Source organism: Colossoma macropomum, unplaced genomic scaffold (assembly GCF_904425465.1).
Source record: "Colossoma macropomum unplaced genomic scaffold, Colossoma_macropomum, whole genome shotgun sequence".
Lineage (NCBI taxonomy): Eukaryota > Metazoa > Chordata > Actinopteri > Characiformes > Serrasalmidae > Colossoma > Colossoma macropomum.
The window spans coordinates 17,734,528-18,887,960 of NW_023494789.1; the positions used below are offsets into that span (position 1 = coordinate 17,734,528).

General features: G+C 39.0%; 24 protein-coding genes, 1 long non-coding RNA gene and 5 other non-coding genes across 50 annotated transcripts; 14 read left to right on the top strand and 16 right to left on the bottom strand.

Moving 5' to 3' along the window:
• Positions 1-1,724: 1,724 nt before the first annotated feature.
• Positions 1,725-15,237, bottom strand: cep63 (centrosomal protein 63). 6 transcript variants are annotated; one of them, XR_005007255.1, is made up of 17 exons: positions 15,120-15,237; positions 14,229-14,326; positions 13,963-14,155; positions 13,317-13,412; positions 11,796-11,891; positions 11,593-11,715; positions 11,150-11,263; positions 9,575-9,766; positions 8,921-9,066; positions 7,911-8,057; positions 7,691-7,793; positions 7,373-7,570; positions 6,169-6,255; positions 5,751-5,947; positions 3,986-4,283; positions 2,935-3,298; positions 1,725-2,367 (listed from the first exon to the last, which is right to left on the bottom strand). XR_005007255.1 is itself a non-coding variant. In XM_036570382.1 (16 exons), exons 2-16 carry the CDS (start codon positions 14,267-14,269, stop codon positions 3,119-3,121), a joined length of 2,196 nt encoding a protein of 731 aa, XP_036426275.1. In that variant the 5' UTR covers positions 14,270-14,326; positions 15,120-15,237; the 3' UTR covers positions 1,725-3,118. The 6 variants fall into 6 exon arrangements, 5 of the variants coding, with proteins under 5 accessions (XP_036426275.1, XP_036426276.1, XP_036426273.1 ...); XM_036570382.1 differs by having other exon boundaries at positions 1,725-3,298; positions 13,963-14,140; XM_036570383.1 differs by having other exon boundaries at positions 1,725-3,298; positions 9,611-9,766.
• Positions 15,238-16,776: 1,539 nt separating this feature from the next.
• On the top strand, positions 16,777-16,848 carry trnap-cgg. The gene has a single exon. It is a non-coding gene; the product is annotated as a tRNA-Pro (tRNA).
• A 238-nt stretch (positions 16,849-17,086) lies between these two features.
• trnap-ugg lies at positions 17,087-17,158 on the top strand. Its single transcript has one exon. It is a non-coding gene; the product is annotated as a tRNA-Pro (tRNA).
• Positions 17,159-19,107: 1,949 nt separating this feature from the next.
• im:7152348 (uncharacterized protein LOC559250 homolog) lies at positions 19,108-23,876 on the top strand. The gene is made up of 4 exons (XM_036570386.1): positions 19,108-19,330; positions 21,008-21,472; positions 22,118-22,231; positions 23,300-23,876. Exons 2-4 carry the CDS (start codon positions 21,132-21,134, stop codon positions 23,343-23,345), a joined length of 501 nt encoding a protein of 166 aa, XP_036426279.1. The 5' UTR covers positions 19,108-19,330; positions 21,008-21,131; the 3' UTR covers positions 23,346-23,876.
• A 7,612-nt stretch (positions 23,877-31,488) lies between these two features.
• On the bottom strand, positions 31,489-154,664 carry rab6ba (RAB6B, member RAS oncogene family a). The gene is made up of 8 exons (XM_036570387.1): positions 154,441-154,664; positions 102,271-102,329; positions 81,612-81,665; positions 81,045-81,150; positions 79,316-79,427; positions 62,383-62,476; positions 44,787-44,853; positions 31,489-34,071 (listed from the first exon to the last, which is right to left on the bottom strand). The coding sequence occupies exons 1-8, from the start codon at positions 154,508-154,510 to the stop codon at positions 34,007-34,009; spliced, it is 627 nt and encodes a 208-aa protein (XP_036426280.1). The 5' UTR covers positions 154,511-154,664; the 3' UTR covers positions 31,489-34,006.
• Positions 154,665-155,480: 816 nt separating this feature from the next.
• On the bottom strand, positions 155,481-184,850 carry slco2a1 (solute carrier organic anion transporter family, member 2A1). The gene is made up of 14 exons (XM_036570388.1): positions 184,645-184,850; positions 176,332-176,469; positions 174,125-174,287; positions 170,529-170,753; positions 169,751-169,849; positions 168,244-168,380; positions 167,260-167,335; positions 165,844-166,008; positions 165,046-165,247; positions 161,878-162,022; positions 160,423-160,592; positions 159,232-159,296; positions 157,553-157,673; positions 155,481-156,528 (listed from the first exon to the last, which is right to left on the bottom strand). Exons 1-14 carry the CDS (start codon positions 184,702-184,704, stop codon positions 156,408-156,410), a joined length of 1,887 nt encoding a protein of 628 aa, XP_036426281.1. The 5' UTR covers positions 184,705-184,850; the 3' UTR covers positions 155,481-156,407.
• A 6,114-nt stretch (positions 184,851-190,964) lies between these two features.
• On the bottom strand, positions 190,965-253,347 carry ryk (receptor like tyrosine kinase). 3 transcript variants are annotated; one of them, XM_036570391.1, is made up of 16 exons: positions 252,996-253,347; positions 225,859-225,980; positions 224,096-224,195; positions 223,095-223,226; positions 222,340-222,399; positions 221,881-222,019; positions 220,006-220,106; positions 217,006-217,089; positions 211,781-211,906; positions 208,991-209,077; positions 205,964-206,033; positions 201,284-201,416; positions 198,743-198,852; positions 197,060-197,219; positions 192,979-193,115; positions 190,965-192,281 (listed from the first exon to the last, which is right to left on the bottom strand). In XM_036570391.1, the coding sequence occupies exons 1-16, from the start codon at positions 253,192-253,194 to the stop codon at positions 192,170-192,172; spliced, it is 1,872 nt and encodes a 623-aa protein (XP_036426284.1). In that variant the 5' UTR covers positions 253,195-253,347; the 3' UTR covers positions 190,965-192,169. The 3 variants fall into 3 exon arrangements, with proteins under 3 accessions (XP_036426284.1, XP_036426282.1, XP_036426285.1); XM_036570389.1 differs by having other exon boundaries at positions 221,881-222,022; XM_036570392.1 differs by lacking the exon at positions 217,006-217,089 and having other exon boundaries at positions 221,881-222,022.
• Positions 253,348-257,688: 4,341 nt separating this feature from the next.
• sned1 (sushi, nidogen and EGF-like domains 1) lies at positions 257,689-323,493 on the bottom strand. Its single transcript, XM_036570393.1, has 32 exons — positions 322,747-323,493; positions 305,467-305,754; positions 302,456-302,596; positions 300,255-300,417; positions 299,113-299,238; positions 298,606-298,719; positions 294,698-294,811; positions 291,873-291,986; positions 291,138-291,191; positions 289,821-289,928; positions 285,200-285,292; positions 283,200-283,331; positions 282,768-282,887; positions 282,531-282,647; positions 278,793-278,936; positions 277,482-277,655; positions 276,553-276,666; positions 274,885-274,998; positions 273,460-273,573; positions 273,143-273,259; positions 271,041-271,328; positions 269,676-269,859; positions 269,198-269,310; positions 267,188-267,466; positions 266,001-266,136; positions 265,532-265,614; positions 265,108-265,206; positions 263,415-263,531; positions 261,961-262,048; positions 261,683-261,762; positions 258,360-258,387; positions 257,689-258,204 (listed from the first exon to the last, which is right to left on the bottom strand). Exons 1-31 carry the CDS (start codon positions 322,954-322,956, stop codon positions 258,362-258,364), a joined length of 4,164 nt encoding a protein of 1,387 aa, XP_036426286.1. The 5' UTR covers positions 322,957-323,493; the 3' UTR covers positions 257,689-258,204; positions 258,360-258,361.
• A 2,540-nt stretch (positions 323,494-326,033) lies between these two features.
• Positions 326,034-415,926, bottom strand: crocc2 (ciliary rootlet coiled-coil, rootletin family member 2). Its single transcript, XM_036570394.1, has 37 exons — positions 415,726-415,926; positions 414,315-414,462; positions 414,091-414,224; positions 387,216-387,383; positions 386,977-387,060; positions 386,112-386,218; positions 383,780-383,924; positions 382,974-383,080; positions 379,590-379,796; positions 377,085-377,181; positions 376,654-376,743; positions 375,402-375,563; positions 374,148-374,347; positions 372,018-372,200; positions 371,269-371,413; positions 362,810-362,956; positions 362,370-362,600; positions 359,970-360,163; positions 358,159-358,286; positions 357,648-357,817; positions 355,645-355,824; positions 354,118-354,252; positions 352,689-352,832; positions 348,001-348,239; positions 343,869-344,028; positions 343,400-343,567; positions 341,546-341,930; positions 339,524-339,675; positions 339,173-339,293; positions 338,634-338,797; positions 337,143-337,394; positions 336,513-336,701; positions 334,130-334,279; positions 333,393-333,593; positions 328,695-328,826; positions 328,252-328,431; positions 326,034-326,561 (listed from the first exon to the last, which is right to left on the bottom strand). The coding sequence occupies exons 1-37, from the start codon at positions 415,780-415,782 to the stop codon at positions 326,478-326,480; spliced, it is 5,940 nt and encodes a 1,979-aa protein (XP_036426287.1). The 5' UTR covers positions 415,783-415,926; the 3' UTR covers positions 326,034-326,477.
• Positions 415,927-416,501: 575 nt separating this feature from the next.
• klhl30 (kelch-like family member 30) lies at positions 416,502-432,747 on the bottom strand. Its single transcript, XM_036570400.1, has 8 exons — positions 432,583-432,747; positions 430,189-431,028; positions 427,509-427,698; positions 427,310-427,396; positions 423,082-423,237; positions 420,709-420,897; positions 419,835-419,980; positions 416,502-418,700 (listed from the first exon to the last, which is right to left on the bottom strand). The coding sequence occupies exons 2-8, from the start codon at positions 430,960-430,962 to the stop codon at positions 418,455-418,457; spliced, it is 1,788 nt and encodes a 595-aa protein (XP_036426293.1). The 5' UTR covers positions 430,963-431,028; positions 432,583-432,747; the 3' UTR covers positions 416,502-418,454.
• A 278-nt stretch (positions 432,748-433,025) lies between these two features.
• Positions 433,026-465,066, bottom strand: LOC118808044 (espin-like protein). Of its 3 annotated transcripts, none has more exons than XM_036570398.1 (10): positions 463,809-465,066; positions 459,838-460,028; positions 454,226-454,412; positions 453,857-454,039; positions 452,970-453,101; positions 437,947-438,090; positions 435,877-436,045; positions 435,518-435,663; positions 435,033-435,197; positions 433,026-434,923 (listed from the first exon to the last, which is right to left on the bottom strand). In XM_036570398.1, the coding sequence occupies exons 1-10, from the start codon at positions 464,100-464,102 to the stop codon at positions 433,445-433,447; spliced, it is 3,090 nt and encodes a 1,029-aa protein (XP_036426291.1). In that variant the 5' UTR covers positions 464,103-465,066; the 3' UTR covers positions 433,026-433,444. The 3 variants fall into 3 exon arrangements, with proteins under 3 accessions (XP_036426291.1, XP_036426290.1, XP_036426289.1); XM_036570397.1 differs by lacking the exon at positions 463,809-465,066 and adding an exon at positions 460,804-460,825 and having other exon boundaries at positions 435,892-436,045; XM_036570396.1 differs by lacking the exon at positions 463,809-465,066 and adding an exon at positions 460,804-460,825.
• Positions 465,067-465,077: 11 nt separating this feature from the next.
• Positions 465,078-473,556, bottom strand: scly (selenocysteine lyase). 2 transcript variants are annotated; one of them, XM_036570401.1, is made up of 13 exons: positions 473,211-473,556; positions 471,249-471,367; positions 470,192-470,301; positions 470,000-470,100; positions 469,681-469,867; positions 469,312-469,439; positions 469,001-469,156; positions 468,162-468,268; positions 467,977-468,013; positions 467,761-467,844; positions 467,532-467,634; positions 466,848-466,923; positions 465,078-465,305 (listed from the first exon to the last, which is right to left on the bottom strand). In XM_036570401.1, the coding sequence occupies exons 1-13, from the start codon at positions 473,247-473,249 to the stop codon at positions 465,152-465,154; spliced, it is 1,401 nt and encodes a 466-aa protein (XP_036426294.1). In that variant the 5' UTR covers positions 473,250-473,556; the 3' UTR covers positions 465,078-465,151. The 2 variants fall into 2 exon arrangements, with proteins under 2 accessions (XP_036426294.1, XP_036426295.1); XM_036570402.1 differs by lacking the exon at positions 473,211-473,556 and adding an exon at positions 471,745-473,186.
• A 1,997-nt stretch (positions 473,557-475,553) lies between these two features.
• Positions 475,554-553,369, bottom strand: kif1aa (kinesin family member 1Aa). The gene is made up of 53 exons (XM_036570395.1): positions 553,153-553,369; positions 552,779-552,867; positions 547,366-547,693; positions 544,289-544,447; positions 531,115-531,188; positions 530,334-530,513; positions 529,683-529,751; positions 529,181-529,359; positions 524,881-524,992; positions 523,573-523,650; positions 522,555-522,620; positions 522,426-522,443; positions 522,254-522,332; positions 521,570-521,648; positions 520,186-520,328; positions 518,306-518,344; positions 512,352-512,554; positions 511,465-511,544; positions 511,129-511,204; positions 510,929-510,991; positions 510,215-510,294; positions 509,987-510,093; positions 509,543-509,623; positions 507,638-507,818; positions 507,461-507,533; positions 506,883-506,973; positions 506,565-506,713; positions 506,207-506,385; positions 505,840-505,977; positions 504,523-504,828; positions 500,958-501,076; positions 500,335-500,420; positions 499,633-499,768; positions 498,935-499,097; positions 498,636-498,726; positions 498,430-498,548; positions 498,236-498,291; positions 496,088-496,196; positions 495,642-495,708; positions 494,110-494,194; positions 493,557-493,662; positions 491,357-491,383; positions 484,825-484,939; positions 483,967-484,100; positions 483,749-483,810; positions 483,488-483,633; positions 482,173-482,376; positions 481,849-481,920; positions 481,105-481,226; positions 480,800-480,943; positions 480,352-480,544; positions 478,808-478,926; positions 475,554-478,716 (listed from the first exon to the last, which is right to left on the bottom strand). The coding sequence occupies exons 4-53, from the start codon at positions 544,392-544,394 to the stop codon at positions 478,674-478,676; spliced, it is 5,547 nt and encodes a 1,848-aa protein (XP_036426288.1). The 5' UTR covers positions 544,395-544,447; positions 547,366-547,693; positions 552,779-552,867; positions 553,153-553,369; the 3' UTR covers positions 475,554-478,673.
• LOC118808048 lies at positions 481,220-482,553 on the top strand. The gene is made up of 2 exons (XR_005007256.1): positions 481,220-482,013; positions 482,156-482,553. It is a non-coding gene; the product is annotated as an uncharacterized LOC118808048 (long non-coding RNA).
• A 78-nt stretch (positions 553,370-553,447) lies between the features above and the next one.
• Positions 553,448-564,769, top strand: zgc:103559. Of its 2 annotated transcripts, none has more exons than XM_036570403.1 (11): positions 553,448-553,720; positions 555,239-555,390; positions 555,474-555,588; positions 556,666-556,812; positions 557,170-557,215; positions 558,805-558,898; positions 559,496-559,682; positions 560,034-560,172; positions 563,796-563,968; positions 564,171-564,203; positions 564,296-564,769. In XM_036570403.1, the coding sequence occupies exons 1-11, from the start codon at positions 553,574-553,576 to the stop codon at positions 564,443-564,445; spliced, it is 1,383 nt and encodes a 460-aa protein (XP_036426296.1). In that variant the 5' UTR covers positions 553,448-553,573; the 3' UTR covers positions 564,446-564,769. The 2 variants fall into 2 exon arrangements, with proteins under 2 accessions (XP_036426296.1, XP_036426297.1); XM_036570404.1 differs by having other exon boundaries at positions 553,686-553,796.
• A 3,133-nt stretch (positions 564,770-567,902) lies between these two features.
• agxta (alanine--glyoxylate and serine--pyruvate aminotransferase a) lies at positions 567,903-572,580 on the top strand. Its single transcript, XM_036570407.1, has 11 exons — positions 567,903-568,360; positions 569,190-569,382; positions 569,470-569,534; positions 569,970-570,070; positions 570,311-570,381; positions 571,124-571,208; positions 571,309-571,407; positions 571,587-571,656; positions 571,761-571,856; positions 571,985-572,113; positions 572,258-572,580. The coding sequence occupies exons 1-11, from the start codon at positions 568,202-568,204 to the stop codon at positions 572,363-572,365; spliced, it is 1,176 nt and encodes a 391-aa protein (XP_036426300.1). The 5' UTR covers positions 567,903-568,201; the 3' UTR covers positions 572,366-572,580.
• Positions 572,581-572,707: 127 nt separating this feature from the next.
• Positions 572,708-577,318, top strand: dtymk (deoxythymidylate kinase (thymidylate kinase)). The gene is made up of 5 exons (XM_036570408.1): positions 572,708-574,580; positions 575,297-575,405; positions 576,487-576,577; positions 576,666-576,866; positions 576,998-577,318. The coding sequence occupies exons 1-5, from the start codon at positions 574,451-574,453 to the stop codon at positions 577,112-577,114; spliced, it is 648 nt and encodes a 215-aa protein (XP_036426301.1). The 5' UTR covers positions 572,708-574,450; the 3' UTR covers positions 577,115-577,318.
• Positions 577,319-577,440: 122 nt separating this feature from the next.
• Positions 577,441-585,014, bottom strand: atg4b (autophagy related 4B, cysteine peptidase). The gene is made up of 13 exons (XM_036570405.1): positions 584,906-585,014; positions 583,087-583,188; positions 582,934-583,005; positions 582,461-582,559; positions 582,235-582,336; positions 582,036-582,108; positions 581,275-581,354; positions 579,797-579,990; positions 579,461-579,539; positions 578,874-579,019; positions 578,299-578,355; positions 578,119-578,212; positions 577,441-577,881 (listed from the first exon to the last, which is right to left on the bottom strand). The coding sequence occupies exons 1-13, from the start codon at positions 584,913-584,915 to the stop codon at positions 577,808-577,810; spliced, it is 1,182 nt and encodes a 393-aa protein (XP_036426298.1). The 5' UTR covers positions 584,916-585,014; the 3' UTR covers positions 577,441-577,807.
• A 5,159-nt stretch (positions 585,015-590,173) lies between these two features.
• boka (BCL2 family apoptosis regulator BOK a) lies at positions 590,174-608,997 on the bottom strand. The gene is made up of 5 exons (XM_036570409.1): positions 608,679-608,997; positions 607,659-607,928; positions 604,732-604,860; positions 598,990-599,153; positions 590,174-591,492 (listed from the first exon to the last, which is right to left on the bottom strand). The coding sequence occupies exons 2-5, from the start codon at positions 607,885-607,887 to the stop codon at positions 591,367-591,369; spliced, it is 648 nt and encodes a 215-aa protein (XP_036426302.1). The 5' UTR covers positions 607,888-607,928; positions 608,679-608,997; the 3' UTR covers positions 590,174-591,366.
• A 4,517-nt stretch (positions 608,998-613,514) lies between these two features.
• Positions 613,515-626,372, top strand: stk25a (serine/threonine kinase 25a). The gene is made up of 11 exons (XM_036570419.1): positions 613,515-613,900; positions 617,333-617,563; positions 618,594-618,650; positions 620,221-620,329; positions 621,400-621,557; positions 621,795-621,980; positions 623,241-623,386; positions 623,552-623,663; positions 624,350-624,421; positions 624,691-624,827; positions 626,034-626,372. The coding sequence occupies exons 1-11, from the start codon at positions 613,871-613,873 to the stop codon at positions 626,071-626,073; spliced, it is 1,278 nt and encodes a 425-aa protein (XP_036426312.1). The 5' UTR covers positions 613,515-613,870; the 3' UTR covers positions 626,074-626,372.
• Positions 626,373-626,484: 112 nt separating this feature from the next.
• farp2 (FERM, RhoGEF and pleckstrin domain protein 2) lies at positions 626,485-696,257 on the bottom strand. 7 transcript variants are annotated; one of them, XM_036570418.1, is made up of 28 exons: positions 696,198-696,218; positions 695,062-695,139; positions 692,559-692,808; positions 670,108-670,212; positions 665,463-665,505; positions 665,280-665,358; positions 663,480-663,577; positions 661,360-661,474; positions 657,180-657,327; positions 656,973-657,068; positions 656,553-656,716; positions 655,945-656,013; positions 655,778-655,835; positions 655,115-655,334; positions 643,367-643,503; positions 639,885-639,974; positions 639,535-639,668; positions 638,782-638,863; positions 638,229-638,466; positions 637,488-637,618; positions 637,128-637,196; positions 636,956-637,045; positions 634,909-634,991; positions 633,630-633,748; positions 633,272-633,435; positions 629,770-629,877; positions 629,185-629,336; positions 626,485-628,898 (listed from the first exon to the last, which is right to left on the bottom strand). In XM_036570418.1, exons 3-28 carry the CDS (start codon positions 692,757-692,759, stop codon positions 628,808-628,810), a joined length of 3,084 nt encoding a protein of 1,027 aa, XP_036426311.1. In that variant the 5' UTR covers positions 692,760-692,808; positions 695,062-695,139; positions 696,198-696,218; the 3' UTR covers positions 626,485-628,807. The 7 variants fall into 7 exon arrangements, with proteins under 7 accessions (XP_036426311.1, XP_036426308.1, XP_036426303.1 ...); XM_036570411.1 differs by having other exon boundaries at positions 628,808-628,898; positions 643,322-643,503; XM_036570412.1 differs by lacking the exon at positions 695,062-695,139 and having other exon boundaries at positions 628,808-628,898; positions 643,322-643,503; positions 696,198-696,257.
• A 989-nt stretch (positions 696,258-697,246) lies between these two features.
• Positions 697,247-718,033, bottom strand: LOC118807515 (ephexin-1). Of its 2 annotated transcripts, none has more exons than XM_036569535.1 (15): positions 717,813-718,033; positions 712,119-712,480; positions 711,141-711,416; positions 709,027-709,128; positions 707,759-708,447; positions 707,070-707,230; positions 706,694-706,846; positions 705,904-706,033; positions 700,428-700,502; positions 700,184-700,273; positions 699,913-700,064; positions 699,422-699,595; positions 698,967-699,040; positions 698,578-698,682; positions 697,247-697,819 (listed from the first exon to the last, which is right to left on the bottom strand). In XM_036569535.1, the coding sequence occupies exons 2-15, from the start codon at positions 712,453-712,455 to the stop codon at positions 697,626-697,628; spliced, it is 2,712 nt and encodes a 903-aa protein (XP_036425428.1). In that variant the 5' UTR covers positions 712,456-712,480; positions 717,813-718,033; the 3' UTR covers positions 697,247-697,625. The 2 variants fall into 2 exon arrangements, with proteins under 2 accessions (XP_036425428.1, XP_036425427.1); XM_036569534.1 differs by having other exon boundaries at positions 709,027-709,131.
• Positions 718,034-727,900: 9,867 nt separating this feature from the next.
• Positions 727,901-743,778, top strand: hdlbpa (high density lipoprotein binding protein a). 2 transcript variants are annotated; one of them, XM_036570420.1, is made up of 28 exons: positions 727,901-728,007; positions 729,657-729,728; positions 731,312-731,438; positions 731,575-731,741; positions 732,422-732,637; positions 732,903-733,109; positions 733,548-733,763; positions 733,961-734,167; positions 734,595-734,702; positions 734,804-734,908; positions 735,324-735,402; positions 735,532-735,671; positions 736,019-736,123; positions 736,245-736,358; positions 736,510-736,596; positions 736,723-736,854; positions 736,969-737,187; positions 737,303-737,524; positions 738,049-738,267; positions 738,376-738,514; positions 738,898-739,046; positions 739,126-739,230; positions 740,542-740,676; positions 740,778-740,921; positions 741,010-741,189; positions 741,973-742,089; positions 742,204-742,344; positions 742,491-743,778. In XM_036570420.1, the coding sequence occupies exons 3-28, from the start codon at positions 731,351-731,353 to the stop codon at positions 742,581-742,583; spliced, it is 3,834 nt and encodes a 1,277-aa protein (XP_036426313.1). In that variant the 5' UTR covers positions 727,901-728,007; positions 729,657-729,728; positions 731,312-731,350; the 3' UTR covers positions 742,584-743,778. The 2 variants fall into 2 exon arrangements, with proteins under 2 accessions (XP_036426313.1, XP_036426314.1); XM_036570421.1 differs by having other exon boundaries at positions 731,312-731,426.
• A 1,920-nt stretch (positions 743,779-745,698) lies between these two features.
• On the bottom strand, positions 745,699-745,772 carry trnai-aau. Its single transcript has one exon. It is a non-coding gene; the product is annotated as a tRNA-Ile (tRNA).
• A 2,278-nt stretch (positions 745,773-748,050) lies between these two features.
• On the top strand, positions 748,051-748,122 carry trnap-ugg. The gene has a single exon. It is a non-coding gene; the product is annotated as a tRNA-Pro (tRNA).
• A 292-nt stretch (positions 748,123-748,414) lies between these two features.
• On the top strand, positions 748,415-748,486 carry trnag-ucc. Its single transcript has one exon. It is a non-coding gene; the product is annotated as a tRNA-Gly (tRNA).
• A 135,241-nt stretch (positions 748,487-883,727) lies between these two features.
• On the top strand, positions 883,728-884,519 carry sox14 (SRY-box transcription factor 14). The gene has a single exon (XM_036569536.1). The coding sequence runs from the start codon at positions 883,728-883,730 to the stop codon at positions 884,517-884,519; it is 792 nt and encodes a 263-aa protein (XP_036425429.1).
• Positions 884,520-971,569: 87,050 nt separating this feature from the next.
• On the top strand, positions 971,570-975,116 carry LOC118807519 (claudin-18-like). The gene is made up of 5 exons (XM_036569537.1): positions 971,570-971,967; positions 973,740-973,904; positions 974,000-974,138; positions 974,491-974,598; positions 974,702-975,116. The coding sequence occupies exons 1-5, from the start codon at positions 971,748-971,750 to the stop codon at positions 974,832-974,834; spliced, it is 765 nt and encodes a 254-aa protein (XP_036425430.1). The 5' UTR covers positions 971,570-971,747; the 3' UTR covers positions 974,835-975,116.
• Positions 975,117-976,710: 1,594 nt separating this feature from the next.
• dzip1l (DAZ interacting zinc finger protein 1-like) lies at positions 976,711-999,755 on the bottom strand. 2 transcript variants are annotated; one of them, XM_036570423.1, is made up of 16 exons: positions 999,619-999,755; positions 993,992-994,564; positions 991,876-991,960; positions 990,495-990,619; positions 990,246-990,407; positions 988,820-988,939; positions 988,586-988,648; positions 987,965-988,111; positions 987,379-987,409; positions 987,185-987,280; positions 986,931-987,064; positions 986,361-986,550; positions 985,298-985,466; positions 981,759-981,937; positions 979,871-980,007; positions 976,711-977,239 (listed from the first exon to the last, which is right to left on the bottom strand). In XM_036570423.1, exons 2-16 carry the CDS (start codon positions 994,502-994,504, stop codon positions 977,093-977,095), a joined length of 2,298 nt encoding a protein of 765 aa, XP_036426316.1. In that variant the 5' UTR covers positions 994,505-994,564; positions 999,619-999,755; the 3' UTR covers positions 976,711-977,092. The 2 variants fall into 2 exon arrangements, with proteins under 2 accessions (XP_036426316.1, XP_036426315.1); XM_036570422.1 differs by having other exon boundaries at positions 981,735-981,937.
• An 11,797-nt stretch (positions 999,756-1,011,552) lies between these two features.
• hs2st1b (heparan sulfate 2-O-sulfotransferase 1b) lies at positions 1,011,553-1,105,603 on the top strand. The gene is made up of 7 exons (XM_036570424.1): positions 1,011,553-1,011,963; positions 1,091,032-1,091,270; positions 1,096,874-1,096,959; positions 1,098,900-1,099,038; positions 1,099,800-1,099,897; positions 1,101,741-1,101,898; positions 1,103,764-1,105,603. The coding sequence occupies exons 1-7, from the start codon at positions 1,011,813-1,011,815 to the stop codon at positions 1,103,988-1,103,990; spliced, it is 1,098 nt and encodes a 365-aa protein (XP_036426317.1). The 5' UTR covers positions 1,011,553-1,011,812; the 3' UTR covers positions 1,103,991-1,105,603.
• The last annotated feature ends 47,830 nt before the right edge of the window (positions 1,105,604-1,153,433 follow it).

Sequence of the window (1,153,433 nt, forward strand, 5' to 3'; positions counted from 1 at the left end):
GATCACTCTTCCTTCATTCATTTCAATTTCTGTAAAAATTTTCATTCAGTACAAGTTATGCATTTTTCTGCATCTGAAACTAAAAAACAAAAACACATCCAACACAAAACGACACAGATGCCTTAACAACTAAATACAATTTCAAAATGTCCAATATTTAATGTGTCCACCCTTTGCTTTTATTACAGTTTCTGTTTTTTTCAGGAGACTTGCTTTCAGAGATATTTTTCCACACCTCCAAAGTTCAGTCTTAGTAGTTGGTTGCATTTTCTGCTTCTCGTGATGCAAGTAAACCCAAACACATCTAGTGATCTTGAGGTCTGGACTCTGGGGTGATTAATCCATTGCTCTGAGAGCAGCAGCAGCTTCTTTGTTTGATTTCTTCTTGACAGCTACACATTCTTTCAGACTCGTAGCATAAAGATGTCTTCTCACAATGGAAGAATGGAGAGAAAGACTTGTGCATTTTTTTCAGATCTGAAGATAGAGTAGAGCTAGACTTTCTAGATCTCTCAAAGATGAAAGCTTTAAGTACTATTTACCTGACGGTGGAAGTTTTGGTGGTGTATCAGGTCTGGCATGGTTTATAGGAGTCCCATTTTATCTGTATCTTTTAACTTCAATATTAATTTTAAATATGTCACTTATTCTCTTTTTGACTTTTCCCGTCCATATGAAAGTAGATTATCTCTAATCTCGTCAAAAAAAATCTCCTGAAAAATTAATAACTTCTATTTCACAATTGCTTTGACTGTAAATTAAATGAATGAAAGATGGTCTCTGACGTTTGCACAGTACTACATCTGTCACGAATGTATTGCTCATGACCACTTTTCACTTCCACTGGCAGTTCTGACACTACAGGACAGAACATCATGCACACTGTATGCCTAAATCATCTCACGCCTGCTTCAAACTGTGTCAGGTAATCTCAAGCAGACTTGCTTATAAAGATTCCAACTCTGGCCAAAATGGACAAAAATGAGTTGTTTATACTATGTGAAACACGTTTGGCCATTTCTAAAAACAGTATAACATACAGCATCAGGAATCACATAAGTGAGTCTATTTGAAATTGCCCTGAGGCAAGAGCATGATTATTTAGGCATACAGTCTGCGTGACAGTAACTGGTGGAATATAAGCATCCATTACTTGTTTGCTACTCTTAGTTTCAGTGAAAACTACAACAAACATGTCTTGGCTGATCGATTATGTTTGGGAGAAAGGGGAATTTATGTAAATTTAGTTTTCTGCTAAACTATTGTTTGGATTCAACACTAGAACCCTTTGAGCTTAAACTGTTTCCACTAAAACACAGCAGTGTGCATGCCTACCATACTGCGTCACTAAATTCAGAGCTGCAAGACTTAAAGACCATTCAATGAAGTCTTTATGTGTGCCACACAAATTACACCACATTCCAGCGCATTGCATTCCAGAGCACAGAGTGTTAGTGATTAGTGTTTTAGGCTGAGCTATCAGAATCGTATGGAAGTTCTCAGAGGTAGGCCATGGAAATTACCCTGGCACCCTCTATTGGCTGTACAAGGAAGGACAAAACCATAAAGACCCCACAGGCAACATTAAAATTTTCCCTCTGGAACTGGATAATGAACAATTCCTAGTACCATGAGACCCAAAAGAACAGGCCATGTAATTTAAACTCAATTTGTGTCTGGAAGACTAGCCTAGAAGATTTCAATCATAATAAATGTGCACGATATTGAAAACAAATGGTATTTTTTAATAAACATTTTTCCCAAACATTCTTTGAAACAAAACAGAAGGTCTAAAGAGTAGCCTGATGGGATCCAATCTTGGCCAGAAAAAAACCTCTGCAAAGCAAAAATGTTCCACCTTCTGCTTGCAAGAGAGTAAACGTCCACGCTGCCAAATTCCTCAGCATGCATTGTTTGTTGGGCCTCACGGCTCTGGTAGCCAGGGTTACCAAATACCAATCGCAAAACCGCTGGACCCAAGCCTAGCTAAACATACTTCCAGCACTTAGTAATCTGAGTAAAGGAAGAGGGAAGGAAAAAGAATGGGGGGGAAAAAGCACATTCCAAAACAAATTTGATCTGGAATATTCTTTATTCCCCCTGTTGTACCTCATTATGAGTGAAGGAGGGTTTTCTCCCACCCTGCCTCTTCTGTATCACTCTGTTGATAAAATATGACTTTTTTTTTCTCTGAGCTACATCAACACTGGTCTTTTGGCAATGTTTCCGAGTGCAGGATCCCACACGGATGACATTAACATACCATAGCTGTTCTCATGATGTACAGTGCTGCTGGGGGCAACATGACAGCGCTGGCATGGCCTGAACATTCTTGTGGTGAAACTCTTGTAAATATACTTGGGGGACCTGTGAAAGGACATTAAACAGAGATGAAGCTGTGTGCACGTGTTGCCGTACTTGACGTCAGCTATACATTGCTGTACAACACTTCCCAAAACTTTGCCCTCTGAGAATAGGTCTAATTTTTCACGTGCAGACAGCCTTTCCCCCAAAGCTGACAAAGAGAACAAAAATCCACAAAAACACGTCCCCTCCCATAATCAGGACACCACGGACTATCAAAACAAGCTCATTTAATTCACCCATCATTGACTCTTCACTATGTCAGATCAATTTAAAAATTATGCCACACATCAGTTAAATATACATACAGACAAATAAAAACAATGAACAACAAGAAGAGACAGGCACTGCAAAAATTTGTCTTTTGGAAACCAATTCTATTTCTAAAGTGCTCAAGAAAAAGACAGGAGAGAATAATCAGGACACAGAAGACCTAGCAATATAACGACAAACGTCATAGGCCATAATGCAGGTCCAGGCCAAGGCATGCATGTATGAGTGAAGGGTCATCCTTCGTTAGTGCAATAATTGCAGAGGTATTCAGCATGGATGAGACTGTGCTGTGTGTACCTGCATGGGGGTTACCAGATGTCCTGCAGTCAAAATCCGGTCCCATCTGCTTTGGCTTGCCTTTTTTTGCTTCATTTTTTGGCAATAAATATATTTATCATCAACTTAGCCACGTAATGCAAATGAAAATTTTAGCACCAGTCTTAAAAGGCACCTGGAGACCCCGCTGCGTGTATGTACAGGGTCAATGTGTATTGTGAGGGCTGCCGTCTTTGCCCAGATACTTGCGGACGGTCTTGGCATTGTCCTGCCTCATGCTTTGGATGTGAGCATCCAGCCTTTGCAGCAGTTCCTGTGAGCGCAGCGTCTCCTCCTCCAGAAAACGGGTAGCCACCGACCCAGGTGAAGAACTGGCACAGTGATCCTGCACATGAGACAGTGAGAGAGAGGAATTAAGGAATGCACCGTTTTGCTTTGTAAACAGCTCCATAAACACTTAAGCTAAATATGCCACTCATTCCAATTCATGCACATTTGTTTTATAACACAGTACAGTGCAAGAGTCTGAAAATGTATCATCATGGATGAGTCATCTAAAAACGTATCCTTACAATTTATTTGATTCATGCTATTTAAATAGGCAACTGATTTTCTGTTAAGAATTCAAAATGCCACTTTGCTTCATATTGCTATATATATATACATAATATATATATATATATATATATATATATATATATATATATATATATATATATATATATATATACACACACACACACACACATTCCTCATATTGCTAGTGTGTTACATGTGTTTATTTAGACCACAGTTAGAGGCTGAGGTTAAAAAAAGGCTGAAAAGTACTGGCCATCGGTCATCAGCCAATTTGGCTGTAAAGAAAGAAGAATCAGCTATAAAAACTCCAAACATGAGTTCCCCTAGCAGTTATCAACCAATACTTGATTAGGCAAATCAATAGATCATTCTTCTAATAAGCTCACAGTATATCTATCACTGTACTGAAAATCTTGTTCTTTTTAATGTGTTAATGTTTACTCTTACTTATTTTAATGCTACCCAGAATTCTAAATTTGCTTCTGTGACTGACCAAAGGTAGAGGGTCACCAGAAGAGCCCGAAGCCCCTGCTTTCTCCTCATTAGCCGCTGCGCTGAGCAGGACCGCTATCCTGCGGGCTTTATTGGCTGAGGAAGATGAGGAGCCAGAGGAGGAAGAGGAGGGTGTGGGGGAGGCGTTCGGCCTGCTCTCCTGTGACTGGCCGTCAGGGCGGTGAGGTGAGGAGGTAGACAGGACCTCCAGCTGTTTGACGAGCATCTGGATCTGGTGCTCATAGCGAGAGGTACTCTCCTGCATGCGGGCTTCCATGGCCTGCAGGTCTGCCTCACATCTGCAACAAAGCACAACAGGAGAAAGTGACTTTGCTGCCTCTACTCTGTAGTGCACAGTGAGTAGAGGAGCATAATAAGGCTGTACAGGCATATATAAATGCATCAGGATGAATCAGTCTGCAGGTGATGATTAAACTGCAGTCACTGCTTGGCCAACATAAAAATTTGTGATTGTCTATATTCCAACAACTTACAAATCAGGGGTTCTTAAACAAACCAGCTCACCAAAAGCTCCAAATAATACCTGACAGGATAGCGCAAGTTACTGTGCAGTGACAATAATGGCTGTTAGATTACAAATAAATAAAATATAAAATAATATGCTAAGAAAAATTTTAAATTTATTTATCAAACAAACAAAAAAAAGTTGCAATTAACAAATTCAAAACATCAAGTCAAAAGTGCTTTTTCATTACATGCTCTGTGAACGTAGAAAGAGGGTAAGGACGATTATTTAATCATGTAACCTTGTTATATTTCTTTTATCTAGTGTGTTTGAAAAACAACACTGTCATAAACAGCATATTCCCATCAACTTTTACAGGAGCTAAATCCATTGAAGGGGTTCCTCCCAAAGGTATTTTCAGAAGGAAGTGAAGTTTTTCAGATGGAAGTCCATTGTCTGAGGCACTGCTTCTGCTAGAACAGCATTAATATTAATTATTATAATTCCTTCAACAAAAATCAAACTCAGTGTGGTAGTCTGAGTTCAGGCAAAGGTAGTCACATCTCTCATCATATGGCAACCCAGCACAAACACTTCCACAACCTAAATGGGGTCACAACTGCTAGTTCAGATTTGTATCTTAGCGGCTATGTGGTTGGTGCCCCCTTGTGGTTTGACTGCCAGAGAAGTGATGCCAACTGGCTCTAATATTCTCTGGAATCTAAGGGGATTTTTTTGTTTTTTGCATATCTTCTTAAATTTTTTTCTTTCTTTCTTTAAAAGGCACTTGCATATAACAATAACCATGTTTCATATCAAAACGCTCCGTTATGTTTGTTGCCACTTTTCAAAACTGTTGCAGCAACTTTCAACTCTTTGCATGCCATTTCACAAATTTCTGAAATTGGCTGAATGATGAATGAAGGGTTTAACGACATGATGGGCAGGTCCTTAGTGATTTCCTGTTCATTAGTCAGTTTCGCACAAAATGTAGATGGACAAAAGCATCCACCACTTACACATGGTGAGAGGCAGATGATGTGTATCTCAACCCCTTTTTTTTAGCCTTATAACTCCAGATGTGAGTCACGTACAATCTCCCGATAACATGGAATTGAAAAGCGCACACTACAGATTTAGGAAATGTTTAAACCGTGTTTCTGCACTGTTTTATCGCCAGAGGGTTAAAGACTGCTACAAATTCCTTACAAAAAAAAAAACACCCCCCAAAAAAAAACAAACATTTGTAGGTTAGGCAGCATGCAAGAGATCAGAGCGTGAATTAGTGTTTATTGCATACCTGTCATGTGCTTGGCTGCTCCTGCACTGGCTCTGCTGCAGGGCTCTCTCATACTTGTCTTGCCAGGTCTGGTTGCTGGCTTCCATGTGGGCACGGAGCTCTGCCAGCTCCTGTCTCAGCTGCTGGTTCTCCTGCTCCAGACTGCTCAGAGATGACACATAGCTGTCCCGCAAACTTGCCAGCTCCCCATCAGCTCTCTGAGTGAGGGAGAGAGAGAGAGAGAGAGAGAGAAAGAAGAGAGAGAGAGAGAGAGAGAGAGATGAAGAGGAATGAGAATGAATGAACAAGCTTCTGTGAATATCAGACAAAGGATGACAAACTCAAATGTGCTACACACCCATGATAAACAACAACAACAACAACAACAACAAAAAAGAAATGTAATAAGTAGTAAGATATATGTGATGGCAATGTGCACCTTTGGGGATCGAGACTCAACCCTCTCCAGGAGATCATTTAGGTGCTGATTCTCAATCTTCAGAGTTTCTAGCTGAACCCGTGTCACCTACAAAAGGCAAGACATTGAACTTGATCTACTGTTCTGTGTCACAGCCCACAAGAAGTATCCATAGAAGTGTCAAATGAACCTCCACAGATGCTCCAGGACCAGAAATTTAACTGAAACTAAGGGACAAATCTTTTCCAAAAATATATTGAATTTAAATGAGACTAAAGCCCTATTCAGACTGAATTTGCTTTACATGGGGAGGTGGGCTAATGTAATTATTATATGTTTCGCAGTGATTTTAGTCCTGCCGAATGCACCATGGCAGTCATTTTTACCAACTGCAAGCTCCTGTGTCAGTAAAGATTCTGGCACCTTTTACCTTCTAAAAAACAAGCTGTAGAATTAACTTCAGGTTATCTCAATCCTGTGCAAATCAACATGTAAAAACGCTGTTATATTCTGTGGAAAGGGAGTTTCTTAAAAATGCAAGCACTCGAAAAAGGGCTTCAAAGTCAAATTTTGTAAAATTTTTCTGTTACACCTTAAATAGTGCAGCAGTTATTATTATAACACCTGAGGTGCCAGAATGTAACTGATGCACCATTTAAGGTAAAACGGAAAAATTCGAACAAGAAGCTGCTGAATAGGCTGCTGGCTTAAGCCTGTGTTCTCTGTGGCAAAAATCAGGCTTATATGTAATGTTACTGTCCTACTTCACGTGTACAACTCAGAACATGTAAAATTACAGAAAAAAAATGTGCTTTTATGTGGCGATGCTGACTGTGGTGAATTTCTAAGCTAATGGCGATGCTAACGATGCACTGCATTCACTTAAGACAGGTAAATGGTTAGGGTAAATTAAATAATGGCTAAATTAAATGTTTAAACATCTTTTCTACCCTTTTCCACTCCCATCTCTGTCATTTAGACTGAGATTTCTTATCCCATGCGAATCGGTCAGAAACATTACAGACATTCTGAAGTAAACTGGCGCTACCCCACCTCCTCATGAAAAAACAATCCTGTCTGACTAGGGCTTAAGACTAAGTATAGCTTATCTAAAAACAACTATATAGGGAAATATTTCAAACAATATTTGAACTCCTGAAAAATACCACATAACTGCAATATTGAGACTGGTGGCTGATTAGTTTTTTGGAACAGGAAGGTGTACCTTGAGTTCTGCTGCCCTGCGTTCAGCCCGCTCCACCTCAGCCCGCAGCTGCCGCTCCACACCGGAGGCAGAGCCGGTGAGCGTGGCGATGGTGATGTCACGCTGATGTAGCTCATTTGTTAACTGTGAGACCTCCTTCCTCATCCCCTCTACTTCACCACAACGAGTCTGCTCAGCCCGCTGGAGCTCTTCACGCAGCTACATACACACACATACATACACAAAAATAAAACTTACCAACTTCATCTACCCATTGCAACAAGATATACCATCACTGATATTAAATATTAGATGTATTTCTGCCTTCTGTTTCATTACCCGTTTGACTTCAGTCACAGAGCGGGCATAATCCTCTTCCAGCTGTTTCCACTCCTGCTCTCTCCTATTTGCTTCTCCTTTCTGTCTTCGCATGCTTTCAAGCCTGGCAAAACAAAGTGCAAAACTATCAACATGACCTCCACCCAATCAACTTTGATTGTAATGCTTTTGCTAACATTTAGGGTAACAGTATTTTTGCTCGTAGTATTCAAATAATTACTTGTCTCGGAGCCGAGTAACTTCCGCTTTCAGGTGTTTCTCACAGGTTTGAGAACAGTGAAGTTTGGTGGTGACTTCCTCCAGCTCCTGCCTGAGAGAGTTCAGGCCTGGAGAAGAGTTCTTGGATGCCAGACACTCCTCCAGTGACCTGTGCATTAGAAATATAAACGCAATCGGTTATATAAGAATGTTAATTCCAATAAATAACAGATACAATATGAACAGGTAAGTTTGTCATTCAACAGTTTTTAAACTGCATGCATCAGGGCGCAATAGGCAATTGGTCCTGCTAGATAGGCCTACTTAATTAAGCATGTCACTAAAAATATTCTAGGCCTCATTTCAAGAGGATGATAGCACAACTACAACAAATGTACCATATCAAAAAGCAAACATCTGCAAGCGATGACAGACCATTTTGTTCATGTTCTCCAAGAGACAGTGTGATGCATGGTAGTGTGAGGAAATCACACATGGGTGTGCAAAATTACACAGAAGGATGTGGTGGATGGCAAAAGCTACTGGGGTACATAGAGTGAAAGCAAGCCCTGTTCACGGCATTTTTAATATTAAAAATTATACCGTTTTGGGCAGTTTACTTTGTGTATGTGCTTATGCCTGCTCCTAGCTATCAGTACTACTTTCCATGATCCGTAAAAGAAACAATTCTTAATATCGCGCCGCATTAATAGAGAATTCAGTTGATGGGTGCGCTCAAAATTGTGTACATGAAGTATTTTACAATGACTTTGAAAGCAAACCAGTCAATTAGATTCCAGAACCGGAACTATCCATTTTATAAGTGGTATAGTGATGGGTTGCATCCTTGATTTTAGGCTTGCCTTTGAATGATTAACGACAGACTAATGAGAGTCAGTTATTGGACAAAGGAATTTGCCAAAATTTACATTCTCAGAAGAAATACAAACAAACAAACAATAAATAAATAAATAAATAAACTCTCATCAACAGGGTCAAGCTAAAAGAAAAGTGGGTGCAGATGCTGGGTACCTGATGACTTGTTCTTTGGCTTGCAGGGCCTGGCTGAGGCGTGCAAGCTCACTGCGCAGCTGCTGCTGCTGGAACCCTGAGCTTCTCACAAATTGATCCTGAGCATCCAGCGTAGCTCTCAGTTCGTCCCTCTCCTCACTCAGAACCTAATCAGAGGCAAACACATGACATTCTCCATAAATCTCAGTCTGCAGTAAAATGCTCAACCAATTTATTATTAGAAAGTTGATTTAAAAAGCAAGCAAGCAAGCTTAAAGGCAATCTACCCTGATACCAGTTGTACTAACATTTACAAACAGAGCACTACGCATATATAATAAATTCTGTATATTAACTTGGGATCAAACCCATTACCCATTATCAATACTGAGTCATTATTTTTTGCTACTGCATTGGTTTCTTTGGTAAGCAACTATTGTTTGGTCTGCATGTGTATCATACTTTTCATTCTAAAATACCATTAAATCAATAGTAAAAACTATACCGTTATCTATATCACTGTTGGTAAACCTAAGGGCCAGTATTTGAGATATTATGGACACTGACATCAGTGAATCTCCATGATCAATTCTTGTGTCATCCATTATCCATCTCACTCTCTAGCTACCACCCCTGCAACATCCCTATCCCTTGTCCCTGTCCATCTGGCTCTACCTGTGCTGGAGCGTTAGCTGCGATGCTGCAGCTGACCTGCTGTTCCCTGCGCAAGTCTCCCAGCTCCTCCTGCAGCACTCGCAACCTCTCCAGCTCAAGCTCCTGTGCATGCAGAGAGTCCTGTGCCCGCTCCAACTGTGCACGCAAACGCTGCACTTCGCCCTGCTCCTGCAGCCGGCTTGCACCCTGTGACTGAGACCGAGAACAGGACATAGTTACACCAGAGCTTCAGTTGCCACAGAAAGATCTGAGTTTTTAACTACAAATTTCAAGACTTATAGGTCAACTATGATTTTTTACTTATATCTGATGTTTCTGCCTTGATGGTGACCCATTTCTGTCATTAATGTACACAGACTCCCACCCTGTAAGGACCCACATGTGCTCATTTAGACATGCTACGGACACTAGATGAGGATGCTGGTAAACACAAGCACAAAACAGAGCCATAAATTCCAATCTAATCATTTTAATCAGGGTTCCATTGTAAGGTACTAAATATGTATCTGCTCTAGAATGCCTATGGACACATGAAAATGACATACAGTCTTAAAAAAGATGATGCTTCAAGGGTTCTTTAGTGAAGAAAATGGTTCTATATAGAATCATGAGCACTCAAAGAACTCATTGCATGATGAAAGTGTTCTTTGCATCATGAAAGGGTTCTTCAGACTTATGGAGAATGTGCTGTAGATAGTACTATATAGAATCTTTTTGAAAATGGTTCTATATAGTACCTGAAAGAGTTCTCCTATTGTTACGGAGTCAAGCTTGTTACAATAGAAGAACACTTTACAAAAAAGTTCTATACAGAACCATCCATAGCACATTCACACACATTTTCCATCAATCTGAAGAACCCTTTCATGATGCAAAGAATCCTTTAATCATGCAAAGGGTTAAGTGCTCATGGTTCTATATCTTTACTAAAAATCCCTTGAAGAACCGTCTTTTTCCATAGTGTCTCCTCTTAAACTACTTCTTTTGTTTTTGCTATATACTGAAGACATTTGGGTATTAGATCAAAAGATGAATATGGGATGATACTTAAAATTTCAGCCTTTATTTCCTTATATTTACTTCAAGATGTGTTAAAGAACTTAGAACATGCCACAGACAGTAGAATCAGATAAGTAATTATAAGTAAATATCATTTAATATTTGGTTGCATATCCCTTGCTTGCAATAACTGCATCAAGCCCCAACCACCAAGACATTTAAAGTTATTGACTCTCACTCAAACTCACTTGAAAAATGGGTGGATTCAAATAAAAGGTGCCATGTTTTAAGTTGTTTAACACATCTAGAAGTAAATATCAGGAAATAAAAGCTTACATTCTGATCTACTGTCTCAAATTCATCTTTCAAGAAAGTCGTCAGTGGATAACAAATACAAAAGAATTGGCCCTGCTGTTCCAATACTTTCAGAGGAGACTGTACAATTAATTTGACTTTTTTCTCGTTTCACAGCTCTTATTTTTTAGAACATATTGTAAATACAGGTCTATTTGAATGGTATCAAAATCAGAGAAGAGTAACACTGGACTAATGCTTATTACATTAATCTAAGCCCACCTGTACTACAGTGAATTTCTCTGCCAGGCTCTTCCTCTGGGCTTCTAATGAAGCCACCTGTCTCTGATACTGCAATCTCTGCTGTTCCCATTCGGCCGAGCGTTGACGAAACTCCTGCAAAAACAAAGGAGGTATTTAAAAAGTTGAAGAAAACAGTAAATTTACTGATACTGTACAGGTGATATTTTCACCACAATCAGGCTCTTTCAAAAAGCATGACTGAACTTTGCAGTATCCAAAATTGTGCCAATACAGAAACACTCTTTAAGCATAGTATGGAAGGCTTTTGGTCCCATGTGTATTATGTAAGCTAGCATCTATTTAAAAGAAAAATGCACACAAACAAACACACACACACACAAAAAACAGTCATTACAGCATTACAGACTGTTTGGAAGGAGCAATGCTGATTTTGCCTGTTCTGAGGAATATTAATGAAGTACCTCCAGCTTGCTGTTCAGGCGTGAAACTTCACTCTTGTCATCCTCTCGGCTGCGTGCTCCTTCTCGTGCCTCCTTTAGCTGCTTGCGCTGAAGCTTTTCATAGCTGCGCTTCAACTTGGATAACTAGGAGAGGAATTTTCAAGTTTAACAAGTGATTAATGAATCATTGTCCAATCTTGTGTGCCATCTTTTGAAAGGTTTACCTCATCCTTCACGTGCTGCAACTGCCCTTCATACTTCATGACTAGTTCCTGTTTCCCTGCTTGCATCTCTTCAAGCTGTTTCGCAAGCAATCTGACCTGATTGGTTGTAGTATTGTAGAGAAGAAAAGTAAAGTAAGGTTCTTTTTGAGTTACTTTATGAGAGAAGTTTCGGGACCCTGGTCAAATTACATGTTTTGCTGATTTTGTAAGCAAAGAAATCAATACATCTGCATATAATAAACTTAAATATGACACATTTCTACCAAACGTAATGCATGATTACTCTTTATGTACTTAATTTAATATATTGGGGAAAAAATCTAAAATACGTATACACAGGAACACTTTAAACATGTGTCGTGCAAAAGCTGGGGTAAATCCACTAGTGTATTCTGAAATGGCATTAAGAAAGAAAGTAAAGGACAACTGTTGAAGTCAAGACAAGATCTGGAAAACTGAGATCTCTAAAACTGCTAACAGACTGGATGGGTATGCAAAGCAAAACCCCACATCAATGACAAGGACCTGGAGGAAGATTTGGCTGGCACAGGAATAGTGACGCACTGATTCATTAGATGGTTATCTTAACTGGGATATCACCACATAAGGTCAATGTCTGAAGTATGAAACACAAAACTAAAATAAAACAGGCATTCTGGAATCAAGCGATGTGGTCTGAAGAAAAAGAAATATAACTTTTGTGGCTACAATCACTTAAGGTTTGAAAAATAAAAAAGGGAGGTGTTTCAATAAAACAACACTGAGTTTGCTGTGAATGTGAGATGATCTATAAATATTTTTGAATCAGAAGCTTTTTGCAAGGAAATGTGGGGGGAAAAATAAAGAGACTGTTAACTGGCTACAACAAATGTTTGGAGGTTGTGATTCCAGCCAAGTGGGCCTTACTAAGTACTGATTAAAAGGGTGCCAAGAGTTGTGCACATGCCAAATTTTATTTAACTAATTAAACATATTTATAATATGTTTAATTCAGCAAATCAGTAATAATTGTCCATTACAATTTGCATAAATGTGTCATTTAAGCAAAATACTGTTAATCTATGCATGATTGATAATGTCTGAAGGCAGCATTACATGCATGAATAGAGATTTCACTCCAATATGCATGTTTTTAACTGCTGATTAATTATCTTCTATGAAGAGGAATAAGTGAGGAAATACACATTAATAAATAAACTAAACAATGAAAAAAGAACACCTATAACAGAAAAACATCACTATCTCTTTGGGTTATTTTGCATATTAGTTATAAAACTAATGCCTTGCTTGAACAGTCAAAAAAATACTAAAGGTTTAGTATTCCACCCACTCGCAAACTCTGATGCTGACAGCTTAAATGTTAGCACTTTTCAGAGTAATTATCACCTGCACATGCTGTTATCAGGAACACACAGATGGAGTGAGGCATCAGAAAATAAATCTTTCATTGTAGTAGCTGAAAGCTGGCTGGGCATGCTGGTAAGCACTTTGCCTGACAGCCCAGCCATCATGCAGATTCACCTGCAATAATCCCTTTTCCACTACCAGACTCAACTTTCGGAAGCCAGAGTCATGGAGCTCCAGCAGGGAGACAACAGCCTCTTTCACCATAAACATCTGCCAAGGTGAAGGCAGAGCATGAAGCCAAAGCGCCGTCTATTTGATGCCTTGCATTACTGAACCACCTTAGCTAGCTTTCAAGGTTTGAACAACATGTTGCAATGTGATTTTTAAAAGCACTGTGATTCACAGAGTAATGTTCAACAACAGAGAAAGACTTATAGCTAAAACTTTGCTTAAATATAATGTACATAAATTTAGAACTATGGAGTCTTTGTGTAAGAGTTAATTAGTGCTTTCAACCTCAGTCATGATTCTAGGGATGCAGCAAGGCATATCTGGGCTAAACAAAATATTCTTTTAAACATACTCATCATCACATGATTATGAAAGTACTTCCATCGTAAGCCAAATCTATAACTCTGTTGCATCTAATTCATTATTTACAGGTAGCATAATAACATAAGCAAGTTTTAATGATTTTTTGCACATGGATTCCAGAAGGTGCAGGTAACCATTCTGGAAAAAAGACAAGTAAGACCTCCAGGTAGTTTCATAGATCACCAACAGAAGGTAACCAGCATCATTTTATATTGGGTTCACTAACCTCAGAGTTTCTCTTGTCCAGCAGATCTTTGGCCGACTGGAGCTCTTCCTGGCTGTTTTGCAGGCGCAGCTCCATGGCTCTCACCTCTGCTTCCCACTCACTGCGCTTGTGATTCACCATGATATCAATCTGTCTCATTAGCTCCTGGAGTTCAGGCTCACAGGACGTTAGGACAGAGCTGGGGGAAAAAAAACTGAAGAATCAATCACAAATATGACTGCCTGTCAGCACCACTTTCTAGTGTTTTTCATGTCTGTTACACTGACCTCATGTCATGATCCTGAAGAGTTCCCAAAAAAGCATCCATTGTTGTCAGTAATTTACTGATGGCACCTTCATGACCGCAGGATCACGGTAACTTGGTCTACAGACATAAAACAAGAGTGATGATCAGCCTAGGAACATTTAAATAACAGACAGTTCCATTCATAAGAACTTAGACTACTTCATAAACATAGCCCTACATGAAGAACAGAACAGTTAACACAGATGGAGAGGAAAATATCGAAATCTAAAATAAGCTGCGACAGCTCACAAGTAAACTGGCTAAATTATCTATGGTTTCATTCTGTAAAGAGATAATGAACTGTTAAAAACGCTAACCTAGTTAAACTGCACTTTTCTATGGAGCCCCTAAGCGGTCATAGTGATTATTTTTAATAGGGCATGGCCACAAGTAACAGTTACTATATTAAGGGCACAAATTACTATACTGAGGCCACACATTACTATATTAACCAGGAGGTAAGTTTCTCATAACTTGTTGCCGCAATATATTAACTAATTTGTAGCCTCCATATAGTAATTGGTGGGCTCACCATAGGCACCTTACCTTACCATTTTTACAAAACAACGCTTTAACAAATTACCAAAACTTTTGACCAAAGTTTACCAGAAACAGCCACTCGAATGCTGCCAAGTTACTTTTAAGTCACAGATAACTAGCTAAAGATGTTTGGTTAATCGGCCATCTGACGCTAGGTAAATATAAACTTAGCTAGCTAACGTTAGCTAATCTAACAAATCTGTTCGGCTAGCTAAGTTAGCTAACACTACCGTTAAGGTTACTTATTTTTGCGATGTAATTTTAGGAGCATTGCGATTCCGAGGTCACACGAGTGACAGTAATGTCTGTTCAACAAAGGAGAAACACTTACGTCTAAAGCCATGATTAAATATACTGTAAACTTTGGTCCTGGTGGTCAACTACTTTGACTGTTTCGACAGCTGAAAGCTACAGTTAAGAGCCCCACAACAACGCTTTTCAAACGCAATGCAGCGTGGGCCACTGGGGCTGTGCTCCAATACACGTGCTTGTGTCCTAAGTAGCCCACTTAGCAAGTGCGTAGGATTCTGTCCATTGCTAACGAGTTTCGCCGCTGGCGGATTAACATGGTCATGGGCTATACTTTCTTGGAGACCTCTCAAACCTACCCCAGTGTGTTACACCAGAAAAATTAGATGTCCTAACATTTTATACGCTACAGGAATTAAAATACTTCATCATTTAACTTTAAACACACAAAACACTAGCACAATGCTGCCTGTACACAACCAGTGTATGACACAAGTCAACAAGCGGCTAATTATATGACCTATTCAAACAAACTGATCTAGACACAAGATAAAGTTTAGTAGTCGTAGGAAGCCTGAAAAAGTACAATGACATATTTTTGATGTTTTTTTTTCTTTCATAAAATCTCAAACAATAGTGTTGTGGTGGTGCCTCTGCTCACTGCCTTATATACACACTGCAAATAGTTCACTTTATTGTGCTCTATACTCAAGTGTTCAGGTTCAGCAGCTAGTTGTGTTTAAGTTGTGTAACGCTAAGTGGGCGTATATGATTTAAAAGAAAAAACAAAGAGCTTGGGTTCACTGCAGGTAGCTGTTGTTTTGTTTGTTTATGGTCAGCAGTGCTATCTTCTTTTTGTGAGTTTGAAGGGTGAATGTTACTAACAATACTTTCAAGTGAAAGTGCAGGGGAAGCTTGTTCACCTGTCTGGTCGCGTTTGTGAGGACTAAACAAATGGTTACGGCCTATTTCATGACAGCTTTTAACAAAAATGGGTTAAATGTACATATTTCAAAATGATCACCTTGCGGGGTTTCAGATTAGGTCTGCTGGTCCGCTGTGTTCCACCCTATAGCAGTGTGCTAACCAAGTTCAGAAAATAATGATGGCTTTGAAGTGCGCTTTGGGGTAGAGAAAGCAAGTGTGCCAAAAGGAACACAGCCGTCTTTCCCGTTTTGTTCAGTTAGCCAGCCGCCAAAACAGTGTCAGTGTGACTGAAGTAAGTCACGCGTGCTCTGCGGAGGAGGGGTTGTAGACAAATGTAGGTTATATTAATGCCAGACAGAATCTTAACATAATTATATAAGTATTTTGCTTGTAAATCAGTGCAGTGGAAGTTTACAAGTAGTAGCTGGCTAATGCTACACTGACTCTCTGTTAATTTAACTTTGTCTGAACGCTTTTAGCCCACACGTCTGGTCTGGAACTTAAGGTGAAAACGAGAAACAGGTCTAGTCGCTGTTAGCTAGTACAGACAGAGACGTGTAGATTTTGTTAGCTGCTGTAGCTAAGCTAGACTGCGTCTTTAGCTAGACTGTGTCTTTAGCTAGCTAACGTTAGAGGAGGTGTGGTCATAATGTGGCCTGCAGCTGTGGCTTAGACAGCCGGACATGGTGGAAATGGATAACGTAACATAATGGAAATGATAACTAACAGTAATGTGAAATAGTGGCTGAAGTAGTATGACATGTCTATGCGTCGAAGGTCCATATGGACTACAAATTGATTTGACTCCACGTGGCTCGTTGGTCTAGGGGTATGATTCTCGCTTCGGGTGCGAGAGGTCCCGGGTTCAAATCCCGGACGAGCCCACTGTTTTTGCGGTGACTGACTTGAAATCCGCTTTGAAGTCTTTAATGTACGGAAGGCGACTAAAAGCACTCGGGGAAATCCCGAAGTTGGAGTCAGTTAGGTGTGTAATGATTGACGTATCGTGTCGAGGAGGAAATACTTATTCTCATAATACGTAAAATTAATATAATAATTAGACACATGGAGGCCGTGTTTCAGACCGCTTATAATCTTTGTGCTGAGAATACTGAAGTATATGGCTCGTTGGTCTAGGGGTATGATTCTCGCTTTGGGTGCGAGAGGTCCCGGGTTCAAATCCCGGACGAGCCCGATGTTTTTCTACGCTGTCTGTTACTGTAATTGTACAGTTTTTCATTATAATGAACTGGCAGTTCTCAGTCCAGCTCTCTGAGAGGCCATCTAATCCACACAACTGATCACCCAACACACCTGAGTCTGGTGGTCAGGATATCTACACTGGTTTAGTAATTGGCTCATGTTTGTTGGGAGATGGAACAGAACACAAATCCGGAGTCCTGAAAAGTCTCCATTAAATACTGCAGTTGCAGAACGAACAAGCAGCAGGACATGAAAATGCCAATAAGCAAAGAATCCTTTAAAGCCTGGCAAGCTAAAGCTGAATACCAAATGTCTTAATAAACCACTAATTTAGATCACTGTGACTTGCAGTGATTTATAAACCACTAGTCTTCATTAAATTACAGATTACATTTTTCTTACATTTCCTTTTTGTTTTCACTTCAAGTGAAAATGACAAATTCTGTATGTGTAAATAGCTCTGCAATAAAGTAACCCATCATTAGAGGGCAGCACAGCCCAGCCTGGAGATTCTAGTCTTGGAACTGAGGTTATGAATTCAGCAATTTGTTTTTTTGTATTTTTCCACTCTTAAAGTGAACTGAAGTAAAAAGCTTTGGTTCATAGTTGGTTTGTGAGATGTTGCTTTGCGGCAACAGTGGAAAGAAATGATACAGAACATCGTAAAAGAAACCTGATTTTTAAAAAATCGAAATATTTGGAACGAAATTGAGTAACTGCTCAACTGGTTGATCTTTAAACACTATAAATGCCCCAAAAAAGAGAGAAAACTTCTGTTTCATGATTTCCTGCTCAGCAAACAAACATTTATGACAGCAAGTAACAATAAAACAATGCTAAAACATGAAAAGAATCAATAAAGTAATTCAATTAGGCTTTCATTTTCTAAACTGATGAGATTAGGAAACATACTGCATGCTATATTACATGACAACAGACTGGAATGGGCTTCTAGCCAGTAGTCCTGCATACACATTAATACTAAATAAAGCAAGTATAATAATATAAATAGTACATAAATGTAGTAAGTCTAAAAAAATAATTCTAAATGAAAAGCTTAACATCTGCAGTGCTCTCTCATGTGGCTGTGTAAGTGACACTTCCTTTGCTACTTGGTAAAACCACTGCACTGTTGACAATTGATTAAAAAAAATCAGTTTACACAAAATGATTGATGTGATTCTGAATGTTAAAAAATGAACTTTGCACTCTAACAGATGTGGGTTATATATTTGGATGATGAAAAATGATGAAAACTTGCTTTCCTGATGGAAATTGTATGGTACAGAACGGTTTAAAAATGCACCTCAGGAGATAGCGTGAGCTTTTTCTTGTTTACTCTAACTCTTCTATTTGTCATTATCAGATTTTAGAACTGGATCTGTTTTTATAATCTTGGGCTTTTGGAGCAAGAATTTCTACAGAAATTATCTGCAAAACCTGTCTATTATCTGTTGAGTATTGCCCCATAAACTGCACATCATTATGCATACCTGAGTAGAGCACTATTAAATAGTTCCTCAGGATTTGCTCCAGGGCAATGCTTTTAATGGTACTGGGTGTGCATTTCACAAACGCCTGCCAAAGAAAGCAAACGCCTGCCAAGTCTACCTGAGAAATTCCACTTTACAGCCGCTTACACAGCTGAAGTTACCAGAGATATATAAGAGTCCAAGTATAGACGCTGACAGGTTTATAGACGCAGCACAGTTTTACTCACTTATTGCAGTGTCTACATTTCAGTAGTGCCGTAAAAAGATATCTATTAAGGCTGTTCCTGTTTAAAAGGGCCCATTGGCTCAGTAGATGCTCCCAACCCCCAACTCCACCACATGCTCTCCCACCTGCTCCTGTCTGAAAAAATCAACAAAGGAAGCCTGTGGCTTCTGGAGAAAGAGCCCACCCCTTCCACTTTACCCTCAAACCAGACTGTCCTCAGGCCATCTTTCTGTTTGCTGTGCCAGTCAGCAGTGACGGAGCTATCGCACTGCCCCCGCAACTCAGAGCCTTTAAAACACACAACAGTCAGTCACGCTGACATCAGAGCAGCTTCTCTCTCTCACACACACACATACACACTAATTCTCTCTCGCTTGAGCAAACTGCTGCTGGAATAGCTCAGGAACAACAATCATCTGACAGACAGCTGGTGCTCACTCTGCTGTAAGTAGCCCATTATCTTCCATTTCTTTCTGATTCCTCTTTAACTGGGACATCTTAATAGTACCTTTCTGCCAGAGGTAGAAGTTGTGCATCGTTTTAGAGGACACCATAGACGTGGAAGGGTCTTTGATTGGACTAAAAAGCTTGGAAATATGAAGTCTAAGTTATCGCACACTGGGGCAATTTCGTGGACATGGCCTAAGCCTATTGGAGAGCAGTGTTAATGGTGTGTCACCATTAAAAATCCCATTTTGTTTCTTGTTAGGTTTAATCTGGGTCTAGAAAGCTGCTCCATTAAGTCTATATTACAATGTATATCTTTATATTTAGAACAATATAGCTGCTTAAAAGACATAATTTGAATGACTATGTAAACATCGTCTATTTTTGCAGATTTTTGTTATTTTTCTACACCGTTTGGACGTGGCAGAAGGCCTTTACACTGTGTAACAGTTTCATGATGAATGGACCAACAGAAATGCTCCAAATTTATCTGGAATAAAACTTTACATTAACTTACACTGAACATTAAGTAGAGGTGGGCGATATGGAAAAAAATAGAATATTGCAATACTTCAAGAAAATTTAATAATATTTCATTTGTCACAGTATCTATTTTTTCAGACTTCTGGTCATTTGCAACAGAGAAAAAGAACTAGCAGTGCTACATTAAAAAAAATACTATACACAATTGAATACAACAGTTTTTTATTCAGTATTTCATATACTGTGCTGCACTAAATCCAGTTAAACAGACTCATTTTGCTCTTTTTACAATGAAACATGCAGTTGGTCAGTGTTCTATGACTATTGACAATATCCATAATATGTTCAGAAAACCATGCTGTATTGTATTGTAACATATTTTATCTCGACAACAACACATATTGTCATATTGCCCAGCCCTAAAATTAAGACCATTTTTAGAAAAAGACTCTGATAAGCCCTGCAGTTTAGATTCACTAGACTTATCCAATTGTTGTCATTAAACAAAATTTACAGGGTTTGTCTTGTAGTAGAGAGCTTGTTTTCTCACACTGTTTATTTGCATGTGAATGACCAGAACAGGTCAAAGCTTTCCTCTGAGAGGTCAAAATCAAATGAATAATTCTGGACTAACAGGTGGCAGCCATGGGCAGGAAAATAGCATTATAATGGTAAACACTCGGTAGGGGTAGGACAGCCCTGCCATCTGCTCCTGAATTTCAATTATGATTTTACGGACACTTAATACAGAGCGGACAATTGGACGTATGTGAAGGATGTCAAGCTGAATAAGACAGAAGGCTCAGGTTCTCCTAGAGTGACCATCAGGGAAGGGATCTGGCACTTGACAGTGATAATTACTATATATATATATATACCTTTCTAACTGTACTGACAGTGAGGAAGACTGAGTCACTCCTAGGCCTGTCACAATTATTACATAACCACACAGTTAGTTAAGCTGACTGCAGTTATTTTCCTGTAATTAGCTTTCAGATTATACATTTACATCACGACAAACATGTGAGTCAGGTCTCCATTCACTGGGTTAAGGCACATGTAAAGAAACGACATCAGAAAATGCATTTAGACTAAAAGCTCTTACCTGTGCTATAAAAGCTTTAGAGCAATAGAGAACCAGACTGTTAAGGAGAAACTATCAATCTGTTGACTGTCTCTGTACTTTTTCAGGTTAAAGGAAAGGATAATAAACCCTATCCCATCTCGGCCTTCGTCCAGGCGAGGAACGCCTGCTAAACCCCCTACTTCCATTCCACATTCTCTCCCTGTAAGTCTCCTACTCCCTCTAACTAACATGGTGCTGTGTGAAGATCTGGAGTGTGGCGTGTGCTACCAGAGCTACTCCCGAAGCGAGCGAGTTCCCAGAATGCTCTTCTGCAACCACACGTTCTGCACGGCCTGCCTGGAGACCATGGCCGTGGAGCGCAGCAGCATGCTGAGTGTCCGCTGTCCACTGTGCCGCCAGGTGTCTTGTGTGCGCCGTGGTCATGGCCTGCAGGACGCCCTGTGGGTCAACAGCCGCCTGTGGGACTGCATAGCTGAGGATCCAGAGCAAGAGCAGGAGGAGGAAGGCCAGGAGGAGGAGAAGAGAAGCAGTGCCACAGCACAGGCCGTGCCTCCAGCACAAAGTGAATGGTGGGTATGAGTAATGAGCTCATGAGCAGATACACGTAAAGGAATAGGTTGGTGAAAAATCACATTTGGGCCTATACAAATTCCCACTCACCTCAAAAACAGTCATGCTTAGTGTCTGAAGGTGTCTGCTTTAGTTTTACACTGGAGATAATGTACAAGGCTAGAGCAGCTTAACAAGCAGTAAAAGATTATACCACAGCAATTAGCATTGCACAAACTGCATGCCTGAAACTATGCTGAGTTGTTAAGTAATCTCAAATAGATTTGCTTATGCAGCTTCTGGCACCATAGGACAAACTGTTATCTATGAAAATGGACAAAAGTATGTCACATAAAGAAGAACAGTAGTAACAGCCATCTTAAAACCTAAGTTTTGCCTATCTTTTGTTGATGTCTTGGCTGACTGACGGCCTTTGGGGCTGGGGGGAAAACTGTGCAAGTTAGATTTTTTTTGTCAAACTATTCCTTTAATCAAAGTCCATCCACCTCTGCCTATGTTTCTATCACCCTTAAAATCTCTCTAAATCAACTTAAACAATACAACTGGATTGAAAGTCATAGATGTTCATGTAGCTGAAGACAGTGCTTGCATTCTCAACCTCATATTCTCCTTGCACTCACTCTCTCTCTCCTTGATGCTGTCAGTGGGTTGAGGCCAAGCTCCAAGCAATATCGACCCAAACTACGACTGCCATCCTTTCTGAAGAGACTGAGTATCCCCAGACAGCCCCAGGAGAGGATTGTTCCTGGATGCAATGTGTGAGTATTCCTCTTAACCTCTTAACATTGCACTTAACTGCATACCTCCTGTCAGACTGCTCCAGCTGATGATACAACGTAAAGATATGCGCACAGCAATCAATGCATTTCAACATGTCAGTGTTGTGCATGTTTATCCCAGGAGCATCCAAAATATATATGTTGCAGTCGTGTTATGACTCAAGCATACATTCCTTCTTGTCCAATCAGAGCATTAGAGACTTACAGTGATGCTCTTATGCAAACAGAAACAAAATCTCCACTTTCTTGTTTACTAGACTACACATTATAGCACATACGTACTTTGAATTACTTTACTGTTGCACAACACTGTAACGGCAATGTGCTCATGTGCTGCAGTCAAGTTCAAACCATAAATGGACAGATGTGTGAAGGAGGGGGAAGGCTGAGTAAACACAAAGAATAAATGGAGCGCTAATAAAAGACGCATTAACCAAAACACTTCACCATCCATTTAACTCACCCATATGCGCTAAAGCAGTGGCTCTGCCAAAAATGTACAGTTTTATCCTAAATGTAATCATTTACAATGGTTGTTATCTATCTCTGATATATATATATATATATATATATATATATATATATATATATATATATATATATATATATATATATATACATGTAGACAGATATTGTCGTTGTGAGAACAAAATTTTACAAAGTTTTGTAGCTCATACTTTTGCAACATACTTTTGTCCATACACCACATAAACAAGTCCATTTGAGATTACTTAAGAACTTAATTTGGTGTGTAATGATTTAGGCATACAGTTTGTACAATGCTAATAGCTAAGCTTCCATCACTTATCAGCAAGCCCCAGCATAAAATACAGATGCAAACTTAGCCCAAAATATGCCTACATTGGCCTTACAAGGGATAGAAATTTGTGTAAATTAGATTTGGCCAAACTCTGTCTCTATATCTAACTATATTTCTTTAAGTTTACACATGATGAATGCTTTGACATGAATTTCAATCTGATTATGACCGTTATCACATCTGCTTCTCTTTTTATTATATGCTAATTTTTTTTTTGTCCACCGCAGGCAGATGAAATCCTGGCGAAGGCTTTCAGGGGAAGAAACATTTTAAAAGAGGTCATGCCAGACCGGCCTCGCCGCTCTGCACAATGAACACACCCTGTTTGTTTTGCCATTGTCATTTAAAACTGGCCTGCCATGTGCCAATCAGGTCCGGATTAGCAGCAGTGGACACTGGGCCAGGGGTCTAAAGCAGACAGTGACCATGCAGACGTCTTCCTGGCTGTGTGCTTCTCAGGCCACATTTTCTGCATGAATAGCAACAAGCCGGGGGTGCTGCAGTTCTATCTGCAGGGATCTCCTCATTAGCCATTCCACCCATAATCCCTCACAGCTGCTGCGGCGGGATCTGCTTCAGCTGTTCCAACAGAGACGGAGAGAGAAAGAGGGAAAAGAGCGCAAGAGCGAGTGTCCCAGATGCAACATGGAGCTGTGTGAACAGATGGCCTCCCGAGAAAGAACTCCCTCCAACTCTAATTGCACCCCAGCGTATCCAGACAAACCCCTTTAACTTATTATCAGCTTTGCTATTTATGTTATTTATAAATTATTGTGGATTAAAGATTCAGTCAGTGAAAGCTGTCATTCTCTTTGTGTCTTCGCTGTCTCTGGTGTTCTGTTCAGGCTGATCAGGTGTGTGGGGGTGATTAACTTACCATTTGCCCTTCCCCTCTCTGTTTTTTGTTGAATTAATGATATCGCCTTTGAACCGTTTATGCTAGGGGTCTTCAGTGAACGCTGCCATCTGTGCGGCTTCCCTTGAGAGAGCGTCCCGGCCAAGATCAAGGCCCAAACCAGCCAGATACTGCGTGGTGGCACTGAAACTGAAAGTGTGCAGCCAGATTCTCACCCACTGGCACTTTATGCAGTTTAAATGTAATTTATGCATCTCTCCTCATTTGGAATGTAACGCACTTTCATCAGCACCACACAAAGCTAATGAAAAAATAATGGCAAACTTTGGCATACAGACTTACGCAGAGGTTTGGGCACCCTGGTCAAATAACATGTTTAGTTAATTTTCTAAGCGAAAATAAGTTAAAACACCCTCTATAGAGAACACCTTCGCACATAACAGCTTATTTGCTGAATCTAACATATTGGAGAAAATGCATATTTTTTGTGTTTTATTATTTCCAATATGTTGAACTCAGCAAATAAATAGAAATTGTGCACTAAAATGTGCAGTTTAGTCCCTGAAGAGGATGTTAAAGGATCCAAATCCTACATTTTTCTTCTTTTGAATTTTATTTTTTATCTTTTAGATCTTGTAGGCCACTTCTAACACTTTGTTTGGTTTTATATACCATAGATGGTCATAAATCATTTTTACATGACCATTTCCAACCTTTATTTATTAAAACAGAATTAAACAGTCTGTTTTATTAAACATATAAATGCATAGCTGAACTTCAATGCGAATGGGTGCCCATTTAGGCCTGGCCTCTTAGATAACATTTGGGGTAATGCTTTTATTATGAGTCTCCCCCTGTAGATGGTTCATAGATAGACCTAAACAGCTAGTCTTTAATTAACATTCAACTAAATATGCAACCAAACAATCCGTTGAATATCATACATTTGATTAAAACTCTAAACCTTATCCTATTCTTAGTTTCAACCTAAAACCTAAATGTAGTCATAAACCTAACTTTAACCCTAATGCTGCTGATAGTCTCCTGGCGTTTACCAAATTGTTTGTTAACAATTTGAAAGTCTGTAAATAAATTATAGGGGGCTATCGAAATAAATTGTGCCTACATTTAGAGTATTTGAAATATATATACTTGTAATATATATACTTGTATGATATACTCATCGTCCATTTTATCAGCTCCACTTACCATATACACTTTGGATTTCTACTGCAGTCCATCTGTTGCTCTGCATACTTTGTTAGCCCCTTTTACCCTGTTCTTCAATAGTCAGGACCTCCACAGGACCACCACAGAGCAGGTGTTATTTGGGTGGTGGATCATTGTCAGCACTGCAGTGACACTGATGTGGTGGAGGCGTGTTAGTGTGTGTTGTGCTGGTATGAGTGGATCAGAAGCAGCAGTGCTGCTGTCCACTCACTGTCCACACTAGTAGACACACTTACCTTGTTGGTTCACCTTGTAGATGTGAAGTCAGAGACTATAGCTCATCTGTTGCTGCACAGTTTGCGTTGGTCATCCTCTAGTCCTTCCTCAGTGGTCACAGGACACTGCCCACAGGACGCTGTTGGCTGGATATTTTTGGTTGGTGGACTATTCTCAGTCTAGCAGTGACACTGAGGTGTTTAAAAGCTTCAGCAGCACTGCTGTGTCTGATCCACTCAGACCAGCGCAACACACACTAACACACCACCACCACATCAGTGTTACTGCAGTGCTGAGAATGATCCACCACCCAAATAGTACCTGCCCTGTGGTGGTCCTGTGGGGGTCCTGGCCATTGAAGAACAAGGTAAACGGGGGCTAATAAAGTATGCATAGAGATAGATGGACTACAGTCTGTAACCGTAGATCTACAAAGTAAGAAGTTGAGCTGATAAAATAGACCAATGAGTGTAGATACGAGTGGTTTTAATGTTATAGCTGATCAATGTACATACACAGAGAGGTGTGAGAAAGTAAGTGCCAGATTTGGTCTTTGTAAACAATGTGGGTGTTTGGACAAACAGATAGAAGATCTAATAAATAATACCAAAAGACACTGAAGGGTTACGTTTCAAAGACGCATTAAACACATTGTTCTTGATATGTATATATATACATATGTATTGCTGGGCTTTACAAAAACAAGTAATATCAGTAATATGGCTTATGATAAATACCACTTCATTAGAGAAATGGAAAAATGTTTTGAAAAAAATGCATTGTACAGTACAGTGCAAAAGTACTGTGTTGTTTACTAAATTTGCAGTCAAAACGGCAACTAAGTACAAGTTATGGACTGATGAGTCTAAGATCTGAGATCGCTGGAAGTAACAGAAGAAGCAGCTGAGGCAGTGAAAGACTTTTGCACCATGTCTACAACCATCAGTCGAGCATGGTGGAGGATCAGTGCAGATACAAGGATATGTAACAATTGGAGGCATTATGAATGTAGTCAAGTACAAATACATTTTAATCTATTTCTAATTTAATCTATAATCTAAATGTAAATACTTATCAAACAAAGAAGCTGCTGGTGTTCTCAGAATAATGGACTGACCACCCCAGAATCCAGACCTCAGCATCACTAAATGTGTTCTGTTGTATGAAGCTGAAAATCCAAAAAATAACCAACTACTAAGACTGAGCTTTGGGGTTGGGGAAAAATATCCCTGCACAGTTCTTAGAAAAACTGAAAGCAAGTCTGAAAAGATTGGAAGCTTTGATAAACACAGAGTGCACACACTAAATACTGAAAAAATGATATTATATTATTTGTTGAGGCTTCTGTGTAATTGTCTGTTAAATATATGTTTTCTACTTTTTCCCTGATACTGAAAAATAAATAGCCTGTACTTAACTGATGCTTGGCCTGGAATATAAATAAATGAAAGGGTGGTCTCAGGCTTCTGCACCGTACTGTACATCAGCTCTTGTTCTTTTAAAACGTCTTCTTGTTACAAATGGAGTTACAGCATTTTGGAATGAAACTCTTCACTTATTCTTTGCGATTACTGTCTCAACAGTAAACCCACCCATTCCCAAGGTAAAGTTTTCAGCTATTATCTCTGATAACTGGTTTCTCTTGACACAAACTGCATCGAAACTAATGCCACTGGTTTTATAGAGTAGTTGGAAAAGCCCAGCTCTATTGTAAATCATACAGGTGAGTGACGAGAGATCAACAGTGCCAAAATCAACAGTGCTGTCAGAACGTCTGAGCCAACAGGATTTAACAATAGGAAAGTAATAGAAATTCCCACAAGGCAGCTCATGTGACAAGCTAAAAACGGTTATGGGTCGGGTTAGATTTAGCTGTCATAACTTGTAACTTGACTTGTGTGAAATTCAGCATAATTGCTCATCCCTTAAACAGTCCATGAGAAAACAAAGCAGTCAGTAAAGACAAGACCTGATCTCTCTGAAAAGAATATGAATGCATGAGTGATCAACTTGGATCTAGAAGATTTCTTCACCAGCCTGCTCCAGACACGTGAGTTAAAGGTGCAGTTACTGGCCACAGTGCAAGGCATCGCATCTATTCAGACCTCAGATTTTTACAAGGATTGTGCTATCATCTATTTAAACCCAAGGCATTAACTGAGATAGTAATATCATCATTTATAGGGTTCTTTGCTTTGGGGGGTGGCTGGCCCAAATCTTACTCAATTAAATTTACACTTGTAAATATAATTCTTACATTTTTAAACGCTTTTTAATCTTTTATAGTGATGTTGAAAGATCTAGATTAGTGCTAAGCTTAATTAAAAAAAAAATACCCAGTTGGTAGAATGATCCATATAGGCCCTAGTAATCGTTCACTTCTAACTAAAGGGGAATTCCAACAATTTTCAAAATTTCTTCACAATTTAAAAAAAAAAGATCATTCATCAGAGAGTTTAGATGTGAGATGGTTCATTGTAGAGAGACTTAATGACTTTTGATGAGATTTCTTTACAGTGGTGATGATAGGAACCAGGGGTTGCCATGTCTACAACACAACTATAGCCATTTTATTAACTATCCAAAAACTATCAGTGTATCAGAGTTTTTATGCAGATTTACACTATTAAAAAAGATGGTTCTTTGCATGGTGCAATGGTTCTTCAGATCGATGGAGAATGTGTTGTATATGGTTCTACATAGAACCTTTATGAAAATGTTTCTATTGGACCTAAAGGTGTTTTACTATTGTTACAAGCTTGACATCATAACAGTAGAAGAACCATTTAAGCATGAAATGCTTCTATATAGAACTCCTGGTTCTAAATAGAACCACTTTACTAAAGAACACTTGAAGAGGCGTCTTTTTTAAGAGTCTACTATTTGGCTTTACATGTATTTGCATCCACAATGAATGGATTTTCAGTGTCTCAGACATTTGGCAACATATTTGTAACCATTTTGTTTAAGAACTTTCTGTGAGGGAACTTTCAGAGGCATCAAACTCCTCGGATGTCTGGTTACTATCACCTCCACTGTGAACAAGTTTTACTGTAAGTTTCTCTAGAACGACACAATTCACATCAAACCACTCTGAATGACTTTGTTTACAACAAAACGATGTAATTATGCAGACATTTTGAAAAATTGGTGGAATTTTCCTTCAATGCAAGGCATCATACCTGCTTCCAACCAAAATTGAACAGAAGAATTTTTAATACATAATGGAAGCAGTGTGGTTTGGGCATGCTGGGGAGCTGCTTTGCTTCCTTCAGGACCTGGTTGATATTACGAATTCAAAACCTGGTTCTAAATCAAAAGGCCAGATCAATTGAAATGTTGGTTTTGAATGGACTTGAAGCAGCATGTACTGTGTAGGCAAAAAAGCCCTTAAACATCCTAAAGAGTCCATCAGAGCAAAAACAAAAACACTTTTTTGGCTAAAAGGGGCAACGGTAGTCATTCAGATTAGTGGTGCACTTACATTTTTCCCCAGCACATGGCACTTCTGCTGATTGTGCTAGTGTGTACCAAATATGCTACAAAAGACAAAACTTTACAGAAGAGAGCAACTTTCTTTCTCACTACATTGGATGAAAATAATGGCAGGTTTCCATTGTTCTTTTGTGCAATAGCAGAACACCAACCATTCATCTGTATAAAAGGATTTTGAGCTGTTTTCATGAAGCATCTGCCATCTATTATGGGTGGGGTATGAGAGCTGACTGCGATCACTAAGCCTCTTTTTTGGCCTGTCTATACTGTAGCAGATGCACTTGTGCCATCATATTTAAGTAAACCACATGACTCTGTAAACTTGTCGACACTAAAAAGGAAAGACAGAGCTGTGATTCAGATGCATTTGTCAGGGTGAGACTGTTGGATATAAAATGGAAACTTCCAATTGTTTTACCTTAAGGTCAATTGTTAGATTCCTTGGAAACACTTATCAGGTGGAAAAACACGACGTTTGACTTCCAGTGAATAAGAACTGAAAATGAAAGTGACAGTGGAAACATGTCTAGTCAGTATCTCATATTTCTCATTATGTTGTAAGAATGTGATAGGACTATCCAACTTACAGACATTCTTGCGCATTGCAGTTCATTTTATCTTGTGAAATTATCTTATTCCAGATAATTTTGTTTGTTTTAAGTGTTTTTTTTTCTTCAAACAAAATTATCTGATAAAAAATGTCTGAAACTAGGTAGAATAATCTTATAATATTCTTTCAACAATCTCATCATAAGAAATTTAAGATTTCACTTGCCAAGATGTATTTTTCTGCATGGAAATTCTCTGAGAAAAAAACAAACAAAAGTTTTCGGAAGCAGTATCACTGACCATCTCAGAAAACGTCTACCACCCCAGTTTCAGGCAACACAGTCAGGGCATGGCAGGGAAAGACACAGATGAGACAGAGTTTCAGTTACGGCTATGCTGAACCTGCTAGGTCACTACTGGCTCCCATTTTATTAAGGCAGCAACATGCTGCAACATGTTCAAAGACTCTGTTGCTTACTCTTCACGGAAATACCTGACCTAGTTCACTCATTCTGGAGAAGGAAGCACATGTTGATGTATATGCTGCTTTCCACAAGCAATGCTGACTGTATGAGCAGATCTTGGCTGAATGAAACATAAGCATCTATGAATAATGTTCTATTGGCTTTTGTAGAGTGCAAGTACAAAGATACTATATAAGCAGGTACACTGCCCAAAAATCACTGTAAAATTTACAGTTAGTTACTGGCAGCTTAGTTGCTTGCAAAGTACTCTAAATATACATATACAGTCATTTAATACTACACTGTAAAAAAAAAAAACGACTTAAATCAACCTTAATAATTACTTCATGTGGTAACAAGTAAATTAACTAGTTTTATTCAACCTAAATAAGTACTTAAGTAATAAGTAATTTTTTGAGTGGAAGAAAACTAGTTCAATTTTTTATTTAGGTTGAACTGACAAGCCATTTTTCTATACAGTATTAAGCAAAATGTTTTAAATTCACAATTACGGTTTGGCTTGATATCTCTACAGGATTTAACCAAACTATACAGAGTCCAGTTGTGTGTGGAATTGTTGTTTTTAAAACTATAGAATAATTAATCTAACTGTAAAATTATCCTAATTTCATGCTAACGTTGTATGTGCTTCAAAATATATGTAGGAAGCTGCAAATACTGAGAAATTGTCAAAGACGAACGCAGTTGTACATCAGAGTTTCTTAATCCTGCTCGAGTTTTTGAACTAGAAATACTCAAAATTCTGCAGTGTTGTGAGTTGCTAGGACCAGGATTAAGAAACAGAGGTGGACAATATGGGAAAAATATAATATTGCGATACTTGAAGAAATTTTCACGATACGAGATACAATATTTATACAGTACTCTTTGAGTAGTGATGATGTGCATGATATACTCAGAAAAGACTATTGTGACATACTGTAACTCAACTGATCACAACAAATGTTGCCCAGCCTTATTAAGAAACACTGCTGTAGATGATTCCATAATAACTGAGGACCGAACTTATAATAAAAGTAATATCCAGTATGCCTCATTGGAAAAAAGCAGTGACCAAATCTCACTGATTCAACATCTAGTAATTTTGCTACAAGACATTACTAAATGAAAAATTACAGTTTATGATTTAATAACTTTGGCTTTTTTTTTTTTTTACCAAATTAGAACTTCTTGTTGTGAATAAACCATCAGTTTAGTTTGTAACATTTTAATCTTCACTGTAGGAGTTATTACTGAATAACAATGATCAATAGGTCAAGTGATTGCAAACTTCTGAATGGGACTGTATATTGCTTGATGTCTTATAAGATCAATTATGGCTCCACATGCCTGTTCCCAAGTTTGCACTGTTGTAATCCCAGCACTTTTAAATGAAGCAGTGGATCATCCAAGATGGGCAAAGTCTACAGATGCATTAATAAGGTTTTTGTGGGGAAAAACATGAGCAAATCAGTCTTTCTCGCTGTCACTAATACTGAAAATGATGATTATATTATGATGATGATGAATATTATCATTAAAGTGCAATAACATGGGTTAGTTTTGGTTTGTGAGTCACATTAACAAAAGACAGAGACATTACCACTAGGTAATAAGACTTTTTTATTGATTTTTATTGATTTGGACAGACATGCTAGATCTCTGTACAATGTGAATGGAGAGCTAGCCCTGAATCAATCAGACTCGCTCCTCTGAGTCAAAACATTTACACTAGGAATGGCCTTACCCTTTAAAGCAGGACCCAACTTACACACAGACATTTCGCCAAGGATGGTGTGTAGTACTGTGCCAACAGAAGAATGAACAAATCACATATTCACTGCTGTTTTGGTACACACCTCATAAGGGGATAGACTATATACATCCTGTTCATGCCAAATCATAGAGCAGAAACTCTCTACATAGATAGATTTCAACTGGTGGTAGAAACAAAAATAAGGGAAAAGCGGAACAGTATGTAAACAAATTGTAAACAAAATATAAAGGTGCAAAAGCAAAAGGTTAAACAATCAACCAGTAAATACTCTCACATCCCAGCTATACTCTCTAACTATGAGCATACCGCTAAACTGTCAGCTTCTATGCCTTTCAACAATATCTGAAGGCACCAGAAATATAACAGGGCAAAACTGAGATTTATTAATAGTAACAACACAGAACAGACTTCATCTGTGCTCTTCTGTAGGTGGTGCCATCAGCAGATCGGTGTGGATGTAATATTTCACAGTTGCCTTTGTGTGAAGAGTGTTTTGCCATTAAGCTTCTTCCATATCTGCATGTTCAGTACATATTCCCTTCCATTTGGTAGCGGGGGAGTCCTACGAGGCAGCCAGGCAGGTCAGTAAAAGCATTTAGAGATACAGAGCAGAGACAGTCCAGTTCGAAAGCAGTTATCTTGACTAAAAGCGGCTATATTACACAGCGGGGCAGAAGTGAGCTGGTCATACAGTGCAGAATGAGCCACTGATAAATTACAGAGCGGAAAACCCTATCCCATTTACAGAAAATGCTGCTACGAATTTACAGCGCCATGTTACAGGCTGATCATTTTTAATAGAACTCCCAAATCACAGCAATTTACTTCACAGGTAAGCTGAACACTCGGCCTGTTTTGTTATATGCAGTCAAAGCATTAGCTCTCAGCTCACACCAGTTTTTGGCTCATTTCGAAAAAACAAAGGGTGAAAGTGAGTGCTCTGATTATTTAGTCCTAACTTGTATTCACGCAGCTTGACAGATGGGTCATTTGTATAGACATCCTCACAGAGACCACTACAGTACAGCGAGTCGTAGGACTGGATATTAGATTTGACATCAACCTCGAAACATTTACATCTTTCTTTTAAAAAGTGCATTAAAGATTCACATGAAATAAAAGTAGTGTATGCTACCGCTCAAGTGTCTGACCTTATGGCCAGCGTACTACAGTTTACTGGCCCAAAAAAAGCAGGGGCTAACCACAGTGTGCCCCTGAACAAGGCAAGCCTATAAAACACCTACAACTCTAGATGATGCTAGCTTTCCATAGTCACCTAATATTGTTTCTTTTTTTGTTGTTTTTGGAGAATTACTACATATTCACTGATCTGAAAGCAAATGACAGGCTATATTTACAATGGAACTGGACTACACCATATTATCATGGAAAGGCCTACATGTGCAAACCTGTGTACTTAAGAACAGGAATGTCAGAGTTCAATGATCATCCTATGACAATTTAGAGAAATCAGCTCCTCAAGCCTCTGACAAATTGTCACACACTACAACAATTACAGCTCTTACAAATGTGAGAGAAATCACACTTAAAACGTGCCTTCGTTGTAACAGCAGTGTTTGGATTCTCATTCCAAATCCCAGATATTAATAAATCAGAAAGATTTCATACAGCGTGTGAGAGAAACTCGCAAAGTACTGTACAAACCAGGACAGTCTCTAAAATGACATGTTTGAGCCTAGGGCCTCTATGGTGGATCTAGATCACTCAAGAACACTGAAACACGCACAAAACTTAAAAAAGTGACGTGTGTACATGTAAGTCACATGTGTACATAAGCATTTATATGGACATCTTCAAAGTTGTGTACACATTCACCATCTGACAGGATCTAGTGGAATGAAATGATTAAAACAACAACAAAATAAAAGTCTTGCATGCATGCTTGCTTTGTCTATTCATCCAGTAATTATTGTTCAGGTTCCCTGTCTGTTACAGTGTTTCTCGTTCTAGCAAACCTTTTTAAACGCCTCGTCTACCTCCTTTTTGACCTTTCCTTGAATATACAAAAATACAAAACAAAAGAAACAAAAGACTACCCTTCTAGTTTTTTTTTTTTCAAAAAAAGTATACATGTTTGGACTTTGTTGGCTTTGTTGATTCTTTTCTGTCTCTTTTCAAATTTTTAAAACCTTTTTTTTGGCAATTTTGTTAATAAAGTACACTATTTTACAACTGAAATGGACGTAACACTGTTTCCAACCAGTGACCCATGGTCAAATGTGAGTGCCGAATATCCAATCTTGAAAACTCAATTGGAAGCTAACCAATAGGAAGCAACACAACAAGCATGTGGTGTAAATGAAGTTGCCTGGTTGGCTGTGGGCTATTAACAGGAACAGCCCCCTTCAGTGGTGGGGGGCTCCTGCGGTTTGTCCAGCTTGATGTCAATCACTGTGGAATATGGTTAAGGAAGAAAGAAGTCATTAATTCCCATTGCATAAATGTTATCAGTCCATTAAATTCCCATTGCATACATGTTATCAGTCCATTAAATTAAACAGTTTGAACAGAATCATTCTTTTCGTACAGCATAGAAGGATTTCTGAGATGGTGATGCTGAATGCTAAACAATAACTGACCAAAAAGATCGTCCCATCCCATTATTTGCAAATAACTCTTAGGAGTCTACTGATCGTTTTTGTTGTGTGCTTTTTTTAAATAAAAACAGATTTCTATTTAATATCATAAAAAAGACAAATAAGCTTAAAAGAATGGCACATTCTCTACTGGCCCACTACAGAATAGTGTCAGACAAATTAGCTGTAATATATGGATCGCTGTTGACCCCTGGAGGCAGAAAGGCTCTGTGCAGACTGACGTACTGCAGTGCCTTCTCTTTAACACAAGAAGGCGCTGCAGCCACAAGCATGGGCTTAAACTACAGCCTGCTGTGAAACAGTCTACAATCCACAAGAAGGCTATGTTACTGCTTTGTCTTAAAAAAATGTTTTTTTTTTCTACAAACATTTAATCTACTAATGTAAAACAACAACATCAGCATTGCTGTTTTGTATGTGATAGAGGATGTGTTGTCTTTCTTAGTGGGATGGTAGAAAGTGTGATGGAAAGAAAAAAGAGATAAGAGAGAGAGGTAAGGGTGTGGTAGGCTCCTAAAGAAAGGAGACAAAGTTCAGTTTAGTGTATAATTTGATATTTTCCAGTTAAAGCAAAGTTTGAAAATATATGAATTTTTATTCATCGTGATATATTCATGTGGTTCCACAAGGCATGATCAGATGAGAAAGAGGCTCTATAAAAATCTGTCCTTCATCATATTGGTAATAGCTAGCTATTTCCCATAGGAATATTCCACCAATTTTCCAAATAATTAAATTAGTTAACATGTAAACAAAATAACTCTGAGTAGTTTGATGTGAAACGCTTTGTTCTAGAGAAACTTACCAACTCAGAATCAGGACTGGTGATTGGAACCAGACATCTGAAGCTTCTAATGCCTCTAAAAGCTATATAAAAGTAAGTTATAAATACATTATAAATACAAAATACACTGCCTGATGCCTGATGAGACACTGTTTTGCCACAGTTTTGGAAAAAGGTTGTGGCCTAAAATATTTTTTTAATTGTATTCTAGAGAGGTACATGCAGGTCATCGTATGGAAAAATAGTTCCCAAAGAAAATTATTATAAATTATTTTTAGATTTATCACTATTTTACCATTATCAACATTACATATATAAACACAGGAGACACAAGTAGGTTCACTGGTGGTTTTAGATATTAAATGAAATGGCTATATTTGTGTTGTAGACATCGCAGCCCCTGGTTCTTATTACCTCCACTGTAAAAAAACAATCTGAGCTAACAAGCGTCTCTACAATGAACCATTTCATATCAAACCCATCAAACCACTCTGAATGACTTTCTTTACATCTCCACGACTCAATTACACAGAAATAAAATCAAAATAATTGACAAAAATTGGTAGAATTCCCCTTTAAGCAAAGCACTTAATAACGGTTGATTAGTTTGTCTTATCCAAATCGACTTAAAAAATGTGCAGAGCGCGGAAGCCAAACTGACACAAGACTACTGTAGCTTCATCTAAAAGAAACAAATCTAAACCTGAGAACAAAAAATACTGTTAAATATAATATATATAATTAAATATAATATAAAATGACTAGAAATAATACTGGCCCTCTTTGAGGAAAGGTTTGGAACTAGTTAAATGAGAACATTGACAGACATAAGCTCATTAACATTATAATTTGAGTTTATCTGAGCAAATAAATGTGTTCTGCCCAGTAAACAGCTTTTTAAATCTAATTTCTTCAGGGATATACAGTGCCCTTCATAAGTAATGGCACCCCGGTAAACATGAGCAAAACAGGCTGTAAAAACATTCTTTATTGCTTATCCTTTCGATCTTTCACTCAAAATATTAACACAAATCTAACCTTCATTTAAAGTTCAATGATTGAAAAAAACTGTTATCAGGAAATAAATATTTTTCTCAAATCTATTTGTGTCACAATTGTTGGCACCACTTCATTTAATACTTTGTGCAACCTCCCTTTGCAAAGATAACAGCCCTGAGTCATCTCCTATAATGCTTAATGAGACTGGAGAACACATGGCAAAGGATCTGAAACCATTTCTCCATACAGAACATCTCCAGATCCGTCAGATTCTGAGGTCCACACTGTGGACTCTCCTTTTCAGCTCATCCCACAGGTTTGGGGGTGGCCATGGCAAAACCTTAATTCTGAGGTCAGTGGACCACTTTTTGTGTTGATTTTGAGGTGTGCTTTGGATCACTGTCCTGCTGGAAGATCCAAACTGTGGTATGTGCTTCAGTTTGTTCTTCTGGCAACCCCCCCAAACAAGTTGTGGTTATAGAGGTGGTGTCTGATTGTGGTTTGGGAGACATTCTGACCCAAAGACCTAACTAATTTTTGCAATTCCCCATCTGTGATCCTTGGAGATTCTTTGTCCTTCTTCAAACCATCCTCCTCACTGTGTGTGAGGTCAGTATAGACATAGGTCCTCTTTCCAGCAGGTTCTCAACATCTAGAGTTGTTTTAAAACTAACTATTGCCCTGACAGCAGAATTTTTGAACTGTTTGGCCTATGCAAACCCTGCATAGGACAGTAGTCTATGGCACTCAGTAAACAGAGATAAAGGTGTAGCAAGGCTGCCATCATGCTCTCCTATATTGGTCGTCATGTCCAGCAGCAGCTGTAATGGTAAATGCTGCTGTCCTCTGGGGACTTCAGCAGGCGGAAAGAGTTTCAAGGACACAGAATGTTATCAGTCAGAGAGACTGGCAATGATTCACTGCACTGAATGAAGTGTGACGTGTTTTTATTTGCATTCATGAATAACTGTGTATGTGTGTGTGGGAGGAGGTTAATGTAACCAGTCTATTGGGACTACAGGCACACCTGCCATGTAGACAAGCTTTTAAAAGAAACACCATCAATAAGGCACACGACAAATGCACAAATGCACAGAAGCATACACAGAGCAGCAAATTAAAGAAAGAGATCCCTCCGTAGTTTTCACTTTCTGAAGCTGAACACACCTGCTCTAACCTTTAGCAAGTGGAGGCTGATTTTCTTTTCTGGCCTCCATGATTCTCTAGACTTGACCCCATCTTGGCCATCTAGACTAACCTATAGCACATAGTAATGTAAATAAAACACTTAACTAGCTACACAAATACCTCTAGTTCAGCATGTTACAATCATGAAATCATATCTAGTCATATAAAGAACTGAAATTAACAAATTAATTGACTTTTTGTGTTCACTGTATGCATTGTGTGACTAGCCATCTTGCTTTTTAGCTGTTGATATTAGTAGCTCTCAACTGAAGACAGAAACAGCATCTCAAAAACAAACATTACTCAGTGCTGCCCTCTTGGGCACTATTAATATATTGACTTTTTAACTGCACTCCTAGCAGTAGGTGTTATGCCTGTGTGACTTACATTTATTATAAAAGAACTTTAAGCTCAGGATCGGTAATATCTTATAAATGACAGCCAATTTAAAGAGAGTTTACACAAATGCTAGTGGGTATATCTGTGTATCATTTAGACTACACGCCTGCTTTACAGTAGCCAATATGCTCAACTGATCTAAGACTGCACAACAAAGGGGAATTACCACACTTCTGAGTGACCACAAATCTTCCTCTCTCTCTCTGCTCTCCCCTTCCAGCAGTAAGCATTTGCCAGTGTTCAGGAAAGTAATTTATTCAGAAAGGACTTCAGACAGACTAAAACAGCCTTAAGGGAAGAACACGCCCAGGAGCACTTAAACATACAGCCATGTTTGAGGCAATATTCATTATTACTGAGCATAAAAATATATTTCACATACTTTAATCTCAGCTATTACCATCATAGGCAACAACAAATAACAAATAATGTCTCTAGCTGGTCAAATCAGCCCAAAGTGGAAGTGAAATCACTGTAGCTAGAAGTGTAGATGATGTGTTTAATGTACTCCTGCAGCTCTCCAAAAAGGCAATATTACTGCATTATGTTTCTGATGATAAATCCAGTGCTTAAATGTTTTTGCTTCTTCTCTCTCCTTTCTCTCTCTCTCTCTCTCTCTCTCTCATACACACACACACACACACACACACACACACACACACACACACACACTGGTATTCCTGTCTTAGTGGGGTGATTCCACTTGCAGCTTTAATCGGCCTTGAAATTTTAAACCTTAATACAGCCCAAGCCCAACCCAACCCATAGCAAGTTTTTTTTGTTGTTTTTTCCCCAATTTTCTCACCAAATTTAGTCATGTCCACCCAGTAGCTAGGTCTATCTGAATCACACAATACTACCAGCGCTAAGAGTGTGAAAGCTATCACCTGCTTACTCCAAGACATGCTTTTAAAACTGCTGCTAACTTGGCATTACTGGACAGCTGAACATACTATGAGGAGAATGCTAACTGCCAGCTCTGTTACATCAGCTTTGAGTAAAGAGGCCAACTGTGCTCGCTTCGACTGCTGGCCACGGATGGCTGTAGACCAAACTTGCAATCTCCTAATGCTAATGCTCCTAATGCTCCTAATAGACAACTGTGGCACTTAGGAGACTACAGCAGTAGGTTTGGAGTCTGAAACTGATCCGAACTGGCCCATCATCATCAACCAAAGTGCTAAATAAAACCTGACATTTCTATAATAATGCCAGTTAAATTACCATATAATGACAATAATAGCTGTCATTTGATAATTTTTTCATACTGTGCCGTGCTCTATATCTTTACACAGAACATATTAAATATAACATATTAAACATATAAAAATATTTTGTCCAAACAAATTGAAAATGTGTTCTTTTGGCTGCACTTCACTGTATTCTCCTGAATCAATCAGCTGTTTTCCATCATCCAGGAGATATCTGGTACCTACCAAGAGTTAAATGGCCACACGGACACACCACTGAACAGGAGCCAGGTAATCTAACACAAGGCTTTGACATGGCACATTAATCAGACCGGCTAAAAAAAAGATAAACTTCAGAGCGTAAGTGAACACACACTCATGCACAAGCCACAGCCACACAGCATACAAAATAAAGTGCTGACAGAACTAAAATACAGCATCTCTGTAGTGGAAAGGAGAAAAACTCATTAGCACCATAATCAATATACAGACAGCAGAGATGTGCTAAGCTAACTCTTTAGCTCTGCCAGTGTTTTCTGTTGCACTCGCAGCTAAGCACAAGTACCTTTTAAATATTCATGTTTGTTTGGCTTCCCCACGGAACGTATTCTTCTTGACACACTGCGTTCGTCTGTGCGTGTTGAGTGAGAGTGAAAGGAAGCTTTTGGCAGAGTGCATTTACCTCTAAAGTAAATTAAGCAGGTATCCCACATCCCTACAAAAACACAGAGGAAAACACTGTGCTTTCTAGGGCAAGTGCATTTGGAAGAATAATCCTGTCTCTCTCTGTCTCTCTATCTCTATCCCTCTCTTTCTCTGCTTATCCTCTCTCTCTTCTTTCTTTCTCCTTCTTTCTCCCTTCCATTTCACTCTCTCTCTCCTCCCTAACTTCATCTGTCTCATTCTCTTTTCATCTCCTTCCCTTCCCTCCCTCATTTTCTCTCCAGGCTGCTCGGTCTCTTCTTTCTATTCTCCTTTTCTCTGTCTCACTCTCTTTCTCCACTCTTCCTCTCTCCCCTCCCTCTCTGTCACTCTCTCTTTCTCTTGCCCTCCCTCTCTGTTTCTGTCTCCCCCTCCTCTGTCTCTTTGTCTCACTTTTTCTTTATCTCTCTCTCCATTATCCCGCTCTGTCTCTCCTTCTCTTGCTGCTGCTATCTCACCCTCTTTCTCTCTCTCCTCCCTTTCTCTTTCTCTCCCTTGACTTCTCCACCCTCTCTCTTTCTCTCTTCCCCACCCATTCTCCCTCATTCTGTCTCCTTTTCTCTCCCTTCCCTCTCTCTTCCTCCCACCTCTCTGTCTCTCCCCCCCTTGTTTTCTCTCTCTCTCTCTCTCTCTCTCTCTCTCTCTCTCCTTGCTCACCCCTCTTCCTCTATCTCTCTCAATCGATATTCAGTGGAGTGCAATAACAGCAGGAGGCCTTAGTGCCATTAAGTCTGCACACAGAGCACACACAGACAGTCAGGATGGGGCAAGCTGTCACCCAAGACCCCTACATCACCCTGACAGACTCTCATAAAACACACGCACACACACACACACACACACACACACACACACACACACACACACACACACACACACCTGTTATACTGAAGCATACCTCAAAAATACACTCTGTTGATATTCAAGTATCTGTAAGGGTTAATATACTGATAACTGGTTAGCCATATACATCTCTACGCTGATCCACCTACTCACTTACTCTGATCCACACACCTCCTAAGCCTGCCTCTCAAAGACCTCCCTGACTCTCCCCACTACCCCCCCACTAACTTTTGTACTGAAGAATACAGCAAACACACACATACACACACAAAACCACTCACAACAACATGGTGCCTCATCTTATACAACATTAAAAATGAGACTGAGTAAGAAACAGATCAATATGACGTAAAACAAAAGAAAAAACAGCCACCAGTCAATAAACTCATTATTCTTTCTTTTTCATTTAACTATGAACATTACATTTAATAACAAAAAAGTGAGCAAATAACTCAACCACAGCTGCAGCACTGGTCAGTGGAAGAATGTCTCATTCTTTCAGCACTGTTCAGGCATTGCTGGTATGAGAACAGAAGGCTTTGGCCAGCCGCCACAGCTTTTTGGGGTCAGTGTGAGCAGTATCTGCAGCACAGAAGAAGTTAGGTTCAGAGTTGAGAAAAGAACTGCTAACTACGGCCATTCGATGGACCTGCCCATCTAATCAGGGAAAACTGGGAAAGATTATCAGGAACCAATGCTTATACTGAAAGAAGTGATGCAGTAAGTTTACTAGATTCAGCTATTATTTCTAAATGATACTACTCCAACACATACATTACATCCTCCAGTTTATTTACTTTTCACAATAACTGTATTAATGTAATGTGAAAATGACACATTCAAATGAATAAATTCAACTAATGACTTTGTCAGTGTAAAATGCTGTGCTGTTAATGACTCAGGTCTTCGAGGGTTAATTAATGGATTTCTCTATGCTCTCTCTCTCTGCTACTGATTTGATGACGTTATCATCTAGTAGAGAATCTAGTAGAGAGTTAAATTAAGTATATTAAGTTATATGGCTGTTTCTTTTCCGCCAGTATGCTGGCTGGATAGTGTTGAAATATTAAAACGAGAGCAAAATAAAAATGCACTACTTCAGGCTTTTCCTGTGTAGTGTCTTCTGTTCTCCTTTCAGTTGCTTCATGACTTGTCATATGTTTGAGAAAACAAAGCTTTTTAAAAATGTTTTTAATCAATTTAACCAATCGCACACTTTACTCCCTGGTTATGATGTCAGCACTTGGAATCTTTGGGCCAAAAGAGTTTCGGTATGTGCTGGTAAAAGTACATTAGAAAAGAAAAAAACTGACAAATCATTATTTACACAAAATCTAGTAACTGTACCTAGGAAGACATGTTGAAGAACATAAAGGTGAGTACTGAAGCTAAATATATTTAAAGTATTAGCAAACAACATTTTTTATGTAAACTAATCCTTTGCATGTATTTTTTTTTCCATACTTGAACAGGACCAGAGCAAATCAAACATTACTCAAAAAAATACAAATGAAGGAAAGGCGTCCCCAAACTTCTGATGGACAGCATATGTCTGTAGGTTAATTTCGAGGACCCCTATGAAGCATGAGGATCTTACTACATTGGCAAAAAAAAAAGTCTAAAGCTACTGCTTTTCCAGGCATCAGACAGTGACCTTTCACAGCCGAAAGCTGTCTGAAACTCAGCGGTTCATTTCTCCACTGTGTGAAAGGGCTACACAAATGCCAGGCAGTGATTTCTTAAGGTTACCTTGCCTCTCTGCCAACACAATGACACTTTTCCTTGCCAGTGTAGTGGCTGCTCAGCAGTAGCACTATGATATGCATTATTCATTATGCACCACAGCCACCACCTTCACTTGAAAACAATAATCAGGCTAAAAATATATAAGGCCAAAGGAGCTTGGTGCTATGTATTTTTTTCAAGATATGTCCATTTGGAGCTCAATGCCTAAGCAGTGGACTGACTGCTAATACTGCACAGAAATGAGGAAACAGACATTCAAACAACCAGCACGCCAGATTCCCCTTGTACAAATCAAAAATCAATTTGAAGAGAGAACTTCAAATGCTACAGTAGATCCCTTTACTAATGATTAAGGAACACTGTGAGTTGAGCTTTGGCTTTCTGGCTGGAAAAAAAAATACAAGGATGGTTATGTTAGGCCAAACTGACCCCAAAGAACACCGATGCGTACAAATTGTGTACAGGACACTAAAAAACATGTTAATTCTATGTTTACTCAGTTGTCCCCATTAAATTAGGAAAAGTCATTAAATATGAAGCAATAAAAATGATGTCACTCATTTATTTAAAGACGTTGAGCACAGAATAGGGTCAAACGGACCCCAAAGATAGTGGTCACAGACTTTACGACCCCAATTTTTCCTCTGAGGTTTTGTTACATTTGTTTTTTGCTGATATGAACCTCCTGTATGTAACACATCATTATATATGTATTATATACACTGCTGTTCAAAATTTTGGAATCACTCGTATTAACAATTTTTATTTAATAACAGCTTTTTACTGCATAGATTAAAATGTTATAAATTTGACATTGGAATGTAACCAATAGTTTATTCACAATCTAAAGGATTTTGGGACCATTAAGAAGTTATGACATGGTAAAAAAAAAAGCAATTGTTTTTAAGTAATGAACTGTAATCGCATCTTCATCACAATTGTTTGCCACTAATAGCTATTTGATCAGCATAATCTAGTCACCATGGCTATTAAGGAATCTACAGTGCATCATTAAAAATTTGTTATTATTTACAGCTTCCTCCATATGTTAATGTATGGAATATCAGCATCATATTACAGCCATTTTATACATGTATCTGCAACAAAATAGGTTTTACATTATTGAAAAAAGGTGATTCCAAACTTTTGAATGATATGTAGTGTATATGTAAGTACCTATATTTAACAAGACTTTTAAACTGAACCCTAACCTCAGCAACAAAAGAAATGTGTTGTCCTTCCAGTTTAAAAAATGAAACAAGCAGTTTTTGTAAATGCCCTGTAAATGCACAAAAATAAACACACACATGCATGCACACACACCCAAAGCAGACACCAAGTAAACAAAAACATATTTCAACAAAGACTCACTCAGTGACTCACCTAACCTGCTGCAATGACCTGCTTTCACAACATACGAATCTCCAGCAGTATCTGGATGTATAACCTCTCTGCTGTAGCACATTCATCTACTGCAGCAGTATGTACAAAATGAATCAACATATGCCTGCTGGCCACAGGGAGTATTTCACTAGCAAGAGAGTTTAAAGGGTAAAGAGAGGAGAAGGGGTAGGAGTGTTCCTGTCTGATATTCCACTGCTGCAGGATCTGATAGCTCAGAGTGGGGGAATAGAGGAACATGGAAAACTTCACAGCACTGAACAGTAAGCAGGTGGAGAAGATCTGAACTTGCAAAGCTTTTAAACAACAAGCGTCACCTCCATAGCTCACTATAATAATAATACGATATCCGGAATCTGAAAGCATAGATACATTTAATTATATCTGAAAGAACAAGAAACAAATGTTCTTTATGGAGTTTACCATTTCCTGGTGATTCAGTTCCACGCTGTCCTAAACACTTGATTTGTTTTTCTGATTTTTGGTCATAAATAAAACGAAATAATTGGTCTTTTGCCAATTGCCCGTACAACTAATCTCTGTACAGGCAATTACCCCAGACATTTCTGCTGTGCTTCCCTGTGCTTAGCAAAAGAATAGAAAACCTACTGACTTGAAACACACTTCCCTGCTGAAAACACTAAAGCTGGTTAAGATGGTAGACCCGTTTAGCTGGCTGACCAGCATAGGGTACATTTTTGTTTGAGACTAATGGTTTAGCTAGCTCGATCAAGCTGGTCAACCAGCATGACCACCTTGACTAAGCCGGCTGGCCAGCATGACCATCTTGATAAAGATGCTCAACCAGCATGTCCAAGGTGACTGACAAACTTGATCAAGTTGGTCATGCTGGCAGACCAGCTAAACCATCAAACTCTAGAGAAACACTACGATGGCCAACCAGCTAAGTAGCGAATCAGTAGTGATTAAGCGAATCAGCTGGTTGACCAGCAGAGGGTATGTTTTCATCTAGTCCAGCCTGATGTCCAGCTTTGTCAACCACCTAGACCATCAAAGCTTAGACCATCTTAAACAAGCTGCTAGCAAAAGCTGGTCTTAGCTGGATTTCTCAGCAGAGTTTTAATAGAAACCAACAGGTAGATGCCCATAATGTTGTGCTGGAATGACTTTCCTAGCTAATCGACTGTAGGCTACAGATTAGGCAGATGGAGATTAGGATGAAAAACACTACAATATTGATTCTGTGGTGTGGTGTAAAGTGTAGTGGTTTGCACATTGCCTTGATTAAAAGGATACTGCCTTCTTTGCTCGTCTCCTGCATGCTCTCCATCCCAGGTAGGGCAGCGGCCACACGTCGAAACAGCTGAAAGAGAGAGAGAGAGAGAGGACTGTGATGCATGCTCTGTTATTAAAGGCCTCCATTTTGCTTTCATCATCAGCAGAGCTCAATCAGATGACTCAGTCATAACACAGCTACACACAGACATACACACACACATATTCCAGGGATGTGCACTCCAACTTTGAGAATATTTGAGTACCTGTAAGAGCAGATTTACTAACATTTTGCACTGTCACAAACCCAATTTGGTTTTAAACTGTTTGAACTTACTAAACAGGCGCAACCGCCCTATACTTAACCGTGCCTATAATGAGAGCAAAGGGGCTGCTATCTTGAGCTTTTGCCTCACTGCAAATGCATTCATTTGTAGGCAAAAGTTTGAACACCTCTGGTTAAATTACATTTAATTTAATTGATTTTCTAAGTGAATATAATGTAACACATCCTCTACAGAGACCAAACTAAAATGTACTAAAATTATAAAATGGGCCATCTTTTGCACAGGAGGTTTGTTCTCAAAGAGAACAAACCTCTGCCACAAATGAAAGTTGTATTCAAGTTTGGGGTGCCCAAATTTTTGCATACAACTGTATAGAGTTTCCCTCTAAAAGCACAAAATACTGGGAGGAGATTATTATAATGAAGCACCTACTCTGATTTGCCCAAGCTGATAGTAAATACTGACTACGCGTTATGTCTTTGAAAAGTCTGTCTAATTTTTGGTGGTTTGTTTATGCTTAAAGAGAGAAATGACATTTATCATTACCTTTTTAATTACACTAATTTATTTCTCGATTAAAAAAATATGCACACTCTCCATGTCACATTGTTCCTAATTTGATGAAAGAAGTAAAAAAAAACAAACAAAACAGATTTGTTTTAGTAAAACAATAATTTAAACTGCAATTTCCGAAAGCAGATTTTGCATAAATAAAGATTTGACAGTTTTCTTTTCCAGATGAATGTCAAAAGCACACACTGAAACCTTTGGCTGTGCAATCTCTACATTACTGAAGTTTTTTTACTACTTTGTGCATGCTGTGGCTACTGCTGCAGAAAAGTCACCACCTTCAGTTAAAAAGTTACATTCACCAAGAGTTTAAATTCATACAGTTTCCAAGTGATCAGGATGCGCTCAGTGAAATGAATCAGGGATTTTACAATATCACACAACTTTTGCTCATCCCAGAGGAAATTAACGTGTTTTGAAAAAAAAAAAAGTCAAAAATAATTACAAAATTACAAAGATTTTAGTAGATAATTCACTGATCACTTCTACCTCCACAAAGTGTTGGTAGTGCATAATTAATAATATCTGATCAGCAGTGGTCTTATGGTGGTCTCTTTCTATTGGTGGAGAGGTAAGAGGGGGGCTGATAAATTATGCATCAACAAATGGGCTACAATCAGTAACTGTACACCCTCTGTATACAGAAATAATGAATTGCACTGCTGCTTGTACAGCAAAAGAATGTCAACACATAACCTTGTTACAGGCTATATGCAGTATATACTTACACAAAAAGGTTGTCTAGCAAGTAAGTCTTAAATTATTAAAACATAAAACCACTTAAAGTCTTTTTTACTAAGCCTGTAGCAAAACTCCAGTAATCAGATCAGAGACACTGTGGTAAAGTTCTTTCTGTAACACTAATCTCTCTATGGGTTTTATCTAAAAACATACCACATAACTGGAAAGTAGTTCAGTTCTATACAGTTACTTCCTTATGTAAAAGCCATAGGCCTGACTATAGTACTCTTCTTTGTACACAAAGAGGAGGGTATTATGGGTTATGTTATTATTGCTAATGTTTCTCAGTAACTTAATCCATCAAATTCTGTGGACGAGGAGTTTTGTGTTTTTCTTAAACGGTTCATATCCTTTATCTTTTTCTTTGAGGTTTGCTTATAACATTTGGGTAGTTTTATGTACCAAAAAAAGCTGTTTAATTTTATATGACCAATTTTCGACCTCTCTGTATCCCTTACAATTAAACAGGCCGCTTTAGTTACTGTGCCTAAGACTGATATATGTAGATGATCACTGTTCTGATTGGCTGCCCTGTATTGTGCCTCGTTTAAAGCAGTGCAGGCCGAAACAGTCCACATAACATCAGTGCAAATTGTCGGGGCTAAAAAGGTTTTGAAACAGGCTGTACAGGCTGTGCATACACTTCAAGCCGAAATGTATTGTTCTACCTCCAGTTTATGACTCCAAACATTAAAAAAACAGAATGCCAGAAAAAAAGTTTTTTATGTGACAATGTTAACTGTTGTAAATTCCCAAACTAATGATAATGCTAATGACTTTGCTTTAACTTCAGACAGCTAGGCAGATGGTAAGGGTAAAAAATTATTACATTTGAATCAAGCGTTTGGACATGTTTTCAATTTGTGAGCAGCTGACCCTATTGCATATAGAACGTTTTTGGTGTGATGACTGTGTAAATCCAGTAGGCACTCCCATTTCTATAATCTATACGTAGAACTCTTTTGCTGTGTGAATCAGTCATAACAGTACAAACTTCCGGTAGCAAAATGCCATTAACCCACATTCCCATGTAAAACTAACCCTGTCTGAATAGTACTGTCTAAACTACACCGTATTCCCTGTATAGCGCTCTATTTTAGGAGAAACATAGTGGTGAATATCGAGTACACTACAATCCCACGGTGCACTGCTCTAAATTGCGTACAATGACGTACCCTTGCAGACACAAAACATCTATAATGCACTGGGTCATATGCGCTGGAATGTGACTACTGTTGCAAAGTGAAGAGCAAACCCATGTAATGCAAGTGTACAAAATCATTTACTTTACCCACAAATTCTGTTCCCTCCACAAAAGTGTTCTGGGTTTTCTAGGGTAATAAATGTAGTGATTAGGAAACCATTTCAAATACAGCACCTCTATTTTTCTGAATGTTCTGTTCTCTTCTGTTCTCTATTAAAACTGGTGTGTGACCTTGCCAAGATTTATAATTGGAAGAGCCAGTTTGGACCAGACTGTAGAGATAACACCTTAAAGTCAGTATAGTCTCCTCAGAACAGGATAAAGAGGAAAATGGCCTGTTAACATCCCTGTAAGAAGACTTATGCAATGAAGACTTTCTTCTCCAAAGTACCTCACACAACATCCAATTAACTAACATGGTTCTAAGGCCTAGTTTGTACCTAGTATTACCATCCACCTCAAGTGACCTGATCACCAATGGACAGCAAGACGTACAGCCATTTACACCTAGCATTTCCTGATGTCACAAAAACAAACAATAAGAGTCAAATGAATTTTTTTAAAAGATTACCACTCATTTTTACTCATTTTGCTATAAATTTATTACTCATTTGCCAGTCTTCGCTTTATTTTTTTTAATTTGCTGATTTTCCTGATACTTCTATATTTGCTCTTTTGCTTCTGACTTCTGCACATTTTCACAGGAGGGCGAGTCTTAGGCCAGAAACACACTCAACGCAAGTGCGCAAACACAAATGACAATGTTCAGCCAATGCACTGCAAACACACAACCCTTCTGTAAAAACAAGGTGTCTTCTTATGTTACTGTGGCTGTTGGGCCTGTTACGGTCATGAAATCGTACCTGATGATTACTTGCCATACAAATAATTGCAATTAACTATTTAATTGTCTGTTTTTATTCATTTTATGCAGCTATTAAAGTATATGCCTAAAGTGACCAGATTAGCTGTTTAGCATCTTTCTTCCTAACTGCTGACACTTAGTAGTTGTTGACACTCGCAACTGACAACAGAAGCAGCTCAAGCTCAAAATAACAAACATTACGCACTGCTGCTTTCTAAACTTGTAATAGCACCAGTTATAAGTTAGAACTTCTTGGTTTCATAAGATCCATGACGTCTCAATAATAGTGTTTTCTGTTTTCTTTTCCTTACATGCATTTGCATTTAATTTACATTCATATGAATGTGAAAGTCAAGTTTGGAAAATAAGTGTGGTCATCTTTAACAACAGTGATCAGTCTGCAATCATGTATCACTGTGACAGGCCTACGGGCTGTTAAAACACTCAGTACTCAAGGGGGCGACAGAGGGAAAATCAGAAAGGGATCTACAGCCACAACTACAACATGTAGATGAAGCCCTATGAACCACTACAGGCTTTTTAGCACATAGAACAAAGATGATTCTCAGTCAGAGCTTTTATTTAGAGTGACCTCTGTTTGTGATCATTGTTGTAGGCTTCTACCACATAGGCCTTTTGAGTTTGTAAGTAATCCAAAAGTAAGGGAAAGTAATCAGATTACATTACTTACTTACTTATTATTAGGTTAGAATTACATGTTTTAACAGGTAATCAGTAATCTGTAATGGAATACATTTTAAAGTAACCCTCCCAACTATGAGGCTAGCCAACTCGCCATTAGAGACTCGCCTGCTCATCTGCCATGACAATTGACCAGGAGAAAGCACACTAGCGGTACGAGACAGCGTGGTCAGGCTTGGCTGTCACTATAGCCCCCTTATTGTAGTGTTTAGTATGCAGCTCATGTTTGAGCTGCATTATGGATTGCATTGTGGCATATTTTAGAATGCAACAATGCCTAAAACTATGTCTTTGTAGCTTGAAGCATCTGTGTTCGTATATTTGCGTGTAGAAGTATGTTTCTGGCTTTAGAAGACAGGGTTCACCTGCAGTGTCTACTGGTCAACTGATTTGGAGAGACAGGTTTCCTGACATGCAGCTACGCCCACTCCATGAGCCTTGAACCTGTGAACTGCCCCCAACATACCATAGCCATTGCCAGAGAGGATTGCACTTGCATATCCAATATTATGAATAATGTTTGTCATATTCCTTGTTAACCCTTAAATTCCTAAGCATATTACGTACAAAGGCTTATGATTTAGTAACTACAAGGACTTCAATGCAAACTGGTTGAGCTATTCTTAGGTTATAGAAGTGTGTAACAAAAATTACGTTTTTTTACTCCCATTACTTGTACTTGTGCTTTGAATGTTTTGATTCACATTTTACTTGAGGATTCTATTATCTTATTTTAAACCTATGTCACAAAATGAATCTCTGTCTCTGCTCTGATGATGCAGTTAATTAGGTGATCCTTCAGTGCTGTCGGGAGTGCACTGGAATGCTTTAGCGTTCACACTAAAAATGTTACGCAGTCATATGACTGCCTCCAAAAATGGTTTGATTGGCTGATTGGCTCACAACGTGACTCTGACAAATTGGAACCAGTTCACAATGGACTTGGGGCTCTACTTCTTCTCTGTAGGGCTGTTAACTTATGATCAGATCCCTCCAAGACACAAATGAATGAGGCCTTCAGTGCTTTTAAAAACCTGACATAACTTACATATGCATCTTGTTGTTTATGAGTACTATTTTCCTGGTTTATTTCGCTCATTGTGTTTTTCTGATTAACTCAGCAGTATAAATAATCAATAAACAAATACAAATGCATCTATAGCATTTTATAGCATTATATAGAGCTAAAGTGTCTTTAATTCTTAGATGTTGCAGTTATCACCGGCAATAACAAAAGCATGGTGTAATCTGATATTAATTATTTCTCAATTGTAGCTAATTGAAACAAGCAGACAAATCCAGTCAAAAGAGCAGATTTTACCCTTTCAAGCAACAACACGCGAGAAGAATAGAACATTTTTATCATAATTTAAATTTTATATAACATTATTGTTGTGTGTACAGCTTTCTGAAAGGAAAAAACATCCTTTACATTTTTCCATATGTTTATCTACATTGAAACTGCAACTTGAACCTGTTGATACAGATTGTAAACTAAATGTAAATGCAACTCACTGTATAACAATGTAATGAATCACTTTACTATCTAATTACATTTAAACAGTACAGCAAAATGATGATAACTCCAGACTTCTAAGCATTAAACAAGACCCCAGCACTGAAGTCAGAGAAGAAAAAAGCTCAGGTTTTCTCTGTAGCACTGATGCAGGTGTGCCCTCTTAACGGTATAAATAGAAACAAATTCCCATGCAGACCATTCCTATCTGATTCTGTTCCAAGCCAGCTTTAACCTCCCATGTTTTAGATGAGAAACCGACAGCAAAAGGCACTTATAGGAGCTTTTAACTTGTGGCTCTTTGAGATGTGACGAGCAGTGCGAGAGAAAATCTCCTGACAGGACACAGTCCCTGAAACAGTGCTCCCGCACCTGAACCTCCACTAATAGAGCCTCTCCACTCAACCGTCCCGAGAAACTGCAGAAGAATATAGAATAATCAATCTTGCTCTGTCCAAATCCCAGCAAAAAAGGCCAGTTAGTGTATGCATCCTCTCCACTCTCCTCATTTCACATCATCAGTCACACTGGACTAGCCAGAAGTGCACAGGACAGTGGACCATTAGGCAGAGAGAGGGCAGAAAAAAAGCCTATTTTGTTAGCTACCTCTAGGCGATTGCTGTTGACAGGGAAAGACAAAGAGAACCATAAAGCATGTTTTAATGTGGCTGGAACAAAGGCAACAGAACATGATCCATTCCAATTAGGCAGCACACATGCACACACACACAAAGCAAAAGGAGTGACTTGAAAATCAATCAGTTTGGTGTCATTGTACATTCCTTTTTCAAAATTCTTGCCTCTCTTTCTCTTAGTGTTTGTATTTAGCAGCGGCAAACCATGACTATTAGAGTTAGGCCTTCAATTTGGGCCATTATTGTCAAAACGATGATGCAAATTTCCTCTCCTATAGAACGCTGATAGAGTTCTAGTAGTATGTCTGCGATAAGCTAAAGACAAGTCAAATTTTTTAGATTAAACACAAACACTTGTAGCAAACATATTCACATACCTTTTACCTTTAGCAGTTTTCCTGTGACTCTTTCAGTAAACAGCCCTGACATAAATGTGCTGCTGTTTTCCATTTCTACCAACTGACTAAAATACGCTGGTCAGGCTAACACTCATACTCGCAGTCAGTGATGTATTTACAACTTCTAAAATGCCTAGACCTGATGTTTTCTTGCAAACTTGGTCCCATCTTTTGGAAATCAAAATGTGACTGGTTGAATCCACTGTGAGTTCCTAATTAAGTTAGTAGCAAAATCTGATATGTTAGGCCTTCAGTTAGGCTCCTGAAGGTCTAACCAGTGGGAGAGCTAACTTGGCTGTATCTACCTAGATACCACAGAGGAAAAAAGGATCCTGACTGGATCATTTTCCTCTAGGTGTTTCAAGAACTAAACGTTTTTGTTCACAACCAAAAATGAACAAAAAATAGGAGTTTAAATCAGTATACCCACTATGAAGGCTTTATAAAAAAGGACATTTAAAAGATAGAAAAGAAGAGTTTAAGTACAGGTTTACAAGGTATACCTACAAAGGTTGTGCAAAATAATGGTAACACCAAATGAAATACTCAGTGGCCATACTAGGTCCATTTTGTAGTTAGTGACTTTAGCCCATTTGTTGCTACACGAGGGGTTGGCAACGCAAATGTTAAGAAGAGCCATTTTGTCCTGTTTCAACAAAGATCAAGCCACCCTGAGAGCCACAACATTTTATGTCCATTTTATTGGAGTAACATTTTACCGTTTTGACTGTAAGTATGTCTCAGTGTGTGCTAATGTGCTAGTACATGCTAAAAATATTATATAAACGAAAATCCAGATTTGCTTTGCTTTGTTTTAAAAAAAAAGAAGGACAGTTTCATGTAAAATGTCTCAACGTTCAACTGAAGTAACCTTCTCATTCTCCAGCTTCTTGTTTGAATTTTCCAGTTCCATCTTAAATGGTAGTTACATTCTGGCACCACACGCACCATTAAAGGTGGAATTGGAAGAAGCTGGAGAGTAAAATGACTTACGTTTGGCGACTTTTTAGTGGCTGACAGTTTTTTTTTGCGGATTAAACGTATCAGGAAACCAGCTGCAGTGCTTATAAATGCAAATAAGTCTGTCCATTCTTGTCTAAATGATCAACTCTTTCTTTTCCTTGCCATTTTTTTTAGCTACTAGCTAAGTGAGATTGTTGTCTGCTTTGCTGTGTGGCCAGCAGACCACCCCGATATTGAGAGTTAAAGGGTGAATTAGCAGTTATACATTAACTTCCAGCGTTAAAGACATTTTATTATTAAAACTGTGTTAGAACTGTGTGTTAGAACGATCAGAAAAAGCTATTATTAAATTATTATTAATTTATTTTACCTAAAAATCTAATTCTGCTGTGGAGCTGCAAGGGAGCAGTAAAAGAGCTGCATGTGGCTTCGGAGCTGCATGTTGCTGACCGCTGTGCTATACCATTTATCATTTATCTTCCATCAATGGAAAGGGTCCATAGGACTCCCGCTGACCAGATATTATTTGGGGGTGAACCATTCTCAGAACAACAGTGACACCAACATGGTCATGGCATGTTAAAGTGTGTGTGGTACTGCTATGAGTGTATCAGGTGCAGCTGTGTTGTTGGAGTTTTTAAACTCTGTGTACAATTACCTTGTTGGTACACTGTATAGATGTAGTTAAATAGAGACTAGCAATTAGAGAATAGCAGTTAAGAGTCTGTTGCTCATTCTTTTCCATGCACAATATGTATTAGTCATCCTCTAGCCTGAATCAGCGGTCAGTGCCAGACCACAGGACCACTTGTGGCTGGATGTTTTGGTTTGTGGACTATTTTGAACCTAGGAGAGACTCTAAGGTGTTTAAAGGCATTTTCGCAGAGCTTCTTTTCACTTTTGCCTGGATCTGGGTCATCTTGCCCCAAGAGTTCAGTACAATGTCTGAGTGTGAAAGCTGAGTAGGCCAAAGTACTTATCTCTGGGCCTCCTAAAAAAGGTAATCTGGGTTTTGCTTCAAGCGAATTTTGGGGTAACTGCTGTGCTGAACATGGTCTACCAACCAAATAATATCTATTCAGCGGTGGTCTTATCGTGTTCCCTTACTATTGATGGAGGGGGATAATAAATGGTGCAGCAACAGATGGGCTACAATCTGTATCTGCAAACTTATAAGGTACACCTGCAGACATATGCAAACATCTGTGCCCCACTGGTCAGGTTACATGTTTTTGTTGCTTAAATGTGGTGTGTACAACAGTTATGGCACATTTAATATGTTGTGTTTTAATTTTTCCAGTATGCTGAACTCAGTAAAAAATCAGAAACTATATTTAAGTTTGCTTACTGTAGAGGATGTGTTTACCTATTCACTCAGAAAATCAATAAAACGTAATTTGACAAGAAGCATCCAAGATTTTGCTTTTTCTGATAAAACGGCCAATGAGTTATGAACATTTCATGTGGTGTTTCTGTTTAAATGTGTGTAAGAATGGAGTTGTTCAAAATCAGTATCACTGTACAATATGACATGATGACATTGGCTGCCTTCAAGGATTGTAAAAAAGGAGCAAAAAAGAACAGTTAAATATGCTCATTGTCTTTTTTGTGCTGCTGAAACTGCAGAAGATCTGAACTAAAACTAGTATATATAGTACTGAAATATAATCCATTCCACATTCAACAAAGATGAACAGAATTTGATGCATCAGTGCTAGGCAGCACATTTAACACAAAATTTTAAAATCACATTTGGCAAAGAATATATTGCACTGCTCTGCTTGAATCAATATTGTAGCTATCACTTTGCAGTTACCTCTGTGCAGTAATCTGTTTAGCTGATTTTTACTGGTGCTATTGAGCACAGATAAATAAGTAAATTTCACTATTGATTGTAACCCCATCTTTGTCTTGAAATAGATGCCACAGTGTTCAACGACTCAAAACTCAGTAAATAAATGTCTCTTACAGTCCAACAGCAACTTGTATAAAAAAAAGACCGAATGAAAACTAAATCAGGCTATGCAGAACAGGACACCATGCAAAGCTAAAGAAAGGGTAACAGCCTGTGCAATAAAGCTTGCATACATAAGCCTATAATGGCTGCTGTCAACACTACAGAGTAGCTCAGTCAGCAGTGAACAATAGCTGCAGTGGAGTCAGGCATGTGTGTGCATCAGGATCGTCACACTGTATGGCTTTATACGTGTATACTGGTGCTGAACTATTGGGAAACAATAAAGCAATAAAGTGCTCTGTGAATGAAATCACTGTCTGCCTGAGTGGAACTGGGTCTCAACATCTGTATAAGTCTTATTCTCTATTCTGTAGCATGACTGCTAATATCTGGGTTGGATCTTTAAGTGCAACTGTTTTATATGTAATTCTGGCAGCCTATAGTGTTTACAGGCAACCCTAGCTTAAAGTGAAATAGGTCTAAGGGCGTTTTCTCCTATGCTGTATTAGGTGTAGACAAATCTATTTTTTTTCTTTAGCATGGTTTATTTTGACATTTTGGTACATTTTGGTCCACTTCTAAGAGTACCTTGTTTCAGTTGTCTTTTATGATGGACCAGAAAAGGGAATTCAACACCAGGAAATTTTCAAATATAAAGATGCACTAAATATAGATCCCACTTACAGCACAGATCTGATCGGTGAGTGGCAGAGGTGAAAAGGTTTGTACAGAAGGAGCAACGTGGTCAATCTGGTCACAACAGACTAGTTTGGGGTGCTTTTAGTTTTATTGAAATCTGTCTTGTGCTCCTGAAAAGGGAATAATAAAAGGAGGGACACTAAAGCATGACATTTCAAATTTGCATTTTTTTTTCTGTAAGAGCTACCCCTGCTGGACATTATTCAAAAGTAAACTAACTGGTTATGTATTATTTTTATTAGAAATTCTCTACAATGTAAAAGATTTATTGTTCCTACAACATCCTTCAGAAGGCCTTATAATCAAAGGCAGATCTGTCTGGACTTTCTTATAGACCTGACAGTCCTAATAGTATTTAGAGTTGATACAAAAAGGTTTTATAACATAAAAAAACTATTGAGTTTTAAAAAGAACTACTGACACCAGAGTTCGAAGCATAGGGGCTGGGAGGGGGGCGTTGTCTTGGACCTCACATAAGAATAAAGGGATTAATGCCCTCACATGCAGTGACCCTCTTCTTTTCAACATTTTAATCGTGTTCAATGTTAGATTACTCCTCTCGGATCAACAGTAAAGTCGCCCAGCTTGACTTTGTAACATTGCGAGTCTGGAGCACTGAACCATGTTGCTCCATGTTGCTCCGATATATGATGCGCTGCAGTGAGATTGCCGATAAACTACAAGCTTAAGTTCATTTTTTACACTCTTTTACATATACATTTAAAGAAATACAACGTAACCGGTCTGGGGTGGCCTTAAGTGTAGTCAGCCTTTCCATCAGTGAAACCCCCCAATATCCAATATTTATCCAGTATTATCAGACAACGAATATATTGGTTGATGCACCGTCCAGTTAATTACAATGTCTCATCCTAAACAGCACATACTGTTTTATCTGAGAACTGTACACTGTAAAAACATAAGTATATATGTTTACTGACAAAGTATTGTATAATTCAATAGTCAGTGTTTGTTTTTACAAAAAAGGTTGAGTGTATGTGAATAAACCATGCATATACTGTATTTTAACACTGCTGTTGTTAAATTACAAAAATAGAATATAGAAAACAAAAAACAAATTAGCACCCTTATTTTACAGATATATGAGTTTATTTTAAAGGTTGTTAGTGTTATTGTTATGGTAAAATACTGTATATCAGAATAACCAGGAATCTGTTGGATTACAATAACAAGCAGCATTTCTAAGAAATTAAATGATAATTTAGGCATAGATGTAATTTTTACCATGCTTATGGATAAGGGTGATAAGAAATGATTTACTGTCATTAAATGTATTAAATCAAGCTTAAAGGGAAGCGAATACTAAGACAAGAACAAGAACAAACAATGTGTTTGTGTAGTGCTTAAATGTGCCAAAGATGTAACACACTGGTGTCTACTGACTATATTTGCAACATCATCATTTCAAAATCCTAGAAAAAGTAGAAAGACATTTCACACATTGAGAACTAAGAGGAAATAACTGAAGATGTTTAAGAGCAGAATATTCTAGAGACTACTTAGACGACAGAATCAATGCAAAAACAGACTCAGAGCATCAGCATTCTGAAAGGAAGTGTCTCATGTAGACGCAGTGAGTGATGCAGCTAAATCTGTGGCTAGCACGCACTCTTCAGCCCACTCAGTACAGAGGAGCCACACTCTCCCTTCACTAGAGTGAGAGAGAGAGGAAAAACAGCTCTTCTCCGCGTCAGTGCTGCGTCTCTTCCGCCCCTGCGCTTAGTCATCCTGACTCACACTGCTTTGACTACACCTCAGACTACAAAAACCAACCAACGCAGACCGTTCTCTAATATACAGCCACTCAACCCTTCCTGCCGAATGAATGGAGATATAGCCTAAATCTAAACCTAAACCTGGTTCTACTACTAATCCTAATCGTAACAGTAAGGCTGTTGAGATTTTCACTGCATTGTTTTTAATATTTTAAAAATCAGTAGATAATCTAGAGGGAACCTCTTAAGTAAGGTAAGATGAAAATTTTGCAGTCAAACAAATTCACAACAGCCCACCGTAAAGCCACAGACATTTTCCCCAGCTGCCATGAGGTCTGAGGTCAACACTGCCTATTGCCTGTTGTGACTGACCACAACACTGCACATTCTACACTAAAAACTATGGATGCACAATCAGAATAGGCAAACAGCCAAATTATTGTTTTTACTTTGGTGGATCTGTGTTGCAATTTTTTTTACATAAATAGCGTAAGGCAGGTGAATGCAGTCATGTTGTATTTAAAGGCTGCCGTTACACCAGTTAAACAGCTGAAACTGATTTAAAATTGAAACATTTAAAATGTAAGTTTGACTTGTTAAAGAGCAAATGATGCTGTTTATATTGCAAGTTTGGCTAATAAGATGTACTCTGTGTTCCATGTGTTCATTTACCCCACACAGGGTGAACCTTTGGTTAAAAAAAGGCTAATAAAAAAGAAAACAGATTTGTAGGGATAGTGTGGATGATCAGTGCATGCCAACAAAAAATGCAGAGCCTTTGGCCTAAGTGGCCATTTGTCTTGGAAATTTTATTTTGTGTTTCTTTTTTCTTTCTTTTAACAAACCACCAGACCAGCTGAAACTTCACACTTTCACAAATATCTATGATTAATATCAAAACAACTACTTTTCACCCTCTTGCTTGAGACTGAGAGCCTGTTTTGACAAACATGAAACTGAATTAAATCAAATTTTGTCTGGATTCTTCAACTGTAGTGCTAACCTGGCAGAAAATGACAACTACTTTCTAGAGTTCTGATGATTTCTTAGTGGCCTGACATGATGGCTAGGGTATTAAAATATAGCTTTACAGCTAAAAATCAGACTATAAGAACAAAAAAAAAAACAAAAAACAAAACAAAGGGAGTTCACAGTGGAACTGAAGAATTTGTGTGGCTGGAGTATAATTTTGAGAAGGATGTGATGTTCTGTTAAGCATGTTGTCAGTTTACATGCTGTTAAAAAGTGATTCAGTGCTTAACCTAAAAAGTAAGTGACCTGATTGTCTTACAATTTTGTGTTTACTGATCTGTTAATGATTTGTGCTTTACATTCTGTTAACTTTTTATTTGTGTTTCGATGAATGCAAAATTTGAAGGAAACCACATCACTTACTTTTTAAGTTAAAAAAATTCTATTTTCACTCTATACCGAAAGTACTGTTCTGGTAGCACAGAAAACACAATATTCAAAAGTGCAGCTGAACGTGGGTCACCAGGATCGAATGATAATAATCTTTAATCTGGTTGTCTATACCATGAAAAATGTGGACGTGGCAGGCTGGTAGCAACAACTAACAGGTTTTCGGTACTGAAATGTGTGTTAATTGTAAATACAATACAATACAATACAATACATAGACATGTTTTCATAATCTGGCAACAGATTCTTAATTTTGGCCATAAGACTCATAGGCATGTTTTTGTATGCATCTATCCCGGCTTGAGGTCACCCACATTTAGCAGAAGAGTACACCTGTTGATCACTTAGATCAGGCATGTCAAATTGGGGACCTGCTGGGCCAAAGTGCTGCAGATATTAATGCTTACCCTCATCTAATGCACTGAATTCAGCTCATGAAGGCCTTGCTAAACAGCTGACGACCTGAATCAGGTGTGTTTAATGAGGCAGTGTGCTGAAGTGTGCAGTGTTTTGGCCCATGAGGACTGGAGCTTGACACATGTAACTTAGATGCTGGCAATGTTATAATTGTATTGGTTGCAGTTACGCACATTTCATGTTACCATACTTTTCTTTTAGGGTCCATTAGGGTATTTTTGTTCACATCAGATGTAATTTTAAAGCAACTGATTAGTGGCAGATTTTCAGTGGGTTTACATACAGTTTACATACACCAACTTGATTGTCTATTAGATTCCAAAATCACTTATGGTGATGTCTAAAGGCCTATATCTAGGGCCAGGGCATTTTTGCCCTTGATACTATGGGAAAATCCAAAAACTCCTTTGGAGCAACTTTCAACAACAACTGAACATACCACAAACATCTGTAAAAACAACTCTATGCAAATATGAAAATGTTGGGACTGCAGAGATACTGCATCATTCTGAAAGGAGGCACAAATTAACTTAAGAGTACTGAATGAATGGTGATCCAAAAGGTTCAACTGAACCCCAAGACAACAAAAAAGGAACTGGAGAAGGAGTAGAAGTCATCAGTACTAAAGTATCCTACATTGCCATGGCCTGAAAGGAAGAGGACAAGGGATAAAATTCCCTGAGGATTTTATCCTCTTCTTTGAGGAGAAGGTTAATAGAATCCACCAGTCCTTTTTCTCTGTCTCCACTCCTTCCAATAGTCCTTGTCCTCTTGCTCTCAATCCAACCTGTTTTTCTTTTCTTTCCACAGATGATGTCCTACAACTACTGGAATCCAGTAATCCAACCACCTGCCTTCTGTATCCCATCCCATCCAAATTGTCCCAGTCAATCTCCATAGATCTACTTCCCTTCATCACTTTTCTTATAAAAAGCTCACTGTCATCAGGTCATGTTCCATCAGCATTTCAGACCGGTATCACTCCTCTCTTTCCTCTCAAACATTCTTGAGCATGCAGTCTATAATCAACTGTCTCTCTTTCTCACTCTGGATCAGCTCCAGGACATCAACCAGTCTGGCCTCAAACTGGTGCACTCACCAGAAAGTGCCCTCATAGCAGTGACTGAGAAGCTCCAGGTAGCAAAATCAGTCATCAGTTCTGATTCTTCTTGACCTATCTGTAGCTTTTGACACAGTCAAAACCTTGGAATCACTGGCTCTGTGTGTAAGTGGTTTAAATCCTTAAATCTGGAGAGGCGCTCTTATCAGGTAACATGGAGAGAGTCCACATCTATGTCCCACATGGCTCGGCTTGGTGATGTAACATCCTCTCATGGCTTCTCTTACCACTGCTATACTGATGACAACTAATGCTTTCCTTCCCACCTTCTGATACTCAGGTTTCCAGTTTTCTAGTTGGCTTGCCATCTCATTTGAGTACTCTTTGACTGTTCCGTCTGAAGATGCAAAAAGTCTTGATGTGACTCTGAAAGCCCAGCTATCATTCTCAGCTCATATTGCGAACCTGACTCAGTCATGCAGGTTTCTCCTGTACAACATCCAGAGGATTCGACCCTTTCTCACTCAAGAGGCCACGCAGGTGCTGGTTCAGTCTCTTTTCATCTCAAGGCTTGACTACTGCAACTCATTCTTGGCTGGTCTTCCTATGTGGGCCATCAGGTCCCTGCAACTCATCCAGAATGCAGCAGCACAGCTTGTCTTCAATCACCTTAAGTTCACTCATGTCACTCCACTGCTGCGCCCTCCTCACTAGCTTCCTGTAGCTGCATGCATTAGATTTAAAACCCTGAGGCTTGCCTACAAAACCAAAAACAGACCAACCCCTCCCTCCCTAATAGCAATGGTCAAAACTCAAACTGTACCTCGAGCACTTCAAGCTTCAAGTACAGCTCAGCTCGACCCTCCACCCTTCAAGATGCATGGACAAGCATCTACACTTTTCCCTGTCCTGGCAGATGGGCTGGTGTTCTTTTATCCAAAGAACACTAGCCCAACTGTCAATCATGGGGGTGGTAGCATCATGTTGTGCAGGGTTTTGATGGAAAAAGGACTGGTGCACTTCAGAAAACAGATGCAATCATGAGGAAGGAGGTTTATCTAGAAATGCTGAAGGAACACCTCAAGACATCAGGCAGAAAGTCAAAACTTGTTCACAACTGGGTTTTCCAGCAGGACTATGATCCTAAGCACTCCTCTAAAGTTGTGACAGAATGGCTTTAAGACAACAAAGTGAAAGTATAAAAGTGGCCATCACAAACCTCAATCTCATAGAAAATCCATGGACTGAACTGAAATGGTGTGTTTGAGAAAGGACGCCCACAAAGCTGACTGGATTATACCAGTTCTTTTAGGAAGAATGGGCTAAACTTACAGAAAAGTACTGCAAGAGGCTTGTGGAGTGCTACCCCAAACATTTGATTTAAATTAAGAAATTAAAAGGCAAAGCCACCAAATATGAACAAAGTGCATATAAATTTTTGACCCACTGTAAATCTGATATAGTAAATACAACCTGAAATAAATCTCTTAGCTATTATTTTAAAATGAACCACTATGGAGGCACATACTCTAATGGATGACACAGGAAATATGTGGTAACAAATTGTGAAGAATTGTGAAAAGTTGAGTTTGAATGTCTTTTGCCTAGGTGTATGTAAACTTCTGGCCTCAACTGTAAATACACTATAATAATACACTGAGGCATACGCCGCCCTCCGGGCCCCGACGATGACGGCCGCGAGAGCCGGCAGGAAGGCGGGGCACGAACACCCAGCGGCGGCGAACCTCATTGAGGACGGTAGGGAGAGAGCCGCGAGTGTGGAGGAGCCGGAGCGCAAAGCCCGTGCTCTGCCGAGGGACGCCAGTCACGCGAGAGTGACGGCGGCAGGAGGAGGACGACAACGGTGCCGGCCACAAGAGGCACGAGCGAGTCCCGAGGTCCGCCACCCGAGCCCCGCCCCCTGGTAAGCAGTGAGGCCGCTTCACTACACCTCATGTTCGACCCAGGCGGCCGAGCTGCAAGCTGGGGGCGGTGACGGGGAGGCGGAGCGGTGAGCTCTAGTTCCGTCTCGGCTCGGGTGCTCATGCCTTTTAAAAGAGCTGAGAGGGAACAGAGCGAGAGAGAGAGGGACGAGCAGCAGCAAGAGACTGAAGAGCTGAAAAGCTTGAGTGTGACTGAAAAGTCTAGCCAGCTTAAGCCACTGAAAAGTGGCCAGCATAGTTTGGTTGTTTTGAGTTGTGTTTACTTTGTGGGTAAATAAAATATGGCTGCTGCAACTGTGAATCCTGCCTCCAGCATCCTCCTTGAGCCCGGGGTAGCACATGCCATGCTACATACACCTTCATCTATTCTGGCAGGTATAAATCTGCTCCATCATAAATCAAGACAAAATGGTAACAAATGTATGCCGGTTTATACCTAAAACAGTTTGTGTCCTGTAAGAAGCACCGATTTTTGTTCTACATTTTATTAAGAGGAACTCACCTGCTTGACATTGTAGCCGGTTTTGGCACTTGTCTCGATAAACATCACGCTCAGCTCCTTAGCCCTCTGCTCTCCCTCCTCAATCGTGATCTGCCTGTGAGTGGAAAAACAGACTAATTACTTCATCATGAACTACATCTCAGACCACAGCTCTTTAGTTCAGGAGAATATGATTTTAAATGAATGCTATTATATGTATGTGGTTGTTGTACTATAATGCAAAGAGGCAGAAGCATTAAAGGCCATATTCTACACTATATTTGTTCCTTACTTTTTTCCTTGAAAGTCACTTACAACATTTGTGTGTCAAAAAGAGTGGGAATTCAGTTTTACATAAGCATTTTCCAACGTCAAATTAACTCTTAGACCCCTCCACAAAAGAAATAAGGCACGCCCCATTCAAAAAGCAGGGTGAGTTGAAATGTATGACAAAAACTTGTGCGAGCACCGTTACAAATTATTAAAACGTAAAAACAAACTTCCATTTGCCACCTGACAGCCAAGAACAGCACAATGTTTAATCTTCCATTTTAGCTAACTTTGCTGTCTGCAGTAACAACACTCTGCATTACCTCAGTGTAGATGGATGGGCTGAACTGCTGCAGGCTGAAAAGTGGTCATATGTAAATGTGTTCATGACCATTTTTCCATAATATGAGCCTTACAAAGTATCTTTGGCATAAACAGGGTCTGGATCAATAGATATACTTGAAAACAAGGAAACAAAATGTAATGGGACTATTAAAGCATGCATAGACATGAAGTGACAATTACAGTCAATCACTGACACCAACATCAGGACAGTAACCAATGATCACAGCTATCCAATGTCATAATGATGAGGGATAATAGAGATGATGGAAGCATTCCTCAGTCTACAGATGACAGCTCACATGCTGCAGGTGAGGTGTGGCCAATAAGCAGAGAATCTGAGACAGCCTCATCGTTCACTGTCTGCAGCCTCACTTCAGCCAACTGATGGTAATTAACTGATGCTGAAACTGATTAATTGCACAAAAGCCTGTCCCATTAATTACAGCACATTTGTATGACACACTTGTGCATTAATCCATGTCTGAGGGTAGAGAGCATATCTGTGTGGGAGAGAGAAAGAGAGAGAGAGAGTAAGAGAGAGAGGTAGACTATATATGTGTGTGTGTGTGTGTGTGTGTGTGTGTGTGTGTGTGTGTGTCTGCTGGGACAGACGTGACGAAACTAGGCAGTTTCCTTTGTTCTCATCCATACAGGGAAAAACAGAGAGCAGAAACAATTACACAAGTTTACTCAGCTCACACACACACACCACACACACATACACACACACAGCACCGAGGCCAGACTAAATTTAGCAGTTACAGAAATCTCAGATCATCAGAGAAATGTTTCTCTCTCGGCCTGTCTCTCTTTGTGCTCTGTCTCTCTCTCTCTTTCTCTCCTCCTCTCTGTCTGTCTCTCACTTACCCTGCTTCTCTCTCTCTCTTTGTCTCAATCATTCTATGCCTCTCTATATATCTCTTTCTCTGCTGTGTGTCTCCTTCTGTCTTTCTTTCCATCTCAATCTCTTTCTCTTCATATATATCTCTCTCTCTCTCTCTGTTCTCTCTCTGTTCTCGCTCTCTCTCGCTGTCCCTTCTCTCCCTTGCTCTCTCTCACTCTCTTTTACTTGAATTTCAATCATTAATCATTTTGAACATTAGGGAATCGGGGAGAGAGGAGAATAAGTTAACATTTTGTTTTTGAGAAAACCTACTTGAGCAAGATTAATTGTTTTTTTAATACAAGCAATATTTTCTCCAGCATCTGCTGTTAATTAGCAGTGCAGCCAAAAGTTATGTGAATGCAAATGTAAAAGAATTCTCTCCACATGCAAGGTTAAGTGTAACAGACAGAGGTGCTAGCTGTGTGCAGATGATATTGCTATGACGTTTGGAAAAGTGGCCAGAAACATGTTTTCTAGTTTTAGTCCACTTTTAGTCGTGCCTTGTGCTCCTCTACCCACATCCCAAAAGAAATGCTGAATGCACTTAAACCATTACTCAGGGAAGACATTAATAATAGAGTTTTTGTTGTTGTAAGCAAATACAAGGGCTAAATGATTCATTGTTTTTATACTGAAATGAGCTGCTGTTTAAATAGTATCAAATGTTAGAGGCCAGGTACTGACATCACAAAATGGCCTGCCCACCAACTGTTACATGACTGAAAACATACAAAGTACAGTCAAACTTGTGTATATGTATTATCTGTACAATAATTATTAAAAATTACACAATTAAAACAGTAACATCGAACCCAATTTATACCTACAGATAAACAAAATGTTTTTTAATTCATTAACTAATGACTAAAGGGCTGAAAATCAAATTCATCATTGAGTCCGTTTCACGACATGGTATTAAGGGTACATTTATCCAATAGTATTCACGATGTAGAAGTTGTTCACCACCCCTGGGAGATTTAACCACTTTCTTTACGCCAATCTATGCCAGTGCACTGATATTATAACCGGCTAGTTTAAAATGAACTGCAATGGGACTGCATGCATCACTAGTCCTAATTTTACCACGATGTTCACTTACACAGGAACAAAGATTAGTTTTACCTACACACTTAAAAAAGATGGTTCTTTAAGGGTCCTTTAGTAAAGAAAATGGTTCTATGTAGAAATTTGAACACTCAAAGAACCCTTTGCATGATTAAAGGCTTCTTTGCATTGCAAAGAGTTCTTCAGACTGATGGAGAACGTGCTGTAGATGGTTCTGTATAGAACCTTTTTGAAAAGGGTTCTATAGAGCACCATAAAGGATTACTCTACTTTTGCGATGTCAAGCTTGTAACAACAGAAGAACTCATTTTTGGTGCTATATAGAACCCTCAGTGCTTTTTTTTAAGAGCGTACATATGCAAGCCCACAAGGACAATGAATGAAGTAAATAACATGAGAAGAACTGCATGTCAAAGTCTCAAGCCCCATAAAATTGATGTGTTGTTCTTCTTGGTAAAAAGAACAGCTTAATTTACAGAAAATAATAGCATGTAAATTGCTACTGATACACTGGTGAGAAAAATTCCATGTAGATTTTTCCCCAAATAGTTCAGCTCTAGCGTGGACAGAAATATAACATTTCTGTAGTAATAACCACAGACAATGTAAATTAACTCATTATCAATAGATTGTGTTGTAAATGTGTAATGAGTGTCTTTATGGTAAGCACTATGAACAGTACATGCACTCATTCAGTCAGTTCCATAATCAGTGGAATCTGGTTATGATTATCATGCACAGAACATAACTGTAGTACGTAACACAGTCCAGGCACATAAACTCAGTCATCTGAGTATTTTTTCATTAACAAGTTTTTTTTGTGAGTGCAAACAGAAACATAATGACTTTGTATTAAGCACCATGGACAGTGCACATGAACTCAGTCATCTGAGCACTTCCACGATTAACTGCACATTCTTTAATAAGATGGTTCTTTAAGGGTTCTTCAGTTTAAAAAAAGGTTCTATAATGAACCATGAACAGAACAAGATTGCAAGATTAAAGGGTTCTTTACATCATGAAAGCATTCTTCAGAATGTGTTGTAGATGGTTCTACCTTTTTGAAAAGGGTTCTATATAACACCCAAATGGCTTCTTCTATTATGATGTCAAGCTTGTAACAATATAAGAACCCTTTTGGGTGCTATATAGAACCCTTTTCAAAAAGGTTCTATATTGAACCATCTACAAAAACACACTCAAGTGTAATTTGTCTTCACACACAAAACTGTTATAAATAACCATCGAAAAAATTAAAAGGAATCACAGGTCAAATCCCACTGAACAATCTTTTGATACTACTATTACACAGAGCTGACATTCTAAACTTGTAGGTAAACTTGTTCTTGATGTTTTACAGCAGTTAATTCTGCAGTCCAGATATAATCAGCTGTGCCCAGATGCTGTGTGGCAAGGCCATAACTTTAGAATAAACTTTGTAGAGGTTAAATAGTACCTTCTGTTGGTGGCTGGGGGCATACAGCAAAAGGAAAGAAACAGCAAAAGCTACTAAACAGCTTCTGGAAATATGAAAAATAACAATCTAATCTCACCACAAGAATTCTAGCCTAAATATGCAGTTTTAATAGCAATTGCAGAAGTCCAAACAATTATTTCTACTGGTATGTCTTACATACTCATTCCAGATGTTTTTTCACTGTTCAGAATGGCATAAAAGCCTGTGAGCTCTTACTAAGTATCACATTTGTTTAGAAGTAATAGAACTCTCCTACAATAAGAACGTAAACTGATTATTATAACATATATGCAGACCTAACACTGCCCTTGATCCCCATGATAACATTTTTCAGTTAGGTTTAATGAAAGGTAATGGAAAGATACAATCTTGGCTAGTAGTAAGTGGACCACAGGTGCAATGTTAATTACAGGTATGCTGTGTCGCTAAGTTAGCTAAGTAAAAAGGCGGCTAGCCATCAGATAATAATTGCAGGATCCTGAAAATAAAGCTAAACATCTTGTCACTCTTGTATTTACTCTACGAGTTGAGAAAAGAAATATAGCCGTCCAGATCAGCTTGATTTAAAGCTATTTATCATACATGGTATAAGCTAACTATTAGCAATACCACAATAACAGATAATGATAATGTAACGTTAACTAATGTCAGCCTCAGATGTTAGCTTGGTATTCTGTATTGACAGACAAAAGTCTCTTGTGGTGTAGCTACTGCACATCAAACACAATACTACACACCATTTTGCATTAAAGATCTTTTTTTATACAGTAACATACCAAAAACCAAAAGGGCATATCATTATGAACAGAAACTCTCTAGCTTAGTTTTGTAATATAATATAATATAATAAAAATGAAATTGAAATGGTCATGTAGTCAACTTGAGAACCCAGTTAGTATGCTCTCTTGTCTTAAAAGTTTAGCTATATTTTAGCTGCATGTTCCAAATAGGGGTGGGCAAGATGGACAACTATGGACAATGTGGACAAAAAATGACATACATGAAGGCATCTTAAGAAAAAGGAATCACCACATTTTTTTAAAGTTTTTATAACATGAAACATACAATATTATTTATTCACATACTGCACAGAGCTACATTCAGTTAAGCAGGGCCAATTACACTCACTTGGACTACAGGCCAAAGTGATCTCAGTTATAAATGTAATTGTTTGATGTCTGGCATGGGATTCACTTTGATGCATTTTTGTTTCAACATGAAAGTCGTTCAAATAAAAGTAGTTCAGTAACACACCTCTGCCCTCTCTCCTCGACTGCTAACGACTCTCTCTCTCATTCAGCACCGTTACAAGCTGTTTGTCTTTCGTTCACTAACCCCTAACCCTCTGGGGGAAGCGAAAGGTGACAGCATGAGGCTGAATATGAACGAGAAGATGAAACTAAAGACATGCCGTCTTTCATTACATTCAAACCCCTGTGGCTTTTTAAGAAGACTGACTTGCGCTCATCTGTTCATGAGTCTTCAGTGAGTCTACACCGCTCTCTGTCTCAACTTTCAGGTCTAAGCCCATCTCTCTCTGACGTGAAAGCTTTTGAAATCTCAGGATGGCCATGAGCAAAATGTTTTGAAATTCTGGCCAACAATAAAATGAGAAAGAAGACTGGGTGGATGAAGTACAGCACAGGAGGAGGAAAAAACTGCTGATGTTACAAAATGTCTGCTTAAACCTCCTGTCTGCTTCAGTGAAGAAGAGCGTCCACATGCCATGTAGCGATCATCAATATTTCATAGTGCGCCAACAGAACGGCACCATCTGTTCCTGCGAGAGAACTTCCTCCACACAAAAACACTACCATTACACAGTATATATAACCAATACTTGCACTGAGGACATAAACAACAAAACTAAAAAGAAGTGTTGCATAATGTATCAAGAGTTTTCAATATTACAATGTGGCTGTGTTGAGCATGATAATTTGGGCAGGGGCAAGATCATTAGCATAACTGTTAATCTTCTCTTCAGAATGCTGAATAAAGCCATGTTTAAATTATTTACTTATTTATTTGATTCAACATTTGAAGATGCTTGTATTGCTAAAGAATTTGAAAGAGACGCTCATTAACCTGTAACAGCTAGTTTGAACATTTTTCTGTGTTTATTCAAAACCACGGGGTGTTCAGTTGATGACAATGGCTTTTCATTTTTTTGCCATCATCTTATTCAATGCCAAAATGCTTGTATTGTGACAAACCCACCAAGAAGCACAAACTGCACTACAGCACAGACGGTTGCTTTAAGACTGCAGGAAAAGTGTGGCTTCCTTTAAAATTTCATGTTAATGATGCATCTGTATTACTCATCTCTGATGATAATTAATTATAATAATAATAATGACAACAATACATTTTATTTAAGGACACCTTTCAAGAAACCCCAAATCACAAAACCCAAGGTCACCATGCAATATAAAAAGATCAAATAAGACAAAAAGTCATGATACTGAAATTCAATATATCTAGCAAATAAAAAGGGTAAAAAATGTACTTTATGTCACTGCTACTACTTTATGAAGCATACTGGAGCCAGGCTTCAACAATTTGTGTATCAATTCGTATGCATTTTGAGCTGTTATTATTTTCCATTCTTAACAATAAAATGGAAATATGATGTGCAAAATATATTTCTAGGGGGTTCATCATCTTCTTATACTGTGGTCTTTGCTAAAACTGTGGACGCTCATGGCCAAGATTTTCTGTTCACCCATTTTACTGGCAGAAATGTGGGACATTTTAACAATCATCTCCTGACAGTTAGAACTTCAATGTGGCATCATTCCACTATCAGTCTTTTACTATCAGAGTCATTTTTCCCATATTTTTCTCTGTTGACCTTGATTTGTGTCGATGAACTGAATTTCATAGAATTTCAACCTGTACCTTTTTAGATTTATGTGCATGATATTTCCATTATATTGTTAAGAATGGAAAATGAAAATGGCTGAGAATGCATTATTTAAATGAATGTTCCACATGAAAAATCTGATTAAAATGAAAATGAAATGGGACTAAAATGAAAAAAAGAAAAAAATGTTTTTTTTGTTTTTTCGATTTTTGATTTTCAATGCAAGTTAATTCAATACATGTTGTTTCAATAGAGCAAATATCAGTGTTTACTGGACAATGGGGTTTTACAACATCATTTTAGGTCCCACCTGGACTTCACTGAGAGTCAATGAAAGTGTTGTGAATGCTTTTTGCATACCAAATATATCTCAATATTATTATTATTATTATGATTAGACTGTATGTTTTTTACTAATGCAGCAGCTCAGCATCTGGACGTAAAGATTGGTGGAGCACAAAAGGGCAGGATCTTATAAGAAACTGCCAATACAGACACAGTAAAGTGCCTGACACTGTCTCAAACTAAAAATAGTCTGCTGTTTAATGCATGCTCAGTGCTGCAAGGGAGCCGTTCGAAGACAAACATTTGTGCTGCTGGCTAGATTTAAGCCATGGTTATTTTCTGGTCTTTTGCCATCACCACTTGGAAAATACTGAACTGTAAACATAGACTTCTGAGTTCTGTGATTTTCTCTTATTTGCTACGTAAACTGTTAACTGTAAAGCATTTGTTAGCTTTTGTGAGGTGTGTAATTTAGCAGCTCTGTCTGCTTGAAGTTGCAGGGCAGACTGTAAATGATAGGTAGGAAACTTAAGAATCTGCAAAAGAAAAAAAAGACAAAAAAGCAACGTTAGATGTGTCCAGAATGATGAAAAGGGCTGTAGATGATTCTATAATGACTGATAAATCTTTATAACATCAAGAATGCACTTAGGAATAATAAAGTAATATTCAGGAAGGCTTCAAGTGTTGATCAAATCTTGAGGCAGATAATCTGACACATAATAGATAAGTACATTCAATTGTTTATTTCATTATTTCATATATTCTTGCAATGTTGAGTAAAAAATCTAGATTATCTCTTGTGTTTTGATATTTAAATTCACATTTTATGTCATTACTAAATATAAAAAACCATTGACTAAATATGAGAAGTGATTTCACACTGTTAAGCAGTAGTAGTAGTAGTTTTTAAGTAGTCAATTTGCTTGCCATTAGATTGTCTCCACCTGTGCTTCTCCTTTGTCAGAAAGAATCAGCTGCCACTGTATTGCACAGAAGGACTTAACTGCTAAAATAGTCCATCTTTTTGTAGTCTGTGCCACAACAAAAGAATACAAACTCTTATGCACAAGCCAGGGTAAGCTTGGCATGTTACTCTCCTGCAGTGTGCATACTCAAGCAATGCAGGTCAGTTTGTTCACCACAGATATATGCAGAAACATGTATCTTTATAAAAACAGAGCTCTCATGTCAAATAGCAATAGACTCTGCAGTAAAACCCCTGACAACTTGCTCACCCCTGTCCAGATACGAGTACCATGGCAACAGTCTGAGCTGAGCTCACCTGTATACACAGACAGCCAGCTTGCTTAAACTCAGTCTTATCTATTAACTTCAACACTGAGGCTTATCTAACAGCCTGAGCCAAGCTAAGGTCACAACAGAACATTAATTGAGCGATCCCTTTCAGGAAAGTGCCGATACCAGCACTTTTTCCTCTGTACAGAAGATCAATTAGAAATGAGGAGAATTATAAACAAGAAGAAGAGGGAGCAGAAGAGAAAGTGTGTGCAATACTACTACTACTACTAATAATAATAATAAAATAATAATAATAACAACAGCACATGAAATGAAACTGCTTCACAGTAATAAAAAATGAACATAACAAGCGGAGTAAAAATGCATACTGTAAAATGGGATCAAGTGTTAAAAGAAGACAATAGTGAACAAAGAAATAAAGCAAAGGCACAAGTATATTTTAAAAATGACCCTTTACTGCATTAATTACTAAATACATACATTAAAAGATTTTTCCCACTGAAAATTGAATGATTTATATAAATTAATAGAAGTTATTTTTTGGAGAGTACTTTTTTGTGACCAATGTGCAACAATGGAGCTGTAATCTGCAGTGCATACAGTGGGAGAGAAATAATGACCAAATATGCATAAGTATTTTTAGAACATAGAAAGAATTATAACAAAGTTGTAAAATTGTCCTGTTCATTTACTATCAATAGAAAGTCCTTGTTGCCATACGGCAACACCCTGCAGGAAATGTTTAAAGAACTAAACCTAATTGAACCAATTACGAAATAAAGTGTAATAAAACAATATAAGAAACATAAACTAGCCAAACGAAGCCTAAAGCTTGCTTTTAAAAGAAGACACAGTGGTAACAGATGCAGTAAAAACAGTGCTCTGAAAAGGTGATGCAATGATTCAAATGTGTACATTATTTTTACATGTTTTTTAAATCAACACAATTTTGTCCTTTGGTTTACTTACTTTTGGTAATAGTCATGCTGGGGTGATGTATTTTATTCATGTGGAGTCACATGATGCATTACTTCTTCCCGTGTGGCAGACACAGTGGAAGTGCATGTGTGTTCCATTAAAAGGCCAGTTAACTGCTAGCAGAACGTTTCAGGTGTGAGTTAGACAGTGAATCATTGAATCGTTCAGGCTAAGGAGGGGCAGGGGGGTGATGGTGATTGGTTTAGGCACACAGGCAGAAAACAAGCAAGCACCTGTCACAAGGACAAAAAGAAAAAAGTGGCAGACTGACGGTTTACTCAGTGTTCCGGAGAAGAGGGGGTAACAAATCATTCCTGAAACACCCCAGTACCTTATATACACATACATTTATCTACTCCTGCACAAATACCAACATAGCCTATACACAATGTCCCAGATTCAATCTTAGGAAACATGAAGGCTCAGACAAATAAGAGCCGATGCTGAGCTCTCTTCTCTGACCAGCGGGCTCTGCGCTACGTTAGCAGTGCACTAACCAGCTTCATTATCATCCTATTACTCCCTTACAGCAGCCACCTACTCCTGTCACATTCCATCACAGTTGTCGTGGAAACCAATCCAGTGTTGCATTCATATTCAAGCACACTGAGTCCTTAGCTCTGCTTCGCCGTTCCGTTCTGATGAAACAATTCATTATAAAACAACCTCACTCTGATTGGCTAAGCTTAGTGTAAAGCTCATTGTCAGGTATAATGACCTGAAGTTACGTTGATTCATCGCAATTCATGTCAATTTGTCCAATTTTTGGGTGGTCCAGGCTTGCTTTATGCAATGACATGGCTCTGACTTCATTCTCTACATAACGAAAGCATAATGAAGGCTATGCCGCTCACTGAAGTTGGCGGCAGTTTCTCTTATTAATCAAACTGGCTAGACAGCATGCTGGCACACTGTACTAATGTCGACTTGCCAATAGCATCTCTTATGCACTGTGCTGTCATTATCATTGTCATTCCTGATTCATTTTTCCAAGACAATAAAGGTCCAAAAGTATCCAGACACCCCCTCTAATTAGTAATTTTAGCTGTTTTAGGGAACTCATTGCTGGTACAGACAGTGAACTATGCATTAGTGTTGGGGGTAATGTACTACAAAGTAATGTGTTACAGTAATGTGATTACTTTTCCTGTAACGTAAAGTAGTGTAATGCATTAAAGTTGAAATTCTTGTTATTACATCACAGTTACTGTATTAATAAAAACTGCGTTACTTGTACATTCTTAAGAGAACAAAATTAATTATGTGTGATGCATTTCAATCATAAATTACCTCTTTTTATATTATTAATGCCTGTCCTTGTATGACATTTGTGTGCATGTGTGCTGTCTGCATCAGCTGACCGCGTGACAAACAATGCTTTGAGGCATCTAATCACAATAACAGGAAACTGATAAAGACCCCCAGGTTTAAAAAAAAGACAGAGACGCAGCCTCACCTAAACAGACCAAACTCGATTCTTATTCAGAAACAGCTGTGTAAGATTTAGATGTTATCTATTAAGATTTTATTTCATTTTTATGTAATGACCTCAACACTTCTGTGCACCTGCAGCTTGTATAATCTCCACAGAAAAGCACTGCCAATAATGGGATGCTCTGGAGCAGCCACAAAAAAGCCTAAGGTCACCATGCTCAATGCCAAGCGTCGGCTAGAGGGGTATAAAGCCCCAAGGCATTGTGCTGTGGAGCGACAGAGCACCATCTGACACTACTGGGATGTGAGTTGGAGTGGCGTTTGTGATCCAGAACTAATCGTACAACTTCAGTAGCTGCCCTCACTAATGCTCTTGTGGCTGAATGCAATCAAATCCTCACTGCAATGTTCCAACATCTGGAGCCTTCCCAGAAGAGCAGAGGCTGTTACTGTAACAAAGGTGGACAAAATCCCTATTAATAGCCTTTATTTCAGGAGAAATGTTGGATGAGCAGGTGTCTACAGACATATGAACATATAGTATACACTGTAGGTTGCAATCATTCACAAAATACATAATTCAGTTCAACACGATATGCTGGTGAGCCTAAAATGTGCCTTGTGTTAATATATTAATGTTTATATGTATATATAAATTAAATTATATGTTATTAATGTTAATCTACTAACATTTTCAGTTTATTAGAATATTCAACATTATAAATATACAATATCTGAGACTTTAGAATGGCACCTTGGGGTTTTCCTGATGCTATACAGTGAACAGATCTAACTCGCAAGTCACAAGCTAACAAGCTAACCATGATACAATGATACAATACAATTAGAGATGGCATATCAGTGTCAATGGGTACAGTCTCGGGCCAACACCAACAGAAAATGCTGGATCGGATCTCAAATACATAAAAAAAAAAAGAATCTGATCCAATCCTGTAATGATCTGCAGAAATCTAAATCCTCTCTAAATCCAGTACAATATGATACTTAACAAAAAAACAAAATGTCGTACTGTTGCACTCCAATCACACTTGACAAGCACAATCTAATTGCTACACAAATACTACTTTTCAACTCTTATCTTTACTAATTATTAAGCTGTATTGCATTGTCATTATATGTTGCAATATATGGATGTAAACTGTGCTGAACATGGGATATTTCAAACACTAAGAAAATTTCCTAATACTTGTTAATATATTTTGCAAATAAACCTCTGGTTCTGCAATCACTAAACATAGTGAGTTTATAATGCTTGACTAAATACTAAATAAATGTAACTTTCAATGTAAAGCCTCCAGAATAACAAAATGTTCCAGAACTCTGACACCATGCATAAAAACTCTCTGAGTGGAAAAACTGCTGATGCTGTGCTGCTGGTATCATAGCATGGGACAGAGTAGCTTTTTTTAAAGGCTGATGGAATATTAGGAGACAGCTGTGCTCTCATCAGCTGAAACAGACCGCACTGCACAAACAGACTGCAACTGCTGAGATCACCGTGGAGCTCAAAGTCAAAAATCAAGGCTGACTGATCCCATAAACCAAACCGTCTGCCTTTCCAAATCAAGCAAGACCAAGAACTACTGGGCTGTACAAGCATGGAGTGCTACAGCCAGTGCACAGAAAAGAGGAGTATGAAAGGAGAGCAGATATTAGCTCTTTCATGCAGTCCTCTTGGGGACAGAATAAACTCGTTTAACTCACAGCATATAGCACTGAGGAGCTGGGGAGGGAGGACAATGCTGCAGTCATCACAGTAACCACAAGTAAATGCTGTCAAAATTGACAGTACTAGTAACTAAGCAATCTACTGATTATTTTAATTCATTAAGTATTCAGAGTTTTTAAAGCCTAAACAACAAAAATGAACATATGAAATACAAAAACATGCATAAAACATGCTGTTCGTCCAAAAGTTCCTTCTGAAATCAGGTGTTTGTCCTGCTTTGCTGCAGTAACAACCTCCACGTATTCTGGCAAGGCTTTACACTAGATGTTGAAACATTGCTGTGAGAATTTGAATGCATTCAGCTACAAGAGCATTAGTGAGGTCAGCTACTGATGTTAGAAGATTAGCTCTGGTCACAAACGCAACTCTAATTCATTCCAAACATGTTGGTTCCACTGCTCTACAGCCCAATGCTGGGATTTATAGCCCTCTAGCTGACATTAGGCATGGTGATCTTATGCTCATGTGCTGCTGCTTCAGAGCATGACTGTATTGGCTGTGCTTTTCTATGGATATTATACAAGCTGAAAGTGCACAGCTGAACACTATCAGCAATGAGTGTACCTTAAAATAACTGAAATCACTAATAGTAGTGTGTCTGAATAATTTTGGAAGTATAGAGAAGATTAAATAGGAAGCCTTTAAAAACTCTTAAATAAATATAAAACCACTGTGTCAAAAAATGCACATTTGGGGCGTCAATTAGCATCAGTTTCTTACTCCACTGAGGCCAGCAGGAGAATAAAAATATGCAGTATAATCATATAAGTTGCCAATTAGTCCCTGTCGCTTCATGGAGAAGACACATTTTACTTTTTTTTAAATTAGGTAATCTAGATTAATTGATGGTGACAGCCCTAGCTGATTCATGTTTCACATTAGCATAGTGGTATTAATCTTATATTGTTTTTACCATCTATTGCTCTACGATGCAATGTTAATTTTCTCTAATCAATAAAACTTAGCTAGATTTGACGTGGTCATGCACACACTCACACCTGATCACTACTGTAAATCTCTTAGGGAAATGTGAGCAGACACAGAGCTGACTCAATTTCCCTTGATCTTTCCTAATTTTTGGAATGCTGGTAATGAATTCAGGCCCATAGCTCATTAAGCAGTGAGTAAGAGAAAGAGCTCAGCGCTAGAGGCATCTGCACATGGTTAATAGTGAGGTACAGATGCTCCAGAAAGGTGGAACGTTGATTATAGCTGATAGCTATCAGGGTAACTCCCTCGAGACCTAGCCTTTTTACCTCTGCTTTTTAGTTTGATGTAATATGTAGAGTTCATTTACCATACTGTAGCATGGCATGTGCTACCCTGGGCTCAAGGAGGACGCTGGAGGCAGGGTTCAGTACTGCAGCAGCCATATTTTATTTCCTCAAACTCAAACGAAGCAAAGCTATGCTAAGCTGGCCACTTTTCAGTGGCTTTCAACTAACTAGACTTTTCAGTCTTTTTACTCTTTTTAATCTTTTCAGCTCTTCCTCAGTCTTTTGTTGTTTCTGCTTCTGCTGCTGCTTGTCCCTCTCTCTCTCGCTCTGTTCCCTCTCAGCTCTTTTAAAAGGCGCTCACACTACCAGCCAGATCAGCATCAACTGGCTCTCATTAAGGGCAGCGTGAGCACCTGAGCCGAGAGGGAACGAGAGCTCGCCACTCCGCCTCCCCGTCACCGCCCCCAGCTTGCAGCTCGGCCGCATGGGTCGAACATGAGGTGAGTGAAGCGGCCTCACTGCGTACCAGGGGGCGGGGCTCGGGTGGTGGACCTCGGGACTCGCTCGTGCCTCTTGTGTCCGGCACCGTTGTTCTCCTCCTCCCGCGGTTACTCGCGTGACTGGCGTCCCTCAGTGGAGCACGGGCTTTGCGCTCCGGCTCCTCCACACGCTGAGTGTTCGGGCCCCGACGATGACGGCCGCGAGAGCATGCCACACATACCATTCACTGCCCACTGTGTGCAGCATATACACTATTTGGACAAAAGTATGTGGACACCCCTTTTAATAACTTAGTTTAGGTGTTTCAGCTTCAGCCGTTCTACTACCTGTGTTCATCTTTAGAGGTTGATTGGCTATGTGCTTCATTTTATACACTTGTTAGCAAAGAATGTAGCTGAAACACCTGAAATAAGTTATTAGAAGGGGTGTCCACATACTTTTGTCCTCTCTAGATTAATACTGGCAGTAGAATTGGCTGCACTAAACAGCTCAGTGACTTTAAATGGGGCAGGATGTGTATAGGATGTGCCCTGCTAAATCTGCCCAGTCAACTGTAAGTTCTATTACTGTGACATGGAAGTGGCTAGAAGCAACAACAGCTCAGCAACAAAGCAGTAGACCACACAAACTCGTAAAGCACGACTGCCTATCCTCTGCTGCATTACGTATTATAAAGTTTTAAACTGCCTCTGGAAAAAACATCAGTACAATAACTGTGCCTCAGGAGCTTCATGTAATGGTTTTGCCATGGCCAAGCAACTGCACAGAAGTCTCAAGATCACTATGTGCAATGCCAAGCATTGGATGGAGTTGTGTAAAGCATGCTGCCACTGGACTGTAGCAGTGGAAACATGTTTGCTGGGTGAACCAGCCTTCACTAACTGTGATGTATGACTCTGGGTTTGGTGGATGCCAGGAGACCTACCATAATGCACAGTGCTAACAGTGAAGGTTAGACGAGGCGGGATAATGGCCTGGGGCTTTTTTTCAGGGTTTGGTCTAGGCCCCTTAGTTCTAATGAAGGGTCATGATAATGCTACAACATACAAAGACGTTGTAGACATTTTAAATTATATGCTTCCAGCTTTGTGGCAATAGTTTGGGAAGGTCCTTTCCTGTTCCAGTGTGATTTTCAGATGTTAAGAAAACCAACACATTTCCATGTATACATTAGCCTATACAGCCTACAGCATCTCCATCCATTCACTTTTAAGCCAAGAGGGAATGGAGTGTTGCACCTTGGATTGCTTTTTGAGTGAGGTACAATACGGGGTAGCAAATCAAAAGACAGTTCATTCACATCTTAGGGGCACAGTAACGAACACAGCTTGTTTAATTCTATGGGATAAACAGAGGTTGGAAAACGGTCATATAAAAATGAATTGTTACTGTTTTTGGCACATAAACTCAAACAAACATCATACCTAACCTCAGGGAGGAAATAAAATACAAGACAAATGTAGGATATGGGCTCTGTAAGCTAAACAGCAAAAGCCAGGCTTTTGATTTAGCCAGAGACAGTAGATCAGTCAGTAACGCCTGTTATATTAATTTGGTACAGATTAACTATACAGCCTACGTAGTTTGAGATTTTATGAGCAATTCCACTTCAGACACAGCCCTCCACCTTCAACAAATGTCATGTTAATGTTGCAAATAAACTGACAGGCCCCTTCTCCATCAATTTTTAAGATTCATGATTCAAGAGTTTACAAACACCATTAACCCTACACCCTTATACTGTTGTCCCTATAGTGGCTATTCCACTGGTGGAATATAATTGACTTTGATATTTTTATTAATAGAATCAACATTAACATTTTCCCATGTAACTCTGTTATCAGATTAACAGGGATACTGCTGGCTCTGTTTGTGAAATGTTGTGACTTTGTGTTGAGCTGCTAGTGAGCAATGAGGGACGAAATGAGAGAAGTGAGAACCTCCTGCTGTGAAAATAATTTACTTCTCTGCAAAAACGACTGTGCCAAGCTAAAACTGCAGTTTTTGTCATATAAACAAAATTGAGCCTTAATTATAAATAGCATTTAAACACAGTAAAAACATTTTTATACATGCTCACTTACTTGCTTGCCTATGAAGACAAAAATATATTCTCCCAGTTTTGTAAATCATACACATTTCCATCATACAAATGCCATCTCTCCATCTCTCTATCTACACTATATCAATGTTACTGAAAAAAAAGGCAAAGTTCAACTGAGAGACTTCCAAAACAGGTGGAAACTGCCTATTCTGCCTACATAGAAAGAGACAAATGTAATTGTGTAACACAAAACATGGCTCTAGCACACGTGAACAGTTGACCAGTAGCACTAGAGAAGCATTGCTGTGTAAAAATAAAAGGACAACCTGTTACAAAACACTACACTGCTAAACACATTAACTTCCAGTCCACAAGTTAAGGGGAGATAATGACAGATTTTGTTGAAACAGCTCTTCAGCTGCAGTATGGTCTTCTCCTTTGGCTGTGGGTTTCTCTCTATCTATGCTGCCCTAGATCCACACACCATGGAGCTGCATCCAAGTGTTCTCTTAATCTGCTCACTGACAATGAACACCCCAGAAGCCTGCAGTGTGCAGAACTGTGGAACGGACTAACCTCTTATCAGCCAGATCTGTTTTATTGCCCACAAGCATAATGATGACATCACTCCCTCGCTCCGTTCTGACGTCATCAATCCATTTAGAGGTTTGCTGGAATGAATTCACATCTAAGAGAGAGAGAGAGAAAGAGAAAGAGGTTCACCAATAGATGCCTGCTTAAAGTAAATGCACAATGTTACTTTGCATGATTTCTAATTTAATTTCCAGATATGAATGATGAGTTCCAGTAATGCTTCCTATGATAACTGGAAGGAGTACGCAGGGAGGTTGAAATGCAAATAAAGTTTATTGGTGGTTAGATGTTCATTAGGTTACCCAAAATTTCATCTCTACTGAAAGAAGAAAAAATTGCAATGAGAGCAAACATAGTATATCATCTTCTGTCTAATAAACACCAAAGAAAACTATTTTAAATCCATCAATGATTAATTAAGAAATATCTTTAAAAAACCAATGAAAACACAAATCTGACATGAGGAGCTAATTACACAATAAACAATAAAAATGCTTTTTTTGTTTGTTTTTACATTTGAGCCTGACAATTTTATTATGGCCAAAAAGCAAGAAGCTTATATTTTACTGAATATGACTATATTCAGTTCAAACATTTAAAAATTGACACAGTTGAATCGGTGACCTTCAGCATCTCCACACCCCTAACTTTAAAGCATTTTTGATGCAGTGACTACAAGTGCTGGAGACATATCTGAGTAACTCTGTACTATGTGAGATCAAAGCTTGGATCTCATCAGAAACAGACATTAACGGCCTTGGTACCGCCTCAAGGTCAAACTGACACTATTTGAGGGTGTTCTGCTAATAAAATTACACTTTACTATTCATCTCCCCAAGGCAGCCGTATCAACCATGCCATGTTCAGCTGTGAAAAGAAAACATAGCATGCATGCTCTGGCCTCTGACGGTCATGGTGGGATTTAAAGCTAATAAAGCTGTCATCTTTTTGTTGGGCTAAATAAAAGGAAGAAGCACATTGAGTCTCTGGGGCTGATATTATACAGTCATGCAGTTTATGTTTAAACAAGGACAGAGTTACAACAGTGTTCTATATCATAGCCTGACACTGCCAACATGGAACTTTGGGTGGGGTTTAGGGGTGGGGGGTTTGTTGGGGTACGTGCTTTTGATCTACCCAGATACAAGCAGATCAGATTTTTAAAAAACAGTAATTATCTGCTATAACCCATATGAATCCAGTATCATTGTGCAGCCCTACAGAATTTGGCTAATCAGTACTTTGTCAAGTCAAATCAGGTGTGCTGCTGGTGGAACTGAACAAGTCCATTCAATGATTGAATTCTCACCACTGAGAATTCTCTCCAGCTCCCAAGATATTATTACACCAAAAATGTTACTTTTTACTTTTTAATGATTATTTGTATTATTCTAATGCTATACAATGGTTTTACTTTTGCACAGTATTGCTTGAGAATACTGTGTGTGTGTGTGTGTGTGTGTGTGTGTGTATACAGTCATATGGAAAAGTTTGAACACTCACAGTTAAAAAACATATTTCTGTTTTTTTTTAGGTGAAAATAAGTAATGCATCCTCTACTTCTGCACCTGCATAATTACTGTTTATTTGCTGAATTTTAAAAAATTGGAAAAAAATAAAAATAATAAAATGTGTCCTTTTGTATTTTCACTTACAAAAAAAAGAGAACACTTTAAATGCAGCTGTATATAACTGCATATAAAACACTCACTTGTGATATCATACACCACCACGGCAACAGTGGAGTCTCGTATGTAGCTTGGGATGAGGCTCCTGAAGCGCTCCTGTCCTGCTGTGTCCCACAACTGCAACCGCACCTGCAGTTCACACAGCAGGGAGAAAACACAGTCAGGCATCATTTAGCTTTAAACACACAAACACACACACACACACACACACACACACACACACACACACACACACTGTGACTTGTAAAATTCTGCCCCAAATTGTATTTTTTTCAGACAGTACAAAGATTGTTTTGGTGCTACCTTTGTTTTGTTTGTATTATATGTAAAGCTGCCTTTACAAATTCAAGCATTTGCTACTCCATCCAAAATCATAACATTTTCCATTCCACTGCAGCCCCCCAACAACAGTAAGAGCAAAAAAAAAAAAAGAGATTAAAAAATCCCAAACCGTTCGCTTTTTGTCACTTTTTTCTTTTTTATGAAAGAAACTGAACTGATGACTGAAGAGTGCAGTACTGTAGTGTAGCATTTGATAGACTCTTACAGCACTCCATCATGGGAAAGAGAAGATTTGACAAGAGCCTTACTGTTCTGTCCTCCAGATACATGGTTTTTGACAGGAAGTCTATTCCAATCGTCGCCTGAAAGGGAAGAAGAAAATAACATTACAGTCATAAGGAAGACTGATCATATCACTCAACCTGGTTAAAGATAAAGATTATGGGGAGATTTATGAAGCCAAACCCTGAAGTGACTTTTCTGTGGGTGGTACACGTTAAGTAGCTGTTGATAATGTCATTAGAGTCTGTAAGAGCTGTTAAGAATTGAAAGTGACAGCCACAACCCTAGGCTATAATTCTGATGAGGGGAATATTCACATTATTTTCCACCCTATAATCAGCCTCCTTTTATGGCACTTTAGGAATGATTTGCAGTTTACTGATGCTGAACATACCTGGACTATAAATACAGCCACATCTGGAGTAAAGATCATGAAACAAAAATCCTTTATTTATTATCTGATAGTTTTTTATGCAAGAAAAAACAATGAAAAACAATGCATCAATCATAAGGGTTACAAAAACAGGAATTAGGAATGCAATCCTCTTTCCAACACGGCGTTTAAACTGGCTGCTCAAGTATCTGATTGATCTGTATTGATCTGACTGCTGCTGATTTATTGGGGTGGAAAAGTACAGAGAAACTGTACTTAAACAAAAGTACTATGTCAAAATCTTGCACAGTTAAAAGTGCAAACATGGAGCCATAAAATATACTTGAGTAAATGTCAAAAAGTACTGGCATTCAAATATACTTAAATATATAAAAATAAAAAGTGAATGTTTTTACAGATACACTAAAGGGCCTGTACCATGGAAAACCAAATTTCCCCTCACTTCTTTGAAAAAAGGGAGTTTGAAGTAATATGTAAACATCGTTAAAGTTTCAAAACATACTATTCACTAACCAGTCCATATGGTCCATGTATGAAAACCAAGCTGCAAAACCAGCCTGTTTCAAATTCACTGTTTTTGGGATTTCACAACTAATTTATATTCATCCACCTATTCAATCTACAGCAGTTTAGCCCTCCCTATTCATTGTGAAGTGGATTGTTAAGTAGTGTTTCAGTTCAGACCGATTTTTGAATGAGGCACATTCAATCAGAGCAAAGCTCATTCATCTTATATCAGTCGTAAAAGCACAGTAACAAAAGGGCCAGTTTAACTCTAAGGGATACAGACAGGTTGGAAAATGGTAATGTAAATATTAATTGCTTTTGGTGCATAAAACCACACAACTGTTCTAACTGGACCATACAAACTGACTTGCAAAAGAAAAAGAGAACAATCTCCTGGCCTCTGAGATTTGTAATGAGTACTTCTAAGGTCTAAATGTAATTAAAAGTACAAGTGTTCAATGTCAATAGTACAAATCTTCCAAAATCATACTTAAGTGTAGTAATGTAGTACAGTTTCCACCCTCCCATTAACCTTTGTCATGTCATCATATACAATCCTATACATCCTGTGGGCAGCATCCTGTGACCACTGATGAAGGACTAGAGGATGACCAATACAAACTGTGCAGCAGCAGACGAGCTATCATATCTAACTTTACATCTACAAGGTGGACTGACAAGGTAGGAGTGTCTAATAGAGTGGACAGTGAGTGGACAACTCACTAAAAACTCCAGCAGCACTGCTGTGTCTGATCCACTCAGACCAGCGCAACACACACTAACACACCACCACCACATCCGTGTTACTGCAGTGCTGAGAATGATCCACCACCCAAATAGTACCTGCTCTGAGAGGGTCGATGGGGGTCCTGACCACTGAAGAACAGGGTAAAAGTATGCAGAGAAACAGATGGACTACAGTCTGTAATTGTAGAACTACAAAGTGCACCTATATAGTAAGTGGAGCTGATAAAATGGACAATGAGCATAGAAACAAGGAGGTGGTCATAATGTTATGCCTGATCGGTGTATGTAAGGCATTACAGTTACATTTCGTTTATATTCAAATAGACAGTTTTGAGTCTGCACTTCTGAGACATTTTCTTTTGTCTCCATCAAAAACAAATCAAAAAGGATCAGACATCAGATATTGAGAACATCTATGCAAGACATATATATCTAATCCCTGTATGTAAAGACTTGCAGCATTAGAGAGCATTACTCTTCTATTTCTTTGCTAAGCATTTGTTTTGTTAATCTGAGTATTAACAGGTTGGCCAGTCACAAGCTAAGCCAAAAGAACACCTAATTCACTTGTTGTTGCTGTGAGGATTTTTGAAAAAGACTTGTAGTGTGTTTATCATCTGTCTAGGTTTTTAAGGAGCTAAATGTTTGGAGGTCTGTGATAGAGCGCTGCCCTGTGTGTCTGTGCTGGTGTGGACCAGAGATGGGCAGATGGATGGATGGATGGATGGATGGATGGATAGAGGGATGGATGGATGGAGGAGAGCTGATGATCACTACTTCAATCTAAGTGTGGAGCTCGGCCTCACCTGTCCGAGGGTCAAAGCGCTGCTCTTTTGGGCCTGATGTAGTGGAGTTGTGATAAGATAAATCCTTCTCAAGCACAAAAGAGCTGATAAAAAGAACAACCTCAGAGCTACAAACTGGGGTGAACTGAATGGCCTTTCACTACCACTGTTGAATCAGATTGTGTACATGTATCTAAGCAATTTACAATATCCAGTAGAGTCATTTTCACCAAGACAGTTCAGCATATTGTATGTACTGTACTGTCAAGTAGGGCTACATGATGGACAAAATATCATTTTTCCACCAGGCAGCTTGGTACAGCACAGTACAATTACAAATCCAAACCCAGAATTGTTCACACCCTGGTCGAGTACCTGTGTCCGTTTCCACTTACACCAAAATCGTTGTTGGCAGAGTTGTCATCAGCTTGAGTGGTCATCTGTGTGGTCATTTTTCATGCAAATATAGCATTAGCAATAAACATAAACAACAGTAGAAACAATGAAGGAGCTTTATGATCTAATTTACCTTTTACAGTGTATGGTTTTATGTGAGAGTCACAGACAAGAATTCTGGCTAGCCAGTGTTTTTTTATATATACAGTGGTCATCTGACTCCACTGACACTGTGTGACGGTTCTGTGACCTTTGCGACTGACTAGCTCCACCCACAGTTTCTGGTTTGGTGCGCTTAGTAACCAGCGAGAAGAGTAACTACATTCAGCATGGGTACTAAGTTATGGAAAACTGGGCAATGGAAATGATGACAGCATGCATGATCAAGATTTGTAAATGTACCGTACTGCCCAGTAGAAAAAATGCTATTAGTAAATTAGAATTCTGTCCTGTCCTCCAGTTTCATGGGTTTTCACAAGTCATTTATTATGTACTTGGTATTTTCACCATTGAAAGTTCAGTATATAGTGTATTGTCTAGTAGAGCTGCACGATGTGGACAAAATATCATGTTGTATTGATACTGCTACATATTTCGATTGTGATATGCCTTGCAATGTACTAAAACACACTGGTGGACTTTTGACATGGTGATCAATTACATATTTTATATTTGATGGATCATGTGAATGCCTTGATTCATCCTGACATGAAAAGAATCAGTGAATGGTCAAGATTCAGTGAAAGGTTAGAGGCTTATTTGGATATTGCAGGCTTATGCAGTATATGTACTGTGAAGAATCACAATGACAATTAGCAAATAATACATTGTCCTGTTGTCTATTATGAGGGCAGCTGGACTTAAATTTTGAACTGGTGAAGGGCCACAGAAGCCCAGTGAAATGTCTTCATGATTATATCACAAGTCCTGTTTCACTGACATACTACACTCTTAAAAATAAAGGCTGCTCATAGGGTTGGAACAATTATTCAACACTACTGTTCATGTTGACAATAAAAAAATAATCCACTTTTACATTTCCATTTCTGATTTTTGTGTTTACATTTTCAAAGTTACGTCCCACCTAGAGTGAGATAATGACTTATCTTGAAGAGGCAGCAATTCACTCACAGTGTTGTATGTGAGCAGATAGCGAAAGAAGAAGAAGTATGGCTAGACATTATGAAAGGAAGTAAAGTCTGGGAGAATTTTCTTAAATTGAAGGATAATGTAGTTACATACAACATATGGAAGCCTGACAACACACTGAATCATGTGGAAATGGAAGCTTTCCTCCATGCCAGTACTCTGACACACCAGACTACTCCCTGAGGACATGCAGTTTGCGCTTTAAGAAATTTGTCAGAATGAGTAAAAATTACCCTTTCAAAATCCACTGAAGCCCTTCATGACAGATTACTAATGTTAGTCACAGGAATGTTTTAAACCTATCGGTTTCTGTCAATTGGAAGTACTGAGCAGGCTACTTAAAAAAAACTACTAAACATTCAGCAATGTTACATGCATTAGCTAGATAACTACCTCATTTCGTAAACATAGTTTTCATATGAAAAAGAGCCATCCGCTCATCCTGGAAACCCATTTACAAAGCTCATCTACTGTACCAGCACAATAAAATCTTTAAACCGGTTACTGAAAGCTTTACAGTTCATGATGGGTCAAAGAATGACTTCAATATATTTCTGTAGAAATGTATAAGAATAATGTTAATAGTTCTTTAAAGACAAAAATAGTTTTATGTTGTATAATCTTTTTTGGGTCAACACTAAATCTTGTTTGGACTGTCAGGTTTATAAGAAAGTACACCTTATCGTGTTCACTTGTGTTTTGTTTGCAACCCTGATTCGTTATCAGTGTTCTAACTTTCTCATTTCGTGTCAGAGTATTTCATTCCACGTGTACCTCTCTGTGTTTTGCCTTTCATTGTTTGATACTGTGTGTTTCAGCTTCTGTAAGTTTGAGCTTCTTAGTCTAGCTCTGTTTTCTAGTTGTGTTCTCCTTTGTTTCTTTTCTCATGGATTCCTTTGCTTTGTTTCTGCCTGTTCATTGTCTTTGTTTGTCAACATTGACTAAAAAGCTGACTTGCAAATCCATCCAGTCTTCTCGCCTGCTCTGCCAGTACGAAGTGATTCTTTAAAGTGCCATTCACTGAAAGGTTATTTAGGGAAGCAAAAGCAGTTCTTCTGTGGCATCTCTCCTAAGAACCCTTTTTTGGCACCTTTATTTTTAAGAGCATACCTCTAGACAACTCAATGACCTGGGTGAACGAAAACCTTCACAGGCATTTGCAGTGATTTTTAGGACTTTAAAGAGATTTAGGATTAAACATTAAACTAGGCTTATTATTCCATTCTTAATCCTAAGGCTTATAACTCAGTAATTACTATGAATTATTCTGTAACTAACAAGCTATGTGATTTCAGAAAAGCTTCCAGTAATCTGTGCTAGTTTTCATGTACACTTCTGTGCACAAGCCAGAGACCATCTATGAGACCATTTATGTAATTTCCAGTCAAAATTACCATTAATTACAAGTTCTTCAGGAGATAGTTCTGATAAAATCAGACTTAAAGTAATCCACTTGCATAAGGAAAACGTAGTCAAAGGAAGATAAATGAAAATATGAGTTAACAAAACTGGAGTTCAAAAATCACTAAAATATAAACTGGGGCTCCCAACAATTGTGCAAGTCCTGGTAGTCCATTAAAACTGTCACCATCTGATAAACAGTACTTTTATCTTTTAGCTTTCATCTTTGAGAGAGAGGAGAAAATCAAGCTCCACTCTTACTTCAGATCTGAAAATCTCCACAGGTGTTTCTGTCCATTCTTCCACTTTCAGAAGACAACACCACTATGAATCTGTAAGGATGAGTAGCTGTCAAGAAGCTGATACTGAGAAAATTACAAAAAAGAAGAAATTTTGCGAATCAAACAAAGAACAATGAACTGACCACCCCAGAGTCCGGAGCTCAACATCACTGATTATGTTTGGGATTACTTGGATTGTTAGAAGTAGAAAATGTAACCAACTTCTAAGATACAACTCTGGAAAAACATTCCTGCAGATTTTTATTCAAAAACAGAAAAGTCTCCTGAAAAAAAGAACGGAAGCTGTAAATAAGGCAAAGTGTGGACACACTAAATACTGCAAAATGTGAATTTATATTTAGTCGTTGAAGCTTCTGTAATTTTCTGTCAAATATGTGTTCTGCTTTTCTGAGTAACTTAAAGGTCATTTTCGACTACACATCATATTGATGAAGAGTGGTCTCTGACTTTTGCACTAAGTTTCTCTTTTATAGATTTTGTGTTCTGTTACACAGGCCTGGTGCTACAAATGGACATACTGTTTGTGTTCAGACAGTGTGTGTGTGTGTGTGTGTGTGCGTGCATGCCCAGCAGGGTATTCCTCTCGCCGTTCAGACACAGCTGGTCATCAGCAGCATGATCACGCATCCGTTTCCTTGGCGATGCCAACCATTGTGCCACACAGACAACAGGAGCAGAAGACTCTTTGCTCTGGTATTTTATTTCCACCTTTCTTTGTTTTCCCATCTTTTAATTTCTGCTTTCTTACTCCACATGCCATCTGTGTTTCCTGATTTGTTACTCCCCATGTGCCTCATTTTCATTCCAATAAACAAACAAAAAAGAAGCAAAGAAGTTCTTTAAAAGTGTGTTGTTTTTTTACATGCTTTCACCAAAACATTTTGTGTCAAATGACATAAACAAACATAGCAGAGCAAATATTGAGCTGAAACTGTAGCTGATTCAGACATTTTAATAAATGCTTTTTAAATCAAATAATACAGCCTTGCTGTTTTCTCAGTGTTAAATACTGTCAAAATGAAAGTCAAATGTGTTGATCTTTTGTAAGAGTGAGAGTGAGTGAGTGAGTGAGGGAGAGAGAGAGAGAGAGAGAGAGAGGCAGAGAGATGGTGTTCTACCTCCCTAGCTCCTGTGTTAAATATAGAATCCTGCAGAGTGAGAGAGGTGCTTGCACGAACATATCTAGAACAAATTATTCATACACATTTCAATTATTAAGCAGCACATACGGCAGCTCTGAAGCCCACACAGGGCCATTTCCTGCCCTGCTCCTGCACAGCCTCGCAGACTGAGGGAAGAGCTCCTCGGGTAACAGGAGGAAAAGAAAGTTGCTGCTGCAAATAAATGTCCCTATAAATACACGTCATTTATGAAAGGCTATCTGGCAGCCGCATTTACTGTGATGTCGTGTACAGTGCATCTTATTTCGAATGAACTGAAAGCTAGAACAGCTGCTTTCTTCGTTTCAGCTTAATGCATTTGAGTTATCAATGTGTGTATAATCCAGGGCTGTTGGCTGGGCACATAAAGGTTGTGATGTTTCCACTGTTCACTGTTCACCAGATGCTACTTGACAATTAAACCTTGAACAAACAAACAAACAAATTTTAAAAACTGTTTATCGTATGTAAATGTACATAATATGGCCAAAAGTATGTGGTCATTCCTTCAAATTACTGACTTCAGGTGTTTCAGCTACACCCTACTGCTGTGAGGTGCGTAAAATCAAGCACACAGTCTAGCAATCTCCATTGACAAGCACTGGCAGTAGAATGGTCATACTGAAGACCTACCAGGAGAATGTAACCTATACTGGAATGCATAGTGTCAACAGTAAAGTTTGGTGGAGGAGGGATAATGGTCTAGGGCTGTTTTTCAGGGTTTGGGCTCGGCCCCTTCGTTCCAGCGAAGAGTAATATTAATGCTACAGCATACAAGGCCATTTAGATGATAACATGCTTCCAACATTCTAGCAACGGTTTGGAAAACGCCCTTTCCTGTTCTAGCATGGCTGTGCCCCTGTGCACAAAGCGAGGTCCATAAAGACATGGTTTGACGAGTTTGGTGTGCCCTGAGCCCTGAATCTTGTCCAACATCAGTGCTTGACCTCACAAACGCTCAAAACGTATTCCAAAATCTTGTAAAAAGCACTCCCAGAAGGTTTGCTGGAGGCTGTTATAACCGCAAAGAGGGGCCAACTCCATATTAATGCCCATGGGATGTCCCATTTAGGTGTGACGATCAGGCGTCCACATACTTTTGGTTATATACTGCATCATGATGCAAAAGCCACAACATATATTGTATCATAGGGTTGGGCAATTTGATAACATTTAGCATTTCCATGAAAAACTGTCATTGTATGCTTTTCTGAGCATTTTGTTGATATTTTTTTTTTGTGGTGTTAAATTTTTGCCATATTGCCCATCCCTATTGTATCAAGGGAAAGAGAGAGAGAAACACAGAGAGAGTAGATGAATCAAATGCCACACAGCTAAGCTCCATGAAAAGAGAAATTAGGCACATGAAAAAACTAATCTTTTTCACAAGCCACTACCCTGGGTGGATCTTAACATGTTGGCGGGCAAATAGTGTTTATCTGTTTATCTTTCCATTTGCATTTAATTAAATTAGAAAGTTGAAGAGCATAAGCTGCCTCTGGCAGGCAAAGAAATACAAACTTGCCTATGAGCTCAAAGATTAGTTTATAAACTACAACTTCACACTTGAAAACAAATGAAACTCAACAGGACATAAACATAGCTTTTTTCATGGCCACTGGTCCACCACTACTATTATAGCTCTGAAACATTTTTAACATCCTATCAGGGACGTGGGAAGGTGTTTTAAGTCGGGCGTGCTAAAATTTTTAGAAGTGTATAGGTTACACTAAATACACAGTGACGTCATACTAAATACTAAGTGTTTTATTTTTCGTTTGAATTGTTTGAACAATTTATGTGAAACACTGTGTGCTAGTGTGATATACAAATATGACCGACAATGCACACCCTGCTGGCTATCACTGCCGTCTCTTGTTGGACAAACTGTATGCTAATAAGCTGGGCACTGCCCAATCAGACTGTTGATAAGAGGCGCAGAACGTGCTTGTGTGACGCACACAGACAAGCTACATGTGGGTGATTATTGACAAAAACTGGATGGGAGTGGGAGTTAACTAACTTGGCTGAAATTTTTAAGTTTTTAAAACAATGTTAGGCTGCGACGGGACACACAGATGGCCTTTAACCCCCGCCTGTGTTTTATTGACATGCCCTCATAGCAGCCAGTTGGTGAGGGAAGCATTTCACTTCGCTCTAAAATACAGCATTAACTTAAAACACTGCAGATACTGCAGAAAAATATAAACTTAAATCCTGCAAACAGTACATGGGTCTTTGCTATGATCAAAAATGTAGATGGCACTGTTATTTTGTTATTGTTATTTTTGTTATTGTTATTTTTCAGTTATAGTTTTTAGCAGCTGCAGTTAAACAATCTTGAAATATGGGGGTGATGCAGCCCCCTCAGCTACTATTTAAGTCCCAGTATTCTATCTTATGGATCTACAGTTAAACTCACTAGTGACTCGAGCAGGTTGCCAATTTGGCATCCCTAGCTCTGAATGTCTAAGGATAAATGGCAATGCATTAGCAAAAAGCATTTCATTAAGCCCTATTGATTGTAGCAGCTCATTGCAGCACCTACAGCAGGATGACATCATATGGACGACCAATTTAAAGCACGTATAGTACTTGGGTCGGCGGCAGAGTGGGTGACTGATCGATGTCTCCAAGAGTCTGGCATATTTACACATATTTCACACGTGCTGCTACACACTCTAGCAGGTCAGACATGGGCTAATTCAGGTGCAATCGAATGGCTCACGTGTGACAGTAAAGGCTTCCTAGGAAAATTGGAGGGGCTATGTTAAATCAGATTTACTGAACAATTACTGATCTTTTCCCTTCAAAAAAAAACATGGCAATCCAGCTGATCTGACCTTTTAAGATATCCCCCACAATTTCCACTAACACTCTATTATTCAGCATTATAATGAGACTGGGCTGTAACAGCTTCAGTTTGTATTAGCTGTTTGTAAGGAGCCAAAATGTCGTGTACATGTCTACAGTAAAGGTTTTCAAGGCCATAAAACAGAAGCTTGAACTGGACCTGTACTGGCAGCTTTGAGGCCTAAGCCCACCCAGGCCTGACTGGTACTGCTAAATTTGAGACCCAAACCTGCCATTTCAAAACCATAACATTTGATTTGATAGGCTTTTGACTGTTTCTACTATTTACTTAGTCTCAGTGGTAGAACTTCCTCTCAATCCTTGCTATACTGGGAGAGCATTAGCATGAAGAGAATAAAATCAAGTCTATCAGAGAAGCAAGATCTCACACGCTGAGTAAAAGGCCGATGATAGTGGCAGCTACATGTTCAAAGCACATTATCACACAAAGCTACACAATACCAAAGGTTCATAGAAATCATAGACCAAAACTCATGCCTCCTATCATAATTTTATTGCTGTCTGGCTGGGTGAGTTTCATCACTGAGAAGACATGTAAATGTATTTTTTTTTTTTACAGATGTTCCCTTGATATACTAATCCAATCAGAATAGGGCTAATGCCTACTATACATTTTATACTTAAGAAACAAGGGAACATTTGGTTTTCATGACAGAGGTCCTTTAAGGTCTTTTACAGTGGTGTGCAAACTTTTTCTAAAGAGGGCCAGATCGTACTGTGTCAAAATATGATATATTACTCCCTTTCAAACTATCAGGGCATAGAATCTGAGCTTTCTGTGTGCTACTATGTTTCTTATCACTGTATAAAGATGCATGAGTCTTCTTTTTTGTTGCATTGCTCAGAACAATTTAGATCTTTAAGTGCTTATGACAAATAATTAAATTGTTTAAGAGGAACAGTAAAACATGTCTAATGTATAAAGCAAATTCCTGTTCAAGTGTTTACTTTATAATATATATAATATAGCAAACTAAACAAATACTCATATATTTTTTGGTTTAGTTAGACAATATTTTTTACATATCAAATAAGTACAGCAAACACATTCCGAAATCATTCCAATAAATGAGAAGAGCAGATTAAACGGCATAAATAGCAGAGTTGTTTTTGTCCTTACATAGTTAATATTTACTCAACTACTAAATTTCATTACAGTCTCTTGACATTTAGGGCACACACACTCTCAATGAAAAAAGTATTCAAATTTCCACCTCGCCAAAATTGACGGTTCTCAATGTTAAGACTGTGATTGGATGTAGTCTTGACTAAATGTCATTCAGTAAATTAAGGTGCAGGTCTAGTCAGAGAAGAAAGGCTCTTAAACTTTATTATGACAGTGCATTGCATTACAATGTAATTTCACAGTGCTGCTGCCACCATCAGGTGAACTCCAGCGTACTGGCTGGAGGAGCACCTACAACACACTTATAATTTGGCCCTGGGGCTGGACTTTGGACACCTCTGGTCTTCTACTTTGTAAGTTTTTCTTTGTGGTGTATTTTGTTGTGTTTTGTACATAAAAACTGTGAGGCCTGCATGATAGAGACCTAATGATTCAGCTGCTGTAAAAGAAGAATCCTGACCTGCCCTTCTGGACATGCAGTGATTTGTCCTACTGTTTCACTGCATCTGCAGTCAGCTATTTCTGCCTACCTGCTGCAGTATCCTTCAAACAGCCTGACTGCCTCAGATGCATGCTGTTTAGAAGTTAGAATAACATAGTTGGTCTGTAGATAATATTTCTCCCGAACTTCTCTCCACTCACCTCCTCAGCCCTCCTACTACTCCTGACCCCCTCCTTCTTTTCTCTTCTCTCTGCTTCACTTCTGTCCTCATCATCAACGGTCAACCTCCCACATTTCTTCTTCTTTTTTTTAAATAACTAACCTGGTCTAGACGTCAGGAGCGCAGGGCTAATTTGATGCGACACTGAATTCTCCAAGCTCTTCAAGAGAAAGTCAGAAAGCAATAAAGCCCATGTCGATCCCCGTATTTACTGGATGATGCCCAAGTGGAAAAAAGTCAGAGTGCGGTTAATACAGCCGCCTCTGTTCACCACTCGCTAATTAACAGCCACATGTCTCTGGAGTGTGGGCAGACTGAGAGGAGCTCAGGAAGAGCCACAAAGAGTGCTACGCCTCAGCAAATACAGCAGCAGGGGAGAGCCACATTAAGACTCCAGGCCTCAGAGAGGCCCTGTATAACCCACACACACAAACACACACCCCTCCTTGCACACATCCACAGAGTAATCGTTCATTTTATCTGGTTGCTTTTTTCCATCACGACCAGACAGCACAGACAACAGGAAGGCAACAATAAAAATTAAACCATTAATCTGTAATAAGAATACGTTTTCACTAGGACTGCACAATATTTCATCTGTTAATGGTCACCGTGATCTTTTACAAGTTTGCAATATGCAAATAAACTTCTTAACAATCTAGACCTGCTGGCAGTTTGAGCCCTACAGCCAAAAGAATTTTAATACATCATAATTTAATTTACTGGAGGTTTTTGTATATCACGGTTAGGCAAAGTTATAGGTTAACAGTGGTTTATTATTCTAAAATGTCCCTTAACTGCTTAATAAGAACAACTGAAGTGAATCAGAAATATTTTTATTGTGCAAATAACAAAAATAGAACTGAACATTACAATGATAAATCTATCTCAATATTGCTTTCGACCCCTAACCACGCAGTGGCTTCTCTGGGCCTGGAAAAAAACTGTGCTAAGTGTTGTTTCACATTCAAATTTCCAAATTTGAAGTTGGCTTCTTATTCGCCAGCTTCCTGTTTGAATTCTTCTTTCCACCTTAAATGAGGCAGCATTTACATTCTGGCACTTGCACAAGCTTCAGACTGTAACTACTGCACCATTTAAGGTGGCACAAGAAATTCAAATTAGAAGCCAGTCTCAGCTTTAGCTTTCTCAAGTCATTTGTCTCATGCATGTGTCCCATACACCTATCCCTCTAACTGTCAGGCACTGCTGGAATTTGGTAAATAAGTCATCCATGCCATCTGTACCTATTGCGGGGACCAGGCCTCAAGACCACGGCGCCGCCTGACGCAGCTGACCAAGTATGGCAAGTGTCCACGCCATACCAAGACACCAGATTCAGCAGAGACTTTTCAGATACACTCTGGTTTCACAAGCTCCCACTACGCTAACACATTCTCATCAGGTTTTGTGTTTTCTCTCACTGTTTAGAGCACAACTAAAACAAGCACAGCAATATGGTAAAAGGTAGAACTGCACCAGACCTTTTTCCACCATCAAAAGGTGAGGACTAACATCCTCATCCAGCTTGGAGGAGGAAAAACATCATGGATATTATGGATACCTACATGTCTGTAGCCACAAAGAGCGTGAACAAAAAGTAAAAGTATACTAAACATAACCCATAATAGCTCTGCTTCTGCACACTGCTGACAGGCTTTAGGTTGAAATATTTTCTGAAGAAACCATTGTAAAACTACAATACACAGTAAAAATATCTTACTTGATACAAGTAAAGAAATATATCACTGTTACAAGCTTCCCAGTGTGAGAAAACAAATTTATACCACCGCTAACATAATATAGAAAATCTAGAGGAAATATGTATATATGATCCCCAATATGTACTGCTGTTTAAAATGTGACATTCAGAATAAAGTTTGTTTACTTTTTTGTAATACAATATCATAATAATAATAATAATAATAATAATAATTCATTTGATATTGTTTGAGCATGCTGACCAGTCACAGGCCTTCTTTAGGTGTTTGGATGAATCTAGGTATTCACTTGATTAGACAACAAACACATATTTTGACATTTTGGACAAAAGTAATGCAAGTCAGTCAATAACCACCTCATATCAATGGTTCTCCAATACAGTTTTCTGTATATTGCAAGTCATATCACAATTGCAATAAGCAGCAATATAAATCACAATACGACATTTCATCCATACTGTGCAATTTTCACTACTGCCAGAATCCTATCCTGAGGGCTGGCTGCTGAGGTTAAGTGGGGAAACACGAGAGGCTTTGTTCTAAATGGCCATTTCCCACTGACTTTTCTCTCAGTCATAAATATGCAGATGTGCTTTCTGTTTTGTATGGTGAGGCAGACTGACAGACAGCTGATGACAATCTGGCTGATTTCCTACCCTTCTGGCGCACACCATCAGAAAGGCCCACACCCAGACATCTTAAAATCCATCTCTGTCCGCTGATCTGAGCTTATTCAAAAATATGGAAATGAAGGGCCAGAGGTGTCCAGTCTGCAGGCCAGCCCCACAAGACAGAGAACAAAGCTCTCTTCACTGCCCTTTGTCTCAGAGTGACAGAGCAAAACACTCTGACAAACTGTAGATTTCAAAAGCACATTTCTGAATTTCTCCATGTCTCACCCACTGTCCAGTTACTCTTCCTTTTGTTAAATATGGGAAATAAATCTCACCTCATATCATTCATTTTCATAATTCATTTTTATAGGACCATTTTCTAACTTCTCTTTATACCTTAGAACAGGATGTTTAAATTACTACACTTTTGAAATTGATATATATGTAAATGTCCTCTGTTCTGATTGGCTGCCCTGTACTGCGTCTCATTCAAAATGTAGTCTAGGCTGAAATGCTCCTTATACATCAAAACCAATGGATGAGTTAAACTGCTGTAGCCTGAATAGGTGGATATACAGTTGTACACAAAAGTTTGAACACCCCCGGTCAAATTATGCTTAGTTGATTTTCTAAGTAAAAATAAGTTTACATAGCCTTTACACAGAACTTAAATATGACACTTTTCTGCGAATTTAATGCACAATTTATATTTACTTGCTATATTTATTTATTTAACATATTAATGTTAAAATACATAATATTTACATAAAAAATAAAATATATAACGTCCCATAACTTTTGCACAGACCACATTTTTATGTTAATATCAGCAAAAACTTTTGCAGCGGAATTATGAAGATATTATATGGGAATATAAATGGTACATTTTAAAACTTTAAGGACATTCGCACGCTTCATCAAAGTCTTTTATTTCAAACAGTTGAAGAAAATGTGTTCTTTCTATTATGTGGATTTTTTTAAAAATGTAATCCATCAGTGTGAATTTTCCATCCTTTTTTAATTTCTGTATATTTAATTTTTCATATATATTTATAGTTGATGCATCAGTGATCATTATTTTTATGATACATTTATAATTCAGCATGTGGTCACTTATTAGGTCAAACTATAGTTAGTTTCTCAATGTGAAAGATTTTACAGGTCTAAAATTAAAGTTGCAGTGATCTTCCTTTTAAAAAAAACTATGTTTGCAAAGACAATAATGACATCAGACACCGCAGTAAGTCACCTAGAGTAGAAACTGTTCATACTTCGATGGTTCTGCTACCAATAATCTGACTGAAACAGTAAAACATCTCATTACCTTTTCTATGACGAGACCAGCTGTTCACACTAAGTTATATAAAACCAAAAAAAAAAAACTGGAGATTTGCTTTTCAGGAAGAGAGATGTCAGGGACGATTTCTGTTCAAGGACCAGCTTACTCATGTGAAAGAGAAGCTTTTTGCCACACTTAAAAAAAATTAACTCTGTGTCGAAATACTTAGAATTCTTAGAACACAGTGTGCACAAAACTTAGCCCTTGTTATTTCAAGGTTGCTAATGTTTAATCAATATTGTTAAATTCTTGTATTATGTGGAATTGTCAGCACTGATTTCATGGAAGTGCAATTGCAATAAAATGTTTTCAGTATTTCTTGTTTGTTGACTATGATGGATATGAAATTTGATAAAAATCCATTCACATGAATACTGTATGAAGACATGTTGGATTTAGCTACCTCAGATGATAATTTTATGGCTAAGGGTAGCTACCAGTGCAATGGTTTGAAAAAAATTCGGATTCATTATCAAGCAAAAAAAATGACAAAAGTCTAGAGTACCTAAAGGTAGAAGCATAATGGACTCTTTCCTGTAGAAGTTGTTGTAAGTAAGTTTAGTTTGTTGTTTTTTATTTATGTATTGTTTTGCATTGTCTGTGTGTATGTTTTGATGTTTCTCTGCTAGCTAAGGAGTTCGCCACCATATGGACCGAAGTGGCCAAAAGGGACTCTCCCCCATGGCTCAGAGTCTTCCCAGGCTGGCCACTTGAGAGGCACTACACTGCAGCCATGAGGATGTCTGGGTCGGCCATTAAAGCAACGCAACAAAGCAGCTATGAGGCTGCCTGGGCCAGCCGCTTGAGTGTCAATACACTGCAGCTTTGAGGCTGCCAGAGCCAGCTGCCTGGGCCAGCCGCTTGAGCAACGCTACACTACAGCTATGAGACTGCATGTGCTGGCTGCTTAAGCAATGCCGAACAACAGCTACGAGACTGCCTGAGTCGACTGCTTAAGCGATGCTACACTGCAGCTATGAGGTTACCTGGGTTGGCCGCTTGAGCGACGGTACACCACAGACACTAGGCAGACTGGGGGATGCGCTTGAGATATGCTACACTGCAGCTACGAGTCTGACTGGGCTGACCAATTGAGTGACGCTATGCAGTAGCTACAAGGCTGTCTGGGCAGGCCACTTGAGCAAAGCTACATCGCAGCTACGAGGCTGCCTGGGCTGGCTGATTGAGCGATGCTAAGCCACATCCCTGAGGCTGTCTGGGCAGGCCGCTTGAGCAAAGCTACACCACAGTTACGAAGCTGCTTGGGCCGGTCACGTGGGTGGCTATAGTGCAGCTACAAGGCTGCCTGGGCCGGTCACGTGGGTGGCTATAGTGCAGCTATGAGGCTGCCAGCGCCAGCCGCTTGAGTGACACTACACCATAGCTATGAGACTTCCTTGACCAGCCACTTGAGCAATGCTACACCACAGCTATGAGGCTGCCTGGGCCGGCCGCCTGAGTGAAACTACACTACAGCTACAAGGCTGCGTAGTACAGCTACCTGGGCAAGCCACTTGTGTGACGCTACACCACAGCTACGAGGCTGTCTGGACAGGCTGCTTGAATGATGCAGCAACACAACTGTGATGGCCGATTAAGCAATGATACACGGCAGCTATAAGGCTGTCAGGACCAGCTGGCTGGTTCTACTGTTTGAGCAACGCTAAACTGCAGCTATGAGGCTGCCTGAACCGGCTGCTTGCGCAATGATGCATCACATCCACAAGCCTGCCTGAGCCAGCCACTTGAGATATGCTACACCGCTGCTTGAGCCGGCACCACAGCTTAGAGACTGAATGTGCCGGCCCCTTGTGCGATGGCAAACACCAGCTATGAGGCTGCCTGGGCCGACTGCTGGAGTGACACTACACTGCAGATATGAGACTGACAGGGCTGGCTTTATAGGTGACACAACACCGCAGCTACGATGCTATCTGAACTGGCCACTTAAGTGATGCTACACCATAGCCACAAGGCTGCCTGTGCCAGCTGCTTGAGCGATGCAACAACACAACTATGGGGCTGCCTAGGCTGGCCACTTGAGTGATGCAACACTGCAGCTACAGTGCTGCCTGTGCTGACCACATGGGCGGCTTTACACAGCAGCTACAAGGCTGCCTGTACCGACCACTTGGCTGGCACTACACAGCAGCTACAAGGCTGCCTGGGCCAGCTGCTTGAGAGCTGCTACATCACGGCTATGGCGCTGCCTGGCTAGCTGTCTGAGTGGCAGAGAAAGAGAAAGCGCTATATAAATTAAACGTTGTTGTTATTATTATTATTATTATTAATATTATTATTATTATTATGTTTACTCAACTATTTACGAAATGTATTTTTAATATATTGCAAGGCATATCACAATACATAGCAAAATAATTACACTAAAATGCTATAGCTGCAACAATAGTATAATATTTTGCATATTATGTGGTCATAACCCATGTGAGTAAACAAATTAGTAGTAATATCTTTTAAAGGGAGTAGTTATAAGAGGCTTTTATGTCTGTGGGGCAAATACTCAGTGGGACCAAAGCTCTGTATTTAAGAAATAAAGCAGACAGGCACTGTAAGAGCATGTCCCATCAGTCCTCAGACAGCACTACAGCACTGATCGCTTCACAAAGCACTCATGTAATCTCATTACAGCATGGCACTTTATTACTGCTGCATGTGTCTGACAGGAGCCACTTAGGTCATGGCACACCAGCTCATCCTCTTCCACACTGCCTGTTACTCACAGCCGACCGCTGCACATGCTGCGGAGGGGGGGCTGGATTATATGTATGTAATGAGGTGTAATTGTAAGTACTGATAGTGGAAGTGTGGGCTGATGCGATTGGGGTTTTAGTTTAGTGTATTGTACACAGCACCTCTCTAACAAAGAGAGCACATGAATAATTTCAAGCCCCTTTTACAGTAGTTTCCCTTTGATACAGCTTCCAATCAGCACTTTCCCAAAACTCCTATTCATGCATTATTCTACTATGGGAATTGAAATTCAAAGAGAAAGAAAGACAAGAGAACAAAGAAGAGCAACAGAGAACAAGCAAAAGAGAAAAGAGAAGAAAAGCAAGCAAGAAAGAACAACAAGAGAGTGGAAGGAATAAAGGAATGAAAGAAGGACAACAGAAAAAGAAAGAAATAAAAAAGAAAGAAAGAAGTTGGTGGAAAGAAGGAAGAAAGGACGCAAGGAAGGAAGGAAGGAAGGAAGGAAAAAAATGAAGGAAAAGACAAAAGAAAGAAAGAAAGAAGCAAGGAAGGAAGGAAGAAAAGTAGGAAGGAAAAAAGGAAAAAATGAAGAAAAAAGACAAAAGAAAGAAAGAAAGAAAGAACACACACACAGCACATCTATCTCAAGACAAGATGGCATGCAGTAGCTAATACAAGTTCCTTCCTCTTGCCCCTGCAAGTTCCTTTTGTGGATTTCATTAGAAAATATGAACCTCATATAGACTGCTCTTCCCTCGAGAGATCTGAAGCCTCAGCTTCCTTCCTTATGCTGTACAGTAAAGGAAACAATGTGCAGAACTGAATCATAGCTAGAGCTGAAGGCTCTGCAGAGCACATGGACATTTAGTGACAATATATCTATATTGTCAGAAATAACCAGTGGCAAAGGGCAAAAACAAACGAGTATTCAATTTTCAAATTTTGCTTCTTAAAATACAAGTACGGGGCAAAATATGTCCCCAAAGTACACTGTATGCAAAAGTTTAAACACTTCTGATCAGAATACATGTTTTGTTGATGGGTTTACTCATCCTCTACAGAGAACAAACTTAAAAATGGCAAAATATAGTGCACAATCTCTGTTTATTTTAATATATTGGAAAAAGCAAACCATAAAATATAAATTGTACCAGCCATATTTTATGGGTTTTTCCCCCTAAAATGTTAAAACATCAACAAAATACGACCAAACGTTTGCAAGCAACCATACATGTAAAATAATAATGCAAGAAATCAATATGAATAAATGTCAACATTACACTAATAAAATAGCCAATACTTTCACTGTACACATCACTGATTTGGACCCGACACAATACGTCAATCCAAGAATGCACCAACTGCATTTTTTGAAGTAAAGCAGACAAGACATTGAATCTACACACACACACACACACACACACACATTATCTATCTATGCCACTTATCCTTCTGTGTCTCAATTTGTACATTTTCTCTTAAATTATTAATTGTATTCTGAACAGATAGTACTTAGTAATTTGTAATATTTCACTAACTATGCCTATTTGTGCAGCAAATGTCCGATTCTCAGCCTAGTGAGAGCAATTTCCCCTTAAAAAGTAACATTTTCTACCCTACACTGGGTTATTTATACAAACAGATCACCTCATTGCATCAGAATGTAAAACACCACTCAACGTTTTTGTTTTGTTTTTGCCTCTGGGCCACCTGGAGGCATCTGTAATGGGCACAGCCAACAACATGCAAAGGACCAACAGTCAATCAGTCTGCCTGGAGTTATGAAGGATGGGAGAGTTGGTTTCAGATTCTGGTTTGAGATCGGAATAGTACAGGCATGAACAAGGTCAAGCATGTCTACGTCAAATCAACGTGACAGGTAAGTCCATACCATTCAGCACTCACACTATAAACACTGCAGCTCATTCATAGAGGCTTTAACAGTTCACAGTTTTGGAGTTTTTAAACACTGTGTCCACTCACTGTCCACTCTATTAGACACTCCCACCTTGTTGGTCCACCTTGTAGATGTAAAGTCAGAGACAGTAGAACATCTGATGCTGCACAGTTTGTGTAGGTCATCCTCTAGTCCTTCATCCTGGGCACAGGATGCTGCCCACAGGACACTGTTGGCTTTTTGGTTGGTGGACGATTCCCAGTCCTGCAGTGACACTGAGGTGTTTAAAAACTCCAGCAGCACTGCTGCGTCTAATCCACTCGTACCAGTGCAACACACTAATACACCACCATCACGTCAGTGTCACTGTAGTGCTGAGAATGATCCACCACCCAAATAATACCTGCTCAGTGGTGGGGGTCCTGACCATTGAAAAATAGGATGAAAGGGATGGACTACAGTCTGTCAGTGTATCTACATGGTAAGTGGACATGATAAAATGGCCAGTGAGAGTAAATACAAGGAGGTGTACTTAATGAAGTGGCCTTTCAGTGTACGCTTACCTTACTAGCAATCTACATTAGCCTCAAGGTTCCTGTGCTGAAAACTAAAGCAGCAAACTTCAGATATCAAACATGTCCTGGCTGATCAACTATATTTGGGAGTAAGAGGAAAATTGTGTAAATTAAATTTTGGGCCAAACTATTGCTTCAAATCTGTTCTCCGGGTCTGTAATCTATTGTCTTCACTCTACCTGCATGAATGAGTTCTATGCGTTGCATACTTAAAGTGTGATAACCCCTTTCATGCTGTACAGTGGTTTGCATTGAAGGAGTGGAACTGAGGCCTCAGAGAGTGACAGAATGACTGCGATATGAAGTGCGCCGGCAGCTGCCTACCTGATATGTGTTGTCAAAGCTGTCATACATGAACCGCGTGATCAGAGACGTCTTCCCAACTGCAAGAGAACAAAAGAAGAGAGAAGCGTTAAAATGGCAGCTATTCAAAAGCAGATACAGGCTGAGGCAGCTTGGGATGCCTGCATGGGCTGGCTGGATTAATTTGGTGGCAGTGTGGCAAAAACTGCAGTGAATTAGACGACTACCAAGGGACCTAATTAATGAATATGAGATTGACCTGAGAGCTGTCAGTAACGTCATAGAATGTGTGGCAATTACAGTTTGATGGCTGGTGCAAAATCCATATTTTGGGCAAAAAGTAAAGCACAGATGACAATTTCCACCTGGGAAAGAAATGCAATAAATACAGTACTGTCAGAGATCACCCATCATTTATTGAATAAGTTTTTCAAGAGATATTTCTGAGGTAATTAGATCTAAGATAAGATACTTGCATAAGGAAGGGGAAAGTCAAAGTTTCCAAAACTGTCCAAACATTATAAAAAAATGAAACTTCTAGCAATTGTGCAAGACTTGGTGAACCACCAAAACTGTCACCATCAGATAAAGAGCACAAGCTTTAATCTTTGAAAAATAAGAGAAAATCAAGCTCCACAGAAAAATGCAAAGGTGTTTCTGTCCGTCCTTCCACTGTGAAAAGACAACTCAACACTATGAGTCTGAAAGGATGTGTAGCTGTCAATAAGCCCTTACTGAGAAAAGAAAATAGACAAAAAAAGAACATTCACAAATCAAACAAAGAAGCTGCTGATGTTCTCAGAACAACAGACGGTCCACTCCAGAGTCCAGCCCTTGGCATTATTACATGTGTTTGGAAATACTTGGATTGTGAGAAGCAGAAAATAAAACCAACTTCTAAGACTGAACTTTGGAGGTGTGGAATAATAGCAGATTTCCTGAAAAACTGAAAGTAAGTCTCCTGATATATGGGAAACCGTAATAAAGGCAAAGGGTGGACACACTAAACACTCAAAAAGTTCAAACTACATATTATATCTTTAGGCCTTAGTGTAATTTTCTGTTAAATGTATGTTTCTGCTTTTTCCTGTATCTGAAAAATGAATAGTTTTTGACTGAAATAAATATGAAGAGTTTTTGACTGGAAATAAATATGAAGAGTGTTCGCACACTGAATAATAACAGAAATATACAGAAGCAAACAACACATTCAAATGTCATGAATACAAATGTAATATCTACAAATGCTCCAAATATCTACAAATGCAATACTTTTATATCTCATAGGAAATTAGGTTCTAAATTCTAAACAGTCTATGGCATTTTTATTGAAATAAAAAGATGAAGACTGACATGGACCCACACAACAATAATAAGCCAATAGCTTTCTGAAAGGCACTTGGAAGGTTGACAGCAGGTTTATTAAAAAATGGTGAACAGAATACCAGACACTATGTGGTACATTTGCAAAAGGGGGCTTCAAAAAGAGGGCTTCAATCATTTCCTTGTCTTACTTCTGAAATCTGGGACCAGAAAAAACAGAATTCTAAAATTCATTCTTAAATCAGCAGCATATTCATAATTGTTTTTTTAGCATTGTAAGAAAAAATATTTAACTGCAACTGCTAAATTAACATTTTTCAAAAAAAAATGTTCCAATCACTTTGAGGCATGGAATCTAAACCAAGCTTACTTAAGAGTCAGATTGTTACTGGTGTTCTGTTGTCAGTACCGAGATGCTAAAAATTCTCATGATGCCTTTTTTTCGTCTATGACGGGTATCATCAGTACTTCTAGAACACTAAACAACAGCTTCAATCATAAAAAAAGACGAGAATCTGTGAACAAAAATAACAAATCTATAAAAATTACATAACCATCATGTTATTTTCCACAATTGTTCTTAACTGTTTGTTTTTAAGTTTATTTTTGCCAATTTTGCTCATAACCATTTTAAAGTGTGGCACTACTATTTTGCTGATTTTCTGTTTGTTCTACCTTGGTCTCAAACCTCAGAAAAATTAAATATAATGACAGAATTGTGAATCATGAAAATGCACTGAATTATTGTGATTTTTTTTTTTTTTTATATACCGACCACCCTTACTTACACTGCAAAAATATTCACTGCAAAATAAATTACTGGCTACTAGTTGCATTACTTTCACAGTAATTTACTGTACCATATTAACAGTGAATACCAGTAAAACAGCAACTTTAAACAGTGACTTTACAGTCACCTGGAGCACTAGATTATTATGATATATCTATATTCAGCCGTACACTTACAGTAATTGAAATACAGCAATGTCCTGTATTTTTACAGAACAACTGTAGAAGTAATGCAGCTCAGTAACTTTAGTAATTTGCTGAAAATGTACACATAAACTTTTAATTTTACCAGACCTATATGTTAATTACAAATATATCAATTAACATATATTTATTCCCCATATTTTGCAATGTACATGCACAGAATATTTCAAACACACATTTAAAACGAAATGCACAAAGTACAGACATTAAAACTCTAAACTCTTTAGAGGTTTTTAAAACACCAAAATCAGAATAAATATACCTAAAATCTTTTAATTAAAATGTTTGGGCTTTTTTAGATCTCGTATCCCATAATGAGATGTGGTGCAGCCCAAATTTAATCTAACATTAATTTGTTGTGTTATTACAAAAAAATGTTAAGATGAATTGATTTCACAATAAAATAATAAATACAGTATTTTACTGTGAAAAATCAGGGTTAAATATTGTGAAATCAGGACAATAATTAACAGCATAAAAAGCAGAATGTTGAGCTTACACACACCTGTAAAACACACACACACACACACACACACACACAGATACAGACAAATACAGACAAATAGAATCTGTTCAGGCTCTCAGATGATGGACTGAGAGAGGGATTTCTCTGGGCTAATAGGACTTCACAGCATGTTAGCAATGCCAGCCGGCTGCAGGTCACAAGTCATTTAAATGCTAATTTGCCCTGAGACACAGACCTGTCTGTATTTTACAGCAAAGAGGGTTGAAATGAATGGGGCTCATAAGGCCTTGTCTAAAGCTTTGGAGTAAATATAGAATTATGATTTTAGCTTTGCTACCCTACTGCTTCAAACAAAGCATGACTATTGATCCTCTGCATGGACACAAAGTGAAGCCAGATGACGATGGGTCTGTCTGTGTGAGCGTGTGTGTGTGTGTTTATGCTCTTTGGGTGTGGCGCTCACAGTGGAGAGATAATGGCTTACCAGAAGCGCAGTCATGCAGAGGATGCTGAGAGAAAGAGGAGATGCAGTGGTGGGAGAGGCCTTGCAGACCACACATGTCAAATACATAAAAAACTGCTGTCTCCTGTAAACCTGCTGGCTATATTGACTCTTTAGCCCAGTTTGATTTTTCACCCTTGTCTGCTTGCACAAAAGAAATAACAACAGCTAAAATCGAAGGAATAGAGGGAGAGCATAAGTCAAAGAAGAAGCTGTGGGGCTTTACGACCTACAGTACCTACAATAATTCGGTTTAGCTGAGCAATAAAAGTCAGTTTAGACTAAAACCTCTCGGATCCCGGCTGGCGAGTCATGGTTCATGAGGATAATGTCCCGACCCCAGCCTTGTCTCTTAGGGCTGTCTTCATGGACTCTGGTGGCAGAAAGTACTCTTTCTAGCTTCCTGATGAATGGTGGAGCAGTAGGCGTCTAATTTTAGTCCTGTTAAATATTTAATATCGTGTCATTTAGTAGAGCAGGGGGCACACGACATTTTTCAGTTAATCACCTATGCCAGACAGAAGAGGAATGGCTGGATACAGGGCTTAGTGGTTAACATTTCCTCTGATAGATTGCATGTTAGCCTGCCTGGTTTTCAGCTTCCCTCCAAGCACAGCCATTAGTGCAGCAGCATTTGATAACGGCTACACAAGCTAGAGAGAGGATGAGGGAAGAGGGAGCTTAAGTGATACCTTGAAAATTAATGGACAAGACAGTGAAGTAGGGCTGTCATAATCACTCAAAGTTCATTTAAACACAAAAATGTACTTTCTCTGTGAATCAGTACAATGATTAGTTGGCATAATATAACACGGTAATATAAGGTAGCACAGGTGATTGCTATGGTGTTGCTAGGCAGTTGCTATGGTGTCCCAGGTGGTTGCTAAGGAGTTGCTAGGTGGTTGCTATGGTATCACAGGTAGTTGCTACGGTGTTGCTAGGTGGTTGCCACGGTATCCGAGATGGTTGCTACGATGTTGCGAGGCGGTTGCTATGGTATCACAGGTGGTTGGTAAGATGTTGCTTTGCAATGCGCAACCATAATAATAATACATCTTATTTGTATATAGACCACTCTATCGAAGTAATTCCACCTGTGGTCCCAGTTTTTTTGTGCCCCCCAAAAAATTTTTTTAAAAACATATTTATATTTACAAGGATTATGTTATGGTCTATTTAAACCCAAGGCATTAATTAAGACAGTAATAAGCTAAATATATACAAAATTGTCATGTATAGGGTACTTTCCATTGGGAGATGCCCGGCCCAAAATTTAACCCCTAAATTTCAACTTACTACTTAAATGTTTTTGTATTCAATATTTTTTTAAGCAATTGTTTTGATTTCTTTTCAAGTGAAGATGAAAGATTTAGATTTGAGTTTAATTTTTACTTTTAAAAAATACTTTTTTTAAAAAAACTTTTTGCTGTCCTACATTTTCATGTCACTACCAAAACATAAAGGCTGCATTCAAAACCGCATCTGACCATAGCAAATAGTATGTCAGAAGCAGTAGAGTGTATTCATTAGTACAGAATGACATTAGAGTTTGTAGGTTTGGACACAGGTAATGGTTTTAATCTATAGAGTCTTCTTTCAGCCACATCCCTACATCAGAGAGCAGGAAGTGAGACTGCATCCCTGTGCCTCATAGGCACGTGGTGAGCAGTTAGATTTCACTTTTTTTTTTTAATGTGTCCCAAGGTCTTAAAATCTTAATGTATAACATTAAGAATTGCCAAAACACATATGCTGCAATCAAGTCAACTTTTTTGTGTTTTAATGAAAAATGATATACATTTAGGTGTGTACAACTGTTCAAAGATGTGTTTACTAGTGATGTACTGGCTAGCATTTTTGAATTATGCTAAAATTGTCACTACTGAAACTTTTGGCAAAGTTTGGATAGTGTTATGATTGTTTTGCTAGTGACAAAATGGAATGTTCAACCATTTATATTAATAAAATAAACATTATTAAGGTATATAGGGTCACTCAAAGCAAAAGGATTTCAGCCTAAAGTTGTAGTTTATTTACAGTGCGGGAGGTCAGACCAATAAGGAGAGCATTACAGTAACTGAAACACAAAGAAATAAATGCATGTATAAGGCACTCAGCATCCACAAATGTAAGATATGACTGGTATACGTGTTCCTCAAATGAAAGACTGCAGACTTAAATGTCAAATTTTGTAAAGATTTGAGTCAAACGAAAATGCTGAATCCAAAATTCTCTTACTTTCTCTTAAAGAAAGCAATAGAGTCTGATGGACACATACATTTATGTCTTTTTTCCTTTTTTTGTCTTTTCATAAAATTTTCAATGCATCCTTGGTTAGCTTTTTCCTCGAAAGCATTTTGAAATCTTTGACAGCCTCTGTATGATTTGTATCATTTAATTCAATCAATTTCTATTGATTGCAACTTTACATTTTTTCCCAAACACTGATTACTCAATTACAAGTCAAAATATTTAGCACATTACAAACCAACGATATTGACAGCCCTACAATCAAATCACCTTTAAAACCAAAGATTTTTTTCAATTGAAACAACTCATAGTTTGCCTTTTCCCCTCTTTTCAGTCAAGACTCATCCAACTTGAGAATACCAAAAGATGTACTGACCAACTCTGAGACGTCCAGTACTTTGAAGGATAAGAGTAAGCACAGTAAGGACAGCATGCAGCTCCGTGTACGACCACAAGGGGCTCCAGAGGCCTCTATAGGTGTCAACTACACTCCATTATTTCTTCATTTCAGTCTGAGGGAACTGAGTTCATGTTCCAGCTTTCCCTCAGACAGTCACAGTGATGTGCAGAGCAGTTCAAATATCTGGTTTGTTAGTGCTTCACTAAGATGGAGATGCTGCTTCTAAGAGACTCTCTGGGGATTCTCCTGCTGAATCAAACACCTCTCACCATGGGAGCTCTCTTTCTTGTCAAAAATACCTACAGTTAGCTTAAAGCTCCATGCAGCTGCATTACTTGCACGATTGAGTTGGTTTATGGTTCTCTCTGAAATAAAATTTGCTCAGTGAGAGAACCAATTTGAACAACTTGAACAGTATGATATAGAGGGAAAGGAACATTTATCAAGCTAACAATGCTAGTGCAAGGAAACAAGTTCACAGTAATGTATTCCAGACACACCGCAGACTAGGGCTGCCACTATCAATGATATTTTTACTCAAGTGATTTACCTATAATTTTGATGATTTATTGAGTAATTTGAGTTAAAAAAAATGACCAAACAATAAAAATTAACTTTGCTGAACAATAATACTCCATGCATTGCTTTTCAAAGATTTCCAAATACTTTACTGGAAAAACTAGGAGACATTTATTAAAGTATAAAAACACTGGCAAAAATGCATGTAATTGGGAGTGAGCTCTGCTTCTCAGACACATCACAAGGAGAATCCACAATAGGTTTTAATTATCATCATGCAAATTGCCAGTAAACATTGCTGATTCAACAATCATTCAGCATTAAACGTGCAGGAGTGTGTTCTCTGTAGAGAATGTGTTGTCATTTTCACTTAGAAAATCAAGAAAAATGGAATTTGAACAGGGCGCCCAAACTTTTGCATATGACTGTACTATCCAAAACTATACAAGCATAAACAAGCAGAAAGGCTGGGCTGAAAGAGCCCTATGCTAAAGCATGCAGACAAAAGCCATCTGTCTGGCCTGACCCACCCTGGCACTGGCTCGAAGCTAATCATTTCCTGGAACAGTAATGTACACACACACACATCATTTTCACATCTCACTGAGCACTATTAAAAATAACGTAAATAATGCTGCATGATCCAAATGTTCATTGCATAAGTAGTACAAAATGATATGATACTATGGGCAGAAGACTTAAGTATGAGAATACCTGGGTATTTTCAATGTTTTTATGTGATGTGCAACAAGGAAAATTCAGTCTCAGACCATCCTGCTTAAATAAAACTTTGAATATCAAATGAAATTTAGTCCTTAAGTGTTCGGGCAGTATGTCAAATACACATTGTATGTGGTGACCATACAATGACTTGGGCTTAATTGCTATTTTGGCTGGATACTTAATAAACAAAATGTCTCTGCCTTTTGCACAGTATTGCTACTAAAGTACCTTAACAGAACACTGGAAGTCTCTCACTGCAATGTGTGAGTGGAGTGCTTTCAGTATGGAAGCCTCTCAGCTGTGTACAGTGCCTGAAATGAACCCACAGCAATATTCATTTTGAAAGATTATGCAAAGAGCACTTATCAGGCTGACTAATTATCGTCATTTGGGCCCTCTTTTTGTTCCTGTATCTGCCGGGAAGGATCTCGTTAAGAGTGGTAATTAGTGATTACGCTAATTAGCATGCTCTCATTTATCAATATCTTTGTATGTTTGGAAACACAGGGTCACGCTAAGGCTTCCAGTGATTAAGTGAGTGAACGTGCACAGCCAAAGTTTGCATCGGAGATTCGCAGGTAATGAAGACATTCCTTAACTACCTGTGGCAGCTGAATAGAACTGCAGGACAACAACAGGACGCAGAAAATTCTCTGAAGACAAAACTGAACGCTGAGTAAGTCTTGGAGGTATCCATGGAGACAGCCACACAGCTACCTTCTGCTCATCCCTCACTGTCAATGCTGTTCTCTTTTTTCCCCTAGCTTAGCTCCAGTGCATTCTGTGGATGATGAATCACATTCAGACTGGACTGAAGAGACGTAAAAAGGCACAGAGCTCAATTAGAGGACCATTAGCCAAAGAGGCTCTTCAGTCAGCAGTTAAAGCTATTCAGGCGGATGGGGATGAACACTGGAAAGGATGCAGGAGTGGACATGATGGAGAGTCTTCCCCAGCTTCATCTGACACGGCCGTCAGTCTGTCACTGAGCCGCCTCAAACCAAACTTTACAAAGGCCTGCTTACAAGGGGCGGGGCAACACAAAAAAAAAAGTGGATTGCTGAGATGGGGATTACTTGATTCAGCACTTTATCTATATAGCACCTTTCATTCATTAAAGATCCTGCCTGGCGCTTTTTTATTATGATTTTTATTATGATTTCAGTACTTTTCAAGAAAATTTCAGTCAAAAGTTTCCCAAAAATGACATAAATAGGTGTGTCTTATACTTTTTATTACAATAACCCAACATTATATATACAAGTCTAAGGAGAACACAATACAGAAAAAAACTAGGGATGGGCTAATCTGAATACCTGGATATCCAAACTCATCTTAGCAGTGAACAGAAGCAGGAAACTTGTAGTAGGCAGTGTGATCAAAAAATTACATGATATACATAGATATAATTACGATTTCTCACAGTTTCGGTGTTTATAATGGTATAGTGCATTTACATTCAGCACCTAAGCACACTGTTTAAAACCATTTATCTTCAAAATAAAGTGTGTTTTTGCTTGTAAAAAGTCCACAGATATACATGTATGGAATACATGCAAATCAATTTAAAAAGTACCAAGAATAATTTAGTTTTTATTTTATTTTTTAAAAAGCAGTTGATTTTTGTGAGCTAGTTTTGAAAAACAAAGTTTGGTTCCACATGTCTCCTGGTCGGCCACAGCCATCACACAGGTTCATTCAATTCCATCACCAGCACACTTGATTTAACATAATGAAGTATTGATTGAGGCAAACCAGGTATTGGATCATACCAATAATACCAGGCTGCCATGAAGAAAGGCTTGGAAATGATTAAACATGACAACACACTGAGATACGTAAATTTGCATTTATTCTAATAGTATTGTTTTTTCTGGACTGAAGGGACAATATGTATATATTTCAAATACAACTATTTTAACCATAACGTAAATATTTTGTTAAACAACTGAAGTAAATCAAAAATATTTGTATTGTACAAAACAGTAAAAACAAAACCTGTCAATACTGCTTTCTAACCCGTCACCAGAGGCATACGCGTAAGCATGCAGCAGCTTCCCTGGCTCAATGAAAAGGTGCTAAAATGTCGCTCCATGTCCAAATTTCTCAATTAAGTTATGTCATACATGCGTCCTAGACACTCGTGCTTACATCCACAGGGTGCTGGAGCCTATTACAAAACTACATCAAAATGCAGTTTTGTTTAACAACCAGCTCAGCAGATTGGCTAGCAGGCTAATGGGCAATTCATTATATAACAATTACACTTGGAAATAGGGCTGGGGGTTGAAATTCAGTATGTTTATGATAGCAACCAAATTACTTCAACACTACAGAGTATCAAAAAATTCTATCATTGAATACTGAATTGCAATACCTAAGTAGTCTGCATCCAATAGGCATGCTTGTTCCGAAATCTATACTGCTGATTGGCTGTTTAATTTGCGTTCTGTAAGCTTCAGAGCTTCTTGATCAGTTGGAAGCCTGTTACAGTCAGTAAAGACACGCTCACTTTCATTTTTTAACTAAAAAGAAGGTATAAAACAATACCTAGCCCTACTCAGATACTCAAAGTGTAATTCCAAAAAAGGATTGGAGGGCAGTGTAAAAATTCGAAAACTTTTGAGGTAATTTTATGCACTTCTTGGTGTACAGCAGGGGTGTCCAATCTTATCCACTGCAGGCTGCAGGTTTTCACTCAAAACAAGCTGGAGTACACCTGATTCGACTTGTTTAATCAGTTGGTTTCAGTCTTCAAACTGCTGATCAGGTGATCTGATCTGTTGGAATGAAAACCTGCATACCGGCCCTCTGTGGATAAAACTGGACATCCCTGGTGTACAGCCCATCTTACACTGGAACAAATCTATGCAGGTAATCACAGGTTACTGTGTTATGATTTTAAGTAAGAAGGGAAAATACTGTGCTGGGAATGCAGCTGAGTGTGCTTTACAAAGAAAAAAAGAAACAAAAGAATAGAAGAAACAAACAAAAAACATAAGCATAAGAAAATAACAAAATATAAGTGTTGTATAAGTAAAGAAATAAAAATATTTTTAAAATTAATACAAAATAAATTAAGAATAATAAATTAAATTATACAAATACATAAATGAAATGCTCATAACACAATGTCAAATATAAACAGAAAATCTGCAGAATGTTGCAGGTTAGTAGGGTGGGCAATGACATGGATAAAGCCATCATGATTCTTCAAATTTTGCTCAAAATTACATGAGAATATTGACTTGTGATTCCAGTATCATCAGTCGAAAGAATTTGTGATCTGAATGCATCGCTACAGCCCCACTGCTTACTCTGACTCTCCTCTCTCTCAAGCTGCTACTGATGCTGAACTGCTGTAACATATTTTTCTGACTGCCCTCTCAGAGGTTCTGGGAGCACTAGCCTACTTTCCAGCCTCTGCACCCAGACAGGCGCAACTTTTTAGAACAGGAGAAGTTCAGTGGCAGCAGGCTCTGTTCTGTATTGCTGCAGCGGCTGTGTGAATTGAGGGCTAGTGGGGCACACGCATTAATGCACACATACATCTACCCCTTATGTGTATGTCCAATTTGTACAGTGTCTCTGAGGTGGATGTCTGAGAGCACTGAATCCAATTAGAGTTTGGGTAAATGACCAGCTCTGTCATTTGTTACCCTAGAAAAATGGAAAGGAAAGTGTGATGGTATCTAGAAGAGTGACCCAGATAGGAGAAAGCAATTTCCCCCCAGGAGCAGGGAGTGCAGAAAATCAATGTCTCTGAGCTGGAGACGGATAGCATCCCTTTACAGCCATAGCAACACCTGCGCAGGGGTCGGGGGCGTAAAGCAGTCTCTTAGCTAAACTAACAGGCATTACATTAAAAGAGCCCACCGATGATATGAATTAAAACCCACACCAGGCATAAAAATGTGCCTCTCTCACACTCATGATCCACTCCATAGCAATTCCAAACCTGCTCCACACTGACTCAAAACCTGCTCCAAGGTGACTCAAACCCACTCCAGTGACTCCAAACCTGCCCCACACTGACTCCAAACCTGCTCCACAGTGACTCAGACCCACTCCAGTGACTCCAAACCTGCTCCACACTGACTCCAAACCTGCTCCACAGTGACTCAAACCCACTCCAGTGACTCAAACCCGCTCCACACTGACTCCAAACCTGCTCCACATTGACTCCAAACCCATTCCACAGCAACTTAAATCTGCACCACAGTGACTTAAACCCAATCCACAGGTACTCAAACCCACTCCACAGTGACTCAAACCTGCTCCAGTGACTCCAAACCTGTTCCACAGTGACTCCAAACGTGCCCCACACTGACTCCAAACCTGCTCCACAGTGTTTCCAAACTTACTCTACTCTGACTCCAAACTCACACCACAGTGACTCAAAACCTGTTTCACAGTGACTCAAACCTGCTCCACAGTGACTCAAACCCATTCCACAGTGACTCAAATCCACTCCAGTGACTCCAAACCTGCTCCACACTGACTCAAATCTGCTCCACAGTAATTCCAAATCTGCTCTACTCTGACTCCAAACCCAACCCACAGTGACTCAAAACCTGTTTCACAGTGACTCAAAACCCGCTTCGTTCATTTTTTCGTTCGTTCCTTCGAGAGAGAGATTTTGTAGAACTGAAATCTCTGGAAAATCATGAAATGAGAGAGACAGAGAGAGAAAGCAAGAAAGAAAGAGAGAGCTTGTAGAGACTGGAAAATGATAAAGTGTGTGTGTGTGTGTGTGTGTGTGTGTGTGTGTAAGCGAGAGAGAGAGAGAGTAATAGAGACTGGAAAATTATGAAGTAGACAGACACTTGATTAAAGGAATGAGTAAACTCATTTCACAACGTGAGGATGCAATGAGATTTCAAATATTCTCTGGCGCTCAATTACTCCTAAACGCTAATTTAATTCACTGCTGTGCCTCACTGTTAACATCTCAAGCTAAAAGCCCAAAATCACAATGAAAGCTCCTGGTAACATTTACAAGGCGAGGCACAGACTGAACAAAGCTACAAAAGAGCAGCCAAAAGGCACTCATGGAGGATCCTTAAAATGTGCTTAGAAATAAAGCTCTGTACTAGCAAGTGCATTACTAAGCACATTAAGCCTCTGCTAATTGGAAAAACAACAAATACAAAAACCAACACCATGAATAGTGACTGGTAGGCACAGATCTAGGTCATTAAACATTCATCAGCATCAACTGCTAATCACATTTTGCAAATGTGTAATTGCTTGCAGCTGTCACTTATTAATTGTGCCACGTGTCAGACTTTCAAATGGCTGGAGCTCACTCTCATCTACATTCTGATTGGTCATGTGACAAAGCGGAATGTTCTTTGAGCATGTAGAGGATTTGTCAGTGCTACATGTATAATGGTTAAAATGGTACAGTAGAAGGCCACAGACAATATAATAAACGTAGACTAGCCTGAGATTCCCTAGACTTGTGGAACTATCATGCAATAAGTGAGCAAATTAGGCTTTTGCATTAGAAACTGGGAGGCAAATCAATACATTGAAAAAAATCATTACAAATTTGTTCTCCAGACCTTAAGCACTCTGTAAGTGAAAACATGGAGAATAAAATATCCTATTAATAATCATTATTGTTTTATTAATCAAGGTTTCGATGTACATGACCCCTATTAACTTTAATACCTGGCCTCAATGAAAAAGAAAAGAGAATTACCATGAAGCATAATTAAAGTTCCGTCATCGCTCTGGTAATTCATAATAGAAGTCGAGAAAACTGGGTCTCCTGAATCTGTGTTGTGGACTCCTCTGAGGAGCCCAGGAATATTATTAAATATGCTCACACGCATATAAATTAAATTCACATGCCTTGCACCTTCAAATTTAAGGATTTCACTTCATAGTCACTGAGTCATTTTAAATCCAATCCAGTATAGTACAGAGGCAAAACAGCAAAGACTGTCTCTAATTACCCCAGGATTGCACTGTGTCAGATAAAGCATTTAGTAAGAAAATTAGCCTAAGAATGTTATCATACAAAATCAGGAGGGTGTAGAAGAGCTAACAAAAGATCTAGAGTTGTTTCTCTATGAGGAATTTGAGTCTTTTGCCATCATCTCCCAATACGAGCCACAAAAAGGGTCACATAACCTGACAGACTGTAGAAGATCACAGCAGTGAATGACCATAGAAATCTTTCAGTCAGAAGAAAAAATGTTGAACAGATCAAGACTACTTGATGTGTGGAGGACTACGATAAAGGGAAGAGTCCACCAGCATGATTATCTTAAAGGGCTCACCATAAAATGAGCACTGCCCAGCCTGAAGAACAGGAAGTTTAACTAGGAGTTTACTAAAAAGCACATTAAAAACCTGTAGAGGTCTGAGACAGTCCTGAAACAAAGGTTAGACAAAGGTTAACCTGTACCACAGTGATGGAATGAGAAACTGCTCATGATGTAAAGCATGTCAAGCCTGCTACATGGTGTAAGAGTATGTAAGCATAAGAATAACAAGCTAGGTTCATGAGGTGAATAGTGAGTGAGTGCATAGCATAAGCCCTGCCCCTCCATGCCCACTTTACTCTGATAGGATGCACCCAGATGCTTAGTTTTTATCACTGACAGTAAAGGAGGTAAATAAGACATGCTCAGAGAGAGTGAGGAGCCTACTGACAATGCAGTTTTAAATTTTAGTACACTGCTTCAAACTTCATTTTTTTTTAATTTCTTGATACTATACTGAAATGTCTACACCTTTAGAATGTAGTATAGTGTTTGGTTTATAGCTACTATGCTATGTACATGTGTGTGTGTTTGTGCTGTAAGTGGTAAATGAAGTCAGTTTGATTACTATAATCAGAGTGTTGTGAAAACCATTCTCCATTCCCTCCCCGGTAATTCTCCAGTTCCTCCCACACACTCACCAGAACCAGCGCAGGACTGTCTGTTTCATCTTGACATTTGGGCAGATCAATATCTTTTTCTTCAGGGCCTGGCACCTATCGATTGCCATTAAACTCTAATTAATGTGGAGAGGGGTGCTGGTCTCCCTTAGCCACTGGGAATAAATAAGTCTTTTGAACAGCTCAGTCTGGGTAACAGCCCCTACAAGCAGGGCTTTTGGAGGCCTCATAGATCTGTGGATAAGACCAGGGAGTATGACAGCGAAAGCTATTAGTACTAACTGGACCACTCACTACAGTGGTAGTATTACCACATCTGACTTTCTGACACGCTTGTAAAGCATAAAGAAGCACAAGCTAGGAATTTTACAAAGGTCATTCCACCAATTGATCACAATGTCTACAAAACAAACATAACCATTTTATTTACTATCCAAAAATAATCTGTGAGCCCACACGATTTATATATAATGCTGATAATAAAAAAAATAGTGGAAAATAAGAAAAAAAAACACTTTCTTTGGTCACTATTTTGTCTTTTACTCCTTGCTTGTACAGCTATGCCATGAATGTATTTACAAAAAAATAATTTTAGATCAAAATTTGATCTCAAAGCTATCATAATTTGATCTCAAAGCTATCGTAAAACGTCTCAAGCATCAGGCAATGTTTGTAACCATTTTGTGGTTCCATTTTACTTCATAACTTCATGTGATGTTGCTTTTAGAGGCTATAAACTCTTTAGATATCTGATTCCTATCAACATCACTGTAAACAATTCTAACTGGGTAAGTTTCTCTAGAATGGCATTTCAGATCAAGCCACTCTGAATGATTTCATCTTAACAGCTCAATTAAGCAGTAGTTTAAAAAACTGTTGGTCACTCACCTGGTATTATTCCGTAAGGGGCTGGGCAATATGACAATATCTATCATTATTGCGATAAATTACATCACAATATGCCACAATATGCTTTTTCAAGCTTATAAAGATATCATCAGTACTTAAAAAACACTTACCAACTGCACGCCTCATTACAAACAGAGCATAATTAGTCCTGTTTGAATGGATTTAGTACAGCTCGGTGTGTGAAATACTGAATACAAATAATTGTTTTCATAGTATCTGATAGTATTTTTGAATGTGGCACTACTTTGTCTGTTCCGACTTATCAGATGTCAGAAAAAATAAATATTGTGACATATCATGTATTGTAAAAACTTCTTGAAGTATCATATTACATTTTTGCATTATTGGCCAGCTCTGATTGCAATACATGCCAAAAACTCAATATCTGTATGCCACTGTACCTTATATGACCACTTGATTTGCATATGCAAAAAAATCTCCCACAGTACTACTTTAACTAGGACTTGCCACTGCCGTAGTGAGTCAGCCTGTTGTTTTCTGTGATTTGTTGGCACTTGCAATGTGCTTTAACTGTGCTCTGGTAATCCCCTGCAGCACCACTGGGGCCATAAAGACTGGAGAATTGACTGGTAATTTGCTTATGTTACAGGTCAACTTTAGCAACACTTTAGCCTAACCTAAATGCCTTAATCTACAGCCTATGGGGAGTAGCTTATTTTCTTTTTGTTGAAATAACTGAGAAATGTACATAGAGGAAAGTGGAACATTCTCCAATAACTCTGCATGACAGCAGTCAATTACAGGCCTTGAGGAAATGCAACAAAAATTCAATGAAAAGGGCAATTTGAGAAGCTAACTGCTGAATATTACTGAAAAAGCCCTCAGAGACTTGGAGGCAGTCTAGTCGGCCATATGAACCATTCAGCCCATGGGAGGTCACTGACAAACACTCAATTATGCAGAGATATCACAGACAGCTTAATAAGCAAGAGCAATAGGCTTTGGCTCTGGCAGTCCACCAATTAATAGGATTCTCCTTTAATTAAGGCCGCCCCCTATCTGGCTGTTCAAAGGAACTACAGTGGGAGTTATCGTCATGAGGGCCAATTAAAGCAGGAACAGGAACATCTGCTGCCCCTGAAAAGCTGCTCATGCGCACCTTAACCTGCAGAGCTGCACCGAGCTCCAGCCTGGCAATACCTGATCGAATGTTCTGCCTCCTATCGAGACTCAGGGAAAGGAGATGTAAAGGAGAATGCGAATGCAAAAATATCACACTCATGGCTGCCAGGCACGCAGATCCAGGGACAGAGAGAATATGGCAGGACGCTAATGGTGAAAAAATACATCTTAGTTTGTTATGCTGTCGAGGTGTGAAGCTAAATTGGCTCTAATGATATTCAAATGCATAGCCTGTTTACAAGGACACAGCATTCGCTGACTCGCTCTAATTAAAGACTGTTTGTTGAAAAACGAGGAAAAGGCCATTTGTCTAGGCTATTGTTTTTCCCCAAACTTTCTTCCCAGTGTGGATGACTACTGAAAACCACCAACCCACACACTTTTTCTGCATAAGATGTTGCTTGCTGGAAGGAGAAGTAGCGAAGGAGGAAAAAGATCTTTAAATGAAACCACTATGCTATGAACCACCTGTTTGTGACTATTCATGAGCCAGTAAAAGGATTATGGAGAAGAATTCAAAGAGGGAGAATATTAAGGTGAGAAATGCAGCAGGTCTTACTGTGTAAGCTTTCATTTATCTGTTTATTTAGAAATAACTGTGCAAATATTCTCTTCTCCTTTTATCATTTACTCTACCTGGGCCTGTTTTTATTAAAACAGTAAGAAGAATTTCCATATACACTGTGATAAAATACCAAAAAGTAATCACATAGCAAGTAGGTATAGAACATTACTGTGAATGATAGAGAGAAAGTAATATACAGATTCTTTTCCAAAGCATTTCTAGAAATATACAGAAAAATAATGGGTTCATAGCTATAACCTAGCCCATATATCATCTGTCCAATAAAACTGGCAGATAATAAATTTTTCATTTTTCAAAACTTCTATATAGTTCAATAGTTGAGAGTTAACAAAGTCATTCAGAGTGGTTTGATGTGAACTGGTTAACTGAAGAGACACTTACCAACTTGGATTTCTTTACACTGGTGGTGACAGGAACCAGGGGTTACAATGTTTACATGCAAATATAGCTATTTAGTTCACTATTCAAAACCACCAGTGAACCTATAAAAGTTTTTTTATTATATAACATTGATAATGCTAGAACAGAAAAAAGTTTTTTTTGGATACTATTTTCACACTCATAACACCCTGTATGGACATCTCTGCCATGAATGGATTGAAAAAGCATATGTTTTAAGCCAAAACGTTCTCATAATTATCCTAAAACAATGTATCAGGCACCAGCCAACATATTTTGTCACAATTTCATATAATAACTTTCTGCATCAGCAGAAATCCAAGCACCATTTATGTCCCTTTGAATTTGGAATGCACCAATATGGGATGACATCCAAAAATTTTCAGATACATATCTAACAATGCCAATACTGATGCCAGGAAATAACCATTTATAAAATATTGAAATTGGGTATACATCTACTTTTATTGCCATTACAGAGAAATATAATGTTTATTTCTGTAGGGTTACAAATGCAGCAAAATGAATAAAATGCAGGTATTTAATCACAGTAGCCCAGAGTAAACGAGACATTCTGCTCTTATCTGGAGCCCAACAAATTAGTCATCAAATTCTGGTTTGAAATATCAGCCAAAAGTAAACAACTGTTTGATGCCAGTCATTTTTTAAGCAGTTATTTGCAGATACTGAGATGATTCTGGTATAATTGTGCATCCCTACCTCAAATGTTCCCTTAATAAGTTACATAAGAAACCCTTGTTCAGGAACTCAGTGCTAATACACAGCATCCGAAGTGTGAGGTGTTAACATGGGGTCTTGTCTTACCATCATCTGAACATATGGAGACCACACATTCCATTGTGCTGGCCAATATGATTGGCTGTCAGAAATTTCAGCTCTTTGAAATTGGTATCGTTGACAGTGATAAATCAGGCCTACTGATTAGAGATTGTCTATTTTTTGACAAATTTACACACTGTAAAACACAATGCTAAAAGGCAGCACGAGAAATAATGATCCAGTGAAAAAATAAAGATATTTTATCATTCTGTTGTGCCTGAAATACATCCTTTACTTAAACCTATGAACTTCCACTGTCCCTGAGCTCTCTCTCTCTCTCTATGCAGACAGACACGTTTCCCCAGTGGAGCTCAGACTCATCCACCCAGCAACCAGTGATTTAGGGGGAAAGATGCTTTTAGTGCAGTAAAGCTGACGCTCAGCGTTTAGGAGCTCTGACAGGCCAACGCAGTGATTCTCGCAGTGATGGACGCTGGATAAAGCTGCCACTTTTTAGCCACACAACCCAGCAGCAGGTTTTTGCTGTTTCTATAGGCCATGTTTATAGGCCATTTTTTCACTTTGTGACAACACACCTATCGCTGTTAGGCCATAAAAAGGATTTGGGTCTTCCAGTAACTTTGTACGGTACTGAGAACTGGCATGGAGTTATAACAGTACTTCAAAATGGTTAAAAAGAGGCTAATACATACTTTTATTTCTTGCCATGATTTCAAAAAGCCAGTTGCCCGTAATGTCCTGTCAAATTTTGATGGACTAACAGAAATCCAAAATGATTTGGAAAAAATAATTTCTCCATTAGCTGAGTGGAGAATGTTTGTCCTTGTCCTGTAAAGTTACCTTTTTGGATATATAAGATTTTGTTCCAACATCAGTGATATGGTTGTAAGACTGCAGCAAATTATTATTTTAGTATTCAAGTAATCGGTCAATTATAGTTGCTGTTCAACATTTAATCTAAAAGCTCACAATTTCACTGACTTTATGTTTTATTTTTCTTCTTTTCAAGAAACTGAGTGTAGTGAGTTTCCAATTTTCAAAAAAAGAGAAAAATCCACTGCTTCACTGAGCTGTAATTAAGCCCTGTGTGAAGCCACACAGGAGTGAACAAGTTTCTCATTACTAAAGCTACTGGTGAGGTTGTGCCACATATGACTATAAATGATTGGAAACCACAAAAGGGCTGGGGCAAAAACAGTGAGCCCATACTTTTAACTTTCTTGTGCGTTTGACATTTCTTCTATCCAGCAAGCCTGAAGGTAGTCAACATAGCAACAACTGTTAGTATCAAACCAACAAAGACTTAATATATTCATGATAAGCACTTCTTCTGATACTTTTAGTTCAAAGCTTGTGACTTCCAAAGCTCATAACCTCAACATCCAACTACAAAAAACCAAAGAAAACACCCCTTGACTGTGAATTCATACTTGGAGTTCCTCTCTGAGTCAGCATATGATGTCATTTCAGCATGGCGGCTCACATCGTCTTTTCTTATTTCGGATGAGATTTGCTTTAGATCAGTCAACATACCAACACAGTAGTTGATGATTTTGAGAAGGTAATTACATCATGAACATCACTCATATCACCATTGTTAGCTGGTTAGCGTGTTGCTAACAGTACGTGCCTTCATGAAGGTGCCCATGCTTTTTTCCTATTGGTCACGCAGAGGTCAAAAGTGATGTAATTCGGAGTTCTGACATCCCATTTCTGAGGCAAACACAGCTGTCAAACACGTGGTTTGGCTAACAGTTTGTGTGGTTTGGCTGATAGTGATTCTTCCAGTCTTGTCAATGAGGTAGCCATTTAGTGACACAAATTATGTAAATTTGTCTTTTCAAAACAACAATTTGGCTAAAAGGACACTGTGTCTTTCTTAAGTGAAAGAAAATTCTCTTCAATAAAAATTTCACTTTGATAATGCTGACGATGTCAAATAATGGTTGCATTAGGCTCTTGGTGTCCAGGATCATGTAGGCATGAAAAGAGCTGTTCTTTTTTTGGCTTTTACAGTTTTAACAGACGCCCATTTTATTGTTTTGTCTACACCTCAAACCCGACAAACACCTCTCTGCTCGTCTCCCGTGAGGAACAGAGTGGCTCCTGTTTGTTCCTGTGGGCTTCGTCATCCAGAAGTCCTTCGAGACAACCAGCCAATCACAGCCCTGTGCACCGCTCCCTGGCATCACTTCCCCGCCGCAAAGAAAGGGATAAAAATAAACGTCAGCGGGGCAGGCGTCTTGGCACTGCCTCTTGAGCACGGCACGGGGACACAAGCCCACCACACAGGAAAGAAAGACAGAGCATCAAAAATTTAACAGAGAGACAGAGACAAAGAGGCAGAGAGAGAAAGAGGAGAGATAAAGAGGTAAAGATAGAGAAAGAGATGAGAGACAGAAAGACTGAGATACAGAAAGAAAGAGATAATGACAGAAAGAGAGATGACAGAGAGGAAGAGAGCAAGATAGACAGCATAGAGAGCAGAGAGAGAAAGAGAGAAATAGAGATAGAAGGAGAAAGAAAGAGAAGGAGAGAGAAATGAGAGAGTGGGAGAAAAAGAGGGAAAGAGAGATGTACATAGAAAGACAAGAGAGAGAAGAGTTAAAGAGATAGATTAAGCTGGAGAAAAGTGAGAGGGGGCAGAGAAATAAACAGAGATAAGAGAGAAAGAGAGGAAAGATAAAGAGAAAGAGAGAGACAAACAGAAAAGAGAGAGATTTCTAGTGTCCTTGATGTGCACGTTTGAAGACAGATCAAAACAGGGAAAAACTAAACAGGAAAGTGAATGAATTACCCTTAAATTCCCTTTAAATTCCAGCACTAAACACAGAAGACACTGAGAGCAAACCCCACTCGCACCTCTAACAGAATGGCCAATAAATCCTCCAACACATAACACAACTGTATGGTATAACAACCAACACGCTGCTCATAGCAAATTGAAAAATATTCTTAATACTGCACTACTTAAAATACCCAACACTTCCCAAATGGTTTCCCCTCAAACAGAATTCATGATGCAAGGTCTGGAGACTACCATCATTTCACTTTAATGAGATGACTACAGAGGCTTTATTTATTCCAAACCATTCAGATTCTGCTCTACTGTGGAGATGTGCTCATTCACTCTCACCGGCCTGCCAGGAAACACCAGACAATTCAATACTCTACAGAGAGGTGCAGCTCCAGTAAAGACAGCACACATTCCAGTTACACTGTGGAACAGGGCTGCACAATATATCATCTGTTAAGAATTATCATGATACTGGCCCACAAAAGGTTTTTGTGATTTGTATAATCATTCTGACCAATCTAAGATATTCCAGATGAGCTTCTATTCATGTTTTGAATGAATAAAGGCATTCAAACAAACACTTTTGGTCAAAATAATGCATATCATTCTTTATTTATATTCCCAGAGGTTCATCAGTGTGTTTCAAAATATAAAAGCAATGTAATCGCATTACAATATCTTGTACAATATCACACAGCCCTAGTGACAAATGACCAGAATACTGATCTGCTTTAATTCCCCCTCTAAATGCCCTCTTTTCATTGCTCAAGTGACAATTAGCTCCTTTTATAATAGTTTATACAGAAGATTGGACATTGCAGTACACAACTCTTATAGAGCTGGTAATACTTGTTTAATTCACTCAGGAGATCAGAAAAGCGTTTGTGAATGGTCTGATGGTGAAGTTCTGCCGTGATCCATTTCACTGCAGCCACGCATGCAGAAAATGAAGAGAAGCACACGTGTTTAGCATCATCCCTCATGCAGAAGCAGCGTTACTGTGCCTTTCACTGAGCAAATTAAAACTAGTAGTGTGATATTCATGTACAGCCCACAGCGTATAATTATCTTCACCGCTTCTATAAAAATTCTGTAAAAGTGGTCTGCCATTCTACTCTCTTTACATCAGCCACATGCTCTTATTTCTCCCTTTACTCTCTCTATCGCTAACTGCAGATTATATACTCTTAGGGAGTGGGGCTGTCACCATTGGACGATTAAACTCAATTACTTATGTATTACTTACTTTTTTGAAGAACTAATAATGATCAGTATGCAACTGGCATTACATTCTCTTACTGGTCTTTTTACAATGATGTATTTTAGAATCTTTGAAAGACTCAGTACGGTTTGTTACTGTCAGTTATTTTTTATATTATTGTATTAGACTTTATTATTATTATTATTATTATTATTATTAATAACTGTAATTAATTAAACTGACCACTTTTATTTTAATCCTTTTGGATTTGAGGCAAAAAACATAAATAAAAGAAAGCAAAAAATGCACTTATGGAAACACATCATGCGTCTTATGAAAACAGCAACTGTTCTAACTTCTTTAAACAAAAGACACATGGGAAGCAGGTAGGTTTACAGGAAATCAATTAGATCAAATTGTGTATGAGAGAGCTTCCCACTTCTACAGGAAACACAAGGGGTTTATGTTCAGGGGGTTGTGAAAACATACATACAAGTGCTCTGGGTGTTTTTATTTGTCCCCCTGGGGTGCTGCGTTAGCTATAGGATGATAAATGATTCACCACACAAAAAATAAAAATAACAAATATGCCATCTCTTGGGGTGGGATATATGGCAATATGTTATCATACTGTTATATTGTTGCCATAGCATCAGCCCTTAATGTCTTTGTGATACAGAATAGAGTCAATGTATAATTGAACCCAGATACAAGTGCAAGTGATGCTGAACAAATCATTTTTAGGTAATTTTTTTCCCGTAAAACTTGAAACTGAAGTGCAGCATTCGTAACACTTTCATAAGCATTTCACTAAAACTGAGTTAAACCTACCTAACACTGACAATGGCTTAGTAAAACAATTGTAAGCTGTCATAAAGGCAACTTGTCAATTTTGATGTCATTTCATCTCAGCAAATGTTCTGACAACTGACACTTGTTGAAAAAGCCTTTATAATGTCTATATAGGTATAAGTCCCTTATCATTAAAAGACTCATGTTACCTTATTTCTTTTAATATTTAATGCTATCATTTCTTCTGTAGCCTTGAAATCCATATTTTGTGAATCATATATTTTATAAGCACCATCAGTGGACATTTCACATGGAATGCGTTATGTGTGCTCTCCTGAGAACATGTATACCTGAGACTGTATACCTGTAAATAAGAACAGCCCTCAACACTACCATCATCTCCTCTAGTGAAGTCTAATGAAGCATTTTACCTCCACACACAGAGCAAAAAAGTGGCAGCAGTTTTAAAATATGACTCTAGTGGTGATAGTTATTGCCTTGAAGGCGATGGCAGTGGTATGTGTGCTGCTTTTTTTTTTTTCTGTCAAGAAGGCTGCGACGAGGCTGGCTCGACATTTCAATGTTTAAATTAGATTCCCTTCGTACGCGGCCGCCGTCTGACGGCACTTCGGGGATGAAGAAAGTGTCTCCCTCAGAGTGTGTCCAATAAGATCAGATGTGCATGAGTGCTCTTGCTGAGACTGGCGGGAGGCTGATAAAGCACAGTAGCCACATTGAGGTACGACTACAGGGAGAAAAACAGTAGCCAGCATTGAGGAACTTACACACCTATCGTACATCTTTACATGTGTCAGAATGTTTATCGTTGTGTGGGAATACGAAACTACAATCAGGGTTACAGTCAGCGTCACTGCAGATTAGAATTAGAAGTATTTCAGTATAAAATCAGGACACTGCAGTAAGACTCATCATCAGGCAATGAAAATGGATTAAAAGAATAGTTTTAAAACCCAAATTTACAGAAATTTCACTATGTCACATCTCAAATATGGTTGATCAGCCAAGACATGTTTGGTGTGTGAAGTTTTCAAAAGAGCTACAATGCTAATGTAGCTAATAAGTAGTGGAGCTTTATACCCCTCCAAACTGCAAGCCTAAATTGCCACATTCTTGCCTAAAATAATGCTGAGTTGTCAAGTAGTCTTACATAGATCTGCTTATGTGGTTTCTGATACTGTAGGACACAGTGTTATCTGAGTCAAATACATTTAAAAATGATTTAAAGAATGAAAGAAAAGAATACAATGCACATTTTTGTATCTGGAAGAATCTATTCAGTGTACTAATACTTGTGTCATAGCTTTTATAATAGTATGAATTACAAGATAATCAATTTTACCACCCAGAAATTGTCAGGTGGCAAGTTATTTACCACTACTGAAAACATGTTTAAACTAGTATTTGTACTTGGATACCCATAAATCTTCATCTTTGACCTCAAGGCTATGCCAATTTTTTCAAATAAATAAACATTATTATAATAATAACAACATCTTTTCATGGTTTTTGTGGGGTCGTACCTGACTTCATAAACTGGACCAGCCTAACCATGACTAAAAAAATGACAGTTTTTTTTCTGCGAAAGTGCTATTGCACTGTAAAAAATTAAGTGTTTTAACTTTTGAAGTACATAATCTAGTTGCCTTAAAAGTTTGAGCTCATTGAACTTCTAACACCAAGTTAACATAACAATAATCTGTGTTTTACATTCTGTTAACTAATTATTTGATTCAGTGAAATCAAAATTTTAATGCACCCACATTATGTACTTTCAAAAGTTAAAACACCATCATTTTTTACAGTGTGCCCATGGAATTGCACACTGCAGGTCACTTGGGCTGTTTATGATGCAAAACCATCTCTTTCTTAAAAGCATGTCAGAATAAAAGTCCTTTGTTGTTGGTTGTGCCGCATGACAGCTGAGGAAATCAAGATTTAGGGAATGAGTTGAATATTTTTAAAGCTGCCCTATTTTACATCATGTTATGATCTAAAACATTTCAAACATAAAATTATGCAAAACTATTTTATTTATGATCTCAACCTTTGTAAATAGTTTAATGTGCACCTGGTTGTATAGTGGTACCATTAGACCACTGGAAAGGCATTAATGAAATGAATTTTATTTTGATGCCCTGAAAATGTACTTATATAAAGGAGATATTGTAGAATAACGTGACATATTATGCATTCATGAAGTTATTTTATGGCAAAATAACGAACTTGACATGTCACTGACTAACTTCTATAAATTGTGTACATTTGATCCAACTATCGCTTTAAACTGTTAAATACTAGTCTGAATCATTCCTTGTTCAAACAATGAATGAGCAGTTAAATCATGCACTCTTTCTCTCTCTCTCCTCTCTATGTCTCATTAAACAGACCTGTTCAAATGTTTACTTTCTCTCTGGCTGACTGACCATGGCAGGAAAGACACATGAGAGAATTCAGCAGAGAGTGACCACTTTAGACACAGACATAATTATTGATCTGTCTGTCATTGTAAAAATGCCAGTGGAGATGAACTGCATGGCACATTATTAATTCACACAAACAAATGGTCTCTAAATGGACCATGGCCAAAAATGCAATAACCGCACCGGTTGGCAGGCACGGTCTCATGAACAAAGGACACACTCCAAGGGCAAGACACATCTCGAGAGAGAGATGACAGGCTGACTCTTCCCATCTCTCTCTCTTTTTTCATTCCTTCCTCCTAGGGACTCAGATTGCGATGCCTTTGTTCATTCTATTCAAACTGAGGCAACACAAACGCCTGACAGGGTCCTGACATGAGTCAAATTACAGGACACATTCTGGACAGGGTGGTAATTATACAGAGCGGCTTCCGGAGAATCGCCCACCATCCCCCATGTCTCTGGAGCAGGCCCTGTCATACAGAGTGACGTCCTTAGTGTTCAGTTTCACCTGAACACTGGTAATTTTATTTATTTATTTTTAAATAAATAAATAATAGTATAATAAATAAAACAAAATAATGAATATTCTAAAATAAGTAACAGTGTCAAACAATCAGTAGTTATTCGAACAACTTTCATCAAACATGGAGAAGGAAAGTGAGAGATACAGAAGGAGAACTTCAACAGAACATATTTTTTGCTAGGTGGGTCGCCTCTCTCTCCAGGGGCGCCCAACTCTAGTGATCCACTGCCCTGGAGAGTTTAGGTCCAACACACCTGGCTCCAATGTTCACATGGCCTTGAAAGCCTTCATAAACTGTATCAAGTGTGTTAGATTAAGGGTTGGAACTGAATTCTCCAGAGCAGTAAATCACTAACACCGGACTTAGGCCTCCCTGATATGAGATGGCAGAAAGCAATGAATTACATTAGCTCTCATTACAATACTTGAGATCCTTTTTCCGGTAATTGCACTTTTTGGTATAAAATTAAATCACGGTACTTTTACTTGAGTTCATCTGCAATAAGTACTTTTACTTTGCTAATTTAATTTTAAATAACTGTTACAGAGAAAAGATGAATATGCTTTTCAACTCATAAACCACTTAGAAGAAAGCCTGGTTAAATTTAAAATATTTAGTTCTGAAAGCCAATCAAAACTGAGCAGTTTCCAAAATCACTTCAGCCCTGATGTGTTCAGAGACGTAAAGTTTATTTAAAGCATATTTTATCCAATGTGTCATCTTCATTTGTTTTCAGACTAACTAAAGAAAGCAACATTATTATCAGCTACCAAATATGCCTCCTGAAACCATTTGTTGAAATCTCCACTTTTCACAACTCAGCCTCCACTCTGAGAAAGCATACCAGCAGTTAGCAGACTGGCTGACTAATCCCAGCTTAACTGGGAATCTGTCTTTCTACCTTTTAATATTTTCTTCTTACATTGTTGTTTTAGAATAACAAGTTTGGTGGCAATTTATTAAGTAGTAACAGGTTTTATTGACAGTGACTGTTAGCTAGCTAGTTTAGTTAAGGTAAGATAACATTCAGGAGCTAACGGGCAGAAGACCTGTTACTAAGAATGATACTATCAATTGAGTAATCTAACAGTTATTTTGACTCTTAATTAATTATTCTTTTGGTTTAAGGCCAAACCAAAAAAAGACTTCATTAAAAAGTAACAAATTATGCAGAGCCTTTCAGGGATTTTGAAGTACTTTGCTGTAAACAGATAAAATAGGAAGCCTTACATAAGCATCTAATCACAAAATGTATATAGTTAAATGCAAAGCTTGTGCCTTACACAGTACACATCAAGATGTGTAAAAGTGCACTAACAGAGTATAATGTGATCAGTCTCAGGACTGAAAAATGTAAAAATGTTTTTTTTTTCTCATATATCATGTTGTGCTTGTACAGACTAGGCTATTTCCAATGACACAGCAAAGCCAATGCAGAAATCTTTAAAAAAACTTTAAGTAATTACTCTAGTAGTTTTTTTAATAAACAACTCACTAGAGTCATCTCCTGTAGTAACAGGACTTTTACTTAAGCGGGGATTTTCAGTACTCTTTCCACCCCTATTGGTAGAGTGAATATTACGATAAATTCATACCAGGAGTATATGTGAGGGATATAAGTGGATTTTATACACTGTGGATTTTAGCCCACTATACACTATATACCTAAAAGTTTGTAGACACTTGCTCATCTAATGTTTCTTCTGAAACCAAGAGTACACAGTTCCATTGCTCTACAGCCCAGTGCTGGGGGGCTTTATACCCCTCTAACTGATGCTTTGTACTGGGTACGGTGACGTTAGGCTCATGTACTGATATTCCAGAGCATCCTATTCTACTGGCAGTGCTTTTCTATGAAGACTACACAAGCTGTGAGTGCCTGTGTCAGTTATAAGTGCACCTTGGAACAGCTGAAGGGGTGTCTGAAGGGGTGATACTTTTGGACATTCATGGTATAGGTCTTATTTGCCTTCACATTAGAGCTTGTTTCAAACTGTGAAGCAACAGCAGTCTTATAAGTTTGTCACGCTGTTCAACATGATGCCACTAAAATCTTGGCCAAATTCTGCGGCAGACTGTGTGGTATCAGTCATGGTCACATGTACTGCATGCCAGATTATACAATAAGGATTTTCTGGCCATCAGCCTACAACATAAGAAAATCACTGCATTCTGCTTCGACGATCCAACAGCTCCACCCACTTACAGTTGGCATCAGCTACACCCCATGCTGTCCGCCTGTTGATGGCTTTTTCAGACGTGCAGCGGTCACATTCCCAGATTTTGGTCCAACATTTTTTGATACTCTTCGAATTTTTGTAGTCAACTGTATTTCATTATAAAGTCTCTAAATGAGTTGTCGGTGACCAATATCACAATAAGCATTGTAAAACTAACTCACCAATTTTAACTTAAGCATAACTGTGGTAAAAACACACAGCATGTAAATTAGAGTTGTCAATGTCAAAGGCCAAAGGCCAAAAAAATGCACCTAACTGAATGATAACAAACCGTCTATAGCCTTTTAAAGATTCTATAATACTTCACTGTACAAAGATAAACAAGAAAGGTACATTTAAAAAATAAGCAAACAAACACATAAGTAACTGAGTAAACATGAGATGCCTTGTAAAATGTTTACCTGCCATAACTCTCCAGTATCTCTCTCTCATGTCTTGTACTTGCTCTAATATCCTCCTTTATTGTTCTCCCCTCCTTTACTGCCTTCCCCTCTCTGAGCCTGTGTCTAGTTTACGAAGTGAGCTATTACTCTAGAGCTAAGCTCCTTCTGTTAGATTCAGCCCAGGAGCCAAGGCCCGAGAAATCATCTCCTTGTGCAATGGCGGCCTCTTCACCCCCTGGATCGTCCGCGCATGTGTGCCAAACTGGTTCCCATCTGCGGCCCAACTGCTCTCGGTCCACTCCAGACTGCTGTGCGTCAGCACACAGGTGAAGGGCAGGAATGGGGTCAAACTTAATGGTCTGAGCTCATCATTCTGTCGTCCAGTGCACCAGATGACAGCAGTCAGCCTAATTGTGTTGTAAAAAATGAGACTAAAATGACATCCAATGTCTATGAAAACACATCTGGGAAAAGTTGTTATGCATTTTAAACTGTTTGGCAATTGGAAAAAAGGTAACAAAAATAAAGTTTACATCTGTTTATTAGGAATTTGATGGTGGATGGTTTCAGTAGAAATAAAGTTTCAGTAAAAAAATAACACTAGTGTGATTTCCAGTGTCTAGGAATATCTATGTGAATACATCTTAAATATTAGGTCAGTTCATTATTTGCTGTAGATTAGGAAGATAACATTTATATCTTTATACCAAGAATCTCATGGTGGATTTTAAACAATTTTCAATGCTAGACCCATATAAGCAGATAGAGACATGTGCAGCAGAATTGCCAAATACTGATTTTGTAAACTAATTATCCAGCTGTAATTGGAGTCAGTGGCCTGTCAATATCAGCAGCTAGCAGGGGTAGGCATGCCACAGCTGGAATTAGTCATTTATATGAGTCTAATGACAGCTGCACGTGGCACTTTCTAACAGACCTGCAGTGAACATTCAGCAGGAGGTAATGAAACCAACACAGGCAATATCACTATCTCATCCCAATTTAAGGTGGAAAATTTATTGTCATTTTTAGGTGTTTTGTATGGAGTCTGGAGAGACTGGGTTGTAGACTGACTGGTCTAAATTTAAGCTGGGAGAAGTTATGGAAGAAGCTCGCCGGGTGAAAAGTGGACAGATCAGTGCTAATCCAGTCTCACCTACCTGTCTGTAAGTGTATATAAGTGTGAAAACAGAATGTGGAATAGTTAATGATGTAATTGCAAGAGTAATGTAATTAGTAAAAAGCCTTCCTAATATTTAGTTTATAAGGCCACAAGTCTTCCACAAATCCACAAATCAATCACAGAACATTGAGTCACAAATTCCACTTTGGCTTATTTCATCTTTGCTTACATCAAGGACTTAATGATCCATACATCAAGAAAACTTTGATCTGTGTTTTCCATTAGCAGACCGTTGCTTATGTGCATACTTTTTTATGAAGCTTAGCCTACAAGATCACTTATAGCAACGTAACAAAATTCAAAATGTACTTTTATTCAAATCCCTTAATTAACTAAGAATAGTCAACTCCATGCAAATAGCTGGCCAAAAAATTCCTTCCCAATTACAGAGAAAAGCTGTGTGGTGCCTTCAGGAAGCACACTTGTAATTAGATGTGATTAATTATACAATAACCACAACAGAGGTTATTGTTATTCTCTTAGGTGAGTATTTGGTGGTCTATTTGATTAATTTTTTTTGTAACGAGTTTATATGACAGCTGGGGTATTCTGTGCAATCAAAGAAACACATAAAAGTGTGCAGAATTTTCTTATACTTTGGGACTCAATTAGCTCAAATTATGATATTAGAGAAGACTGAACAGTCAAATCTTCCTCGATTAGCAAAGTAAAGCAAATCATGCAAGGGAATAAAAAATCTTGATTTTTTTCTGATGAATCACTTCTATCTCTGTTTCTCAAAAATGTCCTTATAGCTACTGTCGATATGCTGTTTGTGATACTGCTTATTGTAATTGCCAAAATGAACACTCCAAACAATTGGCCTTCCTAAGATCCATCTGGATCAAACAGCTGAAAGATGGCATTTCATTCTTGAAAAAATAAAAACAAGAAATCTGCTGCAACCAAAATAGAACAAAAAAATCTATTCAATGAGCCAAATTTAGCTTTAAACCAAAGAATACAAATGGAGTCGTGCCTTGGAGGCAAGCCAGCAAACACTAACATTACTGCACAAAGATAGCTCGTCAAAAGGCATATCAAGGTGTGACTATTTCTTTAGCCCATAATTTAATAACAACATACAAGGGAGGTCTTAAATAGTGCCTGTGGCTGCACAGCAGAGGATACTGACTTTGCACACTATACAGGAATTACAACTGAATTACGGCTATAAGTCCTGATGGTGCACAATGCCTTTGGAGAAATACATGTTAAACATTTTACACAGCTACACTAGAAAATGCTTTCTATGAAGTAAACCTTTGTATTATTACTACCATTTATCTCTTGAGTCATGAGGAGGCAAATATACATTATAGTACCAAGTGAACAAAGAGGAGGACACCACTTTAACTCTTCAGCAATGCAACCTGCACGGAAAACGCAGGTTAGGAGTAAAGAGAGACCGGCAATGTTTGCATAAACATTTTTCTTTCCACTCGTCTCAAGTCAACTCCCATCTCGCTCTTAACACTGCCAGTTGGACTGGGAGTGAGTTAACTGACCACAGAGTGAGCCTTATGTAGTTTAATACACACGCCTGTCTCGCTCTCTTTTTCACACAACACGCGGTGCTCCCTGCGGTTCCTCTGATAGTGATTGCCCCCCCCGCATGTGTACATACTAAATGGGCTGATAAATGGGGGGCAGGTTTCTTTTCCATAAATTCACCATATGACAGTGGTCATGGAGGTCAGGGATAGATCTACACACCTTCAACAGCAGGAGAAAACACTATAAAGGAACAGCACTGTCGAAACATGGCTTAAATCAAGGTACATCTTTCTGCTGATTACTATCAAAGCAGTAGAAAGAATACTATAACCAGGCCTCTTTAAGGTAACGCTCTGACTGCAGGTAAAGGTGGCTCTAATACTGTTTACTCATTATTCCAAGTTCACTAAAATTTTTGATTAGGTCATTGTTGTAGGGTAGTGGACAGTTGTTTAGCTAGCTTAAATTAGTGATGCTTCCAAATAACAATTCCTGGCTGAAATCGAATTTTAAAACACACCTGACTAAAGACCAAAACTAAAAACTGCAAGAGAGTTTTTTTTGTTGGTTTTATTTATTTTTCATATTATGTTTTCAAGTGAATGTTCTAAACATAAAAGCTACAATGTAATGAAGAAAATACACTTTTGCTACTGATAAAATCCGCCTTCAATGCGACAAAAGTGAGCTGATGTTAATAAAAACAAAAAAACATTTTTATTATAAAATAATAAAAATTATTACAGTATGCAGACCACAGAATGCACCACGAAATCCAGCATTCTTGACAACAGAGAATGGTTTGTCAGCCAAGGCAATTGGTTCTATTATTTTTTAGTTGTCATTTGCACTTTGGCTGTTGTTTGTGAAATTTTTCATCATTTCAAAAACTACGAGCTACAGATGGCTCGCAGGAACTTTTCTGTTCTTGGATGTTGTACCACTTCTTTATACTTGACATGAACAGCATTTATAAATCGCTTGTCTAATGTCTCTTATAGAAACAGAAATAATTCTTTGTGGCTGACTTTTTTTTCCTTGCTGTTTATTTGCTGCTGTGTAAACTGTATGAACGTGTGCCGACTAGCGGAGAAGAGTGGAGAAAAAAAGTGTTTTTAATCACCATTTCTTGTTTTCATTATCATTCAAATGATTTGTATTAGATTTTGACACTTCATTGTAGTCCTATTTAATGTTTTGGGGTATTTTTAGGCTTTTTTGGCCAAAATGTTTTGTTGCAACTTTAGCTTATATATTAATATATTACATAAAATATCCCCACCAATCACTTCGCACTGCCATTACAGGCTAAAACAGAGGGCTACTGCAAAAGTGAAAATAGTGTGCACACTGAGCTGTGCCAAAAGAAAAAGTCCCTCTGTCAGTGTGTAGCAGCCCTTATTGAAGCAGGCGGCCTAACAACTAACTTCACTACTCAACACTGTATGATTAATATCTATTTACACTACAAAGCCATCAAGTGAATCTGGTAATTCTGTGTACGTTGTTCACCTAGACATATGTATGAAATCTGCAACATTTATGTGGTGCTAGTATCATGAATAGACTATATTCTTTCACTGTTGCCCCCCTCCTCCTTGTCAGACCAAATTAGTACCCCTGCATTTACTGCCCAAATCTGATTTTCTTGACTAGTAGGTCACTTTATCTTATTAATGTGGCCTATATCTGACATTAGTCGGCCCAGATCACACTCCAGAACTGACTAAGTGTGCAAAAGGACAACAAAATAAGCTGCCCAAACTGCCACTTTAATTGTGGAAGCCGATCAAATAGAGAAAAGAACCTCAGTTTCTATCGTTTGCCTCCTGTGAAGAAGAATATTAGCAAAGTTACTACCTAACTCATTGCCAAAATGGCAATATACACTGGATAAAGAGACTCGATTTGTGTGAAGTTCCTTTAACTCTTCTGTTTGTCTCTTTCTCATTTCTTTTCAAAATGTCCTTGAATTAATCCTAATTTTGAATAGCTGTTAAATTTTTCTTATTAGAAAGCGGCGTGTTTATTTGTTTACACTGACAGCACTGGTCATGACTGTCCTCCAAAACAAAAGATGCAAAGCCTAACCATAGAAAAAGCCATTTTGATGACATTGCTGTAAGGAGTCTGCTCCTTCGCACAGGAAATTGTCACTAAGACTTAGTTAGACTGACCTGAAAGTCAAATGAATTCCGATGTGACTGTTCTGTCACATTGCCATGTATCGAATACATTTCAAATTTTGGTACCAAAACGGAAATGATAATGTCACGTTCAGCGTGCTTTTGCTGTTCACACTGTCATACAAAAACAAACCTGTTTCACATACAAAGCAAAAAGAACCAGGCTGTTAATTTTGTGTAAAAAAAACTCGCCTTGATACAAGGCCTGTGAGACAAGCAATAGAAGCCATGCTGCCTTCTGTGCCTTCTGTAGCATACTGCAATTAGTCTGAATGACTGCGTTTATCATATGAAGCATTAGTGAGCACTTTTGGTCAATATGTTGAGGGCAAAAATCATATAGTTATTTCACAATTCATGACATCGACATTGTTGAGTGACTGCTCCAGCTCCATTGAAAAGAATTAACTATAGGATCTAAGGCCCAGATGGGCCTCCACTGGCACTAGAGGATGGTTTGAGGCCCAGGCCTGCAAGACAGAGCGTGAGTTCATTATGCTGCACAGACTGCGGTGTGAGAGTGGATGAAGGATGTGAACGGCAGCAGGCAGGCCAGGAGGACTGCAGGCCCCGCTGGCTCCCTGACAGAGCAGCTCATCTGGGGAGGTGAGCAGAGAGAGACACAGTAAATACTTGCAGCCAGCAGAACGCACTGAAGCAGGACGCAATCTCACACCGGGAAACGACAGCTCCTACTCAGCGGCAAAGGATACCACTCAGCTGCCTGAGCAATGAGAACATTCATTATAATGAGTTTTGACTCTAAAAAAATAAGACTGGTTGGCTGGTTCCATTTATGAATGAATGCATTAGGCTAATTTGGGTAAGACATAAGAGGGAGAATCTATTTTGTGGCCATTGTGTTTGACCATTAAAGAATTGCTCCCCAGAGATAAATAAAATATACTATACTGGATTATATGAATGTAATGAAATTATAGCTACATGAAAGGGCAGGATATCTTACAGAAATGAAGAGTGCTAGTAGAAAAAAAATTCGCAGTGCATCTCTGCAGTGAACTCCTCTTGCCATCTTCCTGACTTTGCTCTTTCTGAAGATACTGTGAAAAACCACTAAAAAAGTTATCGCTGGCATTAAAGGGTTTCTTAACAGCACTGCTGTCAAAAATGTTTTTAACATGGAATTATTCAGGAAGCTAAAAGGCCTTTCATATTTAAATGGCGGAATTCAGAAGCTTACCAGACGTTTAAAAACCCACAAGAGCGCCTTTTCAAGAGGGTAGGCAATATGGAAAAAATATTATATCACCATATGTAAAGACATTTTCACTATACACAATACATATCATGATATTTTGTAAGGATGCAGCGGTATAGAAATTTCCCTTTGTCTGCCTATGCAGGTGCAGACTCCAATACATAAACATTCAAAAAAATGTAGAAACGGACTAAGTCCAGCTGTATTACCATTACAGAGAAATATAACATTTATTTCTGTAGGGTTACAATGCAGTAAAATAAATAAAATGCAGACATTTTAGCATAGACAACCAGTGTCACCTAAACATTCTGCTCTTCCAGTGTACAATAAATGCATCATCAAATATCACTTTGAAATATCAGCCAAATCAAAGATGATGTCAATTACTGCCAATACCGCTATGATTCCATTATCACTGTGCATCCCTAATATTCTGACCCACAGACAAAATGTGCAAGTAATGCCGCAATTAAAAACGGCTATCAAAAATTGTGTACAATGACTTTTAATTAGCATTTCACATTCTGTACTGCACTGAAACACAATTAAATTTTCTTCCAATGGAGAATTCATCCACAATATTCATCCAAATATTCACTGCCTACAAAATATTTAAGTTAAAGGCGTGACAGTTGCTCATTTCTGGCTTAGCTCTTTCAGAACATTCCTTTTTTCCCTTCATCTTTTTGGGTGGGATTATGGATGGAAAGGCTGGCGAGGCCCTGCTGGATCCCGGGATCAAGGCTCACTGAAGCGTGCAGCATATGTACTGTGCTGAGACCTCACTGCTTGCTATTCAACAGCATGAAGCCAGCTTCCTCCAAGAGCATGGCCAGCCCACCAGCTCTAAGGGGAAAATGCACATAAACTTGTTCCGCTAAAAAGGGAGACTAGACAAACTCATATATACGCTGAAGATTTCACAGCTCTGATTATTAAGAGTACACAGGCATATAGCAGCTCATTTTCATCGCTCAATAAATCCCTTTGCCTCCGCCTGCATCTCATATATCTGCAAGTGAGTAATGCAGCATGAGATTTATGAGAATCAGTGGAAAAACTCTCCACCGTAGTTCACACAAAGATTATAATGAAAGCTCATCTCTGAGGCTCTTAAACCTCGTAAGTTATTACTTTTGTTTTGCCATAATATTTAAATGTAGTTAGTTATACAATTGCATGATTATTTAGTTCATTATGTAAGGAATTATATTTACGTTTGAGTTGAGTCTGGACATTTGACAATTGTTTTTTGTTTGTATTGATGTCAGCAGTTGGCAAACATGGCAAAGATTATTTTTTTTTCAAGTAAAACAAAACTGAACACAACAGTTGCTTTCATCAAATTTCAATCATAATATAGTATCTCCTCCTCTACTTACGGTCACAAATGTGGTATGGGCTGAAAGAATCTGAACCTTAATAGAATTTCTAAGCTTGTTTCAATGGCCTATGAGTGAGAAATAATTCATTTCTAATTACCAAAAAATGCAGAAAACAAGTTTAATTTCTTCTGACATGCCATTCTGTTCTTAAGCTAATGTGAAATAATACTAGCAACATCCAATGCAATAGGCCCTAATAGGCTTGAATCAGAGTGCTATGCGTGTCTCCGCACAGTACCAGTATGAAGATGGGTGTGAGGGAAGAGGACGGTGGAGAGTTTATGGCTTATGATCAATTACTGGGCAGAAGAATGGATCAATAGCAGATCAAAGCAGCCAGGGAGCAGCTCCCCTGATCCATCTGAGAGAGTATGTCTCCACTGTAGGAAGCAGCCAAGAGTCTTGGACATCCAGTGACTTTTGCTACTGGCATGAAGAAAACATGACACATACACACATAGCATTGTTTTCATACAGTGTCAGCATGTCATACCAGCAGTAGAGCCAGGACTGCCATTTTGGATGAGCATGACAAATTTGTGTGTGCGCCGAACCTTTAATTTCACCCCCATGCAGGGTGCTACAATGAAGTAGTATCTTAATGACAACGAAGTGTCTGCTATGTGACAACCTCAGCAAAAAACTAAAACTCACACACAAAACTCAGGAAAACAAATCGAAACTCATTTGGCATGAAGAAGCAATGATGTCCAGTATATCTTTAATATGCTCATGATTTCTCGCTATTACTCTGGCACTGATGTGCCATGTTCAGAGATGAATCACTTTTTGTAGTTATTGTATGTAATGTTTTATGGTCAGTGTGGTTACTTTCTCTTTGGTTACTTTTGTGTTTTCTTGAATAAGCCATGTTCACGCTTCCAGTTCATCTGCAGGGGTGAAAGATTTTTTTTTTCCTGTGGTAAGCTTTTGTCCTATCCCAGGGTCAAATGCCTCATATTCAAAGATACTGGTTAAACAGGGATTTTCATTATAAACAATTTTGAACAGGACACATTTGTTGAACAGGTTTACTTGTGATTCTGGGTCAGGTTTCAATAAGATTTTAATACTGAAAGTACTTTTGGGCAGTCATTTTGTGTGGGCAAATGACAAAAGTGGGTGGGTAGTCCATAGGAGGACCCTTTTTTTTGGCCACACCCCTACATTTTAGAGCAGGAAGTGAGGCTGCATCCCTGTCCATTATGGCCACATGTTAGGCAGTTAGATCCCATTGTTTTAAAGTAAACGTGTCCCATAGTCTGAAAATCAGTGTGTAACATTAAGAATTGTCACTACTGTGTAACACATTTTTGTATTTTAATGAAAAATATTATTATTTTATGTGTATACAATTATTCAAATCTGTGTTTTCTAGTCATGTACTTGCTAGCGTTTCCGAGTTATGCTCAAAATGTGCTAAATGTCACTAGCAAAAACACACACATACACATAGACCAAACTGCAGGACTCCATATCGACAACATGTCCACTATAGTCATGTTGGATCATATCTTTTTCTTTTTTTTTCGGCTGCAGCAGATGGGATAGCTCTATTTACTCAGCAGCTCCTTGGCCCACAGATTCCATTTCTGCACGGAAGCAAAATGTCACAGCTCTATTCACCAGAAACCAATGAGCAGGACTCCTCATAAAACAGCCAATGCATTTGTACTCAAGGAACAAAAGGAGTCCATTCTCTTCTCGCTTATCTTACAAACTGATAGAAAATGGAGCAAGATTTCTTTAACAGTAGCAAATGGTGAGCCAAAGAGATCACAAATCCATCTGGAAAGAGCACAGCTCCACCAGGCTGAATCCTGGGCATGCTCATGTCCGCTGCTTTCCTGCCAACTCATCTCTAAGCCTGTCATATCCTTGCCCTCTACTTAATTGTGCAGGGCAGGTTCATGAATTATTGCAGGCAGAGACCTCTCTGTCATGGCTGAGGGCCATCAGAACCACACCAATCTGGCACCACAACAAAGGCAGGATGAACCTAAGCAGTGTCTCCGGAACGTCTGCTAGGATTTATATGTCTATCTTAGTCAGTGATAGTATGTTGGGGAGGGGTGAAATATAACTCACACAGTGTCTGCAGTAGATGCATCTGCTACCTTGTCCATTATCACTACTGTCTAATTGTTCAGCATGAGATACAGGTCTGCTCTGTTTTTAACTGGTTTACAGAAATAGTGTAAATCAGAAATATCGAATATGTATCGAAAGTTCAATGCTTTTTCCATACTACACTACACAAATGTTCCAATTTTTTAAAAATACGCTAACACTAGGGGGGTGCTGTTTACTGCCTGTAAGTGAATCAAAACGAGCATGTTGATTTGACTCAGACTGGCAGAGACCATAAGCATATCCAAAACATACAGGTAAAAAGCTTTTTGTGTTTTGTGCTCGTAAAAACAATCAACATATTTCCTTAGTGTGAATGTTATACTGTATATCCTTAATATACAGTATAATCTTAATATTTTCTTCAGAACATGCTGAATAAAGCCATATTTAAGTGATCTGGATACTTCTTTGCTTTAATAGACTACAGCCTACTGTTAAAAAGTTTGGAATAACAAGTCATGTCAATAATTACTGTTGTTTGATTGAATAATGTCTTTTATAGTGTAGACTAAAATACTATAAGCTAGACATCAGAAGTTACTTCAAGATGTTCTATTGAAAATTTCAAGTTTTTTGGGAACACCATAAGTTATGAAACAATAAATATAATATACTGTAATTATCTATTTATAATGGAGGTATAATAATGTGTCATGACATTGTGATATTGTGACAAAATAAAACTGAATAGTTGATTAATTTAGCCTTCCGCTGCAACTGCATTGCTTGAACACCAGTTCAAGTTTGCAAATAATCAGCACCAAACAGCACCTCACTTCAGCCCTCCTCTTGCCTCCCAGCTCTAGTGTTGTTCATATGTTGTGCAACAACGTAAATATAGCTATCATTTTTCTTCACACAAATTTTGTTCAAGATATAGTGAGAATCATGAACCCGTAATGTCATAAACCCGAATCGAATCATGACAGAGTCATTATCACACCCCTAATTAATAGTAATTATCTGATAAGCCATCCATGTTTACCATTTTGTTTAATATAAGGCACTTTGAATGTTAACTGTAGTATAAGTTCATTTTCAATGTTATTTAACTTGCTTAGTCATTATGGAATCATCTGCTTCTCTGTCCATCATCTAGACACATCTAACATTTCTATATGCTTTTCTTCAAACTGTTAAAACCTGTAATGTTGTACAGTAATGTCATGTTCCTAGAAATATTTTATACCAGTATCTTCAACAAACTGCTTTAATATAATTGACAATCTGTGAAAATGTCTGAGATCACTTAATAGATCTATCACTTGATAAATCTCAGACATTGTTCGTCATCTCCACAGTATTTCAGAGTAGAAGCATGCAATGTAATAAAACTTTCTTGTTACTGTGCTAAATTACAACAGGAGCTATACTTATAGAACACCACAGTAATGTCATGTTACTAGAATTATTTTATACCAGTATCTTCAACAAACTGCTTTTATATAATTGACAACAATGATTTGTTAATGGTGATTCCAAAGTTTTGAACAGTAGTGTATATGATGAGTTAAAATGTATATGAGATTTGCTGTGAAAAAATCAGATGTTAATTAAGTTGTAACGATTGGAATATTTTTTTCTGTGTTCAATCCAAGAAACACCTGGTACTGGTTTCCTGGACATGGATTAAAACTAGTGTTGGATTAAACTACAGTGACAATAGTGAATCAACACTTGAAATTCTTTTTTTGTGGGAAAACTTAAGAATAACTCAGCCAGTTTGCAGTGTGGTCCATGTAGTAACAAACCTGGGATTTCAAGGGTTTATCTGGAAATAGGAAACTGACCCTAGAGGTGTTCAGATGATGACAAGTGTTTTAATTTTTTTGCCATAGTATGTTCTTTTTTTTGTATTGAGCATTGTGTGTATTGAGTCTTGGTATCAGTACTGAAGTTCTTTGGTATTTGCACTTGCCATATTCCGCCGCACCAGATCTCTCTGCTCGCAACTGTTGGCCGTTTTTGTGTTGTTCTGAAAATGACTGTACCATACTGAACATACCAGGGGCAGTAAACAATTTCATATGCTGTTTACTATTGCACAGAAAGTTACAATACAGAGATGCTTTTTATACTTATATAATTTTCAGAATGCATCAGCCCACAAGCTAGAAAGTTGGGTTGCTTAATCTCAAGCAAGTTTCATAGGATTTAAATTTTGTCTTTTCACTTGAACCATGTAAACTTTATCCAATCAGATGTCTTCAAATTCCCTTCAAATGCTCACTGTCAACAGTTCTGTAAAACCAGATATTTTCATTAATATGTAAACCTGTCATGGATTCAAAGAGAAAGAGAACTAGTGTCACCCCTCTTTACTCTTAGAGAAAGTTCTGTTCACTGTTCATGAGGAAGACCAGTCCACCATTGCTTGAGTGGCTAAACGCAATGTGGTGACTGCATTCATTTGCATAACGCTGAAATCTGCTGAACGTTTCACCATGTGGTGAAGAAGATTTCACTGCACTGCAGATCATCATGCATTGTGTGATGAATAGGATGTGGTGAGGCGAAGTTGCAATTGGAAAGTATGCTAAAAGAATACAGTCCATAAGAAACATAGACTGTAGGATTCAATTGATCTGCAGGACCTCAATTCTCTGCATTTCTACACCACATCCCAGGCTGCTGCATAGCACTGATGAATAGGAAAGAGTTGACATTACAGTAATTTCTGCATATTAGTGTTTAAACATTGGTTAAAAAATCTCACCATGAGCTCATGTTCTCTCTAAAGAAACCAGCAGTGCATCACCCTAAGCAAATTACAACCCACAACGATTCCAGTCATTTACTTTTATTGTCATTGTCTTATTAAATGCCAACATATAATCAATATTTTAATTGCTGAAGGGCTGTGCTTATTAAAACCCCATTGAGGTTATGTTTGAGCTGCACTGAGGACAAAAGAGCTCAGAGGGGAACTGAAGGAGATAGAAGGAAGACAAGAAAGCAACTACTGAAGAGAAAAAAAAACTTTCATTTGCATAGATTTGAACACAATTCAAATGTAGCACAGCTCCAAATTACCCATAAAATGTCTGACTGGCCTCTCAGCCTGAGAAGAGCATTATGGGATATCTAGGGCCAATGACTTCACCTGTCCTAAAGCTATAGCATCTACCTCACGATTTACAACTACAGAAGACCTTCACTGTTTGGTTATGGTGCTACTGACCTCGACGTCAGAATCAATACTAGGCTTGGTCAGCAAAGGTCAAATCATTACTACATTAAACCATTTACATGAACATTACTGTAGAACATGCACTGTGCCTACACTACACACACAGCTCATTACTCACTGTTCATGCTGCTAAAATAATACTGAATTGAGCACTTTTGCCATCTGCAGTGTAAATCAGTGCCAGTCCTGTTGTTTTCGGTTTGGATACCAATTAGATATGAGACAAATTTCTCACTTAATGGATTTCAGACATTCTTCGTCCTCTCTACAGGCTTTCAGAGTAGAAGCGTGCAATGTAATACAACTTTCTTTTTATTGTGCTAAATTATATCAGGAGCAATACATCTAGAACACCAAACAGTACAGATTGTAGACCACTTGTATTCTCTCCTTGTATTTATACCCCTGTTAATGTCTTGTAGCTGCTTGTGGTTTTTATTTTATAGGCCCTGTTTTGTGTTTTCCAGTTGAATGTTAGTTGTCTTCACTCTCTCCCGTCCCTTGTTTTCTTTCAGTTTAGTATCTTGCTATCGAGTGTACCTCTGTTACTGCTTTTGTATATTCCTCCTGTTTTTGTCATAGATTGTAATAAACCTCAGACTTGCACGTGCATCCTGTTTTCTTGTCTTCTTCATATTCCTAACTTATTAAATATTCATATTTGTACTTATTAAAACCATATTAACATTATGTTTGAACTGCAGAGGCCAAAAAACTGGTGACTGGAGCCAACAGAATAAAGAAGGGAATACAACTATAGATTAGACAAGCCAGTGTAGTACTGCTCCAGTTTAACCCCTTAAAATCCCAGGCTTATTACATACTAAGGCTTATTAGTCAGTAATAAAATGGACTTCAGTGCAAACTGGCTGAGCTATTCTTAGGTTATAGAAGTCTATAATAAAACTTGGCCATTTAAGGGATTCATTTGCAAATATTATATTTACCATGCATACATGTTGTGTACTGTGAAAACGTGAAGTACTGTGATGTTACATTTTTGCTTACTTCTCAGGCTCACCTCCAGCTCTGTAGGTGGGGAGGGGGGGGTGCTCGACCTGCTAAACTATTTAACATTGAGTGACTGGTGCATATAAACAGATTTTAGCACGGTGTGAGAAGTAATATTGAGACAGCTTCACTAATGGCTTCTGGAAGCCTGAGACCTTTTCTCCTCAGCTTCAACCAATCCTGCACTGACAAACTGCCCCAGAGGAGTGTGGGTAAGCCCTGAGTGATGTCATTTATCAAGTTCCACTATAAATAAACCTGGCAGTGATAAATGTATGGTGCTTATTGCTAAAGTGCATCCGTCAGTCCCTAAAATATGCATTCCTTTGTCAGCATGTCTAACCAACAGAGATATACAATGAAAAGCTGGAGGTCAAGACATTCTCATTTAGGTTAAAATAATAATAATAATCAAAAAAGATGATAAATGAATGGGTGTTTTGCATGTTGCATTTGTTTACTAAGGGCTCCTGAGGGGTGGTGCCTATCTGTAGCTTTGCTGTTTGTCATTTCTAACTCTAACTTGATTTCAAAGCTTCATTTAAAAAATAGCTAATTTTAAAGCTTAGTATCTTTTAAAGAAAAAAATATCGCATCAATTTTGGTATCAGCTAATACTAGTAATACTAATAAGGTTTCAATATTGGTATCATTATATGAAAAGAAAAGTAGTACTGCACCATCTTTTATTCATTCATTCACTTGCTCCAATGTGCTTTAAGTCTAGTGCATGTCGGTGGAATGTTATTACATATAGAACATTATGAAGTTCTATTTTTAAATTAGCAAAACAGGTTAGTAATGCAGGCATGACAGCAATATCTGAACACAGAGCATTCCACTGGAACTTAATGGATATGGAATTGATTTCAGAGTAAGTAGAAATAAGGGTTGCGAGTTGGTAAAGAAGCCTCTTGGAGCCCATTTTTGGGGCCCATTATGTTTTAAGTATTTAAAGGAAGAATAATAAGAAAAAGAGAGACAGAGACAAAGAGAGAGAGAGAGAGAGAGAGACAGAGAGAGAGGGGAACAAAAAGAGAGAGAAAAAAGATGAGAAAATGAAACTTGCCAGTGAACCTCATTAAAATGCAAGAGGGGAACCACTGAACACTAAAAAAGAAAAGCAAGCTCTGTGAGAGTAAAATAGTGTATTTTTGTATGCGTACACACTCACACTCACATAGACACACACACACACACACACACACACACACATACACATACTGCCACACAAACATGCCATGTTTGTCTGAACGTACTAGCATATCTGCAGAAAAGGGTCCGTAAAAAGAAGGAATAATAGGTGTACTGTGTCTTAGAGGAGGAGAGAGAGGAAGGCAATAAAGAGGCTATAGGTCTCGTCATTTTGAAATTTCCTCACAGTCTTAATAACAGGTAAGATCACTGTCGCTTTCTAAAGCACCTCATTGGCATGTTATATTCTGTTCATGTTGGAGTTAAGCATGTCACAATCAGCAAATTTCTTCTAATTATTAATTGCTATAAAAATAACCGCAACTAACAACTTAATTTTCTTTTTTGAGAAACAATTAAACTGTATTATGTTACAGTCAAAAAACAGCCAAATTATCTGATTAGCTAACTTGCTTCCTAGCGATTAATACTGAGTAGCTCCTAATTGAAGACAGCCACAGCTCAAGCTCAAATAAGCAACACAAATCAACATTTATGCACAAAACACCACTGGTTGTTATGTATAGTTTAGCTATTGGCACACACTGCTAACAGCAATTATTTGCACTGCAGAAAAAAAAAACTTCCATATTAAAAATTTTTCAAAAAGCTGGAGACGTAAAGCTACTTTTGGTCAGAAGTATATTGAACAGCCCATCCTCACTATTTTATTGCAATTCACTGTGGAAACTAATTTGTTAGTCTGCAAACAAGTCAGTCATCTAAAAATTTGTAATTTCAGAAAAGATGGGGGGTGAGGGGATAATGGAGGAAGCACATTCATGTTTTGTTTTTTTTAAGTTCAACTTAAACTATATTGCATACTTAACTAAGATGCAGTACTACAATGCAAGTTGCGAGAACTAGGGGTGGGCGATATGTCAAAAATATTGTATCATAATACTTCAAGACACAATACACAATATGTATCACGATTTTTCATTTTTCTGAGATTTAATGAATTTGCAAAACAGACAAAACAGAACCTGCAGTGTCATATCTAAAAAGTGCTATAATAATAATAATAATAATAATAATAATAAGTGTACAAAAACAAAGAATTAATTTAAGGTTTTAAAAACTAGTTCTAATTAACTAGGTCTAAAAATGCTCATTTTATAATGAAATATTTTGACAGTTGTATAGGATTCTTTAATTGCAATTTTTTGTGACAGCATCCAACTATTTTATACTGCATTTTTGTCCATATCATGCAGCCCTAAAAAGCAACAACACAACATCAACTCCTTTCCTCTTTGACTAAGCTAATAAAATAGCCTCCTGTCTTACCTTTGCTTGGCCTCTTTAGTCTTTAGTTTCGACACTGTTTAATACATGAAGGCAAGAGAAGTAAACAGATATTAATGACCACTAAGAAAAAACTGACTGTATTTTAGTTGCAAACAATGAACAAGAAGAGACAATTACAGGGTTAATCACAGTTATTTACAATTAATCGTCAGCTATAATTTCACGATTGCAACAGCTGAACAGTGTGGCAGTCAATCACTAGAGTCAGTAGATTCAAAAGGAGTAAACGACTCAGAAAGGTGTGGAGAGGATGTGTGTTTCACTTCTGTTATAAACAATCAGTCAGGTCTGTGGTTTGTGCCCTCAGAGAAACAGCGGTTTGGCCAAAAAATCTAAGAATGTAATTCAAGAGTTGGTTTAATTAGCCAAGCTATACACACTTGTGACTATCTAATATCTAATTGATGGGCCTTCAAGAAATGTAGCTCTTTAGGTCAGGGTTGTTAAACTCTAAAGCCACAGCACTGAAGAGTTTACCATTTTCCCTGCTCTAAACCACCTTTTTCAACTCATCTTTTGTTTGAAAGGCCTGCTTCAGCCATGCTCAGTGATAAGCTTTACTCACAGAAGTCTGGAGTTATTAGTGTGATTTTGCTATGCATTCAATTTGCATTGCATTATTTAAATGCAATTACACAATTATGATTAATTACGTAGTTACATGATGAATTACATGTTCAATTGATTTCGTTTCTGTCTCAGTAGAAAGTCTGCATCTGCAATTTTGACTTTCCAATTGTTTTCGATTTTTTTTCTAAACAAGGTATAGAATCTACAGTTTCCATGGACTTTCTCTGCTAGTATTAATGAGCTGTAAGTGAGAAATATCTAATACAAAATTACAATATGCTATTTCTGATAGTAATTGTGGATTTTAAGAGTTAAACCATTATTGAAGTAACTGTTCAGGTCAGCCAATAATAGAAAAAACAGCACAATCCTAACACAGTGGATCAGGAATGTCTTATCTCCTCGGTGTCTGCAGGCTCTTCACAAATCAAACACAGATAACATGAAAAATGAGGGAAGCGATTACCTCCTGGCTATTATCATAAAGATCCAGAGTAAACATTCCAGTGAATCAATGGGCAGTATGATGCTGGGCGAGAGCATGAGAACAACCCAGGTTTCACTCGCTGTTTGATTTGCAGAACACTGTAGCCTGGAGAGATGCATATTGACATGTCTGCCTTTCCTCACAGGGGCCTGCAAACTGATCACTGTGGTCAACCCAGTGAGTCAGCGAAATTTAGCGGAAAGCATACTGTCATCATTCACTCTATATTACTGCAAAAACTAAGGCAGTGAATTACTGTATGAGCGGTTCAGATTGATGAGGTTATGACGCCAATGGATCACTTTGGGTTGACTTGCTTTTGGAGCGCAGGCCGCCTGCTGGCTGGGCACGTAAGTAAAGTGAGTAATCAGTGTGAACCGCTTGCACAATAGCCTTGTTCATTACTCTGAGCCAGGAAGTTGGCAAGAGGCTGCTTCCTCAATGAGAGTAGGCTTCACAGACTGCTGAACAACAAAAAAAAATTCCCATCTGACTTGCCGGCCGGCTTTAAAATCCACGGATTTAGCCAAAGAAGCTAATTCTCTCTACATCCACGCTACAATGTAGAGGACAGCCAAAGAATTAGCATGAAGAGGACAGAGGTCTAGACGACTCATTCTGCATCTTTCCTGTTTTAGGGGCACAAGCTCCTCCTTCCCAGTTCATCATTTAGCTCCGGTGCTAAGCTGCTTTCCACTCACCCAGCAATGTCTCATTCCACACACTATGTCCTACCACGAATTCTTGTCACTCACATTACATGCTTTATTTTGCAAGTTACAAAGAGGCTTTGCTAGTACTGGGAGATATTGATAAAATTCACTATCACAATATTTTTATGGTACTAGATGATATTTAATTTTGCATAAATAAAACAAATAAACAAATAAAACAAACTCATTATTCCTGAGTAGAGGTACTGTTAAAATAATATCTTACAAACAAGGGATGTTCATGGGGATTCAAGTGCCTTTCAAGGTGCCAATATTTGATTACCGAAATCTGTATGTGGGTTTTTCCTTACGTTTTATCACTAGAAGACTAGAAAATGTGCAAAACCAACGATTCAAACAAGTTTACACAACTTTACGCTTTGAAAGTACTGTAAATTTTGGTGAATTTACTCTTATTTAAGTATGTTATAAAATAATGCTGTTTTAAAATACTATTACTACTACTACTACTACTAATAATAATAATAATAAAAGCTACTCCATTTTGCTATGCCTTAATGTGGGCACATTGTCAAGGACACATTGTTAAGGACATGACTGAGAAGGACAGCCTCCTCAAAACCAAAACCAAAATTCAGGACATACTCGACTCGAAAAACGGAAAACCAAAAGCAAGTATATATAATTTGCCATTTCATTTTATACATTTAAAAAAAAATTCTTAAAAAGCATGTAAGCTGAAGACCACTTAGAACGAAGCTCTAAGCTGAAGAGGACCAAGTTTGTGTGTTTCTCTGTTGATCTGCTGCTGCTCAAATTATTTGAATGCGCAGGAGAGCAAGAGAAACAAATAGCATATTTATCATTTTCTTTATCATTCTGGTTCATTCTGGTCTACTGAATATTTTCAGATAGAATTGTTGCCATTTTTCAGACAAAAAATTTCAGCACATGAAATTTCAGTGCATCCCTACCAGAAGCAGTGTAAATACACTTCTCAAACAAACTAGCATTTTGGCACATTGTCCACTGAAGAGAAAATATCACTTAAAAGAAGACAACAAGTCTCCCTCAGAATCCAGTGTCATTAGCTCTGTTAGCTCATTAGCCCATCGGGTGAGGCAGCCTACATTACTCACCCAACAAAAACCTGCCCATTTCATTTTGATATTTTTAAAAGCTAAAACATCTTCAAATGTATTCCTGCAAAATTTCTGTGCAACACCAGTGCTGTCACATATTGCCCGGTTCTAAGCTGTGCCCAGTCTTTTAAACCATGCCTGACAGTATCTGAGGGGTTAACAGAAGTGGTTGCCAGACTGCAGCTGTAGATCTTTGGGAAAGTACTGTGTGAGGATGAAGTCTTCCACTGAGATTCCAGACTACACAATCCCAATACAAATATTTTAGATAAACACTCTTCCACTATCCTCCGACTGACCCAGACATGTCAGAAGTCCGTGGACTGGAACGTGTTTGTGTGTTTGCTGTGTTTTCCCTGAGCTTCCTCTCTCTGCGTTCCTGCTTCTGTCAGCCACGTCACAGGCGGTAATAAATGAAGGCAGCTGATCATGCGGGATTCACGGCTGTGCGTCCAGTCGCCATTACACCCAACGTGATTCTGATCAAAATTGAGCCAATTAAAGTTCGTTACCAGCTCTTCTGCTCAGCCCAACCTTGTCTGAAAGCAGATGGAGGAATGGAAAGATCCCTGAGGCGCTGAGGTGTGCCTTAGTGCGATAACGGCTCCAAGTACCGTTATCTCTCCCAGGCTAACTAAGGCCCAGCTCATGGCTTCCTCCTTCTCCTTACCTCTCTGTGGAAATTCTTAATTCAGATGAGCCTCCTTTTTTCAGAAATGGAGATGCCTGGGGAGGGGTTCAGCACCTTGGACAGCTTCCCCATGCCCAAGCCTCTTTCAATCCCATCCCAATTATAAAGAGAGACAATTTCTTCTCCACCCTCTGGAATCTCTCCATTCCACTCAAGTCCCACTCCTCTTTTCGTTTTCTTATTCTCCATCTCCTTATCTCTTTTCTAGTGCTGGGTACATACACTATATGTCCAAAAGTTTGCAGGCATCTGCTCATTCAGTTTTTCTTCAAATCAAAAGATTAATAGGGAGTTTGCTGCAGTAACATCCTCTACTCTTCTGGGAGGGCTTTACACTAGATGTTGGAACCACAAAAGCATTAGTGAGGTCAGGTACTGATGTTGGATAATTAGTTCTGGATCACAAACGCCTCTCCCACTCATCTCAGAGGTATAGGATGGTGATACATCACTCCAGAGAACACAGTTTAACTGCTCCACAGACCAATGCTGGAGGGCCTTATACCCCTAGAGCTGAAGCTTGGGTACTTTTGGACATGCAGTGTCCACACAGCTGGTTTAGATCAAACAGTTTTATTCTGTGCTGCTTCTCTTGGAATTACACCAACGATTGAAAAACGCCAAGCACTGACCAGACAGAGACACATTTCCTGAATTGTCCTTTCAAAACCCCCCCAGCAATTGACAGATTGCAACTGGCAATGTTTTTATTACCTATCAATATCCCAAAAACTAAAAAAATCAGTACTGCTGTGTGACATCAATATTAGTAGACTCACTCAACCCCCTTCATATTTATATTATCCTTCTCCTTCTTTCCTCTGTTTCTCTCATAAATATGCCGTACACTCTTAACCAAACGTCCCTGCAGACTGGCCAGTACTGTTAGACTTGCTGATATTTCAGACCTTGACTGCTGCTAATCGTTATGCGTTAGCAATGTGTGGAGTAATTATCAGCACTGCTGACACTAGCAATCTGGAACATGCCTGTGTCAAAGCACTATGTTTGGAGGAAAATTTATAGTGTATATATATTTATACACATTCAGCAGACAGAAAAAGAGATGCAACATATGCTGTGCCATCCTGGGAGCAAGCCGGCGAAAAAGAGTCTCCTGCAAACATCAGCAAATTCATCAAGCTTGCATTATGTATTAGTATATAATATAAGTATCATCAAACTGAGTGACAGCCTTGAACAAAAAGAATAGAAATATGACAGCCTGGGCGTAGTTCATCTCCTAAGGCGAGGCTTTACATGTTCAGCACTCCAGTGAACATTATTCAGTTTGTGTTTGTGTACTCTACAGAGGAAATGAAGGTCATTAATGTGTGGATTAAATCTGCATTATTTCATTATCCATTAAAGCACACTCATGAAAGATTCTCTTATCCTCTTTAAGAGGTAAGCTTTTGTATGGCACAGAGAAAAATTTCCCTGCTACAAAAATCAATAACATGTCTCAAATTGTGCTCTCCGAATGGTCCCTCAAGAGGCCGAAAAGGAGAACACAGAGCATCATGTGACACTGCTGCTTCCACCGACGTTACAAACAGAGCTATTGCAGAGTCTATTGACTAAGCATCAAGCCTAACGGCAGGAAATCATTTGAAGTAACAGGTTGAAACAGGAGGCCGTCCTTTACGGAATCTAAAACAGGTGTGTTTATTGTTGTCATGAAGGGTTACATGCTGTTTAATGTACTATGCTATCATATCATAACCTTATACCACCTTCACAATAAGGTATTAGCCTAATCATAGACAAAGGATGTCTATTATTTACCGCTGTTTCTCAGTGACACATCATTGACTGCAACATTCATGTCCTCTACATTAAATCTCATCCTTTAGTAAAGGAACAGGGATTTCATTATATGTGGCTAAACCACAAAGACATTTTATGTGGATAAACCTCTGAAATCTGCATGTAACCAGCTAGCAAACATCATCTCAGCCAATCTGTCTGTTGTAAAGTGACTATTTTCTTTTCTAGATAAAACTATTATGGACCCTTCTATGACAGACAGATGGACTTAATCAGATTTTTGATTAAATTTAATCCACATTTTATCATCTGCAATACAATAACTGCCAAGATGCATGTCCAAATGCTGTTAGAGAGGCTGGCTTAATTTGGGACATGGAATAAGGACTGACATTAGACTAAACTGCAGTGTTAGTGGTGAATGACCATTTCATTTTAGTCCAAGACGAGGCTTAATCCATGTCAGGAAAACTGTCCCTGTATGTCCAAAACCTGCTCGTCCAACGTTTCTTCTGAAATCAATAAGATTAATAGGGAGTTTGTCCCTCCTTTACCGCAGTAAAAACCTCTAGTCTTCTGGGAATGCTTTACACTAAATGTTGGAACATCTCTGGGAGGATTTGTTTGCATTCGGCCACAAGAGCATTAGTGAGATCAGGTACTTATGTTGGAAGAATAATTCTGGTTCAAGCCACTCTAACTCATCCTACATTTATTCAGTTGTGCTCCTTCACTCCATAGAATGTAGTTCATCTGCTCCAGGAGTGCTCTATACTCGTCTAGCTGACACTTATTATGGGCATGGAGACCTTCTGCTAATGTATGTTGCCCCAGAGCTTACCATTCTATTGACAATGCTTTTCTATGGTTATACAAGACGTGTGTGCACAAGTGTCAGCAGTAAGTGCACCTTAAAGTGGATGGGGGGGGGTCTAGATTCAGTATATCCATCCTGTAACACAACAAACATTTAACCCAAAGAATTTTCATTTTTATACACTATTCCATGAAAGGAGATTCCTTCAAAAGCCACTGCACAACCTCTTCAACACCCAGCAGTTCAACATAAGCATCAGCAACAGAAAAGGGTGAGGAATTCATCACCAGGAGACATTTCAGATGCACAAGTGTGTCCGAGGGCTTAGGGGACTAAATGACTGGAGCTGATTTACTGGGCAGTACGTATCCTCCTAGGCTTTATAAATCCATGTGACACACAGGAGAAACCAATGCTGATGAGAGCTTTAACGTTATGCCCTCATTGTTCTTCAAATGCTCAAGACAGAGAAGATGAAATAAAGGAGAGTTCACATTCCCCCGAGTTGAGCAGTGTGCCCTCATCCAAGGCAAAATTATTCCATTGCATGCAAATCACTGTCTATTGAGGAGAAGCCCTCACTTCAGCTCCACTGATGTGAGCAGAGCTAAGACACTGGAGAGCTCATTCATTCAAAGCACTGGTCTGAATAGCAGAAGAGAAGTAGCCCACCGCGCGAAGGCCACCCAGAACTGAGCTGCCCCGATAAATGCTTAATCATCCATACACATTTTCAAAGTTTTGCTGGTCATCCACAATATCCTTATCTGTCCAGAAGGAGAGCTGACATGGTCCTCGCCATCAACATCATCACATACTGTGGATGCAGCTACACAAGTTCTCCCACCAACGGTCCTACTCTGGGTGTGTCTCAACCTCGCATTTATTTATTTATTTATACATCTATTCTCCACCAAGTGTAGCAGCTACACTGCCTACAGTACCAAAGACAAACCATACATTCAAACACCTTCTCAGAAAGATTAAAGGATTTATATGTAAGTACTGACTGAGGCACTAACGAAACACCAGCCAGTCATTTATGTCAACATGATATAACACTACCGTTCAATAACTTCAAAAATATGAACATTAATCAACAAAAATTAACAAAAATAAAAATTCTATGTCGTCTCTATTATTAAAAAAAGAAACTTATTCAGTTCGTCAAATCTAAACAAGTAGCCTCCTCCTGAATTCGTCGTGTAAAAACTGCCACGGCGGTTTAACATTTTTCCTCAGAATGAATGGAGGGGTAAAACTTAGGAGCACGTTAGATTAGGGCAGCAGCTTTTCATAGTGAAATAATAAAAAACGGACAGCTAAATGCAATACAGTGTTTTAGAAGGTGTAATCTACAGCGACTGAGGGAACATAACAACTTAAACACAGACAGAGAGAGAGAGCGGTACAGCACCCAGTAAATTCACACACTCACCGCTTTGCTCTCCAAGAAAGACGAGCTTGAATTTCCTTAAAGGGTTCCCAAAGTCATTAGCCACGGACATGTTTGGGGCTTGTTTTGTTTCAGGGCTGAGAAACAGCGCGTGTCCCGCGGTTCAGGCTGTTTTAGCGGAGGTTGTTTGGTCGGGTAAACGCAGCTCTCCGCTGTTTCACCGCCGCTGCTGCTGCTGCTGCTCTCGCTGCTGCCTGTCAGAGTCAGTAGCTGGTGCGCATGCGCAGTGGGCTGCCTCGCCTCTCCGTCTGTCCGTCCGTCATTGTTTTCCCACCCGTTTTCGGGTAACCCCCGCCTCCTGGGCTAGGATTGGCTAGTAGTTCAGACTCACAACTTAATTTTTTGCGCTTCTAATTTTGCAGCTTTTTCGTTTTTTAAGTTATTGAACGGTGTGTACCGCGCAGCCTCTTGAATGTATGAATTGCCGCTGGTACAAGAGCTTGTACAATTGAAAGAGCTAGCTTAGTTGCATCCACAGTGTGTTTGTTTATACTGATGGCCGTGTCAGCTGTCCATTCAGAGAGAGTGGAGAACATTATGGATGAACAGTAAAAAAGGACAACATTTATCAGAGGAGCTCTTACAGCCCCTCTACTCTCTCCTGCTATCCAAATCTGTACAGTTTCTTTCTTAGTTCTGTTGACATCTGTGGAGCTGAACTCTTTGGTTCTGTGTGGGCGAAACCAATCCCAGGGCGGCAGGGCGGGGCTTCAACGTTCTAGAACGCCAGACTATCCAATCTTAATGTAGAAGGAGGGCTTGTACGAATATGGGTGGGAAAAAAAATTACTCGTCCGAAGCCCCCTGCCTGTACCACATATGACGTCATGCTGAAGAGAGCAGGAGAAACAGTAGGACCCCCCTCAGGCTTTTCTTTTTAATGAAGAAAGTGTGACGAACTCCATTTATGCTGCACACAAATCTAGACTATGGAGTTGATGTGTGTGATTTCAAGGCTTTAAGGTGTAATAAACTTTGACAGTGTGGGCAGAACACACTAATAACTGTACACAAACACCCAGTGATACTATACATCAATTTTATTGTCTTCAAAAATAATTTAGGTGCTTCTATATAAACATTATATATTGTATGATACTGCTGTGATAGGCTAAGTGTGGAGTAGTATGGTGCCACCCCCAATAAAAAAAACGGACATGAAAAAGTGCTTACATAAGGCTTGATTACAACAGTTTATGTGCAAATTAAGGTTATATTATAAAACATTTTATATCATGTACAAAAATATATATTTACAAATCTGAAGACACCCATTCTTATAAAATATGTTGACAGTAACACAGTAAAATTTCTATTGCTCTGGTTTTTGCAGGACATCTTAAATAGTCTAACTCTGACATATGACACAAACAGACAACAGATTTAACACATAATTGTGTGTTTTCACTGGACATTGCAACTTACATCAGTTTTTCTTCACATATCCAGCTACTGGAGAAGACACAATGACAAAATATCCCTCTAATCAGGAACCCACCAAATGCATCTAGCACAGCTGAACTGAAGTACAGGACACATTTCCTTCTAAATGTTTTTTTGGCAAATGAGTGGTCACTTAAGGCTTTCCAACCAACAACATAGTACTTCAGTTGCTTTATTTGAAGCTGCAAGTCTACCGAAGATTTCAAATCTTGACAAATGTATGTCACTGATCTTTTCATAAACCAGTGAATGGGGAAAAACTGGCACTAAGTCCCGAGGTCCAGTATGGCTCGCCCTTATGGAGGGTTTGTACAGGCTATGGCTGCTAGTCAGTGCAAAATGGAAGGTAAAAATAACATCCGTCCATCCAACCGTGAGGGCAGTGCCCTTTCAGCAGGGCCTTGAATGGAGATGGTTTCTGATAAGAGGTGTCCATGTTTTTGGGCTTGCAGAGGGCCCTCAGAGACATGTGTCTCCTGCAGAATGTGTGCTGATAGAAGACTGCATCACATCGGTCCCTCAGGCCTCTTCTCCAGACTGTATTCATGAGTTCTTCCAACTTTCCAGCCTATCACACCCATCAAGGCAATACCCATGACTTTAAAAGCCACTTGCAGGCCAAGATATCTGCAAACAAACAGCCATGACTATGGTCATCATCTTTATCATTACAACTATCACCATTATCAAAATTAATTATTGTTACAATCACAATCATCTTCTTTTTTTAAACATCAAACGTCCACCAATGTAAGCGCTTGTTTGAGTTTTTTTGTCAAAAATATAGAAAAAATCAGACAGTGCTAGCATAAGGGATTTAAAGTGGTCATAGAAAACTTTGCTTTTTAATTAAGAGTTTGACGTAGTATGTAAACATTATTAAAGTTTCAAAATGTACCATTTACTCACAAAAGAAAAATACACATGCAAAAACAGCTTATTTTGAATGTTTTTCTATTATCAATGTTTTTGAGATGTCACAAAGACCAACACATTACAATACATCCAGCTATTCAGCCTATAGCAGGTTAGCTTTACCCAATTATACTGAAGTTATAAGGAGCATTTCAACCAGGACTGCATTTTGAAGAAGGCACAAATCAGGGCAGCCAATCAGAACAGGGCTCATTTACATATATTAGTTTAAAAGGCACAGTAAAAAAAATTAACCCCTTTAACTGGGATAAAGATAGGTTGTAAAATGGCGATGTAAAATGAATTATGACTGTTTTTTGGTACATAAACCCAAAAAAACATCATGAGAGGACACCAGGGAGAATAAAAAGATGAAAATGTAGGATATGGGCCTTTTAAATGTCTACTTAACGTACTCACATTGGTGCAGATGCATCCATTTAAGCAAATTATGCAAGTGCTGTAAATGTTTTTTCTATACTTGTGATCGTTTTTTAAGTCTGTTTAACAAGGAAAGAATCCACTTTGTTATCACTTATCATTCTTTATTATCACCAACACAAGTTTGCTTTGTGTCAGAGACAGTTGCTAGCTTTCCCAGATAATTTTTTGTTTCCGTAAATGTCTACCATCACCTTTATCTTGGAAGTACAAAGCTGCAATGCCCATCACTTTAAGATTTTCACCCCTAACAAACCCTCATATGCATTTAGGTCAAGTGAGAAGATTCCTATACCTGTTTCTAAGGAGGTTGTTGTCATAGTAACCGCAGCCCAGCTTCGTTCCACAGACGCTTCTCCACCAAATGCATGTGGAGTCAATGGTCACCCCAAATAGGGCTGGGGCAGGCAGCCATGCTGGACACAAAGAAAAGAAAGTATGTTTTATTGGCACTTGAACAGGACCTTCTATTATCATGCTTTTGTTTTTTAAACACCAGAGCACTTTTAGCAGCATTGACTTAATGCTGGAGTGCAGGACTGTTACAGTTGTCAGCAGTATATGCAGTCTTTTAGGGCCCCCAAGCCACTACCAGGTACACACTTTAACAAGAGAACAATATTCAATTTATTTGAGAAAGAACAAATGACTAATTATAACTAATCTAATTATAACTAATTGGGGTGGGTGGGAGTACAGTGTTGTTAAAGACCCCCAAAAGTTCAAAAACGACCCGGCTGGAGCCATAAAAACAAAGAACGATCAGTCAGGTGTGAAATTTAAATAATATATAGTTGGGTTAAGACTTAACTGACTTATGTTAAGATATTTATAAATCCATTTTGCTTTATTCAGGGGATTTCTGCTCAAAAAGATTGAATTATGCAGAAATGAACAGAGTCAGAGTAGTTTTATGTAAAACGGTGCAATGTTGAGTCTGATGTGTTTACAGTGGTGGTGATAGGAACCAGTAGTCACGACGACTACAACAAAAGGCGGCCATTTTATTTACTATTCAAAACCACCAATGAACCTACATGAGTCTTCTGATAGTTTTATATAAAATGTTGATGGTCAAATATTGGTAAATCTGAAAAATAAGTTTTCTTTGGGGACTATTTTGCCTTATAACACCTTTCATGTACCTCTCCACTATAAATATATATATTTTCAAACGTATTTTAGACCAAAACTTTGTTGTAAAACTATTTTAAAACAATGTTTCAGACACCAGGCAGCATATCCGCAACCATTTTAAGTAATAGCTTTCTGTGGGGTAACTTCTAGAGATATTAAATGCTTCGGACGTCTAGTTCCTATCACCTTAACGTCTTAGCAACTAAATTATCCAGAAGTTCGGAACAATTGGCGAAATTCCCATTTAAGCTGTTTCAAATTATTCTAATTATCTTATGCATTGTGATGTATACACTGGTTGTGCATACATTATATAATCTTTTGTGACATAAATAAACATTACACAACTTGTCTGAACTTCAGTGTGGCTGTCATATGAGATGATTTGCTGTGCAGGCCTGTTGTGCACACAGTCCGAACAGACATTTACACACTGACCTGCACTTCTCTGTCTCACCACTAGGGGGAACTACAATACCTGCAGTAAAGTTCTGCTACTTTTTTCTGTTCAAAACTATTTACAGTGTGCATTCAGCAGTGTGAGCTGCACTCTCTCTGTGTAAGCATGATCAATGACCTCGTTTCAGAACTGGGCTTATGAAAGCTGACGCATTAATCTTAATGGGCAACAGCAGCTAAGAGGAGACAGATTCTTCTCTCAAAGTGACTCACACTGCATCTACAGAATGAGGCTAATGTCAGCCCTATTCAGTCCATTCTTCTCTTACATAAACACCTTTGAGACATTGCATATGTCCTCAAACCTGTCAGACGTCTTCAGCTGGAGAGGACCATCTTAAAAAGACTCAATAAGTTTTGGGTGAGATTTGCACTTACCAAGAACTCTCATGAGCAGGAACTGAACTCCAATAGCAAAAGACTTCTCCTCCGGAGGCACTGTTCTGAATCAAATTAAATACAGATTTTCAGTACAAAATATGTTTTATGTTAATGATGAAGTTACATTTATAATGGAAGATGAAAAAACAATGTTAAATATTATTTCTTGGCATTCAGGACTGTCATATATTATTATTTTATTGTATTATTAGTCCTGTAAGGGGTAACACATTTTTTTCCAAAGAAACTTTTTCCAAAAGCTTTGTGTTTAATTTTTTAGAATTGAAAGGGCAAACCATTTCTTTTGGGTTAGAGTTGGATTTAAGCTCAGAAATATTGTATTACTTATAGGTACTTTGCATTTGATGAATTTAACATATTCAAACAAATAAAACATAATATATTAAATGTGCCATAACCATGGTCCATGTCCAAATGTGTTCTCTGTAGAGCATGTGAATTTCTTTCTACAAAACAGGTAATTTCACCAGGGGTGGCCAAACTTTACATATGGGACATATTATTATTACTTCTAGGTATTTGTATTATACATAATACATATGAGGTACACTGTTAAAGCACATGGGCCTGTTACCCTTTACATTGTATGTAAATTTCATGATGAATGGACTAAAAGAAATGACCTAAAATAATTTAATAAAGAAGTCTGGTTCCATTGACTTACATTAAAAGTAAAGTAGGCTTTTTCCTTCTCCTGTAAAGTTACAATTTTCGAGATACGAGGTTTTCTTCAGACAACAACAATATACACTGGGGCAGTGCCCCTCTTGTTACTGGGGTGGTATCCTCAAGGCTACATCTCAGTACATTTAGTCAGGGAACATAATTGTACCATAATCCACTGAAATTATATTTTCTAAGTTGTATTGACTTCACACACCCTGTTTCGTCTCCAAGCTTTTTATTTTATTATTCTGTTTTAAAACATTAGGTTATCAAAATATACAAATATGTACTTTTCACCTGGAAAAAACTTTAATTTAATTTAAGGCACACAGTTGGACCTTAAAACCACTGTTGTACCTCTGAGGGTACATTTACATTGTTTGTACTTTGATGAACGAAAAATGTACCTGAACAGAACTTTATTTCTAAAAGTGAATGCACTTAGAGAGAAGGATAGAGAAAAGAAGAATAAGGGAGAATAAAAGAAGGAGAGTCTCATACCTGAGCACCATCATATAGATAGGGTTGTGTGTGAGACTGGCTATCATGGCTGCTACAGAGATGAGGAAGATGACCGGGAGGAGCAGGTGTGGGCAGCTGTTGGCACATGGGCCTGGCCGGGCACTGCCCTCACCAGCACCCGCCATGACACACCTGCAGTTACTGAAGGACTGTGTGGACAGGGAGAGGGAGCTGTTACAGTCAGCACTGTGCATCTCTAGCCTTAAATGTTCAACCAATGGATTAGGCACTGGGCAACAAATCTAAACACAGCTACTTTGATTCCATTTTAAACAATTAAACTGCAGGAGCCTGTATGCATGACCTCACCTCGCTCTCACTCTCAGAGCTACATAACTTACTGGTAGCATTCAGTAGTTACTTAATAATACACTCTTAGTAAAAAAGCAATCTATATAGAACTGATTTATATGGAATAAGGTTTCTTTGAACAATACTGGAACCTTTTGTGGTGCTATATAGAATCATTTAAAGAACCATATACAACTGGTTTTCTATCATATGGAAGAAACATTTGGGCCTGCAAAGAGCCGGTTATGTATTTAAACAGTTCTTTGAGTGTTCATGGTTCTAGATAGAACCCTTGAAGAACCATTGGCACATCTGCAGTTTAAGGGGTTAAAGTATGAGACCTTCTTGATGCTTTCCCTTGTTTAATTTATAATTACAATGAGCAAAATATTCCACTGGAGGGAAATATCAATGAAAATAAACATTTCTTAACAATAACAAGTATGTATTGTGTAATGATGTGAGGTGAAGCTGGGAAAATGACTTGCTTTTGGACAGTGGCCTGGAACTGAGAAGAAGTTAGTCTAAAATAATAAAAATAATAGAATTATATCCTTTAAATAAAATTGACAGTAACACTCACTAGTAATGGCTTTGAGTCATCAATAGCTGATCATTCTAATTTGCCTGTTTGGACAACTGACAGAAAACCCAACCTGTCCAGAACTCATTTGTTCCCTCCATTCTTCATTTTAGTGGCCGCTGGGTATCATACAGGCTAAATGAATATGAATATTATACCAACAGCCTGTCCTGTAGCTCCTGCACTAATTTATTTACATGATGTAGCAATTTAAGCTTTCTTTTTTAGCTCCACTTAAAGTGTTTCCTCCTGTGTACATGGCTAATTAGGGATCAATAGGACTTGGCCATTGATTAGTCAATGGAGCGTGCTCTGTCACTTGCTTTCTTCAGTCTTGCTGACCTTTACAAGCTACCAGTCAACTCCACTGATGAACTAAACGAGCTCCAACAGAATGAAATCTATAATCGTAACTCGTACCTCAGGCCAGGGTCCAAGCTTAAAAAGCATTACAGCTTGACTAATGAAGCAGCCACAAACAAAACCAAGACTAAGTGTTTTCTAGAGGGTTTCTGACTCAGTAGGTTGTTTTGCAGGCTGAAGAGATTCAAGCCTCTCACCTGGACTCGAAAACCACTGGAGTCCAGGGTATAGTTGGTGCAGCCAGCATGGCAGGGTGAAATGTATTCGATGTTGTCAGCTCCACATACTGGGTTAAAGACACTCTTGTGACAGGAGCAGTTTGTGTTGCAGGTCAGGACTGGCCTGTAGGACATCAGCAGAAGAAAGGCATGGTTAATCTCCAACCACAGTGGAACTACATACACAGTTCACAAGAATGCAAGTAAGGAATATGGGTGCGTGTCTTTGTTTATCATACGTTTTCAGAACAAAACTGTCTTGACTTTATAAGAATAACAGATTTATTTGTGACTGATGCAGTCAAGTGCTACACTGTTGATATAAGTTAGTTTAGATAGATAAGCTCTATCTGTAACTTGTCATCTCTCTCCGCATTATAGCAAATGCATTATTAATATCATCTATCCACTGGCCATGATTTTCTCAAGACATGTTCTGCTTGATGTCAATTATCCATGCTACCCAGTTAACTGGAAAAACATAGCATGGTATTTATTGCTCAAAACGCCTTCCCATATCTCTGCTCTGAAACTCCCCTCAGCCGAGACATTACGGAGAGCACTACAAGGAGCCTGAAGGAACATCTCATGAAATCACTGTTTATCAAATGGAGGAATTCAAATAAATATGGAATAGGAGTAGCCTTTCATTAGCTTTTTCATCTGAATGTGCTGTCATAAATCAGTGAGTATTTTCGGTCAAACGCAGAAAAGCAAAACAAACATGCAAAACACTACAATGGATAAATAAAAAAAATGCTCTGTTAATTGTCTCTGTAATTGTGTGTTCTGTGGAGCCTGGGCTTTTATGTCAGCACTGAGTGCAGTTTTCTGTGTAAACTCCACTGTTTGTAAATCCTTAGGCTTGTAAATAGCATTACCCTCTCCACTCATGAGTCTGAAGAGTGAACGTTTGCAGCTGGTTATACAGTCAAAATGCTCTGCAGAATGTTTAGTGGTTTCTCAGTAAACTAGGCCAGTCCTTTAAAACCTCTTTATTCACATGGCATTGAATTAAAGGGAATTTGCAATTTTACATAAAAATGGTTAGTATTGTATTGTTTGCCTTTATAATGTATTTTAGGAACTTAAAGCAGCAGCTGTTACAAAGATACATTCAGAGAAAACTGCAGATTACTCCTTTGTTAAAGTCCTGATGAAGAACTGATGGTTTCGTGGAAACCTTTAACAAGTTGTATCAAAATAGGAATACATAATATAATCATGGCCAGTGAATCTGATATAATATACTCAAATCACATACTGCCCAAGCACTTTTTAATCAGTTATTTAGTGAATCTGATGTTCTCACTGGTTGCAGATGCCACCACTTTAGACCCTAAGAAGTCATAGTTATCACTGGTGGTACAAATATATGTATATATATACACAGATCAGGCATAACATTATGACCACCTCCTTATTTCTATGCTCATTGTCCATTTTGTCAGCTACACTTACTACATAGGTGCACTTTGTAGTTCTACAATTACAGACTGTAGTCCATCTGTTTCTCTTCATACTTTGTTAGCCCCCTTTTACCCTGTTCTTCAGTGGTCAGGACCCCCCATGGACCCTCACAGAGCAGGTACTATTTGGGTGGTGGATCACTCTCAGTACTGCAGTAACACTAACGTGGTTATGGTGTGTTATGGTGTGTTAGTGTGTGTTGTGCTGGTACGAGTGGATCAGACACAGCAGTGCTGTTGGAGTTTTTATATATCTCCCCATCTCCCCATTTTGTTCCCAGTCATTTCAAAATCCACCCACTAGTTAGGTCTACCCCATCACACCATGCTATCAATCTATGAATGCTAAACTGGGAGTATGAAGGTTAGCATGTGCTTCCCCCAAGACATGTGAAACTGCTGCTAACACAATGTCATTAGACAGCTAACCACGCTTGCCAATTCCGCCAATGTTAGCTAACAGACGCCCACATTAGCATCACAGTAAATGATGGGGGGAGAGGGAGGGCCCTCCTACCCCCTCTGAGAAAGTAGGGGAGAATTACGCTCTCCTGGACTCCCAGTAGCGGATGACTATGACATTGTGGGATTTCTCACATGTAGGTCATTGAAACAAGCTGAGAAATTCCGTCAACAGTGTGGATTCGAAACATTTTATCCATGCCACATTTGTACTTGTACACAAAAGAGGACACATTTTATTATGATTTGAATCTGATGAAAAGGTACTGCTGTATGTACAGTCTTGATTTGCTGAAACGTTTTTATGTTTTGGCCACATTTTTGTCATTTTGTGGAAACAAATGGAAAAAATCCCAGACTCAAATCACTTGATATAAAATGTAAACTGAATGTATGAATTGTGTTTTAATTAATGAATTGTAACTGTAATTCCTTTAAACTGAAAACAACAATAATAACATTAGATTTGTTCATGGTTCATATATATCAAACCTATTGTGAGGGGATATTTTCCCAGGCTAGCTCTTGCATTACTAGCTTTCTGCACAAATTGCAAGTGATACAATGAAAATGCCTTTTGAAAGTTTTTAGCGATGAAGATATTTTATGGACTAACAATTTCCTGCAAAAACTGTTCTTGCATAGGTTTTAATTTTTTGATTTAAAAAAGTTTTATTTTCTCAAGCATTCAAACTTAGCTACTGTCTCTTTTTTCTCTGTATGAAAAATTATGCTCAAATAACTTAGTGTCAAAAGATTACCTTGCATCAGTGACTTTACCAGGATACCATGTAGACGACTTATGGCAAATAAATTTTGACAGTGCATGGGTTTCCAACCCTGGAGTACTCCAGTCCTGCATATATAATGTTTTCCCTGCTCTAACACTTCTGTTACCTGCTTTCACACTGGAAGGGCTTCCAATCTCTTTAAACTGCAAGAGTGTGTAACATAAGCTTACACTAGCCTACACTAAAATATCTCACTCTCAACTGACACATATTTATAGCTATTACAGCATTATACTTGTTACTGAATAATAGCCGTAAGGTTAATCACTGAACAGCACCCCTAACAATTAAACTGTTAATTAACTGATTATTTGGATCAGGTGTGTTAGAGCAGGAGAAACACTAAAATGTGCAGGATGTAGGTGCTCTGGGCTGGGAATTATTTGGTTAGACAGGGTTTATATTATCAGAAGGCTGCTGCTCACCCGTGATCTCCTTTATGGGGGTAAACACCAGACACAGTTTGGGTGGGACAGCCCATGAAGAACAGTGGGATACAGAGAAGCACTGAGATAGAGAGGAACACTACGGCGAATCGAGGGATGGCTTTGAGTGACAGGCCTGTACGCTTCATAATCACACCCCCCAGTAACATCCCAAAAGCCACGGATGGCAGATTCACAGCACCTGCAAAAACAACACGAACAAGCAGCCATGACAATGCAGTCAGATTGTAAAGAGCAGAAACAGTAACTTTTGTACTCTATGTAACCACATGTACAGAAACGTAGTATCCTTGTCCAAAGTATCTTGAAGTACATGAAAATGTCCTATGAGGATATCAGTACTCAAAATCACAGTTTCAACTACATCTAGTAATTGTTGCATTGTATAAACACAGAAAACATTGGAATAATTTCCCCAGAAAATGTATTATTGTATTTCTATATGACACCAATAAAATCAGTGTGTTGTTCTAGCAAATGCTTTGCAGAAATATTGTAGCAGTAGGCTTTTTACTTCCAAAGTGACTCATGTAATAGCATCCAGTTTTCAGAATCATTAAAATTTAAATGTTTTGATTATCATTGAGTTTTACACCACAGTATACCACTGAAACAGGTAGCTGTGCCATCCCTGATTTAGACCACCTCTCTGGAGGCTTGTAATCCAAAAAAATTAAGCAGGTTGTTCGACTTGCTAACTGAATTCTATTTGATGGAATGGAAATACGTGGCTTATTTAAACAAAGCTGATACAATGAGTGTGATGCAGTTACTAACCAATCAGCAGGTTGCCATATGCGGCGGAGGTGCTATACTGCCGCTCCAGAAACTTGCTGAGGAAAGTGGCAAGTCCAGCCATCACAGCGGAGAAACAGCACTGAGTCAGAACCAGCAGCAAGAAGAGTGGACTCAGCAACAACTGCACAAAGAGCCGTGGAAACACTGAGCAGAAAACACACAGACACACAAACAGGAGGTCAATTGCGCACACTTAGCTTGTGAAATCTCAAAAGAAAAGGGAGGTTCTGGAGCAGCCACACATGAGTCTAAGGTCACCCAGTACCAAGCATCAGCAAAAGGGATACACAGCCTCCCAGCTTTGGGCTGTGAAATAGTGGAACTGTGTTCTCTGGAGTGATGGAGGCTCTTACTGCAGCAAAGAGGGGACAAACTCCCTATTAATAACCTTAATTTCAGCAGAAACATTGGATGAGCAGATGTCTATAAACTTTTGGACATATAATGTACAGTGCTACATAATATATTCAAAATACTAGTGTGATTCCATCTCTACATATTGCAATATATTACAGATGCATCAGTGAATCAATCATGTGATATGGTTAAAGATTAGCCTGCATTATTGTGGCCAAAAATGTACTTTTGTTGTACTACAAGAATACTCACAGAAACTCATCTGGAACTGTGATTTATCAGGAAGCACACAATGAACAGTAATAAAAGCAGAAGGCTCATTTGCAGCCTCCTGAGATACCAGTATTATAAAAGCCAGTGTCACAGTAATAATTAACAATTGATACATCATGCAGCTCTACTCACGCACAAAATCACAAACAAATGCAGTCAATACAGGCCTTTTAGGAAACCATAGTGTGTATACTGCTCAGCAAAAGTTTAGAACCTTTGGGTGGTTTTATGCACAGAAACAGTCACTATTCTACTTAACATGACCATTTTCCAACCTCCTTTTTCCTCAGAAGTAAACAGGCTGTCTTATGTTACTGTGTCTTACAGACTGATCTATGTAAATGACCTCTGTTCTGATTGCTGTTCTACAGCTATTACAGAAAAGTTATTACACAAAATGATTACAGATATGTTGTCTCATGCCTGAGATGTTATTTTATGTTTGTTTTGAGATAGGATTTTGGCCTAAACCTAAACTTCTTTACAAAAAGCATCATGGTCGAGAGGTACAGGCAGGGTGTTTTTAAAGTTAAATAGTTCCCATCACCACCACTATTAAGAAATTTGAGTTGGTAAATTTCTCTCCAACAAACCATTTCACATCAAACCCATAATAGTGAAAATGAAACATTAAACCTAAATTTCAAAAGCAGGCGATATGTTCCCAGTTTGTTTGAACTGTCCTTGTCCGCTTGGTTTACAAAAGTGGCCAAGCGTGCTATGGGGCTACAATACAAGCTGCCTGTACAAGAGGAGTGGGCTTACTTTTGAGGAAATCCAGCAAGGAGACATCAGAATTCTTGTGGTTGTCCTTCAAAACTTCACCCTCACTTCTAATCTCCTGCAAAACGACAAAGTAAGGAAGTGAAACAACCTTGTTTTGAAAGAAGTTTCCAACATTTCCAACACTAAACACCCAACATTCCCAGGTGGCTTTAGGCACTTTTCTTTCCTTCGAGATTTTTTTGAACAAGAACAACATTCTGAAAGAAATTAATGAAAATCTCACTTTCTTCCTTAAAATTTCACTTTTAAGGAAGAAGCAACTACACTCTTAGAAAATAAAGGTTCCTGAAAGGTTCTTGCCTTTGACATATAGTAACATTTAATTTTTATGGAACCTTTACATTTCAAATGTACAAATGTAGCACATTTCTCTTTAAGAGTGCACCCACAGTTTTTCAGAAATACATTAAACATCAGGCTTATTATGCTTAAAGGGTCCATATCCTACATTTTTCTTGTATTTTTTTATTTTTAAGGTCCATTTCTGACATGTGTGAGGATTTATGTATCAAAAGCAGTCCGGATTATTTTTTTACATGACCATTTTCCTATTTATCCTTTCAAATTAAACAGGCTGCTTTTTTTATTATTGTGCATCGTGATATATGTAAATGATCTCTGTTCTGATTGGCTGCCCTGCTTTGGGCCTCATTTAAAAAGCAGTCCAGGCTGAAATGCACGTAATTCAAGTATGAATGAGTGGATTATCATAGCTGTTTGCTTTAAACATCTTATTATTCAAGAACTACTATAAATGATTCCGTTACTCCTATGAAACTAATGTGCAAGTTCTGTCGTTATGAGCGTAAGGAACTCACATGTGAAGAAACTCATTAAATATTTCACATTCTTAGTTGTTTACTTTAGCTGTATGCATCTGAGAAGCAAAACAGACACTATCTACAGTAGATAAACTACATCTGGAGCAGATATAGTTATTATGGTTACAATGGCAGCACTCACATTCTCGACATGCATGGCTTTTGGGAAGAAGAAGTATGGAAAAGAGGTGAGAGCCAATCCCCCTGCAGAGATCAGCAAACCCATCCACCACGCGCCAACCCAGACAGGGTCATTAGGGCTCAGCTCTTTGTCTCCCACTGTGAAAGAAATGGAGAGCATTTGGGAATTAAGATTAAATCATTTTTATTGAGTTTGTAATTGAATTTGCCTCTCAAATCAGTCTTATTAATTTCCTGGTGTTTAATGTCTCTCTCCTGTCAAACATCAGCTTGTACATGTCGTCCTCTAATGCACCTGAAACCTACTGGCTCATCTCTCCAGACTACCAGCTGTGCAGCATTTCCCAGCAGCTTAGAATTCCTTGAGAGAAAAAATGCTAACCTGAGGCTGCTCATGTGACCAAGATGAATGTTGCTACAACACTATGGCGATGGTGGACAGAAGGACACTGTCCATCAAATGAGAGAACAGGCAGGTGCCCTGTCAGTGACCCCAGTGAATAATTTATCTCAGCAGTGGAAAAGCAGACCTGCAGCTGATGAGCCACTCGGGCTGAACAAGACTGAAAATACTGTCGCTGTCATTAAAAATGTTATGCTTATTGACTGCTTGCTTTCTTTCTTTTCTTGAAATCAGTTGAAAAAAAAAGTTGCTGCCTTGCGAAAACTGATATCTTAGCAAGTAAAAACATCTTAAATTTAGTCAATATATCTAATAATTCTCATTATGAGATTGTTCTAGGAATATTATGAGAATATTCAACTTGTTTCTATACATTTTTACTTACTTTAAGTATCTTTTCTCTAGTGAAAGTGTCTTATTCCATAGGCTGATTCTTTCACTTGTTTCAAGAAATAAGATAAAACTTCTTGAAACAAGTAAAAAATGTGTAGAAATAATTTAAGTGATCTTACAATATTGAACATACAACATACAACAATCTCATAATGAGAAATATTAGATACTAGATTTAAGATGTTTTCACTTGCTAAGTAATAATTTTTTGCAGTGTCCCCTTTTAAATTGTGTACACATTTCATGACAAACAGACCAGACTGTATCCTACATTCTTGTATTTTATGTCTTCCCCTAATGTCTATACTTTTATGCATTTATGTACCTAAAACATTCAGAATGTACTTTTATATGACCATTTTCCAGTCTGTCTTTAGAATCAAACAGACTGATATTGTTACTGTGTCTTTAAGACTGATATATGTTAATGACCTCTGTTCTGATTGTATCGCACCTTATTCCAAAAGCAGTCCAGGTTGAAACACTCCTTATAATTCAGTGTGAATTGGTAGGGCTAAACAGCTGAAGGCTAAATAGGTATATTTAGCCATGGCACGTTGTTTGTTCTGTACTGTTCTATCTAATCTAACTTGCTTCATGTCACCAGATGTGCTACAGCAAGAAAAAAGCAAAAAATGTGCAAAAGGGCTGGTGTTCAGAAGCAAAGATTAAATCGAAAGAATTGAGGACTATGCTACTGAAAACCTTATACCTGCGTCAGCTTTGTCCACGTCCACATATATTCTCAGGACTACAGAACCCAAGAGGTAGCCGAATGTAGGCCCGAACACAGCCATGGCAAAGAGAATGGCTGGAGGAATAAAATACAGCAGTGTGAGAGACACAGCACTAGCACGTTGAGAAAATACAACCCATAAAATCTCATCAAACCAATAGCAGACCCCCCCCAGCTGCTAGTTATTAATGTATATGCCTTTCACAATTATCATGTATCGAGTTGTATGAGATGCTTGCAATTATTTGAGATGATTGCAATTATTTAGGAATGCAATAATTTTCCACACTTATTAGATTTCTGCAGCAAGTAGAATGTGAATTGTTTGGAGCCCCTAAGGGGCCGAGGTTAAAAAAAAAAATGCATTCCCTCACAGACATTTTCCATTTCCTTGCAAATGCAATCAAATTTGCAAGAGAATGGAAAATGACTGCGAGGGAACGCAAAAGATCTGCAAGGGATCACAAAACTATTGCAAATGAACACAATGTTGTTGCAAATATTTATTTTTCCCATTGGCACTTCAGGGGCTCTGTAGAATTGGGTGCATTAGGTTGATTAGTATTTGGGTGCACACACAAAAATATAGGGCATCATTTCAACAGTACAACCAGTGTTCACTATTAATCCAACATAGCTAGGAAGCAAGATTGCTGACGAACCAATCTGGCCACTTTTGGCTTGCACTTTAGCAAAGGTATATAAAGTATAAGAAAAGACAATTGCTAAAATTTCATGAACATAACAGCCTTACCGATGTACAGAGGCGAGTTTCCAGGCCCAGCAAAGTCATCCACATATGAGATTCCGAAGGGTTGGATTGGGACGGAGCCGATTCCGAACAGTAGCTGGGCTGTGGCCATGAGCACCCACGGCTTAGTGTTATCCACAAGCATGAGACTGTCCTGCTTACTACAACTCCTAGGAGTGGATGCATTCTCTTGCAGGGTGTAATTATCGCACATGTCCTGCCTGCTCGCTGCAGTATAGAAATAGACAAATCAGTCCAGGCATGCTACACCAAATATCATTTTATTTTAAAAAGCTGTCTACTTACAACCAACAGGAAAATTAAAATAATAATAAATAAAAATATATACAATAATAAAAACAAAAAAATATATAAAATAATAATAAAATACAACTAGTAAGGGAGAATAAGGGAAATGCCCCCCTTAAGAACAATGTCAATTTACTGTAATGCTAAACCACATCAGTCCATGAGTTCAGTGTGTACAGGATGATACATAAATCTGTACTTAATTAGGAGAAATAACCTGGAAGAGCAGCCAAATTTGGTTGCATAGCACAAAATAGAAAATCTTGTAAAGTAAGATGCCCCTCTACCTGGGGTAAGAAGCCACCCCCCTGACAAATTCTTGCATCAGTTTCTCATCAAAGTTTTACAGAATGTGTAGTTTAATGTGTTTGATTTTTTCAAAAATTATCAATCAGTACAGTTTTAAAAATATTTTAAAATTAAATTAGGTTTCTATGAATTTATGTCTATTAATTAAGTATTGTTGTGATTATGTTAATTACATGATATTATGTAAACATATTATTATTATTATTATTATTGTTATTATTATTGTTATATTATTGCTACTACAATTTTAACTAAGTGGTATAGTCACAGGCAAAAGTTTGGGTACCCCGGCTCAAATGACATTTTCTTGATTTTCTAATTTTTTTAATGTACAGTTACTGTGTATTTGCTGAATTTAACATATGGGGGAAAATACAGCACATAAAATGTGGCCTGTGCAAAAGTTATGCTGACCAATACATTAATCTCAGCAAATAAATTCTGCTCTAAAATTTGCTGAAAAAATGCCATATTTAGGTTTATTCTCTGTAGAAGATGTGTTAGCTTATTTTCACTTACTTTCAAAAAACATATAATTTGCAATTTGCAAATGACAGTGCAAGATTAAAAGAATACTACAAATTCTTTCAGTCTAATCTCTAATCTGCTGCATCTGTAGCATACAGGCAGTTAGTACAGACAGTAATTATGAGATATTTCCATGTAACCTGCTAAATCAAAACATGCTTTTAATAGAAGCCAATGTTCAGGTGCTGAAGCAGAGTTATAGTCTGTGGTAATGTAGCATACAATGCAGATGTGACCGCCAGAGATTAGTGTTATCCACACTGGAGTATTCCTTTAACTATAAGGTGTATAATAAAAACTGAATAAGCCTTCAAGAGTTAAGCTCTTATTCTATTACAGGGGTGCATAACTCCAGTGGGCTGGTGTCCAGCACAGTTTGGATTTTTCCCTACTCAACCCACTAAACACCCACTAAACCTGGCAATAAACAGACAAATGTAATCAGGTGTGTTTGAGCAGGTAAATCACCAAACTGTGCTGGCCTTGCTGTATTATATAAGGACTTCATGAAGACTGAGTAAACCAAGGGGGGGGGGTTAATGACTTGCGTAAACAGTTTGACGTCTCTTCCTCTAGGTAGGCCCAGGTCACAGCATGTGTGGTGAGGGTGGAGGAAGAGGAAGGGTGGGGGAAGATGCTAAATGAAATGCCGAGAAGATAAGTCTAATCTACCCCGCTTTCCTAAAGTGTGCGGAGATTAATGTGCTCCAGCTAATGCCGGTTTGGACACAACACCCGCAGGCTGTAAGTGTACTGTCTTCAAACCCCCAGCTTTATTGTATGATCTCCTCCTCTTCGCCTCAGTACATGATTCCTCCTCTCCACATTTCTCATCTCGTCTCCCCTGTACCCAGACGCTGCTATTCTTTTTCATATTCTTCATCTGTCTGTTTAATTTCCAATCTTATTTGTTCTAAACCCTTCTGAATCTCCTGCTGTCTACTGAGGTCATTTCTCATGTCTCCAGACTTACACGAAGAGAACAGAGATGAAGCTGACCATGGTGCAGAGGCCCTGAAGCAACTTCCTGTTGCTATTGTACAGTACAAATCATAAGGTCGCTGTCCTGTTTACAATGATTATTATCACCGGTTAATGTTATTATAAACCCCCACCTTGTTATGTCTAATCTTCTTTAAACAGAATACTTTGAGGCTTTTTAAACCAAATTGATGTAATTGGTTTTTTTATGAGTTCAGGGCCCAGAGGTCTGTCCTCTGCACACAGTGTACAAAACAATATTAAACACACACTCTCGCACAAGAGCAAGTGCACTGTCTCACACAGACAGGCCTGTTTGTATCATTTTTCAGGATGTGAGGTTGTACATACGTCCCATATGTATTAAATAAGCACCTATATGTAATAATCATTTTTACCATATGTATTATATACAAGGGCCTACATGTAATAATAATATGTTCCATTTGTAATATATATGGATATTCTACCAAATTAGTTCAGTTAAAAAAAACTTAAGTATTCAGACCTTAGAAATTGAAGGATTATAGTATGATCTATTTTTTTAATCTCAACACATTTATTGAGATAGTAATAAGCTAAATCTATACAAAATCATTTATAGGGTAGTTTATATTGTGAGGTGGCTGACACAAACACCTAAGGAAGCAACCCGCATTTTGAAGAAAATGTGTCAAGACTTGCTTTCAGTTTTTAAAGAGGCTTGCAGGGATATTTTTTCCATGCTTCTTGTAAACACTTTCAGTCTTAGAAGTTGGCTGTATTTTCAGCTTCTCACAATCTAAGTAACCCCAATTACAGATCACTCCACATCTCAGATGTCCAGTTTTAGTTACAGTGGATGTTTTCTTCTTTTCTGTCTGTCATTTTTTTTTTCTCAGTAAGGGCTTCTTGACAGCTATACATCTTTTCAGTCCCATAGCATAGAGTTGTGTTCTCACAATGGAAAGACAGAAAGAAACACCTGTGGATTTTTTCTCATCTTCAGCAAGAATGGGGCTTGATTTTCTCTTCTCTCTCAAAGATGAAAGCTTTAAGTGCTGTTTATCTGATGGTGACAGTTTGGGTGGTCTTACAGGTCTTGCACAGCTGTTAGGAGGCCCATTTTCTTTGCAGGGGAATATAATGTCAGTGACACTTTTGAGAGCCGCTGTTGTTGGGAGGACACAGCTGTAATTCGCTGGTTTTAAGATTGGATTGGCAGTATTGTGCACAAAAGACTGGACCAATATGCATAGATTTGAAATTAGACTTTGTGCTGTTTCCTGTTAAATAAATGTTTCATGTTTTTTCCAACACCAAAAAAATGAATAACTCATACATAATGGCTGTTTTGACTAGAAACTAAATAAATGAAAGAGTGGTCTCTGACTTTTTGCACAGTACTATATATGTAACAATAATATTTGGATATGTACTATGTATAATATATATACTAGCACCTATAGGTCTGGGTGCACGGTGGTCTTTACCTTTCAGGGCAGAGTTGTAATTATAGGGCTGGGACAGGAAATGTGGAAGGGCCAGGATCAGAGCACTGATGGTCATCAGAAGGCCACCCAATCCGATGACCCGAGGGCGGTGGACACGACTTCCTAGGTAACTGACAAACACTATCAGGACCGCATTCCCCACCTACACACAGGACACACACACACACACACACACACAACACTTATCACTCTGTCTGCTGAAATGGGACAAGCTACAACAGCACATATTATATCTGCTTTCTTGCTGAATCACTTAACCTCTTAAGCTCTGTATGCGGGCCTAGGCTTCAGTTTTTCACTCTCATAATTACATAACACAGGTATGTTTCATAATAGTAACTGAATAACTTCTAGCAGTTATTGAACAATACGTCTCAAAGATCAAGAACTGCTATTCAGCATGAAAAATGCGGTTTAGCATGAAAGATCAGGAATGACTGAAACAACAAGACAAAAACATAAGCGACTTTCAAATAACACTGTCCCCACTACAACATCCAATATGAACATTTACCAGGCTCTCTGTTACTACAAACTCAGAACTATTCCTTGGGCAACTGTGCCTCTGTTTCAGCACTTTCTAATTCAGGTATTAAACTCTTTGACTGCAGGCTGATTATTCATCAAATGGAGGACCAAAGGAATAATCTAACATGGGTTATGTAGCACAGATCGTTATGTATTTTGACATAGTTACAGGTTCAAATAGAACATGCTTTTGGTCACCTTTTCTTTTTCCCATAGCAACGTCATCTGACAATTATCAAAAAGATATTCCTTGTGATTCACCCTGAACTTATGGAAGTAACTTTTTTCATCATGTTTTTTGCGAATTGAGTTATTGAATAATACATCTCAAAGATCAAAAACTGCTATTCAGCATGAAAAATGCGGTTTAGCATGAAAAATCAGGAATGGCTGAAGCAACAAGACAAAAATATAAGAAACGTTCAAATAACACTGCTAGTTTTATAAATTATGGACTTTCCATATATATTATTTTAATAACCTTCTCAGTGGCTCTAATGCAGCACCCTTTAAAAGCAAAAGACCAACTTACAGTGAGAGCTAGCCAGGTTAAATTATAGTCTCCACATGGCGGAGTTAGTTTTATTTACATTGTGTTACAACAAAGCCTCTCAAAGTACACAATGAGGAGTCCACATCCCCCAAACAAATTCACATTTGTGTGTTTTAAACTTTTTGTTCACATATTCATCAAAAAACATTCCATAGATGCTGTAAATGAAACATATTTCAATTTGATCATATTTGCTGTTCTACTTTGCAGTCAAAATTACATTTGTTAGTGTTTGACAGCTTTTTTTACTGATCATATTTATTCTGAAGAATATATTTTTATTTAATTAGGTTGGAAAGCTCATCTGGTTAGAACTCATTCTGCTACTGCTAATAAACCCTGCCTATGGGTTAAGTTGTATTATTTGTACTCACACCACTTTTGGCCCAATTGTTCACAAACAGTAGATGCCTGAAACAAAGTCTGTGTTTTCATGTTGTGAGGAACTGAGGTGTGGGTCCACTTATGGGGAGAGTTTAGGGGTATAAATGATCATGAACTAAACATTACTTCGTAGCCATTAAATTAAACAAAGAGACTGACCCTTAGAGGACGCTTGCAGCATTGATGAAAAGTCCCAATTCATTTCATGCTCAGGTGGAAAGTCTTTTTTGTGGTATGTGACTCACTGGTATGACAAAAGTTTCCAGTACTGCTTCTTTAAGTACTGCTTATTATGACATCTCCCTCAGTTCCTCTTACAACCTATATGACGCTGTCAAGCTGCTGTAGGACGTTGTTTCAACATCTGTGGTGTCAGCACCCGGGTGAATGGACTCTACTGTCATGACCGTCATACTATTGCTCAGAAACCACAAATGTTGCTGGAAAAGTGAAACCAAAAACACTTCAACACTTTGCCCAGCCAGCTGAGAGGAACAGATTTACAGAAACAAACGTTCAGCTTCACTACATCACCAAATTTGGACTGGGGGGACGTCTAGATCCTCAAGCTTTCAGGGTTAATGTCTAAATGCCTCTGCATTTGAGGCACCGTTCTAAAGCTCCCCTGAAATAGAACTCGAGCAAGCAAAGGCTTTGGGTTTAAGGGTTTTTGATCCTGTGGTGTTACGTGCTGTGTTGAGGTTGGCGGAGGCTTCTGCACCTCATGGAGGGAGGAGATGGTTCCTGAGGACAGACTGTCAAGGCCATAGCGTCTCTCGATGGTGGTGATGGTGCTCTTGAAGTAAGCGCTGAAGAGCAACTGGGTGAGCTGCAGCAGACCCTGGCAGAGGACAAAAACCTGCAAAAGGAGAGAACAGGTCAGGAAAAGAGCAAAGATTACAATACCCATGAAATATACGAGACACAAAGTGCATTGCACAAACAATATAAACCTCATCTACTGATAAAATGTGCAGTCAAAAAAAGAAACTAAGCATTTAACATGTTTCCAACATGCTACATCCATGAATCAGTTACTGTCATCAAATAAGAATACCTTATTTTAAGTCCAAAAGGTTCAAACAGACTTTCACCTCTGACTCATTCTGACTTAGCTTACTCAGTGAGTAGACTTAGAAGGACATATGTTATTGTGTTTAGACCTTTGAAGAGTGTGGAGTGTTATGCAATTTTCTCTGACGTTGTGATGTAATGTATAATGTTTAAATGGCTTAGAGGCAAATTCCACTTTTCCACCAAAATTTCTGCTTACTTAAATGGTAAACAAAGTCATTCAGAGTGGTTTGATGTGAAATGCAATCCATTCTAGAAAAACTTTGAGTCAGAATTGTTCACAGTTGTAGTGATAGGGATTGGATGTCTAAAGAGAATGCCTCTAAAAGCTTCCTCACAGAAAGTTATTACATGCTGATGCCTGAGACATTGTTTATGATACTTTTTGTTCAGATATGTCATTGATCATTATCAACACAACATATAAAAACTCACAAGACATGTGTAGGTTCACTGGTGGGTTTGTACAGTAAATAAAATGGCTATATTTGCATTGTAGACTTTGCAACCCCTGGTTCCTATCAACACCACTGTAAAGAAATCAGAGTCAGTAAGTTCCTCTACAATGAACAATGAACTCTAAATGACTTTTTTTCATCTTAATTGAATTACGTATAAATTTTCAGAGAAATCACAGAATAAATCATATCATAACTGCAGGCACATGCACAGACATACCGCAAAGCAGACTTGAGCCCCTGCATTTTCAGATTGTATTATAGTATATGAAGGTATAAGTACATTCCTGGTCAGCATGTATAATAACATTATTTTATATGGGTTCTGCCATTGTTTAAGACCCTTTTGTGAATGGAGGTTGTGGGACGGCCCAGATTTCACAAGCTTCATTGCTCTTTGTTGATTCCCTGGTGGTGCAGTACCGGCTGCCTATAGAGATTTTGCCTCAGTAGCTCCAACCTTCACATTCCATAAAGTAGTTATTTTGAATAACAATGGCAAGTGCACTAATTACTGACTATCATTATCACTATTACTTATTATCATTATTATTAAAATAAAAAGCCATGGATTTATGTGAGGCTATATGAAGCTCTTAAAGAGACCACCTGCTTAAAGAGAGGAGCTAGCATATAACTCAGTCAAACAGAGCAAATGTTACGATTGCATTCCTCTGACACATGACTAAATCATTTCTCCAGATAAAGTGCCATAGGCCATAAATCTTAAATTTCATTCACTAAATGATACTGAAAGTTTTATTCCATCATTGGTATACTGGTGTTTTTCTGCGGTGCCCCCAATGTGCCATAGCCACACTTTGTATTATCTGCTGTCCAGCAACAGAAACCCTTGGTACAGCATGGCACTTTTTGTCTGGTGCGCAGTGTCCTTTAGCCGGCTGCAGTAGTCTGTCCATGCTTCTTTCTTTGGACAAAACGGATGAGACCCTCTGTCCAAAAAAGTAAGACGTAGACTCAACACCAGGGATGTCAAACTGGGGGCCAAAGTGCTGCAGATACTAGGGTTTACCCTCATCTAACGCTTTGAATTCAGTTCATGAAGGCTTTGCTAATTAGCCAATGAGCTGAATCAGGTATGTTTAATGAGGCAGCGTGCTAAAGTCTGCAGTGTTTTGGCCTGCAAGGACTGGAGCTTAACACATGTGCTTTACACTGTCCTCTGGTGGAGTATAGAGTTCAGACAGCTCATGATTGTTTAATATGAGAACGTATGACATTAGCATGAAGCTGACTTTCATGTCATAAATCCTAACTTCAATCAATTTTTCATGTCTATTTGAATATTCTAGCATTCTGATTTATGCCCAGTCATGGGCCTGCATAGTGGTGCTGTTCACAGGGAAGTTGAAAGACCTGTCTTTGTACTTTTCTTTGATTCTCTAACCAAGACACAGAGGACGCAACACCGGTCAGTGATTACGTCTTCAGCTTCAATCAGACTTAATGGGCTGCTGGAGTAAGACTGTCTGATAACACAGAGGAAACTCCCTGAAAGTGAAGGGTGGAAAAGCTCAGAAAGTCCTCATGAGAGGACTATGAGAAACTGAAAGAGCTTCTGCACTGATGTCACAATGAGCCTATCTGAAAAATACTTGGTAAGTTTGAGCCCACATTTGAAGCCACAACCACAATGAGAAAACAGAGAACAAATGTTGCACAGACTCACTTCCTCCATCTTTTGACAGCATTCGATCTCTCTACTAGACGGAAACAAGAAGAGCATTCCTAGAATCATCAAGCCTTCTTCACTCCATCAGGACTAACACAGAAGGCCAGAAGGCTAACACAGCAAAATTCATCACTAGATCTAACATTCCTAAAATGGAAAGTTGGAGGAGCAGCGTCTCTGCTTTCATTTATCCATTGAAACTGCTTTATCTTCATTCAGACACTGAAAACACGAGTGGCTCCACGTCTGGAGAACGATTACATCTTCAGACTTCACAGGCTACTGGAGTAAGACCATGATAACAGAGGAAACTCTCTGAAGGCGAAGGGCGGAAAAGTCCTCATAAGAGGAGTATGACAAACTGAAAGAGCTTCTAAAAGTGGTTCCTAGAAGAGCTGTAGCTGATCCAGCACACTTAGAGTTAATGTGCACTGTAAGACCCGTGCTTAGCAGTCAGCAGCATTAAACTGTGCAGGCAGTGCTCTATGATCGCTTTGTTTGCTTTGAGGGTTACAGACGTTTGTTCACTTCTCTGCTTCGCTCTCTGGGGGCCGTACGCCAGAGATGCGGTGCAGATCAAAGCTCATAATTTGGATCAGTTCCCAGAACCCTCAGCGAGAGAGAGAGAGAGAGAGAGAGAGAGAGAGAGAGATGCTGCAGCTTCTCCATGAATCTCACTCATTTCCAAGACACTGCTAGAAGAGCCTGAGAGGCGCTTGTGGAGGAACACAGGAGCATGAGGCAATCTGATGGGACATGTAGAGATTCTGGCTGGCTTTTCTACCCAAACACAAGACGCAAATCCATCTCTTTTGCTCTGCCGCCAGCCAAGGCCGGGTGGGCACTGAGCTTTCCATCAGCTCCAGGAACTGCTATAGCGCCCATTAAAGCTCGACTTTATGGTTTGTTAGCACGCACAATGGCCGCTTTTACACAGTGGCTAAAAATTTTGTCCTTGTTTTGCAGCTAGGGGTCTTTAATTGTGGAGCTGTTTTGATAGGCTGGCTGCACTCGGCCTGCTCCAGCGAATGCTTTTGTTAGCCGCTTGAATGGCAACTCTATGTCTCTGTGCTTCGGTGGAGGCCTCAGTTTGATTCAGCTTTCCATTTAAATCGTTATGTACACACAGAGCAGGGGTATGTTCTTTATTTAGGCCGGCTGTGCAAGAGCAAGTCTGTCTCCTTTCAAGTGGAGTTGCCGGGCGAAGCTTGGGCAGAAACAGCTCATGTTTATGAGTCTCCCTGAGGCCTTCTGACAGGCTAACAGCAACACTGCAGGCAGCCAATCTTGCGAGACAAACCATAACTCATCACTGTCTCAAGATCCCAGAAACAAAGCGCACTGTAAGCAGTCCTCATCACTACTGAAAACTCTATAATGGAAAAGAAGTCGTCGAGAAGTAACTCGAAAAGATCTTTTGGAAGGTATAGCCAGCAGGCTCATCAGCATGTGATCATCTCTCTGGAAGACAGCGGATCCTCACGGCGACGACACCCGAATTTATCGCTCACTGCGTCGTTAATGACAAACTCACAGCTGCCCCGGGTGAACACAAACCACATGGATTATTTTCTATTGTAATGAAGTGATTGTGCAAATGAGTTGCAGATCCTTGGAGGAAAATCAGAACAGTATACTTCCCCACAAGTCATTTTCAGAGATCCATACTTCATCTATCTTCTTTTCAAGCAATTGTGCACTGGCAGGCCTGCACAGAGCTTACCAGGAAGTCAGAAAAACAGTAATGACAGTTTTAATCTGAGCTTAATGCTTTTCTTATTTCAAAAAGATGTCTCTGAGTGTGTATGTGTATTCTTTTTTTCCAGAAATTCCAAACTGGATTGCTTCCTTCAACAGATGGATGAGTGTTGTAGTATAAGATGAGTACCGTGTTGGAAGGATTACATTCAGAGCTGCTTTGAGACACTTGTTTCCCATTAGAACTTTCTGAAATTATATGCAAACCAAGCTGATACAGCAGTTGCGCCAGCTTAGGGTGCACTGTTTTTGACGACAGTTTGGACGTGTGGGAAGAGCAGCCTACCATCGCGCAAATGTATCACATCTTCTGCACCCTCCTGGCAGCCATTGTGGTGCATCCACAGCCCCACTGAGAAGAAAGAATCAAGGGAAGGGGCTGACCAGAACGTTTCCGGATGCTTCTCTTCAATGCTTACACATGTCGTGGAAAGGGAGTCTTTAGGCAGGACACTTTTAGGATTTCCAGTAGATGTAAAGGTAATGCTTGAATTTCTAAATAAAGGTTGATTTTCACTAACCTGGGCCTCATTTTTCACTAACAATGGGCGTCATTCACCAATATCTTCATAAGTTTGTTCTTAAATTTGTTCTTGACAACAAATAAGAAAAATTCTATGTCAGATTCTTACCTAAGAACAAATCCCAAATATGAAGACACTGGTGAATGTCAAAAACTTTGTGAAAACTGCATAAGTGGGTTCTAAGATGAAATTTCTACTTAAGAATGGTTGGTGAATGAGGCCCAATGTTTTTTATTGTGTTAGCCTTGTTCCATCACAGGCTGCAGATGATGTGTTTCCTGGGTCAAACGTACAGGAACCATTCCTGTACGCTGTGCTCAGGATGAAAGCAGAGTCAAATGTAGCACATCATGTTCCTCACAAACCAGCTCTGATGCAAGACACAGTTGCACTATTCTGCACCATGGACAATGTGACTATTAACAAGCCAAACCTTGACCTAGCAGAGTGCTCATAACGAAGAGTTGTTCATAACGAAGAACAGCTAGCGACCTCTTTTAAAATGATTGAGGCCTACTTCTAAGGTAAGCAATCACAAACAACAAAGTACAATTAAGGTTTGCTGGAGCCAGAGGAGACAAAGGTCTGGCTTCACTTCTCTAGCAATGGTCACACTTCCATAGGAAGAAAGACCAGTTTTTGCTAGTAGGTGCAGCCCAGGGCTGACCTATAACCCAAATACGTGACACATCCATTCTGTACCTAAAGGGTGTAGTTTTACAAATGCCAAACTGCAGAAAATCCAAACAACGCAATGTTGAAATCTCGCTGCAACTCAGGCGAAATACTTATCAGCACTTTTTTGACCATGTGCACTCAATCATGTGTAAAGAACTCCCAAAATAAGCTATTTCTTTTAGTGAATTTAGCAAGACTTGGGTGTGTCACAGTATCCATGCATCATCAAAGGCTATACTCTGAGGACTGGTCAGAGAACAGTTTTTCTTGTCCAGCTTTAAGCTAGACACTGAGGGGTATTCTTTAGCAGCGTCCATCAGGATTGGCACACTGAACAGTGTGTTCTACCTCAGCTTCTGCCACACATCTCTGCACTCTGACTCATCCCCAGTGAATATGTATTCACTAACTACCTGCCATTACCACACACAACTGATTTGCTCGAGTGACTCTGGTACAGATTATAAACACCATAGTACGCACACTCACAGTAGCACACTTCCTCACTCGTAACCCCTTCTGGAAGCGTTTGAAGTGTATGAGGTGTTGGTGGTGAGGCGGGGCTTGGTACAGACACCCAGGACGCAGAGCAACCTCAGTTAGCAGTGATTCGAATCTAAACAGACCCACCGCAGCTCAGCAAAGAGCTCGGCAGTAAAAAACAACACTTGTGCTTGAGTGGGGATTTGGATTAAGGTCTGCATCCTGTGTTAGTTTTGGAGAGTAGATGAGACACTTTGTCCAGGTTGTGATCTAATACAGAGAACAGAACACCTCAAATAAGGTGGGAAAACAAAGTGACTCTCAGAAAACATCATGCTGCTACAGGCAGGTACAACAGTATTAGTGCACTTCCAAATGCAAAGAACATTAGTAGATTTTTTTTTGTCTGATGATCTGCACGTTTTGTCTCCACACCATGGTTTACAGTGATGCAACACTACAGACCATTCAGTAAATCATGGAGAAAACATATTCTCATTGTATAATCATATAGGAAATGTATAACATGCATAGTTCATTGCACACTTGCAATAAGCAGTACATCTGTTACCAAGTTCACCTTTAATTCAACCTGAATTCAAGTGAACCTGGAGTCAACGCAAGAAAAAGGCTTGGCTGGGGTTCGAAGTTTAGTGGCAATCAATCATTGTAAAACAGAGGAGTACAAGCAAACCAGCAACACAGATGAAGTCTGTATTGAGAAAAGTACAAACTGTTCGCTACTCAAGGAAGGTGAGGAAAGCCTGCAGTCTTACAGCAGCGTTATTCAGCGATATGAAGAGATACATTAATCATAGTTAAAACCATCAGATGTGAGAAAAAAATGAGTAACATTTCTAACATTGTATTACATTCATTTAAATGACCAAAACCCAAGCGTGTTGTCAGAGATTGAGCCCACACACCATTTATCTCACAAAACATCACAGAATTGTGAGAAAGCATGCAGCATGACTGAAACTTTTATGTCTAAGCTGAACATTCCAGGGATATCTGGTTTGAGGCTAACACGTAGCCCAAAATATTCAAAATATGAGACTAACAAATGAACATTGTGCAACGTCCCCTGAGTTAGGCTTATGCCTGCACCTGCTTTCTGAAGGACCAAAGTGAATTACGGGAGCAGATGCATCATTTAAAGACAATACCTGAAAACCTCTACATTAAAAAACAAAAGTACTCTGCTAATTTTAGACCATTTTAGGTCAGTAAAGTTATTAAAATCTCATAAATCTGTCAAAGCTTTGGAATAAACTTAGCCAGGCTTTCAAAATCATGATTGTTCAATCAATAGGCAACTCTGTGTATTCTGTGCAAGGCTCTAGAACTGTCTGTGCAATAAAAACATAATTACATTATGGATAGGATGCATTAACTGTGGTCAGACGTGGCTTTATGAGCTGGTCTCTGACCAGCCGCAGCCACAATTCAGATGAGATAAAGGCTCATTACACGCTAATTAACAGGTGATAAGATCAGCTCTTACACTGCTGTACAGGTTCAGGGTTCTGAATGCTCAGTTTTGGATTGGAAAAGGGTTATAATTTTGACAGTTGTTGCATTAATAACAACAATATTAGTAAAATAAATAATTAAATAATAGAAAAAATAAATAATAAAGCAATAAAACCAACTACAATTATAACAGTAGAGCTACTACTACCACCATTACTACAGCTACTATTAGGCTACTATCACTACTACTAACAATAATAGCTGATAACACTAATAAAAATAAAAAGCAACTATGGCAGCATTTTTATGCATTTGCTACAGCATGATTCTTCTTCTTATTATTATTATAGTAATAACAATTATTATTACTACTAGCTGTAATAACAACAATAATAATACGAAGATTATTATTATTATTAATATTAATAATACTACTACTACCACCATTATTTAAAAAAAAACTACCTTTACTACTAACTCAGACTACTGTTGCCACTAATAATTAAAATAACAGCTGATAACAATAATAAAAAGCAACTGTAGCAGTATTACAGCATTTATTACAGCATTATTATTAGTAGTAGTGGTAGTAGAAGTAGTAATACACGCAGTAATTATTATTAGAATAACAATGTAACTACTGCCATTATTACTACCACTATTAGGCCCCTATTACTACTAATAACAAGTACAGCTGATAAAAAAAAAACAACTAGAGTTGTATCATAAGTAATAAGCAATAATTATTATCATTATAATATTACTAAAATAACAACTATGATAACAATAACACAACTACCGCCACCATTACATAACCCTCACTGATACTACTATCGCGACTACTCCAGCTGGTCACAGCAGTAATAGCTGCCCACTCTGGTCGGCGGTACCTTTATGTTCCTGAAGACGCAGCGTCTGGGTTTGTGGAGCTCTTTGGTGTACATGTCCATGTCGTGCAGGACTCTGCGGGTTCTCCAGGTTTAGAGTGGTGCACTCTCTCTCTCTTTCTCCTTCTCCTCCTCGGCTTTTTATGGCTCGCGCTGCTGATGACGTAACGCTGCTCTGCCCGCGAGCCGCAGGTTTAAAGCCCGCGCTCTGGGGAAATGACGCGACTTTATTTCCACTCCGTGTAGGAGTACTTCCGCTTCTTCGCCCTGAGAATCCCACTACTTCCGAGAGCTGCAGTTCCTCACAACTCTCCGCGCTTTTGCAAGCAGTTTACTGTGAAAATACGATCCTTAAATCATTTATGGTTTCTTTACCAGCAGCTCAGTTGGACTGTGAATGGTAAAGGTCTTAGGCCGATCCTGAAACCGTGTGGAGCCTTTAACCGTCAGCAGACGCTGAAGGCCGCCCTCACGGCTCAGGCTGCTATAAAACCCTACAGCCTTTTAAACGAGCTCAGTGAGATACACCTTATTACCACTGTGTTCATTTGGACATTTTAATGTATCTTATTTATTTATTTTCAACTTTTTCCTCCAATTTGTGGTTTATTTTTTCACCCATTATCTTCATTGAGCCATTGTAGAACTGTTAGAAAGTTTAGTTGACTCTGCTGTTTCAGTGCATTTCATTCAGAAGTGATCCTGGCCTGGTCCATAAACCAGGTCCATACACCCTAAACCAGGGGTGTCAAACCGCTACAGGAGCCGTATTTAAAAATCTCAACAAATCTGTGGGCCAGAAAAAAATGTTTTTAATTCATGTGCTGTTACCTGAACTGGCCACTGTTTATTCAAAATACGCAAAAGCTTCAACAGTAAAATATAGGCACTTGTAGTAGACCTTGAAATATTACATGAATAAATATTCCAAATTTAAATCTCTCCAGGACTTAGGTTTTTTAAACCTACTTATTTGCTTGAATTAGACACCTAATTCAAGCAAATAATTTTCTTTGCTGCAAGTTCATTAATACTTGGGCTCAATTTCTGAGCTGAAGAGTGGTTGAACTGCAGCTGAAATGCAGATAGTGCGTTTGGTGAAATGACTGGTCTGGAACTGTGTAGAACTATGTAGAATTGAGTGTAGCCGCTGTCCCAAAGGTTGTTTATGCGGTAGGAGATTTAGAGCGCACGTTACGTTGCAGTGCATGCTGGGGGCTGTAGTGCAGCGCATTGTGAAACCTACTAATATTAATAGAAAATTAAAATATTTTGTGGGCGGATAGGCTTGTGTCTTGCGTTTGACATATGGGCCCTATACAATGAGAACGGAAGGTTTACAGAGTATAATGGTTGAAAATAACACCCCTTAAGCTACATTTACTTTGGCTAAAGGAGCCACTGTTGTATGGTTACACAATTACTTTATGTGAACGATTATCACAAAATAACAATCTGGACATCCAGTTCTCGTTTTTAACAACAAAAAATCTGGAATTCTAGCAAATTAAATCGATCTATTCCTATTAAAGGGAAATGATATACTCACCTCAGAATTTTTAACTGATGAATGAACTAGCAGCTCAACTTTGATAGCAAGGAGCTTTGTGGTCAGTCACCTGCCGACATAGACATTAGCTACAGTCATATGCAAAAGGTTTGGGCGCCCCGATCAAAGGGCATGTTTTGTTAATGTTCTAGAGAAAATAAGTTAACACTTCCTCTACTTTTGGACATTATGTATATTTGTTAAATTTAACATATTGGGGAGGATGAAAAAAATGTGGCATGTAAAAAGGTCATGGCACATTTAATGTTTTTTTTAATTTTTCCAATATCTTAAATTCAGGCAACCAATAGAAAAAAATGTACTAACCACCATGCCGTACAAAATAAATAAATAAATAAATAAAAAAGTTTAAATATCTTTACGAATCTTCTCTATAAACAATGTGTTATGTGAACTTATTTTCACCTAGAAAATCAAGAAAACTGGAGGAGTTCAAACTTGCTTACTGCAGACAGGCAACAAAACATACAGCATATTACACATTTTAACACAAAGGTGGGTAAGTGAGAATGAATGCAAAGTGTATCTTATTGATTATGAATATGAACGCTTTAATGTCTGGCTGTTCAGCCGTCATCTAGGATTACGCTGTTGGCATGTTTGATCTCCACTGTTTTCAGTACTCTGGTTAGGGGACTCGTTCGTCCTGTATTTTGAGGTGAAATTAGCGTCTCTGCTGAAAAACCCATAGAAACCAAGTGCTTCTGTTGGTTACTGATGAGTTTGTAATGTGCTTTGCCTTCTTAAATGGCTTGATATCACAGTGTAAAGGATCCTGACGGTTTAGCAGGTGACCGATGGTTGATACCTAATGGAACCTAAAGGTGTTCTACAGCAAAGTAGTGATCTCAATTGGAAGCCGTTAAGCCAAATACACCATTAGGCTTTAAGAATAATTGTAATGGTCCTTTTTCAGCAGGGATGTCATTACATAACCTTCAAAATATCCTGGGATCAAGGAGTCGTTCTGAGATTGTTTTGTCTGGAATGGCTGTACAAAATGTCCACTTAAACTTTGTTCATTTGGGGATTTTCTTTATGTAATTTTCAGTGTACTGCTTTTTCTTTTCAGTGTAGACTCCAGTGCAGACAACTTCTAGTCATCGGAGGATGACAGTAGGTTACTAAGAGCAGTAATTTACGGTTAGTGCAGCCCCCTTACACAATGTCGGTAGACATCACATTGACTAAAGTCACACCTAAGGCTGATTAAAGCTTTCCATGTTGCTCAGTTGTTAAGTACAGGATATCCTTGCAGGTCTATTATCACATAAACTTGCTCAATGGTTTTATCTTACATGGAGCTTAATTAACTGACACTGTCATACATTATGACATTTTTGTCCAAAGCAGCTCAAATTGACTAACCAAGAGGGTGGACTAAACTACACAAGCAACCTCTCTGTTGCAGCGTTGCTCAAGGGCAGGAGGAGACACAGCCAAGGCCCCTGACCGCTAAGTTACCACCACCCACTTGAAAACGCTGGTGCAAAACCCTCCTCATAAGAAACGTTTGATGAGAGATGTTATTGGTCACATTGTTGTTACTCACTGAGGAAGGCAACACTGAATTCAGTTTAATCAGATGAAACACGTTTTAACATGCCAGAGTTATTAAACGATACAAGCACACAAACCATTTAAACGGCAGTGTACATATTGTAATCTTTATGGTCCAATAAAAGGTTCCCATGAGGTTTTCCATTTCCATGTATTTTAACGTTACTCCATCTGCCAATCAGTCTTTCATGGCTTGGCAAGCTTCGAAAGGGAACGGGGATCTGAAGTCTTGCCTAATATGCCAGGCTAAGAGAGCATTCTCCTCAGCGCCCATAGGAACTGATTTGTTCCATGGTGCTGTCTGTCTTTTGTCTATTGTTGTAGGCAAGCAAAGTACAAATCTGGAAATAAGAGGCATCTGGCAGAACCGATGTCACTAATCAGTCAATAAATATTACACCACATTTTAAGTCATCTGAAAAAATGTATGGTTCTTATTTTTGTGCATATTTCCTCAGAAATTCTTGGACAGTTTGCCTCTTAATACTAATTAGGGCAGATACATCTAGATAGAAAATGCGGAGACGCCTTAAGAGAGCATTCATACATAACACCACATTCAGCAAGAACACTGAGTGAAACTGATAACATTACGGGAAACATGCCAAACCAAACAAGATGTTTGCTGTAGTGCTACAAGGCAAGCACTCAAAGTCCAACGCACTGATCACATAGCAGAAAGCACACACAAAAATCAGTCACCATAAGGAAGAAATCTCAACAAAAGTGTTTCCACTCAACATCATCACCTTTGAAAGCTGAAATGAATAGGTGAGCTTGTCCATGCAAAATCCAGGTCAGCCACACAAAAGACACATTAACAGCCTTTCACAAACTCCATCACCGACATTTCCTTTGCTAACTGTTGGCTCTCTGTCCAAATACGGTGTAAAGTTTATGGAGCTTCACAGAGCAGACCGGCAAGATACAGATACAGCATTCTCATATGCAATGGAAGTAAATGCACAATTTTGAGCTACTTTTGTTTTTTTTGCAAAAAATAACAGGTGCGCTCATAAATATTTGCTCTTTCTGCAGCATCTTACTGAAAATAACAAACTAGGAGTGTCACTTGCAATGAAGTACACAATTTATACAACACCGTTTACCCTACAAACCAGGACAGAACGTCCACTGAAGGACACTATAGGAGTGCTGATGTAATGAGTGAGGCTTCTCAATAGTACAACAGTGAAACAGTGTCCCTCACTGAAAAGATTTAAAGCCTGGCTCTCATGTTACACTGCCAAGCCTTCCAGCAAATTAAAGATTAAATAACTTTCCATTACAACATCAACAAGAAGTGCACATTTTCAGTGATTTCATTCCCTTCTTGGGTGCAACAAAAACAATGGATGTTTTTTTTCCTGCATGACACACAAAGACAATGCCTGTTTTTGGAAGGAGAAAAAGAAAACTCAACAGCTATGAAACCGCCTTACATGTCCATATAGATATTCTTTTATAATACAAACATCCGCTACATATAAGAAACAGTTAAGTATGTGAGAGGTCAACAATTGTTGGAATGAATGAAAGAATCAGCAAAGAAAAGAATTCCCAGTGAATCATACACTCCCCTTGTTGTCTAACTGAAGCATCTTTGTACATTTCAAAAGACGTAAACTTTAAGCACTCATTTGATGTTGCAACCTATGAATGCTGTAATTGCCATCTAAAGGAAAGCAGAGTTCACAGCTAGGTAAATATCTTGTCAGGTGCACTGAGCAGGCACAGCTCGCATCACTGGTCAAGCACTAACGGTACAAAGGAGGTCACTGCGTTCTTACACACAACTGGGCAGTGCCTGGGTTTCCCAGAAGAGTCTCAGCACAATACAATCTTAAGACTGCATGGGAATCATGCCTTCAAAAAAACAATACGGTCACAATGATCTTAACACTCCAGCGCTTTAGGACAGCTCTTTCCTGAATCAAGCACCTGCTTACATCAGAGGCACTCTGAGACGTGGAACATTTACTCTGTAGATCCTCAGGTAGTGAAAACAAGCAGCCACGGGGTACAAATAGCAGTCATCAAAATATCACAATGATAATTACAGGATGAATCATAGGTTGGTTTAGTTAACCACCAAATTAGAAAATACTGTGAATTGCACAAAAGCATTCATCTTTATTCCACCAGCATCATATAATGGTGATTCAATATACAAGACTACAAAGGAAACCATCTCCCCAACCACATCTAACAGTACCTGATTTTGTGGGCAGCATCTTCTGCCAACTAGATCTTGGCTGGGATTTTTTTAAAGCGGTAGAGTGTAAATCACACTGAACACTCTCCCTACCAGTTAAGGTGAACTTCACACCAAGACGCTTTTGGGAAACTGGGCCCCCAGTATCTGTCAGATTGATGGCAGAACCAGTGGACTAAGTTTGTTCTTATGGGATCCCTTACAAATCACTGCCTTCAATGAATTTAAGAAAAAAAGAAATTGGATTGATCACTCAGTATTGCAATGTCACAACCAAGTTGGTGCTCTTATATAGGCTTATGTGTAAAGTGATATGTTGCTAACCATGAATTATGAGTGTAAAACTGCAGGTAGTGATATAAAGGGAAGAATAAAGACACCATTATGACCACAGGCAACACTGTTCTACAATACCAGTTTGATTGCAGGTGGGTCAGCCTGTACTGACAGAGGTTATGGCACTGAACAAAACTGAACTCTGCAATACAGACCTCTAGGAGGAGTGAAGTAGTGACCACTGTTAAATACTAATAAAGAGTACAGTGCAAAAGCTAGAGACCAGCTCTCAATTATTTCAATTCAGAAAAAAAGCATAAAACCCATATTTAACAGAAAATTTCATAGCAACCTCAACAACTAAATATTTTCATTGTCCACACATGCCTTTATTACAGCTTCCATTCTTTTTAGGCTACTTGCTTTCAGTTTTGGGTGGTCTACCAACTCTTGTGCTGTCAGGTGTCCCTTTTTCCAATTTTCTGAACTCGTTTTGGAAACTTCTGTTTTTTTCCCCCCACTCATTTTCTTTCACTTTCCAAGTGCATTATCTTATATATCATATTTTTAGACATATGAGCAACTTGTATTCATTGGCCGTTTTGACTGGAAATTAAATAAATTAAGTGTGGTCTCTGACGTTTCACAGCACTAAATATGACATACATAATACAGAATTGAAAAAAAAGCAACAAACAGCAATTTAACACTGAGGACCCATGTTATTTTCGGGTTCTCTTTTAATTGGTATGTTATGAATTCAAGAAACAGTTTACACAATACCTTTTCAAATCAACATGCAGTGATCATGAGAACACATGGAGAAAAGCCTATAAATGCTAGGAAAAAAAATAACGGCTTAAAAAACTGTGTCTACGTAGGCCGTACACTTCAATTATTCACAGTGACTGGTGTTTCTTGATGCATTTATACAAATATTCTCAAAAATACAAGGAGGACTTTGTTCTGACACAGAACAAACATCAAAACATTTAGGAATAAGTAACAACCCTGTAAGGAATTTTCCTATTACTGGAATTTTTAATTTATTTGCTTATCACAATTCAAATCCTTGAAGAGATCAATCCATTGAATAAAATAGATATCTCTTTGCTGTAGATGTACCACAAGCCAGTTTAACACTGGTAAAAAAAGCAGTAGAAGTTCTGCGTATCCACTCCCTCGAAGAAAAGTCATTGTTTGAAGAAGTAAACTGATGGCCTATGATGACCAAAGGAGTGAGCTACAATGGAGCCCAGGTTAGCGGACTGGCTGAAAGAAAATGATTTTCGCAAACGTCTTTTATGAGTACCAAAGAGAGGGCCGATATAGATGATCAGAGGTTTCACCCAAAATAACTCACAAAGGCTGCTTCATCCAAACTTCATTCGATTCTGTTTCATAATTAATACAGTGGAGATGACTCCTCTCACTGAAGGGTTTAAAACAACGTACAAACCATTTTCCTAAGCAAGAAGTGTCTGAAAAAAAATCAGACAAATCAACTGCAGTGTAAGCTTTAGGAGAATATTCAGCAGTTCAGTCTTCAACTGAAAAAAGTTCTCTAAAAAGAGAACAGAAATGCCAGCATTCTTCAGAAATGTGTGTGTTGTGGTGAGGACATACGTGATGCTCTTCAACAGTGGGAATGCGAGGATGTCTGCTATTCCATGCAGAGGCGACAGGAGAAAATAGTGACCAAAGCAAGTAATTCTCCCATTCTCCAAATGTCAAAAAGCAGGAAGGTGAGAAGTCTTAAAGTTGCAGTGACAACAGTCCTTATTTTCCAACAAAATTAATTTGATTTATTTAGTATTTTATCATTTAGTAAGGCACTCTCTCATTCCATTGCAGGGATAGTGCTGATCAGCGATTGCCAGATCTAGAGCGAAGTCTGAAGCTGGCGTTTAAACATAGGCTCCCAAAGCTGCATGGAACTCTGTGAGACACTGGACAAGTTGCTGGAATTTCGGCCTCTCCTCTGGATCCAAGGCCCAGCAACACGCCATGACAGCAAACCTGAAGATAGAGAAATTGTATAGATTCAGTGTAAAAAAGGCATAAATTGTTACACCTGGTAAAAAGCTTTTCATCTTTGTAGTTCAGCTCACATGTTCCCATGCGTATTGATGGATATCACACAAAGTACAGTCATCACCTATTCTTTCGTAAGGAAAGTGCTAAACAGTGATCCGACACTGATTAGCTTTTCCTGCCCTCCGGTCGGCCATCTTCCAGAGGCCGCACATCGCACAATAAATCATGCCACGTTTGGGTTGCTGACAGGGCTGGCAGCATTCTGAGCTTTGTGATTCCTGGCGCTCAAACGGTGTGGCTCCAGTTCCCTGGCAGTTGCAGGATGCCGATAAGAGGCCGCCTGTAACTGTGTTGATAGCGGGTGGTCCTTTGACTCTGGTTCAACGGAACATTTCTTGTTGGGCAGTTTCTTTATTTGGAAGTGTATTTAGCTGTGGTGTGGTGGGAGGCACTATACTGTAGTCGATTAGCCTCTCCAAGATCCATATCAGAGTTTCTAGTGCTGTGCTGAGCAAACAGCTGCCAGGCCTTCAGTTTTTCAATTCTTAAATAAATTCTTTTGCTAATTTCTCCCAGTATATATATATATATATAATATAAAATACATACATAACACATATATATATACATCATACATACACATACATATACACACACACACACACACACGTATACTTACAGTTCATCCGGACAGTTGATGGGCTGTGCTATTCTGTAGCCATCCTTCAGATAGGCTGCCATCTCAAAGGGGTCAATATCGACATAAGGGGTCTGTCCCAGTGTCATCAGCTCCCAGAGAGTTACCCCAAACGCCCACTGTAAAGACAGGACACATTAAGGTTATGAGGACAAGACGTCTGCACAGACAGAACTCAAGTGGCTTAGACACAGAGATAGGACCACCCTTTACTCAAGTGACGAGACCACTAAGTCAGACAGTGTTTGCCAAACAAACAGTCAGTATTTAGACTGGTGAAGAAGGGACATTCTTATCATGAAAATCGCCACGACAGATTACACTTCAAGTTTTTATTTGCAAGTCATAAGATACACAACATAGCTGAGATAAGATGGAGTCTAAATCTGCACTACTGTATTAAAATTCCACAACAAACATATCACAGACTCATCCAATGAGGATCATGACACTGGCAGACTGTACTTAAAACAAGCAGTGTTTTGTTTGCAACATTTCCTTTTAAAATAGTCACATTTTTTTTAGAACCACGTTCAGTAAAGTAGCCAGATCCTCTCCAGGTCACAGTACGCAATCAACAACAGTTCGCATTCTGAGAACAAAGCATTCTACAGACACAATTCAAGGAAATCTGGATTTATTCAACAAAGCACAGGGACACAAAATCAACCAATTCCAGATTATTTTAGCCCTTTAGTCCACAGGGATGCTGAAAGGGTTCAAAGTGCACATCCACATTCATCATCCCATAACAGCCGCACTAAATCTGCCTGAACAGCAGTGCTCACAGAAACAAATTGCCGCAAATCAGTGAAAAACAACGAGTTGGTAAATTACGCAAATTTCTGACATTTGCCCTTGAGCTCAGACTAAATAAAAAACTGCTTATTAGAAATTGTACAGCATGATGGCAATCAGTTATTGCAGTGCCATGAGTGTCTGAATCAGGGAGAGGAAGATGAATGACCTTTCACATGCTTCTGTATAAGGATTCACTGATCTGACTTTTTCTCTCCTGATTACAATAACCTGGATATTGTCTGATACAGAGTACCAATCCGATATTTTTTTTCTTCTTTAATTTTAAATCTTTGTTGCAAAGTCTAATCACTGTAAACATGTTAACTATCACTTTGTCTCAAATCACAAATAGTTTTAGTCTACATTAAATTGATCAAAATGTAAGTCTGAAATAATTATTTGCTGACTAAGCTGGCGGGAAGCACAACAGAATTAGAAAAGCACTCCTGCACAGGGGTTTTATTCTGAAATGCTATGTCATGCTTTGTTGCAAAGTGCTTTGTTTTGACACAGCAGCATTTTGTAGAAAAACACACGGTGCATTTGCATAGAAACACTCGTTTCATCTCTTTCAACAAAAAGTTTGACTGTAATGATTCATAATTTATAGCTGCATGCAGAGCATTCTGTTCCAATAATAAAACGCAAAGTGAGAATTTGATGTTTATCACATTTTGGCATAACACTTCCATTTTAGAGCAATCTTGACTTGGAAGCAGTATTGATCATAGATTGGTCACATCTAATCGATACCAATTCTTTTCATTAGGTCAGTATCAGTGCAAGTACTGATCCAGTGGATCAGATAAGTATAGCACTACTTCTATGTGGGCAAACAGAGAGGAGTGACAACCGGAGTCACTATCCTTATCTGTGAGCATGCCAATAGACACCCACCCTAGACAATGTGTAAGGTGGGTTGCTTCCTTCATTAACAGGCCTTACAGTAAATCCAGATGTCTAATGATTACCAGAGAATGGGCTTACCTACACGTCACTGGTTCCTATTGTATAACAGCAGACTAAAGCTTTCCTTACAGGCTGCTGGCTCTGTCACCAGTCTCTATTGTATCCTAATGAGCGGAGACTCTCCTGTCTCTGGTTAGTGGCCAACGGCAGTCGCTATTGTTCTCTCACACTTCTGAGGCTGCAGAGGTCAGCTGGATGACAGCTTCTGGCCATGTGCGTGTGGTTGACCAGAGAGGCAGGCGGTGGCTGCCGCTTCCTGACTGTCTAGGGTCCTCTTCCTTTGGCATGGCATGCATGTGTGTTACAGCCATAAAGCACATCATTCCAGGCACATTCACACGTTTTATATATACTCATGGCATATATGAGAGAAGGTATTTTTCAGGAGAAATGTCTGAGAAGATTAGATATAAAACGTAATCTGCTCGCAAGGCAATGAAGGGAAAAAAAAAGTTTTCCAAAACTTCTTCAAACATTTTTTTAAAAGTTCCATTGAAAATAGAACTCCTAATAACTATAAAAGTCCTGGAAGACGAGTAAAACTATAGCCATCAGATGAACAGTACTTTCAGTACTGTAAGCTTTCCTCTTTGAGAGATGATCTCTGAGGAGAAAAATCAAACTCCACTCTTGCTTCAGATCTGAAAAATCCACAACTGTTTCTGTCCAACCTTCCCCTATAAAAAGATAACTCAACACTATGGGTCTGAAAGGATATGGAGCTGTCAATAAGCTGTTAGTGTGAGAAAGAAAGACAACAGACAGGAAGGAACAGACAAAAACAAGAAAATTCGCAAATGAGATTTTAAATACAGGTGTTGAGGCTTTTGAGTAATTCTCCCTTAAATATATGTTTTCTGCCTCACCCCCAAATTAAATAAATGAAGGGTGGTCATTGACTTTTGCACAGTATAGGTAATAAGAATTTTCTAAGCCTAACTTTAAACCTCAACATTAGCAGCCAAAATAAAATGGTTTTTACAAATGAGAAGCACAACTACAGTTGTACAGTCGTGTTTTTCTGATGTGGAACAAACCTGCAGTTTTACACTGCAGTGTTACTCAATCCAAGGTATTGTTAAATAAGATGGCATAGACAGATAATGCTCTTCATTTAAAATCAGCAAGATTTTAATGATTTCATTTTTAAGGTACACTGCACTCATTTACAGTAACAACTACTTAATTTTAAGGTTACCCAGTGTGATAATGGACTGCCTTTGCGAGTACTGAAAAATATGTACTTGTACTGGATCTGAAAAAAAGGTCATCAATGCATCCCAAATATTATGTGTGTGTGTGTGTGTGTGTGTATATATATATATATATATATATATATATATATATATATATATATATATATATATATACACACACACACACACACACACACACACACACACATATATACACATACATACATATACATACACACACACACACTTTAAATATATTCCAATGTACATAATTATGGAAGTCAAGAACCAGTGTCTGTGCAGTAAATCTGCACAGCTGGGTCACGTCTCAACCTGTCCAGGAGCTTTTGTCTCCTGATTACGTTTGCTCATAGTGGGCCTCTCTGGCACTGCGCAAGAGAACAGCTACCATGACGTTAACTCTGCCATTGTGTAAATCTAGATCTGTGTAAACAGGGATGATCCGCATTTCTTGAAGCTACATCAAGACTACATTTCTCCTTAGTGAGAGAACTTCAGCACGGCTCCTCACAGTGCTGTGCAATTTATTCTTTCCTGCAATATTGATATCGCAAAGAGATGCTAAATGCAAATGAGCCTTTTAACCAATCACAAACTTGTTTATTATGCACTCCTGAGAAATAAAAATGCATTATGAGACTGTGATATCGCAGTGAAACATTGTGAAAATGTGCATCATTTATTCATTAATTATGCCACTAAATGCACGTGCATTGTTTGAACATCAAAGTTTGCAAACAATCAGAGCCAACAGCTCACTCCAGCACTCCTCCTGTCTGCCAGCTCCAGTGCCTTTAATAGGCTGAGTGATTATAATCAATTTTGTTTTGAATTTTGTTCAAAATATCGTGAGAACACCAAATCATGAAGATCTCAGAGGCTCCAGACTGTTTTTTTTTGTAGGCGTTCAATGAATCAAGGCATGCGATCCACAATAAAAATAAAATAATGTCTTGAATCTTTTTTGTATACCTCACAAATCAAATCTCAATATATGAGATTCATATGGCGCAGTCCTGGTGGAAAAAAGACAACAGAAGACAACCAATACACAAAGAGAGGATTTATGCTCTCACCACATCACTGGCACTGGAGAAGTCGTTGTTGAGCAGGCTCTCCAGGGCCATCCAGCGCACTGGCCTGTTCTCATTATCCCCCAGGCAGTGATAGTCCATGGGGAAAAGATCTCGAGCCAGTGCGTTATCTGTGATCTTCACCTGCATGCTGTCATCGATGCTATAGAGAACACACAAAGTGAGAAATCTTTAGTATAGTGGAGGTTCAAACAGACTCCAGACTGGTAATGGCTGATGATAATGATGCCTATGGTTTTGCAGATGTGCTTGATTATGAATGATGGTGCTGTACAGGTCAGATGAAAAATAAGATGAGCTGTAAACAGCGTTCATACACCTTTTCCAAGGTCAAATTCAAGCACTTTCAAAGTCCATTTTCAAGCTTTTCCAGCACCTTACAGCTGTAGTAAATTACACATTTATACAAATACAAACATGCTCAAAATAATTAATTCACTTTTTATCACATTAAAAGAGATGGTATTATGCTATAAACAACCAGAATTGTGTTTGGTAATTGCAGAAGGATAAGAAATTAAAGGAAAACACATACATTTTGTTTGTAAGTAGACTTTCTTTGCTATCTAACCTTGCAGAGTCAGGATAAAATAATTACCCAAAAAAATCATTCGACAAATAACTTCACTTCCAATAAATTCTTTCCTGAAAATGTCCAAAATAACAACATTCACCTTTGAGGTAGGCAGTCAATCAGCTCTATAACCTTTTTCCCACAGTATTGTGCAAATCAGAACAACAGAAATAGTGGCTAGCTTGAAAACAGACCGGCAGATCGCAGTCATACACTAGCTAGCGGTGTATGGGTCGCGAACAAGCTCTTTAAGCCAGTCTTTTAGTCAGTGAGTCAACACTTCTGGTCTGAGTCAAATGATCTTGGTTCACCAAAAAGAGCCAAAATTCCCATCATTATCACACACTCAGATGCGCAAGCGAGCCCAGGCAGAGCAGTTTTCGTTTTAGGCTGTGACTTATTTTATTTCTCCATTTAATAACCAAACTATTCAGTCAGATAGCTATTTGAAATACAGGTAGGATTTTAAGCATTTTCCAGCACTTTTCAAACCTGGAAAATACAACATTAAAATTCAAGCATTTTCAAGGACTTCAAGCACCTGTACGAACCCTGTGTAAAGGCCATTGCACACCAAACATGACGCAAATAACATGAAAATGTGATTATTTTCATCAAAACTATACACACTGGACGAGATCCAATTTTTGAGAATTTTGCCATGTGTGCAACGCGAAAAAATGAATGAATGAGCAGATTGTCTTCAGGAGCTAAAAGATATGACATTGGGTAAGTTACATTCCATTTTAGACAAGTGAAAGAAACACAAAGTTTCACTGCCTCGATCACGTGCTAGAATGTTATGAGAGCTTCCACACAGAGCTCAAATCTCTGTGACTCAGTTTTGGCTACTTTTGGAGATGCTACCAAAGTCTGTGACAAAGCTGAGGGCAAACTAATCCTTTTACCATTTGTTAAAAGTTCTAGTTGCTGATCAGTCATCTTGACTGTCGACATGCCAACGCCAGAGACAGCTGTGATGGTTAGTGAGTTTATTAAAAATCAAACAATCAAATCAAACTGAACACTGCATGTTAAGGCCTCAAGTGTGTGTGTGTGTGTAGTGGAGTTTCAGGTAATGTCACACTTACACACAGTTCCTGGCAGCCAGGTCTTTGTGGATGACCTCTCTCCGGGCCAGGTAGCTCATTCCACATGCAATCTGGATGGCCATGTGAACAAGATCCTGCTGTGAGATAGCCTGTAGTTGGAAAGAGAAGAGTCAGGAGAAGAAGAGAAAGAAGGTTTAAAAGGAAGCTGCACCAATGGGTGTTGTAACAAGGCTGAGGGCCACCAAGCCTTTATTGCACCTTTGTTTGTCAAAAGTTTGGGGGTACACTTTTCAAAATGTTTTTAATAGAAACGAGCATGTTTTCATTATCAGTTTGCAATAACTTCACATCACGTTTACATCACGTGTAAATATTTGTGACAGTGCTACTTTGGGAAAGATTCCAAAGCCCACGCATTTTATCCCCTAGTGATGTCAGCACTCATCAGCACTCAAACCTTTCAACTGTTTAAACCACTTTTGGGCCAAAAGAGCTTCAATATGTGCTTTTAACAATAGTTAAAAGCATAGAAAGCAAGACAGAATATAACACTGTCAAGTTTTTATTTAGGCAACATCTATTCTTCATACCAAAAAAGACACTCTGATAAACTTAAAGTGAGTAGGGATGTACATTCAGCCTATTTTTGATATAAGTATCTCTAAGAGTTCATGAACGGATATCTGAGCCAGAAAAAAAAAATTAACTGGAAACTGGCACATTTTCGGATGAGTAACATAACTGGCTGCCTCGGATGAGCTAATAAGCTAAAACTACAGCTATCTGGTAACACTGGACACTAATGGAAACCTGCTGTCTTGTACAGGTGTTGTTTTCTCTTTGGTGAATGATGTGCTAAAGTTAGTTTGTCAGACAAATACATTTTAACTATTTTTGGACCTAACATCAGTCATGCCTATTTAGCAATAAAAACCATGCTACCTCTTCCTAGCCACATCCTTAACATGTTCTTGGCAACATGCTCACCTTCAGATACTCGCGTATCAAAGTAAAGAAGTACACATACTTTCAAATATGAACGTTTTACAGCTCTGTTAAAATACAAAATTAGTGTTTCACTGAATTGTTGGTCTGTATATTTTCTCCATCTTCTCGTGATGAAACGTAATGAACACCTACATAGCGATTTTGAATACTTTCCAAGACTACAACGTCGAACTGTTAAGAGTACTCTAGCATCTTTACATCAAAGCAAGTGTTGCAAAATATACTTCAAGTGTTTGCAAACAGCTGATGTATGTTGCTTCAAGTATTTTTCTTACAGATGTGAAAAGCAGCAAAGTTTGCATGGTGTTCCCAAACTTTTGATGACCAGCGTATTACACGAGTTTGCTGTCTGAGCAGCAGCAGACCTACAACTCTTGTCAACTCAGTACTACCCACACAGCCCTGCACCTCGACTGAAAACACACACTGCTTACTGATGTACAGAGGAACAACCCACATAACTTACATAATCCTTTTTTAAGGTACCCAGAGTGACACACAGAAAGACAAACATGCACACAAACATGTAGCATCTTGACACAGGACTATTTTAAACTGTCTAATTTGGGGGAGGGGGGCACAAAAACGGTTTAATTGTGCACTGTAAAGGCCTTATCGGTCACAGGCTACCTAATCAGCAGCACACAGGCTTGGGCTTGTAGTTTATATTCTGCAAATATGATGATGGCGAAACGGTGCAGATGGCACTGTAATACAGAGAGTGCCAAGTAGTATTTACCAAAGTTAAAAAAGCAAATAAGTTCTACTTCAAGTGAGGGTGGACATGCATTCCAAACCAGATGCTCAAGTTGTCAGGAAGTTGAGAAATGAAACATCTGCTCCTATTCTATTCACTTTTTTTTTTAAATCTGATGCTTCACTACTGATTTAGGACTCTTTATGATTTACATTTTATGCCTGCTCAGACAAATTCCTACACAGGAACCAGAGAGAAGGCATGACTGTAACTTGCATAAAAGTCTTCTTTATTTTTTATTTTTTTTTACTGCTAGCAAGCACAGGCTTGCAGTGTAAAAATTGTTAGCTTGAAGTAACACTTGTACACTTGCTCATAGCGAGCTGACTGATTGAATCAACAGCATCCTGTTCCTGCAAAGGGCTTGATGCCAACTGGATCAGAGACCCCCTGGGGTTAACCAGCACAAAAGACTGATTGTGCACTCCTCACTCCAGTAAAGCACCTCTTCCTTTTTTCCTTAGCACTCTGCTACTTGACATCAATCAGGGCTCTACACAGTATATTCATTGTTCTAAAGAATGCAATTAAATAAAGAGAATTTGAACTCTTTAGGTGTCCTGCTGGAGAGTCAAAAGCAGTTTAACACTTTCGGCATGCTTTAAAGGTAACAGAACACCACCTTCAAACAGTCCATCGTTATTTTCAAACCACATGTTCCTTTAAAAGCTATTAAATAGCTGTTTATGTGCATGAAAGTGGTGAACGGTGTTGTGTTTCCATTAGACAGTTCTCACCAGGCTATACAGAACTAAAGGGCCTGTAACAGGAGGTGTATAATGCTTGAAGTTGACAGATTATGTTTATATGCTCACCTGAGGGTTGTTGGCCTCAGCCAGCTTGCACTGCCGTAGGAAGAGTTTGAGGTTGCCCCAGTTCATGTAGGGCAAAAGGACCATGGGCTTCTCCCCATCCTCTGTGCAAACGTGACATATGGGCAACAGGTTCCTGAAAGAGGTAAGGTAAACCACATTTACCAAATGCAAATAAAAACAAAACCAAAACAACAACAAAAAGAAAAACTGGCCTAGGTTGTGACCAAAATAGATCACTACTCTCTCAATTGCATTACCAGCTGCAAAAACAAACCAGCATCAAATGCTTGTACAAAGCTAAAGCTGCCTTCTTTTTCATGGTTATAGACATGGGTGTGACTTTTTAAAAAGTGCAGGAGAACAGAATGTGGACTGGGGGTAAGTACAAAACCTAACTAGGCTACACACTTAGTTCTTAGTCCAAACTGCAGTAACATATACTATTTAGATACTATTTATACAGATACTATTTTGCTGTATGCTGAGCAACAGGCACTAAATGCTTTGGAGCAGGGGTGTATCTTATCCGCAAACGCAGTGGGGAGGGGTGGTTGTAGGTATTCATTCCAACAAAGCAGGAACACACATGAACAACAAATGTTTAGTGATGAAGGCCTGACTAAATGGCTAAACAGAGCTCAATTTCAGAGTTGTAATGTTTCTAGCTAGCTTAATGCCGTGTCCAACACCATCATCTACTGCAGGATTAGTTGACATCATTATTTCTGCAGAACACTAACGTTAGAGAAAATACAGTTTAGTGCAAAAGTCAGGAGACTAGTTCTCATTTATTTCTCAATTAATTTCCTGTAAAAGAGCCAAAAAGTAAAAGTTATACATTTTCAGAACATATTTTGAAGAGTACAAATAAATTAACTGACATACATATGACAGCATAAAATTAAAAGAAAATAAGTGAAGAGTTTCAAAACTGGAGCTCAAAAAATTATTAGAAGATACTCAAAGACTCCTAACCACTGTGCAATACCCAGTTAGACCACCAAAACTGTCACCATCAGATAAACTTCATTTATAAGAGAGAGGAGAAAATCAAGCTCCACTCTTGCCTCAGATGTGAAGAATTACACAGCTAGCCAAAGCATGAACAGGTCAAATCTTTCAAATGTCAAACGACAGAGCTAAACCTCAAGCCTAATTAAGGAGATGGGAAGGAAAACTAAGGAATTGACCAACCGGAGACAGTAAGGGTAGCTATCAATACGCTCCAGTGAAATGACCTTACTTCCTGTAACTGCTGGCAGTGATGAAATATGTTTCCATAAGAACACTCTGTCTTCCAAACATGACTCCATCCTGTATGATTGTCACAGTGTGATATTTATAGGGGCCTAAAGGAGCAGGGCAGGGTCTGATGTTTGACTGCAGACAGAGTCTGGCCTGACAGCACTGCTCCCAGCAAATGGAACAGGAAGCAGACCTGTGGCCATCTCCCCAGCAACCAAAGAGGCAGAGCAAGCAAACACTGCCACAAGAAATAGCAAAACGGCTGAACAGTCTATTCAGTGGAATACCCACTTACCTCATAAACATTGTACATACGTACTTTGTGCTAACCTGACGGAGACACTGATAAAAGCAGGGCTGTTTATTACAATGTTTATTACTTATCATTTTGCTGAATAACATGCTGGACAATTCTAACAGAGTTTGGTTTCTGCTGAAGGACTTCCTAATGTTACAACAGTTCACAGACAAGGAGCTCTCTACATTTCTAGGAAATACACTCTGCGTCAGATGGGAATTGAGAAACCGCTTCTAGGGGAAAAGAGGAAAAAAAAAGAAAAATAAACTGAAGCTGTGGGAGTATGAAGAGATCATAAATCTTTCTTTGGGGGAAATGTAAAAGTCAGCAGTGACCGCATGGTTACTACTGTAGGTGAGTGGTCCTCATTCTGCTGTCACGATATTTTGTCATTAGACAACCAAGCAAGACAAAAATTTCCATCATGAACGTGGAACATGCAGCTGTCAGCATTTTACTGAGAGGACACAGAGGTGACACTGAAGTTCATTTGAATTTCAAGCCAAAAAGGTCACCAGGACAAAGAGTGACTGTGGAATCAGAGTACACAAATATATTCATTGGGCTCTGGTTGGCTCAAATTTCAAGGGTCTCTCCTTGAAAGGATTTTGGCCTGCAGTCATCCTTGTATCAGTTGTTTTCCCTCCCTATTTTTATTACTACAGAGTTGGGGTATTTTCGAAACTGGACGCTGAATCTCGGCTCCAGCAGCATAGCGCGAAAGCCCTGGTTCTCAACGACCGAGAACAGACAGCAGACAGCAGGTCACATAGCCCCGAGGTCTGGCCTCGCCAGTAGCGAATGAAAAAAGAGAGATTGAGACGAACATTTGCATTTGGAGGACTTATTCGCATTTATAAGCAGCGCGGTTGGTTAAATCTGCAACGAGAGTTAAAAAAAGTTGCGAAGATGAACTCGCTTCTCTTTCGAATTTTCCCGTTCCACCTTAAATGGTGCAGCAGTTACATTCGGCGCCTAAGGCAGAATTTAAGGTGAAACGGGAAAATTAGAACGAGAAGCGACTTCAGCCTCGTAAAACAGCCGGATGCTGAGACATTTTACAAGAAACTCTTCTAGTTTTGAAGAAAGGTGTTCTGGCGGAGATGGAAGGAAAGCGGCTATAGCTAAAGCTTAAAGCAGAGCGAAGTAAATCTGCGCTCTCGTTTATATTTTTAGCCCATACTACGACATTACCACATACTGGACATTAAATGCTGCGGCTTCCAAGGTGGTTTGACTTTGTTGAAAGGACAAAATGGCTCTTATTAACATGTGTGTTGTGACTCCTGACCTAACCTGGCTTTAATGCAGAGGGAGCCGGTCGGATTTCTCACTCATCCACTTGTGTTTTTGTTATGTGCCGCCACAGACTGTCCGGGCGCTGCACTTACCCACTTCCAAATTCCGCCTTTTGCGTTCCGTCAACATTACATTATAAATTAAATATTTAGAAAATCGATTTTTGACATTTGTGAATCGATTCAGAATCGTTCATGTCCGCATCGCGATGCATCTAAGAATCAAGTTTTTCCCGCACCCCTACTGTTGACCACATTTTCTTAATATTGATGTTAAGGTCATTTTCAGACAGAACTGTTCATGCTACATCTAGTTTCAACTCAGAATTTTGTTGTTCTACAGTCAGGTTCAGATTTAAAGCCTGGTGCTGTGGGTTGGATCAGATTAGACTTTGGCAGAATGCTACATTCGGGTTCGGACCTAAATTTCAGACCTGATTAAAGCTCTAAAGTCTACACAACTTCATTGTACTTGGTTGAGTTAATTGGTTGTACTTGTTTTGAGAAGGAAAAACAGAACTGTTGCTGAGAAGCACTGTGCGAGGTTATTATCACTAACTGTGGGTGTCCCTGAGGGCTTCAGAATGTATGGAGGAAATGAAGGAATGAAATGTTGAATGAATGCAACTCACCTGTTATCAAGGCCTGGCAGCTTATGAACAAATTAACATGCATGAGTAAATGAATGGACAGCTGACTAGATGTAAGGCCACTGTGGTACAAGCCTTAAATGGGGTATTGTGGGCTAAACTATCATTTAGTATGCTGTCATGGTAGGCAGCATTTTATAGAACAGCACTGTCTCCCTCAGTTTCATCACTTCGACAGATTTCCCAATTTCATTACATCAGTGCTCTCTCACTACAATACCCAGCATGCACTTTGCAAATACATTATAATATCATTGGGAATCCCTGTAGTGTCAACCAATCTAGTCACTGATCTGTATGCTACTTAAGACGACCAAGCTGGCATTTGAATAACCCTTCTTTAAGATAAGTTTTACACCCTCCCAGCCAGAGAAAAGAAGCCAAACTAAGGTAAGGGATCTAAATAGCCAAGTACCTTGCAAACTTCAGTTTTTATCTCTTTTTCTGTCCTGCTTATCTGATGCTTATCTGCCATTTGAGTATTCCATTCTCTCTATACTAATGATTATTTGAAGACAGTTACCACAGTTATATTGCTAAGATACATGGCTTCCAAGCAGTAACGTCAGCTATCTGCCTTCCTTCTGAATTGACCAGCTTACTAACTAACTGAATAAATAAAAACTTCAAGATTCTTTAGAAGGACGTTTTACTAAATACAAGTAAACATTTACTTGTGCAGCAATGGTAATATTCATTTCAGACAGCATCACTAGAACATTCTGGCTTTTAAAGGCATGAAATCTTGGAAACGCTGCATTATTTATGTAGAACTTCAAAGTAACTATAGAGAATGTAGGTGCAGCCCAATACTGAAACATTCACTGCATATTTGTAATGTTGCTTGTAGACTGTTTGGTATATTTTCTGATATAGAATAGGATTTCATAAGATCAGTTATGAACCACTGTCAAGGTGGCATCATTCACATTTGAAGCCTTTACCAGCCTGACACAAACACACAGGGCATTTAATCTCACTGTACTACTGTTCCATAAGTGATCAACAATGAAGTAGCCTTCATGAAATGACCCCATAAAATATATAGGCAATAATGGTAGAAGAGTAGAGACTGCGTTAGGAATTTGGTGGGACGGCCAGATGAGGATGAAGAATGACACTACTGTGGTTAAGACCTCATGATTCAAACAAACAAAATAAAGAACAAAGGACCACTATGATGATTCACCTGTGATGAAGGCCTCGCAGCTTACAGCTCTCCGTCAGCATCATCGTCACCTGCACCTCGGAGGCATGATCTGCCAAAGCAAATACAAGAACCAACATGGGGACGAGAGACTTGGTTATCTAAATCGTTAGTCATAATAAAAGGTGTTTTGAAAAGACATGTTCTGTGAATCCATTTATCCAACTGCCCTTTGGGTGAGTTTTAAAGGCAAATGTTCCTGTGAACACAGTCACTTAGTTTAGAGACAGGGAGTTTGTAGAGCCAAGCAGAAGGAGACAGACAGGAATGTCACTACACACAATCACATGTGAACCTCCTCAAAGACATGCTCCAGTGCTCTGCAGTAATACATGCCTGTTACAAAGGCCAATCTATCTTGTGCTGGGTGAGAATGCAACTGACAGCAGGTCCAAACAGAGGCATTCGGTTTGACCTCAATGCTCTAAATGAAGCAGATCACTGTTGTCAGACTGCCTCTACTCTTCTCCTGCTCTTTTTCCTGCTCCTGCTCTGAGCCCCTCTTTCCCTGAGCTAAGAAGACATTAGAGAGGTATAACGTGTTGGTATATATAAAAAAAAAACAAAAAACAGAGCAGTCTGCCCCTTGGTTCCTCTAAAGGATGCTTTAGGGCTGTCTCTACTGATTAAATTAGTACTTGAGTAATGAACCTATTACGTTGGCGTTTATTAATCACGCAATTAGTTTTTCAACTTTTTAAACTCCATGGAACCACTAGCCGTTCCAGACTTGTATTCCTCATTCCTAACTTAACAATAACTCTGCCAGTTTGCATTGTTTTCCGCATAATTCTGATGAATAATCCTTAGAGTGTAATAAAAGTCTCAGAGATTATGGTAAAACAGCAAAAAAGTCATTCTACAAGCGAAATTGTGACACATGGCAATAGTGATTCATGAGCTTTCATTCAGAGACATATCACAGAAACACAGAAGTTGGTGTAAACAGAAAATATCACGGATTTTTTTTTTCGTCCACACTGTAACTGCCCTCTTGGTCTCTCAGCCTCCTTCAACCCATTTTGTCCAGACTCACAGAGCTGGCTGGGAGAATGTGCTACAGTCAAGTTCACAGAGGCCTGAGTTTATCTCAAAATGCAGCTTTTGGCAGCTGCTTGGTGCTTATGGGTAATCCACATTGTTTCCTACCCTATGGGTATGGCTGGGGGGAAGTTGAAGGGCTTGGCGCAGTTGAGAATGGCATGGGCACATTGTTCAGCAGCTGGCACCAGACCCGGACAGGGTAAAACAGGGCAGGAGGGCAACAACATCTCATATGAGTGCCTGGCAGCATCCTTTGCCAAGCAACCAGTGACAAAACATGAAGCAGAAACGAGAAAGGGGAAAAAATCCTCCAAGTCCTATTTAAATCCCAGATTCCCACTGAAATCTGTTTTTAGTCTGCATTACTTGTCTGGTCTGTTAAAAAACTTCCTATTACTGGAAGCAGTAGCATCCCAAACCCATATTTCTGAAGATTTATGAGCATAATGTTAAATGTCTTGAAGATCAGTACTTTTCTTTTATCATTGTAACCCTGAGTTAAAATCAGTGATGCACCAATCCAGCCTTCTCTCTCTCTATAAGGTTTCCGATAATTGAACTCAGGATAACGGTCAAAATTGAGTAATGAGACGATTCTTCAACATTTCATTCAATGTGCTGTTACAACTGAAGAGTTAATTCCAAAACATGATAATAAAGGATTTATTAAGGATTATTTTTAAATGAGGACAACTGGACAAGTATTTCATATTCATACTATATGTATACCATATTCTTCTAATTTATTTTAGAGGTATGAAGACTAATTGAACACTGTAGACATCTTAATTACCTCCTTATTATCTCTAGATCACTCAAAAATCTGACAATTTTAATGTTTTGGCCTACAATAATAGCCTACAGAAATTGTTAAAAATGTGGAAGCTTGATATAGTTAATTGCTAGTGAAGCTGGTATGAAGCACAACAGAGTTAGAAAAGCACAGGGCTTTTATTGTGACACGCTGGTTCACATTTTGTTAAGAGGGGCTTTTATTGTGACGCATTGCTGCTCTATGTAGAGAAAGGTGGCATATTTCACATTTACAAAGAAACACTCATTTCATCTTCTTAGATTAGCCCAAGCCAGCTCAATCTTCATTACAATTTTCCACGCCCAGAAACAAACACCTTAATGCAACTTCACCGAAACAGCCGTTACTATGGTTATGCTTCATGTATTTCTTTTTAGAGGACGAGCTAGACAAATGTGGGCAGCCTAACAAGAGAAATCATTACATTGCCCACACTGTGCCTCTGATGAGAATAATCTAGCTAACAGCTATTCAACATTTACTTACTATTTTGAAAAAAGAATGAAGCAAAGGAGATTCACACAGATTAAATGTCTTTATGAAGTAGGCTTCTCTGTTTTGGAACTCAGTTTGCACCCCTAAGGTACCTTTCTTTGCTTGATCAGCTTCCACAAAAAACAAGCACAGAAATTATTATTATTTTTTTTTTTACTGTTTTCTGTAAATTTTCCTTTACTGAAAGCGCCCATTGTTTGTCCTCCAAGTTTAAAATACTATTTTGCACAGCTCATTTGATGCCACTTGAAAGGAGTCTTAATCTTCCGGAGAGGTAGAGGACAGCTGGTGTTTGTTGAATGAGCCGAATGGTTGAGTGTTCTTTTGCACATGCGGGTGATGTCAGACATATGTCACATTAAAAGGATAACATGAATGTCCAAACAACGAAACTCGATTTGAGCACTAAGTTGGAATTGGGCCTCTTTTGCCCTCAGTCTGAAGAAAGTCTAAGAAACACTACTGATAGTGGATGGGTCACGTCTGGCTAATACTCGATCCGTTGATTGTGGTCAGTATCGGTGCCAGTACCTATATAGTCTATCAGATCAGTGCATCACTAGTTAAAATGGGCAGATGTGATGGGTGTTTCTTTTTGTAGTGTCAAGTTAAAACATTACAGCACTAGTAACAGGGAATGTGAACAGCAACTGTACCTTTGACAGTTTTCACAAACACTTGCTTCTCTTTACTTGGGTCCTTCTCGTCAAGCAGGACACCATGGAATATGCGTCCAAATGTTCCTGTGAATACAAACAAACAGTCACTTAGTTTAGAGACAGGGAGTTTGTAGAGCCAAGCAGAAGGAGACAGACAGGAATGTCACTACACACAATCACATGTGAACCTCCTCAAAGACATGCTCCAGTGCTCTGCAGTAATACATGCCTGTTACAAAGGCCAATCTATCTTGTGCTGGGTGAGAATGCAACTGACAGCAGGTCCAAACAGAGGCATTCGGTTTGACCTCAATGCTCTAAATGAAGCAGATCACTGTTGTCAGACAGATTTAACAGTGTTCTGAAAGCAATCTGCCTCTACTCTTCTCCTGCTCTTTTTCCTGCTCCTGCTCTGAGCCCCTCTTTCCCTGAGCTAGAAAGACATTAGAGAGGTATAATGTGTTGGTATAAAAAAACCACAGAGCAGTCTGCCCCTTGGTTCCTCTAAAGGATGCTGAGGTTTAGGGCTGTCACTACTGATTAAATTAGTACTTGAGTAGTGAACCTATTACGTTGGCGATTAATCACGTAATTAGTTTTTCAACTTTTTAAACTCCATTGAACCACTAGCAGTTCCAGACTTGCATTCCTCATTCCTAAATTAACAATAACTCCACCAGTTTGCATTGTTTTCCACATAATTCTGAATAATAATCCTTTGGGTGTAATAAAAGTCTCAGAGATTATGGAGGTTCAAAGGGCAACAAAAATGGACTTAACAAACTCTTTCAAAGCTTTTCAAACATTCCAAAATACTTGGGAAAAAATTTACTAGGAAGCCCTAAAAAAGTGCATATAAACGGGTGAATCAGACTTTCTGATTGTAAAATAAATAAATTAAAAAATGCAACATCATGAAAATTGGCAAACATTCACTGCAGATTCACTGAGGTTAAATGCCAACATGGCTATGGTCAACTTCTCTTTCTTTAATCTTTTTGTCTCAAATTGTTGGTCCTTCCTCTCACCAGCAGGCTTGTTTGGACATGCTGGTTATCTTACATCAGTTTGTTGATGTACAAACCCACATCAACCCCTCTATTACCACATAATATTACTCTACTCTAATGGTCTATCGTGCTCTCTGGTTACAAACACCTTTATAAATAAATGATAGTGCATAAAAAAACTTGGCAAAAATTGGCCTCGTGCACAAGATGCGAAAACACCATTATAAATGAGCTATGTAATATGCACCTGGGGCTTAATAATATAAGGCTGCTCTCCATCTCATCATCGAATATAAAAATCCTGCAAAATAATGAACCATCACAAAAATATTTGATTACCAAGTGATCACCAAGTAGGAGGCCCTTACAAGCAATATAATTGTCTCCCCAAACATCCAATGAAATGTTTTTTTTTCACAGTTTGATTACATTTTGTGAGCCTCAAAGCAAAAGCAAGTGTTTGCTTAATTTTAGTTTTTACAGATTAAAAACCATTATGAATGCCTGGATCGCACATCAATGTCATGCCTGGAAGCACATTATATAAACAAGCCTATAGAAAAAAGAAATGAAACAAGCCTGAGCTTTAAGGACTCGCCAAGATTTGCTGTAAAGAGGCTGACGCAAATGCATGACTTATGCTTTTCAAGTTGAGACTGTAAGAGGCTGGACAGATGGCTGAAAAACATTGTGCAAGCATACAGGTTTTTATGGCTGGTATGACTGATGGCAACTGCGTAAACTGAACTAGAGTTGTGCTCAGTCAAGGCCAAACAGTGTGGTTTCAACCTGGAGCTCATCTACGTGCTGGAATAGGGATTCCTCCTGCAGTGCAGTTCAAACACGATAAACACTGAGCTTAAGACAAACCTTTTCCCTGATCCTTAGATATAGTTTGGCTCAGTCGTCTATTGACGTACATGAATGGTGTGATGCAATTCTGTCAGGACTGAATGTGCCAAGACATTTCAGCAAAAACTGTTACGATAAAGGGAGAGAACAATTTCTTGCTGTCAGAGGCTAACTGCAATTCTAAGAAAAGGGCCACAGAAAATTCTTCTAAAAAAGGAAATTTACATGCGTCAAGAAATGTACACAAAAATGTCATGACTTTATAAAAATAACAGGAAAAACCACTGAGAATCTACCTTATCAGGAGCACTTATTTGCAAATTTGTCCGTTCATCATGAAATTTAGAGATAATGTAAAGGCCAACTGGAATTTTTAACAAAAAAATTATAAATAAAAAAATAAAAACAAGAAATTGGAGATACAAGGTTTTTGCTGCAAAAGCAATGACATTTAGAACACATATGGGCATATTAACAAAACATATGTATTTACATATATAATATATATAAATAATTATATATTTCAAATAGTACTAAAGCTGCTAGTGCACTGTTGCTGTGACTTATGACTGTAGCCCTCTTATATAAGGAGTTTCAATGGCACTCTGCAATTTGTTAACTCTACATTCAGATGATGAAAATAAATGTTACTGAATTACTGATAGTAATTAACACATTCAAAGGGTAATTTTGTCTGCTCATAATATAGCAAAATGCCCTCTTTTTTAATACAAAAAATCTTCCTTAGTGTCAAAATTGAGCAAATAAACAAATGTGACTGTCAAACAATTAAAGCAATTAATCATGTTTTTCATGTAGTTAATCGTGATTAATTGCTTTAATTTTTTGACAATATCTATATGGGACACATTACATATACGTATTACGTGAGCATGTGTAGCAGAGCCCGTCAAACAAAACTCACCTTCATGCAAGACGTCTCTGAGCGTGACTCTCTCCCTAGAGATGGCGATGTCTTTGACCTTTGCCTTAGCCTCTAGCAGGGTTACACTTCTTAAGTCATTCTTCTCTATCCGCAGTGAGGGGTAGCCTAAAGCACACAAAAGACAAAAACATTATAAAACAGCTCTACATCCAAGTAATCATAATTAAGGAAGAAATGAATGCCAAACATAAACAAAACTTAAACAAGGGAAAATTACTTATGCACACCAACTGCGTGAAACATTGGCTTTGCCAAAACCAAGCCTTAAACTATGGCTTTTGCACAATGTGTTTTTAAGCATAACTGATTTTATCGCTCAGTTCATTTAGAGCTAATTGTATTAAGTGTTTACAGAGGACTCAAGTGCACATTGTGTTTTGCTGCAATGTAATTTCACATGCTTGAGACCCTCCCAAAGACAACAGAGAAACATGAAGTGAACAAAAGATAAAGCATGCCTGGTTCTGTAATGTTTGTGCGAGTTGGAGTGTTCTCCATGTCTCCTCATTTTCTAGTAAATCGTTTATTCTTTCTCTTATCTTATTCTTATGTGTATCATTTGGTTATAACAAACATATAAAAAGGAGAAAGCAATTATTTTCACTTTTTTTTTATTGTTAACAGTGTCTTGCAGTTCGCAGAAGACTATTCAAACTACTCAGTTATTATTACGATAAATACCAGATGACCTTTTAGGAGCCGTTCATGCAGAAATACCTATCAGTCCAAAGCGTTCGCTCTGTACTGAACTTGTACGGCTGCTACAGGATGCCAGCACAACACAAAGATCAGTGCTATGCCAAATGCTAAGCTTTTTAACCATGCTTGTTAGCTCTATATTGCAGTAAAGAGGACAGGGTACAGAGCAGTGGTCTCAGTCCCAGCGTCATGGAGCCACCGATTTATATAAGGAGCACTAAAGACAAGTGGTGAGTGAAAAGGAGATCCTGGATGGGTAAATTCAACAAACAAAAAAATAAATAAATATGCTAAACAAAAACTGACCATTACAGAGCTTCGCCAAAATGAAATTCATAAATGAAACCTGAATTTTTCAACCATCATCCTTTTAACATTACTGCAGTAGCTCAGATCATTACAATGGCATTTCTATCAATCTGAAGGAATGCAGTTTTTATATGTAAACAACACAATGCATGGGTGGGTGCAACACCTCCATGCGAACATTATATATGTTGGTAATAATGCACAAAACGCAGTGTGTGGTACTGCAAGACAGCGGGCGGAATCATGGTGACTGCTTACATAAGCATTAGTAACATTTAAAGTTGTTAGTCAATATGAGAGATTGGTGAGTGTTCTGACAGCACATAAGGAAAATGTCAGGGATAGGAATGTGATAAAGCACTCAAAAGACTGAGCCAGTGAGCAATTTACCAGATGGAACACAGTAATTGCACCCTTTCATGATTAACAAATTATAGATGTCAAAATTGTGACTGAGTAATATACGTTTCACTGAGCAGGCCTGCATTAACAACAAATATCTATACACTTTCAGTTAAATAGCACCACAGAGAAGTGTTAATGCTTTATGCTTCTCAACAGGAGCACCCCAGCACCCCGGAAACATCATCAAGAGCTTGTGGCCTGAGTAGGCATTTGTGATTTTTTTTCCCTTCCTTTTAACAAACCAACAGGCCTGTTTAAATTCTCACACATCCACAAATTTCCACCATTTATACCAAAACAACTACATTTCACCCTCCTATACAAGATCCAGCGCCTGTTTGGCGGACTTACTGCAACAAAGGAATCTGTCAGAATCTGTCAGCTCTATCACCTGTGTATTATAGTACGTCGCTGCTAACATAATGACAAGTGACAATTTCCCTCTAGAACTCTGAACTTTACTTCATAGTCTGCCATGATGACTGGGTTACTAAAATATAGCTTTACTGTCATTGGCAGCGCTGATGATAAAAAAGAAAACAAATTAAAGTTCAGAATTGAGTGGAAGACAGAATTTGTGTGGCTGGAGGTTTTGAGAAGAATGTGATGTTCTACTGAGCATGTGGTCAGTTACCACGACAGGCAGATGCCACAAGTTAATTCTTTACTGGGAGTGTTAATTTAGAAAACACTTTATTCAAAAGTACAGCCAAGCGCTGTTAATGATCTTCAGTGATCCCAATAACAAGCCAGCAGGGCCGACTGATCAAAAAACGATGAGGATCAAGGTGGGTCTTCAGTCTGGCCGGTTATAAAATGAAAAATGAGGATCCCTTTACATCAATTCCTGGTTCGACTGGCATAATGAAAAATGGAGTGGATGTGGGGACCCAAGAGAAAAAGCAACACCTGACAGTTTTGACACTGAGGCATGCTTCAGTACAATCTAAATATTTCTGTAATTCTAAATTCTGGCCACAAGATTCATTGGCTTGGTGGTCTGAGCGGTCAGTGTAAATTTTTACATCTGTCTAGCCCCGCTTCTCAAGACATGCAGTTCTACTGCACACACTGCTTCCTCCTCACTATTAAACCTCTGTTCAAACTCTGAAGCCTGAGGGCTCCTCCAAGTGGTGAAACTCAAAACATGTTTCCAAGCACTTAATAACTTATGCATTCAACCCCACAACATATATGCAAACAAAAAAAAATGGCAGTATATATACTTTAGCACCGGTGTATTACACAAACAATGCATATGTTACATTAACAAAGAATAATGTAGGAGACATGGAGTAATGTTCATGACTAGAGGTTTACTCTGGCTCTGTTTAAAACTCACTTTCTATCATCATATTAGGGATGAGCGATGTGTCAATATTGCCATAAAGTACGTCACAATAAGTTTTTCAAAGCATATTGTGGATACAGTCTGGTCAACTGCATGTTTTTTTAAAAAGTGGATAATTAGTGCTGCTTAACTTTAGTTAGATTTAGTGCAGTGTGTGAAATGTTAATAATGAAACAGGTCACTGTATTAATTTTTTGCAGGTTTTATATGCAGCACTGTTGATGCATTTTCTCTGTTCCAACTTAAAAATCAGAAAAACTATATATTGTGATAGTGAAAATATCTTCAGGTACCGTATTATATTTTTGCCACATCACGCACGCCTAAGTCATATAGCATAAAATCAGCAGGTCCACCAGAAACAAAGCATCAAGGCCAGAAAAAGACACAAAACAAGCCATGCATGCAAATTCTATCCTTAGTTGAGTGGTGTAGGTACCAGCTGTTGGCATTTTTAGTCATGCTGTAACATGCCATTCAACAAAGCTGTGTCTAGCCATTAGCTATATCTTGCTCTACACTTTCAGCTGTGGACAGTCCATTCTCCTTTCTCTCCTTTGACTATGCACTACACAGCATAAGGCAAACAACATTTTGAAACAGTACAACACTCATTTCCAGCAGTATCAATAATATTCATAACAAATGTGCTTGCCTGCTTGCGCTTTCTTTTGACATAGGCTTCCGTAACGCACTGCCAGTGGTGCGGTTTGTTATGCTAAATGGCAGCTGCAGTGAGCTCACAGCCTTTGCGACCAGTCGACAAAGAAAACAGCAAGAGTGCATCAAGAGTGCAGCAAGACATACTTTGTCTTCAACGTAAATAAGGATGGAAAGTCTGTTCTGATGACTGTGCTACCTTGTTGAAATATCCTACCATAGCACGTATTTATAGATAGATGCCTACAGAAAACTACATATTTTGATAGCTTAATTCACCTTATCAAAAATACTGCCAGCATTAAAAATCAATCATATTGCCAGCATTAGAAAAGTCAATAAGATATCAGCATTTTATTCGCCAGCATCTTGTTGGAATTTTCCCGTTCCACCTTAAATGATGCAGTAGTTACAATCTGGCGCCTCAGGTTCTATAATAAAAACAACAACCGTTGCATCATTTTAGGTAGTACGATAAAATTCAGACAAGGAGCGGGCGAATAGGAAGACAACTTCAGCCCCGTATTAAAATTTCAGGTATGATAGTTTGACTGTTTAAATGTCCTTATCAGAAAACCTTACCAGCATGACTAGCACGCAGACCTGTAAAGACGAGTTCCAATAGGTTGGTGATTGCTTCTGTTGCCATTATCACTGAAACGTTTAACAAGGTGTCTCATCAAATTATCGTCCTGATAAATGTTTATTATCTTATTCTTGAGCTAAGAGCCATAAGGGCTAACAACAGCTAAGCTAACTTGAAGTTACCTTAAAGCAACCAATTATGGCCTCACAATAGCTGTATTTCTATTTGTCTCTCATGCTGCTCTATCTGCACTGCTTGTGTGAACATGAGCCTCACTTTAAAACAGAGATCTAAACAAAAGACCCTCAATTTTCTGCCTTTGGGACCTGAAATGGTATTGAGTTTCAATATTTCAAAGTACCGTATTGATGTTGAAATTTTCAGTATAGTGATAACACTAATTGAAAGATTTATTTTTTAATTGGTATCTTAATTTACTTAATGACTGGATAGATCTTTTCAGATCATTCAATACACAGTTTTATAAGCCTATATTGTCAATCAGGTCAAGCTATAAGAAGATGTAGGAAGTATTCTGAACGCTTGTGCCTGTATATCTTGTGGATCTGTACTTTCCTCATGTTCAATCTTCGGTTGGAAATTGGTTTGAGTTTAATTAGACACTGTTCCTTTTTGGCGAGCCTAATCTCACTAACCGCTTATACTTATCAACTATAGGCTAATTACAACCACAGAGCTGCTTCTCAACCATTTAAACTTCAAGCATTTGTATGTAGGCCTGTGTTTCACTTCCTCATTGATATTCCTTATAAACTATGTCACTTATAAGTTTTATAGTAGTTAGTGAATAATAAGTCTTAGCATTAATAATCAAATATTATGTTTGTAGTTTATAGGGTTAAGCCCTTAAACTATTATGTACTAATACGACTGACTACGCTAAATGTATAGAAGGGAGGCGCTTAAGGATTCTGCATATTATGAATCTGGGCAAACCCATATAAACTGCGGGTCTAATATTTAACAATAGTTTTGTAAAAATCATTAAAAACAGTAATAAGTAATAACTGATACTTTTGCAGGCATGATTAGCACATATTGCATGCGTGTGTGTGTGTGTTGACAACTAGGTTAGAACAACAGGAACAAGAGTGTTAGTATGAGGTGTGTCGGAGACTGACTGTGCGATCATCTTTGCTCTCTCATTCCTTATAGGAGCAGAGCTGGACTTACTTTTGCTTTCTTGGGAGGGGACGCCAGGGTGGGGGAAGGAGGCGGCTGAGAGCGGCAGCATGGGAGCAGAGCCAGCATGAACGTCTGATGGAGGGATGGAGGGAGGGAAGAAGGGAACAGGGAAGGAAAGGGTCAGAGGAACAGAGGGAGAGAGGTAGATAAAGGATGGGTAATTATGGCAGGTGGATGGAGTCTATACTAACAACACATAAGTGCAAAAGCCACTGGGAAGGGAAAAAAGGGACAGGAAGGAGAAACAGACAAACACAACACAATCAGGAGGTCCTGCACTAAACACCTAGGGCCACTAGGTGGCAACAATTTGATAAAAATGCAAACATTCAGATTAGGAAAGGCCAATTCTGCAGTGAGCACTGTTCATGACTCATCTAAAACATCCGTCTCCATCGATGTACATGTTTTCCTCTAAAGAGAGGGCTGAAAAATTATCACAGTTTTCATCACAAGTGGATAGTAGTTTTCTGTATGCTGTATCTTCTCTAAAATGAACCTTCAACACTCAGTGATCCTTCACAGATTCCTAACTGAAGAAATCAGTAAGCATATCAGATGCTTTTCCACTTTGCCACTTACAAATACAAACTCTAATTTTAGCCCAATCAGGCCAATTTGAGGCAACGGGGAAACGTAACCACCAAGAAAACATCTCACTTCTCCTCACAGAGCTAAAATAACACTTCCTGTTGGTTCTGTCCAATTTCGGCAACTTCTTAGCAGGGTAAGAGGGTGGAGGTCACCAAGTTAAATGAGGCTTTCTTGCCTCTCTTCTTTCTACAAATAACAGGAAGTGTTTTCTCAGTCACTAAAAACGCAACATTCTTTGTTTGAAAAAATAAATAAATAAAAAATAAAATCATAAAAAAAAATGAGACGTCAAATGAGACAAGCATCCAAAAAGTTACACATTGCTTTTGAAGTTTTAGACTGTGGAGACTCTGGGGGGACACAGTGTGCTCCATCTCACTCATGCATGGTACTACTCACAGCTAGAGAGGCCATGATACCACATTTTCTTTTAAGATACCCATACAGACACTGAAGCACTGGCCAATTTCTTCAGAAAAACATTAAACCTCAAAACAGACTTTTTAATTCATGCACATCACTTCAGATGAGCATTGGACAGGAGGCCATTATGCTCCAACTAATCAATGCTCTACTACTCCAAATGCACAGTGAACATCATCAAACTACACAATGTGACTGTTTCAGATTAGATTTTTTACAGGACTGGATTAGGCCTGGGTGATATGTAAAAATAACTAGCATGATTTTTTCTAATATGAGCTTTGTGAGCTGCTTCTGGTGCAGATTTGTGGCGACTTTGTGCTAATAGCTTTAGACTGAAAGTGATTTACAAAGCCATGCGCACATCCTTTACATATTAAAAAAACAAGGCGTTTTCCGTCGTTATAGCGGAGTAACTCTAGAGTTCAGCTATAGACACCTTTGGAAAAAGATATATTTTCGCAACTGAACCACTGGGACACTTCAGCTGTTCAGAAAATACTGTATTTTTTACTCTAACCTACTGTAGCCTAATGGCTTCTGAAGGCCCCATAATAATCCAATGTTTTAATAGTAAAAGTGAATAATCACAGCGTTCCTCGTAATACTAAAAAAACAATATAAACTAAAAAGCTTAACTAAAACTATTACTTTTCAGAAAATAAAAACACAACTAAAACTATTAATGTGCCTTTAAAACAAAACAAAACTGAACTAAAATCAAAAGCTCAAATGAAAAACTAAATAAAAATAAAAACTAATGAAAATTTCACTACAATAACAACTCTGGTCAGCATTTTTCAGTTTCATGCACTCAAGCTAAACTTAGTTAAAGAGCCAGCCACCTGCACACTTCTTAAACGAACACGAATACCAACAGTTCTCTCTCTGCTCCCTTTCTCAACATTGTGATCATCACCTTTACTCAACTTTTTCAATCACTGACAAGATCATCACGAAGGCCTAGATTGGAACAGATCCATTTTTTTTTAACCTCAGATATCCAACCCAACATTTTCTGCTGATTTCGGCATCAATATGATACTACGTGTGGGTATCGGCTATCTCTACCTGCAGCCTTGCTTAAAACGCACAAATATACACACAGCGAGAGAGACATGATGCCCTAAGGATGCTGGTGCAGAAGAGGCCACCAGGCATGAATGTGTTTTTTATTGCAACCTTCTGATTCCAGTTTAGCTCATTTGATCACTTGCTACCAATTATATCGTTAGGTGGAGGAATGTGAGGTGCAGGCAGGGCGGCAAAACTAGCAGACAGACGTGTGACTCTGTCCCATTAAAAATACCACATAGCCTGAGGGGATTCGGGGGAAGAGAGGGTCAAGGCAAGGAACTGCTGAGAAGCCAGTCGCACACTACTGCACACAGTCTATGCCAGGAGTAATTCTTGGAACAATTCTAATAATACTGTCTCCCTTCGATACTTTAATTGAAAAAAAAAGAAACAGATATAGTAAGGCAATGAGTCACAATCAATTTATATCTTAATCTGCATGGTCGACAAAAATCCTGGGTAAAACAAAAATGCAGGTAAAGTGCAAAGGATTGTTTTTCTTTCCACCAAGTACACACAATAACTTCTTTACCAAATTCAAATCACAATATACAATCTCTGCTTATAAACAAATAGATTTAAAAAATTTTCTGCTTGCCAACACAAAAAGTCATTTCATTTGAAAGTTCATAACCTGCACTTTCAACAGAATTTCTCCATTTGTTTCAATGAGTTACAAGAAATAATTCACATCTAATTACACCAGGCTCTGTTACCATTGGCAATAACTGCAACTTCTAAAGGTTAATAAGAGACTAAAGCAGGTGAAAGAGGACTGTATGAATCATTGCTTGCTGATGGTGGGAAAGGTATTATTATGGCCCTGTGATGTTGATGGGGTGAATGTCTCTTAAATAGCATGTGTGAATAGCAGAGAGCGTGCACTGATCTTACTAGTGACGGGCGTGGCGTTGTTGGGGGTATCCGCCCTCAGGTACTGCGTGGTCTGGGTAGAGGGCTGGGACAGACCCTGAGAGCTCCCACTGTCACTCACACTGAAAAAGAGGAGAGGGATGTAGTGAGGCAACCTGCTTATTTCTATAACCAAATGTAAGTCATATTTGGCTATAGAGTCAAATATAGCTGCATAAAAGTCTGTGGACAACTTGTTAAAAATTCTGGCACTGGATTGAGGAAAAATCAAAACAAACTCAATAATGAAACTGTATTGTTGGCTAATGGAACTGTTCTGTAGCAAGGGGTAATGTTTATTTTTACATGTAATGTGGCACACATCTTCACGCCTAATGAGTTTTTGGGGGACTTCTGAGCCATGCTAACTTAGACAAGCCTTTCATTGGATGTAGGTGTCTGACAATGCTGACGAGTGCACACAGCTCTCTACCTTTAAGCTCCTCCTTCACAAAACATTGGATTGGTTTAGAAACTTCATGCTCAGTTGGTTTCGCGTCTTAATAAGTCTATGTTTCCACCCAAAATTTCTCATATTTTTCCCCCCAGACGTTCTTGTTATGAGATCATGTTGGGCCCCGCGAGAAAAGAAATTTTAAAGCTACAGAAGTTTCCATAATTTTCCTTCGTTTCATTTTTCTGCTGCCCTCAGATCCTGAATAGCTACTTTAACCAGCTGTGACCCCCAGCCCTTCAGAAAACTAAAGTGGTGTATAATTGTCCTAATTAAAGCCGTTAGCCTTGCACTCCAGAGGTTAAATATGGAGGCCCCTAAGGAATGAGAAAAGACTCTCAGTGGAGTCTCAACCTGCTTTCTGAAAGCCACTGAACCCAATCTTGCAGTAATGTCATTTACTCAATATCAGAAGCACCAAAGAGCTTCTTTCTCCTTTGTCCTACATCCTTGTTGGCTGGAGCACACACCAACAATACTGCCATTAAGAGTGAAGTGTGAACGCGTCCTGGTTCTAAGAATGATTGTAAAAGCAGTTGGGGATTCAAAAGCTGCTCTGTCCTGGGGCTTATGGATGACAACCAAGCAGATCTGATCTAACACACACAGAAATAAGATGAGCCTAACCTAATCAATTCAATTCCATGACACTGAATAACTCAATTGTATTCCAGTATTGCATTAAACGATGTTCCGCAGAATAAAACTTATTTGGGTCAGGCATCAACAAAAGAGGAAAATAAAATAATTTGTTGACTCAAATCAACAAACCTGAGCTATGCAAATCAAGCTTGCACTAAACTCATTAATGCTGTGCAAAAGCCCCGCAACAGCCTCTCTCCTTATGAACCTTGGCACGGCAGTCTGAACATGCTGGCATGTAGTCAACCACCTTAAAACACCCCAAACTAAGAGTGAGCGATATAGCAAAAATACAATACCATGATACTTCATGAAATTTTCACAATACACACATTTTTTGACATCTGATAAGTTGGAATGGAACAAAACCACAAGTGGTGCCACATTTAAAGATTTTTGCGAGAACAATGATTTTTATTCATTGTTCCACATACTGCTCTCTTTTCTAAAGAAAACTGCAGTTGGTCAAGTACTGATGATATGCTCAGAAAAGCATACTGTGACAATTTAGCACGATAATGATAAATATGTCATCATATTGCCTAGCCTTTGACTTCCAGATGTCAGTACTGCCCTTACAAACAGAGCCATACTCTTTCCTGTTGAGGAAATCCACTTTAGCCAGTTTCTTTTAGCAAACCAAATAAACACACAGAGAGAATCGACTTCCTTCTTCCTTCATATTCGATATTTAACCACTAAAGACTTTCCTCAGTCCTTCAGCCAAACACTACAACTAGATGACAAAGACCAAAACACACCTGTCATCCACCTCTACTCTCTTCATGCTGTGCAGGTGCAACACAGCGAGGATGATGGCCACAAGGAAGATGACGGCACAACACACCCCTACACTGATGTAGAACACTCTTGTAGATGTTGTAGGGGCGTTCACACTGTCTACTGAGGGCAAAACAAAGCACAGGGGACAAAGAGACAGAGAGAGAAAGACACGTTAAGACTTGTGGTTTAAAAATTAGGTATTGGAAAAAGTATCATTCAGGTATTGGCATCAGTATTGGCAGCTCAACCCTACAACTTTTTTTTTTGCAGTTTTGCAACAATGCATTCTTTGTGACATAATTTTATACATTTGTGCATCCATCTTGAGTTACTTTTTCAGATATGTATTTTTTTGGACTATGACAATAGTCATAAATAAATAAATAAATAAAAATATATGCTCAGCTAAGTAAACTCAGAAAATGGAGAATACTCACAATCTGGCTTGGTCCTGTTGGGGAATGGAGGGATTTTGGGAGGGTCTGGCTGCTCGATTCCTGGTTAAAAATAAAGTATTAAAAGGCAAGTTCAGGCAAAAGTGGTAAGTTTCTCTGAGCAGTAGCCAAAGATTAAGAGATAGGACACAACGACAATGCAGACAAGCAAGAACATGAACCATGTCAAACTGTATACAAGGCTTAAAAAAAAGAGACAAAACTAAGCAACAGAACAAAGTTGTGAGCACAAACTATCCAAAACTACTACAACTACAATTTTGCTGCAAAGAAATACAGCTGTTTAACTGGGACAGGATTCTTTTCAGCAAAAAAAGACACTATCGGGGAAAACCCACACACACACAAGCCCTATTTTACCATGAGGGAAAGGAAATAAGGACATATACAAACACTTTTTCTTCCCAGGCAGCTAATTTAGCTCATGTGCTTTAAATAAGCCAAGCATAAATTTATTGGGCATTTCCTCTAGGGAAGCATATGACAGGGAGACTGTGTAATTATCTTCAGTGTGTCAGTTTCAGACTGCCTCAGGGAGCGAGCTGTGCCAACTGCACAATACTCACAGCTCTCATTACAGAGGGAGAGGGAAAGCGTGGAGATGGGTTTGGATAATGGAGATAGTAAAGCACGCATCAGGAGAGTATGCACGCACGAGCACACACATACACACACAAAGAATCTGTATGACAGAAAACAAAAGGTGCTAAAATGATCACAAACTGAAGTAGTCTTACTTCTATAGCACATTTTCCTGCGTTTGAAGTTGAGCACTGTGAAGTTGTTGGCATGGATAGTCAGATTCAGCTGCACTGTCAGAATGGCCTCTCCATCCACTTTCCCAGAGCAGAAGAGATCCACTCTGAAAACTGGGTACGCAAAGCAGGTACAGTGTGTTGGAGGGAGCAGTAAATGGTACTGTACAAAGAGATATGAATACCAAGACAAACATGCAAAAAAGGATGCACCAATCTAAACGTTTCACTCCCAAAACAGATGTCAATACATACATACAAACATAGGTGTTTTTCAAATTCCAAATATGACACTGCATGAGTGAACTCTACCACAAAGTTTATTCTAATAAGGCAAACTGCATTGATATCACCGTAATGACCACAGCTCTACAGAGATCAGTGTTTTCCATCTACAAACTCTCTGTATCAAGTTTGGAGTGTTAAAGGGGAATTCCACCAAATGTTTTACATTTCTGCATAATTAAGTCATTAAGATGTAAACAAAGTCATAAAGAGTGTTATGATGTGATATCCTCAGAACTGTTCACAGCAGTGGCAATAAGAACCAGATGTCCAAAGCAATGTAATGCTTCTAATAGCTACATCACAGAAAGCTATTACATTGTTTCAAATACGTCGCCTGACACATACATACATACATACATACACACGCACACACACATATACATATATATAGTGCATCTACAAAGACTTTGGTGCCCAGAGGTCTCACAAAATCTGTCCCTGGCAACCCCTGGTTTCAATCATCCACACTGTAAAGAAATTTGGGTGCTAAGTTTCTCTATGATGCATGATTTCACATCAAAACACTTATTCTAAACGGTCTAGAAGTTTTCTTTAAATGACATAGAACGCTAAACTCTGCAGTGCTCTTGCCCTCTGGAACCAGAGATACTCCTGCTCTAGAAAGATTAAGAGAAGGCTTCTGCAGTGACTGCAACATGAGAGCAGGTGTGTAGGTGTTTTTGTGTCTGTCTCACCTGAGCGGGTGCGAGGGATCTCTCCCTGGGCTGAGATGTTGCTCTGCGGCTGGTCCATGGCTGCAGGGTTCTCCACCTGGAAGCCCAACCTGTACTCCACCTGCATATGACATTGAGAGTGGGGAAGGGAAACAGGGTCAGGCTGAGAGGATACACTAACCCAGCATTATTAATGAGATCGCATATCAGCCAGTCAGTTTCTTAGTAACAGTCATTATAAAAATACATCAGTGCATGTCTAGAAAATTTTTAATCCTTTAGAATAAACATAATTCTAGATTGTGGATTCTTAAGAAGAGGCTTCAATTTAAAGGTGAGTGTCACCTATTTAATGTGAAAACCAAGGGGCAATAATTAACACAAAGCTGACAGCCCAGGTGCTGTGGAGAGCTTGTGAACTGCCTGTGGATGTCTTCCAAAAGATTTACTACCCTGGAGAGTTCAAATCCAACACACCTGTCTTTAACAGTCAGACGCCCCTAAAGGCCTTCATTACCTGGATCAATTGTGTTAGATTTAGCATGGAGCTAAACTCTGCAGGGTGGTAGATTATCAGGACCAGGATTGGGCAGCCCTGAGTAATACTAATCAGAAACAACAAACACTCATGCACAATGCACAACACAACCTGGCAGTCTGGTATTCTACATTCTGTGTTTAAGCCACAAGTCAGAAACATGATTATTTTGATTTTCTTGGGCAAGATAACATTTCTATAAATTAAGGTCCAGACAACAATTATTTAAAAATCAGTCACAATTTTGTTCAGGAAAAAAATAATCACAATTACATCCTTGGCCATTCAGCGCTAGTTTTGACTCCTGAGTGACAGCCAACTTGAGGAAAATGAGGGCATCCTCTGTCATTTTATCATCTTTGTTACACAAAGATACCAGAGTAGCCAATTGGTTCAACCAATTTGTATAAGTTGTGAAGCCATCGATACCAAATGAGATTTATGTTAGCACACATAAACAGAACTTGAACTCTGACTACAGTTAGTGACGGATCATGAACTTGCAGAGCTTAATGCATCCAGGAAACCAACTAAATTATCCATGAATAAACATAGCTAAAAAGAGGTTTACATCTTAAACTTCCTTCATCATTACTGCTGTCTAGGTAAGCAAAGATCTTGTGAGACACCTCTGTCTCTGTATCTGACAAACTACAAATGTGGTCTTATTGAGGCATTTGTTGTAAAAAGGAATGAATAAATAAGTAAAATTTTGTTACAAACCAAAAACTGGAATATCTGATATAATAATGCACAGAGCAGCCAGCACTCCTAAAAAAACAGAATGTTAGTCTATGGCCTCCTATGGCCTTGCTTTGTTTGTACGCCATGCAGGGAGCACATCACAGCGCTGTTAGCATTCATATTGTTATAATGCTAACCACGGTGTAGTCATTTCATTTTAGCATAGCTTCATTCCTTTTTACAATCGCTGCCAGCAGGTACACATCCGCTTTAGTTAGGAAGCAGTTAGTACCCAAAATAATCCCAAACTGGACTGTAGTTTTGTTCAGATGAGGTCTGCTGTTTTAGCTAAAATAGACTCACAGTAGATTGTGCTTGGCAAGGCTGCACGCTCTCCCTTAAAGAAAAACTAGCCAAACAACCGAAGAGATAAAGTTAAATATCCTGCACTGGAAATACAAAAACAAACTTTAAGTAATATTCCATTTCAGTTCATGCTGTAGAGAACATTATAGTCTTGGTTTAGCTTCTGTAAACTATCATTTTCATTTTTATTACCCACCTTGCTTTTGGAGTGCCAGGTAAAGTGCAGGCTGTTGGTCTCGCTGGGTACTGGCAGAATGAAAGAGAGAGCATAATTGTTCACCACATCATCTCTCACATAGTACAGCTCAGCGTCCAGACCTGCAGAAACACACAAAAGAGCTTATCAGTACTGACCAAGAGTGGGAGCGAGGAGAAAATGAGAAAACAAGCAACACAAGCACCAATAAAGCTCTTCCTCCTCCATTTCCTTCTTGCAATCCTTTCAGATGAAGATGTAAAATACGGCTTCTGGCAGCCTCCGGCTCCGTGCCCAAGTGAACTGCATTTTACCACAAAAACATCCTATGCACTCATTTACAGACTAATGGATTCTGCAGAGCATGGGAGTACATTGGGGGAAAAAAACCATGGTAACACATTATGGCCACACAAAAACGTTTTCTTACAGCCATAACCCATGTTTGAGTCTCTTACAAATGTTCAGACACCATTCACAAAAGAACAATCCTCATTAAATACCAGAAAAAATAAACCTCGGAACTGACTAAATCATAATGAGAAGATGAGACGGCCGCCAAAGTGTGAGCACATTTCCAACAAGAAGAATATTTGAGGTATGGGATGGGGAAACAGTGGAATGAATACCATAAGTCTAAAATACTTTGAAATGGCCAAGACCTACATCCAATCAATGAACAGAGACCACTTCTCTCTCTCCTCTGTGGTGGCTTTCAGACTCAAGAGAGTGATGGCTCACGCTTTAAAAGTGTTCAGCTCTATACATTATCCCAGTTATCACGCCTATGGAGCGTGAAGAGAAATCCCAGCTATAAGATGTTTATGTTTAAGGTCATCACCCTTCACTATCATCAAACCAGAACAACCTTTCTCTCTGCTAGGCTGGCCTCCATTTTCTAATAACTCAGGCTAAGGACACTAATCTAAACAGGGTCTCAGTCAGGCACATTCCTCAGGCAGATTCAACCCAAAAAGCCTCTCACCCAGCCTGCAACACACACCTGTGCACTACAGAGGGGCTACATTTATCCCCATTAGCAGCCAGAAAGGTAGTGCTGATGGATGTGTGGCTGAGGTTTCAAGGACCAGGCTGATTCCCACACAACTGAGGCACAGGAACATGCGAAGTTGATTGACGGCTGAAATCTCCAGCCATGCCCTGGGGCAGCCCTATCAAGGCTGGGAGTCTCTGGCTCAGGCAAGTGGAGCCGGTCTATCAGCCTGCTAGGAGTCTGCTTTAAAGGAGGGGGAAGAGCGAATGCATTGCCCCCCCTACCCACTCTTAAGATAACAATAAATAGATCAAAGAAATCGGTTTTAGCATTTTTTTGTGTTCTTGTCATTGTTATTAAAATGCTGTCTATGTAGAACACAATACAGCCTACAGTAATAACCTGAGTGTGACAAGTTTGGTGTTTTGGCTCTCTTTTTCAGTACATCAGAAAGAAAGGAAACAATGACTACAAGGTTAAAAGGAAATTCTACCAATTTTCCAAATGTATGCATAACTCAATCAATAACATGTAAACAAAGTCACTCGGGGTGATTGGATATGAAATGCTGTGTTGTAGAGAAACTTTTTTGCAAGAATTTTTGCTACAGTGATAATAGAAACCAGCCATCTGAAGCATTTAATGTCTCAAAGATACCTCACAGAAAGTTCTTACACAAAATGGTTACAAATACATTACCATACATTATCTTACATGTAAAAACTCAAAAGACACGCATTTTCACTGGTTGTTTTGAGTAGCAAATAAAACGGCTATATTTGTGTTGCAGGCACCGTGATTCCTGGTTTGTAAGGTAAGAAATCATGGTAAGAAATCAGGGTTGGACATTTCTCTTCAGTGAACCATTTAACACATCAAACCACTCTGTAAGACTGTTTATATCTCAACAATTTATTTATGCAAGAATTTTCAGAAATTTGTGAAATTCTTCTTTCAAGGTGCAGAACATCTTTATTTCAAGGGAATCTATACTGGGTGAACCATAGAGAAATTGTTTAGTTACCCCTCCTTGTTCATTCTGCACTTTTTAATCCTCCCCCTTCCACAGGAGCATAAGCACTTGGCTAAATTAAAATTCTCTAAAATAAAACTGTTATGACTGCTTTAATTCTGCATCCCACAATGTAATTTAATTTGTGCTCATTTCAGGAGCTTTTTGGCTTCAATCCTGTCTTTGTAGTGTAATGCACCTCTAATAAAAGGTATACTTCAATCTCAGTCACTGGTTCATTTCAAAGCTGTAGCACAGAACTAAAAAAATATTCCTGTCCAGACAGACACTGTCTAACAGAGTGCACAGTGTGTGGATTCAATTTACACGTATTGTTCAGTTATAAGGCTTTTTATCAATTATTCCATATCTACTATTAAAGTAATATGTAGGTTACATGGTTAAGGGAAAAACTGAAGAACTGTATTCTGTACCAACCAATAGATAGATCCTTAGAGTTAAGAGCTTAAAGTCAAGTTTGAAGCTCTTCTATAAAAGCTGTCACATTAATTCCATGTGCCACAAGGGCTCAGAGAGTTGTCCCTATCACTCTCTCTTTAACTGTGTGAGCTCTTCTGCCCAATTAGAACCATTCATAATCATCTGGCTGAAGCATAGTGGTAGCCTGCTGGGTGGAAAGACCACAGGCTAGACCAGGCTGATGAGGCTGTGCCTGATATAAAGGGACGTTCGGCAACTCCAAACCTAATCAGCTGTGTGAACGCTGTGGGACAGACCCTGCCACAACGCGGGAGCCCTCGACAACGACACTGGTGATGAGTCCAGACAGCAGACCTGGCCAGCTTCAGTCTAACTATAAACACAGTGGAAAGAAAAAAATTGCTCAGCTGAAGGAAAGCACTGAGGCGTGAGGAATACCAGGCACACAGCCGCAGATTTGAGCCTGGTGTAATTACCTTCCTCCGGCTCTGATCCGTGTGACTTCTCTGGCCTTGCTTTTGTCCACCCTGCCTTGGTACCACTTAAAACCAGACCGATGGGAAAAGTGAGAGGAAGGAAAGGAGAGGGAAGGATTGGGTGGGTGGGTGGGTGGTTGGTTGTAGGGCATATACTCTAGTTTAATCACTCCTTTCTTACTCTGAATCTCTTGGCTTTGTACACTCTCAACAGCTCTGTACCAAAACAAGATTTTGGGAATTGCAAGTTGACACCAGGCCTTGCTCCACTGTGGTGGACTGGGGAGTGAGTGTGGATGGAGGAGTCAAAGGGGCATGACCCAGTGTTTTTATCACCGAAACCTACTGGTCAACCACAAAAAAAGAATGTATGAAAATGTAGCGGCTAATGAAAGGCTGTGAAATAAAAGGCTGAGAAATGAAAGGCTGGTAGGTTGAGCCACAGCGAGCAGAAAAACAAACTCACCAGTAACGGCTTAGTAAGAGTTTATTATAACACCTCCAGCTTCATTTTACTCCACTATGTTTGTCTGTGGTAAGCATTTCTGTTTTTTATGCAACGAGTAACAACAAGTCGCTTTCAAAGAAGTTGTGGTCAACCGCATAAGCTTAAAAAAAAAAAAAATGCCCTCACTCGTGGTTTCCGCTTGCTCCAACACCAGCCCTTAACTACTGCCATGAGGGGGGTGCCATGTCTTTTTATATGGCTTCAAAACCCCTTTCATGCTTGAATCACTTCCACTGTTCTGAAAAAGCAGACAGGCCAAAAGAGAAAACAAGCCAGGCCAAAGAGAAAATTCCACAAGGCTTTATCTCGGTGGCTCAGAAAAAGCCCTACAGTTCCCTCAGTGGTGTATCTTTCTATCTTATCTTCAAACTGACCGGGCTCAAACCTAGCCCAAGTGGGACAGAGGAGATGGCTTTATAAAAGGCATGGCAGAGGAAGGTAGGAGTGAGGCTTGGCCCAGATTTGAGCTCAGGAAGTAAGTGAGAAAAGTTTGAGTACAGAAACATTTGTCTGTGCTAATGCTGTGATTCCACAGAGTTGCAAAGAGTGGGCAACATTCTCCTTGAGCTGAGGCCTTACCTTACGGCTGATCTGGGTACCGCTGAGATTTATGCAGGTCAGTGCACGTCTCATAACATTAAATGCACAAGGGAGTGCAGAAATAGCTGAATGGAATGCAAATAGGTTAACTGCAAAATCACAATGTCTGATCTCACTGTATGCCTATAAATAGAGACAATAAATTACCATAGCACAGAAAATCTAAATTCCAGTTTACAAATAAATCGAAGAACAAAGAAAAGAAAGGGTGCAAAAAAAATTTGAATTACTATGAATGAAGATGAATAATATCTACACACTGCTGAGCACACACTTTGTTAACCTCATGAACCTGCACGTCACACATGTATCCCAGTTTACAACACTAAAATAAAGTTCAGAATACAGAATTGAAGCTTTGTGTGCTACCTTGTTTCCATCACTGTAAAAAAAAAATAAAAATGGAAAAGACAATCTTGTTGGATGCACCGTGTTCAGATTTGAATCATTATCAATTAAACTTGTGTCGGTGCTTTAGTTAAACAGAATCAGTTCTGTGGAGAGCTGTTATCATGCTATCTAAGCTAATGCTAACACTAACCGGCTCCTCTTTCCTAGTTTGCAGCATTGTTTAACTGTTAAACTGATGAGCTGGCAAGTTTTAATAAACTAAGGCCTAAAAAATCATGCCATGTGCTCATCTAATTAGTGACTAGGATTGGGCGGTATGACTGTAATACAGTATACTGTGAAATGAAAAATTAATGACAATATTTAAAAATTATGATGGTATTTCAAAATTACGACACATCAAATTTCTATTCCATGTCCGAACGAATAAAATAACACACTCCACAGATTTATATCTCACTGACTGGTGGTGTGGGAGCTCATCGATAGGTGGAGCTAACAGAAAAGGGGGGGGAAATCTTTGTTTTTTGGGAGAGTGAATTTAAAATGTTAAACCTAATTGGGTCACGGTGTGGATAAATTGCTCTATTACTTCAAAAAAACCCAGCATATTCAACACCCAATTTACTGTATAAATTTAAAGGTAGACATGAACCTTATTGTCATTCATGGTTACCACTTTAGAATAAGACCACCCTTGTAAAGAGTTTATAAATGGTTTAAAATGAATTCATTAATGGTTATTAATTAGGTCATGAACACCTTAAAAGGCATGGATAAACAGTTACAATAAAAAGGGCAAAAGTGCCCTTTTAATGTGTGTATGAACTGAATATTAATCATTAATAAGCTATTTTTTTTAAACCATTCATAAACGTTCCTGCGCATCTTGTTTGGCTTATTTTTGGGACATTACTCTTCTGGACTGTACAACAGTATAAATAAAACCAAAATAAAAACAATTGTGTCCTGGTCAAATACTGAGAAAAAATGTTAGAGATATTGACAGGTTAGTGACTTTTGTTAACTGACAGGAGAGTAGAGTAGTTTATTTATTTATTTGTTTGTTTATCTGTTTTTGTTTTAATATGTATGTCTTCTCTTATGTGAGTGTACCACTAACCATCACTAGTATCATTAAATGTTACTATTACTTGTATCTAATAGTAGCCATTAATTTTATACCACATCCATTGTAAAAACCCTGTGGGCATGTCTTGGGCTTTGTGAACATAGTTCTTGTGGTCTATAAGAAAAGGGTGTGTCAGAGTCAGGAAAAACCCTGGAAAAACTTCACCCCATGGGTGTGCTGTCCTCTAAAAGGGTGTCATTTTAGCATCAATTAGCTACAACCAAAGCTGTGTTTTGGTGTGGCTCGTTCAGCCTGCTAACTACGCTCTCTCCCAAACACCACAGAACAGGATCGATTTCAGCTTACTGTCACTCTGCTTTTGCTCTCTCAAGCATTTTTTTTACTAAATTTGTAGTAGAGCTCAAATTTTCAGAATAAAACCTATACTGTGATCAGTGCCGTTGGCTCCTTGCTAATCTATCGTTAAGGTAGTCCACCAAAAAGCATTCTAAGTCATTATTTCAGGTGTATAGACACTATACTTTACTGTGTCTTTTTACCTCCAAACTCAGTAATGCTACTTCTGACTTTCTACTGCTTATCTAAATGAACGCAACAACACTTAGGCTACGTTTACACAGCAGGTAAAAGTGGCCCAAATCCGATCTTTTTCCTCAAATGCGACACAGATGTGTCATCTGTGTGGCAGTGTGAACAGCAAAAAACGCACTGAATCTGACATTTTCAATTCCGATTTAAGACCCTTTCATATGTGGTGCTGAAATCCGATACGTATCCGATCTGCGGCAATGCGACTCAGTCTGAACAGCCAGATCGGAATTCATGCGACTTTTACGTCAGTACCACTCGACATTCCTCATAATTTCGCACTGCTGAGACTCACAAATATTTAGTCTGATGTTTCTGTACTGAAAAATTAGAAGAGACTCATCAAACCGCTCCATGTTCGAAGAGGTTTAGAACGGAACGGCCGAACGCACCGGAGGAGCCCGAGGCTGCAGCGTCAGAGAACAGTTTAAAGAATCCGAGGACACGAACCAAAGAAGTGGCCGAATAACACACCCTTTTTATGGTGAACTCGAACGCATTGTGTGTGATGAGTACAGCTGTCAACCACTGGAACTTTATACTCGCTCCTGTGATGCTGGCGAAGACGAAACTGAAAGCTGCGGGAGCGACTGGCGTTTGCTGGCCGTCATGACTGTTTACCTCTAGATGAGCCGCCACGTGAAGCGCTTTTGCGCATGGGGGTCGGTTTAGGAGCGTAATCTGTTCAGACTGATGTCGCATACAGATCACATTTAAAAGATAATGTGAACAGCCAAACCAAAAAATCGGATTTGGTGAGAAAATCAGATTTGGGCCACTTTTACCTGCTGTGTAAATGTAGCCTTAGAAATCACATTACGAATGGAGAATTTAATGGCAGAGATTGACCATCTTTTGCATTGGCCTTTAGCGGTTAATAATGAAAAGAAGGATAGAAGAATATGTCTCACTAGGGTTTTTTTTTCCATTTTATAATTTTTTTAGACACCTGCAGAACTGCACAAGTTAAAATAAGTACACAAGTGGCAAACTGCAGATCACATTGCTGTCTTTGGAAAACCAGAACAAAACGTAGGGGCCAGGTGCAGGAGTCTGCACAGGTAATACAAAGGCTTTCCTGTACTCAGAGCCTGGTTCATCCTCCATGCCCGAGTGCACGGTGCACAAACACCAGCCGCACTCATGGGAGACGGCCCAGACACTAAGCCAGGGAAAGAGAGGGCTCCCGTACAAGCTTAGCCACTAGACGTTCATAACAAAAACCCAGGTAGCAGAGTCAGGGCAAACAAACCTCAGATGAATGCATTTTATGCCTGTTCAAAGTCACATTTATCTGTCTGACTGAGAGACAGATTATGTGGATGTTTATGTTTGAGTGTGCATGAACATGATGAGATTCGTTCATTCCGCCCCCAAATGTATTCTCCTCTTTCAAGTGCTCTCAGAGCGTACTGCTATCAGGCTGTGGTGGGCTGCAGGAATTATTTGCCTGATACTCCAGGGAAAAGGAAATGAGTGGGTTTGCTACCTTTAGACGACCAGCCTGCCCGAATACCAACGACTAACACACTGTCTGTTTTTCATTAGAAAACAAAAAAAGACTGGACATTGGACAGAGATCAATGGAACAATCAGATCAGCTAAATAAACATATATATATATATATATATATGGAGAAATGCATAAGATCAATAAAAGGTAAAAACCAAGGCTGGGTATAAAACAGCAGTATGTCTTAAATTCTGTATGTTGCTTCTTTGATTACCCCACAATTCGCTGCACTCAATGAATATACTGAGTTCCAACACCTCCAACCCCACTTTTGGTCTGTATAAATACACAAATTATATTGTCTGTTAAACAGTAAAGCTGCACTATGTAAATTTGGAGGAAATGTGCAATTGCATGCAACATGCAAAAGAACATTTGTCAGTTGTGCTTCAGACCCCTACGAGAGGATGAATCTGACGCTCGTGAGCGTGTTAAACATTCAAAGAGGATTTAGGCAAAACTTGATGAAGGGTGTGTCTTTGGAGTATGAAAGTTAATTATCTACTATTCTCATCATATCTTCATCAGTATAATGTTTACAGTACTGTGCAGTGTCTCTGAACACATCTACTACACAGTCTTCAAAAGACTTCTAGGCACGACTGAAATTTTTGGAAGACACACCTTTTTAAGTAAAAAGAATAAGAATAAAATTAAATCAAAATGAAGATTTGTACACAAAGTGTAATGTCATTTTTTTTGGTAAAACATTTTATTTTTACTTCAGTCGATTTTTACTATAAACATAATATTGGGGCTGTTAAATGACAATCACATTCTTATGTGTAATTAATCGCATGGTCTTATCTGTTCAAACGTGAACTGGGTTATACGGCAAAAATGTAGCATAACGATACTCAAAGAAGTTTTTACAACACACTAAGTCACAATGCTTATATTTCTTTGATAAGTTAGAACAGACAAAGTAGTGCCACACTTAAATATACTATCAAACTAGGAATCTAATGATGTCCCATACTGTGCTACACTAAATCTAGTTAAATAGGACTAATTTTGCTCTCTTTGTAATTTGCTGGGAAAAGTTTATGCACTTACGATACCCATAATATGCTCAGAAAAGCATATTGCGACGGAATCTATCCATGGTAACAATAAATACTGTCATATTACCAAGCCATATCCTAAGAACAGATTTTTTACCACTCAACAAGTAGTGCTTTTGTATAGCTATGAGTAGACGGTATAAGCATAAAGTCATCGCAGCCCTAGTAACAACAAAAGCCACCTACTTTAGTAATATGGTCACTACACAGTACTGTATTGTTGCTCATGTTGACAGTTCACTATCTGTTGCACACTGGAAAAAAACCTTACACATTTGCATATAATGTGAAATACAATTAATGAGAATTGGATTTCTACAGGGCATTATCCCCCTAATCAGTTTTACGACAGCTATAATATTTTTGGTGGGTCAAGTGTGCAGAAGTAAAAACTGTTCCTAACTCAAGGTCCAAGGAAAGCTGAATTCACACTTGACTGGTGAAGCACAAAGAGGGGGTAGTGTCAAATTAAATCAGCTTTCTGGAGAAAGGCTAGAAGGACAGACCCCACCCTTGTTTCACTGTGGGGTTTAGGCCTCATTATCATAGAAAACAGTAGAATTGCTGCTGGTGGAGAATTCCTCACTGCTAGAGTTGTCCTATCAGCACAGATGGTCAGGAGGGCAATCAGTGTAATACCAAACAGGTGTGGGCTAAAAGTAAACTAGAAGCCAGCAGGCAGACTAACTAAGACCTGAGCTCCGTAGAGGACTGAAAAGCACTTTCAGATGTGACTGTACCACTTCCAGGTTACACCATCATGGAGCAGACATGAAAAGGCACACACACTGGTCTAGCTGGCAGAGTAATAGGGGGTTAGTTGAAACAGCAGTGGTCTCACTCACACGGCTGGAGAAAGTAACCCTGACCAATGTGAGGCGTGGGCTGAGACCCTTTCACAGCAGAGGCTTGACCTCTGGAGGCTTAGAGTTCAGCAGGGGCCACAGTTACCAGACAGACTTTCTCTCCCTGCTATGCTCGGAAAAAGGTTTGTTATTAGTAGTGTGGCACCAGACCAGAGTGGACAGGGACCAGGAAAGTCACCTAGAATGAAAAGAACTCATTACTTGGTGAAAGGAGGCACGTTCAAAATTCAAAATAGTAATTTTCTTCTTTCTTCAGGTCACACAAACGGAACAATATAAAAAGGCAGGATACTCTATTCGGTCATCCACGGAGCACACAATCAATCAGGCCAGCTAGCCTCATTTGTAAAAGTGTCCAGACTGTATGCTGTTGAGGAACTACAGGTTGAGTCTTACTGAGACTAATGACTATCAGCTAGCAACTACAAATATATTCACTGGTTTCATATTTGTCACCATCGTTCTAAGCCATGAAGTGTCTAGAGGCTAAAGTGAAAGGAAAGCAATGGGAGGAGATGAAAGGAACGTAATGAGAGGTAAATCTTTGCACAAAATTGATTTAGGTCTCAAACGGAAATGAGGAAAATTCTGTGATGCTGATTACAAAGAGTTAAGTGGGTTTTGCCTTGAGGAGCATGCAGGCTTATTTCAACACAGTGGCCCTTCTCCCCCTCACAGCTGCACTGTTTTTACACTAACTGCTCTATGAATGGCCTTGGGGCAAACATGGGAATGATGAGGGTCAACAACTTTATATGTAAACACTCCTCACATTATATTGGTACACAAACCATTTCCTTGATTTACTATAAGATCCTTGAACAAGGAAGGATAAAGTGCCTTTCACTTAGTGAATACTACACTTAGTAAAGAGGAGGAGGATGGAAAGAACATAATGTTTGCTAAAACATGGCAGCAATTTCCTCAGGCTTGCCGAATTCTTATACAGTTCAAGGCAAGAAGGAAAGTGGAACTGACTGCTGGCAGTACTGAAATTGCTTCTTCTTTATGACATTGCCACAGACTAAGCAAGCAAAGAGCAAGGCATCTCAACAAGTACTGCAGAATCCAAAAGAAGAAGAAGCGTGGAGAAAAGCAGGTGCTGAAAACTCATTCTTGCTAGCTAGAGTAGTGTGCTGTGTACAAAAAACCTGAAAGAAGGAAAAGAGGAGGCCCTCCTCCTTTCACTGTGGCAGTTCTAAAAGGGACAGGCATAGAAACGTGAATAGTACTGACAATCATTCCTCTCCTATTCACGGGCTCTCTTTGTAAGAGCTCCCTACTCATCTTTCAGCTCACTCCTCTTGAAAGCCTCCCCCCCTCCTTTGCTTTTTCTGGCTCTGGGCACATGTTCAAGTCGAGCTGACTATATGGTCACTGCAGAGGCATTTGTCAATAGAGCCGAGCGCTGGCTTGTTATTCAAGAAGCAGCTTTAAAGAGTCTTTAATGGCAAGATGATTTCACTGGATACTGGGTGTTTGGCAGTTATGGGCTAGGTGACATTCCAGTGGACCGGTATCAGGTCTTCCATCATGAACGAGATATTTGATATGTTATTATAGGCAACAAACAGGGGAGAGGGGAAAAAAAGAATCTTTTACAGAGCCCCTTGCACTCAGCAGGTACTGATGGATCTTCCATGAAACAGCAAACTAAACAGTCCAGTTATTTACAGTACGTGCAGAAGAACATACACACCATTGATGAATCATGTGAAAGGAAGAATCTGGAAAGAATACCTTTGCTGAAGGCTGAAGGGCTTTGGGATAGAAAGCTGAGGCAGGAATTTCCCCCCAAAGGACTTTGCATGTCCGTTTCAAATGCTACACAAACTACCTTACCTTGACCCTGATCTAACCAACAGGCCACAGAAATGTAAATGTATCTTTCTGAGATTTCATGTAAATTCTCTGGCTGGACACCACTCATTGATGTAGGCCCACCTGACTGAGGGAGGAAAGCAGGGAAAAACCCAGAAGCCTTCACAGGGAGCAAGAAGATGTGGTGAGTGCAAGCGTGCATGTTTTTGGGGGTTTGGGGGTTACACTGAAGGATTTACAGGCTTTGTTGCATGTGTAAAACCAATTAAAACTACTCATAGCATAATGACAACCACACAGTCAGAAACAGACAGGCAGTAAATACAGCATCTCCAAAGACATGTCTTTTTTTCCGGATTCCTACAGTCATTAGAGGAGTTCTTACAAGATGCTGTTGGTAAAACCATTAAAAAGCACCAGAGACCAGCACAGCCTCTCTGCTTCATTGCTTTACTCATGAGCCAATGTGCTGGAAGCCAACCCAATGAAGACACAACAGCCAATTCAAACATTTGCCACGTTACTGAGTCACCCTTACACTCATGTCTTTCTAATGGCTTGTGTTGTTATTAAAGGACAAAAACACCAGTGATTATTTCTATGACCACTCAGGATTTAGGAGGCACAATACTGTGGCAGTGCAGGTCACTGCCACGTGGGCCAAACAGGTGTTGTACAGGTCCCTATTTTAAGCCAAATGTTTGGAGAGGTTCTGGGAACATGCTGGGAACAGCCTTAGCATAACACCTTCTCTCTAACAGACAACTTTAAACACAGACATATTTGCTTCAGAGGGCAGTAACAGGTAATGATGCAGAGAGTATTTGCCTGGAACTTTTTCCCCTTAACTGATGTTTTAAACATTCCTACACTTTCACAGTACAGTCAACTTTCCAAACACAGTATTTGCAGACCACACTGTCACAATGTAATACTGTTATGAAACTGGTTATGAAGTCAGGTGGACCACCTTTTAAATGACTAAATACTCAGGGTAAAGATAACATTTTAAGTACCCCTAAAGCTGTAATAAAGACTATAAAAATAATCTATGTTGGATAAAAAAACCATGTTAAATATTTTACGTATTATTGTTATGTCTAAGAAACTACTAAAATGGCAGGAGCATCCCTTAACCTGTATGTGTATTAAGAATGCAAAGACCTATGAACATGCTGCATTACACAAACTATAAAGGCCTCACTGCCTCTTGGTTTCCAAATCGCACTGCCCCTACTTCCCTGCACACTGTGCTTTCACCTTTGGCAAATGGAGAATTCAGCCCTCTAATAACCTGACAAATTACAAGCAAGAATTCTAAGCACCAGACCAGCAGAATTCACTACCCAATAAATGTTAAACAATAAACTAAACAAAGGTTAAACCATGCTAAAGAGGGTACGGTGGAGGTGAATAACTTAGCAGGCTAATAACCTCGCTAGAATGCTATGCTAAGGAAAGTACAGTGAAGCAAGAGTTAACCATTCAAAAAACATGTTTTTGAGTGCATGCCACTCAAAGGCACTGTTCATTCAATCATGCATTTTTTTTATGCCATTTTGTAAGTTCACTGAATTCCAAATGCTTGCAAAAGCAATAAAAAAAAAGAACACTACCACAGAAACCTTTTGGAGAATAGGAATGAAAGGGGAAAAAAAAAAAAACAAACAAGACATCCTATGGCTATCTTTCAACCTTAAGATAACCTCTCTTCAAAGTAATGGAATATACAAGACACATGCACAGGGCTCAGGCTTTTAAACCCATCTATTGCAGCCAGATTACCTGGGGGGTTGAGAGTGCTTTCCAAACTAAGAGCGTGAACAATAATTGTATGGGGGATAGCCACAACACCTGCCTGCCTTTCACAAGCCATGAAACCACATCTAAGTGGGCTGACTGAGATCTTAATATGGCCTACACAAACACAGCTCCATGGTGACCGTTATACCATCAAATAAACTAACATTTTTAACTGCAGTTTTAGAACTATGACTGCAGGCCACCACGTTATGGAGTTACAGGCTGTGGGTTGGGTGCTTTCAGAATGCAGACTCTGCCACTAAAACATCCCTCAGAAGTTAACCATCTGAACATGTTAACCATCTGAATGTGTGAACCAAAGGGACATGGAGAATTTGCATTTCTTTAGAACTCTTTCAACGGGTCTATCAGGCATTCCAAATTTCCATCTCAAGTCTGTTCACGTCTTCTCCTGGCCGGAGTCCAGCACCGGGGTTTTGATCAACCTACGAGTAGCGGCAGTCTGTTTTTTCAGCACACTATGGGCTTGGTTTTCAGCTCATTAATGAACATTAGTTTCCTGTAGACCTGCATTTCTGGGGCAAGTGTCTGAAGGATCCTTTGCCCTATGAGGTCTCGGTCAGTCTCTGTGGAAAGTTCACTGTTTTGAGGAGGAAAGCTCCAGATTATCCTGGCTGAGTTGTGGCAGCTTGGTAATGAATACAGCCTGGTCTTCGCGAAGAATAAGCCTCCTTTATTAATTACAGCCACATGAGCTATGCCTATAGCTGCCATTGCATACGTGAAAACACAAGATAAACCCCTCAATATATTCTGACAGTAAGGACAAAACATGTACATGTCCGTGAGAACTCCCGTTAAACTACTAAAAGGGGCTGTTCATTTATTTGTGTTTACATTTTTAGCTATACGGTTCGACATGAATGTACTACCGATTGTCAAAAAAGATCAGTACTGATCATTTCAATTGAGAGATTATTGCAGTTTTATTTTTCATCTGTTTTAATTATTTGATTTTGAGGCACAGGTTATGGGGGAAGAAGCTGATATCAGGTTTTCCCTTGTAACAAATCAGAATTAGGGTAGGCATTTTGTCAGCTTCTCCCTGCTGCAGCACTGCACCATACAAACAAAAGTCTCTTTAGTTTAGTTTTGCCTGACAAAATACTAGTATGCAAACTAGTTAGCATTTTGAGTGCCATGACTGAAAACACCCCTTAATCGTTGTCAAAAGAACTGTAACACATGGCCTAAAGGGGAGGGGGGTTCCAAATTTCACAAGAGCAAAACTGGTCTTTGTAGAGCAGCTTTTTTATAGAAGTGTTTCTTCTCTCTTTCTATTGTCTCACTAGTAAATTATATGCAAATTATGTATAAATGCTAGCACTGAATGATCACCCATCATAGCCACAGTAACAAAATATAGCAAATGCTGATGATGTCTGCATGATGCTTTTTTTTGTTTATGTTGCCACTGTTACCCCAATGTCAATCACTGTGCAATATAAAAACACCCACACATCCCTGATTTAGCAGACGAGCTGAGTTTTTCTAGCTTTAAGTTTAATATGAATTATTGTTTGTTTTTTTTTATCTAACCCCGATTTAATGATCATTAAGTCAGACATCTTTAGTATCACTGACATATTTTTAATATTTGCAAAGGAGCTGAAAGCCTATTTTAAAAGTATCCACCAATAACATACTGATGTGTAACAGTGACCAACTTGCAGTCTTGTCTGTTTCACTGATGTATGATGGAAACTTCAAATTCCACTTGTAAGAGTAAGCTACTTATTGTAGGCTGCTTAGCGCAGACGTCTTACGTAGAGTATAGAAAAATGCTTGCGGTTACATCAGCTGTAAGAGGGTGATGTGGGTTCTTAAAGAATGCCAGAAGAAACTGGCCTTACACAAAGTTTCATAAACTTTTACTTCTGTACTCTGTTACTGAAAAGCATGTCAGCCCATGCTCACCAACAAACTGCTTAAAAACTGTTAAGTGAGGACAAATTCATTGTATTGCTAAAGTAATTCTGCGTACAAGATGGTGGCATCACTGAAATGAGCACCCTAAAAAAAGATCCCAGGAAGGGTACATTGTTAAGAAGATGAGCAAGTCTGAAGAACATCCACATAATGTAAAGGCTCTACACCAATTTTCCCCTAGGAGCATACGCTCAAGTTACTTATTATGCTAAACACAGCTTAAACTTGATAAGCATTAAACTTCTGACCTTCAAAAAACTTCTGACATGGTTTTCAAGTGGTGCTCAGGCACATGATGCTTTCAGGGAAACTTCTAAATTAAAGCTCACCATATAACCATGTAGACAGCAACTGGTTCTTATCTCTGCCCTACCTCCTCCTGTTAGAAGGATCAGTATCATCCTTATAAACAATTCCAACCAGACACAAAGTAATTTATATAAGCAACTAGTCCATCTTTTTCTTTTGGTGCTATATTCTACTGATAAGAACTGGGCTTGATTCATACCTCAACTCCCTTAAACCATCACTTCTAACAAGGAGCTTAAGAGAGAATGGCTAGTGAAGACATGAAAGATTGAGACCAAGGGCCAAGGTCAACCCAGAGAGGGAGCATAGGGTGCAGGGATGAGACGGTGTGGAGATATGTCAACCATCTGGAGGCAAATAAGTGTCATGCTGTAGCAATGCGAGTTCCTCTTTAACTAAACAATGACAGGGATTCCCCAACGAGGCTCAAGACATTCCGCTACAATGAAAAGAAATGGGACGGAACAAGAAATAAGTCAACCAGTCTGTTTAGGGATTGAGCTAGATCCGATTTAAATTAAGAAATGAAAAATGAAATGCTGAGGTATCTTTTTCAGCTTGATTATGAATCTAAAACTAAGACCACAAAGTAACAAAGGGGGTCTTCACCTAGTCATGGGAGCAAACACGTCCAGTACTCCTCAGTGCCACCCTTCAATAGCCTTCTGCGTAGACATGCCTTCATCAGATCACAGCAGAGTGTTTACACCAGTTTTGGGGAAATCGGGGGAGGGGGAGCTAACAGAGCCTGAGGGGTACACAGGAAATCCCCACAAAATTCCAGGCCAAACCAAAGGCAAGACACAACCAGCCACTAAAAAGAATACACATGAGGAATATATCTGAAGCATCGTCAAAAGCCCAACTCCATGCAAAATGGCAATTCAGAGAGGTGGTGTACGAAACACACATGCTGGACAGATCAGCCACAGCAGAACAGAGCACAGCAGGACTGGATACAGGAAGGCACTAAGACTTAGCAGACGTGACTGCTTGTCAATGTTTCAATGCACCTTGGTGGTATACAATAAAGTATAAGCGCTCTGAAACAAGCGCATAGTCCTCCAAGTTCCAATTTATTTGAATAGAAAAGAAGGGTTTTTTAGCAAGCGTATAAACTGCTTTGCATTGTAACCCCTGTAATAATCCCCTATAAACCCTGTAAAACCCCTATGTTAGGGCTGGGCGATAAAAAGATAACGATAAGTATCGCAATATTACTTTTCCCTCGATAGAGCGATAAGACAGGTTCGATAAATGTTCGATATAATACACCATTCTCACACTTCCTCGTTTTAGCGAAAGCCCTGGTGGCGTTTTCTACTGCAAGGAAAGCGACACTACTCTGCTGTCGCCAGGAGAGGGCGCACTTCCGAATTTTTCGAGTTGATTAGAGAGGGAGGGGGGCCACAAGTAAAAAAAATGGTCGCCAAATATACTTTAGCAACGGCTGAAACGCGGAGTTATACATTCCCTGTCTGAGTGGATGTTATCGGTGATCTGTTCTTCTGTGACTGTGAGTGACGAGGTCAGTGGTGTAACTGTACTGTTCTGCAGTGAACTCACCTCTTTCCATGCATCCTAACAACTTTAGCGGTGTTAAATCACATCTACAGCGCCGTGTTACAGCGCCAAACCGTCATATTTTAGTATTACTGCATTCCCAAGCAACGAAAGTGACAGAAAGAAGTGGGTTCATGTTCGAAAGTAAACTGAGGAAGCTGTGAGGCATTGGAGAGCGGGAGAGCGCTGTCTCTCCAGGCTAGCTGTTTTTAGCTGCTGGCTAACTTGAAGCAGCGCTCCGGCGAAACACAGTGAATTGATGATACGGTAGATCAAACAAGACACAAAATCACCGCTTTCAGTTTAAACATGCCTAAAAGGAGGACTCTGTTTGTCTGGTGCGAGATATTCACACTGCTGATAATGCTTTTACACAGCGAACGTCAGATATACTGCGGTTCACCCCTTAAACTACTACGGTAGCATAGAGAAACCCAGCCGTCGCTAGCTGGTGTCTGAATACTGTGATCTGCTCTGACATGGATGTGGTAGGAGTGACAGCAGTGACCTACCGAACCGAGTTGACGTTGTTGAGAAACTAAAAAGTTTAGCACTGTTGTTGGCCACTTGTTTAGCATTTGTAACAGGGTAGCCGAGCGCTCGTCACCAGACAGCTAAAAATAATCTGTTTTCTTTCTTAAATCATGACTAGTACAAAAATTGCAGCGGTGCTTTTCCAGCTGATAAAAACAGCTCAGAAACTTTCTCCCACTCTTTGCCGAGTGTTTGTCATGATCGGACCATAAGTGATAGTTTAAAACCACAGTTAACCACCCAGGAGCAAAATCAGCCTTCAAACGTGAAAGAAATCATGATTTGACATTTAGCGCGATATGTATCGATATCGAACGATATGAATTTTGTTTATCGTGATAACGTTTTTGGCCATATCGCCCAGCTCTACCCTATGTATTGCATTATGAATTATCTTCACAGGCTTAACAATCACAATCTTCATCCTTTTGCTCAAAAGGAAATGTTTGCCTTCATGAAAAACTTCAATACTTCTTTTAAGTAATAGAAAACTAGTAAACATAGCCTAAGGTATCAAGCGGTCTGTAGTCATTCCCGTATGTGTGCATTGGGAGGTTTTTGAATTTTTTATATATTTAAGGAAACAAACAAACAAACAAACAAACAAACCTCAGTCATAAATCAGGAAGAGCGTTTTTCTTGACAGATGTTCACGTACCACCATCCACTGAGCGTATCTAACACTCCCCAGAATAACACAGACACTGGAGGGCAGAGTATGTCTGCAGCCAGAGGAGGCCTGCATAGTTCACATTTTACTCTCATGTCATTTAAAGTTTTGGACTGAGTACAAGAATAAACTAAGCGAGGAGGCAAAGCCAGGTCTATGTTCTCCCCCTGAGCTCTACTGTTGTCAGAATGAACAAAGCAGAAAAACAGTGATGTCACAGAGGTAGGAAGGAACCTTACATGGGAAAAATATGCTCTAATCTGCAACCAACAAAATGTCATGTTTAGGTAAGCATACAGACGCAGACACATCCACTTCCAATCTCGGAAGACATAGCAAGGTATTTATTCCGGCTAATTTCACATACGTGAATTTTCTCATCAGCTTATAATAAACCTATCTTTAGCATGAACGGAGACTAAACAGTAAATTAGGATTTTTGAGAAGTAATTTAGCTTCTCGAATGTTATACATTATCACGTTTAACACTCTATACTCCACTGGAAGGCAAGGTAGAGCCTACATCAAATGTTTTGGTAAGGGGTTCAAATCAGTTTAGTCCAATGAAGTAAACAGAAAGATTACTACAGCCATCTAACCACACCACACACCAGATGAGATGCGCAAAACAAAGCGTGGTAGAAAACAACAAACTTAAGTTCATTTTGCAAATTTACTCGTAAAGTGACAAGGCTAGTAATGTTAGCTCATGCGAAGACTTTAGATTGACTGCCTTTCCCTGAGTAAAGTCACTTGCTATGGCTCTTTGTGGTCTGGTTCTGGATTTACTTTTAAGTCGACCAAGAAAACAAACCCGCATTTTCCTTGACAGTTCTAATATGTGATAACTGTCACCATAAACTAAATTTAGGAATCTGTGAAACATGAAGTCTCTGCCATTTTGGTGTTTTTTCCTTTCAGTAAAAGGCATGAGTAATGATGTGCCTCCAGACAAATGTTTGCATCACTTTCACAATTGAAGACATCAGTTCTTGGCTAAGCTCTTGAAAAATAAAGCAATGTCATGTTTCAACTCTGAGCACCAAGTTGTCTGACTTTTATCAGATTATATGTCTCTGACAGGTCTATATCAGACAGTTAACGCTAAATTACTGTGTATTTGCTAAAACAGCAAGACAGCATCATCAACAAACCATTACACACTCACAAAGCGTAACAGAGCTATGAACATAAAGCCTTACCTCACCTCCTGCTGCATTCAGTGGTTGACCCACCACAGCAGTCTCTTTGCATTCTCTTTCTCTGGTTCGAACATAAGTCTACTGTACAGCAGGACAGAGCATCCAAAAATTTGTGCACTGGCACTGACATTCCACATCGACGCACAGCAGCAATCTGAAACTGACTTTGAGCACTGTTCAGTTTCCCAGCGCCACAATCAGCATTTTGCCATTACTGCATTAAATTAAAGCCATATCAAGACCATTGAAAGCCACAGTGGCCTGAAATTTACACAGAGAAAGGCAGCCAGTCTTTTACATAAACAGTCAGATGATGTCTGTTATCTCTGCTAGCGTAACTAGCCTAGTCTTTTTTTCACCTTGCATCTTTCAGCTTGAAAACAGCAAGTATGTGGAGAAATAATAAACTGTTCCCAAGTAAGATTAATAATGTTGAAAGTTTTATTTCATTAAAATTAAACAAGTATAGTTTTAAAAACAAACAAACTTGTTTATATGCATTGTACAGCACTGTTCTGATACGTGGCACTATACAGTCTCAATGCTGTGCTCCACGGTGGCCATTTTTGAGCTCTACACAGCAGCGCAGTGATGATCCTGACTCCGTCCCTGCACGTGTCACACATGCCCCCACTCCAACTGTGTAGTCAGCCAATGAAAGTTCCTCAGTTGAACACAGAATCAATGGCCAAAAAGCAACACTTTCTTCACAGATGAGAAAAATTCAGGTTAAACCACACAACACGAAAGCTGAATTAAAGTGTTTTTACCCTGACTGATTACAGACTGCAAAGAGCACAAGTACATTAAACTGAAAAAAAAGAGAGTAAACTAGGACTATTAATGCAGTAAAAGAAAGATTTTGAGTAGTTTAGCAGTACTGGAAGTCAGTGACTGGCAACATGCATCAACATAGTGATGGTGTTGGTATGTGTGCTTCCATTAAAAACAAAGGTTTAGAACTGTTGGATGCTATGTGTTGCCCGTCTGATGGAAAATATGCTCTGTGCTGCTCAGTGCTGTGGGCCAATACCACTAGAATTGGACACTGGTGTCTTAAATAGTCTTTTTACACAGAATAAGTTCATATCTCTAACTGAGAGCATTCGCTTGGACATTTAGCTGAACTATGCAACTCTTGAACGCTAATGCCAAAGTAACACCGGTATTAAGTGAACACATTTTCAAATTTTCACCATGATCATCGTAAGTCTTTCAAGAAAGAAGCAGTAACTATACCTAAAACCTTAGAAGAAAAAATGAGCAACCAGCTCTAACAAAAGGCCAAACATGCCTACCACCAAAGTCGTCCGCATGAAAATCCCATTTTCAATATGTTTACTTTGTGTCAGACTGGGTTGAGCTCCACAGATCTTAGAGGGCTCATTGCAATGCAAACGTAAATAAAAAGTAAATACAAGTGTCAAACTCCAGCGTTCATCACTAGCAGTCACTCTCTGTTTACAAGACAAATCAGCAATCAGGGTTCCCTTTACATACATCAGATCCATCCTCAAAGGAAAGCCCTCCTGATGTATGTAAAGGGGATGAAGTTGTTTGCTCTGCAGCAGAAGTTAGAGGCTGAAAAAACTGGCAGAAGATTAGGATCTGTGAAAGGAATTACAGAACTCCAGAGACCCTGAAGAGGGACAGAAAGGAAATAACAGGGAGTGATACGAGAAAGCGAGAGAGAGACAGAGACAGAGAGAGAAAGAGAGATAGAGATATTTCAAGTTTATCCTTTTTGGCAGCCTGCGCTGAAATAGCTTTGGCAAAATGAGACTCCAGCTCAGAGATCTACACAATCACAAACACTGTCTGAACATTTGAGGTCGGATCAACTTCACAAGTATGAGAGAACTTAATCAAACCAATAATCAGAAGTCAGACAGACAGCAGCTGCATGAAACAAAACGCATGGCCCTTTTAACCAGAACCCAAAAAGTTTTAGCAGGCAGAACATGATACTCATGAGTCAGACTACAAGCTCCTCAAACCACATCAGTGGCAATCAAGACTCCTGCACTCCACAGAAGCAGACACCTGATTCTCTCAGGCTATAAGCGTCCACAACAGGAGGCTGCTGATGTCCAGAGATAAGAGTCAAGCTAAGAGTCTGTTCCCTCAAACAATGGCCCTCAATTCACTCCTGGCAGAGCGACACGGTGTGGTTGATCTGAGACCGACAGCGGCTATATAGGTCTCAGAATCTTTAGGTAAGATGAAGAGAAAATATTTTATTAAAAACTATCCAAGGAAAACATTTTGGCACACTTGAGTAACAAAGGCTGCCTTGAATGAGCTAATGCTGACCATAGCACTAACTGGCAAAATGGGTGATGACCCATCATCTACTTAATAAAGCTTTTTGTCTCTCTTGAGTGGATGATGTGCCAACATATTAGTTGATTGAGGTTACACTGGGAAGAGAAAAATATCTTTTGTTGTTTCTGGTTCTATCTAACACCAGCTAGAATAGTTAGCCAAGTTACAACTGCACTATCTCCGCCAATTATGTTTTTAACAACACATCTTTGGCAATCCGCTCACAGTAAGACACTGGTCTTCCTTTGTAATAAAGTATTACATTTAGTTAAATAAGCAAAACTGTCACGCTGCACAGGCTTGTTATGACTTAGGGGCATTTCATTGAACTGTTGTCCTATATATTCTTACCGACTTTCCGTTATGGAACATAACGTGACTCCAGCATTCAAATAGTGGCACCCAGAACAGTTGATCAAATACTTGAGTACTTGTGCACATCACCAATGTTTAAATGTAAGTCTAGTGTTAGCAGGATATAATGCATATACTTTACACACACACTTTAAACTACTTTAATACATAAATTTTGTGAAAGAGCAAAACACTCAAATTACAATATTAATTTAATATGAAAAATGTCAGCAATAGATTTGGATGGTCATATTACTTTTATACATTATTTTAAGTTAATTCATACTAATTAATTTTCATTGTAACATTATCTTGCACTTCAGGGTAAAAGCTGTTAAACTGGGGAGGATTTGTGATGTTGCATAAATGGAAAAGAACAAATGGACAGAGTTGAAAAACACTCAAAATAGACCCACAAAAGTGCAATGCTCAGAGACCAATGCTGTCCTCTATAATAAGAAGCTGAAGAATCCAGTATATGCTTAATTTAACCAGTGTGGACCAACCAAGCAACACTGGACCAAAGATCAAGTTCAGAGGCGCTCACAACGTTTGTCGTCCATCACTCACTGAGCAAGTTGTTTGCCCACCGATTTCAATCTGGATCGCAGCCATCATGCCCAAAACATCCCTCATCCTCAATCATACCACAAACCAACCTAAAAAATGAAAACACAAGTCATCACATTTTGCCAGAAACTGTCAAAGTGTATTTTCTGATGCAAAATCTCCTGGCACAGCCAACCCATGTTGGCAAGACACACAAGGACGTGGGCTGAAATTACCAACAGAGAAAAGAGGGGAAAATGGCTGGGAGACCAGAAAGAGAGGCAGAGCAGACCTCTGAAAACAGTAATGCAGTGTTGTGGGGGGCAGTCACCCCACTTTCTTTTTTTAATATACAAAAAGCAGCATTTCGACATGTTTGTTCACACGACAGATTCCAGAACACTCAACAGAAGAATTTAGAGACATGTTGATATTCATAATCTGATTGTGACTGTCAACGAGTGTAAAAGCCCACCACAGCATTAATCAATCAGCACTGATCAGATACAGAAATGTCTAGCTCAGAGACAAAGACAGACACAGCCAGCTACTCACACATTTAAAAATTGGTAAAGGCAGTCATGATTACTCGATTAAAAACTGCATTAGTAGGCACAGTGGATGATGATGATGCATATTTTAAATCTCTCATAGTGGCCTCTACTGCAGTGTTTAAAAGAAAAACCCAACAACATAGGCGTACCCTTTAATATGCATTTCTTTCCCACAGTTTTTTTTTTATTTTATAATTTTTTATAAAGTATTTTCAGCTTCTTTGTTTATCTTGGAATCTTGAAATGCTATGCAGGGTTTGTTATTATGATGTTACTGTCCACTGTTTGGCTTTTTAAATCAATTACATGATTAATCAAAATAAGTAGTATATTACTCAACTGTGAACATAACTGATACTGACAGCCAGGGATGGGGACTTGAGTCAGCAACTCTAACTTAGGTCTCAGTCAAGTTGGATGCTGACCCACTCCTGACTCAAACAGGACTCACCCCTAACTGCCCTGGACTCGAGACTTGACATTCGTGAAATTGCAGCATGAGAAATACAAAACAGACAGAACTGATTTATACTAGCACCATCAACCTTAATGCAGTAAATAAATAAAACATTTCATTTCCATTGTTTTGTGTGTGATTTTGTCAGTTTTGCCGCAGTCATGCGGAGGCATAACTGCAGTGCTATTTTTCCTCAACCCGCAACTTCAGCAAGTTCAATGCAGCTTCAAATAACGAGCCTTCCATTACAAAAAATTCTTCCGTCTGATGGACAAGAACAAAGCAGTACATGCAGTAAACGTGGTGCTTAAAGGAAGGAAGACAATAACTTAAAATGGTAGGCTAACGTCATTTGGATAGTAAGTATGCTAACTAGCACAATAAATAATTTAGCTGATTTGTGAACATCTCTGGGAACAGCCATAAAACAGTCAACAAAAAAGTAACAATAAAAATAAAAACAACACATGCTTTATAAGAGGTATGAGGCCATACAACTACTTAGACTGCAAACCCTGACATTCTTCTTTACATATATAGTCATCAAAAACTAAAAGTGTCTTTAACTGGACTCAACATTGATTACAACAGTTCCATACTGCATTTACACATTGGCATTAAAAAACACTGTTTCATGCCTCATAGCAGCACACAGCCATTAAATATTGCCATAGTGACAGCATTCCTATGGGGCAACAATGTTACTGAATATCTATCCTTTTTAGTGTTTTAAATACATTTTTCTAAATAAACCTAATGAGCTTTCATTAAAATGTTTCAAAGTTTTGTTGTACACCTGAGCTCTGTATCCATGTTTTCAGAGAATCAACATTCAGTTTATTCTACTGCTGTAGCGAACTGCAAAGCTGGGAAAATTAAACTTTTGACAAAATGTTCTGCTGGCCATATGTTGGCGGTGGCAGAATTTATCGCTGATACACTGAAAAACATGGAACATCCGACTTGCCGTTGTCTTCAGTCAAAAAAGCAGAATTACTATCATGTTGTTTGAATCTGTGCTTCTGTATTCGTCACATAAGTGTTAGTAACTGCCATCAAGTTGTTTCCGATTGCTGGCAACCATTTGGATAGTGTTCCTCCAGAATGTTCTGCTGTATTCGTCATAGTTAAGATAAATTCTTGTTCTCAGTATGTCTTTATCAGTGTGGGAAAAACACAACTCAACCCTCAAAATCACTCTAGGATTTTCTTATTTCTACTTTGAATATAAACACATTTAGGCACAGGCCACTTCAGGGACTTGCTTTGTACACAAGCCCACAGAGAAACTCTGGAACTATTTCAGACTAGATTGCTCCAGTGTGCTCTGCTCACTGTTTCCTTTTTCCTGGAGGAAGTTGTTACTGCAGCTCTACAAGCCTTTCATTAACCCGCGTACTGCAACACTTGTGATAGTAATGACCAGTTACAGAACCACCAACATCCAGCACTAAACAATCATTAAACAATTCACACCAGATCAACTGGAAGGGTGTTTTCCAAAGGCTGAACTAAGGCATCCTCTGAACATCAGCAGGTCATACAAGCCCTTTATCTTTTACAGATACATGGTGAGATATAAAAGCCTCAGGATGGCCAGATGGTCTCACTAAGTCATTGCAAATGTCCAAAACAATATTTTACAATTATACTTTGAGCAATTGAGTTATGACATGGACCACATGACTGCTGTTAAAAGCCATGAATCTGACAGCGCAGCCTCATTCCTCCCATGCCAACACAATGTAGTAGCTGTCCCTTTTTCATATGCTTCCCATTAGGGTTAGAAGAAAGGCTAAGTAATACAAATGACCCCATGCTGGACATCATTCAACAGCAGCAAACATGAAACATCAGAATTATTTGCAAAGCAAATTCAATTTCCATAAGCTTTTATTATAACATACATAGCTAAAAAAATAAGTTTAGAGCTCACTTATAGTTTATACGTTGATTATCAATCTGATATTTCTTCCATTGGGGTCACAGATGGTTACATTGCAATATTCAAGTCTTCTGACAGCATGACTATCACACTATAACACCATCCTCAATAAATGTTCTAGTTACAAGCAGCCTCAAATTTCCAGATCATTGCACTGCTTCATCACAGTCGATGAAAAGGAGTCTTATTTTTGGAAAATGAGCAGTTTTTCCCCTCCATCCAAGACAAAACATTTTTTTCAGTCTGCCTTGTGCGTCTCAGAAATAAGACACTTCAAATATCAAAAAACTGTCTCTCTGATACGTCTGATTTTCTATGAATGTACCATGGAGGTGGGAAAGCGGCAGTCAAGCATTTTTTTGATACTAATAGGCACTATTGGACAGACAGTATTAACATCATCAATCAAGCTTCACTCAAATAACAGAGCCATCAGATTCTACTCAACAGCCAAAGGTTCAACTACAGCTGTCTTGAGGATGGACATTAAATGGTATTTTTCAAACCTCAGCATAAATCTGTCCATTATCCCAGCTTCCAATCTTACATCATCACGAAGTGCTTATAGCAGTAATCAGAATGGCCTAATCAATACCTTGTGCAATCACTTACAATGCAGTACAGGACAAGTTTAGTTGGGTTATTTTTACTGACAACGTATTAAACCAAAACTAGTAATCACGATTTAAGTAACTTTTTGAATGAGACACAAAACTACAGCCTTTGGCTTCCTTGGAGCACAACTTAGCGCAGTGGTTCTCAATTCTTAACCTAGAGTCCCTGTGTACTGCAGACTGTTGTGTTTTCTTGCTCCAAAAAAACACTTTTTAGAGTTGATGAGTTGAGTCAGGTGAGAGCAGGAAAAACACAAATTCTTAGTAACTCGTTTCAGTTTCTCTGAAACTTCTACTTAAAATAAACAGCTTTGACTTTACTTCTACTTAAGTATATTTGTGAGAAAGGGAAACTACTTTTTCCTCAGTCATTTTAGTCTTTCATCCACATTTTGTTGATTATTTCTTTCACTTTCTACGCTGATGGACTCGAAGCCCTAAGGAAGATTTACTGTAGTTCTACTGGAAACTCGGGAGATTTTGGACCTAATAGTTTTACTATATTAACTCATGCTTAAGGTGTTTTCCTATTTCATTACAGTAACACTATTTTACTTAAGTATGTTTCTATGTTCCTCTCCTTACTTCTGGAAGAGAGACTCCAGGAGCAGGGCTGATAAACACTGCGTTAGCCTTTAGCTCTCCTGTGTATAGAGCTGTAGCTCACAGTTAGCCAACAGCTGCTGGAAGTTTGGAGCAGTGCAGGATTAAGTTAAGCTAGTTATCTGTGCCTGCGAGTAAGCTCCATAACGCACTATTTTAGACTTTTTCAGCCGAGCTTGGTACTTTCTCACCGCACTGCATCACAGGTATGTTTCTGAAGACCAGAAACGAGCAACTTCGACTTGACGCCACTTCTGCTCTGGTTGGTCTGCTTGCTAACAGTGTTAACCTCTGCCAACCTCATGGACGTTCTTCAGTTTTAACATGAACATATCGTAACAAAATGAGCGAAAGGAGTCGAACGCGGACAGATACATACCGAGCAGCTTCTTCACCTCCTCTTCGCTCATGTAAACGTTCACGCTCGGGCGGTTGCTACCGTTGAAGGCCGGCGCTCCGCCGGGCTTGGCGAGGCACAGGGCCCCTTCGAGGAGGAGCAGGAGGAGAAAGCAGCCCGCGGGTCTCCAGAGCGCCGAGCGCGGCCAAGCGAAGGACAAAACCGGGCGACTCGGCGGCATCGCACTTCACTCTCCCCTCGTTTGGTCTCCGGTTCAGCCTCGCAGCTTAACCTCAACCTCATCCGAAGCTTGAGTTGCCTCCTGAGGGCAACATACTAATAGTGCCTGGCGGGTAGACGAAGCCTCCACAGTCCAGCCGCCCCCCACCACCACCACCACCACCACCACCACCCTCACCCTGAGTCCCGGCTCTTCCTGGCCGAGCTAAGTGGCTAGCTCTTCAGCTAACTTTGTTCAAGCCTCGCTCGGTACGGGCAGCATGTGGACGGAGAAACGGAGATTTCTCTTTCGACTCTGCTTAAAGTTTTATTTCTTTTCCTCTGCCAAAGAAATAAGCCCCAAATAAGAAACTCTTTGATTACAGCGAAAAAACAGCCCTAGAAGTGTTCGCATCCAAGTCTTTCCTTTCATGGTCTTTCCTCCCCCTCCGCTACAATCTCGGTTTTCACTGAAGAAAGGGGGCGGGGCCACCCAACACGACTGCGCACGCTCACACGCACTCGCTCACTTACGCATACACACACACACATAAACACACACTCTTAAATTCACCACATTATCGGGACACAAGTCCCAAACCTGCTTTCTGCTTTCCTGTGTTCCCATAGATGTGAAAGAACACCACTCATGCACAATTAAACCACAGACACAAAATTTGGATTTAACTTTAAGTTCTCCAAACTTCTTTTATGCCCCTGACAAATGAGGATTTAAAATGATCAGTACTAGTAGGAACCTTTTTTTGCATAATACAGAGAGTAGCTGAACTCCATAGCGAGGACATTACTAAGTATCTAATTTACATGCACATAGATCAGTAAGTTTGCATACGAACGGCTTTTGTTAAAAAAAAGAACATGAAATGAAAAACATACGTTGTCCTATGGCGTTTCTTGACATAGTATTAATCAAACGTAATTGCCTAACTCTCAGAAAATTTTATCTTTCCACCTCGGGCTATCAAATCTGATACTATATTAGCTGTTTTTTTAAAACGTACAACATTTTTTGCAACCTTGTTATCGATTATTAGGGAAATGTATAAATGACATTTAAAAGTCTGTGTTAACTGAATGAATAATAAAAGTCCAAAGTATTTTTGTTGTTATGTTTTCTATCGTGCGTATATATATATATATATATATATATATATATATATATATATATATATATAAAGCAAAAATATGTATTAGTAATTTTGTTACTCTTTTATGATTTTCATTGCCACTTCTGATAACAAAACCTACTAAATTAAATGTTTAAAGACTAAATGATTGAACAACAGGGTTGAAACCTGGGTACCTGGTTGAAGCAAGTAAAAGGGTCAAACTCAGATATCATATTCCCCGTTAAGCTAATATTGTTGCAGTAAAAAAACACAACATAAAGCAAAAGGGAAAATTTAAAAAAATGTTTTAATCATTTTTTTATGAAAATAGTTGTTTCAAGCCATTTTCATTTCATTTTCATTTAAAAAAATTGAAGGTTGAAAAAATGTAAGTAACAGGATTGTAAACAGCCTAAAATAAGCATGATAAGTGAACAGCATTCACGAGTGTTTAGCTTGACAAGGTGCACATGATGCATTCTAACTACTAATAACCATATAGTTTACATAAACTTAAAAAAATGAGCTTTCTAACAATAATTTTGGTTTTTTAATTTTACGATGAGAATTAAAATACTTACTTGTCTGATAGTCATTCTGCAGAAAGCAGCAAAGTGATGCAACGACCTGTACATATCATAATAAATGGAATGTTCCTTTTTTTAGGGCGACAGGTTTTGGTAACAGGGCTGTGCATAAAATGTGGGACACGGGTCAAAAATGACTTTTTTTGTTAAATTAAATAAATTAATAGACAAATGTAATTCTTTCAACACTAAATTGCTTGAACATCAACCAAATAACATTGTATTTATGGTGTTACTGAAAGATTTTAATAAATTTATTTCATAGAGAAGTTCAATGTCAGGGAAGTGGGACTGCCCAAAGGTGGATGTAGACATTTTATGTTTTTTTTGTGATTACTTAAATGCTAATTTAAATAATTTTATTTTAAGAACAGATCCCTTTACCTTTCACAGAAACAAAAAAAAAAACAACAGTCACTTTATTTCTTTTAAAAAAGTAATGGTACAAAAATTAAACACTATTTATGGGAAGTGCCTTCTATTGCTGTATGTATTACTGAAGCTAAACACTTCTGTGCTAACTTACCTAACCCAATTCTAATCATAACCTCTGAAACCAAAAGAACATCTTTGGGCTGTTTTAGTTCTTCTCATTTGTATGTATTCCTGTCTTGTGGATACTTACTGTATTAGTGTAGACTTATAAGAGACTACTGTACTGTCTTCTACTGTATTATTGTACACTACAGCTCACCCAACCCTTAACCTGTGGACCTGAAGGCAAATTTTTGGGCTCACTTACTTTTTGATATAAAACCTAGATTTTTGTTAAAAGGGCCCTTTTAAAAAGGCGCTTAGATGCAGTTCATGTCGGAACAATGCTACAAAATGGCTAATTTTCTTCACAAACCCAAACAGTTTGGAATGGTTTACTCTTTCATTGACTTAGAGAAATTAATGTAGGAAATTTGTTAGCTAAACAAGATGATTTTAGACAAAATGGATGGGTTTGAAATGGGAAATAATGCTGCCTACTCAGATACTTGAAGACAGGAAGTCATGACCAAGTCCAATGTTAGCATAAGACACAGCTGCCGAGGAGCCTCTGTTTGGCAGATTTCTGAAGGCAATGCATCTGTCAATGGCTAAGCTGTCTCACAATCCTGTGTGTCTTCTTCATTGTACTCAAAAATTGGACAGGTAAAATATTGACATTTTTACTATTTTTTTAAAATAAAAACGACAGTTATTTTAATTTGAAATTTCTGTATAATGCCATCTTTAGATTACTTGACAAACAACAACTCTACCTTTTTGTATTATGGTATACAAAGAGTTTGTAGTGCATATAGTTGTTTAGGTCAAATTCCTTTTTGTTGATTAATTAATAAAAACAGACCCTCTACAGAGAACACACTTCTTTACATTCAATGCATTGTTACTGTTTATTTGCTGAATTTAACATATTGGAGGAAAAAATAAACTAAAACATAAAATGTATATACAATATACAGTATATGAAATGCATATACAAAGGTTATGGCACATTTATGTTATGTTTTATTTTTTCCAATATGTAAAATTTAGCAAGTAAATATAAATTGTACTCCAAATTTGTAGAAAAAATGCCAAATATCAGTTTTTGCCCAATTTAACCTATTTCTACTTAGAAAATCAACAAACATGTAATTTGACCAGGGGTCTTCAAACTTTTGCCCATGACTGTGTTATCTGTTCACTACAGTTTGCTGTGCATTGTGGGACAATTCAATTCACGTTTATTGTATATGGACAAATTCTGCTTAAGTGTACAGGATAAGAAGTTATGTAGGGAGTCAAGTTTACCCCTGAGAATTTAAACATCACCAGACAATGGCTGACACACTATACAGTGTAGTGCTATGCTGTATAGCAAAGTGTTTCTCTAAAAAGGCTACACATGCAGTGATCTGTTCACACTGTGAAGTGATCATGTCTGTACCAAACTCTCTTCCAAAGCTCTGCCCTTCACAGTGAAAACTCAGAATGATTACCACTGCAGGCATTATCATTTACCAGCTACATATACATATATATATATATATATATATATATATATATATATATATATATATATGCATATATATATATAAAACCTTCCAGTTTGTGGGTCACTTCTCCTACCTGCAGGCTACCAGCCACCCTGTGACTCTGATATCATATCAACTCATTTGTCATATCGTTTAAAAGACAAAACTTGTTTTCCCATAATCTTCCATCAAAATGTAATGACTATTGCTCGCCTCATCTTCAGATTTCTGATCAGCACCAGGGAGCAGGGAACAATAACATTAACCAATAATTTCATGTTTCAGCCCCGAACATGTATCCCACTTGAAGTCTGTCAGCCAGACAATTTGAACAATTACTGCAAGAAACTGTCACATTCAAAGCTGTCCAGCACAGATGCAACAGAGACCTCTGGTGGTAACATTATGCCTATAATGTATTTTTTTAGCTCATTGTGAATTATTTGAAAGCTGCTGTTTGGTCCATACATCACCTTATTTGAACAAATGCAGTATAATTCAGTGCATTTAATCACAACATCAGCTTTAAAACATAAATGACAAATTGCCAAAATTGTCATTATGATATCAGCCCACAAACCATGTAAAGCTAATATGTATATAATGTCTATTTATGGTTTACCAGATTCTTGTCACTGTGACTTCCTAAGTGCATGAACAGTATGTCCACAGTCCCTGTTTTGTTACAGTGAAACACCTGCTGACAAACTCTGCTGGTATGTAGGAGAGTGTGTTTTATTTGAATAACTATCTTAAGATGAGACAAAAATTGAAGGCAGAAAACCCACAAAAAGCTAATTTTATTTTTTTTATTATTAAAATATCCACCTACAAAACAACCTATAAACACTATTTACAGGATAGCTAGCAGAGAAGTCTGTTTTTTACAAGTCCAAAAAATGATTGTGACAGTTTTCCAGTATCTGTTTGTGCCCTTGTTGAGCAGGAGAGGAAGCAGGATTCGTTTTTACCCAGGCTTACCAGTTCTAAGGTTGAATGAGATGGAGTTGTTGAATGGAGATGCAACGAGCGACCATTTAAAAAAATTCCCTGAGGGACTACACAGCCACTTAATGTCAATATCATAAAACATTTCCATTTGAGGTATGCTATTTGATGCAGGGTAACTGCTAGAATGTATGGTACAGAAAGAACTACTGAATGGGAGATGTCAAAAACTGTCCATAAAACTGGTCGGTGAGCTAGTCAGGATGTCAGGAGTCAGCATGTAATTATTCCAAGTTCTGTGATTGGGTCTTGTAAGAGAGAGGTCTGTGATTCACTGAGTTACTGCATATCCAGCCTCCTGAAATGAGAACAGAAAGAATTTAGTAATTAAACATGGATCAATAACTTAATTACTGAATTCAGTGATAAATGAACTCATTTGGGCTCATTAAAATGTTAAAAGGTTAAGGAAACTTGTATAATTCTGAAATGAATCAAGGGGAATATACTTACCTTTATTGTTGTCTTTGAGTTCTTCGGCCTATAAAAGAATATACAGTATATTATTGCTTTAAAGTTACAGTGAGTACCTTTGACCCTAAATTTAATATACAAAACTCAGCATTTATTTACTACACAAAGCCAGCTTCACTGTGGTAGTTATAAAGCCCCTGACAATCCACTCTAACTAATAAAAAGACAGGTTAATTAAATGTTTATTTACGTCAATTACATAGAACAAAACTAGCCACTTTGGTGCCATCTGATAATCTGATAATCTGATAATCAGAGCTCTCATAATAGCTGACCTGAATTTGGTTTCACACCACAAACAAAGTATACAACCTCGACAATCTTAAAAACATGATAAAGTCTTTTTTTTCGGGGTATGTAAAGTGTACCTCTCACTTTAAATCTACTTTAAATCAAACCACCTCGCTCAGAAATCCACAAAGCTGCATACATTTGAAAGAAAGATTCTACAGTGGGAAAAATTAGCCAGTTAACAAGTCTCAGGTCAGTTGTTAGAGTCAGGGGCTTTAAATGTGATGTTTTGAAACATACACTACCAGCTTGCATGTTTTTCATAATCTTTTCATAATGGTAAAGGTATTTTCTTCTTCAGGCTTATGCTCAAATGCTTGAATTTGTTTGTCTGTATGTTTGTATGTATGTATGCACATGCCGGTGGCAGCTCAAAGTGCTTTAAAGACAGCTGATTAAGTTAAAGAGTAATAAAAAGAAATTACAAGTATTAATTTAGAATCATATAAGAAAATTGTATAGATTAAATTAAAAGATAAATATCTCAAGACGTAGAGCTTTAATTAAATGCTAAGTTAAAGAGATACTTGTTTTTAGATGCTTGTTAAATGTGAGCACTGAGCTTGACTGTCTAATAAAAGGTAGAATTGAGAACATCTTTACATTTACTTTTGACAATTCAATTCACGTTTATTGAATTTGGACAAATTCTGCTTAAGTGTACAGGATAAGAAGTTATGTAGGGAGTCAAGTGTACCCCTGAGAATTTAAACATCACCAGACAATGGCTGACACACTACACAGTGTAGTGCTATGCTGTATAGCAAAGTGTTTCTCTAAAAAGGCCTCACATGCAGTGTTCTGTTCACACTGTGATCATGTCTGTACCAAACTCTCTGCAAAAGCTCTGCCCTTCACAGTGAAAACTCAGAATGATTACCAGATGTAGTATCTCACAATTGCTTAACTTTTATGTAACATTTATTACAAATTAATAATCCAAATAGATATCCAAGCAGCAAAAATTGTGCTGCACTGCAGGCATTATCATTTACCAGCTATATTTCCTTTAGCATAAATTTAAGTCATTATATCCTAGACGGAGTTTTAGCAGCACTTAACTTTGACTTAGTATTAGGAGCATAGCAATTATGTGCAGGTAATTTACAAATAGCATGGCTAGCTAACATTATCTTGCTGATTACTTTTTGTAGGTGAACATGTTAATGTATATATTGTGTGTATATATATATATATATATATATATGTTATTGCGTGTATATACACATACTGATATCATATCAGTATGTATATCTGACTCTGATATCATATTAAATCATGTGTCACATCATATCATTTAAAAGACAAAATTCTTGTTTTCCCATAATCTTCCATCAAAATGTAGTGACAATTGCCCGCCTCCAAAACATTCAGATTTTTGATCATATCACTGTGCACCAGGGAGCGGGAAAAAATAACATTAACCAATAATTTTATGTTTCAGCCCTATTCTGAATGATACAGGCAGCCAGTGTAGATCTTTAAAAATGAGAGTAATATGAACTCTGTTTTGTTTTTGTTAGGATGTGTGCTGCTGTATTTTGTATGAGTTGTAAGAGATGTAATTTTTTTTTAGGAAGTCCAGTAAGAAGAGCATTACAGTGATCAACTCTGCTTGTAACAAATGCATGAGCAAGTTTCTCTGCGTCGCTCTGAGATAAAGGCCAAACTTTAGTGACTGTGTTTACATGCGGGATAAAACAGAGCTCAGAGTTTAAGATTACACCCAGGTTTCTTGCTTCAGGTTTGGTACAAGAAGCTAAAGAACCAAGTTTCATATAAAGCAGCTTTCTCTGAGTTTCAGTACCAGCAATCCGTATTTCTGTTCATTTGTGACATCCACTGAGATATATCTGACACACAGCTGGTTAGTTTGGATAAATATATATATATATATCTTCCTACTGTCTGAGGACTTGGTAGTTTTAAAGCAAAGTATTTGTAATAATCCATAATGTAAATGCATTTTTCAAGAGGGTATTTTTGAGACTGGACGCTGAATCTCGGCTCCAAAGTGTGCAGCATAGCGCGAAAGCCCTTGTTCTCAACAACTGAGAACAGACAGCAGACAGCAGGTCACATAGCACAGAAGTCTGGCCTCGCCAGTAGCAAACGAAAAAACAGAGATTAAGACGAACCTTTGGAGGACTTATTCGCATTTATAAGCAACTCGGTTGGTTAAATCTGCAATGAGAGACTGTCTTTCTCTAAAAAGTTGCGAAAATGAACTCGCTTCTCTTTCGAATTTTCCTGTTCCACCTTAAATGGTGCAGCAGTTACATTCGGCGCCTAAGGCAGAATTTAAGGTGGAACGGGAAAATTAGAATGAGAAGCTGGCGAATGAGAAGCGACTTCAGCCTCGTAAAACAGCCGAATACTGATACGTTTTACAAGAAACTCTTCTAGTTTTGAAGAAAAGTTTTCTGGCGGATGGAAGGAAAGCGGCTATAGCTAAAGCTTAAGGCAGAGCAAAGTAAATCTGCGCTCTCGTTTATATTTTTAGCCCATACTAGGACATTATCACATACTGAGACACACTGGACATAAAATGTTGTGGCTCCCAAGGTGGTTTCACTTTGTTGAGACTGTCCGGGCGCTGCACTTACCCACTTCCAGTTCTGCCTTTTGCGTTCCGTCAACATTACGTTATAAATTAAATATTTAGAAAATCGATTTTTGACATTTATGAATCGATTCAGAATCGTTCACGTCCGCATCGTGATGCATCTAAGAATCGAGTTTTTCCCGAACCCCTAATACACACACATTTATATAGTTGCTGTCGGGACAAAACCTCATATTTACAAAATGGTAACTCTACAGGAGAAGGAAAAAACATTTTTAACTTTAGTTAATGGTGATACAAGGGATTGTCTTTGTATGGTATCAACTGAAATAGCACATTTTCATCTGTTTGGGAAAGTGTTAAGGGAGGGAATAATAGTTTGCCAAGGGTATCTAATTGGCAGGCGCCAGCCCTGTGTATGGTGGTCTTTAAGTGGTCGACTTACTGGGAGTTTTCTTTGGGAGCAGAGGCTCACAGATCTCTCTAAAACAAACATCTTGCTGTACTTTATACGTTCTTTTGTACCTGTGAATCAAAACAGAGAAATTCATCATAGAGTGGCTCAAATGAAGAACAGAATAATAGAGCAAAACTATAATATTAGAATAGAAATTTCTGTATCAGTGTCTTGTGAACTAAGAATTCGTAACTAAACATAAAGTACCTAAACAGCATTAATGCAAAGAGCACTGCACTTCTCTCTGCAAGAAGAAAAGCACTCACAGATAATGGCAGACTCCGTCCTCCCAAACGGGCACACTCTTCGTTTCAGAGTAGAGGCGAGTGCATGGGTGCGGTATTCGCTGACAATCTACAAACAATGTAAATTTATTTTTGAAAAAGAGAAAGAGATAAAAAGAGATATTAATCAAGTAACATATGACACACATAGTAGAAATAGAAGAAAGACTGACAGACAGTAGCAAGATTTTTGGAAAACACATCCTCACACTATACTGAAGCCTTGACTGAAGAATGTGATGTATAAACTAGATAACAGAGCTGAGTAGAATGGCGAGGAGTAAGAGTTAGCCAACCCCCAATTTGGAAGTCTGGCTCAGGCCAAGTGTCTTATGAGTGTCTTATGACTAAGAGACAGAGGGTGGGCATACCTTTTATAACAAAACTGAAGCTATTATTAGAAAAAGTAAGAGCACAAAGCTTTTGGTTGCTGAGGTAAAGGATAGAGTTTGATCAGGTGGTGTACTGCAGCATTGGCATACAAACTGAAGCACAGAGCCTTTATTTCCAAAATAGTAACTTTACAAGGGAAGGCAAAGATGTTCTTAAAGTCCCAAGAAAGAACAGAGTGTGAATTATTAAAACATTTGTATGATGCTGAAATTGAATGTTGGGCACTTCTGGCAAACACATGGCACTGCTAGTTCACTGTTGGAACATGCAAACTGCATATGAGTCAAAGTGTCCCATGTTAAAACATACTTTTTTGCAAAACAGATCTGGGCCACTTCTGAGAGCTATGGCAATATTTGGGCCTATGCAGCATTTTTAGTTGACTGAAAATATTTTGACAGTCCAACACAATCTCAACTCTAGGAACACTTTTTAATTCAAATTTGGTTTAAAATGTCAGATGAAAGTTAAATGTGGGCCAGAACTGGGCACAAGTAAGGAGAGCTAAGTGAAACAGGCTTACAAGTGGTGTTGTAGACCCCACCGTGACCACGGCTCTCTAAAACATTATCTGGCTTTTATATGTCTTAAAGAAGGTAAGGCTCTTATTCACTTACTGCTGGAACTGCATCCTATGCAGCCTTGTGCCTGATAACTCTGCTTACGTAAACTCAACCCAAGTTAGCACTACCCATTTTACACTGACAGAGGTGAATGTTGGCAAAATACATGATGAGCATTACTTGGGCATTGAAAAGTTATTCATAGCACATACTTTGTACATGAATATTATGTGCTCACAAGAAAACATAACTGATTAACTGTAAAGAGATTCTGGAGCATTTCTATTGGTTCATTTATCACGAACTATTCACTCAATTTAAGGGACAGCTGCTGTGTTCAAATGATGTAGAAAGAAAAGTAAAAAAAAAAGAGAGACTTTTTTGTTTTTGGATAGTGGCAATTTGGAAATACCCCCTAAGAACAGAAATGCATGCTTTACTTATATGTTATGATATATGATGTAAGCTGGTTGTACTCACACAGCTCACACTGTCTGCCCTTGAAGCCAGCGGGGCAGTCACAGCTATGTGAGTCACCGCTCTGTACACAGGTTCCTCCGTTCTGGCACGGCTGAGTCCTGCAGTCACGCGGAGATTCTGAAACACATAAGCTGTCGTCAGCACTGCTAATATACCATATTAATGAAAAAAAACACACTAAAAGAAAGATAATACAATTTATTTCCACTGCATAGCAAGGCACACAAATTTACCAAAGGCAGGTATTAATGCCTATTTTATTCAACCTTTGTTGCAAATCAAACGTGGATATACACTTGGAAATATATGCATAACATACATTATAGTCAACAGCCCTCTCTCTCACCCCGCTAATTGCTTTCTTTTATTTATACAGTTTGACTTTATCAGTTCCGTCATCGTCTAACCCTTCATCAGTGGTCAATTTATTTATTGTTTTTTCGATTGGTGGATTATTTTGAATTAGTTTAGAATATATGACCTTTTCCACCAGCCTTCAGACATCATCTTAGAATGTATAGAATAAATACAAACAAACATAAATGCAGTTTAAAAAAAGAAGTTTTTGTTTTTTGTTTCATGGATTATTGCTAATTGTCACTTCACTATATGCTTTTCTGGTTTTTGCCTTTACTTTAGTGTGTCTTTTTATGTAAACGATTTGCAAAGTTACAAAGCCCAAAGTGTACACCAATGGGAAACCACTTTTCTCAGCTGCCTAAAACTCCTTGTTGGAATTCCAGCCCTTTTCCTGTGTTACAAAATGACCCAATCTCATAACACAATCTTTATTGCCCTTGCTTGGCACACCCTCACACAACATACAGCAACTTTTGGAGGCCGGGAAGAGTTTGTTCAGTTTTCTAGCCTTGTCAAGAAGATGCTGTGTTCTGCGTTATCAGGGGAAATTTCCTTTGTATGCTCTGCCAAAGGTAGAACAACGAAGAAGACAGTAGTTGCAATTTGTGTAGGGACGGAACTTGTAGCAGGACGCCGCTACTGCTTTCAATTGCTCAGGCAGTTAACCAATCAGAACACACTGGGCTCATCAGGAGGGAGGGCTTAAAGACACAGCAACTCTAACAGAGTGTTTTAGACCGAGGGTGAATTGAGATGTACGCTATGAGAAAAGTAATGTGTTTATGGAACCCTGAAGCATGTAAATCTATAGTAGACCCCAAAAATAAAATTATGAACATGAAAATGAGCATAATAGGTCACCTTTAACTCAGAAACCACATAAGCAAGTCTATTTGAGATTATTCAGTTTGTTTAGACTGTGCAATGATTTAGGCATGCAGTTTGTGTGATGCTAATTGGTGGAGCATAAGCTTCCATTATTTGAAAACTACATTAAGCGCCAGCAAAACTGAAAGAGCAAACATCAGACACCAGACATGTCTTGGCTGATCAAAGGGGAAAATTGTGCAAATTTGATTTATCACCGAGCCATTCTTTAAACCATATTAAAGAATCCTCTAAAATAAAAGTCACAGATGACCACAGCCCTGCCGTGGTGACTGTCATGCAGCCGTACTTTGACGCTATGAAAGGAAAGCGTGAACCAGACTGGTGAAAATACCTCCTACAGTGTCAGAGCACAATCTGCCCTGGCCTCAATCTACCCTGAAGAGAGCCACTGCTGTTTCTTATGCTAATATTTAGGGTTCATGACACTGAAAGGAACACTCACCAGTTTTCCGCCTTGTCACTTCTTCAGGGATCTCCAGAGCCAGGCTGATTTTATTGGTCGTTTCCTCCATTCTCTCTAATTTGATTGGAGGTTCAGGTTCTGTATGAGAGGGCAGTGCAGAAAGTGAATAAATCAGTTACCTAGTGAACTTCAAATAGCAAGATAAAGCAGACAATTAAAATGACTGCATGCATCCTTAGTACGTCATAATACAAAGGTAAAAATTAGGTGTTTAAATATTCAATAGGTTTATTTAAGAGAGAAGACAGGACTCTCTCATTTGATGTGAATCTACTTACAGTGATTTGAAGGTCAAGTTTAGGTAAAAATCTAAATCAAATTTGTGTTGTTTTTCCCCACTCAAACAGCATGTCAAGAAGAACGTAAAGGCAAATCTGAGGTGCTGTGTAATATCAGAACTCACTTGTGCGATGGCGAATGGTTTTGCGAGGCAAGTTGGTGAATTTGGCTGTTATCCTCCCCCTGCCATCGATCAGCTCTGTGTATCTGTGAGAGATCACAACAAAGTATACAAATAAAATGAAAAACAAATGAAAATGCGTGCTTTAGCAGTGGTCCAAGAATTGCAATAACAGTCGTATGCAAAAGTTTGGGCACCCCTGATCAAATTACATAATTACATAAATCAAATTGTAAATTTCATGTCCCACACAGAGAACACACTTCATGTTGTAATGTAGAATTACTGTTTATTTGCTAACATACAAAACATAAAATGTGGCCTGTGTAAAAGTTATAGCACATTTTATATGTAAAAACCAGCAAATAAATAGAAATTGTGCATTAAAATGAAAAGTTTGTTCTCCGTTTTTAATTTGATCAAACTAAACATTTGTGTACAACTGTATTTCAACTTTCCATTGTATACCAACCTAGGCAGTTCCTCTGAGAGTTCTCTGTCTTTATCAGTGCTCAGATCCTGTAGTTTGGTCCGGGGCACTGTGCGCCCATTGGGTGTGTCCCGGCCTCCCTGAGCTCTGTTGGCTTTTTTCTGCTCATCCAGAGGTACTGTCCAAAAGAAATGGCACACAATCACAGTAAGGCAAATTAGTTAATGTTGTCTTGTGAATTACTATTAATGTTCTGCACGACTCACTGCATTATTACATTATTGTTCAAAAATTTGGAATCAGTGTTTTCGATGTAAAACAAACTTGGTTGCAGAAGTACACTGTATAAAATGATCATAAAATGCTAGTGATGTGTTTTAAATAATTAGTAGGGAGGAAACAAACAAAGAAAATTTAAATGTGTTCAGAAGGCGTCTGAACTGTAGATGATTCTAAAATGACTAAGAAAGTTGTAGGGCATTGATAATGAAGCTGTAATAAAAAGAATGCCTCATAGTTCAAAGGTGGCGATCAAATTCCAAGGCAAATAACTTTGGAAAAAAGATAATTACAGCATAGTATTTATGATTATTTATTGGCATTTTACAACTTCCTTTTGTTTCCCAAATACATAAAATACTGAAAAAACTTTGATTTCAGAATCAGCACATAATTGCTTAAAAAATGATTGCTATTGGACAGGTTTTTAGATTGGACCAGTGTTTCAAACATATATTTGATAATGTATTTATTGGACTCCAGAAGAGCAGAATGTCACGGTGACGCTAGGCCTGCATCTTATTCAATTTACTGCATCTGTAACCCTACAAAATTAAATGTCATTTTTATTGGAATGTAGTCCCAATTACTATGTTTTTTACACATTTATGAGTCAGAATCAGCAGATATGAACATGGAAAATATAATATCTGCATTGGCCAGCAACTCCCATATCAGAGCATCCCTATTTATAACATTGTAAACACTATTTTTGTATCTAAAATAAAACATATTAATTAGCAAGTGCAATCTAAGCACAGAACTTCAGTAATACAGAAATATAACAAAATAAAATATCATCTTTGTCCTTTTCACATGCTACATATGCAGAAAATAAATGCTGTTGCAGCATCTATACTGTCGCACATCAGAAAAGTCATCAATGAAGCCATTTCTCCTGAGAGGAGAAGCAGTCTGTGTGAGCAGTTGGCTTTTTGTCTGTGACTCACATGTGGTAAAGGCTAAGTGCTGGGCCACGCTGTGGATCTGCTCCTGTCCTGTGTTTTTGACAGCGGTCAGTGCGAGCCTGTAGTGCTGTCCTGGGCTCAGGTCCCGCAGGGTGTACGTCCCCAGGCCTCCGTCAGGCAGGTAGCGGCTCCGCATGCTCAGGCCACGTGTGATGTTGACCACAAAGCCATCAGGGATGCTTCGAGGATGCCGGTCCCATGTGAACTGAGCAGAGGTGGTGGTCACGTGGGACAGAGAGAGGTTCTGTGGCGGCAAGGGTCCTGATACAGAATGCATGGTTATAATATGGATGTGCTGAAACTATGCCCTACTCACTATACCAGTGTACTATTTGTAGCACAATATTCTCTGTCTCCCCTTTGTGTTTTTATTGGATGATTTCAGTTAATGTGAGCGTTCTCTGAAACTAACCTAAATTGTTGATGTATTTGAATTTCAATAAAGCATGCTCATGTAAAAAGTCAGGAAACAAGGATGAACAATTAAATATAAGAAATCCACCCGCTGGCTGTGTTCAGTCTGCATTCCATCTGTATTCTATATATATATAGAGAAGTGCATTCATTAGTATGGAATGTATAGTGTAGAAGTATGTGGCCAATATTTCCCTAGCAGACATGGAATATCCATAATGCATTGTGTTTGGTTTGAAAACTCACACGCATGTGACTACCGTCACAGAGTGGTGGGCAAACCCATGCAACGCGTGTACAAATTTGTTTACTTGAATCATGAATTCTGTTCCCTATATCAGCGTTGTATATAGTGTAGGCCAGTGCTTCCCAAATTTTTTAGAGTACTGAACTCCCTCTCGCTCCTTTCACACACATAGATGTATATATGTAGGACTTTTAGACTTATAAAATCAATCCACTCTAATATATGTTTATGCGTATGATGCAATTACAACACATTGGATGTACACTCTCAGATAAAAAGACATTAAACTGTCGCTGAGGTGATAACCTCAAGAATACATCTTCAAGACCTTTAGTTAGGAAACATAGTTGTACTATTAAAAGGTACACTACTTATGAACCTTGACACAAATTTGTCCCTTTCCCCTGAGAAAGTGAGTGTAGGGTACCTTTAAATCTCATCTAAGGTACATAATTGAGCCTTATTCATTTAATAATTTAATTAATAAATAATTAAAGTTAGGAATACTTGTGTATTACTGTTATTCTAAATTTCCTGTCAGAGCTCAGGGAGGCACTTTGTAATCAGAAAGGCCGATTACGTGTGGCTGTATACATGTATGTGAGTGTCTGCAGCTGTAAAATGAACAGCGGGTAACTAAATATTCACTAACCTGAGCCACGGATCAAATATATTATAGTAACATTATCCACTCAGAATTTAACACAAACAAAATGCACGGGTCACAGCAGCTACCAACTAATAACTATAACTATCACTAAAACCCCCATCTAAATATCTTCTGTATACTGAACTATTAGAGTACCAGTTTGCCATGTGCTGAACGCTTCTTTGTGTTGCAAAGTAATTGTGCAGCCAGCTGATAGAATGAAATTACAGACCCCCAGTGTCATTAGACATACTCCTGGTGTTACACATACCACAGTTTAGGAACCACTGGTGTAGGCAATAGTGATTAGGGGATCATTTCCAACACAGCGTTGGTTTTCTGGTTGGGTTTAATATCAAGGCTAGTATCCTAACACCAAAAATATATACAGCTGTGTGCAAAAGTCTGAACACCCCTAGTCAAACTAAATCTTTTGTTGATACTATAAATATGTTAATACATCCTCTACAGACAACAAACGTAAAAATGACAACAATTTATCAGCCCTCAACTACCCCATCCAAAAGGACCACCACTAACCAGATATTATTTGGGTTGTGTATTATTCCCAGCACAGCAGTGACATGAACACGGTAGCAGTAGTAATAATAGTAGTGTGGTGCTGGAGCGAATGTGTTGGTGCCCATCCTTGACAGAGAGAAAAAGCCAAATAGAAGCTTACTTGTCCAGAAGCGCAGGGGTCCAGCGGAGTGGCTGGTGGAGGGCAGGTCCTCTGGGCGGACTCCACTCTGTGTCAGCACATCTGCAGTGTACATCTGACCTGGGAGCAGAGAGCTGTGGCACATACACAGCAAGACTCAGCAAAACACATCTTCATATTTTTTCACTGCTTTTCAAGTTTTCAATCATGCCTCAAGAGAGCCATCTAGTGGACACAACAAGTGTTGCAGGCAGCTAAGCACTCCACTGATCATTAAGCAGCAGCAGCCAGGGGCATCCTCTCTCCCCTGGATTTTCTCAGTTAGCCAGTTAACTTAAGCCAAACTCAACCCTCTCCAAAAGGTTTACCATATTTTATCACAACTGCTGGATTGGTCTCTTTGGGATAAAGATTACAAGTTTATTGAGAAATCCTACTTTGTGAAAAAGCCCCCCTCATTCTTATGCACATGTTGTGTGCTGGCTGCAGACTTGCTGACCTGAAGGTGTACTCTGTGACGCTGGTGTTGAGGATGGCCGTGCGTGGGCCACTGCCATCCGAGGGTACCAGAGACACACGCAGCAGGCTGACAGCAGCATGGCGGCCGGCCGGAACCAGCCAGCGCAGCCAGACCTGCGATGAGGAAACATTTACCACCTGAAGCTGCTCCACCTTCCGCGGCCCTGAAACACAAGAAATGGACAGTGAACATACAAGCAAACCACAAGGATTTGTTATAAGGGGTTTCACAGCTATACACTTACACTAGTCCTCTAGTTAGTATTGTATTAATAGCTCGCCATTAGCAGACAGTGGTACATTCTTCATTTTGAGGTGGTTAGGTAATAGTATTTTGTTGCAGTTGGAATTGGTTTCAACTTTTATGAGCAGAGCCACTGCTTGCAATAAGTGATATAGGCAGATATTTAGGGCCTCCCAAGGGGTCCTATGTTTCAGAACACTTCCCAAAACGTTTCCAACAGCAAATAAGCTATCTGCACATGGTCACTGTCTTAAAGGCAACAAGGTTCATAACCTCTAAAGTACATTAAAGAAAATAAATTTTATTCCAAGTAAGTTTGGAGCATTTCTATAGGTCTACTTATCATGAAATTTTCACTCAATGTAAAGGGCAAATTGAGATTTTTTTTTGCAGTGATGACATGTGAAAGCCTGTTGGAAAAGAAAAAAAAACATTTTTAACTATGAATAGAAGTTAATGGACCAACAGTTTTTTTTCCAAATAATTCTGGATCATTTCTGTTGGTATATACACCGTGAAATTTGAACATATTGTAAGGAGTGACTGGCATTTTTTGATTCTGTAAAAATATAAATAAAACATGACAAAAACATAGATAGATGGACACTATAACTATACTTTAAAAAATATTTAAGATTTATGTGACAATATCAAAATTTAGTGGTTAAAATATGAAATATTTTGTTCTTTCTATAAATAGTTCCTTTTTTTATCCTTACATACAAAATAATAAGTTTGGGGCAGGTGGGGGCTCCCACGTAGGATGCTGCTTAGGATGTCCAAACGTTCAGGCTTATGAAATATTCTCAGACATACATTTGATTTTGTATTTGACATAAACTAATTTCTGGACCCTGCTCCTGCATGCTGACTACTGTTTCAATTGGCTTCATATTTCAGTTATAAAATCAAACACTTTTCCCTGACTAGTTGATAGCAGCCCACCCAACGAAATTGTACTGATATATTTAATTCATGTGGAAACTTTTTCAACGTGGATATATTAGTCAGTTTATTCTTACAGAGTCAGTTCTATGTAAAATCCCTCTTTAAACCCTACGCACACACAGAAGTGATAGAGGTGAAAGCGAGGGCTCTCACTGGTGCGTATGAGGGCGAAAGCAGGCTGGCTGATGTCGTTGCTGTTGGCGTTGCGTTTGACGGAGAAGGTGGAGATGTTGTAAAGCTGTCCCGGGCTCAGGCCCTGCAGCACGTAGGTGGAGTGCTGCCTCTCCAGGAAGTCGGTTTTCCGCGGACCCCTTCCAATTGGCGCGTAAGCGACGGCAAAGCCGCTGATGAGGTTCTGGGTGATGTCGGACTGATCCCAGCGCAGCTCCACCTCACTCTCCTCCACCCTCAGTACATGCAGGCCAGACGGAGGCAGCAGGTCTGAGGAAATGGAGGATACTGCACATTATTGTGCATCCTGACTTTAAAGCAGAAAGCATTGAAAAAGAGCATCAGAAAGATTTCACATAGCTAGCAGTCAAGTTATTTGGAAAACAGACAAAAAATATGTCTATTCATTTTATACACATACATTCAATGATGACTCATATAATCTAGATTTACATATTGTAAAAAAGACAAAATGTATTTTTAGATGTTTTATTCAGGATATCAAATGGGACACTCTAGTCAAACAGACTATCTATCATCTGTTCTGAACATGCCCACTCACTTCCTATAGTGGTGCCACAATAGTCTCTAGAGCAGGGGTGTCAAATTCAACCACTACAAGGACCATATTGAAAAATCTCAGCAAATCTGTGGGCCAGCTGTGTTTTTATTTTATTTTTACTTAATGGCTTCGAAAGGGCCATTGTTCATTTAAAGTATGCCAAAATTGCGACAGCAAAATAGGCAGTGAATACTTACTCAAAAATTATTTTAAATAAAATAAATTGTTTTAGGTGTTTTTTTAAAACTGCCTATTTGCTTGAACTAGACACCAGGCATGTTTTCCTGTTGTGGAACCGCTGACCCATAGGTTGCTGTTGGGGGAAGGGGGTCAGAATGCATACTAAGTTACAGGGCTAATAAGTAAATAATTTTGCGGGCCGAATAGGACTGTGTCACGGCGCTAGTAAAACCCCCTTCCAATGATATATCTTGAAGGCTTTGGGGTGGATACTTAAGATCAGGCTGTTTGGGCACAAAAAGGGATTCAAAACTGTATATTCTGTTGGCAGAAGGATTTAGTGCTGCACTACAAAATACTATATAACACAAAAAATAATATTAAATGGTAGTTTTAGGGTAGAAAGCCCTTTATGCTTTTAAATGATCTACCTCAGGATTTGGCCACCTCTTGTTAAAGCAAACCATTTTTGAACATTAATATCAAAAGTAAATTAACATTAAATGTAGTATTAAATTAATTCTCTGTTATGCAGCTCTATTATTTCAGAATCATCTATATCTAAAATGTCTGTTTTACAGCTTCTTACTACGTATTTAAATATGTGTGTAGAGTACTAGCATCATTCACTGTTAAAAATATAGGTGCCAAAAAGGGTTCTTCACACAATGCCATAGAACACAGGTTCTCAACCCTGGTCCTGGAGAACCCCATGCCCTGAACATTTTAGTGCTTTCTTACAGTAATACTCCCACTTCATGGATGGTTCTTGTCAATGAAATGTGTGATTCTGAAAGACACTTTTCAAAATTTAAAGAACCCCCATGTAATGTAAAAGTTCTAAGGAGAACCTTTAAATTGGTGTGGAACCTTTACATTATGCGAAGGTTTTTTAAACCTTTAAAATGTTCTTCACATTCACAAATCTCTTTTTCAAACATGGTTCTTTAATGACTCAAGAGGTGTTTTTCTATGATGTCAAATAACTATTTGTGGCTCCTTTTCTTAAGAGTGTATTAAAAAGATTTTATATATGTATCCGCAACAAAATTGGTTTTATATTGTTGGGAAAAAAAACAACTCTTCCAAACTTTGTTGGCCCACCAGTCTCAAGGACAAACTGAACACTGAACATGTGCAACAGAAACATTTTTAAAAAGGCTTTTTAATTTTGCACCACTGGCAAATTTCCAGTCAATGCTGAGTTGGATGTACCAGTGAACCCACTTTGTTGTTATTAGATCTGCCACACAGTCAGTTTAGTGCAGGAAGTCTGAAATCATTTCAGCTTTAATTAAATGGACCTGCACCCAGAGGAGCGTGACTTAATTATGAACTGTACCTCTCTCACAGTCCCGGCCTGTGTGTCCCACCCTGCAGGCGCAGCTGTAATTTCCTCTCCTGTCACTGCGACAGAACCCTCTGTTCCCACACGGCTGTAATACACATGGGTTCTCCACTAGAGGGCGATAAAAGATCTGTCTTAAAATGTTTAACAGTCTCTTACTCTTGCATCAGAGACTTGACCTCTTAAACTCTTTACTACACGCTAATGATTATAATTCAGTAATTTCATGGAAAACAATGCTGTCTGAGTGTCTTGATTTATAGGAGGAATGCAAGTGTGGCCACAGTATTTGGAAGCGGTGACCAACGTACAAGTCTGGCAGCGATCCCCAGTATAGCCGTCTTTACACACACACAGGTGGCTCCTCCTGTAGCCTCGACACACACCACCATTCAGACAGGGGTTTGACTCACATCCATCCTGCTCTATAGATAAAACACAGTGATTTCAGCAGGTTAACATCAGTAGCATGAATTAAAGACTGATATCACACTGTCACAAAGTTAGCTGTGAGTTTATCAGCATGCACCATGATTCATCGCACATGGCAAGTGAGTAATACTGTTGCTGCAAGTGATAAAGGCTAAAAATAGTTTGAAAAAGAAAAAACTATTTGGCACATACAGATTGAAGTCTCATTTTGATAGGGGTCACTGTTGTTGCAGTAAAAACTGGTCTGCAACGAGCCCTTTCCAGGGTTTTAAAGGTACACTATGTGGCCAGAAATATGTGGACACCTGACCATCACACCTATGAGCTTGTTGGACATCCCGTTCCAAACCATGGGTATTAATATGGAGTTGCCCCTCTCTTTGTGACTATAACATGCTCCACTTGTTTGGGCTTTCCAAAAAAAAATATAGTGTTTCTGGTGAATTTGTTCACATTCATGAGCATTTGTAAGGTCATGAACTGATGTTGGACAAGATGGCCTGGCTCATAATCAATGTCCCAGTTTATACCAGAGGTGTTCAGTGGGGTTGAGGTCAGAGCTCTGGGCAGGGCACTTGAGAAAGGGCCTTCCCCAAGCTTTTACCACAAAAATTGAAAGCATATAACGGTCTAAAACATATCATGACCCTTCATTTGAACTAATGGGATTAGTTCAAATGAACCTCCTCTACCATAACTTACTGTTGGCACTATGCATTCCGGTAGGTAGTGTTATCCTGGCATCCACAAAACACAGGTTTGTTCATCAGACTGCCAGATAGTGAAGTGTGATTCATCACGGTGTGCTTTACACTGCTCCTGCTGACGCTTGGCATTGCTCACAGTGATCATAGTCTCGTGTGCAGCTGCTTGGCTATGTAAATTCGCTTCATGAAGCTTCCAATGCACATTTCTTGTGCTGATGTTGCTTCCAGAGGCAGTTTGTTGACAGATGCACAGCGGATAGGTGAATTTTAGGCACTATGTGGCCCCACTCTGTGGTCTACCGTTTCATGGCTGAGCTGTTGCTCCTAGATGCTTCCATTTAACAATAATAGCACTTACAGTTGACATTACAGTGGAATCATATGCCAGTGCCACGTTTTAAGTCACTGAACTCTTCAGTACAACCCATTCTACTGTCAGTTCTTGTCTATGGAGATTGCATGGCTATGTATTGATTTCATACACCTGTTATCAATGGGTGTGGATGAAACACTCATTAACAATTATTAGAAGAGGTGTACACAATTTTGGATATATAGTGTATAAATTAGTTCTCTTGCTTAACAGCAGTGTGTTACCTATCTCACAGCCCTGTCCTGTGTAGCCCTGTTGGCAGTGGCAGAAGTAAGAGCCTGGCTGGTCCTCACATGTGCCTCCATGTTTACACGGCTCCGAGAGACACTCATCAAGATCTGACAAAACACACAAGTGAGAAAGCATGCGTTCAGTACACACAATCCAGGCGTCCTCACAGACCCAGGATGAGATATTAATATATACTATAAGGCAGAGGTGTTGGGCCGCAGCACCTCTGCACACTTACTTTATTTGTTAGTATGTCCACTTCATTTGTAAACATACCTTGTCTGTCCACTTTGCTGGTGTACAATGGAAGACTCTAATCCATTTGTTGATGCACATCTTCTAGCCTTTCATCAATGGACAGTTTCTGAACACACAGCTTACATGGCACACTACAATGTCCTTACCATGGCAGTGTCGCTGCTGTGTTGTGAATGATCCACTACCCAATTAATATCTTGTCAACAGCAATCATGTGGTTAGAAATTGACCATTTATTCTCTAAATAAATGTGTATATATCATTCATACTATACACATATACTTCTCAGTGTGTTTTACATTCAGCATCAGACATGGCAAAATATATAAACACAAGGGTAATAATACAGACATGCAAACTTGTGAGTGAAAAAATGGGAAGAGTTCAGAAACCAAACCCTTGTACAAGGTCCATAGGTTTGGTCTACTAAAGACATTTTATTGAATTTAAATGAAAGTTAAGCAATGTGGTGCACTCTGGGAATAAAATACAAGGAAACATGCAATTGCTGTGAAACAGGGGTGCCCAATCCTGGTCCTGGTCCTGGAGATTTACCGCCCTACAGAGTTCTGATCCAGCACACCTGTTTCCAATGATCAGATGCTCTTGAAGGCCTTCATTAATATCAGGTGTGCTAGAAAACAGGTGGGGCTAAACTCTTGATCTAGATGTAGATCTTCACGATCAGGATTGTGTACCCCTGCTGTAGAATGATTCAGTTTATTGAATTCAACAACTATGCCAAAGAAATCACGTCAAAAATTTTACTGCTTTTCAAGAATTTTGAATTATTTGTTTAAAATAGCCTATTGCTTACCATACCAAGGTCAAAAGATGAATGTGAAATTTGGCAGACACCTCCATTTGAGACCTCTCCTCAACTGTTATTATAAGTAGAGGATATAGGCTATATTTTGAAACAATAATTTGTGTTCTATCTGCTGAAAGGCCTATACTGGCTCTATAAAGAGCTAGGTGCTTGGACCCCAATGATCGGCACTTGCGAGGCAATTTGCAGACAATCATGTTATGACATTACACAGAAATCAACAAGTTCTACTTCAATTTCAGACAAAAGGCTGATTGTCTTGACTGAATTGAATTGAATGAAATGAATAAATAAGTAGTCGTTTTGCACCCATACTTGTAAAATTATTGAAGAAAGATTTTATGTACATGAAAATGAAAGCAACAGTGCAAGAAACTTCTGTTCCATTAAGGTTGTGGTTCCACATCCATTTAAGGCATCCATTTCCAGTAGGTTTAGCTAAGTTAGTGTTGCACAACAGCACTCCAGCTACATGACCGACATGATTGTTTGACAAAAACTCAGCTGTGCAGCACATCATCCTGAAAAGAATGGTAAATGAAGAGTGGATGAAAGGTCAGCAGGCTGTAGTTACCTGTTTGACAGCGTTGGCCGGTAAACCCAGACTCACACTCGCAAAGAAAGGAGGCCACTCTGTCTCGACACGTGCCTCCATTCATACACGGCTGTGACAAGCACTCGTTTATTTCTGAGGAGAAAAAATGGAGAGTAAAATCAACTGTCCCACATAAATAAACCACCCCTGAGCAACAAAAATCTGCTAAAAGTGTAACGATTGAAATATGGGCAGCTTTGTGAAACAGAGAGATAACTGCTGATGAAAATGCTTGTAGGTATCTTTTAGAGAAACTCATCCCAGAAAAACGAAGTCCATTATAAACACACGGCTCGAGGTGAACAGAAAATTGATACTGAAGGAATTTTTCATGAAAACACAGATTACACTAAATCAGGCATTGGGTGACAAGCTCTGCCCTATTCTCATGGCAACAAGAAAACTGTATATCGACAAATCAAACCGGCCATTTGGCTGCTACATCCTCTCATTGGCTCACAGCATGTAGCACTAAATACATTGGTTTTTATTTTTACTGTGGTGGGGATGATGTACTATCCACATTCATTCCTGATGTTATGTTGCCAAAGCGGCTGCATAGTTTATGACCTGTGGAGAGACCGCAGACTGGTGGTGTGTGTTTGGGAGCATTAAACTGTACGCCGTGCCCCCAAAGGCCCCAATATGAACTTAATGTTGGTGCACCTACACAGCATCCGAGCTTAAAATCTAGGGTTTAAACATGTTTGTCCGCCGTGGCATTTGTTTACAAATGTTTTTCCATGTTTCCTGTGTTTAGTAGCCTTGCTTGTGTCTTGTGTCCTTGTTTGTTCTTTCCAACAGCCTACAGCTAGCTTCCACATTTGGAATACTGGAGTCGTTTGGAAACACTGGCGTTCGTTGGGCAAACCCTGGCCGCTGAAAGATTTAGCTAAGGTTCCACTAACCTTCACAGACAGGGGGCTGACTCCAGGAGCCCTGGCTGCTGCAGATGCTCTGGGTGGCCCTGGGAACGGGTGTGTATCCTGGGTGACACGCGTACAGAGCCATGGAGCCTGGGCTGGTGGAGGAGAACTGCACCTCTGCATGCTTCACCTTAGCAGGGGGACCACAGTCTTTCCCTGTAGTAAAGGGCCAGTAAAGCCAATATGACACATTAGGGCAGTTTCCTGTACATGGATTAAGCCTAGTCCTGCATTAAACTGCACCACTGGAAGTCAGAGATTACCAGTTGTTTACCTATTTTATTGCTTCTCCTGCCGATATTATCAGTAGCTAGTGCTGCAGGAAATATATGACAGTCTGTAAAGAGTAAAATGTTAAAACAGGCAGATTATGTGGACAGTATGGCGCTGACATGCGCTGAGAAAAGCAGCCTCTAGTGTTGAATTCTCCCCTTCGGTGGAGGCCATCGTAAGTGTCCTGAACTCAGTCAGAAAGTGGTGGGTCGAATGCCTGCCCACTGTTTTTGAAGCTTGTAGTGCACATATATGTAACATGTTCATTATTATGTATGTTACATTTGTACTACGAATTACACAGTGAATCTGTCAGTTACCTCTCAGTGGAGGGCTCTACTTTACTCATACCAAATAATCCTCATTTGGCATCAACAGAATTGTCATCATTCATGAAAAAACTGAACAATTACAAAAAACCGAGCAGCTACTTTGTCTTTTTCAAACAGCAACAGAACATGACATGAAAGTTATGGCTTTTCCCTGAAACGTAAAGAATCAGCAGGTCTCATTTTACATTATCCACAAGACCTGAGCGTTCGGAGCTCCGTGCAAGTCCATAAATAGAAAGAAGCTGTAAAAACATCCACATTGTGAAATGTTTTATCTGTAGGTAATATGGGGCTGATATTTCATTTTGCGAGAGTGGAACCGGCAGCACACGAATTCAACCCCACCTAGGGGAAACCAAAAGAACCAGTGGTAGTGTGGAACCATGGCACTGTCAAGAGTTATAACCACAATCCAGATTGAGTATCAGATTTAAAGAAGACTTCATCCGGCTCTCTCTCAGGGGAGGAGAGTCACAGCCAAGCTCTTCAGGAGCAACTGGCATCCGTTACTTCTTCCTGGCATCACCTGAATGAAGATAAATGTCTTATGTTCTCTAGCTAACTTGCCTACTGGCTGCACTTAAGGGGATGGATTTTAGCTGTTTAATGTGAAAAGTATCATATGATATTGGATCCATATCACTGAATTTCTGGGGAGTTTCTAATGAAAGACAAGTGATTAGATTACCATCCAAAGCTGGGTTGGCTGCTTTGCTGATCTCACAGTGTCTTCCCATGAAGGATCCAGAGCACTCACACTTGTACTTGCCGATGTAGTGAAAACACGTTCCTCCATTCATGCATGGACCTGAGGCACAGGGGTCTGGCTTCCCTACACACAAATACACAATCGAATCAAAGTTACTATGTGTTTAATGAGCGCATCAATCAGTCAAATGTAACGTGTTTAGCACGTGCAACATGTATAGCTTTCTGTGTGTGGATTTAACCCCTTAAAATACCAGGCTTATGACATACTAAGGCTTATATTTCAGTTACTACACAGGCTACAATGAGCAATGTAAAACTCACTTATAATAGAAGCAAGTGGGCAGTTGGAGAAATCTGTGAATAAATGTTCAGACTATATAACACAAATTCAAAACCACAGCTATTACACTCTAACAATACGGGTCTTAGAATGAGACAGACATGAAATAATGTGTTACCAAAGCTGCTGTTATGAAGTTTTATCCAATTTTCAAGCACTAGAGAAACAGAACAGAAAAGCAACTCCGGTTCAATGCAAAATCTGTCAGGAACCTATGAAAACTCCACCCACACCACAACACTGGTAATGTAATAGAAAGAATGAAAGAAGGAGTTAAACAGATTTACTGCTCAATTTACAAAACTGGTGTTCAAAAAATATTTAAAGATACAGAGAAAATGGGACTCCTAACAACCACGCAAGACCTGGTAGACCACCAAACTGTCACTATCAGATAAACAGTACTTAAAACTTTGGATGGAGTTTGACTTTATAATTGGGATTACTTGGATCATGAGAAGCAAAAAGGGCAACAACTTCTAAGACTGAACTTTGGAGGTGTGAAAAAAACCATCCTTGCAGAAAAACTGAGAGCATGTCTAGTGAAAAGAATAGAAGCTGAAACAGAGGTAAATTATAGTCAAAATACAAGCGATATATAGCGAGAGTAATGAGAAGACAAGCTTCAGGTGAGCAGTCAGCCAATTAAAGCTCAGGAGAGAGTGACCTCTGCAGGCGGGGAGGGGAATTTCTGTGCAAAGTTCTGTTAAATGTACATTTTCTGCTTTTTTTCATGACACTGAAAAAAGAATAATTTGTACCTAAGGCCAACTTGATTAAAACAATATAAATGAAAGTCTCTGACTTTTCCACCGTGCTATATATTCATTGTTTATAACTTTAATATCTTAAATAGGCAGACTAACATGTATATTAGGCGCTAAGCTTAAGCAAGTGGAGCGACATGCTTTGAGACCATCAACTTGCTTGAGACCTAGTAGTGCGTACGTAAGCAATTACACTGTCTTTGCTTTTTAGTCATTTTTGTAATTGGGGTTATTTTTTTGGCAGTGGGGCTCTAGTTATGCCACTGTACAGAGTGTCAAGTCAACAGTTCTTATTTACAAGTACATGGAAACTTGAAACTATTATCCACGGTTATCCACTGTATGCTCTGCGGCAGAGATTAGGTTAAGAAATGCTGGTGAACTCCTTTAATGTATCATGCATAAGATGCTGAAGTTCATGCTTGGAAATGGTGAGCATTCCTCAAAATCTTGCAATCTGATTGAAGTTTCAAGACAAGCATTACTGCATGTTAGAATGCACAACTGCAGGTTTTTGTTTGTGCATAGTAGGACTTTCCAATTCTACTCTATTGAAGAGTTATGGGACTCTGGAGATGTGGGGAAAGGAGTGTGTTAATATTTGTGTTTATTTGTGCAAGATTGAGCTTGTGTGAGTGTTCAGAGCAAATATTTGCATGTGCAGTTTGTGTGAATGTGGAGCTCAACATGTGTGAGAAGTCATTAATCATTACAGTAGCTCTGAGAAAGAACTACACAGCCTTTTTCAGGCTCATGTGCCAGGGTCATTTTTTCCCTATATGTGAAAAATCCAAGCCTTGAACAATCTCCAGCACATTGGATCATTCCACAAGGCCAAGCAGTTGCACAACTTTAATATGGGACAAAGTTGGGATAATGAGATTCCTGAGATGAAAAGCCTCTTGGCTTTGAGGAGCTGATTTTCTTCACAGAGATTTTATGGCAGTGTGTGTGCGGAAGTGCAGTTCTCCAAACATGAACAAAAGCAGATTACACACTTCTTCCATTTGACCAGCACATGGCTAGAGCTGCTCTGTTGAAAGGAGGCTGAGAATGGGACTGTGTGGTCATTTTAGAAAAGTGCTGCAAACACATATGCTTGGATGTATGGCATTTCATCATGTTCATCAGAACTCACAAGCTAAAAGAGAGCATTCATAAAGCAATATTTAGCAAAAATGTAATTCACACAACTTGCTCCCTACTCCAAATGCTGTCAGTCAACTGTGTCTGTAGTTTTGTTTCTTTAGTTTTGCACTGGATCTACGAGACTAATGTAGCTAACAAGTAATGGATGCTCACACCCTACCAGTTAACTTGCTGATATGACACTGTCCAATTCTTACCAATTTAATGTGGTTTGAGGCAAGCATGTGACGATTTAGGCATGCAGTTTGCATGACTGATGGAATATAACTTTTCCCTACTTAGCTGCATTAGCAAGAGCAAAATTAAAGAAGCTCAGATTTCAAAATATTGCTTTGAAGCAGTGGTCACCAAAACTTCCAATGGAGAATTACTTTCCAGCAGAGTTTAGTTTCAACCTGCATCTCATCTCCAATGCTGCATCCCCATATACCTAACACTACAGTATCTGATGATCCAGCCAATCAACAACTTCCAAAGAAGTATGGGGGTGGCAGACTGTGGTTGGAAATAGATTCTGCAGGAAAGTACGTAGATCTCCAGGACTAAGATTGGTGACCACTGCTTTAAAGGGATACTGGCAAAAATGAGAAATGTAAACATGTCTATGCCTGTGGTGGTGCCTCCTTAGTCTCTACAGTGATATTTCCCAGTTTTAAGACTATGCAACCCACCTTCTGAAGACATATCTTTAAGGTAGGAGGAACTTTTGAAAAACTACAAAAGCTTTGGGGTGAATTTTTGAGGGCTATTTGAAATGTTTCCTTCTTTTTCCACTAGCTGGCTAATGCAGAAGGGAGACAGAGAGCTAACGTTACTCTGCTAGGAAGCTGAATATCTAATTACAGTCAGATTACTGTAGTAACTGTCTTCAAATCATCATTCTAAAGAAGAGAATGAATTACAGAAGAATTGAACAGCAGAAATGACTCATCAAATGAGGAGGATAAAAATAAAAGCTAAAGTTTGCAAGGTACCTGTCTATCTAAATCCATTTCCTCAGTTTGGCTTCTTCTGTCTGGCTGAAAGAGTAAAAACCAGTCTCTGGCTTCCATTTCATGCTGAATAAAGATAGAATTTCTATTTTGTTTGATGGCCAAGGTGAATTACACTAATGTTAGCTTGGTTGTTGGTTATTAGCCTATAGATCAGTGGCTGGGCAAGCAGTCAGGATTGGTTGACACCCCAGGGATTCCCAATAGCTGTATGATGTATTTGTATAAAACATGCTGGGTACTGTAGTGAGCGAACATTGCTAAACAAAAACATGAACACAATACAAAATTGTTCTGTCAAACTGGTGACGCTAAGGGACATGCTGAGATATGGAACACTACATGACACAACAAATAACATATTAAACTCTGGTTTTAAGCTGAAATGCAGTGGACTGGTTTTACAAATCATACACCTTAAAACTTAATGGACACATTCTATGGGTCAGTCGCCCCTCAACACTCACCCACTTCACAGTGTTTCCCTGTAAACCTGTAAGGACACACACAGCGGTAACTGCCGGCTTCTTCTTTACAGGAGCCTCCGTTTCGGCAGGGGCTAGAGGCACACATACTTAATCTGACTGAGGACAAAAAAAGAGACACAAATCAAGGCTGCATGTATCACTAAGCATGTCAAAAGGGGGCCAAAAGAGCAAAAGGAATCGACAATGCAGCATAAACATACCCACGGCAATTATTACCTATTTCACAGTGCTTCCCTCTATAGCCATGTTTGCAATCACAGGTATAGCCTCCATCACGTTCATAGCAGTACCCTCCATTCTGACATGGCGACGAATCGCAGGCCGATCGGGGCTGTACTGGAAAACACATACACCAACTTGACCACATTCATCACACTGGGAGAGCTGGTGACTTTTATTTGAGCTTGTGGGAATGATTCAATCATCTGAATGTGCATGACAACATAGATCATTTGACCCTTAATGGCAAAACTGAAGCACTACCTTCGTGTCATGTCACCAGACAAATAAATCATGTTTTAAATTTCACTGCCTGGAGTGTTTTGGAGGCATTTGCAACCCTAACAGACTGCCGTGCGACGTGTTTACTGTCATGGAAATGGTGTGCGTCATGTGCAGTGTATGTAGGCCTCTCGCTCCAGTGCTTACCATAAGGGTAGGTGTCCTTGTGGTCAAAATCAACGCCAGTTTGGCAAGTGCAGAGATATGTGCCACCATACTCTAGACACGGGCCCCCATCTGGACATGGTCTGCTGTTACTGCATGGGGTCTGCGTTACTTCTGGAAAGCAAAGCCAGTGAGAGGGTCTCAAATACCAATGGCATGTTACAGAGGTGTAAAAAAAATCATTGACACATTGTGTTTTAGGAATGTTGAATCAGTGTGTGAGCTATGCAAGAAGGGAACTAAACCAGACTGTACATTCGGAGGACTGAGATTACAGGAATTTTGTCTTGAAAAATCATGAATCATTTTGTTTTCTGCTCTCTTCCTGTAGTTCAAATGACTCTATATGGTCATTATATACACTATATGGACACAAGTATTGGGACACCTACACATTACACCTAAAGGAGCCTTTATGGTGTCCCATATGAAATCCATAGGCATTAATATGAAGGTGGTCCCCCCTTTGCAGCTATAACAGCTTCCACTCTTCTGAGAAGCTTTCTACAAGAAAGAAGTGGGAATTTTTGTCCATTCATCCAGAAAAGCATTTGTGAGGTCAGACACACCGATGTTGGACGAGAGAGCCTGGCTCACAATCTCTATTTCATCTCAAAGGTGTTTGATGGGGCTGAGGTCAGGACTCTGTGCAGGCCAGACATGTTCTTCCACACCAGACGCACCCAGCCATGCCTTTATGGACCTTGCTTTGTGCACTGGGACACAGTAATGCTGGAACAGAAAAGACCCTTCCCCAAACTGTTCCTGCAAAGTTGGAGGCATACAATTGTTCAAAATGTCTTGGTCTGCTGAAGCATTAAGATTTTCCTTCACTGGAACTAAGGGGTCTATGTCACCCTGAAAAACAATACTATAGCATTATCCCTCCTCCACCAAACTTTACAGTTGGCACAATGTAGTCAGGCAGGAAACGTTCTCCTGACATTCGCCAAACCCAGACTCCTCCATCAGACTGCCAGATAGAGAAGCATGATTTGTCACTCCACAGCTCCAGAGTCCAGTGGTGGCGTGCTTTACACCACTCCATCCGACACTTGGCATTAGGTTTGGTGATTAGGTTAGGCTTGCGTGCAGCTGCTCGGCCATGGAAACCCATGCCATGAAGCTCCTGATGCACAGTTTTTGTGCTGATGTTAATTGAATTTATGTATTTTCCTTTTTCATAGCTGAGTTGCTGTGATTCCTAAATGCTTCCACTTTTTAAAAATACCACCCACAGTTGATTGTGGAATATCTAGGAGGGAATAAATTTCACAAACTGACTTGTTGCAATGGTAGCATCCTATTACAGTAACACACTCAAATTCAGTGAGCTCTTTGGAACGGCCCATTCTTTTACAAATGTTTGTAAAGGCAGACTGCATGGCTAAGTGCTTGAGTTTGTACACCTGTGGCAGTGGGACTGAAATAAACACCTGAATTTAATGATTAAGAGATGTGTCCCAATACTTTTGTCTGTATAGTGTATTATGCAGTGGGCAGAGTGAAGTACCTAAAGTCTTTACACGGGCTCACTGAGAAATGTTGTTCTTAAACTGTTGGATTATTTGCTGACACATTTTTGGGGTCTTGAAAGATCCTTGCTCATAAAAGATTGGGCTTTCCTGGATGGTCCACTGATACGCAAGCAAGATTGATAAGCAATTTAAGATTTCATGACCTTCCTAGTCTTATATTTGCTTCTGTCCCAACTGAGTGTATAATTACAAAAAATGCAATGATTTGTTTTCATTCTGTTTTCATTTAAATACAGATCAAAGAGGATTTACAAATTGCTGCTTTTTTTATTTGCGTTTCACACACTGTCCCAACTTTCTGGAAATTGAGGTGTGTATTATGCAGTCTAATACATGACAAATTTGAGATAAGAAGAAAGCCTTTTTTCTCAACACGTTTCTGCAAAGCTGATCAAGATTTGCTGAAAAGGCACATATTTCCTTTGTATTGCAGAAAAGGCATACCAAACTGACAGAAGAGTCCAGTGAAGCCTGTTGGACACTCACAGGTGCCATTCACATCAACACAAACACCTCCATTCTGGCATGGACACTCCTCTACAAGGAAAGAGAGGGAGAGAGGAGGGGTTAGAGAGGTAGAAAGAGAGAGACTCATGAGTTGTGCAGGTTCTCGCTGTTGGCCTGAAGGAGGTCACTGTAGTTTTTACTGTGCTGGAGAAGTAAACATTCTAACTATCCTAAACCATGTTGTACTCTTTCCGCATTAGTCAAAGTGGCACCAAGTGTAAATACAGAGGAAGCACATGTGTGGGAATGGAGATTTGTCTGTGTGTGTAGTGTAACGCAATGCAGGGGGGAGGGATTTTTTTTTTTCATTCTAAACTTTTCTCCTGGGTCACTCTTTTCCACGTCTTTTCCCACACAGTTCATGCATTGCTGGACGACTGTAAGTCAGTTTTCTGCTTCTCTCTTCGGTGCAAACCGTGCACAACTGTTTTTATTTTCCTCCCCCCCTCGTAATTGCAGAAGTGGATCAAAGGAAGTGGCTGTATCACTGCTAAATTGCTTCCTTTTGAAGTCCAGGGGGCTTGCGTGAGGGTATTATTTTTCTGATAATATGGAACATGTTTTTTGATCAGAATGTATGGCCCTGGAGGCAATTAATAGATGGTTAATTCAGTGGAGCCATTTTCATGGGCTCTCCGTGAGGCCTTTGGCTTTGATCTCGGCGGACGATTAGGCGCTCCTGTGTTCTGCCTGCGGGCCGCTACCTCCTCTTCCTCGCAGGACCGCGCGCCTTTTTCCACTGGGCCTTCCAAGTTCGCCGGGCAGGAAGGTATTCGGGAGATTTAAGAGAGTCTATATAAACGCTGATAGTTATTTCAGCTCGAGGGTGAGGAGTAGCGTGAATTTGCAGTGGCTCACATACTATTCAAGCGCTCTTAGAGGGAAAAGTAAAGAAAAAACCCTCAGTGGACAGCTTCAGAGTGGGAAACTCTATCCAGAACCCTTCATTTAAGAACGCGATGACCAAAAGCATGCATAAAGCAAAACAACAGCAAATGCAAAGTGCAGCAGAGACTGGCTCCACAGAGATGGTTCAGAAGGTGGAAAAGCACTATGGACGGACAGCAGTACTGCATCATGTGGCTTGACTGTGGCAATGTGCAGGCTCTAGCCGTCCTGCCCTTAAACTGTGGTCTTATTATTCAGTTATTAATCTTAAAACTTAATACACTTATTAAGATTTCATAAAAGTTTGTTTGAAGTGATGCCACAGAACAACCACTCTTGGTTTCATAAAGAATCTTTCAGTAGTTCTTCAGAACTATTGGTGTAAATGGTATTTGTGAGTGTGAAGAATCTTTTTAAAGGTAAAAGAATCTCCATGTAATGCAAAGGATCTACACCTTTATTTGGATCGTGCCATTTAGATTTTGTACAGAAGCTCATATTAACAAACTATCAGGCTAACAAACGCAAGGAGTCAATAGTCACCCAAACCTTTTTTATAAACTCATGCCCAAAACTTCTTTCAATCCACTTAAACCATATTCAAGGCCTTTATTAAGGTTGCGCAGACTTGTTGATGTGGTTTAGTGCATAGTATGACTTACTGTGAATTATAAAAATGTACAAAATTTTTGTACCACTGTGTAGCTTAGCACTGTGGGCAGCCATTTAAGACAACAGTTGTTAAACGATCAAAATTTGACTTTGACTACACCCATTTGACGCATGCGTACAGACACTACAGAATACGTTCATGGCTTTTCTTTTTTATGTTTATACATGAGTTTTATCATCTTTTGAACTGAAGATATATGCTTATATATAATTATTCATAAATATATACCTTAACTTTGAAAATTACAAACACAGTCTAGCATCTATATGCCTCCCTGACATGCATGCGCATGAAGTGGAGTAAGTTTTGTAATTCAGTAAAACACCTGTTGTCTAAAAAGTAAAGTGTTGCGGTGTTCAGGTAGACAGTCAGGCTTTGATCATTTTTTATAGTTACACATTAAGTAATACTGTAACATAAACATGTTTTAGGGACCCTAATGAAGGCTGGGTATGGGTTGAGAGAAGTTCTGAAGTGGTATTTATGGAAAATATTTGGGTAACTATTGATTTCTAGTAATTGCTAGCAATGTTAGCTGCAGCACTAAATTATAAAAGCAAAATCTTGGACACCAAACATGTCTTGGCTGTTCAATAAAATCTGGTGTAAGTGGGAAAATTGTGGAAATTTGATTTTTTGACTAACCATTCACCAGTTTAATGTACAACCCCATTTCCAAAAAAGTTGGGACGCTGTGCAGAATGTAAATACAAATAGAATGCAATGATATGCAAATCATGTAAACCATATTTTTAAAGGAAAATTGTATTGTTTTTTGAAAAATATATGCCCATTTTGAATTTGATGCCAACAACATGTTCCAAAAACGTGTTTCATCACCTCTTCTTTTAACAACACTCTGTAAGCTTTTGGGAAATTAAGAGACCAACTGCTGTAGTTTTGAAAGTGAAATGTTTTCCCGTTCTTGTTTGATATAGGATTTCAGCTGCTCAATAATTCGGGGTCTCCTTTATCGTATTTTTCATTTCATAATGCGCCAGATGTATTCAGTGGCATTAATGCTGCCTTCACAGATGTGCACATCACCCATACCATGCACACAAATGCACTCCTATACCATCATGAATACTGGCTTTTGAACTGTGCACTGATAACAAGCTGAGTGGTCTTTAGCCCGGAGGACACAGTGTCCATGGTTTCCAAAAAGAATTTCAAATGTTGATTTGTTGGACCACAGGACACTTTTCCACTTCCCCTCAGTCCATTTGAAATGAGCTCGGGCCCAGAGAAGATGGCAGCGTTTCTGGATCCTGTTGATGTATGGTTTCTTCTTTGCGTTTTAGAGTTTTAACTTGCATTTGTGGATGCAGCGACAAACTGTTTTCACAGACAGTGGTTTTCAGAAGTGTTCCTGAGCCCATGCAGTGATTTACACTAGAGAATCATGTCTGTTTTTAATGCAGTGCTGCTTGAGGGCCCAAAGATCATGGCCAGCAAATACTGTTTTTTCACATTGTCCCTTGCATACAGAGATTTCTCCAGATTCTCTGAATCTTTTAATGTTATTATGTACTGTAGATGATGAAAAGCAACAGTTCTTTGCTATTTTATGTTGAGAAATGTTATTCTTGAATTGTTGAATTTGATTGTGCAGTCTTTCACAGAGTTGTGAACCCCTCCTCATCTTTACTTCTGAAAGACTCAGCCTCTCTGGGATGCTATTTTATACCCAGTCATGTTACTGACCTACTGTCAATCAACCACCAGGTGTTTTTTTAGCATTACTTTACCAGCCTTTTGTTTCCCCCGACCCAACTTTTTTGGAACATGTTGTTGGCATCAAACTCAAAATGGTCATATATTTTTCAAAAAACAATAAAATTTCTCAGTTTCATCATTTGATATGTTTTCTTTGTAGTTTTTTTTTAAATAAATTATGGGTTTAAATGATTTGCACATCAGCATCCCACCTTTTTTGGAAATGGGGTTGTAAAATAAGTGCAAGGTTAGTATCTACAAAGTATCTATAGTGGCCTATTCAGATAAATCGTTATCAAGGTTTTTCATAGAACCTTACATCTAAGCCAGGAAACATTCGGACAGTTTTTTTTAGAATATATTGAGTACTATATAAGTCCTATATGTAAATAATTAAGTACTAAATCAATAATCTGTATTTATGTAGTTATGAGAGTAAGGAATTGAAGTAAGGGTGGATGTTATGGCAAAAATATTACATCACGATACAAGACATTTTCACAATACACAATACATATCACCATATATTAAATGCACAAAATGCACTAATAGTGCCAGATTTTAAAAATTGCTATCAAAAACGTCTAGTAAAATTATTTTTAGTCCACATTTGCTGCAGTGCATCCAATTAAAAAAGGATTAATTATGCTTTTTGTATTAAATCTTGCAGTTGGTCACTGTTTTTAAGTACTGAGTATATCCACAATATGCTCAGATGACAGTGTGTTTATCATGATAACAAGTTTTGTCACTATAAAGATAAAATGTTGTCATATTGCCCATCTCTAAATTGAAGCGTTGACCCACACACAGGCCTGTTAGGGTTTAAGGGGTTAACCAACTGCCACTACCGTGTCCACCATCCCAAGAAGCCATTCCAGGCACACGACCATGAGCCGGATCTCCATGAGCCAGCATGTGTACCCATATCTCTTCAGCTTTGTCTGCAGGAAGTGAATTCCAAACATTGGTGCCATCTCGTAAAAAGAGAGGCCCTTTCAAGTCTAGACAGAAGCCCTTCCTCTTGTTGGTAAACTAATAAAAGGTGCCATAAAGCAATTACTTTGCAACATCAAGCGCCCGTTGCTGCGAGGGCTGTGTAGTAAACTGGGCGAGGCCATGTCGGTTTGGATAATTATACTCATCTATCATGGCTGCATGGTCTTCCCAGGCAGCACTCCAAATTCCTGTGGCATAGCGCCGTCTGCCACGCTCTCCTCCTCACTGCTGCATACCTGCCCGCCTAAGGAGAAGCAGTGTGGAAGAAGCCGGTCGTACCTTCACAGTTCTCGCCATAGTAGCCCGGGTTGCAGGTGCAGTCGTAGCTTCCAGGGCCGACGTTCTTGCAGCTCTGGTGACTCTCGCAGCCCTCTCCCACACAGGATGCTGGATAGGTTGAGAAACCAAACCTCAAAATTAATTATGAAAGTAGACTGATGCTGATACTATGATCAATCATTGGATCACGATTGTTTGTCACAATTTTGCATTGATTATTTTGAACCCTTTGCATTAGTATTTATTTAACTACCTATCTGTGTATTCACACCCATTTCTATAGCTCAGTTAAAGTGAATGAAATACCTACTTATAGGACTAGCCTGACTAAATGTGCTAATGTGGCTAACAATGAAGCTATAAGGTTGCCACACATCCAGGATTTGCCTGGATCATCCTGGATTTTGGTTGTCTGTCCAGGAAAAAAAATATTCCATTCCTGGACACAAAATGTATTCTGGTATGTTAGCATTTCTTATGATAGTTAAATTGCTTCCTTTTATGCAATCAAGCCATTTCAAAGAATGGGTTTGATTGGCTCCGATTGCCCTCATGTAGGGACAGCTGTTTAGGAAAGGTGTACTGTTGGCAGCACTGTGACGCCATAACTGAGATGACTGGCCTCTATAACTGAACTGGCATCTATCTAGTTTAGATTGTATCATGAGCATAGTTACTTGTCCACTGAATTTAGTCAAAATAAAGCCACTGATTGCACGTCTAGGAATTTCACAGGGCTGAGGTGGCAACTCTAGAGAGCTACCAGACACCAGTTAGCTTGTTATCATTTGCACAACACTAAATGATGGCAATTTGCTTTTTTCTGATATTTTTTTCTGGTAAATTTTATTCAATTTTGTCCCTAATATAGAAAAAGCCAGTTTCATGCACTGGCTAGATTTCCCCCTTCACACTATGCTGGGAGGGTGAAGGCTAGCACCTCATCACTGTTATGCAAAAACTTATATTTCTATTGCTGTTGCCTTTAATCTTTTACCAACACACCTTTTTGAACTATATACTTGGTGGAGAACACTAACTGCCAATTCTGTTATATCAGCTAACAGTCACCCACACTGGCTAGCACCATGCTAACGGTTGGGAGGAGCAGAGGGCCATCCTACCTACCCTGAGATAATTATGCTTGCTAGGGCTCCCAGCCATGGACAGCTGCATTATTGGCATTTTTGACTGAGCTTGCTGTTTGCTACACATTCACAATGGCAGTGATATGATCAGCTGAAAACCAATTGTTGACAATACCCGGCCCTTATAATGAAGGTCCTGAATAGGTGCTTGAAAATAGAAGAAGTTTACCTGTCTGATTTGTGCCAACAGTAGTAGAGGAATTGGTCACAATGGCCACTAACTCTGTTGGAAAAGAAGAAAAAAACCTTGACTGTAACCCAGATTTGCATGTTTTCCTTTTTTCACGTCTATCATGTGATGTAGATTTTTCCTCATTCAGGGTTATCATGACCTAATGCAGCCATAAATCTGCACCAAACCAAAAGTGCTTCTTGGTAATAACAAAAATCAAAGAGGGCGCAGGGTAAATTTATGAAGTTCAAACCACAGCCCTCAGTTTCACTTGGGGAACTGTCTCACTTGTTTTGGGAACCTCTCCCTTAAAGGCTGGTTAAGCCACTTTGACCTCAGACAAACCGAACGGTCAACCGCACCAAAAACCAAATGCCTGAGAACCAGGAGATTGTTGCAGAAGCTTTTTGCAAATACATGAGGTCAGTCAGTCAGACGTGCAACCTGAAGCCACAGTCATCCCGTTCTCGTCTTCACTTTTTATGCAGAATTTCATTGTGTATGCATGTGCCTGTTTCTGTCCCAGTTGGAAAATGTTATAACGCAGGAAGTCAAATGAAAAAAAAGAGAAAGTAGCTTGGTTGGCTGTATAAACATCTTCTATCATGAAACATTTTTCCCACTGCAAAGGGAAATAAAAAATAATGGACGGATAATGCAGAAAGAAGGAAAGACGGAAAAGAGCAGTCTTTGTAGTGGGCTCCAGAGAAAGACGGTTTAAAGGGAGCTCACCTGTCTCACAGTGGTTTCCAGTGAAGTTTGCAGTGCAGGTGCAGGTGTAGTTATTCACCCGGTCCTCACACTCCCCTCCATTCAGACACGGCGTGGACTCACACTCATTAACGTCTAGATCCACAAACACAAAAACACAAGTTTCATTCATCAGCGCAGGGACCTTCAGGGAGTTCATCTTTGGAACAGCCTGGAACTGACTTTACATTGATGTCTTAAGACTTGAGGATGTGTTAGAGTTCATGCAGGTGTACAGTTACATCGACCAGGTGTCTAGTATTAAGAGTAATCCAGTCTTATGTAGAAACAAGGGTTCAAAATATGTGCAGGGCCAACAGTTTCGCTCCCGAAGGATTTCCCAACTGGGCTTGTGTTTCCTCAATAAGCTCCACTGTGGAGTGTCCAATTCGTGAAGCAGGGCGGCTGTGTCTCTCCATACATCACATCAAGCTTGGTTTCTCTTGGTTCCTGGTGGCTTTGTCATGATCTCTAATGGTTAGTAACAGTATTTTGTGCTTTCCTGATGAGTTGATATCACAATATAAAGCATCTCAGTGAGTTAACAGGTGACCTGTGAGAGATTCTAGATTTGATTGTTTTCTACTGGAATCTAAAGGTGTTCTACAGGGAGCTACACTCTTAAAAGGGTTCTTTGAGCGATTCCCTAGTAGTAGTGTAAATTAGTAGTGTGAACTATTCAGTCCACTGACTGGACAAACATGAACAGACACTGACATCCTAATGTCTAATGCACTGATGCAAATCCATTTTTCAACATATCGTCACTGTCCAAAGAAAACCATGTATCTGCATTTTTGTCGATTTTCTGTTTTCTAAATCATTTCAACACACCAGTAGTCCTTTACGTTGTGCAAAAAATTTCATGATGCATGGACCAATAGAAATGCTCTAAAATCACTTGGAACAAAATCTTTTTACATTGACTTACAATGAAAGGTAAAAGTGTTTTTTCCTTCTCCTGTAAAGTTACTATTTTGGAAATACTTGTATTTCATTGGACAGCGATGATAGGTCAGACAGTTTGTGGGTCCCAAATGGTTGTAAAAAAAATATATACGTAGTTGAGTTGCAAAACAGTTAAATATCAATGATAATATAACTGTCAATTACTTTTAGAAACTAATTAAACCCAAAATAGACTGCTGTGTTGTTTAGTTAGTCAGTAATAATAAAAAGAAATACTAACCTGCCCTGTACTTGTTTAACACCACTTTATTGTACTATGATCATTTATTATATTTATTCATATTGGAGTATTTGGCTAAAATATCTATAGAAACATGTGGATCAGACTAAGATTTTTAGTGACACAATGGAAAACATGACATATCATGATTATATGCAAGATATTATTATTCCTGTTTTTGTGTTTTAATATTGATACCTAAAGTATGAGATATCAATATGATAAGTGTAATTACAGGCAGTGTAATTTGTACACCCACTTTTACACTTGAACTGCTGTATGGAAGCTATAGCCTCTTGACATTGGCCCCCCTACTTGTCAGACCAAATTTGCTCTCCTGGTCTAGTGTTTGTCCTTATAATGTCCAGAAAAAGAACTGACAAGCCATCGTAAAAATGCGTTTTCAACAGCAGCGAACTGAATCAGGAGTCCACAGTTCAGTTGTTTGGTACAGACCTAAATACAGTCAGAGTTTTGATTTGTCTAGACAAACTAAAGAAAGAAATAGTAAAGCAATCAGTAAGAAATGTTAAAACTAACAGTTGGTAAATTCAAACTGTAACCCAGTGCACTACCAGATTAGTGAGCTGCGGCTCCTCTCACTGAACATGAACTTACAAAGCCTTTGCTGTTTAAATTATGTCCTGCCCTCCCAGCTGAAACTGAAATTTTGATTGGTTCTGCCGATGAGTTTGACTCTCTCTCTGTTCGTTTCTATTGGTCAGCACTCCATGTAGTTAAATTTCTTTATGACATAAGCATCCTGAACTCAGTCAGAAAGTGGTGGGTCAGCACTCCAAGTAAAAGTGGTAGGTCAAATGCTCGCTCGTTCCTGAGGCCCTGGCAGCCCTAGCACAAATAACCCTTCGTGGCACCTTTATTTTTAAGAGGGTAGTGGTTTCTAATACTAACCATTAAATCAAGTCCCATTAGTCACGAAACCTCCAACTTCAATCCCAGTGGTTCAAAGGGTCTTTTTTTCAGTAGAGAAGAATTTGTCAGGCATTTTTATGTATAATATTCGAGCATTTTATGATGCTACATTGTTAACAATTCTTGTATTGATATTGAGAAAAATGGTGCAAAATAAAACAATTCCACTGCAGCTGGCATAATAGCACATTGCTTTGATTTAGCATTGTCAACTGCTGGCAAAGGCTAGGCTACTGTAATTACCTAGTGTTAACTTAGCAACTATTTTCTAGCAATGCTGAAGCTTTAACTGTACTTTACCTAAAGTGTTACCTTAAATTGGCATGCTTTGAGTTCCAAGTTTTTTGTATAATTTAATAGACTAATTAATGATTTAATTTCTGATCATTCTGTATGACCAAAATTCCCATATCACATGCATAAACTAGTGGGACTTGTGAGATCTGAAACTAATGACATTACTGAAGAATAATAATCACAAGTAGGGGGAGGGGCGGTGTTTGGTGGCTGACGACAAGGATAAGCTTTTCAGTGCTGACCTGCCATTAAAAGACCTGTGCCATAGCAGGCTTTGTAAAGTCAGCCTTCTGCCAGATGAACAGGAGCAGGCCTGATGCAGAAAGCAGAGTGCCCTGGGGAACACATTGCCCTTTCAGTGACACTTTCCACCTCCAGACATGCTCACCTGTCTCACAAACAGGCCCGGTGTAGCCTGCCTGGCATTCGCAGGTGAAGCTGCCGACACCCTCAATGCACCGAGCTCCATTGAGGCATGGATTCTCTTGGCACTCGTCAATGTCTGCAGGCAACACACGCACACACATACACACACACACACACGGGATATTTACTCAGCTGATTAATATATCCGCCACGCCGTTCCCCTCACTCTGAAAGTATGCGCTTCTGGCTGTGAAAGGTATTAGAGGTTTGATACATCTCCGCAGGCTGGACTGTGGGAACGAGAGGGAGGCTGCAGCCAACGGAGCGCCAGGGGAGGGGGGACAGACTGAGAGAGAGAGAGAGAGAGAGAGTGAGAGAGAGAGGGAAGGGGAGAAGGAGAGGTCACAGCATGGTGAAAAGCTTATGGAGCCGAAACCTCACAGCCTCTTTCAGTCACTTCTGTGCATCTCTTTTTAGGCTGATACAAGAATGCAGCATAGCTAATCAGGCTGTAGCATAGCTTTTAACCTTATTATTATTATTAAATAATTAATCTTAAGAATTATTCATCAGCAGCTACTACATATGATAACATTTTTAAATTAGAAATGAATAAAATATAAATTAAACAAAACTTTAGTAGCAGTAAGGGGAAACAAATATTCAGACACTTTTTGTTATTTAATATACAACCCCATTTCCAAAAAAAGTTGAGATGCTGCACAGAATGTAAATAAAAATAGGATGAAATGATATGCAAATCATGTAAACCATATTTTTAAAGGAAAATTCTACAAAGACAACATAACAAACGTTGAAACTGAGAAATTTTATTATTTTTTGAAAAATATATGACCATTTTGAATTTGATGCCAACTACACGTTCCAAAAAAGTTGGGGCATGTTTACCACTGTGTTTCATCACCTCATCTTTTAACAACACTTTGTAAGCATTTGGGAATTGAGGAGACCGACTGCTGCAGTTTTGAAAGTGAAATATTTTCCCATTCTTGTCTGATACGGGATTTCAGCTTCTCAACAGTTCGGGGTCTCCTTTGTTGTATTTTTCATTTCATAATGCGCCAAATGTTTTCAGTGGGTGACAGTTCTGGACTGCAGGCAGGCCAGTTTAGCGCACAGACTCTTTTAATACAGAGCAATGCTGTTGTAAAACATGCAGAATGTGGTTTGGCATTGTCTTGCTGAAATAAACAAGGCCTTCCCTGAAAAAGATGTCATCTGGATGGCAGCATATGTTGCCAAAACATGTAGATATCATTCAGCGTTAAAGGTGCCTTCACAGATGTGCAGGTCACCCATGCCATGTGCACTAATGCAACCCTATACCATCATGAATACTGGCTTTTGAACTGTGCACTGATAACAAGCTGAGTGATCTTTAGCCCAGAGGACACAGTGTCCATGATTTCCAAAAAGAATTTCAAATGAAAAGAAGTGTTCCCAAGCCCATGACTTACACCAGAGAATCATGTCTGTTTTTAATGCAGTGCAGCCTGAGGGCCCAAAGATCATGGCCAGCAAATAATGGTTTTTGGCCTTGTCCCTTGCATACAGAGATTTCTCCAGATTCTCTGAGTCTTTTAATGTTATTATGTACTGTAGATGATGAAAAGCAACAGTTCTTTGCTATTTTATGTTGAGAAACATTATTCTTGAATTGTTGCACTATTTGCTCGCACAGTCGTTTACAAAGTGGTGAACCCCTCCTCATCTTTACGTCTGAAAGACACAGCCTCTCTCGGATGTTTTTTATACCCAATCTCATGTTACTGACCTGTTGCCAATCAACCACCAGGTGTTTTTTAGCATTACACAGCTTTACCAGCCTTTTGTTTCCCCCGTCCCAACTTTTTTGGAATGTGCTGTTGGCAACAAATAAAAATGGGTGCATATTTTCCAAAAAACAATAAAATTTCTCAGTTTCAACATTTGATATTTTGTCTTTTTAGTATTTTCAATGAAATATAGGGTTTATGCATTGGTTTAAATGCATACTTTGGGTAGCTTTTTCCATGACTGCTACTTGTCATGTCAAATCTTCTCAACCAATGTCTTTTATATTGATAAAGATGTGTATAAATTTGAAGTGTATGCACTGGAAGTATATTAATAACAAAAACTGTATGAAACTAAAACGTGGTTTGAGGAGTTAGAAGAAAGATAGGTTGCAGGTTGGTGTAATTAAACAAGGAGGCACAGAGTTACTGTGCATCTAAAACTATTTGATTTCCCTGCTAAATGTGAGTGAGTGAGTGAGTTACAAGCCAATTCCATAAACTGCTTTGCATCCAAACAATAGAAGCTCTATGAGGAAGAGCAAAGATGGATGATAGCAGTGGATGATAAACCTGAAAGGTATTAGTGTACAACACTCTTAAAAAAGGTTGATGCCTTAGAAAAATACTTTAGGTTCCGTAAAGAACCATATTTGAAAAAGAGATCTGTGAGTATGAAGAATCTTCTTCACATGCTGTAAAGGTTGTACACCAATTTAATGGTTCTTCCTAGAGCTTTTATATCATGTGGAAGTTCTTTAAACTGTAAAACATCTCACACTCACTTTACACTCACAACTCAATTCAACTCTAAAGAACAATCTTTTAAATGGTTCTTTAGGAAACCAGAAGTGGTTCCTTATGGCAATGCTCGAAAGAAACCTTTTTGACACCTTCAGTAGTAGAAGAAACTGTTGCACATTGAAATAAAAATAGGAATTCTGTCTTTTTGGTCATAAATCATTTTAGATTCTCTTTCTACTCTTTCATCACTTTGTCTACTGTTTGCACATTTTTGTAAGTCCCTCCGGATAAAACTATCTGCCAAATAACTACATGTAAATGCATTCTGTACCATGTCAAGATAATTGGGGTAATTTGTTGGCTCAACTAGGGGTTGCAAACAATGAATGATGGTCTAATGGAGAATGGATGGATAAAATGAGAGAGAAGGTGCATGGATGTGTACAGCTTCAAAATCAACCATAACTTGTAGGAGTACAAAGAGGGACACTTAGAAAAAAAGGCAGGTCTGGCATCAAGATGTGGTGGTGGTGGTGGGGGTGGGGGATGGGGTGCAGAATGGGGGCATGAACAGGCTTAGCCTGCTTTAAGAAGACCCTAAACCTCCATACCCAAACTTGCCAGCTTGCAGCTGTTGAATTACAAGCTGATTTGAGATTAAATTCAAATTTAGAAACATGTGTTAGTTGCGCTTCATATCAGTGTTTAATGCACAAATCTTCTGTATTTGTTTATTCGATTACCGCAGCTACAATAATGTTAATTTGCACCAGTGCCTCTATGGGTTTCTTTGTCATGTTAGCATGGAGCTAATGGGCATGTACAATCACTTTCTACATTGGTTTAAAAACTACTTATGGGAGATCTACCTTAAGCATGGACATTTGAAGCGTTTACGACATAAAACCAACACTCTTTACTTTGTAGGTTGCAGTTTTACATTAAATCCTTCAGCAAATACTGTAACTTAAAGCGCCTTCTATTATTGGAGAAGTCTGTTAACCTTCTGCCAAGGTGAACAGACCTAGTTAAACTAGGTAAACTAGTAAACACATTCTTACCTAGGATATATTTTGTGTGTTTTGGGCCTTTTTATACATTTTTATGTAATCAAGCTGTGTGTATAATCATGCTAACATTAGAAGCACTACTGTTTCCAACCATACCAGTTTGATTAATTAAAACAGCGGTCCAGCTTGGTAGCATAGCAGTTTAAACTGGAAACTCAGTGTTATGTAATAACGCTAAACAAAGTGCGCTGCTATTTCTATTAGGTTAAATGAGATTTCGGCCAATGTTGTGTAAAACTTTCCCAATCTGGCAACAATCACTACAAAAGAATGCACTGTGAATGGAGCATGTATAGGTACGTTTTTGGGGGGCATCTTACCTGTTTCACAAATGGTTCCTGTAAACCCCAGTGGACACTGGCAGATGAAGCTGTTCACCTGGTCTGCACAAGTGCCTCCGTTCTGACAGGGGTACGAGGAGCATTCATCAACATCTACCCAAATGAAAAAGCGAGTGAGAGAGAGAAAGAGAGTCACATGTGACATGTGACTTCTATTATACGTGCACACAGGAATGAAAACATAAGGGAATCCTCAAGTGGAGGGGACGGGCGGAAAGGTAATGATTTGACCACAGCAAAATGTTGGACGGGTCCTTTGGTATGTGTATTACAAGCAGATGTGACCAGAGAGAAGTTCACTCTCTCAGGTTGTCCCCCTGGCTAGAAGGGTGGAATCTTGCTTTTACAAGCTGACTTCCTCTTTCCTGGCGAGGACGATGGAGGATGAATTTAAGCTCTATTAGTGTGTGTGTTTGTGTGTGTGTGTGTGTGTGTGTGTGTGTGTATTTATGTATGTGTGTTTGAGGGGTGTCCTCACTCTCATACCTATCTGGCACCTGTGGCCAGTGAAACCAGCCAAGCAAGAGCATGTGAAGGAAGGATTTCCAGTGATGCAGTCATCGATGCACCGGCCTCCGTTCAGACAGGGCCTCAGGTTTGGGCAGACCGAAGCTGAGGATTAAAACAGAATGTGGAGGTTCAGTGGTGTATTAGTTCCTATTCTTGCTGTCAAATGTTAGGGGAAACCTAGCTCTCCTAATGTTTTTTTAATAAATGAGCACGTATGAATTACAATAACTTGTTGTTTTAAATAGAACAATGTTAAGATATCATCATTTTTGTGTGCTTAGGAGTGATGCCCAAGGCTATACCTTTATTATGAAGTCAGCACACAACCCTTTCAGCTGTGACCACCTTTGGGCTAAAAGAGTTTGAATGTGTACTTTAAACAATAGTTTGGAAGAGTTTCACATCATTATTTAGGCAAAATCTGTTCTTCATACCAAGGAAGATACTCTGAAGACCATGAAGCTGAAAATATTTCAAAAGTATTAGCAAATGGCTGATAGCTTTAAGCTGCACTATGTAAGATTTGAGGATTTGGAGACCTCTCTGGTGGAAGTGTGTAATTGTATGCAATGTGCAGAGGAACAGGTTGTGCTTCAGACCCCTTCCCCAAGCAGATGAATCTAATGATTGAGAGCACAATGAAAGATTATTCACAGAAAACTTGGTCATCATATCATTATTAGTATAATGTTGATTTTTTGACCTTCTTTTTGGGCCTTTGCATGTGATGCTAATATGCAAAGACGTAAACCATCCATAAAAATACTTCAGTGAATGCCTTTTAAATGCGCATGCGCACCATATTTTAAATGTTTTATTTCTTCCAGTTTAGCAATACTACTTCTTTCCATTTTATGAAGATACCTTACATAGTGCAGCTTTACCAAAACCTTTGAAAGCGTTTTTTCATACTTAATTAAAAAGTAACAAACATAACTCAGAAAAGTTAGAAAGAAGAAAAGTTGTCCCCAAACTTTTAATGGGCAGAGTGCATCTAATGCTTCTTCTTCAAGCAGTCAAACATGTTCAGGATATTCTAACATCTTAACCGACTGTATGGTGATATGATAAATTGTGTTTATCCTCCTTTCTCTCTTTCACTTTCTTTCATGTCTTACCTGAGTTATTGCAGCTGCCCACCTGCACCTGGGCATCATCAATGCGGAAGATCCAGCGGCCAGGATAGCCCACGTTTGTGGTTGTCTCCACCTCCACAACATCATCAGTGCGAGAGCCAGGGATGTTGAAATAGCGCTTCCCATCGCCAGCATTAAAACCTGCCTAGGAAGAGAAGGTAGAGGTGGGACAGTTCTCTCAGAGCTGTTTGAATTTTACAGAGTTGTGTGTATCATCACTGTCGTATCAAAACCTTATAACCTGTTTTTTTTAGTTTTTGCACTATTGGAAAATTCCAGTTCCTTTATGTGAACACTTTGTGATGAAATCACTTTATGAAAACATGCATTAATATAACTATCTTTTTTTTCTACAAAGACTTTTAGGGCAGTTTCTCAGGCATGGATTTTTAGACAAGTCTTGGACTATATTGCAAAGCCACTGTTGAATCAGCACTGGAAATTTTAGTCTAGGCTTAGGCTTAATCTGGATCTGCGAAAATGGTCCATTAAGGTTTGACAACATGATAGTCATCAGTGTTCATTATGAGTGTTTGTTCTCTTTTTTCTAGTTTGCTGTGCCTTTATGAATGCAGCAAACTGAGGACCACCTGACAATACTGCAAATAATGCCTGGCTACAGGATAATCAGGCCCATTTTAAGGCTAATTCGCCCCTGTCCTCAAACGTAAAAAGTGTCCCAACTTTAAGCTGGTCTTAAATGATTTTCCTGCCAGACTATCCTGTGGTGTGGAGTGTGCATTATCCAATATTTATGCCTGTGACATCGAGTCATGACTGGCCTGATTTCGATTTGTAAATACTGAAGATGTTCAGTATTTATGACTCCTGTAGTGGGGATCCTGTATTTCTCTCAAATGAAACACAGTGTTGGCATCACACATGCAAGGCTGGTAATAAGAGCCAAGTCAAACAGAGAGCCGAGCTGAATAGAGAACTGAGCTGAATGAAGAATTGAGCTGAATGAAGAACTGAGCTGAATGAAGAACCTAGCTGAACGGAGACCTGAGCTGAACAAAGAGTCGAGTGGAAAACCGAGCTAAATGAAGAGCTGAGTTGAACAGAGAACTGAGCCGAACAGAGAGCTGAGTTGAATGGAGATCCGAACTGAACGGAGGACTAAGCTGAATAGAGAATGGAGCTAAACAGAAGTATAAAATTTGATCTATCCAAATTCCATTGCTTTAATAACAATAATTCCCACTAGTGCTTCTATTTAAATAGCTTATTTAAAATAGGACAAAATTACTTTGTTCTTATCAATGTTGTCAAAACCACCCTTTCGCATCTTCAGGTGACTGCCAGAGCAATCTGTGCCTTGATGTTAATGTTAATTTTGACCACAAGAAATTCTGCAATATCTCAGATTGGTCTGGTTTGTGATCACAATCTGAAAGTGTGTGATGTTTAATTCTGGGCAAAGCTTATAGCTGTGATGACTAAAAGATGGTAAGGACAAAAACTAGGTTCAATTTGTCATAATGTGTGTTGTTTCTCACATTTTCAACATCGGATAGGATTTTTATGATTCCTGTGGTGTGGGCCAGGTATAAGATCACTCATAAAGCTTTCAGTTCTTGCATCAAATGGATTGTGTGAAGGTCATAAATGTGGACTAAGCTCTTGATGGCTGTTTGTCTGAGAATTTTAATTCCTCATGAAATCCTAATCCTAAGAGGGCAATTGCTTCCTGGAAGGGACCTGTTTAAAGTGTTGTTGTAGGTAGTCAGCACGCACAACAGAGCCTCTTAATTATGCTTAATCTTATCAATTACAGCGCATTAGTGTGCTTTAGGGTTTTTTGTATTGACAGGTGGCTTATTAATCACCATAAGCTTTGACAAAATGTATGTCAATGTCAGCTTAAAATTGCAAAATCTCAGTCATTATAGTGAGTTTGGCTGTTCAGAAGAGACAATACTTGCTTTACCCATTAAACATAATGGAAACTATGGACTAATGAGCTGCATTGCTGTGCTGGACTCTTTTTTTGGCTTCCTTTCATTAAGCTATCTTTCATGTGGAACAAAATAATTGATTTAAAATTGTGGATTGTGCATCCATCTAAAAAGGATATGAATTTTGTGGAAGGACTACCTGAAAAACTACCTAAATTAAGGCATAGGATAAACAAGTAGTAAAGAAGTGTAATAGGATTGAAACAGGCTGAATTGGGACACTACCTGTGCAGCAATTCCCCCCAGGCCTGCGATATCTCCCCCACTGCTAGCGTGCATTCCTGTGGTCCAGGTGATATTGTGGTACTGGAAGATGGTGAACGCAAGCTCACCATCTGTGATCAGCACTACCTGGAATGTGTTCACCTAAAAAAAAAAAGACACAAATAAAGCTCACACTTTAGCAAGGTATATCTGAGTCTGAGGGCACTTTCACACCTACCTTGTTTGGTGCGGACCTATCAAAACTTTTCTTTAGTTCAGTCCGTTTTGACAGGTGTAAACACTCCACCTATAGTCCATTGTGCACCAAACAAATGAACTGTTGTCCACCAAAAAATTGGAGGTCTCAGTTTGCTTACAAATGAACCCTGGTTCAGTTTGCTTATGGTTGGAACACATTTTAGTAATATGGATGAAATTCAACACACAGGATGAAATTCAACATCAGATCATGCTTTTCTGCTTCGTCAGTTCTGTACTGTCCACATAAACTGACTATTTTAATGTCTTACTCTTCATAGTTGGTCATTCCATTATTGCACACTCTGCTGCCAATAATGGCAGATGAGCTATTAAATAATAGAGAAACAACGCTTTTGATTTTTGCACTTGGATTGTGCAACATATTGCATCAGTGACCTCACTGGTTACATTCAAATCGACAAACCAATCATAAATAAGCAGGAGTTAAACACAATAGCCGTTTGAGTGCAATTAACAAGTAGGAAGATCTAGGAAGTTTCCAACACCACTCGAATGCAGCATGATACAAATACACATTAAGTGTCATTTTCATGAGTTTTTTCAGCTCGAATGACGGCAAACGTGAGCGTAAGAGAGTGTTTGAATCTCTCCAAAGTTTCTGACCAATAAACAAACACTCACGTGTATAATTTGGAGCCCTTTAGCTGTTGCAGTGCAAACCAAATAAAAAAGACACAATGTCCACAAAACCCAAATTCTGATTCAGATTTTAGCAAACAAACTAGGTGTGAAATCAGCCTAAGTCTGCACAAGAAATATTCATAATCAACAATCTTCATACACTAATTTGCCAAATTATTACACAACTGAACCTGGTAGCTATACCTTTTGGCCATTTAATTAGATACACCTACCATATAGGTTTACTGTAGCCCAATTGTTAATTTATCCATCAATGAAAAGTGACCTACCATAAGTCATAGATCACCATATTATTTTGATGGTAAACTATCCTTAGCTCAAGAGTCACAGTGACATGGTAGCCAAGGTGTTAGCGTGTGTTGAGCAGAGTTGAGATTGGTCCACCATGCAACACATCCAGCCAACAGCATCCTGTGATCAGATACTGACCACTAATAAGAGCACCTACTGTTTATGGTGTATGATATAAAGGCCAATGAGTGCAGGGACAAGGTAGGTTTACTTAATAAACAGGAACATCAGCGTATAGTGAGTTTAGGCCATAAAAATCTGCATGCACAATGAATCCACAGAAGGAAATCTAAGAATCTAAGAAGGACTTTATAGGCATGACAGAATTGTACTGGGGCTAGGATGATACCTGCTGCTTGAAAACAAACACAGTATCTAATGCACCAACAGTGCAGTGAGTAGCAATCAGTGTTTGGTGGTAATGGCACATGTAATCTGAATTATCTGTAATCTGAAGTACTTGTAATTAGAGTAAGATAATTTAGTATCATTGCACCCTGAAAAGAGGTGTGTTCACTTTCTTATTTATGAATTACTCATTTTTCAGGATTACATTTTTAAATTCGGCAAAATCAATAAATCTTACTTTACTTAGTGTGCCCATAAACTGCAGTTCTGACTGATAACAGTGGTCACATGTGGAGAAGGAAATATCAATGCTGTATCTTAAGATGGTATAAATAAACCAAATGATTATGAAACCAAGCGAAGCAATTAGATCAGAAATAATCCAAAAGTAATTTAAGTAATCAGATTAGATTCCAGCTTTTAAGAAAACAAAAAGGTTACTGACTGCACTTTTAGTCATGTAATTTGCAGTCATTACCAGATAACATTACATACACATCTTAAGCAATCTACCCAACTCTAGTAGCACAACAATGCCATTATCTTTGCCCTAAGTCATGTCCCAACCAGCACACCTGCAGTCCTCACTTGCACGTGCATGTGAGGACCAAGAGGCTATGGGGTGTCCTGTTTCTGATTTTGGCATTCAAAAGGGGTGCTCCTTCTATGTGCCCTTAGTGCCGCATTTGATGAGGACCACAGCAGCGGTAAGCAGTGGTCACTTATCCAAAATTACTTGAGATACAGATGAGGATCAATTAGAGTGGATGGGTGTGTTTACAGCTGTCTGACCAATGAGGCAGAGAAGAACATACTCAAGTGTAATTTTGGGTTTTTTGTTTATTTAATTTGTCGTTGAGCCACACTGAGCTTGCACGTCATGTGAAACACTTATGCTTAATCCCTCAAGGTACCCTCGAGGTCTCTACCCCTCTAAGTCTGCACATTGTTGACCTCACCAAAGAGTAGGATTGCAAGCCTTAGGGTGCTTTTCAGGACAGACTATAAGGAATCAACTTGCACTAACTGTGCACTAACTGCACCACAATACATCATGACACTATGGCAACTCCAGTCCAGGAAAGTTGCACAATTTTGGAGGTTTTCCTTGATTCAACAAATCAGTTAATTATCAGGTTTAGTTGGTGAGTTACAGAAGAAAATTTTAAAACTGTGCTGCTTTCTGGCCATCCAGGACCAGTGCTGCCCACCCCTGCCCTATGACATCTGCACTACGCCTGAGTTTTTCAATATTAGTCCTGGAATAGCCACGCACTGCATATTTTAGTGTTTTTTTCCCAGCGCACCTGAGTCAATTCATGAGCTCATTAGCAAGCCCTTGATGAGGTTTAAAAGGGTGTGGTAGGCCATGAAAACATATAAAATGTGCAGAGTTACTACAGACTAAGATTTTGTTATGCAGTGCTATGCTTTGTAACAAAGGAGAGAGAGTATTTTGGACCTCTTACCGGAGTGATCGAGCTCCCACCAAAAAATGTAACCTGATACCAAGTGGCGATGAGGACCCAAGTGGCAGAGAACATGCGGAATTCTGGAAAATAGTGATGGATGTCTTCTGTAGCTCTCTTTAGGATGGCAGGGTCTTTGCTCTCTCGGTAAAACACATTCCCTGCTTGCCGGTTGTCCACATCGGCCCAGAATGGAGCAACCACCCTGCGGTCACCAGCAATGGGGAAGGCCACTGGAGTGAACTGAGACACTTCCCTCAGAAATGACACTAGACCATTGTTATTGACCTGAACAAACCAAAAGAAGAAGAATACAGGGTCAGAACAGTCTGTACACAAAACTATGTTCGGCTTCTCTCTGGCTGCATATTTCTATTTCGACACCAAGGCTTTCTCCACTCTAACATGTTGAAACATTTTTTTTTCTGACATTGGATACAAGAAAAATGCAATATTTTATCTAATAAATATTCTTTACACACTCAAATTAACCTGATGATGTACAACGAGTTGATTTCTGGCTAAAGACTCATGAAATGTTACCTATAAAACAGACAAAAGTGCTTCACATAACTGCAAAGAGAAGTAGAAGTCATCTCACAGCCTGATTTTCACAAATAACAGTATGTCGTACAGTGTCAGAAACCAAATTAGTAAGTGTACTGATTATTTAACGACTCAACATAATGGTAGTGGAGTGTTTTTGAGTTGGGCATTGAACTCCAGTCTCTCACAAGAAGGGCAGTGGTGTTATCCACTGTGCTATGCAGTTTTATGTTGATTTTGGTGGTATTAACTTCCACAAATAGCAAGCTACATTAGGGCTAGTGTCCAGCACAGTTGATCTCATAGCACAGGTGATTTTCCTGCTCAAATACATGTGATTAAACTAATCTGTCAATTGGCAGGTTTAGTAGATGTGTTTGAATAGAGAAATTATAAACTGTGCTGGCCACCACCACTTCAGATTTTACTCAAAACCTCAGCTCTGATGCTGATTGTTGGCAGATGCATTTGACTTAAATAAAATAAAATACTCAAAAAGAAGTATGAGAACAGAGTTGGTTTAGTTTAGTTCACTACCAGTTTGCTCCTTTAGCCAAGATGTAATGTTAGCATTAAGTCAAGGTCACACCAGGACTGCCACTTTTTTCTTCGTGGGGGTGGAGCAAAAATTACGCAAGGACAGTTGGTCCTGAATTGAAGTGGTTTTGGAGGGGGACGTATAGTTCAGTAAATATTTTACATTAACTAGGAGTGACAAACAGCATTATGTTGACTGAGGAACATTTATCCATTTAATATTTTTCAGAAAGAGCTCACCCTCTCATTTTCTACTAACTGATGCTTCTCAGGTTCTCGGGTCACAGGGTTCAGCTGCACCTGCATGAACTATATGTAACACTACAGGACGTGAATGCATGAATGGGTTCTTATGTCCTTCCCCATTCAAGCCAGGCAGATTTTACTCATGTTCAGTGTGACCTCAGCTTTAGACTGACTGCTGTCTTCCTTGGCAACAGATTGAGAGTGGATTGAAATAAATAATTTTAATAAATGAGACTTTTAAAGATATTAAAGACTTTTCAGCCAAGAAATGGAGAACAGTAAACTCTACCACATGATCATAATAGAGACTCTAGCTTGTAGTAGACCTGGATTGTTTTGGTGATGCTAATGCTTTTACTGAATAAACTAGGCTACCACACACCAGAGGGGAAGTGCAGCAGTGTCACACAGCAGATTGGACAGAATGATGCTATAGCACATAGAAAGTGCCCCAAGGTCCAAAAACGTATCTTACATGTTACAGTCCAACTTCCTGTACTCAGATAGCTTTAATGGAATGTTTTTTGAACAATATTTAATGAATTTATTATGTTTGGTATTAGCTAACTCTTCACACACACTATTTTCCAGCTAGTAGCATACTAACACTATATGAGGTAAAATAGGATAAAGTGCTTTAGACTGGCTGTTTTTATGTCGAACCATATTGACCTACTATGGCTCAAAGACTGAGACCCTGGAAATAACAGACTGGTGGCCACGCTGTGTGCACCTTCATTGATAACAATGGTTTTGAGGTTTTGGACACTGCATGTCCAATCATTAGTCCTGCTGATCATTAGTTACGTGATTAACTCTCTCCATGCGTAAAGTGTGCATAATCCAAGAAGGGACTCAGTTGTGTCATGTTGTGTTACACTGATAACTATGTCTATAGGGCCCTTGAGTAGGTTAAAGGTCCTCCGCATGGCTTAATAGCTCCAGTGCAAAAACCCCAGAAGAATCTTCAGACACCAAACATGTCTTGGCTAATAAACTGCATTTGGGGTAAGAAAACTGTGTAAATTTGCTCTTTCACCAAAGAAGTGCTTTAAAACCAAATTAGTCATAATGTATGCGCACAGTTTTACATGGACGTTTCTGAAGCCTCATTGCAGTAGTTCTGCCGTGTGTCTCAAATGGGTTAGATGTATGGAACATGCTGACCAAGGGGATGTGGGGTGAGGTGTCCAGCAGCGTGTTGACACTTTGCAGCCAGTGGCAGTGTTGCAGGATCAAAGCCGAAGGGAGGCTCCTGTGGCTGAAGTATCCGCTTCCCACCAGGGAACAGACAGCTCCCTTGTTCCACCAGACGTTCATGTGTACAGCTGAGAAAACTAGAACCCTCCTATCTCTCTCTCTCGCTTTCTCACTTACACACACCCTCACACCTGGCCTGGCTGCTGTCCACTGCCAGAACAGGAAGTGGTTTTAAGGGCTGAGGCCCTTTCAACCATCTCTAAAGTCCACACGGCTCTGCCAGCTCGGCACTAGCTACGGCTCACTGCTCTTTGGCCCGCACTGACCCCAGGCTCTGTTGACAGAACCTCAACAGCAATACTCGCTCTGGCCGAGCGGAAAGGAAGCACTCACACCTGCAGAAAAGCCACGGGATCCAGACACAGAGGTCAGAGGAAGCTGGGTTGGGCACACATAGACAAGCTTTATACTGTCAAACGAACCATTAACCTGACCCAACTGGAATGTATCTGCAAGGAGAAAATGAATGATAATTTTCTTCTTTATTATAAATCTGGGGTGTTGAATTCCAGTCTCAGAGCCCAGAGTCCAGCACAGTGTTGATTTCCCTGCTTAAACACATTAAACCTAGGTACTGCTGAGTCAAATGTGTTTGAGCAGGAAAATGACCAAACTGTGCTGAGCTAAGATGCTCCAGGATGCCCGGACACACCTGTTATAGATAAAGGAGATGAAAGGGATTCTAGGTACCAACAATAATGTTACAAAAGGTCATTGTGTTTTCTGAAAGCTGTGTCTGTGGCATAAATCCCTGTTTTTTACAATGACAAAAACTTGGTTTATCAACCTAGTTCACAATAATCACTTCATGCAAGGTGATGTTTTCTTAAAGAAATTATCAGTGCTTCATTGGTGGTGACGTGGGGATTCATGGCAGGTTGGAGTTCCTGAAAACCTCCATTGGCAACCAGAGCTGCAGCGGAGAGGTAAGATGAAGTGAGATGAAGCTTGTGCAACCCAAACCAACCCACTAGCTCTACTCCTAGGCTGTGGCTAAGCTGATCCTCACTGAAACGAACCTAGCCGTATAAGAATTATGGATGTGCATGGGTATGTTCTGTGGTAATTATGTTGCTAAGGATGCATAATTAGACAAACAGCACACACAATTATTGCAGTTTTCATTCATAAATAAGCCAGACTGATGTTAGGTCCAAACTACAAACTAACGCCTTGGCACATCCTCCACTGGAAAAAACAACCTGTAGTTTCAACTCATTAGCTCACTGGAGACAGCTACTCATCTGAAATGAAAACCTACAGATTTCCTTCTGCTTTTTTTGGACAATAAAAATGTTTTGAAATGTATTCCTTTGTGTAAACATCAGGGTTGTCACCTAAAACGTTAAGCCACAGCTCTACATTAATTTCAGTCATTTTTTTCTCTAAGCAATTAACCAGATATCAGCTCATGAGCTCTGATGGATACTCAGATGTCAAAATCAGTTGCAATGTACATCCCTAATAAGAATGTCCATAAAAATGCAGTTATCATGTATGTTGACCAAGGAGGCAGTCCCCCTGGAGTCTATCTGTGCACGTACAAGCCAGATGGTACCCTAGAACCATGGAAAAGTGTAGATTTTAAGCTGAGAAGCTGAGATTTTACATTTTCAAAACAGCTGACCCACAAAGTGAGACAGCAGATGCATTTTAGGAGGCAAAAAGTTGAGAATTTCTATTTTAAAATATTTGTTTGGAGGTGTGACTCAATGATGCGTGGTATCACATTGTCATTTATCATTTCAATTCAGAAAAAAAATGCTAGTATTCGACTTAAGATGATACTACAAAAATCCAGAGACTAGATGATGAAGTATGTAGTGCATGCTTGAGGCAAGTGTGTGATAATTTAGGCCCAATGCCAATTTTTGAGGTATGCTTCCACTACCTCTTAGGTACATTAGCCTCATAGTTCCAGTGCAAATCTAAAAGAGCAATTTAAGAAAAAGAATATAATGCATGGAGGCCAAACTGAGACACAGCTCAGCTCAACTCTCCTCTCCCATTTATGCCATCTCTCCTGCCCTCTTGCTGCCACTCTGACCTTTGTTGTTCCTGTGGCCGCCTCTGGCAGCAGCTTTAAGCAGTGACAAAAGCAATAGCCAACACTTAGTGCTTCCTCTCCCCTCCCGCTCGTATGGAAACCATAATTTGGAGGCTTGAGCCGTAAAAACAGCAGAGGAAGTTTTGTTTGGCCTGACGTGGTGCTGGGTTAATTGGCTGACCGCAGTCTTCCCCTTTCTGCATCGATGCACTGCAGCATGAGCCTGAGACACAGAGAAACAGAGAGAAAAGCCTGCAGGGTCACAGGGTCAACCAGAGGAGAGATAGAGAGACAGAGAAAGACAAAGAGAAAGAGAGAGAGCGAGAAAGAAAGAGAGAGAAGGGGAGAAAGAGAGAGGGAGAAAGAGATGGAAGAAGAATGCAAGGCAGAGAAAGAGAGAGGAGGAAAGGGGCAAGAGTGGTGGAGGGAGAATAGAAGGGAGAGAGAGCAAGAGACAGAAAGAGAGAGAGATAGAGACAGAAAGACAGAAGGAGAGCAAGAGATGAAGGGAGAAGAGAAGAGAGGGGAGAGAGGGAGAGAGAATAGAGGTGGGGGAATGAAGAGAGAGAAAGAGAGCACACGAGAGAGAGACACAGTGAGAGAGAAAGAGAGATGGAGGGAGGAGGTTAGAAAGTAGAGGAAGGGATAGATCGGAAAGAAGAGAGATAGAGGGAGAGAGGCAGAGAGAGACAGATGGAGGGAGATAGAAGTGGAGAGAGAGAGAGCATGTGAGAAACAGAGAGGGGGAGAGAGAAAAAGAAACAGAGAGATGGAGGGAGAAAGAGAGAGGAAAAGGGAACAAAGAGATGAAGCAAAAAAATTAGAGGAAGTCACATGGGGGGAGAATGGAAGTGGAAAAGAGGGAGCGAGTACATAAAGGAGAGAGAGAGAGAGAACGAGAGAAAGAATGAAAGACATGAAAGATTGATCTGTGTCATGACTTGCTGAAGATTCATTGTGCCATTTATAGGAAACTTTGGACAGATGGCTGTAGTATGTTAGTGGAGATGGAGCTCATTTTGCCTGGTCATGAAGTTCATCCTGCTAAACTCTACCTGCCATGGAAATGGACGCGGCAGAGCTTGTAGCTGAAGGTAAGGTAGCCGTGGTGGGAGGCAAAAATGAGCAGGCCTACAGCACTGCTAAATTAGCACAGCAAATCTTGCTGAGCTCTAAATTGGAGATTATTCAGCCGTGCTGTAATGCGCACTGGCGTTCAGTTTGATCTCTTGTAGCATCTGGAAAAGGTTGAATGAGCCATTTTTCCTCTGTGTCAAAGTATCCTATTAAATATAGGATGGAGTAATTGGACATAACCACAGGCTGAGAGTGAGTGAAAGCAAACACGACTTGGCTCAAAATGGTTGGCTATCTAGAACAAGAAAAAAGCCTGTTCGAAAACAGGAAAAGTAGTGCTGGGATGCAGAAGTGGGATGTCATCAATTTAGCTGCTCCACTGGGCATTGTAACTGTAAAGCTATAAAACTGTTTTTTTTTTTTTTTGGAAATTCTACATATTGTTCTGAGCAATACCCAAGTTGCTCTTGCTCTCTCTCACACACACTTACACAGTCTTACATAGTGCCACTCCACTCATCTACTCCCGTGTTATTTTTTGGGAATTCTTTTGCCGGAAATATCCTGGGTTCTCCTAGGCTAGTTTTCTTTGGAACTGAGTAATTTATAGACTAAAATAAACTTTCATCTGGGGAAAAGTCATGCCAAAACAAATCCTCCCCCCAAATAAAAAAAGGTGCCCAAAGATCAGCTCAGGAAAACATTGGACGTTCTATGTCAGAGGGGAGCTTTCACACATTTTTCCTCGTACTTCCTTGTGATTCGAGGAAAAAAGAGAGATATTGTTTTGTGTGTCTCTGTGTTGGACCCCCTTCTACAAGTAATGAGCTTTAGCATCACCAGGTTGCCCCACAGTACCAGCCTATGACCCTCCACCCCCCTACTCATATCTGTCATTATCTCTCAATAATATACAGAGAGGTGCACAGTTCCTGGATAAATAACCTGATGCTCAGTGGAGGGAAATTAATTTTGGAGCTTGCCCTCAGAATCAGCTCCAAATACAAGCACATAGTCAAAAAGTCTGGCATAACATACCACTTTATGGACATAAAGCATAGCATACACACTAGGGTACAGAAGTACATCGTTTATTAATCATCTCTGGAGATGAGTTAATCGCCTCTAACGAATGACTCATTTTTGCTGTGAGCTTCCTGACCAAATTTCCTGTTCCAGGAAAGTTTCCATGGATGCTTAAGTGCAATAAGACATTTGCATCATCCAACAAATATAATTACTTTTCATCAAAAATAATGCAGGCCAATTTTAAAGTCAACATGAATCGGAAATTATAAAGCATTCTCCTTCCATACCGTCAAGTACTTCCAAGTGAAACTTAGTATCATGGAGCTCTGAGCTAGCTGAGCATTTCCCCCAGTGATAGGTGGGCATGATGCAGTAGCAGTGCCAGGTCCACTGTTTTGGATGAGCAGGACAAATCGGTGGGTGGACTGAATGTTGGATTGCACACTTGTGGGCAGAGGTAACAACGTATAACCACATCTGAGGCGTTTACCAAGTGCCATTCAAACACTGCAGTGGGACAAAACTGCAGCATGAGTTCAAAATCGCCCCATTACAAAAATGGTGCATTATGTAGTGTATCAGCCTTGTAGTAGTCATGTTGTAGTGCTGTTTCATCATCATTCTGCAGTGAGTTCACTACAAAGCAAATGCTATTCCAGGGTTTCTTAACCCTGGTCCTGAAGGCCCACTGCCCTGCACTCCCTGCTCCCAACACACCTGATTCAACTAATCAGCTACTTAACTGTCCATTATTGAGTTAAAGTAGCTCTGTTCAAGGAGGAAAAGCATTAAAATGTGCGAGACTGTGGGCCTCCAGGACCAGAGTTGAGAAACACTAGAATAGTGAACGAGTCAACCATCCTGAATGCAGCAAATAACTTGCTAGCTGACCAGAACACAAACCTGAAGCTCATAACTGATAAAAATCTAAACTCATGTCTCTTGTTTTGCACACAGGAGTAATAATGACGACATGTCTTCAGTACAGCCGTTTTCAGGCATTTATGCCTTTCGTGTTAATGAGCAGACTGATGACAGTCCAACGTTCAGAGTTGAATAGCTCTTTGTTGCTATTGTTTATGTAATGCTAAGTGGTTTGCTCAGCTACTTTCATTCCTAAAACAAGCTGTGTGCATATGCTTCCAATCCTTAAATCCTTGTAAAGTTCCTCTCTGTGTTTACGTCCTGACAGTATGACTGCTTATGCAAGACTAGAAAACTCAAACGTCTCATAGCAGTGTGAGGAGATGTGCCTAGGTTTGCCTAGGTTTAGCACCGTTTTACTTATTGGTTGGGACTGGGTGGGAATCTGGGATTTTGAATGGTTGCTGTCAAAATGGTATTTTAAATATGAAATATATGTAACATGTAGTTTCATTTCATTTTTTCGCAAGATTTTAATATTTAAAATATATTTGAGAAGTCATTTTGGGAGAGCTTAAGCCTGCTGGGGACAGTCATACCATTGCCACTGTGGTGATGGCAGGTGGAAATGAAATATGATCTTGTAGCGTCCCACTGCTGGCTCGTTAGACTGTGGACAAGCAGGAGGCATGACCATGTGGATCCACGAGCGTGAAGCCCCCTGGAAGAACACTGGACACGAAGTAAGAAGACTTAACATCTAACATGTAAACAGTTTTTGTGGCTTAAACACTGTAATTATGTGCTTGTTGGGCTGTTATGTGCTGGGTTAAGGGCTAGTTTGTGCAGAGTTAATGTCTACTGTCCTGTTGAGGTGTGTGGTTATTAATGCCCTGCCTGCTATCCCAGCCGTTCAGGAGCACTGGGCTGCGGAGTTCTTCCGCTACATGTTCAATAAAGGAACCTGTCCTCAAAAGCGCTGTGATACATTCATCTTCTTTTTTGCCAAGTCTTCATTCACTTTTTTTCGCAGCTTGCTCACAGCCAAAAACTGTTTAAGATTCAAGCCCATAGACTGTGAGTTCAGTCCCCAGTGATGCCACAGCCATCCATAGATGGGGGGGTCCAAGAGAGAATAATTTGCCTCTGGGTGGGTCGGCGGTCCTCCCTCTCCCCTCATTACTCAACACAATGCCATAAGATGCAGCCATTTGTTAGCTGATGTAACAGAATTGCCAGTTAGTGTTCTCCTCCAAGCATGTTGAACTGTTCGATTAAGTAACATTAGCAGTTGGTGTAACTAAAAGCAAGCATGTACAAAGCAAGCTTGGTAGCATCATGTTGTGGGTGAGACCTATCTAGTGAGTGGAACTGGACAAACCCCACCCGCCACCCCAGAAAACATTGTAGACACAAGGAAATGTGCCCCATAGGAAAAGTCTATATGATAAACCTTGCTTAATATGACTGGATCTGACTTTAACCACATCAAGCGTTTATTAATGTGTAATTTTATACACTGCAAGTCAATTTTGTACAGCTGAAGTACACATGCCTTCACGCTCTTACAGTAATATTTGGGCCACTTCAGTGGGGCCAAAAAAAAAAACACACTGAGAGAGAAAAAATATCTCTCAAGGTTTAAGATTCCTTCTCCATAGTTGCGCAAATGTTAAGTGTTGAAGTGGCGAGGATGAGCTTTAGCAGATGTGTGTGCTGTGTGTGTGCAGCACAGGCTCACAGAGCTTTTTCTGCCTGTCAGTTTCCCCTCCTTTGTTTTGACTCATCTCAACTGTGGAATAAAGGAAATCTGCACTTAAACCGTTTATAAACCTCCGTTTCACAGCTCAACATGCAAAAGGTTTTATCACGTGTTTTGGCTTGGCATGTCGGGTTGCCATAACTGGTTATTTTCTGTTTCTGCTGCCACTTAGACTGACTTCAGTCTTCCTAAGCAGTGTTTTTCAACAGTACAGTCTTAGAAATAAAAGGATCCTTAACAGTCCTTTGCTTAGATATAAAATCTTTAGAAAAAATTATACAAAAACACCAGAGCAGGTGTACTGCAGGACCACAGAACTGCTGTTCTAATGTATCAGAAAGCACTGATGTATGACTGAATCAGACCTCATCCACCTAGGGCTTTGCTTTTTTCTTAATTGCACTCTCTCCCTTTATTCACATCTGCTTTGAAGCTCAGGACTGCCTTTTGCCTCTTTTGCCTTGGACCTCGTTCTCTCCGCTCTGCGTCCTGGCCGTTTGTAAGAGCGGTTATTCGAAGGCCTGCATTGTTTGGCATCGCCGAGACACTTTACAGATGCATCTGTGTTCTGTTAAAGGGATCTCGGCTCTGTGCAGGCCGGCAGCTGGACGAGTCCGGAGGGAAGACCCCTGCACTCGTTATCTGAAGCTGAAGAGGAGGTGGAGGAGGAGGAGGAAGGGGAGGGGAAATGGTTTGGGGGAGTGAGGAAAGGTCTCAGAAACATGTGAAAACTCCCAGGACCGAACCAAAACAAAACAAAAGAGCAGCAGTGTGTGCTCCCTGGCTATGGATAGGATGGGGGTTAAAGTTTATAGACAGTGTGGGCTGGTAACCCCACCCCCACCCTGTGTTGTAGCAAGGTGGACAGGACATTTTTTTGGTCACTGAGGTTAAGATGATGGTTAAGTTTGCTATAAGGCTTAGAAACCTCTTATTACATACAGTACTGTGCAAAAGTTAGAGAACACCCTGCATTTGTTTATTGTCCAGTCAAAAAGGGCATTAAAAAAAGTTATTTGTTTTTCAGTATCAGAAAAAACAAGTATTTTGGAGATAATTACACAGAAGTCAACAACTAAATATAAAACATTTCAATATTTACTGTGTCTACACTTTGCCTTTATTACAGCTTCTATTCTTTTTAGGAAACTTGCTTTCAATTATTCAAAGAAATTTGCAGGATATTTTTCCACAACACCAAAGTTCAGTCTTAGACGTTGGTTGCACACATTCAGTGATGCTAAGATCTGGATTGGGTGGCCAGCCCATTGTTCTGAGAACACCAGCAGCTACTTTGATTTGCAGATTTTCATTGTCTATTTTCTTTTGTCGATTACTTTTTTCAATAACAGCTTCTTGACAGCTACACATCCTTTCAGACCCATAGTGTATAGTTATCTTCTCACAGTGGAAGGACAGAAACATTTCTCAAAGATGAGAGTTTTAAATACTGTTTATCTGATGGTGACAGTTTTATCGTGTTATGTACTTATCTTACATATAATGCATATGAGGTATATTATTACTGCATATAGGTTAGTTACATATCTATAATAAATCTGGGACATATGTGTGGCACAACCTCCAGATAAGCTCTAAAAACTAACAAATGTCTATATGTGAGTGTGTATGTGAGTATCTTGAAGGTAAGGAGCGCAGAGCCAGCAGCACATGGCAGCACTGTAAAGGGTTTTCAAATTCTTTTGGCGAGAAAGAGACAGAGAAAGAAAGAGAGCGAGCGAGAGAGAGAGAGAAGGAGGGAGTGTTAAAGGCTTTGGGAAAAGCAGGCAGCTCTAGATTCTTGCTTTTGCTTTAGGGAAGCTCTTACAGTAATACCATGAGACAGCTTGAAGAACCACCTCGAATTGTTTGGTTCGAGAGCTTTTCTGCTGACGTGCCCCATAGGTCTGGAATGCTGTCCCGGAAGAAATTACCCATGTGAATTTGTCCCTGTGGGTCTACCGAAATCTCACCTGTTCAAAGCGGCTTTTTCTCGCGGCAGAGATGAACATGTGGCTGGCTGGCGTGCAGCACAGCCGCAGTGCAGGCATAATTGACTCAGTTTGAACAGCTCTGGCAAGTTAAAGAGCATTGGGAGTGCAATTTTAAGTGCCTGTCACACACATCAGTGCACTGGGGACTTCTGAAGGCTGATTGCCATTGACCTGCAGTTACCCCCTGTGTTTGCACTCAGCGCACTGCTGAGGAAAAAAAAGAGGAAAAAAACTCTTCTGTAATCTCTGTGTATTGTGAAACTATGTATGTATGTTTCAGTGCTGACTCCTGTCTCTAGAAGCAATTTAAAAGGAGCTAGTTTTGTCTGTGTTCTGTGTTGCAAAGATATCTACAGAAGTTAGCATGCTAACCAGCTCGCCCTGGCCCGTCCTGTCTTGTAATACCACTTTGTACCTCAAGATGCAATAGTGAGTCAAGGGATGAAGTTTGATGCTGAACTTGCAACGTTTCTTCTAGACTGGTAAATAAACAGGGGGAGGAATGAAGAGGGAGGAGGAGGGACTGTATAGAGTATGAACTCGTCAGTTTGCGTCATCTTACATTTGATCCTTTAAGAATATCTTTAGATACTTTTTTAGCCTACTTGCTCTAGCTTAAAGGAATAGTGTAGTTTTTTTTGGGATGCACGATACAGGACTGCGGGCCAAAACCAATGTATGATATTTTTCAATGCTGATACATAAACACTTATAAAAGTAGAAACTGGGACTGGATCCACCTAGTTTGGCATTACAGATCCACCTGGATATAGCATAACAGTTACAAATGCAGTAAATAAAATGCAGATACTTTAGCATAGTAGGCCAGTATCTCCTAAACATTGTTTTTCCAGATAGATAAATAAATAATCATTAAAATGTTTATGTTTATATGTAAATGTAAAATATTGTCTATATAAATAAATGAAGCACTCATATTACTAATCAACCGTATGATACAGGTAAGTAGTGGGAGGTAATGTTATATCACAGTATAATTAACATTATTGATGGTTTTGAGATATACATCACAGTATATATATTTTTTTTTAAATAAAGCCATTTTGGGAGCACTACGTTTTTCGTTAAAACAGTAGCATTAGTGAGATAGCACTGCTATAAGTCACACTGTAATACATGAAATTGTCATTTAAAAGTCAGAGGTGTCAGGCCGGATTTTGCGAGAGTATTTCAGAGCATATTATACACTCACCAAACACACTGCTGGGTATTATGCTATTCTGGTGGTATTCTGCTGTTGTAGCCCATCCTCATCAAAGTGTTCCGAGATGCTTTTCTGTTCGCTTCAATTGTACAGAGTGGTTGTCTGAGTCACTGGATGTTTCTTATTTATTGCACCATTCTGAGTGAACTTTAGAGACTGTTGTACGTGAAAATCCCAGGAAATCATACAGAAAAACTCAAACTAGCCTGTCTGGCACCAACTATCATGTCATGGTCACATTTTGTCCCCATTCTGAAAATTGATGTGAACATTACCTGAAGCTGCTGGCCTGTATTTCCATGATTTTATGCACTGCACAATTGGCTGATTAGATAATTGCACAAATGAGTCGGTGCACAGATGTTCCTAATAAAGTGCTCGGCGAGTGTATGTCTTTACGCATTAATGTCACATGCACAGGCTCAAAAAAAGAAAAAGGTTTAGTGACCTTCAGGTATCAAATGCAAAATCAACATTATACTGAAGAAGATATGATGTCAATAGTAGATGATTCACTTAAAACCTTGGAAGACATGCCAATCACTGAGGTTTGACTGAGTTCTCTTTGAATACTCAATCAACGTACTCACAATCTTTAGATTCATCTGCTCAAGGAGATTACAAAATGTTCTTAAACACATTACAGGCAATTACACCAGAAAGGTCTCCGAATCCTCAAATCTTAAGTGTTAGATTTTGTGGAACAGCGGAGTATTATTCTGGGATATCCCTTCACTTTTAACCAGAACCATATTTAACAATTGAAGTAAATCTAAAATATATTATTGGTCAATATTGTAAAAACAAAAGTGAATATATAGACAAATGTTAACATTGCTTTCTAACCTTAGATAAAGGCAGGTGCAGATAAGCACATAGCAGCTTCTCTGAGCCTGGCAAAAACAACGCAAAAAGTTGTTTTAGAATTAGGTTAGAATTTCTCAGGTCATTTGTCTCATACATGCATTTCTTACACTTGTATTTTTATCTATAAGCATCACATGCTGCTGGAATTGGTAAATAATACTGTCAGTCATGCTATCAGAATTTGCTGAGAAGCTACAGAGCCACTTGGTTTGTTGCAAGGACCAGGCCTGAGACTGCAACATAGCCTGAAGCAGCTGGCCAAGTGAAAGCTTCCTATATACTACATAACATTGACATAACCATGCTATTAACATGTCATGCTGGATGTTATATGCCAAGTTGTCTTGGCAGATTGTATTCAGTAATATAACATTCGTATTCTCATTACTGTATATCATCATGACAGATGCCGTAATATTTGATGTCATGACAACTTATGTCACATGCTAATTTTTGATAAGTGTACTCTGGTTAGCCATAATGACATCAAATATTATAATGTCTGTCATGCAATTACCAGTAAAGGTAACATGAAACTGTTATAGCAGACAAACATTAAAGATTAGGTTAATAAACGCTGAAGTATTCCCTTAAAGGTGCATCAGTCAAAAAATGCAATTCTTGCGGTTAAATAAGTGAAGTACAATAACAGAAACAAAAAAACAAACATTTTTTTTAGTCTTAGGAACCACACACCTGTAGGAGTTAGAGTGGCCAGTGTCAAGTTCATTTAGAGTTTGCCAGCATTACCAAGCATTGTCATTGTCACTTTTGAGCGATGAGTTTTTATTTATTCTAATTGGTAAATTATGATGACATACCATTACATTTCACTTATTCAGAGAGATTGTTTCTCTAATCATGCTATCCAAATACTCTCCCGACACTTCCTGATATAACAGTGGCGTTTGGTGAGAACGAACATCAAACTCCCATGTCCCTTTTGTCTTAGGCATTACAAAGGCATAACAAACACTTGGCATTTGTTTCATAGCAATTTGCTGCTCAAGAACAGTCAAGGGTGTCCTGCTTTTCTTTGTAATGAGCTACAATGAGGTAAATATCACCTCTATGGCAGCATTTAAAGTGGAACAGAAAGTCTGAAAAAGAAACCAACTTCAGCCTCAAATAGTTAGCTTTGTTACATGCATAGGATTTTGGTGTAGTTGACTTATATTACATACATCCAAAGCATTACTTTACCCAAGATTTATCTACTTGATTCGTTACGTAAGGTTAGCCATTTAAATAATTCAACTCTTTGTAAGTATCGTGTTTACATACCTGTTCAGGAGAAACATCTGCATCCAACTTGCATGTCACAATTCTATTCTTGAAAAGTGCTTTCAGTGTTGATTCTTGTTTTAACATGCTTCTTGTCATTAAGCATTTTGGCAGCACAGAGTGTTTTTCCCTCACAGTGGTCGCTAACTGGCTTAAGCCATGTTTTCAGAGCCAAGCAAGCAGAGATGGGAGTGGAGTTATGTGGTGTAGGGGTGGGTCTTACCAAATGACTGACAGGAGGTCAATGTAAACACTGACAAGCTTCCGTTCTGCCCTGCAGTTTTACAGACAGCGTTCTTCAGGCACATAATGCACTTGTGTTGATGCCATTGCTATAACAATTATTTTTTAATTGTGTTGTACATATTTGCACTATTAGGTTATTTGTACCTGTAATATAAAAAATAAATCTACTAATGCACTTTAGAATATAAGTTTCCAGATAAACAACAAAAACACTTCTGTAAGTCTGTGTGGATAATAGCTAAATGCCATAAATGTAAACGTGTAGCGGGACAGAGGCCTCCTGTGGGTTTTTTCCCAAAGCACTATTTCTCAGTTTAGCTAGACAACTTAAGCCAAACATGAGGACTGTTTCAATAGAAATGCCCTTTAGCTCATCTCATTCTGATTTTGGGCTTAAGTTATCCGGTTAACTGAGAAATTCTGCTTTGTGAAATAGACTCCATCACCCCACAGCTAATCTAATCTTACATCTGCATCTCTATCTGCTGCACGTCTTATCCTGTCTCCAACTCACATGAATATTTACATCACTCTCTGAAATATGAGATGCCACTTAGGGTCACACACTCGAACACACAAACACACGCGAGCAGGCATGCCTCTGGCTTATTCCCCACCCACCCCCTGCACACACACACAGAAAACCTCACACACATTTGAGCAGTGTGCTTCTTGCTCTCTCAGAATGCTCTCACACATACACACATGCACAAAACAAACACATACACAGGCAGGCATGCCTCTGCCTCTCTTTCTCACTCACATACACAAAGAACACTCTGAAATCCTGCGTTTTGCCAAGACTCAAATCAGACTGACTTCATTATGTGAAGATAGATCAGAACAGAAACACTATATAGCCTGTGGAGGCTGTGAGCAACAGTTGTTTGAATGGCATGTCGCTAGGTGGTGGGCAGTGCAGTGGCATGTCTGCTGCTTTGGGACAGTGACCTCATCAGTCTGCTCTTAGATGAGCCGCTGTGGAAACCGGACGTCTACCCCTGCCCATTGTTGCCGTGGCACCTGGGCAGGGCACTGAGAGAAAAAGGCAAAAGGGAAAGGGTGGAAACTGGTGTATTTTTGGGAGCCAGAATTTTGGGGGATGCTGCGCTGCAACAGGTGATGCTTATTTACATAACCAGAGTTTCTGAGAGCTGAGGGGTGTGTGTGTGTGAGAGAGAGAGAGAGAGTGTTTGTTTGTTTGTTTGTTTGTTTTTGTACAAGTTAAGGTTAGGTTTAGGGCTAAATTCATGTATGTACACTTACATTTATAAAACACACACGGGATATGTGACTATTACCTATATTATATATGCAACATATTCTTATTATTGTGTATAGGTACTACATATATAATACATATGGGACATTTTAATATTACTTTATTACATATAGGCACATACATAAAACCTAGAAATGCATTAAGATTACAAATAGCTACTTTTATACACATAGGACATATGAGTATTATATATAAGTACTTACTTTTATGTAGGCACTTACTTATATGTAGGTATATACACATTTTACCTATGCATTATATATTCCAATGGGATATTATTATTACATAAAAGTACATTACCTATATACATGTCATTATGTATAGGTACTTACATACATACAATATATATATATGGGCTATACTATTATCACATATAGGTACTTAGATACTTACATATGTCCTCACATTGTATAAAAACTAAACTGTGTGTGTGTGTGCGTGCCTGATCAAAAGCATCCTGACTGATAGCGGTCAGATCAAAGCTCTTAGAGCTGTCAGAACGCTCTCCATCGCCACATGTGTTCTCTCTCTCTTTCTCCTCATCACTCCCTTTCCTTCTCTCTCTCTCTTTCTCATAAACACATAGCACAGTTCATGCCACTGCACGGCAGCGGCAGCAGCAGGACATGCTGTCATCTCTTCACTAAAACCCTTTCCAGTAGCCGTGCTACTGTGTGCTTGCTTGTGCTCGTCACATGTAAACCTCATGCACTTGTCCTGATTCACAACCACAAGTCCAGCAAAAACACTAACACATGCCAGTAAAGCTGCTGAGTGAAAAAACTGAACCTCTAGGCTGTCACACATACTGAAAAGGTAACGCTCTGGCTTTACTTGATTCAAACATGTAGATCATTTTCATATTAATGAAATATATGAACACAATTATTGCCAAATGTGAGTAGGTAAAACATAGTCACTGTGTTGTGATATATTTCATTAATGTAATAATGATGTACACATTTGAATCAAGCAAATTTCAGTGCTCACTCACACTCACATTCCATAACTCACATAGAGCCCCGTGTGCCGGTCTCCAAAGAAAGGGAAAGCCACAGAGATGTCAACCAATCCTGAGCCTCCATCGTCCTGCTTGATGGTCAGAGTGTCCCCCTGTTCCTGACCAAAAGGGTAGAAGTCATGCAGCGGAACGGCCAGCTCCACGCTGCCCGGCAGCCTCAGGCACAGCAGGGTGCACAGCCAGGGCAGCAGCAGCCACCCCATGACCTCCGCTGCACCGGGATGGGGGGGAAAGTTGGCGGGGCAATGGATGGATATCCCTAATGAGGGCAGTGGGACAGGACCAAATTCTCCAGCCAAAAACTGCACAGTCCACCTTCTGTCTTACTTGTCCTCTCTTAACCAGCTCTTTTCTGTCCACTCTGTCCCTTTCTGTCCAGCCTGTCCCTTTTCTTCCCTGTCTTTCCCCTGCACCTCCTCTCCTTCCCTGAGCCGCTCTTGCCTCCGTCACTCTGGGACAGCGAGGTAGATTCCTTGCATTCTGTGTGCCGCTGGGTGCTGGAGAGCGGTCGCACTGCTCACTGAAATGAACCGAGTGAGTGAAGGAGTAAAAAAGAGAGAGAGAGAGAGAGAGAGAGAGAGAGAGAGAGAGAAGCAGCAAAGAGATTCGGCTTGCTCTTTTTTTTCTTTTTTTTTTTACAAACCAGCAATTTGGTCCCTGATGGTTAGCTTAGAAATATCCTCAATAAAACCTCTATTCTGCCTGCCAAAGGAGTTCTTTCAGGACCGGCCCCCATGAACCCCCCCCACCTCCATCTACCCCCACACACACACCCCCAGGGATTCACTACCTTGCATAATTAGGTGCTCACAGCCAATTGTGGAGAGTGGGCCGGTAACTGGATAAGCAGTGGGCGGGGCTATGGTAATGAAAGGGGTGCATTAAAGAGACTCTGACAGGGCATTCGCTTTCACTCGTGCTGTGGAAAAGTGTCCCAGCTCCGCTGCCTGCCTGTCTGCCTGCCTGCGCACACACTTCAGAGCAACGCACACAGTGATACAAAGCCACACACGCAACGTCAGGAGCACGCCAATCGTGTGACGTGAACTCAGTGCCTCCTGCGTGGAACTTGCACAAGATGCCAGATCAAAGAGAGCATATACATACACAAAGTCCCTCTGGTTTGGATTACTGTAAGCTCTTTTTTTTCCCCCAATTTCCCAAGCGTATTCATCATACAGCGCATGAGATGTCTGATTTCAAAGGAGTATGAAATAGCCCTCTTTAAACAAAAGCAAAATGAGATTTGGCTGCATGGACCACAGACAGTATCAGGCAATAATCCCTATATGAAGCCTCTTATACTAAGATTCTTTTGGCAACAGACTCAGAGGGTCATAGTTTTTCACAGAGGCAAAAAAGAAAAGAAAAATCTTTTGACAAAGAGGGTTATTAGTAATACGAATCAAAATCCTGGAGCCAAACTGTCACGAGGGAACTTTTGAAGCAGTATTTAAGTTGTTTGCACACATCAAAACAAGTTAGAGTAATTATCCACGAGGCAAAGCCAACGCAAATAGAGCAACTCCTCAAACTACAAACATCAATCTGCTCATTGTTTCATCGTTATTGTGGTTTTATTGGCTTGTAAAAAATCATTTTGCAGAGTGGAGCTGAAAGGGAAAATAAAAATCAAAACAAGTCGTTTCTTCTTAATTGTTCATAAAAGATTAGGGAGCACGTCTGCAGATTAAGCACCAACAGTTGGAATTATCATGATAAACTGTCATTAGCGTCATTAAAATAATCAATCATAAAACTGATAATAAAGATCACAGCATGTGCTTTTAACAGGAAACTTGTTTAAAAGGCTTCTTGTGAATGCTGGTCTTCGATTCGGATGCCAGAAGTGATGGCAACTTTTTACATGTGAAAACAATTCGATCTCATCATCATTAGACTTGATGTAGTTACATGCAATAAAGCGATTACATAAGTGACGCACAACATGAATCTATAAAGCTGCGGAATGTGTGCGTGTGTGGTGTGTTTAGATGTGTGAGGGAGTGTGTGGGAGAAGTAAGCTGGGGGCTGCCATCCTCACATTGTGCTGATTATCGTCAGGCCAACAGGGACAGACAGAGCGGACTAACACACGCTTCAGCTGCTTGCTGAACAAATCCTTAAAACAATTTCGCGCTTGCTGAGCGTTTTGGGAAACAGTGATCTCTTTGTTTGTTGTTGTTGGGTTTTTTTTATAGAGTGGATCAAGATTACTGAAGGGATTTGTGCTCATGAAGCCCAACAGTTCTGTGAATGATTTCATGTCCTTAGCGTCAAGGTGCAGGAGTGTGTGTGTATTTGTTTTTATGCATTTTCAGTTCAAAACTGTCCTAAAGAAAAAACTGAGAAAAACAGGGGTGATATGGCACAGCAATGTCAGGGACTGCGAAATGATCTTGACTTTGCAAAGTGCTTTTGTGCAAAAGTCAGAGACCAGTCAAAATGGCTACTGAATACAAGTTATTCATTTTTCAGCATAAGGAAAAAAGCAGAAAACATCAATTACACAAAAGGCTCAGTAAGTAAATATGCAATTTTTAGTACTTAGAATGAAGCCCTGCCGGTGACATCCCATATAAATAAAAACAAAGCGTTCACAACTTAGTAAGGCATGGGAATGAGATAATTAATTTGTGGCCATGACTTAGTAACGCGTGGGAACAAGATCATGCCTTAACAAGATGTGGCCACACATTAGGATTTCATTCCCATGCCTTACTAAGTCGTGGACACACATTAGGATCTCATTCCCATGCCTTACTAAGTGATGGCCATGCATTATTTTTATTTGGGGCCCATCCTTTCATTTTATTACAGCTTCCATTCTTTTCGGGAGGCTTGCTTTCAGTTTTTCAAAGAAATCTGCAGTGATTTTTTCCACACCTCCAAGTTCATTTTTAGAGGTTGGTTGCATTTTCTGATGATCCAAGTAATACCTAGGGAGGATGGACAGAAACACCTGGGTATATTTTAGATCTGAGGCAAGAGTGGAGACTGAATATCTTCTGCCTCTCAAAGATGAAAGCTTTAAGTACTGTTTATCTGATGGTTTTGGTGGTCTACCAGGTCTTGCACTGTTATTAGCAGTCCCATTTTCTTTGTATTCTTTTTTTTATAATATTTTGAACTTCAGTTTGAAAACTATTTTTCAAGTATTTCCCCTTCCTCATGCAAGTAGATTATATTATATCTAATCTCCTCAGAAATATCTCCTGAAAAATGAACAAATTCTATTTATTGTCCATTTTGACTGGAAATGAAATGAATGAGGAGCGGTCTCTGTCTTTTGCACAGCACTGTACATATTGCATATTTTAAAACTGAAAGGGCAAAATAATTTCTTTTTGGTTACCGAAGTTAAGGTTGGGTTTCCATTAAGGGTTGGAATTAGAAAATTCTAATTATATGTAGGTAGTTAAATATATACTACACATATAAGGCACATGTATGACATCATGTCCTGATAAGATATAAAAACAAACCTCTGTGTGTGTGTGTGTGTGTGTGTGTGTGTGAGTGTGTATGTGTGTGTGTGTGTGTGTATGTATGTTAAAAACTGCTTATTGTGCAGAAGTCCATCTGAATGGCCACTGTGAGCTGTGCTGGCCTGGCTCCAGGGGTGAACAGCAGTGGGAGTGTGTGCTGACACTCAGGGGCTTTGCTCTGTTCCCCCTGTCCCAGGACTTGGGGTCAGCCACAGCTGGCCAGATCGCAGGGATGCTCAGAGCCCAGGCTTCAGCATCTGGTTCATGTACGTCTGCCTCCGCCGCATCTCCTGCTCCAGCTGCTCTTTCAGTGTACACACCTGACACACACAGACACACAGCAAAGCAGACGTTTACCTGATTTATAACCACCTCCATAAAGACCGAAAACTTCCATTACCTACTCTCATCTCTACATACCTAACAAGTAGTTTCACATAGTTACTGGACAATAAGCTGTTGGATTAATAACTGAGTAATACAGCTAGAGTTTAAGGGATTAACTCGTCAGCTAATTGGAAAGCTCACTGTTAGTTCTTTTGGGTGTGTAAAAGTAGGATAAACAAAAAAACTTGTGCGGTGGGCTTAAGTTTGACACCCTGTTAGAGCCTTATTAAAAACATATTCATACATTTACCATCTACTGTATTAAAAACACGCACTGTGCACTTTGTAAGGTCCATTTACCTTCTGGGTCCACTGCATACAGTACTGTGCAAAAGTCAGAGACCACCCTTTTACTTTCATTTAATTTACAGTCAAAATGGCCATTCAGTACAAGTTATTCTTTTTCTCAGAAATTATAGTTGACAAAAAATGACACCAAAGCCTCAACAACTAAATGTAATATGCAACCTTTAATATTTAGTTTATTACAACTTCCATTCTTTTCAGGAGACCTGCATTGAGTTTTTCAGGGGTTGTTTTTCCACACCTCCAAAGTTCCATCTTAGAAGTTAGTTGCATTTTCTGCTTCTTACGATCGAAGTAAACCCAAACACATTCAAAGATATTGAGGTCTGGACTCTGGGGTGGTCAGTCCATTGCTCTGAGAACACCAGCAGCTTCTTTGTTTGATTTGCAAACATTTGATTTTCTCAGTAACTTCTCAGTAGCTTCTTGACAGCTACACATCATTTCAGACTCATAGCGTTGAGTTGTCTTCTCACCGTGGAAGGATGGATAAAAAACACCTGTGGATTTTTTCAGACTTTCTTCTCTTCTCAAAGATGAAAGCTTTAAGTGCTGTTTATCTGATGGTGACAGTTTTGGTGGTCTACCAGGTCTTACATGGTTGTTAGGAGTCCCATTTTCTTTGTATCTTTTAATCTCTTTTTGGACTCTAGTTTTGGAAAAAAAAATTGTTTTTCCACTTATTTTACTTGTCTTTCCCCTTCCTTAGCAAGTGAATTATGTTACATCTAATCTTCTCAGAAAGATTTATTGAAAAATTAACTAATAATGGCCATTTTGACTGGAAATTAAATAAATGAAGGGTGGCCTTTGCCTTTTGCACAGACTGTAGCCTCTATCTCTACAGACTGTAACCTCTGTGTCAGTCAGCTACCATCTACTCTGTTTGACCACAAAGCCTGCTGTCCAGATATTATTTGAGTTGAGCATCGTTCTCAGCAGTGACACTGCTAGGTTGAGAGTGGTCCACCACCCACATTATACAGCCAAAAGCAGGTTTGTGGTCTGAAACTGACCACTGATGAAGGGCTTGAGGATGGCTAACACATATTACAGGTCAACAGATGTGGTGTAGTCTCTGTATACTAACAGAGTGGAGCTACAAGGTAGAAGTTTCTAATAAAGCACTAGTGTAACACATTAGCGGTATCACAATTCAGTCAGCTGTGCAAACCTTTCTACAGTGGCAGCTACAAGGACCACCTCACAGCAGAGTATAGGTACTCCATGACTATAGTGGAAACCACTACGCTAAAGGCTATTATTGACAGTGCCTCGCTTAGAGAGACAGTGCCAACAGCCATTAGCCAAGCTGACCTGTTCCTCCAAGCAACGGACCCTCTGTCGATGGGCTTTCTCCCGTGCCTCCAGCGCTCTCTCAGCCTGCTGCTGGGACCCCCGCAGCCGCTCAGTTTCCAGCTCCAGCTCCTGCCTGTGGCGGGCAGTCACCTCCAGGAGGCGCTGTGAGTGAGCCTGCTCTAGGTGGGCGAGCTGGGACTGCACATAAAAACACACATCACCCTGTCACTCCGCTAAAGAGCTGGAGCTAAAGCAGCCAAGTCGCATCCAATATGTAAGGAAGCCGAGAGGGGAAATGGAATTTTAATGTAGTAGATTTCTCACATCTCAGATTTCACTGGAACGGAGATTCAGGTGACTGGATACTGATTTATGCACTGGAAGTATTTGAATTAACCTCTCTTTCTCTCCCCATGTTTTTCTGTCTCCCCTCTCTGCTTTTGCCTCTCTGTCTCTCTCACCTTTAGGGTGTGTGTTTCTGAGTGCGTCTCACTCAGTTCCTGCTCCAGACTGCACACTGTCTGTTCCAGCTGCTCCTTCTGACGACCAGCACACACAGCCTCCTCCTCCTGCCTCCGACGCTCCTGCTCCACCTGCACACACAGACACAACACACACATGTAATTACCTACATGTGATAACAATTCTCTAAGTCTAGCCTTAAATCTAAGCCTAAGTATAAGGGAATGGTTCAGCAAAAAAATCTAAGTTCATTAAAACTAAAGTAGCAAACTTCAGACTTCAAACATCTCTTGGCAGATAGGTGAGGAGAAAATTAGATTAATTTTTGCTGAACCATGTCATTAAGTCAGTAAGCCATGGACAAAAGGCAATTTTGAAAAATCAATAAATCTTCACAACATTATTATTATTGATTTTTAAAAATAAAGATTTTTTAAATAGATATTTAGAAGCACAGATATTTTGTAGTTACATTTCTGCATATTGTTGCTGTCGCACAAAAAAACCTTTTGACTTTTTTCATGAAAGTCCAGTAGCCCAAAATGACTTGGAAAAAAAACTTCACATTCACATTAACTTTCATTACAAGTTGAGAATGTTTGTCCTTCTGCTGTAAAGTTACCATTTTGGAGATAAAGATTTTGTTTCGACAGCAATGATATCCAGGACCCCATTTACAAAGGGTCACTTCATGCATCTTAAGTATCAGGACTTTATCCGGAGGCCAAGCCACATGAAAATCGCTCAAACCACTTCAAGAGGCAGTCGAAGATGTCTCTCCAAGATACATTCAACAACCAAAACCCCTCCCAGTATAATCGAAACTCCACCCCATACAGTACTGGGCATGTGATCCGTGTCTATGAGGAAGGTAATCATGGAGGATGCACATGGTTGGGAACTGCATGAAACTAAATGCTTACTAGCAATATGGACAGACACTACTGTGCAAAACAAACTGCAGATGACTTAATAAATAATTGGTAATTGGTTTCTGTGTAACAAGTGGATTTGTATATTCTGTTCCACACAACAATTGGGTTTCAATCCGACTAACCAGAGATGCATTAGACTACCAAATGTAAATGCATGTGGCTAAAATCTTGTCAGGATACAATCCAGAAACTAGTCACATGAAGTGACCAGGTGTAAACAGGGTCTAGGAAAGTTTCCATTAGTGCCTATAGGGGAAACAAGCCATAAAGACTTTGCACACCCAAACTCCCAAATTTTACAGAAAGATTAAAAGCACATCAAGTTTTGAAAAAACACAAACATTAACACTAGCGTCAGCTCATGGTTGCCCTGAACACACATACCATGGAGCTTCAGGTTCTGTATAAGCTCTGAAACTGCTTGTGTTTGTTGATTTTTTGATATTTACCCAGTGTCTGTGTCTAGTCACACTGACTAAAAGAAAAATTAATAACTTGCAAATCAGTGGATCTTTCTCTGCATCCTCCCACATTAAACAAAAAAAGCACATTGGACTTGATGTGAAGGTTTTAGTGTGTTAAATCCGTAAAAAATGACTTGACACCTCATGACAAAACATAGAACTATAATTAAGCCATTAAGTGGGACACTAACTGTTGCGTTTGTAAATTAAGTAAAACTAGGACTGGTGTTTCAGATAACAGACCAGAGCACAGAACTCTCACGCTTACAAAATGAAAAGAAAAAATGATAAATTCTACTTACCAACTTTATGTTCATTATCAATAACTGGCTCTGACATTGTATGTTATCTCTCAGCTTTTCCTGTGCTTTTATCACATAGTCACACCAAACAAACATACGTATAAACATGCAAGCACAACACTCACATGCATTTAGACATGCCAGTCATATGCTGAACCCTAATGTCTGCAGCAGAATCAACATCTGTCCCCAGACATTTACATGTGTCAGTCAATGGCAGCACACACAACACACAGAGCCAGACAAAGACACAAGCATGCAAACAGTAGCTGAGCACCTGGAGAAACGTTGATCTCTCCCGTCTGCTATGAATGAAGAATCAATATGTCACCAGCAATATGGCATCTTACCAACAAATCAACACAACAAACTATCTGAAAACGATCTGAAACTATTACACAGCAGGAGGCTCAGCAATTGAGGATATAAATGAATGAATAAAAAAGCACAGATGCAGTCAGGCACAACAGCGCACAGAGCGGTATGCTGATATGAGCCAGGAGATGAAATAGATCCAGACAAGGCTACACAGATAAACAATTACAAACATTATATTTATTACTCCATATTATAATTATAAACATAATATTTTATTGTTACAACTTAGAATTATGTGCTTTATAGTGTCAGATTATAAATCACACTGTAGTTTACTGCTTTGTGCAGGGCTTGACATTAACACGTCTGCTTGTCCATGACAAGAAAAAGAAATCATACCATACTATCATCCCTTTGTACAAGTAAATACACAAAGTAACAATAAAACAGGCTATTAAATTAATTTTTAAACAAATGTTCTTAGAGGAGAGAACACATTAAAAACAATAATTTCAGCAACCAGCATATTTTGTGTTTTCATTGCTAGTATGCTGGTCAGCAGCAATGAAAGTTATTAGACTGATCACCAACAAAACCAGTATTTGTGATGTTTTGGATGCTGGTATGCTGAACCAGCACTGCACCAGCATAGACCAGCATGAAATGCAGGCTTTTTCTCTTGGCCGAGAAGAAAGTAGCTTAATTAGCTGCAAAAGAAACCATCAAAAAACATGGCTTGCTTATATGAAATGTTTTGTGTGCTTTTTTTAATAACATTAATTTTGTTAAGTTAAGAAGCAGGTCTCAGTTAATGCTAGCTAGTTAGTGTCTTTAATTTAATGACATTTATTGAACACCAGCACTCTAGCTGCTCACTTAGTGCAAGTTGCTTTACCTCAGAAAATCATGTGAAATAAGTGAGAGGAGACAGATGAAGCATGCATGTATATATATATATCCAGTGGTGTTTGAACATCTGTAAACCCTTTAGAATTTTCTATATTTCTGCATAAATTTGACCTAAAACCTCATCAGATTTGCATACCCATCCTAAAAGTAGATAAAGAGAATCAAATTAAACAAATTAGACAAAAATATTAGACTTGGCCATTTACTGGGGAAAATCATCCAATATTAAATATCTGTGAGTGGCAAAAGTATGTGAATCTTTAAGATTGGCAGATAATTTGAAGGTGAAATTAGAATCAGGTGTTTTCAATCAATGGCTTAGCAATCAGGTGTGAGTGACCACCCTGTTTTAATTTAAGAACAAGGATCTATCACAATCTGATCTTCACAACATGTTTGTGGTAGTGTCTCATGGCACGAACAAAGGAGATTTCTGAGGACCTCAGAAGAAGAGTTGTTGATGCTCATCAGACTGGAAAAGGTTACAAAACCATCTCTGAAGAGTCTGGACTCCACCAATCCACAGTCAGATTGTGTATAAATGGAGGACATACAAGACCATTGTTATGCTCCCCAGAAGTGGTCAACCAACAAAGAACACACCAAGAGCAAGACATGTAATACTCTGCGCGGTCACACCTTTAGAAGAACACTGAACAGCGATGGTATGTATGGCAGGGCTGCAAGGAGAAAGCCACTGCTCTCCAAAAAGAACACTGCTGCCTGTCTGCAGTTTGCTAAAAGATTACATGGACAAGTCAGAAGGCTATTGGAACAATGTTTTGAGGGTGGATGAGACATCTTTTTGGTTTAAATAAGAAGTGCTATGTTTGGAGAAAGGAAAACACTGCATTCCAACAACAACAACAAAAAAAAACATATTCCAACTGTGAAACATGGTGGTGGTAGTATCATGATTTGGGCCTGTTTTGCTGCATCTGAGCCAGGACAGCTTGCCATCATTGATGGAACAATGAACTCTGAATTACACCTTCAAATTCTAAAGGAAAATGTTAGGAAACTCAGGGTCTTGCAGCAAATCAACGACCCTAGCACACAAATTGTTCTACCAAAGAATGGTTAAAGAAGAATAAAGTTAATGTTTTGGAAAGTCAAAGTCCTGAGCTTAATCCTAAAGAAATGTTGTAGAAGGACCTGAAGCAAGCAGTTCATGAGAGGAAACCCACCAACATAACAGAATTAAAGCTGTTTTGTACAGAGGAATGGGCTAAAAGTCTGCTAAGCCTATGTGCAGGACTAATCAATAGCAACCAGAAACGTTTAGTTGCAGTTATTGCTGCACAAGGGGGTCACACCAGATACTGAAAGCAAAGGTTCAAATACTTTTGCCACTCACAGATTTGTAATATTGGATCATTTTCCTCAATAAATAAATGACCAAGACTAATATTTCTGTCTCATTTGTTTAGTTTGGATCTCCTTATCTACTATTAGGATTTCTGAAAATCTGTATAGACATTGTCTTAGTAACCTTGATTGTTGTATCTTAAGTACACAGTTTTTGTAGATTTGCAATTTGTACATTACATATCTTTATGAACCTGATATGAATAAATAACTTCTGTACACCTGAAAAACCACAGTCTAAATCACATCCATACAAACAGGTATTTACAAATTGCAAATGTACAAATACATGTCATATACAGTTTATGATGAAGCAGTACTAAATAAAATGCTTTCTAATTGTGATTAAATGATTTATTTTTGTGATTAATACTCAGACACTTCCATACCCTCATCTGTACCTTCTGCAGTGTACGTTTGAGCGCCGCCTTATCTTTTCCGAGACGGGCCAGTATCTTGTCCAACTGTGTCCTGTCGTCCTGCAGGCTGTGAAGTGAGTTCTGCAGAGTGGTCACATGCTTCTGTAGCTCTGCTCTGTCCTTATGCAGCAAAGTGCAGCTGTCCCGAGCTTCCTCAGCAGCGTGCTCACTCTGCCGCAGAGCCTGAGACAATCAGAGGGAACACAGGCGCTTATAGCATCCACCTTTCACAGGACATGATTACTGATCTAATAGGAGATATTGCTTGTTTAGGAACTTCTATGGGAAACAGAACATGAAACAGAACACACTCAGAACATGAGAGGCGATGTAGAGCAGAAGGTACATCTGCTTCTCATTTGGGTACGTCTCCATGTGTGTGAGTGTGTGTGTGTGTGTGTGTGTGTGTGCATGATATGATGTTCCACAAAATTCAATTTCATACAATGTTCCCAAATGGAGACATGACCTATTTTGGTTCATTTCTATAGATAACAGTATGTCATACAGTGTCAGAAACGACATAGGCAAGTCTATTCGAGATTACTGAACTGAATGCAGTTTGAGGCAAGTGTTTGATGATGTAGGCATGCAGTTTCCACATTGATAACTGGATCACAGGGCTTATAGCACCTATTACTTGTTAGTTAGCTACTGCTTTAAGCTTTAAACTATCCTCGTCTTTGTAAAAATCCAGTGAGTTTGTGCGCATGTGTCACCTCCTGCAGGCTGCGTGTGTGTTTGTCCAGTTCGGACACTCTGAGCTCTGATTCCTCATGACTCCTCTGCAGGCTCTGCAGTCTGTCACTCAGAAGTAGGTTCTGCTTCTTACTGTCTGAGAGAGCTTCCCGTGCCTTCTCCAGATGCTCCTGCACAGAAATACATACACTGTGAAAACACTGCTTTTGCTTATCTAACCTTAAATTTTGCTTTGCATTGTTCCATTTAAAGTAGGGATGTAAATGATTAACCGATTACCTCTGAACCCACAAACAATTATTTGGCCAGTGGTATTGATAAAAAAAAGGTATTGATAAAAAAAATGATTATTTTATTTTATTTTATTTACAATAAACAGCTGATCTTATTGTAATAAGCAGGTTTATCATTCAAGTTGAGGAACATTTTTTAAAACTGTACGCAGGCAATTAGTTCTGCTAGACCAAAAATGAAGCTGTTAAAAATAGTGGTGCTTGAGAGGATGATAACACAACTACAATGATGTACAAAATCAAAATTAACCGCTGTAATTGCTGTTCCTGCTGGCTTCTCTCTTACCTTCCTTATCATTTTTCTGAAAGCTCACTGTAAAATCTTGCATGGTGCACTTGTCTGGGAACGATTAGTTGTCGTTCCATGAACTTTCTACTTGCATATTATTAAACCAATTATACTAACATATATGTTTAAGCTATGACTCTGTAACGTTTCCTATTCAGCATTGTTTTCCATGTATTTCCATACATTATTACATTTCAGTTCCCTGAGAACTTTAAGTTTCATCACATTCATCATGATTGCTATTGTATATATGTCAACATATATATCTAAATACATTCACACACATATATTTTTAATATATGTCTGAATACTTTTCTGAATGCTTTGTCTTTCTTTATGCTTATGAATACATATATGGATATATGCACTGAAAGTTTCTTATTTAACAAAATCAAAAGTGTCTGAATACGTGTTTCCCCTCTCTGTATAGTGAATGGGGCCTAGTTTCAGACATAGCTTCAGATTTTTAAAGTACTTGTAACAAAGCCTTAGTAATACCCACTACTACTCCTTGTCTTTTTGTCCTTGTCTTTGGTAGAGTTTATTAAGAAATGTGGGCAGTTTTTCTTCCTTGTATTGGCATGGTCTGACAGGTCCTGAGCAAATGTCAAGAGATTTATACCATGCACGACATGTTTTTGTTTGCACAGCATCTTAAAAACGTTGACTCAAACGAAAGCTTAAAAGCCCTCCAGAGGAGCCTGGAGAGAAGTAACGAGCTTGCGCCAACGGTTTATAGTGCAGCCGTCCAGCTCCTTCAGGGAATGCGCCACAACAACAGCGCACAAAAACTGGAAAAAGTTATGACACGACAGCATAAATCACCTGGAGCCGTGGCAGTCAAAGGGCTGATTTAATCTAAAGGTTTCAATTAAAGCTTTTGTGGCATAGAGGCGAGATGAGATCATAATCACAGGCTTTGTGAGCGTTTGTGTGGTCGGGGCACGATGAAGTTTAATGGGGTTGTTTGTTAGTAAAGGATAAAGCAATATTAGAAGCACAGAGTTGTTGATGTATGCTCTTCAGAGCTTTGGCTTACATATGAGGCAGAAAGTACTCTCATTATGTTTACACAGCCTGAGGCTGGGCTCTGTAATTACGAACTATCATGTCTACTGTGCTATGATATGCCTATAATTAGATTACTGTGAATGGTAAGCGGCCTTAAGAATGTGCATAGTCAGCACAAATACCTGTAAATTCCTGTGCCCAGGCACACCCACACTCAGGATCTTTTCCACACATATTACCATTTTTATGGGATTTCTTAATTGACCCAGGTATTAAATACTGAAATGCCTTGAACTAAACTTGGCACTACAGAAGTTAGATTTGGTAGATTTATCCTCCAAACATGGAATCGTCCATAGGCTAATGCATTATTTTCATTTTAACTGATGTGTTGCAATTTTACGACGTAAATAACGTGAGCCGTGTAAGAATGCTGCTGCCACAACTACACCAAAATGTCATAGCATAATTATGCTCAATGCTAAATAGCTGAAAAGCCAGTTGTCTCTAAGTTTTGAAGTAGCACTTTGTTTGATTCATGTTGTTGAAACAGGTAACCGTTTTTCTATTTTTCCCAGTAAACAGCAAATAATGTAGTGTGTTTCATGTGTTCATTTAGCCCACACACTGTGAGTTTCAGGTTAAGATGATAAAAGCTAATAAAAATCAGCCAAAAAATCGCCATTGGGCGATTTTCTGTTAAGAAAGTGGAATCGGTCAATGAAATTCATGATTGGTTCATCAACTAAACTCAATCAAATCATAAGGAAATCTTCTGACTCTATTATCTTTTTTCCAATATAAACCCACCTGTAGTGTCTTGCGCTCCTGCTCACTTGCAGTGAGTGTGTTCTGAAGCTGGGTGGCCTGCTCTTGTGCCACTCCTGCACTGCTCTTGCTGTCCCTTAGTGCTGTTGCCATGCTCTGCAGTTTCTCACGCAGCTGAGCTTCCTGTAGATCTGCACGGGCCAGAGCTGTCGCTGACCGTTCACTTTCCACCTATAACACAGACAGGAGTCTCTGAGTCTTTCTGCCTGATGGGACGAATAAGTCGTTTCACAGCCTGACAAAATAACTGTGGATTAAAGGCCTTCTGTAATTGGGTGAAATTAAGCTGCCTCAGTATTAGCAGGCCTGTTCTAATCCACCTCATGCTAGTGGAATAACAGAACCTGCTAACACACATGGCCATGCTCCGTGTTGTTATTGTTATTGAGTGTGGCACTGAGGTGTAATTCTGATATCAACACACTCAGTTATAACCTTTCAATCTGGAGTATCTGTGTGAAGCTGGGAATATTACACAAATAGTTTATGCTCCTACATCGACCTTAGAACATTCATTACAGAACTTTCTCTGGTAAAACTAATCCATCTCTAGCAGTGCTTAAGAAAAATATCACCTGCATGCACATGTTCAAATTTCTAATATACACACACCTTCAGCAGTGCAGTGCACTCTTCACTCTCCCCCAGCTCCCTCCGCAGGCTGGTCACTCTCTCCTGCAGAGACGTCAGCTCCCCCTCTAGTTCGGCTGTCCGGATTTGGGAGCGCTGCAGCTCTCCCTCCAGAGTACACTGGCTCAGCTCCAGCCTGGAGGCTCGAGCCTCTGCTGTCTCCCAGCACTCCTTCAGCCTCCTGCACTCCACACCGAGACCAGCCTCTGACTCCTCCACACGCTGGAGGCTCTCCTGCACTCACACACAAATACACGCTGTCAATGATACGGATAGAGGAGGAACTTATAGGCAAACAGCATCCACTGTTAGGAATCCTTACCTTGTAAATCCATTTTGCTGGAGTACAGTTAGCTACTGTAGTCCATCTGTTGATGCACAGTTTGCATTAACCATCCTCTGTTCGGCAATTTCTGACCACAGAGGCGCTCTTTGATGGATACGTTTGGATGGCGGACCACTCTCAACCTAGCAGTGACATTGAAGCGTATAAAAATCCAGCAACCTCGCTATGCTAATACCTGCACTGCACACACACTATGTCCTTAGCATGTCTTTGTCACTGCTGTGTTGAGAATGGCCCACCATACAAAAAATACCTGGTTAACCTAGTCATGTGGTCAGAAACTGACAAGTGATAAATGGAATGAAAGTTAGCTGACAAGTTGTGCATAACAACAGATGCGTTGTATCTGATTGTGCACCTAGCAGGCCTATAAGGTGAAGGACCTTTTTCGAATAGAAAATCAATATAGAGGACATAATCCCTAAAATCAAAGCAGCACATTGCATGCATTACTGACTCAAGGTAGAACAACAACGCATACATAGACAAAAAACAAACATGAGAATTTCATAACAGCGCTTATGGCTGCCTCCATTATTAGAGAATTAACTGCAGTAGGAGCCGCACTACTGTTGTAATGAACACTAAATATTTCTCCCTTTTTGCTCATTGAAACAAGTGGAGAAATTTGGCAAAAAGTGCAGATTCTAAACTTTCAGTTGATACCACATTGGTACTTGTAAGTAGAAGAGGAGATGTTTTATTTATGATTTGATGAAGGTATCGTTGTCCATACAATATTGTTTTGATGTCCCTTATATCATTGCTGTCGGGACAAAACCTCATCCACCAAACCTCATTTTTTGACATAATTTGATAAAGGCAGTTGCCCTTAAAATTTCATGATGGATGACCAACATAAATGGTCTTGGAAAAAAATTGCACTTACTTCCATTAAAGTTAAGAATGTTCCTATAAAGTTACCTTTTGGGACATACAAGGTTTTGTTCATACAGCAGTGATATTCTATATTCCTTTTCTTGACCTAGAATATGTAACTAAAATGCAATTAAGTGTGTATTAAATCCATTCAAATACTTATGTAATGTAAATCAAATCTACAGAATGACATTGCATTTCTAAGGGTTAATCAGAGAGGATAGTAAGTGTATTTGTGGTTGTGTTACTTGTAGCGTTCTGGCATTAGCCTCGGCTGCCTGCAGGCTGTTCTTCAGCCTGGACAGCTCCTCTTCCATCTTTCTCTTCTCTCTGTCTCCACGCTGAAGCGCTTCCTCCTGCAAAGAGAGGGAAGCCTGAGCCCCCTCTAATTGCTCTGCCAAATCACGCTTCCCTACACACATAAATATACGCACACACACTTTTATGACTGTATCCTTTTTGAGGGTTTTCTGTAGAGCTCTGCATTACTGTTTCATGTATTACCATGTGTGACATTTTCTCCCTATATAGAGATTAACCCTCTAAACACTAAGGGCCCGTATGCCGAACCGCACTTCAATTCCTCACTCTCACAACCATCTAACATTCAAATTCATAGCTATTACTGGATTATAAGGCCAAGAGTAATGACTAAATTATGAGCCTGCAGTTTAAGGAGTCAATGCAAAGTCTACACACATACAGCCAAACACATACAACCAAACACAAACAGAAGCAGTGCCATCACTCTGAGATGGTCCAGGATATTGTAGGGTGGATGTCTTACCCTGCTCCAGATCTTTGAGAGAGTGTTTTAGCTGCTGTGCCTGTGCATTGCTCTTTTCTTGACCAGCCTGTTGCTCTGTGAGCTGCCTTCTCAGACTCAGCACCTGTGTTTGGGCCTCATCCTGCAAGACAGGGAGTTTTAGTTAACACTCAATTAAAGTCTGTTAAAGAAAATCAAAGTTCTGCTATACACTGAAACTGTTTATGAAAAGGATATATTTAATGTCTGTGAAATTTCTTTACTTTTTTTTTGCTTATGTTCATGTTATGCTTATGTTAAAGGAGTAGTTAAAGTATTATATTTACATTAAAATATTACAATTTCTCCCTTAAGAGTTGGGGAACATCTTACTCGCTCTCTTTGTGCATCTTTAAGATCCTGCTGAAAGCTGCGAAGTGCCGCCTGCACTGAGTCCACATCTATCTGTCCCTCTTCTCCATGAGTTGGGGACACACAGCGGGCCTGCACCCCTTCTATCGGCCCACCAGATACACACTCACCTCCTACACATAAACACACACAAACATGAGGTTATACACATTCATATATCACACACACAAACTAACACAAACAGACACACATGCCTGAGCCATTCCCAGGCCAACTTATGATCCCTCCAGCGGGTCCTAGGGTGACCTCGAGGTTTCGTACCGGTCAGGAGGTGGCCAGGGGGCATCCGAATCAGATGCCTGAACCACCTCAACTGCGTAGTAACAGCTCCACTTTAAGCTCCTCCTGGATGACCGAGCTCCTCACCCTATCACGTAAAGGGTAGCCCACCACCCTGAGAAGAAAGCTCATATTCTATCGGTCATTACCCAAAGCTCATGACCATAGCTGTGGGTTGGGATGTAGACCAACCAGTAAACAGAAACTTTGCCTTCTGGCTCAGCTCCCTCTTCACCACTACAGTCTGGTGCATTAGTGACTGCATTAGTGCTGCTGTCTGTCCCGGCCTGAGGCTGATCTCATGACCCCCCTTCCCATCACTCGTGAACAAAACCCTAAGATACTTAAACTCCTCCGCCTCGGGCAGGTCCTTTCTCTTTACCCAGAGTGAGCATGCCATTCATTTCTGGGCTTGGACCATGAACTCAGACTTGGAGGTTGAGATGCACATACCAACCACTTTACGGGGTATTTGTGGACTGCTACTGCGTATATATTACAATATCCTCTGGACACCCTTGCTAAATATTGAGTTCAGGTGTTTCAGCCACACCCGTTGTTAACAGGTGTATAAATCAAGCACATAGCCAAGCAATCTCCATAGACAAACTTAGAATGGGTCATGCTGAATAGCTGAGAGACTTAAAATGTGGCTTTGTCATAAGATGGTTTCTTTGCTACAAGTCAATTTATGAAATTTGTGCCCTACTAGATCTGCCCAGTAAATTGTAAGTGTTATTATTGAGAAATAGAGACATCTAGGAAGCAAAAGCTCAGCCAAGAAATGACAGACCATGCAAACATTCAGAATGGGGCTTTCGTGTGCTGTAGCACATAGGGCGTAAAAATCATGAATCCTCTGTGATCTTCCTGAAACAGGGTTCCATGGCTAAGCAGCTGCACACAAGTCTAAGATCACTATGCGCAATGCCAAGCATCAGCTGGAACAGTGTAATGCACACCGCCATTGGACTCAGTGGTGTAATGGAAATGTGTTCTCTGGAGTGATGAGTCACTCTTCAATATCTGGCAGTCTGATGGACATGTCTGGTTTGGAGGATGCTAGGAGAATAGTGCAGTGTCAACAGTAAAGATTGGTGGAGGAGGGATAATGGTCTGGGGCTGCTTATAAGGTTTTGGGCTCAGCCCTGAAGATCCAGTGAAGGGTAATATTAATGCTACAGCATACAAAGATTTTTTAGACAAGTATATGCTTCCAACTTTGCAGCAACACTTTGAGGAAGACCTTTTCCTATTCCAGCATGACTGTGCCCCCATGCACAAAGCGAGGTCCATAAAAACATGGTTTGATGAGTTTGGTGCAGAGGAACTCCAACTGCCTTCACAGAGCGCTGACCTCAATGTCCATAGGTGCCTAACCTTACAAATACCCTTTTGATCAAATGGGCACAAATTCCCACAGACAAAGTCCAAAATCTTGTGGACAGACTTCCCAAGAGTGCTATAGCTGCAAAGTAGTGGGGGCAAATCCATTCTAATGCTCATGGTTTTGGAATGAGACATCCATCAAATTCATGTAGATGTGATGGTCAGGTGTCCACATACTTTTGGCCAAATAGTGTATTTATACAAACATCAGCCCAGAAGATTCTTTAAGAGAAACACCATGTAAACAGTCATAGCTCAAACATTCAGAGTTCTCTCCACCAATAACCTCTCACAGTCTTCTCTCCTTATCCGTACCTTTCTCAAGGGAGCGATTTCTCCATGGTGACGGCCTTCTGGCTCTTGGCCCGGGTGTGGATGACCTTGCTCTATACCCGATTCCCAGCGTGCGCCTAAGGGCAGAGGTCAGGCCACTCAGCCTGTGCTCCAGGTCAGTGCGGGAGGCATCAGCCTGAGCCAGCTGCTCCTCTAGGCTCTGCCCTCGGCCCTCTGCCAGCTTCAGCTCCACACTCTGCTCCCTCAGCTCAGCCTGCACCTCTTGCAGGGCCACCTCCAGCTGGGAAGTCTCCTCGCGCTGCCGCCGCTGGCTCTCCTGCAGACTGGCATCTCGCTGCTGCTGGGACTCCTTCTCCAAGCGTTGGGCCTCCTCTAGCTCAGCCACACGCCGCTGCAGACCGGCCACCTACGTACATACACATTATACCTCTACCTTTTATACCTTGTACCTCTGCACATGACCCATTTTATTATATACAGGCCTGTGCCGGTAAAAGAATCCTCTTATTTGGGTAACCATGTGGCACATAACTGTGGTAAACGGTTAAACCAGGCGAGAGGGGTGGTGGGGGAGATGTTTTGCTTTACTTTGTTTTTCCTCAGAATGTACACATATAGCAATAACTTTGCTACTACTACTACTACTATTACTACTACTGATACTAATGATAATAATGATTAAGGCTATTATTTTGTGTAGTCAATCTCAATTAATCTTATTTGTAGTATTTGCTCAAATTGTACTTTGATGATTTTTTCCCATTTAAAAGACTGAGACAAAATAATTTTATTCAGAATATGTATTACTTCCAATAATTAATGTATAAATGCAGGATTCACATGAACCTGAACTTCATGTGATTTCCACAGAGTGAACACAGTTTCCAGTTTTCCTCACCAGCATCCATTGACAGCAACCGTGACTGCATCAATGAATGTTCACCAAGTGTTAGCTTGATTTGCTTGTTAGGTTAATCTTTGTCAAATAAAAGAACACAATAGCACAAATTTCTGAAAGTGGTGGTTGTAGTCAATTGTTGTTTTTAATTTGGCCATGACACTATAATTAATCTAGTAAGAAGAATGAAACTGTGGATGTCACACAAACCTTATGGTCCAATGGTGCTTCGTCTAAGGTTAATGTGCCCATGGCTGCTGATGCATTGTTGTGCGAGGCCGTTTTGCCTCATGTCTAATTGTAGGATAGCTGCGCCATGACCGTGTTTTGCACAAGACAAATAGCTATTTTTTCTGATGTCTGAAACCTGATGGTGTCCTACAACATACACCATAACATAAACTCTCCTCCCCTGCGTTCAACCAGTGCAGCTCAACAGCCACATTTCTAAGACTTATCTCCTCTATTTTACTTCAATTAAATGCAGTATTAATATATCACATCACCCAGTGTTCTGATATGGTTTGCATGAAATTCATAATTGATGGCCGATAGTTTTATTTTTAAAGTGGTGCTAAATGAGTTTTAACCCTCACTGGGGGCTGTTACTATAGTGACTCGGTTAACTGTCACCAGTAAATGTGACTATGTAGAATTTTTGATGCCTTAAAATGACTAAAAAAACTATAACCCAAACCTCTCGAACCAAAACAAAATGATTTTGGCCGGTCAGTTAAAAAAACAAGAAAGATACAGCTTTTGCAAAAAATCAGCGTTTTGCTGGTGCTGATGAGGTATTGTCAGGACATTTAGTCAGGATTCACATAGATGTTATTAATTCCTAATAGCTAGTGAACTGTAAGTCTTAAGATTAATAACTGAATAATAAGCCTGGATTCATCCCCTAATCTCAACCCACACCTGCCCTTTTGCAAATAAACAGAGATAAACTCATTAGATGTGAGTGAGACTCTCACCTCCTTCAGTGCAGCCTCTCTGCCGGCATCACTCTCCAACACTCTCTGTTTGAGGTTAAAGGTTTCTTTCCTCCCCTCCTCCTCTCTCTGCTCCTCCTGAGCCAGACGAGTCTGAAGCTCACTCAGCTCCTGCTCACGCTGGGCACACTGGCCTTCCAGAGTCTTTATCTGCCCACACAGACACAGGTACACAGATACATACACACATTTTCAGGTGAGCAAAAAGTCAGTGATTAGGCCTAAATCAGAGGTGCAGATCACAGCCCTCCACAAATGAGCTTTTTACCTCTTCTAACACATGAAATTCAAGGCATTTGTATTTAGTTGATGAGTTAAATCAGGTGTGTTAAATGAAGCAGAATGCCAAAGTCTGCAGTGCTGTTGCATTAGAGGACTGGCATCTTTCACCCTCAGATGTAGACATATCTCATTTGTCATTCAGCTGTGGTCAGATATGAACTATACTGACCTTTCTACGCAGTTCCTGCAGTTCTCTGCGTGCCTGCAGGTGAGATTTCTCCAGCTCACGTATGCTGTTTCTCAATTTCTGTGTCTCCTGCTGAAGGGAGGACTTGCACTCCTCTAACACTACCAGCCTCTGCTCCCTGTCCTCCAGAGATCGCTTCAGACTGAAAGAGATGCACAGAGAGAGATAGAGAGGATAGTGGAGAGACAGAGAGTGAAAGAAAAAGACGGGCCAGTGAAAGAGAAAGTGTCAAGGACAAACATGATATTATCGGTTAATATTATTTTTTCCTGCCTGCTGCTGCTTGGTAACATAATCAATATCAAAAGAGGAGGGAAAAATATATTACAACATGATGGAAGAAACTGACGCCTGCAACACATTCCAATAAATTTGGAAGAAGGGCAATTTAAACTACAAATGTTTCCAAAAACAAACAGGATATAAAACAGTAACGTTCATGAGGTAAAAGATAAAATATAATTTGTACTGTTTTCAATTTAATACAGGTCAAATGGAATTTACTTGAATTTACTAATCACCCAAGTTGGTTTGTCCATACTGAAATTATAAAGCATTAACACGAAATATTTTAATTATTAAAAAAACATTAAATAAAACATTCTTAATACTTCACACTTTTATTTAATAGGTTTAAGGTAAGATCAATTAAAATATCAACACAAAGCTCTGGACCTCTTTAAGGCTGTTTCTGTAATAAGCATTAATTAGAAACGCAGAGAAGTAAAGGCACCAGCAACGATGGCCAGATCTGACCTCTTTATTAATGTCTAATAGGGGCTACCGCACTGTTGAAGTTTCTGTGAGTCACGGACCACATTTGGGTCAGGATCGGGTTGAGCTGGGAGGCCGCATACAAACCATGTTATTAGTGGCCACGCTAGGTTAATGGTGATGTTCAACAGTAATTATCTTCCCAGTGGCCTGAGAGACCACTGACCTCCCGAACGTTGGGGTGAACTTGAAACTCTCAGGACTGGGCAAGTAGGGAACGGGGACTCTGGCAACAGTCTTTCACATTAGAGACTCAATAACATTGTAATTCACCACTAGTCCAGACAGCTTCTAATCAGTGGTCATTTTAAAGGAGTAGTTCATATAGCCATGAATCTAGTTTTACTTTGACCCCAAATTTTGATCAGCCAAGGCCATTTTTTTTGTCTGGATTTTCTTTTTTTTCCACTCGAGCTACGAAGCTAACAACAAATGGAGGATTAAAGTTTCGAAGATTGCATGACATCTTGTTACAGTCATGCTCACCATTATTGGCACCCCTTCCTTTTTTGCATAACCTGTACAATATCTTCAGAAATAAATGTAAATGTACCAAAGTTATATCTTCAGGATTTTTTAATTGGAGGTCCAAAGTAATACAACAAAAAAAACATTGTTTTTCAACTTGCATGTTGCAATTTTAAAGAAGAAACAGAATAAACAGCATGTGCAGCAATAAAGGCACCCCTTGTTAATATTTGGTTGCACACCCTTTGGCTGTGATGACAGCCTCCAAACGTTTCTTGTAGCCATCTATAAGCTTCTTGCACTTCTCAGCTGGTATTTTTTCCCACTCTTCCTTTGCAGTTTGTTCAAGCTCTTGAATGTTTGCAGGATTCTTTTTCCCAATGGCAGATTTCAACTCACCCCAAAGATTTTCAATGGGATTGAGGTCAGGACTCATTGCTGGCCATTTTAAAACAGTCCATTTTTTCCTTTTAAACCATTCCCGTGTACTTTTGGATGTGTGCTTTGGGTCATTGTCTTGCTGGAATACCCATGATCTTCGGCTCAAACCAAGTTTTCTTACACTGGGTAGGACATTTCGCTCTAAAATCTCTTGATAATTCTCTGATTTCATGATTCCTGTGATACGGTCAAGGCCTCCAGTACCAGACGCAGCAAAGCAACCCCACAGCATTATGGATCCTCCACCATGCTTAACTGTTGGTAGGGTGTTCTTTTCCTTATAAGCTTCATTGCGCCGTCTGTAAACAAACTGTTGCTTTGCATTGCCAAAAAGCTCTATTTTTGTTTCATCTGTCCACAAAACATTGTCCCAGAATGATTGTGGTTTGTCAAGGTACTCTTTGGCAAAGATCAGTCGTTCCTTTTTATGTCTTTTCTTTAGCAATGGTTTCTTCCTTGGCCTTCGCCCATAAAGCTCTGCATGGTTTAGCGTGCGGCGTATGGTACTTGTTGAAACCATGACCCCAGACTGTTCCAGGTTGGCCTTCAGTTCTTTGGATGTTTGCCTTGGTGTTTTTTCCACCATTCGCACCAAACTTCGAAGACTTCTCTTGTCAATTTTCCTCTTTCCCCCACGTCCAGGGAGGTTCTTGACAGTTCCATGCTTGGCAAACTTCTTAATAACATTGCGCACTGTTGAAACTGGGATACCAAGGTCTTTGGAGATGGCCTTATACCCTTTGGAAGTCTTGTGTTTGCTAATAATAGCACTTCTGATGTCCTCAGACAGCTCCTTTGTCTTCACCATTGTAACAAATGAACATGGCCCAACGTATGGCTTTTTAAAACCCTGAAGTCATCATTCATTGGCTAATTCATGTCACATGGGCACTGAATTTGTCACAGGTGATTATCATTTGCGATTTACCACAGGTGAGTGAAAATTTGTTTCCATATTAAATTAATGTAAAGGGTGCCAATACCAGTGTCACAGCAAGCTTTAGGTTTTTTCTGTTTTTCCCTCACATTGTTTTTTGTTTTAAATTGTTGTTTATAGTTTGCTCTTTTGTTTTAAATATGAGTGCTCTATACAAAAAAACTGTTTCAGTTGATTCATTTTTTCAGGGGATATTCCACAATATGTACTTAAACTTCATGGGTGCCAATAATGATGAGCAGGACTGTATCTATGGAAATGTACAACATTATGTTGCATAGCTAAATCAGTAGAAGTATCTACTGAAGCTTGAATCGTGCATACTTTTGTTCATTTTATAGATAACATTATGTGATGTCAGACACATATGTACATTTTGGGCGCTCTTGGTTAAATTACAGTATTGTTGCTTTTCCAAGTGAAAATAAGTTAATGCACACTTACTGTTTATTTTCTGAATATAAAAGAAAAATACAATTAAAATAAAATAAAATAAAACAAGACATGCATTTTTTTCCAACATTTGCCATATTCAAGCTTGCTTTCTGTAGAGAATGTGTATTTATTTTTGCTTAGAAAATTGACAATAAATGTCATTTGACTAGGAGTGTTTAAACTTTTGTAAGCACGACTGTGAGCATGTTTATCTGAGATTAACAAGTCAATATTGTTTGAAGTAGGGCATGCACTTGGCGCAATGCTAAGTTGGCAAACTGGCAAGGTATTAGCTTACTGTAGTGTTTTAGCTTCCAATAATATTGTAGAAAAATGTTTTGTGCATGCCTCTGCCATTTAAAGTGGAGTTGTTTAACTTCAACCTTGCCATGTGCTGACCTTAAAACACATGGTTGTTAAAATGGAGAACAGTGGAAAAAAAAACGTACAGTGGGGTCCAAAAATCTGAGACGACAAGTGAAAATGCTTAGATTTTGCTCTCTTTTCTAATTCAATCAAAACCTTTCACTACGAAGTATATAAAAATGAAAGAATTTTTGAAACATTTAAACAAATTTCAAAATTTCTTCGTATTTGGTACGTTCCCCTTCTACTTTAATGACAGCATCGATTTGAACTGGTATGAACTCCAAACGTTTGTGCAACAATTGAATGAATGGAATAAGACACAAAAAATCTGACCTTTTTGTACAAAGGCCTCAATATGGTCAGTGACACATATACTAAATTTGAATTGTGACCTAAAAATAGTGCGAATCTTGAATATTTCTTCTTTATTTTAATTTTTTAAAACGTTCTGTTGTTTACTTCAAGGTTTAAATGAGACAAAAAACAATCAGTCCTCTCACTAAATTTAATTCTAACATATTCTAAGCATGAACACAAAAGATATGCAAAAACTCTGCCCAGTTGGTGCCTCACATCCAAGGCAGACCCAGCCCAGACACAGGCAGCAGCTCAGTGGAATGGAACAGGACAAGTCTGGGCTTGTGTGGCTGTGTCTGTGTGTGTGTGTGTGTGTGTGTGTGTGTGTTGAACCTGTTATTGTCGCTCTCAGCTCTCTTCACAGCAGCTCTGAGCTCTTGGTTGGAGGTGTGGATGGCCTCTCTTTCCCTGCTCTCGTCCCCAAGTGCTCTCCTCAGCTCCAGGCTCTCCCTCCGCTGGGCCTCCTTCTCCTGAACACAGTCTCGCAGCTCACGATGAGCTTCGATCAGCTCTCTCCTCACAGCATCTCTACTCTCCTCCACCTCAGCCAGAGCCCTCCGCAAACACTCCACCTGAGGAAGAGAAAAGAACTTGATGAAGCATTATTTAGCTGAATCATGTATTAAACAGTGACTACAAATAATAGGCTGCCTCGAAGAGACATTTGAAAATGGTAATTAGAGTTAATAATCAGGGGATTCATTTATCAAAGTTTATGTTTTTCTGAGCAAATAAATGATTACTGCCAGAGATGACACAATAGCACTTTTTTTCTAATACCGATTTTAAATTGCAAGTATCAGTCAAAAAAAGACTAAGCTTTAAAACTAGTTATTATCAATTGTAGAACATCACTTAAAGGTACACTACGTAAGATTTGGGGATTTGGTGGAAATGTGTGATTGCACATTTTGTTGCATCTGTTATGCTTCGGACTCCTTCCCCAAGCAGATAAATCTGATGACTGCAAGTGTGTTGAAAGAAAACTCAAAGAAAACTTGGTGAAGGATGTTTCTTCTACTATTGTCATTATATCTTCTTCATTTTAATGTTGATATTAGATTTGAGACCTAAACAGCGAGTCTGACCTTTTTTTAAAGCCTGTGTATGTAATGTTCATATGTAAAGATGTATGATGTGGTCCAAAAAGCTCCGACCCAACACCTCTGACTTATATCAGTATTTCAGGCTTTACAGGGTGACTCGCAGCAGTGAATGAACACCATATTCTAGCATGTTTTTTTGTAAGGACTACTTCTCTCATTTATAACAAAAAAATCTTACTGCAGCTTTAAGATCAGCATTTAAAAATAGCCAATCATGCTGAAACACACTACTATCCCACAGGAGTAAATATGTGAGTAAATGTATGCTATTTCAGACTAGATTTGTTACAAGATTGTATCGCATTCATTTTTTCCTTCCCTCCGACATCTGACCCAGTATTTCCTGCTGATATTAGTCTGATACTGATACCCATTGATACCGATATGTCATCTCCACCTACAGCCTAGGTAAACAGCTTTAAATTTCACTTTCTCAGGTGGCCTCTGACTTCTGCACATCACTGTAAGTATTACACAGCTGCTTACTTTACTCTCAAAGGCATTTAAATGGGTTAACCACTATGTTCTCATAACCATTTATATTGTAGTCAAATGAGGGGTATTTAAGTCAGACTATATTACTGCTGGTAGTAGATGTGAAGATTCCTGACAGCTGTATTCCATACGTGGCACGGGTGTGCTGAGGACAGTCCTGTTCCACTTTCCATGGGTTTGAATGAAATGGAAACACAGCCTATTAGTAAAATTCCATTGCTCCGTTCCATTCAGCACTCGGAGCGTGCGAGCATCACACTCCTCCAGGCAGATTTTCTGCCTTTCAGCACTGCTTTCAGAAGGAGCAAGGCGCAATATGCATTTGGAAATGGTGTTTTTGATCATAATATATAGAAGGTCCGGGTGGGCTCTGTCACACTTGCATTAGCCTCGCTCAGGTTGCGGCCCCTCATCCATGAGAACACACAGGAGAATGACCTACATTCTGGTAATGGTCTGGCACGCGCTCATCACATTACGGCACAGATTTTTGTGCCGCAGAAGCCAAAGGGCAGCCAGCAAAGAGAGACAGGGAGAGAGAGAAAGATAGAGTGAGGGAGATAGACAGAGAAAGCAAGAGAGAGAAACAATGGGAGGAATAATGAAAGAAACAACAAAACTGGCTCCAACCACTGCCGAATACAGCAGCATGTTAGGAAACATCAGCCCTGTATGTGTGCGTGCGTGTGGGTGGGTGGTTGTGTGGGGGCGTACGGGGGTGTGTGTGTGTTTGTGAGGATTTTTTTAACAGGGCCACACAAGTAGTTTTCTTCTCATAAATCCAAATGTGAGAAAAATAATGCCGTACAATTCTGGCCCGGGCTGCTGGAGTCGAGTTTATTGATATGAGAAGTGAATGGAGGAGGAGCAGAGAATTTGTGGCTTAAAGGGGTGTCAGGGTGCATCTGACCATCTCCATGGGAACATCAGGGCTTCATTTATGCCAGAACAAGCCAGATTCAGATCCGGCACCTCCTACAACAGATCCGACACCTGTTTTAGTGGATTTGGGACCTCATCATAATATTTTCTCGCACACTTTCATTGTCAACTCCTGTTTGGGCATGCACAGTGACCACAATGGTAACAAAAATAAAGGTACACACTGCACTGCTTTTATGAAGTATCAAAATCTTCTTTGACTGCTTACTGGGGATTTTTATCTAGCTACGTGAGTGAGTGAGTGAGTGAGTGAGTGAGTGGGAGAGGGAGTTACAAGCCTGCCCTGATGCTGTTTATCACTTGTGAATGCACCACTACTGCTGTGACTGTTCATCCCTCTAAAAAGCTTGGTAATGCTGAGCTAAATCACTGGCTTGTGACATCAGTGTACTGATTGAATTATAAGCTACTCATGAATTAGAACAGTGGTTTGCCAACCCCAGACAGTCCTCTGTCTTTTTTCTCTATCCCTATATGTTGCAAGTTGGGTTGGAGTAAAAATCTGGACAGTGTAGGGGTCCCGGAGGACTGGCTTAAGAAACACAGCATTAGAGGCTTTGTTTTTGAGAAAAATATGTATGAAAACATTAGTCACATTGGTCATACGGTCAAGCGTTATGAGGAAACCTCATAGTAAGCCATGAATCTGATGACCCTTGTTAGTGTATACTATAATTTTTTGTTTCGTTCCAGGACCTCCTCCCCTCCCCTCACTCCACCAACTTGCCAGATCCATCACTACTCATTGTTCTTGGACCTCATCATTTACAAATCAAGCCCTGGACAATAAGTGCTCTCTGAGCAAGCTGGATACGTCTTTTTTCCCTCCTCTTCTCTTCATTCTCCCCCCCTCCCTCTATCACTTGCTATCTCTCCCTCATCACTCCCTATCTCTCTCTCTCTCTCTCAATCCCTTATTCCCTCCCTCTTTCACTCCCTCTCTGGTTCTTTTAATCCCTCACTCCCTCCCCACTTTCCCTCCCTCTCTCAATCCCTCTTTCTCCCTCTCATTCCTTTGTTGCCAACTCACACCCTCTTTCCCTCTTTTGCTCCATCTTTTCCTCTCTCACTCCCCCTCACTCTCATTCCTTCTCTAATTCCCCCTTTTGCTCTTTCACTTCCTCTCCCCCTCTTTCACTTCCTCTGTCTCTTTCTCTGCTTCTCCTGCTACCCCTTTCCCCCTCTCTCCTCCTCCAACCTCCCAACACACTCTCTCACTCCCTCTCTTCGCTCCAGACCACCCAACACTCTCTCTCACTTCTTCTCTCCCTCCCTACCACTCCACTCTCTCTCACTCTCTCCTCTCCCAACCACTCCACTCTCTCTCTTCTCCCGACCACCCCACTCTCTCTCACTCCCTCTCTTCGCTCCCAACCACTCCAGACGACTCTTTCACTCCCTCTCTCCTCTCTCAACCACCCCACACTCTCTTTAACTCCCTCTCTCCTCTCCCGACCACCCCACACTCTCTCTCACTCCCTCTCTCCGCTCCCAACCACCCCACACTCTCTCTCACTCCCTCTCTCCGCTGCCGACCACCCCACACTCTCTCTCACTCCCTCTCTCCTCTCCTGACCACCCCACACTCTCTCTCACTCCCTCTCTCCTCTCCCAACCACTCCACTCTCTCTCACTCCCTGTCTTCGCTCACAACCACCCCACACTCTCTTTCACTCCCTCTCTCAACCACCCCACACTCTCTTTCACTCCCTCTCTCCGCTCCCGACCACCCCACACTCTCTCTCACTCCCTGTCTCCGCTGCTGACCACCCCACACTCTCTCTCACTCCCTCTCTCCTCTCCCGACCACCCTGCTCTCTCTCACTGCTGGTGGTTTGTCACTGTCTGACCGGGGCGAGTCAGAGGACAATTAGAAAAAATAATCAAACACGAGCGAAGAGGCACGAGGCCACCGGGCCACAGATCTCACACACTCATGCGAAATCACACAAAAAAGTACACATGCACCAAATGGAGGAGTAGCACATGGAGGAAAAAAAGAAACCACCCTGGTCTCTGGCTGTGAGCAGACAGTGTGGACGGTGTGCAGAGCTGACCGCAGCCACTGAGATGAGCCTCCTCTTATTCTGTGGTCAGAAAGGGGGAGAGTTTAGACTAATAAGACGTATCACTGGGCTGACTCACAGGCACACAAACACACGGTGTTGACCAATCCAACCAGTGGCATTCTAGGCATATTTAACAGCAGCTGAGCAATGCCAACGTCAACAGCGTGCAGTGGTAAATGCTTCTCCCCAGTGCTGCTTCTAATTGGTCCAAACTGGGCTCCCACAGGCCTCATGCTGCCTTCTGGGCCCATTCCCTCTGCCAATGCAAATAAACCCGCCTCCCAAGATGCAAAATATTTGCTTCCCTGGCCAAGGGGGAATTTCTTTTTCCATGCTAAGGACAATACAATTGAATTAATGTAGCGATTGCCTGATTGATTTGTGACTGAGGAGCTCCAGGTGGCCTCACCTCCTGCTGCGTTCCGTGCCTTTGCAGAGAGAGCTCTCTGATCTGCTCGTTTAGTCTCTTCTCTGAAATCTCCCTGGAGCTCAGAGACTCCTCAAAGCACGAGCGCAGCTGCTGTAGCTCTGTCTGCAGGCTAGCCACTGTATCCTGCAAGGAAAAGGGGACATATGGCATGTTAGAACTAGGACTGTCCCTTACATAAAAACGAGTCAGTCTTAGTGTTCTTGTATGACTAAGATTTAGTTAGTTGACTACTTTCATTTATTTCTTTATTTGTGTATTTACTTATTTATTCATTTTCAGAAATGAGCTTGTAAAGGTTTCTCTGGCACTGACTGCACTGTATCTGTCATAGAAGAGCAAGGTGGATGTAACATGGGAAAAAAAAATGAAAAAAATATATGTAGGCATACAATTCCAAGAAGGTGGATTGAACATTAAGTATGTAAGAGGAGCTGTCATGCAAAGTTGTAGTCAGGTATGCTTACAAAGTACAATAAAAGCTTCTGTTTAAGGTGCAAAGTTAGTTTTAAGCTATACATTCCAACATTTTCTAATACTAAAGTACTGAGCAAAAGTCCAGTCCAAATTCCGGTGAAAATGGCCATTAAGTACAATTTATAATTGATTTTTTTGGAGATATTTCTGAGGAGGTTCTATGAGATAATACACTTCTGTAAGGAAAGTGAAGTCAAAGTAAAATAAGTGAAAAACCAACCATGCAGGACCTGGTAGACCACCAAAACTAAACATAAACAGTGTTTAAAGCTTTCATCTTTGAGAGGGGGGAGATAATCAAGCTCCACTCTCACTTCAGATCTGAAATAATCAGGCGTTTCTGTCCACCCTTCCACTGTGAGAAAAAAACACTATGGGTCTGAAAGGATGTGTGGCTGTCAAGAAGCCATTTTCAATCAAACATAGAAGCTGCTGGTGTTCTCAGAACTGTTGACTGATCACCCCAGAGTCCAGACCTCACTGAATGTGTTCTGGATTAACTTCATTGTGAGAAGCAAAAAACGCAACCAACTCCTAAGACTTTTTAACTTTGGAGCTGTGGGATAATATCCCTGCAGATTTCTTTAAAAAACGGAAAGCAAGTTTTCCAAAAAGAATGGAATCTTTATAAAGGCAAAGTCAAAATTTGATGTCATATTTAGTTGTTCAGGCTTCTGTGTAATTTTCTGTTAAATATATGTTTTCTGCTTTTTTTCTGAAAAACTTGCACGTGATGGCTGTTTTTACTGGAAATGAAATAATAAGGGTGATCTCTGACTTTTTCATGGTACTGCATATTATTGATTTATTTCATTTTAGCTTGCTTTTAGTTGATAATCAGTCCTTTGTGTCTGCTAAGATAATCCGTAGTTAGGAGCGGTTTTTATGCTGTGACAAACGGAGTGCAAGTATGGCACTGGATGAAGTCTTGTACCTTGTCCTGTTCCTGTTTGCTCATGAAGTCTCTGCGCATGCGCTCTGTCTCCAGGGCACTCATCTCCATTTCTCTTTGCAATGTGAGAATGCGTTCGTTCAGAGCTGTCTTTTCTGCCTCCTTCTCTGAAAGTGCCTGCCCAGGAAATAACAGCAATGTGATCACATTACGACACCCAGGTGAGGCCTAAATCAAAGCCTTTCATTTATAAGCACAGAGCAGACTGTCGCTGTCATAAGAAAACTTTGCATCTACACAGTTGTAGGAGAAGGAAAAATAATTTTAACATCTGACATTTTATATGAGTTAAATAAACTGAAAGGTCTGCTTTTCTAGATTTCTGTAGATCTATTTGGCATTAAATACACAATACATATTAAGTACGCAACATGAAGGAAGGCTGGCTTCTTGAAATCGGATAAAAAAAGTAGAAACTGGAAAAAAAACAAAATTGGAGCAATGAGATCCTAACCCAGTGATTCCCAAACTACTGTTTAATCTTCAGTTTAAAACCTGATTTCAAACAAAATGTGCAGGGAAGGATACTCCAGGACCAGGTGTGGGAATCACTGGCCAAAATCCCAAATCTGGTCCTGAATGTCCACTGCCCTGAACATTTTCTTTCATCATTTTGCTGCTCCAACATACCTGCTTTTAAATCAGTAAGGGCTTGTTAAAGGAGAATTCCAGTAATTTTACAAATGTCTGCATATTTAACTTATTTAGATGTAAACAAATTCATTCAGAGTGGTTTGATGTGAAATGAATTATTGTAGAGAAACTCTTAACAGAAATTTCTTTACAGTGGTGTGATAGGAACCAGGGGTTGCGGTGTCTACAATGCAAATATAGACATTTTATTTACCATTCAAAACAATAAACCTGCATGTGCTCCCTGAGCTTTTACATGCAATGATGATAATGATAGCATGGGGTGAATCTAAAAGTTTAGGTTTTCTTTGGGTATTATTTTACACTCCAGTGCTCTGCATGTATCTCACCATCATTGAAAGTATTTAAAAATTATGTTTTAGACCAAAATTTATTCCAAAACTATTGTAAAACAATGTTTCAGGCATTACTTTCTGTGAGGGAGACTTAAGAGGCATTAAACACTTCAGAGATATGGTTCCTATCACCACCACTGTGAACAGTTCTCTACAGTGGAGCATTTCATATCAAACCTCTGAATTATTCTGTTCACATCTTAACCATTTAATTACGCAAACATCTTAACAAAACGGTGTGATTCCCCTAGAGTGAGCTGATTAGTTACAGCAGTTGTCTTGGGAGCAAGCTGAATACTAAAGTGTGCAGAGCAGTGGGCCGCCAGAACCCAGGAGTTTGCAACCACTGGCCTAAAGAACTGCAAGGGTAACGACTAAAGTAAATGACTACATTTTCTTTATTTCTTTATGTAAGTATACCTAAAGTCGTACTAAAAGACAAACATAAAACACTTTGAAGTTGAACAGGTTCATTGATATTCTTACAAATACACATACATTCACATACATAGATACACACCTGCTGTTTGTGGCCCTCAGCCTGCAGCAGGCTGTCTTTGCCGTCCTGCTGCACTTTGGCCAGCTCATCCTGCAGCTGCTGAAGCTCAGTGCGGCTGCGCACCCGCAGCTCCTCACAATCCGCACGCAGCTGCTCTTCAGCCTGCTCCCGCTGCGCAGTCAGCGCCAGCCTCACACACTCCTAAAGCAGGGCAGGTGCACAGGGCTCAGATTAAGCTCAATCATCCAGCAAAATCTCCATGCTTTACTACGGAATTCTCTAACTGGGATATGAAGTACAGGTTAGTGTTCTCCCTGCTGTAACACACCTCATTTAACTGATGAGCTGACTCAGGTGTGTTGGAGCACAGAAAGCACTAAACTATATAGTGTTGTGACCCACCAGGAGTTTGCAAGGTCATAATACTATTTAAACCTCTTTTTGCAGCCCCTCTGGTGGCCATTCCACTGGCAGGATTGGAAATCAACTTTGACACCCTTAATTAATATCAAATAAATCAAATAAAACTCTGACAAGACACTGATAAGACACTGCTGGCTCTCTGTGAGTAAAATGTTGTGACTCTGTGTTTAGCCGCTAGCGAGCAACGAGGTTGTGAAAGGGAGACGTGAGAAGACCCTGCTGTAAAAATAATTCACTTCTCTCCACAAAGATGCCGTGCCAAGATAACAGTACAGCACAACAGTATGGACAGCACAACTGTAGCTTTCTCCCTAACAAAATTTGCAGAAAACTGCCAGAATAAAAAAATAACATTTAAACACAACAATAACACTTTTTTTTTACTTATTTAACTTATTTATCACTGAAACCTTCACATTAAGTACAATGTGTTTTTGCAGATCAAAAGAGGTAAAGTAAAAGTGATAAAGTTATTATATTTCTATTAGCCAGTGTGACTCAAAGACTCAGATACCTGGCAACAGCCTGTGGTGCTAAAGAAGTTTAACAAACAGCAAAAGAAGTTCCATCAACATGGGATCTACTATGAGCTCTAAATGGCTTTGTGTGTGTAAAAGGCCTTACAGCTTCGTCACTCCTCTCTGGTGCAAATAGAAACTGTCCTAGATATACAGACTGTACAACTGCGAATAACCCACGGTATTAAATAATGAAAAAAAATCTATATTTATTGACAGTTTTACATTTTAGTGATTTTTCAAAACTGCCTATCATCCCAGTCTTAAAAAATCAGAATTAATCAATAAGGCTTGTCATATAAACACAGTCTTAGTCATAATGCTTAGGACAGGTAGTCATACAGGTTTGGTAAAATGTGGGCCAGTTTAGTTCTGTATGCATTGAGTTTGCTGTACAACACTGGTGTAGTTTGGATTTGCATTGCTGTGACAGTGAGTCATGAGCTCACATGAACAAGTTTTCTGTTCTTCCTTCTGTCTTCCATTTATTTTCAGATGGACACAACAAAAAAAAATCATAAAATATGTGGTTACACTTGAGAATTTCATTTGTTTAGAAACAAATTTTGGTCTTACAAAATTGCTAATAGCCTGCTTAGCTACTGAAACGCTGCTAATTTCATAGAGCTAATGTGAGCAAACCTTACCCAAGGTTAGTAAATGGATCGTGTTACTAGTATGCTGTACTAGCACGTCATGCTAATATTTATCATAATCATCAATTACAGGCGTTTTTAATCAGCTGTCTATTTTTACCTCAAATCATATTGACACGTCTGTAACCGACTGTATGAATCCTGTGGTGGTCTCCATAGAAATGGACAAAAATGAACCAATTAAAATTGGTTTTCTACCTGACTGGTGAGGCATCTTAGAATAAAAATATATGTCTATATTTATATTATATGTGGCTATATGTCAAAAACACATCTTTAGAAGTTTGTTTGCAGAAACAGCCTAAAAAAGTCAGTATACAGTGTATACTGGTAGATTATGGCAGATTATGGCAGTCAACGTAAGTGTTAGACACTATTACATTATGGGTTCTGTAATTCAGAGAATGTAAGAGGGTCACAGTGGTACCTTGTCTTTGCGCTCAGCTTCCAACTGCTCCTGATGGCTCTGCTGAGCAGCAGTGAGCGATCGCTGGGCATTTCTCTCAGCCTGGGCTAGCTTCAGCTCTAGAGCCTGTCTCTCCTGAAGAGCCAGGGACACCTGTTGCACCAGCTCACTCTGGACACGAGACACCTCACCTGTACATACACACATTTGCAAGTTACACAAACCCCCTCAGCAGAAATGTACTGAAACACATGGTCCTCAGATCCAGATGCTGGGAAAATATGAAATCATAATGCTCACTTGAATTATCATTACACGATACATAGTGACAGTGCTGACACATAAATAGTATATAATGTGGATGCTCTCCGCACTGAGCTTGGGAGGAGAGAGCCGCTGACCCTTTAGGCCAGCTGTTCCCAAGCCCTGGGCTGAAATATGGGCCCCGCGTGGGCTGTTGGAGGGGCCCGTGGCTGGACAGCCCAGCCCAGCCACAGCTCGAGGGGAGGAGGCCCCCCAGGGACGCACTCACGTGTCAGAGCCTCATTAGCCTGCTGAAGGCTGCCTCTCTCTCCCTCCAGCCGGGCACGATCTGCCTCCAGCGACGAGATCTGCTCCTGCCCATCGAATACAGCAGACTCCAGGGACTCCCACTCCGCACTGACAGAGAGAGAGAGGCAGAGAGAGGCAGAGAAGAGGGGGAACAGTTTGAGATTGGTGCAAAGTGCTTTTGCTTGACAGAACTGTACATTCCTAGCACTTTACATTCAGGATCCAACTTAGAGTGATGGTTGAGCCAAAAATCAAATATGCACACTTTTCTTGCAGTAGCATCTCAGCCAAGACGTTTAGTGACTGAAGTTAGCTTCTCTTACTTAGCTACAATATTACTCAGTTACAAAACTGCACTCAGAAAAAAGGTACTAAACTCTGACTGGGTTGGTGCCCCTCTTGTAACTGGGTTGGTATCTTCAAGGGCACATCTTTAGTCCTTTAGTTAGGGAACATAATTCTGATATAATTCATTGTAATTATATTTTTAAACTTATATTATATATATAACTTGCATTGTTTGTACCTTGATAAATAAAAAAAATGTACCTGCACAGTACAAAAGTAAAAAAAAAGGTACTGTGTAAAAAAGTCATAGACCACCCTTAATTTATTTAATTTCCAGGCAAAATGGCCATTACGTACAAGTTTTACATAAGAGATACTTCTGAGATTAGGTATAAGATAATGCACTTGCATAAGGATAGATAATGCTAAACGAGATTATGTAGAAAAAAGTAGCTACCAAAACTGTTCAAATAATTACAAAAGATGTGACTCCTAACAATTGTGCAAGTCCTGCTAGACCACTAAAACTGTCACCATCATATAATCAGTACTTAAAGCTTTCATCTTTGACAGATAGAAGAAAATAAAGCTCCACTCTTGCTTCAGATCTTAAAAAAGATTGGGTGTTTCTGTCTATCCTTGCACTGTGAGACGACAACTCTCTGAGTCTGAAAAAATGTTAACGGTCAAAACGCTGTTACTGAGAAAAGAAAATAGACAAAAAAGAATAATAATAAAAAAAAAGCATAAGCAAAAAAAAAGACATCGCTGGTTTCATTAGAACAATGGACTGTGGAACAATGGAAAGTGAATTACCTGGATCATGCGCAGAAAATGCAACCAACATCTAAGATTAAACTGGTGTGGAAAAACATCCCTGCAGAGAAACTGAACACAAGTCTACTGAAAAGAATAAAAGCTGTAATAAAGACGAAGTGTGGACACTCATGGTTTTACATAAACAATTTATAAAAATTCATATTAAAATTCATAACTTTTAACTTGCCATTTTTACTGGAAAATCAATAAAGGGTACCAAACATATACAGGCCAATCAACCACGTTTGGGATGAGTGGAAAATTGTGCAAATTTGATATTTGGCTGAACCATCATCTAAATCTTTGTTCACAGACGAGAACGAGAGAAATAAATCTGAAAATAATCCTTCCTTTTATGTGTACTGTGAACACTCAAAATTTGTCACTGCTTGGCAGTTGCTGGGACCAGCATCACTCAGAAAGAAGTGAGGGATAGTGTGGTCACAATCCAAACGGCAGAAAGCATGTCTGACCCCACCTCAGTGTTTGACTGATGAGGCTCATGGTCATTAGGAAGAGTTTAATAATTAAAAAGGAGCTATTGATTACGGTGCAAAGCCCTGGTAAAAAACACAGGTGCTTCACATTGCCTGCCAGCCCCAGAATCCAACACAAATACAAACACTTAATCCACATTCACTTACTAAAACCCACACAGACTAATACACAAACACACTCGCTCACCGAAGAGCGGCCAGCTCCTGGGCCAGCGCTTTGGCTTTTCGCTGTTCTGTGGTGAGCTGGACAGCGAGACTGGCCTTGTCCTTGGCCAGCTCCTCTCTCTCTCTGCCTGTCCGCTGCAGCGAGGCAGCCTGGAGCTCGGCTTCTCTCTGACAAACACTCAGCTGCTCCAGCGCTCCCTGCTTCTGCTTACTCACCTACACATACACAGACACACATACAACTCATATATATGAACATGCTGACATGAAAACATTTACACTGTTTAGTCAAATTCAGTTATTATTCAAATCCAAGCCAAGGTCAGATTAAATTCTGTGAACCCTCTTCACGAGCAGACAAAATACTCACTGATATGTGAATATAAATCAAATCACCACTCGAACCCTAGGAGTTTGTTAATGTGTCAGTCAATGTCAGTCACTGGACTAAAGCCATAAATGACCACATAGGAACTGGGCCAAACTGTTTATTTCATGCAGCCAAACAGCAGGTTGTCCAAATATTTTCCTGAAACATGAGACTTGTCCCTACTGAGCGTGTAATGAAGCATTTGCTATCAAGCAGGAGGAAAGTTTACATGAATTGCCAAGCTATCCACCTGAAATTTACAGCGAAAAGGCCGGAGGAATCTTTAGTTGCAGCCAAAAAGTGTCAGTTAAAGCTAAAACTTATATTGCTATATATTTTCACTACATGTAAACACAACCTCTCTAAATATTAATGTACCGTTTCTTTTATATTTGATTACCTTAAAAAAAAAAGTAATCGTGGCATGTGCAGAAGTTTGGACACCCTATTAAGTTAATACTCCTTTGGCAGCCATCATAGTTTGCAAATGGAAGAGTCTTTCTATTCTGTTCCAATTCTGCAATTTTCTTGGGCTGTCTGGCTCGCGTAGCATGTTTAGTCAGGGGACTGTGAGAGCCAATCCAAAAGCTTCAGCCTGCATTTCCTGAAGTAGTTCATTTTGGATTTTAAGGTATGTTTTGGATCATTGTCCTGTTGTATTCACCGCCAGTTTTTGGACTGACTTTGGCACATTTGCTTCCAAAATTTGCTGCTATTTAGCAAAATCCATTTTTCCATCTGTCCATGCAATGTTTCCTGCGCCACTGGCTGGCACACAACCCCAAAGCCTAATAGCTCCAAGCCCATGCTTAACAGCTGGCAAGAAATTCTTTTCATCAAAAGCTGCTCCCTTTTTTCTCTAAACATACATTGTTTAGCTCATCTAAATGTTGTTTAGCATACTTTTACATTGACTTTTGTGATGAAGTCGCAGGTACATTTTCCTTCAGGTGACTTTTCCATGCAGATGTTGTGCAACAACACGGCACTATAGAATGGTGCACCACCACTCCTATGTCAGCTAAATCTTCCCACAGGTCCTTTGCTGTCATATGGGGATTTTGCTTTGCCTTTCCATCTGAGAATGATGCCCTGACTCCCACTGTTCCCCCTAACTGCCATTGCTTAATGATATTTTGGACAGCAGAAATAGCCAGCTGAAAGCACTTTGATATCTTTTTATAGCCTTCCTCTGCCCTGAAGGCATCAATTAGCTTATTTTCAGATCCTCCACCAGCTGCTTAGAGGAGCTCATTATTGTTAAGTGTTAGCAAAAGGTTTAAAATGTCAAATAATTTATTATGCTTTGGAACTCATCAGCTGACATTTCATGATAATTCTTGATCTGCCTAGCCAATCCTAATGAGTCAATTGAGGCCAACAAGTTAATCAAGTTCTGAAAATGTATAACTGTCCAAAGGGTGTCCAAACTTTTGCACATGCTCAAATTACAATATACTATTTTTAAGTTATTCAAATATAAACTAGCTGTACATTTACACTTGCAGAAAAAATGTTATTTCCTAAAACAGTTTGTCACAGAGGTTGTGTTTACTTCTAAATAGAGATGATCATTTATATATCAAAATACTTTTTATAAAAGAAAAAAGGTCAGTGTGAGTTAACCTAGTTTTACTCTAGAACATCAGTTCAGGAATTATGCCTTACTGTCTCGCACACAACTCACTGTCTGTCCTACAGACAAAAGATCAAGCTGCTAATTTACGGCTCTCCTCACTCGTCTCCTCTCGCTGCAATATTACCCGTCTGTAATATCTATCTATGCTGTCTTCCTCTTTTTCTTTCACACTTAAGAGCCCCTCTACTCCCCCCTTCCAATTCCTGAAAGGCTAATAAAACACACGCTTGGGCCAAGACTCATACTCATAGCCCTCGGAGAAAGGTGTTGAGTAGCGTGGCAGATGCGTCCAATATCTCCCCTCGGCTTTTTAATGTGACTACGAGACGCAGCGGAGTGCAGCTGAGGGCTGTGAATCACACCGGCTCAAGGGCCGTGCACCCAGGTGCTCGGGGCAGGGGAGAGGGGTTGACCTGGGCCAGCTGCTCCAGAGCTGAGCTCTTCTCCCTCTGCACCATGGTCAGCTCTGTGTCCAGGCTCGCGCGGGCCTCCTGGAGGAGCACATGTGAGGCCTCCAGAGCTCGCTTTTCAGCACTAACATCCATCAGCTCCTGCTGCATGTGGGCAAGCTCCTCCCTGGCAGCCACCCGCTCAAGCTCCGTCTCTCGTTTTCGCTCGCTAAGCTCCACCTTCTCCGCCTCCACCTTAGAGCAAACATCAGAGGTCGGTTATTAGTGTCGATCTGGAAAATTACAGTCAGTATGTATTCACTGTAATGGTTTGCAGTGTACTGAAACTGTAATGCAGGTAAAAACAGGCAATCATCATTTTAGCCATTATAAAATATTGTGCCATATTAGCTACATCAGTGGGTAGATGTTAAGATACGTTACAAGAGAAAAGTGTTTCAGACCTGTAGCAGCAAACGATTCAGCTCCACCTTGTCTTTAGCCAGTCCTTCACTCAGGGCGGCCATTTTGGCGAAGGAGTCTCTGAGTCCTGCCTCCTCGCTCTGTAGTTTGGTGAGCGCCAACTCCTGCTCTGAATTCTGGGCCTCTGCCTACAGGGAGAGGAACAGTGTTAAAACAGAGTCTAGCTATGTCAAATTTCCTTATAGGAACGTCTGGCCACACAGTGGCCATCTTGGCAATGCTCCTGGACAGTTATTTCCAGTCATACAAGACCAGACTGCTGTATCTTTAAATGGAGAGAGACCTATAAAACTTAAACTGAAAGCCACATTAACATTGCAAAAACATTAACATCGGACAAAAACAGTATAAATAGTTTGTAGTGCTTAACTAAAAAACATATTTTTTCAGGTTGCTCCAGCTACTGTGCCTGGGCAAATCTCCACATCAAGGGGAGACTATTCCTCATTCAATCAAGCAAGCTGATTGGCTCTTTTTACTGAAGGGTGGGAAAATCAAAGAAAACGTCCCCTTAATTGGAATTTCCTAATTGGAAAGTTAGGATATTGTTCTCAACTCTGAGCTCAGCATATGACGTCAAATCAACATGGCTGCTCACACTGCCAACAGTAATAAAGAGCCACTTCTCTACTTTTAAATGATATTTGCTTTAGATCAATCAACATACATAGTAACTGGTTGCTTCTATAACACTTTCACAGTAGGGAGAGAGTTGAGCATCGTGACAGCCTGGTGGATGAAGCTGTCCCCCATCCTGCTGGTCCTGGCCCGGAGACACCGCAGTCTCTTCCCTGATGGCAGCAGGCTGAAGAAGCTGTGTAGTGAGTGAGTGGGATCTAGCCTGGTCACTACACTAGCTGTGTAGTGGGTCACTAGATCTAGCCTGTTATAACAATACTCGTTTGTTTTTACCACATTGTAGCTTGAATGTGCGATCGAAAAAAGATACATTTCCGAGCTCCAACTGTCTACTTCCAAGCCAAGTCCACTGTAGCATTAATCCTTAAGGCTTTCCATTCATTTTTCAACCAATGAGCTGTCTCTTCCTTCTTTATAATGTCTTTGGCTATGTTCAATAGGACAGGAAAGTGCAGACCAGGAGTTTTTTGATAATTAATTGAATTAAAGCTAGAATTTTTGTGAAAAAGTGATTTAATGACCAAATAAGCACAGTCTTTAGGAAAACAATATAACAGCAGAACATTTTGCTGAGCTGTGTAACTGTGAAGGTTAAAATACAATTAAACTTTGAAACTATGATACCGGAGCTACTTTGTAGGATGTGAGATATACAGTTAGTTCCAAAGACACAATCTGATTGGAGATTGGAGAAACATTTTACATGTGCTAATATCACCAATATCCAGCTTTTTTTCACAATTACCGTTTCTGGTTGCTCAGTAACAATTTGCTTTATGCAGATAAAAGTTACCAACAGAAAATGGTCACATTAGATAACTTCTAAAAGAAACAATGGAACCAGCAGCTCATTTGGTCAGATTCTTAAGTACAGAACGACAGCAGACCTCCATCAAATTCTGAACCTGTCATTGCCACGTTTTTTGGTCAGCAGCTGTGAGGGCAGAACAACTAGACAATCTGGAGCCAGCAATAAACAGAATACAATTTGGCAAGCAAGATGGGCTGTGAAATGCTTTGCAGCCTGGCTAGAACAAAACAACATTCTGGTTAATCTGGCAAATATTTAAAAAGCTGATATTGTGAAAATGTTATGGCTCTAACCGTAACAGACTTTTTCAAAGTCTGTTGTTTCCTACAGACTTCAACAATACATCACAGCGACAACACAATACAATAAGTAACTACTACAAAATAGGACTACACACAAGACGAGATAATATTACATACATACACCAATTAGGCATAACATTATGACCACCTCCTTGCGTGGTCTGTGTGAACCCTATAGAATTTTCTATATTTCTGCATAAATGTGGCCTAAAACTTAATCAGATTTTCACATAAGTCCTAATAGTAGATAAAGAGAACCACATTTAACAAATGAGGCAAACATATTAGACTCTATTAATATTAGACTCTATTATATTAATCCTGCACATCGGCTTGGTGGAATTTCAGCCCATTCCTCCGTACAAAACAGGTTCATCTCTGTTATGTTGGTAGGTTTCCTGCCATGGACTGCTTGTTTCAGGTCCTTTCACAACATTACTGGAGGACTAAGCTCAGGACTTTGACTTGGCCATTCCAAAACATTAACTTGATCCTTTTTTAACCATTATTTGGTAGAACGACTTGTGTGCTAGGTCATTATCTTGCTGCATGACCCACATTCTCTTGAGTTTCAGCTCACAGACAGATGACCTGATATTTTGTCCTGTCCTGGCCCAGATGCAGCAGAACAGGCCCAAACCACGATACTACCACTGCCATCTCTCACAAATAGGATAAGATTTCTGCTGGGACGCAGTGTTTTCCATTCTCCAAACATTTGTTTAATTTGGTTCTCTTTATCTACTATTAGGACTTGTGTGAAAACCGGATGACAAAATGTGACAAGTGTACTTGGTAAAGTGACCGTGCATTTTCAAATGAGATAGTATATGTAAGTTCATCATAGAACAGCACGTTACATTCCAGCAGAATACTAACAATAGAAATACAGTTGTATGTTAAAGTGAACATTAGTGTCTACTGCAGTTTAAAAAGCAGATGTAAGTTATAAGGAATAAATGTGCAGAAAGTAAAGTTCAGATAATATAATAAGAAGTTTGAATTATAAAGTGATTTACTGCATACTGAGCCACCCGATGGCCCAAAAAAAATAAATCAATAAATAAATAAACAAATTTTAAAAACTGTTTTTCACTTTTTACTCACTGACGACTGTCCCGTACTATCACCCTGATGGAAGGAAGGATAAAAGTGTGTGTGCAGGATGACTGGTGCCCTTTAGGAAGGTGGGCTGCCATACTGACGCAGCCTTATTAGCCTGTGAGGATTGACAGAGGTGCCCCACCCCCCCACCGCCCTCCAAAGATGTCACAGGCCCCTTGCCTCATTTCATTTGTTTTAGCAGAACCTATCACAATAAGTGCCAAATTTTCATAATAACCCATATGTCATAGCTCCATAATTCCTACTCTTACTTTCACCATGCTTTCATCTCTAGCATGCAGCACGCTGTGAAAATGAATATAAGTTACACGACTACATATTAATACACTGTTTGTAAGTGACACAGCTGTAATGTTTTTTGCTTCTATAGATAGAAGGGGAACATAGCACGCATAATAGACACTGGACCACTTCGTTCTTCACCTTCACTTTCAAGTTAAACCTTTTAAACGTTTCAGTGAGAGAACATGATAACAAAAACAGAGGGTATGCTATGTATGAGGGAAATCTAAAAAATGCTAACATTTGCAGAAAGATATGGGCTTTTGTTTAGATCTGAGAACCGTGGCTTCTATAGAATAAACTACCTTTCTGATAACAGCTTTAGCACTCCACCTTGACACACTGTCTTTCTTGCCATTTTTGAAAGCCTATTTTTTTTCTTCACATCTTCCTTTGAATTAAAAACGAAAGACTTGTGATATAGGTATAACACTCTATGAATGATTACATAGAGAGGCCCAGTGAAGGGGTGACATGCATTGCTGTACCTAAATCTAGTATTTAATTATTATTTAATCAATTAATATTTCAATTACAAATCTTTCTGTAAGCCTAAAATTAACAAGCAAAGGAAAAAAAAGGTGCAGGAGTGATCTGTAGTCATGATTGAAAACAGAGTAGAGCTCAACACACTGACTTGGTTACCAGTGCTAAGAATGAGTGTGGATGAGATGCTGAGGTCTACCTGTGAGAAAGCTCAGTATCCAGTACCACAGGGCCATACTTAGTCCCAGATCCAGAAGCTTAGTGAAAAGTTTGCATGGGACAACAGTTTGGAATGTTGAGCTTTAATCTACAAACAATCGCCTAGCATAACAGTCTTTATTGTCCAGGTGTGCCAGAGGATGTGGCATCCTCTGTAGATCTGTTATGGTCATAGGTAAAATGGACAGGGTCCACTGTATTTGGGAATTATCTTTTAAATGTACCCCATTTCAAAGCTCTTCTGTGCCATGCAACTTAATCTGCTCTTCTTTGTTAATAACACTGTTTCTCAGAGCTGCATTTATTTGATATGTAAAACACATCAACTATCTTTTGAACATGAACACAAACCAATAAGAATTTAGCTCAGACACTAGTTGTGTTTTATTGTTTCTCTGATTAAATCAATAATAAGCATTTACTAATTCTACATACACTCTAAATGTGCTCACAGCTGACTTACCAGCATTCAGTATTTTCCAAACTAACAGAATTTTACAATGACATTTCACAAGGCTCGTAACCCCACGTTACCCTGAGTTATATGGGTTGCCGTTGCAAATCTCTGTGATGAAAAATTTTACAGATGCATTCTTGCGTGGAAAACATCAAACACTGCAAATAAGTAGGAGCTGCATAGCCAATTCAAGGTCAAAGTAAACACTGCTTCCAGTAATTCAGCAACGAAGCTGGCATTTTGACAGGAGAAAAAAAACGCTATTTACTCAGTGGATAAATAATGCATAAAAATCTGCATAAACACAGTTTTATGACTTATGAGTGTATTTTACAGTGGGAGAACACAGGTGAGAACAGTTCTAATCCAAACTGAGAACATGTGTTAGTGTGGATAATGGTCTTGAGTCAGTCAGACAGTAGATGAGCAAGCAAGTCAGTCAGCATGCATGGGTGTGTGTGTGTGTGTCAGTATGTACAGTACTCTGCAAAAAATCAGATCAAAGATCTTTATTTATTTAATTTCCAGTCAAAACAGCCATTACGAGCCATTATGAACAACCTTTGTTCATTTCTTAGCATATATTTAACAGAAACTTACACAGAAGCCCCAGAAACTAAAAATAATATAGAATCTTTAGTATTTAGTCCACACTTTACCTTTTTTACAACTACCATTCTTTTTAGGAGACTTGCTCTCAGCTTTTCAAAGAAATCTGCAGGAAATTTTTCTACACCTCAAAAGTTCAGCCTTAGAAGTTGAGTGCATTTTTTGCTTCTTGCGATTCCAGTAATTCCAGACACATTCAGTGATGTTTGGATCTGGACTCTAAACCCATTGTTTTGAGAACACCAGTAGCTCCTTCACTTGATTTGCAAATTTTCTTATTTCCTTTTCTCAGTAACTGCTTCTCAACAGCTACACACTCTTTCAGACCCATAGTGTTGAGTTGTCTTCTTACAGTGTAAGCACTGAAGCAGTTTTCGCCAATTTCTTAAAGATGAAAGCTTTAAGTACCATTTGTTTGATGGTGACAGATTTGGTGATCTACCAGGGCATGCACAATTTCTCTACATTTTTAATAATGTTTTTAATTTCCTCAGAAATAAATAACTGTTACTTGACAAAAAAATAAATAAATGAAGTGTAGTCTCTTGACTATTGTATGCTTGTGAGTGTATGGATGAGCAAGTATGGGTATGTGTGTGTGTGTTTATGTGTTCTAGGCCTGCACAATATGGACATGCAATGTTTGATAAACTTTGTTGATATCTTCGTTGACATCACAGTGATGAGAAGAAGAAATACACGATACAGCAAAAAGTATGTGGACATCCCTCCTAATTACTGAGTTCAGGTGTTTCAACAGGTATATAAATTCAAGCACACAGCCATGCAATCTCCATAGACAAACACTGGTAGGAGAATGAATCATACTGAAGAGCTCAGTGACTTTAAACATGGCACCTTTGCAACAACTCAGTTTGGGAAAATTGTGCCCTGCTAGATCTGCCCCAGACATCTATAAGTGCTATTATCATTATTAAATGGAATGCAGCTCAGCTGAAGTGGTAGACCATGCATACTCACAGAGTGGAGCCACCAATTGCTAAAGTGCGTAGTGCATAAAAATGACATATTCTCTGTTGCATCACTCACTACAGAGTTCCAAACTGTCTCTGCAAGCAACATCAGCACATGAACAGTGTGTTGGGAGCTTCATAAAATGGGTTTCTAGCTGCAAAAGCCTAAGATCACTATGCACAATGACAAGCTGGAGTGTCACAAAGCATGCCACCACCGGACTCCAGAGCAGTGGAAATGTTCTCTGGAGTGATGAATCATGCTTGATGAATCTGGGTTTGGTGGAATGCGCAGTACCAACAGTGCCAACAGACTCGAATTTGTCTTTTGTATGATGTGTAATTTAACAGAAATCTAACTAATTTGTCATTCATTAATGTGCACTGTGCAAAATACAACTAATGAAACGTTAATAGCTACATAATGATGATATATAGGCTATATATTTCATTTCTATATAGACCTACAAAAAGAAATAAAAAAAAAGATTTAAATATGATGCAGCCCTAACACGCGTGTATGTGTTAGGGCTACACAGTATAGTTTGTAGTTGTTTTATTGTTTGTTAAGGCTTGCAATATTGTCTTTGAGCTGAGCAAAGTCAGATGTTCCAGATGAGTGTCTGTGGGTGTTTTGATCAATGAAGGGATTCACATGATTCAATAATGGTAGCTAATTTAGTCAAAATAATGTAGGCTTTAATCTTAGACTAAGGCGTTAAGGTGTTTCAGTACACAGTAGTATGCAAATGTTTGGGCATCCCTGGTCATACTATATGTTTTGTTGATTTTCTAAGTAAAAATAAATTAACATCCTCTACGGAGAATACACTACCACACATTTTAATGCAGAATTACTGTTTATTTGCTGAGTTTAACAAAGGATATGACACATTTTATATATAACCCCATTTCCAAAAAATTTGGGACGTTGTGCAAAATGTATATAAAATGCACACCCACACACACACATTTTCTAAGCCACTCATCCTTCTGATGTGCAAATCATTTAAATCCTATATTTCATTGAAAATAGTACAAAGATGATATATTAGATGTTGAAACTGAGAGATCTTATTGTTTTTTAAAAAAATATGTGCCTATTTTGAATTTGTTGCCAACAACACATTCCAAAAAAATTTGGGACGGGGGAAACAAAAGGCTGGGAAAGTAATGCTAAAAAAACCACATGGTGGTTGATTGGCGACAGGTCAGTAACATGATTGGGTGTAAACAGAGCATCCCAGAGAGGCTGTGTCTTTCAGAAGTTAAGATGAGGAGGGGTTCACCACTCTGTGAAAGAGAGCAAATATTGCAACAATTCAAGAATAATGTTACTCAACATAAAATGGCAAAGAACTTTTGCTTTTCATCATCTACAGTACATAAAATCATTAAAAGATTCAGAGAATCTGGAGAAATCTCTGTATGCAAGGGACAAAGCCAAAAAACAGTATTTGCTGGCCATGATCTTTGGGCCCTCAGGCAGTACTACGTTAAAAACAGACATGATTCTGTAGTGGAAATCACTGCATGGGTTCAGAAACACTTCTGAAAACCACTTTCTGTGAAAACACTTTGTCGCTGCATCTACAAATGCAGATTAAAACTCTAAAACACAAAGAAGAAACCATATATAAACAGGATCTAGAAACACTGCTGCCTTCTCTGGGCCCGAGCTCATTTCAAATGGACTGAGGGGAAGTAGAAAAGTGTCCTGTGGTCCAACAAATCAACATTTGAAATTATTTTTGGAAATCATGGACACTATGTCCTCCAGGCTAAAGACCACTCAGCTTGTTATCAGTGCACAGTTCAAAAGCCAGTATTCATGATGGTATAGGAGTGCATTTGTGTGCATGGTATGGGTGACGTGCACATCTGTGAAGGCACCATTTATGATAAACAATATAAACAGGTTTTGGCAACATATGCTGCCATCCAGATAACGTCTTTTTCAGGGAAGGCCTTGTTTATTTCAGCAAGACAATGCCAAACCACATTCTGCATGTATTGCAACAGCATGGCTCCATATTAAAAGTCTGGGTGCTAAACTGGCCTGCCTGCAGTCCAGATCTGTCACCCACTGAAAACATTTGGCACATTATAAAATGAAAAATACGATAAATGAGCCCCCGAACTGTTGAGCAGCTGAAATCCTATATCAAACAAGAACGGGAAAACATTTCACTTTCAAAACTACAGCAATTGGTCACCTCAGTTCCCAAACGCTTACAGAGTGTTGTTAAAAGAAGAGGTGATGAAACACAGTGGTAAACATGACACTGTCCCAACTTTTTTGGAACATGTTGTTGGCATCAAATTCAAAATGGGCAAATATTTAAAAATAAACAATCAAATATCTCAGTTTTAACATCTTATTTGTTGTCTTTGTAGTAGTTTCCTTTTAAAATATGGTTTAAAAGATTTGCACATCATTGCATTATATTTTTATTTACATTCTGCATGGCGCCCCAACTTTTTTGGAAATGAGGTTGTAGTATGTTACATCTTATTTTAACTTATGTTAACTTACCTTAGAGAGAGCCTTTGCAAGGCTGCTGTTCTCATCCTCTAGAACGTCTTTCTGTAGTGTGAGCTGACTCAGGGCCTCCTTTACTGTAACCAGCTCTTTACGCACATCTGAGTGTTTGGCCTCCAGTTGTTCAATAGTCCTGTGTCTACAGAAAACACACACACACACACACATCCATCAGCACATGACTGCATGCTCAGTAATACAATACAGCCCAAAATGTTGAAGTGCAGCCAGAGCCAACCCGCATGTAAATGTAGGCAAACAAACACAAACATGGACAAACATCCACACACACACACACACTCACATCCACTTCCGCACCCAGAGATACACAAGAAAGAGGGGTTGCTGTAAACACAGCATGAGTGCCTATTGCTTCCTCTAGTCAGAAAGGCAACAGCGTGGAGAGCAAAGTTCAGATCTCCTTCATAAACATTTTGACGGTTTTCTACAGAGCATTTACCCCACAGATCCCCCTGAACTGTGTCACTGACACCGGAAACCACAAAAGTCACAAAACACTATGTTAAGGTCATTACCCCAGGACTAGTAAAATAAAGTTATCTCCATGTTCAATGGCTTCTGTAAACAACGCTATCTTGGCTAAATGTGAGGCTTCTTTGAGGACAACATGTGTTTGTGATATTGACTGTTGTTTTATTGTAAACAAAAAAAAGATGGAAAAACAAACAGAGGCCAGAGGGGAGGTTGAAGTGGGGGTTAGTTCAGGTTGCGCAACAGCATACCCCTTCTCGGCCTCGGAGCGCTCCCGAGCCAGCTGCCGCTCTAAGTCCTCCCTCTGCTGCCGGAGGAGGTCCCTCTGCCTCTGGATGTCCAGAGAGGAGCTGCGCAGACGCTCCAACTCTGCATGCTCATGGTCCAGCTGGTGTTGCAGGGCAGAAAGCTGTTTTTTCAGCTCATCTTTCTCACTGGAGCAAGAAAGAGACAGGAGGTGTCGGAGACACATGAATGGACAGTTCATAATCATGGTGCATTCAGACAATTCATACCACCATCCATGAATGGCAGAGTACAGCTCTATTCCGAATTGATAGGTTTAACATAGGGAGGTGGGGTAATGTAATTTTACCACAGGATATCTGTAATGTTGATGACCAATTCGCACAACTCACACCGATAAAAAAACAGGGATTGGAGCGACTACTTGATTTATACACTGCCTTTGCTTCAGAAACAAGTAGAAAACATCAAATCATTTAGCCATTATTCCGTTTACCCAAACCATCTGTTGTTCTGTCTTAAGTGATAACACTGTGTCATTACCATCACCATTAGCTTGGGAAGTCATAGCCAACAGTCAACCGCTTAAATCACTGCATAAAATTAGAAGTTTTTTTAATTTTACATTTTAATATTGTGAGTTGCACACTTGAGGAGGACAGTACATATCAACTTCATTTTAGCCTAGGAGAACACAAATAAGTGCTTCTTAGACTGCTTCCATGATTAAGAAACTCCTTTCCACAGAAAATGATAGTGCTGTAGTGACATGTCCATTCACAGTGGATGAATATATAACCTGGGGTTATTTCTGCGGTTGGTTTTGTAGAAGGTAAAAAGCACCAGAATCTTTACTGATGCAGGAGTGCACAGTCCATAAAATGACTGACATGGCACATTCAGATGGGGCTAAAGTCGCTAAGAAACTGACTCACTAAATAGGGCTAAATATGGCAGAGACTTTTACTTTTCCAAAGTAAGACTTTCTACTATTCCAAATAACCCAAAGTTATATTAATCTCACGTAAAAATGCAATCATATACTGCGGAAAAGGAGGCTTTACATCTCTGTAATTTATACTAAGATTTGTTATCCCATGCAAATTGGTCATAAAATTAAAGAAATCCTGTCGTAAAACTGCATTACCCCACCTTCCTAAAAAAACTAATCCCATCTGAATAGTACTGAAATCGTAAATACATCCATGTTAATTAATTGTTATATGCAGTATAACTGGTCAGTACATTCTCTTATGTGTAAACCATTTTGTTATGATTTGTTGACATAACAATTTTCAGACTTTGCACGAGGACCGTCCAAACACACATCAGGTCACAGGGAAATGCAACAAAAACTGTACATTTATGACTGGTGGGGACAGAAATGGGACAGTGCTAAATTACATGCTAATTGTTTTAGGACTGAGGTTGCCTTTGCAAAATCTTTACCAGGTGATAATTCTAAAAAAAAAAATAGCAATTGACACATCAATATACCATTCTAATTCACATTAAAATAGTGTTTGGTGACCTAAACTCACTAAAGAAAAAAGAATGTGACAAACTGTGTTTCTCTGAAGCCTTACAGTCACTAGCATTGGCTTAATCTGCAAGTGTTACCAAAGAAAGAGGAAAAGCTTCCAGCAGAAGACAAAGAAAGCTTGAACTGAAATAAACAAACATTGCTTTCCACTGGCCAGTAAAAGTGTTATTGCACTCTTTAGAAGTTCTAGAACTTTTGCTGTTTTGTAAGACCCATGATTTGTCCTAATTAATGCTTTTTTCGTTATTTATATTTTAGCCTGTTATTCTCCCCTGCCCCCCATTCCTCCCGCACAGATTACCCCTGGAATGGATGACTGAGTGAACTGCTATGTGCAAGGCTTTAGTGGTTACAAGACCAGCTGAGAGTGTGGAGCTGAGGCTATTGTCAGATGATAAGTCTCAAGAGAGGTACAGACTGTGTCAACTCCCCTGCAGAAACTCTCTTAAAGCCAGTAAATCTGCTGTGTCCTTCAAAACAAGTCAAAGCAAGTTACAACTGATTGTTAACATGCCTCTCATTCATTTTTATGACCATTTGTAATTTGTAAGGAAGTGTAGTCCTGTTAGCAGACATCTAGATTACAGTGTACCTGGTGATGATGCCCAGCGAGGTACGGTATCTCTGGGCATCTCTGCTGCTCTCCTCCTCGGCCTTCTCGGCACAATGGTGCTTCTGCTGCAGTTGCTGTATCCTCTGTTCCAGCTGCTTGCGTTCGGCCTCTTCTTCCTGCAGCTGATCCCGCAGTGTGGTAGCCTGCTCCAGCGTGGCCTCCAGGCGCACTTGTAACCCCTGCAGTGGAGGGACCGCAATCAATATCTCAATGGAATCAAATCTATTCCATTTAGTCCCATGTTAATCAGAAGCCATAACCAGAGGTCCATGATTGGAGTTGTATGTTGCTGCTACACCTTGCCAAAAATGTCAGCTGTTTCAGGCCAATATGTTTCATATCAGGGTGCTCATTAAGCCTACAAAGTATAAGCACCAAGAGTAAAACACAAAATCTTATTGTCTTTGTTGCCTGTTGTTTTCACACAAATAAACTTCAAGCATCTGCCAATCAAATATCTGTCAATTTGGCTGTAACTGAAGTTATAATCAAACACAGTTTTTTTTTTTTTTGTCTTAAAAAATTAATGCAAAAATCATTAGCTTGATGCCCACTTAGGTCAAACCCTCACCGTCCTCTCTATTAGAAACACTTGTACACCTACTCAGTCATGCAATTATCCAATCAGCATCATGTGGCAGCAGTGCAATGCATAAAATCATGCAGACAGGGGTTAAGAGCTTTAGTTAATGTTCACATCAAATGACAGAATGGGGAAAAATGTGAATTGAATGAGTTTGACCATAGAATGGCTAATAGTGGTTTGAGTGTTTCAAAAACTGCTGATCTGCTGTGATTCTCACACACAACAATCTCTAGAGCTTATAAAAAGTGAGCAGCAGTTCTGTGGGAGGAAATTCCTTAAGAGGATGTTGTTGACAGAAGTCTGAGGTGAATGGCTTGAATTGAATGTTTTTTGAGCTGTTAGGAAGAATATGGTAACTCAAATAATCATTCTTTACAACAGTGGAGATCAGAAAAGCATCACGACATCAGGAAAGTACCATAAGGATCAGAAAAGTATCATGTTGAGCCATGAGGTGGATGAGCTACAACAGCAGAAGATCACATTGGGTTCCACTCCTGTCAGCCAAGAATGGGAATCTGAGGCTGGTGCTCCATGCCCCACATTTACTTATATACTTAGAACTTTTGTCAAAAAAATGGTTGTATAGTGTAATTGACAGCTAAAAGAAATTCACAAAGAATATGTCTGTGACAAGTCTTGCTGACCTGAATTTGTGCCTGTCGCTGGGACAGAGCCCTTCGTACAACTAGCAGAATGCTATCACGCTGAGGAGATGAAAGACTGAGAGAGGAGGCAGGAAGAACTGGAGAGGGCAGCTCTTCAGCTGGGCTGTCTGAGCTGCTACTGCCCCCATCTTCATGGACAGCCTGTGAAGTATATCAGAGAGAAAGAGGCAGATTGACTATGATTAAATAAGGAGACTTTTAAATTATCTCTCTGTCAACCCAACATGCTCATCCAGATATTTCTGGATGTCCAGTTCACCTTCAAAACTTAAAGGTCCGCAGACACATTACTGCTCATGTCTGAAGCACTAACTAACTGACCCATGATCAGGAGGAGAAGTCAAGCCCCTCTGTCAGAGCTTGGTTGACATATTACAAAAACGTGTTGGCACTTGCTGATATTAAATTTAAAATATTTGAATTACAGATGCTTTTAACGATATACACATTTATTTTGTTTCCTGTGTTGTCCATCATTGTGTTCAATCAAAATCATGAAGTCATTAATGACGTAAGTGTGAAATAGTGCAACCCCAACTTAGCCCTCTAATCACTGCTTAGCAACCATGGTGATCCATCATTAAGCCTTTTAATCTCAGTTCTTGAGAAGTGTGCAGCATTTCCGTTAATATGTTTTGAATTTCAAGCTCCAAATATGTCAATAGATGTTCCTGGGAGACCTGTGAAAACAAGGCCTGATACCCTGACAAAGTAGTGTGCATTTTCTACCCATTTCGTCAGTGCGATACTTAAAATGTTCTTTTTTAAACAGCTCTAAATATGTCAAAGCTTCTGCATATCAAACCTTGAAAGGTAAGATATAAATAATCCATAAACATTTTTCATGGCCGCTGCAGGGCAATCTATAGCTTAGGATATTTGACATTTTAGGTTTTCAAATTTGTTGCTGTCATCTTTCCTCAATTCTGCCACATAACTTACATCTAAGCTGTCTGATTTGAACTCAGTTATGAGGGGTTGGTTGGGTTTATGTGAAGCCTGCATTCTCATAGCTGTGCAGACAATTTTATTATTGTAACCGTTGGATTAGGTAAAATGATGACTGCACCATTGTCAGCAATCAGCTATAGCCTGTGGGAAATGCACAAAATGTATCCCGAACTGTCCCCCCATCCCCCTCCTTTCGTGGTGCCCAGCCCGCCCACGACAAATAGCCTGTCCTAAAATGTTGTTCTGGGGCTGGAGCTGCCCATGATTATGCGTGTTTGACCTGGCAGATGCTGTGAAGAATCTGCTGCAGGCTGCTAATCTCACTACATAAGGTATCCTTCTCAGCTCTGTCTTCAGCCTGACTCACTTCCTGCACAGGAAAGCAAAACAGAAACAGAGAAGGAAAGGGAGAAAGAATTAAAAGAAAACAAAACATTAATAATACAGAAGCCATAACACACTTGATAAAGCGACACACTCATTTAACAACTACTTTACAAAACAAAAATGGGAAATTCTAAAATGTAATCAAAGGAAGCATTCAGGTCAAAGAGCAGCATCTCTGGACCAGCTCTGATACACAACAGAATAGAGCAGGGCCTCCAGACAACAGACAGAGGAGCCTATGGAGTTCATCAAGAACATGGATTTCAAACTATAACTCCCCTCTTGAACAGTGCCCCCAAACTCATACCCCAAAGTCCCACTCACCATCCTGTCCAGACAGTTCTGCAAGGCTGCCAGAGTGCTCTCTTTCTCACTGTTCTGAGCTCTTAGATGTTTCACCATGTCTGTCAGTTCCAGGATTCTACAAACACATTCATAAATAAAACAAAATCACATACATTTTCACATACACACCCATCCAACCAGGCACATGAACAGAGTTATAGGGGTGTGAAAAGTACAGAGATATTATGGTACCTTTTTATTTTACAGTACTTACAGTAATTACCTAGTATTTAAAAGATACCTATAAAGTACTCTGTTGCATACTTTGTACATATATAGGACATATAAATACTACTAGGTATGTGCAGTACTACCTATGAAGAACTTAGTGGCTAAATATGTAGTATTTGAGTATATGAAATGCTAAATGTTGTTTGTAATTATACACTCATTACAAATGTCATGCCTCAAAACATTACATCACCTTTGATTTTAACAGCACTTATTAAAAGTTTTGGGACTGAAGACACAAATTGATCTAGTTTCGAAGGCTGAATTTTTCCCATTCTTTTGTTATATAAGTCTTCAGCTGGCCAACCATACAGGTCCTTTGTTGTATTTTGAACTTAAAAAGACACCTATTTTCAGTGGCAGACAGGTCTTCACTGCAGGCAGGCCAGTCTGGCACTCGCACTCTGTGATTATGCAGCCAGCACCTGCAGAATGTGGCTTGGTGTCAAGTTGAAATAAGAATGGGTGTCCCTGAAAAGGACAGCATCTAAAAGGCAGCATGTGTTGCACCAAATTGTGTTTAGTGTTAATGGTCCAAAGTCCACACCTCAACATTACTAAATGTGTTTTTGGGATTATTTGAATCACAAGATGCAGAAAATGCAACCAACTGTTAATACTGAATTTTGGCGGTGTGGATAAACATCCCAGCAGATTTCTTTGAAAGACTGGAAACTGTAATCAAGGCAAATGGTGGACACATTAAATACTGTAAAGATTGGTATTAATTTTTGTTGTTGAGGCTTCTGTGTAAATATATAAATAGCATGTACTTAACAGCCGCTTTTTTATTTTTATTTTTTTAAATAAATGACAGATCATCTCTAACATTTGCATAGTATTGTATATTAAAGTAAAAATTAAATGATCTAACAAATATGTTAAAAGCTTTGTTTGTTTGGTGGTGTGTGATACTGCAGTGTGTGGTTAATTAGTACATTGGTGGGTTTTATTTCATTCTGCATAAGATTTTTTTTTCAAATGAAATGCACAGAAAAATCTCTTGATCTTTGAGATTTGCAGAGGTCTGAATGGAAATGTAGGGAGTAAATGTACCATTTTTAACTGAGAAACAGTTCTCAAGTATTCAGTTTAAATACTGCTCAGGTAAAGTAAAAATCTTCCACAGTAATACTTAAGTATAGTTTTGAAGCACAATGCTCAAGCATTTTCCACCCCTGTGTAGTCATTGATGATAAGATGTGTATTTGCTTAGTTTAGAGAAACAGTTGGCACTTTGCACACTGAACGCATAAATACCAATGTTACAAATATAATTTAAGTTACTTCGTTCTTCTTACTTCGTTTTAAGTAAAACACTACATGTGCCGTTATCAGAGATTATTAGACAGGTATAACAAATCAAACCAGCTACTAAAGGCGCAAGCACTTCGAAGTAGTGAACCAATAACAGTAGGTATTCTCAAATCTCATGAATTTTGTCTGAGATTTAGACACATATGGTAGGCTGAATGCCTAATAACGACAAGGTGACATTTTACTGGCAAGGGTTCATGCAACGTCAAATTGATGCAGTTTTGTAATTCAAAGTCATGCAGATGGTTTCTCTGTCTGAGTGTATTAAGCAAAGGTGAAAGTATGGCACATTTATGCCTCCCCATAGAGCTCTCATCTGATCCCTATTCATCTTCAGCCTTTTCCCCCTCTGCAATTACAATCAGTGAAGGGGTCATATGTCATAGAGGAGTGTGATCTCTGCTCTCTGCTCATTGTAGAACTGTCACTGACGGAAAGATCTAAGAGAGTCGAGGTGCAATGACTAAATTCATCAAAGGGCTCAGTCAGTTCTATGGATCTGATCCCAACAGAAAACATCAAACAAGGTCACTGACATATAACATGACAGAATAATTTCAGGATGAACAGGATACTGCTCAGCTTCTCACTGAAACGAATACAGACTCGCTATCGAACTCTACCGCTTTCTCTCTTTTCCTGTCACTGGGTTGGATAGCACCTGAGGCAGTCTTCAGTGCACGAGTACTCAGAACAATGCTCAATGACTCATCTAGGATATGTTAGTGTTCAATAATTCAAGACAATGAACTTCAGCACTATGGTTTTCAGGTAACTTTGGGATACGCATGTGAAATATCTGGCACGTTATAATCCTATGAACACAACAATTCAAGTCTAAACAGCAAATTTGTATCATATCACTATGTCATTGGCTATATATCATCTAACTGAAAAATGTATGTCCATAGTGGCAAATAAATAAGATAAACGGACCTGGAGTTGAGCTCCACTTTCTCTGCATCGAAGCGGCCCTGAAGCTGCATGGCTTCCCTCAGTTTGTCTCTCAGCTGCCTCTCCAGCGCTGAGACCTCCAGGCCAGCAGGGGCACTGTGCTCACTCGTGCCAGTCTGCAGATTCATGCAGGCTGTATGCAGTCGTCGGCTAGCAGCCACACACTCTCCACGCATGTCAGCCAGACTCCTGCAGTTATGGTTATACACAGTTACATGACAGCATCAGGACAGGGCAATCCCATCTCTTTAGAGAGCAATAAATATTAAATTACATAAAGGTGTGATAAACTACAACCCCATTTCCAAAAAAGAAATCTAAAATCTAAATAAAAAAACAAAATGCAATGTAAATAATTTAAACCCTATATTTCATGGAAAATACTACAAAGACAACATATCAAATGTTGAAACTGAGAAATTATATTTATTTATTTTTTTAATATTTTGAATGTGATGCCAACAACATGTTTTAAAAAGTGGGGACTGGGGCAACAAAAGCCTTGTAAAGTTGTGTAATGCTAAAAAAAACACCTGGTGGTTGATTGGCAACAGGGCAGTAACATGATTGGGTATAAAAAAGCGTCCCAGAGAGGCTGTGTCTTTCAGGTGTAAAGATGAGGAAGGGGTTCACCACTCTGTGAAAGACTGCGCTGGCAAATAGTGCAACAATTCAAGAATAATGTTTCTCAATGTAAAAAAGCAAAGAACTTTTGCTTCTATAGTTCATAATATCATTAAAAGATTCAGAGAATCTGGAAAAATCTCTGTATGCAAGGGACAAAGCCAAAAAGCAGTATTTGTTAGCCATGATCTTTGGGCCCTCAGGCAGCACTGCATCAAAAACAGACATGATTCTGTAGATGAAATCACTGCATGGGCTCAGGAACACTTCTGAAAACTACTGTCTGTGAAAACAGTTTGTCGCTGCATTCACAAATGCAACTTAAAACTCTAAAACGCAAAGAAGAAACCATATATAAACGGGATCCAGAAACACTGCCACCTTCTCTGGGCCAGAGCTTATTTAAAATTGACTGAAGTGATATGGAAAAGTGTCCTGTGGTCTGACAAATCAAAATTTGAAATTCATTTTGGAAATCATGGACACTGTGTCCTCCAGGCTAAAGACCACTCAGCTTGCTATCAGTGCACAGTTCAAAAGCCAGTATTCATGATCGTATAGGGGTGCATTAGTGCACATGGCATGGATGATGTGCATTTCTGTGAAGGCATCATTAATGCTGAACAATAGATACATGTTTTGGCAACATATGCTGCCATCCAGACAACGTCTTTTTCAGGGAAGGCCTTGTTTATTTCAGCAAGACAATGTCAAACCACATTCTGCATGTATTATAACAGCATTGTTCTGTATTAAAAGAATTTGGGCGCTAAACTGGCCTGCCTGCAGTCCAGACCTGTCACCCACTGAAAACATTTGGTGCATTATGAAATGAAAAATACGACAAAGGAGATCCCGAACTGTTGAGCAGTTGAAATCCTATATCAAACAAGAATAGAAAACATTTCACTTTCAAAACTACAGCAATTGGTCTCCTCAGTTCCCAAACGCTTACAGAGTGCGGGTAAAAGTAGAGGTGATGAAACACAGCGGTAAACATGCCCTTGTCCCAACTTCTTTGAAACGTGTTGTTGGCATCAAATTCTAAATGGTCATATATTTTTCAAAAAACAATACAATTTCTCAGTTTTAACATTTGATCTATTGTATTTGTACTATTTTCAATGAAATATAGGATTTAAATGATTTGCACATCATTGCATTTTGTTTTTATTTACCTTTTTGACAGGGTCCCAACCTTTTTGGAAATGGGGTTGTATAATCTGTTATTTTATCATGTGTTATTTCGATCTTCTACGAGTGTAGACAAGTAATGTCTTTTCACTGGCTTAGTTCCAAAGCAGGGTTAAAAAAGGATTTAATTCACAAGCCACGATATAAGCATGAAGCAGGGGCATGGCTTAAATCTGGTAGCATATTTTCATTAGGTAACATTAGCAAACTTGCTAATGCTGGTTAGGTACCAATTTTGCTAATCTTGCTAAATGTTGTAGCTAGCTGGTTTAGCTAGGTAGCTCGCTACTATTTCTAACTAGTCTCATGGTGCTAGAGGTGATATTGTAACAAGAAGATATGGGGACAACTGTGGGAAATATTAGGCTAAATATGTGTGGGAACAAACTGGGCATTAAATTTCTAAACCAAGTCAATGCTTCATAAGGCAGAGCTCAAAGTAGGGGGCGATGGTGTGCTCGCCAGCACTGTCCAACAGACAACAAGCCTGTTGTTAGCTCATGGATTTAATGTAAGCTAGCATGACTGAAAAGCCCCCCAAAAACTTCAATTTAGCATGTAGATGTGTTGTGTGTGCACAGAACAAATTACATTCCAAAAAAATAAACATTATATCTTGCAAGGGGAAAAATAGACCTGTTAGCTAACAACAGTTGTTCGCTACCTAGCTTGTTCCTTCTGCTTTAGGACCCTAACCTAACATAACCATACCTGTATTAATGTAAGAACCACTGATAGTTTGCACAACATGGAGGAAGGGAAAACATAATTCCCACAAGAACTTTGCTCCTTCCCAGAGGTTTAAATCACTGGGGTCAAAGTGAGTAAATTTAAAGCTAACAGGAGGGTTAGTAAGTTGTCCCCAGATGTGTATTCTTGTTACGCGATCACGTTTGGTCCTGCAAGACTAATTTGTACCATACTGTTGATAACCAATATTAATGCTAGCCTATCTACTTTTAGGTTTGTTCACAGGCAGTGCCTTTCCCTGGTTGACCTGCTCATGATTACATCACAACAACCAATGGCCGTTAACTAAGAAGGAAAGCAGGGAAGGGAGGCATTTCAAAAGGTCATTGCCACTGCCATCTTTAAGTACCTAAAGACTAAAAACTCTTAGGTTCAGCACATTCTCAAGAAATCATGTTTGTAGCTGAGGAGAGCCAGATGGTTGAAGCTATTAGGCTCCATATCGTGACCAGGGACCAAGCTCTTTGAACACTGTCGTGTCTGAATAAAGGCCTTGAACATTCTCGACCATGTGTTGAGTAATCCGCATTATGGCAAATTACTCAACAATGATCACAGCGTTTACACACAATGCAAGCCAAGTCCTCATCTAGCTCCACTCTGATGGATGGCCGAGCGCTGGCCCAAGGGGCGCTCCAACCATCACTTCTCCCAGGAGGACCCAGCGAGGACGGGAGGCGGGAGACCCCGGCGACCTGCTCGGCTTTGATCACAGGCCAAGCTGGGGGGGTGTCTAGGAAGCAGGGATGGGGCCTGAACCACAGTGACAGGCTATTTCTGGCAGCATGCCACACTTACCTGTCAGCAAAGGCCCTGAGCTGGGTAAAGGTGCTGCGCAGTGAAGCGGCCTGGCGCCAAAGGGCTCTGACACGAGCCTGCTCATGGCCAAGCCTAGAGGCATTCATCTGGGGGAGATAAACAGGGAATCATGAGTGGGGGTGAGGGCTTGGTGGAATGAAAGGGTGGATAGGTTTGTTGGGCGATCATCATATGGTCAGCAGATTTAGTACTGGAAGTCATGATGGGGCCAGCAATAGATTATATTTAAGCTGCTGCGCCACCTCCCATACTAATATTCTGTGATATTCATATGGACTCGTATAAATTAATAAATGCACAAGCACATACTTGCATATGCTAACACATGCTCACATGTAAAAGCTGAGGCATTCATTCTCTCTTTCTCTGTTCCTTCCTTGTTCTCTTATAGACCCATGCACACACCCACCCACTCAAAAGCACACACACGTGTACAGTAAAATACACTTTTCCTGACTGTACGTGGCTGAATGCAACAAGGACTACTTAATCTTGCCAGATGTTTGCTCACTGCAATGAATTCTCTCTCTCTCTTGCTCTCTCTCTTTTTTTTCCAAACGACTGGAATGTTTTCACAGGAAACAACAGCTGAGAAAATCACAACAATGATTTAAAACAAAGACAGTGTCCAGACTGACAAAACAGGGACCAGGGTAGAATTCCACAAGTTCCAGAGTTGAGTTTCATTGGGTTGGATTGAGGAAAGATTTTCCTTGAACTGTGGATTTGGATAAAAACATACAGAGCAGATTTCTCCTTCCTCTCTCTCTCCCCCTCTCTCTCACCTCCTGTTCCCTCCTCAGTCGCGTGTCTCTCTGCTCTGCCTCCTCCTGGGCCTTGTGGAGGCTCTCTGCAAGAGCCTGGTTGGCTTCGTTGGCCTGCTCCAGTTGTTCTCGGAGCAGCGCGTTGACCTTGCTCAGGCCGGAGCACCTGCGGAACACATGGAGCCATTTCAGAACTTCTGCCAGGTTGGCACCTTCACCTGTTAAAGCCGTACCCAAACGCTTTTTTGGGATCGCTCCAGCAAACCCAGTCCTGCTACACCCCCACCCCTCAATATCACTCCTACATTTATAAGCTCGTAAAGGCCTGCCTCACATCTAGCTGTGCCAGCCACGCTTACGGAGGGGAACGAGCGTGACAGTTTTACAAAGTCCATGTCAACTCTGGCCTAATTGCCAGCAGATTTGCTCGTCAAGTCATTTACAACAATGTTTACATCATCCGTGGCAGTCGACGCCCAGTTCCGAACAGCGGCCGGCGCCAGTGAAGTAGCATGTAAGAGAAGAAGAGAATGAATAGTGTGTGTGTCAAAAAGAGAGGGAGAGAGAGAGAGAGAAAGGACCCATGAAAATCTTCTTACAAAAAAGAGCGATAATGCAAATTGTTGCTTGCGCCTGGACTGGCTTTGCTAATCCTCAGAGATGTGCAGTAAGCCTGGCTTTGCTAAGCTTTGGAGCAGTATAATAGGACTGACTTTGCTAAGCCTCTAGGCTGTATCGTAGGGATGGCTTAGCGAAGCCTTAGGGCTGTGTAGTAGCCCTGAGTTTGCTAAGACTCAGAGCTGTATAGTAAGAATGGCTTTGCTAAGCCTTAGAGCTATGCAGTAGAACTGGCTTTCCTAAGCCTTGATGCTGTGCACTAAGACTGACTCTGCTAAGCCCCAAAGCTGTGTTGTAAGACTGGCCAGAGCTGTGCAGTATGACCGGATAGCTAACCCTCAGAGCTGTACGTTAGGACTGGCTTTGCTAAACCTTGTAGCAATGGAGTAGGACTGGCTGTGCTAAGCCTGGGAGCTGTGCAGCAGGCCCTGACAATGGTTCTGCAAGCAAGGCAGTAAAAGTGGCAAGAGCCTGGCAGGCAGGCAGGCCAGCATTTGCTGTAATTGCTTCAATTAAAGGCAAGCAGCACAGTAAATCACCTCTCTTTAAAGGCTGGCACGGGGAGCTCAGGCCGGCTTTACCACGCGCTGGCAGAGGAGGACAGGGCCCCACGAACTAAGCCTGACAAATTGGATGCCCAATGTTCTTTCTCCCCTTAAGGTTTCTTGCATGTAGTATGGGAACAGGCTAGTAGAGGAATAAAAATGCTTTGGTTCTCCTTACATCCCTGCTAAACACTGCTCATGCTTTGTCTCTCAGTGAAAAAGAGAGGAAGAAAAACAGAAGACAGTTTATCAGTGAGGCTTCTCATTCTCATTTTCCTGAATTTATGACTATTCGGCTGCTCCAAACACAGACTCCCCACTCACTTTCTGGACAGTTGTTTTGAACATTTCCCTGAGACAGTTGCTCTCTCTTTCTCGTGCCCCGTTACCTCGTTTTGCCTCTCACCTTCTTTCTAAATGTCTCTCTCTCTTCTTCTGCCTCTCCCTCTGTATTTCTCTCTCTCTCTCTCTCTCTCTCTCTTTCTCTCTCTCTCTCTCTCGCTCTCTCTCTCTCTCTCTCTCTCTCTCTAACTCTCCAATATTTTAAGGCCATTTTCATACTAGAGTTTTTTCCCAACACAGAAGCGCTTGCTCTGTGAGTTTGGTACATTTGGTCAAGTGTGAAAGCTGTATTCGGGCCCAGGAACAGTCCAGTGAATTGACCTCTGGTCCTCCTGAAATCAGTGGTCCAGGATTTGCTTCCACTGAACTCTGGTCTGGTTCACTGCACATGTGAAAGCTATCCAATCCCTGTGTTGCGTGTGGGGTTGCAGGATTTGTTCCTTTTGTAACATGCTTTGACTTTTCGCATCACTTCCCTTTCCTGTTTCGTGATGGCGTGGAAAGGATTGCTGTGTATAGCCATTTGATAGTTCCCCATGTTCTCACTATTATGTATAAGTATATGCCTAATAAAACCACACCACACTTTCATAGGACTGGTGCAAGGTTACTGTAAATAATAATAATAAAAAAAAAAAGGCTGACGGATGACCATTTTGCAAACCTGCATGCAGAAAAGTGATGTCTTGAAATGCACAATTGCTCCATGGTTTGGATGGAAATCTCGTGTGTGAAAGCGAACCAGCGATAATGAGCCCCTTCCCTAAACGAGCCCAGAATTGTTCCTGGTTGCAGACTCAAGTATTTAGGACAAGTGTGAAAATGCCTTAAGTGTGCTTCTTGCTCACCTCCTCCTCTCCTCTTCCAGTTGGGCAAGTTTGCTCTGGGTATCCAGGCTGTGCTCCTGCTCTGAAAGCTGGAGCCGATGTGCAGAGGAGTCCAGGTGAGATTGCAGCTACGTCACACACACATACAAACACACATGAACAAAAAGATGAGGTCTTACAAAAGGCACCACAATACAACGGTGTTATGGCTAAAGGTGAACTGTCACTGTGGGGCTTCCATGACAAGAAAACATGGTGTCAATGGTGTCCAGTGGTGTGACTTGGGTTAGGGCTTTGTGGGGGCACTTCCTTTATGTTACTGTTTTATTCTTTGTGTTATTTCAAAAGGCAACTCATGCATAAAACTGTGTGAGAGCAGTTAGCTGGCCAGGAAAGCTTTGCTCTAACTTGGATATAACACTAACTTATTTGCCATGAAGCTTCATCAGTTTTTAACATACCTAGAGAAAAAGCTCATCTTCTTGATATTAGTACTAAACCACATTGCTTTTAGGCAGATGATTTGTTAAGCCAGCTCTTTATTGCCATACATAACAAATAAGGTTGATGTACCTTATAATCACGTGCATTGTAAAATGTAGGCCAACATTACTGAGCATTCTGAAGTGGGACAGATCTGCTTCCACCGTCATATCACACTGAACTGAAAGTTCAGGCAAAAATGTTTTATCATGACAAACCGCAGCATTCTGTGATCAGGCTGGTGGTTTTCCATCTCTTCTGTAAAGTTTTAAGTTTTTAAGGTTTTGCACAGCAGCATATTAAGCTTTTAGAGCCCAACAAAAAGCCCCCCCACTGGAACAGTACCAATCCTCTGTCTTTGTTTAATGACCTGAGAGAATTTTTTAGCTTTAGGTCCACATACTGACAGACGCAGTTTCTCCAACTCTGAAGTCTTCTCCAGTACCTGCTGCTCCAGCTCTCCACATCTCTTCTTATATTGAAGAACCTACCATATAGGAATCACATCAACTGACAGAATCATTGATAATGAACACAACTGTAAACAGCCTGTGGCTCTTTTACATCTATTACTCTGCAATCCCTCAACTACAGAGAAGTGTGGGTGGCCATAGAGCAGAAAAAGTAGAAGTGCTGCTGGACCTTGGCCTGTAGTTTGTGTACCAGCTGGGCCTGTCTATGCTGGCTGTCCTGGAAGGCCTGCAGCTTGAGCCTGTACGCCCGGTTCTCATCCCGCAGCCTCTGCTGCTCACCGCCATACACACTCTCCTGATCTGAGTCTCCAGACTGTCCTGCCAGCATCTGTTCTAGCTGCAAGGACACACACATAGACAAACAGACATACACACACACATATGGTTATATACATACATGTTTGCACACAGGTGCATTCACACACTGATATGGGTAAGTAAAAAAGGTGTGGGTAGTCTCATGGAGGCCAGACATGATCCTGAAACTGGAATACATGTCTGGGGACAACTTGTTCAGCTTTTGGTCCTGAATTGCGGTACTAACAAGGGTACACTCTGTAATTGATTGTCTACCTGAGCGGTTTTGCTCTGTATATGATAGCATTATTAGCCTGTATTGGCACTACAATAGGGTCAATCTCAAATGACTCCCTACTCCCCATGTAGTGTGCACTACAAAGGCTGTGAAACAGTTTCTACTCATAAATAGTGTGGCACAATAAAAAGATACACAAAAAAGCATACAGATCTCGCAGCATCGTAAAACACAATGCTGTGTACGGATACGTGACAGTGTAGCAGCGCATATGTGGTGCAAATCAGGCAGAGTAGCAGATTGGATAGACACACCCCCTCTAAAACCTGCCCCAAATTCCTTTAGTCTGTGCCCTTTAAATGTCTGGAGTAATCAATAACTCAAGCAAAACAAGCCAGCTAGTGAAACACTATCACTAGATAATCAAACTGTTCTTCCAATTATAAGAGGTAACATTTATTTAGTATGTAATGTGTTGCACTCGTGACTCACATCTACATGCTTCACTGGAGAATTCTGGGGACTTTTCAGGCATGCTAACTTATGTTACATCCATGGGCTAACGACAGGCTTGGTGTCCCGTCGGTCAGTGATGATGAGCATGCTATTGTCCCCTAATTTGATACCTTCTGGTTTCATGAGGAGTTGGAAGAGTTTCTTCCCACCCAAATAAGTCTACATTGCCACCCACATTTAGCCTAGAATTGCTCATGGCTGTCCCCATACATTCTGATTATGAGGTCATGTCAGCCCCCATGAGCCCAAGGTGTGGGAACAAAAACACATGAACAAATAGAAAGACACACATGCATATGTATGTATATAAACAGAGAAAGCAACACAAATCTCAGAATTTGTCCTGATGTGGCATGATGGACCACATGATTGACAAAGGATACATTTTAAACATCTCAGAATATAAAAAGAACATTCATTAATCCCTTAAACTGCTGGCTTATTATTATTCAGTACATACTATAAATCATTGGAGAACTAATATGACGATAATATATAATGTACACACATTATAAATTATGACAGTGAGGTATTGACTGCAAAAGTCCCACCTCCTTTAATTACTGTTGGTATTGCTGCTTTCAAGTCGTGTTGGAAATACGGTAGTTACAAGATGAGTGCACATGAATGCCACCACACTGTCAAAATGTCCCACCACAACAGTGGGAAGCCAGATTCTTCAATGAGCCCCGGGTTTCTGAGTTTGGGTTGTGTTGACAAAAAAGCAGTGACAACTGCTGATAAACTGATTATATTTCAGTTATTAAGCAGTCACACATTAACACTGCAGGTTAAAATCAAAATCAGATGCGAAAATACAAAACAAGCACATCATGTGATGCTTCTAATTGGATGAAAACATTATTCATGTCATATGCATCCTCTGCTCTTCATTTTGATGCAGTAAAGCAAAATACAAGGACTCTCTTGAATGACATTAAAAACAAAAGTAAACTAAAAACATTATTTCCAGCGCATCTATTTTGTTTCCAACCCAAACCACTTGCACACAAATCAAGCCTTACTTACGACCTCTGAAGTCTTAAGCAGGAACTTCTGACTAGGACTTGAAGGCAGCATATGTCCCTCAAACTTTCAGCTCAGGCCACCAGGTAGCATCTATTGCACTTGTGCCAATAGACCGAAATATTCAGTAGCACAAATTAGAATTTAGAAACACAAAGAGGAGTATATCTGAATCAAAGTGCTTAAAAATAAATTGCCTTTACTTTGGATATTCCATTCAAACATAAATGGTGGAGAATACAAATGGACCAAGGAAATATTTTAGCTACTGCATGTTGAAGTGGTAGTGATATTCAGGTCTACATTTAAAAAACAAGTCTACTCCTTCAGATGAGCCAACACTAAGCTAACACTGGAACCAGTTGGTGCAACTTTATATGCTGAGGAGGAGTCAATGACTTGTACAATAGATATTTTAGCAATTATCAATAAATGTAAAGCAATGCCCCAAGATTCCTTTGAGAAAAGCTAAGTGATCTTAACATCAATTTGTCTTGTAATGTTATTTATTCATATTAAAATGAGTGTCAGCACATAAATTAACCCAGATAAAGTGTGTGGATTTCCATAGAGCAAACAGGTATGGCTGTTATACGTTTTGACACTAAACTGTCAGCAAGGTTATACAAATACAATTATCAGCACATAGCAGCAATGCTTGTTGGATAAACTCTATAGAGGTCCTCAATTAATGGCTTCTTAACAAAGTTCCTGCTAAAGCCTGAGTAGACTGACAAACCAATGTGATTAATCAGTTATTGATTTCAGCATCACTGAGCTCTTTTGAGGGACAACCAAACTAATAATCTCTTTAGTAGTGGACATGTTTGTGAGTGATAAGCTAACCCAATACGTTTTGTCCTGTGAATATTCTTCTCTTGAATATTCCTGGATCCTCTGAATTACAAGGTCATTAAATAGTCGAAAAGTTAATATTGCTACATGTAAGCTAATGCTACTGCGCACTGAATTGTCGTCATTAGACTGGCAGCCTCCTTAAGCGCGCTTTGCCAGCGTGGTAGCGTATTTCCATGTTCGACCGAGGGCAGATGAAAAGAAGTCAGAACAAAAGAAGCAGGTTTCCCTGCACATATATGTTCTTCATCTGATTCTCACTGAAACACAATAGATCTTTCTGTTCTGTACATATCTTGATTTGAAAAGCTCTACAAACTCAGTCTAATTCAGTATAGACTCTTAATATTACTGCTGACCCCCTGATAAACTGATTTAGGCTCTCAAAATATCCTAATTATTATTTTAATGCTTGTAACATTTTCTGAGAACATTTTCTCAGGACATTCACCAGCTTCTTGTTTGGCGTTTCCCGTTCTACCTTAAATGGTGCAGGAGTTCAGAAGGTAACTGCTGCACCATTTAAGGTGGAACAAGAAAATTCGAACAAGCAGCTGGCAAAAAAGAAGCTGACTTCAGCTTCATGGAGTGTTAAAAGGCATGATATGAGGTGGTTTCTCTATTTCCATTTGACAGCTAAGTAACATTGATTTATTTTTGCTGTTTCACAGAACCAGCAGGTCAGTATTGTTTTGTCCCATTTGTTAATGTTTATCCAATCACAACAACAGCACCATTTAAGGAGGAATGGGAAGAAGCTGGCAAAAAGAAGCTAAAGTCAGCCTCTTAGTTTTAACACTGGTAGTATTTCTAATAAGGAGTTTTAGCCTATCAAAATGTCCAACCTAGAGGTTCTATTTACAGGTATACCTGTAAATATGTGCTACGGTAGAACATTTCGATAAGATAACACAACTCATCAGAAAAAAAAAAAACATTTGAAATCATGGACATTGGTCATGGTGCATATCTGTTGGTTTATTTCAGTGCTAAAGCACTGGAGAGAGGAGAGAGCGTGGAGAGAAGCACTGCCGAGCAAATATCCCTTCTTGGGTCTTCAATCTAAAAGTCCTTTAACCTCCCCAACCCTAAAGCCCCTCCACCCCTCATATCCCCCTCATCCCATAGCCTGGTGCCAGACACCCAGTCCCCACTAACAGAAACCACATGTTTCCCCAAACACATCAACAAGCTGGCCCAGCTGGCTAAAACAAAGTGAGAGTGAGTGAGAGTGAGAGAGAGAGAGAGAGAGAGAGAGAGAGAGACCCCTCTATCCTTACATTACACATACATACACACAAATCTAACATCATCCAAAATCACAGACCGACAACAACCCCACCCCCCCACAACTGCCCCCCAAACACATACATACACACACACACTGAGCCTCATCTCGATGCTGTTAAGCTGCGCAGCAGTCTCAGTAAGGGGCTGGGACAATAGTCCCACTGTTCATGCCTGGAGCCAAGGGCTTCCCGAACCTTAATAAAACATTTTTTAAACAGGCGTTCTGAGGGCTTTTATTCCATATACTACAAAGAAGGGAGAACTTGCACCCGGCTTTGGGCGGTTTTGGGGTTCAGGGCTCACAAGGGAACAGGGGCCTGTTTTACAGTCCGTTGTTAAGGTGACAGCTTTTTGGGAGCAAGCAGGGAGCGAAAAACATGGGCGGAGGACAAGAGAGAGAGAAAGAGAGAGAGAGAGAGAGAGAGAAACAGCTGTGTTTAAAAGCTCCTCTGGAAACAGCTGTGTGCAACACTATCGATTATGTGTCTTTGCAACTATTTTGGCGTAATTATTGGCAATTTGTTGCTGCAGCCCACAGAAAGGCGACTGGGTTTGTTTGATTCAAAAACATAAAATAAATGGCATCACACACACACATGCTCAGCACTTTTATTATGCTGTTTTAAAGCTGCATGGGGTCACTGCTTCTATACAGGACTGATCCAAGCAGGCTTTAAGCATCGGCAAAGCATAAAATGGGTTTGTATTAGCACGTCTTCGCAAGGACGTTTTTAAGGGCCATGCAAAACCATTACGGTAATGCAGTCAAATCTTGTAGCTCAGCACTGGGACTGTAGCCATTCTTTATGTAAGGGTGAAAATTAGGGCTGGCTATAATTCAAATGTTTCAGTACAATACCAATACAATACCACTGTACATCACTTCTTTTGATACCTTGTGGCCTGAGTCAGAAATGAGCACGAGGTGCGGGAAGTGGGTACATTTACAGACCGCAATAGACGGTAGATTAATCAAGAAGCACTGAAATTAATAACAAGCTCTTAGAATATAACTCAGCAGTGTAGAGTTTGAAACAAGCTTCTTAGCTCACTGATGCTTACATGTGTAATTATTGAAAACACAATTATTGATTTAGTAATAAATCACTTTTTTTCAATACTTGATAGAATTCGGTTGGTAACACGAAAGTATAAAATAGTTCTAATATGAATACTATTCAACTGAAGTGTGCATTTTGATTGAGTGAGTGCATTTGGCATCTTCATGGAAAAGTAGAATGTATTACCTAATCTAGGAGCTGTGCTGAAAAAGTAAAGAATCTTTCCTTTCTCCCCCAAATAACTCAACAGCTCATTGTTTGTGACAGACCATAATCAACCTGTTCAAACCCTGCATGACTTAATGTGACCTTTTAAGAATCAGGATATTCTATATTCTACACAACAATGCTGGTTGACTATGGTGTTTGGATTTGTGTATAACAAAAGCTCTTGTCACACGTACCTTTCCCCAAGTATTTAATAGTAATTAATTGGAATCAAAAACCTGGAAAAAAAAAAAAGCCAAAATCTTGGTAAAGTTGACATGGCAAATCACTCACACAAGACTTCTTACCAGGAGGGCTCATATATGAACAAAAGCTGATATATTACCAGCAAATACAAAGACATTTACATAACAGCTGCCAATGTGGAATATTTTTGTGGTGCTTTTTTTTTAGATTAGCAAGTGACCAGAGGAGTGTACTGTTTATATGATTCTAGAGCAGCAGGGCTCAAACTTTCAAATTGAGTTTTTAAAAATGTTTTTTTTTACACTACATTTTGTTACAAAAATACATAGAGATTAAAAGAACATTATAATTTTAAAAAGCTATAGGCCTATGCAGTATAAAATATGTTCTCTCACTGGGTGAGGGGGTGGGGTTACGGGGTACCCCAATCGTGGGCCAATTCTGGACCATGGGCCACTCTTTGGGCAGCTCTCAGCTACTGTGCGTGACCGATACTGTGCAAAAAGTGTCACAGCATCGCTGGCAAGGCAAAAAGCTTGTGTGAGGCTTTTGTTTTACAGTCATTTTCTGTTTGGTGAATGGTAAAATACCATTTAGGGGGCTTTGTGAGTGAATGACATAATGCCCAAACATTACCAGTTTAAGTGTGAAAAGGGCTAAAAAGTACAGGATGGGCAACAATAACCAATTGCTGGTACTCATAAACCTCAAGATCACATCTAAAAAGCAAGACAAGAGGTAAAAGGAAGCGCTTCCACATAAATTGTAAATAATGACAAACAAATGCAGAAGTGCAACACAGTGCTATGTACACCAACCAGCCTCTTCATTAAAACCACTGTTTAAAAACTCCAGCAGCACTGCTGTGTCTGATCAACACACATTAACACGCGCCACCATGTCACTGTCACTGCAGTGCTGAGAATGATCCACCATCTGATCTACCTGCTCTATGGTGGTCCTGTAGGGTTCCTGACCATTGAAGAACAGAGTAAAAGGGGGCTAACAGCGTATGCAGAGAAACAGATGGACTACAGTCTGTAATTGTAGAACTACAAAGTGCACCTATATAGTAAGTGGAGCTGATAAAATGGACAATGAGTGTAGAAACAAGAAGGTGGTTTTAATAAAGTGGCTGGTCAGTGTATAAAGATAACCCTAGTGCAGTGTCTTCAACATAGGACAAAACTTTAATCCTCATGAGAGAATACAGATTATTTTTAATTATTTTTAACAGTTATGCACTCTAACTCATGGAGCATCCAAGAAAATAACTTAAGCAGCACTGATGAATGGCGTAATGACAATTATGTCGTTATTTAATCCCTGCTGATGGGGCCAACAAACCCTTTCTTGTCCCAGCCAATATGAACCACTGGTTTGGCGTCCATCCACAGAGCATCCAGAGGCAATTCTGTTTCAACAAGTTTAATAAGTCAACACTGACCACACCTTTCTTTTGTTGTCAAGATGAAAAGTACATCAAATATGATCTACAATGACCTACCAATATCTGGCCTTTGAAAATTTGCTAAGGAACGCTGCTGGTCTCTGGAATATATACATTAGGCCCATACTTGATTTACACATCAAGACGTCTTGCTTTGTTCTTAAGAGGATGGCAAACACAAAGCAACCGCAAATGTGCACTATTGTCAGGTAGACTGTCAAGGTGTTACACCAACAGAGCAAAAAAAAACATCAAATATCCCTCATTGAAGACAGAGGTAGAGAAATAATTCACTGCCATCTGTTGCTCAAGCTGTTGTTCAATGATGACCTTTTGCCCTTACAAATATTATATATAACATAATATAACATATACATATTCTCACAAACAGCTACCAAGAACACAGAATCACAGTCACTCAAAGACATAAACACTTTCCACCCCTTTGTGGAAATAAGTCTTTTAAAGAAAGCACTTGGTTTGTAGGAACCTGTTCCAAATGAGGCCCTGTCATCTGAGGTCGTCCACTGCTAATTTTACCATAATGGTCAACATGCAATTTATACTGCAAGAGACTTCCTGGGCGTGTGTTTTATACTGCCATATGGTTTCAACTGCCTTTTTCCTCCTCGTATCTATTCTTTGGATCTTGCTTTGCTTTCAAGAAGGGAGAAGCCCTGCGCTGTCCTCTCAAATGTGTTTTGCGTTAGTGTTTTTATATTACTTAATATTTATGATTTGTGCCACTCCTTGCATTGTCTCATTTGATAAATATTTCAAAATACATCAAGGAGCAACAGTGCTTTGATTCAGCTGCCAATAACCAACAAGAGAACAGTTCTCAAGGCCACTGAAAGCTCTCTGCGAGAGGGCCAGAACTCGCTGCCACAAGATTCTATTTCATTCTCCATGTGTTCGGGAGAGTTGTGCTCTGGAATGACCTACTAATATGAGAGCAAATATGTTTAGCATCATGTCCATTTTCCATGTCTAATTGGATATCCAGTTCAGTTCCAGCTTTAAGCTCGCTCTGTGAGAGGCTGTATGAGGTCCCACCTCACTACTAACACACTATAAAATGCCAAATAGTGACCATTATACAATTAATTGTGGACAAGAGATGACCATGTCAAAGCGAGCAGAAAGCAGGAGAACTAGTTATTAAATTGGGAGTGGTTAGTTACTTGAAACTTGGTCCAGAGAGCTAGTACTTAGCCCAATGGCTCTCAGTCTTTTTGAACCTTGACTTTCCCAGGAACAGTCTTCTTTACATACCGCACCTGAAGTAACCTTCTTCACTTATAGTAGTGGTTCTAAAAGCCGCTCAGGGATCCCGAAAAGGTCGACCTTTTTCCCATCCTGGGGGTCCTTGAAGACTGGGTTGAGGACAGCTGGACTATAGCACCGGAAGACTGGCTCTGCAGTCCACTTCCGTAAACATATGCCACAGTGCTATCTCTGCTGCTGCTCAGAATGATCCAGGCCAGGAACATTGTCACATTTACTTGCTACCAGACATGTGGAAGAACATGGCATAATCACCACCATAAATAAATATAACAACAACTACTTATTTTGGCTTTAATTAGAGTTTTAAAACGAGTGGGAGCATTTGTAATCAATCATCTGACAGCTTTTGCACAACTCAGTCATTCTGGACTAAGTGCTAAAAGCTACTTCATAGACTGCATAACTGTGATAGGCAGAAGTTAGCCACTGTGTAAACTGCTTGGCCAATATATATAAATATGTAATGATAACATGATTTCATCAGTGTGGAAGATTTTTTGGAAAAAAGTCATTCTCAAAAATATGAAATATACAAAAGATATAGGCTTAAAAGGTATAAAAGATATAGGCCTAGGTACTTTTTGTCGTCAATCATCCCACAACCCCCAGCTTGAAAACCATTGTTTTCAAGTGTACTTATCAGTGTGGCAAAATAGTATGTCCACTTTCCATGTCCAACTAGATCTAAATCTAGCTCCTATCTAGGCTGCAATTTATCTGAACTCTGAAACTCATTCCAAACATTACATTAAGATACAACAGTTTATTATCTAAGTCATCATTGGTCAATTAAGTTATGACAATAAAACAGTCCTAAGAATGAGTGAGATGATATTACAATACATCCAAAAGTCTGTAGACCACTCTTCTGAGAATCCATCACTGACACAGGCATTCAATTGTGCACATACAGCTTGTATAATCTCCTTAGAAAAACACTGTCAATAGAATGGGATGCTCTGCAGCAACCACACATGAACCGAATGTTCACAGAAGGATGCGACAAATCACTAACGTCACCTCAACTTTGTATCTTGTAGGCTGCTTTTGTTGTTGTGAGTGGGTGTGTACATTGAGCTTCTGATAAGAAAATGTAAGAATATGTAGTATATGTTTTGCCGTTTTGTTTAAAATATGAACTTGTGTTATATGTTTACAAGTTTATATGTTATCTTCCATTTTTGCGCGATACTTTTGGGAATAGGAACGGAACTGTGCAAGGATATCGCTTGAGCCAACAAGTTAGACTATCACTTCACCGCATTATAATCCATTTGCATAGAGTTGAGAGAAATTCTACTCGACTTGTCTCTTGTCGCTCTACTGCCTGCTAGTGTGAATGTATGGTAAGATCACCATATCCAATGCTAAGCATCAGCTAGAGGGGTATATAGCCCCCAGCACTAGACTGTGGAGCAGTGGAACTACATTCTCTGGAGTGATGGAGCACCATCAAATACCTTTGGGATGGGTTGGAGTGGCATTTGTGATCCATTTGTGAATCATCCAACATCAGTACCTGACCTTACTAATGCTCTTGTGGCTGAATGCAATCAAATCCCCACAGCAATGTTCCAACATCTAGTGTAAAGCCATACCAGAAGAGTAGAGGCTATTACTGCAGCATAGGGGACAAAAACCTTTGATTTCTAAAGAAATATTAGATGAGTATGTGTCTACAAACTTTTGGACATGTAGTGTATTCTAGACAGTCAGAGAAGCTAATATAACTGTACACTTTCTGCAGCATCTGCAGTATTTGAAGCTTGGTATCTGAAGGGTTACAGCTGGGAGTGTTTCTCACTGGCTTGGCCTGAGCCCAGAGGCTTAATAAAGGGAATTAATGTAGTGAACTATCTGTCAGATTCCCAAACACAGCTGGAGCAGACATACAATCCATACACACACACACACACACACACACACACACACACACACTACTCTCGTACCATGCTGTCCTGTTCTAACAGCCTGCCCCTTTCAGAGTCCCGCTGTGAGTGGCGCTCCAGCGAGAGAGGCCTAGCTGATTGTGAAAGCTGTTTTTGCAGCATCACTGAGTGTTATTACACAACGCAGGCCAACAAACAGATAGCTGACAGAGGCCTTTACTAAGGACCCTCACATGAGTGCAAGCCAAACATCATCAGCACAGTCACAACTGCTGTGAAAAAGACAAAATGGATGTGAAAGAGAGGAAAAGCAGTGAGATCAGTCATGTAACAATCATAAACACATGCACACACACATATTGCACCATTTCAGCCTGGAGTGATTCCCCCCTGAATAGAATCAAGCATATGACAATAGCACAATTGCAAATGTAATGTACATACACCCTAACTGACAAACGTTAGGGGAAGCCTAGCTTAAAAATGTTTTGCTCTTTTGCAATAACTCGGCATACCGGGGGGTGTCTTACGAAGCACGTTCAACTTAGACAGCAAGAACTTACTATGTTTTTTTGTTGTTCTCTAATTCAGTGGTAGCCAATTCCCACCTGCTGGTTATGTCTCTCCTACCACATAACATTACCAAACTGGGAGGGTGAATGGTAACACATGCCACCTCCAAGTCACATGATGCACCACCTCATCTTTTCTAACTGCCACTACAAAATGTCACTAGACAGCTCAATACACTTGGAGGAGAACACTATTACTGCCGATGCCCACGTTGGCTATCATCGAGCTGAGTGATGTGGAAAGAGCTACTCAAGCTATGGTTAAACCTTGTGTGTGTGCATGTGAAAGTGTGACGTTTATTATGAACAACCAATCACAAGAAAATCATAGGAGTTGAGCAGCTATTCAAAGAAAGAAAAAGAAATCACACTACGTAAATACGTAGAAAGTGACATAATTAAAACAACAAAAGCAAATGGTCACAGTTGCCATGGTGATGTAGCCTGGTAAAAAGTGGTTTTATACCACACATTTAAATATCTGAGACAGCGCCACCTTGTAAATAATGCCTAAACCCACACATTTTAACCCCATGTTGTGATGTCAACATGTATCAGCACTCAAACTTTTCAGGTCAAAAGAGCTTCACCACATGCTTTTAACAATAGTTTTAAAAAACATTATTTTGGCCGCATTTATTCCTCATAGCAAGGAAGATAATTTGAGGATGCTAGGAATAATTAAAGAGACCAAATATAAATGTTCAGTGTAGAAGACAAAGTAGACTTTTAAAATTGAATCCTTTAATATTTTTTCTTAATACAGGAGGGACTGAAAGAAAAGCTGGCAGAGAGAGAAAGACAGAGAGAGGGAGAGAGAGAGAAAAACCTAGAAAGAGATAAACGGGAAGTTTCATTAGACTCAGTGATCGCTCTGGGATGTGCCCTGGTTAATCTGTCTTTGGAGAGTGCCCATCATTTTTATGACTCAGGACCAGCGTACAGTGCGGCCCGGCTGGCCTGAAGCCACGCACAGCAGCCCACGGATCAGCAGCTTTACACAGGCAAGAAAAACAAACTGAGGAGGGCAGGAGAGACTGCAACACACCCTCCCACACTCACTCTAACAAAACAGGCCTTATCAGCATTAGCTGAGTTTGACGAGGCACCCTTAGAGTAAAGTACAGAGGATCAAAACATGCACTGAGCAGGGCTTCGTCAAAAAGTCCTCAGCAGAGTAATTAACCCTCTCTTACCTAACATATGCCGCCTTTATTGCTGGATACACTGCAATAGTTTTCTTTACTCATCAAAATAAAAATGATGATATCATTCAGAAAGCAAACTAGTAAATTCATGAGAAGAAAAGCACATCAAAATGCAGAAATAACCACTTCTGCCTCAGCATTAAAGGCTTAAAAGCTTCAGTGGCAGAGTGCATCACAGTTTACCTAAAAGCCATTTTTAAAACTTTTGCTTAATGATTTATGTTCATGTTTAAAAGCACAATTGTTGTTTTTGTGCAGTGCTCCATTTGGTTAACATTTCTACTATGTCATATATCTGACTTCTATCTGACTGTGTTTAGGTCACTCCCCCCCATAAAAAACAGCCTGTTTCACACAAGCTCAGTCCAAAAGCTGCCTCAGAGCTCTAAAATATACCCATGTAATCCCTTGACACACACCCACATGCACAAACTGACACACTCCTTCAAAAACACATACATACGGACTGGGTGCCTGAGAAACTGCAATCTGGCAGGGCTCCAGTATCAACAGAGCAGGGTCAAAGTTCACCCCAACTTGTTCTCCAGCCTTCTGAGACGATGCAGCTTTTCAAATTGGGTCATGCTTCATCCCAGTTCAAACTGGGTCAGGGTTTATCCTGGTTCAAGGGCAATTTTCAGGGGTCACAAGAAAAAACAGGGGCTTTTCCATAATACAAAGGTTGACTTTCAAGAACATAACCTCATCCTGAATGTTCCTCTTCAACCCCCTGTTTACAGAAGATGGGGGAAGGTATTCTGAAACTTCCCAAAGCCATGTGGAGGGGCTGCGGCTGGATCATGTCTGTTTTTCAATTAGTCAAACGCTTTACCATGTGCCACAGTGGGACTGATTCATCTGTATGGAGCTAAAGCTCAACAGAAGAGAGACAAAGAGGCCACAGACAACAGAACTTCACCACCAACACCACTTCAACACAGCCTCATCAAGATCATAAAGGAATGGGATGCTGTCCACTGTAAAGCACTCATTAAAGAGGAATTCCTCAGTTTTTTTTTTCAAAATTTCTGTATAATTCAATAGCTGAAATGTAAACAAAATCCTTTAAAATGGATTGATGTGAAACGGTTCAAGGTAGAGAAGCTTACCAGCTCAGATTTCTTTACAGTGGGGATAGGAACCAGGGGTTGTGATGTCATTGGTATTGGTTAAAAGATGCCATTTTATTTACACTAGATTTTGGAACATAAAACATTAAAGATTGTAAATTTTTGATAATGGTAAAATAGTGGTAAAATTTCTTTGGGTACTATTTTGCATTATAATGTTCTGCATGTACCATTTAAAACAAATCATTTTAGCCCAAAACCACAATCTCAAATCTGACATAAACCTATGTATTAGGCATCAGTCAGTGTATTCCATGTAATAATTGTGATGTAGCTTTTAGAAGCATTAAACACTTTGGACATCTGGTTCCTATCACTACCATAGTAAACAATTATGAGTTCTCTAGAACAATACTGAGTTTCTCCTCACAGGCTCACACAGAGACCCATGTAGTTTAAATGGTTAAAATGTGCCAATTTGAGAACCTCCTGAAATGTTTCAAAATACAGGAAAAAGGCCCAAAATGAACTAGCAATTAGGACATTTCCTATAGCTTTTCACTTTTTACTGAAAATCAAACTACAACAGATACTAAGAGTCAATGGCAGGCTGTAGAAGTCCATAAAGGGACGATCCCTGAAGTTAAAGAGAAATTCCATTGATTTTTCAAAATTTCTGCTTATTTAAACTGTCCAGATGTAAACAGTCATGAAGAGTGGTTTGATGTTATGTGCTTCATTTTAGAGAAACCTACCAAGTCAGAATTGTTCACAGTGATGGTGGAATCAGACCATTAAAATCTACATCACAGAAGGCTATTATATGGAATAGTTTCAGTGACTTTTCATGATGCCTGAGGGATTGGTTTATGATAGTTTTGGCATGAAAGATTAAAGATTTTGGCCTAAAACGTATTTTTTTAATCTGTTCATGGTGGCAAGGTACATGCAGGGTGTTGTAAGGCAAAATAGAACCTGAAGAAAATGTTTTTTTTGTCGTTGTTTTTTAGATTTTCCATATTTTACCTTTATCAACATTACATATAAACTCAGAAGACATGTGTAGGTTCACTGAAATATATATTTTGGATAGTAAATAAAATGACTATATTTGTGTTGTAGACACCACAACCCCTGGCTCCTACAACCACCACTGTCAAAAAATCTGAGTCTGTAAATTTCCCTACAATTATCCATTTCACATCAAACCACTCTGAATGGCTCTTTTTACCTCTCAACCATTGAATTATGCAGAATATTTAAAATTTTGATGGAATTTCGGCTTTCATTCCTTCACCTCACTGCACATCGCTACACATGCAGCCTGAGAGTGATGGTGATTAGAGAAGAGGGGAACGCACACCAGGACAGACACCAATTTCAAGTGGTGCCTTTTCCCCATGCACTGTGTTTTGGATTCCATAAGTTTGTGGTGAAAAATTTAAATAGAATAGAATTAACTATGTAAAATACAAAGTGCTTGTCAGAAAACAATACTAATAATAATAATGCAGTTTGGTTCCAGGATAAGATAAGAATGACTGATCCAGAAAGTGATTGAAATATGAGGCTCTAGTACTTCTCAATAAACTATAGAGCAAGTGAGAACATGGTGTCTGACAGGCTCTATAACAGGCCTTTATAAATGAACTGGCTCCTCTGGGAATCTGTGAACAGTCCCTCATGGCAATGCACGTCCAGAAAAGCTCAGTGCAGAGAAAAGTGGGGGGTTACTGGGGTATGCACAGAAGAGTGTAAGATGGCATATGAGAGCCATTCACCACAGTGCATTTCTCCAGGGCATCACTTGCTAAAGAGTGTTAACGTGTGTGCTTTCTGTCAAGTTAACAGACAAATTGCTCTCCGACAAGGTGGAAGAGTGGAGGAGAGCAGGTGAGGAACAAAGAAGCTGCAGGTCAGGACAGACGCCTTCGGAAAGCCTTTGGCAAATCAGTCAAGTGATTCACAAATATGGTTTTGACTCGAAACATGCACAGAGCCGCAGCGCGCAGCACCCATAAAACTGAATTTTCCAGCATAAGAAAAGTAGCCAGAACTCTGTCCCTTTATTGGGTAAAGACTAGAGGAAAAAAAAAAACTCTGCATGCTCGAAGTCCACGACACAGTCCGACTTCTGTCTCAACTCTCAACATATAAATAAATAAATAGCAAATAAACAGTCTATTTATACCAGCCAGACTAATTAAGTTTTATTTATAGCACAAATCCTAAAATAAGCTCCAGTGGCAATGTGCACAGTTGGCGTTCATTAAGTTTAGGCAGCAAAAAGCGGCCACTGTTATCACAAATGGCAGCTTTGTGGCCTGTGAAAAATGAGCTGTTTCTTCCACAGCCCCAAGAGAAGGGGGCCAGCGACCTTCCCTCTTCCCCTCCAAAAAACGGGATCCCTAACATGGGGGAGGCCAGCAATGGACAGGGTGATGCAAGACCCTCCAAAAAAGGAAAAGAGAGAATGAAGTCTACAGCAAAACTAGAGAGTGCAGGATTTTAAACCCCCTGAATGCTGCAAAAACACAAGATGATGAGCTGTCATGAAAGATATTAAAGAGAGAGTGACTTTTATCCAACATGTTATGGCTCCTGTTGAGTTTACCTTCGCCTTTCGTGGAAGTGAGAGGGCGTTTTTGAAGGCAAAGTCAGTTCAAACAGAAATAAATACATTTGGTTCCATGCGACACAGCTCGTTTTCACATGGTCTTTTACCACTGAGTTTGTTTATTGAAAACTCCAAATGGGCTTCCCCTCTCGGAAAGAGCGATGTGCCGCTGATGTTTACTGTGCATATATTCCATTTCAAAGCCATGTGGCTCCCTCACGCTCCCTCTTTCTCTCTCTCTCTGTCAAAGAACCTCTGTGACTGGCCTCCTTGATCTCACCTCCATACACATCGGTCTACCTACCATCAGGCCCAGAAAAAACCCAAGGACAATAAACAGAGAATTATAGGCTGTCCTTTCGTATTATTAATGAGGGGGTTTCACCAATTCTCCACCACATATAACAGAGCAAACCTGAAGCAAGCACTCTACCTGGGTGGCAGGTAGCCTGGTGGTTAGGACTAGCAAAAAAAAGCCTGCAGGTTTGATTATATTTAAAGACTAATTATTATTATAATTTGTTTTTAATGTAATCTTTATTTTACCAAGGAGTCCCACTGAAATCCACTGAAATAAAGGACCTAAAAAGAACAAAATTGTACTAATGGAAGCAACTGACTGTTTGCCAAATAATGATCGCCACACATCTCAGCCAGTCAGTCTCTAAACACTAATTCCTCCATCAAGAGGAGAAAAAACTCACAACAAACTGGCAGTGAGAATGGTGGTAGAGAATTAATTTGAAATATTATGCAAGAATAGGTTATTGTGGAACATTTAATGCTCATATCCTACAATATTCTTGTATTTTATTTTCTACCCTGAGATACCCTGGCTTTATGCACCGAAAATGGTTCATCATTCTGTTTTGGCTACCATGCCTTTAAGAGTCATAAAAGTGAGCCATATTCTAATTGGCTGTCCTGTATTGTGCCTCTTTCAAAAAACACTCAGGGCTGAAACACTCTTTCAACTTGAATATAAATTTTAATATAAATGGGTGGGGCTAAACTGCTGTATAGGCTGAATAGGTGAGTTCTTGTGATATCACAAAAACAATGAACTCGAAACAGGCTGTTTTTCAGTTTAGTTTCCATATATGGACTGTATGGAGTGGGGAGTGAACTGTGCATTTTGCAACTTGAACAATACATTTATTTTTTCTTGATATGGGCCCTTTAATTCAAACACACTCTATCCTGATCAATCCTGATTAATTTGGTGGTGACTTTGTCACTAGTGATTTTTCAGATCCCTTTAGCGTCTTTTTTTCAAAAAAGCACCTAGCGACAAATCTAGCAACTTGGCAACCTCCCAAAAAAGAGAGTGGCCAGCACTGTCCCGTGAGTGAGGCTTACCTCTCTCTGTGTCTAATCTGTTTAGTGAATGGCAGAGAGGTAGAGCAGACCTTTCAGTCTGCATGGCAGCTGACATAGATGTAAATGAGCTACGCATGTTCAAACAATGTTGCCAAGGACCAACCACTGATCTGTATTGTTTGCTCCTCCTTTGTTTTAATTTTGAAAATTTAATTTGATAGTTTTGATTGTTATCACTGTCTTATCACTCACTATCACACTGAAAACGGAACATCCTTCTTGTGGTTTGTTACCTAGATGGAGACTATATTCTGTCACTTTTAAATACAGCCAAAATCAAAGAGCAGCCATTGTTTTTGTATAACGCATGTGGTGATTTTGTCATAAAATCAGAATTTCAGCAGTGCTTGGAAGTGACTGCTGGTTAACATGTAGTCTTAATGGGCCGCATTTCAGTCATACTCTTCCCGTCTTCTGACAAAATATGCAAGAAATAGAAAAAATATGTAAATGAGAAAAGGTTTATTGGCAATTTATCTGCATTAAAACACACTATGTGAGCACAGAGGGCAAAAGAGAAGCAACCACATTTAAAGGGCCGCCACCATCTGTCACTAGGCAGAATGTAAATACAATGTGATGATGTCACAAAAACGCTAATTAGCGCATGACGTCATCTAGCAACATTTAGCGATTTTTCAAACAGACTTTAGCTACTTTACATTGAAAGTAGTTGGCAACACTGGTGGGCTTTCTGTTATACAACTTGATTACTCTGCTAGCTTGTTGGTTATCAAGCTAATAGACAGCTGGCAACACCAATCATGCACAAAATATGTGTTACGTTTAAATGTCTCAAAAAACATTTTGGACTGCAAAGCTTGCACGGCTAGCTGATTAGTTCACTGAAGATAATTACGACCATATTTTGGTCATAAAAACCACATAAAAGTCATTAAAGGTCCTCAAACAAAACATAAAACACACCAAAAATGAAGGGGCTTTTAACAAAGAACTGCTGAGAGGCAGTCATTGGTGTACAGTTTATACATATAGATTTTATGACTAGTTTCTACGGTTAATCAAGAAGCAGATATCTCTGCAATCTAAGTCTTGGCTGTTCTGAATATTGAAAGTCTGGATGCAGTCTTTAGTACCCATATGGAAATCTGATATGTGGCCATATATGGATTTCAAATATGTTTCAGATGTATATGACATATATTAGCATACATGGATTTCTCTTATATCCAACTTATATTAGTGACATATGGACATATATGTTATGTCGTTAACTTATCTGAAATGGGCTATTTAAATATGTATATGGGACACATATATAAACATATATAAGCCATATATCATCACATGCAAACATATATGTGTAATACATGTATTTCAATTTTACTTTTTTGGAAATTTATTTATTTAGAAAACATTCATTTATGGATGGCGTATATTACTCATATAAGCTAACTTATACATATTCTATGTTTCTTCCACATATGTCCTAATTAACCGAAAATTAGTGTAATAGCTATGCAACAAATCAATACAACATGAAATAAATAAAAAATGTTATTCTTATTATTTTAAATAATGCAGTATTTAAAAATAAACAGATAACATAGTAACAATTAACTCAATATATATAAGTTGGAACGTTGTATAAAATGTAAATAAAAACAGAATGCAGTGATTTGCAAATCTCATAGACCCATATTTTATTCACAATAGAACATAGAACACATATCTGATGTTGAAAGTGAGAAATTTTACCATTTCATGAAAAACATTAACTCATTTAGAACTTGACGGCAGCAACGCATCTCAAAAAAGTTGGGACAGGGTCAACAAAAGACTGGAAAAGTAAGCGGTACTAATAAAAAACAGCCGGAGGAGCTATTTGCAACTAACTCAGGGCCATCCCTCAGGCTGCACTACATTGAAAACAGGCATGATTCTGCACGGGAAATCACTGCATGGCCTCAGGAACACTTCCAGAAATCAATGTCTGTGAACACAGTTCACCATGCAATCCACAAATGCAAGTTAAAGCTGTATCATGCCAAGAAGAAGCCATATGTCAACACAATCCAGAAATGCCGCCATCTTCTCTGGGCCAAAGCTCATTTAAAATGGACTGAGGCAAAAAAGAAAACTGTTCTGTGGTCAGATGAATCAAATTCTTTTTGGAAATCACAGACGCTGTGTCCTGCAGACTCAACAGGAGTGGAACCATCCCCCTTTTTTTCAGTGCACAGTTCAAAAGCCTGCATCTCTGATGGTATGGGGTTGCATTAGTGCCTTTGGTGTGGGCAGCTTACACATCTGGAAAGGTGTTATCAATGCTGAACAGTATATAGACGTTTTGGAACAACATATGCTAAACCACATACTGCATCCATCACAACAGCATGGCTTCACATAAAAAGAGTCCAGGTGCTGAACTGGCCTGCCTGCAGTCCAGACCCTTCACCAATAGAAAACATTTGGTGCATCATGAAACAAAATATCTGGCAAAGAAGACCCAGAACTGTTGAGCAACTAGAATCCTACATCAGACAAGAATGGGACAACATTCCTCTCCCAAAACTCCAGCAACTGGTCTCCTCACTTCCCAGACGTTTACAGACTGTTGTTAAAAGAAGAGGGAATGCTATGCAATGGTAGACATGGCCCTGTCCCAACTTTTTTGAGATGTGTTGCTGCCATCAAGTTAACTCATTTAGAATGTTTTTTTCATGAAATGGTAAAATGTCTCACTTTCAACATCTGATCCTTTTTAGGTCCATTATTTTCCCAAAAATGATTTAATAAATACATGACACATGTAGAATTACTCAACAATATCTCTTTTATGCAAGCAATTTTCAGTGCATCATAATGAAATTCATCTTAGTTTCATTTTGCCTCTAAAAGTCAAAAAATGTCAGGTGGCACAACCAAAAAAGGACTTTTATTTTGACATGCTTTTACAAAAGAATGGCCAGGTCCAGTTTATGAGGAGCCTGGCCTCTTCCTGTTTCCCCCGTTACATCAAAAACATGACTGCAAAACACCAGAGGGCGTCCGCAAGCGAGTCCTAAATGAATGGGGGTAAATGGAGCTCAACAGCTAAAAATGAAAAGTTAAAATAGTTCCTAATCACTTGCCCAGAACTTTCCTTTAATTTTAGAACATACAAGGATGTATTTCATTGAAAAAGCAAAGGAAACGTATGAATATGTATCCTTTTTCCCACAGCAAATGGGTTTTGTGCAGTCAGACGCTAGCTTCACTGCCACTGGTTGGCGAGCGGAGCAGCTCATTGGCTGTTTGTGCTCGCTGATGTCATGAACATACAAGGCACTGTTTTAAACTCCTATAACTTGAGTTCAAAAGCTCTTAAAATACAGCAGTATTGTCTAAGTAGTTGCCTGTTTAATTTGAAATTAGTCTGAAAAGTCAGATGGCACAATCAGTAGTCAGAAGTCTAATGGTGCAACCAGACCAGTACAGTTTTAATAACTGAAATAAGCAATAAAAAGCTTTGATAACACTAGTTTTTAATAAGATTTTTAAAAAGCGTTATTTTGAAAACCTTACTTGTCACTGACCCATATATATATATATATATAGATATATATATATATATATATATATATATATATATATATATATGCTTTTTTCAGTAACGTTACTTTGTTTGGATGGACATTTATAATCTTGAATGTACAAATAACATCAGAACACCTAAATTCATCACAAATGTGGTCCTTATGTGGTCCATTTATCCATCCTGAGTTACATTAGAATCTTGTCAGAACAACTCTTGTACTCCATTTTTTACATAATTGGTAAACAGCTGCTCTTAATATTGTGCAAAAGTTTCATGATGCACAGACTAACAGAAGAGAAGTTTTCTTCTCCTATAAAGCCACCATTTTGGAGATATGAGTTATGTTCCAAAAATGGCTGCAGTTCATTTTTACAAAGCCATTTTCCAACATCTCTTAATCCTTTAGAATACAACAGTCTCCTTTAAGACAGAAACATGATAAATGAGGTCTGTTATGAATGGCTGTCCTGTATCATGCTTTGTTCAAGAAGTGCCCAGAGCTAAAACAATTAGAACTTCAATACGAATAGACAGGGCTAAACTGCTGTAGGCTGAATAGGTGGATATATGTAAATAAACTGTTTTTTGTGACATTTTGTGCAGCATAGTGTCCATATATAGACTGTACAGACTGGTTAGTTAATGGTATGTTCAACAATTTTTAACAAAGTTTACTTCAGACTATTTTATTAAAACAAAAAGCTAGGGAAATTCAGTGTTTAAAGATGCGGAGCCTTTAAAATGGCTTCTACTACTGTTTTTAGATATGCAGTGTACTTCTGTCTACGAATTGTACATAGCAGGATGTCTGAAACTACATTGCTAATTTGAAAATTGGTAATTATACAAAGTAATTATGTAACTATTACTTTTTGGCTACATTAGCCTCGTCGATCCAGTTGAAAACAGTGCAAAATTGTCTTGGCTGACTATGTTTGAGGTAAGGGAATGAGTGATCACTAGGTAGGCTTTCAAAACAGGCAGGGATTATTAAAATCAGATTTAGATTTTTAAATGAATTAGTATGTTTACCCTGTGATGGACTGACGACCCGCTGGGAATGACCGCTGGGATAGGCTCCAGCACCCCCAGCGACTCCGAAAGATAAGCAGCTTAAAAATGTGCGTGTATGTCTGATGTTCTTCAGATCATAATGAATTTCTGATACACATGAATTGGCGAGTTCCAAGTAAACCATGGATTCTTTCTGCTTTTTGTCCAGAACTATTTTTAAAAAAAGTGTCTTTGTTTGTTAAGGGAGTAAACATGTTTTTCAACATGAAACGCTAAATTTACATGTGGAATCAGCAGAATTCAGCTTAAATCAGCATCATAGAGACTGTAATGAAAAAAACTAAACACTTGTACTGTAATTCTGAGAAACACAGTGAAGATATGATCTGTGAGAGAGAAGGCTTTTCAGCGTGTTTCAAATTAGGCCTAGAAAGCAAGTTTACTGAGCAGATCAGATTTAAAGACCCAGCACAGTTTTTTCCTCCTTACTCAAAATGTTATATTAGCAGGATATTAGCAGCATCCTTAAAAACCACGCAAACCAGCACACTTTGCCAGTGTGGTAGCGTATTTCCATGTACAGACTGAGAGCATATGAAAAGAAGCCAGAACAAAAGAAGCAGGTTTCCCTGCAGTTCTCTGCTCTTCATCCGATACTCATTGGAACACGACAGGTCTTTTCGTTCTGTACATAGCTTGATTTGAAAAGCCCTACAAACTTACTTGCACTCAGGCTAATTCTGTACAGACTCAGGTTAATATAACTGCTCACCCCTAATAAGCTGATTTATCAAAATATGCTAATTATTATTTTAATGCTGGTAACATTTTCTGAGGACATCTTCTGAGGACATTTCGGGAACGGGAAAATTCGGACATGAAGCTCATGAAAAAGAAACTACATTCAGCCTCATATCTTTAACACTCGTAGTATTTTTTTGATACTGGGTTTTAGCCTATCAAAATGTCCTACCCTGAAAGTTTTTTATTCGTGGGTAAACCTGTAAATATGCGCTACGGTAGAACATTTCAATAAGGTAGCACAACTTGCCAGAACACCACCATAGCTCACCTTACTTTCGTGGAGCTTAGTGACATCAAATTCAAATCCACCTGAAAACCATCCACAAATAAAACATCAGATGTGCACAAATCAGAGAGTTTGGGAAGTGTTTTTGAAGTTTCTGGCATAGCCAGAGGTGGTCTATAACAGCCAGTCACATTTAATGATGATAAATGAAAAAGCTCAGTTTTGATAGGTGTGAGATATTGTTACTTGATAAGCCTAAAAAGGGACACTTAAGAGGGTTAACAGAATTTAACAGAAGTGGGGCTCACCAGTCCCAGAGATTCAAAGATAAAGTAATGTAGATGTTATACAATAATCATTACTGGAGCTTAAATCCATGGGTAAGGAAACACTCGGAAAAAAGTAATAGATAAGATCAAACATTCAAAAGACATTCAATGCATAAAACTGCTTAAAGTTGTATAGGCCACAAGTGACAGGTCCAGCTCTCCCAAAAAAAACCCAGCGAGTTCATTTAAACCATGATTTGGATTTAGTGGATGTGACAAAATATTAAAAAACAAAACCAACGCAAAGTTAGAACACAGCAGGTGGGAATCTGAAAGGGAAACACCGAGGAACAACTGTAAATTCCCATTGCACGAAATGTCACAGTGAATTCTAATTATGATACTGATATCTTTGAAGATCATCAACACACCGTGGTTTCTGTGGCCCATACAAGCAATAAGGGTTTGTGGTATCTCAAGCAGGGGCGAAAATAGAGAACTTGGACTGCAGGATGCACTTTGTTCCCTGAGAGAAACTGGGAAGATTGAAGACAAGATTCTTAGCCAGACTCTCAGCAGTATTAAGTGTTCCAAGTTAATAGGAGAGTAAATCAGGATGTTTAGCAGATTAATTTTAAATTTAAAACTGCAGAACAAGCAGATGAAAGACAGTAAATGCCTCTTTAGTTCACAACAGATCTACAAGGCTAAAAGGTGTCAGCTTTTGAACATCCATTAGCATTGTGCAAACTGCATGCTTAAATCATCCCACACTTGCTTCAAACTAAAATAAATAAATAAACATGAAAGGACCCCCAATACAAAAGTTGCTTTTGTCTATAAGACCTTGTGTTGTCAACACAACTAGAAACTAGAAGCAAAAAAGGTGTAATACATGGCACAGGGGCCCCCACTTGCTTGCATGCAGAAGATCCTCATTGAGGCAGCACCACTACATAGGAATAAAAGTCTTTGGGTAAGCCTCCAAACACTGCATTTGCCTACCACTGCAAATATTTTGTAAATACTGAACTGAATTTACTATGCTTTCACCATTGAATCAACATCGCACAAGCAGAGTAAACACTGCTTCAACATTAAATCAACATTAGTAGGGACATTAGATCAACAGTTATTCAACCATCAGCGAGTGCTGTTGAATCAACTTTAGGCCAATGTTCAACACTGTTGTTTTGTCCAAAGTTGAATCAATGGCTAACACAACATTCAGTGCAAGATCAATGCAAATTCAACATCAGAGATCTACATTGATTCAAAGTTTTGCCCAACATCAATATTTTCTCAATCAAAGTTTGCTGTCTGGGAAGCCACACAAGCACATTTATTTGAGATCACACAGCAAGCGTGCATGCAGTGGGAAAGATGCTACTTGGTGGATGATGTTTTTGTTGAGCCAGCACTGTATACTGCCTCTCCAGTACAGAAGTGGAGCAGCACTCCAAAGAAGCAAACCAAAGAAGTTAGAATACAGAATACAGCAACTCTATATGGGTAGCATTAAGAAAGGGGCAGCGGGCCTTCGTGGTTCTACCCTAAAGAGGTGATTAAGAGTCAGGCCTTTCACCTAAAACACATGGGAATAAGGGCAACATATCAGCAGGAAACATCTGCCACTGTGTAAGCCAGCAATGATTTACCAAAAAACAACTGAAACTGTGTCACACGTAAGCTTCCAAAACACGAAGTGCATGTGTGATGCAATGCCAGTGCTACCAGCCCTGTTTTAAAGAATGTAGCTCTCTAAAGCATTGCAGCAGTCCCATATTCAAACCAGATGGAAGTATATTGGTGCCATGTTCAAGTATTGTTTATTGCAAATAGTGCCAGAGTTACTGCCCGGAGAACATGACCAGGTCCAAATGAGGCACACAGGCCACATTTCTCCTAATAAGTGTTTCATAATGAAACTCTTATGCTTTCTGCATAATTTGGCTCTCATTCACGGAATCCATGTATTTGGATACTGGAAACTAAAGTCCAATAATTTACACAAGTCTAGGTTAGAATCGGAAAGTCATTTCCTTTCAACTCCGAATCTGCTTTTATGCATGAACTATTCCAAAAGAACTTTTTCTTAAATGAAATCAGACCCAAGGAAAAAATCCAATGCACAAGCAGAGTAGACCCAGGATCAGGCCAGAATCCCAAAATCTGTCTGCACCAGATAGCACCTTAATTGCAAGGCATTCATTGGTGACAGCCTGCAATAAGACCCTTCAGTGTTATTTAGAATAATGCCATCATTCTTTAATGAAAAAGGTCTAAGCCATTCATCACCTTTTGCAAACACAGCACAATTTCCAATCATGCTCTCTCCAAACAGTGGCTCTGTCAAGTCCCCGAATGTGTACAGGTGAAGTTTGCCAACCAATTTACATAAAAATGACTTTCATTAGAGAAGCTCACTGTCTGAATGATTGGTGCTGTGTAATACATTGGTAAAAGATGGCACATAGGAGGCACAACCATGAGCTGCTGGACCTCATGTTCAACCCTTGTGGCGATGCCGTGGCATGTGAAGGGCTGAGGCAACGGGGGGTTGAGGAGCAAGTTCTTTCTCTCTCTCTCTCTTGGCTCAGGTGCTCGTGCTGCCCTTAACAAGAGCCAACTGATGCTGGTTTGGCATTGGCAGCACGGGCTTCCAGCGGTTCTTGGGACTCCGCCGCTGGCCTTATGGCCGCTGGCCTTACTCTTGTCAGTGCCTGCCACATCTTCTCATTAACATATTTTAGTATATTGGACTGTGAAAGGTTCAAGCTCATTCGTGATGTACAAAACAAAGCTGCTACGTAGCATCTCACAAACCGCTTTTTTTGGATTTGCTGAAACTGTCTATTTGTAAACTGCGCTACAGTGACACATTTGATACAAATAGCAGTCTATATAATAGTAATAAGGCAATCCTACAGTAATTAACCCCTTAAAATCCCATGCTTATTACATACTAAGGTTTATTATTCATTAATTATAGGGACTAACTGCAAACTGGCTGAGCTGTTCTTAGGTTATAGCAGTGTGTAATAAAACTTTAGGTCTGCCGGTGGGACCTAGCCATTTAAGGGGTTACCCATGTAAAAAACACATTTTTGAGTGCAGGAGTCCCAAGTGTAAAAATATACTTGAGTTAAAAGTCAAAAATGAATATTTAACTTATATTCTACTGAAATATGTAAAAGTAAAAAATAAATATTTTAATATTTATTTGCAACATTTTACATCAAAGTAACTTTAATGCTTTAATGCTGGCCTTGAGCTAATCACACTCTAACCTTAACCCAGACTAGTGAGTCTACGAACCTGACTGACAAGCAATACTGGTTCTTGCACAAAGGCAAATTTGCATAGTCATGCAAGTTTCATGTTACACTAATATGAATTTGCTTGTTTTAGTCTAAAATAATAATAAAATGTATGGGACTTTGACTGATTGGCAAGAAACAAATGGCCTTTCAGATTTGAAGCAGGGATCTTGAAATCTAGACAAAATGTAAGAGTAAACAGTTTGGCAATGAAAATGAGTTCAACATTGAATTTTACTAATACTTAAAAAGTACAAAGATAAAAATCAATGTGAATTAGAAATCATAACGCACTCTTCTTCTGTATCGTTATATACCTACGAGTGAAAAACGGTATTAAGGAGATAGCTGAGCAATATTTTTACCTGCCCACTGGTGCACGATGATGTCATCAAAATTCAGAGGACATTTTTAAGGTGATGAAAAATCACTACACTTCAGTCAAAGATTGGAGGAAAATAAGAATTTTGTCTTGCAAATGATGCGTGGTGAATAACTAGGGACATGAACTAACAATGTAAAAATCTATTTTGATTACTAATTACAAGTATTTACCCCCTGATTTTGTCCCCTATGATTTGACTCCACCCTTCATTTTGTTCATGTGGAACTTCCGTCAAGTGACTTGCTTCGCGCACTTCTAACCCAGAAGGAGTAAATTAAATTTATGCATAGGAATACATTTGTGTGCTCCTACCCTGCTGGTCAGAGCGGTCTGTTTGTTGACCAGTTGGTCTCTGTCCAGACGAGTCTGTGAAAGCAGAGCCTTCAGGCACTGCTGCTCTTCCTGCACACTCTGCTCGTCACCAGCAGTCACAGCAGCAACGGACACTAGGAGCGAACCAGAGGAAAGGTCAGAACACACACCTGCTTGCTGATTACTCCCTGCTGCTGGGTCACATGTAAGAGGAGAGCGTGTACCTGCAGGCCCTTCAGCCAGGTTTCGGGTGATGATCTGCCGGATGCGGGCAGGAACTGGTGTGGCTGTGGAATCCACATCGTCTCCACGGACAGTGAGGGTCTTTTCTTCAGCACTGCTGTCTGGGTTCAGCAGGGATTCCTCTAGTTTCTGTAAACATCATCATAGTCATGAATGGACAGAGCCACCTTGCTGATAAAAGTGCATAGACCAGACTAGATGTGTGCTGGCCTAAACTGATATAGCCGGTTGACTAGCATACCCACACCCAAACCACAACATATGCTGGTTTTGCTGGGCACGGCATACTAAGGTGATCTCACCCACTCTGTGAATGTATGATGCATATGCATTATTTTAGTTTCATTTAGATGACTAGACAGAGCCATTAACTAGGCTTGCAATGTTTCAACAAATTAACATCTATCTATCATTAACATCTATCATTAACATCTGCAGACTGTAGTCCACCTGTTTCTCTGCACACTTTATTAGCCCCTCTGTTCTCCAATGGTCAGGACCACCATAGAGCAGGTATTATGTGGGTGGTGGGTCATTCTCAGCACTACAGTGACACTGACATGGTCTTGTCATGTTAGTGTGTGCTTTACTGGTACGAGTGGATAAGACACTGCAGTGTTTCTGGAGTTTTTAACACTGTGTCCACTCACTGTACACTCTATTAGACACACCTACCTTGTTTGTCCACCTGGTAGATGTAAAATTTAGAGACAGTAGCTTATCTGTTGCTGCACATCCTCCAGTCCTTCATCAGTGATCACAGGACGCTGCCCACAGATGCTGTTGGGTGGATATGGTTGGTGGACTAGCAGTGACATTGAGGTGTTTAAAAACTCCAGCAGCACTGCTGTGTTTGATCCACTTGTACCAGCACAACACACACTAACACACCACCACGTCAGTGTCGCTGCAGTGCTGAGAATGATCCACCACCCAAATAATACCTGCTTTATGGTGGTACCATGAGGGTCCTGACCATTGAAGAACGGGGTGAAAGGGGGCTAAGAAAGCATGCAGAGCATGGACCACAGTCTGTAACTGTAGATCTACAAAGTGCACCTATACGGTAAGTGGAACCTACTTATCTTTACATGAATGGTTACTAGAAGTCTCTTCTATCACTTTGTTTCATACTTTTCCCAAAATAAATGCACTGAAATTCGACTAGCCGGCGAGAGCAGTGCCCAGCACCCGGCTTCAGGTTTCAGGATGGAACTGAAACTGACCTTCTGATCGACCTTAATTTGTTGAAACATTGCAAGCCTCGTTAATATTAAATCAAGCTCTCTCCTCTTTCAATCGCACTTGCGGTTTTGAGTAGGCAACGGTGCAATAATCTATCTAGCCCGCAACATTTAGTAGTGATCGGATTACCTCCTGGGACATACGCACCTGAATCACAGCCTCCAGTCGGGGAGAGTGCTCACCTCGATCCCCCCGAGAATTCATGTGGAAACCGAGGTTAATCCAAGCAGCAGCCAATGCACAAGACTAGTTTTGCAACTAAGCCGATGCAGTGCAGCGTTTCGTCTTTTTAACGCATGAATGTCGTTGTGTCTTGAGGGGTATAGCTGAGTGTTGCTAAGCAGAACTAATTACTACAGCTGCAGAGTCAAACTGGAAGCACTCTGAGACACAGAGAGGTTACCGATGAGCGATGCACTGAGCCTGATGTTAATGTTTCTCTAATTAAACAGATAAAAGGCCGCTTGGTGCGACGATGCCTGAGCAAAACTTTTGCAAAAACAGATTGCAAACGCTACTGAGCTCGAGGCGGGTCGCGCCTGTTGTTATGGAAACGGAACGCTCCCAGGGCGGTTGCCAAGGGAACAGAACGCTAGCTTTCTCGTTGCCGTGGTTACGGAGACGCGAGAGTGTAAGGATTAGAGCGTCTGTGTTCATGTGGGTACAAGTTAATAATCAAATGTGGCCAGAACAGCCTAAAAGCCTGCAAGAGTAAAAAAGCGAGTAGACGTTAAAGCAGCTACCAAAACCAGCATCAAACTCCCCCAGAGTTCCCTTTAGAACTGCAGTGGAATTTACTCAGCCAGCACAGTGACTTCAGTTTGTTAGGCTCTGTTCCTCTTGCTTGGATTGCTCTTGCTACAGTACAAAAGTTGGGACATTTTATAAAATGCAATGAAAACACAAATCTGTGATTTGTTAATTCTCATGAACCTTTATTTCACTGACAAAAGTACAAAGAACAGACATCCAGTGATTTCATTGACCAATTTAATTGTATTTTGTAAATATAAACAAACTTAGAATTTGTTGCCTGCAACACACTCAAAAAAGTTGGGACAGAGGCATGTTTACCACTGTGTTACATCATCTTTTTTTTCTTTATATTACATATTTTAATCGTTTGGAAACTAAATGTTGCAGTTTTGCAAGTAGAATTTTAGCTCATTTTTGCTTGATACAAGACATCAGCATTCAACAGTCTGCGTCCATCATTGTCTAATTCTCCTCTTCATGATGCACCATACATTTTAAATAAGAAACAGATCTGGACTGCATAAATGGTACCTTCACACATGCGGTCACCCATGCTGTGGGCACTGATGCACCCTGGTACCGTGACAGATGTTGGCTTTTGTACCTGTTTCTGATAAAAGTCTGGATGGTTCCTTTCTTCTTTGGCATAGAGAACTCAGCATCCATTTTCCCCCAAAACAAGCAGAAACGTGAACTCATCTGACCACATCACACATTTCCACTGTCTTTCAGACGATTTGCGATGAGCTCAGGCCCAGAGAACTTGGCGGCATTTCTGCACAGAATTGATCTATGTCTTTTTCCTCACATAATAGTGTTTCAAGTTGCATTTCTTGATACAGTGGCGGACTGTGTTTAGTGACAACATCTTACTGAAGTACTCCTGAGCCCATGTGGTTATATTTAATGCAGTAGCTTGATGGTTTCTCATGCAAAAACACCTAAGGGCTTGAAGGTATCACACATTCAACAGTGGATTCCAGCCTAGAGATTTTTTACAATATTATGTACAGTAGATGGTGAAAGACCTAAATTCTTTGCAATCTTGCGTTGAGAAATGTTGTTTGACAATTCTCTCATGAGGTTTGGCACAGAGTGGTGAGCCATGACCCACCTTTGCTTGCAAGGACTGAGCCTTTGTTGGATACTCCTATTAAACCCAATCATGATACCCCCACTACTGAATACTAAAGTAGTTTCCTTTCTTGAGAAATATATTTGAGCAGGAGTAATAATGCCATAATAATGTTTTAGACACTTATAATAAGTTATTTATTTTAAATAACTTGCTAAACAGAGGACAGAGGCAGATTGAGAGGAGTTTAAACAAAATAGCTATCTATATAAAAGAAAAAAGCCAGAGCCATTTAACTGCATTCCATATGTAATGGCATTCAAGGATGATAAAACAGGAATTATCCTCATGCTTTTATGTTTTCAACTATTTACTTAATTAAAGTAGCCTATACTTTAACCTGTATGATAACTGTCTAGGGCACTGCCTGTCACAACAGCATTACCTTTTAAATGGGTCTTTTGGACAACTAAGCATATTTCTTGTCAGCAAAAACATGATCACAATTATAATACATGCATGTAATTTAAGAAAAAAAATGGTTTATTTAGTATTTAATTGGAGACAAAAGTTTTTATCAAAGAAAAATCTTACACATCAATCTTACAGCGCAGAGCGAAATACAAATAAACATGGAAAAGGCTGTCCTGTTCACAAAAGTCTAGATAAACAGATAAGCCCTGTTTGTCCAGTGCCTGGATAGAAATATTATTTTCTTCAAGCATTTTTAAATGGTGGTTAGTAATTTCATGTATTTTTACTTTCATACACAATATTTAGTTATTAACTTTCCAATCTGTAAGTCAGAAACTTTGTTGTAGTCATATCAGAGGTAATGTATTGTTAAAAAATAACAGAGTTAGTCAGGAAAAATGAGACGAAAAATCTTTCATTAGTACTTCCACTTTCCATGCTCCTGGAAGTACGTTTTCAATTTTACTCAAGCAGATTTTCTCGGAAGTAACAAAAAAGTTTCTGGGTGGAAACTTTATCTGGTTCTGCAGCAGCAGGTAGGAACAGCTTTCTCTCACCATGATGGGCTCCTTCATGTCTCCTCGGGGAAGAGCTCAGGCCACTGGGCTGTGTCGAGGAAGACAGAGCAGCAGCCACTGTAATACCACAGCCTGGGGAGGAAGCACTCCACCCTCCACGTGTTGGATGCTCGCTTATACACCTCCACCTCCACACTGTAATCACCCTCCATTCCTTTCCAGTGGCCCCCTGTCACATACAGTTGCCCTCCCAGGACAACCAAACCTCCGTTCTCATGAAGCTTATGCAGGAACTGGATCTGAGCGAGAAGAAGACATCCTTACATTCTGGAAAATTCTCATTCAATACATTCTGGAAAAGATCTAAGTATTCAGAACTACTGGATTGTTCAGAGGTACTGTTGCAGTGCTTTGAATGAATACATCAGAAATTAGCATTACATTCAAATTTTCATTTTAAATGGGACAATCTTAGAAGATATATTGTACAATACTGTACAAAAGCCAGAGACTACCCTTTAATTTACTCAATTTCCAGTCAAAACAGCCATAAAGTACAAGTTCAAAAGCAGGAAACACTTAAACAGAAAATTACACTAGAGACTCCGACCCTGAGCATAATATCAAATCTATCAATATTAAAGTGCCTCTTCTTAAAAGTGTTACAGCTGTGTCCTCCCAGCAAAAGCTTTTCCCAAAAAAGCCAATGACATTATGTTCTCTTTCAAAGAGACACTGACAGTCACACAAGCAACTAACCCAAACACACCTCAGCAGCCTCACCAATTTCTTTCTCATTAGCATGTAAAATGGCTAAAGCAGATATTTCTGGGTTAGATAAGACAATCCACTTGCATAAGAAATGAGAAAGAAAAATATGTGACAGAAACTGGAGTTCAAGACAGTGGAGTTTCAACATTGGAGTTCAAGAAATTATCAAAAGCTATACAGAAAATGGGAAAACTTTACAAGACCTAGTAAACTGTCTGCCAAAACTGTCACTGTCAGATAAACAGTATTTTAAGCTTTCATCTTTGAGAGAGAGGAGAAAATCAAGCTCCACTCTTGATTCACATCAGGTGTTTTATCCACGCTTCCACTGTGAGAAGACAACTCAACACTATGAGTCTGAAAGGATGTGCAGCTGTTAAGAAGCTGTTACTTAGAAAAGGAAATAGACCGAAATTTGCACTAAAACACCAAATATAGACATATGAGATAGAGTAAGGTTTTATGGACTGATGAATCTTAATTTGTAATTGGCAGGAAATGCAACTTGAAGTGTGGAAAAACCAATGTTACAATAAAGGCAAAGTGTGGACACATATTTAGTTGTTGAGACTTCTGTGTAATTTTTCTTCTAAATGTATATTTTCTGCTTTTTATTAAGTAGATTAAAAGGTGCATAGTGCTGCAAATATGTAAAAACTCACTTTCTGCCATATATTAGCATCAGGGTCATAGAGGAACACCTTCTTTGTGTTGTCTGCTATCAGATAAATAACCCCATCCATAGAAACAGACCGAGGAGAGGACAGGTACTTCGGGATGAATGGAGAACAGATGATACTCCAGCCATCTGTAAAACACACAAACAAGCAAAGACAGAAAGAAAGAAAGAAAGAAAGAAAGAAAGAAAGAAAGAAAGAAAGAAAAAAAATCATTGAAGAAATTCAAACATAAAATTTTGGGCACGGCAGTATGCACTATATGAAGCTATACTGTGAAATGGTGTGTGTAAATGATGTGAATTTAATTCAAATATGGGTATACATATATATATATATATATATATATATATATATATATATATATATATATATATATGATTATTCACTTGGCGCTGCAATAAAGTCTAAGAGTAGGCCAAATCCACATCCAGAAAACCAGCCTAGTGTTTGAATAGTGTAGATCAGCTCCACAATTATAATATATATTACATGAACATTATCACCAAATATAAGTAAACTACTGTGCTGATGGAATGTATTTTATTTGTGTGGAAATGTTCACATTTGATTCAAGTAAATTCAACACACTTTTTTTGAAGCTTTCACTTTGGAGCTTTTGTCTTATAGGGCTCAGGAGATAAGTATGCTCAATGCATAACCATAACTTACCCGCAGTTACAAAAGGCTGTATGGGGTTTTATGCCTTTTTCATTACTTTATAAGCTGTATTACAAATGTTCCCTATGTGAAAAGTGCATCTAATTTGACAGGTGCTGATCCTTGTGCTGCTGGGCATCTGGTTGTAATAACTATAATAAAAAAACACAGACAGTTCATGATCCTCGGTGACTCCCACCTATGACAGGGTTGAAGCACTGCAGGGTCAGGGCATTATATTTGACAGCACAGGAGCCGATGACATACAGCTTCCCCAGACATGCGGTGGCCGTGAAGTTCGTCACATATTTCAATGCAGGGGCTGTGAGAGCCCAGCTATCACTGTATGGGTCATAATGCTCCACTTCTACAATGTCCATCGTAGTGCCTGAGAGTAAATAGACACAACACTGTAAGACCCTCTGGGACAGATGAGTGAGGGCAACTGCTAAAAAACTTATTAAAGATTTGTTGTTTTAACTTAAAAAATCAGTAATTTGGTTGTCATTTTTTACAGTAAGTTAACAAACAACAATCTGTCTACCATTCTGATATGTTATTATTTGAGTACTTTTTACTGTGTAAAAATCAACTATCCCACTAAATCACAGTGTTTCTATTCAGTTATTAAAGTGCCTATACTCTTCATTTTTTTGCATTTTATTTTTATTCCCCAAGGTCCAGTTATGACATTTGTGAGGGCTTATGCACCAAAAACAGTCATGATTCATTTTCGCATGATCATTTTCCAACCTCTCTTTATCCCTTAGAATTAAACAGGCTGTTCTTTTTACTGTGATTTTAAGACTGCTATAGGGAAATGACTTGTGTTCTGATTGGCTGCCTTACATTGTTCCCCATTCAAAAAGTAGTCCAAAAAAAGTAGTACTGAAACACTCCTTGAGGCTTAAGCATGAATGGGTGGGGATAAACTGCTGTAGGATGAATAGGCCGATATACACTACTGTCTTAAGCACCTAAGCAAATTGTTTAAAACCATTTATCACAGCAATGTACGCAGCACCATGTAACATTGGATGTATGCAACACCATATAACAGGGGTCAGCAGCATGCTGCTCCGGAGCATGTGACTCTTTTTCTGCCCTGTTGCAGCTCCACAGCAAAATTAGATTTTTATGTAAAAATAAAATGATCCTTCTTTGCAGTAAAATAAAGCTCTGCTGATCGTTCTAACACAGTTTAATAATAAATGGTCTTAAACACTGGAGTTAATATATAACTGCTAATTCACTCTTTAACCCTGAAGATTGGCACGCAGACTGCTGGTCACCATAGCAAAGCAGACAACAATTTCGTCTAGCTAGAAGCTAATGAAATGCCAAAGAGAAAGATTTAAGATGAACAGTGAGAATTTGGAGAAGAATAGACTTATTACTTGCATTTCTAAGCCCTCAGCTGGTTTCCTAATACATTTAATCTGCAACAAGAAACTGTCAAACACTAAAAAGTCAGAAAACTGACGTCAGCTTCTCATTCGCCAGCTTCCACCTTAAATAGTGCCGCAGTTACATTCTGGCGCCTCAGACACCATTTAAAGTGAAACAGGAAAATTCAAACTAGAAGCTGGCAAATGAGAAGCAACTTCAGCCTCATAAAAAACTGAACGTTGAGAAACATTTTATAAGAAATTATTCTACTTTTGTGGAAAAGTGTCCTGCCTGAGATGTGAGAAAAGCTGCTATAACTGAGCAAAAGCTTAAAGCAGAACAAGTCTGCGTTTTTGTTTATATTTTTTTTTTAGCTCATACTAGAACATTAGCATATACTGAGACATGATTACAGTCAAGATGGTAAAATGAACATAAAATGCGGCTCCCAAGGTGGTTTGAGTTTTGTTGAAAGGACTAAATGGCTCTTCTTAACATTTGGGTTGCCGACCTGTGCCATATAACATTAGAATAAATGCAAATAAACACATATAGCAAAAAGTAACAAGAATTACACATTAACATATTTAAATTAATTGTTGCCATTTTAATGTTTTTATTCTAATATTAGTGTTTGTCTGAGCAAATAATGCTTACTGCCCAGTTAACCAGCTTCCTAAATATAACTTCCTCAGGCGCCTAAAACCTTTGGACAGTGCTGTATATAAATACACTGGTTTTTGTGACATCACAAAAAACAATAAACAATAATTTGCCATGTTCTGACACTTTAACATTGTTTACATACTACATCAAATTCTTCTTTCAAAAAGTGCTAAGGACCCTTTAATAGTAAAACATTATTCACTAACTACTGTCAAACTAAAATGTATGCAGTTATCAAAGTGCACTGACAAAAGCAGATTTGACACAATTTTCTTTTAGTTTGCGCACTTTTGACAATAATGTTAGTGGAATAAATTGTTAGTGTAAAATTTGTTTTTGGTGTATTAAATGTATCACTTTTTTTTCTTCACTGTGAGGAATGGAAGTGTAGTTTGCAGATTAAAAGATAATTTCTTTGTTCCAAAGGGGGCAAATAGGGGGCAGATTCTCCATAAAAATCAGAAAATCATCCTATACAGCCTGCAGCTACTCTCGTTATCTTTATTTATTTTCTTACCACCGATAATGTAAATCTCTCCGTTTAGAGCTGCTGAGGAGTGGTTAGTCCTGGGCCGCAGCATTGGAGCTACCGTAACCCACCTCCCTTCACGAGTGATAAACTTCCAGGTTTCTGTGGTCGACCAGGTGTTGGACTGGGAACCTCGTGAACCTCCTGAAAAAACGCATTCAGGCCATGAACAGATTATGCTCTTTTCTTATGCATTGGTTATATCTTATAAACTCATGCTGGCTTTGTATTAGACAAATATTAATGGGTAAGAATGGTTCTTTAATAAAACCCCAAAAGAGCAGCAATACAAAAGGTCTCCTATGAAAACAGGGTAACATAAGAGTGGGACAGGCCTATGTGCAGTTGGAAGAGAGTTCAATATTTCTCGCCAAGTCTTTGAAAAGCTAGTGTTCCATTAGCAAGTGAGTGCAGTAGCCCTCACTTCTTAAAGTGGTTCCAGTTCTTATATGAATCTCAGGGAGATTTTCTGTGCAGCAGCTGAGTTTTCTTCTTCATCCTCTCCAAATCCTCTGTAGATATGATGTTCCATTCATGTAATACAGCTTTCAAATATGGGGAGGGAAGCCATAAATCTGTCTGATACTTGCTCCAAAAGCCCCTGTTACCATAAATACCCTCAAAACCCCGGACTTGTTGCTGGGTTTGTTTCTGTTTTCATGTTAAAAATAGAATCTATCCTCTGTTCTTTTTAGTCTCTTTCTCACTCTGTTTTGTAAAAACACAAGGGAGTTCAGTTAAGCCCTTACTCTCAAGGCTTATTATTTATCAGTGTTCAATCTTCAGGCTTACTATTTAGTAATAATTAATTATTCACATATTATCATTATATTCATCAAGTCAATTCAGCTCAGTTAAACCCAAGTTCTTCTGCATAGCGCTTTTAACAGACAACAGACGTTGGGAAAGATTCATAAAACTCGGCAGTCACAGAAAATAAGAACTATTCATAAAGACACCGTTGTGGTGATGGCACTGGTGTCTTAATGCTGTGTTATTTTCGCCAGTGTTCTGGGCAAGAGCCGATCAGGATCACATGTTATTGAGCTCATACACTGGACCCTCCAAGCTCCAGTTGGCTGCCAAAAAAAACTAAAATAAAAAACAAAGACAAAGCTATGAACTTTAAGGAAAAAAGTGCTGACAAATAATAAACATGCTCTTAACTTTTAATCTAGAAAATTTTTTTTATCAGAAAATGATTTTACTATAAAAAGGAATGTAGAAAATTCTTCATACATATAAAAAACTTGTTGAACACATTTTAGCATGTAAGATTTCATTTCTCAACTGAATAATAATAATAATAATAACAATAATAACAATATTACTTAATTACTATGGCTCTTTTACAACCCCATGTCCAAAGAAGTTGGGACGCTGTGCAAAATGTAAGCAAAAACAAAATCCAATGATGTGCAAATCATTTAAACCCTATATTTCATCGAAAATACTACAAAGACAACAAATCAAATGTTGAAACTGAAAAAATTGTATTGTTTTTTGAAAAATATTTGCCCATTTTGAATTTGATGCCAACAACACGTTCCAAAAAAGTTGGGACCTGTTTACCGCTGTGTTTCATCACCTCTTCTTTTAACAGCACTCTGTAAGCGTTCAGGAACTGAGGAGACACTGCTGTAGTTTTGAAAGTGAAATGTTTTCTCATTCTTGTCTGATGTAGGATTTCAGCTACTCAACAGTTCTGGGTTTTCTTTAGCGTATTTTTCATTTCACAATGCTCCAAATGTTTTCAGTGGTGACAGGTCTGGACTGCAGGCAGGCCAGTTTAGTGCCCGGACTCTTTTAATACAGAGCAATGCTGTTGTAATACATGCAGAGTGTAGTTTGACATTGTCTTGCTGAAATAATCAAGGCCTTCCCTGAAAAAGAAATCATCTGGATGGCAGCATATGTTGCCAAAACATGTATATATCATTCAGCGTTAATGGTGTCTTCACAGTTGTGCACATCACCCATGCCATGTGCACTAATGCACCCCTATACTATCATGAATACTGGCTTTTGAACTGTGCACTGATAAAAGCTGAGTGGTCTTTAGCCCTGAGGACACAGCGTCCATGATTTCCAAAAAGAATTTCAAATGTTGATTCGTCGGACCACAGAACACTTTTCCACTTCTCTCAGTCGATTTTGAATGAGCTTGGGCCCAGAGAAGGTGGCAGCATTTCTGGATCCCGTTTATATATGGTTTCTTCTTTGAGTTTTATTTAAGAGTTTTATTCAGCATTTGTGGATGCAGCGACGAACTGTTTTCACAGACAGTGGTTTTCAGAAGTGTTTCTGAGCCCATGCAGTGATTTCCACTACAGAATCGAGTCTGTTTTTATGCAGTGCTGCCTGAGGGCCCAAAGATCACAGCCAGCAAATACTGGTTTTTGGCCTTGTCCCTTGCATCCAGAGATTTTTCCAGATTCTCTGAATCTCTTAATGTTATTATGTATTGTAGATGATGAAAAGCAAAAGTTCTTTGCTATTAATGTTATTCTTGATTTTTTGCACTGTTTGATCATGCAGTCTTTCACAGAGTGGTGAACCCCTCCTCATCTTTACTTCTGAAAGACTCAGCCTCTCTGAGATGCTCTTTTTATACCCAACCATGTTATTGACCTGTTGCCAATTAACCACCAGGTGTTTTTTTTGAGCATTACACAATTTTACCAGCCTTTTGTTGCCCCGCCCCAACTTTTTTGGAAAGTGTTGTTGGCATCAAATTCAAAATGGGTAAATATTTTTTAAAAAACAATAAAATTTCTCAGTTTCAACATTTAATATGTTGTCTTTGAAGCATTTTACATGAAATATCGTGCTTAAATGATTTGCACATCATTGCATTTTGTTTTTATTTACATTTTTCACAGCATCCCAACTTTTTTGGAAATGGGGTTGTAGCTTTTATTCATTCTTAAAAAAGGATATATTTTATTCTTGATATCAGGAATTTGATTTGCACATGTGAAAATTAAATAATAAATTTCAACAGTAAAAATCCAGTTTTTACTTGTAAGAAATGCATCATGTGTAAATAGTAACTTTGTTGGTAAAATAAATCTGTCAATCAAAAATCTACTATTAAAACAACTTGCAATAAAATCAATTCAAACATAATTAGAATCTCAACAAGTTAAATTATTCTTCACTTATTTGGATTCCAACTTCCAAACCATTCACAAGAGGGGGAAATGCCATACACTGAATTTGATGCAGGAAGAAGAGGCCATTTTAAATATGGTGCCAGTCAAATCTGTCAATCTGAAATGCATATGAAGTTTTTTTTCTCCCCTGTTCTCATACAAAAGTAGTTAGAACATTTGTCATGTTGCTCCATCAAAATGTATCATTTGACTATACAAGTTAATCAGCTGTGTGATTTGTTGCATTTGGGGCCAAACACATTTAGAAACACTGTAGAAAATATCATTTAGTCCACATCAGCTTTTTTCCCAGGAAAATTACTGGTTGTGGTTCAGTAGTTATTTTTTGCAGTTATTTTTTTACTGTGTCATGAATGTTATAAATCAATACTGCCATACTTAAATGAGATAATAGCGCGGCCACACTTCACATTACACTAGTGATAAAACACACCAGTAATCCTTATTTATGATTGTGTTACCGCCACGCTAACTTCTCTTGCCGTCACTGAATCTGGCCCATTGTCTCAATGCAGCTCCAGAAATGCAGATGTAACTCAATAATGAGTGCTGGTGAAGGATACACTGACAGGAAGGGCATGAAGAAGAAGAACCAAGACTCAAAAAGAAAAACATGCTAAGAAAATGTGGAAGAAACACTGAGAAAAACTAAGACTCAAACAAGGAAAAACTTCATAAGAACATGAGGACGAAACACTGAGAGGAACCGCAACTCAAAAGGAAAAATACCAATATGGCATGAAGAAGAATTACTGAGAAGTGGAAAAACTTCCTATGGTAGCTGTGCCCAATCCTGGTCCAATCCTGGAGATCTACCACCCTGCAGAGTTTAGCTTGACTCCTAATCTAACACACCTGATCCAGTTAATGAGGGCCTTGTTATTAACCTTATGACTTTTAATTTAGTAAGTACTATAAATTATTTGGAAACTACTTTAAAAGTAATATGTAAGTACCTATGCGATTAAAGTGTGGGCCTACATGCAGGGCTCTTGAAGTTTTAAACATGAAATGGACGAAACAGTTAAAGTGTTGCTTACCTGTGACATAAACATCATTGTTTAAAGACACAACAGAATAGCCCCACTTATTGTAGTTGGGAAAGTCAGGTAGCTGATGCCACTGCTCTGTCAAAAGAACAGAAAGATTAGTGAAAAAGTAGCAGAGACATGAATTCTAACAAACATTCTTGATGTTCTTGCAAAAGGATAGGAGATTAAGCTGCGTTGTCATCCTTACGAAGCTTTGGGTTGTAGAAGGCACAGTTCCTGGGGTGAATCCTGCTATCTGTCTCACCATCCTCTTCCGCGTCTTCATCATCAGAGTCATCCAGTGAACGGCCACCCATCACAAACAGCACTTCCTGCAGGTTATGAGGGGTGTTCTGGAACAGGCTCTGCTCTGACTCGCCCACCTGCATATGAACTTTCTAACCCAAAAAAACATGACACAAGAAACAAGGTCATTTACATTTTAGAGAAAGATATAACTGACAATGCAGAGTGTGTCAAGCATAAAATATAAAAAATAAAATTGCCATTTTTTGTCGTCATAGTTATTGAAGTTGTCACAGTTATCTAGGTTCTCTAATTAATTTTATCATAGATGTTATAAATTTTATTATGGGTTATTACATATTATTATATTACATATTAAAATCCGTAATTCTTTCTCAGACTTCCAAAATTTCCAAAGTTATACAGCATTTATCATATTAGTGGCATAAGCAGAAATATATTTTTAGGTGGGTCAGTGAAAAAGTGGGTAGGCCAACTTGGTAGATACAATTTCTAAGCGTGCTATGTACCACAATGTTGTAGCATCAATCTAAAGCCTGTTGCTGACAGCAGTGCAGTCATCATTATACCTTTTGTAACACTTCTACTCTGATACAAAATATTAGTAACACTATGTCAACTGACATCAACCAGAGTATTGGATTCACATAAACCCAACCAACACTGACTTTTATTAACCTACAGCTCCCTTCAATATAAAGCATGTGTCCACTTACCACAGGCATTATTTCTGTCCAAGAAAGAAGAAGTTTAAGTTAAAACTAGACAGCTGGGATATGAGGCATAAATATGAGGCAAAACAACACATTGAACTTAAAAACCTAAACCTAACCATCGTTTGTTAGGGCATGAAGAATGTTGTCTAAAAAATACAGCTGAAAATGTATGCTGAAATGTGTGCTAAATCAGGTGATACAACACTCGGCCAACACACTGTAAATGCACAGTTCTGTACAAACTCAAGATGCATTGTTATGTTACTGTGGCAGAAGAAACACTCAGTACTCAAGGGGGCGACAGAGGAAAATCTGAATGAGATCTACTGTTATTCCCAGCAGCCACAGCTACTAAACATGTGGCAAGTAGAGGAACATGAGCGACTTTACTTGTTCTACAAGAATTAACAGGTGATAATGCATGGTTGGCCAGGCTGGCTTGGCTGTCACTATAGAGCCCCTTGCTGCAACATTCAGAATGCAGCTTGTGCTTGCGTTGTGTTGTGTGATGAATTGCGTTGCAACACATTTTAGGCCAGAAACATACTTCACATAAGGATGCAAACACCGATGCTGCGAGCTATGCAGACATGTTGTTCTGTTCAAAAACGTGTCACAATGCAATTCATAACACAACACAACATTCTGAGCGTTACATCAAGGGGCACTATAGTGAAATCCAAGCCTGTTCAAGTGGTTTTGTATTTCCAGCGTGCCTTCTCAACTGCCATAACAGATGTGCAGTTGAGTCTCATGCAAAAATGGTTTTCTCACAAAACATAGATAACACATTATCATGTTTTCATTTCAATAGAACAGGCAAAGCAGCTCATTCCTCTACTGTCCACATTTAGCTATTGTTGGAATAAGAGAGATCACACCTTAAGTAGTCAGTGTTTTAACCACCAAAGTAATGTAAAATGCATGGTGAGTTTGTACAGAAGGGCTCTGCATTTGCAATGCATTGGCTGGGCGTTATCATTTGTGTTCGTGTACTTGCATTGAGTATGTTTCTGGCCTTCAAACGGGAACAATGTGCAAAACCATGTTGCACAAAGCATCTGTATTCGTATACTTGTTTGAAGCCTTACACTACATGATCCTATGCCATCAATATTCTAATTAAAAACTTTCTCATGTTAGTTGTAGCACATAATGTGTTGGTAACAAAATAACTACAGCAACTATCTACTATTCATTTCTCATTGGATTGCTAATATAGCCAACTAAGGAGCTCGTCATGTTAGCCTAAACTGAGCAGCTACTGGAACTCAACTAAAGCACACTGATTTAGCTAGCAACATTATTAGTGTTCCAAATAAAAACTAATTTGCATTTTACATGCAAAATCTGTTAATTACTCGTAAACTCTCACATTTATATCATAGCTCTCTTGCATGTCAGCCTATAGTATGTGTGCTGCATACATTAACATCTCAACAAGTCAGTCACTCTGAATAACTTTAGCACAGCATCTCGTACAGAGGTAAACATGGCGGGCAGTGGCCAAACCATAGCTTTTCAGAGGTTGGCTAGGAATTTAATTACAAAAAACTTTTCAAAAAGCGCCACTGCCTCTTTTGAATCTGCCACTAATGCAATGTCATTGGGCAGCTTGAGTTCACTAACTTTCAATTTTGTTAAGTCAGCTAACAGATGCCCACAGTGGCTAACATCACGCAGAGTGGGAGGGCCATCTTACCCACCCAGCGAAAGTGAGTGTGGTTATGCTTGGTCTCTTGGTCTCCCACCTGGCATCACCTGGGATAGAACTTGTGATATCCCGCTGATCAGGCCCTTGCATAGGTAGCTGTGCCACCCGGAAGACCAGGTAGCGAATGTTACAAGATGCATGCTATTGATTAGACGTGCTTGCTATCACAGCAAAAAGACAACATGACTGACCTCTCTGCAAACAACCTCCAGCAGTTCTCTGCACTCCTTTGAGTCCTGGACCAGTGGATCTTTCAGCAGGCTGTCCTTAAGGTAAGTCTCAGGTAGAAGTGGGAGTCTCGCCAGTCTCAGTAATTCTGGCAAGTGACAGATCCGGCTGTCCCTGCAATGCCTGACCCAAGCAAGAACCGCCTCAGCTCGGGCACAGTCATCCCGCGTCTGCAGAGCATCGTCTCTCAGACAGGCCGCCAGCTTGTCCTCCTCCAGCAGCAGAAACTCCTCGTGCTGCTGCACAGCCTCAAAGTTTTCCAGCAGGAAGGCTTTGGCTTTGGCCACTACCTCAGGGCAACCGTGAATCTCTCCAAACTCCTGGATGCCTAGGCAGTTGGTGGCATCGATCTGGTGCTGGAGGTACCGGCTGCAAACAGCACGCACAGTGTGGAACTGAAGCTGGCTTGAGGTGGATATGAGGCCTTCTACATTCCTCTGGTTGATAGTAAGCTTTCCAGTGTAAGCAAAGTCCAGCAGAGTGGCCAGCACATCAGGATCCACATCATGAAGCTCCACACGGGCTGATATGCTTTCTACAAAGTCCCCCGAGAACATAGAGCGGAAGTAGAGGCTGCAGAGAGCTAGGATGCCACGGTGGCATGGGAAGTCCTGTCCACCAGCGCTCAGGGTGATGTCCACCAGCTTGGGGTTGGAGCAGAGAGAACGCAAGCCCTCTAGGATGCTCTGAGGGTGAGAGGACAGGCAGAAATCCAAGTCGTCCACATTACGTACCATGATGATGCAGGTGACCAGCACTCTTAATGGGCTTCAAGACAACCAACACTTATGTCCAATGTTTATCTGTACAGGGAGATGAGAGAATTTTTTCAGACACATACAAGTCATCTGTGGTGATTCAACATCAATAGTAATACCATTCCCAAGCAATGGCTTGTAAGTGGATATACTTTACAAATTACATTTTGCTTTATAGTAGCAATAAACTATACTATACATTACGAAATACTGTAAAGATGTTACTGAATAATCCACTCTATATTCAAACATTTGAAGACAACAGTTCATCTGACATTTCTTCTGAAATCAGAGATATTATATTCTACATTGCCAGTGTATTAGAATGAAAGAGGCTGTTTTTTGTTACTGTGCCTTTAAGACTGATAGTAAGCAGCCTAGGCTTGAATGGGCTAGGAATGAGCATGAATGGGCAGAGCTAAACTGTTGTAAATTGAATAAGTGGATATGTGTAAATGGAGTTGTTTATGACATCACAAAAGCAATGAACACTGAACAGGCTGTTTTCTGCAGCTTAGTTTCCATACAGAGATTGTGTGGACTGAGGAATGAACGGTACACTTTAACAATGTTTACATACTACATCAAAACATTTATTTCAAATAAGAATATTCAGTTTTCCATGATGATATGTCCCCTTTAATGGGGAGCTTGTCCCCCTCTTTGATGAACAGCCTCCACTCTTCCAGGAAGGCTTTACACTGGATGTTGGAACATTGCTGTAAAGATTTGATTACATTCAGCCACAAGAGCATTAGTGAGGTCAGGTTCTGATGTTGGATAATTAGTTCTGAACCACAAACGGCATTTATGTCACCCGACGCTTGGACATAGTGATCTTAGGCTCGTGTTAGGCAGCTTCAGAGCATCCCATTCAATTGGCAATGCTTTTCTATGGAGATTATATAAGCTGTGTCAGCAGTGAGTTCACCTTAAAGTAGCCAAATTCATATCTGCTTACCTTTGGACATATAGAGTAAGTCTTAAGATTAATAGTCAAATCATAACCCTGGGGTTCAAGAGGTTCACTTTTAAAAGACCTTTTATAACTCAAATGGCATATGTTATCGCTCTGTGATACAGTGACTGAGCACTTTTGAAGAAGACCAGATGAAGGAATGAAGTCATGACAGCAGATAAGGATACATTTATAACTATATGCTTGCCAGTAGTAGTTTAACATTTTGTGAGAAAACAAAACAAGTAATAAATAGAAAGAACACTGTAGGCCTATTGAGGGACAATTACTATTTGATGCACAAGTAGAGATTAAAATATTTTAAGACAGACAAATGTGATTATGTTTTAAGAGTTTCAGAATCAATTGATCTAATTAGGCATTTCCTAAGGGTTTTCATGGTGCTAACCAACCAGTTTTCTCAGTAATAAAATGTTGCAGATATAACTTTAGAATACTGTTTATCATGTGACAGCCATTCTCACATTACACATTTAATGACTATATTTGTGTTTACTCCGTAGCAGCTAACAGCTAAAATGAAGCCCAGAGACTAACACATATCTATAAGGTACTTTCCTGTTTCCGTAAATTTCCTTTTACTTTGCAAAATTGTACACTGAAGTAAAACAGGAGCTTACCTGTGGGTCAAACGAAAGCAGAAATCACACATCATTTAAAATAACTTGCTAAATACACTGGATCCTGTCGCTGATTGTTGAACCAGGGACACAAAATGCTGTCGCCGAGTCATAGGGACAGCATGCTTGTCTTTCACCCAACTATTTTTAGTTCAGTCAGCAGTGAGGGACTATATTCAGATTCCAAACACTACAGGCTCAACTCCCACCTGCTCTTAAAGAGAAACACACATATACAAACACACACACACACACACACACACACACACACACACACACACACACACACACACACACACTCTTGGGTACACTAGAGTGGGCAAGATGATTAATTCATTTAATCATTAGAGTCATGATTAAATGATTAAAAGCTCAAGAGCTCACTGGAACAGTTACAGTGCTTCAGTTTCCTGTAAGGGTGTGGACAGTGATACTATGGAGACTTGATTAAAAAGGCTTGTTAAGCAGATCACTGAATACAATACGGCAGTAAGTCTTACAACGGGCATTCAGGTAGAAGGTATATTTCAAAATCAGCATACAAACTCCATATATGAGGGTACTTAATGATTCTATTAATTGAATTGCAACAGATTATTAAATGGTCCAGTTTATACCAGTCAAATGACAAATGAGCAAAACATGTGCATACAAAGTTCATACAAACAGCAAACTTGAAACAGCTATCCAAGTAATATTGGTTTCTAGAACTTCTACATCTCTGTTAAAAAGAACTCTAAATCTAACCAAACAAAAATTTGACCTCATACAAGGCATTTGATTATTCAGATAACATTTTCTGTCCAGTAAATATTTTACACAAAGGTATCAAAAGAGAAGAGTATAAAACTGCTTGCCCATATCACTCAAAGTCAAAAATCTCTGCTTCCTTTTCTTTCCAAAAGGCAAAACTTCTGTCAATGTATTTGCAGATGTCATCATTGCTCAAATTGGTAATGTCTGGGCTTCTCGAAAGGATATCACTCTCATCTGGAGTCGGAGTCTGCACAATGACTTTGGGCACTGGCCTCATCTCTGCCGGTGGGCTTTTCTCCAGATCTCCCACCTCTGGCTGGCTGGATGCCTCGCCAAAGAATCTGATCTTGATATCCTCAAACCCATCCTTCCATTCCCTGTTCCCAGCTTCAATGTCCTGGATCACAGCCTTGTGGAAATCCCGCACCGTCTCCCAGCTAAAACGGCCCACGTGGTCGAACACCTCGAAGCATAACAGGTGCCTCATCTTCCTCTCATCTGCCGTAAGGTCCAGCTCAAGGATGTGGAAATATCCCAGCATGAAAAGGTCCAATGTTAGCGTGTCGTAGTCTACGGGTGCTCCATCCACACGGGGCAGGAACTGCTCAGGTGAGTAGAGGGCCTGCTGCCGATTGAGTCTGCGGATCTGCCGAGATGGAACAATAGATATCATGCTCCTCCAGTTGCCGATCATCTTGTTGATGGCACTCCTCTGCTTGAAGAAGTGTCCCAAGGAGCCATTCTCCATCATTTTTTTGGGTGAGATATCCAAGCTGGCCTTGCGGTGAAACTTGCTCCTCTCTATCATCTCCTGACTGTCCATGCTGTGCTTCCGTTGTGCATTTTTGACAGTTACGGCATATGCAGACTTCTTCCAGTGACCCAGGAACAGGACAACTATACGTTCCTTGCGCAGGCTTGTAGTCTCCATAACATCATTGGCTTCATCATAGCCAACGACATAATCATCCTGGATCACCTCTGTTGCTGGATCATGATTCTCTGAGGTTTCTCTTGAGTCATTCTCTGTTGGTTGTTCCTCTTGTGCAGACAGTTCCGTACTCTCTGAATCCTCAGTGACAGGAACATCTTGATTCTCAAAGTTGGACTTCAGATTGCGCACTGACACACCAAACTCATGGATCTCGTTTTCGATCTTCTCTCTCCGACCTCTGGAGTTCTGCCTCTCAAAGTTTTGAGAGAAGACACTCACAAGCTCAGTGTTAGGCATTTTGCAATAGGGCTGGTCTGTCAAGTTACTCATTAGCAGGGACATGCTCTTCACAATCCCTGATATCCGATTGCACCATACAGGCAGTGGAATCTGTGCGTTAGGGTTCCCGTACTGAGTATTGACCGTGATGTTGACGATTGGCGCTGGAAGAATGTTCCGGAGTTCCTCTGCTAGACGAGCCAGCTCCATCTCATAGCCTTCGCAGTTCTTCTGCATGGAGACACTTTTGATCTGCTTCTCCAGGTAGATGAGGTCATCTTCGGTCAGCAGTTCTCCAAACGGACCCAGAATGGCATTGTGCGCTTGAGAGTACCTCCAGCTGTCCATCTTTGCATATCTATTCCCATTCTCCTGTTAAAGCATGTCAAATAGCAAGAGTCTGTTCAATCCCAAAACCAAAACCATTTTAGATAAAGCCAACATTCACAGATATATTACACAAAGATGTAAACATGTTTACCTTCCTTCTCTGGGCCTCCTCATCCAGTAGTCTAGCCTGCAGCTGTCGCACCATCACTTGTCTTTTCCATTCAGCTATAGGCCTGCCCTTCTCATCATGAGTAGGCACCAAATAGTCAATATCAGAGAGGTTAGCTTCTTCCGTGGGCAACACCACCATCTTATTCTAAGAAGAGATGACACAAACCAGTACACATTGTATAAATATGTACAATTATTTGTAGTGTAAATGCACACAATTATATATGAAAAAGCTAGATATGTATTATATTAGATATAAAAATCTAGTTTGTATTGAACAACTAGTTTCTATTGTTTGTATTTGATTGGTGTTAATCACTTTTTTGGTTTTGGATTTCAGCTGCAATCCATACAAACCATATATAAACACACAGAAATCAACAATCATAATGCACATAAAATGCAACTAGAATCTTACAAATTCTTTACAGTCACAAAATACAAATGAAACCTGAATTTACGTACAGAGGGAGTAAAATTTTCTGTTAATTTAGAGTTTTTCAGAGAGGTGATTGATTTCATGTCTCCCAGTTTCATTTCTCCCAGCAGTTTTCTCCCTTTCTCTGGCACAGGATTGCTCGTAGGACTGCTGGAGCTGAGGCTCTTCACCACTGCAATGACATGAACATTATTTATTCCCCTCATATGTTTCCGTTCATGTTCCGATCATATTTACACAGGCTGATTAGCATTACTCACTACGGTGGAATTAAGTCATTAAGTGAAATTAAGGGAGGATGAGTCAATAATGACGTCAGTTCCCATAACCGCCTGTCAGAATTAACGAGTGTGCTGCACAGTGCATGGGGGCAAAAACAGCCCACCTGAGGCTCTCTCACCCGTGGTGGCCATGTGGACATGTTGGATGCTGCTGGCCATAGATTTCTCCTGGGAAACAGATGATGAAGGAGGTGGAAGAAAGGAAGCAGGGAGAGGGGGAGCAGGGGGCGGAGGGGGATAACGAGCTTGGGGGGTATCTTCAGTCTCCGGGTGCTGGAGAGAGATTTTATGACAAATAATATGACAAAGTATTATTATTATTAGTAGTAGTAGTAGTAGGATTTACAATAAATAAGGAAATAAAATTCAAGAAACATAAATTACAAAACTTCAAAAACTACTGGAAAACCAACATAAATAATACTTTATGTAATATCAGGGTGCCTTTGAAGTGTAAAGGCCACTGGGCCATTAGATCAGTTCCAGTGTTTTTAGTATCTTTTAGCAACAGTAAACTGTAAAATATTTATTATCATTTACTCTCTTATTTCTTTATCAAACCTCAAGACTACGTTTTTGCTCTAACTCCAGTACCCAGCACACAGGTATTCAGATCTTAACCCCTTAACATCTCAGGCTTATTACATACTAAGGCTTATTATTTAGTAACTACAGGAACTTCAAGGCAAACTGTTTGAGCTATTCTTAGGTTATATAAGTGTGTAATAAAACTCTGGGCCCGCTGGTGCTAATATTGCTAACAAACACTAGAAATCAACAGTCACCCAAATCTTTTCCATAAATATATCCCCAAAACCTCTCTCAACTCACTCAAACCATATCCAGACCTTCATTAATGTTGTACAGACCTGTGGTATAAAAATGAAAACTTTACTGTGCAACAGTAACAGATGTGTCAAATTCAGATTCCTCTTCACATGTATGCATGTCACACAGGCACATGGACAGTAGATCATATTCAAAGATTTCTGTCATTTTTGTTCAGTTAGAAACATGTTCAGTTAGAAAATGCAACAGTTATTTATAAATAGAACTATAACAATGGTGAGTGTAATCTGTGGCATCCATATATCTGCATGACATGCATGTGACTAAGAGGCGGAATTCAACAAGACATGTTGTTCAAAATGGCTGCCCAACGTAGGCCGGGATTTAAAAAGACAAAAAATAAAATACAATAAAATGGCTGCCTGCAGCACTCACACAGTGAAATTTATATTCATAATTTATAGTAAGTCATACTTTGTCCTAAACCACAAGTCTGTGAGAACTGGATGTGGTTTGAGCAGGTTCAGAGAAGTTTTGAGGATGTATTTACAGAAAGGATTTAAATGTCTATTGATTTCCAGTGTTTGTTAGCAACGTTAAAACTAAAGAGGCAAATTTGGACACCGAATATGGCTTGGATGATCAACTAGGGTAAGTGGAAAATTGTGTAAATGGGATTTTTTGCTGATTCATTCCTTTAATGGCCTAACAAGTGCTGGAAGCTGGGAAAGAGCAACAATGTAGAACAGCCCCAAAGGGATGGTTTGAGAAACACTGCTTTAATAACTTAGGGACCCTTAGCTCCAACTGCATCGTTCCATGTAAGTGAACCATTACAGTCCTGATACTGAACATCTTTTGGTTGTATAGAATCTGTGTGGAAGTTTAAGTAGAAATAAAGCTGCCTCTAAAGCAAAACTAACTTCCAGTTTGTTCAAGATCACTGACATATAAGCTTCTTTAGGAGAGAAGAAGCAGTCTTTTAAGAATGAAACTTTACTAGCCTCCAGAATTTACTACTACCATTTAATAAAGGCCTGATTTGAATTCCTATTCTCTAACTGGTGGATGTCCAATTTGTCCCCTTTCCCAGAAGCATTATCATAGTGATTCCACCTCATCCATTTAATGATTCATTGGCCAATGATGGTTCTGGGAATCCAAGAATTAAATATATTCTTCACTATTACTGTTTCATACCAGCCACATCTGTATACTGTGCATACTGGAGATGAAATATCTGAATACAATGAAACCAATGCTGATCATGTACACCACAGCCACTGTAGTGGCTTTTCCCACTCAAAGTCCTAAGACACGGTCCATACCATATGTCACATCTACTTGTCCTACTGACAAAGTTATGAAGTGTTAATGGGGTTAACCTTAAGGCTGTCCATATCCCTGTGCGTTTCACTGATGTGTCTGTAGTAATCCCCTGAGGTGGGCTGCCACAACAGCACTGGCCTCTCTCTCAGCTCCTCTTCTAAAGGGCCGCTGTCCTCCAGACGTTGAGCAGCACTATGGGGCTGCAAAAAGACAGCGTATCTGTTTAATGACATCTTTACATATATCCAAAGTGACTTACACAACATCATGAGTCGATTAGCAAGTAAGTTTCTATGTCTGTGTGCTTGCCAGTGAAGTTAGCCCAGAGATCTAACTAACAGACTTTTCAATTCAATTCAATGATTATTGCCATATCCACACTGTGGTAAGGAACAGAGCTGAGCAACATGGCAAAAAAGTAATTTCACAATGCTTAAAGAAGTTTTCACAATACACTATGTTACAAGATTTTTTCTGACATCAATCATTTTTCTTAAACATTCACACACTGTGCAACATTACATCCGATTAAACTGGACCAATTATGCTCTCTTTGCGATCAGACATGCCTATTTTGAGAGTAGTGAAAAGTTTTAAAGGTAGTAAAGTTTTAATTAGAAAAGCTTAATGAGACATAATGTGACATAATTTATCCCAATGACGATAAATACCAACCAGTTAGGAATTTGTCTCAGTGTGCTCGTTACAATAAAAAAAACACATCAAGGAAACAGGACAACAGATACAGCGTAAAAATATAAGACAAATATAAATATAAAGAAAATAAAAAACAAATAAATTAAAAACATACCAATCATAAAAATAATATTAAGATTATTGCTGTAAAAAGGGAGAGCTATTAAGTATCTGAATACTACTACAATATGTGCTACTCAGATGCTGTGAAGTTCTTGTTTTAATTGATTTAAGCCTTTTTCCTGAAGGGAGAAACGTTAACAACGGTTTAGCAGGGTGATATTATATATGGCCAAATATATATATATATATATATATATATATGGCCAAAAGTATGTGGATGCACACTATTGGCTACTTGTTGAGTTCAACCACACCTATTGCTAACTGGTGTATAAAATCCAGCACATAGCCAAGCATCTCCTTAGACAACACTGGCAGTAGAATGGGTCATAGTGAAAACCTCAGTGATATTAATTGTGGTGCCATCATAGGATGCCACCTTTGCCACAAGTCAGTCCGTGAAACTTCTGCACTGCCAGATCAGCCCCGGTCAACAGCAAGTGTTTGCATGCAGCGCATAAAAACATCTATCCACTGTTGAATCAATCAATTCCAAAGTGCCTCTGTAAGCAAGAACTGTGTCAGGACTTCACATGAGCCTAAGATCACTGTATACAATGCCAAACGTGTAATGACTGTTAACTAGCAGGGTCAGTTTTGATTTCAGGTTGATTTTTAACTGGCGTCTACACCACTAGGGGGCTCACGTGAAGAGTCTACTAGCATAAACCTCAGATATTCTTTTTCATTTTCAGAAATGTTAGTGAAAGATCACACAGTGGAGCTTCTTATTTAGTATCCCATGGGCACTGTGGTATTACAATGCTGAGATCAAAGATGTGAGAAACAATGGTGAGCATGCTATCCTCAGTAAACTATGTCAACAATATAGACATGTTGTTGAGTAAAATGTTATCTTTCACGCTCAAAAACTTACATACAAACACAAATAATCAAAACTGTTCATGTGCAGCAGTTTCTGCATGAGAATAGCCAGAAGGCTATGATGACATGACCTTCACTGACTGAGCTTCAGTTACTGAAGTAACACTAGTGCTCTCTATTTTATTACAGCTAGAATGAACATCAAAATGCTTTTTGCTTATTTAGACAATAGAAACTATCACATCCCACATGGTAATAAATATGTTAAAACAAATATAAAAACAGAACCTGAGAATTTGTTTAACCTTTTAAGAGACCCTTTTGAAGCCCACATTTAACTTCTCTGTCTCGTATCTACATTCTACTTATCAGTTTCATGTTACTTAAATAATAAAGTAGTTGCGGAATAATAAGTCTTAAGATTAGTAACTGAGTAATAAGTCTGCCATTTAAGGGTTAATGATAAAGCAGGTGTTATTTTGTCTTCACAAAAAAGATGCTGTCATCTCATTTCATCTTCAGATTAAAAATGTCAAACAGATCAGAGAAATTTGGATTGTCATGAGTACTTAGGGCTCCTCTTCTGTAATTTTATCATCATTGTGATATGAGTGCTCATGATAAACACATAGTTAAGGTCTCGAACACTGGTCCACTGTGCATAGAGCACACCTACTTACAATACACACATATTTACAGCTCATCCTGAACTACTAGCCTGTAAAAATACAATGTGTGTAGAAGTAATGGTGTGATGCAATGATAGCTAGTGTCACAACAAAACTGCGTCACTGTAATGAGCTCTTTAAGGTATGAAATATATATGTTATTGTTTTTGTATGCTCATATAGAAAATAAAAATATATTTATTTGTTTTTGTAGGCCTTTACAGAACAAGCAGCCTACAGAATGCTGACTGACTTTCTATCAGCCTTGAGCCACAGTCACCCTACACTTTTGCAGTTTGCATTGTTTTGCAAATTGGGTATGACTGGTCTGGAAGACTGAAGACCTAAATAAATAAATAAATAAATAAAAACAACAACAACAAAATCAAACATACTGGTGCAGTTAGCAAGCTAGCTAACTAGTTAATCACAAACAGAAACAACACAAATGTGAACATATTTCTATCAGATAATTATATACACATGTAAGTACAGTGCTTCAGAATAAGTTGCCCCAAAAATGTGTAGATAAATGCCATGGTTGGCATCACTGGGGTGACTTGTGTGCAGCTGGAGTTAGCCATGGAGTTAACGTAGCAGTTAGCAAGCTGGCTAACTGGCATCTCAATAGACAGTAAAAAGACAAAAGTGAACATAATTATATCAGATAACTAGTTACTGGTCAAAGCATATTGCTGCACACTGATCAGTTGCGAAATGTCACATGCGAAATTTATTCTTTCTGGATGTCTGCATTGCAAAAACATTTATCATGGTGAATTCTATTAAAATGAAGTGCATATTAGTATTTCAGTACACTTCTTTTGCACTTTGCATAATGATGATTGGTGTTTTTTTTTTGCTTAAAAGAAAATGTTGGATTTCTGTCTATTTACGTCTCTGTGTTAGGGTTGGTACTTGATGAACACTCAGTCAGAGGCACTATTTTAATCATAATGTTTTGCTTCTCATATAGTTATCACAACATCCACATTTTTTGGATGTCCATATTGTATAGCCATAATAAGCCCTAAGGTGATGTCCATATTGTAAAGTCCTAATAAGCACTATGGCATTTCAATGCTGAGATCAAAAACCTGAGCAAAAATGATGTCCTTTCCACATTATGTCAACAGTATAGGACGAGCTGATGATTACAGAACAAAGGGCCTGAATCGAAGGGTTAAAATCACTCCACTAAAGGCAAAATGCAGCATACACAGCATGGAAACACTTAAATCGGCCTTAATGAACCCGCAATATCCTAATGGAGTCCATGCAGAATGCATATCAAATGTGCTTCTCCAAGCACTGCCTTCACAACACGGCTACATCAAAGGCAGCACTGATACGCAGTAGTACGCTGTTGTTCCTCATCTCGGCGTGGTGGTCCTCGTTTCCTCTCGCACGGCACTTTGATGTCCAAACAGCACGAAATGCGCTTTGACACAGCCAGGAAGAAACTTCCCAGAAGTTGTGCAATTCATAAATAGATAAACAGGGGGAGGGGGGAAACGTGGGTATGGAGGGTTTTAGAGAAACGAGAATAAAACAGAATCCCATCTCTTCCTTCCGTGACCTTTTCACAACAGTTCAACATCCTTGCTCACCATCATCTGCTCCTGTGAGAGGCTTTAATCAAAGCCAGTGGACAACACAGAGCATTTGGTTCTTATTAGCCAACCCACTTCTCTGCAGTTGGAGCAGTGGATGCTCAAACCCTGCAGCCGTCCCATTCTCCTTCCACCTCACAGGCCACACAGGAACTGATAAGAGGAGATGAAGCTGAGGGATGCAGTAAAACCCCTGAACACACAGCACTACACATGTGGTCTCAATAGATAGATGCTTACAGTGGGATCATTAGAGAAAGCCTTTTGTTATACTGGAGAGGTCATGGCCCTGACACCAACACCCAGAAAACAACTCAGTTAACTCAGCGCAAAAGGTTAGTGGTCAGAAGCAAAGAAATTCTGTTGAGTTTTGGAATTAGAAAAGTCTAATATGTGTTATTATGTTTAACCCTCCTAGGTTCCTCAATTGATTGCATGCCTTGAAATGCCTCTTTTTATATTTAGTTTATTGTTTCCCACTTATAGCTCACAGAAACAAGGGAAGACATTCAAAAGGGCAGAGTCTAAGCTTTCAATCAATACCAAGTTTGTGTTTATAAGTAGAAAAGAAGATGTTTTATTAGGATTTGAATTTGATGAAAGGTTCTTGTGTACACAATCTTGTTTTGCACAAAGAAAAAACATCCTTCACATTTTGTTTTTTGTCATTTCTTGACACTGAAACAAAAACCAGTCAAATCTGTCAACATAGAGTGTAAATTAGATTTAAATGTAATTCATCACATTACCTCCAATCTCCAAACTGTAACTTTACAGGAGAAGGAAAAAATCTGCTTAATTTCCACTAAAAGTTAACTAATTTTTAATTTCTCATTTTGGACGAAATCTATTGTTCCATTCTTCAAGAAAGACACAATGTAAGTGGCAGCTGGCGTTTTCAAATCATTAAAAAAATGAGAAACGACAAAAATGGAACTGCATGGTTCTGCTCCAACAGCGATGACACAAATCAGTCCACAACATCAGTAAAATATAATAGAAAACAATAATAAAAACTTGATCTACACCTGTACATTCTCTACCCTGAGCAAGAATGCCAAAAATTCAAAAAGAAACCTATGCATTGCCAGCAGGGCCTTGCCTGCCATCACACATATTGTACATAGCACAAACTTTGAAAGAAAGGCTTGAGACCACCCACTTCTGTTAACATTTAACCAACATATAGCATCTTAAATCTTCTTTACACCTCAGGTCACAAGAACCAATGCATCTAGAAGTGTTTGAATTTAAGAGGGATGAGTGAAAATGCTACAGAGTGTCTAATCTAAATCCTTCCTCTGTAAACACATGCTCCACACTGACCTCATAAAACCACATACTAAAAACAGACCTGTTCTCTGAGGTGTGTGGACAGCATATACACATTCTTTCCATATCATCACATACAGCATTCCTGCATTTCTTTTACACAGTCTGTATTGGAGCAGTCTGTGGAACTGAGCATGTTTTTACTCCTTCTGCTCTTTTCTCTCTCACTCAAAGACGTACATACATTCAGAACTGTTCATATGCAGCACTTTCTGGATGAGAATAGCCAGAAGGCTGTGCTGACATGAGCTTCAGTTACTGTAACACTAGTACTCTCTTTAATCACAGCTACGACTAACATAACATCTACATGTTTTTTGCTTATTTAGATTCTAGAAGCTACTACCATTTCACCTTAGAATTTAACAATTAAACCTCATATGTCCAGAATGATAAATACAGGAGAAGAAAAAACATGTTTTACTTTTAATGTAAGTCAATGTAACCAGACTTCTTTACATGTAGTTTTGGGCTGTTTCTTTTGGTCTGTTCATCATGAAATTTACACACAATGTAAAGGGCAACATTTTCAAATTATGAACGTTTTCAAATTATGTCAAAAACTAGAAAACGACAAAAATGGAGATACATGGTTTTGTTCCGACAGCAATATATATGTGTGTGTGTGTATGTGTGTGTGTGTGTGTGTGCGTGTGTGTGTGTGTGTGTGTGTGTGTGTGCGTGTGTGTGGACAGAGAGTTAAGTGAGCTGGGCAATATGGCAAAAATGTAAAATCAAGATAATTCCAGAGGTTCTCATGATCCTAAATATGTCACAATATTTATTTTCTCTGATATCTGATGGGTTGGAATAGACAAATTAGCAAAAATAAAAAAAATCAAAACTCTAAATCCAAGGATTTGTATTCAATTCACAATCTGCAGTGCAAAAATCCAATTAAAAAGCACTAATGATGATGATGATGATTATAATAATAATTATTATTATTATACACTTTTGTTAATAACCAAATCTTGCTAATCAAAAAAACTATTCCTAGCAATTTCAAGACAAGAAATTACTAGATAATTAGTTTATTATTTAAAAACATTTCAAACTACATTGTGTTTATTATTGAATAATAACTATTAACACGAAACCTTATATCTCCATTTTGACGTGATGAGTGGACCAACAAAAAAGGCCTGGTTATATTGATTTACACACACACACACATATATACATATATATATATATATATATATATATATATATATATATATATTAACACAAGTCAATATTCAATTATTTCAATAAACACATGATGGCAATCGCTGTTACTTACAAAGCACTTGTCCACCTGAGAGTTATCCACACAATGTATGACTGATGACTCTCCGACACACAATCTGAAGAACAAGACCAGCGTGCCTTTGACACCATCGACAACATCACAAACTACTAGTGCGCTGGCGCCACAGCAAATAAACAATAAACTCTGATCGGACAATGCCCTCAATAATTCACACAGTGGATTGGATGGCCAGCAGTGTCACTAATGAAGGATTAAACCAATAGCCACATGCAAACTAACAGCGGCTCTATGGAAAGGTAGCAGCGGAAGGCTGTCAAATCAGCTGAAGAGCAGAGACACTGTATCTCCTGCTCTCAGCTGCTTTTTTCCACTCCTTGGCACGATCACGACCACACGGCTAACGTGTCAGGGGCTTTGGCAAATCATTACTAATGGAAATAATCAGTAATCAATAGCACAGTGATCCTCAGAGCTTAGGCTGGAAGGATTCAGTGTGATCAGTTTTTTTGAGACAAGCTCTCTATTAGCCATTACAGCCTGAAAAAACAGATGACAAAACTCTTGGGCCAATCAACTCGTCTAATACCGCCAATTTTATACTGCGGTGCATCCAAACCCAATACTGAAAAGTCCTTAATGCATGACTTGATCATTTCGGATAAGGTGATCCCAGATGCCAAGAGGCAGTATATGGCATACAAGTATTTCTGAGAAGTCAACTCTGTCGAAATTATAACATGATCAAGCAAGGACTCCATTCCTGCACACACACACACACACACACACACACACACACACACACACACACACACACACATCTCTAAGCCGCTTATTCTTCTGAGTCACAGAGGACTCCATTCAGAACTGTGATAAATGACTGTGATTATCTTGCTCATAATCAATCAATTAAAATTAGAGTGCCTCTCAAACTCTGTGTCATGCAGAATACTGTAATGTAGTATATACTGTAGGGATCTATTAAGACAATAATGAGTTTATATTATATTAATAGTTTGTCTCTGCTTATATTCAGACTCTGGTCAAGAAGGTCAGGGTCCAGTTTTTTTTATTTCTCTGCTCTAACACACCTACGTAACCCAATCATGGCAAAAAGTCAAATTTCCACCTGACCCCAAATGAAGTCCATCAGCCAAGACGTGTTTAGTGTCTGAAATTTGCTTTGCCCTAAAGCTACAAGGCAAAGCAACTAACATGTAGGGATGCACTGATCATGAATTTTTATGGCCGATTCCTATTTCTTTACAGCCTGTGTGGTTGAGGACTTATTTTTTGTTAGCCATTTTTTTACCCTGGAAGCTCACACGGTGTGGGTTAATGAACACTTTTAACACGCTAGTACATTTCCAGTTCTGGCTATTTATGCATATAAATATGCTATATTTTATTGTACGTGTATGAGCAGCATTTAAATAAAATTGCAACACAGATATGCCAAAATAAAATTAATAAATTGGCTGAGAGCTGATAGTGTGTTTGGAACAAAAATCAGCCAATTCCAATCTTGGCTGACTCCAATCGTGCATCTCTTATTACAGGTAATGGAAGTGTATACCTCTTTACAGTACTGTACAGGATGCTTATCTATATCATTGCACACTAGCCTCAAACCATATTAACTTTCTGCAGAGCCCCTAGTGGCCATGCTACAAGTGGACTGGAATTTAATTTGGATATTGTGAATTAATATAATCAAATTGAAAAATTTTCCTCATAACTCTGCACTGTAAAATATAACTCGTCAGTTCAACCTAAAAAATTACTTTGATTGAAAGAATCGTTCATTCAAAGTGTTTATTTAGGTTGAATAAAACCTAAAGTTAATTTACTTGTTACCACATGAAGTCATTTTTTTAGGTTAAACTAACGAGCCATTTTTACAGTGTGTTATCAGACTAACTAGGACACTTGGCTCTCTGTGTGTGAAATGCTGCAACACTGTGTTGAGCTGCTAGCAAGTAATGAGCAGTGAACAAAGAAGCTTTCTTCATACCAAAAAAAATTGTGTACAAAGTCCAAAATTCAAAAAAGCATACAAACATAATAAAAATACTTCTATAATGTTGATGTTCTTGCTCACCTATGAAGATGCAAATCCAGTTTGCTTCTGATTTTGTAAATTATACACACTTGCACTGAGTTATAGTCCATCAATGTTAAGGGGGAAAAAATGGATAGTTCAACTGAGCAACCTCCAAAACAGGCAAAAAGCGCATTTTATACCGCCTGTGAAAAATGGGTTTAAGCTGTTAAGCAATAAACAGACTTTGGTATGTGGTTTCTGACACAGTATGACATATTGGTATCTAAAAAAATGGACAAATGGGCATCAAAGAGCTAAAACAGTAGTAAAAATAATAGTAGCACGCACTTCAAACATTCTGTGGTTGATCTACTACATTTGGAATAAGGGGGAAATTGTGCATTTGATTTGTTGCTGGACTCTTCCTTTAACTGAAGTGTTAAATCAAAGCAAGGATATCACCAAACTGTGCCCATATGTCTCTTACACAGCCCACCACTTTCACATCTAAACTACTAACCCAGACAGCACATCATCTACAGTGTCACTTTCTCTAGTCCCCTGAGCGACTTTTAAGTCACTTTTCCTGAAATTCATGGGCTTTGCACCAGAACATGCCTGTTCCAGGAAGAATTTTTGACACACTTTTAGCTGTGTGGTAAACACCATTCATTGCCAAGATCAGAGCACAAAGGTCGAAACAATCTGAGCATTCTTGTAATATGACTGCAGGCCTGATGGGAAACATGCTTGACGGTTCTTCTTCAATAATTAGGAGCATGTTAAACTCATAAAATAGTGTCCTTATTGCCCTCTAGTGGTTGAACACTCACAACAAACATCACGTTCTGATTAAGAGATCTCGTTCAGGTCAGTGATACTCGATCAGTGCATGATAGAAGCATCATATAAAAACAATAACTCAGTTTTCCAGCATAATTCCACACTTTAAAACTTCTCGGTCCAACCTCAGGTCTTGTGGATAATATAAAGATTCTATGGGTACCCAAAAGAGACACATTTAAGACAGCTGGCCTCTTCAGCCCCTGGCTGAGAGGGACTGGAGGGGGGAGGCACAGATCCGTGTTGTAAAATAAACCTGTGCTCTGCTTGTTTGATTGCAGCTGTCTCAGGGAAAAAGGCTCTCGCGCTTGGAGCAGCAGGCTGCACTGAGGGAGGGTGACCTCTTTGGGATGAAACCAAAACATGAGGAAATGCCTAGCACGCAACTCTCTGGCCAACGGCCCAAACAATCCATTACAGGCACCATGAGGAAATGAGAAGGCCTGACCCAACCACATTAAGGTGGAACAAAACCCTACGAGCCACATGGCAACTTGCAAATCTGTGACACAGGAGGGATGCACATAATTAAATCACTTTTTTTAAGTTGAGCAAAGAGTCTTACTCAAATACCAAATGTGATATTATGAAACTGGCTGTTTTGGGCCAAAAGTAAAAGAGCTTAAAAAATTATGTGGCTAATAATCTACATGTACTAAAACAAACCTACAGTCATATGGAAAATTTTGGGCGACCTTTGGGGGTATTTCACAATTTCACAAAGCAGGATTTCTCAGTAAACTGGATAATTTAAGCCAAAATTTGAGGACTGACCAATAGATATGCTCCTTAGCACCTCTACTGGACAGGCTTGTTTTTCTTGGCCTAAGTTATCAGGCTAACTGAGAAATCCTGCTTTGTGAAATACCCCTCTGGTCAAATTACATGTTTTATTGATTTTCAAAGTGAAGAACACACTGCTGCACATTTTATGTTTGCCATACTAAACATATAAACAAGTAATTTGACCAGGGGTGTTCAAAGTTTTGTTTATGACTGCATATACTAAAAAACTACCCAGAATGTACAAAAAGTACCCAGAATATTGTCTAGTTGACATTCTCTAATGTATGTCAATGATATGTCTTTTATATTTGTAATTTTCTTTGATCCTTTGTTTCTTATTTTCAATCCCTTGTCACTTCTTGCTTTGACAGTGTTAGCAGGCAGATACAATCTAGCCTGTTCACCAATGCCAATAGTGCCGCACAGATGGGTTACCCTTGGCTACAGCGTCAAGAAAAGACAAAGGAAGAGTGGGACAAAAAACCTCAAGACAACAATCAGATGCACGTTTGAGGCCAACAAACATCCTGCTCTCTAACCCTGCTCCTGGATCACATTTCCACTTCCAAGCATTGGAACGGTGAAAACCCTGAAATTGAGCCGTGTGGATCCCATAACCAGCTCTACCTGAGCCAGGCCAGTGGAGAGAAGGTAACCGATACAGGCTCAGAGTGTAAAGAGTGCAAACAGCAGCATCGGATGCCTCTCCACGCTCCCAACATTAATTAGCTCCCTATTGTGAAGAGAGGTCAGATTATTTCTGGAGTTTGGTGGCACCTCGGCCCCCTAATCATCGAGATATGAGCGCCAGACTCTTCACTAATTCATTCTCATGCTGACAAGCAGTGTGAACTAGTTGGAGGACCATGGCCAAGGTGACCGTGGTGAGAATGCAATTATTTAGATTTTTGTACAATGAAAACAGAAGAATGTGTGGTCATGCAAAAAGGTGGTGAAGGCATACTGCTTATTAGGCTGTATATTCATTAAAAACACCCATTACACTTTAACATCGTACTGTTTTATGCTACGCTCTAGTGAAGCTGCTACACTCATACAGATCTGCTTGATGAAACACACAATCTCTGCAGGAGAGGTGTAGGTGGGTTTTAACTGCTCAACAAACAGAAAGTGCTTTGATATCCAAAGAAAATGTTACAAAATGCCATTCGTTTACTGCAGTACAGGATGAAGTTCTTGCATCCATGCCCCTTTTTCCATCTTAAATAAATAAAAGTGACCACCAAAGCTCTTCTTTGATCCTCATCTATTTCCGGTGGCCTCTACTACCATGGCAATGTTCACACTGGTGGTGAACCATCGCAGATTTACACCAAAATCTACAATAACCCCTTTAAACTGTTTTATACTTAACTCTAACCACTCTGTTAGACTGTTTCTGCAGATTGTAGGATCATGGACTACTACATACCTAGTTAGAGCGCTACATAAACAGTAAAGTTGACTGTAGTAAATAAACAAAGCTCAACAGTATGAAAAAAGACACAAATCTCTTCAGACATGTACGCCTAGTGCTCTAAGCGGTAGGCTTCGGTTACCAGTGCCAGTGCCTGCCATGCATTCCGTCAGCTGTTATAGTAACTAGGCAGCTGAATGCAGAGTCATAAATCGTATGTTTTGGGTGTAAAATGTCTTTGTTTCTCTGGTTATTGTAGTGAGGGGTACTTTTATAACTCAGTTACAGTGAATTAGGTTTTCAACTTCGCTACAGCGATGCTTCCTAGCTGACCACCACCCCCAACCTATTACCAGGACCCTCTAAAACGAAATTCTGGCCCATAAAAGAAAACTGCACACTTACTGACCACTTTTTAGAAACAACTATCTTGTAGCTCCACCTTGCTGATGTACAGTTAGAACAGTGTGGATACAGAATTTGTGTTAGCTATCCTCTATCCTTCATCCATGGTCAGTTCCTGATTAGTTCTTGGTTGGGAGGCAGCCACTTTGCACATAGCAGAGTCACTGAAGCGTGTAAAGTTTCTAGCTACACTCATACCAGTGCCACAAAACCACCATGTCAGTGCCACTGCTGTGCTGAGAATGATCCAACATACAAATAATATCTGGTGAACTGTGGTCCTGAGGTGAAAACTGACCAATGATGAATGAGAAGGAAGTTGTCTAAATTGTGTACGTTACCAGATGAGCTACAGTCTGTGACTGAATATCTAGTGGACCTATAAAGTAGGTGGAGCTCATAGTGGCCATAAAGTGATGTGAGTGCATTACATACAGTACAATATAATTTCTTATTCCATTTATTGAATATACTGACTACACAGGTAGATATTCACAGTGGGCTCACAAAAGTCTTATGGCACAAGTGGGGGAAAAGCTTATGTCTAACTTAGCTTCACTTTTGCTTCAGAATTTGCTGAAACAGCACCACAGCTGGTCCTGCTCTAGCTCTGAGCTCACTAACACTAAATATGAACAGGGTGCCGTTATTGTTTGAAAGTCTTTGTTGTTGCAGCCAGTCACATCGATTCCAGATTGAGGCTTTATGAAATTTCAAAAACCATTTCTGACATGGCGGAGTTTAAGTGGCTATTGCTGTTCCACCTTCCAACTCCGCTTTCCAGTGAAATGAACTAGAAATGACCTACATTCGGCATACGCGTGAAGATGTATGAAGGAATGCTCACAATTCAACAGCTGACAAACCAATACACAGTGTGAAAGTTTGTCTATCACAAAGGCAATTTATGACACATCGTTGTATGTTTGCTCGACAACGGCTGATATTCAGCACCCTTAGAATTTGTATAAATAGCTAATTCTGAATTACTCTGTTAAGAGTTCCCTCGGCACACGAGCGCTACTCTGGAGGAAACCTGAGCCATTATCTAAATTTCAAACATACTCTGAGGTTTTATTATTTTGAACGGCAGAAACAGCTGGGAATACTGTATGTCTCAAGATAATTCTTCTAAATGTGCAGCACATGAACTTATTTTGACACATAGAAAAGATTTAAAAAAAAAGAAAGAAAAGTGCAGTTAGATGCAATAAATGAAAGCATATGAGCCTACACCTGCAGAATACCCTGTGGGCTTATCCATCAGCTCCCTACTCCAAATGTGGACTCCATTTCTTATTCCTATTGGGTTCAGCGGGTGTGCCGTGCCCAACTCCATTACCCCTGATCACCTCTGAAAAATTCATGACTCAAATTGAGGAACATCTTGCTTACCGCACAAAACAAAAGGCCTTATTCTGAAGCGCCCTTAGAGGCCCTTAGAAGCCACTGAGATTATTCGGATCTGCATCAGAAACACGGCGCCGGACAACACGCTAACGTCCTGCAATCTGCCTCCACTTTCCGCCTCCAGCTCTCTGTGGGAGCCGAGGTGTCAATCAAAACAAGCAGAGTGAGTTAGTGGGCAGCCTGGGGTCGCAGTGCCGGAGAAACTGGATATGCGGCTTATGATTCCCATGCAGGTCGTACGTGAGGAGAAACTGATCCGCATGGGAGGAAAACTACCTGGGGTGAGCACTGCCTCTTTCTGATGCTTTTAATGCTGTTTGACTTTTTGTTGGAATGGTTGTGATCATGACCTGTACAGTTAGAACACTGTTTTGAACCAATGAGCACTTCTTGTAATCTGATTTTATTGTACTGTTAAGGGCAGATGCAGGCAACTGATGCTTCCTTCACCCCCAAGTAAAGTTGAAATTACAGTTCAAGCCCATTATAGTCATGAGCAGCACAATATCATAGCTAATATTATGAGAAGCCAATAATAACACACAAAAGCTCACATTAGTCAACATGCCAAGACAAATGCAAACAAGCGGTAAAACAATATCTAGCAATCGATTCAGAAACTGACGTACAGGGCTGTATCGAGTATCTCTGAAACAATAACACGAGTCAACAAGTGATAGAGGTAAAATCTTTTGTTTCAATGACTGTAATACGCTGCTTTGACCCATTAGAGAAACAGCACTCTCTAAAGTCCCAAGAAATGTAGTGTAAAATATTCAAAATGTTAAAAATTTGTGTTACACTTAACATCCAGCAAAGTTATTTAAAAAATAAGATAGTAATATAAAAAAAAGAGTGCTTAATAAATGCTTATTAGAAATATCTGGGAGCTGTCTGGGCTTTGTCCTGACATTCGTATAAACATGTGTGATTGACAGCCCTCTGTCCAGCACTCACGCCCTGATAACCACTTTAACAGAACTTAACACAATAGCATAAGCAGGGAAAATGAGTGAAACAGGCTCTACAAAGGTAGTGTTGTAGACCACACTGTGTTCATGGTTCACTGTGTTCACTAACACATTATCCACATTTCATATGGTAACATCTTAAAGAAGGTAAGGCTCTTATTTACTTTACTGTTTGATACATATCTAGGAAATGCTGGTGTGGATGAAAACAAACAAATAGATGAACAAACAAACAAACAAGCAAACAGATGAACCAATGAACAAAGACATTCAGGTGCCTAAAACTTTTACAGAGTACTGCATTAAGAAAGCACAGCATGACTGTATGGTAAGTGATAGGGAGAAATTTTTTTTACCATGTACTATGGCAAAAACAATGATAAATGACCAATCAAAAGTGACCACGTAGACCACCCTACGCAAGACTTTATACAAACTGATCACATGAATACACCTAGAGTAGGGAACAGAGTGCCTTCAGTATGTGGGATAATGCCACACAGCCAGCATTATTTACTTGGAAGGATGTAAAGGAGAAAGACCTTTTAAGGGTAAAATTAATTTTCTGACCACACACATAAAATAAAGCTAACAAAGTGAAGTTTCTCTTTATTGTATTTACAGATAAGTAAAGCAAATGCGCAACGATCAGAGAGCTGAATGATCCACTGGAAGAATAATAAGTAGGCCTTACGTCTTTCTCTACCATGTGCAGGTATCTAGCGCACTCATAGTGACCGTTGTACTCTGCCAGGTCAGCCGCAGTGAAGCCATCCACATCTCTCTCCAAAGGGTTGACTCCACGGTTCAGAAGGACCCTGCAACACTGAGACACAGCAAAGAAAGTATATGTAAGTATAGAAAAAATCCACCTTTATTTGATTTTTATATTGCATAACTGTTGTATAAAAGCAATAGAAAACTTGAGGTAAACAACATTACAGCTGTGAAGATCTATGACATGAGCTGAAAGCGACTAAATCACAGCCACAAAGTTATTCGCAATAAAGTTCCTGTTGTTTTGCGCTGCTTAATTATTTAATTGCTTTCCCCCTAACTCCACTTACAACATCTGTGTGGTTTTATCCACCAAAACCTGTTCTTGCTATTGTGCCTTAAAGACTAATATTTGTAAATGACCTCTGCCCTGACTGGTCAACTGACTGTATTACACATATAGTGCCGTGTTCCAAGAGCAGGTCAGGCTGAAATGTACTGTCATGGAAATATGGTCAGGCTTGTGGTTCATGCTGAATTTCAAAAAATTGTGTCCGTATATGGTCTGTATATATTAGAGCAGTAGTTCCCAACCTGATTCTCAGGGCTCCCCAGACAATCTGTATTTTTCCTTCATCTCTATGTGTTGCAAGTTGGGTTGGAGCAAAAATGTGGACCATCTGGGGGCCCTGAGGACCAGGTTGGGAGCCACTGTATTGGAGAATGAACGGCACATTGTGAAACTTCAAACTTCAGCTTTTTAAGATATAATATATATCAGAGAACTCTGCTAAAGCAGCAGACCTTATGGATAAAATGTTGCAAGCTATCAGATTTCTAACCACACAGCCTCAGAGTCCTTACCTCCATCTCACCATTCTCTGCTGCATCATGTAAAGGAGTGCCACCCCAGTGGTCTTTAATGATCTTTGACCCTATGTGCAGCAGCCTGTCCAGGATGCAATGATGCCCCCCACTGGCAGCAAAGTGCAATGCAGTGGCCCCCTCCTTATCCTGACTGGACAGGCTGATGTCTGTGTAGGAGACCTTAGAAGAACAAGCACAACAGTGCAGTCAGACAAGACTTCGTTTGAAATCCAAGAGCAGAACAGCATAATGTTTTATGTAATGGTTTTATATTACTAAAAACATTGATGCCAAACTTTTGAACTGCAATTCAAAACTATGGAATGGAAGTCTATGTGTGAGTATGTAGATGTGTGTGTATCTCACCAGCCAGACAACCAGAGAATGGTGACCCATATGAGCAGCTGCATGCAGAGGTGTCATGCCATCTTGAGCTCTAATATGGACATCAGCTCCACAGTCCTTCACCAGGTACTCCACCACATGCAAGTGACCCTCCTGACAGGCCAGGTACAGTGGAGTGGCTCCAATAAAAGTCTGCCGGTTCACACATCTGAGAGGAGAATCCAAAATGGTTAACACAAGCACACGTTTTTAACCTTGTGAAGAGCAGAAACCTACTGTTAATTTAAATAATAATAATAATAAAATAAAATAAAAATAATAAAAAATTATTATACTAAGCAATAAAATTTAACAAAGTTTGCAATATACTCTTAAAAATGATGGTTCTTCAAGGGTTGTTTAGGGAAGAAAATGGTTCTATACAGAACCATGAACACTCAAAGAACTCTTTGCATGATTAAATGGTTCTTTGCATCATGAAAGTGTTCTTCAGACTGATGTAGAATGTGCTGTAGATGGTTCTATATAGAACCTTTTGGAAAAGGATTCTGTACAGCACCAAAAAGGTTTTTGTTTTTCAAAAAGGTTCTGTATAAAACCATATAAAAACACAATCTCCATCAATCTCAAGAACCCTTTAACAACGCAAAGAACGCTTTATTCACGCAAAGGGTTCTTTGAGTGTTCATGGCTCTATACACTCATCAGGCATAGCATCCTTGTTTCTATGCTCATTGTCCATTTTATCAGCTCCACGTACTGTATTGGTGCACTTTGTAGTTCTACAATTACAGACTGTAGTCCATCTGTTTCTCTGCATACTCTGTTAGCCCCCTTTTACCCTGTTCTTCAGTGGTCAGGACCCCCATGGACCCCCATGGACCCTCACAGAGCTGGTACTATTTGGGTGGTGGATCATTCTCAGCATTGCAGTAACACTGACGTGGTGGTGGTGTCCACTCTATTAGACACTCCTACCTTGTCAGTCCACCTTGTAGATGTAAAGTCAGAGACGGTAGCTCATCTGCTGCTGCATAGTTTGTGTTGATCATCCTCTAGCCCTTCATTAGTGGTCACAGGATGCTCCCCACAGGGCGCTGTTGTCTGGATATTTTTGGTTGGTGGACTATTCTCAGTCCAGCACACTGAGGTGTTTAAAAACTCCAGCAGCACTGCTGTGTCTGATCCACTCGTACCAGCACAACACACCCTTGAAGAACCATCTGTCTGTGTGTACATTTTAGCATAAAGTAAGCAATATGAAATAATGTTAGCAATAATGTTTTAGTATAAAGTTTGCCATTAAGTTTTAGCATATAATTAGCAGTAACTTTTTAGACTAACTTGCAATAAAGTTTTAGCATAATGTTACCAATAATATCATGGCCTAAGGTGTGCAATAATGTTTAGCATATACATAGCAATAACTTTTAGTATAAAATAATATCTGCTAGCATAAAAATCACTGAAATACAAGACGCTTCCACAACAGTGTGGGTTAAACATACATAAAGAAACTCTTGCACAAGTGCGTGAAATGTCTCTACATGCAAGCTATTATTATTTCTGTTCTTTACTCATGGCTCATTTCATTTACCCTCCAAATGGCCTCACCCCACTGTTAAAACATTATACTTTCTCTGCACTGCCACATCACTCGCCCGTTCGACCATACAACCCATGTGGCCAGCAATATGAAAATTATTTATCTGATCCAATCATGATTCTGCCATATGTGAAAGAAGTTGTGAGATATAAAATCATGATACATACACTTTCTGAACCTAAACATGGGATCACTGATTCAAACTGTGGCTCAAATATAGCCGGCAGAAAGTGCTTTTCCAAGCGTATCATGGCTGCTTCAATGGGACTATAGCTAAGCACTGAGAATTATACTCTGCAAAACTAATCAGTGTCTTCTCTATTAATCATACTGGGTTTATGTAAAGTTCAAGGGATCTCCTGAGCGTTTGGAGGCCTTGTCATATTTAGCCACATCCTGAGCTCTATGGGTTTTACCTCACCATCCACAAGCATATCTCTGCTACTGCTCATCTTGTTGCATGATTTTACTGCCTGTGGGGAGTCACATAATTATTAATGCCGAGACTCTTGAGAAACACAACACATATGAATGTAAAAGCTGCAACTGTTCAAAGTTGTTGCAGCTCTGTGGTTTATTTCTCTATGGGTCTCACTCAACAGCAGTCTTCGCCTTCATGTTCAAAGCCACAATAACGAGAATGGATCAGATTGCAGGCCCCTTGTACGTGCTGGACTTAAGGTCTACACCTTGAAGTACAGTAACAGTAGAGAGCAATTTGCCAGCTCCGTGTGCGTGTGCAATGACATGTGACTGGCTGCAGCCTTCATTCATTATACACCTGCTGCACTTGTGATGTTTTTTTTACTCTTAATGCAAGTAATTGCATCTTTCAGGCCCTGCTGACACTGAAGACAGGAAACATGACAGTCTGTCTAATCATATACAAACATTAAGAGACACGCACGCATATACAGCTTTATCTGTCCCTAACCATCCATTACTGTCTCAGTTTACATGGTAATCATGCCACTGAGGCATAAAGGATCTGTACATCCACTGTAGCAGGAAGTGAAGAGTGTGGAAGATTGATAGGGTTACACTTAGAATCTGATAATGTCATCTTGAGATGAGTTTCTGCATTAATTGACTTCCCTCCTCTCCTATGCCATTTCATTAACTCCCTAGACCGTGAGCCTTTCTGAGTTAAGGCCCAAGTGGAAAAAGTGTTATTAAAAGCGTGTTTTAGTGGATGAAAAAAAAAATGTTCATGGAATTCATTGGAATTAACAGCCAAGACATGTTTGGTGTCCAAAGTATGTTTTTATTTTTTCTATTGGAGCTATAAAGTTAATGTGTGAGTGTCAATGAGCATTAGACAATCTGCATGACCCAATCACACACTCACAAAACGTTTTAAGATGTAATTTTTAAATAGGCATGCTTATGTTGTTTGTGACACTGCATATATAGCACTGGGTAAAAGTGAAGAACCACAGTTTATTTATTTAATTCCAAATTATTTTCACTTTTCAGCATCAGGAAGGGATGTGTCTAATCAGAAGACATATCTATCTATCTACACACACACACACATATATATATATATATATATATCGCTGTTGTCGGAAACCTCGTATCTCCATTTTTGTCAATTTTCAGTTTGACATAATGCATGTTGGCCTTTATATTGTGTGTAAATTTCATGAAGAATGGACCAAAATAAATGGCCAAAAATGTTCCATTGACTTACATTGAAAGTAATGTATGTTTTTTCCTTCTCCTGTAAATGTGACCATTTTGGAGATGTTCCGACAGCAGCGATATATGTGTGTGTGTAATTGGTGTCTGGTATATATATATATATATATATATATATATATATAATATATATATATATATATATCAAAATCCAAGCAATTCCAAATGCAGCCAACGATGCATTTTTTGTCTATACAAAACTTAACTACTTGACAGCTACACATCCTTTCAGACTCATAGTGCTGGATTTTTTCAGATCTGGGGCAAGAGTGGATCTTGATTTTTTCCTCTCTCTCAAAGATGAAAGCTTTAAGTACTGTTTATGTGATGGTGACAGTGTTGGTGGTCTACTAGGTCTTGCATGGTTGTTAAAAGTCCCAGTTTTTATAACTTTTAATCATTTTGAACTCCAGGTTTGGAAACAGGTTTTTTTTTACTTTCTTTTCCTGTGACTTTCACCTTCCTAATGCAAGTTGATCATCTTATATCTAATCTCGAATAAATGAATAACTAATGTCAGTAAAGATGCAAAGTTCAGACAAAAAACCTGTTTTGTCTAGTGGGGGGGAGTGGGGGGGTTTGTAAACTTGTTTTTTCACTAAATTATTCCTTTAAAGTAGATTTCCTTTTTGAACATTAAATACTTTAAATATTAAATACTGAAAGCTCATGTGGCTCTAAAGCTCATGTGAAATCACATGATTATTCATGTCTATTCCTCCAGAGTGGCACTAAGTCAAATGGCAGCACTAAAATGAATTGCACAAGATCAGGACATGCCACGTTGTGCCAATCTCCTACTTCCTGTTACATCACTCATGGACCGCACTTCCTGCAGGACACCTGAGTTCCCCTGTGAGTCATCAGATCAGGATACCCAGAGAATACAGAGGTTAAATGGCCTACAAGCCTCCTTTCTAAACTGCCCTAAGGTTTCAGTAAAAGCTACAGAGGGCCAGCACAGGAAGGCAGATATGACAACATGATGAATACTGAACTTCGAATAATACACCAGTTTTTTGTTTAATTGCCTTATTTAATCAAAATTGTTAATATGAATATGATGCAATTCACTGCTATGCATGTGTTTATTCTACGCAGGTATGGTAACCATCAGTTAGTACAACTTAGACTGTGAATATGAATATACAGTCAAAAAAGCCATTTTTAGTGATTTCTGCGGTGGTCTTGTCACATAAAATCAGAGTGTGTCAAGCTCTTCGGATATCTCTGAAGAGTAAAAAAAAAAAAAACGTGTTATACCCTATACGTGTTACTCCTCTGCAAAGAAAAGGTCAGGTTATAGGTGCTGATTTCGTATGCTACTGACCACTGCTCTCACTGAGAGGTAGGTGGGCATTGTATAGTGGAGGAGAGCTCAACAACAACTGCAGCAGAGCACAGTATGGGGAGGAAATTGCAGACCTACACCATCTGCTGGTTGTGTTTAAAACATTTTGAGTCACCATTTATTTCTGCCATAACGAAATAAGAGATCCACCTTAATAACAGATTAAGAATCACTAAACGTTGCAACTTTTGTGAAATAAGCATTTTGCGACAATGCAGGCACAGTAGCTACAAATCCAATATATTAGCACATTTTGCTGAGTCACGTAACTGTAAAAATGAATATACAGTAGAATTACAAAACCCCTGTCTTGGTAGCAGCACCACTTTGTTACGGTGACATCATTTGTGTGGCTCTGTAGTCCATTTCGGGGAAATGTACATAAAAGCTGTGTGTCTTTCACTGTCAGTTAATCATGTGGAACATTGACAGTGTCAAATATAACTGAATATGGCACTGACGTGGCACATTATGTTACAATCTGTAATGTGCATCACGTCCAATTGATCTTAACTTACTTTAGTGAGGACAGAACTGTCCAATTAACTCACAGAAACCACTGCTAACATCAACAACAAAAAAAAAAAGAGTTGGCTGAATCTGTCACTAACACAGAAACTTTCTGTTAGCCATATGTGACATTACATCATTGTTTTACAATGTCCTTTCCTTCAGGGATGTCCGTTGGTGAAACTGCAGCAGCAGTGGTAGTATGTAGTACGACGGCTGAATGGTTTAGAGTAGCTATTTGAATAGAGGTAGAATGTTCTTTTGGCTCAATACAATTAAATCCTCACAAAAATATCCCATTAACTAATATAAAGCTTTCCCCGAAGAGTAGAGACTTTTACAAAAGCAAAGGCAGACAAACTCCCTATTAATAGCCAGATGTCTATAAACTTTTGGACAGATAACATATATGTAGTGAGGCTTGCTTATAAGATGAGTGCGTGTTGGGTTTGTGAGGTTTCCTACCCTGGAGCTTGGCCAATCAGGAGTTTCAGGCAGGTAAGGTCACCCCTGGCAGCAGCATAGTGTGCAGGAAGAGCCCCACAGTCAGTCTCCTGCTCTGCCCCGCCCCCAAAGGCCAGCAGCCAACTGACCGCCTCCACTCTTCCGAACCGAGCAGCAAGGTGGAGCGCAGTGGTTCCTGCAGCGTCTTGCTCCTGAAAATAAGATCCTATGTTGTTAGTTTTACAAATGGATTAAATCAAAGCAGAGGAATTCTGAAAAACAATGTGGTTGTATATTTTGAATTCATGGTATGGCAGAATAAACATGGCATGAACTCTCAACCTAGAAGTGATATTAGCACAGCAACACCGCTGAGGCCGGTACATTCATAACTGTAGCACACTCTACCAAGGTACATCAGTGTCACTATTGTGCTGAGAATGCACCACCCAAATAATATCTGCTCAACAGCGATCCTGCGGTCAGAAACTGATGATAAATGGGGTAGAGGAATGATGATACACTGTGCATGATAACAAATGGGCTATAGTCTGTAACAGTGTACCTCTAAGATAGGCATACATAAGTGTTTGGTGAGTATATTGGCCTTAGTGTGCAAATCAAGAAATCAGTCAACAGTCAGCCTGTAACATGTTCCAATATTTATGCTGTTATTTGATTGGTATCATAACTACAAACTGAAAAGAACATTCAGATACAAAGAGATCATATACTGATGTCACCTCACAACAGCACCATAGCAACTGCTTGTAGTGTGCATTCACTGTCACATTTCTGCAAACCAAATCACTAAACTGGCCACCACAGCACTTCTCCACCAGTGCAATCAAATTAGGTGAGGCACATTTATTTAATCAGGTAAAGGAAATGTTCATCTGTTCATTAATTATTCAGCCCTCATACAACTTGGACCTCATGTTGCCACGCAGAAAAAAAATTCAAACAACAACCAAAAAAAGCCCTCACCCACATCTCTCTGACAAACTCCAGCAAGGCCACCAACTTGGAATAATGTTATCGCTTTAGTGAATGATAACAAGGCACTTAAACGTGTACTTTAATACAACCCAGCTGGCCATAAATTTGATCAAGGGGTTGTTGAGGTTAAGAGAGCCGGTTTGCATTAGTGTGAGAGAGAGCTGCAGCAGGGTCCCGGAGGGCCGCTGTGGGCTGTGGGTTGCTCCAGTAAACAGCTTGAGCGTTGGAGGGTAGAGTGAGACCCCTCCACCCCATCTGCTCCTGATTAGAGTGGTCATGCAACTCTACTGGACAAAGAGCATACGGAAAGAGAGAGGGTGATGTAAGCACACCGTTTACACTGTCCTGCAGCAGCTGACCCTAACCATTCTCCGAATTATGTAAAGGCCTATACTTAGAACAGGTGGAACTGACCAATGCTAGTGTTGTTTAGCACATGAGCTCACTGTGTGCTGAGGGAAATAAGGGTATGAGGTTCTATCAGAAACAAGTTGCTTTACCATTGATCCTTAAATGTTGGCTTTCACACTGTAAATGTCAGATGCAAGTTCAAGACCGGCTACATTTACACTGGAACTCATTCACCACCATTTATCCACAAATTCTGTAATAGTTAAACATGGAACATTTGAGTTCCGTTCTGTTCAGAAATACTTTACAATTGCATTACTTTACAATCAACACAATACAACAGCCTTGTTGATATCTAGTTTAGCGTATCTGGTTCTTGCTCCACCAGGCACATTGGCTGAGCCTGTAAAGATCCGGGGTTCAACCTAGTTCACCACAGAATTGTTTAGGGATCTAGCCACCCCAGATTTTTTTTTAAGTAATCTAAAATGTGCAGTTGCTTCTTTACTATTTAATATTAGGATTTACATATCAACAAAACATGCAGCAATTCAGCATTGTAGACTGGCATTTCTTCCAAACAAAATCTTAAAAAACATGGAAACAATAGATGAAAAAAATCTCAGAGATGTTTCCCCAATATTGCTATTACAAAAGTCCTCTGCACATTTCTTCTCTCTCCACATGAACCATCTCTTCTTCATGTCTCCTCTCCGATGTCCTGCTAACACAGAAATAATTTATCTATAGCCAAAAAGTCATTCATTGAAATTCTTCTTGCCCAAAACCAAACCAAAAAACCCAATCTGAGCCATACAAAACACTGAGTTAAAATAATGAGTAAACAGAATGTAACGCATGCTGTTCTGTCAACCTACTATTTGATGTTCAATTTAGTGGAAATTTTAAAACAGCCAGTTACTTATTTTTAAGTTAAAATTATTATGGTTCTACAGTGTAGTAGAGTTGCTTTTCTTTACAGAAATTTCAAGCACACATTTTTCTCTGCACTCCTATTGCCACTTTACTGTTCACGTTAGCACTGGAAGCTAGCGTTTGGGGGGTTGGGCTCGCAGCTTAATTGATTTTTTTTATTGAACAGCAGGACTTTCTTCTCAAATAGATGCCATGTTGAGAGTTATGTGCTATCCCATTCTTATTTCGACCACTGATCCTCTCCTTCCTTATAACGTCTCTGGTGGTAGCATAACTAGTCCACTGTCTCAATTGCACTGCTCAGCATCTAGAAGTTGCATTTATTGATGTTTATTTAAAATGAGAAATTGAAGCTAGAGCTAATTTTTTGTCTCTTCTCACTGCAATCTGTTCACATATTTAGGCCAAATCCCATTTCCTATTTTTACTCCTACCCCTTGTTTTTGAGTGTCACCTTGCCCCTTGTAATTGAGTTACAAGGGGTAGTGGTTGAAATCGTCCTCTACGAAATGGGACAACCCTCCAAGAACCCCACACGTTATCAGTAGTCCTTGATGGCCCCAGCACTGCTGCTTGCCTGTTCTCTAAGGAAAATGGACACTGAACAAGGGCAAGGTGGTGTTTACAATTTCCACAATCTTGCATATTCATCACTATTTTGATAATATGGGTAAAGGTTGTGCTGGATGCTCCTACGCAACTTTTAGTAGCATGTTAGCCATAACAATAACATATAAAACATTTAATAATTTCTTATTCAATGTAGATTAATTTATGTGGTTTAAATTATGACTTTAGGGGCACTTTCAGAAGTATCAGAATGGAGGAATTGGGTGGATCCGATTATAACTGCAATAAAACTCTGCAGAACTACCAGGAGCAAAACAAATGGATAACAGTTATAAACTGCTGCTATAGACATTTCGTCAAATTCTTATGATTTTGTGTGTTAATAAACATATAACCTAATGTTTCTAATGCTCCCTCCTATCTAACATGCTACAAATTCTTATCTCTCTCTTCTGCTTCCTGTGGGGTTTTACCACCCCACCATCTCTCCATCGCCTCCCTGTTAATTAGTCCTATCTCTCGGCCCCTGTGGGGTGGGGTCCAGTCTCTAGGATTCCTTCCGAAGTTCTCAGAGATCTCTCCCCTCCTACAGTCATTTCCTACTGCAATCACTGATGTGGTCAACACTGCAAGATATGGTCTGAACCTGCAAACCATCAGAGAAACTAAAAATGTCGTGTATTTTTACACAGGTAGGGTTGCTCGCAAAATGCCTCATACAATAAATTAAAGTACTTCCAACATGATCTTTTCAATATACCCCATTATACAATATCTGAAAGTGGCAATTCAACATCAAATTCACAATTCTACAATTACACTAATATTGAAAAAAAGAAAAAACATTTGGCCAAAATAAAATTCTTGGGCTGTAAATTAATTTTTACATATTCAAACATAAAAATAATAACAAAACTCATTGCTATATTGATTCCACTGTTTATAGTCCACTAATAGTTCTGTTAGTTTGATCTGTGCATTCAGTGCTACAAACTTAAACCGTATCTAATTAACTGAATCGTGGTGAAATGTGAGATTTCTTGATGCACCCAAATGACTCCTAAAGAATCGTTACTGAGAGTTACACCCCTAACATCAGCCATTCACCCTGCCCACAACCTGTTCATTCGTCTCACCTGCACACTGCATCCTGCACTCTGCACCAGCCACTGCAGTTCCCGCATGTGTCCAGTGGCGGCTGCATCGTGGACAGGTGTGGCCCCGTTCAGGGCCTTGCTATTAGCTGCCAACCCTGCCTCAGTCACCAGGAAGCGCAAACAGTCCAGCTGACCACAACGAGCTGCATGATGGACAGGCCCCGCCCCCTGGGCATCCACGATGGCCTCCGTGAGAAGTCCAGCTGTGGCCAGCTCCCTTAGGCTTACAATGTCCCCTACACAGGCAGCAGCTATAGCGTTGTGGAGCACCATCGCAGTCCTGCCTCGATCCACCAACACTGGCCAGCTGCGTCCAGTCGAAAGAGAAGCTCAGCCTACCTTGACCGCATACACATACTAGCGTGGCTGGTGGAAGCCGACACCACAGATACTGCAAGCTGGCAGGCAGGCGTACGTGTGTATGTGTGTGTGGAGGGCGCAGAGGAGCGGGTCAGGCCCAGTGAGCTGTAAAGGTAATGAAAGAAGCCCAGGTACGGCACAAAAGCAGTCGCTCATGGCCCAGCACGGCCTTTGTGCCCAGACAGACACATGCCACCACACATGGCTGGACTGAGCAACACAGGCCTGCCGGAAACTTAAGTAACATGATAGCCAGAGCCTGAAGACACGTGAGGACCAGTGCATGGAGGCACGGACAGGGTTAACTCTGGGTTTTTACAACTCATATTAAATATTCATGCTCCTCTGAATAGCCCAAGCAGTGTCATCTACAAAGAGAACAAGGGATTAGACTGGCACAGTTTTGGTTGAAGCTTGTGATATTTAATGATGAAAGAACAGCTCAACATCAGGACATTAAAGCAGCTGAAGTCCCTCAGCAATACCTTACTGTTCGTTTGCCACACTGCTAAGTGAAGATCTTCAGTGCAATACACCCCAGCTATTACTGCTTTGATAAAATAAGACCATCTATGCACCCTTAAGGTTTTTAAAACCCACAGTGTGCACCTTGAGAACACATATTAATCAAACCAATAAATAATTCACGATCATTCAAGCCACACACCCCTAAATAATTAGTGCATTTAGATCATAAAAGTACAGCCCCATAACTTAACGTAATTTGCTGAGAGGGATCCCAACACTTCGTATATACAAATAGTTTAAATATTTTTAAAATTCATAAAATGTTCAACAATCAAATAAACAGTTGGCCACATCATCAACTGTGGTACTTCAAGTCATGATACTTCCACTTTGTACCTTTTTATCTGCTCGGTTAGCAATGCAAGCAAATGCATACAGATTCCATTTACAGTTGCGCAGTAGCTTCCACAAGGGGTTGCTACAGAAACGAGGCACTAGTTCATCTGCTCCAGTCGTTCCACAGTGTCTCGCAGGTCCTCCACTACAGCGTCCACATCTTGTCGAGACGTCCCTTTGCCCACACTGATCCGCAGAGCATTTATTGCCACATGGTAAGGGATCCCACAGTTCAGCAGAATATGTGAAGGTCTGCAGAGCACAGTGAAGTGATGTCAACAATATTCAAAGTGTCATGTCAAATGATGCATGTTAGCACTAGCATTGGCAGGAGTCACATTAGTAGGAACAATCTTTGTTCCTGAGGGTAAATTCCAGCAAGCATAACTGGCATTACACTGCAGAGGGACAACAAATTACAGATTTTAACAAACTTTTGGCACTTTAAAGTTGTATTAAATAAGAATGTTATAACTTCTGGCCATACAATAATATTTCCTGTTTCATAAAAGGCTGGCAACGAAAGTTAATTGTGTTTTATTATTACAATTTTTATGTTTTTGTAATAAATTTTATGTACAGTTACAAATCGTGATATGACATACAGAATTTAAGATACACTACCAAACAGAGATGGGCATTTTAATCAAATGAGATATTTTAATTTGTAAGGTATTATTATTGTAAGGAGCATAGAGTTCTACAATCTCACTGTTCTTAAAGGAATAGCCCCAGACCCAGCTATACAGCATGACAGCAAGTGAACACAACAGAGACAGAGAAAAAGTAAACCACACTTCCCTCTTCTTTGAGGCATCATCTGTAATTATGTAATTGGTACAGCTGCAGATTTTAGAATATTCCACTGGAGACTTTCCATGTAATCACTGAGTGAAAAGTGATCACCCCATACACAGAGATTGGCCAAAGCCACAGACTACATTCTGAAATCGGTAGTAACGTATCAGACTACTCGTAGATTCCTTCGTTCTGTTTTTTGCAAAATGGAATGTAATGTAGGTTTATCATTTTTCGATATGCAGCTCCAAACTGTCGTACACTGCGTTCATCCCAGCAGCGATGCAATGGGACAGAGTGGCTGAAAGTTATTCACAGTCAACGAGAACTGGCGATTTTCGGAAACCGGAGGCAGCATAAACATTGGTTATGCCAACTGTGCGGAATCAGCGACATAAAGTTGAGCAATGTTTAACTTCATGTAATTTAGGAGTAAAGAGATGTGGTACTTTGCAATGGCAACTGAGCTGGGTGCCAAGTACTTAATCTCTGCCACAATGAAACGGTATGCACCTTTATTGGTTCCTAGATATTTGTTCCTACTAGAGATGGAGGAACGGCAGCGGTGCTTTCCCAACAGACTGCGATCGCAAAGACCAATCACTGTCCACATCCAGTTCTAAACCGAAAAAAAAATTTAAATTTGGACACCAAACATGTCTTAGCTAATTTGGGGCAAGTGGTAAAAATGTACATTTTCCACCAAAATATTCCTTTAAAAATAAGAATGTATCATGTTAGAAAGAAACTAATTTCCCTATCAAAAATGCTAATTCATTACTATTAGTATTAATTTTTTTGACTTTCAAGACTGAAAATTGACTCATCCCCACAAACAAACTGAAGTATATTAGTTGAACCAAGTTCCTATCTGCATTAACTAATTCAGCACTAGCCAACCTCAGTCTGACCTTACTGTTACAAAATTTATACCGACCCCATAAGAGCTATGGCGCAGTTTCTTGGAGTGTGCAAGTTCAAGCCCAGGCAACTTACTGATCTCCTCGGTCTGAGTGGCAGGCAGCGCCAACACTGGCCAGTAACCTCCTGCAGGTGGACAGCACTCTGTGACCTATGACAGGGGGAGGTCAGATCAATTATTCAGTGAAGCTATTGTGTTTTACAAATGGTCGAGGTCATGATCTGACCCACTTTTGATCAGCACACGATGTGAAAAACCATTTACTAAATTAATTGGTCAAACTTTTTAATAAATTTCATACATTAATATTTGAGTGATCGAGCATCACTGCCAAAGCCCCTTCGACAGAAACCAAACAAATGGCTACAAGCCCAAATTTCAGATTGTTCACAAAAAGAACTGAGATTTCAGACTGTCCAGACATAAGAAGGGAAAATATCTGGAATACCTTCCAACAATACAACCAGACTGTTCACACCAACTGAATATCTAAATTTAATATTGTTATATGTGGAGTATGAATGTGTAGACACACTTTTTTTTACACACTTCATGTTAAACAATGTTAAATTGTCAAATGCAAATAGACTGTAATTGTGCATCAAAATGTATAGAAGTGTGTTCTCAGTAGATGATTTTCATTTAAAAACCTCAACAAAACATGACTGGGGTGCCAAAACTTTTGCATTCGACTGCAGATTGCGTTCATTAGAAAAAATAATAAATGAAAGACTGAGAACATGACTAAAGACACTCACCTTGCAGTCCTTGACCCAAAATTGACACATTACATGTGTTGGTCAGTGTTTCTGTGCCAGGAAAATGGCTGTTGAATCTAACTTTCTCTTTTCCAAATGTGGCCTAAAAACAGAGAACAGAGATACATAACATCACTTAAACATCACTCATCCTGAAAGTTAATGCATATAAACAGTGAATACAAGAGACACTCTGTAAAGTAACACTGTACAGACTAATAGGACTGACCAGTAGCTTCTGTTCCAGGTAAAGTCTAGTGTCCAGAAGATGGGCCTCATACTCTGCCAGGTTTGCAGTCACCAACTCTGCAGCCTGAGTGGAGATATTTAAAACACTGAAATACTGTTCACTAGCCTTGTCACATGCAAGTCACAGTGGTGGTCATACTGTCAGTGGTCTTTTTAAAAAAAATACAAGTAAATATTGACAAACAGCAGAGTTTACCTTCCCCAGACCAGCAATCATCGCTGTGTTCTCTGTCCTAAGAAACAAGAAGGTAGGATAAATTTCAGTTTTAGAGTCAGTGCTCAAGTATTATCTGGTTTTATTTGATTATTTATGGGTTTCAATTTATAGCAATGCTATACAACACTGATACTACAGTGCCAGGCAATAAAGCCATACAATACCCTGGTCTGAAGTTACGCTCTTGTCCTCCACCAAAGAGCAAAGGGTAAACGGGGGTCATCGCTCCAGGACCATTCGCATACAAGGCACCAATTCGAGGAGCATAAAACTGGAACACATGATAAACAGGTAAAATTACCCACTTTGAGTGTAAAGAGATGGTAAAGGGCAGACAAGCTGTATATTAATTTAAATGGAATTTGCGGCGATTAGTGATTTTGCATAGCAGAATTCCACAGCAATTTAAATAGCATGTGAAATTTCAACTTTGATGAACTCGGACAAGCAAATGCACGTCCTTTACTGATAACAATTTCTAAGCATGAACCTTTTACCCTTTCTTCCTCACTGGCTATAAATCAACACATGAAAATGAGACTTCATTATTGTCTTTACTTTTCTGGTTTTAGTGAAGTTAGCCAGCTTGTTAACTGCTATGTGAGCTCCATGGCTAACCGCAGCTGTACAAACTACATTTTAGAAATAAACAATGTATTTGAAATGCATCTCAAATAAAAAAAAATACATCCATGTATTTTATTTTCCTATATGGAAAATCACCCCACAGGCACCAACCATGTTATCTATATTTTTTGATACAGATAAAGTGTGCAGCACTATACTTACAAGTATAATTATCCGACATAATTATGTTCACATTTACATCGTTACTATTTATGGCTGTGAGTTAGCTAGCTTACTAACAGTACTGACATTGTTAATTTGTTTTTTGTCAACCAAATTCCAGACCAGCCTCGGTCACATCCATTTCGCAAGATGACGCAAACTGCAGAAATCTAGTGTGACTGCAGCTTTAGGCCTTGACAATCCCATTTGTTACCTTATGTCCAACTATTGTCATGTAGTCCACCCCCAGCTCTTGTGCATCCACCTTTATCTTCCCAATGGCTTGCGCAGCATCAGTGTGCAGCAGAACTCTTGGAGAAGAAGATGACCTCTTTGCTGACCTCACCTTCTGACAAATTTCCTTAATTGGCTAAATGGAACGAGAAGACATTTAAGTGTAAGCTGAATGCCTGGGTAAAACGCACTGCACAACACTTAACTGATGCATAAAAGCAACAGCATGCATGCACAAAAACTCAAATTAAAAATAGCTGGCATAAAGGACTGGTATTGTAGTCCACCTACCATAATGACACCTGTCTCATTGTTGGCCAGCATGACTGTCACCAGGCAGGTGTTGGGACGCATTGCTGCCATAACATCCTCCACCTCCACCCGGCCTGTCACCTTCGAAACGGGCAGGAAAGTGACATCTACAACAAAAGTCCAATCAAAGCAGCATCAGAACAAATGGAAAAGTTTCCTAATAAATTTAAACTCACTCTTATGACTACATAACGTATTAGTTATAATAGTAGTTAATGAATTAACAGTACAAGCTGAGTAATAAGCTTCAGGATTAATAACTGAATCATAAGTCTAGAGTTAAGGAGTTAAGCAGTTCAAATCTAACAGAAGCAGTTCTTGTAATCCAGTGTAAATCCTTCTCATTACCTGCTTTGCCTACTTTTAACAAGTGTTCAGCTGTGAGTCTGATAGAGTCATGCTCCACATTGGAGGTGATTATGTGAGGGAGGACCTTCTTGCCATTCAGCTGGTGGTTCTCCTCCCAGCCTCCCTCAGCCGATGCTCTGGTCTTCCAGAAGTGTTCCAGCGCTGAATGGAACACCATATTATTAGCCTGAGGAACATTTGGGGAGAAAAAGGAGCAACTGTTGTTAGAGAGTGAAACATTATAGTCAAGATCTTTCCTCTCTCTGTGCAGAAATTGATAAACTTGACTGAAGTTTAATTAAACAGTGCAGGTTCTCACCTCAGTGCCACCAGAGGTAAATATGATATCTGATGCCTTTCCGCCAATCATTCTAGCTATGCTGTCTCTGGCCTGGTTAATGATGTCTTTGGCTTTCAAACCTGAAGAGAGACTGGAATATATAGGTAAATCTGTTCTTCATCGAGTCCCAGAGGTCCACTGTGTGTCCATGTGAGCAGTCTGACAACATACCTGGCAGATATGTGCTGCTAGGGTTCCCCCAAGCATCACGTAAAGCCTCTGTGATGGCACTGATCACCTCAGGTTCCACAGGTGTTGTGGCATTGTAATCCATATATATTCTGGTTGAAAAGGAAAACAATAACCTCTGTAATTATAAGTTAATTATACATGCACAAGTGGCTGAGACTGGAGTAAAGATGCACTGGTCAACAATAACAAGATCCCTGCATACAACTGGCCTGTACAGGAGGATGGGCTAGAAATAAGCCATTACTAAGGAAATACCACTTCAAAGCATATGTAGAGTTTGACAGAAAATATGAGTGATGCAGCTAAAATGTGAGATAAGTTAAAGGACAACACAGGAGTGATTAAACAACAAAAGGTGAATGTTTTACTGTGTTCCACACACACACACACACACACATAAACTTTATAAACTTGGTGCGTGAGTTGACATCCATTTGTGATGTTTGTGTGGTTTTATGTACCAAAACACACATAATTCATTTCTACATGACTATTTTCCAAACTCTCTTTTGGCCCTTAAAATTAGACAGTCTGTTTTTTGTGTCTTTAAGAGAGATATATTTAAACGACAGCTATTCTGATTGGCTGTCCTCTATTGTACCACATGAAAAAGGCAGCCTAGGCAAAAACACTCCTGTTAACTTCAATGTAAATGGGCAGAGCTAAGCTGCTGTAGATTGAGTAGGCAATTACGGATATAATATGTACATGAGTTGGTTTTTGCGATGTCACTAATACGATTCAAAATGGTGTATTTTTCGAGCTTAAGTTTTCATATATAGACTGGAGAATGAACAGCATGTTTTGAAACTTTAGCAGTGTTTACATACTATATGAAATGTATTTTTCAATTATATGGGCCCATTAAAAGCACAGCACGTGACTTTAAACTGGATGTACTTTTGTTTGTGTTTGAAAACCAATTCAATGAAATAAATAATTAGTGTAGCTGATGATTCAGGCCTTAAAGCAGGAAGAAGGCAGGTTTCTATCAAAGCAGATGGAGAGTGTATTGATGAATCAGCCCGTCTCTCACCTCTCCACACCAGGCCCCGCCACAAGCTCCGCGTCTGCATCTGCTCCCACATGGAGTGAGATTTTGTCCCATGAACTGTGATCCGGAACAACCGGGGGAGCAGCTTTTTCAGACATTATCTAAATGAAGTGTCGCGGAGAAACATCATGAAAACACATTCAGCTCAGTCTCCACCATAAAGCGCGTTTGCAGTCGCTGTTACTGAATCAAGCCAACTACACGGTTCATTTTCTGCCCACAAACGAACTAAAAACAGTTTTGTTTGCTCTCTGTGCTGCTAGATCTCACCATCATTATAAAATAAACTACAATAAAGGGTCAGCTGCGTGAACAGAGCCGGTTGTCCACGTGTGAAGCGGCTTTACCAGCTTTACTCACTCATGTCCTACCGAGCGCCATAACGAGAGCATCACATACAGCACGGCGCGTATTTTATCACGAATGGAGGTGAAATAATCAGACAGTTAGAGCTGCTGGGCTCAGCGGGGTCACTTACTCTCAGAAGACTGTATCTGGTCAATCATTCACTGCCCCCCTCCAGCTCGGCTCAGACAGACCCTTAATGCAGGAAGCATTAGCCTAGCGCTCCTCCTGCTCTAAAAGCTTGCAGGGCGCCATCCAGTGTCGAGAGAAGGTTAAAGCAGGCTGGGTCCCCAATCCAGCTTTACACACTCCACACTTATTCACACAGCCTGAGTGTGTATATTCTCCTGGCCCACTCAGAGACTCTGTAACGCAGCCTCTCATGGAAATGACCAGAACATATTAATTGTAAGTAAGTAAGTAAACGTCTGGGCCAGACAGTAAGTCACCTCTGCCTTCCTTACTTTGAATTTTTGATGATGATGATAAAAAAAACCCATCTTAAGAATGTCAGTGTTTTTTCCCTTTTCTGTTTCTGGCAGCAGTATGTTAAAATATTAGTATTTTGAAATAAGTATTTATGTTCTTGAAATACTGACTTTTATTTTGGAATAATGATTATTTTCTCAAAAGATTAACTTATCATCCTGAAACAAAATACCTAATATTTCAAAATAACGATTAATAATGACTTTAGATCAGATCTTTAAATAATGACTTATTTTCTAAGGAATTTAAGATACTGTGTCAAAACAATTTGTGAGTTTTTTTTTATATATGTCTTTATCACAAGATACAAAGTCACTATTTTGACCCAGCAAGTCATTATTTTGGCATAGTCCGTCAATATTTTGAGACATTAGGTAGTTTTTTGTCAACATACTAACTCAAAATCTTGACAGACCTACTACTGCAAGAAAGAGAGAAGGAGAAAAATTTTAGGTGATTTTTTTTCCTCTGCCTAGCAAGAATAGACTTTTTAACAACCTAACACTTTTGTTTTTTTTGCAAAATTATTTTTTTTTAATTTATTAGAAACGTATATTTTAACAAAATTAATATTTTTTTTCATACAAACAACCTAAATATCTCTGCTACAAATGAAACACATTGTTTGTTCTTTTTACATTAGTAAACTTATGTAGTCCAGACACACTGATCTTTCAGAAGGAGAACTGTTTTGGCTTCTGTCTAGAGAAACTCGACTATAGATTAGAATCCTTCATGTTCGGTTAGAGAAACAAAGCAAACACAACACTTTCCAGAACATTTGAACATTAACTAAGGCAGAAACAGCTCTGTCTGGTTCCACCGATGATTTTAAGCCATTTCAAAAATGTAAGGAAAAGTTCAGTAAAAAAAAAGCTAATAGTGCTAACAATGTAAACCACCAACTATAGCCAACAAAAAACATGATGCAAATGGCATTAAGCTAAATAACTGAGTAAATATTAGTTTCCATTTACCATTAGACATGTAAGCATGTTTGATCTAGCTATTACATAAAACACTGTTAGTCAAGAAGTTAGACAAGGAGTACAAAAAATCATATCACTATCATCTCATACTTTCCATTTAAACAGAACGTCATTGTTTTACCTTTTTCTCAGAAAGGCGAATGCTGGGCAGAGTCATCATGACAGTGTATTTCTGATCACAGACACTGCAGCTGGGTGACTTCTGTTACTTTTATCAGTCATTAAATCCAAGCACACAGGTTAAACCTAATTAAATCCAAAGGCTCTGTCCCAGATAGCATGCAGATCTGGGTCATTTGCAGCAAAGATATGGCACTCCTGGCGTGTGGTTGGCACTGGCAAAATGCATGTGAGCCAAAAGTGACCCACAATAAAGAAGCTTATTGCGCCCACATGTGCCAGAACAGATCTGGGCCACTTCTGGCAGTGCTGCCTGCCACTGACACTGGAAAACTGCTTGTATGGCCCACATGTATCAAAACAGACCTGGGCCACTTCTGGCAAAGACAGTGTTGACATGAGCTACCTGACAATCATTAATGTTTTAAATGATTGCCACATTGATTGATTAACAGGGTTGTGTGGGAGCATAGTTTCAATTCAGATCTCAGCCATACATGGCACAGTACACTGTAAAAAATCCAGCCTAAAATGTTTTGGCCTATGTGACATTTTGTTGACTACTTATCCTAGTTTGTAGTTTAATTCAGATTTAGTTTAAAATGATTTGTAGCTGCTTAAAATTTTGTGTTTACTGCACATCAAATAGTAAGTTAATAGAACAACAAAACTTCTCTATTGTTCCATGAACTTAAACTTTTAATTCAGCCATGTTACTTTAAATGAAAACAAATCTTCATCACAGAGTAGTAAACCTTTTGGACGTGTAGGCTTATTTTGGAAATTTAGGCTTAGAAACAGGAGTACCAGAGTGGAATAGGCTAAGCATTTACCCCATTATCAGGCAATCATGAGTTGAAATCACTTTAATGCCACAGTCATCTGCAGCTGGTAGTCAAAGAGGGGCAAGCACATGCTAGCCTCCACTCCCTGAACCTGGTCCCACCCAACAGGGAAGTTGCTGTAACGGCTCAAGCGTTGTACTAGTGGTTTTGAGTGGTGGGTCAGCCCTCTAATGGCAGTAAACAGGCTGGGTTCTGGCAGCTGCATCTAACCCCTCCCCTGTGGCATCATTCTATGTAGTATGTGGGCCGCCAGTAAAGGCTGGATGTGCCGCAGGTTGGGGCCATATCAAATTTGCTATAACAAATTTGACCATTCATTTTACAAATAATGCCTTATTCTGCAGGGGCGCATCCTTACAGCAACAACAGAGTTGATTATTTTCTTGTAAAATTTAAGTTTGTCATTATAAAATATGTATATTGACGGAGAATTCAGAAAACAATTTAGAAAACGTGTTGAATACGTTAAAATCAAATCAGTTCTTAATGGGCCTCAGGGTCACTGTGTTCCGAATAGCAGATGGATGCTAAAGCATCTACCAATACAATAAGCAGAAATAATACCATTCATCCTGACATCTCTCTGTTTCATCAGAATCCTTGACCATTTTGATCCTTGCTTTTCAGTCGTATGCAAAAGTTTGGGCGCTCCTGGTCAGGTGACGTTTGTTGAGTTTCCAAGTGAAAGCAAGTTAACACATGCTCTACAGACAACACACTTCTGCATTTTAAAACATAATTACTGTTTATTTGCTCAATTTAACATAAGCTAAATTAAACATAAAATGTGGCCTGTGCAATATGCTGTAAAGTGAGCACTAAACTGTGCATAAAAATGACGCGTGTTAACTTATTTTCATTTAGGAAATCACGTCATTTAAACAGGGGTGTTAAAACTTTTGCATACAACTGTATAAGACCCACAAATTTAAATAAAAAAACACACACAGAGGCATTTAATAGTGTTGCATAAGTTCCACATTTATTTTATATCAGACATGTGTTAAGGTGTAGGCTACACAAACATTTTGACTCATAACTCCAACACTCAAAAGAGACATTAAACTACTGCCCATTTAAGATGGTAACAGCTGCATATTACACCATTCACAGCAATCTTGTTTATGTACAATGCAAAGTAAACTGAGAAGACAGAAAAGTGCCAATGAATGGAGTTTGTGCATACAATGAAAATGGAAGCACAGAAATTAATGCGAATAAGAAAAGAAAGTATTCCTTTGTTCTTTTTTTCTTGTGGAGGCTGCTGTATGTAAGCTATGTGATGCTGAATGGTTTTCATTATAGGCTGAAGACGACAATGGAATGAATACCTGGTCCTTGTTGAGATGATATGAGCTAGAAATCTCATCCAACACACACTCGACAACATTCTCAAAAAGGTGCACAGACTAAAGACAACTCTTGCATACACATACACGCAAAAGGAAAGTCATTTCTTTGATATCTTTTCAGATGTGCGGTAACACGGCTGTTCTACCTTAAGAGATATGTGAATGGATCAGACAACTCTGCAATCAAATTTCATGCACAAATGTAGACCAATACGTAGAGTTTGAAAATTTTCATCTGAAACTGTTAAAGAGGACTGCACATAGTTAAATAATGTTCACTGCAAAGAGTGCATTTCCATAGTGAACTCTGTGGATAACAATATAGTAAGTAGCCCTGATATGTCCAAGTGGCTCAAATGATTGGTCAGATAGTATATAGGGTGTTTAACTAAAGGAATAAACTAGAAATCAGGGCTGCACAATATGTTGTTTCTGTATTAATATCACGAAGCCTGGTAACCAATGACCTCTCTAACCAACCACTGACTGTTTTATTGTTAACTGTGAGCATTTTGGCCAATGTTGGATAATCCAGATAAGTTTCTACTGGTGTGATGAACTGAGGTATTCACATGATCAAAGAAACATGAATAATTTTGTTCAACATGATGCAGACCAATCATGAACTATCTTGCATTATAGGTTCATTTGTATACTGCAGTCACCAGATCACAATATATATTCACATAATTACAATATATTCTTGTCCATATTGTGCAGCCCTACTACAAATGAATCTACATAAGAACCTCAAGTGATAGACGTATACATTTAACTTCAACACTGAAACCTCTGACCAATTGTTGTCTCAAACTGCCAGAATCCCTGGGTCTTACTGAGCATGCTCTGGAGGTTTGCTGGCCTCTGTCATGCCTGTACCTGTCCCAAAGGGGAGCCCAGGGAATCCTCCAATCATCTCACACCACATCATAGTCCATCTGGCTTGGCTATAGCAAACAGGGATACTGGGCCTCTGCTCCAGTGACTGCCCAAGTCAAGGTCAGGGCAACAAAACCCCCCCAGCCTAATTCACAAGTCCCTCTGTCTAAACAAACTCAGCACTGAATCAACAAATGAGAAAAGAGATCATGAAAACACGAGTGAGTACGACCAACCACAACAGCGCAAATCAGTGGTGCTGAACATTCCTGGAAATTTAACTTGGCCACGACGAAGCTACAGTTAACCAACACTCGCAGTGAGGCGATGTGGACACAGATTTTCACTCTTACACAAACAGTGGCATTTCAGTAACAACACAGACACGAAGCCGTTGAGTTTGCACACCTCGTAAAGCATTAAGCCAACGGTTACATCACACACATACCAATAATGAGACCCTAATTATTAAACCTATGAGTGCCATTAAAACGCAGTAGTGCAGCCTCTAAACTCACAGTCTCTAAGTGCCACCGCAAGAGTATCTAAACTGAGGTAATTTGATGTTTTAAACAGGGATTTTGGGACTGAATAGGTTTTTCTGTGTGTGTTGAGATCCAATATATGGTGCATCACAAACACTGTACATTAGCTCCATCTCCAAGTAGGAGCCAAAAATTGTAAATGGGTCAATTTGTGTGAACAAGGAGTAGAAACATCAGACCGATCACTACATATGCTTAGAAAAAACGCTAATATGACTTTGCACTAAATGCATAACATGTAAACTCAATTTACAACTCCAGAACTGTGTAAATATGCCTGTGAGCGTAAAGAGAGGCTAGTGGGCTGACTGGAAAAGGGAGAACTGTAAAAGCAGCAAATGAGAATGTAGATGAGAATATTAAAAAGCAACAGGTGTACAGCAGATATGCTTAAAGAAGAGGCACTAAAATCATATCCCATTCCAAACCTGGGGAGCCTGTACAAAATACTACACCTTTAAACCACAAAACCTGCTTTTAACATTGGAGATTGTACAGACTTTATGTTTTTTAAGTGTTCTGGGTAATGATCCTCTATCTTTTAGACAACTGATCTCACAAACAGGCCCTTTCCTTGATTTCAACCATTCAAAATAAATTAAAAATTCAAGTAATCTACTTCTAGTAGCAGCTGTCCCAGCATCAACTCCTGTCCTATTTCCTCGAAAGTCTTTCGGGGGATTGAGCAGGGAGAGTAGCATGATACATAGGTAAGAGGTTAGTAAAACTCATGATAAAAAGTGCTTTATGCAGAGATTGCACTAAACTTCAAAATGTTTTTTGTCAATAAATACACAATGAAATAAATAAATGCATGTTAAATAAATATCTAACTCCATAAGATTTTTAATATAAAGTAATTCAACCATAGATAAGTTCATTAAGGGACACCTTGTACCTTCTAGAAAATATTAGACTGGATTACGTTACATTTTCAGATACGACACCAGCATGACTCAAAGTGACTGTCCAGCTCTGTTCAAACATCTACCCATGTTTTGTTTACACACAGCTATGAGGAAATCACATGAACAGTTGTCACTTGTGCCATACATTTCCTCATCAGTCCAGATTATTCTTTATGGGAAATATAATAAAGTTACATAACTATTTATGGGCACCTCCACACTGGCCAAAATCTGCACTAGCTAGGATGAATCTGTTCCTTTGACGAGTGTCACTTGTTTTTGAGCAGTTCTATCAGCTGACTGACAAAATAAATACATGGTTTACTGACTTAAATACTGACCAGTTTGAAAGTTGTAATCCTGTAGACTCTCACACGAAAAGAATAACACAATAAGGCAATGTGACAGCAATGTTTGAATTATCTTTTTCTTTCTCCAAACTCTAGACGAGGCACAGCCTGCTGGGTACGTGTATTACCTTCCTCATTGCAACAAATCCAGTTAAACCATGTTTCTCATGAACAGACAGCTTTGGAAGTAAGTGTCGCCAACACCTCTCCTGTTTCATTTGCTCTGGAGCATTAATGACTATATAAGCATTTATGATGAAGCTAAGCAAACGCTTCTATTCTCCACTGCTATTTGAATCTGAATACCCCCAAAAGGTACTGGCTTTAGCTTTTTAGGAGGGTTATGGGTTGAGTATCCAGGCCCCTGCAGACACACGATTGGAGCCATTAGTACACAGGTGCTTAGTGCTAGACAGGGTGAGTGCAGGTACACACAGGAAGAGCAAAGGGTGTTGAGGGTTAGAGACGGGACTGAGCACAGGAACCGGAGATTCAGGAGCTCTATTTACAAGGATAGTCTTTTGCTTTTGTGGGTTTTGTCCTCTTCTTAGACAGCAGTACCGCAGGTATATGTGTGTGATTCTCTCAAAGCCTCATCTGACCTGCTCTTCTTCTGGAAAGTTTAGACCTGAGGAGAAAAAAGGGTAAACACAATGACAATAGCACAAACACCAGCATGTTAACATGTACAGAACGAAGGATTAGATACTTCTGCGTACCTGATAGATCCAGCAAGGAGAGGGTTGAAAGCATAGAGCCAGTCGTGCATCTCTTTGTCATTACTGGCTTGGAGCAGTATCCCACGATGCTCTGTGCACACTGCAAATGTGTAGGGAGTCTGCAAACAGCACAAGCAGAATGAGAAAGGCTGTGTGCTGAGATCAATATTAATTAAAGATTTTTTTTCTTAAAACTAAAAGAAGTAGCACTACTGAGTCAGGAGAAAAAAAGACCAGCTAAAATATAGTGTCTGTATGCCGCTGTGAATTGTCCTGTAAAGCCGGAAATAGTAATTTAAAAGTCAGAGGTGTTGGGTTGGATTTCACAAATTCAAGATTTCAACATGCTCGAAATCATCAGATTCATCTGCTTGAGGGGGACGTTACAAAATGTTCTTCCTCAAGTTGCATGCAATTACACTCTCCAAATACACATTTCCTACATAGTGTAGCTTTTTCTAAAGGATAAACTTCACAATAAGAGACAGTTCATTCTTTTTTCTCAAAAACTGTTTGTACACCCCACACACCATCCACTTCATCAGAAAGACTTGTACTTCCACTCATTGGACACTTCATGAGCTCCATCTAACTTATAGGTCCATTATATAGCTGTACAAGTACAGACAGCTCTGTAGTCACAAACTGAAAATTGATAAAGGACTACAGATGATTAATGGATTACCATGGTAGAAAGTAACACTTTACAGCCAAGTGTTTACTTTTTATCCTGTAATGAAGTAGTGTAACGCATTACAGTTTAATTCTCTGTAATCACATTAGAGTTACTGACTTGAAGAACAGGTACTTTGATTTGTTTATGTTATAATTCTGTTACTTTGTAACTCACATATCTCTGACAGAACAATATTAATTGCACATGATGCATTTAAAACAATGCATTTAAATTTCTTCTGTACTGATTATCTGTGCTGGTCCTTGTACGCAATTCGAGCATGTGTTTGCGACCTGTGACAGCTAACTATATGAGTTTGGTTGTGAGTATTGATTGTGAACACTATGACCAACACAGTGTAAGCACCGTAAACCTGCCGATGCAACTATTCTCACTAATATGAAACTGATGGACAAAGATCCCCATGCTGAAGTCCCAAGCTCACCTACACAGACCAGACTCAAAGTTTGTTAAGGAACAGCTCTGTCATAAATTTTACTGATGAAAATTTTAGGTTGCGGGGCATCAGCCAGTCATAATTTTAAATCAGCATAGCATGCTGTGTCTTGTTGAAGGACAGCGTTAGTGACGTGTCTCTTAAATGATGTTTACAGTGATTGACAATTTCTTTCTAAATAAAGTACTGAAAGGACTATAGAGTTTTCCCTCTATAGTCCAGTCAGTATAGAGGTGTTACAGAGTAATGTAGAACTAAAATAATAAGTACACCAGTGAGTTGGCTACAAGACAGGAGTTTCTAATAAAGTGGCTGACAAGTAAAAATATCAGTAGAAAAATCAGATATTAATGTGCACATCTACTCTGAGTATGTATACATGCAGGTGAGTTTAGGTCTGATGGAGGTCACCTTCAGCATAGCCTGCTGATCCTCACTGTACTCCACTTGGGCAGAAGATAGGTTGAGGATGGCTCTCTCCACTGTGTCTCTCTCTGAATTGTAGATGTAGACGTACGGCCTGCGCACCACCACGTAACGCTTCACCCACCCATTAGTGTGTGGCTCTAGGAAGTGCAGATAGCCCTTCTTTGACACAATGGGGCTGTGAAAACAAAACAACCCTCCAGTTAGTCAACAACTTTCTTAGCTCATGAATTGTTACAGGCGTGCCTAAAAAGGCAGACAATTTTGATGATTAGCCTTTTGTAAGAACTGGAAATGTTATTATACATTATACATTATGCATTTCCAGCAAATGTTTTGCTTTACGTTAATGAAAGTAATTGGTACGTGTGCTAATGCATGTATGCCAAAAACAAATCCATTCTAGAGTCCTCAGCTGTAGTGCAGAGGTCACCTGACACGGATCTCCTGAATGTCAGGGACAAATGTGTGGACCCTCGGTTTGGACTCCGGGGCTCCGCTGGGGGATTTCTTGCCCTCTCCCTCAGGCGCAGAGTCTGGACTAGGGCTGATAGCACGGGAGCGAGGTGTTGGGGGTCTGCAAACAAAAATTTTAATTAACACTTTAGAAGAGGCATACAAAGACCAGTGAAAATGGCTTGTATCTTAAAACACTGTTCTTCGTTTGATGACTTTATCGGACTAATCAGTACTTTCTCTAACAGAACAGAACTGTGACTGCAGTGCAATGAGACTGACCTGAGTTCAGTGTTGCTGCCATAGCGACCTTCCACCAGTGAGGGACAGGTGGAGGAAGGTGTGAGGGTATTGAGAGCTGTGGCTGAGGGGTCTCTCATCAGAGTTACAGACATTTCACTCAGCTGAAACACAGTAACGCAGACAGAGTAGCCCATGAACAATTCAAACATTCAAACCTGCCAGGTAATACAGCCTAGACACTCTTAAAAATAAAAGCTCCTAAACAAAACATAGAATGAACCTCTGTTTCCTTGCACCATATGAGTTTCTTATGCTGTTTTGACACAAAAATGCATTTACAATCTCTTCCTGAGTTCAGAATTCTAGAACAGATAGGAGTTTTTTAAAACAAGCATGGGAGCACGTCCAAAGCACAATAAAATACTCAACATATGTACGACTGACACATATTCTATAATGAATGAATGCGGCTTAAATAAATGCATTTTAAAAAAGCAATAAGCCACTCCTGTTTTAACTGTGATTTCACCCCACTTTGTGTCACAACAACACTGAAAAGTACAGGCATAAAACAATAAAGCAATGTCATTACATAGCAGTGTTTTATGTAAAAATGTGTTTTTTTTTAAAAAACCTTTTTTTTAAACCAGTGCTAAAATAATGCTCTTTTTGGGGTATGTTAGTGCCAAGCTAGCAGGGTTAGCTCAGTATCATGTCGATTTTGATGTCAGCTCTAGTTTATGCATCTATTATGTATTGTATCACTGTGTATTAGTGCCTCACCTTGCTCTCACTTGCACTCACACACACGTGGCTGTAGTCTCTGTTGAAGGTGTGGGTCAGCAGACGCAAACACTGAAAGGACAAGAAGACACGTGAGGAGCTATGCAAAAAAATGACATCACAAAGTCTAAATTACAGCTTGTTCAGTGTCTTTGTGTGATCAAGGTACGTTTGGCTAAAAGGATGAGTCACAGCAGAGCTCCACCACAATAAACCAATGATTAATACAATACAGAAGCAGTGGGTCTTCAACAGTTTACAAGAAATATCCTCTATGTGTAACATTTCCTCCTGTGTGCGTTTCTAGTTAAGACGCTGACTCACCTTGGCTGCGAGTTCACGCTGCCTCTCATTGGGGGTGTCTGGTCTGGGTGTAGTCTCAGGGCTGTGGCTCAACCCTGGGTGGGCCGCGGGGGAAGAGGACTCGGCGGGATCTTCATTCCCGCAGGACAGCAACGGCTCCTGGCCCAGCAGCAGGGTGGACTCCAGTTTCTCCCTCAGGAGGAGGTAGTGCCGGGTTTTCTCCACCTGATCAACATAAAAGGAACCATATTTTCAAACATCATGTACCTAACCTGGACATAAACAGTCCCAAAGGTCTGTATGTGGGCCTTGTATTAGTTTCACAGTAGTCACCAAATAATTAATCTATCCATGCTCCGCCCACAAATGTGTTGTTCAAAAATAAATATCATTTGAAATTGACAATGCTAATGTATTTTTTAGAGATGTGTGCTCCACAGCTTGTTCATCTCGCAACAGTTGCTACAAAATAATGCATTTGTTGCAAAGGCATGGATAGGTCACAGTGAATAATAAGGCTTAATAGCTGAATACTAATCACAGTTTTCAAGGTATTCATGTGTAAATCACGAGGTCCAAGGTTTACATTTGTAAATCGCCAGACTCCAACAACTAGAACTTATGGTACAGGAGCACTGTCATATTAAAAGAGTTAACTTTACAATTTTCAACAAATATTTAGGCATTTTAAACAGACTACAAAGGATTATAATATACTTCTTCTCCTGAGCGATGCTACAGTTCCTTTTCTCTCTCAGCTTGATGTTGGCATCAAACCAGTCACATGACCACTGCTTGATGATTTGCAGAATTTGACAGCCCAGGTTTATTTTTGCCTGTGTAGGTGCTGCCAGGAGTTCAAAGGTTTTTGTAGGTTTGCCAAGGAAATATAAAAATTACTCTGAATCCTGGTCCTTTGTTTAGGGAAGTCACTGTACTGACCAGGTGTACTGACTTTTCTACAGTTTTTGGTCCGTGGCCTTAGTGGCATCTAATCCTTTTGGAACATCTTTTTCACATATGCTAATCAAAAAGTACAGACACATTGTTAATTTGACTCCCTTTATTAAGTTTAATTAGTCTTTATATTACTAACCTACAATTTATTTTAAAAGGAACCGGTAACTCTGTAAATTTAAACTTTTAGGAACACAGCTGGTGCAGTGAGCTCTGGACAGCTCTGGCAAAAATTAACTATTTAAACCACTCAGGAGGCAGACTGGTCATTTCATGACCAAATCATTGAATGATTCATTATCATCAGACTAGTTTATTGAGAAACAGCAGAGACTGGCTCATGTGTTTGGGAGATTTTATGCTATGTGGTGTCTCATACCTCCTGCAGGAGGCTGAGCTTCTCCAGCTCCCACTGGTGGTCCAGGATGAGGCTGTCACTGCGAGGCCTCCAACCTGCCAGGTTCTCCTCCCCTCGCACATACGCCACTGACGTGTCCAGCACCCGCCTGCGTCTCCTCTGCATCCCTGCAAATCGACAGACATTCAAAGTGATAGTACTCTTCGACGGGTGCTTCAAACCTCATTGACCTCATTTCATTGGTTTTGTGTAATAATCAGAACAGAGAGTTTAAAGCTTTACCTGGGCTGCCTGCATCTGCCAGGTGGCACAAACTGAGCTCATACACTCCAGTAACTCGGTTTCTACAACAAAAAAATTGTACAAAGTATTACAACTTAGTGAAAGAGAACTTTGTCAGGAAACAAAACTGTCACAGATATTTGTTATGTACCTACATCCACACAAATGTCATCTGTGCTGTTTGTGTGGATGAATAAAGTATGGCATGGTGTGCATACCCTTCAGATGGCCTCAGGCTTCCACTGCTGAAGAGGTTTCTGATAGAGCGTGATGCTGAGAGCTTGGCATCCCGTGAGTAGAACACCATGCAGAAGTCTTTGGTTATAACTGCAGGCTGTGTACAGTTCTCCATCTGATGAAGTAAGAAATAATTTTTAGGCCAATTGCTCATAAACAGCTCTGAAAAGCACAAAAATAAGTCTGGTTGGGCTACTGCAGGCGTAAACTGTCAAACCATAGAAGACAGGCTACCTGGTTTCTTTTACCAAGCACCTCAACTGAGGCTTAAGAATGTTTTTGGCATTTTCCCCAGTTTTCTTCCCTATTTAGTTGTGTCCAATTCTACCCGCTAGCTAGGTCACTCCCAGTCACACAGGGCTAGGAGAGTGAATGCTAACACACACTTTCTCCGAGTCATGTCAGGGGCCACCGCCTCTTTTTAATCTGCTCAATGTGCCTGAAGGAAAACAGTAACTGTCAGTTCTGTTACGTCAGCTAACAGACAGACACCCACACTGAGTGATGAGGAGAGGTATGGCTATCATACCCACACAGAGGCTCCCAGCCGTGGATGGCTGTCCAAAGTTTGCTTCTCTAGTTTTCCATTGGAGATTCGCAGTAATAGAAGCTTTCGATTCACTAATTAATGTTTGCCTAAATCGTTTTACACTTGTCTCAAACCAAACTCCAAGTTGTTAAGTAATCTCAAACAGACTTGCTTATGTAGATTCTGACACCTTTTTGACAGAATGTTATCTATAAAAACTGCCAAAAGTAGAAACATAATTCATACTTCAAGGTGGCTACCAGTTCAATTTTTTGCTATGCAGCATAGTTTTGTGAGTCTCCAACATTACCTCCAGGTAAGCAGAGACAGTCATGTAGATTTTCTCCCCATATGGAGTCACTCGGTTCAGCAGGAGTGAATTGTGCATGGATGAATCCCAGGCAGCTTCAAAACGGTAGAACGTCCTAGACATTGCATCAATAGCAGTGAGTGGCAATACTGACAATTAAGGGGCAGCTCATTTAGATTTTTTACAACTGCTTAACATTAATATTTTAAAAATGCTTTCATTATTTAACATTGTTATAGTAACACACATGTGTAGCTTTAATAAAAATGGAATTAAGCATAATTTAAGAATAGTAACATGGTCAATAATTAATGCAAAACATAAAACAATCACTGGAGGTGATCTTAAAGCATTATGGGATTTGACGAGTTCATTACTGATTTAAAAAGCCACTGACAGGGGGAGTTTAGGACAAAAAAAACTGCATGCCAAAATAAATAAACAATATTAAATTAAATGAATAAAAAAAACTAAGCATGTAAGGTTCTTTTTGAACAACACCACCACTATTAGCATGAATGACAAAATGTAAAGAAATGAGGAAAGATTTGACAGACAGAAGAGGGGTAGGGGGACAGGGGGAAATTGTACCTAGGATCAATTCCCAAGGAAATGCTTTGTGTGGCAGGGAGAGAATCAACGATATGATCATAGGTAAGAGAGGAGAAAGGAAAAGCCTTGTGTCTTACGCTGTGATGAGTGTCTCATGATGACCAAACATGGGAATTAGCATTTCCTAGTTTCTCTGAAACTCCATAGACAATTAATATCACAATATATCACTATATATTAGCTCATTGCTCTTCCTTATGACTGTTATAATCCAAATACCTATCAATGTAAAACCAGGCCATCCAACAAAACAACCATATGGCCAACAAAACAACCTGTCAACCGTACAGGCATAGAGAATTTACTGCTTTCTAAGTATTACATCTGCCCTAAGCTAACCTCATTCCATAAGAAAGTTCTACATGTGGACAATATAGGCTGCTGTATGGTTTTCCTCCCTACTGCTCCTCCACCCTTCTCTGCACTGTTCTGATAAATGCAGGTTTCAACCTGCTCACATAATCATGCATTGAGTTCACTTCTATTTCTGGCCTGATGCCCAGTCTACTCCTAAATCTGCCCATGGCTCTGTGAAAATCTGAGCCAGGATGAGCAGCTTTGTGGTCTGTAAGGATCAGATGGCTCTCTGTGCTTCAGATGCTGCGAAAAAGGTGGACTGGGATGAGGTACTGGAAAGCCATAAGGCTGTTAACCTGCGTTTCAATATTGTTTTTAACCGGTGCTCAATGATTTTGCCACACAACTTAGAAGCTTGCAGCACTTATGTTACACAAGTGGCCACTCATAGGACCGGGAGGGGGGGGTGGATTTCTCAATAAGAATGCACCACAGCTAGGACAGCCTCAGTGAGCAAATTAGCTTGCTTAGCAAACTTTGGGATGTAAACCATTTTTCAGATGTCTGAACATAAAACACAGAAACTCTTTTTAAATATAAATAACTGTCCGGTTTAAGCTTCAGGTTTAGAATGAAAACTGTGGTGCATTTTCTTTGTTTGCTAACTTTGTAACCCTTATTTTAAAATATTTTATTGCTCTGACTTGCAAACAGCTTTTCCTGCTTTTTTTCAGATTTGAAAAGGAACTACAAAAAGGATTTCCGATTTCTGAGCAAGGTCTAACAAATGACATTCGAACTATTATAATAATGGATCTGCCCTCTAACACTTTTTCACAGTAGCCATTAAATGCATTTTCTGCCTGTTTTGGAGGTCCCTTCGTTGAACTACGTTTTTTATTGTTCAATAACATTAAAGGAAAAATATTATGATAAATTATGTTTGTCTTCATAGGTGAGCAAGCAAGCCAATATTTACAAAATGTTTTTATTGTGTTTAAATAATATTTTTGTGTGCCAGATTTTTTAATGTCAAGAAAGCTGCAGTTGTGCTGTCCGTTTTACCTCAGCACGGCCATCTTTGTAAAGAGACTGTTTTCACAGCAAGGGTTTCTTACACTCCTGTTTGCACCCCTCATTGCTCCCTAGCAGCTCAACACAGAGTCACAACATTTCACACACGGAGAGCCAATGGGGTCCTAGTTAATCTGACAACAGAGTTACAGGGAAAAGTATTTAATTTGATTATATTAATTAACAATATCTGAGTTGACTTCCATTCCGATAGAATAATGGCCACTGGAGGGCCTGCAGAAAGGGGCTACGATGCCACCAGGAACTCCCACAAGAAGAAATGCCAAGAAAAATTTGTTTGGGCGTGGTAGCAGCAGTATTGAAGCGAAAGGATGGAGCGAAACAGCAGAGGACAAAGTCATCCTTCTACAATGCATTGTAAACAAAAAGCTTTCATCACATTTGTTACCTAAAGTACTTCACACTGACCAGTTTTTAAACATTTACAGACTCTTGATAGAACACTTCAAAGAGTTCATCAAGCCTTTAGAAACATCTGAATGAAAGGATCAGGAGAATATGATTAGAGGAGCAATACAGGAGGTGAATCACCAGAAAATAAACTCAAGCAAACATGTACACTATTACTGCTCACACCTTCTGTATGGTTTTTAAATTTATATATTGGACAGTAAACACCTCAATGCCCATTATTTTATTTCACATTTATGTTTACAGAGTTAGTATTGCTTCCAAGTTTTTTTTCCTACACACACGCACACGCGCACACACACACACACATATATATATATATATATATATATATATATATATATATATCCAAATTTACTCTCATACACAATCGAATCCAGTACAAGAATAACTTTTCTAGCTTTCCCTCACCGCACCACCATGTTCACAAATATGAACATTCATTCTCACGAACTCTAACATATACAAACAAGAGTCTGTGGGAGAAAAAGAGTGACTTCCACTCCTTTACACAAAGAAGTAGATTAACTCTGGATTTTCCAACTCCTCGATATTTTTTACGCTTCATCCTCTCCTGTCAGGCTGTCCAGCCTCTAAGTCATACTCCTGGCAGCACATTCAAGAAAAAAACAACATCTTTTTACGCACTTTGGCTCACTTTCCATCAAGGACCTAAATGAGATTTGAGAACTGTTAAGCACACAGGAGTGAGTTAGCGCAACAGCACTAACACTGAGGTAATAGGTCTGTGGATTAGTTTTTAGCTTTTAGTGTTTGGATCTGAAGGCCTCTGCCAGCCAGCGCTGCTGTAAATGAAGTGTTCCTGAGAAAGCAGGGAGAGAAGTAGGTCTGTTTGAGTTGTACCTCACTCCTCAAAGTTGTTGGGCGGGGCGTGTTGAGGTGTTGGGGTGCGGATGCTGCCTTCTGTGTTGCTGCCAGAGAGTCACACGTGTGTGAGATGAGTATGCAATGGTACTCCATATAGGCCCTGTAGGAGCCTTTTGCCGTACACCCCACCCAACCCCTGCACACTCATTCACACTCTACTGGCCTTCAACTGGAAGGAAATTAGACTTGCAGCTTTCCACTAAGTCTTGTTTATTCATTAGCCCTGTTACAGACTTGAAAAGTTCAGAGTTTTGGTGCTTTTCAATAAAAAGAACATGTGGGCTGGCAAACTATGCACATACTCATTAAAGGAATACTCCAGCTATATCCAGTGTGACGTGTGCAGTGTAAAAACAATTTGCTGGTTTCTGGTAACTGAATATCAAATAGTAAGTTAAGAGAATAATAATGTGTGATTACATTCTGCTAAAGGGGCCTAAATGGGACCTTATCATTACTTCTGGCCTAAAACTAATATATTATTTGCCATATTATGCAGTATTCTGTTTTATACCATTATATCTCTCAGCATTTTTAGTTTGGCATTATTTTATAGTGTTTTCATGTTTTTGTTCATCAATGTTCTCTTACTACAATATCCATCATGCATTACTCCACTGTTTCTCAACATTGGTCATAGAGGCACACTGCCCTGCACATTTGTGTTTTCCCTGCTCCCAACACACCTGGTCTAACTAATCAGCCCATTAACAACCGTTTACTGAGTGGAAGTGGGTGTGTTAAAGCAGTGAAAGCTCTAAAATGTGCAGGGCAATGGGCCTCCAGAACCAAAGTTGGGAAACACTGCATTACGCAAATACATCATATCCCTGTGGTGTCAACTAATCCTGAGCACTAGCTTAGCTATAAGGCTCTAAGGCCACAGGCTTGACTTAATGCAGCGCTGTGCAGATTGATCACTGCCTAGCTCTGAGAGGTACATGCCAGTAGTTTTTTTGTCCAACTTGGGTCAGCACCACTGGTCCGTTACAATGAAATATGCCGTTATAATCACGTTGGAGCAATGTTGCTGCAGTTTTTAGAGCAAGGCACTGCAGTAGCTCACCACTCAGCTGCGCGAGCTGTGAGACAGCTTAATGACGACAGAGCCTAATCCTCATTGGCTAGAAGCTCAGCTGACAAAAACGTAGACACATCTACATGCTTAACAAAATAAAAGCCTCACTCTTCATCTTCCAGATGTTGTACGTTCATATTTTCAGGTAAAGTTGCTCCAAGTTTTAAACAAAAGCTGCAGCTGCTTATGTTTACTCCACGTCTTCTTCTGTTTAGTTTACTGACCGGTTGCAAAGCAGAAATCTAATTACCGTCTGACTCATGTAAACCCAGAGTTTTCCCATTACCTCAATACCTAAGTGCATGTGAACGTGTTGATCGGATTACTGACAAAATCTGATTTTCTGCATTTATCAGAATATTAAGTGCACACACTCAGTGTATAATGTTTGTGGATATCATTTTCAAAGCCCATAGTCTTGCTGGGTCAGACATAATTTTTTAATGAGAATACACATCTCGGGTCAAGACACATCTGGGGTCAAGCCCTTGGTGCTGGAATGTGGAGAAAAACGGCCACAAACAAGGGTATATCCTCCAAAAAAGACCCACCGCAAATTTCCCTTTAGTCTTGTAATATCTTAACTTTGAGCAATAAAAAAAGCAAAACAATCTAGCTAGCAAAATGCTATGATCAGCCAAAAGAACTGTTCACCTGCATGATGTAATGTATTTACTACATGTAGTATGTTCTCTGCACACGCCGCACAGATCTACATACTTAATTGGAGTTTTGGAGATTTCTCAGCCATATTAACTTATCTCGCATCCATAGGCTAACAACAGGTTTGTTTGCTGTTGGACAATGCACCATCACCCTCCAGTGTTGGATATTTCATGCTCAGTTTGTTTCTACGTTTAGCCTAAATTTCTCTTGGTTGGCCCCAGATGTTCTTGTTATGAGATCACATCTGGCCCTGCAAGATCTAGTTTAGCCATTTACCTATAGGGTAATAAATATATTATTATTATCTATGGTAATTGACTGTTTGCTACAGATAGAGTGAATAGATGTTAAAAAATGATGGGGTATTCCTTCAACATACTGGTACAGAAAGTGGAATATGTGCTTAAACGGAAATGTTTCAGTGATTTTCACCTACACCATACAGGCAGTGGAAAACATAAAAAGAGGCGATTTGAGCAGCACTGCCCACTAGCGGTGCAACAAGAACTCAAGCAAATTCAGCTTGGAAGATAAAACTGTCATCTAGGATGTACTGTACAGACAAGAGTGTTAACCTTGGTCATGAAACAAGCATAAATCTTAAATAACATTAGCTCAAACCAGGGTGAATGAAAGTTGAGGATTATAGCCTGTGTGAGGAGACAGAGCTGGCTCAGACGGAACTCCTCCGTCCATAAATCATAAACGCTCTCAGTGTGTGGGGCCTGATTCTCAACCATCGCCTAACACAGCAGCGAGTGTGTTTTACAGCACTGCATTGACATTTGTGGTGGAAATTCATCTTGCTGTGGGACAGTTTTAATTAAATCATAAATTCCTAATCTAGAGATGTGATCTAAATGTGCTATGAGCCAGAACAGTAAATTTTACACAGATGGAGTGCGTGCGTGTGGGTGTGCGAAGAAGCAGTGACTCACTAAATGACTCAGACTGCTAAAAAGCGTCCTTTGAAACGGCTATTTTTTACAGTTTGTGTGGGCAGAAGAGTGTTCTCAGGTAAAACTGAATGTGAGAGTCCTATATTTGATACCTTTTCTGAGCGAAGATTATGTGAAATGATCAATTTGATCTCTACCACACCTCCTGCAAAGATTCAGCCAAAAGACAGTCCATACAAAGCCAAGCCATGCATTCTGCAGCCACCTGAAATGCCTGCAAAAACATCTCGCCCACAAACATACAGAGGCCACACGCACGAGAAACATTTCCATGGGAGCCGAAGCAAAGCTCCCCACGGTTTAGGAAGGGAATGGGAAAAGAGGGAGGGAGGAAAGACAAACACATACAAAAAAAGAGGGGGAGGCCGCAGCAGGATTGGGAAGCCAAAACATACAGGTAAAGAACGATGGAGACTGACTGGATGGATGACCAGAGAATTCAAAAGAAATGATGCATAATAAATATGTAAATATATTCTACATGTGTCTGAGGGAATAAAAGGATAGGGATTCGAAAACAATATACCTAGGCATGTCCGAATCAAGAAACTGTCTGCAAAAACACAAAACAACATTCCGTTAGTGGGCTTGAGGGCAGATGTGTCAGAGCAAGAGCTCTCCATGATGTTACTGACGTGAGCTCATGGCAGAGGCTTAGCCAGCTGTGAGTATACTGTTACAACGGCCATCTTGATTCTAAGCAGCCATTTTGTTTCACAGATCAACAAAACAGTAAGCCCAAATGGCTATGCCTCTGTATAAGCGCCCCATCATCTTCTTCTTAATTTTTCCTTTTAATGAATCCAAGTGTGAAGTATGAGATTATGTTTGATGTGAGGAGACCGCTAAAGCACTGTGGTTACACCATAAGAGAGGAGGTCACGGCTAAAGGGAAAAGGAGCTGGGGGATTTAAAAAGAATTCTTTTCAATTGTCAAAGAGAGGAGAGGCAGTTATGGTTAGGGCTTACTTGCAAAAAGCGTGAATAACTTGGGTGATAAGGGAAAATCCAAAGGCCAAGGCATAAAAATCTTACTGCATGTGATGCTATGCAGTGTCAATGTATGTCAAAGCTAAGATGAAGCTGTAAGTGATGGTTCAGTGAAAGTTAATGAAGTAATGTGCACTGCACTTTGATATGAAAAGTGATCACATCAACTGCTTATCATGCTGTGAGTTGCACTAAATTGCAGTAAATTTAAGTAAAACATTATAAAATAGTGCTTGTAGGGTGAAAAGTTGTTTTGTGCTGTTAACAGTGCATGAGATGCAAACCTTAGGCTTCAGACAAGAACATTTAAAGTATTGCATGCAGATCACAACCATGCAATGGTTAATGATAGCGATGCCTTGCACTCTATCCTCAGAGTGGTCAGCGGGCAATTAGTAGAGTCTGAGCAATGAAGGGTAGATGGCGCAGGATGGATAGAGTTAATGGATGGATGAACAGATGAAGAGTGGACACAAAAGTCATACAGCCAGCAAGGAGGTGAACTAGAGAACTTTCACTACATCATCTTCTTTAAAATCCACAGGGGAGGAAAGCATTCTTTACAAAGTCACTGGGATTTTGATGTTGTTGCCTGCACACTTGTTTGTTTTCCAATAAACGTGTGACCTCCTTCATCTACACTGATAGAACCACATTCTGTCTTGCAAATGAAACTCTAGTGGTTAATATTTTAGGGGGAAAATGGCAGTGCCAAGTCAGTACATCAGTCAAAAAACAAACAAAAAAAAGGGAACATTCACAGCATCCAGACCCATAGCCTCCTGGTTATGGGTCCCATCATGCACCAGGCTCTGAACAGGGGCCAATGCAACAGCGGCAGCCGCTCTTCTGCAACTCTGGCATAATCTGGCATTATAAGCACTTTGAGAGAGGAGTGTACAGAGTGTCTGGTTGCATTGAGACAAGATAAGCATCCACCTGGAAATGCTTACATCCTTAAAAATGTGGGTGAAGCCTCACAGCCTGAATAATGTGGCAGCTCCAGTGTCCAAGAGGCTGCCAAATTCCACTACTGTGCAGTGGACCATGATGTGTTTGTGCAGAGGAGCATAAAAGAGTCAATATGCCTTTCTTTTCCATCAAACGTTGGCGCTGTCTCCGGTGCTGTGTGATTCTGAAGCTTTCTCTTGAGTCAGGCCCTTAAGAGGCCCTTGGAATGCGACTTTTCACTGTGTCATTTCTCTCTGGCAAAAAAGACGCCTCTTTTAAAATTTTACATTTTTGCTGTGCTGTTTGTCAGGGCTCTGGCTCCTTCTCTGAGATCTAATGCCAAGGCAGAATGGACAGAGTGGGCGGAGCTGTTTAATACGCAACTCTATGTGAAAGAAAGACCTGTTGGCCTCTGAAGACAGGGGGCAGTACATACAAAGCTAAAGTGGAGAAAATCTATTTAGACTATTGTAGACTATTCCTGAAGGCTCCAACAATACAACAATAAGAGGATTTTCCTTAAAGGAAATGAAGATCAGTACAGTAAAACACTTAAGAAGTAAAGGGTGCCCGTGTTAACGCAGCTGCTGATACAGACAATACATATTTAAGACTACAGAAAAATAACCTTCTTACTTCATACTTCATACTTACTTAATTTACTTAATAATTAAAAGTATATTGGTTAGTTAATTAATTAATGACATAAATATTTAACTTCTCATTACTTAATTATCTTAGTTCATCTCTCTGATTCTTTAGATCATTAGAATTCAAAAACTTGCCTGTCATCTGGGGCTGGGCGGATGTTTCCAGCAGACAGAATGTTGAGGGAGAGAATATTGGGGTCAATGATGCTCTCATCTGCTTCAGGTGTGTTCCGGATGCGGCCTGAAACACAAACTGAAGCCTTAACACTCCAAATATTCTAATTACGTTTTGGCATATAATGACAGCATATCATGTCACTGCTGGATCAGTTGATCTGATGTTTTCTATTCAATTTTCTAATTTTCCTGACACCAAAAATCCAGCCACTCTACACATTGTGTAATAACTTCATGACAAATGATTAAATAGAAATTGTTCAACATATTCCTTTACATATGTTTTTAGACTTGAATGTTTTTTTTCATTCCCCTGAAAAATTGCCTATTTTGAGATGCTTTTGTTGTGACAGAGACTATATATATATATATATATATATATATATATATATATATATAATATATATATAATTTATTTATTTATTTTTCATAGGGGAATGCCACATTCCTACTGATCATACTGCCACTTTCAGATTACAAATCACAGGAATCAGTAAGGAGATAAACTCACCTACAACCAGCTCACGAACCTCCTTCCACTGAATGTCACTCCCAGTCTCATGCACAATAGTCACAGTCACTCTCCTTTGGATTCCCTGTAAGAAGAAAGATGTCAACAGATGTTAAGCACTTGAAACTACAATTTTGAACTACAACCCCATTTCCAAAAAAGTTGCTGCGCAAATGCAAATGACAACAGAATGCAATGATGTGCAAATCATTTAAACCCCATATTTAACTAAAAAAAACAGTCAACATATCAAATGTTGAAACTCATCATCATCATCATCATCATCATCATCGTTAACCGCTTAGTCCAGATAGGGTCGCGGTAGCAGTTGGGAGAGCAGAGAATCCCAGGTGACCCTGTCCCCTGCAACTTCCTCCAGCTCATTCCCGGGGACCCCAAGCCGCTCCCAGGCCAACTTGGAGATATAATGTTGAAACTGAGAAATGTTATTATTTTTTGAAAAATACATGCCCATTTTGAATTTGATGCCAGCAACACAATTCAAAGATGTTGGGACAGGGGTATGTTTACATCTCTGCTGCTTCACCTCTCCTTTTAACAACAATCTGTAAGCGTTTAGGAACTGAGGAGAACAACTACTGTAGTTTTGAAAGTGAAACGTTTTCCCATTCTTGCTTAATATAGGATTTCATCTGCTCAACAGTTCAGGGATTCCTTTGCCGTATTTTTAAATTCATAATTTTCAGTAGGTGACAGATCTGGACTGCAGGCAGGCCAGTTTAGCACCCAGACTCTTTTACTACAGAGATATGCTGTTGTATTACATGCAGAATGTGGTTTGGCATTGTCTTGCTGAAATAAGCAAAGCCTTCCCTGAAAAAGACATCATCTAGATGGCAGCATATGTTCCTCCAAAACCTGTATATATCATTCAGCATTAACTGTGCCATTACAGATATGCAAGTCACCCATGCCATGTGATTTCTCCAGATTCTCTGAAACTTTTAATGATATTATGTACTGTAGAGGATGAGTTCTTTGCTATTTTACGCTGAGAAACATTATTGTTTAATTGTTGCACTATTTGTCCGTGCACTCTTTCAAAGCGTGATGAACCTCTCCACATCTTTACTTCTAAATGACTCAACCTCTCTGGGATGCTCTTTTTATACCCTATCATGTTACTGACCTGTTGCCAGTTAACCTAATTAGATGTGAGATGTTCCATCAGATGTTTTTAGCATTACAGAACTTTACCAGTCTTTTGTTGACCCTTTCCCAACTTTTTTGAAATGTGTTGCTGGCATCAAATGAAATGAAAAAAAAAAAAACAATAACATTTCTCAGTTTCAACACTGACATTTGTCTTTGTACTATTTTCAATTGATTATAGAGGTTCAATGATTTGCACATAATTGTATTCTGTTTTTATTTACTTTTTGCACAGCATCTCAATTTTTTGTAAACAGGGTTCTACTACATTCTTTTGGGCTGTCTATTTAGATAAATACTGCTTATATATGTGTTATAACTGTGTGTATGTAAGAAATTAATGGGACAGCAAAGCAGACCTGGTGTAATAGGAAAGTGCCATGGCAGGGCATTCCACCTCTATGGTCGACTGCAGCAGGGACGTAGCTGTGAGAGAGTAATATAAGCATGGATTAAACAAGTAGTCTGCATAAACTGATCTGGAAGCAGGACAAATAAATATAATAATATATATAAGTTACTAGCACAAAGACCTGGTCACACATGGTCACCAGATTTACAACACAGTATCCCAGTAGCACAAAAAAGTAACTACACAAATTGTGCAGAATTGCAGTAGCAAAGTTCACAGTAGCACCCTGGGCAAAGCCAGCCTTAAAGTATTCAGTTCAGAGTACCAAATAATTGAACTGATATCCAAAACCTCCTTTATGATCTATGTTGAAATGAGTCTAATCCTCTCACTGTAAAATTCATGCAGCTGACGCAGGGTCAAAAAGGAGAAAATATTAGAAGGGAAACTCACTCTCCATTGGCCTCCAGCTCACAGATCTCAAAGAACACCATCAGGTCATATTTACAGTGGCAGGGTCCTGCAGTGGGTCTTGTGAGCGTTGTCAGCTTTGTAGCAGGTACTAATTGAGAAACAAAAAGAGGGAGAGATATTCAATTTTAGGGATGATTAGGAGCTGTAAGGGAGTCTATTCACTCAAGCTGGAAGAGAGTAATAAAGAGTTAAAGATAAAGAAGGAAAATGTGACAAAATTGATGTAATAAGGGGTAGAGGCAGAGTTAGAAAAAGGGAAGGGAGGAAGGCCAGGGATCCAGAGGAAAGGCAAATTCAATTTCTGAATGAACAAGTATCCCTCCACATCTGCAGTTTTTGATAACGCACTTTCAGTCAGCCTCAAAATCCAGGGCTGACTATATCCTTACATTATACATACATATAATAATGTTTGTACTGTTAAATATTCTATAAATGGGTTTATTCTCACAAAATCATTATATATAATGTTCATGTAAATGTAGAAATCATCTTTGTTTTTTGAAAAACATCCTGCAAATGTTAAGAGATAACTGTAACAAGCAAAACAGGACACAAGATACAAATGTAACACAATGTAACATACATGTAGCACAGATTCAATAAAGAATGCACACCTTGCTGATAAACACTGATACAATTTTAATCCTTGAATATATAACAGTGTGTATATCCCAATAATGAGGAGGAACTAAAGGAGACAGAAAGAGCTGGACACTTGCACTCTTTTTCAACAAGCCTGAGAAGAGTCCCTAGAACAAAACATCCTCCAATCAATGCTCTGGTATTTTGCTGACAAGATTAATTGGATAGTGTGACAAATAAAGCGACAAATGATCAAAATGTAACAGCGTAAAATGTACATGTATATGCCAAAGTTTGAACACTTTTGTCAAATGTTTCGTTGATTCTAATTAAAAATGAGTAAACACATTCTCTACAGAGAATAAATTTAAATGGCGCTTTTTTTGCAAATTATAATGGCCTATTTCTGTTTAGCATATTAGAAAAAAATACAACATAAAATATTAAATGAGTCATAACTTTCGCACAGGCCACAGTTTGTGTTAAACTGTTAAATGTTGTTAAATTTAGCAAATGACCAATAATTGTGCAATAAAATGTGCAGAACTGCATAACCTCTGCATATGACTGTATATTTTATTGAATGTTATGGTCAATAAATTGTTTAGACACTAATGTTAGTTTTACAAAATTATTGAAATACACTTTATTAGATTAGATTATTAGATTAGAGGACAACTTTTGTTTCAGAGACTTTCCCTGACTTTGTACACACATGATCATTACAGACCCGGTTTCTGTGCTTTTATTACTGAACAGATAGAGAGGGGCGGGGCTGGCAGTTTTGCTTGCTCCTCCCCCTCAAGGAGGAAGGAAACAGCCACGCCCGCTGCATTAAGTGCGTGTCCCGACAGGGAGTCCACCAACGCCCCATTGAAGACATCTGGCACCAGGTATCGAATCAGCTCCAGGGTCTTCTCCCGATCGGGTGGGGTGTCGTTATCTGCAGCTATATTCCCACCCCCAATAACACAAAACTGAAGTGACATGGACCCCAACAAGCAACACACAAAGCAACAAATAGGCAAAGCCAAGACAAAGCACTAAGCCAGTGGTGTTAACTAAGGCTGTCATGATAACGATTAAGCTTGATTAAGAACACAAATTTCTCAATGAATCAGCAGATATTAATTAGCAATTAGCACAATGATAATTCATACTCCTACTGCTCTCTCTTACAGGAAAAAACAGAACCTGATGAACACTCTCATTTGTATACATTTTTGAAAGCTTCTGAAGTGTTAACAGCTTCACTGTTGATCTTTTATGCAGTAAAGTATTTTCATATATCATGGTTTGTTATTGGTTATTGAAGTTATTTTTTGTTGTTTCACTTTGATAACCCCTCTGTTTTAACTCAATTATTAAAATAACTGATAGTGACAGCCCTAGTAATAACACAGCATGACAAACAACATAAAAAAAAACATTCAAAATGCCTGGCTTCATTTTATGGAGCTGTGGAAAATATAATTGTCTACAGTGCAAATCTGGCTTGGAGAGTATTGATAAGACCTGATTCACACTGATTTCTGCTCTCACCTGGTTTGGACAGAGGCATAACTCTTGGAAACTGTCTTCTGCATGGACGCAATGGGCTAATGAAAGAGAGAGAAGGAGAGATAAAACAGTTCTTACTTACAGAATACCTGCAACTTAAGGGGGTAAAATGCAAAGAGGCTGGAGAAAAAACAATACAAGACAGTAGGACATCATGGCAAATCTGAGGCAACTACCTGATAAGATCTTTGCACAGAGGAGGGAAAGGCTGCTTCTGATAGTGCCCAAACACCTCAAACACAATAGGCTGGGTCTTTATGTACTCCACAAAAGACTTGGTAACCTCCACAGCAATCTGAAAAACCAGAGAAACAATGTCTTACCAGTTTTACCATCTCATCTAAGCAAAACTGGGATGGTACCTTGGTATGAGAATTCTTACATTCTGCACATGATAGAAGCCCAGAGGTGGACCTCGCCCAGTGTTCTTCAACGGTTCTGTGGAAAATGCCTCATCATGTCGATGGATAAAACTGGAAAAACAGAAGATTAGAAGGGTTTAATGAAATACTTTAGTAATGTATACCAATATGAAGAAACATTTATTTACTTGCTTACAGTGCTGATTTTGTCAACAGAATTCGCCATTACAACAATGAATAATTTAAAAAAGGGGGCTACCAACTATCATAATGTTAGCCTTTATACAGATTACAAACTAGCGAGAAAAGATGCACTTACTTAAACTGGCAGAAGATGTCTGCATACTCTGCAGAAATGCTGGAAGCTTGGAGCACAGTGACCCTGAATGTGAAAACCTCTCCAATCCTCAGGTGTTCCAGAGTTCCATCTAGAACACCATCCAAACCTGACTTAACTGGGCTGTCCAGGTCTTCTGGGTTGGCTGCAGAGACATCAAAGAATGTGAACATATTCACATAAAAATTAAACTCTTGAAACATAACTGCTCATTCATATTTCAGCCTACACATCATCACTCCCATAACTACACAAATTAAATGTGAGTTTCATAGCAGTTACTAAATTGTAAGTCTGAAGATTATTAACTGAATAATAAGGCTTGGGTTCAAGGGGTAAAATGAAAAAGAAATGAAGCATGTCACATAATATCCACATATCTGAGTTGTGACATTTGCACACACGTGTATACTGTTTGTACTATTGTTAAACCCATTAAAATACAGGATTATTATTCAGCTGTTACACTTGATACTTACTATTCAGTAACTAATAAAAATTATTCAGAAGCTACAATAAATCTAATATATACGTTTTGTAGCTATGAGAGTGAGGAACTGAAGTGTGGGTCCAAGGGGTTAAATCATACTGAATGTACATAAACTAATGCACTTTTGTATGAACCACAGTGGATACATTTTTTTTTACTATACATGCTGCCTGACAACCTTGTTTATTACCTGCACAAGTGTTATTGTTGACTTCATCTGCAGAGGGCACCATCTCTGCATTCTGCCCCTCACCCTCCACAATCCGCAACTCCTCCTGAGAAAGTCCTGTGCGAGACAGACTGGCAGGGCAGGAGTCTGCCTGGAACTGAGTGAGAGAGAGGTGGGTTTAAGTTCCCAAATCTATTCCCCTGTCCCTGTCCTGAACAAACCAGAGCTTCCCTGACACAGGTGTATTCAGGCTCATAACACAATAAAATTTCAAATTGCCTGGGGGCTCCAAAGACAGGATTGTGAATCGCTGGTTTAACCTAACTGATTTTTCAGTTATAGTTCATTTAAACAAGTGGAGAAAAGCTGGTCAAAGTGCAGATCCTAAACTTTCAATTCATATCACTTTTGTGTCTTTAAGTAGAAGAGTAGATATTTTCTTATTTGGATCTTGCTTTGCAGAAAGAAACATCATCTGCACATTTATGCCATGTCTCTTGAAACAAGAGAGAAAAACGTAATTTATTGTGTAACTCACTATGTAATATAATATAAAAATGAAACGCATATATAATAAATACTACATGTATATGTAATACAATAATTTGATTAGTACAGCATCACTTCTAAGGCTAAAGCCTACTAGCTATGCATATAAGGCAAGCCTTCCTGTCCTAAAACCTATCATGATTATTTACTTTCTATGCATTGAGTGCCTTTTACCTTCTCAAACTGCTGGTCCTCAAAGGATATCTTGGCGGTTCCGGACTGCCGTACACCGGAGCCATAATCAGGTGCTTCCTCATCAGCTGGAGGAAAAACCAGAGAGCCTTCACTTCACTTCCTCATGAAGTCACACGCACTGTGTCCTTCAGATCCGCCCACAACAGGGGTATTTTACAAAGAACAATTTCTCAGTAAAGCCAGATAATTTAAGCCATAAGTGGAGGTTATTCAGTTCTTCTCCCATCAGACTGGTAAGTAGTCTGGCTAACTGAAAAATTCTGCTTTGTGAAATACCTCTCAGGCCTCCACACCCATTTATGCCTGACCTTAAAACCGCGCCATTTCATTAGTGTGCTCCCAAAGCTTTCTAAAAGATGCTGGATATTTAACTAAACAGATGTGATTTGCAAAGTTTGAAATAGTAAAACTAAAATGAATTTAATTTAATGGATTAGATCCATAACGTTCTATACCATTCTCGTGTATTTAGAAAAATAGCCTTCATGTAGCTAATGAGAGAGACTGTCTTAACACTTTATCATCCTGATTGGTGTATTACTAGACTTTGGGGTGATTTTTTTTAATCTTAGTTTATAGAAAGTTTAGGGTCCCAATCTTACCTGATATTGCCTGCACAGCTACTCGCAGAAAACCCTTGACCTCTCCTTTCTCACTGACGATGGCTACTCGATGTACCAACGGCACAGGATACAGCAGATTGCTCAGATACACAAAGGCCCTGGAGGAGAGACAGGTGAAAAGGGGGTAATGAAAGAGAAATGTATTTTGGGTCCAAGGGGTTAATGTCTCAATACAATGGACAAACACAACACACAGCTGCAAAGCAACCAAACAAGCAGGGACTGTAGTGGCCCTCAAGATGACTCCCCCTCACTGCAAATGTTGAATCAATGGCTAAGTTAGATCACTCTACTCTGTCTAAAAGGAGCATATGAGTAATTTGTTTTTATTTTTAAAGTCCTTTAGTGGGTTTAAGGAGCATGGTCTAGGAGTGGAACTAAACTCTTCATTTATGAAGCTTCAAACAAGTAGAAAGTAGTCAGAATACAAGTGAATGTCAGTATGTGTGTGCAAGAGGGGAGTGAGTGAATGCATGAACATGTATGTATGTACATTCACAAATCACCTCAAACTAGAAGTACAGATACTTCCACTGTTGATGATTCTGGTCACAAACACTCCTAATAAGATGATTTGTGAATACCAATTCAGAATCGGGACAAAAACAAAGCATTAGGTCTAATGTTTACAGTGAGATTACACTGGGGGTCAGGAAGGAGAGCAGGAATATCAGTAAGAACAAGTTGAAGATCATTTGTTTGACTCTGCAGAATCTTTGATGCAATTCTGTTCTCCAACTTTATGTTTCTTCAACACAATGTGTCTGTGTCTCAGATGCATGATCAAAAATGTGAAAAACTACGTTTCCCATGATCCCATGGAGGGTAGACATTTAAGGGGAAAGGTGTGGTCTGCAAAGAAAACAGCTGAAGACAAGATTGGTGAGGTGCAAAGAAGGCATGCTCAGGACAAAAAAAGTAACCAAAAAGTGTTTAAACTGACTCAAAGATAGAAAAAGCAAATGAAAAATACTAAGCACCACTTAGCTTGAACAAACAGTGCAGCTCCTAAAGGCAATATGACACCTAAAAATGAACAATAAGAAGCCATCCTGTGCAACGTTTTGCAAAAACAAAAAAAGTGAGTGTGAGCCAATCCAAGGTCTCTGTGTCAAACCTCACAAAAAATGTGAAATTAAACAAGTGCCGTGGCATGCCTAGTAGAAACAACTGTTTTAGAAACCAGCTCTTTCATCTTGAGATATGGGAGACATCCTGAATTACTGCTTTGCCATATTACAGGAACCAATTATGGAGTCACGGATGAATCACTGGATCTTATTCATCGGAAATCCATGCCATGTAAAGGAAAAATCTGAACTTGTTTGTTTCTGTGTTGGACAAAACAAACATCTGCTATGCATGTGTCTACATAAGACTTAAAAGCTGTTTGGCCTCCTTTGAAGAAGCACTAGGTGATGCAGCGCAGGTAAAGCTGTGACACACACCTTGGCATGAAGCACCTCCTGCAGTCCGATTTTTTGTTTGTTTTTAATCAGACAAATCAATTCCATTTCATACTAAACGTTGCAGATCCCATGCTAATGCATTATAAACGCATACATGTTAAAGTAATAACCTTGAAGAAGGAATTCATGCTAGATGCCCAAGGTACGTATTCACATAGTTAAGATGAAAGTCAAATGTATGGAAATGAGAGAAGACAGGTTTAAAGCCCAAAAATGTCTACCAAATTCATGGTCTGCAAAATACAACCTGAGGTTGTATATTTATAGAGACAATTTTCCAACATCTTTCATCATTCAACATGGAATCTACTGCACAGTATACTCAAAGGAATTGGTATCATTTAATGATCTGCCTTTTCTACAATAATCAGTTTACATGCCAGCTCTATGCAGTGATAAATCCTCTTCAAGCCTTTCCATATACAGAAGCAGCAGCACTGGCTGTCAACCACATTCCACTGTAAATGAGACAGCAGCACAGGCAGGGTGGAAGACCGTGCAAACCCCTGCTGTGATTATGAAGCAAATGTGAGTACATACCATAAAAAAGATGTATAATTAATCTGTCCTTGTTTGCGTAAGAGTGTAATTTTCTGTTTGTATGTGTACACTGTTTGATGTGTGTGACTGTAGGCGTGCTTCAGTTTGTATCACTGTGCAGACAATAAGCTGCTAGTCTATTATTTATTTGTTTATATTTATAAGGTACTTTGCAGCTACACTCATTGGCCGTTTTATCAGGGAACCTTACCATATAGGTGCAAGGGTGTAAAAATCAAATATCACCAATATGCCCTCAGTCTCTTCCGAAGGGTCTCTCATTTATCATCATTCATGGAAACCACTGTCAACGATCAAAACAAGGCATCTGGGAGCATCCTTTCCAAGTAAAGTGGGTGTAGAGGGGGTAGGGCTTTGGCTATACTTTTACTTATCTGAAAACCAAACCAATCTGTGTAGTATAAAATTAGAACTTTGCAAAATAATTTTAACATGCTAAATATTGAAAATCAAACTGAATTTTGATATCAGAATTGAACATAAAAATACTGTTGATATACTTGCTGTATCAAAAATGTATTGTATCGAGACACCACTGTATCGTATTGAATCATGCTGGGGTAAGGAATTGAGTAAAAATCCAACTTTAAACAATTTATGTAATTTCAGGTAAACTTTTGACTAAACATAGTTACACAGAAGGTATTCAGAAGGTTGACTTTCATGTTGATCTCACTTGAAGTGTAGGTTTACAATTACTGACTGTAGCCCATCTGCTGCTGCAAAATATATCAGCCACCCTCTACCTCATCTATCAATGGAAAGGGACCCCACAGGACCATTACTGACCAGATTTTTTTGAGTGGTGGACCATTCTCAGCACAGCAGTGACACTGACATGGTAGTGGCTTGGTAGTGTGATTGGCACTGATGTGTCTGTCAGGCGCAGCAGTGTTGTTGAGGTTTTAAAACACTTTAATGTCACTGCTGTGCTGAGAGTACTTCACGACTCAAAACACCATAATTCCCATTCTGTTTTCAGAAGGTAATATTTATGTGTAAGAGAACGAATGATACAAATGAAAAAAAGTGCACATACAAACAGATGAGGTACAGTCTCTATACTGTACTTTATGCCAGAAAGATGTACAAGAGGGTAGAATGTGGGTCAGGTTTAAAAACCCTAGCAACGCTGCTGCACCTGATACCAACTCCACACACACCACAGTGACAATACTATGGCTGTACTGAGAATGATCCACCATTCAAATAATATCTGGTCAGTGGTGCTCCCTTTCTATTGATTCTATTGAGGGAGCTGATAAATTGTGCAGCAACTGATGGGCAACAGTCAATGACTTTAAACCTTCAAAGTGCTATTATATGGTAAGTGTACATGATAGAATGACCAGTGATTGTAGGTACAACATACATGTATCTAATAACCTGGCACCTCAGTACATAGTGTTTGTGGCGTGCATGAGTATATGTGACAGAAGACAGATGTCCTGTGTCTCAGTGTGAAAGAGCTAGTTTCCTCCTAGTTTCCAGCATGCTCCTGAAACCTCACCAACCTTCCCACTACACTGAACAAAGGAGAGCGCTCGTAAAAGGGGTCCTCCGCATCGCCGGAGCTTCGGCAAAGACCCCTCTCATCATCCTCAAAATCTTCATCCTCATCGTCTTCGTCGCCGAGCTCGGAGCACAGGTCATCGGACAAAAGATCATCGCTGCAGTCCTCCGACTCCGCCCCCACCCCTCCACAGAGCCGTGACTGGACGAGCTCAGTGACTTCGGAGGTGGTGGTGGGTTCAGAGAGGTCAGGGGATGCCGTGCGGTCACTCGCTTGCTCACTAAGGCATGAGGTGAATAGGGGGTTGCTGGTGTAGCCAAAGACATGGGAACCCAGTTAGTATGGTAACCCAATTAGTTGCTGTTTCACGTAAGGGTTGGGTCACCTGATTGAGCTGCTCAGTTCTTGAAGAATCCAAATGTCACTAACTTGACTTGCAAAGCATATGGAAGAAAAAATATATGTACATATAAAATATATTGTCATTGTCAGAACAAAACCTTGTATCTCCATTTTTTTTTGTTTTTTAATACATTTATTTACAAACACATGCTATTTACATTGTGTGAACATCTCATGATGAATGGACCAATAGAAATGATCTAAAATTACTACAAACAATTAAAAGCTAAGAACACTGTTTCCTTTTACCATGCTTACCATTTTGGATGTATAAGGTTTTGTTCAGACAGCGATGATATGTACATATACTTCCTCAGATCCAAAATATACGTCAATTTAGGAGGTGAAATTCCAGATATTCTCAGCACCAATGGGTTACCAAATATACATAATATACAATGTAATAAATAAATAAGAAACTTCCACTATTTCATTTCACACCAATAAGGAGAGAGCTAAGGGAGATGGTTCCTATTTCACACTTTGAGCCTGAGCCCATGGCACTTTTCTGAATAACTGAAGGGTACAATGTTTGAACATTATGAGTAGCTTGTTACTGTGAGATATATGATCAAATTTGGAGAACTGAACATACTGCTGAGATGGACGTCTGAAGGAGGACTCCCTGTGCCTTGGCAGGCCCTTCAGTAGAATATGCTCTATTAGTGAAACACACACCCTGCAGTACTCAGCATTTACAAAATGACAATGATTACTTCATTGGCCTTGATGATATATTCATTAGGAATACATCATGAGTAGAAAACAGACTGGAACTAAGATATGATTTGCAGATCATCACTGTAAAAGTATGTATATTTTTATACCTTTGAAATATTTTTCCTTATCTAATAACATAGTTATTAAGATATGAGGTTTCCTTACAAAAGTAATGATATGTCATGTCAACACGCACCTTCCAACGAGACGGAACCAGGGGAAACGGTCATAGAAAGGGTCGCCACCTGTCAGCACACTGTCACAGTCTTCTATAGCACTGCTGGGTACTTCTGCAGCACGGTCATACATCTCCCGCATCAGGTCCAAACGCTGCCTGCAGGGGGCAGCATTACCTGCTTTAACACTCATATCACAATTTTTCTATCTTTCAAGGTTATGTTAGACAAAGACAATTTTATGTATTCAGTGTTTAAGATTTAAATGTAATAAAAAATGTTAGCCTTCTGATGCACATACTGCACATGCAGACTAGGATTCAAACTGACATTCAAAAAAAATGTGCAATCTAATTTCACACTTTATGTAAAATGCTACAGTCATACCTGAGTTTCTCCAGGGTCCAGTAATGTGTGGCTCCGTTTTTCTGGTCCTGCACCTCTACAGCCACAATGGTGCGGGGGAATGGACTTTTCTCACGATCTTTAGCTGCCTCAGGCGGCAGCAGGTCAGGGGGCAGTGGAGAGTATAGTGTGTCAGTCAAAAGCACAAACTGGAACTGCACCTGTGAGTCAGGACAAAATCAGACATTAGACACATTATGATGCACAGTACATATACAGATATATATATATATATATATATATATATATATATATATATATATATATATATATAGTTGAAATAGCTTATTTTTCCCTTATTGCACCTTTTACCGTAAGAGACTAACACAAAAGCCCCTACCTTCTTCTTGAGTTCCACGCTAATTGCATTGGCCTCTTTGAGGAAGATAGCATTGCCCCAGAGAAGGTCTCTGAGGGAGGTGAACTGATAACACCTCCACTTTCTGAATGCCCACAGAGCCAGCTCAGTCTCCCTCTCAGTCCATTGCACTGTGAGATTAGGAATTTCCAACATAAAATATTGATAAGAAGTTATCAATGATAAGAAGTTCAAAAATACTGAGAATTTACCGATGCTTTTCTTTCTGTCTCAACAGAAACATCTAAAGCTGCATACAGTAACTATAATGACTCTTGGCTAAGCTTAGTTATAGCCCACCTTCCTCCTCAGGTTCCTCCTCTTCTTCTGCTGCTTCAGGGTAACAACGATCAACCTGCTTCTGCAGGGCCTCCAGCCGGCTTTCATAATCCTAGAAAACGTCATATTTGTTTACTTTGTGTATCTGTGTGTGCTTCTGTGTGACAGTACTAAGCGGAGTGAAAATGCATCGACATGAAGGTGGCGATTAAAGTGCATTGATTTTGGAATGCTACAATCTATTAGAAAATTATTCAATGAAGTATCAGTCTTTTTTCAGAACAAATTTTTCAAACATGAAGAAGCAAAAAGATCTTGCTTGTATCATTTAAAATCCTATGCTATGATTATAAATGCTACGTAAACAACTCCTCGAGTCACAAGTCAATAGTTTTTAAATTGTGGTAAAAATCTGAGATATCATGATGCATTGGTGCAAGTTCAGAGCTCCACCCCTACTTGCATTTATTTCTATTATAGACAGTCCACACTGTCTATAATAGAAATCACAAATGGTTCCATAGGTTGGAATGGCATTGAGTGGCATATTTATGACTTTATCCCTACAGATCAGCAAAATGTATGTATTAGCTACTCACTAATCTCTGCTGCTCCAAAAGATTATTGGCCTCCGCCCTCTCTCTGCGGTACTGATCCTCCAGCTCCTGAAGCCTAATCACACACAGACAGAGAAGCACAGATGCAAAATTAATAATTAATTATCTCGCCTTTCAGCTCCCACCCTCCCTCCCTTTCTCTTTCTCTCTCTTTCCCACCTCTGGTCCATCTCCTGTTTCATATCAATGCCCTGTTTCTCAAGCAGCTCTCTCTGTGCGAAGGCCCAGTCCACAGGCTCAGCAGGGGTTTCTGCGCAGGGCGTCCGTTCCCGCTCCTGCCTCGCTTGCTCCGGGTGGTTAAAGCGGAACACATGACTCTTGCCCATGATGATGCGGTTCCCTGCAAGTACCAGAGCAAACCATGAGACATGACAAAACACAAAACAGCAGGAAAAAAACAGTGTAGAAGAAATAAACTTGATATATTCTGATTTTAACGTATATAAATAATTCAACAGTATTGTCCGAAATTGTACAGACAAAAGTCAAACTTCAAGATCTGTTTTTAACTATGTTAAAACGTCTCTACTATTTTTAACTATGCAACTTTTGTCCATTTTTATAGATAACAGCCTGACATACAGGGTCAGAAATCATACTCAACACAGTTTGAAGTAAATGTGTGATAATTTAGGCAGGCAGTTTGCATGATGTTATTTGGTAGAGTATAAGCTTCCATTACCTTTTAGTTACATTAACCTTGTAGACCAGAACTAAAGAAGCGAACTTCAGATACCATGAAGTGGTGGCTGATCGACCAGAGAAAATGTGTAATTATTTTTCACTAAACTATTCCTTTAAAAGGGCCCATATATTACATCTTTCTTGTACATCATTTATATATATATATATAGATATAGTATAATGGGTAGGTCCTCCATTGTCTCTCAAAACAGCCTTAATTCTTGTTGACATGGATGTTGGAAACATTCCTTTGGGATTCTAGTCCTTGTTGACATGACTGCATCATGCAATGAATGTAATTTTTCTCAGGTGCACTTTCTAGCTCCGGTTTTACCACATCCCAAAAGTGTTTTATCAGATGTGGTGACTGGGAACACTGAACTCATTGTCATGCTCATGAAACTAGTTTGAGACGACTTTTGCTTTGTGACGTGGTGCATCATGATGCTGGATGTAGCCAATACAAAAATGGGTAAATTGTGGCCATGAAAGGATGCATATGGTCAGCAATAAATAAGCTGCGGCATTCAAGCCATGATTGACTGATATTAACAGGTCAAAATTGTGGCAAGAAAACACAAGGCAGGTTGGGGCCATGGATTCATGCTGCTGACGCCAAATTCTGACCCTACCATCTGTGTGCCTCAGCAGAAATCAAGATTCATCAGACCAAGTTACGTTCTTCAGCTGTCAAGGTTTGGTGAGCCTGTGCCCACTGCAGCCTTGGCTTTCTGTTCTGTTCTGTTCTGCTTTCTGGCTGACAGTAGGGGAATCTGACTTGGTCTTTTGCTACTGTAGCCCATCTGCCTCAATGTTCAAGGAGTTGTGCATTCTGAGATTCTTTTCTTCTCACCACAATAAGAGTGGTTATCTGAGTTACTGTAGCCTTTCTGTCAGCTCAAACCAGGCTGGCTGTTCTCTGTTGACCTGTCGTCGTAGGTGGCTATACGTAAATGTGTTGGTTTTCATGACATTTCAAAAACAATTTATTGAAGGTAGCATTCATATTTTTTTTGCACCTTAGTTTTCATTAATAGACTGGAGAGAATTGTACATTTTGAAACTTTAACAGTATTTCACAGTAACATACTGGATCAAACACTTTTATTTAAAAAAGCAAAAAAAAATAAAAATCATGATACGGGTGCTTTAACGGTCTACACTCATTATTTGTACTGAATTAATTCATTTGAGATGCACAAACACTGTTGAGGCGATTCAAATAACTCAAGGCGGTTGTTTGCGGAAAGCCACTGGAGTAAATCAGAATTTTCACCATGAGGCTGCCAAATTATGCTGGATTACTTTAGAAAAAACTGGAAAAATAAAAGACAGTAGAGACTGAGAGAAAGTGCTGAGATATACTGCACACACACACACCTGATCTGAGGACAGTGGGCTCTGTCACTTTCTTCCCGTTGACGTAGGTCTCGGCTCCTTCACACGGCTCTAATATCACTGCTTTTAAAATAACAAGAAAAACAGCACCATTAAAATGACACCTCCATGTGCATGTGTGTGTGTGTCTGGAGCTCTACTATGAACTTGCGGTACAAAGATCTTCTTCAAGTGATGGTAGGACATAAGCTAATCAATAATTTCTACTGTAATCTGTGAATAGACGTAATTTATGTAATCATACAGCTCGGCAGTAATGAGATGCAGATTCTGCATTAAAGATAATGTTGCATCTTTCTAACTATTAAAAGAGCAAAAAGATTATTATCTTTTTTAATTACTGACATTACAGTACAGTTAGTTAACACCCAATAACTCTAATAGGATGTGTGTATGTATTTGTGTGTGTGCATAAGTGATGTTCACCTTCTCCCATAGGTCCTGTTGTGCTGGTGAAAATACAATGTTCATCCTTTATGAAGTGGCCACTGAGGACAATGTCTTGCCTTGTCATTGCATCTTCTCTTCCAACCCTAAAAAACAGATACAAAAAAATATATAAAAACAGATTTAAAAACACATAGATAGCTTGTATTAGTTCACAAGAGACTGACACCTAACAAATCGGGAAAAAATCACGACAACTGCACTAACCTGGTGATTCCATCTTTGATGTAGTAGAGAAGGCACTCAGACATTAGAGGATCTTCATTCAAATTCACTAGATGTGGAGTCTGAAACAACCAAAGGTTATGCTCATACCAGCAAGAATGATATAGCACATACAACACACTAGATCCTATTAGTGCTGTCACAATAAATCACTGAAAAATGTAATCTATTAAAATGGACTTTCTCAATTAAGTGTCAATTATTATTTGACAGTTTGCATGATGATAATGTCTTTTTTGTTGTGTGGCTTTTTTAAAACATCTCAATTAATCATCAAAATAATCAGTAGATCATTCAAACAATCAATGGTGACAGCCCTACATGCTACCTAATTACTCCTGAATAAAGTTTACAAAGGTTTTTCAGTCAAAACCTCACAGAAAGTGCATGCAAAATACTGACAGATCCAAAACAAAAGGCAAACAACAAAGAATTTGTGGAAAAAAAGCACAGAGATTAAGACTAAAGTGACAGTGCCATGTAAAATATGGCAGTCACACAAAAATGAATATTGCAGAGTGGTTTTCTAATATCATGATTGGTATTAGGTTAGAAATACAAAGGAACTCATTAGATAGGCCATGAAACCTTGAGAAAATCTCTGAATGAGATACTGCAGCACAGAGAGTTCACATTAGGAGAATTTCAGTGGAACTGAGCACTCAGGAAGAAATCACAATCTTTATGGAAACCAACCTCATTTGGGGAGAATAACCCAACACTGTCTATAAAGATGGGCTGAGGTTTTCTTTGTGCTGGCTTCAAAAGGAGGAATGTAAATGCATTCATAGGGTGATTCCACGGTCTAAATCAAAGACTCACGTTGCATTTAAATTACAATTTCCGATGTACACAATATTAAAACGTAAAATTTGTGTCCTTGTGACTCTTTCTACCTTCTTGGGTGAAAAGACGCCAACGGTGCCTCCATCTTCTCTGATGGCCACACCCATCTCAGCAAGCAGGGCCTCTCTGTAAAAGCCAAAAACTGCAGTTATCTCTCCTGGAACTCATTCAATAAACAACATTTTTTTCTGCAAAAAGGAGAACAAGGAGTCAGCTAGCTATTTCCTGGAGCCCTGTGCCAAAGCATTGTGTTTATTGTTTGTCTTTGTCTTCCTCTAACTCACCCTATCAAAGGTTTGGTAACTGGCTGAATTAAATTAGGAAAAATACTACATTGTGGTCCTACAGGATAATCAATAACGGATAACGCCAGCTTAAGGACTGACCTTTCCATCCTGATAGCCTCTGTACGTCGAAGCTTCTCCTCCCACGTTTCATTGAGTTCTGCAATGATTTTCTCTGTTTCCTAGTTATTGGCGATGCAAGACAGATCAAACATGTCAAAACATGCAGCTAAATATTGCGTCTACTATCTGTTGGACATACATATAGCATTTGACAGATCAGAGCCAAAATGCAGACAGTGTTCAGATTGCATTAGGGTTGTACTGTAGATCACATGAGACATTTTTGAATGTGTAATGAGATGCAATAAAGCTGTTGATGTGGCTGATCACTCAAGATGTGTTGGATATCTAAAGTTTCCATCTTAAATTCTGCACTAGAGCTATGAGGCTAATTTAGCTAGCAAGGAAGTTTATATCTTACCAATTAGCATCATGCAAGCTGCATGAATTATCGTGCATTTGCCTCAAATTATGCTGAGTTCTTAAGTTATCTCAAATAGACTTGCTTATGTGGTTTCTGACACTGTCAGATTTAACCAGTTATTCCAAATATGGAATGTGGCTTTAGTTTATGCTTTAGCAGTCTCTGCCCATTCAAAGAGACAGGAGTCTTGTATGACTGGAAAAAACTGCTCAGGGATGATGTCTAGGTGGCTGCTGAGTGAAGATACTTTCCTATAAAGGCTCTGCTATAAGCTTCCATTACTTGGTAGCAACACTAGCCTGGTACTGAAAACTAAAGAAACAATCTCTGGGCACCAAACATGTATTTGTGGATCGATTATATTTAAGGTAAAGGGAAAACTGTCTAAATCTTTTGTCCAAACCATTGCTTTGGTGAGCTACTAGGAGCTACAATTAGGTTTTGGCTGGATGTCATTTGTAACCCTAAGTGATTACCGAATCTGCTACATTAACTGAGTTACCTTGAGTCGCTCAATGGCCTCCTCACTCCCAGGACTGAACATGATGTGGTCACGCAGACTGCTGATGGATCCAGCCCGGCTGGACAGAGCGGAGAGAGAGGGGGAGGGACTCATCCCCGTCATGGCATTGGTCACTGTGGAGAGATCACCTCTTTGATTGACAGCTTGGCCAGTATTGTTATTGTTCTTGTAATCGGATAAGTCTGCCGGGAGGGGAGGGTGCCGGGCGGGGGGGTGGAGGGAAGGAGCAAGGGAATGGGGGGGTCAGAAAGATAAAGAGAGGAGCAGACAGAAAAGGGAGAGCAGAGAGAAGGAAAGTAGAAAAAAGAAGAAGACAGAAAGAAAGAAATGTAGCTTAAAACGAATGTGACCAAATTTGAAAAGGCCAGTACATGTGAATCGAGACACAAGAGAAACACTGGAAGAGAAAGAACAGACAGGTTCTACAGTCACGGTCCAACAAAAAGAGAGAAAAAGTAAAAGCCAGTGGCAGCACAAGCGCAAAGCAGCATAGGTCCACCTGCTGTGCTAAGTGCAGTGTGACCTATTGAGCTTCAGCCAAAGCACTGCAATTTAGACACCAATCCATATTCCCTCAGTAATCTACTAGGGCTGCCACAATTACTCAGTTAAACTCTATCAAACTCAGGAAGTCATCAATTTAAATGTTACCTTCTTAATTTGCATGACGATAAAGCATCATGTCTATCTTTTATATTACACTCATCGTCAAAAAAATAGTTGCACCCAGAAGGAATTAACCGACAGGAATGCAACTTGGTGGATAGGTTTGACATCATGAGACATGCAAATGATTCAAGTTTCACGCTCGTCCGCGCATGGGACATAAGTAAGGACGGTCCTTATCACTGTACCTGACTGACTATATAAGGTCCTCCCATTGTGCATGCTTTCCATTCTGACTCGTGCTGTTGTGTTGGTAGCATCCTTTGCAAGCGAAGTATGTCCCAGAGAAGAGTTCGAAAGCAATTTGAGCAGTTGGAAAAGTTTGAGAGGGGTCGCATCATAGGGCTCCAGGAAGCGGGATGGTCTCATCGACGTATTGCGCGTGGATTACCATAGCATGCTGTTGGTGGCAGTGGATAGAAGAAGGCATGCACCAGCAACATGAAGGATCTAGGAGACCTACACAAACCATGGAGAGGGAGAACCAACGGATTGTGACCCAACAGCTACAACTGCAGACATTCAGCAAGCTGATGCCCTCCATGAGTCATCCAGTGCCAGCACCATTGTCAGACGGCTGCACGATACAGGACTACATGCATGCAGACCGTTACGACGACTGCCCTTAACACCACGTCACCATCGCCAAAGACTGCAATGGTGTCGTGCCAGACTGTTATGGAGTGATTCATCTTCAGTGACCAGTCCTGCTTTTGTCTTGGTGGAGACGACCAACAAATCCGTGTGTGGAGGCACCGTGGTCAGCGCCAAGACGAATGGTTTGTTGTCACGCGTCACACATCCAGAAGGCCTGGTGGCATGGTGTGTGGTGCATTTCCGTACGATGCCAGATCACCTTTGGTCTTCATTACAGGCACTTTGACAGCCCAACATTACATTCATGAGGTCCTGCAACCAATGGCCCTACCTTTTCTGAACGCACACTCTGGTGCGCTATTCCTACAGGACAATGCTTGTCCACATACTGCTGCCGTCTCAAGAGCCTGCCTTGAAGACACAGATACTATGCCATGGCCAGCCACATCGCCAGACCTATCCCCGATTGAAAATGTGTGGGATGCTATTGGACGCACTATCAACACTCCACCCCATACTGCAAAATCTGCAGGAACTGCATGAGAATATTTATGCTGCATGGGATGGATTATCGCAAGACACCAGTAAGAATCTCTACAACTCCATGCCGAGACGTCTGGCATGCTGCGTTAGCAAACATGGTGGCCCGACGCCATACCGAGAGACACTACTTCTGTATGTGTACCTCAATAAATATTGCCCATATCAGTCTAAATTTTTACTCATTTATTGCTCCTGGTATCCTCTATCTTCCTTCCGAATAGCATTGCACTCCGACACTTCCTTCTGGGTGCAACAATTTATCTGACGATAAGTGTATTTTTGGGTCTCTGAAAGGTCATGATTGGTTTGTCCATTATGCTTTATCTTATTAAAAACACAATTTACTGTTAAAATAATCGTTCAATTGCTCGATTGCTCTTATAATTGATAGTGACAGCCCTATACTCTACATTAGAGCATACATGCAGATTCTTCAATCATTACTGACATACTGCAGTATCCTTCTTTTATGTTAGTGTTCATACAGCACAGTAATGATAATGTTAGTCCACTCATGCAGCCAGACAGGTACTTCCTAGTTAGTGCCTTACAGTAATATATAGTAAGGCTCATATGCTCCAAAAATGTCCCATCTCCCTATAATGGTCATACATGTAGGAGACCCATTGCCTGCTCTCTCTTCTGCTTTAGGGCTCATATTGCTGGTAAAAGCTAGTGACTCTCATTAGGTACTCTACTGGCCACAATAAAACCCCCATTACCAGCTCCATTAAGGTCTGAATAAAAGCCATATCTAACACATGAGAGGAAGTGGTTGCATTAGAGCTGCAATTCAGCTTTCATGCAGCTCATGCGAGTTCCCCTCCGGAAGCATCTTCTCAGCCTCACCTGATCAGCTCCACTGTGTTATCTCGGGTCACTTTATCACCAGTGAGCCCGCATTAGCATAATGAATAATTACAGCTTGCTGTCTAAGGTCGCCATCTGTATGATGACGAACATAATAGGCTAAATAAATGACTAATAAACATAGGATAACGTCTCGGTGGTCTTAAATAATGGCTCTCGGCACCAGCAGTGCTGCTATGGCAACAGAGAGCTACCATTCTGTCACTAATCATAGAAAGCAGTCACACAGTAGAGCCTGAGGACAGTCTTACTAACAGAGAGAAGACTAAGCTTCTGCAATCTTCTGAAGTGAAAGGCTGGGAATTGTATGCTATCTATACATGAGCGCAGCAATTTGGCTATTTTATGTAATGGGCATTGGACAAAGGTGCGCTTACTTTGTCCTCTCTAAATCTCTCTCTCTCTCTCTCTCTCTCTCTCTATTACAGTCCATTCTGTTTAATGTAACTACAGTAATGGCCACACCATGTGACCACAAATGTGCCCACTTCAAGATGCTTCCTGGATGCTGTTCATGACTGACTAACCAGTGACTGGAAATCATGAGAAACCAATGTCTGTTATTTCCTAATAACATTAATTTAAAATAAAAATTGTTAAATCTACATAATGTTAAAGGGCCCACATTCTACATACATACATACATTCTCCATTTTCTTTTTTTCCCCCCAGAGGCGATGTTTGCTTAGGTTTATGAACCAAAAATAGTCATAATTACATTTTACATTAATATTTTATCCAATTTTATCAAACATCATTTTATCCAGGTCATTTTTGTTACTGTGCCCTAAATACTGATAAACTTTACCGATAAGCATTCTACCAAATTAGTTCAAACTGTGGTACATATACAGTAAATATATATATATATATTTCAAAAAACAATTAAACATTCAGACCTTAGATATTTACAAAATATCTGTTATGGTCTGTTTAAATCAATTGTATTGAGAAAGAAATTATGAAAATATATACAAAATCATTATTTATAGGGTACTTTCTATTGGGAAGTGTCTTTCCTAAACCCTAACCCCTAAATTTCAACTTTTGAAAATAATACTTAAAATTAAAAATAATAATTTTTACAGGAGTGTTACTATTGTATCGGTAGTGACAAAATATGTTTTTTCAACTCTGACCTCTGTCCATATAGGCTGGTTTTTTGTTACTGTGCCATAATGACAGATATACGCAAATGATCTCTGTTCTGATTCACTGTTTTGTGTCTCATTCAAAAAGCAGTCCAGACTGCAATATACCTTATAACTTCAGGGTAAGTGGGGCTAAACTGCTGTAGGTTGAATAGGTGGTACTCCATGATATGGACCCTTTAAATGCAAGTCCCTTTTAAGTCATGTCTCAGTCTGACAAGCAGGTGGCAGCACTCTCTTCAACTGGACCAATAGTCTCTACTCTATAGAACACCCTTAAAGAGTTAACGCCAAACCACTCGTTTGTAAGCATGAGTCAGCAAACTTTAATAGAAAGAAATAACGGGTTTCTGTTCTATTTTTCCCTCCAGGTTATTCCCTATGGCTGTAGAGCTAGTAGGGCCTATGGAGAGGATGTGGTACAGCCATAACAAAAGCTGCAGCTTGCATCAAACAAAAGATAAACCCTCACTGAATATGTGATGTCACTCAAACACACATCTGAGGTAAGTCTATCCCAAAAAGCTTCACTCCCTAACATTTAATTCCATTTTACAACAGCCATATTTAAAAACAGTTTTTTTTCGATTAGAGTAGCATTTACAAGAGGAATTAAACGTAGATGAGTGGATGAGTGAGATCAGTTAAACTGTACACTGCACCATTCCTCCTACTCAGCATTGCAGGAAAAAAAAGAAAGGCAGCGACAGAAAAACAGAGGGAGAGAGAACACAGCCTTGCAGCACCAGTGAACACAAAGCACAGCAAACTGTGCTTTAAGCTCAAACTCCAAACCAGCAAACAGGCTCAAGTGAACTAGCACCTGATATTTTACCAGGTACCATCTAGGATGAAAATGGCAGAAATCTAAATCGTCGATTGATTATTACTGGGGATGTGAATGATTTGACTGGTTACTGTGTACGATTCAGAAAGGTTTTTAAAAATACTATGAATACACAAATGTGACTGAAGGAACTATTTACAGCGTAGTGGAATATAGACAATGAAAACAATACATCAAGTTTTTTTTTATTTCTATGTTTGAAACGTTTGAAAATATCCTGAGAATTTTATTATGGCCAAAATTAAGCGCACAAATTGTTATAAAATATTACTACTGGGTGTTGCTATTAGGGCCCGACTGATACAACTATTTTGTGGCCAATACCATTGCTGATTTTAAGGTGCTAAACAACTAATAACCAATGATATCAGTTGATCTAATTGATATTTATATTTTAATTTTATACTCCAAGACTTTGCTTTACTGACTGTTATGATTCTCAATTGCCAACTGTGAATTGCTCAATGTATCTTTTCTCAATGGTCAAATTTCTCAAATAAACTGCAGAAACCTACAGTCTTACAGAATATAAATACTCTAGTACCTCCTAATTAACTTACTTTTCATCAGGTCTCTTAATAGAAATAAGTTTTTTGTGCTATAACATTATTGTGCTAAAAGGTAGGTTTGGATGCATTTTACGTAATTTTTTTATTTTAACCATAACAGCTCTTCGTGTTCCTGCTTGTATTGCTGTCGTATAACAAGGGGATGCTTCATATTTATGGTTTTGTCTTATTGTCAGGAGACCAAAAATATAACAAATTATCATTGCATTGTTGGCAATATATTCACTAATACCAATAAAAGCTCAGGTCATCAATATCGGCTGATATTATCAGACAACTGATGTATCATTCGTATCAGTCGAGCTATAAGTATTATAATCTGTTATAATATCACAAAATCAAAGCAGTTGAATTACACTGAGATGTATTTTTACACCCCTACATATTACATATATAAATTTCTGGTCACCAGCAGCAAATGGCATGTCCACTCCTCAGTATAAAGGAAGCATGGGGAAAATACAGCCTGGTTGCTAGTCTACACATGCACCTTCGTAAGCTAACTAAACCTAACCAAGCCAACATTCAGCTGACGTGTCATGAAAATTACTGTGTGATTGGTTCATTTTGTCATTTAAAACACCCAAAAGCCCCCTGGTGCTGCAGGGATCTGCCACATCCAGGAAAGCTGCAAAAGCACAAGAAAAAGAGAAACAGAGAGAAAAAAGAGAAGGTGCCAAGGAAACACACATTTCAAACCAGAGTCGTCATCGACTGGACCTCGATATGCTGAGAGAGAGAACAACAATGGAGACAACAGAGTGAGGAGAATAAATAAGAGAAAGGAGTTCAAATTAAAAGGAGAGAGAGAAAGACAAAGAGAGGAAAAAGTCAGACCCATTTAAAACAACACAAAGGCCAAGAGGCTCTAAGCAACGCCAAGCTCAGACAGCTTCTGAAGGACACTACACACTGAACTGAACCCTAAGGGCTGAATTAAAAATGCTCTGCTCTAAAACCTTCTCCTAACACACCCTAAGGCCATAAGGAAGACAGAGAGAAATGAGTGAGCAGGAATGAGAGAGAAAGAGTGTGGTGAGTGCAGAGGAAAGGGAAGACGGCTCAGTGAGTGAATGACTAAAAATGACAGACTGAAACAGGGTGAGGACTGTTTCACTAAAAAAGTAAAGCATCAAAATCACTTGATTCAAATGTGTACATTATTGCCACATTAATAAAATAGATTCACACACATTCAAACACAGTTGTGTCTTTTAGTTTACTTACTATACTATACTGTAATAATGTGAAAATTAAATCAAGTACTTTTGATGCATTACTTTGTGTGAGAGAGAGAGAGTGAGTGTGTGTGTGTGTGTGTGTGTATGAGCACATACAAGAAGGATTATTTTCATTAGGACTATCACACAGTACAATACAACAGTATATATGTTCTGCATAATACGTATGATACATATCATTTTCTCTGCAACATTACAGTTTAGTAGCTCCAGTGTTGGTAGACCACCTGCTCTGCACAGTTGTGTTTTCTTGATCTAACACACCTGATTCGGCTCAAAGAGCTGTTGATATTTACCTAATGATATAAGCTGTGAAAAGCCTATGACTATGCAGTGCAGTTGAGCCTCCAGGACTGGAATGTGTGAACACTGGTCTGTATTAGGGGTGGGCAACATGACAAAAACACACTGTCACAATACTTAAATACATTTTCACAATGCCCAATACACATCATAACATTTCATATTTCTGAGGTTTTGTAAGTTGGAACAGACACAATACACCCCAGTAGTGCCACATTTAAAAATGTTATTAAAAACTGGCTTTTCATTCAATGTTTTACATACTGTAGAGCACTACATCCAATTAAACAGCACTGCATCTTAATGAAAAAGGACCAATCAGGGATGTTGGAAGTGGGGGTGCAGCCCCAGATTTAGAAGTAATAAATAAAAAATAATACATGAATAGAATTTTTTTTTTTTTTTGCATAAATAACATGACGTTACATCTGTTCTGCTTAAAATTTCTGAGCCCCCAACTTAAAACACCTTCCCACATCCCTGGTACCAGTTATCCTCTTGTAGACCTCACGTGATTCAAATGTTAGATCTCTTGACAACACAATGAAGCCTTAAACAGCTACACACATGGAGGCCTCTTCTAAACCTCTTTTTAACGAAACATACAGCTGGTCAGTGCTGTGGATGAATTGAGTAAATATGGCACAATATACAGTAGTATGCAAAAGTTTGGGCGGCCCTGGTCAAATAGCATGTTTTGTTGATTTTCTAAGTGAAAATAAGTAGACACATCCTCTACACAGAACACACTTCTGTATATTTTAATGCTTAATTACTGTTTATTTGCTCATTTTAACAATTTGGGGAAAATGTGTGCTCTCCTTAGAAAATGTTTTAACTTAGAAAATCAACAAAACATAATTTGACCGGAGGTGTTCAAACTTGCTACGAAAAGTTTACCGTGATGTAATGTACAGTGATAACGAAATCATATCGTCACACCACCCACCCCTTAGTGCACAGCAACATTTGATTTGATATAAATACAAGTAAACAGTGTCCAGCTGGGACAGCAGAGGGTCTTACTCTCTATGATGTCACCCAAGCCCTGGGCATAGAGGAGCTCCTTCAGGCGAGACACCTCCTCCTTCAGCTCCCGCACCAGCCGGTTGTTCGGGTCCTCGTTAATAACAGCATTGCATCGGATCTGCTTGGCTCTGTCTGCGTACCTGTTTCAGAGTTTACAACGGGTGAGGCCAGAGTTAGCACAGAATGTCAAGTAAAATATGGCTGTGGATGTGAGAACTCCAGGTAATGGTCATATATCATATTAATGTCTGATAATTTCAATATAGATTGCAGCTGGTAGAACTTTGTAGTGAAACAATAAACAGACAATAAATAAACAATAATAATGTGTGAGTAGGTATTGAGTAAACTGCAAGATACAGTAAGGAAACAAGATAAGGAAATTACTTGCATATGTCACACACACACAAAAGCACTGCATCTCATGGGTGCCCAATTACTCAGTTCAGCAGTATGCTGCACAGCAGCTACTTTTGAAGGGTGTTTGAAGAGTGAAGCTGCTGCAGGCAGCAGCAGGATCCTAATCTGTCATTACATAACATTCTGCTCACGCTGCCATTACCCTTCAACACCTTAACCATACTAACAAGCTTAGAGGAAGAGCGAGGGAGAGAACGAGGGAGGATAGAGACAGACAGGAACAGAGCATGTGAGAGTGTGAGAGACAGAGAGAATGTGCGTGGACTTGTGTGGGAAAAAGAAAGATGGACACTGGAAGATGTGGAATGATGACAACAGGAAAATTAATGGTGGAGAAGATGATTGGAGTAAACTAAGGCTGCATGACTCAACACATTGCGATAATAGTTCTCTATAATGTGATTGCAGTGTGTCTTGCAATATGTTAAAAATCCTGTTTAATACTCAATTACATGATGTAAGACTAGCCTGCATGATACTGCCCACAAATCTCAAACAGTCGTACATAACATTTAAGCCAAATTACATGCTTTGTTGATTTTCTATGTGACAATAAGTACATATCCTCTCTGTACACTTTTAAGCACAGTAACTGTTTGTTTGCCAAATTTAACATATTGGGAAAAAATAAAACACAAAATTTGTGTAATGTGTGCAAAACCTATGCACATTTTATTTTTTCTGTTTTATTTTTTCCAATATGTTAAACTTTGCAAATATTTTTTTCACTTAGAAAAGACTATACATTTGTTGGAATACATAAATGCCTTGATTCATTCAAACACCCACACTCAAATGAGCCATCTGAGATTTGATCAAAATACTCAAAAGTGACTAGACTAAGTGAATCTTTGATTGGTTGGAGGGTATGATTGCATATTGCAGCTTTCTCCAAGGCTATATATTGTGACAACAACTGATATACTGTGCAACCCTAGAGTAAAGAGCCAAGCGGTGACACCTTAGAGTACTGAGGGTCTCATCGTAGTTGATGTCTGCGGGACTGAGGGCGGCAACCATTGCAGTGCGGGAGTTTCCACCTGAACCAAGAGAAAGGTCAAGATGAGTGTAAAACTGGAGTTAAAGTGATGTTTGAAAACTACTCAATAAACCAGAATATATAAAGGACATATTGTATGACCTGTTTACCTCTCTTAAATTCAGTTTATTAACAAGGACACACTATCATGGATGCAAAGCACCACTGTTATAAAGGAAATTCTACTAAAGTGCCCCCCCTTGTTGTAAATTTTTGAATAAGTGAGTGCATTAAAGTCAAAACCTTGGGAACACTTTGCCTTCTTTTGAAATTTGAATTTCCTTGCACATACTGTAACTACATACATACTGCAACTCTTTTGGTTCACAAGTGGTTAAAAACAGTTGAAAGTTAAAGCGCTGATGAGTGCTAACATCCCAACAAGCGTGGGCTTTGGTGGTGTTATTTAGCGTAAGGCAGCACTGTCACTAATACTGTCACAAGCATGATATGTGATATTGATATTGTGATACTGTTTTTCTCAGAGTAAACTTGATTAGACTTTAATATGTTATTGTGAACCAACAGAGTTCATTTAATAAAATGATTTTGAAAAGGCACACTTTTGACTGGTAGCACAGATACAGCTGTAACAATGATGCATACCAAGATTTTCTCTTAGTAACCAAGTCAGCACGGAATCTCTGTAGGGGATGAAACTTTCCGCCTTCTTTTTCTTCTTGTTCTGTGTATATCAGATAAATTATCAACATGTTAACTAACAGGTAACTTCATATGAGCAAAAATTATTAAGTTAAAAGAAAAATGGTTTTCTTACCTTGTTTGATCCAGAATCCTAAGAAACAAGAAGTGAAAGAAGTTTAGCATTACTGTACACTTCAGACACTGTGAAAATAGTGTAAAATGAAAATTCAAAAATAAATAACATAAAAAAACAAATACATACCACCTCAGCCAGAGCTGAAATGACTTTCCCCAGTGTGGTGAGGGATTTGTTGATGTTTGCTCCTTCCTACAACAGACACAGAGCAGCTTTATAAAAGACCAAAGTAGGGCCGCACAATATGGACAAAATATCATACTGTGACATTGACAACAGCAACACATTGCAATTAAGCTATGCCTTGCAGTAAAATAAAAATATCATGATGTAACAAGATTGAACTGCATTATATAAACCAAAATTATTTACATTGGTAGGATCATGTGAATTCAAACAGAAACTCACCAGGGACACCTAATGTTGTTCAGAATGTTGTTCAGTTTTTATTATAGATTAAAGGGCTTTTTATATTGCAGCCTTTTGTGACTTCAGCACTGCAAAAGCCAATGATGTGATAACAACTAAGAAACAATATATTGTGTAGTCCTTCACCAATGTAAAGACACCTCTGAATGAAGCAGAGACTCAGAGTAGAAACTTTGATGTGAGCTCTGAGGGAGCTCTGCCCTTTAGCACAGAACAGAGCACCCACATCCAGCCCCAACATACAGCGCTTCCCTGCAACATCCTGACCTAGAATCTCACAGTCCTCGCAGCACAAAACTAATGAAGCTGAAAAATGTGGAGAAAACAAGAGGAGGCAATGCAGGGAGAGACAGAAAGAGAAAGTGGCGGTATAGGTAAAAACAGAGCAGAGATTCCCTAGCATGGCATAGTCCTCGGGTACCTGCAAACACTCCACATTTTTGTTCTATTCTAGCTCCAAACACCTGTGCAAGATAATGAAGAGCTGGAGCTGGAACAGAACAAAACTGTAGGAGGGTCCCCAAGCACTGGATAGGAAAGCTCAGAGGTAGAAGATTAATGAGCCTAAAGATAAGCCAGTAGAGAGAGGAAAAGAAGGAAGTAGACACTAAAAGTGACTGAAAAGTAAGGAAAACAACCAGCGCTCACACCTGGATGAGCAGGAGGTAGAAAAACTAGTGTGTAATGAGGCAAAGAAAAGTGTGGAGATTGTCACCTTGAGCCGAGTGCCTTTGGCTCCAGTGGAATCGGCTCTCTCACTCCCGGCTAAATCCACCAGACTGATTTTGCTGACCTATCAGAGACACAGAGAGTGATGCAAATATGTTCACATCACGAGCAACAAAAACACTGCAATATTTTAGTCCTAAAGGGTCCATATCACAACTTCTTTTACTCAACTTTTCGAAATAAAAGAGCTTTATGCAATACATAAACAATGTTTCAAAATTTCAAAATGTATCTTTACTCCCCAGTCCATACAATCCATATATGGGAATTCAGCTGCAAAAACAGGTCATTTGACTTCATTGTTTTCGTGACAACAACTATAAGACAGCCAATCAGAAATTAGGCAAATTGCATAGAGAGTCCAAACTCCTACATCCACATTGAAAATCTGGTACTTTCTGGTGTTTTTATATGCACTATTACATAATATTCTAGATTACTATTCAAATTTGTGAAATTGACCAGGTTAAGACCCTTGAACAACAAGGTCAGGTTTTTAAGTCGTATTTCTTCCACTGAAACACGTGGTTAGATGACTCTCAGATGAATTTGATCTACTGATCAGAGGCTTTTGCACAAAATATCTGGAGAAAATCTTTCAGCAATTTCACCGGTGGTCTCCCCACTGTATATATCATACTCAAAGGCACAGTGACAAAAACAACCGTTTAATTCTAACAGAGCTGATTAACTTGAATCAAAGTTGGAAAATGGTCATATAAAAATTGACTATTTTTGAGATATCAACTAAAACAAATGTCATAATTACACCTCAGGTATAAAAATAAAATGAAAAATGTTGGATATAACCCTGAAACAGTTTACATTACAGATTTAAACATTTTACACTGTTTAATCTTCTATTTCATTATACTTTAATATTTTCAAACTTTATCAACATAAATGTGTCATTATTTTGTCACATTAATATTGTATCCTTTTAAATTGAACTAAATTAAAATGAATTCATTTGAACTGAGCTAAATTAAAGGGAGAAAGAAAGAAAGAGACAGAAGGGGTGAGACAGAGAGAGGAAGAGAGAATGGTCAATAACGAGCACAGTGACAGAAGAACATGCTCCTGTAACTCTCACATATAATCAGCTGGGCCAATAAGATCATCCACAATGTCAAACGCCATTCAGTACAGCTCTGCCAGTTCAAGGTTCTCTGAGCTGTGAGCGGAGTGTCTGGCCTCAGCATGTCTGGAGTCCATTGCGCTAGTGGTACTGCATTCCCTTCACTGAGCAGCTCTCTGTGACTGACAAGGTCTAGAACAATCCATGGCAGCATACCTTCTCAGAGGTGTTGTCCGTCTCGGCATCATGGCGCTGCTGGGTGAAGATGATGTTGAATACAGCATGAGAGCGACTGCTCGTTTCATTCATGTTGGTGGCAGCCACGGTCCTGTAAGAGGGATAGAGATGATTAAACGCACATCTCTCAGCCAGAGTACTTCTTCATCTATGATTACTTCTTAGTAGTCTAAGTCAGAGTTTGGAATACCAGTCTTACCCTGATAAAACCTAATGTTAACTTTTGGATCACACATGGTTTGGACAAATATTTTAAGCGCTATCTTGGGACCTCTTTTCTCAAACAACTGTTGGGCTCGGGTCAGGTTATATACACGTTCAAGGTTATACATTTGGATGTTTATTAGATTGTGTCCAGCATTTACCCCTGCTTTACTTAGGAATTTTCATTTAATTTTGAAGACACTCTTAAAAAGATAACGGTTCCAGGAAGAGCCCTTAAATGGTTCAAAAATTTTAGGCTTACTTAAAGCTCTAGTCTAGGATATATCTGCTGCATCTACAACAAGAACAGACTTTTGAATAAGCAGGAATGGCACTAGTAAAATGAACAATAAGTACATTCACCATCCGTTGTGTTAGTAAAATGGGTCCCCTGGGGCAATTCCTGTCTGGCACTCAAATGGAACACTCCTAACCTGCCCCTGCTTTATTATACACAGTGTTGATTACTGGAATTCCTGTGATGGTACATCTTATAACATCATTTACAATTATTACTTTAGTGCCACTTAGCGTTCAGGTTATTTTTTCTTCATCAAATAAATGATAGCCGTACCACTGAGCCTGCAACATCCATCTCTAATTATGCATCTACAGGCCAACTGTTTCAGACACAGAAAAACAACTCTTTAATGATCCACAAAATTGAGATTGTGTCTCTAACATATTGAAGACCCTATTCACTAATCTATCCTCACATATTTCAACCAGCGCTAAAAGCTCAAACATTATTCCAAGAGACTTGAGTCTGCACAATAATTAGGATGGGGACAGAATTCACTGCACTCGGAAAAGAAACCCAGATCAATTTAAGCTCATTTTTAACAAATGCTTCAGCAAGTGCAACACAAATTAGTGACAGCCTAATTATCTACTGCGCTCGATCAGCCGCTGCTGAGCATGCCCTGCTATTGACTTGTTACACAACAGGGTAATTGTGTGGTAGGGAGGAAGATAGCATGATAACAGGTTTAATGCATCTGTTTCTAACATGAGAAAATTAGAGCCACTGCTCAGCTATTACGACTTTTTAAGCCAGCTTTCGTTCAAAATTAGCGTTAGTGCTAAGACTGGAGGAGATCTATGGGAGGCTTGGTGAGGGAGAGGGAAGTAGCCTAATAAAACATGGAAAGATTAAAAAATGAAAGTTTTCTCACTGTAGCATAGCAGTATTTACTGGCCATTTTACTAGAAACTCCTACCTTGTAAGTCCACCTTACCGGTGTACAGAATGTAGCCCATCTGTTGATGAACAATTTGTGTTAGCCATTCTCTAGCTCTTCATCAGTGGTCAGTTTCTGACCACAGAGCTGCTTTTAGCTTGATATTTTGGGGGTAGAATATTCTCAATCAATGACACTCACGTGTGTAAAAAGCCAGCAGCAGCACTAGGGGTGGGAATCCCTAGGCACCTTACAATTCGATTCTATTACGATTCAGAGGGCTGCGATGCAATTATAAAGCGATTATCGATGCATCTTTTTTTCTATACAGGATTTCTATTTTCTCACTGTGTGAAGACTTGGTACTTTTAAAAGCAAAGTATTTGTAATGATTCATAATGAATTTGACATCTGTGAATCGATTCAGAACGTTCGTCCACGTCCGCATCACGATGCATCTAAGAATCGATTCCCCCACCCCCACCCCTAAGCAGCACTGTGTCTGATACACTTGTACCAGCACCACACACACTACCATGCTACTACCATGTCAGTGTCACTGCTGTGCTTAGAATGATCCACCATCCAAATAATAAATGCTCTGTAACTGTACACCATCCATGTGGTGGACCTAAAGGTAGACAGATCTTATAAAGTGGCCAATCAGTTGATGTACAAGGTATATATTTCTAGGAAAATAGTTAAAGAATATTTTTTATCATATTTTAAGATGATTTGTTATCAAAAAGTAAAAAAGAATTTAAGTCTAATACATAAACTCTGGTATAAATTAAATAATGGCCAAAATAGCATATGCTGTCCTCATTTAAACTGCACTGTGTGTTCTGTTGACAAATTCATTATATCTGCACTGTGTTCCTCTCTCAGCTGTCCATAATTAACTATGGCTTATTCTCACCGGAAGAAATCTGTGCAAGACAAATGCCTCATTTAATCAATCCATTGGTTAGCTGCCACAGCACTGTAGTGTTTGCGCCCAACTTATTTCCACACTTCTATAGTTCTCTGGGAATGAGCAAACACTTGACCCCTAACAGGGTACAAGAAAATTGTCTATTTTCTAACAAAGCCCTAAGGAGTTTTTCCTTTCACTATTGCCACAGGCTTGTTTTAGGAGGCTTTAAGCAGACTCAAGAAGAAGCTATAAGAGAAGCAGAAGATAACTTGGAATACATGAAGACATGAAGATAAGTTGCTCTATGACAGATTTAGTGAAACACTTTCTGTTTACACAATCTGATTAAAAAGTTGAAAACTGCTATACTCATGTTGTTATATCTGATAACAGCAGAGGGGTATACACAGGGCCTTTTAGGCCATCAGATTTCTGGACATTCAAAAATACATGCCTGTAATATTTTCTTCATTTTTATTCACCAGAATCATGCTTGTGTTTAAACTCTGCCAGCATAATACTACTGTTATGTTGCTGTTAAGGTCTGATTAGAAACAAAGGTGTCAAAAATATTGTCCAATTAGGAATTTCTTTCTTCCATGGTGTACATAGATAGGTACATACGACATGTTCTCCCACTGGTTAGGCCTTCTGAACAGAAGGCCCAGAGCTGAACAGAAGGTCCAGCATGTCAAATTAACCACAAGCATAATTAAGAAGCAACAGTGGAATAAACCAATTTTAATTTAAAATTTTGAGAGGAAAAATGTCACTCTAGGCCTTGCAAATACAAGTTGTAGCCTGTCCAATACATTTCTGTCACATTAGAAATAAAATACAGCAGCTGCAGTTCTATCCCAGGGCTGTTAACTGAAAGAGACACTGTAAAATGTCTACAAGTAGGCCTGCCACAATTATTACATCACCTTTACTTGATAATCGCAATTATTTAAGTTGGCTGCAATAATTTTCCACAATTGTTAGATTTCATTTGTTAGAATGTGAATCGAGTGCGTTGGGTTGAGGCGAATAAATGTAAATAAAAGAAAGCAGTAAATGTATTCACTGAGACATAATGGGGGTATTAAAACAAAAAAAACTTTTTATACAGTTGAAGTAATGTTTGTTTATTTGTTAGTTAAGTAGCTAATTCTAACATTTTTAGCATGCTAGCAGAATCAGTGTTTTTTGGCTTATATTTTCTCTCTCGTTACAAACATGATCCTTTGCTTGACTTTACACATTCTGTGTAACAGTAGACATTTGTGTAGTGTATTGTTTAGCTACCAAGTAAACATCGCTAGCAAATAAGATGGCTCATCAGCCAACTTGGCCACTTTAGGCTTGTACTTTAATAGTAGCATAAAAAGAACAAAAAAAAACAATAATCACATTTAATTAAAGCTAAAATTTCATAATTGTGACAGCCCTAGATACAAGGCAAAATACATGTTAATATGTCTCTTACAAGCTTCAAATGTTTCTTTTTCAGCCAAAATGTGTTCATGTTAGCTTTGCACTAACATAGAACTAGAATCCCATAAGGATTTCTAGCAGAAATTAGTATAATTGTAGAGGTGGGGTTATTCCCTTATTCTTTAAATGAGTTTTGACATTCATGGCCGAAACTGAAGACCAAGTTCTAATAGTCATGTTTTGGCACTGGATAACAGCACATTTTTTTACCTTACCTACATTATTCCATAGACAACCGCTGACTAAATAACAAAATGGTCACTTTACTCTAAGCTGCTGAAGCTATTTACTTACAGAAGAAACTGCCAATATTAAAAACATATACTTGAAATAAGAAGCCAATTCACTTCACTTTTTTTATATGGCAAAAAAATAGATCATCTCATGTTGTGTTATTGTGAATGATAGCCCAGCCATGATGATTTGCGATAACACACTTCCATCTTGTGTTCTACTGCTTCAGAATAGAATAGAATAGAATAGAATAGAATAGCTGAATAACCTGGCCTTATTTCCTGAGTCCATCAGGTCTTGAATATCGTTGTATGATGTGACAGCAAGTTTTGACAGATCTTCCACATACGGGCCCAATAATGGATGCTCTCTTACACGGAGGTTGCCTTTGTTTTTGGGGTTCAGGAGGTCTCGCACACGCTCACAGTAAATCTCCATATAACTGACCTGTAAATACAACCATCTGAGTTGGCACACGTGCATGTACATCATCAAAAGAAACAAACTAGAGAAAAGCTGACAGCTTTGTATTATTTAAAATTTAGGTATTACAACTGGTGCTCCTCATACAAGAGCTGTTTAGTTATTTAGTCTGCAACACTGGAAAGGGTCACATTTTGGTAACATGCTGCTATAAAGTCACTAAATTATAAAATACAATTTGCACTATTGCCAAAACATTTTGAGTTTGTGATTGAAGGTAAATGTGTGGCAAAAAAAGGTTTTATTTTTATACTGTAGAAAAAGAGAGAAGCAGTGCGTGTTTTTACCTCTACAGAGTAAGACATGCTGTTGTCATTATTGCTGTCATTAATCTTGGTGAAAAGGTCTTCACACAGCTGTTGATAAGGAAGTGATGAAGTGAAATTGAGAGATGGGGAGAGAGAGAGAAAGGGAGTTAATGACAGAAGCTTCATACCCCTTTATCCTATTCCCTCATCAGGCAGTTGAATAGATGTTTGTGTACGTGCTTCAGCTTGCTGTTTGGCTTTTCCCTCAACACTGTTTGATCTGACTTTGTTCGTGCTATCTCTGTGTGCAGGGCATACTGACCTGCTATGTACACAGAGGTGTCTGGATAATCTTAGAAACTGCTTTATCAGAGACCATTCACATGGCAGAGTGTAAATAGGCAAGACTACATTATTCAAGAGTGCACTGTTTATTACTTTGGGTAAACATGCATGTAAACAGCCAGGCTTTGTTGGTGTGATAATAACCCCTGTGCATGTATGTGTGTGCGTATACACTGATGTTTTGCCAGTGTTTCTTTGTCTATTTGTATCTGTATTTCGTATTTTACAAAACTGTGTTGTCTTTAATTTCGTTAACCCCTCCAGCTCCAGCACCCCCCCCCCAACCCAGGAAGACAATCAGCTTAGATGATGAGTGAGAATGAGATTGTTATTACTATTATTTACCAGTGGAATGATTCCTTGCTGGTCCTTTTCTTGTTTACCCATCATCGTATATGATTTGCCTGCACCTGTCTGGCCATATGCAAAGATGCAAACATTGTAGCCCTCGAAGGCGTGGAGTAACATTTCCTCCCCAATGTCTCTGTACACCTGCTGCTGAGAGGCATAGTTGATGTCCTCTGGCTGCAAGGACACAAACAAGACAAGAGACAGACCAGTCAGGTTAAACCACTCACATCCATTAAGTAAAGAACTGCTGACAGGGTACATATTGCTAAATAAAAATGTATAAATTATTGAATTTATTGATAAAGAATGTCACACAAAATGTCATAGCTAACAATTTACCACTGGGACAAGGGGAAAGACTCAACTGTAATGCATGGTAGTGCAGTGACTGCAGAACATTTTATCGGATTTAATTGAAAATATGAAAGAAATTTATTAAAATGTTTGATTTGTTCCCAAATTTCTCAAAAGAAAAGCAGACTTTTAAAAAATAAAGGAATTACATTTTTTGTAATTGCACGGACTGTGATACAGGTAGGCTCAGTAGGACTATAAGTTAGGTTAAGCATCTCTATTTTTATTTAATGCAAACAAGAATATATGTTCATAAAAAAAAAAAATTAAAAATAAGTTAGGCTATAGCTTGGAACATGGTCCACAGTCCATGCAGAAGAGTAAAATAATTAAATCTACTCTTTTTCAATGTAACTTTTTGTGTTTTTACTTTCTTCTGTCATCAGGTCTTGCTCCCTTCAATTCCTCTCACAGTACTCACCGAGGTGTGTGACCAGTAGGAATAATCAAAGTTGAAGCTTTTGGTCTCTTTGGGTACTTTTGGGTTGAGGATAGCTGCAAGACAGGACAGTGCAACACAGTGCAGTGTTAGTGCTGAGTCATATATCATCTGTACTGGTATAATAATATCAGTGTCACAAAATCAACATTATTGATTTTTAGTTTTAGCATTATTGACAGATAAAACACTGACTGCAATCTATGTCACTTGTTGGGTGAATCAGAAACAGTTCAAACTACCCAAATACCAACTCAAAATACCTAAAAATGTAATAAATAAATTTTCTGTCTGATTAATGTTTACAGTACTGTGTAAAGTTCCATCTGCTTTAACAGGAAAAAAGGGACAAAATAGTCCAATCGAGCTTAGACAAGTTTGTAAGATATTCTTTTAGCATACAGTAGCAATAATATGGAGGAATGAGTTATTTCATGAATGCAAATCTAAACATCTTGTGATACAAGGATATGTATGGAACATATCTTGATACTGAATTTTTTCCATACTATACAATTTCAGATCATTTCTATTGGTTAATTCATCATGTACTTATAACATAGTGTAAAAGGTAGCTGGTAATGGGGTGGATGACAAATCACAATACTTAAAGACATTTTCATGATACATATCACGATACTTTGAAACACAGGTAAAACGGAGACATAGTGTCGTTCAAAAACTGTCATCAAAAACTCTACACTTTAATTTAACATTCATATGCTCAGTGTTCTTTAAGTATGGACGATATCCACAATATGCTAACAAAAGCATGTTGCTTGTCACAATAAACACAATTTATCATGATATCCATGAAATATGTGAATACTGCTGACCTCTAACTGGTACTTTTAAATTAGGTAAAAAAAATTAAAAACAGCAAAAATATAGATACAAGGTTTCTCATAGGAAAAAAAAGAAAAGATCTCCTTAGTATCTCTGTAGTTTCTCCTAGACGACTAAGAGATTAGATGAAAAGACAAAAGAAACTTTTGCTTAAATCTTCCGCTGCTCAGATACTTGTTCTGAGCAAAAGAGCCCCGTAATCTCCTCTTGAGTTTTAGTATAGAACTCAATAAAGTCACACTCAGATTTGCTTGCCAACATAACAATACTAATGTTTATCTGCAATTAAACACTCATCTCTTCTTTACCCCTCTGTATCTTTTTGTCTAATGCAACTTCTCCCAAGGAATTATAGGAGAACGATAAGTCTCCTGAGCCATCAAAGACCAACATTCGAGCAATAAAATCTTCCTCTGTGTTTGTTCCGAGAGCGACGCTATATTCTGAGTAGTAAAGATAAGCACTAAGTGAACATTAAATAAAATTGTATTTCATATATTTTCAGTGGTGACTGTTAGTTTTAAAATAAACAACATATTCTGAAAGAACTCAGTTAAATGGTTGTTGTTAGTGTTATGTGTCAGTACACAAACATTTTGGTATAAACAGAAAGGATATGGTTTATCATTCTCCTGCTCTAAAGAAAGACATAGCAAGAAATACAGTGAGTGAGGCAGAGAGAACCAGAGTGGAGAGAGAGTGTATGAAGAGAAAGAGAGAGAGAAATTGAGTAAAAGACAGAAAGAGTGGAGAGACAGAGGGAGACAAAGTGGGGAGAGAGAGAGAGAGGGAGGTAGAAAGGAAACAGACAGTAAGACACAGACAGAGAGGAATAGAAAGCTTACACAATTACATTCTGCACTGCCAGAACTCTTACTCACAGTATGACTCATGATTTTCTCCTTGAGGAAGTGTCAATCACAGATATTTCAATTGGCACTAATGGATTTTCCTCATTCCTCTTAGTTGTGGAAGGCATTAAGCCAATGACTGTCCGATCCAATCTCTGCACTCAGACTGACACTGAAACCAGTTTTAAAATCTAAACAGCATTAAAATCAGTCTCATAAGCACCTGTTCACTTCTCTTCCACTTGCCTGAGTCATCACTTCTCTGCAGCAACGTCACTGAATGATTTCTCAGCCCACCCACGTGGCATTGACATGCAGGCGCTTTGTCATGGAGAGCAGTGGGCAGCGTGTCCATCCAAACTGATCATTACAATCTACAATTTAATGCTAACAAAATCATCTCAGGTAGAACCTGGCAATGTGTACAGCTGTACATATCATAGCTTTTATTTCATAACTTATATCACTGTACAAAAACTGTACATTGGTGCAATACTGGTGTATACTAACATGTATACTGTGTATATGTGTACATATTTAGAGTCTAATGTGTGTGTATATATATATATATATATATATATATAGAGATTTTCACTCACCTTCGCACCTGTGTAAATGTGATGTGACAATAAATGTGATTTGATTTGATTTGAACCTACCCAATAATAGCACTCATGAAATGTGTGAATCGATAATCAAATGTACAAAATTTTCCTCTTATCCTAAATGTAAGTCAGTCAGCCAAGACATGCTTGATGTCTAAAATTTGCCTATGTAGTTTTGTACTGGTGCTCAAAGGCTATGTAGCTAACCACGTAATGGAAGCAAATACCATTCCAATTAGCACTGTGACAACTGCATGCCTGTCAACCCACTTCTGGTTCAGTAATCTCAAATTAACTTCCTTATTTTGTTTCTGACACTGTATGACATCCTGTTATATATAAGAAACAGACAACAGAACCTCATATAGCTAGAAACAGTAGTAGCAGCCATCTTGAATTTTGACCATACTTTTGTCCAAACATCTCCTGACTACATTGGTATAAAGAGAAAATTCATACCTCTTAAAAGACCGCTCTTCTTTACTAAATACGTAATAAGACTAAAATGTCTATCTACGTCTGCATTCAGTGACGCTTTTATCACTTTGCCATCTGTTTGTACATTATTTGAATGTCAGGCAAAGTAAAAGAATCTGCCAAACCTCTAAATATGCAGTAAATACAAATGTAACACCCCTATTCCCCACACAATTACAGTTATCACTATTAACCGAAGTAAAAGCTGTGGTGCAATTGCTTGGAATAGTCCCTGTACATGACACCTAAAGCTGACTGCAATTAAGCAGTGAAGATGCCTTTCTAAAGCAAAACTCTTGTAGTCTGGCAGATTAAGTACTGGAGAATGTATTGTCCTAAAGTTTGTCTGAAACAACTAGCAAATTGCAAATCAATAGTCTTCATTATCTTGAAAGACGGAATGGAATGAGTGGCAAAACCTCAAGACACCACAGGTCCAGTCGACTTGACTGATTGAAGCCCCTTGGATGACTGGTGAAATACCTTCAAGATTATAAAGCTCCAGTGCCCTTGAATAATTGCTACTACACAATTCAATGACTGGAATTACTGTTGTTGTGGAGTTTCGAATGCTGAATCATTCTCATGGGATGGTCGATACAGGCTAAGTAATTCCAGCAAAATGGGTTAAATAATTCAAATTTCTACACAACCAATAAATCTCTGGTAAACAGAGTAAATTAGAATTCAATGGTTTTTTTAGATTCTCGTTCTCACAAAGATGAAATGCAATGAACTCAGCTTGGGGCTGGACTGCTGCAACTGAGTGTGAGATTTGTCTTTTTCTTCCTGGTGGAGGTGAGGCAGCGTTTGTGTGTTTTATTTTGAGTGTAAATCCCCACCCCACCCCCCCAGGGGGGCATTAATCTCAGACATCCAGCACTTATGGGCCTGCTATTACAGTCAGTGAAGTGGAAATATTTGCTATAGACAAACACACACACACACACAGAAGAGCTTCTCATACTCTTCACAGCCAATGATAAACAAAACAACCACCTCACCCATACCAATTTCCAATTGGACCACATCATTCCTTAATGCCCCTTTTGACCTAAAAAGAGACAGAACAGGCCAGATTGACCTTGAATGTTCAAGGATGTGAAATTCGATCATTTGCTTTCAGCAGAGGTCATTCTATTTCCTTGAGGACTCAATTAATGATGGACACATCCTGTGAAGAGGTCTAATTGCAATAATAACAGTTCTACAGTTTCCTGTTATAACTTATAAGTGAGAAAAATCTGAGGAAATACAGGTTTGTAGATATAAAAGAAAAGCTAGCATAATCAATAATGAGAAGAGAACAGCATCACAATGAGCTAGAATAGCACACATGCCATAGACACGAGGTCACATATCTCTCATACATATCACATATCTAATGTTAACATTAAAGTAAACGCTAAAATTGTGACACATACAACATACAATATTTCCACATTGTAATATGAATGGCTTCTCACTGAAGGGCTTGTAAATATCAAAATTATTCTTTTCCCCAGCAGCACACATTTGCAGTTACAGAGAAACTATGTCATCATGTAATCCGTCCCACTGTGTGTACTCTGCACTCCGGAGATTTGGCACTGTCCCAGTTACCAGCTCTACCGGTGCAGACCTAGTGCCCTATCACTTAGCTTATCACACTAACCATAACACACCTCACCCACACCACAAGTGATTAGCGTGGAAAAATCCACACCAACTCTATATGTGGAGGCTGAAGCACAAAGAGAAACTGAACACAATTTTTTGAACCAATCCATCAACTATTATTGCTTTCAACAGTAGTGGACTGGACTTACATATATGTATTATAAGTCTATAAAACATCTTAGACCTATTTTCAAGCAGGTACAGGGCATATTTAGTGGTATAATGCATATTGCTAATTTGGTAGGGCATTTTTCCTGCTTTTTCCTGTCCAGTTGCTGTTTTTGAGCAGAAATGTGGTGCAACAATGGTCTTTATACCCAATTCGCCACACAATTTTGAGGCTTCTTTGGTCAAAAACTAAATAAAAAAAACAAAAAAAAAGGGAGGCACAATGACATCACACTCATATTGGTATCAGCAGATAGTCCCCATTGTATTCATTTAACTACACTTGTAACCATAAAGAAATCAATTTTATATTTCTCCCTTATATTTCTCTAATGCTAATCCAGGTAGATGAAGTTCCAATTTCCACATTTTTTTAAATGTTTATGCATCAGCATTAGCAGATATGTACATGAAAAATATTGGATATTGGTTAAAAAATAACTGAAAACTTACACAGGCATCCAGCAACTATTTATCTTTTTATGTTTCCAACACAGAATTAATGTCAATTGACAATTCAGGCTAAATAATACCAGCAAAATGGGCAAAATAATTCATATTTCTATGTAAATAATACAGAAAAAATAAAGCTCTGTTAAGACACAAACTGGGGCAAACACGACGTCATCTATTTGTCTGAATACCACACACGCGAAACACCCTGAAGTCCACATTACATAACTCTAGATGCCCTCATCTAAAACTGTCAGCCATACTTAAACAGCTGAAGTGAAATAATTCATTCAGTTCCCTGACTAAAAGGGCCAATGTCCTGAGAGCATGTATCTACATTCAAGGCAGTGCCATTATGAAGTCCTTCTCTCTTTAAAGGCAGCAGAAAGTACAGACTGTACAGACCAGCATATGTGTTATAATATGACAGTAGAGCCCTGGGGAGCGGAGACTTCATCAGTGTGCTGCAAGCTCAGCCATGTCTCAACACTTCTTGCAAAAATGCACAGAGCAGAGTGGGCTAGAGTGGGCAGAGTGTATCAAACGGCTCTCCAGCTGGTGATCCACACTTAAAGGAAGTGAAATATAATGCAGTGATCTCAACTTAGAGCAATGATTTATAGGTCATTTTTAAAACTATTAATATTATTATGGTTGTAGTTAGGTTGTTTTTGATAGTGTTATGGTTAACCCCTTACAATCCCAAGATTCTTACATACTAAAGCTTATTATTCAGTAACTACAGGGACTTCAGTGCAAGCTGGATGAGCTATTCCAAGGTTACAGAAGTGTGTAATAAAACTTTTGGTAAGCTGTTTGGCCTCGGCCATTTAGGGGTTAATGTTCTCATAATAGTTGTCTTCTGTTGATTTCTTTACTTGCTTTTCCTCTTTCTTTTGAAACATATGCAAAAGAAAGGGTAGCAAACCGTGAATAAATATGGATTTCCTGTTAAGTCTGGGGCTCATTTCATTGCATTGCTACATTCGGCTCCTTCTGCGGAGCCCAGCAAGTTACAGCTTCTTTCTGGTAGTGGAAACTGCGATGGGTTGGGCTTACACCACGTAGCCAATCATCTCCACGCTAATGATGCAGACTGACGATGCTTAAAATTTTCATAACCCGGGGAGTGTTTGCTTTCCAGATCATCTCAGAGTCCTGATTTGTTTTTATTGCAATGTAAACAGGGCTGTTAAGTCACAAGAGACCCTGTAAAACTCTCTAAATTGAAACAACCAACTGCTTCTCTCAGACAAAACCAGTTCTCTCAGAAAGTTCCCGGCCAGCTGGATAGAGCCAAGAGGATTTAGCCACTGTTCTCTTCACCACCCTGTCTTTTTCTCTACTCCTTGTTTCTGCTTCATCACCCGTCTCTCCTCAGTGTTATTAGCTGTATCTCCTATGCAACCAGGCATGATAAGCAAGAGGACATTTTAATTACCTCTGAAGCCCACAGGCAGGAGCACTGACTCCTGATGAGTGTGTGTGCAATAAGAGTGTGTTACAGTCACAACACTCTCCACTGACACACACCTTTAATTTCCCACAGCACTTTGGTAAAAAGCAAAAGGTCACTATGACTGCAGTACTTCATTATTCTATGGCAAAAACCCTCATAATAGCGCAGTGCTGACTGGGATAATCAAGGATGAGTCTGCAATGAACGCACAAAATTTAATCAGACAGGTCTGTTAAGTCAAGTGAACATCCATCACACAATGAGTGATCTTTTCTTGTGTGCATGACTCACTGGCCACTGTTAAGCTTTCTATTGATTTATTTCAGCAATAAAAAACAATAGTAATATAAATAAACCTGCTTTAGCCCCTGTGCCACAAATGGGCTGACAGCTGAACCGCCTCATCACTGTCACATCAAAACCTTTGCATTTTAACACCATTTGAATTCTTTGAACATTTCAAGATAAATGGACCAACAGAAATCATCCAAAACTGCTGGAATAAATTATTTCTTCTATTGTAAAGTGACCATTTTGGAGGAACAAGGCTTCGTTACTACAGTGACAAAATGGAGCTTAGACACATTCCTCCCCTGCTGTCTTGTCGTTGTTGTTGATTCTGTCTACAGTCCCCTGGAGAACAGCCCCCGCCTAGTTCTCCCCCCTCACACACGACCTGAGTCAGTCACTAGGAACAACTGTAGGAGTCTCAGCAGGTTAGAAAGCCAGTGACAAGCACTGGGACATGGTCATCACAAAAGTCTTACAGAATTGCTCTTAGCTTTTAGTTTCTGACTCACTATCTAGCAGTCCAGCAAAAACAGCTTGTTCAACAAACAAAAAAATGTATTCTTATTCTCATAGTAATGCAAAATGTTAAATGTTTTGAACAGCTCATTTTATGGAAAATCAAATTTCCCTTGCTGAAATAAAACAGTCGTATGTGATACAATATATGTAATATGTAATATAATTATTTCAAAATGTACAATTCATTCCCCAGTCTATACAGTCTGGGAAACATGGAAATTAAAAAGCACAAACATCGCATTTTGAATGCATTGTTCTAGCAGTGTCACAAAACCCAACACATTTACATAAAACACTCTATTCAGCCTACAGCAGTTTAGCCCCGCCCATTCATGCTGAAGTTCTAAGCAATGTTTCAGCTCTTTTCTACTTTCTGAATGAGGCACAATACAGAGCAGCCAATCAGAACAGAGCTCATTTGTTTTAAACGCACAGCAACAAAAGCAGTTTAATTCTAAAGGTGATAATTGTGGTTATTTTTGGTACATAAAACCACACAACTGTTACACAATTTTTTTTATATATAAATAAAAACATCACTTGTTCATGTCCTGAATTAACAGTCAGTCTTAAGTGAACGTCTGCTTCTGGAGCAAGCAGCCATTATGTGTTTTCCATTTGTATTTTCCTTAGTTTGCTGGGAGAGGAGCTGAACTCCTCAAACACTGTAGGCTGAGATTCTTTCCCAAAGGGTAACCTCCTTTCTAACAGCTTAAAGCGTTGTGTGTGCAGCCTAATCAGGCCTTCCATGATAGCAGGGAGACTCACAGCCAGCCAGAACTGTCAATCACTTAGCTCTGTGCCATTCTCAAGCTTTGTGGGAACCCAGCTATTGACCCATCTCCAGCCGACAGCCAGGACAAAGCAGCCTGCGCAAGGGTACAAAAGGGCTTCTTTGGGCCCAGACTCCTGCTAACAACCAGTCATTTACACCCCGATGCTGCGACTGGCCTTGCTCCAAACAACAGAGCAACCTGAGTTCATTGATGACATCACACATCCTCTTGCCATGTTACAGAGTCTGCATCTCAATGCCATGAGATAAAAACAGTCCACACAGAAATCTGCTGTTAAAGTTCGTAGGTTGTGTGCCAGCACACTCACTGTGAGGAAAAGCCTTGAGAATCTCCTCATGCACAGTAGGAATGCCAAATATGTTCAAACATGCTAAGTAACAGCACTTTTCCACAAGAGTATGTGACTAGATCTCATCCTTTTATGTTATTCTTCAAGTCATTACACAACCAAGTATAAGATGCCTCGTGATTGTGAGGACATCTTTGGGAGGATGTCTTTGAAGGGACTCTGAATAGCCGTTGGCAAACTATGCAGGCCATCCATGCAGACAGTCTTGTTATTCACTTTTTTCACTCTTTTCTTTGGCCTTATGCACTCCTCTGAACTAAAAGTCATGTCCAGTGAAAAGGCCATGATCAGGTCATCTGCCCAGTGTTTCTGAGCACACATCTTTTAAGAAATCATCAGCCAGTGTTGTATAATAGTGCTCAGGTTTATAATGGAGGGGGAGCAATAAGACAGTATTTTATCATTATCGTGATAAATTATGTACTTAAGGAACACTGACTGACTACATATTTCATTAGAAAGTAAGTATTATTAGGCCTGTTTAATTGGATTTAGTGTAAAGCAGTTTGTAAAATACAGTAATTACAGTAGGTTCATTATTATTATTATAGTATTTTCATACGTTGCAGTACAGGTTCTATTTTGTCTGTTCCAACTTATTCAATTTTGTGATGTATATCTTCCTTAAAATGTCCTGAGGTACCATGATATAATATTAATATAATAATAATTTTGCCATATCTCCCACTCCTACTTCATAATACACATTGTTTTGTTACTATTATTCCATTACTAGAAGAAAATTCACATAATTAGCAACATCTACAGTGAGAAACTGCACAAAGAGTTGAAAGAAATGCTGCATCAGTAGCATTCCTGTAATTACTGGGAGGAAGAAAGTAAGACTGAATACCTGAGGGATTTCAAAAGAAGGACTCAAAGGATGCTTTAAAGATAACCATGCTATAATTAAAGGCACAGTGAGCAATGACAAAGCCCCAACACTATAGAAAGTTCTGTTTGAGCTGAAACTAGAGGGCAAAAGTAATGCCAGGCCAGTAAAGCCAGTCTATACAGTCTCAGAAAAAAGGTACTGAACTGACAATGGGTTGGTACCCTCATGGGCACGCCTTCAGTACCTTTGGTTAGGGTACAGATGTGTAGTTTTTCTCTGAAAAAATGTATATAAGCTACACAGTTGGACATTAAAACCATTGTTGTACCTTTAAGGGGACATTCACATTGTTTGTACCTTGATGAACAAAATGTACCTGAGCAGTACCTTTTTTTCTCACAGTGTACACAATTTAAACAAACAGCTGGTCAACACAGACAAAACTCATTTTTGTTAAGTCCAATACCATTTAGGCAGTAATATGTTCACTAACAGGCCTTAGATTTTTTCTCTGCAGTGTTGACATAATCAGTCACCAAAAATTTTCCAATTAAGAAAATGATAGCAACTCTACCATTTGTACTTGTATAGTATGAATCAAAATTATCCATGGCCAGTCTTCTTGATTCCACCTTGAAAAAATCTTGGCCGCTCAACCACATTTGGATTTTGTGGTCACAGTGTAATAAACTAGAATAGACTAGTCACTATAACAATTTATGTTAATACAAAAACTACTTAAAATAGATCTACAGAACTGTGCAGTTTTAATCCTCTGATTTAATAATTTAACAACTAATTTGTAGTTGAAAAAATGATGTATGCAGAATGATGAATAAAACTGTAGATGATTAAGAAAGTTGTGCAACACTGAGAATAAAATCCTATGTTAAAACATATTACTAGTGGACATGCAGGGCAGTTTAAAGTAAAACAGCACTCTAAACTTCTGTTTATGGATTATGGATTTACCTCTATTTCCAACATTACATATTGAAACTCAGACGACAAGTATAGGTTCACTGTTCATTTTTGATAGTACATCAAATAGCTATATTTGCATTACACATTGTGACCCCTGCTTCCTGTCAGCACCACTGTAAAGAAATATGAGTCAGTATGTTTCTCTACAATGAACCATTTCACACCAAACCACTCTGAATGACTTCTCAATTATCTTAACTGTTGAATTATGCAGTTTTTAAAAAATAAAAACAAACTTAATTCCCTTTATAGTATAATACCATCTCATAGTATTTAAATCTACAATGTAAAAGTTTTTGATTGAATGAACTAATAACAGTAATTAATATAATTATTATTAAGGTGACTGCAAACTTTGAATGGTAATATGTGTATTTTGTGTTCTCTTGGAATGCTAGCCTCATCCTGCAGACCTTTGCAACCTTGCCATCCTACACTCCTCTCACACAACCCTGATCCTGTGTGGTGTAGAATTGCATCCAGCATAATTAAGACCCCATTTGTTCCTTATAAAACCAATCAGCATGTTGCAAACACAGAAGTTAGCAACCACAGGTCTACAGTTTGTTCCTGGTAACGTTCTGTTGACCTTCCATCCATTATGACATGCCACACGCATGGAAACTCCAACAGAACTCTCAACGCTTCATGGCCAGCCATGCTGAGAGACAGAGAGCATGGTGGCCATACTGTTTGTCTCAAACCACCCATGACAGGAGGAAGCTAAATTAGGCCAAACTCTGAATATTTTACAAGGTCTCATTCATTATTGATCAATGGCTTTGCAGACTAGAAATCAAATCTGCCTCAGTCTCCTATCCGCTAAGTTCTCCTCGCCTTCCCCGGGTTTCCGAACACACACACATTCCAAGACATCGCTACAGCAACACAACTAAACACAAACAGCCCAGTAATGATCTAAAGAATAAAAAATGCACATCCAAAACATACTTGTGTAGATTAATTCTGTTTAGTCATAGAGCAAATTAATGCCAGACTCAAACTACACAACCAATTACATTTGTTTTTGAGATGCTAAAATTACATCTCTTGAACTCTAGGCATACTTAGTGACTAAGATATCAGAAGATCCTCATGTTGAGCCTGCATCTTCAGATAGACTGTCTTCAAAAACTAATTTATGTCTTTGTAGCTGTCTCTCTGACTACGGAATATCAACTGTTCGTTTCAACAGTTTTTCTGTCCCACTTTCATTGCAACTATATTAGACACATGACTTCATACAAAGCGATTATCAGATCAGATGAGCTACTCCGCAGATTTCCCTCCAGTCCAGTGATCAGTGAACTGCTTTGTCATAACAGCATCTCAAAATGGCTGCCCTTATGAAATCATCCCAGATGAGGTCAGCTACACATGCTTCATAAAAGCTAAAAAAAGTCTGCATTAATGTTGCACAATGTATCGTAGGTGCAATGCTTTTTTCAAGGTGTACAGGGCTGGGTATTGAAATTCAATACTTTAATGGTACAGATTGCATTTTTTGTATACTATAGAGTATCCAAAAATGTTGTCATTCAACACCAAATTTCAACATCTAAGCAGTCTCTCTTAGCATCTATGAGCCAATAGGCATGCTTGTTCCAAAATCTAGCCACCAGCATTGTAGACGAACCCACAAACCCCTCACACAAACTGTTCTCTCTTCTACCACCCGGAAAAAAGGTACCCAGCATTCGGGCCCTCACAGCCAGACTGAGCAACGGTTTCTTTCCACAAGCCATCAGATTCCTCAGCTCCCACAGACTGGATTGACACACACATATACATAACAATATGACGCCATCCCGCTAAGAAATTCCAGATTATGTCTGTTTTGCACCATGGTCCTGGAGGAATGTTGTTTCATTTCACTGTGTACTTGTATATAGCTGAAATGACAATAAAGCCTCTTGAACTTGATTGGCTAATGGTCTAAATTACATTCCGTATGCATGTAATTAACATCAACACTTCTTGATTAGCTTCTGGCAATCCATTACAATCAGTAAATACACCCACTTCCAGCACCTTACACTTGTTTTTTGTTTAAGCCACACCAACATTTGGTTTGCAAATGAAAAGAGAGTATCAAAAAAGTACTGTTTAGGACTTGGTATTAAAATCAAGGTATCAGCATCGGTATTTTAACGACACCCAGCCCTAGTGGTAAACAACTTAATATTCTACCTTTTGATACTTTCAGTTCTACTTTTAATTTAATAACATACAGGTAAAGAGTTTTATTCAGTGACCTTGTGATGCTCATCGAAACAATCAACATAAGGTTTCACTCATTTGTATTATTTTTTTAAACACAGAGCAATTAATCTTAGGCTTTTTGCATGTCCATGTTAATCTTCCCTTCAGAAAATGTTAAATGAGGCCATGTTTAAACTATTTAGTTACTTATTTGACATTTGGAGAGCTTTGTATTTATTAAAACAGAGACTGAAATACAGATGTTAAATCACAGATGTTAACCAAGCCATAACATTCTGAAATATTTTGTCCTGCCCATGCACACTGAAGTTATAAGAAAGTTGTTTCAGCTTGGACTGCTTTTTCAATGAGGCACAATACAGCACAGCCAATCAGAACAAGAGCTCATTTACATATGTCAATCCTAAAGGCACAGTAACAAAAACAACCGATTTTAAGGTATAAAAAGAGGCCTGAAAATGGTCATGTAAAAATGAATTGTGACTGTTTTTGGTAGATAAATACGCTAAGGAGGAAAATATAAAATGCAAGAAAAAGATAGGATTTTGGCCCATTGAGCAAAGACTGCATATCAAAGCGTAAGGGTGGCACAGGTGATTTGTGAGAGCACACTGAGGCTCAGGTACACATGGATACTCACTGGTTGTGTTTCCTGACATCTGGATAATACACTTGCTCTCTTTGCTCATCTCCCGTGAGTTGAAGGGGCGGACACGCACCGCCACCTTCACCGAGGCCCCTGCCATGGTGCCTCTTTACGGGTCCCACTGCGCACTGTCCAGACCAGGCCTCACACCTGCTGGAAAGAAAACAAGCATGATTTATTGCATAATATTGACCACGACTTTTTATTGTAATTGCCATTACACTCATGCAGAACACCAACATGATCTCATTTTAGCCATTCAAGAGGAGAGATGTTGACTATATTACAAAACAAAGAAGAATCCTATTGCACTCCAAGTACTAAACAATGGCAAGGAACTATTCCTTTTGATATACCTTTCTGCTCTGTTGCAAATTATATTACACATCATTTTGAGGTCAAGAGACAGCAGATCTCAGTTTCCCACACCAGAGCTTGACATCAAAAGTAAATTTACACAAAATATCATTAGCAAAAAACAGACACTGTTTCATTTTAGCTGATAGTAACAGAGTCTTATCAAAAAATAAATACTGGTTAGATAATCAAACCCAAACATTTAATATCTCATTGCTCAGAGATTGCTGAGTGACAGGGCTTGTATGATTTGAGCATGAAAAGATCATGCCGAGTCAGCTACAGTTACCAAGAGGCAGATATTGGGTCCAGCAGCAACAAAAGAACTGCTAGTCTGGCTAAATGTCAGTGTGCTTCCTAGGATTACAATGGCCCAATAACACACACAGAGTTCAGTGCAGTCATGGTGTTTGACCAAAATGGAGGCACTGTTACTGTATCATGATAGAAGCTCTGATTTCTGAGTCATTGATTTCTATTTCAACAAGCTCGGTAGCTGACAAACAGCATGCAGTTGTTCACTGCCATACTTGTTATTACCCTGGAGATTTATTTGAATAAGACAACAAGCCATCTTATGTGTGCTGGCTGCAGGGGAGGCTCCAGTCTTCTCTCTAAAGCAATATCACGCTGTGCTACATTCTGTTGAATTGGAATGAACGACTCTCATTATTCTATGTCTAATTAAGACAGTACTAGTTTTGCTTGTTTTGTGGTTGTAGTCTTTGCTGTTCCACATCAAATCAAACGTCAGTCTGGTAAATGTCTTGTAATCGGTTAATGTAAATTTTATTTCAAATATTTAAAATGACTTTCAGGCAGTTTTTCATTTATCCTTAACTACAGCCTGCCTATTGCAATAATTGTAACGTGAACATAATCAAAATTTAAAGATGAGAACAAGAACATACAGTTAAGTGGGACTAAGCTCACCTACTGCAACAATACTAGTATGACCATTAAGAGTATTTAATATTTTTAAGATGACAACAAGGCCATCCATATCAAAATTCCTATCCACTTGACAGCACAAAGTGGTCCAGGTTAACAAATTAACCTTGACCCTAAAGGTCAAGCTATGTGTGTGGCTCCTTTACAGAATTAACATTAAACCTGCCAAATTGAGATGACAGTGCTACAAAACTACATGGACTCAAATTATGATACGGAATAGAGCCTTGACATCAGCTTATTCAACATTAACATTTTGAATACTGTTAATTTTACTGCAATAGGCAAGCTCAGTCCCCCTTTATTTGGATGGACCCAACAGATCATCTACAAACATACAAATTCTTAACACATTATCTAGAGAAGCAAGAGTTAGTACCAGGGTAAGGTTTTTGTTTTAAGGTTGCTTTTAAAAAAGATGGTTCTTCCAGGGTTCTTTAGTAAAAGGAATGTTCTAGAACCTTGAGCTCTACACAGAACCATTTCATTCTTAATTGGCTCTCTGCGTGGTGAAATAGTGCTTCAGATTGACGGAGAATGTGTTGAAAATGGTTCTATAAAGCACTAAAAAGGGTTCTTCTGCTGTTACAATGTCAAGCTTGTATAATAGAAGAACCCTATATACAACGTACGGTTCTAAACAGAACCATTTCCTTTCCTAAAGAACCCTTGACGAACCATATTTTTTAAGAGTGTAGGATTAGGGCCATGGTTAGGATTAGGAAAAATGAGGGTGAATTTCTCAGGCATTTATTCGTATGTTAAAGGTAAGTTAAGCAATTGGCTTTCAAAATGAAGTGTTACAGAAAGTTCTAGTTTAAGGTACAAGCAAATTTACCTGAAATGTTCAAGAAGAAATATATGAAACAGAGACCAATACCATGCTGTGCCATAAGGACAATGACATATTAGACTGGTGTCTTACCCGTTCACAACACCTTCCCCTCTACACCCTCATATATAGCCTACCTACACCCTCAGTAGTCGTCATTAAATTTTGCCTAAGCTACATTTACAGTTTACATAAAATATTCAAACATAGCTTCAAAACGCTACTTAATATGGGTAACCCATATAGTAAGAAAGTGGAAAAATTATTTCCGTTGAAAATTCTTCAGCAAAATACTATTTTGTGTGGAAGAACAGAATTTACCCGAAGATTAGCATTAGCATCCACCGTGACTGGACAGATCCTCATCTGAAATGTTCCAGTTCTTTCGTCACCTTTCTGAAGAAAAAACGACGGTGGGCTGATGCGTTCAGGTTTAGGACAGACCTCACGACACTTGGACTTTCGCCAAACAGCCGAGCATTCGTCTTGACAAGAAACATACAGTTTAATTTAAGGAATTACAAGCTGCCACCACTCAGTACGTCAGAGCCCGAACTGAAATGGAAAGGTCATAACCTGTAATTGATAGACCACTTCTCACCTGAAGTGTACGGCCTATGACGTCAATTAGTGACAGATTTTAGTGGCTGACACAGGACAGCCCACGCCGTGGATGACTCTGCATTTATCACAGACTCTACTAATAAAGATAACCTAACCCACACAAGACTTATATAAAGACACAGCATCTGTTTCAATGTACTACACACCTTTTTTCATCCTTTCTCGTGACAGCCTGTCGTTTGTTTACAGCCTCTCAGCAGCCGCACCCCAGAGCAATTCTACCTTGGTGACCCAGCAGCAAACAGCCAGCCTCATTAAAACTGCATTGTCCTCAGCAACATAACAGCAAATAGAAAGAAGCTCTTACCTTTTACAGTGCTGCTTCTCTGGCTTCCTAAGCTGGTAACTACACAGCAAACCGGTTGATTTGCTGCCAGTAGTGCCTCTTTGTCTGGCTTTCAAAGCCCCTGCCTCAGATAATCAGAGAACGTCCCCCTTGTCCTCACTCCCCACTTAGAGATGGTCCACGGGGGGTAAGGGGAGGGGGTATTCTGTGTTCCCGATGAGGCCTACTTGATCCGGGAGAGGCTGGGTGAGGAGAGTACTGTGTGTACTCTGTAACGCAGAAGCCAAAATGGCTCTGCTGGCTGCTTAGAGTAGTGATGCTGAGCCTGAGTGGGCCAGTGACATCATCGCTGAGGGAGGCAGCAGCATCAATGCAGCATGGACAGAGAGAGCGAGAGGGGGAGGAGGAAGAGGAGGGAGAGGCAGAGGAGGTGGGGAACAAAGGGGGAGGGAGAAGAGCAGAGAGAGAGATTAGAATCCCTAGAGTAAATGGCACATACAACAACACAGCTTTGGCTGGCCTATATCATACATGAGATTCTAATACACTGATAAAACACACTTAACCTTGTAGACTCAAAGTCTATACATAAAAGAATATATAAACTGGTGCTATAATCCATGTGAGGCAAAATATCCATAATAATAATAATAATAATAATAATAGTGTTTTGTGTTGTTTGATTATATTCAATATTGATTTCATATTAGCCATTTACTACATGGTGTTGCCATATGGCAACAATGATGTTTTTACAATTTTTGCCTGACTACAATATTTAAAGTTTTTTACTTTTCCTTTTGGAGACTGAAGACTTTAATCTGATCACATCTGTCCTGTTGCAGTCTGTACTTTTCCACATACACATGGTGAGGCTAGGCCTGTGAACCCCTCTTAGAGTGTATAATTCAAATTTCATACACAACAACTTCAAGAACAAAATAGTTGACACAGTCTGTGGGAGGTTACAGTTGTTTTTCATATATTTCAGATAGATGTTTTATATTAGACAATAAAATATAATTGTTGCCATATGGCAACGGCACTGCAATCTGTTATACAAAATGAGTAAATGACCACAATGCCATTGTACTTTTATGCATATTTGGCTGTTATGGGTATGTTTTTTCATGCCTGGATGAACATGGCTATATCCTATGGCAGTGTACTGTTTTTTTCTACTTGGTATATTTTGTAGATTGCAGTTACATTTGTTCCATACTGTTGCCATCTGGAAACAAAAAGTCTCTCCCCTCATTTTTTAACAATTTTTAAACATTCCTATTAGGTACAAAATCTTCAATAAGAAAAATCACAAAAACAGTTCTCTCAGATGTATTTCATAATTCCTGCACTAAAAAGTTAGGATATGAAAATACAGAGCCCTGAAGTCATCTTTATGAAATACATCTAAATTGTAGGCCTCTGTTATTAATGTCTACTAAACAAGGCCTGTTAAATAGACAAAAAGAGATAAACACAGATGAGTTTGAAAGTCAGGTGTCAAACAGCACTGCTGTTTTAATGCTCTACAATGGAGCTCTACAAGGGTCATAATTAATTGAGTATATGGTTCTTTTTCTAAATACAACATAAGAGTTTTCATGACATGAAGTAAAGAGGACAGTTACACACTGTAAATACAATTTGCCCTCTTTTCTCGCTTTCCTCTGGACTATCTGTCAAGGAGAATTGGCTTTCGGGTAGGATTACTCTCAATTCACAAACTCTTTGAGCGTATCGGCCTCTACCCCCCCTCGCAAATCCTTTGGAAAGTGGGCCCATGTAATGCACTCACAATAAAAGCAGCCCCGTTTGACACTAATTCCCTACTCTCTCTGTGACTCAGCTCTGGCTTAAAATTTCAAAAGAATGTGAATTAAGGCCTAAATGGATGAAAAATCACTTGAGAAATACATCTTATTATGTAATCATTAGAAAGTGCAATTAGTCTATATTCACAGACTTTCAGCTGGTGCTGCAAAAAGGGATTCTTAGATCATTTCTGTAAATATATATTCACCAGAATTAAATCTTAATGAGACTCGCACTCAGCTGTGGGTCTGATCACATTACACAGTAGAAGGTCATTGAATGTAACATACTGTAAACAAGGACACTACAGTTTACTACAGGAAGAGAGAATAGGGAAGAATTGTACAGCATAGGCTATCCAATTGTGAAATTAATACTATAAACAAAATAGAAAACAGATTTTTTGTCAAAATTTCTTGCTATATCAATTATGCATGCACAGAAAATAATTTCAAAAGTGCACAGTCCTCTTGAGATTTGAAAAATGAAAATTATACCAGACAAAATCATCATACTGTATATTGTATTAGTGCTGTAAAAAAAAAACAGTACATCAGACTAACTGAGTGGATGAATGATGCCACATTGTTTCTCTAAAGGGCAGTGTGTGTTTTTTGTTTGATTTGTTCATGCACAATGGGGGGCGTGGATGCAGAGTGACTAGGCAGCACATCCAGAATTTACCATGGCGGGATGGGCAGATACCACTCGGGTTTCACTCGGACTGAAGCACAATGCAATCCACTGTCCTCTACAACACACTCTGCTCACGGGCTACCTATAGACACCCAGCCCAAAAGCATCTTCACTTGCTGTCTCTCTTCTGTCTTTTTTCTTTCTTGCTCATCCTCCCCAGACGGCACTCTTTGTTCCATCTTTATCTCCTTCCATTATGTCTACTATGTCACTTCCTCTTTTCCTCAAGTGGAGATAAAATCGCACTCTAAGTACAGTGTGATAATGTCACCATAGGCCTTTTACAGTGCATCCATTACAGCTCAGAGTTTTTTGCACTAAAACTACCAATCAATCAGGAGCAACTGCAAACCTTGTAAGGGGTGGAAAAAATGCATAGAAATTATGCTTTTTCTTTATCTCAGAATAGTCTGTCTGTCTGTCTATCTATCTATCTATCTATCAGTATGTATGTCTATTCCTCTCTATCTCTCTCTCTATCTATCTGTATGTCTGTCTGTCTGTCTGTCCATCTAACTATCGATCTGTATGCATGTGTATCTATCTATCTATCTATCTATCTATCTATCTATCTATCTATCTACCTATCTTTCTACCTATCTTTCTGTCTATTTGTCACCAGTGTATGATTCAGACAGGCTTTCAACGCTGATGAGCAGGAGAAAGGCTCAGGTCATCAGTGCAAATAACACTGGTGTTGAGCATGATGCTATCTGTGTCCATGGCATGCATGTGTGTGATCAATAGAACAAGGGTTTAAAGGTAAAGGACAAAGAGGTGAAGCTTTGACCAAGGCCTGGTCAGTGTGGCTAAATTCAATCAGAAACAACATTACATCTGCTTTGACCAGACCCTTAGGACTATATCCTCTCCCTCCCTCCCTCCCTCCCTCCCTCAGCTCAGTGGAGCACTGAGTCCTGAATAATTTATCCAGCTAAAGAATTGCTGTTGTGGACCTGCCACCTGAAATGGTCTTTTAAAGGGCCACATACATAACGTTCCACATACATAGTGTTCCAGTACAAAACACGCATCAATACATAAACTGCACATTCCATTCATTTTACTGTGTCATTATGTCTAAATGACTATAGAAAACATGATCAGATCTTGTCATAAAAAACCAAACACTTAACAAAATTGCAAAGCAGTAAAGTGAATCCAATACCAGTGAAGCACAATGCCTATAACATGTAAAAAGCTTCTTGCTTTATGGCAGGATATGACGTGATTCAATGAAAGACTATGATTTTCTAATCTCAGAACAAACAAACCAGCTGTTGTTTACTTTTCTGCTAGCTTTTACTGTATGTGCACCATGTATGCTTCATGGAAAAAAAAAGACATCGTGTTGTTCACAAATATGGCCAGATTTACTAATACTGTCTGAACTAAAACTACTGTTTGAGATTGATTCTCTATTCAAACTACAATTTACTCTTAGTTTTTGTGTAACACAGTCGTAACATATCTTAATGTATTTCAGACTGAAACACAGTATCAGTAAGGATCTCTCAGCTAACTGATTGTTCTCACTTCATGATAGGTAGGGGGTGGGAGCAGAGGCGAAACATGATATTACTGGTCATTATTATTTTTCCTCAACTGGTGCACAGTTCACACCAGTGAGTGTACATCAGAAGACGCTTTCGTGGCAGGCAAAAGTCACCACATTTCAGTCAAGGATTACAGAAGAACAAGACTTATATCTTTTTAAAAGGTGTGATGAATTGTGCCAAATATGTGATATAAACAATGTCATTCAGAGAGGTTTGATTTGAAATGCTTTGTTCTAGAGAGTCAGAATTGTTCACAGTGGTGGTGAGAGGAACCCAACATCTGCTTCCAAAACGTTCCCCACACAAAGTTATTCCATGAAAGGGTTCTGGATACATTGCCTGACGTCTGAGGCATATAGTTTTGAGAAGGTTTTGGCCTAAAATGTATTGTGAAAATCCATTGATTCGTGGCAGAGGAGTACATGGAGGGCATTGTGAGGCAAAATAGTTCCTTTATTTTTCAGTTTCACCTCTATTTTTCCATTATCAACGTAACATGGAAAAACACATGAAGCTTCACTGGTCATTTTGGATAGCAAATTACATAGCTACATCTCCATTGTAAACATTGCAACCCTAGTTTTTATCACCACCACTGTAAAGAAACCTGAGTAAGTCTCACTACAATGAACCATTTTACATTAAACCACTCTGAATGATTTTGTTTACACCACATCCAATGAATTGCGCAGAAATTTTGAAAAATTGGTGAAGTCCCCCTGTACAGGCCACGGTATGATGAGGATGCTCTACTGCACCCTACAGGCCTAAAGTTTTCCTTATGATTCAAAGGCAAGAAAGAACAAACAGCCTCAAAAAATGTAATACAGATGCTCAGTCAAAACAAAGAACGATGGCACTCCCTGCTCCCAATATCAAAATAATTTCAACGCTGTGATGTAAAATCTTAAGCAGAAAAAAACACTCTTTGTCAGTCTGAATTGTCCCAGTTTTAATGTGGCTGCCCTACACTTTGTCTCAGTTCCTCAAATGAAACTCAAGATTTTCAAAACATTGTCTGAAATATTGTGTGTTATGTGTTAGCCACTTTGATACCGATAAGCTTTTCTATTGAATGTGACTACTCTCACTTGCATTTATCACTGTGGTCGTTTAAATTGGTACATGCAAAATAGTACAGCCAATAGGTAAAACTGTCAAATACATATAATACATAAACAATGGTGGCCTATTTTTGCTATGTGAAATGATTTGTTTATTGTTGAGTCTTCAGATTTAATTTTCTCACACTTGATAGCAACCAATCACACACGCTTTGAGGAATGGGTTACAAGTGCAATGTGTTAGCTCTCAGTCCTCAACACATGTATGTAGCCAGGGAAAAGAAAAGAAATTCTACATACTGTTCCTAAAGATGGAGCATGCAGACCAGAGACAACATCAACAGCCTGCTATTGCCAGAGGTAGAAGAGTCTGGATACGTGGTGGGTTGCTAAAAGGAGGAGGGGTCATCAAGGACAAGGAAGAGTCAGAGGGAGACGAAGGTACCACATTGTCTCAAATTAGATACAGGCTATAGTTGTAGACGATGTAATCGGCATGACCAACATTTGTAATGTTTTTCTTTTGCATCACAGCACTTCAGTATACTGTCAACATAACTCAGAATTCAAAAGAAAAATAACGAGAATGCTTTTCTTGTTGAAACTGAATAAAGACAATTGTTTAAAAACGTTGCGTGGCTTTCGATTTGAATTCAAAAGGTGGCGCTGTTTACCTTGTCTAAATAAGGTCGTCAGGACCTCATTATTCAGTAACGTTGCCATACGGCGTGATGACTACCTGTCGGCAACTTAGCAAAATTCTATGGAGTTCCATGCACAACATAACGTCGTTCTTACATATTTGTCACAATGTTGTCAGATAATATTGTCACAACTTTCTGAGGAATTACCTTTCAATGTTGTGAGGACCAAAACAACAGGCTATCATAACGTAACTGTGTTTGCTGGGTGCACTGACATATAGGAGCGCAGTCCGCGCGGTTACCCTGTCTACAGTACAAACTACAGTCGAAAGGTCAACAAACTCATCACTGAAGTGGGCACGTAGTGGGGCAGGTGCAGCGCCCTCACAGCACGAAAGCACTCGCTTTTGCAGACAGGACAGCGGTTTAAACAGTCTGTGTGGTGTGGAGCATGGAGGCAGGATCCACAGTGAGCGCTGTGAGGAGCCAAAGGGTTTTGACTGGGGAGGAGGTTAGGCCTGCGCTCCTCACCATCAAAGAAGGAAAGATCTACAAGATCCTGCCTGATCCAGGAGCCACTCTGCACACAGCTGGGGAGGTGAGCCGGAGTCTGAGTGAGACAGAGACGACCTCTATTGGAGACAGACGGAACTGCAGCTTCCTCACACGATAATGTGCACACCTTAAAAGTTAAATCTAATTTACACAACTTTCCCCCATCCTAATTTATGTAGTCAATCAGTCTATGCATATTGGGTCTTTAGTGGTGCTATGAGGCTAATGTAGCTAACAGGCTACACAGCTGATTGTGTGAACATGCCTATATCATCACACACTTGTTTCAAACTGCACCAGGCTGTTAAATAATCTCTAGACCTGGTAATGTGGCTTTTGACAGAGCCAGAAATCCTGTCGCACAGCTGAAAACAGTAGTAGCGGACATCTTTTGTCTGTTGTTCTGTCATTTGTTATTAATAGTAGCTAAAGATTACTTGTTAGCTAAATTAGCTACACTAAAGACACAAAACCTCCGACACTAAACATGTTTTGGCTGATCGACCAGATTTGAAGTATGAGTAAAAATGTGTAAATTTGTAATTGTGTTTTTTGGAGAAGATTTGTTTAATATGAAGCCCATTCTCAACTCTTAAAATAAAAACAAAAATCCAGCACCTATTTTTTTAAGTCTTAATCAATTGCTATGCTATTATTTGAAGATACTAAGTCATTATTTGAAATAATATCTAACAAGAAAGCATCTCAAAATGATGACTTAGTATCTCAAAATAATGGCGTAGGGGTGCTTTTACTCTTTACTCGAGTCCCTCCGCTCAGTTCAAACCTAGAGCTCTAGAGACAAGGGCTTCTTAGTGAGTCAGTTCCATATAATTTTCAGCTGAAATACAATTCTCAGCTGTTGTGCCTGTTACCTTTGTATGACACAAGTATTATTTTCTGATTAAAGGTTGACTAAACTATGGAAGCCTATTCTCGCTGCTTTGAATACAAAAAAAATCCAGCACCTAATTATTATTTTTTCATTATTAAGTGAATTGCTATGGCATTACGCAACAGTCAAATAACTACCAGAACTTTAACCATTTGTCTGGCAAACTGAATCCTAGGATGCACCAAACCTGCCTGCTGACGGTGGAATCAATTTTTTTGACTGTTGGAATAGTGTACTTTAATAAACTGAGAAAGGCTGTTGGACCTCCTTGCCGATGTGTCTTGTCAGCTTCCAAGTTAAAATGGCTTTAAGTGTGTTTTTCTTTTCCTCTTTAACTTTATTTACACTGAGAAAAAGAGAATCATAAAGCAAGAGTTAGGCTGAATCAATAAAAAAGCTGTGAGAATAATTTATATTCATACAGATATGAAGGTAAACGACTCCTACGTGGTAATACTTTTCAAAAACCTGCAGTGGTAAACTTCACCAAAATATATTGTGAAATAGTATTCATCTATATATAGGCCTAGGTCACCCCCCAGTCAGACCTTCCACCAGGGGACCCCCATAGACCTCTGCCACATTTCGAACCCTGTATTTTATCTCAGGTGTACCTCATGTGGTCTGGTAATTGTTTAGCACGTGCTCTGTGTTTACTGTGTAAAGGTTCTGGATGTGGGGAACAGTCTGGTGATGGCAGGTATAGTGGACTGCCACGTTCACGTCAACGAGCCCGGCCGAACCACCTGGGAAGGGTACTGGACCGCGACACGGGCCGCAGCAGCAGGGGGGGTGACCACCATTGTGGACATGCCCCTGTAAGAACACACACATACAAACACAAACACACATATATGTTAAAGATCTTCATACTCAAAGTCATTCACGGCCTCATCCACAGCAATAGTATTCCACCAACCACCAGTCTCGAGAACTTTCATAAGAAACTGCAAGCTGCTAGCGGTCAATGCTTTGTGGACACGGCATTCTGGGGAGGGGTCATTCCTGGCAACCAGGTAATGAGATAATCCCTAGCTGATGCTTGCTTCTGATACCACTTTCAAACATATGGCTTTAAATTAAAGTCAATCTAAAAAGCTTTGTTACCACTCTAAAGGCAAAACTTTAAACAAATATCTTTACATAAAGTCATTCTAAATACTTCTGTCACCAGTTTTATGCCCAGACTGTCTCTGTCATGCTTGTATTTGTCCAGTATATTGATGTTATTAAGTGCATGTATGTCTTAATTATGTCTAACACGTTGATTAGTTTACACAACCATGCAAAACTTCAAAGCTATGTTCCAATTAGTTTTTACATTTTGCAATATCTTTGAAATGTAAACTTTCTGTTTGTTTTAAGAAAATATTTTGAAGGTTTTATATAGTATTCACTTATATACACAGTTTTATGTATTTTTACTGAGGAGACACTGCTGTAACATTTCTGAAAGTGAAATGTTTTCCATTCTTGTGTGATACAGGATTTCAGCTGATCAACAGTTCGGGGTCTCCTTTGTCGCATTTTTCATTTCATAATGCACCAAATGTTATCAGTGGTGACAGATCCGGACTGCAGGCAGGCCAGTTTAGCACCTGGACTCTTTTAATATGGAGTTATACATATAGCTTTGAAATTTGTCGTGGTTGCTTGAAATTGCTTGAATTTTATATTATAATCTATGACATAACGGTACAAAACCTTTAGTTGGCATGGAATGACCCATGTGCTTTACAAACAAAATGTACTTAATTATTCACTGGGCAGCGATTCAGTGCTTTATGAAATCTCATATTTCACCAAGATTTGATTTGATTGTTTTGGTCATTTGAGAATACACTGGATACAAATATGTGACAGACACAATAGAAATAAAAAACATATAACTTTGTGTTTTTTTATGTAGCCTGAGAATTTTACTTTGGCCAAAAATGAGTGCATTCTTTTTTGACTATTGATTGATTATAATCAATACTAACATTCAGTGTAAATTAAGTTCTATCCTCAAATGCATTTTACATCTCATTTTACATTACTTTTACACCTCTATTACTAAATAAGCAGTGCTGTTGTGTATCTCTCTGCTTCAGCTGGAGCTGAGGCCCATGATGCAGGCCGGAGTGCCCGGATTTAAATGCTTTTTGATCCACAGTGGAGTGGACGAGTTCCCCCATGTGAGAGACAGTGACTTGCACGCTGCCATGAGGCAGCTCCAAGGCTCAGGAAGTGTTCTGCTGGTGAGCCATCCACTCTCTTTCATCACCTCCATGTTGCTGATTGTTTCATTCACTGGCTGTCCACACACAGCTGTTTGGTCATTCTGCCTCATCTGTGAGACTCTCAGTATAATGAGTTCAGATTTATGAAGCAACAACATTCTGAAGATACATTGTGAATATAATATCAGAGTTTAATGGCCACCTAATTGCAATTCTGCATTTTTATATCATTTACAAACCTTATAAATGTTGAGGGAATGATTTTGAAGGAGATAAAGACACGAATATTAGTGAGGTATTATAAATCTGTTTAAATCACAAAGTCACAGAGACAAATCACATGCTTCATTGTAATGCTGCTGTTATTTGATACAGTTTCACGCAGAGAAGGAGGTCCAGCAGCCACTGGCTGAAGATGGGGGTGAGCAGTAGTTAATTCCACTAAGTTTTGAAAGCTAACATATGTTTATCATTCTAAAAATCAAATGTGCAGTTGTATACAAAAGTATGAGCAACCAGATTACACAATTTTTGATTTCTGAAGTGAAAAGGAGTAAGCACAACCTCTACAGCAAATCATTTAAAACATTTTTCTGCAAATGTTAATGCATAGTTACTTTATATTAAATTAACCTAAAAAATAGAAAAAATAAAATAGTAATTCTGGCATGTGCAAAAGTTTGGACACCTTTCCAGTTGTAAGGTGTCAGAACTTAATTAACTCATTAATCCTCCAGTGACTCGTTAAGACCCTTTAGGCAGATCAAGAATTTTCATTAGGAATTATTGGCTAATGACAATATCAGAGTGTAATTAATTCACTTCAAACCTTGTGCTAACAGTAACCATGGGTTCCTCTAAGCAGCTGGCTGAGAAATTGAAAATGAAACTGATGCTTCCAAAGCAGGGGAAGGCAACACATCCAGCTTGCAATTTCCGCTGTGCAAAATGTCATTAAGAAATGCCAGCTAAGGTGAACTGTGGAAGTAAATGCAAGATCTGGAAGACCAGGAAAACTATCAGATAGAACTGCTTGTATGCTGACCAGAAGGGTAAAGTACAACCCTCATTTGACAGCAAAGCACCTCCAGGAAGGTTTAGCTGACATAGGAGTGGTGGTGCACTGTTCTGCTGTGCAGTGTTGCTTTTACAAACATAATCTCATTGAAAATGTCTGACGCATGCAAAACAACATCTAGATAAGCCAGAGGCATTTTAGATATGCTGTGGACTGATAAAGTAAAAATGGAACTCTGGCTACAATCATCAAAGTTATGTTTAATAGAAATGAAAGCAGCATTTGATGATAAGAACACCTTGTTAACTGTAAAGTATGGAGTGTATCTATTATGCTTTGGGGCTGTGTTGGAGCCAATTCTATCTACCTGTACAAGAAACATTGCACAGGTAGATAGAAGAATGGATTCCACTAAATATCAGCAAATTCTGGAAGCAGATGTGACCAAGTCAGTGAAGTGAACTGAATACTGAAAAGAGGGTAGCTTCTAAAAAAGGACAATGGTCCAAAAATGATCCACCCTTTAACTACGTTAAGAAACACAAACTGAAGCTTTTGGAATGGCTCTCACTGTCCCTTGACTTAAACACTCTGCAAATCTGGAGGTAGATCACAAACATGCTGTGCATTCAGGACAGCCCGAGAATATTGCAGACGTAAAAGCATGAAAAGCGTAAAAGAATAGAAAGACTCCTAACTGACTACAAAAATGTTTGCAAACTGTGATATCTGCCGAAGGAAGTGCTACTAAATACAGACTTAGTAATGTCCAAGGTTTTGGACATGCCACATGACAACTATTTTATTTTTCTCTATTTTTTAAATAAATTAAATATAAAGTAACCGTGCATTAATGTTGGTGCTGAGTGAATTGAACTTATTAAGTTATTTTATATGTATAAAAATATCTTTTTATAATCTTTTTTTTCATTTCTGCAAAATTTATAAATTTTTATTTAAGTACTTGAAAACAGCTGTACCCTGTTCCTCAGATCCTTGCGAGTACTACACCTTTCTAAGATCTAGACCTGATGTCATGGAGCTTGAGGCCATCCGAACGGTCACTGAACTCTGCCTTCAGTACCAGTCAGTTCAACTAATACTTCTGTTATATTCACTAAATACTATATACAGCAACAGTATACAGTATATTTCAAAAGTTTGTAGACACCCATTTGTTCATTGTTTCTTCTAATATAATGGATATTAATAGGGATATTTAGTGGATGGTTTAGTGATACACTAGATGATTTAGAGGCATTACACCCTTTGGACATCTGGTTCCTATCACTACTATTAAGAACAATCCTAACTTGTCAAGTTTCTCTAGAATGGCACATTTCACTTCAAAGCACTCTAAATGACTTCATTTATATCTCAGTGGTTTAATTGTGTAGAATTTTAGAAAAAAACTGTATAAAAACTGTATAATTCCTATACAAAGTAATGTGTAAGGTTTCTGTATACTCTTGGACATATAGTGTTGAAGCGGTAGTCACACATGCTGTATTAATACTGGCCTGAACAATGGCACAGTGCACTCACTCCATCTTCCATTACTACCTGTAAAAATAGAATCATATATTGATAAATGAAACATATTCATTTAATTTTAGCCTTATTTTACTTGTGTCCACTGTGATGTGATCAGCTGTAAGAGTTTTATACAATATTTTTCTGCAGAGTTCGTTGCCACATCGTGCACTTATCTTCAGCCCAGTCTCTGGAGCTAATCCGGACAGCCAGACAGGCTGGAGCTCCATTAACAGTGGAAACAACCCACCACTACCTCACCTTGTCCGCAGAGGACGTCCCATCCGGAGCAACCCAGTTCAAATGCTGCCCACCCATCCGAGGCATAGCCAACCAGGTGAGATTCCTACAATGAGACAGTTTCTCACTTTTTGTCCATAACTTATTGTCTGGATCATATTGTAATGTGTCAGCTAACAGGCTTTCACCATCAGTGCTACAGCTCAGCAAACATTTCTTTAAATATATAAATACTGCATTTAAAACAGGATTCTCAGTTTCTTGTCTTTGAGGGCAACAACATTGCACAGGTCAGTTCTTCCTATTAGTGATAAGTTTGATCAGGTGTGTTAGGGGAGGGGAAACTCTGTGCGGGGAAATGGTGTGCAGTGCTGCAGCCTTCCAGTGCTAATGTGTGACAACCCTGATCTAAACATTAAAATTCATCTGCTTCTTGCATTCTTTTCAGGAGCAGCTGTGGTCAGCTCTAAGTGCTGGTGATATAGACATGGTTGTGTCAGACCACTCGCCCTGCACGGCAAACCTGAAGCACCTGGACAGCGGGGATTTCACTCAGGCATGGGGCGGCATCTCCTCTCTGCAGTTTGGTAGGTTGTGCCACATCCAGTTACATTAAAGGAGACCCCTTGACCACAATGCTAAGCATGGGCCAAAGTTCTGCTCCATGTAAAGCGGAGGCTCAGGACCTGTTTACCAGCCTGACTAATAATTTACATCACACACGCTGATGTTTAAAGATCAGGGCAAAGTCCCTGCCCAATCCTACTCAAGCATAGTTCCAAGAGAAAATGATTGTGCCACAAAAAATTGTGTTCTTTTCTGCTAGCTAGTAATAGACTATAGAATAACTAATTATAGTATCATCAGAATCATAGATGAACAGATTATAATTAATTACACAACACTGAAGAAGTACAGAACAGTTCAAAGTGTTTTATCTGGGCAGTACATGTGTTTTTTACAAGTATCAATGTTTTACAATAATATAAAACCAGTGTGGTGTCAGATAAATGTATAAAGTGATTCTGAAATACTAGACCTGTGGAAGGTCACAATTTTGTATAATTAGAATTATTAAGTAGGAAACTGCAAAAATAAATGAATGAATAATTAATGAATGAATTAAAGTAAATAAATAAATTAACAACCCAATTAATTAATATATTTATTAAGAATCTGAACTATTTAATTAGTGCCTTTCTGGTAACACTTTAGTCAAGTTCAAAAGGCTCACATAATAATCATATAAACCTTTCATGATAACTGACATAAACCTACATAAACATTTATAAAGGCTTATTCCAATAATCAGCAGTCGTCATAAAGGCTGCTTTTGTCAAAGTCAATGTCAAGTGACATAGGTTTTTGCTGGCATAAGTTTGTGTCATAACACTTTCTGGGATAAAATGACAAAGTACTTGGTTATAACAGCTGACTTATTGTGGCATTGAGTCTATTGCACAATTCATCTCCTGTTTCTAATAGTGTCAATTTCACATGCAGTTCTTAAAATACTATACTGGACACTTTAATTCTAGCAAAATTTCTAACCCATGTTGTTAAGGACATAAAATGAAACTATTCTGCATCAAGGTGGTTTTTCCAGTGAGATTTGAGAGAAAGAGGAAAAGGAAAGACATGATTCCATGAAGCAGCGTTTCAAGTTCCAGAACGTTTAGCAAAAAACGATTCCACAAACTGCTCATTTCACTGAAGAGATGAATAAAATAAAAAAACACATAACTCTTTTTGGCATTACTTATAGGATTTTTAACACCTTATAAACACCAAAATTACACGCACTTTACTTAAGAACCAGAGGAAATATACATAACTCTGTCATTACAGTGTTATGACACTGCCATAGTGATTTATAAAGGCCTTATAGGCATAAATTTGACACTCAATTTACTTAAGGGCCAGAGAAAATATATATAACTCTGTTATAACAGACTATCAGTTTCAAAACCTTTACAATATAATTACAATACAGTAGATTTACATTTCAGTGTTACTACAAAGTGTCAAAGTGTTTTTGAAGTGCTCACCTTTGTTTGATTTTGAAAGCAGCCTCACTTTTCAAGTTATGTAACTTAATTACCATCATGTGCTTGACATTTCAGCAAAAACCTATATCACTTCATACAGGTGTTCTGTCAACTTGACATTGAAGATGACACAAGCAACCATAATGACAACTGGCATAAAACTTTATAAATCTTTATTTAATTATAATATAGCCTTATGAACTTGGCCTGAAGTGTAACTAAGTTTCCTTATGAATTATTTAATTAATCAATTAATTACTTTATTAAGAAAATTCAGATGTGCCCAGAGTGATAAACAGAACTGTAGATTTTAAAATGATGATGTGAAATTATAATAAAATTAATATCCATAATAATGTGTATTCCAAAGTGACAATCACATCTTGGGGCACATAACTTTAAATTTAGATAAAATTCCTATCAATAGATAACTGCAGTATATTATTCATCCTTGAATAACTTTTATTGTCACCAATATAATTGAAATATTGAACACAACATCTAAAAGCACCATTTGTTGTCTACTTTAGAATATTTAAATCTGCTTTGTATAAGTTACTGTATGGAAAATAACAAATATTCTTAATGTATAAAGTGATCTAAAACTTTTTAACTGTAGTGTCACTTCTGATGACTATTAGTAAAATACAAGCCCAAGTCCAAAACAGTTGTGACAGTTTGTGAAATAATAATAAAAACAGAAAGCAATGATTGTTAAATTCTGTTTAGCCTGCATTAAATTGAAATCAGCACAAAAACTAAATATTTCATGTTTTACGATATGAACTTGTTTGCATTGGTTTTTGCAGATATGTGCACATTCCAATTGTGATGCCTGAAACACAAAACGTTACATCATCTTTCATTTTAACAGCACTTAATAATTGTTTTTGGACTGAAGACACAAACTAATCCAGTTTCGAAAGTGGAATTTTTTGCCTTTCCTTGTTGTCATATGTTGAGCTTAATAAAACTTAATAAAACCATTCTGGACTGCAGGCCAGTCTCTCTGATTACACAGCTATGCTGTTGTAACACCTGCAGAATGTGGCCTGTTGTCACGTTAAAAGAAGCATGGGTGTCCCTGAAAAAGACAGCATCCAGAAGGCAACTTGTGTTGTTCCAAAATTTGTTCAGTGTTAATGGTGCTTTCACAGATGAGCAGGTTACCCACTAATACCCCCCTACACCCTGACAGACCCTGGCTTTTGAACTTCATGCTTGTAACAGTCTGGATGGTCCTATTATTTGACCCAGAGAGCCCAACGTTCATTATTTCCATAAATAATCTAAAACTTTGCCTCATCAGACCACAATACATGTTTCCATCTTTGCTCATAAAGATCTAGGCCTTTCCTGCTTCCTATATATCTAAGCATGTCTGTATTACTTGTTTAACCCCTTAAATGGCCAGGGCCCACAGGTGGACCTAAAGTTTTATTACACACATCTATAACCTAAGAATAACTCAGCCAGCTTACACTGTTAACTAGTTACTGAATAATTAGGCTTAGTATGTAATAATCCTGGGATTTTAAGGGATTAAGATGTTTTATGAACATTTCACCGAGTTCCTAGGTTTAAATTGCCCCATCCCAACTTTTTAGAACATGTTGCAGGCATTCATTATAGAAAAAGCATATGTTTATAAAAAAACAGTAAAGATGATAAGATAAAACATTACATATCTTGTCTTTGTACTGTTTTTGTTTGAATACAGGTCAAAGTAGGTTTATAAATCACTGCTATCTGTTTTTATTTAATTTTTACCTACTTGTCCCAACTCTAAATTTATGCAGTCAGGCTAATTGCCCCTAGGTGTGAGTGTGAATGTATATGTCTGTCTGTCTGCCCTGCAACGGACTGGTGACCTGTCCAGGGTGTATCCTGCCTATGCTGCCCAATGACCGCTAGTATAGGTTCCACCTCCCCTGCGACCCAGAAGGATGGGTGGCTTAGAATGTGTGTAAAATGTATGACTAATTATTTATATAATGTTTTTATATTATTATATTATTTATATAACGTTTAATGTTGTTTTGATGTTTAAGTGTCCAACTGTACAAGAATGGCTATGCCATATGTTTAAAAAACTGCTCATTGATGTGTTTACATGCTATTTCTTTCTCTGTGATTTAAATCTGTATTATTTCTCCATCCAGGCCTTCCTCTGTTCTGGAGCTCAGCCTGTAAGAGAGGTTTTTCCTTTCCTGACGTAGAAAGACTCCTGTGTAAAAAACCTGCACAACTGTGTCGCCTTGACAACCAGAAAGGCAGTCTACTGCCAGGTCACGACGCAGACTTAGTCATCTGGGATCCGGAGAGAGAGTTTGTGGTGAATAAAAGAGGGCTTTATATTTCACACAGCTAGGATAGTGTGCTTTAAAATCCTCTAAGGATAGAAGAAAAGACCAACATGTCTTATTAGATTAGCATTGTGTCAAGGGTCACTTTAAACCTTATTTCTAATATTAGTTTTATGTGGATTGGTTTAACATCAACAAATGTGTGTAATATTCACCTCTGCCATTTTACAGGTGAAAAAGGAAAATATACATCACAAAAATAAAGTGAGTGACTTTTTTATTTATTCTGTTATAGCACACGGAGAGCAGACAACATTAATTCTTTCTCTCTCTTGTCTTTCTCTCTTTCTTTTCAGTTGACTCCATATCTTGGCGTTACGCTGCGTGGAGAGGTTAAAGGTACCATAGTTCGAGGAAAGCTTGTGTACTTCAATGGCTCCTTTAGTCCTCAGCCTCTAGGACAACAACTACTTATAAACCACAACCTGACTCAGACAGCTCTTTGAAGACACAACACACCAATGCTACTGTTCACCTTGCTGATAGTTGATGATATTAGATACACTATATGGCCAAGAGTATGTGTACACCAGACCATCACACCTGTATGAGCTTCCTGGACATCCCATTCCAAAACTATGGCCATTAAAATGGAGTTGTCCTCCTCTGTGGCTATAGATGGGTTTCCTGTTTACACACATTACTGGGTGCATGTGCAGCCAGGGGCAAAACAACTTTGGTAATTTAGCCAACTATTGTAATCATCGTAGATTGCGCATTGTTTGTAAATTCTTGTTGACTCAATAATAAAATGCCATTTCAGACTTGGATCTGTTTGTCTGTCTTTCATTTGTATATTAATATAGCATCATGTAAAACATTAGTTAACAATAGTTGACTATCAGTACAGGCTTGTCATCAAGTCTCTGAACACCCCGCTAAGTTAGCTATTCACTAAATGGGAAATAGGAGCAAATCCTGAAAACCTTTACAGCTTGCTGACATGTCCTATAGATTTTATCCAACTTACCTGGTTTAGTTGTTATTTGACATGATCAGGAGCATGGTGGTACTGTTAGTGTCACTAAGCTAATGCTGTGTTCAGATGTTCACCGGATGGTTGTATATACTAGATGGTTAACTAGTAAATACAACTAAACTCTGTTTGTTTGTTTGTTCAACATGGAGATCTGAAGAATACAACCCTGCTTTTTCTTTGCATGTTAAAGGTCACATTATATGTCACATCTCGTAAAAACATTTATCATCTAGAATCCTGTGTTCACCAATTGTATGTATGACTTTGTTGGCCGTTCGAGTGCAGTTTACAAGCTTGTTAGGTCTGGGACACTGAGGAAAGGACTGGCACAGATTACATTGGAAGCCTAAGTAGCTTTCACCATGCCATTACCTCAATAAATTACTGCATCATCTCTGCACAACAACAACTTGTCATTGTTGCTTTATGCTGTAATGTAAGATGCTTTCTGTTGCTTTCTGCCTCCAGTTGCTCATGCATCTCTGTGAAGACATTGCACAGAAACATGTCTATAACAGCCTCTACTCTTCTGGAAAGACATTCCACAAGATTTTAGAGTGTGTCAGTGGGAATTTGTGATGAATTAGTCTCTGTACACAGGGGCACAGTCATGCTGGAACAGGAAAGGGCCTCAAATTTGTGCCAAGCCCAAAACCCTGAAAAACAGCCATAGACCTTTATTCCTCTTCCTCCAACCTTTACTATTGGCACTGCGTTTTCAAGTAGGTAGCAATCTCCTGGCATCCACCAGCTGAGAGCATGACCCATTCTACTGCCAGTGTTTATGGAGGTTGCATGGCTATGTGCATGATTTTATACACCTGTTAGCAGTAGGGCCATATAGTACTCTTGGCCATATAGTGTATGATAAGATAGTTGTCACTGTGATCAACCAGGAATGTTAATTATACTTAGTTTCCATGCGTACATTATATACTGCAATAAAAGCTGACATTACAAAACCTAAATATATGTATTTTTTACCTTGTTTTCTGTCAATAAAATATAACATGTTGAAGGGGAATTTCACCAATTTTTAAAATGTTCTGTATAATTAAATGATTGAGATGTAAACAGTCATTAAGAGTGGTATAATGTAAAATGCCTAAATTGTCTCTATGTAAAAAATTGTTCGTGGTGGTAGTGATGGGAACCGGACGTCTGACGCATCGAAGCTACCTCACAGAACGTTTTTGCATGAAATAGAAAAACATACATTACCTGATGCCTAATCTGTAATCGTAGAACTACAAAGTACACTTATATGTTAAGTAGTAAAATGGATAAAATGGCAGATGCATGGTAAGTGTACCTAAAAGAGTGGCTAGTGAGTGCATATTTTGCAGCTACAGTTCATTTGTTAACAAAATGCAAATACAATGGGGACCACATCAGAGCAGAGGTAAATAACCAAATTTAGGCCTACAAGAGATATTAAAGACTAGATCCTTCTGCTCAGTAAAACATGATTATCATAAAGCAGAATGTGAATCTTGCCTTGATGTAAATAAATACAGTTTATTTATAAATAATAAATAATCATTTTTCTTTCCCACCATCATCCCAACAGAGAGGAATTTGTACCAAACTGAAATACAATCACTACAGTCAAAAAATATGAAACACATAGATCACATGACATTTCAGTAGTGACATGCAGAGTACATGCCAAAATGAAAAGCAAAAACACCAATGCATTGTTTTCATGCCACTTGATTTTTTTTTTGGAAAACATTATACACATTTAAAAAAGAACTGCTGAACTTGGGTCAGACCTGAATGCAATCTACCTTGAAATGTAATCAATGTAAGTATGGCTTTCCACCATGAAGTACTTAAAACAGTGTTAGATCAAAGTAATGGATACTTTACTTTTTTGGCACATTTTCTACATGTCACTGTTATCATGACATTTCAATAAGTTTGAAGTATGAATGGCGGGAGGCAATATAGCTGTGCCTTGATCACATTTTGTGGTAACCTTTCTTATACCCTGAAAAAAGCGAGGACACTGAGAGCAGGATATGGAGACAAGGAGCTTTCTTTTTACTCACAAACACAAACACTTAAGCTTTTCAGCTTGTGTAACTAAATAAAAACTGCCTCATATGTGATGTTTCAGACTTTCATTATGCTGAGCTCCTCTGCGTCTCTCCTGGACTCCTTCTCCTGTGGTTTCCACCCGCCTACTGAGAAAAGACATGGCTATAAATAGGCAGAAACAACACACAGGTGAACATCATCAGCTACTCGGCTTGCTGCTTCAACGTGACTGGCTCTACGTCCTGCATGTAACTGTTGAACATGCCCCCTCCTGCATACATTTCAAGGTGGATTTTATTCACTTCTGATATGAAATCAGTATTTAGGTCAAACGACATGAAGACAATGTAAAAGGGGTTTTGCATTTCATTTTCACATATGTTCTGCATGCTGCAATTGAAAGCATTTCATGTTTTTCCACTGTAGTGACTGCATTTCAGCTTTGGCATCAAAAAAAGTCCATTTAGTTTCACACTTAGGTTGAATCTCAAATGGCTCCCTATTCCCTACGTAGAAAGCCATTTTTGTTCATCCATTAGCTGCACGACTCTATCTAACATTTAGAGCACTACATGAACGCCGAAGTGCTCATGCATTCCGCAACTTAACTGCTTTTTTTAATTTAAACTTAAGCTTAAACGTTTCCTTTGGCATATGGGAGTTTGTTTTCCACTAGGCCTGTCTGACAGGAGGAGAGGTTACAGAGGCAGGAAGACTGAGCATAGTTTCATGACCTAAGCAGTGCACTTTATAGGGAATAGGGAACAATTTGAGATTCAGCCTTAGAGTCCCTTGCCCTGTTTAACTATTTGCTGAGGTTGTGTTTGTGTCAAAGGGAGAATAAGTCAATGATTAACACTAAAAAATCTACACACCACAGTTTAAAGGACTGTAGCTGGAAAAAGTAACTCTTCTGAAGTCTTCAGGTTACAAGTTACTGTCCCTTTGTGTTTTTCTTTTCAAATTAATCCATCTTTGAAAGCTGAATTGCTCATGCATTCCACAATTTAAACACTTTTTTCATTTGAAGCTTAAACATTTTTTTGGCATATAGAAGTTCATTTTCCACAGGCCTGCCTGAGGAGGAGAGGTTACAGAGGCAGGAGGACTGGCCTGATTGACAAAGTCTGAGGCTACAGTTTGCTTTTTTTGCTAACAGGGTCACACATTTAGCACCGGCATGTCGTCTCTCTCTGTTCCACCACCACAATGTCTTCTACAGCCTTTCACAGTCCCACATCGCTACCTGTTTGGACCAGGACCTTCAAATGTACCTCCACGAATCTCAACGGCTGGGGCACAACACATGTTAGGCCACCTGCATGCAGAGACGATTGAGGTAAAGTCTCACAACAAAATCAGTGAGTCAGATGTGGTTTAAAAATAACTGTGTATGACCGTAAGCTGTAACCATGGATGAGCATTATGCTGTGTCATCTTAGGATACCGGAACATGTGTTACCAAAGTACAATTTTCAGTATCTTAAACTATTACAGAATATTTAACCCCTTAACTCTTAGGCCTACTCACTTGTTCATCTTAAGACTTATTACAACATAAAACAAACAAAAAAAAGATGCGACTTCAGTTCATTGAACCAAACATTTTAAATCAACCAGGTTTACGTACTTATTTTATTTAAAAGTTGCCTAAATTTTTTTACATTGTATGAATTATTCAGTTAGCACTATGAATGTTCAGTAATCACTATGAATATTTAGCAACTACTGTGATACTAATCTGTAAGTTACATAATTATGCACTGTGGGCCCACATACAGACCCTCAGGTTAAGGGGTTAACACACAACCATATACAAAAGTTTTGGCACATCTGGTCAAATTACATTTTACATGCATTATAAGGTACAATTACTGTTTTTTTGTTGAATTTACCATATTGGGGTCCAAAATAAAACATAAATGTTAAGGCACATGTTATGTTTTTATGTTCCAATATGTTAAATTATGTGCTAAACTTAGCAGAAATGCCATATTGAAGTATGAGTGTTCTCTGTAGGGGGCATGTTATTTCACCTAGAAAATCAACAAAACATATAATTTGTTCAGGGGTGTTCAGACTTTTGCATACAACTATAACTGTGTCAGCGTGGTACGTTTTCTATAAATTGAGTTTACTTCATTTGTGCTGTATGTTTTCTTATTTAGATTATGGATCACATCAAGAGTGGGATCCAGTATGCATTTCAAACGCAGAACCGTATGACGCTGGCTGTGAGCGGCCCAGGACATGCTGCCATGGAGTGTGCCATCTTTAACTCTGTGGAGCCTGGAGAGAGCGTGCTGATTGCAGTCCATGGCATCTGGGGCGAAAGAGCTGCAGAGATGACAGAGAGAATCGGTACTGACCCGTGAAGCACTACAAAGTTTGTGAATGCTAAGTGATTTCTAACTCATACTCACTGTATACATTCCTGATATGTAACAGGTGCCAAAGTAAACACCATTGTAACATCTGCTGGCAGCTACTTCACAAATGATGAGATTGAGCAGGTAATCCCACAGCAGTGGACTGGACACCATGTAAAAACCCCACATCTTTAAATACTTTCAGAATTCATGCCTGCAGTGCAGTAAATATAAAACAATGTAGACAGTATATAGACAGTATATATAAAACATTATATATGACTTTTTTTTTTATTTATGACCTTTAGTTTTGATTTGGGTTCAGTATGCACATGGCCTTGATGATTTTTTTCTCATCAAGGGTGAAATATACCAGTTATGCATTGGTAGTGAATGAACACTTTGCCCAGTGCTTTTTCAGTAATAATTTCTATTCTGTTTCTATTTTAGCATTTTCTATTTTTCAGTTTTTGATGCAGTTTATGCTTTAACTCTAATTACAATTTATGCATTTTTTTCTGTTAATTGTACACTTTAGATTTACTTTACTAAGATAACCCTACTGTCATTATATTCTAGGCCTTGGCCAAATATAAGCCAGTTCTGTTCTTCCTCACACATGGAGAGTCTTCTACAGGAGTTCTGCACCCTATAGATGGCATTGGAGAACTCTGTCACAAGTGAGAACTCAACTCTATATTCTCTATAGCATGAAAACACAACTCACCATACTGGCACATATGTGCCCTTCCTTTAAACCCTCAATTAGTCTTCACTTCTCCTTTATGGCCTCCCTTATGACTTATATTTCTTCTGCTGCAACTCATTTTATTTCTCACTGTCATCTGCTGTACTGTCCACTTCATCAGTAGTGGTTTGTGTAATGAACTGTTTGCTAAATTGATGTGATTGGCTGTAAGGTACGACTGTTTGTTCCTGGTTGATTCTGTCGCAGCTTTGGGAGGTGCCCCCATCTACATGGATAAGCAAGGTACTAATATATCTAAAGGCTACACTGATGTACCTTTTGTAACTTTAGACTATGGAGGTGCTTCCATGTACAGTGGCCCAAAATGAGTTTGGGCATTTGTGCCGTGCCAAAATGTATTAATTTCATAGTGTTTGAAACAAAATATCAAAACAAGTGGCATTTATTTATTGTTTGAGCAGTTTCTTTGCAGATTTCTGCAGATTTGCATCCAAAATGCCTTTGTAGACTTCTTAGTTCACAATCCCACCAGTGAACACAAGCTGACTGACACCACTGTAAGAAAAACAGCCCCAGACTTTGATGTTTCCACCTCAATGCTTTATGGTACCCTTAGTGCAGTCTGGTTGGAATTCTTCTCCAGGTTTTCTCCACACAAAGAGTCTAACCATCAGTCTGATGTTGTGTTAAAAGTGTTCTTCTCCGAAATATCATATTGTTGAACATTTTATGAAGTAAACTAAAGAACTTCATTAACATTTATACTTTTTGGACCACTGTATATTGGTGCTTGCATAACAAAACGTCACACCTCAGAAATGGTAACTTACTTGGACCATTACTATTAGTCCATTCGTTATAAAATGTTCACACACTTTAATAGGCAGACGATGTTTTCAAATGGTCCAAAATTGTTAGATTTTGATAGGTTTTGATATGACAGCAGCATTATGGTAAAGCAAAGTATTAAACATTGCATACAAGATATTCCTTAAAGCAAGTTCAGCGTAAAATTATTTTGCAGGTATTGACATTTTGTACACTGGCTCGCAGAAGGTCCTGAATGCTCCTCCAGGAACTGCACCCATCTCCTTCAGCGAGAGAGCATGGTGAGAAAGAATGAGAGAGACAACATCAGAATAAGGCTGAACATACAGATCAAACTCAGCTGAAAGTGATTTATCTCTGTACCTCTCTTGAACAAAACAGCTACAAAATCTTCAACAGAAAGACAAAGCCTGTTTCTTATTTTCTGGATCTGAGCTGGCTGGCCAATTACTGGGGCTGTGATGGAAAGCCTGTGCGTTCGTGAGTAAACATTAATTTGCGTTACCAAAGGGTCATAGTAGGTGAAGTCCTGGGAGTTACAGAATGAGCAAAAATGCAGGAGAATAACATGATACCAGTTGCTAAGACCTTGCACAAGAGTTCTTCTAAATTCTGCACTATTATGCTCAAATCACAAATCAGTGATCTTCTTTCTATAGTTATCACCACACTGGTCCTGTCACTGGATTATACAGCCTGAGAGAAGGTCTTGCCATTCTTGCAGAAACAGTGAGAATTCTATCTATCTATCTATCTATCTATCTATCTATCTATCTATCTATCTATCTATCTATCTAATAATTGAATGTAGTACATTTCTTGTGTCTTTTTAGGGCCTTGAAAACTCTTGGAAACAACACAAAGAGGTGGCAGAGTACTTCCACATGGGTCTAGAGAAGATGGGCCTGAAGCTCTTTGTGGAAGACAAGGTAGTATTCTGTAGAATATTACAATTAGAGCTTGAACAGTGTTTATGTTATGCCTGCTTAATCAAAGGCAATCTGCTGGCAAATCTACAGAATAGTTTATTTTAAAGATTTGTTGTCTTGTCTGACAGAAAGCGAGATTGCCCACTGTGACTACAATAGTAGCTCCACCAGGGTACGAGTGGAGAGAGATCACAGGCTACATTATGAAGAATCACAACATAGAAATCTCTGGAGGCCTTGGGCCCTCTGTTGGCATGGTAGGGGAGTCAGTTGTCTTTCATTTATTACTTAAAGAAGTAAAACTAAGGGACCTCTGTTGTCTGTGTACATAACATTCTGCTTATTCATTAATGATGTTTAATATATGCACGTGAGTGATTGATCTGTGCTGTTGTTGGTAGGTCCTGCGTGTGGGGCTCATGGGCTGTAACAGCACTAAGGCTCATGTGGACATGATCTTACAGGCTCTCACTGTTGCACTGAAACACTGCCACAAGAGTAAAGTGTGACAGCGCCACTATTTTAGTACAGAATTACTGAATAGCATGAAATATACACACACACATTTTCTAAGCCGCTTATTCTTCTGGGTCACGGGGGGAGCTGGAACCTATCCCAGCGGTTATTGGGCGGATACACCCTGGACTGGTTGCCAGTCCATCACAGGGCAGCATGAAATATATTTTTTACCAAAAACAAATAAAAACTATGCATTTAAATGTTACAGCCTAGAGTTCTTCATACATCTTTACAAGCCCTGTGCTGATCATAAAATAAAGTAAATAAACAAAGAAGTTTCTCTTAAAGATGGTATATATACATATATATATATATATATATATATATATATATATATATATATATATATATATATATATATGTGGGCATTTTTGATGAGATAATCTGCTTATCTACAGTATGGGAATTTAGATTAAGCATATTCCAGCTCAATAACAAGATGACAAACAAACGCATTTTACTCGCATCTCCATATCTTCCTCTCCACCATGTTGGTCAGGCAGTAGTTACTAAACCTATCCATGGACATGTATAACAAATAACTATAGCTGCTCCCCCTTACAAATCTAAAAATGAAAAAAAAAAATTCCCTCATTTTCAACAGAAGTATTGTGGCAGGACATCAGTAAATTTCTGCTCCCGAACAAAGTAAAAGAAATTCATTTAAATGAATGCACATTTTTTTACCCTTGTGATTTCCTGCTTACTAACTTTACAATTGATATTTCACTACAATATTCTTTTTGCCAATCAGCTTTGGAAATTATCACTCACTTATTTTGTATCTGCACTTTCTCAAAGGAATTTTGGAAGGAAATTTACTTAATGGTATTCATGTCCTTACACAAGTTTATAGATGAGATAAGGGAACAGTCTTGTTCCTAAACTGTTATACTAACTCAAGTAGAATAGATAAAGTCATTGGGCAAATTTCATATACACAAATCCAGAAACATGGCATCAGTTATAGGCTATTCTGCAATGACCAGAAATTTTTTATGATTCCTTATTACAAACAGAAAAAAAATTAATTAATTTTATTTTGTTGAATTCCTTCAAGATGTAATTGGAGCTGTACATTTACCCCTGGAGATGACTGTATAAAGAATAATAAAAACAAACAAACAAACAAACAAAAATAAACTCACATGCACTCTGACTGTATGTAAAGCCGGACAGTTTTACTGGCAGCACCCCATGTTTGCTACTAGCTCTCGTGGAGTTCACATATCAGATATCACATTTTTTTAAGAATATAAATTCAGACTTCAGATGTCAAAGTGAATGGTTGATTTATTGGGGGAACTAATATTCTTATAAATGTACAAACAAATTAATCAGGAAAGTCATATCTAATGAAAGAATTCATAAATAACCATATTGGTCTTCTGTATTAGGGAACATAAATTGGAATAAAGCATGGACAATTTGTGATAAATATTGTATGAATAATAAAATAAAGGAAGTGACTTTTAAAAATGTTTAAAAAAAAAAGAAAATTATCCATCTGAAAAGAAAGAATGGACACTGTATTACATTAGATGTTTCAGATGTTATTGTTTTTTTTTTTTAATTGACAGATTAGATGTTAAAGTATTTCTTTTTGTACAATACTTAATTATTATGGGCAAATATCATTAACATAAGAAGAGGTGGTCTGATTATAAGCCAAACTTTACACATTTCCTGCATGAGCATGGCACTTCTTTAAAAATATATAAAAAAAAAAAAAACAAGAAAGCAAAAAGGACTTTGGAATCATATATTAACTATGATTTATTTAATGTGTATTTAATGGCTGGTGGTTGTTGTAAGTTATGTTGTTGTATAAATCCTACAATAAAAAAAAATCACCAAACTGTGCAGGAATCCGGCCACGTGGGACTGTTCAACATAGAACACTGTGGACTCTTAATTTGAAATTTATAAAAAAAAAACGACGCGGAAGACTGTATGGTCGTTGTTGACAAAAAGGTAAAATAAAAAGGCGCGTAACCGCTGCTGCTGGGGGCTGAGGCCGGATTCCGAGTGGTGGAACATAAAGTTCGGGTTTATTTGACTTTTAAAAAAGAGTCATGACTTGCAGAAGAGGTGCGTTAATCGTGCTGGAGGGAGTGGACAGAGCCGGTAAAACCACGCAGTGTAAGAGGCTCGTGCAGGCGCTGGAGAAGAGCGGCCGCCAGGCTGAACTGATCAGGTTTCCCGGTAAAAAAGATCAAAGTGCATGGCTTTAAAAGTCCCTTTTATTTCTCCCTGGCTAGCTAAACCTCTGGAGTTCATGGTTCTGTCATGTATTTGAGTTTTCGCTTTGTCTCTAACTTACATGCTAAAAATTACAAATGCCCAAATGAAAATGTTGTCATAGTATTATGTCTTTTGACAGCATTCATATGGGTATGAATGTATCACACATTGGGGCAAATACTGTTAAAAGGTAAACATTATAACACTGGGATACTTTGCGAGTCCGGACTGAGGAATAGGGAAGTGAAGAGCGGCTGTGGTGCAGATTGTGAAAACTTGGACACGGAGTCGGAATGTAGAGATGGGGATTTTTTAGTAGAGGTGTTGGACTGAAAGAAGGAGGGGCTTTAGTCATGATCCTCCACCCAAATTTAAGTTATTAGCTAAATAATTGCATCAAAAAAACAGGAATATGCACAAGCTGCTGATTTTACTCCTCAGACCTGACTGAACTCAGTTTGAGTGTAAACTGGCATATAGACATTTTTATTTAGAAGTGCCTTTTATTAAATGTCTCAGTGGTTATTTGCTTTCATTTCATGGCATTTGTAAATGCTTTTATCACTGAATTGGGTTTACCCTTATAGCACCTTGAGATTTTTACCAAAATGAAAAGTGAATTATAAATACAATTATTATTGTATGTATTGTTGTTTCGTCTTCTTTGCTGCGCTCAGACAGGACAACAAAGATTGGGCAGCTTATCAGTTCATACCTTGAGAAAAAGAGCAACCTGGAGGACCACACTGTACATCTGCTCTTTTCTGCAAACCGATGGGAGCTGGTGTAAGTCCCTCTTCCTTCTGTTTAACCATTATGTGTCAGGGTATTAACTGCAGCACACAGGAGAACAAATCACTCCAGTGGCTTCCAGTCTTTTTTTTCAGCAGGAGAGGAAAATACTTGCGTGTTACCAGAGCAAATAAATCAGTGTGATGGCACTTATTGTATTTAAGAGTTATTTTGGTAGATCAGTACATTAGTTATGTATTACGGAAACTGAATACTTGCTCTCTTGTGTTCCATTTCCAAGAACTTCTTATTACTCCTTACATTTTTATTTAGACCTTCAAAGTGCCTGTTATAAATCTCACAGGCCAAGATTTTTTTCTCTTACAAATTACTCACAGTCTCATGCATTCAGTTTTTAAGCATGCAATTAAATTCACATTCATGTAAAATAAAACTGTCACAACTATGCTAATTTGTCTTTATGGAGGTTTCGGTAATGCCTGTTAGTCAGACTTGCTGGTGTGGGCTTGCCAGAATGATTAGCTAATGCTGAAGTTATTTTATGTTTAAAAAAAGTCCTGACTCTTAACTCTGTCTGTTAAAACACATTAAAATACTTTTTACTTTCATATACTTAGGCGTTTAAATTTGCCTTTCAATTAAGTATATTTTTGGCTCCATATGATCCAAATCGGTCTCTGAGATCTCGAACTGCAGGTCTGCTTAATGTTCCAAAGTTAACAAGAACTGATGTTGTGAAGCAGCTTTTTAATACACTAAAAATAAAACGATTTGCTGAGTCAGGCAACATGAAGACATGATTTTAAGAAGCAGCTAAAAACACATTTTTACAAACTTTCATGACTCCTGTCATTAACTTTTTATAACTACTTCTGTTGCCTTTGATGTGACTTTTCATTATTATGATTATTTTTATTCTTGCTGTTTTATTTCTTATAACTACTATTTTTTTCTATTACCTTTTTACTTTGTTTTTGTTATTGTATTTACAATAGTAGTGGTAGTAGCAGTACTACTACTACTACTACTACTAATAATAATAATAATAATAATAATAATAATAAATTATTATTATAACAATTTTAGTGTCCTGTCTTCTGTCTACCCCCTTTAGGCCTTTAATGAAGCAAAAGCTGGAGCAGGGAATCAATCTAGTGGTGGATCGCTATGCTTTCTCTGGAGTAGCTTTCACCAGCGCCAAACCCGTGAGTGCCAAAAGCCACAGCTCGTTTTGAGTTTGTATTTATTTGGGAAGGGCGGAAGCATGTATGGAAGTGTGTTTGCATTGTTCAGGGCTTCTCTCTGGACTGGTGTATGCATCCGGACGTGGGCTTGCCGAAGCCGGACCTGGTGATGTACCTGCAGCTGAGCCCCACTGTGGCAGCTAACCGGGGAGAGTTTGGAGCTGAGCGATACGAGAGTACTGCTTTCCAGCGTGCAGTACAAGAGAAGTTTGAGCAGCTCAAAGAAAAAGATCCTTTAGTCAACTGGAAGGTGAATAACAGAATCATTCTGTATTATGTGTTGTTATTTGACTATGCTCATGATGACTATCCAAGAACGTGTGATCCTTGTTCTTTGAGACTGATAAATTAACTTTTACTGATTCTGTTTACCTTTTATAGGTGGTTGATGCTGCTAGAAGCATAGAGGAAGTACACACAGAGATTAAAATATTGAGTGAGAATGCCATCAACGCTGCTGAGAATCAACCTATTGGAGAACTCTGGAAATGGGTTTAGGGCTAAAGACCACAATCAGTCATACATTAATAACAATTTTGAAAATGAAACTGTACATACAAGAAGGGTAAGATGGCTCTTATTGTATTTTTTGTATTCCTTTGTTTTTATTTTAAAATGTACAGTTGAGTAAATAAATAATCTTAAAATAAACCTGTGTACAGATATTTTAAACATGGAGAATAAACATACTGTAATACACAAGCTAACCTACTTGGTCTGTAACCCTTCCATCTTGGCTTCAGTTCACAAGTTGCTACAGACGTCAAATATTAGCAGTATTGGTCAAGAGCGCACTCTAAATCAAAATTGATCAGCCATGCTCCAGACGACCACCAAAAGTGAGTTATGGCAAATCTGCATTAGGGTTGGAGGGTAAAAGGCACCATATCACTTGAAAATAACAAAAGTGTTAAGACTCAAAATGGATACACATTAATGTGAAAATGCACATACTGAGGTAATCCTGAGAGTCTGTGACGATAACCTCTGACCTCAGGGTTTACTCAGGATGATGCAGAGAGCAGTCAGTATAGCTGTAGAGCGGAAAGCTGTGTTTGACGCAGGCGACTATGCCACCAAATGCCAGGCAGGCCTCGTGTCAGTGGTACTACTCCTCTCGGACTCCTTTACCTCCACTGAGGGGAGTCTAGCACTGAGCTGTCAGTTGAACAATCACTCTCTTCCTCATCCTCACAAAGACAGGATCTCAAATTCTTCGTCTTCAGAGTCAAAAAAACGCTCGAGTCGGTCTGAGTCAGAGAAATCTGTGAAGCGATTCACAAGTGTTGGATAAAATATTTCATACCTAAAATCTGGGAATGTATAATTTAGAATAAAATGTATAGGCTTGGTTCCCCAGATGATGGCTAAATAGGACTTTTTTTAATGGCAAAGGGTATTGGCATTGGCACTGCAATTCAATGCAAAAAAGGTGTTTAATCCAGGTCTAAGAAACCATCCCATAGTGAATTAATATAAAGGAATACTCTGAAATATGTTACCTGGCGTGAGATTAAGGACTTCAGTGTTGATTAGATGGGATGGCTGACTGTCTACCAGCTCAAACATGGGAAGACCACCTCTACAGGTTGATAACTGCAAAATAAAAGTATGAATAACAGTGAGCCTGATAAGAGATCATCTACACAGCCAAAAAAACCAGCCATAGAATGTAAACTCACTTTTCGAATATGCGCACACCAGTCATCAAAGTCGTCCTCTGTTTGGCAGAAAAAACCCTGAAAGAAGAGATCAATCTTAAGGTAATGTGGCTTGATGACTGCTGTGGTTATCTACCCTGTCCTGTTCAAACAGGACCTAAGATGATGACAAATACTGGCATATTGTACATTTTTTGACTTTTAATATTTTTTCCTTAAGACCTACTTATGATCATAATTCATTTTTATGTGACCATTTTCCAAACTGTTCTTGCCCCTTAGAATTAAACTAGTTTTGTAACTATCCCCTTTATATGTAAATTACCTCTTGTTATATTTGACTGCTGTATATTGTGCCTCTTTCAAAAAGCAGTCCAGGCTGAAAACTTAATTTTATGTTTAAATTTGGCTGTTACTACTGTATCTACTCAACATACTTTTCCCCATTTTTAATAGATAACAGTGCCATACAGTCAACGTATGACACCAAACATCTTGGCTGATCAACTACAGTTCAGGGAGAACTGTGATATGACCACATCTACACTATAGCCCCATAACAGAAAATCAGACTGCTTGAGTTTAGTGCTACTTACAGCAGCTATGGATGGGTCGAGCTCACAAATGTGCATGCGGCAGGGTGGGTGCTGACAATGATAAGAGTCATCCTGAATCTGGCCACTTTCACACGGCTCTACAGCCGGCTGAGTCGTGTGGGGGTCCAGGTAGATCAGCTCCTCACCTGCAGGGTGCAGCATGAGTGAGGAACAGCCATAAAGCAGACTTCAAATGGTAAGCACTGTATGTCTTCAAAATCCACTTGCCCAATACATTGTTGATCTGAATAGAGCACTGAAGTTGTGTCATCATTCTGTAGATTGTACCATGCACATATGGACACAGTGAAGCTACTGTGCCAATTGGTAAATAAAATGCCATGTGACAAAATTCATATTATGACTCCTTACTGACTTCATAATTCAGAAGATTCAGTGGAAAATATATGTAGGACAAGAAACATGTGGATCTGGAACGTTCTTGTGTACTACAAGGTGGGATAGAGGAGATTCTAGTAAATCCTATTCATTTCTGTCATCAAGAAATCCAGCACATAGACTGAGTTTCTAAGTACAGAAAGATGCACAACTTCAGAGGCCTAAAGCTCTGATAAACCAGTACTTACCAACAAAGCCTATAAAGTAGTGTGCGCTGTTAGGCTTCCCACCGATTACTCCTAAAGACTGAGGCATCATGAAGCATTGCTGGGGCCAAGAAAGATACAGAGAAATGTTCTTAATCCTGAAAGAAAGTTGCAGGTTTGCCGGCCCAGTAAATATACCTAAGCATACATGAACTATCACACAGGAAACTGCAGAAATTTAAGGGAAAAAAAAATAATGAGATTTCAATCTCTGTACAATCATTTTTGTTCAGAATGAAAATATGCAAATGAAATGTAAATGTGTACTAATCCCATTGTGGTCTTTTGTGTTGGTGCCTATCCATTACTTGAATTCACCTTTAGAGTTTCTATGTAGGCCTCGTTGATGTCGCTGAGGCCTAGTCGCAGGGGGATTAGCAGAACTAGTGGTTTCCAGAGAGCCTCCTCGGCCAGTGCACAAGCCCCCTCCAGACACCCATTTATCTCCAGGGGTCCCTCCGGCTCTGCACATGCACCCCTCTCAAAGTCCAACCATGGCATACACAACCTCTCTGAGGGAGCCAACAGACACAGCTATGAAAAGACTTAATCATTCTGTCATGGATGGGTCTACGTAGGTTGTTTCAATAGCTTTTTTAAGCAGCCAGGAGGGGACAGTGAAGAGCAGACTTTTCAATCAGAGCACCCTCGCCCTCAGCTAGGTTTGTTTCAGTGTGCTAATCAGCGAGCTATGCAAACTTTGTCACTATGTTTTTTGAACATATGTGAATTTAGTGAATAACCGCTTGGTTTTGTTATAAGCTTTGGTGTAAAACCATAGTGTACTGCCTTATTGTGTTGTTGCCAGCTGTCCATCCTTTAGCTTGCTAACTAGCAAACTACGGAGTAAAGTGATGAAGTTGTATAAACATGATGTATAAAATGGAATATTTTGCTACCTAAAGCATGGTCTGAACATAGCAAATCAAATGGTATGGTTTACAAAAATTAAGTAGTGTACTGTAATGGCTTATAAACAGCCTTGTCTGCCATTTTATCAGGTTTGAAAAGGAGAATGTGTCTGGTCACCATGATTCTGCAGCTGAAGTTAACACTTATGTTCACTCAATTCCTTGCCCCTCTAATAAACTTCACTTGAGCGAACACAGTAATTGAATAGCCCATAAGATGGCATCAGGGATTCTCTTGAGAGGGGAAATGGTGAGGCCAAAAGGACGAGGGCTTGTTTAAACCAGCAATGAAACAGGCAGTTAGACTCACCATTCTATTCCAATACTTATGGTTTTAGATGTGTTTTAGAGATGCCATGAGTCCAATGGTATTCAGACAATTGCTCTTTCAACAATTCTGCTGAAAACAAGGGTGTTAACAGAAATTATCTCCCTTTTGCCTTTACTCAGTGGAAAGGCCTTCCACTAGTTGGAATGTTGCTGGTCCATTCGGCCTCAAGAACGTTACTCAAGTCATGTAGTGAGGTTAGCTGATCAGGCCTGGTTCACAAATGGAGCTCCAATGGATCACAAAGATGTTCAATGGTGCTCTGTAACTTCAGAGAACACTTTTCCACTGCTCCATAGTCCAGTGGTAAGAAGCCTTACACCTGTAGCTGTGCATGGTGATCTTGTGGGTGTGTCTCCTCCAGAACATCCCATTCTACTGGCAATACTTGTCTTGGAGATTACATAGCCGTGTGTATGCAATGTAACACCTGTGTCAATAATGGGCGTGTCTCAAATAGCGCAATTCTTTAATTAGAAGGAGCGTCTGAATACATTCAGACATACAGTGTACATTAATGTTTGTGATGCATTCAAACTGTATCAGCGCCTACTCACTGATTTCCTCGATGACCACAGTATTGTCCATTGCCACGTGAACTGCCAGTCGGCTCCATTTGTCAAACACTGCCAGTTTCCTATGGGAGGTGAAACCATCATGGTCAGCACAGTAGCCCAGTGGCAAACCTTGACAACTGGGCCATAAATGTCAAAACCCGGTCCAATCAAGGTAAATGAACAGTAACATATCTAGGACTCTTCACAACTTTGGCACTACACACTGAAAATCCAAACGTGATTGGTCGATTTTATTGTCAGTTAAATTTTGATATTTAATCTAGTTAATCAGCCATGTTGGACTTTCAGTTCAACTCAAGGCCTTACCTGTGGCAGAGGTAGCTTGGCTGTATCTAAACAGATATTGCATAGTACAAAAAATGTTCTGATCGGACAATTTTCTTTCAGCCTTTTTAAAAATATAACTCTTTTGTTTCCAATGAAAACTTAACAATAAACTAAGAGTCGCACTATAATATTTGCATAAGTCAAATACATTAAGAATGATTATAACAAAGTTTGTTTTTTTTTTTTTAACATAAATCAATGACCCTTCGCTAGGCCTAGAAGGCCCTGAGGGTTCTCCACTAGTTGAACCGCATACACAAAGACAATAAAAACAAGAAGAAAATAAAGGCAGACAGTAGTCTAATTAGTCTCAAGACACACATGTCCTGAAACGGACTGAGACGATATCACTTTGGCCCTCTTTTCTATGACATGATCATTGAAAACACATCCACAGAGGCTATGCAACTTACTTGAGTACCTGTGCCACTGTATTAGGGCCATACCACTGGCCTATGGACTTGCCTTCTCCCACCCCCATCTGAGCTGAAGGAATAAGAGGCAAGAAACTGTAAGCACCTCAATCAATATATCTGATCTGTGAATAAAGCACTGCTGGAGCACTATAGATAATTAGACAACAAGTCACTCAAGCACAGGACTGCATTTTACCTATCTGGTGGATGGAATAGTAGCTGTCCTTCTTGTCTATGTAGGCATTGAGGATGCTGATGTACTCCTCTCTCTGGCGCTGACCTCTTACCCATCTCCAGTCTGACAAAAAACATGTTAGACATTACTTGAGAGCAAAAGTGAGATATGAAAAGCAAAAATGGGAAATAATATGTATCAAATGCTAAAAAAAACACCAAAGCACTGCTGTGAAAGACAGACATACCTCGGCCTAAGTGTCTACGGATCAAGGCCTCTGCAAGGATCATCTGCCCACATCGCAGCATACAACCCCAGCCAGTGTCAGATGTGGGTCCTGTCCCTCCTGTAACAGCAAGCCAGCTTTAAGCAACACTTTGGCACACAATTTTGCCCTCACCCTACATATAGTAGATCAGCAAAGACCAATTTGGTGTTCAAAGTTCACTTCTTTGGTTTTGCACTCAACATAATTGAGGCTTCAGCATAGGTACCTTAACGCTATGTCAGTATAAGAAACCACATAAGTAAATCTATTTGAGATTATTTAACAACAAAGTTTGAAAACAAGTGTGTTGATTTAGACATTCAGTTTTGGGGGGTTGTAAATTTGATCGTAAACTGTTTCAAAAATAATTCCACTATCAGATACATATACCATTAGAACAACTAAGCCAACAGCTGCATTATGGTTAATGTGCACAAACTTGTGACTCTCACCAATTGGCTGGAAGTTCTTTCTGTAGGTGAACCACATCCGTGAAGTAATGTCAGCCAAAATGTCATCCTTCTCTGTGAAACAAAGAATATCTCAAAAACATACTTTTCTCACTTCAATTCCACTCCAAATCCAAAGAATCCTCATTAACGTACCCTTTAGTGCATTGAACTGTTTCCCCAGGATCCAGACAGGCTCCGGCGTCTCTGGGAAATCCTCAAACTCCCCAAAGCGAAGCGTGTCGTATGTGAGAGTGGCTATAAAAGAGCAATATAAAGTGGTAATGGTGATAGTACTTCATAGTACTGGGAAATAATCCTGGCCTACTGTGTTATCAGCCAAGCTAAATAATGCATGAAAAATATATACATATAAAGGGTAATTTTTGTGGACATGGATTAAACCATGTCTTGGACAAAACTGCCAGTTTCAACAGTTTTTTGCTATTAAAAATCTCCTGCAGTCTAGGCTTTTAATCTGGGTCTGGGAAACTGGCCCAAAGGGCTTTGCAACATAAATGACTCAGACTTTCTTGTTCATATGACCAACTGCCTCTACTGTGGTAATGCAGAAACAGTTAGCAAGGTTTTATGTTGCTGAAACAAAATGAAAAGAATAATCCACTGGCCATATGAACAACAACAGCGTAATTAAATATGACTCATTACAAGAAGTTAGCAGCCCTGTCACCTGTAAACACATTTTATGGACCTCCTGAGCCTGAGCACCACAAACAAACATAATGGCTCTTTCTCAGAGACCGGTCACTAACTTAGAATCGCAAATCTATATTATAGCTGTGTACTAAAGTATTTTACAGTCATTTAGTTTTACAGTATTTTCATGTTTCAGTAATGCTGAAATTTCTGTATTTCACTGTGTTTTTGGAAACAATGTCACTCAATTACTACATTCCAAATGTTCAGAGGAAAAACTTTTCTAAAGAACAGGTCAGGTCAGTCAGTGATCCCATGTGGTATGAGAGGGCAATATGATGATATTTTATCATTATCGATATAAATTACATCATGCTTTCATGAGCATGTTGTGGATATTGTCAGTACTTAAATAACAGTAACCAACTGCATATTTCATTACAAAATAAGCACATTTTGGCCTGTTTACTTGGATATAATGCAGTGCAATGTGTGAAACGTTGAATAAAAATCACTGTATTCAGTTTTTATAGTAATTTTTTAAATGCAACATTACTTTTTTGGTCTTTTCCAACTTATCAACCTCAGGAAAAAAATCATAGTAAATATCACGTATCGTGAAAATGTCTTCAAGTGTCATAATATTTTTGCTATATCACCCACCCGTATCATGCAGCACTGGATAATTTTTATTCTTCTCAATATTATTGTAGGTTATTTGGTGTGGGGGTGAAATGATTCATCACTACCAACATGTGTGCTGTGTTCCTCCCTCTCTGTCTGGATGAACACAGGAACCAAATCCATATCCTCCAGTTAAAGAAATATAAGCATCTCTCTCTGATGCTAAGTCAAGGCGGACAATACGTGGGACTTCATTTAGAGAATATCAGATTTATTACAAAACACAACGTAGACTTTGAAAACTTAGGACGTGGTCCCTGCTATTCAGAGGTAATAGCTAGTGTTATCAATACCACACTTGTCGCGGGAGGCTAAATCTCTTATTGTTCAGCGTTTAAGCCTAAAATCTGGATTAAAAGTGTAGACAGTAGGTGCCGCTGCATTATTAACGCAAGTAAAACACATCCAGCGCCACATCTGTCTGTTTGGATGCCTCCAGTCTATGAGCAGTTGGATCCGGATACAGTGCAAAAATGACATAAAATGCCCCACACCCAGTGTTGACATCAACTCCAACAGAGTCGTAAAACCTAGCGACCCCTGACAATATATGCGGTTTAATACAGACGGGATAAAACAGTGATTTAAATCTTTGAAAAATGCAAAGTAATTGTTTTGCTCGGCGTTTTCTTACCTGCATCCATCCCGACACTGCTTCACACTACCTTGTTTGGCCCAACCTTAGTGACATAGACGTCGACCAATGGCAAAGGACTTACGGCATCGTCATGGTTGCGGCCAGCCTGTAATATTACTCGAAAACTACAATTGGGCGGGTCGCTATGTTCAGCATAGCCAATAGGATTCCTCAAAAGTGGTGCGGGAAGGTCCAGCTGTCCTGGACGATGCTTACAACACATGCGTTTTTATAATGGCAAATATAAAACTATAAAAAATCTGTTTCAACGTTAAACTGAAACTAACTACTATTTTCTGTGTTTAAAATCCATGTTAGTATTTTGTACACAAATGTTAAAAAGTAAGTCCCCAAATGAGATGTTTTCCTTTCAGGACTTGGGTCCGCCCCGTGTAAACAGTAGGCAGACAGCTGAAGAATGTGGACGTGTCTGTCTCTGAACTGAACTCAGTTAAATGTTTACGTCGAATTAGTTTCGTGTTCTTTTTAGAAAGCCTGTTGCAAAACACTGATAATTGACAGGTCACATAGCGTTCTGCCTCTTCTCTCTGGATCAGTGAGCTGCTGTAAAAGTCGTAGCCATCGTAAAGCCTCACTGAGTCACGTATGTTGCGCAAACCTGTGAGAGACCTTGATGTCAACAACTAACGTTATCTCAGCAGACGAGGACCGTTATGGAAGCATATCAGTATCAAAATAAAAATGTAATATGTAAAATAGCAATGTATTTGTGTGTTGTATTGAAATTTCCCTCTTATATATGCAATATTGAGCTGAAAATGAAAATTCAAATTCAATACTGCGATTTTAATTTGCCATTTGGGGCGCTAGGATTGGCATTTCATTTTCACAAAGATTTGGATGCTTTATGAGAAGGGTCATTCTACAGAAACGTCCATTTTTGTGTCCCTAGCGTTTACAGATATATTACACTTGAAAAACATGTTAGGATTACAATTTATTTATATTTTAAAATAAAACAATACGTTAATTTAACAATTACACCTTATTGAGCCATCAATTTAGCAATATTGGTTTATAAATTAATTATCTAGAATTCCAAGCACCACAAGTGCTCGTCCTCACAGTCATGTGTAAAGGCTGAGCGCCATATTTTGAAGAAAAAAACACGTTTTTCTGCAATTTTAACTACAATAATCTATACATGACTATGGAATTTATAAATTAAATGCCATAAAGAAAATAAATGCCAAATAAATAGTATAAAAAATATGATGAAAGTAGTTGTCCCCTTGAACAAAGTAGAAGTCGTGTCACTGGTGTTACTGCATAACAAAAATTTTGTAAAATGCATTTTGTAAAATGCAATTTTCTTTAAAAATGTCACTGGTGTTACCTTTCTTATGTGTAACACCAATGAGGATTGGTAACACCAGTGACACCTATGGAGAGATAAAAAAGTGGACGTTTCTGTAGAATGACCCAGAAGCTTTATTTACGTTATAACTTACATATTCTCGCCTACTGCGCTCATTCTGTGTCAAAAAGCCTTTGAAAATCCCTACGACCAAATTGCATTTTCACTTTCATGGACTTCCCAACCTGTCAATCAGCCCATCAGGGAGGGGCCAACAGCAAGCCCAGTGGAAAAGGCTTTATCTAAGAACAAAGTGACCTACCTGCAGTCCAGACCTGTCACCACTAAAACATTTTGCATATTATGAAATGGAAAATATAATAAAGGAGACCCTGAATTTTTGAGCAGCTGAAATCCTATATCAAGCAAGAATGGGAAAACATTTGAATTTGAAACTACAGCAATTAATCTCCTCAGTTCCAAATGCTGACAGGGTGTTGTTAAAAGAAGAGGTGATGAAGCACAGTGGTAAACCTGCCCCCATCCCAACTTTTTTGAAATGTGTTTCTGGCATCAATTTCAAAATGGGCATATATATTTTCAAAAAACAATGCATTTTCTCAGTTTTAACATTTTACATGTTGTCTGTGTACTATTTTTAATTAAATATATGGTGTAAATGATGATGATTCAAACCACTGTATTCTGTTTTTATTTACATTTTGCACAGCGCCCCAACTTTTTTGGTAACAGGGTTGTAAAAATTAACATTGGAATGTTCCTTTAAAACAACACCCTGATTTAACTTTTAATGGCACTCATGGGTTTTATTTATTTTTTTTATTTTATTTTATTTTTTTGTTATAGATGTGTGTCTAAATATGTGTCTCTATAAACAAGGAAAACTATATCCACCCTATATTCAAACATGACTGACCCTAAAAATGTGAAAAAGTTCGACAACTTTTATTTAATTGCTTGGTCATAGTGCCATGCTAGTAATACTATTACACTCCACTTGATGGCAGTAGATCATTTAAGATGCTTCAGGCTGAAACTCTAATACTGTAATTGGAAACTTAGAAGTAAAATTTAAGCTTTATATGTTCACAGTTAAATCAAAGTGTAGAACAGAATAGGCTATGTTACATTACATTGACTATGGCTATGTAAGTCACTGATGGGCAGCAGTTGTGCTGTCTGTTGGCCATTTTTGTGGAGAGGTGAGAATTATTTTCACAGCAAGGGGTTCTCACCCCTTTTCTTTCTTACCTCTCATTGATCACTAGTAGTCACTAGCAGCTCAACACAGAGTCACAAACATAGAGCCAACAGTGACCTAGTTAATCTGATATCAGAGTTACAATGAAAATAGTTTATTTGCTAATATTAAATCAAAGTATCCACATGAATTTTCATTCCCTCAGCAGAATGGCCACTAGGGGGCAAAAAGAGGCAATGTAAATGACCCTATAGTGTGCATTGAAAGGGAATTCCACCTTTTTTCAATTGTCATATATTTAAATAATTAAATGGAATTGATGAAATGGTTAAGAAATTGTTATTTAAAAAGTCATTCAGAGTGGTTTGGTGTAAAATGCTCTGTCCTTACCAAGTAAGAGTTGTTCACAATGCTGGTCATAAGAATCAAATGTCCGAAGAGTTTAATGCCATTAAAAGCGAACTTACAGAAAGTTATTACATGAAATAGTAACAAATTTGCTCCACGATCTCTGAGAAACTGGTTGATTATAGTTTTAAGCAAAGGTCTGGGCCTAAAATGTGTTCTTAAAAGACATGCAGGGTGGAGAAGTACATGCAGGTCATTCTTAGGCAAAACATTCAACTTTTTTTTTTTTGATTTACCATTACTTTAGCATTATCGGTGTTTGTAGGCTCACTGGTCATTTTGGATAGTTTAAAAAAAGGGCTACATTTGTGTTGTTGACATCTCGACTCCTGTTTTCTGTCAACACCACTGTAAATAAATCGGTAAATTTCTCTGCAACAAACCATTTCACATTAAACCACTCTCAATTACTTTGTTTACATCTCAACGGTTGAATTCTGCAGAAAATCAATAGAATTACACTTTAAGCACAGTGTCTTCTCAGAGAGCAACAATGTTCCACTTTTAACAGGGTACAAATGAACCCACATGTTGACTGTGATCACAGTAACAGTGCTCCTAATCTATGCAATCTGTTGTTTTCATCTGCAGCATTCATCTGCTTTCACTCACTCAAAATCTGCTAGCGAACCAAAAGACGTCCATAAGAACAAAAAACAAGAGAAAATGGATTTATCTTACATGCAGTTACAGCATATTTAGGATTTATTAATCTGGCATTATGATAATATGGCAGGACTGATCCATCAACTCTAAAAAACATAAAAGCACTAATGAGGCACAGGCACCGTATCAATAAGAAGGTATTTGGGTATGTTGTTAACGATGTGCATGGGAGACTGCATGGATGTGTGCTAACATTCTATATAATTCCAGCAACACAAAAGATAAATCCTTATCTAAATTTACTAGCATTTATTTAGCATACATTCAATGTGGCATGCCAATACACACAACAGAAATGTGTAGTTATTCACAGAATAAAATTCAAAATATAAAATAAAATAATAAGGTGTAACCCAATGTGTTTGGGTTATAAATGGCAAACCCATAATGTGATCAAAGTTCATAGAGCAACATTTATATTACTACACTGATAGAGGCATAATGGCCATGAGAAACATTTCACACTCTTTACGTTTGCTGTGACACAAAAAGGCCCAATACTATGCTGGTAGGCTTTGTTTAAGACCTGGACCAACAACTGAGGAATTCAGATATCCTCTGTTGTTGTTTAGGGATGTATATCATTCTCCAATCACAGAGAATAAGAAATAAAAGGCTTTATCCGTTTACTTCTTTCACTCTATTTATTCTGTCGCTCTCTCTGTGTCTATCACACATACACACAGACCTTTCTGTACACACATTGTTCCGTAGAAAGGATCTTTTCATTAAGTGGTGGTTTGCATATCCCTCCACATTACATCAACTCTATTCAGCTGGAAAGAAAAAACTTCCCAGCTTTGTATCATCACTGTCATGTCAAAACCTTGTAACTTTATTTTTTCATTCTTTACAGTATATTACTTTGTTTTTTTGGAAGATTTGTTCTAGGGCTGGGCAATATGGCAACGTATATTGTTACTGTGATAAATTACGTCACAATACAACACAATAAGCCTTTCTGAACATATCGTCCATACTTGTAGAACACAGACCAACTGCATGTTTCATCATAAAGAGAGTAAAAATAGTCCTGTTCAACTGGAGAGAAATGAAATTAATGGTACTTTTTACTCTAATCAGATGACTGAAAAAATAAATATTGTGACATATTGTGTATTATGAACATTTCTTGAAGTATCACAATATTATATTTTTGTCATATCGCCCACCTCTAATTTGTATTTTAGTATTTTTTAAGTACTACCAGAATTGAATACGTGTTCAATACTGTGTAACAGCCATTGAGTACAAATTACAAATTTTTCAGCATCAGTAGAGAGAGCAAAAACATATATTTAAAAGAACAGCACATAGAAGCCCCAACAACTACATATAATATCATTTTTTCAATATATAGAGTATATAGTGTCCACCCTTTGCCTTTATTATTGCTTACATTCATAAAAGTTGGTTGCATTTTCTGTTTTTCACAATACAAGCAATTCCAATTACAAATTTAGACTCATCTCACATCTCACATCTCAGATGACCAGTTTTAGTGTTCTAGTGTAAATTTTGTTCTTTTTTGTCTATTTCCTTTTCTCGGCAACAGCTTATTCACAGCTACACATCCTTTCAGACCCACAGCGTTGAGTTCTCACACTGAAAGAATGGACAGAAACAGCTGTGGATTTTTTCAGATCTGAAGTCATAGTGGAGCTTGATTTTCTTTTCTCTCTCAAAGATGATAACCTTAAGGACCGTTTATCTGATGGTGACAGTTTTCGTGGTCTTGCACAGTTGTTAGAAGCCTAATTTCCTCTACATCTTTTAATTGTTTTATTGAACTCCAGTTTTGGCTGTTTTGACTGGAATAAATGAAGGGTGGTCTCTGACTTTTACACAGTACCAAAGGAAAGAAACATACTTTTTACTCTTACATTTTCATTTAGACCTTTAAAGTAAATGAGATTTCATCATTCATGAGATGTTTCTCTTTTTCTCTTGCCAATCGAGTTCCTGTGCATTTCAATTTCATGTTCTTATTAAAACATTCAACCCAATGATGTCACTATAAAAAGAAACTGCTTGCGCCAAACCAATAAAATGTTCAATTTTTGTTAAAATGTTTACTTTTTTACTTTTATGTACTTAGTATGTTTAAAAGTTCATGCATTTTTTTATTTATGTTTTTGGCTACATACTTTACTTCAATAATTCAATTAAAATTTTGACACAGTACCGACACTTTCGCTTAGGTACAATTTCTCTGTGCTTTTTCCACCAGTTGCATTGGATGAACATTTAATGATGGAGCAATAGAAATGCTCCAAAATTACTCATCCTTCTACAAAGGTACCATTTCTAAGACACAAGGTTTTGTCATGACAATGACGATATGCTAGGTGCATTTGAAGTAGTCTTTATCAATAAAAGCTACTGTGAATAGAATGTACAGTGTGCTCCATTAGAAAGCATGATAAAACTAATCAGAGATATCCTTAGAGAGAGCAGTAGAGGTGGTGCTGGATGGCACAGCTTGAAAAAAAACACTGCTGATGCTTTACACTGTGATTTAACACTATTTTTGATGGCGATATCCCTCACGCTGTGTCCTCCTGAAAGTTGCTGAGATAGCTGCAGTCCAGGTTTTATCACCATCACTAATTCCAACTATTCAGATTTTGAGGCCAATCCAGGCACAACATACAATAACGTTTGGCAGAGAGACGTCCAGCCATGAACACAGGAAAGTCCATTAAAGGCTCAGTGCAAACTTTCTGCATGTGTAAACACATTGAGAGCAGTAATGGGCCAAAGCAGTGAACAGCAGCTCCTTCCAGCAAAAACGGAAGACAGGCTGTATGTCCATTGTCCCTCAGGGTCCCTCTGTCCTGCCTTTCACTTCTCCCTCAGCAGGTAGAAGACCACAGCCTTCAGGTAGTGCACACATGTGCAGGCCGCTGCCACGAGCCAGTGAGAGCGGAAGCTGGGGTCCGTGTTGACGACGCATTTTGTGATGTCAGTCTGAGGGAAAAGAGACAGGAGTACATTAAAATGAGAAGCACTGTAATTTGTATGTATTGGTTTTATGGTACAGTGGCCCCAGGAATTATGTGGACACCATTTAACCATTGGTAAAGCTTAATAAAGTTCTTTAGGTTATTCATAAAATGATGAACAAAATGATATTTGTTTCAGAAAAAAACACATTTGGCACAACATCAGACCAATGCTAGACTCTTTGTGTGGAGAAAGGCTGGAGAAGAATTCAGACTACTTTAAGAGTACTGTAACATGGAAAAGTCTGGAGCTGTTTTTCTTATAATAGTGTTGGTCAGCTTGTGACAGGATCATGAGCTCAAAAGTGTACAAAGGCATTTTGGATGCAATTCTCCAGACAATCTGCAAAGACATTGCTCAGACGGTAATGATCTGAATCACACCAGCTATCAATTGAATAATAGTAAAGTAATAAGAATATAATGCTCTTATTGGTATTTATTTGTTTACTATGTATATTCTGTATTGTCCATTTCCATAAGCACTAATCTGAGCAAGACAAACTCCTCATACATGTAAGTGAACTTGACCAATAAAGTGATTCTGACTCTGGTCCATTTGAGTCATGGAATGTCTTTCATCAACTACATAAAGGTTTGTTTTGACAACACTAATAAGTACACCAAAAGTAAATACAGTTAGTGCTCAGCTATGTGCCTTCTTAGCCAAAGGCAACAAAGAGTAACCTAAGCTCTCCTATTTCAGCACACATTTTCACTGAGGGTCCTGGGGTTGGGAGGCTGTGAGCGATCCAATCCTGTATATGAGAAACCACTTGAAAGTGCTTTTCATTTTGGTGTGAAGTGGTAGAGGCAAGCATTTCACCACTTAGCACAGCTGATAGGGAAAGAATTGGGTGGTGACAAAGTAGCAGGAACATGCATCTTTATCAGAGCTACTCTACTAACAAAACAGCATGACCTTCAAAGTGGGCCGCATACATAACTCTAAAAGTATGAAATGGAAATGTCTTGATGGCTTTCCTCAATGCCAACAAATAGGGCTGCTGGTTTTTTGTTTATTAAAAGTTATTGCAATATTGTCTTCTGCAATACTGGCACGCTGTGTACTGTGAACCTCCTGACCAATCACAGACATTTTAGGTGACTGTTCAGTGGGTGTCAAAACAAATCAACGCATTCACATGATACAACAACTTAGTGTTTGACAATATCCATTTGTTTCATACCTTCACAATCTCCAAATATTACTGTGGTATACAGCATTATGATGGGTGGAGGGGCAGCGTTTAAATGTCAAACTCTCAATCTAACAATTGCTAAATGTTAAAAAATACTGCTAACTAGGCATGAGAAGTTGGTTAGCATTAGCTTAGCTAGCATGATGACAGCTCTGCTCACCACAAAACATGTTTGATTCTGGCTAACAAGTTTAGATGATGATTCAAATCTGAGGGACAGAAGTCAAACAACTGCCATAGAAAAGACAGAAAGGCAAAATGAAAACTGCTCTGTGGTGTTTGGATCTGTAACCTGATTAATGTTAGCTCAGCGAGCAAGCTACAGACCAAAACAGTACCACACACCACAGCACAGGTTTGATTCTGACTGATGATAAAGACTAATGTCTGAGAGCGCAAAAGTTGTGTGACTGGTGTTGCAGTGACAGAAAGCCAAAATCAAACCTGTTCTGTGGTGTTTGGGACTGTAGTGTTTTGGCTAAGCTAACCAGAGCTTAGTTAGCAGGCCAAACGTGCCACACAGCGCAGGCTCGGTTCCAGCTAACTGACGCTAAAATGACACTCGTCTAGAGGGTATCTGAAAGAAGTAGAGGTGGGCAATATGGTAAAATGTAATAACACGATACTTCAGGACGTTTTTTTATGATACACGACATGTCACAATATTTTCTGACATCTAGTATGTTAGAATAGACAAAGTATTGCCACATTTTAAAAACACTATCAAAAACTATGAATCTAATTACAACCCCAATTCCAAAAAAGTTGGGAGGCTGTGTAAAATGTAAATAAATGTACATAAAAACAGAATGCAATGATTTGCAAATCTCATAGACCCATTATTTATTCACAATAGAACATAGAACACATATCAGATGTGGAAAATTGAGACATTTTACCATTTCATGAAAAATATTAACTCATTTAGAACTTGATGGCAGCAACTCATCTCAAAAAAGTTGGGACAGGGGCATCGAAAGGCTGGAAAAGTAAGTGGTAGTAATAAAAAAACAGCTGGAGGAGCAATTTGCAACTAACTCACATGACTGGCTATAAAAAAGAGCATTTTAGAGAGGCAGAGTCTCTCAGAAGCAAAGATGGGCAGAGCTCCACCAATCTGCGAAAAACTGCATCTAAAAATTGTGGAACAATTTCAGAAAAATGTTCCTCAGCGTAAAAATGAGAAGACTTTGGATATCCCATCGTTTACAGTACATAATATCATCAAGAGATTCAGAGAATCTGGAGAAATCACTACGCAAGGGACAAGGCCGACGGTCCATATTGGATGCATATGATCTTCGGGCCCTCAGGCGGCACTGCATTAAAAACAGACATGATTCTGTACTGGAAATCACTGCATGGGCTCAGGAACACTTCCAGAAATCATTGTCTGTGAACACAGTTCGCCATGCAATCCACAAATGCAAGTTAAAGCTGTATCATGCAAAAAAGAAGCCATATGTCACAATCCAGAAACACTGCTGTCTTTTCTGGGCCAAAGCTTGTTTAAAATGGACTGAGGTAAAATGGAAAACTGTTCTGTGGTTAGAAAAATCAAAATTTGAAATTTTTTTGGAATCCACGGATGCCAAGATTCAAGATTTCACACAATGTGCTGCACTAAATGCAATTAAACAGAACTTCTTATGCTCTCTTTTTAATCAAACATTTTGAAGTACTGACGATAACCACAATATGCTCAGGAAAGCATACAGTGACACACTGTAATGTAATTTATCATGGTAGTGATAAATATTGTCATATTGCCCAGCTCTAATGAGAACTCAAGTGACTGGTGATAGAATGAAAGTCAAAACCGAATGTGTTATTTGGTGTGTGTAGCTCTTAGCCAAAGCTAAGCTGCTGTCATGCTTAATTTTTCTGAGGTTTTTCCTGGCTCTGATTTTCTCATCTTTCTATCAATGCCACTTTTTGGTGAGCTCACAGAGCACAAACCAGTGAGCTCCTCTGAAATACAAATTGGTGGAATGTGTTGATTTGGCCATTTAAACACGGAATAGAAATTCAACACACCATAATTGAAATACTGTCATAATTTTTAAATGCCAGCACCATTTTTAAATACTGTCTTTGTATACTTTATTACTGTTATACTGCCAAATCCCACAACAAATCTTTTGTAAACAATTTTTGGATCAATATCATGCAGACCAGTCTTTAATGTGTCAAATCAAGGGTTCTCAAATTATATATATCCAGGGCTCCATTTGAGGGAGGATGCAAGGTGTGGCAATCCCCCTGGTAAATAACAAATCATCAGCCTTGTAAAAGTGGCATCCCTCAGATCTATCTCCTTTGAATTCATGTTTTAAAATTATCTAAGATTTTGACTATTGACCATTTAATATACACATATAATAGATATACACAAAAAGTTGCCTTTGTGGTATGACAAAAAAAAAAGTTCATGAAAACTTTATAGCAATCAAATCAGCAATAAAATCTCAATATTTTCCCATATCGTGCAGTCCTGCAGAAGAATTCTCCCTCCGAAGCTGCCAAAGGATTGCTGCTTACACAAGGCTCTAACAGAGCAGAATTTCACGGCCTGATAATCAGAGCTTGGACATTTCAATGGGAAACTCACAATCACTGAGAGCCAAAAGAGAGGAGAGGAGTCACTGGGAGGTGTGGACATTGTTAATTAAGAAATCCTTTATCATAACGAAGCTTTAATAAGTCCACTCAGCGATATGTGTGTGTGTCTGTGTGTGTGTGTGTGTGGTCTTTTATTCATCTCAAAGGACTCATCAGCAAAGGCAGAACACACACAGACGCACGTAGGCAGAACCACACACAAAGACATTAATAATAGGGCCGTCAGTGTCCACTATTTTAGTAATCAAGCAATCCATCAATGATTTTGACAGGTATTGAATAAACAGAGCTTTTCAAAAAGACCAAACAATAAAATGGATTTAGCTTGTCAAAGATTCTGAAATATTTTACTGCAAAAAAAGAAGCCTTTTAAAAACCTTAATAAAAAACACAAAACATTATGTGACCAAAAGTATGCGGGTATGTCCATCCTACTGTATGAGAGACCAGTAAGAGAATTTGTCACCCCTAAAAAAATGCTAATTTCTACTAGCACCCCTACGGGATTCTAGTAGTATGGTAGTGTTAAGCTAATGAGGATCCACAGTAACCTTTTTGGCCATTCTAAATTAAACTGTGAAGCCATTGGAAATCAAAATGTAACTGGTTGATTTCACTAATGTCATCTAATGATGTTAGTGGTTAATCTGACACATTAGGCCTTCTGTTCAGCTCCTGAAGTCCTAACAAAGGAGAGCGCTCGTTGGCTGTATCTACCTAGACACCACAGAGAAAAATTCTGATTAGATCATTTTCCATTGAGCGTTTGAAATATTAAACCCTTTTGTTTCCAACCAAAACTTAACAATGAAATAAGAGTTGATACATATTTACACAGATGCTTTCTACAAAGCTCTGTTTCTGCTTTGCACCAATCAGACATCCTATGTATCTTCATTCAGTGCTCATTTTATGGGCACCTACATCTAAAAGCTCTTTTCAGGCTTATCTGTGGGTGCGCCTGCTGTGCTCAAAAATAGCAGTAATCCTGACACTCCCCGACAGGACACCTTGAAAAATGTAGACGATGACTTTGCCTGCAGCAGCTTTTCACATTTACCTCTGATTCTATTAGGTTCTGTCTCCACACTGATAACACTACCAAAGACTCTCATAAAAAGCAAAGGTGAAAGACTTTAAAACACTCTGCAATCACTCCATTTTCCATTTTCTTTCAAGGTACCATGTATTTTCAACTACACATTGTAAAAAGTAATGCACTGAATTAACTCAAATGTGTTACATCAGTTTCACAAGAATAAAATATATTACATCAGCAAAATATTCCACAAGTAGGCTTCTTTTTCACTAGTTGCTTATTCCAATTTTGTGTTCCACCTTAAACAGTGCAGCATTTACATTCTGGTGCCTCAGAACTGCTGTGTTATTTAAGGTGGAATAGAAAAATTTGAATATGAAGCTTGTTATGTTCAATGCATTACTATTTTGTAGACGATAGGAATCTACAACTGATCTGGAATCAGTCCATGGCCCATTTTTAGTCATTATGGGAAACCCCCACAACTAATCATACAATAGCAGTCAGGGCTAAAAATCTTTTCTAGAGAAACCAGACCTGCCTAGCAGGCCCTTGAGAGGACTAAAGATCAACATATCAGCTACCAGCACAATCAAGCCTATGAGACACCCAGGATATAATGACATGCCCAACACAAACATCTACATGTACAGACAGAGCCTATTATTCATTATACTGCACACACACACAAACACATGCACACACAGCTGGGCGTGTCATCTGAGAGATACAAGTACGGTTAACATTACACTTCCCACTAAGCATTCTATGAAAGTTGTATGTTTCTGTCACTGCACAAACAAGACAAAAGCCTGCTCTCTTTCCGACACTGCTATAGTATACCGAGTCACATGCCTCTTCAGATGTTATGGGGTCTATCCACCATAGGAACATACCGCACATACCACTCAGCAGGGGGACAACAGGCTCAATACAATATAGATAAACATTCCCACTTCCCACAGAGAAAGCTCCAGCTACATCAGCTATATTCTCTCTGTTTCTCTCTCTTCTAACTCACTTCCAAGAGAGGAAAATAAAAACCACAGAATATATCAAGATACGCTATCAAACGTATCGAGACACTCCTTGTAATTACTTCAGAGTTCAGATACTTCAAGCTGAACCCATTATTGGATCAGGTGTTCAATTGCACAGCTTCTATATTCTCCATAGAAAAGCATCACCAGTAGAATAGGATGTGCTCAAGCGTCAGCTAGAGGGTTATAAAGCTCTCCAGCACTGGGCTGTGGAGCAGTGGAACTGTGTCCTTTGGAGTGAAGAAGCACTATCCAAGACCTTTAGGATGAGTAGGAGTGGCGTTTTGGACCGGAATTAATCATCCAATATGAGTACCTGACCTCACTAATGTTCTTGTGGCTAAATGCAATCAAATCCTCACAGCAATGTTCCAAAATTTAGTGCAAAGCCTTCCCAGAAGAGTGAAGGCTGTCATTGCAGCAAAGAGGGACAAACTCCCTATTAATACCCCTGATTTCAGAAGAAATATTAGATGAGTACGTATTTACAAACTGTTGGACATATTGTGTACGTTCAGCCCAGGCGGCCCCTGGTCAAAAAATATGTTTTGTCGATTATCTAGAGAATGAATGTCTGCACATTGTAATATACAGTGACTGTTTATTTGCTGAATTTAACATATTGCGGAAAGATACAATATAAAATGTTGCCTGACCAAAAGTTATGGCACATTTTATATTTTACTTTGTCCAATATGTTAAACTTAGCAAATAAATAGAAATAAACAGAAATTGTGTTGACTGCCTGCAAAATTTGTACACTTTTCAGAAAAATTCCATATTTAAATGTGCTCCTTGTATAGGTTGTGTTAACTGATTTTCACTTTCAGCAAAACATGTAATTTGACTGAGGACATTCAAACATTGACTGAATGTCCTTCTATGTCTCTAAATTTCTGCTCCCTATAAAGTTACTCTGAATTAGTTTACACCTAATAATCAACACAGTTATTGCTAAAAATATGAAAACTGAATGACAAAATTTGTTGATGAAACATTTTATCAATGATAAAGATCAAGAAGAACTTTGCTGTCATCTCAACCATGTATACAATGTAAAAAAACAACATTCCTCAGGGGTCTTTTTGCAATATACTTACAGGGCCTGCATTTACTGGAATACACAGCACAACAGAGCAAGCCTTAAACTACTACATACAGCACAATTAAACAAGACAGCGTACCAACTACATTACAGTAAGTACACAACAACAAGCAACTAGGCTCAAGGCATAACAACAAATGTAGTACAGTAAATACACAGGACAATACAGCGTGAGTAAATTCCCTGCATCATTTTCAGGGTGAGATGGAGATAAATACAATTATGGGGTCTGATGCATGAATGAACTATGGAGTAAAAGACTATTAAACAGATAAAGACAGTGACACGTAAAGAAGACAGCCGTAAACTATTTAGTGCAATGGTTGCCATTTTCACTTTTTTCATAATTTTCACATCTATATATGAGATAAATATGAGATGTGCTACATGAACAAACTCGTCTTGCCTAATGCGATATGAGGTATTTATTGAAGCGTCAATGTAGATTTCTTACCCAGCCTCCTCTCCTCCTTAACCAGGACACCAGACTTTTGCGGACAAACTCGCCCATGCAGTCAACAATGGTGTGCACCATGGCTGGGTGGCCGTGCTTCACACAGTCCACCGCCAGGGCTCCGGCCACTGCGTACAGAGAGACGACCTTACCCCACGTTACCCCTGTCCAAACAGAGAGACGGAGAGGGAGAGAGAGAGTGAGAGAGAGAGAGAGAAGCAGTTAGTTATCTAACAATATTACACAAATACGTTTCACAGTAAGATTCGATTTTCATTTGATTCATTCAAAACAAGTCAAAAGTTTGAACACAGCTGATTCCATGATTTTCACTTTTCTTAAAGACATTCTGATGTATGGGCTTATGCTTAAAAGCAGGTCTGCAGGGATGAGCAGGAATTTGACCCACCACTTTTCAAAGTAGCAGGGTGACGCCCCTCTACTTTCTGATTGAGTTCAGAACACTTACATCCAAAACATATTAAACTACACAGAGTGCTGACCAATAGAAAAAACAGAAAGAGAGTCAAACTCATTAGTAGAACTAATCAAAATTTCCACTTCACTAGATGGTGGGACATTTCCCTGAGTGAGTTCATGTTCAGTGAGAGGATGCAGTAAAAATGTTTTACTGTGATACACAAACTAATGCACTGGGTCACATTTTGAATTCACTAAATTAAGTGTGAAAATCAAGCAGTTTTAATATTTCTTCTTCCTACCTTGATATACTAATGTCACTGTCACACCCATCTTGTTTGATGTGGACCTATCAAACTATTTCTTTAGTTTGGTCTGTTTCGACGTGTGAAAATTCAACCTTTCAGGCCTGCACTGAACAAATGAACTATGAACTGCTGACCCCTGCTTGAGTTTGCTGCTGGTGGAAACGCATTTTTACGGTGGTGAACTCCAAACAAGAGGTTTTTAACATCAGACACTGCTTTCTTAGTGCACATCAGTGCTGTATTGTCCACACAATAAAATAATAGCAAAGATATGCTTTTAATTTTGGCACATTCTGGATGGAACTAGAACATATTTTTGGCCAAGCATCAGCTACCTGACCGGTTAAATTCAAACTGAAAAACCAAATATAAAAAGGCAAAAGTCAAGTAAAGTTTATTATTATTGCTTCGCTTTGTGACACACATAAACATTAAGCATCTCTATTTTAGGTAAATGTAATGTAATGTAAAGTAACAGTACCAGAGTGATTGCATCCCTGCAAAATTGACCAATATATGAACACTCCTGAGTGTAACCTGGTCAAAAAACGATACAATACCACAAAAACTCTCATGAATATGTTTATAGACACGTTATTAACATGCCATCAAAGGTAGTTTTAGCCCAGATGTATTTGTTACTCAGCCAGATGGGGTTTTTTTTTTGTTTTTTTTAAAACAACAAGTTTTGCCCCACCACTTTTGGAGGTGTGGCGCCTTTCCTGCTTAAAAGTTTTAATGTTGTTTCAAAGACAAGCATAAATATTCAAATTGTTGCCTACGCATTAGTATGTGTTCAATACAAAATTCATTTTCAAGTAGAAATCAAGTAGAACTTGGGATTTGAGAGTGGAAAATGTAGGGTTGGAACCTTATCCGTTATATCAATTTTGTTTCTCGCTACAAGTTAATTAGTGGAATGTCGTACGTTTCAGCCAATCAGAACGTGTTGTGAAGATTAAGGGTGGGGTCTCAATAGCCCTATTTGGTAAAAGACCAATATTTCTGACTGTTGTCATTCTACATTGACTGTTATACAGTTTTGATATAATTTTTACTCGTCTCAATTGTGGAACAAAGAAAGAGAAAACCTGTTGTATTGTACCTGTAGTGGTGGTGTACATTACTGTCAACTTCACTGTGTTGCATGACTCATAAGAGATATCAAGGTGTTTCCCAAACTGCTGCAATTATCTTTATCTTAACTACAATCACTGCAGGCATTGCGTGAGTTTAGCCTCAGTGGTGTAACAAAGACTGTGTGTTTGTGTGTGTGTGTGGGTGTGCACATGGATGAATTTGCGTGTGACAAAGCTGCTGCCAGGTAAATCAGCCCACTGGAGGATGGGTAAACGTGCTTGAGTTTGCCCCCCCCTCTTTAGCAGCCAGTGCATGCTTAAAGTGGTGGTGTTTGTGTGTGAGTGTGTGTGTGTGTCAGGGGAGCTGTGGAGCGGCCTAAAACAGCAACACACAACCCCCTGCCTCCCTCTACACATGACGCTTCACTCCATCACACTGATAGCCAGATGCATCACAACAACCTTTTAGTTTTACAAATATAGCATGTTAGAAGGTTCAGAGAGGAACCTTAACCCCTTTTCTGTCGGCCCTTTATTGACCATTATGCCAGTGGAATGGAAATCAGTGCGGATATTGTTGATTAATATAATGCAAATAAAAATATTTTCCAGTAACTCTGTTATCAGATTGGCAAGGACACTGTTGGCTTTCTGTGAGTAAAATGTTATGACCCTGTGTTGAGCTGCTAGAGAGCAATGAGGGGTAAAAGAATAGGGGTGAGAACCCCCTGCTGTGAAAACAATTCACAGTCCACAAAGATGGCTGTGCCGAGATAAAACAGACGGCACAACTGCAGCCTTCTTCATATCAAAAAACTGTGTACAACTACCACAATAAAAAATAGCATTTAAACCGAATACAAATACCTTATGAATATTGACCTGCTTGCTCATCTACAAGGAGGGTTTTGTAAATTATACTCTTTTCCATCTAAATGTATTCCAACAACATTATTGAAGAAAAAATACATAGTTTAACTCGGGGTCCTCCTTCAAAAGAGGCGGAAATAGCCTTTCATGGATACTGTGAAAAGAGGTCAAGGACACAATTAATGCAGACAAATGTGAACCTTTTATCATTAAGCACAACTCCTCTTTTTTTCTCACCATAGTAAACAGAGTAAACAGAGTTAGCAGGCCTTAGCAGCTCTTTAAAACCTACACTGCTAATGTGGAATAGTAATAAAGACTGTATACAGAACCGATAGCATATTGTTACTGGTGCAAGAAAATCTGTATCTATAAAGCGATAACTTTACATTAAAAATCTTATTTTTAATTCCAAGTAATATAAGGCCAATGTTTCACAATGTAAAAAGAAACTAGAGTTGTCAAATAGTGTAAAAAAACAACTGGAAAAATGAAGTTATGAGGTTTCCTTATGACAAAAAAACTATGGGACTTTATTGAGTTCTAGTTACAGCAAATAATAAAATATTAAATAAGCATGCAGAAATATATTCAACATATTTGAGTGAAGAAGTCTGCTGTTAAAGAAAATGTTCTGACAGCATTGCTGTCTATTAAAAGAGTGTAAATTTATTACATTAAATAAAATCATTTAATTATGAGATTAGAGTAATAGGTAAATAACATCCAGTTTTCAATTTTGCACCTGAGTATTCAGTATTTTTGGTCTACTGGACATGTCTAAAAATAGCAGGCATTTTGAATTATATTACAGTTTTTTGGTCTATCAATAAAAATGTAAAATGAGTGATGGAGATCAAGATGAGTAATGTAACACTTTTGCTGGGTAAAATGACAATATTTATCATTATTATGATAAATTACAATGCAACATGTCACAATAAGCTTTTCTCAGCATACTCTGGATATCGGCAGTACTTAAAAAAACTTTCCAACTGCATGTCTGATTACAACGAAAGAATAATTAGTCCTGTTTAACTGGATGTAATGCAGCTCAGTGTGTAAAATATTGAATACAAATCTTTGAATCCACAGTTATTGATAGTATTTTTAAATGTGGCACTACTTTGTCTGTTCCAACTTATCAAATGTCCGAAAATAAAGATTTATTGTGTATCGTAAAAGCATCTTGAAGAGTTGTGATATTACATTTTTGCCCTATAGCTCACCTTGTTTTCTGTTCAACACATGACTCTTCTGAGTATCCGATATATGGCTATGTTGCATATTGCCCACAATGAAAATGATGGATTGAATTTACTTGATTCAAATTTGTACATAATATCCGCAAAAAATAAAGTACATCAACACGATTTTTGTCAGTATATATCTTGAAACATTTTATTTATTTGGACATGAGGAACATCTGAAACAACTGAATTCACTGCATTGCTTTTACCAGTGCAGGCCTTTGTGGAAAAGCAGCTGAACATGAAACTGGCATTTCCAGCACGCCAGCGAGCAGCAGAGAGGGGAAGCAGCAGCAGGCAGATAGCGTACAAGTGGGTGACCATCCAGGCTTTGGAGTCACAGATAAACGATGTGGTTTGAAGTTCAGACCAACCTGAAAACGCCCACGCTTTCCTCCCTCTCTAATGAGCTCGAAATAAGCGAGTTCAAGCCTGATAAGCAAGTCAATAAATAGACACAACTGCCTGAGCCAGACATGTACAATTCCTTAAAGAGAGCACTTCAATTGTGACAGAAAAGCCCAAAACATGCACACACTTTTCAGCTATTTAACTGTGGTCACTGACCTACTTGGGTTATGACAATGGCCTTTTCTGTGTGAAAATTCAGAGCCAAAACATGACCGAAAGAATCGTGCAGCTCTAAGGTGCCTTTCCATCCTTGGGGTGTGTTCATTGAGAGTGAGGTTTCCATTTAACTCGCCAACACAATGTAACTAGACACTTGCTTTTGTCTGGGCGAGGCCTTTGGTAAAAACTACAGGCCTACGGTCAGTCAGGGCTGCTCAATTTTGAAGGTAAATCTGTCAGTGTTTCTGTCAGTGCTGAGGCTCCCGCAAACACCTGAACAGATACATCCAAGGCTTTATGGTACTGTTTTCTTGTAACACCAACTCGAATCCCTCTAGGTGCATGACTCAGCTTTACCGCTGCTCGGGAAAGATCAACACTGACGTGTAGCATGGGTTCAATCGGACAGTTTCGAAGCACTCCCTGACTTTCAAGGAGGTGTTCTGTTTTAACAAAGGTTTATTATTCAGCGGTTAATCTGAAGGCACATTATCCAGTAATTGCTATGACTTATTCATTATCTGTGAGGAAACTAGTATGTAAGGCATGTAGCTATGTATGATAATGAGGACTCCAAAATGGTTTAAGAAAGACAGAAATGGCAGACATTATGTTATGAAATTTGACATTTTGTGTTGGAAGAATGATTCTGAAAATAGACTAAGGCTCAGTTGTTCCACTTCCTTGCTCCAAAGGATGAAAACGGGATTTCAGAAGCCTATCCTCTAAATGCGCTGGGTCTGAAATCATGAACAAAAGCAGCGGAGCTGTTCTTTCAAATTCTACACAGCCTGGAAACTTGGCCAGGCTTTGTTTACACTGTAAAATCCTATGGTGTTCTCCAAGTTCTCTAGCACTGTCAGCATGTGTATATAACTGTTAAAAAGAGGTCCATTTCATCTTACCCTAAAAGGAACAAAGCTGGATTATACAGATAAATCACCTCTTAGAGCAGTGTAAACTGCTGCTGCTGTGGATTCCACACTGTCTGAATGTGCACTGCTTTCTCCTAAACATGTCCATTATCTTGGTTTAGTCAAACATGTGCTTGCTAACCTGAACACACGATGCTACTGCTACTCTTGTTTGTTCTCCACATTATATGACTGAGTGACTTCTGTGCTAATAATAGCTGTTGTGACAAGTGGAAAAACAAATGCACTCGTGTTCCATACTATGGTTTTCCTCAATGATCAGTAAGAGGTCAATAATAAGATAAACACAGAAAGGGATTTTCTGACCAACCTGTGGAGAATATTTCTGCAGCTACAGCCAGGAAAGCATCTGAAACTATGGTCTCTGAAGCCACTGTGATGTTCAGTTGTCGTGCCACATTGCGGTACACGTTCGGACGCAAGTACTCTAGCTCATCACCTAGGAGACAAAGAGACAGAGACAGAAGCAGAGCATTAACGGAGGATCATGACAGTGTGTGTACAGCATGTATGTGAGCGCATGTTCTTTCTCTCACTGGTACGTGTTTATTTCCCTTGTTAAAAATGAGTTTACATTGTGGTAAATGTGTTGTTACTGAGACTGAATGAGGTCACATGAATTATTGTAGATTCATGTGAACAGATATCTCATCACCACACAGTACTGTACAAAAGTCAGAGATCACCCTTCATTTACTTAATGTCAAGTTATCATTTTCATGATCAATCTTCAGGAGATATGTCTGAGGAGATTAGATATATGATAATAAACTTGCATAAGATGAAAAAACTGGGGTTCATCTTTGAGAGAAAGTCAAGAACATAAGCTGTAATAAAGGCAAAGGCTGGACACACTAAGTGGTGAAAAATGTGATATTATATTCAGTTGTTTTTAGTGTTATCTTTAATCAATTGTTTCAGTTGTTATTTTTCATTTGAATACAGCAGTAGTGCTATATATTGTGTGAAGATTTCAAGATAAATTGACCAACAGAAATGCTCTACAATTATTTGCAATTAAAACTTTTTACATTAACTTGCATTAAAAACTAAGAAAGGTTGTGCCTTCTCCTGTGAAGCTAGCTTCTTGCAGATATATGTTTTTGGACAATGATGATATGTTTTCTGCTTTTTTCCTGACTTTGAAAAATGTTAATGGCAATTATTTTTAACATTTTCTGATTAGTTAAATTGTTAGGGATTATGTAAGTTATTGATAGCAAATAAAACGTCTATGTTTGCGTTCTAGACATTGTGCCCTCTGGTTCCTATCACTACCAAAGTCAAGAAGTTTTTCAGTATGAAATCAGAGTCAGTAAGTTTTTCTACAACAAACCATTTCATTACAACCCACTTCTCAGCTTACGATTGAATTATGCATGAATTTCTAAATTGCAAATTTCCTGGAAATAAGAATTTAAATCAGACCCAGGCTCACTGAAAAACAGTGCTTTGAATTTACTTGATTCAAGTGCGGTTTCATATAAATCAAATGTATTAAATGAACAAAATTATTGCCAAAAGAAGCAAAGTGAAAGACAAAAAGTACGCTGATGTAGCACAGTCTCTTCATTTTTCTGCATTTAAATAAGGTTAAAGCACTTAAAGCATTATTTTTTCCTGGGCTGAAAGGGTTAAGCAGGGTGAAGCGAGGGCGGGGAACCTCCAGCCAACACAGATCTGCTCTACGATAACAGCTGGAATGATCCACATTTTTACATGCTTTGTCCATACAAAGCTTTTTCAGGAAACTGGGCCAAATATGTCCAGCCCTCCAATTAAAAGAATTGTGTTCCCTTTTAGGGGAAACACAGATTAGTCGTTCCAGTGCACAGACAGTATTCATATAGCTGCTCAGTTTCAGAGTCATATGACATGAGTGGCCTCACAGTGTATACAGTCCTGACTCTGGAAGAAAGATTTAATGACTGAAGTGTTACAGAGATCATGCAGAGGAACAGAGATGGAGATCTCAGCTTAGAGTCATGTGAAACAGTCTTCACAGTGAGGGGAGGTTTAACCCCTTAAACAAGGCTTAATCTTTAGACTTACTATCCAGTCACTACTACAAACCACAAACTACTATGAAACCAATATGTGCTTAACATAATGAGACTTATTTAGTGGAACATGATTGTTGCTGTCATAACAAAACCTTGTATCTCCAAAATGGTAAAATAAAATCATTAAAAATGGAGTAATGAGGTTGATCATCATGGCCCTCTAAACATGCTTTAAAACAGTAAGGACCCGTCAGTGGGTGAGGCCTAGATATGGCTTGTAAAATGTGCTGCAAGGAATTATGAAACCAATGGTTATAAAGGAAACTTCAAGAGGGCAAAGGAGGAAAAGAACGCAGGGGGTGGCTGTTGCACAATCCTGCCTGAGCACAGGCTCTAACAGTCAGATATATTCTTCATAACTTGAAAAGCCACAACACTACTCTGGAAAATACTGACAGGTCAGGGAAAAGGGCTTTTCCTTCTAATACCTAATCGTAACAGGTTAAACACACTTGCCCTGCCAAACTTTCACCACAGCTGTGTGTCATCTACCAGCACGCATAGCAGGTGTGCACAGCCTAAAAAAAATCAAAACAGGTACTGCTACAACCAGTTATACTTGCACTCAGTACTATGGCAGATGCACATGGAGTTAACCCCTTAAAATGCAGGCTTATATAACTAATATGTTTCTTATTGAAGTGTTTGTCCACATAAGGCTGGGAAATGTGATAATATTTATCGTGATGCTGATAAAATATGTCACAATACTATACAATATGCTTTTCTGAACATACTGTGGATTTCATTGGTACTTGTAGAACCCTGACTAACTGCACATTTTATTATAAAGAGCGTAAAATTACTCTTGTTTGACTGGATTTAACTCAACACAGACTCAAAAAAATCAATGTATTCATAGTTTTTGATTGTGTTCTTCTTTAATGTGGCACTACAAATTCTTTCTTCTGTTTCAACTTCTCTGTGACAAGATGCCTGAAAAAACAAATACTGCGACATATCATTTATTGTGAAAGTTTCCTAAAGTATTGCAGTATTGCTCTTAATCTCTTGAATCATAGACTTTTCACTCAGTTATGAATTTTAATGCTTATTATCCACCAACACTTTTGAACTGTTCATTAGCTACTATGAAAATAATACAAAATCTATTTAAGCTTAAATAATTTAATGAGAGTCATTATACTTCAAAGACAAAGCAAACAAAATTTACCTAACCACAAAAGGACTGACGATATTTCTCCCAGGGTCCCTCCTGAAGAAAGTCCATGTTCCGGCTTGGACCAACCAATTTCAGCGCGATTCAGCCTTGAGTGTATGTAGTCTCTGCACAGCACTTTAGACTGAGAGACGAGTTCTTTGTCTGTGGGAGAACGGTCAAACACTTCCATCACTTCTGCTGCGAACACTGATGAACGGCGCAGCATCTCCATGCCCTTCATGAGGGGCCGTGAAGGGTGGGGGCTGGCACCTCGCCTTTTTACTGTTTGAAGAAAGAAAGGAATCATTTTTTTGTAGCCCATTTATTAGATACACCTACACTGTGCCCACACACGACCATTTGATCAGGTACAAAGGTACAAGTCCTCCTCTACCCTTTTCATGGAAGGAAAGGGACCACCATAGGACCACCACTGACCAGATATGACTTGGGCAGCAGATTATTCTCAATACAGGGACAATGACATGGTAGTGGTTTGGCAGAGTGTGTGGCACTGGTGAGAGTTTATCACTGCTACTGCAGGAAATCTTAAACAGCTTGTAGCTAACCAACCAGAAATATCTGACCAACAGAAACTGACCACTGATAAAGAGCAAGAGGGTGACTAACACAAACTGTGCATGGCAACAGTCTCTAACTGCACATCTACAAGGTGCACCCACAAGACAGGTGTTTCCAATATACTGGCCAAAAAGTGTACATCTCTCTATATAGTCTAAATCTGACTTTTACAGAAAACTAAAAAACTATTGTTGTCAAATGCATGTAAAGAATTTGAGGTCATTGCTTCTTTCAGAATTCAGTATCTACAGTCTCCGATCTACGCCAGGGAGACAATTCTTCTCACATAACTGCTCAGTGAGATTAGATCTCATCTACTCAGACCTCACAGCTTGAGAATAAGTGAACCAACTAGGTGCAGCTGAACGCACTTTCTGTGATACGCCCACTTGAACTTTAGGTAAATATAATGTGTTTAATGTTGTTTGTCTATATATGTCCATAACTTACCTCTGCTTTATCTTATTGACCCTTTCCAGCTGACCTGATCTTCAGAAACTGCCCACTGGCGCTGATGCAGATGAAGACACTCAGAGAGCCGTTGCTAATTCCTGGATGTGAAGTCACGGCTCTCTGTAAAATGAAGCTACAGCCGACATTTTAAAGCATCGACGCCGACTGAGAGAGTTTCTTCGCCTGCCACAGCCTGACTGGAGCCGTTATTGTGATTCCTTCCGTCCTAAATCCGCCGGTTGGGCTCCGTTTTCAGGTTTGCAGCTTCACTGAGGAGAGCAGGAGGAGAAGTTTCCTTCTATGGCCAACCAGCCCGGGAGGTTCGGCAGTGGGCGGAGTCACTCCGACGAACGGCCACGCCCCCTTAGAGCCTGAAGGGCCCTTTCAGTTCACACGAAAATGTTCCTGCAAATAGCAAACAATTTCAGACGAAGCGGCTTTAAACTACAAGCGCTTTCAAAGGAGTTTAGCCGTAACATTGCGAGGTTTTGTAGAGAAAGTCATTCAGAGGGGTGTGATGTGAAAAGCTCTTATAGAGTCAGGATTGTTCACAGTGGTGGTGATGGGAACCAGACGTCCTGAGGAGTTTAAGGCCTCTAAAAGCTGCCTCACAGAACGTTATTACATGAAATGGTTGTGAATACGCTGCATGGTGCATTGTTTTATAATAGTTTTGGCCTAAAATGTGTTTTGTTTTTTTTTTGCTCGATTCATGGCAGAGAAGTACATGCAGGCTGTAGTGCTGCAAAACTTTTTTTTTCAGATTTAACACCATTTTACCATTATCAACGTTACATATAAAAACTCAGAAGACACACTTAGGAATTTTGTAAAATAAATAAAATGGCTGTATTTGTGCTGTAAACATTGCGACTGATGCCTGACTGCCTGGTTCCTAGCGCCACCACTGTAAAGAAGTCTGTAGAGGAGTCGCAAAGTTTCCCCACATTGAGCCACTTCACATCAAACCACTCTGAAAGACTTTGTTTACTCAGTGACTGAAATAAGCAGAAATGAAAAAGTCCTGTATCCCGAGCTGCCATGTAGTCTACCAGCTAAGTCTTTTTGAATCACACATTAGTAATGTTACCAAGATTTCTCTCTTCCATCTCGGAACAGTCAACCTAAAGATCCTCTGTTACACTGCAGAAAACTAAGATGTTATGCTTTTGCCTTCTTTCGACCAAACCATTGAAATGCTCTAATCACTAGACTGCCAATAATCTAGAAAACAAATACTGTAATTACTGACCTGTTACAGCTTGTACAAAATATAGCTGCTAATGTATATAAGCAGAAGTAGAAAATTACTTTTGTCCTTGCGACATAGCACAGCCTTTTGAAGTTCTTCTGTTCATTTTTAAAGCTATTACAGTGTTGGCAGGAACAGGTTTGACAGAGTGTTTATCAGATTATATTCCAAATCTTGTTAAATAATTACTATTAGTTCTTATAGTGAAACATGCTTTCTGTAGCATTTGGCCCCTATTCTTAATAGGTTTTAAAATGATTCAAACCCTAATTTTGAAACATTTTTGGCTTTTTTTTCTTTTCCATTTTTATTTATACCTGTTATTATCATCTACTTCTATATGGTAACTGCACGATTCATTTGTTTTAAACTTCCCTATAACTTGAAAAATGGGTCATACACTGGTAACACCTCTTTTAAAAATGTCAGAGGTTGTCCCACTTAGCCTTTTCACAGGAAGAGTGTAACGGTTTGAAATAATTAGCGCTACCCACCCTGTTGAAACAGAAAGTCATCCCTGTCACGTCACTGTGGTGAAACACGTCTCCTGAAATCCTCCAAGGATCTGCTTTGACAAGCCCTGTAATAACTACTAGATTACATTACTGCTGACAAAAAAAGAAAAAAAAACACCTTGGTTTGCTTTTTCGAAGTAGACAAAACACTTTTGGCCAGCAGATGACTCCACACTGACAACTGGTGACACAACAAGAGGAAACAGTGGCAAGACAGTGAAGACACCAAAACAGGAACAAACGTGAACAGAAACTGAACAAGAAGAGGTTTTCATCTCAAATGTGGGCCAGCCTTGTGCCAAGTGTGAGAACAAGAACTAAGAGTGCTGCAGCAGTTCCTCTATTATGAAGCTGTCTGAAATTGAACGTCACTGAGGAATCACTCAGTGACCTGATAGATTTGATGTGACCAGTGATGTCACACAGGTAACCTGCAGCATTTCCCTAATAGCCACAGGTGTTTACAGTTCTAGTGGTAATGGATACATCCACTGGAAAAGAAGGCCACTTGAACTGAACTTGATTGCTAAATGTTTCAGACAAAAAACATGACATTTTGAGTGTTTTTCATTTCCTTTTTAAGGCTCAGTAAAATAGAGATATTAACTGATGCTCACATCAACAAGTCGGCACAAACAACTTTCCAGACTGTTGCCTTGGAAACCAGGGCAGCCATCCACACAACAAGCAGGCAGATCGTTTTGTGTATTAAGATGAAGAATCTGGAAATAAGATCTTAAAATACAAATAAATTTGCTCTGCATTGCTCTACATCACACTGAAAATAAAGCTAAATTAAACCACATACAGCATTTAGAATGGTGCATTTTAAATCATCCTCCAAAGCACTCATAATCAAAAGTGATTCAGCAGCTCTGTGCAGTCAGATCCGTTCTCAGCCTGCTGGTTCTGCCTTCGATGGTCCACATTTAGCCTATGATTCAATTACATCACACACTCACCTAAATAGCAAATGCAATTGTCAAAAAGGCTCTTAAGAAACCATCCAGTGAGGCATTTTTATCTTCTGCTCTGTATAAGGAAGATAAAAACAGCTTTACTTTCCCATGAAATTCTAATGTTCTGTTGAAGAGAGGGAGTCACTTAACACTGTGGGACTTCACCACATTAAATATGTATTTCTGTGTAACCACCAGCTGTGTCATGGCTTGCATGAGGAATACCTTCAGGTTTGTTTGGCTTTGGCTCTGTGACTGCTTTATTGCTCATATCCATAAACATAGTTACTGCATGCTTAGTGCTGACAAATCCCAGATTCCGGATGTTTTAACTGATCCCTGTATTATGCAAGCTGAACTGCAAGCTGCACATCTGATACTGGACCATGACCAAATCTTTGGATAAAGTGTGTTCACAGTTATTATGAACTTAAAACGAGGCCTATCTTTTTTGTGCAATGCTGCACCCTAGAGGAACAGGGAGTATGTGAGGAAGAACCTGCTGATGTAGAGTAAATCTCTTTACTGACAGTGTGACACTATGTCTGCATAGTGTCAGATAATATCTGCAACACTATCAGTGTTTAGCCTCGCTGGATCATTATTATGAATAGTAGTAATAGTAGCTCTAGCAAAAGTAGCAACAGCAGCTAGTAGCAGAAGGCCTAGTTGTATTACTAGTTCAGGTGCAGTATAAATTAGTAGTAGTACTAGTTGCTGTAGTAGCAACAAACAGAAATGTTACAACTAGCCTGAGAAATCTGGCTTCACAAACAAAAGATAGAGAAAAAGTTAGAAATTTAAAAGTTAGAAATTTAGGTGCAATATTTGATTCAACATTATCATTTAAATTTCATTCAGGAAACACAACATGAGTCAGGTCTTTCCTCACGCTGCTTGATGCTGAGAAACTGACCGATGCTTTTGTCTTTTCACTCCTAGACTACAGCAATGCACTGTTTATAAGATCAGCAAAAGCCACAATTGACCGATTGCAACATGTACATTAAGGAGACAACATATTATACCTGTTTTAGCATCATGGCCTTGGCTGCCTATTTCTTCTAGAATTGATTTTAAGTTTTTTTTTTTTTGTCTTGATGTTTTTCAAAGCTCTTAATGGATTAGCACCTGCATACATTTCAGAACGCCAGACAGAATGCGCTCCAAATCATGATTTAAAATCATCAAGTGCAGGCCTGCTAAAAGCTCCAAAAATGACGTACAAAAATCTGGTGAAACAGCTTTCTGACACTATGCATCAAAGCTTTACCATTACACTTTACCGTTAGATATTCGTCAGGCACCTACCACTAGCAATTTAAAAACACGTAGATACATTTTTGATTGGTAATGTATTTTTGTTGTTGTTTAATTGATAATATCTTAATCTTTTTTTGTTAAAATGGTCTTTTTTATATTTTCACTTTTTTTATTCTGTTAATTTTTATTTCCTATTTTTATTCTTATTTCTTAATAAACTACAACTAATCAGTAGTTGTGTTCTGTAGGACAGCATTGCATCTCTCAGCCATGTCACTTTAAAAGAATTTATGATTTTGTATCCTTTTTGTGTTTTCATTCAACAGTGTTCTCTCACTGCAATACCCAGCCTGCACTATGCAAATATGTGGTACAATAAGCATTGGGAATCCCCCTCACAGTGATAAACAAATCCTGACTGTTACCGTAGCCATTCATGTAGAATGAAGAGGAATATTTTTTTTTGACAAAATGTGGCTATTATATTTTAGATTATAGAACTCTTTATATCCAAAATTGTTACAAATAGACAAACAACATTTGATATTAAACCCATCAGTTGTAATTGCAGCAAAAGTAGTGACTTAACAGTAGTGAATAACAGAATAATTAGAAGTAATAAGAGCTTATGTAGTAGGCTGGTAATTCTTGTTGTACTGAAAGTAGTAGCACTAGTTGTTTTAGTAGCAGTGGTAAGTAATAACAGTGGTAATAACAGCAGACGTTGTAGTAGTAATAGCATTAAAAGTAGTAACTGAACTGATATTATTAGTATAGCCTGAAAGTGCCACAGCAAAGAAAAACTACAGTACCCAAAACTGTCTGCGCTATGGTGTACTCCACGCATGCGCATTACATCATCCCCTTTCACAAAGTAGCAGAAGAAGCTTAGGAAAGGGAGTCTCCTTGGTAAGACGTCAAAGTAGAAATATTCCGATTAAATTCGGTGTCAGACGTCTTGCATGGACGGAAGGAAATATTACGACCCTGAACAAATCCAGGGTGGGCCTGCAGGAAGGACTTCGCTAACAGACAGCCAGAGAGAGGTGTGATTGAGGGAGCAGATATAGGCTTTTAGCCTGTGTTTCTGTGGGGGGTACGGTCCAGAAAATAGGGAAAAAGTGAACCAAGAGGAAGACAAACCGCTCCAGTCCGGAGGGGAAGGGCTGCGTGAGCTCCAGCTCGGTGTGTCCGGCCGCCATGGCTCATCTACGGGGCATCGGGAACCAGGTAAGTCCGGCGGGTCGTGTTTGCTATCAGCTGGGTAAAAGATGGACAGACTACGCTGGGTAGATGTGTAAGCTCTTAGACCACTTCTGACTTTCGAAAACAAGCCTTCATTTTCTCTCAGAGACGGAAAATATGGTTTAAACTTGTGAAAAGGTACCTATGCCAAACTGGGTGTGAAGACAGTCTTTGTGGAGGAAGAAAGACATTTAGTGAGGCCAGGGCCATTTTAGAGCTTAGTTTACCTTAGCAAAGCTTACTGACCTGTAAAAGCTCAACATCTACAAAAGCTGTGATAAACTCTTCCTCAAAACAGTCTATCACTGTAGATCTAATCTAGGTGTTTATGGTGAACACCGCTAGGAAAAATAATGGAAGCATGTGGCCCAGTAGGCTGTCTTTTCTCAGGGATAAATGTCAGTTAAAGAGCCCATATTGTGTAAAAGGGAATTTTTGCACTGTTTTGAGTTCGAGTTTAATGTGGTACAGTGTTAAAATTTCAAAGCATACTATTCACTCCTCAGTTCAAAACGGCCTGTTTTACATTCATTATGGTTGTGGTGTCACAAAAACTAAATAATTTTCGTATAACCACCTATTCAGCCTACAGCAGTTTAGCTCCGCCCATTCATGTTGAAGTTATAAGAAGCATTTCAGTCTGGTCTGGTTTTGGATGACGCACAAAACCAGACAACCAATCTGAAGTCATTTACATGTATTAGTCTTATAGGCACAGTAACAAAAACAGCCTGTGTAATTTTAAGGGATAAAGAGAAATTGTAAACATTTCTCATAACATCATTTTTAATCTATAAACCCACCTAAACTTTAAGTGTCTCTCAGAAAATGGATATATAGGATATGGGCCCTGTTCTCTGTTATAATGTTAAAATAATTAAGTGAATAGTTGATTTTTCCAGGTTTGCCAAAGTTCTTGTAAAGGGTGTTGTGAACTAAATAAAGTTCATTTTTTGGCACAATAATCAAAACTGGACAAACTTATGAATATGTTTTTTCAGAACTAATCCAGAATAATGTGTGCAAGCTTTGTTTTCCCCAGTGTGCAATCAGAAGCAACTGATAAATTATACATTTTGAAATTTAGGATTAATTTTAGCTCAGTAAGAACTGTGTGACCCAGAAGCACACTGACTACATATTACTGGATGTTAATCTCATATCCTGAGAATGAGCATCATGCTCCAGGATCCCACCCTAAGGATACAGAGGTTTGAAGGCCAGGCAGCTCCAGACCAGTAAGCAACACTGATGCAGGTGTGAACAAGTCAGCGAGAACATACCATCCAATACAGTACTGACTTGGTTCCCTCGAGCAAGGTTACTCAAGCACCCAGATCGCAGAAGCTCCTAATCTACTGATGACTGTCAGCTGCAAGAGTAGATTTGTTTAAAAATGGTATAAAATCCAATGAGCCCCCCCTGCTATAATCTGTCTATGAAGTCTGATTTATAAAAATACGTGGTTAGTGAATACAGCATGCTCTGCTGGACCACTGATAAATTTTTAGCATATAAAAATTTTTTTGCTAATGTATTTTTTTGACTAATCAAATGAATGATGGTTTGCACAGGTGAGTCTTGTTCAGGAGTAATTACCAAAACCAACATGAGTGGGTTATTTTTTGATTTTGTGTGAAGTTATACACAGTTTGTGCTGGGTTATGCACAATGAGAATCTGCCAAGATTGGAATCAGGAGATTTTTGATCAAAACATGAAATTGGGTAGTTTATTGTTTTTATTTTGGAAGATCTGCGCTGCAGTTTTATTTAAGTAAACAGCATGAGGCAGATAAGTGCACCCGTGCTGTATTTGAATGCTGCTGCTGCACTTATAAAAAATGTTGTAGTATAATTATATGACTCAATGTGTTATTTATAAGAATAATATTGTTTTATTGCAAATTTGGCTAATAAAATTTACTGGAAACATGTAATGTGTTTATTTACCCCACACATTGTGAGTTTTGGTTTTAAAAAAATCGGCTAGTAAAAATTATTCAAAACAAGAAATGAGCCATTGGCCATTGGTGTATCTCTAAATAAGACTAGTCATTTTTTTTAAAGAAAAGTGTCAACAAAAACAGAGAGGGATATGTTTCAAGGGGAACAGCTTCATAAATGTTATTATTTCATGTACTGATCAGAAAATCTGAACTGAAAAATAATGAATAATTACAGCACACTGTGTTCTCAAAATGACTACAGAAGTCAGTTTAGATGGGATTTATAATCAAATACACACTTGGACCATAGAGAACTTCACATGAGGAGAAACTCAGTCTTTTTTCTCAGTTATTTGTTTATTTGGGCCAGTTTCTGGTATTTCCTTTATTTCCCCAACCATGTAATTAGTGATTCAATATTAATATTAATTAATATTATTAGCTGTGAGTCAGCAGTTAATCAAATTTAGTTTATGTGAATGCAAGGCATGTCTCCCTTTGTGTGCTCCGTAACAACAACAATGTTGTGTTTTATTGATATGCAGGCCTAGTTTAGCCTTCTTACTATGCCATTGGGATAATAAGCATGTAATTAGGTCTTTGAGATTAGAAGATAGGTCAGCACATTGGCTCTTTGCCACAAAATGAGACACATCCAAAGATTAGATTGGCTTGGACTAATCATACAGAATACTGATGAGCGTCGCAATATGGCAACTAACAATATATCCAGAACTGTTTAACATTTTAAAGGAAAAACAGGGCATTTCATCAGTTCATGATTCATTACAGTGTAATGGCCACTGTTGGACACTAGAGTGACATAGGAAATATCAGCTGAATAAATGTTTAAATGTGTTTGTTTTCATCACGCCCTTTTACAAAAAGTCAGATGATCACGTTTTAATGAATGAGGAAATCTCTTCATTCTACTGATAGCATGGCACTTTAACTGTTGGCAAGATCTTATCTACTGAACTTTGAGACAGGGCTGAGGAGTGGTGCTGGTTCTTGGATTTGATAATGCAACGTCCACAATGTCTTGAGTGATTCATCGTTCCTGAAATACAAAAGGCAGAAGTGTCCAGTTCCACAAAGATGCTTATTTATACTTCAGACAGACAACAGAATAGCTGACTAATATATGGATTGCATTAAAAACTTCAGTAGGTTTTTCCATTGTTTACCACATGAATTCCTATTAGCTCTGAATTAGCATAAGTGCAGTGAAATCATTGATGGTAGCTCTGGGTGAACCTGTTGCTTGGTAACTGCCAGTTAAAATTTTGAAACTGGGGACAACACATGGAGTGGTGTCCACATCGGGGCTAAGAGGGGTAAGTTTTCGGCAACAGTGATACGCTGTTACTTTGCATGGTTGGTGTCTTTTTGAGCTTTTTTATGCAAGTTAGTTTTATTTCTTTTTAATAGTAATTAAAGATCCTTTGTTTGTCTGTTTATTCTGATCAGAACACTCGCCTGGATCCTGAGCAGTACTTCACCAAGCTAGAGCGCATCGGTAAAGGCTCCTTTGGAGAAGTTTACAAGGGAATTAACAACCGCACAAAGGAGGTGGTGGCTATTAAAATCATTGACCTGGAAGAAGCGGAAGATGAGATAGAAGACATTCAGCAGGAGATCACGGTTCTCAGCCAATGTGACAGTCCGTTTGTGACTAAATACTTTGGCTCCTACCTTAAGGTGTGTGGAATAATTATTTATACTTTTACTTTTATTGTAATACCCATAATATCACCTTAATCTAGCCTCTTACAGCACTGTGTCCATCTGCTGTCTGAAAAAAGGCTTTTATTCTACTTAGACACTTGGAATGGCATCACATCGCATTCCTGGAGGGTTTCAGCACTGCTGAGCTCAGTGTTTTCTCTGCTCTGACACGCCTGATTCAGCTGATGAAAGGCTTTATAGTTGATGAGTTATTTCAAGTGTGCTATATCATGGGGAACGCTAAAATCCACAGAGCTATGCATTCTCACATGGGGGTGGGTGTCATGCTTGTATGTTATTGTAATTGTGATATTCTGTTTTGAGCAGACTGCGGGTATCGCAGGGCAGGTATTAAGATTTAGACTAATTGACCGTTTGCCAAATAATGATTGACATTCCTTTCAGCCAGTCACAACCACAGCCAATCTTTAAAGGTAAATATCAATGTATACATACAGATGTCATTTTTTCTGTTGTTTCATTACCTTTTGCCAAAAGACATTAGATCATCTGGAAGGACAGCTTTTTTAGCTCAAACCTCCTCCTGATTAGGCATAAAAATCTGTAAAACCTACCACTTTAACGTCTAGTTGCTGAAAGATTTCCCAGGTTTGAGCATTATTTCCAGCATCCTTTTTTATTTAAATTGGTTTGCATTCATATTTTATTAATTCTCAAACATGTATGTCTCCAGTGAACACCTTGTAAATTTCAATACTAAAATGTTTTCAGATGTACCCCTCTGTGTGCTTCTAAATTTTCCTTCGTGCTACTGAACCTTTGGTACCACTTTACCATAAGACTATCCTGATAAATGGTTAAAGAATAGTTTACTAGTTTTTAAGTTTTGCTGGTACATTGTATCTGCTGCGACTTGTTAGCGTACCTCAGAAAAAGTGAATATTGATATACGTCTTGAAGATGATAGCAGGATTACAATTTTTAAACAAGCGCATTTGCTTGTTGTTGTGGATGTTAACTTGTCAGTTGTGTGTACTTACAGGGCACGAAACTATGGATCATCATGGAGTATTTGGGTGGTGGCTCAGCTCTAGACATGGTGAGTATCGACTGTGCTTACATTAAAGATATTTGCAAAATATACATTAAACTACCCAGATAGCAAACTGTGATTGAAACAGTGTTTGATATTGGGCCATACCACTGAAATAATGTAGATCTCTGATGTATCTGCTGTATTAGCCTTTGATTCAGTGCTGGAAAATGAACCGCGTTGAACACTGATCCAGCACTGCTTCAACGGCACTCACTGATAGTCGCATAGCTGTTGTTTTACGTCAGTACTGATGTTAATTTAATGTCGAAACAGTTTTTACTCTGATTCTGTAACGTTGATTCAATTTTTAGTCCACAAAAAGTAATTCCCCTTACTTACGCTTCTAGACATTTAGCAGACACTTTAATCCAGAGCAATTTACAGTGGTCGGCAAGTTCAGTGTTTGAACCATTACCAGACTTATTACTGTGTGGTGGTGCTGCCCGGATGTGGCTGAACTCTCTAGCCTTCTGTATGCAGGGCAACTGCATTACCCACTGTACCATAGTTTACACCACTGTCAGATGGCTACAAGATCCTGTGTTGCGAATCGCAATTCTATCAACTCGCATTGACCACAAGAACACAATCTTATAATGTGGTTTTATAGGCAAATGAAAGAGATTAAAGCAGTTACCCTGCCTGAAGAAGTTTGATCCCTGTCTAGGCAGCACCACTGTATGAGAATAAAAGTCCTTGAGTAAGTCTCCAAATGCCGCACTCGCCTACTGCAGTAAATTGCTCTGAATTAGAGTGGCTTTTAATGGCTACAAATAGACATAAGTTGTTGTATTTTGCAAATACTGAACTGAATTTACTCTGCTTTGAATGAATCAACATCAGTAGCAACATTAGATCAGCATCTATTCAGCCATCAGTGAGTGCTGTCTTCACAGCAGTGGATCAGTGTTCAACATGGTTGATTTAATGGTGTTGAGTCATTGGCCAGTACAACAAGTAAAATCGATACAAACTCAACATCAGATCTACACCAATTAAGTAAATGATGTTGATGAAAAATTGATGTTGATTGTTGCCCAACATCAAAACAGCATTGTTACATTCACATTTTGCTGTCTGAATACTGAAACCTTTGTCTCACATATTTTGTCCTACAAATGTTTTGTAATGTAGGGACAATATAACCAAAGTTTGCAGAATAATGTGAGATTTCTGGGGGCGGCACGGTGGCGCAGTGGGTAGCGCTGTCGCCTCACAGCAAGAATGGCCTGGGTTCGATTCCCGGCCAGGTGACCAGGGTCATTTCTGTGAGGAGTTTGCATGTTCTCCCCGTGTCTGCGTGGGGTTTCCTCCGGGTGCTCCGGTTTCCTCCCACAGTCCAAGAACAGGCAGTCAGGCCAATTGGACATGCTAAAATTGCCTCTAGGTGTGAGTGTGTGAATGTGTATGTCTGTCTGCCTGCCCTGTGATGGACTGGCGACCTGTCCAGGGTGTGTCCTGCCTTCTGCCCAGTGACAGCTGGGATGGGCTCCAGCACCCCACTGCGACCCAGAAGGATAAGCGGTTTAGATTATGTATGTATGTGAGATTTCTTTGTGTTGTGTCTGGTTAGCTCAAGCCAGGGCCGCTGGAGGAGGCCTACATCGCCACCATCCTCAGAGAGATCCTCAAAGGACTGGACTACCTACACTCAGAGAGGAAGATTCACAGAGACATTAAAGGTCAGGATCTAAATAGCATCTGTATTACAACTCAGCAAAGCCCTGCAGAGTCTAAAGGCTAACATGTAAAATCTGGATGCTACATTTCTGATTGAAATTTTGAAACTGTCAAGGATTATTTAAGTAAATCACACTGAGGAAACAAAGTGTAAGTGTCTCTGTCTCATCCAAATCATAAGGCAGTAGTTTGATTTATACAGTTTTCCCCAAATATATTCAGCCTTCTTTAGTTGTACACTGGAGCTACTGGAACCATCTACCTCAGCAAGTAGCATTGTGCAAACTCTGTCTGAATCATCACACAGTTGCCTCAAACTGTGAGGAGTTGTTAAGTCATATGAATAGTCTTGCTTATGTGGTTTCTGACGCTGTATGAAATGATATCTATATAATACATAGCTAAAAAACTGAAGTAGCAGCCATAATTAAGCTGTCTATTTTGGTAAATGGCAGTAGGACATATGACAAGATTTATTGTAATAAATTGTGATAAATTACATCCCATATATTAAGGATATCATCAGTAATTGAAGAACAAAGAAGAACTGGATGTTCCATTAAAAAAAAAAAACATAATTAGACCTATTTCATTAAATTTAGTGCATCCTGAAAAAATCATTATACTAGTTCTTTTCATAGTATTTTTATGTAACATTGTACTGGGGCTTGTTTGTCCTTAAGTATCATGACATATTTTTGTCATATCGCCCTCCCCTAGACGACAGTATGTCATACAGGGTCAGAAACCACATAAGAAGTCTATTGGAGATTACTTAGTGGTTCTTTGTGGTTTGAGGCATGTCTATGATGATTTAGGCATACAGTTTGTATGATGCTAATTGGTGGACTATAAGCTTTCATTACTTGTTCATTATATTAGCCTTGTAGCTCTAGTGCAGAACTAAAGAACGAAACTTCAGTCAACAAATGTGTGTTGACTGATCGACTGTGTTTCAAATAAAATTTTAGGGAAAACTGAGTACATTTGAACTCGTGTCGAACTATTCCTTTAAAGATTATAGACCAGTTATGACTTTTGTCTGATCACTACACATCTTTACATCCAACAGCTGCCAATGTTCTACTGTCGGAGCACGGAGAGGTAAAGCTAGCAGACTTTGGTGTGGCAGGCCAGTTAACAGACACGCAGATCAAGAGGAACACGTTTGTGGGTACTCCGTTCTGGATGGCTCCGGAGGTCATTAAGCAGTCTGCATATGATTTCAAGGTACTAGGTCTTTGTCTGTTCCCCCTCACTAGTTCTTCAGTCCAACAGGTGTCATGTTCAAGTCTACAAGTCAAGTTACAAATCAACATCTGTTAAGTGCTGCTTAAGTACTGAACACTTTCTGTTCTGTCATGAAAATAATCCTAATGAAATATTTAGAAACAGACAGATGGTAAGGGCCCTCAACGCTCTCTTTTCTCTCTTTCGTTCTTCCTTGTCCTTGTTTCCGTGTCCCAGGCTGACATCTGGTCCTTGGGTATTACGGCCATAGAGCTGGCCAAAGGGGAGCCCCCAAACTCAGACCTGCACCCCATGAGGGTCCTGTTTCTCATCCCTAAGAACAACCCCCCCACCCTGGAGGGTTCCTACAGCAAGGCCTTCAAGGAGTTTGTGGAAGCTTGTCTCAATAAAGACCCACGATTTGTGAGTGGCCATGTCCTAAATTAAAAACTGTGGATCTGTTAAATCTAGTATGTTGAGATTAATGGTTAAGAGGCCTATCCTACATTTACAATCTCTCTTTATCCCTAAGAATTAAACAGGCTGTTTATGCCACTGTGCCTTTAAGGCTGATATATATTTGCATGCAAATGTTTGAATACCCCTGGTCAAATTACATGTTTTGTTATTTTTCTAAGTAAAAATAAGTTCACAGTTAAATGTAGTATTTTTCTGCAAATTTTAGTAAACACATTTAACATATTAATTTGACATATTTATTCTAAAAAAATAAACATAAAATATAAAATAAACCATAACTTTTGCACAGGCCACATTAACAGGAGGCATACATTAAAATATGCAGACCTGTATTCTCTGTAAAAGAAGTGTTAACTTATTTTCACTTAGAAATTCAATCTTCTGATTGGCTGCACAGTATTGTGTCATTCAAAAAAGCAGTCCAGATTGAAACACTCTTTATAACTTCAACATAAATGGACAATACTAAACTGCTGAAGGCTGAGTGTGAGGTGTAAATGTGTTGGTTTTTGTGACTTCACCAAAATAGCTAATTCAACTCTGTTTTCACAGCCTAATTTAGATATATGAACCATGCAAACTGGGGAGTTAGTGGTTTATTTTACGCGTAGCATTAAACTCTTTTATTTAAAAGAACTGAGTTTTTCTTCATATGGCCCCTTTAAACTAAATAAATTTTACAGTACATACTAGCAAAGTCATGTTTTGCCATAGATCTTATATGTTTATTTTCAGCTATGTGGAGTTATCATATTGCATTATAATCATTCCTTTGATTGGATTTATCTGAACAACTTCACCCATTTCACGTATTAAATAACACAATCTAAATGCTGCCCTCACATCTTTTCAAATGAAAAGAAAACGATCTAACAAAGCTGAAAAATTGTGGAATTTTGTCATGAACTATCATTATGAGAAAGCAAATGAATAGGAATAAGAGTAGACCTCCATTTCCATGGGACTACTCAGATTGAACAAATGATTCTGACACCAAAAATAATGTTAGAAATAATCACTGCTTCTTTTTTACACATTGTAAAATGCTAGAATGTGTATTTTGTAAATTTAAGCCCGTGTCAGTATGTGGGCCTATGTAAAGAGGCTGTGTTTATTTGTCTTGTGCAGCAGTGTCCGCTCAAACTGAGAGAAATTCACCTCTCACTGTCATTCAATGAGATAACACCGTGACATTCTCTGCAGAGACCAACAGCCAAAGAGCTGCTGAAACATAAATTCATCACTCGCTACACCAAGAAAACATCCTACTTAGCTGAGCTGATTGACCGCTACCGCCGCTGGAAGTCTGAGGGTCATGGAGATGAGTCCAGCTCTGACGACTCTGACATGTATGTGACTATATACACATCTTTACACGTCTTCATCACTCTTCATACCTGTCTTTAGAGAGGCACACTGATAGCTGGATGATACCTTCACACAGGCAGTCAGGATTGTCTGTAGTCCCCAGTGTAACCTCTTCTATGTGTCATTGTGTGTGTATTTTGTCTCAGGGATGGAGAGGGGGATGACAGAGATCAGTGTCCTATGTGGACATTCCCCCCAACTGTAAGACCCACTTCTATGAACAAGCTACAGCGAGGCCTCAACCATACAGACAATAAGGTGAGTCTGGGCACCTTCATCTGCCAGTAGAGGTATAAAAATTAGAGGCACTGATCCGATACTATGGTAACGAGCTAAAATCAGCAGAAAATGCTGAATTAGTTCAGAAAAAAAATGTATCTGGCCCAATCCTGTAAAAAATCTAACCTAAAATACCGCACTCATCACTTCATACAACATTCATGTTAGTTGTGTATGTCTGCCTGTGGGCCTGTAGAGTATTTGTGTAGTTTAAGGTGATAGCCTACCTTATAGGTTGATGTTCAGTGAAAAATGGCTCATTTTAAAACTTAGGAGTTCCTAAAGAATCAGAATGGTATCTCTAATAAAATTATATACATCACAGAGTATCACTCACTGCATTAACTTTATCAATTTTGGAACATTATAATAATATAATATACTGAATAAGCCTTTACCCTCCCAGGTTAGTTGCTACTGTGTGATGGAGAGGATCTAGCTAGTGGGAGGAACAAAAACTAAACTAGGAGACCACCACACAAAAAAAGAAAAGCAAGCAAAGTCAAATTGAATCATGATGAAATCTGAGATTTTGTAAGGCATTTCCTAAATAATCATAATCTATGTGAAAGATTGATAACCCTATCTGGCAGCATTTGTCCTATTGTTTGACAGGCCACTTCACATTATTCCTCATCAAGCTTTTGTCATTGCTTTGATTACAGACAACAGATGCGATGAAGAGGCAGCCAAAGTCACCGTCTCTCACAACACTCCTCATGCCCATCTTTAGAGAGGTAAACTGATAGCTGGATCAAATCTCAAAACCAGATACTTGAGCATAAAAAACACACTGCAAAACCTGATTCTCTTCTGTTACTTTAGATAGGGAATATATTCATATATGTATAGCAGATAAATTAAGACAGTTCAAGTCAATGGAAAAATAAGGTTATTCTGTATTATTAATATTATCCATTAACTATTTGAGTGACCTAGCTTTTGCAGTCTGACTGCGTGGTACCAGCAGTCCTGATACTGAGCCATTTCTGTGCTTGACGTGTAGTTAAAGGAGAAGCGGCGTGTGAGTGGAAGCAGTGTCAGTGCATTAGAGGAGCTGGAGAACGCCTTCAGTCTGGCTGAGGAGTCGAGTCCAGGAATCTCAGACCGTTTACTCACTAACGTGATGGAGAGAGTGTGCAGGTAAGAGAATGCATTTTTAAATGAAAATTTTTAAATGAAAAGTGATAACAATGCTTGAGCAAATTGATTTTAGATGGAGAAAACTTATATAAGTGTGTTTGTGTGTGTGTGTGTATGTATGTATATGTTACACACAGATGTATGCAAAAGTTTGGGCTCCCCTGGTTAAATAATATGTTTTATAGATTTTTTAAGTGAAAATACATCCTCTACAGGGAACACTTCTACATATTTTAATGCACAATTACTCTTTATTTACCATATTTAACATATTACAAAAAATATATTTATTTTATATTTGAGGTATGTTAAACTGTGTTAACAATTTTAATAAAAATAACATTTATTTTCACTTAGAAAATCAACAAAACATGTAATTTGACCAGAGGTGTTCAAACTTTTGCATACGACTGTATATATACATACATCCACACACTGAATTGTGAGTTTATGAGGTACACCATTTTTTAAACATTGTGTGCACTTAATAGCCACATTATTAGACACACATCCCTTGTCCTTCATCACTGGCCTTTTTTTGGTGGCAGAGAGAGATGCACAAATCATGAAATATCATCGATTCATCGATTGGTTCTTTTTTTGCATTTTTTTTAACCTTAAGCTCATGCTGTGTGGGTTAAATGAACACATAAAACGTGTTGGCACATTTTCAGTACTTTCAACATAAATAACATAATTGAATATTTAATGAGCCATTTTAAATTATTTAAATAACAAAGTGGTACATTGAACATTTAGGGGGGGCTGTCTGACTCATGCATCATTATACTACAACATTCCATTATAGGGGTAACAAATATTTAAATGCTGTGCGTGTCTTTATCTACCTCATATTATGGCTTAAAATTCCATCACAGAATGGCCAGAATTGTTTGGCTGATTGTGTGTTTCAACGTTGTATACATGGCATAAATGCCTTGGTAAGAAATGTATAAAATTAGTGATGAGACCACATGCCCAGACAGTGAGCATCGGAGTACTGGTTAGTTGTTCTCAACCCAGCTGTCATAGGGAAGTGGTTAAAACCCCAGCTACTCTGTGCATAGTCAGAGATTCAAGGAGTTACATTCAGTAACTGTATACCTACAGTGCACCTCTGTGGTAAAAGCTGGTAGCAGTATGATGGTATAGAGGTGTTTTGTGTTTCTTCCTAATTAACAGCTGCATTTGATGTTGTCCCTGCAGGTTTACGCTCAATGGGAACACCACACCCCCAAAGCGATAAAATCCCACTGACTGCTGGGGGACCGCCTCCATTCTCCCTGGGAGGACCATCTGGATCAGGCCATCCTCGCCCATGTTCCGCTTCATGATCTATTTTCCATCTCCACATATAAGAGCCTTGGACCTTTAATACAATCAATGGCACTCATCTTTTAATTTCAGCATACGATCTGATATTTTTTTTATTGTCTTCTTTATGAAATATTGACTTTTTCAACTGAAAGAAATTCAAGCTCTGTGTATTCCAGGAAGTGATATGAGGCTTCATTATATTCAATAAACTGCACAGATGCAAAAATATAGAGGTAGTTTTTCTCTTTTCCTAGAGATGAAAGAAAAGGCTGAAACACTCCATGCAGTCATCAACCATTATAGGAAATGAAGAGATTAAATTTCAAGCTGAGAACACCACTAATACCAGTTCCATTTTATTTGTTACCATTTCAAAGTAATGACATGGAATTAACTACATGAATGGTGTACAGGAGCATAGCTCCAGCAACATGCTACACAATAAATAAAACAGGTGGAATACAGTAAGAGGAGTGGATTTCGTAGTGTACCCTTGTCATTCAGATTTCCTCTGAATGACAGAAGTGACTTAGAGCTTCGGAAAAGCTCCCCTGTTTAAGTCTCAGAGGGACAGGCAAAGAAATAGAAAAGCATCAGACATAAATTCCAGTCTTTGTAAGAAATGTTTAAAATGAGTGAAGAGACCACATGCCCAGACAGTGAGCATCCCAGTACTGGTCAATTAAAACCAGTGGCAGTTCAGGGCTCATATTGAGATGTGTATAGTATCTGCTTACTTATTGAAGAGCATACATATAGTATTGATTAATACCTGGCCGAAATACCCCAGCCAAGGTTTTCAGTCTTATGTGAGACTTTTTTAGGTCTTTGGTTGGACCCAGTACAGCATATTCATTGAATCAATGAACCAGCCTAGCACAGACTATGATCCATTTAATGTTATACATCAAATCTCCCAAATAATATAGTTAAGTTACAGTTCAGCCCAGCCCATAGTAAGTAAACATAGCATGGCTATAATCAAAACCTCAAAAGCTCTGAGCTTTTGCTTCACCGTATGAGAAACACCAAATATTCAAATAAAGTAACTGGCCTTGCAATAACATGATTTAGTAACACAGGCTGTAGCATAATCTGTAAATATACATCTTGCTTTGACCTATCAAAGGGAATAAAGTGAACCAGTTGACGTTTTCTGATAATAACAACCTTTTTGGTTTTATCTCACAAATACTGAAGTAATTCTAGCATAAATGAGAGAAGTAAAAGCCCCACATGACCCATCTTCAGAATCAGGGTACAGGAGAAGTCAAAGTGGTCAACTGACCTAGAAATGTGTTTTGTAAGAATCCAGAGTTAAGTATACTCTTCCTGACTAAAGGCAATAAGTGGCAGAACCTGCATTCATTAATAGACCGTGTGCGTACCATAGAAACAGACTCCCTCTTGTGGTTGAATGAAGTTCTCTTTTCTCCCTTTCTAACTGTGGTAAGACAAATATTAAGAGATGAGCGTTGTGCATTAAAGCATTATCAGTAATCCTCAAACACAATTTTGTTAGATATTCTCCGGTCAGCCTTTGATAATTAAAAAAAATCTCAGTATGTTTCAGATTTACAAATCAAAGCAGTGTAATATGTAGCTGTTAATCAAGTAGGTATTTTTGAAAATGTAGAGAGTAACAGTTACATGATAATTTCACTGAATTGCCAACGTCATCTTACTGTGGTCTTTAGAGAAAGCAAAGCCCACTGCATATACACTATATAGACTTCAGAGCACTTTCTTCCAGCACTCACTTCTGTGGCTACAACAAACACTTGAAAACCTGTTATTCTGTCACCCACCTCTGCTATCACCCTTCAATGGACACCACCACTCTTATGCTTCATTAGATTTTCTTAAAGGTTAAAAAAGAGGGTAATGGGCATATTCCCAAGTCGTTTCATCTTACAAGCACCAACGTCCAGAGCTCCCGCCAAAGTATCCTCTGGCCCACATTACTGCGGTTTTGCATCTTCCAGACACGCACATGCAGCTGCGCCCGCATCAGCCTTTCCACTTACTCTACCATCCAAGACTTAATTCAGCCCCTCTCCAGTCCGTTATTCTTTCCAGCAATGTCCTGTAACTGTTCTCCCAATAAAAAAAGCCAGTTTGACATTGATTTTATTCAAAACAAGCATGTGCTTCGACAACACAGTCCATTCAAGGAGCTCTCATTCAATGAAAATGTGAGACAACACTGTCTGGTAGTGTCGAAGCTGGAGAAAGCTCCATGTTTTGAGATGAAGGTCTGGCAGTTTTTCTGAAATGCGACCACAGAAATGGTAGGAGGAGCACATAAGCCTAAATACAAAAATAATACCCACATGTGGTTTTATTACAGTTCTAGAAAACTACGCAGAACGTGGTGTAACTTCAACTAAATGTTGAAAAAGGAGTTAAAGCCTCAGGCAAAGAAAAAATAAAAGAAGGCTCCTTAGAGTTCTTAGATAGTCTTCTTCAGGTCAGATGTTACAATGGGCACCTCCTATTCCAGAGATATGCAAAGATCTCAGGAGTCAGTAATACAGAACCAAGATGATGGTAGTGGAAGCTGTGAAACAGAAGATTAAATAAAATAATGCCGTATAATCCTGGCAGTCTGCAGGGCCCAGCCCCCAGCTCCAGGAGGAAAGTCAGCCTTAGCTCCTCCTTGTTCAGTTCCCGTTCATCTCTCCTGGGCCTTTGGGGATGAGTAGACTGACCCGCCCTGCAGCACTGGCTGCACTTTTTATCACTTCCATCCATCTGCACACACAAACACAAACCACAACAGTCATTATGTGCTACTTTGCTTTCAAATATTTACATGATTTAGATCTGAACATGATTTACATATCTTTGCTGCCATAAGGAAAAACTTTTTAATTTTTCTACCTCATTTTAAAACAGCAGCTTCTCTTTAGACCTTGTGAACATTTCATGATGAACTGATCAATAGAAAACTTTAATACTGTAACAGAAAGTTTCATTCATGTAAAGAAAATGTTACATAAATTCCAGTGAGGACAACAAACCAATGAAAGAGCTTTACCTTTCGAAGGTATACTCGCTTTCTGCCCTGAAGAAGTAAACATGGGACTTGAACTGCAGCTTGAAGACATACTCTTTATGAATGCTGTCTGCTTCCCCAGGAGTACTGACTGTGTAACCCAGCAGTGGGAGGCTGGCCAGAGGGAAGTCATCCTGAATCAAAAATAGAAAATTCATGAACTCCAAAAACCCTGGCAGGAGAATCTCAAAATGGATGTTATTACAGCTGTCGCTGAAACTGTTCTCAGTTCTCTTATTATTATCATCATTATTAACGCTGCACATTAAGAAGATACAGCCAAGCCATAATAATAAAAGTAATAATCTTAAGACAATCTCAAGATCTTAGTATGCCAAGTTGATCTGTCTGAATGCACATGCATATCACTTTTATGAGGCCTCATTTTTTAGTTTAAGTCAACTGGCTTGCCTCATTCAGGAATTACAAAATCTAGCTTATCTGTAGCACTCCTTAGTACTGCAACAACAAATTGTACAATAAGTACATTTGCTATGCTACTATTTGCATTTGCACCCAAGACTTCAAAGGGATGTACGAGAGGTTGGCTGAAGTGTGTGACAGCACCTGATGTGTTTTATAGAAGAACAGACAGAAGTTGGTGAAGACCACCCACAGCTTCTGCCAGCCATTGCTGTTCTTGAACTTCCTTAGGAGGTAGCCAGACAGCTGGTTCTGTAGACATGGAGGAGACATCAACACAGAGACTCGTCACTACACAAACTGGACCACCCTGCTGATTCAGAACTGTGTTCAACAATTAAAAAAGGAAAGTTTAAACAACGGGCCTTCAACATCTTGCACAAAAATGTGTCTTCTGAGACATCCAAAACAAAATTTTTAGGAGTTGACTGAGTAAGAAAATATGATCAGTTCACTGCAGAATGTCTTGCTTGGATTGGCAACAGCCTCCCCCATGCTCTCTCCCACAGCCTGGTGTTACTGCCAAACTGGTTCTATTTCTGGTATTGAGTGAAAAGGTAAAAATCTGATGGGTTCCTCACAGGTCAGAGAAAAGCACTTCATCAACCTACAGAGGAATCTTATGTCTGATAGACCAGGAGGTAAAGCTTGAAGGAGAAATCCAAACTGGACAGGACTGTTTTTTTTTTTTGGTTTGATCAGGTTTAGACAGTTTCTCGCATGGTTTTTAGGCCTACATTTACCTCGTCTTACTCACTTCGTCATTACCTTCAAATTTGACAAATCTGGCATGGAGGAGTCACTCATGTTGTTGGTAGAAAGGAACACAAGGAACATGAGGTCTACTCTACAAGGTTGACAGGCCATATCATTAGGAATGCTGTGTTTTATTCACACTGATGGTGGTCAAATTCTATCTGGCAAATTTTAACAGGCTACAGTCGGGTTTGGACAGTTTTACTGGGCTACAGACAGGTCTACAGAGTAATTTTTTTTTGGGCTACACTTGAGTTTAGACAGAAATTTATTAGGCTACAGTCGAGTTTAGAGAGAATTTTCTTGGACTACAGTAGAGTTTAGGCAGAACTTATTGGGCTACAGTAGAGTTTAGACAGAACTTACTGGGCTACAATAGGGTTTGGACCAAATTTTATCACACCTGAATTTTATGGGACCTATACAGTTGTGTTTGGACAGAACTTTTTAGTGCTACACTAAAAGATAAAATTCTGATAAAATTCTGCTGTGCTACAGTCATTTGTAGGCCTACAGTCAGTTTTGTTTGTACATTCCAAAACCCCAAACTGGAGGGAGACACACAGTCTTCGCTTAAAAGTAACAGGGTCTGGAGTTTTATAGGTGCGAGTACCTGGTTCATGCGCAGGTAATCAGTGAGAGAAAGGTTCTGGTTGCGGTACCAGCACACATGGGTGATGGTGTTGGGTCTTTGTCCCTGACCGAGCAGATAACGAGGGGGCAGCTCAGGAGATACAGCTGGAGAACTGAATACTGAGGACAGGCAGGCAGCATGACAGGCAGACAGAAAGACAGGCAAAGAAGGGTGGAAGGAAGGAAAGAAAGGCACAGTGAGTTACATGCAGAAGAAGAGGAGACACAGGGAATGCAGCAGGCATGGTGCAGAAAAAAGAAGTGTGTTTGTGTTAGCATTCCATTTAAAGGAGAGAACAGACAGCTTGAAAATGCATAAGCAGTCAGTCCTCCAACTCTGCAGAAATAAAAATGTTAGTGGAAAAGGAGACGGAGTTTATTCATTCCTTTGACTTCAAAAGAGATGTTAATGAGAAACTGCTGTGGAAAGATGGAGAAAGTCTGAATTGGAGAAGCTTAGGTTAACAGATATAATAAATACAAAAAGATGAGATCAGCCAGCTACTGGAAAGGAGAGGAAAAAAGAGGAAGGAAAACAGGATAATAAGGGTGGAAAAGGATGAAAGTGATGGAAGCCGAACTTGTGGGCACAGGTGAGTATCAGCCCCTCGTTCACAAGTCTCTGCTGGGACCAGTCTGAGGGGAATTGACCTGCCTGAGTTGTCTGTGTGTGTCTGTACAACATTCACAGATGAACATCTGTAGTTCAGCAGTCAAAAACAATCTCTCTGATGTACCCATGTTATATACCGATCTTTACTACAGTTGCGCAATTTATCACTTGTTATTGTTGTTCCAATATTAATACTATAGACGGCTGCAAATTTGCAAATGAGCCTCTAACACATCACTAAATGTTTTAATGTGTGCTGTGAGCTAAAGGTTGCACAGACTAGTCGATTAATAAGACCACTTTTTTGAACGACTAGGCGACTAGTAAAAATGAGCAGTCTCTATTGTGAGCACCCTGACCAATGCTCCAAATTCGCTTCTGTGAAAATGTTGAAAAAACAAGGCATTCATGTAATCCAACAAAGATTTTTTGGTCAAAAATAACGCACGCAAATCTTTATCCATATGGCATCCAGGGTTCACCAATGTGCTTCAAGCATTCTAAGTTAAACTGTAGTATGTAACAATATAATCACTAAGCCTGGCATGAATAATTTTGAGTAATCATTTGTAACATTGATGCTCATTCCCATATTTACTATTTGGATACCTAAACTACTATACATATAAGCAAAAGCCTTCAGGTAGAACTGGTACTGTTAATATATAGAATATGTTAAAAAAAAAAATGTAGCTGGTTTAGTTGAATGCATTATCAGTTCAAGCCAGCCGTCCAAGTCACCTTGCATCAGAACTTAATAAGCTGCATCAATTTCCAATGCTCAGTGCTCAAGTTGCGTTAAGAGGCTGGCATACCATTGAGGCACCTGCTTCATTGACTGCATGCCTTACAGCATGTTACAACATGCTAGTTTTTGCATGATGGCAGGTATTCGTTGCCACCTACTGGACAATATTTTGAATATTGTGCAATAACCAGAATCCTTAATATTATGGTAAATTGAACTGAATTGAAATGCAAATATTATTAATACAATTTTAAGGGTAGTTTTGATAAGGAGTTTTCAGATATTTGTACAGAAATACTGAGTTTGAGTATTCAAAACGTAAAATGCTGTTCAGGCCAACCCTAATATTCACAACATTGAATTTCTTCCAGTAACTGTTTTTGATGTGTTTGATAGGAATCCCCTTTTTTTCCACGTAAAGGAGAAAACTCTTAATAAAAGAGAACACTCTCTGCATTATTTTTGATGTATGTGGCTAAATGTAGTGTAGTTTCTAGGTACTTTGTACATTGTTCTCACATATTGGGATACCTTCTGTGCAAAATAGCTGGGTAGCCCAATCTTATCTGCAAAGGCTCAGTGAGGTTGCAGGTCACAGAAAGGATGAGCAATTGTGATACAACCTATCAATGTTTAGACTAAGACTAAAACTAATTAACCAAGTGCAATTAGGTATGCTCCTGACTGGCTGGAATGAAAAACTGTAGCCACACTAGCTCCTGACTGGATAAAACTGACTCTACTGCTCAATTACTTTTAACTCCCTGTTTCTTATGTTTGCATTCACTTACTGGTGTGCATCAATGATCATTACAAACAACGTTTGAGCAGTTCTTTGTGACTGCCAGTGTAGACCGGAAGGTTTGTATGTATGTATATGTGTTTATGAATGCTACCTCCACTGCTAGGCTGTGGTCAGACATGGAGACGCTGGTGTTACGGTGCCAGCACACATGCATGGTGGTGTTGGCCCGGTGGTGGCTCTGTTTGTCCAGAGAGCAACGGGACGAGTTTACATCATCCTCTGACTCCTGCTCCAAAGACACCTCATCAGACGACCCTGCCAGAGCATGCAGGGAGAAGAGAGAGGAGGAAAGGAGAGGAGAGGAGGGAAGGGAGAGTGATTGGGAAGGGAGGGGTTTATATCTAACTCAGGCTAGGTGGTGATGAAGCTAAGGGATTCAAAAAAAGTGATCAACACTATCAGCACGTTAACACAGGACAGGGATCCAACAGACGCTTAGATGTCCTTACTGTTGGAGCGGTCACACAGGCTGGGATCCAGAAATAGATCTGACTTCTCCTGAGACTTCTTCGACATGTCTATCGCCATGTTCAGGTCCTCGATCCACTTATTCATCTCCACCTTAGAGCTGAAGAAAGCAAAGATGAACACAAAATTGACCTATCCATACTCACAAATACAATCTTTCCTAACTCCTGTTGTGAACTTTAGTCAAGCTTGGCAAAAAATCTCATTTAACTTAATAAGAAAGTGCAGCACACAAACTTAATGTGGCATTTTTTTCATTGAGATCTAAATATTTACACCTGTGCGTGTCTCTCTGTTGCCATCATTGAGAAGCTTAACTTTTTAATGTAATCTGAGGCAACATATAGCCAGTAGCAGTGCCAGGAAGGGCATGGTTCTTCCACTTTTGTGGTAGGGGATTATAGGCTAGAAAAATAATATATTAGTATAAGTATATATAAGTATAACCATTTCTGCAGAGCTTGAGGGGAAAAAACACAGAAGGAGACACCAGCTTGCTGGTCAACCAGAACACATAAAAACCAGAGCTCATTAAAAAAAAAAAAAATCAGTTAAACTCAACTTCTTGCTTTGCACAGAGGTGCAATAATGACCAAAACAGCTATAATATGCCAGTGATTTCTGGCATTAATACAAGCCAAATTCCAAAAATGTGACAGTATGTGATATGCTAATAAAACCAGAAAGAAGTGATTAGTAAGTTATGTTTGACTTGAATTAAATTAAAAATGGTACAAAAGCAAATATTTGATGTTTTACCATAGGAACTTATCAAAAAATGAGGTGTAGCAGCTTGTGATTGGAATGCAACTCTGCAGGATCAAGGCTGGTGACCACTGCCTTAGAGTAACCTCTGCCACAGTAGCTAGTGGTTTAGTCTACAATGTTAACTTAGCTTGCTAGCAAGCAAAGTTAAAACAGCTGAAGTCAGTGAACCTCCTGTTTAGTCTATCAACCAGATGTACATCCCGAAAAAATGACAAAAAAAAGCTACACCGATCTATCCTAACAATGTAATCATTCACATGCATACAAAACAAATATCATTTGAAATTAATGACAGTAAATTGATTAAGACAAAAACCAAAGTTCTGTAATACAATTTCTCTGTAGGTTGAGTGGGATTTTTGCCAATGTTCTGTAAAGCGTGTCCAACCTTAACTATGAAAGAATGCCTTTGTGCATGGAGCATAAAGTGGACCTATTGCAATCTGAGTGCAGAAGAACATTATGGAAGGCTGCAGTGGACTGTGAGCTCACCTGGCAGCCACCACAATGGTCCTCTGGGCAGAGTAGATGGTGAAACAGTGGGGAACTGACCACTCATTCTCGCTCTCCTCCACCTGGAACACAAACACACAGACACATCATTCCAGATTGACACACTGACAACCATCTCTAAAGGACTGCATACACTTCACAGAACTTAACCTATATGTCACATCCTTCCACGAGTTATCAGCCTATTGAGCAGCCTCCTGTCTATTCCTTGCTTCTACTGAAGCATTAAAGCGCTAAGAGCGAGAGAGTGATGGGGAGAAACAGGGAAAGTGCTTGGGTGGGTGCTGGGGAGGCACTGGAGATGGCGGTGCAGTCTGTGGGAGTGAAGGATTGTGGGAGTTTGAATTTTCCCCATACTCACCGGAGCATCCAGCACAATGAGCTGCAGGCAGGAGTGGAACAGAGACATGCAGGTTAGGAGACAGAGAGGCTCAGGGCCATGCTACTGCCACACCAAACCATCACGCAATGCTGAGCTAAGCCCAGTGCCCCAAAACCTCCCCACAGTCATACCAACACACGCTGGGTGGCCGATTCTGACCCTGGATAGCCGGATTCCAGCACAGTTTGGTGATTTCCACCAGGCAGTGCAGCACGGTGCAGTATGTACTATCCATAGCAACAATGGAGAAGTTGCTTCAAGTTCTGATTCACCTTTTATGCCACATTTGGTTTTATGTTAGCCTCACAGACAGTGACTATGGCCAGCTAATGTATTTTTAGTCATCTGATTTGAGTGATAATTGCCAAAAAATTGTTGCACATCATGTTTAACTAATCAGTGGTCTGCACTATTTACAACTCCACCCACACGTTCTAGCTTGGCACACTTGGTACCCCAATGAGAAGGGTAAGTAAATTCAGCATAGGTAAGGTTCGCTTGACAATGGAAAAGAATAGAAAATGCCACACTGCACTGAACGGTGGAAAAACATGAGTGGTGAGTAGAATCAGGTAGGTTTGAGCAGGTAAATGACTAAACAATGCTGGTCAAAAGCCGTCCGTAAACAGAGCTGGACATTCCTGCTTTACAACCTCCCCATACTCCCTGTACTCCAAAACCTCCTCAAACCCTACGAAAAACCTAATGACCCTCGAAAAGAACACTTCAAAAAGGTCCATTTAGTGTTTCTGAAGCCTGCCTCTATGCTCCCCAGACCAAAACTCCTGACATCACTTTCTAAAGCTCTATACAAAATCTACATCTACTGGCTCTCATACACACTGTATAAGACGCATGTAATCTTTGGACCATAAACCTGTGTTGATTCCCTGCTCAAAGGTTCAAGGTGCTAGGGCTGGGTGATAAGATGATGTGATGATATTAGCAATAATTGACAAGTAACCTGACAATGACCCTTCAAAAAAGACAAACTGGCCATGTTGGAAAAGGTAACTGAGGGGAGACTAGATAGGTCTAATTCTGGTAGAGTAAATTTTCCATTGCACATAACAATGGCACCATATTTCTTAATTAGTAAGTTCATATGCCTCAAAAAAGAAAAAGATTTCCTCCAGCAGACTCCACGTTCAGTTCGATGCAATTCAGTTTTATGTGAATGGTCATGAATCATCATGTACAGCCTCCAAATGCTCTTTGTTTTAATGCAAAGGAAACTACAAATGCTGGCTGAAGACGCCGAAAATGAAGTGAAGCTGCAAAGCTCCATGTTTCACTCAGAGCTCTCCCTCCATGTTGGAGTAAATCCTCTCAGAGCTGGGATGGCGTGCTCTGTTTAGACAGACTCATTCATCTTGGAGGCTTTTCAGACTAGCAAGCTGACATGACGGATGAGCCTCACTGATGAGGGACGTACAGTGCAGTTTGTATCGAGCCAAACCCAGCTCAACTCTCGCAGTTCACAGCAGGCCAGAGCAGGAAAACATCAAGAAGCCACAAAATGACAAAATGACCCCTCAATAACCACAGCTGGGCTACAGGCCGCTGCACTCGGAGCAGATAAAGACCAAGGAATGAGCAGGAAAAGTATGTTATTCTGGGGATGGAACTAAGCTGTATACTCACGATCATGCCATGGAGGGGAAGCTGGCCATGAACTTTGAACTGGTTGGTGGCCGTGACGCCTTTGCTTGTGTACAGGAGCATATCTGAAAACTGGGACAGGAGGTTATGGTCAAAAATAAAGAACAAAAAAATAAGATAAACATTGTGAAAGAGCTACTGGTGTACAACTGACCAGGAAGAACATCCGCTGCTGCAGGCCTTTCTTGGTGAGCTTGTAGAGACACCCTTCCCTGATGAACTCCTAGTACATAAAGAGGAAATACAAAACAAAAAGCTTCTTAGCACTTAGGACTGATCTTTTCAGCTTTCAAAGTAGGCATGCACTTAATCAAGGGTTACAATGATTAATAGACAAAGCTGACAACATTAATTCAGAAAAAAATGCAGGAAAATGTGGGAGAGGAACTATAGATGACAATTCAGCCAGTTAAGTAAATGACAGGTAATGTGTCACTCAGTTGCAAAAAAAATCGTTAGCTGTAGCCTCGCTTTCTCTGCCAATTTCAGATATGAAGTAAAGGTCTCAGCTCACCCTGCCAGGAGCAGTGAGGTTCTCGATGCCAATCAGATCCCGCTGGAGTTCGGTCAGCTTCTGGAAGTTCTCCAGCCGTATGAGGCTGCTCTGCAGCTGAGCAGTTATCTCCGCAACCTCCTTCAGAGCCTCTACAGGGGGGAAAAACACACACACACACACACACACACGAACAAAAGCACATACACACAAACATTAGACACAAGTGTGGTTGCCATTCGTTTCATAAATTTTAAGCAACTTTCTGACAAGTCCTGAAAACTACTGTTATGTGCAAATTCCTGAAGATGACATCCCGCGCTTGTACCGTACAGCACGAGTCAAGAATCACAGTGGAGGGATTCTAACCTTTTTTTTGGTCAAATTTAACCATTTCACACTAAACCCCTGGGAATACCAACACAGGAAACAGTTCTCATAGGACATAGTGCCAAACCGTTTTACAAATTTTACGAATGTCAAGAGCAACATTTGAGCAGTTAAGTGCAATATTCAGACTTTTTTTAGGCCACTCAATTATTAATTTCGAAGTATAATAAACTATTATAAAACCTCCACTTCTACTTACAAATACAAGTAGATTTGGTATTGACTGAACATTTAGAACCCACACTTACAATAGAATTTCTCCACTTGTTCTAATGAGTGGGAAACAATGAACATAAAATTGTCGCATGCTTTTGTCAGTGCCAGTCGTACATTATTTAAGGATTAACACATGGCCTATAGTGTTAGTGTCACCTTTGCAGTCATGGTGGTCTCTGTGGTCGGGAGCGTAATGTTTACACAGGCGTTCCAGGATCAGCTTGTAGTGCATGAGTCTCTGGATGGGTTTGAGCAGGAAAGTGTTGAGGGGCAGGTAGCAAACCTTCTGCAGCTCAAACTCCTTATACACCGTCTCCAGCTTCTTCACGCATTTTGTGGCCTTCTCCAGCTCCGTCAGCACCTCATCATGCTTCTGCAGGTAGCTGGTGAACTCCTGAAGAGAAAAAGAGCAACGCTTATGAGACACTACACTCATGTAGTTCACTTAGAAACCACTTCTAAGAATTTTTACAGCATAATGTGGACCATGTGGATATTATAACACAGTCTTTTGCCAGCTACCCTAAAAATATATAAAACTGTTTTGGTAGCACTTGTAACTACTGGAGCCTGGCTTTATCTTAACTTTAATTACTGTTTAAAAGAATCCACACAGCTGAATATTTATTTATATTAAGAACTGGCTCATTTCAAATCTATCAAGAATATGGCATTGCATATGCATATAAATGCACATTTATTTCCATACCTTTAGGGCACACATGTTCCTTAGCATAACGTCTCCAATTCTCTGGTAATCTCCCTTCACATGAGCATTAGAGCGCCCCTCCCTGGTGAAAAAAGAAAGCGATTAGAGACTGAGGTAATCATACTCTTATTTCCTATTTTAATCAATAACGTTGCAGGTGAACGTAAAAAATGCATCAATCTATCAAGATTTATAAAAATGGTCTATATTTCATTATTGTGTAATTCGTTGCTTGACATCTGTGGTTTTACGTACCAAAAACAATCATAGTTTATTTTTACATGACCCTTTTCCAGCCTTTCTTTATACCTTAGAATTAAACAGGCTGTTTTTGTTACTGTGTCTGGGAAGAAATACTCCTTATAACTTCAGCATTAATGGGCAGGGCTAAACTGCTGTAGACTGAATAGGCAATATTTAAATGTTTTTTCATGACATAAAAACAGTGAAATCAAAACAGGCTGTTTTTGCAGCTCTATAGGGACTGCATGGACTGGGAAGTAAACAGTAGGCTTTGAAACTACAACAATATTTACATATCACATCAAGCTTTATTTAAAAAAAAATTGGCACCAAAATAGTAAAATCAAATGTAACTGTGGTGAAATTTCAGATTTTATTAGGCACTGATTAATCTCCTAAAGAATAAGAATTTAACTGGACTACTGTGAGTTTAGAGATTTACACCTCTAATATCTGTGTAAAGTAGTGCTATTATAGTTGCGTTGAAATACAAGAGATGGACAAGTGTACCAGAAAGCCAGCCTCTGGTCAATCTCTTTGAGGAAGCCTCTGTGAAACTCATAGATAGGGTCAATGTTGGAGAAGAGCAGGGTCATCAGGCCCTCGGGCATGGCGTTCTCTTTAATAACTGCACTCCGGAACCACTGAGGAGAAACAGATACACAGAAACACACAATAGCACGTCAGCATGACATGAAACACACCTATCTCAGACAAAGACATCACTGTCTCTCATGCAAAGACGAGGCTACAAACAGTGCTGATACACATGAAACACATGATCACTCTTTTGCTTGTGTAAATTTGAATTTTTTTGCTGAACTGTCCCTTTACGTAGATTACTAGAGCTGTGTACTCACCACTGTTATGACCTCCAGGTCTTTCAGGTAGGTTCTCTCAGTCATCAGAATCTCTTTGGCAATGAAGTAGGCCTTATCGGTGGGATACCTCTGAGATAAACACACATACACACAGCTCTCAGTACAACCGCTGCCACAAAAATGACTCAGAAATCATGGTTTAAATCACAAGACATTTTTGAGGTCATCACTAATCTAACACATTTTGTGTCAGGCCACAAGAATGCAGCAAATTTCTGACACAAATTGTGCAATTAGAAAATCTGAACACACTGCCTGTGTTAAATAAGATTACAGGTGTAAAGATTCACATATTTTCAATTTCAGTCTGATTTTTGAACCTGAAGTAAATATATGTTTTAAAAATGTTTGACACAGACTGTTTTAGCTCAGATAAATAAAAGATCTCAAACAACTTTTTCAATGCCTGACGTGCCTGCCCAAAATAGTTATTATTTTTTACTATTATTATTATTATTATTATTATTATTAAAGATGGAAGTGAGAGACCATCAGCAGAGACCAACGGGCGTAGTGGCAATACATGCACACCCTCACTGCCCCTTGGTCTCTGCTGAGGGTCTCTCACTTCCCATCTTTCGTGGAAATCTCTAACAATGATCAAAGCTAGGATGTGGATGCATCCTATGAGAGTAAAATAGGCAGGAAGAGGCAGGGCAGTGTTAGACTATGCATACCCACTAAATTTCAATACACTGCTTATTTTCTGATACTGTATTGAAATCATTACACCCTTCAACATTCCACACTGTCGTCTAAAGAGTAACACGAAATGTGTTGTCCTTAACTGGACACACAGATGTGTTAACAAGCTTACTAACAAAAATAAACAAACATTCTTGCACACACAACTGAAATTACTCACAACTACAACTGATTACTCAAGTAGCATTCCTATTTCAAAATCACTCAACACAGTACACAGAAATCATATACTGAGGTTGGAGGTAGAGCGTTAAAGTCAGCAGTGCACACCAAGGTTAGGAGCCAAGGCCATATCCATTCAAATATATCAAATTAATCCAAAAATAAAAGCCAGAAGAGCACTGAACCCAAAATATACACTGACCATCAAACATTTGGGGACACCTTCTTTTTCTCTGAGTATGATTAGTTTTCACTGTTACTTTTTTTAATCAAGTGAGAAAAATACCCGCAAACTTTAGGTTTCTTCCTTAGTCTGAAGAGAAGGTTTCAGCAGACGGAATGTAACAACACACTGACAATCGGCAGTAAAAAAGCTCAAGATAAAGTCTGTAAAGCCATTATTTTGCTGTAAGACAAATGTAGTCGGTGATGTACCTGTTAGAATTTTTCCTAAGGTACTAGTACGTCACAAACACAGATAACACAATATACAACCCTTTTTTCAAAAAAGGTTGGGATGCTGGGCAAAATGTAAATAAAAACAGAATGTCAAGATGTTCAAATCATTTAAACCCTGTATTTAATTGAAAATAGTACAAAGACAACATGTCACTTGTTGAAACTGAGAAATTTTATTGTTTTTTGAAAAACTTATGCCCATTTGATGCCAGTAACGTTTCAAAAAAGTTGGGACAGGAGCAACAAAAGACTGGTACAGCTAAAAAAAAAAGCACTTGGTGGAACATCTCACAACTAATTAGGTTAATCTGCAACAGGTTAGTAACATGACTGGGTATAAAAAGAGCGTCCCAGAAAGGCTGAGTCTTTCAGAAATAAAGATGGAGAGGGTGGTTCACCACTCAGTGAAAGACTGTGCTGCAAACAGTGCAATAATTCGATAGCGTGCAAGAGCTTGTGGATTTCATCATGTACATAATATCATTAAAAGATTTAGAGAATCCAAAGAAAACTCTGTATGCAAGGAATAAGGATAAAAAAACAGTGATCTTTCAGTCCATCAAGCGACACAGCACTAAAAACCGTATTCTGTAGCAAATCACGACTCAGGAACACTTCAGAAAAACCACTGTCTGTGAACACAGTTCATTGCTGCATCCACAAAGGCAAGATAAAACTCTACCATGCAAAGAAGAAACCACATATAAACAGGATCCAAAAATGCTGCCACTTTTTCTGGGCCGAGATCAGTTGAGACAGACTGAGGTGTCCTGTGGTCCGACATTTCAAATCAAAATCAAAATCTGAAATTCTTTTTGGAAATCATGGATGCCGCAGCCTCTGGGCTAAAGAGGAGAGGGACCACTCGGCTTGTTATGAGCGCACAGTTCAAAAGCCAGCATTTGTGATGGTACAGGGGGTGCATATGCTGCCATTCAGATGACATCTTATTCAGGGAAGACCCTGTTTATTTTCAGCAAGACAATGCCAAAACATTCTGCATGTGTTACAAAAGCATGCCTCTGCAGTAAAAGAGACTGGCTGCTAAACTGTCCTGCCTGTCACCCACTGAAAACATTTGGTGCATTACAAAAAGAAAAACAGAGACCACAAAAGAGACCACAGACTATCAAGCAGCTGAAATTCTATATTAAGCAAGAATTGAAAAACAATTCACTATGAAAACTACAGCAATTGGTCTCCTCAGTTCCCAAACAATGACAGAGTGTTGTTAAAAGAAAGGGTGAAACAACACAATGGTAAACATGCTCCTGTCCCAACTTCCTTGAAACGTACTGCTGTCATCACATTCAAAATGGGCATGTATTTGTTTAACAAACAGTAACATTTCTCAGTTCAACACTTAATATGTTGTCTTTGTACTATCTTCATTTGCAAATCATTGCATTCTGTTTTTTTATTTACACCTTGCACAGTTTCCCAACTTATTTAGAAGCAAGGTTCTAAATACAGTGTCAAAGACTCTAACAGGAGCCCTATACCTGAATACCTACCCTTACCTGGGATTACATGTTTATTTTATACTTCATGCAATATAATCAGTATACTCTATACTATATACAGTATTCAGCACACTGAATACTTCGTTTGCTTCAGTTTTCTGAGTGTACTGTTCGATACCTGTGTGTACAATACAACATGTTGTAATGTTACACTCCTAGTGTTGACATAACAGCAAAGGCCATTAAATGTATGGGCTTTTCATTATACTTATTGGGTCACAATATTCACATATGTGATATTGCTTTCCTCAAAATAAACCTGATTAGTCTTTAATATGTTACACTGTTGCAGGCAGACATCAAAAACAAGTTCATTTGTATTAAAAAACTTTTTGGAAAGGTAGGTGTCCCCAAACTTGGACAGTATATATAGAAAGCATTAGTACAACCAATCCCTGAGACCCACTACATAGGGAAGAAAAACTTCAGCGCTCCTAAACCCTGATGTTTGTTTGGTCAAACACAGTGCCCTGTGTGCTGATTGGTTAAGTGCATTAGCCCATGCTCAGGCTAGTTTTCCCTGGGCTCTTATGTGGGGCCTGGCAAGGTGGCATGTGGGCAGTGTACCTTCCTCCTGACCTCCTCCTCCACCTCTAGCCTGGCAGTGCCCACCTCATTCAGGCTGGGGCTCTGCAGGGGTGAGGGCGCCTGGCCAGGCAGGCTTAGGGTGGACATCTGGAAGGAGGGTGAGAGACACAGGGCACTCTTGGAGCCAAAGGTAGACAGCTGGGGGCTGTCTATCGCAGGACCTGCGAGAGAAGAGAGATGAGTTAATGCACAGGGGCTTTGGCACGAATACAAAGCAGGGGAGGGAGAGATTAAAGACATTTACACAGTTTTGCCCTTACCTCAATGCAGTTGATTGCCAAGACATGTTTGCTTTGTTAGTTTTGCACTGGAACTATGAAGCCAGGGTGACTAACGAGTTAATTAAAAAATTATATACCACCAATATGGACAACATTTAGAATTCAAGACGGCTATGGGATACTCATTTTTCTTCTTTTTTTTTATATAGATTTATAGATAGATTATAGATAGAAAACCACTAAGTCTATTTAATAACCTCATGATGATTTATGAAACTTTCAGCATGTACTTTGCTCAATGCCAAATCCTTCCCTCACTTGTTAGTTACATTAGGCCTGTAGCTCCAGTGCAAAAACTAAAGAAGCAAACTTTAGACACCAATCATCCAGTATTGGCTGACTGACTATATTTTGGGTAAGAGGGATTTTTTCCTTTAAAGTCAACCTGAAAACAATCTTGTTAGCTCATGCCCCTGCTCACTTTCAGCACACATTTCATATATGTACTCGTAGTAAAAAGGGTTCTATATAGAAGAAAAAAAAGTACCAAAATTTTTTTGACAATTGTGAAACCCTTTTTGCTGCTATACAGAACCATTTTTAAAACCCATATACAACCATTTATAACATGTTCTCCATCACAGGGTTCCATTGCCTTTACCAAAAAAACCACAATGAATTTTTTTTTTTTTTTTAAAGAAATACTGTTTATACAAGGGGGCGGTGTTATTAACTAATAATATCATGTTTTACCTCCCTCTAATTTCACTGAGAAAAAATGCTCAGCAAGCTCGGAGACCCTTCCCAACACACTCACAAATATGTCACAATACAGAAGAGAAACACGCTATGATTTCTGATGCATGGTGACCTTAAAAAGTACAGGAATCACAGTAAGCTCTCCACAAAGCTTCTTTTTTTTGGTCTAACCGGTTGGAAAAGCCTTGTAGTGAACAAAGCAGTCTGTGCATTCACAGTGTGAAAGTCCTAAATGAGAGAACAGGTAAAACTCGCTCCTGGTCTGGGCCGGATTGCAGGAGCAGCTTACAGAGAGGGAGAATATGTGATGTCACTTGTGCGAAAAGGCAGCAAAAACAAACTTTCTACCCAGTTCAAAACTACTAGGTAGAGTTGCACTGATACTGCATCGGTATCAGCCCAGATATTAGCCTGCAAATACAGAATTGATATTTGCAATAAAGAATACAGACACCATGAGGCAATTTCTGATGCATACAGTGCTGCAAAGTGACACGTGCATGCACATCAGTAGAAGGGACATAACTAAAGCATGCAACATGTTGACAGTGTGGGATTATTTTAAACTTATTTATATAATTTTATTATATAAATAAGTGTATATATAAATAAGTTTAAACATTTATTATAATTATTATTTAAGCAGTAGTAAAAATGCTCACTGTAAAATCTGTGACACCAGTATTTCGAGGGGAGGTGTGACTATGTTCTGAATACACTATAATTTCATGTTGTGGCACACGGTAGCTGTTAATTTTTCTCTGTATCTTACATGCTGTTTCTGCCAACACAGTTTAAACCCAGAGGAAGCGCCATATAGTGCAAGAGAAAAACATGGGGAAAGTGTATTTTGTACATGGTATTGGTCACTCATGACAAATGTCTTAAATAACAAAACAGAACTTCTGTGTGCTCACATTTCACATGCCAGTGTTTCGATGAAAGGCAGCTAGTTCAAACACATTAGAAATACTATGATATGCTGCATATACAACATTTTCATTTTCTACTAGAAAGTTGTTCCTCACTGCAGACACTTAAAAAGCTCTGGTACCTTCTGAAAACTTTACCTCAGGTTGTGGATAATGTCCTATGATAGAAGAGTAAACAGAGCTCTGATTTCCAGTAATAGCTCTAATAAGACATTACGATATTTTTTTACCTTAAATTTTTCTGTATTTTTTGTTTTTTTTTAGGTTAGATTTTCTAAAGATTTGTGGGATTCCCGGTTTTATATTTAACACAGAACGCTGCTATTAACAAAATGAAATATTCAAAAAGTCGAACAATATAAACATCAGGATTTGTAGCCATCTATCAAGTAGTTAGGTTGGAAAAAGTGGTACTGGTGCATCCCTAATACTAGGTAAAGTAAAAGCCAAAACAGGTATAAACTGTACCTGTGTTCTTAATCATCATTTTTACATCATATATCTTAAAACAAACTCTATGGCTGTTATTCAGTTGATCTTAAGACTTATTATTCAGTGACTTACTAAGTTACACGAGTGAGCAATTGAAGTGTAGACCCACATCCAGACCCTTAGAATTTAAGGAGTTAATGTGTACAGCTGAAGGGCTTCAAACGTTTGAACTGCTAAACATTCGGACAGAGAGCAGCTAAGGGAGTGCTTTCGCCACTCAGCACTTTTCACGCTCCTTTGCGCCCGGCTCACAGTGGACAGGATAAAACGATAGTTCCCACAGCCAGAACAGCGGAGACTCTCCACATCTTCTCTGTTTAAAAACAAACTCTTCAGACCGGGGAAAAATAAAAAAAAATATCACGCTCAGGATCTGTTAAGACTTATTAGATATAGAGCACAAGACAGCAGGGACTAGGAAGATCTAATTTAGTCTTCACAAAGAGACAGTTTATGGAAAAGGAAGAACAGGACAGCTGGAAAGAAAAGCACAGAATGGGAGGAAAGGAAAAGGTGGCTCTGTGACCCGGAAGGAATTCCTGGAGAAGAGGCTTATCGGAATGCGGTCAGGCTGGGCGAGCGGCAGTGGTTTACAGTTTAACTGCAGTGTCCCACTGGGGTATGACACAGGAGAAGGGGGAAGGGGGATAGGCTGCATTAGAGCCACTTGGCTGACAGCCTGCACAAACACAGAAGCAGAACTGTGCACAGGAACAAGGCTGTGGAATCCAGCATCGGAGGTGCATCCCTCTCTCTCTCTCTCTTGCCAACTGTAACTCAGGCCTGTGTCTCCCGCTCCATGAAACAGAGGAAATGGCCCATTTACTGTAGTCTCATTCAACAGAGTGTCCGAAAGCTGAAGAGCTGGTAAATTCCCGGAATGTACCAGTAGCGCACATTTGTTCATAAATGGCCGAAACAAAGCTTCCGAAGTTCCATTTCCACATAAACGAAAGGACACAAACAAAGCAAGAGCAAACGCTTCTTTTACAAAGAAGTAGCAAAGACCAAAGGCCTTGATCGTGTGCTGAATAGTAAGTTGGTACTTTGGAGCCAAATGTACTAAAACAACTCAGCCACACAGTGACAGCTGACTGTTTCAGGCCAAATGTATAGAAAAGCGTGGGATGTGGTTTTAACAGTAGTTTCCATTAAGAGTGGTTCTTGCACCAGTTTCTCAGACCTCATATTCCAAATTTAACCATGGAGGAACACACCCTTAAATCATCCTGAAATACGCCATGCTTTTACTTTATTTTTGCCTGGTTTCAATCTGCTTTCTTCATTGCAGTTTCACTTTTACTTGGACCATTCTGTGTCCTTTTATCAACTGTGGGTCCGGTCCTGTTAAAGTTTACATAAAATGTAGTATTAAAGTGGAGAAAGTTTCTGCATAATTACATAAATGTAAACAAAGTCATTCAGAGTGGTTTGATGTGAAATGTGCCATTCTAGAGAAGCTTGCAGAATCATTCACAAATGTTAAAGGGAACCAGATGTCTGAATCACTGAATGGGTCTAAGAGCTCCATCACTGAAAGCATGACATGAAATTCTATGAATTGATTTAACAACAAAGACAATGTTTTTTTTATGATAGTTTTGAAATAAGGTTTTGGCTACAGCCTACTTTTAAACCTATAAAGCAGAACTCAAACCTTTTTTGTGGTTTACCACGGTTTTACCATTATTAACATTACATACAAAAACTCATGTGCAGATTTACTGGTTGTTGGAAAGCAAATAAAATGTTTATATTTACTGTGGTCATTGTGATCCATGGTTCCTGCACCGCCACTGCAAAGAAATCTGAGTCAGTAAGTTTCTCTAGAATACACCATTTCACATCAAACAACTAAACTACTTAGCATCTATTGAATTCTGAAATAAAAAAATCGGATGAATTCCACTTTAAAGAGCCAATGGCAGTTAAGAATAATAAAGAGAGCAAAAAAAAAGCATACAAACTGTTTTAAAACAGAAACCGTTGTTAAACAAACCAGATGGATATATTGAGGGCAGTTTTATGAGGTTAGTCACACATCCCTAGCTGCCAACCTTAACCAAGGTAAATATTAATACACATCAAATCCAAACCAAGGTTCAAAGTTGGATGGTCCAAAAAGTTGGATGGTCATGATGCCATGATGCCTTTTCTCACCATATAAAATAGTTCCATTCTGGTACAGGTCAGATAGTGTGTTTTTACACTGAACAGGGTAGGAACTCAGAAGTATCAGCAGTATTGACTGGGGAATAATGTTCAGTAATCCTTCAGCCTTTTAATATGACTTACAGCGATCGTTTACTGTGGCATTTTTTTCCATGGCAATAAGCTTTAATCCAATGAAAAGGAAACCAGCCAAAATTAACACTGCTGTCTCTGGGTGGCCCTTCCTCTTCCCTCATCACTCAGCATGATGCTAGCCAAGGCAGAGGTCTGTTATGACAGAACTGGCAGTTAGCGTTCACCTCCAAGCACACGACGCTGTTCAATGACATCATGTTAGTGGCAGTCCAAAAGATGCAGTAGTTTCACGATACTTGGAGAAAGCACATGCTAGACTACACCCTGCCAGCTTGGTAGCATCATGTGATGGGAGACACATAGGGAAAAGGTGGGAACTGGCTATAGCTAAAATGGAGGAAAAATAGGGTAAAATAGGATAAAATTGAACTAAAATAAATAAAAAATAAATACCACTAAAAGCCACTGACCCTTGTAAAAAAAATGTAGGGCTACAATCTAATAAAGAAGAAGTGTTCCAGCAATTAAAAGCTAACTAAAATTCCAAATCTAAAATCTCTTGAAAGAGTGCTCCACTTCATCGCACATAACTGTGTGAATCAAGTCACTCATAATAAAGGTATTAAGGTATTAGCTGGTTATGCAGATGTAGTACTGGCATTTCAAGCCTCTTATAGCTGTTTTTACTATTCTTTGCTTCACTTAAAAGGTAACATTGTGAAGGGTCAAAAGAATATTAAGTCTTAAATGTCAGTTACTTAAAAGAAAATGTTTTATTTTAAAAGAAGAATTAACATACACGCATAAGTACACTTTTCACATTAATATTCATTGATGAAGGACTTTTGCATTCATTCTGAAATTAAGAGCTATTAAGTGAAATTAAGTGGTCTCTTTCCAAAACAACAACAACAAAAAAAAACACATTAATAATCAATCAGTTTAAGGGAGAGGAGTGGAAGTATGTGAAGGTAAGATGCAAAGCAAGGACGATTCGAGATTTAAAGCTGATCTTTTCACAGAAAGTTCCCAAAAAGCTCTGTAGACCTTTCTGCACAGTAGAGCTCCAGTTTGAGGCTAATCTACTTATACAGCCTGTCTGAATTAAATGGAGAGACAGGGTAGGGCAAACAGAGGCATTATTACACTCTGGCAAGAGTCCATCTGTGGCCAAAGAGCACCGCCGAGGTAGTCACAGGGGTCGGGGCTTGGCCAGATTGTGTGAAAGGCCATTGTGTCATTTTCCCAAGAAGGTTTTTCAAAACCAACACTGTTCAAGAACTTAGCTAAATTATAATATGATAAACGCTTACAATCTTTTTTTTTAAATAAGTGCTTTTTTAAAATAATTGCTAGTGTTGACTAATTATTATGAGTACAATCGGATGATTTTCACACCAGATAAGCAATTCATCAATTTCTTACTTTCATTTTGGCCAATTTGTGTTGTAATGATGTAAATATTGTCAGGCACTCGCACTGTATTTGAATGCTACTGCTACACCTGTGCCAATATGTCAGAGAATAATTATGCATGTCTCATTGTGCTAAACAACCAGTGTCCTCACTTTTACTGCATCACTTTATTTGGTTTCATATGATTTAAATAGTCAGCTGATGTTTCATATATTTAAAATTCATAACTGAAAATCCCAGTTAAAATGCCAGATATTCATATTTCAAATCTGGCTGATTAAAAAAAACAGTGGAAATAGCATTTTTATCTGTCTGCCTATCCTTACACAGGGCAATACACTCAGGGGTAAAAAGAAATCGGCTGTAAAGTAATCAAAACTGTATTCAGCCATAAAATTCAAACTCCACCATTGAGCTTCTACAGAACTAAGTCCGAAGAGCAGGTCTTTGTGATCACCTTGCTTTGATCTTACCATCCAAACAAGAGTGAGGGGAAAGTTGCCTGGCTGAGGAGTTACTGCAAAGCGCTAAGTGAGTAATGTGTCCATGGGAAGAGCAGACACCCAGGCTTCATAAACAAACCTTTGACCATCTAGGGCAAATCTTGTGCTGCAGCTACAGCTTCTAAGCAGCATTAAAACCCAGACAGATGTTCATTATTACAAAGGCCAGCCAGAGCACATCATAATATGAATTCAGACTGTATTGTTATAGATCCAAGCCTTTTCAGGGTAAATGCATTAAGGATTTAAGGTCAATCATACAACAACAAAAAACTGGCTGGACCTTGTGGACATTTCCAAAACACAGTGTAAAAATGTGCCTCTTCCAGATTACTTCCAAAAACAGTATTTCAACATGACTTAAACTGAACTAATGCCACGTTGACGTAAAATGAAGTGGAGGTCCAAGTGTCCAAGGAAGGATTTTTCTGCCCTCCTAGAGGGCATCGTTAGTTGGATGGCCATTCTGCTCCTTAGCCTGGTTACATTGGCTGCTGCTCGCCCTCGCTTGTGAGAGTAGAGAGGCTTTAGGAATATGATACAGATCAAATTAATGCAATGGAAGCTGAAAGGCAGCTCGTCTGCTCTCAAAATGACAATGAGAATGAACTCTCCCTTGGCTTATATACAGACCAAACCGAACAAGCAGAATTCCACCGTCACATGCTTGTCTTCACTCCAGCTTATTCTCTTTCACCATGGCTTTCTTCGTTTGTAAACAGACGGAGCACAGGAGTTTGAAACAAAATTTTATTGTCCTTTTAAACTCATCTCTGTGGAATCCAGAGCATTTTGCTTTTAACTAAGTGGTTAATATACAAAACCACTGCCGAAAAGTGCCAAAAAGGATCGCCACAGGAACGTAATACCGCAAAACTGTCAACTGAAATTTAGTTCAAAGTGGAACTGAGAAGAAGCAAACTGCTTTCCAGAGAGCCTGGCTGGAATCGGCCCCTGGGCACAGTGAGGCAGGAAATTAAAAACGGGATTTCGGAAAAGAAAGGAAAAGGAAATGACATCACCCAAGAGGAAAAACTGCACTAACCGTGCCCCATCTTGTGGTCTAGAACTCGATGTACTCATGGAACGCACCGCAGCCCAGAAACCAAAACAGAAACCAAAGGCATTTCAGTGGCCTGGACGTCACTCAAATACACAACTGCATGCAGCTGATGTTCCCTGTTAAGGCACTGTGTAATGTCTAGTACAATAATGTCAACTTTAATGCATCACACAGGCTTATGAAAGAGACAAACAAATGAAGAAGAGAAAGCAAGAGCACAGTGAGGAAAGGAAGGTTTAAAGACATGTGAAGGAAGTGCTTATGAAACCTCAAAGGCAAAGCTGGAGAAGTACAATCCGTTGTACAGGATCAGCACATTATTATGAAAAGTACCTAAAATCAGCGGTCCCACCGAGCCTTCAATCAGGAAGGCCACTTTGTAAAACTTCATTTTTCTCTCCTAATCTGGTAAGGAGAACAAAACAAGTTCTGCATTAAAAGCTGTAGTATATTAAGCTATGCACCTATTCTACATATCCGTCTATCTACGTGTCCATATCCATATCCATATAGTCGCTGTCGGAACAAAACTGGTTGTCCTTTCATTTTATTTTTCACATTTGTTAACATTTCATGGTGAACAGACCAATAGAAATGGTCCAAAAATAATTTTAATAAAATATTTACATTATAAGCTAAGAAGGTTTTTTTTCCTTCTCATGTAAAGTTTCATTTTTGGATGCAAGGTTTTATCCTGACAGCAACAATCTATTAACAGATTTCAGGGTGGGCAATATGATGAGATTTGTAGCGGTATTGTGATAAACCATGTCACAATCCTTTTTCTTTGAGTATATCCTGGAATAGCACTGGATTTGATGGGGTATTTCTTGTAAGAGCACAATGTTTAAGCGATGCTGGCATACTACGGCAAAATGCATTTTATTCATTTTACTGCATTCATAAGCCTATAAAAAGTTCATCTCCATAATGTTAATAATTTTATATATATATATATATATATATATATATATATATATATATATATATATATATACATACATACATACATACATATGTGTATATATATATATATATATATATATATATATATATATATATATATATATATATATATATATACACACACACACACACACACACACACACCCCATCATCTGCCTGAAATTTACATACTGGTGCATCTGTTTAACTGGATTTAGTGTTGCACAGTATGGATTCACTATACTCCTAGATGTTGACAATACTTTTTAAAACAAATCTCAGCTACAAAAAGCATGGAAATGTCTTCAAGTATTGTGATATATTTTTGTCACATCACCCACCCTTAAACAGAACCCAACATCCATAGGATTCATATAATTTATATTTATATAAAATTCTCTGGATCTTGGCTTCCATTTCTGTTGGTCTATATATGGATCTTGTACTCTACGGATAAGTATCATTCACTGATCATTTACATTCATTTTACATTCCAAGCAGTGGTATTCACAGCTTCTTACAGCACTTGATACAGCACAATTACATTCTCTGGTGTACGAACAAAAAAACACTACAGATGCTAATCTATGTGCAATGATGTGAAAGGATGCAAAGGCTTGTCTAGGAAGGATAACTGTGCAATACAGAGAGTCAAGCTACAAAGTGATACAGTACTGACACCACAGAAAGGCATCATTAAGGCACAGTAAGAGCAGAAAGGGTAAAATGGGAAAACTACTTTACAGCAGGGGGCGCTGTGGAGTGAATGGTTTAACACAAAATAAAATACAATGAGATTGAGCCTCAACCAAAATGTGGCTCGAGCTTTTTCTCAGCGATAGAGGAGAGTTACTGCTGTCGATAATCGACATAAGTTTCCCTTCTAATTCACGAGAGCCCTGAGCAGAATGGCATAAACGAGCTATACAAAGTGAACATCAAGCACTGTAGAAGATCAGATATTTCTTTTGTATTTCTGGTACAAGCGCCAACATGAAAGTCCACATACATCTGATAATCAGATGAAACTTGTGGAATCAGACAAAACATTTTTCTTCTGGCTAAAATCTGTGCACTGGCATGTTTAAGGCAACGGAACAAAACATGTTTTAGCAATTATTTTTCAGACAGCATGTTTGACTGACTTGCCAAACAATTTGCTACATTGCTGTAAACCAAAGCTTAAGTCATTAAACTGTTTAGACAATAATTGGGATACTATACGACTGTTCATTACAATAAACTGGTATGGCCTCAAGGCAAACCGAAATTGGCACTTAAAATATCAATCAGCTAATATAGAGATTCCTATTTTACAAGACTGAAGCAATACATTCCGGTGCCGAGCACAATACCACCAATATCAGATAAAAATCATTTGTTTAATATTCTCCTTCAAAGTCCACAGCTCATCACCAACTCATCACCAATCAGTGCTACCTGCACTGAGGTCCAGCCTATTCATCAAGAACAAAATATATTCAGATTTAGGAAAAGGAAAATAGCATGTTACAGATCAGAAAGAAGCAAATAAGCGAACTGAACCTGTACATGAAGTAGAACACTGCCTTAAAAGAAAGATTACTGTCAGCTGCAAATCATACAAGAATGATTGTAGACCCAGAAAGCATGTTTGAACAAGATGTCGTACAACAAAGCAGACATTTAGAAAACGGAGACACACCAGAAAGAGAGAAAGACTAGTGGATAAGTGCACCAGATAGAGAAAAAGTGGCAGGACGACGTGCTAAAAGGAAGTGCACACTACGTTATAGATGATTACATGTTGGAAAGAGAAATATCTTGTCACGTTCAGCATTAAAGACAAGTTGCTCCACTTGGCTCAGGGCCAAGGGTTTACTCTAGTTCAGTGGATTCCAATCCTGGTCCTCATACACACCTGCCCTGCATATTTTGGTGTTTTCCCTCCTCTGACACACTCCCAACAACTAATCAGCTACTTAACAAGAGTTGTAGTGCAGCAGAGCAGGGAAAACACTAAAATAATTCAGAGCCAGGGTTAGGAAACACTGCTCTAGCACATTACAGCACTGTAAAGTGGGAGGCCTAATTTACCTTATTGTCACAGTGGTCATTTTGCTTCATTACACTGAATACTGTAGACAAACGGAGGGTTTTATTTCATAAAAACATTGAAAAATGAGCCAGTGGGACTGTAAAGACACTTACCCATAGCTGCTGACTGACTAATATAAATGTATTAAGCAAAATGGCTGCTATATGAATAAGGTAAATTCAGAATAAGGGCCCCACATCTTAAGCTGGGTGGAGGCTAGGGGGGTCTCCAAGGCCTAATCCTCGAAGGTTGTGGCACTCCAGGAGGAAGCTTTCCACCCCTGTGCCCCCGATGAGCGGGTTGCTAAAGAAGAGGTTCTGCTCTGGGGGCAGCCCTCCATCCGAGCCCCAGTCCGAGTCGGAGTCGGAGCTGCCATTGGCTGAGCCCTCGGTGGCTGTGGGTGGATAGCTAAGCTGCTCCAGCTGCTCCACCAGCTCGTTAAACTGCATAGCTGAACTGGCCTCCGAGCGCACTGAGTACGCTGGGAAGTTGACCATGGAGCTGGCCTCAGACAGGTTCTCAGAACCTGGCAGGCGCAAAGAGGAAGACGAGTCAGGGCCTCCAAAGCCTAGGGACATGGAGTCTCCGGCTGAGCCCAAGGGCAGATTATCCAGAGAGCTGCATTCTGACTGGTTATTAACCATTGAACTGGTTTCAGAGCGGCCGAAAGCATTCTCTGAGAATGTCGTAGTGTTACCGTTTAGGTCTCCCAGAGACAAAGCATAAGATGTGGTCTGCGCAGTATTGTCGCCATATTCAAAGCGCTCTGCTTTCTCATCAAAGCCGTACGAGTATGCCTCTGCTCCGCCAGCATAAAATGACATTTCGGTAGGATCATCGTCTATGAACTCTTCGCTGACCTGCAGCTGTGCACCACCTAGTGGAAACATAGAAATTTGCCTGCCACGCATTAACTCTGCCTCAAATTCCTCAGGAGTGAGGAAACCCTTTCTGGAAGCCCCTCCCAACCCAAAGCTGCCAGGCCTGCCCCGCCCACCCTCTCCCACACACTCGCCATCCTCATTGCCATTTTGGGAGGGCCACGGACGGGAGGGACTACTCTCTACACACACAAACGAGGGGCCGCAGTCTCCTGCAGCCGTGTTATGAGGGGCACCTGGGAAGATGTAATTAGTTGGGGGGTTGGTCTTGACAGGTTCCTCCTTCACGGGGCTGGGGGCTCTGGCAGGCTGCTGAGACTGCTGGCTCTGCTGGAACTGAGGCTGGCTTGGGGCCTCCATCCGCACAGGAGAACTGGGGGCGTGCAGGGAGTGGAAAGACACGGTGGCAGAGGAGGGAGAAGCAGATGTCCTGAGGCTGTCATTGAAGGACAGACTCTGAAAGAGAGGAAAAGAGACAGGGGGATAAAGAGGTGGTGGAAAAAAGAGTAAGAAAGAATGGTCACCTAATATAAAAAACTCTGTACCATTATTTTTAATCACATTTTCCCCTTACCCCAAAATTATTTGTTCAGCCAAGACATGTTTGATAAAGTTTCCTTCTTTAGTTTTACAATAGAGCTATGAACCTAATACAGCTAACAAGCAATGGAAATTTATAATTCACCAGTCAGCAGGCTAATCGCATGCTTAAACAATGGACAAAAGTACATTACTTAGCTAAAACAAATAACAGTCATCTTGAAACCTGAATTTTGACCATACTTTTAAAGCAAACTTGTCATGACTTATTGACTACATTTGGCGAGCAGACAACTGTAAATTTAAAGTTTTATCAAACTATTATTTTAATGTTAGGGAACTTTGTCCTCTCTACTGACCTGCTTAGGCACATCAGTGGCCAAAGATCGAGCTGACATACGAATCTTACTGTTCCTCCTGACAGATACAAAATACAAAAACAAAACAGACAAGAGACAGTTACATCCCTTAGTGTCAGCATGGATATAGTACAGACAAATCATGTATGATATTAACTTTGCCTCACCTTTGGTAGGGTGTTCTTCTCATCCCACTGTCCCTCACATAGTCTACCAGCTGTTTTTGAGTCCGCCCACTGTCACAAAACATACAAACCAATAACAATGCGATTACTCTATCAAAGCTGTTTTTAAAAACACAGCCATTCACACATAAGCATTTAAGTGCATGTGCAGTATTTATACGTTACTTAAACTCAACTGCTAATTATTTCATACTAATGAGCAGTGACTAGGAATGGATGAACTTATCACTAAACCTACACCTGTTTACTGTTCAGATTATTACTATATAAACATGTTACTCTGGCACATGCTTTGTAGGGAGACAGCAACAGGCTATGTACATCCATACTGACTTTTTAAAAAGTAAACACACACCATTATTAAGATTATTAAACTTATTTACTTTATGATTATCAGTGGGTATTATGCCAGGTTATATAATTAAAACTGGTAGCCATCCCAACCCTAGTAACAATTCAATCTTGTTTAAGTGCTTAGCCTTGTAACTGAGCATTTACACTGAGAGTGAGTTATCTGCATGTCCAACAGATACACCTAAAGGTACATATTCTGTGTATGTCCTATATACACACACATACACCTGCAGTACCTGTATCTGAAGGAGGATCCTCTGGTGAAGAGGATGGCTTTGGATTTGGGTTGTGGTTGATCCAGCAGACGGAAAAAAGAGTGGTGTTCCACACAGCTCTTCCAGAATATCTTACACTGATCTCGACTGGCCATCATGAACTCCAATGTGTCCCTGTGAGGACCCTAAAACATGAAGGAGGGAGGAATAATCACTGAAAAAACAATCACGGTTAGAGAGAGATCTGGTGAAAGATGACATGAAGAAACACATGGTACTGATTTTCATCTCCCCGTGTAAGTGATCTCCGAAGAAAAACAAACGTCACTCATGACAAGACGGGATTAGGAATTGGATCTAACCAGCTAAATGGATAGAAGAAAGCATTAAACCTGAAGTTTAATTTCATTAGCTGCATGTGCAACAGTAAGTTATACTCACATGAACCTCTGGGTGAAGCTTAATTAGAAATCTCTTCCTTTTAAAGCTCAGTTTGCGAATCTTGGACCAGTTGAATGTGTTGATCTTGGTGATGCCCTGAGGAAGAGATTTTGAGTAAATAACAAAGCTACATTTAAGCTAAGAGTACAGTCATTTTTGACTAGCCAATAACAAATGAATAAAAGCCAACATATACGCAATGTTCACCTGGAAGACCTGCACGCCCATGTGAGCGACTGACAGGTTGATCTTGGTGCCCTCTCGGTCTGCGGCTGGATGGAAGCGCACTCCATACATCTCCAGCTTACGAGCAATCTCCAAAACCTGGAAATCAGACTCTGCTGGTGTCTGACCCCTGAAGGAGACAAAGATAGAAGCCACAGGTTTATAATATGCATATATTATATGGAATAAGTGAAGTTGTCTCTTAGATTAAAAAATTGAGTGATTATATATATATATATATATATATATATATAATACCTTTTTGCTCTGAATGAATTCAGAAGGCTAAATATTAAACATTAAAAAGCAGGGCAATGATGGGGGAAAAAATGAAAGAAATTGAGTCACCAATGTTACATTATCTTCACCTTATCTAAAGGTATGACTAAAGGCCGATCTCTGAGGATGTCTCAGAAGGGGTTCACAGTTAAGCAGATGATCACATTTGCCAACATGCACACCTTCAATGCTACAGGTTAAAAACTTTCCAATAAACAATGGCCTGAAGAAATTAAAGAACCTTAAGGAACTTCTGCCTTTATTATGTTCTTTTTAACTGTCCCTGCCCTGCGGTGTCCGATCTTATCCACAAAGGGCCAGTGTGGCTTAGCAGCCTGATACCCAACCAGAGCCTAACAGACCCATCATCAGGCTCAGGTCAGGCTTGAGTTTGTTTACTAATGAGTGATTGTTTATGTATTAGGTTGAATTGTATTTCAAACAGTTTCTTGCACTCACAGGCACTGGTGATTCCATAACATTTGGATTTTGATTTTAAGTAAAGCACAAACACATTTCTTATAAGACAGGACAAGACAAACACACTGAATAAAGCCCAGGCTGAATCAGGCTCTGGTGCCATTAAAGGAACTGCCAGACCTGCTCTGTGAAGATCAGTCGAATTTAACCCTTTCTCATCCTCTACAGCAGCCTTCATCACCCTTTAGACACACAGGAAACATCTCAAAGTGTGTGATTACAACCAAATGGCATGTAGGACAGGACTAAAGCCTTAGCCAGCAGATGAAGCTGTCCAATCATCTATATGTTTATTCCAGGCTCCGGGTAATCGTGGACCAGAACTGGCCCAGTGCCACATTATCAGCACATTCTAATTTAGTTCATCCCTTAAGCTGTGAAATCTGCTCAGGCCCCTCCTCTGGCCCAGCGGCTGTATGGCTAATAAAGGGGCCTTAACCGCAGGATTAGAATCACAGCCTAACAGAGCCGAGCTGAAGCTCAAGCTCCTCTCACAGCCAGTGAGCCTGACGGTACCCCACAGAGAGAGAGAGAGAGAGAGAGAGAGAGAGAGAGAGAGAGAGAGAGAGGGGGGGATGGAAGGAGGGAGGAAGAAAATAGATAAAGAAAGAGAGACAGAGAGGGAGAAAAATAAAGAAAGAAACTGTCAACTTACTACTTATATTAAGTTTTATGTAGCAAATAGTATGAGCCAGTACATAGTTATGATGAACGATCACTTTAAAATTAATAACTGAATTAGGGTCCTAAGAGCTGAAGGGATCAAAATAATAGTTCAATGAAAAAGAATAATTCATTAGTTTGCCAACTTTACAAAATGGGCAGAATTACATTAACATAAAACAGTATTAGCAGTATTTTGTACTTTTGTCAATGTTTACAGATGCTACAGTGTCAAAAACTACGTAAAGGTGTGTATTTGAGATTACTTAATAAATTGGTGATGGTACTTAACATATGGCTGGAGTCAATGATGCACTTTGAGGCAAGTGTGATGATTTAGGCATGTAGATTGTACAATACTAATTTGCAAAAACTGTATAAGCTTATGTTACTTGTTAGTTGCATCAGCCTCACAGCTCCAGTGCAAAACTAACATCAGACATTAAACATGTCTTGGGTGACGAACCACAATTGAGGTAAGGGGCAAATGTGCAAATTAGATTTTTTGCCAAACTATTGTCTTATTTCATGTACTTATTTCTACAAAATATCCACTGTTCCTAGTTTATCATTTTAATAAGGTGAAAAATGACACCGTAAATCCTCAAGGACAGTAATATCACAGGATTAATCTGAAATAATAAAGACGCCATTTCATCATTGTCAGTTCTGCCTCTCCAATTTTTCAATTTCTCTTATCTCCTGTACTCAGATCAGAAGAGCACGCCAGCTCTGGAGGAAGGGCCTATTTGGAGCGCTCGCGTGGAACAGCTGCCTGACATTATCGCCATGTCTAATCCCCGTCTGAAAGCTTTTCAAACAACTTTCATGCATCTCCAAAAGGTCAGAGAGAGTGGAATCGCAGGCTTTCTAGAACTGCCTCTAAACAGCCCACACATTCACCATCACTTAAACACTACACACCCCTCTCACTAATTATGCCTGTTCGAGATATGAAAAAGAACAGTGTGTCATGCTGTATTATGAAGTTATACACGACGGAAGACTGAAGATGAGAAAATTTTTTTCGTCCTGTGTGGTGTGATTCTAAGCAATATTTAGCAAATAAACCCCACTGTTTTGATCAGAAACACTGCTCCATCTATTTGTAAAGACGTAATGGAAAGTTCCAGAAAACTGTGGTATTGAAGGAATACTATGGAAAAATAAACTTTTTACCAATTTCCCAATCAACCAAGACATATTTAACATCTGAAGTTCACTTTTTTAATTTTGCACTGGTGTGACAAGGCTAGTTTGATAAAGTTTGGGACAAGGCTGTGATGTATGCATGTAGTTTGCACAACACTAAGTGGTGGGGAATAAGCTTTCAGAATGGGCCTGTTCACACCTTGCATTAACATGTGTCTTCACTTGACTGCATGAAAAGCCAGGCGTAAACACTCCTAGCACACACTACGTGTGGATTACAATCAGATCACTCAAACCACATTCAGAGGTGGTCAGAGATGGATCCTGACCACATTTAGCAAAAGTGTAAACGGAATTCATTTTCGTTATCCGAACACAATTATGCATTTTAGTGAACAGTGTAAATAGAATCCGGCCAAAGTTTATTCAGATACAACCTGGACACAAATCACATGTAAATGCACGGTGCAAACAGGCTCTGTGTGTTATCCAATTTAATCTCATTGCTTCAGTACAAACCCAAAGAAACAAATTTTAGACACAAAATATGTTGACTGAGCAACTACAACTAGGTCTGTCACCATTATCACACAATCACCTGATCCTAATTATTTCAGCTGATTGCAATCATGTGCCAAACTTGTTAGCTCTCAAAATGAAATGTTAACATTAGCCTTGTGATAGCATGTATCAATTGTTGTTGTACAATCACATCCCCTTCTCTTTTGCACTGACAGCCTCAAGATCCTCTTTCATCACCTTTCTCCAGTAACCTGTTCAGCACAGCAGGTTATGTATATTACCTGCCATGCTTGCTTAAACCAGAGAAAATCAATATGCTTTCTGCTTTCTTCTCACTATGGTTTGTAAGTTTTTGCTATAGATTTAATAAATCACATATTTACAGTCTATAAATCACCTCATCTTGTTAAAATTACAAAATGGCTAAAGCTTAATCATGTGAAGTAACCTAAAGGCTATGGTTATTGTATCTATGCTTTGTCTTTTTTGCTTCAATAATTGATATAATCATAATGTAAAAACCTCTCAAGATGCCTGTCATAACAGCACAGCATTATCAGTTAAACACGCACGATAACGAGTGGGGAAAAAAATCTACTTCGTGTTGTTACAGAATATGCTAAAGCCAGCAGTGAGTAATGTTTGTTTATTTGAGCTTGATTAAGAGCTCCTATGCATCAACGACTAGGAAGCAAGACAGCGAAATCAGTCAATTTGCCGTTCTAGGCTTGTATTTTAATAGTTGCATTCAAAGACCAGAAAAAGACAATCAATGGTAGCACTACTTTTAAACATTAAGGGTCGGTTTCCCAGAGAGGGATTAAGTCTAGACCTGGACTACAGACACTGTGAATGCAGATTCCTCCTTCAAAGAAAAATGTAGCCTAGTCCCTGACCAGGAAACTAAATGTTTGTGTCGGTTTCACAAGAACACAACCCCTGAACAATGTGTTGTCCATTAGTGGACACACAGATGTGTTCAAACGTAACACATCTGTTTTAAACAGTGCAGAGTATGCATCACTCCTGTGAGGAAAAGGAGGGATGATATAGCTAAAGGTCTTACAGGTGTCTGCGGTGGAGTTCCATAATCTTCTCCTGCAGATGTTCCTGATGTGGCAACAGCTTATTCAGCTTCAGAAACTCCCTGTCTGCGACATCATCATAGTCTCCGATCTCCGCTGTGTGAGATAGAGAGAAAGAGAGAGAGAGAGAGAGAGAGAGAGAGAGAGAGAGAGAGAGAGAGAGAGAGAGAAGGAAAAAAAGGGAGAAAGAGAGAGAGAGAGAGCAAGGATAAATGTGAATTAATTAAAAAACCAAGGACAAAAGAACCAAAGAATGAGAGAAATAAAGAAGTTAAATCTATGCTTTGAGAACAAAGTGTAATAAGTCATGTCAAGTTTTGGCACACTTCACCTTCTTTCGTGAGTTGAATTCTCACAGTTACTTTTCAATAAAGTATCTGCAAAACTTTACATAAAACAGCTATTTGCTAAGGCTTTGGGTATATGTAGCTTCAGCACTCAAAGTTTCAAAGTGCGAGTCCACAGTATGAGGAGCAGGTTTTTTGTGAATAATGATTTGACACTTCTGTTTGATTGTTAAAAGCATATCATTTCCGTCAAAAAAAACATGCACCTACAAAATGGTAACTTTACAGGAGAAAGTTAAAAAGTTTGTAACTTTAAAGGAAAGTAAGAGTTAAGAGATTTTATTCCACATAATTCTGGAAAACCTCTATTCGTTCATGTACCATGAAATTTTTGCACGTTGTAAAGGGCAGCTGTTGTATTCAAATGGTATCAGATGATGAAACAAATTCTGAAGTCTAAAAAAACTGAGAAATTTTAAACACAGTGTAATGGGTAGGTGTTTACAAATTCTGTTAGACAAAAATGGAAATAAAAATGGAGACATGATCTATTGAAATCTGATCTATTGGCCCAAATAGTTTGAGTGCTGACATCACAAGGGGGTAAAATGTGCGTGCTTTGGCATCATTCCCAGGACAGCACTGTGATACTGTTTTTTCTTAGAATAGACCTTTAATATGTCTTTTATATGTTAAGTTACTGCAAACTAACAAAAAACAACCTGAGAATCCGTGTCCGCAAAGAAGCCGTGTCCGCAAACTGCACCTTCTATTACAGTCACATCTAAAAAATTCTGGGTCTACCAGAAACAGGAACAAACTCTTCACCAGCAGTTTGGCATGAAATATTTAGTGCTGGCAGCAGGAGGAGAAGAGATCAGCCTGTAATGAACTGCTGAGGACAGAAATGTCTGCCCCCTCACTGTCCTCCTTAACCCCTTTTTGTCAACTGACAATCTGACACGCTTTGATTATTAAAAATGCCAGTTTGTCCTAAATACATGGACAAGAGCCAGCATGTTGTTATGCATCTGTCAAACTCTTTCCTCCTGTCATTCTACTAAAATTCTCCTAGAAGCAACACGCACAAGGGATCAGAAAGCCTATTCAGGAACACTGGGTTTATGCTGGGTCCTCTTTTTTTTACATAAATAAAATAACGGCCTGGGCATTTTTCAACAAAACCAGCACCACAGGAACAATTTCCTGCAACACCTCTGCTGGATGAAAAGGAAAGGTGTGGATTCATAGAGAAATGATGAATGAATGATAAATTAGTTAAACCTAGATGAATCATAAAACCGGTTGTGCTTTGACTTCTACTATGGATGCCCAGGATATATGTAAATTTGTGACCTATGCAAATTTGTCACGTACACAAATCATTCATTTTCAACATGCAAGCAACACTTTAGTCAAGGACAAATATTTAGCTAGTTAACATTAAAAACAACTATGGTCAACAGTTCATGAATATCTTACAGGCTTGTTACTGAAACAGACAATTCGATGCTAGCAAACAAGTTAAACCCTGCAGTATGATTCACCCTTAGGGAGGTTTAGCTTTCTCAATGGGCCAAACTAGATACTAAAACAGATATAGGAAGTAAAATGGGTTCCAGGAAATATAGATCTGCTTTGACTGTGGAAATATAATACTGTTGGGTTCTGGTAAAGCACGATGATTCATGCCGTAGTAGTGAAAATGCAAGGCAACACCTCCAACGGACATGTTAGCATCAGAAAGCAGGAGGTCTTTTGTACTGAAGAGCTCCAGATATCCATACGATCCTACACCTGCATGGTGGACTTACACTGGACCAGGTGAGAGGCCAGCAGGGCAACTGTGTTTTCTGTGCAGTGCAGTATGCCTTCCATCAAATCTCTCTTCATTTGCAGGGAGAACAGGTACCTGCAAGAGAGGGCACATGCATACAGTCATACAGAGTCATATATGCAGTCATACACATTGAGCAACTTTCTATGCTCCTATACAGGATTTCCCCACTGTAACCCTACTGGCTTGTGCCAGCCATCCAGTCCCATCATTTTTGTTTCAGCAGAAACAATGCCAGGAAGAATGCAGTAGAACTTTCATTTTTCAGGCCACCATGAGGCAATGTAAACAAATAATAAAAAAAAACCTAACAGAAAATCACACAAAACCACATTGAAGTATGAGTGAATAAGGCCTGTGCAGGTCATTATGAGGAAAACAACCATGGAAAACTACTAATCCGGCTTCAGTTGGTATATATTTACCTTTCTTTAGCTTAGAGGTGGGCAATAAGGCAACAATTTAAAATCACAACACGTATTCACCATATAGATTTAATAAGTTTAAACATAAAGAATGCACCAGCAAAAATGAAAAAAAAACAAAAGATCATACTTATTACAATCATTTTCATTCTACATTTCACATACTGCGCTGCACTATATCCAGTGCATAAACAGGACTAATTATGCTCCCTTTTAATGAGACTCGAAGTACTAACAAATTTTATGGTATATTCAGAAAAGTGTATTTTTATGTAATGTGACATAATTTACCACAATAATTATAAATACCATAGAAATGCCCAACCCTTTACCCTTTATTTTAGAAGGATCAACCTCCAACTCACCCCCTATTACTGTGTTTTCTCCCACGTCAATTTCAATTTGGGAGTGGCTAAACATTTCCAAAGGAAAAAGTATTACTTTTATTATTATTTTTATCATCATCATCATCATCATCATCATCTCTGTAAGTAAATCTGCGAATGCTTCCTGGAACATCACAAATGATGTACGCAGAATCATTAGCATGTACAGTATTTACAGATATACTGCTACCACCACAACTACTTACAACAATCATAACAGCAATATTTTTCTTCTGGGAATTTTTACATGGTTTCTAAGACTGAAGCAGATGCGGGAGCAAACACAGTGACAGCGTGTAAAGCTTAATCTTTGTCAAATAAAATAACATCACGTGTAGTTCAGTAAAAGTTGTGGTTGTGGTATATCATCAAGAAATTAAAATTAATCTATTATGGAAGAACAGAACTTCTAATGTTTCTGTAGCCACTTAGCTTGATTGTGCGGAACTGAAACATGTTTTGTTTTTAGTGAATAAACGTGTTTAATAAATAAATAACAACCAACCATCCATGCCCCATCCCAGGCATTATGCAGTTTCCTGAAGAAATCCTGCTATAGCTATTCATCATTAACTGAAATGTACTCTCTTAATGATTCAGCAATGATTAGTTAGCAATTTGCATCACGTTTAATGCACATTTTAAGTTCTCCTACTAGACCTCCATACAGTAAGAAACAGGCTGATTTACACCCGTTTATACACATTTTTTTGCCACATAGCTTTATTATACTTTTTAAAAGCCTTTTTTGTTTGTTATTGTTCAGTTAAACTCATTTTTGTGGTTCAACCTATTTAACTCTAACTGCTCATCAAAATGATAGGTAGAATACTTGATTCTGAGTACTACTGATAGTGTCAGCCCTATAAAGCAACCTTTAGATTTGATATTCTGCTTTTGCAGGGGCTAAATACTGCCAGCAGCTTCGTCCAGCTGTAACTTGTTATAATTGCAGCAGTCACATACCTCGTGAATTCCTCCTGAAGCTGACCTGGATCAGGTGGGAAGAACTTCACTGACAGCCGAAACAGTGTATTCATTGGCCCTGTAATACACACGCAGACACACACCAACACACAGTCACAAACTCTCAAAATATCCTCCCAAAAATCCCACAAAAATAACAATCGAATCTGTCTGAGCACTTACGTCGCACTTGTTTCACAATGAGTTTGGTGGGCTCCAGCCAAACCTACAAAAGAGTGCAGAGCAGCGGCATTAGAATGCTACCTTAGAAAGTTCTTCACTCTAGAATTCAGTGGTATTCGAAAACAGCTTCAACTTGTTTGTTCTTTCATGGACATTTCCAGACGTTTGAACTGCATACAATAACCTCTGGGTCAAATACACATTTGAGAAAAAAGATGAATACATTCGGAAAGTGTTTCAAAGTTTACAGCACTGAGTGCTGAGTTTCAGAACTCAGTGCTTCCTGCCTACTGTATTAACTGAGGTTTGATGTTGATATAACACTGACAATTGCTTGTAATACTACGGTGATTCAAGCGGAGCTATGCTGTGTTATGCCTCTAGCTCTGTGTAAGAGTAAGTGGAGTGTGTGTGTGTGTGGGAGAGTGTGTGTGTGTATGTGTGTGTGTGTGCTAGAGAAATCCCCAGTTGCAATGCTTCTTTGAGGAGGTCCTCCTCCCCCTCCTCTCTGCACATCTGGGACTGATTGTGGCAGGAATGCACCTTTCATCACCACACCTTCCCTCCTCACTGCTCTGCTGTCCTTTGGACACCGGATCTCACATTAGCCAACTCCATACACGCACACGTCTGACACCTGACTCACCCTTTACCCAAACAGAACCTAACCAACACCAACCACACTGAACATCAGCATAGCTGAACACTACAGATGGTATGATACCACTTTTTCTTTTCCGACACTAATACTGAACCCATGACTGTGGGTCAAGTAAAGTCCTGTAAGGTGAATATGAAAATGTATGTAAATGTGTTGGTGACATCACAGAAACCATGAATTTAAAACAAGCTCTTACAGCTTAGTTTCCACCTATGGACTGTTTGGACTAGAGAGTGAAAGGCACCATTGAAATGTGAGGAATATTTACGCACAACATCAAACTCTTATTTCAAAACAGTGAGGAGAAATCAGTTTTACACAATATAGTCTCTTTAAGATGAGCATCTATGGACACTTTCACACCTAACCTGTTCGGTTTGGTTCTTTAGTTTGGTTCATTTTGACAGATGTGAACACTACGCTATACTCTGACGTGCACCAAACAACAGTACCATGACTGTGAAAAATTGCGGGTCTTGGTCCGCTTACATGTGAACCCTGGTTCAGTTCACTCGTGGTGGCAGCATGCTGGTAGCTGTTGCTAATAACAGCAGTTGTGCAATAAACAAATGGTGAATAAATGTGTTTGATTTTGGCACATAGACAGCACAACAGACTTTTGGACAAGTAGCAGCAACCTGAGAAATCATTTAATCATTTAGAAGCAGAAATCAAGAACAGTTTATTTTTGTATTGCTTTGATTGGGATAAACTTATACAATAGAACACGAGACTGAGTGTGTTATCGTGAAACAACATCATGGCTGTGATTTGGTCACAGAGTAACGAACTCCGCCCACTCGCTGCACAGCCAGCAGTTCGTTCTCCAGCTCCTTACACAGATCAACACATTACACTCGTTTCACACTCAGTTCTTTCCTTGTCCACTTTTTTTGTTCTATTCTATTCTTCTTATTTTCTTCTATTTCTATTCTTGCTCAGGGCAATTACCTTACTTATCTTAAAAGTATCCGTTTTCTGTTTGTGCGCAAAGTAAGAAGTAAAAATGTTCAAATGACTTGAGCGTCTCCTACAGGTGTCACAGTTGTTGCTTAGCAACAGCGTCTCAGCGGAGTGATGCAGTGTTTATGAAAAACCCGTGATGTTATGGCGAAATAACAGCATGGTTAGAACGCTTCTCAACCAATCAGCTTGCGTGGCCGGGACTAACTGTTGTATAAATTGACGTTAAGCATCTCTATTATAATTCAAAGTATGTGTACACACTTAAAAAAGATGGTTTTTCAAGGGTTCTTTATTACAGAAAATGAACACTCAAACACCCTTTGCATGATTGAAGGGTTCTTTGCATCATGAAAGGGTTCTTCAGATTGATGGAGAATGTGCTACAGATGGTTCTTTACAGAACCTTTTTGAAAAGAGATCTATATAGCACCATAAGGGTTCTGCTATTGTGACGATGTCAATCTTGTAGTACTAGAGCCTTTTTGGTGCTATATAGAACCCTTTTCAAAAGGGTTCTATATAGAACCATCTATAGCACATTCTCCATCAATCTGAAGAACCCTTTAATGATGCAAAGAACCCTTTAATCATGCAAAGGATTCTTTTGGTGTCCATGGTTCTATATAGAACCACTGTCTTTACTACCAAAAATCCTTGAAGAACCTTTTATCTTTTATAGGAGTGTAGAATAATACACTTAAGTCAAGAATATACGTAAGAGGGTTAGATTTGGATTGTAACAGTGATAGGTTAGTAAAAACTAAAAGAAATGTTTTTTTCTGGCCTATTTTAAAGGTGGCAAAGGTGAAAGCAACAGAGTGCTTGTATCCCTGTCAAATTTCTGACCAAACAAACAACCAACCACTTGTATAATTTGGTGCATTGTTAGCTGCTGTGAAGTGAAACCAAATGAAAAAGACACAATGTCACAAAAAACCTGAACTCTGGATTTCAGAAAAAGAACTATTCCAGAGGAAGAAAACACAGCTAACATCACATCACACAATGTGAGAGTGTGCTGTTTAAGGTTAGGTTTGTTACAGGATTGGACTGGATTGGATTCCTTCTTTTATTTCCCCTCTGATATCCGGTCCAACACTCTCTGTTTGATCCCAAGACCTGGTATTGGTTTTGTGTGATCTCTACTAAGCACTGATTCAGTTAATAAAAATGGTAGTTAGCAACAACGCCCTTTTCTACAAGTAATTTGCAGAAATTGCAGTTTTTTGTGCAGTATACACAAACTTTTTTATTACTCCCCAAATGTAGCCAATCAGTTTATGTGGACATATTATTATCAAAACATCATGTATTGTTATTTATAAAAATCTACAAAAAAAATTACAAACAAATTAAGCTTCAAATGACTTTGATGACTTTTTTTTTTATAGACAACAGAAACCACAGAACCGAGTCTGTTCAAGATTACTTATCTCAATATGGTTTAAGGCAAGTGTGTGAGCATTTGCTCATGTAAGTAGTAAAATGCTGAACAGATGTTACAATCATCCATTACTAATTAGTTATTAGCCTTGTAGCCCCAACATAAAAACCAAAAAAAGTAAACTTCCAATCGTGTCTTGGCTGATACTTTAATCATAAGTAATCCATTTCACATTGTTACCGTTTATATTACATTCTGAAATTACACTAGAATCCAGTTACATGATTATATTTTGATCTGATAATGCTCTGATCTAGCATGGTGGCATCACACCACCACACACAGTGTCGAGAAAGCAGTTGCAGAATAGGGGTGTAGCAGCTTTTACGAAATACGTTATCAGTCAATTTTCCTTGACAGTTTAACTGCAGAAATCCAAACTGGCAACACAACCAGGGTTAGAAAACTGTTTCCTATAACAAAAGACTTGTGCATCACCCAGCTAGCCTGGACAAGCACACACAAACACCCAATGCAAACTGTACTAAGCCAGGTTTCTTGAGCTGCATTAGGCTAGGTGTGTAGTTTTGCTCAAATGGAGATTGCACTGTTGTTTTAAATCACATTGTCAAATTAAAAACTTTAAGCAAAAAAAAGTCAAAATTATATAAATACTAGACGTTAAATTATTTTTAGACAAATATGCCAACTAAATATCTTAATGCAAATTGTAAGTCATTCTATTGGCTCTAATTATTTTAATTGGCTTTCTTTTCTATGTCATTTTTCCCAAAGCATATTTTACTACAAAACAGTGATGGTTGAACTGGTTTCCTATTAAGAAAATACTGCCTGCAGAATAAAAATTCTCAATAAAAACCTAATTCACTCATTGCTGTTACATTTTATAGTAAATTTTTATTTGCAAGATATTAAGTAGACATGAATCTGGGAATGCAGTGCTTTAAATTTGGAATTTGCACTATTTGCATTTGATTCGCATTTGATTTAAAATGATTAAAACTATTTCAACCAACATATATCTCTACATGTTTGTGACTATAATGCTTTTTATTGAAGCACATCGCTTATGATGTGTATCTAACAGCAGTCTAATATGCTCAAACTAATTAAACTTTACAATCCTACAAGAAGAAATACACAGCTAACATCCTATGACACAATGTGAGTGTGTGCTGCTTCATTTTAGATTATTAGATCACTCTCTTTCCTCTAAAATCTGATCTGGTATCCAATACCCATCTCTATATGCCATGTCTACTTGGCTGTTCAGGTTCCTAAAATCTATTCTTAGCCTCTTCAACCTTCTTTCAGTTACTGAAAGTCCTCCACATTCACTTCGCTCGGCTATTCCAATCTAATATGGCCTTTAGTCTCCTCTGCATTGTCCAGTCCATTTTTAGATATGCGCTGAAGAACATCAACTTCAAGTCTTTTTTTTCCAGTGCCAAACAGCTTTAAGCAACAAAGACCAGAAAACCCCTAAAGACCAGAGTGCCACACCATTATAAAGCTGGCAGTCTTTTACGAGCTGCACTGCAGAGATTTTAGAGACTTGTTCACGGTCAGGGCTTTGAGCACACTGGAGCTTTGTTCACCAAGCAGCCACTTACCCAGTTCAACTGCAGGTTCTGAAACTCCAGACCAAAATAATCGCTCTCGATGAGGTTGATCCTCCGGAACACTTCAGAGAGGAGGGTCTGCCCATCCGCCTTAGACTGCAGAGAGAGAGAGAGGAGAGGGAGAGAGATAGCACGGCAGTGAGAGAAAAAGAAAAAGAAAGAAAGAAAGAAAGAAAGCAGAGAGAGACAGAATGAAAGAAAGAGAGAAAAAGAAAGAAAGAGTGTTTTTATGAATGTCAAAACATAAGTATTTTACAGAAACATTCAGCTCTACACTGTTTGGTCTGAAGCCCTCTAGTGCGTGGGGGGTTATGGGAGATAACGGATTGTGGAGACAGCTGCTACACGTAGAAGTGAGACACGAGGCTTTTTCAACGGCTCGTGGCAGTGCATGGCCTGGCTGGAAGGTGCACTGCCACAAGGAGACACGAGGCCACAACTGAAGCCCCCTAAACAGCAGCCTTCCAGCCTCACTGTTTGCAAACAGATAACTGTGAAAGGCTGAGCATGCGAGGAGAGGCCTTTTGGGACGGACACAGTTCAATTTTCAAGCAAGAGGAAAAAGGCTTTTTGCTTGTGAAAAACTCTGGGGTTTGTTGTTACAAAACGAAAGGACTAATTGCTACGTACTAAGAACACGCGGCACTTGAGGTTTTGGATGCCAGTCGGCAACTTTCAGAAAATTACACAGCAGACATCTGTTTGTAATGTAAAGTATTTTTAAAACCTTAAAAGTGGTTCAAATCGAAATGGGCAGGGTAGGTTTTCTTTCAAACAACTTTCAGCCCCAGAAGCAACAAAAGCTGAAATCTGCTTACTAACTTCAATTCAAACGTCAAATTCTCTTGGAAGAAATACAAAATGATTTCAATACAACTCAAAAAAAGCACAGACAGAACACAGTGCAGCTGCATGAAATCTGCATTAATTTGTTCTGAAGAACTATGTGAAACAAATAAAGAAAAAAAAAAAAAACAGTGGCTTAGTCTGTAGTTAGATCAGTAAGGAATCTCAGAGTACCAGAGAGACCTTTGTGGACTGCACTGAATACAGGAGAGTCCCTTTCCTCCACTGAAGTAATAAGCATTACCCACTGTGGAGAGAAAGCTGACATACAGATACAAATCTGGCCTGAGGCCAAACCACACTGACATGCAACAGACAAAGCGAGGTGTGCCATGGTGAGAGTTAACTTCTTTCATACCGTTACAGGGGAGAGGCCTGAGCCTGTGGGTCAACCAATAACTCTGATTCATGAACAGTCTTTAAACAGGCCAAAGAGACGTTTGCTCAAGTGCTGCATGACAATTAGGGATGCACACAGGTACTCAAGACATCAGCTACCCGTTCAAGGTGTCAGTATTAAAATACTGAATTCTTTTTAATCACAGGAAAAATATACAAGCCAACAATTCAGTGAAACGAGAATTGTTTTAACAGGAATGTGGTGAGTGCTTGTTTTTGTATGTAAATAAGTATGCATTTTTATTACACTTTGATACTCTGATGGAACATGAATGACAAAGTAAGGGCTTTGGCTTTTACTCAAGCTGATGTTAGGTAGTTCCGGAAACAGTGAAAAAATATTTCTCTGACAAACGAACTCATGTAGAAAAGCATCAACACTCCTCATTGGCATCCAATGTTAGCTCTGTTAGCTCATCTGAAGGGGCGGCATCCATTACTCATCTGACATGAAAAGCTCCCAATTTCCCTTGACTATTTTTAAAAAATATGCGTGCTGCTAATTTTTTTGAGCAAAACCAGTGCTGCCACCTAAAAAGGTAAGCCTACAGCCCTACATTAATTGTGACCCAAGTGCGTTTTGTTTATTTGTACGCTGTTTTTTCCTTCCCTGTTCCCTGTTTCCTTCATCTGTTTATGAATTCTTAACGATATCCTAATACACAATTTATCAAAATGCAACTACATATACATATACATATATATATATATATATATACATATATATATATATATATATATATAAAATGACTTTAACATTTAATTAATTTAACGTTTGAATATTTAAACTTTTAATCCTTTATTTAAACAGGCTCAGTACACTGACAATGTATTCTAATCATTTAGCTGGATGGAATTGTGCAAGGAAATTTGATACTTGTAGCTCAAGTGCTAAGCGCTACCTATCCTAGCAATGGCAAAAAGAAAGAAAAGCCCCTTTCACACATGCACTTTTACCCAGTACTTCAACAGAAAGGGGTTAAGTGTGGGCACAAGCCAGAGTTGAAATCCCGGTAAGGGTGACTCAGCAGTTTATCTAAAAACAACAAAAGCCAATACATTACAGGGAATTTGAGTAATGTATCAACTTCTGTTGTTTTTACAGTTTTTTGTGAGTGGGAAAACATCATAGGAGTGTATTTTATATGATTCTTGAGGCGGCAAAAAGATGCTTGAAATATTTTTGTTTTTAGCTTATTTTGTGAGTAGAAAGTGTCACTGGAATTTATTTTGTATATGATTCACAAATGAATGAGCTGAACCTTTTAAACTCTGTACCCTCTACTTCATCATTACACAGGCAAAAAATATTGTGCCACACTTTGTTTGCCTTGAGTTTCAGTTTCAGGACTTTTATTGGACCGGAGACCTCCGCATTCTTTATAAGGAGCTTAATATGCAGAATTATTTTGGCAAGGAATTTCTTCTGTGAGCCAAGCTGGTCAGGTAATTACTTTCCAAACAGTTTCCTTCAGCTCATGCCAAGCCTGCTATCAGCCTGTGCCATCACTTAGCAGGCACACCTTTACTAAAGCAGGACTCATGACATTGCCCACAGTGTGACAATAAGGCTGGTGAAGAAATCTGGTGTATTTAAAAGTGTCTAATACACATGCTTGAAGCTAAATTCCAGGAAGCTTTAATTAACTGTTTTAAGCATTAAATGGATTAAGAGTCTTTTCTCCAGCTTTTCCAATGCTACACTCAAAGCCCATGAACTATGGCACTTAGGAACCTTAAGCAGTATAAGAATTTAGGCAACCTTCTGCTTCAAACCAAACAGTATGTGAGGGACTCCTTACTAAGCTTAAGTACAAACAAATCCAATATTTTCTTTCACTTTTTGTTCCACATAGTTCTTTGGAGCTACTTGTTTATATTAACTGGTTCACACTTCTTGCATGATGAACATTTTAGAGTATGTCTGAATTTGTTCTAATTTTGCCTGCATGCCTTTTAGCATGCAGATTATGCAGTTTTTGTTCACATAGATGAACAAAGAAGTTAAACCTTTAATTTAGGTTTCTAACTTTAGCTTATTCTTCTCACAACTGTGCTGAGGGAATAAACTTAAGTTTTTTAAGAGTTTGAGGCTTGGGCTCTGTTTGAATTGCTTCCCTCCCTAAACAATGTACTGTATTGCATGCAGTTCTTTTCAAGTTACCCAAATTTAACATCAGTCGTTTCCTAGTCAGTTCACTATACAGCAAACAAGTTGCAAACCATGACTTTCAGCCTTCAATTCGGCCTCAAGTGTTAAAACTCAGACAAAATGTGAGAAAATTTTTTTTTACAATAATGGTAACTTCTGTTGGTGTTCCTATGGGATTCTAGTGGTTTGTTAGTGCTCTACTCACACCGATTCCCATGCACATTTTTTGCCATTGTATTTAAAGCTTCTAAAAGACATTCCATGTTTTACTTGAAGCTTGTGACAGACATATAAGCACAAATTTTACTTTGTAGCAGTTTCACAGTGACTCAGTAGAGAGGCCTAGTGTAGAGCTGTCACTCGTATTCATAGTTAGTGTGAAACCTAGGACTTCCAGAAGGCCTAGTGTGACCTTTCTTCCTCACAGAATTGGTCCTCCCTATTGGAAATCAAAACACGATTGGTTAATTTCTTTGTCACTTCCTAATTATGTTGATGGTTAATCTAAAGACTTAGGGATCCTCTTTAGCTCTTGAAGGCCTAACCAATAGGAGAGCTCGCTTAGCTATATCCACCCAGATAACATAGAAAAAAAACCCTCACTGGCCATTTTTCTGCTTGGCATTTGAAGAAATTAACAGTTTTGTTTCAGTGCAAAACTAAAAATGAAACAAAAGTAGTACTGTAATACTTGTAGGAGTTTAAATACAATCATGACTCTATTGAATAAAACTCAATTAAAAATGACAGATGTATTTTTTAGCTCCTAGAAATAATCAGGCCATTAATAAAAGCCTAGAAGACCCTAATGGTTCCCCACTGCAGCAGGCGCTATGTAGTGAATAGTGAACGAGTTAACGAGTAAACCATTCTGAACACAGCAGTAGTCCTGCCAGTTTCAGGCGAGTGGGTTAGTGGGTCAACTAATCAAGCCTGATTCAGTGACGTGGATTACTGTGGAGCAGATGTTCGGCCAGCCCGGAAATCCTCCCACAGAAAACACATGCAGGAGGGCTGTAGTAGACTGCTAGAGAAACAGAGCCACTGCTGAGATAACACTCCAAATAAGCTCCAACATGGAGGCAGGAGGGAGGAAGTCTTGTGTAAATGCAACCAAAGAGTAATGTTTGTGCGTGTGTGGAACGTAACATGCTTTAGCGTTCATGCATTTATTACAAGCAGTGATGATTACTGTAATGCTCTTTTTACTGGGGTCCCTATGAAAACAATGTATTTTCTATAACTCGCCGCTGTCTACATTTTAATGACAGATTCTCTTATTAGTTTTTACTAGTGTAGGCCTGTTCTTTTTTAAAGCTCTAAATGGTCTACCACCTGCATCTCTCACAGAATGTCTGTCTGTCTGTTCTAACACGAAACACGTGATCTTAGATTCACATACTGGCCTTCTGTAAATAAATAAAATACAGAAAATGTGAAGAGGCCTCTTTCTGTTATTCTGCTTCTAAACTGTGGAACTCAATTCCAAATTTTATTAGGCAGTCAAGCATGGTACATACTTTTACAAATTTTGAAAATGTATGTGTTTCATTTAGGTTTTAATTAAATTTCTTTTTGTACAGGTTTGTCAGGTTTTAATTTTTTTTTTACTCTTTTATTTATTTTCCCCTTATATTGCTGTTACAGCCCAGTAACTATTATAGAAGAAAATCAAAGTCAACTTTAACTTCTTTTACTGTTAAATTACCACTGTAAAGCACTTTGAGCAGCCATTGGTATGAAAAGTGCTCTACAAATAAAGTTAATTAGTAAAATCTTCATCATCATCATCATCATCATTATTACTACTATTATTATTATTATCACAGTTATTCCACACTAACACACCTGGAGCCCAACACAACATTTTGAACTTCTCATTTTAAAAAATCCTTTTTTTGCCCTTGCAACCATGCAACATTTCAAAACTATGAATGCAAAAAATGTAATCTCTCTGTGATTCACAAGAGCTTGAGTATGTATCTACCCATTGGGATTCCATATCCAGTCGAGTTTTGATGTCATTTCCCAAACGTGTCGGTCTTGGATCAGGTTTAAGTTTCACTTTGAGGCTCTCAAAGCACACCTTCCAATTTTAACAGATTTCACATGCATTTCCCTGTACTTTAACTTTTCTCTTTACTTTGTCATTTTTTTCTGCTTTTGCTACCTTCTGCTTCTGGTACCTCTTTTGTTACCATTTCTTAGTCTGGCATGCTGGAGTCAACCCCATGTGAATTTAGCACTAAGATACACAGGACCCATGCTCATGAGAAAATGGATGTGCAGGAAACAAAACACTGCTTAATGGAAAGTTTATCCAGACTGAAAACCTTTGTTCAGAAGCACTGCTTGATGAATTTATACTAATTTTGGAAAGCTGATTCGTTTTATCATCTAATTCTATGTTATCAATTTTTTGCAGTAATTTAAGTGGTGCTATCCTGTAAGGTTTTATTGGACACTGAGTCATTATGGGCCAGTTTGGGTCAGTTTCGACAGAATTCTTTTGTGCTCAGGTTAGGGTCAGACTCCAAAGTGGTTCCTCTATGGCATCAATTCAGAGAACTCTTTTTGCCAGCTTTATTTTTAAGCGTGGAGTAAAAGTGAGCCGATGGGAGAATGCCACACTGCTAGGGGAAAGGCCACGTTGAGGCATGTCTTAGCAGGCCCGCTGGTGTTCTTTTCTCACACACTGAAAAAAACCCGGTTCAACAGCTGGTAGCTCTCAGTGTACAAATGCACCCAGCCACACCTTGAGTATGTCAAATGATAAGAAGCACTATTAGCAAATAATTAACTTTTCAGGTGCATGTGTATGTGTGGGGAAAATCACCAGCTATAAATGCAGCTTGATGAAACTCAAAAACTCAGCAGGATCTCAGAAATGATGTCCAATGGCTTTTTAAAATGCGTATTATCTTGCTCGAATGGATTTGATTTTCTCCACGGTTTACTCAGTGAAATTAGCTCTTATCTGGCCAATCAGAGCCAGTGGAATAGCTTAGAGGAAATGAGGCCTGCACAGCTATTATCTCAATGCTGACTCCACTTTGCTCTTCAACCTCTCCTGCTCACCTGAGGCGAGAGATTAACACACTCTCTCACGTTCTATACACCCTGGATATGACCTACTACATGAAACAGGCTATGAACAACGTTTTTTATAGCACCCTGTCCTTCAAATTCATCAGGACAAAGCTGTTTGATCAAGACAAAATCAGTGCAGCATACTAGAAATATAAAAATACACGGAGATGTATTGAGCTAAAGGATATGATTCAACTGCATACGTTTTGGAACACTGTCAATAATTAATATTTAATAAAATATTCACTAACTATCAGCCAAAATGAAATTTTCAAGACATTATCAAATGTTTGGTGAATTGTTTTTAATGTCCTTATTCCATTACTGTTTAAATTACTCCTAGAGTTACGTTTATGTATCAAAATCACTGAATACAAAATCATTCAGAATTGCACCAAAATGGTTAAACTGGATAGTGGTGAAATTTTAGATTTCATGATATACTAAATCTTAGAGAATCAAACTCAGATCATGAGGTCTGAGATTTACACTTGTACATACCATAAAAGAAAAAAAAAAACTGTCAAAACTGATCAATACATTCTCGTTCACAAGAGCTGTGCCAATGTAACTGCCCTCCAATGTAAGTGGCCAGTTAATCTAGAAACCAGGGCAATCTTAATCTGATTACTCTTCAAATATAAATGTTATGTGTACTGGTACTGTCAGACTACTAAAAATGTCCATTGAAAGTTTCTGAGAACACACCAGGCTTTTAGGTCTGTGCTGTGTAATGAGTAAGCTAGTGAGTGACATGTGCGCTGCCCGAAGGGTCCCAGAGTTGAACTAAAAGAGTTTGTCAGCAGACAAAATGGGAGCTAATAGGGATCAGGGAGAAAAGCTTAAGTGTACCTGGACTTTACTGAAACAGATGGAGGCCAGCATTACTGACCAACTGCTCTAACTGGACTACATGATTAAAGCTTCTGCCACAAAGCCGGCATTCAACACGGACTGAGTGAGTAAAATGAGTAAAAAACTTCTCTCTAAGGGAGTGGAAAGGACCTAAGATGCAAATGTATTCAAATGCACTGTAGATAGTAGCAGCTTCCACTGGTCTACCTACTGAAACATTGTGAATGGACAGGCATGATAGGGCAAGCCAACACTGCTTGTAAATCAGGTGTTTCTCGGACCTCACAACAATTCGACGATCACAATTCTTTGTGATAAGATTTATGAAATCTTAAGTGTTTTAGTTGCCTACATTATGTTGGTATGGAATATTTTCAAATATGCATTGATTATAGAAATGTTAATACAACATCCATTTTTTGTTTCAGGAGACCTGCTTTCAGCTTTTCAAAGAAAGCTGCAGGGACACTGCATAGTTCCACAAAGTTTAGTCATAGAAGTTTTCTGCATTTTCTGCTGCTAACAATCCAAGTACCAAGTAAATTCACATTTAGTGATTTTGAGGCCTGGACTCTGGGGTGGTCAATAAAAATACATATTCAAATACAGTCCATAATTCTGAGAACACTAGCAGCTTTTTTGCTTGATTTGCAAATTTCTTTAATTCTTGTCTATTTTCTTGTCTCAGTAATGGCTTCTTGAGAGCTACACATCCTTTCAGATTCATAGTGTTGTAGAGTTGTCTTCTCACAGTGGAAGGATGGACAAACATACCTGTGGATTTTTTCAGATTGGAAGCAAGAGTGGAGCTTGATTTTCTCCTCTCTCTCAAGATGAAAGCTTAAGGTACTGTTTCTCTGTCGGTGACAGTTTGGTGGTCTATCAGTTCTTGCACAGTTATTAGAAGTCTCATTTTTCTAGACTTTTTCCCCCCACTTATTTTCTTTTGAGCCCCCCCTTCCTTTTCCACGTGAAATATCATGTCTACTTTCCTCAGAAATATCTCCTGAAGGATGAATAACATTTATTTAATGGCCATTCTGACTGGAAATGTAATAAATGAAGGGTGCTGATCTGATACTGCACAATACTGTACTTCACTGAATTTTATTATAATTTCAAATAATAAAATATAAATAAAAATCAAAACATTCTAAAATCTATGCAGTTGTCTTGAATGATTTAGACTTTATCAATTCATACAGCACTTCAGACAGTTGTTTGGGGGCTCCATTCACAAATTAAATGCTTTCCAGCCAATTCAGACTAGGCCTCTAGAACTCCCTCCCCTACTAGCTTTGAGGTCAAAGCCAACGGCAGTGGCCAACGAGGGCGACCCAGTCAAAGACCCAATCTGTTATGTTATGCTTCAACACGCTCAAATTATATCAGAGTGGGAGATGGCAAAAGTTGTGATCCAACTTAGGGCGAGGGAACAATCCAGAGCAGCAGGCTCAAGGATTTTCCAACAGCTCTCTCACACAACGCTCTCTAAGCACAGTCTCTAATTTGTTCCAGTAATTGTGTTGTATGGCAGAAGCTAAGCTGGCCCAGCCAGTGCGTGTGTTTGCCTGTGTGTGGGTATGGGGGCATCTGGAGATGGCAGGCAGAGACGTAATTAGAGCCAAAATCAGTGCGTGCACACGTGTTTCATGCTAGACTGCTTCTTAAGCCCCAAGCTGACACTTGCTACGCAAAAGCCATGGCATGCCAACATGTGCCAACAACGAGAGGGATATCAGTGGGTTCTAATGGCAGCAGTTTAAATGATTCGCACCCCATCTCATAACCCCTTTTCATTCATTCTGCTGCAGCTCTAGACTAAGACTCTCTTACTAGACTAAAAAAAGACAAGCAGTGAATTATAGGAATGTTGCAGCATTTTTTTCATCTGCCACATCTGTATCATGCCATTGATTACCACAAAGACCGAACTTTGAACTTAGAAAAGAACTAGAAACCTGCTCACTCCAGACACATTTATAAGAGAAGCCATTGGACAGCTGCTGAACTCCATGAATAAACATTTTAAATACATGACTGTATTACACAAATTTTAAACTACAGATGTGAAAGGGTGTCTTACCAAAGCCCTCTTATGAGGTTATATCCAACTTTTGAACACTAGAGCAACACAATAAAAAGCAGTTCCAATAACATGCACTTTCATTAAGGTTTTCTGGTATCCATGCCAGACAAGAGCCTGTGAAAATCACAAATTTACAGAACAAAAGGAATTACACAGACTAACAGATATTTACAAACAGGTTAGGGTAACATGGTATAGTACAGTCACTGACTTAACAGAACCTTTGTGACTTGCATTACTCATATGTCTCTAATTGAACCATATTAATTTCACTGTCATGTATTATCTGTGTCTGTCCGTCTACAAAGGCCTCGAAGTATGGCAACGTAATCAGATATCATCAATGACTCACATGTAACCCGATGATGATGCTTAAAAGGCAAAAACTGTCACGTTGTACAGGAACTGACAGAACTAGAGAGGAAAATATTACTAAATAATATCTACACATAATGTTTTATCCACTCTTACTGTTAACGCATTGGGTTATTATGGAGTCTTTAAAAAGCCACTAGGCAACGGTAGAGTAAATTACCCTCTGTCTTTGCTGCTGGTTTCCTACAGTGTGACATACGGTCTAAGAAAAATTCACAGCATTTTCCACACAGCTTAAGCATCCTGGTGGTTCAGATGAGTAAATTATGAAAATATAATAGTACAGGGTTTTACATACAGGCATCTATAGCTGAATTCCAGAATGACTCCACTATAATAATGGAAAACGGCTAATTTTTTTTATATGTAAAGAATCTAGACATGGCTTTGAAAATCACTTGCATTCTGAAGTTTCTCCAGTGACGGGAGCTATTAGCATGCAAGTCGCCATGAAACTACACCAGAAGGAGCTCACGAATGTGCGACTGCAGTAACATCTATTAAAATGGCATGTTTTAAAAAGATGTTGGGTTGCTTTCAAAAGACGTTGTGCTACTCAGTACTATGTTATTTAATATGTGATTTTTATTCAAGATTTTCATCTAAACAATTACAAAAAAAATTTGAAATAGAATAGAAAACTACAAACCCTCTAACTATGCTTACATGAAACCAAAAAAGAGAGCCACAACCTAATGTGAACATACCATACTTGTTTTTCTTTCAGGAACAGCTCTGTAAGCTTGACATTTGATTTTCTTCATTTCAAGGCAGCTGTTTTCGTTTCTAGTGACTAATTTTAGGTTTTCAAGAAGCATCGTCCCTTCCTAACTGGCTGGGTGTTGAGAGTAAAAGCAGGGACATTGACAGGCCTTTTGCATAAGGTTTGCTATAACTGCCCATTTCTTTCTAAATAAAGTACCAAAAGGACTTTCAGGTTTTCTTTTGTTCTTTCTAGTTGGAACTGTTGCGTTTGTGTTCTAGAGAGTAACATACAAGTAATGAGTAATAAAGTAATTCCATTACAGTTTGAGAGAAATAATTAGTCATTTGTAATGGATTACTTTTTTTGGGGAAGTACCCCAACATTGTTTACAAGTACCTAAGAATGTGTGATCGTGTTTTACAAAAACACAAGTTTTTTTATTCATGTTTTATGACAGAATTCAGCTACTGCCCAGTGGCTTTTATTACCTACTGAAATTATCAACCATGATTATCAACCAAGCACTACAGACACAGCAGATCTACGCTGCAAAACGCTGATTATTCCTTTAAATGAAGACTTCCAGATCAACCGATCCCCATATGCAAGCATATGATCAAAAGCATTAACAGACTAATGTAATAATAAAAACGGATTTTGCAGAGACAGACAGTCTGCAGATGTCTAATGCGGCACTACCAGGTCAAAGTGAACAGCAGAAAGATAACAGAAAAGGGGAGGTCATATGGTGACGTGTGAAATCTTCCCCCGCCATTCTCACGCTGTCCCTGTCACCATAAACGCCTGCGTCTGACACCTCCGAACCTTCAATTTCATTCTGCATACAAGGAATGTAAAAAAATAAACAAATCAGCTTGCTCCCTGGTCAGCTCCCCCACATTAGAGTGGAAAACGACTCTCAGACACTGAGACAATCACACAGAGCCCCAGCATGCTGAGACGGCCCTTCACCACCAGGCTTTGAAGTTCCGTGGACAATCTGTGAAATTCAATGGCCTCCTGTGCAGGCTTTCCCGAAACATAACAACCACTCCTCCCTCAGTCCCCCTCCCCCTGCAGCCCTTCACAGCCTCTCCATCCCACCCCGCCCCTCATAGCCCCCCAACTTGTCAGCCCACCCCTCAGAGCCCCCCAGCCCGGCCCTCACAGTCCACCCAGCCCGTCACTCTGCTATTTATGAGCTTGTTTACTCCGGCTGGAAGGGTCTTGTCCTGCTCTCACCACCCACTCCAGGGCAGTCTTAACTGCCAGTCTCTCTCTCTCTCTCTCTCTCTCTCTCTACTGATCAAACAAACCTACTCAGTCTATAACACAATAATTTACACACAGTCTTTCCCTCTCTCTGTCTCACCCATTCACACACACTGTCTCTCTTTTGCTCATGCACACACACCATCTCTCTCTCTCTCTCTCTCTCTCTCTCTCTCTCTCACACAATGACTCTGTCTATCCTAGTCTCTCAGTGTCTGTCTCTCTCTTTCACACAATGTCTCTGCATCCCTAGCATGGTCTCTCTGTCTCACTCCCAGTGTCGCTGTCTCTCTTTCTGTCTCTAATAGTGTCTCCATCTGCCTTTTAGAGTGTCTATGTCTCTCACAGTGTCTCTGTGCCTTCATCATTGTGTCTGTCTCTCTTTACTTCAGTGTCTTTCTATTTTTCTGCTTTTCAGTTTTTGTCTGTCTCTTATAGTGTTATTATAGTCTTATAGCGTCTTTTTGTCACTCTCTCTCTTGCAGTGTCTGTCTGTCTCGTGCTCTCTCTCTAGTAGTTAGTGTTAGTGAAGTCCAGCAGAAGGGCTGTGTGTTACTGTGCTGTTGTTATGAAGTTCTGGATAAAAGGAGCCACTGTTCCTGCCCTGCTGCCCCACAAGGGACGCCTTTCTGTTTCTGAGAGGTGTGGGAGGGGCCTGGAGCTGGGCTGCCCCACACAGCATTACTGCCACAGCAGCATGCACACACACCTGGACCCTAAGAGTAAACAAAACATTTTGAACACACCAGCCTGCAACAAAATACATAAAACCACCATACAGTTCTGTTTTTCAACAATGGTCTAGGTAACAGGGGTGGAAAAATGCATTAATGTTTGTTTATTTCATGTTTGTTAATATCACCTTTAAAAGGCAGTAGTGAGTAATGTTTGTTTATTTACCATTAATATAATTTTTAGAAGGCAGCAGCAGATAAAGTTTGATTATTTGAGCTGGAACTGTTTCTGTTGTCAGATGGAAGTGACAGAGCATCAAAAGCTAGGAAGCAAGACAGTTAATCAGTCAATTTAAGCTTGTAATTTAATAGTTGCAAACATTTGTAAAAATACAAATAAATTGTTAATCACAACTATTCATATTGCAATTAATCATCAGCTAAAATGTAATGATCACGACAGCCCATCAATAACGATATACAATCTCTAACAGAGATTTTTCCTTAAGAATCATAATCAAATCAAATTGTTGTGAGGTCAGAGATTTATATCGCAACTATTTAAGGATTTCAGAAGTCAATCTACGACATTTTACACACACACACACACACACACACACACGCGCACCCACACACAAATTTACACGAAGTTGATACAGAGACACAGACAGAGTGACTAAGGACGCATTTCTGTCGCCAAATTTGTGTCATTCATCAAGCAGACAGCTTTTCTCTTTTGATGAGACAAATGTATTTGCTCTTTCTGCATTAAAGCAAAAGAAATATGTAATGTGTTACAGACAGCGGACTGAGCAATGGTCGAACCACAGAAACACAGAGCCAGATGAAATATTCAGCACTGCAATTTGTATCTATTTTTGCTTCCATGTGCAGAGAGAACAAGTCTCAGATTAAATTACAAGTCTGCAAAGCAGAGATGGATCAGATTTAAGTTCCTCGTTGGCTGTTCGCATGGTCTGCATTTTCAAATTTGTCTCTCCATTAATAATAAAAGATGAAACACTGTGGGATTACCCAGAGCAGAACTAGGGAGAACACAACGTTTTCTGAGTGAAACTCACACCCCAACAGTTGCTTTGTACAGCGTCACATAAAAATTCCTGTCCAAACAAGGAGGGTATTCACAACGCTGCTGAAGTGTATTTATATCCCGTTGCATGGTGTCATTGGGGAGATAAAGTGTATCCTCCCCTCTTCTTCTCTCTTTACCTCCCTCTCTCTCTCTCTCAACACTCATAAACAGACCCTCAGTAGATTGCTTTTGGCAATCTTCCTACTCGGAGCACAAGATTTTAGCTCATTTGTAGGATTGGTCAGTTTCCCACTCACTCTCAACTCTCTCTCACAGACACACACACACACACACACTTGTCCAGTGACATGAAAGAGTGTGCAGGTGGGTATTCCGGTGGCCCTGACATACAGTCGTTTGCAAGTTTGAAAACCCTAGAGCAAATTACACATTCTGTTGATTTTCTGAATGAAAATAAGTTAAAACATCCTCTACAGAGAGCACACCTACATATGAATTTTTTGCACATTTTGTGCACAATTTTAGATAGATTAACATGTTGGGAAAATGATATAAAATATAAAATGCGCCATAACTTTTGCACGTCACATTGTATGTTTCATTTTTCTCCAACATGTTCACTTCAGTACATAAACAGTAAATGTGTGTTTACTCAAAAAAAATCAACAAACATGTAAGGTGACCAGGTGCCCAATTTTTTTGCATACAACTGAAAGCTTGCTATGCCTGCAGATACAATGGAAAAAGTAACTTATTAAATTATGTTTTTAAAATTAACAAGTTAATATTTTAACTACAAGAAACTAACAGAGCCCAAAACTTTGCCACTTTAAAGCAATAGTATTTACATATAGTGTCTTTGAGAGTCTCAATTTTTGCATAACAATAAAACAGTACAAAACAACAGCCTAGTTAGCCTTTAAGCCTGAAGTAGATTGCTGGAGCAAACACGGTGCGAGCTGAGCCTTAATTTTGATCAAATCTTTAAATACTAAATAATGCTGTGCAGTTGAATAAAAGCTGTGTAAAAAGTTTTCAGTTGGCCATGAAGCTGTAATTAATCTGGTAAGAAAGAATAGAATTGCAAATGTCATGCAAACTTATCTGTTTGTGGCCAATTAGCTTAGCCTGACGCCTTCTGATCTGCAGACCATTTCAGCTAAAATAATCTGATGAAGCAGCCCATTCTGGTTGATGTATGAGAGCTGAGACATGTTTTTACTTGTGCTTTACCCAAGACCCGAAGTCTCTCTGGACTGTTACTTGGTTAACCTACCTATGCACCTTAAATGATAGAAAAAAGGTACTGTACAAAACAACAAAGCATGAGAAAAAAACATTTGCAGTGTAGCCTTTTAAAAAGACTACACTGAACAATTATGTCTAAAATAACTTAATACATGTGTATGCAAATACATGTGTTAGACCAGTACTGACATTCAAAATGTTCATGTTCATTCAAAATAGGTACGACTGATAGACATCAGTTAATGATAAAAGGCCTTTTGCACACATGAGGAGAAGGTTGAGATAATACACGGACTGATCTAGTCTAATGATCAGACTATTCACTGTCTCTCTTTATGCTCAGAAAACAGAGAGAGATCCCCAAACAGCCATCTACAAGCCAAGGTTGGGGGTATTCTGAGAGCTTCCTGCAGTCTCCCCTTCAACAGCCGCTATTTGTGCTGTTCCCCCTGCAGAGTTACAACAGCGGATTCCTCTGAGGGTTAGAATAGCACTCGGCCAGCTTGAAACACACATTCATGACATTCCACGCAAATTCGACCAAGTTCAGTTCAAGTGGATGCCTTTAACTGATATTTGACAGGGCCAAGGAAAAGTAAGGTTCTGTTAGGCTTGATGTGAAACGCTCTGTTCTAGAGAAACTTACTGAGTCAGAATTGTTCACAGTGATGGTGATGGGAACCAGACATCCAAAGAGTGCCTCACAGTATTATATAAAATTGTTATGAATACACTGCCTGATGCCTGTGACCTTGTTTTACGATAGTTTTGAGATGAAGTTTTGGCCCAAAATACTATAAATCCATGCATGTCGTTGCAAGAAAAAGTAGTACCACAAAGAAATCTTATTTTTTCAGATTGGTACTGTTTTACTATCGTCATTACAAAACCCAGAACACACATGTAGGTTCACTGGTCATTTTGGATAATAAATAAAATGGTGACTTCTGGTTCCCATCAAGACCACTGTCAACAAACCTGAATCAGTAAGTTTATCTTCAGTGAACCACTTCACATCAAAGCACTCTGAATGCTGTTTACATCTCAACAATTACACAGAAATCATGAAACTTCTCTGGAATTCTGCTTTAACAATGCAATGCAAAAAAAAAAAAATAATGACGATTCATAGAAAGATGTTCTGCACTTTTGTCTGAAAACGTGGTAAACGTTCGTAGTGCTTGCTAAACATTCTTAATGCAATTTCAGAAAAAATAACAGATGTTAGGCCATTAAATTAGTGATAAAATGTTACCCTTCACATAAAGATAATATTGAGCTTGTGCAAAATACTGTGCAGACCAACTGCTGTACACTAATGTAAAATGTAATGTAAGTTCAGTTCCAGGCTCTGAGAGAGCATATGGCGTGGAAGATTAGGAAGAACAGTAGTCTCAGCAGAACCCCTACCATCACAGCTGCTATCAGCATTATTGTTATGGCTACGTACAGAGAGCAAGATTTAGGTCACGTATTCATACACACTTCAGCGTACTAACGGTAATCAACAGATCCGATTCCCATGGAGCATGAACGTATATACATACACACTCTCTCATGTGTTGTAAATCACAGCGACGTTGCTGTTGTTGACTGACAGATTGGGTGATTGTTCATTATGGACGACACACTGTGGCGAGTGCACTTTTCCCCTGAGTGTGGATGGGACAGGAAGCCTGAGCTGTAGCTGCTTCCTCATCGTTTCCTATTGGCCTTGTGAGTGAGGCCTCACATAAACGCAGCCAGCAGGCAGGCGCATGGGCCTGAACACTAGCACAGCACACAGGACAAGGATGTCAACCAAGGGCTTAACAATCCACTCAGCCCATGATTTGATTCACAATACTGGGTTCACGATTTGATATTCTCATGACTTTTGACCAAAATAGAAAGAAAAATACAATATGCTACACTATAGCCATGTTGTTGCACAACTAAAAGCTCTAGAGCTGGCACAGAGGAGGAGTGCTCGAGTGAATTGCTGATAGTGCTGATCATTTGCAAAGGGTGTTCAAACAATGCAACTGCATTAGATGGAACAGCTAATAGAATACCCATTCCCTACAACGCACATTGTCACATGTTTTGCACTGCGATATCACAAAGTCATAATGCTCTGTCACACCCCTACAACAGCAAATGGACATCTTATCTATTAGGGGCTACCAATCTTGAAAATTACAAAAGAAACAAACTGGTCCATATAATTTTCCAAATTAAACAGATTCCAGTAGATTTAGTCGATGCCTAGTGGATAAAACTTAACTTTTAACATCTCAGAATCACCATACTGCTCACATTTATTGCTTCCAACCTGCTGTCTGTCAATGTAGCAGTGTGCACACTACACAAGTCATTGCAGACGAGGCTCATACACACCATACACACACACACTACATGAGCTTTCACCCAAGAGTGCCTGCTGACAACATCCCACTGTCTCATGGAAATAACTGCAAGAAGTGTTACAGGCCAAAACTGGTGCTGGAGAACAGGTTGTTTCTGCAATAAAGTGTGAAGAGAGAAAAAGAAGAGAACAAAAATCTATTTCAAATAATTTCAAAGCAAGGATTTGTGCTCTTTCTGCAACCCTATAGCCTCCCTCTGTTTCCTGGGTCCTCACCAAACACTAGTTGCCACTGCCAGGCCAGAGGAGAAAGCTGCCTCAGAATGTTACTTCAGACTCCAAACTTAACCTCTGCAGCGGTGAGCAGCAGCCTTGGTCAATATTTGTGGATTTTTATCATGTTTTTTTTCATTGTCTTGTTTGCACGTTTCTCTTTCCCTGAGTTCACGCTCTGATTGGCTACTGCTCATCGCTGCTCCTACTGCTTGTTGTAGAAGTGTTCACACTACAAGATCTACCTCTAAGAATTTGCTTGAAAATCAGGATGTCTATGGCAGACTGAGAAAATCACATTGAACCGCTCACACTACATAAGCACTCCTCACAGGCATGTGCAGCATTTTGTAGCCGAGTTGAGTGGTTTGTCACCAATCCCAAAAAAGTGTCTGCCACTGGAAACTTTGTGTACATTACATGCTTCTTTTGAATTTTTGTACTATTACATTACCCATTATATTACCATTAGATTCACAAAAACGTCAGACATCATTACACAGCATACATGCTTAGCACACACGCACACTCAGACACACAACGCATAAAGATCTGTGGTCCGTAAATATATTTAGGTGTATACAGTATCTATGGGTGTATGTATATCGAAAGCTCTGTAATTAAATATGTATTAAATGTTTTTAAATATTTCTTGTAATGAACTGCAAATGTTCCTGAAATGCAAAACAAATCTCTGCAAATTTACATTGTGTTCAGGTGTTCTTGCTATAACTCTTAAATTACTAAACAAACAATGTAATGTATTGTAATACTGTAAACAGTAATTCAAAACATTTACATTTGATTTGCCTTATAGAGCAAGATTATGATTGCGCCCTGCAAGAGAATTTGGGTATAAATGGGTTAAACGTTCAGGTGCTATGAGACATCATTATTACAGAACATAACAAGCACCTAACTAGTTTGTACTACCATATTCAAACAGATTCTAGAGGGACTGTAAAACTCCAACAAAGTAAGAAAAGCTTAAATGCCTGTTTCAGGCTTTAATTGGTAATGTTTAAGGTAGAGCATGCTAAAACACATGAATGGACCACAAGCTTGACACTAACATTACATAGGAATTTCCACTGACAGGGTGATAAAAGTTTGCATAATGCTTCCAATAAAAATTTCATGAAACAAAAATGCACTTAAAAGCTAATTTAAAGCCTTTATAGATAAAACACTACTACTTTTAAAGTGGGTATAGATGGCTAGCACATTCATGATCATACGAGTATGTTTTACAGAACTTAAGGGCCAGATTCATAAAATGCTCTAACAGATTTAGTGTCACATTAAGAGTAAACAGCTTGGCGGTAACATGTTTGCTTATTCATAATTGAGGATCATTGACATGTTTTGCCATGTAATGTGAGAGGTGGCTGCAGGTATACTTCATTTAAATAAATAAGGACCAACAGACCTCTTCTCACAGGTACCCTACTGTCCAGATCACCCCTTTATACACCCAACAGAACTCATAACATTCAAAGTGCAATAGGCACAATAGGCAATAATTTGCCTATAAACACATCCTCCCAAATCACTGAGTTAGCGAAAAATATCACAGATGAAGCAGACAGCACAGGGCAGACCTGCTCCACAAATACTCTGGAGCAGGGCTTGCTCCAGGCTTGCTAAGATTAGACAGCAAGGCAAATTACAAGCCGGCTGGCCAAGGGAGAGCTCCAGCGGGGGAGGGAACAGGTCTGTGGTTTGTCGGGTCAGTGGCAAGCACTGCAATAGTTACAGGAGTGGTGCGTGCAGCCCACTGCACATTAGATCTGTACAATATAGTGCTTGTTAAAGGGGATTTCCATAGATTTTTCAAAATATCTGAATAATTCAGTCTTGTAAATAAAGATGTAAATTAAGTCATTCACAGCAATTTAAATTCCACTCTAGAGAAACTTTGAGTCAGAATTATTCACAGTGGTGGTGACAGGCACCAGATGTCCAAAGAGTTTTAAGGCTCTAAAAGCTACCTCACAGACAGTTATTACAAGAATTGGTTACAAATATGTTCCCTGATGCCTTAAACATTATTTGTGGTAAACTGCCAAACAGTTTATTGTCCAAATCGTTAACTGGTTGGCTAGATGGTCTGCACTATATATACCGTATTGCATCTGTAGTCTTCTACAAACAAATGCCACAATTCTCTGTAAAGCTAACTCAGATACATTTTCTAAACACACATGTATTGGCATCTGCAAATTACATCTGCAAGGCAAATTACAAGCTGGCTAATTAACCAATCATTACTAACCAGTATCAGAAATGTGGAGACAGTCTTGTGCTGTGAGACAAGACTGAAATAAAAAGGTCTTAAGACATTAAAGATTTATCAGCTTAGACGCTGACATTGTAGGAGGAACGAGTTCAAGCTAGCACTGTTTTTTAAAGCATAGCCCAAGAAAATAAAACTACATGACAATTTGTTCAGTACTCTGCCATCATCATGTTTGTGTGATCATCCACTAATGCGAATAAACATTTCTATTCTTCTCTGTGTTGTTTATGGTTCTTCAATCATAGAAAATTTGTGGGTCAGTTTGGGATGTTTTCCCACAGATGTTGAGCTTCAAAACCCAGCTCCATCTTGGAAACAGATGTTTCAAAACGTGACACCAAGCTGGAGAAGCAACACACACACACACACACACGACTTGCACAAGTCTTTCGTTTGTGTTACCGTCTGCAGGAACGAGACCATTACAAAGCCTTCTTATGGCTGCTGAATCATGAGCGAGAGTCTGAGGGAAGACCTCTAAACTGACACGCTGGTGCAGGCTTAGAGCTCCTCTATTTTTTTTCTGCGTTTAAGATGTTACGATTTAACTACGCAATACTGCAGAAAAAAAAAAGAATACAATACAAAGCCGAAACTACTGTTTGTTCATCATCTAAATGCTGGAAAGATTACATTTCTATTCAGCTGTCTCCTGATTTAGTACAGTGGTGCTACCCCAACCCAGGGCATTATCACACTCTCGTTTTTGATCTCTGGAAGGAGGGAAGAATGACGGCTAGCCATCCACACTTCAGTGTGAGCTCCAACCCATGAGAAAAGCCCCGCTCCCCCATCCCACCTAAATCCAGCAACCCCCTTACCTTCCCTGCAATGGAAAATGACCCACGTACATTCAACTTCAGTCCAGATAATTAGGCATAATGAAACTACTTGGTTTCACATCCTCATTGTGCATACTTTGGATGTCTTCCCTGCAAATTGTTTTGTCTGAACTACAAGAACGTTTTAAATTAAAAGCCATATGGCTACTCAACACTGCCCAAGGATTGAAACCTAGTCCTAAAGGCCTAAGCGGCTGCCCTATGACAGGCACCAAAGCAAGCCTTCAAATAGTTTCCCTGTCCCAAATGCAGTTAGGCCTGTAAAGTCTGAAATTTTAGCTAATGACTGTCACAAAAATAATTGTGATTAAACAATTAATTGTCTTTTTTTGTTCGTTGTATGCAACTATTTAAGCACAAGCCTAAAGAGGCCAAATTGGCTGGTTAGCTATCTTGTTCCCCATCTCCCAGCTGAAGACAGAAAAATCTGAAGCTCAAATAAACAAACATTACTTACCATGGCCCTCTAAGATTTCATAGCACCAATAACAAGTTAAAAAGTTTTGTTTTTTAAGACCTTTGACGTGTCTCAGTAGATGCATTTTCTGCTTTATTTTATTTACATGCATTTGCCTCAACACAGTGGACGATCACAGACATTTCACATGTAAACATATGACTGTGAAAGCTAAAAGTAGTGGGAAATAACTGCGGTAAGCTTAAATATTTGCAGTAAGTTTAAATATTTGCGGTAAGTTAAAATAATTGTGATCAGGTGATTACGTACTAATTGTGACAGACCTGAAAATGTTTGTTGTTGCCAGTTAGCCTGTTTAGTTTTGCACTGGAGCCATGAGGTTAATGTAGCTAGCAAGCAATGGAAGCTTATGGATGAAATTCAGACCTTGAGATGGCTTCTACTACACATTTACTACTATTTAGCTATGAGGTACTTTTGTCCATTCTTAACAAAATATCATACCATGTCAGAAACAACATAAGCAAGTGTATGTGAGATTACTTGACATGTTGATGGACTACTGTACGACAACATTTGGGCTAAGTGGAAAATTCAGAAATCGCTTTCTCGCCAAATTATTGCTTTAAAAGACACATAGCTACTCACAACACTGCACAGGGACCGAAACACAGTCTTAATGCCCTAAACTACTGCCCTTATGACAGGCGCGTGCCCAAGCCGTCGTTGAAACATTTAAAAATGAGTTCTCTCTCTCCCCACCCCACTTACTTTTCTTGAGCCATTTTTCTAGAGCATTCTCCCAGTTGGCAGGCTCAAGTAGGCTATGCCCTGAACATACAGTAAGCATGGCAGCTAAAGGATCTCTGTGGCATACAGCCACAGCAGGACCAGAGCTCAGAGACTTCAGAGTGTGACTCGGGGGCAAGCGCCTAAAGCAGCCTTAAAGAAGAAGGGATTTAAAGACCAAAGCCATGTGGCAGCTGTCACTCGCCACAAACAGCATGCAAACAGGGATGCTGAGGAAGATGAACATTCTCTCTTTCTTACAGTCCAGCCACAAGGGTGACTTGTTTGCTTATTCATGGATAGGGACACCCATCTGATTGACAATAGTCCAGATTTTACTGATTTATATCCAGTCCCTGTTCAGAACTGGGTGTAAATCAGGAAAATTGGCAAAACAATACAGAGCTAGTGGGGTGTATTAATATACCAAATAAGCAGCATTGATAGAAGTATCTTATAGCTAATGTGGTCTACAAGTAAACATGTAGTTTGTAATTTGACAAAGCATATAAATGTACAATTATGCTTATTCACTTATTTCACAAACATGAAAACCTAGGTACTGATGAACTGTGATGTAAATGGATCTATTATTGGTGACATCTCCTTATTCACAAAGCATTAGACAGTTCTGTTTTAGCTCAGTATCACAGGCCTTCAAGAACTTTGGCTCTGGATGAAAGTGAAGGATGGACTGAAGCCCAAGCCACTCACCTCGAGATCGAAGAACTCCTGAGCATCGTCCAGGCCTTGGACACGGATCTGCAGGGCCTTGTTGTGGCCTTTGCCCCCTGCACCAATGGCTGTGCTGAGGCTCTGCCCAGGCTCCAGGGTGCTGACGCCCGCATTGAACTGCGAGCCCAGACGCGTGCCAGGCGTCTGCAGCGACCGGTAAGTTCCCTCAATCTCGCCCATTGCTGCTCACGCCGCAGCCCACCCTCAACACACACACACACTCTCCTGCCTGTAAAGAGAACAAAGAATAGATATAACAAAAAAAAGCCCTACCAAGTTATATAGTCATTAGATTTAATGTTGTCAATTTATGATGTTTTGTAAGGCATTGTATAAAGCATTTTATCTGCTCTAATACACATGCAACTCATCAGGTCATATGTATTTATCCTCTGCATACTACTCATTTTCAGTATACTTCTTTTTTGAGACTTTTTTGGGGTACTGGAGCAAAAAAACTTGTGCAGGACAGGGGGGTTATAGTAGCAGGAATTGGGAAACAGCTTTTTTATTTCTCTATGTGCTATGCATGCCGTACTGGTGGGTGCCTCAGCGCAACTGTTAGGTCCATCAAAGGCCTGACATAGCCTAGCAGAAACACTGCTCACCCTCTGCTGAAAAGTCATCAATCATTCTAGGTGACGCACCAGGAAGAAATGGATCCACCCCCAAAACAAACTGTGACTGTACTATCAGCCTGTGCTGTTTTACTGCCATGGTAAACCACTCCAAGAGAATATTTCCTTATGCTGCATTTAAAAAGGGCCCATATCATGAAAAAAGGAATTTTCCTCACTCTTTTTTTTTTTTAAATGTGTTTCACACAAGTATATAAACTCTAAAGTTTTAGAAACATTTCTTTCACTATCCAGTCCAAATGGTCCATATATGGAAACTAAGCTGCAAAAACAGCCAGCTTTGAATGATGTCACAAAAACCTCTACATTTAAATCTGCATGTTCAGCTCACAGCAGGTTAGCTCCACTCATTCATACTGAAGTTAAAAGGAGCGTTTTAGCCTGGACCGTTTTTTGAATGACTCGCAATACAGGGCAGCCAATCAGAATAGTGGTCATTTACATATATCAGCCCTAAAGATACAGTTACAAAAAATCTGTTACAAGAAATACAAGAAAAATGTAGGATATGGGTCCTTTTAACCGCGAGACCACAGTTCTGTATCTACAACAAACACAAAGTGTTAACTTCATACATAGAAATTCACATAAACATACATTTCCATAATGGTCTGCCTGCAGAATTAGAAATCTTGACTCATTCTGGTTGAGTCAATCTACAAAAAGATAATTTTGTTTCCTTTCAGTTTCTGCACATGCAAGCGAAATTTTAGGCACCTATGCAGACCACTACCCTTGCATCTCAATCTACACACAAAATATCATGCCAGTGTTTCTAGTGCCAACTCTGACATTCTGTCATTTTAACACAAGTTAAACGCATTATGGAAACAAGAAATAGCTATAATTCAGCAAGCTCTCAGCACATTAAGTTCACAGGACTGAAATGGATTGTGTTCTATTCTAGACGTGGCCCTAATGATTTCCATCACAACATTTTTGTGGTAAGCATTTGGCACGCTGATGCCTATCCCAAACCCAGAGCTTCAAACTCATCAGCTCAAGCAGTACACACTATGGGCCGCAGAAAAGTAACTGGATTTAGTCAACAGGGCTGTGATCCTTTAAATGGTGATGTGGCCTTAGGCCTGGGCGTTTTAAAGGGACTGATGTTTCCTTACATGTCTTCAAAGTTTTACTTTTGGCCAACAAAACAGCCACTTACTTTTTAGACATTTAGTGTGCACCATATGCAGCATCCTATAAATGATGCACGCCTCCATTGATCTGAACGAAAGACAATTCTGCGTCGGGGCATTCCGACCTAAATCTAACGTTTAATATGTTATTTGTTATACTATGCAGTACACAGCATAACATATACAGTTGCAAGTGTCAGAAGTTAAATTCTTTTTCAATACTGCAATTATAAATATCTCAAAGATGGCTTTTCTGTTCTACCCAGAATCATTTTGTTAAGAGTGTAGCATAATTTTGATGTTGCATTTTGCCAGTATTTGAAAAAAGAATTGTAAAAAGAAACCAATAATTATTTGGTTTTCAGACAGAGATGAGTGCTTTTAACTTAGGATCATGACAACCCTACCACGTAGAATTCTGTAGCGCAGCATTATATCCCTCAGGTTTGACAGTATTTACAATTTTTTAATCCATTTTCTGGATTCAGCCGTCAATGTTCTCTCACTACAATACCCAGCATGCATTTCAACCACTACATAGGGCAATAAAGAAATGCACTTATGTAGAGGTTAATAAATCCACATGATATCCAGCCTCCTAGAAGTAATATCACCTAGCGGGGAAAAAAATTATAAGCAATTCAAGCAGCCCACCCTCACGTATCCACCTCAAAGAACGTGCAGTTTTTTAGAAGTCGCTCCTACCTTCAATATGCATCATCTGAAGGTGATTTTCCTACTCTTTAAACCATAAAGTCTCCCTTTAAGGCCACTGTGTCAGCACTGTAGGAGGCAAGTAGGTATATTTTTACAAAAAGATGAAGCGCCTGATTACATTTTAAATTTTGACCAGAGGGCTCCTTTAACATTTTTTAAGAATGCATGAATTATGCTTTTAACAACGTTTCACCATCATGTCTGTTTTTGTTTTTTGTTTGTGCCATGCCCAAAATAACATTCTGTAAGCGAATGGAGAAAAGGTGAGTTTTTTAAGACTCAAACAGAGAAAGGCAGATCATTCAGTCTCCAAAAGAGAAAAGGTGATCAGACTGAGACAAATGCTTACAAGAAGATGCAGCCTGCGTTAATAATACAACAATAATGGTGGTCGTTACAAAGTCCTGCTGTAATCTTAAATGTACTTTAAACAGGCACCAATGTGGTCTAGTAGCAACCTTGCACTCGAGAGTCAAACAAGGGCGAACATATGAATCCATGATTATGCTTATTCACATAAGTAAATGCCTGGCATGAAGTAAATGTTCATGTTAAGATAAATTCTAAAGTTAATATATACAAGCACTTTAAATATTTAAAAGATAATTAGAGTAATAATTAAAAGTGAAAGCTATTTATTAATTTGCAATCCAGTCCACCCCAAAGACCACTGACCGGCTTTAGCGTGAGGAAAAACTTCAGCAACCCAGTAACCTACTGAGAACAGAAATCAGATTTACTCTCCCTCACACTTCTCTGTCTCTCTCTCTCTCTCTCTCTCTCACACACACACACACACACACACACACACACACACACACACAAATACCGAGCAACAGTCACCTCTCTGTTCCCGAACTACTTCAATAAGTCACTCTAATCATAAAATCTCTCAGTGAACAAACACGCTCCTCCATGAGCTCCGCAGAGCCCACAGATCTTTAAAGCTGATGTGTTTCACAGCAAAGTAGAAAGTTGGAGACTTCGCTCCCTCCCACTAACACACGGTATTTGAAGCAGCAATAAAAGACCACGTTTATAACGACCTAAACTCGTCCAAGAAGTAGTTTCAAAGCAGAATTTAATGAATTAATTAGATTTTCCGGCAGTAAAGCAGCTCCTACCTCTCTCCCGTCCCTCTGTGCTTCTTCAACTCTTTCGCTCGACTGGAGCTGCAGGCGAGACGCACACAAAGGCGCGCTCTGATTGGAGGATGGAGGAGAAAGCTCTCCTCCTATTGGACCACAGTCTCATAAAAGCAGTCTTTCACTAGTGGTCGAGTGGCCATCCACCTCTGGATTTTGATTGGCTAAGAAACATTCAAATCAGTGCAGTCATTGGTTATCACGAGCGACTGTTTTTGTGCTCCATTCAAGTTTCTGAGGGCCAAAATCTCCCACAATGGATTATGAATAACCTGATACGTAAAATATTAAACCAACTAAATAAATAAAATACCTTTTTCGAGGTCACATCGTTTTCCTTTCAAAAACGTGCACTAGACTATAAAGACGATGTTGATGAGAAATAAATGAAGAAATAAATAAAGAAATAAATACTTTATATTGCTTTATACTTAATATATTGCCACCACTGTAGAGGTTTCTCTTCGGTTAATCATTTCACATGAGACCACCCTCAATGACTTTGTTTACATTTCAACTACTGAATTATAAAAATATTTTAAAAAGTTGGTGGGGTTCCCCTTTAAGGGAAGTGTACCTCAGGCCTTACTTACTATAGGACACTCTGTTATTAAATAGGCGCAACGTACCTCTGCTGTAGGGAACCAAATATAGATCCACACAGACCTCAAACTTCAGACAGACATTCAAATGAGTAAAAGTAGGATGGGAACTATCATGGAGTCCAGCAGAGTTGCAAGATACCTTCAGCCATTGTGGACTGTGAGACAAGGGAGCTGACTTTACTCCGCATACCTAAATGAAACCATTAGCGTCTTATGTGTCATCCTTAAAGAATGCTGCCTAATTGTCTGATCTGACTCAGATGATTGCGGGTGAAAAGTCCCTCTTCCGAAGAACAGTCGATAACAAAACAAGGAAGAGTTCCACAACATATCAACCACGTCATAAGACAACAAAGACGTGTTTCAAAAGCTGTTTTATTAAAAAAAAATATAAGTACAATTGTTTCATGAGACCAGCACAAGTTTTCAGTTGAAAAATGCAGAACATTCAATACTCCATACCACAAGTGTTTACTTTGGCTTTACAAAGAAACCAGTATCCACAAAAAAGATGAACAGCTCCAAGGATTTTTACAACTGACTAAAAGTTGGAAATGAAAATCCACCAGTATGCATTAGTAGTGCAGTAATTAGAGAAGTGTTGGAACACTATGGAACTTTCCTCAGAGAGTATCATTCTTACAGAGACCACAATTAATGATTCACTGATGTCATCAGGAAATAATTTCACAGTTCATATCTCTGTACATCTTACATAGCAGTCACAGTTTTGGCTTCCATGGTTCTTAACAATGAGGTTAAAAATGATAAAAAAAAAAAAAGTTGCTGCAGTGAGTGTCTCTTATTTGAAGCAAAATGTGGTCCGGTAGTCTTTGGGAGGACTGTAACGCTTTATCAAACGAGTGGCTGCTTGTAGGACTCTGTAGCGCTCACGAAGGTGCCGTCTCTGTACATGCTCAGTAGATATTTCCTCCACACATGCAGCGGGGAACCGCCCCCTGTCCCCATCGTGAAGCCTCTGGCCCTCCATATAACCTGACACAGGGAGGAGAAGAGTATAAAGAATATGTATTGCATTATTTATTCAACCTACAGCTTTGATGCTCACAAATCATGTATGGATTTGAACCTACTGCATGTCAATAATTTACTGTTTAACATACATGGTTGTGCTTTTCCAGTGCTGTCTGTGTGCATGTTTCTTAGTACAGAGAATTCTGTGTTGCTGGATTTAGTAATGTAAATGTTCTTCACCAATGAAATGCTTTTCCTAGAACCAAAGGCCAAGCTAAGAACAATTTAGGACCCTAAAAAAAAGAGTACATCTGGCTGTGACTTGGCTATGTAATGATTCTGGTTTGGCCTTAGTATGGCACACATGTGGACCTTCCATGGGATGTCATTTGTTGCTCTATATAGCATGAATTAAATTGGATTATGTAGGCAGATGTAATTTGTTACATCTCCGTATCCATTCAAGTGTATTTGAGATGTAAATAGGTTGTTTATGAAAGTGGCCCAATCATGGGTTAACAAATTTCTGAGTGCAAGTATGTGGGTATTGATGTATGACCCTTTAGAACTAGTCATATCATTGCTGTTCAAAAATAAACAAAATAAAAATGTGTATTTGCAAAATGCAAACTATACAGGAGAAGTCAAACAGCTATTGTGCACTAAAGTGTGCAGAAGTGTGTTCTCTGTAGAGGATGTGTTAACTTATTTTCACTTAGAAAATCGACCTAAACGTTTTTGTCTTTTGCATTTGTGGGCAACAAGACATGGGAATTTACCATCAGTTGTTTTCTGGATGATGTTGATTATGTCTCCCCTCTGTAGACTGAGCTCTCCTGGCTGTTGTGCATGGTACACCTCAACACAGCACACCTGAGGGCAGTCTGAAACGAATATAGCACATTATTTGCCTGCCCGCAATTCAATGTAGTTGATACAGTCAATGGAAAAGGCAGTGTTGTGTAAAATATGAACAATCCCACCCTCTAGTGGACATTTTAGAGCATGACAGTACTTAGGACATGAACAAGCCTTTGGCACAACAGAATGGAATGAGAATGCTGTTTAAAGACATGGAGGCAGATGTTATGATACAGATTAGCTATATTAAATGCTTTCAGAATTAACACTGCACCCTAGTGGAGCAATTCTGACTTCAGGCACTTACCCCACTCTTCATACACTCCTTCCTCCTCACCCCTCTGGCCTCTGAGCATGTCAAGCCAGCTGTTTCTCTCTGTTCTGAGCATATAAACAAAGCTGGATGACCCACTGAACATTTACAGTAATGCACAAATGTGTATATATATTTTCATTCATTCATTTATTAGTTTATATAGACAATAGGTAATACAAAACTATAACTATACACAATCTGTAAACTATATGTCCAGGGTATTTACCACAATATACATCAGGTGGGATAAAGATATGTAAGTAACAGATGCTACATGTGTGAAGATGGACATGGCAAATGTGCCATGCGAGACACAATATACAATTATCTTTATTTTAATTAAGGTTTTCTTTTTAATCTTCTACTGAATTTGCTTTGTGTCTTGGCTGTATTTTTGCTAGATTGTCAAAAAGGTCTTTAAAGAAGGCTGAATTGAATTTACTCACTGTGTTGATGCCTGTAGTAAGTAATGGGACACAGCTCCCCTGTGGTTCTTTACGACAGCGAGCTGAAAAACTCTGCTCAGGTCACATCCATCCAGGTCCTCATCCACCTCAGTGCCCTCAGTGACTTCAACCAGAGAACGGTGAACATGATCGTGCACTATGTACCTGTCTGACCTGGGACACACATCATCATCTTGAAATAAATATATTGACTACTGATATTTAAAGATTTTTCTGAAATTGAAACTTTAAAACTGAAATTGTAAAAAGATTTTATTCCAAGTAATTTTGCACCATTTCTATTGGTCGATTTAATATGAAGTGTCTGTAAAGGCCAATTGGTGGTGTCTTTATGATGTGCGCAAGACGTACAAGGCTCTATTGGGAAGCAATAACTATCATTTTATAACGTTATTCCTTGATATTTTGCAACATAAGAATCTTACAAACATGGTTTTCAATGTTGTGTCTTTGTTAAACTTCATTCTTACCCTTTCCTTGTGGCCACCAGCAGAAGATCATTGAAGAGAAACAGATGGACAGGGTAGAGTTTCTTCTGGCCAAAAATGTTCTCCTTCTGAGAGAGCTGAGCCAAGTCCCCATTTTTGACCAGCCAGCGAGAAGATGACACAAGAGGTAGGGCCTGACAGAGATAGAGAGAGAGAGAGAGAGAGAGAGAGATGGGGGGAGGGGATTATTTCACCCAAAGATTCATTTAGCATGTCCATTTAACAAACATGAATAGTCAAAAACCAAGGTCACCTTGCACTCAAACTCTGTTTTATTGGCAATAAGCACCAGTTCCTCCAACTGCTTCATCTTGCCCACTTCCCTATTGCACGCTTCCACCACCTACAGAGGCACATGGCACGTTTTATCAAGTAGACCAAATTGCTCTGATAATGCATGGAGTTACATTTGTTCGTGTGTTATCAACAGCACTCACACACACTGACCAGCCAATAGAGCAGGACTTGACTCAGACACAAGACAGCGGTGTAGTTACCTTGGAGATTTCCCTCAGAGCTCTCTCTGCAGAGGCCTGAACATCTGACCCTGGAGCCGTCCTCTTTAGAACTGTCTGCAGTGGGCGAAACATATGGAGTTAATTTTGGGCCAAAAGTTTCAATTAAATAATAATATCCAAAAACAAAATATTAAGTATCAAAATGTCAGAAATATGTTACAAACACAAATAATTAAAATTAATTCAAATTTATTTTTTCAAAAAATTTACTACTCATTGCACTCATTCTGATACAAATTCATTACTCATTTTGTCAGTCTTCGCTTTATTTTTTTCTATTTGCTGATATATTTTTTGCTTCTGTAGTGGCTGTTTTTCTTTTAACTTGTTGGCTCATTTTCACAGGAGGCAGGTCGTAGAAGAGAGCGTTCATCCACACTCTCTATTGGTTAACTGACTTGGAGTGACAGCTCTTCTGAATACGTAGCCGATCTGCCTCGAAAATGGCGGAGCACTTCTTACTGAGTGTAGTACTACCTGGGAGGATTGTGTTCACATGTCCAACATTGTTAGCAACAGTGTTGGGGTAGTTACTCAAAAAAGTAATCCATTACCAATTACTCATTACTTAACTCAAACTGTAATGGGATTACTTTACTCATTACTTTCTGGAAAATGGAATCTCAAACCTCATTACTTTACTTTTAAGTTACATTCTAAAACCCACACAAAACACAATGGAATCAAATCTACAAATATATCTGGAAAGTACAAAATGATAGACAATAGTTATTACCATAGCTTGTTTAGGAACAAAATGTACCAGTGACAGCAACATTAAACATGTATAAAATGAACTTCACTATACTTGGTGTCATTTTCTCTGAACAAGTCCATATGTATTTGAGCAATACAAAAATAGTCCAATAACAGCTTCTTCAGTGGTCCAACAAAACAAAGCCTGCATTTCAAGCATGTGGACAGACAAGTATAAGGACTGAATTAACCAAATAGCTTGCAAATGTTTTTTTGGTCTGATGGTGGTACACTTTTGCCCGTGACTGGCATCTTGTTCAGTATATGTCTAAATCAGGGGTTGGCAACATGCAGCTCTTCTACTGCCCTGTTGCGGCTCCACAGCAGAACTAGATTTTTAGGTAAAAAATAAAATCATCCTCTTTTACAGTAAATTAAACACAGGTTTAACAATACTTTATCTTAAACGCTGTAGTGAATGTAGCCTATATCTGCTAATTCACCTTGTAACCCTGAAGTCTGACGCGCAGACCGCTGGTCACCGTAACAACTCAGTCGATCTTGCTTAGCTAGTAGCTAAAGAAAAGGCCAAGAGAAAGATATGAGACGAATATCGATAATTTGGAGACGAATAGACTTATTAGCATTCAGAAACACTCCAGCTGACTTCCTGACACGTTCAATCTGCCACGAGAAACTGTCAAACACTAAGAAGTCGCGAAGCTGAAGTAAACTTCTCATTTGAATTCTCCCGCCCCCCTTACCTGGTGCAGCAGTTACATTCTGCCGCCTCATGCATCATTTAAGGTGGGTTGCCGACCCTTGGTCTAAATGATGGCGACTCTCCATTAGACAGTGGTAGCATTTCCTCTAAGACTATGTATCTTGCTTCAAGTCTTTTCATTTCTCCCCGAGTTTCCTTCATTCCTGGCGCTGAATGAAACTCCCGTTTATTTTGTTCGGTTGCTGCGGGACTCTCTCCTTCGGTACAGGGGTCATAGCCACGAGTTTCGTTTCAGCATGCACCCTGATAAAGTGCTTCGACAAATTGCTTGTTGAGTTTTCAGCAGTTAAAATGTGCTTTTTGGCTTTAGCTATCTTTGCGTGAAACTAATTCAGAATAATGAGAATATCTCCATTTGTGGAAACATCCACTCTCGTCCTCCGCCATTGCTGCGCTCCTCACATTCGCGGTCACACGACGAGCTGTGCCGTTCACAAATTAGCAGAAAACAGAAACGCTTGGGAAATGCTTTATATTTTGTGTATTAAAATAATATTTTTATAGACAAACGTGAGTAACGCAAATAACAGTTATTTATAAAGTTTGTAACTGTAATGTCATTACAAAATATGTAACTGTAATGCGTTACATTACTTCATTACAGAAGAAAGTAATATTACTGTAATGCGTTACTTTGAACAACTGGTGAGCAAAGTTTGTATTATTTATTAATGTAACATATGCTCAGGGTCCTGTGTAGAGCTTTGAAATATATATTTTGGAAAATGAAGCATTTTAGGGAAACTTAAGCGTTGAACGAAGCTGTACCACCTTCTGGGTTTGCAGATGCTAATGCTAACTAGCCTAGCAGTCCGCTAAGGGGCTAACTTGGCGAGCTTTGCAGCTGTTTAAATCAGTGTTTATTAGCACTGGTTCTGGTGACTTACATGTATGCCCAGGTTCAACTATTCCTTGTCTTAAGACACCTGATCCAGCACATCAACCGATTACTGAGCCAGTCATGAGCTGATCATGTGTGTTGGGTCAGGAAACTGCAATACTGTGGGTCAAGGGAAATAACATAGCGCTAGAGAAACACAGTAAAGAGTGGAAAAGCCAGCTATACATTACTGCTGTCGTGAAATAGTTGATATATGGTCATGTTTAATCACTACTAAGGCAATAAAGTTGACCGGTCATGGTTGGCCAATACATTCTGAGGGTTATGAAGGCTGCTATGTTCTGCTCCAAATCACTGTCTTCATATTAATACAGTGAAATAACTTTAGATATTTAAGCCGTTTAGTTTCATTACCAGTATGGCTCGCGTAGTTAGCCCAAGAGGACACTGCTTGAACGCGTTATATTAAGAATATGACACGCATTGCTAATATTGTGGGTATGCCGGTACAATGCTGCACCTAAAGTATCACTCAGTATAGCCTGTTCTGCCATGCTGGGGGTGGTTCATGCTGCGTGGCTACATGTTCAGAATACTTGCCACTCCAAGGCCCAATCCCATTTCACCCCTTGCCCCTACCACTTAGCCCTTAGCCCTCTGTTTTGCACATTCATGTCTAGGGTTAGGGTGTCCCAATTTTTGTTAAAATAGAGGGGTAGGGCGAAGTGTTAGGGCTACATGGCCCTCCAAACGGATGTTTTTCAGAGGCACACTCCAAACGGAGTGTTATGAGAAAAAAAGAAAAACCGGCAAGATGGTTGCGCGAGCGACCAAAGAAACCCACAAGTAAGTATTTTTGTCTGTTAAAAAATTACGATAACCATTGTATTATCTTAGTTTAATGTTGTTTCAATGTATTATGGTCGTTTTCTTCGTAAAAGCATGCTAATGTCTTGGTAGCTAACTAGCTACCTGTTCTATTCCATCTTAAATAGTCCAGCAGTGTTGACGCCTGAAGCGCCAGAATGTAACTGCTGCACCATTTAAGGTGGAACGGGAAAATTCGAACAAGAAGGTGGTGAATAGCTGACTGCAGCTTTGTATCACCAATGAATTAGCGGTGGACGATAATAAATAATTGTCTTAAACCCCCTCTTTGAAAGCATATGGTGCCCTATTTTTTTTTTTTTTAATTTGAGGGTTGTCCCATTTTGTAGGGCAAGATTTCAACCACTACCCCTTGTAACACAGTTCCAAGAGGTTAGGGTGACACTCGAAAACAAGGGGTAGGGGTAAAAATAAGAAATGGGATTGGCCCAAATCAGTTGACCAACAGAGGTGCAAGTGAACACCCTCTTCTAAGACCTGCCCCTGTTAAAAAGCGCCAAAAGTCAGAAGCAAACAAAAAATTTCAGAAGCATAAGAGCGATTCCAGAAGCAAAAAGTATATCAGCGAAATCAACAAATAGAAAAAGATTAAAGCAAAAACTGGCAAAATAGGTAATACATTTATATCTGAGTAAGAGAAAATGAGTAGAAATCTTGAAAGAAATGTTTGATTTAACACACATTATTTTTATTTGCAACATATTTTGGACATTTTGAAACTTAATATTTTGCTCTTAAGTTTTTATAATTGTGTTTGAAACTTTTGGCATAAAATTAACTCCATAGGAAACATCATTATTTGTAGACCAGGAGCCATACATCCAAGCCTTTTTGGAACCTCGACTTTTAAATGTCTTTAAGCAAATCAATTTGCGAATATCTTTTATGTTCAAGCCAACAGACATTTTCGGTCAATTTCCTCGACAGGGATCATGCCTGTATGGTATGGAGCATTGCGATACATGCTTGATATCAATATTAAAATCAAAATTAGTGTTGTGACCCTTATTGTAACAAGAAGCAATGCTGCTTCATAACAATGTTTCATGTTCAGGAATAGTGCGGACAGCTGTATGAGGTAAAAGATAGCAAGACAAAAAAAACTACACGATACAGCAAGTGTAGGAAAACATGGTGTAAAGTAGGGGTGGGAATCTCTAGGCACCTCACGATTCAATTCGATTACGATTCAGAGGGCTGCAATACGATTATAAAACAATTATCGGTGCATCTTGATGCATCTTTTTTTCTATACAGGATTTCAATTTTCTCACTGTGTGACAACTTGGAACTTTTAAAGCAAAGTATTTGTAATGGTCTGTAATGAATTTACTTTTATTAATATATCAAATGGAAGTGATGTGGCAAGTAAACTGGAAGGCTCTCATTCACTGCTCTTGTTTGGAGCACATGAGACGCAGGCTGCCACTCATCTGTGATAAAATGCGCAGTTACGGTGAAATAAGATTCTGTGGTGATGGATGTCCACGCAGCACGTTACAGCTATCCTACACGTTTTCTTCAGTGATTCCATAACTTCGGTTTTGGTCTCGTTGTAGAGAGTGGGGGGTTGCTGTGTCAGTAAAATATCTTCGAGACGGGACACTGTATCTCAGCTCCAAAGTGTGCAAAGCGTGAAAGCCCTGTTTCTGAAAGACTGAGTACAGATGCAAATCATTGGCAGTAAAAGTTGTGATAGAGTTTGTAGTTCGCTTCGTTCTTTCCGAGGTGGGAGGAAGCTCTGACATCGCTTGATCGATGGTCCTCTGGTTGGCAGCAACTACAACCGGGTGGAAAACGGGTGGAAATGTGTAATATGGTTTCCCCCTCAAGTCCATCGAAGCCAAAGTGCTTCCATACGCTAGCTCAAGGGTCGGCAATCTGCGGCTCTTTTACTGGCCGGTTGCGGCTCCACATCAGAATTAGATTTCTGGGTAAAAATAAAATAATCCTCCTTTGCAGTAAAATAAAGCTCTGCTGATCATTCAAACACAGTTTTAACAATTAACGATCTTAAACGCTGTAATTAATGTTACACTTAAATGGTGCAGCAGTTACATTCTGGCGCCTCAGGCACCATTTAAGGTGGAATGGAAAAATTCAAACAGGAAGCTGGAGAACGAGAAACTGACTTCAACCTCGTAAAAAGTAGAACATTGAGAGACATTTTATGAGAAACTGTTCTACTTTTGTAAAGTATAATTTATATGGAAAAAAGGGGATGAACTGTGCTTCTTTCCTCTTACCTCCATTAAGATCTTCAGGCGGGGAATCCTCTGGAATGGTAGACATAGGAAGGAGTCGAGGGGCAGGCGGTTACAACGGGGGTCATCCTCCAGTTTGCTTAAAATCTCCACAACCTGAGGGCTCTCCTTCCTGATAAGAGCAGCAGCACAAACCAAGAGTATGTTAACAATGTCGAAATAGTGCAACTTGTAATCATTCTTTTTAGGAAGACTTTGAAATATTCTTGCTTGTTGTGTCCACATATATTTACTATGCTAAGCTACAAAAATTCCCCATTGTGAAATCATTATTGTTGTGACGTCAAAACCCTGGGAATGTTTACATAAAAGCAGAATGTAGAACAGCGGTCACCAACCCTCCTCCTGAAAATCTACTTTCCTGCAGAGTTTACTTCTAGCCTGCATCTAATATGCTGTACCCCCTTACCTAACACTAATGCATCCATTATCCAGCCAAGGACTGAAGGAGTAAATTAGCTGGAGCAGGTGTGGCAGACTGGAGTTGAAGCCAGATTCTGCAAGGAGGTAGATCTCCAGGATAAGGATTGGTGACCACAGATGCAGAACATAACCCCTTTAGAATCTTGTAACTTGAGTCCACTCAGTTTGGAACAGCCAAGCCTTCAACAGCCAGTTAGTCGCAGTTGAATTACCTGCCCACCCTCATAAACCCACAGTGGATCAGAGTCCAGATAACTATCAAGATTATCAATGTTAGCTACAGGTGAGATCCAAATGCCATCACTGGGTAAATGAGAAAGCACTGTGATGGAAAATATTTCTTCTCTACCTCAGGTTGAGTAAAGTCTGCTTCTGGTAAGGCATGTTGCGGATGTAATCCACATAAGCACCAAATGGGCCAGTGGCATAATGATGCACAACATCACAGATGACATCACAAAGTAAACTGGACCCCAACTTGTGCACCATTGCGTCCATGAAGCTAGAAACACACACACAAACATACATGCTCATTTATTAATAATAATTAATTTAAAACAACACCACTACATGGAACACTTACAGTTAGACACTTAGATCCTTCTCGAGGATGTGAATGCCAGAATATGATTTTCATATGTGTTTAAAAGAGCTTTAAATATCTGCAGTGGCCCAACTGGGTAACTGAAAATCAAATCAAGCCAGGTTCTACGAAGGTGACTCACTTTTGGCTGATCTCTCTTATCTTGCTGATGCCAGAAAACAGTGATTTTTGGTCTCTGGGCGAAATGGCTGACTTCAGAGCTGGACACTCCTGAAAATGGTCCACAGCCACAGTGAGCCCATCGAGATAGGACTGCTCAGAAGTGGCCACTTCATAAATACTCTGAAGTGGTGACAGAAAGAGTGAGAAAGAGAGAGATGGAGGCCTTGTTTATAAAAATAAAAAGGACCAATGCAAAGGCAAAACAGTCACATGTAAATTGAAACAAAATCCAAGTCCAAATCTATAAATGTGTGTGTATATATATAGATAACCTGATTCTGTGATAAATCTATCCACAAATAGCACTGAATTGCTTAATTCTTTTGAATAATGTCTTTGTGTATTATATAATGGATGGTACTTATATATATATATGTTATATATTAACCCAAACCAATGAACACCACCTACAATCTAAAATATCTATATCTAAAACACACACACACATATATATATATATATATATATATATATATATATATATATATATATATATATACATATGTGTGTGTGTGCGTGCACATATATCAGTAAGTATCAGTATAAGCTGATACTTAGGGTTTCAAGATTCTATCAGTACTGGAAAACAAAAAAGGCATCGTGCTAACTCTAATGGTAATGGATCTTATTCTGCTGTAGCTTTAATACCTCCTGAAGCTGAATCTCCTCCTTAGTGAGCTGGATCAGGATCCCGCTGTCTCTCACAACCAAGCGTTCCTGCCAAAAGCTCTCCAGCACCCCACTTTGAGAATTATTCTCTTTCCCTTTAGACTCTGCATGTGAGGAGTTTTCTGTCCCCTGGACCTCCAATGCACTAGAGGGCAGCGTAGCAGTTGATTGTTCATGGTATTGTTCTGAGATCTGGATGGATTCAGTAGCTGAACTGTCAAATAAGTGTTTGACCATGTGCTCCTCAACTGGTTGAGTATTGTCCTGAACTGGTGATTGCTTTTGCCTTTCTTTTCTTGCAGCTTCCTCTGCTGGGATTACTGGGGTTTGGTCTGCTTGGGTGTGTGTTTTGTTTTGTGGTGGGAGTTGAGCCTGTGAGGCCTTCCCCTGCTCGCTGGGTGACTGAGCCAATCTTTTTGAGAGTATAAGCTGGACAATCATGTTCTTCATCGCTCTGGGCTTACTGATATCTCCACCGCTTTCTTGGCTTTCGGTTGACAATAGACGACATAGCTCATTCCTCAGATTGTCCAAGCTAAGGCGCTCAGTGTCTCGATGTTTAGACTGCGTCTGAGCTGTCATCTTTTCTTTGTTGATCGTCCTCAAAGCTGGAACAGGCTTTGTTGGAGGGGACGACTGCACAGTACAGCTCGGTGCAGTCATATTTCCTGATGTGGAGAGAGAAACAGTTTATAGCTGATACAAAAGGGCTTGCTCATTGTGATGTGATGTGGGTTTTAAAAGTGCAGTGTGTAAGAGTTAGGGGGATCTATTAGCACAAATGGAACATAGAATTCAAAACTATGTTTTCATTAGAGTATAATCGCATATAACTACGAATCATTGTGTGTTCATTAGCTTAGAATGAGCCCTTCATGTCTACATAGGGAGCAGGTTCTCTTCCAACAGAGGCCACCATGTTGCACTGCGATGTTTCTAAAGTAGCCCAGAATGGACAAACCAAACAATGGTTCTACGTTTTATGTTGAAACGGCAGCTTGAATTTTGTGGCACTATAGCACCAGTTGGATGATGCAGAAAGAAGAAGAATCAGTGGTTGCTGCACAAAAAAAGCAAGGGAGGGTGAGTCCTCGTTATCAAAGAAACAAAAACATGACGGCCACCATAGGTTCTACTACATGCTCGGAAAAGGAGAGGTGAGGGAGGAGTATTCAGTTGATTGCAATTGCCTCACCGATGGCACTACATTTTAAACACTGCACCTTTAATATATGCACACTCATTACCCATTTGGCAGTCTGCTGGTGTGAGGTTGCAGTTGTCACTTTGTGGGTCTCTGTCAATGTCTACGTAAACCCCCTCCTTAATGTTTTGGTCAGTAGTTTCACCTACTGAAAAAAAAGAAAATGCAGATTATTACTAATCACTTTCTATTTAACCAGGTTAGAGATCTAAGTTCATTAAAGTGTAACCCCTTAAATGGCCAGGGCCCACCAGTGGGCCCAAAGTTTTATTACACACTTCTATAACCTAAGAATAGCTCAGCCAGTTTGCACTGAAATTGATCTAGTTACTGAATAATAAACCTTAGCATGTAATAAGAGTTTAAGAGGTTAAACCACAGCTTTTGAACTGAGGTGGGGATCTTCAGGATTTATGCAGAATTAAATTGTTAAGGTGTAAATAAATTCAGTGAGAGTGGTTTGATTTAAAATGCTCTGTGCTTAATGTCAGAGATGTTGTTTTTAGATAGTTTTAAAATAAGGTTTTGCCATCAACTGAATTTTTAAAAATCCATATATTGTGGAGGGATACATACAGGGTGTTTCAGGCAAAACAGTGCCCCCACAAAAAAACATATTTTTTTCACTATTTTACCAGAATCAACATTACATATAAAAACTCAGAAGGCATGTGTCGTTGATCATTTTGGATAGTAAATAAAATGGCTATATTTGTGTTGTAGACCCACAACTCTTGATTCTTATCACCATCACTGTAAAGAAACTGGAGTCCACAAGTTTCTCTCCAGTAAACCATTTCACATCAGACCACTCTGAATGGCTTTATTTACATCTCAACAGTTATGTACAAAATTTGAAAAACCTATGGAATTGTTTTGTTTTTCCTGATATAATTTGTTAATTAACTAATTAATTTATTATACATTTTATTAACGCTGCAGTTGGGAAACCTCTGAACTCTTCAACTTGAAGGTTAACCGGTATTTTTCACTTTCATTCTGTAGTAAGGTAAAGGGTGCCCGCTTGTGTGTTTACTGGAATTTACAGCCTGCAGGCTTTAGACAAGCCCAAATAAGAATAGTTCAGTGACTCCAGTGAGTGGAATGTTTGTTGTGTAATTAGAATCTTTTCTTTGACTCATTGAATCCTCATCTGCCTGATTTTCCTCATTCTATTTTTCCTCTCTTAATTTTTCAGTTGGCTGAATTGCACTGTATCATTTACAGTCACAGAGTGTCAGTCTGTGCTGCTCTCTGGAGAAGCTGTGTTCTCTCTGGAGAAGCTGTGGAATCTACTGAACTAGTGGTGTGTGAGCAGGGATGGAAAACACACAGAGAAACAGAAACCATATGTAAGTGAAAGTATGAGTACTATGTTGAAATTATGGAGCCAAAAATATGAACATCAAAAAATATTTAGATTTAAACATACTTAAGTACATAAAAGTAAAAAGTAAACAGATAAATGACAGGTTTTCTTGGTGGTGTATGTGGTGGTGTGTGATGCGGTGACTATAAGGTAGGACTAATCCTTGCACAAAAATACATTTTTCACAATAAAGCAGTTTCTTTTTACACTTAAATATATTTTGTTGGATGTTTTCATAAAAACAATACATTAAAATGTACAAGAAATCAACTTATTGGCAAGAGAAAAATGTCATGACTTATAAACTTTGACAAATGACAAGTATGTTTTATTTCTATTAGAAAAGTAATTGTGTGAAAGTATTCAATTTTAATAATAAAAGTAAAGTCTTTCCATAATCTTCCAAAATAACATGTAAGTATAGTAATGAAGTACAGTTGCGCTCCCCCCTCACATGTGAGACCCCAGAAAACCTTCATGTGTGTTTTCCATCTCTGTGTAGATACATTCTATTAAATCCAGCATGCATTTTTTTGTTGTTAAGATTTAAACACTGCTTCATACATGATCCATCTTAACTAAAAAACACACTTAACTAAGTCCAAGTTTAGTTTATTGAAATTCTGAATATTGTACTTAATGCACATTTTCAAATGTTCAAAGTCTGCACTTGTTGCAACAAGAAACAGCAAAAGACACATAATTTTGGACATAATAGATAACAGCTAATAGACCTGTTTTGTGGTGTTTTGCTTTCGATTGACAGAAGGATATATATTGTGTCTCACCGTCTGTTATAATGATCTGCTGAGGCTCTTTAGGTAAGGGTCTTGAAGGTACAGGTACATTAGGAGGGACTCTTTGGGGTTTTTTATGGTCTGTGATGTTCCGGTTGTCCAAATGCAGATTGTGGTATTCTTTGTCCATTTGAGCAGAGGCTTCAGAGTGATTGTCTTCATGCTGTGGGCCGTGGGCGGGTCCATGTTTACTGGAATGATGACACATACAAGGACAGGATCGAGGGCAGGCAGAGGGAACTGTGTCTTCCTTGCTGGAATTGTCCACTGGAAATTATAAATGTAATTATTTACTGAAAATACTTTACTTACTGTGTATTGCCTACTGCCTAAAATAACTTGCCTGTTCATCAGTATACACTGCCAATCAAAAGTTACCTGATGAACTAGTGAACTATGTGTGTCTTTTGAGTGTTTATATGTAATATTGTTAATGGAAAAATAATAGCATAACAGAAACAAAAGTTTTCTTTGGGCACTGTTCTTGCCTTGCAGTGCCCTGCATGTGCCACCAACAATGTATTCCTAAAAATGTATTTTTAAGCCAAAAGTTAATCTCAAAACTATCATAAAACAATGTCTTAGGCATCAGGCAGCGTATTTGCAATTTGTGTAATAACTTTCTGTGAATTAATTCATTAATTATTGTTTTGGATATCTGCTCATCACCACTCTGAACAATTCTGATTCAGTAACTTTCTTTAGAACAGGGCATTTCACATTAAACCACTCTGAATTACTTTTTCTAGCTTGTCATGATTTAATTAAGCAGATTTTTTTTAAATGGTGGAATTACGCCTTTCGGCCAAAAAGGTTTACTTTTAAGAATAGTTTGGGAAATAAAATCATTATTTAAGCAAGGAAGATATTTTGTTGAACATGTAGCTTTCCTCAGTGTGCCCAAACTGATTGATGGACAGTTTAGTTGATCATCAAACAGAAAATACAGAGGAACATAATGTGACATACTTGAGTTAGTGCTGCCTGGGGCAGATAAAGAGGCTTGACTGGAAACATTTGGCACATCATCGGCAGGCTGGGACAGGGGAGGTTTGCGCCGGCGGGGTTTGGGGATTGGCCTGTTCTGTGGTGGGCATTCCAGGCCCTTCTCATTCTCTGGCCACTGGGACATATACCTGCTGCTCATTCCCACAGGCATAGAACTTTGCTTGGCCCAAATTTGACATCCTGCCTCCTCTGCATCCTTCTTCTGAATGACTTCTGTGGTTCTGTGCCATTTGCCCCCTCTTAGCTGGGGTTTAGGGGGCAGTTGAGGTTTAGTGTCGATGTGCTCATCTGTACCCATACAGCCCTCAGGTGATCTTCAAGCCCTGTGGGATGGACATCAGTTATCCATTATGTATGTAGTGTACACTCATAATATCCTGAAATGATTGTAAGAAATGACTATTGAATTAGTGATTGTTGACCCCCAAATTCAAATAATGGAAAAAAGAGCAATATGTAATTAATAATAGAGTATATAGTAATAGTAATTCACCAAAGGAATAGTTTGGTTAACAATCAAATTTAAACAATTTTTTCCTGATGCCAAACGTAGTCAGTCAAGACGTTTGGTGTCAAAACTGACTTTTTTAGTATTGTACTGGAGCTACAAGGCTAGTGTAGCTAACAAGAAATGGAAGCTTATGCCACAATGCATGAATATATCATCAAAACCTTGCCTTAAACCATGTTGAGTTGTCAGGGTTGAGATGCAAACTTTAAAAGATTGTTTAGTAATCATTTTAGAATCAGTGCACGGAATGTAGCAAACATGCTCTTTAGACGAACTCTAAAGTGGACCTCAATTAACAGCTTCTTTACATACACTTAGGTTCCTACTAAAGCCTGAGTAGACTGATAAACCAATGAGATGAGCCAGTTATTTATCTCAGCATTGCTGAGCTCTTTTGATGGATGATCAAACTAATAATCTTCTCGGTAGTCAATGTAATTTGCGAGTGATAAGCTAAACATCAGTGTTGTACTGGATTCCTGCTTGTGGGAGCGTTAGTGGACAGAAGGAGGCACTGAGGGAGAGAAAAAAGTTAAGAATTTAAATGATAAGCAAATGTTTAATGACACATATTAACAGAAGAATTACATGTAGAAAATTGCCAACCAGTAACAGCGAGGACGAACGTGAATTAAGTAAAAGGTTTTCCATGTGCTTTACCAAAATGTATTGTAAATGTGTTCTAAATGGGACAGTATATTCAGTATCCAGTACTTCTTTAATCACTACTTTTTCAGTATTTTGCCCAACCTGTGAGTTGTTCAGTGAACCTTAATAGACTTGCTTATGTTGTTTCTGACACTGTATGACATGCTGCTATCTATAAAAGTGGACAAAAGTATGGACAAAAAAAACTTGATAAAGCTTTGAGATGGCTGCTACTACAGTTTTTAGCTACGCTACAAACTTTTTGCCATTCATCTACAGACTTTCTCTTCATTGTCTTTAGTCAGTGACAAAAAGAATTCAGGAATGAGAGTTGACTCCAAAATTTTAGACTTGTTCCCAAACCTTGGAGTAACTTTCAGTTTTGCCTGCACCCGCACGCAGCACAGAGTGTGACATGTTCTGCTGACACTGTCTAGACAGCCTGTCTGAAAAATATATCCTTTTGCAACTCACACACTGGTAGCACAGCTGCATTTTAGTAGAAAATAAAGTAAAATCAAAACAACATTACCAGATCTGAGTGTTAAGATCATCTTAACTAGTGGAGTAACTATTCAATGTGATGCTCACTCTACCATTTACGAATCATCTTTGTGTAAAGATGGTTATGGGAAACCTAGCGCTAAATAGTTGGCAGATGAGAATCACATACAAATTAGCTTGCTAAGGTCAAATATATTTAATATTATATTCTTTATTTTTGCCAGATGTTCTCCGTCTTGGACTTGGAGTCAACTCCGAAATGTCTGGAGATCCTAGTACGCATCACATACATGCTTAGCTGTGGTGTGTGTTATGTCTGCGTCTGCGAGGCTCAGCAGCGTGACGGCTTTAAGAGAGAGTGAATTCTCAATCATCATCCCATCCGTCTGACTGGAACTGAACAAACAGTGCTTTAATATGGCTTGTGCACAGAGGAGATCAGAGAGATCAATGCGATATCTCTTCCTGCCCTTACTGATGCACGCTTCAGCAGATTGATGTTCTGGCACTTGCATCCCAGCTGGGCTGTAAAAGGCTAAGATAATTAAAGAGATTTCCCTATAGAGTGTGCCTGATGTGGTGGACAGTATGAGGTTCCAGTAGATTGAGACACAATTATCTCCTGTCTCTCAAAGGCTAATCTAATAATCTAATCCATCTACTTCATCTTTTTAAATGCTGAAAGAACAGTTGTGACCATAGCCCCAGTTGTTGTTTCCATTGTGGCTTTTCAGAACATCTGTGAGTGACTGCCTTGTTTCACAACTGTGCACACTGACAACAGATGATGTTCAAAAGGATGATGAAACCAGCTACCAGATAGTCACAGATGAGGTGTTTAAGTTGGAATACAATAAATGTAATAAATATGTAACATAAAAAGTAGCTCTTAAAATGTGAATTAAACTATTTTTTCAAATTATCTACATAATTCAATTGTTATGATGTAAACAGTCATTCAGAGTGGTTTAATATGCCATTTCAAAGAAACTTACCATGTCAGAATTGTTAACAATGGTTGTGAGTGGAACTAGACGTCAAAGTGTTTAATGCCTCTGAAAGCTACATCACAGAAATGGTTATGAATATGTATAAATACCGGCACGCTGTTTTACAATAGTTTTGGAATAAGGTTTTTGCCTAAAATGTGTCTTTTAAAATTGTACATACAGGGACATACAGGGCATCAACATTACTGATAAAAACTCAGAAGGCTTGTGGTGATTTTAGATAGCAAATCAAATGGCTATATTTGCGTTGTAGACATCACAACTTTCTATCCAAGCTTTCTCTACAATGCCACTCTGAATGAATCTGTATATACCTCAAAAATAACATTATGCAGCAATTTTGAAAAATTTAATAAACACAGTTTCCCTGACACTGTATTCGTTTAGCCAAAACATGTTTGGTGTCTGAAGTTTTCTTCTTTAGTTTTGCACTGGAGCTACAAGTAAAGCTACAACTCTAGCAATTAGCCATTAGTGATTAACAATATGCAAACTGCACTGCCACACACTTGTTAAGTAATCTCAAATGGACGTGCTGGACAAAAGTATATTGCATTGCTAAAAACAGTAGCAGCAACCATCTATGATCATGAATTTACTCTGTAGATTTGTCCATTCTGACCCAGTTTCAGGCAAGTTTGTGATGCTTTGGGCATGTATTTACTTGTTAGCCCCATACAGTAGCCCCATAGCTCTAATGTAAACCTAACTTTAGACTCCAAACATATCTTGTTTAATGATCTCAGGTAAGGGTAAAAGTGTGTAAATTCTAAAATATCACTTTAAGCTTTGGCTGATAAAAAGTAATTGTTCTGATTTTTAAATTCTGTATATGCAATCTTACAACACCATGCATTAAGTACTTACTCTCTGACCCCTACTTGAAACCCTCCATCTCCCACCCCTACCACTCTGACCACCACCTCCATCCTCCCTTAACCCACGCACACAACGGAACCCGTGGTTAGTCCATGAAGTTAATACAGCTGTTGTCGAGCTTTCCCACCTCTAAAAACATGAGGAGTTCTTTCATGAGCTGAAGACTGAGTCTCATGCTCATGCCCCTGCATGCTGCTGCTCTCAACATGGCTACAAGAACTAAGACATTCCTCTTGCAGTGTGTGGAGCAATTTACAACCGAGCCTGAGGCCCTCTTCTAAAATCCCCTTGTGAAAACCCCAGCACTGAGGAATGCTGTGGCTGAATGACCTGGGAAAATAGGTCATTTTTGCATCTCTGCACAATCAGTTAGTAGTAAGCATGTGTTCTATTAACCCCTTAAACTGCAAGTGTCCACACTTGAATTACTCACTCTCACAGTTACATAAGTTACATATTAGTTTCTCAGTAGTTACCTAATAATTTATAGTCATACTGAAAGATAAACCTGCAGTCTGAGGAGTCAACTCAGAAAAGAGACTCAACAACTAAGGGCATTTTGCAACTAACCTGGATTGAAGCTTCAGTGTCTACTTGAAATCTACAGTGTCTGCCCAGCAGCTTGTCCAACGAATGAGATTTTTTAAACTTGAAATAGCTTTTGAGAAAGCTGAGCTGGCACCAACATTAAAGGAAATAAGCAAGGCCGATGAGTAAGTGATACCGTCCCCTGACAAGACATTACCATGGAAAAAACAGCATACAGTACAACACTCCTGAGGGAATCACATAGTGCAGCAAAGCAGCTAGGCCTAACTTCAGACAGTGATCTTTTTTATGCAACAGTTACAAGACACAACAGATGGGAGATAGCTTATGCAGGATGAGAAGAATAGGCCTTACATATGAGAAAAAGAGGCACACTCAACAACCAGATCAGTTGCATAAGAACAGTAGACAGTAACATACACTATCTGTTTAATACTTACAGGACTTACTGGAATCTGCTATTGGACATTCTGTATAGACATTCTCTATTTTGCCTTTATTACAGCTTTCTTTCTTTCTAGGAGACTTGATTTTAGTTTTTCAAAGAAATCTGCAAGGGTATTTTTCCACATCCCCAAAGTTCAGTCTTAGAAGTTGCAGTTTCTGTTTCTTACGATCCAAGTAATCCCAAACACATTCAGTGATGTTAACATCTGGACAGTCCATTGTCCTTTAATTTGCAAATTTTATAATTTTTTTCTTTTGTTTATTTTCTTTTCACACTAAGGGCTTTTTGACAGCTACACATCCTTTCAGACTCATAGTGTTGAGTTGTCTTCTCATAAGTGGAAGGATGGATAGAAACGCCTGTGGATTTTTGTCAGTAAAGCTTGATTTTCTCCTCTCTCTCAAAGATGAAAGCTCTTCCAATTTTGGAAACTTTTTAAATGTATTTTTCTGACATTCTGCTTCCATATGCAAGTGGGTTATCTATTCTTCAGAAAATATATAACTTATACTTAATGGCTGTTTTGACAGAAAATTAAATAAATGAAGGATGTTCGCTGGCTTTTGCACAGTACTATAAGTGCTCTTGTCAAAATCCCAACTTGTAATGTTAAAAACACTGTCTAAGTATTTTCTTTTCTCTATATAAGGGTAAAGAGAGCATGTACAGAAATTCAGTCATTGCAATATGTTGAGACAATCAGCGGTAAATTTCTTAAAAATATCTAAATCATAGTTTCGTCCTTGGAATAAACAGTTAACTATAAACATCAGCAAAGGTTTTCACTTGATATAAATATGTACATAATTTCCACATGATTATAATTTGTTAAATCAACATAGTTTTGTCTTTCAGTTTACTTGCTTTACCTACTGGAAATAATTGTAGTGATGTACAATCCATTCATATGCAAATGATATACACATTTATATCAAGTAATCGATGCATCACTTGTTTTTGTGATCAACTAAAGAAATCTGAGATGCAAAACTGAGCTATAGCTTTGGTTGCTTTCTTTAGGCTGCTTGTTTCCTGATCTTTATTTGCTTTTATGCTTTCTTTAGGGCACAGATAATCAGAGATGATCTAAAACCCTCTCGACTCACCACAGTTCTGTTTCTCCTTTGAATCTGAGATCCAGTTTGCGTCTTGTCCACTTGATCAGTCCATAAAACAACCACCTCTGCCTCCAAAGCTCAGCTGTGTCCTGAGAGACACGCACTTGTGGGGAAGGTAGGGAAGGATGTTAGATTGGTCTGAACTTGTTAAACTGGCACTGGACCAGAAAGGTCTTCCGGCAGTCATATGAACCACACTCACCTGTACTCCTAACCCGCCCTCTTACAGGAAAACCAGTCATTTCGGGTAAGTATCAGCATTACAGTGGCTAAGAGCTATATACATTCGCAATTCCACACTACAGTACAGCACATTAAAATAATAACAGATCATGTATTGTGTTAGTGGCGAAATTCAAAGGATTATAGATGACCAGTGAAGAGGTTTAGTAAAAGAAGCCCTGGGCAAATATATTTAAAGTATATCTTTATAGGTAAAGTTGTATGCAAATGCTCGGGTGCCCCTGGTCAAATTACATGTTTAGTTGTTTTTCTACATTTTTGAAAATGAAACAAATGAAAATAACTGTGAACACATTCTCCATAGAGAAAACATTTTAATACACAATTGCTGTTTGATTTATTTGAGTTTAATACATTAGGAAAACAAATAAAACATAAAATGTGGCCTCTGCATTTTATATTTTATGTTTAATTTTTTTCCAGTATGTATAACACAATAAACAGTAATTGTGCATTAGAGTGTGCAAAGTGTTTTCTCTGTGGAGAATGTGTTAACTTATTTTCAAAATCAACTAAACATGTAATTTGACCAGTGGGTGTTCTAACAAATATAATAGAAGACATTCTGTAAATTGTTTTAAGTTTACATATCACAAATTATTTTTATACAAATCAAAAACAGCACTCCAGTATTGGTTTGATTTATACATGTCAATCTCATCTTTAAATCTAAGCACAAAGACCTGGCTCTCTAAGAATTATAACAATGTACCCACTGAAGGTATAAGAAATGAAAGTAAAACTTTCTTTTTTCAAGGTTTTGTTTCATGTTAAGTAACAAAACTTAAGGAACTAGAGGAGTTGTGGTTGGCATTGGATGTTCAGGTATTAGCCTACAGCAATGAATGGTGGTAGGAATGGAAAATGTGACTTGCAACCTCTAAATTTGTGAAACTGTGAATTTAATGAGAAATATCTCATATGAAAACAATGTAAAATAGCTTATGTGGGTTTTGATTTCAGTTTGCCATTTTTTATGCGTGAATGTTTGCACCTTGGGCTTCCCCTTGGGGATAACCCCCTGTTCCAAAACGCCAGGCTTGCTTCATTTGTCACATTTTGGCAAATTTGACATGAGACCTCTATAGCCAAAGGCTTTTCACATGTAACTGAAGAGATAATGAATATAGAGTTTACTTCAAATGCTACTTCACAAATCTTAATTGCAAAACTGTTGGGACAGTATGTGTGATGTTACATTAATAAAAACATAAAACAAAAGAAAACAGAAAGCAGTGATTAGGAAATTCTGTTTGATCTGTATTACATTAAAAAAAAGTACAAAAACGCAATGTTTGTTGTTTTACTTCATCTTTCCTTTAAATAACACTTGATAATCATTTGGGGACTGAAGACAGCAGTTCATCTGGATTTTTCCCCACTGTTCTGTTACACAAATCTTCAGCTGTGCAACTGTGTGCAGCTGCTTGTTGCCATATTTTGAGCTTCATAATGCGCCACACGCTGTGAATGGGAAAGAGGTCTGGACTGCAGACAGGTCAGCCAACCACTCTCTACCACCCTCACTGTTGCAACACGTACAGAATGTGTCTTGTCATTGTCATGTTAAAATAAACATAGACGTCACTGAAAAAGACGTCATCTAGAAGGCAGCATCTTTCTCCAAAATGTGGATATGTCTTTTGGGGTTAATGATGCCTTCACAGACGTGCAAGTTATCCATTCTTTGGGCACTAATACACCGCTAAGATTGACTTGTCAGACCACAGTACACCTTTCCACTGTGCATCAGTCCATGAGCTTAAGTTTAGAGAAGTTGATGACGTTTCTGGATGTTGTTGACAAATGGCTTCAGATATGCATTGTACAGTCTTAACCTGCAGTTGTGGATGCAGCAAAAAATGGTAGTTATTGACAATGTTTTGTCAAAGTATTCCAGATTTCATTGTGTGATATCCATCGCAGAAGCATGCCGGTTTTAATGCAGTGCCATGTTTAGAGATAGTTTTTTTAACATTTTGTCATCTTAAATTGCCCCAACCGACATATTTTGGAACAAGCTGCAGGCATCAATTTCAGAATGCGTGCACGCTTACACAACAATAAAAAAAGCTGATAATAAAACATTAATCATCTTGTCTTTGTACTGTTATTGTTTAAATACAGATCAAAGTATACTTACAAATCACTGCTATCTGTTTTCTTTAGCATTTGACTGTCCTAGCATTTCTAGCATTGAGGTTAGTAATGTTTGGAACATTAATAATATATTTTAAAACTAGTAAAATGGTAGTCAAATGCAAACATTTCACATTTTAACTTCTGAAAGTCCAGGATGGATAATGAAAAAGCTGAATCTTTTGTGCTGAATCTGAATTACCACCTTCATTTGCCAAGATGAGGAATTAAATGTAGGGCATGGACAAATGAATGAAAACAACAATTAAAAGAGTTTGTTAAAATCACAATTATAAAATAAGCAACATAGCTGAATCATATTATTTTGAATGGCAAATAGTGTTCTGAGTCAGATACACAAGAGGTCAGCACATGGATACTGTAGTTTTCCAAACAACACCAATAACTAGTTCCATCAGTGCCTGAATCATATATTGGTGAGTTAAAAAACAAAAGGAAAGTGTTTTATGTGTTAAAGAAAATCATGAAAACTCATTCATAGGATCACTCATCAATCGTAGGAAGTGCTTATCAGCAAAGGAGAAAAGTAGAGTAAATACCATAGAGCTCTCTGACAAGCAAACACCACAAAACTATGGCCTCGAAATGACCACACGATCAAATCAGAATGTCTAGGACACAGACTCAATAGAAACTGTGCGTTACGAGCTTCATAAAGCTGGAATCTACAGAGCGCTTACATCCAAGGCCAAAATACAAAGACTCTTGGTGTAAGAAACACTGATCTATGGGAAAAAGTCATGTGATCTGATGAATCATCTTTTTTCCTCTCCACATTTAACGAGAACCAAAGAATACCTTCAACCCACAATGTCTATGCCCAATTGTTAAACAGGATGGTGCATCCATAATGGTATTGGCAGCCATCTCCTGGGAGCAATTATGTCCAACAAATGCTCCACATGGTTGCATAACAGCCAGAGAATATGAGGCCATTTCACAGGATCGGATGCACCCTATGATGTAAACCAAGGTTCCTGGAGGGCTGGTATCCAGCACAGTTTGGCAGTATCCCTGCTCAAACACACCTTATTCAGCACATATGTTAAGTGCCCCCATACACACTACTAATCACATTTAAGGGTTTGTTTTATGAAAATCAGGATGGGTCAGCAGCTTTCAGCCTTCCCTAGTCCCCAGATCCAAATATTATTTAACTCTTTTGTGAAGGTCTGCAGCTCAGAGGGCAAGGTAGATTATCCTTTCCTTCATCCTTCAAAGAACTACATGCTTTTCTTTTTGAAATATGGTCCCATATGGTCCCAATAGTGATACCATAGTGCAGTATTCCACTACACACAGTCTAGAACTTGTATGACATTCCAAGAAAGTAGCCGCTTTGAGAGTAAAGGGTGGTCCTATGTCTTGTTAGACATTTGATAGGAATGGAAATACGGAAAACAGTACTAAGTAATGTGTCATATTAAAGCAGCACTATGTAAGAGTTTTTTTTTATTAAAAGAAGTAGCATTACTGAGTAAGGATGATAAAAAAGCAAGCCTGAAAAGCCTTAAATAATAATTTAAAAGTCAGTGGTGTCAGATTTAAAAGTCAGTTTTGAATACTTTTTCAACATGATCAGATTTCTCGGTTCAGGAAAGGGGTCCGAAGCAGAACCAACATTACAAAATATTCTTCCACACTTTAAGTAGACTTCTAATTCCAAGGACAAGGATAACAGGTTCCAAATAGCTTTATAATAATCAGTAGTATTAGCATTTACACCTGAATAGATTGAGATTTTATGCAAAATCTTATTCAGTGTCATTCATTGGACAGTACCACCTCAGCTTTACAGTGCAGAATGTAATTTGACATGTAACATTACAAACTGACATACGGTATTGTGCAAAAGGCATATGAGAAATTGATACGTAAAGACATTTATCTGTGCGGTAAGCATTTACATTTTTACAAAAAAAAAACAAAAACAAAAACGCTTGCATTACAATAAGTACACTGTGATTTGATGTGTGTTAGTGTGTTAACCATTTCCAAAGCTCTCCTCAAGGAAGCCCAACATTTACTGTTATCATCCAATACCTTTCACAGCTAATCAACACTTTATTAAATTAAATTAATCTGAAGCACTGCTGATGGAATTTAATCTATGCAATGGCTGGGGTGCACTGAGAAGTCCACACCAAACCAAACCTGTATTCTTTTAAAAGAATAGTCAGGTTACTTAAAAATGTATTCCATTACAGATTACTGATTACCTCATAAAAATGCTATTGTGACCTGATCTAGAGGATTACTAATTTAAGTACTATTTTATGTAATCTGATTACTTTCCATTACCTTCGGATTACTTGTCTTTTCATATCATTAAATAAAGACAAATAAAATCAACAAGACTTTTTACATCAAAAAAAAGTCCTTTTTCCATTTTGTTTATAAAACGAAATGATAGATTTTAGGTGATTTATTGTCTACTCTTTATGTTTGACATTTGTACTTCCATTTGGTACTTCCATCAGGTATTTTGGAAAGAGCTGAGGAAAATGAAAACAGTTGGTATGCTGAGACTAAAACTGTAGAATTATCCAGTTCATTGAGTTCAACAACTATGCAAATACAATTTAGTTATAAACTACACTGCTCTTCTTGCATTTACCTGTTAAAAATCTGTTGCTTACCAAACCAAAACATAAATCTGTTACATATTTTCATCAATGTTTATTAAATAGAGACCATTCTAAAACCATAACTTATCATCATTTGTGTTCTTACTGCTAAAAGGTCCTTATTAGGCCATTATACTTCATAGTGGAGTGTTGTGCTTGGAGTTTCTGTTTGTGGTGTAATTTTTAGACGTTCCCTAAACTCTCAAGCAGTCACAGTATCCACACAAATTAATGTGTCCTACATGTTTAAAAGGCATTCATTACACACGAGAACTAAGACAGGACTGGCTGAATAAGGTACAAATAATGATAATTTACACATATCAACATCATGCACCCATCATTCGAAATCTACTGAAGAAAGAATCACACATGCTAAAGTGAAACTTCACCCCTTCACCATGTACGATCCTCTGTTCTCTTAACGTTTCTGAACTGTTAATATTAGCTCACTGAAAATCTGGCAAGTTAACATTAGGAAAACTATTTTACAGCTTGACAGTCTGTAGAAAATGAGAAAAAAGTTTACTTTCGGTTTGCTGCTGTATACCGAGGGGTTATGTAAATCCAGAGAAAGCGCCTGATTCAAACTCATCTTTGAGAAAATGCTGCAGATCTTAGTTCTGCCAATGAAGATAAAATACTTGCTAAAATTTCTGTAGATATAGGCTGAATAAAAGACTGCAAACTGCTGCTGGGGATTCTTAAAAAATATATACTGGCAGCAAGGCCCCGTCCCTGCTTCCCAAAATGATAAACTCTTAAAATCTACAGGATTGATGTGACATACTTACTCCAAACAGTGAATTTGAATATGAATGCCTGAAGACCATCACAAACCCTCTGCTGGATCCCCTGCAGTTAGCATACAGGGCAAACAGGTCTGTCTACAACACGGTCAACTTGGCCCTGCATTTCATGCTACAGCATCTCGACAGTCCTAGAATCTACACTAGAGTTCTATTTATGGACTTCAGCTCAGCATTCAACACCATAGTGCCAGAGCTGCTGCAGGTCAAACTGTCATGCCAGATCATGTCTACTGGTGGATCATGGATTTCCTGACAAACAGGAGGCAGCAGGTACAGCTAGGAAAACATGTCAGACCCCTGGACCCTCAGTACTGGAGTACCACAAGGTTGTGTGATCTCACCCGTTCTCTTCATTCTTTATGCCAATTGCTGTGTCTCTAAGGAACCAGCTGTGAAAATCCTCAAGTTGACACTACTGTGGTGGGCCTCATGGCCAACGGTGACGAGTCTGCCTACAGAAAAGAAGTCGAGCAGCTGGTGTCCTGGTGCAGCAGCAACCACCTTCTGCTGAACATGGAAAAGATGGTCGACATGGTGGTGGACTTCAGGCGCACAAGATCTCAACAGTAAAACAAATAGCCAAAATTGTTTTGGTAAAAAGACGTGGATGCGGTTTGACTGGGTTGAAAGAAGTTTTGGTGATGTATTTTTTCAGAAATTATTTGGGCAATCGACTACATTTGGAATAAATGGAATATTGTTAAAATGTGATTTTATGAGGAACCAAGATTTTTTTTACTTTGTTTGAAAAACAAAAAATCTTTTTTATTTTGCTGTATTTCTGTTTCTTTATTTTTATTCTATTGTTATATCTATGTGTTTTTTCTGGCAAAAGCATACTTACTGCTAAGATAAATAGTTTTATAAGTAATTAAGTAGTTTTATGTTTTTCTCTTTTCTTGGACTAAGATTTTTGCACAGTACTATGTTAAGGTGTTTTAAAGGTATAACACCAGAGGGAACTCTCAGTGCTATTTATGTTTTGCATCAGATGTTGGTCAAGAAAAACTACTACTGAACACTTTTTTCTAGTGGCAGTGCCTGCTGGTTAATAAAGACTGAGCCCCATCTAGTGGATATCAGCTAAAGTTACTGAAACAAAGCAGAAGACAATAACAGAAGCTGTACAAAATGTTTACTGGTTACTGGTACCACAGAAGAACTACTGCTGTATTTCCAGAGAAATGCTGCAGAAAAATATTATCAAAATCCAACTACTTCTGTAGTCGAGTTATACTGAATATAGCCTAACAGAGTCAGTTTTCTGAGAATGCCACTGTACTGAACATGTTCAATGGTGTGCCATTAATAGATTTTTTCTTGTAAGAATTCCTTCATCATATTACCATATCCTCACTGTCATACCAAAACCTTGTATCTCTAAAACAGGAGATAGGCTTTGCAGGAGAAGAAAGGAACATTCTTAATGTATAATGGAGGTTATTTTGAGCAATTTCTATTAGACCATTAATTGTGAACTTTTCAGACATTGTAAAGGGCAGCTGGTGTTTACAAATTATGTAATAAAACAAACAAACGAACAAAAAAGACAAAAGTGGAAATACAAGATTTTGTTTCAACAGCTGCAATATGTGACATCCATTCAAAAGATAAAATAGAACCCAGTCTTCTATTATTCAAATGTACCCGCCCGAGAGAAATGTATGGATTTGTACCTTTTCATAACGTAATGTTCTAAATCAGAACAATACAATAAAAAGCCTGGAGTCAAGACAGGGTGTGTACAGTCAATGTTATTTAAAAAATATGATAGCATTGGAATATTGTACACTTATGTTCCCTGACTAAAGGTACTGACGAACCCTTAAGGATACCACCTCAGTGACAGTTTAGGACCTTTTTTATGAGAGTGGCCGTCACCGGCCATTTTATCTGGCACTCCTACCATATAGGAGCATTTTGTAGGTTTACAATTACTGACTGTACCCTCTGTCCCATCCATCAGCGGACACAACCATAGGACCACTGCTGACCAGATATTATTTGGGTGGAGGACGATTCTCAGCGTAGCAGTGATACCAAAATGGTTGTCGCATGGTAGTATGTGTAGAAGTGGTGTGAGTGGATCAGACACAGCAGTCTTGCTGGAGTTTATAAACATTGCGTCCATTCACTGTCCACTCTATTACACACACTTACCTTTTTTGGACCACTTTGCAGATTAAAGTCAGATACAATAGCATATCTTCTTCCCTACACAGTATGTGCTAGTCCTCCTCTTTTCCTTCATGACTGGTCGGTATCTGACCACAGGACCACTGTTGGCTAGATATTTTGGGTTGGTGGACTATTCTTAACCCAGCAGTGACAATGAAGTGGTTAAAAATGCCAGCAACGCTGCTGTGCCCCAATACACTCATACCAGCATCACACTGGCCAAATGATATCTGGTCAAAGATGGTCCCTTTGCATTGATGAATGGTGTAGAGGGGGCTTATTAATTGTGCGGTAACAGATGGGCTACATTTAGTAATTGTAAACCTATATAGTAGTAGTTGTTCCTGATAAAAAGGCCACTAAATGTGTAGACAAGTAGTGGCAACTCAGTGAACATTTTGCAAGATATTTTATAATCACTAAAAATGTTTGTCATTCATGATATTGGGCTCCATTTAAATTGTATTCAGGTGTAAATCAGACAATTTGGTTACTGATCAGGCAAATGTGGAAAAAAAATCTCACGTCCAGATACAATTTGTAACACACAGAAGCTGCCCAAATCTAGATTAAAAATAAACTGAATTTCTCAGGGTCACATTAGAGGTTGTGGTCACTGTAACACCTACTGCTCTGCCTGATGATTGATTTACTCATATGTCTGAGCCAGGGAAGCCAATGCTACGTGTTCAGAGACTAAAAGGTAAATGGTTTGCAGTGTGTTAAAAGTAAACTTTCAGACCTTTGTGGTATATTTGTGGTGCTAAACAATGTCATCATGGGAATATTTCTGGTGCACAGAAATACAAAAAAGTAGCACAAAGTTGAGTTGGTATACACTATCAGTAGCTCATGATGTTATCAAGAAGGCCTCAGTGTGCTTAATGACTGCATGCCTGTGTTGTGTGTTTGATGTCCAGAGAAAGGACACAAGTGGCCACACATGTTTAAGGGACTTTAATCCTGCGTTTTTCTGTGCTCCTGCAAAACTGCTAAAAAGGTTTGCCAAATGTTTCCAATTTGGCATTCAAATTAAAGATAAACATATGATATTTTAGAGAATAGTCAGAGATTTGGCAGGTTCACACTTCAATTCACTCACTCTCCTAACAGCATAACCTACATAGTGTCATAGTGTAGATTATGAACAATTCATAACATTTACTGGGAAATAAACCTCATCATTAATTACTGAATTATAAACCTGCAATTTGAGGGCTTAACAGAATAAACTGCACTGCCAGGTGTGTATATAGCTTACAGGGACATTTATTTTTAAAAAAGTGAGGAATATTTAGTTTTCCACATTATGGGCCCTTTAGGGTGTTGCTTGATTCTTCTGAACCACCAAAGTGATTTCTTTAAACACTGTAACTGATTTAATTAGAATATGAAATTTTCTAATACAGATAGCTAGACAAGCAATGTGTCATCAGGGCACAGCCCACACAACCCACAAGAACACGTTTGTTCTCTTCACATGACACGTCACATATTGCGTCATGTACCAAGACATCCGAAGTCCTGCCACAACTTTCCTTTGCTCACACAAACACACACACTCACACTCACATACGGCACAGCTGTTACGCAATACTGAATGAACTATGGTCTAGTGTTTACAGCATTTTACTTTAAATAAGTTCCCTTCACCTACAATCAGAAGTATAGTGCAACACAGATATTTATATTAACAGTATAACAACAAATTATATACAAGTATAACAATGTAATAACAATAACTAATGAAAATTATGCACAACTAAGTAATCTAGAGAAATGAACGTAAAATGAAATACAAATGAAAACTGAACACAAACAAATAACAGGATGGCTTAAGTATGAGCCATTGCAACATATATCTGGGAACACAGACAATTATAAAAGTAGACATTAGAAAAATTAAGGCGTACACAGTGAGTTCCTGGAGATCCCACTGAGCTCCATGAGATCAGCTGTGCAATGAAGTGGTGTCACAAAATGTAACAATCTAACGACCACAAGTATTCTGTAAAATGAGTGATTAGTAATGAGTATGTGTGGCGTCAGCAGGGGGCGGGGTAGTAGTATATATATATGAGGGGCCACAGCTCCTGCCCTCCGCCAGTGGAGTTTGACTACCAGCTTCTGCACCACATAGGGCAGACGGGAATACAAACACGAGTAAGTCAGCAATTGCTTCATAATCGCGGTGATATTAATGTCTGCGCACTCTCTTTCTGATAGTGATCGGGTTTTGTTTCGGTTGTTAAAGTAAATCGTTAAAAATGCCTTGAAAAAAATGTGTAGCTCTGGCTCGACTCCATGTCCGTTTCACCCTCCAGTCTGAATGCCTACGTGGACTTTAGTGTAGACTGTCACCAGCGCTAACCCTCAAAGATAGCAGCCATGGGCAGGTCGTACTGTTTAGCCGCAAATGTATAATGGAGACGCTGCCAGTTACGAGGCTATAGAGAAATGAAAAGACGACGACTAAAAGTTTCTTATTAATCTAGGTTGTGAATAGCGAGGTCGCTAGCCGTGTGGCTAAAGCTGCTGTAGCTACGTGTCACTACCGCGCAGGCGCAAGTCAAAGTTTGAGCGAGTTAGCTGGCTAGCGTGGTGGCCATAAAAAATCAAGTTTTAATTCCAGGCAAACTGTAAGATTTCCCCAATCTAACTGCCTATGTTGTCGCCAGTTGGACATACGTCGTTTAAAAGACGTAGAAGAGAAAATGGGGATTGCGAAATCCTCAACGTAACCAAGGTGTGAATGTCGTGGCTAGCTAGCGTTAGTTAGCGCTAGCTCGTTAGTAGTTGACGTAGCACTTGGACACATTTAGCCATTGGTGAAACTTTTTGGTATTTTGGGGCCTTCTTTTTAGGCTGACGGTGTCTAAGCTTGCGAAGAAGCCTTGCGTTTGAAAATGCTCTTGGTTTTAATTATTGTGTAAAATAATAAGCCTTCCATGTATTAAAACCAGCCCTGTCTGCTCGTCTCAGTTGTGCGCAGTTACCAGAACGGCCACGTTAGCTAACGGATGGCCAACTCACCACGGCGCTAATCACGAACACTATATTTGACATTACCCTGAAGATGTGAACAATTTGTCCTGTAATTCTGAATAATTTTACTGCATTTGTGACTAATTTCGTCATCGTCACCTCATGTTGAATGCCACCTCACACGCGCCACGTAAGCCATCAAATCTGCTTTGTAGTGTCTCAGTAATTTGGCTGAAATAGCTAAATATATCGCAGTCTGTCTGTCGATTTATTTTAGCTGTGTACTTTTTCAGTCTGCCGTGTCTATCCGATCTAAAATAACGACTGTGCCCATTCATATCTTATGCTTTAACAAACCAGAACACAACTGTGGAACACCACCGGCGTCCTTGGTATAACTTAATCAAATAACTTGATCATCAGATGAGATTATTGAAGTAAAGTTGAAATGATGGAATTGTTCATCGACTAAAGCAGGTATTTTATCTTTACACTGTTCGACAAGGTCATCATCTGCCAAAGCTGATTAAGTCACTTCTGAAGATTAAATATGATCACATCAGGGTGATGATTAACAAACAAGGGTAATTTTGCCTTGAACTTGACTACCTGTCCAGGGCTTTGTTTTTCAACATTAGTTCCTAATTGGACATACTATATAAATCACATGGTTCTACCCCTTGGTCCTGAGTACTGTGACATCTGTACATAAAGAAGAAGAAATGCCTTTAAGAACAATTTGCTGAAGTATATTGTATAGATGAATAGCTTCTGAGCATTTAATCTGTAAATATTTTGCTGATGACTCGTTTCCTTTTACTTTCCAGGCAAAAGCTGGCAGGCTGACAAGAACGGGCAGCTTTACAGGACGGATTATCTGGTAACTGACCATTTAGCTGGTAAGATCATAGTGCTTGGCTTATTGTCAGTGTTTTAGTTTGCTCAGTGAACACTTGCATGTTTCTGTTTGTAGTTACCACAAAACAAGCTGTGGGGTACTTGTGGCACATGTTAAACAAATCTTGTGAGGAGTCATATGAGCTAGTTTGTCCTTTTTGTTTTTGATTTTTTTTATTTATTTTTTTTGTATGCAAACCTAGATTGTTGCAAATGACTGTACATTTGGCAATGCTGTGGTTTCTTGCAGCTAGAGTTCACAACAGAATCCCATCTCCACCACTAACCTATTCTGTAACTAGGGGTCTCAGAGAACCAACATAGCAAGGGACTGCTGACTGGGGGCTCCCTGCTGACACCTAAGTTATTTGAATAACTGATTTCGTGTTAGGCCCAATGTCATTTTTTTGTTTTGATACTTGACAGTGTTTCAAATGACAGAGTTGAAAAATGTTGAAAGCCCTTCTATTGGCAACTGGCTGTGATTTAGATAAGGAAAAAAGCTAGTGGCAAATTTAGTTTGTGTTAGTGTTCTAATTTAAAGCAATTTAAAAATTTGTGATATCTGTCCATTTTGTTGATGTGCCCCTCCATGTTCAGTTTATGTGAAAAGCTTGCAGAGGGCTTGATGTGGCTTAGGGGGCTACGTGAGTGTTCACAGTACTCTGCCTGTGGGTTTGAGTCTTCAGGAGGTCTGCAGAGGAAGAGGCCCCTGCAAGGGCATTCTGAAAAGCAAGTTAAAATGGTCCTGTTTCACACAACGAATCTTAGCTCCAGCACCAGGGGTGGCAGCATGCATCAGACCAAACTTGCTGAAATATTTGCATGGCAAACGCCCTGCTTGGCAAGACTCTTGTGTCTGATGAGCTCCAGGGCTTTGAAGTCATGTGACTTGTCACAAGTTTCATATCTCGGCGCTGCTGCCTTTTTAAAGAAGGGTGAAGGTTTAACAGTTAAGAGGGTCGTTGTTTCTTCTTGGGACGCGTTTATAAAGCCAGCACGCTACGTTTTAATTTGTGTCCTTGTTTAAATTGCTACAGCCAAGAGTATGCAACCTGATCTTTTAAGTTAGTGTGCCAACAAGATGTCTAACAGAAGAGGCGTGTCTGTTTCCCATTATACAAACACACTTTGTAGAACTGCCTGGCTTGCTGACATGTGGAATTCTAAGATGTTTGTTTAAACATGGCAAAGTAGAGGTGCTGCAAATGTTTCGTTGCTGCCATTCCACCTACATAGAGTGCAGCAAATAAGGGTTACGGGGGAAATCCTCTTAGCTTTAGAGCTCATTCAACTAGCTCCTGGGCTTAGAATTAGCCCTTCACTGAGGTGACAGGCGGCCAGCTTTGTCCTTCATGTCAGGATGAATTCGTCCTCCTCTATGGCACATGTTAACTGTTGGGCTTGACTCTTCTCTGTTTGGAAATGTATACATTTTTTTTTAATTAATGTAACAATGATCGTTCATGTGCAGAATATTTTGTACAAAAGGTTCTAAAATTCTAGATCAATTTTTTTTCTCTTATTCTTATCTCCTTTTACCTTTAAGTCTGACCTCTAATCAGCTGCACTCTTCCTCTTGTAGTGGCACACTCGGACTCCGTGTAAGCGTGGGATTTCGACCATGAGCTCAGTCGCTGTACTTACGCAAGAAAGCTTTAATGAGCACCGCAGTGGCCTTCTGCCAGAGCAGGTTGGAGGTGAGAAACAAGGTAGACCTATCCAAAGGTCATGGGGGGGGACCATTAGACCCTGAAAAATGACTGCTAAGTGATGATCTTGATGCAAATGTGACACTTTTTTTTCTTTTTTCCCCTCTTCCTCCCCCCCCAACATCTTGACTTGCAGCTGCTGTGGCAGGGTCCAGCGATGCCGTAGATGAGGACAACCTCCCCACCTATAAGGATGCCTTTCCCCCTCTGCCTGAAAAGGCTGTGTCACCCGAGGGGCCCCAGGAGGCTGGAAATGCTTGGACATCCAAAATCAGGCCACTCAGATCCTCCATCATCACCCAGGTATGGGTTGGTTACAATCATTTCATTCCTTAATTGTGAAAAGGAATGGCAAGGTGTGTGTGTGTGTGTGTGTGTGTGTGTGTGTGTGTTTGTGTTAATTTATTTATTTATTTATTTTATTTTTTATTTTTTGTTTTGTCCTAATAGCACGTACAGGAAGTGTTGTAAAGATGAAAAGTTTTGTCTTTTGTCCAAGTTACCTCTGTGTTACGTCTGACATCAGTTTGAATTTGAGCGTGCTTCAGATACACTAAGAATTAAGTGGGAAGAAACTGTCTGCAGTCACAACAGTATTTTATAAATTACATATTTTAAATGAGTTGCCACAGGTAAGGAAGGGTGGTTCAAATTTGCCAGTTTTGTATTTATTTCTGCAGCAGTTTTGATCTGCAATGTTAGTGTTAAAGTGAGGCAATTTCCAAAAAGCAACCCTTCAATTTTATACATGAACATAGTTAAATGGTGAGAGTTTGCTGTTGGGAAATATGTGTTGAACTGTATGTTTAATGCAGCTTGGTGAAATGAAACCTAGACTTTGGTTCAGTTGAAGGTAATAAATTCTTGCTCATTTGCAGATGTTTTCCCCACTCTTTTTTTATGGAGCACAAGCCAGCTACATTGCCATGTATTGCTTCCAACTTGTTTATGCCCCCTGTGTCTCCTCCTGAAAAATCTACCAGGTTTTCCATGTGCCTCTGGAGGAGCGCAAGTACAAGGACATGAACCAGTTTGGAGAGGGAGATCAGGCTAAAGTCTGTGTTGACATCATGCAAAAGACTGGAGCCCACCTGGAACTCTCCATGGCCAAGGACCAGGGCCTTTCCATCATGGTGTCTGGGAAACTGGATGCTGTAATGAAGGCCCGTAAGGAGATTGTGTCCCGACTGCAGACTCAGGTTAGCATTGTATCTCTTTAGAAACAAATTATTTAGAACATCAAACCTGTCAGTACTGCAGAGATGACTTGACGTATGGAGTCTGTCAAGTGCAACATGGGTCAGTTTGCATTTGGTTTGGCTCTGGACAAATATCTAAGCTAACAGTAGGTTTTCCCCCTCTTGGAGAGGACAGACACTCTTTCAACAAGTTGAAGTATACTTGCATCGTTGCTAACTTGGTTTTGTATGGTCAGTGGTGTGAAAATTGCTAATGTTTCCTCAGGCTTCAGCTACTGTGGCTATCCCTAAGGAACATCATCGCTTTGTCATCGGCAAGAATGGGGAGAAGCTGCAGGAGCTTGAGCTCAAGACTGCCACCAAGATCCAGATCCCAAGACCCGACGACCCCAGCAATCACATCAAGATCTCCGGCACTAAGGAGGGCCTGGAGAAGGCCAAGCATGAGATCCTGCTCATATCTGCTGAGCAGGTAGATAACTGTGCTCTGGCCCTGCTGAAGATTGAACCTTTTTGTGAATTTTATGTAGTTTGGAAAATTTGCAATTCCTTTTGATTTAACATATCACTGTCGGAACGAAACAAAACAAAAAAAAAATCTCCAAAAATAATAACTTCACCGAAGAAAGAAAAAAAACATGCTTTACTTGTAATGTAAGGCAATGGAACCAGACTTTTTTCCAAGTAACACTATGTAAAGGGGGGGTGGCATTTTCAAATTGTGTCAAAACTGATAAATGACGAATCGAGGTGATTTTGTTCAGACAGTAGCGATATGCATCAATAAGATCGAGCATTAATGATAAGATGCATTGATCTTTTTCCAGGACTGTCCTCTGCTTAATTCTTTTTCTATGGTTTAAGCCTGGCTGTATACTGATTTTGAGCACTAATTAGTAACTGCTTGTAGGATAAACGTGCAGTGGAGAGATTGAACATCGATAAGGTGTACCACCCCTTCATCACTGGTGCTTACAACAAGCTGGTGGGGGAGATGATGCAGGAGACAGGAGCCCGCATCAACGTCCCTCCGCCCAGTGTCAACAAAACGGAGATCGTTATCACTGGGGAGAAAGAGCAGGTTGCCCTAGCCGTGGCCATGATCAAAAAGATTTACGAAGAGAAGGTGTGTAGTGTACAAGTGTTTATGAACTGGGTCCCTGCCCAGAAATTAAGAATAATTCAAGTTAATGCAAACAACTGCAAAATCATCTAATGGATGAACCTTGACCTTGATTATGGCTTGAAGTGCATGCAAGATGGCCATTTGTCTGTCTGATTGCCCCGGGGGGGGGTGTTTATCATGCCGTTTTCTCATTTCAGAAGAGGAATGCCACCACTATTGCAGTGGAGGTGAAAAAATCTCAGCACAAGTATGTGATTGGGCCTAAGGGCAACACGCTGCAGGAGATTCTGGACAGGACTGGCGTCTCGGTCGAGATCCCACCCCCTGACAGCAGCTCAGAGACAGTCATCCTGCGCGGGGAGCCAGACCGGCTCGGCCAGGCGCTCACTGAAGTGTACGCCAAGGTAAGCCAGCTTCCCTTTACTCTGCTGACTCAAGCAGTTGCCTTATACTAAATCACACTGCCTTGCTCTCCATTTGAAAATTCTTCTGTCTGTGGCTAGGCTTAGTCTTTTTCAAGAAAACAGATTTTGTGAATTTGTTTCTCTTTTGCCTTTACTGCTACTCACTTTCTCAAGATTCTATGGAATGTTCCTGCAGCAGGGTTGCTTTGATTAGAGACATGGGCTTTGCACTTATTCCTTTTTTGAAAACCGCTATAGATATACTTGCATACAAGATTAAATGAAAGTGCTCTTAGCAGTAGTTATTAACGGAATTGAGTTATTTAAAATTATATTGCTTTGATTGCTGTGTTGCTAGAGTGATCCTAATTGTAACTCTTTGGCTTTTGTTGCCCCTCTTTCTGCCTTTTTTTCCCCCATTTACCAGGCCAACAGCTACACTGTGTCCTCGGTCTCAGCTCCTTCTTGGCTTCATCGCTTCATTATTGGCAAAAAAGGACAAAATCTGGCAAAGATCACTCAGCAGATGCCCAAGGTAAACCAGATACAAACTACTCATTAAATTACTTGGCTTCATTTTCTTTTGTTTTTTCTTTTTTTTTTTTAATTAAGAAACTTGTGGGCAATTTGTTACAGGTGCACATTGAGTTTACGGAGGGAGAAGATAAAATCACTCTGGAAGGACCCACCAAAGATGTGCAGATGGTGCAGAGTCAGATTGAGGCTATTGTCACTGACCTGGTAAAAACTGATACTGGGGACATATTTCAAATTGGTAAAAGTTGCCACAGTTAAGGGAAGGGTGGTTCTAAGTTGGAAGTCTTGTATTTTTGCAGCAGTATAATAGTGTATATAGTGTGTGTGTGTGTGTGTGTGTGTGTGTGTGTGTGTATAAAAAAACATATATAAATGGTGAAGTGGGGGTGGGGTTGCTGTTTGGAAATATTTTTGTATGGACACCAGTGTTTAACAGAGCTTGTTGAAAGTGAACATGAAACCTAGACCTTGGTTCAGTTGAAGATGATGATAAATGTGCTCACAGCATGTTTGTTTGCAGAGTTATTTTTTTCCTTCCGAGAAAACAGGTCATGCTAAACTTAAATTACACATTGATCCTTGTTTCCTAACACACTACAAATGTGCTTTATTTTTGTAGGTTAGCCGTATGGATTATGCAGAGATCAGTGTGGACCCCAAGTTCCACAGACATTTGATTGGGAAAGGCGGTGCCAACAGTTAGTATTTTCTGGAAAAAAGTTGTTGTGTGTTTTTTTTTTTGTTTGTTTTTTTTTTTATTAATTAAATGATTTTTTTTATATTGTCCCTCCCCATTTCTTAATCTCTCCATGATTGCTTCTTCCCAGTCAACCGCATTAAGGACCAGCACAAAGTCTCTGTTCGCATTCCACCTGACAATGAGAAGAGCAACCTGATCCGTATTGAGGGTGACCCCCAGGGTGTGCAGGAGGCCAAGAAGGAGCTGTTAGAGCTGGCGTCTCGCATGGTGAGGAGAAGCGATCAACATGTCTTATTCTTTACCCTTCTTTCTAGACAATATCAGTTTTTATTTTTAGTCTTCCTTTTATTTTTTTATTTATTTTCTTTTAAATAGTCTTTAATCTTGCTAAATCCAGTTTGTTATCTGGGAGTAGTGTGGGGATTGTGTTTGGGTCATACTGTTTTTGGTCCTGCTTGAAATTTCCTAGGATTTTATGTCAAGTGTTATGCTTGGAATCGGAGGGTAAAATGTACGAAAGCTCATATGGACTGCTATTTAATCTTCAGGGCTCTGAACTGGGGTTGCTTGGCAACAGGTGACTCAGGTCCTTTAATGCTTACTGTGTTCTGCAGGAGAATGAGCGTACAAAGGACATGATCATCGAACAGCGTTTTCACCGAGCCATCATTGGGCAGAAAGGGGAGAAGATTAAGGAGATTCGGGATAAGTTCCCTGAAGTAAGTCCTAGAATTAATTTATTTGCACCTTAATCTCATTGTGAATGTATGTCCCCACATGCAAGTTGATGTGTCTTGAAAAAATCTTGGACAAGACTTGATACTCCTTTTCTTCTTACAGGTCATCATTAATTTTCCTGACCCTGCTCAAAAGAGCGACATTGTACAACTGCGTGGACCACGAACTGAAGTGGAGAAATGCACGAAATTCATGCAGAAGATGGTAGCTGAAATGGTAAATTAATGATACTCTTCTGACTTTAGATTTTTACTTGTTAGTTGTCCAAAGTCTGTTTTTGTTAAACGAATAGTATTTCTCAAAGCATTTGTTCCTGGTAATCATGAAAGCTAGGGGCCTGTACCAAATTTTTTGCCTTGTTCTGTAGGTGGAAAACAGCTATTCTGTTTCAGTCCCCATCTTTAAGCAGTTCCACAAGAACATTATTGGTAAAGGAGGAGCTAATATTAAGAAGGTGAGTAGAAGTTTTCAGTGACTTGCCCCATAAGCAAATTTTGAACTTTCCCTTTTTAAATGGCCACGTTTCACTTGTGCTTGAAAATTTGTGTGATGGGTAACGTCATGTCTGAATGTTTCTCAGATTCGTGAAGAGACCAACACTAAGATTGACCTGCCTGCAGAGAACAGTAACTCTGAGATGATCATCATTACTGGGAAGAAGGCAAACTGTGAGGCAGCAAGAAACAGGATTTTGGCTATTCAGAAAGAGCTTGTAAGCATTTCACAGAACTTTTCCCTTTTGACTTAACCTGTAGAGACTGAGGATATAGAATAAGTGCTGCTATTCAATATTTTATTTTTTTATTTTTTGGTGTGTTTTGAATAGGCAAACATTACGGAAGTGGAGGTTTCTATCCCCTCAAAGCTTCACAACTCCCTGATTGGCTCCAAAGGACGCTTTGTGCGTTCCATCATGGAGGAGTGTGGTGGGGTGCACATTCATTTTCCCACTGAGGGATCTGGCATTGATGCTGTGACAATCAGAGGCCCAGCTGAGGAGGTGGAAAAGGCCAAGAAACAGCTGCTTTCTCTGGCTGAGGAGAAGGTAGATGTCACCCCAGCTTATTTACAATTGATCATTGATTCTTTATTTCTTTTGCTTATGTAATAATAGTTTTGTAATAAATAATCATTGTTAATGATGGAAATGGTTTTTGTAGCAAACTAAAAGCCACACAGCTGAACTCCGTGCCAAGCCTGAGTATCACAAGTTCCTTATTGGGAAAGGAGGTGGAAACATCCGGAAGGTGCGTGACAGCACTGGAGCCAGGATCATTTTCCCCACAGCTGAGGATAAGGACCAGGAGCTGATCACTGTTATCGGCACAGAGGAGGCTGTGGCAGAAGCACAAAAAGAGCTGGAGGCGCTCATCAAGAGCTTGGTAAGATCTTGCTAAAAGTTACTGGAGGAGAAGAAGCTTATTTATAGTTTTTGTTCCTTTGCAAACTGTCCAAGTTGTTGGTTATGTTGGCTTTTGGTTCACACTGTGCTCATAATACAAATATCTTTAGAGTAATTTCTAGGCCTTACTGAATAACCTACACTGTGATCATGCTGTTTACCTTGCCATGGTGGACCATAGCGCTAATGCTGTAGTGAAAAGCTGGACCTTATGGGTCCCATTTAGCTTGCCACTGTTGCTAGCTCAGATGCAATCACATCACTAGATGACACAAGCTAGCTGCAGTTCTTAAAAGCAGGGTTGCCATGATGAGTGGTTAATATGGTAAGGTCAAAGCAAATGAAAGCTGACCCAGCGCTGAGGTTCTGTCTGGGGTGTGTCAAAACAAATGGCTCTGTGCTTTTGTCATTTTGTGATCTCAAAGTGTACCAAAGTGTCTGTTAAACCAGTTTTAGTCTCTAATTATAAAGAATATCATGATTCCTTATTTTGTGACAATTCAGGATAATGTGGTGGAGGACTTCATGAGCGTAGATCCCAAGCACCACCGCTACTTTGTGGCACGTCGTGGCCAAGTCTTGAGGGATATTGCTGATGAGTATGGTGGAGTCATGGTAAGCTTTCCCCGCACTGGCTCTCAAAGCGACAAAGTCACTCTAAAGGGAGCCAAAGACTGTGTGGAAGCTGCCAAAAAACGCATGTTTGAGATCGTTGAGGATTTGGTAAGTCCTATACCCCTGCTCTTTTCCCCTCTGCACCCCTTCCAGTTGTATTCAGTCTTTCAAAAGGCTTACATTTAATTCAACTTATGTAACCCTTTTTCGCGACAGGATGCTCAGGTGACCATGGAGTGTGTGATTCCCCAGAAGTTCCACCGTTCCATTATGGGACCTAAAGGTGCGCGTATTCAGCAGATCACCAGAGATCACAATGTGCAGATAAAATTCCCAGAAAGAGAAGATCTGCAAGGTAATTACCTTTTTATACCACTTGCTGTGATGTATTTTTTAATTTATGATGCAGCCCTGTTTGGGGTGTTTTGGGAAATCCGAGGCCTGTACCTAAAGTTCAGTCAACTCAATTCAATTTTTTATTTTTTTGGGGTTTTTTTTTTTATGTTTTAGACATTTTCCTCACTGGTTTTTACTCTGGGATGGTCTTAACTTTAAGCTTAAAGTTGCCTGCTTAATTGGAAAATCCTGCTTTGTAAAATGGGTCCCCAAACTCTGGTTCTCCTGGAGTACGGTCTCTTCCAAGCTAAGCTGAGCTTTAGCATCTATGATCAGATATTGCTTATAAACAGCAAGAAGCAGCTGTAGCACTTTTAAATGTTGAAACATGCCTGCTTTTAGCTCCTCCAGCTGAGACCCAAGTGCAGGAGAATGGAGAGGCTAACGGTGAGGTAAAGGAGCCAGCTGACCCTGCAGCCCCAAAGAAATGTGACGTGATTGTACTCTCTGGACGCAAGGAGAGATGTGAGGCTGCTGTGGAAGCGCTGAAGGTACCACTCTGGACTTGGCTCTTTATTAATAAATGTTGAAGTTAATTTTGGCAGAAGTTCATGTATTTCCTGTCCTCAGGCTCTGGTTCCTGTGACCATTGAAGTGGAAGTGCCTTTTGAGCTTCATCGCTACATCATTGGGCAGAAAGGAAGTGGTATCCGCAAAATGATGGATGAATTTGAGGTCAGTCCCATGCAGGGTTGGGAGGGTTGCTTTAAAAATGTATTCACTTACAGATTGCTGATAATCTGTTAAATGTAATTGTAACCTAATCCTAGGGATTACTAATATTAATGTAGTCTGATTAATCTTTGATACTTTTGGATTACTTGTCTTTAATTAAAGATGTATAATTAAACAAAGTGGGAAATAATTTCAACAAGATGTTTTCACAAGAATTTGACTCATGGCAAATACAAACTGCTCTGTTTTATGAAATAGAATGATGGGTAACAGTTGACCTTTAAAGTTTTTCACCACATTGGTCACTGATCTCAGCGTTAGCAAAATGTGACCCCTCGTCAACAAGATAAATAGGTCATTCTAAACTAACTGGCCATCATTTGTGCCCCATCTGCCAAAAGACCTGTACAGGTTTCATACTATGTTGTGCTTGGACTTCGAGTGTAATTTGTAGATGCTCTGTTTCAGCAGTTCATAGAAATGGTGTTTTGAGTTCAAAAGGTATTAATTTCACACAAACTAAATGATCATCTGTTACAGATAATGATCATTTACATGAATTAACATTTTGCACCCATCTTTTGAAAACTATTGGAAGAAAGAAACCATGCATGTGAAAACAAAACTAACTTTGCTGCTCATGAGGCTTTACTTTACTTTTATAAAAAAAAAATGTTTCAGACCGTTGGTTAAAACTAGTCAATTTAAGGTTATCAAAAGTTTAACTAAGTCTAAGTTTATCTAAATTTAACCAGTCAAACTAGAATGTTATGTAGCAACAAATGAGAAAAATGGTTTACTGCCAGATAAGTCTGCTGCAGTAGAATCTGACGATGTGGAAATTTCGATGTGGATATTTTCAGGAAAATGCTGCAGTTCAGCATTCTCAGTTTTGCCAATAAAAATAAAATGCTTAATTTTAGATTGGATTAATGGAGGGAATCTCTACCAGTGGTCTTACTAAACTTGGTTTCATAGCTTTTTTTTTTTTTTAAATTAGTTATTTTTTTAATTTAGCCAGTTAGCGTTTTGCTTCATTCAGAGCATGGATCACAATGAAACTCAGGACCCTGATGCACAATTTTCTTTTGAAACACCCAGCTTCCCCCACATCTGACTTAAAGCTTTTGCCCCACTTTAGACTCTATGATGACTAGTTGTAGTCTTGGAGTTGATTTGGACTTGATCTTGATTACAGCCCTTGTCATAGTGCAGTTAAAAGCTATGTAATCCAGTTTGTGGATACTGTACATTATCTGCATGACTGATCTTTTTTGGCAGCCCTTAATTGTGAGCTTATTTCTTTTCCAGGTCAATATTCAAGTGCCTGCTCCTGAGCTCCAGTCCGACATAATCTCCATTACAGGCCTTGCTACTCATCTGGACCGTGCTAAAGAAGGCCTTCTTGAGCGTGTCAAAGAGTTGCAGGCTGAACAGGAGGATCGGGTAAGTGGAACAGCAAGAGCTTTGGACCTTAAGGATGACTTTTCTGCCCAAAAACACGTGCCCCTGTTTTAACGTGTTGTATTAATCCGGATTCTCAACAGGCTCTCAGGAGCTTCAAGCTGACCATCACTGTGGATCCCAAGTATCACCCCAAGATCATTGGCCGCAAGGGTGCCATAATCACCCAGATCCGGACCGAACATGACGTCAACATCCAATTCCCAGAAAAGAATGATGAGAATCAGGTAATTCTGTGAATCATATTGGAATTGTTGATGGGGTAATTATCGACTCTTGTCTGGACTACCTTTTTACTGGTTTGTTTGTGTTCAGGACCAGATTACCATAACAGGCTACGAGCAGAATGCTGTGGCAGCACGTGATGCCATCCAAGCTATTGTTGATGAACTGGAGGAGATGATATCAGAGGACATTACTTTGGACAGCCGGGTTCATGCTCGCATCATTGGTGCTCGCGGCAAGGGCATTCGCAAGATAATGGATGAGTTTAAGGTAGGTGCATTCGCTGGAGTTACACTATGCAATTTTTGCCCTGATTCTTAGTCGGTTTGCGCTGGTTGGCTGTAGTCTGCAGGTTTTGGTTCAGTATCAACAGTTGGGGACAGAAAATGGAGTAGTTTGTGATGCCCACAGACTAGATTAAAAGAATCATCTATTTTTTGAGCAGCCCAATACTTTTAGACTCCCTTTTTTATTTTTTTAATTATTTTTTTTTTGAGGACCTGACTGACCAAAATTTTGTTTTGTATACTGGTCAGAGACTCAATCTGAACCGACCTCTCCAATAGCCAATGAAAACCTCAGAGTGCAAAAGAGGAAAATGCAGCAGGAAAAAATGGCAATATGACACTCATGTGTACAGAAGCTTTTTTTTTTTTATGAATGAGTTTAAGGCATGACTGTAATTGAGTGCATGTACATCTAAAACTCTAAACTACCACACTAATTACATCTTTGTGTTTAGCTGTTGATTCTTTCTGTCAGTGCAAATGGTGGCAAAAACAGCTGCAGAAAAACGTGATGGAGCAGTTTTTTTGCCTCTCCTAGTAACTGAAGAATGCGAGTTTATGGAGTTCAGTCCAGTTCAGTAACAACTTAAAACTTGTGTCCCTTTAGTATGTAATCTCTAATATTTCAGTTGCCCAAAAAATCTGTAGAAACCAGTCAGTGAGATAGCTAGTCTTTTTATATGTTTGGACTTGTAGTCTAGTCTAGTCTAGTCTAAAATCAGTGGAATTCTGATCTGTTGACAGTCATGTTATTCTCTGTACCAAGGTTGATGTGAGGTTCCCTCAGAGTGGAGCTGCAGACCCCAACCTGGTGATGGTGACTGGCCTTCCAGAGATGGTGGATGAAGCTATTGATCACCTCCTCAACTTGGAGGAGGAATATGTAAGTCAACTTGGTGTTGTATCGAACATACCTTAATGTATTCAATAGAGTTACAAATCCTTAAAGATTTATATTGCATTAGGTTAATAGCAAACCCACCCTCTCTCTTTCCAGATGGCAGATGTGGTGGAAAATGAGTCCAAGATGGCATACATGAAACCCTCTGGTACAGCAGCAGCCAGCTCAGAGGAAACTCGTGGGCCATCGAAGGGCTTTGTTGTCAGGGAGGCACCATGGACTACCAGCAGTGAGAAGGTCAGTCTAAACCAATTTACAGATTTTTCAGCTGCCCATATGAAAATTGGTTTAATTTTGACCAGTGTGACTTGAACTTTCTTCTTGGATTAGTAAAGACTTTGTGGTGCATTCATTTTCTTACTAAATCCATAACTTTTTTGTAGGCCCCAGATATGAGTAGCTCTGAGGATTTCCCTAGCTTTGGTGCACCTGTGGCTGCTGCAAGAGCTTCACCATGGGGACCTAAGCGCTTCTGAAATGGCCTGTGGTTGACGGTTATGTTTAATCTTCTTGATCCCCTGCTCTCCCTCCCTGAATCCTTTTGGATGTGGACTGAACATTTGACACCATCCCCAATATACCCCCAGCCCTGATATTACCCCCCACCGCCATCCCCCAACCAAAAAAAAAATCTGCTGCAAATAGGTGTGGAGATTTCTTAAAACAGCCTAGGTTTCCTCCTCCAGTTCCAGAAAGCAGTGATTTTTATGAGCATGAAAGCAGACATTTCATTGTTTTCTACTTGGTTTGGTGTCTTTAACCTGGTCTGCCTCTCTAGTTTTTGCCCAACTGTTTGAAAACTTTTGTCTGATTCAACTTGTTTGCATTCAGACAATCATGTAATATAGGAACACTCTTGGCAGTGCTTCAGGTCTGTAACCACCCAGATTCAGTATAAAACCATTGACTGAATGCGAGTGTTCTGGGTTGATCAAGCTGCTCTGTTTCTTAGTTGCCTTTGCAGTGGGGTGGGAAAAAGAATATACTGTATACCTCTAAAAGATGCTTCTGATTGAAGTCACTCACCCAAAGGAAATGGGTAACTATTTTTTGTTTTTTATTTTAATACGTCTTCTTCCCTAAGATAACTGTGTGATCTTGTTGCAGTCATTTCAGTGGTCTTCCTCGTGTCCTGTCTCTTATCTCTGTACCTTGTGGCACTGGGCAGGAAATCAGTGTTGAGCACAGCCTTAGAAACTTTCAAACTTTTAAGGAGGGGACTTGTTCACTACAGACTTTTAACCAAACTGCCAGTTGCTTTGGAAGTCCCAAGGATATGTAATCCCCTGTTAAACAGTAGTCCAGGGACTGCAAAGTCTCTGCAATCCACACTAAACTGCTATATATCTCCCTTCTCTTCCATTTTTGATATTCAGACAAATCATGTTTATTGAAAGACCTGATGTCTGGAAGGGAAAAAGAGCATACCATTTTGTTCCAATTAAATGTCAAGTAATGTCGTGTTGCTCATCCATGCTACTGGGTCAGTGTTTTAGCCCCCCTTTTTTTGTCTTCCAGTTGCTATGCAGGTTTGTCTGAAACCATAGCAATGGCCCAATCAATAGCCTTATATAAGAATTATGCAAACACACATACAAGAAAAGAGGAAAAAATATGGATAACACTGGAAATTATTGTCCAAAAAAAGTAAATAAAAAATGGAAAACGTTTCTTGCCTTGTCATTTATTGTTAATTGAGAACATCACTAAACTGTGCTATTGCTGAACCAAGGAGTTGGCTGTCTCTGATCTACATCTGTAGATGCAATGTGTAATGAAATTGAAAGAACTACAATCCAGTTGTTGCTGGTTTAAATTGGAAAGCAGTTCTACATGGTGAGAAAAGGACACAGCTCCTAGTTGCATTAGGGGAGGAACAAGTAGACCAAGAGGCACTAAAGGTATCTAACATTTACAATTTCATGAACGCATAGATATGTAAAAGACAAATGTATAAAACAATACATATTTGCATAATGTAATGCAGGGGTCACCAGCTCTAGTCCTGGAGATCTACCTTCCTGTAGAGTCTAGTTTCAACAGAGATGGCATATTAAGGAGTATTCATCAGGCCAAAAGTAGACGAAAATGCTGGATCGGATATTGGAGGTAAAAAAAAAAAAAAGTGATTCCAATCGTAACAAATCTAGTTAGAAACAGCACTTGCACTGTGTGATGCTGTTCGCTGTGTATTTCTTCCTGTAGGCTAGTATGGTGTTTGAATAATTTGAGCATTAAGGCCTACTTTTAGGTGCACATTTTTAAGCTAATCAGTTTTTAAAGAAAAAATACTGGATCAATACTATGCTACTGTTGTTGGAAAAGAAAAAGGGCATAATGCCATCTCCCCTTCCAACAGCAGTCTGCCGCACCTGCTCCAACTAATGAACTTCTTCAGAAGTCCTTGATTGGCAATTTCAGGCAAAATAGCCACTGAGTAAGTCATTCATTTTTCAGTGTTAAAAGTAGTGAAATATTTTTAACAGAAAATTTCACGGATATATCAGAATGTGTCTATTTAATGTGTCCACACTTTACCTTCATTACAGATTCCTTTCTTTTCATGACACTTGCTTCAAGTTTAGAGATCTGAGAAGTCTTGGAAGTTGGTTTCCTGTTTTCACATGATCCAAGTAATTCCATGTTGAGGTCTGAGCTCTGGAGTGAATAGTCCATTACTCTGAGAACACCAGCAAAGTCATCTTTGTTGTCCATTTTATTTTTCTCAGTAATGGCTTCTAAACAGGCTACACATCCTTTCGCAGAACTCTCAGTGGAAGGATGGACAAACACCTGTGGATTTTTAAAGATCTGAAGCAAGAGTGGAGCTTGATTTTCTTCTATCTCTTGAAAGTTTTAAGTACTGTTTATCTGATGGCAACAGTTTTGGTGGTCTACCAGGTGTTACACGGTTAGTTTTTAGTACATTTTCACTTATTTTCCTTTTATATTCCTTTTCCTTATGCAAGTGGATTCTCTTATACCTAATCTCCAAAGAAATGTCTGCTGACAAATGAATAGCTTGTACTTATTGGCCATTTGACTGGAAATTAAGTAAACGAAAGCTGGTCTCTGACTTCTGCCCAGTCCTGTTAGCAGGAAGCAGTACAATATGTAGGGAAGGGAACACCAGGGCAGGGGTGGGCATTGACGATATATTATTAAATTGTTCTAATTCACTACACAATATGGTTTAATGAGTATATCATGGGTCTCGTCAGTACTTCTAGAACAATGAACAACTGCATGTTACAAAAAAAGATTTTTGCCAATTATAGAGAGCCTGTAAACAGCAACCAGTGTATAGTAACTACAGCTGCACATACACATGTAGATGACTAGATGTCAACCCATTATACCACTTTTCTGTAGCTTTTTTATGGGTCATTCACTGTTCTGGTGAGGCATTTTGCTCCTTCTAACATACTCACACACTACCTTAAAAACTACATATTATACATTATTGTATACATTATGTTCTGCAAGTATCATAGTGTTTTTTGCCATATTGCCTCGCCTTACTCTAAGCCTACGTTGATCTGTTTTAGTCTTGGAAAATAAACTGCACGTGCAAAGGGACTAAAACGTTGTTGGCCCGTACGGGGATCGAACCCGCGACCTTGGCGTTATTAGCACCACGCTCTAACCAACTGAGCTAACCGGCCATGCAAATCTTTTCTAAATGACGGTTTATCATCCGGTAAGTCTGACAAGCCCATTTCAGGTAAAACACACAAAACTCTAATATGTAAATATGTAAAGTGCAGAAAAAAACAGAGAATCACAAAAAATGTGTAAAATTACTCTACGACCACGTTAGAGGGAAATATCATCACGATGTCAATTATTACTATTGTGGATATTTTTATTACTATTGTTATTATTGTTGACGTTTTTGTTATTGTTATTTTATTACATTTATTTATTTTTATTACATTCATATTTAATTCTTTGCTCATTTTTTCTGTTGTTCTTGGATGCTTATTTGTATTTGTTTCATTCTTTGTAAAGCACTCTGAGTTGTACTTTAAAAATTCTACATAAATTACTATTTTAAATAAATTTATTATAATTTATTATTATTAATAATAAGTTATTATTAGCATTTATCCTGCCGTTCATTACTCAACATTACACTGATACTTTAACGATGATAGCCAGACTAAGTATGCTCTAATACTAAGACACGGTTTAAAAGTATTACAGTAGACTTTGCAGGGCTTTATCCTAATGCCGGTCAAAGTCCGTCCTGGGGATGCCCACACTAGGCATATTTTAAGGGTTTTCCTTATCTAGTACACCTGGTTCAACTCATTAACTAATCACCAGATTCCTCCTGTGCTGAGTGTGTTAAAGTTTACTCCAGTACTCAGAGCATTACACTGGCTATTACACTGGCTCCCAGTCAGTTTCAGAATAGACTTCAAAATACTGCTTCTTGTTTCTATATCATTACATGGACAAGGTTCCACTTACATTACTGATATGCTGGTAAAATATAGGCCTAAAATAAACCTCAGATCAGTAGAGTCTGACCACCTCACAGTGCCTAGAACCAGAACTAAACATGGTGAGGCAGCATTCAGCCACTACGCTGCCATCAGTTGGAATGAACTTCCTGAAGCTGTGAGATGTGCTTAGACTGCAAGCGTCTTTAAAAATAGACTTATAACATATCTGTTTAACTGTGCCTTTTACACAGATTAAGCTTCTGTCAGCACTTTGTTCTGCACTTTATTGAGTTAGTCCTGCCAAAGGTAAAAACTAAATATGTAGAAGCAGCGTTCAGCTACATACTATGCTACGCTGAAACAGAACCACCTGACAGAGAACATTAGAAAAGCCCCAATAACAAACACTTTTAAATCCAGGCTTAAAACAGAGATTTGTGACAAGTACCATAGGTCTTAATTAAAATATAAAGTACTTTTTGTAAAAGTACAGGTATTCAATTCAACAAAACTCAAGTAAAGTGTAAATCTTATGTAATCTTTGTAGTGAACGGACGTCCGGCGGCAGTTTATCAATTCACCATTAGGGCCATATGTAACGAATACACCAACCAATAAAGCACAAGTTCATGGCACTGAAAGGTTTTGTGTGTTTCAAGTTCAAGTTTCAAGTTTATTTTTCATTTGCACAAAATGTCAGGACATTTATGCATTGAAATGCTTGTGGTGAGGCTCAGGTAATCACTCTACAGAAAGTAACATAAATAAGTTAAATAAGTAAAAATACAAGAAAAAGAAACTGAAATATATTAAATCTACACAAGATATACAAAAAATAAAGACACAATATACATTTTAAAGTGACCTAAGTGACTTAGTGTTATTGTTATTTAAGGTGACTTAGTGTTTAAGTGTGCTGCAAACTCCTGCTGCGTTAGTGGTGAGGTGAGTGTAACGTTAGCTAGCTAGCTCCTTACTTGCTGTACAGCAGTGATGTTTGTTTGAACAGCGATTGTAATGTATGCCTTAGTGTAGATGCAACATAAGTGGCAACACAAACATGTTTCTTACTGGTCATTCAACATTTCTTAATTTTTCTTCGCTCCGTCCTTGTTTCCCACACCTCTCAGAACAAAGTGACGTCAGTGGTACTGTGTATATGTGTATACATATGCCATATCCATTATCGGAGTCTAGCTTAATACTAAAAGTGAAAGAGTAAGAGTAGTGTATAGTTAGTAGTTTTAAACGATTAGTGTTTGGACTCAGTACGTACCCAACACTGCACTGACATTTTTAAAAATGTTTTTCTTGCTCGAACACACCTGTCTTACCAGACAAGGCAGCTCGTCATGTCTTTGCCAAGCTCATAATAAGTTTAAAATGTATTTTAAATAGATAAAATGTAATAATGTTTACAAAGAAATGTCATCCTTTCGGTCACATGGGGACGTTTATGGCTCTTAAAGACATGGCTGTAAGTTTTCAGTATGGCTCGTTGGTCTAGGGGTATGATTCTCGCTTTGGGTGCGAGAGGTCCCGGGTTCAAATCCCGGACGAGCCCAGTGTTTTATTCACATTTCACTCAATACCCTTCAGAAATGCTACAGCGTTGACTTATTTCATTTATAATTACATCAGCCTACATTCCAGTCCAATGACAGCGAAATCTGTACAACTTACAGAATCCTAAAGAGGCGTGAAGTTGACAGAGCTATAACAAAATTTATGCCTGAATGACCAAAGTTTGAAACTGCGCAGAACATATATATATATTACTATATATATATACGATCATACAATATTTGTTTCACGTCACACATTCCAGACCAGAACTCGCCGGAATGTTACCGTGAGCGTTGGTGGTATAGTGGTTAGCATAGCTGCCTTCCAAGCAGTTGACCCGGGTTCGATTCCCGGCCAACGCAAAAGACTCTTTTCTTAGTAAGAGAAAGCACATAATATGATCTTATCACAAAAGACCTTGTTAATACCATTAAAAGGAATACGCAAACTAAATACAGTGGTTATTATGACGAGACTTCAGTTAGCATGGTTGAGAAGTTGGCAGATTTTGGCACGGTCTGAAAACCGTTTGGAAACATTCGGGCAGTATGATTTTATGATATAAAAGGTCAGGGAGTGTTTAGCCAAAAACGGGATTTAATGAATCATTTAAACCCAACCTAAAGCTTATCTAATGAGTATGTTTCTTATCTCTTCTCTGATTGGACTAGCTTGACTTTGGGCTTAAGTTGTTTGTTTGAAAACGGAGAAATTGTCGTTTCCTAAACACACAGTTTATTACATCTTTGTATATGACTTTTGGGGATTATAACATACGTTTCATACCTTTAGTTGTAAACGCTGTCGTTCCTTATGCCCGTGCTGACCGAGTTGTGTGCGCACTGGATCATGGGTATTGTAGTTTTTATTTACCTTCTCTTTGTGACGGCTACGTTGGCTGTACTTGTTAAACTGCGAACCGAACTCGAACTTATTACCGAAATAGTGCATGCTTTAAATGCAGTAGGACTTGGTGTGTATTTCAGTATTTAAATACTGAAATAGGTGTATTGCTCATCCAAAAAATTACGGTGTACTGGCCATTTGCAAATGGCCAAATAGGAATCTGTACAAATCGTCCTGACAGGGGCTTTAAAAATACGCAGCTGCGTATTCAGTTTTTTGTTCAGCTAATGACTGTTATGTAGAAGATCGAATAATGAATCTGTTATTTGGTATTTAGTGCTTTTTGCATATTCACAGTACATGCTGAAAGACATATTGCTTGAATTTAAGTATGTTATGAATTGGAAAGCAGCAATTTAGCAGTGGTGTTCATGAGGGAAGAATTTTGTTTGTAGCAGTTTGTAGGAGGAAAACTCTGACCTGTTGGCTGCAGTGGAGTTTTGAAGGTGTTTGGTGTTCGCTTATACCTACAAAGTCTTCATATTTCTCTCTCTCTCTCTCTCTCTCTCTCTCTCTCTCTCTCTCTGTCTCTCTCTCTCTCTCTCTGTCTGTCTCTCTCTCGCTTTGCTCTCACAGGAGCTTAGAGGCATAATCATGGTACAATTAAGATAATTTCAGAACGACAGCTGGTGGGTAGAGAAGTAATTTTCACGCCTCCTAATCGAGGAGGCCTGTCAGATTAAGATAGAGAGATGATTTGAGGGAAATTGTCTTGGCCAGCTCTTTGGAGTGAGGCCCAGGTGGCCGCAGGTATCTGCTCGTCCGTGTCTTCTGCCGCCCTGGAGGAAATTTGGTTTTGATTTGCCACACTGGAGAGATGACTGGAATGCCAGACTTCCTCTTTACTTGTCTCTCGAGGGGGGATTTTTCAATTTATTATCAACTTTTACTTGCCTGCTACAGCTGCTGTACTGGACGAAAAACTCTAGGGTTATCCCCACACTCACATCTCTGTTTCCCTGCCTTTTTCTTTCATCCTGAGACTCATTCATTTATTTGTCCCATGCATACATAATACACAACTATGTATTCAGAGTTTCTTTAGGTGAATTTTTCACAGTCAGGTATGATATGGTGTGTAGTCTGCAGGGAGGCATCCAGTTGAGTACATATCTGCATAAAATGTAAAAGCCTAAATCAAGAACAGTAATTTGCAGGCCACTTCTTGGGACAGGAACTAGAAAGTATTTTAGTAACAAATCTGGAACTTACAGGTTGCACATTTACTGTTCTTTTTATTAATCAAGTAGGTGATTATGCTTTCTTGGCTATTTGTGATTGGAACATTAAAAACATAGCCTTTTCTGTGTTTGTCAAAACCTCATCCATTATATTATAAATATTATTTCCTTGTAATAGACACAGCATTTAAGTATTCCTTAATTTATTATATGACACACAACATTTAGTTATTTCTCAAGAAACAATAAAACTAAATAGTGTAGCATTCACTGTACACTTTGGAGGTCTAATATGCAAAGTATTGTGTTTTAACGATGAGGTTTATTCTGAATTCTGGCGAGCTGTATTATCAGCTGTTGTCCACTAGATGGCCCTAGATTACCAATATGCTTTGTTTCTTTTGTGTCTTCATCATAATTTTGAGAAATGGCTTGCAGAGGCTGCCTTGTCCAATTTTCTTTTAGACAAACTATGTAAGTTATGTTAATGTAATGGGGGCCTAATGAAGAATGCCACATTCTTATGGACTATGTGCCATTTATGTCTGTAAAATTAATTTGAAAGTAAAAGTAGAATTACAAGCAGTAAATGAACTCCTGGATAAATGATAATTATACTGGAAAAAATTTAAGATGGCACTTCTAAAATTTTGCTTTGATAAATAAAGCTAAGCTTGCATCAAATTCAGAAACCAAACAAGGAATCTGTACAAATCATCTTGACAGGGCCTTTAAAAATAGGTAACTAACACTTGTATGACAGACCTTGAACCTCTCTTGAATGTCCCAGTTTTCATATTGATATTACATGCACTTTCCACGTAATATACTTTGAATTTCATGATGTGATGCCAGTCTGGAGTCAGCATGACCAGTCAGTGATGAGCACGACTGTCATATTTCCTATAGCTTTATGGATAAAGCGCAATCATACAAGAGAGACAAGCTATTCAAGAAATGATTCACTCTTCAGGGGATGAATCTGAGAATACAAAGTGCTCTGACTGAGCCCAGGAAGAAAGCTTAATCATTTTAAATGCCACTGAAATTAAAAGGCCCTGAACAATAATTATCCTGCTTGCTGTTGCCCAACCACACTCAACATGACTTAACCTTCGGTTACAGAGGGCAGATGGATGGGTGCAACCAATCATGGCGGCCTATGCTCCTGGTCTGTACTCTCCTTCCTGCTTAATTGACACTCTGCGTCACTTTCATTGCAGCCCTCCTGGGTTTAACCTTTCAGAAAGCAAAACTTGACAGTGATATTTCAATCTGAGTGGTGCTGCTGCGTTAAACATCTTACTTTCATGCATCTGATTCCTGCTATTTGCTCATGAGATGGTGAGTCACAGTGAAAGTTTCCTGTCTAAGGAGATGCATTGTAAAGACAGGTCCATGCTGATCAGAGCATATTTGTCCTTGATTTCTATTGAGCTTTTTTATCTGCACATTTTGACTTGTTTGTTCTGCTGCTAATGGAATGGTAATTCTTTCTCACTTGTCCTGCTGATTATTGCTATCTTGCAGGTACATTTCATGCACAAGCAACACACTGGTGGCAAGAAGCTTTTAAGTATTATTTACATACCGTTTGTGCTTGTGTGTGAAGGGAAGTCACCACATTTCAGGTGACTGTTTTCCCCCCTTGTCTTTGCGATATAAGATAGCAGGTTTTGTCTGTTAGCTGGTGTTTTCTGTCTCTGTTTTGTGCCGGCATGATCTGCTTCACTGAGCTGTAACACAAGAGCATGATTCAGATCCAAAGCGTGCGATGACACTGAAATGCTGTTGTCTTCTCACATTGTACCTTTTCTTTCCAGCTGTTTCTGGATGAGAGATGCACAAACAGCAGTTCTGTGCTTGATCTTACCCCAGGTAATGAGATAAACTACAGCTCAGAAAAACACACTTGCCAGGAAATGTTCCGTGTTACTCCATCATCCTTGCTCAACTTGAGAAGTGCAATTAGAATGTCCTGATACCATTTTAGAGCCAGTATAAATGCCAAACCTTTGACAGATCTAAACTTTGATGGTCCTGAAGAGTTAAGCAAAAGTTTATTGAAAAAATCAACATTAGATACTAAGAAATTAACCTGTATAAAATACAGCTGAATCATACAAGAACTTTATTTTTAGTAATTTGGTAGTATTTAAATGTTAGATTAGCACAGGTTCACAGTTCACATGACTTACAAAATACAACAACAAGAATCAGCCTCTCTTGCTCACATGTTTATACTCATAATCTGAAAGTTTCTGGGCACATATTCACTATTAAAGTTTTTGTGCTGTACTGACCCAGTACCACCAGCTATTGTCAGTTCCCCCACTACTGTGTTGGAATAGCCTGTACAGTGGCCAAAGTCATGCCCCTTTACTCACGCTTTTCAGCTTGAATGTGGAGTGTAAGAGTGGCCATTTTGGTTGTGTTCACTCGCTTGCTCGGAGATAGCACATATAACTTGCAACGCTCCACAGTCCTGCCCTAAGATCCATGGTAAACAGATGTGAAATGGTTGGAGAAAAGGGGATTTGGTGAGATGGACCAGCACAATGACGTTGTCTAGAATACAGCCCCTCAAGTCACCTGACTTTGGTGAAAAGCCCCTTCAGTATTTGCTGTCAAACAGAGCAATTTTTTCTTTACTTCTCCTTAAGTGTCTAGACAGTGCTTTTCTTGCTTCGTTGGTTCTCTTGGACAGAGACCAAATCTCCACTCTTGGAGGTGATAAGAGCTGTTTTATCAGGGCGTCAGAGGGGAGAACCAAGCCCAGGCGAATGTCACTCAGGTGGGATCTGTGGGGATGTGAAGGCCCCTCCCCTCCCTCCTCAATGGGAGAGTAACCTTGACCAAAGCTCACAAAGACTACACTGCACTGAGTACAATACCCATTATTACATTACGTGGCTTAAAGCTATTGTTCAACATTTTAGCATCCTCTGGTTACACTTGACCAGAGGATTTATCCTTTTTTTTTCTCTTGCTATTTATTTTGAAGGTTGTTGTTAGATTAGGATCTTTAACATTAGTAAATAAACATCCACCTAGTAGATTAAAGAAAATGGTGTCGATCCAAATAGAATGTAGATCACAGCCTGCTTGGGCTTAAGCATTACTGTCCATATTTCACACTCTAAAACTTTGAAATCCTACACTGTTCAGGTGATATTTTGCATAGTTTGCCACTGTCAGAACTATAGCTCACTGATGTATGTCTAAATCAGACAGCTTTTGTATTACATAATTTTCCTTATTTGTCCTAATTTTTGTTGTTCAGGTGTGGTGGTGATTTAAAGAATACAAAGGAAAATGGTAATATGAATGTTAAATATGTCTTGCATGTTGCCTAGGAATTGGTTGGAGTAGGGTATATATACTACAGACTGTCCCTGTCAGTTATATTATCTGCACACTGCCTTTACTGGAGTAGTGTTAGTGTGTCTATAATTTCCCATTTTTACTTTCACTAGCCAGCATCACAGAGTGAGAGTTTATTCTGGTGCTTGCTTTTCTTTATTCACCTAGTTACTATTATTCATTTTGTGGGCATTAACTCCTGAGTACCGTCTGACAGGAAAAGTAAAAAAGGTAACTGCACAAAATAGAAAACTTTGAAAGTTTTTTGCACTTTGCGAAACAGCTCCACAAACAATGCCTGGCAGTCACAAAGCAGCTCTCTCCTCTTAGCTATTACAATGAAGTACATCAGAGATTGAGGTCATCCATTGAGGTCCAGCAGCACCTATATTCCCTTGGTACAGGGCACTAGGGTGATACATTGCGCATTCAGGCAATTCACGGCTTTATGTCCGTCTTCATGGGATATTGTCCGTTTTGAAAAAGTCCCTGGTCCCTGAAGTAAAAATCAATCCACGAATTGTGCAGTGTCCGTTGTTTGAAGTCTATTGTGGCTTTATTCCCAAGCCAGGTAACACAAGAATGGCCCCTTTCTTCTGGGCATAGTTGATCCACAATATTGGCTACTGGGTCCTTAATTCCTTTCTATGCTTGTAACTCTCCAGCTCCAAGTAATTCAGCGCTCCTTTCTCTCCATTTTGAATGGAGAGCTTGGCTATGTGAAACGAAAGGGATTCAATAGATGGGGATGATTTATTCAAGGGAAAGCAACAAGACTTTAGTATGAGATGCATAGCGCTATTATTTCTTGAAGGACACACGTTCGTTTTCTGCTGCACAATAGGAACAGATTCTATAGCAGCTTCAATATATTCACTTTTCTTTTTTTCCTAACCCTTGTCTCTCTTTCATACACAAATGAATTGATAAGAGACAGTGCCGAAAGAGCAAAGTTTACTAAAGAAATGTTGTGCAAGAACAAAAGGGGCATATCATTAATATTTTACAATAGTGTTCTGTTTTTGTGGCCTGGGTTTTCTAGAATTTAGAAATGGTTGTTTTTTGAGCTCGAAGTGTCAGTGGAAACTGTCAGACTTGGATTAGGAGTTGCATCTGGCAGACATGTGTCCTTTTTGCTCTTGTATTGGTAGGTTTTTTTTATCTGGATGAAATATAATTTTTATCTCAGTTCATTCAGAATGACAGTTCTTCAAAATCACTGCACACCAAGGGATATTCATTACTTTTTGTAGACCCGCCTGGGTAACCCGTCAAGTTTTCATCTCCTCTCATCTCTCATCTATTTCACTCTCCCAGAAAGCCCATTTTTCCTGCCACTTTTCCCTGCTTTACTTTGCTATGACCTTCTGGCGTAAATTGCTTGGCTTGTGTTATTCACAGTTTGAGATTTAACTGGAACAATATTTCTTCGTTGGATTTCCTACACTCTTAGGTACCCAATAACTCGTACCGATAAAACACAGTACATACTGCCTCCTCTGCTCTCTACTGGATGGCATTTTTGGCTGAATCATGATTTGGTTGGGTTCATTGTAAACAACAGAATTTAGAGCAGTCATCAAGGTTGACAATGCTTCAAGGGCTGCTAGAATAAACCATGAGGCAGTTGCGTAGTTGTCTGTGACTATTTATATAGATTCATTTAACAGGGTTGTGTGTGTACAGGTGTAGTCTGACTCCATCAATGATAGACTTAATGAATTATCTGAGCACATTTTTCATTCTTTAGTTGCATGAATGCAGTCAAGAGATGTGATTATTTATTTAGATACATTCATTGAGTTCACATGTCTACTTATCATTGGTTCTCTTCTTCCTTTACTTTTAACTCTATCCTAGACTCCTTTTCACTGTGACAGGAATAGTTCTCTCTGTGGTTAAGCTTTAAGAGCTTATTTGAGTCTCCATTGAAAAGAATGAGCACACCTGCAAGCATTAAGCTAATCGCGATATGAGATGGTGGGTTCTACTGAACCTCCTGCCTCACCTCAGATCACTCAGGAAACAGAGCCCATTCTCCTGTTTTTACCACAGCACAAGGGAGACAAAAGACGCTGCTCTTAATTTGCAGGTAAGCCTTTCTCCTGTGTTACTATAGCCCACATTTAACTGACAGAGTGACTCGTAGCTTTTGCCAGGACTCATTTTGGGGATATAATGGCGTCTGGAGCTCTCTCCAAGTCCATTGTGGAGAACAGGGAGACGTTGTGATCATTGAGAGAAAACCCCGAAAATGTCCCAGAGGGCTTTAATCTTTCTTCATTATTTCTCCATTATGGATAAATGCTCTCTGAAGGCCTCTCTCCGGTTATAAATGAAACACTTTGACTCTTTCTCCATTCCTCATTCTCCCGCCTCCGCACCTTTCACCCCCTGCTTTCATCTTTTACACTGCCACGACTGCATAAGAGGGCTAGCCATGTGTATTCCACTTGCAGATAAAAGGATAATTGAGTTGATAAACACAGAGGTCGCAGTGAGTTAAGTGTTAAGGGAGCAGAGAGTAGCTTTGTCTTGCAACAAGGATGTACTGTACCACATTACATTGGACCATTTTAATGGGTTACTTAGTGCTGTTGGCTGATGGATACCTGGCAGAAAATACAACCATTTGGATCAATAAGACTGCGAGACTGTCCCTGCAATGACCTTGTTTTTCTACTTTTTATCTGTACTGCTTTTGATCAATTCTGACAAAGTTGGCAGGCCTCTGTTATCATTATATATAGGAAACAGTTTGTGTGTTTGCTATATATATGTTGATTGTTTCATAAATGCCCATAAAATGTTGTAACAGTCACATGTAAATGACTTGGTGATTGTCCTTTTGCTCATGATGTTAGTTTTACTTAGTGAAATTTAAATGAATTCCTCTTGACTTTTATTTTCCCTTGTTTTAAGTCTTCAGGAGACTAGAATGAGTTTTTGTCTGGTATTTTCTGCGCTCATTTGTCCTTCAGTCTGTCTTAATATATTAAAATAAGCCTTACACTTCTGAGCTGCAAAGAAGCAACTTTATGGTGTGATTGTACCACCACCATGCCTCACTATAAGGATGGTGTTATTTATGCTATATTGGTTCGACTTGGCATTTAAAGAAAGTTCCTTTCCTCCTTTTGCTTCATGTTCACTGGATTATTCAAATTCTTCTCAAAATGGCTTCCGTCTAATCACCCTGCCATACAAGCCAGATATATACGACGTTTTGTAAATTCTTGACTGGTGCATGTTGTTGTTGTTGGCCTCACAGCAGACTTCCTTTCCTCCCCCTGGCTTAGCAACCCTTTTTTGGATGTATCGCCTGATAAAGATGTAGCATATTTATTTATTCCTCATTTATTACATTTAAGTTTATGACTCATGGCTGAGAACTAAAATTTTTTTAGTTGTGATGTGTTAAATCAAAAAAACGAGTTTCTAATGCTGTTTTGACGTGCATGTGTTTTATCATCTCTTCATAAGCTGTGAATTGGTAATTATAGAACAATTTTTTTTTTCAGTTTGAAACAAGGCTGAGGCACATTTGAGGTCATTATAAAATGCTCAATGTACACATTTGACACATAATTAAAGCTTCAAGGTTTCTGCGTTTTGTAAAAGCAGTGTGTCACTTGAGGCTGTGTCACAGGGATTTCACCCTGCTTTGTGTCGTACAAAACCACATTAACACAGGGAGTTCTAAAATCACAAGACAGATAAAACAAGACATGAATAAAACCAATGAGTCCAGATAGGAAAGAGAACAGCATGATTCAGAAAGTTCAGTGGACATTATCATAATTATACATCGTAAAATCTGCCCAATCGGTTGTGACCTTTCACTTGTAAAAAAGTAATGACTTTTGTTTGTATCTTTTGATTCGATGCCAAATATGTTAGTGTGAACAACAAACCAGAACTAACATAAAGCAATATGTTATTTTCTGCTTTGGTCCAGACTGAGGTACTGAACTACATGTACCCTTATTGTCACCCTTAATAAACACCCGTAATGTCTTTTTTACATATCTACTGCTTGATGAACCTTAATGTGTTTCTATTTTCTTTTCAGTATAAACGTTTCATACAGTTGTAAATACAGTAAATAGATCTGTTACAGTTTCCTTGCCTTGCAAGTACTTTATTATCTTCAGGAAATGCAAATATAGTTTATTTTTGGTTTCACGATTGACGCAACTTGACTGTGCATTAGCAGTTTGTGGATGGTACTGTAAATGATCATAGGTGAAAGAGATCTGGGGATCCTGATTACTTGTGATGGCTGTCATACTTTAGAAAGATGGGAGCAAAAAGGATTGATGACTTGTTTAAAATGCCGTGAGTTGAAGTGGCTCAGGTAAATTGTATTGATGGTGCATTGTATGTGTAAAGTAGAAAATAAACATTAGCGTTTTTTAGCATTCTGTGTGCTATGTCCTCCTTACAACCTGTAGTGGTTAAAGTTTCATGTTACTTGTTATTAACTTGTTTATGCAATATTATGTATTAAATAAAAAAGCAGATTACTAACTTAGGAAAAATAAAATAAAATAACACACCTCGTAGTTAGTTACATGTTCTTCCTCATGCTCATATACATGTTGAAACTGTTATAGAGTAGTCCACATGTTTGAGCTGCATGGTGCTCATTTCTTGAGCATAGAGTAGACAGTGTATGCAGGCATTTTCAGAGACTTTTTCATCCTTCTCCTAATCACTGATTTCTGTAACTTTATCTCTGACTTCCTTTGCTGATAAATAAGATTAATAAAAGCTCTGAATACTTTTGCAGTGCCTAAATGTCTGCCATTGGAAATGTAAGATTTGGAATAAAATATGTTAAACAAAAGCAGTGTGCATCATTTAGTCATTTCACAAACCTGAATATCATAGGTATACTTTTGCAATAAAAGAGGTGACAAAATTGTACCAGAGGTTTTATAACCTTAGCAAGTCACAGTGCCAACGCAGCAGGTGTTAGAAGAGTAGGACCTGATAACCCTCACAACTGGTCCAGCAGGCGTTTGAGGAATAGTGTGTGGGTGGAAGTGAGCATTCATGCATTGTTGTTACAGTTCCAGATGTGCGAACATTCATCAAAGAGCATAGTTATTTTTTAAAAAGCCACAAGCAGCAGAGAAAGAATTCATCTTTTAATGCCACAGCCAAACTCACCAACCGCACAGAAATCCTCTCCTTTGCTTGTGGTTAAAGAAAATAATCAGGTCCTTTTTCTGATGTCCTCTGACTCATGCTGTCTATATTCTAATCCTATTTTCTCTTATTCTCTGCTTGAGTAGATGAGGACAGGGCAGGAACACTGAGAGAGCATTCTGTCCATTCCTCCGCTTCCTTTGCGACTGATTATGGCGGGGTATGAAGAGCAGAATAGAACCTGTTCGTGCTTAGTGCTCAGTCCACAGAGACCAGGAGAGCTGAAGGAGGGGGAGAGAAGGGAGGAAAATGTAAGTGTATTTCAAATATCTTGATGGAACTCCCTCTTTTTTCTTCTTTGCACCAGCATGTATTTGTCCATGAGGGTGGCCAGCTGCTCTGGTTCGATAAATCCACAATGGGAGCTATTTGAATTAACGGGAGGTCTGTTCACTGAAGAGCAGCGCTTACTGCTAGACCTGAGTGCATTTCATACACTGATTTAATAGAGTTTCCCCCTTTCCGCTGCCGTTTGAGAACACATTGCGGGCCAGTCGTGGGGGCAGGTTGCAATAGCAAAACACCATTTCGAATTTTTATACTCTGCATTGTTAAATGCTTAGTGTCTCTCCAACATGATTATTAACAGATTGCACAGCTCAAGTCAAAATAATTAGCCTAGGTAAAAATGATTGGGCTACATATGCTAACATATAGATGGAGGAATCAAGGATTTCCATGCCTGTCCTCCATATGGCCCCATTTAGTGAACAAATTAACTGTACTGTATTTGTGGATATGCATGTTTTTCATGTAGTCTACATCTTTTTGCTGGGCCTACAGGGCCAGTTACGCAGATGTCTTTCAAAGCACTTAAAGTCATATCCAGCAGTTAAATAAGATACATACTCTAGAGGCTAGAGTATCTTTTTGTGGCAGATCAGAATTCGTCTGGGTGTGAGAATTTTGCCTGGCTCAGCAATATTATCTCACTCTGCTCAACAATGCTGGATCGCCTGTTGTTTATTTATCTGTCAAGAACACGACTGTACAAGCCAGTCCCAAGAAACCAGAATGAAAGCCCTTCCTTTTTAATTCTCAAAAAAAGTCACAGTAGCAAATCAAACCCAGCACATCTGGAAAAATGAAGGAAATGTGAATAACATGGAAGATAAAAATGAATAAAGAGAGAAAAAAATAAAACCGTAATGAAATGTAAAGATGTGAAGCTAAAGGGGAGGGTGTAAGGCAGAGAGAAAAAAGACGGAAAGATGGAAAGAGAGAGAGAAAGAGAGAGAGAGGAAGAGAGAAAAAAGAAACAGTTTTTTGGATTAGGCATGCATTGAAAAAAGAGAAGAATCTAAATTCTCGGGTCCTAATCTCTCGCTCGGAGCGGCGCACCACTAAGCCCTGGTTTGGATGACAGGTCCCCCACCTGGACAAGCTTGGACAATGTCTCTGCAATGTCTCGTTTCTGTGGGAACAGTGCGCCACAGACGGCTAATCACGTCCGGAACCAAAGGCACCTGCCCTATCTGCTTCTACATTTGGTGGGGAATCTTTAAAGAGGCTAAACCTCACTTTCATGCTTGTCTTTTATTCACGGTAAGTGCTTATCGAAAGCGAGCTGTTGCCACTGCCCCGTGTTCCCTCCCACAAGCTTGGAGAATGCTTGACGTAAGTACCAGCCAATCTGGGTAAATACGAATCTCTCCTTACTGTCACTGTTGGCATATTATGTCCCTGAGGGAACATTCTTTTCATAATATCATAAGCTGCTTAGCGGTGTGCTTCTATTTAAGGCATACATATTAATAGCTATAAGGAAATCATATTTGAACTGTTCCCTGCAATCAATGTCTTTAGGATTGCTGTTATACTTTGTATAAGAAGGTGCTAATAACTTAGAGGCACTTAGACTGGGCAGTCTAATCCGTTTGTACGATAAAGACTCGCCTCAGCGTGAGTGGATGCCAGATCACAGGACAAGGTGCTTCTAAGGGTTAGTCTTTCACATCATCTTCCAGCTTTGTGCTTCTTCCTGCCTTTTTTCTCTTTCTTTTTTCGCTTCCCAAAATTCTGGCAACATGCTGAAGAATCAGCCATTTGTCTACTTGGATACCCAGCAAGTACTTGACCATTGAGTGGCCACTAACTGATATGACCAGCAAAATGATCCACTTTCACTTAAAATCACTTTTTTATTTTGATACTGAACAGGAAATTATTGTAATTGGAGGACACTACTGCTGTGTGCTTAGACACCCAATGGGTGCTTGACCACTGAATAGATACTAAATGTTATAAGTAGCAAAATGCCCAGCTCCTTGCATCCCTACAACCAAAATCAGTCATTTTCCTCTGATGGAGAATAGGGAGTTTGACTGTAGATGATTACATATTTCCTTGCATTTTTTCAGTCATCAGTCTTACTCAGTATAAACAAAAATAGCTTACTGTATGGTGCTTTTGCTATCTCAGTATTCTACATATATTCAAATTGTACTTAAAACAGCTACAAAAGTACTCTGTCCTTATTTATTCAGAACAGTTTTTTTTTAAGTTTGGTTATGCTTGTGATGGGTTTGTGATGAGTTCAAAAATTTGTATAGCATTTGACACAATGGTTAGAGCTGAAGCAAATATTCTTTGATGCTGAACAATCCAAGAACATTCATGAGCAATTGTGGCTAGTTAACCAACCCATTTCCAAAAGATTATTTACTCAGCTCGTACCAGAAATGCCCAATGCAAAGGGACAGAATCAAAGAACAAAAAGAAGCATGAAGCCATGTTGTGTCCTGATCATAAACTAAAAGTTTACAGAAGGAGTGTATGGCATTGTCTGTGCTTGGTTGAAGTTGCACTATTCTTGTTTGTAAGGTTCTCTCAGCATAGTATTTTTTTCTGAGTATGCCTTAAGGACTGGCCTCCCACACATACTTTTTTCACCCTATTATTGATGTTTGTATCCAGGTAATTTCCAGTAAAAAAGAATCATACTTTAATGCAATGATGAGACTGTAATTTTGGAAATTGCAAATCCATAATCAGACTTGTAAATCTGCACGTGTGAATGTAACCTAAGGTTCGCAAGCACAGTCCTCATATTACAGCAACATATCTTTAAGTCTTTACAGTGTTCATGTTGGGATTACAAATCACAATTTATGCAACTTTCATGCTAGTTTCACAAATGACTACTTGCGTTGCCATAGCACATGATTACAACTCCAGGGTTTGAAGAGAAACAGATCACATTATGACAAGCTCGCATCGTCTTACTTAGCATTAAAGGTGCTTTAGCAAGCAATTCACGTACAAATCTATGAGAAAATATGTCAAAATATGCACACAAATTTGTAATCTGTAAAACCATGTAAAAAGTGAAATGTAAAGTATAAAATGAAGTATAATGAAATTATGGTTTCAACATTTGATTCATATACAGGAATTCCTTTTGAGAAGGGATTAACAATGTATGTTTAATTTGCTCCAAAACTACTGTATGCACAGACATCTCGTTCCTGCCAAAATGCTGCAGCTAATTAGCTGTAGCTGTAATGTAGCTAATTGTATAAGCATACTGAAAATAAAAGTACATAAACCTCTTTAGTTGCTTGCAGTAACTTTGTTGAGCCTACCATTTTTAGACTACAGTTATGTCAGGTGGGAAAGCATTTATAAAAGTTTTAGTTTTGCCATCTGTGTGGCAATTAGCTAACTAACAACATCTTTAATGTATGTGACTAGCATGCTAGTTAACAAGCTAAATTACCGAGCTGTACAATAATTTAACAAGCTAAATAATATAGAGTCTGTGAAATGCTAGTTATTAGCTACATTTTTATTTGTTGTAATTTTATGTAGATTTTAGTGCGTTAAGGAAACTGAGTAATAATATATAAAATGTTCCTTGCTGGAGTGAACCACATCGCAGGAGATTTTTAAAAAATTATTTCTGTATAATTCAATTGTTGAGATATAAACACAGTGACTCAGAGTGGTCTGATGTGAAATGGTGCTGTAGAGACATTCACTGACCCGATTTCTTTACAGTGGTGGTGTTTGGAACCAGAAGTCATGGTAACCTGGTAACATGGTAACAACATGCAAACATAGCCATTTTGTTTACTATCCAAAGCGACCAGTAAACCTACACATATTTTCTGAGTTTTTATATTTAATGTTTATAATGGTAAAGTAATAGTAAATCTAACAAAAAAAGGAGAGTTTTCTTTGCCTACTATTTGTCCTTAGAACATTTTGCATCCATTCTGCACTACTTCACCATGAATAAGTTGAAAAAATAATAATGTTTTAGGCCAAAACCTTTTTTAAAACAGTGTCATAAAACAGTGTCTCAGACATGAAATTATATTCTTAACTATTTCGTATAACAGCACTCTGTGAGGGTGCTTTTAGAGGCTTTTAACATTTCAAATCTCTGGTTCCTATCAACACTGCAGTGAACAATTCTGACCTGGTAAATTTTCCCCATGGCACATTTCACATCAAATCACTCTGTATGTGAATCTTATCTACATCCTAATGATTGAAGTATTCAGAAAATAAGCACAATTAGAGGAATTCCCTTTTTTACTGGACTTAGACATTGCGTTTACATATGGGACCCAGAAAGTTTATTCTTCACTGTAGTTCTATTTTTTTTAATGCAGCTTTCCAATAGTTCTCCCTTCAGCCATTTCTTGTCAGTTTTGTGGAATGTAATGCTGTGAAAATAGAATATGCAGCCATTTTGTCTTTGGAAACCTATTTGATATCTAGGGGATTTACATACTTGAGACTTCACAGTTTTAGGTTACACCTTGTTTTTACGGTAAGGTAGACTGACTTAATGTAGTAGCTTTGTGTGTATGCCCCCTAGTGGTGTGTACGTAAGTGTCTCCTTCTTGCTCAAGTTCTGAATGTCATTCATGCAAGAGAGAACTACTATCAGGAGAAGCTGCAGTTTTATGTATCATGCCTGCATATGAAATTGGAACTTTTCAGCAGGTACTATCAATGTCTACTGCAGTTCAAAGAAGAAATACTGATGCAGCTGACTGTCCTGTTTTTAACATGAAACAGATACAGATTATAAGTATATATTTTTTTAATTATTAGTTTTTTGTTTTTATCAAATCACATTAATTTATATTTATATAATCACAGAAATTATATTATTTTTACCTTCAGAAATTAAAACCAGTTATTTCAGTTATGTCAAATTCAGTTTCTTCATTTACTTTTTAGAAAAATAAGCAACGATTTTAAGGATTTGAATGTGTTAGAATTAAGAAAAAAATCCCTAGAGCTATTTTAGTTATTATTGTTTTTTAAGTTGTGGATACTAACTGAAGACTGATCGTTTTCACCCACACGCAAAGGATATTTGTCTCATCAGTTTATCATTTTATTGAGCACCCAATTGTATTTAATTGTGGAGAGTGAGAAAGCTGGTTGCTGCTGCAGCTTTATGGAGGTACTGCACTGGTCTCCACCAGGGGGGGCTGGATCACAGTGTTAGGAGCCGATGAGCAGGCAGGAGAGAATGGAGCCGGAGCAGGGCCACGGTTCTCTGAGCCTAGATGAGTGCCTCAATTGTGAGGATATGTTCCTCTAAGCCTCTGGTTGACAGCAACACAGTACTCTTATTTAAAGCAATTTCAAACATGTCTTGTCTGACAAGTTTTAAATCCTACTTAACACCCCGTAACAGCCACGAGTTTACTGTCAGAATTAAAGAGGAGAATTCTCAGAGGGGGAGAAATTATCACTTTCATTTTGTTCGCCTCTGTTCTGCAGAAGGGACATGGCAGGGATGTTTACCTAGGGATGAATACATTATTACCAATTTGCAACACAATGCCTTTCAGCTCCGTGAAAGGGCTGCTGTAAAGTTTACCTTATATTTTAATTGCTGACATCACGGATGAGGGAATAAAGGGGTGCTGGGGTTTGCAGTGGATGACTGGATGGTGGATCTTATGGGGCAAAGCAGACGTCTCCAGAGATCAAACCCTTCTGCTGGGTTTAACAGAGGACTACTTTAGCACCATTGGTAATGGATGTAAACCTGCATACGTATTATCATGCCCCATTTCTCCCTGCTTTGTGGATGCAACAAAAGTACGGCGGAACTGTGGGGCTCCTTTGTGTACTTGTGCACTCTTCCATATACTAGACTTTATTTTGTTTTCTTTAAAAGAAGACACACAATTCGGGGAATTTAAACGGAGGCTGTGGCTCAGAAATCATTTTATGAAGGAGCAAGAGGAATATTCAGAAATATTAAATTTCATTCTAGCATAGAACTTTTCCATTTTCTTTAAAAAAAAAGCACTTTTGCTTCTGTTAAAGCAGTTTAAATCCAAACAGTTTTTTAAACAAATGGTAGCTGATTTAACTATACGATCTCAGGTAATTAAGAAGTAAAAATAAAGACAATGTTTATTTTATTGTTCTACATGTTGAAATGTTGGCCCCAGCTGGGTATGACTGTCTGCTACCTCCATTCCGTGGGGTTGCACACTGATTTCTCCCTCCTCCTCTTTTTTATCTGCCCCAAGAAGCAAAAACAAATCACCAAATGTAACAATCTTCCCCCTGTCCTGGTCGCTCTGGCATGTGAGGAGGTGCACAGATAAGAAGCTTGGTACGTGTCGGTGCTGTGTGAAAGACACTCGTTATCTGCTCATACCCCTGACTCCTGCTTAGTCTAGTCAGCCACAGAAATATGTCGGAAAATCTGATAGGGAGAAATCGGCCCATCTCAACATCAGTGTGAGCGCATGCCTTGCTGGCTGATGTTTACTCTGCCCTGGCCCTCTGTTCTGGAGGGAAATATGTCAATAGCTGCTGCTCAGGCCAGATCGTGCACACAGGCAGGACCTCCCCTGGTGACCTCACAGTGCTGAGCCGACTCATCAGTGCACTGAAAGGGTGGATAATGGGCAATGCTGTGGAATGTGAGCTGTTCTACAGCAAACTTCAGACAAGTGCAACACACTTCTCTGTGTGTGTTTGTGTGTGTGTTTGTGTGTGTTTGGAACTCTCATCATTAAAGCTTGTGTGTTATCCAACAATGTAAGACAATAATATACATTTGATGATATAGGTGCATGCAAAGCCCTAGATGTAGCTCTGTGTATGTTTGTGTGCGTGTGCTTGGATGGTGAATTTGATCATTATTATTATAATTATTATCAAAGCTTGTACAGGGGAGAGCCGGGTACAACCTAACTCATTTTAGTTTTTGCAAAAATCGTTTTGAAAGTATATAAGCAACATTAATGGTGTTTCTAACAAGCAACCAACACGTCTCTGCTGCAAATAAAAATGTAAACTTTCTGTCCAACACCTTTCTTTCCAGCAGTTCTATTTTATTTGAACCAGATAAGTTTTCCGACTTAAATGCATGAAAATATATTCATCAAAATGAGTGTGATCATTGAAATGAGATTGTTTCAAACGTAGCAAATTTATCTTTGACAGGAAGTTAAAGTGGAAGAGCTAATATTAGTGACAAAATTGAAATATATTTTTTACTTAAATGCCATCTATGTACATTTTTTGATAAATCTATGCATGAAAACCTCCAAAAAATAACTGTTTTAAATGTGTATGGGGGACATTGAGCTCTCTCATTGTATTTATTGGGAGGCTTAGTTGTAACACTGCGTTACAACTAACCCTGCCATGTGGAGGCGGTACCTTAGCCTGGCTAGCTCTCACTGTGAATTATTTAAAATGATATTATGTTACAGGTACCTAAAAACATAGGTGTGAGTTATGTGATTTGTACACACAACTCAACAAAAGAAAAATACATATGATGAATAAAATTACTTTTAAGGTATAACAACTGCAGGGTGAATCTTGAGAAATATCTGGCCAATTGATAGCTAGACAGTGACAGGTTTATTTTCTGCCTTTTTGTGAGTGTATGTATATGTGTATTTGATAAAAGGATTGTTGATTATTGGTTAGTTTGAGTTAACTGGGAGGCTGAAGCTCACAGTAGGGTGGTAGTAGCCCTGTAATTAGCCCTGTGGGGGCGCACCGGTGCGTATAGACTTCTCACATGGAGAGCCATGGCCTTGCCGCTTTGCCTCATTCCTCCACATCAGCGCTCAGTCTGTGCACACAGAGAGCTGCTGAGAGCCCCTGCTGAGGGTCAAACACACAGCACACACATGCAGAGTGCCGCTTTATACAGCAGCTCACTTCCTGGGGATGAATGGGCCTGTTAACTGTATGCTGAAAGCACCATGTGATTCGTAGGTGAAGTGACGTGTTGCTTAAAGATGACCTGGATCCTGTCCTTTTGTACTCTTTCGATATCTTGAAAAGACTCATTCAGTGTCAGAATGGCCTTACTAAGAAATGGGAAATTTTAGTGAATAGTACAAAGACTTTGACTTACTTGACCTAAGCCACAGGCTTTTGAGTGGTACATTGGCCATCAGAAAATGTCCTCCTTCTTGATCTGTGCTGGTTGGGACTTTCAAAGCTGTTAAAAGTGTTGTGAGTTGCAGTCTTGGTAGTTGGCGTATATGTGAGACATTATTTATTTCTTTTAGAAATTTTGTTGAAACACTGAACATGAATAAGTTACAGTTTATATTGTTGCAACTTTTTATTTCAGGCTGTTAAAGCTCTTTTCACCATCCCTTATAAGAACAATAATAATAATAATAATAATAACTATTATTATTATTATTATTATTGTTGTTGTTAAAAACAGTCTCCTTAGACACCACAGTTACAAGTGATTCAGTAATGCTTGAAAAGAACACACAATGTATCCCTGTAATCTTCGATTAATGCATAGATCAAATAACTGAAAACGCAGGCCTGAGATTTTCTGGTAACAACAGTACTCACTGTAGTCAGAGTAACAAATTATATATTGTTGTTACACTTATAATAATGCAAATGCTTAATTCAAGTAAATGGGGAACTAAATGGTTGACTCTGTAATACACTAGAGCACTGCTTGGTGTATGTAAATGTGTCAACCAATATTTGACACATAATCAAAGGGATTGCTTAAGGCAGCGGGAGCTTTGGGATTAATAGCATTATTTACAAAGCTATAGCTGCATACTGCAAATGTGTTTTAGTTAACGGCTACGTTCACTATTTGTTCCCTTTGCAGTAATTGCCTTTTGAAGTGAGGTCCTTTCACTCATTTGGCCTGAAACAGAAAACTGATCAGAGAACATATAATAGACTTAAGTGAAATGTGCCTCTGTGCCTTAAGTCTACCCTGAACATGGTATGCCTTTGGAGTCAGTGATGTTCCTTGGCTTTGATGAGCTTTAATTCAGCCTGTTTTCTAATCCATATTGGTATGGTGCACGAAATGTGTTCTATGTGTGTGTATGTGTGTGTATGTGTGTGTGTATTAGTATCAAAAGGGAAGTTTTTGAATAGCATTTCTTCACTGATTAAAGTTCTTATATCTTTTTAGGAATTATTTAAGGCATGATATACTCAATTTTGCGTATTTTATTTGGTTAGTTGGACTTACTAATTTTAGCCTGTCTCTGTCCTTCCTTCCTTTGACTCAGTCATGTCTCTGATTTTTGTAACTCTGGGAGGTCTCTCGCCAGGCACGACAAAGCCAGACATTTGTTGCTACCCATTTTCACCATCAGCAGCAACTTTGTCTTGTTTGTCAGGCAAACACTGCCACGTGGCGTGTGGATGGGGGTATTTGGAGGTGAAATAAAGCCGATGGTATCCTGGGCAAATGAGGGAAGATTCACACGGAATAATGAAGGCCGAACCCATTTCTTTATGCCTGATGTGTATCTGAAAGGCTGTGTAAATACTGTTTCTGAACTGAAGGCCTTATCAGCAGATATACATGTCCCCCTGCAACCACTGGCCCCACATGAGGGCCAGCCTTATCTGCTACATCACTTTTAGTCTTTACAAGTCTTCTTTTCCTGTTCTTAAGAAAGATAGAAACATGTCCCACCTCATCTAATGCTTTACCTCTTTCCCTGTCTGACCCTGAGGTTGCTGGGGATAGTTTCATTTGTCAGCATTTTTTTCCATTTGTCATGTACATTTATAATATTTGAATACACAGATTAATCAGATGCGGTGCTATATCGGCTGCCTTAAAACCATCATCTTTTGAGGGTTGTGATTGCCGCTGAACACATTTTTCTTTTTGTGTGTCTTGGTTAAAGTTTGTCGTTGTGCTTTTTAGATGAACTCAGTGGTCAAGTTCAGCACAATTTAGATTCAGTTCAGTTTCCCCAGGGACATTAATAAGTTTGAATCTGACTGTGGCATCATGTATGGAAAAAGTCCACAAATAAAAAAGACATAAATGCCTTGTTACATCATTATTTACTAGACTTATATTTATATACTATTGTTTGAAACTCTTTTCTCTTTCTCCAACTTCCACTGCACTGTTGCTGTTTGCCAAGTTCATAATGCTCACTCCATTTCTCCATTTTAGTCTCCTGGAAAGCTGTGGTGTACCTAGCATTTTATCAGTCTACTTTTCAGTGTCGACTGTGATATCACATATTTCAGGAAACTGGCGGTATCCATGATATACTCAGAAAAACATTTAATGATGTAATTTGATGTAATTTATCACAATAACAATGAATATCATCATATTGCCCACCCCTAGTATCAGGTTTATGAAAAAACCCTGCCCCCTTCGCAGTGTGTGTTTTATTAAGCAGTACACACATAGCAGGCCTTTTCCCCTGTGTGTTGTGCTCAACAGGCTGTAAGCTGACACACTTGCCAGGAACAATGTCTCCTCAGGCTGGCTTATTTAATGATAAACTGTGTTTCTGTCTCGGCCCTGCTTGTTGTGATGTATGCTGGGAATGTGGGGAGCAGAGCAGTGGGGATTGGCTTGTGTTTATTAGCGGGACTTTGTGGCCCATTGGCCAGCTTTGCCCCGCTGTTACAGGAACCTGGGGCGGCCGAATAGAGACAAGGTCAAGGCTTTGGTGAAATGGTGATCTAGTAGGGGAATGACCTTGACTCTGCTTGGCACACTCCCAGTGTGTGTGAGAGTGTATGTGTGTGTGTGGCCCCTCGGCCCATGCTAGGCGCCTGCACAGACAATCAGCTTGGCAGGAGGAAAGAAATATCGTTTGTAAGCATCATAGAGGAATCTGTCAGCCGTTGGCTTGTTGCCACGGAAACTGGCGTAGTTTTGAGTGGAGGTTTTTTTTTATTCACTTTAGGCCTTGGCTGCCAAGTTGAATCATCTCAGTGTTTCAAATAGTTCAGCAATTCAGCCCAAAATACACTGATTCCATGGTTTAAGAGCAGTCCAATCCTTTTATATGGACTATGTACAACGGTTGCCTATTGTGGATATCTTGTCACCATGGATGAACTATATCCCCTGCTCCAAGAAGACATTTAGGCATCTTGTGTGAAAGAATTTGGAAATGTATTTTTCCTTTTTTTCTTCCTTTTGCATACAACAAACACAAAATCACTTGCTTTTTCTTATCTTTTTTGTCTTCTTACTAAAAAAAACACAAAGCCTTTTGCAAAACTTCATGCGCTTCATACTTGGCCTTGGTTTGGTAGCACAGGTTTTGTATCCTCTCCCAAACAATCTATTTTTCTTTCCTGCTGTCACAGAAATTGAGGAACGGTTGCAGAAATAAAAAAAGAAGAGGAAAAAAGAGCAGAAGAAAGGTCAACAGGATGTGAAGCTTCTATTATCAGTAATCTTCTCCCAGCTTCCACAAGCAGCTTGTTTCTAAGCTGCTACCTAGCCAAGCATGAAGGGAGTATAATTTTAGCCAATCTCCCGGTAGCTTGGGTGTACAGAAAGCCATTGTAGGCCAGCAAAATGGCCACAATAGACTCACTGGCCCCCTGATAAAGATCTGCATAGGTAATGCCAGGACAGCAATAAATGCAGTTTTTGCTTCCTTGCATTCAGCGTGCACTCACTTACAGCCCTGACCACTGTTTGTCCCCTTGGCTTTGAAAGTGATGGATAGCATTTTTGTGGCTTATAATTGCAAGGGCCAGGGCATGTGCAGAAATTGATTAATTTCCTGGGCGAATAATGCATTACCCCGGACACTTCTTTACTGTTTATCAGGCCATGCAGCCAAAGGCTTTGTTTGCTCTCTTCAACTTTCCCCAACTCCTCCCTATCTGTGGCTTTTCAAGGGGCTTCTGGCTTGAAAGGCCTTCAGTCATTTTGTTACCACCAGTTGTGCTGTAACTTTGGTATCAAAGCCAGAGGGGAGGGCAATGAGCAAAGACAAGCATTGGTCATTGTACCTGAACACTTGACTCCCCAGATAAAAAATTCCTTTACAAAATCATGCTGTGCAAGAGCCAGTGTGCTGCTCTTTATGAGTGTGTTCTCAGCTTTAAAGTTGCCTAATGGCATTTTTCATGTAGGTAGCTATCAGTTTTTTTAATGCATTGCTCTTAATCCTCCTGTTAAGTGCATCCTTCCCTCCTCTTCAGTGTTTTCCTGTGCTTAGACTGTGTTTCTCTTTACCAGATGAACGTGTCACAGTCAGTGTTTTTGCCTCAAACCTATTGTTTTGTTGCAAGTTTAATCCTCCTTGTAACCAAGGACTTTGCTTTGCATACATTTTTTTTAACACATGTTTATGGCTTATGGTTCTGTTTGGGTTTCACTCACCAATGCATGTCACAAATCCATAAACATAATAGAAGAATATTCCATTCAGACCACATGTTTTAAAAGAAACAAAAAGATCTGACAATTGCCTTTGCTGTTTTTGAACAGACTAGTAATGTCTGGAACTAAATCTGTGTATTGTCTGATCTAAGGTGCTATGCTTTCAGGACCTTTGAATGTAGCCACAATACACATTCCCATCTCCTGTCCAATCTTCCGCAGAGCAGATGCCTCGACTTGAAGTGGCAAAGCTGATGAGGGACTGTGAGCAGGAGATCAAAACAAGTTTTTGAACGGGGAAAAAATGTGTCACAATTTTCACAAAAGAGAAATGAGACCATCACAGACAAACATCTGGTGTCTTCATCAGCAGCCATTTGTCAACAGTGTGATAAGTGACTAGGGGGAGTGACACGTGCTTGTCTTTTGATTTTAGGCAGGTGATGTAGGTGCAGTGTTTATGTATTACAAGTCGCGATGGGGAACGATACGGCAGTTCATCCTCGTGTAAATGTTGTGGCTCACGGCTGAACGTCTTTCTGTTTGAAAAGTGAACATTTCTCACAGATGAAAAAAAAAGTCTCAACAGCAGAATACATTTTTTGCGCGTCCTGCTGTAGAACACAGATTTTAGATGTCTATTAGATTAGGTGTACAAACTGCAACACAGTGCCTAGAGATTTAGATCAAGAATTAGAAAAATATAAAAAATGCAATGTTTTAGTGCAAGGACAGAAAAAAAGTATTTTTGGAATTCTACGATTAATCTTTCAGTCATAGCTGCATAATGGCGAATGCAAAGGGAGAAAAAAGAAATCAATGAAAGACATTTGAGCCAGAGAGACAGTCATACTGCACCTGTGTAATTTTTGTTTAACTTTTCCACAGCGAGTGCTCACATTTTTGTGTGAGAATGCCACACTCCCCCCGCAGGTTGTCTGAGACGGAAGAATGCAGTGGTAGCTCGGAGTAAGAAACAGCAATTGCCACTTAATTAACCTCTCTCACCACCTCCTGCTCACAACAATTTTCCCTGTGACTCATCTTAATAGTTTTATGACCTTGCCGTCAATAAGACTGAGACGGACTGAATTGAGGTATGATTTAATTAAAGGGGTGCATATGTTTAAGAAATGTAACCACACTGCTATGAAAACAGAGGGGTGTGGAGAGCACAGCATGACCCCACCATTAAATATTGAACATGAAAGTGTGAAGGCAAGCATAAGTAACTCATACTGCAGGGCTACTGCACTGGGTTTCATTTGAGCGGATTTATGGCTCCATTTGATTTCCACAATTTCTGTGTTGCAAAAGTAGTGCTTGTTTCATCCACCATATGGTGCTAGTGTCCCTTCACTGTCTTTATTTTTCCAGGCTTCACTTTAACTCTGCAGCTGCGTGATGTCTGTTCTCTCAGTCTGTAAGCAGGTTTAATGACTGGGATGAATTTAAGCTTACATAGAGTAAGTAAAGTAGTTTGAATGATGTTATTTGGCTTATTTGCCTTGCGAAAAGCTAGAATGGCTACTCTTTAATACTGAAATAAGGGCAGACCTTGACTGCACTTTGTAATTTTATTGCAGCATTGCTGTATAAAGTTAAAATTTACAACATTTAACCATTTCTGATCAGTTAATAAACAAATGCAGACAAAAGGTTGAGCTCCTATGATTTTGACCACACTATAATTTGCACATAATCGAACCAGAAACCCTTGTATATTAGCTCATGGTGGGCTAATACTACATAAGTTTTTATAAACTAAATGATGTTAGAAATCACAGCTTGGCATAGTCAGCACTTCAGTAAACAAACAACCAGTCACGGCTGCCAAAGCTTTTTCCAGCGTTTTTCATGGTCTCTTTCATTGCTGTTTAATGTGAATGAATATGCCTCTGAACCTGAAGATTTCATTTTCTTCAGATCAAATATGTTAGATCAACAATGAGAGCATATGCATCTTAAGTATGTCATGCTGCTCGCACAGAGAACTAGAAGCTCAAACAATAGGGGAAAGAATATGCAGTCACCTGCAATGGCCTTGGCCACTGCCAAGCACTCCTACCATTTTCAAACCACTATCCTGATGAGAATGAAATGACTTCATAATAGTAGGGGTGTTCCTGGGTTTGTACACTGATATGATAATCCGTTTTTCATACAATGGTGATAATGATCATTATTATTGCTGCCAGTTGGGGGGGCGAGAAAGTAGTTTGGAATAGAGTCTTTACTCTATAATCCCTCTGCCTTGAAAGGTTAAAGACGGATTTGAATATTATGATCTACCCTTCTCTGTTGCAAGGAAATAATACAGCAGGAACTAAATGTGTATCTCGCTTTGCTGTAAAATATTTTATGTTAGAATACCAATCTCTTGTCATATTATGCGGAATGTCTTCTGAAACATTTGATCATGATAGCTGTTAAAGCAGATATTGTCTATTGGAGCAAAAAACTAATTTTTGGTGTATTTACAGTGAAACCATCTGTGTTTCTTAAGTGTACTCACCCGTACAGGTGATTTCAGATGGGCCTGTTGATTAAGTGATCCCTGGATTAAGTGGAGTAGCAGGACGTAATAACATAATGGATGCTTCATGAAAACAAATACATACAAAACCATATGTTTGGCCAGTGGAGCACATGTAGCTGCAAGGATAGCAGTCAATAGCTGACATTTCATTCCTTTATTGAGGTTGTATGACCCAAGTGACCATGATCTTGAATACAGGCACTAGGGCACGTGGGTATGTGTGTTAATAATTTTCTAGAAAGGATCCAAGCTAAGTGTTCAACCGTGGCTGTTGCATAGCACTCTGGTTCAGCTGTAACTTAACCCAATAGCTCTGTTGTTCTAAACTTATAAGGATGATACTGGTGATATCAGTGGGAGCAGGTTTCCTTCCAGATAGCTGTAACAGTGGCCAAGTTACTGGCAGACAGAGGTTTATTAATGGCTTCATATGGCTGTTTAATACTCTAAATCCTGCTGAATGGAGTTTGGATGGATTTGTAGGAGGTGTCAGGCCAATCCGCAGGTTCATAAACACTGTTGCGATCGCTTTGCTGTGGGTGTAGTGGAGAGAAGGAGAGATGGCACAATGAAATAGGCCTACCTGTGACAGTTCAAGTGAGCCATTCTGTAGCCGAGAGGGGTTTAAGTGGACTTAAGTGAGATTAAATCCTTGTATGATTCACACTTTGTGAACACTGCGGCAAATTGGAAGCAGAGCTCAGTGACCCAGTTCCACTCACCTGTCCTACATGAAACACTCTCTTCAGATAACAGCATGGAAAAGACTAACAAGAATGATATTTTCAGTACATGCGGGCACCGGCTTGTCACTGTCCTGATGTTAAATGCTTGGAATTTGTGCACTTCAAACTAACGCACCTTACATTGATAAACAAACACACAGAAAAAAAGATCTAAAATGCTTTCATATTATGATTGGACACATTTGTGTTATTACTTTGAGAAACATGTGCAAGCTTTTTCCGCTACACCACAATGAATCGAGATCTTGTTGCTTGTGTGAATACTTTCCCTATATTTTCAGTGCTGCATTTGCCTAACAAATGTCCTTTTATCAAAAAAACAAAACAAAAAAACAAACGATTGATAGTAGGCCTATTTACTGAAAAGTTCATAGTATATATGTATGTAAATAGACACTTCACTCTCATATCTACATAACTTACGTTTTAGTTTGATAACAGTTACTAAATGATTTATAGTAGTTAGTGAATAATATAATCCTGCAGTTAACGAGGTTAAACAGCTTGTTCAGACTACACAGTAAAGGCCAGCAGTGGCCATGCCCTGTCCAGCATGTCTTTCAGAAGCATCATCTTCAGAGGGCCAGGAGCTCCAGGGAGGCTGGCAAGGATGAAGGAAGCAGAAGCATTTTTTTTTTCACAGCTCCCCTCTCGTCACCTTGAGATTACTTTTTCGTTACACATGAGGCCCATAGTGAAACAGCCTCCTGAAGCATTAAATAAAGTTGAGCTGTGTAGCGGCGCTCACCACACCTCACCAGTCAGCCAGCTAATGACTCCTGAGGAGAGACGGGCTGAGTGTACTTGCATTCAGTCCTCGTCAGGTCACTAGGAGAGGAGGCTTACACACACCTCACCTTAATGGAGCCACACAATTACACTCAAACAGGCATCTACATAAAGACAAATATACACACACAAGTTTGGTTTAATACGATGTAGCATGTGGGATCATATATATGTGTATATATATATATATATATATATATATATATAGATATATATATAGATATATATATATATATATATATGTATGTGATCCCACACTTTTGTGATATATTAAAAAATACATCGGTATTGAATAGATGTTTAGATTTGACCAATAATTCAAACTGATATTTGATGATATACGCTAAAAATGTCTGCATTTTATTCAATGTACTGCCCTTGTAACCCTACAGAAAAAAAATGATTTTAAAATTATACAAAGCTTTTGCAAAAAGCACTTCACAAAATGCGGACCATTTTGTTGGATCTGTTGTAGGTTAGCCCTCTTTTTCTTTGGTTTCCCTTACACAATCAAGACATTTTTATCCTAAAATATACAAAAACAAACGCACACACACACACAAACACACATGCACCCACACACACCTTAATGGATACACACAATTATATTTACACACTCATCTACAAAAACACAAATGCACATATACGCTTATATAATATTACACTTAATATCTGGAGGAGTTGATGTGTGGCAATTAAGTACAAGATTATCAAAGATTATATGGACTGTAAGCAGCGCAATCATTTGAATTGGTTTCATAATGGTGGGCTGCTCTGCTAAAATGTGTGATATTGAACCCCCTGACAAGCCCATGGTCCAGTGATTGATATGAAATGCATCATTTCAAACGTGATTAAGAGGGGTGGCCATTTTCTTGTCTAAAAACTCATGTCGGATTTCCTAAATCTTCCCCCTCATATTCGGCAGCTCATTCAAGCAGAGATTATAACACTTATACATATTAATAGCAGATTTACTCACAGATTTTTTGACACCGTATGCGGACGTGCTGTGGCTGAATGGGGTTATGACTGCTGCAAGGTTGTCAATTATTTTACATTTTTTTCCCTTCAGGTAGAGATTTTCAGCATTGCATTACTGCATACTTGGCTGCATGTTGGAGTGGTGGGGGTAAGAGACTTTTTCTTTTTTTTGATATGTCTCTAAGATGCACCGAAAAGCATGCTAATAGAGAATGGGAATGACCATATATCTTAGCTTGAAATCGGCCTATACCAACGTCATTTTGGGCCTTGATACTGCCAATGGTAATATAAGTGTTGGAAATACAGTACCATGTACTGTGCAATTCAAAGGAAGTGTAAAATGGACCATTTCATCACCAGCATTATTAACACTGCACAACTTGGATGTTGTGGGTCTATTAGATATTAGACTAAGCTAACACAAAACTACAGGTATGGAGTATGGTGTACTCAGTGCTGACATAGCTGTTTAACTGAGCACACACAGCTTGTATAATCTCCATAGAGAAGCATTGCCAATAGAATGGGATGTTCTGGAGCAGGCGCACTTCAGCCTAAGGTCACCATGCCCAATGCCAAGCCTCAGCTAGAGGGGTATTAAGCCCCCCAGCATTGAGTTGTGGAGCAGAACTAATCATCCAACTTCAGTAACTGACCTCATTACCACTCTTGTGGCTGAATGCAATCAAATCCTTACAGCAATGTTCCAATATCTAGTGTAAAGCTTTCTTAGAAGACAGCTGTTACAGCTGCAAAGGAGGGATGAACTCCCCATTAGTACCCTTGATGTTAGAGAAAATGTTAGATGAGAAAGTGTCTACAAATGTTTGGACATATAGTGTATGTATTAATATCCAGACAATTACAACAAAAACTTGATACTAATATTGGGCCTCATTTACCAATATCATTCTAAGTTCTTTCTTAAACTTGTTCTTTAGAAAGGTCCTAAGAAAAAGTCTATGCCAGATTCATGATGCCTCCTTAAAAAAGAATTGTTTGCACCTTTGTGCTCTTGAGTGTGTGTAGATTCTGTTTTTACCTAAGAACAAATCCCAAATAAGAAAACAAAACCCACTCATTGTGTAAGTGGGTTTTAAGAAGAAATTTCTTTTTAAGAACAATTGGTGAATCAGGCCCAGTGGGCTTCTGTATTCATTGGACACTAAAATGATAAAAATAAATACTCTTACTCAGAAATAGTGTCTGTAAAGAAAAAATAGTTGGTGTGCCTAAAGACCACGATTAGCTAAATGTGTTACATTAGAGTTAGAGCTGGAGTCTGCAGGGTGTGGATATCCCAGCTTGCAGAAGCTCAGTGTGCAAAAGTGACTGTATTTGTCCGAGTTTACAGAAGAGCTGTTTAATTTTTAGACAGCTTTACTGCAATATTTAGATTTGACAGAGAAGTCTGTAATGGAGCCTCCGGATGTATTCAGTCATGCACTCCTTATGCAGTCCAGTATATCCACCTCCATTTGTGTGCTCCTCTTTTTCTTTGTGAGCGAGAGTGGGGAGAGAGAGAAGAAAAGAAACAAACTCATTTATCCCACAGAATTTGTGTTGAGGCCCACAACAACTCCAGAAATCACAAGTTAAGTGGCATAATGAGATTTAGATTTTCTTTTTTGTGGCAAAGAATTACCAGGCCTGAAGCAGTCTCTTCCCTAAATCTACCCAAGTACGCTGGCCATTGATGGGAGTGAGTTTGTGTCAGTGCCTTAGAGTATAGAGAGAGTGAGAGACAGGGAAGGATGGGGAGAGAGAGGGGGGAAGAGAGAGAGAGAGAGAGAGAGAGAGAGAGAGAGAGAGAGAGAGAGAGAGAGAGAGATTGGGAAGAAATGAAAGACTGGGAGGGGGGCAGTTAATGCTAGCTTTTGCCAGCTTTTTTTAAAACATGATTTACATTCTCAATGTAATGTATTAAAACGTTGACAGGGCAAAAGGGATTCACAAGATGCTGCATTAGAAACTCAATTTCTATGATGAATTGCCTGAGGCCACTGAATCACAAACTGTTCTTTCCCCCACCTTCACGACTCCCTCCCAGAGCTTGCAAGTTTTTTTTTTTAAGTCCAAATCTTCTTAAACCTCTCTCTTAATCTGATCGGCTGAATATGAGAGGGTGAAAGGATTTCTGGACTAAAAAAGCTTTCATTTTTTTGCCTTGTTGTGCCTCGTATTTCCAAATGCTGGGTCAGTAATATTCAAAAAATGCTTAGTGCCCATGCGGGCTCGCCTCCCCATCGCTGCTGTGGAGAGCTCACTGATGGTCCTTTCTTTACTGCTCTTGCTATAAGCCATTGGCTTTGAGCTACTTTTAAATGCACTAAACCCCAAGAATAGACTTATTCTTCAGTAAGCACTGTTTAGGCAACATGTGTAGTTAGTGATGTCTTATTTTCACCTACTGTAATTACATAGAATTTCTCAAGAACATGACTAAAGTGGATATCATGCTTTATAATTTGTCACTTTTTTTGTTATCCAAAAGACAAGCCAGACACACATATTCACAAAGGGAATGGGAAAAAAATATTTTCAGTGAAAGGCCAGTCACCAAATTGCTGACAGAACAGTGGTTTAGCCAAACTTCCAGTACTAGTATGGAGGTCTATGTTGATGTGTGTGTGAGCGGGATAGCTAATTCTCTCCACCATTCCAGTGCCAGTAGTGGTAATGAGAGAGTTCTGGCACAATGGATTTCTTCAGCCAAAAGGGCTTACTTGGCCCTCTCTGACTGGTCCGGCTTAGTTGTGTATTATTAGGAATTGAACAATCGCAAAGTAAAGCTTGCAGAGATGTTTTTTTGCAGAATGATGCAGAAGAATGTAGAGTATATACCTGATTCAAGGTAGTGTGTGAAATTGAATAGTTGTTGCTTGTAAAATGTTTTTTTTTATATTAATTTAGCCTACATGTTAGACTAAATGAATTAATGGGGTGGTGGATGGGGGATTTTATAAAACAGTTCAAAGGTACACGTAGTAGTTTTGTTAGCCCCAAATGCAATAGCTGTATTTTAATCACAATAACAATAACAGAAATTTTGCTGCTTTCAAAACCTCACCACCTCTCTTTGAAATCTTTACCAGCATTTTCTTACTCTTCCAGCACCTTTCAGTTAAGTTGTGACAGTAGCTGCTTAATATTTCTAGACATTTTCTTCACTTCGAACAGAAACTGACACAAGTGGTATTACACATTGTTTATACTCAAGTCTTATTAATATACTAAATAATCAATTAATTGCATTATTATGTATAATTAATCATGATTCATTGCCTTTGTCTTTTCAAATGATCCTTTTGAGTTCAAGTTTAGTTCAATTTAAATAGTAATGCATTGTGTTATAGCTATATTAGTGGACAAAATAAACCTCTTCAGAATGTATTTAGCTTATTGCTTTCAATAACTCAATGCCGTTTTTATCATTTGAACGTAGGTATGAACTGAGCATGAAAATCTTGTGATTTCCATTGGGTTGATGCATGTCTAATTTTTATCAGTGACATCCAGTGAAAGCAACAGTGGCAACAATGTTCCAACCAATGAGTGTATTTATCATATATATCATATATACACTCCAACTCCTCCACGATTGTAGCCTCTTGTTCATACAGCCTGTGGATTCTTGTTGCAGTGGTGGTTCTCGAGGGGAACTAGAGATTTCCACGTTTGCAGATGAGATGTATGTTGTTTTGATGTTTTTATTACTTTTGCTTTACTGTTACTGTTGCTTGTTGATTACTGTTGCTTGTTGATTTATCATGATTATGGTTGAAGGTGCTAAAGGTATTGCTTTAAAAGCATTTGAAAGCTGTATTTTAATATCAGGGCTACAAGTCTGGATTCTTTCATAGCAACAGTATTTAAAAACATTGCTGCTTTAATAGTTTATCACATTAACACATTAACTTTGTTAGCCCTAGTTTGGAAGTTTCACCAACCTTCTGTAACTGTGAAATTCCCATACTACCCTTAAGATTAATATCTTGCATGTGGTGTATTTGCTTGTTTTTTTTCTCCTCTTTAGCACTACAGTAAAATGGTAGTTGGCTAATTAGCTAATGTTCAGTGATTAATGAGGTAAAATTGGTTGGGAAAACTATGTTCAGCTAAACATTGCAATCCTGCAGTGTGAGTGGAAGAGTAAGATACACTACAGACAAGTAGTTTGAAAGTAAGGGGATGGGGTCTAAACAGATCCACCTGATTCCTCCATTTAGATGCTCCCGAAGGCTTGATAAACTGAATTTGTTGTGCTACATTAAATTCAGTAAAGAATCAAAAAATGCCCAATGTAAGGGTCTATTATCAGCAAGTAGTATGAAGGCTTTTCCTATAGATTACCTTAGAGTACAGCACTGCAAATCAATGGAATATTCTTGAAAAATGTCTCTGCTTAGATGTTAGCATACATGTGGTGTTGGTTGTTTTCCAACACACTTATTTGTAAACTATTTTGGAAACTTTGAAAAATGACTGCTTGCTTTCCACGGCCCGTAGTGTATTATGGTTCAGAAATGAGAACTTTCTGAATACACGTCATCTAGACACTTCGCTCACAGTATTTGTCCTGAACATTAAATCTTGACACTGGGATAAGAGAAAGCATATACACAGGAAGCATAAACAGTGAATCAGTCCCTGATGAAGAATGCAATAAATAACAGCAGAGCAAGGGTATTCTCTCCCCCACAGAGACTCTGTTTATTGTTCTTTTGGCTCGGCCTCTGTTTGATATGGATGATGGTGCCATCCGGCGTGATTGCACCTCTTCCTTCATTGTTCATGGCATACAATGCCATGATTTTACTTCTGGTTTACATTGGCTAAATGTGGTGTGAACATGTCGCGAATGCTCTTAAGCAAGCTCAGCTGGGCCCTTTGTTTGAGGGGCTTGATGATGAGTAGGGAAGGCTTGGAGCTGTCAGCCCAATAAAGAAGCCATTTCTGTGGAGCCTCGTCACTGGTGTGGATTCAAAGGAGAGGGGGGAGAACCAGATTTAGTTCACTACTGTTCCATTTTTGCAAAAAAAAAAAACCCGCATTACAGGGAATCCAAATATTCTAGCATTACCAGGGGATGATAATGTAAAATCAACTTAATATTGCCACAATGCAATGTGTGACAGTTTTGCCATAATGCGCGTCTGCAGGATTAGGCATTCATTAAACAGGTTTGCCATGCAAAGCCACTGTCAGATATTTGTCTGGAAAAGAGAGAGGATAAAAAAGAAACAACCCAAAGAGTCCCTTTACAATTAGCACCACATGCCTCATTATAGTGACCAACTTAATCTTTAAGCATGTGAGTTCCTGGCTTTGGATTTCAGGCAGAGATTTCAAGCTCCCTTTTGTCCAAACCGAACAAAAAGATTGGCAAACACAAAAGCTCAAGCGAACAAACACTCAAATGTGTCTAAAAAGAAATCGGCATGGTTTGTATCAGACAAGATATTGTCAGGCGTCCAATGCATGCTTTAGACAGTAACATGAAGAATATTTATTCTTGGTACAGTAATGCAGATGAGATGTATGTGTCCTCACAGTCTTTTGACAATCAGGACCTGCCAACCACCTTATATAAAGTCTAATATTTTACTGTTTTTTTCTCTTTGGTTCACATAGTTGTTAATAGAAGAGTCAATACGTTGGTTTTAGTACCTTACCCTTTCACTGTTATGTAACCCTGTGGAATGTATCAGTGTTTTAGCCGTAGTGAAAGAACTTCATACAACGCTAAGGAATGTAATTATATAAGGAATGTTATATTACCAAAAGCCTGAATGTGGTGCATTTAAAAGGTGTTTGATGATGTGGGGTCATGGTGTTGAGGGCCATTAAATGCAGGTTTATAATTCAATCCCATCCAAAGCATTGGTGAGTGCTCTTATATGAATGTAGTGGTCTTTTAAAAAAAGAACCAGAGAAATGTGTAGAACCTTTCTGAAGCATTGTATTTGCGGTATTCCAAAAAGTAAGAAACGCTGAATACAAGTGTTGAAAGGTGGATGAAGTACTTCAGTTGAGTCTTTTGCTGAAGCACATTTAAAATCTAAGACCTTTTTTAATAAATCCTCAGGCCTTGAACCTTATTTTTCCAGTTCACAAAGTTAGTGACAGACAGTATTTCCATTCTTTAAAAAAAAAAAAAGAAAACCTTGCTCAGAGCCCAAGTCTTCACTTAGGACTTTCAGAGTTCCCTCTAGACATGCCTGGAATAGATTAGTGTAATATAGTATAGTTGATGATCTATATAACTATGCAGGAAAATATATGTATGCATGTTTTTTTATTTCCCTTGTTAGGTCAGTTTTTTCCTATCAAAATGTACATCATAGTGTGGCTTCCCATTATCCTCATACATAATTCACAGAATATGGAATACAATATTTTTCATGTTTTATTTGCTCTTGGAAGAGCAAAATTTGTCTGTGAAGAAAGACTAAAATCAAACAAAACAAAAAATGAATAAAACAGAAGAATGCTTTTCCAAAACCTTTACACTTCTCCTTTTTATGATTATTTGCAGCTAATTGTCCAATGTCGAACTGATATGATATTGACTTCTTGGTCTTATACTGTATGGGGGCATTATGTCTACAAGAAGTCTCACCATTTTAGGAGCCCTGGTATCAAGTACTTGTAACATGAAGGTAAAGTCACTTCTTTGATTTTTAATACGTAAATTTTATTTGACAGACATGTCTTGTGCTTAAATCCCTCTGTCACCTCCCACTATTTATTTTGGTAGCATATCGTTACAAAACTAGATGAAACTCATCTATCCCACTAGTCAGTGAAAAACCCTGCCACACATGGCTGCAACATGAGTGGTATCAGTGAAAAAAACGCCTTTGTCCAGAACACCTCAGTCCTATAAATGTGTTTGGTTGCAGAATTCCCTGCCTTTGGAAGTGTTTTATATGTCATTCTTTCAGGAATGATAAAAAGATTGGTCTCTGGGGAATGTTTTGTTGCTGTCATAAAGGGAAGGCCATGCTGCCATTATTATTATTTTTTTCGTAGTGGCAATCTGTACGTTTTGAGCTCACTTTAATCTGTTAGGCAGCTGGTCATGTGGGACTTGGCCTTGCCCTTTTGTCACCTTGTCGAGAGTCCCAGTGGTAAATATGAGACATCACTGTTTCTCTAGCTAGTGGTGTCCAGCACCTTTCCAGCATACTAATGGCCTTTTGATAGGCTTAAGCCTTTAGGGGGATGGACTGGATCATTGACTGTTCGAACAAAATCTGCTTTGTTTACTCAAAGGTTTAGTTTTTGTGACTGAAGTCTATGTTGTTAAATTTGTTCATTCATGTTGAATGTTACATTTTAACTCTCTACATTGAGGCTTGGTTTGGTTACATTTTGAGTTGATTTAGTCTAAAGTAAATGTTTAGCATGGATTTCAGTGTTTATGACAAAGTAAATTTGTTTAGTTTTTATTCTACAATTTAAAACTTTTGATTTTAAGGGAATTGAATGCCACTTGTATCTCTTCTCTTGGAGCCAGTGTTTTAGTAATCACTGTAGTCAGCTGTCAGCCCCAATGGCCTTAGTATGAAGAGTTCCTCTGGGGCCCCCAGGGTCATTAGCTCTAATGCCATTTTCTGCCATGAAAGCCCTCCCTCTACCCCTCCATCCATGCATGCAATGGCAAAATCAAAAAGCACATAAGGTTTCCTCAAAATCTAAAGCATTCACAGCCGTCTCTTTGTCTCTTCCAGACGCTAATAGATTACAGAGGGGTTTGTGAATTGTCAGTTGTTTCTGCCTCCTGTGACGCTGCTGTTGACATGAGGTCAGAGTCCTGTCAGTAGAAGCATAATGCTAATGACCTGATGAGTGTGAAAAGGTTAGCACGTGTGCTCAGGGGTTAAACACTGCAGCCAGACTAAGCTATGAGGGCAGTGATGAAGACAAGGGGTGGACAGGTCATATGGCCATGCTCATCGTAAATGGTGCTGTTATTGATTTTTAAGCTTCCTCAAGGGGAACGAACAAATGGTTGCTGCTTGGCAAAAGTTGTTTCTGTCAGATGACTGTGTATGTGTGTGGGTGTGTGTTTAGGAGACCTATTCCCTTGAACACTATGAAAAAAGGGCTTGACAGAGTTGTTTGCAGCCTTAATTACATCTGAGAGAAAATGGCCATCTTGTGGATGTGTTAATGAGCCCTCTGGGACAAGATCCACTTCACCAGGCCTTTACCAAGCTCATATTCTACTTCTCATGGTGTATTTTTAAATTCTTTTTATTATTACAACTTTTTTTGTTTATTTGTGGACGTGTAGCGTCTTGGACATATGGCCAGATCTGGCAACGCTGGGACGTTGTTGTTGAGGTAGGCCATTATTATATGCTGTATAGTCTGTTTATAATCCGTTATATTCTGTTAAGATTGGCCAGACACGATTGAGGTATCGGTCTTTGAATTCCTCAATACTAGAGTACCTCCTTGGCTGAACAGCAGCCTAATAAATGCTGCAAAGCTTTAGTTGGAGAAATACGGCGGCACTCGCCCCTGTCAAATCTGTCTCTCCACACTTGCACACACTATGACCATTTCACATTGACCCAAAGGTTATCTTAGCATAGGCTTACAGTGAAGCCCTAACTCACTGGCTGTTCGACTGGCTCCCGAGTCCACTCCGCGCTAGGATCTCCGTTACATATAGATTTGATGCTATCGGGCAAATCTGAAAAGCTGTACCCACAATAACTGGCTTTCGTTTCAATCTTGCACCAGTGTTTTTGTCCACAAGGTAGTGTAACCACTGACTCTGCAGTTCATGGTTTCATGAGAAGAACCAAAATCATATTTTCTTAAAGGAAAATGAAGATTCTCTGCAAATATAGTGTGTGCAATGCTTTTTAAAATGATAATGGAAGGTGCTTGTGTTCTGGTAATGGTGGTTGTACATGTTTAAAGACTTAGAGTTAAAGAAGTAATCTGTATTTCTTTTTTAGACATGAAATCAGGAACTATGCTATTGTGGACAAAGCCGTTATGCTCTTAGGCTTCTAGTAGGTTAGTATTGAATGTTTTTTTTCATATTACCATCTCTCCACTTGACCATTGTGATGAGATTTCAATTTAGTACATTGACTCACAAAAATGCCCACGTGCATGCAAATAAAAAGGGACTTGGTGAACAAAAGCTCTCTTAAGAAAACGCAATTGTGTGTGGAAGTATAGGACATGTCTATGAAACATTTAAAGGAAAAAATATTACCATTTGAAATGGTCTCAGCTGTTGACTGCTAATTAGATGTCCTTGGGAGAACGAGGGTATGTTTTTTATTGCCGACAATAGGCCCTTTCAATGTATTTCTGTGGCCTTGCTATTTAGGCCTTCTTCCCCAGACTATTCAAGGCAACCAATGGTCTCTTTTTAGACTATAGGATATTTGGCATTTTCAGTTCGTTCTTTCTTAGTCACTGTCATGTTAACCCTGTGTTGGACGTATGATCGGTGGAATCCTTTTTCATGGTTTCTTTGACTTGCTTACTCTCCTAGGCTGTGTATTGTCAACTGCTATATTTTACATAAATATTCAAAGTACATTTTAATATATCAAGTTACTAAGTTGCAAAGTTATTTGTTGCTTCTCAGGAATAGTTGGAACCTTAGACTTATCAGTGAAGGCCAGCAGACCAACTCTAATGTGAATGTGTCAGCTTGCTTCCTCAAAATCAACTAGGCCAAGACGCTAATATGTTACAGCAACTGTTTTTTTTTTTCCCTGAAAATCTGACTGATTACGTATGGCTTCTTTGTAGGGGCAACATTTGTATAGATTCTGAGCATTTAAAGGCAAAAGATTAATTTCTTTAGTATTTCTCCTTGAAGTCGCTTCATATTATTCTGAGGATTCACCAAAAACAGGATACAATTTATATCACTGGATTCTGGAGAAAAATATGTTTTATTGCAGGGGCTAAAAAAGGTTAATGAAGCTCCTATTCCAGGTGGAGTTAAGTAATTTCTGTGCTATTGATGTTTTGATTACTGTGAGCAGCTGCCGTAGTCTACACGCCGTGATCAATAGAGAGGCATAATCCTGACACAGCGGAGACCTAAGTGTTAATTAAGGAATGAGGTTTGTGAAAGAAAACATCTCATGACACCCAAGTGTTGTTAACAGTACGTCAGCTTTCAGATGTTTACAGCCATTGAAGGCTTATACCTAAACAGAATGGAATGTGCACAGAGCAGGCCATGATGGTCATTGCCAATGTCCTGATGCTTTGCAAATCAGCAATGGCTGAAATATCAGTTTACTTCAAAGAAGTGTTAATATATCTGGACCTTTAGATGTTGATTATGGGGCTTGCAGTGTTCAGAGCATGGTGCTGATCCCATCTGAAGCTGATTAACCCCTTTTAATGTATTCTGTGTAGTCATTAGGTAGACAGCCATAGAAAGCCTAATTTAACCTTGACCTAAAATACAAAAGGATAGGGTTTAGTAAATGTAATCTTTAATTTTAAGAAAAATATGCAGCACATGTTTAGAATCTTGCCTTTTCTGCTTTTACTCAATAGTACTGACAGATATGGCTACATTGCGTCTCTCGCCTCTTGATCCTATTAAAACTTTTCATTGTTATTTTTAAATTGGTCAATAAAATATAAAATGCAGCTTAATGTTAAGTCTGCAGTTCGAATGAAACTGATTTTAGCTACAGGTTCAAAAATTTGTACTCTGTTCAAGCTTAGCAAATCAATAAAAACAGTACTGTACAAAAATCTGAAAACATGTTTCCTTAATTTACAAAAGCACAAAACATATGTTTAACAAAAAACACCCAGAGACCTCATCAACTAAATGTAATATCATTGTTTTTGTAATTTCTGTTCATTTATTAAAAAGGCAAAGCGTTAATTTATTGTTTAAATTTATTAAATTATTTATTTATTATTACAGCTTCCATTCTTTTGGAAGACTTGAGTTTCTCTGCAGGGACATTTTTTCAAAGTTTGGTCTTAGAAGTTGGTTGCATTTTCTGCTTCTTATGATCCATGTAATTCCAAACACATTCAGTTATGTTGAGTTCTGGGCTCTGGGGTGGGCAGTCTATTGTTCTGATAACACCAGCTTTGTTGTGTAATTTACAAATGTTCTTTTTTTGTGTATTTCCTTTTCTCAAGCATGACTGTTAACAGCTACACATTCTTCTAGATCGATTAAGTTGAGTTGTCTTCTCACAGTGGAAAAATGGACAGAAACAACCGTGAGTTTTTCAGATCTGTAACAAGTGAAGCTTTATTTTCTCTTATCTCTCACAGATGAAAGCTTTGAGTACTGTTTACCTGACAGTGACAGTTTTGCTGGTCTACCTTTGCTAGGAGTCCCATTTTCTCTGTATCTTTAAATGGTTTTTAACTCTAAATTTGAAAACTGTATGTGTTTTCATTTAGATTTCTTTGACCTTCCCCATACTTATGTAAGTGTATTATCCTTTAATATATTCTTCTCAGAGATATAGAATGTGTACTTTATGGCTGTTTTGACTAAATATTAAATAAATGAGAGATGGTCTCTGGCTTTTGCACAGTGCTATTTTAAATAAACTAATTTGTATGTGCTTGTTAAGAGGAATAATGGCTTGTTAAATAGTTTCTTTTAATCAGAAACCATACACCAGAATACACACCAGTGGTTTGCCAAAGAATGCTCATTGTCCATTGCAGATTGTCCTATATCATTCTGGTTTAGGGATTTAACAAAGAAAGAGGAAATTAATTACAGAAACATCCTGTGAGATGATAGCTGCTGATAGGACTAAAACAGGCAACATACAATTGTCTATGAACTGTGAGAGGAATGTAAAGGATTTTATGTGCTCCTGAAATTACACTCATTAAGCTTAAGAGCAGAGTATCATCTCCCTCCTTTTGTATTGTTTGCTTATTTCTCTATAGTGGTCTGTTCTCTTACTTCTGTGTTTTGTCTGCTACCATCAGCTTGAAGATATACATGCAACCCTTATCCTAGGCTGTCTTAATAAAATAATCATGTCAAGTAATTAATACATATAGATTAGGGAGGGCAGTCTAAACAGTCTGTTGGCTTTGGAGGGTTTTATAAGTTCAGTCTCTTTTATGCCACTTTACTGTTTTGCCTATTTTCTTGAGTTAATGTCTTGTTCTGACTATAGTTAACATAGTATCTCTGAACACATGGAACATATTGATAGTATGTTCAAGTCTGTAATGAAATGTAATGAACAATTCAATAACATTTCTTCATGATACTTGTCTTTCTGGTTAGCAAGAATATATGTAAACAGAATTTTGCCCTTAAGAAAAGACATATTTACACTTTTCATATTCCTGCATATAGGTAAATTTTGTCCAAAAGATGCTGAGAAGCAGATAGATGAAAAAAGTGGCTGATCAGCAAGTTGCGTTCGATAGAGGAGGTTAGAGGGGGCTGACTCTCACCTCTCCATTCTAACCTAAACTGTCCGTCTGCCCTATCTCCATACCTTGTATACACATATTTATGCTTGGAAACAGCAGTCTAAGCACAAATTGGAATTTAAAAAGGCTTTAAGGCCTCCCAATCTTCCATTCCTCACATTCCCTTGAATTTCCACCCTATAGAAACAGCAAGGAAGGGAAAAAAAGTCAAATGTTTATCTTGCTTGCGCAAATACTGGCTTTATTTCTCTGTTTATTTGAAATCTTATCTTCCTTTCGGACACTCCTAGGCCATTTTTAAAATAACCTCTTATTTGGTTCACATCACATGGTAAGTGAATTTCTCCAGTGCTCACCTACCAGTTAGTTCATCTGAACTAAATATCTTTCATTTTTTAATCTACACTCACACCTGCTTGGAAGTAAAGTGACTGAACGGGGAGAAAACACTATTTCGATTTTATAATGCTACATGCATGAATCCCTTCTTCGCAGCCATTTTGCACAGCACCTGCTTAAAATAGTGCAGCAGTGCACTGGCCTCATGTCTTATGAATTGCTGCTCTACTTCCATTAAACAGAAATTACTGTTGCTCAGCTTTATCATATCCAATGGTCACAACAGTATAAATTGTATAAATTACATTAAAAATGAGTATGTAAAAAGGTACAATATAAATACTCCAAATATAAAAATATGATGTTGTACTATGCAACCATCATTTGTGTTGACAACTACTTTTGATGCTTAAACACTATTGATGCTGGACTTAATGGCCAGACATATTCAGAAGACATGTTGTGCAATTCTTAAACAAACAAACAAAACAAACAAAAGATGCCCTATGGGCCCACCAGTATTTTTGAACGGCACTTTTATATTTGTTACCTGAAATATGGCCAAATTCACCATAGTTTCCTAATATAGGATGGCAATAGTGGAGAGTGTATTTGTGGTTTTGGGCAAAAATACAATCATTGTTACCCAATTGTTCAAAGCCTCAACACAGATGATATTGCAAATGATAGTGAATAGCAGACTCTGAAGTTGATTTATAGGCTATGGTCCCCCTACCTTGTGTTTTCAATTATATCTTAATTAAATCCCATGCTGGGTGCAGAAAGATAACTTTATTTGTTTCTCTGTGGCTCTGGTGTAAAAAAGTGTGGGGGGGGTTGGGGATTGACACAGCAGTTTCTCCTGTGCCCATGTGGAGCCAGGCCCTTTTCTGGACCCGTTAGAGCCCTGAGTGGGGAGGCCCCTGGGGGATGAAAAAGCATAAATTAAAGCACTCCCTCAAGGAGGAGAGGAGGTGCTGGCTAACGGAGGCATTATCAGCAGCGGGCGAGAGGAGAGAGAGCTCAGTTTCATCCCACTATTCCTTTGTTAACACAAAACAGGTCACCTCCATAGGAAGGTGAACATAATAAAAGAAGGAGGGGGACCCTCAGAACCACAGACAATAGCGGACTGGTGATAAACTCCTGCCTCTGTTCCGCCCCTCTATTCATTATTTTAAACTTGTTTTGCTGTTCACACAGGGGCTGGAACAACGGCGGCAGTCTCGGTGGCTGTTTCAGGAGAAACGGATCCTTGTATATGTTTGTGGATAAAGAAAGGGGTTGGGGGGGCACACACACAAGAGCGTGCACAAACAACACACACATGCACATGCTCACTTGAGAAATGTTTTAATTATGTACAAAAGAAAGTGCTTAATAAAAGAGGGAATTAAGGCAAACGCTCTGAGCAATCGCGGGAATTCGGCCAAAAGGAAATGAGTTGATCGCCGCACGCTTGCTCTTTCTCTCCCTGCCGTCTCTCTTTCACTCCCTCCCTCTTTTTTCCCCTTCTCTTCCCCTTTTCCTCCATCTCTCTCCCTCTCCTCCAGCCTCCCCCATTAAAAAAAGCGCCTGCAACTTCAAGCAGTTTTTTAATCAGCTAAAAAACATATGTGGCTTTGCAGCTAAGACAGCTTGGCCAGCCACTGATAAATGCCTATCACTAATTTGCATACGGTAAAAGCTACCCTTTAATCAGAACCTCTAATCCCTGACGGTATTAATGATTTTTTTTCTTTTCCTCGTATAGTATCATGTTTGCTAATTCCAAAGTGATCAGCTTCTTGTATGCGTCTCCTTTTTTGTGCTGGCATAATGGTCGAGTTGAGAACTTCTGTTATCCTACTTTGGCACATAATTAGTACTACAAAGGGGGACAAATCGCTGTGAATGGGTCTCACAAAGAGGAGCTCCTTTTTTCTTCTTCTCCTTCCCTTTTTTGCACAGTCCTCGTTAACAGTTGTGTCACTTTTTGTGAGAAAAAGAGAGGGACTGGTGAAAACACTGGCGAGTCAGAGGCCTTGTGCAGTGGCAGTGTGTTTCAGAGGGAGGCAAGAAAGAAAGAGAGAAAGAGAGAGAGCGAAAAATATCAAAATTTACCATGTAATTAAAACGTCTATCACGGAGCTCCTGGTTTAGGGGCCGCGTACGTCTTTTTGAAATGGCACTCTAGGCTATAAAACACTCCATTTAATTTGACTGCTAAGCACCTTGCAAAGTGCTTCAATTCCAGCCTCCTTTCGTTTATGTAATATAAATACCCTTCTGCTTTCCTGTTAGGAAAAAAAGCTGCAAGGGAGAGGGTGTGCATACTTATTTATGTTTGTGTGTTGGAGGGGTTTATGTTAGAAATCAAGCATTAAAAAATAGTTGTCACTTCTGTGCTGATTACATAGTATCACAAGTTGTGTTTTCTTTTAAATCCCCAACTTAAAAAAAGAGAGGGAAAGAGAGAAAAGCAGGAGAGAGAGAAGTGGTGGGCACGGGTTAAACGGTTTGGGGGTTAGTGGTATGTGTAAGCACAAAGGAGAATAAATAACCATTAAAAAAAAAACGCCGTGTCAGCTAGGTATACACACTGGCTGATTTATACAATTCATTTGGGCCATTACTTTTCATTAAAGATCAAATGAAATGGGTACTTACTTCGTAAGAGGCCTTTGGGGGGCTGAATTGCTGAGAAGAAAGAAGATTAAACTTTACATTCAGCCCCAAATTTAATTCAGAAGTAATCAATCGCATAATGGGCCAGCAACTGTAGCCTGGGTGATTGAAATGAAATTACCATATTTTTAATCTTAATTTTCCACACTGTTTATCTGACACTGTCAATATAAAATACAAACAGATAATGAAATAGCATTATATTGACACTACAATCATCTCTCGAGCAGCCCTCTGTGATTAAACCGCTGGAATGTTTGATTACATTTTGTTGGCTGACATTACAAATGACACGGATGCTTCGCCGAGACTTGCTGCTGGCTGGAAAATGAGTCTATCCATCAAGGGCTCCTGGCAGCTTCTGCCTTCCAGTCGATCGCTACTGCCAACGGTCTGGGCACCCTTCTGTCAAGCCGTTTAGCACGCTAGAGGAGGGGTAGGGGGAGAGAGGGAGGGAGGGAGGGATGGAGAGAATGGGGGTGTTAGAGAAAGGAGTGATTCACGACTCCCTTGCTCTGCTAATGATACAAGGCGAAACAGTCAGAAAGAAAAGAGAGAGACAGAGAGAGATAGAGAGGATGTGCTAATACTCCAGACTGTCTTCCATAGCGCCTATACAGGTGGCCTCTGATGATGTGAAGGACCAAAGGCTAGGGTTGAAGAGTAGAAGCTGAACTACTCTTTTGCTTTTTCTATCTATACAAGATTCTATAATACATGTTAAGAAATCCGTAACAGTGAAGGAACTGTTTGTTACTAACAGCAGAGTCTAACGTCGCTCTTAATGTCACAAAGCACAAGGTCAGTATGTAATGTTGAAGGCAATGAGGCTGGATGCAAGTGTGAATTGCTTTTATTTAAATTAGATTTAACAGATTCCAGAAACTGAGTGGCAGAGGTACATAGAGTAGGCAAATCCATGATAAAACAAAACAGAGGAAAACAGAACTAAACTAGAAGCAAAAACCTGACAACAAGACAAGAGAAACAGGCAATGGCAACATGGTCACGCATACAAAGGGACGGAGCAAAAAACAAGACAAAGGGAGTGAGCGAACAATATGGTATAAATACACTGAAGGGATACAAGAAACACCTGGGACTAATGAGAGGGTAGGGCTACAGACTATAGACAGGTGGAACAGATGACAAGGGGGCAGAACCAGGGAGGTAACAGAGACCAAAACAACAACAAAAATACATGGCCTACGTAAACCAAAGCACATGGAACAAGAAAACAACAACAAGAATAAAAAAGGCTAAAACAGAGAAAGACAAGGACAGGGCAAGACAGGATGTTACAGAAGCCCACCCTCTAAAGGCAGCTCCTGATGTGCAGAATAAAACACCATAGGAACTGGCTTAGAGGAGAGGCTGGAAACAGGACTACTAAATAGACAAGGGACTGAGTGGGGAATGGGCAGAAGACTGGACAGGGGACCAGACATGAGACCATGACAGCGTGAACAGGTGAGTAGACAAGAGACTGAACAAAAGACTGAGTGGGAGACTGGATGGGAAACGGGACAGTGGATTGGACAAGAGATGGAACAGGATACAGGACAGGGGTTTGAACACATAACTGTGCGCAGGGCTGAACTAGTGACTGGACATAAGACTGAACAGGAAACTGAACAGGGGAAAACACAGGAGACTGGACAAAAGGTGGAACTGGGAAAGGGATGGAGACTGGACAGGAGGCTGAATTATCACAGACATGGGACAGGGACGGAGACATTGACAGGAATGCATACAGAAAGACCAGAGACAGATACAGGAACACTGACAATGACAGGCACTAACACATACACAGTAACAGGAACTGAAACAAAATTAGGGACTGGAGACTGGACAGACACAGGGGAAAACACAGATTTAAGAATGTCAGACTGGGCAGAGAACTGGAAGGGTGGACTGGCAGAGAATGGAAAAATTGGGTGGCTGGCTGAGCAGGAAACTGGAAAGGTTGGATGGCTGGCTAAGCAGAAAACTGGAAAGGCTGGATGAATGGTACTGAAACAGAACTTGGAGTAGACAATGAAACGTGTTGTGGAGCCAATACTGGAGCAAGCCGCTGGGGGCCGGAACAGGAAAAGGAACTGGAAATACAGGGGCGGACAGGTCAGGAGACATGGAGGCTGGCAGGTCAGGAGATGCTGCGCTGAGTGCAGACCAAGACGCAGTCACACCTAGGTCTGCGTCCACGGGTGCAGGCTGGACCTGCTGCGACCTCCACAGAAAGCAAGTGGGCCTGCTGTGATGTCCACGGAGGCAGGCGGGCCTGCTGTGAGGTCCATGGAGGCAGACAGGCCTGTTGCGATGTCCATGGAGGCAGGCAGCTGTTTACTGTTGCTACAAAGACAGGCAAGACAGGATGTTAGACAGTACTAATCGTCTTTTGAATGGAACTGCATGCTTATTCAGAGACAAGAACGAAAGCTATCTAACTGTATCTTCAGAGATGATTCATTTAACCCTGCACTATTTACCTTGCACATTTGCTTGCTTACCACTTTGCATCTTGCTGTGTGTGGCAACGTTTGTGCTTATGCTTGTACTTGTGCTGGTTTACTGAGAAAAAACAGGGAGCCTCAGTGGCATTGTCAATATGGGATTTAGATATCATAACATGGCAACACTTTCCTCTTGATGTGCAGAGCCACGTTCTCTACTTTGTATACCTTCTGTGTAAGGCATAATTGTAATTAGGGAAAATATATCAGTATGACAATCAACTCTACATTTAGATATCACTTATACATACAAGCAAGAAGTGAGCTTGCTCAAGTAATCAATGAACTGTAGTGTTAAATAATAAACCCCTATGACAAACAATGTGTCTATTTATTTCTTTGTTTATTGTTCCCACTATTTGAATACGCCAACCTCCCTTTGCATAACGTGAAAATTTATGATTAATAGCCCAATATATGTGGCCCATACTTGGAAACTACTTGGAAAAATTCATGTTATGCTAACTTACATTAAACTCTAGAACATTTGTTTCCTTCTCTTGTAAAATCAATTTGGAGATAGATAGGGTTTTGTTGTGATAGTACCAAACAAGGATATTTCACACATAAAGAACCAGTGTTATTCCAATCATAAAATACCTTGATTATCTTAGTGTATTTATTAACAACAGTCCACAGTAAAATAAAAGTTGACTGTTGCTGGGTTGATCAGATGATTTAAGAAAATGATTAAGCAAGATAAACAAAATGTGTTCAATGTGGAAAAAATAAAAAATACAAAAACAGAATTAAAGGGGAGCAAGAACAGATTTTAGGTTTTTAAGTAGAACTCCATGTTGCATTGATATACAACTTGTACACACTGCTAGAAATAACAGCATAGATGAGTTTCTCCAGGTCTGGTTTAGTCAAAAAATATTTGATGTACATCAGGTTTTGAAAATGAACACTCGTATATTAAAGGCCTTTTCACACCAAGTAAGATTTTTTTAAAACTTTTTTTTAATGTACTGGGACCTTCACAACTCTGGTGAACTAATTTGACAATACATTTTGAAAACTGAAGCTGTCTAATGAGCGATTCTGAAGGTTTTTTTATATGTCAGTGAGGACTTTTACGTGTTACTCCTCTCATTAAAATGGACCCAATGTACTACAGGAAGCCCATCAACCCTCTTCTCTTTCTGATGCATATATTACAGAAATTTTGCCAAGTTCTTTTATTTTAACACGTGACAGACAGAATTAATGCCATGTCTGATTTTTATGGCTGAAAAAAAGCATATCAGGTTTTGAAAATACACCATTCTTATGGTTGCTAGCCAAACAAATGTGTACCAAGATGGTGGCAGAACAAATCATTTTGCTTGTAGCTGACTATAAAAATGAGAAGGTTAAAGAAAATATTTGGCAGACCACTGCTAAAAAACTGTTGAATGATGGTGAGTATGTTACAACTACTGTACATATTTTTTAGTTTGTCTAGGTCAGGAGTCGACAACTCAAATGTTAAGATTTTTAAGAATTTTGTCCTTTCAATAAAAATCAAACCACCTTGGGAGCCGCAACATTTTATATCCATTTTACCATCTCGGCTATAAATATGACTCAGTATGTGCAAATGTCCTAGTATAGACTAAAAAATACAATATTTACAAAAACGCAGACTTACTTTACTCTGCTTTAAGGTTTAGCACAACTCTAGCCGCTTTTCTCAAAGGAAATAAAAGTAGAACACTTTTTTGTAAAATGTTTCTTAATGTTGCATTTTTTACGAGGCTAAAGTCAGCTTCTCATTCGCCAGCTTCTTGTTCGAATTTTCTTGTTCCACCATAAATGCCGACTGACACGTCAGAATGTAACTGCTGCAACATTTTAGGTGGAACGGGAAAATTTGAACAAGAGTCTGGCGAACAAGAAGCTGACTTCGTGACTTTTCAGTGTTTGACGGTTTCTCATTGCAGATTAAGTGTATCAGGAAACCAGCTGAGTGCTTATAAACACAGACAAGTCCATTTGTCTCCAAATCATTGATGTCAGTCTTAAATCTTTTGCCTTTTTGTTAGCTACTAGCTAGCTACACAAGATTGTTTTCTGTGTTTCCGGGTTAAAGCCTGGTGAATTAGCAGTTGTAGCCTACAGTAGCTCCAGCGTTTAAGACCATTTATTGATAAAACTGTGTTAGAATGATCAGCAGAGCTTTATTTTACTGCAAAGGAGGATCATATTATTTTTAACTAAAAATGTAATTCTGCTGTGGAGCTGCAACAGGGCATTAAAAGAGCTGCATGTTGCCAACCCCTGGTCTAGGTGCATTCTAGACTGTACATGCCCTCAAAGAACGAAGAACTATAAGCTCTCCATATTAATGAGAGCTTGGGTCTTTTTAGAGTGTTTAGACAAAAACGCACCAGACTTGGTGTGAAGGTCCCACTGTGTTAAAAAAATGCATCAGTTTTTTTGTCCAAGAAAAATCATGCTTGGTGTGAAAAGGTCTTTATGATAACTTTAAGGTAAACTAAGCTTTATCTGGGTTACTGTACTTGTTAAATACATTTTAATATGATGTCTAAAGATAAATAATCTGACAGAAAATGTTAACTAACAGCAAACTAGGTAACGCTTTACAAAAAGATTACATCTCTTAATGGTACTTAAGAGCATAATAAGTGTTACTAAGCGGTTAAGCAATGTTGCAGTTCATCATTAAGTGATGATAGAAATAGGAACTAACATGGTTTTATATTTGATTAAGTAGTTTATCATTATTACTAAATGGTTAAGTAATATCTTAATTAATCACTAACTAATGAGATTATTGATAACTAACATATTGTTTTTGATTTTATTAAGTTGTTTTTAATGTGTTAATAAATGTGACAACAATTGGGACAGTAAGAACTGAGCAATATTGAACAATTTTTTGGAGTCTATGATATTGTCAAATAAAGTCTTAATTAATACCTTATAACAAAATCATTCACCAAAAAACAAAAATGGTAGGACAAATATTAGAATCAAATATTAGAATTATTTAATATTAGAAATATTAAACCATCATGTATCCATGCTCATGTTAACATTTAATAATTGTTTAAATATTAATTAGGATAACAACTGAAGTGATTGATAAATATAGAAGGCTGTCAGATGTATATTTCAGTTGCCTGAAATGGTCCTGGAATATTCCTGGTCTGCATGCTTATGTGTTTCCCTGTTAATCAGGGCCCAGTTTCCCCAAAAGTCCAAGATCATCTAACTGGTAGAGAGAGTGTACAGTGTAATTCTCACTCCACTATTTAACAATCATCTATGTGCTAAGATTAAGTTAAGACTTCTTAGTAAAAGCTGAGAGCGGTGGTCTGGCTTCATGGTCTTTGCGTAGATGCTTACTTTTTCTGTTCTCCTCAAGAAGTAAATGTTAGCAATAATAATAATAATAATAATAATAATAATAATAATAATAATAATAATTTAAATAGCATTTTTCATGCCAGTCATAGCTCAAAGTAATGGATAAGGTTTGAAGAAATTATGAGTATTTATTTAAAACTATAATGACACATCAAATTAAAAAGATAAATACTAAGAGATGTAGAGTTTTCATTAAACATTAAGTTAACAAGATTTTACTTTTTAAAAATGTTTCTTAAAAGTGAGCACTGAGCTTGACTGAGTTCCACACTTTAGAAGCATATAACCGAAAGAGGCCTCTTCAGGTTTTCTGAATCTTACGTAAGGTATTTGCAGAAGGCCAGTATCTGCAGATCTAAGATCACGTGCTGGAACATACAGATGTTCTGTGAAGTAAGCAGGTGCTAAGTCATTTAGAGCCTTAAAAACTTGTAGCAGAACTTTAACTTTAAGTAGATATTTAAGACTTTATTTAATTAAGCCTTGATTCAACATTATTTTGGACATCAATAACTTGTAAAGTAGTGCTTAGTTCTTACTGTCTCAATTAGTACTTGTTGCTATCATTAACATTATTATCATTAAAGATTAATGATTGAGACATAAGCATTTAGCAATGATTATAAACTACGTAATAAATTCTAAAAATGTTAGTCCTTATTTCTTTTGAATTTGAATAATTAATTGCTACATTATGTAACCATTTAGTAACGCTTATTACCCTATTAATGTACTTTTATTATAAGTGTTAATGCTAACTAGTTAGTTTTTCTTAACTTAGATGCTAACAGTTAACTTGAGAAGTCAATCAGTTTAAAAAGAGTTCATTTAACCCTTTTCAAACATCTCCTCATAGCAGCCCAGTGTTACTTAAAGCTATTATCCAGTACCAGGTTTAACTAATCAGTACTTTATTATGTTAAATCAAGTGAGCTGGTAATGGAATTTAATAAATTTATAACATGGCTCGGGGTATCAAGAAGATATCTGGAACTAGACTTTGCTCTTCAAAATAGCTCACACTATGTCAACTTCTTTTTTAAAATAGGAAGTTCTTGTTATGTGTTACTCTATTTATGTTTTTTGCTTTTTATTCTATTTACAGTAAGCACAAACACACGTATAGTCAAGATTTTAAAACGGATGTGCTTCTGTGCCTTTTGCACAGTTCTGTATGCCTGCGCTGAACATTTTGCAGAGTCAGTTTATTTTTGAATGAAAATTGTTTCAAAAGTGTGCTTTAAATTTCTCCATGTACTACTTTAGTCTGCTAGTACAGGTTTTATGGATGCTACCAGATTGGCTACACTGAAAGTTTGAGGGATGTAGCAACCATAACTAAGTGAGGCAGCACTTTCTCAGACTTTTTGGACAATTCTTACATAAAATGTTGAGTGTAAGTGACAAGATTACTGAGTTGAAGTTAACCCCTTAAAATCCCAGGCTTCATTTTAAACTGGTTGAGCTTTGCTTAGGTTATAAAAGTGTGTAATAAAAGTTTGGGCCTGCCGGCAGGACCTGGCCGTTTTAGGGGTGAAGTGAGTTGGTTTCACATTTTCTCAAATAAACTGCAGATATGTTATTTCTTTTTTATATTCACAGATTTTTTGTCTGCCCTTTTCTCTCACCCACTGTACAATTCCATATGCACTAAAGCCAGTCAGGTGAATAAGATTTCTTGAATTTGTACTAGAGATTGACCAAACAAGGGCAGAGTATTGTTGTCCAAAGGATACAAAAGTGCAGGACTGGCCTTAAGTGGGTTTGTGTTAAAAAGCTCAGCTTAGGCTGAGGGCCAAACCCCATGGTCTATATAGAATCAAAGGCATCAGCAGGCCTGAAGGTCACTCTGATAAGACCAGAGCTTTCCAACCCAAGAGGTGCTTTGTGTTATGACCTTGCTGTCCCTGAAGGTCAAAGCTGAGATGGGCCAGCTGGTCCTCTGGAGTGTGGGGATGATCAGAGAGACGCAGTGTTCATGATTATATATATATATATATATATATATATATATAGTAGAATTATAGACATGTGATGGTGAATGACATACTAGTTCTAGACTAGCAAAAGAACCTCACTGCAGTCAAATCAGTAGGATGGACTTGAACTTGACTCAGCTCAGTCTATTTAACTTAAAATTCATGCACCCGTGACTACTTGTTAAGAATACCTTGTTTGATTGTAGGGCCATTTCTGAGTCTTGAAAGGCTGTGTAGATGAGGACACATATTGGCCAATAGTTAAAAATTACTTACTGCAATTAAAGCTGATGTTAGAAGACAGCTAGACAAGAAATCAAATGCCTTTTCAGGGAAAGGAACACAGGTGTGGTATTTATTTGTCCTAAGCTACAGCTAGGGTCATTGTGGTCCAGGTTGGCAAATTCTTCAAACCTCTGTGGCTGACCTGCCAGTGCCAGACGCATGGCAGTTTTTGGGATGGATGCTCTGCAGGCTTTTCAGTTGGTCACTCTACATTCAGCATGTGCCTGCTGCCTCTCTCATGTCAGCCATGAGGTTTTAGTGTGAGCGGTGCAGGACCTGGCCTGACTCACCCGCTTCTGATCTGCTGGACCTAGAGCAGACAAAGTGACAAAACACCTCCCTGGAGCCCACAGGGGGGTTGGATATTAGGAAACCATGAGAGGCCTGAGGTCTTAAAGGGTAAAATAAATGAAAAATAAGTCGCAAAGTCAGAGCGGCTGGGAGCCTTTTCTTCCGGAGCCTGGCTGCACAATAGGAGAGTCTGATGGGGCGATAAGAGATGCAGCAGCCCAGTAAAAATCCAATTCCTGAAGAGCAGGGAGCCTGGTGGAGACAGAGAAGAATCTTCCCTCCCGGTTTGTGTGTGAAAGATCCTATCATAATCACAGTCACATTGTGTCAGCCCTGAAAACAGATCACAAACCAAAACATATTGACCTGATGGAAAAGAAGGGAACATTTTGCAGAAGTGTTCAAAAAACAGTGACCAAATGAATTTGACCTTACAACATTACCCTTTCCGATGTTTTAACGTGTTTGTGTCTGTTTAGTTTTGACTTGCGTCAGTAGGTTCTTTTTTGTTGAAAACGTAACTTCGGTTTGGCTCAATTAAAGATTTTAGATCCAAACAATATTTTCAGGCAAACTATACGCTGTGTCAAGATGTGCCCTGTTTCCGTTCATCATATCTTCTGTGCAGGCTTATTTTTTCTGGACTTGCTTATTTCCTAGAACATCTTGCGTCTTTGACCATAAGTGGCAGGCTGTGTTTGGTGGAAAATTGAAAAGACTGCCTGAAGTTTTATTTCAGCATTTTAGTTTTGCTTTTGAAAAGATCTGTAAACAAGCTACAAAGACATGTGGAACGTAATACATAATATAGTTTATTGTACTTCTGCCTCCTACAACATGTGAATAATACTGAACTTTTTATTCCAGTCTCACAAACTGGATGTTTCACAAAGCACAGCGCTTAAGCTCTAACTTGGATGATGAGGCAGAATGTTGCTCACTGAGGATCAGGAGACATCTTTACCATGGCTACGTTCCTCTGGCTGCGAAAGGAAGAGAAAGGAAGAATGAGAGAGAGATGGAACGAGAGAAAGATAGAGATACAGAGAGTGACTGCCACCTCTCTCCTCCTTCCTCATTGTATCAGGGCGTAACCCTATTTCGCTTCAAAAAATACAGCCACTCATTCCAATTGAGTTGTTGTTGTTGCGGAGGGCTGCCATCGCTATTGGCTTTCAGCGTGGCCGCGCGGGGTTATCAAAGAGTGAAGGAGAAATTGCCTGGGCTCTGCCACGGCCCTGATTGCACTATCGGAGCCGTCAGGGAGGCCCTCCATAAAGGCGGAGGGCACTGGGGAGTGCGAGGTGGCGTCTGGCGCGGCCCTCCTGATAAATCAGAATGGCGTGTGTTTGGCAGCAGCCCGGGCAGTGCCAGACTGCCGCAGTTCAGGGCCCTGGCTCCTGGCACACAGTGCAGTGCCGCAAACACACACACACTCACACAACACGACCCCCCAGACCCCCAGCCCCGCCCCAGCTGCCCTCCTGAAGGTTTTGTTTTGTTTATTTCATCGTTTCTATCTCTGTGTCTCTCTCTCTCTCTCCTTCCATTGCTTGCTCTCCAACTCCCTGCCATGCCGCATGTTTTTTCATACCCGTCCAAATTATTCCGCCTCCCCAAATTTTATTCTGCATATTTTTCAAAACTTAATCTATTAAATTAGGCAGGCAGTCTGCTGCATGAATTTGTGCTTTTGGCTGTTTTGTGAAGCCCTTTTTTCGTGGGTTTGATCATAACATTTGCCTTTTCTTTTGTTGAGCTGACTGATAGCATATTCTAGTGTTGCTAGAGATTTTTAATTTGTAACTATAGTATTTGAAAAAAATCGCTGTTTGTTTTGTTATGTCAGGCTTAGACATAACACTTTGGTGTAAACCTTTCCTATCTATTGATTATCTCTAAAACTCTTTAAAGAATTTTGATGCTGTTTTTTGCTTTGGCTGCCTTGTACACTATGGGCTGAACAGGTGTGGTAATATAATTCGGTTTGAAGTGTTTATTTGTGTTCAGTAAGTTTATTGTACCATTATTAAATATTTAATTAAAAGCATATATTCTAATTAAAGACCATTTTAAAACTCTAACATTTAACCAGCCAGAGGAGGAAATTATGCCATCATTAAAATGACCCATAAATTTGAAAACACTTTGACTCGAATTGGATGCCCAAGTTTATTAGTTCCAGTAAAATGTTGATTTGTAGGCCTCTCAAGCGTTGGCTTGATAAAGGTGAAGCAGAATCAACATCATGCACTGAGTGACAAACCTCTGCCTCCCTGCTGCCTTCCCCCCTCCTGTCGCCTCCTCAACTCCCCACACACTCTCCACCTAATATACACATGTACATGTATATGCGAATAATTATTCGTTTAAATGAAATTAAAAGATCACACCATTCAGGAAGGCACTGGGAGAGACTCGTTTTTAATCATTTTGGCTGTAATCCACCTCAGGTGCTTTGAGCAGACACAGAAGCTCTTTAATGCAGACAGGAGATTGCCATAAGTGTTCAATTACACATGGTTAAAGCCACCGAGGCCTGGACCATAGCCTCCCCCCTAGATAAGTTCAAGTCCTGATTAATTTCTGATTAATGCACAAATATGCTTCAACCATCTAATTCCTCTTGCCATTTTTAGTTTTAAAAGGGATCTGGTTAGTCTTTTGCCAAGACCTCCTCAACTTCTATAATTAGACTTACGTTAAATAAACTGGTACATATCATTAGTGGCCTATTGACCTACATGTTGCGTTGGGACCAGGATCATTTCCAGAAATCTTACTGAGAGGTCTTCACCTCTTCAGTGTCCTGAATCTCAAGATACCTTTTCTTTGCTTTAATTCCATCAATGAAAGCAGACTTATATAAAATATGTGCATTAGCCATGAACGTCATGGATTTAGTCATTTTAATGTTCACAGCAGTTACATTTGCATGTAATGTTACATTTGGGTCATTTGAAGTGGTCACCCTGATGATTGTTCTGAAGTTCAAAAAATTCCATACTGACAGTTTTATACAATCATCTGTGCCAAAACTTTGTTTGTTCAGTGAGAATTCTTAGTAAGTCTTATTTTAAAATCTTATTTAGTCTTAGTCTTACTGTAACCACTAATTCTGTAGCTCCTTTGAGAAATTCCTGAAGTGTCCATTCCTCAACACCTCTTAGGTTGTCCATGTCAACAATTTCATCTGCACATTTTTTTCGTTCCTTTCCCTACTTCTGAGATATGCACAGTTGGCCATAGAAGGCCTGCTCTACAGCATGTCACTGCACAGCTTTGCTGGTTCAGTAGGTTTCTGCAACTGTCAAGGCAAATGTCACCTACAAATACTCTTGGAAAATAGCTGACAGGCTGCTTATAGTTACAGGATGCATTGGTAGTTTACTCATACAAAGAGGTGATGCTGTGATTCATTGTGGAGGGAGACTTACAGTTAGCTATGGAAAAAAATGCAGCGGTATACTGTAGTCGGCTCTCCCTCATTGCAGTATGGCTTTTATTCCTACCATCCTGGAGTGGCAAAATGTGAAATGGAGGACGTTGGTATCCTCCCAATGAAGTGAAGATTAAAGAGATTGTACTATGGTGTGTGAATTGAATTGCGGTCTTTGTCAGGTTTTTTAGTGCAGAAAGGTTTCTCTCTAATGATGCCTGATGTAATTCAGCCTGGAGATTGCTACCAGGCTCCACTTAGGCATCAACTTCAGACCCCCACATTCATCAAAGAGGCTACATTTCTGTTTTATGTTTGAACTGCAAAGAAGGTTTTGTTATAATGGTGTATGACTAACACGTCATGAAGCCGTGGTTGTCATAGCTGTTCCTCTTAAATGGGATAATCTAAGTGTGTGATAATCGTAGTTGACAGCTGCTAACAGAAACGCACGGCATACTGGGGTCTGTTTGTCTGGGTTATCTCATTTAAGGCCCATATCGAAATGTTACACTGATATATGTCACACACACACACACACGCACACACGCACACACACACACACACACACACACACACATTCTGAAATATGCAGTCAAATATGCAGTATTTATCACTTTTTTGTCACATTCTTTTAGCACAATGTGTCTGCATGTGAACGGTTGTACTGAAAGCAAACATTTGATAAACTTGCCTGTTTTAAAGGAGTAGTTGTGCAAAAAATCAAGTTTAGTGCTGCAGCTACAATGTTACTAACAAACACTAAAAGTCTATGGTCACCCAAATATTTTCTGTAAATTTGTGCCCAAACTTCTCTCAACTCACTGAAACCATGTTCAGTCTCAATTTAACTTCTTTGGGTTAGCGTTGGAGCTACAAGGCTAATGTTGCCAACAAACACTAGAAGAGTCACTCTACCCTCTCAAACTACATTCAGGTCTTTGTTAAGATCACACAGACTTGTTTAGGTTTGACTTTATATTATAAAAATGAAGAAGACTTCACAATGCACCATGAATGCTGGAATCAACAGAAAAAAAACAGGTTATTGTTTATTCTGACTTTTAGTGTTCGTTAGCAATGTTGGCCTTATTGCTTCAGTGCTAAACTAAAGAAGCCAAAATTGGACACCAAGCATGGCTGATCGACCACACCTGAGGTAAGGGGAATGTGATTTTTTACCAAGCTATTCCATTAAGTCTGGTTACGAAGAATGAAATGAGCATATAAATGTAAACCAAGATTATATTAAATTAATTACATGTTTAATCTCCCTCTAATTTATTTCTAGCTCTAGGTGTTCTAGAGAAACATGGAGGTGACCCCAGTGAGGAACAGGAGCAGACATTATTCACAAATCCAAGTACTTAATTACTTTTTTAGCCCAACTGTAATTGATCAAAGCAGCAGTCGATCAACTGTATCGATACTGATATGGAATGGCAAGTGTGTAGGCCTCCAGAGATGCCTATCTCTGTGGAAAATCTCCTCCCAGTTAGAAGGCAGCCTGTTTGTCCCTACAATCCATATGTCTCTACCACACACAACCTGTTTGTTCCTCTCTCCACATAACGCTGCAACAAGTTTTGCCCAGTGACCCCCCCCACCCACATTAGAAACATGTCACTGACCACGACCCACTGAAAAGCCCCTACGCTCAAGGGCCAAAGGGGTAGATGCATGCAGCACGTGTGCTGTGTGTATATATGTGTGTGTGTATTTGTGCACTCATTCTTTTGTCTGAGTGGTGATGTGGGGGCCACAGATGCCATCCCCCAGAGACCCAGCTGAGGTTAATGATCTGAGCAGTCGAGCACGAATAAATAAATCACTTCCAGTCCGGGATGGGTATAAATCTTCGCTCGCTCGTGCTTCCATTTACGGCAGCAAGCACCACCAGTTGCTAATGATTGCATTTTTTTCTTTTCTTTTTCAGGAGCGTGTGGTGGTGGTGATGATGGGAGCTAGCACAGATGAGTGCTCTCTCTCTTTTTTTACCCCCTCCCCGCCTCCTCCCCTAGCCTGGGTTGTGTTTTGCCAAGGGACATTAGTGTTGTATAATGTGTGTGCGTGTGTGTGTGATTGTGTGGGGGGGAGTGCGCAAAAGTGTGTAGACATGTATTGTAAGTGACAGTGGTGTCTCATTTGGCTTGGCTTGATGGCTGCAGACCTTTACTGAAAATCAAACATGAAAAAGATTGAAAGGACAGAGTGCAAGATGCTAAATGCTAAAGCACAACCCTGCGTGCCTCTACTGCTTCAGTTCATTTTAAATATAAATGTGTGCAAAACATATTGATGCCTCCAGCATTTATTACATTCAAGGCTTTGACACAAAGGCTTTATAGTTGATATTTAAGTTACATACATATTACTGATACTAGTTCAATGTATAGTTTATTATTATTATTATTATTATTATTATTATTATTATCGTTATTATTATTATTTTTTTTATTATTAAATGCCATCAAGCTGATTCTGACACCTGGTGACCATATGGAGTGTTTCTCCAGAATATCGTTTGGTCTGTTTGGGTCTATCCAGTTATTACATTAGTTATATAATCTTTGTTTGGATAGCCCCTTGGAAGATTATCTACATATGTAGTCATTTGCAACAGTGTTACCAGACTTAGTATTAAGACCAATAAGTGTTTAAAGACAAGATGCACCTTTGTCACAGTTGTTCCTGGGATAAGTTGTAATACTGGACAGTTAGTAAAACTTACTTGTTACACTGTCTTCTGACTCTAACCACTCTAACCAGAATAATAATAAAAGTAAAATCTAACTTTTATAAAATGCTGTATTCTTCTGATCTGTTAGTGGCCATAAATTTAAATTTAGTGAAAACAACAGTAACAACAGTAAACAAAATAATAGCAATAATAAACAACAAATGATTCAACAATAAATATAAGCAATTTGAATTTTAATTTTATTAAATGTTTTGCATTTGCCTAATGCAATTAAATAAACATGGCTGTTAATTCATTCTGGAGTTAGGAGCATCTGACAATATAATTTTACTGTGAGTACTGCTGACCACCTTGCTTATTTATCTAGATTTCACAAAAACCTAGAATCCTGGCATATTACAAAATATGTCATTTTTAAATAGACACATCAATGATTTCAGCAATATACATATCATGCATGTGCAGCACAGCGGTAGAAGCTTGTGACACAAAGAAAATAAATAATGTGTTAAACTGTTCTGTTGTTGTAACTGTATTCAGTCTACCGTAGTCTTAGAACAGCTTTTATTATTATAAGTATTTGAGATGTACCTGATAAGCTGATTTATACTACTGATGTTGTAATGTAGAGATGAAATGTCATGAATGAGAGCATGAGAAAATGAACTGATCTGATCCAGGTCTATTGAGAAAAGGCAAACACTGCAAAATGCCCAGCGATTAGCCGCCAATTACCCCTGGCTACTGCCCTAATTGTAATTAGTGTGTCCAATTGATTAGTAGCAATAATCAATAGGCTCACTCATGAGCAATTAGCGGTGGATCTGAAGACAGAAGAAGAGACCTTTTAGTGGCGAGAACAAGCCGCATGAATAGAGACAAATGCAAACGAGAGCAAGCTTGTCTTTATTTCACTGTTGCATCATTCATGTAATCAGTGGGAACAAACAAAAACACTTGGGTTTATTTTTTCTTTGTAGAGCTCTATTGGCAGGTGCTAAATCAACCAGAACAGATGCATCGTGCCAAGTGTTATATTGAAAGTTAGAGTGAAAAGTTAAGATGACTCTTTTGATTGTGTTTCCAGTAAACTGTATTTTAGTGCCTTTTTTCATGCAACATATCTTTTTTACGATTAGACATGTTGTTACATGGATCGCCTTGACACTTTTTAAGATAAAACATATATTATGTACCCATATACTTTTGTACAGAGATGTGCAAAAGTCAGAGACCACCTTCCATTTATTTCATGTCCAGTCAAAATAGCAGTTAAGTACAAGTAATTTGTTCTTCTTCTTTCTGAGGAAATTAGTTATAAGATATTCTACTTACATATAGAAGGGGGAGTCGAAAGAAAATAAGTGAAACAAGCAAATGTTTTCAAAACTGGAGTTCAAACAATTATTAAAAGATACAGAGAAAATGGGACTCCTAACAATAAGCCTGGACCACCAAAACTATCACCATCTGTCAAAAGGAACTTGAAGCTTTCATCTTTGAGAGATAGGAGAAAATGAAGCATCATTCACTTCATATTTAAAAAACAACATGAGTTTCTGTCCATCCTTCCACTGTGAGAAGACATTTTCAGTGCTATGGGTCTGAAAGGACGTGTAGCTGTCAAGAAGCCATCAATGAGAAAAGGAAATGGACAAAAAAGAAAAACATTTACAGATCACACAAAGAAGCTGCTGGTGTTCTCAGAACAATGGACTGACCACCCAGACCTCAACATCATTGAATGTGTTTGGGAATTACTTGGATCGTCAGAAGCAGAAAGTTAAACCAACTTTTAAGACTGAACTTTGGAGATGTGGAAACTCATCCCTGCAAATTTCTTTGAAAAACCAAAATCAAGCTTATAACACTCAACATGATGTTCGTTAATGGAGAAAGTTCTGCCCCTCAATAAAATGAACTAGTCAGCTTGCTAGTTAAACTGCAAGCAGGAAAAGCTCCCCCCCTTATTGTAGAGTTGTGCACATGCACAGCAGCCAGAACAAGCTGTAAAAGACATGTTTTTGTGCATTATTTCAGCCAAATGCTATGAACTATTTATGATATTTGGTCAGATTTCAGCAGTGATTTCAAATATGCTTTTAGCCTTTAGTTTGGGATTTATAGGTATCTCCCTATTCAGAGAGATAAGCACATGGTTTTGAGTGGAAATAACTGACCGGGGGTGTTGCCAAGATGGCCATCAAGTGGACAGACTTTCCTATAAGGACTTTGATTATACTTAGTTGTTGATGTTTCTGTAATGTTCTTTTAAATATATTCTTCTGTGTTTTTCCTGATGGTGAAAAATGAATAACTTACACTTAATAGCTATTTCAACTGGAAATTTTATAAATGAAGGGTGGTCTCTGACTTTTGCACAGCACTGTAGATTCTGTACTATTGAATTTGGACTTAAATTATTAATACAAAGTAGGGTAAACGGTACACTTGAGGACTTTGATATCTAAACAGTGTCTAACACAGTTCATCACAGTAACACGTTTACAACTCTCCCCACTCAAATTCAGCCCAACGGAAAATGTGTTTGTACCTCTAATAGCTTGTGCCATTTCAGCTGGGTGAGAGCAAGTCTGTGGTCAAATGATTCACTGCATCTGCCCACTCCTCACACCAGGGGTTCGCTCGCAAATCCAACACACACAAAAAGAAAAGATGGATTGAAGGGGGGGGTAGAGAAAAGGACAAAGTCTCCATGGGTCTCACATTTCAAGGCGAGAGAAAAGTCAGAATACAATAACGTCTCAGATCCAATCTGAACTACATTAAGCTTGGAAGGTGAGGAAAACAATGTGAATAAATAAAGTCATTACCAAGGCTTAGAACAGAGGAGCCTGTTTTTTCGCTCTTTTATCCCGCAGTGACAAAAAAAGAAAGAAGGGGGAGAGGGAGAGAGAGAGAGAGAAGGGAGGAATAACAAAAAAAGAGAAAGAAATGCACAGAGGCTTTTCTTCTCTTTAAAATGCTGCATTAGGTCTTTTCCGCCAGTCAGTTTTGATAGTTCAAAGCTGGCAGTTCAATAAATAGCTGGAACCGGCACATCTCTGTTCTTGCAAAAAGAAATCAATGTTAATCCTATTACCGGCAGTTATCACCTAGCCCAGAAACGGTGGCAAGTAAGGGAAAAAAAAGAAAAAAACTGAGATGTCAAAGCGGGAAGGGGAGAGAGAGTGAGCGAGAGAGAGAGAGAGAGAGAGAGAGAGAGAGAGAGAGAGAGAGAGAGAGGGAGAGAGAGAGAGAGAGAGAGAGAGAGAGAGAGAGGGAGAGAGCGAGTCACCCTTCATTCACTTTCAAACACAGTTTTGATAATTTACTTCTGTAGAGGAAGAGGGAGGCGGGCGCAGAATGGAGGAGAGGTAAGGTGGGGGCACAAGTACTGATGTGTGTGTGTGTGTGTGTGTGTGTGTGTGTAAAGGGGGTCCAGGCCGACCAATGTATTCGCACATAATGCAAGGATCAGACCTTGCTGCTGTAAGCAAGATGTTTAAGGCACAAAAAACGTTGCTTTTTTCCTCCAAGCATTCACTAGGCTTTGCAGCAGTGTTCCCTCCACAGCCCTGATGTCTGACCTGCAGCTGGGTTCAGGGACAGCTGTGGTCAGACTGTGGTCACAGCCTGGCCGAATGTATGGCAAAACCATTCCTCATAATATGCTTCTTTTTGAGGCTGATATGTGGTGGCATTAGGTTATGTGTTACAGTGTGATTAATAGACAGGTTAACAAGAGATGGATGGCACATGACATGTAGGTTGTGGTTGCTGTGTTTTTGGCCAAAGAGGTTATATCAAAAAATAAATAAGTGAAATGTTGATGTGAAATTTGAGCCCTCAAACAAGAATTTGCAACTAATTACACACTTCAGTTTCTCACTCACATAACTACACAACTTATATATTGAGTAGTATTTAGTGAATAGCTCATGTTAGTTACTGAATAATTAGGATTAATAACTCAGGGGTAGACTGACATAAAAATTTGCGTACACATGCTAATTGTATATACCTTATGTTCACAGTTAACAAGCATGTATCAGTGCCAAAAACCAATCAGGTGTTGCTTTGAAAAGGAAACATTTATAAAAATCTTTACTATAATGGGAACATACACTCATACATGTTTAGCAGTCTGAAGTTTCTCAAAAAGGTAGAACAGCAAATCACTTTGGTGTGCATCATTTAAAGAGAAGAAAGCAATTGTTTGACAGACACACAGAATGACCAACCCCCAGGGTTTTACGTAACATTTAGGGGCAGGTGTTTGTAAAACGGTACCACAACAAAAGTATACATGTGGAAACAAAGTGGCAGCTCAGCAACTACCAGAAAATACTGAGTCGGTTTCAAATAGAAAATATACAATAACTTACCACAAACTTCAGAACGCTTTTCACTCCAGGGGCTATTGCTTCATAAGGCTTACTATTGTCAGCACAGCAGGCAACTGTTTGTTACTTGTGTCTAGCATTTAGCTTGATAAATAGTTTTCAACGTACAGTGTAGTTTGTTACATCTTCACGGCAGCTGCTTCATTTTGCCATATAACAAAAAAAGTTATTTCTGAAATTAAATTGTTGCTATGATTACAGTATAAGGTTCAAGCATATGTTATGTTTCATTTTTAAGTAAACTCTTAACCCCCACCCCAAACATTAAAGTGTGCTGCTAGATTCCAAAACACTCCTATGCCTTGTGTAATCAATTTCTTGTTGGTATAAAGGACAACAGAAGTCTACTGCTAAGATGGTCTTAAATGACTGAACCCAGAGGTATTGGACATGTTTAACTCTTTTTGTTTTCATCACTAGAAGGTTACAGTAAAGAGGCCTCCTTTAATGAGACTTTTCTTTTGCTAACTCAACTTGTGTCTGTAATCGGGATACTGTACGGCCTCCTCTTGAAGGTGATAAATAGGGAACAGATTAGAATGCGGAGAGCATATTGATGAACAAGCCATCTATTAACACGATGCATCTTGAATTGTGCTGACCAGTCACATCGGAGCACTTCCGGACGCTAGCCCCTATTGATTCGCCCTCAACACGCGTACACAAAGAAAGAGGGAGAGCGAGACAGAAAGGGAGAAGAAGGGGGAAGAAACAAAACACAGACACAGTGGTGTTTAGAAGTGCATTTCTCCGGCGAACAGCGTAGCGGCGTAGATTAGAGCTAATCATTGTCAGCAGGAAGCAGAAGTGGGCCTTCTCGCTGACGGATTAGCCCTGCTGCTGTTGTTGTTCCTATTGTTACTGTCGGGAAAATATAATTACTGCCGAATCTCATCAAAGCCTGCTCAGCCTTCTCAAAGTTGCTGCCCTTTTTTTACATCCAAAAAGAAGGGGTTCGGGGGGGAGTGGGTGGGCAGGCAGAAGAGCGATATAACCTGAATTTGACTTTTTGGAAACAAAGTGGAAACAGTTGAAATAAAAGAGTAAAATGCAAACAGCCCCATGCTTTTGCTGTGTGATTTTTTTTGTACTATTGTTTCCCTGTTTTTTTGACTGAAAAAAAAACTCCGCTTTGAAAAAACAGCCATCTTGCTGACACAAGTTTTCACCTTGACTTGACTGACTGTATATATATTTATTTCCCGTGCCACATGGACGCAGGTGACCCCATTCCATTTTGGCCCATTTGATATTCCTGCAATAAATTAGATGGCAATGGAGGTGCTTTAACATGTAAAATAGCGGTGACATGCTAAATAATGAGCTGTGTTGGAATTACGCAGCGCCGGCTGCGGGACTCTGGGGTATTTCCCAGGCCTAGAAGCAGCCTGCACGACTCTGAAGGGGGCTAGTGGGCCCGGAGTACGGGGGTAGGGCGCTGAATATGGAAATAGCATTAATATACCCATGCCCAAAGCTAGATTACAGTGTGTCAACCCCGATGGCCTGGGCGCGCTGTGTTTGGGTCTGCCAACAAAGTAAAGAGGGAGAATTATTTATTGTCGAAATTGCTCTCCTTTTTATTGCTCCCTGGTGGACGTCCAGGCCCATTTTGTTAGTATTATTCTTCCACTTTGGTTCCATTTATTCTCTTCCAGATGAAGTGCCCATCAAGATGAGAAGGAGGGGGAAAAAAGCACGTGCTTTATATTGAAGGACTGGCCGCGGACAGCAGTGTTGATGCTGCCGTTCAGATCCGTCATCCATCAATGGTCATGATGTGTGTGCACGTATTTTTTTTAACACTATTGTTGATGTGTTTACAGCGTCTGGTTTTAGATGGTCACAAACATGATCGTAACCTGGGTTTATGATCCCATGGCTCTTTGACCCACAGGATCACTTGGGTGATTATGAGCAGCAGTTGTCCTTCAGGTGACACGCCGCTGTTCTGATTTAATCAGCCGTCCTGTGAAGAGCCTTAAATGAGAATCCAGTGTGAAAAGTTGCCCCAGGTGAGGGCTTTTACGATGTCTAATGACCACATCATTTTAGGGTGGGAAATAGTGCTGAAAAACATCTTTGGTTGATAATTCCAAGCAGAATGCAAGTTGTAATATGTAATGTGCAATTTTATTTTAGCACTCATGAGTGATCTGAAATAGTTGATGATTAAGCTTTTAACTTAGATGATTATGACAAAGTAGTCTGTGGTTGGGTGATGATGATGAAGCCCTAAAACACCTGTGTAGAGATGTTTTTTTTGCTGTATAGGCTCCATTATTGCAGCTAGCCTGGCCGTAAGATGGGACGCCATACGGAGATTGATGGACGAGACACGGCTGGAGGATTTGTTTTTCCTACCACTGGTGTTAAGGCAGGTAAAAAAAAATCACTTTGTTCTCCCTTCTCCCCTCCTTCTCCATTTTTCCCCTGACTTTCTCGTTGGCCGTAGACAGCTGTAGTATAATGCTTGATATGTTTTATGTACGCGCTGCAGGATTACATTTTTAATGGCTCCATTGGTACTTGTCCCAGGTCATAAAAAAGTGCAGCAATAATGTGAGAAAAGGTTATTGCGCATGCATCTGTGTTCTCGCTCTCTCAGGGAATCGTCAAACATTTGGACGGCCACAGGTTCCCTCCTGCACCCTCTTTCCCAAAACCCCACCCAACCTGTTCTTCCAAAGAGGTGATTATGTGAATTCTTGTCTTTTTGAGATGGGTGAAATAAATAAATAAATAAATAAATATAGGATCTAAGGAGCATTCAAAAAATATTACGATAGCTCTGGGGGAAAGCTCAGAAAAGGGAGGTGGATAGAAAAAAAAGCAATCAGTAGTGCTCAGGGTGGCCTGTTGGCCTGCATGAAGTGCAGGCTCTGTTCAGGACCAGTTTGAGTTATAGCTGTTGATTGTTAGGCAACATTATGCACACTGTTTGAGGCTAAATAACCCTGTGAGCGCATCATAAAGTGTCCCTCCGGCGCATCAGTGGGGCGAGAGGGAGGCACCCCCCTCATAAACAACTCTGTCATTTTAAGTAAGAGTGGGGCTGCTTACCCGGCACCTTTCGCTCGGCAAGCCGCACCTAATTTAGCAGCTTTTAAATCTTTCGCCGCTGTTGTCGTGAGAAACGCATGGTTGCAAATGTCTTTTATTGAATGCTGACTCTGTAGTATTACAGGCTTGCAGATATGCCTGGTGTAATATGTTCCCAGCTTTATCTTGTAATGGTAAAAGTGTATTAATTTTAGAGGACTTGTGGAGACTATGTGTGTGTGAGGCAGTGAAGGGGGTAGGATTGACACTGTTTGGGATTGGAGGTGCTTTCCACAGTGCTCAGACGCATTTTTCACGCGAGGACTTGGAGAGCGGTGTGAAAGCTGAACAGGGAAAGGCACTTTTGGATTTCTTTGATACTTTAAGCACTGATTTATCAGCACTGATCTGGAGAAAATGCGAGTCTTGCTAATAACCACTCTCCTACAAAAAGTGGACCCAAAAGTGAAGCTTTATTAAAAAAGCTCGGTGAGAGGCCATATTACCTGTAGAGAAGTGGATTCCATGTCAAAAGTACTTGTATGAAACATTTCTAATGAGGAGAAAACTGAATGTATTATCCCCCCCCCCACACACACTTTTTACACAATGAGTGAACTTGACTCGAGCTTCTAGAGCCTCCATGAGTTTAACGCACAATTGAGGAGTTACATTACACCGGGAAGGGTTAAAACGCCCCTCTTTTAATATGATTTATTTGCTGTAGGCACAGTGGAAGGGAAAAGTACATGAATGGCTCCCACGGCAGGCTCTCTTTACACTCCCCCTGTCTTGTTAGCCCCAGCACAAGTGCCCTAGTCCTCTCACTCTACTTAAGAGTGTTTAATAAGGTGCGTATGTGTGTGTGTGCAGGAACGGCAGCTCTGAGATAAATGCGGAGGAGTCCTGCAGTAGACGGCTTTTCCCCCGGCAGCTGCTGGAGCAGCAGTGTCCACGTTTTTGCGCCGTGTGTGCGTGTATGTGTATAGCGTCTCGAGAGCGCATAGCCGCGGGCGGTTTTATCACGCCAAGGGCCCGGACCACCGGAGGCTTCTCTGATGGAGGAAAATCACCGGGCACAAACAGCCACAATGCCTCCCCTTCTTCTCATCTCTCTCTTCCCTCTGTCACCGCCTCTTTTTCCTCTCTCTCTCTCTCTCTCTCTCTCTCTCTCTCTCTCTCTCTCTCTCTCTCTTTCTCTCTCTCGCTCTCTCCCACTTCCCACTCTCCTGTCCCCTATGTTTATCAGGTTTTTGGGGGCACTGTATTTTGATGTCAATAAGCAATTTTTCTTGCCTGGTCTCCAGCCTGACCCCTTTAATCCATCAATATATTATTAGAGATAAAGTTTTGTGGACGCCTGCTGCAGTCACAAGATAAATGACATCTCTGAAGTCACGCATTAAAGACTAGATTAAGGCCCTGTGACTGTGTCTTCAGTACTCATCTGCGCGCCTCTGTCCAACCTATCACACTAAGTGACAAGAAAGAAAAATAATGAACTGAGGCAGAAAAAGCAAAGAGATATTCCTTACACACACACGCACGCACACGCACACACACACACACACACACACACACACACACACAGTGCATGTCTGTCTTCAACCGGGATTAGGGTGCATTAGAGGAGAGCTGAAGAAGAGGAGAGAGATGGAGCGAGAGAGAGAGAGAGAGAGACAGAGAAAGAGAGGGAGAGGGGGCGCAGCCTCTGTTTGGGCGTTTGTGTGTGTCATGGCCAAAATACAGAATATGGGGGGTATTTTATTCAACCTTCTGTCAATCATAGATTTAAATAAACCACAGATTTCAGAAAAAGAAAAGAAAAGAAAAGAGATCAAATGAGATTCTTTAAGGCTCATAGATGCATTTTCTCATCACATCATCAGATGGAATTTATTTATGTATGGAGACATCCGAGAGAGAGAGAGAGAGAGGGAGGCTGTTTTGCCAGAAATCAAAGCCGTTGCTTTGAACCTTACACTGGTTTTATAAGACAGAGGCTTTTGATAGTGCTAAATAATCTCCATAGATAATGACTTGAACTGAAAAATGAACTGTTTTGTATTGTTAATGCGCAATTTTTGCACCACTGTCCTGTTCTGTATACCTTTTGACTCAGTATTACTGCACGTATATCATGCATAATCCGCTAACAATGTCCAAATTTTATGGCTCCGTGATGGGGAAAATGCAGAAATGTATGAACTGAAGAATTTTTGTCCGTCGCATGTCATTTCCATGAATTATGAAGGCCAATGAGGCTATATCATATGACGATTTCTCACAAAATGATATCACTGCTAATGCTGTATATAGGGCTAAAGATTCCTGACGGCACTACTTTTTACACTGGTAACCTTGCAACCGGCCCTGTTAAACCTTATAGTAATAGCAGGGATTACTAAAATGAAATGACAGCATTATGGGGCGGACTCCTGACTAGCAGAGAGGATATTAGGAGGCCTATCTGGTCGCACTTGGTGTTAAGTGGGACTGAGTGCTCATTAAGTTTGCTGGGGCTGTAAGTCCATGTCTGCTTGGCCCAGGACTGATACGCCTTGCTCTTCAGGCCACAACGAATCCACAGGAGTGGGGGATTTTTTTTTCTGTTGCTTTCGTCCAGGGCTCAAACCCTGTGTTATCGTGTTCTGTCTGTAATTCTGCTGCTGAGGTGACACTATGTTATGGTGGTGTACGCAAAAAGATGGGGAATTTGAATTTCCCATTAAGTCCCTGCTTGCCGCATGTGTTCCCATGTGGAACGGAGGTAGCGGAGCCGCCACTCAGACACTGGAGGAGGATGTACAGCCCTGGTGTCATGGCCGCTTTGTACTCACGTCACTTGTGTATCAACTTCTGTTACGCAGGCTGCCTTCATGAGAAGTGCCTTCTAACCTGGGTGCCGCCTGATTCCTTTCATATGCCAAACTGTTTATGGTGTTTAAAAGGGTTTTTAACCCCTTCAACTATAAGGATGTGAGTCCACACTTAGTTTCCTCACTCTTATATAGTTGCATGCAGAAGTTTGAAGATCCCTTGTCTAATTGCATGTTTTGTTGATTTTCTAAGTGAAAATATTTTAACACGTCCTCTATTCAACTTCTGCCCTAGAGGCCTTAAAGTACACAATTAAACACACTTAATTGTTAACTGCCAGGTGGGTGTTTCATGAGTACAGCATATATATATAAATAAATCCAGACAATATAATTGTGTTTTAAACTTATTATTTTCACTTACAAAATCAACAAGACATGTAATTTGACCAGGGGCACCCACTTTCGCATGCAAATGTAAATATATTACTTAGTTGCCAAATTAGTTATAGTAGGCTCTAGTTACTGAATATGTTTTAGGCTGGCTTTACACAGTGAATCTTTCCTGCAACTAGTTGCATGTTGTGAGTTGCATACAACCTAATTGCTGTGCAACTTGACAGTTACAAAAAGCAAACTTTAAATTTGTTCTGTGTATGTTAAGCCTTTGAAAAGTAATGTTTATATAGCCATCGCAGTTGTACTTAACATCTTATCCATTCTGTACTAGGAATGCTGAAGGTTCATTGAGGATCACATCTCATTCTCCCTTCTGTAACAATTTTCATCCTTTCGATCGTAAACAAATCTAAGCTCTGAGTAAATTTAGGGGGTGTCAAGTGAGGAGAAAATTTATATAGCTATGCATGTCACGTAACAGCAGGCCAACAAAATAGAATACACAGTGGCACAAGCAACCGTTTAAACACATGTTACCATTAGCTGGCTATGTAAAGCATCTTTTGTTTTAGTTTTTATTGTTTATTGATCTGGTGAAATCAATCATTTGAAATGATGTTGTTTGATGTGATCACATGATATATAAATTTTGGTTGTTTCATGAAACTTGTTTCACAAAGTTGAGTTGCTTGCAGCTGTTTGGGCTCAATTTCAAATGAACTGCAGAGCACTCTACATGATGTAGCTCAAGTGTAGGTTTCAAGCAACTAAAGTCACATGAATGTTTTACTGTGTAAAGCTATCCTTAATAAGCCTGGAGTGTAAGGGGATAAAACACTTCTTGGTCATGTTATAGGTTTGTAGATGAACACATGTAAACATGAATAAAGCATTTGTCTCCTAGTTCTAGATTTGTAGCACAATAATGTTTGAAAAATATCTGTTGTCTCACCTCCACTTCCACAAAGGTACTGGTTCAAAATTCCCTCATGGAGCAAAAAAACACTTGCAGTTATAGTTTCTTTTTTCGGTAGCACTGTATTTGAAGGCCTACATAACGCATACATAAGCATTGAATAATGCATTTATAAAGCAATGAGTAATTGAGTGTTTCTAAACAGCTTCTGTCAGTACTTGCAATGTGACATATGTTTTTTGAAATAAATGACATTGCATTGACATAAAATCCCTTGATGAGCTTTTGTTCCATTTATAACACTGTTATGAAGTACCATTCCTAAATCATTTAACTTTTAAGTTGGTGTATAGTTCAGAATATATCAGTTCAAAGATTTTGATGCCCTAAAACTAAAGTGATCCTGATTTTCAGACATTTTCCCATTGGTAAATATCAGTGATGGACAACAAAATTCTTGAGGGAAAGGATATCCTCTTGGTAAAGTATTATGTAAATAAAGGTAGAAGTCGTCTATCTTTAAAAGCACTCTAAGTTATTATAAGCATTATGTTATATTATTTTGATTAAAAGTTGTTGTTACGGCTGTAGACATGAAAAGCTGAGTTAGCTGTTCATGTCTGCAGTCACACAGGTCTCCTTAATATAAACTGTACTTTTGTATTTTAACTTAAATAGAACTGATATATAAGATGTTTAAAATGTCTAAAAATGTATACTTTCGTTCATTAGCTCTTACGTCAGTAGAACGCCATTTGATTAAAAAAATCTTGTCTTGCAAAACTGACATAAGCTGTTCATTAATACACAATTATTACTTTTTAAATACATTATTCAATGTTTATGATACCCTATGGAGGTAGCCTTCAAATGAAATGAAACCCTCTTTGTTTATTGTGTGTTGTCAGTAAAACTATCAAAAATACCTAAGTACAAGATTAAATAAAATATATATAGATTTGGAGTTACAGTGAACATTTCATTGTCACTAGATGCTAGTGCATTTCTTGCAGACTCTTTACCAAACCTCTCTGCAAGGTTTCCTGACACCACGAAGGGCTTCCAAAGAACCCCAAAATGTTTCCGGAGATTTTTTAAAGGAATGTTTGCAACAAACCCAAAATGAAATCAAGAGTGAAAGCATTCTGTGCATGGCTGTGGAAAGGGGTCTGTTTTGCGGTTCCCTAGAAGTCAATTAAAGTCCATTCAGCCCTGGCCGGGAGGATGGAGCCACAGTGGAGGAACAGGAGAACTGACTCTGTAAAGCAAGAGAGAAATGTTCATTCATTGGGTGAGACAAAAAATTCAAGGTTACGGATGTTAAGCACAATTAGCCTGTTGATTTGTGGTTCTGTAGATTTTCATCATGCTATATTTGAAGTTTGGGGAAATGGAGGTACAAATATTTCAGTATTAATTTGGAACTGTGGATTGTGGTCCACTTGAATGTCATAAAAGACAATTATAAGGTTCTTGGCTAATTCTTTGCAGACATCATGAGCCAATTAATTTAAGTGAGTCTCTAGTTATCACATTTTGAAGGTTCATCTATTTTCTTTTGGATTGATTGAGATTTCTCTTTATTGAGTGTCACATCAATTATTTTTTTCTAATTATAAACCTACAATTGAAATCTGAGTTAAATCATTTCAAAGTATTACATAGTTGTGGTTGTGTATATTTAGTGTAGTTATGTAGTTTCATATTTAATCCTTTAAATGGCCAGGACCTACTGGCGGGCCCAAAGTTTTATTACACACTTCTATAACCTAAGAACAGCTCAACCTGTAGTTACTGGGAGCCTGGGATTTTAAGGGGTTAAGCTCAGATTTACGCAATGTTTCCACATTTCCTACAACACACTGTAAACACTGTAAAATAAAAAACATGCAAGCAAACTCTGTAACACATAAAATATGACTGTGAACAAATAAATTGGTATAGCACAAGCTAAGTGTAAATAGGTGACAGGAAACACAGTTGCTAAAACAATCAAGAAACAGTTGCTAAACTACAACAAGAAACAACAAAGCAACAAAACTGACAACACAGTAACACAAGCAGATATACAAAAATTCACAAACCTGGCACTTCATTTTTAATTTTACAATATGACATCCTGTAATCTCAAGTACACATTGTTTTGTTGAAAGTATCAAACTATGTTGCTTTGAGTTGTTTGTCTATAATGCACCAAATGACACTTATTATAGTGCTTGCTTCCCACTGGACTAAAAGCAATCATTCCTAGTATCTGTGTAAAAGTGCATGCTAGACATACTGGAATAAAATTTTACTGACACTCTCTTAAAGAGAGCCAGAAGATATAATGTATGTACACACATTACAGGTAAATTAAACCAATCTAAACATGGCATTCCAAAAGTCTGATGTTAATGTTTTGAACATATATAGATTGTAATAGTTGTTATTCTCAGAATATGCTTGTGAAAATTACTAGTGTAGAACAAGAAACATTACATAGATTCTACATTCTGCTTGGTACACAACCAAAACTGTCTTCAATCTTTGCCTCTAAGCTCATGCACATTCTACCTATTCTATCCATTTTGTTATGCTGCAGATGTGTTACTGTATTTTGATAAAAGCATCATGAGTGCACAGGACAAATTCTGAGTTGCTCAGATATTTACATTAAGTTTAGCTTTGAGTATCCACAGCGGTTAACATTCGAGAACAGAGGAACAGTTACTGAATTATTCCTTTCTACACAAAATTTGCATTAGATAAGTATCTCAGCTTTCAAATACACACAAAAAGAGCTAAAGAGATAAACTCTCAAAGTAATAAAGATACAACTATATGTGGACTTTTTCACTGAATTATTTCAAAATGCAGTCCCACTGTAAAAAATGTAAAAAAAAAACATTAAATATTTAGACCTTAGATATTTAAAAAAGATTATGGTATGATCTATTTAAACCCAAGGCTTTAATAGAGGCAGTAATGAGCTAAATATATCGCTGCTGATCTCTACCTGTTAACCTTTACCTTGTGTGTAAGTTTCATGAAGAATAGACCAAAATAAACATCCCAAAATTTTGGAAAAAAGTCTGGTTCCATTGACTTACATTAAAAGTAAAGTAGGTTTTTTTCCTTTTCCTGTAAAGTTATCATATTGGAGATACGATATTTTCTTCCGACAACAGCGATATACAAAATCATCATTTGTAGCATTCTTTCTGTTGGGATGTGGCTGTTACAGCAGGAAGTGAGACGGCATCTCTGTCCCTCATGGCCATGTGGTGAGCAGTTAGATCCCACTGTTGTAAAATAAATGTGTCCTAAAGTCTGAAAATCTGTGTGTAACATTAAGAACACATTTTCTGTAATTAAGTACTTTTTTTCTGTTATAACACAAAAAAACATATGATTTTAAGTGTGTACAACTGTTCAAAGCTGTGTTTGCTAGTCTTGTACTGTGAGTGTTGCTCAAAATGAGCTAAAATGGTCACTATAGAAACAATTACTAGCAAAATATTTGGTAAAGTTTTGGTAGTATTATGAATTGTTTTGGTAGTGACAAAATGGAATGGAATGATCATTTCATTCATTTATTTTGTTCATTCGGAACGATCATAACTAAGTTTAAGGTTCCTCAAATCAAAAGGATTTTAGTTTAAAGTCCAAGTCAGTTAAAAGTCCATCTGACTAAGAACCAATTTAAAAGAATAACCTATTAGCAACTTTTTAACATCTCACATATAACACTTTACCATCTTAGCATTTAAGATTTTAACTGAAATATCTTATATCTTGAAATCTTATTGATTGATAATTATTTTCTTTAGCCTATATGTCCAAGGCATTGAAGAGATTTGTGGGAGTGCAAGTAGGTGTTCCTTCATCCTTGTCAGAGAAAATGGTACTCCATCGTTTTGCCCCTTAAGCTTTTTCACCTGGGCTCAACTCTCTGCTGAAAATCCCTCTTTAATGATGGGCACCAATATTGATAAGGCATATGACTCCTCTCCAGATCTGCGGACTCAGGCAGAATGAGCTGCAAATTGTTCTCACAACATGAAAAGCTCTTCCATACAGTGATAATCATGACTGAAGGCCACAGGCCTGCATAACGATATACCTGAAAAAAAGTTCAGCTGAAAGGAGAGGAACGCAGAAAGGGAGAATATTAAGAATATTTTAACACATCAGCTTTTATTAGAAATGTTTATATCTGTTAACATTACCCTGTTCTGGCCTTCATCAGTTGTATCCCAAATCCCTGTGTGATTTTTAGATGTGTGACTTGTTTATACTGACTTATCAAAACAAACTTTTACATGGCTTTCAGGAGAATCTGTGACCATTTGCACAAGAAGCTATCCATATTTGCACAATGAACTATCCATTTGCTCTCTGTAGGCTTGTTACTGTGCAACAAGGCCCTCCATAGCCAACTGCTCTTAATCAAAATAAGCGTTTTGTGCATTTTCAGCTCTTTTTGCGTTTTATAAATGAAAGTGATGGCATTTTAATAGGTGGGTGTTTGCAGACACGAGGAGACAATTGCGTCTCATTGAGTATGGGGGGATGGACTAGAGACACTCTGAGTTATTAGTAACTCTGCAGCCCCCCAACCCATTCTCCACCCTTGTAGCTGCTATAGGTAGGCCTGTATTCCCCCTCTCTTTCCCCTCACACTGCCAGATGATGAATACGCAATGATCACTTAAAAGCACAGCGATGATAAACTAATGAATCAAGATCAGCATTAATCAAAGAGCATGCCCTTACAGAAAGATGAATGGAGATGCAAAAAGTTCCTTCGCTAATGATGAAGTGCTAACAATCTGGTGGCGGACAAGGCAAGTGAGGGAAATTACACACCAGGGTTTCATGCATCATCTGGGAAGACATTAATATTTCACCCTCTCTCTCTCTTTTCTGACCCAACCCCCCACCCCCCGCAAACATGCTGCCTCCGTTTAGAGACGTAATCAAAATTCATTACCAGCCCAGCCGTCCTGATTAAACATAACAGGCTCTCAGTTCTCTGGCACAAGCACTGCGGGACACATCAGCTGACAATCACTCTGCCCCGCCCCTTTCCCGCCCCTTCACCCTGCCGGACCCTCACAACCAAGGGTTCAGGATACTTTGGAAACAGGATCCTGCCACCACTGTGACCTTCATTATATGCAATTTCTCTGAGATATTCAGAGCCAATGTGGCTTCAAATGCACCATGCAGATACCAGACTACAAAACGATGGACTAGCACTCGTCACTAACTTTGGAAATAAACTTGACCTGGCTTGACATTAGAGTGCTCTAGAAAAAAAATAAATAATCAAAGCAGGGTTTTTATTAAGAACACATGAACACAGTTTCTAGATCGGAAAAAATGAGTCACAGCTATACCCACAGCATGCTCTCTTTCAGTTTTGGACACCATGCGCTATTGCAGTGGTTATTGCTTCTGTAATGATGATAAGGTTAAGTCCAGTTGACAGATATCATTTTTGTGATTTTGTTAATTCATTTTACTAAAGATATGGCTCTCATGTCAGTCGATATTTGAGTATAGGTTCAGAACACATACATATGTCTTACGGCTGTCGAAACAACAGCTTCTATTTCCAATATGGTCAGAAATAAAAAAACATTCTTAGCATTTATTCGGGAGTTAATGTAGCAAGATTTTATTCCAAATAGTTTTGGACCATTTCTGTTGGTCCATTCTTTGTGAAATGTTCACACAGTGACATGGGTCAATGACGTGACATGACACATATTTACACATCGATTAACTTCTTAAAAAGACGTTAATGAAATATATTTGATATAGAAAATGACTTGAATACAGCTCTTCTATGAAGGACACTTTTTAAAATTTCCCAATTAAAGACATTCGAGAGATTTTTTGGCTGACAAAATATCTTTGTGGCGAAACTGTCCTTAAACTGTTACAAATGACAAAAATGTCATTAAAAGGCTGACTTTCTTGAACAAAAAAAGGCAAATGCATTTTATTAACTAGTTTTTCATAATTGTGGATTAGGATCCTTTATGGATATATGTACACAATATACACTACCATTCAAAAGTTTGGAATCATTACATGTTAACTTTTTTTTAATTATTTTCTATAATAACTTCTACAATATGGATTTAAAAATTGCAAACTGTTCACTACAAGGGACTTTGGGATGTTTTATTCAATATTTCAAGAATTCTGTGAAAAAAAACATGAAATATTAAATAATAAATTGTAATTATATATTTACATTGTTTTTTCTGCCTTGAGATTTGATCTCTACATTTAAAATATGATGAATTCTGGTTGTTAATTTTGAATCTAATGCAGCTTGCTTAGCCATTTTAAAATCTTCTTCATCATCATTCATTATTCTGGATACATCTGAAATATTGTCACTTTTATTTACAGTTTCCTAGTTATTTGAAAAGTGTGAAGTTGAACAGGACAAGCATATTTGATAGACTTTATATTATTGAAGACATTGATTCCAGACTTTTAAACAGTAGTTTAACTTCAACAAATGTAAAAAGAGATAATGTACTGCTTATTTTAGCTGACAAATGGAAAGACAAGCTTACCGGATTTTTAAAGCTGTTTTTTAGTCATGTCTTGTGGTTGATCAACTTCCTGGCTGGGTGCGGGTACAAGGAGAGGGTGTAGAGACACGCCTGTACTGGACTGGGTGGGGTGGGGCCTGAGAGAGTAGCTCTCCTCCTCCAGTCTTTCAGGACCCCCCCATTCTCCTCTCATCAGATCACAGCTTCAAAACACTCCTGCATCCTCTGAGCCAGCTCCTTCCTTTTTTTCTCTTCTTCTATCTCTCTCTTTATCTCTGTTTCTTTTTCTTTTTCTCTCACTCATACTACTCCTCTCTTTTCTGCTCTTTTAGTCCGTTTCCGTTTTTTCTTTTTCTCTCTCCTGTGTGCACATACGTGTAGTTTCCTGTGAGAGCATGTGAGGAGGACTGAAAGGATATTATATTTTTTTTGTATCTGTCATTTTCCTTCTATCTCCCACATGACTTCTTAATCCATCTGAATGCATAGAAGATAATGTTTTGGGCGAAATAACATAAGAGGAAAGATAGACTCCCAAGGACCAATATCTTTATTGCTTGGAGGATAAACGGATTATGTCAGCCGTTTTCTGCCGCTGACAGCTTTTCTTATTAACCGATTTTATTTTTAATCTGCCGAGGAAGAAATGCGGTTTTATGTCACAATAAAACGCTGGTCACATCTAATGCTGCCCTCAAACAAACAGATTCCTCAAAGCCTTGCTGAGAAATTTGAAATAACTTTAAAGAGGGTTTTTGGGGGAGAAGGGGGGAGAAAGTCTTTATCCACAAGCTTGTTCAACTGAGGAGTAAAAGATTTTTAAAGGCCCTCACAGTTGTATGTTTCCTTTTTTAGGGGGTTATACCGTATTTCTTTTATTTGTTCATTTTGCTGGTTGGTGTGGAGAAAGAAAGCCTCCATCATGGCAAAAGCCTTGTGTGGTTCAGTCCTGTGTATGTGTGGAACCAGATATGAGAAGCTTTAGCCACATTACCCAAGCATAACAACAGGCTAATATTGATATTTTTAATAATAATGATAATGATATTGACAGTGATATAAGATCAAGCGAAATGTAGCCATGTTAACATACTGGCTTGTGTGTATATTAGCTATATATATAGCAGTGGTATATGTGCATGAATGTGCTCATGTGTTTGGTGTGTATATGTGTGTGTGTATATGCAGTCAGGAGATGCTGGGGATCATCTCAAATGAAAGCATTTGGGCAGATTTATATGAAATGGTGTTGGGTGTATGCGCGGGGAGAGCTATCATTAACCCCAGGGCTTTCCCTGTCTGCTCCGCGCTCTCATTTCATGCTCCTGATCTAAGGGTGTGAATTAGCCATCGCCCCCGGCAACCCAACTTAGTTACCGGCCGGACAACATGAAAGAAATACACAGAGCTGCATAAAGAATCCTCTCAAAGCCTCCTCCCTCCCTCCCTGCTCCTTCCAGCTCCTTCTTATTCCACCCCCACTCACTCCCAAAACCCCCCACCCAGGCTGGGGAGACCCATGTCAGGTCTGTAATGTGAGCGTTGTTGGGCTCACCTTGGCCCCGACCAGGCAGAAGTGGGTGAGAATGGGGTGATTTACATGGCCCTTTTCTCTCAGACAGGGGTAAAGTGCTAAAGCAGCTATTGTCCTCCTCTACTGAGCAGTAGGCTAAAGCTAAATGAACTCTACGACCCCACTTTAGCGCCATCATGTTTTAGGCCCAATGTACAAACCCAGGCCTTTATAACCAAGACATCCAGTCATGGCCTGGGCTCTTTCAACTTGCTCTTAGCGAAACCTTTTGCAAGTAAGGAGACTGGTATCTTTTCTTACTTTTACCATCAGGTAAGCAATTTCAGCGCATGGGAAATGAAGGAAAAGATATTTTTAGACTATGAATGTGAAGCAGGGGTGCAAATTTTGTCTGACAATTAGGGGTACCAACGCTGAAAAGCTATAGCCTAGCGCTGTGGTACTTGAGTTTGGTCTTGGTCTCCAGAGCGGCCTCAAGACTGTACATCAACGATCTCGGTCATGTCTTAGTCTCAACATCATTTGGACTTAGTCTAATCTCAATATTGGGGTAAGGTGGACTAGGCAATTATTCTCGAGATCAGTCTGGTGCAATGCCTCTGTCTGAGGTATTTGGAAACTGAACTTTTTTGCTTATTAACAATGTCTTCAAACAGAATAAATCTCTACATGTTTGAATAAAATCTGTTCGCTTCCAGTTGAAGATAGAATTAATTCTTTCACGAAGGCTTAAATGGGTATTGCTCGTTTGTTGATGTTTATTGGTTCCAAAATTCATTCCAAAAACATCCTCCTGAGGGCAGATTGGAATGTTATTATTACTGTTGTTTCTAATGTTATTATTATACTGTTTTCAATGAATAATAAAAATGGATGCATACTGTTTGGTTTTTATTCAATTGACTTTAGGTGGTTTAAGTTTTAGAAAAGAAGGCCCAGAGAAAAATCTTGGTATCATTTACTTCCAAAAGTTACAGTGTAAAGTTGGACTAAGACTATAATAATAATAATAATAATAATAATAATAATAATAATAATAAAAGCCTGTATATAATTTAATGTTATATTTTACAACATATAAAGTACAGTATTATTTATTGATATACATCATGTATAATAAATCATAATGAACTACAAACTAATTCCAGTTTTTCCCCTTTCTTCTTTTTAGTTTTATATTCTGAAATCATCTTAATCTGGTCTCGTCTTGACTCAAACTACTACAAATCTTGGTCTTGATTTGGGCTCCACGTGTCCAGGTCTTGGTCTTGATTTGGAGTCGTTGCTAGTGGTCTTTACTACAGCACTACTAGGGCCTGCATAAAATACTAGCCCCAAATAAATGTTCCCAATTTCAGACATAAAATTACACAAAGTACGCTGAGTTACTATACTCTCATGATGTCTGATGTTTTAGATATTAATATTAAAACACACAAAAAACAAGCACTACTTTTAGCAGGAATTATGTATATGGATGTTTTCTAGTGTAGATAGATAATAATCACGTACAAATAAATGCTAGTGGCTGTGAGACTACTTGATTCACTAAACACTGCTGCACACTGACAAAGACTCTTTTTTGGTACAGCTTAGTGTGTGTGGTGTGATTTCACTTAGGTAGTTGCCCTCTGTTTTAGCTTGTAATGTCAGTGTAAAAAGACTGATGTGAGCGATGTAATGGTAAATTTAAACTAATACTGTGATGGTTCAAATGTTGATCATACTTTATTTTTATGGTGTCCTATAGAGGATCTACAGAAACATAAATTATTAATAAACGTTCGAGTGAGACTTCTATGGTGAAATTAGGTTAAGGTTAGAGTTAATAGAATCTTTGACACAACTTCAAGTTCACTTGCATTTAATGGATATTCAGTTGAATATTAGTTAGAAACAGACTGAGCATCTACAAATTATCTACAGTGGACTATCAAAATAAAGTGTTATCCAAATTTTTAACATTTGCCAGGCATTTTGAATTGATCTGACTACTTATGATTTAAGCTGAGTGTAGAGAGATATTTAAACTCAAGTTAAAAAAATGTATTACCAAAGTGCACTAGTCAGACACATTTTCTCTCTCTTTCTCACGAGTTACCCAGTGATAAATGATGAAATAGGAGGCAAGTTGTCTTTTTTTTCTCTTGGTTACGGCATGACTGAGTGTGATCACTGGGTGAGTAAGCAGGCCACTGGTGCAGTGATGGAGACAGTCTCTTAGGCTCTCGTGTTATCACACCTGCTCAATTCCACACTATCACCAGTCCTGCTTCGACCAATAGCCATAACATGCCATATTACCCCACGGCTCAGCCCTGCCCACCTGCTCCTGTTCACTCTGCAGAACATCAGAGAAAAAAATTACAGATGAGTTAATTCACATGTTCTTCTAATTGGTCGGATATGGACAGTTAAACTAATGGTTTAGCCAACAATCTAATTTACATAATTTTCCTTATATCCCAAATATAGTCAATCCACCAAGACATATTGGGTGTCAGACGTGTGCCTCTTTAGTTTTGCAGTGTAGCTGCAATACCAACAAGTAGCTAACAAGTAAAAGAAGCTTATAGCCTCCAGGTTAGCATCATGTGAACCTCACGCCTAAATCATAATACACTTGCATTGAATTGTACTTTAACATAGTCTTGTTTATGTTATGTATAAAAATGGACAAACATACATCACATCACTAAAACTAGTAGTAGCTGCCATCTTGTAGGTTTTTTCCACATTTTTATAGATGACAGTATGTCATACACCACATGAGCAAGTCTGTTTGGCATTATAAAACAACTTAACATGGCTTGAGTGTTTGATAATTTAGGTGTGCAGTTTCCATGATGCTAATTAGTAGGTACTTCCATCAGTCATTAGCTATTGGTCTGTTTCAGTCATATGATGTTTATCGACCATGTTAATGATCATCTGTTATATCTCAATAGGAGAGCAAAGGTGGATTCTCAATTCTGAAAAACAGTGAAATATTCAAAAAAGTTCAACAGTTTTCATTCACATATGGATCACTCTTTCAAATTGCTTCAAAGCCGAATTTCAAAACCATTTTTGACCTTTAACTTACTTGGAATTTAGACTAAAATAATTTTGCTTTGAACATCTCTTTACCTTACTTATGCTTATTTTTATTAAAACAAATGATTGAGCATTCCAATTTGTCACTACCAAAACAATAATAATGCCTCTGAAACTTTACCAAATGTTTTGGTAGTGGCAATTTTAGCTAATTTTGAACATAACTCAAAAACACTAGCCAGTACATGAGTAGCAAACACTGCTTAGAACAACGCATTGAACAGCTGCATGCCTGTCCCTCATGGAGTCATGCAGTCTCACTTCCTGCTCTAAAACGCAGGTGAGTGGCTAGATGAAGCATGATTTTTTTTTCATTTAAAAATCAACTCATGATAAATCTGAGTCTTTCAACTTCACTTTAGGATAATTCAAAAAGATATAAAAAATAGAAAATAGAAAACATTAATATACCCTATAATTAATAATGAATAAACCCTAGAAATTATGATTTTGTATATATTTAGCTAATTGCTATCTCTATTAATATCTTTGGTTTAAATAGATTGTAAGATAATCCTGGTAAATATCTAAGGTTTGAATGCTGTAATTGTTTTTTCAAATAGTTAAATTTTTTTTTTAAGTTTTTTTTCTTTTTTTCTTTTTGTAACTGTGGGATCTCAGTTTGAACTAATTTGGTAGAATAGTCCATATAGTTCCATATAGGAAGTCTTTGACGATAAAAGTCCAGCATCATATGAGATCTTACATCGAACACAAGAGAAGCAGGCATTTGTTTCTTGCTCAAACAGGAGCACCACTGCTACCAAATAAAAGTACTCAGGCTAAACTCCTGATGCTACTCACTTGTAAGTTGCTATGTGTAAGAGTGGCTGGTAAGTACAAGTGATAGGTAAGTACAGTGTTAACAGACATTTGTATATATTTAGAACACAGAACATTCTTGTGCACTGGATAACACCTGTAAGCTGGTGAAAGTATGCTACTGATATCACTGAATGGGCAGGTGAAGCAAAAATATGGAAGAAAAGCTGGAGGTGCTTTATGCGAGAGAGAATATGTATGAATAATATAAAAACGTGGTGGCGTTATCTTAGTTTGCTTAAGTGGATTAGTTAGTTTACTATGTGGACTTTCTGCAGGTTTGTGTGGGCAGATTTTGTTGATAAGTCTGATTTGTTTTTCACAGTAAATGGTAATGTAAGTGATTTTATTTGCAGACTACTGAAGTCATTGTTTAGCTTATATGGCAATGTAGTGAAACATAGTTTTGTTTTTCTGTCTGTCATTGTCAAATGGCATTGTGAGGAAAATAGTGGTGCAGTCATACAGTAACATCACATGAGACTGACATAAATGGTATCCTCATAGCTTCAATGCAAAACTATCATGGCTGATTGACTATAATTTAGGTAGAGAAAATGATGTAAAATTGATTTTTGTCCAAACCATCATTTGAACACATTTGGACTTCAGTAGTTCTGTCTTCATACTTTGTTTTGATAACTGTTAGGATTTGTGCTCATTTTTTATGCCTAAGAAGTAAATTGGTGTGGTTGTTTTTAACTTCTTTTGCCAGCAGAGACTGCAGTCTACATGTGCTTGTATATGTGTGTGTATTCTGTTATAAACAGATTGTAGTAAGAGGCCTGTCTTAGGATTAGTGAGGAGTATTCAGCACTCCCTCTATCAGGATCAGCCATCCTTCTCTGTAGCGTCCCCTGACTTTCAGATGTTTGCATCTAATTTGTGTTTTTAATTGCGGAAGTTTGATTAAACCCAGCCCCAAGTGTTAAATGGCATTAGGCACTGCCATATGTTTGGTGGCACTATGCAGATATCCATTTCCATAATCATTTTTGCCTGTTTGAGGCAGTCATCTCTCCCTTTTTCCTCTGATGCTGCTATGATTGCATCTGCCCTAACTTAACCATTGCCTCGTGAGTTTTTACCAGCGCTCTCTTTCTGTGACCTTTAATCTAAGACTTACAGAATGCTCCCGACTATCATGGTTGTCAGTTCGGAAATTGTAATCTCCTCTGAAAAGTCTTTGCAAGTGGAGCTGGATTACTCCGAGATAATTAATCATATTCAGTCGCATGAAAACAAATTTTGTTTACATGTTTGGGATTACTTGCAATGAAGAAAAACGAGTGAAAATTCTGCACGGAGCTCTGTAAGCAAGGTAAGGCGTTTAGCTGCATGCAACGATTGCAGGAGGGAGAAATGTTGGAGGAAAATAAAGTTCTGAATGCTCATTGAGGACACCTCGGGGGCTCAAAACAGACTTTGTAAGGAAAACAATGGGAGCGGCCAGGTGAGCTTTCTTTGAGTGAACTGAAAAATAAAGAGAATCTTTTTAGGCTTTTTTGCCTTCACCGTCTCTGGACTTCTATAAAGAAACTTTTTTTTTCTCTCTTTGGCCAAATTGAGCTCTGGTTATGTTTTCTCTCTCATTGAAAAGAACACATTCTTCTGAAAGAGAAGATGGAGAAAAAAAAAACATTTCCCTTTTCAATTACCCCCAGCTCCTTCACCTTCTCCATCCTCCCCACATCTGCTTTCTTCATAGAAGGAGAGAGAAGAGCGGAGGCTGGGGGGTGGAGGGGTGGGGGCTGGATGCTTTTCACTGGCATGGCGGCCCCCCTCCTCTGTCTAATTCTCCTCCTATCGTCCTGGCCGCCACTTTTATGCATGAAACACAGAAGTAGATTGAAAGCATTCAGTGGCCATTCAGACGCTGAAGAAAAGAGATCCTCAGAGCTTTATTAGATATGAAGATCTACAATAAAAATCAATTTCTGGCCTCTTTATGCAGTTTAAATGACAAAGCTTCCACCCATTCAGTCGGCATTGTGTGGCGGAAAGTAATTTTGCAGCAGTGGGCGAGACAAGAGCCCGGTATACTTTCTGACCTGCGATTGCAGATTCTAATATGATACAGACCTACTGAGATAATGGCAGGCACTTAATATCATCTGTGGAGAGGAAGAAAAAGTTATCTGATATCTTTTGGGGGGTTAAACACTTCCATGGGCAGAATACTAAGCAGGCGGAGACGGACAAGGTTTCCTCTGAGCGTGGCCCTCCTCTTCTCCAGAAAACAGTAGGAAATGAAACACTGCTGCAAAGTCAAGAGTCATGACCGAGGGAGCAGAGATGGCCCGGAGTCTACAGCAAATAAGATAAAACGGGATAAAACAGGGTATTTGCATATGGATTGGCATAGTGATGAGGGCTGTAATTTGTTTTGAAATGTATTTCATGGTATTGTCCATTAACAAATGATATTTGATGGAGAGAAAGGGTAAGAACTGCATCTCAATATCCAGAAATGTACATGTTGGATCCTTTTTTGGTCTCTTGTAATCTTAAAATGCTAATGAGCAAGCATGCAGATTCAATGGAAGATTGTTTTCAACAGAACACTCTCAGAGTCAGATGTAGCCAGCTGATATGCTCTCTAGACAGAATAGGCGTACTGTGTAGTTTTAGCATAATTACATTGCTCACACATACATACACATAGATAACACTTATGCACCACATTAACATAGATAGCAATTTTATTAGCTACATAGTAGAAGGTTCCATAATGATTGAGAAAATATGTATCATAGTAATATTAATTCATTAATATTGATTAATGCAAGTAACATCTAGAATACAAGGTGTTTGAAAAGTAGTCATCAAATCTTGAGGCAGATAACTTGTTCAAAAACAGTCTTGGGTCATCTCTGTCTTTTTTTTTAATTATTTAATTTGTTAATGTATCATAGAAATTGAACTTTGCTATATTGAAAAGTACAAAATTTCAGCTTTATTATCTATCCATCCATCCTGCCATCCATCCATCCATTCATCCATCCATCTTTCCATGTATCCATGCATCCATTCATTCAATTGTTTTTCCATCTTTCCATTTATCCATCCATCCATCCATCCATCCATCCATCCATCATCATCCATCCATCAATCAATACATGCAACAAAATGCTAGCCTAAATATAATAATAATAATTTACTTATGTCTTCAGTTAATTACAGATATCATTTTGAGTTTCAGTTAGTAAGCTTAGTCATTATAGCTACCTTTATTGTTTTGTTATTATAACGTCTGATGGATACAAAAATGAGTAAATGATAACATCATAGACACGTAAAAGTAGCTTTTTACTTTACTTTTTTGTTCAGTTAGTGTACCTGTTAACAAAACACTGCTTCTCTATTATAAAGCACAGGAATGAGATCAGTAATGGAAAAAAAAAACAACACACCCCACCACATATATTTATTTTTCTTTGTTTTAACTTATTTTAACTTAACATGTAATAAAAACTTGAAAATTAGCATTTAGTTTTTAGATTAGCACAACTTGTTACTATTATTTTACCATTTTATTCCTAACTTGTTAACATTACAATTACTGAGCTATTATTTAATAACAGCTTGAAAATTACCAAGTTGTTTTTTAGTAAATACAACTTGTTGTTAATGATATAATATTATCATATCATTACCCACTTATTACCAATCTATAAAGTAAAGTAGCAGTAAAGTGCTACCGATGTAACAGTACAAGGTATTGTATTGTACTGAATTGTATTGTATTGTATTATTTAGTTACTGTATTGTGACTAGCATATTAACTTGTGGCTAGAGTGTTAGCTTGAGGCTAACATATTAGCTTGAGGCTAGAGCATTAAATGGACACAACATATTAACATAAGGCACATTTTCAGGCACTCCCTATTTTTGCCGTAATGAAAACAGCATTGAGACAATGCTCTATCAAATTGACTCAAATACTGAATTTTGTGAATCATTACTTTAGCTGAGTAATAAGTAATAGGTAATAAGTAAACATCACAAAGATTGAATTAAAAAGTTATCCCAAAGCTACATTTGAACACGTTTTCTGGAAATTACTATGATAGATAGTTACGGTATATTATTTACCATCAAATGGCTCTTTGATGTTCCTGTTGAATAAAGCATTTTTAAATACATAGCTTATAGTATTCCAGTCTGAACGCTATTAGTTTTTATTGAATAAAATAACAGTGACTGTTAATATGACTAATGATTTTAAACTTTAGAATGTTAATGCACATGCTGTTGTAATATGGACGGTTGGGTGTAGATAAGTAGTGTCAGATAGTGTACTGGTGTTTGAGTAGCTCCATTTTCATGTCACATTTCATATCTAATAACAAATGTATATTTAAGGACAGACTTAATATATTTTTTGCATATTATTAAGTGACCATTTGCCTGTTCGTTTTAAAGATGGAGGTATGCAGTGGGGTCTCTAAGCTGTTGACACCAGGTAGCAGTGGAGAGAATGTCTGGGTGAAACACATGTGCTGGAAAGGAAATCTCCCCCCAGAAAGAGCTGGCAGTGCTTATCAGGTGTAAGAGCCTGGCTCTGTTAATAGCATAATTCGATAGGGGGAAAGCAGCCCGCTCCATAGTGCCACAGAGGTAATCTGAGCAAGTTTAACACGAAATTAAAGGCAAGACTGGGCTCATGTTAGTTTTAGGCACATCCAGAATAGGGTTTCAGCTGCCTGCCAGATAAGCACTTAAGACATGCTGTAAAAGTATATGCTGCCTTTTCTCTCCCCGCTTGTGCAAGATATCGTGCTACAATGAAAATCGTATTATCAGCTGTTAGTGTGAGAACTAGTCTTAGCGAATACTAAACATTTTGCTCCACTCCACTACTTTTTTTATTTTTTATCACTGTTCAGATACTGATAGGCTCCAAAAGCCAGGCCTGCTACCATTATTTCTTGTTGCAATGATGTTGTACTCTTTCACGGAAGGTTTTTCATTTATTCTTTTCTTATGGAAAGCTATGACTAAATTGTCTAACTACTGTAGGCCATCCGATGGATGTGCTGTAAATGCTTCTTGTGTTATTTTCTTGAGTGTGGAGATAAAGAGGTCGAGGTGCTCTAATGAAATAAGACTTTGCCCGTGTTGGTGTCCCTCTCTGAAGGAGATGTGGCAATGAATTGGCATTGCGAAGCCCCATTTCCAAGGGCAGAGGAATAAATATCAGGCTCTGAATCCTCGCCACCACGTCAGCGCACGTCTCACCTGCTACTGAAAACGATTGTTTCATTTTAAAGTCCCTACTCCAAGACAAGCTCTTATTTCAAATTAAACTTTCAAGGTCTCTGAGTCATTTATTTGTGTCAAAAGAGGGGCAGGATGAAATTCAGGGTAACGGCAGTAAATCCGCAGTGGACATAAAAGATGACAATGACTTTTTCACGGCATCTTCTGCGACGGCTTGGTGTTGTTTGTTCGCTGAGTGAGGATGAGAAATAGCCAAGATGGCCCGATTCCATTCAAAGGCTTAAGACGTGGAACAAATGCCGCTCAGAGGAGGAATGTTGGAGCGTCTTTGTTTTGGCATTTGCCCTTTTCAGGTACAAGTGACACTTCACCATGCATCCTTGGGGAAATGAAGGTCCTAATGGCAACGCTGACCACTGAACAGACAGCCATCGATTCACTGATAACCAGTTAATAGCATCTTGTGTAGAGTGGAGATCCAACGGTGGACTGACTTTGGCAAAAAAATGTTTTTCAACACCCCAGAGACCCCAACACAGCGCTGACTGAAAACAAAGATGTTATTAGCTAGCTTAGTCACTATCTTCCTTCTGCACTACACCTCCCATGGCACTCCTCTCTCCAATCAAGGCAGCTTATTTATGCCATTATTTATATATTTATTTATTTATTATTGCATTCCTTTTCTCTTCTTTTTCCAAGAAAAACACATCCTAAAAGGATTACGTTGTTCAGGAGAAGTAAAATAATTATCAATGCTTCTGCTGCTCTAATTTGCCATGCATTCTCTTTTTCTCCAATGCAAACCTTATTATTAACTGGCGTGTTTGAAATTTGAACGGAACACTGGATTTTATTCAGCAGATAATGTTTGTCTAACAGGCTAATGGCTCAAAAAGAAAGGAGAATGTTCTTTTCAGGGTTCACTCTCCACAGAGAATTAGCTACATGCAAAGGATGAGCATAGTAAAGTCATCTATCGTTTTAGACAAACAGAGCATGAAGAAACCTGACGATGAAAAGGTGGGGGAAAAAAAGAAAAAACAAAGGCTTGTTTCACAAAGGGGTATTATCATGATCAATAAAGTACAGAAAGTAGCGTGTTTGGCTCCAGGAAGCACGTGCAATTGCAGAAATAAAGCAAATCCCCCTTTTAGTGTGTCGGACAAAGCAGATAGGATTGCTTTGAGGTGCTATATTCAGGTTCTTTCAGTTTTCGAACAACGAAGTGGGTAGCACGGCAAATTCACTTAAAGGATTGCCAAGACATGATCGACACTCGTACAGACTGGAGGCATCGTGACACTCATCATTTACATAAACGTTATGCCAAGAACAAAACACACCTCATGTCCTATTTTAAACATGTCTATTTTCTTTTAATTATGCAAACACATTCTGAAATATTCAGCCTTTCTTTCTGAACTCACATGACGGATGAGAAGAAGCAGCAGCGGAAGACCGCTGACTCATTTTAGGACATGATAAGCAAATTCCAAGATGCAACACTGTTTCATTTTCGACATTGAAACATGTCATGATGCATTGCAACTAAGCTGCTACTGAACTATTGACTCTTTCGCTGTTCACTAGTTGCTATGCAAGGAGACAACTGTTACAAATGTCAGGCCAGAACTTGGAGTTTCCCACAGTATGGGTTTAGATGCAACATCACGATTCAGTATATCGTATGTGTCTGATGTTAGAAACGTAAATTCTCACTTTCCAATTTTGCTTCATCTCTTTGCGTTTGTGAAAATGAGGCCTTAGTGCTGCACTGAAAAACTCGAGCGAGTGTGCATCCACTATCGTTCCTTCCACTGCTAGCACCAGACCGCCTCTCTCTCTCTTCTCCTCTCTCTTCTCTTTTTCAAAAATAAATCAAAGAGGGTATTAGGCGGCAGGGTTATCCCCGCCACTTTGCTGGAGGCTGCCGTTAATCTGTGCGTTTTGGAGAAACGAGGTTAGTTAAGCATTTTAATGGCCCTAGTCCTGTGGTAATTAGGCCTGGCCTGGAGGGAGCTCTGCTTGAGCCACTTGGGCCCTGAAATGGAGCCAGGGAACTAATGCCCTCGCGCACACACAATGGTCCTGAACTAATTCCCTGAGTAAACATTCTCTTCCCCTTCTTTCCATAGCACTTCCTCCTTAAAGTCCTCAAAGGGCCCATTCCTTTTTTCTCCCCCTTTTCCTCTTTTCGCTCTCGCGCTTTCTCTCTCTGCCATCCCTCCCTCCCTCAGCCGGTATTTTTGGAAGGCAGATTTTTTGCCTGAGTCTTTTTCTCTCTCTTTCTATATTGCCTTGTTTTTTATTATCTCTATTATTCATTTCATCTCTTTACTTTTTCCCTGTCATTTACCTACACATTGCTCTCATGTTTCTTTCTTTTTTCCTGGAAATATGATTATGCAAGTGTATTAACAGGTACTGTGTTAGAGACAAAAGCTGAGATTTCCTGAACTGAGCAAGCTGAATTGGTTGCCCTGTGCTCACACACTACTAGAGCACTTGAAGTTGAGCCTGTGCTTCTACTTTGAAGAGGAAATGTCCCCTTCACCTTCTCTCTCTCTCCTTCTCTCTTTTCTCTTCTTCCTTCTCTCTTTCTCTCCTCTCCCTCCACATCTAGAGACCCCAGGGTCCTGTCTGCCATTGTTTTGTGACACAAAAAGGAAGACATCACTCTCTAAAGTGCCCTGTGTCTGCTTGAACTAGCATTAGTCATACTCTGGATGATGGAAAAAACAATGGCTCCAATAATTAAACCACTTGCAAAGTAAAAAATAAACAGACCTTGGTGTGAAACAGTTGGTGGGCTTGTGTCAGTGTACAATTTGACTAGCATGTTCAGTGTTTTGCAACAGCTGTTCATGTTATTAGCACAGATGGTGGAGACCTCCCTGTTAGGTTCCTGGGTTGTCAGGTTATTCGTAGGTCCTTAACAGGTCTTTAAAAGACTTAAATCTTGTTGAATTAATTTAAGGCCTTTATTCACTTGCACAGAGCTGATGGAAACTCAACCTTATATGTATACTTTTATGTATCAGTTATTCACCTGAATTTAATTTTGTGTCTGATGTACTTGTTTACACAACATCACAGTCACTAGGATGTTTTTCATTAGAACCTGAAAAAAAATAACGGAAAGTTTTAGAATTGTGAAAATGTTGAAACAAAGAAAAGTTATGACAACTAAAATGAAGAAGATAAAGTCAAAAAAGTCATGATTCAAATTTAAGCAAATGTATTGTATTTGATTATGCCAATAAGAAGACCACGTTGCCATGTTGGTAGGCGAGCTGCAAGTCTCATTGCCGAAACTCTGCTGCAACTCTGTCTCATTGGTCTCATTATCATTACTGCAGCTACAACCCTGTAGGTGGATCAAAAACAAACAAAATAGACCAGTGTAACAACGTACAAGATGAAAAGATATGTAGACGCTTGTAGAAGTTTTCGTGTTTGCTGAGCATTAATTTTGTTGCATGATTGTCTAACATTGCATCACAACTGGTATTAAAGAGGACTGAAAAAGTGTCATTTGTCTAAATATGTAGATACCCCGCTTGTACTTGATCTGGGTTTGGAGTGTATGAGTGCAAGTTTGTAGTGTATGAGTTCATGCATTTTGTCCTGTCTTTTTGTTGTGTATACAGTGTGCCATTATAGGTGGCTTCAGATCATCTCTGTGGTGCTGGTTTGAGTGACGTGTGGGCCCTGAGGTGTGAGGACACTGAGCCGGCTCAGCTTTCTCTCAGCTTATTCGGACTGGATTCTTTCTCAATGTCATCTTCATCTCTCTTTTCTCTCTGAACCAAATGCTGCCCTGGGCTGTAAGTGTCAGGTGCTGTGTGAATGTGTGTATGTGTTTGTGTGTGTGTGTGTGTGTGTGTGTGTGTGTGTGTGTGTGTGTGTGTGTGTGTGTGAGAGAGAGAGAGAGAGAGAGAGAGAGAGAGATGGTGTTTCTTCACAAGGCAATACGATACAGCATGGTAAGGCTGTAAATCATAGTTCTGACCTTTTACTTTGCATTTGGTTTTGTGTGAAGAGTCACAGACAGCAATTATGGTCAGCTAGTGTTTTTTAATGGCAATTTTCTGACTCCAGTGATGCTGTGTGACAATTCTGTGATAATTGTGTTTGACCAGTCAGTGATTTGTGCTTACATTACCAAACATAATGAAATACAAACTTCACCCTACAAAAGCACACATGGTGCTGTTTTTCTTTGCTGTACTCAAAATATTTTAGAGCTCTGTTCTTTTGTTGTTTTTCTGTTATTGTTCTTGTTATTGTTCAGCTGCAGTTAAACAGTTCCTGAAATCTGGGGTGTGCTGCAGCCTCTCAACACCCCTACTTCCTGCATCATTATTTAACTCTGTATAACTCCAACCCCTAGCATTTTACTTTGCATGCACATCACCTCATACAGACATAAACCCCACAAATTGCTCAAATTTAAATATTTGTTATCACCAAAGCACAGTCCACTCTAAAGCAATCCTCCCAATTTGTGCTTTAATTGTGTGCAATTTGTCATTGGTGTATAATTAAGAAATATTAATGGTGAATGTCAGGCAGTAGTGATGTTCTCGCTCTCAATACTCAGTAACTCTGTTTAAAGAAGCACTTATGATTGTCAGAGATATTACATGAGGATCCTCAAAGTCTATATTTCATTCATGAGTAAATAGCACATGAAACATTGGACTGCTGGACTGTTATTTGGAGAAGGCGTGTGAGTCTGTGTTTATTGACTATTGGCATGTTAGTTATTTATTTCTTTTTTTAGTTATCTATTTCTCTCTCTCTCTCTCTCTCGTCTCTCTCTTTCTATCAGTCTCTCTGTATCTTTGTCCTCTGTCTTCCTGCCTGTCTTTCTCTCTTCCTCCTTTTTCATTCCTCTTTTTTGCTCCTTTTCTGTTTCTTCTTCTTCTCTTTTGTTCCCCTTCTCTTTTTTGCTCTCTCTCTGTCTCTCTTTCTCTCTTTTTCTGTCTCTCCCTCTTTCTCCATCTCTGTCCTCTCAGTCTTCCTCTTCTTCTTTTTCTCCTTCTCTTTGTCTCTCTTCTTCTCATTCTCTTTTTCTTGTTCTTTATTTCTTCTTCTCTTTCTCTCTCACTCTTATTCTGATACCTTCTTACTCACTCTCTGCCCCGCCTCTCTCTCTGATAGGGCCTGCATTGAGCAGATCAGGATTAACACCATGACTCGATAAAGAGGTCAGAGGTCCCAGTAATTTTGTGTGTGTGTTTATGTGTGTTGGAAATAGAGAGACTGTGAGAGGCACAGTGCTTGGATAACAGCTAGAAGCATTTTTGTGTCAGTGGGTGATGTGCAGTATCTGGTTGCCTGTGCGTTTGTGTGTGTGAGCAGTAGTGTATGTGTCCATGTTCATAGCATGCCTGTCTGTCTCACTATGGTTAGAGAGGGCCACTAGCACGACTGCTCGGGCAGATATGCTTGTTTGAGTGTGGTGAGTGTGTGTGGTGTGTGCGTGTGTGTATGTATGTGTGTGTGTGCGCGTGCGTGTGTGTGTATGTGTTGGGTATTGGACGAGGCTGGGAGGCGGAGGTGGAATTGATGGATAAGGTTAGCTGAGCTATCAGACAGGAACATCACAATCAAGCCGTCAGCTCAGTGCCCCCCTCTCCCTCGCTCTCTTTGATAAACAGAGGAATAGGATTACAATTTGGACAGGTCCTGGGGCATCAGGGGAGGACCAGTCGGCCTTTCAGCCGGCCAGTGCACAGAGAGAAGCTCAAAAAACAGGAAAAAAACAGCTCCCCCTATTTCTCGGCCAGTCACACATACAGCCTGGGCTTCCTCAAGTGCTTGCTGTATGAGAGAGAAAGAGAGAGAGAGAGAGAGAGAGAGAGAGAGAGAGAGAGAGAGTTTCAAAGCTTTGAGAGCAGTTGCTTGATCTCTCTTGCTCCTAAATGGAATTGTTATTATTCACATAAAGGTTGTGTGCTTTTCTGATAAAGTGCGTGTTTAGTTAATGCAGTGATTTCCTAATTTACACATTTTCCCATTATCCAAATGTGCTCAACTATATTTCTTCAGATACAACCCTGAAGTCATTCAGATTGGTTAATTGTTGAGAAGCTTACCAACTTGGATTGTCCAAAACCTCCATGTAAACCTTGGTAATGGTAAAATAGTTACAAATCTGAAATAACAGTTTTTCATTAGGGTTGCCTTTCAACACCTTGCAGGTACCCCTCCACCATGAATGGATTAAAAAATAGGTTTAGGTCAAAACCTGATCTCAAAATTATCATAATGCCTATGACATGAGGCGGATTATTTGTAAACATTGCACGTAACTCTCTATGAGGGAGTTTTAAGAGGCATTAAACTTTTCAAACATTTAGTTGCTGTCACCACCACTGTGAACAATTCTGTTTCTCTCAAATGAAGCATTTCACATCAAACCACTCTGAATTACTTTGTTTACATCTTAACCTTTCAATTATGCAGAAATTGTGAAGAATCGATGGAATTCCCCATCAATTTTGCACTGGAGCTGTGAGGCTAATGGAGCTAACAAGTAATGGAAGTTTAATCGAGCCCAACTTGCAGTGTACAAACTACATGGCAAAATCACTATGCATTTGCCTCAAATTTTGTTTATTTTTTGACCATTTCTATAGATGAGTCCACAAGGACATCCGTGAAAAATGCACCTTTTGCCATTGTGTTCATTCAAAAGAATAGGTTGACAGTCACCAACGCATGAAAATGACACGGAACTTTTGACGTAGTGTAATCTGATGTACTCGTGCTTCAGCCAGTAGGAGATGGTGTGAGGCATGGCTTCATTCAGTCATGTTGATTTTAAACATTACATTGATTTTAGGCACTGCCGTCAACTTGCGTCCATGATTTAGCGGTGCAGCTGTGAAGAGATAGTACGACAGTGGTTTGGTTTAAACTAACACGTTTTTTCTTCATTAAGGAAAAAGAACAGCCACAACCAGCAGGTTTTACAAGTTTTCATGTTTGAGTGAGTTTTCAACTTACATCAATCTCTGCCCACAAACACATCCATAGCAAACTAGCAATACATTTTTTTTGACGGATACGAAAATGTCCTGTGAACGTGTGCTTACCATGTTTTGTACAATGTCAGAAATTACATAAGCAAGTCTAATTAATACTACTTAAAAACTTGCTTAGGTTTAAGGATGATTAAGGCATGCTAATCGGAGGTGTATCATTTTTCATTACTTGTTAGCTACATTAGCCTCACAGCCCAAAGTGCTAAACTTCAGAGACCAAACATGTCTTGGCTGACTATATTTGGAGTTGAAGAAGTATGTAAAGTTTATTTTGATGTTTTTAAAACTATCACCTTAAAACTAAAATAAGGTAAATGACTACACTACACTAACTCTGCATGTGTTGAGTTATGAATTGTTAGAAGGTGCAGATAAAAGATAAGGAATTTTGATAAGATGACAGCGCTAAAGAACATGTTAGAAGAATTTTAAGTATTGTGCACATTTGGGATCTGTTTTTAATTAAGACCCAAGCAATTAACTCTGCAAAAGAGACCTTGAACTTCACGGCAGAGTTGCGTCTCAGATGAGAGATAATTGAATAAATGCTGTTTACCCCTTCCGAGAGTACGTCTTTGCAGAAGTAGTAATGATTAATAATTTGGTGTCGACACAAAAGGGCCTGTGTACACGCAGTACAAAAGCAATGCTGTTCTCCCCCTGGTCCTGTGGCTGGCCCACGCCGGAGTTTTTTGAAAATAATGTCGGGAGAGCGGCGGGGCCGGCAGGCCAATTAAGACACATTAATTATGAAGGGGGGTGTCAGAATGGCCCTGCCTAATGCTCGGGTGCTTTTCCGCTCTGTTATCTCATTATCTACCATAAAGAGAAAACCCTCTCTGTGACCTAGTGAGAAAGAGAGAAACTGGGAAAGAAGGGGCAATAGTTATTCATCCTCCCTCTTCTCTCACTCTTTCAGTTGGTATTCATGTGAACGCTTGGCTGGGCAGAAATTACTGCTCGGTCCGCTCTCCTCAGCGGCTGTACCTGCTCGATTTAAAAGCGCAGGACAGACGGCAGCATGACCCGTTTTCCTCCCTCCTCTCATTTACATGTGCATATTCCCTCTCTCCTTCCCTCCCTCCCACCCTTTCCCTGTCTGTTGAGAATCGCCTGCGGAAACTTCCATTATCCTTCTACTGTTTCATTGCCCCTGAGTGGGACCTGCTCTCTCTTTCTGGACCTCTTATTCTCCTTTCTTTCCTCTCTCGCTGTTTTACTTTTACCGCCACAAGTCGAATGATAAGAGTGAGCCTGAGTACTGACCTGTTGTACAGAAAAGATGAGGAAACGGTCACAGTGATTGCTGTCAGTGTCTGATTTATGGCTTAAAAAATGGTTTTGCTACAGCACGATAAAAAACATAAAAGGATGAGACGTAGCATTTTGTTTCTATTGTCTTTTTCAGAGAGCGCACACCTTTGTTGATGAATTACAGTTATGTGGGGAAAGAATATGCACACTATTATCTTACATTATGCTTTTACAGTAGCTCAGAAGCCAAACTGTGAAGGAGGGTTTCATTAAGGCTTTAATTTGGCCTCTAATTTGCCTTCAGTACAGTACTTAATTAATGCCTTTTCAGTTAACCCTTAAATACCGTTATCCTCTCTGTGTTTTCAATTAGCTTTTAATTATCACTATATTATTAGCTTTAGGTAATCGCTGGCATGTTGCATCTTTGTTCCTGAAGATTTAAAGACTTGCTTGGCACTGGGAACTTGGAGCTCACTCTGTGGTGCACTCTCTCATCCTCTCCTCCCTCATTATATATATTTTTTGTCCCTTGCAAATGAGATCAGAGCGTTGTCATGGCACAAAGCACTAAAACAATGGAGACTTGAATCAGTCCAATGAGAGTGGTCTAACAACAACAGGGAAATTTGGGACACGTATCACAAAACCCATAAGAAAAAAATGTGCCGTAACCAGTCCATGTCTTATTCTACTGTCAGATGCCTCCTCCCTTACAGCCCTCTCCAACCGATGTGGGGCCAACTTGGGGCCAGTAGGGGTTCTCTCAGTGAGACCTGGAGAGGAAACAGGCTTGGCTGTGCCCTGCCAAAGTAAACCAAGCCAAGGCGAATTTTCCTGCAGAAGGAGAGTTTGGCCCAATTGGATGGCATCCCCCCCAGTATGTAATTCCCTGTGTGTTTGGCACTACTAGGACTCGACTCAATCAGGTGTGGGAGGGCCTGGAGGAGGCCTGGCTCATTATAATGCCAAAGTACAGAGGGAATTCCTCTATGAGAAAGAGAGGGAGAGAGAGAGAGAGGGAGAGAGAGAGAGAGAGAGAACCAAGAGGAGTAAGGAGGGACAAAGCTTTGCTTTCTTTGATGTGGGCATTCCCTCTTGGATGTTAGTACGGAAATAGATGGCAATAGATCAGTACAGTCATTCATCATATCTGCTCAGCTGGCCCAATCCTCCTTCACCTTTGCCACCATGGATTCAAAGACAGACACTCAATCAGCTCTTGCCGCTCATGCAGCTGCCTAAAAAAAAGAGGTACTGTGACAGCAAGTGATCCAAAATCTCTGTCAAACACATGAATGCAAGCCATTCCATGAGATTCACATGTTAAGGTGAACATCCATCAAACAGTTCATTCCTAAGTAAAAGCTATGGAAAAAGAAAATTAGGTTCAAGATTTACCTTCTTGCGGGTTTCACATGTTGAGCAAATCTGACATGCCTCGTTCAGTTAATCAAGGGATTTATCTGAAGACAATAATTAGATGGATCAAGAGGGGTTGATTTGAGTTAGAGCAAGTCTGCAAGAATATTGATCTCCAAGACTGAGTTTGGTGACCACTGTTCCAAAGTAATTGTAGTCTCAATTGTCAATTCTGGTGGAAGTGTTCTTGAGATACATAGATATTTTCTGTGTTTATGCATTTTTACTTTTGATAAAATTATTTTTCTTCAGGCAGCTCACCTTTAAGTGAAAGTTGTTAAAACAAATATTTGGTTCAAGACACTAAATAGTCATAGCGGGAGCTATTCCCAGTCCAAGTTCAAAGTATTCTTGAGATAAATGGATCCGTTTCCGTTGTTTTAACACATTTTGAAAAATCGGAAATGGGGCCATACATGAACCATGTGCCTTACATCCAGAGGGCTGAGAAAGGAGCAAGGCCAAAAATCCCTCACAATCGCCCTCTGACCAAACTACTCCTGGCTGGCTCACCGTTCCCTGAGAGGCACAGACAGTGCATCCGACAGACAGAAGCCTATACAGCCAACTCTGTGTTTAACAAGAGACCTTTGGCGGCTCTTCCTTTGAGTGACTGGACTGCAATTGTTCTCCTGCAGTCTGACCGGCATGCAGGGCTCTGCCATGAAGAGCTGTGACATTTGCTTGCGTTGTTGTTTTTAATGACTGGGGTTGAGGAGTGGTTACAGGGCCTTTTTTCAGCAGGCCGCGTGCTCTTCAGATAAGCTGACGCGCATGCTTTAGGACGCACCCCTCACACGGGTGGATAAGACAAGGGCTGGAGATACGCTGAGCACAGCCGAGCTGGCTGGGGGTGATATATTGTTAGGTGAGCGGTGGGAGATTAGCGCACGTAGAGGCCTGCTGCCATTTGCGTTTTTATCTTGCTGTGAAACTCGGCATCCGCTCACCTTTGTCTGACAGCAGCAAACACACACAGAGTGGGGAAGGCTCGTCTCGAGAGTGTGTGTGTCCGCTGCTTTTAGAGTTGGCTATATAATTGTAAGTATGTCAAGTAAGGCAAGTATAAGTTTCCCAGTGACGCCTAGCAGAGTCAAGAGAGGCTCCACAACAGGTATCAGGAAAAGAGGAAGGTGGGAGCAGAAAAGGAAGGAGAGAGAGAAAGAAGCAGCGAGAGGACGGTTCAAGAAGAGCAGGAAAGAAAGGGAGAAACATGGGAATAAAAAAGATAAACAGTTTGACCTTCTGATTCCGCCAATTTCCACTGGCCGCCGCTCCTTCTTGCCCCTCTCTTCTCCTGTCTTGCCCTCATCCCTGTGTGGGTCCAATCCTTTTTGGAGGGATAAATAGCGTTGCCATGCTTTAATAGCCCCAGTCCCAAACAGCCGGCCAGGAGAAATAAAAGGAACTTTCCCCATTTATCTCTGGGAGAAAGGAGTTCCTATTAGGGTCCCCATAGCCACAGGGTCTTTCCCTCCCAGCCTGCACAGCTTTGGAGATTGCCTGCTTGCTTTAAGATGCTATTGAGTGCTCACCAGGACAATTACACGGTAAGACACCCCCACACACACACACATGCACATACACACCTTCTTCCTGAAACAACCCCCCCACAACCTTGTATTCCTGTAGCTCTACGGCAGAGTTGCAGTAGATGCTCCTGACGATAACACTGAATGTGTGTGTGTGTGTGTGAGGGAGGGAGGGAGCTACAACAGAGTGGGGGCAAAGTGATAATGGTGCACTGAATGGTTTGGAATAAAGTATCATGGCAAAGCGCCTGGAGTCAGACACTCAGGGTAGTAATGCAAATGGTTTTCACCCCACCTCTCCATCTGGCATAATGATAGCCCTCCAAACAGTATGTATGATGAAACAGAGCGAGGGAGATATATAAATAAAAATAGCACACCTTCCCTGAAAATGACTTTATGTTGCCTTTGGGGATCTTCAGACACACCTTTGTACTTTCCCTGTAGGCTGTCTATATTCCTCACTCTCTCTCTCTGTATGACTTTTTTTTTCATTTGATAAGGCACAAAGTAGATATTTCTGTGAGTAGCAATACAGCCTGGTGAAAAGAGAGAGTGGTGGGGTTTAAACAGGCCTAACCTCACGCATGCCATGTCAATCTCATTTCAGCTGGTTCAACAGATCAAGATGCTTATTTCTACGCAAAGAAAGAGAGAAATGAATAAAACTAGGACTTTCTCACATTGATCTTGGAGAGCCTCAAAATCTATGGTGTGGTGAAGGGGTTTTAGGAATTGCAGTGAGATATTTACTTGGATTTATCTGCTTTTTGCTTATGTTAAACACACACTATCCTGTGTCCCGGTTTCTTAGGGGGCAGTGCTGACAAAATGCCATTCCACTCCTTATTACCAATCCCAGATCTTACATTCTTGTTGAATATGTTTTTTTTTCACAGATCATCTGGTAAAACAGTAAAGAATATCTTGCTTCTCTTTGTGTGCTCACTGAAATCTTGTCCTCCGAGGACAGTGATTTAACCCTCTGCCAACGTAGCAGAGTCATGGCCAACAAGCATTTTCACAAGGAGCATAGAGTCATTTTCTAAATCTCCATCCACAAAGGGAAGAGCAGGAAATGCTGCTGGAGACCCTATCTCTAACAGAGGATTCTCAGCCCAGCTGGGAGCTCTGTTATGGGACTGGAGTAAACAATGTAATATGAACTGCTACAAAGAGAAGTATAGTATATTGTATCAGTCCTCTGAGAAGCCTTGTGTGTTGAAGTGATTTGGTGACTTTATTGATAAAGTGGATAACTATTCTGTAATAGTATATGATTCCTAGAATTATCTAGGAGTTGTATTTCATTACAGCAGTAAGGGACCCTCAGAGCCAGAGAAGGCCTAATGATTTCTGGGAACTAAAAATACCTGTGTATTGGTGTACCACAAAGTACAATAAGCACTCACACAGTAGCTTCTTCTCCTCCTCCTCAAAGCTGCAAAGGAAACTACTTTTACTTGGGCTAAAATGCTCTTTTCCTTCTAAACTACATTTGTGTTAGATTTCCTAGTGTCCAGAAGTCCACCAAGAGTTTCCTAAGGGGCATTTCAGAAAACAATATGATATCATTTGGTACACAAAAGTTGGAGAAGTAAGGTTCCACTTTTCTAAGAAGCCTTGTGTGATTTGGTGACCTACATGTATTTATAAGGTTGAGAATGTAGCTCCCTCTCTGGGTTTTCTTTCTCTTTTTACCAATGTCTTTGGCTAAAGCTGTTTTGATCCTGCAATTTGAAACTAGCAATTTGCAAATTCTAGCAAGTCCTTTATCTGATATGGTGGAGCTATTTTTGAAAGTTAATGATGAGTTTTATATGAAACTCTGGTTGAGACGAATAATGAACGATAATTATTCTACCTGCAGATGCATGCTCAGCAAAATGATATAGTCCTTGGAAATCACCACAGTGGCATGTCACAAACTACCACTACCATGTACCACCACAATAGCTTCAGAACTGCGCCTAGTCCTGTAAGCACAAAGGGTACCCACTTTTATTTGGGCTAAAGTGGTCACTTCTTTTCCTTCTAAAATGTAATATGTAGTTATGCTGATATCTTCACAACATTTTCTAAGGGTGCATTATGGCAGTAGATGTATAGCTTATAGTGCCACTCATTTAAGAGGTCTTGCGTGATATGGTGGGTTTATTTGTGCTCAGGTCTACAAGTTTCTTGCCAATATAGTATAATGCCACAACATGTAGCTTCCTCACTGGCTTCTCTTTTCTTTACTATCAATAAATCTGGCTGAAGTTAGTTTTGATCCTGCAGTTTGTGCCTAGCAGCTTGCAAATTCCAGCAAGTTGTGTTCATCTGACATGGTGGTGCTATTCATGACAGTTAATGATGGCTTTCAAATGAAACACTTCAGATGAATACTGAATGACAGTGATTCTGCCTTAAGATGTATGTTTAACAAAATAATGTAGTCCTAGTGAATCGCCACAGTTGCTGGTGGGAGAAGAATATTTTTATGTTTGGTATCACTGCTTGCTTGTAAGGTCTAAATATAGAGCAGAAAAGCTATGTTTTATTTGAAGCCAGTGCCATGCAATAAATTACCATAAGCACTCACAGAGTAGCTTCAGAATTTCTTCTAGTCCTCTAAGCAGCCAAGGTAGCCACTTTCACTTGGGCTAAAATGGTCACCTCTTTTCCTCCTACAATGCCTTTGTAATAGGCTTCCCAGTGTCCTAATATCTTCACAAAGTTTCCTAAGGGTGCCTTTTAGCTGGGCGGCGCTAAGTGCTCTTTGCTGCCTGTGATAGGCCAGTGTGCTGAGCAGGTTTTGGCGATAGCAGCTCTCTGGTGGCGCGGCTTCTCTCCCAGGTCTCTCTCTGGCAGAAAGCGAAAGAAAGGGAATAAAAAAGGGGGCTGGGAGAGAAAGGAAAAGAGGCAGGAGGGAATTGACACAGAGCTTGGCTACACGCCAGAGCTGGCCTCCTCGCGTCTAATGTACGAGCGGGGATTTATTTAAACAGGGAGAAGAGAGGACAGCTTCACAGCGCCAGATTAATTCCGCTTTTTTATTCAGAAAATAAAAGAGACTTTGAATTATTAAGAGATAGCGGGATTAGGAGCCTCTCTTTCCAACCCCAATCTACACTCCTTTTAATTTCCACTTCATTAGAATTCTTTTTGAAGTATTTTAATGTGGACAAAGGGAGAGAAAGAGAGAGAAAGCAGAAAATATTAAATATCAGTTAAACTGTATTAGACATAAGCCCAAGCCTCAATTTCTCTCTCTCTCTCTCTCTCTCTCTCTCTCTCTCTCTCTCTCTCGCTCTCTCTTTCTTTCTGCTTCTCACTCACTTTCTTTTTTTTCACAGTCATATTGATCCTACCCTCTTGCTTCTCAATTATCAACTTTTATTGTAGGTTCAGCCAAGTGCAGAAAGGCAGATTTTGAAATGAGACGGCTTCTATCTGTCTATTCATCCACAGAGCCTGGGGGCCTATTGCAGGGATCCTCCTCGTTTTCTACTCACATTCTCTCCTCCTTGCTTAAGCCCTCTCAGATCCATCAGCCAGGCCCAGGCTGCCAAGTGGCTGTGGGGTCTAAACAGTCCATGAAATTACCCCCAGGGTCAAAGGTCAGTTTAGGCGAATCTCTCCAGCAGTGATGTTTCTAATTGAGCATCAGTGTTGCTTTCCTTATCATTACAGAAAGCAATTGTTGGTTATAGGGGAAGGGCGGTTGGGGCTAAAATGTGACACATCCAGGCAGCATCTGTTGAAAGATGGCTGTTGGTGCTCAGACAGTTTGATGGCAATAGTTTATTATTATTTTTTTTCTTTGGCTTCCACCCCCCCCCACCCCCAGTGCTCTTTCTTCTAAGCGGTTTTGGAATTGTTACTTTTCTTCACATGATTGGCGATATCAGTGGCGTGGGCTGTGTGCCCTCTTCAGCTCCCAGCAGCGGCTGAAATGTGATTGTGGTGGGGGATTCTCTCTCTGTCAGACGACCGCTTCCTAATCTCTGCCAGTGCTTTGTGTGGGGGGATTACCGCTAAAAGTGTTAGCGCATATTTACAACTTCTCTAGTAAACTCACAACAGCCACTCCTGCTGAAGGGGCCCAGCCGCCGCGGCTAAGCCACGTTTAGCATATGTAATCAAGCCCAGCTTTTTAAACAAGTGTATCTGAGCAGCTATGTGTGTGTATTTAGCCCCACTAAAGGGAGAAAAGCTGTTTGACCTGGCAGTTTAAACACTGCATTTGAGACACTGGATTACCTGTGTAAATTAGAGATGTGTCTAGGCGTGTTTGTTTGCAGAGGATGCCATATACGCGCCATTCTCCAGGGAGGGCCTTGCGATTCCAGATACATTGAGACCCCAGCTGGGACTTGCCCAGTATGATCTGTAAAGGCCATATAGCTTGAGTGATTTATGGCCAGATAATTCAAACCTGACTGAAAGTATTTGTTTTGGTGTGGATGTACTTCAAGATGCTCAATCAAACAGTCAATTGTGACTGTGTGAAACATAATTAATTTTGATATATGCCATTTTGAAATATTTTTAAAGGATTAGGAGCATGCATCTGTGCATGTACGAACCTCTCCTAACTCCATGTTTCTCGTTCTGTCCCTCGTCATCATTATGAATGAAAGCTTTTGTGAGTGGTTAAGCGGTCAGAGTCTATAATGTGATTTGTGGAGTGGATTGCTCGCTCTTTTAGGAGCGTGGGCAAACAGCGGTAAAGAGCAGTCGGGCTGCTGGGACCCGCTGTAGCATCTGCAGCTTATCAGCGCATCAGGACGCCAGTGTGTGATTTAGAGCCTGACGAGGTGGCCCTTGTGTCGGCCTGTTGTCATTGAAATAAAGCTGGGGGCCCTGTCCCCCCTTTGCCTCCCGCTTGTCTGCCCAGAACAAGTGTATCTTCAGAAACACGCTGGCCTCTTATGGTAATGACAGCGTGTGTGCGGGTGTGCATGTGCGAGTGTGTTTTGGGGTTTCCCTCTGGGGTATTTGGAGTCTGGTCCCTTTTTTTGATGTACATGTTGAAGATCAGAAAGGCTAAGAGGGCTGGCACTAACTAGGCTACACATGCTAACATTTGGTACCTTAGTCTTGTTGATGGATTACTTATAACTTAACTTTCAATTAACTAAGTCTTTTTACTAACTAAGCCCTTAGTTTTACTAAGTTTTAAAAGGCACAGCACAACAGTGGAGCTGGGGAGGTTTAAGACAAAAAAAAAGAAAATTCAGTGACAAAGAAACTTTGGTGTAAATAAGTTCTTTCCCACCAAGGGTAATATTCACTGCATAATGTGCACTGCATCTTCTCATAAAGCTGAAATACTGTTACTCTGTTGTTAAATAAGTCTCCCAATAACGCGCCCTTGAAACTTAATGCCTGTTTGTAAAGCAGAGAAAATTTCTGAAACTTCCTAAAATTCTGCTCAATTAACTAATCACCCATACACCCAATATCTTTCCTGTTTTCTGTGCGATCCTCCCACGTTTTTCACCATCCTCCCTCAAATGCATATGCATGTGGGAGAGAAGTGCATTTTGCACTTTTCCATGCACATGGCCCAAAAACAGTGCATGTAGGCTCCTTCACTCATTTTGTACGTAACGTGGGCAAAATGGATTCAATTTGCGCCTGAAACTAGCACAAACAGCTTAGTACATTGGGCTCAGATTGCTTTGCAGGTAAAGGTGAAGGAAAATTTTCATCCCACGTCTTTGCACAAACTATTATGTCAGATGGTCTTATGGCATTTCTGAGATTTTATTTCATTCGTCACAAAAATGTTGGGCAAAAACTGACAACCATAGCCTGAGCCCTAAATGGGAAGTCATCCAGTATCTGATGCTAACAACAGCCCACAGATGGGAGGAAGTGTCATCTTCCTGACGAGAGAAATCGCAGGCACATAATCTGGTGCTGTATGTGCCCCCAAAACATATTGGTTTGTGGAGTAAAAGTGGGGTCTTTAGCATCATATTTTACAATGAGAATGCTAATGCTGTTGATAAACCTGACCAATAATTAAAACATAGTTGTGCTTTATTTAGTAGCTGTACTGTAACTATCACCCTGGAAGTCCTCCAGAAGGTGCTGAGAAAAGCATGCAGTTTATGAAGATGATGAGAGAAAGAGAGAAAGAAAGAGAGTGAATAAGACAGAGAACAATGTCAAAGTCTGTGCTGAAAAGAGAATACCTGATAAACATCATCTATTTAAACAAACCTAATGCTTGACTGCTTGTTGTGGGCTGCATTTCATACATAAAATATGTTCCGTCACTGATATTGGCGCTTATCGGCAGCGGGAGAGGCAGAGGCGGGCTGTGGGAGGCTGGGTGGGGAGCGACGGGCTGTTTGTGCACGATGATTGAGGCCCCAGAGCTGGAGATGCACCACTGATAACATCAGTCTGTCTGTCTGTCAGGCTAGCAGGCAGAAGGTGCATGCGTATGTGTGTGTGTATGCGTTTAGGTAAGGAAAGAGGATAGAGACATGGATTGAGACGGGGCAGAGAGAGGAAATGTAAAAGAGAAACGAAGGTTCAACTGTAGTCGGACACCCAGCTGAAGTGAATATGGGAAGCTATAAGGTTCATAAGGTTGTGTGCGTCCCCTGAGAGAGATACAGGGGGAAACTCCCTCGCTCATCCTGCCCTGCTGTCAAGCCTGATCAAGGGGACTGAAGACTCCCCAAAGGAATGATCCCACAATACAAACCATTTAAGGCCGACTCTGTCAGCAAGGGTGTCTAGCATAAACTGTGGATCATGGGAGGGGGGAACACCTATGGGTCCTACCAATTTTTTTTTTACATAGGGCAAAGAACTTTCTCTAGTACAAAATCCACATTTATCCCTGACATATGTTCTTGATATGAATTTATTATCCTATCCACTCTGTTGCATAGAGACTCTTAACATGACTTACAGGCCTTCTGGGTGTACCTGTTTCACAATCAATGTGAGTAAAATAAACTTTAGTTGACCCCTACTTCTTTGTTATTGGTCTGTGGTGACTTGAATTCAACCTGTCAAAACAAACTATCATAGGCAGAGAGCAGATTAAAAGCATAGTGTCATCTGGATAGAAATGTATAGGCTATCCAATGCCAATATATAGGCTATGATATGTGACTGCTATGAAACGCATTAAGCACCATAAAAGTAGAACTGATTTCTTCAACTCAAAGCAAGTAGAAGGTAATATTGTGATTATCAGCACACAGGCCACTGATCCTGCTAGTTAGTGTAGGTTGTGGTGATAAGTAGTAGTATGTGGAGAAAAAATGTATGCAATCTGGTATTGCAATAATTTTGGTGAAAAAAAATATCCTTGCACGGAGGCCCAATATATACAATGTATAATTTAATATTTAATATATTGTAGCATCAGCATAAAGTAAGACACAAGGGAGACCATGATTTCTACCACAAGAAGTGCTCTTTAATAAGCACCAGAGCAGAAAGACACATACAGAAGCACAAACCCATGGGGGAGGTCACCACCAGCCACATGCTTTACTCTTATGATGGACCAACCCCAAACACAAAACATACTAACTAAACCCAAACCCTGGCACAAAATAACACAAATGACACATATACACAATTTAAACTAAAGCACCAAAAACATAAAGTGCAATAAACAGTCCTTTGTGAAAAGCCGCACATGGACCCTCACATGACCACGCCTCCTAAGCTTCTCAGAGGCATCGTGAGCCAGTAGTGGGTCACTACAATATGTATTCAGCCTGTTGATAGACTAATTGAATGTGAAGATCCATATGAAAATAGTTTATTAAAGTCTATAGTCCTCAATATGGTGTTGAGAAGTCTTCTTTTTTTCTGGTGAAACCAAGTCTTCCATAAATGGTGGCAACTGGAGGAAGCTAAGCAGCTAAAAAAAACTAACAAAAATGGAAAACAGACTATGCAGTAGGACAAAAAAAGACAAAAATATATTGTTACTTGTGTTAATATCTATATTCTTTAGCTTGCATGCTAGTCAATGCAATGTAGTTTTAAGCTAATGTTAGTTGGCTTAACATAAATTTTTTTTTCTAGCATTTTTTTTTGCAATTATTTATAAGGGAATTCCACAGAGTTTTCAAATGGTTATTATATGAAATCGTTATAGATACTCTGTTAGATGCCTGAGACATTGTTTTACTAGAGTTTTGTGGTCTAAAACATATTTTTAAAATCCATTTATGGAGGCAAAATTGTACCCAAAGAAATCTTTTTTTTTTCAGATTTACTATTTTACCCTCATCAACATTGCTTAAATAGACTCAAAAGACAGGCTCAGTGGTTCTCTGGGATAGTTAATAAAATGGCAGTATTTGCACAAAAGATTTTGTTTACAGCATCTTATCTCCAGTTTGGAAACATTAACCTACTTGATAGAAGTTAACAATCAACTGTCATGTCTGTTGCCTAGCAACCGACCATATCCGCACAGCTGAAACGTAATCAAATTAGTGAAGTTAGTTAGCCAAACAGCTAGCTACCGCTACTGATGTAAAAAAAAGATCAAATAAAACTAAAGCACGATAAACTTCAAGTTAAGAATATTGTGTCAGTGTCACCGCTCTCCAGTTTCAGTTTCCCAAATGCTTTAGCCGACCATGCTAATGTTATTCTTCCTTATGACAGACACACGTTCAGCTCTGTCTCCTCATTATTCACTACCATCACTGTGATATTTTAACTGACAGGTTTTCATCAACATTAACACATGAAGGTAATAAGAGGGGGAGGTGGCGATCGTGTCTGCAGTGTCTGGGTTTTTAAAACACAGTTAGAAAAAAAACTCATAAGCACTGTTTTCAGTGTAGATAAATGTAATGTCATTATGCTAGTTATAATGAACTTTGCTGCCCTTCACTGCATAAAAAAATAGAAACAGATGGTTAAAACAGAAGTTAAGACACCTCTGGGGTTGTCTTAAAGTTAGGACATAATTTAGGAAATTTTGTCTAGTAAGGATGGTTCTGTAATACTGTTTTCTTATCTGGAGTTAAGATGAGATTATGAACTTAAGAACTGTTGTTCTGTAGTAGCTTCTGTCCTGAATTCAGTCCTAATTGAAGTTGTCATGGTGACTAGACAGATGACATTTTAGACTTAAGAAGCTTCTGTAATATGCTCCCTGGTTCCTATCATGACCATTGTAAGGACATCAAAAAATTCTCTACAATGCACCATTTCACATCAAATCACTCTGAATGACTTTGTTTACACCTTAGTGATCAAATTATGGAGAAATTTCGAAAAAGCTGTGGAATTCCCCTTTAAAGTCTTCAAGATTCCTAGAAACTGTCAGCAATTAATAGTCTGATTCAGCTTAGCACGCAGCAAGCAGTGACTACCCTATAATCTCTGACTGCCTCTCCCCCTCATACTTTGTCCCTCCACTTTGCTCTCCATGGGAACACAAATCAAGCATCCATAGCCAAAAAATTAAAATTTATCTCAATATACCATAATGCATTACAAAGGAATCACAAATCTTAAAAAATCACAATAATATTGTGTTATGGCTTAAGAGTCATTGTAATATCGTATGGTGGAACCTCTATTCATTCTGCTTCCAAGGAATCAGGCAAGAAGACTGAGCGTAGTGTACACACAGTGGGGAGTCATGCGTGGGTCAGGGGAGGCTAGTCATAGAGGTGGAGTATAATAGAGCTGGGTGTTGGAGAATAGAGAGAGGAGGTGCAGATGGCTGTGACCTGCACTCTCCCAGCCTTTCTCCACTGTTTGGAGCTCCTGTCCTCATTATGGATGTGACCATGGCGCTGGAGTCCAGCAGCTGATGAATGGCCAGGCAGAGGGGTTATAATAGACATGGGCAGCGAAGGCCAAGGCTCAGGGAGCTGCAGAGATGACCCGCAGCTGGCTGAAGTGTTTTAGGCAGGTGGACATAATCTCAGTGCAGCCTTGACCCCACTGCAGATAAGAGAGGAGGCAGGGTGAGGAGAGAGTGTGTGTGCATGTGTATGTGCTGCAACAATAGATATTCATTCATTTATTCATTTGTTCATTCATTCATTTGTTCATTTGTTCATTCATTTCAATTTGGTTCTTTATCCACCCTTTTTCATGACACCTTTGCATTTCAAGATTCAAGCCAAGTATTCAGGAATTTTCCAGGTGTTTGTCAGTCCAGTTAGCATGTTAAGTCAGCATTTTATGTCCCATTAAATGTCTCTGAGATATTCAGGCAGTCTGTGGCTAACACTGAATAAAGCCAAAAGGTATGCTAATTACAAGAATGTTAGCATAAATCTCTCAAAAAAGCACAGTGCTTTAAAACACACTGAGTTTGGCATCATAATCACTGCTTGAAAAAGTCCAGTTGTTATTGTTGAAATCCATGCCCATAAAGTCCAACCAGATGAAGAATAGCTAGTTGAACATCAGTGGTTGCTGTTAACTTACACTTAAGTGTAGGTACAATATATGTTTAGATTAAACAAACAGTAAATTATAGACCTCTGGAGTTGTGCATTATTATGTATGCCCATATTAGGAACTTGGTTTGTAACTTGGTGAAAATCGTGGCAAAAATGTTCCATACATTTTGTCCTGTGTTTTTCCCCCGATATGTTACAGGATCTCTTCAATTACAAGGTTGTTAAGAAGTTGAACTGTGAATATTGCTACATACCAGTGGGGAGCCCTCAAGGCCTACTAGGTTCTAAGTCCTGATGTTTTTTGTGAAGAAACAAAAAAAAGTTTTTTTTTTCTGTTTAATATTGTCATCATATTTGTATTAAATGTTGCAGTAATTCTCTCATTTCATTATTGAGTGTTAGCTGAACACAAAACGTTTAAAGTCTTAAAAAGTCCAATGGAAAATTGTCCAATCAGAATTTATTCTCCACAGTGTCTAGGTAGCTGTCCTATTGTTTAGGAAGTCAGAAGCTGAACTGAAGGCCTAATGTGTCAGATTAATCTCTAACATAATTAGGAACTGACAGTCAAATCATGTTTTGATTTTCAATGAGTGGTTTGTGAAAAAAAAATCAGAGCAGGCCATCTGGAAGATCCTAGATACGTCACTGACTGCGAGTATGAATGGTTGCTTGACCAGTGCATTTCAAACAGCGGGAAAATAGTGGTAGCTCTACATCAGGGCTCTAAAAGAGTCGCTGTAAAACTGCTACAAGGTAAACTATATGTTAATATACATGCTACACACTTCAAATAAAACATGAAATATCTTTTACAAGCATTAATTGTCTGCATCTAATCTGGAGATGCCAAAAAATGTTCATGTGAATCGCTGTTAGCTTAGCGCTAATGCACTGTTAAAATCCCATAGCAGAATTAATTAATAGCATTATTGTAGAAGTGTTTTTTGTCTTAATTTTTGACTGATGTTTTACATTTTTGGCCTAAACTGAAGGCTTATAGTCATGGTTCACCACTGCTACATCAGTGCTACTTGCCAGATAATATTCTTGAATGTTCAAATAAAGTGAAATGAAATGACATTGCTTGAAAGTCAATCTACTACTACATTTGAAGACTCTGCCTGTAGGCTACTATCACCAAAGTGACTTTACCACATTTGACAAAGCTTGCTGGTTTGCACGGGGTATTTAGTAAGGTGGCCAGTCTCGTGATGTCAGTTCAATGTGCAGCAGTGTTAGCCTGCATGTAGCAACATTTATATTTCGACTCTTTAAAAACCTCGTAAGTCAGATGATCCAGTGACATTCGGAGAAAAAATGTAGTTTACCACAGGGCATGATAGTAGAGATTTACAAAAATGTCATTTTACCAATAGAGAAAAACTACAAGTTCCTAATGTAGACATGACACTGATTACAGAATGCACGACGTCAGTGGTTTATTGTAGAAGGCTGTAGATAAAATGCTCTGTCTGAAATTAGCCTTTCTGTCACAAAAGTTCAGGTTTTCTCTGTCGACCAATACAACCATCAGCAAACAAGCATTTAAGCATTAAAACCATAAATATGCCTTACATTTTTATTTGTTCGCATATTTCAACATGTTAGGATGTTATTAATGTTTAGCATATTGTGTGTTTACAGTTCAGTGGAAGTTCTCTCTTTATTTCATGCAAAGCATCATGGGACATAATGTGTACATTTGTGCGTATCGCTGTTGTCGGAAGAAAACCTCGTATCTCCAAAATGATAACTTTACAGGAAAAGGACAAAAAAACCTACTGTACTTTTAACGTATGTCAGTGGAACCAGACTTTTTTCTAAGCTTTTTTGGGCTGTTTCTTTTGGTCCATTCTTCATGAAATTTACAAACAATATAAAAGGGCAACAGCCATTTTTAAATGATGTTAAAAACTGAAAAACAACAAAAATGGTGATACAGGGTTTTCTTCCGACAACAGTGATACGTGCATGTTCTGCAGGAATGGATATTGATTTGTTTGTTTATTCATAGGTTCATTTATGATGTTGTTCAGTCATTCATTCATTTATTCATTCATTTTCTGTTTTCAGCAACTGAATTATTGTGTTTCTTTCTCCATGTTTTCTTACATGTATTTATAATGTAGGTTATGTGAGAATATGTGACATTTCTCTCTTTCTCTCTGTTTCTCTCTGTCTCTCTCTTTGTGCATGTGCGTGTGTATGCATTTGGGCGGCTGGCAGCAGGGGGTCTTCCACCTGGCCTGCATAAGGCAGACTGATACATAAACAGGATTATCAGCTGAGAGAAGGTGTGCATGAGGCAGGGCGCTGCAGAGCCGAAAAATTCCATTTGTCAGATCACTGGCTTTCATGAATACTTAAAGAATGGAAAAATACACTGCTGCCTCTCATAGACTAATTACACTTGTAAAGACATGGAGGATATATGACTTGAATGTACAAACACTTCATAGAAAGAAAGAAAGAAGAAAGATTTTTTGGCAATGAGTTCTCAAGTGGTCATATAATTTCATACATAAAGCAGCATCTTTTTAAGTCACGTGAGGATGAATTTGTACACTTGCTAAAGCACTGTAGACTGACTATAGTTGCTGAAGCATAATGGAAAGGCAGATACATAGTCTCATTGCCAGACAGTTCCATTAGAGCAGTGACTGCTGAATGGAAATGATCAATTATTGCTCGTTCTTAGTGAGTGTTTAGAGCACTTTCTTAAGGGATCTCTATGGACTATGGTGGATACTCACCTCATGGAAGGTGCTTGATGTTGAAAACCAAACAAGACAAGCCCCTTGGCCTTCTTTCTGCTATAAAATGCCATTCCTCAGACCAGTTTGAGGGTAGCCTTTCTCTCTTTCTACAAGTATGTGTCTTTATGAATGTGTCAAGACAAGTCAGAAGGACACCGAGAGCGGTACCTAGTGAATATGGTAGTGAGTCAACAAGGCAAACATTTCTTGATGGGTGAGTTAGTGTACCCCAGTGCTGCCCAAAATATGGTCTGTGGACCAAAATTAAGTAGTGGCAATGTTTGATTTGGCCTTCCAAAAAGTTTCCCTAGCTCCACCCCCTCACTCAAAGAGAGAACATATTTTATACTATTTATAACTTTTCAAATTCTTATTTTCATTTTAAAAATGAATTTGTAAGTGTTTTAGTAACAGAATATAGTGTTATGTGTACCTAACTTTTTATTAGTACATTATTTTGTGTTTTTGGCTCTCGGCCCACCTCAAACAGTGCATTTTGGCCCCCCAAGGAAAAATGTTTGGGCACCCCTGCTGTGCACATAAATGCATACTCTAATGCACCATCCAACATAATGGCTTGTTTTCTTCTGTACATTAACGTACGACTGTGAAAATGCATTATTGATATATATTTTTCTGCCCTCGATCTCAACATCAGGTCAAAGAGATGGCCATCGTTGAGTAACATTAATGAGGTTTGCTTACAGTAAAATATTATGTGAGATTCTGAGTGGTTTGGAAAAAGAAAAATAAAGAAAAAACTAAATAAAGAAGATAAGAGAGCAGATTTTGTTCTTCAGCACAATGTCACCCAGTTATGATAAAGTATTTTTGTAAGCGTTGGAAATGACATATTGGCTGCTCAATACATCTCCATGTGGTACGTGAACCTTGCCGTGACATTCATGAATTTTCTTTGCATTTTTGTCGTTGTTGTTCTAGCTTCAATAGGAACAACCCAAAGATGATTCTGATCAGATATGAAGCGAATGCTAACCGTCTGCTAAAAAAATCAATAAAGCGCCTAAGCTTCGGCATGTAATTATATTTGTGATTAGTATTGATTATGAGTTGGGCCATCCAAGGCCTCTATATCATAGTTAAAACAATTCTTGAATACAAACATCATGCAGAAGATGTCTTTGAATTCCTATTTTTCAGAGTGAACTCTTATTTCATTAACCTTGTTTTCTCTATCCTTAGAATACAAATATGGTTTCGACCTTGTCTTAAATAAGAACGGTGCTATTGGCTTGTGAGTGTAACTCACTTGGTAAAAGTACGATTTATACATGTTTTTTTGAGTAGTTCTTTTTTATTTTCACACTGTATTCACTTATTATCTTTTTATTATTTTCAAGCCTACACTGAATTGACACTACATATATAATGCGGAATCCAATCTGGTAACAATTTTCCAATAATATTAGCAATAATAGCAGTAATAGCAGTGACTAAACGTGTTGGAAAAACATAAACATAAAGGCTGAATGTTATGTGTTTTTTTTTGCAGAGGTCCTTGTAAGTACAGAAAGCAAATATTTGAAGATTTTGGAATGTCTTTGTGGAAACGGTGACCATTCACTTTTGGTGTTTCAGGCACTATAAGAAGCAAAACTTGGACACCAAACATTTCGTTCAGCGAGCCACTTTTAACATCAGGTAAATATAATATAATATAATGCAATATTATGAGCTTGACTAAAGTTAAAATAAATAAAGACGATATTAAAGCGGATTTTGTTCTTCAGTCACGTAGTTATGAAGTGTTTTTGTGATGAAGTGTGAGAACTGACGTATTGGCTGCTCAGTACATCTCCCTATGGCATGTGAACCTTGTTGTGACATCCATTTTCTTTGCATTTTTGTTGTTGTTCTTCCAGCTTTAATAGGAACAGACCAATGATAAAAAATCTCACAAAAACAAACAATACAAAGGTATAAATATGTCTTCCAGTTTTTCACTATGGACAACATGGTTTGTAATACTTAAGCTGAATGCAATATGTTTTGTGTATCTCTTGCAGAGGTCCTTGTCAGTGCTATGTAGAAAGCTTTTTGTCAGAATCCATTAGTTCAACAATCCTACAGTTTTCCAGTAATGTAATAACAGTGACCAAACATGTTGGAAAAATCTCACAAAAAACAAACAATACTAAGGTGCAAATATATCTTCCAGCCTTTCACTATAGACCAAATGGTTGGTAAGACTTATGCTGAATTTAATGTGTTCTGTGTATCACTTGTAGAGGTCCATGTGAGTACCACTGTTTCCTAAAAGCAGGTCTGTGTATTTCCCATGTCCTTCTACCCAGTTACTGCAGGTTCTCTGCCGGCGGGGAAAGCGAAGGCCGAGATCACTTAGATGTGTGAGTGATCTATAGTTTTTACTGAGGCAGATTGTCTGCAAGCTCGAAGAGATTAGTAGCATCTGGGGCTTTAAAGAACGTGGCAAATTGTGGCCTTTCTTTAGGGCGGGTGATAAGGCCTTAAATGAAGGGAGCCTCCTTATCAGCCCACTGCTAGCCATAAATCACACACGCCTGCTCCCTGCTCCTACCCCTGGTGGTTCCTATCTGCATGCTGAGCTTGGGGAGAGCCCGACATTACCTCACAACAAGAACACACACGCACACACACATGCTGCTCTTCAACACACACCTAGGCAGCATAAGAGCTAGAACAGTGCCTTTATCCTTCTGTTTCTTGTTGTTTTTTTCTCCTTTTCCCTGTTCTTTTCCCTCATTTATCTGTGTGCATGTACGCATGCAGTTTTTCAAGTCTTCAAAGAGGAGAATCATTTTCCACTGGAGTGCGATCAAACTTTAATCCAGAGAAAAACACTAACACTTTAGTACTGGTTCAAATGAATGGGATGAGAAAACAACATTTAATGGGATATTGTCCCTCTTTTGTCTGCCTTAAACTAAAAGGAAAATAAAGAGGATAGCATGAGCTTTAATGAGCTTGTGTAAGTGATTCACTTGTTTAATTATTTCTCTCTCTTTCTTCCCCCTCAGTAATTACAGTCAGCGCTCGCTCATAGTTTAGTTGTCTTTACGACTACTCACGGCCCTTTGAATTCTATTCATCACTTCTCTCTCGTTGTGTATGAGTGAGCGTCCGCTGCACACACAAATCGCTTTTCCATTCTTATTTATCAGCTTCCTGAACTCTCTAATGGCAGGCTTTGTGTTGTTATACACAATAACAGTGCAGATAGGAGAGGCAGTCCGTTCGTACTGAGTTTCCCCAGCACTGAGTGTCTAGGGGTGACTTGTAGTGACTAGCTGAAGATGGATGGCTTAGCCTAACTGAGCAACTGCAGGTTGAACCGTGTGTTAGTGCAGGCCTAGCTGCCAGTAGATTAGGCCCCGTGCATTTATGTGTGTGTAAATGAGTGAGGACCTTCTGTTCATCTGGCCAGGCCAGAGTATTGGAACAAGCAGCTTAAGATGATATCTGGCCAGCCGCTGCCTGCAGGATGACTGTAGATTATTAGGTCGGGAAAATAAAGGGGGGTGGGGTGTTGACAAACAATCACGGCTTTATTGGATGTTAATTATATGTTAAGCCAACACTCCCTCCTTAGAAGCGATTCGCGTGCTTAAGAAACCTGTGGGCATTCGTGCCCCCTTTATCAAGGTCACGAGTCATCAGTCAGACTTCGAAGCCCCCTGAATTGTGAGGGTCACAGGACAGGGCATCTCAGCTATTTGTCTGCAGTCTTGTAACACTTTACTTCTGTACCTTTAAACACTCTGAAGGGCTCCCGTTCATACTGGTGTTTTTTTAAACAACTGATATGACATTTTACATTACAACATCACAACTAATATCTTTTCACTGATACATTCAGAGACTTTAGTTTTGACTCATTTAACTCATGACCCATGCACGTCTACACTGGACATAGTAAAATATATCAGCATGTGTAGTGAGCAACAATGTTTTTTAGCACTGTATAAAATATGCCCTATGCTGCCTTTATCGTTGGATGCACTGCAATATTTTCAGAGTTCAGAACAGAATTCAGATCAGTAAGCACTGTTTCTTTTTGGTGTGTTTTCTTAATCAAAAAGTTAGTGACACAAACAAAATAAAATCCATACATTTTTGGATTTGCTAGATTTTGTTCTTTGCATAACCAATAAAGGCAACAAACGCATTGAGACATTATTAAAGAAGAAGAGTTCAATAAATTGCAGAAGTAGTCACTTTTTTTGTGCTGCACTTGGAGGATTAACCAAATTAACCACAGTTCACACACTGCTCACAGATGTGTTCTTCAATAGCAACTTTTACAAGGCTGGACAAGCTTTACAGAACATTCAGGTTGGAATTTACATTCACTACATAATTTTGTGTTTCGAGTTTCAGTTGCTATGCAACTAAGCTAGACTATGTTGTTGTAACTAATTGAAGCCAGTCAGGGAGTAAACAATGAGTTTCTTACAATGCTAATGTTGTCTCCTAACAGTGCAACCTTTTACACGCATAGAAAATAAATATAATTTAACATTAATAATGCCCTCTAAATCTCACAAAAGCATGAGAGAAAGCTACAATTTCTCATTTGAGAAAATGGGATTTTTGCCATTTGCTATGAAAGAACACCTTTGTGGTCAGAGCAAAATTCTCACCTGCCTTTCTAGTTTCAGCTCTGGCTATCTATAGCACCTGTGTAGCATCAGTAGCACTTATGCTGACAGACTAATGAGTTCAGTAGTACAAAAGGAACAGCTGAAAACATTTGATTATTCAAAAATAAATGTTTATGCTGCATAAATTTGATATAAAATATGACTAATAAAATACGCATGTAGGCCAATTTAAAGCAAAAAAAGGAGAAAAGGATTCTGGTAACCAAACCAGGGAAATCTTTCAGTTACTGAATGTTAACGTGGCAGATTTTCATGCCTAATAAGGAGGACATTTGAGCAACTGAAACTGCTCCTTCAGATAAACTAATGCTAAAGATAAAACTGGAGCTACAAAAACTCATCTTTACATTGTAATGCATGGTTATTCATAGCTAGATAATAATAATAATAATAATAATAATAATAATAATAATAATAATAATAACTAAGAGTGTGGTCTTCCACAGGGTTTGAAGGGTTATTTTAAAAACGTATTCCATTACAGATTACTGATTACCTGTTAAAAGATTACTATATGAAAGTAATGTAATCTGGTGACTTTCCGTTACTTTTGCATGACTTGTATTTTTTAAACTTGCGTAGTTAAATAAAGACAAGAAAAAAATCATTACAAATAATTTCAACAAGACTTCTTCACAAAGAATTTAACTTAACCCAAAGCTAACACAAAAACTGCATGTTTTATAGATTATAGGTGATTTAGATATTGTGACTCAGACAAACAGTCACTGATCTCACATTTAGTGAAATGTCCAAATCTAAGCAGAGCAATATATGAAAATATTCCAAATATAAAGATGACAAATTTGTACATGTTCACTCATGAGCAGTGAAAAAGATGCATGGAGTTCAGAAATCAAGGTAGAATTCCATAGGAAAAAAAAAACTGAGTGACAGGACAATGAAGGCAGACTGAAAGGGAGCACAGGGAAACAAGTAGTTGCTGAAGAATGATCCAGTTCATTGAATTCAACATGCAAATGCAAGCTTAAAACTATACTGCTGTCCTGTGATTTTGCATTACTTGTTAAACAATCTGATCAGATTGCTTACCATACCAAAGTCAGGTAGAAATCTTCTTTTGATACCACTCATCAACAGTAATTACAAATAGATGCCATTCTAAAACTCTGGTTCTGTTCTCTCTTCTAAAAGGCTGAACTGGTTCATGAGGTTTCATGTTGGTGTGTTGTGCTTAGACTTTGAGGATGGTAATTTACAGATGCTACTCAATCAGCTCTCATTGGTTTATGTTCAAAGTCATCAATATGTTCTATGAGTTTATAAAGGCATTTATTTCACACGAAAACTAATAGGGAGCTGATTATCTTTGTTACAAGTTATGATCGTTGACACATAACATTTTGCGCTAAAAAACTGTTGAAGAAAGAAATCACAGTTGCGAAAACGAAACTAACTTTGCCGCTCACGAGACTGCCCTCTCTTTTCACATTTCAGACTGTTAGTAAAGGTTAGCTCACTTCAGCATTAAAATCTGGCAAGTTAAAATTTGCAAAAAATTAAATGTATAACTAGTCAAACTGTAGAATTTTAAGTCTTAAGTCTAACCAACCATTTGTAGGGGGTGTTCTTCAGAGATCTCTCCTGTCAGCAGAGCCCCCCTCCTCCTTCCCAAGTTAAAAAAAGTCTTCAAAGCTACACGACTTATGACATATTTGTCAATTAAAACAGCGAATTTAGACAAAAGATGATGAATCTGCTGGTAATCACCTCATTTGTAGAATATACTTGATAATCTGATTACTGTATATTACTGTAACTGTACTAATTACAGTTACCTTTTTTTGTATCCTGATTACATAATGCTGTTACATGTATTCCATTGCTACCCAACCCTGGTCTTCCACATAGTTTAAACCAATACTTTTTCAGCTTCAAGAATGGAACTAAAACAATACCACTCACCAAATAATCAGGATTGCATATATTTAAATTAAATGTTTCCCAGCAATATCTTCTCCCATCTCTTAGCCTATTCCCAGTCTCAGACCTAGTGACCCCTCACTATTCACATTTTTGTACTTTGTCTAGTGTAGCATGCCTGATTGAAAACATTCATTAATTACCAAGCTTATCATGATATGGGGCAGGTGTGTAGAGTAGGAAAAGCACAAAAATGTACAGAGTACGGGGTCACCAGGACTGAGATTAGGAGCCCCTGTCTTACCCTAATATTTCTGACGAATTTACCGCCACCTCTGTTCTCACTGCAAGTTTGTTCTGAGAAGTCTGTGATTTTTGGAGTTTATCCTTCCTAGACAGATGAAGTAGTTCTTAGAAACAGTTGTGATTGGCTGTTAGGCTTGCCAGTCATTGTTTTGCAAACAGTTTAGCTTAGGGCACACTGGCTGAATATTCTCCAACAAACACCAGCATTCTAACTGACATAGCAAATGACCCAGTGTGAATGGCTCTAGAACAGCGGAAATGGTTAGAGCATTTTAGGACAGCATTAATGAAAGAGAATATTTTAGAACAGTGTGAAATAGGGAAACATTGTAGAACAGTGTAAAAAGTGGAGAATGTTCTAGAACAGTGCGAATAGAGGAGATAATTCTAGAACAGTGTGAATGTGCCAGAACACTCTAGAATAGTGTGAGTGGGGAAAATAGCATGAATGGGGAAATATTCTAGAACAACATGAATGGGGAGAACATTTTAGAACAGTTATAGAACAGTGTGAATGGTGGAGAATGTTCTAGAACAGTGTGAATGGAGGAGAACATTCTGGAACTATATGAATGTGGCCGAATATTCTAGAACAGAGTGAGTGCATCAGAACATTCTAGAACAGTGTTAATTTGAGAGAACAGTTTAGAACAGTTTAAATCAGGGAGAACTTTCAGAGCAGTGTGAATGGAGGAAATTTTCTAGAACAGCATTAATGATGTACACAAGTACGGCACACAAACCCAGCTTTGGTGTTTCTTGCCGTTTGTTGGAGGACATTGGGTCACTGTGCTCTGGGCTTTAAATGTAATTTTTTTTAGGTGCAGTCATATACAAATTTCAAACAACCCCAGTCAAATTACATATTTTAGCTGATTTTTAAAGTGTAAAAAGTTAAATCATTCTCTGCAGGGATCAAACTTATGTATATTACCCTTGTGTGGTGTTCGGGTCTGTGGGCACCTTTTTCAGTGTTTACCAAAAGAAACCATGATGCGATTTATTATTATTTTAACCTCAGATTCCTTGGTCTGTGCTCATTTTCTGTGAAGAACATACAAAATAACACATTTTCAATGACTTCACACTGTACACCATCTACACATTTATATTACACATGTGGTGTTGGGGTGAACCCACGGGGAATAAAAGTGTGGAGGTGCTGTGTCCCTTCACTCTGTTCTACTTCTACATGGCCTGCTGTTAGTATGTGTGTGTCTGTGTGTATATGTTTGTATATGTGTGTGTTCGGGACAGCATGGACAGGCTGCTGACTGGCTACAGCTGCTAAAGGAGAACCCTACGCTGGCGACTTGTGATAGCTTAAACATCTGCCATATTTATATAAATTGTTATGGCTGTATTAATTAAAAAAATGCAGTGGGTCCATCAGACCACTGAGTAATAAAAACACGAAAACCACAGAAGGGATAAAATTTTCTGCAAATCTTAGTGTACAATTTCTATTTATTAGCTGAGTTTAACACATAGGGAAGAATAAAATATAAAATGCCTTTTTTCACAGGCCATATTTTATGTTTTACATTTTTCCCAATATGTTAAAGTCAGCGATTAAACAGTAATTCAGTAGTTCATTAAAATGTACAGAAGTGTGTTCTCTCTAGAGGATGTGTTAACTTATTTTCACTATGAACATCAACAAAACATGTAATTCAATCAGGGTGCCAAACTGTGCATATGATTGTGGTTGACAAACAAAATTAGGGCTGCAACCAGTATTCAATGATATTTAATACATTTGATGATCTAGATATTTGAATTCAAATTTCTGATATGTTTATTACTTTTCTGAATCTATGCTCTTCAGTGGGGAAACAAATGTTTGTTTATCAAGACAAAAACTAGCTCTTACCTGTAGCTTGTAGCTGCCAGCTCTACACACTGGACTAGCTGGAGGTTGTGATTTGACACAACTTACGAGTCTCAAGTGAAAGCTAAAGTATTGGGCTGAACTAGTTAGCTGGCATGTTCTCAGTTGCATTTATTACCTAGAATTAAGAGCATGCTGGCTAGCTAGTGGCCCAGAACTGTAGGAAAATGTTTCAAACTGCACCAGGCCGGTGTGACTGAGTTTATTGCGCGCTCCAGTATGAAGCGGTTTTGAGTGGCTTGAAATCCGTCCCCCATTCACTGACAAGCGCTAGTCAAAAAGTCTTGAACATCAAAAGATGCTGTTTCTTTTGCTCTGCTGCATTGCTCACTGCTGTTCAAACAGATTTGGCAACCTGTTCAGGGTTGCCAGATTTGACAGGATTTCAGGTATAGCATTTAAATTAATTATGAAAAGGTAATATTTTTTCATTACCTTATAGTATTTAGTTTTATTAAGAAAAATTTAAACAGAAGTGACATCACAAAACACACACAAAATCTGAATATAATAAAATAAAATTTGCTTGTTGTTATTGTCAAAAAATATTTTGACAATTTTACGCTATTAAAGTTTTTAGATCAATAATGTTAGATGTAACTGCTGTGTAGCCAACCACTTGAGAAATGTATAAGTGATAAGCAAAAAATCCATGTATTTAGAGATTAAATGAGTTACTGAATGAATATTCCTTGAAGTCTTCAGTAGTATTCATATGACTGAAAGAGACACTGCTTGAACCTTAGAACAGAAATATGGTGCACAATGTGTGTAGTGTAAATAAAAAACACCTCTATGTTGCTGAATAGCCTTATTCACATACAGCGTCTGTTACTGGTATTTCTGTTTGTATATCTCTAATACTTCTTTTAGACAGTAAGGTCACTGTCCGCTTTGCTGCCTATTATGGTCTTATCCTGTAAGTTTCACAATTGAAGCGGACCCTCTGAATGGAGCGCTGCCATATTCCCATTACCCCTCTCTCTCTAAAGCGAGATGAAACAAACCAGAGAGCAAGCAATTTCATTGTTCACTGATATCTTTAATTGTGATGAGAGAGGGGATTATGTAGATTTTGGTAAGCCCTCCTGACAAGACGTGTTTGAAAGCGAATGGGCCGTAGGACAGGAATATGTGTCAGTGTTTGGGGCTTAGCGAAACATCTCCGCTATAATAGGGTAATCCCAGAGTCAGGGGATCCCTTCTCTTTCCCCTCTGCCAAAAAGGAGATGTATACTAGTCGCCTATTGTGTTCCCTGGTCTCCATGCAAATGAGTAGGAAGAGCCGGGTACAGTGGTGAGTTAGCCTGTTCGCTAACTGTCCATAAGCTTTAGCTGCTGTAAATAGCCCTTCTCCTCCCAGCCTTTGGTGACAGCATATACAGTCTAGTGAACTGTTGAGACCTTAATTTGTCTTTCATTCTCGCAACTATTGAGCACTTGAAGACAAGCGTTTACAGTAAAGATGACGGTCACTGCACTGTAAACAGGGTTTTAATGCATATGCTGTCGATAATGGACATGCGAGAAGATATTCAAAGTCTTGGTCAGGGAAGCCAGAAAGAGCATATCCCTGCTGGGTCTTGTCCGTTTTTGTTGGCAATGATGTTTGGATCATGTACTATAAGACTGTGTCTACGCTGACCTTGTGGCTGTTTGAATATTTCCTCACAGAATATGCCATGACTGTATATAGCAAAGCAGAGCCAGAGAATGGTGTGGTTCGGACCAGTGGCAGAGGTCAGACTCTTGTTCGATCTGTGCCATTCACCCAAGGATTTCTTCTTGTGTTTGGCTTTGGCGGAGGGAGGGAGGAGAAAGGGAGGGATGCGAATGGAATGGAGTGAAAAAGAAGGCCGTGTGATTTGTATAAAGGATAAACAAAGAAGTAAAACTAATTACTGCTGGAGGTCAGCACTCCAAATGCATATTCAAAAGCGCGGGGCGTCGCAGTGAATTTATGGCGGTCACACTTATTTAGCGGCCTGAATAGGCAATTTCGCAGCGAATCTGGAGAGAAAAGGGGACATGAAAAGTTGTGAAGAATTGATGACGGACTCCTTGAGAGTGAGCAAAATAAAATTGACCATGAAATCTGTAGCCTGGAATTAAATTTGGTGGAAGAAGAGATGAAAAAAAGGAGTGGGGGGGGGAGGTGTGAGGTGTGACTTATAAAAATGGTTTTGTGCAAATGCCAAGGTTAATTTGCACATCAGTTAAATAGATTATTAAATTTGAGAGGATTGGTTTAAAGGAAAGGAACTTTAATAGCTTGATATGTATCATTCAAAGTCATGGAGGGATGAATGCTTCGTGGCTTGTAATGGGTAGCATTTCCTGTGGTTGAATGCTGTTTCAAAGTGAATACTCCTGACGGCAAACATTTTTAGGCTGACGGTAAACAGTGTTTAAATGTGAGTAGACTCAACAGATGGTAACAGTAGTGTGGATTTCTCTGGGCCAAACGAGGCACAGAAGAACTATCGACTCCCTATCTCAAGCTATTTTGAAAGGCTGTATTACCCAGCCATGCAAATCACAGTCTTTTGTTGGTTAAAATCTCTTCACAACCTATGATCAAAGTAGCTGTCGTAGTTCTTGTTATGTACCCATAACAGCTTCATACAAAGAAGAAAAAGGGCAAGTTTATAGTGTGAGTCAATGCAACTGATTAAACTTCTATTCAGCCATCAAAGTCTTTCTTTCAAGACCTTTCTTCGCAATAGGGACCTCTCCTCCATATAGCGCATCCCTTCAGTGGTGTCTTCAGTCCACTTGTATGCATCAATTGAATCTCCCACAAATGCCCATGAGTGGCCAGCGGCTCCAGGAATCTGCTCCTCACTCCTATAACTTAAGGCTTATATTCTATGTAATTACTTAATAATTAGCCATAGGTTGTAATAAGCCTGGTAATTTAAGAAGTTAAAGTTGACTCACTATTTGCAGATGGCTTGAACACATAGACCCACCTACCCCTCTTTACACTCATGACCCCATAGTATCCATCCCTGGCCAGATTGGCAGAAGGTGCAGAGTTCAAAACAATCCACAAACTTCAGAGGCTGTGCACAGATGACGGCGAAGTGACGGAGCCATACCCGGCTGCCATTAAAATAGATGCACCAAAACCAATTGTAGAATATTAGCTGGGAAGTGACAAGGAGGAACTGACGAGGCTTTTTTCCTGGCAGATGGAGTTCCTCCAAACCGTGAAATTTGGATACTTGGCAACTAAGAAAACAATTCTTGCTGGTGCACTGAACAGCCGACCCATTTGAGTGGAGAGACGGAGTGACTGAGAGAGATAGAGTAAGAGAGAGAGTGCGGGAGAGGGAGAGAGAGAGAGAGAAAGAGAGAGAGAGAAGAAAGTCTCCTTAATTGCCTTCGGTCACCCACACTGGCAAAATGGGTGCCACGCAGCTTAGAATGGAGAACCAGGCAAGAGGCGCAAAGGGCTGATAGATATTTTATCGCTCAAGTTAGCGGTTAATACATTTCCATTCCCCGAGTGAAATCTGTCACTCGAAAAAATAAAGAGGGAGGCAAATTAAAGGGAGATAGAGAGAGACCAGCGAAGAAAAGAAGTTGAGTGGGTGACACAGTTTTAGAATGCCCTATCTTTTGGCCATCCCCTCTTTTGAAAGGAATAAAGAAACTTTCTTCCCCCCCCACTTTTCTCTGCCTTTCTCTCTCTCTCCCTCCTGTCCTCCTATCTCTCACTGTCCTTTTCTAGTTTGGGGTGGTGGGGGGGGGGTTCTCATGAATGATGTATGTGCGTCTTGTTATCAGCAGCGATTTCTATAGACCCTGACGCATTCACCAAGACATTTGTGGTGTAATTGTTAATTTTAATGCCATAATGGCTTCAGATGGGAGCCCTGATTAGACATTTATTGCACAATTAAATGAAACATACTCAAAAATCACAAAAGGCTTCCGTAATTATTTCAGGCCATTAATAAAATGGGCATTAAATTATATTGGACACAAAAGAGAAGTGAAATAGATTTCCATTAGAGCAAAGGAGCCAGAGAGTGGGTAATAGATCCTGGCTGAATTCACTCAGAAATTAATTGTTGCCCGTCCTATTTCCACACACAGTGGAATAAATGAATGAGAAAAGGAAAGGAAGAGAAGAAGGAGTTGGTGGCCGAGAGAGAGGGACGGGAAGGGGTGGGGGTACATTAAGAGCCCCTGATAAAACCCTTTTGTTTGACAGCCTACAATAGCCTCTAGATTCAAAAGAGAGGGAGAAAGGGAGGGAGAGGCAGAGAGAGAGAGAGAGAGAGAGAGGGAGAAAGAGAGATGTGTATTGATTTCTAATATTTTTGGACACTGAGAGGCTAGAGTCCCTCTGCATCTGCCTTGGCAGTGGAAATTTTCTGCATTCAAAACTTTTGTTTTTCCTTTGAATAAACATATCTGATGGTGTTACGTGTAAAACACAGTGGACAAACGAACAGTCCTTGTTATGAACAGCCTTCATAAAGCCTGTGCATAAGGAAAATTGGCACAAGCATAGATTAAAATGCTCATCAAGGTCCAAAATTCATTAAAGTAGATATAGTCCTGAATACGGCTATTGCAAGAAAACAATAATGCCTTAACAGTCTAATATCAATGCTCTACGAAGCAGTTTGTAACAAAGAGAGAAAATAACTGTGTTTTTTCATCTCTGGCAAACACACTGGAGCACTTTAAACTGATTCAAAAGGCCAGTGCACTGAAAGGCGCTTCAGAGAGCTGCGCCAATGGGACGCCAAATGGAATTGTCTTTTGAACTGCTACTGGTTGACTGAGAAGCACAAAAACAGTAAAGGAAAAAGGAGGACTGGTTTCTTGCAACGCTTGAAGAGATCCGACAGGGGGGAAAAAAGAAATCAATCAACACCCGATGCTGATGTTTATTATTTGACTTTCACATCTAAATCAATTTATCTGCCTTCAAAAGTGTTCAGATCTTTTAATTGCTTCACTTTCATCTTTGCCCTTTATTCCCCTATGTGTACCTTGGTTCTTGGCTTGGACCGAACGATGCTTGCTTAGCTTTCTTCCTTTAAAGCCTCTATTCATCTAGGTAGAGTCAGTCGATGAAAGAGGACCAGAAAGCTCGGATTCGATTCGATTTGTAAAGAGAATCTGTGCACTCTCTCCTATTATGCCTATTGCGGGTTGTAATGGTGAGTTGCCATTGTAGCTTTTTAGCTGTAAAGTATGTGATTTACTAATGCCTTTAATGTCATGTACAGGGATCTAAGGCATCTAATTGCTGCATGTCAAGAGAACGTTAGTGATGCTGATTATAAATGCATGAACGTCTTTGGTGAATTTTTTCTAGTTAGGACATTGTGCTCATATTCAGACGTCTGGTAGGGCCTTACCTTACCTAAGTATTGATTGTTTTTAATGAATATTGCCATCAGCTGGTAATTCAGCAGCAAACTATACTTTTAACCCTGCTGGCAGCTCCAGACTTGCATTCCTTCCTCCTTCACTCTTAAAATACAGATTTGCAAATGGGTCTTGGCTTGGGTGCGCAGTTCCAGGAAAAACTTTTAACTGATATAGAACAGGGGTGCCCAAATCTTTTGTCTTGGCGGACCAAAGCATAAAGTTTGTGGTAATCTAAGAGCCAAAAATACAAAACAGTATATAAATAAAGTAGTTATGATGTGAACACCGCTCAATCATGTCCCAGGGGGATCTGATGCGGCCGGCGCACTGCACAGTGGTGTTAAACTGTATCCACTTATACTGTTTTCTGTCTGTGCTGTTATCCAGTGTCGACCAGAGGAGGATGGGTTCCCCTTTTGAGTCTGGTTCCTCTCGAGGTTTCTTCCTCCTGTTGAGGGAGTTTTTCCTTGCCACTGTCGCCAAGGCTTGCTCACTGGGGGCGTGGACCTGGATTCTCTGTAAAGCTGCTTTGTGACAACATCTGTTGTAAAAGGCGCTATACAAATAAATTTGACTTGACTTGACTTATGCAGATTTAAATTGTTTTTAAAAATGTATTTGTTACACTATACTTTGTTGCTAAATTACTTTTAGGAATACAATTTTATCAAAATGTTTGTTCTTTCACTGGGTGCAGGGGTTGGGTTAAGGAAACTCCCTGGTCCTCATGGGTCAACTTTGGCCCATGGGCCCCACTTTGGGCAGCTTTGCTGTAGAATATTTACATTATGTGAAGGTTCTTTAAACTTCATAAAGGTTCTTTATACTTTGACTTCTATTTACAACAGATCATTTAGAGAACCACTGAAAAATCCTTTAGGTAGCCATTGAAAGAGCCTTTAGGGAGCCAGAAGTACTCCTTTTCTGATGATGCACCAAACAACCTTTTTGGTTACCTTTATTTTTCATGTTATATAACTTAATAGCTCAATCATTTGTGTTGTTTTCCATGCAGTTAATGAATATTAATGGATGTGCACATAGAAAGAAGCTTATCAGGTTAAAGACCCATGACGTCAAATCCAAAACGCAAAAACGCAGAATATATTTGTCACAATCATTTCAGCTGACCCTGCAGGAGGGCGATCAGCATGTCACAGTCAGTGGACGAGGCCGAGATTCCCCTGCAAGATGCCTCAGACCACTGAGAGCCTTTCTTCCTCTTAATGAAGGTCAGAGAAGAGGCCCCATTTTTCTTTTTGGGTGATAATTTATCCCTATCTGCTGTTATCTGTGACTGGCCCCTTTAATCCTAATTGTATTGTACGATTGTACGATGCTTCGCTCTCTGTCTCTGAAGCATTGCCCTTCTCTTTTCATTATCAGCCGATGCCTTGAACCTCTTTTAATTTCCATTCTGTTTTATTTCATTCAGTCGTTGGCTCTGCCTTTCCTTTTCCATTAACTGTGCCCTCTGCACAAGGCATGCGGCAGCGAGAGCGCCTCATTCAGCCCCCCACCCCATCCCATGAAATATCATATTGTAAAAAGATTTGACCATGAGGATTGTCAATTTGACTTTATATGTCTCCCGTTGGTCATATATTTCTGGCTGGTGCTCATTTCAGGTTTGATTATGACTCTGCCCCTGTCATTGATAATCATAGATTGATATGGGTGGGGATAGGAGTTGGAGAGTGGAATCGGATATGTAAACAGCCAAAGATGGACCGGGCCTGGCCGTGACTGGACCCTTTCCTCAACTTTCCTAATCCATGGGCATGGACAGCTTGTCTTTCACTGCATTCCCAAAATAGTATTATGCTCATCACCCCTATGGCTCCCCAAAAAAGGGGCCTGGTATGGTGCGTGGGCTAATGAAATTTCTCCAAACCAAACAGCATTTTTTGTAAATATATTTTTCGCAGAGGTTCCAGAAAACTGCTGGCTGTGACAGCTAACTAAAATCAATTTCCACACTGGAGAGCAATGGAAGCCAAGAGCCGCGGCCAGAACAAACACTGCCAATTTGAATATGTGAAATAATGCAAGCATGTGAAGAGGAAGAAGGCCGGGGGAGGGGCAGGCAAGACTCCACTTCTGCACATACGCTCTTTAGAATGGAGCAATAATCTGGACCTTCCCTGAAGCCTGGTAATCAGAGCAAGCAGATGCTGGAAGTTTGTGGAAAGGTAGCACACCCTTTTAGAGTAGGAGTTCACATTTTATACCAACCTGGCATTAATACCAAAAACATCCAAGTGTTTCAGCTCTAACTTACCACCAATATGCATAATTAAGAGCTTGCACGCCAACTCCTTGGAAGCAGTTTTGTTCTGCCCATGGCTCTTCTGTATATGTGCATGTTTCCTTAGTGCTTTAATAGAAAACGAAGAAGTCTGATGGTAACTTTATGAGGTGCTTTACTGACTGCTTACTAACCTTGCTAACGTTAGCATTTATTCACTATTTTAAATGATTTTACTTCAAGTAACTGTTTATTTGAAACAAGCTTTAAAATAAATTTAGTATTTGTTTTATCCCATTTTAAATGTAAAAAAGTTTGTTTAACATGAGTGTAATATCTTTAAAAATATCTAAGGTGCATTAGAACATAACAAAGACAAATATATAGACAGCTACACATCTCTTTCTCTCTTTCTCTCTCTCTCTCTCTCTCTCTCTCTCTTTCTTTCTTTCTTTCTCTGTTTTACCAGCCATCGCATGAATTTGTCTATTTCCATCACACCTGACAAGCTAACACATTTCCTCACAAATTATTGTGAAATGCTTTATTTGCTTATTTTTATTTAATCTAAACTAGTTTAAGTGTGTTTTAACCATGACATTCTACTGAATTAGATCAGAGTCAGAGTTGAAAACACATTTCAGACTTTTAACTGACTTGGGCTTTAGACTAAAATACTTGCTTTGAGTGACGCTATACGTTAATTAAGGTTATTTTATTAAAAGATTGAGCATTGATTGAATGTTCATTGAATGTTCCATTTTATCACTAACAAAGGAAATAACACTATGAAAATTTTACAGTAATTTTACAAATGTTGCAGTAGTGAGAATTATAGATAATTTTAAGCATAATTCAGAAACGCTAATCAGTACATGACTAGTAAACACAGCTTTGAACAGCTGTACACACATAAAATCATTATATTGTCATTAAAACAAAATAATTCACACATATTGCAGAAAATATGTGTTTTGGTAGTAACCGATCTCATTGTTTCACACTGATTTTCAGACATTTAGAATACATCTACTTCAAAGCAATGCTGTTCTTGTGGCCATGAGGGACAGGGGTGCAGTCTTACTTCCTGCTCTACAATGCAACAGTGTGGCTAAAATAAGGCTCTGACTATAGACTAATACTCTTTGTATATTGGTAGTGACATGAAAACCTGGGACAGCATTTTTTGAAAATGTTGTTTTAATTGAACTTATGATAAATTGAAATCTTTCTTATACATTTCAAAAGATCGGTTTAAAACCAAAAATAAAAAGCAAGCAATGTTAGGTATTATTTTCACAAGTTGAAAATTAGGGGTTAGGATTTGAGACCGACTCCTCTCAATAGAAAGTACCCTATAAATGATGATTTTGCATATTTTTAGCGTATTAATATCTCTATAATCCTTGTCAATAACTAAGGTTTTATGGGATTGCTTTCTTGTTTTCAACCGCAAACACATTCAAAAAGTAAACACATTGGCATACTCAGTTTTTAGATAGATTGTATGTGTGTGTGTGTGTGTGTGTGTTCTGTGTGTGTGTTATTTGTATTTTTTAAATATCTTTAAAAGGTTTAGAGACACTATAGGCCTGGCGACCTGTAACTGCAGTCACCTGCTGTTAAGACTGTGTGTTCACACTTAGGCTGCAGGGGGAATAAACTCCCTCCTTTCAAACTTAAAATCGTCTTTGCTTCCCGGCCCGTCAGTCACTCTGAATCCACCTCGTGTCCCAACTGTGTATGAGAGCATTTCACGTTTCATATAAACAGCCAGTTCCCGTTGTTGAATCCGTAGTGAAATAAAGTTAGCACGATTATTCCATTGGGGTTCGGGATGGAGGGAAGAGTGGGAAGGGGCTGAATATTGGATTAGGAAGCAACATATAACTTAAAGTTGCAGATGCCACTTCCTTCGTTCCTGGGACACTGTAGCGAGACCTCAGGAGGCGAGGTCTGTGTGCCAGCATCAATGCGAGCAAAATCAGAGCAGCAAATGGGATGGGGATAGAATAAAAGGCATTGAAATGTCAGCACGGGTTTGAGGGGAGTCCTGAGTGGGACCCAGTGCGTAAAGCCACTTAGCGCTTCAGCACCATGGACAGCTCCGGCCTCGCCTTTACAACGCCACCCTCACTCCCTCAACTCCACTCCAACTATTCACCACACGAGACAAGCGCTGAATATGTGGGACATGTAACATTATACGATTCACTGTTGGCGTGGATTGAAAAAAAAAAAAAACACGTGGCGACAGTTGCATCTGCGGGAAAAGGGCAGGAATCACACTGCTGTGGCAACGTGCGCGTGAAACTGACTGTAGAAAAGGGCGTTATACAATAAGTCATACAATTTGTGAGAAGTATTTTTTCAGTAGGCAGAAATGTATTTATTTATTTATTGGTTGATTTATTTTTTTATTTATTTATTTGTTCGTTCTTTTTTTGTTTATTGCAGAAGCGCGCGCTGTAACGGTGTTTTCTTTTTGAAGATTTGTGCTGAAAGTGAACTTACAGGAAAAGTCTTTATTGTAAGTTACAGAAAATCACACCACATCTTTTCAGAAGCCAAAGCCCCGTCGTTTCATTGTTTTATTGTTTATTTATTGCTTGCAGAAACACACGCTAAACCGTGTTTTCATTTGAATGTTTGTGTTTAAAGTGAACCTGCAGAGAAAGTTAAGTTACAGACGCACATTCACATTGTCTCAAAAGTCAGCGCCCTGTCATTTCACTATACATACATACATATATAATTATTTTAGTTTTTTCTGTGAGGGTTGGGTTTGTTTACTTTGGCCTAAAATGATTTCGCACCTAATTGAGAAAAATAAAAAAAGAATTATTACATTATTATCTTTCTTTCGTGCAGCGTGTTTTTAATGGCTGGGTTTAAATCACTGTGAGCTGAAAGCGCTGATGAAGCCAGTGTCACCCAGTTCAGCTCTATATCGTCTCTCCATTCATTATTTTCTTTCCTCATCGATTTCAGCGCTTCTTTACTGACGCTCAGTGCCGCGGCTGAGTTAACAGCGACTGTTTTTCCTCCTAAAACTCTTTTTCGTTGTGAATGTCTGCGCGTGTTTCGCTGCGGCTCCTCGGACGCTCTTGTCAGCGGGAGGGCGCACTGGATGGGGGCTCAGTCAGCACGAGCTCGCGCTGCTTTAAGACACTGCAGCCTTTACAGGCTGTTATAATGATGACTGAGTGTAACGGCTCACCTCCAATATATTCGTCGTTATTGGGACAATAGAGGCCACAAACACTTTTATTCTTATATTATTGTTTGAAAAATAAATAAAACCGTTTAATAATAAATAATAACATTTTAAATCTGGCATGCATGTTGGTACACACCTACACTCGCTCTCGTGTACTACACACAAGTCTGTATAACACAAACACAGTCGGAACTTGCAAACCCATAGACACACATTCGTACACACACACACACACACACACACAAAGGCACACACTCAAACACACACACACAAGCTCATACACACGTGTGTAAAACACAAACACACACACTTGCGCTCTTGCAAACACACACTTAGACACACATATTCGTGTACAAACACGGGCGCGCGCGCGCACCTACACACACATTAGTCTCGTTCACGGCTAAGCCTCGCTCTCTCCGTGCTGAATATCTCGCGCATTGTGATTAACTCCGTCTTAATGACTGCATATCTTAACATGCTTCACTACCCAAATCTCACTTCATCTCGCCTTCTTCCACCACACTCGCTCTGTCACTGTGTAAAAACACAGGCGCCTCTTGCGTGAATGAGCCTTGTTTGTGGAGCTGCTCAAGATGATGATGATGGCGATGATGCTCTTCTCTCCCCAAGAATTTGTGTTAATTCCTGTTGTAAAGTGAATGTAAGAAGCTGCTGTGTGGTGAGAGTGTCAGTGCATTGATGGAGAGCGAGGCTGAGAGGCAGTAGGACAGCACAGCCTGATGGATGTGACCACAGACAGCAGCAGAAAGAAAGCCAGCCCACCTCACTTAAACCCTCTTTACTCCCTCTGACTCTAACCTGCTCTTTTAATGCAGTAAAAGAAATACTCATCTGCACAATCTGCACAATGATTCATCCATTCCTGAAATGTACATATCTAACTAATAAAAATGAAAAATGCCAAAATAAAGGCACTTTATGCAAATTTATTATCAGCTCGTGTCTAAGACTAACACAGACCTGCATCATCAATATCAGAACAGTCACTTTGGCTTTGAGAAAATGCATAAAACTCGCAAAATGAAGAAAAAAAAGAGGATGCACTACATGCAGTGATTCCGTTTCACATATATGGCTAAAAGCAAAGATTATAGTCATACAGCTTTGCTGTAACACAAACTGACATCCACTGCAAGAGCAGAAGGAGCTTCACTGCTGCTTCTTCATGTCTCATTGCTGAATTAGAAAAGGGAGCAGTTCTACTTACAGGAGTATTAACAACACCTCTTCTTGCAACATTGCAGGACATTTTTATAAACCACTACTTACAGTATTTACAGCACCTCTGCTTTCCACTACCTAAAACGCTGACTATGAAGAGCACTATCATTTGAAATTGTCTTGTTAAAAAACATTTGCTGTAAAGCACTCTTATCTGTGGTTCACTCAGTGTTGGTCTTAAACATGAACAAAAGTCAAAATAAAACATTCCAACTTCATTGCCTCCACACTGTGTAGCTCCATATGCAGACAATTCAAATATAGTGAACATGCAATTCTCTAATTAACTTGGTTGTGAGATTAGAACAAAAAAACAAACTCAAACTCAAATTCATATTCAAAATGAAATTCAAACACAAATTAATTTCCAAACAGAAGCTCAAATTAAATACAAACGCAAATTAAAACTTCAAAATAAATTTCAAACTAAACTACAAACGCAAATCAAACTAAAATCTAAGCCCTAGTCTAAACTTAAATCCACCTCCAAACCCAAATCCAAATTACAATCCAAACTTAAATTCAAACCCAAAATCAAACCCATATCCAAACTAAAACCCAAACCCCAATTCAAACCTAAATTAAAACCCAAATCCAAAGTAAAATCCAAACCCATATTCAAACCTAAATTCAAACCAGAATCCAAAGTGAAATCCAGACCCCAATTCAAACCCACATTCAAACCCAGATCCATGTTCAAACCCAAATCCAAACACAAACCCATACCTAAACCCTGATTAAACTAATACACTCATTTCTGGTGAGTAGTGTAAAATATCACTGATATCAAACGTAACGTGCAGTCAAATTCAAAACCGCTCCACACTATTCAGCTCCAGCAAGAAAATAACGTATAGACCTATTTAATTATATTACGTGTAGTGAAAGTAAAATTCTCTAAAAGCCAAGTCCTTTTTTTCTCAATTCTGTGCAGTACTACATTAAGAAAACAGCATATGCTAAATTACAGCCACATCTTTAAGGCCACCTCTGCAAAAATCATAAAGATCACACAGCCCATTGGCCAGGGCTCTATTTCACTGAGGATGCTAATGAAAAGCAGGCTCTGATAGATCAGCCCACTCAGTCTGTCTTGCCTCGGGCTCATTAGAGCAGTGATCTTTTTTAAACAGTCAAATTTGCATGTTAACTTTCTCACTGCCTGCTGACTGAGATCGCTCCTTTAGGGGGGAAAGGAAAGACAGAGGCACATTCCAGTGTGACCGAAAGGCTTTCAATCCTGCGTTTGTTCACTGTAAATTCCTCCTGAATTTATTTAGTGAACATTTAATCCTGAATTTGTTTAGTGTACATTTGATCTTGAATTAGTTTAGCAGACATTTAATCCAGAATGTAATTATTGCAATTTGATTCTCATTTTTTTTAATGGCAAAAATAAAGAGAAAACGCCATCGTGATTTCTTACATCCAATGAATTATTCAGTTTTTGATTAAAAATCCAGTAATTAATTTCAAAAATCGATTTTTTTAACAGGACTGTAAATGTGAATTTGACACTGATTCAGACCGTTTTCCATAGTAAGAGTACATGAGATGAGGGATAAAACAGGCGCAAGATCTCAACCCCGATTCCAAACCTAAACTCAAATCCGAATCCAGATTCAGATCCAAATCAAAACTCAAACACAAACCGAAACCCGAATTGAAACGCAACCCCAAAGCCAAATCTGAGCCCGACCCCAAACCTAGCCCAGCCTGGTTCGTGTCTCAGGGGAGATCCGGACTATTATTCCGCTTTAATAAATATTAATAAATACTGTCCCGAGGGCTCCTGCTCAGACAGCGGCCCCAAGCGCTCTTCATTTCACTGCCTTGTGTACATTTTCTGTCTCCCTTTACTGAACACATTTTAATAGCGTTATGATTACATAGCTCTATTTTTTAAAATAGTGTCACATACTCAATGTGGATGTGTAAAGTTGCCCAATAAATAAAGCGACAGTACGTATTCAGCGTTAATAACTATAAAAATAACTTAATGAAAAAATATGCAGTCTACGAAAATGATCAACTACACCTCGATTTTTGGAAAGAATGCCACACGCCTAAAGTAGGAATGTGTATAAATAAAGAAACAGATAAATAAAACTTTAATAACAACAGTTGCATTTGAAAAAAAAATATAAATTTAAGAGTGAAAATGTATTTCTGGAATGTACAACAAATGAATAATCAATTAATTAATTAAATAATTGCATGTTTTATTTTTTATTTTATTATTATTTTTTTTTTGCAGTCATCAGGTTGAATGATGATAAACCTTTCGACCTCAAATTACTTCTTTAATAAGTTGATCATAATTATTTATTTTTCAGTTAGTCTGGTTTGTTGTTGAGGGAAGTGTTCCAGGTGCGCGCGCCTGTGGGTGTGTGTGCGTGCGCGGATTCATCCTCAGTCTTTATTTGCCTTGGTAATATCCCTATACATTTTTTTCCTTTTAATTTTTCTTCCGTAGGTATTCCGGCTCCTGTTCTCTTTTCTGATTGGTCGCTCAGGTCTCCTAGCTCCGCCCCCCCTACACCGCGCTCGCACACCAAAGCGGCTTCGGCGCGTTTGAAGCTCCGCCGCGTTCTGGCGCTCATTCACAGCCAGGTGCTTCAGCGAGAGCAGGAACAACACACACACACGTACACACCCCTGGCGCACAAACACACACTCACAGACACACACACAAACGCGCGCGCGTACAGAGAGGGGAGCTGTTTCACTTTCTCGGAGCTTCTTTTGCTGCTGTTGCCTCACCTGAGTGGATTTTTGGACTCTCTCTCTTTCTCATTTTCTCTCTTTCCGTTTCTCTCTTTTGCTTTCTCTCTCGATTTCAACCTTAAAGTCGAGACGCGGACGAGAGAATAACTTTCAGCAACTTTTTGAAACTCTTTCTTGAAAAGAAAATATTTGGATTTTTGTTTTGCACTCATGCCCTTTTTCCCGGCAAATTGAAGTGGCATGATCACCATCTGCATCTCCCGCCAGCACGGGTGAATACTTGCACGCGCGTTTTCATCACTCCTAATTGCTATTAATTATCATTTGCGCAGTTATTTGGGCGGGAGCCCGCGCTCCCCTGCCTGCGCCGCCGCCGCTGCCGCCATCGCCGCCGCCGCCGTCATGTCCAAGCCGGTCGATCACATCAAGAGACCCATGAACGCGTTCATGGTGTGGTCGCGCGGCCAGAGGAGAAAGATGGCTCAGGAGAATCCAAAGATGCACAACTCCGAGATCAGCAAGAGGCTGGGCGCCGAGTGGAAGCTGCTGACGGAGTCCGAAAAGCGGCCCTACATCGACGAGGCCAAGCGGCTGCGCGCGCAGCACATGAAGGAGCACCCGGACTACAAGTACAGGCCGAGGCGCAAGCCCAAGAACCTGCTGAAGAAGGAGCGCTACGTCTTCCCCCTGCCGTACCTGGCGGACGCGGAGCACCTGAAGGCGGCGCTTCCGCTGCCCGCTAACGCCGCCGACCACGCGCTGGAGAAAGCGGCGGCCGCACGAGCCTTCCTGCCCCCGTCGGCGGTCACCTCGCCCTACTCCCTGCTCGACCCGGGCCAGTTCGGCGCGAGCAGTATGGGCAAACTGGCCGGCGACATGACCCCGTACGCGCTGAGCTCGCTGAGCTCGCTGCCCTACGCGTCCTCGCTCGGCTACCACCAGAGCGCCGGCGCCTTCGGGAGCCACCAGACGGCCCAGCAGACGCAGCAGCAGACACAGCAGTCGCAGCACGCGGGCCCGCACGCGGCCACGCACACGCACCCGTCGCCCACCAACCCGGGCTACGTCGTGCCCTGCAACTGCGCATGGTCCGCGGGGGGCGCGCTCCAGCCGCCCGTCGCCTACATCCTCTTCCCCGGGATGGGCAAGAGCGGGCTCGACCCTTACCCCTCCGCGCACGCCACGGCCATGTAGAGAGAGCGCAGGGGGTACAGAACACATCAGATAGAATATTTAAACACAGATATATTTGGGAGAGGAAGAAAAAGGACAGTTTGTTCCCAAAAATGAGGGGAAAAAAAGACAGGGACATTTTTTCCCCTAAAAAGATAAATGAAGAAAAAAGGACCGCTTCTTCTCCAAAAATAGGAAAAAATGGAGCATTTCTTTAAAAAATGAGGGAAAAGGGACACTTTCTTCCAAAAAAAGAAGAAAAAAATTACAAAACAAAGGAAAAAATGCACAAAAAAAGAAAATGAGACACTTTTTCCCGCCTCCCCAAAAAACTTGAATGCAACGGCATGTACATAAAACTGCTCCATTATTAAAAGAAAAAATAATAAATAATTCACAGAGAGAGGATCGAACTCAAAGACATTTTACGGAGGCCTGAGCGGACTTGAGATCAAACTTGGAGTTCAGAACATTTTTTTCTGGTGTGTATATATATTCTTTTTTTTGTTATTTTTTTCCTCCAGGACGCTCCGGGACCTTCTGCATGGAGTTGAGAGCTGAGAGCAGGTGACTGTAAGAACTTTGTAAATGTTATTAACCTTTATTAATGGCTACCGAACAACAACAACAACAAGAAAAAAAACATAAAAGGAGGCCTTTAACTTTATTTATTATGTACATTTTGATGCTATTATAATCACAATAATTTTTGTTTTCGATTCTTATTAATATTATTATTGTTATTTAAAAAAGGCGAATTTGGGTTTGCACAAGTAATGTTCAGCCTTCATATCTCTCCATGTTTCTTCAGATCTCTTGAACGCTGTACTGATATTTTCAGAAATTTCACACAGAGTTTGGATCTAAATTAGGACTTTTTGAGTTTTGATGAAGATACGGGTTTATATTGTTTATAGGCACATAAAGTTAGACAGGCTGTTTAAAGCACCAAGTGGAAAAATCTTCTTTCAGTTTTTTTTTTTTTTTAGATTTTTTATCATTATTTGAAATGCATTTTATCTTGTGGTTCAGTGCTTGTCCCACGTTCATTTCATTTGAGAAAGAAGTGAAAGTTTGAAGCGAAGCAGTTAATGTCGTGCTTATTATTATTATAATGATGATTTTTTTTTAAATCTTAATCTCATGTAATGTTATGGAAAAGGAAACTGTATCAGAAAGGTGATACCTCGATTCTTTGTTCATTTGCAGAGCAAAGACGTTTTGAATAAAGACAATCTGTCTTCAAAAATACAAAAATCCCTTGTTATCTTCAATATTTACAGGGTTTAATATTTTAGGGGTAATACAATTTAGAATAATTTAATAAATTCAAGTGTGGTCCTAGGATATAAGGCAACCAACAATGCTAATACAGTACAATTGAGATATTTCAAAAATAAATAATAAAATCACAGTGAAGCTAAAGTGAACTAAAGGTGCCAATATATATATCATGTATGTAATTATACAACTGTAGTTTAAATATAATGTTGTAAAATATTTTACCTGTTTCTTGAAAATTCATCCACAGTCATGAATAATAATAATAATAATAATAATAATAATAATAACAATAATAATAATCATAATAATCATAGTAATTTAAAAAATATATACATATGAAAATATAAATATCTAAAGGAAATATTTGGCTAAAGGGAAACCTTATCATCAATCAGATAACTATTAACTGTTATTAATCTTAGTAATTCTACATTGTCATTAATCAGATAACTGTTAACTGTTGTTAATGTTAATAATTCTACCTTGTCATTAATTTGTAACTGTTGACTGTTATTAATGTTAGTAGTGTTCTGAGTGTTATTGATGGGCTGAAATGGTGCAATGTGTAAAGGTGTGTGATAAGTACTGCTGACCCGTGGTCATTCTGCACGGCTCTTTAGGGACTTAAGATCCAAATCAGATGGTCAGACACTCAAGGCCTGAAGTATACAGAGCCTTTTTGGCAACTGAATGCTTCAGATGGTAAGCATAAACTGCAGTTTATACTAAAACCACACACAGAAGGTGTCGTTGGCTCAGAGAGGGGGCAGCTGGAGCAGCCGAGCCCTGCCATCACGCACCATTGCGTGTTTTGGCACAGGTATAGCAAAGCTTAGGCTCTATAGCAAGACTCAAAGTCTCTGACCCTGAGAGGTGATGACTAATGCGGTGTGTAAACATCTCATTGAAAGCAGTTCTGTAGAGTTTTGGGCAGATTTCTGTTCCTGATGTGCAGCCATAAAGCACACTGTTCTGCGCTGTCCTGTTACTCTCCATCAGCAGCTCCTATCACAGCTCTTAGACAAGAGCTACTCATGCAGAGCTCAAGGCCTTCAAACTTCTAACTGCTGCAGCTATCAGTTACATGCTGTCTAAGCAACAGCTTCTATTTCAGCATTTTTCCAACCAGTTGGATCTCCATTGTAAAAAAGATTAAACATTTTTAAACAGATTGTTAAAAAACTTTTCATTTAAAGTATATATGTGTGTGAGGGCCAAGATTTGTTTTTGAATGATAGTTATATATTTCTCAAATATGCTATGTTAGACTACATTAAGTATACAGTTCATAGTAAAATATTATTTATTACTGTACTATATAGTGTATAGTTTACAGTAATATATAGCTTTTTGCTATACTATATCAAACAAAATATACAGTACTAATATGTAGTTTATTACTATGCAATACTATACAAAATATATAATTTATTGTAATTTATAGTTTATCAGTGCACTATTAATACTGTATTATACTATATCAAATATGCAGTTTGTAGTGATATATAGCCTATTTCCTTGCTATATTTGATCAAATATATAGTTTATTTTTCTTCTGTCTTTTCTCCTGAGCAGGTTGAGATTACTGTTTTGGCTCTTGTGCTCACTTTTTAAAACTGGTTCTTCAAACTTGCTTCCTTACTCAGGTGTGTGTGTGTGTGTGTGTGTGTGTGTGTCTCCTCTGACTCTTAAATGAACCGATTAGGTCCTTTGATGTTTGGAAGTGTGGGAGAGGATGGATGTCCCCTTGAGGGAATCGGCATGTCTGACTTGTTCACAGATCCTTCTCTGTTCTTACAGATCCTCAGAGCAAACAGCAATGCAGCACTAACAGGCCTGCAGTAAAAGGCATAAGTGGTTAATAACAGTGTTAGATTCATAATCAGTTGTGAATTCATTTAGATCATGTTGACATGCTGGCGTGGGATTTAAGAGACTCTTTTTTGCTTCTTTGTGAAGGACAGACTGTACATTTTGTGATAGCGAAGACATTTGGAGAAGGCTTCCCACATTGTTCATATTCTGTTCCATTGCAATATTTCAGTGCATTTCATTTATTATTAGCGTTCTTTCTTATTATCATCATTCATTTTTATTATTAATGGAAAGCTGGAGTATACATTACTAGTTTATGTAAATAATATGTTGTATGCAGGTATGCATGCATGCGTGTGTGTCTATGTGTGTGTGTGTGTGTAGATGTATGTATGAGGGCATTTACATCCCCCCGTTTGAATTTTTCTTTGCTTTTATGTTTTTCAACACTCATAATTCCTCACATTGTTTTATTCTATTAAAACATGCGAGCAAATGACATTACTGCCAACCAGCACGCTGCACGTGAATGAGCCAAGCATGCAACAACTTGCTCAGACCAACTGCTCTGTTTCATAACTTGCGCATGATTCCACATAATCATATAATGCGAGCATGCTTTTCTCTCTCTCTCTCTCTCTCTCTCTCTCATCCCTGAATTGTAAAAGAGTTTCTGAAACTATAGCCCTGGTTTGAATGGAGAATAGGATTCAGGCTGAGGCAAAACAAGCTTGCAGAACAATTGGGCTCCGGCTGCAAACAGAGGATTGCAATCCGCATGTAGTACTGCTGTCTATTGTCACTGGGGCTGTAGCAATGGGATTTGCACACCGAGGTGTAATAGCATTACTGTATTAATTAAAAAAAATTCATTTCACATCCAGATTGTTTACTTATCTGCCAGGAACATATGCCGGGAGAAGTTAAGATTCGCGATTCTGCACTATTGCCCAAGGTGCAATTCAATATAGAGAAGGGGGGTGGGGGGTGTGGGGTGTCAGGCTCAGATTCTTCTGCCCTCCTTCGCTCTTATCTACCCCTGTAAATTAGGGTGATACTTCACTGAACTGAATCCCAAGTTTCTATCAGTCCCCTAAAGCATGCAGATTCAGCTTTGAAATTGTCAGTGAGAGGCCTACTTTAAGCGTCACTTAAAGAAACGAAGGGCAGGAAATAAAGAATGCTATGTATGTATATATATATATATATATATATATATATTAAATTGTATAGATTATACTGCAGGGATTTCATGTAATTTCATCTCAGCTGATCAAATTCAATCATCTCTGAGTAAATATACCGTAAATTAGATATCAAGGTAAGCTATATATATATAAAGAGGGATTGATGATGTGTAGACCTTCAGGGCTCGTCAACTTTAACTGTGCAAAAGCTTCGAGTTTGTACTATGCCTAGATTTGTCATTTTCTGAAAAATGTGATTTGCATCACATAAAATGGTCAAACAAGCTAAATCATCAGGCGAACGGCGTGAAATGAGGGCTGCTTGAAAATTATCTGGTTGGAATAACAATCAACTGGTTGTGTTTTAGTCAAGTTGACTGCGTAACAGAGCATGGGTGTGATTAGATGTTCATTTATTCATTTATTCATTTATTAGCCCCTTCACAGCTATTAATCTGCAGGGATCACTTAAGCCGTGCTGAACTGGCACTGGGTGTTTTCTCAAGTACGAGCTGCATTATTCAAACGCGGATGGAAACGCACATACACGCACAAATGGCGAGCAGGGAGAGAGAAATAATAGAGGGAAAATGATGATTTGAAATTATAGACGCCCTAAATCTCTTTTGAACTCTTCTCCTAGACGTTTTTATTGGAGCACAGCAGAGTGAGAGAGAGAGAGTGAGAGAGTGAGAGAGAGAGACTCCAGCTCACACACACCAATTCAATCTGCCTTTATCTCTCCGGCACTCCTTTCAGCAGGAGATCAGAGAGAAAAAAGAGGATAATTGTTCTTTATTTTATTTAATTTAATGCGACAGCCAGCGCTTTCAGGTCATTTATATGCTTAATTTAGTGATAAAAGTCAATGAGGAAGGGGGGGGCATGGGGCACTTTTCTTTTTCAAACACTTTAGCGGAAAATATAAAACACATGAAACAAAAGTAGGGGGGACATGACACTTTTAATTGAATATGCCATGGGTCATTTGCATTATTGTCTCCTCTTGCATTAATGTCACCCCTAAATGGTGGGCGCTGGTTGGAGGTGGAGATGTGGAGGGTGAATGTGAGGGAATATCTGTGCATGCATCTTACCATGCTCATTCTCTACAGCACTCCTCACTGATTCAGCAGCGGGCCACTTTAGAAGACATTTAGTCTTCTTATTCTCCTATTACTTAGCAACAACAATAATAACAATAATAAAATGAACAATAAGAAAAAGAACAATGATATTGATGATGATGATGATGATGATGATGATGATGATGATGATAATCATGATGAGGATATTGTTACTACTAATATAACTAGTATGTTACTACTAACAGTAAAATATTTTACTAAAATGTTAGTAAAATTACTAAAATAACAACAATAAAGATGAGAACAATAAGGAAAAAGAACAAAAATTATGATGATGATGATGGTGACCATCGTCATCATCATTATCACCATGGAGCTACTACTAAGAGTATTACCATGTTACTAGTGATATTAGCAAAGATATTTAGCTAAAATTTTCATAAAATTTTCTAACAACAATTTAAAAAGAACAATAAAAAAGAACAATAAGGACACACTATTGCTAATTGTATTACTATGTTACAACTAATAATCACAAGATATTTTATTAAAAAATTTAAATAACAACAACAATAAGGAGAACAATAAAATGAACAACAGTAATGATGATGAAGGTGATGATGACAATACTAATACGACTAATACTAATAATAAATATTTGACAAAAATTACAACAACAAAACAACTACAACAATAACAATATTTCATCCATTCATTAAATAATCCATTAAATATTATTATTATTATTATTATTATTATTATTATTGGTGTTGGGGCTATTATTATTAAATAATAGGCTATTATAGCCAGCTGGGCTTATGTTTATCTTCAACCTGATGCAGTATGATGTGTAATATATTCCATTTAAATAGGATGTGTTGGTTGGGTTGGGTTGTGCTGATCTCATTCTGAAACACTAACTATTGTCTCTGTGTGGGGAAGGCTAAAGGCGTGATTGCTTAAAGGCTCGTCTATCTGAAATTGGATCTGGCCCAGCATTAGGACTGGTGCGGAGGGGGGGCAAAGCACGCTCCCGTTGTTTGAAGCGCGGGCCCTGAATTTGGGGGTCCCTGAATTCTCATTTGAAAGCAGTGAAATGGTGAAGGAGCTGATAAGGGGATGGGGAGGGAGGCACTGAGAGAAAGAGACTCGGAGCACGGGGCTTAATACACACACACTGAGTCACACCCAGCCTTTCCCCACCAGCTGATGGAAAGAGAGCGAGCACATGCATCACACACACACACACACACACACACACACACACAAACACACACAGACACAGACAGACACACACACACGCAAACATACACACAGATCCATTTACACACACATATACACACTTTGTTTTTATACAATGTCAGGACATAGGGTTCTACATTTGTCCTGTAGTCATATGTATGTCAGAACTAGCATGTAATACTACGCCCCATATCATCACTGTCAGACCGATTTTTGACATTTAAAAAAATTGTAAATAATTTGAAAATACCAGCTGTCCTGTACATTGTGTGAACACTTCATGATGAATGAACCAAAAGAAGTGCTAAAAAACTTGTAATAAAAGTACATTCAGAAAATATATTATGTATGATGCGAATTATATATATTGTCGCTGTCAGTAGAAAACATTGTATCCCCGTTTTGTGTTTTTTTTTCACAGAATCTGATAACACTAGCTGCCCCTTACACCGTCTTAACATTTCAAGACAAATGGTCAAATAGAACTCATCCAAAATTACTTGGAAATCTTGCTCCATCAATTTCTATTCTTTCTAATTTTCCTTCTCCTCCCAAGTTACCATTTTGGAGATTTTTTTAATATGTAAAAAGAATTTTGTACGGCTATCCATGTACTTCCAAGAAGTTTGCCCTTCCAGTTAAAAAAATTAATTAATGAAGGTAAAAATTAAACAGTAAAAATCACTGTAAAAAGACAGGATCATTATATTGCTCCTGTACGTTAGTCTAGTTATTCTCTAGTTTTCAGACAAAGTCTGGATATTTTAGTAATAAAAATTGAACACACACACTCACACATACACACACACCTAGGCATGTGCTCCTAGTGGAGAATGTTTCCTTTACTGCTTTCTCAAAACTTCATCTAATGCTCAAAACGTAATCGAATGCCTAGTGTACTTATCAGCTCCTCTTAGCTTCCAATCAAACAACTGAGACTTCTTTAAAGCAGGTTTGACTGAGTGGGTAAACAAAAGAGACCAAAGTTTTTTTTTATTGTTCTTTTTCAGAATCAATCACTACTTTTTATGTATATCACTATTAAAACATGCTTATATTGTGCATTGTGCAAGTTTGCAAAAGCAATTTCTCCTATTTCTCATATTGCTTCTTCCCGAGACAACACCTATGCAGCCCTTGTCATGTGAATATAATTACTTGTATTTTTGTAATGCATATTTACTCATTTCTGTTTCAGATTGTTATGTAGTTATTGTTATGTAAGACTGTTATGTAGTTGTCTGTTACTTTTGACAGCTTTTTTATATTGCCAAATACAATATAATATAATATAATATAATATAATATAATATAATATAATATAATAATGTATTTGTCTTCATGGGACTACATTGGTGTGACTGAAATAACAGCACAAATGTGCCATGGGTTTGAGGGATATATGTAATTTCGCACATAACCTACATGCTTTATTATTTTATGTTCACCTACATGTAGGTCTACATGTCACAAATTATATCAAAACAATATATAATTGTTATTGTTCGCTACTGGCATGTCAGTGAGATTAGGAGAGACCAACTGAATTCAAGAAATGAAAAGCGGAAACCAGACTTGTTACCAAATTTCAAGTATGAACTCTCTTTAAAATAAAGGTGCCAGTAAGGGTTCTGTGGAATGATAATATAGCAGAACCACTGATTCCCTAAAGAATATTTCAGTGGATAGTTCTTTAAAGACAGTAAATTACATGTGTAAGTGTGAAGAACCTTTTTTTAAGTTTAAAGAACCTCTGCATAATGTGAGGGTTCTATACCAACTAGAGTTTTTTTCTAGAACCATATGTCCAAGCTAAGAGTCATTTGGAAATAGAGCTACTACTTGCAATAGTTGCGTAGGGCCCAAGGGCCAAAAGCGGGCCCTGCGAATATATAGTAATAGACAAAATGGAAAGGCTTTTTGTTTGGTTTAACAATTTTGCATCCTTGGACGTTTAAAAAGTTAAAAGCTATCCTCAGATGTTTTGTATTGTCATTTATTCAACTTTTAATGTTGAAATAAACACAGTCTTTAAGTGTAAGCAGCAGACTCGATGCTACCATCTTATGTTACCTAGCTAGTTGTAGTGCTGGTTAAAGCTGTCCATTCTTTAAAATGATTGGGGTGGATGGGCCCCCCCAAGTAGAAGTTGCATAAGGCCCCAATTGTTCAGATACAGCCCTGTTTAGGGACCTTTACTTTTAACTCTGTAAGCGGTGGATCACCCCAGCCCATGGTCATTTCGCCTCTCAGAAAATCTCAGCACTCAGAAATTCAATGTACAGCACTCGACTGCTGAATGTCAGGTTAGATCACCTTCTAGCAAAGCCATACTAGAGGCATAGACAAGATTAGCGTCCACACATAAGCCGGTATGTACTGTATTTCAGCACGTGTGACCGTATGGCATTGTTCGACAGGGCCTGAAATATGAACTCAAACCCACTCAGAATGAAATGGGACGTCTGTCCTGTTCCCCCTTCTCCGTACTGAATTACTCAACACACACACGCATAAAGTGTTCTCAAGGCAAGGTCTCTGCCTGTGTTATGATGGCTGCCTCTGAATAGCGCCAGAACAAATATGGCTTTGTGTTTGTTTGAAAATAGGGCCCTTGGCCAGTTTGAAAGCAGAGGAGTTTATTGTAAGATGGAGACGACAATGACATAATAAAATATTATACATGGTGAAGGACATCGTGCAAGGTTCTTTCGGAAGCACCGACTGTAAGCACAGATTCAAACAAATGGATTTCATAGCTGCATGGTTTCCCTAAAAAACTGATAATAGTCATACATGTATAGCAGAATCATACAGTAACGTGCTACAAACAGGATCTACTATTAAAAACTATTCTTATTTCGTCAGTTAATAGACACTGATCCAAACTGTTACTCTGTTACTGTTGAAACTATTACACCTTAGAACTACATTAATTTAAAACCAAGACGAGCATGTTTTTTTCACCTATTTAAGGTTTGAGAAACAGTCACCAGGCCTCGGCCCCTCTGAACAAAAGATGATCTCAACACAATTGCTTCGCTGCTGTAAAGGAGAGCTGGAATAATGTCGATTCTCAAACTCTACAGAAACTTACCAAAAATTAAAAATCAGGTCAACTTGAAATTTTAAGTCAGCCTTCTACATGGCTTTATTTTCTCAACTTAATTTAGTCAAAAGTTCTCTTAACTTTTAATTTTTTAGTGCTACATCTTATGCTGAAAAATACAGTTTAAGTTCAGACTAGTAAATTAGTCAAAAAAAGTTATGTGTACAAAAAACAATTTAACCCCTATGAAGCCATGGGCCTGCCGGCAGGCCCAAAGTTTTATTACACACTTCTATAACTTAAGAAAAGCTCCATTATTTTGCATAGAAGTACCTGTAGTTAATGAATAATAAGCCTTGGTATGTAATAAGCCTGGAATGTTAAGGAGTTAATTTGAGCTTACTCAAAAAAGTGAACATGGTTTCATTGACCTGAGAAGCAGTACTAAAAATATGTTTATAAAAATGAACTTTTTTTTTTAACTAAACGAAGTTGAGACGATTTTAAAAAGCTGTCCAGAAGATTGACTTAAAATTTCAAGTTGACTTTTAAATATTTTACAGTGTAGAATCAGTGACAGAGTTTGAGCTTGTATTGCCAGGGGTAGTTAATAACTAGGTACGTTTGCTCAGTTCCGTGTATTTAAGCCCAATTTTATATCTCTGCAGACATTGATCAACTTCTTACTCAGTTCCATTTTAGTCGTTAATGTTCAGGAACTAATTCCATTTTTTCTGTATATTTCTCTCATGTTGGTAACAGCATCTGTAAAGTTTTATGAATGGTCATGCCTCTGACTTTTGAGGTTTATTATTTTATATAATTATATTTTAAACCAAAAAGTTCATTTCCTGCGCTTGTAGTTTCTGGATGTACTAAGACGTTCCACTGCAGTTCTATGAGTCAGTCAGTTCATAAGTAGTTTTTGACCCAATGCTTTTGTGCTTAACTTAAAAAAAGTATATAATGTGCCAAAGCATTCATTTTTTTTGTAGCTTTTGACAGCTTCTACTGTGTCCACATCACTCTGCAGTTCATTATACCTGACTGCTTTTCAGAAACAGGAACATTCTGACCCTGCATTGCTTGGTTATCCTTTTCAAATTTCTGGCCTGTGATATAAATGATAAATGCCGTTCTGTAGATGTTCTAAAATCCACAATACTGACAATTCACCAATTCAACAGATTTCTGTTGAGTCTGAAGCACAAACACTTGATGAATTTGCCTATCATTAGATCTGCAAGGACAACTGTGTTACAGAAATATTAGGTGAAATTCTTACAGGTAAAAAGGTATGGTCATTTTTCAATCATACACAAATAATAGCAACTATTTTCACCTTGTATTTTCTTTCATGAGATAATTACTGGGTAAATAGATGTCTGGAATTAAAAAATTTGATGGTGGGCTTTGTATTAAAATAAATTCAGCTAGCCTGTCACAGAGTTACAGGGGGAATGTTGAGTCAGTTCATTTTTCAGAGGGTTAAGGGGCAGTTAGCGGGACCAGGGCATGGAGTTTTTGACAAAATATGTTTTAGTCATATGACATCTACATTACATTTTTGACAAATCTTTGAACAAAAAGTACAACCACATTTCCAGTGCAGAATGTAAATAAAATAGGATGCAATGATATGCAAATAATGTAAACCATATTTTTAAAGAAAAATACTACAAAGATATACGACAACATATCAAATGTTGAAACTGAGAAATTTGATTGTTTTGTGAAAAATATTTGCCCATTTTGAATTTGATGCCAACAACACGTTCCAAAAAAGTTGGGACAGGGCATGTTTACCACTGTGTTTCATCACCTCTTCTTTTATCAACACTCTGTAAGCGTTTGGGAACTGAGAAGACCAACTGCTGTAGTTTTGAAAGTGAAATGTTTTCCCATTCTTGTTTGATATAGGATTTCAGCTGCTCAACAGTTCGGGGGCTCATTTGTCATATTTTTCATTTCATAACAATCCAAATGTTTTCAATGGGTGACAGATCTGGACTGCAGGCAGGCCAGATTAGCACCCAGACTCTTTTAATCCAGAGCAATGCTATTGTAATACATGCAGAATGTGGTTTGACACTGTCTTGCTGAAATAATCAAGGCCTTCCCTGAAAAAGACGTCATCTGGATGGCAGCATATGTTGCTAAAACATGTATATATCATTCAGCATTAATGGTACCTTCACAGATGTGCACGTCACCCATGCCATGTGCACTAATGCGCCCCCATACCATCATGAATACTGGCTTTTGAACTGTGCACTGATAACAAGCTGAGTGGTCTTTAGCCTGGAGGACACAGTGTCCATGACTTCCAAAAATAATTTCAAATGTTGATTTGTCAGACCACAGGACACTTTTCCACTTCGCCTCAGTCCATTTTAAATGAGCTGGGGCCCAGAGAATGTGGCAGTGTTTCTGTGTCCTGTTTATATATGGTTTCTTCTTTGCATTTTAGTGCATTTGCATTTGTGGATGCAGCGACTAACTGTTTTCACAGACAGTGGTTTTCAGGAGTGTTAATGAGCCCATGCAGTGATTTCCACTACAGAATCATGTCTGTTTTTAATGCAGTGCCGCCTGAGGGCCCAAAGATCACAGCCAGCAAATACTGGTTTTTGGTCTTGTCCCTTGCATACAGAGATTTCTCCCGATTCTCTGAATCTTTCAATGTTGTTATGTATCTTAGTTGATGAAAAGCAAAAGTCCTTTGCTATTTTATGTTGAGAAATGTTATCTTTTTACAAAAAATTATGTATTGACTCCATAACCTGATTATACAGCATGACATTTGATATGTATAACTATGTGTTTATGAAAGAAGAGTGCAGATAAAAGCTTATAGTCTTTAGGATATAAATTCTAAGAATTTGAGAACTTAAGTTTGAAACAGCATTGATTATAACAAATACCTTTCATGAAATAATGAAATTTTCACTAAACAAAATCTAACAAATTCTAGGCTACCAGGATGGCTGGTAGCTTAGTGGTAGGAGAGATGAGACAGTAACTAGTTCAAGAGTTCAGACTGGGTATACCTGGCAGTGCTGCTGGGCCTAGCTAGGCAGCAAAATTACAAATTCCCCTAGTAGGATCAATACAGAATATAACATAAAAAATTCTACAATCATTGACCCGTGTTGCCAAAACAGTAATGGTGTGTGTTTGAAGGCAGTGCTGTGGTATGTGACACTCACTGCCGAGTGAGGTGACAAGCTGTCAGTCACTCCTGATCTGTGGAGTATTGGGTGATCAGTGCCTTCACCTGGTGTTTTGTGGCCTAAGATCCAGATGACTGGTCCATGGCTCTCTAAATAACCCAGAGTCCAGGTGTCACTGGCCTTCACACTACTGGACACACTCACCTGTCACTAACACAGACTCAACAGAGGCTGAACAAACAGCCTGCTGCTCAGTGTTGCTGTGTTGATTGCCCACATCAGGATATTTTTATGGATGAAGAGAAAGATATTCCCTAAAGAAAGAGCTAAAGGAACATCTTCCCTTTCATCATTCATGTAAACTCATGTAATTGAAAGTAAAATTTGATAGTTTTGTGTTTCAGTAGAGGGAAATATTCGGAAATATTTAATGGGGAAAGTGTATGAAAAGGAGCTTGTCTGGTTGATTGGTAAGGGATAAAGCATCTGTGTAATTTCTCCCACAGATAGCCCAGATTGAAAGGCCTTGGCATTGATGTTCATGTCAGAGTTACACCACAGGACGCCCAGTAATAGGGGTACTCAGTCCTGGTCCTGGAGATCTACTACCCTGCAGAGTGTAGCTCCTTCCCTAATTTAACACACCTGATCCAGATAATGAAATCTTTCAGAATGAAAGCTTAAGTATTAGACCCAGGTGTATTGGATTTGAATTCTACAGGGTGGTGGATCTCCAAGACCAGAATGGAGCACTCCTGCTCAACAACAATTATAACACACTGTCTTTTTGCAGGTATTTTGTTCCATTAGTGTAAGGTGGATTGGAACAGGACTATTATTACTACTGGGGCTCTGGGTTCATTCAATAACAGAAGTCTATTTACTCTGCAGTTATTACTGTGAGACTGTAAAAAATAGGCATAGAACATTCATACTGGACTAAAATCATCAATTACATAATCTTCCCAGGTGAAGCTAACAATAGATTTACTATTGCCATTTACTATTGCCTAAAACATGCATTTGTATTACAAGATTCACATTATTTGGTTTACAGCGTTATTTTACAGTATAAAATAACAAAGTGAGGTATTGATGGTTGGTTCTGACAATGGGTTCTTAGAGTTTAAAATCCCCTTAAAATTCCAAGCTTATTAGTGAGCAAATTACTTATTTTGTTAATCTTTAGAAAAAATTTTATGAAAACTTATAAAAATTGAAAAAAGGAATTGTGATACGTGCAAAAGTTTGGATACCCTTCCAGCTGTAAAGTTTCAAAGGCTAACCCCTTTAAAATCCCAGGTTTATTACATACTAAGACTTTTTTTATTGAGTAAATACATGGACTCCAGTGCAAACTGGTTGGGCTACTCCTAGGTTATAGAAGTGGGGCATTTTAAGTGGTTAATAACTCTTTAGGCCTTAACTGACTCATTATGACTGGTTTGGCAGGTCAAAAATCATCATTAGGAATTGTCAGGTGATCACAAATCCAGATCATAATACATTCTCTGACTCTTCAAACCTTGCACTAATACACAACAACCCTGTGCTCCTCTAAGCAGCAGCCTGATTAATTGAAAATGATGCGAACCTACAAAGCAGAGGAAGGTCATAAAAAGATTTCAAAGCGCTTGCAGCTTGTGATTTCCACGGTCAGAAATGTCATTAAGAAATGGCAGTTAAGGAAAACTGTGGAAGTCAAGGCAAGATCTGGAAGTAATTTGGACAGGGTTTCCCAAACTTTTGCATAAAACTGCACATAGGCTACAATGCAAACTGTCTGAGTTGTTCTTAAGTTATAGAAATGTGTAACTTAAGTTTAATGTTGGTGATTTAAGGGGTTAAGGGATTAACTGCCTAGGGAGTTAGCGATGAGGACTGCAATTCTTTTAACCCTTCTGACCACCCATGTACTGATGTATATGGAGAGTGAAATTACCCAGTCATTTTTGTACTGCCTATGGCTGTTATTTTAGCCATTTAGAGTTCCCCAAGGCCACTGAACATTATGCACTGTCACTGTGGCTCTAGCAAGAATATCTGGGCCTGTTTTTTCAGAATTGTTGTAGCACAATTTTCATCATTGCAGAATAAAACAAGAATAATGTTAAAATGTGGTGGTATTTTGCTGTGAATGAGAGGAAATGATTTGATAGACAGCAATAAATAATATCACACAGCATCACTCGTGGCTGTTTCTTTGGTTCATTCCCTGATGTACTTAAAACACTCCACTTTCCCCAAAATAGTTGAGCCATTTTTAGTTCAGTTGGTATAATACCTCCAGCCAGTTTGTTTTTTTAGCTTAGCCTTTAACAAGCTAAGTATAACAAAATTGTTCTTTACATGGAGCCATTTATAGGGCTAGTTTAAGTCTGTATTACAAACCTGGTAAACATTTTAAGTGTATAGCAGAGTTATTGTTTAGGGTATGATGGAAATTTACAGATGTGTTCTGCTGATACTATTAAAGGGCCCATGTCCTACATTTTTCCATTTGTTTGGGTTTATGTACCAAATATCATAATTTTTACCTGACCATTTTTGACCTCTCTTATATTTGTTTTTGTTTCCATGTCTTTAAGCTGACAAATGTAAATGGTTCTGATTGGTTGCCCTGTATTTGTGCCGTGTTCAAAAAGCAGTAATGCTCACTGTGAATGGGCAGGGCTAAACTCCTGTAGGTTGAGTAGGTGAATATATATTTAACTGCCCTGTTTTTTTGTGACATCACAAAGGCAATTAATTAAAAACAAGCCATTCTTAGCTTTGTTTCCATATAAGGACTGTATGGATGGAGAGAGTGAATGGTTTGTTGTTCACATACTATGTCAGACTATTTCATGGCAAAAAAAGTGATGAACATTTATTTTTCCATGATATTGACCCTTTAAAACTAGGAAATTTCTAAGGAAAGGGGCAAGTATGTGTTATGTTGTAATGGTACAGGAAAAGAGGAGAGAGCTACTGCAATGCAACCCTGTGACCTGCTCTTCTTTACAGATGTGTACTGTAAGTGAAATTAAACTGCATTAAAAGCCATCTGATCTATCAAAATATCCCTTGCTCAATGCTTTCAAAGTGTCTTGCTTTTTATTGGGTTTTTACTGAGTTTAGACACTTTAGAATTAAGGTACCCAAATGATTTTGGCTTGACTGTGGGGTTCCAGGGGGGAAATGGGTGCTTTTTAAACTATTAAAAGGTTATTCACAGTCTCACATTAAACTTACAAAAATAGTCCTTCAAAGAACCATTCATTGAAAGGTTCTTCATGGAAACAATTGTTTTTTCTCTGACAGTACTCCACAAAGAACTCTTTTTGTCATTTTTATTTAAGAGCACAGGCTGCTGAAGGCCTTATTTGTTTTTAGTAATAAAATAGGGTACCGTGCTTGCCTTTAATGAGATCTTCAAATGAGGTAACATCAGCAGCTGGAAATAACCTCCTTCCTCCAGCCTTTCTCAGGTGTTTGTGGAGACCAGAGCATTTCTCCTGCAGGTCAGGACATCAAAGGTAATTAAATTTAGTAGCGCTGCTTAGATCAACTGGGCTTTCTTTTCTAGAGCAACACCAATCTCAACAAAGGGGATTAAAGTGCAAAAAATGAAAGCCAGCTGCAATTAATCGCTTTCCAGAAGAAAGCTATTTGCTGTGGGCAGCTGGGAATTCTTTTAAATGATAGCGGGCCAGTGCAAGTTCACACGGCTCATTTAAGAACAGCTGACATTCACCAAAACGCTTTCAGCAATGATACACCAGAAAGTTAAAATACACTCATTTGAAGACTTTCCCACCACATATTGTTCTGTGCAGTTGTCAAAAAGACTCTCAGGCTCTTTTTATTATCATACATAGAATTAAAAATCACCCATGCTCCAGAATATAGCAGATTAACTTAACTGTTTTTTTAATGGGTTTTCTAATAGGACGACTGTGGCCCCTGAGTGAGTTTGAGGTTTTGCTAATGAAAGCAGCTCCGTTATTGAAAGGGCTGTGAAGCCACCCACCCTCTGAAACAACTGCCCACCAAGGTTAAATACACACGTACACACACACATACAACTCTTACACAACACACATCACACCTACCTGAGAGAGAGAGAGAGAGATAGAGAGAGAGAGAGAGAGCGAGAGGAGAGAGAGAGAGAGAGAGAGAGAGAGAGAGAGAAAGCAAGCATGAACTAAACAAAAAGAGAATGAGCAAGAGAAGCAAAGAAAGCATGGGAGAAACAGAAAGCAAGAGAGAGGTACAGAGAGACAAAGAGAAAGAAAGAGAAGAACAGAGAGAAAGAAACACTGAGACAAAGATAGAGAAACAGAGAAAGCATTAGTGAGAGAAACAGAGACAGAGAGAGAAACAGAGATAAAAATAGAGAAAGAGAGAGAAACAGTCAACAGAAAAAGCAAGAAGCAGAGTGAAAGAGAGAGAAGCTCAAAGAAAGAGATCGAGATACATGGAGAAAGACAGAGACACAGTAAACAGAAAAAGAAAGAGAAACAGATAGAGAGGGAGGAAGTGAGACTGAAAAAAGAGAATGAGCAAGAGAGAGTGAGTGAAGCAAAGAAAGAATGAGAGAAACAGTAAGCAAGACGGAGCAACAGAGAAACAAAGAGAAAGAAGGAGACGAGTTCAGAGAGATCGAGGCACAGAGAGAAAGACAGAGAAAGAGTGAACAGAAAGAGAAAGAGAGAGACAGGAAGAAAGACAAAGAAAGAAAGAGAGAGAAACAAAGATAGTGAGAGAGAATGAAAGAGAAAGGCAGAGAAAGACAGAGAATGTGTGTGAGAGAGAGATAGAGTCAAAAAGAAACGGAAAGAGAGAGAGAGAAAGAGTGAAGGAGAACCAGAGAGAGCGAGACAGATAGACAGACAGGAGACAGAGAGAGACTGTGTGTGTATGTGTGTGTGTGTATGAGAGAGCGAGAGAGCCGAGTGGATGTTAATCACTGCTACCCGTGCCAGAGCATGTCTTCCTGGGCCAAATGAGATTAGAGCAGTGTGTTGCGTGGGGCTGTGGAGGTGAAAGGTAAAGGCACTTATCAGAAGGGTTCCCCTCAGGGGCCGCGGCGGCTGGCTCCATCAAAACCCGGCACGCACTTCTCACTGGATTAGACTAATCAGGAGAGAGCAGTGGGGATGTATAGACCACTTATCAGGACAAAAAACATTGGGCTCCCTTTCCCTTTGAACAAACCCTACAGAAATGTTTGTTAATTTTATTTATTACAGGATGCTTGTCGACGTGGCAATCTTCCATGGAATCATTGAAAAGAGCTCTTCGACGCATGGAAGGCACTCAGTGTTTACGTGCCGCAGAGATAGCAATGCCTTTGATGTTTTTAAAAACTCCCCCTCCCGCACACTTATTGTCATTATTATTTATTTATTTCCCTCTCTCTGTTCATGTTTGTGGTGCTACTACAGATCGTATTGATTTAAAGTAGTCAGCTCAACAAAGGCCTCGCAAAATTATGAATATTTGTGCTGAGGCAACTTTCAGAGCCAAACAGGGCCCCTAGCATAGGAACACTAATGCGATAAGGCTAATTTACGCACCTATGATTACCTTCAAAATTAATCTTCATTTCTTCAAGGGATTCTTGGGATAGTTTACAAATATATCTCTACTTTTCAGATGAAAGAAAGCCACCAGTTCATTATGGAGAAGTTCAGTTGCCCAAATAAGATTTTTTTCAAAAAACAAATCTATTGCTAATTCTGATTGCACTCCATACTGGAAAGCCATTTTTGGACAGTTAATTGGAGTCAAGAAGGCCAGTTCTTGAAATTCTTCTTAAGGACTGACATTGGTACATTAAAGACAGAATGAGTGCGGGAGAAAGCTTCTCATCGGACTTAATTGGACGTACAGTGTAGTCTAGTGAGGACCAGATTTAAATGATTCACCCTCATTAAACCTTATGAATCATTGCCAACAGACAGGCCCATTAAAGTGGCTCTGCCTGAGTCAGACCAGGCCGGGACTATGCTGAGGTATTTTTGGAGATGCAAAGCCCAAGTAGTTATGTCTGACTGTGTTTTAGCAGCGTTTTCCACATATGGCCCTGTTCCGCTGACTAGAACGCACTTGATCAGGCCTCTGATATGGTGGCCTTGACAGGCCGGTTGCCATGGCTGTAGTGCTCTACATTAATCTCTGTATTCACTGAAAGCCCTGAAAACCAGAATCATTATGAAAGGTCACCTCTTATAATCATGATTTAGTCTGCGGAAAGGCCAGCTTTTTTGTAAGCTGAACAATTAGCGATTTCAGTCCCCTTCATTCCTTTTTGGATACTGTGGAGTATATCTTTCCTAAGATCCATCAAGGTAACATGCATTTCCCCACTGTCCATATGAAAGCTCCCTCTAAATGAACATAGACTCTGGAGATAGACTAAACGAACAGACCAAATGTTTATAAGGTGCTAAAAAGGGTTGGAGCATTGTTTAAGTACAAGCAGGGGAAAAAAAAACAATCATTAAATTGTGATTGTTTGTATTGTTTGCTATCCGGCATCAACCAAAGAAGGATGGGTTCCACCTTTAGAGTCTTGGTACCTCTCAAAGTTTGTTCCGCTTGGACACGGATTTATCTATAAAGCTGCTTTGCGACAACAGCTGTTATAAAAAGCGCTATATAAATAAACTTTGACTTGACTTGACTTGATTCCACTTTGTAGGAATTTATTCAACAGCAGAGAGTGGGTAACTGTTCTCTCTTACAGCCTCTTTTTTTCTTTTTTTTCTTTAAGCCCTCTTGTGGCCATTCTGCGAAAGAAAATCGACACTTACATTTTTTAATTAACATAATCAAATTAAATATTTCCCCCATAACTTTATCAGAATAACTGTTGTCTCTCTGTGTGCAAAATGTTGTGACTCTGTGTTGAGCTGCTAGTGAGCAACGAGTAGTAAAAGAGGAAGGGTGAGAAAGCCATTCACGTCTTCACAAAGACGGCTATGCTGAGATAAAACAGACAACCACATCTGCATCTAAACATGCCCATCGCCACCACTATCAAATCTGCCATTTTTAAATTTTATTTTGATAAAAAAAAAAATTCAGGACTTTTTCTTAGAAATCTGTGGTGCTGTTTTAGGCAAATGGTCACACCACATACAAATGTAGGAATTCTGGTTCACAACCCACTGTGGGTTTTTCAGGATTTCAGTAAAATCTTTCCAGTAAAAAATGTTGTGTTTATAATTTTGTTCAAAATAACACAGAATCAAAGAGAAAAAAAAATAAAAACAATTAAGGTGCGTTATAAGTCTCCCTACAGAATTATATTATTTACAAGTAGAATAAGATACACCCCATTCACACATTTCGAAAATGTAATAAACTAGAAGGGGAACGTTTGTAAACAAACTTTAAGTTGGCCTGACAAAGCTTGAAATCCCAGGTGGTTGCTAAAGTGTTGCTTTTGTATCCCAGGTGGTTGCTAAGTTGTTGCTAGCCCATTGCTATGTTTTTTGCCAGGGTGTTGCTAGGCTGTTGGTATGATGTTCTAGCTGGTTGCTAATATGTGTGTATATGTGCTGGTATGTGAGTGAGCTAGTATGATGCCAGGGGGGGTGCGAGAGATGTCCTTAGTGACATTATATGTGACAGATTTGAATTTTCTCAACATTCTGCCATTCATTTCTTTTGGGGAAAAAATATATGTTTGAATGAACGGTGTATGAAAACTGTCCCAAAAACATGTGCACAATTCTCGAATAGGCTCTTTGACCCTGCCAGCTTTTGTGGTTCTAGCTAAAAAACTGAAACGAAGAACAGTAAGTTGGCTTTGTCGAGTCAGCTTCATAAATAAGTAAAAAGATAAATAAATATAAATCATTTTCAGTGATGTACTGAATATACTTGATCATTTTCCATAATTAAATAATTTTTACATAAATAACATATACATTAAACCAAACCCTCTTTTCCTTTCAGTTTACTTACGCTTCCTCTGTCTTTGGGGATGGTCCACAGGTGCGTGTTCTTTTCTATAGATGAGATGTGTTTGCTGTGTGTAATGTATGCAGGTTTTCATGTTATGAAAAAAGCTAAGCTGGCATTCTGAAGATGTTGCTAAAGCCTTCGCTGGAGAAGAGAGGACAGATGAAGAGTGAGTGAAAGGAAGATGCTATGGGAGAGGAGAGAGAGAGAGAGAGAGAGAGAGAGAGAGAGGGAGAGAGAGAGAGAGAGTGAGAGAGAGAGAGAGAGAGAGAGAGAGAGAGCGAGAATAGCACACTTTTGTAGCAACAGCGCATGTGGAGAGTGTGGTGTGGTGGTGGGGATGACCACTTTCTCTCTCTCCAGCAAGTGTGACTGCTTCACAGACATTCATTGTCTTTCATGAAAATGTCACACTGTCGTTGATATTCTTTCCAGTCCCTTTATCGCTAGCCTTTTCAGGAACTTCTGTGATGTCTAAAAACCTTTGCTTCTTTTCTCCTTCACTCTCTCTTTCTCCCTCTCTCTACTTGAGTACATTTCAGGAGAAAACTACCCTCTTTTCTGCTTAAAGTGTGTGTGCTTGTGTGATAGTGTGTGTGTAATTGAACCTGTATTAACCTTGCGAATACAGAAAGCAACAATAATGACAAAAAATGTTATTACCACATTGCTAGAATTATCAGTAGGCTACTCATAATTGTATTAACATAAAATATTTACTGCTTTACACTTAAATATATATAGAATTCTGCAAAAAAAAACCCTTCATTTAAAGACATTAATTTGTTTAATTTCCAGTAAAAACAGCAATTACGTGCAAGTTATTGAGTTTTCAAAACATATTTTTAAAGAGATTAGATACACGGAAGACATTCGAAAAAGAAAGTCAAAGAAAATAAGTGAAAAAACTGGAGCTCAAAAAAGTATTAAAAAATATTGAGAATCACCATCTGATAAACTGTACTTAAAGCTTTCATCTTTAAAAGTGAGGAGAAAATCAAGCTCCACTCTTGCTTCAGATCTGAAAAAATCCACAGGTGTTTCTGTTCATCCTTCCACTGTGAGAAGACAACTCAGCACAATGAGTCTGAAAGGATGTGTAGCTGTCAAGAAGCCCTTACTGAGAAAAGAAAATAGACAACAAAGAAGAACATTTGCGAATTAAAGCGATCATGTTAAGCAGAATGTGCAGATTTTAATGAGGGTGCAGACTAGCAATCTCCTGCATTTTTTCTGAATTTTGTATTTAATGTAACCATGGACTGCTGAACAAGGCCAAGAACTTTCAGCTGCCCATCATTGTATATAGCAGTCATTTCATTTTTGTCATATACTACTACTACTACTAATAATAATAATAATAATCTGACAATTTTTAATGCAGAAATCTTCACCACGCCACCACCACATCTGTGTCACTGCAGTGCTGAGAATGATCCACCACCAAAATAATACCTGCTCTGTGGTGGTCCTGCGGGGGTCCTGACCATTGGAGAACAGGGTAAAAGGGGAAAACAAATTATGCAGAGAAACAGATTAACCACAGTTTGTAATTGTAAAACAACAAAGTGCACTTGGTAAATGGAGGTGATGAAATGGACAAAGAGTGTAGATACAAGGAGGTGTACTTAGTAAAGTGGCTGGTCAGTGTACACTGTCATCTATAAAAATGGACATTTTGAATTTTGTTCATTTTTTGTCCATTTATATAGACAACAGTATTCCATTCAGTGTTGAAATGCAAGCAACGGTTTCAGGCGGTGTGTGATGAATTAGTCATGCTAATGCTAATAGGTGTGGTACAAGTTTCCATTACTTGTTAGTTACATTAGCCTTGTAGCTCTAGTGCAAAACTAAAGAAGCAAAAAGAAGCAAACTTCAGACACTAAACATGTCTTGGCTGATTGACTACATTTGGAGTAAGGGGAAAATTGTGTAAATTAGATTTTTGGCTGAAACATCACTTTGAGGATTTGCAAATGTGGGTGACAGAATAAAGTTTCCACATGCTAGAAATGAGGGTGGCATTCATGCCTGGATGTGTGGGGAGAGTATTTCTTCATGTCCCTAACGGAAAAATGGGATCTATAGTTTTTCCCCTAGAGGGCATTTTACATAACTTATGGGAAAAAAGACACTTTTACTAAACTTTTTGGAGAGTTCCCTTAAAGCTTGAATGATGTGATCATCTCCTAAAAGGCTCCTCAGCCAGCTTTAACTGGTCTATTCATTTTAATTTCCACTCCTCCATGGTTTTCTCTTCATGACACTGTCCCAGTGTGTTACTGTGGCCGAACGTGTCTTGTTTTCAATTACTTTTCTTTTCTGATGCAGAACACACTTCCACAGTCCCAGACACCCTCTCAACTCCATTCACCTGCAAGAATAATACTTTTCTGTGTGGCTCTCAAGGCCGAGGCAGCTATATTGTGAAGTGAAAAGTATGGTCATTTGTCTTTGTATTGATTTTCTGGTGAAGGTGCTTTATTTCAATTGGCTGAAATAAATGAATATGTTGAGGAACAAAGGATACTTGTTTTGACACAAAAGTCATTGTGTTGACTGTCAGACTTTCATTGTTCCGCTGAAATGGCTCGGCATTGTCAAAATCCACCTCTATTCTATATGCGGCGAGCCTCCAAAGCTAAATCTCCTCTGTTTGTTTAGACTGAGAGAATCAGTGAATTCCTCAGATTAAATGAGAACAGTCCAGTGGAAATCAGCAGCATAGCTCTTGGTAAAATTTAAAAGTCTAGAAGTCTAGTAGGTGTTGTGAGGCAAAGACAAATTCAGAGAAGCAAATCAAACTTTTACTATTGTGTAGGGTTGTGGAAACGATTGACAAATTTAACCTGATTTGTTATTTTTGGTTTGTGTGTCCTTTGATTCTTTGTGCTATGCAGCATTAATCTTGTGTTGTTTCTGTACAGTGGCAGTTCTTCATATACACAAACTACGCAAGGTGTGCAGGGCCCCCACATTTTGAGAAAGCCATTATACATTTCTACAGAGTGCAGGGTACCCCACTAAGCCTAAACAATTTGTGATGTTAACGCCGTTAGCAACAGTGGATTATGTTGTTTTACTGCTATCCATACATTGTAAAAATGAGAAATCAGTTCAGTTTAAAATTTTAAAAGTCAAATCAACTCGAGGACACCAGAATTCACCCAACTCAAACAGTTGAGTCAAAAGCTCTCCTAACTTCCATTTCTAGTTTCTGGCTAAGTAAACAATGTAGAATTTGTTTTTTGCTCAGCTTCCTCACTAGCTGAGGCTCTTTCTATCACACAATCACGTTAGGCATTTTCTCCTCATGGGCTTTCAGACATGGACAGCCATATGATCGCTGAGGATCAAACTAACATGTGGGGTCTCTGGTGTTCTCAAGATGAGTTTACTCAAGAAAAACTGTAATCAGTTACCTTATAATTTTAAGTTTAGCTGACTTACAGATATAGTGGCTGCAGCAGACTTGACAGCATAGGTATCAGGGGGTCATTCTGCGGGCAGTGCCACACTAACCAATCTTCACAAACCCACTATGATTTATACACACCTTTATAGTGGCAGCAAAAAACAAAGAGAAAGTGAACCTTGTCGGGTATAAAAAAACTACATTGATCAACACTGGATAGTTTATGTACATCACTTTATATTGGCTGCATCTTTTAGGTCTGCGCTGTATGTTGCGGGAAAATACATCAGCAGATGGTGGTAGACCATTTTGCTGTAAATATGGCTTTCTTGTTTATTTTCTCTTGAATGTGTGGCATTTTTGAAAAGATCTACTGTGCATTTATGGTTGTATATTTTTCTTAGCCTTTTGGGGGGGCTGTGTGAAAAGCAGCTGTCTTTCTAACATTGGATGAATGTGAAATGACTCCGTAATTGCTATGTAGTGTACAGTGTAGGTCAATAAATTACAACTTCTACACTCCAAACAGTGTACTGTATACAAAATGCAAAGCCATCTGTGTTTCAGCCATAGCGTACACAGCTTCCTATAGATGTACATTGCATTATTTGTGTGTAGAAGTCATAAGTTCATTACATAAGTACTGCCCTATATAAGGAGTCTGAGGTGAACTCAAACAGAGCTTATTATAACAATGGCTGATATTAGTTTCTTCCCTAACTAACTGCAGAATTAAGTTTCTCAGAATGTCAGTGAGGTAAGGTAAGATTGTTTTTTAACAAAAAATGGAAGAACTATGGTGATCAACGGCAGATGATTGTACACAGGGATGAATGACAGACCAGGCCAGTGGGGCCAGTGCTTTCTCACTGCCATGGGCCTATGAGGACCTCAAAGCTTGAGGCTGCTCAAAAGCTATGGACAGTCCAATACAGATGTAGATGAATGAATAACCCTTGTATATAACAACTAAACAAATGCCCCCACATTGGCACTGTATTTAAATTAATTAAAAGCCCCCATAACACTAAAAATGTGCAGAAATAGAACTGCATGAAATCATAGGCTATCACATTTTATCACAGAATTAATCTATTTGGTTATATTACATTTTTTCCACCACTTACAGTATACAGTGTATTCAAATACATGTAAACAAATACACATAAACAAACATGGTTCATTAAAGGGCCGACATCCAACGTTTTTCTTGTAATTAATATTTTTCTTTGCAGTCCACTTGCGACATTTGTGTACATTTTCAAACTTTAACAGTGTTAACATTCTTCATCACGCTCAATGAAATGGGCCCTTTAAAAAATCTTTTGCACGTCTATTTCTTTTCATTATTTTGTGGGTTATTGTCAGAGGGGGGGGTCAAAAGACACTTGTGCCCAGGGTCCTCATGAGACCATGATCTGTCCCTGATTGTACAGAGAATTAAGGGGTGTGTATGAAAGTTTGAGGTTACTTTGGCAAAGAATGAATATACGGTTGTATGCAAAAATTTGAACACACCTGGTTAAATTAAATTTTTTGTTGATTTTTGAAGTGAACACATCCTATACAGAGAACAAGCTTAGATATGGCATTTTTACATGTTAGTGCACAAATTATATTTATTTGCTGAGTTTAACATATTGGAAAAAATGTATATATAAGGACACAGTTAGATTTTTTCCATTATGTTAAATTTAACAAATAAACATTTGTGCATTAAAATGTGCAGAAATCTGTAGAGGATGTATTATTTTATTTTCACTTAGAAAATCAACAAAACATGTAATTTGATCATTGTTTGTTGTTTACATGAGGGGACCCCAGGTTTTGCTTAGAGCCCTGGGGGTTCTAGGACCAGCACTGTTTCTGTTTCTGGAAAGTCATTTTAACTGGATCTTAACAGGGCCTTAACAGGGCCTTCTTAATATGGTTTTCCATTTAAATAGGTCGTCTTTCAGTATGCAACGGAGAGAGCATGTGAGAGCGAGAGAGCATGAGAGAGAGAGAGTGAGAGAGAGAGGTTCTAGTGAGGGTCTGGTTACTTGGTTAGAGTGTCATTAGCATTCATCATACCCCTATAAGCTTGAGTAATTACAGGCGTAAGAGCAAGCAGGAAGAGCAGTTTACACTGCTAGTAATTTGATTTGCATCTACGCTAATAACTTCTTTTGTGCATGTTTATGTGCCGTGGCAGAACACAAGCGCTCTTTTGCTGCAGGCTGAATGAGGAGGAGAAGAAAGAGCCTTTAAAAAGCTAAATTTAAGTTGCCTTCATCTCACTGGGCAAAAAAAGATCTAGGCCTATATGAGCGAGTTGTCGCCAAGGGGAAGCATGGCCCGCACTGCTGAAAGGAAATGCTTTAGGACACTACTGCTGCTACTGAGCGGCCACCACGTTTACAGACTGGGTACTTCTAGACTTCTAGGTGCTAGGTTTAGCAATAGACACTGTACTCAATTTAAACAGGTTGCAGCATTTTAACTAACTCCATCTTTTACATACACTTGACACTTCCCTTTTTAATCAGTTTTTGGCCCTTTATTTTGTTTGCTTCTATCACATACCTTACTAGATTACTATATATTGATTTTCCTATTTATTCTGGTCTGACAACAACATGATGCTGCCACCCTCATGCTTCAGTGTTGAGGTGGTGTATGTGGAGAAATGGACAGTGCTAGGTTTGTGCCACAAACAGCATTTTGAATTTTGGCGAAAAAGCTCCACATGCGCTTTGATGTGTTTTTTCTTCAGTAATGGCTTCTTTCTTGACACCCACAACTTCCAAACAGGCCAGTTATATGCTGGGATCTTGATATTGTTGACTGGTGCATCTTCACTCCAGTCTCAGGCACTGAATTCTGTAGCTCCATCAAAGTGATTGTTGGCCTCTCTGTGGCTTCCCTTACATGTCCCCTTCTTGCTCTGATGCTGACTTTTGAGGGCTGGCTTTGTCTAGGCAGTGCCTGGTTGGCATGATGCAGTTTCCATTCCCTCACAACTGATCCAACAGTGCACACTGGGATATCCAAACACTTGGATAGTATTTTGGAGCCTTTTCCTTTTTCTTGTGCATATCAATAACTATATCTCTGGTTTCCTTAGAATGCTTTTTTATTTTAATTTTCACAGTTTTTCTTCAGAGTGGTGTTTAAATTAAGGGGGTCTTTTATCCGCAAAGATTAACCACCTTAATGATTCAGAAGTAGATGCTAGTTGTAAGCCAACTGTATGCTTGTTAGGGCAATATCTTTCATCTGTGTAAACTTTAAGCCTCTACAGCACAAGGGTTGAATACTTATGCAATTTTTCAGTTGGTAATTTTTCTGACAGAATATTTTCATTTTTATTCATTTTGAGAATATAAGTATTGCTGCTATTGTTAAATAACAATAACAGTAACAGATAGAATTTCTGGCTACAGATTGAAAATAAACCTTGAAACTCAAAACCTTTACTCCATTATCCATCTTTGCTCAAAGGAAGAATTAGATGGAAGACACTTGGCTAAGAAAGTAAAGTAAATAAAACAAACAGTTTCAATCGAGCTATGCTCAAAAACCCTTTTTTAAAAATGGTGTATTTTCCAAACCCTCATTTCATAATCATAATCATAGTCATAATCTAAATTTTCCCAAAGGTGTCCTGAGTAAGTCTTTGTGTGAGTCTCTTTGCTTTAATATCACCTTCAGATGTATCTGTTACAGGGCAGACCTGAATTCCTACTCCTAAGTCTTTTAAAAGCAGCAGGCTGTTTAAAAGCAGGAGTAATTTATTTTTAAATGTGTGAGGTGGTTGACTATATAACAGAGACACCAGATCTTAGCGATCAGCTTCACCTGGAGATATTATGTAATTTACATGACTACCAACAAGATGGTAGTCAGATAATTTTAATCCAGTATGAATCTGCAGTGTCTTGTTATCACAGTCTGACAGCAGTGGGTAACCCAGAGAAGACCTAAAAATTTCTGGCAACAAAAAAAAAACAACAACTTTTTTGTATCATCGTATCATCGTAGTATCATCGCACTTCAGGTCCTCGGAAGAAGACCTGATGCATCAGGTTAGAGGTCCATAAAATCCTGCAAATGATAATAATAATGGTAATTATAAAATACAATGATAACAATTGCTTAATAATTAGCATATATAAATAATATTATCAGCAAAATAATGAAAATGAATAAACACATTGTAATAGTTATGAAGCAACTGATCACATGAAAAATGAATTGCATTCTTGAAGGCTATAGAGACAGCAGAACCTTCAGACAGTCAGGCGGACACAGCTGTGGCAAGTGATCTTAAGTAAAGGTGAATACATGACAATAAAGCTGACTAAAGGCAAGTTTGACATGTGGCAGTCATGTTCAAATGTGTCTAACCCAAACGGGAACCAGCTTTCTACAGAACTGAGAGCAAGAGCAGGACAAAACATTCAGATTTACTGTGGGAGGAGGATGAAATCTTGTGGGAGTGGCACTAAAATCTGTGTTACGCAGGCCTTTATTTCAGATAACTAGGAAGTGGCAGCTGAATAAGCATTGATTTTTAATGTGTGGGACAAATTTTGTAATAAAATCATCAATCTAGGCCTTCTGAAAGCCCTAGAAACATCACTGTTATGAGTGGTAGCCTGACCAGTGGTTTTCAGTAAGTTGTTACAAATGTATGTAAATGTATGTAAATATATGTAAATATCTGTCGTGAAATATCTTTTACAAGCTTCAGATACACGTTACATTGCATACTTCCTCTGATAAAAGTAATCCAGAATGAACAGCACTTAACTGTATGTTTGCTGAAGTAAGCCCAGAGAGAGGCTAAGTTAAGCTAAGTTCAGACCTAAATGTCCACTGCACAGGACAGTTTAGTAATGTTCAACTTGTTCATGTGTTGAAAGCTGTTTTAGAGCAAGACAACATCTGTATCTTCAGCTGTGGGAATGTCAGAATAGACAAAAAACACATGTATTAATGCTTTGCATTCAGAATGTTTAAATTATATGGAATAACTGGTACGATAACACTTCTGGATCAACACATCAAGTAATTGGAACGTGACACAAAATTTCACTGATTGCAAGCCTCCACAATACTAACTACTACTGCCACAACAAAGCCAGCCAAACACACCCTTCTAAGGTTGAGTTAGACTAATTAAAATAGCTAGGTTCTATAACTGGTTTTACCTGCAGGGGTAAATTACACTGAAGTGATGAGCTCATTTGGAACTGATATAAGGCTACCTGTTACACTCGCTAACCTCTTCTAGATCTCTTAGTGGATATGCTGTAAATAGTTTGCTATTATGCCATTGAACATTTTTGCTCACATGGTTTGTTTGTTCAGCTGTATTTTGAAGCAGTGTACTTGAACAGCTGTGAAGCAGGTTTTATTTGCTGTGTGCATTGTGCAGCATGTTTTAATGCCACACATTCATTCTTTCACCAGTGGCCAGTGCAAGTGTACCATGAATTGCTTGACTGTTATATTGTCATACATGTTGTACGATATACTGCAAAACACATACTGTTACTGTATGATATACTACAACCCCATTTCCAAAAAAGTTGGGACGCTGTGTTGTCTCTGTAAAAAGACAACATATCAAATGTTAAAACTGAGACATTTTATTTTTTATTTAAAAATATTTGCTCAATTTGAATTTGATGCCAACAACATGTTCCAAAAAAGGGGGCAACAAAAGGCTGGTAAAGTTGTGAAATGCTAAAAAAAACACCCGGTGGTTGACTGACAACAAGTCAGTAACATGACTGGGTACAAAAAGGGCATCCCAGAGAGTCTGAGTCTTTCAGAAATAATGATGAGGAGGGGTTCACCACTCTGTGAAAGACTGCACGAGCAAATAGTGCAACAATTCAAGAATAATGCTTCTCAATTAAAAATATCAAAGAACTTTTGCATTTCAACATCTACGGTACAGCACTGCATTAAAAACAGACATGATTCTGTGGTGGAAATCACTGTGTCCTCCAGGCTAAAGACCACTCAGCTTGTTATCAGTGCACAGTTCAAAAGCCAGTATTCATGATGGTATGGGGGTGCATTATTTCACATGGTATGGGTGACTGGCACATCTGTGAAGGCACCATTAATGCAGAAATATATCTACATGTTTTAGCAACATATGCTGCCATCCAGATGACGTCTTTTTCAGGGAAGGCCTTGTTTATTTCAGCAAGACAATGCCAAATCACATTCTGCATATATTACAACAGCACTGCTCCATATTAAAAGAGTCTGTGTGCTAAACTGGCCTGTCTGCAGTCCAGAACTGTCACCCATTGAAAACATTTGGAGGGTTATGAAATGAAAAATATGACAAATGAGCCCCCAAACTCTTGAGCAGCTGAAATCCTATATTAAACAAGAACGGGAAAACATTTCACTTTCAAAACTACAGCAGTTGGTCTCCTTAGTTCCCAAACACTTATAGAGTGTTGTTAAAAGAAGAGGTGATGAAACACAGTGGTAAACATGCCCCATCCTAACTTTTTTGGAACCTGTTGTTGGTATCAAATTCAAAATGGGCATATATTTTTCACAATACAATCGAATTTCTCAGTGTTAATTTGGTATGTTGTCTTGTATTTTCCTTAGAAGTGATGAAGTAGTATTTTCCTTTAAAAATGTGCTTTACATGATCTGTATATCATTGCATTGTATTTTTATTTACTTTCTGCACAGCGTCCCAACGTTTTTGGAAATGGGGTTGTACATGTTTATAGTTGATTATAATTGAATAGTGAATGAATGAAGTGAATTAGTTTGAAGATACTCAAATAAACCCGTGTTAAAACTGTATTGTTGTTGCCTTCTGTTACATTGTAGCTTCCTTTTTCTTGCACCATATTTGTTCTCATGCACATACTCATGGATATGTTCATAATGTTTAACATTTTAACATGGTTTAAGATTTTATGTTATTAAATAGATTTAAGAAAAACATGCCTTTAGACATTATATATATATACTGCATCTAAACTGCACAAAGTAAACAATGAGAGCAGCTCATATTTCCCATCCTAGAAATTTAAAACAGTTAATTATTTGGAACTTTTTGTTCACAAAAATGTTTATTCATCACATATATACTATACAGTCTCTTTTCACAAATCATATTCATTTTAATGCATATATATTTTTTTGGAATTAGGTCAGTAGCCTTATTTGGTTCAACAACAGAGAACTGTATTGAATGAACTGTGTTTGAATTCATTAAGCACACTTTTTGGTAGTGTTGTAGTGCAGTCTCTGTCTTATTTCTTGTGTTATCTCTGTCTTATTTCTCATGTTTAAAGAGAATCTGTGTGTCAGTTGAGGATCTAATGGATCTTTTTCATGATGGCTTAACTGGCTAATATTTGTTTATTGATGTTTATTGGTTCCAAAACTTAAACATCCCCTGAATGTAGATTGGAATGTTATTGATGCTAATGTTTTCATTTAGTAATGAATATGGATGTATGATGTTCGGTTTATATTCAATTGACTTTTGGTGGTGATTCTAAGTTTTAGAGAAGAGGGAACAGAAAATAACCTCACCATCATTTGCTTCTGAAATTTACAATACCAAGTTGAACAAAGACCATTAAATTTTTGGGCTATATATTATTTCATGTTATATTTTACTAAATATACTATGAAATCTATTATTATTTATTTATGTACATATAAAGTGATTTATAACCAATATACAGTGAACTACTAAATGAGTAACAGTTTTTTCCCTTTTCTCTTTTTATTTTTCTACAAAATTTTTTTTAAATCTCTCCGAAATCTGATCTCGATTTTATCTTAGGCACGTCACTCTTGGTCACGGTCTTGATGGGACATGCCTCTGATGGTCTTGACTACAGCACTTCTTTTTAGTGAATGTAACAGTTAACCCCAAATGTAGAGTACAAGATTTGAGTTAGTCATTAGAAGTGTTAGGTGCTCAGAACAATGTTTATATCATCTAGGTATTATCTAGGTTGCTGGTCTAAAATCAATCTTGCCACTCTTGTTAATTCATCTTAAATATTTTAAATATTACTCTACAAATTAAAATGTGTTATGCTCTTCTCTATCTGATTTATCTGTACTGATTGCTAATTGGTTGACTTGGGCGAGTACAGATTACTTTGTTATTGAACTTGTGCTGCTTAGAGAGATGGCAAATAAACCTTGAAAGGCAAAACCATTACTCTTTCACAAAGAGGGAATTAGATGGGGGACCAGCAGAATAGCTAAGTTTGTAAAGGTTTTATATTTTCCACAGTCATCACAATTAATAATCAGCACCATTCAGTCAACATTCAGTAGCATTCAGTAAGAATCTGATACTGTATGAAGGGAATCTGTGCCTTGTTTTTTTCTGCGCTTAGCAAGTCCATGATACCATGCAGTGAGACTTCCGTGCAATCACTTACCATTGAAAGAACTGAATAGAACCTGCAAAGGAATTTATGTTGCCTTAACAAACAAACTGAATTAAATGTGACCCCATTCACTTCCTTTTTGAATGTTAGAATCAATCTGCACACTGTTGTATCATCTGATCCAGTAAATCATGCTGTCTTAATTAGCAGCGAGGCAATAGAGGAGAAAAAAAAGGAGAGGATGAGGCAGAAAGAAAGGAGATCAGGACAGAGTCACGACTCATTCCACTGTGTTTATGTTTCCTGCTCTGACTAGAGGCCTCTGAGTGATTAGCAGAAACAGAGAACGAGAGAGAGAGAGAGAGAGAGAGAGAGAGAGAGAGAGAGAGAGAGAGAGAGAGAGAGAGGCACATTTAGATTTCTATGGAGCAATTTTGAGCATAGAACAAAACCTATTCACTCTCCTCTTCACCAGGATTTCTCTTATTTCTTCTCTGACTATTTTGTCTCAGTGCATTTCCCATCCCGAGATCACACAGGATCAAGGTGAAAAGTTGCAGTGTGGTCATGTGGCATGCAGCGTATAAACGTGCGCTCACAAAAGTTTCATTGTATTTGTTAAAAAGCTATTTTTGTTTTGCTGAACGTGTCATGGGAATTGCTTTTCTCTTTGCAAGGCTGCTGAAGGCCATCTGATGGTAATTGCAGTGAAGGCCTGGGTTGTCGTTTTTTGTTTGTACAGTCCGTAATTGCTGAGACCTTTGACCTCTGCTGTTGGCCCCAGCATGGCCACAGTGTTCAACCCTGGGTGAAATCAGTGTGTATAGCCGCAGCCTTGCTGCAGGGCTAGAGCGAGGGAGGCTTTAGGTGAGGCGGATGAGGTTGAGAGGTTAACCCAGCGTCTTTGTGATGGCACAATAAGTTTTTATTTATCTGGTGGGGCTGCTCTTTTCTCCTCCATGTGAGTGTGACCCAGCTGCCAAAACCAAGCCTTTGTCTGTGCGGAGAGCAGAGGCCCGTGTGTTTGTGTTCTCCTGCCTGCACCTGAATGGACTCTTGTTGAGGGGTGTGTGGATTTCTGACAGAGGTTTGGATCTGGTTCCTTTCCACACAAAGAATGGAGGACAGAGCCTTGGTGTTGTTTGCCTCTATACTAGAGGCTGTTATGGCGAAGGCGGAATTAAGAAAAAAACGATTTATAGCCACAGGTGCTGTCAAAAGTTTGAGGACACCTTCAGAGATATCAGCAGAAAACGCTACATCAGATTTCTGTGGCAAAAAACAATAAATCCACGTACTCACTGAGCTTGTTTACACTTTGCATTAACATGTGTTTCATGACTGAATCGTATCTGGATATACAATTCTATGCAAAAGTTTGAGCGCCCCTGGTCAAGTTACCTGAGTTTGTTTATTTTCTAAGAGAAAAGAAGTTGACCTCTACAGAGAACAAACTTTAATGCACAATTGCTGTTCATGTCCTGAATTTAACATATTGGGGAAAAACTAAGCAGTATGTTGAACTTAGCAGAGAATGCCATATATGAGTTCCCTATATAGAATGTGTACTTATTTTTACCTACAAAATCAACAAAACATACAGGGACACCCAAACACTGTACAACTGTAGGCTCCAAAGTAATGCTAAAGTGAACTCTTCAGGTGTTGATTTAATGCTTCATTAACAATTAATTTTCTGTTGTTTTACGGTGTGCCTAAATAATGATTTGACAGTTTTCTTATCTAAACTAGTGGCTCTCAGGGCCCCTAGACAGTCCACATTTTTGATCTATCCCTATGTGTTGTATGTTGAGTTGGATTGAAAATGTGCCCTATGGGGGTCCCTGAGAACCGCGATGGGAACCACTGTTCTCAACTATTGTCAAAAGCAAATATTAAAACTGTTTTGGCCTAAATATAGTTTACGCACCTAAAGGTCACACTGTCCCAAGCACAGTCACAAATATTTCCCATGCGTAATACTGTTTTCCTCAAACCTGCTTGGTCCTTTACATGTTAAACACAAACTAACAATGAAAACATGCCCATTTGTATTGAAAACATTTTGAAAAGCTTAGTCTCCAAACTTTTGACAGACAGCAGTTCGCTCTGAGCATTTGTAGCAATGAAACACCTTTGCATTACACTACATGTGTCTGCTGTATTTATTATTACATAAAAAAGAGGTGAGAATAAAAGAAATGCATTGGCTCCGAAGGTACAAAGGGCTTGTTATCATGTCAATACTTGGGTAATGAGAACATTCAGAAAAAACAAAAGGAGATCTTTTTTTGTCAGACTGCGGGTGGAAATTGTGAAATAATTATGCTTGTTACAACATGACGTTCACTCAACCAAACCGAAACAGAAGCCAGACACTCATGCTGTTTGAAGTATTTTAATTGTTCTGTTTTGTTGAGAGGGGAAAGGTATTATCGCCTCTTTGTTTGACAGGTGCTGAGGGAGTGTTGTTTGCTAAATGCAGCAATTTTTTTTTTCATCTGGTTGATCTGATTGCCAGATGCAGAGTGGATTTATTGACAGTCTATAAAATGGACAATTAAAGTACAAGATTTGAGTTTAGTGCTGTGGACCTTCAGGGAAAAGTGTTGGTACCAAACAGAAAAAATGCATGAATCTGAATGAATCTCTGAAGAATTTGTTACAAAGCGCATTTCATAAAACTTATACTGTATGTCCAAAAGTCTGTAGACACCTGCTCTTCTGAAATCAAGGGTATTAATAGGGAATAGCTGCATTAACAGTATTTACTCTTCTGGGAAGTCTTTACACTAGATATTTGAACATTGCTATGAGGATTTGATTACACAAGAGCATCAGTGAGGTCAGCTACTGATGTTGGATGATTAGTTTAGGATCACAAACGCCACTCCAACTCATTCCAAAGGTATTGGATGGAGCTCCATCACTCCTAAGAATGCAATTCCGCTGCAGCCCAATGCCCCTCTAGCTGACATTGGCATTGGTCATGGTGACCTTTGGCTCGTGTGTTCTATTGACATTGACATTGTACAAGCTATGTATGATCCACTGAACACCTGTGTCAGGAATGGGTGCACCTCTAAAATAGTAGTAGAATTCACTAATTAGATGGCGTGTCTACAAACCTTTGGATATGTAATTGTATCAACATTAAGAAATAACTGCAAGTTACACTACGCTTGTTCACTATGTATCTTGTAACACCTATAGAGAAAGTATAGATTACAGACATTACTGAGAAGTGTCACTGAATTGAGATATTTTTTCTTTCAAAGGATTCTTGTGGAATGTAATTTTAATGGAATTAATATGACAGAATAAATATAAGTGTAATAGGTATTATGTCCCAAAAAATGGGTCCCTCTAAACACAGAGTCTCATGGTCATCCTCCAGCAAGTCCAGGCTTCCATTCCTTTCTCCTATAACTTGAGACTAACCATATGATTACAACATAATAAGCCTTAGGACATAATGAGCCTGGGAATTTAATGCATTCGCCATTTAACCAGTGGTAATGAAGTTCATTAGGTTACTAATAATGATATTTGTTTCAGAGAAAAACGCATTCAGCACAAGATTAAACTGATAGTAAACTCTTTGTGTGGAGAAAGCCTGGAGAACTCGCAACAAGATTGCGCTAAAAGTCATGTAAAGCACAGAGGTGGAACTGTCAGTCTGGAGCTGTTTTTCCTACAGTGGTGAGCTTGTATTCATGGATTGGATCATGAACTCATAAGTGTTTAAAAGACATTATTTTGTTTGCAAGCCTGCACAAAACTGCAAAGAAACTGCTCAAATGATCTTAAATATACCATCTATATTTTAAAAGAAGACTTTTCCAAAAAGGAAATTACAGTCTTGAAATGATCTGTGTGAAATAAATAGCACTTGGTTCAATACTTTGTTACCCAACACAGTGAACTACATTCTAATATAAGGCACAAATCTATAAATACTGTTATGGGGCTACTGTAAACGCTTAACAATGAAACTGTGCCTATGCGTTAATTATTGTAATTAGAATTTTTCATGTAACACACCTGTATTTCTTGGAGGCACACACATGAAAGCATATACAAAATCAGATTAATTGAGTCATAAATTGTGTGTTGTAGAATTAAGGCCACAAAATTGATAAATCTTAAAATGAAAGAAAGTCACAAAAAAACACAAGTGTGCAGATGAAAGATGACCAATGGTCTTTTTTTAGGGAAGCGCTCCTCAGACCCACTTTGCTCCAAACAGCTTTGGGCTGTCGTCCCCACTGCTGGCATCCACTACATCCCTCCTGCTCCTCCGCCAACTGTGTGAGAGGCCCTGGCGCAGGCTGATGCCAGTCTGAGAGTGGCCGGTGCCAGTGCAGGAGCAGCGGGCATGGCCTTACCCAATAACAACGGCTTTGTGTGGCTGCCTGATCCACTGGCATGCACGCGCTCTCATCCCGTCAGCAGCAGGGTTGTGCTGGAATGCTGACCCATACTGAGGGCTACAGGTGAGAGAGTAGAAATGCATGTATGTCTTATTTAAAGCATGCAGAGAAGGAGACTGAAGCACAGACCTACACAATTCTACTGTAAACGGCATATTTTAGCTCTAAAACTGCAAGGGTCCATTTCATTTCCTTACTATAAACATTACATCACATACTAGTTTCTGAGTAGTTGCTAAATAATCAATAGTAATTGCTGAGGAATATACCTTAAAGGACCCATGTCACAAAGTAAAGTAGTTTGATGAAGTATATACACATCCAGCTCTACTTAGTATGTGACATAAGAAGCTGTTTAAGGCCCCACGGACATAAGGGGGCCCCCTAAAAGCTTTTGAGTTTCAACCATGCTATATTGTGGTCGAAGATGCTAGAGTGAAGGGGTAAAAGCAACTAGTCAATCTTGTTTTAAAAAAAAAAAAATGTACACATCTGGTGACCGGAACACAGAAAAGGAAGGGAAGACAAGAAGAAAAAGATCAAATTTGATTGATTTTTTTATTTTGTCTTTTTGTCAGAATGCTTGTACTGTTGTTACATGCAATTTACCTCGCAACTTATTAAAACCCTGAATGGGCATTCATTAGCAACCAATCATCAGCAATACACAAATTTACAAGTTAAATTTACATAATTTAGACAGCTTGTGGTAGTCATTGTTATTAGTTAGTCTCTTATTTTACTGTACATCCACTAGCAGGTTTTTACTGACTTGTTTTGTGTTATATTGTTATTGAAGTTACATTAAAATAGTTGTTTTGAAAAATTATTCTCTTTTAATATATTAAATTATGTGTGGGTCTGGAGAGGGCCTAGGAAGACAGGTCACCTGAAAAATCCTGCTTAGGGCCCACAAAAGGCTAAAGCCGACCCTGTATATAAACTGTGCAAGTTTCAAAACGTAACATTAGGATGCAAAACCAGACCATTTTAAATGAATTGTTCTGTTGTCATATATATATATATATATATATATATATATATATATAATATATATATATATATATATAGATTCAATCTACAGCAGTTTGACTTCACTCATTCACATTGAAGGAGTGGTTCAGTCCAGACTACTTTTTGAACAAGGCAGCCAATCAAAACAGATATCCTTTACATGCATATCTATACAAATGTAAGCACATTTGTGACATTTAGCATGTTATGGCTTTTGTACAGAAAGGTCAGATTTTTTTAGTTTTGTCTCTTCCATTGAATCACGTGTTTAGCAGACTCTCAGGTCAGAGATGGATTAAAACCCTTTGGTGCCCCTGGGTATTACAGTTGTGGTGCCCTGTGCAAACATAACAGTCTCTCTATCACACACACCACTTTTTCATGGATAATTATCTAAGACCTTGTCAGTGCTCACTTGTGCTATTCATTCTTCACAAAATATTTTAACAGAGCTAACATTAGCTCCTCAGCAAAGACCTTGTCAAGATCACTCAGGTATGTAAATGAGAGACTATCAGTTCATTTGACAAAGATCCCTGAACAAGAAACAACAGTTTATTTTATCTGTGTTCTGCCCACATAGATGCTGTTGGTGATGATGATGGTTTTTCGACTGACTAGTGAGGTATGTGAACAGATTTAAAGTTAATGAAATATTTAAAAAAGCGTGTTATGTTATCAGGTAATTAAAATAATTTTAAACATCTGCATTTCTTTGAGCAATCTATTGGTGCCCCTAGATATTAGGTGCCCCTGGGCAGTGACCTAGGTTAACCGAGTGGTAGATCCAGCCAGATGGATCTGATCCACTCATCAGAGGATTTCACACAAGCTTGTGGAGTCCAGCTCTAAGAGATTCTGAATTCTACTTTTCACTTTTGCACCCCACTGTATCAGTTTTAAAGGCACAGTAACAAAAATAACCTGTTTAATTCTGAGGGATAAAAAAAGGTTGGTAAATAGTTGTGTAAAAATGAATTGACCGTTGGTAAAAATGACATGGTACATAAAACCACACATAATTAGTGGACCTGAAGGAAAAAAGTAAAATGCAAGAAAATGTAGAATATGGGCCCTTAATATTAATAACTGAATAAACTAAATATCACCTACAGTTTAAGAGGTTTAAGCACCTAACTAGCATAAATAACAATCCCACATGTTCTCTGCCATTGCAGGCTAATGTTTTAATTAAGGGTCTCAGCAAGCCTATTGTGATTTGATTTGATTTTGAATGTAATGTTCCTACAATTATAAGCAAACCACTGAAACCATTTCTTTACAAACTGACCACAATTGGCATTTCAGAATCTCTCTCTCTCTTTCTCTCTCTGTCTCTCTCTCGCTCTAATCCGCTGCAAATGGCCGGAGTCTCGGAGGGGGAGAAAGCGCTGCAGGTGAGGGAGTGTTGCGCTTGGTGGAGCGCTCAGTGAAGCACGGAGAAAAGGAGACACAGAGGGCCCAAACCCCACGCTCAAGGTGACCTCACGCACACACACACACACACACACACACACACACACACACACACACACACATTCCTCCACAAACACTGCTATACCCACTGCAAACATACAGGCATACACATACACACAAACACAGAAGATAAAAGAAACAGAGGGAGGATAAAGAGATTTATTGTTTTCTGTTATGCGATTATCCCACAGAATTCTTTCAGATACACATGTAAATAAGCACTGCATTCTACTCTTCTACTTCTTTCTGGTGGCTCTTTCAATCAGCAGCACATCTCTTTTATTCAATCCTCAAGCATGCAAATATAAACATAGACTGTGTGAAAATCTCATGATAAATGAACCAACAGGAATGGTCCAAAATGACCTGAAATAAAATCATTATTGGAATATAATCATTAACATACATTAAAGTTAAGTCTGTAGGTGCTTCAGTTTGTTTGCCCTTGACAGCAGAGGCCTCCTTCTCACAACCTCCCAAACATATTGTGGTTATATAGATGGTGTTTGATTGTGGTTTGGGAGGCGTTCTGACCTCAAGACCTAACTAATTTCTGAAATTCGCCCATCTGTGATATTTGGAGATTCTTTGTCCACTCAAACCATCCTCCTCACTGTGTGTGAGGTCAGTATAGCAGATTCTTAACATCTGTAGTTGTTTTAAACTTCTTAATTATTACCCTGAAAGTGAAAATTGGCATTGTCCACTGTTTAGCTCTTTTCTTGTAGTCATTTCCTGATTTGTACATCTTAATAATCTTTTGTCACACATCATTGCTGTATTCTCTGGTCTTTCTCATAGTGATGGATGATTAATGGCATTTGAGCCGTGTTTCACCTCATCTATATTCCTCAGTGAATTAGGAAGTCATAGCTGACTGTTTAGGCATTCCTAATAACTCAGGTGAACTTAAAAACATTTAGATTTCACTCTTAGAAATTTCAAGGGGTACAAACAATTGCAGCACACACAGATTTTCACAATTAGTGAAAATTTAGTTTTTTTTCCCAATCATCACACCTTAAATAATGGTTAGATTTTACTAATATTTTAAATGAAAGATCTAAAGCATAAGTAATTAAGAATATTTTTTACAGCTCATTTTGCTCATGATTACCAGGTGTGCCAATATTTGTGCAGGGCACTATACACACATATATACACATATATTTATACAAACACTCTTCCTTTCTCCCTTTCCCCGTTTTAGGCCTGGCTTTCTTTAGCTTTCTTTATGATGAAAAGCAGACAGTAAAGGTGGCATTGCTTTAGGCCTCAGTCAGCCTTCACTAGAGAGCATCTTAATTACAAGTTGACAGTCAGGATCTCCTGAAAGCAAAACCCAAACAAACAGCTCCGTCCCATCAGCGCACTCTCACCTTCACCTCCTGTAGAACGTATGGGTCGCATCAGGCCATGAGATTCACACTGCTAATTACCAAATCTTTCATTCATGCTCACTAACTATGCATTTACCCTCCTGGAGTGAGGACAGATTTAGTGTGTTTGGCTCAGACAGAGGGGAAGGCCCTAGGTGTTAACACTCATCTGATGACCTGATAAGTCATTGAATCATTTTAGTGGTGTCATTAATTCAGGGAACACCCTCTAGTGCTGCTTTGTTAGACTACCGTTGGAAAGTTAAGCACAACTTGTCACATGATTATGTTTTGCAGATGTGCAAAAGTGCCTTTCAAGATATTCAAAGTCATTGAACAAACATAAAGAAAAAACATACAGGTACATGTAAAAATATCAAGAATTAAAGTAGATATAAACTAGACATCAAAAGGTGGGCTATTTTAAGCTGATTTGTTCAAAAACAATTTATATGAAATCTGTGAAGCATAGCACTGGAATCTTAACAGAATCATTTTATACATGTACAATATCTGCAACAAAATTCATTTAATAATATTATAATAATAATACTAAACTGTTGAATGGTGATTCCATATATGCTTGTTCATGCTAGCTTGAACAAATAACTAGATTTAATCACATCTAGTGTATGTCTCTTACTGCAGCAGTGAGGAAACCCCTCAGGCTCCACACACAGGACGAGCAGAAGCCTTGTTCAAGTGTCTGAAGTGCTGTCCCTGAAATGACCTTTGACCTGACACCTGACCCCTGCTGTGTTTCTGTGGGCAGCAGTTGTTACTGACGATAATGGGCTAAAAGACGTGCTGATCTGGGACAAACGTGCTGTTTCAAGGCCCTGGGGCAGAAATCCCACTATCCTAACCCCCCACACCGCCCAGCGTGGCCTGAATCACTCAGCCATGTCCCGCCCCCCCCTTCTTCCCTCACCTCAATCTCCAGCCTGTAGTCGTCCGCTAACAAGATCTGATGGCATCAGATAACCGCTGGAAATTTGACAAAGTCATTCTCCTTCCACCGACGAGATGTCAGCGCTGCTTTTGTTGCTACTGTCACGCTAAAGTGGTTTGCTACCTCCACTTATTGCCAAGACCAACAGACATTGTTTGGGAAAAAAACACTTCAATATCACATCTGATTCCTACCTTGAAGATGATTGCAAGAGGAAGTAAGTAGGACACACTGTGTATGTTTCTGTATGGGTGGGTTTGTGTGTATGTAGCTGTTAGCCACTGTTGCTTTTGAACATTTAGTTAGGGCCAAAACATTGAGCAAAGTATCCAAAAGTACTGTGAAACAAAAACTGTCAAACATCACACAGTTCTCAGTCCACAGTTCAAATCCTGTTGGGAAAGTAAGTAAAAAAAAAAAGTAATTACAAATGACTAATTACTCCTTTCAGATTCTCAAGCTCTCAAACTGTAATGGGATAACTGTACGAATGACTTCCTGTAAAACATATCCTTTACTTCTGTGTTACTCTCTGAAGCCCTGACACTTCTGTACCATCTGGAAGGAAAACCCAGTAGACATTTTCAGTACTGTATTTAGAAGGCAAAAGCCAGCCCCTAACTTCAAACAAGACAGCCAAGCTCATTATGGATATGAGTGGCTGATGCTGCTTTAAAAACAGAGAATGTAGCTACTGGAAATGGCTGCATCGACATAAAATCAATGTAAAGCTTACAGAGCTGTTTCTGAATGGAAGTCATGTCTAGCCTGTTTAGGTGAGGTTGGGTGTCCCTCTTTTTCGGCACAGGGATCTTTATTCATCACATTAGTTTGATTAGATGCTTTGATAGACTGTTTGTTGAGTTTGTCACAACAGTCAGCAGGACTAATTCTCTCTAACTAAGGTGATTACGTTGAGGTGAGGCAAAGCATCTGCGAGCAATCTGACTCAAAAAACAACATAAAATCCACTGTCTACCAAATCGAAATACATCAAATACATTCTGTTAGTATTTGCATATCAAATAATGACATATCTGAGTTGGTCTCCTGAAGATAACAATGCAGGATGACACAGTATGTGTGTCTATGGGTGTATGTGGGACAGCAAACCTGTTAGCCACATTTGCTTTCAAGCATCCAGCTAGCACCACACCAAAGCATTACCCTAGGTATCATTCTCTAGAACAAAAACCCCTCCAACTTCACACAGATCTTTATCTACCATCATTCTTCAACATTAATCTCCACCTGAAACACTGAAACAGTAAAAAAGCTCTTCATCACAATTGCAGCAAATCACACAGGAGCTTAATGAGTGTCAAAGGCCAAACGCAGGATCTGATAATCGCAATGAGACGAGCTGGGAAACCCTAAATGGATATTAATATCAAATCAGGGCGTGAGTGGTGTGAGCAGCGCAGCGTGAAATGCCCAATCTGTGGAAGTGGAGTTCCTGTCCCAGCTGGCACTAATAGGAGCTGACCCCCAGGCCGTCCCCGGTTAGGCTCTGATTAATAATGGAGAACGGGTATGGCCAAAGACACCTCGCTCACCGGCCTCGCTGCTGGAGGTCCCCCTGCGCCAGTCACCCCGAAAAACACAGGGTCTGCACAAGCCCAGGAGACTCCATACATAATTGATGGTCAATCATGCAGTAGGGCTGCCGCAGTCGGTGGCATTCTGATGATATGATGAGTTGGAATGAGTCCTGCTCATTAGTTTAGCTCTCACAAATGGGGGGATGCAAACGCATATCAGGGACAAACAAAAGGATGGTGTGAGTGGATAAAGGGGTGAATGGGCCCAGTCTTGTGTTGAATATGTTCAACTCAAAAGAAACATCACTCTTAAAACAGGTGTGTTAACAAAAATGCAGAGTTTGTTGTTTATGTTAAGGACAACACATTTAGTGCTATTTTTTACACAACTAGAGGATTATCTCATTTATACTGTACTCACATTTGTAACATAATGATGTGTTCTAATTACACAGTATGTCAGTGATATGCATTCAAAAAATAAATTCTGTGTAAACTTAACTAATTTTCATAATAGCTATAAAATGCAATTTCGGCCTGCTCCTCAACACAGTCACAACATTACACACATATAAAATATCTGATTTCCATTTGGCCTGCAGAATGGTTACTAAGGGGCCTGCAGAAAGAGGTTACTTTAATTATGACATACATTTTATGATAGCGATATCAGCAGATATAGACTTTGACACAATCAACAGTCAAAAAAAGTCAAAAACCCCTTTGGTTCATTTTTTGGAGTGAGTCGTGTTCTGTGTGACATGAAACAAAAATTTGTTAAAATACACAGAAAGTGTGGTGTTAACCCTTTCAATTTCATCAACAGGCCCACACGTCCATTCCTCAATTCAGATTAATAACTGAATAGTAACCCTTGAGATTAAGAGGTTAATTAACATGTCATTTTTGAGAGTGCCCTGAATGAAAAAACTCACGATTACATCAGCTGTTGGATCAGCTGCCAAAGCTTCTACTTGATATATTACATAAAACTGAGGGCCATGTCATTAATGGATTTAAAAAAACTGAACAATTAGTTCCCACAAGAAAATCACATACTGTGTCTCCATTGTTTGTTCTGCACTTTTTGTACTGTTGTGTGAATCATTTATGTTGCACCAGTTAAAAAGCTTTTCATGCTGGCCTTGTGTAATAACAGTTGAAATCAAAATTGATTGAAGGAAGTGAAGGATTTGTTTTGTGTTTCTTTAAAAGGGGAATTCCAACATTTCTTCCAAATTTCTACATAATTTATTGAGTCACTGAGATGTCATTCAGAGTGGTTTCATATGAAATGGTTCATTGTAGAGTCACTGACACACTCAGATTTCTTTACAGTGGTGTGATAGGAACCAGGGATTGTGATGTCTACAATGCAAATATAGCCATTTTATTTACTATCCAAAACAACAAGTGAGCTTGCATGTGTCTTCTGAGTTTTTAGGTATAATGTTGGTAATAATAAAATAGTAGTAAATATGATCACATGAGATTTTGGGGACTGTTTTGCCTTACAATGCCCTACAGGAAAGAATTTTGTAACATAGATTTTAGGCCAACTGTGTATTCCAACTATCATAAACAATGTCTCAGACTTGTTATGTAATAACTTCCTGTGAAGAAGTTTTTAGAGGCATTAAATGCTTCAGACGTCTGGTTCCTATCAGCACCACTGTGAACAATTCTATTTTCGGTAAGTTTCTCTATATTGGAGCATTTTACATTGAGCCACTCTGAGTGATCTTGTTTACTTTAAATCGGTCTCTATGTATATTGACAAATCCATTGCACCTCCAACACTAAGTCATGAAGTCTAAGCGATGTGTATAGAAGCGCACTTGAGGGCTTTCACTACAAGCCTTTCTGTTTCCTCTAACTCCATCCACACATGTTCACTCGTCCTTTGAGGTGTTGATCAAACATGTCTAGACGTAAATGTACACTAGGGTGTCGTGTTTCAGCCACTGAAAGTGTTTAGGCCTTCTTATCTCATCTCCTGTCTCCTGCACTCCACGCTCCCTCTGGGGACACATGCCAGCACAGGAGCTTCACTTAGCACCCTCAGCTCATTATATGGCCTACGTTTAAAACACACTTAATGAATGGAATGCGAGCTTCGGATGCACTGCGGCTTAGTGACGAAATAATTTTTGAAGACACTTCCAGTGAGGGGTTTTTGGGAAATTAGTCAATCAAAGCTATCTTCTATATGTTTGTGTAGTATTTTGTGTTGTTGATTGCTAAAGGTTTACTACCCTTGCACTTTAGGACTGTACTGTGGCGTGCATATATAGGGACAATGATAATGAACTAAACTGGGCTGAATTGAATATTTACATAAGGCAGTAATTGAAAAGCAGAACAGAAGATCAGAAGATCAGTTCTCTTTACTATCCTATAGACACCAATACATTTACACCTTATGGAATTTCATTTGTTATAGTATTTTACAAGCTATTTTTACGAGCTGTTTTACATGCTGTAAAATATTTGGTGGCATAGAGCTACTCGTCACAGCATTAGCAGTTTTCCTAGTAATTTGAACCATTTTAAATTCAACAACAGCTACGTAACTAAGGGCAGCTTTCACAGTATAAATACATATATAAGAAAAGGGCCCATGTATGTATACATCACCCTTCATTTATTTAATTTTCAAAGAGATATTAAGTACAAGTTATTCATTTTTCAGGAGACATTTCTGAGGAGATTAGATGTAAGATAATCCACTTGCACAAGGAAAGAAAAAAGGCAAAAGAAACTAAGTGAAAAAAGGAGTTTCCAAAATTACTTTTAAAATATACAGAGAAAACAGAACTCCAAACAACCGTGTAACTCCACCAAAACTGTCACCATCAGTTAAACAGTGAATGTCAAAAAAAAGAAAAAAAAAAAACATCAAACACAGAAGCTGCTGGTGTTCTCAGAACAATGGACTGACTTCCCAGAGTCCAGACCTCAACATCACTGAATGTGTTCGGGATTACTTGGATTGTGAGAAGCAGAAAATGCAACCAACTACTGAGACACAGAACATACTGAAAATAATAAATGACTTATACTTAATGGCCATTTTGACTGGAATTAAAGATACATAAAGGGTCTCTGACTTTTGCTAAGTTCTGTAAATTAAGTAAATAAATCATAAATAAAAATTTACAAATTAATACAAATAAAATAAAATAATTTCTTCTTTCTTTCTTTACCTATAAATGTATTTATTTATTAATTTTTTTTTTTAAGAAATACCATCAACAATATCTTCATAAAATACTTTTCTGCCAATGTTATTATCACATGAAAATAAATAAATAATTAAATAAATAAATGCTCATGGGGCCCTTTGTGTCTCTGGGGCCCTAAGCGACTGGTTATACTGGTTCACTATACTGCCTTCTTACAGCACAAAATTCTCCTAGTGTAAGTGCTGTTTCATGAACAGTGTTAACATCCCTCAAATAAAGCAGAAATAAAGCGATTGCTGCTTCCACACAACACAGTGATCAAGTAAAATCTCCCAATGTGTAAATGTAAATCATCTGGAAATCTTACTGTAACATTGTGCGCCGAGTTTGTTTGTTATATTTGTGTGACAGAGAGTTTGCATGACAGGCTCGTGACAATCAGATAATTTCCTACTGTCAGGATTAAAACACATCAAACCTGCCATCCAAACTCCATTTCACACTCACGCTCTCCCACACAATTAAAGTGCATTAGAGGCAGATTTGCTTTTTTTCTCTTTTTTTCAAAGGCACATAATTACAGGGTATGAATGAGTCATGGTTGTGTGAGAGACTTTCTATAAAGAGGAAAGAAAAACTTGTTCATCCGATTGTGACTGCCAGAGCATTGCCCTGTGGAGCTGCGAGAAACAAACAAGCCGGGGGAGAGAGAGAGAGAGAGAGAGAGAGAGCAAAATCCAAAATCATCTCTTTATTCCTGCTATTGTGTTCCATCATTCTGTTCTTCCATTCTCTGACTCTTTCTCTCGCTCGCTCTCTGATGCTCTGTGAAAAACTACTTTTTGAATCAATTCCACTGTTTTGTTCTCAAAACTATTCCTAACTCCAGCCCCCACTACTTCACTACAAATTTCTTTACTTCTTCAAGTCAGCTGCAGACAAAACTTTCTTGGCCCCACCCTCTGCACCCCCCCTTTCTTCTGCAACTGTAAATAGAAACACAAGGACACAGAAAGCAAGGGGAAAGGCAATAGGTTGTGGGCCCGGTGGGAGGATTTGCTGATGAAAATATTTGGCAATCAGGAATGAATCGAAGGAGATAATAAATGTTTTGGAATCTACGCACCCTATGGAGTGCACTCCCCTCTCACTATCACACTCTACCATCGGATGGCTTGTCTTTATCAGTATTTAGCTGCCTCTCTGAAGGGCCCGCCGACAAAGCACAACAACTGGGCTGCAGTGCCCTCTAGTGGTGGAGGGAAGAATGATAATCTGAGGTCAGACTGCCTTGGAGCACTGCTATGTCTTTTAGTAGTCATGTGAACCTCTTCTTGTTTGATTTATTAACTAAGCCTTTGGTCTGCAAGGTCAGTGTGCTGGGTTGTTAGAGCCTTTACTGCTGCTTTAAGTGAAAGAAGGGAAGATCCAGCTCAAAGAGAAGTTAATGAGAGTGACAGAAAAACACAAAATTGGTAAAAATGGACAAAAGTATGTTGCATAGCTAAAAACAACGACCACTTTAAGCCTAAACCTTTTGTATTACTTCGTCCATGTTTTATAGAAAACAGTACAGTGAGGCTACATGAGAATGTCTATTTGATTTCACTTAAAGGGACAAAATGAAAAATGTAACTATTGCTACATTTGCTGTTAACATGCCTACTCAGCTTCTACACTCAGTGCTACAAAGGCTATACAGTGCAATTTTCCAGGTTAAAGACTAGAAAAATGCCTTCTGATGATGTAACTACATGGGGGAAGAAACTTTTGGAAAACTGCAAGCACTTTGGGGTGGAATTTTGGGTTGTTTAATATTTTTGTGCTGGCTGGCTAATGTAGATAGAAGACAGACAGATCATGTTAGTGCTAGGAAGCTGGATTTAATGTCTGTATTTACTTGCCTACATCAGTGGCTATGCTAGCAGACAGGGTTTCGTTATCACTGTGAGGTATGCCTAAAGGTTATATGAAAGATTTGCAAAATGCATGCTGGGTATTGTAGTGAGAGAATACTGATGAATGAAAACACAAAAAGAATACAAAATCATGACTTTTGTCAAAACAATGAAGCTGAGAAATGCAAGGTTGCACTACAGAATTCTTCATAACATGACAAATATCATATTAAATGCTAGTTTTAGACCAAAATGCCCCCTAAAAAACTCAACATTGTTATAATATCTTTGTATAATATCTTCATGTGTGTAATGAAAAAAGAAAATAAAGTAAGTGTGGGAAAAATTTGACAATTGCTTGCATGTAAGGAAGAGTGTGTGGGCTCCCTCACGTCACACAGTGAGCTTTGAGGAACAGGAAGAAGGCAGAGGAGGAGGTCTCTGATGGCCAAAGGCCCCCCGGGCCCCGAGTGTTTTTGTCCAGCCTGTGCTGAGCAAGGCCTCTCCCCATGCTGAGGAGAGCAGAGCAGGGCCGATAGGATTATGCCATGACTTGTGTTCACTGATGATGAACAAGGCGTCGTTAGTGAGCACTTTAATGCAGCCGCAGATAGTGCACTCATTAGTGTCACTAATGACCACTTCAGAGTCTGCTGCTGCTCTAATTACGTGTTTTGTTCTCCAAGCGACTCGGAGTGCATGCAGACTGTCTTCTTTCTCTCTTTCTGACTCTCTTTCCGCCTTTCTCTAAGTTCTGCCACAGCTCACTCTATCTGTCTCTTCCCTCTTCCAGTCTCTTCCCCCCATATTCTCTCTCTCTCTCTCTCTCTCTCTCTCTCTCTCTCTCTCTCTCTCTCCCCCAGTGACTTGATTCACAGGCTGATTTATGTGTGCAGGACTTGGGCAATAAGGCTGCCCAGTCTTAATTGAACCGAGTACTTGGAAAGACATCACAGATCCATCAAAGAGTCTCTCTAAGGTGGACCCAGGAGAAGCAGTGCAAATAGCTACCTGTCTGAAAGTTTCTGCTTTACTATGCATTCATCGCCAGGCAAAATCAAACCTTATACCTGAGATTCATGTATTAGAATGTTTTGGAAACTTATCTTTATGATTGAATAAGGGTTGATACATTTTATTCATGTGGTAGCTACCTATATTTACATTTGAAACAAGTAAATTAGATGCTTCACTTTTTTCAGTAGCACTTTATAGCAGGGCAGCATTAATAAGGCTACTCGACACCTACATAAGCCTTTCATGACAATTGACATAAACCTACATAGACATTTATCTATGGCTTATTCCAATAAGCATCAGTAGTCATAACTTCTCCTGATGTGAAATGGCAACAAAATTTACAATGTCAACTGACAAGTACTGGAATACTGGAATAATAATACTGCCTTTTACAGTAAATATTTGAGTATGTCCATTTCAGATGTGTCAAATAGCCTTATGAAATCTGCACATCAGTAAAATGTTACTGTTTTTTCAGTGTACTTACTAAATCATAGTTATGAATGCTTTGTAGTCAGGCACATGGAGGATTTTCTTCATAGGCCTAACAAACTTAGCTAACCACATCTATTTTAGTATCTTCCTAATATTTCCCACCTTCGTATAAATGTATATAATGCAACCAGCTGTTACAGGTGTAAGCAAATGTCTATGACCTACTGCAGCAGTGCAGAGACCAGGTTGGCATATATCCCCTTACATTTCCAAGACACCTCACAATTCAGGGAGATGAAACACATCACACACAAATTTCATGAAGCACAACATAATTGGTAAATTCTGTGATCAATAAACTCTTTTGACTAGTTCATTTTCGTCTGTTTTCTCAGATACTGCCATGGGTTTACGTCGAGTTCAGTCTCCTGCAGCCTTCTGCAGTCAGTCACAGACATGTCGACATGATTGAGGTAAAAATACACACATTGTGATTGAAAACTCCTGTGAATGATTCTGAGAAATATTAGCGTGAGGTGCTAATATAGCATACCAGTAACACGACACATTAACTAACCTTGGGTAAGGTTTGCTAACGTTAGCTCTGTGAAAATAGCAGCATTTCAGCAACTAAGTAGGCTATTAGCAATTTTGTAAAAGACAGACTAAGGCCTCAAAATAACAGCAAAATATTCAGAAATGTTCATAAACAAGAGGGATGTTAACAATGTCAAGATTTAAAAAAAGGTGTATATATTGTAGTGTTGACACAAAAGAAGATGAAGAAACATTGTGTGTACGGGCAAATTCTCTTTATTAAAAAGGCACTTCAACAGTCAGCAAGAAATGCCCAGCCCAGCGCAGCCCCAATACGAAACACAGGGAGGACAGACACGACATCTGAGGAGGGTAGAAACGTCCAACAACTGTAAAGCTCGTGGCGGACCCCACTATATATATACTGTAGCAACCTGCTACTGATTTGCTCAGCTGTTCGCATGGGAGGCGTGTGACTTTAAATGTAAATAGGTTGTTGTTGCTGTAGTTTAAGAGGTGTCACGTGTCATTTGTGATATTCTGTGCTGGGCTGTGGGTTAGATTGTGGGGTTCTTGTACCTACTGTGAAGTACAGATATGGCTAAGGATGACCAGCCCCACTTCCACAGCCTCTTGTCAGTGCTGGGTGGTGGTTCTCCTCTGCTGCTGTGTTCAATAAAGAGCCTTCGCTTAAAGCACAATGTTTCCTGCATCTCCTTTGCCAAGACATCACATATATAAAAGCTGGATGATATGGCAAAAATGAATATCACAAAACTTCAAGGAGTTTTCACGATACATATCACTATAAGTCATTATATATTTTTTTCTGATATCTGATTAGTTGGAAAAGACAAAGACATGATTTGTGTTCAACATTTCACATACTGTGCTGCTCTAAATTCAATTAAACATAGCTAATTATGCTTTCTTTTAAATCAAACATGCAGCTGGAAAGGTACTGATGATACTCAGAAAAGCATATTGTGAAGTAATTTATCATGATGCTGATAAATAGTGTCATATTGCCCAGCCCTAATATATATTTAGAAACTCAAAATTGTTTGCAAGGCACCACCCTGAGAAACAAAGGATGTTCATGTGCAACATCTGATGTCAGTGACATTTGAACTACCCTACACAAAACTATATGCTAGACACAAGTGTGAAGATAGAACCGTAAAAAAAATCAACCCATTCATTAATTTGACCTTTACTCTGCTATCTTCTTTTTTCACTTATTAGGATGGTAATGATAGCTTCCTGCTCTTTGCTCTACACATGGACACATGCCAGTTTTCATTCAGCATATTTCTGTGTCATTCCTGCAGCAGACAGATTTTTGGTCTGGCTGATCTGAAGGTAGAGATGGCCTTCTATTCTACTGATTTTTCTACCAGTAGGGTGTTCTTTCCAGCATTTCCTTTTCATGTCCTCTCCTCCTCTAAATCCACGGTGTTTATTCTTCATGATGACTATCTTTCACACTGAACAAATATATTTATACATCACCTCAAAGGACTTTTGGAGCAAATCTGCCCAAGCCTGGGCCTCTTTTTCTCTTTCTTTTTTTTCTTTTTTTTTTAAAAAAAAGGAATCTTAAGGCTTGGGCAAAAGCCTACAATGGCTTAGTCCTTTTTATGCTCTCTTTCCTTCTCTTTGCCAGTCATCTTTGTGATACTTGCAAACACAGAGCTTTATGACAAGGGCTGTAACTTAAATCAATTTAAACCAGCCTTTGAAATTCCTTTCGCTATGCTATTGTGCACGTTTGAAAAAGAATGAAAGGCAAATCGGAATTGTAACATCTGTCGTATTGGGGTGCTCTCCCCCCTCCTCCTGCGCCTCTTTCGTCACACACACAATAAGGTATTGATCGATTCAAGTCCATTTAAAGGTTTTGAAATAAATCTTTTTTTTTTTTTTAAAGAAGAGAATCTGTCCTGCGTTTGAGAGGAAGAGAAAAAAAAGGATGGAGAAAGAATTGCAGGCCCCGTAGGCAAACAAACGCTTTAAAGACGCTGGGAGGACAGAGGCAGCCAAGCTCCGTTTAAGCCAACTGGATGATTCATTTAAGCACATCTCTTGTCTTCTTAAGCACTGTGTATTGTGCTGCTACTGCTGCTTCTGGGGACTTTCTCTCTCCCTCTCTCTCTCTCTCTTTCCTCATCTCTCTCTTTCTCTCTGTACTGTGAGTCTGTGAAGCACTCTCTCTCTCTCTCTCTCTCTCTCTCTCTCTCTCTCTCTCTCTCTCTCCCTCTCTCTGCATGATTCAGATTCAAGAGTGGGGGGCCGGCAATTCACTGCAAAGCACTTTAGTTAACAAGCAGTCAAGGCATTTAGAAAGCTCTTCTGAGAGCTGCATCCAACTTAGAGATGCAACATTAGTTAGACATGTCTCGCCATGCCATTCCAGGTCATTGCATTGTTAGTGAGGTTATATATATATACTGACTGGACACTTTATTAGAAACCCCTCCCTTGTAGCTCCACCTTGCTGGTGTACAGTTAGATACTGTAGCTCCTCTGTACAGTTTGTGTTAGCTGTTGAACTAAGATTGAACTAAGCTCAAAGTTAGCTGGCTAAAGCTGACACTTAAAAATTTTGGCAAAAGCTGTGTTTTTCACTACAATTTCTCAAAGTGTTGAATAAGATTTTTGCCAGTTGTGTAAAAAAACACATTTGAATAGGTCACTTGTGTGTGACGTGTATATGACAGTTTCCCACATCTCTCTGAACACTCCTACTTACGACTATATCACATTTGGATCATTAGGCCTGCTGCTGTATTGCTAGACCAGTGGTGCAGCAGAAATGTCCTGGGTTGGATCCCTATCCAGAGGGATATGGCAGTCATATCTGTTCTGCTTGAATTAGGGATGTCTCCGTTAGAAACAGCTTAAACTGCAGGAGCATGGCCACTGAGAAAGGCTCACCCTCTAAGTCAAGTATCTCATTGACCACACTTCAAACTTGGTGAATTCTTGAGCCTCTTCCGAAAAGGCCATCTTGGCAACATAACACATGTGAACAAGCGCAATACACTCGAAAAAAGCCTCTCTTAAACACCCAGTAGCTCTGATACAAGCAAATCCGCGCTAAGCCACTAAACTGTGTTTAAGCACTGACCATGAGGACAGGCCAGCATTAGAATCTCTCCCAGCCATCGCCGTGTGATTTGCAGTGCTGGAGCTGGAGGGCTGTAGAGAGGAGGGGCAGGGGGTGTATGAGGGGGGGTGAGTGATCCCCCTGATCTCTACCCTTCTTAAATCGTGCAGGAAAATGGAGGCTGCTGGGATTATGGGGTTTCTGTAATTGTGGAAAGGTGGCAGAGTCAGAGAGCAGTGATTCTACTGGATTAAGACAAGGGTATGTGTGTGTGTGTGTCTGTTGGAGGGGGTTCATCTGCACCCCTAAGGCTATTTTTACAGGAGAGAAAAGCCTCTCACAATTTCTTAGCCGGAGAAAGAGATAAATGCACCAAACACTATCAGTTTTTATTTTGAGCTACACCAAAGGCTCTTTGGTTCGACTTCTTTGTTATTTGATAGACCATTAGTAGAGTGCCTGCCTTTGCAAACCACACAAGAGTTCTGTCTCTTTACAGTGATCAAACTCAGATCAACATTTAAACCTCACCTAACTTTAATCTAACCTCATCTGAAACAACAGCAACAACAGCGTGGAGGCATTTCTGAATTTGATTAACTCTATAAAACGTAGAAACTGAACAAAATAGAAAAAAGAATGGCATGATGGTTTCCTTCTAATACCTTCCGATCTACAGATAAATACTGTATTCGGCTTTGGTTTATTCTCACAACTACAGTACTTTGCAAAAGCCTGAGACATCCCTCATTTATTTCATTTCAAGACAACGTGGCTATTTAGTACAATTAATTTGCTCTGAATCAGGAAAAAAGGCAGAAAACATATATTTGACAGAAAGTTACCCAGAAGCCTCAACAACTAAATATAATCTTTTTTTTCAATATTTAGAGTGTCCACTCTTTGTCTTTATTACAGCTTCCATTCTTGTCAGGATACTTTCTTTCAGCTTTTTTTCAAAGAAATCAGCAGGGATATGATCCACAGCTCCAAACACATTCCTAAACACATTTAGTGATGCTGTAGTCTTTCTTTCAGATTCATAGTGCTGAGTTGTCTTCTCACAGTGGAAGGATGGACAGAAACACTTGTGGATTTATTCAGATCTGAAGTAAGAGTAGAGCTTGATTTCATCCTCTCTCTAAAAGATAAAAGCTTTAAGTGCTGTTTATCTGACGGTGACAGTTTTGGTGGTCTAACAGGTTTCGCATGTGTGTTAAGAGTCCTTTTATATTTCATAATTGTTGAACTCCAGTTTTGGAAATTTCTTTTCTCTTTAACTTCCTCTTTCCTTATGCAAGTGGATTATTTTATATCTAATCACTTCAAATATCTCCTGAGAAATTAATAACTTTTACTTAATAGCTGTTTTCTGGAAATTAAATTAATTGAATAATAATTAATTAATATGAATAAGTTCACAAGTTTATATTTTTCCTCTTCCATTTTCTGTGCAATACGACTGGGAATAAGAATAAATTCCTGGTAGGCACAAAACGTTCAGTGAGTAGAGGGTGGGAACCTCGGACCCCAATATCTGTGATTGGTCTGAGGAATTTGTTGGAGCCAGTCATTTAGATTGTCTCTTCCCTGTCTTCACAGTGTCAAAATGCACTGGCATTTGTAACTTCTGTAGCATCTTATAGTCATAGCAATAAAGCTACTTTGAGCTGAGCTGAGCTAAACTGAGTTGTGCTGAACAGTGTTGTATTAAGCTGAGTAGTGTTGAGTTCAGTTGAGTTGAGTTGAATTGAGTTGAGCAGAGCCGAATAGTGTTGAGCTGAGTTGAGCATGTGTTTGTGTTTGACAGAATGATATATGCTTAACATTGAAATACTTTTATTATTACTGTAACTTCTTATGATCTTACAAATAAAGCTTCTTTGAGCTGGGCTGAGTTGAGTCAAACTGCATTGTGTTAAATTGTACTGAGTCGAGTCAAACTGAGCTGAGCTAAGGTGAGTTGAGTTAAACTCAGTTATGTTGAGCAGTGTTCTGTTGAGTTCTGTTGAGTGAAGTTGAACTGAGCAAAGCTGAGGTGAGTTGAGCTGAGATGAGTAGTGTTGAGTTGAGTTGAACTGAGTTATGTTGAGTTAAGCTGAGCATGTGTTTGTTTGACAGATGTATGCTTAAGATATTTAAATACTTTTGTCAACACTATCGAATGATCATAACAATGAAGCTTTTTTGAGCAGGTGTTGTGTTGAGTTGACTTATTGACTGGTCAATAAACTAATGTATGATTAACATATTTGAATAGTTAAATGTATTGCCTAATTGAGTGATGAATAGATTGTTGACTTATGTGTGTGTATGTGTGTGTGTGTTGGTTGTGGTGGACGGGTTGGACAGGATGTGTGCTTAGAGCTCATCTCTGCACTGGTAGAGCCTCTGGTGTCTCTGGGTGCTGCTGGCGTCTCTTTGTCTCCGGAGGGGAGGTGACCCCATGTCTGCTGCTTGTATCAGCTGCACCGCATTGTGCTGTGGGGAAGATTTAGCCTCTCTAAAGCATCTCCCAGCCGCAGCTTTCCTCACAAACACCCCGACTGCCATCGCGCCTTTTCTCTCGAGCAGACATTAATCTTACTCTCCTCTTCTGCATCTCTCCGCTGCTCACATTGTCAGCCTGCGCCGCTAATGTTTGCCTCCTATTCAACTATATATACACACACATATATGTATTTTTGCGTCTGGAAGAATCAGCGGAGTCGCATTGTTCCCAAATCATTGTAATATCTATTTAGAGTGGCAACAGCAGTGGCTGCCGATGCTCTGCATTCAGCGAGCATAAACCAGCCTTAAGACTTAGAAAAGCTGAAAGAGCTTATCCCTATATTCTTAAACTCTCTTCTTTTATGTGGGTCTTAGGCATTAAGGATAGGATTGTGAATAGCAATTGTTCGACTGCTGCAGAGAGGGAGCGAGTGTGTATATGTGGGTGGGGGAGTTTTATTCCACGCAGAAATCCTCTCTCTTTTTCTCTCTGTTTTTTTCTCTTCCCTCTCTCTCTCTCTCTCTCTCTCTCTCTCTCTCTTTCTCCGTCTTTCTCTCCCTTTCTTCGCAACTGTAAATATTAACCGCGCTCTTAACTCTTTAACGGTGTACGGGACAGAGTAATGTGCTTTTAAAGATACATTATGTGAAAGATTTTCCACTGCATACAGAAATAAGAAACCACCGCTCAGAAATAAGAAAAGGCTATTTTATGGAGCCTGAAAACAAATTTGCTGCGGTGGAGAAGAAAAGAGAAAAAAGTGATTTGGGAGGAGAGAAAAAAAATCACTGATATAACTTTGCAGTATCAAGTCGTCACTGAACAATAAAGGAAAGCTTCCAATAGGGATGGGCAAATATATATATACAATTCCCAGTGTCCCATTTTTGTGCCTTATTGCTATGTCCCAAATCCATGCTTGGTCTTTCTTCAGATAGTGTGTTGTGCTAATGCATTTCAAAGCCCTTTTTCAAAGCACAATGGAAAAACCACCATAGAAGTTTAGCAGTTCCGCTACAGAAAGTAGCTCAGGAGAGAAGCGTGGTGCATAAGAAAAGGCAGAAGACTTGTGTTTTCTTAACCACACTGCAGCACAAGTAAAGGTCCATTGTGTAAATAAAAAGCTCCCATATTTACAGTGTGGATAACAAACACCGCTGCAAAATAACTGCCATTATCAGCTTATATCGCTGTCCCCTGCATTGTATATCCGCTTATACTGTCGGCCCCTGCATTTTTTTTCACAGTTATCACTGTGTCTTTTTATGTAATCAGTCATTTGGAATAGCAGTCATTCTGCACTGCTCACTATTCCATAACAGCAGGAGGATCTAGATGCGCTAGACCAGGATCTACGATATCTTTGAAACTCACAGACATGCTGTTTATACAGGCTGAGACAATGCTGTCTAGTCCTTTTCAATTGGTCCCACCCATTGAATATCAAAACATGATTAGTTGATTCTACGGTCACTTCCTAACTAAGTTGGTGGTTAATCTGACATGTTAGGCCTTCAGATCAGCTCATGAAATCCAAACCAATTGGAGAGCTTGCTTGGCTTGATCTACCTAGACCGCTAAGAAAAAGAACAGTTCTAACTGATAGTATAGATTTTCCGCTATGTTATTATTTTTGCATCCCAAACCACATACTAGCACACTAAATAGCACATACCATTAGAAGTGCACTTATTAGTGTAGTAAGTGAAGTATAGAAGTGTGTGGTTTGGGATGCGGCATTAGATCAGCCAGTGAGACGAGTTCAGCAGTTCCAAAGGCTGATAATAACTTCACTGTGCTGCTCAGTAAACATCTCCAAGCGAAGGTTTTCTGAAGGAATGTTCTGAACTCTGGAGAAATGCAGGTAATCTAGCTAAACTTCTCCTCATAGCATTTTCTAGAGACTGCATCTAAAGCATCTACATATCTTTTTTGTTGTCATTCTGGTCTATTTTTTTTGGTTTTTAATCCACCTGCAGGGTTGTAGCTGCAGTAATGGTGATGAGACAAGCTCTATCAGAGCACAGTCAGAGATATAGCTCGCCTACCAACATGGCGACATGGTCTTCTTAATAATGTAATTGAATACTATGAATTGGATCATTTTCCACTGGGGGTTTCAAGAATTTAGTCATTTTGGTTCACTCCAAAACTTAAAGAAATGAGTATTACTACAACACTTGCAGAGGTTAAATACAACAAGCATGATGCTTCTATTAAATAAAGATGTATAAAAAAGTGTTATAGATTTTTTATTTATTTTTTTTTTCACAGAAATCATTAGATCAGTTAATCTTGTGTACACTTTTCCCCAAATACCACAGTGGCATTTAAATTATGAGATTGTTAAGTAGTCACAATCTAAATATTGTTATGTATGCAACCTAACACTTCTGTGCATTTATCTGACACTAAGACTGAGAATATCACTAAATACCCCATAATTTTTTGTTGAGTTTGGTAATAAACAGCAATTGGCAGTAGCAGACTACAATTTGAGTGGCTGATGTTACATAAAAGTGTTGAAGTAGTGGGTAACATCCTACTAGGGACTTCATTATATATAAGCACTGAATAATGTATTCATAACACAACACTTGAATATTTATGAACAGTTTATGTTAGTAGTTACAAGACAACATAAGATGTTCTATGAAGTAAATTACATTGTATTAACATAAAGGGCCTTAAACTAAAGTGATGAACTAAAGAGACATTTCTTCCATTTATGCCACTGTTATAAAGCACCATCCCCAAACAGTGGAACTTATTGGGCAGAAGCTGTGTTAAGAAGACCATATGACAGCTCTATGATTTTCATGCCTGCAAACTTGTAATAATGTTCACACATATTTTCCCATAAATATGAACATACATAACTGTACAAAATTCTGTATTTGAGTGAAAGCAGTAAAACCCTTAGTAAAATATTATTTGAGCAAATGTAGAATTTCTCTGTCTGTATTTTACTTGAGTACAAAATCACTAGCTTTGAATATAAGTTTCAAAAGTGTGTTATTACAGTTATATTATTTTGATAAGCAAATTCTATTAAAGAGACCTGTGTGGCTGTATGAAAACAGAGTTAGCTGTTAATGTCTGCAGTCACACAGGTCTCCTAAGCAGAAACTGTACTTTTGTACTTTAACTCACATAGAAATGTAGAGAACTGAGTAAAATTTACTTTACTCCCTTTACTTGGGAATGATACTTTCCACAGTGTTGTAAATGGAACAAATGTCTGTTATAATATTGTTATAATATTGTATTGTGACACGTTATTCAATGCCTATGCACTTGTTATGAAGACCGAATGAAGGCGGCTTTCAATTAGTGTTAGCTGTATATAGTTATAGTAGTAGTCTTACTTTCACATAACTTAATGACAGCAAATAAATAGGTAGGTTATTGTATGCAGTTATAGGAGTGAGCAAGACAGTCTATATGCAGTGCAATTACACAAAACAGAGGTGTACACTGCTAAATTACACTACAATAAGTACGTGACAAAATTAGACACAATGATAAATGCAATATAATAAATCCACATAACAGCATGAGACTGTAAAATGTATAATAATATAAATAGTGTAAATAGCACAGATTTTAGTAAATTAACAGTGTAAATACAAACCTTAACCACAACATAGCATAGCATCAGAGATACACGATGGCAAATGCACTCAAAGCAGACAGTATATGTGTACAGTGTAAGTGTATATGTGCGTGTAAGTGATCCTAAATAGAACTGAAATAAAGTCCTCGTCCAGCGCTGGGGGCAGCTGTTGTGGATATATCCAGTGGAGCTGGGCCTGGGCCCTGGAGGACCAGTTAACATGAAACAAATTGCTCTCTAATTGTCAGGAGAGTAAATTGTGACTGGAAGCGTTTGTAATTCTGTCGGCTGCCATTCTGCGGGCTCCACTGATGCGAGCGAGGGCTCTTTAATTGAGCGAGCGGGGCTGGGTCGCGAGTGAGTGCGGGGGTAATAGGAATGAGCAGTGTGGACATTTTAATCAGCTCCCACTCCTCAGCCGAATGGAAATTACTGTGAACGGCCTCTCATCAGCAAAGCAGCACTGCCATCCATCTCAAGAGCTACTAGGTGCATGTGACAATCTCTCTCTCTCTCTCTCTTTCTCTCTCTCTCTCTCTCTGTCTTGTTCAGTGGACATATGGCACTTGTCACAGGCCCTTAAGCTTTGACCATGGGTCAGTCAGCGTGCTGCTAAGTATACATGAATTTGTTATGGTAGGCCTCACAATGAGGAGGCCTCAGTACATTGTGATATGTTGTTCTTTTTAACTCTTAAATGCATACTTTTTATTATTGTCAGTGGAATATTTGACAGTTTTACACTCACATGGCCATTTGTACACTGCAAAAAATGTGTGATTGTTATAAGAAAATGATTCCGCCTATTTCTAGAACAAGCAAAATTATTTACCCATAACAAGAGAATTTCACTAAATACAATTGCTTAAAACAGGTAAAAGTGTCTAGAAATCACCTGGGTAATCTTATAATATTCTCATCTTTATCTCAAATTGGGAAATATTACACTGCATATTGACTACATTGAAAATGCTTTCACTTTCCAAGACAACATTTTTTACAGTGTAGATCAATTTATGTTAGATATAAGTGCTGTACCACTAACACTAACAATTAGTAGGCCGAATACTCATGCATTTAAAGGTTAAGACTTAAATATAGCTTACAAGTTCAATATCTGGTCTGGGCCATCACACAGCACCAGGTCACAATGTAGTGTAGACTGATTTAAAAAAGTATGCATGCAAAATAGGACCGTACACTTGCTATTCATCACAATGAAACAATCCAGGATGCCGACAAGTAAGACAAAAGCTGTGATTACAGTGCGAGACCCAGTCCTTGTGTTCGTACGAATAGGGGTCATCATAGGCCACATGAGAACGGCTTGCTTTGTTTCTGGCCTCTAGGATATTCGCTGAGGCGTTTCATATGCAAAACTTTGCACGATATCACTGGACGCTCTCATTTGTCCTTGCCACGTTTGTCATTAATCTTTGGCCCTATTTGGTTGGAGACGGGGCTGATTTGTATAGGAGGATCTCCAGGGGGAATCCAAAGACATTCTGAAATAATATAATGGCATTATGGCAGACCGCGGTAAAAACATGTCCTATAAATTATACATTACCAACCAGCGGCAGACCCCACAGATTGATATGACAGCTTTCAGTCTGCAGCGAAATTCGTAGTGGGCTGTGAAAATTATCTGGGAAAGAAAAATACCCTCCTCCCTCCCTTAAAGCCCTGGCCTCATCACGGCAGCTTTCATTAATGCTGAAGTGGGCCGTTTCATTAGAGGCTGTTTGATGGTACACAATGCCACTGTGCACACATAGGAGTAAAAAACCCTCCTACTGCGACACACGCAGAAAGGAATTAAGCACAGATTAGGATGTATTATGTTGCATTTGCTTTGTGTTCCAGCTCTCTTTTAGACACTCAACCCTAAATATGACCCTCTTGGTTTGGATGACGTCGACGGTCATGGCTGATATGGCTTGGAGGGGATGGAAAATGTCTGGTGATCAACTCTCCTCTGTGTGATGGCATTTGTTCTAATGACACTCCACTGTCGCTTTGTCAGAACGGATGTATTAAAAACATTGCATTGTGTTGTTTAATCTCATACACCCTAGGGGTCTGTATATGGGCCCACATTTCAGTTCCTCGCTCTCATAACTACACTTAAAATAGGCATGCATATATCAGTATGATAATATATTACAACAGCTTCGAATGCAGCTCAGCCAACAGATTTTAGGACTAAACTATCAGTTTTACAATAAAACAATAAGCCACAAAGGGCTGTATGTTGCTGTGATCTTATCATGGGTAAAGTGTGTTTTTGGGTATGATGCAAAAATCACTGTAAGGCACTCCCTTAAGAGCCTTATTGCTCTACGCCAGGAATTTCCAACATTTTGCAACTTGCAGCTCACATAAACAATCACAGAAGCTTCTGTGTTATTTTAGACTCACTTAATGAGACAAACAGCTGATCTTGTTTGGCAGCTACTGAGTGCTGGATGTCAGACTGATAAGAAGAAAGCTGCAAACAGAGTTCTGGTTTAATTCAACAGGTTTAGATACTTATTATATTTAGTCTCCAGGCCTACAGCACAGAGCGTTTTTTGCTCGTTTTCAGTTCTCAGGCACCACATATTGCTCACTGCTGTATTTTCTCTGGTTTGATTATGTTTGGTTTTCTTGGTTTTCTCAATCTGAGATACAGTAGCTGCTTCACACGTGGATGACACAGCCTCAGGATCTTTTTTTGTGGTTTAATTAAAAAAACAGTCCCCTAGCCGTACCAGCATGGCCTGTGGGTGGCTGTGGCTCACAGGTCGAAAACCACTGCTCTATACAATTTCCTATGTTGTGCTAGCATCAAGCTATGGATGCTACACATCATTTTTTTCCACAACATGGAAAAAAATTAACTTGCTAGTCCATGTGAACAGCAAAACTATCGCAGTGTAGTGGGTTTATACAGAATTCAGTTTTGTCCATTTTTGTGTAGGTGTGCATATAACAAGGATTTTAAAGCGGCTTTGAAAGTGGCTCAGGCAGTCAGATTTTAGGACCATATTTATCCGCTTTAATTAGATTTTTAACACAAAGATATGTTTTAAAGTCAGAGATATGCTGTGTTCTTGGGGACTGACAAAAAAATCAGTTAAAACAGCAATAAAACACAAAGGAAAGGAGTTGTGAATAAAAGTAATTTATAATGCAGTCTTGGTTATTAGCAAACTCATTTTTTATTAGAAAACTCAGTTTTTTTTAGCCACACACACCCCCTTTTAAACCTACCTGCTAGCTAGGTTTCCTCACTGTCACACAACGCTGCCAAGCTGGGGACTGAAGGCCAGCATGTGCTTCTTCTGAGACGTGAAGCCAACACATCCTTTGAAACTGCCTCTACTGCAACGTCATTGGACGGCTTAACACGCTTGGAAGAGAACACTAACAAATCTGTGCCAATTCTGTTACATAGCTAACAGACGCCCATGTTGGCTACCATCACACTGAGCAATGGGGAAGAGAGAGGGCCATCCTGAGAGAGCGAGGCCAGTTATGCTCTCTTGGACTCCTGGCCACGGATGGCTGTGGCATCGCCTGAGATCCCATCTCTTGATCTCAGGGACTAAACACTTAGACTGTACTACTTATTGTTTTCTTTTTAAGAGTGCTTACACAACTGTTATGTCTAATTTTGAATGTCTGAGCTTAATTTAGTTGATAGAACAGATATTTTTTTTCCTGCTGTGGAGCAGGCCATAAGCCATAAGCAGAGTCCATCAGCAGGTTATTGTGGGATTGTATTAGATGTGCGTTTGAGCATTCTGTGAGTAATACTGGTGACCATGTCTGTGCTATTTACTCCCTCGCATTGCCACAGATGCTTCTTCCACTCATGCCCTCTTCGTAATAGCATTATGAACTTTCATCTGTTATTACACATGTTTTTGAGCCATAATGTTGCACCTCTTAGCTGAGGCTCTAGTACCTGCACCACTTATCCTACTGACACTGCTGCTTTAAGACTTGTCCCCTCCACCTTAACAGGGTTACAATGCACAGTATTCTCAAGGAAAAAGGAGGAGGAAAAAAGGAAAGTGAAGTACAGGGTGCAGAGGAAAATGGCCCAATACCCTCAGGGCCAGGAAAACAAGGTGAAAAGGGTACAAGAAGTACCAAAGCACCAAAGCCTGGAGACTTTGTTGGCAGAGATGAATTAGAGCACTGGAAATAGCCTTTTCCACCTTTCTTCTGATACAGCCAGTTAACACACACACACACACACACACACACACACAGACATGCACACACACAAGCACATACGCACAAGTGCACGCCTCACTCCTCTATCTCTTTCGCCCTCGTTCCAAACAGCCAGACAGAGAAGGAGAGAAAGCTGCGTCTAGAGGGAGAAAAAGACTGTAACATGTTCAAAGTGAGGCTGGTTTTCACTTCTCCTGCAGAAAGCCATTTAGATTATCCTCCGCGTGTGACGCAAGCAAAAATAATACGCTTGACCCTTTTGTGTGTGCACTTTGAGAAGTTTGTTAGGCTGAGGAGGCTCGTAATAATTCACAGGAGCTCATGTATATTAAGTAGAAATTCGTTGGCTTTTATGATGAATTGCCAGGGTAACGGTGGGACACCTCTTTTGCATTTCAATACGTGCGAGTGTCAGATTCTTATTTCATTACCCAACGTCACATTAGCTGATGGATTTTAATTTGATTTTTTTTTTCACATTTTCTCACTTGCTCTCCATCTTTCTCTCTCTCTTTTTCTCCTCCCATAGCCAGCTATCCACTGAGACCAGGTCTGAGCGGGCAGGTTCTTCACACAGAATGGGTCAGAAAAAAGGAAATAAATAATGTAAAAAACAATGCACATATCAGCGTCAAGCTATACATCTCAAAATTCTGCATGAAAAATTGGTGTGTGTGCCTTTACATAGCTTTAGTACTTTTCTATGCCAGAAAAGATTTTGAAAAAGTGTAAAATAAAATGCAATGGATATGGATTGCTGGGCTGCTCTTTGCTGAATGGGCAGAAAATCAAGGTTTAATTCATTTCTTGATAAAAATCTGGATGTCACCAAGACTAAGATGTGGCAGGCTGAAGCAATATTGTGTCATTCATCCACACTCTCCCTTTCCACTCGTCTCTCTCTCTCTCTCTCTCTCTCTCTCTCTCTCTCTTTCTCTCTCTCTTGCTCTCTCTCTCTCTGATTCTCTGTTTCTCTCTCGCTCTGTAATAACCCCATGGCCTAATCTACAATACAAACTCAGCAGCTGAATTCCTTTACGCCTCACTCGCTCAGAGTGGAAGAGGGATCCAAATAAAAGGTGCCTACTCAATTAACAAATGACTTCTGCCTTTCTTGCCCTCTGTTTAATCTGTTTGTACCAAATCCAACTAATAATACATTAATGGAGAAAAAGATTATAGCGGATGAAATGAGACACTCAATGGAGGCAGTAATTACACTCTCTCTCTGTAGTGCTCAGCAGGCAGAAGCTGCTTCAAAAGCAGGTCGGCGTGATACCTGAGAAATGCCTGGTGATCCCCCCCCCAAAAAACCACTCCATTATAACAGTCACACCAAAGCAGACGTATTGAACGATTATGCAACATTAGCACATAGAAGACTGAAACAAATTAGACCGTGGAACGTGTCATTCAAATTTAAATTTGCCAGAGTTTGACGATATGAGTTGCATTTCATATGTGTAATTGGCAAGCAAAGCAAGGATACATTAAAGAAAGTCATAGAAAAAAAAAAAAAAACAAGCAAAGGGTGCTACATTGAACTAAGTCGTTTTTCAGAAACAGTTCAAAAGTCATGAGAATTTGTCTTTTTTTTTAGCAATGGTTAGGCCATAAGTCAAATTTAAACAATTTTCCCCTTACCCCAGACACATTTGGTGTCTGAATTTGCTTCTTTAGTTTTTCACTGGAGCTACGAAGCCAACATGGCTCATAAGTAATTCAAAATTCAGGCTTCAAGATGACAGCTATTAATGTTTTCAACTATGTCATGGACTAATCCATTTCAATAGCATATCATACAGTGTCAGAGGCCAGTCTACATAAGATTACCTAACAACTTTATGGCTGTGTCCAAAACTACATACCACTGTACTAAATAGTGTGCCAAAAATAGTACACTACCAGCATAGTATGTATAGTATGGTAGTATGTGTTTTGGATGCAGCCTGTATGATTTGAATTGCATGGTGTTTGCACAGTGCTTCCTTGGGGCTTTAGGCTTGTTAGCTACTAGGGGTGGGAATCTCTAGGCACCGCACGATTACGATTCAGAGGGCTGCGATGCGATTATAAAACGATTATTGATGCATCACGATGCGTCCTTTTTTTCAATACAGGATTTCTTTTTTTCCACTGTATCAGGACTTGGTACTTTTAAAGCAAAGTATTTGTAATGATCCATAATGAATTTACTTCCAATATCTTTTATTAGTAAATCAAATGGAAGTGATGTGGCAAGTGAACTAGAAGGCTCTCATTCACTGTTATTGTTTGGAGCACATGAGACGCTGCTGCCACTCATCTGTGATAAAATGCGCAGTTACGGTGAAATAAGATCCAGTGGTAATGGATGTCCACGCAGCACGTTACAGCTGTCCTACCCGTTCGCAAAAAGTTGCGAAGATTAAGTCGCTTCTCTTTCGAATTCGAACAATAAGCTGGAGAATAAGAAGCGACTTCAGCCTCATAAAACAGTCGAACATTGAGAGACATTTTACAAGAAACTGATGTACTTTTGAAGAAAAGTTTTCTGGCGGAGATGGGAGGAAAGCGGCTATAGCTAAAGCTTAAAGCAGAGCAAAGTAAGTCTGCATCTTCGTTTATATTTTTTAACCTAATCTATACTAGGACATTCACACATACTGAGACATACTGGACATAAAATGTTGTGGCTCCCAAGGTGGTCTGATTTTGGTTGAAAGGACAAAATGTCTTTTCTTAACATTTGTGTTGCGACTCCTGACCTAACCTGGCTTTTAATGCAGAGGGAGCCGGTCGGATTTCTCGCTCATCCATGTGTGCTTTTGTTATGTGCCTCCACAGACTGTCCGGGCGCTGCACTTCCGCACTTCCAAGTTCCGCCTTTTGTGTTCCGTCAACATTACATTACAAATTAAATATTTAGAAAATCAATTTTTGATGTTTGTGAATCGATTCAGAATCGTTCACGTCCGCGTCGCGATGCATCTAAGAATCGTTTTTTTCTCGCACCCCTATCAGCTACACTATATTTTGTTAACATTACCCAACATTTCTTCTGAAATCAGGGGTATTAATACTGGGTTTGTCCCACTGTGCTACAGTAACAGCCTCTAATCTCCTGGAAAGGCTTTACACTAGATGTTGAAACATTGTCACTGCCAGGGCTGGAGTGGGATTGTTTTCAGACCAGGAGTTGCATGATGCAGACCAGCCCACCCTAAACGCTACACAAACACAAAGTGGGAAGAAAAACTTTGTAGATACAATTTTAAAATGTGCTAATGTCTAGGAATGTCTTTAAGTCATGATAAGCTATTCCTAACAGCATTGCAGTCATCACCCTACATATTTCAACACGTCTATGGTGATACAAAACCATAACAATCAACCAGAAAGCTGGATTCACATAAACACAATCAACACTGCAGCACCTTCACTAAAAGGATGCATCCGCTCCCCACAGGCACAACTTCTACACAGAGAAGATGATAAAACTAATTTAAAATCAGACCATTGAGATACGCAACCCAACAAAATAACAACACAGCAAACTTTAAAACCTAAAACTAATCATTGTAGGTAAAAGCATATTGCCATGGTGGGCATGAAACACGTTTATGGTCCATTTATGTCTTAGCTGTACTGTTAGATGTTTGCTTTGACATTTTCACAAAGCCTATTACATTTGTTTTCAGCTTTGGATGGGTTGAAAATTATATGCTTTAAGGAACAGATATACTGTCAAACATCTTTTAACCGCAACTGAAACTGAAGGCTTGAAACAAATGTAATAAACTTTGTAGAGCTGCCTGTTGTGTCAGTCAGCACCAGTTTGGAAGATACTGTGGCCAGATTCACACAGTCATGTTGAATTTGATTTGATAATCTCTCAAGACTAATGTTAGCTTCTTATTTGAATTTTTGTTCCACCTTAAACAGGGCAGCAGTTGCATGCTAGCACCTGTCCAGGCACCTGAACGTAACTGCTAAATCATCTAAGGTGGAACTGGAAATGGGAATTGGAAGCTAACCTCAGCTTCATATGAATTTCAATTACAATCAGCAAACTGGAGCTGTATCACTTGAGTTGGTGACTGCATCTTAAACCCCTAGATTACTACACAAATACACTTTGATGTAACTTTTATAGTTTGTCTTTTGCTTATATGTTCTAGTTTATACAGTAGCGCTCAGTAACCAGTCCAAAACACTACTGGCCCACTGGGAATTCTCCTGACTCTCCTGATTATCCATTCTGGCAATGCTTACTGCTGTGAGGATTTGATTGCATTCAGGAACAAAAGCATTAGTGAAGTCACATACTGATGTTGGATGATTAGTTCTGGATTACAAACTCCACTCCAGCTCTTTCCAGGGAAATGGATAGAGCTCCATCACTCCAGAGAATGCAGTTCCAGTGCTCCACAGCCCAATGTTGGGGGGCTTTAGCTGATGCTTAGCATTGGGCATGGTGACCTTAGACCAATCACAATTTAATAATCCAGTTAGTGGTGGCAAAACTGAAAAAGCAAACTCTGGATGCTAAACATTGCTGATCAACTTTGTTTGGGTGTAGATTGGATTGTTTGCCAAACTATTTTTTAAAAGCCTTTGTGTTTTGTAAAAATTGTCCCTGAAAATAAAGACAATAAGGCAGTAAAGACTTCACAAATGGCGATTAAATATGCCCACTTTCTTGAATCAGCCTATAGGTCTACATGCCTCCATACTCATTGGGAAACAATGTGAAATGCCAGCATACTCTCATCTACCCTCTGCCACTGTATGTATGAGCTGGCATGAGCTCCTTGCCATTTATCTTCACCCCACTGTAATTCACACAGGCCGGATGAATCGGTGAGATAGGAGTGTGCACTTGAGTGCATCGTTGCAGCTCATAATTCAAGACTAATGGCTAGTTAAGCTGAAGTGAGTCTAAGCATGGTGCTTAATACAAAATCAGGTAAAAGAGAATAACAGATGACTGAGGGAAATGACTGATGGAGGTGGAATGAAGGGGAGGTGTGAATCAACTCTCTCTCTCTCTCTCTCTCTCTCTCTCTCCTCTCCTCTCTATCACAGTTAATTAGCGGTGTAATCGTACATGCTCTGCTATTTAATCTGCGTTCACCAAGATGAGAGATTAAGCGATGAAAAGATAATCTATGCTGAGAATCAGAGCAACTTTGGAGAGCGAGTGCAGCTTGGTGTTGCTGCATTGAACTGCTTAAAAAGAATGGAAGTACACTGTTACACTAAGCATGAAAACTAAAAATAGAAATCTATGAATTACTTGTAGCTACCAATTAACACTTCTTAATAAACATTTAGTACTACATGGAGAAAATATGGTATTACAGGTATTATATTCTACAGAAGAAGTTAATCTGATGATAAGTTGCAATACCTAATCAAAATATAAATTAGGCCTTAGCCCTTGACATATTATGAAGTAAATAACTCATAAAATGGATATTTCATCGTGTTGTAGTGTATATTTTAAAAAGTAATACTTCTAATGTCTTTTATTTGTCATAAACAGCAGTTTTTATTTATGTTTTTCTCAATTCTGCTGTATCTTAGCTATATGCGTAACACCTATTACTACAGTACCACTTGAGTAGATGGATTTGATCTAATTATAATGAAGTTGCAATCCTAATCAATATACGCCTTAACCTTTACTGTATTATAAGATAAATGGTCAAGTGAATAAACATTTTTCTTTATTCCCCCAGAAATCTTTTGGGGTCAGTTTGTCTTTGGATAATAGCGATTTGTGCATGCATAGTAAGTAATTATCCCAGTTCTAATTATTGAGTTTGGGTGTTTCAGCCACACCCATCGCTAATAAGTATATAAAATCAAGTACATAACCATGCAATCTCCGCAGACAAACAATGGCAGTAGCATGCATCATACCGAAGAGCTAAGTGACTTTCAGCATTGTCATAGGATGCCGCCTTTGCAACAAGTAAGTCTGTGAAATTTCTGCCCTGCTGTTTCTGCCCCAGTCCACTGTAACTGCTATTATTGTAATACGGAAGTGTCTAGTAGCAATAACAGTTTAGTCACAAAGTGGTAGACCACACAAACTCACAGAGTAGGTCTGCATGGAGCTGAAGCGTGTACTGTGCAAAGATCAACATCTTCTGTTGCATCACTCACTACAGAGTTTCAAACTGCCCCTAGAAACACCTCAGGAGCTTCATGCAATGGGTTTTGATGACCGAGCTGCTGCACGCAAGCTTAAGATCACTGTGCACAGTGCCAAGCACTGGCTGGAGTGGTATAAAACACGCCACCACTGGACTCTGTGTCTATAAGAAAAAGTGTTCTCTGGCAGTCTGATGGATAAATCTAGGTGAATCTAGGAGAACACTACCTACCAGAATGCGTAGTGCCAACAGTAAAGTTCGGTGGAAGAGGGAATAATGGCCTAACCCCTTAGTTCCAGTGAAGGGTAGTGTTAATGCTACAAATGTTAGCCATACAAAGACATTTTAGACAATTATATGCTTCCAGCTTTGTGGCAGTTTGGTGAAGATGCCTTCCTGTTCCACTATAACTGTGCCCTTGTGCACAAAGGCCCAACAACAGTGCCTGACCTCATAAATGGTCTTTTGACTGAATGGGCACTGATTCCCCCACACACACTCCAAAATCTTGTGGCAAGATTCTTCTCAGAAGAGTGGAGACTCTTATAGTGCAAAGAGGGCCAACTCCATATCAATGCCCATGGTTTTGGAATGGGATGTTCAGCAATCTCAGATAGGCGTGATGGTCATGTGTCCACATTCTTTTGGCCATATGGTATGTGTGTGTGGATATATGTGTGTATATATATATATATCTCACTAAACACTGCATTAGGAACACCTCCTTGTATCAGACTGTAGTCCATCTGTTTCTCTGCATATTTTGTTTGCCCCCGTTCACCCTGTTCTTCAATGGTCAGGACCACCACAGAGCAGGCTACATAGTTTGGCTTCAATTGGTTAATATGTGTTTTAGCAATCTTGCCGGAGATGAGTTGTGCAGTTTGTTACTCGGTTGTTACTGGTTGGGTATTATATAGGCTGAGGAACCTTGTGTAATGAAAATCACGAATCAAAATATCAGGCTTTAACCCTTGGAGTATTATGAGGCAAATGGCCAGTACAAATTACATTTCATGGCACTGGAGCCCATATTGGAAGAAGTCAAGAGGCCAAAACAAACTTTTTTATTTTACAGGCATGTCAAGCAGTTATATAGAATTACCTGCATAGATGGACTTGATCTAATGATAATCATGTTGAGATAGTTCTCTATTACGTTTTTTTATTTTTCGTATACGTAAGCATTCGTTCATTTTTTTTCTTGATTTTGGGCAATCTCAGTTACCTGACTAGCAGATAGTGACCAGCTTTAGCCGATTGCTGTCATCACCATCAGTGACAACAGACACTTCGCCTTCTTTTCCTCCCTCCCTCTCTCAATCCCTCCGAATGTCATCCTCGCTGCCCATTGTCACTGCATTAACCGTAGGCTAGCATAAAAGTAATTGGAAAACCGACATGAGCTTGAGCTCCAATTAACGCTGGCGCCAAAAGTCCCGGTTCTGTGTAATCCGCAATAATGGCTCCATGTTTTGGGGGAAAAGCGGGTCACCGGTGTTCGTCGCTCACCTCCTGACACAGGCCTCTTCAGCTTCTGCAAAAAAGCCCTCTCTGCAATAATCTCCATTTCTGTAGGTTTTTCTCTCCATCTCTCTCTCTCTCTGGCGTAACTCTTCGTAGCTTGCAGTCATAACGTCTGGTCGGCGGGAGCGTCGGGTGTAATTGACTGCTGACGAATTGGCGACAGGGTTGTTAATTATTACCCCAGGGTAGAGCGGCCGACGGGGGAGAGTTCAGCACTGGCACTCAGTGTACTTAAACAGCCATGACTGCTGCGCTTATCACATTCAAATGCGTTCTGTCTCTCTAGAGTCCAGAGTCAAGACTCTGACTGTGTTGGACACAATGCATCAGTGGCTGGCTTATTGATGGCTCTGTTTAGCCTCTCTGTTTGCCATTTCTAAGTGTTTTAATCACATACATTCATTGATAATGTCTCAGTTGGGAGCGCTTACAGAAATGCCATCCACTGTGAGTGGAGGACACCAGATAATGGTTCAACAGGCCTGTCTATAGCTTTAACATATAGAAAATGGTTAAGTAGGTCTACTTTGTAAGTACGTATGACTTTAACGTGCTTTGTAAGGTTATGACTTTAACCAAGGGTTTCTCAACGATTTGGTGGTCCTCAAGCTAATAATGGGGGGGTGTACTATATGGGTCGGCGGGTCAGTGATGGCATTTTGTCATAAAGAGCAGTTTCAGTTGTCCACTTGTGAGCAAGTGTTGAAAAAATATGTTGTAGAAAGATTCCACTTAATTTGCCACCATTCTGCCTGGTTTCTGATATAAAACATGTTTGCCTAATCTGTTGATATTTTATGTTCACTGATACACGTTGCATAGTGCAAGGCTAGGGATCCAAGTATAGCTGTGTTAAATATTTCTCAAAAATTAAATGGTTTAAGCAATAAAGTTGAGTTTTGTTATCCAGTGGGCCTTCATGTGTTCCAGTAATAAATGGGTGGGCCTTGAACTGGAAAAGTTTGAGAATCCTTGCTTTAACATGCAAAAAAATGGTTCACTAGGCCTATTACAGGTGTGTGTACAAATAGACGGCAAGGAGGGCTTGAGACATTGCCCTTTTGCCCTCAGACTGCTCAAGGGCCCTCTTGGTCAGCATGTATAGTCGTGTTTTATACGGCCATTATTTGAGATCTGTTTCTGCGATGTTCAGCCTCACTCTGGGAACGATTTTGTTTTACTAACTCTGACCTGTCAAGGATGCATGAATTACCTCAGCACTGAAAATCCTGCTGATAAAACACTGATGATTTCGTTTACAAAGTGTCACGTTCCATAATGTGGTTATTTTGAACAGCAGCCAAAATAATGATGGCAGGAAGGGGCACTATATTCTGGTAAACCAAGTATTTGTTGGATTTAGGAGTTTTAACTCACTGGTTCTTTGTAATATTAGATAATAAAGATAATAAAGGCTGGAGATTAGCATTCAAATACCTGCTCAGGCAGTAATTCTGGTATTTTTGACAACTTGAGAAAATCTCTTAACCTCTGAAATATGATTACACTCTCTCTTGACACAAGTATCTACAGTTTGCTGTAAATTAAATTAGGGTTAATTCACGTTCTTGTTGCCCTTTGTTCCAATGAGCCCCTGTCCCGAAAATGCCTGTGCACAGGCCTGGCCAACTTTGTGTGTATAGCTTTAACAAACAGAAAAGGGTTAAAGAGGTCTACTTTGTAAGTATGTATGGCTTTGACATATACACCGATCCTGATGGTAACATGATGAAACAATTTCTGCACAATACCCCTTCATCCTTTGTCTTGTTGCCTTGTGTTGGGCCTGCTCAGTGAGATTGGGTAATGCAGGCCCGGATAGGGAGACGGGGCTTTTTTGGCTGTGTTCTGGCAACTATATTGAGCTTCCTCCGCAGGAGGATACGGACGGGGGCGTGAAACAATCGGACAAAATGGCCCTAACACGCTTAGAGCCTCTTCTTTCTTTAATCGAGGCGCACACACATGCAGCACAAAAGGAGACAGTGCAAACGCAATTCTCCGCCACAGCTCCACAGCCTCTGTTCTCCAGCGTGCCTGGGCCGGGCGTCCCCTACGCCGAAAATCAGCCGACACGCAGGATTTAGACGGCCTCGTTGGCAGGAACTCTTCTGCCCTCCGACAGACTCTCTCTGCCTCAGTTCAGCGCTGGAAGAGTCTCACTTTACAGGAACTCATATTTTCTCTGTTCTGCCATTTATGATGGCTTTGACAGCATCTATATGGTTTCTTCTGATGTTGTGTATTAGCCACTAGTAATCAGTGTCATGGGGCATTGTTATTTCCTGGTATTGTGTAGACATGATGTTGCCAAAAGTGATAACTCAAAAGGAATGAATAGGTGATGCAATCATGTTTGCGTATAAAAGGAGCATCCAGGGAAGACCAAGACTGTTATGAGAAAGGATGGGTCATGGGTTGCCATATTGCCAAAAACTGCATCAATAATCTAATAGTTTAAGAATAATGTTCCTCAACAATTGATTGCAAGGATTTTAGGTATTTCACTCTCTACAGTGCATGGTATATCAAAAGATTCAGGGACCCTGGAGAAATCTTTGTGTGTAAAGGGCAAGGCTGTAAACCGCAGCCAGTGACCTTTGATCTTTCTGATGGCACTGCATTAAAGACAGGCATGCTTCTGTGATGTATATGAAGAATACTTTGTCAAAACACGCAGAAAGAAAAAAATATATATTTATTCAGTGTTCATTGATGCATCTACAAATGCAAGTTAAAACCACATGTCAACAACATTATGAAATGCCACTTCCCAGGACTAGAGCTCATCTGAAACAGACTGATGCACCGTAGACACATTTATTGTGGTCTGACGAGTCAACCTTTCAGATTTTGCATGGGGATCTTGCACATCTGTGAAGGCACCGTTAATGTTGAAGGATATATAGACATTTTGGAGCAACAAATGCTGCCTTCTACACAATGTCTTTTTCAGGAATGTCCCTGCTTATTTCAACATGACAATGCCAGTTCACATTCTGCATGTGTTACAAAAGCATGCTTAAAAGCTGCATGATCACAGAGTGCAGGTGCTAGATCCCTCTCCCTTTGAAAATATGTGACACTTTATGAACCGCAAAATCCAACAACGAAGACCCTTTACAGCTGTGCAGCCAATGCTGTATAACAGAAGAATTTTACAATTTTTAAATTAATAATTTATAATTTATTTATAATAAATAATACAGGTCAAACAGAGTTTACTCACCACTGCTTTCTGTTTTCATTAGCATTTCACACACTATCCCAGCTTTTTTGGAATTGAGGTTTGTTGCTAACAAGTAATGCTTGTAGAAACCAATTAGCATCATGCAAACAGAAGCGGAGATGACACTGGGTAGCAAAATGATAACAGAAGAGCAATACGAACAGAGAATAAGGTTTTACCATTAATATAAAATATTGAAATGCAGAAAAGGGAAAAGCAGATGAAGCAATGGCTATAATTACGTACTTTAAGTCTGTGCAGCAGTATCATCAGGAGGGTCAGTGGCATGCAGGTGATGCTTGCACATAAGCTCCATGGTGGTTAAACTGGTCCAGAAGGAGGGCGAGCAGTGGGCACCCAATCAAGGCAGATGAACAACATCAGACTGCACAGGATGGGCAGTTGTTTAGCTTGGCAAAGAAACATACAGACAGTTAGTTCTGTTAAGAGAGACTGGTTACAGTACATAGTGTTAACCGAGTGCAGCAGTGTACTTTAATACTCTATGTCTATAAATCCCCAAATCTGCACCTTTTATCTTTTATCTAAACTAATAACCAAAGGCTTGACTAAACAGGTGGGTTTTTAGCTTAGACTTAAAGACTGAGGCTGTGTCTGAGTCCCAAACATTGACTGTAAGGTTATTCCAAAGCTGGGGGGGGGGGCTTTGTATGAAAAGGCTCTACCCTCTGATGTAACTTTATTAATTGTAGGTACTAATAGTAAGCCAGCTCCTTGCGATCTAAGTAGGCGTGATGGTTCATAATATGAGAAAAGTTCACTCAAGTACTGAGGGGTGAGGCTGTTTACAGCTTTATATGTCAGTGAAGGAATTTTGTACTCAATGCAGAATTTAACTGGAAACAGTGTAGGTTTGATAAAACTGGGCTGATATGGTCAAACTTTCTAGTTCTTGTGAGGACTCTGGCTGCAGCAATCTGTACTAACTGAAGCTTGTTGAAGCTTTTGCTGGAACATCCAGACAGCAGGTCATTACAGTAATCCAGCCTTGAGGTAATAAAGGCATAAACTAGCTTTTCTACATCCTGTAGAGACAGTGCATTTCTTAATTTGGCAATATTGCAAAGATGGAGGAAAACTATTTTAGTAATATTAATATAATAATAATAATATTAGGAATACCTGATGCAACTGAGATGCTATTAAGTTTAAGCATGAAATTAGACAGTTTGTTTCTAGCAGCTTTTAGACCAAGAAGATGAACATCTGTTGAGTAAGAGGAAGTTACTCAATATCCGGTCTTTCATGTCTTTTACACAGTCCTTAATCTTATTAAGTTGAATTTTACCATTTGGTTTGGTCGAGACATACAATTTTGTCTTCAGCAAAGTGGTGGAAATTGATGCTGTCTTTACTGATAATGATACCCAGTGGTAGCATATATAATGCAAATAATACAGGTCCTAAAACAGAACCTTGTGGAACACTATTCTTTACTTTTGTAAAAACAGACGATTTGCTGTTTACATTCACCAACTCAAATTAAACAAAAAAGTACCCTCTAAGCACTTGGTGTATATCTGATTCAGTAGGTTCAGACAGATAGCTGATAGAGGCCGATAGATCTGGGAGGTTTCTGATAAAGCCGTAGCTGTGGAGGATGTTATAGTCAATGGCTAAATGATCTATGTTTACAACTTCAAAATTAAGTCAAGTAAGAAGAGCATTTTGTAAACTGGATTTTTAGCTGAACTGTGTCTTTAAATCTGGATGGATGACAAAATTTCCACATTCTACAGTTCAAATTACTGACCGAGCATACAAGGAGTCCAGTTGAACAGGTCATGCCCTTCCCAAAGTTCTCATCTGCATGTAATCGTTGCTCATGTTGATATGGTCTAGCAAACAGCGTTCAGCTGCTTTTATTAAATACATTTGCTCTTTTTTCCTTCACACAGATGATGAAGGAGTTTTATTCAACGTGATCAGAACCTTGACATAACATTGGATTCCCATCTGTAATTTGAAAGTGGAATGAAAGGAAAAGACAGGAGTGTACCTGGAAGGGCACGAGGCATTTAAAGATGGCTTCCGTCGGCCCAGCCGCACTCACCCCCCTTAGTCTAACATTCAGAGCGGGAGGAATATCCTTTTGTTATCATCCCTCTCTCTCTGGAAATGATCGCCCTCTCCACTTCCCCGTGCCCCGCGGAGCCACGAGAATCGAGCTGGCCAAAGACGGAGAATAGCTACATTTATAATTTTTTTCTCCTTCTCTCTCTTCACTCTCCATAGATTAATTTTCCAGGAAGCCCTGTCAGTACCCATACAGGGCGAGAGAGAGGGAGAGAGAGAGAGAGAGAGAGAGTACAAAAGAAGGGGAGGGGAGAGATTGGGGCTATGGTGCAAAAGCCTTTTCGGTTTCCTTTTTCCCCTGCTTTTTTTTCCTTTGACAGATCATTTTCATGCGGGGTATCAGGGGGTCTGGCCGATAATTGGCATGCAGATTGCTACTGATGGCGTCCCACAACAGAAGAAAAGAGCTGGCTAGTTAGAATAATGAGGCAGCCGTTCTGATGGATGGCCGAGAGAGGAGGTCATACAAAATGTTTCAGACACAATCCGAACCCCCCTCCTCTTCCACACATGCCCCCCCAGTATCTCCCTCCCACCTCCTGCTTAAACAGCTTCTCCTCTCCCCACCAGCTTTCATTACAACGCTCCAATCTCTGCCCACTTTACAACTTACAGGAGCATGAGACACTTTTCTTTCCTTCTTTCTTTCGCTTTTCCTACATCTCTCCATTTCTTATTTGTCCTCTTCTTTCTTTCTTTCTTTCTTTCTTTCTTTCTATGTTCCTTCTCTTCTTTCTTGTTCTCTACTCTTTCTCTTTCTTTCATCTATTGTCTTGTCTCAATTTATACATGTCCCTTATTTCTCTCTTTACTCTGTTCTTTCTTTCTTTCTATATCTCATGATCCTTGTTCCATGTTCATTCTTTTTTCTTCTCTACTCTTCCTTTCTTCTATACTCTTCCTTTCTTTCTTTCTTTCTTTCTTTCTTGCCTTTATTCTTATCTTGTCTCCATTTCTACATCTCTCTTCTTATTTTGCTATTTTCTTTCTTTCTTTTATCTTTCTTTCTTTCTTAGTTTCCTTTAGTTATACTTTCCTTTTAATTTAACTCTGTCTTTATTTGAACACATCTCTGATACTTATTTTGCCATCTACTCTTTTCTTTCTCGATATACTCTTTTTCTTTCCTTCCTTTCTCTCTTCTTTCTATCCTTTCTTTCATTCTTTCTTTCTTATCTTGTTCCACTCTGTCTTTATTTCTTCATATTTCTTATTTTGTTCTTTGCGGTCTCCCTTCTTTCTCTTTCTTTCTTTCCTAACTTGTTCCACCTTATCTTTATTCCTACATTTCTTCGTTCCTTATTTTCTCCTCTACATTCTTCTCTTTCCCCTTTCTTGTTATGCTGCATGGTGGAGGCCAGAGAGGTGTGTGCGCGCGTGTGTGTGTGTTTGCATGTATCTAACTACAGTGTGTACTCAGGATGAATCTAATGTCACGCCTCATTAGTCTTCTGCATATTTAAGCCTTCCTGAGCTTTAATTACAGGGTGGCAATTAAAATGTAGCCTTCCAGTGGTTCATTCTGCCCATCAGTCAGCAGGAATTTACCTCTGTCTCTACCTGTCACACACAGAAAGAGGACAGAGGGCTTATGAGCTTTCATTTATTTCTCAAAGGCAAACTGAAAAAGTGATTGATTGAATGTACTTGATTCAATGTGTAAGTCATTTCCACATGAATAAAATATATTACATGTATTAGAATTTTTGTTTATTTACTTTTTTGTTGATGTATTTTATTCTTGTGTAAGTGATGTACACATTTGAATCAAGTTCAACGCACTACTTTTTTTCAGGACAATATTGATATTAATAAGTACTAGGAAATTCTACTAATAATGAATTATCATCTTAAATGAATGCCTTGCTACGTGTTGTTTACAGGGTTGTTGTGAACTAAATAATGAAGCCATAATTCACTATATTCCCTAATAATATACTGCCAGATATGTGTACATGACATTACCTTATATCAATTTATCCAGCTCAGATGTTTATGGTCATCAGTGTCACATGTCCTACTCAGAACACCGATGGTTAGGTGCTGGTCATCTTTCTTTCAAAAGGCACTAAACAGCCCTTCGAATGCTTAGATCGAAACAAAGATGGGTGACTTATGCGCTTGACACAACATGGCTTTAACATTATGTTCATAGCCTTTCATTTATATGACAAGACCTCATGTCAGGCTCCAGATGGAAATGTTTATTCACTATCATCCTGACATGCCTTTGGGATTAATTCACTTCTGAGCCCTTCAGTAGTCAACAGCACTTTGGTGTGAGATTTTGGTGCTACATCTATACAAATATGAACAGCTTTTCAACCTTAGCATGAACTGTACTGTGTGTAAACCAGTGGAGTGAGGAGTAATTACTCCCTGAATGAAGGGCAGGTATAGGAATGCAGGCGCACCCTGTTTCTGCCTTTGTGCTTCAGTTAAGTGCTTTGTAGTCTTTTACACTGTAGACTTTGAACTTAACTGCTACGTATAAAACCACTTAATTGTTATATCTGTATTCACCTGCTAATTGTCTCTGAGGTAAGAAAACCTCTGTAATGGTAACTTTATATAAAAAAGAAAAACAGTCTTAACTAATTATTCAGTAATTAATCTTAGGATTTTTTTTATTTATATAACTACCATGAATCATTTAGTTAATATTAAGCACTAAGTAAAAAAAGAAATCTGTCATACTTGATTGTTTCAGATCTGCAAAGTTTCATATAAGACAAAGACAGCCTGAGTAAACACAGAGTGCAGCTTTTAAATTGGTATTTTATTTATTGAAGGAAAAAAAGTTATCCAACACCAACTAGCCATGTGTGAAAAAGTAATTGCCCCCTTAGTTACTCAATTAACCAATGAACCAATGAACCTTTCCTTACCAGCAATGTGAAGTAGGCTAAAAGGGCTCAACAAGCAGCACACTATGCCATGATCAAAGGAAATCCCAGAAGATATGAGACATTTTTAAAATATATATGTATTATTTTAAAATATATATTATTTGAAATATATATCTGGCCAGGTTTACAAAGCCATTTCTAAAGCTCAAATGGAGAAAAAAACAGTGGTGAATCTTCCTAGAAGTGCCCGGGTTTCAGAAATTTCTCCAAGAGCACAGCGACGACTCATCCAGGAAGTCACAAAAGACGAGCATCTAAGGAACTGCAGGCCTTGCTCCTCTCAGATAAGGTCAGTGTTTATGATCCCAGCATTAGAAAGAGACTGGACAAAAATAGCATCCATGGGAGAGATGTAAAGCAAAAACAAAACCTCATTGATAACTTCCCAGCTTTTTGGAATAATGCTCTGTAGGCTAATGGTCACTACACTGTAAATATCATCTGAATTGGATGACATACATTTAGGCATTTTAACAAAAAACTGAGCATCATTAGATTGAATGGGATTTCTGCTAGCATTTTGTAAAGCTTATCCAACCTTCCAACAGCAGTTATGAAAGAATGCATTTGTGGAAGGGAGCATTGGTCGGTCAGTTACCCAACACATTGAGTTTAATTTTGTAACAGCATCGTAAAAAACAAGTTATTTGGGTGGAGCGTGCATAGAACAATTATAAAGGGCTTTGTGAGCTTTGTCAGTGTCTTACAGCAAAAATACATGCACCAATGCCCTTTTTGTGCTGTCCTCACGACTGGGACTGATAACCAGGTCAATTCCTGTGTGCCCGATGTCTCAGGTGATGTGTATGTCTGTGTATGGGCTGGTCGCAGACAGGGCCTGGAGGGTGCAGTGAGGACTAGCAGTTCAGGCTTCTGGCACAAAGGCAGCTGTCATTTTCACACCGCCCCTTGAAAGGCGTCTCTGTCTGATCACTCTTAATCCCTGCAGCTATACTGATAATTAGAGCAGGCCTGTCAGGCAGCCCCACAAAACCTCTGCACTTTGATCAAGCACCAGCACAGGTAGGTTGAGCAGGAATTAAAGCAAGAGTGAGGCTAAGTGTTGCTTTATGATGTACATTACAGGTATTCCTTTAGCGTTTGGTGAAGCACTGTTAATGATGGTGTTAGCTATCATTAAATTTAAGTAGCAGTACTGAAGAGAGTAGGAGTTCCCACAGGGATTAGCAGTTTGGATTCTGTTGGTAACTGACCCCCAAGTAGCCGTTTGTGAGTGTGTTGTGAATGCTGCACTATTCTCAGGGTGGGATGTCACCGAGTGGAGATGCTTTATGACGTCCTACTGTATGTGGCATTTTAAAAGTCCATGAATAATTGTCCGTGAACCACCTTATAAAGCAAAATGTCACCATTAATTCATGCATTAATGAGTAATAATTGCTATTATAAAAAAATCCATCCTATGAGGTAATTAAAAGCTTGTGGTAGAGATAAGGGCTTTGTAATGGGCCTTTTGTTCTTCCTCCAAGGCCAGAACCTATTACTCCACTGCCACAGCTGTGCTGCCAACCCCGCCGGACCATCCTTTATCTCCCCTAATCCTGAAACACTCAATCCTGCTTCAGTCGGCGTTGTAGCCAGAAGTACACAAACATGGAAGCGGCGCTGTTAAAAATAAGCCTCGCTTTCATCCAGCTGTGCGTGGAGGTCCCTGCCGCAAACGTAATCTCGCCCGCACTCCCCGTCAACTGCAGACAGAAAGGCAACAAATTCACTGTCTCCTCCTCATTCTTCGCACTGTGCCATGGAGCTGTATACAGTACACAGCAGATCAAAGCCTTAATTGAAAAATAATTATAGGCACTTAATCATGGGGAAGTGGTGGGCTAATTGAAGCGAAAACAAGGCGGCGAGCGGAGGCCCTCCAAATCGTGGCAGAAAGAGGATATTGTGTGAGCTCCAGCCTTTAATAAAGCGTCGTCTTCAATCCCCCATTGTCTCCCAGATTAAATTGGAGAGGGCTATTAGCGGAGTTAATTGGCTCTCTAATTTAGATCTGGCCGGGCTGAATGCATAACGGATGTGAGCCGCAGCGGCCCATGATGTGCTCACTCTGTCACGCCGTCCTGCCGGACCCCGATTGGTTAATTGCTCGGGGATCGGCGAAGTTTGCACCCATCCTTCAAACGGAGCGGATCTTGGCCTGGCTGTGGCAGATGAGACGCCTGCCCGTCCCGCTGAGACGGAAAGTAGCCAAAGCCTGAGCTTAAAACAGGAGTGTGGCTGCATTTGTCACGGCCGTTTTACAAAATGGGGGGTGATATTGAGGTCGGCAGACATCAGGCAGAGAGAGAGCTTACTTTAGGACAGTTTGAGGGTTAGCTGATGGCTGTATAACAGCCACTCTGAAGCTTAAGTAAAGTCCAACCCCATGACCCCCTCATTGCCAGCACTGTGATCCCAGGGTCATCACACTGAGTTAAGCTGTCAGAGTGGCACAGTTTTTGTCTCACATCCTAAAGTTTTTTCCCCCATACAGCTTTCCACTTCTCACCAGCTTTAGTTCTACATCTCCACTTCTCTATAGCTCCTGTACATCCACTAGTCTGCCATGGAAGCACATATAAATAACTCCCATACTATAAAGTGGCTTTGTGTTGCTCTTGAAGAGTAAAAGCTATGCTGGATGTTGCTTGGGTTTCTTATGGTGCAGTAGTGGATACTGGCTGTGCAACTGAAGCTTAGGCCCGAGGCACTCCACTGAAAGGATTTCACATCTGCTGTCAGTTCGCTGAAAGCAGCAGCAGTGGCGTTATGGATGGACAGGAGATAAAGAGTGAGGAAGTCAAAGGAGTGAGAAAGAAGGGAAGAATGGCGGGAGATTGAGCGAGAGGAATTTTTAAGACGTTTTTGTTTGGGCGCTCATTTGCAGAGGGAAATGTGTGGGGAAATCTTAATTGTCCTCCTCCTGACCGGTCCACATTCAGGGAGAAGCCTCCGAGGCCCATGGAAAAACACAAACAGGACAGTTCTGCTCAGGACTGGTCAGAGTGAAAGCAAACGTTCTTATCATGCTCTCTGCAAATTTGCTTCCTGCTGTCGTGCGCTCACAGCCTACTCTGTAATGACTGTGCCCTCTAGTGGTCATGGAGCAGTAATGCATTCTGCATTTCTTGTGAAGGAGAGTCATTGAGGAAGTAGGGCGCGTATCTGAAGGTGAAAGGCTGTAAATGCCCCCCATTTGTCACCATTTTCCCAAAGAACCTTTCATCTTGCCCAGCGCCGAGCTGCTCCGGATCCTTTCTCTGATTCTTCGCTAATGGTCGCCCAACAGTGATTGCAGGTGCTCAGGGTATAAGAGCATGGAAGGACCAGAAACTTTTATTCCTTATTGTGGAGATGGAAGCTATTCCAGGTGCTGGGATATAATGGGGCAAACAATAAGCAGGCACCTGCTGAAAGGGTGGCAGTAGGCAGGATGTGCGTTGCCAGGTGAGAAATGGGGAAACATATAATTCAGCATTTAATCTCATTCTGCGATGAACTGACACCGATAAGAGAGCCAAGGTAACCTGCTCTGTTGACAGAGTGATAAGAACAGGTAGCCGAGTCACTGTATGAACAAGGCATGATCCTTCTGGCCACAAGCTTCTGTATTGTAGCTTGTACAATTAGCAAACCGCAGGGACTTTTCTTCAAGCTTCAAAGTATATCCTGGATCATTTGGGCCACCATTTATTCATGACCCACACTTTCTGCCCTGATGTTTTCAGTAACCTTTTTTCTTTTACAGCATCTTGCTGATTACACTGGTGTCAACACTTTGGGAACACCTTATCAACATGCTTAAACATGAAATGAGCATGTTTTATTTTCCTTATTGCTGTACCATATCAAAGTCTAATCAGGACTACTTCATCACATTATACCATATACCATTGGGTCAAAAAAATTTCAATATGAGTTCTTTAAAGGGGACTTCTGCAAAATTTCTACACAACTCAAAGTTTAAGATGTAAACAAAGTTATTCAAAATGGTTTGATGTGAAATGCACCCTTCTAGAAAGACTTAAAACAGTCAGACTGTTTAATCTGGCAGTGATAGGAGCCAGACATCTAAAATGTTTATTGCCACTACAAGCTACATCATAGAAAGCTGTTGAAAGAAATAGGTACAAATATGCCACCTGCTGCTTGATACGTTGTTTTTTTATAATATTTTTCTGATAAACTTTTGGCCTATTTTAAATATATGCAGGACAGAGAGGTACATGCAGGGCATTTTAAACAGTCCAGAGAAAATGTATTTTTTCACGTTTACTATGATTGCACCTTTAGCAACACAACTATTAAAACTTAGAAGACACATGAGGTTCACTGGATGTGTAGATTAATAAATAAAATGGTTCAATTTGCATTAGTTATTGTTATTGTGACGCCTGAAATCCTATCACAACCACTGTAAAGAAAACTTGAAATCTCTGCAATGAACAATTTTACATCAAACCACTCTGAATGACTTTTGATGACTGAATTGTGCTGGAATTTTGAAAAAATCAGTGAAATAATAGTTTGGAAAAGAAAACTGTTAAATCATTATTTAAGCAAAGCCTGCTCTTCGTGCGAATAAAGACATTTTGATGAACATGAAGTTGAGGGTTGAAGCTAAATAATACTTAATATATAATTAAGTATTAGCAAAAAGCAGTTTTATATTAACCAAAAGTTTGCATGTATTTTTTTTACTTAATTAAAAAGTGCCAATGAGAAAATTCATATTTGAAAAGAACCTGTCCCTGAACTTTTGATGAGCATTATAAGAGAAAGAGCTTCTGAGACTCCAATTCTGCTGTTGGTTGGCCATTAACATGAGTGCAGGGTAGTGTAAATCTTATCTGCCATGTGCTGCAGGTCTTTATCGAGTTTATAAAAACGTAAGCACACAGTGTGCCACATGCCACAAAAATCACTCAAAATTACTGAAGTTCTAAAGCATTTCTGGAATTAGCTATTTGGCAGCCAGAATGCATTGAACTGTGGTCCAACATTTGGAATTTGATTAAGACAGATAGCTTCTGAACTCAGTCATAATTTGCTAAAAAGTAATGAGATGTAATCCTTATTAAATCCCAGAGTTAGACTTTAATTTTGGTCCTTGACATACGTTCTGTATAATTCTCAGACTGGATCAGAGAAATGATAATACGTGATACCTCAGAGGTGTTTTCGTCTGTGTACGTGACTAACACAGTATCGGCCAGCATTGGTTTCGGTTCACAACAATGATATCAGTGTTTACATTTGTTGCCTGTGAGGAACCATTGCTGTTTACTCATCTAGAGCTAATATGACCATAAACTCCCATTTAGGATTTTAGATATGTTAATGATAATACTACCAATAATAATTACTTTATTAGTACTCGAGGATTGTTTTGGAGGTTTTATACTTTATTCAGATATTCTCAATACTCAGTTATAGAGGAAAAAAAAACATTAATTTACCTATTTAACATCTTTATTTAGACCAATCAGATTTCTTATTTTCTTTTTTCTTCACAATTAACCAAGTTCCCACCCGTTTTATTTCATTTATATTTAATTAAAACCTCCAGTGAAATTTATATTAATACAAAATGAAACTGGCCACAACTATATTGGCCATTCAGCCAATGGAATGGTAACTGGCTTTGATATTTGCAATTAATATCATTTTTGGAAAATCCCCATAACTGTTGGTTCTCTGTGTGTGCAATGTTGCAATTCTGTGTTGAGATGCTACTGAGTAATGAGCGGTTAAAGAGGAGGGGTGAGAACACCCTGCATTGAAAACAATTCACACCTCAGCAAGACAGACATGCTGAGAGAAAACAGACAGTACAACTGCAGCTTTCTTCATATTAAACAATCCTGTACAACTGCCACAATGAACAACATCATTTAAACACATCAAAAACATTGTTAAATATGCTGGCTTGTTTGCTCACATACTCAAAAATACATTTCGCTTTTGGTTTTGTAAATCACACACCATGATCGTTTCCACCATGATATATTCCATCAATACTGTTGAAGAAAAAAAGTACATAAGGCAAAATTTATGGCACTTCCAAAACATGGAAATTGCATTTCATGGCTGCTGTGAAAAGGGGCTAATTCGTCTTTGCTCAAGGACTAGTAGCTCAAGTTTATCTTAGAATTCAAGTGTAACATTTAAGAGTTTGCTGAAGATGTTTAAGAAATTTCTAGAAATTTTCACAATATTTGATATGTCACAGTAGTTATTTTTCAGACATCTGATCAGTTGGAACAGAGAAAAAAGAAGCAGTAGTGATACGTTTAAAAAATACTATCAGATTTTTCAGTGTTTATTGTGTTTACCATTTGTCTTTATTACAAATTACGAGTGTAAGTTACGAAAGTTTTCTGAGGAATTTTCTTTCAGTTTTTTATTTTTATACATTTCCAAAGTTCAGACTTAGAAGTTGGTTGTATTTTTTGCTTTTCATGATTCAAGTAATCCCAGGTTGACGCCTGGACTCTGGGGTGGTCAGTTGTTCTGAGAAGACCAGTAACTTCTTTGTTTGATTTTCAAATTTTCTTCTTTTATCTTATTTTCTCAGTAAGGGCTTCTTGACAGCTACACATCCTTTCAGACTAGTGTTGAGTTGTCTTCTCACAGTGGAAGGATGAACAGAAACACCTGTGGATTTTTTCAGATATGAAGCAAGAGTGGAGCTTGATTTTCTCTTCTCTCTTAAAGATGAAAACTGTTTACCGGATGGTGAATTTTGGTGGTCTACCAGGTCTACCAGGTGGGCACAGTCCCACTTTCTCTATACCGTTGAATCTTGTTTTTAACTCCAGTTTTGTAAACTCCTGTTTATTCTTTCTGTATGCAAGTGGATCATTTTATATCTAATCTCCTAAGAAATACCTCCTGAAAAAAAATGGTAACTTGTACTTAATGACAGAAAATTAAGGGAATTTCAGGTTGTTTGATAAGGAGTTAAATATAGTTACACTGTATATAATATAAAAATATGAAAAACTGTTTTTGCCCAATTCAATGTTGGTCATATATACATAAAGAGAGCTGCTGTATTTTCATAGAAGAAGGAAGAAAAAAAGCAGAAAAGCAGCATCGCAAACACAGAAACTTCCCCCGTTGAAAGTTTCTGCATGCATTTGCTTATCTAAGTTTCGACTCCAAATTGTTCCGAGTCCAAGCTCCTTTCTGTAACCGTTACACTGTAGACCCACCCTGCCTGCTAATGGCTGTGGACAAATACGTGGTCAGATGCAGAGGTGTAGTCATAACTAAGTTCAACCCCATCTGTGCCATATAGCTGAGGAGCTGTGCTGCTGTTGACAGTTTGTTCCGAGGCTGAGGACGGCAGGCAGGAAATAAGCTGCTGTGATAGATTTGAAATATTTGGACAGGCACATTTAGGTATCCAAGCACCATGGCTGTTACGCTGTGTCAGGTGATGGGCTTTGTGTTGGGCATTTTGGGGGTTGCGGGGATCGTGGCCGCTACAGCCATGGACATGTGGAGCACAGAGGATCTCTACGACAACCCCGTAACGTCCGTCTACAGCTACGCAGGCCTGTGGAGGTCGTGTGTGAGGCAGAGCTCAGGCTTCACTGAGTGCCGACCCTACTTCACCATCCTGGGGCTTCCAGGTAATCTACCTTAAAACTGAGTAGAGTGAGGATGGTACATTAAACTACATCAGATAAGGGACTTAACATGATGTTATAACAGTGACCCATTTAAACAGGTCTCCTTTTTTTCCCTCATACAATTTATGCATACAAACAGCCGATTGTATTCTTTCATGTGAGTTTAAAAAGATGTTTAACAATTTACTGGATTTTTACAAAAGACACAAAAATATGTACAAACTCTGGCAGCTTCAGAGAATGAGGACAGTGGTCAATTTATCAAAAAATCAAGTTAACAGGCATGAAATTGTGTGGTATTCTTAAAAATGGCAAAAATGGCCTATTAAAAGAATTTAAATGAACAACTTCATGAACAACTAATAACGGAAAGAATCAAAACAGTGGCAGTAATAACTCTGAATAAGGTAGTTTTGTAAAATTCCAAAATGATGAAAATGAAGTAAAAAGCAGTAACTTTTGAAATAAAGTCAAAACATTCTTAGCTTATAATGAAAGCTAATTACACTTTTTCAACAAAATGAGAAAATGGAGACAATTTTGATTTGAGAATTTTGATTCAGAAACAATTTTAAAATTATATTGCAAGTTTTGAAATATAATATGAAATGATTCTGCATTTTGGCACAATGCCCGGTGTTGATAACTGATGAAAAATGACACCATTAAGTGTTTGAACAGAGGCACACCTCTAATTACTCATTTGCGGAAATAGCTACTGAAAATGTTAGCCAATACCTGAAAGCGGGAAAAGAACACATCAAAATTTTGGGCAAACATGAGTTATGATGGACTTCCCCTTGGACACAAAATACAGAGATAAGATACAGCTATTCATGTGCCAGTTCATAGCTCGGTGGTGGGCAGCGACTGATACCAGAGGAGGATCAGAGTTAACAGACAAATGTCCGCTTCACTTTTACAAGTAGCCGGGTTTATGCTGTCGGCGCTGGGTACGTTTTTGACGGCCTCTGCCACAGCCATGGACATGTGGGCTATTGAAGACCGCTCCTACACTGTAGTAACCAGTATTTATGCTTACTATGGACTGTGGCACTCATGTGTGGGGACAGAGTATGGGACGACGCAATGTCGACCATATTTTACTATTTTGGGATTACCTGGTGAGTTTTTTCAAGGATGATATGGATAAATTTGTGCTTTATTAATTTTTAAAATTTAGAAAATTTTACAATTTTAAAAGATCAGGAAAACAAAAGAGGTCATTGCAGATTAGTTAACAAAATGTGAGTGGCACTGGCAGCCGTTACATAGCATGGAGCGTTTTCTCTCTGGGTGTGGCCTTTGATAAGATACTTTTATTTTCCATGTACAGAATGATAAACCTAAGATAAATATCAAAGGCTAGAAGTGGTGATACGTTTTAGCACTTTGACATTGATTTTTGACACTCAAGTTGACTGGTGCAAAAGAACCCATGTCAAAAATGTCGACAATGACCTTGCAAAAAGCAAATTGTATAATTAGACTTAATATTAAAACACAGAATTTATTGGCTTAGCAATGTTAATTTATTCTGATTGTACGTTTTAAACACTAAGCTTAGTTCTGAAAATGTAATCTATGTATAGGTTTTATCTAAGTCTGGAATGATGTAATTATTAGAATTCCCGTTTTTGGAACTGGGATAGCTTTCGAAGGCCTGTGCCAAGGTCATTAACGTATGGAGATATTGACATTAAGATTGCATTACTTGTAGTACTTGTTGTATTAACTGTTTGTTCCTTGTTTATTGTCTGATTAATCCTCAGCCCTGTTCCAAGGCGTGAGAGCGCTGATGATTGTGGCTATCGTTCTGGGAGTAGTTGGTGTCCTCATTGCTATTTTTGCCCTCAAGTGCCTCAGAATGGGCAACATGGAGGACCGTGTGAAAGCAACCATGACATTAACTTCAGGGGCCATGTTTATCATCGCAGGTGAGAAATATTTATTTTGCATCATCAATATTTCATTTTTCCAGCCATTATGCTCTCATAAATTGTTAATGCATGCTGCATTTTCTTCTCTCCAGGGATCTGTGCCATTGCTGGGGTTTCCATCTTTGCAAATCTTATTGTGACCAACTTTGCTCTGACTTCTTATACCTCACTTGGAGGTTTCGGTGGTAGTTTTGGAAGCACAGGCTTTGTTGGGTCACCCCTCACCCCGAGGTAAGAATAGTCTGACCACGTCCGTTTTTAAAAAATGTTCTAAATAGTTTACTATAATTATTAGTGATTATTAGTGAATTTTTACTTTTGTAACCATAGGAACCACTTGCTAACACCCTAACAACCATCAGAGATACTATAGCAACTACCTGGTATACAACAGCAATCACCTAGCAAAACCCTATAATAACTGGTTAGCTCAAATATATTAGCAACACTTTGGCATTACCTAAAAACCATAGTAACCACCTTAGCAACCATCTGGGAATTGCTTAGGCTGTGCAATCACTCTGCATTTTGTTAGGAAATGCTCTTTTCTAGTTATTCATGTTATTTCCTCCTCCACATTCAGATACACATTTGGCTCTGCCTTGTTCGTTGGTTGGGTGGCTGGAGGTCTTTTGGTAGTGAGTGGAGTTTTGTTGTGCTTGGCCTGTCGAGGAATGATGCCTGAAAAGCGGTGAGTATGAGCTCCAGCATCAGTAAGAAGTCTTAACGGTCTGCCAAGAGTAATATGGTGAATTATTCCGTTTTCTAATACATTATGCCTCCTGTGTCTTCAGCTATGACGGAACATCATACAAAGCTGCCAGTGGCATCTACCGGTCAGAAGGCAAATCCAAAACCTACAACGAGTCCTACAGAGCTCAGAGTATGGATGGCCGACACTCCACCCAGAGATTTGACTATGTTTAGACTTCAGTAGTGAGCCTGAAGGTTCAAACTGGGGAGTCTAACTGTGGGAGGCAATGGTACAGCTGTATATTGGGAATGCAGAAGCACACTGAGCAGTCTAAGAATGTTCTTAGGTTGACTAAGTTTATTACATTTCTTTTCTTATTAGTTTAATACATTTTCTTTTAAGTTTAATAAGTTTAATATGTTTTTCTTTCTGTTTATGTTTATGTTGTCCCATGTTTATGTTTAAATTTTGTATCACTGTACTCTTTTGGTAAAATAAAGTTACAACATTCAGTACCCCACTCATTACACTGGGATTTATTTTCAGCAAGAAATCTTTAATATGAAAAGCAATACAAAAAAATGTACAAATAATTTGTGTATAAGAAGTAAACACAAATGCAGAATAATAATAACCAACATTATTTGAGACGTGTTACAAGTCTTTAATAAATATATAAGTTTTGACATGGCTCATTCACGCATATAAATATTTATAGTATAAGCTTTTTACTTCTTGGCAACTAAAAAAAAATATGTAACATGACTCATATTCAGCTGACACATTATTGTATGTATTTATGAAATCTAAAGAATTTATAGTGTATAGCTGATTTGCCTCTGCCTTAATTGCATTAATTGCATTGCATTAGTTTGCAACTCTGCCTTCCGCCCAATGACAGCTGGGATAGGCTCCAGCACCCCACCGCGACCCAGAAGGATAAGCGGTTTACATGATGTGTGTGTGTAGTTTGCAACTAAAAAACTGAATCAACAAGAAACAGCCCTGTTAAATCCACATTTTGGCGTTGGGAGTTGGGAGTATTTGCATGGCTCCATGTGCATATTATATAACGTCTATTTAAAAGATAAACAGATAACAGATGCTGTTTGAAGGGGAACTCCAAACATTTTTTACATTTCTACATAATTTAATGGTTAAGATGTAAACAAAGTCATTCAGAGTGGTTTGGTGTGAAATGCTCCATTCTAGAGAAACTTAGTGAGTCAGAGCTGTTGACAACGGTGGTGATGGGAACCAAACGTCTGAAGAGTTGAATGCCTCTAAAAGCTCCCTCACATAAAGCTTTCATTAAATGGTTATGAATATGCTGCCTGATGCCTGAGACATTACTTTGTAATAGTTTTGCATATCCTAAAATGTGTTGTAAATCCATATATTAGAACAATAGCTACATTTGTGTTCTAGACATTGTGACCCCTGGTTCCTATCACCACTACTGTTAAAAAATCTAAGTCTGCAACTTTCTCTACAACGAATCATTTCAGATCAAACCACTCTCAATGAATTACGCAAAATTTTTTATAAAGCGGTGGAATTCTCCTGTAGGTGTTAAATTAAAGGTTAACTTGAGAGTTAACGGGGAACAATGCCAATTTTGATTCTCTGCATAACTGTTGAGATAAACATTCAGAGTGGTTTGATGTGAACTGTACAGAAACTTTTTGAGTAGGTTTTTCTTTACAATGTCGGTTTTTATACGTAATGTTGATAATGGTAAAACAGAAGTAAATTTGTTAAACATAAGTTTTGTTTTGGTAATATTTTGTTTAAGTACTAAACTGTCAGTGGGGCAGTACCCCTCTTGTCACTGGGGTGGTACCTTCAAGGGTACATCTCAGTACCTTTAGCCAGGGAACATAATTGTACCATAATTAATTTAAATTATATTTTGAAGTTATACTGACTCCACACACCCCGTCTCGTCTCAAGGCTTTTTATTTTATTGTTCTGTTTTAAAACATTAGGTTATGAAAAGTTACAAATACATACTTTTCACCTGGAAAGATTTATTTAAGGTACACAATTGGACCTTAAAACCACTGTTGTACCTTCAAGGGGACATTTACACTGTTTGTACTTTGATGAATGAAAAATGTGCCTGCATAGTAGCTTTATTTCTAACAGTGTACAGTGCCCTTCATGTACCTCTCCACTCTGCATGTATTCAAAAAAATACATATTGGGCCAAAAGCCTTTTGTAAAACTAATGTAAAATCATGCCCAAAGTGTTAGGAAACAGATTTGTAACCACTTTGTGTAACAACTTTCAAATGAGGCAGCCTTTAGTGGCATTAAATGTCTCAGAGTTTTGGTTCCTTTCACCACCACTGTGAACAGTTTTGTCTCAGCAAGTTTCTCTAGAATGGCACATTTCACATCAAGCTACTCTAAATGGCTTTCTTAACCATTTAATCATGCAGAAATCTCAACAAATAGATTCCTCTTTAACAGATGCATTTCCAGCACCTCACCACCCTCCTGCCCTGCTGGCTGCTGAGCTCCACACACTCGTCCCAGAGGTGCCACCCACATCTGAGCTCTTCTGTGCTCCTGTAGGCAGAGCAATGGGCTCCTCTAGGGAGGACAAATCCAGATCGCTCTCCTCCTCAGACACCTGCTGAGAGAATGGAACACTGCATCATGCATTACGTGTATGTGTATTAGCTGGACATAGACCGTCAGAACAAAACCTTTTATCATCAAAATGGCAAATGTTAATGGACATTCATGTAACATGGTTTTGGAAGCACTTGGAATAAGACTACTCTTATAAACAGTTTATGAATGGTTTGAAATTAGTCTTATAATATGGTTATCAATTAGCTCATAAACAACTTCATTATTAAGCAGTCACACAAATAATAATGGCAACAGTTGCTTTTCTATCCTGGTAAACCTCAGAGCTTGCTGGCTGTAAAGTGGTACCAAGATTTTACACCATTCCTTTTTGTCCATTAAAACGTTCAAGTGACTTAAAAGGCAACTAGCATTTTTAAATGATGCAAGAATGAAAAAGAAAAATATGGAGATACAAAGTTTTGGTTTGAAACTGAATATAGATCTAGGCATCGGAAAATCTGCAAAAGCAATCTCTCACAGTACTTACATTTTAGTAGCTGTGTTTTTTAGAATCTTTGCGTTACATTTCATTTGGACACAATTAAAAAAAAAACACTGTAGCAGGTTGGGGTGTGTTTAGCATGAGTTGGCAACAGGAGGAGGAGTCTGGCTCGAGGTAGAAGGGTAATGGCTCATATGGTACACCTGGGGCTGTATTACAGAAACTTCTTAACTCTGAAATCTCATCTGTTTAGTCACCATGACAACTTCAGTTAGAACTGAATTTGGGACAGAAGCTACTACAGTTACAAACAGTTCTTAAGTTCATAATCTCATCTTAACTCCAGATAAGAAAACAGTATTACAGAACCATCCTTACTAGACAAAATTTCCTAAATTATGTCCTAACTTTAAGACAACCCCAGAGGTGTCTTAACTTCTGTTTTAACCGTCTGTTTCTATCTTTTATGCAGTGAAGGGCAGCAAAGTTCATTATAACTAGCATAATGACATTACATTTATCTACACTGAAAACAGTGCTTTGACTTATGAGTTTTTTTTCTAACTGTGTTTTAAAAACCCAGACACTGCAGACACGATCGCCACCTCCCCCTCTTATTACCTTCATGTGTTAATGTTGATGAAAACCTGTCAGTTAAAATATCACAGTGATGGTGGTGAATAATGAGGAGACAGAGCTGAACGTGTGTCTGTCATAAGGAAGAATAACATTAGCACGGTCGGCTAAAGCATTTGGGAAACTGAAACTGGAGAGCGGTGATGCTCTGATAAACAGCACAAGTGCTGACACAATATTCTTAACTTGAAGTTTATCGTGCTTTAGTTTTGTTTGACCTTCAGTAGTGGTAGCTAGCTGTTTGGCTAACTAACTTCACTAATTTGATTATGTTTCAGCTGTGCGGGTATGGTTGGTTGCTAGGCAACAGACATGACAGTTGACTTTCGACTTTGATCGAATAGGTTAAGGTTTCCTAACTAGAGATAGGATGCTGTAAGATGAGATTCCTAAATTAAGATAAGATTTGCTTCTGTAACAGGAATTTGTGAAAAATCTTATCTTGACCTGAACTTAAGACAAAAAGATAGGAGGTTTCTGTAATACGGCCCCTGAATCCTGGTTCCATGGACTTTATTTATGTTCTTTTCTTGCATCGAGTGGCTCTTGTTTTTTATGTAGCGTGTGACCAGGAGGTGGAGAGAAAAGAGAAAATCCAGCTGGAGCTGGAAAAATTATGATTTTTTTTCGTTACACAGAGAATATACGATCTTTCTTGGTCTGCTGTGCTCTCTGCGTGAAACCTATTAGTCTTAAAATTCTGATTTTTTGTGAAACTAACCTTGGCGAGACACTTGTGTGGTTCACTGATACTATAATGTCATTTATTTAACTTTGTCCATTAAGTGCAGGATATTCATTTTTCAGTGTCAGAAAAAAGCTGAAAATTGCTATTTAACAGACAATTACACCTCAAGAACTAAATATAATTCCAAACTATTCAGTATTAATTGTGTGCCTTCATTGCAGCTTTCATTCTTTTCAGGAAATTTGCTTTTAGTTTCTCCAAGAAACCTACAGGGATATTTTTCCACACCTCCAGAGTTCAGTCTTGAACTTGTCTTGAAATTGGTTGTATGTTCTCCTTTACAATCCAAGCAATCCCAAACACATGCAGTGATGTTGAGGTCTAAACTCTGGGTTGGTCATTCCATTGTTCTGAGAACATCAGCAGCTTCTTTGTTTGATTTGCATGTTTTTCGTTTTTGTCTATTTTCTTTTCTCAGTAAGGGCTTCTTGGCAGCTACACATCCTTTCTGACTCTGATAGTGTTGAGTTGTCTTCTCACAGTGGAAGGATGGACAGGAACAACAGTGGATTTTTTCAGATCTGAAGTAAGAGTAGAGCTTGATTTTCTCCTCTCTCTCAAAGATGAAAGCTTTAAGTACTGTTTATCTGATGAGGACTCTTTGAAATGTTATATCTAATCTTCAGAGAAATATCTCCTGGCAAATGAACAACTTATACTTAATGGCTGTTTTGACAGGAAAATGATATGAATGAAGGGTGGTCTCTGACTTTTGCACAGTGTGTTTAATGTTGATCAAACAGGTGAAAGGCCCCTTTAACGCAATGTGGTGTTGAATTGTGTAGAGCAGTTTGATGTACCGCTTGCTGTTTAATGATGGCGGGTCGAGAGAAAGGCAGAAAGGCTGGAGGAAGCACTTGGATTCCACCAGCAGGTTTGGTGATGGAGCTGCTCAGCTGCTGTTCCAAGCTCCTCGTCAGGGTTTGTACGACCGAACCTGACATCAGAAACCATGGACGATGTGAATCAAAATCAGTTAAACTGGATCAATATGCAAAGAACAAAGGAAGAACACAAGAACACAAATCACATTATATCCACGGCCCTTCTCACCATTTAGAAGTTTGTTGAAGATACAGTTGGGTCCAAAAGTTTGAGACCACTGGTGAAAATGCTTTTGCATTCCTTTCTAATTTAATACAAAGTTTTTCATTATAAATGTTACTACCAGCATTACAATTTGAATGAAAAGTGGAATCTTTGAATGTCAGAATTTCAGGCAACACTTTACAGTGGCGTACTCTTCATAAAGCTACACGACACCTACATAAGCTTGCCATGACAACTGACACAACCCTACATAAATGTTTATAAATGCTTATTCGAAAAGGCATCATCTGTCAAACTTAGATCAAAATTGGCAAACGTAACCTTTATAGCGAATGACACCTATGGGAATAAGCATTTATAAGCGCTTGTCATGACAAGCTTATGTAGGTGTCATGTAGCCTTATGCACAGTTCTCTATAGTAAAGCATTATCAAACTTCTTAGCACTCCATAAGTTTGTGCAAAAGCCTCTTATCTGTAGATCAAATTTACCTGAGAGTCGTCTGAACGAGTTTCAATTGAATGTAAATTTCCTTTGTTTTAAAGTTTTCAAGATTTTAAACTTTCTATTTATTTCTAGGTTTAAATGAAAAAAAATCCCAGATTTTCAATGTGGTCTCAGACTTTTAGATTACACTGTGTATGCATGAAATATTTACAATATGATGAGAGCCCTGTGCAACTTTAAAGGTTTCAAATAATTAGAAGGAAGTTAGAAAAAAGGTAGATTGACGTTCAGAATGATGACTGATTACTACACAATATATCATATTATAAATCTCAAGTCAGAGAGGTTGACAAATAAATAGGTAAATAGGTACCTAAATTATTTTAATTATTTATCATTTACTGTTATAACTTCTTGTTTCTCCCCGAAGAAACTTTAAATATATATATATATATATATATATATATATATATATATATATATATATATATATATATAATTGAATATTATATATAAAATAACAAAAAATATGACAAGTGATTCCAAAATGAAGGGTAGTGTATATAAGTAATAATGGAGATATATACACAAGTACAGTTGTATGTTTAAGCACTAATAACAGTGATAATTCCTTTTTTCACAATTTTTTTTCAACCTATCTTTATTCCAAAGAATTAAACAGGTTGTTTTTGTCTGAGCTATAATGAACATTAACAACACTTTCTTCTTACCTCATTGTGAAGTGACAAGATATGTGATGTCACAACCATGAAGAATAAATTCTTTATTTAAAATGGGCAGTTTTTGCATCTTATTTTCTATAAATGGACTTTATGGACAGGGTGACATATTGTTATTATAAATTATTGTATGTTTTAAAATTTTAAACTGATTTCAAAACAGCAAGAAAAAAATACTTTTTTAAAAAACAGGTAGCTAAATAACAAAGACATCACTTTCAAAGTAAATAAAAACAGGACACAGGATTGTGTCGTACAGTTGAATGAACTGAAATAATACTGGCTCTGACAGTCTTTGAGTAGATGGTGAGAATCCTTTATATGTGTTTATTGTTGTTCTGTTGATTGTTGACATGCCTAGCAGTTAACTGCCCTTTGAAGATGAATAATGCTTAATTCAGTTCAAAATTAATTCTCGTTCCCTCACCATGACTACCATGCACCTGCTGACCTTTTGGTGTGTCTGACCCATCTGACTCGTCACTGTCTGACCAGTCCAGCTCACTGCTGGGTTTCTGCTGTTCTCCCAAGGGGGTGAGGTGTGTGGAAGGTGAAGGCTTGCCCCGGGAGCTGGTGATGTAGGCGCTGTCCTCGGCTGACTCGTCCCCCTCTGAACTGAAGGGTGGGGTGCTGACAGAGGGAAAGCACATGTTAAACACACATCAGCACTCACTGATAAGCACAAATGAGACCGACGTTCTGCACACACCTAGGCTTGACTTGTGCCACTATTCATTTTCATATTCCTTGAAGGCTTGACCTCTAAATGCACTGATGTTACACCAAACGTTTACACATACAGTTCTGTGCAAAAGTCTTAGGCAGCCAATAAATAAGTTTAAAACTGTTTATCTCAGCACACTACATAATATAAATACAGTCACACATGATTTTTTTGTTATTGATATCTTAGTTAGAAGAATACAGTCAGAAGAACACAAGTTTGGTTCCTGATTTCTCTGGACACTCCAGCTATAGCATGGATTTGTTAAATGCCATCACCAGCACATCAGATTCAAAAAGGAATTCCACTGAATTTTCACGATTTCTGCATAATTCAATTGTTGAGATGTGAACAAAGTCATTCAGAGTGGTCTGATCTGAAACGGTGTCTTGTAGAGAAACTAACTCATTACAGTGGTGGTTATAGGAACCAGGGGGCGGGATGTCTACAGCACAAATATAGCCTTTATTTATTTACCTAAAACCAGTGAACCTACACGTGCCTTCTAAATACCTAGTACAAATACAACATACCAAATGTTGAAACTGAGAAATGTTATTGTTTTTGAAAAATATATGCTGATTTTGAATTTGATGCCAGCCACGTTTCAAAAAAAGTTGGGACATGGGTGACAAAAGACAGGTAAAGTTGTGTAATGCTAAAAAAACACCTGGTGGTTAATTGGCAAAAGGTCAGTAACATGATCAGGTATAAAAAGAGCATCCAAGCAAATAGTGCAACAATTCAAGAATAATGTTTCGCAATGTAAAATAGCAAATGTACCATACATTTCATTATCTACGGTACCTGATATCATTCGATCTAGAGAAATCTCTGTACGCAAGGGACAAGGCCAAAAACCAACACTCGCTGGCCGTGATCTTTCGGCCCTGGGGTGGCACAGCATTAAAAACAGACATGATTCTGTAGTGGAAATCACTGCATGGGCTCATTAACACCTCTGAAAACCTGTGAACACAGTTCATTGCTGCATCCACAAATGCAAGTTAAAACTCTACCATGCAAAGAAGAAACCATATATAAAGAGGATTCAGAAACACTGCTGCCTTCTCTGGGTCCGAGCTCATTTAAAATGGACTGAGGCAAAGTGGAAAAGTGTCCTGTGGTCTGACAAATCAAAATCTGAAATTCTTTTTGGAAATCATGGACACTGTGTCCTCTGGGCTAAAGACCATCCGACTTATTATCAGTGCACAATTCAAAAGCAAGCATCCATGATGGTATGGAGGGCATGAGTGCATGTGGCATGGGTGACGTGCACATCTGTGAAGGCACCATTAATGCTGAATGATATGTGCAGATTTTGGCAAAATATGCTACCATCCAGATGACGTTGTTTTCAAGGAAGGCGTTGCTTATTTCAGCAAGATAATGCCAAATCTCATTCTGCACATATTACAACAGCATGGCTCTGTAGTAAAAAGAGTCCAGATGCTAAACTGGCCTGCCTGCAGTCCAGACCTGTCACCACTGAAAACATTTTGCACATTATGAAACCAAAAGAGAAAGGAGACCCTGAACTGTTGAATCGTTGACTCTAATATCAAGCAAGAACAGGAAAACATTTCACTTTCAAAACTACAGCAATTGGTCTCCTCAGTTCCCAAACACTTACAGAGTGTTGGAGAGGGGATGCAACACAGATAAACATGCCCCTGTCCCAACTTTTGTGGAACAAGTTGCTGGCATCAAATTTAAAATGGGCATATATTTTTCAAAAACAATAAACCTTTCTCAGTTTCAACATTTAATATGTTGTCTTTGTACTACTTTTAATTAAATACAGGAGTTAAGTGATTTGCACATCATTGCATTCTGTTTTTATTTACATTTTGCATGGCATCCCAACTTTTTTGGAAATAAAGTTGTACCTCTCCACCATGAATGGAACTATTAAATAAATGTTCAAGGCCAAAACCTTCTCAAAGTGATTGTAAAACAATGTTTTAGGCATCAGTATTCATAATCACTTCATGTGATAACTTTCTGTGATGTAGCACTGAACACCGCCACCACTGAACAAACACCACTGTGAACAACTCCATTCTCTAGAACAGAGCATTTAGCATAAAACTCATCTGAATGACTTTGTTTACAGCTTAATAATCAAATTATACAGAAATGTTGAAAAAAATTATTGATTAACTGAAGCAAGTACTGGACAGTGACTGTAAACATCAAATCAAATCAAATCAAATCAAATAATGGGATTTCTTGAAAAAATTTTGGAAATGGCTAAGCTAAGACAATCCCACACATAAAATCACAACATACTGCTTATTTGTTTATTAATAAATGCTTACTGCCCAGATAAATGATTTTATATATTTTCACAGATGGCCTAAGACTGTACCTAAAACAGTTTGTACTTCAGATGGTCAGCAAGCCCATACTTACATCTAATACACATTGATCTGCAAACTGCCATGACAGTTTAAAACTGTCAAAATATTTTATTTTTGATAACAATATGTTTTGCTATAAATTTACACTTTGTTTTTCAATTATCTTAAAGGGCCTATATCATGGAAAACCCCTTATCTTTTTTTTAAATAAGGGAGTCTGGTGTAATATGTAATTATTGTTTAAGTTTCAAAACGTACTGTTCACAACCCGGTCCATGTGGAAACTAAACTGCAAAAAACTGTTTCTGTGATGTCACAAGAACCAACTCATTTACATTTATCTAGCTATTCAGCCTACAGCAGTTTAACTCTGCCCATTAACACTGAAGTTCTCAGGATGGCTTCAGCTCTGATTGTTTTCTGAATGAGGCATGATATAGGACATCAGAACAGAGCTCATTTAACTTATATCATTCTTAAAGGCACAATAACAAAAGAAGAAAAAGAAGAATTTATAAAATATTTTACACATTGTACAAAAAATCTTTTACACATTTGTACAAAAATGTACAAAAACATCAAAACTCAAAGTGTAGAAGACATGACAAGACAAACAACAAAACTAAGATTTGACATCAAATAAACTTAAAAAGAAACAGGATGACTACTTCATCAAACCTGAAAACAAGGAAACCAGAAGACAAAACCAAATAACAATCATAACCGAAACAAATCTTATCTTAATGAATGGATAAGGCAGAGGGAGGGAAATGAGGTCACAGCTCCTTAGTGACCTGAGGTATTCAATTAAGTGTTAACGTGTGTTCCTAGCTTTTATCAGCAGTATTTAGTCATGCAGTGTTGACACACAGAGTGGCGTGTGTGTGCTTGTGGGAGTACCTGCTCTTCTTCTGCCGTGTTTGTGGAGTCGGAGTGTGTGCAGGAGCTCTGGAGCGGGGGGCAGGTGTAGGAGGCTGATGAGTGTTGGCTTTCCGAGAGGAGAGTTTGGAGCTGGTCTGTCTGGCTTTAGGGCTTCTTTCCGCTGTTGGACTGAGATGCTTCCTCCACTCTGAAAACAAATAGCCAAAGACCAATATTTCACACTTTTATTTTAGAGAATATAACAAAATAAGAGATCATTTGTGAGGCTTGAGTAGTGGTATGAGTGGTTTATGTGATGACCTTGTGTGTATGTGCATGATGTGTGTGGTCTATGTGCACACATTGGGTAAATTTGTGTGTGCGTGTGTGTGTGCGTGTGTGTGTGAGTAAGTACAGTGCTGTGCAAAAGTCAGAGGCCAGGCTTCATTTAATTTCTAGTCAAAATTAATTTTTCATCGTGAGGAAACACATTTTTAACATAGATGTCTCAACAACTAAAAGTTCAGTCTTAGATGTTGGTTGCATTTTCCAATTCTCATGATCCAGTGTTGAGGTTTGGACTTTGGGTTGGTCAGCCGAATTGTTCTGAGAACACCAACAGCGGCTTTGTTTGATTCTTGTTGTCTGTTTCTATTTTCTCAGTATCTTTTAATAATTTTTTGAGTTCCGGTTATGCAAATCTCTGTTTTTTCACTTAATTGACTTTCCCCTTCCTTATGCAAGTGGATTATTTAATATTTAATCTCCTCAGAAATATCTCCTGAAAAATGAATAAGTAAAGTGGCTGAATGGCTGTTTTGACTGGAAAAAGGGTGGTCTCAGCACGGTACTGCATATTGTGACCAGCAGCATGCAGGCTTACATGTGGTGAATGCTAATAGCTCAGCACGGCTTTATAATGTCCTGTAGAAACATGTTTGTCATTCAAATTACAAGCCAATTCATCAGTTTTAATTGATTCATTTTACAAACCGAGAAATCAATTTTAATCAAGTATTATAGTCTTAGTATGTGCGTGTGTGTGTGTGCTTATACTGGGTGAGTATGTGTGTGTGTATCTGTGAGAGGTCTGTATCCTTACGCTGGGCGTAACTGTTGGTTGTGGACTTTGTCTGATTCTTTTGCAGCTGTCTCACTCTGTGGTTTAGCTCCTGTACTAAGTTCTCCCTCAGCTCCTGCAGGTTTGACTGGCTCCTGGTCCTCTGCAGATGCTGAGCAGACACCACTGAGCTAAGGCTCTTTAGCGTTTGCTTAGAGATTCCCTTTGTGCCCTTCAAATTATACAACAACATTTTGCAATAAACAACAAAGTAATTCAACACAATGAATTGCAAAATACAGTTTAAGCTGTAAAAAACGTTCAACAAGTGACTCCTCAATGCTTACAGTGCTATGTACTAGTAAAGTACAATTGCCCTTTCACTTAATGGAGCTAAATCACAATTGTATATTTAACCATCATGTCGAAGTGATAAGTGTTGCTACTGCACATTTCAGCCCAGAGTGCTTTTTGAACAACATAGGACAGTTAATCAGAAAAAGGTCAGATGTTTAGACTTAGCAAGTGAATGCATTGTAAATACAATTAATAAAGTACATATTTAATTATTGATTTAATTAAATTAAAATAGTATAGCAAAAGAATTTCTACCTTCCTCAGTCCCATTTTCTCCAGTCTCTCCTCCAGAGTCTCCTCTAGGATGGGTCTAAATTCCTTCATTAGCTCCTGATTTCCTCTCAGTGATTCCAGAACTTTCCGCTGAGCCTCCATTGAGTCCTCCAGCCCTGCAGAAGCCAAAGTGTTTTTTAAGTGAGTATACAGTACTCCATTAAAATGCTCTTGTAAATGAAGTGCTATTATTTATGCGGTTCATATATTTGATTAAACTACTTGAAAAATCATACTCTCTTTATCTTCCTCCCCTTTATCATCAACATCCTCTTCTTCTGGAGAGTCGTGAGCATCCTGAGTAATATGTGGTGGTGGCTCTGAATAACTTACTGTGAATAAAACAATTTGAAATTTTTGTACCGGTCTTGTTGGCTTTAATATAATATTATGTAAATCAGAAATGTCTAAATATCACAGTGGTCAGTACCTGAGACTGGTGTAGCAGACAGTTTCTGAATCTGGAATGAAAGTATAGAGTTGGGTTATACTTCTTCTTTCACTTCAAGTAAATTGCATTACACATAAATGATATATAAACATACTTTGTGTTTCATTACATATACACTACCATTTGTTTGTAATCAATGTTTTCAGTAATAAACAACCAATATAATGCCAGATACATACGCAAAACAATTCTAATATGATGCGAGTACTGTGAAATTTCACAGGCTTTATATAACTAGAAGGAAGCAGTAGAAAAAGAACAGAGCTGCAGATGACTCACTTAGAAATGAAGTTAACTAAAAATGTAAAGTTACATCCAAAACCCTCTTTTTTTTCAAAATGTTGACCAAATCATATAATTGCAGTATAATATTTAGCAAATTTATCATTTAATATCTCTCTAAGTTTCCAAAATGATTGAACTATTAAATAATTCAGTTGTACAAATTATTATTATGTATAATAACTACTCACATAAAATAGATATAAAAGGATATAAAAGGGTAGGAAACACCAATAGTGAGGACTTTAGCTCCATTTTAAAGCTGTAAAGTGCACCATCTCACCTTCTGCTCTTGCGAGTGGATGAATCTGTCTTTCTGTTTGAGCTGAGAGGAGAGAGAGAGGAGCTGCTGCTTCAGAGCATGCAGACTGGAGCTGGAGCTGTGCTCCACAGACAGAGCCTTCAGCAGCCTGGCATTCTCACTCTGCAGCTGTAACACACACACACACACACACACACACACAAATAACACATAAATACAATAACCCACTTCCAGGACCGGATGTGAGATCATAATTATATATATGTGCAATGTGTAAGTACTTGTATATAATAGTGTTCCATATGAATTAAACTTTTTCCACATTATTTGAAAACACCAGATGCCCTTTACATTGTGTGAACATTTTATGATGAGTAGAGCAGAAATGGTCCAGAATTACTTGAAATACAATGTTGTTACAAAAACATACATTAAACGTTAATAATGCTTTTCCTTTCTCTTGCCATTTTGGAAATGCAAGGTTTTGTTCCAACAGCAACAATATATAAGTACCTATATGTAATATCCACCCCTAACGTTAACCTTACACATACACAAAACACACACACACACACACACATGCAATTGCCCAGTTTCCTTACAAGCTTGTGTTGTATCAGGAATCGCGGAAATTCCTCTCACCTCCTCTTTCTCCTGTTGGTGATGGTTCTGTACCTCTTTCAGTTTCTTCCTCCACTCACTCTTCTAAAAGACACCCAAGACAGCAAAGGGGTTGCTTTAGAAGGTTTACAAGGTTTGTCTGCTTTCTAATAATTAAACCTGTATCAAACTGTCACAAAATGAAGTTTTCTCCATCAGAAGGTGATTTGTGTATAAAGACAGAGGAGTGAATGTAAAAAAAGTGGGAAACCAAACCTTCTGAGCCATCTGCTCCTTCAGTTCTTTCTCCCTGAGCCGCCTTCGCTCTTTCTCATGATCGTCCTCACCTCTTACATTGGACACATGCACCTCTCTGCTCTCCAGTTCCTGCAGTTTCTACTCAGAGAAACACCACATAAAAAATGCAGCTCAGTAATTCAAAGGACCGCAACTTTTTAATAAAGATCAGGGAGGCACAAAAAGAAAACTGCTGCCGTAAAAGACATTAATGGCTGGAACATTTGACTTTAACCCTCAGAATTCATAGTTATTATTGGGATGGTATAATTTGATTTTAAGTAATTCTCACTCAAAGAGCACTGAAAAAAAACATAGAAACAAAACTTTCTGCCCATAACACACTTAAGTAGGAGATATTTTATTATGATTTAAATTTGCTCCTTCTTTACATTTTCATCAAGTTTTTGTCATGTCTTGTAACCTGTCAATACAGAATGTGAACCCAAAATAAATGTTGTTCCTTGTGCAACCAACAATGTAATTAACATTTGTACATTTGAATACAGAAAAACTAAAGTTATTCAGTGTTCAGTAAGTGGCAAATGACAGTAACATTTCTAAGGGTTAAAGCACCAACCATCTCTTATTCCAGTGGTTCCCAACCCTGGTGCTGGAGTGACCCAGACCTGCTTATTCTGATGTTTTCTATGCTCCAAAACACCTGGTCCAACTAGTCACATCATTAACAAAACCTGAGATGTCCAGAGTCCTGAGCTGAAGAGGATGTGTTAGACTAGAAAACACTAAAATGTGCAGCACGAGAGACAAGGATCAATGTTGGGACCCTCGGGATTTGTTGGCGCCTTGGGCCCAGCGCTGCTCATCCAGGTCCGCACTTTGGTGACATCAACGGTGTGTGGACACAGAGGGCAGAAGTGCTTGAAGGGCCCTGAATGTGTTGTACCCGGCAAAATTAGGTTATTGAGTGTACTTGTTTTTCTAAATGAAGTAATTTGCTGATTTACATTGGCTCAATTCTGACTACATGCAGAGATCAGCTAAATAACTCTGAATAACTCAAAATAAGTCAAATTAAATCAATAAACAAATGCATTTTAATCTGAATGTGATTCTTCTTCGCCATGTTGATCCTGCAGTTGTAAACAAATCCCTCCACTCGTCCTTGCCTTTATCGCAAGAAAATTTGAAGCCGCTGCTGAGTCGTTGCGGTCTTAGCACTAAGGGTGCAGAGAAGGTGCCTGTGAGCACCTCACTGACCCGAATGAGAAATGTGACACCTTACAACTTCGTGGCTACGTGCAAAAAGGACTGCTGGACTGCAAGTGCACCAATTGGGACAGGGCTTCGTTCTGACCTTTCTGTATAACTTTGTCCAACTGTTCTGTATTATTCTGGATATGAGCAGGTGTCTCCATCTAGTGGCTGAAATGTGTACACTCACAGCTTCCAGAGAGTAGCTCTTGTTTGCTATGCCTTTAAACTCCTGCAGAAATAGCTGTCGTAGTTCCTCAATTTCTTGCTGAAATTTTCTCCTCTCCTCCTCTTTCCATCTCTCTATGGCCTCCCTCTCCGCTACCTCTCTCCTCCGCAGCTCCTCCAGCTCCTCCATTGATAGAAACATAATGTAAATATGTTTGCATTTGAGTTGATAAGTCGGCTTACACTGCTTGTGTTATAGTTGTAAACCAACCTGCTGCCTATGGTGTGCATCTGCCTCTTTTTCTGCTGCCAGGCGAACCTGAGTCAGCCTCAGTTTCTCCTTCAGTTCCTCTATCCCATCCTCCATCTGCTCCACCTGCCTCTTCTTCTGTCTCTCTAACACACAACCACAGTAGCTATAAAGTGGATGAATGTTATGGTGCCTTTCATATATTTTATCGCTATTGATTATTAACAGGGTAAATAGTTTAGTGTAGGTAATTTGACATACTACTGTTAAAAAGTTTGGAGCTACTTAAAAATAATTTTGTTGCAAATGCATATAAACTGATTCTGATATGAACAAAGCTGCAAAACCGAAGGAATTTTTAATGAATGGAGCTGTAGACGATTCTATAATAACTGAGAAAGCTGTACCGCATCGAGAATGAGCAATGACCAAATCACAGTGATAAAATAGCCATTCATAGTAATTTTATGACAAGAAATGATTGTAAACAGAAAATTAAAGTTTATTATCTAATAACATTACCTATTTTTTCACTCTTTACGCTAAAGAATGAATATTTTTGAATGAACGTGCACACTCAACTAGAGATTTTTGCTCCAAATGTGCAATCAGGAATTGGTGAAGTTATTATTTTGATTTTAGCCTATCAGTTTTGCAATTTTGTGACATTAATAAAATGAGGCAGGTAAGTGCACTCACACTGTATCTGAATGCTACTACACCCATACCAAATTATTGCATTACTTATTGTGTTACATAGCCCATTGTCTCTTATTTTCAATCTAGAATTCATCCCAGTGTTTCCTAACTCTGGCTCTGGAGGCCCACTGCCCTCCCCTTGTTAGTGTTTTCCCTGCTCCTAACATACCTGATCCAACTAATCAGCTCACTATAAGCCCATTATTAAGTTAAAGTGGCTGTGTTAAAGCAGGAAAAGCAGTAAAATGTGCAGGGCAGTCGGTCTCCAGGACCAGGGTTGAGAAACACTGATTTAGCCCACACAGTGTGAGCTTCAGGTTTAAAAAATAAGACTAAAAAAATCGGCTAAAGAAAGAAATCGGTCAGCCAATTTAGCTGTAAAGAATTTGGAATCAGAATCATAAAAATCATAATGACTGTGCATCCCCACCCTCAACTTAGCACTTAGTTAACACATAGTTAAACAAATCTTACAGCAGCAAAAAGCAGAGCTGCATAACAAAATACTATCGACTCTACACTGTAAAGCAGACACAGCAGCCTACACAAGAAATCATAAGAAAATCTGCATATTTTCTCACAGTTAGCAAAACAACATGTGAAATACCTTAAGAAACTAATTATATATTCATACTGACTCTCAGAGCTTCTTTGACTGACACATTTTAAGTGGTCCGCAGGATATATGTGGGAGGTTTCATACCTGCGTCCGTGATCTCAGGATGCCGCCGCTGAATATGTGACTGTAAGTAGGAGTAATTGACGAAAGATTTTTCACAGAACTGGCACTGAAACGGGAAAAACATCAACAGGTGCTGTTACTCAATATAAACCTTTTCTCATTCCAACATTCTTACTTCAAGCCACTTTTGTTAACACTAGCTAAGCCTTTTGTTGCAGATGTTTGCTTCTCAATTAAAGCTGACATTTTCATGTTTTCTTCCCACATGTTTTAACAGGGACTATGAGCAGCAATATTACTATATGTGGTGTTCTACACCATCAGCATTGTGCTACTCAAAATACAGCTTCTATTTGGCAATTTATCATGACCTGTTAAAGGGGAATTCCACCAATTATTCAAAACTTCTGCATAATTAAATGACCAGTGTATAAACACAGTCATTCAGAGTGGTTTGGTATGAAATGTCCCGTTCTAGACAAACATACCAAGTCAGAATTGTTCACAGTGGTGGTGACAGGAATCAGATGTCTGCAGTATATAAAAAGTTACCGCACTGAATGTTATAACATGAAATGGTTATGAATACACCGCCTGACACTGACTTACAGTAGTTTAGAGATAACATTTTGGCATAAAATGTATTTTTTAAAAATACATTTACGGTAGAGGGGTACATGTAGGGTGTTATGAGGTGTTTAGGTTAAGTGGTGGATTTGGAAATAAAATAAAATTGCTATATTTCTGTAATGGCTTTAGATATTGACATTGTGACCCCGGTTCCCACTCTGAATGACTGTGTTTACATCTCAATGATTGAAATATGCAAAAATTGTAACTCACAGTTTGATTCACAATACTGGGTTCATGAACAAAATTTGAATGATGAAGAATGAAGACTGCATCCATGTAACTGCACAAACTACTATTGAGACTAGAGCCAAGAGGCAATTCAGAGACACATTGTGATTGGATCACTCAAACCACTTTCAGAGGCGGTCAGAGTATATGTAGTATATGACCACAATACATTTGTGGTGTGAATGCTAAAGCAAAGAATTTGTAGAGAGAAGAATTGCCACTCTATTAGGTCTTCTGGGTTTGTCAAATGCTAGAGGGCACTCCCGAGTGAGTCCAAAAAGAATGGCTTAATATGGAGCATTTGAGAAAAGTCATAGTTTGTAATTTTTATGCTTAATTTTTATATAGGAGAATGCGTTCGTGTCCTGAACGCAGAGCAACACAAAACGTTTCAACACTGCTGTTGTATTTTTGAGTGCTTTTGAACTCCAGTTATAGGACTCTATGACAGCGGCTCATGTACATTCATGACGTCAGTGAGCACGAACTGCCTCACTCAACCGATGAGCTGCTCTGCTCGCCAATCAGTCAGCACTCAGTAGCAGTGATTATAGCGTCATTGTGCCCCAAACCCATTTGCTGTAGAAAAAAAAGAAATATACAGGTAAGTTTTCTTTGCTTTTTTGTGAAATACATCCTTGTTTAGCTCTGTTCACCCCCATTCATTTAGGACTTGCTCGTAGGCACCCTCTGGCATTTTGCAGCCATGTTTTCGATATAATGGGAGAAATAGGAAGAGTCCAGGCTCCCCATATATCAGCTATAAGGTCTCCTGTTGCATCTCCAGCAACAAGGAAGGACCACATATTCAACTGCATCACTGCAGTAATGAAAGCACCTGAACAGCATCTTTCTTTATCTCCTCTCTCGTTTGTTTACAAGTTGCATTAGTAATCCATGTGATCTAAATGTTTATACCAGCTCTTACATGTACATGAACAAGGGCTCGAATTTACACATTTCTCCCCTTACCACAAATCAGTCATCCAAGACATGTTTGGTGTCCGAAGCTTTTTTAGTTTTGCACTGGTGCTACAAGGCCAATATAGCTAATAAATAATAAAAACTTATATCTCACCAATGAGGACTATGCAAACGACATGCCCAAATTATTTGCCCCAAAAAGCGCTGCATTGTTAATTAATTTCAAACAGACTTGCTTATCTGGTTTCTGACACTCTATGACATACTAAAAGTGCACTAAAGTACAGACAAATTTTGGAATTGTTTAGGGCTAAACATGATTTTCACCAAACTATCACTTTAAGAAGCTCACTTTGTGGTAGTTATTGGCGCTGGCCTGTAGCAGGAGCTGCTGAGTTGCCATCATTTTCTTCCTGCGCCGGCTCTCCAGCTTCACCTCCTGCAGCTCCTTCTCCAGTTGCGCTCGCATTTCTGCCTCCTTCTGGGCCTGGGACAACGCCCCCTGCAGGCGCTCCTCCAGTGCGGACATCTGTGCCGTCAGGTAGTCCTGGCAGTGCAGCAGGTATTCTGTGCTCAGCTGAGACATGCGCAGGACCTTCAGCAGGGCCGTGTCTGTAGGGCAGCGGCAGTTGGGGCACCGCTCCCCTTCAACATCACAGAATGTCACCGCAGTGATAAACTCCTGCAGGACGCTTATGTCCATCTCTCGTGCCACGCGATCCACGTCCAGTGATGCCATGCGGCGCCAGTCCATGGGCTCAGTGCGGGAGCGGAAGTGGAAGGGCTGAGGAGGGGGTCCGGCACTCCAGGATGGTGGGATGACCAAAGCAGAGAGGGGCTCAGCTGGAGAGAACTGGCCTGGCATGATAAGAGGTTTAGCGAAGAGAGGGCAGGATGATGGGTAGTGACCACTTCTAAAGAAGGGCTTATGAGTGAGAGAGTGAGAAAGAGTGAGCGAGAGAGAGAGAGAGAGAGAGAGAGAGAGAGAGAGAGAGAGAATAGATCAAACTCACTGCAAATATATCTCTAAGGTAAACCAACAAAGCAGTAAATGACCCGTGTCACTTACACACACACACTCACACACACACACCATATGGATGGATGGAAGGATGGATAGATAGATAGATAGATAGATAGATAGATGGATGAATGGATGGATGGATGGACAGAGACGGATAGACAGATAGATAGATAGATAGATAGATAGATAGATAGATAACATATAAGCTATGTAAAGGGTGTCTTCACGAGTTTTTTTTTTTTGTAAATCTATCTCTTTGCTGAAAATCTGCTTTTCTTATATGATCTGGCCTATGCAGTCTGAAATGTAGTGTGCTCTCCTGAGTGAGGGTAACGCCTCACACGTTAGCTTAAACTTACAGTTACTGAACTGAAAGAACTGAGAGAACTGTACTTCATTCTAACGGTAATTTCAGCTAAAAAGAATTATTTACCTGGAAGTGCATTTGGAAATGGCTCATCTTCTGTGTGTAATCTCCAGCTCTGAAAGTGAGCTGCACTTCTCTGTTTCCCTGGAGTGAATGTCAACACTCAACAGTTTCTTAGCAGTTTGTGGAACTGCATTGTTCCAAACTAGTAGCTGATGTTTGAGTGGCCTTAGTTTCTAGACAACCAGACGCCACTCCTTCGGTCTAGTCATCCAGCCACATCTGATGTGTCAGTGTGATTTTTCTCCTGTAAACTGCTCTGCAAATTGCAAAACTCAAACTTTAATTGCTCAAGTGTTTCATTAATGGAAAACTGTCACCTGTATGAATCTGTTATTACAGTTAAGTGAACTTAATTATAACGTAAGTTAATTACCTTCTTTATAAAATGACTTAAATTAACCTTAGTCAGATGATTAATATGTTTTTACTGCGCATTAATTCATGTGCGTTAGGCTCCTGTGAACATGCACCATGCAGCATGTCCAGCTGTAGGTGTTCATTCAGCATTACGGTTCTGATGAGGACAGTAAGCATATCTTGAGTTTGACCTCCAGCAAATGATTCAACAAAGATTTGGTCCTCTCCACAAATCTACTCCGTTTTCTGCGTAGGTTTATTTTTTAGTCAGTTAGCCAGTCATTGTACAAACACACTAGGCATATAATGCCAACAGAGCACTGAAAGTCCACCATGCTGAACAGTAAAACATTAGATAAAAGAGGGAAAAATGATAGATAGATAGATAGATAGATAGATAGATAGATAGATAGATAAATAAATAAATAAATAAATAAATAAGGCAGCTTAAAGAGGGTCACCTGAGTACACTTGTATATAAAGTATTTGTACAACACAATCTAAATATTCACTTGAAATTCAGTTCAATATTTTTCTCCTCTAAGAACAGGCTGACCTTCACAGATATCTCATTCACTGGATGTATCTCATTATTTTCAGACGTACGCCAGTTCTGAAAGGATGTCCAAAATGTTTGCAGCTTTTCACACTAAAAAACATGTTCCACAGTTTCAATATCATTGCGACAGAGACAACATGCATTTGTATCTAAATTCAATTTCTCCCTAAAAAATTTGTTGGATGGATAAAAATCATTCTAAATGTAAAAACCTCTTTTGCTTTCGGTAAAACTGAATATACCAAATATCTTTTTTCCTAATATGTTTAGCCATCTCCTTCTTGTAATCCTTCAAAATATATTTCTTCTCAGCTGACGAGGATAATATTTCTTTAACAAAATTTCTCTCATGAATTTATCTGTTACCTTTTCTGACTTAAAATCACAACCTTCAATACACAAAGCACACATGTCTGGAGTGATATTACAGCACATCATAATCTGTTGTACCTTTACACACAAAGAGTATAATGGTTGGGACAGCTTTTATCACAGTATCATATTCTGTAACTGGTAAAAAGACATCAAATATGTTGTACAGCTCTTCATACTCTGAAATTGTTCGATTTTCATCCATCAGGTGAATCATTTTTTAATGAAACACAAAACCGAGTTCTGTCTGTGTAGGCCTTTCTAACCGTTTCTCCAGCACAGCCCCGCTTTTCACAGCCCTCATCAGATTAAAAATTCTCCCATTTAAGAAGCAAATTTCAACCGTTTCTTTCTTATTTCGGTCGTCAAACTCTCGCCTCTGCTACAGTCAGCACGCTAGATGGCACTAATTGTTTTATCTGTTCTTGTAAGGGTTGCTATGAGACGCGGCCACGCCCCTCAAAAAACACAACGACCGCGCCCATAACAACAGCGTGGTCACGCCCCCTGGCAACAGTGTCAGTTCAGGCCGACAGGAGTTACTAGCGATTCAAGTCGATTCAGTTTACCGAATCGATTCTTTTGAGCTGTCCGTTTTAATGAACGCATCATCTGATTCAACGATGCATAATGATCAGTCAAATTTATTCCTATATCCCTCTGTACACAATGACAATCAACTCAGCAAGTGAGTCTGATCTCCACAACCTTTCATTCGCTCTGTATGATGAGTTCAGTTTCTTACTGTTTCTTACTAAGTGCAGTCTACAAAACCGATTCTTTCAATTAATGTATTCAAACTGTCTAACGTAGGAGTGGGCAATACTGAGGTAGAGGTCTTCAGAATGCACAATACATATCACAATATTTAGTTTTTGAGATTTGGTAACAGGTAGTTTTGGAGATGCAAATTAAAACTATAAGCACTATGATTTTGATATTTATTTAACATAACAAAGAACAAATAAATGACAACAAGTAAATAAGATAATGGTTAAAATGGGTTAATCACTAGTCAGCTGCTCGTTACAGTGCAGTTTTGACACCACCAGGCTCTCTACAACTGTCACAAATCTCCATTTTTTAAAAAGCATACAGCTGGGTTGTGCTCTAGAAATACTAACAATATCTGTAATAGAATTTTTCATGATCCAATATTGTTGTCACCCACCTCTGGTTTAAATTACAACAGATTATATATAAAAAGCTTGCATTTTTTATGCCATTGTTGTTTTCCCATGGCATATTTTATTTCATTAGACAGACTGTTCAGGCAGTAATTTCCATTTAACAAGTGTCCTCAAAGATGAGATTTTGGCAGTGCAAGTTTCTTCTTCTGAATCAATAATTAATTTTCAGTCTGGGTGGTATGTGAGCGCCAATTCAGCCAGTAAGTCTGGTGTCCGCTACTTCTATTCACTAACTGAGCTGGATTCATTTCTTTAAGCGCAGGGCTGGATAAACACAGACAGAGAAATACATATACAGTGTGCACCAGCGATGTTAAACGCAACATCCCTTCACAGTTCTGCAAAAAAAAGCCTTCTTCTAACACTCCGAACTCAATTCATTAAGGTCTAGTGTGTTAAATGAAATGGAATGCCAAACGATGCAGTGCTGTGGTCCTCCACAACTGGAGTCTGACATTCTGGGTCTACTAGAGCTGCTCAGGCCTGTGTTCAGTGATGGTAAATATTCGTTGTTCATTGATTGGCTTATTTCATGCAAACCACTGCAAGACACTATTCCCACACATGAACTTATCTGAACTTTTAAACATGTTGGGTGATCTGATATCCTACATTAGTACCATATTTACTGTATAACATAGATGAAATGGTTGTAGCAATGTGGCTGTTGAGCTGCACTGGTTGAATGTTCTCAGTGCTGTAGGCAGGTATCATGCCTGTACAAAGTCACGTACAAGGGTGTACATTTTAGAACATCCTCAGCCTGGGCAATAGTGTGCTGTTATTAGATTTCGTTGATGATGAAAGAATTAGAGAGGACTAATTTATCATTAAACAGCTTGAAAAATATTTTGGGAAACTGGGGTTCACATTCAAGAAGTGTGCAGGCTTGTGCACTAGTAGTCAGACACACACACACAGAGAGAGAGAGAGAGAGAGAGAGAGAGAGAGAGAGAGAGAGAGAGAGAGAGAGATGCACACAGAGGTTTGTTAAGAAAATGCAGGTGTTATTGTTATTACTGTAATGCTAGCAGATTTCCCTTAATTTACCTCATGTTAATGGAATCAAAAATGAAAGCCGATGTGCTTCGGAACTTCAGCTCATCTTAAAGTGACTCGTTGCTAAACTGACTGAATGTTAGTGCAGAGCAGCTAAGTTAACTCTAACCTGGAGATAAAGTTCCTCTGTTCCTCTTCAACAGCCGGTGTTTTCATAAATAAATAATATTAGTTAAAATGCACACATAATCAGTCAAATTAGTCAAATTATTAAAACGCCGCTTTAACAGCAGAAAACGTCGTTTTTTAAACTTGGAAAGTTCTGCTTTGGAAATCACTTGCAGCTTCAAGTTTCTCTGGAAAGGAGAAGGTATAATATTAAAATTTTATTGGAAATCCTCAATCTATAACACAGATAACATCATACATCGTATGCTACAAAAAGTTTGATTCAGTTTGTTGTTGAAGAGAATCAGTTCAAAGGAACCGATTCGTTCAACGAGTCGGACATCAGTAGAAGCTCGTTCTTTTAAAAATATAGCTAGCTTACGTTCAAATGCTCAACAAAAACTAAGTTTGCTGTTGTATCATCATTTTCTAATAATGACAGCAAGTTCTGACATTATGACATTTTTTTGTAATAATGCATAAAAGTCACCAGAATGACAGAAAGTTTCTGGAACTCGACATTTCTTCGGTTTGGGTTTCTGGGGTGACGAATGTGCGACAATCAGCTGTGATGCAGAGAAAAACAGACACTTTTTAGGCTGTGTTGACGAGTTCAAGCTTCGGTTCGTCGTGTCAACTGCAGCCTGGAATAACAGTAATAACAGTCGATGGCTAGCTACGCTAAGCTAAGCTAACGGTATTGGTCTACGACCAAAGATGTTTCCTCACCACCGAGAAAAGTAGCGTTAACGTGTCCGAGTTATGGATTTATCTTCATAGAGGAAAAGCAAGGAGGTAATGGAGTATTTTATCAGTCGACAACTCAAAAACAAGTTCGCCTGCAGTTCACAGGTGTGTGAGGTTAGTGTCTCTAACTTACCTCAGCTTCGAGCCTCTTGCACACATATAGCGCAGAAAGTGAAAGTTTCGAGCAGGAGTTTGAAAAGGAGAACTCGAGTTGAGAGTAAAATATAAGTTTTAGGAGATTATTGTGTTCGTGCGAGTAACAGCTGGTGGTGGGTGGGAAGCGCACGGGTGGAGCAAAACACAGTTTCCTTGGAGATCAGAGATACAGACAGAGGATCCATTAAAGCCAGCCACGGTTTCACCACAGTCCTCCATGGTTGTATTAATGACTGTCCATCACAACCTTAGAAGAGGCTTTAGCAGAATAAGCTAGTCAGGCAAACAAAATAAAAATACAATAAACAGAATAAATAAGAAAGAATAATAAAGAGGCAAAGTGAAGTGAGGTAAAGAGATGTGTGAATATCTGTACATGTGCAGATATGATTATCTATAACTTACATATGCAGGTCTGAGTAGACATATACTATAAAATTATTATATACAGAATATTACAGAATGATATGAGCATTTGCAAAACATTTGTACAGTTGTGCAAATAAGCATTATGTTACAGAGGAGTTACCGTAATAAAGTAAGGGAGGTTTGTTGGTTTAGTTTAAGTTTAAAGTGTGAGGTGTCCACTGTGGTTGATGAGCCATACAGATCTGGTGAAAAAGCTGTAAGCATGTCTGGCTTTGCTGGTTTTTATGGCCCTGAATCCTCTACCAGAGAGAAGTGGCTGGAAGAGGTGGTGTCCAGGATGAGAGGAGTCAGCTGTAATTTTGCTGGTGTGCTTCATCACCCTGCTGTTGTAGATGTCTTGAAGCACTGGCTGACTACATCCAATGATCCTGTCCTCAGTCCTAATTATGCGCTGGAGTCTGGCTTATTCTGTCGAGGTGGAGGAACCAATCCGAGGCATCACAGGTGGACTTCAGAGGTGTCACAGATGGGCTTCAAAGATATAATATGTTAAAGGGGTGCTATAGCCAAAATGAAAAATGTGACCATTGCTACATCTGCTACATGCCTATTCCTCCATCTCCTACAGTGGTGCCAAAATGGTTTTGAGTGAGATTTTTCAGTTTTAAGACTAGGAAAATTCCCTCCTGATGATTTACATTTGAAGGTGGGAATGAACTACAAGCACTTTGGGGCAGAAACATGAAGGCAAGCTGTTTTTTTCCCTGCTGGCAAATGCAGAGGTAAACCAGGTGGCTAAAGTTACTCTGTATTTATTTGTCTCTATATGAGTGAATATCTTTATTGCCTTGGGAGGATTCACAATGGTTGCAAGACATGTTTGCTCCGTGCATGCTAGGGACATGAGAGAACATTAATGGATATAAAATCATATTTTTTTTCAAACCAGTGAGGCTGAGGGATGCAGTGCTTCACTACAGAATATTACATGACATATCGAACATAGTAAATGTCAGCTGCAGGCTGAAATTCTCCTTTAATATATTTTATGTCCCATGGAATAGGGTGGGTTTTGAAATAGCGGCCATTGCACTGAAGTAAACACAAGGGGGAGCCTTTGGCATTTGCTTGAGGTTTCCAATAACAGATCAGCCTACAATGGGCCTGTTTCTCAAACCGAGATTGAACTAAAATAAAATGGATTCCCAACAGTGATTCAGTTTTAGTCCAAGATTAGGCTTAATCTGTGTCCAGGAAACTGGCCCACTGACTGCTAAACACTTACCGTGATTAAATAATGAAAAATTGACATAATTTTGGTGTTACCGGTGCTTGTTAATCTTATTTGTAAACGTTGCTGACTTCCCTATGTGTCTGAAAGGAGTCTGCACCTTATGTTCAGTCCTGCAATGCCTGCTCTTCTACAAATGTGCTTTTCTAAGGTTTGCAACTCTCTTGGATGGCAATATTCATTTCAGCTTAAGTTAACTATCACTCTGATGTTACTTGGGTTGTGGAGATCTCAGAAATGACTTCCTTTAGATAGGCTGCAGGAGTTACCTGCATTACATTCAACACACTGGAATGATGCTCAAGTGTAAATGCCTACAGGGTAAGAAAACCACTTTAAAAATATAATGGGAACTTGTACAGAAGAAATCAGAAGCCATAGAACATTTTCATGCTTTTTTGTTACAGGAACAATAGGCTACATTAGTGAGCATTTGAAACACTCACTATATAACCTGCTTTTTCAGAATCGCCAGTCTAGATTAGTCTTCAAGAACTGTTCTCTCTGTTTCAAGCTCATGTTTGCAGTCTCTGTTTTACTGGAGATGAATCTCCTCAGTCTCTTTGGCCTGATACAGTTGGCAGTGGATTTCTGCACACAGGCCTATTTCACTCTCTCTTTGGGACGTTTAAATACATCTATCAGCACGCATGCTCTCTGCTTGGTTGCCTCATCCAGTCCTGGCGAACAAGACCATCCTTCACTGTCTGTTTAATGAACTGTTCGTCTTGCCTCCGGCGCAGGGGTGAGCTCCGTCCTCTCTGTTCTCCATGCAGGCCTGCTACCACTCCTTTAGAACTGCAAAAGATACAGAAAACTACAGTCCCATTTCTAGTTCTTGTCACACAGGCAATGGCAAGCGCACTGTTGATATTTTGCAGTGGATACGATGCTACAGAAATAATATACACTGTGTCTGAAATGTGCCGTAATCATTATGCCCTACATTGGACAGTCAGGAGTGCTATATGGAAAACTATCATAGGGAACAGAATTTGTGACATTAATGTTACATTAGAAGACACAAACGTGAGATGGTGGTAATAGTAACCAGAGTTTTGTCTATAAAGCAAATATATCCATTGTATTTACTACACAAAATGACTAGTGAGCTTATACATCTTATGAATTTATATAAGTAATGTTAGTAGTTGGTGAAATGTTTGTATATAAATGGTAAAATGGTTAAATTAGTTTTCTTTGTATTTTGCCTTGGAACACCCTGCATGTACCTCTCCGCTATTTGACAGGAACCAGGGGTTGGCATGTCTGCCTCAGCATTTTGTTTGCTGTCCAAAACCTCCATGTGTCTTCTGAGGTTTTATGAGTAATGCTGATAATAGTACAACAGTGATAAATCTGAAATAAGTTCTCTTTGTGTACTACTTTGCCTTTCCAAAGCCCTGCATGCCCCCATGATTAACAAAAATCAATTTTCTAAATATTTAATTCATAATGTAATGTTCACGGAACACAAAAGGCGAAGAGAACTTGGAAGTGCGGAAGTGCAGCGCCCGGACAGTCTGTGGCGGCACATAACAAAAACACTATTGGATGAGCGAGAAATCCGACCAGCTCCCTCTGCATTAAAAGCCAGGTTAGGTCAGGAGTCGCAACCCAAATGTTAAGAAGAGACATTTTGTCCTTTCAACAAAAATCAAACCAGCTTGGGAGCCACAACAATTTATGTCCAGTATGTCTCAGTATGTGATAATGTCCTAGTATAGACTAAACAATATAAACAAGAGCGGACTTACTCTGCTCTGCTTTAAGCTTTAGCCGCTTTCCTCCCCTTTCCCTCAGGAAACTTTTATTCAAAACTAGAGCAGCTTATTGTAAAATGTCTCTCAGCGTTGTTTTACGAGGCTGAAGTCGCTTCTTATTCTCCAGCTTATTGTTCGTATTTTCCCGTTCCACCTTAAATTCTGACTGAGGCGCCGAATGTAAATGCGACACCATTTAAGGTGGAACGGGAGAATTCGAAAGAGAAGTGACTTCATCTTCATAACTGTTTAGTGTTTGACAGTCTCTCGTTGCAGATTTAACGTACCAGGAAACCAACTGCGCTGCTTATAAACGCGAATAACGCTTCGTTGCTATGTGACCTGCAGTCTGCACGGCAATTCTCAGTCGTTGCGAAACAGGGCTTTCGCTCTATGTTGCACACGTCCCGTCTCAAAGATATTTTACTGACACAGCGATTCCCCTGCCCCACTCTCCACAACGAGACCAAAACCGAAGTTATAAAATCACTAAAGAAAACGGGCAGGACAGCTGTAACGTGCTGCGTGGACATCCATTACCACTGGATCTTATTTCACCGTAACTGCGCATTTTATCGCAGACAAGTGGCAGTAGCGTCTCATGTGCTCTAAACAAAAGCAGTGAATGAGAGCCTTCTAGTTCACTTGCCACATCACTTCCATTTGATTTATTAATAAGAGATATTGGAAGTAAATTCGTTATTGATCATTACAAATACTTTGTTTTAAAAGTACCAAGTCACTTTAAATAACAACACTGAGTCACTTAGTCACTTTAAAATGTATATTGTCTCTATATTCTGTGTATATTTTGTGTATATTTAATATATTTCAGTTGGTTTTTCTTGTATTTTTATTTTTACTTATTTACTTTCTGTAGAGTGATTAGCTGAGCCTCACCACAAGCATTTCAATGCATAAATGTCCTGACATGTTGTGCAAATGACAAATAAACTTGAAACTTGAACTCACACAGTGAGAAAATAGTAATGCTGTATAGAAAAAAAAAGATGCATCGAGATGCATCGATAATCGTTTTATAATCGCACTGCAGCCCTCTGAATCGTAATCGAATCGAATCGTGAGGTGCCTAGAGACTATATATATATATATATATATATATATATAGTTTTATTAAATGGTTAAGATGTAAAGAATGTCATTCAGAGTGGTTTGGTGTGAAACGTGTAATTCCAGAGAAACTTACCAAGTCAGAATTGTTCACAGTGGTGGTGATAGGAACTAGACGTCTGAAGTGTCTAAAATGATCTTGCAGGAAATTATTACATAAAATGGTAAAGGATCTGCTGCGAATCTGGTTTACACCGTATTTTTAAAAATTCATTCATGGCGGAGAGGTACCATAGGGCAGTATTTCACCATTATTAATATTATATATAAAATTTTAGAAGACAAGTGCAGTTCCACTGGTGGTTTTGGATAGTAAATAAAATGGCTGTATTTGTGTTGTAGACATCACAACTCCTGGTTCCTATCACCACCACTGTAAAGAAATCTAAGCCAGTACGTTTCTGTACAACTAACCATTTCACATCAAAATGTTTACATCTCAACAACTGACCTTTGTGGAAATTTCAGAATGTTTGAATTCCCCTTTATCCAGAATTCGCACAGCTGTGTTGTTCACATAGAATCATGATGGAGTACCGGTGTTGTGGATAAAGGAGTGAATTTGACCACTCTTCATCAGAATCAGTCTTTATTGGCCATGTATGTTGGCTCATACATTTTATCCTGGCTTGCAAATTATCTCTAGTCACCTAATAGCTTGCAACACACAGTAGTTTACAATAGACTTATACAATATAAAATAATAGCACAAATTGTAGAAAAATGGTCAAATTGAATATAATCCCAACATATTATGAGAACACAATAAACATGGAAAATGAAGTAGAATATGAATAAACTGATGGGAACGAGAAAAAGCCTTCAGACAATATTTAGCAAATGCACTCTCATACTACTTTACAGAGTAACTTAAAGGTGCTGCTCCATTTCAGTGACTCTGCTGGTGGTCAAGAAAAAGAAACTGCTTCTATTAACAATTCATCAGAAACATTACACATCAAAGGCATTGAGAAGAAAAGCTTTGTTACTGTGAAAAATTTTCCTGAGCTATAACACTGTCGAAGCAAACAGGCTGAAATCAATCAGTTCGGCCCCTTTTCCCCCCTCACCACTCGAGGGAAAGGGAAAGACGGAGCGAAAACGCAGGATGGGGAAAACCTTTTTAGAAAGGCTCTAAAGGGAAGCGAAAAAGAACAGAGGCAATAACTTGCGATCCATTCCGTCCCAGTTATGGAGAACAGATGAGAACACTGACAGAAACAGCTCTCTTCTAATGTGTTTGACAGCGCACATTAGAAGCAGGTTTGAGAGTGAGGGGTTGTCTCTGCAGCCTTTGCACGTTGTTACACAGGTAGTCATTTCAGAGATGTGTCATTCCAGTATCTCATTAGCTTGGGGAATTTTCGCTTATTCAAATGAGTCATAAAATGAAATAATCTGAACTGCATATGCCTTCCAGTCAAAAATAATTTGGTCCTCTGAGACAAGGGGAATTTAGTGAGTCACTATTGAGCAGGCAAAGGCAATACATCCATCAGATTGTGTGCTTTGATGTTCTTTATGGATATAAAGGCATCACACCAGGCCCTGAACATCTCCCGCAATAAAGATGTTCAATTAAGGAACCAGTGAACATGTGTCAAAGGGAGGATGTCCATTAATTATGGGGTCTCTTACACCTATCATCGTGGATGTGTGTGCTAAGGCCGTATTGCAATTGCGTTACTTCGTATTACGATGTAATTTAAACAATATTGGGGCTGCTACTATTGATTATATTAGTAATCAAGTAGTCTACTGATTATTTTGATAATTAAGCTATTTATATTATAAGCTAATCTATTTTCAGGCCAACCGGTTTAACAGAACAACAGCATACTGAGCATAGCCTTTCAAAGCTTTTCAAGTTGCATTTAAAGTGACTTAAGCACTTGTAAAAAATACCTTACTGAAAAAGATAAAAAAGAAGACTTTCAAAACAATTCACTTAAGTTCATGAGTCAATTTAAGTCACTTGATACATTAAACATTTTTAATCAGTAGATGGCAGTGTTTAAGGTAGAAGCCTTACCTTTTATTAGTAGCCTGAGTACCATTGCTACAATAATCCTAGATTTCTGTATTCGGTGTCAAGCTAAAGGTGGTGTACATTCACTTTTCATTCTGGGTTTAATACTACTTAGACCAGCTCTACTTAAACACAGACTTGTAACAGACATTCACGTGGCCTTCCTGTTGCTTTGTATGCTGCAGTTGTACAGTTTTCCTTTGTTAAAGCCATTTCTGAATATTTTGAGATTTTGAATATTACTGGAGTACTCTGTTATCCTGTTAGCTGTCTGCTGCGCTGTTAAGCCTAGACCTAGTTAAACAAAACCTTTTACTTCATATACACTTTTACTTCATATGCGTGCAGTTTGTAACCACAAACAATTAATTTTAGTTCATATGCATGAAATTTGCAACTCTGAATATTCATGCATTTATGAGATCCTGCTAGTGTGGGTTTCCTCTCTTACAGTGACACACACAAAAGTGACTTGAGTTCTAATTCATGTTTCAGTCATGTGACTTTTTGTGCAGCTGCCGTTTTAATTACTGTCTCCTGCCGCACCTCAGTTGGGGCGATCACTGAGAATTAAAAGAAAAGTGAACACCAGTAATGAAAAACAGTGATTTGTGCAAAAAAATGGTTTTGATTCATATATGCTTCCCATCAGTTACTGATTTAAAGTCTTAAACATCACAGCGTACACGTCTCCCAACTCACAGGAGACAGGACAGATTTCCCTGTTCAGACACAAACCCTGTTATACCGATAATAACACTTAGTCCTCACGCTACGCTTGCGTACCATTTTTAATCTTGATGGATAAGAGCATCGGCTAAAAACATAACTTGATGTTATAACTTGATGTAGCTACTGATGCTGCTGCTTCGGCACTAGACGGGCTCGCAATACAGATTTAAAGAAGAGGTGAACGGGAGAGAGAATATGTGACATTATCTATGAACAAAAAAAAACTGATGTGTAACCTTAGTTTCCTAATGTTGGGTAGATGAGCCAGTGAACTGTGTAGACCACGCATAACGATGGTATTGATTAGTTTGATTAATTTTTTATGGCTTTTAGCAAAGTAAATGTTAATGTTAGTGATTTCTGCTCAAACACACAAATTAATTGAACATTGTCATGTCATTAAGCTTAGGTAGGAATACAGTGAAACTTTAAATTTCTCCTTCCTGATGGCTGTTTTTTCATTAATCTGTAAAACACAGAGAATATATTTTGATTCTCCTGGTCATTAAAATGACAGTGTGGTCATACAGTGACATCACATGAGGCAAATGAATAGCTCCCCCCTTGTGATTAGTTAGAGGACTTATTTGAATATTGTAGCCTTCTGTATAGCAAGGTCTGACATCACAATAATAAACAAGAAATGATATTTGTTCTTGTGCTGCCTTTCATGTGAACTGTAATACTTTATCTTTCCAAAGTTTCACTTTTCTCCCCTTGACGTTTTGTAACTGAAAAGAAAAATGCTATATAAATAAATATTCCTAATAATAAAAATGTATTTGGAGTAAAGTTGCATGCATGCTGTTCAAAGACGCAGACCCTTTCAAACAGTCAATAAACAGTGAATGCTTGTGGGGAAGTCTTTGGGAATAAATACATCATAATGGCCCTCTTTGTTGTCTGCTCAAATGACCTTAATCACAAAGGATGTGAGTGCTTAGATGATACTGAATGCACTCAAACAACTCAGGACAAAGAATGTAAAGTCCACATCAGTCTATTCAGCAGTCTATTTTACAACAGATGGTCTGAAATGTGGTATAAAACTGACCCCTCATGATGAATAGAGTTAAAAGAATAGCTGCCATGATTCCTCTATAATTATACATGTTTAATATAATCTGTCTGTATAATTGCCAAATGTTTGCTAGGCATATCTATTTTGAACCTTTTTTTCATGCTGATTATCCCCATGAACCAAAAATACACACAGTAAAACTATACAAATATGGTCCTGCTTGTTGGGATGCATTGGCATGTGGTTTTGCATTAGTATGAGGGGGGGTGCAGGTGAGGCCCACTTGTCCATGCTGCTGCTATTGTGCACCTGGCTGGTGATAGAAGGTGAACGGGGCTATTTTAAGCAGCAGCAAAATGCAGCTGATTTGATCTGGTGCAATTTCATGCACAGTTGGAGTCTTATCTCTCTCATCCCTCAATGCACCGTGTGTTAGCACCTCTTAAGGGAGTCAAGGGACACTGCACACCAGGGACAAACCACAGGGAATGACTTTCTTTCATACGAAGTGCTTTCAGAAGATAGGATGGCATTTATTTGACAGAAGGATTTCGAAATTCATATTTTGTCTTTATACTTTAGCTTCATTTAGAAGACAGCCCTGTTTATGATGTTGTATGTGACGGTTAAGGGGTTTGTGTCATAGTAGTAATTTATATCTCATCAAATGTATTATTTAGGGCTGTCAGGATCATGACGTTTTAGCTAGCAAATCATTGCCATATAAATGTTTTTTGTCCTCATATGCAGGTACTTAAGCCTAAGGTGGCTGAATTGTCTGATCAGCTGTCTTGCTTCCTAGCTGTTGATACCAAAGAATGTCTAGTGAGGAGAACTGGCTTCCAGGTTTGTCAGACGAAAGAGGGCGCTCCTGAACGAGTCCAAAACGAATAGGTTACTATAGAGTGTATGTGAAAAATCATAGTTTGTAAATGCTGTAAATCATTTTTATACACAAGAATATGTATAGGGCTTTCTAACAGTGCCTCATGAATGTTCATGATGACTCATCCAGTGAGCTGACAGTATTGCCAGATTGGGCAGGTTCCCCCCAACCTCCAATTGGGTGGATTTTGGCTAGGCAGGTAGACTGCAGCTGAAATCTGAATATGTCTAATTTAATGTAAGAAGCTTATTACTGATGTCATGTTGGTTAAATGCTGTATTATTTTATATTCCTGTTAAAATGACCTCATACTGTTTTTGCTGTGTATTTTTTGGGTGGTTTGTCATGCATTTTGGTGGTTTTTGAACGTTTTTGGCAACTCTCTGAGCTGATCAGCTCACCAACCAGTCAGCACTCAGTAGCAGTAATGTTGGCATCACACTGCACAAAACCTTTTTGTTTCAGCCGTTAAGCTCTGGTCACTGCCGCTCACTGAGAACTCGGTTGTGGGTAACCTAGCATTTACAGTCATGTTTTTATATAACGGAAGAAACTGTCTTAAACTAGCTTTGTCGATACTCAGTAGCTCCTAACTGACAGACAGAGCACAACCTCAACTAAACAAACATTGCTCACCACTGCTCTCTAAATTTGCTAGCACCAGTCAGAAGTCAGAACTTTGTTGTTGTTTTTGGAAGACCCATGTTTTGTCTCAATAAATGCATATTCAGCATATTCTGTTATTTACATGTATTTGCTTCAACCCAACAGAGGAAAATGTACACACAGCTCACATTCTGTTTGCTGCGGCATAAACACTATGATAGCTAACAGGAGTGGATAATAACTGCGATAAGCTCAAATAATTGTGATCAGATGATTATGTAATAATTGTGACATTTATAGTCTTTTTAAATTTGTTTGAACAGTATTTGTGTGTGTAAACAATGTCCAAATACCAAGTGTTGCCTTTAAGTCAGGGTTAACTGGGTATAGACAGAATGGTACTTTTATTTTGTATGTAATTTATTTTATATTCATGTGACTCTGAATTTGCTTTGGCCACATATTTGTAAATGCACTGAATGTATGACATCAAAACGTATTGCAATTTTTGTCTAATATTTTCCTATCACATATGACAACTGACATTTAAGAGTTACGGCATGCACCCGTCTCAGATCTGCTATGACCTGATAATACGTTTGGCTTGTCAGATGTCAGAAAGGGAGAATTTCCTTGCACCTTAAATGTCAAGCATGTTTCCTACAGCTCCAATAACATCAAGCTGGTAATTTGGAACATCAGTAACAATTGTTCAGAGCCACAAACAGCCCAGTCTGCTCATTCTGCACTGTGTTTGGTCATTTCAGTGGCATGGACTGGAAGTCCACAGGTCCAAGCAGTGGAATTTAAGCTGGTCAGTTTCATGGCTGGTGATGTAGATTGTGGTGGGCAGAAAGAGGCAGGCATGAAAGCCCAATACCATCCTCAAGTAAAGGTGTTGTTACTTTAATGATGTAAAACTTGGCGTAAGGAGCAGGCAGCAGAAAGTGGATCGCCCGGGGTTGGATTTAGCCATGCAGTGTAGTTTTATTTTTTCATCCAGTCATTATTGAAATGGGTTGAACGTTTCATTTTCTTTTTGACTGGCCTCTCAGACCCAGTAGACCCAATCTCATCTTCGTCCTCCGTCTCGCCACCCATCTCAACGGTTGTTCCTCTAGAGGGGTGTCCAATCGTATCCGCAAAGTGCCGGTGTGGCTGCTGGTTTTCATTGCAACAAAGCAGGAGCTCAACTGATAAGTTGTTAAAAGACTGAGACTGACTGATTAAACGAGTGGAATCAGGTGTGCTCTTCTTGTCTGGAACGAAAACCTGCACCCACACCGGCCCTTTGTGAATAAGTCTGGACACCCTTGCTCCAGAACACCGTTACCATTTGGAAGTAGATTCAGCACAATTAGCGATTGGTTCACTGCCCTTCTAGTGGTGCCCGATCTCACTCCCCAAGGCCCCTTGGGAGGCCAAGTGATGTCACGTTCTGTCTGATGAAAAAAGTACTCGCTACTATCAACTAAACGTGGGAAGCAACGGAAGAAACGGGATGCAACAGAAATGGTAAAAAATGATGTAGCCTATTGAAAACCGGGACATTAAGTGTCCCGGGAGAGAGAATACATTTTCCGGCACTGACTATTAAAAAGAAGGACAATCCCAGGAAAAACGGGATAGGTGGCAACCCTAATCTTGGAGCTTGCGTTTCTTAGGTTCTGTTCTTCTGTTTCTGGATCCATTTGGTCTAAAATAAAATACTGAAGTGAGAGGTGTGAGCAACAATAATATTATCACACTCACAAAAGTACCATGGGCTACATGGAATAAGTGAATGTAAACAGGTTTCAGTAGCGTTATATCTTGCACTCCACTACGATAGATGGCACTACGCTCTCCACCTAATGCATCACAAACCCAATAAAACGGGTCCTGCGTGACGCACGAGGATAGTAGGCGGGGATGTTTTTCCCCCACCTTTTTTCATACCTTCCTGCACTCTGATTGGCCAGTATCAGCCCGTGTATTGTGCTGTGATTGGCTAGTGGTTCTTACTCCGCCCACTAGTCGCTCAACAGCCAATCATAACGCTTGGTAGGCGGAGTTTGTTGGAATACAGGTGGGAAAAGAAAATAATAACGCCTGTACTGGGTCAATATCAGCAGCACAGAGAAGCATAAAGCACGAGACTTGAATGCTCCAGCTAAAATGAACACAGATGGAAGATAAGCAGCTGAAGGGCAATGCAGACCTGTAGTTTGCTTTTTGATATCTGTTTCCTCTTGTACAAACCAAGCCACTGCCAAAACTAACCAGCACACACACTCACTCATTCATTTCGCATTTGCTCCCCGTGACTGACTGACTGACTGATTGACTGGTACTCGGCATGACATGCACATAAACCGTCCGGTCATTTTCATGGGGCTCCTACGGATCATGATGCCGCCCAAGTTTCAGCTCCTGGCTGTGCTTGCTTTCGGAGTGGCCGTGCTATTCATCGAGAACCAGATTCGGAAACTGGAGGAGTCTCGGGAAAAGCTGGGTGAGATTTGGGATCTTTCCTTCCTTCTGCATGCACGTTGATTTGGGCACATGAATGAAAATAATAGAGACTTTTTTCCAGCAGCTGCGACCTGTACGGACAAACTAAGGGTGTATGTGCACTAGTTCAGTGTATTGTTGCTGCTGCTGCTGCACACTGAGAACGTAGAGCCCGCACTGCTCAGCTCAGCTTAGCCCAGCTCTCATCTTTTACCCAGCTAGCTGTCTAAGCCTTCTTCTTTTGCTGGGAGATTGCAAAATATCATCGTTTCAGCTGCTATTCGTCATCTAACGCTAACCAGCTTTGATAAGGAACACGAGATTCGTGTGATCTGTTAACCAGCTAGTGTACACTGCCGACGGTTTGGCTTGCTGCTTTAGCCGCTTGCACTGATTAAATGATCAAGAAGGCAGAGAGAGAGTCAGTTAACGTTGGGTCGAAGGATGAGGTTGGCATGCTAGGGTTATCTCTGCCCAGCTGCTTGGCTCTTTGGTTGTGTCCGTGGCTCATGTATGCATAGCTACGGAGCCATGCTTTTATCCTCATGTAGTGGGCATTGTGTAATAGCTCAGGCATGCGTGGTCTTACAGTGATGATCACGAACAGCTCATATCCTTAAAAGAGAAATCCAGTGATTTTTCTAAATGTGTGTATAACTAAGTGGTTAAGATGTAAACAAAGTCATTCAGTGTGGTTTGATGTAAAATGCCCTATTCTAGAGAAACTTACTTAGTCAGAATTGTTCCAGTGGTGGTGATAGGAACTGGACATCTGTTGTGTGTCAAGTGTTTAACGCCTCTAAAGGCTCCCTCACAGAAAGTTATTACATGAAATAATGACAAAGGTGCTGCCTGATGCCTGAGACATTGTTTCATGATAGATTTATAATGAAGTTAAGGTCTAGAAACATATTTTAAAATCCATTCATAGCAGAGAGGTATATGTAGGGTGTTATAAGGCAAAATAGCCCTGCTGGTGACATCCCGTACAAATAAAAATAATGCATGGCCTTGACTTAGTAAGGCGTGGGGACGTGATCATGCCTTATTTAGCTCTGATCAAGGCTTACTTATCTCGTTCCCACGCTTTACCAAGTCATGGCCATGCATTATTTTTATTTATACGGGATGTCACCAGCTGGTCTCCATAGTTTTCAGATTTACCACTATTTTTACCTTTATTAGCATTACATAAAAACAAGACATGTAGGTTCTGTGGTCACTTTGAATAGTGAACAATATGGCAATGAAGATATTGCAACTCCTGGTCCCCACCACCACCCCTTGAAGAAGTTTGAATTGGCAAGTTTCTCTATAGTGCACCATTCCACATCAAAAAAGTCTTAATGACTTTTTTACATGTCAGTAACTAAATTGTGCAGGAATTTTGGTGTTGGAAGTGTTGGAAAGTAACATATAACAGCACTTATTACACTGACCATTTATCTGCCTGTGCCTTTTTCCTGAATGCGCCTCTCACTTTTCTCTGTAACATCTAAGTTGTTGTTTTCTCATTGATTTCTCATTAAAACAAAGTCTTACATTGAAAGTGATCACGAACGTGCTTTTACATTCTGTGGGATCTGGATTTAGCTGGAATTCACCTGATATGTAGAACACATGAAATCACGATGTGTGGTTTTTAATGATATGCGCATTATGACTGCCATGCATTCATTGACAAGTATCGACCTGTGGTTTGGGTGCTCATCTTTGAAACTGTTATTTAGAAATTCTTTCCATTTTGCTGTGGGAATGGATTAGAAAGCAGAGCCAGAAATCAACAGAAATAGTACTGCACCTGCTTATTTTCATACTGAATTGTCCGAGACTTCACATCCTGGTAATTGCACGAGTCATCTAATGACCCGTGAGATGATGGATGGTTTGCGACGCAGGTGCACCCAGACATTTATGGACGTGGTTGTAACAAGTGGTACTGTGTTTTCTGACACTGAGCAAATTGCAGAAGGGACCAGTCCAGTTAGAATGCTCATGTTGAATTCATTGAGTACTTAACAAAGTGGAAAACCTCATTTGGAACCACTGATTTCTTGGAGGAAAAGAACAACAGGCGAGTTGGCGCTTTCCTCTTATGGCTAATCGCAGGGATAGAGGGACCAGGCTCCTGTACAGTAGCAGCATCTGACTCTGAAATAGGCTGGAAGTGGTGTGGCTTTTTCTGATTGTACTGAATAGAGACTGTAATTTTCCCTTAAGTAGGCAACAATTCTTTTGATTGTGCTGAATATGGGCTGTAATTTCCCCTTAAGTACACAACAATTCTTCGCACTTCCTTTTTACATTAGTGGGGCTCGCTGAGGAGGAACTTGCAAGCTTGCATTAAACTGCTCTCTCCAAAACTCATTTTGGGTTGAAAAGAAATCACCATTTACCATTGTAATGTCCTGTATCGTGATTAGATTACTGTGATGTGCTAATTACTTCAAATAACATATTCATCTGCTGTTTCAGTGTTTTTTCCCAACACTGTTTTGTTGATTCCACATTTAGCATTTCTTACTGCACTTTGTTGGTAGATAAGCCTGGTTAGGCCTAATTGTGGGGGAAAGAATAATAATTTCCATTTTTTTTAATTGAAAGCTTTTTACATGCTCATGTGAAAAGTCCACATGATGGAAGTTTGGCCATGTTATTTCACTTACCTCGTTTAATTCAGGATGATGCACACAGTCCTTTTTTAATCTGAGTAATAAACCCTCCTTACCATTTTTTTAGTTTATTTATTTATTTTTTAAAAGTTACATGCTACTCGAACTGTACCTTTCATGACCAGCAGAGGCTACATTCTTTTCAGAATCTGCATTATGGGTCCAGAGATATGAATCTTTCCATTAAGATGAGAGTTAATTAAACTGGATGAAATGGAGCTCTTCGAGAGACGAATGTGGTGATGGATGAGTCTAGAAGCTTCTCTTGCACGTGATTGATGTGACGCTGGCTGAAATATTTCCCTTTGCAGGCTTGAATTTATAGACACTGTACCACACGTTTTAGATTGCTGCATGTAACTTATAGTTCATTAGGAGATGGAAGATGTGTAGCTTTGTCTTGCCAGAGTAGTCATGACTCACAAGCCTTAGTGTCAAGTCTGCAAAATCCAGTCATTCATCGCTGACAGGCTGCGTTCTCTCTAAGGCCAAATCAATCTCAGCTGTTTGATTTTTAAGTGGATATCAGGTTTTTTAGCTTTATTGCTTTTAGAACATTGGTGAGTTGGTTTGTAGATGTTTGAGAGAGTTCATATTTACACAGGCCAACATCTAGATCCAGGGGCCATAGCTATGTTGCTGAAGATCTATCCACCTGAGATTAGTCCTAGTAATCTGTCATAATACAGGGCTGCTTTAGATTAGAGATTTATGAAATGAGTGTTTTCTGTAATGTCACTGTAATGTAATGCACAAAATGTTCGATTCATGAATGAACGATTCATTCTTTCTTGATGCGTCGTTTATAATTCCTTTTGATGCATGAATGGCACAAAAGAGTAAATCTGAATTGTTTGCATTGGTCAGCAATTGACTTTAGATGCTTAACATCAAATTAGTCATGACTGATTAGAAAAATAAACATGTTTAAACAAATGTTTCACATATAACCTTCCACTGTGTAATAAGTCATTTTCCTCTGACTTCAGTGGCTTACAGTGCTGGTGGCTCTGGCAGCATTCACACACTAATCATGAATACGGATGATGGAGGGAATGAAGTGATATTTCACCAAACAAACCCAAACAAAGCTCTTTATTTGGAAAAATACATGCATACAGACTATATTGAGCTTGAGCTTGCAAAACACAACAGCTGACCCGAGGGCTGCAGCAGCTCAGCTTTTAAACAGTGTCCTCCTCACACCATGAGCAACAGAGAAGATGCCACAGTATCATTAGAAATTACCAAAATGAATTTCTGTTTAGTGTATGAGATCATATCGAATCGATTTGTCGCTTTTAAACTGAATCATAAACGAATGAATCGTGCTGTAGTATTGTGGTACTGCTATTTTTTAAAGTATACTGAAAATATTTAAAAAGCCTATTGTGAGAACACCACAAAATCATAATTTAAATAAGTATGAAGTTATCATCACCAACTGTGAACTCATGTTGTCAGGGTGTGTGCTTTCCATGGAGACAGTAGGCTGTGTACTTCCATCTTTTGAATGTAAGAGTTACATGGATATTAGAAATTTAAATGTTGAAGTGGTATAATTATCACTGGGTTTTATATAACACTGTGTTGCTATAACATATAACAGCCCTGTTCGAATTTTAGGTGCTAGTCTTTAAGCTTCCCCTTCCTTCACAGAAAACTCTGTCAACCACTGAATCTGTTCTTTACACTGTCTAAACACGCCCACGTGCTTCAGGTGGCACAAGCAATGTCTCACGCTATTATTCTTAGATTTAAAGTAATTTGAATAGTTCCCTGCGATGGACTGGCGACCTGTCCAGGATGTATCCTGCCTTCCGCCCAATGACAGCTGGGATAGGCTCCAGCACCCCACCGTGACCCAGAAGGATAAGCGGTTTAGATGATGGATGGATGGATGGATGAATAGTTTAATATTTATTTTACCTTTGGCATTGGCTCAGTTTCATTGTTTTCTTGGACAAGTAAACCAATACAGAACTATATGAATGCATACTGCTGGCTTAGAAATACTTTCATATTTATTCTGCTCTCATTCAGAAGTATGCATGTTATTAAAGGAGTAGTTTGGCGAAAAATCAAATCAAAAAGGTTTATCACTTACCCCAGATGCAGTCGATCGGCTAACACGTTTGATATCTGATGTGTGCTTCTTAGTTTACAACGGGAGATGCTAGGCTAATGTTGCTAACAAACACTGGACTTACACTGTCACCATACTTAGCTCAATAAATATATGCCAAAATTATAATTGCTTTAAAAATCTATTAAAAAGCTACTTATTATTTATTTTTTTTTAAAAAGTGATTTAGTAAAATGGCATGGAAAGACCTTATTTCAACAGTTATGCCAAAACTGGAACTATGTTATCATCTGCATGATGTCCATCTTTGTAGTACTACTCCACTTTCAAACTACACCACAAGGGGCATGTTATATGTCAAAACGTCACTACGCAGTCATCCCACAGTTGCGTTCCATTTTTATATAAACACTTAACAGAACAAAGAAATCCAGTGTAGTCCGGTTTATTACCGACTGATTCCCTAATGCTGCAGAAAAATACAAACTGTGGCTTTTTGCAGTGAACCATGAACTAGGACGAGAGCTGTTCAATGAAAGTATCATGCAAAATCTCCATTTTCACTTGGTGATTACAATAGATCATATTGATAAAAAGATTCAAGCACATAAACGAACTGGGGAAAACTGCTTACCAATATGCAAGTAAGATTTGAAATGAACTGAAGTGGGAATCATGTTTTGAATGAAATGCAGCGGCTCTATTTTATACTTGCAGGAGGCGTCACGATTGAAATAAAGAGAAAAGCTATGCTCTAAGAAAAAAGCCCACAGCTTGAGCTACATTTGCTTTGGCAGAGAGATTAAAGAACAGAATGAGAATTCCATCAGTTTGATGCAAATAACATGCAGTGTAATCACTCTGACATGCTGTGTGAACAGTATGGCTCAGTGGATAATTAGAAAATGTTTGGCAATATAATGATAGGATTTTTAGAATAAGGCAGTGCCGAAGGTGTCTTCACACCTGTGCTTTGGTTCTCTTGATGTGGACAAAAGCAGAAAATCACTCTGCTGCATTTTAGTTTAGGTTCGCTTAGGCTTCACATATTTACCATTAAATCGAAAGAGAACAAAATGCTGTGTTTGTGTGATGGTCAGACAGTCTAAAGTGATTTGATCCAAATCATAACACCACAAGAATTTGTCCTTCTGGTCGCCGCAGCTGCCACTTTGATGCACAGTATCACACATTTAATTTACTGCTGACACAGCTGCTACACTTTTAAGACCCTGACACACCAGGCCGACTGTTGGCCACTGGATGCTGTCAGGCTGTCAGTAGCTCACAGGAGCACTGTTTTGACCGATGGAGCAAGTAAAAACTGCTTTGGCTGGGGATTGTCAGCAACTTCATGATACAACAAGTGTGACGATACAAGTGTCACAGTACTATACAATAACACAACACACCAGATATACAAGAGACATTTTTGGTCAGTGTTCACCTTAAAATGTATTCTGTAAACTAGATTAATAAGGAATAAAAACATAATGTTGAGGAGGATGAAAATGACTTTTTTTGGTTTTAATTAATGTTGTTTTTGTAAAGTTTAATAAATACAAGAATGAAGAACAAAATATGCTGGAACTTCTAAGAACTATATTGTATTGTAAGGTGCTGGTCAAAGCAGAGTAAACTTTCTGGACTTTCAATCACAAAGGAAGGTAGCAGCACAGGCCGTATTCAGTATTTGGGCTCATTCATGCGTGAGATTGTCAGTGAACAACAAACTGATCATTAACATGTGATTAAAGAGGCAGAGAGGCAACAGCACAGTAACCTCATCTGTTTAATTTTTAGCAACGAAACAACATGAAGCAGTTCTACAAATATGTAACTTAAATGCTAACAGCTAAGCACAAATCACAGCAGAATACAAGCTCATAACTCACTACAAACATGACCTAAACCAAGTCTGTGTAAATGAAACTCAAGTTCATAACTAACAAAAACCACACATGCCTTAACAACAATTAAAAAAAAGTACTCACTTCTTTCACGTACACAACAGATGATAAGCTGGAGAATGAAATTCAGTCTGTGGTCAGTTTCACCTGAATGCATGACACACAGTAGGGGAGGGAAAGAAATACTTTCTTCAGTGCAGCAGTTACCATAATAAATGATGTTGGATGCTGTAAATGTCGTGCTGTCACACTACAGTATCCGTTTCATGTACACGTTTGCATACATGTGCCTTGTAAAAGTACATTTATCACTGTGTTGATACACATCACCACAGACTTATCCACGATATGTTCCTGTATCGATATACTGAATGAGTGAGTTGCGAATTAGTGCATAAGCAGAGAAACAAAAGAGAGCAAAGCAGTAAACGACACTTCCAAGTGTAATTAGCAAAGTTACACCGATAGTTAGTGGTGTTATTATTGGTGTTATTACAATAACTATTATACACAATAGTTATTGTAACTATTGTTGTTATTCGAAGATTAACTGGTTTTTAGCAGGCAGTGTTTTTCCCAACGTGAAGATATTTATATTGTTATGCACGAGAGCTCCGAAGGCTTTCTAATAACATGCTAACATAAAATAAAGAATAAGATATTCACTCATTTTATGGATTGTTATTTGCTTTATGCTGGCCATGCATTTTGTTTAGCTGTTTGATGTACATTCATTCATTTTTAAGTCAGCTTATTTACCCACCCTGCATCTCTGTGATTTACTTCTGCTTTCACACTACAGGTTTAGCTTAAACACAGACATTTGGAGCTTGTCAGACATTCAAACAGTTTACATTGTATGTTACAATATGGTAGCTTTACCGCCTACGGCCAGCTCCTGCTACAGAGAGTTGTTCCCTTACGAGCAAGCAAATTAGGGATGTGTGTGTTTTGAGTGCAAAACTTCACATGAGGCATTAGGCAGTGGTGAACTGATAGAAGGTGATTGTATTATGTCCTTAGTGTGTGAGTCTTAAGCAGCACTTCTCTGTAACCACGGTGTACAGTTTTGTAATTTTATTTATTTATTTATTTATTTTGCGTCAATAATCCAATATACTCTTGTTGGGCCAAATGTTAAGGGGACGTTTCACCTCCATTGCTCCATGTCTGCTCATCTTGGCTTGTGCTGTTACACTGTGTCAACATCCACTCTGGACCCTCAGGGGGTCTCGGTGCAGTAATTTGGTGCACACCAGGATACAAACGGCAGTGTTCTCAAACAAACCACAGTCCTAAAGCAATTGCACAAGGATTTGGTAAAATCAACCCAAACAAGCACTTAACACGTCGCAGTACTTTGCAAAGTAAAACGCCCCCAAACAGAAATCTGCAGCTTCTGTGAGTAAAACTGTATCCTAATGCATACGTGGGAGGATCATCTTGTTGGATTGACAGGTATGTTTCACCAATGTTTACTTCATAAACACGGTAAGTAATGCATTCTTAAGGACCACTGGCCACGTCCAAAATGTTTGACTCATGTCAAACTGTCAGCTTTCACGCCTGAGTGTACCATAGTAATGTTCTGGTTAGAGAAGCATGCACGCTTACCAGACCAAAGTTGCAGACACAAGTCCAAAGATTCTTCAAGATTTCTGCATAATTGAATCAATGCGAAGCAATTAAAATGGACTGAGGCAAAACTGGAAAACTGTTCTGTGTTAATTTAAAATTCTTTTTGGAAACCACAGCAGTTTACACATCTGGAAAGGTTCTAACAATGCTGAACAGTATATAGAGGTTTTAGAACAACATATGCTCCCATCCAGACAACGTCTCTTTCAAGGAAGGCCTGGCATATTTCAGGAAGACAGTGCTAAACCAAATACTGCATCCATCACAACAGCATGGCTTTGCAGAAGAAGAGTCCGAGTGCTGAACTGGCCTGCCTGCAGTCCAGACCTTTCACCAGTAGGCGCATCATGAAACACAAAATCTGGCAAAGAGGACCCAGGACTGTTGAGCAGCTAGAATCCTACATCAGACAAGAATGGGACAACATTCCTCTCCCAAAACTCCAGAAATTGGTCTCCTCACTTGCCCCCCCCCCGACGTTTATAGACTGTCGTTAAAAGAAGAGGGAACGCTACACAATGGTAGACATGGCCCTGTCCCAACCTTTTTGAGATGCATTGCTGCCATCAAGTTCTAAATAATTTGTTTTGTCATGAAATGGTAAAATGTCTCACTTTCAACATCTGTGTTCTGTGTTCTATTTTGAATAAAATATGGGTCTATGAGATGACATTTATTTACATTTTACACAGCGTCTAAACTTTTTGGAATTGGGGTTGTACTTGCAGGACGCTATGAGGCAAAATAGTTCAGATTTATGACAATTTTACCGGCATTAACATTACATATGAAAAGTCAGAAAACATGTAGCTGTGCTGGTTCTTTTTGGATGGCCAACAAAATGTTTGTGTGTAGACATCATAACCCCTCATTCCCGTCACCACCACTGTAAAGAAATCCCAGTTGGTAACTTTCTCTACAGTTAACCATTTCATAGCAAGCTGTTCTGAATGATGTTTTTGAATGACAACTGAATTATGTGGCAATTTTTTTTTTTAATTTGTGGAATTCTTTAATTTTGGCAGTGTGGGCAGTCAGACTGTAGCAAGTCATTTCAAACTGCTGTCCCATTGGCTTGCCTAACCGGACAAAAAAAAGGGATATTTTAGACTTTAGCATGGTGTACTGCAGCATTTGAAACAGCCTAGCGTATACTGGGCTGTGTTTTTTTTGTTTTTTTTTTTTTGTTTTTTTTTCCCCACTTCATTACTTTGAAGAGGCAGTAAAGAATTTTACATTACTAAAGTGCTTGAAGTGCTTATTCTTTTTTTCTTTTCTTCCTCTTTTAAGTGTTCCTCATGCTTACTTTAATGATAACTCTTTGTTTGAGCATTGAGTGTTCTTTATTATAATTATGTTTAACTCCTCAGTATTTGCTGTGGCTGCACAGTGTGCTTTATTCATGTAGATTTGTACCACCACAATTTATGTGTAAATAATTGAAAGTGCTTATGCAGGAATTGTTCATGTAGTGCCCAAATACCACATGCTTTCAATGTGACCTTTCCCAGAGCGATGACTGTGGTCCAAATTTAAGATTGGATGTCCTTGTTAGCAGGAGGTGAATTCCCATGTGTGCCCACAGCAGTCTTTGGCAGCCCTGGGAGACAAACTCGTTACCCAGTAGCCCAGGAGGCAGCTGATAGCAGGACATGGTGAAGCACTCTTTAGTGAGAGACCTCGCTCGGACGACTTCTAACTAGAGTCTTTTATTCCCATGTGCTTCCACTTTACCACCACTGAGCTCCATACCTGCTCTGGGTTTTTAACATGGAGTCCACTTAGTATAATTCAGAACTCAGAAGACCAAATTACTGCAAAATATATTAACTTTGGTGTTGTCACTGTCTTGTTTTAGTAGACTTTTTAAAAGACAAACGGTGCTTAATGGAACGGTCTATCAAGACAGGTCATTGGAAAGAAGTTGGCTGAGAAGTTTGGTGGAGGAAATACTGTTGATATGAGTCACAGTAACCTAGCAAACAATGCATTCACATTATTTGCTATTATTAAAGCAGGTGCATTTCACAACCTGCATTTAGTTTACACCCTCATAAATAGATACACATTCGGCCTAACATACTGTATATTTTGCTGTACATTTTACTGACCTTTTTATACAACATGTGCAGTAATTTGCTTAGTATTTTTTCCGTTAGTATCAGCTATCCAATGGCTAGCCCTCCTCACAAACACAGCATACATGAACAACTTTGAACAAGAATTCTGCAGATGCAGTAGTTTCAACTGCTGGCATTTCTCTTGAACTGTCTTCAGGCCAGATGCAGGTGCAATGGATTACAGGTGACAGAAGGCTGTGCAAGTTTCTGATGTAGGCTGCATTTCTCAGCTGTATTCAGAAGAATCCTCGTAATTGGAAAAGCCTTCAATGACGTATCGGTCTAGAAATGCTGCCCACGTTGTCTGCAGTCTAGCTTTTAAAACTATGGCTTGTCTGATGTTACAGACTTTATATCTTCCTCTGAATGCACAAAGGTTCATTTGCAGTTCTCTCAGGTAGACAAATTATGCTGTTGATTAGCTTAAGTGTGCCTGAAAGGTTTCATTTTGCTTTCTGTTACCAGCAGTGAGTTATGTCTGATGAAGGAAACGAGGAAGAGCCCAAATGTGTCTCGGTCAGCGCATAAATCTGAATTTAGATGTGGAAGACCACACCAGACGGGCTCTCATCTCAATAATGTGCCTGGCCATATGCTGCATGCGGATAGGGGAGTGGAGGGAGGATGAGGGAGTGCATTTTATTTTATTGTTTATTTTATTGTTATTATAGAACAAGAGGATCAAATATGTGGCTGCACTCTTGCATGTATGGTTGTGGGGAAAGCATTCACTGTATATTAACAGAAAAGCATTCTTAAGGAATCGTCCACTGAAAGGTTTTTTTTTAGGGAAACACGTGTTTAATATGGCTTAATATGAACCCTTTAACAACTTTATTTTTAAGATGGTAGCCTTCTTGTGTTGTCTTCTAGATAAATCCTAGTTTAGCTTAAATATTGTTTGACTCTGATTTTGCCATCTTAGACAGATCAGTAGAAGCTGGGTTGCTAACCTCTGGTTTTGAATATCTAATGCAGAGATGCTGAAGAGGCATCCTGATTTTAATTTTCTCCTGGTCACTGAAGTGGCACATCAAATTTATTACCTTTTGTGTGCAACACTGGTGTCTGTCTGCAGGGAATAAAGCACTGCTGTTGCTGCTGCTGCTGTTGGTATGAAAAATTAGTCTGCAAGTCCTAGGCTAATCGAAATGTGTGTCGAGGCACTTTGTCTTGTTACGAATATTTTGCCATAAAGGAGATGAAAGTACTGAATGTCTGGATCTCAGAATATGATCATTATCTTAACATTAATGGCGGTGGAGTGGGGGCTACTTGGGTCAGAATGTTAACATTCTGTCAACACCATTTCTGTTGCGAAAGCTAATACGTAGTTCACATTTTGTATCAATTGTTAACTTCTATTTAACCCTTTAGAAGTCGAATAGAATGTGGTTATGTGATGTAATTTATACAGCAGTTCTGATCATTCTGTACTGGTTGCTAAGTAAGGGCTTGCTTTACACTGCAGATGATCGCTACTACGTTTGTATGTACAAAACACAACATGAGTATCGTTGCTGTCCAAAGAAAAAGAAGTATCTCCAACATAGGAGCTTGACAAGAAAAAACAAAACATTTTTTATTTAATGTAAGTTAATGTAAAAAGATTTTATTCCAAGCAAATTTGGAGCAATTCCTTAAGTGCCACTGGAGCAACAACACAAACTGGAATTAAACATAAATGAACAGAATACAGCTCAACAAACAAGACTGACAGTGAAATGTTTTACAGACTGGGTGGAGCAAAACAACACTCAGCTTAATCTACAAAATATTGAAAAAGCAGATTCGGACCTGATATCGCAACAGTTTTTTGACTCTATCCATAATGCAAAAGGCTATTATGTTTTGTGGCAGATGGAGGTGCCAATATTAAAGCACATTTAATACAATGTTTGGGGCTTTATTTTTTTATTTTACTGTTGTGTAAAAGCAGTAGAACAACCAAGGTTGTGTTATTGCAAATAATCATGGCTGTGATGATCTACTCCCTGTCATTTTCTATTGCTTAATCTTAATTACATACACTTTTTCCTTTTTTTTCCCAATATCTAGAAATGACAAAAAAAGCAAAAATGTAAAGAATATTTTCATCAAAATTAATTTTATAGTAAAATATCTCATCTTCTACTTACAAACACAAATATAGTATGAATTGAAACTTTTGAATCTGCACTGTTGACTGAATTTCTTCAGTTCGATCACAAATGAGAAACAACTAATACTGAATTACTAAATGATTTTATTACTGCCAGTGATAACTGCATATTCTGTGGGATACATGTGGAGAATATGAATAAATAGGTGGTGGAACTGGGATAACTTGGTTTCTCAGGAGGAACTATACTCTTACAAAAGATCTCCAAGGGTTCTTTAGTAAAGACCCATGAGTTCTTTGTAGAACCATTTGCATGCTTAAATGGTTCTTTGCATGGTGAAGTGGTTCTTCACACTGATGTAGAATGTGTCATATGGTTCTATATAGAACCTTTTTGAAAAGGGTTCTATATAGTAGCAAAAAGAGTTTGTCTATAGTTACAAGCTTGACATCATAACAATAGCAGAACCCTTTTTGGTGCTGTATAAAACCATTTTCAGAAAGGTTCTATATAGAACCATGTTCAACACATTCTGCATCAGCCTGAAGAATCATTTCACCATGCAAAGGACCATTTAGTGTGCAAATGGTTCTATACAGAGCTCATGATGCTAAATAGAGCCATTGCCTTTACTAATGAACCCTTGAAGAACCATCTTTTTAAGCGTGTACCATAAAATTATCATTTTTGCAATCAGGGGCAAATTATGTAGGAGGACTTGCTGTTTTCAGTTCTGGAGGTTTGAAGCACTACAACTCACAACCTGATTATCATGCGCTTCATTAACTGAAGCAGGAATACTATAAATGTGCAGTACTGTGCTGGGCAGTCCCAGCTTATCTCTGAATGTGAGTTCACCTCATACCCCCCTCTCATTGATCTGTTTTGTGGCTCAGAATTGTCGTACCTACAGCTTCACTGCTCCTACGTTTCTCATTCTAGTTTGGATGGACCTTTTTAACCACTGTGCACAGAGTAACACTATCAAACTTGACTTTGTCATATAAAGTCCATTTATCTGCATTCGGAATGGGGGGCTTATTGACCTGAAAGTTGGATCTGCTATGAGGCGTGGAGATAACTGGATGTGATCCAGCTAATGTGGCCAGCTCAGCTGTATTAGGACATTGACTGAACACTTCTGTGTGGTGCCACGCACAAATAGGGAGGCTATTGAGGACTAAATTTTCTGAAACTAACCAAAAACTTTAGACAAAGTAGCAGTCATAACAGTTTAATTGTGTTTGGTCTACAAAGATTTGTTTGTTGTTATCAGCAAGGCTAGTTTGGTGGCTAAGATACTGGCTAGGCTAGCTGCTAAGTTGTACATTGGCAGTTGTTTTCTGTCATTTCTAGCAAGTCACCTAATTTACTTTGCTTGATGCATTATAATTATGAATGCTTGCTTGGTCATAGCTATCTTGACTGATGCAGTTTTGCCAACTTAAATTTTTAGATGCTAATCTTGGTTAGCTTCTTTTGCCTATCCCTGGCCCTGAGTGGACAGGCTCCAAACATGGTTGATTGACCCTCAGGCTGGAGCCTTTCTTCAGAGTGAATATCACAGTGAATATTGCTATGGGCTCTCTTGTGCCATTACAGTGACACTGTTTAGCCATGTAGGTGCAATAGGTCATGTGATTGGTTAGTTCAAATTGTGTTGTTTCCAAGCTCTGAGAATCCAGACAGCAGACTGTAATAATTATCTTCATTGTCTTTGTGATAGTAACCACTAATGGTGTTTCAATACTGGGCAGTACAGTAGAGTTGTACATGGTACGGTTACAAATCCAAACCCAGAACTCGTGGCACGGTCAAGTGCATGTATTTGTTTCCCATCGCACAACAGAACTGTGAAAGTAGGTAGAGTTCTCTTTAGCTTGTGTGGGCTTGTGATTTCTCACTCTAGTGTTAATGGTAAACATAAACAATAATACCAACAATGGAGGAGTTTCAGGTTCTGATTTACCTTTTACTCTGCATTTGAGTCACAGACAGCAATTCTGGCCAGCCAGTTTGGTATGGTACGCCTCACTTGGCAGTGGACGTGACAGCAAAATGCATGATCACGGATTTGTAAAAGCACTGTACAGTTCCGCACTGCCCGCTGGAATCATGCCATAGTAAGTTAGAAACTGAATGTAACACCTTAAAGTAGGAGTGGGCAATATGACGACATTTTATCATTAGCGTGATAAATTATGTCGTAATATGCTTTTCTGAGCATATCATAGATATCGTCAGTACCTCAAGAACATTGACTAACCGCATGCTTCATGGCATAATGAGCATGATTAGGCCTCTTTAATTGAATATAATGTAGTGCATTTTGTAAAACATTGAATAAAAATCATTATTTTATACTCTTCTTCTTCTTCTTCTTCTACTTATGTTTCTTAAATTTATGTGGCATTGCAGTTCCTGTCTTATCTGTACCAAGTTATTAGATCTCAAAAAGACTGAATATTGTGATGCATATCGTGTAAATGTCTTGAAGTATTGTGACAATATTTTTTGCTTCGCCCACCTTTATGTTAGAGACCTGTAAAAGCCTGAGTGTAGGCCCACACTTCAACTTCCTTGCTAATTTATAACTACAAGTTCCATAGACGTTTCTTGATAGTTATTGACGTAATTCATCAAAGCTGGTGAATAAAACAGTGAAATCATACGTTTTATTTTTCCTGGGAACTTTAATCTAAGAACTTGCTAGCTCAGTACTGAACGAACAAAAAAAAAGAAGCCATGCTCGACTGGCTCCCTCTCCACTCCTTCAGCAGAAATCTTTGTGGAAAGGAGAGGGCAGTGGCTGCTTAGAGACTAAAGCTGAAAAGCAGGAAACCTTTAGAGAGCAGTGTGGGAACAGCTCAGTGGCTTTTCCAATTGGCTCCCATTCCTGCTCTCTCCTTATACAGCCTAACAGTAGCCGGCTTCTTGTTCTGGAGTGGATTCTCTGCTCTACTTGGGGGGTCTCCTTGGCAAAGCCGGCATTGTAAACGAAGGAGGGATGGAGGGGGGGACCCCTGATTGACAGCCGCCTCTCGTAGAAGCTAGGTCCTGTTGTCTGGAAAGAGCTAGATTTCTTCCCTCAGCCTTATCACAAAGACCGCAGCTTTGAGTTGAAACCTGCCAGGCCCAGTGCGACTGAGTGCAAATCAGCCTCTAATTGTACGGTGCGAGAGTGAGGAGGTGGCTTTCTCTCCAAAACTTTTAATGGGTTTTTGTCACACACCTCTATGAGCGGAGGGGGGAAATGGTGCGGAGAGTTGCCGATATCTGTCTGGGTTATGCTTCGTGCTGGTTTTATTTAGGCAACTGTGGGAGGATTTAGTCTGCTTTGTCATTGATGTGGCAGAGTGAGTGATCTCAGCCCCTGAGAGTGAAAGTAAAAATGCTCTCCTTCACTGCATTCACCCTGTGCTTTTGAGCTTCTTGACTCTCTATTTTAGGGAGTGGATCTGAAATAGAAACATCACCTTTGACTATATTAGTCATATATAATTACTTACACACACACACACACACACACACACAGAGACACACACACACACACAAAACTCGAACCTTTCAGGTGTTTAAACCACTTTTGGGCAAAAAGGAACAAGCTACAAGAAACACTAAAACTGGGCACTTTTATTCGTAGTTACCACTTTTAAGGACAGTATTAAGAGTATTTTCAGTGGTACTTGTGCATGTTTAGAATTTTTTAGTTTATTTATGCATTTAATTTTTTATTTATTGATTGATTGATTGTGTGTTTATTGTGATTTTCCCTATCTTCCCCCTTTTCCTTTCCCTTTTCTTTCCTACAAGTGTCTTGTGTTGCTTACCAGGCTGCCATTGTAAATGAGAATATGTTCTTAATGGCTTGCCTAGTGTGTGTGTGTGTGTGTGTGTGTGTGTGTATATATATAATATATATATATATAAATATATATATATATATATATATATATATATGTGTGTGTGTGTAGAGAATGTCAAGAGTATGTAAAGCTGACATTAAGGAAAAAATTAGCTGCCTTTATCTAAAATGTGTGGTCATTTTAGATTTTTTTTTTGGTCAGTACATAACTGCATATGTGTTATTTCATAATTTTATGTCTTCATTTTTATTCTAAACTGAGTAAAATCATAGGCTACAAAGGCTAAGAAAATCCTCTAATGAGTAGGTGTGTCTAGATTAAAGTATGGGTTGCATGATATGAACAAAATACACTGTAAATGTATTGATGTATATTGCGATATGCATTGCAACCTCTTCAAAATGTATTTTCTTAATTCCTAATATCATGGTTAATTTGTCTGCATTATACTGACCAGCATATTTTGTTTAATGTATGATATGAATACCTTGATTCATCAAAACGCAAAAACTCATCTGCAACATCTGAGGTTGATCAAGATGCTCACGGTAAAAAGTGGTGATGTGTTAGAGGCTCATTTGTTTATTACACTCTCAGTATTGGAAAACCAATATTGCAGTAACTATTATGTATCCCTGGCATATTATAACTAGGAAATCAGGTCATTGTTCATACTTGTTTCATCAGAGAGAGAGAGAGAGTGATCCACACATCCCCCCCAAACCAAATTAAACATTTGTTTGGTTTGTCCTTTAGTGCGCAGTGTTTGTTCTCTTTGTGAAGTCAGCTGCATTGGCCTGAATAGGGTGGAGAAAGAGATTGGCAGCGCGTCTGTTCTGGTGACTGTTAGTGGAATGATGAATAGATTTGCTCGTGTGTGTCTGTGTGTGCCTGTGATTAATGTGGCTGTGTTAAATTGTCCTGTTGTGTTTCTCTATTAGTCTTAGCCTCGCAGGCCAGTCTTATATGAATCATACATTACCATGATGAATGTTCTGTTCAGGCTGTGTACTGTACGCTGAGGAGGGCAGCCATGACTGACCCGCACCACAGGGACAGAGGGGCTTCACACAGGACCTACCGTCACTGCTCATTACAGCAGCTGTGAGCTTTACATTAGCATTACAGTGTGCGAGAGAAGTGGGAGTACGTAGAACAGAGTGTATGCCTTGTGTACACTGCTTGTCAAGTTTGAGAATATTTTCTTTCATAATAAATAGCTTAGATCTTGAAGTTTTTCTTTGCAGAGAAGCTGCGAAACTGAAGAAACAGCTGACAAAAGCTCTGGCTTGGGAGTAGTCTCCAAGCTCACACGTTGAATCATCCTGTTGTGAACAACACTCAAACCTTTTAAGTGATTAAACCACTTTTGGGCCAAAAGAGTTTCTGCTTTTAACAATTGTTTGGTTGGCCCAACTCGTGCAAAACCAAATTTCCGTAATAGAAAACTAAATGTCAAAATATGGAAGCTAAGCTGCAAAAACAGCTCATTTTAAATTCCCTTTTTTGTGATTATGTGAAAACCAGTACATTTACATAGAGCTATTCAACCTACAGCAGTTTAGCTCCGCCCATTCACAATGAAACTATAAGGAGCATTTCAGTCTGGACTGCTTTCTGAATGAGGCACATTACTGGCCAATCAGAACAGACATCCTTTATGTTAATGTCAATTTTAAAGGCATAGTAACAAAACACTTTAATTCTTAGATATAAAGAGTGGTTGGAAAATGACGATGTAAAAATGAGTTATGAAAGTTTTTGTGTCTGGTGTGAACGGTGCTCTTGAGGTCATTCCACAGCATCTCTACTGAGTTAAGGTCTGGGCTTTAACTGGTCCACTGTAGATTGTGGATTTTATCTGTTTGGTCATCGATTTACTTAGATGTTTAGGGTCAGTGTCCTGCTGCATCACTCAGCTTCTACTGAGCTTCAGCTCTAGCCACCCTGACATGATCGTCTAAGATACTTTAATAAACTTTGGAATTATTTTTTCCTCTTGATGATGGCAGTCGGTCCAGGCTCAGAGGCAGCAAAGCAGCCCCAAATGCTACCTCCACTGTACTTCACTGTTGGGATGATGTTTTCATGTTGGTATGCAGTTCCCTTTTTTACACCATATGTAGTTCCCGAACTATTCAACCTGAGTTTCATCAGTCCACAAAACACTTTCTCAATATCATTTCGGAGTCAAGGTGCTCTTTTGTTAATTAATGCAGTGGGTTAGGCTTCCTCCATGGTGTCCTGCCATGTACACTATGTTTTTTGTTGAATGTTTTTTGAAAGGTAGACTCATAACCAGTTCCAATGATTCCCTCAAGCACTGAACTGTTACTATAAGGCACCTTTTAGTTCCTCGAGCATTCTGCCTGGTGCCTTTGGAGTGATCTTGGCTGGATGTAGCTCAAACCCACAACTGCAGTCTCATTTCATTGCCTAGACTCCAGGTTTGCTAACTCCTGACTCTTATCAGGTTTTATTGAAGTCATTAGCCTACTTTTTTTTAACCTAGACTGTGAATGTATGAATGACGCATTCACTATGGACAAGAACAGTATGTAAAAACATAATATTATAGTTTAGGTCAAACTGTGTTTGTTCTTTATTGTAACTTAGACCATATTTGAAGATGACTGTATACATAAATGCAGGTATTTCCAAAGGGTTCACTTTTTCCTGCCACTGTAACTGCCAACATCAGATAGTGATTGTATTATTATTAATGTGTGTATGTGTGTGTGTGTGTATATATATTGAAGTGAAACAGTGAAAGCAGAATGAAAAGGTTAGCTTGACAAAGTAATATTTTACATTAATTTCACTTCAAAACAGTTTTTGCCCTGTTCCATATGTACAGTTTAGTTAGTTTCAGAAAGTTGAAACAGATAAGCTCTTTTTATGGGTTAAAATTTATAGTGTAACGGGATGGACGGCCCGTGCATCAACAAAAGCTGTGTAGCAAACTCAGGAATAGTTTATTCATTTGATTCATTAGATAGAAATAGATCATTCATCTCCATTCCTGTCACGCGCTCTAATTCTACCACCCTGGTGTGTGTGTTTGTGTGTGTGTGTGTGTGTGTGTCAACATGAATATGCTCTGACACACATTCTTGCGCTCATTCACAGGCCTCTCTCTTTCTCTCTTTCTCTCTTTCTCTTTCTCTCTTCATACACAGTAAAGCCCACGCCTGTCACCAATCCAGGTAGGGAATTTAGAGTTTGGAATGAAAGTTACCGACAAGATCTGTGATGTTCGTAGGTTTTACAAGTCTGCTAATTAATAATTCTGGAGAGAATTACCTTCTATAATTTGCTGAACTCAGAAGTCGCTCAATAAAAGTAGTGCTGTTTGAATCAACATCACAGTAATGTAGTAACAAAACTGGGTAATAGAAAACAATGCCTCCATTTTTTTTCTATTTTTGCCATCTGAAGACAATGCTAGCAGCTGAATGGAGCTTGATTCGGCCCAGTTCCTTAATCCTCAAGTACATGACAAGACTACTGAAATCCACAACAATTAGGTGTTGTTCCCTCCTGTTTTCTATGAATATGTATAGTCGTTTGGAATTGCAGTTGATAACAGGTATTGCACCACACTGAAACGAGATGTAAAGGCTCCTCCCTTGTCCAGTGTCAACTTTGTTTTTGTTTTTATTTATTTATTTTTTTTGGCCTCCATATTTGCCATTTGATTGTTTTAAACTGTGCAGCCTGTTGCATAATGACTTTGTCCTTGTGAAAGTGGATTATCTTATATCCAATCTTAGAAATAATTCCTTTAGCCATTTTAGGTGCTCATAAGAAGACATTTGTAAGGCAGCTAAGGTGTGTTTGGGTAGTTTGTGTGAGAATGTTAGTGTCTCTTTGAAGAGGAACATAACGTTAGCGATATCTTTGGGAACAGCTTTCGTTGGGGGGACACAGCCTGTGACTCGGTTTTAAGGTTGGTTAGTTAAAGTGGCAGTAGGTTGAACAAAAGAGTGGACAAATTAAATGTTTTTTTTAATATATATATACACAGACCAACTGCACGTTTATATTATAAAGAGAGCAAAATTAGTCCCCTTTAACTGGATTTAGTGCAACACAGTGCAACACAGAAAGCAAAATATTGAATAAAAATCGTTGTATTCATAGTGTTTGAGTGTTTGAAAGTATTCTTTAAAATGTAGCACTACTGGTTCTTTTTTCTCTGTTCCAACTGATCAGATGTCTGAAAAAACAAATATCATGACGTATATATCGTGAAAATTTCTTGAAGTATCGTGATATTATATTTTTGCCATATCGCCCACCTCTAAAACAAGTGATCTCTGACTTTTGTACAGTATACAAAATACATATGAGGTAAATAATTATTACAAATAGGTACTTCTGTACATACATACAAAACGTGTGTGTGCGTGTGTTCGTGCGTGTGTGCGCGCATTGGTGGGTGTTTTCTTTCTTTTACCATCCACAAAATGCAAAGTTTCTCTTGTGACCAGGAAAAAATGTGATGTGACAGTTGACCATTAGCAGCAGTGTGTTTGGAAAGCAGTCAGGCTTGGCTGTTGTTGTGTTATTGATTGACTGGTGATGGAGCTGATTTTGGAGATAAGCACAGAGATCAGAGCTGTAAACTTGAGCAGACTTTCTGACCTGCACTGCTAAAACTCACTGTGGGTCCCGCATGGAGATGTGCTGAATCGTCATTGGCAGAGGATGAGCCATAAATTATTCAGGTCACACTTGCACCTGACCTGATGTCTTGGCGCAGAACAGGGTTTCTCATCGTGCTGTTCTCGAGCCTTAGAGTAATCCAAGTAGCATTGTTGATATCCTGCTTACAAAGTCAGCTAGAACTACTACTTGTTTAAAAAAAAAGAAAAAAATGAAAATCAGACCCTGGAATCACTTTATTGGCCAAGCACACTTAAATTGTTGGTGGATTTGGTGCTCACATAATGGGCAGTACAGAATACAAATAGTAAACAAATAATGCAGATGAATACAGATATCACAAATTATACATGTTTACATTGCTGGGCGATATATAGTCTCCGGTATTGGTCTCACAACCGTATTGATTTTTCTCCTGCGTCCAGAGTCAGAGCAGATGGAGAATAACCACTTGTTCACGCAGACTCTGAAGTGTAGGATGCTTCTTGACTTTGCTTTGACTTTTTTGTTCTCTCAGCTTGTTGGCACAGGTTGTTTCTCTGTCTACCGAGGTCGGTGGACATGTGGTGGTATCTTAAACTGCATCTTCTACAATCTTGCCACTCCTCAATTATGTCATAGCTTTGCAGAAACTCGTTTAGTCATTTTTGTTTTTATTTTGTGAACAACTACCGTTTCTCTTTTTCTGCGTCTATATAAACCTTTGATGAAAGTTCCATTTTTTTTCCACACCTTCCACTCCAGGTTGACGGATGCTTGATTTCCCATGAATTAATAGACTGAAAGATCATTCCTGATAGGATAGGAAGGTGGTTTCAGCATTACTGAGATATATGAGCCATTGTGTTAGAAGCTACAAAGTGACAAAACAGCTATTCTATTAAATCCTCTTGATGGAACAAACAGGGCACCTCTAGACCTGTTTTATTTATTATATGTTTTATTTAACTTATTAATTAAGGAGTTTGTGAAAAATACATATATGCAGTATTGAAGCAAGGAGGCTTATTGCTGCACAGTATATTTGATTGTTAATTACTGTGATATTGGCCTTCGTAATACTGATTCATGTTTAAATAATTTTAGTCAAATCTTTAGCTACAAATTCTCAGCTACATTTCAGTTTTTAGCTAACATTAGATTTCCAAATTTTAGTTGTGATATAGTGAGCAAAGCAATTTTTGAACACATTGAAGGTCATTTTTAGTAATGCACAATGATCTCGCAGTTGTATGTCCCAGTTTCAACATTTTATAAATAATTCAGCAGTTTCATTTTCAATAGAAGCAGATATGTACGTTAAAAATAACAGATATCGGCCCACAATTCCCATATTGGTGGGTACCAAGTTTGTTTGTTTATTTATTTATTTATTTATTTATTTTCATGTCAGTGGTGTGGGATGACAAGCAGCAGTAAAAATGTCCATGGTAAAATCTGTAAAGCCAGTATTTCATGGAAAGCATTAGTAGTGGGTGATATACCAGTTGAAATTCTTCCTAAGCTATTGGTTTCACGGATATGATACAAATACACCAGATAATGCAACATACAAACAGTGTAAAACACGCTAACCTTAGCGCCTGACCTGTCAGGTTCTTTCTCTTGCTGTGTAGCCACTTACAGTCGTGTTAATGTTAGTCCCTTTGGTATTGAGGGAGTGAACGTTAGTGAGACATATAGAAGCACTTGTTGGTCTTTTGGGGTGAATAAATTATTTAAAAAGTGGAAATGTATAAATATCAGGACTTATAAACTAGTTAGGTTAGATAGAGTTAGTAGCGGGATTTGTACTCGGTATCTGCAGTTATTCGAGGATCAGGTATCAGTTTCGATGTCTGTGCATCCCTGCTTGTAATGCTAATTCAGGTAGATGTAGGTGCAAATTATACATTCTATTAGGGATGTATTGGTACTAGTATCAGGTATCAGCCTGATACTGTACTCATTTAGTCATGCTCATAAAATTCACCGATGCCAACATTTCAATACTACATGATACTTTATATGTAACATGAGCCTAGTGTACACTGCCACGCTAATGAACTCAACGACTCAAGCTGGCAGTGAACAAGGGTCTGCTCACGCAAAAAGTGGTGCCAAACTGTGGTAGACATGAAGTCGTTGGTCACTTTAAACGTTCTGCCTTGAGAAATTCCCGCCAAACCTACATTGTGTGATTATAGGCCTTTTTTAAACACACACAATCATATCCACATCCCCAGTATGGATGGAGTGGAGACACAGAGGATAACAATACAAAAAAAGTCAACATTTGCTACCAAAGTCTATGGCGACCTCAACACTGTTTGATCTAATAGAATTGCAAAGTATAAATGTTAATCTTTGTAAAACGGGCTGTAAAGAGACTGTATTGTCCTGTTGTGTACATCACTGCCTGCTTTTAGTTTCTGACCAAGCTGCTGTGACTCTGTGTGTTTGCTCAGTACTCAAATGTGCTGTTAATGTGTGTTATTTTCAGTGAAACAGTTTTGTTATTGTGCATACACAGAGCTGTTTGTGTGGCTTTGTTTCATGTAGATGTCAGTTGGACCAAGCATTTTCATACAGCATGAGCATAATAATTGTAGGCTTTGTCTGCAAACAATGCTCTTTCAAACTTAGAGTGTGAGTCACCAAAGAACAAGATTTCAAAAATCGCACAGTGTATGCCTGGCTTTAGAGACCATTCAGCTACAGCTCAACCAGCCAAACAAAAGACTCCAACAAGAGGTAAAACTCCACAAGTGAGCTCCTTGGCTGCAATAGCCTTGGTTGTGATTCCTGCTGTTGCTGTGCTACCGAGACAGACATATGAGGAGTGGGAATCAAAACTATGAAACATACTTTACTTACAGCTGTACAGCCATTCACACCTTCGATTTTCTGACATGGAACAAAACCCGCTCTTCTCCGCTGCAGTGGTACTCAATCCAAGGTAACTACTGTAGCGTAGCGAGCTAATACACGTCATTTAAAATCAGCTAGAATTAACTGTTAAGGTACATTACACTAGTTTACACCAACAACTGCTAAATTCTTAGTAGGTTTCTCAGTATGATATCGGTATTGGTATCGGCAAGTCCTAAAAACATGTACTCTTACTCGATCTGAAAAAGTGGTGGTGTTGCATTCCTACATTTTATAAATGTTTATGTATTGACATCAGCAGATATGCACATGGAGAAATATCTGCAGCAGCCCACCCCAGCACTCCCATATCAGTGCCCCTCTTATGTTTTGTATTACAAGTTGTATCATAATCTTATAGCAATATATTTGCAATATGGACTTTCATCCATACCATACAGGCCTAAGGTGGACCAGGGTTTTTTGTCCTTCTGTGACTTGTGGTCAACTGTTTTCCAAAGACCTGATACAGACCATGATATTTCAGCAGAAATTGATTTTGTATGGAACAACATTCTTTTTTTCAGTGCTAGGCTAACCTGAGTTTTCTCACATTAGGAGTACAGAATCTCAACTTCCACTAGCAGCGCCCAGATCCATCAAAGGGAAGCGAAAATGCAATTAGCTCTGTGAAAACTCCTCTGGAGTCTGGAGTGACTCACAGCTCAGCCTCTATTAGCCTCCCATTCACACCTTCGTCCTCGCACTTCCGCAGGACCGCAGCAGCGTCTGCAGCGGCCTGATCCCACACAAAAGTGAAAATGGCTTTGAGTTCATCACTGCTGTTCTGGCCTCCTTCGCAGTCCGTGGTTAAAATTACTCACAGGCTGGTGTCCAAAGCTCCATAGTGATCTCAGTTGTATTATTCATATCTCATCTTTGCAGGGGCATCTGAGGTTAGATGCTATTAATACCCATGATTGCACGCTCGTGTTTCTGCTCCATTGTCTCCTTGATAGAGCTCTGTTGTTGTCTCTTCGTTGGAATGTGGCTTGTGACTTATAATTAATTTTACATCTGTTGGCCAACTGCTGCCGTTTCGGAAGCTTTACTGTCTTGATTATTGCAATAAAGACGCCTTTGTAGTTTTGCACAAAAGCTACATGGATCCTCTGTTCTACTCATGAAAGGCTTAGACGTCCCAGGCCAATGAGTCACTTAATGAAATGCAAGGCTTGAGAATGGTGCCACTCAGCAGCTTGTTAGGCTTCTGTTGCGTGTCTTGCTCTTGTCTTCTTTAGTGAGGGCATTTTACTGTAAAAATGAATCGCATCAATGCATTGTAATTTGAAGGTGAGAAGCTAATTTGAAGGTGATGTTTCAGCTGCATCAGCAGTATAGTGATGTTCTAGGGATATAACAATTCACAAATTTAGATTTGATACAACACAATACAGGGTGTCTTGATTTGATTCGTTTTTCAGTACAGCAAAAATAAGGTGTGGCTGAAAATGCGTTTACATTAATATGTTTCCATTTTCAGTAAATTGTAATTATTAAAGCATTCAGCTTAATAAAAGTATAACCATTTACAACAAAAAGTGTGCTTTATAGTGTCCCAATCCTAATATGTTAACTTTAAATTAGCACACTAGCCACAAGCTGTGAGACATCCATTATTGTTACATCCAGTGTTTCCCACACAGGCTGTGTGTGGACGGCTCCCCAAAGTATACGGACAGCCACCAAAGTATATTTTGTCCCATATAAACAATGTCACTTTTTGCATAATATGAGACACAGAAACAGCACATTAACAAATGTGTTTCAACCTTTTTTTGATTCTGTGCTGCAGGCATAAAAAAACAAAACCTCCATTACAAATTTTTTTTATTATTCCACCCTAAACATGCATTATTTATATTTGTATACTCAAATAAGTAAAAATAATACTAAAACAAGTTTGGATTTCCGCATATATTTGAGCAACACCCCTGTCCAGCCCTTAGATACCTCCCCCACCCCCCTTTAGCACCATGTATATTTCAGACTTATGGGAAATGCTGTACACTTGTGTGATATTCAGTAAAATATTAGCTCATTTTGGCCAAAATAAATTGTTGGGATATATTCACATAAACGTAAACTAACCAATCTAAAAAAATAAATAAATAAAAACAAACAGAAAATTTTAATCTCCTTTTTACACAATTTGTCTAATGGAATACATCATGGCGTTTGCCAGAGGTAAGCCCAATCACTGAACGTATACTCTGTAAGTCATAATCTGATCATGTTTGCTGGGGATGTGGGATCTTTGACCTCATTGGAATCGCTGATGGCTGTTATAAATTATGGAGATGTAAGGTCTTTATAACATTTCTCTTCAAAATTGCTCTACAGCTTGTGTCCGCACACACATTTCAATCTTTAAATTATAATGGAGCCTCTTAACATGGTCCAAAAGCTGCTTGTTTTTCTTTCGGTTCCTATGTCACGTTTTATTTCGGTGAACTGCTGCGCTATTGAGATGTGTGGGAATTGATCCAGCTGCTCTGTGGTTAGCTTAGCATCAAAGGACCCCTCCTGGTTGGTCTCTAAGGTGGATTATCTGTAAGGGAGGTGGTGGCTAATCGCCAGCCTGTGTAAAGACGGTTGGGTGATTTTTATGGAGTTTTGAGAGAACAGCCATGACCTTTGTTTGTGCTTTTGTGCTGCTGGTTTTGCTAACAATGTATAGACATTGATCGTTTTCCCTTTTATTTCACATTTTGTATCCAAACAAACATAATCAGAGTGATTTAGTAGAATCTAACTGGACATGGGAGAATTCTCCTTTTCTTAGGATGTTTCATGGTTTCATTATCTTTTGGGTGATGTTAGAGAGGACACACATTTTTTTTAAAGCATGTATAAGCATTCTGCAGTGACATATTATACAAGGCTGTACAGTGTGGCAATGTTAACTAAAGTGACTAAATTAAAAATCACATATATTCAAATAACCGTCTTAACTTTAGGTAATTAGATATTTTGCTTCACAATTTTGAAATGTATAACTTCAGCCATACATGCGTTACTGCTGGTGTGGATTTCCTTGAGCTCAAAGATGCAGAAAAAAGTCATAAGTGCTAATAGTGACCTCTTGTTCTCTAGACATTTCACAACATGAACATTAAATTATTAACCTTTTTAAATGATGCTTCTGTTTTTTTCACAGTTAAAATGACAGTTTGTTCCACTTATTGAGATTAATACTTTTTAAAGTAGAAGTCATTTTATGTAGTTTTAATTTGTGCCTTTGAGACTTTTATAGCACCAGCAGTAAATGCTCAAAAAATGAATGCACAACCGTGTTAGATTAGCCCAACACCAACCCTGGTTTTATGTATTGATCATGATATTGTGATATTGTGAGGATGTGCGTTGTAGAGAATGGATGGATCCTGTAAATTATTAAAACTTCCTGCTTCCCAGTTCTAGTCCTGTTAGTAAGGTGTGCAACAACATGATAATAGTTTTTATTTTTGTTCCAAATATTGTGAGGAAACTGAATCATGTGAACCAAATTGAATTGTGGGCTGAATGTTACAACCTTAAACATCATTCTTCATGGTTGTTTTGTAATGACACTACTTCTGCTTCAGTTGGCCTATTATTTTAAAAAAATCAAACAAACAAAAAGATTTGCTATTTGATGTTTGGATATGAACAACATGATGAACCACCATTTTGCTCACATTCTTTAGAGACACATGACTGAATGAGAGTTAGAAACCACACAAACGCACGCGCACACACACACACACACACACACACACACACACACACACACACACCTATTTACTCAGTAAGACTTATGGCATGTTTGTTTCCCATCTTCACTTGTAATTAGAATCAATCTGTTGTGGTATTATTGATCTCTCTGTGAATGCGATCCTGACTCATGGATGTGAGGTGAATAATCTTTGCCACTCACACTCCCTTAGTACTCGTTGCTTGCAGAATAATTGCGCAGTTAAACAGATGAATGAACAGTTCCGGTTCATGTTTTCTCTTGGTCGCTTTCTGTTCTAACTGCATTTACAATTAGGACAGACTATGGCTACAAACTAGATTTAAAATGATCAAACACTTGTTTCAAGGGCTTTTTGCTTTCAGTTTTCTCTCCACTAACTGAAATGCGGCTCAGGGGGTTTTCACGTTGGCCAGTCAAGAGCATTCCACTTTTCTGACCTAATAAGCTGCTTTAGCAGTATGTTTGGGATCATTGGCATGCAAGCTTTTGAAGCATTTGGCTTTAAGCAGTTGCGATCTTTCTTCAGATTTCAGGCAGATCCCCTACATTCCCATGCGATCATAGATAAGGTGGTTTGTTTTGGAGCATATGTAGTTTCGTCTTTCGTCTTTATAATAGGGATGCACTGATATGGAAATTGTGGGCCTATGCCGATGTCTAGTATTTTTTTATTTGCATATCTGTAGATGCTGATACCAACGCCAATACATGTATAAAAACCATAGAAATTAGGTCTAAATCCACTTGGATTAGCATTATAGAGAAATATAATGGTTATTTATATAGATGTACAAATGCAGTAAAATGAGTAAAATGCAGGCATTTAATACAGTACCTCATCAAATATTACTTTAACATCTGTTCGATGCTGATTAATGTTGCACTTATATCAGTACTGTATTGATATTGGTATTGATGCCGATACTGGCACATAAATACAGTATCATATCAGCAATAGAGAATATTGATACTATAAAGCACTTTCTGACACTTCATGAGTGCCAGTAGATGGAGCTTGAAGCAGCACTATGCGAGAATTGGTATTTTTTTGCTCTTGGGGTCCCCCTACAGTTCACTTTTACGCCACTGTAGTAAATACATATTGTGCTGTGAGTCCCCTTCATAGACAGCTGTACACATGCACTGAAGGGTGCGTAATCCAACACCCCTTTGCATGCACTCAGGCATGTGGATGCTACAGATTACACTCACAATTTCTTTGCTTTTATGTGTAAATAACCAGAATTGTGAGTGTAGCGTCCATATGCCTGCGTGACACTAGTGCACAGATTCTGCCAGCAAGACTGTTTGGCACAACGCTGGCAAAGAAAACATAGGAACAGAAAGGACTTGCAAGGCAGAGTAAAATAACAGGATTTTATTACAGGAGTTTGCAAACTTTCACTGCTTATTTGGCATGAGATTGACAAAGACTGACCAAACTTTTCTGGCGTGAGATGAATTTATTTCTTTTGCATGCTAGCCTGAAACGGGACTGAAGTTAGATGACTTTCTGCATCCGGAAAAACTACAAAACAATGTGAGACAAGAATGACACTGCTAAGGTTACAGCCTATGTTTCAGTCTTTCTTCAGTAACATTAGCAGGGATGCACACTCTGCTGTCAGATTTTCGTTGTTTTCTCGTTATTCATGAGACTGTTTTGCATCCTTTTATCTCTTTCAGCTCCCCCCAACAAATAAAAGCCTGTCTGACATTTACTCCCATCCAGTCTCTGGCTTGGTTTGTCTCTTTTTCTCTTCCTCGCTTCCTCTGATAGCATCTTCTTCGGTCTCTTCGCAGCCTCTGGCGTGATGTTCACGCTGGGAATACCGAGCTAGCTTCTTCTTATAGCTAGCTCAAGAGCAATAGCTATTGGTGACGTGGTGCCGTGAAGTGTTACACAGTTCTCACGAGGTGTTATGCTCACTCCTCTGACTAATAGCAGGCATTACAGGCCCGGAGTAGTAATGACAGAGATGCCATTCCCCCTATTAGAAGCCAGTGTACCATCAAAATTATTTTGAATCTGTTATTTTCAGGCAAAACTGTTACATAATGTCGCTTTCATTTTTAAGAATAACAAAATACTTGAGGTTTATCATGTGGTAAAACTTCTGAGGTCATGCTGGTGTATTTTTTCCCCCTATATAGTCTACCCGGTCAGTAACGCACTAAACAATTTTTACCCAGCTGATGCTTTGAATACATCTCTGACATTTCACCCTCATCATGGCTTGCTTTACATTACTTTGGTCCTCATCAGCCAGACACCAAATTGCATATTACACATTTGGCGGTTGTTTACATATGGCTGTCTACCAAGCTATCTAACTGTCTATTTGGGTAAATTCACATTGCCATGTGTGAAATTGTGCAAGTACCAAAGTCCTGCAGGCACATCAGAAAGCCACTTGCACCACTGAGACAAGGACTTGGCAAGTGTACGCACTGCGACAGACTCCAGATGAATCAGAGGATATCATTCATTGGTCACATGGTCATTTTCAGTACATGTATATAATCTTGAGTGAAATATCCGGCACAAAGTGCCTTTAATTTATCACAGCTGAGCATAACTGTTGACATTTCAGTCATTCATTCAGCGAAAGAAGTCCAGCTGAAAGAGCGTTGGTCAGTGAATTTGGTGTCCTCTTCTAATATTTATGAATACTTCTCCATCACTGGCTGGGGATATTGGTTTTGTACTTTTCCATTAGTGTAGTATTAGTGAACACCCAGCTGAGATAGCGATGCAGAGATTAGAATGTGAGGACTTTAAGAGGATTTGATACTGACTTAGAGTTTGTGGACTAGATGATTAATTTACCAGGGGTGCCATGGTGGCTGTTGATCAAAGCGTCCTTGTCACTTGCAGTATAATACACTCTAAGAAGCTTCAGGCTCTGAGCAGACCCCTGGGGTGAGGAGAATATGGCTGAGATAACATCACTTACTGGTCGAAATCAGGTCATCTCAGCCTATGGGAAGTGTATGTAAATAGCCTACTTATAGCAAATTGCTGACTTTATAGTAGAAGCAAAAAAATGTTCTCAATTAAATGGAAGTTAATATAATTGTAATTGGTCTGTTTCTGTTGGTCCATGAAATGTTCACACAAAGCTGGTGTTTTCAAGTCTCTCCAGTCGATCTGGTCGATCTGGTCCACCTTGACACAGTCCAATCCATATTATGTCATAAGGTACTGTTTAGCTACTGCAGTAATAGCATCACTGAGTAGTGGCAGCTTATTTTACTCCTCATTTTATTTAAGATGTTATTTCATAGAGCAATAGCAAACTTCGCAATCATAACTTCTGTGACACCAGGTGGATCAGCTCAGCAGAGGGAGCAACCACGCCATCATATTAGCTATTGCGGTGGTTACAGTTTACAAATTCCAACAAAATATGATTTGTTGCTGCTTTTGTGTGCTGGAAATATATGTAGTTCTATTAGGAATATAGCTCTTGCCCTAGGAAAGAACATGAAAGAAGAACTGTTTGTATGTTTTCATTTTCATGATAAATGTCATAATACTTTATTTTTTTAAAGCAGATTAATAAGTTAGAACAATGAAGCAGGACTAATTTTACCCTCTGGGATTGTCAACATTGTTAGGATTCAAACTCAGCATGTTTAGAGAATAGGACGAAACCTTAGACAGCTAAGCTACTTGGGATCATCTTCTAAAACTCATTTTACTGATGTTATGTAATTTAACACAAATACTACTACCGTACTGTTATATCGGCCACCTAAAGGCTGTTGCACACCAAATGTGACGCGAATAAACAACATGAAAACGCAGTGTTCATTTTTTACCACCTCAAAACTATTTGTACCAAACGTAATACATCACATAGCTCAGATGTCCATAGTGCAGCTTGAGCTGCTTTTGGAGATACAGAACCACTTTTGAAGAAGCAGAAGACAAACCAGTGCTTTTGATGTTTGCCAAAATGTTCTTGTTTCTGGGACACAGCTGAGCATTTGTTCTGTTTGCCACTCGTGATTGGTTGAGTGGTGTGCAACATGTAATCAGTTATACACATGTTCAAATTATAGTACTGTACAAAGATCAGAGACCACCCTTCATTTATTTCATTTGCACTTATTCAAGTTCTTAATTTTTCAGTAGATATTTCTGAAAAGTTTAGATATAAGATAATTTGTAAGATAAGTAAAAAGAAAATAAAAGAAAATGGGAGTTTTCAAAACTAAAAAATAGAATAGAAATAGAACACATGGAGAAAATGGGACACCTAACAACCATGTGAGACCTGGTAGACCACTTATGAGAGACTGGAGAAAATCAACCACAGGTGTTTCTGTCCATCCTTCCACCATGAGAAGACATCTCTACACTATGAGTCTGAAAGAATGTGTTACCAAGAAAGGGAAACAGACAAAAAAGAAGAAATTTTCCCAGTCAAAGGAGAAGGTGGTGTTCTCAGAACAATGAACTGACCACCCCAGACTCCAGACCTCATATACTCTCAGAAAAAAAGGTATGAAACTGTCACTGGGGCAGTACCCCTCTTGCCTCTGGGGTGGTTCCCTCAAGGGTACATCCCAGTACCTTTAGTCAGGGAACATAATTGTACCATAATCCATTAAAATTATATTTTCTAAGTTGTATTGACTCTTTTTATTTTATTGTTCTGTTTTAAACCATTAGATTATGAAAAGATACAAATGTGTACTTTTCACCTGGAAAAACTTATTTAAGGTACACAATTGGACCTTAAAACCACTGTTGTACCTTTGAGGGTACATTTATATTGTTTGTGCCTTGACGAATGAAAAATGTACCTGTACAGAACCTTTGTTTCTAACAGTGTACTTGAATGTGTTTGAGATTACTTGTGTCATGAAAAACAGAAAATGCAACCAACCACTAAGACTGAGCTTTGGAGGTGTGAAAAAATATCCCTGCAGACTTCTTTGAAATGGTGAAGGTAAGTTTCCTGAAAAGAATGGAAGCTGTAAGAAACATGGACACACTAAACACTGAAACATTTTGATGATATATTTATTATATTTAGTTGTTCTTTAGAGCTGTTTGTGTAATTTTCTGCTACACATTAGGATAAACCCTAATGCTGAAAAATAACTGGTTCATAGTGTCCATTTTTGACTAGCTAGTAAAATAAATAAAGGGTGGTCTCTGACTTTTGTACTCTGTGTGTAACACGGATGATCTGTCTAGTTGGAGGTTTTTTTGTTTGTTTTTATGCTTGTTTAACCTTTGACATCTTTCTGACTACTAAATCTTTAAATCTAATGACCAGTGAAGTACATCGTCTTCTAAATGAGCCCAAAAAAAGAATTGTGAAGTTCAAGATGGTGTGTGTGTGTGTGTGTGTGTGTGTGTGCGCACACATCTGATTCCATTTCATTTGAAGAAGTGGTGGTGGGATTCACAGGGGGAAGTATAGAAACACTACAGAGAGAGAGAGAGCTGCTGGAACATCTGTATGGGCAGCAGGACTCAGTAAAGCCGTTTGGAGTGAGTATTTTCTATCCCCTTTTAAGATGTGTAACCCTTGAGAATTCCCACTCGAATAATCAGCCGGGGCCTCTTTGCTTTTTGTTTTTATCCTTTTTTCTTTCACTTTTCCTGTGCTTGTGAAGTGTGAATGCTCTCCTCGGAGATGTTGCGGAATGGTAGTGGTAATCCCTCGGCTCACTCGCTCCTCCGCATACCACTATACCATCTCCAGGATGTTATTTATGTATTCTGGTGCAGTCATTGCTGAAATCAGGTCAGCTCAGATGCAGAGATGGTGAGAGACCGAGTGGGATTGATGGATTTTTCTGAAAATATGACCAGTTTTTTTTCCTGAAAGAATATTCTCACGGAGCAGATGGAGTTCTTTCATCTAGGTGAATTACTCTCTTTGATCCTTTTAGCTGTGTCTTGCTTACACGGCACACTGTGGAACAGAGAGAGCCAGTGTGTGTACAGTAGCCTTTGAAGTCTGTATTCATCTTCTCGGCTCGCTGGGAGCTGCCTGGGGTCCATCCGTTCTCTGCCATACATGAACCAGTGATAGCTTCCATTTTGCTGTGTTAATCACCCTGATCAGAAGGCATTTTTCTCGCCCACCTCTTAATGAGACAAGAGCTTTGTAAGTGATATGTCCAGATAGCCAGCTTTAGCCATTACGGTAGACCACTGATGGGACGGAAAACATGGAAAATTTGGTACAGTGAGATAAATTATTAAAATAATGTTTGTAGCCAGAACAGTTCTAGTATGTGAAGTTTCTTGCATAGGTCAGAAAAAAGGTCTGCAGAAAAGCTTTCATGAAATTCAGATTTGCTGGTCAGAAAAATGACTATATGTAAGTATTTCTATATGTGGTACCATGCTGTAGTCTAGAAAATGGACTAAGAATTACAATGTTACAGCCTTACATGGACCTCCTCAACATCCCATGTATGTAAAATACCATAACTCAGACTCATATTAATATCAGTCCCAAAGTTGTAAAAAAAACAACAAAAAAACAATTTTAAATTTTTTTTCTGCAGCATTTGAGCACATCTGCTGCCCTTCATGTTCATTTCATGATGAATGCACCAATAGAAGTAGACCTCAAGCAAAAATGTAATGTCATTGAATTGCATTTAAAATAAAGAACGTTTCTGCTTCTTTTTTTTAATCCAAAACACTGACAGTATGCACTTCTAAAGAGTAAACTAACACTATAAATGAATAAATGAATGAATTAATCCTTGGTACTGTTGGCTATGGTGTTACTGGATTGAGCAAAGGAAACATTTTCAGTTCTGCCCAATTGTAATTGACCTACTTTGAAAAATATTGCAGGATAATGTGGCCTGCACAGAGTGGTGGAGAGTAGCAAAGTGGCTATGAACATATATCTGGGTATAGTTTGTTAATTACAAAATAGGTCTTCCAAATAATAATAAAAATGTAATTTAATTGAATTGCACTAAAAGAAATAACAACAAATAAACAAACATTGCTTGCCGTTGCCATCAAATCATGCTAGAGTACCATGTTCTTTATTATGAGTCTCATGATGTCTCAATGAACACATTTACTGCTTTCTTTTATTTAAATTCATTTGTTTCGCAGCCAGTTCACATTTTGTTTGTTGCGGTGTAAGACAGTGCACTCTAATGACTGTAGAACATTACTGCAGTCCGTTTAATAATTGCAGTCATCTCAAATGATTGTGATTAGGCAATTATGTAATAATCGTGACGAGCCTAACTTCAGGCTTTTTCTTTTTACACTGAAAATAGCCTGACAGTTTTATTTTGGACAAAAAATGACCACAAACTTCACTGAATATTACGAGAATTGGCTTGAATATTGTAATATCTTCAAATCAATCATAGTTGAATTGCAATCTTCAAGTCAATGTGTTTTTACACCTCTAATGGTCAGTAAGGGTCAGCAAATCCTCTCCTAATTAAATTACTTTAGTTAAAGGAAGGCTCGGCTAATCCTTGCTTAATGAGATTGCTTTAGTTAAGGCTTTCCTCTTCCTGTATTCATGTGTATGTGTCTCGTGTCTTATTGAATGCTCTTTTGGGCTTACCTGCTTAGGCTCAGGATGCGTCCCCGGCCTGACGTGATTACTGCGGGTTAACTCAGCAGAGCTGCAGCATAATTAGACCCTGGCCTGTCAGCCTCTTTGAAAAAAGGTGGCTTTTCTGACACTGCTTGTTAGGGATGTAACAGTGCTCTTCTCCCCCTTCCCTCTCTCTCTCACTTCGTCTGTGGCTTCCTGTCAGCCTCTGCGCTGCAGTGACTGCTTTAGGAGTGAAAAGATGAACCGTAATGGGAGTTTTTTTGGAGTGTCTGTGTATTATAGCCTGCATTTCTCATCAAGAGCTGGACAAAATCAGCTTTGCCTTTTGGACTGGAAATGACTAGCACGACTAATGTGTTAACTCTCAAGGTCGTATAGCTCTGAAGTAGAGCCACGGAAATGAACTTTACTGTTCTTTATCATGTGTAGAAAGCAAAAGAAGTAGAGTCTGGTTTCATCTCGGAGGCCTGTCCAAAGTAATTCCGCTTATCGTCTGCTTTGCCTGCCTTTGCGCATTGTTTTTTTCCTTCTATGCTTCCACAATGGAAGGCCCTTCAAAGGTCATTAGCGGAGCCAGCCTCATTGGGGATATTTTTGGGAAGTTAATGAATTAGTCATAGACGGGCCACTGTAAGACGCAGGGAGACTGAATCAGGAACAGGCTCGTCTGGAGGAGCTGTCACTGCGCATTTGGGCCAAAAGACTGCGTTTTCAGACTGCATTCCTGCGACTCTGCACTGTAAATGAGTTGAAATTGCATTGTGGAAATTTTTGATGCCCCAATATTGACCCCTGTCTTAGTTGTCAGATCGTTTTGGTATGTTTTGTTCTGATGGTTTTAATGAACTAAAGGATGTTTTTAGGTTTGATTGTTGGAGAATGATGTTGCACAGCAGAAGTGGGCAATATGATGTTATTTGTCATTCTTGTGATAAATTACATCTTGTTATGTCACAATGTGCTTTTCTGAGTATAACATGGATGTCTTCTGACAACAATTAATTGTCATATAATTAATTGCCATATAAATAATCGTGACAAACAATTTCATTGTCTTTATTCGGTCATTATATGTAACTATTAAATTACAAGCCTAATTGGCTCAGTAGCTATTTTTGGAAAAAATTCAAGCTGACATAAACTACCATTATCCACTGCTGCCCTCTGAAGGTGCTATTGCACCAGTCACATGTTAGAATTTTTGTTGTTTTCGTAAGACCCATGTCAGTTATCAATAAATATGCTGTCTTTTATTTACATGTATTTCATTGCCAAAAACAAAAAAACAAAACAAAACAAACATCTCCATTTTTGTGTCATTTCATTTTTACATTTTTCTGCATCCTGTGGACACAGCACCTGCCCTTTACATTGTGTGCAAATTTAATGAGAAATGGACCAATAGAAATGCTCCAAAATTGCTTGAAAGAATTTTTTTTTACATTAACTTAGATTTAAAGTGAAGAATGTTTGTGCCTTCTCCTGTAAAGTTACCATTTTGGAGAACCTTTTTTTTGTTGTTTTTGAGTTCCTGGCGAAGTAAACATATGATTGCTTAAGATAACAACTGTGAGAATTAATGTGGTCAGCTTAAATAATTGGGCTCAGGCAATTATGTAATAATTGCTATAGGCCTAATCTTTAAAAAAGAACACTTTTTTTTATTAAAAAGAACGTTTCATTAAAAAGAGAGCATAATTAGGCCCGTTTAACTGGATTTACTGTAGCGCAGTGTGTGAAATACTGATTAAAAATCATTATATTCAAAGTATTTGATAGCTTTTCTTAAATGTGGCACTACTTATTTTTCTTTCTGTTCCAGCTTATGAAACTTGTGTATCATAAAAACATTTTGAAGTATCATGATGTTATTTTGCCATGTTGCCCACTGTGCAGTATTGATATTGCAGAAGGCTATAATATACAAATGATCTCTAACTAATCAGAATAATTTTTACTGTGTGCTGTGCGCACCTTGACCAATTACAGCTTCAGTTGAATGTTCTGTGGGTTTTCTGATGAATCAAGATATTGATGTATCCAATACAAGTAAACAATTTTGGTGAAAAGTAATGCAGGAGAGTCGTTAATCATGCCACATTGATTCACCCGTGCTTTTTTAGTATTTCATAAGAAGCACCATAATCCTAATATGGCGCACTATAACCGTAATGCTAGCGTTCTGTCCATGTTGTACAGCTTTATAATGTAGACATGTTCTGGGTTGAGACATTGCTCAGAGCACAGTGAGTTATGGGATTTCCTAGGAGTATGTGTGTGTTCTAGTGTTATGGTTTGATAAATGAGATGGCAGTGGTTTTCTTTGCGCTTGGGTTTCCTTTTGTTTTTTAGCTGGTGATGCTTTTGTAGTCTGTGCCTCAAGTAATGTGTAGAGTAAAGAATGGAGAAATGGTAAAGCCGGCAGGCTTCAGTTTTCTAGCTGATGTGTTTTGCCCTCAGACCCCTGTAGTAATGAAATGCAAGGCTAGACTTTCCATCTGCAGAATACCTGATGCATGCAGGGCAGCTACTACCGTTTGCTTCAGGGACACTTTTTCTGTGTTTTACTACAATGTCGAGGCCTGTGTGTGTGTGTGCGTGTGTGTGCGTGTGTGTGCGTGCGTGTGCGTGCGTGTGTGTGTGTGTGCCCACCCATTCCGTTGCTGTTTATTCAGGTCAGAAGTCTTTCATTAAGAGCTACTGGTTTATTCAGCCTTGAAAAAAGAGCAGGTGAAGGATGCATTTAAATTGGACCATGTTGTGTTGGCTGTTGCTGCTTTCAGCACCCAGTTTCTTATGTTACACCTACTTTGTAGCTGCCCTCGCTGGTTATTTTATCACTTGCACCTGCCATAGAAATGCACTTTGTACGTTTTGGTGGAAAGAGACCACCATAGGATGTGTATCAAGCGCAGCAGCATTTCTGAGGGCCTGTATTAAACTTTCTTCTTGTATTTATTTATTTTTTGCCTGAAGTCAACATATGTGTTGGTTTAAGTACAAAAAACAGTTATAATTCATTTTTACATGACCTTTTTCCAACCTCTCTTCATGCGCAAGAATGAAAAAGAGGCTGTTATTCAGTGCTGGGCCTTTAAGACTGGTACATGCAAATGATCTCTGTTCTGTTTGGCTGCCCTGTTTTGTGCCTCATTCAAAAAGCAGTCCAGGCTAAAACACTCATTATAACTCCCATGTGGATGGGCAGGACTGAACTGCTGTAGGCTGAATAGGTGGATATATGTAAATGCATTTGTTTTTTGTGACATTGCAAAAACAATGAATTCTGCATAGGCTATTTTCACAGAACAGTTCCCATATATAGACTGTGTGGACTGGGGAGTGAACAGTATGTTTTGGAATATTAACAGTGATTACAGGCTACGTCGAACTCTTTCATTTTAACAAAAGTGAGGAAAATGCAGCTTTCCCACGTTATGACCCTGTTAAGCACCGTGTATGTAATGGAAGACCAGGATTCGGAGCAAAACCAGCACAATAGCGTGGCAGGATGAGGGGAATGTTCAGGAGTAAATATAGACAGAGTGTCGAGGAGGAAGGCTTTTCCTCTGCAGTTCAGCCCACTGATCTGTCTCTTGCCGGTCTTTGCTATTTCTGTGTTCTGTTCTGTGTTTGATGTAATGTTTCCATTAGTCTCCAGAGATTTCCTATCTTCATGCATCATGGATGATATAGTACACAGGAAAATACAGAGCTAATCAGTAATGTTTGCTAAATTACTGCAAAATACAGCGCTAATGGTTGGATCACCAATATTGACCTCCTAACACAACAATATTCTGAAGATCCAGTAAGGAGTGAGCAATATGACAATATACTTTTCTGAGTATATCATGGGCGCCCTCGGTACTAGGGATGCGTCATTGTGGGAACTGTAGGCTGTTCATGGGCTAGTGTCAAAATTTGATAACTTAAATGTACACATCTGCTGATGCCAGTGACTATACCAACGTAAACATTTACGAACTATATAAGCTGGGACTACTACTATTTCTTTCGCATTGCAAAGAAATATACAGTCATGTGCAAAGTCAAATTACTTGTTTTGTTGTGTGAAAATGGATATGTATCTTCTACAGAGAACGTACTTAAATACTTAAATAAATAAATTTTAGTGACAATTTCTGTTTATTTGCTGAGGTTTACATATTGGAAAAAATATAACATAAAATGTTTTATGCACAGGCCACATTTTATCTTTTATTTTACCCGGTATGTTAAATTCAGCAAATAAACAGTAAATGTGCATTAAAATATGCAGAAGTTACTTATTTACACTTAGAAAATCAACAAAACATGAAATTGACCAGGGGTGCCCAGAATTTTGCCTACAACTATCTTATTTATTTTTGTAAGTTTACAACTGCAAAAAATGTATAAAATGCCAGAGCCCAGCATAAATTAAACATTCTGCTCAAATATTGGTTTAAAAATTAAAAATTTAAACGCCTGTCTGATGCAGATTTTTTTTTTTTTTCCCCTAAGCAATTTGCTGCTGATAATGATGTGGTTCTTATGTCATCATGCATCTCTAGTCAGTGCTTTTAGAAAACTGAATGTATCATAAAACAGACAGATTTGGTTCAGTTATAGAGAGCCTATAAACAGCCAGTATATGGTAACTGTAGAAAGTCCATAGTAAAAAGTAAATAATTTAATATCAACCTTTTGTTTTATCTTGTTTTATTCATTAGCTTTTCCCAGTTGTTTGATTTTTGTAGTGTGTTCTTTATATAGCTTTGCAAACGCTGAATATAAAAACATAATTATATCAGTTGTATCGTTGTTGTATCAAATCATTACACTCTTTTAAATGTAGCGCTGTTCGCTGGTGCGTTTTTACTTTATTGCCTTTAATTCCAGTCTCATTTTGTATGCATTATATTAAATGGTGAAACTTTTAAAACACTGGAGAAACACTGTGACCAACTCAAGTCCTGCCTCATGCATAATTAACAAGCTGATATAAAATTGACTGAGGAAACAAAAGTGTGCCTTATTGGAGTTGAACAGAATTTTGCAAGGTTGATGTAATAATCTTTGATGAGAGGGATTTTTTTGTAATGTGCGCAATGACTTGAAAAATTCATGACCTCTGCACAATTTCTTCATCCAGTGCACAGTTTCATTCTGCTTCAACTGTATGAATGTTCACTGGCATGAAAAAGGTCAGCAAAGGTCACTGCCAGGCATTTAATTAAACTGAAAGATGCTTTTTGTTCCAGCTTATATTTAGCATGCGCAGCTCGGTGTGTAATTGGTATTGTTAGCTTCAGGAAGTTAGACTTGTTCATCTCAACCTCAGCGGTGATGCTAACCAGACACTCAGTCATATCGCTAATTCTCCACTGGCCTGAAGATTTAGAGGTGCTCCATCAGGACTCATGATGTCCAATCTGGATGATGTATGTGTGCCAGCGCAGTTGTAGGAGGCTCGCGGCTTGTCAGGAAATCGATTGGCCAATTAGACACCACGGCCCGGTCTGTCTGGAGGCTCTGCTATATGGAACCTGATAGGCTGTTGGCCAGTTGGCCTGATTGGAGAGACTAATTGTGTCCAACGGTTTGAGAGCTGGGGGCCTGATCATGATGGCCTCAATGGTGGTGGTAATGATGATGATGATGATGATGGCCATGGCCATGATAGTAGTGGCTCTGATGATGATGGTTGTGGGTTTGCTTTACAATCAGATATGTAGTCACAAACCGAGCACAGATGGTCTTGGTTTGCATTGGTGGGTGGAGTTTGAATGGTTGAGTGTACCTGGCCAGACCTAGTGGCCAAATAATAGAAATGTCAAGTAGCATGTTTCTCAATAGATCTCAATTAAAAATAAACCTTTTTCTGTTTTTCTGATATTTTTTTTTCTAAGCAACATTTTAGTCTCCATTTCTTTGTTAAACAAAGTGATTGATTGTTTTTGGGGGCTCTTAAAAGACACTTTATACCATAGTGGCCAATCAAAATAGACCCTAGACTCCATAGACTTGCATTTAAATTCATGCGCACTGAATTTCAGAGAATGTTTCATTTTCTATTTCTTTCATTTGTTGTCCTAATTTCTTTTATTAGTAATTGAACACAATTAATTTTCTTGTCTCTTGGCTATTACATAGTGGTGGGCAATATGACAGAAATACAATATCACAATACTTGAAGACATTTTTATGATGTGCACAAATTATTTTGCTATTTTTATAATTCATTTTTGCTTTACCATTTTCCAAGCTCTCACTACTTTATTCAACAGGCTGTTTTTTCTGACTGTGCCTTTAAGACCGACATATGCAAATAACCTCTGTTCTGATTGGCTGCCCTGTGTAGTGCCCCATTCAGAAAGCAGGCCATGCTGAAACACTACTTATAACTACAACATAATTGGGCAGAGCTAAACCGCTGTAGGCTGAACAGGTGGATATCTGTAAATGCATTGCTTTTTGTGACACCAAAAAAAAAAGTTCAAAAGGGCCATTTTTGCAGTTTAGTTTCCATACATTAGCTGTATGGACTGTGGTGTAATGGTACGTTTTCAATGTTTAACAATGTGTACATATAGCATCAAAGTATATTTACATCATATATAAAAAAAAAAGCCAGTAAAATAAGTTTTCTAGCAGTTGGTCATCACAATAAAATAACCTGACATATTACCCACCACTACTGGGGCAACACAGCTTGACAGTAGTCATGAGCTGAATGTGGTGCCATCCGCTAAGAACACAGTTCTTTGTTGCTACCTTGGTCCGTCACATGAAATTTATGACTCGCGTCACTGGGCTCAGATTTTGATGCCTCATAAAGCAAAGATGAAGACATACTTCCTGTGGTACACAGGCCACTGAGCAAATCCCATTAATAAACAGGTGCTAATGCTGATGACACACTCCAGGTCCTAAAATACCTCGATAGTTTGCACTTGGATTGCAGTTTAATTAGTGGTGATGATAGTGACTGTCAGTAGCCGGCTTGATTTTCACGTGTGTGTTCTGTGGTCAGAACAGCTATCATATTTTTGTTTGTACTCCATTTTAGGGTGTTTTTAAACCCACTCAGAACAGATGGTGAAGCACTAAAAAAAGGAAGAAGTAGTTTTTAAAAAAGCGTTTCTGGATTTTGATTTCTGTCTCCAAGGAGCTTACATTGAATTTTACACCTACTATTATCACTTCATGTTTCTTAAAGCCAACAGTTTTAGGCTCCAGTAAATTGTATGTATCAGTATGTTTCCATTCGATGTGCTTATACAATATGTAAAGATCATTGCTAGAATCTGTATTCACTTCTCTTAAAGGGGACTTTTCAAAATTTCTGTATAATTTGGTGGTTGAGATGTCATTCAGAGTGGTTTGATGTGAAATGGTTTCAGATTTGTCCATCAGACTGTCCCATAGTGAAGTCACTCCAGAGAACATGTTTCCGTTGCTACATAGTCTAGTGGCGGCATGCTTTACATCACTCCAGCCGACACTTGGCATTGCACATAGTGATGCTAGGCTTGTGTGCAGTTGCTCAGTCATGGGAACTCGAAGTTCCTGATGCACAGTTCTTGTGCTGTTGTTGATTCCAGAGACAGATCGGAACTCTGTAGTGAGTGATGCAACAAAGGATAAGTGATTTTTACATGCTACGCACTTCAGCATTCAGCGGTCCCGCTGTTGTTGATCCTAGATGTTTCCATTTCACATTAATAGCACTTACGGTTGACCAGGGCAGAAATTTCATGAACTGACTTGTGGGCAATGGTGGCATCCTATTACAGTGTCCTATTTAAAGTCACTGAGCTCTTCAATATGACTCGTTCTACTGCCAGTGTTTGTCTAAACTCTAAACCCAATAATTAGGAGAGGTTCGTAAACATGGTTTTGGCCATATAATGTATGTTTGAAGACCAGAGCTTTTAGAGGCTTCAGACGTCCGGTTCCTATCACCATCACTGTGAGCAATTCTCTAGAACATTCTATAGAAGCATTTTACATCAAATCACTCAGAATGACTTTGTTTACATCTTAACCACTGAATTATTTGGAGAAATCAGTGGAGTTCATGGTGGAGCTCAGTCATTGTTTGAAGTTGACCTGTATGGAAGGAGAAGAAAGTGCTTGTTCTGTGTTTTTCTTCTGCTTGCTTTGCACTGTTATGGTGCACAGGTCCTTTGTTTATTCAGTCGTTGGCACCTAGTAATGTGCCTTAAAAATTTCAGCTCCACAGGTGGTGTGTTGATCAATCACAAGCTTTGTTTAAAGCGTAACAGTCTAGGCGAGATCTGTATTAGCTCCGTCGAGGCTACTCTGTCTCAGTTTGTGGAGGCTCTGAGTCATCTCCTAGGATTAAATCCACTGCAGTGTTGTGTAGTTTCATCAGGACAGCTATGTCTGTACGACTCATGAATGCCAGCTTGCTGATGCCAGTTTGAACCAATTTGTTTTTCTAGCTGTTTTTTAACGATCAAGTTTTTTGCTGATTTATTTATTTATTTAGTGTATTTTCACCGAGTAATTTTGCTGAGTGATTCACAGACATGTTTTCTAAGGCTCTCTGATGAGCTGTTGCAGTACAATAGATTGTGCATTGATTGCGAGATGTATCCAGGCTTCGCTATTGCAGCGCATTGATTACTTGATCTGACCAATCAATGAGCTGCGTAAATGGATTTGCATGCTTTGTTTGCCATCCGGCTCCAGCGGCATTGTACTCTTTAAAAAAACATGCTGCTCTTTTTCTGCGGGAGGTTTACTAGTCAAAGCTGTGCTTTAAGATTTTGGCTTTCATACTGAACAAATTCCATATAACGTGTTAACAAACTTAATATTTATGTCAAGCTGCCATCCTGAAGGTTCACAGCATCGCATGGATCCAGCTCACCTGAATCACCTTAATAAATTATCGATGACTTATCAGTGTGTTGCAACAGAGAACACTATAAACCAGGAGTGTCCTGCTCTGTGCCTGGAGGGCCTTAGTCCAGCATAGTTTGGTGATTTTCCTGCTTAAATGCACTCGACTCCTCTCAGCAGTTAGATATCAGTAAGACTGCTCGTTCCATACTCTTACAAAATGGGTGCCAAAAAGCGTTCTTTGGCAGTGCCACAGAATAAACTGTCAGTTCTTTATAAGACACCTGCTTATACACATTGAAATGCATCTCGTATCTGGATGTTTTCCATGTATTTCTTGATACACGATTTCGTGAGACAAGTGATTGTTTGTGATAAGAATGTGTTCAGATACCACATATGGTGTTAAAACTAGGACTGCAATGACAAATAATGATGATAAATCTTTGGCAACAAATCTTGTTGTCAATTTGTGCTCCCTATTTACATCACCTGTCTGAAAGAGGGAAAGTACAGATGGCGGAGACTAGGGACGGGCAATATGTAGATATTTTATCACTATCGTGATATAATTTATCACAATACTCTCTTCTGAGCATATCGTTGATATCATCAGTGCTTAAAGAACACTGACCAACTACATGTTTCATTACAAAGTGAGCATAATTAGGCCTGTTTAATTAGATACAGTGCAGTTTGTAAAATACTGAATAAAAATCATTCTAGTTGTAGGTTTATTATTAGTAGTATTTTTAAATATGGCACTACAGGTTCCATGTTGTCTGTTCCAGTTAAATAGTGTATCATGAAAATGTCTTGTGATACAATATTTTTTGTCATATCGCCCACCCCTAGTGGAGACTACAGTACAGAGTTATGCAGGACTAAAACCAGTATAAAAAAATTAAAAATGGGTAAAAAAGTGATTTTAACATTGTTTAAAAGGACAAGGTAAAACTGGGCTCAGCTTTCATGGCAGGCGTGAGGATCTAGGGAAACACATGATCAAAGGTCAGCATGGTGAACAACTGCTAAAACTGTCTAAAGTTAAAAACAGCCTGTCGTTGTCTTCTGTTTTGGTTTAGCAAAATAAACATAGCTGACTGAGAGGATGAGCGACATTCATACTTAAACTGCATTGCTTAGGTTTTGCTCATTTGTTGTGCTAATGCACACAGACTTGCTTGTCCACATGGATATGGATATTTTTTGAAAGTGTACTTTCTTTCTTGATGTTTTGGCCTCCAACCTGCATGAAAATGGTGTTTTAGGTCACTTAGGTTTGTGCATGCGTTTCTTTTATTGATTCTACCCCTTTCACACTGAGTCAAATAGCATTTTTGAGGAAGATACTAAAGGCATCGTTTCGCATTGTTGATCATGATAAAAGTTTAAAAAGGGGGGTGTTTTATGTTTGAAAGAGAATTGTGCAAAAGAAATACTGCTTGTGTATTTAATTTGTTGAACACTGTGAACGATGTGAAATTTATTTATTGACAAATGAATAGCGGCACATATGTCTTTTCCCAAATAATCAATTAATTGAAGCCATAATGAACGAACTAATCGGTAATGGAAATCATTATTTTCAGCCCTGGTCTAAACTAGGCAACATCTAAAACACAATTGACAACACGCATTACACAAATGTTGCTTCAGCAAATGGTCACAATATCAGTGAGGTATTTTTTCATGTAGCCGGGAGGGGGGGTCTAGCAAAATGTTGCTCATTTAATGATGTTAAAGTCCCAGTGTAGTGCGCAGTAGTGGACTGCTGTGTTGCTCTTTGCCTTGAAGTCTCCAGAGAGTTCAAGTAGAGTGCCGTGTTTTCCATGAGAGGAGAACTACAGGAGATAGTTCAGTCCAGACTGACAACATCAAACGCCTCCCAGTCCGCCTGTGTGTGTGTGTGTGTTTCTGCCAGAGTCTCACTCTCTGTCTCAGCGAGTTGCTCCCTTCTCCAGCTACTCCGCTACAGGCTGTGATATCCACCAGAACTCCCGAAAGGGACTCCAGTACTGTTCGGTTCCTGACTTCCAGATTACACAGCCCTCAGCAGAAGCACACAGGACACTGATGTGGTGTTAAATATCATCTCTGCAGAAAAAAGAACACTTATATGCAAATTATACAGAAGACCAACCAAACTAATGCAAGAAGCAGCAGGTGCGAGGAAATTTGGGGGGGAGCAGAAATGTTGTAAGGAGATCCAGGAAGGGGTCCTGTGATTTTCAGCTGCAGCATCATAAGACCTATTTGGTTTGTCTTAATTAAAAAAAAAAATAAAATAATAAAATAGTAGTAAAAAATCAGCTCCACAATGAAAGTTGGCTCCCAGCATTCACCTCAGAAAGTCGTCTTGTTCTCAAAGGACACATCACTAGTTGTCTCGTAAAAATAAGGGATACTGAATGGTTCTTGGTTTAGTCATGTGGGTCTAGCAAATGCCTTTAATTGATATAAACATAATCATGAACATTAAGTAAACAGCTCAGAACTATATAAAAACATACCCTACGAAAAACCCTGTTTTGTTTAAACTGAGGGGCTGACATTTATATGTTTCATGATTAATCGAATGATCACCAACAACTAAATTGTTGAAGAAACTACTGGAATAGAAGATGATTGGCTATTTTAAGTTCTTTATTCTGAAGTTCTAAAGTTATATTTACCACTCCTTACTAGGTTAAGTTAAAGCAAATGTAATTGCTATGACCAGTTAGTATTCAGTTAGTGATGTGCCCAAAATATAATTATTGGGCTGTTATCAAATGTAAAACTCAGGCAGAGCTTTCCACCCCTACCAGAGGTTTCAGAGAAACTACAGCTTAGCATCAAACTGCAATTGGAAGTGATGGAAAATTAGCCTTAGCAAGGCCGTGACGATGTGATTAGAGGTTTTGTGTTTTTATATGAGTGTTTGCAGAGAGAGAGAGAGAGGAGAGGAGAGAGGGAGAGAGGGAGGGATGTGGCAGCAGGTCATTAAGCACCCGGAGGAAGAAAGGAGAGAGCTGCTGCAGGCAGGAGTTAAATGCCACCATGCTAATTAGTCCCTGAAGAGTCTACAGACCTTCTGGCCAGAGGAACCATGTGTCTGCATCTCCACCATCGACAATTTCTCCTCTCCTTCATCGTCCACTGATCTCTCAATCACGCGTCCCATAGACGTGTCCCATAGACGTGTCCCTGGGCCCTTCAGCATAGGGAAGGCTCGAAAGCCGCCTGTCCCTTTACAGAACAGTGCCTTTTCAAGCGCTGTGGGCAAAGCTCTGCTGTGGACGCATGGCTTTTAATACCACAGTGACTACTTTTGCTCTATAATCAGGTTGAGGTGTGACATGAGCTAACTGGACTCTCTGAGCCTGTTTACACCTTTTCACTGTTTTTTGGTTCTTGCTAACACCAGCAAAAGTATTTAGCTTAGTAATGGCTATGGTGCCTCTGCCCTCTCAAACAAGTCCTTATCAATACATCCTTGGCATCGCTTTATGGCACTGATGTTTTGTTATAGCAAAGTATATAGTTAATCAAAATATGAAAACCTGCTGCACTTTATAGCCCTGTGAAAACTTAAAGGCGTATATTTTCTCCCTGACTGCAGCATCACAAATACTCAAATAGTAATTTCAGTATTCAAAACTGGTACCAGGGAAGTTAAGACAGGCACTCAAGTACCTGTGCACACCTCAGTAAACGCTGTTTGATACAGTACATTTCTTGGCGGAAGATTTTTTTTTTTATTGTGATGCTAGGAATGCACTGAAATTTCACCCACTGAAAATGTTTTAACTAAAAATGGTCAAAAAATGTTTTTTTTTGGTTTACAGCTGAAAGAGAAAAGCAGCCAACAATTTTGATGGAAAATAACAGATTAAATGAGCGTACAATGAAGTGTCAAAACCTAAAACAAATGATTTCAGTGGTAACGAAGTCAGAAATAATGTTTAAAAGGCGTTTTCCTTCACTCTCGTCATTTTCCTTCACTCTCTTGCACAGTCAGTGTGAACATGTTTAAACAGTTTGAGAAGCGGCACAGTAATACTGGCTGTGTGGAACTTTTCCCCAGTTTCTATGAGAGACATTAGACAATCGATCTAAAATCTCTGTTCATGCCAAGTATCAAAAGGTGATATGACACCCAAAATGTTCTCCATTACTGAAAACATGACATCTTGCTCGATACACTGAATACAGCAAACAACAGAAGCAGAAAGAAAAGTCCCTGCTAGCACAATGACGCTCTCTGCAGCTGCATCTTTTAAAATGATGAAAAAATTCACAAATGTCAGAGCCAAAGTGCAAAAATTAACTAAAAAATGAAGGAATTCATTGCCGTGGATGACCAAACATTTCTCTGTTTTTGAGTATGATGGATTTCATGGCATGTACAGTATCCTATATGCTGTAATTATTTTAGAAAGGGTGTTCTGAATTTCGGTGTCCAGAATTTTCATTTCTGTCTTTAACCAACAATTCAATAGACCTGGATACTTGAAATTAAATTACGCTATCCATATTTTCACGGAAGAAAGATGAACAGTCAGTCGCTCAGAGCAGATGAGCATCGCTGCATTGTTACTTTCATATTTGTGTTTCTCAGATGAAACACTAAAGCCCAGAATACATACATTTTATTGCTTTCTTAGCCAGGAGTAGTGGCCCTCATGAGACCCCCTTGGTGATGTCTACCTTCTGAAAATAGTGTGCATGTGTGGTTTTGTGCCCATATGAAGATGTAAGTTGGGGAGATGATGACAGATTTATCTAATAAATATTATATTGCTTTTAGGGGGGGTTAGAGAATTATGAGGAATTCCTCTATCCATTATCCTCTGCACTCGTTTCTCACTTTTATTTTCTTGTTGGACTGCTGAAGAGTAAACTGTAGCTTCAGCTTTTCCATTAACAGTGTTCCTGTATGATCACAATTAATTTTCCATGTGAATCCTCACAGCTCTTCCATTATCTTTGTGCACTGAAACCTTTTTTTTTTTTAATAACTGCTTTGAGACACACATTTCTAATCATGCTGAGTTGTAATTAGACGTGCTAGGAAATAGCGAGGGCAAGAGAAATGAATTGAAATCCATGGTTCGGTTTTAGTGGGTTAAATGATTAATTCCCATAGATTGGGCTTTTGTCTTGTAATTAAAAGACCTTCTCGGGGGGATTACTGGAGTTTGGCGGGGGTGCTGAGCTTCAGACCAGATTAGGCTCTTTTTCTATGAGCTTTCAAAGGGTCATAGTACTTTTCTATTAACGTGAACCTTTTCAGTTGGTATATAAAGAATGCAAGCCTTCAGGGCCTTGTGCTTTATTTTTTTTTCCTGTGGTCAACTTATGATATTTGTTTGGGTTTACGTAACAAAAGCAGTAATAATTAATTTTTACATGACCATTTTTAAACCACTCATGTCCTGTAGAATTAAACAGGATGTCTTTTTACTTTGCCTTTTTTTTGGTGTTGCATAATACAATCACCAAAGTCATTTAGAGTGATGTTTGATGTGATGTTTGATTCTTCAAAATGGTGGGGATAGAAACGAGGGGCCACAGTGTCCAGAGGTACTATTTTGTCTTGCAATGCCCTACATGTTTTTCTCCACTCTGCATATATTTAAAAGTATGTTTTAGGCCAAAAGTTTAGTGCAAAACTATCTCAGGCATCGTATTTGTGACCATTTCGTAAATCGTCAATGTCCAAAGAAAAACTAATATCTCCGTAATAGTAGAAGGCAAAAACACTCTTACATTTCAATGTAAGTTGATGTAAAGAGATTTTATATAAAGTGATTTTAGAGCATTTCTATTGGTCCATTCATCAGGAAATTTTCACACGGCGTAAAGGACAGCTGGTGTTTTGATGTAGAAAAATAAAATCATTAAAAATGGAGATACATGGTTTTTCCATTGGACAGCAAATCTCTAGAATGGCGCATTTTACCATCCGGAATGATCAAGTTTACATCTTAATGATTGAATAGTGCAAAAGTTTCCTCTTTAAAACTGATAACTTTAAATGACCTCTATTTTGATTGGTAACCCTGTTGTGTGTATCAATCCAGACTGAAACACTCCTTGTAACTTCAATTTGAATGGGCAGGGCTAAACTGTTGAAAAGTGAATAGGCGGATATATTTGTGTTTGTTATCATAACACCACAAAATGACTACTTGAAAATGGGCTGCTTTTGGAGCTTCGTGTCCTTGAATAGACTGTATGGATTGAGAGAGTGAATGGCACGTTTCGAAACTTCAGCAGTGTTCATATACTTCATAAAGCTCTGATTTCAAAATGCAGTTTTCCCTAATAGGGATCCTTAACACAAATCTCTCCTAGTACAGAATATATCTTAACTGTTGTTATGTTTTGACTGTAACATATATTGTGTTGCTACTACGGCTGCAAAAGAAAAAGGGTTAGAGTAATCCATTATCTTGAAGTATGCTGAAGTATCTCATGAATAACCTCCACAGAGATTAATACCTTGTATTGGACCCTCTCTCTTATACACACATGCATACACACATATGCAGAGAGAGTTGTCAGCATTTCAAAGCCCCCGTGAGACTCGCTGCTTCCCTGAGTCAGCACTGAGAGCGAGCGTATGTGTGTGTTAGCTAGGCTGAGTGTGAACCGTGAGGCTTAGAGACTCCTCAAAACTAGTTCATCAGTAGCACTTTACTTACAGTATCACACTGATACAGGACGAAATGACTGGTACGTTGTGTTTGTGTCATTACTATGAATATGATCTGGTGGTTGATTGAGAACGTGTTAACTCAGGCTACATGTAGCCTTTAGCAATTGTAGGCTATGTAGCATCACTCAGTTCAAATAGATTTATAGTTCTGAAGTAATGTGGTTTGTTTACTACTTTACACTTCGATCTATACCTTCACTCACTGCTGGTTTATGATTTGTAATACAGTGTTCTTTGGGGCCCCATTCCCTGCCTATACACACCTACTCCAGCTCTTTAACTGATGATCAAGCCCTTCATGAGTTCTGATGTATTAGTATATTGGGGCAGTGAATACCTAAACTGTGCAAGGGGGTCCCCATGAAACATGTTGAGAAACATTAATATCTGTCTACATTACTGTTCAAAAGTGAGGAATCACTTGCTACATTAACAATTTTATATGGACTATTCTACCGAATTAGTTCAAGATCATCAGAAGGTTGTATATACCAGATGGCTAACTAGTAAATAAGACTTCACTCCGTCTGGATGCTTATTGGAAGATACACTCACCGTTCGGAGAAAGAAAGCAAGGGGATCTGAAGAATATATATTTTGTTTTTTCTTTGCTCTACTAAAAAGCTCATAGATCACACAAAAGATATATTTTTCCCCATTTACTGCCAAGTTTATCAGTTTTCACTGGCGGAAGAGGTGAAAGTTCACGTTATACATCACAACTCGCGTGTATCATCTAGAATCCCCAGCTTTCCACTTGTAAATAGGACTTTGACTGTTCAAGAGCAATTTACAAATAGGAAAATAATAATAATAATAATAATAATAATAATAATAATAGTAATACATTGTACTTATATAGCGCTTTTCAAGAACTCAAAGACGCTTACAGGTTTTCGAAATACAGAACAGTAAAGACAAACATGAGAACATGAAGCACAGTCATAACATCACAAGCAAAACATAGCAGGACTTGGCAAAGGGCTGGTTTAGGATTGAGAACAGTTATAAGCAATAGAAAAGAGATAAATTTTAAGTTTAGATTTAAAAGTGGAGACAGTGTTGGCCTGTTGAATATGTGAGGGAAGTGAGTTCGGGGAGCCAGCCTAGAGAAAGCACGATCACCGTACCCATGTAGTTTGGAAGGTGGGACAGTGAGTAAACCAGCAGAGGAAGACCTGAGAGTGCGAGTTGGTTTGTAGGGAATAAGTAGATCAGAGAGGTAAGAAGGAGCAAGGTTATGTAGAGCTTCGTATGTGAGGAGAAGAATTTTGAATTGTATGCAGTATTTTACAGGAAGCCAGTGGAGATGTTGCAGGATGGGTGTAATATGCTGCTGTGCACGGGTGCGGGTGAGGAGGCGAGCAGCAGAGTTCTGTACCATCTGGAGTTTGCATAAATGGGAGGAGTTAATACCAGCAAGTAGAGAGTTACAATAGTCCAGGCGACTAGAAATGAATGCATGAATAAGGGTTTCTGCAGCAGACTGAGAGAGTGACGATCGAATTTTTGCAATGTTACGGAGATGGAAAAAAGAGGTTTTAACTACAGAGTTGATGTGTGCACTGAATGAGAGAGTTGAGTCAAAGAGAACGCCCAGATTTCGTACCAGAGGGGAAGGGGACAGAATTACATTGTCGATGGAAAGAGAGAAAGGAGAAGTTTTAGAGAGTTGATTTGGATCCTATAAGAATAAGTTCTGTTTTGTCACTATTTAACATGAAAAAGTTGTGCTTCATCCATGTATTAATTTCTGTTATGCAGTTTTCAAGCTGGGTGAGGGCTGGATTTTTAATAGATTGAGTGCTAATGTAAATCTGTGTGTTATCCGCATAACAGTGAAAGTTCAGCTTGAAACTACGTATTATGTGGCCAAGAGGAAGCATGTACACAATAAACAAAAGAGATCCAAGGACTGAGCCTTGAGGCACCCCCTGAGTAACCACAGACGTGTGAGAAGTATGGCCACCGAGGGTGACAAACTGATATTTCCTGGTTTCTGACACCAACAAACGCGGCACATGTATTCAGAAAATTTACAATGATTTATATCATCTGTTTAAACCTGTTTAAGGCGTTAATAGAGATAGTAATAAGATAAATATATACAAAATTATCATTTATAGGGTACTTTCTATTGGGAGGTGGCTGCCACAAGCCCTAACCCAAAAATTTCAATTGGTGAAGATATATTTTTTGTCATTTTGAATTATTATTAATTGAAGTTGAAAATTTATCATGAGTTTAATATTTAAATAAAAAAAACTTTAAAAGCAAAAATGCTGTCCCACATTTTCATTTCACTACTGAAATTCTGGTTAAAATAAGGCTCCGCCTATGATACTCTTTGGCTTGCTCTTGTTTTACTTAATTTTATTTATATGTGGGCAATTTAAACAACTTTCAGGGATTTTTAACCAGTGTTTTTAATTGCCACAAATCTGGCATTTGAAGCAAGATTTGCTCTTGAAACAGTTTCATACATCTTTTTGCATTTGAAGTTCTATGATCATTTGGATCATCATTTGCAGGAAGCCCCTGATAGGGGTTTAACTTTCTTAAACGGAGGTCTTATTCAGTTGTTCACTAAATATAAATTCTTTAGTTACTTCTATGAAAGTAATCTGTAAGGTATGTAGTTATTAGAATGGGAAATTAGTTATGTGGCTGTAGATGGGCTCTTAGTTTAAGGGGTTAAAAAGACTTTGAGTGTGTTCTGTGCTGTTTGTAGATTTCTCTGGCACCACTATGAGAACAGCAGGGCTGCTCCTACCCAGAACATTAGCCAAAACTAAAACATTTGGTGTAATTAGGCACAAAAAGCTCATGATATAAACAGTTTCACCACTGCTCAAGATGTATAATGTATAATCACTTTACATTTATATATATGTATGTGTGTATATATATATATATAGAGGGAAAAAGGCATTATTAAATAATATTGTTAAAATTATTACTCTATTGCAAATTCACTTTCAGGGTATCCATCTTGAGAGTTGATCACGATTTGCAAATATAAAGCATTCTGGACTTTTTTTTATAACAACATTGTTAATACTACACATCTTATATCAAGTTAGTTTTTTTCAGTGAGAATTGAATATTGGGTACAGGAAAGCAATTTCTTTCAACACCACCACCAAGAGAGAAAAAGATGGGACTCCATGAAGCAGCATTTTGAATGCCAGAAAAATCAGCCAAAAAAATCACGAACTGCTCATTTTACTTGGGGACTGAAAAAATGGCAGACATAACTAATTTTAGTAGTTTGGCATTAGCATTAGGATTTATAGCACGTCACCAGAATGAAACTCATTTGACTGAAATGTCAGAGAAAACTCATGTAGTGTCATGGTGATTCATAAAGATCTTATAAGCATAAATATATTACTTAAGCGCCAAAAAAAAAAAAATGGATAACAGAATAGCAGTGTCAAAACATTCACAGTATAACTACAATACAGTAGTTTTGCATTTGTGTTTCCACAAAAGTGTCAAAGCATCTTTTAGATGTACTCACCTTTGTTTGATTTTGAAACTAGTCAGTTAACAAGGTTTATGTTAAATGGACATTGAAGCTGACAAAGCAACCTTTATGACAAGTACCTCCTGTTGGAACAAGCTTTAAGAAATGTTTATGTAGGTTTGTCAGTTATCATGAAGGTTTATGTAATTATTGTGACCTATATTAAAGTGTTACCTTTTGAATCATCTACAGCTTTAACACAAATAATTTTACATCCATAAACCTGCATAGTTTACACCTGAAACACAATAGAAAATTGATAGTATATTTTTAAAAACATCAGTTCCAAGCTTTTGAGCGGTAGTGCAAACAATCATTGATCTCTTTTAAAGCTTGACTGCTCCATTTCCGATCTGAATCAGACAGCGAACGCTGTGTCTAATTATAGCTGCAGCTGTCAGAATAACTGCAACCTTAAAACTGACACCATGCTTTGTAAGGAGAGGATGAAATGAAGTACTAGATCCACCTGCAATATTTCATAGTCAAACATATTCTCTTTGAGATGTCATCTGTTTGCTTCTCATGTAAATGACTTGAGTCCTGCCTGACCTTTTTAGGCCTTACCGCTGATTCGTCTCAGCACATAATTAAGCACAACGCTAATGAATCAGCATGGTGGATATAGAGCTGTTAATTCAGACGCTAATGAGAAAAGTGCAGGCATGCCTTGCGCACCTAGAGAAAGCCTGCCATTTGGGCCATACCCCTTGGGGAGGTGTTTTTGACAGTTTCCACAAAAAAAAAATCCTCTCCTTCTTATATCAACTTCTTTTTTGTCTTGAACACTCAACCATCCGTGAAGAATTTGAGTGTCACCACTCCAGTGTACACCAGCGGACACCCTGAACTAGAGGCTGATAAATGATTCACACGCATTTACAAGTCTGAGGCAGACTGGTGCCGGGCAGCTTTTAGCGAGCCACCTCGCTGCTGACAGATTTTAGCTCGCTCCACTAACAATGTCGAGCGGCGCCTGGGCTTGGAAGGCTACGTTTTGATTGAGTTTCACTGCTGTCGTGAAGGTCCTTTTCCAGATTGCCTGTGTCAGGGTTTGATTGCAACGTCCAGCCTGCTTGTCTCTTATGCCTTAAGGCACAGTGCAGAGAAATCAATACTTTTGATTGACTTTGTTTTTTTTTTCCTCCTCTCCAACTGGAGGGAACAACTTTTTTTGGAGCTTGGCTGCCTTTGCTGCTCTTACTTCTTGTAGTGGATCTTTTTTGCAACCAACTTGCTCAAGCTAGCTTCAACGGAAGCGAGATCAAAGCCTAGCCAGTGTCAGATCTCACGTAGTCACACACTATCATTAGTCATTCCAGGAGCACTTATGAAATGCTGCATTCAGAGGACCCAGTAATTTCACTGTTCTCAGATCAAACTCAAAATCAACACTTTAGCGTTGACTTTCTTTACTTGAAACGACAGGCACGTCTCTTTTAAGAGGAACTGGAGCCTTGTGAAAAGGCGCCTTGCCCTCGGCGGTGTTAGCATTGCTGCGCTGAGATCTGTTAGCTCCTGCTGCTGTTTGCACCGCATGGTGCTTTATCTCTGGTCCCGTGGGTGGCTGATGGGGGCAGTGCCCCCTTCACATGCTCCCTGGGTGCCTGCGGTGCTGTGTTAGCTGTAAGCCAGGCCAGTGCTGACAGAAGGACGGTGATGCTAAGTGAAAGAGACAGGGGCCAAGGAGCTCACACATCATCACTGATAGGGTGGGCAGAACAGGTTGGAGTGAGGTGGCATGAAAATCCTGCTGCCTGGAGATCACTGACCATGGCCTGGTTTTCCAGGATCATTGCTGTCTTGATAATCGCTCTATCAATGCTCCGCCTGCAAAAGCCAAACAGACTCAGACTGTAATGTTTGTGCGACATTCACAATTCTGATATTTCTTATTTGATTAATTACAATTTCATGGCAAAAATGAAGATGACAAAATACTACAGCCAAAACCCTGAACTGACAGGATTAATCTTCAACTCACATACTATCGCTGTGTTTGTTCTTACATCTGCTTCAGTGTTAGAAATGGTCACAAAGTTACCAGAATGATGTGCAAAAGATGATGTGCAAAAGTCTGCTTTTTGGAAATAAAAAAACAAGTTTTGGTTTGTCCGTTTACCGTTATTTTCCGCATGGTTACGTTGGTAAGTAAGAGGATTCTTTTACCAGCACAGGTTTTTTGGGACAATGTTTAAAGTGCTATATAAATTGAATCAAACTGAATTGAACTTTCATGCGCTGACTCTTTCAAATGAACTATCATCACTGCTGACAATGTTTGTTTCTTAGACACAGATTAACACTATTATTGGTCTAAATTCCACTGTTAGGACTGAGGCTAGAACATTGTACATGACTTGCTAGTGAGTGCCTTATCAGGATCATACTGATAGTTTGGATATTTGGAGTTTTCAGAGTTAAACAGAGAGTTTTTGCGTTGAAAAGTTTTTTTTAGTGTACATCAGGGCTAAATCTGTTTGGAAAACCATCCTGATATTTGCTCCTTCTTTGTCCTGTGTGAATTGCTGAGATACTGCTCACTCTTTGTTTTAAACGCAGGCAGCGGGGTTGCTGCTTTAATGCCGGGCAGGATTTCAGCAGAAAGGATTTGAGGTTTCTATGTAGTGAAGAAGGTTTGAGAGGGGTGAAAATTTAGGCCATGGCTCAGGGTGCAGAGTATTTGGCCAGTCTCTCTCTCTCTCTCTCTCTCTCTCTCTCTCTCTCTCTCTCTCTCTCTCTCTCTCTCTCTCTCTCTCCCTCCCTCCCCTCCCTCTAGCTCTCTGCCTAACTGCTGTAATTTCATTAAGCTGAGAGGTTTCCCTTCGCCATACAGTGGGAAGCGTTACGCTCTCTAATTGGGAACAAGCATTAGCGAAAGCTTGTCTTGTCTGGTGATTGAACAGAGTAGGGATTGGCAAGGCCGAGAGAAGCGTTTGCCTGCTAGTGCCGAGTAACACCGGGGGGCAGTGAGATCAGCAGCGTTAAAAGCTCTGGGTGAGCTTTAATTAGGGCGGGAGGATTTGCAGGAGCCAACTCGGAGCCAGGCAAGCGAGGGGTGAAGGAAGAGCAAGCGCCTCCCCGCGGCCCAATCACGGCATGATGGGAGACAAAGACGAGCCTAATTCACCATGATGCTCCGAGTGCCACGGCAAACATCTGAAAGATGAAAGGGAAAAAAGACTGCATGGCAAAAAAAGTGGAGACATGGTATGTAAGGCCATGGAAAATGTAAAATGTTGGGAAACGGTTTAGCATTAGACACTTCTACACATCATTCTGCAGTGGGAGTTCAGTTTCTCAGTTTGTAGGTTTGTAGAGACATAACTGTTAACATCCAATCTGATTCACTTATTGTGGGAATTTGGAGAAGGTGAGTTAGTGACATCAAGAGATGTAAAAAGTCTTACACTGGCACCTGCCTTGCCTTAGGTGAAGAAACTTGGCCGACAGTCAGTGTTCAGTGCGGCACCTCAACCAGTGTTGCTAGCTTAGTCTGTTTCTCTTTGTATCTTTTAGCTGGAAAATAGTGAGTTAGTGAAGAGCTAGTTATGATATCAAACATGAAGAATGCGTGATGTTGAAAGTTTTATTCCATTGAATAAATTGAGTTGCATAAGTATTAGTTAAAGACGAACATGAACTTACTTTCATGCAACGCCATTTCAGTGCACACAGTGGTAGCTTGCAATGTTCATATTTCAGCTCCTTAACGACCTCGTAGTTTAGAGGATCCAGTGACAATCAATTGAAAAATGTACGTAGGACAAAAAGTATCAGGTTTGGAACTTACCACAGAGTGTAATAGCAGTGATTTTTGAAAATTCCATTTATTTTTGCCATAGAAAAATCCAGCTTAAACCCAGAGTTCCTAGTATTGGCATTACACCAACTACAAAATGATGCACGACTTCAGAGGTCTATAAACAAATGTTACTCATCACTGCCCTCTACAGGTGTTGTAGCATCAGTAGGAAGTTAAAACTTTTGTTGTTGTAAGAATCAATGAATAGAATCAATAGATGATGTCTCAGTAAATGCATTTCCTGCTTTATTTATGAGCATTTGCTTCATCACAACTGATGAAAATGCATCCGATTCACATTGTTTGTTGCAACGTAAATATGATTATATAAGCACAGAAAAGTTATTTGTGATCAGATGATTATGTAATAATTGTGTCAGGCCTACATAGCAGTCAATCTGAGTCACATAAAAGATGATGCTTGAAGAAGATGAGTCACTGACGTCATCAGATGTCATGCACAGGAAGCCTGTGACTACTTCTGTGTTCCTTTGGGACTCTCTTCACAAAACCCTCTCAATACTGATCCCCATAGAAGGAAACAAAAACAGTACCGTTCAGAAGTTTAGGCGCCTGAGAACATGGTATTTGAAAAGCTGTTTATCTGGTCAGTAAGCATTTATGTGCTCAGTAAAACGCTTATTTAGAATAAATGCAAGTCACAGTCAATACATATTAGTATAATGTGTTTATATACCCATTTCCAAACCTCTTCTCATGGCAGCCCAGGATATTTCTAGTTATCATCGCATGCCTGGTTTGGCTAATCAGTAATACATTGTTTTAAATCAAATATGCTGGTGATAAAACACAGCACATCCATATGATGGCTGGGGAAATGATGAGAAATGTGCAACCTACTTTGTTCTGCAAACTAGCTCAAAAGACATCTTTTTCGAAGGAAAGGAAATTCATATTATATTTTACTGTATATGTGTTTGCATTTATTCTGATGATATATGGTGTTTTTACAAGCACAAATAGTCTTACTGCCAAGATAAAGGGTAATGTGCTACTGAAGACTTCTGCACAGCACTGTGTATAGTATAAAATATTGGGTTAAGCAATATTCGTGATCCGTTTGCTTGGATTTTTAAGTCGGCTTTGCATTCTCTTTCTCTCAGTGTGAGTATCTGAAGCCTTTACTGTGAAAATCCCTCATTTCTTTTTCTTATCCAACATGTCTAAAAACTGGAAGTAGTCATTTAAAGCCGAATGTATTCTGTATTTTACTCCTCCAGAGACTCAATTTGCAAAAGAAATGCTTTCTCAATCTCTTCCTTCAGCGTCGAGAGGGAAACACACTAGACGGCCATTAGCTTTGTCTTCCACTTGTGAAGGCCTAGAGTTTTTAGAGGCTGCATTCAGCTCCATACTGTGGCATGTGCAGCGTTCACTGTTTGTTTGTCGTGTGAATGTCAAGGGAGCGTTCAGATATGAAAAAGCCTCTTTAGCTTTTTTTAGTTCAGTAAAGGGGTAAAGTAGTTTGTCTGTCTTTTCTTGCTGAATGAATAAATAAACACCTGGTGTTCAGACAACAGTGTGGTGGGCGATGGGAGGGGAGTTGGAGTTCAGTGCTAGTTCACACAGATGAAAGGCACGCTTTTCTCTGCTTTTTCTACTTGTATTTTTTCATTTCTTTATTTATTTTTTGTCTTGCAACTTCACCTTTAGGTAACAGTAGCTCGCTCTCACTCCGCTCTGCTCACACCTCCACAGCTGAACAAATGATGAAATGAGGATGCAACTCCCAGGCATCACATCTGCTCCCCATCAGAAAAGACAGTTGATCACTTGGTGAGAAATCAAATTTACACAGTTTCCCCCTGTACCCCAAATGTAGTCGATCAGCAAAGACATGTTTGATGTCTGACGTTTGCTTCTTTAGCTTTTCATTGGGGAGATGCAAGTCTAACAAATAATTGAAGCTTGGTAGCATAATGCAAAATACATGCCTGAATCATCACACACTCAAATCGCATGAAGTTGTTCAGTAATCTGGAAGTTACTTCTGTGGTTTCTGACACTGTATAACATAGTGTTACCAAGGAAAATGGACAGAAACATGGACAAAGCTTTGGTATGGCTATCGATGCTGTTTTGAATGTTTGTTTTTTTTTGGGCAGAGTCAGTTTTAGCTTTATTGGCCTCCTGGAGTCAAGCCCTCCCCCAGAGCCTTGTTCGTTTACAGCATAGCATGTTAAATTTGAAAACTCTGACTCCTTTTTATATGAAGGTCTATAGCTTGTGTAAAACTGTTAAGGTCAAGATGCTTTAATGAAATCCTGGCTGCGTGCAAAGGACAGGGCTGATGTACTGCATTTGTCTCTCTCTGCGCCGTCCTGTCTTCACTGAGCTTTCAGGTGTCCCCTGTGCCCAGGGTAACCAGCCCGGGCTCAGAGATGCTCTGTGCTCCATTTAAAACTGCTCGGCTCAGCCGCTGCCTCTGACCTTCATGCTGCGCCTCTCATCACTCTGATTCCTGCCTTGTTTGTCTCTGTAAATCACGCGCTGAGGACGTGGAGGGTCTCGAATGAGCTGCGCGCCCCGTTACGCCCGTCGTCTCTGATGTTTATCGCGGTGCTTGGGGAAGTCGTTCAAAGGCAAGGGGGCTGTAATGGGACCCCGAGAGCCTTTGTGTCTAACAGATTTTGGTTTTACGAGCGTGATCAAGAACGATGCGCCGCTTCTCAATCATGTGTTAATAGGTAATAAAAGATGGAGCTAAATTGCTCCATCAAGCTTTATTGAAATGATGGCTTGGGAAAGGATCATGAAAGTTTGAGTTAAGGGTTGGAGTTTTGCTTTGAGGATCTACAGGAGAGAAGGAACTTTGAAAAAAACATAACGTAGTATCACTAAGTGTCTATTTGTAATTATTTAATGATTAATATTTTAATGTATATTAAGACCATTGGCCGGCATTGAGAGATACCAAAATTTGTTGTTGTATGAGCATTTTGAATTCTGATGAGACTAACGGGGGTTCACATTAGGTGCTTGAGTAACTGTTTGTGAGGTGCCAGTATATGAATACTGAAATTAGTTTTCAAGTATTTGTTACATTTCATTGCAAGATGAGTGAGAAACATACAGACGCCAGAAATTCACTTGTTAGTATTTAGTCATCCAACGTGAAAACCTACTGATTTCCTTCAAGTATTTTGAATAATAACACATTTTTTAAGTGTATTCCTCTCCGCATTGCATTTCAGCATTGCTAAGCAATAATCGTGTTGTATCTGTCAGTCGGCTCTCCTAGCTATCATTTATATTTACATTTTATATATATATATATATATATATATATATATATATATATATATATATATACACACACATTAGGGGTGGGAATCTCTAGGCACCTCAATTACGATTCAGAGGGCTGCAGTGCGATTATAAAACGATTATTGATGCATCTCAATGCATCTTTTTTTTTCTATACAGCATTACTATTTTCTCACTGTGTGAGTTCAAGTTTCAAGTTTATTTGTCATTTGCACAACATGTCAGGACATTTATGCATTGAAATGCTTGTGGTGAGGCTCAGCTACACTCTACAGAAAGTAAATAAGTAAAAATAAAAATACAAGAAAAACCAACTGAAATATATTAAATATACACAAAATATACACAGAATATAGAGACAATATACATTTTAAAGTGACTAAGTGACTCAGTGTTGTTATTTAAAGTGACTTGGTACTTTTAAAACAAAGTATTTGTAATGATCAATAACGAATTTACTTCCAATATCTCTTATTAATAAATCAAATGGAAGTGATGTGGCAAGTGAACTAGAAGGCTCTCATTCACTGCTTTTGTTTAGAGCACATGAGACGCTGCTGCCACTTGTCTGTGATAAAATGCGCAGTTACGGTGAAATAAGATCCAGTGGTAATGGATGTCCACGCAGCACGTTACAGCTGTCCTGCCCGTTTTCTTTAGTGATTTTATAACTTCGGTTTTGGTCTCGTTGTGGAGAGTGGGGCAGGGGAATCGCTGTGTCAGCAAAATATCTTTGAGACGGGACGTGTGCAACATAGAGCGAAAGCCCTGTTTTGCAACGACTGAGAATTGCCGTGCAGACTGCAGGTCACATAGCAACGAAGCGTTATTTGCATTTATAAGCAGCGCAGTTGGTTTCCTGGTACGTTAAATCTGCAATGAGAAACTGTCAAACACTAAATAGTTACTAAGATGAAGTCGCTTCTCTTTCGAATTTTCCTGTTCCACCTTAAATGGTGTCGCATTTACATTCGGGGCCTCAGTCAGAATTTAAGGTGGAATGGGAAAAACCGAACAAGATTTTGGAGAAAGGGGAGGAAAGCGGCTAAAGCTTAAAGCAGAGCAGAGTAAGTCCGCTCTTGTTTATATTGTTTAGTCTATACTAGGACATTATCACATACTGAGACATACTGGACATAAATTGTTGTGGCTCCCAAGCTGGTTTGATTTTTGTTGAAAGGACAAAATGTCTCTTCTTAACATTTGGGTTGTGACTCCTGAGCTAACCTGGCTTTAATACAGAGGGAGCCGCTCGGATTTCTCACTCATCCAGTTGTGTTTTTGTTATGTGCCGCCACAGACTGTCCGGGCGCTGCACTTCCGCACTTCCAAGTTCCGCCTTTTGCGTTCCGTCAACATTACATTACAAATTAAATTTAGAAAATCGATTTTTGACATTTGTTAATCGATTCAGAATCGTTCACGTCCGCATCGTGATGCATCTAAGAATCGATTTCTTCCCGCACCCCTAACGTGTGTGTGTGTGTGTGTGTGTGTATGTGTGTATGTGTATATATATATATATATATATATATATATATATATATATGACACAGTTTATTGTGTGTATATATATATATATATGACACAGTTTATTGTGTGTGTATATATATATATGACACAGTTTATTGTGTGTGTATATATATATATATGACACAGTTTATTGTACTCAGCGACTGCAGCTACTGATCCCTTCTTCGTGACATCACTAAAGGCCCACAATCCTTTTGATCTAATTGGTTAGCACAAAAAAAAACACTCATAACACAGGCTACTTAACCAATTTGAACTTTTTTCAATTCAGGGAGGCTGGAGTACTCTACACACAAAAGGACAGCCGCACCAATGCATACAATGTGAAAATGCATGCAATGTGAACCCCCCAATGTGATCATTAGGGGGTCTTGTAGGAGTGGTTGGATTGCATAGTGGATGACCTGGACTGGATATTACAAATTTTAGCATATCACAAATCTGTAAATTGCAGAAGAGTTAAATCATGGCCTTTGTATCGTGACAGTATCATACAGTGGAAGATCCAGTAACGCGCCACCCCCCCCATATCAAGCATGGATCAAGAATGAATCTGCATGTCCTTGTCTTCTCTCCTCACCTGATGCGGTTTGACCTGGAGTTTTTGTCATGTTTCCTGCTCCTTTCTTGTATACAGTTGTTTTATTGTTTGCTTTCACATAATGACTTTTTCTTTGCTGTCATTTTGAGAAATTTCCTTCAGCGGGAAATCGACCACGCTCATTAACGCTATGTGAAAAGACCGAGCAGATTCACAGCATGCCACTTTTGTGAAGCTTTCTGCTCTCTCTCTCTGAGGGGAGGGCTACACCGCCAATACCCAGATTGATCATGGCTGCCCCCCCCCAGTATAAATGCATAAGCATGTGCTGTTGCTCTCAGTCGATTGTTATTTTCAGTCTGGGCAGTAAAATACAGGCCTCTTAAATAAACACTGCTAATAGGCAGCGCTGCTATCTCTCAGTATGCGCTAAAAAGCTGCACGTGGGAGGCCTGTCTGATATAAAAATAATAATATAAAAAAAAAAGCACATTATAGTGGCAGCTGCGATGGTGTGTGTGATAAATTTTGGTCTTCACTCAGGGAGAGTGCATGAGCTGCTTGTTGCTGTTATTGGCCTGTCAGAGGAACAGGCCAGTGCTGTGGCAGATGGGGTGAGAGAACGCCCCTCTCTCTGGCCTTTGCCCTTCACCCCACTCTCCCATGACAGCTGCCACAGAGCAGTGATAAATCCGCGTGTATCTAATTAAATCAGCAGGTATTGTTAGGATCAGTCAGTTAGCCACAGACACTTAAGGCCTGTTACACAAGCATTTTCCAGATATGAGCGATTTCACGTCGCAGACTTTTAGGCCTAATAAACTTCAAGAAACTTAAGCACATTTAACTTTTGTGAACTTTAATATTTTGCATCTGCATCTGCATGTTGTAGCAGTGTATTTGGGGTTTGTTGACTTTTGAAGGGACGTAGCTTTGTGAAGCAGCACTGAAGAAACAAAGGAAATGTTCATTTAACCAGTGTCTGTAATCATGAATGATTGTTTGTTCCATATGTTAAATCAATGTTTCTTTCTACTGGTGAAATTTATGTTTCCATCATGTGCTTATAGACTCTGGGTAAGTTAGCATTTAGCCAGGGGATGAAGAAATGTTGAAATTATAAATGCTAGTTTAACCAGTGTCTATAAGCATGAACCTTTTAACATTTCTTTACACTGGCTATAAATAAATATATTTGAAATGGAGACTGTATGATGTGCGGTCATTTGAGAGACTGTATTTTGCTTTCATTTTTGGGATTTAACCATATGTGGTTGTCAAATGAACCATCTTGCTAACTACAGTGATAGCTGCTTGGCTGACTGCAGCTGCACAGTTGCCACACTGCCAATAGCCATGCCAGTTATCTACATTTTTGTGTTACAGATCAGCTTGCAGCACTATGCTGTGGCAAGTACAATAATCTGATATAAATATATTTACTTTTGTGTTTTTACTGTATATGGTAGATGAGTTAGCCAGCTTTTGTTAGCTCCTTGGCTAACTGCAGCTGCACACAAGTCACCCCACTGCCACCAACTATGGCAGTTGGCTACAGATCGGAGTGTAGCACCATACTCTCACAAGTATATATCTGATAAAATTTTGTTCACTTTCTTGTTTTTACTGTTTATGGTTAGCAAGGTAGCTAGCTGGCTTTTTTTTTTGGTAGAACTGCAAATGTCTAGTGCAAATGAGGCTTTAGAACATGGAGATGCTCGTCATTGTGGAAGTCTGCATTCTATAAACTTAAAATGTTTTTTCAAGAGTTCTTTCTATTTAGAACCATGAGTTCTACATAGAACCATTTCTTGCTTCAGTGGTTCTTTGCATGTTGTTCTTCAGATTGATGAAAAATATGTTGTATATGGTTCTGTATAGAACCTTTTTGAAAATGGAGCTATATAGAACCAAAAAAGTTTCTTCTGTTGTTACAAGCTTGACATCGTAAAAATGGCAGAACTGTTTTTGGTGGTGTATATAGCACCATTTCAAAAAGTTTCTTTATAGAACCATATACATTGCATTTCACCGTGCAAAGAACCATTTAAGCATGAACAGGTTCTATATAGAACTCATGGTTCTAAATAGAATCATTGCGTTTACTAAACCATGAATAATATTTTTAAGTGTATAGGGCTGCAATGATAAGTCTACCAAGCAGATTAGTCTTCAGTTATAGTAAAGTTATAGAGTTATTGCTCTAATGTTCATTGCTTCAAAGTACGGTCACTGGTGTGATGACTCACAGCCCTGACCCTGCCTTGAGCTCAGAGATCTTTATCTTCGATTTATAAAAAAAAAAATCTTGCATAGATTTACGTAATTTTCAGCTGAAGTTGTATTCCACCACAGGAAGGTTTCTACAGCCGTATTTGTGATCGCTTCATTCCCTGTTGGGCTCGACAGTCAAATCGATAGTCTTTACATAGCCTTGTAGCTCCTTTCATGAGTGTTATGAGCCCTTCCAGAGGATCCCTTCTTCTTTGATCTAAAAGTCGATCCCAGGAGGTCAGAGACATGCTCCTCATTCATCAGTCGCAATCATGACTAAAGTTCTCTGTGTCTGTAGGCCTGAGCATGTAAATAACTAGATCATCTGTATAGGCATGGTAATGTTCAAACCTGTAACGTCACTGTTTCTCATTCACGTCATTAAAAAAAGAAAAAATTAATAAAGAAATAAGAAAAATAAGTACTTTTTAAACTTAGATTGTCCACTCATGTCCACAAATGTTTTTTTTTTTCAGTATATAAAACCAGTTTTGTTGCAGATACTTATGTAATATTTGTATATGACTCCAATACTATGCAGCTTCACAGATTTTATATAACTGTTAGGAAACTATAAAAAATAAATGAAAATTAGTAATGGGTAGTTACAACACCCTCTTATTTTGTCAAATTTCAAGGCTGATTCAAATTCTTGAACACTAAATAAAACAAATGCTGTGATGGTGATTGTGTCTTAAATGCCATCTTTGTACCTAAAAAGATTTCATATTCATTCACAGTACACATCAAAATCAAAACTACTACAGTAGCAAGTTTCTGTTTAGGACTACATGACGTTTAGAAGTTTATTCATGTCCAAAACTGTGGAAATAATTTTTTGGTACAGGCAACAACTCCCCCAGGCTTTGAGAAGGAAGCATAATGGCTGTGTTGCAGTCGAATGAACACATTTTAGCAAGGGTCGATACACACTTCTCAACTTTATTTATGGCAGGAGAAAAAAAGCTTCTAAGGGAAATCCAAGGTTTGTGTGCAGCTACTTCATGTTTTGGCATCGACCCTTTGGCCCATTACCTTTTTTTTTTTTTGGTTTTCTCATCTGACTCTTTCAGCATTACACGCAGTGAAGGTGTGAAAAGAAGCTCTGAAGCTGTAATCTGCTGTTCTCGGGTGAAAGTGTACAGTCTGAGCAGAGACTGAGATGGAAAACAGCATGATCGATGAAAGGAAAGAGTTACACTGAAGAAGTAATGGAGCAGTCAAAAGGATCTTTTCTGTTGTTTTTGTAGAGCAGGAATTTGCATCGTTCTCTCCCATCTACCTACATCTACCCCTCCACTATGAATGTATTTAAAGAAAATACATTTCAGGCCAAAAGCTTATCTCAAAAGTTTTGTAAAACAGTGTCTCAGACATCAGGCAGCTTGTTCATAACCATTTCATGTAATGGCTTTCTGGGAGGGAGCTTTTAGAGGCATTGCACTCTTCTGACGTCTGGTTCCTGTCACTCCCACTGTGAACAATTCTGACATGGCAGGTTTCTCTACAATGGAGCATTTCACATCAAACCACTGATTTTGTTTACATCTTAGTGATCACCTCGTACAGAAATTTTGAAAAGTCTCTTTAATAAACACAGGTGGCTATAGCTCATGCCCACACTCAGGATTTATATTTATTTATTTAGGTCCAAAGATAATGACAGATTCCACTGTTTTGTTTTTTGTGTTCTTAGTCATCTTCTAGTCATCACAGCACCCACATTACAAGATCTGCCCAGAAATAAAACACGTCACACAAGTCATTTTGGAGCATTTTTATTACTTGATTCATCATAAAATTTGAACACAATTTAAATTTCATCAGGCATTTTCAAATTCTGTTCAATAAATGCAGATAAAAAGGAAGTTATTATATCATTGTGCATTATCATAGCAATACAATTTGGGTAAATCTGGTTCAATTTTTTCCTTCCATTCAGCTCGGTTCTCTCTTCAGCTCAGCTCTCATTGGTCATCGGTCTTTAACATGTGATGTCAACACTACACTCTTGAAAAAGGTGGTTCTTCAAGGGTTCTTTTGTTTAGAACCATGACTTCTGCATAGAAGTCATTTCATGCTTAAATGGTTCTTTGCATGGTGATATGGTTCTTCAGATTAATGGAGAATGTGTTGGATATGGTTCTATATAGAACCTTTTTGAAAATTATTCTATATAGCACCAGAATGGATTGTTCTATTGTTACGATGTCAAGTTTAGCAGCAGTTTATCTACAACATCTTATTGGACACTGATATGTCTGTGTGAATTCAGCTATTTCAGCAATTTTGTCAGGTGAATATATTGGTTAGTCTCTAACACATTTACTTGGTAATTGAAGACAGCGTCACCCTAATATGCTAATTTGAGAGCTCTGTTTTGTGGGTATGGCAGGACAGGTGGGCTGACTATTACTGTCCTGACCCATTCGCCTGGCACCACATACAGGGAACTGATGCACAGCTAAGCACACACAGCTGTGGATGTTTTTTTTGTTTTTGTTTTTCTAGTGGTGTTCAGTTTTCCAGTATGAGTTTAGAACAAGACTAGGAGGGTTTTGTATGTTGTATTGTATATTTTAGTTACAACAGATACTGGCCTCGTTTGCGTCAACCCAATGTCACCTATATTCATTCTAAGGGATAAAACTTAATAAAATAAACATCAAAATGAAGACAAATAGCTGTTGGAGTTATAGATATAAACTTTGTATTGATATTTAGGCCTACTCAATGGCCTGGATGGTGCGCATTCAGTCTTTCCTAGCTGACCTCAGAAAAGAAAAATTTAAAGCATATTAGTAATTATTGTGAAACTATCTAGTAATAATGCTGAGCACAAAATTACTCTGCCTCATTCTTCTCAGAAGAATATGACATGCCTTATAATCCAATGACTGAAAATTTCCTGCATTTTCTCCGAATGAACAATCCGCTTCTGCCTCCTTTATCGGCTCAGTTGATCAGAGACGGCGCGTCAGCCATGCAGAGAGAGGGAGAAAGCACTGCATTCATCCTGTCTGTCGAGACGCTGCTTTAGGAAACACGCTGAAGCTTCTAATGAAAGAAACTCTTCCCACAGGACTTGTTCAGTGCGTCCTTTGAGTCGGCGATACAGCAAAAAACAACAGCTTCACAATGCTTGGGCACTTCCACAATGCATAAAATGTTTTCCAATAATCAGGTTTGTAAACATGTTCAGTTCCATGAGAGGAGCAATTAGTAAAAATTATTTCATAAAGTAAGATTAGATCAATTACTTGTTTCTATGATAGTCTTAAAACATTTTTCATGATGCCCCTCCATCCACCCTCATCTGGCCAACTGTTAGACCCTTCATCCACCCTCTTCTGATCAACTGATAGCCCTTTCATCCGTCTTCCCCCGGTCAACTGTTAGACCCTCCAGCCACCCTCCTATGGTCAACTGTTAGCTCCTCCATCCACCCTCCTCTGGTCCGCTTATAGCCCCTCCATCCACCCTCCCCTGGTCAGCTTATAGCCCCTCCATCCACCCTCCTCTGGTCAGCTTATAGCCCCTCCATCCACCCTCCTCTGGTCAGCTTATAGCCTCTCCATTCACCCTCCTCTGATCAACTGTTAGCTCCTCCGTCCACCCTCCTTTGGTCAACTGTTAGCCCCTCCGTCCACCCTCCTTTGGTCAACTGTTAGACCCTCCATCCACCCTCCTCTGGTCAACTGTTAGACCCTCCATCCAAATGTCTGCTGTGACCTTTCCGCCAACCAACCATCATCCATGGTAACTTTGACCAATACTCCGGAGCTTTTCTGAACTCAGCTATGGACTAAAACGTTGCTAGAGAGAGTAAGATAGAGAGAACAAGGTAAGACAAAATATCTAAGTGCGTGAAAAAGGCATCTGGAATGTGAATTGCAAGTGAAGCAAAATAAGTTATAACTCTAAAGGTTAACAAATGACAGAAAACATATTATAAGTGGTGCCTTTAAAATACATTTGCAGCTTTGTCTTCTAACAGGAAGGATGTAAAATATCGTAATTGTGTTTTATTGGAAGGTGCAGTGATGCAGAAACTGGAACATGACTACGTGTGGTGTTTCTTGAATACATATTCTGGAGAGGTTTAGGAGAGAGGAGTCTTCAGCTTTTAGCCTAATTAACTCCCATCAGACTTTGCTTAAAGAAAAACACACAAACTTCACTTGTAATTAGGACTCCTCTCCTCAATATCATCATCAAAGGCTTAATCACCTGGAAATGTGTTTGTGTCAGAGAGCGAGCAGGTTGTCTTCCTAATTAAAGAGGTTTACACAGCCATGCGTTCCACCCATGCCAGAACACACACACACACATACACAGTTCCTCTTTCCTAACAATTTTTTATTCAGAGAAGAGGTGAGCTTTGTTTTGTGCTCCAAGCAGAGTGAGCGAGACCAAGGAAAGATGGGTAGTTTTTAGAAAGGCCGATATTCAGGAGCATTTCATGGTCCTTCGCTCAAATAATGTGGTCAGCGGTGGTCCTGTGCATAAACTGTGCATAGCAGCTATACCCTGATCAGCCATAACATTGAAACCACCTCCTTGCTTCAACAGTCATTGTCCATTTTATCAGCTCCTCCTATCGTATGGGTGCACTTTGTAGTTCTACAACTACAGACTTTTCAGTCTGTTTCTCTGCGTACTTTATTAACCCCCTTTTACCCTGTTTATCAGTGGTGAGGACCCCCACAGGACAGGTATTATTTGGGTGATGGGTCTATCTCAGCACTGAGGTGATCACAACGTAGTGGTAGCATGTTAGTAAGTGTTGCACTGGTGCGAGTGGATCAGACACAGCAATGCTGCTGCAGTTTTTGAACACTTATTGTCCACTCTATTAGACACACCTACCTCGTTGGTCCACCTTGTAGATGTAAAATCAGAGACAGCAGCTCAGCTATTGCTGCACAATTATCCGTGGTCACAGAATGTTGCCCACAATCTCAGTGTCTGATCCACTCATATCAGCACAACACACACTAACACACAATCACCACATCAGTGTAACTGCAGTGCTGAGAATGATTCACCTCCTAAATAATACCTGCTCTGTGGTGGTCCTGTGGGGGGGATTCTTACTGAATAAATGATGTGCTTCTGCCTCCTTAACATCTAAAAATACATTTTGGTGGCAGCTTTATATTGTTTAATATAAAGCAGTGTTACAAAATATTGTTCAGTAAGGCTTATCAGCTTTGGCAATATGGATATCACAAAAGGCTGCAATATGCAAATGTGCTCTTTATTAAATTGCAGATATTTTCATTGTGTCGTGTGAGCATACTGATCAATGTCAGATGTTCCAGATAAGCTTCTATTGGCTTTTTGGTTGATCACGGCATTCACATGATCAAACAGTGCTCAATGGTTTTCCTCAAAGTAATGCAGACCAATTTTTATCCTCGTTGTCATATTATAACCATTTGAATGTTCATTTTTTGCAGTTCTGGTGTTATTATCATTAGCAGATAGTCTACACAAATAATGTGATATCATAATAAATGTGATGACAAAAATGGAAAAAATCATTTGGACCAAGACAAATTAAGAACATATGGTTCTTTATTGAAGCTTAAAGTTTAAAAACCTCTTGCATATACACTGCAGTACAAGAGTGAGAGACCACCTTTTATTTTTTTAATTTTCAGTCAAAACAGCCATTAAGTACAAGCTATTCATTTTTCAATAGAAATTTATGAGGATATTAGACATAACATCACCCACTAGTGTAAGGAAGAGCAAAGTGAAAGGAAAATCAGTGAAAAACAACAAAACTGGAGTTTAACAAACTAATTAAAAGCTACAGAGAAAATAGGATTCCTAACAAGCGTACAAGACCTGGTAGACCGCCAACTTAAAGCTGTCATCTTGAGAGAGAGAAGAAAATCAAGCTCCACTCTTGCTTTAGACCTGTAAAAATCCATGGGTGTTTCTGTTCATCCTTCCACTGTGAGAAGATACTCAACACTATGAGTCTGAAAGGATGTGTAGCTGTTACGAAGCCCTTACTGAGAACAGAAAAAAGACAAAACAGAAGAAAATAAAAAATTCTAATCAGTCAAAGAAGCTGCTGGAGCTCTCAGAACAATGGACTGACCACCCCAGAGTCCAGACCTCAACATCACTGAATGTGTTTGGGGTTAGTTGGATCATAAAAGGCAGAAAATGCAATCCAGAATGCAGTCTTCTAAGACTGAACTTTGTGGAAGTGGAAAACCTCCTGTAAGTTTCCTGAAAATAATGAAAGCTGTAATAAAGGCAAAGAGTGGACACACTAAATACTGAAATTTAACATTATATTTAGCTGTTGAAGCTTCTGTGCAGTGGTCTGTTAAATATGTTACTTTTAAACTTGATGTTGAAAAATGAATAACTTGCATGAAATGAATATAAGGTGGTCTCTGACTTTTGCACAGTACTGTAGTTCTTTAAAGAGCCTTTTAAAACTGTTACTGCATAGTATGAGAATGGGTTCTGCTTTATTTGGGAACTGTTTAGAATCCTTTTCGCTATGAGTGTGAGTGAGTTTTCACAGTCTGCAGCACGGCTGCTGAGCCGATGGCATTGCCTCCACAGAGAGAGCAACCTGAGCCGTCTGCCACCGCCTCACCAGGATAAACACTGCAGCTTTTTTTCCTGCTGTGTCTCTGTTTCCTAGAAGCTCTGCTGACTCTCTCTCTCTCTCTCTCTCTCTCTCTCTCTCTCTCTCTCTCTCTCTCTCTCCTTTTTTTGGCTGGCTGTATGGGCTTGGATCTGCAGGCCCACTCACAGAGCACAGTAGTATTCAGCTGCAGCTCCGCACACCAGCATGGGTGAAAGAAGCTGGTTGTGCTGGTTGTGGGTGTATGATAGCCACCTAGCTAGCAGCTTTGTTATCAAGCTAGCTAAAGTGATGGTGATATAGTTCATGTTAATGTGAGGTAGATAAAAAGGGGCTTCTTCTGCCCAGGCTGGGCTTGCTATGTGGGGCTGCAGCCAGATCTCACTCTTGTTATAAAGATGACGGCTTGGAGAGAAGTCAGTCTGAGTGATCTACAGTGGCTTGTTAAGACTTGATTAGTGTTTTAAGGTTGGTTATTTTACGCACTGGTGGGTGTGCACAGCTAAAGACAGATGAGTCCATTACCAGCCAGAGCTCTGGGTAACTGCTGTATTGGGAGAGAGCAGGGACCAGGCAGAAAGTGATCCAGACAGATGGCTGGGAAAAGCACTCGTCTTACTTTGTGTCATGTGTGACTGTTTTCCCTTCTGCCCACGTCTTCATTACAATACTGTGCATATTCAGAACTCTCTTTTTTTCTGTAACTGTATATTTTTTTTATTATGAGTAAGTTTCAAAAACAAGTCTGATGCTTGACCTTATAATGCTTAAATCAATATAATGCTTAAATCAATAATCAGTACACACACACTATTTGGACGCCTACTGGAGCTTTTATGACATCCCATTCTAAATCAATAGGCATTAATATGGAGTTGGTCCAACCTTTGCAGCTATAACAGCTTCCACTCTTATGGGAAGCCTTCTACAAGATTTTTGGAGTGAGTCTGTGGAAATTTTTCCCCATTCATCCAGAAGAGCATTTGGGAGGTCAGGCACTGATGTTGGATTAAATGTTTCAGTGCAATTTAGTTGGTCTGTCTTGGAGCTCTATTTTACTCAAAATTCGCTTTGGAGTTTGTGCCGAACACTTTACCCAGTTTATAGCTGGAACCTGCTAGAATTTCAGTGTACCATCATTTTATCCAAAACATCTACCTAGAACTTTGGAATTGTGCCTCACACTTATCTGGTTAATCCCTAGAATTTAAGAGACTGTAGAATTGTTAACATAAATTCATTGCATTACTTGTTTCTGTGTATGTACAACATCCAGCTGTGGAAAGGATGATCTGGCCGGTGCTGCCTGGTCTAACACAATTTCAACAATTTCACCCGGAGGCTACCAAAGCAGCATGATTGAAAATGAATTGTACACACTTGCCCTTCTCATTGAGGTAAGGCCTGCATCTTTGTGGTATCTCAGCTGAAAGGCAGCAGCCAGACCGCGTATGGTTTGAAGTGATATGATTTGAGCTTTGATTCTCTGCTGGGTGTAAAGGAGTGGCCTTCACGCATATTTGGGTTTGTTTTGTTAAATCAGCTCCGGTGAGAATGCTCCTCTTCTGAGCTGAGGAAAAAATGACTAATCTCTCCAGCTCGCGTTCCTAATGGTTTCTGGCATCTGGTGGCATGAAAAACTGAAATTGTTCAAAACAAATAAAGCCCAGATGGCTCGAGCGTGCTCATCCTCTCGTCAGTTTTCGCTCTGCAGCGCAAAAAAAGCACCTACCATGTGCTTTTCAGGCCAGTGTTTTTAGATGAAAGCGCAATTAAATGAGACTTTAGCACTAGCAGCCACTCGGTGTCAATCACCAGGCAGAATGTGGGGCATGGAGCCCACCCGGGAGCCTTAGACAAAAAGTTTATTATGCTTTTTTTTAAATTAATTTGGCGTTGTTAGAATGTTTTTTTTATTTTTTTTTTCTGGCTTTTTTTCTCCATTGATTCTGTTCTGCTTGTGTACGTAGGCTGCTGTGCCCAAGCTGCCAACCATAATGGATTTAAGGACGTTTTAGAAACTGCCGAAATGCTGCAGTTGGCATATTGACTGTTTTCATTCAGGTTCTGAAAATAGACGAAAGCGGTCATTTCACAGTTATTATAATATTTTATTTCAGCAATATGGTTTGACGTCTGATTCTCCACACAGTCCACAGCTTGTGTAGCTTTCATTTGGATATTTTTGATTGCTGCTTCTAGGGGTTTAAATCCTACACGCTTTGGCTGTAACATTTGACTCAGACTCAGGGTTTTATATGCTGCTCTTTCTACCATCGTCCCTTATTATTATGGCTGAGTGAAATTAGATTTATAAAGTTTGCAGAATTGTTGGACCTCAAGTTCAAAGGGTTGTCTGACTGCAAATGGCCTGCTGTGTGTTTGCCATGTTCTGTTCTTAGCTAAGAGCACACTTTTGGATAATAATGTGTGCTTGTTGAGGTTGTTTTACTGTTGGAGTGGTGTGTGCTGTCATGTCCCTCACGGGGGATCTTCATGAGCTCTTCTACTGCCTAAAGCCCACAAGAGGTTTGTTGTTTTGTTCTCTAGATGGCGATCATTGATGGCATCATTTTAAAGTGCACAAAAGAAAAAAGCACCAAGAGCCTCTTCATGACGCAGGTCAGCAGGGATCTGTATCAGTAACTCTTAGCTGTTTACTGTTTGCAAGGCTGTTATTTGCTTCTTGTACTGTTAAAGCTGCAGGTGCAGTAACCGGCCTAGAAAAGCTGCCTAAGTATCCGTGGTTTAGTAGCAATTTAGCCAGCCAATATCAGTGGCTTATCAGGCTGTGTGGTTTTATCAGTATTTCAGTCTATGTCTGCATATATAGGGGTGGGCAATATGACTACAGTCATCAATATGTTGTTCTAAGCGTATCGTTAATACTTATGAAGAATTTTGTTATGGTCAAAAAAGATGGGGTCTATTAGTTCTTCTTTTTAGCACTGCTGATGCTTGTCTTTTGTCTGTGCTCCAACTTATAAAACCTCAGAAAAGCTACATATCAGAATGTATATCATGTGAAAATGTGTTAAAGTTTCGTGATGTTATGTTTTTGCCCTATGAACATCCTTAGATGCACAATATGAATAAAATAACATATTGCGATTATATTGCTATGTTTTGCAATTGTGATACATGTTAAGAGATGTTAAAAACACTGGTGAACCTTGCAGCCTGCTCTGATATCAGTCCTGCAAAGGCCGATAAGGATAGATTGTGCAGTACTAGTGCACTGTGCTTTCTTCAGTGTTTCCTGAGAAACTGTTGCTTATGTCTTAGTGTGCTATGTGCTTGAGTGTGTTAAATTCATTCTGTGATGTAGTTTATAGTTCAGCTCTACTGAGGTGTTTCAGACATACTTTTTAGGGCACCCCTCTGTATCTGTTAACTTCTTTAAAGCTTTACTCTTTTTGGCTACTTCTGTGTGTTATTTCAGTATAAATGTTTACTGAAACATTTTTCATATGTGGACAATAACATGAAGAAAAGTCTAGTCATGATGTGATTGAGCCAAGTTACACCCACTCCTTTGACCCATACGGATTGTCGCTGCTGTAAGAAGACCTTGTAACCCTGTGGAATTTATTTATTTTTTTAATACAGTTCTTTTCAGAATTCTCAGTTTAAACTATCATTACGTGCAAGTAAATCATTTTAGAGCATCAGAGAAAGACACACAAACACACATTTTGTAAGCCACTTATCCTTCTGGGTTGCAGGGAGAGCTGGAGCCTATCCCAGCAGTCATTGGGTGGAAGGCAGGAGGGGAAAAAAACAGAAAACATTTAAAAGAAAATTACACAGAAACTTCAACCACTACTTTTTTTCTTCCTGAATTTAGTCTGTCCACCCTTTGCCTTCATTACAGCTTCCTTTCTTCTTAATACCTTTTATGGGAATGTTTTCCACACCACCAAAGTTCAGTCTTACACATTGGTTGCGTTTTCTGCTTCTTATGATCCAAGTAATCCAAACAAATTCAATAATGTTGGGGACTCTGTGGGGTGGTCAGTCCATTGTTTTGAGAACACCGGCAGCTTCTTTGATATGCCAACTTTTTTGTCTATTTAATTTTCTCAGTAAGGGCTTCTTGACAGCTACACATCCTTTCAGACTCATAGTGTTGAGTTGTCTTCTTGGAAGGATGGACAAACCCCTGTGGATTTTTTCCTGAAGCAAGAGTGCAGCTTGATTTCCTTCTCTCTCTCTCAAAGATGAAAGCTTTAAGTACTGTTTTTCTGATGAGGGCGGTTTTTAGGAGTCTCATTTTCTCTATATCTTTTAATAATTTTTGGAACAGTTTTTTAACCCAACCTATATTCCTGTGAATTTCCATTTCTTATTCAAGTAGATTACCTTAGATCTGATCTCCTCAGATATATGTCCTGACAAATGAATAACTTGTACTTAATGGCTGTTATAATAAAGACTGGTCTCTTATGGTCTTTTGCACAGTCCTGTACGTCATTAGAGTAAATCCGTAGAGAATGCTTAATGTATAGCATGCCATTATTTTAAAACGAATTGATGATACTAATGTATAAAAAAGCAATGCATGCATTTGTGCATTTATTTGTTTGTTTTTTCATATAGTATTTGTAGAGGAGAGGATTGGAAGTACCTCCATCATTGAAGCGCAGTATTGCTGTGTGCAGTGTGCTGTGGTGGAGCTAACAGCAGTCACTCCTGCTGCTGGTTGAGTTGAGGAATGAGTTGAAGTGGATAATGAGGAAGGTGGAGATCAGCTCAAATGTAAACAGCAAAAAAAAAAGAAAGGCCTTTGCTGCTTTGAGCCACCAAAGGGGAGGCTGGGGGGATTTATACCACTGTGTGTTGCAAGCCCCCTTTGACAACTTCATACAGCCAAAGAACTTATCATACCTCAATGTTGAAGTCCATAAAGTAAAGTGCTGGTGTGAGGCCTGTGCCAGAGTCCACTTGTGTGGGTGCTAACACCGCCTGCTTTATTTCCTCTCGTTCTTTTTCCATTACTGCAGCTTTTCATCCCGCTGCTGTTCACTGAGTAGGGTTTCATTAAATCAACATGTGGGTGAACAAGCCTGGAGGGAGCCTTTAACACACCTTCAGCCTCGCCGGATTTATAGCCTATATTCCTTCTCCCTTTCCCTCGCTCTTTTCTGCATTCTCTCTCTGTCTCTCTATCTTTCTCTCATTCTCTCTCTTTTTGCCTTGCTCATGCCCTTATTTCACCTGTCCCCACTTTCTGTGTGTACTTTTTTAGCTCCCTCTCTTCTGTATATATGTATTTAAGCAAAATAGAATCCACAGGTTTTGCTAAATTAGCGGCCAGTGTTTAGTCACAATTATATGCTGCCTGTCAAAAGTTTGGGGGCATCTACCTTAAGAAATGTTTATAATATAAATGAGCATGTTTTCTTTGCTAGTTTGCTATAATGTATCATATTAATGAAGAAAAACTCCAAAGTTGAAGAGAAAAGCTGAGAAAAGCTCTACCTTGGGAATAATAACAAAGGTCATACATTTCACCTTGTTGTGATGTCAGCATTTCAGTAGCCCATATTCATCAGTTGCGTTAAAAGGACTGCAGATTTGACCACTTTTAATGATGTACAAACTACTCCGTGTCTGATTCATGAAACATTTGTTGTGGAAACAAGCAGAGATTTGAGCGCAAATGAATCAGCTTCAGTGCGTGAAATCAAGCGCCAGCCTAGCGGTACCTCATTGGCATGTCATTGAAGTGAAGCACGCCCTAATTCATGCAGATGTTTCAGCAGGGAGCCAATAAAACAATCGCATTCAGTGGCTTGTGAGCCAATGAATGTTCTTGTAGGCAGAGGTTGATCAATGAGTGCATTGCTCCCCCTACTGACCAAACTTTATAGTGTTAAAATTACGATGATTGAAAACAATAAAATATGAAATAAACAAAACGTCTTAGTTTTTTAAGACTGTGGAATGATGTGATTTGTGTAGTGTGATTGTTTTTGCTTAAATAACAAATTCAGATGCTGTATTATTGCAGTGTATGAGATGCATCTACACTAGCTGTGTTTGTATTGTTTATTTTTTTGGTGGTGTCAGCAGTATACAACAAAAAACAGTGTAATGTCATGGAACAGTTGCACCTTTTGTTTATACCAGGGTGCATGTAAAACAAGTACATCCACTTTTGTACTGGATGACCATGAATTATTATTATTGTTGTTATTATTATTATTATTATTATTATTATTATTTATTTTATATATGCATCTTGTTTGGAAAAGTAAAATGCAAAATCATTATTTAAGCTAAATTTGCTCTTCATACCAATGAAGACACTTTTAAAGCTGAGTGTTGAAGCTAAATAGCCAGTATTTAGCAAACAACTGCTGCTAACAAAACCTTTTTCCTTGAAAAGTAAAACTAAAAATCAAACCTTGGAAAATTTCAAAGGAAGTCAAGGTATCCCAAAACATCTTTTGGCTTTATAACCAAAAAAGCTACATGTTGTGCAATACTTGAGTTTCTAACTCAAGTATAATTCATTAGTGCTGCACGGTGGCAGCTTTGCACATTTCTACCTGTATATTAAGCTACATTGTTTAGCAATTTTTGCATGTAATGCTTAGATTATTTTCTCTCTCTCACTCTCTCTCTCAGAGCGCACAATAGCCAGACATGAGGTGCGTGAGGTGGAGCAGAGACAGACACACGACGTGGTCAAAGACTGGCCAGCACTGGCTGAGAGTGATGATCAGGTCATCATCTACAACCGTGTACCCAAAACGGCCAGCACATCCTTCACCAACATCGCCTATGATTTGTGCGGAAAGAACCGCTTCCATGTCCTACACATCAACACCACCAAGAACAACCCCGTCATGTCTCTGCAGGACCAGGTGAGGAGAGAAGTGCTGCCCATGGTGCCTTGTTCAGTAAGCATCTTAAAGATGCTATGCTGGCTATGTTAGGAAAAGAAGCATGACTGTCTAAAAATATCACAGTATATTATTGTCAAAAAATCAGGATTAACGATTATATTGCCACCTGTGTGACCTGTAGGTGCATTCATGAGATCCTGCTGTTCTGGGTTTCCTTTCATTGATGCACACAAAGCTGCTTGAGCACTAATTGATCTACCTTGTGGAGGTTATTCAGACTGCTAAGTGAGATACATATCAAGCCATGTCCATTAAGTGCTTCAGGAAGAAAAATAGACATTGTGCATCATAATGGCAGAAGCTGTCTGGAATTCAGCTACAGATAAGTGTACAAAAACAATTTTATATTTTTTTATTATATAATTACCTCAGCTTATTGGCTTATTAGTGCCCTCTAACAATTTGATGTTTTAACAGTCCTTGATCAATAACAATGATAGAGAATAAAACATTATGGGTTGGTTTTCTGGGCATGGATTAAGCCTAGTCTAGAACTAAATTGGAACGTCAATGTTAACCTACAATTGAAAAGCTTTTTTAGTCCAAGCTTGTGTTCAGTCTGAGGAACCAGCTCTACATGTATGATCCAGCATTATTTGCAAGCTGTTTAAAATGAAATCTAATCAGGTTTGACTCTCGCTAGTTCTGGCAGCCAAGAAGTGAATGAGTCGGCTCTCAAGTCTCTGAAGTGCGAGGCAGTCGAGTCGCAAGTGTTCAGTAGAGAATTTCAGTACTGTTATTATCTGCACCTGTGAGGTTCGACATGGATTTAAATAACAAGCCTTTCATCACAGAAAAACTTTCAGTCTGAAGGACAGAACTGAAGCACTACACACAGTGTCTATGGTGGTTTAACTGAATTGGCAGAGCAACTTGAAATGGTTGGTTAGTCTGTAAGTATATTGGCTAGCTAGCGTAGTTAATCCACCTAAAGTTTTAAAGGAATATGATTTGTAATTTACTAAAACTGTGGGTAGATTAGCTGACAACTAATGCTAATTTTCTTTAAACGCTCCATTTACTTTGTGTAGTGCTTTGTTCTGTCCATCAGACTGAATGCTTTCCTATAATGAAAGTCTTGTTATTTGAAGCCGCATTGAACCTGATGCTGCTGCGAGCTGTGAGGAGCACAGCATTATAGCAATTACTACTTTTCCTGATTTCTGCCTCCAGGCCGTGGTCGTGGTAACTAGAGGAGCTTTTCATTTTACTAGCTCCAGGGCTTTCATGTCACTCTGGGGGAAAATCCACAGTTTCCCTTTTCCAAAAGGATGAGCTGGACTGGAATGTCGGTGAAGCACTTGGTATTTATTGCAGATTACTTATAAAACAAAGAAAAACAAAAAAATACAAAACTAGAGTACAGATGAGAAAAAGTAAAAGAGAGCATTTTGCATTGCAGCTGTGACTACGGTCGCCAAAGTAATAACATAAAGTAATAACAAATTCACTACATTGCCCATAATGCAGTGCCCTCAAACCCCAGCACTGCACATTACTGTAGTAAAACTGTAGTAAAACTTTTCCTATGGCTTAAATTTCACAAGTCTTAAGTCTCAAATCTGAGTTGAGTCATGAGTAAGCTTGAGCTTGTGAGTAGAGAGGCAGGTCCGAGTCACTGACTCTAGTCCTCATCTCTGCTGTCATTTCGCTTTCCCAACTATTGGTTATGAGGACCACTGTTAAGATACTTCAGCTTATTGCTTGGGTTTACATACACTATATTGCCAAAAGTATTCGCTCGTCTGCCTTTACACACATAAGAACTTGAGTGACATCCCATTCTTAATCCATAGGGTTTAATATGATGTCGGCCCACCCTTTGGAGCTATAACAGCTTTAACCCTTCTGGGAAGGTTTTCCACAAGGCTTAGGTTTAACCTAAAGTGTGTGTTTATGGGAATTTTTGACCATTCTCCCAGAAGCGCATTTGTGAGGTCAGACACTGATATTGGAGGAGAAGGCCTGGCTCGCAGTCTCCGCTCTAATTCACCCCAAAGGTGTTCTGGGGTTGAGGTCAGGACTCAGGCCAGTCAAGTTCTTCCACACCAAACTCGCTCATCCATGTCTTTATGGACCTTACTTTGTGCACTGGTGCGCAGTCATGTTGGAACAGGAGGGGGCCATCCCCAAACTGTTCCCACAAAGTTGGGAGTATGAAATTGTCCAAAATCTCTTGGGCTTGGAAGCATTAAGAGTTCCTTTCACTGGAACTAAGGGGCCGAGCCCAACTCCTGAAAAACAACCCCACGGCCATGGAAACCCATTTCATGAAGCTCTCTATGCTATTCTTGAGCTAATCTGAAGGCCACATTAAGTTTGGAGGTCTGTAGCGATTGGCTCTGCAGAAAGTTGCCGACCTCTGCGCACTATGCGCCTCAGCATCCGCTGTCATTTTACGTGGCCTACCACTTCGTGGCTGAGTTGCTGTCGTTCCCAATCGCTTCCACTTTGTTATAATACCACTGACAGTTGACTGTGGAATATTTAGTAGCGAGGAAATTTCACGACTGGACTTGTTGCACAGGTGACATCCTGTCACGGTACCATGCTGGAATTCACTGAGCTCCTGAGAGCGACCCATTCTTTCACTAATGTTTGTAGAAGCAGTCTGCATGTCTAGGTGCTTGGTTTTATACACCTGTGGCCATGGAAGTGATTGGAACACCTGAATTCAATGATATGGATGGGTGAGTGAATACTTTTGGCAATATAGTGTACATACAATGGATACAAAGTCCAGAAGCACTGAAGTCTCAGTGACAATGCACATGGGCTCACTTGCTTATTTTTGTGCTTTATGCATTCCTGCGCACTGAGTTACAAAATAGGGCATCCATTTTTAAATGTGCTTAGACCTGATATTAATAAGAAACAAATGTCCAAATTTAGCATCGGTCCTGCTTCTCCAAAGGTGCTGATGTATCACTTTCACAAATACAGGAGAGTGGAGTTCTTCTTTAACTGTAACTTTCCAATAAAATAAAAGGTACATTTACTGATGAATACTGTGACTCACTCAAATGGAGTCATAAAATACAGTACATTCACCTGAATGCAGCATGTGTACCCCAAATATAGTCCATCAGCCAAAACATATTCAGTGTCTGAAATTTGCTTCTTTAGTTTTGCAATGTAGCTATGAGGCTAATGTAGTAATGGAAACTTATAGTCTATGGATTAACACTGTGCAAACTGCAAGTCTAAATTATCTCACTCTTTCCTTAAACTGCAATGAGCTGTTAACCCTTTAATGCCAAAAAATGCCATTTTATGTGCTTTTTGTGTTAATAACGCATTTTCTGAATGTTGTTAGTTTGTTTGTTTGGTATATAAAGAACATGACCTAAGAAAGCTAAAAAATTGTAATTATTCTGTGACACCAACTAGTTTTTGAACAAGAAAACACATGAACAGGAATACAAGTCAAACATCAGTCACAGTTTATTGGTAATTCGCATGAACAAAATGATGTTTACTGATCCCAAATGAATGAGCTTACATGCTGGGGGGAAAAAAACTGTGCGTTCAACAAGACAGGAGGCATATTGTATATTTTATATATAATGATAAACATGGTAGCACCCAGAAAGCTCTGTTTCTGCATGCTAAAAATGATAAAATGATTTTACTGTCAGCAAAAGTTAAGGGCTTGCAGCATAACACCTCTGGTGGGACATTTAAATCCCATCCTACCAGTCTTGTAGGGTATGTGTGGATAAGTAACTTCAAACAGACTTGCCTATGGATTATCTTACACTGTACTGACACTTATGTGGTATCTGACACTGTACTGTCATCTATAAAAATGGACAAAAGAAATGTTGTTCATACTTTTTTCAATTTTTTAAGCTAACAGTACATCATGCAGTGTCAGATAACACATAAGCAAGTCTATGTGAGATTACTTAAAAGCTGGACACAGTCTGGGCCAAGTGTGATGATTCAGGCATGCAGTTTGCACAATGTTAACTGGTGTACATGATTTTTCATTGCTTGTTAGCTGCATTAGCCTTGTAGCTTCCATGCAAAACTAAAGAAGCAAATCTCAGATGCCGAACTTGTCTTTGCTGATGTGCTACATTTGGGGCAAGGAAGTAAAACTGTGAAAATTTACCTTGTTTTATAGCAGGAGAGGAGAGGGAGGTGCAGTGAACCCTGTGTTTATGCCTTGCTCACTCTAACAATCTCCCTCATCTCTGGTTCTCCACCTGTTATTCATAATCCTCCATCAGTGCTGGTCCAGCCAGTGGTGGAGAGCTGTGTTTAACAAAGAGGGAAAGAAAGAGGGGAGCAGGAAAGGTGGCAGTTTGGTTAGAGGGGAATTGAAAGGCATCAGCAGTGGCAGGTTGCCGAGCTGATGGCAGCAGACAGATGCCATTTTCTGCTGCCCATTTAAAATCGTTTGTGAACATGGTGGGAAATGGTTTAACATGAAAAGCCTTGGTGGATTCTGCTCATGGATGAGCGAAGGGAAAAAAGTAATAGTGGAGCCATTATTGTTTTGTTTTGTTTTTTTCACTGCTGTCTTCAAATAGGCCTTTTTCACAGCTGTGTTCAAATCACCTGTATGCCGCCCAGGGTGGCGGCAGTGGCGGGCCAGAAAGTACCACAGGACACTGCCGTGTGTGTCCGCATGCGTGTCCTGTTTGTGTGTGTCTGTTTGTATCTGTGTGCGAGTGTGTTTGTGTCTGCTGGCATTTGTATTCGTGTCACTGACATCCCGTACATGGAGAATAAATGCCTCTGAGCGAGTGGAGGCAGGTGTTGTTTGTGCGGTTCTTTGCTCAGGTAATATCTGCTCCAGTGTCTCTCTGCCACACAAATGCAAACCTGCCTGTTTCTCCCTGAAGAGCGCTGCCAGAGGCCGGGGGCACAAGGTGTTCAGGAGTGGTGTCGTTGACAATAATGGTTCAGTGTGTTAGGTTTCTTTTAGAGACCTGTACAGACAACCTATCGCTTTGTCTTTATTACTGCAGCCAGAGTGGATGTTCTATATTCTGCTGCGCACGGCTGAGTGGGATATTATTGTGCAATTGTTAGATACAAAATAACTCCTAGACTCCAGCTGCACAACATGGACACTAGTATACTAGTATTGCAATCATATTGCTACATTGCAATGTCTTGTCAGCACATTAAAAATGCATTGGTGATTCAATAATGTGACATGAGTGAAGAAAGGCGTGTATTATTTTGACCAAAATAATGTACCTTTGCTGCATTGTATGAATACCTTGATTTACTAAAACACCCTTGGAAATGCTCATCTGTAGCTGTGCTTGGTCAAAATGCTCACATCACACAATAAAAGAATGATATAATTTGTTAGAGGGCTCACTTGTATATCACAGATGTCAATCTGGCCAATATCATGATGATTAATAATGTGTTGTGCAACACTATTATAAACGTTACTGGCAAGTCACTTGCTCACTGTGTCCTAAAAGACTGTAGTTTAACTGAACTGCTGTGAGGTCAGAGATTTACACTGCTGCTGTATTGTATATGGTTTTTGTGCGTATGCTATTTTTGTATCGACTTATTTGTGCATTTTCCAGGTGAGGTTTGTGAAGAATGTGACGACCTGGAAGGAGATGAAGCCAGGCTTTTACCATGGCCATGTAGCCTATCTGGACTTCTCCAAGTGAGTATCTACAGTTCCCACTACTGCTCTGTTACTTACATTATATGTCCAAAAATATCCAGACATCTTTACTAATTAGTGAGTTCAGCTACTTTAAGGTGCACCCACTGCTGACACAGGCGTTCACTTGCACATGCACAGCTTGTATAATCTCTATCGAAAAGCATTACGAATTGAATAGGATGCTCTGGAGCCGCTGCGCAAGAACCTAAGATCACCATTCCCAAATCAAATGGCAACTAGAGGAGTATAAAGCCCCCAGCGTTGTGTTGTAGAGCAGTGGAACTGTGTTCTCTGGAGTGATGGAACATCATCTAATACCTTTAGGATGAGTTGGAGTGGCGTTTGAGATCCAGAACTGAACATTCAACATCAGTAGCTGACCTCACTAAAGCTCTTGGGGCTGAATGCAACGAATTCCTCACACCAATGTTCCGACATCTAGAGCCTTCCCAGAAGAGTAGAGGCTGTTTCTGCAGCAAAGGGGGACAAACTCTATTAATACCTTTGAAGAAACATCAGATAAGCAAGTGTCTAGAAACTTTGACATATAGGACCAGTTTCGCAGGTCCAGATTAAGCCTAAGCATGGAGTTCAAAGGATTTCCACTGGTCATTTGCCATTAGCCCTGAAATTAAGTCCAAGATTAGGCATAATCCATGTCCGGGAAACTGGCCCATGGCATATTTTGTAGCATCACACAAAGAGGCAGAAAGACCTCTGTTCACTTAGTCATCATCAATCTGCAGCTGTTTTTGCATAGCATCAGTATGTCAAGCTATAAGAGCAGCACTGACATGGCAGCTCGCTGAAGAGATGAGCTTCGCTTTCAGGAGTGTTGCTGCCCTCTAGTGGTTGAGGAAGATGTTGCAAAAGATCTTTATTTGGCTTTCTGAAAATCTAGGGTGAGCCACCCAAATATCTGCAACACATTTTAAATTGAGCTTATCATTCCATTATGTATTGTGGGTGTACTTGCAGTCATATGCAAAAGTTTTGGCGCCCCTTTTCAAATGACATATTTTGTTGACATGTTAACACATCCTCTACAGCAGTGGTCACCAACCCTGGTCCTAAAGATCTACTTCCCTGCATAGTCTAATTCCAACCACACCTCGTCCAGCAAATTTACTTCTTTACAAGTGTTTACTTAGTTGAATCAGATGCATTGGCTTCAGGTAAAAGTAAGGGGCGTCATGTTAAGTACGGGTTGAAACTAAACCACAGCAAAGTAGTTCTCCAAGACCAGGGTTGGTGACCACTGCTCTACTGCTCTACAGAGAACAAAATTCTGCACATTTTAATGCACAATTACTGTTTATTTGCTGAATTTAACATATTGGGGAAAATAAATAAAACATAAAATTTGAGCTTTGCAAAAGTTATGCCACGTTTTATTTTTTCACTATGTTAAACTCAGCAAATAAATAGAAATTGTGCATTAAAATGTGCAAAAAGGAAGATGGATCAGTTATTTTCAGTTACAAAATCAACAAAACGTAATTTGACTGATGATGTTCGAAAGTTTCCATACAACTTTATATGTTACCCTTTGGTCAAATGCATTATGATAATTGTGATATTAATCTAACTAGCCTATTATGGATAATTGGGTGGTTCCTGACCTCTGACTAACGCTACCTTCAATATCAAAGCAAGTTCATTTTAATTAAAACAACTCGACAAATTTGCACCACATCATCTGCAGCTCAATAGAGGATGTGTTCCTGTTGGTTCCTCTAAGTGTTTCTTCCTCTTGCTCTTAGAGGTTTTGTCTTGCAATGTCTCTGTCAGTGACCCTCATCAGAGGGCTGGACCAGAGTACTGGCAAGCTACTTTGGAACTATGTGTGTTGAAAAAGCACTATATAATACAATTTGATTGCATTTTTTGCATTTGTGTGCATCTAATCCTGTCTGTAAATGTATTCTGTACTGCAGGTTCGGTGTGAGGGGGAAGCCCATCTATGTCAATGTGGTGCGGGACCCCATTGAGCGGCTGGTGTCTTACTACTACTTCCTGCGCTTCGGAGACGACTACAGGCCCGGCCTCAGAAGAAGAAAACAGGGAGACAAGAAGGTGAGATGCCCTGATTGTCTTTGAACTCTGACTTCTGCTTGAAGAAACAAGGTATGCATGTGATCCAGGAGAAATTATTCTGGTTAAAAAAGCAAGTCAGTTTTTAACCATGTGACCTCAATGATTCACTAATGTGTTTGTAATTTACATTGGAATGACTGTATTTAACAATATAAACACAATATGGAATGCGCTCAGTAACATTCAGGTCTGATTAAGGAAGAGAGGAAGTAGTGGCTGACAGTTTCATTCTGGTGCTTCACAGAATGGCTGCACTGGTATGTTCATTTCACAGTCTCAAACCATTGATATTCAGTCTGTGTGTATGAGGCTGTGATGAGGCTGTGATTAAGGCAGAGATAGAAGCTCAAAGTGGAAAAGAAGATTTGTTATTGGCCCCATTTGTATTAGGGCTGCATAATATACCATTTTTCATTGTTGCCATAATATCAGCCTTTGCAACACTGAAATTGCAGGAGGCTGCTATATGCAAATGACCCTCTGACCAATCACTGAATGTTTTTATTGTGCTGTGAGCATCATGACGAAAGCTCAGATGCCCCAGAGGAGTTTTGTGGGGATTTTAATGAATCAAGGAATTTATATGATCCAGTAATAGTGAATAATTTTGGTTATTAAAATGCTGGCCGATCTTAAACATTGTTACATCAAAGTATTTAATATATTGTAAGGTATTGCTGTTGCATTATTTAGCACTCTAATCACAAAGTGATGTGAGGTGTGTTTGTGTTGTGTTTCAGACTTTCGATGAATGTGTGTCGTCGGGGGGATCTGACTGCGCTCCTGAGAAACTCTGGCTGCAGATCCCATTTTTCTGCGGCCATTATTCAGAGTGCTGGTGGGTCATAGTAGCCATTCACCGTATACCTTATTAGATTTCACAGGAAGGTGAAGGGAAAGTGATGGAGTCACACTGCCTGGCAGAAGTTTGGAAACACCAAACTTTTTATATTTTTTAATATTATTTAGTACAATTTAGTTCCATTTGTCCATTTGCAACAACTGAATTTGCAATAGCAGGTTTAATTGGAGGAAAACAATATCACACATGAATATTTGTGACTGCGCTACCTTGGAAATAACACCAAAGCACACACGTTTTATCTACTTGTTGATTTTAGCACCCATCAGCGCTCATACCTTTCAGCTGTTTAAGCTACATTTGGACCAAAAGAGTTTCAAAATGTGCTTTTAACAACAGCTTGGAAAAGGAAAGTGTCAAATCACTATTTAGGCAAAAGCTGCTCTTCACACCAAGAAAGACACTTTCAAGAACATGAAGCTCAGTGTTGAAGCTAAAATGAACACGAAGTTTCAACAAGTAGCTGGTTTATTTCAAAGTATTTTTCCTTGCTTAATTGAAAAGGGAGCACATTAAGTTTTCAATGGAAGGAAAAGTGTCTCCAAATTAATGAAGGTCAGTGTGAGGGACTATATGTCCACGAGTTTGTAAGCACCTGCTCATCCAGCGTTTCTTCTAAAATCAAAGGTATTAATAGGGAGTTTGTTTCAGATTTGATTTAGGGATGTCAATTTTGGCAAATTCTTTTGACTGATAACTGCCCATTATTATTTGGCAAGTAATCATTAACCAACAAGCCTAAAATAAAGGAGGTGACCCACCAAATATCAGCTATAAAACCAAATTCCGAATCCAAAAACTGATTAGCTGAGCCACATTTGAAGCCATTGTAAAGTAGTTGATATATGCACACTAATGAGTGCACACTTCAACTGAATTCTGTATTAATGCACTCAATTCTTTGTATGGACTGTGGAATATAGTACTGATAGATGGGGCCAGGCATTCGCATGTATATTAAGTGGCCCAATATCATATTAAACATACCCAACAAGAACCTTGTTTTGGTTAAACTGTAATATGTTCATAATGAATATCAGCAAAAACTAAAAGGTTGACAAAATGACAGTGAAATGAAAGTTCAGCATTCTAAAGCTCTAAATTTACATGTAGCACTCATCCCTAGCCCCAGTTAAAATGAACATAAGTGCCATGATATGGCAGTGTACCCCAGTAGTTCTTGAAAGCTGATGCCATCCTCCATGTCTATTCAAAAAGGTTGGGTGTTTTTTGGAAATAAATAAAAAAAATAATATGATTTAAATTAAATGAATTGTTTTTTTTTAACCAATAGCGTTGATTGAACAGTTATTTGTTGGTTACCGGTTAGTCAGTGTATCATTTACATCTTTAATTTGATTGCATTCAGCCACAACAGTGTTAGTGAGGCCAGCTTCTGAAGTTGGGTTGTTAGTTCTGGATCACAAAGACCACTCCAACTCATCCCAGAGGTACTGGATGGAGCTCCATCAAACCAGAAAACACAGTTCCACTGCTCCACAACACAATGCTGGGGGGCTTTATACCCCTCTAGCTGATGCTTGGCATTGAGTATGGTGACCTAAAGTAGCTGAACTGACTATTTAGAAAAGGTGTGTGAATACTTCTGGACATTCAGTGTACTTCACCATGGTAAAAGAAGGGCCTATTGAGTATGCCTTCCCCATTTATTGATTCATACCACTAAATGTGTTTGGAATATATATTCAAACGTAATGTGCTAGTGAAAATACACTGTGACTCTGCACTGTACAGTGTGAGCTCATACAGTACAGTTTGATGATGTGTGATTAATGTTAAGTGGTGTTTTTGTGTGTAGGAACGTGGGCAGTCGCTGGGCTCTGGAGCAAGCTAAGTATAACCTGGTGAATGAGTATCTGCTGGTGGGTGTGACGGAGGAGCTGGAGGACTTTATCATGATGCTGGAGGCAGCGCTGCCAAGATTCTTCAGAGGAGCCACTGAACTCTACCGAACAGGTGCTGTGCAAATGGACCCGCACTCAGCCACTGCTTAGACACCATTCAGCCACACCGGTTTTACCTCTATAATGTTATGTGATGTCATACTTTTAAAACAAGTCACAAGCTGCACAGCTTTGTCCAATTATTTAAAACTGTAATTTGCATGGCATGTCTTCATGTACCCTATATGTCTTATGTGATCTACGGTTGTATGCATAAAAGGGTGCCCCTGGTCAAATGACATGTTTTGTTGATTTTCTAAGTGAAAATAAGTTAACACGTCCTCTACAGAGAACACATTTCCGTACACTTTAAAGCACAATTACTGTTTATATCCTGGATTTGACATACTGGTGAAAAAAATAAAACATAATGCCTGTGCAACATTTTGTATTTAATGTTTTATTTTTTACCAGTACGTTAATCTCAACAAAAAGTAGAAATTGTGCACTAAAACATGCAAAAAAGCTGTATTTAAGTGTGTTAAGTTAATTGTGTTAATTTAAAATCAACAGAACATATCATTTGACCAAGGGCATACAACTGTATATTCTTTGTATCTTAAGTGTTGTTTTGTTCTGCATCAAGAAAACTATTGTGTGTGTATGTATGTATGTGTTTGTGCGTATATGTATATACACACAACGATCAGGCATAACATTATGACCACCTCCTTGTTTCTACACTCATTGTCAGTTTTATCAGCTCCACTTACTATATAGGTGCACTTCTACAATTACAGTTCTACAATTACAGACTGTAGTCCATCTGTCTCTCTGCATACTTTGTTAGCCCCCTTTTACCCTGTTCTTCAGTGGTCAGGACCCCCATGGACCCTCACAGAGCAGGTACTATTTGGGTGGTATTTTGAGCTGTGACAGTAAGAGAACTGGCACATTTTCTCTTTAGCAACCCGTTCACCGTGCAGTTGTATGCCTGAAACAAATGTATCAGAATCAGAGTACTTGCTCAAACCAGGTCAAGGGGAACAGCACAGAGGTTTCTAAATTGCTGCATAACTCTATCATTATGATGTAAACAAAGTCATTCAGAATGGTTTGATGTGAAAGGGTTCATTTTAGAGAAATTTACTGACTCAGATTTCTTAACATTGGTGGTGATGGGAACCAGGGGTCATGATGTCTACAACACAAATATAGCCATTTTATTTACTATCGAAAAATTACAGGTGAATCTATGCATGTCTTCTGAATTTTATATGTAATATTGATAATGGCCAAATAGTGGTCTGAAAAATAAAGTTTTCTTTAGGCACTCTTTTTGGCTTAGAACACTGTGGAACCTTGCCACCAAAAAAATAAAAAGTAGGCCCAAACTTTCAGACCTCAGGCAGTGTATCTGTAAACATGTCATGTGATGTCTTTCTGTAAGGGAGCTTTTAAAGGCATTTAACTCCTTAGATGTCTGGTTCCTATCTCCACCACTGTGAACAGTTCCGACTTGGCAAATTTCTTTAGAACATTCTCTAGGGCATTTCACATCAAATAACTTTGGAAGACTTTACATTTTAATCATTTAATTATGCAGAACTTAAAAAAAAATCAGTGGAATTCCCCTTAAAGTCAGTGTTAAATACAATTTATTTATTATTATTATTTTTTTTAATGTTCTTAAACGTTCTATTAATCAACTCGTAACAAAACAAAGCACAGTAAAGTCTGCAAAAATTGATCTCTACAGGTTCAGGTTGGGTCCTGGGTAAGGGCTTTAATTTCAAGGCTGTGCAGACCTAATATTGCAGTCTGTCAGAGTGACTGCATTGAGAAGTGAACATTATAGAGCATTATAAAGCTTTTTTCTTTAAGTAAACAATGCACTGACAGTAAAATCAACATGAATCTGTGTGTTGTGTCTCACAGGTAAGAAGTCCCATCTGAGGAAGACGAGCGAGAAGAAGCCTCCCACTAAAGAGTCCATCACCAAGCTGCAGCAGTCGGACATATGGAAGATGGAGAACGAGTTTTATGAGTTCGCTCTGGAGCAGTTCCAGTTCGTCCGAGCTCACGGCGTCCGGGAAAAGGACGGAGAACTGTACGTGCTGGCTCAGAACTTCTTTTATGAGAAGATCTACCCAAAGGTGAACTGAAGTCGGCATTCACAAGGACAGCTGAGAGCACAGCTCCCTGAAGTGTGCTCTTTGCCCTTTGGCCTCTGTATTTTCTGTCTTACACACTGGGAAGAGAGGAGAATGACTCGAGGAGAACCTGCAGTGTGGGACTGTAAACGTGTAGAGGCCAGCTGTGCCGAGAGAAAAGCTCAATGATGTGTGAATAGAAGCCCGTTTAGAGCCTCTGGGGTGGTTGGTTTTGACCTGTTCTGTCTCAATATAGCAGCTGCCTACTGTATATACGAGATAGAGGGGTTTAAGATGTCCCCTGATTTAAGCTTGCATTGGGCCCTAAGGAGCACATTGACTCCCTACAGTGATGACTACAGGAACTCAGTTAGTTTTCTTTCTGACTTTGACAGCTGGGACAACTTTATCACACATTTAAATAAAGTTAACTGTTAAAATGACGTATTTCACAATTTCAAAACAACAGATAGGACACATTATGAGTTATAATTTTGAAAGGGAAGCAACAGGGTGAAAAAGGGGACTACTTTTTTGTACCAGAAAGCGGTGCATTAAAAGCACCTTTTCATTTTACTACAGTGTTGTTCTTGAGCGTTCTTAGCTTTTTTTCTTCTGCATTGTGCATATTTGTTTTCTTTTTTATGATAGGATGCCATGTACAGTGTTTACAGACTTTAGTAAAGAAAAAAACAAAGTATTATAGCTCAGATGAAAAATGGTCAAATAGAATTCAGATGTACATATTGTATTTACACAAACCTATTTTATGTAATCAGACCAAATGGTTATAAGGTGATCAAAATCGTAGAAGTTGACCGTTAGCATTAGCGTGTACAGACACTAAAGTTTGTATCTTTCAGTAAAAAAAGAAAACATTTCAGAAGTATTGCCTTTGGCATTCATATATTTGTAGGTTTTTTTTTTGTTGGTTTGTTTTTCATTATGGTTGTAAGGCGGAATATTCCACTGGACCACTAAGGTGAATATCATCCAATACAATCCAGTGAGATTCCTCTTAATGTAGGACACTGAGACACAACTGCCTTTACTCTTATGGCAAGGAGCTCATGGATACTAGGAGTGTAGGAGGAGATCTGCTGGACTACTGATAATGTTCATGCTAATGTGATTTTGGAAACCCAGGCCATGGATGGTGATTTTGTTGGCTCCTTCACTGAAAAATCTACCATTTCTCAGTGGTTTTGGATGGACTGTATTTGTCCCTTCTGTAAGCCTCTAAATGAGGACCCTGGAAAAGGAGATTGTGATGTCATTGACAGAATCTACTGGAATAGCCATCGGAATTCATCTGGAATCGTCTGTCTCCCTGTATGTGACATGCACACTCAACTCCACATCAGCTCCACACTCAATAGTGCCTTCATAGCCGAACATTCAACATTCGTTATCCAAATGGTGCAAAACGTCTGACTTTTCTAGTCTGTTTTTCAGCTGCCAGCTTTCTTTTCGGTTGTTATTGGTTATTGTCCCACTTGTTTTCTTGGTCCAAATGGTCTTTAATGCATTTCAAATAAATGTTGAAATGTCATTGATGTGATGTCTGTGAATATCTTTCTTATTTGCTTTTTGTACACTGCCCAAAACAACTCTAAACAACCACCAAGGTTGGGAAATTAATACTTAGACAAATTGACAAATGAAACTGAATGCATATTTTTGTCAATTTTCTACATCCTGTGAAGGTTAGAAGCCTAAGCATGCACTGTATATCTGTCTCTCCTGTAAACGTGTATGGTAAAATTACCCTTCTTTTGACATTCAGTACTACTCAGGTTAAACCAGAAAACTCTGGAGTACACAAAAGGATGAGTTAAGACATTTTTGCAAATTTTAATGAAATAAGAGAATTACTACATCACTTGCAGAGTTTAAATACAGCAAGCATGATGATTAGATTAAGTGAAATAAATCAAAAATATATATAATCTTTTACAGAAATTATCAAGCCTTCTCTGAAGACTTAGAAGGCCCTACGGGTACACCCACTGCATTTTTGCAGTTTGCTTCTTTAGTTTTACTCTGTGCATAACAAGGAATGAAAGCTTACAGCTCATCAGTTAGCACGGTGCTAGCTTGCAATTAAAGTGGTTACTAACACTGTATGATTGCACCAACCCTAGTAACGGTATATCATAGCGTTATCTGCACCAATACTGGCACTTAAACTCAGGTTCGATAGGTTAGTGATACCACAAAGCAATTTCTGAAGCACATGTACGCTACTGAGTGACACAGTAGATGGAACTTAACATGTCAGTGGTGTGGTTTAATAACCAGCAGTAAAAATGCTCATGGCAAAATCTGTAATGCCAGTATTTTGTGGGAAGGCAATGGTACTGGGAAATATACCAGTTGGAATTCTTCCTAAGGTATTTGTTTCACTAGTATGCCACAAATAAGCCAGATAACAATATACAAATGGTGTATTTTATTGCTCTGTTTAGTAAGTTACAGTCAGAGTTAATATTAGTCAAGGTTGTTATTGAGGGATCGAATGCTGGAGAGGTATTTGGCAGGAGCCACTGGTCTCTTGGGGTAATGATAGCCGTTAGGTATGGTTTAGCTTTTAGCATAGCCCCATCTGCAGTGCACCTCCATCGGTCAGCTGCATTACACAGTGTTGTGTTGTGATTGTATTAATGATTGCAGAGTCTGACGCCCGTTGATGTATGCGTGAGTGAATGAGACACGCATATGAGACAAATCATTTGAGAAATAGATGCATGAAAAAACACTTGGCACCATTTTTACTGAGCCAGTGAAGCTGCTGCATGATTTATGTGTACACACCACAGGTTTAGCTATAGAAGTACAAACAAAGATGACAGCCACTACTGTTTTTAGCTATGTGAAGTAGTCCTTGTCTGTTTAGATAACAGTATGTCATACAGTGTCAGAACCCAGAGAAGCAAATCTATTTGAGATTACTTAACAACTAGACGCAGTTTGAGGCTAAATGGTTGGGTTTAAGCTTTCATTGTTTGTTAGCTACTTTAGCCTCATAGTTAACGTAATAAGCAAACTTCTGACACAAATGTTAATTGAAAAAGGGAAATTGTGCAAATTAGATTTTTTGCCAAACTATCCTTTAAAGAGACAGATGCAAATAAATAAAGCAGGATGGTAAATCTTTCTAACAGGGCTGTGAGGTTTACTGTGGGTGGGACAAAGCGTTCGGCCTTGTATTCTAGACTGTGAGTGAAGGAGGAGTGGAGTGAAGGCAGAGTTGCTGCTCTGTTGCCTTGCTGGAGTTCACTGACGGTTATAAATTGTGTCGGATGACAGATGTCTGTTGGCTGATGCTGGCTGTAAATATAAGCTGACATTTTAAAGCCTCCTCAACTAAACAGCCATATTGTAACCATCGAGAAGTGGCCTTTCAGACTAATGGACAACACAGGGGACGAGAGAATGTCTAAGCCATGAGGAGACAGGTTCAAGACCTCAGTTTGTATGCTATATTTATTTATAAGACTATGATTCATTCTACTGGAAGCTGTAATGCTGTTTCAGATGAACAAGCCAGGTTAACACTCAAATATTTGAGTACTGATCTATGGTTAGTTTTTTGACTTTCAGATTAAAACAAATACAAGAGAGTGGCTGATCTTAGACCAGCATGCTGAGGCACTTCAAAACCGCCATATTTTCTCTTCACTATATTACATACTGAAGCATTTCCACCAGTTTTAAAGCAGCCATATCAAAAGGGTTTTGTGTGCTGTGCAAGTTTAAAAAAAATTTGATCTCTAGATATAGAGACAAAACAGATCATTTTGAATGCATCAAATTGTGATTATTACCAATATGAATATACGGGGGGCTCTAATAAACTTGCTGTCTGTAGGGAAAATAGACGATCAAATACAAATTCAGGCAAAGGTCATTGTTTATCCTGCATTAGCAGCCTCAGGGTGGTGTTGTTGCACATTGGTTTACCCAGTTGGTCCTTCATAGCCTAGCAACTGTGATATCTGAGATATCTCTGAAAAACATTAGAATATGCCACAGCATATGTTTAAATCTGAAAGTTTGCTCAGTTTTCCAAGATAATTGTGAAAAGAGTGAATTGTTACTCATTTCTCAAACTGAAGACAAAAGATCTCTATTAATGTGTGGAAAACAGCATTTCCCTATGAAGAGTTTGTGAACCAAACATTTTGTTGCCATTGAAGCTAGCATCAGCGCAGCTATGGCAAGTGAGATAACAGCTACCTGAAGCTAGGGTAGCCATCCAACATGGGACCCGCACAAATATCAGGGGGTATTTTGGACTCTGTTTACATTTGTCCTCCCATTTATGTTGAAGTGATAAGGAGTGTCGTTACTGCATTTATTGGAGTGGAAGACGTGAGGAAAATGATTAAACATTGTGCTGTTCCTTCTAGTCGGGAAAGAAATGGATCGTTACAACTTTCCAAAGGAGCAAGACAATAGAGAGAAGTTGCAATACATATTTTTGTCTGACTTCCATGAGTATTTTGAGTCCAAAAGGAACAGTTTGTTCCACATTTCAGTCCAGACTACTTTGGTATGGCATAATAAATGTCAGCCAAGCTGAAGAGAACAGAACATTGGTCTTAAAAGCCCAATAATAAAAAACAGCACATTTGAATTTCGTTCATGTAAACCTGTCAACTTAATCCTATTAGAAATCTTGAAGTGAGTGATGGAAAACCTGCCCCAGGTTAACCCTCTCACCACAGATGAGTCCAATTTGGGCTGCGATGATGCTGCATAGTGCACCAGAATTTTGTGAAACCTTGTGAGATTAAGACAGCTATGTTTCTAATACATAAAACCACACAAATATTATAAGCTGACTTCAAACGCAAGAAAAATGTTGAATGGCCTCTTTAAAAGTTCTTCTGTGGTTTTTAACTAAATGAGTTCAGGGTTCGGGGCACCTTATATTGTGCAGTATTCTCTATTTCCCAACAGAGACTGCATTTTCATATTTAATAGAAGAGGGCAAATGTCAAGGAGATGCACAAAAGCAAATCCAGTGTCAGAGACTGTAGCTCATGCTGGTTTAAAGGAGGGGAGGGTGAGAAGGCATGTCCCCTAAGACCAGCGCACTACACGGCACCAGAGACCACTGGGACGGCCTTGGAGCTGCAGCCAATCAGACACTCCAGGACGGTGGCCACAAGGAGAAAACGCCCGTCTCAGAAAATAGAACTCAGTTAACTTTTTTCCCTTTTTTTAGCTGCGGGCATATTGGAGCATTGTTTCATTAACCAGATGATTACAGGCTGATAATTACTACTCCTCGATTAAAACGAGCCTGCACCCTGTATTGATTGTGACTGATGAGCTTGAAGGTTAATTGGGAGCAGAAAATTCCACAGCATCAGCCTCATCATTCTGCTGTTTTCTGCTGCTGTTTGTATTTAGTTTCAGTGGCACTGCCAATAAAACAATTTTTTTATTATTATTTTTTAAAGAAAGCTTTGATTTCTTGCATTGATATTGCAGCAAGGCTCAAACAATGACATCTCACTTGGGAAGCTTTTAAACCTTCATGCTTCAGTAGATCATTGAATCTTTTTAAGGTCACAGAAATCTTAGAGCTTTGTTCTCTTACTTGCCTTTGTCCTACAAATCCATACCTTCTATGGCCTCATCCTACAGTATATTAAACGAATCAGATAACATATTCAGGTAAACATGTTCAAACCTGTCTTTTCACCCTTTGCTTGTGAGTAAATGTAATTGTTTTCCCACTTGCCCCAAATATATTCAATCAGTATGACCCCCTTGTGCAGCAATAACTGCAGCTAAACATTTCTGATAACTATTGATGAGTCCTGCACATTGGCTTAGCGGAGTTTTAGCCCATTTCACCGTACAAAACAGCTTCAACTCTGTTATGTTGGTAGGTTTCCTCCCATGAACTGCTTGCTTCAGGTCCTTCCACAACATTTCTTTAGGATTAACGTCAGGACTTTGCCTTTCCAAAACATTAACTTTATTCTTCTTTAACCATTCTTTGGTAGAACAACTTGTGTGCTTAGGGTTGTTGTCTTGCTGCATGACCCATGTTCTCTTGAGTTTCAGCTCACAGACATATGTCCTGATATTTTCCTTTAGAATTTGCTGGTATAATTCAGTTCATTGTTCCATCAATGATGGCAAGCCGTTCTAGCCCAGGTGCAACAAAACAGGCCCAAACCACGATACTACCACCACCATGTTTCACAGATGGGATAACATTTTATGCTGTAATGCTGTGTTTTCCTTTCTCCAAACATAACGCTTCTCCTTTAAACCAGAAAGATCTATTTTGGTCTCATCCATCCAGAAAACATTGTTCCTATAGCCTTCTGGCTTGTCCATGTGATATTTAACAAACTGCAAATGGGCTGCAATGTTCTTTTCGGAGAGCAATGGCTGACCCAACAACTAGCTTCATGCAAAATGGATGCCTGTGACTTTTCACCATTGTACCCTTTGCCTTTACACTTACATGGGGATAATTCTCTTTATTTCTCTTTTTAGTCAGGCTACTATGCATTTTAATACACATTTGGCATTTTCTCTGCCAGTTATAGTGAAAATTTAACATTTTTAAAAATGAAAAAGAAAAAAATCTTAACTTTTAATGGAACTTAGTAACTTTTGACCATTTCTATTGGTCTGTTCATCATGATATTTTGAATTTGTGTACAGGACATTCTAGCATTCCCAAATAATGTAGAAAAATAGCCTGTTTTTTATTCTGTTCTTCAATGGTCAGGGTCCCCAAGCGCGACCTCAAAGCAGGTATTATTTGGGTGGTGGGTCATCCTCAGCACTGCAGTGACACTGACATGGTGGTGGTGTGTGAGTGTGTGTTGTGCTGGGATGAGTGGATCAGACACAGCAGTGCTGCTGGGGTTTTTAAACACCTCAGTGTCACTGCTGGACTGAGAATAGTCCACCAACCAAAAATATCCAGCCAGCAGCGTCCTGTGGGCAGCATCCTGTGACCACTGATGAAAGACTAGACAAACACAAACTGTGCAGCAGCAGATGAGCTATCGTCTCTGACTTTTTCCATCTACAAGGTGGACTGACAAGGTAGGTGTGTCTAATAGAGTGGACAGTGAGTGGACACCATGTTTAAACTCCAGCAGCACTGCTGTGTCTGATCCACTCATACCACCACAACTCACACCAACTCATCACCATCACATCAGTGTCACTGCAGTGCTGAGAATGATCCACCACCCAAATAATACCTGCTCTGTGGTGGTCCTGTGGGGGTCCTGATCATTGAAAGAACAGGGTTAAAGGGGGAAGGTAGGCAGAGAAACAGATGGACTACAGTCTGTAACTGTAGAATTACAAAGCGCACCTATATAGTAAGTGGAGCTGATAAAATGGACAAAGAGTGCAGAAACAAGGAGGTTTACTTAATGAAGTAGCTGGTTGCTGAATATTCATATCACTGTATAACTGAAACTGACCATAACTAGGCTAATTCATCTTACTGTAAGAACCACAACTGGCCATTTAATGCTAGTCTTAACGTCAGATGCTCTATTCACACATAGAGCAGCTTCTGATATTTTTTATACATTAAGCTGGCCACAAAATCAGGGTTTTACCAGTTCCATTCTGACTGACTAACTGTGTGGATGCACTTCTTTGCAGCAGGTTTTATCATTCTGATGGGAAAAACACAATTGCGAACAGTCACCTGCTCTGTGCTCTTTGACTGAGCCTTTCAGAATGAGATATAGTCGCTAGATTGAAAGAGAAATTTGTGATATTCACTGCATCATATATTAGAAAGTTATTCAAGAATTTTCTTTCAAGTATTCAGTAGCTTTTATACAAGCAAGATGTAAGATGATGCAACTTGTCAAATTCATACTCCAAACAGTCCTTTCTCCTTCCTCTTCACTCCTCCCTCTGTTTCTTACCAGTCTAGAAAAAACATTGCGAATGCCAATGTTAACTCCTCTCATGTAGGGCTTATGGCTTTTAGAGAGGAGAATAACCACTCTGTAATGTCTTCTGGGTTTCTCAAACACTAGAGGGTGCACCTGAGAGAGTCCAAAATGAATAGGTTAATATGGAGCATTTGCACAAAATCAATGTTTCTAAATGTTTAAACATTTTTAATATGAAAGAATACATGTATTTCCTGAACACAGAACAGTATAAAACATTTTAATACCGCTGTTATATTTTTAAACACTCTCAGGTTGTAGGAGTTTAAAACGGCGCCTCATGTACACCCAAGACATCAGTGAGTGTGAACAGCCAATGAGATGCTCTACTCACCAACCAATCAGCACTCAGTAGCAGTAATGCTCCATCCTGCTGCCCAAAACCTGTTTGCTGTAGAAACATTTTAGTGAAATACATCCTTTTACCTTCTAAAATTAAAGGAAAGTTCTGAGTAAGTGATTAGAAACTGTTTTAACCTTTAATTTTTAGCCATTTAGCTTCATTCTCTGCTGTCATGTTTTTGATATACGAGGGGAACAGGAAGAGGCCAGGCTCCTCATAAACCGGCTCTGCTGATGGCAGATTCGACGCTACAGTGACTCACTATCATCTCTTGAGGTAGAAAGTGGTATTACAAGACAGGACAGGCAGGGGCTAGCTGGTAACCTGCTAACCTCTGTAGATATCTCTGCAACATGGTACACTAGAAATCTTTCAAACTGCTCCTTTCAGGAACATATTCTCACAAGTTTGGTGACACATAGTCTCTCGTGGGTTTGGTTGCAGCCCAGGGCTGCGTTCTGCATAATATAGGAAAATGTTTATAAAAACGGAAATGGTGGTGCATTAACCACTGTTGTATTATGCAAGCACTGTAACTATGGCAGCTGAGAAGGCCATTCTTAGCATTCTTCTGACGCATGGGGTGTCCAATCTTATCCATAAAGGGCAGGGATGGGGGAGCACGCGCTACTTTTTGTAGTTAACTACAAATTTTTGTAGCTAATAGCTGTAGCCCCTACAGTTTTAAGAAATGTATCTAATAGCTGTAGTGCCTACAAATTTTTGTGTAGCTCTAGCGATAATTTTAGCTACAATTTCGCTACAGGCTTCAGGCATTCTGCGCAAACATCTGAACCACAGAACGTGGTCGTTAACTGGGCTGGTGGCGAGCGGTTCGAGCAAACGGTCACGCGTGGGTCCATGCACTGATCACCCCTTACTAGTAGGCTTAGCTCAGGGGGCGTCAACCGAAATGTTAAGAAGAGCCATTTTGTCCTATCAACAAAAATGAAACCACCTTGGGAGGCACAACATTTTATGTCTGTTTTACTATCTTGGCTGTAAGTATGTCTCAGTATGTGCTGATGTGCTAGTATAGGATAAAAATATAAACCAAAACGCAGACTCACTTTACTCTGCTTTAAGCTGTAGCTCAGCTGTAGCTACTTTTCTCACATCTCTAGAAACTTCTCCGCGAGTTTCTTGTAAAATGTCTCTCAGTGTTTGATTTTTTATGAGGCTGAAGTCGCTTCTCATTCTCCAGCTTCTCAATCGAATTGTCCCGTTCCACCTTAAATGGTGCCTGCGGTGCCAGATTGTACTGCAGGCACCATTTAAGGTGGAACGGGAGAATTCGAACACAAAAAGCTGGAGAATGAGAAGCAACTTCAGCTTTGCAAGGAAACCAGCTGAGTGATTCTAAATGCAAATAAATCCATTAATCTCCAAATTATCGATGTTCGTCGTAAATCTCTCTCTTTGTCTTTTCGTTGTCTGCATTGCCGTGTGACCTACAGTCTGCGCGTCAGTCTTCAGCCTTAAAGGTTGAATTAGCAGTTATACATTAACTCCAGCGTTTAAGACCATTTATTGTGAAAACTGTGTTAGAACTGTGTGTTATAACGATTTTACAGCAAAGCAGGATTATGTTAAATCTGGTTCTGCTGTGGAGCCGCAACAGCTCTGCAGCAGTGGAGAGATTATTCAGGCCTGATTCTCACCCCAAACAGAACCAGGGCCACTGATGAGAATTTTGGGGCTAAAGTGTTGCTGAGGTTTAACAAAGGACTCTGAATGTCATGTCTGTATATATCTTGCTGAAATGTTTAAATTGGAACAGTTTTATTTCAACAGTTGAAAACCCTTCGTACAAAATTGTTTGGTTTGTATTCAGTTATTTTTGTTAAAAACCTGAAATGACTGACTTTGCCTTTAGTCTAGATTTTTGTTAGAAATCACACCTTTGGTTGTGTAAGTTTGATTGTTGGTTATACTTAAACTTACTTTTTGGTGATCTTTTTGTATATTTGCAGCTTTTCAACTGTATGTTTCTTTCTGGCACATGATTGAATGCAGTGTCTTGTTCATACTTTCAGTTGGGCTTGTTTGCTGTGTCAGGTGGAGATACACAAACATTCTGACAATCACGCTTTGAAAGTAGCTAAAAAGTAGCCACTACTTTTTCTGGAAAAGTAGCTAAATTGTAGCTAGCTACAACTTTTGGGAAAGTAGCTACAAAGTAGCTAACTACTAATTTTTCAGTAGCTAACCCAACACTGATCAAGGGCCAGTGTGGCCTCAGACTTTTATTCCAACAAAGCAGGAGCTCATGCGATCAGCAGTGTGAAGACTGAAGCCAACTTATCAAAGTTCCACCTTTTATTAGACAGTCAATCCCAGTGCACACTTTTAAGAAGCATCTAAAAATGTGTCTCTTTAGCTTAGCATTTAATTAAAACTCTCTTTTGGTGTTTATCTATTAATTTTATCTCTGTCATTTTCTTACATGACTCCAAATTAATACTTATAATTTCTTGTATTACTGTTAAGATTTATCACCTGTCTGTAAAGCACTCTGAGCTGCCACTGACATGAAAATAAATAAATAAGTAAATAAAAATTATTATTATTATTATTATGATTATTACGTGAAATCAAGTATGTTCCAGCTTGTTTCAAGTGAACACCTGCAGCCACACCAGCTCTTTGTGGATAAGAACAAGCTAGAACCCCTGTTTTTGCTCATCCTGCCCGACGTCTCTGAGCTGCAAATGATCATAAAAAGATGGCAAATAGCTGTACAGCTAATTTTACTTAAAGCCAAAACTGAGTTAAATCTCTCTATCGTGCTTGTTTTGATGCAACCCCTAATCATGGTTTCTTTGCCATAACTAGTGGATGGAAACATGACATAATTAGCTTTTTTCTGCTGAAATTATACACATAACATTTGCGAAACGTTTGAATGAAAATCCGGCCTGAGATATGAGGAGGGTCCTCAAAAGTCTTGCGAAGCCTTATATCCATGTTTTGAAACAAGCTGCAGGCTAGGATGTGTTTTACCTGCTTTGTTGCTATTTCCTTTTAACACCAACAGAGTATAAAAAGGGTCCATTAGAATCCATTGTGTGCACTGCCTTTTTAATATGGCGGGGTTTATATACACATCACTGCTGATTGGGTAACACTCTGACACACCCATCAATCGAGAGAAAACATACCTCAAAGCCAGTTGCACACCATTTTGACGAAACATTGTTCAACCCGGCAAACGTAGCAAAATGGTGCACAATGTTTTAAGATTGGTCTGCCCTGCGATGGATTGGCGACGTGTCCAGGGTGTATCCTGCCTTCCGCCCAATGACAGCTGGGATAGGCTCCAGCACCCCACCGCGACCCAGAAGGATAAGCGGTTTAGATGATGTATGTATGTATGTATGTATGTATGTATGTATGTATGTATGTATGTATGTATGTTTTAAGATTGAATGTGCCACAGGTTTGAAAAATCCCCTGAAACAGTGGTCTGTGGTTGGTCATTTTGCGTGACCGTCAAATGTCCTTTCCTGCTAAATAGACAGCTCTTGGCCATGTTGAGCAACAAAAATGCACCTGACTCTGAAGAAAATCTGGCTTGCATGACTAATTAATTGCTGACCACCAACAGAGTTTATTAAAAAAAAAGAAGACAATACAGATTCAATAGTCTGGGTTGATCAGCTCATGTCCAGCATTAAAGTTAATTCAATGTTAATAAAAACGAGCTAACTTTTATTTTTATGCGCTAATTTATTTACTTTTCTGCTTATGTTTGTGTAGATACATTTTCAACCTTCACTCATTTCAACTTGGACTTCACACTTCCTTTTTTTTGTATGATTTTGACACAGTAGTTTCTCTTAGGTACTTTTCTCTGTGTTTTTTCCACCACTGACAGTTATCTACAGAGATGCACAGAAATATGCTGCATAGCTTTAAAACAGTGGAATCAATTTATCTTCACTTCTGTTCATTTTACTTAAGGACTTTAGAACTTTAAGGCTTTGTTGGTGTAGCTGAACTGAAGGTTTTGACTCTATCCACAAGAGGGCGTGCTGTGCATGCTGAAGCCAGGCCTGCTGTCTGTATCTGCTCAGCTGGATCTGTTCAACAAGGCCCATTAATGCACCTGTACTGAGCCAAATGGAACAAACGAATGGGGCATTACCATTAAGAATACAGATTGCTCTATTAGAGCGGCACCGGCTTTCAGCTGTGGTGGCGACTATAAATAAGGCTCTTTACTCTGTTCTGGGCAATTTGTGGCCCTCTCTCAGTGCTCTTGCATAATGACACAGTGCTGTTTAATTCACCGTGCACAAATGGTGGGCCGGCGATGTGACTTTTTGTTCCAGAGGACAAGCCAAGCTTTTCTGAGAGGCTTTTTCTTTTTTTCCATTGACCTCTGCAAGAAAAAGGTCTGACCTGAACTGGCAATTTACACATCAAGCTGCTAAAGGCCCTGCAATGAGCCAAGCAAGCTAATTGGCACATTTAAGTGTCCCTTATCTGTAAATCAGAAAACATGGCTGTGAAATAGCTGATGGTGCTCCTGTCGCATTAGTCTCAAATCATTCAAGTTCACCCTGCTGAGATTTGAAGGCTTAGATGTGGCTGTAGAGCTGTTTCTCTGGTCTTGGACCATTTTCTTAACAGCACCCATTACAGTGGTACTGTGTTCTTGCATGTGTGCAGAAATAGCCTCTAAATCAGAGTGAAAATAATGACCTCATTTAACTAATGAAGGCTGGCTGGGTTTGACGACCATAACCTTCTGGAGGTAGGACAAAAGTAGCTCTTTTGCCCAGGCCGTAGGAGACCTCAGGGCCATGGAGGAGAGCCGAATTTGCTGCTCTACAAAGCAAACAGAGCGAACCGGAGAACCAGTGACCCCCCTCATCCCCCCACCCTGCAGGACCTCACAGCTTTTGGCCAAAGGGAGTCATTACACCCACTATATAAACGCTGGTGTCCTGTGGAAACATGGTGATCTAAATCCGAAGGTTGGGAATAAAGCTAAAGTTCAAACACAAGGGCAAGCCAAGGAAAACTCGCATGTCATTTCCAAATGTTAGGCCATCTAGCCTCCATGGACAAGGCAGCTGAAAATAGCCAAGGTCTTGCTGAGTGAAAAGAAGCAGAGAAAGCTAAAAGTGGAGGACGTGGTTTGCCTTTACCCCTGGCTCGATGCCAAATGGCATGGGCACTGGAACAGGCTGACTCCCTTTGAATAAGAATAAATAAAAGAAGTCATAGACGAGTAATGTTAATGGCTGTTCTGGTTGAATTCTATAATTAGGTTGATGAGTCTTAAAAATATTTTGTCAAATTTATTCATTTGTGTCCCTCAGTGTAACAATTTATAACTCCAAGGTCATTACAGACCACACTGACCTTGCAAGGGTCAAAAAGGTCAGCTTTAATGATATCATTACAGAGGCATAGCTGGAGGCTCTAAAGTTGATGTTTGAATAAGCTAACAGGAACTTATCCTTTAGAACCAAACAAAAATGAACATCTAACATGAACTCTGAGCATCCAATCTTAAAACAGTTCATATCTTCGTAATAAATCTCCAAGCAACAGTTCAGAAAATAGCGATCTGTGCAAAAGTCAGAGACCACCCTTTCATTGATTTAATTTCCAGTCAAAATATTCATTCAGTATATGTTACTTATTTCTCATTGACAGGAAAAAGGCAAAACGCATACAGTGGGGTCCATAGTCTAAGACCACTGGTGAAAATGCCTCTATTTTGCATTCCTTTCTAATTTAATACAAAGATTTTCATTACAAATGATATTATCAGCTGTTTGTCACTTCAGACCATGCTTTCAGCATGTGGTGGTAGTGTGAGAGAAGACTAATCCAGGGAGGGTATAGAACTCTGAGAACTTGGGCTGGAATTCTAAGCTGCTTCTACCAGGAGCTAGAAGGCCAGACCACCACTCATAGCTGTAGCAGGACTGTTGTAGGACTGAAGAACAGGGAGGAGGTGGGGTGGTGGGTGGGACTGAGAACACTTCATCATGAGAATGGAAGGTAAGGATGTGAATTTATAGGGTGTGAGATCGGAAGAAGCAAGGGTTTCAGGCATGTTCCTCCCCCCAAAGGCATGGCCTGTATAGGTTTGTGCAAAAGCCATCAGTAGATCAATTCCACCTGAGAGTCGTTTGAACATGAGCTTCAATGGAAAGAATAAGACTTTAAAAAAACCCTGACCTTTTCATACAAAGGCCTTAATATGATCAGCTTCACAAATTTTCTTCAATTTGATTAGTGACCTAGAAATAGTGCAGAAACGTATTTCTTCTTCAGTTTTTCAAAATTCTAAAACTGTCTGTTGTTTATTTCCAAGTTTAAATGAAAAAATACCTGATTTTCCATTTGGTATCAAATGTTTCAGTATTTAGTTTGCCCACGCTTTGCCTTTATTACAGCTTCCATTCTTTTCAGGAGAAGAAATCTCTAATTTAGATGTATCAGTCCATAAAACCTTATTCCACATCTCAAATGTCTCAAATCTTTCAAATATGAAAGCTTTAAGTACTGTTTATTTGATGGTGACAGTCTTGGTGGTCTACCAGGTCTTGCATGGTTGTTAGGAGTCTTATTTTCTCTATATACTTCAATCATTTTTCTTCCAGTTTTGAAGTTGGATATCAGCTTCTTTAGGTTTGCACTGCAAGTGTAAGGCTACTGCTAATAATAATAATAACACAACTGGAAAAAGTAAACACACTTCAGACTTCTGCTGGCTGCTACTGCTGTTCTTAGCTTAGACCTTTTTTAATAGAATTTTGTATAGAGTGTTATAGTTAACAATATGTCATACAGCATCAGAAACCACATAAGCAAGTCTATTTGGGGTTACTTTACAACTGAAAACAGTTTGAGGCAAGTGTGAGGATTTAGGCATGCAGTTAGCATAATGCTAATTGCTGTACATACGCTTCCATTAGCCTGCTTGTTAGCTCCACTATTCCCATAGTTCAGTACAAAACTAACGAAGCGAACTTCAGATGTGAAACATCTTGGCTGATCCACGATACAGCTGAACTATTGCTCTAGGCCTCGTCCTCAGCTAAATCAGCATGTTAATAATGTCATTTCCAGTCTTTCTCCACTGATGGATCACACTCAGTATATGACTAAGCTTAACCTGCTTCCAGAACACCGGGCCTTTAACTGTTTGACCTTGACGAAAGTGCACACACCTACTCTCTCTCACTCTTTCTCTCTGCTTTCTTCTTTTCTGCACCATTCAGAGACAGGCTGAGCCTGGGCACCTTAGACAGAGAGAGAGAGAGAGAGAGAGAGAGAGAGAGAGAGATGCAATCAGCAATTCAATTGTGGCCATTGTAGAGGCTCGCTGATGAGCTTTGCGGAGCAGATAATGGAGTAGGCTTACATTATTTATCCACCTTCCCCTGACTCCGCTTTGTTGGCTGTGTTGGCATTGTGCTGGTCTACAGCTCCACGATCACACGCTGAACATCCGCACACTCTCCACATCTCATTGCCCTAATAACTGCACTTAAACTCTCTCTCTCTGTTTTCTCCTTATCTCTCTCTGTCCTTTCTCTCTACCTCTCCCTTTGAAATTTCTCTTACTTTCTTTCTTCCTTACTTTCTTTCTTCCTTTCTTTCTTTTCCCCATCTCTCTCTGTTTTCATGTTTTGTTTCTCTTTCTTTATCTCTCCTCTTTCTTTTTCTCTTTCTCAGCTCTCTTCCTCTGTCTTCCTCTTTCCTGCCTTTTCTCCTTTCTTTCCTCTCTTCATTTTTCATTCTTTTTCTTCTCTGTTCCATCTTCTCTGTTCCATCCTCTCTGCTGTCTCTCTCTCTCTCTCTCTCTCTCTCTCTATTTTCTCCTGTTTCTCTCTCTGTCCTCTCTCTAACACTCCCTTTGAAATCTTCTTTCTTTCTTTCTTTCTTTCTTTCTTTCTTTCTTTCTTTCTTTCTTCTCTCTCTGTTTATAAATCTCTTCTTTCTTGATTTGTCTTTCTCTTAAAGCTATAGATAATTATTACATGCACAGTGTATTTAGAGAATGGCCTTGGTTGAATCGGTGTGTTTTCTTGGTCTATAGTGTGTGCACTCAGTTGGGTTTGCATGGTGTCTGATAATTTATTATTTTTTTTTTGTGTATCAAGGTTATGAACAAAATATCATGTTGTGATCCTGCTACATTTTGCAATTGTGAAATGTTTTGTGATACATTAAGAAGACAACACCTGCGAACACTTGATGTGACACAGTCAAAGACTGGCCGACATACAGACAAATACACAAAGCTTTAGTGTTTGTAATCGTGTTTCACTCTCTATCTAGTGCTCATATCTCTCGTGGGCAGGTCATAACTCTTTCTCTGGACCCTGTTAGAGTTAAATAACCTGCAGCCAAATCTACCTCAGTGCCCCCAGGCCACCAGTTTGCATCACTTTATTTAGACATCTTGAACCAGGAGCATTAGGCCTATTTCCCTCTACAACAATTCAAAGCTGCAAAACCCAAACCCCTCATTGACGTCTGAGGGAAAATACTTCACTAGACTCGCGCTTTAGCTATTTCTACACTTTTCTCATCCCCCTCCACACCTCTGTATAATGAGTGTTGACCTTCATGAGACTGTGGACGATTAACTGTAATTTCAAGCCTCCCCTCCTTCAAGCAGAACCGCTCCTGGGGGAAAGCTCCTGTGATTTTGATGGCTACTTATCGGCTGTTTCCACATGAAAGTAATTACCAAATTTAATCCGCCGCCCCTCTGTTTACCTCCTGAGTTGCGCGAGAACGAGAGGGGCAATTTGTTTGTTTTGGAAATGCAATAGAGGCACAAAACAACAGAGGTGAGTGTGCATCAAGTAAACACTGAATGCTATAGACTTCAGTTCGGGCTGTTAATGTGTTTACGCCACGATGAATACCATTTATCACATGAATATTTTAGACAGGAAATTCATATGAGGCCTATATGTGATACTGTAGTTTAGCATCACAGCTTATTGCTATCATTATAGCTACACTAGTGCACACTTTATAGATACACTATATGTCCAAAAGGTGGACACCTGCACATCCAATGTTTCTTCTGAAGTTAAGGGTATTAATGGGGAGTTTGTCCCTCTTTGCTGCAGTAACAGCTTCTAATCTTCTGGGAAGGCTTTTACACTAGATGTTGGAACATTCCCATTGCTGTGAGGATTTGGTCGTACTCAGTTGCAAGAGCATTAGTGAGGTCAGGTACAGATGTTGGGTGATTAGTTCTGGATCACAAACTCCACTCCAACCCATCCCAAAAGTGTTGGATGGAGCTACATCACTCCAGAGAACACACTGCTCCAGTGCTCCACAGCCCGATGCTGGGGGGCTTGATGCTTAGCATTGAGCATAGTGACCTTGGGCTCAAGTGTGGCTGCTCCAGAGCCTCCTATTGAACGCCAGTGCCAGCAAAGTGTGCACCTTAAAGGAGCCAAATTCACTAGTTATAAAAGGTGTTGGGATATTTTTGGTCATATAGTCATATAAAGTTGTACTGCCTTTATTGCCTAAGCCTAATTACATTTTTAGCCTGTGGATTGATTGCTTGAAATCATCAGCATGATAGCTGAAAATCTATTTATTTATTTTTTTGTTCTGTAAGCTCTACAGTTTATACAGTTCAATTAAAACAAGTTTAGTGAGAGTAGAAATGAATGAATGAATGAATGAATGAACTTTTAAATGATCTTCTGAGGCCATAATATAAAATCAGAAATGGATGCAGTTACTACTATCAGCCACTAGGCTGTGCTGCTTCCACATTTACCTCAAATGTTTTTACATCCTCTCTAGTTTTGCTCCAGATTACTCCAGTTTTGCAGTAGAAGTGACAGTGTTGAATTTTTGCTGCCTTTTAATCTTACATTTATTGCATTAAAGATGAAAATGTCATCTTATTACTAGCCATTCAAGTCAAATTTATTGTCTTAACTATTGAGAAATTGTTCTGTTTACAGTATTATTCCACACAAATTCAGCTACAGCCTGGTAGGACACATCATGGATTCTTTACCTGATGAAGTTGTGCATAGTTTCATGAATTAAATGAGTTTCTGCTTGTTTTTTCTATGGAAATCCATGGCACACCCTCAGTGAACTTGTGTACAGTCACTGCGTAACATTATTTTTCAGGTTCTCCTTTTGTGCAGCCTTTCTGAGTGAGCACAGAACAGTGGAAGTGAGAGGAGATGAGTTTTAGCAGAACTAGCAGAAATGCTGCTGACCCCCCTTTCCCCCCTGTGGTTGGAGTAAGCAGCCTGTGGCTGGGTGTTGTCCCTCCATTCTCTGTGTGGAACTTTCAGAACTCCTCTTGTGCCTGGGTCACACATTTCTGGAGGCTGCTTTGACAACTGGCAACAAAGAGGGCATTGAGGAGGATCGGCCCGCCGGCTCTTTGATGCCTAATCTACATGCGTTTGTACAGAGAAACCGGAGCAGCGGTAAAGGAAACAGGTGCAACTAATTACAATACTCCACAGTTCCCTCTGTACACAACTCTCTCTCTCTCTCTCTCTCTCTCTCTCTCTCTCTCTCTCTCTCTTTCTGTGTTTTTTTATTCCTGTATCTCTCTCCCTTTTTCTCTTCTCTGTCCTCTCTCTTCCTCTTGCTCTTTCACCTCTCTCCCTTCTTTCTGCCCTTTCTCTTTTCTTGTTTTTTTCTCCTCTTTCTATTTCTTTCTTTCTTTCTTTCTTTCTTTCTTTCTTTCTTTCTTTCTTTCTTTCTTTTCCCTTTCCATTTGTCCTCTCTTTCTACCCCATTCTCTCTCTCCTCCCTCCTGTCTTTCTCTCCCCTTGACCTTCTTCTCTCCTCCCTTTTCATTTCTCTTTTGGCTTCTGCTCTCTCATTCTTTCTTCTTCTCCTTTCACCACCCCTTCTCTTTCTCTCTCCCCATCTCCTTTCTTTCTCTTTTCTCTCCTCTGTTTCTCTTTCTCCTTTTTCTTTCTCATATTTCTTTGTAATCCTCTCTTCTCTTTCTTCTTTCTCTATCTCTTTCTTCTTTCTCTCTCTCTCTCTCTCTCTCTCTCTCTCTCTCTCTCTCTCTGACCTTCCTCAATACCCTTTTATTGTTCTTTCTATTACTTTCTCTCAACTCTTGTTTTCTCTCTTCTCTCTCTGGCCTTTCTTATATCTCTTTCTACTCTTTCTCTGTCTTCCTCTCCACTTTTCTTTCCTCTCCACTTTTCCCTCCCTTTATCACTCTCTCCTCTTTTTTCTATTGTTTCACTTCTACTGTTCTCTCTCTCTCTCTCTCTCTCTCTCTCTCTCTCTCTCTCTCTCTCTCTGTCTCTCTCTCTCTCTCTCTCTCTCTCTCTCTCTGGTCAGTTCAGTGTTGTCTCTGCTGTTGCTGGGTGTTTAATGTAATGTGTGCGTATCTGAAGCTGACAGTGCTGCAGACACATGTAATACGTGTGCGACTGTGCTCGTGCATCAAGGCTACAGCAGCTGAAAAGGCCAAGCGTGTAGAATTGGATAGTCATTCAGAGGACATTTCACATGATGAAAAAACAGTTGTTTGTGGGATGATTTAGTGCTCTCTGAAGAGTCTGCAGTATTTTCCCTACCACTTCCAGATTTATCTTTTCCATGAGATTTCTTCAAGCTGAGCTCACCTTTAGGGTCAAATCTGAGTAAAAGGAATTGTTAGGTAAAAAAAATGAAATTCATTCGGTTTCCCCCAACCTTAAATGTAATCAGTCCACAAAGACGTTAATGAGGTCAGAAGTATAGACACATTTATTTGATGTTACAAGATTAACCTTAATTTAAATTATGTTTGTTACTAAAATTAACGTATATTGAGTAGGTAAAAATAGTCAGACTGAAGCCCAGCTGCCCACACACTGTATGTTGCTATGATAGAATCAGCGATTGTAGCTCTGTCTCATTCAAATACAGCTTTTGTAAGTCACATGTATCACTTGTATAACATTTGAGTCATGTATTTAGGTGCTTTGGTTCTAGAATACACTGTTAGAAATAAAGGTTCTGTGCAGGTACATTTGTCATTCATCAAGGTACAATGTAAACATACCCCAAATGTACAACAGTGGTTTTAAGGTCCAATTGTGTATCTTAAATGTTTTCCCAGGTTAAATATATGCATTTTTGCACATTTTCAAAACCTAATGTTCTAAAACAGAGCAAAAAAATAAAAAACCTGGAGTCGAGACGGGGTGTGTGGAGTCAACTTAGAAAATATAATTTCAATGGATTATGGTACAATTATGTTCCCTGACTAAAGGTACTGAGATGTACCCTTGAGGGTACCACCCCAGTGACAAGAGGGGTACTGCCCCAGTGACAGTTTCATACCTTTCTTCCTGAGAGTGAATGATGTTAATAAATAAATACAAATTTTCTTTGTTTGCTTGTGTGTGATGCAGTAATGTGTACATTTCTTACACAAAGAGTTGGGTAGTTTCATTTTACACTGATATGAATTTCATTGGATGTTTTAATGAAAACCTTTTTCAACTCAAACACTCAGGAATTCAAATGAATGGCAAGAGAAAGATCTCCCTGCCTTTGAAATTCATACTTACTGTACTTTTAAGTAAGTCTAAATGAAAATGTAAGGTGTGGAAAATATAAGTATGTTTTTTTCTTGAAAATATAATTGAGTAAAAGTAATACAAGTATTCAATTTCAATAATACCAAAGTATAAATCTTCTGAAATAATAGTTAAAGCTGCACTATATAAGATGTGGGGATTTGGAGACCTCTATGGTGAAAATGTGTAATTCCATGCAATGTGTGGGACATTTTGTAATGTTCATGTTTTGCTTCAGACTGATGATTGCAATGAAAGAGAGTTCAAAGGGAAAACTTGGTGAAGGACGTGTCTTCTGAGGATGTGAGCGAAATATTTACTATTGTCATCATGTGTTTATCAGTATAAAGTTGGTTTTGCATTTGATATTTCACTTAAATATCAAGCTGGACCTTCTTTCTGAGCCTGTGTGTGACGTTAATCTGTCAAGATGTCCTTCGGTTTTAACAAAGAAACATGGTGCTTGAGCACTCAGTCCTCAAGTACAATTATTCTCATGTATTTTCCAACCTTGACCTCAGAGCTCTAGTGCAAAAATAAAGAAGCAAACTGGATGCAAACTTCATACAGACTTGGCTGATCAAGTATGTTTGGGGTAAGCAGGAAATTGAGAAAATTTGTATGTTCGCCAAACTATTTCTTGCAGATGCTGTCTTGCAAGCACTGTTGACTGGTGTTGAATTCCACCATTGACCAGATGTAGTTCAGTCTCCTTTTTGTTCAGTGTATTATGAGTTGTAATGAATCACATCTCCAGTGGCTTTGTGATGTGCTCTCAAGCCCTGCGGCGAGACCTGGCTCTGCCCGGATAAAGAAAGCAGAGAGTTTCTGAACCATCCCCACCATAAAACATGAAGGTGTGACCAACAATGGCCCTGGGTGTCAGGTTCAGTCTCTGGCCCACCATGTAACCATGTAACTGCGATCCTATGGTGGTGCGTAAGTCAATATCAGGGGTGCTGGGCTGTGGGACGGGTCGGTGCAGTGGGGGTCGGTGGGGGGCCATAAAGTGCCTGTATCGTTTACTGGAATCTCAAGAGCAACCAGATCAGAGGTGCTCGGAGCTATGAATGACCGCTTCTCTGACAGGTGTCTCGAATCAGAGCGCTTTTCTTTCGGAGAGAGGCCTGTGCTCTTAAAAAGACTTCACGGCCTTTTGAGAAAAAGAAGAAGAAAAACTATCGTGAAATCTGAGCACCCAGTTGGAGCTCTTTCACTCCGAAACAGGAAAGTTAAGAAAGTGTGAGGATGCTTGAAAAAACGCAACACTGACTGGGACGTGCGCAGCAGTGTCCTGATATCAATAAGAATTGCGGTGCTCCTGCGAGGCAGCGGATATAAATTTAGCAGATTATTTATGTGGCTACATTTTATTTTGCAGCGTCCTCTTGCACTGCCTGACAGCAGGAATCTGATGCGGAGGCAAATGGCCAAATCCGTATAGATAAATCATCCAAAAATATAAGCTTCTCACAAACATAATGCATTACGGCTCGAAAGAGCACAGATCTGGCAGCATCTACCATACCTCAAAATCACTTACAGATTTTTGAAAATAAGGCTGAGAGCTGGCCTTACTGTTCGGTTAGGCAGGGATTTCCATTCTGGTGGCAGGTCATTGCTGTAACCACGTGACAAGTGAAAAATATGTATGAGCCATACCACAGTCATTTCACATGAATTATCTATTTATAAGCTATTGCTGGACATTTGGCCTCCTGGCACTAGCAGACCACTAAGCAATCATGAGCCTTGAACCATGGAGACATGTGCTGGATCTGAATCAAGGCCATTCTGCATGATACAGGGGAAAACCAGGAGAAGTTAAAGAGACAGTCCATTCAAATATAGCATGCATTCCAAAGTGGTGGCTAACAGTGTCCCAAAATACTGTCTTATAACCATAGAGAGTCAAATATTAGCATTTACTATTTCATTTAGTAAAAGCCCCACAGTAACATTTAGGTAACCCCTTACATGGCAGCAGGCGGGTCCAAAACGTCTTTAACTAAGAAAAAGTCATTTTGCATTGCTTCCCATGTTCTTAATGAATAATAAACCTTGGGCTATATTCACAAAGACTTCTTTGAAATCCCTTATAAAATGCATAGATGTGCGTTACTGGTTTGTTAGGAGGGTGTTTGTGGGTAGAGATCGATGTGAGCAAGAAAACTCATGCAAATGTTAAAGCTTGTTTGTGAAAACTTGCTTTTTTTCGTAGAATGGAGCAATAAAGACATGTTAGTTTTAATCAAACAGGTCTCTGTTGTACCGAACCTTTTAGAGCTGGATTTTACAGCTCTGTATATGAGCTGACAGCAGTCCTGCATTTTGTTTAAAATTGACATGACTGACTGAAGCCCCGCCTCACACCGTCTCTCACTGGCTGACACATGAGTACGTCAGAGTGCATGCCATCAAAAGTTCAACTTTAGTGAACTTTTTTAACAGGCAGTGGAGCGTATTTTCTGCGCATTGCCACGTTAGTACATGTTGTCTGTTTACACATTGTTGTTGTTGAAATCAAGAGTTTAATAAAGCGCTTAATAAATAGGTTTAGATTAAAGTAATAATTCTGCAAATAAACAATGGACAATTTTAGTTGATTAGCCAAGATATGTTTTAGCTATGGAATATGTGCCCATTTTTATAGATAACAGTATGTCATACTACTCAGAAACCACATAAATAGATCTGTTTGAGATTATTTTATAACTCAGCAAGGTTTAAAGCAATGTATACAGTTTGTACTGCACTAATTGGCGTACATGACCTTACTTGTTAGCAACATTAGCCTTGTAACTGCAGTACAAAATTAAAGAAGCAACGATGTTAAACATGTCTTAGCTGATTGACTACATTGGGCAAAGGGGGCGATTCTGTACATTTTGACTATAACATTAGCGGGCAGTGGATGTTTGCTTAGACACTGCTTCCTGAATAATGGCTCATGTAGGGAAACAGCCACATCAGCTTAGGAGCATCGTGACCTGAGTTCTCCTCACTGCTGCCAGTATATGTTTCCTATTTTCACTCGTGACTGCCTAATTTGAGCATTAGGGAGAGGAATGCAGGTCCTGGATCAGTGGAGCTCTCAGAGGAACTGAATGAGCAAAGGAGGGATAAGAGGGTTGGAGGGGATTAGGTGCTGGTGAACCAACTCCAAAGCTAAACTACACTTAGACCTTCACCTGCTCTTCATTTCAGCCCTTACTGATGAATACCTGACACCAGCAGTCTCACATTCAACCCAAAGAAGGGAACAGAGCTATACTGCATATTGTTTCCTTCATAAAGTCAATGAAAACAATAAAATCACTTACATATTTGCTTGTAGTAATGTTTCACTGATGAGTAAACCAGAGGAAACTGATCTTATTCTATTTGTTTGGAGAAACCTCCCTCCCACCAGCTGCTCTAAGCAGAGAAAGTCAGTTTAGTCACACGGTAACTTGTAATTACACAGTTATGTATTGTAAATACATAACAATAACATAACAATAACAATAAAGTAAAACATTATTTATTAAAATGCAAATATGATAAATAGACTTGGGAACAAACACTATTATATATAGTTATAGTAATTTTATGGTGTCATGGTTCTTTAAGAAATACTTAAACTATTGTGCTTTTGAGGTCCTTAGTCAAATAATAGATAGTTGTTTTACAGTCAAATGCAAAAGTTTTAGCAGAGAAATGTCATATTTAACAAAACATTCAATGTGACTAGAGTTTTTGCACATGACTGTATAAAAAAATGTATTTGAGAGGGATTTAGAATGGATCTTAAGCTAAAGTGAACTTTGAACTTATATATTATGTTATATTATATTCACTGTCATAACGATCCTCATATCTCCAAAACGGCAGCTTTATGGGAGAAAGAACAAATGCTCCTAACATGACTGTAAGTACTTTTCAGATGATATGAAGCAATAAAAACGAAATGGTCTTGATTTGATAGTGACATTATGTATTATATTATATTATATTATATTATATTATATTATATTATATATTTTTTATTCATCCATTTCTCCATTTGTCCATCACTCCGTGTCGGGACGGACAGATAAGTGTGAGCCCATCTGCCTGAGTGACATCCCCTGTGTTCTATTTGAACTTAAATGCATTTCCTGTTCTCTCCTCACGTCCAGCCTGAGAGGTGGTATGATCCTAATGCACCCGAGTGCCCAACAATGGCCAGGCCGACAGGGTGGGTGAGGCTTTTTTTACACTCCAGGCGCAGTCCCTTCTGTCCATTAACCTGCCAGTGTCAGGCCAGTTGTCTCTTTGATGGAGAGCCGGAACGCTGGTCGTGACTGAGAAGATGGAGAGAGAAAGACATGCTTTCAGAGCTTTTTACTTTCTGCAGCTCTGTGACTTTAGTACCATAGTCATCAGTCCAGGGCTTCAGTACCATCTTATAAATAGTTTTACATTTTCTCACACTGTGCGTTTGAAATACATACAGGTACTTTCCTGTTCTCTCTTCTGTTATTCCAATATTGCACTGCATAAAAACATGATATACAGGCAAGTGAATGAATGCATATTAAAAGCAGGCAATAAATTTAACATAATACACTTATTGTAAATTTGATAGCATCTTTGTTTTTAACAACACTTTATAATTACAATATATATACAAACTACTACATTTTGCGCTTCATAACGCACCTTATATGAATGCATCTGCACTCTTTGATTACACAGCCATGCTGTTGTAACATGTGCATGTTATCGCTTGGCATTGTCATGTTGAAATACGCATGGACATCCCTGAAAAGACATGTTCTAGAAGGTAGCATGTTGTCACTCTTGCAACAAAACCCTGTACCTCCAAAGTGGTAAGTTTTAAGCAGAAGGAAAAACTTTTTTCAACTTTGAACAGAAGTTAAAGAAACAAGACTTTTGGAGCGCCTCAATTGCTCCTTTCATCATGACATTTTAATATTTAAAAGAGCAACTGGCATTTTCAAATTGCAGCTTTTTTTAAAAAAAAAGAAAGAAAAAAGAAGATAGAAGGTTTTCTTCCAACAGCAATGATGTGTAACTTCAAAACTGGGCACTCATGCACTCCCGTACCCTGAAAGATCTGTTTCTGGTAACAATCTGGTAACAGATGAGCTGGAGCCCAGAGAAGTTGGTAGTGTTTCTGAGCATTGTTGACGTATATATATATATATATACACACACACACATACATATTGCTGCATACACATAGAAAATCTTCTAGGGTGAATAACTCTACCCATAAAGACAAATATTAACTACATTGCCCATATTTGCTATCACTTGCAAAGATATCATTTGTTCAAGGTGGCTTTTGTGGATAGGCTTCTACAGATACAACAGAAAATAATTTGTTTTTGTATCTCACTTCATTCCAAACAGAAACAGATTTGCTTGTATTAGTGTTCCGCTGATGAGTAAACCAGAGCAAAGCGCACTCTTTTTATTTGTTTGTGGAAACCCCTCTCCCACCAGACAGTCTTAGTAGAGAAAATCAATTTAGTTCACTCAGCCCGAGAGTTTACAAGTGCTCATCCAAAATCAGCTGAAATGAAGTTGGAGAGGGAATGTTTGTGTACGTCACATGAATGGAAATCCAGACAGGAAAGCAGTGATGACAGAGTGAGGAGAAGAAGCACACTGGAAAGTTGAAGTGGAATTGACATAGTTAAAGCGTTTGGTGTGGCTGACACTCTCACAGTTCAGAGTCGGGGGGACAGTCTACACTCTCTCAGAGGTGGAGACTGACTAGTTCAGTAGGAACTGATTTACTTAAGCAGAATTTTGTGTGTTTTCAAATGACGCATGTCCTTCCACTGAAGTATATATGAGGAAAGAAATGTACTCTTTACTCGATTACATTTTAGTCATTAATATTTACTTACTAAGTCCTAATTTACTCATTTTTTGGTTTTAATTTTTACCAGTACGTGATCTATAAAATTTATTGGAACCTATTTTTCTCTTTAAATCATTTGATTCAGAACTCAGACATATAAACAACAGCAAAGTGGTCAAGGACAAAAATCAATATCTTATTTATATTATTCTTTCTGTTGTTTCTGCATTTTGTATCTTTTTTATATATTACAATGTTGCTTTATGGCACTTTTTAAAGTACAAAAGGTGCTATTTGTTTCTCTCTGTCCTCTTTCTGTTTTTTCTCTCTCTCCCTATCTATCTTTCTGTCTTTCTCCCTCTCTCTCTCCCTCTTTCTCCCTCTCATTCCCTCTCCCTCCCTCTATCTCTCTCTCTTTCTCCCACTCTCTCTCTATCTCTCTCTAAAAAAGGAAATTAAATTGTAAAAAGAAGCAAAAGGCAAAACACTCTTATCCTAAGAAAAACCTCTCTGACTTTAGTCTGAATTTCTTTGAGGAAGTTTCACAGTCACATCTGTAAGTAATCTCTGCTCTGCTGGGATTTGTAAACAGGGTACAGTGACCAGTTTGTTCCACTAATGCATTATAAACATGAAGGCGGTCTCAGGGGCTTTGAGTTGGAGTTACATTGAGTACGGAGTCGGACGCTGTGTTGCTCTGACCCGCTGCAGACGGCTCTGCTCAGGATTTTGGAATCCATCATTGTGATTCTGTTGAAACACCGCTGTCCTTGTGCTGTCGGCGAGTGGCTCTGATTTTGGGGTGGAGCCGGACGCCCGTTGCCTCATAACACACACTCACTGTCTTCAGAAATGGGAGGCAAAAAGAAACCTGACAAGGACATAAATTCTTCCTTTACTGAGGTGAATCTCTCTCTCTCTCTTTCTCTGTATGATCCTCTCTCTCTCTCTCTCTCACACACACAATCAGCTCTGTAATTATTAGCACCCTTGGTAAAGACGGGTAAAAACAGATCATAAAAATGTCTTAGTGAGTGATCAGTTCAATCTCACGCAGAAAATATGAGGAAAAAATGACAAAGTTTAATTAAAGTAAACTTTGCCTGAGAAAACAAAAACTCTGAAAAAGTCACAATTATTGGCACCCCTGGAAATTCTAAAGAATGAAATGTAACTAAAAACATTTTGCCTTTCATATTTGACTTTTTCAGTTCTGAAACTCTTGTGGTCATCCATGACTTCCTGTTTTGCTGGGGTATAATAAGAGCTGACACAGAGTCCAAATTCTCTATATAGGCTGCATCCAAAAAACTAAACACTATGTCTAAAATAATACACCATTAGTATGTCCGTTCATCAGTGCTGTGTATATAGTACAGTAGTATGCGGTCTTCGATGCAGCCTTGGCCATTCATCTACATGAGGATGATTAAAGAATATGCAGATGAAATGAGACAGAAGTGTGTTGACCTTCAGACATCAGACAATGGCTGTAAAAATACCTGCATGCTTGAAAATGCCCACATTTGTTAGAGCAAGTATGAAGAGGTTTAAAACAACCAAACCCATAGTGAACTTGCCTGGAGGAGGTTGCACTGAGAAGGTGGTGGTCAGATAGGCACAAATTTCTCCAAGAATGATGGCAGGAAATTTGCAGTGGAAGGTGTGCCAAAACAAGCCTTTTCTTTCATCCTACCACAAACATAAGCACCTGGAGTTCACTACACTCTACTGGAACTTACGCTGGAACCAGGTTCTAGCATTAGATGAGACAAGGCGTTGAAAGAAGGTTAATTATACAGAAAAGAACCTAATCCAATGCTCTTAGGTGTAGTGGAGGATCTATGATGTTCTGGGCCTGTTTTTTTTTCCAGAGAACCTGGGAACCTTGTCAGGATACATAGCAACATGAACTCTGTAACGTTATTAAAAAAATCAAAAGTAGCAAAGTAAAGGTACTTTATTAGAAATGACCTTCAATAAAGGTAAAAGTGTTATGTTTTAATTCTATAGGGAAAAATGTATTCAAGTACAGTAAGTACTTTTAGTTTTTTCTTTCCTGCTTGTCAAACTCAGTAAATAAATAGAAATTGTGCATTATAATTTGTAAAAAAATGCCTTTTTAAGTGTGTTTCCTGTAAAGGAGGTGTTAACTTATTTTTTTTAAGTTAGAAAATCAACATAACATGTCATTTGACTGGCGGTTTTCAAATTTCACGACTGTACATCCACATACTCTTTCCCTCTCTCACACACTCTCTCCCTTTCTCTCTCTCTCTCTCTCTTCTCCACTCTACCACTCTGCTTTTCCCGAAGGTCCTGCCCGAATGTGGACAGCAGGAGCATTAATCACAGCCTCAGCTCCTCCAGACAAACAAGGAAACTCACTCTGCGGCCACGGCGACAAGCAGCGACACAGTCAGCACTGCCCTCTGCTCTGGCCTTAATGAAAGCTTTATCTTGTTTAACAAGCAGAAAAAAACACCTTCCTCCAGTCAATCAGCCTGCATTTGGCCCCTGAAAGCTCTGATAGCTCGCAATACTCAGAGGAATCATTCTGGAACAGAGTAGTACTCTTCTTTTTCACTCACTCACTTAAAAAAGCCAAAAAAAATTACTAATAAAACAAAAATATTTGGTGCTTGGACCTCTGAAAAAATGTTTTAATTCTGGCCTTGTTGTCCCACCGACTCTGTGGTCAAGAGCCGGGGTTAGAGGCCATTTTCCCAGGCCGCCCGAAAAGTCAGCATGAAAGAGACGTGCAGTGTGGAGAGAAGAAAAGGACATCAGAATTGGCCCTGTTTTCAACAAGCACTCGTCTGATCCTAATTTGCCTTTCTCCAGCTGATCCATCAGCGAGCGCTGATCAAAAAGGGATACTACGTCTCCCAGCATTCCTCACCGCAGGAGATGAGTGTCCCTCACTGTCCCTCTGCCACCACTTCCTGTCAGCCAAAACCCCGAAAACAAAGACCCTCTCTATCCTCCTATTCTCCTCCCAAGCCCCACAACACACCATAAAACGTAACACATACGAGCTTATCTGCTCACTCGTGTTTCATTTGGAGTGAAGAACGTACATTCATATAAATAAAGCTCCAAGTGTTCTTTAGTAAAGGTTGTTTAGATATAGAATCATGACAAAGAGCCAGTTGGATGATAAACTTGTTCTTTGGAATTCAGAAAATGGTTATGTTGGCATGCATTGGTCTTACTATGCTACAGTTGCCTCCACAGCGCAAAGAGAGTCAGTTATTAAATTGTCACTGTTGGAACAAAAACTTACATGTATGTTTTTTTCACAATTTGAAAATTCCAGTGTTTCCTCTACAAGCAAAATTAAGAAGACCAGACCAATAGAAATATTCAAAAAATACTTGTAATCTTTGGTTGAAATCTTGTTATATTAACTTACATTGAAAGTTAATCATGTTGAAAGCTTTCTTTCTGAAATTGACAATATTCTCTATTACATCTATTATTATTATGATTATTATTAGGCCTAGTTACATGACATAACACACTACATTTACTCCATCATATTTACTTTAGTAGCTTGTTATATAAACTGTACTTGTATGAATCATTTTAATAGAGGATATTTTATACTCTTTGTTGAGTATATTTGTAAGGAAAAAGTATACTCCACTAATTTGAGTACATAAGCCAACCAAAAGGGCCACTAAAACATAAATAAAACATAAAATAGAAAACAAAATAACTGATAATCCAAAAAGGGTGAAATGGTTAATATATGTTTTTTTTTATTGTAAGGGCTCATTTGTCTACAATCTTCCCGTTACATTTTTAAATTATTTTAATTTAGTGCACATTTGTTCTTCCAGAGATTCTTCATCCTTCATCTTGATTGGTGCCTCTGTTGTCCGGTCACACCCCCACACCTCTGTCTAATAATAATGAGGGCACATTATACACAACATTATACATGACTAGTGAGATAAACATGGAGAACTAGAAGTTGGGGTGACTGTTGAGAAAATGATCCCACCATTTTATGAACAGTTCTTTGTAGGAAGATCTCTCCGGACCCCACATTCCAGATATCATCACTGTCCAAAGAAAACAAGTATCTCTGAAATGGTAACTTTACAGGAGAGGGCAAAAATGTTCTTTCTTTTTAATGTAAGTTAATGCAAAGAGATTTTATTCAGAGCAATTTTGGAGCATTTCTATTGGTCCATTGATCATGAAGTTTTAACCCAATGTAAAGAACTACTGCTGAGCTCAAATGATGTAGAAAAGTGGTCTTTTCATTGGATACTTTCTTGCTTACACTCAAATCATTCTTTAGATGACTAGATTTACTTTTACCTGGATAATTATGGCTTGTACTTGAGTACAATTTTGGGTTACTCTGCCAAGCTCTGCTTATCATTACTGCGTACAAAGTCAGTGACGGCGAATGTCTTGAATATAGATCTTTTAAGGGTCCATATCCTACATTTTTATTTTTTCGCTGTGGCCCACTTATATTTGTGTAGTTTTATGTCTTTATCCCTTTGCCTTAAACAGCCTGTTTTTGTTGCTGTCCCTTTAAGATCAATGAGCTCTGTTCTGACTGGCTGCTCTATATTGCGCCTCATTTAAAAAAAAATTCTGGACTGAAACACTCCTTATAACGTCAGCTAAACTTCTACAGGCTGAATAGGCAAATACATGTAAATGAGTTGGTTCTCATGAATTCACAGAAACAATGAAACCACAGTTTCCATATATGGAAATATATTACATACTATTTCAAACTTTTTTATTTCAAAAAATAAAAGGGAAAGTCAGTTGGCGCTTTCCTCCGAGCGCGTTCAGCTGTCCAGTGACGCTGCGTGAGCGGCAGCTCGAAAAGATGCGGTGGCTGGCTTCACAGGTCTCGGAGGAAGCCTGTGTTAGCCTTCGCCCTCCTAGCATTGATAGCGTCGTGTGTGACTGGGGGAGTCCTAACTAGCGGGTGGAATTGGAGACGACTAAATTGGGGAGAAAATCGGGTAAAAATTGAAAAAAATAATTAAAAAGAAAAAATGTGCATAAAAGTACTGAATTATTTAATATTCTTGCTGAGTGAAACTGTGAAAAGAATGGCATTCTTCTGGTGCTCTTGTTGTCTTTGCGTTTCCCTTTCATTGCAGATTTGCAAGGCCATCCAAAAAAGGAGTAAGGCCAAAGGAGTAAGCCAAAACTAAAACCTCTATCCATCACATATGGGGTATGTTTTAAGGAGATCATCTCAGAGCAACAAGATCAAAATATAAATCAGATTTTACAATGATTCATGTGCTGGCTAGCCAAAATGTTCACACGAAATGAAATCGAACACAAAACCTCTTTGTGTCCCAAACTCTCCTACATGAGAGAAAGGGAGAAAGAGAGAGAGAGAGAGAGAGAGAGAGAGATGGTTGCCCTGGAGCTGGATAAGAACATCGGGGCATGTAGGGGAATGTGTGTTAGTGGAGTTTAAACTATATAATTTCTGTGGGCTCTTCATAGCTAAAAGCATTTGGTTCAGTGCTAACCGTGAAAACAATAGCCAGCATTCATGAACATTTCCCCATTTCTCTGCAGCTGTAGGCCGTTTACTGGTGAACTGTAGTATTTGTAAAAACAGGAGGCAAGTGAAAATATAAGGGGAAGCAATGTTATTATATTGTATTATAATGAAGTGGATGAGTTTGTGTCTTGGCTCTTACTATAACTGCAGTGAGGGGATGAATACAGTGATTGAGGGACGAGAGGTTGTGTCACATACATTAAGCTGTGCGACTTTTAACGGCCTGGGGGGCGGGGTTGGGGGTTCAAGGAGAGTTTTTGTTATAGGGTTAAAGGTGGGTCTTTTGTGAAAAAGCACTTTTACAGAAAGATATACTGCAAAGATCACCTCCTATTGGCTTTCGAAGGCTGTATAGACCTACATCCAGCTTCAGATATAAAGCAGTCATGTACAACCGCAAACATAAAACATTTCAGTGACATCATGGGCAAATTATGAATGAGTTCTCTGCCTGACACTCAGAGAGTAATACAGTGATAATAATCAGAGCTGGTCGGCCCTGTACTATGCAGGTTGAGTAGGGCACCGCAAATTATGCAAGGGCCCCGCCTCCCCCTTGTGTCAAAGCTGCTTTCTGGATGAAGCAGAACTATCAATCTAATTATGAAAAAAAAAAAAATAAATGATGCGCTAACTGGGCAGCGCATCTTTCTAGCCTGTGAGAGTGAAATACGGCTATTTATTGTGAGATTTTAAATGCAGGAAAAAAACGGGAAATGGTGTTCATAAAGTGCAGCTTGGAATGGATAACCACATCGCACATAAACATGTGTTCACATGTGTGTGCACGAAAAGAAACACGTGCCTTGCAGCAGAAACCTCTGTGGACTCCAGTCCAGTCCAGACAATATATGAGTGTGATGGCACTCTCCTTATAGGTGGACATCATTTTAAAACAAAACAGTGACTATCTAGTGTCTCACTCAAGATTTAGTCTGAACTAATGTAAAATGGAAAGCAATGGATTGACACTGACTACTGATTAAATATTGAATTTAAAATCTTGATTAGCTGGGCATACTGGGCAGTCTGGATGCACATGTCTCATTAAATAATAACCAGCAAGTATTCAGCCAAGCCAATAAATAAAATTTAATATTTGAAAATGTATGAAAGGAAATCTGGAGCAGCCATTTTGAATGGGCCTGATGCAGCTGAAAAAAAAATATTACTTATAATTGTTCAGGTGCTTTTTGCTATAGTTGTTCAGTTTGTCAGTTTTTATGTTAATGTTAAAATTCACTTTTATTCAAGATTCTATAGAAAATATTCTGTTCAATAAATACTGTACCTCGTTCTGTTCTGTATAGGTCTACCATAATATTAGACTGACAGATGGAGCAAACTGTTTTAAAGGAGGCAGAAGGTTTAAATGTCTCATGGGTCAGGTAGGAGGGCCCCTTTGCAGATTTTTTCTTAGGGCCCCAGGAAGGTCAGGGCCAGGTCTGATAATAATATATCTTTATTTACCTAGTGCTCTTTTTAAAATCTCAAGCTTCAGACAAGAAGATACCATGCTGAAAACAACAGCATAGACCAGCATGCATCCCATGCTGGTCTAAGCTGTTTTATGCTGGTTTATGCTAATATATATATATATATATATATATATGCTGGTATTAGCGGTGACCAGCATGTTACATACCAACATCCAAAACACAACATATGCTGGTTTTGCTGGTGATCAATCATGCTAGTCTACGCTGTTTGTATTTTTCATTGCAGCTATTTTATCACAGGTAAGGGGTTTCCTACTCCATGGTAAAACCACTGTAACACATGGCCTCTCATGGTTACTGCTTTTATGAAAAAGCTCACAGCTCACTGCTCATTTTAATCCCTAACATAATCTTAAAAAGGTTGATGTATAAGTGATATACAACATTACCTGAAGACTAAATGCTAAGACTAAGTTAGTGTCACCTGAATTACCGTTACATTATTGTGGCAAAAACCCCACCCAGAGCTGTTCATATTAGCAATACTAAATAGCAAACATGATAGCAAACTATTTTGTGGTCTTTAACTGAGCTGAGAAATGTCACTACTTCTAAAATAATAGAGAGAGAAAGAGTAATATTCTTTCTTATACTTCTTGTACACCAGCTGTTTAAAACAGCTTGATTTCTTGTTTTTATGTGTCAGAGCACCCAAGGAAAAAAAAGATCTGGTGAAATAAACCAGTTGGTATGGTTTTGATTAATTACTGAGAGTTTGAGTATTTGACTATTTTTGCACTATTGAAGTTTTTTTTAAAGCACTTTTTGTTATCTTGTTATCTAATAAAGATAAAAAAACTAAATAAAGAAAGTGAGAGGAAAGAAAGAATGTTTTATTGTTTGTTTTAGGCCTGTTTCCTTTTTAAGAAATGATCCTACTGTAGATAAAGCAAGATTGCTTTGACGAAGTTTTACTGCAGTAACAGGATTACAGTACAGCAGAAAAATGATTGAGGTTGCATTGGCATTACATTGAATTTCTGTGAAACTTTCAGTATTGTTTCAATATTAATTCATGGTGTAAAAGTGATTAGGAATCTGCATTAGAAAATGTATTTATTGATGTTAAGGTTGATGCTTTAACATTGATTTAATATGGATTTAATGACTGTTTGCTATTTTGGTAGTTTTTGCTCACAAATTAACCATCACAATGATAATGCTAATTTTTTGCTAGTGTTTCAAAGTCATTTCCTATATTGTGTTAGCATCAAGCTAATAATATCACACATTAATTTTCCCCACACTGAACTTAATACTACTTAAGCGCAGATGTAACCAAAAACACAAGACATTTGATGCATGTAGTCCATTCAAGTGACGTATTCTTTACTTTTTATATTGTAGTTTTATAGTCAATCATTCAGTAAGTACTTCAATTCGAAGTCTAACACTGAATATTAATGAAGTAGCAGTTTAGCCTGCTATCTTTTAGCCTAGCTGTTAAGTAAATAAGTTGTCACTACCTCAGTTTAAACAACACCCGGTTTCTACTTCATATATTAGTATACTTGGTGGTCCATGTGAGCAGCATAACAGTCCATTTGCAGTGCAGAGTTTTAGTGATTAGTAAATATAATTTTCAATTGTTCTGAGGTGGTCATAGTTGTGCCTATATGAAATATTTTACAGTGGCTTAGAACGAGTTCAGCCTATCAGATTCTCTTTCAGATAGGCTAAAATTCTCTGTAGAAAGTGATAGAATGGAGAAACTCAACCTACAACATTCATACCAGTACAGAGCACTAACATAGTCCCTAAATTAAGTCTTAACATAAGATGAAAATAATAACACTGTTGGAGAGAACTGTGTTGTTGCATTAATAGTACATTACAGTCTATTACAGTTTTATTACAGAGAGCAATTTTGCTCCCATTCTATGGCCCATAAGCCTATGAGGGGTCATTTTTGTACCGTATCTTGCTTTATAAGTGCTCATTTTACAAAAAGAAAATCATCTGAGGACACTTTGAAATGTACAGGAAATGTTTTCTGAGAAAATCTTTGCATTTTCCCTGTAAGTAAGGTAAAGTGGTCAGTTCAGTCAGTTAATACACTGTAGTTCTCTCCAGCTAAAGAGCTGAAGTAGATCAGTTCCTGCAATCTGCTGCTGGACGTTATGGGCAATAAAGCTTCCAGAGTGCGATTGTAGAGCTAATAAAAGCAACATATTTTCCCTAGTTAGAGCTCATATTCATGATCATAACAGCCCAGAATTGCACACTTTGAAACAGACTGATCTCATGGGTCGCCTCATCTGAAGGTGTTTTTTCTGTTTGGGACACAATGTCACAATGTTACCATTGTGTCTGACATCACTGACCAGACAGCTCTGACTTGATAGCAGTACTGCAGTGGAATCTGTTTAAGGGGGACTGTGTTTCAAAAAAAGTTAGTAATTTGGGTCCAGTGTGGCAATTTATGGCAAGGTGGGATTTACTGACATTTGCTATCACACGTGCTGCATGCAACTAATCTGACCCCCTCCATCTAGTTCTATGGTCCTGTCAGAGAGGAACATGAGTTCATTCTAATTTTTTGTTTACTTTTTTTTTAGCAACACACTGACCAACCACTTTAAGTACAGCTCCTTGTTTGTACACTCTTTCTCCACTTACCTTATAGATGCACTTTGTAGTTCTACAATTACAGACTGTAGTCCATTTTTTTCTCTGCATACTTTGTTAGCCCCCTTTTACCCTATTCGAGTGGTCAGGACCCCCACAAGACCACAATGAGCAGGTACTATTGGGGTGCTGGATCATTCTCAGCACTGCAGTGACACTGATGTGTTGCACTGGTATGAGTGGATCAGACACAGCAGCACTGCTGAAGTTTTAAACACCTCAATGTCACTGCTGGACTGAGAATAGTCCACCAACCATATCCAGCATCCTGTGACCACAGATAAATGACTAGAAGATGACCAACATAAACTGTGCAGCAGCAAGATGAGCTATCATCTCTGACTTTACCTCTGCAAGGAGGACCAAAAAGGTAGGAGTGTCTAATAGAGTGGACAGTGTGTGGACAGTGTTTAAAAACTCCAGCAGCACCGCTGTGTCTGATCCACTCGTACCAGCACAACACACCAACATGCCTCCACCATGTCAGTGGCAGTGTACAAAGTGGAGTATGGACAAAGAGTGCAGGTACAAGGAGATGTGACTGGTTGGTGTAAAAGCTGTCATAATGAAAAGAAAATGATTTAACAAAGTTAAATATTCAACAAAGTCAAACATTCAACATTGAACATAGATTTCTAGTAGACTATGATGTCTGCTAGGGCTGTAACAATGCAGTGTGACATTATGACACTGCAAACTGTAAAACTGTGACAATGCATGTTGGAGAGTGGACATGATCAACAGCTGACTCCAGCACACCTCTTGTCTACCAGCTCTAGTGTTGTTAGTAAATTGTGCAACAACATGATTACAAGCATATTGCTTCATTCAGATTTTACTGAAAATATCATGAGAATACTAAACTAGCATTGTGAATCAAATCAAATTGTGGGCTGGGTGTTTTGTTACATCCCTCATGTCTATTAAGGTTTGAGAAATGCATAAGAATGTACTTATGACTTCATTCATCTCTTATCATTACTCAGGTTTACAGTAAGGCTAGTTTTTTTATTATTATGGTTGCGACTTGCTAAAGCTAAACTATATTGTTATCTGATTTATATTATTCTTCTTCTCTTTTATTCTTATCACACACCCATACAAACTCACGCACGGAGCCCAATGTCTCACATGCTCACATGTGTCAGTACACATAATGATTTTTTTAAGGTGGAACTGCTTTTAAGGTGGAATTGCACTTAGCTAGCACAAGGACTAATCCACTGCCATACTGACCCGCACTCCTCTTTGTGTCATTTTTTCATCCCTCGTTCCTCTCATCGAGTCCCATTCATTTTTCCCACCACTCAAACTTTATTACTTCTTTGCCCGACAGTCACCAAAATGCATGTACTCATTCAGGGCAGGGCCCCAAGCTCTAATCCACAGCCGTCCTGACCCGCACTCCTCTATTTGTCGTTTTTTCATCCTGCATTCCTCCCATAGAGTCCCATTCATTTTTACCACCACTCAAACTCTATTACTTCTTTGTCCAACACCCACCGAAATGAAAGTACTCACTCAGGGCACCGCTCCAAACTCTTATCCACAGGCATACTGACCCACACTCCTCTATTTGTCGTTTTTTTTATCCCTCGTTCCGCCCTTAGAGTCCCATTCCTTTTCACCAGCACTCAAACTCTATTGCTTCTTTACCCGACGGCAAACAAAGTACATGTACTCACTCAGGGCAGGTCCCCAAGCTCCAATCCAAAGTCATTCTGACCTGCAGTCCTCTTTCTGTCGTTTTATCATCCCTCGTTCCTCTCACTGAGTCTCATTCATTTTCACCACACAAACTCTATTACTTCTTTGCCCGACAACCACCGAAATGCATGTACTCACTCAGGGCACATCCCCAAACTCTAATCCATAGCCATACTGACCCGCACTCCTCTGTTTGTCATTTTTTTATCCCTCGTTCCTCCCATAGAGTCCCATTCATTTTTAGCACCACTCAAACTCTATTGCTTCTTTGCCCAACACCCACCTAAATGCATGTACTCACTCAGGGCACATCCCCAAGCTGTAATCTATAGCCATACTGACCCGCACTCCTCTATATGTCGTTTTTTTCGTCCCTCATTCCTCCCATAGAGTCCAATTTATTTTCTTTCACAACAAAGCCCTAATTTCTCTTTTTTTCAACAGTCACCCACCTAAATGCATGTACTCATTCAGGGCAGGTCTCCAAGCCCTAATCCACTGCCTTACTGACCCACACTCCTCTATGTGTAGTTTTTTCATCCCTCATTCCTCCTATAGAATTCCACAGTAACCACGGTGCAACCATTCCGCGTTTACTTTAGGAAATGCACTTTTCTGGTTATTATTATTATTATACTGAACAAAAATATGCAGAGGCTTAGCCAAGCAGTGGCCAGAGGTGGCCAGAGCCACCCTACAATGAAGCATGGCCACCCTTCTGGCCACCCCAGTTATAGAAAGTGAGACAGTCATCATCAGTCAGCCACCATTAATAAGGCATCAATTACACTTTATAGTGAAAATCTGCCAAGAGGGTAGTTACCAATCAGTTATAAGAGTCTGATGATGTTGCATTTAATAATTAGTGTATCTTGCTGTGAGAGTTTAATTTGCTGAGCAAACTGGTGAGTGAACATGTGCTAATCCCCTCAGCAGAGCTGCTCTGTGAGCTACATTAAGAAGACGGTAAGATGAGTTAACTATCAAAAATTCTGACACTCTAAGTTTCTCTAGAATGCCATTTTTCACATCTTTACATCTTAAGCTTTAAAATATGTATAAATTTTACCTTGTAACTTCCCTTTAAACATTTAAAGATGTTGTCATTGGCGCCACTAGTTGGTTGGTGGTCTTGTGGAAAAAGCCTACTGAAATCTTTGTGGTGCTGAAGATGACTTGTTTCATTGAGGTTACATTATATCACACTGTGCTTCTTATATTGCACTTACAGTGCATTTGCATATCCGGTGAAACAAAACCATAATGAAGAGTGTTTGAACGTGCAGAGAAAGGAAGGAGTACACGAAAGACTAATCTATTTTGCCTGAAAGGCAGAATATAGGCACCATTGTTGAATAATCCAGATTACAAAGGACGGGCTTTCGCCACGCTAATGCAACAGATAAGATCGCCATTTCCTGCAATCAAAAGCTCTCTCTCCGTCTGCATAAGCCATTATAAAAAGGCACTTACACTCCTATTTTCAGTCTCTCATCCTATTAGATATATAAGGCCTATTTATTTCCATTATCTAATTGTACACAGGAAGCAGGCCTCATGGAAATTGGTCCGAGTCATTTTGAATAGGAAAAGAGAAGAACGTTTTTAAAAAGTTTGAAATCATGAAGTGTAATTGGCATGTAATAGTCACAATTTTAGTTGAGGCATTGTGCCATGAGATTACGTGAGGCTCCTCAATTAGCTGTTCCCAGCATTCTAGTGCGGTTCTTTGTGTGCTTTGGACATTTTTTATTTATTTTTTTGGTAACACTGAGGAGGAAGAGGAGTGAGTGATATCTCACATAGGTGGCTGATGTTGTGTTCTGTATGTTGAGATAAATACTTAGTGGGACTAAAATGTTTGTCCTGTGAATGTGTATGTGAAATTCAGCTTGTGATAGAGTTCAAACTTGTTTACAGTGGAGCCACTGACACTTTCCATATTTGATATCAGTCTGAATTTGCCGTTAATTAATTGCACATTAATCAGGGAGTGTATCATCTGCAGACAAATTAAAAATGCAAATTGAATATGAGGCAAATATCAAAACATGTTAAACCGGTGATGACAAATGATCTACACATTTCTTCTCACATGGCTCCTCTTCTGCTACAAGCAAGAGTTTTCTTGGCAGTTCACTTACAGCAATTTGTCTCTTTTTCTACTTTTTCTTACAATTAAGGTACAGTTTGTCTTCATAATATGTGAATAACTGATAAAGCAGCAGTTTCAAGTTTCACTGCTTTGTATTAACTTGACTCAAAAGTATACTTTGGTACCTAATGAATAAAATACATCAAGTACAATAAATGGCAGTAATTCTGTTAATGTAATACATGGAACACATTGGAAGCAAATAAAGTCAAAGCAACACTTTTTTCACTGTAGTGTTCAGTTCCAGACTGAAGCATACCACCTGCTAATCTACTCTCTTGGACAAACAATGATCCACCTCTCACCTTACATACAGACGAAGACGGGTCATTAGCATGAACGCTGCGGATATGTATAAGCTCAAAATTCTGGCAGCGAGGCTGCTGTTGGCGAGTGAGTCCAGGCAGTGGTGCTTTGCGGAGGTAAATAGGGTGGCTGATTGAAAGATTGGCTCGGAGTGGCAGACCAGCAACGCGGAGCCTCATCTGAAGTCAAGCATCCAAAAAGGCTTTAGCCTCTCCTGACCATCCAAATGACCAAGGATAGGGCCCATATCCGAGGACGATTGCCTTTGGAATGTTCAAGCACGGGGAAAGGGCAAGAGAGAGCGAGAGAGAGCGAGAGAGAGCGAGCACTTATCTCTGGGCAATTACCCTCCCGCACACAATGAATAAAATGAAAGATAGCCCAATGATCTGAGGTCTGGCAAATTGTAGATAAGAGCCAAGGGATCAGATATTACTCGCCCAGATAGATCCATCTGCAAATATGATGCATTAGGTGTGCAATATTCGACCAGACTTTAGGCTTGACAAAATCAAGGCTCAGCTGTCTGGGTATAGCCTGTGTTTAATTAAGTCCTATAACCACCCAGGGAACTATCGGCACAGGACCCGCAGTGTTTCATACGGGTAATCAGACCTGCAGTAAAAACTGCTCTCTCTCTCTCTCTTCAGCCGTTCCATTACACTTAGTTTGTTCCGTCTCTTTTCCATATGCACTGCGGTTGCTAATGGTCAATGGACATTTTGAATTGGGAGTGACTTACTCTCCACTGTTGTGCATTGTTATTGACTGTAGGACCCATATAAAGAGCCCAGATGAGAAACTGGTGTGACCTGAGGTTTCAGTTTCAGGAAGGGCTTAATTAGAATCACGGCGGAGTTCCCCAAGGGCCAACGCGAGGGCCCATGTCTTTTCCGTCTGCTGTTGTTGTCTTTGTTACATTCACATTGTCTTGCCTCATTATTTTCAGAGCTGGTCTAAAGCCGTAATAATGACAATGCACGTCCTCCGAGAGAAATCACAGTTTCCTTCAAAATAGTTTGAAAAGGGCAACTAAAAGACACGTTCACTTTAATAGGTTGACTGGGGGTTTTTAACTTGTGGAAGGAATGAGCTGGAAATTACCTGCGAACGCACTCCTGGGAACACACTGATATTAATTTGATATTGTTGGTTATGCAGCATGTGTCTTGGGCAGTGGTTAGAATAATGGTGTTTATTCTTAGTTGATGGACTTCAACTTAGTGGTCATTCTTATGTAAATTGTTAGCTGAGAATTTAGATCAGCCAAAATTAGACTGGGATAGACCAGAAGTCATTTACAGTGTACATATTTAATCTCAGAACCTGATTCTAAACCTCAATGTTATTCTTTCAGCAAAAAAAAGTCCAGTAGCACTTTACAGCTAAAGTTATAAGTGGGTAATGATATGCTAATGATTTATGGTAATGAGTTGTACTAACCTAAACAATACATACTCATTTTCTAGTTGTTATTAAATAAAAGGTTAGCCATTGTAGCAGTAACTGGTTGTTAAAAAAAAGCAAAAATAATAGTGACAAACTTTACTTACCCATGAATAAAATGTTGATTCTCCAGTTAATACAAAATAACATAATACGTAATAACTATTACAGTATCAGTGGGTAATGCTAAATTATTAATTAGTCATTGCAGTATACTATTTATTTATTTATTTATTTTAAACAGTTTATACAGCTCTTGCTGTATAATATCTGCTTAATCAACATATCAACCCAGTTTCTTTTGAATCATCATGGGGTTTTATGACATTAGGGTTATTACTTCAAAAACAGGGTTAATTCTGCTCTGGCATTAGTACTGTAAAATACTTATTCACTCATTTGTACTTTTGTTTTCATTTTCTATACTATTCGCACTTCAGGTTAGTAGTGTTCAGTATTGGGGTAATACAGCACATGTTAAACACAAAGTAGTGTAACACATTACAATGTACATTCTTATAATCACACTACAGTTACAGGATGTTGTATCTTGCGTTACTTACATGTTCCTAACAAAGCAATATTAATTACACAAATGCATTTAAAACATAAATATCCTCTATATAGATTACTCATTCTCGTTCTTGTGTAATTTACATGTGTATGCACTACATTTGACAGTTGACTGTGCAACTTCTCTGGTGAATGTGAGCAGTGCAGCACTGTTGAAACATCTAATCTTGCTAATATGGAACTGATGTATAAAGATCCCTACACGGTAAAATCACCTACGATTTTTTAATTCATAAAATCTATGTAAGCTTTAGATTTTATTCATAAAGATTTGTTTTTACTGGCTAGTTTTTGGGTTCAGCCATTCATAAATTTAATCAGCATAGCTGGCTTTTCAGAGGCAGGGATATGGATATGCTGTTTATATGATGCTTACTGTGATGAGCTATTTTTTCTAAATAAATTACCACAAAGGACTTTTGGGTTTCCCTTGTAGCTGCTATTTTTAATCAGTAAAGTGATCCCACCACATTTTGAAAGAAGTCATTAGTAAGTATCGAGTATCTACCCCAACACTGGTAATGTGTGACATATTTCAAACAGAATCTACATGTTGTTGAATGAACAGATACTAAATAAACAATAAACTCATCACAAACACAAGCCCAAAGCCGACCACATGAAACCAAAAATATATTGCAGTATGTTGGCAAGATCTTGCAATCACCAGAAATAATATATTATGATATAGTTCAACATTTTATATTTTTGTATACGCGCACAAGCAGCAGCTGTAGCAAATACAGTGGCATTCCACCATCTCTAAGAGGGAGGGGGCCTTCTCCATGGGAAGTTCCTGCAAACAGAGTGCACCCACTTTTTAAACCCCATTTGTCTTGTTAATGTGCCCCACTGATTACCTGATTGCACTGGATGACTGTGGAGAAATCTGATTGCGTGAAATTATACAGAGCAAAAACTTTTGATTGTGGGGAATGAATCTGGGATGCTCATTGCCACCGTTTGACAGGGCCCCTGTGAAATTTGGCCTCATTGATTTCAAATCAGCAAAGTGCCACACGTAATTGTAATCAGAGCCAGCGTTTCGCCAAGCAGCTCTATTTTAAAACCCAACTTCCTTGCTGTGCAAACTTTTAAGGCTTAACAATGTAGAAATGGTATTACACACCCTATTAATTGCATGCTTTTTGAAGAGCTGTGGTGAAATCTTCATGCTTGCTTCATGCGAGGACATATGAAAGTCTAAAAGCTCCTGCCTTTCACAATGTACCCTTTTTACGAGTCAATCAAACATGCACTTGAAATGCTTTCACCAAAGGCCTAATCAGACCAGTATGCTGGTCAAGTCCTTTTAAAGGACTTACATGTAAAATTTTCACATTTAAATCTCAAGACCTTCATAAATCCATAGCAAATTATCATGGTTTAAGTTATGATCTACAGCACAATAGCATTCATTCATTCATCAGCTAAACCGCTTTATCCTCCTGGGTGGTGGGGGGTGCTGGAACCTATCTCAGTGCTCATTGGGTGGAAGCAAGGATACGCTGTGGTGTATACTGTGATGTCAATGTAAATATCATGTGTTTTTTTTTCATTTAAATTGTTTAAATAATTTACATGGAACAGACCTGCTGTAGCTGCTCTCTCTTGCAGGATGAACTATGTAAATGAGGTTATCATAGACCAATCACGCTCATTTGTAGAACTCGCTTGTGTCAGGCCCAGAGTCAAACCATATTTTACAGCAATATTGGGCCACGTCGAGACACAGAAATAAATGTGTTTTAGCCCTTGGCCCCTCAACATCTGCCCCTCAACACCCTCATATATATTTATATACACAAATCATCTGATTTCAAAATGATTTATTTCACTTGTAAATCATTACAGAACAATGCAGTAAATTGTAAATGGTTTAAGTGAGCATAAAGTTTATTATCTAATTTTACAAGTGCTCACTATGAACCTCCTCCAGCTGTAGGGAAAACATCAACACGATAGTCAAATTCATCCAATACTCGATTGAGCATGTCGGGTGTCACTGTACTCATGGCTCTTTCAATGTGATTTCAGAGATCATCCAGTGTTTTGGAACCAAAGACAAACTCTCTGAGCTGTTGGAGGATCCTTGCCGACGAAAATCATGTTGTACAATTTGACGGATTCACTCTTATTGAAGTGGAGAACACAAAACGCTTTCAGCTCAGGGGTCGCCATCTCCTTACAGACTGAAGGGAGCCATCTTCCGGTGACATCTCTATGACCCCCTCTTTCAATTGGTATGTGATTGGTTCCTAGGCGCTTCACGGTTGTAAAAATATGGCGCTTTGAAATCGGATGAATATTTTTGAATCACCCTGTATGTACACTGATCAGGCATAACATTATGACCACCTCCTTGTTTCTAAGGTCATTCTCCTGTTTATCAGCTACACTTACTATATAAGTGCAATTTGTAGTTCTACAATTGCAGACTGTAGTCCATCTGTTTCTCTGCATACTTTGTTAGCCCCCTTTTACCCTGTTCTTCAGTGGTCAGGACCCCCATGGACCCTCACAGAGCAGGTACTATTTGGGTGGTGGATCATTCTCAGCAGTGCAGTAGCACTGACGTGGTGGTGGTGTGTTAGTGTGTGTTGTGCTGGTCTGAGTGGATTAGACACAGCAGTGCTGCTGGAGTTTTAATGAGGTAAATAATGTGAGGCAGGTAAGTGCACACATGCTGTATTTTTATATGCTGCTCCTACATCTATACAAAAATGTTGTAACACAATTATGTGACTCATTGTGCTAAACAGATAGTTACCTCTTACTTTTGATGAAGCACTTTATTTGATGTATGTTAAATATTAGATTTTTTTTTATATTGGATTTAATTTAAATGCCAGTTTTTGTTGCTTAAAAGTTATTTATATTGTGACTTATGTCATCACTTGTTATCACATATTGCTAGTGTGTTTGGTGTGTTACATTAGCCCACACGGTGTAAGCCATAAAATTATTAGCCACTCGCCAAGACATCAAATCAGAATTGTCCAAAAACACTTATAATAGGTGCATCCCTATTAACCCGTTTCCTTAGGGACGAGAAAGAAAACTAGACTTGTTCAGCTCTGAAAAGGTTTTGCTATTCGGCAGTGAGAACGACAGACATTGATTTTCATTTGTTAATTCGTTTAGAATGAACAAAATCATGAGCTGAGAGGTGCTGAGGAAAAAGTCCTGTGTGACGTGCGGTGCGGTGGTGGCATTTGTGTGCTGGGAGTTCTATCAGGAACATGTGCCCCACAGAAATCTATAGCAGCCAGTGGTCCTGCTCACTTCATTAATTAACTTTCTATTGATCAGGCGCTCTGTGCTTTCAAATCATTGTTTTTGAGATCACTGGCTTCAGTCTTTTTCTCTGGCTGTGGTGCTTCCACTAAAGGGACTGCTGCTGCTGTTATTGCAGTGGACATACATATTTGCCAAAGGACTAAGTTTACTTGGTAACATACTGTGCTGGTTTTCTTTTAAACATCAAAAATCTAGAACAGTGATCTAAAACTATAAGCAGTTGGGCAGTTTGATAACCATAACATATGATCTTCATGCCAGCAAAATCTAGTTGAAAAATAATTTATTAATGCGAGCTATTCCATTTTTATTTGACATACAATCAGGGATGGGGGAGTAGCTAAGTAGCGCACTACTTTTTGTAGCTAAAAGCTGTAGCCTCTACAGTTTTATGAAATGTAGCTAATAGCTGTAGCGCCTACAAATTTTTGTGTAGCTATAGCGATAATTTTTGCTACAATTTCGCTACAGGCTTCAGGCAATCCGCACAAACTTTGAACCATAGCAGTCATTTACTGGGCTGGTGGTGACTGTGCAATCCTAACTGAGCCGTGGACAGTACTTACCAGTAGGCTTAGCTCAGGGTCGCAACCGAAATGTTAAGAAGAGCCATTTTGTCCTTTCAACAAAAATGAAACCACCTGGGAGCCACAACATTTTATGTCCGTTTTACCATCATGGCTGTAAGTATGTCTCAGTGTGTGCTAAAGTTCTAGTACAGACTAAAAAATATTAACGATAACACAGACTCACTTTGCTCCGCTTTAAGTTTCAGCTCAGCTGTAGCTGCTTTTCTTGCATCTGAAGAAACTTTTCGGCGAGTTTCTTGTAAAATCTCAATGTTTGACTTTTTACGAGGCTGAAGTCCCTTCTCATTCTCCAGCTTCTTGTTCAAATTGTCCCGTTCCACCTTAAATGGTGCCTGAGGCGCCAGATTGCACTGCTGTGCCTTTTAAGGTGGACCGGGGAAATTCGAACAAAAAAGCTGGAGAATGAGAAGTGACTTCAGCTTCGCAACTTGTTGCAGATTAAACGTATGAGGAAACCAGCTGAGTGTTTATAAATGTAAATAAGTCCATTCATCTCCAAATTATCGAACATTATTACAATGTTCGTCTTAAATCTCTCTCTTTACCATTTCGTTATCTGCATTGCTGTATGACCAGCAGTCTGCATGTCAGTCTTCAGCGTTAAAGGTTGGTGAGTTTGCAGTTATACATTAACTCCAGCGTTTAAGACCATTTATTGTGAAAACTGTGTTAGAACTGTGTGTTATAATGATTTTACAGCAAAGCAGGATTATGTTAAATCTAGTTCTGCTGTGGAGCCACAACAGCTCTGCAGCAGTGGAGAGATTATTCAGGCCTGATTCTCACCCCAAACAGAACCAGGGCCACTGATGAGAATTTTGGGGCTAAAGTGTTGCTTAAGTTTAATAAAGGACTCTGATTGTCATGTCTGTATATCTTGCTGAAATGTTTAAATTGGAGCAGTTTATTTCTACAGTTGACAGTGTTTTGCACAAAATTGTTTGGTTTGTATTCAGTTATTTTTGTTGATTTTTGTTAGGAAAAACCTGAAATGATTGATTTTGCCTTTACTTAGTCTAGATTTTTGTTGGATATCACGCCTTTGGTTGTGTAAATTTGACTATTGGTTATACTTAAACTTACTTTTTGGTGATCTTTTTGTATATTTGCAGCTTTTCAATTGTATGTTTCTGGCACATGATTGAATGCAGTGTCTTGTTCACACTTTCATTTGGGCTTCTTTGGTGTGTCAGGTGGAGATTCACAAACATTCTGACAATCGCGCTTTTAAAGTAGCTAAAAAGTAGTGCACTACTTTTCAAAAAGTAGCTAAAAAGTAAACTGACACTAAACTGTAGCTAGCTACAAATTTTGGGAAAGTAGCTACAAAGTAGCTAACTACTAATTTTTCAGTAGTTATCCCAACCCTGCATAAAATCAAATTACGGAACTCCAAACTTAATGATTTTGCCTCTGTGTCCTTGAGAGTTTTAAGCATATACACATAGATATGCCATGTTGTCTGTTGTTCTCAACCTAAGGTATGTCTGTGTGTCTCCTTGTTGGAGAAGTAAAGACCCACTTGTAAACAAATACACGTGTGTTGAGATATGATGAGTTCTCATGATTACATTGGCTGTAACTTCCTCATTACTCACCTGATTTTCACCATTTTTTTTTTGTTTGTCAGACATTTCTTAACATTACTTACACATCCAATTTACATGCTGCTATATTTGTAAAGCACATTAGTTATGAACAGTTGGCTATAAACAACCTGACAAAACTGGAATAAGGAATCTGATTACATCCATAAAGAGTTTCTGAGTGCAGCAATACTTAGATTTACATTTATTTATTTCTCTCATGCTTACAGATCTTTTATATTTGGAGGGAGCACTGGCCAATGGCTCCACTGGTCTGAGAGCCCTTGGGCTTAATAGATCTCAGAATCTAAGCAGGACTGGGCTTGGTAAGTGCATGGACGGGAGACCATACTGCATTAGCAAGTGTTTAAAGCTTCTTAACTGAAACTGAATTTTGAAAGTCAACTTTGAATACAGTGAAACGTAGTTTACATGTGGAACTAAGCAGAACTCTTAAGACATTAAAAAAGGAAGGCTGCATGTACTGGGTTATGTATTCTACTGAAATACTTTAAAAGATCTACTGGCTGTCAGCTTCAGCCAATAAAAACCTATGAGAACCCTTGGTTTTGTCTGATTTCAGAAACTAAGCAATGTGGAGCTTGGTCAGGGCTTGTGTTGAAAACCAACTGGCACTAGACAGTGCGTTCAGGTTTTGAACCTAACCTTTATTATAAAAGTATTTTTGGTATGCAGTGAAAGATACACTACATTGTGGAAGTAAGAAGAAGAATTAAGAATTTGAAAAAGAAATCTGCATCTACTGAGTCATAGTAGAGTGCTGGGATACTTTAAATGGTCAATATTGGGAAGCAGCAACAGCCAATGGCTCCACAGGTCTGAGAACCCTTGGGCTTGATAGATCTAAGAGGCTAAGCAGTACTGGGCTTGGTCAGTGCTTGGGTGGAGACCATACTGCATTATCAGGTGTTAAAAGCTTTTCAACTAAACCTGTATTTTGAAAGTCATGCTTACAGTGGTGGGATCCCCCTGAGCAAAGAGACAGCAGATCAAATACAATCATGTTTATGATTACATTTACAAAATCTCAACATGTTCCTAAATGTTAATGTTAAACTGAGTGTCATTTAAAGCTGTTATCAATGCAAATACATACCAGATGGAAAGTGTATGTACTAAGTCCAACTGTAGAGCTCAATCTGAGTCTTAGAAATGACAACAAAGCATTTCTTTATTTTAATAATTTGCATACATGCTTGGGAACAGCTTTAAAGAATACATCAGTAGCTAGGTTTGGCTTTCTGGCATTTTGCCTGTTGCTTTAATTTCTGTTTCATAAATGAGAGTGTGCTGGTTAGCTAGTTGTCCAGAGCAACAAGAGGACATTTATTTGGTCTGCGCCTGCCGT

What these genes read in the sequence shown, in the direction of transcription:
- cep63 (XM_036570380.1), bottom strand. Translation starts at nt 14,269, where the DNA reads ATGGATGCTTTTTTGGGAACTCTTCAGGATCATGACATGAG. An exon ending in TGGAAAAGGGATTATTGCAG is followed by an intron (nt 11,892 to 13,316) that starts GTGAATCTGCAT and finishes ACAACCAATCAG; the next exon opens with GTCAGATTGCTTGCGAAACA. An exon ending in AGAAATTCACTGTAGTACAG is followed by an intron (nt 9,767 to 11,149) that starts GTGGGCTTAGAT and finishes TCTCGGTCTCAG; the next exon opens with TCACAGGGTGCAAGCCGGCT.
- im:7152348 (XM_036570386.1), top strand. Translation starts at nt 21,132, where the DNA reads ATGGTGCTGTGTGAAGATCTGGAGTGTGGCGTGTGCTACCAGAGCTAC. An exon ending in CCTCCAGCACAAAGTGAATG is followed by an intron (nt 21,473 to 22,117) that starts GTGGGTATGAGT and finishes TGATGCTGTCAG; the next exon opens with TGGGTTGAGGCCAAGCTCCA. An exon ending in ATTGTTCCTGGATGCAATGT is followed by an intron (nt 22,232 to 23,299) that starts GTGAGTATTCCT and finishes TGTCCACCGCAG; the next exon opens with GCAGATGAAATCCTGGCGAA.
- rab6ba (XM_036570387.1), bottom strand. Translation starts at nt 154,510, where the DNA reads ATGTCCGTGGCTAATGACTTTGGGAACCCTTTAAGGAAATTCAAGCTC. An exon ending in GCTTTGACAACACATATCAG is followed by an intron (nt 81,666 to 102,270) that starts GTAGGCAGCTGC and finishes CTTCCCTTTCAG; the next exon opens with GCGACGATTGGAATAGACTT. An exon ending in ACAGATCTGGCTGATAAGAG is followed by an intron (nt 62,477 to 79,315) that starts GTTAGTCCGTTC and finishes TTCCACTCACAG; the next exon opens with GCAGATCACGATTGAGGAGG.
- slco2a1 (XM_036570388.1), bottom strand. Translation starts at nt 184,704, where the DNA reads ATGGACATGTACACCAAAGAGCTCCACAAACCCAGACGCTGCGTCTTC. An exon ending in CCAGTGGTTTTCGAGTCCAG is followed by an intron (nt 160,593 to 161,877) that starts GTGAGAGGCTTG and finishes CTGTCCACACAG; the next exon opens with TCCTTCAGTAACTGCAGGTG. An exon ending in CCTGCTCATGAGAGTTCTTG is followed by an intron (nt 157,674 to 159,231) that starts GTAAGTGCAAAT and finishes CTTTGTGTCCAG; the next exon opens with CATGGCTGCCTGCCCCAGCC.
- ryk (XM_036570389.1), bottom strand. Translation starts at nt 253,194, where the DNA reads ATGCCGCCGAGTCGCCCGGTTTTGTCCTTCGCTTGGCCGCGCTCGGCG. An exon ending in CCCCTCCCAAGAAAGCAAAA is followed by an intron (nt 211,907 to 217,005) that starts GTAAGTCCAGCT and finishes TGTGTGCTTTAG; the next exon opens with GCTACCCCTCACTGCGGATA. An exon ending in CAGAGACGTCTTGCATGAAG is followed by an intron (nt 209,078 to 211,780) that starts GTGAGTTTTGTT and finishes TTGTATTCACAG; the next exon opens with GAACATTTGGACGCATATTC.
- sned1 (XM_036570393.1), bottom strand. Translation starts at nt 322,956, where the DNA reads ATGGGGTGGCTGCTGCTGCCCTGGCTGTGCACCCTGCTGTGCCTGAGG. An exon ending in TGGGGGGAATTGCTGCACAG is followed by an intron (nt 300,418 to 302,455) that starts GTAGTGTCCCAA and finishes TTCTCTTCCTAG; the next exon opens with GCAGGTTTTAATGCTGGCGA. An exon ending in ACCCCTGCGCTTCTGGACAA is followed by an intron (nt 267,467 to 269,197) that starts GTAAGCTTCTAT and finishes ATTCTGTATCAG; the next exon opens with GACCCTTGCCGCCACAGAAC.
- crocc2 (XM_036570394.1), bottom strand. Translation starts at nt 415,782, where the DNA reads ATGAATTCTCGGGGGGATCGAGGTGAGCACTCTCCCCGACTGGAGGCT. An exon ending in AGAACTGTCTGGACAGGATG is followed by an intron (nt 376,744 to 377,084) that starts GTGAGTGGGACT and finishes TTTCCTGTGCAG; the next exon opens with GAAGTGAGTCAGGCTGAAGA. An exon ending in TCAAACGTACACTGCAGAAG is followed by an intron (nt 328,827 to 333,392) that starts GTACAGATGAGG and finishes CTGTGTGTGCAG; the next exon opens with GTGGAGCAGGAGCGTCGGAG.
- klhl30 (XM_036570400.1), bottom strand. Translation starts at nt 430,962, where the DNA reads ATGGTACGTAATGTGGACGACTTGGATTTCTGCCTGTCCTCTCACCCT. An exon ending in CAATGATGTTTATGTCACAG is followed by an intron (nt 423,238 to 427,309) that starts GTAAGCAACACT and finishes GCGTTTTTTCAG; the next exon opens with GAGGTTCACGAGGTTCCCAG. An exon ending in AGAGATTTACATTATCGGTG is followed by an intron (nt 420,898 to 423,081) that starts GTAAGAAAATAA and finishes ATTTACTCTCAG; the next exon opens with GCACTACGATGGACATTGTA.
- LOC118808044 (XM_036570398.1), bottom strand. Translation starts at nt 464,102, where the DNA reads ATGGTGCTCCACAACGCTATAGCTGCTGCCTGTGTAGGGGACATTGTA. An exon ending in CTGATTGGCCAAGCTCCAGG is followed by an intron (nt 454,413 to 459,837) that starts GTAGGAAACCTC and finishes TTCTCCTCTCAG; the next exon opens with ATGTGTGAACCGGCAGACTT. An exon ending in CACGGGTGAGAGAGCCTCAG is followed by an intron (nt 435,664 to 435,876) that starts GTGGGCTGTTTT and finishes ATGTCATTGCAG; the next exon opens with TGGTGAAGAGCCTCAGCTCC.
- scly (XM_036570401.1), bottom strand. Translation starts at nt 473,249, where the DNA reads ATGATGACTCTGCCCAGCATTCGCCTTTCTGAGAAAAAG. An exon ending in ATGAGACAGGTGTCATTATG is followed by an intron (nt 469,157 to 469,311) that starts GTAGGTGGACTA and finishes CGTTCCATTTAG; the next exon opens with CCAATTAAGGAAATTTGTCA. An exon ending in GAGCGTAACTTCAGACCAGG is followed by an intron (nt 468,014 to 468,161) that starts GTATTGTATGGC and finishes CTTGTTTCTTAG; the next exon opens with GACAGAGAACACAGCGATGA.
- kif1aa (XM_036570395.1), bottom strand. Translation starts at nt 544,394, where the DNA reads ATGGCAGGGGCCTCGGTGAAGGTGGCGGTGCGTGTCCGCCCCTTCAAC. An exon ending in TGGACCCTGGAGAAACTCAG is followed by an intron (nt 505,978 to 506,206) that starts GTATGACTGTAG and finishes TGCCCCCTGCAG; the next exon opens with GCAGCGTTTGGACCTGATGC. An exon ending in GCTTCTATCATGTGCAGAAT is followed by an intron (nt 498,549 to 498,635) that starts GTAAGAATTCTC and finishes CTGGTTTTTCAG; the next exon opens with ATTGCTGTGGAGGTTACCAA.
- zgc:103559 (XM_036570403.1), top strand. Translation starts at nt 553,574, where the DNA reads ATGGAGGCAGGATCCACAGTGAGCGCTGTGAGGAGCCAAAGGGTTTTG. An exon ending in GCCACTGGCTGAAGATGGGG is followed by an intron (nt 557,216 to 558,804) that starts GTGAGCAGTAGT and finishes CCTGTTCCTCAG; the next exon opens with ATCCTTGCGAGTACTACACC. An exon ending in GAACTCTGCCTTCAGTACCA is followed by an intron (nt 558,899 to 559,495) that starts GTCAGTTCAACT and finishes ATTTTTCTGCAG; the next exon opens with AGTTCGTTGCCACATCGTGC.
- agxta (XM_036570407.1), top strand. Translation starts at nt 568,202, where the DNA reads ATGTCGTCTCTCTCTGTTCCACCACCACAATGTCTTCTACAGCCTTTC. An exon ending in TGCATGCAGAGACGATTGAG is followed by an intron (nt 568,361 to 569,189) that starts GTAAAGTCTCAC and finishes TTTCTTATTTAG; the next exon opens with ATTATGGATCACATCAAGAG. An exon ending in TTGCCATTCTTGCAGAAACA is followed by an intron (nt 571,657 to 571,760) that starts GTGAGAATTCTA and finishes GTGTCTTTTTAG; the next exon opens with GGCCTTGAAAACTCTTGGAA.
- dtymk (XM_036570408.1), top strand. Translation starts at nt 574,451, where the DNA reads ATGACTTGCAGAAGAGGTGCGTTAATCGTGCTGGAGGGAGTGGACAGA. An exon ending in GCAAACCGATGGGAGCTGGT is followed by an intron (nt 575,406 to 576,486) that starts GTAAGTCCCTCT and finishes TACCCCCTTTAG; the next exon opens with GCCTTTAATGAAGCAAAAGC. An exon ending in CTTTCACCAGCGCCAAACCC is followed by an intron (nt 576,578 to 576,665) that starts GTGAGTGCCAAA and finishes TGCATTGTTCAG; the next exon opens with GGCTTCTCTCTGGACTGGTG.
- atg4b (XM_036570405.1), bottom strand. An exon ending in CTATTCCATCCACCAGATAG is followed by an intron (nt 582,109 to 582,234) that starts GTAAAATGCAGT and finishes TTATTCCTTCAG; the next exon opens with CTCAGATGGGGGTGGGAGAA. An exon ending in CTACTTTATAGGCTTTGTTG is followed by an intron (nt 579,020 to 579,460) that starts GTAAGTACTGGT and finishes TGCACCCTGCAG; the next exon opens with GTGAGGAGCTGATCTACCTG.
- boka (XM_036570409.1), bottom strand. Translation starts at nt 607,887, where the DNA reads ATGAAGGGCATGGAGATGCTGCGCCGTTCATCAGTGTTCGCAGCAGAA. An exon ending in TGCAGAAATATTCTCCACAG is followed by an intron (nt 599,154 to 604,731) that starts GTTGGTCAGAAA and finishes CTGTTTGGACAG; the next exon opens with GGGTAACGTGGGGTAAGGTC. An exon ending in TAAGGAGGAGAGGAGGCTGG is followed by an intron (nt 591,493 to 598,989) that starts GTAAGAAATCTA and finishes CTTTTCCCTCAG; the next exon opens with ACTGACATCACAAAATGCGT.
- stk25a (XM_036570419.1), top strand. Translation starts at nt 613,871, where the DNA reads ATGGCTCATCTACGGGGCATCGGGAACCAG. An exon ending in GATTCACAGAGACATTAAAG is followed by an intron (nt 620,330 to 621,399) that starts GTCAGGATCTAA and finishes TACATCCAACAG; the next exon opens with CTGCCAATGTTCTACTGTCG. An exon ending in AGTCTGCATATGATTTCAAG is followed by an intron (nt 621,558 to 621,794) that starts GTACTAGGTCTT and finishes TCCGTGTCCCAG; the next exon opens with GCTGACATCTGGTCCTTGGG.
- farp2 (XM_036570410.1), bottom strand. Translation starts at nt 692,759, where the DNA reads ATGGGCGAGATTGAGGGAACTTACCGGTCGCTGCAGACGCCTGGCACG. An exon ending in CCACTGATGTGCCTAAGCAG is followed by an intron (nt 655,335 to 655,777) that starts GTCAGTAGAGAG and finishes CCTCTCTTTCAG; the next exon opens with AGTCTGTCCTTCAATGACAG. An exon ending in TCTTCTATAAAACACATCAG is followed by an intron (nt 629,337 to 629,769) that starts GTGCTGTCACAC and finishes TTTTTGATTCAG; the next exon opens with GATGACTTCCCTCTGGCCAG.
- LOC118807515 (XM_036569534.1), bottom strand. Translation starts at nt 712,455, where the DNA reads ATGGGTACAGATGAGCACATCGACACTAAACCTCAACTGCCCCCTAAA. An exon ending in AGGAGATTCAGCTTCAGGAG is followed by an intron (nt 707,231 to 707,758) that starts GTATTAAAGCTA and finishes TCACCACTTCAG; the next exon opens with AGTATTTATGAAGTGGCCAC. An exon ending in CTGGTGGCCACAAGGAAAGG is followed by an intron (nt 699,596 to 699,912) that starts GTAAGAATGAAG and finishes TGTGTGTCCCAG; the next exon opens with GTCAGACAGGTACATAGTGC.
- hdlbpa (XM_036570420.1), top strand. Translation starts at nt 731,351, where the DNA reads ATGAGCTCAGTCGCTGTACTTACGCAAGAAAGCTTTAATGAGCACCGC. An exon ending in TGCTCATATCTGCTGAGCAG is followed by an intron (nt 733,110 to 733,547) that starts GTAGATAACTGT and finishes AACTGCTTGTAG; the next exon opens with GATAAACGTGCAGTGGAGAG. An exon ending in CTGCTGTGGAAGCGCTGAAG is followed by an intron (nt 739,047 to 739,125) that starts GTACCACTCTGG and finishes TCCTGTCCTCAG; the next exon opens with GCTCTGGTTCCTGTGACCAT.
- sox14 (XM_036569536.1), top strand. Translation starts at nt 883,728, where the DNA reads ATGTCCAAGCCGGTCGATCACATCAAGAGACCCATGAACGCGTTCATG.
- LOC118807519 (XM_036569537.1), top strand. Translation starts at nt 971,748, where the DNA reads ATGGCTGTTACGCTGTGTCAGGTGATGGGCTTTGTGTTGGGCATTTTG. An exon ending in GGCCATGTTTATCATCGCAG is followed by an intron (nt 973,905 to 973,999) that starts GTGAGAAATATT and finishes TCTTCTCTCCAG; the next exon opens with GGATCTGTGCCATTGCTGGG. An exon ending in GGAATGATGCCTGAAAAGCG is followed by an intron (nt 974,599 to 974,701) that starts GTGAGTATGAGC and finishes CTGTGTCTTCAG; the next exon opens with CTATGACGGAACATCATACA.
- dzip1l (XM_036570422.1), bottom strand. Translation starts at nt 994,504, where the DNA reads ATGCCAGGCCAGTTCTCTCCAGCTGAGCCCCTCTCTGCTTTGGTCATC. An exon ending in GTCTGCTACACCAGTCTCAG is followed by an intron (nt 987,281 to 987,378) that starts GTACTGACCACT and finishes TTTTATTCACAG; the next exon opens with TAAGTTATTCAGAGCCACCA. An exon ending in CCATCATTAAACAGCAAGCG is followed by an intron (nt 977,240 to 979,870) that starts GTACATCAAACT and finishes TTCTCTCAGCAG; the next exon opens with GTGTCTGAGGAGGAGAGCGA.
- hs2st1b (XM_036570424.1), top strand. Translation starts at nt 1,011,813, where the DNA reads ATGCACATAAACCGTCCGGTCATTTTCATGGGGCTCCTACGGATCATG. An exon ending in GGAGTCTCGGGAAAAGCTGG is followed by an intron (nt 1,011,964 to 1,091,031) that starts GTGAGATTTGGG and finishes TCTCTCTCTCAG; the next exon opens with AGCGCACAATAGCCAGACAT. An exon ending in GAAAACAGGGAGACAAGAAG is followed by an intron (nt 1,099,039 to 1,099,799) that starts GTGAGATGCCCT and finishes GTTGTGTTTCAG; the next exon opens with ACTTTCGATGAATGTGTGTC.